Source organism: Podospora pseudocomata, chromosome 4 (genome assembly GCF_035222375.1).
Source record: "Podospora pseudocomata strain CBS 415.72m chromosome 4, whole genome shotgun sequence".
Lineage (NCBI taxonomy): Eukaryota > Fungi > Ascomycota > Sordariomycetes > Sordariales > Podosporaceae > Podospora > Podospora pseudocomata.
Genome location: NC_085888.1, coordinates 1,558,029 through 2,602,196, shown reverse-complemented (window position 1 = coordinate 2,602,196; position 1,044,168 = coordinate 1,558,029). Strand labels below are relative to the sequence as shown.

At 53.0% G+C, this 1,044,168-nt stretch overlaps 329 protein-coding genes and 13 non-coding genes across 342 annotated transcripts; 148 read left to right on the top strand and 194 right to left on the bottom strand.

The window, feature by feature from the left end:
• Window positions 1–3,051: 3,051 nt before the first annotated feature.
• On the bottom strand, window positions 3,052–3,711 carry QC762_0069380 (uncharacterized protein; the record flags this gene model as incomplete). Its single annotated transcript, XM_062883724.1, has 1 exon — window positions 3,052–3,711. The coding sequence occupies one exon, from the start codon at window positions 3,709–3,711 to the stop codon at window positions 3,052–3,054; it is 660 nt and encodes a 219-aa protein (XP_062743778.1).
• Window positions 3,712–7,212: 3,501 nt separating this feature from the next.
• On the top strand, window positions 7,213–7,664 carry QC762_602468 (uncharacterized protein). Its single transcript, XM_062891936.1, has 2 exons — window positions 7,213–7,367; window positions 7,416–7,664. Exons 1-2 carry the CDS (start codon window positions 7,348–7,350, stop codon window positions 7,600–7,602), a joined length of 207 nt encoding a protein of 68 aa, XP_062743777.1. The 5' UTR covers window positions 7,213–7,347; the 3' UTR covers window positions 7,603–7,664.
• An 8,416-nt stretch (window positions 7,665–16,080) lies between these two features.
• QC762_602475 (uncharacterized protein) lies at window positions 16,081–17,452 on the top strand (the record flags this gene model as incomplete). Its single annotated transcript, XM_062891937.1, has 3 exons — window positions 16,081–16,173; window positions 16,223–16,466; window positions 16,521–17,452. 3 exons carry the CDS (start codon window positions 16,081–16,083, stop codon window positions 17,450–17,452), a joined length of 1,269 nt encoding a protein of 422 aa, XP_062743776.1.
• Window positions 17,453–20,723: 3,271 nt separating this feature from the next.
• Window positions 20,724–21,999, bottom strand: QC762_0069350 (uncharacterized protein). Its single transcript, XM_062883723.1, has 2 exons — window positions 21,841–21,999; window positions 20,724–21,783 (listed from the first exon to the last, which is right to left on the bottom strand). The coding sequence occupies exons 1-2, from the start codon at window positions 21,868–21,870 to the stop codon at window positions 21,043–21,045; spliced, it is 771 nt and encodes a 256-aa protein (XP_062743775.1). The 5' UTR covers window positions 21,871–21,999; the 3' UTR covers window positions 20,724–21,042.
• Window positions 22,000–26,381: 4,382 nt separating this feature from the next.
• On the top strand, window positions 26,382–27,897 carry QC762_602485 (uncharacterized protein). Its single transcript, XM_062891938.1, has 4 exons — window positions 26,382–26,766; window positions 26,825–26,893; window positions 26,953–27,518; window positions 27,569–27,897. The coding sequence occupies exons 1-4, from the start codon at window positions 26,397–26,399 to the stop codon at window positions 27,797–27,799; spliced, it is 1,236 nt and encodes a 411-aa protein (XP_062743774.1). The 5' UTR covers window positions 26,382–26,396; the 3' UTR covers window positions 27,800–27,897.
• A 2,561-nt stretch (window positions 27,898–30,458) lies between these two features.
• QC762_602490 (uncharacterized protein) lies at window positions 30,459–30,811 on the top strand (the record flags this gene model as incomplete). Its single annotated transcript, XM_062891939.1, has 2 exons — window positions 30,459–30,531; window positions 30,597–30,811. 2 exons carry the CDS (start codon window positions 30,459–30,461, stop codon window positions 30,809–30,811), a joined length of 288 nt encoding a protein of 95 aa, XP_062743773.1.
• QC762_0069320 (uncharacterized protein) lies at window positions 30,784–32,261 on the bottom strand. Its single transcript, XM_062883722.1, has 2 exons — window positions 31,365–32,261; window positions 30,784–31,311 (listed from the first exon to the last, which is right to left on the bottom strand). The coding sequence occupies exons 1-2, from the start codon at window positions 31,720–31,722 to the stop codon at window positions 30,806–30,808; spliced, it is 864 nt and encodes a 287-aa protein (XP_062743772.1). The 5' UTR covers window positions 31,723–32,261; the 3' UTR covers window positions 30,784–30,805.
• A 21-nt stretch (window positions 32,262–32,282) lies between these two features.
• Window positions 32,283–33,024, top strand: QC762_0069310 (uncharacterized protein). The gene is made up of 2 exons (XM_062883721.1): window positions 32,283–32,653; window positions 32,717–33,024. The coding sequence occupies exons 1-2, from the start codon at window positions 32,622–32,624 to the stop codon at window positions 32,880–32,882; spliced, it is 198 nt and encodes a 65-aa protein (XP_062743771.1). The 5' UTR covers window positions 32,283–32,621; the 3' UTR covers window positions 32,883–33,024.
• A 4,838-nt stretch (window positions 33,025–37,862) lies between these two features.
• QC762_407253 (uncharacterized protein) lies at window positions 37,863–38,706 on the top strand. The gene is made up of 2 exons (XM_062890186.1): window positions 37,863–38,012; window positions 38,071–38,706. The coding sequence occupies exons 1-2, from the start codon at window positions 37,946–37,948 to the stop codon at window positions 38,700–38,702; spliced, it is 699 nt and encodes a 232-aa protein (XP_062743770.1). The 5' UTR covers window positions 37,863–37,945; the 3' UTR covers window positions 38,703–38,706.
• A 1,918-nt stretch (window positions 38,707–40,624) lies between these two features.
• QC762_407255 (uncharacterized protein) lies at window positions 40,625–41,116 on the bottom strand (the record flags this gene model as incomplete). Its single annotated transcript, XM_062890187.1, has 1 exon — window positions 40,625–41,116. The coding sequence occupies one exon, from the start codon at window positions 41,114–41,116 to the stop codon at window positions 40,625–40,627; it is 492 nt and encodes a 163-aa protein (XP_062743769.1).
• A 1,420-nt stretch (window positions 41,117–42,536) lies between these two features.
• On the bottom strand, window positions 42,537–48,800 carry MLP1 (the record flags this gene model as incomplete). The annotated part of the gene is made up of 4 exons (XM_062890188.1): window positions 42,537–43,111; window positions 43,172–43,243; window positions 43,268–48,454; window positions 48,518–48,800. 4 exons carry the CDS (start codon window positions 48,798–48,800, stop codon window positions 42,537–42,539), a joined length of 6,117 nt encoding a protein of 2,038 aa, XP_062743768.1.
• A 464-nt stretch (window positions 48,801–49,264) lies between these two features.
• On the bottom strand, window positions 49,265–51,087 carry QC762_407270 (uncharacterized protein; the record flags this gene model as incomplete). Its single annotated transcript, XM_062890189.1, has 3 exons — window positions 49,265–50,673; window positions 50,724–50,879; window positions 50,932–51,087. 3 exons carry the CDS (start codon window positions 51,085–51,087, stop codon window positions 49,405–49,407), a joined length of 1,581 nt encoding a protein of 526 aa, XP_062743767.1. The 3' UTR covers window positions 49,265–49,404.
• A 1,797-nt stretch (window positions 51,088–52,884) lies between these two features.
• QC762_407280 (uncharacterized protein) lies at window positions 52,885–53,520 on the bottom strand (the record flags this gene model as incomplete). The annotated part of the gene is made up of 2 exons (XM_062890190.1): window positions 52,885–53,284; window positions 53,342–53,520. The coding sequence occupies 2 exons, from the start codon at window positions 53,518–53,520 to the stop codon at window positions 52,885–52,887; spliced, it is 579 nt and encodes a 192-aa protein (XP_062743766.1).
• Window positions 53,521–53,988: 468 nt separating this feature from the next.
• On the bottom strand, window positions 53,989–54,433 carry QC762_0069250 (uncharacterized protein; the record flags this gene model as incomplete). Its single annotated transcript, XM_062883720.1, has 2 exons — window positions 53,989–54,294; window positions 54,356–54,433. The coding sequence occupies 2 exons, from the start codon at window positions 54,431–54,433 to the stop codon at window positions 53,989–53,991; spliced, it is 384 nt and encodes a 127-aa protein (XP_062743765.1).
• An 8-nt stretch (window positions 54,434–54,441) lies between these two features.
• On the bottom strand, window positions 54,442–55,374 carry QC762_407285 (uncharacterized protein; the record flags this gene model as incomplete). The annotated part of the gene is made up of 1 exon (XM_062890191.1): window positions 54,442–55,374. One exon carries the CDS (start codon window positions 55,372–55,374, stop codon window positions 54,442–54,444), a length of 933 nt encoding a protein of 310 aa, XP_062743764.1.
• An 814-nt stretch (window positions 55,375–56,188) lies between these two features.
• Window positions 56,189–58,153, bottom strand: QC762_407290 (uncharacterized protein; the record flags this gene model as incomplete). The annotated part of the gene is made up of 2 exons (XM_062890192.1): window positions 57,285–58,153; window positions 56,189–57,235 (listed from the first exon to the last, which is right to left on the bottom strand). Exons 1-2 carry the CDS (start codon window positions 57,402–57,404, stop codon window positions 56,189–56,191), a joined length of 1,167 nt encoding a protein of 388 aa, XP_062743763.1. The 5' UTR covers window positions 57,405–58,153.
• Window positions 58,006–59,421, top strand: SEC13 (GTPase-activating protein S13). The gene is made up of 4 exons (XM_062890193.1): window positions 58,006–58,192; window positions 58,302–58,349; window positions 58,421–58,536; window positions 58,599–59,421. The coding sequence occupies exons 1-4, from the start codon at window positions 58,190–58,192 to the stop codon at window positions 59,344–59,346; spliced, it is 915 nt and encodes a 304-aa protein (XP_062743762.1). The 5' UTR covers window positions 58,006–58,189; the 3' UTR covers window positions 59,347–59,421.
• An 87-nt stretch (window positions 59,422–59,508) lies between these two features.
• On the bottom strand, window positions 59,509–62,023 carry QC762_407310 (uncharacterized protein; the record flags this gene model as incomplete). Its single annotated transcript, XM_062890194.1, has 2 exons — window positions 60,788–62,023; window positions 59,509–60,732 (listed from the first exon to the last, which is right to left on the bottom strand). Exons 1-2 carry the CDS (start codon window positions 61,112–61,114, stop codon window positions 59,509–59,511), a joined length of 1,551 nt encoding a protein of 516 aa, XP_062743761.1. The 5' UTR covers window positions 61,115–62,023.
• A 377-nt stretch (window positions 62,024–62,400) lies between these two features.
• QC762_407320 (uncharacterized protein) lies at window positions 62,401–63,396 on the bottom strand (the record flags this gene model as incomplete). Its single annotated transcript, XM_062890195.1, has 1 exon — window positions 62,401–63,396. One exon carries the CDS (start codon window positions 63,394–63,396, stop codon window positions 62,401–62,403), a length of 996 nt encoding a protein of 331 aa, XP_062743760.1.
• Window positions 63,397–63,829: 433 nt separating this feature from the next.
• Window positions 63,830–69,549, bottom strand: QC762_0069190 (uncharacterized protein). The gene is made up of 6 exons (XM_062883719.1): window positions 68,876–69,549; window positions 66,894–68,815; window positions 65,548–66,207; window positions 65,452–65,488; window positions 64,609–65,394; window positions 63,830–64,550 (listed from the first exon to the last, which is right to left on the bottom strand). Exons 1-6 carry the CDS (start codon window positions 69,079–69,081, stop codon window positions 64,259–64,261), a joined length of 3,903 nt encoding a protein of 1,300 aa, XP_062743759.1. The 5' UTR covers window positions 69,082–69,549; the 3' UTR covers window positions 63,830–64,258.
• A 258-nt stretch (window positions 69,550–69,807) lies between these two features.
• On the top strand, window positions 69,808–74,324 carry KIN2 (Serine/threonine-protein kinase). Its single transcript, XM_062890196.1, has 4 exons — window positions 69,808–69,858; window positions 69,945–71,713; window positions 71,799–72,435; window positions 72,492–74,324. The coding sequence occupies exons 2-4, from the start codon at window positions 71,306–71,308 to the stop codon at window positions 73,952–73,954; spliced, it is 2,508 nt and encodes an 835-aa protein (XP_062743758.1). The 5' UTR covers window positions 69,808–69,858; window positions 69,945–71,305; the 3' UTR covers window positions 73,955–74,324.
• A 3,797-nt stretch (window positions 74,325–78,121) lies between these two features.
• On the bottom strand, window positions 78,122–81,088 carry srs2 (ATP-dependent DNA helicase srs2; the record flags this gene model as incomplete). The annotated part of the gene is made up of 1 exon (XM_062890197.1): window positions 78,122–81,088. One exon carries the CDS (start codon window positions 81,086–81,088, stop codon window positions 78,122–78,124), a length of 2,967 nt encoding a protein of 988 aa, XP_062743757.1.
• A 1,178-nt stretch (window positions 81,089–82,266) lies between these two features.
• Window positions 82,267–84,024, top strand: QC762_407370 (uncharacterized protein; the record flags this gene model as incomplete). The annotated part of the gene is made up of 1 exon (XM_062890198.1): window positions 82,267–84,024. One exon carries the CDS (start codon window positions 82,267–82,269, stop codon window positions 84,022–84,024), a length of 1,758 nt encoding a protein of 585 aa, XP_062743756.1.
• A 936-nt stretch (window positions 84,025–84,960) lies between these two features.
• Window positions 84,961–89,074, top strand: CPH2 (Clr6 histone deacetylase associated PHD protein-2 Cph2). Its single transcript, XM_062890199.1, has 2 exons — window positions 84,961–86,699; window positions 86,762–89,074. The coding sequence occupies exons 1-2, from the start codon at window positions 85,656–85,658 to the stop codon at window positions 88,892–88,894; spliced, it is 3,177 nt and encodes a 1,058-aa protein (XP_062743755.1). The 5' UTR covers window positions 84,961–85,655; the 3' UTR covers window positions 88,895–89,074.
• Window positions 89,075–90,219: 1,145 nt separating this feature from the next.
• On the top strand, window positions 90,220–90,893 carry QC762_407385 (uncharacterized protein; the record flags this gene model as incomplete). Its single annotated transcript, XM_062890200.1, has 3 exons — window positions 90,220–90,621; window positions 90,683–90,810; window positions 90,891–90,893. The coding sequence occupies exons 1-3, from the start codon at window positions 90,318–90,320 to the stop codon at window positions 90,891–90,893; spliced, it is 435 nt and encodes a 144-aa protein (XP_062743754.1). The 5' UTR covers window positions 90,220–90,317.
• Window positions 90,894–94,034: 3,141 nt separating this feature from the next.
• On the bottom strand, window positions 94,035–94,954 carry QC762_407388 (uncharacterized protein; the record flags this gene model as incomplete). Its single annotated transcript, XM_062890201.1, has 3 exons — window positions 94,035–94,385; window positions 94,462–94,622; window positions 94,706–94,954. 3 exons carry the CDS (start codon window positions 94,952–94,954, stop codon window positions 94,262–94,264), a joined length of 534 nt encoding a protein of 177 aa, XP_062743753.1. The 3' UTR covers window positions 94,035–94,261.
• An 875-nt stretch (window positions 94,955–95,829) lies between these two features.
• QC762_407390 (uncharacterized protein) lies at window positions 95,830–96,865 on the bottom strand (the record flags this gene model as incomplete). Its single annotated transcript, XM_062890202.1, has 3 exons — window positions 95,830–96,419; window positions 96,472–96,577; window positions 96,635–96,865. The coding sequence occupies 3 exons, from the start codon at window positions 96,863–96,865 to the stop codon at window positions 95,830–95,832; spliced, it is 927 nt and encodes a 308-aa protein (XP_062743752.1).
• A 1,254-nt stretch (window positions 96,866–98,119) lies between these two features.
• QC762_407400 (uncharacterized protein) lies at window positions 98,120–101,001 on the bottom strand (the record flags this gene model as incomplete). Its single annotated transcript, XM_062890203.1, has 4 exons — window positions 100,299–101,001; window positions 99,414–100,024; window positions 99,195–99,347; window positions 98,120–99,123 (listed from the first exon to the last, which is right to left on the bottom strand). Exons 3-4 carry the CDS (start codon window positions 99,277–99,279, stop codon window positions 98,120–98,122), a joined length of 1,089 nt encoding a protein of 362 aa, XP_062743751.1. The 5' UTR covers window positions 99,280–99,347; window positions 99,414–100,024; window positions 100,299–101,001.
• A 985-nt stretch (window positions 101,002–101,986) lies between these two features.
• QC762_0069100 lies at window positions 101,987–102,066 on the bottom strand. Its single transcript has one exon. It is a non-coding gene; the product is annotated as a tRNA-Asp (tRNA).
• Window positions 102,067–102,218: 152 nt separating this feature from the next.
• Window positions 102,219–105,343, top strand: QC762_0069080 (uncharacterized protein). Its single transcript, XM_062883717.1, has 4 exons — window positions 102,219–103,660; window positions 103,710–103,754; window positions 103,807–103,837; window positions 103,888–105,343. Exons 1-4 carry the CDS (start codon window positions 103,288–103,290, stop codon window positions 105,026–105,028), a joined length of 1,590 nt encoding a protein of 529 aa, XP_062743749.1. The 5' UTR covers window positions 102,219–103,287; the 3' UTR covers window positions 105,029–105,343.
• QC762_0069090 (uncharacterized protein) lies at window positions 104,609–105,114 on the bottom strand (the record flags this gene model as incomplete). The annotated part of the gene is made up of 2 exons (XM_062883718.1): window positions 104,609–104,785; window positions 105,079–105,114. 2 exons carry the CDS (start codon window positions 105,112–105,114, stop codon window positions 104,609–104,611), a joined length of 213 nt encoding a protein of 70 aa, XP_062743750.1.
• QC762_407420 (uncharacterized protein) lies at window positions 105,196–108,286 on the bottom strand (the record flags this gene model as incomplete). The annotated part of the gene is made up of 9 exons (XM_062890204.1): window positions 108,162–108,286; window positions 107,081–108,066; window positions 106,922–107,027; window positions 106,721–106,863; window positions 106,514–106,659; window positions 106,342–106,455; window positions 106,054–106,282; window positions 105,357–105,985; window positions 105,196–105,299 (listed from the first exon to the last, which is right to left on the bottom strand). Exons 2-9 carry the CDS (start codon window positions 107,413–107,415, stop codon window positions 105,196–105,198), a joined length of 1,806 nt encoding a protein of 601 aa, XP_062743748.1. The 5' UTR covers window positions 107,416–108,066; window positions 108,162–108,286.
• A 438-nt stretch (window positions 108,287–108,724) lies between these two features.
• On the top strand, window positions 108,725–110,138 carry saf4. Its single transcript, XM_062890205.1, has 2 exons — window positions 108,725–109,469; window positions 109,725–110,138. The coding sequence occupies exons 1-2, from the start codon at window positions 108,919–108,921 to the stop codon at window positions 110,041–110,043; spliced, it is 870 nt and encodes a 289-aa protein (XP_062743747.1). The 5' UTR covers window positions 108,725–108,918; the 3' UTR covers window positions 110,044–110,138.
• A 76-nt stretch (window positions 110,139–110,214) lies between these two features.
• On the bottom strand, window positions 110,215–111,397 carry ubc8 (ubiquitin-conjugating enzyme E2 H; the record flags this gene model as incomplete). Its single annotated transcript, XM_062890206.1, has 4 exons — window positions 110,215–110,820; window positions 110,923–111,104; window positions 111,173–111,275; window positions 111,325–111,397. 4 exons carry the CDS (start codon window positions 111,395–111,397, stop codon window positions 110,678–110,680), a joined length of 501 nt encoding a protein of 166 aa, XP_062743746.1. The 3' UTR covers window positions 110,215–110,677.
• Window positions 111,398–111,740: 343 nt separating this feature from the next.
• On the bottom strand, window positions 111,741–112,347 carry QC762_0069040 (uncharacterized protein; the record flags this gene model as incomplete). Its single annotated transcript, XM_062883716.1, has 3 exons — window positions 111,741–111,806; window positions 111,988–112,083; window positions 112,276–112,347. 3 exons carry the CDS (start codon window positions 112,345–112,347, stop codon window positions 111,741–111,743), a joined length of 234 nt encoding a protein of 77 aa, XP_062743745.1.
• A 468-nt stretch (window positions 112,348–112,815) lies between these two features.
• Window positions 112,816–113,319, bottom strand: QC762_0069030 (uncharacterized protein; the record flags this gene model as incomplete). The annotated part of the gene is made up of 2 exons (XM_062883715.1): window positions 112,975–113,319; window positions 112,816–112,868 (listed from the first exon to the last, which is right to left on the bottom strand). Exons 1-2 carry the CDS (start codon window positions 113,111–113,113, stop codon window positions 112,816–112,818), a joined length of 192 nt encoding a protein of 63 aa, XP_062743744.1. The 5' UTR covers window positions 113,114–113,319.
• A 221-nt stretch (window positions 113,320–113,540) lies between these two features.
• ECM31 (cell wall biogenesis and architecture protein) lies at window positions 113,541–115,179 on the top strand. Its single transcript, XM_062890207.1, has 2 exons — window positions 113,541–114,253; window positions 114,313–115,179. The coding sequence occupies exons 1-2, from the start codon at window positions 113,804–113,806 to the stop codon at window positions 114,922–114,924; spliced, it is 1,062 nt and encodes a 353-aa protein (XP_062743743.1). The 5' UTR covers window positions 113,541–113,803; the 3' UTR covers window positions 114,925–115,179.
• atg12 (Ubiquitin-like protein) lies at window positions 113,601–116,368 on the bottom strand. Its single transcript, XM_062890208.1, has 2 exons — window positions 115,329–116,368; window positions 113,601–115,272 (listed from the first exon to the last, which is right to left on the bottom strand). The coding sequence occupies exons 1-2, from the start codon at window positions 115,719–115,721 to the stop codon at window positions 115,210–115,212; spliced, it is 456 nt and encodes a 151-aa protein (XP_062743742.1). The 5' UTR covers window positions 115,722–116,368; the 3' UTR covers window positions 113,601–115,209.
• A 266-nt stretch (window positions 116,369–116,634) lies between these two features.
• On the top strand, window positions 116,635–120,231 carry QC762_407470 (uncharacterized protein). The gene is made up of 4 exons (XM_062890209.1): window positions 116,635–118,487; window positions 118,587–119,014; window positions 119,073–119,844; window positions 119,907–120,231. The coding sequence occupies exons 1-4, from the start codon at window positions 118,434–118,436 to the stop codon at window positions 120,096–120,098; spliced, it is 1,446 nt and encodes a 481-aa protein (XP_062743741.1). The 5' UTR covers window positions 116,635–118,433; the 3' UTR covers window positions 120,099–120,231.
• A 546-nt stretch (window positions 120,232–120,777) lies between these two features.
• On the bottom strand, window positions 120,778–122,735 carry ICP55 (aminopeptidase). Its single transcript, XM_062890210.1, has 2 exons — window positions 122,240–122,735; window positions 120,778–122,184 (listed from the first exon to the last, which is right to left on the bottom strand). Exons 1-2 carry the CDS (start codon window positions 122,454–122,456, stop codon window positions 120,890–120,892), a joined length of 1,512 nt encoding a protein of 503 aa, XP_062743740.1. The 5' UTR covers window positions 122,457–122,735; the 3' UTR covers window positions 120,778–120,889.
• A 17-nt stretch (window positions 122,736–122,752) lies between these two features.
• DBF4 (Cdc7p-Dbf4p kinase complex regulatory subunit) lies at window positions 122,753–126,198 on the top strand. The gene is made up of 3 exons (XM_062890211.1): window positions 122,753–123,758; window positions 123,824–125,158; window positions 125,214–126,198. Exons 1-3 carry the CDS (start codon window positions 123,294–123,296, stop codon window positions 125,340–125,342), a joined length of 1,929 nt encoding a protein of 642 aa, XP_062743739.1. The 5' UTR covers window positions 122,753–123,293; the 3' UTR covers window positions 125,343–126,198.
• A 619-nt stretch (window positions 126,199–126,817) lies between these two features.
• On the bottom strand, window positions 126,818–126,915 carry QC762_0068970. Its single transcript has one exon. It is a non-coding gene; the product is annotated as a tRNA-His (tRNA).
• A 7,043-nt stretch (window positions 126,916–133,958) lies between these two features.
• QC762_0068960 lies at window positions 133,959–134,029 on the bottom strand. The gene has a single exon. It is a non-coding gene; the product is annotated as a tRNA-OTHER (tRNA).
• A 9,784-nt stretch (window positions 134,030–143,813) lies between these two features.
• On the top strand, window positions 143,814–144,929 carry QC762_407500 (uncharacterized protein; the record flags this gene model as incomplete). Its single annotated transcript, XM_062890212.1, has 1 exon — window positions 143,814–144,929. The coding sequence occupies one exon, from the start codon at window positions 143,814–143,816 to the stop codon at window positions 144,927–144,929; it is 1,116 nt and encodes a 371-aa protein (XP_062743738.1).
• A 3,037-nt stretch (window positions 144,930–147,966) lies between these two features.
• On the top strand, window positions 147,967–150,756 carry QC762_407510 (uncharacterized protein; the record flags this gene model as incomplete). Its single annotated transcript, XM_062890213.1, has 7 exons — window positions 147,967–148,196; window positions 148,261–148,337; window positions 148,414–148,499; window positions 148,701–149,066; window positions 149,137–149,279; window positions 149,336–149,993; window positions 150,073–150,756. The coding sequence occupies 7 exons, from the start codon at window positions 147,967–147,969 to the stop codon at window positions 150,271–150,273; spliced, it is 1,761 nt and encodes a 586-aa protein (XP_062743737.1). The 3' UTR covers window positions 150,274–150,756.
• A 466-nt stretch (window positions 150,757–151,222) lies between these two features.
• QC762_407520 (uncharacterized protein) lies at window positions 151,223–153,596 on the bottom strand. The gene is made up of 3 exons (XM_062890214.1): window positions 152,949–153,596; window positions 151,680–152,878; window positions 151,223–151,623 (listed from the first exon to the last, which is right to left on the bottom strand). Exons 1-3 carry the CDS (start codon window positions 153,180–153,182, stop codon window positions 151,458–151,460), a joined length of 1,599 nt encoding a protein of 532 aa, XP_062743736.1. The 5' UTR covers window positions 153,183–153,596; the 3' UTR covers window positions 151,223–151,457.
• Window positions 152,953–156,092, top strand: QC762_407530 (uncharacterized protein; the record flags this gene model as incomplete). Its single annotated transcript, XM_062890215.1, has 7 exons — window positions 152,953–153,989; window positions 154,045–154,171; window positions 154,225–154,330; window positions 154,383–154,641; window positions 154,692–154,737; window positions 154,787–155,160; window positions 155,210–156,092. The coding sequence occupies exons 1-7, from the start codon at window positions 153,601–153,603 to the stop codon at window positions 156,090–156,092; spliced, it is 2,184 nt and encodes a 727-aa protein (XP_062743735.1). The 5' UTR covers window positions 152,953–153,600.
• A 702-nt stretch (window positions 156,093–156,794) lies between these two features.
• Window positions 156,795–158,191, top strand: QC762_407540 (uncharacterized protein; the record flags this gene model as incomplete). The annotated part of the gene is made up of 3 exons (XM_062890216.1): window positions 156,795–157,178; window positions 157,240–157,428; window positions 157,483–158,191. The coding sequence occupies 3 exons, from the start codon at window positions 156,795–156,797 to the stop codon at window positions 157,990–157,992; spliced, it is 1,083 nt and encodes a 360-aa protein (XP_062743734.1). The 3' UTR covers window positions 157,993–158,191.
• Window positions 158,192–158,458: 267 nt separating this feature from the next.
• On the bottom strand, window positions 158,459–160,906 carry QC762_407550 (uncharacterized protein; the record flags this gene model as incomplete). The annotated part of the gene is made up of 2 exons (XM_062890217.1): window positions 158,459–160,765; window positions 160,819–160,906. 2 exons carry the CDS (start codon window positions 160,904–160,906, stop codon window positions 159,627–159,629), a joined length of 1,227 nt encoding a protein of 408 aa, XP_062743733.1. The 3' UTR covers window positions 158,459–159,626.
• A 4,385-nt stretch (window positions 160,907–165,291) lies between these two features.
• Window positions 165,292–165,851, bottom strand: QC762_0068890 (uncharacterized protein; the record flags this gene model as incomplete). The annotated part of the gene is made up of 2 exons (XM_062883714.1): window positions 165,558–165,851; window positions 165,292–165,478 (listed from the first exon to the last, which is right to left on the bottom strand). The coding sequence occupies exons 1-2, from the start codon at window positions 165,590–165,592 to the stop codon at window positions 165,292–165,294; spliced, it is 222 nt and encodes a 73-aa protein (XP_062743732.1). The 5' UTR covers window positions 165,593–165,851.
• A 2,745-nt stretch (window positions 165,852–168,596) lies between these two features.
• Window positions 168,597–168,899, top strand: QC762_0068880 (uncharacterized protein; the record flags this gene model as incomplete). The annotated part of the gene is made up of 1 exon (XM_062883713.1): window positions 168,597–168,899. One exon carries the CDS (start codon window positions 168,597–168,599, stop codon window positions 168,897–168,899), a length of 303 nt encoding a protein of 100 aa, XP_062743731.1.
• Window positions 168,900–177,834: 8,935 nt separating this feature from the next.
• Window positions 177,835–180,493, bottom strand: QC762_407560 (uncharacterized protein). Its single transcript, XM_062890218.1, has 3 exons — window positions 178,718–180,493; window positions 178,550–178,611; window positions 177,835–178,490 (listed from the first exon to the last, which is right to left on the bottom strand). The coding sequence occupies exons 1-3, from the start codon at window positions 179,895–179,897 to the stop codon at window positions 178,029–178,031; spliced, it is 1,704 nt and encodes a 567-aa protein (XP_062743730.1). The 5' UTR covers window positions 179,898–180,493; the 3' UTR covers window positions 177,835–178,028.
• Window positions 180,494–182,593: 2,100 nt separating this feature from the next.
• QC762_407570 (uncharacterized protein) lies at window positions 182,594–183,631 on the top strand (the record flags this gene model as incomplete). The annotated part of the gene is made up of 1 exon (XM_062890219.1): window positions 182,594–183,631. One exon carries the CDS (start codon window positions 182,594–182,596, stop codon window positions 183,629–183,631), a length of 1,038 nt encoding a protein of 345 aa, XP_062743729.1.
• Window positions 183,632–184,359: 728 nt separating this feature from the next.
• QC762_407580 (uncharacterized protein) lies at window positions 184,360–186,207 on the top strand. The gene is made up of 2 exons (XM_062890220.1): window positions 184,360–185,405; window positions 185,455–186,207. Exons 1-2 carry the CDS (start codon window positions 184,688–184,690, stop codon window positions 185,823–185,825), a joined length of 1,089 nt encoding a protein of 362 aa, XP_062743728.1. The 5' UTR covers window positions 184,360–184,687; the 3' UTR covers window positions 185,826–186,207.
• A 1,442-nt stretch (window positions 186,208–187,649) lies between these two features.
• QC762_407585 (uncharacterized protein) lies at window positions 187,650–188,600 on the top strand (the record flags this gene model as incomplete). The annotated part of the gene is made up of 1 exon (XM_062890221.1): window positions 187,650–188,600. One exon carries the CDS (start codon window positions 187,650–187,652, stop codon window positions 188,598–188,600), a length of 951 nt encoding a protein of 316 aa, XP_062743727.1.
• On the bottom strand, window positions 187,983–191,483 carry GPI18 (ER membrane glycoprotein subunit of the GPI transamidase complex-like protein). The gene is made up of 3 exons (XM_062890222.1): window positions 190,140–191,483; window positions 189,397–190,006; window positions 187,983–189,324 (listed from the first exon to the last, which is right to left on the bottom strand). The coding sequence occupies exons 1-3, from the start codon at window positions 190,549–190,551 to the stop codon at window positions 188,934–188,936; spliced, it is 1,413 nt and encodes a 470-aa protein (XP_062743726.1). The 5' UTR covers window positions 190,552–191,483; the 3' UTR covers window positions 187,983–188,933.
• A 1,370-nt stretch (window positions 191,484–192,853) lies between these two features.
• QC762_407600 (uncharacterized protein) lies at window positions 192,854–194,902 on the top strand (the record flags this gene model as incomplete). The annotated part of the gene is made up of 1 exon (XM_062890223.1): window positions 192,854–194,902. One exon carries the CDS (start codon window positions 192,854–192,856, stop codon window positions 194,900–194,902), a length of 2,049 nt encoding a protein of 682 aa, XP_062743725.1.
• A 1,747-nt stretch (window positions 194,903–196,649) lies between these two features.
• On the bottom strand, window positions 196,650–199,035 carry GUT1 (Glycerol kinase; the record flags this gene model as incomplete). The annotated part of the gene is made up of 3 exons (XM_062890224.1): window positions 196,650–197,502; window positions 197,562–198,562; window positions 198,695–199,035. The coding sequence occupies 3 exons, from the start codon at window positions 199,033–199,035 to the stop codon at window positions 197,072–197,074; spliced, it is 1,773 nt and encodes a 590-aa protein (XP_062743724.1). The 3' UTR covers window positions 196,650–197,071.
• Window positions 199,036–199,732: 697 nt separating this feature from the next.
• Window positions 199,733–200,062, bottom strand: QC762_0068800 (uncharacterized protein; the record flags this gene model as incomplete). The annotated part of the gene is made up of 2 exons (XM_062883712.1): window positions 199,733–199,993; window positions 200,054–200,062. 2 exons carry the CDS (start codon window positions 200,060–200,062, stop codon window positions 199,733–199,735), a joined length of 270 nt encoding a protein of 89 aa, XP_062743723.1.
• Window positions 200,063–200,698: 636 nt separating this feature from the next.
• Window positions 200,699–200,785, bottom strand: QC762_0068790. Its single transcript has one exon. It is a non-coding gene; the product is annotated as a tRNA-Lys (tRNA).
• A 1,747-nt stretch (window positions 200,786–202,532) lies between these two features.
• On the top strand, window positions 202,533–204,053 carry QC762_407620 (uncharacterized protein; the record flags this gene model as incomplete). The annotated part of the gene is made up of 1 exon (XM_062890225.1): window positions 202,533–204,053. The coding sequence occupies one exon, from the start codon at window positions 202,533–202,535 to the stop codon at window positions 204,051–204,053; it is 1,521 nt and encodes a 506-aa protein (XP_062743722.1).
• A 988-nt stretch (window positions 204,054–205,041) lies between these two features.
• Window positions 205,042–207,510, bottom strand: TUB2 (beta-tubulin). The gene is made up of 7 exons (XM_062890226.1): window positions 207,317–207,510; window positions 207,088–207,111; window positions 206,995–207,020; window positions 206,882–206,923; window positions 206,771–206,825; window positions 205,909–206,699; window positions 205,042–205,844 (listed from the first exon to the last, which is right to left on the bottom strand). The coding sequence occupies exons 1-7, from the start codon at window positions 207,326–207,328 to the stop codon at window positions 205,454–205,456; spliced, it is 1,341 nt and encodes a 446-aa protein (XP_062743721.1). The 5' UTR covers window positions 207,329–207,510; the 3' UTR covers window positions 205,042–205,453.
• A 462-nt stretch (window positions 207,511–207,972) lies between these two features.
• GCN20 (ATP-binding cassette, regulator of translational elongation) lies at window positions 207,973–210,739 on the bottom strand. Its single transcript, XM_062890227.1, has 2 exons — window positions 209,464–210,739; window positions 207,973–209,412 (listed from the first exon to the last, which is right to left on the bottom strand). Exons 1-2 carry the CDS (start codon window positions 210,334–210,336, stop codon window positions 208,024–208,026), a joined length of 2,262 nt encoding a protein of 753 aa, XP_062743720.1. The 5' UTR covers window positions 210,337–210,739; the 3' UTR covers window positions 207,973–208,023.
• Window positions 210,740–215,304: 4,565 nt separating this feature from the next.
• QC762_407650 (uncharacterized protein) lies at window positions 215,305–220,982 on the top strand. Its single transcript, XM_062890228.1, has 2 exons — window positions 215,305–216,478; window positions 216,589–220,982. The coding sequence occupies exons 1-2, from the start codon at window positions 216,461–216,463 to the stop codon at window positions 220,000–220,002; spliced, it is 3,432 nt and encodes a 1,143-aa protein (XP_062743719.1). The 5' UTR covers window positions 215,305–216,460; the 3' UTR covers window positions 220,003–220,982.
• A 1,027-nt stretch (window positions 220,983–222,009) lies between these two features.
• On the bottom strand, window positions 222,010–224,659 carry GCN4 (General control protein). Its single transcript, XM_062890229.1, has 3 exons — window positions 224,553–224,659; window positions 223,585–224,496; window positions 222,010–223,527 (listed from the first exon to the last, which is right to left on the bottom strand). The coding sequence occupies exons 2-3, from the start codon at window positions 223,595–223,597 to the stop codon at window positions 222,827–222,829; spliced, it is 714 nt and encodes a 237-aa protein (XP_062743718.1). The 5' UTR covers window positions 223,598–224,496; window positions 224,553–224,659; the 3' UTR covers window positions 222,010–222,826.
• Window positions 224,660–226,751: 2,092 nt separating this feature from the next.
• On the bottom strand, window positions 226,752–228,430 carry QC762_407670 (uncharacterized protein; the record flags this gene model as incomplete). The annotated part of the gene is made up of 2 exons (XM_062890230.1): window positions 226,752–228,312; window positions 228,375–228,430. 2 exons carry the CDS (start codon window positions 228,428–228,430, stop codon window positions 226,752–226,754), a joined length of 1,617 nt encoding a protein of 538 aa, XP_062743717.1.
• A 1,739-nt stretch (window positions 228,431–230,169) lies between these two features.
• Window positions 230,170–232,895, bottom strand: QC762_407680 (uncharacterized protein; the record flags this gene model as incomplete). The annotated part of the gene is made up of 3 exons (XM_062890231.1): window positions 231,317–232,895; window positions 230,497–231,267; window positions 230,170–230,446 (listed from the first exon to the last, which is right to left on the bottom strand). Exons 1-3 carry the CDS (start codon window positions 232,441–232,443, stop codon window positions 230,170–230,172), a joined length of 2,175 nt encoding a protein of 724 aa, XP_062743716.1. The 5' UTR covers window positions 232,444–232,895.
• A 3,372-nt stretch (window positions 232,896–236,267) lies between these two features.
• Window positions 236,268–237,569, bottom strand: SRP40 (jun-like transcription factor; the record flags this gene model as incomplete). The annotated part of the gene is made up of 1 exon (XM_062890232.1): window positions 236,268–237,569. One exon carries the CDS (start codon window positions 237,567–237,569, stop codon window positions 236,268–236,270), a length of 1,302 nt encoding a protein of 433 aa, XP_062743715.1.
• Window positions 237,570–237,673: 104 nt separating this feature from the next.
• Window positions 237,674–239,767, top strand: QC762_407695 (uncharacterized protein; the record flags this gene model as incomplete). Its single annotated transcript, XM_062890233.1, has 3 exons — window positions 237,674–237,685; window positions 239,030–239,526; window positions 239,587–239,767. 3 exons carry the CDS (start codon window positions 237,674–237,676, stop codon window positions 239,765–239,767), a joined length of 690 nt encoding a protein of 229 aa, XP_062743714.1.
• A 318-nt stretch (window positions 239,768–240,085) lies between these two features.
• On the bottom strand, window positions 240,086–243,567 carry SCT1 (Glycerol-3-phosphate/dihydroxyacetone phosphate acyltransferase). Its single transcript, XM_062890234.1, has 2 exons — window positions 242,553–243,567; window positions 240,086–242,489 (listed from the first exon to the last, which is right to left on the bottom strand). Exons 1-2 carry the CDS (start codon window positions 242,781–242,783, stop codon window positions 240,342–240,344), a joined length of 2,379 nt encoding a protein of 792 aa, XP_062743713.1. The 5' UTR covers window positions 242,784–243,567; the 3' UTR covers window positions 240,086–240,341.
• Window positions 243,568–244,657: 1,090 nt separating this feature from the next.
• On the bottom strand, window positions 244,658–246,868 carry QC762_407710 (uncharacterized protein; the record flags this gene model as incomplete). Its single annotated transcript, XM_062890235.1, has 1 exon — window positions 244,658–246,868. One exon carries the CDS (start codon window positions 246,866–246,868, stop codon window positions 244,658–244,660), a length of 2,211 nt encoding a protein of 736 aa, XP_062743712.1.
• A 726-nt stretch (window positions 246,869–247,594) lies between these two features.
• Window positions 247,595–250,919, top strand: HIR1 (HIR complex subunit; the record flags this gene model as incomplete). Its single annotated transcript, XM_062890236.1, has 4 exons — window positions 247,595–247,631; window positions 247,712–248,142; window positions 248,362–250,732; window positions 250,792–250,919. 4 exons carry the CDS (start codon window positions 247,595–247,597, stop codon window positions 250,917–250,919), a joined length of 2,967 nt encoding a protein of 988 aa, XP_062743711.1.
• Window positions 250,920–251,146: 227 nt separating this feature from the next.
• Window positions 251,147–253,373, bottom strand: MPG1 (mannose-1-phosphate guanyltransferase). Its single transcript, XM_062890237.1, has 4 exons — window positions 252,928–253,373; window positions 252,817–252,860; window positions 252,476–252,622; window positions 251,147–252,398 (listed from the first exon to the last, which is right to left on the bottom strand). The coding sequence occupies exons 1-4, from the start codon at window positions 252,932–252,934 to the stop codon at window positions 251,502–251,504; spliced, it is 1,095 nt and encodes a 364-aa protein (XP_062743710.1). The 5' UTR covers window positions 252,935–253,373; the 3' UTR covers window positions 251,147–251,501.
• Window positions 253,374–253,677: 304 nt separating this feature from the next.
• On the bottom strand, window positions 253,678–256,421 carry QC762_407740 (uncharacterized protein; the record flags this gene model as incomplete). Its single annotated transcript, XM_062890238.1, has 3 exons — window positions 253,678–253,840; window positions 253,884–255,974; window positions 256,391–256,421. The coding sequence occupies 2 exons, from the start codon at window positions 256,419–256,421 to the stop codon at window positions 255,631–255,633; spliced, it is 375 nt and encodes a 124-aa protein (XP_062743709.1). The 3' UTR covers window positions 253,678–253,840; window positions 253,884–255,630.
• Window positions 256,422–256,890: 469 nt separating this feature from the next.
• QC762_407750 (uncharacterized protein) lies at window positions 256,891–257,136 on the bottom strand (the record flags this gene model as incomplete). Its single annotated transcript, XM_062890239.1, has 1 exon — window positions 256,891–257,136. One exon carries the CDS (start codon window positions 257,134–257,136, stop codon window positions 256,891–256,893), a length of 246 nt encoding a protein of 81 aa, XP_062743708.1.
• Window positions 257,137–260,890: 3,754 nt separating this feature from the next.
• RAM1 (CAAX farnesyltransferase (FTase) subunit beta) lies at window positions 260,891–263,204 on the bottom strand. The gene is made up of 4 exons (XM_062890240.1): window positions 262,255–263,204; window positions 262,067–262,179; window positions 261,876–262,009; window positions 260,891–261,806 (listed from the first exon to the last, which is right to left on the bottom strand). Exons 1-4 carry the CDS (start codon window positions 262,939–262,941, stop codon window positions 261,196–261,198), a joined length of 1,545 nt encoding a protein of 514 aa, XP_062743707.1. The 5' UTR covers window positions 262,942–263,204; the 3' UTR covers window positions 260,891–261,195.
• Window positions 263,205–265,396: 2,192 nt separating this feature from the next.
• On the top strand, window positions 265,397–270,697 carry QC762_0068620 (uncharacterized protein). The gene is made up of 2 exons (XM_062883711.1): window positions 265,397–269,594; window positions 269,652–270,697. The coding sequence occupies exons 1-2, from the start codon at window positions 267,173–267,175 to the stop codon at window positions 269,750–269,752; spliced, it is 2,523 nt and encodes an 840-aa protein (XP_062743706.1). The 5' UTR covers window positions 265,397–267,172; the 3' UTR covers window positions 269,753–270,697.
• A 688-nt stretch (window positions 270,698–271,385) lies between these two features.
• QC762_407780 (uncharacterized protein) lies at window positions 271,386–271,973 on the bottom strand (the record flags this gene model as incomplete). The annotated part of the gene is made up of 1 exon (XM_062890241.1): window positions 271,386–271,973. One exon carries the CDS (start codon window positions 271,971–271,973, stop codon window positions 271,386–271,388), a length of 588 nt encoding a protein of 195 aa, XP_062743705.1.
• A 1,815-nt stretch (window positions 271,974–273,788) lies between these two features.
• UBI4 (Ubiquitin) lies at window positions 273,789–275,402 on the top strand. The gene is made up of 2 exons (XM_062883710.1): window positions 273,789–274,342; window positions 274,404–275,402. Exons 1-2 carry the CDS (start codon window positions 274,321–274,323, stop codon window positions 275,297–275,299), a joined length of 918 nt encoding a protein of 305 aa, XP_062743704.1. The 5' UTR covers window positions 273,789–274,320; the 3' UTR covers window positions 275,300–275,402.
• Window positions 275,403–275,887: 485 nt separating this feature from the next.
• Window positions 275,888–279,676, bottom strand: QC762_407810 (uncharacterized protein). The gene is made up of 4 exons (XM_062890242.1): window positions 278,733–279,676; window positions 277,645–278,682; window positions 277,286–277,589; window positions 275,888–277,237 (listed from the first exon to the last, which is right to left on the bottom strand). Exons 1-4 carry the CDS (start codon window positions 279,411–279,413, stop codon window positions 276,120–276,122), a joined length of 3,141 nt encoding a protein of 1,046 aa, XP_062743703.1. The 5' UTR covers window positions 279,414–279,676; the 3' UTR covers window positions 275,888–276,119.
• Window positions 279,656–283,746, top strand: CEL74A (Xyloglucanase). Its single transcript, XM_062890243.1, is given in 5 exon segments — window positions 279,656–280,753; window positions 280,817–281,690; window positions 281,745–282,111; window positions 282,161–283,612; window positions 283,621–283,746. Coding segments are annotated over 4 exon segments (2,697 nt in total). The 5' UTR covers window positions 279,656–280,514; the 3' UTR covers window positions 283,378–283,612; window positions 283,621–283,746.
• A 424-nt stretch (window positions 283,747–284,170) lies between these two features.
• QC762_407830 (uncharacterized protein) lies at window positions 284,171–285,946 on the bottom strand (the record flags this gene model as incomplete). Its single annotated transcript, XM_062890244.1, has 1 exon — window positions 284,171–285,946. The coding sequence occupies one exon, from the start codon at window positions 285,944–285,946 to the stop codon at window positions 284,171–284,173; it is 1,776 nt and encodes a 591-aa protein (XP_062743701.1).
• Window positions 285,947–287,033: 1,087 nt separating this feature from the next.
• Window positions 287,034–288,410, top strand: QC762_407840 (uncharacterized protein; the record flags this gene model as incomplete). The annotated part of the gene is made up of 1 exon (XM_062890245.1): window positions 287,034–288,410. One exon carries the CDS (start codon window positions 287,034–287,036, stop codon window positions 288,408–288,410), a length of 1,377 nt encoding a protein of 458 aa, XP_062743700.1.
• Window positions 288,411–289,023: 613 nt separating this feature from the next.
• On the top strand, window positions 289,024–290,427 carry QC762_0068540 (uncharacterized protein; the record flags this gene model as incomplete). Its single annotated transcript, XM_062883708.1, has 2 exons — window positions 289,024–289,989; window positions 290,057–290,427. Exons 1-2 carry the CDS (start codon window positions 289,950–289,952, stop codon window positions 290,425–290,427), a joined length of 411 nt encoding a protein of 136 aa, XP_062743698.1. The 5' UTR covers window positions 289,024–289,949.
• Window positions 289,288–290,379, bottom strand: QC762_0068550 (uncharacterized protein; the record flags this gene model as incomplete). The annotated part of the gene is made up of 1 exon (XM_062883709.1): window positions 289,288–290,379. The coding sequence occupies one exon, from the start codon at window positions 290,377–290,379 to the stop codon at window positions 289,288–289,290; it is 1,092 nt and encodes a 363-aa protein (XP_062743699.1).
• A 2,883-nt stretch (window positions 290,428–293,310) lies between the features above and the next one.
• On the top strand, window positions 293,311–294,022 carry QC762_407860 (uncharacterized protein; the record flags this gene model as incomplete). Its single annotated transcript, XM_062890246.1, has 3 exons — window positions 293,311–293,499; window positions 293,571–293,708; window positions 293,772–294,022. The coding sequence occupies 3 exons, from the start codon at window positions 293,311–293,313 to the stop codon at window positions 293,814–293,816; spliced, it is 372 nt and encodes a 123-aa protein (XP_062743697.1). The 3' UTR covers window positions 293,817–294,022.
• A 1,201-nt stretch (window positions 294,023–295,223) lies between these two features.
• Window positions 295,224–295,442, top strand: QC762_407870 (uncharacterized protein; the record flags this gene model as incomplete). Its single annotated transcript, XM_062890247.1, has 1 exon — window positions 295,224–295,442. The coding sequence occupies one exon, from the start codon at window positions 295,224–295,226 to the stop codon at window positions 295,440–295,442; it is 219 nt and encodes a 72-aa protein (XP_062743696.1).
• A 581-nt stretch (window positions 295,443–296,023) lies between these two features.
• Window positions 296,024–297,919, top strand: QC762_407880 (uncharacterized protein; the record flags this gene model as incomplete). Its single annotated transcript, XM_062890248.1, has 4 exons — window positions 296,024–296,630; window positions 296,689–296,961; window positions 297,029–297,410; window positions 297,465–297,919. Exons 1-4 carry the CDS (start codon window positions 296,373–296,375, stop codon window positions 297,917–297,919), a joined length of 1,368 nt encoding a protein of 455 aa, XP_062743695.1. The 5' UTR covers window positions 296,024–296,372.
• QC762_407890 (uncharacterized protein) lies at window positions 297,779–299,099 on the bottom strand. The gene is made up of 2 exons (XM_062890249.1): window positions 298,652–299,099; window positions 297,779–298,523 (listed from the first exon to the last, which is right to left on the bottom strand). The coding sequence occupies exons 1-2, from the start codon at window positions 298,866–298,868 to the stop codon at window positions 298,210–298,212; spliced, it is 531 nt and encodes a 176-aa protein (XP_062743693.1). The 5' UTR covers window positions 298,869–299,099; the 3' UTR covers window positions 297,779–298,209.
• QC762_0068500 (uncharacterized protein) lies at window positions 298,083–298,187 on the top strand (the record flags this gene model as incomplete). Its single annotated transcript, XM_062883707.1, has 2 exons — window positions 298,083–298,122; window positions 298,180–298,187. The coding sequence occupies 2 exons, from the start codon at window positions 298,083–298,085 to the stop codon at window positions 298,185–298,187; spliced, it is 48 nt and encodes a 15-aa protein (XP_062743694.1).
• A 306-nt stretch (window positions 299,100–299,405) lies between the features above and the next one.
• MAK5 (ATP-dependent RNA helicase) lies at window positions 299,406–302,137 on the bottom strand (the record flags this gene model as incomplete). The annotated part of the gene is made up of 2 exons (XM_062890250.1): window positions 301,550–302,137; window positions 299,406–301,487 (listed from the first exon to the last, which is right to left on the bottom strand). Exons 1-2 carry the CDS (start codon window positions 301,787–301,789, stop codon window positions 299,406–299,408), a joined length of 2,322 nt encoding a protein of 773 aa, XP_062743692.1. The 5' UTR covers window positions 301,790–302,137.
• Window positions 301,695–303,766, top strand: TRM7 (tRNA (uridine-2'-O-)-methyltransferase trm7). Its single transcript, XM_062890251.1, has 2 exons — window positions 301,695–302,635; window positions 302,685–303,766. Exons 1-2 carry the CDS (start codon window positions 302,533–302,535, stop codon window positions 303,737–303,739), a joined length of 1,158 nt encoding a protein of 385 aa, XP_062743691.1. The 5' UTR covers window positions 301,695–302,532; the 3' UTR covers window positions 303,740–303,766.
• Window positions 303,767–303,812: 46 nt separating this feature from the next.
• On the bottom strand, window positions 303,813–305,606 carry QC762_407920 (uncharacterized protein; the record flags this gene model as incomplete). Its single annotated transcript, XM_062890252.1, has 1 exon — window positions 303,813–305,606. The coding sequence occupies one exon, from the start codon at window positions 305,604–305,606 to the stop codon at window positions 303,813–303,815; it is 1,794 nt and encodes a 597-aa protein (XP_062743690.1).
• Window positions 305,607–307,119: 1,513 nt separating this feature from the next.
• On the bottom strand, window positions 307,120–308,649 carry QC762_407930 (uncharacterized protein; the record flags this gene model as incomplete). Its single annotated transcript, XM_062890253.1, has 1 exon — window positions 307,120–308,649. One exon carries the CDS (start codon window positions 308,647–308,649, stop codon window positions 307,120–307,122), a length of 1,530 nt encoding a protein of 509 aa, XP_062743689.1.
• Window positions 308,650–308,882: 233 nt separating this feature from the next.
• QC762_407940 (uncharacterized protein) lies at window positions 308,883–313,176 on the bottom strand. The gene is made up of 2 exons (XM_062890254.1): window positions 310,406–313,176; window positions 308,883–310,352 (listed from the first exon to the last, which is right to left on the bottom strand). Exons 1-2 carry the CDS (start codon window positions 310,793–310,795, stop codon window positions 310,164–310,166), a joined length of 579 nt encoding a protein of 192 aa, XP_062743687.1. The 5' UTR covers window positions 310,796–313,176; the 3' UTR covers window positions 308,883–310,163.
• On the top strand, window positions 311,113–313,032 carry NDH51 (NADH dehydrogenase [ubiquinone] flavoprotein 1, mitochondrial; the record flags this gene model as incomplete). The annotated part of the gene is made up of 3 exons (XM_062890255.1): window positions 311,113–311,758; window positions 311,815–312,802; window positions 312,863–313,032. Exons 1-3 carry the CDS (start codon window positions 311,423–311,425, stop codon window positions 313,030–313,032), a joined length of 1,494 nt encoding a protein of 497 aa, XP_062743688.1. The 5' UTR covers window positions 311,113–311,422.
• A 530-nt stretch (window positions 313,177–313,706) lies between the features above and the next one.
• QC762_407960 (uncharacterized protein) lies at window positions 313,707–314,780 on the top strand (the record flags this gene model as incomplete). Its single annotated transcript, XM_062890256.1, has 1 exon — window positions 313,707–314,780. The coding sequence occupies one exon, from the start codon at window positions 313,707–313,709 to the stop codon at window positions 314,778–314,780; it is 1,074 nt and encodes a 357-aa protein (XP_062743686.1).
• Window positions 314,781–314,915: 135 nt separating this feature from the next.
• QC762_407970 (uncharacterized protein) lies at window positions 314,916–315,820 on the bottom strand (the record flags this gene model as incomplete). The annotated part of the gene is given in 2 exon segments (XM_062890257.1): window positions 314,916–314,974; window positions 314,986–315,820. 2 exon segments carry the CDS (start codon window positions 315,818–315,820, stop codon window positions 314,916–314,918), a joined length of 894 nt encoding a protein of 297 aa, XP_062743685.1.
• Window positions 315,821–316,156: 336 nt separating this feature from the next.
• QC762_407975 (uncharacterized protein) lies at window positions 316,157–317,415 on the bottom strand (the record flags this gene model as incomplete). The annotated part of the gene is made up of 2 exons (XM_062890258.1): window positions 316,157–317,265; window positions 317,319–317,415. The coding sequence occupies 2 exons, from the start codon at window positions 317,413–317,415 to the stop codon at window positions 316,157–316,159; spliced, it is 1,206 nt and encodes a 401-aa protein (XP_062743684.1).
• Window positions 317,416–317,745: 330 nt separating this feature from the next.
• On the bottom strand, window positions 317,746–318,249 carry QC762_407980 (uncharacterized protein; the record flags this gene model as incomplete). Its single annotated transcript, XM_062890259.1, has 1 exon — window positions 317,746–318,249. One exon carries the CDS (start codon window positions 318,247–318,249, stop codon window positions 317,746–317,748), a length of 504 nt encoding a protein of 167 aa, XP_062743683.1.
• Window positions 318,250–318,563: 314 nt separating this feature from the next.
• QC762_407990 (uncharacterized protein) lies at window positions 318,564–319,499 on the top strand (the record flags this gene model as incomplete). The annotated part of the gene is made up of 1 exon (XM_062890260.1): window positions 318,564–319,499. One exon carries the CDS (start codon window positions 318,564–318,566, stop codon window positions 319,497–319,499), a length of 936 nt encoding a protein of 311 aa, XP_062743682.1.
• A 419-nt stretch (window positions 319,500–319,918) lies between these two features.
• On the top strand, window positions 319,919–326,384 carry ACF2 (endo-1,3-beta glucanase; the record flags this gene model as incomplete). Its single annotated transcript, XM_062883706.1, has 4 exons — window positions 319,919–320,182; window positions 320,257–321,917; window positions 323,445–325,313; window positions 325,398–326,384. The coding sequence occupies exons 1-4, from the start codon at window positions 319,942–319,944 to the stop codon at window positions 326,382–326,384; spliced, it is 4,758 nt and encodes a 1,585-aa protein (XP_062743681.1). The 5' UTR covers window positions 319,919–319,941.
• A 167-nt stretch (window positions 326,385–326,551) lies between these two features.
• On the bottom strand, window positions 326,552–328,732 carry QC762_0068360 (uncharacterized protein; the record flags this gene model as incomplete). Its single annotated transcript, XM_062883705.1, has 2 exons — window positions 326,552–327,472; window positions 327,664–328,732. The coding sequence occupies 2 exons, from the start codon at window positions 328,730–328,732 to the stop codon at window positions 326,754–326,756; spliced, it is 1,788 nt and encodes a 595-aa protein (XP_062743680.1). The 3' UTR covers window positions 326,552–326,753.
• A 1,184-nt stretch (window positions 328,733–329,916) lies between these two features.
• On the bottom strand, window positions 329,917–331,767 carry QC762_408030 (uncharacterized protein; the record flags this gene model as incomplete). The annotated part of the gene is made up of 3 exons (XM_062890261.1): window positions 331,411–331,767; window positions 331,215–331,336; window positions 329,917–331,164 (listed from the first exon to the last, which is right to left on the bottom strand). Exons 1-3 carry the CDS (start codon window positions 331,484–331,486, stop codon window positions 329,917–329,919), a joined length of 1,446 nt encoding a protein of 481 aa, XP_062743679.1. The 5' UTR covers window positions 331,487–331,767.
• A 530-nt stretch (window positions 331,768–332,297) lies between these two features.
• QC762_408040 (uncharacterized protein) lies at window positions 332,298–333,745 on the top strand (the record flags this gene model as incomplete). The annotated part of the gene is made up of 2 exons (XM_062890262.1): window positions 332,298–333,005; window positions 333,059–333,745. The coding sequence occupies 2 exons, from the start codon at window positions 332,298–332,300 to the stop codon at window positions 333,743–333,745; spliced, it is 1,395 nt and encodes a 464-aa protein (XP_062743678.1).
• A 1,141-nt stretch (window positions 333,746–334,886) lies between these two features.
• QC762_408050 (uncharacterized protein) lies at window positions 334,887–335,861 on the bottom strand (the record flags this gene model as incomplete). Its single annotated transcript, XM_062890263.1, has 1 exon — window positions 334,887–335,861. One exon carries the CDS (start codon window positions 335,859–335,861, stop codon window positions 334,887–334,889), a length of 975 nt encoding a protein of 324 aa, XP_062743677.1.
• Window positions 335,862–336,348: 487 nt separating this feature from the next.
• On the bottom strand, window positions 336,349–337,896 carry QC762_408055 (uncharacterized protein). The gene is made up of 3 exons (XM_062890264.1): window positions 337,720–337,896; window positions 337,051–337,512; window positions 336,349–336,973 (listed from the first exon to the last, which is right to left on the bottom strand). Exons 2-3 carry the CDS (start codon window positions 337,173–337,175, stop codon window positions 336,688–336,690), a joined length of 411 nt encoding a protein of 136 aa, XP_062743676.1. The 5' UTR covers window positions 337,176–337,512; window positions 337,720–337,896; the 3' UTR covers window positions 336,349–336,687.
• Window positions 337,897–337,900: 4 nt separating this feature from the next.
• On the bottom strand, window positions 337,901–337,972 carry QC762_0068310. Its single transcript has one exon. It is a non-coding gene; the product is annotated as a tRNA-Arg (tRNA).
• Window positions 337,973–338,192: 220 nt separating this feature from the next.
• QC762_408060 (uncharacterized protein) lies at window positions 338,193–339,335 on the top strand (the record flags this gene model as incomplete). Its single annotated transcript, XM_062890265.1, has 1 exon — window positions 338,193–339,335. One exon carries the CDS (start codon window positions 338,193–338,195, stop codon window positions 339,333–339,335), a length of 1,143 nt encoding a protein of 380 aa, XP_062743675.1.
• A 750-nt stretch (window positions 339,336–340,085) lies between these two features.
• On the top strand, window positions 340,086–340,463 carry QC762_408064 (uncharacterized protein; the record flags this gene model as incomplete). The annotated part of the gene is made up of 1 exon (XM_062890266.1): window positions 340,086–340,463. The coding sequence occupies one exon, from the start codon at window positions 340,086–340,088 to the stop codon at window positions 340,461–340,463; it is 378 nt and encodes a 125-aa protein (XP_062743674.1).
• Window positions 340,464–342,300: 1,837 nt separating this feature from the next.
• On the top strand, window positions 342,301–344,666 carry QC762_408067 (uncharacterized protein). The gene is made up of 3 exons (XM_062890267.1): window positions 342,301–343,743; window positions 343,820–344,100; window positions 344,151–344,666. The coding sequence occupies exons 1-3, from the start codon at window positions 342,735–342,737 to the stop codon at window positions 344,556–344,558; spliced, it is 1,698 nt and encodes a 565-aa protein (XP_062743673.1). The 5' UTR covers window positions 342,301–342,734; the 3' UTR covers window positions 344,559–344,666.
• A 977-nt stretch (window positions 344,667–345,643) lies between these two features.
• On the bottom strand, window positions 345,644–348,266 carry DAL81_1 (Fungal specific transcription factor; the record flags this gene model as incomplete). Its single annotated transcript, XM_062883704.1, has 3 exons — window positions 345,644–346,648; window positions 346,818–347,623; window positions 347,903–348,266. 3 exons carry the CDS (start codon window positions 348,264–348,266, stop codon window positions 345,644–345,646), a joined length of 2,175 nt encoding a protein of 724 aa, XP_062743672.1.
• A 3,041-nt stretch (window positions 348,267–351,307) lies between these two features.
• ERG27 (3-keto-steroid reductase) lies at window positions 351,308–357,644 on the top strand. The gene is made up of 2 exons (XM_062890269.1): window positions 351,308–356,276; window positions 356,344–357,644. The coding sequence occupies exons 1-2, from the start codon at window positions 356,206–356,208 to the stop codon at window positions 357,626–357,628; spliced, it is 1,356 nt and encodes a 451-aa protein (XP_062743668.1). The 5' UTR covers window positions 351,308–356,205; the 3' UTR covers window positions 357,629–357,644.
• Window positions 351,368–352,511, bottom strand: QC762_0068260 (uncharacterized protein; the record flags this gene model as incomplete). Its single annotated transcript, XM_062883703.1, has 2 exons — window positions 351,368–351,779; window positions 352,007–352,511. 2 exons carry the CDS (start codon window positions 352,509–352,511, stop codon window positions 351,520–351,522), a joined length of 765 nt encoding a protein of 254 aa, XP_062743671.1. The 3' UTR covers window positions 351,368–351,519.
• QC762_0068250 (uncharacterized protein) lies at window positions 352,537–353,979 on the bottom strand (the record flags this gene model as incomplete). The annotated part of the gene is made up of 3 exons (XM_062883702.1): window positions 352,537–352,858; window positions 352,906–353,855; window positions 353,914–353,979. The coding sequence occupies 3 exons, from the start codon at window positions 353,977–353,979 to the stop codon at window positions 352,537–352,539; spliced, it is 1,338 nt and encodes a 445-aa protein (XP_062743670.1).
• Window positions 354,358–355,488, bottom strand: QC762_408100 (uncharacterized protein; the record flags this gene model as incomplete). The annotated part of the gene is made up of 1 exon (XM_062890268.1): window positions 354,358–355,488. The coding sequence occupies one exon, from the start codon at window positions 355,486–355,488 to the stop codon at window positions 354,358–354,360; it is 1,131 nt and encodes a 376-aa protein (XP_062743669.1).
• An 886-nt stretch (window positions 357,645–358,530) lies between the features above and the next one.
• On the bottom strand, window positions 358,531–360,198 carry mns1B_1 (Mannosyl-oligosaccharide alpha-1,2-mannosidase 1B; the record flags this gene model as incomplete). The annotated part of the gene is made up of 1 exon (XM_062890270.1): window positions 358,531–360,198. One exon carries the CDS (start codon window positions 360,196–360,198, stop codon window positions 358,531–358,533), a length of 1,668 nt encoding a protein of 555 aa, XP_062743667.1.
• A 1,297-nt stretch (window positions 360,199–361,495) lies between these two features.
• On the top strand, window positions 361,496–367,711 carry QC762_408150 (uncharacterized protein; the record flags this gene model as incomplete). The annotated part of the gene is made up of 2 exons (XM_062890273.1): window positions 361,496–366,915; window positions 366,983–367,711. Exons 1-2 carry the CDS (start codon window positions 366,589–366,591, stop codon window positions 367,709–367,711), a joined length of 1,056 nt encoding a protein of 351 aa, XP_062743664.1. The 5' UTR covers window positions 361,496–366,588.
• RAD10 (ssDNA endonuclease and repair protein rad10) lies at window positions 362,439–363,476 on the bottom strand (the record flags this gene model as incomplete). Its single annotated transcript, XM_062890271.1, has 1 exon — window positions 362,439–363,476. One exon carries the CDS (start codon window positions 363,474–363,476, stop codon window positions 362,439–362,441), a length of 1,038 nt encoding a protein of 345 aa, XP_062743666.1.
• QC762_408140 (uncharacterized protein) lies at window positions 363,837–365,063 on the bottom strand (the record flags this gene model as incomplete). Its single annotated transcript, XM_062890272.1, has 1 exon — window positions 363,837–365,063. The coding sequence occupies one exon, from the start codon at window positions 365,061–365,063 to the stop codon at window positions 363,837–363,839; it is 1,227 nt and encodes a 408-aa protein (XP_062743665.1).
• A 768-nt stretch (window positions 367,712–368,479) lies between the features above and the next one.
• Window positions 368,480–371,642, top strand: QC762_408160 (uncharacterized protein; the record flags this gene model as incomplete). The annotated part of the gene is made up of 2 exons (XM_062890274.1): window positions 368,480–370,500; window positions 370,565–371,642. The coding sequence occupies 2 exons, from the start codon at window positions 368,480–368,482 to the stop codon at window positions 371,640–371,642; spliced, it is 3,099 nt and encodes a 1,032-aa protein (XP_062743663.1).
• A 4,802-nt stretch (window positions 371,643–376,444) lies between these two features.
• QC762_408170 (uncharacterized protein) lies at window positions 376,445–378,078 on the top strand (the record flags this gene model as incomplete). The annotated part of the gene is given in 4 exon segments (XM_062890275.1): window positions 376,445–376,479; window positions 376,492–377,066; window positions 377,217–377,517; window positions 377,593–378,078. The coding sequence occupies 3 exon segments, from the start codon at window positions 377,056–377,058 to the stop codon at window positions 378,076–378,078; spliced, it is 798 nt and encodes a 265-aa protein (XP_062743662.1). The 5' UTR covers window positions 376,445–376,479; window positions 376,492–377,055.
• Window positions 378,079–379,191: 1,113 nt separating this feature from the next.
• QCR6_2 (Cytochrome b-c1 complex subunit 6, mitochondrial) lies at window positions 379,192–379,888 on the top strand (the record flags this gene model as incomplete). Its single annotated transcript, XM_062883701.1, has 2 exons — window positions 379,192–379,278; window positions 379,493–379,888. The coding sequence occupies 2 exons, from the start codon at window positions 379,192–379,194 to the stop codon at window positions 379,886–379,888; spliced, it is 483 nt and encodes a 160-aa protein (XP_062743661.1).
• A 22-nt stretch (window positions 379,889–379,910) lies between these two features.
• On the top strand, window positions 379,911–380,292 carry QCR6_1 (Cytochrome b-c1 complex subunit 6, mitochondrial; the record flags this gene model as incomplete). The annotated part of the gene is made up of 2 exons (XM_062883700.1): window positions 379,911–380,097; window positions 380,171–380,292. The coding sequence occupies 2 exons, from the start codon at window positions 379,911–379,913 to the stop codon at window positions 380,233–380,235; spliced, it is 252 nt and encodes an 83-aa protein (XP_062743660.1). The 3' UTR covers window positions 380,236–380,292.
• A 1,615-nt stretch (window positions 380,293–381,907) lies between these two features.
• Window positions 381,908–384,170, top strand: QC762_408180 (uncharacterized protein; the record flags this gene model as incomplete). The annotated part of the gene is given in 5 exon segments (XM_062890276.1): window positions 381,908–381,953; window positions 382,013–382,035; window positions 382,053–382,753; window positions 382,878–383,339; window positions 383,418–384,170. The coding sequence occupies 3 exon segments, from the start codon at window positions 382,415–382,417 to the stop codon at window positions 384,168–384,170; spliced, it is 1,554 nt and encodes a 517-aa protein (XP_062743659.1). The 5' UTR covers window positions 381,908–381,953; window positions 382,013–382,035; window positions 382,053–382,414.
• Window positions 384,171–385,447: 1,277 nt separating this feature from the next.
• DBP9 (ATP-dependent DNA/RNA helicase) lies at window positions 385,448–387,841 on the bottom strand. The gene is made up of 4 exons (XM_062890277.1): window positions 387,385–387,841; window positions 386,164–387,307; window positions 386,022–386,109; window positions 385,448–385,963 (listed from the first exon to the last, which is right to left on the bottom strand). Exons 1-4 carry the CDS (start codon window positions 387,712–387,714, stop codon window positions 385,672–385,674), a joined length of 1,854 nt encoding a protein of 617 aa, XP_062743658.1. The 5' UTR covers window positions 387,715–387,841; the 3' UTR covers window positions 385,448–385,671.
• Window positions 387,842–388,068: 227 nt separating this feature from the next.
• On the bottom strand, window positions 388,069–389,428 carry QC762_0068120 (uncharacterized protein; the record flags this gene model as incomplete). The annotated part of the gene is made up of 2 exons (XM_062883699.1): window positions 388,069–389,254; window positions 389,306–389,428. The coding sequence occupies 2 exons, from the start codon at window positions 389,426–389,428 to the stop codon at window positions 388,838–388,840; spliced, it is 540 nt and encodes a 179-aa protein (XP_062743657.1). The 3' UTR covers window positions 388,069–388,837.
• A 472-nt stretch (window positions 389,429–389,900) lies between these two features.
• Window positions 389,901–391,342, bottom strand: QC762_0068110 (uncharacterized protein; the record flags this gene model as incomplete). The annotated part of the gene is made up of 3 exons (XM_062883698.1): window positions 390,552–391,342; window positions 390,302–390,430; window positions 389,901–390,223 (listed from the first exon to the last, which is right to left on the bottom strand). The coding sequence occupies exons 1-3, from the start codon at window positions 390,601–390,603 to the stop codon at window positions 389,901–389,903; spliced, it is 504 nt and encodes a 167-aa protein (XP_062743656.1). The 5' UTR covers window positions 390,604–391,342.
• Window positions 391,343–391,846: 504 nt separating this feature from the next.
• On the bottom strand, window positions 391,847–395,912 carry TRM8_1 (tRNA (guanine-N(7)-)-methyltransferase (tRNA(m7G46)-methyltransferase); the record flags this gene model as incomplete). Its single annotated transcript, XM_062890278.1, has 2 exons — window positions 391,847–391,907; window positions 392,011–395,912. 2 exons carry the CDS (start codon window positions 395,910–395,912, stop codon window positions 391,847–391,849), a joined length of 3,963 nt encoding a protein of 1,320 aa, XP_062743655.1.
• A 380-nt stretch (window positions 395,913–396,292) lies between these two features.
• On the bottom strand, window positions 396,293–397,301 carry TRM8_2 (tRNA (guanine-N(7)-)-methyltransferase (tRNA(m7G46)-methyltransferase); the record flags this gene model as incomplete). The annotated part of the gene is made up of 2 exons (XM_062890279.1): window positions 396,293–397,088; window positions 397,159–397,301. The coding sequence occupies 2 exons, from the start codon at window positions 397,299–397,301 to the stop codon at window positions 396,377–396,379; spliced, it is 855 nt and encodes a 284-aa protein (XP_062743654.1). The 3' UTR covers window positions 396,293–396,376.
• Window positions 397,302–397,515: 214 nt separating this feature from the next.
• On the top strand, window positions 397,516–398,993 carry HOM6 (Homoserine dehydrogenase). The gene is made up of 2 exons (XM_062890280.1): window positions 397,516–397,716; window positions 397,778–398,993. Exons 1-2 carry the CDS (start codon window positions 397,680–397,682, stop codon window positions 398,836–398,838), a joined length of 1,098 nt encoding a protein of 365 aa, XP_062743653.1. The 5' UTR covers window positions 397,516–397,679; the 3' UTR covers window positions 398,839–398,993.
• QC762_0068070 (uncharacterized protein) lies at window positions 398,970–399,890 on the bottom strand (the record flags this gene model as incomplete). The annotated part of the gene is made up of 2 exons (XM_062883697.1): window positions 399,231–399,890; window positions 398,970–399,182 (listed from the first exon to the last, which is right to left on the bottom strand). Exons 1-2 carry the CDS (start codon window positions 399,336–399,338, stop codon window positions 398,970–398,972), a joined length of 321 nt encoding a protein of 106 aa, XP_062743652.1. The 5' UTR covers window positions 399,339–399,890.
• Window positions 399,891–400,168: 278 nt separating this feature from the next.
• QC762_408270 (uncharacterized protein) lies at window positions 400,169–401,245 on the top strand (the record flags this gene model as incomplete). Its single annotated transcript, XM_062890281.1, has 1 exon — window positions 400,169–401,245. One exon carries the CDS (start codon window positions 400,169–400,171, stop codon window positions 401,243–401,245), a length of 1,077 nt encoding a protein of 358 aa, XP_062743651.1.
• A 1,077-nt stretch (window positions 401,246–402,322) lies between these two features.
• On the bottom strand, window positions 402,323–402,396 carry QC762_0068050. The gene has a single exon. It is a non-coding gene; the product is annotated as a tRNA-Val (tRNA).
• A 208-nt stretch (window positions 402,397–402,604) lies between these two features.
• On the top strand, window positions 402,605–404,429 carry QC762_408280 (uncharacterized protein). The gene is made up of 2 exons (XM_062890282.1): window positions 402,605–403,317; window positions 403,371–404,429. The coding sequence occupies exons 1-2, from the start codon at window positions 402,987–402,989 to the stop codon at window positions 404,330–404,332; spliced, it is 1,293 nt and encodes a 430-aa protein (XP_062743650.1). The 5' UTR covers window positions 402,605–402,986; the 3' UTR covers window positions 404,333–404,429.
• Window positions 404,430–404,648: 219 nt separating this feature from the next.
• Window positions 404,649–408,641, bottom strand: ERG13 (3-hydroxy-3-methylglutaryl coenzyme A synthase). Its single transcript, XM_062890283.1, has 5 exons — window positions 407,140–408,641; window positions 406,616–406,838; window positions 406,386–406,488; window positions 405,023–406,110; window positions 404,649–404,970 (listed from the first exon to the last, which is right to left on the bottom strand). Exons 2-5 carry the CDS (start codon window positions 406,673–406,675, stop codon window positions 404,833–404,835), a joined length of 1,389 nt encoding a protein of 462 aa, XP_062743649.1. The 5' UTR covers window positions 406,676–406,838; window positions 407,140–408,641; the 3' UTR covers window positions 404,649–404,832.
• Window positions 408,642–409,130: 489 nt separating this feature from the next.
• On the bottom strand, window positions 409,131–411,350 carry QC762_408300 (uncharacterized protein; the record flags this gene model as incomplete). The annotated part of the gene is made up of 1 exon (XM_062890284.1): window positions 409,131–411,350. One exon carries the CDS (start codon window positions 411,348–411,350, stop codon window positions 409,131–409,133), a length of 2,220 nt encoding a protein of 739 aa, XP_062743648.1.
• Window positions 411,351–412,139: 789 nt separating this feature from the next.
• QC762_408310 (uncharacterized protein) lies at window positions 412,140–413,001 on the bottom strand (the record flags this gene model as incomplete). Its single annotated transcript, XM_062890285.1, is given in 4 exon segments — window positions 412,140–412,361; window positions 412,366–412,427; window positions 412,494–412,575; window positions 412,990–413,001. Coding segments are annotated over 4 exon segments (378 nt in total).
• Window positions 413,002–414,174: 1,173 nt separating this feature from the next.
• Window positions 414,175–414,936, bottom strand: QC762_408320 (uncharacterized protein; the record flags this gene model as incomplete). Its single annotated transcript, XM_062890286.1, has 1 exon — window positions 414,175–414,936. The coding sequence occupies one exon, from the start codon at window positions 414,934–414,936 to the stop codon at window positions 414,175–414,177; it is 762 nt and encodes a 253-aa protein (XP_062743646.1).
• Window positions 414,937–416,342: 1,406 nt separating this feature from the next.
• QC762_408330 (uncharacterized protein) lies at window positions 416,343–421,147 on the top strand. The gene is made up of 2 exons (XM_062890287.1): window positions 416,343–419,430; window positions 419,489–421,147. Exons 1-2 carry the CDS (start codon window positions 418,235–418,237, stop codon window positions 420,864–420,866), a joined length of 2,574 nt encoding a protein of 857 aa, XP_062743644.1. The 5' UTR covers window positions 416,343–418,234; the 3' UTR covers window positions 420,867–421,147.
• Window positions 416,921–417,633, bottom strand: QC762_0067990 (uncharacterized protein; the record flags this gene model as incomplete). Its single annotated transcript, XM_062883696.1, has 2 exons — window positions 417,120–417,633; window positions 416,921–417,043 (listed from the first exon to the last, which is right to left on the bottom strand). Exons 1-2 carry the CDS (start codon window positions 417,357–417,359, stop codon window positions 416,921–416,923), a joined length of 363 nt encoding a protein of 120 aa, XP_062743645.1. The 5' UTR covers window positions 417,360–417,633.
• Window positions 421,148–422,109: 962 nt separating the features above from the next.
• On the bottom strand, window positions 422,110–424,056 carry QC762_408340 (uncharacterized protein; the record flags this gene model as incomplete). Its single annotated transcript, XM_062890288.1, has 1 exon — window positions 422,110–424,056. One exon carries the CDS (start codon window positions 424,054–424,056, stop codon window positions 422,110–422,112), a length of 1,947 nt encoding a protein of 648 aa, XP_062743643.1.
• Window positions 424,057–426,037: 1,981 nt separating this feature from the next.
• On the bottom strand, window positions 426,038–430,909 carry QC762_408350 (uncharacterized protein). The gene is made up of 5 exons (XM_062890289.1): window positions 430,504–430,909; window positions 429,501–430,482; window positions 429,292–429,418; window positions 426,724–429,227; window positions 426,038–426,664 (listed from the first exon to the last, which is right to left on the bottom strand). Exons 2-5 carry the CDS (start codon window positions 430,098–430,100, stop codon window positions 426,116–426,118), a joined length of 3,780 nt encoding a protein of 1,259 aa, XP_062743642.1. The 5' UTR covers window positions 430,101–430,482; window positions 430,504–430,909; the 3' UTR covers window positions 426,038–426,115.
• Window positions 430,910–431,431: 522 nt separating this feature from the next.
• On the top strand, window positions 431,432–439,443 carry CDC39 (CCR4-NOT core subunit cdc39). The gene is made up of 4 exons (XM_062890290.1): window positions 431,432–432,294; window positions 432,438–432,768; window positions 432,831–438,793; window positions 438,848–439,443. Exons 1-4 carry the CDS (start codon window positions 432,028–432,030, stop codon window positions 438,890–438,892), a joined length of 6,606 nt encoding a protein of 2,201 aa, XP_062743641.1. The 5' UTR covers window positions 431,432–432,027; the 3' UTR covers window positions 438,893–439,443.
• A 433-nt stretch (window positions 439,444–439,876) lies between these two features.
• QC762_0067940 (uncharacterized protein) lies at window positions 439,877–440,098 on the top strand (the record flags this gene model as incomplete). The annotated part of the gene is made up of 1 exon (XM_062883695.1): window positions 439,877–440,098. One exon carries the CDS (start codon window positions 439,877–439,879, stop codon window positions 440,096–440,098), a length of 222 nt encoding a protein of 73 aa, XP_062743640.1.
• A 182-nt stretch (window positions 440,099–440,280) lies between these two features.
• Window positions 440,281–441,291, bottom strand: CCC1 (the record flags this gene model as incomplete). The annotated part of the gene is made up of 1 exon (XM_062890291.1): window positions 440,281–441,291. The coding sequence occupies one exon, from the start codon at window positions 441,289–441,291 to the stop codon at window positions 440,281–440,283; it is 1,011 nt and encodes a 336-aa protein (XP_062743639.1).
• Window positions 441,292–442,129: 838 nt separating this feature from the next.
• On the bottom strand, window positions 442,130–443,640 carry QC762_408380 (uncharacterized protein; the record flags this gene model as incomplete). Its single annotated transcript, XM_062890292.1, has 2 exons — window positions 442,827–443,640; window positions 442,130–442,775 (listed from the first exon to the last, which is right to left on the bottom strand). Exons 1-2 carry the CDS (start codon window positions 442,895–442,897, stop codon window positions 442,130–442,132), a joined length of 717 nt encoding a protein of 238 aa, XP_062743638.1. The 5' UTR covers window positions 442,898–443,640.
• Window positions 443,333–445,509, top strand: LGD1 (L-galactonate dehydratase). The gene is made up of 3 exons (XM_062890293.1): window positions 443,333–443,938; window positions 444,004–445,136; window positions 445,185–445,509. Exons 1-3 carry the CDS (start codon window positions 443,777–443,779, stop codon window positions 445,210–445,212), a joined length of 1,323 nt encoding a protein of 440 aa, XP_062743637.1. The 5' UTR covers window positions 443,333–443,776; the 3' UTR covers window positions 445,213–445,509.
• On the bottom strand, window positions 445,356–445,426 carry QC762_0067910. Its single transcript has one exon. It is a non-coding gene; the product is annotated as a tRNA-Gly (tRNA).
• A 259-nt stretch (window positions 445,510–445,768) lies between the features above and the next one.
• On the bottom strand, window positions 445,769–446,659 carry QC762_408400 (uncharacterized protein; the record flags this gene model as incomplete). The annotated part of the gene is made up of 1 exon (XM_062890294.1): window positions 445,769–446,659. One exon carries the CDS (start codon window positions 446,657–446,659, stop codon window positions 445,769–445,771), a length of 891 nt encoding a protein of 296 aa, XP_062743636.1.
• Window positions 446,660–450,115: 3,456 nt separating this feature from the next.
• Window positions 450,116–452,759, top strand: QC762_408410 (uncharacterized protein). The gene is made up of 3 exons (XM_062890295.1): window positions 450,116–450,688; window positions 450,776–451,019; window positions 451,111–452,759. Exons 1-3 carry the CDS (start codon window positions 450,508–450,510, stop codon window positions 451,928–451,930), a joined length of 1,245 nt encoding a protein of 414 aa, XP_062743635.1. The 5' UTR covers window positions 450,116–450,507; the 3' UTR covers window positions 451,931–452,759.
• Window positions 452,760–455,719: 2,960 nt separating this feature from the next.
• On the top strand, window positions 455,720–457,811 carry QC762_408430 (uncharacterized protein). The gene is made up of 2 exons (XM_062890296.1): window positions 455,720–456,120; window positions 456,226–457,811. The coding sequence occupies exons 1-2, from the start codon at window positions 456,005–456,007 to the stop codon at window positions 457,781–457,783; spliced, it is 1,674 nt and encodes a 557-aa protein (XP_062743634.1). The 5' UTR covers window positions 455,720–456,004; the 3' UTR covers window positions 457,784–457,811.
• A 446-nt stretch (window positions 457,812–458,257) lies between these two features.
• On the top strand, window positions 458,258–463,028 carry HOF1 (formin-binding protein). The gene is made up of 5 exons (XM_062890297.1): window positions 458,258–458,734; window positions 458,802–459,275; window positions 459,344–459,448; window positions 459,510–462,176; window positions 462,233–463,028. Exons 2-5 carry the CDS (start codon window positions 459,233–459,235, stop codon window positions 462,403–462,405), a joined length of 2,988 nt encoding a protein of 995 aa, XP_062743633.1. The 5' UTR covers window positions 458,258–458,734; window positions 458,802–459,232; the 3' UTR covers window positions 462,406–463,028.
• A 197-nt stretch (window positions 463,029–463,225) lies between these two features.
• On the top strand, window positions 463,226–465,292 carry QC762_408450 (uncharacterized protein). Its single transcript, XM_062890298.1, has 3 exons — window positions 463,226–463,508; window positions 463,577–463,860; window positions 463,933–465,292. The coding sequence occupies exons 1-3, from the start codon at window positions 463,506–463,508 to the stop codon at window positions 464,987–464,989; spliced, it is 1,344 nt and encodes a 447-aa protein (XP_062743632.1). The 5' UTR covers window positions 463,226–463,505; the 3' UTR covers window positions 464,990–465,292.
• A 370-nt stretch (window positions 465,293–465,662) lies between these two features.
• On the top strand, window positions 465,663–466,673 carry QC762_408455 (uncharacterized protein; the record flags this gene model as incomplete). Its single annotated transcript, XM_062890299.1, is given in 3 exon segments — window positions 465,663–465,873; window positions 465,960–466,191; window positions 466,199–466,673. Coding segments are annotated over 3 exon segments (918 nt in total).
• A 3,564-nt stretch (window positions 466,674–470,237) lies between these two features.
• On the top strand, window positions 470,238–470,828 carry QC762_408458 (uncharacterized protein; the record flags this gene model as incomplete). The annotated part of the gene is made up of 1 exon (XM_062890300.1): window positions 470,238–470,828. One exon carries the CDS (start codon window positions 470,238–470,240, stop codon window positions 470,826–470,828), a length of 591 nt encoding a protein of 196 aa, XP_062743630.1.
• A 2,686-nt stretch (window positions 470,829–473,514) lies between these two features.
• QC762_408460 (uncharacterized protein) lies at window positions 473,515–476,277 on the top strand (the record flags this gene model as incomplete). The annotated part of the gene is made up of 1 exon (XM_062890301.1): window positions 473,515–476,277. One exon carries the CDS (start codon window positions 473,515–473,517, stop codon window positions 476,275–476,277), a length of 2,763 nt encoding a protein of 920 aa, XP_062743629.1.
• An 815-nt stretch (window positions 476,278–477,092) lies between these two features.
• On the bottom strand, window positions 477,093–477,198 carry QC762_0067810. The gene has a single exon. It is a non-coding gene; the product is annotated as a tRNA-Glu (tRNA).
• A 717-nt stretch (window positions 477,199–477,915) lies between these two features.
• On the bottom strand, window positions 477,916–478,446 carry TVP18 (Golgi apparatus membrane protein tvp18; the record flags this gene model as incomplete). Its single annotated transcript, XM_062890302.1, has 2 exons — window positions 477,916–478,340; window positions 478,410–478,446. The coding sequence occupies 2 exons, from the start codon at window positions 478,444–478,446 to the stop codon at window positions 477,916–477,918; spliced, it is 462 nt and encodes a 153-aa protein (XP_062743628.1).
• Window positions 478,447–479,666: 1,220 nt separating this feature from the next.
• On the bottom strand, window positions 479,667–480,777 carry NTF2 (Nuclear transport factor 2; the record flags this gene model as incomplete). Its single annotated transcript, XM_062890303.1, has 6 exons — window positions 480,537–480,777; window positions 480,290–480,310; window positions 480,126–480,190; window positions 479,998–480,069; window positions 479,839–479,937; window positions 479,667–479,777 (listed from the first exon to the last, which is right to left on the bottom strand). Exons 1-6 carry the CDS (start codon window positions 480,541–480,543, stop codon window positions 479,667–479,669), a joined length of 375 nt encoding a protein of 124 aa, XP_062743627.1. The 5' UTR covers window positions 480,544–480,777.
• Window positions 480,778–482,437: 1,660 nt separating this feature from the next.
• Window positions 482,438–484,354, bottom strand: QC762_408490 (uncharacterized protein; the record flags this gene model as incomplete). The annotated part of the gene is made up of 3 exons (XM_062890304.1): window positions 482,438–482,842; window positions 482,916–483,280; window positions 483,334–484,354. The coding sequence occupies 3 exons, from the start codon at window positions 484,352–484,354 to the stop codon at window positions 482,438–482,440; spliced, it is 1,791 nt and encodes a 596-aa protein (XP_062743626.1).
• A 1,808-nt stretch (window positions 484,355–486,162) lies between these two features.
• On the bottom strand, window positions 486,163–490,245 carry QC762_408500 (uncharacterized protein; the record flags this gene model as incomplete). Its single annotated transcript, XM_062890305.1, has 3 exons — window positions 489,725–490,245; window positions 488,108–489,653; window positions 486,163–488,057 (listed from the first exon to the last, which is right to left on the bottom strand). The coding sequence occupies exons 1-3, from the start codon at window positions 489,989–489,991 to the stop codon at window positions 486,163–486,165; spliced, it is 3,708 nt and encodes a 1,235-aa protein (XP_062743625.1). The 5' UTR covers window positions 489,992–490,245.
• On the top strand, window positions 490,177–495,645 carry dna2 (DNA replication endonuclease-helicase Dna2; the record flags this gene model as incomplete). Its single annotated transcript, XM_062890306.1, has 4 exons — window positions 490,177–490,679; window positions 490,736–492,061; window positions 492,130–492,225; window positions 492,277–495,645. Exons 1-4 carry the CDS (start codon window positions 490,317–490,319, stop codon window positions 495,643–495,645), a joined length of 5,154 nt encoding a protein of 1,717 aa, XP_062743624.1. The 5' UTR covers window positions 490,177–490,316.
• Window positions 495,646–496,935: 1,290 nt separating this feature from the next.
• Window positions 496,936–499,587, bottom strand: QC762_408520 (uncharacterized protein; the record flags this gene model as incomplete). Its single annotated transcript, XM_062890307.1, has 2 exons — window positions 496,936–498,525; window positions 498,559–499,587. 2 exons carry the CDS (start codon window positions 499,585–499,587, stop codon window positions 496,936–496,938), a joined length of 2,619 nt encoding a protein of 872 aa, XP_062743623.1.
• Window positions 499,588–500,308: 721 nt separating this feature from the next.
• On the top strand, window positions 500,309–501,586 carry QC762_408523 (uncharacterized protein; the record flags this gene model as incomplete). Its single annotated transcript, XM_062890308.1, has 1 exon — window positions 500,309–501,586. The coding sequence occupies one exon, from the start codon at window positions 500,309–500,311 to the stop codon at window positions 501,584–501,586; it is 1,278 nt and encodes a 425-aa protein (XP_062743622.1).
• A 191-nt stretch (window positions 501,587–501,777) lies between these two features.
• Window positions 501,778–505,554, bottom strand: QC762_408525 (uncharacterized protein; the record flags this gene model as incomplete). The annotated part of the gene is made up of 2 exons (XM_062890309.1): window positions 502,324–505,554; window positions 501,778–502,275 (listed from the first exon to the last, which is right to left on the bottom strand). Exons 1-2 carry the CDS (start codon window positions 502,630–502,632, stop codon window positions 501,778–501,780), a joined length of 807 nt encoding a protein of 268 aa, XP_062743620.1. The 5' UTR covers window positions 502,633–505,554.
• QC762_408530 (uncharacterized protein) lies at window positions 503,054–505,508 on the top strand. The gene is made up of 2 exons (XM_062890310.1): window positions 503,054–504,391; window positions 504,451–505,508. The coding sequence occupies exons 1-2, from the start codon at window positions 503,574–503,576 to the stop codon at window positions 504,944–504,946; spliced, it is 1,314 nt and encodes a 437-aa protein (XP_062743621.1). The 5' UTR covers window positions 503,054–503,573; the 3' UTR covers window positions 504,947–505,508.
• A 1,053-nt stretch (window positions 505,555–506,607) lies between the features above and the next one.
• QC762_408550 (uncharacterized protein) lies at window positions 506,608–508,663 on the top strand (the record flags this gene model as incomplete). The annotated part of the gene is made up of 3 exons (XM_062890311.1): window positions 506,608–506,825; window positions 506,893–506,958; window positions 507,198–508,663. Exons 2-3 carry the CDS (start codon window positions 506,940–506,942, stop codon window positions 508,661–508,663), a joined length of 1,485 nt encoding a protein of 494 aa, XP_062743619.1. The 5' UTR covers window positions 506,608–506,825; window positions 506,893–506,939.
• Window positions 508,664–514,632: 5,969 nt separating this feature from the next.
• On the top strand, window positions 514,633–520,417 carry PMC1_1 (plasma membrane calcium). The gene is made up of 3 exons (XM_062890312.1): window positions 514,633–515,627; window positions 515,714–518,980; window positions 519,039–520,417. The coding sequence occupies exons 1-3, from the start codon at window positions 515,569–515,571 to the stop codon at window positions 519,901–519,903; spliced, it is 4,191 nt and encodes a 1,396-aa protein (XP_062743618.1). The 5' UTR covers window positions 514,633–515,568; the 3' UTR covers window positions 519,904–520,417.
• Window positions 520,418–520,916: 499 nt separating this feature from the next.
• Window positions 520,917–523,623, bottom strand: SIR2 (NAD-dependent histone deacetylase sir2; the record flags this gene model as incomplete). The annotated part of the gene is made up of 2 exons (XM_062890313.1): window positions 522,385–523,623; window positions 520,917–522,235 (listed from the first exon to the last, which is right to left on the bottom strand). Exons 1-2 carry the CDS (start codon window positions 522,809–522,811, stop codon window positions 520,917–520,919), a joined length of 1,746 nt encoding a protein of 581 aa, XP_062743617.1. The 5' UTR covers window positions 522,812–523,623.
• Window positions 523,624–523,871: 248 nt separating this feature from the next.
• ppk32 (Protein kinase domain-containing protein ppk32) lies at window positions 523,872–527,345 on the bottom strand (the record flags this gene model as incomplete). Its single annotated transcript, XM_062890314.1, has 2 exons — window positions 523,872–525,443; window positions 525,899–527,345. 2 exons carry the CDS (start codon window positions 527,343–527,345, stop codon window positions 523,987–523,989), a joined length of 2,904 nt encoding a protein of 967 aa, XP_062743616.1. The 3' UTR covers window positions 523,872–523,986.
• Window positions 527,346–527,719: 374 nt separating this feature from the next.
• On the top strand, window positions 527,720–529,736 carry BAT2 (branched-chain-amino-acid transaminase bat2). Its single transcript, XM_062890315.1, has 2 exons — window positions 527,720–528,491; window positions 528,557–529,736. Exons 1-2 carry the CDS (start codon window positions 527,726–527,728, stop codon window positions 529,564–529,566), a joined length of 1,776 nt encoding a protein of 591 aa, XP_062743615.1. The 5' UTR covers window positions 527,720–527,725; the 3' UTR covers window positions 529,567–529,736.
• Window positions 529,737–530,086: 350 nt separating this feature from the next.
• Window positions 530,087–530,924, bottom strand: QC762_408610 (uncharacterized protein; the record flags this gene model as incomplete). Its single annotated transcript, XM_062890316.1, has 2 exons — window positions 530,374–530,924; window positions 530,087–530,171 (listed from the first exon to the last, which is right to left on the bottom strand). The coding sequence occupies exons 1-2, from the start codon at window positions 530,634–530,636 to the stop codon at window positions 530,087–530,089; spliced, it is 348 nt and encodes a 115-aa protein (XP_062743614.1). The 5' UTR covers window positions 530,637–530,924.
• A 452-nt stretch (window positions 530,925–531,376) lies between these two features.
• On the bottom strand, window positions 531,377–534,655 carry QC762_408620 (uncharacterized protein; the record flags this gene model as incomplete). The annotated part of the gene is made up of 3 exons (XM_062890317.1): window positions 531,377–534,218; window positions 534,279–534,339; window positions 534,364–534,655. 3 exons carry the CDS (start codon window positions 534,653–534,655, stop codon window positions 531,377–531,379), a joined length of 3,195 nt encoding a protein of 1,064 aa, XP_062743613.1.
• Window positions 534,656–539,826: 5,171 nt separating this feature from the next.
• Window positions 539,827–540,741, bottom strand: QC762_0067640 (uncharacterized protein). The gene is made up of 3 exons (XM_062883694.1): window positions 540,186–540,741; window positions 540,053–540,122; window positions 539,827–539,967 (listed from the first exon to the last, which is right to left on the bottom strand). The coding sequence occupies exons 1-2, from the start codon at window positions 540,464–540,466 to the stop codon at window positions 540,095–540,097; spliced, it is 309 nt and encodes a 102-aa protein (XP_062743612.1). The 5' UTR covers window positions 540,467–540,741; the 3' UTR covers window positions 539,827–539,967; window positions 540,053–540,094.
• Window positions 540,742–545,773: 5,032 nt separating this feature from the next.
• Window positions 545,774–546,166, bottom strand: QC762_0067630 (uncharacterized protein; the record flags this gene model as incomplete). Its single annotated transcript, XM_062883693.1, is given in 3 exon segments — window positions 545,774–545,834; window positions 545,854–545,947; window positions 546,097–546,166. 3 exon segments carry the CDS (start codon window positions 546,164–546,166, stop codon window positions 545,774–545,776), a joined length of 225 nt encoding a protein of 74 aa, XP_062743611.1.
• Window positions 546,167–548,123: 1,957 nt separating this feature from the next.
• QC762_408630 (uncharacterized protein) lies at window positions 548,124–550,217 on the bottom strand (the record flags this gene model as incomplete). Its single annotated transcript, XM_062890318.1, has 3 exons — window positions 548,953–550,217; window positions 548,590–548,896; window positions 548,124–548,537 (listed from the first exon to the last, which is right to left on the bottom strand). Exons 1-3 carry the CDS (start codon window positions 550,050–550,052, stop codon window positions 548,124–548,126), a joined length of 1,821 nt encoding a protein of 606 aa, XP_062743610.1. The 5' UTR covers window positions 550,053–550,217.
• Window positions 550,218–550,398: 181 nt separating this feature from the next.
• Window positions 550,399–551,310, top strand: OPI3 (Phosphatidyl-N-methylethanolamine N-methyltransferase; the record flags this gene model as incomplete). Its single annotated transcript, XM_062890319.1, has 3 exons — window positions 550,399–550,607; window positions 550,670–550,709; window positions 550,776–551,310. Exons 1-3 carry the CDS (start codon window positions 550,541–550,543, stop codon window positions 551,308–551,310), a joined length of 642 nt encoding a protein of 213 aa, XP_062743609.1. The 5' UTR covers window positions 550,399–550,540.
• A 986-nt stretch (window positions 551,311–552,296) lies between these two features.
• Window positions 552,297–555,425, top strand: SMF3 (NRAMP-like transporter smf-3; the record flags this gene model as incomplete). The annotated part of the gene is made up of 2 exons (XM_062890320.1): window positions 552,297–552,612; window positions 552,668–555,425. 2 exons carry the CDS (start codon window positions 552,297–552,299, stop codon window positions 554,095–554,097), a joined length of 1,746 nt encoding a protein of 581 aa, XP_062743608.1. The 3' UTR covers window positions 554,098–555,425.
• On the bottom strand, window positions 554,143–555,832 carry QC762_408660 (uncharacterized protein). Its single transcript, XM_062890321.1, has 2 exons — window positions 555,113–555,832; window positions 554,143–555,053 (listed from the first exon to the last, which is right to left on the bottom strand). The coding sequence occupies exons 1-2, from the start codon at window positions 555,177–555,179 to the stop codon at window positions 554,314–554,316; spliced, it is 807 nt and encodes a 268-aa protein (XP_062743607.1). The 5' UTR covers window positions 555,180–555,832; the 3' UTR covers window positions 554,143–554,313.
• A 607-nt stretch (window positions 555,833–556,439) lies between these two features.
• Window positions 556,440–564,580, top strand: QC762_408670 (uncharacterized protein). The gene is made up of 3 exons (XM_062890322.1): window positions 556,440–557,618; window positions 557,745–558,376; window positions 558,424–564,580. The coding sequence occupies exons 1-3, from the start codon at window positions 557,569–557,571 to the stop codon at window positions 564,312–564,314; spliced, it is 6,573 nt and encodes a 2,190-aa protein (XP_062743606.1). The 5' UTR covers window positions 556,440–557,568; the 3' UTR covers window positions 564,315–564,580.
• Window positions 564,581–565,064: 484 nt separating this feature from the next.
• Window positions 565,065–566,132, bottom strand: QC762_408675 (uncharacterized protein; the record flags this gene model as incomplete). The annotated part of the gene is made up of 1 exon (XM_062890323.1): window positions 565,065–566,132. One exon carries the CDS (start codon window positions 566,130–566,132, stop codon window positions 565,065–565,067), a length of 1,068 nt encoding a protein of 355 aa, XP_062743605.1.
• Window positions 566,133–566,825: 693 nt separating this feature from the next.
• NAG1_2 (Glucosamine-6-phosphate isomerase (Glucosamine-6-phosphate deaminase) (GNPDA) (GlcN6P deaminase)) lies at window positions 566,826–568,051 on the bottom strand (the record flags this gene model as incomplete). The annotated part of the gene is made up of 2 exons (XM_062890324.1): window positions 566,826–567,782; window positions 567,839–568,051. The coding sequence occupies 2 exons, from the start codon at window positions 568,049–568,051 to the stop codon at window positions 566,826–566,828; spliced, it is 1,170 nt and encodes a 389-aa protein (XP_062743604.1).
• A 992-nt stretch (window positions 568,052–569,043) lies between these two features.
• NAG5 (N-acetylglucosamine kinase 1) lies at window positions 569,044–571,024 on the top strand. The gene is made up of 3 exons (XM_062890325.1): window positions 569,044–569,912; window positions 569,982–570,548; window positions 570,603–571,024. Exons 1-3 carry the CDS (start codon window positions 569,323–569,325, stop codon window positions 570,976–570,978), a joined length of 1,533 nt encoding a protein of 510 aa, XP_062743603.1. The 5' UTR covers window positions 569,044–569,322; the 3' UTR covers window positions 570,979–571,024.
• Window positions 571,025–571,281: 257 nt separating this feature from the next.
• Window positions 571,282–573,731, bottom strand: QC762_408710 (uncharacterized protein; the record flags this gene model as incomplete). Its single annotated transcript, XM_062890326.1, has 5 exons — window positions 573,671–573,731; window positions 573,137–573,623; window positions 572,011–573,079; window positions 571,460–571,956; window positions 571,282–571,399 (listed from the first exon to the last, which is right to left on the bottom strand). The coding sequence occupies exons 2-5, from the start codon at window positions 573,268–573,270 to the stop codon at window positions 571,282–571,284; spliced, it is 1,818 nt and encodes a 605-aa protein (XP_062743602.1). The 5' UTR covers window positions 573,271–573,623; window positions 573,671–573,731.
• Window positions 573,732–574,526: 795 nt separating this feature from the next.
• On the top strand, window positions 574,527–575,111 carry QC762_408715 (uncharacterized protein; the record flags this gene model as incomplete). Its single annotated transcript, XM_062890327.1, has 1 exon — window positions 574,527–575,111. The coding sequence occupies one exon, from the start codon at window positions 574,527–574,529 to the stop codon at window positions 575,109–575,111; it is 585 nt and encodes a 194-aa protein (XP_062743601.1).
• Window positions 575,112–576,212: 1,101 nt separating this feature from the next.
• On the bottom strand, window positions 576,213–579,608 carry QC762_408720 (uncharacterized protein). Its single transcript, XM_062890328.1, has 5 exons — window positions 579,430–579,608; window positions 579,211–579,331; window positions 577,879–579,142; window positions 576,470–577,823; window positions 576,213–576,443 (listed from the first exon to the last, which is right to left on the bottom strand). Exons 1-4 carry the CDS (start codon window positions 579,477–579,479, stop codon window positions 576,490–576,492), a joined length of 2,769 nt encoding a protein of 922 aa, XP_062743600.1. The 5' UTR covers window positions 579,480–579,608; the 3' UTR covers window positions 576,213–576,443; window positions 576,470–576,489.
• Window positions 579,609–579,993: 385 nt separating this feature from the next.
• NAG2 (N-acetyl-glucosamine-6-phosphate deacetylase) lies at window positions 579,994–581,818 on the top strand. Its single transcript, XM_062890329.1, has 2 exons — window positions 579,994–580,615; window positions 580,674–581,818. The coding sequence occupies exons 1-2, from the start codon at window positions 580,226–580,228 to the stop codon at window positions 581,670–581,672; spliced, it is 1,389 nt and encodes a 462-aa protein (XP_062743599.1). The 5' UTR covers window positions 579,994–580,225; the 3' UTR covers window positions 581,673–581,818.
• A 789-nt stretch (window positions 581,819–582,607) lies between these two features.
• Window positions 582,608–586,460, top strand: QC762_0067500 (uncharacterized protein). Its single transcript, XM_062883692.1, has 6 exons — window positions 582,608–583,610; window positions 583,668–584,167; window positions 584,286–584,811; window positions 585,207–585,243; window positions 585,598–585,667; window positions 586,003–586,460. Exons 1-6 carry the CDS (start codon window positions 583,138–583,140, stop codon window positions 586,164–586,166), a joined length of 1,770 nt encoding a protein of 589 aa, XP_062743598.1. The 5' UTR covers window positions 582,608–583,137; the 3' UTR covers window positions 586,167–586,460.
• A 3,455-nt stretch (window positions 586,461–589,915) lies between these two features.
• Window positions 589,916–594,039, top strand: ERT1 (Transcriptional regulator of nonfermentable carbon utilization). Its single transcript, XM_062890330.1, has 3 exons — window positions 589,916–591,972; window positions 592,075–593,810; window positions 593,861–594,039. The coding sequence occupies exons 1-3, from the start codon at window positions 591,711–591,713 to the stop codon at window positions 593,903–593,905; spliced, it is 2,043 nt and encodes a 680-aa protein (XP_062743597.1). The 5' UTR covers window positions 589,916–591,710; the 3' UTR covers window positions 593,906–594,039.
• A 327-nt stretch (window positions 594,040–594,366) lies between these two features.
• FMN1 (riboflavin kinase) lies at window positions 594,367–594,975 on the bottom strand (the record flags this gene model as incomplete). The annotated part of the gene is made up of 1 exon (XM_062890331.1): window positions 594,367–594,975. One exon carries the CDS (start codon window positions 594,973–594,975, stop codon window positions 594,367–594,369), a length of 609 nt encoding a protein of 202 aa, XP_062743596.1.
• A 709-nt stretch (window positions 594,976–595,684) lies between these two features.
• FMP52 (Protein fmp52, mitochondrial) lies at window positions 595,685–596,395 on the bottom strand (the record flags this gene model as incomplete). Its single annotated transcript, XM_062890332.1, has 1 exon — window positions 595,685–596,395. One exon carries the CDS (start codon window positions 596,393–596,395, stop codon window positions 595,685–595,687), a length of 711 nt encoding a protein of 236 aa, XP_062743595.1.
• A 658-nt stretch (window positions 596,396–597,053) lies between these two features.
• Window positions 597,054–597,702, top strand: TSR2 (rRNA accumulation-related protein; the record flags this gene model as incomplete). Its single annotated transcript, XM_062890333.1, has 2 exons — window positions 597,054–597,072; window positions 597,125–597,702. 2 exons carry the CDS (start codon window positions 597,054–597,056, stop codon window positions 597,700–597,702), a joined length of 597 nt encoding a protein of 198 aa, XP_062743594.1.
• Window positions 597,703–598,043: 341 nt separating this feature from the next.
• Window positions 598,044–600,321, bottom strand: QC762_408780 (uncharacterized protein; the record flags this gene model as incomplete). Its single annotated transcript, XM_062890334.1, has 4 exons — window positions 599,859–600,321; window positions 599,278–599,794; window positions 598,483–599,185; window positions 598,044–598,423 (listed from the first exon to the last, which is right to left on the bottom strand). Exons 2-4 carry the CDS (start codon window positions 599,464–599,466, stop codon window positions 598,044–598,046), a joined length of 1,272 nt encoding a protein of 423 aa, XP_062743593.1. The 5' UTR covers window positions 599,467–599,794; window positions 599,859–600,321.
• YAP1 (DNA-binding transcription factor yap1) lies at window positions 599,952–603,392 on the top strand. Its single transcript, XM_062890335.1, has 4 exons — window positions 599,952–601,611; window positions 601,668–602,352; window positions 602,411–602,705; window positions 602,761–603,392. The coding sequence occupies exons 1-4, from the start codon at window positions 601,159–601,161 to the stop codon at window positions 602,981–602,983; spliced, it is 1,656 nt and encodes a 551-aa protein (XP_062743592.1). The 5' UTR covers window positions 599,952–601,158; the 3' UTR covers window positions 602,984–603,392.
• A 388-nt stretch (window positions 603,393–603,780) lies between these two features.
• Window positions 603,781–604,593, bottom strand: QC762_408800 (uncharacterized protein; the record flags this gene model as incomplete). The annotated part of the gene is made up of 1 exon (XM_062890336.1): window positions 603,781–604,593. The coding sequence occupies one exon, from the start codon at window positions 604,591–604,593 to the stop codon at window positions 603,781–603,783; it is 813 nt and encodes a 270-aa protein (XP_062743591.1).
• A 1,378-nt stretch (window positions 604,594–605,971) lies between these two features.
• tfa2 (transcription factor TFIIE beta subunit, TFIIEB, Tfa2) lies at window positions 605,972–606,895 on the bottom strand (the record flags this gene model as incomplete). The annotated part of the gene is made up of 1 exon (XM_062890337.1): window positions 605,972–606,895. One exon carries the CDS (start codon window positions 606,893–606,895, stop codon window positions 605,972–605,974), a length of 924 nt encoding a protein of 307 aa, XP_062743590.1.
• Window positions 606,896–607,315: 420 nt separating this feature from the next.
• Window positions 607,316–608,594, bottom strand: QC762_408820 (uncharacterized protein; the record flags this gene model as incomplete). Its single annotated transcript, XM_062890338.1, has 3 exons — window positions 607,316–608,148; window positions 608,222–608,348; window positions 608,479–608,594. 3 exons carry the CDS (start codon window positions 608,592–608,594, stop codon window positions 607,981–607,983), a joined length of 411 nt encoding a protein of 136 aa, XP_062743589.1. The 3' UTR covers window positions 607,316–607,980.
• Window positions 608,595–609,586: 992 nt separating this feature from the next.
• CAP1 (F-actin-capping protein subunit alpha) lies at window positions 609,587–611,064 on the bottom strand (the record flags this gene model as incomplete). Its single annotated transcript, XM_062890339.1, has 5 exons — window positions 609,587–609,938; window positions 609,998–610,135; window positions 610,195–610,453; window positions 610,554–610,611; window positions 610,684–611,064. The coding sequence occupies 5 exons, from the start codon at window positions 611,062–611,064 to the stop codon at window positions 609,587–609,589; spliced, it is 1,188 nt and encodes a 395-aa protein (XP_062743588.1).
• QC762_408850 (uncharacterized protein) lies at window positions 610,735–616,306 on the top strand. The gene is made up of 2 exons (XM_062890341.1): window positions 610,735–615,830; window positions 615,898–616,306. The coding sequence occupies exons 1-2, from the start codon at window positions 613,426–613,428 to the stop codon at window positions 616,019–616,021; spliced, it is 2,529 nt and encodes an 842-aa protein (XP_062743586.1). The 5' UTR covers window positions 610,735–613,425; the 3' UTR covers window positions 616,022–616,306.
• Window positions 611,193–613,012, bottom strand: QC762_408840 (uncharacterized protein; the record flags this gene model as incomplete). Its single annotated transcript, XM_062890340.1, has 2 exons — window positions 611,282–613,012; window positions 611,193–611,230 (listed from the first exon to the last, which is right to left on the bottom strand). Exons 1-2 carry the CDS (start codon window positions 612,516–612,518, stop codon window positions 611,193–611,195), a joined length of 1,275 nt encoding a protein of 424 aa, XP_062743587.1. The 5' UTR covers window positions 612,519–613,012.
• A 643-nt stretch (window positions 616,307–616,949) lies between the features above and the next one.
• Window positions 616,950–620,467, bottom strand: QC762_408860 (uncharacterized protein; the record flags this gene model as incomplete). Its single annotated transcript, XM_062890342.1, has 6 exons — window positions 620,125–620,467; window positions 619,027–619,759; window positions 618,451–618,736; window positions 618,096–618,426; window positions 617,140–618,037; window positions 616,950–617,097 (listed from the first exon to the last, which is right to left on the bottom strand). The coding sequence occupies exons 3-6, from the start codon at window positions 618,700–618,702 to the stop codon at window positions 616,950–616,952; spliced, it is 1,629 nt and encodes a 542-aa protein (XP_062743585.1). The 5' UTR covers window positions 618,703–618,736; window positions 619,027–619,759; window positions 620,125–620,467.
• Window positions 620,468–624,443: 3,976 nt separating this feature from the next.
• QC762_408870 (uncharacterized protein) lies at window positions 624,444–627,245 on the bottom strand. Its single transcript, XM_062890343.1, has 2 exons — window positions 626,822–627,245; window positions 624,444–626,603 (listed from the first exon to the last, which is right to left on the bottom strand). The coding sequence occupies exons 1-2, from the start codon at window positions 626,979–626,981 to the stop codon at window positions 624,640–624,642; spliced, it is 2,124 nt and encodes a 707-aa protein (XP_062743584.1). The 5' UTR covers window positions 626,982–627,245; the 3' UTR covers window positions 624,444–624,639.
• Window positions 627,246–627,789: 544 nt separating this feature from the next.
• QC762_408880 (uncharacterized protein) lies at window positions 627,790–629,373 on the top strand (the record flags this gene model as incomplete). Its single annotated transcript, XM_062890344.1, has 1 exon — window positions 627,790–629,373. One exon carries the CDS (start codon window positions 627,790–627,792, stop codon window positions 629,371–629,373), a length of 1,584 nt encoding a protein of 527 aa, XP_062743583.1.
• A 924-nt stretch (window positions 629,374–630,297) lies between these two features.
• Window positions 630,298–635,103, top strand: VCX1 (Vacuolar calcium ion transporter). Its single transcript, XM_062890345.1, is given in 6 exon segments — window positions 630,298–630,510; window positions 630,525–631,945; window positions 632,169–632,445; window positions 632,794–633,045; window positions 633,110–633,321; window positions 633,380–635,103. The coding sequence occupies 4 exon segments, from the start codon at window positions 632,439–632,441 to the stop codon at window positions 634,256–634,258; spliced, it is 1,350 nt and encodes a 449-aa protein (XP_062743582.1). The 5' UTR covers window positions 630,298–630,510; window positions 630,525–631,945; window positions 632,169–632,438; the 3' UTR covers window positions 634,259–635,103.
• A 4-nt stretch (window positions 635,104–635,107) lies between these two features.
• QC762_0067330 (uncharacterized protein) lies at window positions 635,108–636,604 on the bottom strand (the record flags this gene model as incomplete). The annotated part of the gene is made up of 1 exon (XM_062883691.1): window positions 635,108–636,604. The coding sequence occupies one exon, from the start codon at window positions 636,602–636,604 to the stop codon at window positions 635,108–635,110; it is 1,497 nt and encodes a 498-aa protein (XP_062743581.1).
• On the top strand, window positions 635,646–636,886 carry QC762_0067320 (uncharacterized protein; the record flags this gene model as incomplete). The annotated part of the gene is made up of 2 exons (XM_062883690.1): window positions 635,646–635,841; window positions 636,006–636,886. 2 exons carry the CDS (start codon window positions 635,646–635,648, stop codon window positions 636,440–636,442), a joined length of 633 nt encoding a protein of 210 aa, XP_062743580.1. The 3' UTR covers window positions 636,443–636,886.
• QC762_408902 (uncharacterized protein) lies at window positions 636,861–639,106 on the bottom strand. Its single transcript, XM_062890346.1, has 2 exons — window positions 637,996–639,106; window positions 636,861–637,878 (listed from the first exon to the last, which is right to left on the bottom strand). Exons 1-2 carry the CDS (start codon window positions 638,820–638,822, stop codon window positions 637,164–637,166), a joined length of 1,542 nt encoding a protein of 513 aa, XP_062743579.1. The 5' UTR covers window positions 638,823–639,106; the 3' UTR covers window positions 636,861–637,163.
• A 354-nt stretch (window positions 639,107–639,460) lies between these two features.
• PEX14 (peroxisomal membrane protein pex14) lies at window positions 639,461–641,557 on the bottom strand. The gene is made up of 5 exons (XM_062890347.1): window positions 641,343–641,557; window positions 640,093–641,275; window positions 639,938–640,020; window positions 639,573–639,886; window positions 639,461–639,501 (listed from the first exon to the last, which is right to left on the bottom strand). Exons 1-2 carry the CDS (start codon window positions 641,380–641,382, stop codon window positions 640,146–640,148), a joined length of 1,170 nt encoding a protein of 389 aa, XP_062743578.1. The 5' UTR covers window positions 641,383–641,557; the 3' UTR covers window positions 639,461–639,501; window positions 639,573–639,886; window positions 639,938–640,020; window positions 640,093–640,145.
• Window positions 641,558–641,660: 103 nt separating this feature from the next.
• Window positions 641,661–644,479, top strand: NDC80 (kinetochore-associated Ndc80 complex subunit ndc80). The gene is made up of 2 exons (XM_062890348.1): window positions 641,661–644,038; window positions 644,100–644,479. Exons 1-2 carry the CDS (start codon window positions 642,009–642,011, stop codon window positions 644,299–644,301), a joined length of 2,232 nt encoding a protein of 743 aa, XP_062743577.1. The 5' UTR covers window positions 641,661–642,008; the 3' UTR covers window positions 644,302–644,479.
• A 254-nt stretch (window positions 644,480–644,733) lies between these two features.
• On the top strand, window positions 644,734–645,252 carry QC762_408930 (uncharacterized protein; the record flags this gene model as incomplete). Its single annotated transcript, XM_062890349.1, has 1 exon — window positions 644,734–645,252. One exon carries the CDS (start codon window positions 644,734–644,736, stop codon window positions 645,250–645,252), a length of 519 nt encoding a protein of 172 aa, XP_062743576.1.
• A 486-nt stretch (window positions 645,253–645,738) lies between these two features.
• Window positions 645,739–646,758, bottom strand: QC762_408940 (uncharacterized protein; the record flags this gene model as incomplete). Its single annotated transcript, XM_062890350.1, has 1 exon — window positions 645,739–646,758. The coding sequence occupies one exon, from the start codon at window positions 646,756–646,758 to the stop codon at window positions 645,739–645,741; it is 1,020 nt and encodes a 339-aa protein (XP_062743575.1).
• A 1,000-nt stretch (window positions 646,759–647,758) lies between these two features.
• QC762_408950 (uncharacterized protein) lies at window positions 647,759–650,944 on the bottom strand (the record flags this gene model as incomplete). Its single annotated transcript, XM_062890351.1, has 2 exons — window positions 649,579–650,944; window positions 647,759–649,517 (listed from the first exon to the last, which is right to left on the bottom strand). The coding sequence occupies exons 1-2, from the start codon at window positions 649,608–649,610 to the stop codon at window positions 647,759–647,761; spliced, it is 1,791 nt and encodes a 596-aa protein (XP_062743574.1). The 5' UTR covers window positions 649,611–650,944.
• A 957-nt stretch (window positions 650,945–651,901) lies between these two features.
• QC762_408960 (uncharacterized protein) lies at window positions 651,902–654,367 on the bottom strand (the record flags this gene model as incomplete). The annotated part of the gene is made up of 1 exon (XM_062890352.1): window positions 651,902–654,367. One exon carries the CDS (start codon window positions 654,365–654,367, stop codon window positions 651,902–651,904), a length of 2,466 nt encoding a protein of 821 aa, XP_062743573.1.
• Window positions 654,368–654,928: 561 nt separating this feature from the next.
• QC762_408970 (uncharacterized protein) lies at window positions 654,929–656,446 on the top strand (the record flags this gene model as incomplete). The annotated part of the gene is made up of 1 exon (XM_062890353.1): window positions 654,929–656,446. The coding sequence occupies one exon, from the start codon at window positions 654,929–654,931 to the stop codon at window positions 656,444–656,446; it is 1,518 nt and encodes a 505-aa protein (XP_062743572.1).
• Window positions 656,447–656,729: 283 nt separating this feature from the next.
• On the bottom strand, window positions 656,730–658,922 carry tbp1 (TATA-binding protein (TBP); the record flags this gene model as incomplete). The annotated part of the gene is made up of 4 exons (XM_062890354.1): window positions 656,730–657,952; window positions 658,017–658,443; window positions 658,546–658,621; window positions 658,675–658,922. 4 exons carry the CDS (start codon window positions 658,920–658,922, stop codon window positions 657,936–657,938), a joined length of 768 nt encoding a protein of 255 aa, XP_062743571.1. The 3' UTR covers window positions 656,730–657,935.
• Window positions 658,923–658,940: 18 nt separating this feature from the next.
• QC762_0067220 (uncharacterized protein) lies at window positions 658,941–660,200 on the bottom strand (the record flags this gene model as incomplete). The annotated part of the gene is made up of 4 exons (XM_062883689.1): window positions 658,941–658,983; window positions 659,397–659,632; window positions 659,754–659,992; window positions 660,149–660,200. The coding sequence occupies 4 exons, from the start codon at window positions 660,198–660,200 to the stop codon at window positions 658,941–658,943; spliced, it is 570 nt and encodes a 189-aa protein (XP_062743570.1).
• Window positions 660,201–662,420: 2,220 nt separating this feature from the next.
• On the top strand, window positions 662,421–665,474 carry ESC4 (regulator of Ty1 Transposition). Its single transcript, XM_062890355.1, has 4 exons — window positions 662,421–662,689; window positions 662,751–663,184; window positions 663,240–664,674; window positions 664,726–665,474. Exons 1-4 carry the CDS (start codon window positions 662,597–662,599, stop codon window positions 665,362–665,364), a joined length of 2,601 nt encoding a protein of 866 aa, XP_062743569.1. The 5' UTR covers window positions 662,421–662,596; the 3' UTR covers window positions 665,365–665,474.
• An 89-nt stretch (window positions 665,475–665,563) lies between these two features.
• QC762_409000 (uncharacterized protein) lies at window positions 665,564–667,275 on the bottom strand. Its single transcript, XM_062890356.1, has 3 exons — window positions 666,601–667,275; window positions 666,343–666,541; window positions 665,564–666,286 (listed from the first exon to the last, which is right to left on the bottom strand). The coding sequence occupies exons 1-3, from the start codon at window positions 666,985–666,987 to the stop codon at window positions 665,766–665,768; spliced, it is 1,107 nt and encodes a 368-aa protein (XP_062743568.1). The 5' UTR covers window positions 666,988–667,275; the 3' UTR covers window positions 665,564–665,765.
• QC762_409010 (uncharacterized protein) lies at window positions 666,963–668,998 on the top strand (the record flags this gene model as incomplete). Its single annotated transcript, XM_062890357.1, has 2 exons — window positions 666,963–667,957; window positions 668,024–668,998. Exons 1-2 carry the CDS (start codon window positions 667,799–667,801, stop codon window positions 668,996–668,998), a joined length of 1,134 nt encoding a protein of 377 aa, XP_062743567.1. The 5' UTR covers window positions 666,963–667,798.
• A 1,800-nt stretch (window positions 668,999–670,798) lies between these two features.
• GIT2 (glycerophosphoinositol permease) lies at window positions 670,799–672,912 on the top strand (the record flags this gene model as incomplete). Its single annotated transcript, XM_062890358.1, has 4 exons — window positions 670,799–671,014; window positions 671,077–671,472; window positions 671,532–672,515; window positions 672,622–672,912. 3 exons carry the CDS (start codon window positions 670,799–670,801, stop codon window positions 672,462–672,464), a joined length of 1,545 nt encoding a protein of 514 aa, XP_062743566.1. The 3' UTR covers window positions 672,465–672,515; window positions 672,622–672,912.
• A 418-nt stretch (window positions 672,913–673,330) lies between these two features.
• On the bottom strand, window positions 673,331–679,801 carry QC762_409030 (uncharacterized protein; the record flags this gene model as incomplete). Its single annotated transcript, XM_062890359.1, has 3 exons — window positions 679,008–679,801; window positions 675,129–678,868; window positions 673,331–674,956 (listed from the first exon to the last, which is right to left on the bottom strand). The coding sequence occupies exons 1-3, from the start codon at window positions 679,111–679,113 to the stop codon at window positions 673,331–673,333; spliced, it is 5,472 nt and encodes a 1,823-aa protein (XP_062743565.1). The 5' UTR covers window positions 679,114–679,801.
• Window positions 679,802–680,549: 748 nt separating this feature from the next.
• On the bottom strand, window positions 680,550–682,960 carry QC762_409040 (uncharacterized protein; the record flags this gene model as incomplete). The annotated part of the gene is made up of 4 exons (XM_062890360.1): window positions 680,550–682,332; window positions 682,406–682,626; window positions 682,721–682,790; window positions 682,888–682,960. 4 exons carry the CDS (start codon window positions 682,958–682,960, stop codon window positions 680,969–680,971), a joined length of 1,728 nt encoding a protein of 575 aa, XP_062743564.1. The 3' UTR covers window positions 680,550–680,968.
• Window positions 682,961–683,047: 87 nt separating this feature from the next.
• On the bottom strand, window positions 683,048–683,715 carry QC762_0067150 (uncharacterized protein; the record flags this gene model as incomplete). Its single annotated transcript, XM_062883688.1, has 3 exons — window positions 683,048–683,143; window positions 683,318–683,414; window positions 683,702–683,715. 3 exons carry the CDS (start codon window positions 683,713–683,715, stop codon window positions 683,048–683,050), a joined length of 207 nt encoding a protein of 68 aa, XP_062743563.1.
• Window positions 683,716–684,423: 708 nt separating this feature from the next.
• SAS3 (Histone acetyltransferase) lies at window positions 684,424–688,533 on the bottom strand (the record flags this gene model as incomplete). Its single annotated transcript, XM_062890361.1, has 2 exons — window positions 687,188–688,533; window positions 684,424–687,128 (listed from the first exon to the last, which is right to left on the bottom strand). Exons 1-2 carry the CDS (start codon window positions 687,861–687,863, stop codon window positions 684,424–684,426), a joined length of 3,381 nt encoding a protein of 1,126 aa, XP_062743562.1. The 5' UTR covers window positions 687,864–688,533.
• Window positions 688,479–689,652, top strand: QC762_0067130 (uncharacterized protein). Its single transcript, XM_062883687.1, has 5 exons — window positions 688,479–688,683; window positions 688,738–688,802; window positions 688,876–688,968; window positions 689,098–689,197; window positions 689,250–689,652. The coding sequence occupies exons 2-5, from the start codon at window positions 688,755–688,757 to the stop codon at window positions 689,537–689,539; spliced, it is 531 nt and encodes a 176-aa protein (XP_062743561.1). The 5' UTR covers window positions 688,479–688,683; window positions 688,738–688,754; the 3' UTR covers window positions 689,540–689,652.
• CTU1 (cytosolic thiouridylase subunit Ctu1) lies at window positions 689,394–690,605 on the bottom strand (the record flags this gene model as incomplete). The annotated part of the gene is made up of 1 exon (XM_062883686.1): window positions 689,394–690,605. The coding sequence occupies one exon, from the start codon at window positions 690,603–690,605 to the stop codon at window positions 689,394–689,396; it is 1,212 nt and encodes a 403-aa protein (XP_062743560.1).
• A 213-nt stretch (window positions 690,606–690,818) lies between these two features.
• rpl8 (60S ribosomal protein L8) lies at window positions 690,819–692,336 on the top strand. The gene is made up of 4 exons (XM_062890362.1): window positions 690,819–691,008; window positions 691,270–691,341; window positions 691,396–691,905; window positions 691,959–692,336. Exons 1-4 carry the CDS (start codon window positions 691,006–691,008, stop codon window positions 692,157–692,159), a joined length of 786 nt encoding a protein of 261 aa, XP_062743559.1. The 5' UTR covers window positions 690,819–691,005; the 3' UTR covers window positions 692,160–692,336.
• Window positions 692,337–693,576: 1,240 nt separating this feature from the next.
• Window positions 693,577–694,784, top strand: QC762_409090 (uncharacterized protein; the record flags this gene model as incomplete). Its single annotated transcript, XM_062890363.1, has 3 exons — window positions 693,577–693,965; window positions 694,039–694,149; window positions 694,204–694,784. The coding sequence occupies exons 1-3, from the start codon at window positions 693,959–693,961 to the stop codon at window positions 694,782–694,784; spliced, it is 699 nt and encodes a 232-aa protein (XP_062743558.1). The 5' UTR covers window positions 693,577–693,958.
• A 935-nt stretch (window positions 694,785–695,719) lies between these two features.
• On the top strand, window positions 695,720–698,602 carry QC762_409100 (uncharacterized protein; the record flags this gene model as incomplete). Its single annotated transcript, XM_062890364.1, has 3 exons — window positions 695,720–695,984; window positions 696,038–696,806; window positions 696,860–698,602. The coding sequence occupies 3 exons, from the start codon at window positions 695,720–695,722 to the stop codon at window positions 697,122–697,124; spliced, it is 1,299 nt and encodes a 432-aa protein (XP_062743557.1). The 3' UTR covers window positions 697,125–698,602.
• On the bottom strand, window positions 697,212–699,318 carry QC762_409110 (uncharacterized protein). Its single transcript, XM_062890365.1, has 2 exons — window positions 698,908–699,318; window positions 697,212–698,658 (listed from the first exon to the last, which is right to left on the bottom strand). Exons 1-2 carry the CDS (start codon window positions 699,150–699,152, stop codon window positions 697,326–697,328), a joined length of 1,578 nt encoding a protein of 525 aa, XP_062743556.1. The 5' UTR covers window positions 699,153–699,318; the 3' UTR covers window positions 697,212–697,325.
• Window positions 699,319–699,564: 246 nt separating this feature from the next.
• Window positions 699,565–703,989, bottom strand: PAN2 (poly(A)-specific ribonuclease; the record flags this gene model as incomplete). Its single annotated transcript, XM_062890366.1, has 3 exons — window positions 699,565–703,346; window positions 703,402–703,659; window positions 703,969–703,989. 3 exons carry the CDS (start codon window positions 703,987–703,989, stop codon window positions 699,882–699,884), a joined length of 3,744 nt encoding a protein of 1,247 aa, XP_062743555.1. The 3' UTR covers window positions 699,565–699,881.
• Window positions 703,990–704,782: 793 nt separating this feature from the next.
• Window positions 704,783–707,887, bottom strand: MIC33 (putative mitochondrial 2-oxoglutarate/malate carrier protein; the record flags this gene model as incomplete). Its single annotated transcript, XM_062890367.1, has 2 exons — window positions 704,899–707,887; window positions 704,783–704,831 (listed from the first exon to the last, which is right to left on the bottom strand). The coding sequence occupies exons 1-2, from the start codon at window positions 705,843–705,845 to the stop codon at window positions 704,783–704,785; spliced, it is 996 nt and encodes a 331-aa protein (XP_062743554.1). The 5' UTR covers window positions 705,846–707,887.
• Window positions 707,888–708,802: 915 nt separating this feature from the next.
• On the bottom strand, window positions 708,803–710,887 carry QC762_409140 (uncharacterized protein; the record flags this gene model as incomplete). The annotated part of the gene is made up of 5 exons (XM_062890368.1): window positions 708,803–708,938; window positions 708,999–709,898; window positions 710,019–710,549; window positions 710,611–710,776; window positions 710,882–710,887. 4 exons carry the CDS (start codon window positions 710,885–710,887, stop codon window positions 709,666–709,668), a joined length of 936 nt encoding a protein of 311 aa, XP_062743553.1. The 3' UTR covers window positions 708,803–708,938; window positions 708,999–709,665.
• A 653-nt stretch (window positions 710,888–711,540) lies between these two features.
• Window positions 711,541–714,291, bottom strand: SUP35 (translation termination factor GTPase eRF3; the record flags this gene model as incomplete). The annotated part of the gene is made up of 3 exons (XM_062890369.1): window positions 714,041–714,291; window positions 711,685–713,972; window positions 711,541–711,627 (listed from the first exon to the last, which is right to left on the bottom strand). The coding sequence occupies exons 2-3, from the start codon at window positions 713,821–713,823 to the stop codon at window positions 711,541–711,543; spliced, it is 2,226 nt and encodes a 741-aa protein (XP_062743552.1). The 5' UTR covers window positions 713,824–713,972; window positions 714,041–714,291.
• A 125-nt stretch (window positions 714,292–714,416) lies between these two features.
• Window positions 714,417–716,608, top strand: YRB30 (Ran-specific GTPase-activating protein 30). The gene is made up of 3 exons (XM_062890370.1): window positions 714,417–714,667; window positions 714,742–714,776; window positions 714,852–716,608. Exons 1-3 carry the CDS (start codon window positions 714,488–714,490, stop codon window positions 716,575–716,577), a joined length of 1,941 nt encoding a protein of 646 aa, XP_062743551.1. The 5' UTR covers window positions 714,417–714,487; the 3' UTR covers window positions 716,578–716,608.
• A 2,061-nt stretch (window positions 716,609–718,669) lies between these two features.
• Window positions 718,670–721,948, top strand: QC762_409180 (uncharacterized protein; the record flags this gene model as incomplete). Its single annotated transcript, XM_062890371.1, has 1 exon — window positions 718,670–721,948. One exon carries the CDS (start codon window positions 718,670–718,672, stop codon window positions 721,946–721,948), a length of 3,279 nt encoding a protein of 1,092 aa, XP_062743550.1.
• A 49-nt stretch (window positions 721,949–721,997) lies between these two features.
• EFM7 (Protein N-terminal and lysine N-methyltransferase efm7) lies at window positions 721,998–723,344 on the bottom strand. The gene is made up of 2 exons (XM_062890372.1): window positions 722,920–723,344; window positions 721,998–722,859 (listed from the first exon to the last, which is right to left on the bottom strand). The coding sequence occupies exons 1-2, from the start codon at window positions 723,099–723,101 to the stop codon at window positions 722,247–722,249; spliced, it is 795 nt and encodes a 264-aa protein (XP_062743549.1). The 5' UTR covers window positions 723,102–723,344; the 3' UTR covers window positions 721,998–722,246.
• Window positions 723,345–723,729: 385 nt separating this feature from the next.
• QC762_409200 (uncharacterized protein) lies at window positions 723,730–727,248 on the bottom strand (the record flags this gene model as incomplete). The annotated part of the gene is made up of 3 exons (XM_062890373.1): window positions 726,194–727,248; window positions 725,157–726,141; window positions 723,730–725,107 (listed from the first exon to the last, which is right to left on the bottom strand). The coding sequence occupies exons 1-3, from the start codon at window positions 726,510–726,512 to the stop codon at window positions 723,730–723,732; spliced, it is 2,682 nt and encodes an 893-aa protein (XP_062743548.1). The 5' UTR covers window positions 726,513–727,248.
• Window positions 727,217–727,288, bottom strand: QC762_0066990. The gene has a single exon. It is a non-coding gene; the product is annotated as a tRNA-Gly (tRNA).
• Window positions 727,289–727,435: 147 nt separating this feature from the next.
• On the top strand, window positions 727,436–729,719 carry QC762_409220 (uncharacterized protein). The gene is made up of 2 exons (XM_062890374.1): window positions 727,436–729,109; window positions 729,177–729,719. The coding sequence occupies exons 1-2, from the start codon at window positions 727,725–727,727 to the stop codon at window positions 729,448–729,450; spliced, it is 1,659 nt and encodes a 552-aa protein (XP_062743547.1). The 5' UTR covers window positions 727,436–727,724; the 3' UTR covers window positions 729,451–729,719.
• A 178-nt stretch (window positions 729,720–729,897) lies between these two features.
• Window positions 729,898–731,431, bottom strand: RRD1 (Serine/threonine-protein phosphatase 2A activator 1; the record flags this gene model as incomplete). The annotated part of the gene is made up of 2 exons (XM_062890375.1): window positions 729,898–730,732; window positions 730,785–731,431. The coding sequence occupies 2 exons, from the start codon at window positions 731,429–731,431 to the stop codon at window positions 729,898–729,900; spliced, it is 1,482 nt and encodes a 493-aa protein (XP_062743546.1).
• A 424-nt stretch (window positions 731,432–731,855) lies between these two features.
• Window positions 731,856–735,882, bottom strand: HUL5 (ubiquitin-protein ligase (E3); the record flags this gene model as incomplete). The annotated part of the gene is made up of 2 exons (XM_062890376.1): window positions 734,620–735,882; window positions 731,856–734,563 (listed from the first exon to the last, which is right to left on the bottom strand). The coding sequence occupies exons 1-2, from the start codon at window positions 735,296–735,298 to the stop codon at window positions 731,856–731,858; spliced, it is 3,387 nt and encodes a 1,128-aa protein (XP_062743545.1). The 5' UTR covers window positions 735,299–735,882.
• A 602-nt stretch (window positions 735,883–736,484) lies between these two features.
• Window positions 736,485–740,489, top strand: PAB1 (Protein phosphatase PP2A regulatory subunit B). The gene is made up of 2 exons (XM_062890377.1): window positions 736,485–739,414; window positions 739,476–740,489. The coding sequence occupies exons 1-2, from the start codon at window positions 737,139–737,141 to the stop codon at window positions 739,612–739,614; spliced, it is 2,415 nt and encodes an 804-aa protein (XP_062743544.1). The 5' UTR covers window positions 736,485–737,138; the 3' UTR covers window positions 739,615–740,489.
• A 401-nt stretch (window positions 740,490–740,890) lies between these two features.
• On the bottom strand, window positions 740,891–741,301 carry QC762_409245 (uncharacterized protein; the record flags this gene model as incomplete). The annotated part of the gene is made up of 1 exon (XM_062890378.1): window positions 740,891–741,301. The coding sequence occupies one exon, from the start codon at window positions 741,299–741,301 to the stop codon at window positions 740,891–740,893; it is 411 nt and encodes a 136-aa protein (XP_062743543.1).
• Window positions 741,302–741,644: 343 nt separating this feature from the next.
• QC762_409250 (uncharacterized protein) lies at window positions 741,645–743,033 on the bottom strand. The gene is made up of 2 exons (XM_062890379.1): window positions 742,811–743,033; window positions 741,645–742,741 (listed from the first exon to the last, which is right to left on the bottom strand). The coding sequence occupies exons 1-2, from the start codon at window positions 742,898–742,900 to the stop codon at window positions 741,869–741,871; spliced, it is 963 nt and encodes a 320-aa protein (XP_062743542.1). The 5' UTR covers window positions 742,901–743,033; the 3' UTR covers window positions 741,645–741,868.
• Window positions 743,034–743,170: 137 nt separating this feature from the next.
• BFR2 (rRNA-processing protein bfr2) lies at window positions 743,171–745,197 on the top strand. Its single transcript, XM_062890380.1, has 2 exons — window positions 743,171–743,461; window positions 743,522–745,197. The coding sequence occupies exons 1-2, from the start codon at window positions 743,199–743,201 to the stop codon at window positions 745,149–745,151; spliced, it is 1,893 nt and encodes a 630-aa protein (XP_062743541.1). The 5' UTR covers window positions 743,171–743,198; the 3' UTR covers window positions 745,152–745,197.
• A 252-nt stretch (window positions 745,198–745,449) lies between these two features.
• QC762_409270 (uncharacterized protein) lies at window positions 745,450–747,118 on the top strand. Its single transcript, XM_062890381.1, has 3 exons — window positions 745,450–745,642; window positions 745,706–746,471; window positions 746,529–747,118. The coding sequence occupies exons 1-3, from the start codon at window positions 745,496–745,498 to the stop codon at window positions 746,612–746,614; spliced, it is 999 nt and encodes a 332-aa protein (XP_062743540.1). The 5' UTR covers window positions 745,450–745,495; the 3' UTR covers window positions 746,615–747,118.
• A 692-nt stretch (window positions 747,119–747,810) lies between these two features.
• On the bottom strand, window positions 747,811–749,718 carry QC762_409280 (uncharacterized protein; the record flags this gene model as incomplete). The annotated part of the gene is made up of 2 exons (XM_062890382.1): window positions 747,811–748,955; window positions 749,022–749,718. The coding sequence occupies 2 exons, from the start codon at window positions 749,716–749,718 to the stop codon at window positions 747,811–747,813; spliced, it is 1,842 nt and encodes a 613-aa protein (XP_062743539.1).
• Window positions 749,719–751,381: 1,663 nt separating this feature from the next.
• QC762_409290 (uncharacterized protein) lies at window positions 751,382–753,914 on the bottom strand. The gene is made up of 3 exons (XM_062890383.1): window positions 753,851–753,914; window positions 752,867–753,777; window positions 751,382–752,805 (listed from the first exon to the last, which is right to left on the bottom strand). The coding sequence occupies exons 2-3, from the start codon at window positions 752,995–752,997 to the stop codon at window positions 751,773–751,775; spliced, it is 1,164 nt and encodes a 387-aa protein (XP_062743538.1). The 5' UTR covers window positions 752,998–753,777; window positions 753,851–753,914; the 3' UTR covers window positions 751,382–751,772.
• Window positions 753,915–754,193: 279 nt separating this feature from the next.
• Window positions 754,194–755,379, bottom strand: PEX11 (Peroxisomal membrane protein PMP27; the record flags this gene model as incomplete). The annotated part of the gene is made up of 2 exons (XM_062890384.1): window positions 754,194–754,762; window positions 754,838–755,379. The coding sequence occupies 2 exons, from the start codon at window positions 755,377–755,379 to the stop codon at window positions 754,600–754,602; spliced, it is 705 nt and encodes a 234-aa protein (XP_062743537.1). The 3' UTR covers window positions 754,194–754,599.
• A 710-nt stretch (window positions 755,380–756,089) lies between these two features.
• Window positions 756,090–757,584, bottom strand: QC762_409310 (uncharacterized protein; the record flags this gene model as incomplete). Its single annotated transcript, XM_062890385.1, has 4 exons — window positions 757,244–757,584; window positions 757,156–757,181; window positions 756,722–757,101; window positions 756,090–756,633 (listed from the first exon to the last, which is right to left on the bottom strand). The coding sequence occupies exons 1-4, from the start codon at window positions 757,284–757,286 to the stop codon at window positions 756,090–756,092; spliced, it is 993 nt and encodes a 330-aa protein (XP_062743536.1). The 5' UTR covers window positions 757,287–757,584.
• Window positions 757,585–758,174: 590 nt separating this feature from the next.
• On the top strand, window positions 758,175–763,851 carry QC762_409325 (uncharacterized protein). Its single transcript, XM_062890387.1, has 3 exons — window positions 758,175–761,840; window positions 761,895–761,954; window positions 762,030–763,851. Exons 1-3 carry the CDS (start codon window positions 761,789–761,791, stop codon window positions 762,209–762,211), a joined length of 294 nt encoding a protein of 97 aa, XP_062743535.1. The 5' UTR covers window positions 758,175–761,788; the 3' UTR covers window positions 762,212–763,851.
• A 676-nt stretch (window positions 763,852–764,527) lies between these two features.
• Window positions 764,528–766,137, top strand: QC762_409320 (uncharacterized protein). Its single transcript, XM_062890386.1, has 2 exons — window positions 764,528–765,333; window positions 765,403–766,137. The coding sequence occupies exons 1-2, from the start codon at window positions 764,863–764,865 to the stop codon at window positions 765,847–765,849; spliced, it is 918 nt and encodes a 305-aa protein (XP_062743534.1). The 5' UTR covers window positions 764,528–764,862; the 3' UTR covers window positions 765,850–766,137.
• A 1,182-nt stretch (window positions 766,138–767,319) lies between these two features.
• Window positions 767,320–769,687, top strand: QC762_409330 (uncharacterized protein; the record flags this gene model as incomplete). The annotated part of the gene is made up of 4 exons (XM_062890388.1): window positions 767,320–767,497; window positions 767,594–768,454; window positions 768,537–769,368; window positions 769,504–769,687. The coding sequence occupies 4 exons, from the start codon at window positions 767,320–767,322 to the stop codon at window positions 769,685–769,687; spliced, it is 2,055 nt and encodes a 684-aa protein (XP_062743533.1).
• A 1,352-nt stretch (window positions 769,688–771,039) lies between these two features.
• On the bottom strand, window positions 771,040–772,725 carry QC762_409340 (uncharacterized protein; the record flags this gene model as incomplete). Its single annotated transcript, XM_062890389.1, has 1 exon — window positions 771,040–772,725. One exon carries the CDS (start codon window positions 772,723–772,725, stop codon window positions 771,040–771,042), a length of 1,686 nt encoding a protein of 561 aa, XP_062743532.1.
• A 782-nt stretch (window positions 772,726–773,507) lies between these two features.
• POT1 (3-ketoacyl-CoA thiolase with broad chain length specificity) lies at window positions 773,508–775,534 on the bottom strand. The gene is made up of 3 exons (XM_062883685.1): window positions 775,178–775,534; window positions 775,030–775,121; window positions 773,508–774,969 (listed from the first exon to the last, which is right to left on the bottom strand). Exons 1-3 carry the CDS (start codon window positions 775,182–775,184, stop codon window positions 773,809–773,811), a joined length of 1,260 nt encoding a protein of 419 aa, XP_062743531.1. The 5' UTR covers window positions 775,185–775,534; the 3' UTR covers window positions 773,508–773,808.
• Window positions 775,535–775,864: 330 nt separating this feature from the next.
• FBP1 (Fructose-1,6-bisphosphatase) lies at window positions 775,865–777,610 on the bottom strand (the record flags this gene model as incomplete). The annotated part of the gene is made up of 4 exons (XM_062890390.1): window positions 775,865–775,922; window positions 776,007–776,573; window positions 776,632–777,416; window positions 777,483–777,610. 3 exons carry the CDS (start codon window positions 777,608–777,610, stop codon window positions 776,443–776,445), a joined length of 1,044 nt encoding a protein of 347 aa, XP_062743530.1. The 3' UTR covers window positions 775,865–775,922; window positions 776,007–776,442.
• Window positions 777,611–778,866: 1,256 nt separating this feature from the next.
• QC762_409370 (uncharacterized protein) lies at window positions 778,867–781,167 on the bottom strand (the record flags this gene model as incomplete). The annotated part of the gene is made up of 2 exons (XM_062890391.1): window positions 779,683–781,167; window positions 778,867–779,623 (listed from the first exon to the last, which is right to left on the bottom strand). Exons 1-2 carry the CDS (start codon window positions 780,810–780,812, stop codon window positions 778,867–778,869), a joined length of 1,887 nt encoding a protein of 628 aa, XP_062743529.1. The 5' UTR covers window positions 780,813–781,167.
• On the top strand, window positions 781,121–783,245 carry QC762_409380 (uncharacterized protein). Its single transcript, XM_062890392.1, has 3 exons — window positions 781,121–781,547; window positions 781,613–782,733; window positions 782,789–783,245. Exons 1-3 carry the CDS (start codon window positions 781,213–781,215, stop codon window positions 782,929–782,931), a joined length of 1,599 nt encoding a protein of 532 aa, XP_062743528.1. The 5' UTR covers window positions 781,121–781,212; the 3' UTR covers window positions 782,932–783,245.
• Window positions 783,246–783,552: 307 nt separating this feature from the next.
• Window positions 783,553–784,499, top strand: QC762_409390 (uncharacterized protein; the record flags this gene model as incomplete). The annotated part of the gene is made up of 2 exons (XM_062890393.1): window positions 783,553–783,946; window positions 784,021–784,499. Exons 1-2 carry the CDS (start codon window positions 783,607–783,609, stop codon window positions 784,497–784,499), a joined length of 819 nt encoding a protein of 272 aa, XP_062743527.1. The 5' UTR covers window positions 783,553–783,606.
• Window positions 784,500–784,532: 33 nt separating this feature from the next.
• QC762_409400 (uncharacterized protein) lies at window positions 784,533–787,117 on the bottom strand (the record flags this gene model as incomplete). The annotated part of the gene is given in 2 exon segments (XM_062890394.1): window positions 784,533–785,381; window positions 785,390–787,117. Coding segments are annotated over 2 exon segments (2,577 nt in total).
• Window positions 787,118–788,076: 959 nt separating this feature from the next.
• Window positions 788,077–788,553, bottom strand: QC762_0066760 (uncharacterized protein; the record flags this gene model as incomplete). The annotated part of the gene is made up of 1 exon (XM_062883684.1): window positions 788,077–788,553. One exon carries the CDS (start codon window positions 788,551–788,553, stop codon window positions 788,077–788,079), a length of 477 nt encoding a protein of 158 aa, XP_062743525.1.
• A 1,044-nt stretch (window positions 788,554–789,597) lies between these two features.
• On the bottom strand, window positions 789,598–792,756 carry RGT1 (Glucose-responsive transcription factor; the record flags this gene model as incomplete). Its single annotated transcript, XM_062890395.1, has 3 exons — window positions 789,598–790,592; window positions 790,647–791,725; window positions 791,777–792,756. The coding sequence occupies 3 exons, from the start codon at window positions 792,754–792,756 to the stop codon at window positions 789,598–789,600; spliced, it is 3,054 nt and encodes a 1,017-aa protein (XP_062743524.1).
• Window positions 792,757–793,553: 797 nt separating this feature from the next.
• On the bottom strand, window positions 793,554–798,915 carry QC762_409420 (uncharacterized protein). The gene is made up of 5 exons (XM_062890397.1): window positions 798,675–798,915; window positions 797,860–798,513; window positions 794,326–797,643; window positions 794,132–794,263; window positions 793,554–794,056 (listed from the first exon to the last, which is right to left on the bottom strand). The coding sequence occupies exons 3-5, from the start codon at window positions 797,539–797,541 to the stop codon at window positions 793,937–793,939; spliced, it is 3,468 nt and encodes a 1,155-aa protein (XP_062743523.1). The 5' UTR covers window positions 797,542–797,643; window positions 797,860–798,513; window positions 798,675–798,915; the 3' UTR covers window positions 793,554–793,936.
• A 146-nt stretch (window positions 798,916–799,061) lies between these two features.
• QC762_0066730 lies at window positions 799,062–799,172 on the bottom strand. The gene has a single exon. It is a non-coding gene; the product is annotated as a tRNA-Leu (tRNA).
• On the bottom strand, window positions 799,166–801,201 carry QC762_409430 (uncharacterized protein; the record flags this gene model as incomplete). Its single annotated transcript, XM_062890398.1, has 2 exons — window positions 799,166–800,079; window positions 800,141–801,201. 2 exons carry the CDS (start codon window positions 801,199–801,201, stop codon window positions 799,374–799,376), a joined length of 1,767 nt encoding a protein of 588 aa, XP_062743522.1. The 3' UTR covers window positions 799,166–799,373.
• Window positions 801,202–802,352: 1,151 nt separating this feature from the next.
• On the bottom strand, window positions 802,353–803,867 carry GLO1 (Lactoylglutathione lyase; the record flags this gene model as incomplete). The annotated part of the gene is made up of 2 exons (XM_062890399.1): window positions 803,526–803,867; window positions 802,353–803,242 (listed from the first exon to the last, which is right to left on the bottom strand). The coding sequence occupies exons 1-2, from the start codon at window positions 803,602–803,604 to the stop codon at window positions 802,353–802,355; spliced, it is 969 nt and encodes a 322-aa protein (XP_062743521.1). The 5' UTR covers window positions 803,605–803,867.
• Window positions 803,868–804,244: 377 nt separating this feature from the next.
• MAM3 (cell agglutination protein Mam3) lies at window positions 804,245–806,806 on the bottom strand (the record flags this gene model as incomplete). Its single annotated transcript, XM_062890400.1, has 3 exons — window positions 804,245–806,194; window positions 806,264–806,490; window positions 806,550–806,806. 3 exons carry the CDS (start codon window positions 806,804–806,806, stop codon window positions 804,357–804,359), a joined length of 2,322 nt encoding a protein of 773 aa, XP_062743520.1. The 3' UTR covers window positions 804,245–804,356.
• Window positions 806,807–806,929: 123 nt separating this feature from the next.
• QC762_0066690 (uncharacterized protein) lies at window positions 806,930–807,672 on the bottom strand (the record flags this gene model as incomplete). The annotated part of the gene is made up of 2 exons (XM_062883683.1): window positions 807,594–807,672; window positions 806,930–807,250 (listed from the first exon to the last, which is right to left on the bottom strand). The coding sequence occupies exons 1-2, from the start codon at window positions 807,606–807,608 to the stop codon at window positions 806,930–806,932; spliced, it is 336 nt and encodes a 111-aa protein (XP_062743519.1). The 5' UTR covers window positions 807,609–807,672.
• On the top strand, window positions 807,635–810,730 carry QC762_409460 (uncharacterized protein; the record flags this gene model as incomplete). Its single annotated transcript, XM_062890401.1, is given in 2 exon segments — window positions 807,635–810,472; window positions 810,488–810,730. The coding sequence occupies 2 exon segments, from the start codon at window positions 808,088–808,090 to the stop codon at window positions 810,728–810,730; spliced, it is 2,628 nt and encodes an 875-aa protein (XP_062743518.1). The 5' UTR covers window positions 807,635–808,087.
• A 455-nt stretch (window positions 810,731–811,185) lies between these two features.
• Window positions 811,186–812,799, top strand: QC762_409465 (uncharacterized protein; the record flags this gene model as incomplete). The annotated part of the gene is made up of 5 exons (XM_062890402.1): window positions 811,186–811,301; window positions 811,380–811,506; window positions 811,744–812,234; window positions 812,257–812,332; window positions 812,464–812,799. 5 exons carry the CDS (start codon window positions 811,186–811,188, stop codon window positions 812,797–812,799), a joined length of 1,146 nt encoding a protein of 381 aa, XP_062743517.1.
• A 726-nt stretch (window positions 812,800–813,525) lies between these two features.
• QC762_409470 (uncharacterized protein) lies at window positions 813,526–816,055 on the bottom strand (the record flags this gene model as incomplete). Its single annotated transcript, XM_062890403.1, has 2 exons — window positions 814,544–816,055; window positions 813,526–814,488 (listed from the first exon to the last, which is right to left on the bottom strand). Exons 1-2 carry the CDS (start codon window positions 815,714–815,716, stop codon window positions 813,526–813,528), a joined length of 2,136 nt encoding a protein of 711 aa, XP_062743516.1. The 5' UTR covers window positions 815,717–816,055.
• Window positions 816,056–816,439: 384 nt separating this feature from the next.
• QC762_409480 (uncharacterized protein) lies at window positions 816,440–817,522 on the bottom strand (the record flags this gene model as incomplete). The annotated part of the gene is made up of 1 exon (XM_062890404.1): window positions 816,440–817,522. One exon carries the CDS (start codon window positions 817,520–817,522, stop codon window positions 816,440–816,442), a length of 1,083 nt encoding a protein of 360 aa, XP_062743515.1.
• Window positions 817,523–818,266: 744 nt separating this feature from the next.
• QC762_409485 (uncharacterized protein) lies at window positions 818,267–820,119 on the bottom strand (the record flags this gene model as incomplete). The annotated part of the gene is made up of 2 exons (XM_062890405.1): window positions 818,267–819,075; window positions 819,157–820,119. 2 exons carry the CDS (start codon window positions 820,117–820,119, stop codon window positions 818,572–818,574), a joined length of 1,467 nt encoding a protein of 488 aa, XP_062743514.1. The 3' UTR covers window positions 818,267–818,571.
• Window positions 820,120–821,347: 1,228 nt separating this feature from the next.
• On the bottom strand, window positions 821,348–826,994 carry QC762_409490 (uncharacterized protein; the record flags this gene model as incomplete). The annotated part of the gene is made up of 6 exons (XM_062890406.1): window positions 826,008–826,994; window positions 822,829–825,955; window positions 822,630–822,772; window positions 821,617–822,578; window positions 821,436–821,563; window positions 821,348–821,382 (listed from the first exon to the last, which is right to left on the bottom strand). The coding sequence occupies exons 2-6, from the start codon at window positions 822,902–822,904 to the stop codon at window positions 821,348–821,350; spliced, it is 1,344 nt and encodes a 447-aa protein (XP_062743512.1). The 5' UTR covers window positions 822,905–825,955; window positions 826,008–826,994.
• Window positions 825,285–826,784, top strand: QC762_409500 (uncharacterized protein; the record flags this gene model as incomplete). The annotated part of the gene is made up of 3 exons (XM_062890407.1): window positions 825,285–825,833; window positions 825,887–825,961; window positions 826,149–826,784. 3 exons carry the CDS (start codon window positions 825,285–825,287, stop codon window positions 826,782–826,784), a joined length of 1,260 nt encoding a protein of 419 aa, XP_062743513.1.
• A 142-nt stretch (window positions 826,995–827,136) lies between the features above and the next one.
• On the top strand, window positions 827,137–829,949 carry COX15_2 (Cytochrome c oxidase assembly protein cox15). The gene is made up of 2 exons (XM_062890408.1): window positions 827,137–827,568; window positions 827,636–829,949. The coding sequence occupies exons 1-2, from the start codon at window positions 827,216–827,218 to the stop codon at window positions 828,771–828,773; spliced, it is 1,491 nt and encodes a 496-aa protein (XP_062743511.1). The 5' UTR covers window positions 827,137–827,215; the 3' UTR covers window positions 828,774–829,949.
• A 2,811-nt stretch (window positions 829,950–832,760) lies between these two features.
• Window positions 832,761–833,598, top strand: QC762_409415 (uncharacterized protein; the record flags this gene model as incomplete). Its single annotated transcript, XM_062890396.1, has 4 exons — window positions 832,761–832,876; window positions 832,964–833,125; window positions 833,180–833,404; window positions 833,433–833,598. The coding sequence occupies 2 exons, from the start codon at window positions 832,761–832,763 to the stop codon at window positions 833,037–833,039; spliced, it is 192 nt and encodes a 63-aa protein (XP_062743510.1). The 3' UTR covers window positions 833,040–833,125; window positions 833,180–833,404; window positions 833,433–833,598.
• A 2,934-nt stretch (window positions 833,599–836,532) lies between these two features.
• QC762_409520 (uncharacterized protein) lies at window positions 836,533–840,694 on the bottom strand. Its single transcript, XM_062890409.1, has 4 exons — window positions 839,738–840,694; window positions 838,953–839,534; window positions 838,505–838,663; window positions 836,533–838,437 (listed from the first exon to the last, which is right to left on the bottom strand). The coding sequence occupies exons 2-4, from the start codon at window positions 839,026–839,028 to the stop codon at window positions 837,353–837,355; spliced, it is 1,320 nt and encodes a 439-aa protein (XP_062743509.1). The 5' UTR covers window positions 839,029–839,534; window positions 839,738–840,694; the 3' UTR covers window positions 836,533–837,352.
• Window positions 840,695–848,866: 8,172 nt separating this feature from the next.
• On the top strand, window positions 848,867–850,159 carry QC762_409530 (uncharacterized protein; the record flags this gene model as incomplete). Its single annotated transcript, XM_062890410.1, has 3 exons — window positions 848,867–848,918; window positions 848,987–849,053; window positions 849,119–850,159. Exons 1-3 carry the CDS (start codon window positions 848,872–848,874, stop codon window positions 850,157–850,159), a joined length of 1,155 nt encoding a protein of 384 aa, XP_062743508.1. The 5' UTR covers window positions 848,867–848,871.
• Window positions 850,160–854,122: 3,963 nt separating this feature from the next.
• Window positions 854,123–860,633, top strand: QC762_409540 (uncharacterized protein). The gene is made up of 2 exons (XM_062890411.1): window positions 854,123–859,841; window positions 859,898–860,633. The coding sequence occupies exons 1-2, from the start codon at window positions 855,633–855,635 to the stop codon at window positions 860,240–860,242; spliced, it is 4,554 nt and encodes a 1,517-aa protein (XP_062743507.1). The 5' UTR covers window positions 854,123–855,632; the 3' UTR covers window positions 860,243–860,633.
• A 2,382-nt stretch (window positions 860,634–863,015) lies between these two features.
• QC762_409550 (uncharacterized protein) lies at window positions 863,016–863,675 on the top strand (the record flags this gene model as incomplete). Its single annotated transcript, XM_062890412.1, has 3 exons — window positions 863,016–863,028; window positions 863,238–863,486; window positions 863,662–863,675. 3 exons carry the CDS (start codon window positions 863,016–863,018, stop codon window positions 863,673–863,675), a joined length of 276 nt encoding a protein of 91 aa, XP_062743506.1.
• An 844-nt stretch (window positions 863,676–864,519) lies between these two features.
• On the bottom strand, window positions 864,520–865,443 carry QC762_409560 (uncharacterized protein; the record flags this gene model as incomplete). Its single annotated transcript, XM_062890413.1, has 1 exon — window positions 864,520–865,443. One exon carries the CDS (start codon window positions 865,441–865,443, stop codon window positions 864,520–864,522), a length of 924 nt encoding a protein of 307 aa, XP_062743505.1.
• A 689-nt stretch (window positions 865,444–866,132) lies between these two features.
• QC762_409570 (uncharacterized protein) lies at window positions 866,133–867,311 on the top strand (the record flags this gene model as incomplete). Its single annotated transcript, XM_062890414.1, has 1 exon — window positions 866,133–867,311. The coding sequence occupies one exon, from the start codon at window positions 866,133–866,135 to the stop codon at window positions 867,309–867,311; it is 1,179 nt and encodes a 392-aa protein (XP_062743504.1).
• Window positions 867,312–867,770: 459 nt separating this feature from the next.
• Window positions 867,771–874,140, bottom strand: QC762_409580 (uncharacterized protein). The gene is made up of 6 exons (XM_062890415.1): window positions 870,532–874,140; window positions 870,401–870,472; window positions 870,268–870,341; window positions 868,714–870,209; window positions 868,500–868,567; window positions 867,771–868,444 (listed from the first exon to the last, which is right to left on the bottom strand). The coding sequence occupies exons 1-6, from the start codon at window positions 870,608–870,610 to the stop codon at window positions 867,924–867,926; spliced, it is 2,310 nt and encodes a 769-aa protein (XP_062743503.1). The 5' UTR covers window positions 870,611–874,140; the 3' UTR covers window positions 867,771–867,923.
• A 382-nt stretch (window positions 874,141–874,522) lies between these two features.
• On the top strand, window positions 874,523–879,458 carry QC762_409590 (uncharacterized protein). The gene is made up of 5 exons (XM_062890416.1): window positions 874,523–875,603; window positions 875,670–875,765; window positions 876,096–877,286; window positions 877,339–878,282; window positions 878,339–879,458. Exons 1-5 carry the CDS (start codon window positions 875,488–875,490, stop codon window positions 878,785–878,787), a joined length of 2,796 nt encoding a protein of 931 aa, XP_062743502.1. The 5' UTR covers window positions 874,523–875,487; the 3' UTR covers window positions 878,788–879,458.
• A 221-nt stretch (window positions 879,459–879,679) lies between these two features.
• Window positions 879,680–879,751, bottom strand: QC762_0066510. The gene has a single exon. It is a non-coding gene; the product is annotated as a tRNA-Thr (tRNA).
• Window positions 879,752–879,895: 144 nt separating this feature from the next.
• On the bottom strand, window positions 879,896–887,672 carry QC762_409600 (uncharacterized protein). Its single transcript, XM_062890417.1, has 6 exons — window positions 881,390–887,672; window positions 881,276–881,298; window positions 881,203–881,213; window positions 881,108–881,137; window positions 880,957–881,043; window positions 879,896–880,882 (listed from the first exon to the last, which is right to left on the bottom strand). The coding sequence occupies exons 1-6, from the start codon at window positions 881,436–881,438 to the stop codon at window positions 880,168–880,170; spliced, it is 915 nt and encodes a 304-aa protein (XP_062743500.1). The 5' UTR covers window positions 881,439–887,672; the 3' UTR covers window positions 879,896–880,167.
• On the top strand, window positions 882,692–887,479 carry QC762_409610 (uncharacterized protein; the record flags this gene model as incomplete). Its single annotated transcript, XM_062890418.1, has 1 exon — window positions 882,692–887,479. The coding sequence occupies one exon, from the start codon at window positions 882,692–882,694 to the stop codon at window positions 887,477–887,479; it is 4,788 nt and encodes a 1,595-aa protein (XP_062743501.1).
• Window positions 887,673–889,736: 2,064 nt separating the features above from the next.
• On the top strand, window positions 889,737–893,487 carry ATG13 (autophagy protein 13). Its single transcript, XM_062883002.1, has 3 exons — window positions 889,737–890,441; window positions 890,492–890,593; window positions 890,652–893,487. The coding sequence occupies exons 1-3, from the start codon at window positions 890,247–890,249 to the stop codon at window positions 893,049–893,051; spliced, it is 2,697 nt and encodes an 898-aa protein (XP_062743499.1). The 5' UTR covers window positions 889,737–890,246; the 3' UTR covers window positions 893,052–893,487.
• Window positions 893,488–893,799: 312 nt separating this feature from the next.
• HSE1 (ESCRT-0 subunit protein hse1) lies at window positions 893,800–896,976 on the top strand. The gene is given in 7 exon segments (XM_062883000.1): window positions 893,800–894,329; window positions 894,390–894,550; window positions 894,634–895,440; window positions 895,497–895,569; window positions 895,623–895,844; window positions 895,926–896,432; window positions 896,442–896,976. Coding segments are annotated over 7 exon segments (2,181 nt in total). The 5' UTR covers window positions 893,800–894,286; the 3' UTR covers window positions 896,810–896,976.
• Window positions 896,977–897,095: 119 nt separating this feature from the next.
• On the bottom strand, window positions 897,096–897,167 carry QC762_0066460. Its single transcript has one exon. It is a non-coding gene; the product is annotated as a tRNA-Thr (tRNA).
• A 358-nt stretch (window positions 897,168–897,525) lies between these two features.
• On the bottom strand, window positions 897,526–899,898 carry QC762_001470 (uncharacterized protein; the record flags this gene model as incomplete). Its single annotated transcript, XM_062882999.1, has 1 exon — window positions 897,526–899,898. One exon carries the CDS (start codon window positions 899,896–899,898, stop codon window positions 897,526–897,528), a length of 2,373 nt encoding a protein of 790 aa, XP_062743497.1.
• Window positions 899,899–902,625: 2,727 nt separating this feature from the next.
• Window positions 902,626–904,515, bottom strand: QC762_403120 (uncharacterized protein). Its single transcript, XM_062889758.1, has 3 exons — window positions 904,405–904,515; window positions 904,059–904,346; window positions 902,626–904,001 (listed from the first exon to the last, which is right to left on the bottom strand). The coding sequence occupies exons 2-3, from the start codon at window positions 904,254–904,256 to the stop codon at window positions 902,709–902,711; spliced, it is 1,491 nt and encodes a 496-aa protein (XP_062743496.1). The 5' UTR covers window positions 904,257–904,346; window positions 904,405–904,515; the 3' UTR covers window positions 902,626–902,708.
• On the top strand, window positions 904,459–905,640 carry CDC31 (Calcium-binding component of the spindle pole body (SPB) half-bridge). The gene is made up of 2 exons (XM_062889759.1): window positions 904,459–904,936; window positions 904,987–905,640. The coding sequence occupies exons 1-2, from the start codon at window positions 904,829–904,831 to the stop codon at window positions 905,425–905,427; spliced, it is 549 nt and encodes a 182-aa protein (XP_062743495.1). The 5' UTR covers window positions 904,459–904,828; the 3' UTR covers window positions 905,428–905,640.
• Window positions 905,443–906,930, bottom strand: QC762_403140 (uncharacterized protein). Its single transcript, XM_062889760.1, has 2 exons — window positions 906,571–906,930; window positions 905,443–906,508 (listed from the first exon to the last, which is right to left on the bottom strand). The coding sequence occupies exons 1-2, from the start codon at window positions 906,621–906,623 to the stop codon at window positions 905,650–905,652; spliced, it is 912 nt and encodes a 303-aa protein (XP_062743494.1). The 5' UTR covers window positions 906,624–906,930; the 3' UTR covers window positions 905,443–905,649.
• Window positions 906,931–906,953: 23 nt separating this feature from the next.
• Window positions 906,954–909,335, top strand: QC762_0066400 (uncharacterized protein). The gene is made up of 2 exons (XM_062883681.1): window positions 906,954–907,926; window positions 907,981–909,335. Exons 1-2 carry the CDS (start codon window positions 907,342–907,344, stop codon window positions 908,953–908,955), a joined length of 1,560 nt encoding a protein of 519 aa, XP_062743492.1. The 5' UTR covers window positions 906,954–907,341; the 3' UTR covers window positions 908,956–909,335.
• QC762_0066410 (uncharacterized protein) lies at window positions 907,450–907,953 on the bottom strand (the record flags this gene model as incomplete). The annotated part of the gene is made up of 2 exons (XM_062883682.1): window positions 907,450–907,869; window positions 907,924–907,953. 2 exons carry the CDS (start codon window positions 907,951–907,953, stop codon window positions 907,450–907,452), a joined length of 450 nt encoding a protein of 149 aa, XP_062743493.1.
• Window positions 909,336–909,438: 103 nt separating the features above from the next.
• Window positions 909,439–913,476, bottom strand: PCK1 (kinase C-like protein; the record flags this gene model as incomplete). Its single annotated transcript, XM_062889761.1, has 5 exons — window positions 913,308–913,476; window positions 911,800–913,225; window positions 911,437–911,728; window positions 911,335–911,368; window positions 909,439–910,782 (listed from the first exon to the last, which is right to left on the bottom strand). Exons 2-5 carry the CDS (start codon window positions 912,188–912,190, stop codon window positions 909,439–909,441), a joined length of 2,061 nt encoding a protein of 686 aa, XP_062743491.1. The 5' UTR covers window positions 912,191–913,225; window positions 913,308–913,476.
• Window positions 913,477–917,921: 4,445 nt separating this feature from the next.
• QC762_403170 (uncharacterized protein) lies at window positions 917,922–921,131 on the bottom strand. The gene is made up of 2 exons (XM_062889762.1): window positions 920,424–921,131; window positions 917,922–920,351 (listed from the first exon to the last, which is right to left on the bottom strand). The coding sequence occupies exons 1-2, from the start codon at window positions 920,465–920,467 to the stop codon at window positions 918,545–918,547; spliced, it is 1,851 nt and encodes a 616-aa protein (XP_062743490.1). The 5' UTR covers window positions 920,468–921,131; the 3' UTR covers window positions 917,922–918,544.
• Window positions 921,132–923,116: 1,985 nt separating this feature from the next.
• Window positions 923,117–924,121, top strand: QC762_403175 (uncharacterized protein; the record flags this gene model as incomplete). Its single annotated transcript, XM_062889763.1, has 1 exon — window positions 923,117–924,121. The coding sequence occupies one exon, from the start codon at window positions 923,117–923,119 to the stop codon at window positions 924,119–924,121; it is 1,005 nt and encodes a 334-aa protein (XP_062743489.1).
• A 472-nt stretch (window positions 924,122–924,593) lies between these two features.
• Window positions 924,594–925,097, top strand: QC762_403177 (uncharacterized protein; the record flags this gene model as incomplete). Its single annotated transcript, XM_062889764.1, has 1 exon — window positions 924,594–925,097. One exon carries the CDS (start codon window positions 924,594–924,596, stop codon window positions 925,095–925,097), a length of 504 nt encoding a protein of 167 aa, XP_062743488.1.
• Window positions 925,098–926,411: 1,314 nt separating this feature from the next.
• Window positions 926,412–927,481, top strand: QC762_403179 (uncharacterized protein; the record flags this gene model as incomplete). Its single annotated transcript, XM_062889765.1, has 2 exons — window positions 926,412–926,416; window positions 926,503–927,481. 2 exons carry the CDS (start codon window positions 926,412–926,414, stop codon window positions 927,479–927,481), a joined length of 984 nt encoding a protein of 327 aa, XP_062743487.1.
• A 60-nt stretch (window positions 927,482–927,541) lies between these two features.
• On the bottom strand, window positions 927,542–929,502 carry QC762_403180 (uncharacterized protein; the record flags this gene model as incomplete). Its single annotated transcript, XM_062889766.1, has 4 exons — window positions 927,542–928,128; window positions 928,192–928,396; window positions 928,552–928,581; window positions 928,893–929,502. 4 exons carry the CDS (start codon window positions 929,500–929,502, stop codon window positions 927,642–927,644), a joined length of 1,332 nt encoding a protein of 443 aa, XP_062743486.1. The 3' UTR covers window positions 927,542–927,641.
• Window positions 929,503–930,474: 972 nt separating this feature from the next.
• Window positions 930,475–932,109, bottom strand: QC762_403190 (uncharacterized protein; the record flags this gene model as incomplete). Its single annotated transcript, XM_062889767.1, has 1 exon — window positions 930,475–932,109. Exon 1 carries the CDS (start codon window positions 931,918–931,920, stop codon window positions 930,475–930,477), a length of 1,446 nt encoding a protein of 481 aa, XP_062743485.1. The 5' UTR covers window positions 931,921–932,109.
• A 773-nt stretch (window positions 932,110–932,882) lies between these two features.
• QC762_0066320 (uncharacterized protein) lies at window positions 932,883–934,384 on the bottom strand. The gene is made up of 3 exons (XM_062883680.1): window positions 933,466–934,384; window positions 933,176–933,406; window positions 932,883–933,116 (listed from the first exon to the last, which is right to left on the bottom strand). The coding sequence occupies exons 1-3, from the start codon at window positions 933,784–933,786 to the stop codon at window positions 933,072–933,074; spliced, it is 597 nt and encodes a 198-aa protein (XP_062743484.1). The 5' UTR covers window positions 933,787–934,384; the 3' UTR covers window positions 932,883–933,071.
• Window positions 934,385–934,965: 581 nt separating this feature from the next.
• On the top strand, window positions 934,966–936,265 carry HPT1 (hypoxanthine-guanine phosphoribosyltransferase; the record flags this gene model as incomplete). The annotated part of the gene is made up of 3 exons (XM_062889768.1): window positions 934,966–935,518; window positions 935,613–936,038; window positions 936,095–936,265. The coding sequence occupies exons 1-3, from the start codon at window positions 935,486–935,488 to the stop codon at window positions 936,263–936,265; spliced, it is 630 nt and encodes a 209-aa protein (XP_062743483.1). The 5' UTR covers window positions 934,966–935,485.
• A 367-nt stretch (window positions 936,266–936,632) lies between these two features.
• Window positions 936,633–938,217, bottom strand: QC762_403210 (uncharacterized protein). Its single transcript, XM_062889769.1, has 2 exons — window positions 937,533–938,217; window positions 936,633–937,319 (listed from the first exon to the last, which is right to left on the bottom strand). The coding sequence occupies exons 1-2, from the start codon at window positions 938,015–938,017 to the stop codon at window positions 936,848–936,850; spliced, it is 957 nt and encodes a 318-aa protein (XP_062743482.1). The 5' UTR covers window positions 938,018–938,217; the 3' UTR covers window positions 936,633–936,847.
• A 464-nt stretch (window positions 938,218–938,681) lies between these two features.
• On the top strand, window positions 938,682–940,755 carry QC762_403220 (uncharacterized protein; the record flags this gene model as incomplete). Its single annotated transcript, XM_062889770.1, has 2 exons — window positions 938,682–940,455; window positions 940,516–940,755. 2 exons carry the CDS (start codon window positions 938,682–938,684, stop codon window positions 940,647–940,649), a joined length of 1,908 nt encoding a protein of 635 aa, XP_062743481.1. The 3' UTR covers window positions 940,650–940,755.
• Window positions 940,756–941,052: 297 nt separating this feature from the next.
• On the bottom strand, window positions 941,053–941,751 carry QC762_403230 (uncharacterized protein). Its single transcript, XM_062889771.1, has 3 exons — window positions 941,488–941,751; window positions 941,357–941,425; window positions 941,053–941,277 (listed from the first exon to the last, which is right to left on the bottom strand). The coding sequence occupies exons 1-3, from the start codon at window positions 941,533–941,535 to the stop codon at window positions 941,116–941,118; spliced, it is 279 nt and encodes a 92-aa protein (XP_062743480.1). The 5' UTR covers window positions 941,536–941,751; the 3' UTR covers window positions 941,053–941,115.
• Window positions 941,752–943,014: 1,263 nt separating this feature from the next.
• On the bottom strand, window positions 943,015–946,670 carry QC762_403240 (uncharacterized protein; the record flags this gene model as incomplete). Its single annotated transcript, XM_062889772.1, has 2 exons — window positions 943,015–944,787; window positions 944,847–946,670. The coding sequence occupies 2 exons, from the start codon at window positions 946,668–946,670 to the stop codon at window positions 943,015–943,017; spliced, it is 3,597 nt and encodes a 1,198-aa protein (XP_062743479.1).
• A 6,629-nt stretch (window positions 946,671–953,299) lies between these two features.
• On the top strand, window positions 953,300–954,427 carry QC762_403250 (uncharacterized protein; the record flags this gene model as incomplete). The annotated part of the gene is made up of 1 exon (XM_062889773.1): window positions 953,300–954,427. The coding sequence occupies one exon, from the start codon at window positions 953,300–953,302 to the stop codon at window positions 954,425–954,427; it is 1,128 nt and encodes a 375-aa protein (XP_062743478.1).
• Window positions 954,428–954,808: 381 nt separating this feature from the next.
• Window positions 954,809–956,415, top strand: QC762_403260 (uncharacterized protein; the record flags this gene model as incomplete). Its single annotated transcript, XM_062889774.1, has 3 exons — window positions 954,809–955,230; window positions 955,303–955,452; window positions 955,524–956,415. The coding sequence occupies exons 1-3, from the start codon at window positions 955,202–955,204 to the stop codon at window positions 956,413–956,415; spliced, it is 1,071 nt and encodes a 356-aa protein (XP_062743477.1). The 5' UTR covers window positions 954,809–955,201.
• A 135-nt stretch (window positions 956,416–956,550) lies between these two features.
• On the bottom strand, window positions 956,551–957,759 carry QC762_403270 (uncharacterized protein; the record flags this gene model as incomplete). Its single annotated transcript, XM_062889775.1, has 2 exons — window positions 956,551–957,049; window positions 957,119–957,759. The coding sequence occupies 2 exons, from the start codon at window positions 957,757–957,759 to the stop codon at window positions 956,725–956,727; spliced, it is 966 nt and encodes a 321-aa protein (XP_062743476.1). The 3' UTR covers window positions 956,551–956,724.
• On the top strand, window positions 957,554–960,990 carry BPL1 (biotin holocarboxylase synthetase; the record flags this gene model as incomplete). Its single annotated transcript, XM_062889777.1, has 3 exons — window positions 957,554–958,821; window positions 958,887–959,532; window positions 959,610–960,990. Exons 1-3 carry the CDS (start codon window positions 958,776–958,778, stop codon window positions 960,988–960,990), a joined length of 2,073 nt encoding a protein of 690 aa, XP_062743474.1. The 5' UTR covers window positions 957,554–958,775.
• Window positions 958,073–958,674, bottom strand: QC762_403280 (uncharacterized protein; the record flags this gene model as incomplete). Its single annotated transcript, XM_062889776.1, has 4 exons — window positions 958,466–958,674; window positions 958,373–958,404; window positions 958,193–958,257; window positions 958,073–958,141 (listed from the first exon to the last, which is right to left on the bottom strand). Exons 1-4 carry the CDS (start codon window positions 958,570–958,572, stop codon window positions 958,073–958,075), a joined length of 273 nt encoding a protein of 90 aa, XP_062743475.1. The 5' UTR covers window positions 958,573–958,674.
• Window positions 960,991–962,293: 1,303 nt separating the features above from the next.
• QC762_403300 (uncharacterized protein) lies at window positions 962,294–963,868 on the top strand (the record flags this gene model as incomplete). Its single annotated transcript, XM_062889778.1, has 1 exon — window positions 962,294–963,868. The coding sequence occupies one exon, from the start codon at window positions 962,294–962,296 to the stop codon at window positions 963,866–963,868; it is 1,575 nt and encodes a 524-aa protein (XP_062743473.1).
• A 2,344-nt stretch (window positions 963,869–966,212) lies between these two features.
• On the top strand, window positions 966,213–967,808 carry QC762_403310 (uncharacterized protein; the record flags this gene model as incomplete). The annotated part of the gene is made up of 1 exon (XM_062889779.1): window positions 966,213–967,808. The coding sequence occupies one exon, from the start codon at window positions 966,213–966,215 to the stop codon at window positions 967,806–967,808; it is 1,596 nt and encodes a 531-aa protein (XP_062743472.1).
• A 1,380-nt stretch (window positions 967,809–969,188) lies between these two features.
• Window positions 969,189–970,518, top strand: QC762_403320 (uncharacterized protein; the record flags this gene model as incomplete). Its single annotated transcript, XM_062889780.1, has 2 exons — window positions 969,189–970,262; window positions 970,324–970,518. The coding sequence occupies 2 exons, from the start codon at window positions 969,189–969,191 to the stop codon at window positions 970,516–970,518; spliced, it is 1,269 nt and encodes a 422-aa protein (XP_062743471.1).
• Window positions 970,519–971,338: 820 nt separating this feature from the next.
• QC762_403330 (uncharacterized protein) lies at window positions 971,339–972,493 on the top strand (the record flags this gene model as incomplete). Its single annotated transcript, XM_062889781.1, has 1 exon — window positions 971,339–972,493. The coding sequence occupies one exon, from the start codon at window positions 971,339–971,341 to the stop codon at window positions 972,491–972,493; it is 1,155 nt and encodes a 384-aa protein (XP_062743470.1).
• Window positions 972,494–973,222: 729 nt separating this feature from the next.
• Window positions 973,223–973,885, top strand: QC762_403340 (uncharacterized protein; the record flags this gene model as incomplete). Its single annotated transcript, XM_062889782.1, has 2 exons — window positions 973,223–973,484; window positions 973,549–973,885. 2 exons carry the CDS (start codon window positions 973,223–973,225, stop codon window positions 973,623–973,625), a joined length of 339 nt encoding a protein of 112 aa, XP_062743469.1. The 3' UTR covers window positions 973,626–973,885.
• A 446-nt stretch (window positions 973,886–974,331) lies between these two features.
• On the top strand, window positions 974,332–977,670 carry QC762_403350 (uncharacterized protein). The gene is given in 3 exon segments (XM_062889783.1): window positions 974,332–975,976; window positions 976,032–977,411; window positions 977,420–977,670. Coding segments are annotated over 2 exon segments (1,779 nt in total). The 5' UTR covers window positions 974,332–975,043; the 3' UTR covers window positions 976,878–977,411; window positions 977,420–977,670.
• Window positions 977,671–977,893: 223 nt separating this feature from the next.
• Window positions 977,894–979,609, bottom strand: QC762_403360 (uncharacterized protein). Its single transcript, XM_062889784.1, has 3 exons — window positions 978,834–979,609; window positions 978,683–978,772; window positions 977,894–978,627 (listed from the first exon to the last, which is right to left on the bottom strand). Exons 1-3 carry the CDS (start codon window positions 979,146–979,148, stop codon window positions 978,133–978,135), a joined length of 900 nt encoding a protein of 299 aa, XP_062743467.1. The 5' UTR covers window positions 979,149–979,609; the 3' UTR covers window positions 977,894–978,132.
• On the top strand, window positions 979,597–980,708 carry PAM16 (mitochondrial import inner membrane translocase subunit TIM16). Its single transcript, XM_062889785.1, has 2 exons — window positions 979,597–979,782; window positions 979,841–980,708. The coding sequence occupies exons 1-2, from the start codon at window positions 979,780–979,782 to the stop codon at window positions 980,261–980,263; spliced, it is 426 nt and encodes a 141-aa protein (XP_062743466.1). The 5' UTR covers window positions 979,597–979,779; the 3' UTR covers window positions 980,264–980,708.
• A 471-nt stretch (window positions 980,709–981,179) lies between these two features.
• On the top strand, window positions 981,180–984,684 carry QC762_403380 (uncharacterized protein; the record flags this gene model as incomplete). Its single annotated transcript, XM_062889786.1, is given in 3 exon segments — window positions 981,180–982,829; window positions 982,887–984,275; window positions 984,288–984,684. The coding sequence occupies 3 exon segments, from the start codon at window positions 982,369–982,371 to the stop codon at window positions 984,682–984,684; spliced, it is 2,247 nt and encodes a 748-aa protein (XP_062743465.1). The 5' UTR covers window positions 981,180–982,368.
• A 474-nt stretch (window positions 984,685–985,158) lies between these two features.
• On the bottom strand, window positions 985,159–985,240 carry QC762_0066120. The gene has a single exon. It is a non-coding gene; the product is annotated as a tRNA-Ser (tRNA).
• A 6,328-nt stretch (window positions 985,241–991,568) lies between these two features.
• Window positions 991,569–995,727, bottom strand: QC762_403390 (uncharacterized protein). Its single transcript, XM_062889787.1, has 2 exons — window positions 993,551–995,727; window positions 991,569–993,298 (listed from the first exon to the last, which is right to left on the bottom strand). The coding sequence occupies exons 1-2, from the start codon at window positions 993,848–993,850 to the stop codon at window positions 992,564–992,566; spliced, it is 1,035 nt and encodes a 344-aa protein (XP_062743464.1). The 5' UTR covers window positions 993,851–995,727; the 3' UTR covers window positions 991,569–992,563.
• Window positions 995,728–1,002,248: 6,521 nt separating this feature from the next.
• Window positions 1,002,249–1,002,923, bottom strand: QC762_403400 (uncharacterized protein; the record flags this gene model as incomplete). The annotated part of the gene is made up of 1 exon (XM_062889788.1): window positions 1,002,249–1,002,923. The coding sequence occupies one exon, from the start codon at window positions 1,002,921–1,002,923 to the stop codon at window positions 1,002,249–1,002,251; it is 675 nt and encodes a 224-aa protein (XP_062743463.1).
• Window positions 1,002,916–1,006,404, top strand: QC762_403410 (uncharacterized protein). The gene is made up of 2 exons (XM_062889790.1): window positions 1,002,916–1,004,895; window positions 1,004,955–1,006,404. Exons 1-2 carry the CDS (start codon window positions 1,004,357–1,004,359, stop codon window positions 1,006,201–1,006,203), a joined length of 1,788 nt encoding a protein of 595 aa, XP_062743461.1. The 5' UTR covers window positions 1,002,916–1,004,356; the 3' UTR covers window positions 1,006,204–1,006,404.
• QC762_403405 (uncharacterized protein) lies at window positions 1,003,324–1,004,377 on the bottom strand (the record flags this gene model as incomplete). The annotated part of the gene is made up of 3 exons (XM_062889789.1): window positions 1,003,604–1,004,377; window positions 1,003,491–1,003,550; window positions 1,003,324–1,003,437 (listed from the first exon to the last, which is right to left on the bottom strand). Exons 1-3 carry the CDS (start codon window positions 1,004,279–1,004,281, stop codon window positions 1,003,324–1,003,326), a joined length of 852 nt encoding a protein of 283 aa, XP_062743462.1. The 5' UTR covers window positions 1,004,282–1,004,377.
• A 7,167-nt stretch (window positions 1,006,405–1,013,571) lies between the features above and the next one.
• QC762_403418 (uncharacterized protein) lies at window positions 1,013,572–1,015,183 on the top strand (the record flags this gene model as incomplete). The annotated part of the gene is given in 5 exon segments (XM_062889791.1): window positions 1,013,572–1,013,921; window positions 1,014,040–1,014,300; window positions 1,014,309–1,014,525; window positions 1,014,582–1,014,592; window positions 1,014,661–1,015,183. Coding segments are annotated over 5 exon segments (1,266 nt in total). The 5' UTR covers window positions 1,013,572–1,013,667.
• A 403-nt stretch (window positions 1,015,184–1,015,586) lies between these two features.
• QC762_403420 (uncharacterized protein) lies at window positions 1,015,587–1,017,995 on the top strand. Its single transcript, XM_062889792.1, has 4 exons — window positions 1,015,587–1,016,024; window positions 1,016,190–1,016,250; window positions 1,016,331–1,017,778; window positions 1,017,838–1,017,995. The coding sequence occupies exons 1-4, from the start codon at window positions 1,015,741–1,015,743 to the stop codon at window positions 1,017,944–1,017,946; spliced, it is 1,902 nt and encodes a 633-aa protein (XP_062743459.1). The 5' UTR covers window positions 1,015,587–1,015,740; the 3' UTR covers window positions 1,017,947–1,017,995.
• A 341-nt stretch (window positions 1,017,996–1,018,336) lies between these two features.
• QC762_403430 (uncharacterized protein) lies at window positions 1,018,337–1,020,457 on the top strand. Its single transcript, XM_062889793.1, has 4 exons — window positions 1,018,337–1,019,377; window positions 1,019,434–1,019,485; window positions 1,019,563–1,019,746; window positions 1,019,816–1,020,457. The coding sequence occupies exons 1-4, from the start codon at window positions 1,019,251–1,019,253 to the stop codon at window positions 1,019,966–1,019,968; spliced, it is 516 nt and encodes a 171-aa protein (XP_062743458.1). The 5' UTR covers window positions 1,018,337–1,019,250; the 3' UTR covers window positions 1,019,969–1,020,457.
• Window positions 1,020,458–1,021,070: 613 nt separating this feature from the next.
• Window positions 1,021,071–1,022,868, top strand: QC762_403440 (uncharacterized protein). The gene is made up of 2 exons (XM_062889794.1): window positions 1,021,071–1,021,265; window positions 1,021,329–1,022,868. The coding sequence occupies exons 1-2, from the start codon at window positions 1,021,198–1,021,200 to the stop codon at window positions 1,022,641–1,022,643; spliced, it is 1,383 nt and encodes a 460-aa protein (XP_062743457.1). The 5' UTR covers window positions 1,021,071–1,021,197; the 3' UTR covers window positions 1,022,644–1,022,868.
• Window positions 1,022,869–1,022,958: 90 nt separating this feature from the next.
• On the top strand, window positions 1,022,959–1,024,871 carry QC762_0066030 (uncharacterized protein). Its single transcript, XM_062883679.1, has 3 exons — window positions 1,022,959–1,023,682; window positions 1,023,740–1,024,604; window positions 1,024,668–1,024,871. Exons 1-2 carry the CDS (start codon window positions 1,023,515–1,023,517, stop codon window positions 1,024,526–1,024,528), a joined length of 957 nt encoding a protein of 318 aa, XP_062743456.1. The 5' UTR covers window positions 1,022,959–1,023,514; the 3' UTR covers window positions 1,024,529–1,024,604; window positions 1,024,668–1,024,871.
• Window positions 1,024,872–1,027,316: 2,445 nt separating this feature from the next.
• Window positions 1,027,317–1,027,950, top strand: QC762_403450 (uncharacterized protein; the record flags this gene model as incomplete). The annotated part of the gene is made up of 2 exons (XM_062889795.1): window positions 1,027,317–1,027,339; window positions 1,027,383–1,027,950. The coding sequence occupies 2 exons, from the start codon at window positions 1,027,317–1,027,319 to the stop codon at window positions 1,027,948–1,027,950; spliced, it is 591 nt and encodes a 196-aa protein (XP_062743455.1).
• Window positions 1,027,951–1,028,709: 759 nt separating this feature from the next.
• On the top strand, window positions 1,028,710–1,030,059 carry QC762_403460 (uncharacterized protein). The gene is made up of 2 exons (XM_062889796.1): window positions 1,028,710–1,029,484; window positions 1,029,541–1,030,059. The coding sequence occupies exons 1-2, from the start codon at window positions 1,029,056–1,029,058 to the stop codon at window positions 1,029,910–1,029,912; spliced, it is 801 nt and encodes a 266-aa protein (XP_062743454.1). The 5' UTR covers window positions 1,028,710–1,029,055; the 3' UTR covers window positions 1,029,913–1,030,059.
• Window positions 1,030,060–1,030,077: 18 nt separating this feature from the next.
• On the bottom strand, window positions 1,030,078–1,031,217 carry QC762_403470 (uncharacterized protein; the record flags this gene model as incomplete). Its single annotated transcript, XM_062889797.1, has 1 exon — window positions 1,030,078–1,031,217. One exon carries the CDS (start codon window positions 1,031,215–1,031,217, stop codon window positions 1,030,078–1,030,080), a length of 1,140 nt encoding a protein of 379 aa, XP_062743453.1.
• Window positions 1,031,218–1,031,760: 543 nt separating this feature from the next.
• On the bottom strand, window positions 1,031,761–1,032,129 carry QC762_403480 (uncharacterized protein; the record flags this gene model as incomplete). The annotated part of the gene is made up of 1 exon (XM_062889798.1): window positions 1,031,761–1,032,129. The coding sequence occupies one exon, from the start codon at window positions 1,032,127–1,032,129 to the stop codon at window positions 1,031,761–1,031,763; it is 369 nt and encodes a 122-aa protein (XP_062743452.1).
• A 340-nt stretch (window positions 1,032,130–1,032,469) lies between these two features.
• On the bottom strand, window positions 1,032,470–1,034,105 carry QC762_0065980 (uncharacterized protein; the record flags this gene model as incomplete). Its single annotated transcript, XM_062883678.1, has 2 exons — window positions 1,032,470–1,033,749; window positions 1,034,073–1,034,105. 2 exons carry the CDS (start codon window positions 1,034,103–1,034,105, stop codon window positions 1,033,531–1,033,533), a joined length of 252 nt encoding a protein of 83 aa, XP_062743451.1. The 3' UTR covers window positions 1,032,470–1,033,530.
• Window positions 1,034,106–1,037,217: 3,112 nt separating this feature from the next.
• QC762_403485 (uncharacterized protein) lies at window positions 1,037,218–1,038,389 on the bottom strand (the record flags this gene model as incomplete). The annotated part of the gene is made up of 2 exons (XM_062889799.1): window positions 1,037,218–1,037,604; window positions 1,037,667–1,038,389. 2 exons carry the CDS (start codon window positions 1,038,387–1,038,389, stop codon window positions 1,037,218–1,037,220), a joined length of 1,110 nt encoding a protein of 369 aa, XP_062743450.1.
• Between the last annotated feature and the right edge of the window lie 5,779 nt (window positions 1,038,390–1,044,168).

Sequence of the window (1,044,168 nt, the reverse complement as noted above, 5' to 3'; positions counted from 1 at the left end):
ACCCAGCACATGATGTCATTGGTGTAGGATAGAAAAAACTGACCCCGTTTACTGCGCAACAAACTACCTAGGATTTTATCCTACAGACCAATGATATTTGCGTTGTTGCAGAAGTCTCGAGCATGAACGTCCCAGAACCGCCTCCAGTACATACCATGTCGTGGTGCATCGTCAACATCGCGGAGGTCTTTGACTTCCAAAATGTCTATGACACTCTGCGCTCGGATAAGATCGACTAGGTACCCAAAGTGATTAGTGTCACAAGCTTTCTACCAGCTGCGGTCTGGCCACCTACTGTGATTCGACAAGATGAGCTCTTGTTCACCAAAAACGGCATCTGTCTGCGCCTTCTCGGGAAGATCACGGGGGTAATAGAACCACTGAACCAGTGCATAGACGTTTGCAGGATCCTTAGCCCTGATAGATGTGATGCGTGCGGCCCATTTAGGCTGACAATCTGCATCTGCTTTGCCATCTCCCGTGTCCTGCTGCCACCTCACCGTATCACGGTTGGCAACGGAGATAGTATCACCGACACGGAATCTGGTTTCGTTAACTGTTGCGGATTAGATTAAGCTTCCCATGTGTACAGGATAGTGTTGACTTACGCAAGAAAGATTTGTAGTTTTGATAACGTTCCCAGACCTTCCTGGATGGGACATTCTTTGTTTTGTACGTTTTGCGCCGGGGACGACTTCGACCCTGTGTCTTGCTTCTTGCCATTTGTATCAAGTCTGGGTGTTTAATGGATGTGAGCTAGTTGGTGAGCGATGACACGGCTGCAAGAAGTCACCCATCACCTCACGACATACCTTAGATACTTATAGCCATCATGAGAACTGAACTATTTTTACCTGGAGGCAGCTCGTTGGCGGTACTGGCGGCGCGGATGTCTTGCTTGTGAAGGCATGAGTTTTAGAATGGGGCTGGGGTCTACAAAACACCGTTGGCCTGCGCTCGTTCAGACCAAATTGTGCAGTTCCAACGGGCTTCTCCGAATTTCCAGGTCTTTCCCATGGCGCACTCAGCGGCCGCAGTTTCATTCGTTGTCATCGTATGGACAATGGCCGCTCTCAGCCTCGGAGGGCTCCTCGTGAGACGGTATGCCCTCTCCAACGGCATTTTCGCTATCCGGAAGAGGTCGCATGGGCAACAGTACCAGCACAAAGGCCTTTTCACCTCGCAAGCTTTGGCATTCGACTGCCTTTGGATTGCCCAGTTGTCAGTTGTGGCTATTATACCGCCTTTGCTTCTCCAACGGCTTGAAACTTGCATCTATGCGCTTGGAATCTACCGCACACTTTCAGAAGTAGGTTGTCGCCCCCAAAACCGGTCCACTCAATAACATAAAACAGCGTATCATACACATGATCTGCGTATCTTGGTCTGAGCCCCGTGGTCGACGTAAACTTCTCTCAGCGGCCGCCGGCAGTGCCCTCTTGCTTGGGGGGATCATGGCAAGCGCCCGCCACATTGCCAATGTCGGCAGAGTTAGCATTCTTGTCATTGCGTGTTCAATACATGCCTGGACTGCAACGGAGTACCTTCTTCTTCTGACACGACTACTACTTGTATCACGATCTCAGAGACGAAAGCTTCTAGCCTACATTATCATATCACTCTGTTCGATGAGCTGCTGTGCAGGGTTGCTGTGTTCTAACGATGATGAGTTTCTGCTTGTGCGTTTATCCCAAATTCTCAACCTCGCGTGCTGACACGCACATAGGTCATCTACCTCACTGGCCTGCCTGGCGAACTTCTAGCATCCAGCTCGATGCTGCTATCAGAATGGAACAAGGCTAGAGGGGTAGATGTGGATCACGAAGCACTCTGTCAGGTTATGGTTACACACGATCAGGTTCAGCACGTGGAGGACGAGAGATCTGAGTTGCCACATTTTCCTCCGCCAGCGTATATCTCATCATACTATCAACATCTTGTCCTGCCTTGAGCATCAAGAACTTCTCGAGAAGATATTCTACACGTCACCCGCTTGCCACTTCATCGTGCCCCCCAACGAACTCACCAAACCAGTCAGGAGTTGCCTATTATATGGTTAGATGCTTGCTTTTGTTACAGAGAAAATGATGTGCTTACCTGCTCACTACTGAGACCTTCTTACTATTAACTGCGCTCATTGATGCTAAGAAGTCCTTCTGCTCTTGTGCAGACTGAAACTCATATGCCGTATAGTCCGGACCATAAGTCCGTGCAATCACCGCGCAACAAGGCTCTTCATCTAAGCAAAGATGGGTCAGCACGACGAGAAACGTATGTTAGTCGATGAATGATCCTACCGGTATAGTAAATTCCATCAATATCATGTCCAATAATATCCAAAAAGTATTTTGCCCCGGGTGACAGCGGAAACTGAGCTAGGCAGTGGATGTATAGAGAATCGGCGTAGAGTTGCTGCTCCAAGTAAAATGCACCTTCAAAACAAAAAACGAAATTAGATATTCTGGTTACCCTCCAGCGCCGTGACGATCCAGCAGTTAAAAGCAGAGGTTGTGATTGAGGACGTAGTTGCGCGTGATGACCTAAGCTCAATGCCGTATCGATGACCGATGACCGGTGCAAACTTGAATTGAGCCCTAGATTGTGTCTTCGAATTGACATTTGCCGATTAGCTATGCTGCTAAAATAATCCGCCTTACAGATGATGTAAGGAATTGAAGCGACGTCGAACTTATGATGGTTTATCCAGCGCGGCTCCCACGTGAAACAAGACTTACTCCCGGTAGAGTACGGCTGGATTCCTGCCTTCATCGTAGTATTGACCAGAGTGATTAGATTTGCGATTGATGTGCGCCGAAAGGATGCAAGGGTCTGAACTTCAACAACCTCAGATCCTACCAGGTCGAGAAAGATCTGCTCTTCTTGATTATGCGAAAGAGAAAGGAACTGTTGAATGGCCCTTATACTTTTCTTATAGCATCGGCATTGGGAAGCGTCATTCAACTCTCGAAACTTCTTCTGAACGATCATAGCTATGTTGCGATATAAGCCTTCCCGTACACTTTCAATAGCATCTAGTTCCATTGCTCAATGTTAGTTAGGGGTGAGAATGGGTTCTGATTCTGTCTTACCTATCAGGTCTAAGCCTGCATCAATTGGAATCCCTTGGAGATATCCTGTCGCAGGCGTCTGATACTGCTCTGCCGACCAAGGCTGCTGTATGGAATCAAGAATCATCCTGCCTTCTTCATCCCGACTGGCAAAATGGGCAAGAATGTAGATGGCGAGAAATAGACTTTCAATGTCCCCGATAAATCTGAGAATCAGGGCGCAACTCAGAAGCTCGCTGCTATCTAATAGCTGCAAGCTTCTTCGGATTCGTAGAACCAGACTGCCCATCCATGGGTTGAATACTGGGACCATTCCATACTTGCTTGCCAATGCGATGGTTTGTAGAATTGTCGCGAAGTTGAGAACAGTGAAAAGGGCAGTTACATTGGCGAACTGGCCGTGGATAGCGTAGAATAAGGCTCGAAATAGAGCAGGGTTATCTTCCGGAAGCGAGATATGTCGTGTACCCGATCCGTCAAATGTGATAGAATCCGTTTGGTCTGGAAGAAACATTTTCTTGAAGACCGGCGAGTGTTTCTCGAGAAGCTCTGCCTGTACTCTCAGAAGAACTGCTTTGGGGCCAACTTCTAACACAAGATCAGTCGCCTGGCCAGCAAAATCGAGTGTCTCGATACTCATCATGGCAGTAAAAGAGATAGCAGGCAATGGTTTGTGTCAAACCTATGGACAAAGTGTTTTTGACTGAGGTGAGGTTAGGAGGTGCCGCTTATATATGCTGCTGGCGGCCGCTGTGAGGCATACTTGTTGAGGCGTGAGTTCAAAGCTGAGCTTGCGAGAGACGCCAGACTGAATTGTATGGCACTACGCTGTAGAATCAGCCCTCACTAAGATGAGGGAAGGAACCTCCCACTCCAAAGTGGTACGTACCAACCCAGACCCCGCCCTTACCCAGCACGTATTAGCCTGGGTACGGTTACCGAGGTGCCACCGAACAGTCGCACTTCTTCCACTGTGTGTAAAGATCGCCCCAACACTGTGCCTCAACACTGTAGGGTATCATCCATCACAACACACTATTCATGCCCTGCCCTCGTCGCAAGCTTGGCTTGGTAGGTCACGGGTGTGATGGTGATCCTGCGCCGCAGCGGCGGTGGTGGAGGAGTTGGTCCGAAATCAACTCCGCATCTCGTTCCATCGTGTAGAAGTCAAGCACGCTCCGTGTTGACATCAGTAGCCATGGCCTGAATGCTAGCACGCCTACATTAAAAAGTGGCTACCCTCAATAACAGTTAAGGTAAGAGGTATCTAGTATTTGTCCGATTCCAAACTCACAAAATGCAAGGCACCTCTGAAATGATTGTGGCTGCTGCAATCTCTCTTCCCATCCATATCATCATTCTGATCATCGCACGGCAGCCTCTTGTGTCTTTTTTCATCGGCACCAAGCAGGAGAAACATTGGAAACAGTCCATGGTGCAGTTTTGCTCTTCCGCCATATCACTACTGCTTGTCGCCGTGTTCCTGGCCATCGATTTATTCATCACGAATATGACTGTTCCAGTCACAGTTGCATGTTACACTTCGCTGCATGTCGTTCATGTCAGTTATCCCCACGGACCTTGATCGCCGAAGACCCTTCAGCTGACTTCAATAGACTATATACGTGATATATCCGCTCTGTCTATCTCTAATATATGGCAAACATGATATCGTTCTACGGTGGTGTCTTCTCGCGAGCCCAATACTTCTCAACGTCGCCCTTATTATTATAGGATGTTGGAACGTTAAGACATTCCCGCGTATTCTTCCATCATCTCTCCTGTTGCTACACACGTACACCGGAGTACTGGCATTCTGGCTGTTCATAATCTGGAGGAAACAGCGACTTACCCAGAATCTCGGCATCAAGTCGGAATCGATCTCTTGGAGGCTTGCATGGCTCGCTATTTTTCTAGCTTTTTTAAGGTCGCGTTGAGCTCGGTAGGACGTGAACCTGACACGCTTAAAGGGACGGCGCAATAGCCGGGACCGTCGCTGGCCGATCGCCATCTTCAAAGTGTTAGATACCTTAACTATCACATACAATCAAAGCCACATCAATGATGAACGTACATTTTATCTTTTCGTTTGCTTAAGAAACTGATCCGACGTGATGTATTTTCGAGCCGTGAGAGGTTGCTAAGCTCGGTGATCCTTCATGCCCGGAGGGAGGTGCGGAGTATGGGAATACTGCTAGATCAAGAAGAATCAAGGTGATGGAGTTCAACACCTCGCGGGATGTAAGGGAGGCAGGCAAAGACAAATATCCAGCTTGAGATGGCCTGGGAAAGGTGGAACAGATAGAGGAAAACCAGCGGAACCATTACCAAAGTGAACAGTGTCGATATACTTGGCAGTGTTGAATCCCATGGTGTGATCAGTCACATGCTTCTGACATGTAAAATTCACTATCCGACGTAAAGCACACACCCCGCCCCCCATGTCTTTCTCTCTAGACCCAGCCACCTTTCCCCCCCTTTCCCGTACCGCGCAGATCACCATCTGGCAAACAGATTGGCGTATGGGGCTGTGTTGGCCAGGTAGGTACCTCTAAATAGCAAATGTCCAAGTGTAGGTAAGCACGAATTTATTGTCCCTGTTAATGTTAATAAGGGCAAAAGTCTCCTCTGTCTCTGAGGCCGGAAGTGTTCCCCCTTTGTATTCTCTGATTGTGCTTCGAATATGGACGGGTTCTTAGGTACCTTACTTACGCTGGACAATGCAAAGTCATTTCGTCGCTTATATTGGGACGCAAGCGTCTTGCATCAATCGTTCCAACCTTGGAGGGGTCCAAGTTATTCCTCCTCTGCATCCTTCTATTTCATTGGAAAGATAAGGTGGCATAATGCGCATACCCGTCTTGGTTCTTATTCCCCACGTTAATAAAGACACCCTCTTGTGCGACATCTATCAGGGAAATTGATGGTCAATGGAGGAATTAGCACCACCTCCATAGGTGCTTGCGTCACGACCATGGTAGAATTGCAAGACGGAAGGCGCCCAAAACTCAGTACCCAACATGGAAACCTTCCATACATAAATATATTGCCATCTGTCTTTACATAACAAACTTGCATTATTTACTTTCCCTTCATAATTTCACAGCCCTCAATATTACCCTCATACAAAGAAACAAACTCTGGAGAAGCGCCATGCTTTAACAAAGTTGATCGAAATAATTCCAGTTGCTCAGCTCTAGGTGCGTCTCTAGGAGAGCATACACATGCATCAGAGCACAAATCATCAAGCTGTATGCTATATCCGAGCTCCTTGACTGCTTTTGCAAAAGCCTCTTCATCATCGTTCTTAATGCAGAACACATTGTCGTCTGGTTTTGGATCGGTTGACGTGATGGGGTTGTGATTGCGGGCGTTGTATGAGCCCGTTCCGGGGCTATCAGTCCGACCGAGCTGTCCGTGTGTGATGGACATGTTGTGATTTCGAAGGGCCTCTTTTTATGTGATATGTTATCAGCATAAGTCGTACATCTGGAGGGTATATACTCAAGATACTTACATCTCTGAAGATAAGACAGTTTGGCAAGAGCTTTGTGTCTGAGCATGTGAGGGAAAGGGAATCCCGAATAGATAAAAAGAGCGGATGGAACAAGTTCAAATTAGCGGCGAAGACTACTGAGGTAGGTAGGGGGAGGGACACTCGATAGTGTAATTAGCGAAGACATGCAATAGAGCATATAATATGTAAGCTGTTTGTAAAGTCCTGATAATTATGCAGAATGCCAAACCTGGCACATCTGTTTTTGGGTGTGGCTGTCGCCTGCACTGCATTGCAGGGGTACCTACCTACACAAGGTGCCTTACCTATCGCGCACCCCTACTCCCCCCCCCACTCCCCGACCACACACCCCTTTGCTTTCAGTTGGAGGTCCCCGGACCGACGCTATGAATTCTGTTTGCCACGCCACCATGCAGTTCTTGAGCTGCTTTCGCAAAACATCTCCAAGATGGGTAATAAGGACCTGATCCAGCTGGCTGGGAAACAACAACAAAAGGACACTCTACATGCTGGGCACGCGGTCAGTCTAATGGTCAAAAGGGCCACACCGACTGTTGGTGCTGAAGTTAGCATCGCATCTTCATCATCCCATGAATACTACCTACCTACCTTGGTTATCATACCTACCTACTTGTGTTACTCAACACTCAGTTACCTACCTTGCCTGAACCTTACCCGTCATCATGAGTGGCGGTTTCAACAGGTACCGATGCAAATATTTTCTCGTCTACAACTGCCCCAATTGGGTGTTCATGAACGGGCATGCTTGTGGTAGCTATCTTGTAAGTCACACACACTATTGCCATGCAGTTTATCTGACTCTGTTATAGGCTAAGGGGCGGGAGTAACGTCGTTTACTCGGAGAAGATGCTTCTTTCTCCCATAGTGACGTGGATACGAGGTCACAGGTTCTCAGCTTTTTGTCTCTGGGAGGCATCCAAGACCAACATATGTCTCAATCTGCTTCATGTGAGCGGCATGGTGGGCAGCACAACTTTCGACGAATCAATATGTTAGATAGGTAGTATCCACATTGTTTCTGCTGGCCAGTTCACCGCGCATCAAATGCAAGGTGACGCTATCAAAGTCCTTTGTGCCGTCCTCATTCACCAACGGCAAAGTGCGTGCAGTCGTTTCCAACCCTTGCTCTAGCCAAGCCTCCATGGGCTGTTAGCCCCTACCGTTTCAAGTCTCTCCGTCCGCCCACCCCCCTCCATGTATTGTCTGCCCCTCCCTCCGTTCATAATCTCCCTCCCGACCTCCGTCCATCCGCGATCTGTTTGGCTGATTAGGTACGTAACACACTGGATAGTACAGGACAGGATGTATCTGTCATCAGCTGGACATAGACCTTGAATCTTGGCCTATGCGTAACTGACGATGTCGTTATCTCACCCCTCCTTTTGCCTTCCCTTGAGTTAGGATGCCCACATGTGTCCTCAAACATTCCAGATATAAGATATGATGTCTGGGCCCGAGCTCATGCATGCCTACCTATCTTCCTCTTCAACGGCCTGTTTGCTCTTATCTTTCACGAGTAACGCAGTCATCAACCCATCCGGCCTGCCTCGCCAGTGGCACTATGTGCAACTTTACGCAGGTAAGTTACTTCTTTTTAGGTCAGGTTTATCGCTCATTCTAACATGCTTAGCGTGAATACCTCGCCTGCGGACATTTCCGTTGGATTGCAACAGAGTGGTGTGAAGTCTTCAAGTTGCATCATATAAACAGGTGCATGCATTGTGTTATTAATGACTTTGACGAGAAACAGGATATCTGTGGTATGTGTCGAAACGCAGTCCTAAGCTCTTGACTAACCCGTGAGTGCAGGGGAATGCAAATCCAAGCAGCCCGGATATCTCAAAATCGGTTCACTGGATTTGTTGAAGATGTAGCATTCAAAAGAGTGTTGGTTGCTCGTTTCTTACCTACCTACTTAGCCAGAATACCTAGGTACTTTAGTGATCTAAATGTGATGGATCCTGGTGGCACATAGGTTTGCAGCGGAATGTAAAATAGTTACCTAGTTGATCCTCTCATCCCACCAAGGTCAGATATCCAGATATGCACTAGATATTCAATGAGGAGGATATATAGCCTTTGGAAATGTTTTATTTGTTTGTTTTCTTATCTTACTTGGCCAAAGTAGTAGCATACAAGCGGTGGGTATTAGTGGCACATATCTTAGCAGAATACGAAATAGTTAATCCCTAAAACAAATCAACCTATCTAGGTAACAAAGCTCCCTCTTAGACCCACCAGAGATGAACGCAATATTGAAATCCTTGCTCGGTGCCCGATAACCCTAAACAACTGGTCCCCTCCTGACGTGTACCGTGCTTTCGAACTAAATCGTATCCCCCCAGATACTAGCCCACTGTTCCTGTACTCTTCGTTCAGTGGCGGCCGGTCCGTAAACAGCCTCCAATCTACCAGTGGGGTGGTTCTTATATATGTTGCTTCCCAACCAGAGTATCCTGCGTTCCCGCCTCTTAGAGTTAGAGTTTGTCTCGGCGTACCTGAGGTGCCAATCTTCAGGATGACGTTCGAACTGATCTGTGAATTCTGGCTGAGAGTCAGGAACAACCGCCCACGGAAGGCCTCGCAAGGCATAGTCCTCGGGAAGTTGACAGGGCTCTGGCGGCAGGTCATCATCCAGAATCGCACAGTCTCCTGTAAGTTGGGCAGTGTCGAGAAGCGGGGTTAGTAAGCGGATGGTGTTGTCCCAAGGAAATAGGTCATTGACGCATCCAAAGGTGTCGTCGTCGTACTGGGACAACCAAAACAGAAATACCAGAGCGCAGTGAATGTAGGCGAGAACGTTGGGATCATTGGGCCGAAGTGAAACGACTCTATAAGTCTCACAGAAGAGCTTTATAGCCGTAAGAGATAACCCCGCAACAGCGTCCTCAGTCTCACTCACTACCCAGACCCAGGAGCGCGCATCGCATCCAACATGAAGCATAACACAGCAATGTATGATGGCAAGTTGGTAACTAGGTATCAAGTTAGCTTCAATGGAACGGAGGAGGGCGTTAAGAAGACTCACCCTGCTTCCATCCACTTGGAGCCCAGCATGGTAATGTATGAGTCCATGTCGAGATTGTGCAAACTCTGTTGAACATCGCCCACCTCATCTTCCCTTCCCAGGAAGATGTGGCTCACGGCCTTGCACTGATACAGTTCGACAGGGTGGAGTATGCGTGGTACGGTAGAGTGTGGATTCAAGATCGGGTTGATCACGTCCATGATACTCTCCCGTGCGGGTTCGAAAGGGGTTGGCACACATAAGGATTTCAGAAAATAAAACAACTGTTGGCGTACATTGGGCCGAGACAGAATGGCAAGATGATGGTATAGTCGACCAGAGGTTGGGATCTATTACCTTGTTAGTGTGTTGAAGGTTGATGGGGGCCCAGGTCGGTGCTTAGGGCTAAATAAAAAACTGCTCTCCACGTACCGTATCAGAACGCCTGGTATACCAGCAGATGCTGTGTGAGAGCCATTGCTTCCGGACGCGCTCATCACTGTCTTCGTCTTCCAAGCATAGAGCCCACCAATACCGTGCAAGATCGCCCAAGCACTCCACCCAAATATCCCGAAATGCCGGGACAGTTTCATAAAGAACACCCATTAGCGAATAAGCGAGGTTTAGAAAATACTGTGTGTGTTGGAGAGTTTGTGAAAGATGTTTTCTCAATACCTCGAGAAATCCATGGATACCATGCCTAAATAAACGGGCAGGGATGAAATATTTTGATGCCACTCCTCGTAGTTCAGTGCTTGCTGACGGATGCTGTGAAGCCAGGAGGAAATCATGATACTCGTGTAGTAGGTCGCGATGGAGGACTACCAAGTCCCCCCATTGCTCGTTATTCAGCTGAAGGTTCTGATTCTTTGATGCGTCCACCTCGAAGTTAATACACGTCGACTCAAATGTAAGAAGGCTAGTGTAAATCTCTCGAGTTTCGGCAAGCAGCTGGTTTAGTGTGATAGGTGTGACCAGAAAACATTTGATGAGCTCGATGCTGTCATCATCGCAGGTGATGGGGTAATCATTGGGCTTCTTGTTCTGTTGGGGGTTGGAAGGGAGGTGGAAGTTGGCGGGGATCGAAGCAGGAACGGTGTCTTTGGAGTTGATAGTACGTGACTCCCCTCTTTCTTGGCTGGGCTTTGGCTTGTGGCGGTCGCAACACTTGATTGGAGTTACGACAGGAATAGAGTGGTCCGGGGTATCGTCTGCCTTGGGGTGTTGCTCTTCAATAGCTGGCAGCTGATAGGTAGGGTAAGAGGTTCCAGTTGTGTTCACAACGCCATGATGGTCGGACGAAGAGGGAGGACTAGAAGTGGCGCTTAGCAGAGTGCTCTCACACTCCTTCAAGCCCTCATTCGACTTCCTTGAAAGGCCCATCGTCGATTCGGAGTGAAAGATGAATTGGAATTTTTCAACGACTTGGAAAAGTGCATTGGACAAAGGTCTTTATCTTTTCCATAACTTTCCTGCAAACGCAACAAGGCATCCGGGCGACAAGGCGACAAGGCGTCCAGGCGGCCTGGCGACCTCAGAAACAGTCCGCGCCGGGTTGTATAACAAGTCCAGGGGGAGGGGGGTGTGTTGGCCTTTCCATCTGGGATGTGGCGCGGGTCAAACGCTACATACCTATGGTACTAAGGTACCTGGCCGATCACCGAAAGCCTTCGAAGCCCTAGTATCAACGAAGAAAGGGTACTTAAGGGGGGAAATAAGCAATCAGGCCTCTAGGCTCCATAAATCTCGGCAGAGAGTAATTCACAGGACGCACAAGTGGAAGAAATGTACTGCTCATCATTTCTACATTGCTAACAGGGAAAGAAACTACGTCTACTACGCTCTCTGACTGCAGACTGGCGAATTATTGTTCATCGCTGCTTTTAATATCCCTGCTATGACCCCCCTGCCTCGCCTGTCCTCCACGTCTTCCGCGTCCTCCACGTCCTTTAAGCCCTTCTTCGCCATTGGCTTCCAATTTACTGCCTGTTCCCGTTCTGTTGCCTTGTCCCACTCTCCCCTCTTTTCTAAGAACAGAAAGCCTGTTTCTAACCGCTTTGGGCGTCCTGCCGTCTAGTATATTCCGTAGCTCAGCGTCCGAAAGTCTGTGTCCCGCTAACAGTCTGATTTGTGCATCTTCATCTGCTGTCCAAAATTTGTGGCTGATTCGCGTACGCGGTATGATCGGCTTAGTTCGTTTGACCGCTCTGTTATGGGAAGGAAGCAAACGGGTCGCTTTGTTGCTGACTGCTTGCCGGGTTTTGTGTACGAACTTGGATATTATATCCCCGGATTGATTATCCCAAGTTTCCAGTAGAAAATTCTCCTCCACTGGTGTCCACTGTCGACGTCTCGAAGTCTCAGTAACTTCTGGTAAGAGTTTGCTGATTGCTTCCAAATCAAGAGGCAACTTCAAGATCTTTTCGAGAATGTGATCACCAAGGGGTAGGCGGTATCCCAACGTAGCCATGATTCTGAAGATAACCGGGCTGTCGAACTGGCTGTAATAGTGTCGGTGAAAGGAAAGAGGTAGCACTCGGTCCTCTTTTATATGTTTGACAGATACACAAAAAGGAAAAGTGTGCCTACAACGTTTGGCGGCCGCTCACGGTGGGCGGAGGGAGCTGGGGCGGAGGGATGGAGCTGGGGCATACGAGCGGAAGGACGATTCTGCGGCAGTGCATTGAGGTGACATGGATGTTGCGTCCGCCCAACCCCGGCCACCGTTCAGTCGGGCTCTGGGCACCATAGGCACAGCGCAATAATTATCCCACCTGCAGGGGTCGGTAGGTTAGCTGAAAAGCCTGCTGCATCGTTAGTGTGTTTCCGGGGGGGTCGGTAGGTTAGCTGAAAAGCCTGCTGCATCGTTAGTGTGTTTCCGGGGGTCGGTAGGTTAGCTGGAAAGCCTGCTGCATCGTTAGTGTGTTTCCGGGGGCCAAGGTGGGGCGGCCGACGTGGGTGTGACACTCTGGAACAGCGCAATTCTTTGCCAAGGTGTACCTCCACTCCGGAAAACGCTCAAACTCTCCATCCGTCCGCTCGGCCGCCTCTATTAGGTGCACCTGACCAACAAAGGCTTGGTTACTTTAACGATCATTGGGTCAAGAGCATAAGGTAATAGGAATCGAATCCGAAGTTTTGCTCCAAGTCCAGTATTGCAAGTGCATTTGCCGCAATGTTATTCGTCGTCGAATCCTCCCTCTTAAACCGGAACACACCTCGCAACCGGGCTTACACCAAAGCAGCTCAATGATCCAACATCATCTGCAGTCAAATGGACCAAAAGCGCATAGCAAGATGGCAAGTGCGAGAGAACGTCAGGCAGCTAAAGGTGCAAGGATTGCAACCACAGCTGGACGAGGTGAAGAAGGAGCTGGAGGAGGTTAAGAAGGAGCTGGACGAGATGAAGAAGGAGCTGGACGAGATGAAGAAAGATGCTCAACGATTGAATGCTGAGCTTACCTTCTGCCACCACAACCACCTCCCACTACAACAAACTACGAACCAGACCGCTAGTATCCCTCCACCACTTGCATATCTGGCTGTCCGTCCCCAATCACCATGGAAACCTCAACCACCACCACACCTACCACCACCACACCTACCACCATCACACCTACCACCACCACACCTACCACCACCACACCTACCACCACCACACCTACCACCACCACACCTACCACCACCACACCTACCACCACCACACCTACCACCACCACACCTACCACCACCACACCTACCACCACCACACCTACCACCACCACACCTACCACCACCACACCTACCACCACCACACCTACCAGCTCTACAACAATTACCGATATTTCAATCCTACCCACAATCACAACCAACTATAGCCGCAAACCAGCCTTAAGCACTTGTTTATGTGGTGCTCAGGGGTGTATAGGCAGATATTGAGTTGTTGGAATACCTTCTCTGGGAAGGAACAGCAGGGAACAGGGTATAGGGTGGGTTCTTCTGCTCGTCTCTCACCGGGAAAGGGATAAGGCCTGCACGACCATAGATACGCGCGACAGGCAGATAGGGGAGCAGAGTGGCAAGCGCCTAGTATCTTCGAGTTACTCACTATATCCACACCATCTAATATCGCCTTTGAGGTTGCCCCTGGCAGAACCGCAATTGATCTGGCTACATATATCTTACCACCTGTTCAAAAAGCTATCTCTTCAACAACACCATCACTCGGTCCCATAGCCTATAACATTCCCGCGCGCTTCTTAACCACTCACACATTGTGATTTCTCCAGTGTTCTTTGCATCGGGAACTTAAGCAACAAATATAGATACACAATAGATTTCCCATCCAGCTACCTAGTGGATACCTGAAGTGCTGGCAGAGGCTACCTTATTCACACACACATACACTCACACACCCCTTATCTCTTATCACTGACACACCCCTTATCTCTTACCATATATCCCTTATCTCTTATCAGCCCTGGGCTCCACTTCGCTCCGTTCGAGCCACCCCTCACACACTTCATAAGTAGGGGGTCGGGCAATCACAGTCCATTGTCACAGGAGTACGGAACCCAAAGGGGGTTGCCACCCTGCTTGGTCGTTGGGAGTACCTTTTTGGAAGTACCTATACTTAATGGAAATTCAATAAAATGTCTGTGTTTTTATACCCTATCAGGTTAGAAAATCACTCGCTAACAACAATTTCGTCGGCAGAGGTGTATGTTGGGCACCAAAAATCACTTTGAGGATGGCTTCGGGCCAAGGACGGTGGGAGAAAGGAGCCACACAACTTTCTATTAATAGCGCCTAACATATACAAATGCAAGGCCGACTCAAAGCAAATATCTACAGTGTGACTTCCCATCTCTCCTTCGTACTCTTCGTTCTTATTATTCTGCGGTTAAAAAGATTAATAGCCTGTACTAGGTCGACGTTGGAAGATCTGTCTGTATACAGCTTAATGTAGGCTTAATGTATGCTCACCTTACAGATCTTTATCCTTTGCCGCTGCAAGACATGAAATCCCACTGACGACTTTATCGCCGCCGCAAGTCTCGCACTTACCCATCTTTCTATTTCAGATAAAGTAAAGCGTCGATAAAAAAAATCTCGATTTCATAAGGTATAACGTATATTATAAGCGAGTCGTACATATAAGCGAGTCGTACAGTCTCCACCACCCTACAACAACTATCCTCAATTGCAACATAACAACACTAGAAACCAACTATAATTACATCAGAAACAGCCGAATCAGACGATTCTACAGCCTCCTGGCAAGTACGTGCATTATGGCCAGGCTTGCCGCATACACCACAGCATTGAACCTTTGTACAAGCACCCCCTACACCACTACCATCCGGCTGCGTTTCTTCCACTGCCTCCCCACCCACGGCCTTCTGGTCAAGTAGATCGTGTGCATCCTGCACAGTAAGTGATCCTCCAAGCCGCACACGTGTTTTTTTGGCTCTCCTGCGCTTGCTTAGTGCCTCGTTGGCAAGGTGGTACTGCGCGGCCAAGATGATAAAAGGAGGGATGGCCCAACCGAGGGCATTAACTCCCTGGATTACCGTTGCCCATTCGCGGTTACCAGGCTGGGCTAGTTTCGCCTTACTAAGGCCGTCCGAGGTCGTAACTACCATGCCCGCGAAGATAATACCCATCATAAACCCAGTCTCGTCGAAGTTGTAGATATCGTCATCTACAATACCGTACTTAGCCTTAGTGTTCCGTACGAGCGCAAACCACTCGGCAATGACCTTTGGATCCTCGCACTTAGCCCTCTGGTAGTCGTATCTACGCTTAAAACGCGTACGGAGCTGTGGCTGACGTTTGACGAAGTTATGTGCCCAGAACTTGCCAACAGGGGCGCGTCGCGTACGCGTAGCAGTTGGTTGGCCATATCATCTACACTACGCAATCTTGGTGGAAAAGCTCGCGTACATAGCTCAATAATATATCGGACAATAGCTTCCTCTTCCGACTGAGTCATCTTTTTCGAATTGGGTGTTATATCGCGTCGTGCAGGGCCGGCCGGCGCGTCGGTTAGAGAGAGTCATAGCTGGTACGTTGTAGAGCTTAGCTGCAGCTCGGAGGCTTAATTTTTCATTGATTCGAAGAGCCTCAAGGGCTAAGAGTATCCTGGCTTCCTTTGAAGTAGGAGGCATATTGGGTTGTGGAAAAAATTGATGTTAGGTGTAAGGAGGACGCGTCGTGGTGGAGACTGTACGACTCGCTTATATGTACGACTCGCTTATAATATACGTTAAGGAAAAGCGCTGTTTGTCGAGGAAAGTTGTGATCTGCTTTGCCACGGTCTGTACGGAAAATGCAAGGTATTTAACAGCTCATGGCGCAAATTGTTTGTCCAATTATGTCCCAGAAGCTTTTAGCCGCCGATTAATAGCAGGATTTCCGACCTCCTCCCACTTATTGCGAGTTCACGGAGACCCGCTTCCTCTCACTCTTTATTCGTTCTACCTATAATGTCGCATGAGATTTCAAAGCTAGCAGCATGTGCTTGCTCGGCCCTTTTCCAAACAGATGATGGTTTGAATGAGCATATTCAAGAATATCGGGTTAGCACGCCTACCAGCCTATGTTGCTCCTTAACTGACATCTCCCAAGTCCCGGGAGCAGTATCTGTTAGCCGAAGCCAAAACATGCCGAACCCATTGGAGAACCAGCGACGATCGAATTAGCCAAAGCGATTGCGACGATAATCAAGATAGTAAAGACAACGAGGTCGGCAATCATACGAGCACAAGAAGGGAATATAAACGCGACGGGGGATTTTATTGCCCTAACCGAACATGTTCAACGCCGAAACGGGTATGGAAAAAGCAGCTCCTCCGGCGGCATTTTCAGCAACGCAAGTCTCCATCTCCGTTCTACACGCAAGATTGCTTCTAACAACCGCATCTAGATGTCCCCTGTAACGAAGTATGTGTGGAGTGTCACAAGACGATGAGGCTCACAAGCGAGTTCCTAAGGCATGCCGAGAAGCACGTCGACATAAAAGATGAAAGGAAGAAGGTATATATTAGGGCAACATGCGATGAATTACGCAAGCTTTCCGACGATCAGCTTAACCTCGCGTTGATGAAACCGAAGTTTGGAGTAACAGGTTTGGACTCAGAGGCGCCAGAAAGTCAGAAACGGAAGTTTGGAGTAGCAGGTTTGGACTCAGAGGCGTCAGGAACTCAACATACGGTAATCCACGACCATCCTCACTTGCAAAGCAGCAGTGCGCCCTTTTATAGCCGCTCGATCGATACCGAATCGGCTATAACACAATCACTTTCAGCAATGACGCCCAGTTCTCACATAGTTGGAATCGCCGACACTTACACGGACATGTCATATTCCACGGAAGCACAACTGCAGCCAGATCTCTTGGGAGCCTCTGATAGTGTTCCTACATTGATGAATACATGGACGACGGACAGCCACAGAACTACCAATCCAGTTAATGAAGTTTTGGAGACGTCAAGAACCCAAGGGTTGATAGTGGCCGACCAACCTCATTTGCAGGGCAGCAGCCAAGCACATCTGGACTTCTTAGGGACATTTGATGCTCCTATTCTGCAGACTTTGAACAATGTCCCAGTATCGGAAGCGCACAACTATGGGTCAAAGGCGCCAATCATGTATTCGAACACGGCCCGTGAATCTCTTATGCCCTCCATGTATCCTGGATCTGAGACACCAGCTATGTATTCAGGTACGGTTTTGGGGGCAAAGGCGCCGATTATGCATTCGGGTACGGTATTTGGTTCAAGGGCACCGGTCATGTATTCGGGGACGGCCTTGAGATCAGCGTCATTTCAAGATGGAAGCTCAGTTCATGCGCCATAGATGGCTGGGTAAGGTACTTTAGATTATTTCGAGACGCCGTTAACATGTGAACTTCACCCCTATGGTTGGGCTCTGCATCTGGGTAATCTTTTGCTCGAAATCACCGCCCCTGGGGTATTTCTTTGCTGGCCAGCGTGCGAGTTCTTCCTCCGTCGCGAAAACGAAAAATATAACATAACCCTTGAGTCTCTTCCAACTCAGTCGTGCATCACAAATGAGCCTAGAATATCTATTAGCATAGCGGACAAGAAACGTGGTCAGTGGTCATACAAGCCGCCCTTTTCCAGCACAATATCGATGGGCTTGCAACCCTTGAGAGCGCCGTGTGGCATTTCTAACAAACCGTTGGACGCCCACCAGCCCCCAACATGAAGCAAGTTCGAGCCGGCCTTAAGCACCATACTGAAATCTGGACTGCACAGCCCAACCGCAACACCTTTCAGCTCGGGGTCTAGTCCGGTCATGAAGGCGTAGAAGTGGTTCGGTTCGGTGCGATATACTTCGTAAATTCCAAGGCCAGACCTCGGGAAAAGAGCCTCTAGAACATGTCGAACACGCTAGAAGACGTATTAGATAGATCAAACAGAAGAGCTTTCTTACTTACCTTGTCGTCTAAGACGTTTTGTTTGCAGAAGTCGAGACCAACCATCGACTCGATCGGAAAGCCATTCCTCTTCATCTCTTGGACCCGCTCTCCAATCACTGGATCTTCAATGGAGTAAACCGCATCCCCCGCAAACAATTTGTGTACATCAGCCACTGGTAGCGAAGTTATTGAGTCCATGAGCGAGATCAGCACGCTGGAGGTCGTTGCGGGAATGTCGTGGTCGAGCGGAGTTACAGGTGGGGGCTCCTTTGATGGAGCCTGACTTGGCCAGGCACGTGCCAAGAGTCAGAAGGAAGCCAGGCCGAAAAAAGGGAGTGGGGCAGGGGCGGGACAGGCACGTCGGTCAAAGTCTCCATCGCCTGTAACATTTAAGAATCTGTTGCGGGTTGGCCTGTGCGTCATGACCAGTGTGGACATTGAACATTTGAATTGGCCGGCAAAAAGTCCTGATTTGAATCCTATTGAACATGTGAGGTTTTGGATGAAAAATTTGATTGAATTACACTACGATGTGGAAAACCCACGGCCTGGGCCACTTCGCCGGGCAATTGTGGCCGCGTGGGAAGCAGTGCCCAGTGAATGGCTTCTTCAATTAGCCCACGGAATGCCTGGTCGCTTGCAGAAGGTCATTGCAATTGAAGGCAAGCTTATTCGCTAGCAATGACAAACTACCCCAACCATCCATAAATTCAGCCTAACTCCGCATTGCGATGAATTGGCGCTTCTTTAAATATGGAACGAAACATCTCGATGCGTTGAAATAGGAGAATGAAGACAAAATAGATCCGTTGCAAGACTCGTATGAGCTGCCATCATCACCACAGCCATTCGGTCGTTCTGGGGCTCTTCCCCAGTGCCATCGCACCATGTGCACTTGAACCCAGAGGCTGATGTGCAAGAGCCCTTGCAGCGCGTGCAGTCTGGCATCTTTGTTCCAAATGAATTGGGAATTGATAGGCAATGCTAGGTGGTCTGAAAGAACAAGTTAGCATATGAATCTTATACTTAACAAAGCGAAAGGAAGACAGACGCTCAACTTGTGCAGAGAGAAGCCAGCGGGAGGTTGTCAATGCCTGACCAACCTTTTTGAGAACGGACTTTTTGATGCCCTTTTATGGAACTGATTCCACGCCACCGGCTGTTATCGGTTGATTAGAACGGTTACCCAAGGACGTCATTTGATTCTCAGCCCGTGTGCACGGATCAAGCGATTAGGTCATAAGAATTAGTGAAGGTAGCTGGGGTATGGATTGGACATCAAATTGCAAGCTAACCTGGATGCCGCTGAAAAGCTCCAGTTCGGTACGCTGAGCGGGAACTTCTTCCACGGGTGACCCCATTGACAGATTGTGCCACTTGCGGCAGAGCATCCCCAGCCCTCTCGCCGATGCTGCACTGAGTTGACAAGCACGGACATAGGAAGCCAAAGATTCATTCCAGCAGCTGCCTCAAAGGCTCCGTTACATTGTGAGTTGGTATTTGATTGGTTCCCTCAAGCCTGATGCCCAACCATACTCAAACAACTACTCCCTCGGCAGACCTGCCAGGACTCCGAGAGTCGTAGGCATCAAGGTGGCACATGGTGAAATTGCTGGATCTGCACATACCTCATCAGTATTCTACAAGGCCACGAGTGCAAAGTAGCTGATGCCCCGCTTGCTCAGCGGGCAAGACAGCTTGGTTGGGAGGAGGTCGTTGTTTCTGTTGTTGCCGAGTCCATGCTTGGAAACGCTCCGATCTCGTTGACCGCGGTAATTGTGTGGGGGGTGGGAGGGAGTGCGCCCTCAAGATGACGGGGGCGCCTAATATAGGCTGCCCCCCCGGGGTTGGTAGATCCAATCACTTGACAACCGTGGCCAGCCATTTTCTACACCCACTCCCATCTAAAGACGCCAATCCGCCGCCATCGCAAAATCAACACCTCGCCCTCCTCTCCGTTCGCATCGCCATGGCCCGCACTCGAGCCCAGACGGCGGCCCAACAGGGGCTCCCATCACCGGTGCTAAAATATCAAGGTATTTATTCTTCGCAGCGCGAAAAGGACATCTACCGCTAACAAATTAGGAAAGCGACCCCACGGTATCCAGTCGCACCAATGCGCACCTAAAAAGCGTAGTCGCCTCCAAGAGCAGCGCGCAGCCAAGCGCACTGAACGCAATCGCCCACTTCCGTCTACAGTCAACAAGAATTCGCCTCAATAAGTATGTCTTTTACCCTTGTATTGTAATGGATTACAAACTAAGCTATGTCAAGTACCAACCAGTCCAGAGTAGAGGTCGCGAGCGCAAGCAATTAGACGTGTCTGAGCCCAGCCCACGCCCAGCCTAAAAGCGACAACGGGCGTCCTCTACACCCCCTACCGAAGACGTATTTGGCGGGCCGCGTTCAAGGAAGCACGAGATCGACAACCCTACGGAGAGTAATCTGCCTCGAGCGGAACGAGTTCGAAGAGCGAGGGCGCGGGAGTACACGTTACAAGAGCAAGCGGGATCAGGTCACGCCGAATTCCACTCATACCCGAAGGGTAGGATACTACATCAAGAGGTGAGACGGTCCTTTCCTTCCTGAGATGTCTTGCTAATGTGTTACAGAATCTAGCAGTACCCGTCGAACACGAAGGCCAGAAGCAGTTACGTACAGTTGAAGATCCACGCGAGCACACTCCTCTTGTTGGCCTGTCGGAGCTCGGCCTTGCCTAACATATGATTTGACTAAGGGAGAAGAGCTAAATAGCAGATAAGCCCGGCCGCCCAGCTCCTATATAGAAACCCCTCCTACTCCCGTCAGTGCTCATCCATCCTTCCCGAGTGCACCCTCCACGTCTCACTTTCCGCTAACTTCCATTTCCTCCCCTTCTTTCTCACCACACCACCTCTCCACCTCATCCACTATATGTCGTTCCCGGCCGCGGCCCAACACGCCCGTGCCGAGAACACACCTTAGGTAGCTGAGCTCCCAGGGTAGACAGCCCTTCGTCACCCCTCTACTCGTTATAGGTCGTTATACCGGAACGCGGCAAATCCGTCCTCCTTCGTACCCGTAAACCATTTACAATAACAGGGCCCCGGACGAGACGTTCCAATTTTGCCTCCTGTGCCTGCTCTTCCCGTTCCTTAATCTCGCTCTTTAAGTCCTCCAATTCATGCTCATTCGTTATATCACTAGGAAGAGGGTGGGACAACTCAAAGTCGATAGCAACGATCTTCTTATCAACACGTAGAAAGTTGTGGAGCTTTGGATCCCCATGAACAACCCCTTTTTCCGTAAGTAGGTTATACATATCCTTGAGTTCCTCAAGAAGGCGAGGATTCCCTAGCTCTTCAGTTGGAAGATTGTATAGCGACACTCCTTCGACGTTTTCCAGGAGGATAGCAGGAGTAGGTCGCTTACTGATCTGGTATCTCTGCGCGTGGGGGTCGCTAACGGTTACTTCACCAAACAAACGCGGGATGTAGGTACCCTGGAGGGATCGAAGATGCAGGTATGTATCGATTTCGTTTTCGTAGCTATCAGCCTTGGTAGGGTTTCGCTCCTTTAGAATGACAGTTGTCGGCAGGAACCACTCTGGCAGCAATCGCTGTAGCCAGGAGCGGACGAGCTGCGGCATCCATAATGATAGCCAGCTAGCAATTGGATTCGGCGGGACATCCAAGAGAAAGACATTCCGATTCCCGTAGATTCGTTTTGCAGGTGCTCGAAAATGTCGGAAGCCAAACTGTATGTCCTATAGAACTACAATTAATAATAGTAAATATTAGCATTTAGAAGTTAGAGTATATACCTTAATCCCGCAGTCTTCATCGTCTTCCATCTTGAAGTAATTGACAGGGTAGAGTGATAGAGGAGAATGATCGCAGGAAAATTAAGCAAGGTGGAATTGGCTTAAGGTTTTTATAAAAAGAAGAAGGTAGCACAAGCAAACGAGTGGGATCCACTTTTCTAGGCACCAAAACTAAATTAGGCGGAAACTGCAGATGTTAAAACCCGAGGCCGATAGTATCCCAGACCCACTGCCCATCCTGGTATAATACAGGATTTCCATTTGCATCAGCCCAATACCATGCGCCGGATGGATCAAGTAGCCGTATGTAACCATTAGGATGCGCGTCGTATTCATGATTCCTATCAACCCAATAAGGCATTCCTGAATACCATCTGAATCTACGATGATAACCATCCAAGATCACTTCCAGGGGCTCGGCAGCTTGCATTCTCCGAATCTGATGGGTCATGGTCCGGAAGACGCCATAGCGTAATGTTTCCCAGTTGCTTGTGAAAAAAAGGCCAGTAACATCGCAGTTTCGGTCCGGGATATTCTGAGTTGCCCGAGCATGAAATATAAGGATCATGAGGTGCTGGCCGTCGAATACTATTCCAGCGAAGCAATTGTATCTTTCGCAGTATCTGTATACCTATCAGTAAGTAGCTATTATTATAGGGCTGTTATACTTACCCTCTTAGCTCCTTTCCTAGCCAGGTCCGATTGGCATTTTGTTCAGCCACTCCCGTCCACCTATCGACATCGATTATCCCATGCCTTTTGAGTTCCCCTATCACAAGGCAACGCTCTCCACATCCCCAAGTGAAGTCAACGGTCTGGTTAACGTTGGTTGGGCCAAGAGGTCCTGATTCTGACCGTAAGGCGATGACTGGTGGGAAGGCGAGCTGGATGGGTTCTGCGACTTTGGTGTAGAATGTCCTGACACTGTCGCCCTCCGTCTGTAACAATTCGGTAGTGACGTTTAGAGGGTGCACCTCCCTGTCTATGAGATAGGTGTCTAAAGCATCTTCGGGCCCAAACACTTGATTGATCTCGGCTTCGGAAGGGTTTACATAGAATTGAACGTTTCGGACCTCATGACACCTTGACACCCAGGGCTTCTGGGTCAGAGTGGGTCTGCCAGCTCCAGGTAATCTGTGAAATGAGGTAGTATCATCTGGCAACGGGGCCTGAAGGAGAACGTTTCTCAAATTGACCATATTGATATGCTGAGAGCAGAAGCAAAAGGTGCTAGTAAACCGATAATAAATAGAGGTAAACTGTGTCTGGCTTGTGGAGAATAAGAGACAGGTTTGAAAGCAAATAGGGGAGTATCGGTTAGACTTAAATACTTTAACTGTCTTCACAGACAATAGACCTCATTAAGTTCAAGTAATTTCCTAATTTACCAGCTCATAGTGATGACGAGTGTGGGTAGTTCGACTTCAGCGTCAACTGCCGATTGTGTAAATCAGAAGGTTGGCTCCGAACATCACCTCTTGTTCAACGATGTAATTCCAGCCCGCAATGCATGTCCGCAGTTGCGTCTAGCTAGTTTTGGTTTCCGGATATAGGGGAACCGGCCGCCTGGACGAGCATCTGGAGCGCTCATATTCTACTGGTTAATGTTGGCTCGCTCACATTGACTTCCGGAGCTCATGCGTGTACGTTTAATCTGCACTTTCAAGGATCACAGTTTTGTGTTCCATATCATCAGGTCAGCTTTTGGCCCATCTTACAGGCATCACAGTTTGTGATCCATGTCGCCAGGTCAGCCTTTGGCCCATCTGCACTTTCAGGGATCACAGTTTTGCGATCCCTGTCATTAGGCCAGCTTTTGGCCCATTAACACTTACAGGCATCACAGTTTTGTGATCCCTGTCATCAGGTCAGCCGGGGGTGGCTGTAAAAAGTTGCACTAATGTAGGAGCCCCAACCCGCTCTTCTCCCCGCCCAGCCGCGTACTCGGCTAGCCTTGTATACTTGGATTTAGCTGTTCTCACCACGAAGGTTGGAGCGGATCTTCGTGCGGTAAGACGAACTTGGGGACACTGGGGGCGGATTACAGCAATGGCCTGGATGGTGGAGCTGACGGGAAGACGTTGAAGCATCACTTTGGTGATGCTCAGCAGACAACGACGAATGGGACAGGCAATAAGGTTGAATATAGCGAGTGGCTGGAGGACTCTTTGCCTAGAGTGCTAGTTGGAGAGCGGCTGTGAGTGGCTTTCCAGACATGAAGGCAGAGGAGCAACGCGCACAAACACATTTTCGGTCGCTTGGATGATCGCTGTTTCGTCTGGCAATGCCTACCTGGGTTAGATCACAATATCAGTGAGCAGGGCATGTTCCAAGCTTCTGGTTGTTGGTTACCTTGGTAAAATTAGGTGACTTGTTGGAGTACATGCCGCGGAGAGCTCCTCCGCCCACCCTCTGTCCAGCATGAAGCTGAAGACAGCAAGATTGGCTCTAATCGCGACTGGGGCTAGGATACCGAGGATCAGATTGTCGCGCCGCGGATTTCTCCCTCCGCCCGCCCCTCTGGGTTACAATTACATGCAGTTATCGCAGTCAACTTATGATTTTGAAACAACAAGAGCAACACTTCTTCTCAATCCATAGATCCCCTACAATCTGCGCGCTTTTATTATCTTTTTGTTCGTTGTCCGAACTATGGCACATTCGATTTCTACTTTCCCAGAAGGGGCCGTCGACAACACGCCCCACGCCGAGCAAGTCCAAACCGCATATCGACTATGGACGGAGGATGAAGAGAAGTTTCTTCTTGACAATTGGACTTCTCTTACTATCACCCAGCTATCAGCGAAACTCCAAAGATCTCCCCTGGCAGTCAACAGAAAATTACACGCACTACATACCATCCAAACCGACAGAAAATTAAGGCAACGACGATGGACGGCGAATGAAGAGAAGTTTCTTGTTGAAAATTCGGCTTGTCTTCGTGTCAACCAATTATCAAAGGCACTCAACAGATCTTCCAATGGAATCAACACGAAAATGAGGCAACTGGGTTTGAAACCTCTCCCAAAACAAGGGATGTGGACGAAGCTTGAAGAAGAGTTTCTTCTTAACAACATAAATTTTACTGATCGACAAATAGGAGATTCACTGGGAAGATCCACTAAGAAAGTCAAGGAAAAGTTGAGGCGCATTCGTAGGGCACGCGCCAGTCAGGGCTTGAGCATTCCACGACGGAACATACACTTGTGGACGGCGACGGAGGTGGATTATCTTCGTCACAATTCCGGGCGCTCTATCCCAGAACTTTCGGAGGTACTCGGCATACCTGAGAACAAAGTCAGAAGTAAACTGTACAATCTGTCGAAAAACGGCCAGCCACCACTCGTTGAGAAGGTCAATGGCGCACAGAGAGGCGGTGATTCAAATGACAACATCAAGATGGGGAAAGCTGGCAACAGGGAAGAAAATATTGACGTGGGGCAAGACATCACAGAGATATGCCACACTACAGCAGAGAGTAGCATGGGACGGTGTATGGAGGATATTGGTATTTGCGATTTGGGAGACGGTATTGTGGCAAACGGTGTTCTGGCAGAGGGTGTTCTGGCCGACGGTGTTGTGGCCGACGGTGTTGTGGCCGACGGTGCTCCGGCAGACGGTACACAGATATGCCACATTGGAGCAGGGAGTAGCGTGGCACAGTGTGTGGAGGCTATTGGGATTCGCGATATGGAAAACGGTATTCTGGCAGACGGCATCGTAGGAGGTGATATCTGGACAACCGATCCGAGTTTTTGGATGTGTGATATGACGGTACACGATGTGAAGGGTATTGATAATGGCAATGGCAATAGCATTGGCAATGTTGGAGGGGGTTTTGTGGGGGACAGGCATCAATTCCGGGACAGTACTGTTGGAGGGGGTTTTGTGGGAGACTGGCATCAGTTCCGAGACGATACTGTTGGAGGGGGTTTTGTGGGAGACTGGCATCAGTTGCGGGACGATACTGTTGGAGGGGGTTTTGTGGGAGACTGGCATCAGTTGCGGGACAGTACGGATATGATCCCCCATTATCAAGGCGTGTTGGATCCGTCTTCTATGTTTCTCGCTGGTCTAGGACTCTAGGTATCTTCTAAAACCACCTGTATAATCTTGTCCCGAGCCCGCGAGTCTTTATTGGAGCAGTTTTCTCCTAATACCTCAATTGGTAGCTGAGTTGGCCGAAGGGATCCGGTAGAATGTGGGAGTATCGCCAAAATGAAAGTAAAGAAAGGTGGAACATGAAGGCCCGGGGACCCCCTGAGACTCTGAAATCCCATCCTCGTGCCAAATGCTGGGGAAAACGGAGGGCCAGGGGGGCCCGCAGTGCGGGGCCCGACTAATCGCACACCCGTTAGGTACAGCACGGGGTCCCCTCATTCGCACGAAACAAGCCGGGGTCTTCGCCGGTCTACCAGGCGGCTTAATTTTATTGACAATGGGGCGTTCTGATTGGCCTGCAGCAAGCGCCTATCCGCAGCCCCGCAATTTGGCTTCGACGTCGGCCGCTTGGTAGACTCTGGTCACAACACATACCAGGACGGCTGAGGTACAGAATGGAGCTTCGGGATATTATCTCGCAACCTGGAGAGCATGTTGCTTGGGAAATACTCCAGGCGGTACAGGAGCGAACGAACGTCCCCACCAAACACAATCCTGAGCCACTTGTCCGGTTGACCGCCTCAGGTCGGTACTCTGACGACGAAAGTCCTTTTGATGCACCTAAGATCACGATAGCGGGTATGGTCCGTCTAGCAAAGTACTGCCGGTTCTCCGAATGGGGCAGTATTTCGAGGTACGAGATGGTACAGAGAGCAGCATTTCAGTGGCTTAACTTGGCGGACCTCGATAAGGATGCATATTGGCACCATTATTACAATATTCTTCTTCGCAAAGACACGGCCCTTGCAAACAAGTTTCTACTTGGTGAGACACGAGTGTTTGATAGCTGAACTGGTCGCCGAGTGCTGACTTGGGCCTGTAGATGTTACGTTGCTGAAGTGGCGAGACGATGTAGACGGGTTGATTCTGCGAGCCACAGGCTTCCAGGAGAGTGAGTAAAGCGTTACCTAAGAAACGGAATATACATCTCTAACAAAAGTTGTGACATAGGCATCCACGAAGCTTCACCACAGGCACGCCACTCCACCCCTGCCTCCGAGAGCCCCATGTCAGTGTCACCTGCAGGAGAAGCGGAAAACCAAGGCACCGGGGTGGGCAGCCAACAGAAGTGCGACTGTGCGATTGGGGATGATGCAGCCACCCAAATACGGTCCAGACTTATCCGTGAAATTCCGGACGCAGAGACTGAGATTGGACAAATGAGTGATTTGACCCTTTCTCACTTCGCAAAATCTGACCATGTTGGGATTGATCGCCGGAGCTTGTTTGAGATTTACACCGAGCTGTGGCGTGCCTGGGAACACAGTTCGACATTCCAAGCGGAGTCGAAAGGGGGAAAGCGCATGTCTGTTTGCATTGGTGCAGATCTCGACTTGCACTGTCTGGGTGACATTGACTTCAAGATCAAGGTCGAGCGATCCCATGGATTGGACATAGCAAGCAAGTTCAGAATCCCGATCCACGCTTGTGCGCATATCTTGCCCGAAGAGTCGACCCTGAGTGCAAGCACTTCGGAGCCCTCTGAGGAGTCTTCCAGGTCACCAACCGTAACTGTGGTATGACTCTGCGCGCGGTGGCTTCTGACGCTCACTGACGGATACTCTAGGACAGCAGCAGGCTCGAAAATAACAAGGACCTTTACTTCTACATAAAAGTCATACGCGTTTCCCGACCGCTAAGGGTGACAGTTGTTGAGGGCCAAGCGGTTATCGTGAGAAATGATCGGCAACTATGCTGGGTGTGGGCACCCACTGGTCACTGTCCAACATCGGCCGAGCTACCCAAGGGGCTTCACATTGAGGTAATCAATGCGACTATCCGGAAGGAAGACATCTAAAGTGCTGGTCCTGCTCCTTCTGATATCACGTCTGTCATCTCACACCATATCAAGCGGTACCCCCGCGCCGCTGTTTTGTGGGTGGGATGGTAGGTAGGCATCAATTCCCCCCCAGGATGAGGTCATGATATGGGAAATAGCCAATCAGTGGGCATTGGCGAATAAATAGCTACATGCATCAACTCTTTTCACTGTCTGACCAAGACCGAGACTTTTGCATGGGTGGTGTGAATTCACAGCCATGTTGTTTGGAGTAATGGGGGGTGCAGGGCTGACCGAACAAGAATCGGCGGGCGGAGCGAACGGTTACGGGCGGAGCGAGGTCATCCACGCAATTAGGTATGAACAGGCAAAATCGTTAGCCGCTTCGGCCGCCCTCTGCTCTGGCTCCCTCCAGAAAGAAGGTGGTATATTTATGTGCCCCGTTCCCTAAGATGTACTAGCAAGGTAGCAGCCATTAGCTTCAGACATTCCCCATTTATGTCATGACATCGGTATCCTCGCAGCCGGAACGGCCAACCCAAGCAGCTCTTGTCTCCCTTGCAGAAGCGATTCCCAAAATGCCACAAATATCCAGACGCCAGACAGTTTACAGCAGCCCAAGAAACGAGGGGCAGGACAGGCAAAACTAGCATCACAGTCTCAGACGAAACGGGCAAAGACCGCAAGCCAGAGCCAAACTGAATCCCATTCACAGCCATCCACACCAAAACGAGGGATTTCAAGCAAGCCCGGCAACTCCCCCCACTGGTGATCTTTTTTCCGACACATACAACAGTCCCCATGGCGTCCAGGCTGCTCTGGAGGGATGGGCTCGGAGCCAGAAACTGAATCTAACCATGTCCATGCTCAACTGCGGTGACCGATTTTTGGTTGCAACAGTTGAGTTTTGAGCAAAAAGAAACGATAAGAACGAATGGCATCTTATCACGGAAGGCTCAGAGCCACGAAGTCAACCTGGCAGTTCTCGCCCTTCAACGAGCTATGTATCGCAGAGCAATAACAGTTCGCCAAAACCTTCCCGGATCGTCAACTACGTCAACCACTTGCAGCTTTTAGTCCACCACAAAGGAAGATATCCCACCGTCTCCCTAAGTGGCCCTACTCAGATTAGAATGCCTAGCAAAGTTCCCTCTGAGATCTTATCGTGAGAATTCTACCTTTCAGCTTTGGTTTCCTTCACTCCTTTATACTGCTTTCTCATCACCGGCTTAATGGCCTTCATGTATTTCTGCCCACTTGGCTTCCCACGTTCAGATAGATCTATTCATAACCCTACACATCTTCATACTTTCACACATTGGCTTCTTTCTGGCCTTGTCACTGATTATACTATAAAAATGATAAAAGAAACATTCTGTTACTTTCGATGTTCTTTCGAGCTTCGTCGGTGGCGAGATACTAAACTACTGAGTGGCAGCCACATCCTCGGACATACAAGACCCCATGTCAAGACCAGTTGTCTGATCATGGCAAACCCTCTCCCCTGTCCCTGTTCTTCCGCTACGCCCCCCCCTTTCCCCAGATGCACGCCTCGGAGGGTGCTGGTCGGATGCAAGAGGGGCGTCGACATATATAACGCATTGCTCCTTTCTCAGTTGCCCTTATGTCACCTGTGGAGATGAGCTTATCATGCAAGGATGGGGGACGATCACACAATTTGATTGTGGGAGTGCAATCCAGTCGATCCGTCCGCCCGCTTGCCTGGAAACGACGCTGAACATATAAGCCTGGGACGCGACCCATTCCCTCCCCCCGCCCCCCTAAAAGCTGCACTTTCAAGTCCTGCAAGCCACTTTAGTTGCCTTATTTTTGCCTTGTCTCGATTGTGTCTGCGAGATTCGAAAAGATGCAGCCCCCGGTAGCAGCCCCCGAATTCTATGCTGCCATTGCAGCATATATCGTCACCGTGGTGTTCCTCGTTGTCTCCAGCATTGATCTTTGGCTTCAGAAGAGCAAGTCCCGTTGGCTTCCTGTTGTTGCGTGGGCCTGCCTTGTTGCTACGTTTATACCTGGTATTCCATTGATTATTTGGAGAAGCTATCCATATCTTTTTGCCTGGAAGGCCGTCACATTTCTGGTCTACCCCGTCTTTCAGGTACTCTCTCGCATGTTCGCTCTGTATGCTTTACGCTGACTTGTGTGCAGCTTCTTACAGGACCGGGGACTTACAACGACGGCTTCCTAATCGGGATTATCGTTTGCGAGATGATCCTCTCTGCTTTTGGATTTTGGCAGATTTACAAGAGAAACGTCTACGAGTTCGAATGGCTTGCGCCTGCTATTTTTCACGCCTACTTTGTACTCTTGATCATTTGGATCAAGGCTCGTTCCACCAAGGATAGAAGCCGACCAAACCTCAATAAGGGTTTTCTGTTGGCGTTAGTTTCAGTTCTTGGGATAGTTATTGCAATCTGTGTTTGCATTTTCGTTTCGTCGCAGTATCAGCATTTGGTCCAGTGTTGTAACTGGTTACTCGTGTCGATTGGCTGGTTTGGACTGAAGAGGTGGCACACAGGACATGTGCAGGCAGCGGTCGCACTGCGATCAGTCAACATTTCACGTGATAGCCCAGCCACCCCCACAAATCCGCGCGACAAGGCCTCTGTCACAACCAACCCTTTCGACAACGACACTTCCCCTCAGTCCAGTGACCGGTATGACCAGCAAAAAAGTGTGTGGGAGGAGTGAGGACGAGGTTCTGGATGAGGTTCAGAAGCAGCTTGGGCTAGGTAAGTTTTACTCTGCTCCTCTACCTTACTGTTTTGCTGACTTGCTGACGTGCTTTGCGGTGTAGGGGAGCTACGCATAGATACGAACGAGCGTGATTGCGTTGCTGCGATTGTCGACTTCGATGGACCGGATGGTCTTGTGGCCGTGGATGGAAACTTCTATGTGACCGGTCGGAGGAAGACACAATCTGGAAAATATCTCTATGTTACTTGTGAGGTTTATGTAATGGGCGAGTTCCCGAGCGTGCGGTGGATTTATAGTGCAAAAGCTGGGTTATAAAGCGGTCATCGCCGGTCCTAGCCTCGTGCTATAGAAGCACCCCCACTGACGGAACAAAAGAAGACTTGATAGCTGCTGCCACCTTATCACTATCTCTCCGAGAGTTGTTGGCAGAACCACACCGTCATTCCCTGGAAGTACTGCGACACACGATACCATGACACCTTTTGGTGAGGAATCGGCGCCAATCAAACCACAGTTCCAAGTTCCTGAGACCTCTAGATGTCGCGTTATTGAAGTAAGGAGTTTCGGCCGTTCGATCCAGACCTTGGATGCGTCTGGGTATCGCTCGGAACGGATCTGAAGCTGCAGCCCGACATGGAGTACGGAGTTTGACGTCAAGTACCCTCCATTGTATGTAAATTCGAGCACTTCGGGGGCCGACACTTCGAGATAACTAGCAAGCTTCCTCCAGGGATACCAGAACCGATAGAACCTGGGGTCCCAGGGTTCGTGAACTAATGGGGGTACAGCGTCGAACGTAGGGAGGGTTTCGTCGGCTATAACATAAATTCAGAACAACACGATCCAAGAATGATGACACGTTTCTTACCGTTGAGCAAGTCGCGCAGTCCTACCAGCCTTCGTTTATGTGGGCGCGGCTCCAAATCCTCGCTGGGTGTAGGCGAATCCGCTGCTCGATCGTTGGACACTGAGGTAGCTCCTTCGTCGTCACCCGGGGTACCGCTTTGCGACTGAGCACTGCGCAGGGAAATTTCGGTCCTTGACGCGGCTTCAGGAGACTTGGTGTGGGGGGTTGAGCGGGCTTTGTATCTGCCGGAATACCGTTCATCACATGCCAACTTCAGGCGAGTGCATCTGGCGCATGGTAACTCCTTATTGCAAGTAATTTTCTTGCGATGGCAAGGCGTACAGGCGATCCGAATCCCATCCTGAGTTGGTGCCGACATTGTCCTGAGTTTCTGTAGAACTGGGCTGGGTCGAGAAGAGGGCTCCAATATCTAGGCCCCACAGTGGCGTGTTTTATCGGTGCGGCGCGAACATCCGAGCACTTGAGCCGCAAGTTGCCTGCCAGCCTTGTTGCTGCAACTGGGGTCGGCTCCAACGACATGAAAACAGAGGAAGTCCTTGTGGCCATCTGGTCAACTATTGCAAAAAGAACTGATACCTTATATACTTCTCGGGAAATATGGTAGAGGCGCGCCCAGCATTGCTGAAGTAAATATTGCCTCTAAGCAAAGCTATCTGAAGGGTGCAGGTGATAAGGATGTCGGCCATTATCCGACAAAGAATGATGGAATGGAAACATGGGGAGGAGCTTTTATTTTATAAAAGCCGTAGCTAAAGCGGCTAAGCATACTAAGTCGCAAAGTGGTGCTGAATATAAAGTGATTGGCGTGTCGGCGGGCGGAGCGGCGGGCGGAGCGGAGCGAAGGCGGAGCAGGGGTGGAGAGTGACCTGGGACTCGATGGGCGGTGAGTTGTTTTTTATTTATGTCAGCAGCCCTTGACAACACCTTTTCAAAACACATCACATTTCGATGAAGAAACGAAATCGACCCGTCTTCCTAAAAGATGAACCTCGTTCATTTGAAGAAGTGCTATATATAGCGCTGGAGAAGTTGGACGACCCAACACATGCACCACGCACTGAGGCGGGACAACCATACACAGGGCACAGTTACTGCGCACTGAGCACAAATATCACACATTCTAATGTTGACTGCAGGCACCTTAAACTATTTAACACGCACATCGCCTACGTGGATTTAGATACTTCTGCCAGGTAAACTGGAGATCACCTGTCCCCCCACCGCATCAAGCTTGTTCAACGACATCATCACTCAGCTATGGCTGGCCTCGGCATCATGCATAACGACCAGTATGTACCTATCTTTTCCAGAAGAGCACCTAGAAAGATTGACTTTAGCTTACCTATTGTTAGATCTCTGGTCTCTTTCCCCAGCGTTCAGTCTATCCCCTACTCTCCAGAATCTGGGGTTATCTCGGTGGCCAGCACAAAGCCCAAACTGTCGCATATCGTCTGCTTCCCATTCAGGCAAATTAGAGCCAGTATGGCTCGTAGGCTGCATATACTTTGCAGGCGGTGAGGGGGTTCAAAAGCATCGGAAAGGTCTTTTGGAGAATAGGTTGTTTATGGAAGGTTAACTGCTTGGTTCTGCTGCCGCTAGATTTTATAACAGACGCTAGAAATGTGTGGTGTAAACCGTTCAGATGATCTCAAAGAAACTGTGATTGCGATAGTTGGAAGAAGAAAGAGATAGGTATGTTTTGGCTATCTAGGTCGGCAAAAACTCAAGGTTGCCATTCGTGAGTCTCCAGTGCCTAGGCCAATTGTTTAGCCAATACAGAAGCCAGTGTTCCTCAAGATCCAGAGCCCAGATTCCCTCCAAGAATCGCAACACAATTGCAGGGCTTATAAGCTGTGTGTGTTCCTTGATACTCAGGATGGCCGTTGTGATTAGATCTCGGTCAGACTTCGTCTTGCATAATAAACCAAGAAGGAAACTTGGGAAAAGTAGAACAAAGAAGTTATCGTTGGGTTCGGAAGTCAGCTTTTTTAGCAACTCCAACGTAGATGGCAAATTGAGGCGGAACTCCTTTTTACATAACCCTGCAACATACAAGTCGAGTGTCGCACAGTATAGTTGAACTTGGGGGCTTGCGTTAAGTTTCGGCCGTAAGTAATAATTCTCCCTCCATATATAATATCGTCCTTCATCAGGGGGTCCCTGCTGAATTCCAGACACGACTGGGAGAAACTGCATGCATTCTCTGTCAAGAGCAGAGGCCGACTGGGGGCTGCGGAAGTTGGAATAATTGACGTCTATAGCTTCGCCTGAAAGGAAGCTACAGACGCGCACATAATGCAACGTAAAGTCAAAGATATACGGAGGTATGTGCTCTGCATGACGCATCCTGTGCCATAGAGTCTTGAGATGTTGTATCGGACTAGTTCCTCCCATGAGTGACCGAACAAGGTCGGAAAACGGAACCCATATGGTCCCTTCAGCATCACTGCCCAATTGAGCCCGGTCATAGAGAAGATCACTTCTCCGAGCCAGGTCCACATTATCGGAGTGTGGACATAATGATAATATGGCGCAGAGAATGGTGGGTGAACTCTGGCAACCACGGTAGATGGTAGCAAGCAATGTTTGTTGTTCAGGGCCGGGGGGCGTAAGTTTCAAGAAGAATATGTAGTGATAGATCCAGAGCGCTTCGTCGTTCTGTCTGTCCTCATCGGAAACGGAGAGCTCAGAGAGCGTGATTGGAGGCGGCGGAAAACACCGGCGGTTTTGGCTCTTGCACTCATTGCCTGCAGAAAGTGTTAGAACGGCCTATAGAGATGTGAAGCCAGTACATTACACTGAATGTCTTCTTGAGTGATACCGGTACAAAAAAGCTGCTGCGAAGTGCAGTTAGTGCAGCGGGTAGGTGCTGTGTCCATGAGGCAGGTCCAAGTAGGTAAGCAGGTTTCGATTTTCCAACATGTGTCTGCTGTTACATCAAGAATCAGGCAAGCAAGCAACTTAATATTCTGCTGGTAAAGATCACACCACAAACGAATACAAGACGATAGCTGCTCATGTAGGGTACCTTATGGTGCACAACTTCCACTAGCTTCCCAACAAAAGCAACTGGCACGAAGTGGTGGCTTTTTTAGGCTTCATCAAGATGTTCCGCCTTATCTAGAAAGTACCAGTGTTCTCTTCATCTGTTTGCGTTCCTAAGGCTTGGTTCATAACAGGGGACTTTTGTTCCCGTACTTTCTTCTTCCCTGTGATCATGAAGACCAACGCCATTCAGGTCACCATCGGATCACCGGTGTCGGATATGAGTTGCACCGGATTCATTCGGCGGGCTATGTTCTCCCGGTAACAGCCTTGTGGGTGTCGAGCTGCATGCCGAAAGGGTCACTGTTTATAGGTTGTTGCAAGAATCTCCCTCGGATTCCCGGACTTATCTTATGTGCCTATCTCCGCACTGTAAAAGCTTTGGTAATGAAAACTGCCAGGTACCTACACATTATTCATGAGAGCAAGCACAGTGAAACATCCTGTCATCATCACCCGCCCATTGAACTTGGAGAAAAGCTGTGATGGAACGTCAGTGGTACCTACGGTACCTCATCGGTTAGGTGCAGTGTATGGGATTGAAGGAATTATCTGCCGTCGGGGCTAGTATTTGATAGGACACAAGATGCCTGGTCTTTTTATCATGGGATAACCTGCAGCAGCCAGGCCTCTGGTCAATGTTCCAGGTCATGCATGCAGAGATATGGCGGGCCTGCATTCCTCGGCCATCCAAACTCAGGAATTTAGACACCCCAGCAACAAAAACCCCCCCCTGTACCCCCCTGGTCTCTCCCCGGTCTCCCCTGGCTTTTGCCGATCCACCCGCCCCCTCCCCCCCCCCCCCGGTCTGCCCCCCTCAATGCCGGCCCTCGTCTCCTCCGGAAGGCTCTCAGGAAATCATTTCGTAAGACCCATTTGAAGATTTCACTTGGCTGGGAAGCTTTTCTCTCGAGGCATTGGAAGAACATAAAGGATTTCCGATGGGAGGAGGTGATATAATGGGCGCAAATGAAAGTAGAAGGAAGGTAAAGGCCCAAACTTATTTTACAGCTAGATGTTGGCCTAGATATGCCATTTCCCCTGAGTGCGCAGTCGATAGCTTTGAGCCTCGAGCAAGGGCTGTAACAAAAGATCCTGGGCGACTGGGCCACGGTTGGACATTACGCCAGGTCAGTGACAGTGCCGCTCGGCGCAACCTGTGCCGTCCGCGTTAATCTGGGGGGTCAGAACCAGGTCATAGGTCTAATTTAGGGGCCACGTCGGCTGAATTTTACAGGACCTCCAGGGTACTGAGGTATGGAGAGGTGTGGAGAGTTCAGACATAGCCCCGTGTTTGAACCGTGCCGTCCTATAGCAGTGCCGCTGGATGAGTGTTGGGCCCTCAGGGTTTCGCGACTGCGTCTACCTCCAACGGCCGTCCCGGCTTGAAGCGGCGCATGGGCGCCTCCAGAAGTCATGCCAAAAGAGTCACCGTCCTTAGTCTATTAGTCATGGGAGATAAATTGTAACCGGGTAACTTGAATGTCAGGAGAACTGGGATACGGGCACCACGTATAGAACGCAACCGGGCGGGAACCAGCTTCTTAATCATAAGCTATATTATACTGAATCTATCTCTATCCTCAAACACGCTTTAATAATATAGATGCCGGTCTATTGTGACATAATGTCATCAAGTACCCATTTACTAACACAGATCGGCCCACATACAGGACAGCAACAACAACAAAGCGTGTACAAGCAGTGTTTCGTGCTTTCGTCTACTTCCACCTCGCTACAAGAAAACCATTTCTTGAGTTTGGGCCATTTAGAGGCGGCTGCTGCGATGCTTCGGGGAGGAGTGGTGTATGGTTCAGGAATAATACTCGGGGGAGGAGTGGTGTAAGGTAGGCGGGTGATATGTAAGGGAGTATACGGCGGAGGTGGGAATGCAGGAATATCATACTCCATCGGATCCTGGGGAGAGTATGATCTTGTTTGATGAGGAAGCTCCATGGCTAAGTTTGTAAGGACTGTGTAGAGCTGTAGGAATAGTTTTAACAAACTATCGACGATTTGCGTCAACTTACAGTCTGGAAAGTGTGGCGCCTATGATCTTTATAGAGGGAAGGGGGTAGAGGGAGATAGGGCGGAGGGAGATGGGCTGAGTGGGGCGGATGGGGATGGGCTGAGGGGGGCGGAGGGAGATGGGCTGAGGGATAGGGTGGGCGGAGAAGGTGGTGGAGAAAAATAAAGAGGGAGGCGGAGGGAGAGGGAGGCGATGCAAGGAAAGAGGAGGGAGAGGGAGGCGATGCAAGGAAAGAGGAGGGAGAGGGAGGCGATGCAAGGAAAGAGGAGGGAGAGGGAGGCGGAGGGAGGCGATGCAAGGAAAGAGGAGGGAGAGGGAGGTGGAGGGGGGAGGGAGGCGGAGGGAGAGGGAGGCGGAGGGAGAGGGAGGCGGAGGGAGAGGGAGGCGGAGGGAGAGGGAGGCGATGCAAGGAAAGAGGAGGGGAGAGGGAGGCGGTGCAAGGAAAGAGGAGGGGACCAGAAATCTTTTACATAAGAATAATCAAATGAAGTAAGGAGCGGCGGAGGAGGTACCGTTTTGAAACAACGGAGAATACGGCGAAGAATTTACTCTTGGCATAAAAAAGCACTAACAGTGAAACCACCGTTTCTAACACCCCCAAAGATAAAATAACGATCAGTAGCTTATCTAGGGGAGAGCGGACGGGATCCCGAGCTTTCTACTGTCTGTGGTCGTATGTGATAGAGTTTGTTAGAGTTCATGGCTATTACTTGATCAGAGAACAAACGGCTACGAGACACAGTCAGACCACCGATATTGAGCAGGAAGGAATCAACATCCACCTGCCTGAATAATACCACCTCGCTCTGAAAAGCTTCGGGTATCCCCAGCCTCTTTGTCTGGAAAAGGGACATGAGGTTGCTCTGTCTCGGTCACTAACCAAGGGTGTAGAGCTGTTTAAGGTATCTCGAAGCTGAACAGATGCATCTGAAGTAACGAGAATTTGGAAGAGAGAAAAGCTGCAGAATCCTCATAGACTCAGTGGTAGACTAATGTATCCAAACTTCCACATACATCGTCATTCCTTTCCTCGTCTGTAGAGTACTCCTGGCTTTTCTCACCCAGTTAACAGTCTTGCAACCAGCAAGTACAATGAAGCACCGGGCACTAAACCCCAGGGAGATTCTACAGCAGCCACAATTGTATAGTTCAGTCGGGTACTGACGTCAGCTGCCCTTCGCCCGGCTAAGCACTACCTACCTACTATATATCATTCGCGATGGTGAACTTGGCCCCCAACTCTTAGATTGCAACGCAACGTCGTGCTGTTATCATTGCTACTTACCTTATCATATCTTTCCCACATGTGGCATCTAGCCTTGTCGATATGTCTTCGGTGAATGCTTCGGGGCTGAGCTTCCTCTGAAGACCGATAGAGGTCGGCTGATTCATGTGAGCTCCATGGTCCATCTGTATCCGTATGTTCAGGATTGTCCACTCGGCTTCCTAACGCCCACTCCCCATCAAATCTTCTTCTTCACTCTATCTCCAAAAGCCTTTCGATATCATGAGTGATCCTAACGGTATAACATTGGAGTTCCGAGATTTGCCGCCCCCATGCTGGGAGGTCTGCAGTATGTTTTTATCCGGCAGTCGTGTTCCTCAACCCCAATTTGACCAGAAAACCTACAGACAAAGCCTACCAGCAAGTCCGACTCTTCGAGACATTTCCAGAATACTGCAAACCCGAATCTTCCTACCAGATCAATTACTCGAATTGTCTGGTCTGTTGCTCAACAACTCAGACGAACGATATCCATAAAACAGCCAACAGCATAAACGCAACGCTGGTTTCCATATTTGGAGAGTACACCAATCGTTGCAATGATTTCAATGGTGTCTCTGGGGCCAATGCCAGCAGACCTGAACCACAATCCAGCTCCGGTTTCACTCTCGCGCATATTATTGGCACAGTTCTCGGCGTAGTGGGAGGGATACTGCTTCTCGCTTGCATCGTAACTGCGTATCAAAACCGCTCTAGAGATAAGGTCGAGCGCACCCGCTTGTTGGAGCAAAAGGCTGAGGGCAAACGGCGGGAGTTGAGGAAGAAAGACCTCGAATCGCAATCTACCACTGCAGAGGTTGATAGGCCCTCAGAAATAAAGGCAGAAGTCTCACCTATGATACGGGAAATAGAGGGAAATCCTAGAACTGAGATGGAGGTTGAGGAGAGGGCTTGCGAGTTGGACTTGGGAAGTGGCTACAGCGAGATGGATGTTCAGCCTCCCAATGAGTATTCAAAACTGAACGCGGGAAACCGATGAATCTACCCTACTTTACACTGTTTTTCCTCTTTACTCCCAAAGTCTTTGCCTGTGCTTTCCTCCATTCCCGTGCCAGTCACCCCTGGTTCCACGCCGCCGGCCTCGTTCCACTCAAAGAGCCCTCCAGCTCTCCATACCCACTCTCTGTACTCAATTCTACCCGTAAACTCATCTCAGTGATCATCTCGCCATGACCATTATCCAAGTCCAACTCACAGGCCCCAGAGTCAATATCCATTTCTACTCTTGGCGGCGGACTGCCATTTTTCTCCATCTAAGAGCCACCGTCTAACACAGCCAAGGTGATTGTATCCCTGATGGAACTGTCATCGACCTCTACAATGATAGACTTACATTTGAGAGAGCTCTCTGGATCCTTTTCTTTTCGTTTTGCTTGGTGCTCCGAGTGTTGCCCTTGGCTTCTTCTCCGACGGCGCTGCCAGTATACCAGACAACCTACAAGAAGCGCTGCTGCTCCAGAACAGATACCTGTGACGATCATGTGATGTAAACCAAAGCCAGAACTGTTGGCTGGACTATCGCTGCTGTTGAAAAAGGTGCCGTTGGATGAAAGATCGGAGTTGGTTGTCTCGGGGAAAATGGAGCTGTCAGAAACTGAAACAGAGACCGAGGCCGTGGTAGAAAATTGACCGGGAAGAACTGGCTCAGTAGATTTGGATGTCGCAGTAGTAATTGTCCCGGAAATTATCTCGGTGACTGTAACGCCGCTCTGGTAGTCAAGGCAGTGTCTGTTGTAGCTACCGAAAATTTCCTCCAAATACACTTCCACATCCTTCGACTCGGCAATGTCATGGTACCGCTGGTTCATAGCGCAGCAGAGATCGCAGCTCTTGTAGTTGATTTGATATGCTGATTCTGGGTTGCATATGATGGGGAAGTTGTCGTCGATTTGGGCTTCTTTGTATGCGCTTTCTGGAAATCCTGTTATTCAGTATCTTGCTGAAAATCAATGCAATATGGCCATGAACATACGGCAAACTGCCCAGCAGCCATACGGTAATTGCTGGAGATAATACCATGGTATTGTATCTTTTTTCTCTTGCGACAGAGTCATAGTATTACTGAAGTGTCCTCTCAAAAAAATATCTAGTTGGGCTATTTGAGCTATCTTGTTCAGCAATTGAGTTCGGGCGCCGGTCTCTTAAAAGACCGAGCGGAGAGTCAAACACAATACGCCTGAAGTCCATAGTTTGGTAGTCCTCGGACTCTACAAAAACAGAACCAATCGACAGACATCCCCAAAACATAGCCTCACAGGCTATGTGAAGTTTAGGAGTAGAAAGAGTGCAGCCGTAGCGATAGACCACTAGGATTTAATCCATAGGGTGGGGTCCAGGTGCCCGCCGCAAATGAAATCCAAGTCTATGTAGTTAGTCTACCTCGTTTCAGTTGTAGGATTGGTTGGAAGGCCAGGCAGATTTATGCCTGCGGTGTTCGGACTCGATCATAGGTCCTGTAAAGTCCGATGTCAAAAGCCTTCTTTGCTTTCTAGATTATTCCCTTTCCTCGATATTCCTTTCTAAGTGCTGATTTCTCTCAGGATGTCTCCTCCAATATAAATGTAAATTTCATGGGGTATATCCGTCTAATGCTACCAGGTACACAACAGTCTCATTTCCACACTGAACCATCACATACGACCATACCTAGCTGAAAATATGGGATCCCGTCCGCTCTCCCCTCATCAAGCAGTTAAGGGTCAGATCAGTACTCAGGTCGGTGACGACTGGGGAATCCCTGTTGTTGTATGTCTTCATCTTTTGCCAAAATAGATGAAATCATATCTATTTCTTTTTAGGCAGCCTCCCTCCCAGATTATGCTGATTTTGTGTGTTTCTTGGAGGACAGCAAGCCTTATAAATCTCCTTGTCGCCTTTCATCTAATATTGACCTTCATGTTGTCATCTCTCGTGACTAGTCTGATATGTTATTTTTTCCACTTGTGCGATGTCAGCTGATGTTCTTTTGCTCTTCGTTGTTTGTCCTCCATTCTGATCCACCCGCTCTTCTTTCCCAACCATACCGCCCGCATCATCGGCGTTTTCCTCATCTTCCCTTTCATCTCTCTCTTTGTTACTGCTTTGTTTAATCTCTTCTCTATCCACGCCGTACCTCTCCTCTTTCTCTGACAATCTCTTCTCCATCACGTCCAACTCCCCATACCCAAACTCCACATCCAGCTCCTTATAACCCCCCTCAACATCCATCTCCGCCCTCTTCACCACCGGCGTCCCATCCAGCTCTGCAATCACCATCTCCTTGTTCTCCACTTCAACAACCCCAACATCATTCCCAATAGTAGTACTACTCCCCCCACTGCTACTCCCGCCCCTATCCTTCCCCAGAGCCTTCACCCGCCGTTTATACCTCCCCCTCAAAAACAGCACCCCCATCACCGCAACCACAATCACCGCTATCACCACCCCAACAACCACCCCAACAATAACCCCCGTATTAACCTTCTGCCCCCCATCATCCCCCCCTTCAACCACCACCCCCACCCCCGTAGCCCTAACCCCCACAGTCTGAGTAGTAACCGTAAAAGTAGCCGTCACGACCGCCAACTCAGTGGCCGCATACACCCTTCCCGTCGTAGCAGCACTCCCCACCGCCACCGGATCAGGGGTAAACACCGCAAAGGCGTCCAACGCCTCGCAATAGTCAAGATACGTCCCAAACTTTTCGTACAGCGCTTTATTCGCCCGTTCGAGCGAGTCAACGTTGGACACGTAGCGGGCGCAGCACGTTTTGCAGTTGGAGTGCAGGGCTCTAAAGTCTGAGCCGGGGCTTTGGCAGAGGAGAGGTTGTTTGCCTGTTTGTTGTGTTTTGGTGTAAGCTTGGACTGGGGACAGGGTTAGCGGGGAATGGGGAGGAAGGTCGGGGGGTTGACGTTACGGCATGTGTCTTGACAGAGGGAGGGGATGTCTGATGCTGAAAATACTGGTTCTTGTCTTGTGTTGATGTGAGGGGGTTGCTGCTTAGGGGGTTGATAGTCTAATAATCCCTTTGCCCAGCCCATGGTGTTGATATATTATAGCGAGCGACAAGAAGTGAGACGAAAGCGAGAGTGAGTGAGAAAAAAACAACAACAACAACAACAACAACAACAACGATAAACATGCCCACAATGGAATCCAACACTGGCAATATTCCCCTCTTAAGTCAGTCATTCCCCCAAGGTTGCCTCATTAAACTTCGTGTCCAAACCCCCCAAGCCAAGCCTCATGCTGACACCAAGCTAATGTGACCTTCTTGCTCAACCCCTGGCATTCATCACGACGTTACGCTGACATTCGCCCGCTCGTAAATTTCTTACTTGACCCAATCATCTCACAAAGCTAATCACTAGCATGAATGAGCGCATCATATCTAGGATTTACCTAATCTTCATCAAAACACTGTTGCACAGCCTACCTACGCTACGATCCCAATCAGGAAGGCGACTTACATGATGGACTGACTCAGTCGCGGGTAAGGGTTAACATGCTACCCCCGACTCCAACACAACAGAAAAACAAACAATCACTACAGTCATCTAAGTTAAACAATATGCAACTAAAAAAAAATTCCTCTTTTCCCTATCCTCATCAATATCACAACATTCCATTTCACAGCAAAACATGCATTAAACCATCGTCACACCCCTCCACTCCTCATTCTCCCAAAATTTTCCCTGACCCCATTCCCTTGTTAAAAAAAAGTGCAAAGAAAATAATACAGGTTTCCTCCCCCTCCCTCTCCCAATCCCCAACACAAGTTCCCCAAACCCCTTCGAAGGACTCAATAATACCCCAGCCGCCCACCGCAATAATACTATTGTTGCTGGCCACCAGCGCCAGCACCACCACCAACATTCCCCCCTCCCCTAGGCCTCTTCCCCCCCCGCTCCCCACTCCCAACCTCGCTATCATTCCTCGGCCTCTTGTTACCAGCCGATGGGTTCGGGTTGAATTCTCCCGCAGCAGGGTTCAAGTGGCCAGCATTGCCAGCAGCCGCTGCGCCTCCCCTACCCTGAAACCCACCCCTTCCGCGATGACCACCTGGTCCACCACGTCCCGGAGCCTGGTAAACACCTCCCCTTCCTCCGCGGCCAGCGGCAGCGCCACCTCTGGGCAATGGGATACCAGTTCTAACTGCTGGCTGTGGGATCTGTTGTTGTTGTTGCTGTTGAGGTTGAACAGGCTGGGCTTGCGCAGCTGGAGCTGGCTGACCGAAGGGGTTGACCACAGGCAAATTGCTCGGCGCTGGGGTGGTGGTAGTTGCTTTTTGGGCAAAGGCGGGACCTGTCGATGGAGCTGGGATTGCTGAGCCAGGTGCTGGGATGCCTGTGGATGCTGGCTTGGGAATCTGAGGAGCCGGAGGTTTAGGTTTCTCCTCCGTTGGGGTGGCTACTGTGGTGTTAGCATCTTGTCTTCGCAAAACGTTGACGGCATCGATAAGAAACATACCAGCAGGAGCAGCTTGCGCCGTCGCAGATGCAGCCGCAGCCGGAGCCGCAGGGGCCGGAGTAGGCGTAGGAGCTGGCGCCGGAGTAGGCGTAGGAGCTGGCGCCGGAGGCTTCGCGTCCTTCGCAATCTCCCAGACTTCCACAACAGGACGCTGAGGAGTCTCCTTCGCAGCCGTCTCAACAATCTGAATCTTGGCCTGCGCAGTCTTGTGTTGCCTGTCGAGCATGTTAAGACGCAGAGCTGATTTCTTCTCGGTCAGCGCAGACGCCTGTTCCTTGGCGGTGGCAATCTTTTGCTCATATTCAGCCTTGAGCGAGGCCTCAGTAGCCTCCTTTGCCTTCTCCACCAATTTCTTCACATTGGACTTGACAATGTTGGCCACAACAGTATTGTTAGCAATAAAGCTGCGGACTTGGCTCTCACTAATGTTCGCAATGTCGAAGCCAGGAGTACCAACGACTGGTGTTGCTGGTGGTAGCTCACCAGCCGGCTTGACTGGTGTAGACGGAACGCCGTTTTGGGATGGTGCCGAGGTAACCTGTTCAGCCTTGACAATAGCAATCTCCTGCTGCAACTTCAATTGGTACTCGGCCTCTAGTTTGGCTTTCTCCTCCTGAGCCTGCTTCTCCAGGTTCTCCTTGGACTCCTGCAGTTTCTTGTTAAGGGCTGTCTTCATCTTTTCGGACCGGGTGCGAACGATGGCGTCGGATTGCTCCTCCAACTCCTTGGCCTTCTGCTCGAATTCAGCAGCCTTGGCCTCGGCGGCAGCGATCTTCTCCTCCAAAGACTTGCGCTCCTCATCAGTGAGGCTGCCAACAGGGGCCGCAGAAAGGGCGTCTTCCATTGCGACATCACCACCAGAGGCAGCAGCCCTAGCCTGATCGCGCTCAGATACAGCAGTCGCGAGCTCCGTCTGCAGTTGTTGAATTTGAGCATCGGTGGCAGCCTTGTCGGCCTTGACAGCCTCCAGTTCTGACTTGAGGCTCTCGAGCTGCTGATTGAGTTGTGCAACCAGTTCGGAATTGTCGCCGTTTTCGGTTGGCTGCGAGAACACTGAAACCGGGCCAGCAGCCACTGGTGCTGGAGCCACAGCCTTTTGCTCAAGTTCCTTCTTCTTCTCTGTCACACTGGCCAACTCTTGTTTCGTCGTAGTAAGCTCCTGCTCGACGCCCGCCAAGCGTGCGTTGAGGCCGTCAATCGTCTCCTGCAGCACAGCCTTGTCGTTAATAGCCTCATCGCGCGCCGTCTTCATGGCCTTATAGCGTCCCTTGAAGTCCTCTGCAAACTTCTCTCTGAGGGCCTTCCACTCGTTCGACTTGGTTTCCAACGTTTGCTCGGCCTCCTTGAGCCTCTCCTGCAAAGCCTGCCCCGAAGCCTTGAGAGCGTCACGCTCCGTCTCAAGCTCCATGATCGTGGTCTTGAGCTGCTCGACCTCCTGGGGATCAGACTGGCCATACTTGCTGAGAATAGACTCAATTCTCTTCTGCAGGCTATCCCGGGCTTCCTGGAGCTGCTTGATCTCTTGCTCCTTGAAGTTGCGGTCAAAGTCAAGCTCCGAGATGCGAGCCTCAAGAGGCTGGATCTTGGCCTCCAGCTCCTCAATCTTTTGTGTCTTGCGTTCAAGCTGAGCCTGAGTACGTTGGTTCTCGTTGCGCAGGGTGACATTGCTTTCGCGGATCATGTTGAGCTCAGTGAGTTTATCCATAATCTCCTTGTGCGTAGCCGAGTTGCGTGCGCTATCCGAGTTGGATCTACGCTCCTGGTCAAGTTTGAGACGTGTCTCATCGAGTTGCGATTGCGAGTAATCCAGCTGTTGCTGTAAACGTTTGGCCTCCTGCAGCTTAATGTCGTACTGCACTTCCAGAATCTCCTTTTCGCGGCGCAGGTAGTTGTTGAGCTCTCTGAGGCCTTCGGTAGCGGTGTCGGCGATCGCGCCAGCGGAGACATCACCAGCACTGTCCGCGCGGTTCTGCTGAAGGGCGGCAATCTGGGCAGTGACACTGTCGAGTTGCTGGTGTAGAAGCTTGTTCTGCGCCGCGGCGTCTTCTTTTCTAGCCTTGATCTCAGTGATCTCCTGCTCAAGCTGTACCTTGCGTTCCTCCCAGGATTGTTCGCTCTGGCGCAGGGCCAGTTTAGCCGACTCAGCTTCAGCCTTCCACTTGCCAGACTCGATCTTGAGCTCGTTGAACTTTGTCCGAATATCTTGCAGGGCCTTGGCGGCCTCAGCGTGCTTGACCAACTCGTACTCATACTCTTGTTGAGCCTTGACGGTGATCTCCTGTTGAGTGCGCAGATCCTGTTGATGATACTTGGCAATTTCCCTGTATTTCTCCTCCTCGCTCTTGAGCCGGGCAATCTCACTGTTGAGAATGCGCTCCTTCTCCTCCGATTTCCGCGCGACATCGGCTTGCGAATCGCGAAGCTTGTTAAGCTCGTTATTCGAAGCACCGAGCTCCAACGTGAGAGCCTCCACGCGCTGCTCCAACTCGGTGATTGTGCTCACCTTAGCATTCGCGTCCTTCTCCCACTCCGCCGTGAATTCCTGTTGAGTCTCGAGCAGAGTGTTCAGCTCGTCCTCAAGGGATTGGCCATGTGTCTTGTATCGCTCGGCCTCCTCCTTGGCATTCTCCAACTGCATATTGACCAAATCCAACTGGTTCTTGAGATCCTGAACCTCGTTGTCCAGCTCATCAATGCGCTCCTGAGCCTCGGCACTGATACCGCCCTGGTCGTGTATCGTCCCTGGTCGGGGAGTTGGCAGAGGACGAAGCCTCTCGGCACGCTCTTGGGCGTTCCTGACCTCAATCTCCAGCTCGCTCACACGAGCCTGAAGATGGTCGCGACTTGTCTTGAGTTGGGCATTGTCCTGCTTGACTTGTGAAATGGCGCTTAGGAGTTCGTCGATGCGCTTCTGGGCTTGTTGGGCGTCGTATTCCTTCCGCTGTTGAAGCCTGCGTCCTTCATCTGTCTCTTCTGAAAGCTTTCGCTTGGTTGTGGTAAGTTCGGCATCCAAGGCATCGATTTGACCCTGAAGTCTGCGCTTGGTTTCCGACTCGCTAAGCTCCCGTTCATTAAGTAGCGATTGCTGGTTTGACAAAAGATTGTTAAGTCTGGTCTTCTCCTGCGCAAGGCTTTCGTTGTCGCCGCTAAGCCTTTCCTGAATTGTCTTCCACAATGTCTTTTCAGCCTTCAGATTGGCGTTCTCGCTCCGCAAGCTTTCGACAAGCCCGCGAGCCTCAACGAGATCCTCAGCCACCTGCTGCGTCCGCAAGTCTTGCTTGGCAGCAGACTCCGACAAAGACTGATTCCTCTTCTGGATCTCCTGCTTCTCGGTTTGAAGGGCCTTGAAGTTAGACTCAAGAATGCTATAGCGTTCGGCAGCAAGAGTAAGCTGGCTGGAGACGCGTGAAATCTCGCTCTGAAGAGAGGCCTTCTCGGAGGAGAGCTTCTGGATCTGATCTTTGAGGGCGTTTCTGTCAGCAGACTGGTCGGCCCGGTATGCGTCGTACTGAGCTTGCAGATCCCTAAAGGCCTGCACAAGATTGTCATCGGTTTGAGCAGGTTGCTCGATGCTAGCAAGCACCTCACGCCCACCGTCCCTGGCGATACCAAGGGCTTGTCTGATTTCAGCAGAGTCGGCCTTTTGCTGCAGCATCCGACGGAACATGTCACGTTCTTGAACGTAGCTCCTGGACTTGACCAAAAGAGTCTGGATCTCTTCTTGAAGTTGGCGAATGGTATTGTGCAGTTCCTGCGGGTTCTCCAGCTCCAAGGCCTCTTCCCGCGCCTTGGTGTTTGCTTCCTCATCCTCCATCTTGTTGGCGAGCTCGCGAGTAATTCTGAGAAGCTCCTCGTTCTTTTGCTGGAGCTCAGCAATGTTCTTGAAGACCACAAACCTTTCTGTGATAAAGCGGTGAGTGTCGGACATATCCTCAAGTGCGTTCTCGCTGATCTCTCCACGCTGCATCCGTTCAAACTGTTCTTGTTCGTCCGGAGTCAACATATCCATGCCCTTCTCCTGGGCATGGGCGTTGAAGACAAGGACGTGAACCTGGGTGCCGAGGTCACGGACCTGAGCACGGAAGATCTTGTTCTCTGCTTGGATGGATGCGACAGTAGCCTCAGCTTTACGCTGGGCCTTCTTGGCCACCTCGGCTGTTTCCCATGCTTGTTGCGACAGTTCGGTGTACTTGTCCAAATCGGCCTTGAGCTCCTCATTTTGAGCCAAGGTCTCCTCCAACTCTGGCGCCTTGGCCTCCAGCATACCAAGCACGTCGTCGAGATCCTGCTGAAGCTTTTGGTTCTTGCGCTGTTCAGTCGTGAGTTGAGCCTTGACCTTGAGAAGTTCCTCCAGAGTATCCGTAGCACGCTTGCCGCGAACCGAGAGTGGCGTTCCGAATGGAGATCCAGGACGAACCATAAAAGAACCATTGGCCCTTGGAGTTTGCGGCGCTTCGCCATGAGACTGTTCGGATTCGACGACGGACACGCGCAAACGATCGATCTCGGCCTGCAGGTTCTGTGTTTGCTGCTCTGCTTGGGTGAGATCTTGTTTCGCCTGCTCAAGTTCCCGGCGCACACGGCGCATCTCCTCGGCATGGTCGTCCTTGACCTGCTCCAGACGATCCGTTACCTCTTTTAGCCTTTCGCGGTGAGTCTCTGATTGTTGATCCTTGAGGTCGACGAGACGCTTCTGGGACTCAAGCTCCTGCCTGAAGCTCTCTTCGGCACGGGAATTGGACTCTTGAAGCTGCTGGACCTTGCTCAAAGCCTCCTCCGCCTTTGACTGAGCTTCATCCAACCTCTTCCGCAGCTGTTGTTCAGACCGAGTGAGCGATTCGATGGTCGAGTTCGCATCCTCGTTCATTCGTTGGAGCTCGGCAATACGAGCGCCCTTCTCCTTTCGGAACTTGAGGCTCTCGGCGGCCTTTGTCTTGAGTTCGGCATCATACCACTCGTTGTTCTTCTTAGCAAGTTCAAGCTCCTGTTTGAGTGCCTCTTCCCGGTATTTGGCGGAGTTCGCGGCTGTCTGAGCCGATTGGACAGACTGATTTAGCGAAGAGATTTCCGAGTTAAGCTTCAGAATCTTCTGATGCTGCTTCTGGAGCTCTTCAGCAAGGGTGGCATTGGCGGATGTCTTGGAGTCGACGATGGCCAGTGTCTCGCGGTTCGATGTCTCGAGGGAAGCAATACGAGCGCGCAATGTGTCAATTTCGGACTGCGATGCTGATCCGGATGATTTCAGGGCCTGGAGCTCATTTTCGATTGATCGTCTCGAAGATTCTGATGTTTCGAATTGTCAGCCAAGCTCAGCCTATCTGGCAGCTGAACAGCGCGCAAACAAACCTTCACTCTGCAGCTTCTGTCGAAGCTCTTCCACCTCCTTCAGCGCCTTCTCAGAGGTCGCCTTGAATTGCTCGCAGCGCGATTCCGAACCCCGGATAGCGCCTTCCAGTTCAATCTCGAGCTGGAATTTCTCTTGCTCCAAGTCGCGTAGCTTGGTGAGGACAGCTTGGAGGATGGAGGTGACAAGCTCTGGGGTCGGCGCGGTGACGACTGTGTTGAGGTCGAGCTCTGGGATGCCGGCGTTGGCCGACAAGTACCCCAAGTCCACCTCGGCCGCGGCCATGGTGTTTCCTGCTCGCGTGTTTGCCCTGGTTCTCAGCGCATAGAAGGAGCTTTGTTGGTTTAAATCCGCCCGTGGTTAAGACCGGTCGAGAAAGAGGGGCCAATCAAGGCGGCGAGTCGTAGTCGATGAAGGTCGCCGGCGGGAGATGAAGTACTCCGTAAACGAGATGGGTGTTGTTGATTCAGATTCCCCGGATATGCAAATGGAAAGGTCGCGGGTTGTGGTTGGTGACTTCTTTTTCGACTGTTTTCGGAGGAAGGCTGCTGCTGCCAGGAACCAGTCGCGCTTTAAAGTGGGGACCTAGTGGAGTGTGTGACAGCACAGCGCTTGGTATGAGTGGTCTGTGCATCGCCCCCTCGACCACAGCCAGCCTCGCCAATTCTTTGTTCAAAAACAGCGCCAAGAGCTCGATAAAAGTAGGCCGTCTTTGAATGGTTTCTCAGCAGCACTCACTTTAAAATCCAACAACCACAGTGAACCATCCCAATATTCATTATAGAATGGAATTCAACTTATCAACCCAGTTTGCTAAATATCACACATTGAAATAGTCAAAGTCTAACCTCGCCTTCCTCGCATAATAACTTATACCTGGTAGCCCAGATCACCTCCCCCGATGATAAGCCTCCCCATCCATCTCATACGTCCCCGGCACAGGGCCCGCCTGCCACGACGCCTGCCCAGTCGGCGCCGGCGGTTGCTGTGACTGTGGCGGCACGTACCCAGTCTGATACGGCTGGAACCCTCCTCCTTGCTGCCCTTGAGGCTGCCCATATTGTCCCCCCTGCCCATGCAGCTCCTGCGTCCCCGGCGCCGCAGGAGGAGCATACATCATCCCCTGACCCTGGAGCTCCGGCCTGTTCATATTCACATTATGCAAATGTGACCCCTGCCCCTGAAGCTCCGACATGTTCTGTGAGTGAGGTTGCCCCGGGTACATCGCCCCTTGGCCTGCAAGCTCAGGTCTATTGGCCATCGGTGCTCCTTGACCATACAGTTCCGGAGCATGTGGTGGAGGCGGCACCATGGCTCCTTGCCCTTGGAGTTCTGGTCTGTTGGCTTGGGGGGCTCCCTGGCCGTACAGTTCTGGGGCTCTTGGCTGTGCTGGGGAGTGATATGGGTTTGGCGGAGCGAGAACTGGTTGAGTGTTCTGCGATTGAAGCTCGGATGTGCCCGGCATGGGTGGGTAGAGAGAGGAAGCAGCTGCTTGGCCGTGGAGTTCGGGTGCGTTTGGTGGTGAAGTTGAATTGTACGGGCTCGGTGTTTGAGCGTGAAGTTCTGAGGTGCCTGGCGTTGGCGGGAAGAGCGCGCTGTGGACCGCAGATTGGTTCTGCGGGGGTGAGTATGGCCCTGTGGTCGAGATTGGTGATACGTTGTCTGTTCTTCCAGGTGAATTTACTCGCAGTATCGAGCTCGGAGCTGGTGAGTCCACTGGCGGAGGAGCAGCAACGACGTCAGACGCAAATGTTGGCTTGTTGACGGCGGCAATGGGACTCGCAAAAGGCCGGTATGTTGGGGGAGCAAGCTTGGGTTCGACCGACGGTTGGGGTGGTGGAGCAGCCAGCGCGGCCAAACGCTCTTGTTCTCGACGGTTCCGGGAGGACTTGCAGAGACGCCAGATCAGAGCACCCAGGAGAACTATGCCTCCGATGGCACCTGCCGCAATGCCGATGATCATGCCAAGATTAGTCCTGGAGGAGTTGTTATCTGTGTTTGAATCGCCACCACTACTCCCGCCTCCTGAGCTACCCGGGCCACCTGTTGCTCTGGGGACGCCGCCAGAAACCCCAGTTGCATATGTTTGGTCAACCGAATTCGTGACCCCGGCGGCCGTCACTTTGTTCTCGGCAGCACTGCAATAGTAGTTGTAAACCTACAAATATGTTAGCGGGCTTGTCGCCTATAAGGACTTTGAAAACCTACCGAGATAGCAGAGCTAACATCCTCCGTTGCTGTCGACCTGCAATATGCCTTCACGCTTGAAGTAATCTCCCTTGAGAGCTCCAGTGTCATCCCCTCCTTTAAGCAAGCGCACGAAGCCAATGCTTTGGGGCCAGCAGGACACAGCCCTCGCGTTTGCTACCAGCCATGGTCAGCACCTGTTCTGTCTCGTCCCATCCGATCTACCTACCCCTTGGAGAGCATAGCTTAGTCCTGAGGCGGCACAGGGGGCGAGCGTCTGGAATTGCGGCAAGTCGGTGACATAATATGTCATAGCACCAGGCGGGTCTGTCGGCTTGGGGAAGTTCGAGGTTCCGTTGTTCAGGCCGCAGTAGCCAGCAAACATGGCCTGGGCAGACGACACATCGGCCGCGTTGGAGGAGCACGCTCGCCTGACTGAGGTGTTGATTTCCTGGCTCACCAAGAGTGAGTTCTGGTTCTTGAAGCACGCGCAACTCGCATAGCCTGCGTTATCTGTTGGGCATTTCCCTCTCTATTCACCGGTTATCTTTAGTATCCAACTGCGTTAGAAAGACTGTGCATTTGGCCTACCAGGTCTCTGTTCACAACGATATCAGCAAAGCGTCCTCAAGCAGCACGAGGAAAGTTGAACGTGCGATGAGACTTACCGAACAGCATAGCTTAAGGCCGTCCTTGCGCATGGGGCCAAAAGATCCATCTCAGCGATATCAGTGATTGCCACAGACACGGCAGTTGGAGAAGGGAACGAAACAGGTGTTGCCTGGTTGCAGTAGGCACTCAGGACAGTCGCCGCAGAGGACTGGTCCTCGGTCGCTGTTGATCCGCATGTTAACCTGACACTAGAGGATATATCCGACGCTATAGAGGCGAAGTTGTTGTTCTTGCTGCAAACACACGATTGAAGCTCTGTCACGGCTTGGGGGCAGGCGTTTCGCGTTAGACCCTGGACGTTGTAGCTCACAGCCCATGATGCGCATGGTGCCTGTCGTGAGTCGCAGTTAATCAGATATGGTCCCTATTCATTGGGAGCTGAGATAAGATGCGCGTACAAGAGAGTTGAAGATGGTCAAGTCTGTCACGTAGACAACCGACTGAGACACCACGAGCGTGATTGTCTGAGAGAGCAAAAGGGCGAGCAGCATCGAGGCCGGGGGATATCGGCGGCCCATCTTGATAGTCGACAACAAGATAAGACAGTATACTCAAAAAGATGGAAGCTGGAGTCGCTAATGCTCTCCCAACAGAGTGCCACCAAATCCCCTCACATGCAGATGTGACTTCTGCTATGTGTGAACAGCCGAATGGGTACCACGGTTGGTCAGGTAGAAAGAAACAGAGAAAAGGAGACCGTCCAGATTAGAGAACTTTTGCCCCATCCATGTTCACGAGGGAAGCGAGCAAATGCTACAGGAAGGGGCCGCGTGGGGACCAGGCTGCTCCCCATCTTTTCTCAAAAGGACTGGACTGGCTTCGCACTGCAGACAACGCAGGTACCGTGAACCGCGGAGAGGGGGCGGTTTGGTGTTGAGACCCCTGCAAGCTGAAAAGCCCAAACCGAACTTCAAGCTCATGCTTTTGAACGAAGCCACCAATGGGAGACGAGGTCGAAAAGGCGGCAGCCCAATGGGGGATCGGGCGGGAAGCGATAAGACATGGGAAAATGTGTGGCTTGAGCTTTGGGCTTAACTTTTCGATTGCGGATGAAAATAGTCTGTGTTCCAAGAGAAGGCATCATGACATCTGGTCTTGGTGATTATTCTGTTCGAAATGAGGTTTCCACTGAGCTGTTGGGAAGGCTGCTGCTGTGTGAGTTGAGATGCCCAAAAGACCCCAGTTTCCCCGTGCATGAGCGTGTCGATCTTTGCCTGTCAGCTGCGGGGGAAATTGACGCCGACAGAAGGAATCTTTGAGAAGCCAAAGCTGGTGCAACATCGAGCAAATGGGAACTCTTCAGCAGCTGAAGAGATCGGATTTCTGCAAGAGCACAGTCGGCAATACCCGCGCTTAGAGAAATGGCAGGAGCACCGTATCTGCAAGCCCTCCACCTGCAAGCCATGGTTATTTTTGTCCCATTCGCTAAAACCTAACCCAAGATCATCATAACATAACCAACAGTCGTTCAGTTCGTCAAAATATCCAACCTCGCTCCTTACAACACCGCTTACTCCCCCTTATTACTTTCTGCTCTCTTGAATGCCGCTACCAAACTCTTGAACCTTCCCACGTCAAGCGGAATCCTCTCCCCCAGCCAAATCGCCCTCTCGGTATGATTCTTCAGCTCCCTCTCCAACTCATGTGGTACGTCATCCTCGTGAGTAGTGTTGGGGTGCACCAACACGGACAGAGGCCCTCTCCAAATCGCTAGCCACGGAATGAAGGCTCCAAACTGTGCAGGAGTGAACAAGTTCACCTCAAACATAGCGACCGGATGCGGTCCCACAGGGCGGTCCCAGAAGGTATAGATACGTAGTTCTGGGAATTCATGCCGGATTCTCTGCCAGAGCTCTCTCGCATATTGGGTTTGTTCAGGGTTGTTTTGGAAGTAATAGACATGAATGTCGCTGGGGGATAGTGAGCGATGAGGTGGGTCATGGTGAGGGAACAGAAAGAGAACTTACAAACCACCCCGTCGACCGTTATCCAACGGCTCAATGAACCTTTCGTATGCCACGCTCTTCACACCCGTCTGGTTGTTGACATAGCTCTTGCCGTCATCGGTGCGCTCATCGGGAAGAGGAGGGGCTTTCTCATACCCCGCCAAGGGTGATGTGTAGTTCCATTCGAGTGCGTCTGCCATTTTCTGTTCTGATGTCTGACATTTGCAATTGAGTGTAGAGAATACGATCGATATTCTAGAAGGTCGGCAGAAGGCGGTTTTATACTGGATTTGTAAGTCGACGATGAAGCTGAGTGAGGGTAATGCGTGAACAATTGTGGAGCCCTTCCCCGTGGGATCCTAGCGAATAATGAAAGTCTGCCATGACGCAATCCGTCCAGATGTTGTGCAACAGCGTGGAGAAGGACAGTTATTTGATGTCAAGGATGCAAATTCTGGCGAGATATGCGTTGGGACCTGATTTTGTTTCTGTTGCAAAAGCCTGATGGTTTGTTTTGCTCTGCGTAGCTGTTTTGATATCTCACAGAAAAGTCCCCGATGGTCGGACCGGTCCTCCGTTGCGGAGCGGGAGCAAGCGGAACCGATCCGCCCCGCCGGGTTGGGACCGCCAAGATGCCGGGCCGAGACACTTGTTCTACACTTCACTACCTATAGAGGTATCTCAAAATACCCATCTTCCCTCTGGTACTGTTTTATGCCGTACCTTGGGCTCTGGACCGAAAATTCCAGTATAGCCGTCACAACCGCCTCGTAGGCCTCGATGGTCTTCTCGACCATCTCCATAACCTCACCTCCATACTCTTCTTTCGCTCTTGCTCGGAAACGAGTAGCGAGATTCCGAAACTCACAGCCCCAATGCTCATAGTCTCCCAAAATCCCCCCCACAGCACCCGCAAGATCACGGTTCCGGTCGTGCATAGCTATCGATACCAAATTCATAGCCGCACCATCTTTCTGCTCAACATCTCATATCAGCAACCTTTTCTCGACCCATCCAAGCACCCTCTCCACTCACCAATTCCTTCTTCAACGAAAACAGCTCATTCACCCTAGCCCCAATCATTAGCCTTCCCACTCTTGATCCATCCCACATCTCAAAACTCACACAACAAAAGACTTGATAACCATCATCTCCATCCCCCTAACCTCCTCCCACCCCCAAACCTCCCCCGATAACCCCTCACCCCCATTCATCACCCGCCCCATCAAACAAAAAGCCCCCACCCCACTCGTCCCCGTCCTCCAAGCCCAAAACTCCTGCTCCCCTACTTCATCCCCCAACAACCTCAACTCGGCAACCGTTGTTCCCGACATCCTAACACGATACTCCACCAAACAACCATCCATATAACACTCCAACACCCCCCACAGCCTCCTCACATCCCCCTCCCCCCACCCATTCACCCCCCTCAACCTCCCCCCAGCACTCTTCATCAACTCACAAACCTTCGTCGGCGCTTCCGGTTCCTCCTCCCCCTCGCGAAGTAAACACCACCTCACATACCGCTTCGACACTTCCACATACTCCCTCGCGTTTATACCCCCAGAAGAGTCAGAATCAATAGCATCATCCCAAAGCACAATCCACACCACCCACACGGCCACAGTTTTCAGCTTTTCAAAATCTTCGGATCCGGCCGCAAGAGAAGGGTACAGCCCACAGACCAACAAAGCGGTGTCATACTCGATAGCCTTTTGCAGCGCTTTTGGCTGGGGGATGAGGGAGGAAAGGATGGGGTTTATGACTTCCTCTGTCAGGCGGTTGTGCAAGGGTTGAGGGGCGGGAGGAGGGAATTGGGGAGGTGATGATGATTTCCAGGTGCGGAGGAAGTGGGTTGTGGGAGGGAGGAGGAGTGTTTGACCTGATAGAGATTCCATTTTTGGTAGGTAGTGAGTGGTGGTGAGGTGAGACAAGAGCAAGTGTTGATGGAAAGGGGAGAGGGTCTCCACCACAGAGATGTTGGGCTGCAGGTGGGGCCTCAAACAAAAGAGCAGTGGTGAATCCCATTCTCTGTCATTGTTTTCACGGCACATGGGAGTTCGAAAAGGTTTCGAGAAGTGCGATATTCAGTCGGCCATGAAGCCTATCATCTATCCTTTTATCCTGTATGTAGTCCAGGTTCACAATCCACCCTCATTTCTTCCCCTCTTGAGAACAAAACGCCAAAATCCATGCACCCCCCATGCCATTTCGTCTACAACACAATGCGCGCGCGCGCGAGAGAGAGAAAGAAACCCAGGAGCCAAGAGAGTCGACAACAACAACAACAACATTTATCCTACCACCATCAGCAACAACCAAACCACCATGACCCCAAAACCACCACCACACCCACGACCATAACAATGCTCCCCATGCTAATGCATACACTTATCAAACCACACCACCACCGCCGCCGCCACCTCAAATGCAATATCTAGTACAATACGATGCTAATGCTCTTCTGTAATGATGCTTGCTTGGTTGCTCATCATCATCATCATGATTCCCCATCGTCATCAACAACACATGCTCATCCTCTCATCTCCCCATCGTAACGAATACAATAAACAGGAAGAAAAAAGTTCAAATGTTTGATTTGAAGAACGAAAAAAAAAATATCAGGAAACAAACTATGAAAAAAGAAAAAAAGAAAAAGAAGCCAAAAGCATGAACTCGCCTAGAGGTGAAAAAAACAACAACAAAAAAACCATAGGCAAAAACGTAAAATAACACTGCTGTAAGAACTATTGTCGTCAAAAGGTCGTGGGTTGTCGTGGTGGTGGTTGGTCATGGGGTCATGTCGACAGGACGTTGTTGTATGTTGTCAGTAGATCATCAAAGTTGTTGTCGAAAATAAAAAGGAAATCAGGCGCTCGCCGGAGCAGTCGGCGGCGGCGGCGCATCACCACCACCACCCACCGCACCACTCTCCCCCTTCACAGGATTGCCGTCACCGCTGCTGCCACCGCCATTCACCGGCCCCTCAGCAACCAAATCTCCCGTCTCAATCTTCTCCCCCGTATCCGCATCGATGAAATTCTCCTCATTCACCACAATCTCACTCGCCGCAATCCGTCTCATCAACTCCAAGAAATTCGAGTGCTTGAACTTGTCCGAGCTGTTGCCACTAACAGCCCTCAGGATGTCCTCGGCCGCCCGAGCCAGGTCCGCATTCTCTCTCCGACGGGCGTGTTCCTCCTGCTCGTCGGCAATCCGCTCCATCTCCGAGTTGATCGCCGCCATCTCGGCATCGGTAGGCGGAAGGGCTTTGGGTCCATGCTCGGCCATCCACTTGGCTTGCTCCTGCTCGAATTCCTGCTCCTGACGCTGGTAGTCGGTCAGCTGGTCGGCTTGCTGCTCGTACTGGTCGAATAGATCGGCAAAGGCGTCCTTGACCTCGGCGCTTTCGACTTGTACAGCGGCGGCGGCGGTGGCTTCTTGACCTGGGAGTTGGCTGTGGGTCATGGGGGCGGAGAGAGCAGGTAGGTAGCTCTGAAAGGCCATGCCAGTTTGGTAAGGGGCGAAACTGTTGACACCTGTGGTGGGGAGCATCATAGGCTGCTGAACAACAGGCACACCAGGGTGGCTCATCGCCATGCCTGGGGTTTGACCAGCTTGGACCGAACTGCCGTTCGAAATCTTCATGTTGGCAAACTCGTTGATCCAGGCTTGGTTCCCGACTCCACCGGTGGCGGGCGACTCGAGGCGCACAGCTGCATGATGCTCTGCGGCCAGACGAGCAGCCATCGGAGCAGGAGACATGGCCATAGGAGGGCGATGAAGGGCAGCCGGGTTCATATCAGGGAGCAGAGGGCCGTTCTCAAAGCCAGCGTTGACCGGACCACCCTGCTGGAAACCCTCAAAGGCTCTCTGGGCAGCGTTGCTCGGACCGGCATTCTGCGACCGGAATGACTGTCGAATGGTTAGTAAAATGTCGATAGCCGTTGATGGAGACACTCACAGCTCCGGGACCAGCCAGAGGAGCATTCACGAGCCGATCTTGGTGCAGGGTGCGATCGCGGTCGGTATGCGCGAGCAGGTTCTTAGCCCCGTTGGATGGGCCGCACATGGAGTCAGCCATCCTGACGACTAGAGGGAATAGTCGCTGAGTTGAACGGTCCGGAACTCGGATTTGTTCTGGAGAAGAGCGACTGGCTTGGAGAGAGAGAGCAGGAGAATTGGCGATGTGATATGGGAACCCGGGTGGCGAAAAGCAGTGGTGAGGATATTCGCAAGTTACAAAAAGAAGCCGAGGTCCCTGGATGTCTTAGGCAAAAAGGGAACCTCTCTGAGAGGCGGTTATTACTATTGATGCTGGGATGAATAGGAAAAAGAAAAATAAGGCATTATTCTATTGTTGTGGTTGACCAAACCGCCATTGAAAGGGACCCACTTGGTCACGAGACTCCCCTGAGGCTCTGGGAGGATGAGAAGAGTGTTTTGGTCCTTCCAAAGTCGGTGTTTCGTGGTGTTGCGAACTCTTCGAAGAGAAAGGTCGGCGGCTCAGTCAGCTTGTGAACGCATGCGGGGAGTGGAGGGCGAATTCCCGGGCCGGGATGTATGTGGGGTATTTCGGGTGGGGCAAGGCTGCGGTGAGACCAACGCTGAGTCAAGGTCAACAAGGCCATACCGAGCTCACCTTGATTTTCTTTGCCAGCTGGACAGTGGGACACAGGGGTAGGGGTAGGTTCGAGCATTACGCTATACGCAGGGCACCAGCTCCTGGGCCTCCAGCGACCGACCTGTCCTCTCGATCCCATCTGCGACCCCAAAACAACCACAACACCTTCCGCATTCCTCTCCTTTAAACAATATCTGATTGGGAGAACAATAAAATACCCCGACAAACAATAATAAACCTACAAAATGGTTCGCCCGCCCTCTCCTCCGCCCACCGCCCCTCTGCTGTTCGCATCGCCAGCCAAGGGAGAGACCCCAACCCAGTGGACACATGCTAACCATGGCCGGAGCTATTCAGACAGCGGGCGCCCAGGTTATCAGCAACGCCGGTCACGATGACATGATCGTACGTACCCCGCGATTCCTCGATTAGCTCTACCGATTACCCTAAATTCTGGAATTTGACACGCAAGGCAGCACGATGCAGTCCTGGATTACTACGGCCGGAGGTTAGCGACCTGCTCGTCGGATCGCACCATCAAGATCTTCGAGATTGAGGGCGAGTCACAACGGTTGATCGAGACACTCAAGGGGTATGTTTCCCGTCACGAGCACGGGCAGTTTCCAATTCCCGATGCTGACAGGTGGTTGTTAGGCACGAGGGCGCAGTGTGGTGCGTGTCCTGGGCGCATCCCAAGTACGGCAACATCCTCGCGAGCGCGGGCTACGACGGCAAGGTGCTCATCTGGCGCGAGCAAAACGGCTCGTGGCAGCGCATCTTCGACTTTGCCCTCCACAAGGCCAGCGTGAACATTGTGTCTTGGTCCCCCCACGAGGCCGGCTGCCTCCTCGCATGCGCTTCCTCCGATGGCAACGTCAGCGTTCTCGAATTCAAGGACAACAGCTGGGAGCACAGCAGCTTCCACGCGCACGGTCTGGGTGTCAACTCGGTTTCTTGGGCGCCTGCCACCACACCCGGCAGCATCGTCAGCAGCAACCCCGGCCCAGGGTCGGCCGGCAACAGACGCTTTGTAACTGGCGGTTCCGACAACCAGCTCAAGATCTGGGCGTACGACCCGGCTACGAACAGCTATAAGCAAGAGAGGGAGCCCTTGGTGGGTCATACCGATTGGGTCAGGGATGTGGCGTGGAGCCCAACGGTGCTTCAGAAGAGCTATATTGCCTCTGCGTCACAGGACAGGACAGTGCGGATCTGGACGAGTGACTCTGCCAGCCCCGGGCAGTGGAATTTCAAGGTCCTGAACTTTGATGCTGCTGTCTGGCGCGTGAGCTGGTCCCTGAGCGGGAACGTTCTTGCGGCCAGCGGGGCGGATAACAAGGTTACCTTGTGGAAGGAGAACCTTAAGGGCGAGTGGGAGTGCGTCAAGACCATTGAGGAGTAATTTTGGGTGAGATGTAATGATTATGGCGGGCGTTGTGGTGCGTGGTTTAGAAATATTATTATTTACTGGCAGTGCGTTTGAGATGACCAAAAGTCAGGCTTGGAACGTCGTGTCGTGTATGTCAACCATCAACAACAGAGAAGAAGGGGGGTTGTCACCCCTCTAAGCAACAATCACAAAGATCCCCCCCACAAATGACAACACAATTGTCATTCCCATCACCACCCACCCCTCTGTCCTTACTGTTCCAGCCCCCTTCACTGCAGGATTAGAAGTCTCAGCCGGTTCCTCATCATCTGTTCCTGTTCCACCATTCCCACCACCATTCCCCTCTCCATCATCATTGCCACCATCCCCCCCATAATTCACCTCCTCCCAACTTTCCTCCTCCACATCCCCCGTCTGCTCCAAAACCCAAACCTCCCCTCCATAATCATTGCTAACAAACACCCTCCCTCGACCATCCACCTGCAACCCAACAGGCCTCAGACAAATCCCATCCGGCCTGCACCGGTGCACATCCCCTGTATTCAACAAATCCCTCGCGGCATTCAAACTCTTTGCGCTATGAACTGGCTGGCCCGTCCCGGCATCCCACTCCACCTCTGCGACTTTATACCCCTCCGGCTCATCCCTATTCCAGCTCCCATGAAACGAGACGTAAGCCCTCGTCCCCTCACGGTTGAACTTGATATCCAGCGGTGCCATGTGCGCCTTGAATGTCAGCCGCGGGGGGACATACTCCCGTGCGCAAGTCTCATCGTTCAACTCGGCGGTTTGATTCAGGGAGAACTGATCCCCCGTGGTCAGGGTGTTGAGGTCGGGGAAGTCGGTTCTGTTGTACAACGGGAAACAGAACGGGTAGCCGTAGTGTCGGTTTTCTGGTAGGGACCCGTTGAGGAAGCCATGAAAGTTGAGCTCTTCGCCTGGGTTTTCGTTGTGGATGTCGGTGCCGAGACGGGTGGTTTGGTCGATGTTGTTTTCCACGCTGAATACACCCCCGGTGATGGGGTGCTCGGCTATTCCGACTGAGTTGCGCAGGCCGGAGCCGATTAGGAGGCCATGGGAGGGGTAGTTGTAGGGTGGGCTCGTGGAGGTGAGGTTGGAGATGTTGAAGGCGCGGATTTGGGAGATGCCGTTTTCCAAGGGGATGGATAAGGGGTCGATGTTGGAGGCGCTGCCGCGGGAGACTAAGAGGAGGTCGGGGTGGGAGGGGGAGAGGAAGAGGGTGCGGGAGACGTGGTCGGTGTTGGTCATGTTGGTGATTATCTCGCGGCGGTTGGACACCGAGGCGGTGGAGGGGTCGTAGTCCCATGCCCAGACGCTTTCGCGGGAGGAGGCGTAAAGGGTGCGGCCTGAGGGGGAGAGTTCAATGCCATGGTTGAGCTGGAGGGGCTGTTAGTGATGGTGAGGATGGAATGGGAAAGATAAGGGGGCTTACTCGTTCGTCTTCGATGACGGTGGTGTTGTTGATTACGTAGGGGCAGGTGCTTGCTCTGTCGGTGACGTTGAGGTGGACGATGCCGCTTTGGGCAGAAACAACGAGGAGACCGCCTCTGCCATCAAGCTTGATGCTACGGGCGAAGCCGAGGTTTCGAGCAAGCAGATGCGCCGTCCAGCCCTTTGCTATGGTAACATCATAACTCGGCGTCAAGCTGATGGCGCATGTCTCCGACGATGACGTTTCATTCGGCGGAGGTGGCAGCGTAGTTTGCGCTCGAACACCGCCCAGCAGCAGCAAGGCTGCGGTGGTGGATTGGAAACGCATTGCAAGTGAGTGAGGCTATCACTTGAGGCTCGATTGCAGAAAGCAAGAGCGTGGGGGAGCAACAAAGATACAAGATCCATAGTTCCAGCCTTGTTCAGCTAGTGCTTATTATACTTATTCCAGGTAGCAATACAAACACAAAGGCAGTGGAAGCCAAGCTCTGTTTGTCTTGGTGGGTGTATGCTGTCGTCGTCAGCCACCTTGCCCATAAAAGATATGGATTACCTGCCAAGGACAGCATTGTTGGTTGAAACCTCATGGCGCCTTACGCTCCCCTCTTTTCTCGTGCATGATGAAAGGATGTGACTGGAAAGGATCCCGTCTGCCACGACTGCCCAGAGTCTTGGGATCTTATAAACATTTGTTGTTGCCCAGGGTGTCTTTCCACGTCTTGCCTCTCATGTCATCGAGGGAAGCTGCCGCATAGCCGGGTTGCCCACAACTTGTCCTCACGGCCTCCGACAGCTATTTCTTCAGCTTCTCCTTGATGCCACAAGCCAGTATGTGATTCTTTACGAAAGCCCAGTTCTAGAATAGCTGATACGACCTCTAGTCGGCCCATGCTAGTAATGGAATTAGTGTGGGTTCCTGGGGTAGCTAGAGTATTCTACAGACGACAAGACAATGAACAAGAAGTCGGTTTATAGCTTTGATGTCATCGGGTGCTTGGTGGTTGCTCAGCTGCTGGAGTGGGATCTGTCCCGCCTGTACCTTTTTTTTATCTCCTGGCCTCAAGATCCATTCCTGCTAGGCTCATGATAACCTCATTTCCTAGGTGGCCCTGCAACCTCTGAGACTCGACGCATCATCTCGATTTGACTCTACCAGAGTTGCGGTCAGCACTACATGCCAACTGGAGCATGTGACGTTGAATAGTGAAACATGGTTAGAACATAGATGAGATGAATAAAATCAGGACTTGGAGTCGCAAGATATCAAAGACAGCAGAGGAAGGGACTGCCCGGGCTGTCAAACTCGGTGTTAAGCCAATGCCGCGGGGTAGCATGCGGGGGAGTTTGGGCTGGCCCACCAAAAATTGGATTTCATTGTCTTGGCATCAAACAGGGGTGTGCTTCCTTTTGACCTTTCGAGAACTTGTGCCAGTGTCTGCAGAATCCATCACACTATATCGACAGCTAGGCGACCCAATTCTTATCTTCCAATTGTAAAGCTAATTTGACCGTTTATCTATATTTCTTCTGGGCATTAAATTCCCACCACGTACCGGTCATTCCCCATCACAAACTCCACCCACCCTCAACACCACCCCAAAATCTCTCGATGTCTCACAACCCCTTCTCAATCTCATCCAACCCCTTCAACCCCTCCCAAATCCTCTCCCTCTCCCCCTTTCCCAAAGCCTCATACGGCGCCCTCATCTTAAACCTCTCCTCCACCCCCTCCATACCCTCCTGCACAATTCCAGCCCTCACCCCCGTAAACATCCCCGCCGCCAGCTTCGTCCCCGCAACCCCTAGACTCTTCAACACCTGCTCCCCCAGCGCCGCTCTCCTATGCAACACCAGCGCCTCCTCTCCCCTCCCCTCCTTCCACAACCTATAAACCCGTCCAATAACCTTGGGAAAAACATTCCCAAACGCAGCAACGCACCCCGCGCTTCCCACACTGAGCCCCCCAATCAAAAAATCACTCTGCCCCCCAAAAACACTAAACCTCTCCCTCCCAAACTCCGCCGCCAACCTCGTCACCTTAGCCACACTCCCACAAGTCAACTTAACCCCCACCACATTCCCACTCTCCCTCACAACCCGTGATATCATCCCAGAGTCCATATCAACCCCATTCGTCACCCCGGGAAAGTTATACACCACAACCCCCATCTCCCTCCCCCTTTCCCTTCCTAGTTTCCTCACATACTCCCCCACCTCTTTGAAAAACCCTTCCACAACAGTTGGCTTCGCCCCAAAATACGCACACGGCAAGACCAGCACGTAATCTGCCCCTGCGTCCTGAGCGTCGGAGATATACTCCTTTACCTGAGCTAGACTGTGGCCGGAAACGCCAGCCATGATGGGGAATCCCGGGGGGCAGACACTCTTTGCGAGGTGCAACAGCTGGGAGCGTTCCTCCCGGGTGAGGAGGAACGGCTCGGCGTTTGTGCCGAGGACTAAAAGGCCTGTGAGGCCGACGTGGGAAGAGGTGAGGTATTGGAAATAAAGGGATTGGGACTCTAGGTCGAGGGTGTCGTCGTTGGTGAAGATTGTTATCGAGGGGACCCAGAGGCCGGGTGGCGGTGGTGGTGGGACGGTTGCTTCCGCCATCGTGGTCTTGGACAACACACAGGAGATGAGTTGGAAAACGGGAACTTGCTGTTGGGGAGGTGCAGAATGACAGTGACATGAAAGAAGGGTCAAGGTTGCTGAGAAACAGTGTAGGTTGGAAAGAGGTGATGGGTAATATGTCAATATCAAGAAGTAAGTCAAACATGTAAGTGAGTGGAGCACAAGCAACTCCAAGTGTCACCCTATCCCATACAGGAAGGTGCCCAATCCTATCAACAAGTTCCCCTCTTCTTGACAGAGAAATTCTATAGCGAGAATACCGACGACACAGGAACAAGTTTGAGCCGTTGGGATATTAGGCAACCCGAACAAACAGCACCATCCCGATGCCGCATGCCGAGGGTTGTTGTATCACCGGAAACAACTCGGACATCCTCTGTCCTTCCATCCGGGTGCTTCATCCGCTTACCTTCCCTTCACCACTCACCATAATCCCCAAAAGCATTGCGCTATCATAGATAATATTACCAAAAAATACACTATCTTTTTCTCGCTTTATAGGACTCACCCCATCCTCCCCACAAACTACCTAGGTATACCTCCCATTTTCGCATTCGGGATATAAAAAGGAAAAGAAAAAAAACAATTGTGTGTGTGTGCTGTTTCGAATCTGGGGAAAAAGAACGAAGAAAAAGTAAAATAAAAAACCAACAGCAAACTTCATTACAAAAAAAAGAGAAAGAAAACAGAAAACACCACACAGCAACCCGCAACCTACACTCAAGAGACTAACCAAACCCAACCCATGTGTCAGCAAGTTTTTAACAGAATCATCTCCTCATCCCTCCCTGCCTCTCATCAGTTTACTGGGCGAAACACCCCCTCCTCATACACCCGGGCCTCAACGCAACCCAATCACACTCATCTCCAAAGTCCAAACCCTCCGAATCCAAACCTTCAACTTCTGCCCCTGCGGCACCCCCTCCACTCCCTCCAGCTCAACCCCCTCCCACCAACACCTCCTCGCCGGCTTCCGCCAGAAAAGCAGCAGCTTCTGCGCCATCCCCACAGCATTATTCCCCATCTCGTTCCCCCTGATATCCGACCTCAGCCTCGCAAGCGCCAAGCTGCAGATGACCGCCTTGTTGGGCTCGCCAGCCCGATGACCCCAGTGATCATCATGGTTAAAACCACTGTACCTCATCATTAGCATAATTTCTTGATCGCATATCAAGGGGGGGAGAAACACACCCGGCAGTCAACATCTCAATCAAATGCGCCTCCGTCGTCCCCGGCTCATCACTCTTCTTCAACCCGCTAAAGATCCCCCCCTGCTCCAGCAACTTCTTCGCCGCCGCCCTCTTGACATCCATCATCTCTTCCTGGCCGATGTCCTGCTTGTGCGGGATCGCATAAAAGTCAAGATCCTCCCTCAAGACAATAATGCCCGCGCGCCTGCTGCTGTCGTCCCTCTGCTCTCGCGCAGCAGGATCAACACCCACCACATCGCTGCCGTCTTCGCTGGTGGTGGCAGGAATCGAAGAAGCGACACCACGAAAAAAGTCAAGCATGTACTGCAGGGAAGCCGGGTCGTACTGTGTGTGAGTGTAATGGTCAGCTATGTATATTTCTAGATTGCGGAGGACACTGCGGATGTGAGAGGCATTCTGGCTGGTGGGGGTTGCAACGACTGTGACTGCGGCACAGGGAGCGGATGCGCCTATGTGATCGTCGTCCTCGTCGTATGCATTTCCTTGACCCGGCGGTGGTTGCTGTTGATATATCGGATTGGAGAGAGCGCCATCCCCATCACCGCCATCATCACCAACAACACCAGCACCGTTGCCATAATAGCCCTCGTCGTTCCCGTAGTAATAATTGGAATCGGTGGTACCCACATCAACTTGAACGGCGTCGCCGTCTTGGAAGCCGCCGCCCATGTGCCCTTCCGGGAAGAGGCCATTGGGGAAAAGCGAGAGCAGGACGAATTCAGGTAACGTCAAGAGCTCATCTCGGGACAGCGTGAAGCGGGTGCCCCTTCGCAAAAGTCAGTATTCGATGCCCATCACCCCCAATGACCGTGATCAATCTCACCGCAGGTCCATCGTTATCGTCTCATCGGCATTGATGTCTACAATCCCGTGTCAGCCTTCATGTTCCATCTCATTTTCTCACCCCCAAAACACCAACCTGACAGGGTATTAATCGGCGGCCCCCCTTGCTGGACCTGAGTAATAATACTCGACTCTCCTCCTGCGGCAGCCATGAGGTAGGTAAAAGAGTGGAGAGGACTGTATCCCTCCGAATACGCTGGTGGTGGTTCTGCTTCTTCCTCCTTGCTGCGCGAAGATTCGCCTTTGCTGTCCCGTGGGAGCGCGCGTTTGGTTTCGTCTTGGAAGCGAGAGGCGGCGGACGCGCTGCTGTGGGATGATTGAGCTACCTGGTTGTCGGGCGGCGCATACGCTGGGGCGGCGGCAGTGTTGGGATTGGCTTCCTCTTCGTCGCTGTCGGGGGCGGACTCCTTGTGGTTTCCCGCCTCGGGGTTGGGAAGCGCAAAGAGGGACTGGAACGAAGGTGGCGGTCGAAAGTTGGAGCCGCTGGCCGAAGCCTCTGAAGCTGGGTACTGGGGTGGCGGCGACCGTTGGCCTGATGCTAATGCTTCGTCGGGTGCCTGTCGGTGGTGGAGGAGTTCAACGTTGACTTCGTCGGTGAAGCAAACCAAGTCTGGGTCAGCCACGGCGTCGGATAGCTTGTCAATTGCTGGCGACGGTTGGGTGGGTGAGCGGCTGGACGGCCGTGAGTCGGACGAGGTGGTGCTAGTGTTGGTGTTGATGGGGCGGTCTCGTGTCACTGCCGTGGTGGTTGTTGGCCTCTTGGATATGACTGTGGGGTATTTGTGCTGCGCTCGCGCGGCTCTATGTCTTGACACGGTGCAAGGTGAGGTCCCTGGGGATGTGTGGGCGCGACCTTGATGGAGTTCTGTCGTCGGGAGGTAGCAGTGGTTCGGTTGGGGTACCTGGTCGCCTTGCTCAGGAGAGATGGGCGGATGAATGCTGGAAATTGAATGGATGGTATGCCCAGATTGGTGGCCCGCAACTGTGTAGCTTAACAAACCAGCCGAAAGTCTTATCTAACAAGCAGACGAGAAGGACGACTCATAGGAGAGATCAATACAATGGATCAGCAGAATAATTGTTTCTCTTCGAAGTATAGAACAAAGTAAAAAAGGTCGTTTGGTAGCTGAAGGTCCCCCGTTCCATGTCAGGGATTCCCAACATTAGGCCGCTGGGGCCCCTAAATTGCTGCTAACAAATTTCCTGGCGACTGCATTGAGCATTCACGCTGCAGGTGGGGCCCATAGCCGCCCACCAGCACTGACCAATCAATTTGCATATCTGATCACCTCAACACAGGCGACGTTCCATATTGGACCAGGATCACTGTGAATGCTGGATAGCTTCAGTCCATAGTGGAACATATAACGTACAAGATTAATAGTAATAGGTCTATCTAGTCATCGTCTTCATCACTGTCACCAAAGATGGCCTTGAACACATCCTCTCCTGCCCTTTTCCCTTCCAGCGCTTCATTTCTGCTGGGATCTATTACCATCGCTGGCTCAGGAGCAGGAGTTGGCTTGCCAGAGCCCTCACCATTGGAACTCTCTCGACTTATCCCCACACCACCACCTGTTGTCAAAATCTCAGGCCTAAAGACCGGTTGATCGGGATATACATCAAACCTTGACGAGCCGCCAGGAGCCTGTTTGGTGGAATGCTCCTCATCTGGCTGGACATGCTCCGGTGGTCTGACGTTGAATCTCTTACACAGAAGGCGTGTAGGATAAAAGTCGGTAACAGACCTCGTCATGGGTCCAAACATACCAAGCTTCGCTGCTTCCTCGGCAGGGTCCTGGGGCTTTGGCGGAGGCTTGGAGAGGATATCCTTCTGACCAGCCTCACCTCTGCTGCCTGGTTTCGTTGTTGAAGATGTGGTAAATCTGCTGGCCATGAAGCCAGTCATCGGCTTGAAGATTCGAGCGCAGTTGTAAAACTCGGTCAGCTCTCTCAGCCAGTCCTCGCTGTTCATTTTTGGAGGCTGGGTTCCTGGGGTGGGTTTGAATCCAGCCTGATACTCGAGGAAAGCAATGTATCTCGCTCGTTTCTTCTCGTCGTCCGCATATGGCGCTCCACTGCTGACTCCCCTGGAAATAGCAGCGACAGCTGTCTCCTTGTCGAGTTTCGGAACGCGATTCAGCAACTCGTTCATACGCTCCTCTTCACTCAGCGCATATTCCGCTGGGACTTCGCCCTTGGCTTGAGGGAGATCGGCTCGGCCAGTAGCAGCAACCAGCCGTTCTCGAGCGGCAGGAGACAAGAAGTCGAAAACTGACTTTCCAGGTAGTTGTTTCTCTCCGAGAATGGCTGCGCGGGACTTTGGATCAAGCGTCGAGGCCTTTGCGGCATCTGCTGCTGATACAAATTCCGCCGGACCGCCCGCTGGGGATTTGGGTTTCTTCGAAGAGACCCAGCCTGGCGGAACCTGAGGAGGCGGGTACTTGCCTTCGCTGCTGATAGCCGAGGTCAGCGCATCTGGTTCCTTGCCAAACACAAAGCCATCGAGGGGCAGTCGTCCATCGTGACATTTTCGCACACCTAGAGCGATTTTCTCTAGGGCTGTCTTTTTCGACGGCCTAAACAGGGGCGCTTTGACAGCAGGATTGATCGTGGTCGTCGCCTTTTTCTTCTTTTTATCACCCCCTATCACTCGGTTGTAGGATATCTTGGGCCCAATCTCGTAGGGATCCTCATCATCAGAGCCCGTGTCGTTCAGGATGCCTATGCCAATGCCACCTCGCGGCTTGTTGTCCTTCTTCTTCTTGCGGTCTGTCGGCAGTGTAAATCGAGGCTTTCCAAAGCCACCCATAGTTTCGTCGTCATCCTCGTCATCTGAATGACTGGCGCCGTTGTTTTTGTTGGAAGATCCAATAGGTGTCAGTCTAGCATGGCCTCCATAACCTAATCCCTTGTGGTCTGTTTTGCGCACAAAGGAGATCATCGGCACATTCTCAGGAGCAAACAAATATGTCTCTCCAGGGCCGCTCGAATCGCTACGAAGCTCGAGGCGAGCTTTCCTTCTGATCTTGGGACCTATGCCTTGCCCTTCTTTCCAGCCCATTTTCTTCAGTAGCTTTTCGCCCATTGTCTCCCCGGTAGCTCGGAACAGGCCCATAAGCCCTGTGGCTCGTGACGCGTCATTTTCGGTGGAGCCCAGGCCAGAAAAGGCTGCTTTGGTTTGTATTCTCCGATCCTCTTCGGCATCGGCAAGATCTTCTTCGTCCATGAAGTCCTCGGGACGTTGTTGAGCGGATTTCGGGTCATCTTTCCGGCGGTTCGTACGTGAAGATACAAATGTCGAGGGCATCCACCCTTCTTTGGAGCCAACTGTATTGAAATATCTGAGAAGATGGTCGGTGCCTGTTGGGCATAAGGGAACTGGGTAAGGGCTGGACGCTTACCCTGCACTGAAGCCTCCGGTGAAGGCGCCATGGAGCCTCTTGCGCCCGCGCTCGTCCCTCACCTCCTGCTTCCATATTGGCACGTAGGAGCCGTCGTCTCGCACATCGGGATCAAGTGGTGGGAGCGGAGTCCCAAAGAAGACGTATGGGGATTGCTGGGTGGTGAGGTCGGCTTCGTAAGCGGCGCGCGAACGCTTGTAGGACATGGGGATGGTGATCCTCGATTATCGTTAAATGGGGTTGACTGTCGCAATGCTGTGTGTTGTGATGGTCAATGGCTGCCGAATGTTGAATACTGAAGGATTCGATGGTGCTTGGGGACTGGCAATAATTCGACTGCGAATGAGCACATGCTGGCCGTTGCTCTAGGCTGACTCCAAAATGACAGAGGGCCAAATATGGAAGGCGGTGAGAGCTCTCGAATAGAGATTGTGGGGCATTTACCAACTCCAGAACGCGGGGGTTTAGCGCATCCGATCTCTTGGATTCGAGTGGAACACTGATCTCCTTTATTTTTTGGTTTTCTGGAAGCCAAATCACCAAGTTCTTTTGAGTCTTTCGGTGCGGGATAATGGTCTGGCCGTCTTACAGTACTTGTGAGAAGTCTTTGAGAATCTCTGACACCAGCCACAGCATGAGCCATCGAGCACTGCTGTACCATTATCGGCATAGCGTGAGATCGGCAGATCGCTCTAACTCATATCGAGGGTTCAATATGGGACTTTTCGAACAACGTCACCGTGACAGACTGAAACATCGAACATATTATCGTGACCCCCACAGACTTTGATTGATAACAGGTGGCTCGCTTGAAATGATCGGCTTCATGATATCATCTCAAGCGGGCGTCCTGCTGTGCTCAGGGCCTTCGAGGACTCCTTTGCAAGGCCCCGTGTCACCTTGTGTTATCCACACGAAAATTGAAGAATCCCCGACGGAGGACCTGCATCTTATTAGACCCGGGTGATTTCTAGGTTTCACCTGTAGGCCTTGCTGCTCAATAAAAGGCCCAACCGGCCGATTCGGGTCGCCGAACACGTGCAGAAGAAGCTGACGACGGACCCGATAGGACAGGAGAAGAATTGCGTCCCCCGCATATTGGTTTTGGTCTGCTGGCGCCACCGCAGCTGGTGTGCATACGTCCTTTGCCTCCACAACGCATAACCAGTTGGAAAGGCTGACCCGGCCTTGTGCTCCCGACCAGCGATGGCGCGCAAAGGCTTCGAGAACAACGACTCGAGTGGTACCACCGTTGGCATACGTTCCTCGAGCAGGCCGACGGGGTCTCGCTTTTGCTGGTGACCCGTTGGAGACAGACTACTGGACAAGAGCCGGTCGGCGGAAGGCTGCTTGCTATGAGAGTTCCCAAGCGAGCTGTTGGTGCAGCACACACACCATCCCATCTTTGACCTCGCCAATCAGGGCCGGTCGGGCAATCTGAAAGTCAGCCCTGCAAACCAAACTGCTGAGGTGAATTAGGTTGACGGTGAGCGAGCAACCGGTACCATCAGGCTGAGCCGTTTGTTAATACCACTCGCGAGGGTTGCTTTTCGAGGTGAGGGTGGGTTGATGAACATGGAAGTGCTGAGTGGGTCGCCGCTGTCTGCCCAGACATCGCCCAGCCCCCCTCCCCCCCGGAATTGACATTGGCCAGAGCGGGGACCAACAGCAAAAAGCTACCATCCATCTTGACTGTCACGGACGCTGATATCACGGGTGAGGCGAGGATAGTTACCTAGACAGTAATAGAGTAGTCGGGGGATGAGTAAAAGAAAGCAAGGAGCAAACAGAGTAACCCGGATTGTGCATAAACCGGGCTGGAGACGCAATGCAATGCCATCATGGAAATGCCAGTTCACACCTCAGCTAGGTACCCGCTAGAGAAGGGCAGCCAGCCAGTCCAGCCAGCCCAGTCGAGCCCCTGGCTCCAGCCCAAACACCGACTTGTTCCCCTCAACTCACTAAAAAAGCTGCGTCGACTGCCCAACCTTGGAACGACACGCTGCAGGCTGGACACCACGCAGCCCACGCTTCTCCAACCAAATCCCGACCCCCAATTCCCGTCTTTGTCCACCCTCACCCTCGCCCTCCCACCGCATCTCACGATCAATCCTGTCTGTTGTCTTTTTTTGTGTTGTTTATCTATTTTGCACCGCAACAGCAGACAAGAACCTCCACCGCCCCGCTGCCTGTCTGCCTCCTGACCGATTAATCGGCTGACCGAAACCGTTGCCAAATCAACCAACCAAGCAAGGCACCTGAAAGCCAACCACCCATCCTGGACGACTCGACTCGACTGCTTCTCTTTGTGAAATTGTCTTTGCATCATCATCACCGCCTCCACCAGCGCGCCTCCCTTCTACCGACGCCCTTCCTCTTGCAAGACTCTTACTCACCGTGTTCAATTGCCCGGGCTCCGGGAGTCCGATCATGACAACCACAATGCCAGCCGCTGGCACCGAAATGCCAATCCGGTCGCAGTCTGTCCGGACACGGCGCCCGCCTACAGGCACCCGCCCCGACCCTCTGCCACGGTCCGAATCATCTACGAGAGCCGAGGCGTCGCGCCCGTCACGCACGAGAAGCCAGCGCTCGACAAATGCCCCGTCTCCTCGTCACCCCCAGCAGCCTGACGCCTCGGCTGCTCCCCCAAGCCACCACGCCGAAGAGCACCGCGGCGATGGCACTTCAACCGACCCCCGGAGGCACCACACCTCCAAGCACAAATACCGTACCATGATTCCCGCCCCTTCGGGCAATTACACCTTTATCAAGACCATTGGCCAGGGCAGCATGGGCAAAGTCAAGCTGGCCAAAAAGGAGGTCACAGGCGAACTGGTCAGTTATCACGGTTTCCCCACCGCCATCCTCGGCTACATTGTGGGTCAGCCTATCTAACCTTGGATCTTTTACTTGTCAATAGGTTGCTTGCAAGATTATCGAAAGAGTGACGCCCGACGATGGTCGCCAGAGCAGGGAGGAGAGAGAGAAGGCGGATGCTGCCAGGGAAGACCGAAATGCGCGCGAGGCTGCCATCGTCAGCCTGCTCAACCACCAGTACATCTGCGGACTCCGGGACAACCTGCGAACGAGATGGCACTGGTACATGCTGTTTGAATACGTTAATGGCGGTCAAATGCTGGACTACATCATCTCTCATGGAAAGCTCAAAGAAAAGCAGGCTCGGAAATTCGCCCGCCAGATTGCAAGCGCCGTCGACTATTGCCACCGAAACAGCATTGTCCACCGGGACCTGAAGATTGAAAACATCCTCATCAGCAAGACGGGCGACATTAAGATTATTGACTTCGGCCTCAGCAACCTTTTCTCGCCGGACGAGGACAGGAAATTGAAGACCTACTGTGGCAGTCTGTACTTTGCCGCCCCCGAGCTGCTCCAGGCGAAACCCTACACTGGCCCAGAGGTTGATGTCTGGAGTTTCGGTGTCGTGCTTTTCGTGTTGGTGTGCGGAAAGGTGCCCTTTGATGACCAGTACATGCCCGCCCTCCACCAAAAGATCAAGAAGGGTGCTGTTGACTACCCAAGCTGGCTGTCTAGTGGTGAGTTGACCTCTGTGTCTACCATGTTTCACTTCTCATGCTGATATTGTTTCTAGAATGCAAGCATCTGATCTCGCGGATGCTGGTGACGGATCCAAGACAACGTGCTACCATGCATGAGGTCATGAACCACCCCTGGATGCTCAAGGGTTACAACGGGCCACCCGAGAATTATCTCCCGCAGCGCGAACCCCTGTCGCTCCCGCTCGACAACGAAGTTATTGCAAACATGACAGGCTTTAAATTTGGCCCTCCAGAATACATTAGGGAGGAGTTGACCAAGAGAATCAAGTCTCCAAAATACCAAGCGGCTGTCAGACGGCTCGAAAGGGAGAGGGAGCAACCGCAGCCCACGCCCAAGGACGTCGAGAAGAGACGTGGCTTTGGGTTTGACTTTTACAAGAGGAGGAACTCAGTCACCAGCCGGGACACACTAACCACCGCCAGCTCCGAGGGTCTTCCGATTGGTGATGACCCGCTGAACGCTTTTGACCCTCTAATTTCCATCTATTATCTCGTGCGGGAAAAGCTAGAACGCGAGCGTGAGGGCCAGGTCGCCCAGGCTGGTCCACCAGCGGCGCCACCCAAGGTTCAAGTCCCGCCATCACCACAGCAGGCCCAGCCCCCACCGGTGCCCCCATCTCCAATTGTACGACCCAAGGAGAAGCACTCTCTTGCCGAGATCGTACCCCCAGCACCAGCTCACACCGACGGCGGACGTGGAACCCGAACCAGGGCTAGGTCCCACAGCGAGGAGCAAACCAGAGAACCCGTCAAGAATGGGCTCTTGTCGCCTGACATGATCCCCCAAAAGAAGGAGAGCACTGCTGCCGGCATCTTCCGACGACTCAGCACCCGCGACAGAAAGAAGGACGTCGGCGATCCTACTGGCAAGTCTATTCAAAAGTCGGTCTCTATGCGCGCCAAATCGCTCGGCCACGCCCGCAGGGAAAGCATCCAAGCGCGGCGGGCGAAGCGGGAGGCCGAGGCAGCCCGAGGCGATGCGGCGCCTGCCACCGCGCTACCTGTGCGGGAGGAAACCGACGCTGAACTGGGCGAGCTCGACAATGACAACGGCGGCGAGACAAGCGGCGGTTCCCACGAGCGTCTTGAGCCAGAGGATCCCGACCTTGCCAAGCCTGTCTTCCTCAAGGGCATTTTTAGCGTGTCGACTACCTCGACAAAGCCACTGGTGGAGATTAGGGCGGATATCAAGAGGGTCCTGAGGGCGCTTGGGGTGGATTACAAGGAGATCAAGGGTGGGTTTAGATGCGCGCATAGTCCTAGCATTGCCGAGCGTCAGCCTCAGTATGACCGGTCAAGGTACAGCCATCAGAGCAGTGATGAGAGGAGAGGTGGTGGAAGCAGGGGCATGGACGATGGGGAGATCAAGTTTGAGATTTTAATTGTCAAGGTCCCTATCGTGAGCTTGCATGGTGTGCAGTTCAAGAGGGTGGGCGGTGATACTTGGCAGTATAAGGCGATGGCGGAGCATATTGTGAGAGAGCTGAGGTTGTAGATGGGGGAAACATAAAACGGGGTTAGGATAGAGTAGTTTTGGGGGTATACATGGACGCGGGTGGTTTGAATGGTGTAGGAGGAACGAAACAAAGAGGAAGGAGGGGGAAATTGTGTTTGGCTTTTGTTCTCTTCTTCTTCGGCATGGCATACGGTGGCTTGGGGGGAAAGCGGCGGGTAGGGACTTTTTTTCTTGGTGGCTTTTGAGAGAGAGAGAGAGAGAGAGGGAGAGAGAGAGAGAGATCCATTTGCAAGTTTTCATGATTTGAGAATTTTTATTATTCTAATTACTTTTTATTAATACGAGACTTTTTTTCTTGCGCCTGTATGGGATGTATAGGCATGCATGTAAGGTTTCTGCCCTCACTACACTCTCTTGCCCTGGCCGTCCTACCAGAACGTCACCGCCTGACCGACGTTTCTACTTCTTTCATCAGTGATTTACCATGTAAGGACAGCCATTCGCCTGATGGGATATGCTGATAGTTACTGATAACATTCCCAGCACGCTTCAGAAAAAAGCTGTTGTGCGAAGATTCAGAGCAAGGAATTATAGTGTGAACCTGGCATCTTCGCAGCGCATCAAAATCTTTACACCTTCTCCCGAAGCCTTGTTCTTATTTACCGCCATGCTAAGCCGCGCGTCCACTCTTGAATCACCTACACAAGAGAATCAGATCATACCACAAAAAGATGGACCTCTTCAGTCGCCCTAACAACCAACTTCCCATCAACAACCTCAACCACAACCACCCCTCTCCTCCACGCTTCACCCAATCCCCAATCCCACTCGCGTGCAACCTCCCTCAGGCATTCCCCCTTCGTTTCTGCCAGCTTGAACTCCTTCAGGTCTTTCCACCGCCTGTCCCCCATCCCGTTGATCCGGTCTGTTTGCTCCTTGAGGTTTTTGATCCCTTTTTGCAGTTTGAGCTGTTTGCAGGCGCGGGTGTATAAAAGGTCGCTGGATTGTTGTTGTTGGGTATATTCTATAGCGTAGAGGTAAAGGCCGAGGGGGGTGGGACCGATTGGGAAGGAGACGTCGTTGTTGGTGTTGTAGTTATGGAGGGCTTTGGTGAGGAAGGGGGTGTCTTTAGGGGAGGATGGGAGGGGGGTTTTGGTTTGGGTTTGGGCGGTGAAGCTTCGGCAAAGGATGGCTGGATGTTGTTGTTGTTGTTGTTATTGTTGTCTGGTAAGGGATGGTGGTGGTGATGGTTGGAGGGTGGTTGGGCGTGGGAGAAGGCGTCGTGAATACCTGGTGATGAGATACTTGCAGCGGGGGACGGGGGGTGGGAAGACGCGGAGGCATTATGCTGTGATTTTTCAAGGTGGTGGAAATAGATGTGCTGGGTAGGTAGGTAGGTAGGTAGGTGGTGAGGAAGAAGTGGAAGAAGTTGGAGGTAAAGTGGTAGATGAGTCTGAGACCTCAGGGCGGGTGAGTAAACGCAATCGATAAAGCTGCCGATGTGGGCTGGTGTCTGCACTGTTTAAAGTACCTTATGTTCCCAATCGTTTCATTAGCGGTGAATATCAAGTGTTAAATTGTCATAGAAATCTTTGTTCGTGTTCTAGTTCGTCTGGCAGATCGTTTTAGATTACTCAGCTACAGCAGGTTTTATATTATCCCACTTCTCTTCTACCTTCACACCAGTCCCACCCAGCGGCCGCCCCTCCAGCTCCTGCCGCCGTTCTAACTCACGATCCCCTTCAGTCTCAACCAGCAACTGCCTCTCCTTCATCTGCCTCTTCATCCGCTTCTCCCGCCTCTGTCTCCGGGGTAATTCACAAGCGCGGGCGTAAGTTGGGTCGTAAGAGCGGATGAACTGACGGTATAACGCGAGGACGAGCAAGAAGGCTAAGATGACGACCAAGTCGAAAATGCTGGGACGCCGTCGTTTGTAGGGCCGGAGGTGGTCATCATTATATTTGGGCGAATTTCCGTGGTTCCGGTCGTCTGCATTTCGGCGGTGATTCTATTGCCCAGCATTGCTTGGTCTTGAAGGCTCTTGGTAATGGGAATGCTGGCCGAAGGGAAGAGGTGGACAAGATGGGGATTTCGAAGCGGTGGGTGAGCCGGTGTAGCATGATTGTCCTTAGAGAAAGTCAAAAGGGAAAATATCCGGGATGATGATGGGGAATCCTAGGTCAGAGCCCTTATCATCAGTCCTTTTTCCTCTTCTCCTTTTCGTTCGACTTGTTATTGGACTTGTTGTTGCTGGAGGTAGATAAGTCGCCGCCGTTCTTCCGTTGCTCTTGTTGCCGCAGAGTTTGGTAGATAATGTGTGATTTTATTTGAGAACGCTGCTTCAAATACGCCCCTCTCTGTGACCCATGCTGTCTTTTCGACGAATATGCCCGTGACAATGAGAGCGATAGAGCGTTGGATGGTGGTGAGGATACCTGGTAGGAGGAAGTAGAGGGTAGAATGTGGCGAGGATGGAGACGGTGAGGCATGCTCAGTGTTGGTCTATTTTGGTAATGTATGAGTTGGTTGGTGTTGAAATGGTGTATGCCCTGAGAATCTTGGGTAGATGTTAAAAGTCGAAGTGAGGGGGAAATATGAGCAATCAACACTCATGTCTCAACTGCCTATCAGGCCCGAGGATAGTTGTTTGTGATAGGCTGATGAAACCTCGAGCGGTTGGCTGGTCTGCAGGATGCCATATCCGGATGCTCCTTCACACAGTGTCAACTATTAGCGATCACATGAAAAGAAGTTTTACAGATAATGAATGATAGATGGATGCTGGCGACGTGCTTTTACAGATCTCAGAATATCTACCGTACTGCCAATTCAGACCTGCCAGCAGAGCCCCCTCTTACCCAAACAACATCCAATACAGAAAGCTAAAGACTCCAGCCACCACTTCATAAACAAAGTTTTAAAGCATCTCGAACCTAAAGTTAATAACCTACCAAAGCACTAGGTCCAGAACGAGGAAAGAGATTCCTGGGAGCAAAACTCCAACTCCCAAAACGACCCATAAGCAGAGCTCCTTGAATCCCTCCCTGGGTCTCTTCTCTGGCTCTTGCGTTTTCGGATCATTCCTGCGGTAGAGACCCAATTTGATGGCATCCTTGAGTTCTTGGGACTCCTCTGTATCTTCAGTCCTCTTCTTTGGCTTTGGCTCTGGCGTTTTGATTTAGTAGAGTCTCATCTGCCCTGGTTTGAGAGAGTAGGAATCATATGCTTCTTTTTGCTTTCGAGATAGGGGATGCTGCGGTTTCTGCCAGCGGGAACCAGATGGCTTGGAGTGCTGACTTGAAAGGTATGATCGTAGTGGTGGTGGTGGTGATGATGGGAATGGGACGCAACAGCGGATATTGTATGCGAGCAACCGGTATGAGAGGGGGCGGGCAAGGATAAACCGTGGGATTGGTGGGTAAGGCATGGTGCGCTTTACTGTTTGCTGTATTCAGTTGCTCGGTAGGTCATAAGACTGGAATGACCATCCATGAAAAGTTTTGCCAGGTTGCCATTCCCTCTTTGGAATTTCTGCGTATCAGGGGTGGTTTTGGTCGGCACAGTGTTTGAAACAGCGTCGTATGCGAGTGCGATGGCGGGTAGCTCTGCTATTTTTCTCCCCCAAGTTGGCTTCAACCTCCATCCGCTTTTTGCTGCCACTTCTCGTTGTTTCAGCTGCCTAATCACCTCCTCGATTTGCTTCTGTAAACGAACGGTATGAACCACTTCGAAACCGCATAACAGGATTCCCAGCATGAGCGCGATTGTAGTGAGCTTTGGATCGAGGGTCAACCTCACGCCCCGGGTCCATTTCGAAGAAGAATAGGCCCGTATCGGCGAGGGACTACTTGTGAATAGCGGTGGAAAATCCATGAGGTGACTGGGAAGACATTTGGGTCATAAGCCTGGTTGGAAATAACCGAGTTGCGGAGGAAATGAGTTGAGAGTGGGAGACGAAACGGCGAGTCATTCTTGTTGGGTTTGATGGTAGAGTTGTCTTTCGAAATGGCCCCCGTTCACAGAAAAAAGATGAATTATTTTCAAGAGCGAAAATTCTCTTCTTAGGGCAGAGCATAAAGGGAGCATGTATGTTTCACCTGCCTGATGGAAGCGAACAAATCATGGCAACTTGCACAGTGTCCAGAAACTTCAAGCCGAATTGTGAGCTCAGATCATAAGTCATAATCCATCATTATGTACATGCCCTCAAGGCCGCTTAATCGTCAATGGCTTGAACGGTTTGCGCAGTCTGTCTATCGGTGCAATAGGCGTTCTTCCCACTTTACCCACCGGACTCGGTCTTGTCAGACCTCCTGATCCTCTCCCTGCCGTCAGTAGAGTTGGTCTCGTGAAGGTTGTGCTGTGAAGGCAAGCAGCCACTCTGGTGGGCTCTGGTAAGGGCTCATCATCTTCATCTGAATCCGGTTTGATGGCGTCGGGCTTGACAGGAGAGCTGGAGAAACAGGGATAGGCCGTTCCTTTGGGATTTTCATCAGGGGCTGGAGCAGGCCGGCCAGGACGAGAAAGCAGCGTCCCTTTGGCAGGTTTGTGTGTGGCCAGGCTGGGAGGAATCGCCTGCTGGCCTGGGTTGGCCGTCACTTGCGGAGGAGCAAGGCTGGCTTGAGTTGGAAGGCCATTATGAAACGTTGGCGCTGGACTGGGGTCGATACTCGGTTTAGTTGTAGACTTCACGAAACCCAGAATGCTCTTCTGGTCTGGAGGACGTCGGTTGGCAAGTCTCTTCTCCTGTTCAGCCTTTTGCCTAGTCTCGGCCGCGGCGTTTGCCGCTGTGATAGCGGCCTGGTGCATGCCAGCGCTGACGAACCCAGGTAACGATGAGACTGTAAAAGAAGAAGCCCGCTCCATAGTGGTTGTGTAGTCTCTGTGCCACTGCGCGTCTTCGCCTGAGTTCTTCTGGCCAGACATATTGGAGAGCCTGGGCCGCTTTGCTCGTGGCGCATCATCAGAAGTACGAGCCTCAGTACCGGCAGCTGGGACCTCTTGGGATTCTTCTGGGTCCACGGGAAATATGTTGTCTTCCGGGTTGAACATGGACGGCAAGGCTTTGAAGACAGCATCCTCTGGTGGTAATGTGCGACCAAGCACCTTGGCTATCTCTAGCATGACCGGTCGATCGAAACACGGCCCCTTGGATGCAAATACTCTGTGCAGAGGCTCCACAAAAGACGATAACTGGTTGCGCTCCCCATTGCCGTTGGTGCTAAACAGGGAGCAACTCAGATAGAGTAGACTTTGGGCTCTTGTCATGGCGACATACAAGAGTCTTCGCTCCTCATCGTTGTCGTCGGACCTCATATGCGGGATCGAGCCGTTATAGACGGCAGGGACAAACACGACGGGCCACTCGAGGCCCTTGGCTGCGTGGATGGTGGATATGGTGACAAGCGGCTTGTTTTCCCCGTCGTCCCCAGTCTGGACATCGGATGCCAAAGAAACATTGGCCAAGAAACGTGGCAGAACCTCGTCCTCTTTTGCCTGCTCGAGCCCCTCGAGTTCTGGAAGGAGCTCCTCATCACTGGACTCTTTTAGATCCCGCACGAAGTCGCCCGCAAGAGTTACGAACTCTTCTACATTGGCCCATCTCCCCTCGTGCTCGTTGGGGTGCGTATCCTTCAGATACTTTTGAAAATTGAGGGCTGCCAGAAGTTGCTCAATCATTTCCACTAGCCCAAAGACCACACCACCAGGCTTAGCAGCCTCCTCCATTTTTCGACGGATATTATCCAGAGGACGAATGAGACCGGCTGCTATTCTTTGCTCCATGGGTTTCGGAATCCTTGTCTTTGAGGTACGATCTCCTCGGCAGTGCTTAGTCAATACCGCCCAGACACTCAACGACGAGCTCTCTGCTTCCTCTAGCAAACTCTTTATGGTCACATCTCCGACTCCTCGTTTCGGTACGTTGATGATTCTGGCCAAGGCATCGTTGTTTTCCGGCTGGTAGATGACGCGCAAATAATCCAGGATGGCTTTGATCTCCAGACGCTCGTAAAACTTCTTGCCGCCCACCATCCTGTAAGAGATTCCCGATTTGCCAAGAGCAGTCTCAACATGTCTTGATAGTGAAGCTGAGCGGAGCAAGATGGCAACATCATTGAAGGCCAGCATAGATCCAGACATCATGATGACTCTCCTGATCTCGGAGACGATCCAATCTGCCTCGGCGGAAGCACTTTTCAGCCTCCGCAAAACCGGACGAGGACCTCGGCCATGGACAGGCTTCAGAGCCTTCTGATATCGCTTCTTGTCCTGCTGTATCACCAACAGGGACAATCTGAGGATGGCGTCAAACGATCGATAGTTCTGCTCCAGTGAGATCTCGTCTGTGCCGGGGAAATCCTTCAGCATTCGCCATAGATTCTGAATCTCGGCAGAACGCCATCTGTAAATGCTCTGATCCGGATCCCCCACAATGGTAATTCTCTTGTGTCGTTGAGCGAACAACTTCATGAGCTCGTACTGAACCCCGTTAGTGTCCTGATACTCATCGATGAGGACGGTCTGGATGTTGGAGACGCATGACGGAAACTCGCGGAGAAGTTCAACACAACGAACAAGCAAGTCGTCGAAATCCAGCAGGTTCGACTTCTTCAGGTGAGCCTGATACTCCTCATAGCATTCGTCGAGGTCCTTCTCTCCTGACGTTTTTGTGGCCTTCTGACCAAGTGGCTTTGTCACCACTTCATCTCCCTTGGCCTTCTTTTTGCTGATCCAGGAGCGAACGGCCACAGGATCGAGATTGACTTCTCTTCGCTTGCATATCCGAGCAATGATGGAGCGCGAGTCGCCGTCGTCGGCAATGCCAAATTTCTGATTGATTCCAATTTTCCGGCCGTAGGCAGCAAGATAGCGTCGAGCTATGCTGTGGAAGTTGCCCAGAACAATCTTCTTCTCCCTACCATCTCCGAGAGCCTTACCGATACGCTCCTTCATTTCCCGTGCAGCCTTGACGGTAAAGGTCATGACGACGACATCCTCGGGTCGGTATCCGACTTGATCAATGAGCCATACCACTCGAGAGGTCAGAGTGTGCGTCTTGCCGCTGCCGGGTCCAGCAAGGATGGCGACAGTAGCGGCATCTGAACTTACGGCTCGGCGTTGGGCATCATTGAGGCTGTTGAGGATGGGGTGGTTTGCTAATGGTGGAGGCATGTGCTGCGGTGGATTTTTGAATGACAAGGAAGGCGATGAAATGTCCTCCAATTGGTGCAATTGATGAGATTTTACAGTTTGGCCATTTGAGGAAAGAAAGTTGGTGCAATTATTAGGCTTCGAGATACAGAAGACGCGTTGATACAAAACAGAGAGCGTGTGTCGAGGTGGGGCAGTCGCGGAAGCACGTGAAGGCAGTCCACCAATCTCTTGCTTACCTAAGGGTGATGGCCCAAAGGGTTAGGGTTAACAGAGCAGGAGTAAAACCTGTCCTCGGAAAGCATTTGGCAGCTGCTAACACGGACATACTCGTGGCAAGCAATCAATCTGTCGGAAGCGTGGTCGATCCGTTCATGCGCCGAGAGGTGCCCACCGGCGGGCGGCACACTCAGTGACACCTGTTCTGTCACTTTATGCCCTGTGCGTGACGGGATGTGATGTTTATTCAGAGAACGGACCGAATCCACTGCTTTTCAGTGATCAGAGGCTGATCACCGATATCAGAGGTTGATATCACAGCGAGCTAGCACAGGCGCAACTTTGCTATCAAGGGGGAAATGTGAAAGTTGACGCTGCAAGTGGTGGCCCATCCTGCATTTTGGGAAACGCTACTGCAGCACCAGTTGAGGTGAACTCGCTCTCGCATGAGAATCACCAAAAAAAAGCCTCCTATTCTAGCACACACCAGCGCTCTCATGGCCTGTGAGGTCTCTCATCACAGCCCAATGGCAGTGGGAGGGTGATGGGAGATGCGGGGTGGATCCCTTGACAGCCAATCAGCAGGCCAGACTTAGCGCGAGCGTCGGCTCGCTCATGCAAGTGGTTGGGCAAGACATCAACGGGAGTTGAATACAGCAACCAATCGAGGGCCTCACCGTGAGATGGATCCAATGCAGGTCCAGAGTCGGCATGGGCTGCCCCCCCGCCTCCCCATGTCGGTTCCGTCGACTCTCGTCGCAACAGGCGCTGCTATATACCGTGATTGCTGCCATTTGCACCTCCTCTTTGTCCATCTCAATCACAAAGTGTTTCGACATGGCGGATACTACGAGGCAGCCGTAAGTAAGACAGACCCTTTGGACGACACCACCAACTGTCTATCGCCACCCGTGGCCTCGGATTGGACCTCCCCCGACCCTCCCCCGACCCTCCCCCGACCCTCTCCCACCCCCATCATCATGCTGTCAGCTGGTGTGTCTTCATATAACAAAGCTGCCTTCGCTCTTCTCTTTGCGACGACATCTTGGCCTTCTTTTTGCGCTGCCTTGCCTTCTATTCAACAATTGCTTCGTCGAGGTGACCTGTGGCTCGACTATTCCTCTCCAACTCCTTCCCCCGAAGACGGACCTCCGCTATCCGCCAACGCCGTCCGGGACCCGGCCTACCTCCCAATCCATATAGGTGCCATTGTGGGAGCGTATGGTTTTGCGTTGGTGATTGTAGCTATCCTGTTGCTGGCTCTCCTCAAGACCAGACGAACACATATCAGGAACGGTGAATTACCCGAGGAGGAGAGGGGACTACTGGCTTTCAACCCTTTCACACAACAATTCCTGTCCGAAGAGGAATACAAGAAACAACTCGAGCAATACCAACTTCAGGCCGAACAATACCAGGCCGGGCAACAACATCCTCAGCAGTTCCAGCAAGAACAATTCCAGCCAGAGCAGCAACAGCAGTACCTTGGTCACAACCTAGGGCAGAAGCTCTCTCTCCAGACAGACCTCCCGGCGCACACAAGAAACTATTCTCTTCCTTCGGCTTCGCCCTTGACAGCAAGAGACAGACTCGGCGGCCCACTCAGCCCAGCCAAGTCACAATTCTCCATCGCAACAGCGCACTCGCCGACTTCGACGATCCTTGCTTGCGGCATCGACCTCTCGGTTGATCAGACAGTCGTCGGTCGGGACAGAGCCATGGCGCAAAATCAGCTAGAAGAGATGTACAGGCATGTGATGGAGCAGGAAAGAGCCAAAGCGGAGGGTAGGGCATATGAGCCTCCTCCAATGCTCACCTCGCCATCCACCAAGTCCGTCAACACCATGCCGCCCACCCCCGGAAGCACCAAAAGAGAGAGGAACAAACCTTCCAACCTCAACCTCGCCCAGGACACCAAGAAGGAATCCCGAAGCTCATCACTTCTCAACTTTCTCAAGTCCCCAAGGAAGAACAAAGTCCAAGGCTCAGGAATGGTTATCTCCTCCCCCATCTTGACCCCAATGTCAGGCACCTTCCCTCGCCAAGAGGAGCAAGAACTGAACACCATCCCACCCCGTCACTACGCTCCCCTAGCCCCTCCCCCATTGCCACAAGGAAGCTCCTCCGACCTCCCCTTCCGCCGCAACAACCACGCCGGCTCTTCTAGCCAACATCTCCCCACCCCAGACATCTCCCCCGTCTCCACCCAATCAATCGATTCTCGCATCGACGCCGCCGTCGCCGCCCCCCGTCATCATCAACGCGACAACTCCAACGAAGAACCCCCCTCGGCCACCTCCTCCACCTCGGGCCTGGTTGGCCTCCCCACCTCCCCCAAACCAGGCGTCAACCGCTTCCCCTCAATGGACTCCCTCCCTGCCTCTCCCCGTCCAGGACAAACATCCTTTAACCGACCCAACCCGCCTTCTGCCGTTCGCGCGGGTGGTGCCCTGCCTTTTAGAGCTTACGAGCCAGCAGTGACTAGTCCTTCTGCTGCGTCGTTTGGCACGACGAAACAGACTGTTTTCACGAGGCCGGACAGGGATAATGGGTTGCCGACGGGGCAGAGGACGCCATGGACGGGGGCGCCGGTGCCTTATACGCCTTATCAGCCGTTTAGCCCGGTGATTCCGGTTACGCCGAGTTTGTTGAGTAAGAAGGAGAGGAAGATGATGAGGAAGTTGGAGCCGAAGACACCGACGCTGGAGATGGTTCGGGATACGGATGATGTTTGGTAAATAGTTGAGGTGAACGGTGTGATGTTGCGTGATGTGTTGGGTTGTTCAATCTTCTTCGTAGATATCCCGTGTTTTGTCTTTTTTTCTATATATATTTTTTTTTAGCTTTGATTGGTATGTGTACCTGGCTGTTTTTTTTTTGTTGCATTGATGGAGGGGATGGGGCGGTTGGCTAATAATGGGAGGACGGGTTAGTTAGCCTGGAAAACTCATTTTCTCTTTCTTTTACCGTTGGTTTTTGTGTAGGAAGTGGTCAGTATTGATATCCATGACGAGCGAGCGAGAATAAATTCAGTTCGTTGGCTTGGGCCCGTCTAGAAACGTTGGACGGCAATTTCTTGTATTGGGAACATCAAATAGCTTCATGCGAGTATCTGGGAAATATGTATGACAGATATGATGAAACCTATCGGCTCCTTGGTGAGTGATGCCTGCGGGCATTGTGTGGTGATGTTTCAGAATGCGGTGAAACTGAAAGTGTTGTGCTGGGCTGCTTCAGATGCTTCGCTGGCAGGCCCCTCGCTCGTTCACGTGCTTCTCCAGTGGATAACAGGGGTCCTTCTCATCATCAGAAATCCCGTCGTTCAAAGGCAAGCTGGAAGGAGGTAGGGATTCCATATCAAAAAGGCTCAAAGTGCCATCGATCAGACGCAACAGAATTCTGGCGGCAAACCCGACCTTCGGCCGATGTGTTCGGCAATGGTCCTGAGCCTACGGTCACCATTCGCCAGACCCCGCATCCGCCTGCATCTGCATCCGATGAAGACCTTGGGTTGGAAGCTTGGAACCAAGAAAATGGAGAGCTATTGCTATAAGGCCCTCTCCACTTGATCCAAACAAAACTTGGAAGAAAAACAGGATTTCCGACTCTTTTCTATCCACTCAGGCCAAGTCGACTGAGTGGGATAAATTACTAAGAGTTACGGTTAAGTCTGTGTGCCTCTCGTCAGTCCCACAGCTGGTGGTCGCACTGATTCAGATAGCGAGAGAGGCAGATGAGAGATGGCAATCGGGCTGCCTCTTTGTCTCGTGTTCGTGATGTCGGTTGAGTCGACTGTGGCTCTTTCTTTGGCCGCCCGAAGAAACGACGCCTTCCTCTGCATGCTCGTCGAAATAAACTTTTCTTCTAGACGGGTCTGTACAGATATCTGCAAACTACTGTGCCCGACGAAGAAGTGGTTGAAGATGGCAAATTCAGCTTTCTGAGGCTAGCGAGGTGGGGTGGTTAGTAACGTGGCCCGTGCTTCTGTGCTGAAAGGGGGCCGCTGAGTTCCGGGCGGGAATCATTCGATTCTCTCAATCGCATCGTATGTTTTTTAAACCCACATTCCCTTCCCATCGACAATCGAGAACAGCCTCCGCAGCCATCAGCAGGCCAGGAACGCGGTCAGCACTCCCCAGATACCGAATTACTCACTCTACGCTGCGCGACACCTTCGCGCGCAATTGGTTGTCGGCATCTGCCCCGGCCGCCCAGTCTCGCCAGTCGGCCCTCGACCCAGACTCGCTGTCACTGACCTGCGGCACACGCACACTGCCGGCCAGAGAGAGAGAGGGAGAGAGGTCCCGCATGCAACACCTGATCGCAAGCCCAGGGAGTTCAGGGCTCTGAACCTCGCCAAAAAGGAACAATGGCCGACCCCGACGCCGACTCGCCCGTGCTCTTTGCCGACCTGGACACCTTCGACCTTGATGGCAGCCTTACTGGCAATTTGGTGAATAGTGGCCTCGGCACTCCGGATCCCAACAACAACACCACCGCCGCAACCGTTGCCTCCTCCCAACCAGGTGACACGCTTGCTGCCACGCCTGGGTCCGGCCCCAGTGGGACTCCTGTATCAGTCTCGCCTTCCATTACCAACACCCACGCCCACCCACACGCCCACCCACACCACCTCCAAACCACCCAACCCGAACAGCAGCAATTTTTCAACCCAGTGCCCTCCTGGAACTTCCAGGATACACCCCCCTACGACCTCAACGCTGGTGACGATCAGTTTACTGTTCCTCCTGTACCCCATACCTGGGATCTCCCGGTCCACGTCAACCTGGGCCAACCAGTGCTGCATCAGCATCAGCAGCAACAGCCACAGCATCAGCCCTTGTATCTCCAGTCTCCCGCTGCCTCCAGCATCGATCCGGCCTTTGATCACACTACCGCCGCCGCCGATCCGGCCAACATCTCGCTATCACAGGCTCAGGCCCACTCCTTCTCGAACGACCAATTTCGACCTGACAATCGCAACATCCAGAATACGCTGACCCCTGCTCAGCAGGAGCGGCTCAAGAGCATCGCCATGCCGCCTCACCTTCAGTATCACTCCCCCAATAGTGCCGGGAGCCCCGACTCGAGCGTCAGCGCCGATAAGGGTGCTGGCTCGTCCCCAGATGTCCAAGGCAACTCCAAGTCCAACAGTAGAAAGAGGAAGTCGTCGGCCGAGGTCGACGACGATGACGATGATGATGAACTCGACGGACAACACCCCGTCAAGAAGACGGCACACAACATGATCGAAAAGCGGTACCGGACCAATCTCAATGACAAGATAGCAGCTCTGCGAGATAGTGTCCCATCACTGAGGATCATGTCGAAAAGTGCTCGTGGTGAAGACACCACTGAAGATAGGGAGGAGCTACACGGCTTGACTCCTGCCCATAAGCTCAACAAGGCCACTGTATGTCCGACCTATGTCGTCGTCCAGAACAAATCTAGACTTTATACTGACTATCAATCTAGGTCCTTGCCAAGGCTACCGAGTATATCAGACACTTGGAAAAGCGGAACAATCGCCTCATTGACGAGAACAGTAGTATGCAGGCGAGGATCGCTGCTTTCGAAAAGTTGTTCATGGCTGGCGCCATGACTGGTCAATTACCCAATCCTCTCCAACAACCACCCACACCGGTACAGTATCCTCAAGATGCTATGCCCTACATGAATACGCCAGTAGCAACCACAAGAGGACCGGACCCAGCGGGTATGATTCCGATCCCCGACGACATCAAACGCATCTTGGCTTCACAGCAGATGAATGCAGGACGCCCTTATCCAGTGCCAGGTCAACAGTTCCAGCAAAACCCTGCCATGATCCGCCAGCAACAGCTTCAGCAGCAGCAACAGCAGACTCAATCCAGCAGATGGAACCCATATCTTGGAAAGCTGATGGTGGGATCACTGGCTGGCTTGATGTTGGTCGAAGCCTATGTCGAAAAGGAACAAAACCCCGAGACCACCGAGGGTCGTGGCTTGATGGGCGTTCCAGTGCATCTCTTGGCATCCTTCATCCGATCGACTCACTTCAGCATTGGGGGCTACTACGTCTCTGCAAGCCAGATTCTATCCCAGCTCAGATTTTTCGGATTGCTGGCGGCTTTCCTCTGGGCTACCTGCGCTTCCTTATTCAATATTGATATCTTCAAGCCATCCGAGAAGCCCAAGCATGCTACCTCGGCTCCTCAAGCGGTGCCATCTCTTGCATCGCCTATTCACGTCAGGAGGCAAGCCTGGCTCACCGCTATCCAGACCGTCTGGGTACCCCAGCACAACTTTGTCCTGGAAGCCGCCGCGCTGGTCCTAAAGTCGTCCAAGTACGCCCTCAGGAATGTGATCGGACCTCGTGGTTATCTCATGCTTGTTGGCCTCAGCGAAGAGCAAGAAGCTGCGCGGGTCAAAGCATGGTCAATTGCGTTGGATGCCCAGCTCGCCGGTGGTGACGTCGAGATTAATAAGAGCCGTCTCACGCTCACCTTGATCGCTTCGGGCACTTTGCCGGATACCCCGCTTCGTCTCATGATGAAGGCGCTGCACATCCGGGTATTGCTTTGGAGACTCAATGGGGCTTCTTGGATCACCAACTTGGTGGCTGCCAAACTTGCCAGGGCGCGTTGGAACGACGCACGGGAACTCAACCGCATTCTCAACTCACTCGGCGAGAACAACAAGTCTGCTGACGAAATGCTCCCTGAGCATCTGGCAGTGCTTCTCGAACAGGACTGTGATGAGGTGCTCAATGACGATATTATCCAGAGAGCCCACAACCTGGCCTGGAACCAGCCCACCACACACAACGTTGATGAAATCATTGATGGTATGGACGCCGTGGTTGAGGATGCTGCCGTTAGGTCGCCCATGGATGCCGTTGCGGCCTGGTACTCCAGCCTGCAGCTTCACCATGTTCTGTGCAACAATCTGCCCAAGACCCGTGATGAGTCCGGAAGACTGGCTCTCGAGACTGAAGACAAGCTTAACCTGGCGACCAAGGTTGCCCCCATTGGTTCCAACGCTCACGTTCGCGTCTTGGTCGCTCGTGCGGTCCTCGGTGAGCAGAAGCGTGGTGCTGCCATCGTCACTGCTATGAATGCCCTCGGCCCGTCTCTGAACCCTGACAAGCACCCCAACTACAGCAGGGGTGTGCCGCCTCTTATCGACTCTCCTGTCACCCCTATCACTCCTGACCCCGACGCCCAGATGGCTCTTCGCTGCGCCATGGGTATTGCTCAGCTGCAAAGGTTCTCCGATCCTCCTCCAGCCGCTTTTACCGTCATCGACTCCATCCTTCCCGCTGGTGCCGACATTGAGGGCATGTCTCTGTTGGGTTACACCGCTGCTTACCACCTGATGGAGCGCCTCCACAGACACGCCGTCGGCCGGGAGACTTGCTCGCGTTCTCTTGAGAGGCTTGCTGGCAGTTTGAGAATATGGATTGGCAGCGAGGCGGGCAACGAGGTGGGCTTTGATGGGCCGATGAGACAAAAGATGATTGATAGGTGCTTGGCTATTACAAAGAGCGTGGTGGGTATGGAGGCTGACCCCGGGTACGCAAGCATGGAAGAAGAGTGCACTGAGGATACGGCGGGTGGTGGATGCTGAATTTTTTGCAAGTGATTGTTTTGGAGTTTTTAGTTTTTGTGAAAGGTTTTGAGCGATGGGTTGTTTTTTACATGGTCTGTTTTTGCTATGCTATATCATCTCTGACCAGAGGCTCTCAGTTGCCGTATATTCTTCTTTATCTCGATGCGATTGCGTTTGGCGCATGATACCTCTACTCCTTGCTTTTTTCTTGTTCCTTTTATAGGTTTATATAGTGTACGTTGGGAGGGGGTTGGGATGATGGAATGAGCGGAAGTGAAGCGATGATAGCATGGGAAGAGGAGGAATGAATGAATGGATGGGGTGTTTAATGGGGATGGCGTATCAGTGGGGAAGTTATTTTCTTTTGGTTTTTGTTATAGTTTACCGTGGGTGGAGGGAAAAGAATCGGTTATGATTTATATAGTGGCTTTTTTTCATGTCTGTTAGAGACGATTAGCCAAGGAGTAGGAGGTTAAGGGGGGGATTTCGAAGAGAAGAAAGAGAGAGAGGGGTAATATTGATTTGCTCTGATTTTGTCTTGAACTGATGGAAAACTAAGAATTGCTTGCATGTGATATCCTGATTTTCTTTGATGTGCAAGAGTGGTATGTTGCATAAAATATACACTGGTACACCAAAATCTCTCACTGCTGCATTTAGTTCATGCCTTGGACCCCTCGTGCTGTGATACAACGGATATTGCATGAGAAGAATGCCCTGGGTGATGTGCCACGGGGGGTAGAATCGATAAGATGGTTTCATCGTTGCAGTTTGTTCATATAAAAGTTCGGTGAAGGCGGTGATCAGCGGGATGGGCAGCCTTGTCTGAGGCCAAACACTAGCCCTGCGATTCGCCTGTTGTCTTCACTGTCGGCTGGCCGCATATTCCTGAGCCCTCTATGATGGCTTCAAAGGCAGTGGTTGGCTTCAGAACGACACTGCCAGGGGCGCAGTACCTGAGCCCTTTTTTTTCTTTATTTTTATTGACGGGCTTGAATACCTAGGTAGGTAGGTAATATATCAGGTATCAAACATGCGGGAGGGAGGATGAAGCTGGGGGTTAGGGGGCCATGAGGTTATCAACGAAAACTGATCAAACATGTGTTTTAACGCAGCCAGGTGAGCATACATGGCATCGATCAGAGTATGCGTTCAGATATATATATGTTCCTTGAGACAAGGTCCTAAGCATAAGCCGCCTTGATCCTGCTAGTCTTTAACCATCACTACCTTGAGCTTTGAAGACTTTTATTGTTCATCGGCCCTTAAACAGCGATCCGGCTGTCATGGCACATCAACAGAGGGCAGAGGTTGCGGTTCATGCGATTACAGGCACCCCTGGAACCTTCCCTGACGATACACCTGACCGCAGCTCCACCGACAGACCGAGAATTCCAGCCGATGACCTCTCACAATTACCAGATAGCCTCAGAACTCCTTCATGTCCCGGCAGTCTTCTTCAGCCTCGATTGAGCTCTCGACCCGAGAGGCCGATCCGAGTTTGAGTCCTAACTTGGCGCAAGCTGCTCACCCAACCGAACTGTTGGGTGAAGACGACTCCGGCGATCAGACTTCTGTCCCGGGTTCTGAAAGTAGCGAGACGCTGAGCCCCAGGTCAAGCAGCATTGAAATCGATATTTCCCTTGACGAACCGCCACCGACTGGTCACCATACAAATAGGACCCTTTGGAAAGTCTGGGCCGTTGAGATCGTGTGTATGATTGTCGGCTTTGCGTCATTCATTGGTATGTTAAAGTTCCATATTTATATGTACCGAGGCAAATGCTAACATGTTAATTCTCTTAGCAATCGTGATTGTCCTTGCCACTTTCAACCAACAACAGCTTCCAAACTGGCCCCTTAAAATCTCACTCAATACGTTCCTCGCATTCCTGACTATTGTCGCGAAAGCAGCCTTTATGTTCCCGGTCTCGGTAGCTATCAGCCAAACCTCATGGAGCTGGTTCTCACACAGTCGACCACTTTACGACTTTCACCTCATTGACCAAGCAAGTAAGGGACCCCTGGGGTCCGCTCAACTTGCCTTTCGAATGCTCCACAAGCATTTCATCACTCTAGGCGCTCTTCTCAGTATAGTCAGCGTCATTACCTCCCCCATTACACAACTTACCATTAGCTATCCCTTACGAACGGTTGTAGGTATAGAAGAGGCTTTGGTCTTAGTGTTACAAAGTCTGAACCACCTGACGGATGACCCGGGCCACGCAACAAGCAATGCAGTGGTGGAAGCTTCAAAGAGATGCCAATACCGTACGGAGGACTTTGCCCGACAGGAAATTGCACCTTTGATCTTTACTCTTCTCTTGTTGTCTGTATGAAAATGGCAGATGTCACTCCACATCTCATCATCCATGAATTCCAGGCACCAGGACCTGGCCAAGCTCCGATGGTGATAGCCAACAGGACGATCGGTTTGGGAATGGGGACTGAAGCGTTTGCGGGAGCTACACTTTGGAATGTATCAATTCCGGACAATCCTACCTCTTTGGTACATCAAAGCCGTTTCGCAGCCGCCGTGGGGTTATTGAACGGCCAATACAGCCTCGCTTTCCGAGATGATAAAAGCCTCATGCAAACCAGAATCGCCAGTTTCGTGCTCATACACACTGCCCCGGTTACTGAGGACGAAAGCCACCGATTAGAAATTCTCCAGGCAACAGATGGCGGGCCGGAGCTTGCAAATACCTTCCGGGACATCGAGCACGAAGCTTTCGAGGTCATATTCCACCTCTGTGTTCAAACATACAACACCGCTGTCCAACACGGTGTGGCAAGCACAGCATTGGTTAATGCACTGGCTAAGCCTGTCCCCAATCAAGATTTGGATTTCTCTGTGCAAATGAACTGCACTACACCCCTCGAATAAATGGTTTTCTGTCACCCTGGAGATAAAACAAAATGGAACAAAACGATAACACTTCAACGCCCGACAGAAAGACAACGGCTTTACAGCTCAGACCTTGGTTTAATGGAGCGTATTGCAGCAGAGATGAGCTTTAATCTTGCTGGCGTGGGAAGAGATGACTTTTACATGAAGGATCGGGGGGAAGAGGCTTTAGAACCGTCAGTATACGTCAACGGAGTTGCATTCCCAAACCTATTTTACTACGGTTTATATACGGTGGGAAAATTGACCAACGCGACGAGACGCCATAGTCAGATATTCAACATGTACTACAACATTGCCTCGACCATCTCGTACTGGTAAAGGCCAAAGACCTCCCTGTATGTTTCCCATCACTGGTTTTTCTCAAGCTAATGCCTTCCACATACGGCTCCGCGACGCAACTCCTGACCTTAAAGCCGCCTGAAGTGCCTTCAATATAACGGGCAAGGCCTTCAAGGATGAGTCCTACGTCGACATCACCTGGGGCTGGATCAGCTTTCTCGCTATTGAGCTCCTACTAGCCACAATATTGCTTCTTTTGACAATCTACACTCAATTCAGAGATCGCAGACGGCATGCAAAGGATGATACAGCCACGCCCATGTTCCACGACTACAAGGATGGCAGGCTAATTACCTAGCTTGGAACAAAATGATGGTATCTCGGTGCTTACATCATATTGTATGTACTGAAAATTGAGTAATGTTTATTTATGGCTGCCTTATTTACCTATCGACTTTTTTGTTTGCTGCGCCCCCTGAACGTCTGAACGGCCGGCCCACTCGATCAAACACCGGCAACAAACCCCGACGCCATCACCGACCCACCCTTCAAATAGTGGGAATTCTGAGAGTAAGACAACAAACGGCTTTTCTGCTGAATTCATCTGTTTCCGTAGCCGGGAGGCTACAGCATAAAAGCCTGGGATCACAAAGCCAAGTTCATCCTCTCTACCTTACCCAGTGCTCAACACCACCTCGCTCGCTGGCTGGGTAAGTAGTACCATAAGGGAAAAATAAAACTCACACACATACCTGTCGCATTAATACCTGCAATACCCAACGCTATCCGGCCACTTACCTCACCAAGCGCACCCAGCATCTCGCCTCACTTCTCCATCACCAAACCATGGATACCCTTTTCCCTCACCCATCTATCACATACGACCACAGACAGTAGAAAGCTCGGGATCCCGTCCGCTCTCCCCTAGATAAGCTGCTGATCGCCAGACTAGTACTCAGGTGGGTGACCACTGGGGAATCCCTGGTGTTGTATGTTTTTTTTGGTGCCTTTTTTTCCCCGGGGGATCCACTGTGAGACTCCAAGCTTGTGACTGGCACCGGCTTTTTTTTCCCGATTAAGGTTGCTTATATTCCCTGATAAGGTTAATAGATATTTGGAAGAGTCGGTTTGATCAATATCGGCAGCCTGTATGCGATCTTTGCTTGTCTTCACGGCTCGAGGGCTTTTCATTTTGGGAAAGTAAGATAACCAGCTGACAACCATCATGCAGCAGAACCTGTGCATTAAAGACCCTCGCGAGGCCCTCTGTGCTCCGCCTTAGATGGCTTTGAGATTTGTTTATTGCCAGGGGGGAGAAAAAAACCCAAGAGTTTCTCCAGCTTGGCATTTCGGCTTTCTGCAGCGGAGTTTTTGTGCTGCTTGGTTCACCTTAAGAAACTCTTAAATAACTACCTTGCTGGTTCTGCTGCAGGTCCCGGGACCCAGGGGTTATAAAAACATCAACGTCAGTATTTCTCTCCTACATACCTGCAAGTAACCCGCGAAATCGGGTGATATTGGCAAAAGATAGTTCTTTGTTTACATCAACCCCTGAACCCATAAACAAAGGCCCCGCATAGCAACAGTCACGGAGTCAACAGTGGAACCCCAAAAAAAAGCATAAAAACATACAACACCGAGGATTCCCCAGTGGTCACCCACCTGAGTACTAATTCGGCCCTCAGCTGCTTGACTCGGGCAGAGCGGACGGGATGCCGTATTTTCAGCTGGGTATGGTCGTATGTGATAGTTGAGCTTGAATTTCTGGCTTATGTTTGAAGCACAGTTGAAGTTCCAGAGCGTCTTGACCAGAGACAGATATTCAGAAGAGCACAGTAGCGCATTTGGGAAATACCCTTTCGTGGAGCTTTACGCCTGTGATGTTGATGGGCAGATACTGGGGTTAATTTCCATGGGTAGAGTATGATTGTTTCTTGTGACTGGCAGGTTTGATACCTGGGAGGCTTGATGGAAAGTATGGGTTTCTGAGAAACTTTGCAAGTTTTGTGGAGGAAAACACCGGTAATCTTTTACAATGTGAGAAGGCTTTGGGGGCACTGCAATCCGTTCCCTTTTCTTTTCTTGTGTGCGCGAAAGATTCCTTATTTTTCGAACAATGCTACTTACCTTATACCCTACACCTGGACAACTGTGAACCATCTCCCTCCCAGACTTTACGATATTCCCCTAGAGCCTCAGACTCCACTGATATTGATCTGCATCAACCTGTTGGTAATACAAATCTCGCTGCCCTTGACTGTGTTGTCCGCTCGGAAGCAGCTGTCAAAGATCAACCCGCCCGTGCGAGCGACATCCTGGCTAGATCACACACCATATCAGCCAGCGTCCCAGAAAACAAGGAAACGAAACATCGATAAAAACAGCATGGACATACCAATTGACACTTTGCGCCGCCAAACCGCCTCTGCTGGCAACAATCTGCGCACCACCAATTCGACACATCTCAATTTCGAAGACACGCGTCCCCATAGCACAGTGTTGACCATTAGCGCCCTTGCGAGCGAGATCATTAAGGCAGGCTGCTGCGTCGGGTGCCTATATATGCGGCCAGATCCGTTAGATATCTTGGTTCCTGTGCAAGCTAAGTCAAGGAATAGGAAAAGGTAGGGGTATCATACAGGCGCATCTGGAAATGTCGGCTGACAGTTGGCTCTCTTTTGGAGACCGCCTGCCGTGCTGACAACCTCAGTAGCATTCGCTGCCACGATTGCTTCGGCGGGTGAGAGGGCTGTGTCCGGGTTGGCGATAATATCTTCAACCCATCGAGCGAAGGAGAAGGTGGTTGAAGAAGCGTCAGCTGTGGCTGGGGCAGCTGCCACTGAGGCCACCAGAGCCAAGACGGCGACGTTAAGGGTGAAGTTGACCATTGTTACTGATAAGTCGATGCTGAGGTAAATGATGATGATGATGAGATGTGAAGTCGGCCTCCAAGCTGGTTGACGACCGAGTTTGTAGAGATGTATTGCGATAGCCCTGGACCTTGAACCTCCGAAAGACGGCAAAGGAAAGCAAGTAGGCAAAGTAAATAGATCTGCAACAGAGTCAAGCCGAATTCCAAAGGCGTTGCTCTGAATTGCAACAGCGATTCTGCCATGATGACGTTGTGGCCTTTCCAAGATACCTACCTGCCCTTCCCCAATCCTCTGACCCCGACCTGCCCCAGTATGGCAACCACGATTGATGACCTGTTACCGAGATAGATGACTTGTTACCGAGATAGATTTCCACTCTCATGTGATGTCGTACCATCTTGAATCTGGTTTGGGGGTGAAGAAAGAGCCTTTGGTAGATGCCACGCCTACCTTATTTGGTTGTCGTTTATGGAAGCAGCCGACTGCTGTAGAATGGATAATCGTCCATTCCATTGCAGTCAAGCGGAAAGGGTGCCTCGGTAGGTAGTTTATGCAGTGAAAAAGTTCGAATCAACCAAGACGAGGGTCGGAATGCACTCGAGACTCTCAAATTACGTACGTTTGGAGTTTGTCTGGCACCGGGGACTCTCAAAACCGTGATTGAGAGTGATTTCCCTGTATTATTTCTGTTAGTCTGGACTGTCTTTGAAATCCCACAAGTCGCCGATACTCCAAGATGCTAATAGGTCTAAACAGTCTCACCCTCTCTGAGAGTCTGCTTCATTAGGTCGGTGCCAACACTACTGAATATTGGTTCACGAAATAGATTTAAACATGGCAAGCAGACGTTAGTTAACATTCAACACAGCACCCATATATCCACCTCAAATTTACCCCTCCACCTCCTCCTCCTCCTCCTCCCCCTTTACCTCCCCAATCACCGGCCTCAACAGTTCCGGCAACAACAAACTCGCATCCCCCTCAAACCCAAAATCCCCCTTCCTCATCCTCCCCCAGTCCTCCTCCGTAATCTCCAAATTAACAGTCACCACACTCGTCCGCCCCTTTGTCCTCGCCCGCTCAGCATACCCCGCCGCAGGATACACCGCCGAGCTCGTCCCCACGACCAAAACCATATCCACCGGCTCTTTCTCAATCCACTCCTCAATATCATCCAACATATCCTCATCTAGCATCTCCCCAAACCACACCACCCCCGGCCTCTGCAGTTCAGTCTTACAATCCGGACAATGCGGTAATTCACTCTCCCTAATCTCGGCCAACGGCTGGGCCGGATCTAGCAAAGGAAGCGGCTTTGTCGGGTCAGGATTGGACTCTGCCGCCGGGGCAAGGGCAGGACATAATGGATCGGCGATATTGTAAGGGTCTTTCCAGGAGCAAGTGGTGCACTTGAGCGTGAAAAGCGAGCCGTGAAGCAGAGAGAGCTGATCGCTTGGGTGGTTGGCTCTGACGTGGAGGTCTTGATTGAGGTTAGGAACAGGGGACGGAAAGGGGGGAGATGGCTGACATACTATCTACATTCTGAGAAAGACATTTAAAACCAGGTCTCTTTCTCGCCAGCTCGGCCAGAGCGTAATGAGCCGGGTTGGGCTTGGCTGTCAAGGCCATGTGTCGGCGCTGTTGATAAATATCAGACCTGTACATCAAAGGAAAATGGGGATGGAACTGGAGTACGTAGGCGTAAAACAGCCAGACCAAACCGGGATCGGCGTCAAAGGCTTCGGGGGTGGCGAGGTCGACGGCGTTGTGGTTCCTCCATAGACCTCCGGCACCGCGGAAGGTGGGAAGGCCGGAGGCTGCGCTGAGGCCGGCGCCGCAGACGGCGAGGATGCGGTTGGATTTGAGAAGTTTTTCGTGAAAGAGGGGGATGGAGCTAAGGGCTGCTCGTGAGGCGGAGGAGGCCATGGTTCTTGGTTTGGGGTTTGTGTGCTTGAGACTAGTGAGATATGTTAGCTGGCTGGTCTTTTTCACGTAAGGAGAAAGTATGAGATGGGCAATGTTGGGTAAAGGCTTTGTGTTATAGACGTGAAAGTATGTGAAAAAGCGGCCCCTTTTCCATCAAAGGTTTAGACAAAATAGGAGATCTATTAAATAGTTTTCTACATACCTCTCACAAGCACAACTGGTTTCCGGTTTTCGTGTCTTTGTTTCCGGGAGATGACTTCGATCCAAGCCTCTCGGCTCTGGAGTCAGAGTAAAAGGTCGTACACTCCAGTTACTGATATAAACCAACGCCTGACAAGGCAGCCTGTTGCCTTGCTTCCTGGCTCCCAGCCTTCTTTGTCCTGTGTCTGAGTAGCTGAAGGGCTATAAGGGGTTCAGGTTCGGTGAGAGGTTCCCCGCATTTTGGAGCCTCACACCCTCCTTCAATCTGAATGGAGAATAGCTGCACGAGGCCCCCCAAATCGGAAGCGGGATGACCTCATGCATCTCACCGTTTTTTGCCCGGCATCTCGGATGCATGCAACGCTGATTGGAGATCTTGCATTGCCCCTTTGACCCCTGAAAATATTGTCCGATGAGGAACCCGGAATAGAGCCACCACTTTTACCCATGCCGTCTTGGGATCATCAACACAAACCACTTGAAAAAGAGCCTCGTCAACTTCAATCCAATATGTCGTCTTTCCAATCGAATACATACGTTGAAGTCTCGGTATCTATTTACAACAAAAACGCTTCCAAGCTATCAAATAACAAGCAGTCATGCCACAACTTCTAAACACGCCAAGAAAAACCATAACAACATGCTCGCTCAGTATACAGACGCGCCCCCAAAAATCTTCATCTAAAAAACATTGCCTTGCCTCATCTAACAGATGCCATGACTGTTTCCCATCCGTGTCGACATATATATCTCCCGGGGACCACCGGTATTAAACTCGTATAAACATTGGGCATCGGTATTTGCTCAGCCAGCAACAAGATCCGTCAGGGCGACCGTTCTCATCACAATGTCGTGCGCACATCTCGGGGGACCACTGCTCCGCAAGGACCCAAGAGAAAGCGCGCAATGGGGGGATTGCGGAAGCGTACCCCTGCTCTTATTGCCAGACGCAAATGTAAGGAGTGTGGCGAAGACGCAAAATAGCTCCGGTGACAGGAGACAAAACTTGAAACAACCTTCTATCGTCTTATCGTGTCCAAATGGCGTGTGCGTTTAGAGAACAAGGTAGCCGAGAACAGCGGCGGCACCCATGGCGGCCATGTTGCTGAGGGCAACCTTGCCGGCGGCACCGGTGGGGATGGCAGTCTCGGTCTCGGTGACCTCCTCGGTTGTGCTGGTGGGGGTGGTGGTGGCATCAGTAGTGAGGGTACCATTAGTAGCACCGAGAGCAGTGCTAGAGGTCACGGTCTGAAGAGTGGTGGCAGAAGTGGCAGTCTTGGTGGTGGCCTTGGAGGTGACGCTGCTGCTGCTGGAAACAACACCGCTGCTCCCAATGACCTTGATGCTCTGCCAGGTGCCAGACTTGTCGCCATACTGGTACTCGGTAGCCTCCTTGTGGCCACCCATGTAGTCGATGATCTTGAGGCTCTGGTAGTACCCGTCAGAGGGTCCGTTAGAGAAGTCGGCAAGACCACCAGCCCACTCGATGGTGCCCTGGGGAGCATCCTTACGACCAGCAACCCAGGTACCGAGCTTGATCTGCATGGGGGACTGAGGATAACCAGCGCAGCCCTCAATGCCGGTGTTCTTGAGCGTGCGGACGACCTGGCCGTCAATGATCCAGTCGAGCTGCTCCGAGGTCCACTTGATGGTGTAGGTGTGGAAAGCGCCAATGGGGTCGGCGACGGGAGAGAATCCACCGCGGTCGTACGTCTCGGTGCAGCCCTTGCTGAAGTAGTTATGTTGGACCTGGGCATTATCCCCGCCGAGCCACTCCCAATCGATCTCATCAAGGTCGTCAGACTGGAGCACGAAGCTGGTGACGACACCGGGACCTGGGGCAGCCCTCAGAACAACATCGACCTGGCCGAAGAAGATGTAGGCTTCGCTGCCGATCGTGGGGGCCTGGTTCTCATTGGCAATGGAGAAAACAGCGCCGAGATCCTTATCGTAGGTGAGCTTGGTACCCTCGGCCTCCTTAAAGAACTTGTTCTTGCCCTGACGGAAGTCAATGTTGACGGGCTTGGACCCAACGGCCTTGCGGGCAGGGCAGTCGGCTAGATCGGGGGTGTCAGCAACACGTTCATGGCGAGATGTGGAATGTTGTCTTGAGACAGGAACTACTCACATCTCTTGGTGGGGTCACAGTCAGTGTAAGTCTGGGCAGAGACCATGGAGGCGGCGAGCGCCAGAGTGAGAAACTTGGAAAGCATGGTGTGAGAGTGTTGTGAGTGTAGGTACAGCTGAATATTCCAAGAAAGATGAGTGTGTGTTGTTGTTGTTGTTGTTGTTGTTGTTGTTGTTGTTGTTGTTGTTGTTGTTGTTGTTGTTGTTGTTGTTGTTGTTGATTAGTAGTTGGTGGTGATTATGCGCTGAGGCGGGTCAAGTGATGGCTGATGATTGAAAAAGAGCACGAGGCAAGTGGTGATGATGAGCGAGTGTATAAAAGAGAAAAGCGCCAGTGAGGCTGTGAACGAGAGACTGAAGAAGCGTGGGCAACACGAGCCTTGGTGTTGGCAGTTCGTGTATGCGTGAGTTTGTCTGCTGACGATGGGGGATGGGGATGGGGAAAAACGAGAGAGATTGACAAACGGGGACCCATCATCGCTTTCAATGTTCCTTCCAGCGGCGCCGAGCCCCTTTCCCACCGGGGTCCCAACCTCCCACACCTTTGTTGGCCGCTGGGGGCATCTGAGCCGCCGACGGCCGAAATTCAGCAATGTCACCTGCCAACCCTGCCAAGGGAGCGCATGTTTGTCTCCGTTGACAGGCCAATCAGGCCAATCAGAGGCGCGTATGCAGGGAAGACCCCTAGATGCTGCCCAGCCAGTGGCACTGCTGAGGCACACGTCCCAGGAAGGAAAGCTAGCCTTGGCATTCAAGGGGTGTCGGGCGCTACTAACCCCATGTTTTGGGATTTTGAAGTGATGGCGAGTGGCCTGCCTGGGCTAGCCCAGTCTGGGCAAGATGATAATACGAGAGAGTTAGTCACCACCATGATCTAGAGGTATTGAGATGAAATAAGGTGAGGACTGAGGATGGCCCAGAAGAAGTGGACAAAATGTCGTGTCCCAGAGATATTGCTCTGCGTTGTGTAACCATTTTTGTGCTCACATCAGATCGTGTGCAACGTGGGCGTGCTTCCCGTGGAAAAAGTCTTGGAACCAAGCACTCCAAGATGAGGCGGCAGCGTTGCTTATGAAAATTGAAATGAGAAGGAGTTGTTGCCTACCGAATTTCCCAAAACACGAGACTCGGACCCCGACGGCGGGTGAAAAACTACCGGCCACGTACCGGCGCTATCGAATCGCCTTTTCCCAGCTGATGGGAAAGCTGAAAGCAAAAGAAGCACTTGGCCGTGTCATATCAAAACTCGATATTTTTCTTCTTGACATTATTTCAGAGGCCGTGGGCGGCACTGGCGCAAACAAACATCAACGCCGCATGGTCGATCCGGCCCCCGTGCAATGCCCGTGCCCAAAATGTTGTCTGTCGACCAATCCAGTGGCAGTTCGTGATCGATCTCCCAGCGCTTGGTGGAGGAGGGTTGGGTTGACGAGGTTGGTCGCTGCCGCCCCACGTTGCCCGCATCCAGGCCCGCTCTCCGGAGACCGACGCCCCCACCGGCGCCCTCCTGCACGCCATGCAAACAACCTCAAGTCAAAGGCCAGCGGTGAGACCAACAGGAAAAGCGTTGATCCCGCCCCATTGCCACTGTACCAGTCACCGAAACAACATCTCGCCCTTGTACGAAACGGTGAGCGAATCTGCGGTGGTTCTGTGGTGTTCGCATCCTGGCCGCTGAAACAGGAGAAAAGCAAGGGGCATCTTCCTTCTTGTAATTTTTCCTCGCACTTTTCCCCCCGCGGCCGAACGGTTCGTACGACGTTAGCGCGCCACCTATGGCAACGGAGCCGTTATTCTGGATGTTGGATCACATCCGCCCAGTCTCCGGTTTCATGGTTTCATGAACTTTCTCTTCTTCTTTGGTGCTCGCCGAGGAAACATGATTTATTTCAGAGGCCATTTCCGTCATAGCGAAGAGGGTCAGACGGCGAGGAAGGAGGCCGCTTACAACGTTGCATATCCCTTTTTTGGCATATGATAAGAAACATGTCTCACTCGCAGCATGTCACTTGGTGGCTCTAGAAGGGTTGACTGAGACACCGACTTTTGTGCTCACTCAGTCAGCAACAAATTGTCTACCGACCAGCTGTCATTCATCACGCGTTTAAAGTGTGGCAGTGCGCTTGGGTTCGCATTGAAAACCTTCTTGGACTTCTCGGCCCAACCAAAATACGATGTCGCATTCAACGCACAAGATCTCGGCAGTTCCCAAGTCTGTTTTCGACTGCGCCTGTTGCTAACATGATGCTAGCTCGGAGCATGCTTTCTGCTATGATTATCGACAAAGATTTTTTCGAGTTGTAGAGCTCAGCCCTACGAGACGGCAAGAAATGAAGTCTAGACGAGAATATGGAGACAAGAGCTCTCCCGGTTTTCTGGGCCACTACGGGACGGCCGTTGCAGCGGGTGGATAGCTGCCTCGGCGGGACGTTGTGAAAACCCGGACTACGAGTGAACACGGGAAGCCCAGCTCATCGCATCTCCATTTCCATGGTCTCTATTTTTGGGTTGCTTATAACAGGTTGAGTGTGGGCTGATATAGATGCCTCAGTATCATATGGTTCCAATATTTTCTATTTACCCGGTGCGGCCTCCACGCCTTCTTGTGACTGGTAAGAAGAAGATCCTGAGACACATGCCAAGATGGCAGGCGGTAGGAAGTTCTCCATGAGCCAGCCGCCGTTACTTTTGCAGCGAGCAGCACATTCGCAGATTTGGATGGATATGGGCTGTGATTTCTGCAATGGCAAAAAGACAGAGCAAGCTAGTAAAAAGGCAAAAGGTTGTGGTTGACTCTCCCGCCGGGAATTGAACCCGGGTCTCGAGCGTTGTTGGATGACAAGCTCACATACTGACCACTATACTACGGAAGATTTACAGATGTGATCATCTGTCGTAGCTGGTTTGCTGGGAATTGATCGAGGATTTGGCCTCTATATCAGGAGTCACCCCAACAACACTAGGTAGTTCACATGCATACACTTCGGTCCCTACCCAGACTGACATCATCGTCAACGACTTCAAACTCAGGTTGTTCTCACTCACACAATGAGCTCGGCAAGCATCAACCACCCGACTTCTCTCTCACGGGTGCAACAACACTATCCAAATATCTCTCGGTACAGCCCGAAAAACCGCCTGTCACATCACCACCACACCTTTTCCAGACCAACCACAGGTGCGCGTCAGGTTGCCGCGATGTCACAGATATTTAAACCAAACGACTCTGGGTGCTGCAGAACTTCAGAGATGTTACGCAACGCAAGACATGCATGGAACCTGCTGATCGATGTACTGCAGGATCACGACCGCCGCATGCAGTCTGTCGTGACCGTTTGTGTGTCACAACGCCTTGCCTGATTCTCTCTGAGGAAAAAGGCGGGGATTTGAGGGTTTGAGCATAAGACATGGCTGGTGATATCGCTATCTTTGCTCCCTTGGGTGGGATGAAATCATCGAAGGCCGTATCGCGTAAGTTCCCCCATTCTCACCTCACGGACCGATTCGGCCGGGTCGGGAACTTGGGATCAGGTACCACAGATTCAGTGACGGATTGACATTGGCATGATTGAGCCATCTATGACCGCAGCAGTTCAAACCGTCGAAACCTTATCTTCGCCTGTCCTTTCGCCCTTGGCGGCAAGATCTGGCAGCTTGGATGATACCACTGCATCAATCTCTGTTCTCCAAGCCAGCGCACAGCTGTCAGAAGAACCAGAGATGGCAGGTGAGGCCAATTGCCTGGACGATCACCACCATCACTATGTTTGTGTCGGTCGCACACATGCAGCGGAACGCTGGGTGAGCTTGTCTTTGGATGCCAATGTGTTTGCCCGCACACTCCGACTTTCCCCTCTCTAAGGTATCTCGCTGTTGTCTGGCTGGTGGTCGTTGGTAGTTCAACGTTGGAAGACAAGCTGCTCAACCACACTGTTGACAGCTAACCCCCCACCGGCTCTTCTCTTTCATGCCTCCCTTTTTCTGCTCGGCCGTCGAATTACCCCGGGTTTCACCGTCGGAGCAACTCCGTTGAGTTGAGGGAAACCAGCCACAACACTGCCATCTCCACCAGAAAGTACCAGGGCGATATCAACATGTCCGTCGACAGAATAAGAGCAATTGACAAGATTGAAAAGCTCCCACCGCCTGTAGACGACGATGAGGATAAGCATGAGCTCGGTGTTTCTCTCCAACCTTATACTTCTAGCCAACATGGACCCAGAAACCAGGATAGACGAGGCAGCACCCTACTGGGCGACGTCATTGTCGAGATCGACCCTGTTGTTGAGAAGCGGGTCAGGAGGAAATTTGACAAGACGCTGGTAGTGCTGGTGTTTCTGGCTTATATGCTTGCCTTTCTTGATCGGTCCAATATTGGGAATGCGCAGAATGCGGGAATGGGCGATGATCTTGGGTTTGACGATGAGCACTATCAGTGGCTGCTCACCATATTCTACATACCGTATAGTAAGTGCCTTATGCTCGTTTCTTGGACTTGGTGCTGACAGCTTCTCAGTCTTGTTTGAAGGCTTTGCCCTCATGTGGAAGATCATGCCTCCTCGTATGCCTGCCTCCTATTTTCTCCTAACACATGAGATCCTAACCCAACCCAGATATCTGGGCCACCATAACAGTAGCAACCTGGTACTCCCCCCTCACCTCCCCCCTTTTCCACCCGCTAACCGTCCCCCTAGGGGCCTCGCCTCAACCCTCCAATCCGCCGCCCCCAACTGGCAATCCCTCATGGTCTGCCGCTGGTTCCTCGCCATGGCCGAAGCCGGCTTCGCCCCCGGCGTCCCCTACCTCCTATCCTTCTTCTACCGCCGCCGCGAACTCGGCCTCCGCTGCGGCATCTTCCTCTCCGCCGCCCCCCTCGCAACAACCTTCGCCGGCGCCCTCGCCTACGCCATAACCAGCACCCCTTCCCCCCCTCTCCCGCCCTGGCGCCTCCTCTTCCTAATCGAAGGCCTCCCCACCCTCATCTTAGCCATCATCCTCTACTTCCACCTCCCCTCCTCCCCCACCACCGCCCCGGTCCTCACCCCAACCGAACTTTCCGTCGCCAAAGCCCGTTTATCCCTCCACACCCCCCAGCAAGGTCAAACCCCCACCGGCTGGCGAAGCATCTCCCCCCGCGAAATCCTCTCCACCTTTGAAAGTCTGCAAACCCTCCTCCCCTCCCTAATGTACTTCTCCCTCAACGTCTCCTTCTCCTCCTTACCTGTATTCCTCCCCTCCATCCTCTCCTCCATGTCCCTTTCCCCAAACACCTCCACCGCACAGGGTCTCACCGCCCCGCCTTACCTCCTCTCCTTTCTCATCTGCATCCTGTCCACTTACCTCGCCGACAAAACCCAGCAACGCGGCCTGACAATCATTTGTCTTTCCCTCGTCGGCGGGGCGGGGTACGTGCTACTAGCAACCCTGCCAGAACACCTCGTTTCGGTCCGGTATTTTTCTGTTTTTTTGGCTGCCGGGGGTGTCTTTCCTAGTATAGCCAATGTCCTTCCGTGGACGTTGAATAACCAGGGGAGCGACACCAAACGGGGGGTGGGCATCGCGGTGCTGAATATGGTCGGGCAGTGCGGGCCGCTGTTGGGGACGAGGCTGTTCCCCGAGGGGGACAGGCCTGGGTATACAAAGGGGATGGTGGTCTGTGCGGTGTTTATGTTTGTTAATGCCGGGCTGGCGGCGGGGTTGAGGTGGCATTTTGCGAGGAAAAATAAGAGGCTGGAGGAGAGGGAGAGGGCTCAGGTGGTGTCGAGGGCGGGGGATGGAGGGAGGAGGGAGGATGGGGAGAGCGAGGGGATGGTTGGCTTTAGGTATGTTTTGTGATGAGGGGCTTGTTGGAATGCCCTAAAAGGCAGCGATTGGGGTGTACTGACTTGCAAGGGAAATAATGAGATGTGATGAGTTTTCATGACGGTAGGGATGGTATTGTTTCTTTGTTTATCCAATGGTTATCTGTTTGATGACAGTGCCTATGCTTGGGAGCCAAATCCTTAGTCTCTGAACTGCCCCTGAGGCAGATACTGCCAGTTCGAGACATATGCCGGTGTCGTCCCATTTCTCCCGTTATTTGTGGCATACACGCCAAGGAGCACCCCTGTTTCAGCCAGTTAGCAACACAATGATATCCCCTAATCTTCCATGGAGAACCTACCAGTAAAACCCCAACTAACAGGCTCATTACTCGCATACAACAACGTCTGCATCAAGCTCTGTCTCCCCGCTGGCCCAACACTGAAGCTGTAATGAGTCCTATTCGCAGCCTTGATCTCCAGCCTCAGTTTTCCATATCTCCAAGCCTTGGGCACAGGGGCAATGATGGGCTTCGGAACAGGCACGTAGGATTCCCCCCTGAACCTGATCTGCGGAATCAGAGCCTCCTCTTCTTGTCCCGCGGGCTGTCCCGACAAGAGAGTCGCAGTGCTGGCACTTGGAGGCAGCAGCACGATTCCAATGTCGAGATGGTGGTTCTGTGTCAAGAAAGCAGATACACCGGCTTCTTCTTCGATGGCTGTGGGAGAAAAGTCAAGGTCGACGGAGAAAGTGAAAAGGGTGTCTTGCTGTCGGCGCGAGATGAAGCTCTGACCACCTGGGCCGGCGTAATTCCCATTCAGAGCGGTCAGGTTGATGTTCGAAGGGTTGATTCGCAGAGTGTTTGGCTTCTCAGGCGGCGAGATGGTAAAGGAGGATGGATTGGGGTAACGCCAGTGCGTGATGTGGGCTGGGAGAGCGGTATTGTTGGAGAAGGTGAGAATCTCGGGTGTCGGATGGTTGACAAATGGCCTAAAGCATGAGGAAAATCGAGATTAGCTAGGCACATGACGAGCAGAAGTTGCGAATTCACAACTTACCCCACCCCTTTGATATCCAATGCCGCAGGCGGCAGAGGCCAACCGCTCACTTCACCGCTGATGGGTGTCCAAACTGGGTACTCTCCCTCAGGCCAGGATACAGCCGTCATGATGGTTTCCCGTCCCATGGGATAGTGTATGTATTCAGGACCTGAGCGAGTGGACAAAGCAACACCCCACCAGTTTCCATTGCCATCATGAAAGAGATCCGCATGGCCTACGGTTTGGACTGTTGATGGGGGTGTAAGTCAATCGAACCACTGCTGTTATGGGTTATTCGGCGCTTACAAAGACTTGAGGTATTGGCATTGGACAAGACCGGGTTGTTCACATATGACTCGTAAGGTCCAGAAACATTCTTTGAGCGAGCCATCGTGACCATGTGGTTAACACCAGTTCCACCTAGAAGATGGTCAGCTTAGTCCACTTGGACAGAATATATGGGTTGCTGTATTCTTACCCTCTGCAGCCAGGAGATAATACCATCCATCCTTGTGGTAAATATGCGGTCCTTCAGGGGCAAGGCCGCCGGTTCCGTTCCATATGACGTTCCATTCGCCAACTTCTCCTGTGTCAAGGTTGACTTCCGCTTGTTCAATGTAAGGTCTTTAACAGCCATGGTCAGCCCACACCATTTCAAAGTTCAAATAGTTAAAGCAGTACGTACCCAACTTGCCATGCGTGGGCGGCGTTGATGTAAGCCTTTCCATCCACATCCCAAAAAGGCTCAGGATCGTAACCAGTAAGATTGAAGTGGATGGCATTCGACCACGAGGCTGGGTCGTACGGATCCTTGCCCTTGAAGATAATCTGCCAAGCAGAAAAAGATAAGCAGCTCTTCGAAGAACAGGTGGTGGGGAAGACATACGTTATCCCATCTGGTAAAATCTGCCTGAGGGCGGTCATCATCTACCAGTGTCGTGACAAGCCAAAAAGTGTCATCGTGAAATCTGATGGTCGGTGCCCAAATGCCACTTCAGGCTGTCAGCCATGATACTGTCCTCAGTTAGATCGATTCAATTCCTACCTGGTTGATCTATTCGTCTCCGCCAGCCTGGGGAGTTGCTCCTTGCGGTTCAGCACATGCCCAATCAGCTTCCAGTTCTGCAGGTCCTTGCTCGCGTGAATAGGAATTCCTGGAAAGGCATTGAAGCTCGACGAAGCACAAAAAAAGGTATCATCCCACTCAGGGACAAAGATACAACTTGGATCCGGATAGAAGCCCGGGAATATCGGGTTGTAGATGGTGGAGTTGGCCGCGTGCCCCAACGAAGCTGAGAGACGGGCTGACAAACCCAGTAATAAGAGTGACTTCATGGTAACCAACTTCAACGTTGTCCATCTCTCTGAGAAATGTCTCATGCCAAAGACGATACATGGTCAATATGTACCCGAGTCGTCACCAGCAACCTGGTAGTTGGGCCCCGCACGTGGAGGAGATCAACGTGGGATTGCCGGATAAAGGGGGTAAACAGCGGGATGGCCCATCGCCGGGTATAAAATAGGTACCGAACGTTTAGGCAGCTGGTTAAGCATAAGGACTGTTACCATGCCGATCTGTGGTGTTTTGGTACATCTCGTCGATGTAGAGAGATTGCTGGTTGTTGAATGAGGGTACGGTTTCCAAAATGCTGCCATGGTCGGTGAAAGCTGCCAGGCATCAATAGCTTTGCCATACAACAGAAAAAGAATTGAAGTTTCATAGATACTCCACAACTAATTCTAGTACATGTAATGGGGTTGCCCATGGGAAGGCAGGAACGTGAGAAGTCGCAGGGCCGCTGCGGGGAAGGAGCCATGCAAGGTACATCAATATGGAAAGGGAACGCCCGTCTTGGCTATGCGTCATGAACTACAGCAGATCCGGATGAAAGCTCAAATCATTGTTTTAAGAGTTTAACGTGATCCTACTGGCTGTGTCACCCGGTTAGCTTAAGTCGCGTGGTGTGTGTGAGTTGAGGTCTCACAGAAGATCAAGCATGGAAGCTCATGACAGTGCCCAGTGCAGACGAACTCAACTATCCCATGTCAGCAAGAGATACCTCATTCAAACCTTGATGGCACATGTCCAGGGCAGAAAATACAATGATAAGGGAGCCTTCACTTGCTAGAGAACCTGTTGGTTTTGGCTAAGCTTGCCTCACTTCTATTAAACCTCTTGCACAATACTAACCTCACCTTCGAGACCTACGATGGGTAAAATCCTGTCAAAGTTGTTCCGGTCGGTATCCGAAATGAGCTTTGGCAAGGAAAACAAAAACTCAAACAGCAACGCTAACCACCACCCCGACTCGGACAACACCTTCGCCATCCACCATTCCGTTCCTGGCAATCTCGAGGTCAAGTCCCAGAAAGTCAAATTCCGTGGTTCATGGCCTGATGGAGGATTCGGTTGGGGTGGAGGATATAGTGGGGGTGGAGGAGACGGAGAGGGCGGTGATTGAGAAACAAGCTGGACACCCGACGTTATATAGCAACTCAGGAAATTCAAATTTGGTCGAGACACCAATGTTGAAGATGTCGAATACACTAGAGACAAAGGGTTAGGGAAAGTTAACATAAGTATTCCTATGCCAAGACATATCTACGCTAGAAGCCCACTAAGAACGCCACCTATGCACCCCGGCCGGCAACTGGGTCTGTTAGCTGCGTCACTCGCTAAACTTCCGCGCTCCTCAACATGGACGAAACCTCAACCTTTGATCACGGCGCGATCGCCCACCGTCGAGCGCGCTGACCATCTTGAGTATTCAACCGTCAACTAACACAATCATCGAGCCTATCCATCCATCGCGCCTTCAAATAACTCACCAGAACCCCCTTACGCACCTACTCCCTCCCATCAACCCCCCGCCCACCTTCAAAATGCAAGGCTTCAACATGGGCCGCTACGTCCCCCCAGACCTCGAAGGCCTCCTCACCTCAGGCAACCCCCTCCACAAAAAACATCCCCTCGGCCCCCGCGCCTCCAAACCCGGCCTCCTCACCGTCCGCTTCGAGATGCCCTTCCCCATCTGGTGCGCCACCTGCCCCCAACCAACCCTCATCCCCCAAGGCGTCCGCTTCAACGCCTCCAAGTCTCGCTCCGGCTCCTACCACACCACCCCAATCTACACCTTCACCCTCCGCCACCCCCCTTGCTCCGGCACCATCACCATCCAGACCGACCCCAAAAATACAGACTATGTCGTCCTCTCGGGCGCCCGGAGACAAAACGTCGCTACCTCGACTGATGATTTAGTCACGACGAGCATCAAGACGCAGAGGGAAAAGGAAGAGGAGAGGGAGACGGCGTTTGGGAAGCTGGAAAAGACGATTGCGGATAGGGAGCAGGCGAGGGATGCGACGGTTAGGATAGATGAGTTGCGGGATAGTAATGAGAGGCTGTGGGAGGACCCTTTTACTGCCAACAGGAGGTTGAGGGCGGGATTCAGGGAGGGGAGGAAGAGGCGGGAACGGGAGGGGGAAAGGGATGAGGGGATAAGGGAGAGGATGGGGTTGAGGATCAAGTTGCTTCCTGAAAGGGAGGAGGATGGGTTGAGGGCGGGATTGGTTGATTTTGGGGGTGTGTCCGAGGGGAACGAGGGGATGGGGGTGGAGAGGGTTTTGGCGAGGCCGTTGTTTGAGGATGGGAAAAAGAAAGAGGGGCTTAAAAAGGAGGGAAAGGGGAGGTTGAAGAGGGAGATTAAGGCTGACAGGATGAGGGAGAGTTTGGTGGAGGAGATTAGGACAAATACCAGGGCGATGAAAGACCCGTTCTTGGTTGCTTTTGGGGACAACAAAAGCAGCAGGGACAAGGGGGGTGGTTTGCTTCCTGGGTTGAAGAAAAGGAAGCGGGGGGCTGAGGATGAGGGTGAGAAACCGATACCGGCACCGGCACCGACGCAGCCAGAAGATACCCTCGCTGGAGGTGGCAAAGGGGAGCTTAAGCCGACAGCACCTGCAGGGCAGCGTGCTCTACTCGTGAGTTACGACTCTGACTCGGCTTAACTCCCGGAGGGACGCGGAAAAGGTTTGCATTTTGTTTTATTTGCATAGCATAGCGATGATACCCCATACTCATGAAAAGATTGATTGTTGTTCGCTTTCCCCATTTGTCGGTACCTAGCGGCTTTGACTACAACTGCAACTACAACTACAACTTGGGATACTATTAGTCAAGTCATACTCTCTGTCTTATCGGCGCTGATTGGCTGGCTGCAGCTTGCTCCAGATCTGTAGCTGCTGCCTCACTCTACAACACTAGCAGTCGTTGTAAAAGTCGCTCTATAACCTTGCTCCTGAACATATATAGTGAAGTCGCCTAAACTGTGTGCAGTCAGGTTCACAGTCTGACTGTTTCTCACACAAGCCAACTTCAAACCCTTTGTTGCCGGAAGTCCGGAGCCAAGCAAACCAAACAACACATTCACAGCCTCCGAGTGTGCATCAACCTCCAAGAAAAGAAAAACAATGGATATCAAAACCAGGAACCAGAACCGTTAGAAAACCCTTAGTACCGTACCAAGCCATTGCAACTCCCTTATCCACCCATACCTGTAGTCCATCCATGATTTGGTCAAGACGAAAAAGCATTCAACACACCGTTGGAGTACCCCTCGGAAACAAACGACGAATCCCAACCCTATACATCATCCATCTTACCAGCTGGCTGCTGTTCCTCATCGTCGTCGTCGAAACTCGCCACCGAGGACAGATCGTCGTCGTCTTCGCTTTCGGCGCCGGCATCGTCGGCTGCTTCTTTGCTGGCGTATTTCTGGACGTACTCTGTCATTGGGATATCGTCAGCAATTTGTACTTGTCCATTTACGACGCGAGGACTCCGGTAAAAGCGAGTGACCGTAAAATGAGAGCAGAAAGGCTACTCACCCTTGACCTTGATATCATAACTTTTCGGCTCCCTCATCAACAGCGCCGCCGCCTCCCCATTCAGCGGATCCGTCGGGTTCGGGTAGCGCAGCAGCTGCGGGAGGAAGACTTCGAAAATATTGATCATGTCGAACATGGGCGACCAGGTTTGGTTGATGACGTCGAGGCAGACCGATCCAGACCTATAATCCCCCAGTCGTTAGCCTCTCATTCCAATCTTGCCTATATGCTTCCGTGTGGTCAAACTTACAGCTCATCAATATTAGGGTGAAAAATCCTGTTCACGAACCCAATACTCGGCGACTTATACGGGTACTGATCAGGGAGCTCGACATGAACCTTCCAGACACCACCTTCGAAGGGAGCTGCACTGGGTTAGCTAACCCACCTCTTTTATCGAGCAGATATCACATACTCTCAGTAGGCCCCTTGAACCGCACGTAAAACTCCTGCCTATCGTTCCCACCACTCGCATCAGTCATTAAGGTTCCCATCTTGCAAACCATCGCACCGTGTGGAGTATCGGGCCGCTGTAGCCATCGTCGTGGCGTCGAGCTTGACTTACACTGCAAATTAAGCATAGCCTGTTAACATCCCACCGCATCAAGCCCCTTGCCCCACGCTGTCGGGTATATGTATGTATACGTACTATTATCATTGACCAAGGTGACCTCATAATCGCTCATGAAACTATCAACCCATTTCCCATCAGTCCTGGTTTTTTATCACCCTCCCTCGCAGGTAGACGTACAGCTTCATGACATCTGTCTCGATGCGGCGACGCGGGGAAGCCATCTTTGCCGACTTGGATCGCTACGTTACCAGTCGTTTGGGATGGTGTGGCTTTCAAAGGGACACGCCCGCGTGGAGTTTTCGGCGTCGGTCTTGTCAAACTCGAGGAGTTTGAGTTAGCGGGTGGCAACTGGCAGGGCGTTCGAGGTTTGAGGGATCGGTGTTAGGAAAGGAAGAGAGGATATAGTAAGTAGCAAGCAGAGCCACAGCAGGATAGGTATAGCGTAAAAGGAGGAGATCAATCCCAAAGGTGTTTTTTTTTTGCTGACCTACCTTGATGGTTTTCTTTTTGGAGTTGGCAGGCGCGCACTTGCGAAAGAGGCGAGCGAGGGCTGCTGCTATTAGGTGTCGACGATCGGAATCGGTTGACTCAGCTGGGTGGTGGTGGTGGTGGTGGTGGTGGTGGTGGTCTTATGGTGTACTAGCAGCGGTGGGTGTGGCACGTAGTGTTAATGCAGGATGCGGGGAATGGGGGGTCTTTTATCTGTGGTTGTTTGATGTGTTGTACCTGAATGGCGGCTTCTTGTTTCTGCCTTATTAGGTGCCGTTTTATGCAGTTACAGAGAGAGGCGTTGAAGGGCTTGCGATTTTATTGGAAAGGGGGCAAAAGGGGAAGGGAAATGATTGCTTCATGAGGTGGTAGTCCCTTTCAAAGGCCACGACGTCAGACAGTGGAAGTCACCCGCCTGCAGCAGCCTCAAGGTGGATGCGTTGCCCGCCCGCTCTGGGCCTCTTTCCAGCCGCTCGGACAATTGCCAGTTGCTCCGAGAGAGAGAGTGATTCGATGAGGCCACCCAAGTACAGGAGAAGCCAAAACCAAGAGTATCCCGCAATTGTTGGCTTTTAGGCCATCACGCCAATTTTGTAATCTACAACCCAACTGCCCGATATTGCCGATCTCTCTTGTTCCTGGATTCCATTTGGATGTATGAATGGACATTCATGAGTGTTCGATGAGGTGTCAGTGATCGGTGGAGACAGATGACGCCATGCGATTGGAGGGCCCAAGCATTTGGGAAGAGTTGATGTTGGCCCGATGGCGGTCAGGTCTCAGGCACGCCTTTGTCTTCTTTCAACGGGCCCCTTAATCCGGACTGACAGTCAAGTCTCCAACATACAGAATATCCAGGCTTTGATCTCATGTATACCGATATCTTGTCAAAGAGACCACTTTAAAGCAACCCGGGCCTGCCGGGTAGTCCCCGCGGAGTTAAACAGACAAGTACGGCGAAGCGGGGTAGGGAACAGCCATCTCCTCACCTTTTGTAGATGGGCATCCGACACCATAACCCAATGGGCGGAGCGGTAGCTGAGGGCGAACGGCAATGGCAAAGGCGGAGGAGTCACGCGTGCCTGGCCGGTAACATTTGATCCTCAGAGCTGACCCGGAATCGGGCATGCAAATCGACGGCTTGGCTCCGGTTTTCTGGCTTTGCTGTTGCAAGTCCAAAATGTTGGAGGGGTAAGAAATCTTTGAACTCCGCTCACAACATAGTCTTATTAAAAGACTCAATATCAAAAGTACATCTGACACCAAAGCAACCACAATGGCCCCAAGGCTGAGAGTAGATAACACAATCAATAACAAGGCTGCCACTTCAGCTGATGGATGCATGGAAGTGTTGAAAGATGTCTGATGGAAAAGCACTCGGCGAAACCACTGCCTCGGCTCCAGCGGCCCCAGTTCCAGCTCACCGTTCATGACCAATCATGTTCCACCCCGATCGCCCGAACCGCTTGCAAAGAGCCGGCCTCAACCTTTTTTTCGGGGTAAGAAACCCGCCCTGTAGTTTTACTGGGCCTCTGGGTGGAGGGGCGCCGCAACAAACAAAACTCCAGCGGATTCAAGAGAGATACTCAATTGTACGCAGCAAAAACCATCATGACCCTGCTGATTAAAAACTGCGCGAATTCACCCCAACCATGCTCATTTTCAGATTCCCAAAAACTCTTCTCTTTCTGTTCTTTGCAGAAGAAAAAAGAGAGCTGAGAAACAACCACCACTTTTTTCCACTTTGAAACAAGACGTCACCGTGCAGCAAGACGCACACGCACACACACACCTCTTCAGTGACCACAAGTACACCCTATGTACCTATCATCACTGTCCTCAGTTGCTCGGAGGTCGTGCGCTACCCTTTCCAGGGGCACACGACCACCACCAACAACACTATCAACAACATCAACACTCAACACCACAGCACCCTTTGCCTCTGTATTCCGCCAAAAACATGCATCAAATCAGCAAACCAGAAGCAGCTCCCACTCCCCCATGGGCACGCCACCCACCAACCCCCGCAAAAAGGTCACCATCGGTACCCTCCGAGCCATGCACAAGAGGGGTGAGCCTATCACCATGATCACTGCCCATGACTTCCCCAGCGCCCATGTGGCAGATGCCGCCGGCATGGATATGGTCCTCGTCGGCGACAGCCTTGCCATGGTGGCCCTCGGCATGGAAGATACATCAGAGGTTCTTCTGGAAGAGATGTTGTTACACTGTCGATCCGTTGCACGTGCCACCCGAGCTGCCTTTACTGTATGTGTTCTATTCTGGTCCCCTCTACTCTGCAATAGACTGGCTGACATTCCTCCTAGATTGGTGACCTTCCCATGGGCTCATACGAGATCGCCCCGGAACAGGCTCTCGAGACAGCCATCCGGTTTGTCAAAGAGGGCCGCATGCAGGGCATCAAGCTTGAAGGCGGCAAAGAGATGGCTCCCACCATTGCCAAAATCACCAGAGCCGGCATTCCAGTACTTGGCCATGTAGGCCTGACTCCTCAACGGCAGAATGCCCTGGGTGGTTTCAGAGTCCAAGGCAAGACGTCTGACGGTGCTATGAAGGTGCTGGAAGATGCACTCGCCATTCAAGAAGCCGGGTGCTTTGCCATGGTCCTGGAGGCAGTCCCTGCCGAGGTGGCATCCATCATCACTGAAAAGCTCTCTGTTCCAACTATTGGCATTGGTGCTGGAAACGGCTGCTCTGGTCAGGTGCTTGTGCAGGTCGACATGACGGGCAACTTTCCCCCTGGAAGGTTCCTCCCCAAGTTTGTCAAGAAGTATGGCGATGTCTGGTCAGAGAGTCTCCGGGCCATTGAGACTTATCGAGACGAGGTCAAGAGTCGGCAATATCCTGCCCCTGAGCACACGTACCCGATTCCAAAGGACGAGCTCGAGGCGTTCGCGGAGACGGTCAAGGATGTGTAAAGAATATTGGGATTTGGGGGTGGTGGATGCTTCGCATGGCGTGGTTGTCCCTTTCGCACTTGGGTTCAGCGTTGTGGTTTATTGTATGCATTGGCGGTAACTGGTTTTCTGTTTGGCCATTTGATTGCATTTTGGCGGATACCATGTTGTGTTGATAGGTAGTTAGGATGCCTTTGCGTTTCATCAAAGGACTCTTCATATAATACTCAAGGATAATAGCTTCATGCTTTTGACTGGGACACATAACTTTGTCGCGGTTTCGGTCATGCCAACATGGTAGACTTACTATCCAAACGCAGGAGTAATCGAGTAGGACACATTCAGTCTGTTTTCCGAGTCTTTGAAGCACTGCAGCCCGTAGTGTTAGCAAAGTGTCATGTCAGTACAAGTCGAGTATTGCTTACCCTCCATAGGTTGCCCACTACCTCGTCTAGTGACGGGGCAAAGGTGCTGTTAATGTAGAGAAACACACTGTCTGTATCCCTGACCTTGAGAGATCTCCTCAGATGGGCTACAACACTCTCAAACTTGTAGCTGCTGGAAACCTTGACCTGCTCTCGAAGTACGGCCGGGGCTGCTCCGACAGGCCGGAAACGCACGATGACTTTCTCCTGAGGGAAGGCTCCGGCAGCGGCGAGGGCAGTTGTGGCATCACGGGGCAGGGTCATTAGAACTGTGGATGCTGTCATGGTGAGGGGCAGATCCGGGGAGTCACGACCTTCCAAAACAGGGGATGCCGGTGGTGATGTATTGGTGTCGTCCGCTGTCGGGCGGGAGGGTGAAGATGAGGATGCCATGTTGGCTAAGATATCGGTTGCTGTTCTCCGCCCTTTGGCTATTTGTTGTCAGAGATGATGGACAAAGCGGAGTGGCGGCTCAGTAACGAGCAAACGGATGAGTATCTGTGTTTTTTGTGAAAGGTTTCCCAAAGACGAGTCGTAAGCTTTGAGGTTGTCCAGTGCATCAGGGCAACCAGGCAGCCCCACGATCGATCATCAATCTTGGCATGTGCTTCTTGTGGGGGGACCCCACCCCACCATGTGCTATTCTCAGGGTTAGGGTATAGGGTGAAGCTGTCAAAAACCACACGCTTTGCCGTCCATTTTGACGACAATGGCTTTGGAAATGTCAGCGGGCCGGGCCGACCTTACCAGGTTGGCTGGTTTTGATGTATAAATATCAAATCCACGCTGCAATAGCTCCGCGACGCAAATGGAACGAAATGGCACGGCAATTGCGGCTCCCTGTTTCCATCAGGCTGCCGAATCGCCTGACTTTACTTACCTAGCTAAGAGGTCTTTGCTTTTCTTCTTCTCGCCGCTGAGTAACAAACATGCAACGCAACCTTGACCGCTTCAACACCTCAGACAAATATATATATATATATCAAGTGGCATCTGATGCTTCCATGACTTCGAGAATATCGTTATTCGTGATGTGGCAGCCCTTGCTTTTAGAGCAGGAAAATCCATAGCCCGGCGCAGGTCCAGGCGGGACCAGAACATCCAGCCATGTTCCTTGGAGTTGTCAATATCAGGGTCCAGACCCCGTCAGAACCTTTAGTCGTAGGTAAGGCTGACACCCAGCAGAGGGGTTGCAGCCAATCACAGCACGGCGCCGATCGAGCTACTGCCGGCTTGGCTGGTGGAGAAGCACGCACCCGCAGCCTTCTCCAAGACAAAAAGTGGCATGATTCTGCTCTCAAATCAGCCCAAATCAAAAGAGTCTGCGTCAGAGCTCCAATTCCCCGATTGGCCTCTGGCCGCCTTCCCAAAGCTCCCCAGAGAATCCGTAAAGTGTCTGAGTGAATTTCCCAAGCCCAAAAGTCAGGCCATCTCGACAGCAACAGAGATCCAGCAGCCCAATCGGCTTCTAGCAGCAACTCCTAGCGACCTCCTGGAATACCAGGGTGCCACACCCATCGAGATCTTCAACGATCCCAGGCCCCAAGAAGCCATTTGCAGTCTCACTCACTTCACGAGAAGTGTTTGTTGCTTGTGATCACTGATTTTACCCACCTCCCACACGTTATCCCGCCGCCACGCTACCAGCAAAAAAAGTTACAGCCTCCCTCTGGTGTCCATCTGTCTGTGTGTATCTTCGGCCCGGCTCAACAACACCACCATCCATTTTTACCCTCTCTGGCCGTTGCTGCCAGTTGCCGAGACCGAGATCGTCTTCCTGCAAAGTCGTCCGTTACTGTCAGCCCGCCCCTGTCTGGCTCTAATAGGAAAGGAGATTCTGCCACTGGACTGACATTCAGTCTTCCTGATGCTGCTCTTCGACACTACTCGACAAGGGCCCTAGGTACCTCCCATATTCTCCTCGAGCCCGCTTCCGACTTCCCGCGCTCTCTCTGTCTGTTTCTTGTACACTTCCTGTACATAGCTCTCTCACACATACAACCCGACAACATCACCTTCCGCTCGTCAGCTACCGGCCTCATAAACCGCATCTGGAGCGATACCTTCCGGGCCAGGTACACAGAGGCACTACGCTCGAATACGGATCTCGAAGGACTCGACGCCATAGGCGCAATAGCCCCCCTTTTCACTCGTTATCGCCGCTAAAGTAATACTAGACCTAGCGGTGTCGACTCGACCGTCACCTTCGCTGTGTACTTTTTTTTCCTGTCTTCTTCTTTATCACTCCTATTCCCCTGTTGGAAACCCTTTCCGGACTGCTCGCAACACGGCTACTTGCATTGCAGCATTTGTCCCACGATAATAGTTCGCTGTTCGCCACCCTGCATTTCCCTAGAATCTCCGACTGGGACCTCTTAATTCAACCTACCTGTATTTGCCATCTTGTGGTAGCTCCAACAACCCTTGGCTAGGTGCTGCCATATCCGTCAGTGTTCGTGGTCTTACTACATCTCGTGACTATCGGCACCCGACTCCGACCCTCACCGTCGTCCGCTGCTGTGTTCAACCGCCAGCTCATGAACATCTACCCACTGCTGCGTCTCTGTGGCTGCTGATCTTCTCCTCGGAAACTACCCGCCGCGCCTCAAGCATCCAAGCCAGCCCCCGCGCTCGATTACACAACACACTCATACTCACATTCACACTCAGTCACTCAGTCACTTACCTCACCGGTGATTTCAACCAACTCATTCTGTCGGCGCCTGCGCACCCTTCTTGAACTCGTCCAAAGCAAAGCAACCTTTTCAACCCAATCCAGCAACTTTGCCACTCACTTCGGTCTTGGCACAGATCGCCAAAGTCTGAACTGCGCACCTGCAAGCATCCCGTTGTTCGTCTGGAGGCCAGACAATACCAAGACCGAAACGAGGCTTGGAGTAAGACGCCTCTCGTCTCTCGATTTGGGTAGACCTTTCGGCCTTGCCATCACTTGACGGACAAGACCCCATTTCTGCCAAACAAATTCCCACCAAAAAAAAACCGTTGAACTTCTGGACGAAAAGTTTCAACACCAACTGGATCCCGTCCCGGCGACTTTACCCCTTTTCTCTCATCAGCCACGCCAAACGGCATGCACACGCAACCATGGACTCGGACCCGCTAAGACATCTCGAGTTCTTTTCGATGCCCAATAACCAGGTATGACTTAATGAGCACACACAAGACACTTTGCTCATCACTCCTTCTGGACCTGACCTGGTGGGCCCTTGGCTCTCTCTTGCTGACACATGGATTCAGACGGTCAACCCGGTCGACCAGCCATTCATGACCAGCACCTCGGCTCAGGCACCACCAATATGGGACACCACCGGTATGGGCCTGGAAGGTGGCATTTCTATGTCACCTTCCACAGCACCAACCCCTCTGTCACTGGATTCCATCGCCCAGCCCTCCTCGCTCGCCGGCTTCAACAGTATCTCGCCAGGCATTTCTTCCGCATCCCAAGCTTCAGCCCACAGCAGGCAGCCGCGGCCAGTATTACCAGCACGAGGCGTGCGGAGGGACGCCCACGAGCGGAAACGGTCAAGGCTCAGTATGGACGCAACGCCGCTAGATTCTGTGGATTACTGGCTGGATTTCGACAAGGATGAGGGGCTGGCCAGTATTCCCGAGGGCGTTGAGGCTTCTAGACGTGAGGGAGAACTAAGACCACCTGTAAAGCGGAGGTGAGTGTCGGTTGGATGGGCGCAATAGCAGGCAGGGTACAGTGACTGACACGAATAGTTCCAGAAACACTGCGCATGCGGGGGGTAGGCTAAAACACGAGGAGACGATGGACGACAGCGCGTTGGACAATGCTCTCTCGGATGACGACGACGACGATGACGGGTTTTCTTCGATTAATCTTGCCGACCACATGTCCAAGATCGAATCTGCGCCACCACCCGAGGTTCCGCCGCGGGAAGGGCTCTACTCGACGCCGCTTAGCTGGGAACGACCGCAGCCGGGCCTGCGCATGGACTCTTTGATTGGTCTTAACAATCAGGCTTTGAACGAGGCGGAGCAGAGGAGGCTAATAGCGATTGCCATGAATCCGGGGTCGAGTATGGGAGGGTTAGGGTCGAATTTGAACTTGAATTTTACGGGATTGAACCCGGGGATGAGCACACCTTTTACGGCAGGGGGTTCGGGCAGTGGAAGTTTGGGAATGGGAATGGGCATGGGGATGGGAATGGGGATGGGAATGGGGATGGGTGGCGGTATGGGTGGTCCAAAACCAGTGTCACCGCCCCATTCGACGACACCTCACCCGAAACCGGGATCTTTGCACCAGCCAAAACGACAGGGCAGTGTCAGTGACAGCAAGGCCAAGGAGAAGGTCAAGGCAGCAGGAGGGGACCGGACGGCGCATAATGATATCGAGAGGAAATACCGGACGAATTTGAAGGATAAGATCTCGGAGTTGAGAGATGCTGTTCCATCGCTGAGGACAATACCTGAAAATGAGGAAGGGGAGGACCCGAATCAGCCGTCGAGGGCGCCTAAAGTCAGCAAGGTGGGTTTAATATCGACCATGATCAAGCTCCTACCAATAAAACTAACCAATACTGCTTGTAGGGTGCGGTCCTGACTAAAGCAACCGAGTACATACACTGGCTCGAGCGTCGAAACAAGCAGATCGTGCAGGAACACCGCGAGCTCTCGAGACGGTTGCAGGCCTTTGAACAACTTTTGAACGCGACGGCAAGACCGCAGTACATGATGCCGACGTATAGTAGGACGCTTTTCGATCCGAGAGGGTTCTGTTGACATACAAAAACTATCACCGCCAACATCATCACCAATCAAGCTTTCTTTTATTTCTTCAAGAAACACATTTCTTGTATATACCACTTTTTTTTTTATTCTTTTGTTACTTAATTCCTACTCCCATCAAAAAATTGGCGGCAAAGCGGCTTTCTTTCGTCATCTGTGTGTTTGTTGATTGAAAGGGATGTGGCATTTTGGGGTGGGAGCATTTACATTTTTTTGGAGGAGGGTTCATTTTGGAAGCATGCTTAAAAATAGGGGTTAGGGGGTTGGATGGGTTGAGAAAATTACATGTTGATGTTGGGGTTTTTGGGTCGGTTTTCTTTTGGGTTGGTTTTCTTTTGGGTTGGACAGGCCAGGTCTTATGCTCGGGCTATCATTGTCTTGGGAACTTGGGTCCCATTTTCATGATACCGATGATAGTTTACTTGGGATGAATCGCCATGAAGAGAATGGAGAATCGTATCTCACATTGGTTTCTTGGTGTCGTTGAGTCGAGTGGTATGAAAATTGTGTACGTATGCCTTGTTACTGAGGCTCATGATCGGCAAGAGCAAGAGATTAATAGCAGTAATTGGCAAACCGTCAAACTAGGCAGAGCAAATAAAAGGGGGAAGTACTTTCTCTGGCTCTGGTGGAACAGCACCTTAACTTAGAATACCTACCCATGAATCAAATGTTAATATCAAACATGGCCTCTTTGTTTCTATAGCTTAATGTATGTGTCACCTTGGTTTTATTTACCCCCTTTTACATACCCTCATCACCTATCGTACAACAACTACACCACCCTACCTCAGCGCTTCAATATCCTCCACCTCCTTAACCGCCTCGGTCGTCAGCACATGCGGCCCCTCCTCATCCACCGCAACGCTATCCTCAATCCTGACCGCCAACCCCCTAAAATGCTTGGGAAACCTCTCATCATCCGGTACATACACCCCCGGCTCCACCGTCACGCAGTGTCCCTTCTTCAACGCCACCGACCGTCCATACCCGGGAACATCATGAACATCCAACCCGACATAATGCCCAACATGATGAGGAAACAGCACATCCATCAGATCCTCCCCTCCCTGCCCCGTCCACCTCTTCGTCCCCGCTGTCAACCCCTCAAACCCCAACAACGCCAGCTGCTCCCTCAACCCATTCTCCGCCGCGCGGTGAATCTCATCCAGACTAACCCCCGCGTTCTCCCTGCACAGCGCCACGCACTGCCTCTGAACGGTAAGCACAGCATTGTAGAGGTCTTTTTGAGCAGGGGAGAATTTTCCAGACACCGGCCAGGTCCGCGTGATGTCAGTGACGTAGTACCCGTACTCACCCCCCGCATCGACAAGCACGGTGGAGTTGGCGGGCAGGTCGGACGTGTTATGCACGTAGTGGATCATGCAACCTCTGCTTGCGCCAGCAACAACAGGGACATAGGCTGGCCCGCTGAGGCCGTGCTGCGTGAAGCCGTAGTCGAGGTAGGCGTGGATGTCTTTTTCTAGGGTCCAGGGGCGGCGCATGGCCGAGGTGATCACCCTGCCTGAGACCTGGCCGGCGTGGCGCATGGCGGCGACTTCGGCGGGGGATTTTATCGCGCGGAGGGTGTTGACTAGGGTTTGTAAGGGGGAGGTGGGCAGGGAGAGGGATTTGAGGAGGGACCCGATGTTGGAGGGGGTGGTGAGCGAGGGGGGGATGTCGGTGAAGATTTTGGAGGCGCCGCGGAGGAGGGAGGGGAGGGTGGTGGAGGCGCGGGAGATGTCGTAGCTGTTGTCTGCGTTGAAGACGTCTTCTGCTGCCTCGAGGCCGGACCAGGGGCCGGACCATTGTTCTGCGCGGGGGTCTTTGGGGCGGCAGAAGAGGGAAAACAGATAGTCGTCGGGGCCGGGGCCGGTTTTGCGGATTACGGCGAGGGATTCAGGCTCGAGGAAGCCGGTGAGGTAGAGGAAGTTGGAGTCTTGACGGTAGGGGTAGAAGACGGCGCCGGAGCGGTATTTGAGGTCGGCGGCGGCGAGGAGAGCCACGCCGTCGGGAGGGAGGGAGAGGGCTAGGCGGGAGCGGCGGGAGGCGTATTCGTGGGCGGTGATGCCTTGGGTTACTGAGAGAAAAAAGTTAGTGTATATGTTTGTGAGCGTGTGAGGTTGATTACATACTTTCGCCTGGTTTGAGAATGTGAGGGTGTGTCTCATAGACGGGCTGGCCGAATTCTAGATTGGCTGCTGAGACTGAGGTGGCATAGTTGCGAAAAGGTTTTAATCTTGCACCGGTAAGGGTGAGGGATTGTTGGAATGGTCGGTATATTTGCTGTCTATTTGGGGATGAGACCAGACTCAGTTGCCGTAAGGCAGCTCTGCCTCTTGATAATCTCATGATGTCTCTTTTCTTTTAGTGGTCTTGTGAGCTTTGGTGGATGAGATGAGGCTTTGATAGGCGAGAGAGAATTTAGTACATCTCAGCAAAATGAAATCCACACAAAGAACGTGGGCAAATCTTAAAATTCCACACCCAATGCCTTCTCACAACACGCTATTCCTCGCAACTCAAGAAATTCTGATGAGTATCTCACAGCCCAGATATGAAAGCTGGATCTTGAACAATGTCGTCAGATGGGCTGTGCCAAGCTTGAAGATGTTGAGGTTGGCAGTGCCGACAAGTGGCAGTGGATATGCAACTGGGGGGCGTTGCCGTGCGCGACAGAGAGGGGCAGCTGGCAGCCGCGTCGGTGGACCCAAGTTTGTTGTGCTGAACTCAAAGTGGGCTTAGTCGCGGGAAAAGCTTGGACACTGATGTTGACTTGCCGCTGCTTTTGATTGCGCGACCTTTTCCACACACACCGAGAAACGCCCCAGTTGCCGACACACCTTCACTTTGATAGACCTTGGTTTGAAGACTGCTGCCGGGCAATCTTTGAGCCATTGAAGGTCTGTGGTGTTTCCTCATCCATCCCTCCAGCTCCAGGGCTTCTCTCAAGTCCTCAACTCCCAACGCGTCGCCATTTTCCGGCTCCATCAGTCGACGCGTCCATTTTTGGTGTGCACGCACGTCCACACTCCAGCCCGCGTTGGACGGTCGTTGCTGCCAGCACCCAGCCCCTCCACATCCGACTCGCACTCTCGCACAAGACCGCGACCACGACCGCCCTTTTCCTTCCCATACCTCACTCAACATCAGACAGACTGCCCCTTAGCATGTTGAGTGGGCTTTCGTATGGCCGCAGTATCTCTATCGCCCGCCCCCTTCCACCAGCTCTCTGCCATGTCGACCGCCAGGAGAGTTCCTCTTTCGAATAATCCCAATGTCGCCAATTCGCCTATGCGTACCTCGGCCGCCCTCAATGGTGCCAAAAAGGTTCGCTCCCATGCTGAGCTCCTTAGGGAGGAGCCTTATGGCCAACCTCCACCAGCAAAGCGCCAGATGATCGAGCGCGGTGTCGCATCCCCTAGCCGAACGAAACCATCCCGAACTATCGTGCACAGAGGAACCACCACCCGCGCTGCTGTCACCACCTCGCAAAAGACTTCACAGGGAGCCGTTGAAAAGGCTTCTCAATTGGAGCTCGCCGAGTGGAGGGCCACCTACAGCGCTCGCTTCCCGACCTGGGTCTTTTACTTTGAGAGTGTTCCTGATGAGCAGCGGTCCAGATTGGCCAAGCGGGTCACTAACCTTGGTGCTGTAAGTGATGGTGTTTGAGACTCGGATCAATTGAGCCTGAGAGACTAACGTGCCACTTGGAACAGCGCGAGGAAAAGTTCTTCTCGATCGATGTGACTCACGTTATCACCACCCGGCCGATCCCCCGTGCCGAAAAAAACTCGGCCCACGATCAGGAAAATGCCGCCGAATCCCATGGCTCCGAGCAGCCAAAGACGATAGACCCATCGCTGTTAAATCGTGTTGCGGAGGCCCCTCCTGTGAGGAGGAAGCTTGTGTTTGATACGAGTCGGAGGATGCCAGTCCCGGGGCAGGATGCCAAACCACAAAAGTCACGCAGCACAGACATTTTACTCCGCGCTCAGGACATGAAAATGAAGTTATGGTCGGTCGACAAGCTCACGAGATTTCTTGAAGCATTGGAGGCGGAGCCGCACAAGAGCACCAACCATGGCCGCACAGGGACCGGCAAGACGACGGATCGATCTAACCTTCGTCAACTTCTTCAGCAGGAGCGGGTACATGGCCCGTCAGATCGTGATCCGACGGTTGCTACCAAGGAGATGCATCACTTCAAGGGCCCGTATATCTACATTTACGATATGGAAGAGAAGACGAAACCGGTCATGGCCCGCGAATATGCCAAGGTTGCCGATAAGAAGGATGGAGAGTGGCCGCAGTTCCGTGTAGCTTCTGCTGGCCGGTGCCCATTTGTGCAGGATTATGAGGTCCCAGAAAAGGAGAATCGCGAAAAGACGAAAGCAAAGGAGCGCGCCGCCAAGGCAGCTGCCGCCGAAAATGCTGCCAAACTTCAGCCTCCAGAAGTGCCAGCACCCAAGCCCGCTACAGGAAAGCGGACTCTCGCCGTGATGGAAGACGGGCAAAACAGAGGCACCCCGCCAGTCGCCGCGGCTGATGCGTTGGATCGATCTAGGGTTTCCAACCCTCCCCAGATGGAGTTCCGTACCCAGAACGCCTTTATGAGCCATGCAAAAGCAGGCCGTCTCCTTGCTGGCGAGCCCGTTGCGTCTGGTCTCCAGCAATCCGCCGTAACATCGGCCATCCGCTCCCAGATGATCTCCTCCACTAGTGGTGTGCTAGGTGCCAAGGCGGGCACTAGTAAGGAGATACACGGGTTGCAACGTAAGGTGCTGGCGAAGGCCGGTCCCCCTGCTGTGTCCCAGGACTTGAGCTCGCGCCGCATGGCTGAGATGAGCCACGATAGCACCACGTTTGTCCGGTCTGCGAGTGCTAGCAGAGCTACACACCGCAAGCTCGAAACTGTCGATGAAGAGGAGGCGGCGAAACAGAGAGAGAAGCTGCGTAGAACCGTCAGTTTGCCCGTTGCACAAAGACAGAAGCGTGATCCCAAGCCAGGGTATTGCGAGAACTGCATGGATAAGTTTGATGATTTTGACGAGGTAAGTATTTTATTATGATGTTGTTTTGCTGTGAAGCAATGCTGACGCAACCTAGCATATTCTTACCCGCAAGCATCGCAAGTTTGCAGAAAATGACGACAACTGGGTTCAGCTCGATGCCCTCCTCGCACTTCTCAAACGCCGTCCCCGTCACAGACACGAAGTTGACAACGACGAGTGGTAATTTGGTTCACACTCCCATTTCGTTCCGCGCTCCTCCGCGTGATACCCATTTCTGTCTCGATCCTCTTCTTCGCATATGGCACATCTTGGGCCTTTCTTTATGGGTTTTGGGTTGGGTTTCTCTTATCTCCTTTCTTTCGACGGGCTTGTGATCGACGACTCTAGCATTTGCATGGGGCGCGCTGTCTGTCTCATCCGCAAGAGACACCATTGGTAGGAGGCAACAATAACGTTACGAGCATATCTTTCAAGAGGGGATGGGGGGGGTATAGCAAGCCAGGGTGGGAAGGAGTGAGCGGGTGTTATGTGGAATTTTTTTGGCTTGTGATGTTTGACTTATCTGTAGTTGGTGTTTGGGTTGGTTGGCTGTCCCCCCTTTTTTTCGTTTTTTGTTATCCAACTGGTCAATTTGGTTTGATCGGTTCGCGCGGTTCGTGTCCAGCAGTTGACGGGACAGAAAAGGGGACAATCATTATCACGGGAAGGGGAGAGGGGCGCATTAGACCAGATGACGGGATTACTATGGCAGGCCTTTTGCTCTGCCCATTGGGCTTGGCTTGCCGGTTGTTGGATGTATTGGGAATGAGCTTGCCCATTGTTGTTGAGCGGACAAAACAAAAAGGCAGAGGGATAGGACGATGACGGAATAGTACGGAAGCCAGATGATGCTGTCGATTGATGATGGGTTGACAGCGAGGAGACGAGAAAAACTTTTGGGGGCTGCGGTGGTTGCGCGGCTTGGAAAAAGGAGGTCTCGTCGAAGATGGGTTCCGCAACTTACTATCTATATATTATGCTTTGGGCATGTGTATAACTGTATGCTAGGATTATGACAAGGAATTAAAGGGATTACTGTATGTTTGGATCGTCTGAGTGCTTTGTGTGATGTGTTGGAGGTTGCGCCGCGTTGTCTTGAATCTTTCCAACTGAGGTAGGCATCCCTTTAGATTCAAGCTATGCCATCATAGTCTAGAGACAGGCCCGAGGTCAACCAACGTTCAGTATTAACCGTCGTGTTTCGCCATCCCAAAATAGGTAGTTCACTGCATTTCGTGATACCCGTCTTCGGCGGTTGGGAAAATGGGTTGCCCCTTACAAGTGTCATCTAGTTGCGGTAGTTGGAAAAGTCTTTTCCACAATAAAGTGATTCACCATGAAGTCTGCCGTTTTGTCCATCCAGCATGCCTTGGTTCTAGCCATCGATAGAGGACAGCATAGGAAGGTAGGATTGATCATCTTGTTCTCCAAAGCCCTTGGGCTTCCCATTCGATGCTCTTTCAGCTTCCTCCTGCTTCTTGGCTATGGAGTAGGTAAGAGTGATGCATCACCTCCCTCTTCCCGGTCAGTCCAGGTTTATGGCATTGCTGAACGCAAAAGTGAAAGTTTTTCACTGATGTGAAAACAAAAATGGAGAGAGAGAGAGAGAAAAAAAAAAGAAAAAAAGGGCTGATGTGAGGCAGAATTGCCAAAAGATATTGGGCGACCCCGGAATCGAACCGGGGTTTCTTCGGATCGTATGTGATGTTCTTGCAAACAACCACAACGAAGCGTCCTGACCACTAGACTAGTCACCCGGTGAGGTATTACTGGTTGATGGTGGGGATAGTGGAAGATGGGAATATGTAAGGGTCCGGCTAGGGACAGGCGCATTTTTTTCCCTGAAGATAGGCAGCTAGCCACATCTGGGAATAAGGCTCCACAAATGACCTTTAAACTCTCACAAAAGTCTTTAAGCATTACTATAGCCGCAAAACGTAGATAAAAACAGGTGTGTATCATGCAATCTATCTTTTTCCACATCTCTTTATATTTTATTATTTACTTATGCGCTTTAAAGTAGGTAGCTTATGGTAAGAGTTGTGGTGAGGGTTGTGGTGAGGGTTGTGGTGAGGGTTGTGGTGAGGGTTGTGGTGAAGGTTGTAATGAGATGAAGATGGTAGTAAGGTTGGTAGTATAAGGGTTATATGTGGCGAACCCCTGTACAGAACCTCTGAAAGGGATACTGGTTGAAGGTAACTTCTGACAATTGGTTCGGTGCGGCTAAACAGCGCACAACAAGATGTCTCAATGTAAACACAAGATACCGTGAATACAATCTGAATTGCATACTGCGGAACTGTCTATCTACACCAGCTAGTTCCTCCGTATATATAGACCTCCCCTGAGCCGTGCTCAGTCTGATCAGTACCCTGATCACACTGATCATTCTTCCTGCACTGTGATTGGCTCTCCTGGGTGTTTCCCCGACTGGTCCCTGCTCCTGTAGTTCCACAACCAATCGTTAGTCCCGTCCATATACCAGGGTTGTGACATTATGGTACAAAAGTTATTAGTAGATGCCTTGTTTTTAAAATTATGGTTTGAGTAAGCTTGCATTTCTGAGGCTAGTTTTTACAGTATTTTTGGTTGATTTGATATTCAAGGGCTTTTGCAAGAAAGCTTGCTATATCTAGTTAGCGTGCCTGTCTTCAGGAAAAATAATGCCTGCTCCTAGCCGAGCCCTATATGTAAGGTGAAGTTGTGTGTGCGTAGGTTGAGTGGGGTTCGGGGTTGAAGGTTGAGTGTGGGGTAGGGTTAAGTGTAGTGATGCGCACCACAGACCAATCATTAGCACAGAAACACCTAGGAGAGCCAATCACAGTACAGGAAGACTGATCAGTGTGATCAGGACACTGATCAGACTGAGCAGAGCGATCAGTGTGATCAGGGTACTGATCAGACTGAGCACGACTCAGGGGAGGTCTATATATACGGAGGAACTGGCTGGTGTAGATAGACAGTTCTGCAGTATGCAATTCAGATTGTATTCACGGTATCTTGTGTTTACATTGAGACATCTTGTTGTGCGCTGTTTAGCCGCACCGAACCAATTGTCAGAAGTTACCTTCAACCAGTATCCCTTTCAGAGGTTCTGTACAGGGGTTCGTCACACGTTGCATATTCACTTCAACTCTGTCACGGATAAGTTGAAGGTGTCAAGATAACGCCATGGCCGGAAACGTCAGTACTCAGGGGATCTCGACCCAACCCACCATCGACCAGCTTCCCGCTCGTATCCAAGAGCTTGAGGATAAGTCACGCCTTTCCCACGATACCCTCACGCAGGAGAACGCCATGCTCCACCAGGAGATTGGTACCTTACGCAAGGAGGGAGAGCGTGCCAGGCTCGAGGCACCCGACCGGTATGGAGGTGCAAAAGGAGAGCTGGGGGGATTTCTGATCCAACTTAAGGCTTACTTTCGGTACTACCCTTCTCGTTTCCCGGATGAGGAATCCAAGGTTGTGTACGCAGCGTCCAGGCTCAAGGACACAGCACTCACATGGTTCGAGCCGATCTTGGGAGACTACTTCGATAATACTCATGATGAGAGGGAGGATATTACCCAAACGTGTTTCAAGTCGTACAAAGGCTTTGAGAAAAAGATCAAGGAGGTGTTTGGAGAGTACGACGAAGGCAGGCGTGCCCAGGAGCGACTGGCCAACCTTAAGCAGACTCGATCTGCTGCCGACTACGCTGCGGTGTTCAGGACGGACGCGCTCCGCAGCGCGATCAACGACGAAGGGTTGATGCAGTCGTTCTACAACGGGCTCAAGGAAGAAGTCAAGGACGAACTGTATCGAATGGAGCGACCGGAGACTATCGACGAGTATATCGCAATGGCAGTCCGTATCGACGATCGACAGTACCAGCGCCGTAGAGAGCGCAAGGGTACACGCATGCAAGGGCCGTACCGCCCGAACGACAAGAAGAAGAGACGGCCTTATGGGACTCACGTCTCAGGGACCACTCACGCAGGACCCATGGAGGTCGATGCTATCCAGCGACAAAAGCCGCAAGGACGGGGCCAGGGCAGAGACAACCTCAAGTGTTTCAACTGCGGCAAGGCAGGACACTTCAAGAAGGACTGCAGGGCACCCAAGCAACTCGGGTGGAAGAAGGAAATCGCGGCAGCCACCACATCGAAGGGACCGAGGGTTGTGGAGGTCGCAGCCATCGGGTACCAGCAAGAGGAAGCGGTAAGCTTCGAGGAAGACTCCTACTGGCACGCCAAACAAGAGGAAGCAGAGTTCCAGGAGCTGCGGGAAGCAGTGGAAAGGCTGAAGGCGGAGCACGAAGAAGGAGATCTTCAGGTACAGGCATTGCTGAAGCAAGCAGCACGAGTCACTGCGGAAATCGCCACGGAGGTCGCCAAGGACGACAACCCCACGCAATGGGAGGGACCTACCCGGTGGACGATGCCAGGGAAGCAATACGGCAAGCACAGGATCGCCGTCATGCAAGCATGGCCTAAGAAGCTCGAGTATAAGAGCTGGGAAGAATACTGGAAGGATAAGAAGGTCGCCAGCATCGGGATCGCGAAGTTGCCAGGGGATACACTCACACTCACACTGTATACGCCCTGTGAAGGAGACACGGCACAACTTCATCCCAGGCATCCGGAGCACAGGAGAGCACCTTGGTTCCAGTGTATTACACACGGATGTGTGGAGCACCACCAGAGCAAGTCGCTACACGGCCACTGGCCGGTACGCAAGGTGGGCAAGGAAGGCAAGCCACAGTCAGTCAGGAAGATGATGGCAAGATGGGAAAAAGCCAATGAAGAGTTGGACGACTACCTGTTGTGGAAGGCAGGGAACGCAGTTCAACTGGGGAATGGATTCTAGGTAATCCAGTTTACGCCGAGAGAAGCAGGATGCTGCTTCGGTTACACAGACGAGAGGTACACGCTGGATAGCGAAGTCTCGGGGCTAGGGATGGCACTGTGGTGGTGCTCAAGCCCAGACTGCGCGCCGCATTTGCGGCAGAAGGTTAGGCAATACCACCAGGCCACCGAGCCTAAGGCATCGGCCAAGCAGCGGAAGTACTACCAATGGCATGCTCGACAAAATGCTAGGAAAGTAAGAGACGGAAGATGGGAGGAAGCCAGGCGGAGATGGTTGAAAGACTTCGTGTTGCTGGACACCCCGGAGCAGGAGGACGCTCTTGAACGACACAACCGCTTGGGAAACGACTCGCGGCCCTTCGCGGGGGCCGGCAACCTCTAACGGACCACGAACGGCATTTTCGGAAGCATCGGCGCAAGGCGAAGGTGTGGGACAACGACCCGATACTCATCAGCGAGGTCGCTGCCGTACAGAGAGGAGGCAAGAAAGACAAACGCCTCTGGGTCACAGCGCACTGGAAGGATATCCAGGCGGTGGCACTGGTAGACGGAGGTGCGGAGACGAACTTAATTTCGCCACAGTTCGTGCACCAGGCCAAAATACCATGGAAGAAAAAGAAGGAATGGATCGTCATACAAGGACCATTTCCGACGCAAAAGGTCTACAGAGAAACACTACGTCTGGACATCACAGTCGAAGGAAAAACAACTTCAGTTATATTCGACATTGTGGATATGAGATCCTCGAAGGATATGATCCTAGGGCAACCATGGCATGAAGACTACAACCCAGACATCGATTGGAGGGATGGTGGCCACCTACGACCAAGAGAACCTTGGAAGTATCCAGCCAACGATGGGAGATCAGGAGCACGCATGGAGCAGAGTGCGGGACAAGCACCCTCCACGGCACCACCGCAAGGAGCCCAAGAAGTAATGGTGTACTCCATCGACACAGGCGGCAAGATCGAAGAAGTAGGGGTAACGACGTTGGTGGAGATATCGGAGGTCAACAAGTATGCCTATTACAATAACGTGGAGAAAGGCGAAAAAAAGGCAGTACCGGTGGAATATCGAGGACACCCAGCCTTCACGGCCAAGCATTTGGAGGGACTTCCAGAGCGAGGACCGTGGGATCACGAGATCAAGTTAAAAGAAGAAGCCAAGCTACGGCTATTTAAGGTCTATCACACCAACGACAAGCAGAGTGAGGAGCTACGGAAGTACTTGGACGAGAATTTGAAGAGAGGACATATCAGGGAGTACACATCGCCAGCAGGATACCCCGTATTCTTCGTGCCGAAGAAGGACGGTGGCTTGCGACTGTGTGTGGACTACCGCCAGCTGAATAACGAGACGGTGAAAAACAGCTACCCGCTACCATTGATATCCAGGTTACGGAGTCAACTAGCTGGGGCGCGATACTTCAAACGCTTGGATATGCCTGTCGGGTACGCCCATATACGGATCAACGAAGGGGATGAATGGAAGACAGCGTTTCGCACACCCTATGGTCATTTCGAGTATCTCGTGATGCCATTCGGGTTGACCAATGCGCCCGCGATGTTCCAATCTCTCGTCGACCATACGATCCGGAAGTACCTCGACAAGACAGCAGTGTGCTATCTCGACGACGTTCTCATCTACTCACGCACTCTGGAGGAGCACAAGCGACACGTACGAGAGATACTCGACGCGCTACACGGAGCCGGACTCTCAGTTAATAAGGAGAAGAGCGAGTTCCACGTGCAGAAGACAGTATATCTGGGATATCTGATATCGCCAGGTGAGGTTCGTATGGAACCTGGGAAAATTGCGGCAGTCAAGGACTGGCCTACGCCGCAGTCACAGACACACGTCAGGGAATTCTTGGGGTTTACAAATTTCTATCGGATGTTTATCCGGGGATACGCAGGCATCGCACGACCACTCAACCACTTGACCAAGAAGGACGTGGAGTTCCGGTGGGGGCAGGAAGAAGAGCAGACCTTCCAGGAGCTGAAGGAAGCTATTTTGAAGGACCCGGTGCTCAAATTGCCAGACCCCAATCGACCATTCGAGGTCGAGGCTGATGCATCAGACTATGCGATCGGTGGACAATTGGGACAGCGAGATGACGACGGAAGGCTACACCCGGTAGCCTTCTTTTCGAAGAAGCTAGAAGGGGCACGCCAGAACTACCCAATCCACGATAAGGAGCTACTCGCCATCATCGAAGCGTTCGAGGAGTGGAGGCCTACCTCAGCGGCACCAACTACGAAGTACAGGTCTATACGGATCACAAGAACCTGCGATACTTCACCACTACGAAGGTCCTCAACGCACGGCAGACGCGATGGTCAAGGTTTCTCTCGGAATTTAATCTCCAGATCAACTACAAAAAGGGTTCGGAAAACGCCAGGGCAGACGCACTTAGCCGGCGAGCCGACCACCACAAGGATGCACCCAGGGAGTCACCACCACTACTTAGGGAGACGACAGACGGCACTCTCAAGCATCCACTTCAGCCGTGGATGGAGTGTTGCGCAGTGTATCGTGAGCAAGCCACTTCCAGCAAATACCAAGGGAAGTTGGGCGACGATATCACGGAGCAATACTGGCAGGAAGAGTTGGAGCCGCAAGGCATCCAAAAAGACAGTCAGGGAAGACTGTGGTATAAGAATCGAGCGTACGTGAAGCCAGGTGGCAGGACGACACTAGTGATGGAAATTCACGGATCGAAGCTCGGAGGACACATGGGTATCGCGAAGACCATGGAGAAGATCAAGCAGCACTTTGACTGGCCAAGGATCAAGGACGACGTCAAGGAAACCATCCAGTCATGCCACACGTGCGAGAGAACAAGGGTTGCGAGGCACAAGCCTTACGGATTTCTGGAGCCACTACCAGTAGCGGAACGACCATGGAGTTCAGTCACGATGGACTTCATCACCAAATTACCAGAGTCAAAGGACACGGCAACCGGCGTCAAGTACGACAGTATATTGACGGTGGTCGACAGGCTTACGAAGTGGGCATACTTCTTGCCTTACAAGGAGACCTGGTCGGCAGAGCAGTTGGCGGATGTGGTACTACGGCATGTCACAGCAACACACACATGGCCAAAGGAGTTTATCACGGACCGCGACACCAAGTTCGTATCGAAGTTTTGGAGAGCGTTGATGACGAGGCTAGGGGTAGTGAAACAGTACCTACGGAATCACATCAATTTCGAGCAGGACAATTGGGTTGAACTGTTGCCTACGGCACAGTTGGCATACAACACATCGCCAACAGAGACCACCAAAGCCACGCCGTTCTTCGCAAACTTTGGATATGAGGCAGACCTACGGCAGGGACCAGACGTGGAGGTACCCAGGGCTGGGGTCAAAGCAGACGAGCTACACATGCTCCACGGCAAGCTTAAGAAAGAACTGGAGTTTGTGAGGGAAAGGATGCGGAAGTACTATAACACCAAAAGGCTCGAGGGACCTCGCCTTAAGGGAGGGGACATAGTATTCCTTTCCACACGCAATTTACGCACCAAGAGACCTAGCAAGAAGCTGGACCACAGGAGAGTGGGCCCGTTCAAGGTCGAGAGGAAGATCTCGGAGACAGCATTCGAATTGGAGCTACCCAGTACGATGCGTCTACGGTCACACACTTTTCACATCTCACTTCTGGAACCCGCACCACACGCAAGCAAAGCCAATACACAGGAAGTGGCGGAAGACAAAGAAGAAGAGTACGATGTGGAAGAGATACTGGATTCACGGTTCAACAGAGGTCAATTGGAATATTTGGTCAGTTGGTTAGGGTATCCGGCTACAGACAATTCGTGGGAACCAGAGGCAAATCTCAACTGCCTAGACAAGCAAAAAGAGTTCCACCGGCAGCACCCAGACCGGCCAAAACCCAAGCAAGCAAAAGATAAGCACCCAAGTCCACGGACTGTGTCCATGAACTTGGACACAGAACCTCGACGGGAATCGAACCCATACTTTCGACACACTGGCCGGCGTGCTACACGCTACACCACAAGGTTGGAAGGTGTGAGAGGACCCAGGTACAAGTAGTGCCACGCGTCTCAACCACCTTGGGAAGTGGAAGGCGCACCATCGACGGCACCCTGCGAAGTCAGGAAGGAGAAGTCGGAAGGAACGATGGCGGAAGACTCCGCCGCGGGATGGTCCTGGGGGTCTGAAGGAGCAGGGGCAGGAGACGGAGCGTCGCTAGACGACGAGGTAGCCTGTGCGGCCAGCGCAGCTTCCTCCTGTTCAACACGCTCCAGCTCTTCGACACTGTCGAGGCCGCGGGAGACGGCCGCAGCCATTCACTCAAACCACATTCGTTTTTGCAAGCGTAAGCGGTTGATTTTCTGATCCAGGGCCGCGCGCTGGGACTCGGCCTCTGCCATCTCCGTCTCTAGCTGGTCGTGTTGGGAGATGACCTTGCGGAGCTGTTGGACGGACAACCCACGAGCGTCGCAGAGGGATTGGTTGTGCTGTATACAGGAAGCGCAACGCTCAGAAACGGAAGGGGAAATCTCGCAGGAGAAACCACGTTTCTCGCAGAAGGAACAAGCACGCTTCATGATGAAGGCAAACCGTAAGACAGTGGCAAAGCAGCTCGTCACGATCCGCTGTTTTCGAATGCGAAGGTTTGACACCGGGTCGCGCCTTGCTTACGCGGTTAGACATAATGAAGCATGAGGAACGGGGGAAGAAGGGAAGAACTTACAAGTGTTGGTAGACGTAGGGGAGTAGACTAGGCCGACGGGACTTCGGCCTGGGGAAGGGGAGCGTCGTGTCACGGCTTGACACTTGGTGGGGCGCGGGGCGCACCACAGACCAATCATTAGCACAGAAACACCTAGGAGAGCCAATCACAGTACAGGAAGACTGATCAGTGTGATCAGGGTACTGATCAGACTGAGCACGGCTCAGGGGAGGTCTATATATACGGAGGAACTGGCTGGTGTAGATAGACAGTTCCGCAGTATGCAATCACCGCTTGTATTCACGGCATCTTGTGTTTACATTGAGACATCTTGTTGTGCGCTGTTTAGCCGCACCGAACCAATTGTCAGAAGTTACCTTCAACCCGTATCCCTTTCAGAGGTTCTGTACAGGGGTTCGTCACAATCGTGTTGTGGTGATAGGAGGTGTGCTCTTCCAGGTAGCTTCCGAAGTCGACTAGGTAGGTTCGCATATGAGAGCTCAAGATTGTTTGGCTGACTAAAAGAAAAATCAAGGATAAACTTTGGATGGGCCCGTCCATGATAAAATTAAAATATGAAACAATCTGCCTGTTGTTTGCTGCCGTCTTTCTTAAAACTTGTGGACATGATGACTGACTTAAAAGCCGGCAAGCCCACAGCGATGGCAGTGGCTACGGCAAGGAACACCAAGAACTTCCAAGTGGGAACTCATTACAAAAAATAAAAAGTAGTAAATATGATAGAGAATAATGGTAAACAGATCTGTTGTACATTCACCAGTAATTTAGGTACAACCGAAAAGTTAGTGTGCTTTGCTTTTAAAGCGATTCACCACTCACCACCTCCCACACTCCACAACTACTTTAACACCTTTTCACCCCTGATTCCCTTATTTATTTTGCTCTCTCCCCTCGGTTGCCACAGCAAGCCTCCCCAACCAATCCCAACCTCCCCCTTCCCACTAAGCCTGGTACCCACCTAAATAATTCCTTGCTCTGACCTGTCTACTTCTCTGACACTTCCTTATCCGGACCTGTCATGTCCTCACAATGTAAGACCGGACAGAAGCAACACCCATCAGCAGATCCCCCATCCCCAACAGCACAATGATGGCGTGTCACAATTTCTCCCTTTCAAGATCGGCACTTCCCACACTTGGCCTAAACCTGGTTCCGGCAGGCTGAGTACCAAGGAAGATGCCCTAGTCACTGGGGACACAGCCAGTCATGATGACGGGACTAGACAAGAAATTGGGGGTCACCGGACCTGCAGAAATGGTTACGAGCTTATTCTCTTCAGGGGCCGGTTTTCTGGGAGGTACTTGGAGAGACTTGTCGGCTACGGTAGGTACCTGGGCAGTACTAGATGTAAGTAGTGCGGTCGTCCCACGCAAGGCTGAGGGAAGTTGTCGTCCCAACAAATGAGCCCAACTACGCTCTCGATGTAAATAGGTAGTGTGTACATCCAACCTACTACAAAGTGATGATGAAAGCCATCATCGGCGATTGACTCCCAAACCACCTTGTCTGATGAGGTGATCATCATTTTCACCGGTGAAGAAAACTTGATTCCCCCTGCTGCACACTCCCATGTGTGATTGGATTGACAGGAGCCCGCACCGCAGCCTCATGATAATTCTGACAATGGGTATCTCATAGCTAAATGTCAATGTCAAATCCATACCCCTGTCCCATACCCGGCCCTTTCTGCATTCTTGCCCGACGAGAATATTTCGAAAGAAAAAAAAATAAGCACCAACCCGCGCCCCATGACGTCGGCTCCCGTCGGGCATTCCTGTCGTGACCGTGGGGGCGGTTGTCCTAGTAGCACTTCCTTGTCTGAAAACATCTGAGATTAAAAGAGCAGCAAAAAAAGACCAACTTCCTCATTAGGAATATCCCACAGACTGACTGCCTTGTCTTGCTTACCCCTGAGTAAGAAAAGCGGCCACGCGAGGGGGGGTTGAAGAAAGAAAAAGTCTAGATGCCGATGTTCACTTGCATGATGCACTCTTTCACTAAAGAAAAGAAAGAAAAAATGAAATTCACGTTTGCCGCCGCCGCCAGTCTCGACTTTGACGACGGCGTTGATGAATGAATGTGCTGTAAGAAAACCCCCACGCTCTGCCCAGAGAAAACTGCCGCCCCGATGCCGGTAGGCAACAAACCCGTCATCAACAGGGGTCCGGAAGACTCGGGTCCAGCCCGGGCCTGCCGTGTTCTGTCATCAAAATTTTTCTTCCTTCTCCCTCTACAGTGCAAGCAGCTTTTCCCTCTGACCCGTAAACATTGAAAATAGGATCGGGTATTACCTAACCATTCCCCGTCATCAAATATCCCCGGCCGTCATCGCGTTAATCTTAGTCATTACCCGTCAAACTTGCGGAGGGAAAAGGTGGGTACACTTTCGGCCCCGATTCAGCGGAGCCCCCGAGTTTATTGTCTATCCACATTCCGTGCGAAACCCGAAGCTTTTGTCAGCGTCAGCCGGCCTGTGGGACATTAGACGCCGAAGCGGGGCGCAGTGGGATATAGTGTACATAGACAAAGCGGGAGCAGTTGTTTGTGACAAATTGCCTGCCGGTGGAAAGAAATTACCGTATAGACTCGAGAAATACATCTTTTATCCTCAGCCAAACCTGCTTTTATATACGGGACCTATATCAACTGAGCTAATTGAACTGCCTTCCGGACTTTATTAGTTATTATATCTTTAAAAAAAAAGTGGAATATTAGTTTATAAAATAGTAGCCCGGAAGGTAGTTTGATTGGCTCGGTTGACACAGGTCCCAAATATAAAAGCGGATTTGGCCAGGGAAAAAAGACATATTCCTCGAGTTTATACAGTACTACAACTAGGTAGATTTGTTGGCAGCTGGTGATACAATGACCCCCAAGAGAGACAAAACCTACACATAGTAGTATAGTCCTCCGCGGAAATGCCTAGTGCTCTGATCGGTCAGGGGTAAGATTCAGCAAGTTTTCCTGCCCAGCTATACGAATAGCAACAAACTACTATTGCTGGGAAAACGCAGCCGCTCCCCCGCTGAGGGGGCCAACGACATTGTATTGGAGGGTGGGAAAAAAAGAGCCGGGACTCATCGAGCGAGACAGAAGCCCCTCCCCCGCTTCTTCCCCCTCTCCTCCCTCTCCTGCAGCCCATGACAAAGTGATTCCGGATTGTGTTTAGCTCCCGCTTTCCCGCCCTCGTGAAAATGTGCGTATTAGCAGACACTACTGCGATGTATCGAATAGTTGAGACGGGTTGTCCTGACAGCGTTTTGCTGCATCGCCCTGCAAACTGCACGCCGGTGGAGCCTCCCATGCGAATGGCAAAATTTCTGCGCGACCCGTGACAGCAAGCTGCAGATTCCTTTTGCAGGTGCATTTTGGGCTGGCTGGAAAAAAAGGTCCTTGCTCTTCCCCGACTCGATGACTTCCATGAGAGGGCGTTGTAAAGAGTGGCGGTGTATCCTCGATTGTTGGCACCACATACCTAGGCACCCGCTGCTCTGTGAATCCTGCCGATTCTATATGTCCGGACCGGTGTGTGCGTACAATAACCTTGGCCAAAGGGAGCTAGTGGTGTGATGCATTTGCATCAATGACCCTCGGGGAGCACCATGGGTGCGTGGCCATGGTGGACTTTCCTTGGAAAGCTGATCTGATCAAGGTCAACCGTACACATGCACTGTGCAGCTCTGTAGCAGTACCCCAGAATCGCGGCATGGCTGGCAATAGTGATCAACAGGACTTGCAGCTGTCAGACATGGGAAGACTTGTGAGGTCTGTCAAGAGGGAATGGTGAACTTGCAGTTTTGCTGGCTTGACGGTGAAACCTCACGTCGCCGAATGACGTGTCACTGGCCTCCCGCTCGGTGTGCAGCCGCGTCCCAGGTTAGGCAATCCTTACATAAATCCGGCCTGACGACCTGTCATCCATTAATGTATTCTCTGACCGGCGTGGGTAGCTGTTGGGTAATGTGCAGAAATCGAATTGACAAAGTGAATTGGGTTCAAGTGCAGTCAACCGAAGAGATCAGCCTGGATGTGACAGACCAGAGGTGTTTCTGAAAACCTTAGAGCAACAACCAGCACGCAACAGATGCCCAGCGTCAAATAACGACGTACCTGGAATAGATGCCAAGACGTAAAGAATTCAAGAAAAAGCTGAGCCATGATTCTTCAGGCGAGGCCCAACAGGGCAAAGGAAACCCAGCGTACTCCGTGCCTGATACATTACTCTCCTGAGAGGCAACTGGCCTAGGTCTCGACCATGACTGCTCCCATGACAGAATGTTCGCTCGGTCTAAAAGAACAATGTGTTTCCCGAGTCCGCTGGTAGCCCGAGATTACAATATATCAGCTGATACTTATGTTGGCGGTGGTACAAGGTCCAAATTCTTTCCGAGTGAAGTCTTGTACAACATCTGATGGTGGGTTGGGTTAGGGCTCATAACAAGAGGCGTCCTGTCTCGGTGGTCGTCGGATACTGGCGTTCCCGATGTTCGTCATTCTGTGATCCGGTTCGTGTAAAAACTGAGCCATCGGATGAGGGAGGCGGGCCGCCCTGGTCAAATACTTTTTGGCCACACCAGATGTCAGCCCAGACCCAGACTGCCACGTGGAATCGAGTCTTGGTTGCAGAGGAGAGGCGGCCAAGAAGTTGAGGAATCCTACCCTGCATCACATGGGCCTCAACCTCCTCTAGTTATTTTGGACATCTTTGGCTGGAGGACGTCCAAGCCCAGAGCATTCCCCGCGTCATCGTAGCCAATGAAGGTGAAGAAATGGCCCGTCAAGGTGTGGATGATGCCTCCTCTGACCCAGGGGCGTCCTCCATCCCAGCGGTGCTGAGGTACATGGCTCGTGCCTCTTTCTGACCTTGTGACCGAACGACTGATTCCCAGTCAGCCAATTCCATCCCTTCTAGCAACCCAAGATCGAAAAAGCTGCATACGGCTAAGCAGAGCGGGAGGACTGTCTCGGCAGGGAAGACCGATCATATTGTGTGCCCGAGGCAACAAGGTGGACAGACAAGCCATCACCAAAGTATGTATGACATTGCTCTTTTCTCCCATTGGCCTGCCAAAGACTAGTGATGCTTTGACTCCGCAAGTGAGGGTATACGCTGTGAGTTGACGGCCAACGAGGGATTGGAAGCCTTTGTCGATAGGCGAAGACCACTCTCTAGTCTCTTGGAATGGACCCAAGGTCGATCCATCTCGGCAGCTTGAACTTGGTGGTTCTGGGCCACCATCGAAACAACCAAAGAAATTGATTAGCTCGTCTAACTCTTGCAATCTGATTTCTAGTTGGTGAAGGGTCGCCACAGGCAGTGTATGACGAGCCTTGCATGGCAAGGTGAGATCGGTGAGATCGTGGGGAAACCCTGACACCCCCAGAGTTGGAAACGCCACGTCCAAAAAAAGGGCTGATGCATGTTCCATCGGAGGAATTTTCCCAATGTATTTGCGAACAAGAACGATTCATCTAGGAGTGCTCGAAGGGCTGCGTAACAAAAACGCAACAAAAAGAGAGCGAGGCCAACCCGCTCTTTTTCCTCGATTTCTCCTGTCGTCATGAACAACATAGAAACAGACATACAACACGACACGGCGTTTTGCTCCAGGTACTCGGTACTTGGTACATCACCGGGTACTGCTCCAGAATTCTGACTACCATCAGCGTAAAAGCCAGTCTGGTTAATCGGATGCTAACACATCAGAAGAATTCTGCAGCTCAAAATGGGCACAACCTGGGAGACAGATGACCATCCAGTCCCAGGCACACCGTTATCCCAGACCGCCGGATCAACCGTCAACAATGGTGGCTTGCATCTCGAGGTGTTGGTGATGATGGTTGCCTGTCTTGGAAGGCCGCTGGATGACAGGACTTCGCGGTTGCACGACCTTGAATTGGAAGGAAGTTGGAAGTTGGTGTGAGTGACGCACTGTATGGATCCATCCCACGGCACAGTGGGTCACTGCTTCGGTCTGAGGGAGTGTTTAGGCGAACGTGGGGGGTCAGAACCTCCGGTCCGGGAATTTCACCCTCACGGCAATTGAACGTCAACTCATCAAGAGCCAACGCCACCACAAGCTCAATATCAGATCTCAATCGTACCTCGATCTTCTGTGCCTATATCTCAATCTTCAGATATCAAATTGTACATTCAGCGGAACAAACACTCCCACCTGGCAACCCGTTCTGCAAAGCTTCAGCTTAGAAACCGATCCAACCCTAGTCACGCGATCTTCGTACCCTCGTACCCCGGCTGTGTGTGGGTCCTGTCTGGCTGCATGAAATACCTCCACAGTGCAAGCTGATATTGACTTCCACACTGGCCTGGTACGTTGTCTTGATGAAGGGAGAAAAAGAATAATTTGCTCCGCGAGTTTCGAATTGAAAAGGTATGTTTGTGCTAGCCAACATCTAGACAGCAATTGGACAGACAGACAACCGCCGGGACTCCCCACGCCGCGATTTCGGAGAGACCCCCACCAAACCGATGGCCCTTGCAAAGTGCCAAAGATCCAGAACCGAGCTGTTGGAACGTGGAGTTTCAGCCCAGAGCGCGGGAGGGCGAGTTGGGGGTCTTCTTTTCCGAAAAAAAAACCACCCGACCACTTCCCCCACATCTTCCCCATCGACAACATCCCATCAGAGTGGATATGCTGATACGTCCTCTTCCTGTCCCCCGCTTACGGCAGGTCGTTTATTCCTACTACGATCCATTGCGATTATTTGAGGATGACACCAACCAAGACCTTGCAAGACCAAAGGCAACGTCAGCCACCTGCCCTCACAGCTCTAATGCAGACCGAAGGCCCACCTCGCTGTCGAAAAAGTGTCAGGTGCCCCTCCAAGAACCCCTCACTGCCCCTCCATGGGCGCGTCGTTGCACCCCAATTGATCCAAAAACAGCCAGACGCAGCACCCGCCATTTGCTATGGACGTCGTCTGGCCGTGCCTCATTGGCGCCAGCAACGAGTCCAAGGGTTGGCCAGACCGAATGGGTCTCCCAGTGCAGACGGGCCGCTGAGTTGTCGATTGCTTTGCTCCTCAGCCAAAGGGCTACAGTTGCACCCCAGCGTGCCACCGGTGTTTATATCGCTGAGCACTCGAGAGACAGATCGCATGATTAGCCTCTTGTTGCATCCCTTGCTGCTGCTGCAAGGCTGTCCTGATGACCTCGAGTTGGACTGCCAGCCGTGGTGCTGCTAACCAGTCGACATTCGCCAGCATCGTCGTCTCGCCATTTCCCAATCTGGCTTTCCGAGCGGCTCAGATCCGGGAATGGCGCATCGCAAACTTGGACCTGGCAGTTGCTGTACACCAGTTCCGTGGTTGAGCCTCTTTGGGCCGCCGCCGCTGTTGTCGACAGACGCCGGTAGGTACAGTGCCGTGGGGAGGTCGAAAGGGCCGGCCCATGATGCAACACCAACTACAAGGCCAATTACTGGGTCAACGAACCAATAGGAACCGCACCACCAAGCTTTTGCCCAGTGCTCGACGATACTGTAGATGAAGGACCTCGAAGGGCAACGGGACCGCGGCAAAAGATATTGGGAAACACTTAGTCGATATCTATTCGGCGGAATTTCTGACCCATGCAGCAGACGCTGTGCTCCCAACATAACGTAGTAGATGCAATTAGCAACAGCTAGAACCTCTTCTCTATCTGGGACAGCGAGAAGTCCGCACTGCAACCTGTTGCCGCCAATGCCACACAGCGAGTGTGCACGAGGACACGGCTGTCCCCGCGTGAAATGCTACCGTGGTGCCCGTTGAAATATGGCCTCAATTGAAGGGATGATTTACATCTCGGAGCAGGTCTCGTTGTCAAGCAGCATACGTGGAACTTCACCACACGGCCACATAACTAATCAATTCGCGTTGGCAGGACAAGAATCGATCTTGCAGTGGACACCTGATCAGCCTAGAGACATCGTGTAAATGTCGTCGACAGGGCACTTTGGGATAGCATCTTACCTGGCTTTTGGCTCTTCATACTGACCTCGTTTGCTCACCCTCGGGACCCGAGGCAACAAAAGACACCGGACGAGGCTTAAAGGCGTCTGGCGCCACCCGATGTCATAGGTGCTGACAAAAGGTGTGGTTGCCCGGCAGATGCACCTCGTCCAAGTAGGAAAAGGGGTTTCTCTCTTTCTCTTCTTTTTCATCAAGTCCTGCGGTAGAGGCTCCTTTGCATAACTGCCTGTCATACACTGGCACACAGATGGATGTTCTGGAAACTAATTCTCCGCATCGATACCGGCCAGAGGTCTGTCTTATCCCAAGGCCCAAGGGAAGTATTTCCCGCCTGGGACTAGCGCCTTGACCATGCCCTGACCATTTCCCTGCCGAGACTCTAGTGGTACCCGGTCAGGTTTGGCAAGCTAACCCCCACACAACACCCGCAAATCATTCGCTTCTCCAGATCCTGGGACCGCCGGGCTCCAGAAACACCCCAGGTTTTGCTCCTGGGGGCAGTCCGTCAGTCCGCACTGTGCTCAGGTACATGGTCGGGCGAGCCAAGAAAAGTGACCATTGACGAGCCCATCATCCTTGTCGACGACGCCGAGTGGGCGTGCCATATGGTCTTGCGCAACAAATCATAGCCCGCCAATTCGAAGTCACTTCATGGCTCAGCTTGCTCACATCCAGCGCGGTTTGGTCAACGATCAGTACCTCGGGGTTGGTGCCCTCGCAAGTAGCTAGTATCCTGGGCGTTTTCTGCAGCAGGCGTCCGAGACGACAGTCAGAGGAAAAAAAAAGCCCATAATCATCACCGCCCTGGGACATCGACCCATCCATGAGCCATCCGTCACTGGGCCCCCATTCCCTGCCTCATCTCTCTTGGCCTTGACCAGCTCTCCACCAAGCGGATCCCATTACGATCAGCCTCTACATACATATATCAGCCTCCTCCCCAAGAACCACCATCTTCCCTTTTCCATCATCATCCCAGACTTCACCCAACCACTCCCAACCAACCCTTACACACAATCATATCAAGATCTTCCCCTCATCTCTTCTCTTCTACCCTCGCTCACCATCACAACCATATCACCCTGTCATACCATCATCATATCACAGCCCCCACAATGGCTCCTCACAATGACGCACCCTCGCCCAGTGGCAGCTTCACTGCCGGCTTCAACAGAATCCCTTTCCGCCCTGTCGGGTCCTCATCCCTCATGGCAGGCCACGAGTCGCCCCTCAGTAGCTCGTACAGCACAACTTCGGAAGCATCCGACCTCCATATGACCCGACCACTTGTGCCAGGCGTCTATGTCCCAACCATGTGCTTCTTTGAGGAAGGCTCGGAAGATGTAGACACGGACACCATCGCACGCCATGCAGTGCGACTCGCCCGCGCGGGCGTCACAGGACTGGCCACTCAAGGCTCCAACGGCGAAGCGGTCCATCTCACACACGCCGAGAGACAGCTGGTTACGTCGACCACACGGAAGGCCTTGAACGACTCGGGATTCTCCCACATGCCCATCATTGTTGGCTGCGGCTCACAAAGCACACGGGAGACCATCCAGTACTGCCGGGAGGCGTGGGAGGCTGGCGGCGATTATGCTCTTGTGCTCCCGCCCTCGTACTATGCCAGCCTCTTTGCTCCGGCATCCGAGACCATTATCGAGTATTTCACTGCCGTGGCAGATGCCTCGCCCATTCCTATCATCATCTACAACTTCCCCGGCGCCGTGGGTGGGCTTGATCTCTCCTCGGACATCATCGTACAGCTTGCCGAGCACCACAACATCGTGGGCGTGAAGCTCACGTGTGGCAACACTGGCAAGCTGAACCGCGTGGCTGCGGCCACCCGGAAGATGTCCAAGACCCATGACCCCAAGAACCCGGAGTTCCTAGTCCTCGCTGGTTCTGCCGACTTTTCCATCCAGGCCTTGGTGGCTGGTGGCCACGGCATCTTGGCCGGCCTTGCCAACATCGCTCCCAAGGCCTGCACCCGCACGATCGAGCTCTTCAACCAAGGCAAGCATGCCGAGGCTCAGGAAATGCAAGAGATCGTTGCCCAGGGAGACTGGACAGCCATTCAAGGCGGAGTCGTCGGAGTCAAATCCGGTCTTCAAAGCTGGCTAGGCTATGGTGGCTACGCCAGAAGCCCTCTCCCCAAGCCAACGGCTGCCCAGGAGAAGAAGTGGAAAGAGGGATACAGAGACCTGATCATGTTGGAGAAGTCGCTGTAAGGTACACGGCACTACCCACACAACACAGCGTCAGGGATGCGGGCATCCGCCGAGTTCAACCGGGCCAAGGCGCCCGCAGTTTCTCCCGTCTCTTTCTGTCAGACGGAGCACAGCATGTTTCTTTTTTATCGCTATTTTGAGGGGCTATGAACAGGGATATACCATTACTACTGCCTCTGCTGGATACTTTTGTTGTTGGGACAGATGTTGGCGCAGAGGAAGCCTCCTGGTATGGGATAAAGAGGCATACGCAGGCGCATCAAGGCAGCTGGCGTTTTCGGGGCGAGATATTCACTTGGGACAATTGGCTACCGGAAAGAGCTGGGGAAAAGGCAAGGTAGAGATCATCATCTCTCGGCGTCATAAATGCATAGGGCACTTTGCAGGGGTTACTTTATGGGAACTTTTCCTTGGATATCATATTTCTTTTCATTTCTCATCACCACGATTTGGGTATTTTCTGCTATGGAAGCCAGCAAAAAGTTAATTGATTGCTTTACCTGTTTCTTGATCCTTCATTCTTTGCTCTTGCTTACGCTCATTGGATTGTCCCTTTTACCCTTGTACCAACTATGAGGGCTGCAGCATGAAGAGGACGGACTCTGCCCACTCAACTTCAATCCTGTCAACTTACTCCTCTCATTCCGACTTTCGAAATCTTGTTGCCTCGTTGTTCCTGATGCCAACTTATTATTAACAGGATGCCCTTTGGTCACATCACACAGCATGTGGTGGGCAGGAAGACGCCAAGATCCGTGTCACGGGATTAGCAATCTATCTTGCACCGAGAGTGTCAGCTCATACCAAGGCGATACAATATAACAGCACGATAAAAAAGCTGCAGGTCCCGCTGCTTTCGACCTGGTTGGACAACGGCATCCATGCTCATCACTCGCCTTCACGACATGAAAAGTGGGCAGTCGGTTTTGGACTCGGATGGTCGGCACCGAACACGGCGAGGGAGGGCTGTGGACTCATGCTTAGCAGAGGAGTCTTTTTGACACCGGACACGCCCATGAGCCCCTCATTCAATATCAATCACATGGGAATTGTATGGCAGCCCGATCTCTTTCTCGACCCCGCATGGCAAGTCACTTCAGTTCAAAGGTGACAAACACCCTTCTTGCTCCCCCTCAAAAGTACCACGCCTTGGGACTACTCGGTGCTGCGCAAACTTGTAGGATCTGGGGAATTTGTCCCAGTCCCGGAAGTCAACAACAGATTAACTTGGTCGGTAGATAGATACAGGAGATATCCGGGTGTCACAGACCACGTATCTGTATACCTTGAGGCGAGCCCCCTCCCTCTCTGTCCACCCCCGGTAGGTATCAACACTCCGAATGTTGCATTCACCACAAGCAGCTAAACCCACGCGTTTACGGCCCAAGAATCACAGTACATTTGCAAGTGCATTGGACAATTAAAGGCACAGGGGTAGGTATATTTTTTCCCTTGACATTGAACCCCCGAGCTAGGCGCGGATGCCAAAGCGGGAGAGCTAGGACTTCCCCGCGTTGCGGGAAGGGAGGGGCAGATGGGGGGGAGGGGGGGAGCTGCTGTTCGACGACAACCAAATGGCGGGGCAACTTTGGGCCCCTTTTTTTGTTTCTTGGCCTTGGGTTTAAGGCGGCTAACTAGGATTTTGACTTCGGTTCTTCATGAGGAAGGAAAGTTCAGTGCCAAGGTGAGGTAAATACAGGTCCCACAGAGACACACAGCAAGTATTGTGTCACTATGTTCGCATAATGGGCGGTGTTGTTGCTGAGAGAAGACCGAGGTGTTGTGTAAAACATTTCAGACATAGGTAGCGAACTGGAGAGGATGGACTGTTCGGTCTCAGCGGGTTTCGCCGTTGGTGACTGACTCTCATGAGAGGCTGATGAGAGAGCTGATGTGCTCCTTCCATTCCCGACTCCGCTTCAGCCTAGACTGTTGAAGAACTTGGGAAGGAGCATGCCACACTCACGCTTTCCTGGCATTGTCGGGGAGTTGGGCTAGCACACGGCATCTGCAAAGGCCTTCGTTGGGCCCCGTGTCTTCTCTTATTTTTCTTGTTCTTAAATTTAGTCATTCCCTTACCCATCATGGCGTGGCTTTCCATCGATACAGGCGTACAATGACGACGGGCCGAGCCCGGACCTATGGCCTGGCACAGGAAGCAAACTTTGTCGCCGTCACCCCCACGCTGTCAGCATGGTCCATCCAGCCTAAGGAGCTATCACGGCAGATGACGCCCGACGACAAGATACCAAGACGCCGGAAACACGACGGGGGAGAGCAAGGAAAGTCATGGGATGTGATAACCCGTCTTCCATGTCGCCATGCCGCAGGTCCCGCCCGCCTTCTATCCAAACACCACCTCGACGGGAGAAACGGACGGCCTGCTTTCGTGTTGTGCCCTCGTGGGTCAGCCGTGGCCTTATCCTGTCGGCAACCAGCAGAAGGAGTGTGATGACAGCGCCGTGCTTGTTCTTTTTGAAGTGCACAAGACATAGAAAGCGATACGAGAGGCCTGCAGCCTCTGGATCAATTATCCTCTACGAAAACCCCATTGCCGCGGGACGCAGACGCCCGTCCTCCCGGGGCCTGGTTACACTACACACCCCATAAACAACAACAAACAGAGACGACAGCGGCGAAACATCGACACAGCCTTTCTATTCTCAGACATGCTTCCCTCTATCGGACATCTCCTACTACTGCTGCTCGTGGCTACCCACCTGAAGTTCGGACACCGGAAGAGTCACTCATCCGTATGGCATGTATGATTCAGCGAGAAGGTCCTGTGCCCAAGACCACAAAGTTGGTGATATTGTTACAGTTTTCCCTGCAGAAGCGGACCCGACAAGAACTGGCGTCGTCCAGGAGGGCGGGTTCTTCGCCACTATGATAAAGCGGAAGAGGCAGCCCGCTTTCTCTCCTGAAAGGGCTTGGCGGTCTAGTTGCCGACTCCCCGCCTTCTTCTCTTTTCACTCCCTTTTGCAGTATTTTCATGCCTGACTGAGTCATCGGTGTGGTTGTATCTCTCTTGGAAGCAATGCGGAGGACCGCTTCACTCTGCATGGTGGCCGTGGCCCTCCCATGGGCTGCGGCTCAGTCGACAACCCCCGCGTCCTTTCCCCCATCATCACCCTCATCATCACCTGCGCTAGCCTCCGCGACCCCTATTCCTGTGATCGGCGTCAGGACGGGCATTGACAAGGTTACAGGGAAACCTCCAGCCAGACTCAATATCAATGGGCTATGGGCAAAGGGAGGGGCACAATGGTATTACCATGACACAGAAATTTTGACAGCCGGGAGTCTGGGGATCTGATTTGTCAATGTGTAGGCATCTCTACATTCTGGCCCTATCAGAATTACAGGCGCTCAACGAGACGAACGAGTTATCATACTTCGCGGTAGCAGGTGGGTAATACATGACACCGTCTCGGCATCACAACCTCCCAAATTCGGCAATAGCTTGCTGACGGCTTTTGCCCAGGTATTCATGGTTATCCCCACAGTGCGTGGAACGGAGTAGGGCATGTAGATGGGGCGCCTTCTAATAGGGGGTTTTGTCCTCATGGTGTATGTATGCCCAACAAGGCTTTCGGTTTAGGATTGTGGGGGGTACTGAGAGTGGTTTGCTGATCTGTGACATACAAGGAACTTCTTTTTCAAACTTGGCATAGGCCATATGTAGCTCTGTTTGAGGTACGTTGGTGGCATTGCATTTGCCCTGCTTGATTCCTTGAACCCCCACGAAACTCACATGTTTTCTCTCGGCAGCAAATATTGGTGGCTCGCGCGGTTGACATCGCGTCTAGATACCCCCCAGATCTGCTTCCCGAGTACATGGCAGCGGCAGAGTCGTTGCGGCAGCCATACTGGGACTGGGCGATGAATCCAGCGTTGCCTGTAGCAGCTACCAGGCTCAACATGACGGTGCAGGCACCAGAGGGACGAAGAGTCATACCGAACCCGCTATACACTTACAAGTTTCAACGATTAAAGGTTGAAGAGGGATTTGGTGATAGCGCCCTGACGCACTATCCGCAGACAATACGATGTTCTCGATCTGGGGGTGTGCTAAATGATGCCAACGAGTCTAACGAGGGGTTACTTTTGGCGGCGAGGGATTTGACAGGGAGTGTGGTAAGGCACCTAGCTTCAGATGGCTTAATGAGCATGGTTGGGTCGGCGGCTAATGGGGAAGTTGTCGTAGTATGATGTCTTTACTCGGGTCAACACCTATGACGGGATGAGCAGCTCGAGCTTTGAGAATGCCCACAACTTGATTCATCTTCGTGCAGGGTGCAATAACGGGACCATGGCCGATATTAACTGGTCGGCCTTTGAGCCGCTGTTGTGTGTTACACCCTTTTCCCTTTTTCTTTTGTTGTCGTTGGTTAACAAGTCTCTAGTATGCTACACCACTGCAACGTCGACAGGCTGGTGGCCATGTGGCAAACAATTTACTACAACAACTCGATGTTTACAAGCAGCGCTTTGTCTGGCGGGCAGTTTGGAACTCCTGCCAATACGGTGATCACGGCTGACAGCCCGCTCAAGCCCTTTTTCCGGGCTCCATCTGCCGCCACCACCAATGGCAACAGCACGCTACTAGAGTTCCACACGAGCAACACTGTCGCTAATGTCAGCGTGTTTGGGTACACGTATCCGGAACTGCCCGATTGGAGTCTCCCGGCTGAGACGAGGGCAGAGCAGGTCAGGGCAAAGGTGAATGCGCTTTACGGGGACATGGCTGGGGATGACGGGGCAACGACGCTGGAGACGGGACCGTTGAACCGGATGGGCAAGGGGACGACGAGGGATTATTGGGTGGTGGAGATGAGCGTGGAGAGGGGGGAGCTGGCAGGGAGGTTGCCGGCGACGGTGAGTTTGTTTATCAGGGGGGAGAGCATTGGACGGATGACGCTGCTGGGGATGCCGTGTGAGGGGGTGGCGAGGGAGAGCGTGCCGGTGCAGGACATTAGGGTTGGGAATGGGACTTTGAAGGATTTGGACAGGGAGAGTGTGGTTGGGTATTTGAAGAGGGAGGTGGGAGTTGGGATTAAGGGGGTGAGTAACTACCCTATACTTTTTGAGACTTGTGAGGGAAGAAGAGAAAGATGCTAACTGATGATGATGGGGGGAATAGGCGGATGGGGAGGAGGTTTCGGTGGGGAATGTGCCTAGTTTGGGGGTTGTGGTGTTGGACATGGAGTATGCGCCGCGGACGAATTTGTCGAGTTTTCCGGTGTTTAATGGGAAGGTGACGAGGTGGCCTGTGGAGATGAGGCAGGATTTGGGGGTGAATGAGACTAGAAGTTTGAGGCGAGGTGTGGTGCGGTGGAAGTGACGATGGTGGTGGTGTTGGGCTTCAATGATGAGTGGGATGAGGCGAGAATGTTGTGTTACCGGGTCGGTCTGGAAGTTTTTTGTTCTTTTTTTTTTTTTTTTTTGCGGGGAGGGGAGGGCTTGGTATCACAGACTGAGAAAGGTGTGGTTACGCAGGCTGTCACCCTGGTGGTGGTGGTGGTGGGTGTGGAAGGGTAGTTGCTGTTACTCATTCTTTTTTTCTATTTGCCGTTGGTGGCGGGCAAGGAAATAGGAAGAGATGAGGGTGCGAGCAGATTACCTAGTTTGGAGGGTGATGGTTGTTATTGTTGTTGTGTTACAAGGTACCTAGAATTTGACAGAAGGTTTGGGGCTCTGGGTAGCATGATGCTACTGCCATTCATTTGAACTTTGATGAGAGAGTAAGAGAGAGAAACTGGGTCAACCAAGGGATATGATCTGTGATTTAGTAGGTTGGGTGTTCTGAATTGAAGTTGTGCTTCTTCTTTTTTTGAAATGCTGCAGTTTGGTGAGGTTTTAAGGCTGTTGTGGTCTTTCAACTTGCTGTAGACATTTGGAACTTGTTGCAGTCTTTTAGGCTTTCTGTAGCCTTTCAAGACTGATCAGCAAGTCAAAAATCATTTCACGTAATTCGGGCGGAAGATCCATCAAGTATCTCCTTTGACTCCCAAGATAATCCGGAGGCATGGGGGCCCTGTTTGGCTATTGACTTGCGGTGTTGTGAAAGATGTCCCGTCCTGAACTCTAAAGGGAATGAATAAGGGTGCATGGCCAAAAGACCAGACAGAAAGGACCCTCGATTTCGGCGATGCTCTAGACAAACAACGGGACATGGTATGTGGCCTTGAACCTTACAATATACTGTTCCGCCTCATTGCACTCCACTCTCCCCGTTCCCTTGTGCATCACCGCCATGGTGCCGAAACTCCCTAAACACCATCATACCAAGGGTGAAATTGTATATATATATTGATCTTGTTGCTGTAGTTCAAGTTGTTGGTTGTGATGCTGTAAAGCTTGTATCATGATAAATATCGGTCGTTGCGGAAAACCTCATCCCTGAATATCCTAAATCAATCTAGATATCCAACCCAACGCTGCGCTCATCTTGAAAAGTGAAAGCCGTGAAAGTCGTCCTGTATATACCCAAAGATAACCTCCAAGTACTCAATGTAGAAGCCGCAATCAAATCTTCCTCCTATTGACCTCTAACGTGGCTGCCATTGGCGGAATAACAGTGGCGCCCACCCAGTCATTCTGCGGCCTCTTCTCTATATGCTTGATGTCGTAATTATTTAGTAAATACGCCAGGATCATCTTCAACTCATGCGCGACAAAGAACCTCCCAGGGCTATTCTGAATGTTAGTGCATGCCGATACATAATTGCCACTGGATAGAAAGCATACCATGCGTGCCTCCCATGGCTAAAGGTCAAGTGTTCTGGGCTCGTAGTTACCATCCCCAGTCTCTTGATCTTCATTGCCTCCTCGGGATTCTTCGGATCGAGCTGCTCTCTCAACTTCACAAACCGGAAGGCATCATACTTCTCGGGCTCAGGAAACGCTTCTGGATCAAGATGTACTCCAGCAAGGTCCAGGGTGAGAAATGACCCCTCGGGCGCGTGCCATCCCTCTGTTGGATTCGTCACCCCTTCAGGTGCAATCACCTTCCTGTGGGTCAAGCACCTGGCGAAATAACTAACGCGCATGCTTTCCTTGATAGCGCTGTCTGTAAGATGGAGATTTGCTAGGCTGTCCTTCGTCCAGTGACCATTTCCTTCCCTCAAAGCCTGGGAGGTCTCTTTGCGAATGGCGTCGATGTAGCCCAGAGATGGGTCTGATGATGCGAGGTCGAGAAGAACATTCGAAGCTGTTAGCACCGTTGTATGGATAGCGGCAAACTCGACGGGTAGCAGGCGCTTGGAGAGCATGACGGGGCTGAGTTCTTCTGCTGCGCCTTCGGCTTTGGCCTGTCGGATGAGCCAGGTGAGCATATCTTCTGGCACTTGTACGTCGGCGCCAGAGTCTATGCGTCCCATGTCCCGGAGACGTTGCTCTATGACAGGCTTCCCGATTTCGTAGGTCTTGCGCCATGCTCGGCGGTTTGTAATGGTGACAAGAGGGCCGACAATGGGGTGGAACACCTTCGGGAAAAAGCTCATGATCAAGCCATTGCGAACGATAGCGTCAGCGAAGGCCACCTGGTTCTTGAGGAACTCTTCATTATGGCAAAGCGGATCGCCGACCAGCATTCGGTTTGTAACTCTGGAGACGATGCCAATCAAAGAGTTCCAGATATTCAGCGTCCTCCAGTTCTCTGTATCTGTCCCATAGACATCGTCGATGGAGGCATGAACCTCTTTCTGGATTCCAGGTAGCAAATTGACAATATTGCGGGCAAGGTGCTTGTGTATCGTGCGAATCGGAAACTGATCGTCAACTCCAAACTGGTAGTCGTTAAATAAAGAGTCGCGATGAGCTTCTTTGGTAGAGAGCACTCGGTCTGGCTGTTCGAGCATCCACGCTGTTTGGGACTTGGGAACCACAATCTCTAGAGGGCGGCTCGGGGAATTAGGAACAACAAAGGCACGACCCTTCTTGTTGTACTACCACACGTCTATGTCAGTAGGACGCCACGCAGACGCCTCGCGGTAGGGATAAGAGTAGGGTGCGCACCTTCTCATAACCATCGGCAATCCAATCATTATAGCGCGAAACATAATACACCCAGTTCTTGACAGACGCGACCAGGCCTCGACCAAATCCCACGCGAGGGAGAGAGTCTGGACAGCTGGGTAACCGGGAAATGTCGACGATGAATGAGATCACCACAAACAGGACGGAAAGAAGAACCAGGCGCCCCGGAGTTAGCAGCGACTCCAGGACCTGGGAGCTAAGAGCGACAGCCATGACTTGGGGGATCAAGCGACGCGGAAGCCCAGCGATGGAGGGACAAAAGATGCAGTGATTGGCACGGGAGTTTGGATGAAATGTAGCATGGCGATGATGGACGGGCGGGCGGGCTGTTGTTCCTCAACAGCGCCGGATATGAAACCGATCGGTGCCGCCAGAGAGCCGCCAGCGATAGCCCAGGGGTTGAGGATGACGCTGATGCACCGTTGGCTGCCATCCTGGGAATAGCGGGGGCGCTTGGGCCAATGTCTGCTGGCCGTTTCTCCAATATTTCATCGGACATGCGCCATGAGTGCAACGCAGTGCAATGCGAGGAGATAGGGAAATAACCCGATCTAGCAGTGTGTCTCTGGAGTAGGAAATCGTGGCAGTCCAACAGATCATCCTAAACACTCGGTGGCTTGACAGAGCACAGATGCCAAGTGAAGACGAGGAACTTTGGAAGGCCAAGACTGCATTGGCAGGCGACACCAACGCGGGGGCGGGGCACGAGCAGTTTTTAGCGTCGATAGCTTGTGTGGGGCTGGAGCTCCAACGACAAGCATCATCCTTTCCTGTCTCGCCTGGAACTGCCAGGGGACACTCAGACGGCCACTTTGGAGTAGGAAAACAATCATGGGGCAGTTCACTTCTTCAGCAAGACACAGCAGTCATGTCGACCTTCAATGGATTAGTAGCCGAATTTCCGGACATCAGGGTCGACTTCTTTCGCTCCCACCCAGATCTCCGCCCTCCACTCGCCTGCTTTCTTAGCCATATCCACAGCGACCACCTCGCTGGTCTGGAGACATTACGGTCACCATTGTATGTTTCCCTATGATTGCGCTCTCTTGGATAATTCTAACTTGGAGATGTCCAGTGTTTATTGTTCCGCGGCCACTAAAGAGATGCTCCTTCGACTTGAACGATTTCCATGTCGCATCAACTACGCCAAGGGTATCTTAGAGGCCCGAGTCCAAACATACCGTCACCTCAAGACCCTATTGGTATGAGTCTCGAGTTTGTTCACTGGGCGACACGATTACTGAGTGAACTGTAGAAGCCGCTACCTTTAGAAACACCCACTGTGTTGGAGCTCGAGCCAGGCAACCGCATGCAAGTTACCTTGTTCAATGCGAACCACTGCCCCGGCGCTGTTATGTTTCGTACGTCTGCCAGAATGCTCCGCCATCTTATTCATAATACTGACAGTCGTAGTGTTCGAAGGTGGAGGCAAGGCAGCGCTTTACACCGGTGATATCAGAAGCGAGCCGTGGTTCGTGAGTGCCATAGCAAGATCACCACCGCTAATTGAGTATTCTTGTGGGCTCAAGACATTGGATACAATTTATATTGATACGTCTTTTGTCGATGACGTCGACTTTCCTCCAAAGTCTGAGGGCATTCGCGAACTGCTGGAGAAGGTGTCAAAGTACCCTAAAGACACCATCTTCCACTTTCAAGCCTGGACATACGGGTACATCTTTTGACAGGAGCCAGTGTACTACCTTGCTAACTCAAGCACAGTTACGAAGACGTCTGGATCGTATTGTCCAAAGCCCTTAAAACCAAGGTACGAGCTTCTCATTGTCAACAAAAGGCTCTTGCTGATGCTGGGACAGATTCATGTGGATGACTACAAGATGTCAATTTATCAATCTCTCGTGGCCAAGGATACCGACAACAGATTCGGGACACAGTTTCACCTCTCCCATGAAGCCCCTGCCCTTGTCGGATTCATGTGTGGAAATACCTACCACTCAGGTTGTCTCACACTCGATCAGAACGTCCGACTGCATAGCTGCGAGAAGGGAAATTACTGCCCAACTGTGCAGAAAAACCTCTCTTCTGTGGTCTGGATCCAGCCCATCGTTACGCGTCTCCCCAATGGACAAGATATTGCAGAGCTCGGTGTCGGTGGCGGCGGAGAGGACCTGGAGAGGGAGGCAGAACTAGATTACCTATTTCTGGAAGATATAGGATCTCTTCTGGAAATGTGAGTCGTTCTCTTGTGTTGAGAGCCGAGTCTTTACTGACATTTGCAGACTTTGGGATACAGAGGAGGTGTCGAATTCGATGCAAGAGCAAATACGTCATTTTCTCCTGGGTGTTGTTGCGAGTGGGCGAAAAGTACCTCTTGATCTTGAACGGTCAGCTCTCGAGGACAAGGACGAAATCAAACTTGCCGATGGGCTTCATGCGATCACGAAGAAACTGAAGCCACAAAACAAACAGCATTCACTGAATGAATCGAATGCAGTGGCGCTTCCCAGAACCATAACATTCCCATACTCTCGCCACTCATCATTCCCTGAGCTCTGCGAACTGACAGATGCCTTCAAGCCCAGAGATATTTGGCCTTGTACTGTCGATTTACGGCGGTGGATCGAGGAAGACATTACCATCGAGGGTCTCTTTGGGGCACAGTGTTCTGACAGTGTGTTTCGACACGACAAGGTTATCCTCGGAAAACGTGCGAAGCTAGGATGTGCCGATCAAGATATGCTGGATACACAGGCCACGACCGCTTCCACGGAAAGTTCGCAACGACATATACTGGAAGTGCCTACTGGAGAAACAGAATTGTCAGCAGTTCATCAACAGCTTCCAGTTATGGATGCCAACGGACATTCAACTTCAGCGCTTGATACCCAACCCTCTCCTTCTGGATCAAACTCGGACGATGATGTTGCAATGGAAGACGATATCATAATCAGGGAACATGCGAGCTTCGAGGATTTCGATGGAATATACCCCCACAGCTCCCAACAGTCAATAACATCTGAAAATGCACTCGAAGCTCGTATCAATGCCTTCCAGGCGATGCTGAATAACGCCCGAAAACCCGGGGGCAAGAGGATCGAACTGATATCAACGACAGACCATCATACAGTCTTGGACGAGGAACTTGGATTTGATCAAACATGAGTTAACGGCTGTCTTTTATGAGGAGTTGGGGTCGGAAACTCAATCACATGGAAAATGTCGAAAAATACAAAAGCAAGAACAACTATTGGAGCGCTTGTAAGTGGTCTTGAGACTTCGTCAACGCGATGATCTCCAACTGCCGACCCCCGCATTGCCATAGTCAAAACCGACCCTCAAATACAACTCGACAAACCCATCGGAAAATTATTCCACGAATCCATGCGGTCCACAGTACCAAATCTGCCAGGGATTCTTTCGATACATGACGAACCGTCCATTCAACTGTGGTTCAGCGCGCAAAAAAAAGTAATTCCAGCAATCGCATGAGGGGAGATTCGTCAGATGGGCACGCAGTCACACCAAAGCGGGAAAAGCCGAAACAATATGGAGAGACTTTAGCCATAAGGATCGAGTCGTCCTCCTCCTCAGTAGATCATGGCTAAATGTTACCCCATCTTTTCCCCGGACCACAGATTGTGGGGAACATGCTCTATACCGCCGACAGGAGCGGTTCCAGAACCACATGATGGGAAGAGATGGATGGGAGCGCTTGCCTCGAGCCCCATATAAAGACCGTGGTCCAGTCGCGGCCGGGTTCCTGCAGGTCTACATCTGATCTCACCCGGGTATCTGGGACTCTTTATGTACGCCGGTCGTTGGGTACTTATTTCGTGGTAACACTGTACCCGCCCCACGATTACCATGGTGCAGGCAACGCCCAAGGCTCTTTGGGCACTCGCTGCTCTCCTCTTTACTTGGTCATCTCTTGCGGCAAGCATCAAGAGCCGCGGTTCTGCGGGGCTGTTTCTCGACCTTGCCGACCTTGGAGTGGATGTAACAAAGCGACAGACCAACAACCTGGCTGGATACCTGGGCGCCTTCTTCCTTGGAGCCGACCCCTATGTCTACTTTTACCTCAGCAACGGCAACGATGCTCTCTCCTTCAGAGCGTTGAATAGAGGACAGCCAGTTATCAGGCCGACCAAGGGGACTACTGGTGTTCGAGACCCTACAATTGTTCCTGGCGGCGGGAGCGAATCAGGGAGGAAGTGGTATATCATCGGCACTGACCTTCACATTGGGAGAGTATGTTCCAGCAAATAGGACACCAAGATGCAAGTGCCTCAACAGACTGACAACAAAACAGACAAACTGGGATGCGGCCCAACGAACCGGTTCCCGAGGCATTTTCGTCTGGGAAAGCACCGACCTGATCAACTGGACCAACGAGCGACTCGTCACCGTCGAAGACGCCACAGCGGGTATGGTCTGGGCCCCAGAAGCAATCTGGGATCCTGCCAAGGGGCAATACCTCGTTCATTGGGCTTCCAAATTTGTACCTTTCCCCCTTTCCCCCCAACAAAATAAACTTCATCCTCACCACTCATAGTACCCCACGTCGGACCCCCGCCACACCGGCAACCCAACCAACATCCGCATGCGCTACGCCTACACCTCCGACTTTAAAACTTTCTCGGCTCCCCAAACCCTCATCGACAAGAACCCCACCAACATCATCGACCTCAACTACCTCCCCTTATCCCCAACCTCCTTCCTCCGATTCATGAAAGACGAGACACGAAAGACGGTCTTTGTGGAGGTGTCCAACAATGGGTTATTCGGCACGTGGACCAGACCGGGGGGTGACGGGGCGATTATTCAGTCGGGGGTGGAAGGGCCGGCGAGTTATCTGGACAATGTCGACCCGAGGAAGGTGCACTTGCTGTTGGACTTTTACGGGAGCGATGGGTACAGGCCGTTTGAGAGTACGAACCCGGGGAGTAATTCGGGGTGGGTGGGGAGCAACAGGAATAACTTTCCGAAGAATTTGAGACACGGGAGTGTTTTGCCGATTAATGGGACGGTTTATGAGGCGTTGAGGCAGAGGTGGGGGGTTTGAGTTGGGCGATGGATCAAAGTAATGACTTGGGGAAAAAAAGGCAGAATACGAGCAGAGGATGACGGGGGCGTTGATATACGTGAAACTCTACCAATATTTGAGACTAAATGAGATATTTCCTGATGAAAATACATACAAGCCCAATGATAACGTATGTACTATCACTAGAGCAACTACTAATTCCTACTTCCAAATCCATCCCATCCTATTCACATGCCAACCTGGAAACCATCAGCCATCATCCCAACCCCGCCGCCGCCGCCGCCGCCGCCCCGCACCCCCACACCTAGGTTTGATAACCCGTCAGATTTCCACGCCCCGTCAAAAACTCTACTTCAGCCTCCAAAAGCCCGGGCGCCCCTTCGTGAAATGGCTTTCTACCATGTGGGGGAAAAGGACCGAGTCCATCCAAAGCAGAAAGTTCCAAGCCTCGTGACTCAGCAAAGATAGGAAAGGATTGTACAGTATCGGTCTCGGTCGATGAGTTGGATCCCCATCTACATATCTATCTAATCGCCGTTGATAGAAGAGAAAAGCCTCATCCTAGCCGTCCAATCAGAGCTAGCCAAATTACATCCAGCCAATCACATAACACGGTTTTTTTTGGGTGGTCATCCTGTGCCAAACACATCTGCATTAAGCACATATTCCGCCTTTATAAACGTCACATCACCAGGACACCAAGCTGCGATTTTATCATTTATAAGCCCCATGCAGGCGATACCATACTTCTTACGGTGATTCTACCAGGTACTATTCTCTAATACCTACCAACGCTGACTAGGTATAACCCAACATGCACAGGACAACTTCCTCAAGACAAGAAACCTCAGCCTCGGAAGCATCACCATCTTCCTTCCCCCTACCCACTAATTACCTCCCCCTGATAGCTCTCCCTCTCTGGTAAGCATAATCCTTTTTCCCTTTCCCTTTTCGCTTTCCCTTGCCACCAGAAATAACCATAACCAAATTCGCGGAGGGGTATCACTCAAAAGCCAACGACCAACCCAAACTCGCAGCTTACTCGTTTGCTTCGCTAACATGACCATGCTCCCTCCGTTCTCGGGAAACAAGTGATCTCTCATGACTTCGTAAAAGCGGTGGGCGGAGAAAGAGTGGGAGAAAGAGGCAGAAGCGATGGTTCCTTGACGGAAGAAGTTGAAGAATGCCATGAACAAAGTGAAGGTGTGCGATGTTGGTAGTGGTGTTGAGTAAAAGTGTAACAAGAGAAGATGAAATATGAACCCTGCAAGAAAATTACACCGTACCCCGGGGAATCGTGCTTTCTTTCCTTTGCTCTCTCCAATGCCCATTTGCTTGACCGAACCCAAGACCCAACAACCGACAAAAGAAACCGACAGAGAGGATATCGTTTGCCTTTATAACACCGAGAATTCCAGACAGCCATTCAGTAAAATAAAATAAAAAAAAGAAAGAGAAAGTCCCAGCTAAAAAGCTACCCTTGCACTTTTCCTACTTCCAATCTCATATGTGGTAGAACCGTGCACTCAATTTTCTTTTCCATCCAATGCAAAGAGTCAGGGAATACGGACGCAGCGAAAGGGGGATTAGTGGGCGATATACTCGCTGCTCAGCTCCGCAGGAGCAAAAGGAAAAGTCAGGCGGGTGAGCCCTTATTTCTCAATGTCGCCAAGGTCAATACCTGGGAGTTGAAGTGACAACCCCATGTCACCATGCTGAGCCATTGGCTGCTGTGCTGAAGTCGTCTGGTAATTCATATGAGTGGGCGAGCCATAGATGTTGTGATGTGTGTTCGGGTATTGGTATGCTGAGAGGGGAGACCTTCTCGTGCCTGGAGAGAAGCTCGTGCCTGGAGAGAAGGTTGACGATGCTGAATTCGGGCCGGCAGAGTGTGGCGAGATCTGCGTGTCAAGCGGATGCAGAGGCGGGAAAGCTGCCATACTAGGGCGCATAGAGATTCCAGAGATGGCAGGCTGTGTATGCACTGGGTAGCTGGTAGTCATGGGGATGCCGTTGGAAAAGGCAGCCGACACCATGGGCTCTGGTATCGTCCTAGGGTTTGGGTTATGATGGGTGTAATAGCCGCTGTCGTAGCCGGGGTGATTGCCGGCCGAGCTGTTGTGTCGCATGCGCTTGCCGCCTCGGGGGTCATATCCAAAGTCGTAGCTTCCATTGTCGAACTCCAGAGCGCTAGTCCTTCTGCCGTGGTGCTGCTGGCCATTGGGACTCAAGTCGTGGTTTCCGCCATGCATGTAACCAATCGACTGCGGCTTCATGTCAACCTGGGGCGCACCGCTGGCACCGCGCTTTCTGCTCTGAACAACCGTCCTCGAGTCCTTTCGTAACCGTAGCCGGACACCCTGGTCGCTGAAGGTCCTGGTCAGAAATGTCGATTCCTGCAATCCAGGGAAGGCCTTGTTGGCATAAACCTGGAAAGTGTCCGAAATGCAGCTGGAGAGCTGCCAGCAGTCTTTGGTCTGTGATCTGAGCTCGAAGAGGGTGAACTCGAGTCGAAAAGAGCCCTCTCTTTTCACTGACAAGTCCCCAAACACAAAAAATCCACCCTGGGTATTATCGGTATCCTTGAGGTTGTAGAGAGAGGAGACGACTGTCCCGGCCAAGTCGCCCCCTTTGGTTTCGGTTCGCCGTTGTTGCTCATCATTTTCGCCATCCTTGGGAACCAGTTTGGCGATGAGGATAAGGTAAGGATTCTGGAGAAACCTCTGGGTGGGATCCAACCTCGGCGAGACCTTGAGCTGGACGATTGGAGGAGGATCCAGTGGTCGGCGATCTGTCACAACGAGTGTAAGCTGCGTGTTCAGAGCAGCGCGCAATTTTCCATACCTTTTCCTTTCGTGAGAGCCACGCAGCCTGCCTTGGGTTGTTGTCTTATTTCCAGCTGATAATCCTGGGCTGCGAGTCCTGCCATCATCTTGTCGGTGGCCGGCCTGGCTACGCTCCAGTGCGGTGCAGAGACGGGGCGGGAAACTAATTGAGAGTGGTAACAACGTCGTCCCAAGGATGGGTTGTTTCTGGTCGAAACTTGGTGGTTGAGTTTGGACGGAACCACAGTCAACCCGTGTGTGCGCGAGAAAAGTGTAAGGAGCGCTACGGTTCGGTGGAGTAGGGCAAGCTATCGCAATTGTCTGAGCTTGTGATGAGGAGGGAGTGGTCACGAGGGGTTTTTTTTTTAGAGTTGGTAGTGGCTGATATTGTCGACGATGCGGTGTCTGAGAAACTGCTGCTACACTGTGTAAGTCGGGGCAGGAAAAAAAACAGAAGAACCACGGAAACGAAGCCACAGCTCTGTGATAACGGTTTTGAGCCTCCAACGCAGCCCAGACTGGATCAGAAAGCAGCGGTACTGTCTACAAACTGGAAGGCGGGGGTTGGCAGGAGAAAAGGAAGGAGGAGAAGGGGGGCGAGGGGAGGGGAGGAGGTATAGGTATAGGTATGGTATAAAAGACACATACGATACGTGAAGCCAACCTTAATGCTGGGATGCTTCAGGTGTATGCAGGTGAGCTGCAGAAGGTGCAGATGGGGGGTACTTGAACGGTTGAGAAGGTAAGGTAGGTGGTAGGTGTGAGTGGAGGAATGCGGATTGAGTGAGAATGGGTGAGTGGATGCAACCAGACGGAGTCCCGTTCAGTGTGTGTGTGTCGTTCAGTGTGTGTGTGTCGTTCAGTGTGTGTGTGTCGTTCAGTGTGTGTGTGTCGTTCAGTGTATCGCTCAGTGTCGTAGCTGGCCAGGCCCTTCCGGGTTCCTTCCCTCGTTTCTTCTCGCCTGCACCCCTTCCGTCCCGTCTTGGTGGTCTCAGGCTGGGAAGTCCCTCCTGGCCTAATTCCCCGATATCCGCCTCTCCAGAGTTGTCCTGTTTTCGGATTCTGGGGCCCGTAGTCTTTATCACCTCTAGGAAGTGTCCCACATGCAAGCCAGATCAAGACAGACAATCTCTTGACAATCTTTTGACTGGCGTATATGCCCCGAGACCTGGACCGGCCGAAGTTAGTATCGCTTGTGGCGGCGGCGAGGGATGTCGATGTCGTCAAGGCTGGTTTGGAGAAAACCCAAGATGGAAACACACACACCAGGTCGGGGTTCTTGGGGAGGGTGGGAGGGGGGGGGGGGTGAATAAACTTTGAGTGTTCAACCTAGCCGAGTCGTGGATGGTCCAGCGATGCAAGTGAACAGCGGACACTTTTGAACAGATGGCAGAGTGAAAATCCGGAGAACGGGACAGGCGAAGCCAAGGTGACAATGCCGTGTGTCTGATGTGGGCTGGCATATAAGGTGAGTCCAGTGGGCAGGGGACGGTCCGGTCGAGATGGGGAATGATTTTCTGGAACCGGTCACACGATGGAGAATGATGCGATGGGACAAGATGGGAAGATGGGACGGGGGAAGGGACCGGGAGGCAGATGAATTACATATAGCTACCTATCTCAGCATGCTAAGTCGTAGCGGAGGCACGACAAGAAAATACAGGGCCGAAGTGCCACCCACTTAGAGAAGAGCAAGACGAACAAGGCCCTTGAAGCAGGCAAAGTGAGGTGGTGGATGTATAGCCGGGCATCAGTGGTATTGCCCATCACTGACAGCGTGGATGACCTGGGATGCCCGTCTGGGAACATTGCTTCAGGGGGGGTACCCCAGCAATTCGTTCCCGGCTTGATCGCGGCCGTTCGAAGAACTCCCAGGCGTGCCCTGTCGCTGCCCTGTCCTGCTTGGCTGTCACCCTGGCCTGTTCGTTAGCAGGGTCTCATGGGTCTCACCACCCCAACGTAAATCGAACCTGCCATTTCTTCATCTGCCATCAACCGCTCGCCAGTCAGGCAAGCATCCAGGATCGAGTAGTTCGGCGCACGGGAACGGGAGCCCGAGCAGCGAGATAGAGCTGGACACTAAGGAAGCGACATGGCCCGATCCCAGACAGCCATTTTAACCTCCCGTCGCGAACGAACAAGACTGCCCTGCCGATTTGTCATAATTGACCTCTGCCTGTGAATCGAACACAGGGCCAGGGTCACAGCTTTAATCTTGGCTACCTTGCCAAAACCACCTCTAAATACCAACCTGCCCTCCCTAGGAGGATGGTGGGAGGTGGGAGTGGGAGGTGCAACAGTGTGTGTGTATCCACGATCCGTAGTGTAGACCGGGGTGTCTGATGGGCGGATGGGTCAAGATGCCAACGCCGCAGTGGTGGTTGATTGACGATGGATGGAGTGCCATCTTGGCGCCGTTTGCGGTCCTGAATCTCGTTCCCCTCTGAGATGAGCTTTTTTCCATATTTTTTATTTTTTCATGTCGGTTCCTGTTTACCCCCTCCCAACTCACCACAGTCCCGGGTTCAGGTGAGCTGGCTTGCCCTCCCGTGGATGCATTGAATGTGCAGCCGCTAGTGGCTGGCAAGGAAGTAAAATATATTTTTACTTTTCCTCTTTCTTGAAGTGATACTGTGAATGAGTCCAGGGCACGGAGCTCTGAATGCAACCTTGGCATATCTGCGGCCACCGTGGTGGCAGAGGTGCGAGGTACCGGGTACCGCCAAGAGTCCAACGACATCTGGATAAATGTGCCGAAAGTGGTCTGCGTCTGCTGGTCAGAACCCTTGGCTTGCGGTTGGAGCAAGCATTCGACATGGGGGAGGTACAGCTTCAAAAGTCTCTTCTACCTCGCCTGTCTCTTTCATCAAACCCCGTCAGAATCTTGCAACGGCACAGCTCCCAAGCATCATCCTGTGGATTACATTCGCTTTTCTCCCTACTCTCTTGCCGGTCTGCTGCCGGTCCTGGGAATAGAATGTGACCCAAACCCCTTTGATTATTACTTGCTTTCCTTTTCTTTCATCATCGATTCATCGTGGCATTGATATATAAGCCTCGACAAAATTCCGAGGAGGCGGTCAGCCGCAAGAGGAGAGGTCTGTGTGTGCTGTGCTTTGCTTTGCTTTGCTTTGCTGTGAGCTGCTTCTCGAACAACGGCCTGTCCCGGCATTGAAAACTGCAGGATGCCCGACAGTTCCGTTCTGAGCTCTGCTGCCGTCTGTGCGTTGCAGGTTGGCATAAACACGGAGTGGGTGCTAGACTTGTTCGGGCCCCCGCAACTGGCTTCCCGCCTCTTTTTAGACAGGAACAGGTTCACCAGAGTCTTGTCCTCGTCACCCTGATGATCGTTTTCGTCTGTATGTAACAATGCCGAACTCGAAGGCTGCAGTTTCGACACATGGGGTTACTGAGATGGCAGGTGAACACTGGCAATTACGGAAGGCTTCGTCGCCGGCATCACGGAATCGGGGCTCCGGACACGTTGGAGCTCTCAGCCTGTAACTCTTCGCATCAGCAGCATCTTCGCTCTCGCACAACGCCAAAGTAGGTAGCGTGATCGGCCGAGCTGTTAGTGCAGTTTATGGTGGTATTCCCCAGACGACGCGCCTCTTCATTCGCTGTAGCCAGACAGAGGCCAGGGCTGCCAGGCCCTTCGACATGCCTCCAGCCCAGGACCGGAACATACACTATGTATGTAGTGTAGCAATCCTACAGCACCCCCTCACCTTAACCGGGCATCATCATGTCATCTGAACTTGGTGAACAGCGCCAGTGAAGAGGCATCGAGTTCCACGTCAACCATGTGGGTGGCTCGATCGAAAAGTCGTTGGCAAGATCGTCGCTTCTTTGCTTGGGTTAGAAAGTTAGCACGAGTCAAAGTTTCATGCCCAGCCTTCGAGAATCATCACAGAATCCTTCCTTTTGCTCCCTCTCGCTCAGACTGTCTGTCAAAGCGTCTGCATCATGGCACCGGCCTCCATAAAACACATGGCAGATTTTCAGGAACAGGCAGAGGCAGTCCGCTAATGCAGGAGCGGCACTGTTGAGGAGCGGAGGTCCAGTGTTTCGTCTCGCCTTCTGCTCCTTTTGCGGTTGTGTTGTGGTTGTGCAGTCGTTCTGTTGGACATGGCAGCAGCCGTGTCTGTTCCTTGCACACCACCTCTCGGCGATGGCTTGGAGGGGGTTGATGCAACATCAACAGCAGCCTTCCAGCCTGTAAATGGAACCAATACAAGCTCTTCGCAGGAGCTGTTATATTAATTGGTGCCGGGGCGTATCAGCGTGCATGCGACAGCTGGAGGTGTTCTCGCGTCCAGCTATCAGGCTTTGAACAAGCCCAGAGGCACAGAGCATCTGCTGACTCTCGGTGAGCCAAGAGGGATCTTGGAGTTCCGCGGTGGCTTGATGATGGAATGATATGTCATCAATGCCGCCGCCGGTCCATGATTGGCGTTTTCGAATATCTCGAGGAAGCTTCGACAAGAGGGGGTCAAAGCGACGACCGTCCAGATGACATATTGCAGGGGTCGGGGACAGGTTGACAATGGCCCTGCTGGAGATGCATACGCACGCACTCGATCCTGCCGCGTCGACCGGTGTGTTCCTCGTTCTCGTTCTCCAAACGAAGCTGGTTTGCTGTTGCTATCGCAAACGGAGACGTTGTTGATGTATATCTTCTGATTGCTGCGGGTTCCGCTCAAATGGCAACCAAGGAACACCTCTGGCCGTTTTCTGGAGAAGGTTGCTGCTGCTCACAGGTTCGACCCTTCAATGCAAATCTTGGTACCCATGTGCCAGGTCCGTCCGACTAGGGGAGTTCAAGGTGGCATCCTCCACAGCACCAACAGACGCGCGCCGTTCAGCCCGCACTGCACCAAACCACGCTGACGGCGGCAGTCAGCTGTAGCACCTCAACCGCCGGCTGCAGTCACCCGTCCGAGTGCCGACGACAGTGCTTGATTTCCTGACAACTTTGGCAGCGCCGTTTTCCTCTCCTGGCATAAGCTAAAAGTCCCTTCGTTTTCGTGAAGACAGGCGCGAGGTGTGAAGTGATTTGATAGATAGGCACGATACGGATAGGAGACAGGTATCTGTCAACTTCATCAATCGCCCTAAGCTGTCGTCATAGACAGGGGAAGCTTTGACCAGTTGCGGGGAGACATCTCAGACACACGCTTGCCACTTTGGGAATCTTTGAGTGGATTCAGACCTACACCTCAAGCAAAGATGAGATGAGATGGCATGTCAGTGCATGTCAACTTGGAATTTCAATGGAGTACAAGGCGTCAACACCAATGCAGTCATCGGCAACTCTCCGGGACCTCTTCCTGCCGTTCGGCATCAAATGAAGTGAGCTTTTCGGTGGGATCTAACCGAGCACCCCTCTCCGAGGCTTGCAGCCCTTCCAATCGGCAGCCTCCCGCTCCCTCCATGCACGCACACCTCTATCGGACAACACACAAAAGCAACGAGGTGTAAATATTGTCTTCCAACAAGAGTCCTGCGATCTGCAGAGCTTCATGCTCATTACTCCTCCCTCCTTGAGAGCGAGGAGAGGTAGCTTGTCCTCTTGCTCGCCTCTACCCGTCCGTTACCACCAATGGAATCATACCGAGTCCATCATACATCTTGGGCGGCCCGGCTACCTGAGCCGTCCTTCTGGCCGACATCTATCGGGTTCTCATGGCAGAGACACACCACCGAAATGCACGTTGGATTCGTCAGCATACGTTCGCAGAGTACAGGAATGAAGGATGAAAATCGACAACACAGCTACCCCTCCTTCCATCGTCTCCGAAATCCACTATGTTGCATTCTCTGCTCAATACAGTTGTGTGCGACGTCTTACCATGCCAAATTCGGCCTTGGGTGTGGGCTGCAGGAGCCAATGGGAACGAGGGTCCTTATCCCTTGGGACCTATATCACAGCTATTAAGACCACATCAAACTTTCGAACCCGCCTCAGTCAACCCCTCCATTTGCTGGACTTAGCCGTGCCGCCCTTTCAAGCTTCCCCGGTTCATGCCTGCTCGCTCTCTGTGCCCATTCCCAAGGCATACAGGCCGACAATCGAGAGGGGGGGCGGATCCGCCGATTCCGTCGTCGAATGAAACCGCATTTGCGAGCTCCCTTCCGGTCGACAGATGTCAGTCTGCTTTTACGTCGAGAGTAGATCGCTGAGTTTGGTGGTCGTCGGCTTCCCAGGCCATTGCGGTTTCAGATGGCTGATCTGATCGCTGGAAGGCATCTAGAAGACCCGTACTGGCTACGCTGAGAGCCTCAACTCTTGGCTGGGTTGTCCCCTTCATGGCATCAGTTTTGAGCCCTAGACCACGCACACGATGGCCAGGAACTTGTCTGCTGGTGTAAAATTGTGAAGTGTGGAGTGTAAACACACACGCTCGAGTCCTTCATCAAGCTCGCCCCCCGGAACCACAACCTCCCGTGACATGTACCTTGTACATGCATTGCATATAGGGTCTTTCTTCCGAGGATGAGATGAAAATCACCGCCTCGAAATGACTTTATATCGCAAGAATTTATGGGCATTGACTAATAGTGCTGGAGAAACCGCGCTCTATATTCTATCCCTGAACGGGGCTTATGCCGGGCTTGCAACACATTACAACAGTCAGTTGATCTGACAATGGAGCTAACAAAAAACAGTTGGATCCATTCTGAAAGAGTCAGCAATCCTCATTCGAACCAGGGTATCCATTCCGTGGGACATACGATATACTACTGGGCACCATAGCCACGGAACGGCCTGGGATGGTGGCCATGGCAAAGACAATCTGAATGCCTCTCCTCGGGCTTGCCTACAGAGGTGGATCGCTCTGCACTCTAGGACTTGCTGCTGGCCGGCATTATACTGGCCACACTCAGAGCCAAGGCCCTTCCCGCCTATATCGGGGTCACTGAGCTGTGATTCAGCAGAGCCTGGGGAAAAGAACAAAGAGTCCATCAACCATTCCGGTACCGACTTTCCCCAAAGCCGAGGTCTCTTCTCTCGCCTACGGCACAACCTTCATGCTGGGCAATCTCGTCTATCCAAGAGGTCGTCGTCCTTCGGTTGCCCACTCGACTTGCCGCTCATCTTATTGCTGGGCATTTCAAAGTCATCGAGGGTGCGTCCCCGATCTGAATGAGCGAGTGTCTGCCTCGTTGGCTGTTCGTCTTGGCCTTGCTGATTCTGCTTGTGCGAGTTAATTTGCGTCCCGCGGTTCACTACCCGCCTCGCGTCCAAAATACCGCTCATCTAGGGAGCCAAAAATATCGCCATGTATAGGGGTGACGGGGCGGTCCTGCATTGCAACATCGATATATTCTTGAGGCTCTTGTGGGTATAGCTGTAAGACGACACCTTGCTTGCGTGGTGGACTTAGCAAGTGAGATACGGTGGTGGCGATTATCAGAGAGGCGAATGAGTTTTCTGGACATGGTGACCGCACCGCTGGATGTTGCGTGTGGCCCGCCATGCTTATTCTTGAGCGCAGGGTTCCGGGCTCCATCAAAGGTCCATCTCCATCACTATCTCGTTCTCCGGGTTGTGGATATAATGGCATATTCCAACCATGCCGCCGAAGGTGCGCCCTTCACCGCATTCCCAGCACCCTTGAACTTGGCAGAGAAGGCCGCGAAGCTGATGAGGCGAAGATGCTCACTGGATCTGGGCTGGCCTTCATGCCAGTCGGTCTCATTTGGCCCGATTGTGTCATCCCAACAGCACCACAAAAGCTTCGGCGGAGCAATCTTGCACCGAAATAGCTCATCATTGGTGCCAGTTCGACACCAATGGTCCTTCAGCAGCTCGGCCCGGCCCTCGATATCTCGGTCGACAATGGTGAACTCATCACCAGCAGCCTGACTATCATCATCTCGGACCTCTCCCCGAACCCAAGTTGGCGAAGAGCTTGGGTTCTCTCGTCCATGGTCCACCACTCCTCTCAGGCCCTCACCCACATGGCTCAATCTCATCTGACAGTCGGCTATCTCTGCCGATATGTCCACTATCTTGGGTTTCTTGTGATCAATCAGGGCGGCCTCCTCGTGCAAAGCCGGTCAGATCGTGCCGGTTATGTTGGTGGCGTTGTCTAGACCCGTGAAAGTCAGGCACAGCAGGCAAGTCGTCTATGCATTGCAGCAAAAGAGGAGATGAAAATACAGACCATGGGATACAGAGTTTATCTCAACGTCGGTGGCAGTGCCAGATGACGGATTTGTTTACTTTTACCATTGGCCATCATCGCCCTGGAGGGGGGGTCCTGCTCAGACGCCTTCCCTCACCCCCCCTTATTCCCACTTTTGGGTTTGATCTTTGTTTGAGTTACTTGCTGTTACACGGCACTTCTCCTTCGCTCCGTCTTCACGCTGCTCCTTTGACTCCTTTGTGCTGGTGGTAGTTTGGACCTGAGCATGGGCTCTTCAGGGGAGACCAACCACCCACTACTCTTCTCTCCCCCAAACAATCTTGCTCTCTCACCAAGCAACCCAGAATCTTTACACACATCAACGATTTTGTGTGAAAGAGGTGTCAAAATCTGATCAGCCAAGCCAAGTTTTTTTTTGGTGCTTCTTCCATCAGGGTAACATCGGAGCGATGAAGGCTTGGGGTGGAACGGTGGTGGGAAGGTGTGCGTGCGCACGTCCTTATCAGATGGATGTTATAGACTTGTCTGGACCAGTCGAATCCAGCACCCTCCAACAAAAGCAGGAAGGCGTTGCGTTTTTCCCACTCTCACACCACCCAAAACCAAGAAGAAGATTGGTCTGGTTGCGGTTCCCGCTTTTCCGGCCGGCCCTTTCGGCTGGCAGTGCCGCCTCCGCAACAGATGTCCCTTCCTTCCCCAGAGATTACCCCCAGCAGTTACAACCATGGGAGAAGAAAAGCAGGATGCGATGACTGGGGGGCGATGAATTGCAGCGCAGCAGTTGGAGAAGCAAATATCTGGGGAATGCCTGGCCATTTGCAATCTAAACAGGCAGGGCAGTCTGAATGATATGATGGAGGGTGTTTTGCAATGGTACGCATATATCAGAGTCGAATATGATGGATGTCTGCACGTCCATAGCGGATGATGACAACGTGAATGCTTGTCATTAGGTACCATGGCAGCAAATCCTCCAGCGAAGAAAAGAATTGTCAATAAACATCATAACTTAGTAGTTCTAAGATATACCTACACTACACTATAGCCTCGTATCAGTCCTTGTGCATATTCTGCCTGTTTTGCTTTGCCTTCCCATCAAGCCTGCATGTTTCAGGTATCGCTCGCTGCACGAGAAGACCCGATGCAGCCACACGCCAACGGCAACGTCAACGGCTCATCAGAGATACACACGTGGTTTTTTCCTTGCTAGGGCGGCATAGGCACTACACTACACCAAGTTGAGAGAGAGTATTGGAGAACAACCATCCGTGTATGTGTGTGTGTGTGTGTGTGCCTTCCGATCTTGCTGGTTTCTAGCTGCAGAATGCATGCAGATTAGACAGGTGTGTGTTGAAACGCATTAAGTGGTTGTAGTAAGTAACCCCATCGCCACTTTTCTCACAGGAGAGTGGCAGCGCTGACAAAGGCAGGTCGGTCGTTGAGAAAGGTTGCTTGCTTGCTTGCTTGCTCTGCTTCCCTACCTGTCCGGCAGCAGCAGGTTGGGCTTCGCTACCAAGCTTTTTGATATCCCCCCCCCACGATGCACGCGCACAGACACACACTCTCTTTTCTGTCTCTTCACAGCTAATGGTGGTGGTGTTGATGTAGGGCGTTTTGTTATTGTACTCAGTGCCAAAGAGACAAGTTGATGATGTCTGTAAGATAGGAGGTCCGATTTAGGAATAAGGGACAGGAGTAAACGTCCAGACAGACACGCCACATGTGCAGGCCTGCATACCTACCTACGCTTGGACCCCCCCTTACTACGTCTTTTGGCTGTTTACGCTTCGTTACGACACGCCTTCTTTGGGGATAGCAGGAAGGATTCTGGACACTGCTAAAAAGACGTTGAAGATAGTTGGCCAGAACGCACCTCCTCTACTCAGTTCACCCCTGGCCGTACAAAAACACCTCGATCAGGGCCCCCCCTGCCCTGGCAGCAGCAGGGCAGACAAAACTCAGATCCCAGCCCAGCCTCATACCTAGTGCAGGATAGAGAAACGTTATCACCGGTGAGAAGGAAATCCGGGGCTTCAGTGCCGGGCCAAAACTGGACCAGTTCCCAAGCTGTGATTGGCAAGCAATGACAACGGGGAGCTCACCGGTCTATGACTGCAAGTTCTCCAGGGGAGGGCATCCTTCTTGCTCGCTGCCTACACTAACAATTGTATACTACCTGTGGTGAACCTGCTGCTACAACTCGCTGACCCTTGAACAGACATTCAACCCCCCACCCTTGTCCATGAGGCTACTGCAGGACAATGGCAACGTCTGGCAGCGAACGAATGGTACAGCGGTAGTGCGTGCATTTCCCGTTAAAACAAAACATTTCCCAACAAGGGGTGATCTCTACACTCGGAGTTGAGAGGTACCGAAGGGGGGGGGGAATATACCGCCCTTATGGTCCCCTTTTTGGAATATTCTTGACATCCATGATTATCTCCCTCCCTCTGGACTCGGAGTTGACAGGTACCGAGCGGCATTTGCCTTTTTCTCATTTTTCGGTCTTCTTGCTGAGCATGAAACTTTTTTGCCAATTAATTTATCTAGCGCCGCTTGTCGCTTGTCCCTTCCCGTTGCCGCCCATATGAATCTTGCCAGGAATAGACGCGCACCCCCTTCCCCTCCCTTGCCCATTAGTAAAAAGTGGCGAAACGGTATTTTTGGGTTCAAGGGAGGCAGCCCAGCAGGGCTTTTTGGTGTTCAATTCATAAAAAGGATCTTGAACACATGCACACAACGAGAAAAAAAGTTATGCGGTTCAATGACAGGTGAGATAGATGTTTGAATCTGGAAATTGCGGAGGTGCGGTTGGCGCTATACCGGTGTTGATATACCTTCCCATTCTGGGGTGGCCTGCCTTGCTGGTTAGGAAATGTGTCTGTCAGTCAGAGCGGCTGTCAAAAGTGCCAACTGAGGTGTCAAGAGGTGTCAGATGTCGTGAGTGTTTACGAGTTCCTTGAAGAGAAAGTTCTTTGGGGACAACGGTGTCTTCTCAGACATCGATCGAAGAAAGATACTCAATACTCTTCGAACGTAAAAGCATTCTGAGTCTATTGATGACGTTGATTTAAGAATTGTCTCACCTTCCACTGATCTAGAGATGTGACACATGATAGAACTCGGACCAAGCGAGCCGTGCGTATCGTTACCGAGTCAGCCAGCACAGGCATGCCTACTGGCATACAAGCTCCTTTGAAAACACTGAAGAGAGGCCACTCCCCGAAGACTTTCATGACACAACAGAAACAATTACTTGTTTTCACCCTTAGGTGTGCCACCCAATCAAACCCCAAGAGCCCCGAGCCGCCCGCGGAGAGCAACGGAATGTGGGAGCCAAAAAGAGATCTTCAAAGATTCTCAAGACAACCAAACATTACACTTCACTGTAACTCTCCAAATGTCAATCCACGTCTATCCCTTTCTCCCGACCCTGAAGACGATCAGTCGCACAAAATCTACTTTCCAGGCTTTCCAAGGAGAAATCATACCTCAGAACCATTTTGATCCCCCAACTTCGCCACCTCCCATATTAAAAAAAATCCCCAAAACCACATCCATCAGGATTCAGATCCCTCCTCTTTTTTCCCCCTTCCTCCTCCCAAACCAGAAAATAGACGATCCCAGTGCCACGTCTCGCCTCCTATTTCTGGTTTTCGACTCCTCATTTTCAATCTAAAAACCACGTGGTAATCATCACACTCTCCCATTCAAAGTAACCTGAAATCCACTGATTTGCTGGTTAATTTGGAGAGACGCACCCTTTCCACGCAGCAGAAGGCAACCAAAAGCGAGCGGATAAGAAAGCCAAAGGGGAAGGGAAAGAAGAAAAACACCGTCCAGGCTGACATCATCACTGGATTGATGCTACACTGGAGGTGAACCTAAGCCCTTTTCTCCGCCCGTCGCGGTCCGCCGTGCTCCTGTATCTCCTTGGAGGTTGACTCTTCGTTTTCATGCCAACGGCGGAGAAAGCTAAGCCGGCATGGCTTGCATGGCCGTCACAGCGAGCCAGCAGAAATGAGGCCGAATGCCGTAAACACCGACCGCAAGCACAACAGGAAGGGAAAGGACACAGGTGAAAACCTTGATGCCAAGTAAACGTCAATCGATAAATCCGTCTAGGCATGCAAAATCGGACCCTAAACATGTTGAATCTTGGGCGAGAGGTTTCGTTCCAAGCCCAATTGTTGTTGATGTGTCTCGGACCATATCACACCTGATGACGGGTGAAGTGTGGGGAGTGATCACTTCTGGTACCGAACATGGGGCAGTTGATGGTTGATGGCTGGCTTGCTGACTAGTATCGACACCAACCTGGAAAAGGCTTAGTAGACAGACGAATCAAAAAAGCCGTTGCAACGCAACGGTCAAGACAAGGGGCCAGAAAAACTAGCATCTTACCCGACCGGACCAATTCTGGACAGGGGCCGGTACTTGGATGACGGATCGGGCTGCCTAGCTGTCAATAAACCTGTTGGTTTTCACCAGACCAGACCGGACCAACGAATGAACTCGTAGACTGTGAAAAATAGAAGCAACAACAACACCAACAAGAAGACACCAAGAAAGAAACAGCTAACCCCCCACATCATTGCTTGCCCGTGACCTCATCACCCACTCGTCATCAAGTGCAAACACGGAACTTCCCTTGTCCTCACCCTCTCGGTCGCAGTGAAATAGGTCAGATGAACAAGAGACAAGCCTGCCGGCTCTGCCTTACTGGTTCCTCTGGGCACGGTGGAAGGCGAGGGGTTGAGGGGGGCCTAGTTCGGCAGCCGTGATTGGGTTTTTTCTGCGGTCATGACGCGATGTAACAGCGGCACACGGAGCTCGTTGAAGGTGGAGAGCTCGACCCCTGGCCGCTTTGGCGGGAGAGGAGGTTGGACCCGATGTTAACGGCACACCACACACCCCTTGCCAATCTGCCAGGTGGTGAACATCGTCTCTCCACTCTTCACTATCGGCTGTGCAGGGACCGCATGTTGAATCAGGTAAATTTAGCATCACTGTGTCCGATTGTTAACATTCGAGATGAGTGCTTGGAGCTGTATATGAAGGGATTGGAGGACACTGAGTCATGTGGCTACCCGAAATGGGATGTCCATAGATAACGTTCCTGCACATCTTCAACGGTGGAGGGCGAGCGGTGGGTGAGGAGAAGACAAGAGGGCTTGTTGGATGATGAATGAGGGGAAATACTGATGTAGTCGTGCGGAGAAAGTTGACCGGACCTGTCGGGGGGCTTTACGCAGCGGCGTGGGTGAGCAGGAACATGGCGAGGACGCTGTGAGGCTCCTCGATGGCCCATCACCGACCATCTTCTTCACACCCTCTCGTGATGGGTCCTTCCTCTAGTGGCCGATGTCAGCAAGCACTCACTGACTTGATAACTGGAAGTGGGTGTAGTAGGTGTGCGGATGAGTGCCGGTCGGCAGCCGTATGTCAGCGAAAGGATCCGGGTTTGCGCGTATCATCCCGTATCGAACCCACCAGCATCGGACCTCAATATAAAAAACCCTGGTCATCTTTCACCAGCTGAGTTCAAGTAGCGAAACTCGTTCAATAAAGGTCCTAGAGAAATAACAAGCCTGGGTGTCGGAACCGAGCTGGCATCCGACATTGGCCCTGACTGAGGAACCGAATGTGAACATTCTTCAAAGGGCCGTGTACTCGATGGTTGACATCTGTCGTCTCTGGTCTTTTCCCCCTCGATGGGGTCGCATTCAATGTCGCATAGACACGAGGATGTGGTAGCCGTGAGACGGAGGGCCGTATGCGTGTCTTCCCCGTTCCCTGCCTTGGGTAGTCTAAGCTGTTGCGTGCCGCAGTGACATCGTGGGCGATGGCGAAGGCGAGCGTTACGGCGAAGGACTATCGTCTTGCCACCTCAACTATGATTTGGCGTGAGATGGGCCGAGCTCGTAGGCCTGGTGTCCCGATCTGGCTTTGGCACGCAGCCCTCGCCAGCATAAGTCCGAATTAGGACTGCTTCGAGGTCCTGAACGATGCCGAGAGTCCAAGTTGGCTACGCTCGCGTATGCAGGCACTTGAACAAGCTGCAGGCCAAACCCCGTTCACTCTTTTGCAGCCAGTAACCAAATGTCTTCATTTGTGGTTCCTTTGTGACGGGCCAGTATTGTTTGCATCTGTCAAATGTCAGAGTCGAGGGAGTCGAGGGAAGACAAGGGTCGTTAGGTCAGTGGCAGCCAAGACAGGGCTCGCAAGCAATCGCTATGTTTGGAGCCCGAGTGTAGGTAGGTTGGGTGAGGGCTTTGGTTCCCTTCTCCCGAGGAGGGCCTTGCAGAGACAGACTAGGAGCTGTTGACATGGTCTCTGATGTGGTAACTGGCAGTGTCGTAGTACTGTAGTAGTGTATAACCGGACGAGGGGAGGGTGTGAAGGGGTGGCACGGAAACAGTTGAGGTGTCAAGAAACAACAAATCGGCCAGGGCCCTGCCCCGCAGATCGGATTCGGGTGGTGTCTTCCCTTTCCAGACAGCTTCGTTCACCGTGCAACTCTTTTGGTCGATGACGAGACTCTGAAGAGTCGTTGCCAAGCGTCGCAATGGGAGCTTGTCTCTTGACACCTGCTGGCCAGTGTCATCTCGCACAGACCGGGTGTTCATTGGCCCTCATTTCACACCCTGTCTTGGGTTGCTTCCACGTCCCCTCGAGGACACAACCCGCGCGCTTTCAGCCCTGAACCCTGCCCTATGTTGCGCCAGTTTCAAGAAAGTGCCGTCTTGATGGGCAGTGAGAACTGGTGATTGGCAACAAGAACCGATCGATATCGTCTCGGAAATTTGTTTCAAGGAATTTGCCCGCCACTAGGGAGCTTTCAAGAGCCGTCTGCAACACTGACCACCAGTTCGCAATGGTCAACAATTGCAACCGTGACGTGGTGACTACTAATCCACATAGAGAGTGGATGACGGGAGCATGAACCGGGTAGCATCGGAAATCAAGCTTCAAAAAGACCACAAGCGAGTGCGAGCAGCTTTGGGGGCCAAGAGCGAGCGTTGTACTGCGGAGTGCGACATGTCAATATGTGGATGAAATCTCAAAGAGGATGTCATGATCGAAGCATCAGGATCATGGCTGTGTACCGAGGGGACCACCATCACATGGTCGACGCATTCCATCTGGATGCCATGTCGATGAAAAGAGAGAGGGTAGATGTAGGAAAGCAATCTGATATGTGAGCTACTCATCTCATGGCTTCCTATCTCCAAAGTAAGTTGAGAGTTCTTTGATGGGTTCTGAATACAGGTCGAGAAATATACATGTCTGCTAGTCCAGTTCTTTAAGCCAAATGGTCGACTTAGTTCATTCAAACCTGCTCGTCCATGGCAATGACCGCGACGAAGTATCTAAGTTAGCTATAGCCGGAATTAAGACAATGAAACATAAACTATACTTCCTTCATCAAATGAAAGTGTCTGTTCAAGACTATCTCTTTACGGCATTTCAAGTCCAAAATATCGACGACTTGGGAGCTTTACCACACATGATGTAAAGACAACAATCGTCCCTATTATATCTAGGGTTCCTATGGCCAGACACACCCGACTTTCCATTCTGCTTGAGCCAGATACAAGTTAAAATCAAAATCAAGCTCGTTGGAAGTGATAAACCAAAGACAGGAGTCAATACATGAAGCTCATCGACAACTCGACTTTGCAGAGTTCAAGTTATTTCATATGATAGGTGGGTAAAAGAAGTAATATCCGGAGCAAAGCAACTATCAGGACGATCCTTTCTAAAGTCTGCTGCAAGTATATACCAGACGCCTTCTGGTGAAGGGCGAAACCTCACCTGCCTTAGTCATTGATTGTTTTTAGACATACAAGACTAAATCAGTCAAAAGAGTATAGGCTGCATGATCTCTCGCATCAAAATATTTCTCGTACTTGAGTCGCAGTGTGGTGTGTTGTTGTTCTTCCTTTTCCCTGTAATCATTCAAAACAGCCCCTGAAAATATAGCTTTCAAACCCAACCTTTTCTACATCGGCTTCAAAGACAGCAAGGAGTGTATAGTGAGAGACAAGAGAAAACAAATTAGAAAATATAAACTAAGAAAAAAAGGCGAAAGCTCACCTGCCCCTCGAGGGCAGTTTGCCGAAAACCCAGTCGTATAGGATTTTGCGAGGAATCGAACAGTGAGCCCTAATACCCGTACCATTTAACCACAAGGATCTTTTGATGAAGGTGCTGGGGCTGATTGAAATCTATCATGGTTGACCTAATACATTAATCATCAAACAGCTTTGCAGGCCAACCCGGTGTGTTCCCGACTCGAGCGGTACCATGTCACCATGCAACCGTACTCGGTGTTGATAAACTCGCCCCCTCTTTCAGTTTTGTGGCATTTAGAAACTCACATTTTAGACTTGTCTCGACATAGTCTTGGTTATTAAAGTCTTTGGGTTGTAGGTCGTGTACGCGTGGGTCGGGTCAATGAATGGGCTTTTCATGCTTGGTACCTAATAGATTTCTGACATCTTTCCATCATTTTCCATGACATATCATTCTACAAGTTGAAAGACCATTAAAGAATATGCAGTCACGTACCTTAGGGCCCAAACGTCAAAAAAGAAGGACGAGAGAAAAGCTGAAGATTATTCTTGGCCAGTTTTAACCTGACAGTCTTACCGTGACCAGGTCACCACTGCAGTAATCAAAGTAAATCTAGTTCTCCCGTACGCCTGATGATCTTCTTGGAATCGTACGATTGATACACTCTCAAGATGTCATAATCCTTGAGGCAGACTCCGGGCCTCGCTTTTTCCTTGGCCACTGTAATCACACCATTTCCTCGTATTAGCTTGCTGATGAACTACACTAAATGGAACAGGAGATGATGGAACACGTCAGAGAAAAAAAGTCTCCAACTTGATCATTTTACAGGGAGGGCAGTTGTGGCACTTTAGAAGGGTCTTTTGATATCCCGATAACACAATGTTCTGCCTCACATAAACCAACACCTTGTATAAATCAGCGCTGTTATTTCCCCCCACACTATGTGTACAAGCTTTTCCACACCTCTACCGCATCCGTATTTGCCCCTCTTTCTTTAAGTGGACGACTCGCGCTTCACCATAGTCCCATGGTGATAATCCTCATCCCACTGGTAGTCCGATACCAACCTACCGCGGTGATCTTCGTCCCACCTCCGCTCCCGCTCCAAATCCATCTCATTCAACAGCTCGTGTCCAACGCTGGTCTCGATTTCCTGTCCGTCTTTGCCCACAAAAACCGGCAATCCCTCATTGAGCGGATTTGTAACTCGACGGACTCTTCGAAACTCGAGGGGTGTGGTGCTCAACCATTCCAGTTTGAACGGCTCGCTGGTGCCCCAGGGCAGGCTCTTCATCCAGCAGGGGCGTGGGATCTTCGACGACGGTGCGGTTGTCATCCGGGCGTAGCCTTGAAAGTGGCCAGACTGGTTGATCGAAAAGAACAGGATAACGTTCCTACACTGGTTGAAGGCCTCGGTAAATGTCGAGCTGTTTTTGGCCTGCGTGGTCCAAATATTCTGCATTTTGTATGGTCAGCACGGCCTTCTGAAGCCATTGGATTGGGATGGGGACCTACATCTTTCATACACTGTTCGACATTCTGCTCATTAAAAGACTTGACGATGAAGAATCGAGTATCTGGACAACACAACACCAGGTTAATCAGTCCCATGGATCAATGACCGCCAGACAAAGACCTTGCTACGATGGGGACCAGGGAATGGATGAGACATCTTCTACTAACCACCTCGACGTCCAAAGTCCAGACGTCGTGATCTTCCGTTCTCTCTGTCATGATGAGCCGAATCCCGACGTCCTTTGTTGCTATCGTACCTCGATTGAGGCCGGTCATCAATATATTGGCGACGGAATGAAGGACCTCTCGGCGGGCTCCGAGAACGCTGGAAGTTGGACGGCTCCTTGTAGTTATGCCAGCAGGGGGGCGGGCGCCCAAAATCATGCCGAGGGTGGCTAGGACGACTGTCCGCAAATTCTAGGCGTCTGCTCTCATCCACTGGGTTGTTGTCTTCTCTCTGGACATCTTGGTGGTTAGTTCGAGGAAGCTTATCTCTTCCTTGCGTATCAGCCTCTTCCTCAGGGCGCGCTCTCTTTGTCGCCGTGTGCATGATGCCTGAAGTCAGAAACATTGCGCTAGTGGTTTCTTTGCCCTCAGGCTCGGGTTTGTTGGGGGTGATGGGAGTAGGTAAGCTTTGTCTCGTCTCTGAGACACTCTGTACGCGAGTAACCAAAGGCGCGGGTGTGGCCTTGTTCTGAGGTTGCCGTGGCCAGGGATCATTCTCAGCTTCTTCCAAAAGCTTTCGTTCCTCCTCCTCGAGTCTCTTTTTCTTGGCCGCGAGGTCTCTTAAGCGCCGAAAACGGTCCAACTTTACTGTGCGAACCTCTGTGTTGTGGTACTCGGTCATTTCAAGCCAGTCTTTGATGTCGGGAGCAAGCTCGAGAAGCTCTTGTATCGCGTGGGAAGCTGACGATGAGACTTCTACATTGCCTGTGTGTGGCTGTGAGCCGGTGGAAGACGTTGTCCGTGTGACCAGTGTCTCTTCACAGTTTGGTAACCCATGATGGTTGCTCGTCATGGCATTCATGAATGAAAGGGGCTGTGAAGTGTTCGTATAGATCTCATCTTTTGAGGTGTACTTGGTTGAGTTAGCAGCATGGGCCTGATGGTTTCTTGACAAGGCATCGGACGACGACGATGAAGGCTGTGGGTTATCATCGTTGGCTCCAGATGTAACCCGTATCGAGGTGATCAAGTCCTGAATATCGTCATCAGTCGCACCTAACGACACCTTGCTCGACTCTTTAGAAATGGTCGTGCTGTTCTGCCAGCGACTTCGACTGAGTTTCTCTCTCAGCGCAGCGGAGCGAGCATCCAGGCTGCTCAGATCAGCCAGTTGGCCTGGCATTTCGACTGAATATCGATTTCCTTGATTCGATATGCTATATGTCGAAATAGGGGCAGCTACTACTGCGCAAGATCAGCACGTGAAGATGGGACCGTGATATTGAGATGACTGAGGATTACCGACGATATGGTGCCCAAGTCTGTGTTTTGCTGCTTTCGCCGACCAGCGCTGTCGAATACGGTTAGAACTGTAGACGATGTGCTGTAAAACTGCTGAGCTATCAAGAGACCGCGAGTTGGCATCGGATGCGAGTCAAGCGTGAGGCAGAGAGTGTTCAGGGAACCCAACTCGAGGTTCAAATTCTTCAACTTTCGCAGAGTGGGGCGCTACTTCCAGTCATTGGCAAAACCAAGCACTGGTTATGAGAGGTTGGGTTCAACTGGGAGGAGCAATCCAGGACGCAGACGGGAGCTCTGTCTGCTTTCCCTTTCCGCCACAATAAAAGTGAAGTTTGGATGGAAGCTGAGTGTAAGGCACAGAGAGATGCGGGGAAACTTCATCAGGTAGGTAAGGTGTTGTGATGGATACCTATGCTGCTGTACAAGTCCGATGAGCTGCAGCTCGGGGCAGCAACTGAGTCAGAGTCCAATAGATCATTCACATCTTTTCTGATTTCGAGTACAAAACAAATGAAAACCCAAAGCTTTCACAACATGGGCAGGTCGTCCCCGTTTTGTGGTCTTCAGCATCGATATATCAATTCGACGGATCTAACCCATCTCTGAACCCTAACCCCTCACTAGGGATCAGATAATGGAGCCGCCCCGCCCCGCACTTCAGCAAGGCAGTGGCACGATGTCCCCTTCTCATCTCCGTTGCTCCACACACGAAACCTCAGCAGTTCCTCCACTTCGGCCGGCGGCTTGCGGTGGTGATGCTTGAACATGGACGGATGACTTCGGACGACAGAGTCTTGGAGAACCTGTACAATATCACGCTAGGCTATGCTGCGTAACGCACCACTTCGCCCATAGGATCGCTCGCTGCGCCCAGCACGACCGCTCCGGTACTTTGCTGGCTGGCGATGCGCGTTGATGAAGTCAGCTACGGTGCCTTCACATGGACCACTACCGGTAAGGCGGCGCCGATCGACATGGCCGTGTCCTGGGAAGCTGGTACCGAATATCCGTCGAACCCCGCTTGACCGTTGAAACCAGGACGGCGGATATTGGGCATTGGCAGCCGCAGACAAGAGGCGCTTGAGTGTTTCATGTGGCAGGCCAATACAGAGAGATTGCAAGCGCTGGCTGATGAATGGCATCATCTCGCCCTGTTTGCTCTCTGTACAAACATCACGACCCTCAGCAGCAGTTCTTGACTCGAATCCCTCGCGGGCCGGCTTCCCGCAATCTGGGTCATGTCGCCGTGGCGTTCAGGACAACATCCCGGTCTGTCAACGGCGGCTACTTTTGCGCCTCCATCACAATCCCTGCCACCGTTGACCAAGAGCGTCTGGAAGGGCTGTCGAATCTCGCAAGCTACGGTGACGAAGTGGTCTTCGTGGGTTGTGGTGGGGTTTTCGGCTCGAGGAGACACAAGCGAGACACTGTGCCTGCATAAGCGTTCCCCTAATTCAACAAACCGTTGCCCGCCGCCGCCCACAACCCGTATCTAGCTTTCGACGACGTCGACGGCGGCATCACAACCGCCCCAACTCCCCGCTTTCGTCCCATAACCAACCTTCCCCCTTGTTTCATGCCTTGACTGCGGGATCCAGCCGAGCCCGCCAGTGGTCCCTTGAGGTCAGATCATGCGCTGCCAACCACCACTTCTTTGGATCTACACACATCCATGCCTCACATCACTTCCCAGCTGCATGGGCACACACATGGGCTGACCCCACCACTCCCTCGAACGCCCACACCAGAGACGACGTTGACGGTGAGCATCCGCTTGAACTTACCTGAAAGTGTGAATGCCTGGGTTGTCAATACTCCACCATGGGAGATCAGCTCCAGTCGGGATGTCTCGTTGTCAAGGGCGTCAATCCTGTTTGCTTGCCATGCCGCCCTTGGCCGTCGCTTCACATGCCGCGGGCTGGTACACAGCGCCTTCTGGACCTGGACAAGAGAAGATTCTCTGGATCTTGGGCGTCGATCTGACCTTGACGATAACTGAGGTCCTAAGAGTCAAGAGAACGGAAAGAGGGGAGATCCCGCCAGGGTGGGTTGGCTAGGTAGCTAATTTTGCTGAAACAGTATGAAGACTCCTTTCTCAAGTCCATGGGTGAAGCACTCTGTTTGCCTTCGTCATCACCGTTCGACACCGGACGCACGATGCGTCCACCATTGTGGGCTCATCCTGGTCCCGGCGCCCACCCCCTAAAGTAGGCAAGCCACCGTTCAGGGGTCTGACATCCATCTTCGAGCAGGGAAGCTCATACACAGTCATGGGATAATCTCAGGATTGATCAGGTATATAACATCTCGACTGCTTCCCTCCAGCACTCACCTTTCTCCTCACCAGGCGCAACGCGACCTTTCTAGCAAAGCCATTCATTTTTTGAGCCATTCCTTCGTTTTCTTTCGAACTACATTCATTGTATACCTACACTCACTTCATTGACTGAAGACATTTCTTCCGATCTCTTATCATCACCAACCAACACCAAGTTACAATCCACATATCCCCGCTAGACGGACCTGCTCAACGCTTTTAGCACCACCATCCTTGCGATTCGAAATCAACCCTTCAAGATGCCTTCCTTCACCTCCAAGACTCTCCTCGCCGCTTTGGCCGGTGCCGCTGCTGTCAACGCCCACGGCCACGTCAAGAACGTTGTCGTGAATGGTGCCTCCTTCCAGGGCTACGACATCAACAGCTTCCCTTACACTCAGAACCCCCCCAAGGTTGCCGCCTGGACCGCTTCCAACACCGACAATGGCTTCGTTGGCCCCGAGTCTTTCGCCTCTAGCGACATCATCTGCCACAAGAACTCGGCCAACGCTCAGGGCCGCATCGTTGTTGCCGCGGGTGACAGCGTCTTTGTTCAGTGGGACACCTGGCCCGAGTCTCACCACGGCCCCGTCATTGACTACCTTGCCTCGTGCGGTAACACTGGCTGCGACAAGATTGAGAAGACTGCTCTCGAGTTCTTCAAGATCGCCGAGGCTGGTCTTGTCAACGGTGCCCAGGCCCCTGGCCGGTGGGCTTCCGATGTCCTCATTGACAACAACAACAGCTGGATGATCAAGATTCCCACCAACATCCGTCCCGGCCAGTACGTCCTTCGCCACGAGATCATCGCCCTTCACTCCGGCGGCGACCTCAACGGCGCCCAGAACTACCCTCAGTGCTTCAACATTGAGGTCACTGGTTCCGGCACTGTCCTTCCCCAGGGTGTCAAGGGTACTTCCCTCTACACTCCCACCGACGCTGGTATCCGCTTCAACATCTACCGCTCCCTCGACAGCTACCCCATCCCCGGTCCCGCTCTCCCCGCCGGCTTCGCTCCCGTTGCTCAGGGCTCCTCCGCCATCGTTTCCTCTGCCACCGCTATCACCGGCGCTGCCACCAACGCCCCTGCTCCTATTGCCACCACCACCGCTGTCAACGTTGTCCCCAGCCCTACCACCATCGTCACCTCTGTTGTCCAGACCTCTGCTGCTCAGACCTCTGCTGTTCAGACTGCCGTGCCTGTCCAGACCAGCACTCGTCCTATCAGCACCCGCCCCCAGCCTACCCGCTGCCCCGGTCTCGGTCGCCGCCACCTCCGCAAGGTCGCCCGCGCTTAAGCGGTCAACCTCTTTTCGAGAGAAGGAACTTTTGATTTCGATTCTTTGATGTGCATACGAAGCAAACATTTTTAAGCCTGGTGCACCACAAATTTATGGGCCCCCGGCTAATGACTTGCTCCCATTCTTGAGGGATCACAGGCTGGGGATCCCAAAACAAAACTACAAGTTTTATTCTCATGTACATATGGCTTTGCTACTTTCTTCTTCTTTTCGTACACTATTTGGTTTCCTCCCGGGGACTTTTATCTGGGAGGAGACGGTATATGTAGTCAACGACTGGCTCACATGGATGACCCTGGGTTAGACAAACATGAATTTTTGTTCAAAGTCTTTTTCCTTGACGCATGGTGATTGTTTCTGTGACCTCGACGACGTTTGACTCCTTCAGTGATATCATCGAAATGTCTAAAACATGTTTACTAAATATATCCACGATGGCAGACCAATCCAAAATGCCGGGAGCCATCGCCAGATTCACCCGCAAATGAACCCGCATTGCTTCTGTCAAGATGTCAGGTACCGAAACCATACCAAGAGATCCCAAATGTCCGGATGGCTAGGTACTACATAGACGTAGATGCGCACCAGTCGTCTTCCGGCTAAACAGCCGCTTCTGACGCCATTACTTTGGCAGCAGGTGGCTTTGGATAGATGTTAGCAAAGAGGGGGCATTCCTTGGTTGACTTGACAAAAGTCACGCTCAGCAGACAGATCCTTCAAAATTAAGAGTGAAAGTAACTAAGAGAAAACAACAAAAGAGAGTAGAAGAGTACACGGAACAAAGTGGAACAGCCCTATGATGCGATTAGAAGGGGGATTGTAAATATCCACCAATCACCTCCCCCGAATCTTCCCAATTCGGCATTTCTCCGACTCGACGACCTCCCTTCACCCATCTTCCGCATGCAATTCTCCAGCAAGGTGTTCGGCGGCGGTAGCATTTGATGGCCCATCCGCCAAGATAGGTAAGATTCAAGATTTTCCGCGCCTTCACAAGATCTATCTCGCATGTGATCTACGGAGTACCGGCTTGTGTCTCTATAATACCACCCCATGAACCCTCCCGTGCAAATCCCCCTCCTCTTCACCACCTCCCCTTTCGCACCTTACCCAACCGCCAAAATGCACCTCCTCCCCCTCCTCCTCCCCCTTCTCGGGCTGATCCCCTCAACGGCAGCCCAATCTCGCACTACCCCCCCATCCTCCTCCTGCATCCGCGTATCTAAGACCCCCTCAGCCCACTCGGCCCAATTCTCAACCCTCTCCTCCGCCATCACCTCCCTCTCCACAACCTCCACCTCCCCCGTCTGCATCTTCCTCTACCCCGGCACCTACCAAGAACAAGTCCTCATCCCCGCCGCCGTCAAATCCCCCATCTCCATCTACGGCTCAACCACCAACTCAGCCTCCTACACCTCAAACTCCGTAACAATAACCCAGTCCAAATCCCAAGCCAACACCGGCGCCTCCAACGATGAGACGGGCACCGTCCGTGTAAAAGCCAACAACGTCAAGATCTACAACCTCAACATCGTAAACTCCTACGGCAAGGGGTCGCAAGCCGTAGCCCTGTCCGCGTACGCCGACAGCGGCTACTACGGCTGCTCCTTCCAGGGGTATCAAGACACCGTCCTCGCCAACCGGGGGAAGCAGTACTATTCCCGCTGCGAGATCGTCGGGGTGACGGACTTTATTTTTGGACAGGAAAGCCCGGCTTGGTTTGAGAGGTGCGATATTAGAGTGCTGTCGTCTTCGGTAGGATATATTACTGGTAAGTCCCCTCCCTCACCTCCCTTGAACAGGGCTGACATCGGGGGTAGCGTCTGGGAGATCAAATTCCGCCTCGCCAAACTTCTATGTCTTCAACAACTGCAACATCGCAGCCAAGTCAGGGCAGAGCGTGAACAACGGGGCGTTTTACCTGGGTAGGCCGTGGAGGGAGTACGCCAGGGTTGTGTTCCAGAATACGGCCATGAGTGGTGTTGTCAATGGGGCGGGATGGAGGATTTGGAATGCGGGGGATGAGAGGACGTCGAATGTTTACTTTGGGGAGTATGCCAACTCGGGCCCGGGGGCGGGCGGGACGAGGGCGAGCTTTGCGAGGAGGTTGGGGGGTCCGGTGGCAATCGAGACGGTGCTTGGGGGAGACTATAAAGGGCAGGGCTGGTTTGATGGGAATTATGGAATGTGAGAGAGTCGTAAAGACGTGTTGCTGGGACCTGGTAAAAAAAAATGTTTCCGAGTTGGGGGGTGCAGGTTTAAACGCTTCTGTATCGTTGAAAGGCAAAGCAAGCTCGATAAATATCATGTCATCATGTTGTGACAGAACGGCAAGGGACTTTGAAGACTCTATCACCTACAAATTTATTCAAAGAGAAGAGATAGGAGAGAATTTGTTCCCGAGGGGGGGGGTTATAGTCGTCGCCAGAAAGAGGAAGGAACACGATATGGCAAAGTAGCTGCTGTCACGCAAACATCATATGCCTCCGCAGCAAGCAGTGTTTCACCTGACCGACAGCCTACGGAAACGGCAGTGGAAAGGCATGGTGCGGTCGCACCTATTCTGTAAGAGGCTGCAACCTCTAATGACCAGAAAAGAACGGGCAAGCAGTTGAGGAAGGATGGGTGATGGCTGCGGGCTTACAGTAGAGGAAGTAACCTCACAGCAAGCTTCTCTCCTCAAGTCAGGGGCAAAAAGACGGCCGCCCCAAAAAGAAATCGAACCCTCAACCTGTGGCATTCCAGCCTCAGGAATCACTGGGATGGGGGGTGGGTTTCCGAGAGATCAGAGCGACCGGGCAGCAGGTGTAAAGGAATCCACGTTGCGTCGCGGTTGACCGATAGGCCATACTGCCTGTCCACCCACTCATTTGCTCTCAGATATCAGGGTGCGCGAAAACCTGGATTATGAAGGGAGGGAAGGAGCGAGGTCGCATATGGCATGATTGGCAGGCACGACCACTGGCTCTTTCCTACATTGATGTTGTTACTAGCCGATGCCTGTCTTTCCACAATTGCTTGTTTGAGTTACTTTTTCACCTTCATTGTTGCTGTTTACCCTATTGTTTTGCCGTCCACATCTACTACCTATATTAAAGTTTAATTCTCTTTGATAGTAATTTACTTGGGTAATTTATTACTTTTAAACTTAATAAAAATCAAACCCATCGTCAGTCCTCTGCTCACAAATGGGTATGCTACCTCAAACTCTCAAGGATATCTGCGTATTTCTGACACGCAAGACTTTTCGAGAAGGTGATATGATCTCTTATCATTGTTAGCTGCTACAGTCCATATTTATACCTCCCTTGGAGGATGCAGCGTGTGAGTTGGATGAGCTCCAAGATGTACTTTCTATATTCTCACATCATCTGGTTTTGCCTGTGTGGTCTAACATAAACTCTCTTCAGAACGATATTCATGACAACCCTCGAGATGGCCAAGAAACGGCACGTCCAAAACCCCTGGCGCTATCCCCAAAATAAACAGCAATGTGGATCGCTTGTCTTCATTCCAACCAATCGGCCACCGAGCGCATGAACTGGACCCTGATCAGCATCGCCCCACCGCCCAACCTTGGCGTAGCGTCGCCAACGAATGCGCAACGGCTCAACCATTCAAACTGCTCAAACAGCGCATTCATCTCAGACAGGTTTTATGTTGTAGGGTTGGGCATTGGGTGGCCTAGGCCCCTAGTGGCTGGGAGAAATTTCGATCGAGAAAGGGATGGTTTGGTTTCGTGGATGGGAGAGAAAGAAAGACGCGTTTGTCATTTGGCATCACTCAGTCGACCTGTTTACGGGTCTCACATCATCGCATGACGGAGATTTTGGGACACACACCGCTCTTCATTCCTCGCTTTTCAGTTGTCTGGTAGACAACCATCTTCAAGTATCTTTCACGATTTAAAATTTTAGTGATATGATCTAGATCTTGTTTTTATCTTTCAGTTTTCCCCCTCAACCTCACTCACCATCGCGACTTTGACGAACTCTTTTCATCACCAACAATCACAATGACACTTCCGAACCCCTTCTCCCGCAGCTCACCACCACCACCAACATCCAACATCACCACCCCCAAACCCGACATTGAAACTGCCATCCGCCCCATCTCCCCTCCCGACAACGCCAGCCTCCCACCAAGCACAACCATCACCCTCTCCCCTCCTGCCCTTCCCCTCCCCCCAACAAACAAGCTCACAACCCCCCAGTTCATCTACCTCTTCCTCCTCGACGGCCTCGGCGCCCTGATCCTATCAGGCGGCATCAACTTTGCAATCGCCTACGCAATGTACACCGCCCCTCAGTACACCACCAGCCCTGGCACCAACCCAGACGGAACCCCCCAGCCCCCAGACAAGATCACGTTATGGTCCTTCCCCTCGACGCTGGCGGGCGACGCGGCGGTAACCATCATCCTCCAATGTCTCGTCACCTGGCTCATTGAGCTGTTCCTTGTGAACCGTGACCTCAAGACCGGGGGTGTACCTCCGATAGGAATGTTCAGCTCTTCTTCTCTGCTCAGTAACAACAGATTGGTTAGGTGGCTTTGCTCGTTACCGGCGACGGTGCCGGTGGTGTCATCTGGGGGTGATGAGAAGGGGGGTAGGGGCCGTCCGGAAGAGGTTGTCGTCTCCGTGTCGCCTTACCCATCATCGGGGGCCGGAATTCTTGGATGGGGAGGGTTCCTCTTGGGCCAGGCGGCGAGGAGCATGCTTGTGGCGGTGGTCAGTTTTTTGATCTTTTGGGGGCCGACGGTGGGGTTGTTGATTGCTGCCGGGAAGGCAAACGGAAAGGGTGACTGGGAGTATGATGCTACTTGGACGCCGCAGGTGTTTAAGCTTGTTTTGGGAGGAGTGTTGGGATTGGTGACTACGCCGGTCATGGCCGGGGTTTGGCTTGTTAGGGCTGGGTTGGTTATGGGGGAGGGCGATAATGAGGAGGAGGAGGGCGGAGAGCAATGAACGGGTTGATAATTTGGATATTGGGATATGTGAATACATGGGACTATTGGGTACGATAAACAAGAGATGGAAGTAATGAGGGAAGAGAGGGAACGGCATCCAGCTTAAAGGACATGTGAACAGAAGAGATGGAAATAATGAAGGAAGAAACAAAAACCAGGCTTGGAACTGGCCGGGTACGACAACAACGGCAACAGGATATCGCTTTCGAACGAAACGCAAATATATAGACGTAGGATCAAACACGACGGGATACGAGACTGGATATGGACGATATATACCAACTAGATAGATACATAATATAATACTGATAACTCCCCACACACAGCACGCTCATGCAGGGGGCAAAAACGAAGTAAACAACACCCCCTGAATCAAGGCATACAAAACCATAAACTTGACAATATATCCACCCACCTTCTCGCCCCGAATCAAGCTCCCGGCCACCCACCAATACCACAGCGGATACCCAGACGATATCCTCGTGATAATCTGCACATGGTACATGGCAATAGCAAGCGCAGCAAGCACCACTTGAGCCGCCGCTGCAGACTGAACAAGCGACGTCAGTTGGGCCGACTCGACGGGTTTGGCGGCAATCACAGGCTGCCGAGCCGATGTGGGTTGCTCCACTCCCGATCGAACTAGGATCGCCAGCATCGGGGTGGCGAGCAAAAATAATGGGAGATTAGAAATCGTCCAGTAGCGGAGGAAGCCGACATTCCTGAACGTCAAAGGAAAAATTTGAGTAAGCAGGTGATGTTGGCGGAAAATACCGGGAGGCAAGAAAACTTACCAATAGTGCTCCTGGACAAAGGTGAAGATGCTCGGTAAGTAAGCCTCACACCATGGCCGAGGATCTACCCCGGAAGCACCGGAGCAAAACTGCCCATAAGCGATGGCCTGAGGGATTATGGACCCTAGAGCTACGCAGATACCCCCGATGCCCAACGCGACAAGGCGGCGGATGGTGTCGAAAGGCTTATGCGGCAGATTCGGGAGGTGCCGCAGAACTTCCCAGGCAAATGGGATACCATTCAGAATGCCGTTGCTTCGGAAGGCTGTGGCCAGACCAAAGAAAATCCCTGCGAGCACCAAATACACATCACGAGTAAGTGCACGACTCTCAGCTTGGCTACTCAGTGCAAAGAGAAGATATCCGGTAAAGGCCAGAAAGGCGTAGGAGCTTTCCATGTAAGGCGCCGTGAGGAACATGCCAGCAGGCGAGACGATGTGCAGCAGAGCCGCAACCAAAGATAGAGTGCGGTCCCGCCACACAACCTGTCCGAGGTGGAAGAGCACAATCACCGAGAGAAAATGTGCCGTATTGGCGACAGTGACGCCAATGACAGCTTCAGGGAGAACACCCCCATCTGCTGGGGGAGCGATGCCAACATGTCTTGCACCTACCAGATTGTGAACACCATGTGTCAGCATTCCATATTGATGGAGATATATATGAATGTAACCAACAAAGATCACCAAACGCTTCATGGCCTCTGCATCGCGGTCCCGTTGACAAGTGTCCCATCAACTTACCTTGAAGAATCCCTCTGACCACGATGGGCAGGCCAGCACCAAAGGCCCATTCCTGTTCATATATATATCCTCGTTTTGCAGAACTGAGAAAGTAAATGGCATCCCAGCTGGCAAACCGCGAGACCAGGCCACCAGAAAGACCCAATGGCTGCTGAGCCCGTTGTTGGCCCGTCGTTGCCGCTTCCACGCCACCGTGCACCAAGAGGTCGGCGGAGGTGTCATAGGCGTCGCCCACGAGGCTGCTTCCCAGGGCAATGGCAAACAAGACAGCTTTCCATATCAGAAATGCGGTCACCAGCGTTCTGTATGGTTGGGCACTACTGATGATGCGGGTGTTGGGCGTGGTGGTGGTGGTGGTGGTGGTGGGGGCATGAGCACGGGGGCTCTTGAAGCTGGTGGATGAGGCTGTCATGGTCGGGTGAACTAGAATGCCGAGTTCAACGTCCAAACCCACATGGCTCCGAAGATGCAAGTCTAAAAACGAAAATTAATTTCTCCAAAGACAACGCCACAGGAAAGCAGAATGCGAGATGCTGTGCCGGTTTCTGCTCGTTGTTGTAACGGCCGGCCTTTGGCTCATGAAGGACGTTTTGGCAACTCAGGTTTCGGTTGGCAGCACTGGATGTGGGGCATGCAATTGAAACAAGGTGAGGCTGATGGGTCCCACTCTGGCGTTCAAAGGGTGGCTTGGAGAGGTGGCTTTCCACGTTTTTCTCGAAACTTGCCAGTTGAAGATGAGCGACCCTGAGCGCCGATCATTCGTCAGCCGTTCGGATCATGACGGCGGCCGTATTCTTCGGGTTCAATAATCCACGTCAGGCCTTCCTTGGGATATCAGTCCTTCCAACAGAATCGCAAAAATGCGGTTGGTGTCTCCCACCTCAACGTCATAATTATATCATAGTCTTGGAATTCCAAAGAATCCATCTTGAATTAATCATGATTCGTGTGATCATGGGTGTTCGAGGCCTTTTCGTCGAATATCTCGGCAACATTACAAGACTGCGAACGGGTATCGGTGTCGTGAAAGCTCCGGGTCCCGGGCGGGGCGGGGTGGGGCTCCCGAGCCCGTGCCAAGCATTCTCGGCACAGGAACCCGATGAATGACTTTGCAGGTTCATCCGATGACAATGATGAGCTGGCCGGGAAAGTTTGATGTCAATAGAGTGCGAAATACTTTTGACAGGCTGTGGCAGGTTGAGTGACTTCTACTTCGTAGGAAGTCCTTAATGCTTCGGTTGTCATTTCCCAGGGGAGGGAAAGGTACTCCCGCTTCCAGATGTCACCACACCATGCCGACTTGCCAAGCCAATGCAGCAGAACAACCTCCTGTGTAACCTGGAGTAACCTTGCTTCCCACGCTGCCATCAACTTGTTCCTGGTCTCGAAACAAAGCTCAGCTTCTTGTGATCGCTTCTTCCAACGTCTTACCTGCCCAGAACCATCGACATATTTGATTGGAAGCAGAAAAAAGCGCATTGGTTCATCCGATGCTGCGAGAACAACACACCTCGCCGAAGGAACCCACTTTCATCCCTAGACCGAGACCCGGCCTCTCTGGGTACTGCCCGGTCTCCCTTGGTCGAGCAGGCTGACCGCCTCGCAACCTCTTCCCAAATATGCTTCTATTTTTCTCATTGTCGCGCAGTTGATCAAGTCTGTGTCAAGGGTATATGAAGTCTAAAGATCGGCACCTCCCGGGCTGTTCAACATCAATCAATATCGAAATCGACCCGGCCGCATGGTACCGTGGCCCTTCCACACTTCCCAAATCATCGGCACCTTTTGATTGCCCCAAATCCGTTCCAGCAACCAGAATCTCCCGCGCTGTGCCCCTCCACCCACTGATTTTCATGGTCCCCACGAGCTGCAAAGAGCCCACAACGGAGCCGGGAAGCACGAGGTTTTCCGCTCCTCCCACAGCTCTAGCTTCGGCTTTATTGGCCACGCGCCAAATACACTGGCAGCCGCGCCGACTGGGCGTTGGACGGCGTTCAGCTAATTAAAACCAACGCCAGCTCCTCTTGCAGCGGCTTCGTGGTTCATCAATTCGGCCTCCCTCCTCTGAGGTGAACCATTGACCGCTCAACTGCTTAACACCTTCTCCAGCTTTCTCTATTCTCAACATTCTTTAGCTACTTATTAGCAAGCAGCAACCACGCCATCCCGAACCCACAAACAGCATTACGCTCGCTCTCTTTCAACCACCAGGCTCCCACAGACCCATAGGCTCAAGATCAATTGCGAAGCCGGCATTGACTTGTGATACTGTCAGACAGACACGACAGTGGCACCAAAAGCGACGGGCAGCACGCTACATCTCGCACCGCTCGATCGATCGATGGCAGCTGCTGTAGCTTGCCGGCTACTGTTGTGACTTGCAGATTCGCTTGCCTCGGCAGCTTGGCTTGCCGCTCGTCACTCCTCCGTCACAACCGGTTGATCCTCCAAGAAGAGGAGGCAACTTCAACCAGTGGAGTTGCCCACTACTGACGTCGACGCCCGGTGGAGGTGCTATCGCGAGCACCGCCCCAGGGTAGCTGGAGCTGTTGGATCACAACAGCTGGAACAGCCTCCAAACCACCAACCCCACACCATCTAACGCAGGGCCGGTCCTTTGCAGCTTCCAATCCCAACTCCACGTTAATTTTCTGTTTTTGTACTTTGCGCCGTCTTTTATCCTTTTCCATGCGTGTAGGAAGTAACGTATAATAATGTTTCTTCACTCGGGCGCGAGCCTCCATGGCCATGAATATTCGAATCGCCCTTCACCATCTACACCTCCAGTCGCCACCCACAACCTACGAAGCCCATTATTACGCTCCGCCTTTGCGCCACCAAAACAACGGGTGAACGTGGATGGCGCCTCCGCCCCCATCCGCCAACGTCCGGCGTCTGATTACATCCCCCGCGCCCTTTCACCCGTTGTGCGCTTTCGCGAGGACCCCGAGGAGGACGCCCCTCCTCAAACGCCCGCCATGCCAGAACCACCATCGGATTCGGAGCTTAGTGATGTAACGAATCCGAATGCTGGTACACTAACAGCCCGGTCCACACCACGGCGACATCGCCATAGAGTCCAGCGCAAGAGCACCACTTACGGCCTTGGATATCCCGCCCCGAAGCTCCTCGACAAGACCAAATATGTGCGCAAGGTGTTGCCGAGGCTTCTTCTCCAGCTTCAGTTGGTATCGGCTGATGGACGGTCAAGACCAGTGCTTGAAGTGTTTCCTTCGAGCCGAATCGCCGGTCCGGTTATAGCTCCCCGGTTGGCAAAGAGGTTTCCAGGAATATTTGGGGTCAAGCACTCATTGGCTTACGATGACATTGTTTTGGTGAGGAGGGACGACGATCATGTGGAAAGCGACAGCACCGAAGGTGACAGCGACGACGCGCTCGAGAAAAGGAGACTCGTTGCCGTCTATAGCCCCTTGCGCCATTCGGACGAGGCTGAAATCGTGTTGGATGACGGGACGGTGTGGGTTGCCAGGCCACTGCCAAATGGCTCTTGGGACTTTGCGCACACCGATGATAATGGCAACACCACCACAGCCCGATGGGCTCGCAGGCACAAATCGGCGCCCACATCGCATCCGACAGAGCCGAGTACACCATCGTCTACAACAACGCCGCAAACCCGCTTCACATTCAGCATGATCAACCCCCTCACTCGCAGGCATCCAGTCATGGCATCTCTTACGCCTTCATCTCTAGACATCCGCGACTCCTATGCTTCTGTTTCGGACCCATCCAATCGATATCAACCCCCGCGGTACGGCCGCGGCCGCTCTCTCTCCAACGTAACCTGCAGCACTGTTCCAAATTCTCCATCTCAGCAATCATCATTGTGTTTCTCCACTGACGGTGAAAGCGACTCCGGTCTTGGGATGCCGGTTTCTCTCACCCAGGAAATGGCCGAGGGACCAGTTCACCTAATCGATGAAGCGACCAAGAATCTCATTTCCGTGACAGCTCTCTGGGTGGCTCTTTCGTCAGGCTGGTCACCAGCCCACACACCCACTAACAGCGGCCCAGAATCCGCAGCGGCCACGCCATGTACAGCGGCCACACGTGTTGGGCGCAGCCGCAGGAATACCTGGGGCAGCAGAGCCTCCAACGCATCTGACGCCGGGCAGCGATCCGAATGCGCAGACCTCATCATGGGGATTACCAAGCGGAACTCGCTTCCCGCGCAATGTCTGATTGAAGAATTGGACCACAACAAGCGATCGGCTACACCTACCAGTACCCCGGTTATCTCCCGCTCGTCAACGCCCGTATCGAACATGTCCACCAACAACCCCAAAGCAGCCCCCCGCAGAGCGACAAGCACAGGCGCGGCCTACATGCAGAGGCGGCTTCAAGCGAGCTCCACCTCTGAAGCTACGGTAGCTGAAGTAGCAGAGATGAACGCGGCCAAGAAGACTGCGGTTTTGTCCCAGGCCCAAGCCCACCCCGAAGCACCAGTTTCCGCGCCCCAGCCAATTGCTCCGATCCGTCCTTCACTCAAGGCTGAGGGGAGCAACATTCATAGGAATAGCAGTATCACCATCAAGGTTGTCTCCTCGCCAGATAGGGAGACGCATGGAGTGATGGTGAAGAGGAGCAGGAGTTTGTTTGGCTCTTCCAAGAGAGCGAGCAAGTGCGCTGTGACGGAAAGGAACCTGGGGGAGGGGTTGGATTCCCCTGGGAAGGAGAAGAAGAGGTTGAGGGAGAGGCTGTCGAGGTGGATGTGTAGACTCGGGGGGTCTTCTTCGCGCTAGAGGATTGCGAAGAGGAGGGCAAGGAGGGCGTTTAGGGGGGAGGGGGGGGTTGCTGCTGGGGTTCATGCTTGTGATGTGTTGTTCTGAGAGTGGATGTCAGGATGGCGGTTGTCAGTGTGAGTGACAGTGTGTATGTCTTGTGTGTGCATGTGTACTGCAAAATACCCACCTTATTTTGGCTCGTGCAGGAGGGATAGAAATGAAGGAAAGGAAATTAGTGAGATACCCCCATACAGTATAAGACTGTTGAGTAGAAAATCCAATTGACTCAGGATACCTATTCATTACTGTTCTGTGGATACCGGTGTTGCTGTGCGTGTGTGTTGTTGCCCTGTAAAGACAACCAAGAATGGAAAGAAAGTAAACAAATAAAGGGGTGGGATAAGGGGGGTTAATGCCAAGACTTGACCTGGTCAGCTTTGGCAACACCACTGTCAAAACAACAACTCTTGAGACTTGAATCAAGAAAAGGACCATGTCCGACTCTGTCAATCATACGAGCTTTCTATAGTCTCGATCGCCCTCTTCCCACTATAGTGCCAGGCAAACCTCACAATCGCCGGTAAAAGACACTTGTGATGCAGTGCCGCGCATGATAAACAGCACAGCACAAAGAGAACTTATCAAGACCGTCCTGCCCGGACATTGTGAGGATCTGACCAGGCAACACCGACTGTAGCTTCCTGTTTTGTTTCATTTAATATCACGGCATAAACCATACCTGAGAGGCATATGAGAAATCTACCCGAAAGCTTTTTAGACAGACTTTTTCAACTCACTTTTTGACTATTTGACCAAGCCCTCTGCATGTAAACGTTCTTCACAAAGCCAGTGGGCATCAAGTAGGCAAATATAACTGCTTGACCACCACCTTGCTGAAGTGGGTAGGTATCCCATCCAAAAGCCCCAGCTCCGCTCGGCAGTACGTACCTGAGGCCAAAACCTCGTATCTTGGACACCTCCCGTCAAGGCTTTCTCCTCCTCCAGAGACTCACCTATTCCTTCTACTCCGTTTCTTTCTGCTGCTCTTATTCTTTCTATTCTGTCTGCTGCTCCTTTTCGACCCTTGCTCGTTTCCTATCCAACACAGCAAATCGACGAAGCATCTTATCAATCTTATCCAGCTCTGCCTCGTCGAGGTGATCAGGTACCTCGGCTCCGTGCTCCACAAGCGCCTTCACCGGCCCCGGCCAAATGCCAGGACCAATGCCCCTCCACAGCCCTCGCCGATGCATCGCTCATCGCTTCCCTTCTTCCTGCCCGACCAGTTCTTCTCCGTCGCCTCCTCCAGCAACACCTTCGTAAAGAACCCTTCAGGATCCCATGATGCCTTTATGGAATCCACTGCAGACGCCAGCAGAAAGCCCGTATCCGACTCGCTGCTATCCGGGGGCGTAAGCGGCGCGTCCAGCTTGATCCCGTCCCCATAATCAAGCAGGACTTTCAAAATGTCGCCAAACATTCGGAATGCCATGTTATAATAGGTGATATCGGCAACGGCGCATTTGCCAACAAAAGTCCATCTCGTATGTCGTGTTTCCGTCGTGGTCGTTGTCCTCCTTGCGGGGGAGGGTCCTAAGTCTTAATCGCACAGGGTGCACGACACCATTCTCACCTGCGATTGGGTTAATCCGTGCTGGGACAAGCTTCCATATGTGGTTATTCAAGCTCAGTAATCTCACCAAGTACGCCTTCATCCCCGTCCCTGGTTGTGGAGCTGTGGCTTTTAAAATGTTGGCTCATGTGGCCTAGGAAGGCTTAAGGTTTTGACGGCTGGGAGGAGACAGCCCCTCTCACTGATAAGCATCAGGCATCGAACCCCAAAGTTGATTTATCGAAGCAGTACTCTTCGTTGGAACTATCTCTCAAACACCCAGTTCCCTTCAAACCCACCACTCCCGTAAGGTTATGTACGTACAAAACCACCTCCCCACCGCATAAAAATACACACCAAGCCAAAGGGTATCCACACAATCGTGATCAGTATATCCCTTTCTCTCCCTTTCCATTCCATTTCGAGTCGAAAACATCGACCCAAACCCAAACAAACCATGATGCCGTGCCGCTTAGATCCACCAACCCAGAATGCCGCCCAAATTGAAAGAAACAACGAGACCTCCGAACCCCAACTCCTGCAATAACACCTTTTGAAACATCATATCCTTCCACTCACTCCTCCTCACCATCGGCAACCTCATTAACCCACCCCCTGCTCATCTCAACAGCTTGCTCCCACTTCTTGAACAGCTTCTCTGCTTGTTTCCTCTCCATATTCGGCTTGAACACCTTCCTACCGGCCTGATTCACATCCTTCAGGTCATTCAACTCCTTCCAGACACCTGTTGCCAGCCCAGCAGCAATGGCTGCACCCAAGGCTGTCGTCTCTCTCATGCCTGGACGATCAACCGGGATGCCCGTGATATCGGCCTGCGTTTGCATGCAGAGGTCAGAGTTTGACAGGCCACCATCAACCGCAAGAGACTCGAGTTTGGCATTGGAGTCCTTTTCCATGGCGTCCAAGATGGCCTTCGTCTGGAAACACGTGGCTTCCAGTGTGGCCCGAGCAATGTGACCTTTTTGTGTGTGTTGCGTGATGCCAACTAGACGCATACGTTAGCAATTAAGGGGCAATGCAGATGGGGGAGAGAGGTGTGCTTACAAATTGTGCCCTTGGCATCATCAATCCAATAGGGGGCAAACAGACCACTGAAAGCGGTGACAAAAACAACACCGCCGTTATCCTCGACTGATTCGGCCAGCTCAGTGATGGCGCTTGACTTGTCAACAAATCCCAAGTTGTTCATGAGGAACTTGACACCGGATCCGGCGACGGCTATGCTTCCCTCCAAGGCGTAGACGGGCTTGCGGCCACCGCCAAAGTCGTAGGCGACTGTTGCCAAAAGACCATATTTTGAAATGACCGGCTTGGTACCAACGTTGTAGAGTAAGAAGCAACCGGTGCCGTAGGTGTTTTTGGCTTGACCCGGACTGAAACCACACTGGCCGACCAACGCACTAGACTGGTCTCCCAGGCACCCGGCAATCTGCACTCCCGACAATGCGCCCTTGGCAATTTTCCCAAAGCAACATGGATCTGATGATGGAACGATCTTGGGAAGGTGGATCTTGCTTCTGTCGATACCAAAGAACTTGAGCAGATTGTCGTCGTACTGGAGAGTGTGCAGATTCATAAACATGGTTCTGCTAGCATTTGTGCTATCGGTGACATGGATGGGCTTTGCCGCTTTGGCCCCGCCGTTGAGCTTATATATCAGCCATGAGTCGACTGTTCCAAAGGCGAGGCGACCCTCCTCATAGGCTTGTTTTACGGCCTCGACGTTTTCGATGAGCCACATGAGCTTGACACTGCTGGGATATGTTGATAGCGGCAGACCACAAAGGTCTGTCAATGTGTCGGCCTGGTCACGGGACTTGAGGTCCCTCACCAGATCTTTGGTTCTGGTATCGGGCCAGACAATGGCGTTGTAAAGGGGCTCGCCGGTGTTGTTGTCCCATACTACTGTCGTTTCTCTTTGATTGGTGATGCCAATGGACCGAATGTCTGATTTTCGGTACCCCAGATCGACAAACTTGCGCATCGCCTCATCGATGCATTCCTCCACGGAGGCGAGAAGCTCCAACGGTTCGTGCTCGTGCCATCTGTAGATCAATACTGTGTTAGCAGAGGGGTCTCCGCAATGAGCGACACATGCGGAGGTGGAGGCGGATGAGGCAGGGAAGCGGAGACCAAAGCAACGGGATGCGGGTCAGGTGGCGGGCTCTTCAACATACCCGGATTTAGGATACAGGTTCTCGAACTCGAGTTGGTGACTGGCAACTGGGTCGCCTTCTCCGTTGAATATTAGGAACCGAGATGACGTTGTTCCCTGGTCGATACTGCCCACAAACCAGTGGCGCCGCTGTTCCTCGGGTGTCTCCTCAATGCCCCGCGGCAGGTGTTTATCATGGTGCGGATGTAAGTTGGGCGTCTCGAGGGTGGGAATGTGGTCGGGGTACAGAGGGGTGATGGTTGCTTCGGGCTTCTTCAGGGAGTCGAGGTTCAGCGTGGGTATGTCTATCACCATGCCGCCTTCTTCGAAACGAATGGGATTGAAGTCGCCAAGGTCGCCCATGCTGTGTGCTGTTGTTGTTGTTGTTGTTGTTGTTGTTGTTGTTGTTGATGATGATGTCTTGTTCTTCCGGGGCGACCAGGCAGTAGAGTGAAAAGGTCGAAGGCGCTTCTGCTGCAGAGGATTGAGTCGGGGGGGGATGATAACAGGATATGGCGGATGAATAGGATATGAATGCGGTACCGAACGGGGCACTGTAGGGGGTGGTACTGCCGGGACTGATAAAGGAGAGACGGCGCGGGGTTGGAGGGACGGAATGCGGGCAGGCTGACAGACCAGGAGGGGTACGTCATCTAAGGCCTGGCCCTAGCTATTCTCACAACTCTGTTTAAGCCGAGCGCGGGAGTAGTAGACGGACAGCGCCCCAATGGGAACAGTACTTCGATTGGCTTTGTTGCTGTTGCTACTACAGCTACGGCTGGTATGGCTGATACAGCTGGGACGGCTGGTCCATGACCACGACCACGACCGCGAGATTTGCTGCTGCCACATTAGGGGCGTGTGTTGTGTAGACCTGGTCAGGTAGGTAGTAGTTTTAGTCCCCGTAACGGCGTTCCGGGGGCGGTCGCAATGCAATGCGCAATGTTCGTTTCGGCTCACCCTTTTTTTCCCCTCGTTGGACAACCTGGAACTGTCGTCGCACTTTTTTCCCATGTGTGTTCTGTGTGCTCTGTGCATTTTGCAAAAGCATGTGAGCACCTCACACAGGGGTCGGCAAAGGGCTAGACCATTGGTGGAACATCTTTGCGGGGTTGACCCCTCTGTCGCGGGGATCCTGGTCGGCCCTGGCAAGCGAGAGAGGCAGCGAAAGTTGGTGATAGCTCCCCCGCAAGTCACAAATATCTTTTTCACTGATGAAGGTATGCACAATGCAGAGCCAATACGAAAATGCCCGAGTTTCGAACCTGCCCAAGTGGCTCTCTCCTTTCCTCCGGCCCGCATATCGGACACAATCTCCGCCCTGGACGCACATCAGTGAAATGCAACTTTCGGAGCCGTGTCCAGCCTACATACAGCTCACCAGGAGCATGTCCGTCGCCAGGCGTTTCCTGCCACTGCACACTACCAGAAAGTTAAATCCGAGCAAGTAGAGCGAAATAATAGATAAAGATCCGAGAGGCCAGGGGATAACTCGGGGCTCCTTGTTTGGGCTCGCACATTCGGTCTGCTATTCTTGCTTCTCTCGGAATGCCCGGTTGCCTTCGTCGAAGCCAACTCCACGTGTTTGCGGGTTTGATCAACAACTATGATGAAAGAGATATTGTAGCCGCCAGTCTCCCTGCGATGTGACTGCTCTTGTTCGATGTCAACCTTGGAGCAGTGTGGCAGTGTGCCACGCGTGTTTTATGAATCTCGATCCTGAACTCTACAAGGAGACAGGAAAAGGTCACCTGATGCTCCTGGCTAGATGATCGTCGACGTTTTTGTGGAGTTTGTGTCATCGAACTAGAGAGCCGGTTTCCACGTTAAGAAGGTGTCTATGGTGTAAGAGAGCATACGGGAGTGGACAGCCTTCCTGTCAGACGCAAGGGATTGATCATATGTATGGTCCAACACAACCCTGGACGGATATCTCCGAGCGTTGTGTTGTGAAATAATACACACAAGCAAGAAAAAAGAAGCGAGAGACGAATCTAGCAAAAATAATCGTCTGAGACGGGAATTGAGCCCGACGTGGGGGTCGAACCCACAACCTTGAGATTTCGGAGTACTCCTTAAGAGTCTCACGCTCTACCGATTGAGCTAGCCGGGCGGCTAGTTCCAATTGATGCTACAGCTGCTGAGATTTTGCTTTTGTATAGGAATATTTGCAGGCCCAAACATCCAAACTATCCTTACATAAATCTGCTTCTTTTCCAGCGGCATAACCCTCCAAGGCCCTTATGACGGCATGAACCAGTTGTGTCTCAGGCAAACTTTACCTCAAGCAGAACCGAGCAGACGGCAAGCTCGTCAGAGCCGAATCTGACAGACTGGAACCCTGCACGCCACCACAACGAGAACACTGTGTGGTGTGCAAGAGCCCTTCACTGACTTCACAACATTCTCACATCTCATGAAAGTTTGAAGCTAATGAAATAATGTATAGTCGTATCTATTCTTGACAGGCTCACATTCCATCATATTTTCTCATTGCTCGTATTTACCAACAGTTCTGGGAACCACTTGCCCCGCTCACAGACAGCACCCATACTGTGATCGAAAGCCTCGGCCAACACGTATAGCGTAGGTACTTAGTTTGGATATCTGACTTCGGGTTAAAGTTTAAGAGCCTCGTCATTTCTCGTGATAAAGAACCCGCAAGAGTCATGATGCTCAAAATCTCGACATCTCAAGGCAATCGGGGTGGAACGCCTCCGGTCAGTGGAATGGGAAAGCCAAGATATACGTTCTTTCCAACATTGTACGAGCGTTCACAGCTGCAAAATTTCAAACCAACTATATACGTGGTCATCTGTCAAAGTTTTGGGTCACCTGCCTTTTCGGTGTGTATTTCGGCAGCGAGCAGAGCCCGTGTAAGTCGAACCACATTATCTCGCACCCTAACCCTCTACCCTTTCACCGCTCGTCATCCAGGCCGGAGGAAGGTGCACTCTACTCAGTACCCCTCCGATTCTGGGGCATGGCTCATTTTAAAGTTTAAGGTGTGATTCACAGAGCTTATTTACTTTCCACGTGTGACTGTTTACTACCCCGAACTTCCAAATCGATGGCGATTACCACATCAGGACATCGGTCAGGGTAGGTGTCAGATGGACCCCACCATCAGGCACCCATGAACAGCTTCAACTGCCGCTGCCACGCATGCATTGCGGGGCGTGCCACAGGGCGACAGACTTAGGCTGCGCCCGGCCCGTTCCTTTTGAGAAGACAGTCAGATTCCAACCCGGTACCGCGCTGGACTTCCTCACGCATCTTCCATCCGGCACCTCACTCCCTGTAGGATAACCCAGGTACGCTCCAACACTTTTCATTGGTCCCCCAGGACGGCCCTACGACCCAAGCCGCATTGCGCAGCATGCTGAATCACGGCGTCGATTGGATTGGTGACATTGGCTAAGGCTGTGTGTCCTCTCCAAAAACAGTGTCAAGCGCGTGTTTAGCTGACCACTGTTGTACACACATCGGTGAGAGCGAACAGACTACTACACAAAATCTGCCCAGCGAATTCTTGTCCGCCTCCTTCCAACCCGCCTTTTCAACTTCATTCGCCAGTCTTCCCTGTTTCTTTACCAATTCTAACCGTTCAGTTTTGCCAAACCGGCCACTCCTCCTCCTGTTCGTGCACCCTCACACAAATGCTGAGCGCGGCTGTCACTGCATCCCCATTTCAAATCTTTTCTCCTCCTCCTGCTGCTACTACTACTACTACTACTACTACTACTACTACTACTACTACTACTACTACTACTACTGCATTTTGTCGCTCAACAGACACCCACCGGACACAGGACCTGGTTGTGTCCTGCGTTGCGGAGCCTGTCACACAGGCACTTCCCATGTCGTTCGATTCGGCCAACAGTAGCCAGTCTATCACCCAGTCACAGCCTATTACGCTTGATGAGTTCCTAGACTGGCGAGACGACGAGCACTTCATCTGGGACGAGGACGGCCGTGAGACGGGCGAAGCTTGGATCCGGCCAGTGGAAAGAGCAGGGCTTGATGATAGCAAGCACAAGGTCTTCCACCATGCCAATAAGGAATATATCAGGGCCCCCCATCCGTTCATTCAGATCGGCGAGCAGCTTGGAGAATCTGGAACCACGGTCGTATACAAAGTCAATGTCCCTGAAGGATATCCATATCGGCGGCCGCTTGCCTTGAAGATTATCACTTGCAAGGATAATTTACGGCCACCCGGGCCTGACAGCCACGTCAGGATGCTGGCCTTGGAGGAAGTAAGGAACATGGCCTCGATCAAACACCCCCATATCGTTGTTTACGTGGCCAGCTTTGAAGATTACTGCATCTCAACTGGGGTGAGGAGGCAGCAGAGAGCGAAGGTCAAAGCTATCAGAGTTGATCAACAAATCAAGAAGCACATACTGGGCATCGCCATGTACCCTCCAGCACAATGCAACCTCCGCTTCTTCATGAACCACATCATCAACAATCGCGAGCCAGAAAACGAGGCCGCCCTGCACACGTATTTCGGATGCTTGTCACAAGCCGTGGCATTCCTCCACAGAAGTAACATTCGAATCCGGCACAAAGATATCAAGCCCGAAAATATTGTCATTGACGATTTTCTTCTTCCCGTACTAACCGATTTTGGCTTGTCAAAGCACTTTGAGACCGGTCAGCACTCGGAAGGACCCACGCCCAAGACACTCAAGTACGCCGACCCCGAGGCCATCAACGAAACCCAGCGAGACGAGCGGTCCGATGTCTTTTCCCTTGGTTGTGTGTTCCTAGAAATGGCCACCACATTGCTGGGGCGACCGCCTGATTTCGCCGAGCAGCAATTGAGGACGGACAACCTGGGGGAGTTCAAGTACTCGGAGTCCCTCGAACGTCTTGATGCCTACCTCTTCCACCTGTGCCAGATTGCGGACCGGCTCATCGACAGCAACCCCAAGAAGGCCGAATCGGCGGCTGCGATCAAGGAGATATTGCCTGTGATTCGAGCCATGATGGATGCGGATTTTACTAAAAGGCCCATGGCTCATGACTTGTATCCGTTGTTCAGACGGTTGGCGATTGCAGGGGGCGCGGGCGCTTGTGGGAATTGTGAGGCGGAGCGTGAGACTGGGAGGGCCGTACCGAGGCTGCGACGGACTCGCACGGGGAGCCCGGTTATGACGAGGACGGCGACGATGAACACGACTATTTCTCTGGTTAGGAGAGGAAGCACGATGAATGGGTTGACTGGGATGGTGGTGCATGATAGTCCTACTGATGTCCAGCACCAACATCACGGGTATGAGAATGTCCCACCGCAGAGTCAGGCGAATGGGAACGGTGTGAATGGCCAGGCCAACGGGAATGGGACGTATGTAAACGGAAGCCAGGCTCGTTGACGGGTCCAGCAAATGGTTTCATGGCGTTTGGTTTTTGTTTCTGGGTCGAGATAGTGGAAGGAAGGAAAACGGTGTGCGCATTTTGGCTTCTTATAAACAGTTGTGCATAGGGGCGAGGCAAATCACTTTGGAGTTTGAAGGGGGAAGGGGATTAGGGGGGCGAATTGCATGGTGGACAACCAAAAACATGAGGATATGTACCGGGATGGAAAGTAATAGCATAGGTAGCCTGGGATGGGCTATGAAGGGAAAGGGGGGTGGGGGCCAAGAAAATGTCCATGTAAATATCTTCTTAGACAGGGGGTGTATATGTATGTATTGAATAGTACCACAGAAGGATGTTAATGATTATGGGTCTCTCACGCAAGATGGTATCCAGAAACCTTGCCTTGATAGATAGTTGATAGACCTTGAAAAGTACCGAGTAAATAGGCTTTGAAAGATAGCTGAGAAGTGTTTTAAAGAGAATTAGTTTGACCATCTTTTAAGCCCCCAAGCTTTTCTCCCAGCATCTATCCCCCTCTCCAAAAAAGCGCGGCGATCAACCCAAGTGAACTGCCACCCCGTATCTTGTACACCTACCTGAACCTCACCGCAAAAACCAATGATCTTCAGTGACCCCCTTCCCCCGAACACCATAATAACCGCCCTTTTCCAAGCCACACACCCTACCGGTTTCAAGCTCCTCCCTCCTCTGGCCAGAAAACTCACAGCCGCTCATACTCTCTCCTACCTCCAAGTCTGTCCCATTCCCGAAATGATACCATAAACAAGTACCACACATCCTAAGGAGGCGGTCAGAACCCATCTCGTTGGCCACCAGATGAATAAGTCTAGATCTTGACTCAAAAATATACACACACCTAGCCCTCATGCTAAGGTATGTCCACGTTAAGAGACCACACCCAGCAGATCCCCAGTAATCACAAACAACATCACACAGCAAGATCACACACAAGTAACCTAACAGGCTAAGCAAGCAAAAAAACTCCAATGGTAATTACCACCATGCGTGCGCATATATTTTCTAATGTACTATGTTTGAAAAAAAGGAGGCCATCCCAGATGGACCCAGCCTCCATGTCTAGTATTTTGACCGGATCAACCCCCCACCGACGAAACTCCGGCTCCATCGCAACAAAGAACTGAAGGCACGGGGCAAAAAGAAAGATGTCACAGAAGCAGCTTTTTCAACGGCGGGCCCAACTGATATAATCAATAATCCATTATCCACCAACAAAAAAGGGCTACACGTCAAGAACGCTTCCAAACAGGGTTAGTCATCCTTAAGCCAACAAACGATCCGTCGACAAGCCGCCTATTGGATGATGCTCAATATCAACGCCGGCATGATCCTGTGGGCCAGCCGCCGGCAGTAGAGGGGACACGTCGTTGGTGTTCTACTCCTCCTCAGCGGGGGCCTCCTCCTCGTACTCCTCCTCCTCCTCATCAACACCAGCATCCTGGTATTGCTGGTACTCCGAAACGAGATCGTTCATGTTGGACTCAGCCTCAGTGAACTCCATCTCGTCCATACCCTCACCAGTGTACCAATGCAAGAAAGCCTTGCGACGGAACATGGCAGTGAACTGCTCGCCAATGCGCTTGAAGAGCTCCTGGATAGCAGTAGAGTTACCGACGAAGGTCGACGACATCTTGAGGCCACGGGGAGGGATGGAGCAGAGAGCGGTCTGGACGTTGTTGGGAATCCACTCAACGAAGTAAGACGAGTTCTTGTTCTGCACGTTGCGCATCTGATCCTCAACCTCCTTCATAGAGACCTTGCCACGGCTAGAAACAGAGTCAGTATACTTTGAAACTTGCTGGTTAATCAATGAAGCCTGGCAAAACTTACAAGATGGCAGAGCAAGTGAGGTAACGACCGTTGCGGAAGTCGGAAGCAGCCATCATGTTCTTGGGGTCGAACATCTGCTGGGTCAACTCGGGAACGGACACGGCGCGGAAAGAGTGGGCGCCACGGCTGGTCAGGGGAGCGAAGCCGACCATGAAGAAGTGGAGACGAGGGAAAGGAACCATGTTGACAGCCAACTTGCGGAGATCAGAGTTGAGCTGGCCGGGGAAACGGAGAGAAACGGTCACACCGGACATGACGGCGGAGACGAGGTGGTTGAGATCACCATACGAGGGGTTAGGGAGCTTGAGGGTGCGCATGCAGATGTCGTAGAGAGCCTCGTTGTCAATGCAGAAGGTCTCGTCGGAGTTCTCAACAAGCTGATGGACGGAGAGGGTGGCGTTGTAGGGCTCAACAACGGTGTCGGAAACCTTGGGCGATGGCACGACGGAGAAGGTGGCCATCATACGGTCGGGGAACTCCTCGCGGATCTTGGAGATCAAAAGGGTACCCATACCGGCACCGGTACCACCACCAAGGGAGTGGGTGATCTGGAAACCCTGGAGGCAGTCGCAGCCTTCGGCCTCACGACGGACAACGTCGAGGACCTGGTCAACGAGCTCAGCACCCTCAGTGTAATGACCCTTGGCCCAGTTGTTGCCAGCACCGGACTGGCCGAAGACGAAGTTGTCGGGGCGGAAGAGCTGGCCGAAGGGACCGGCACGGACAGCGTCCATGGTGCCGGGCTCGAGATCGACGAGGACAGCGCGGGGAACATACTTGTTGCCGGAAGCCTGAAGGAACAAAGTTGTTAGCCATGATATGGTGATGTGACAGCGGTGAAGGCATCGTGTTGGGTATGTACCTCGTTGAAGTAGACATTCATGCGCTCGAGCTGGAGCTCGGAAGTGCCGTTGTACCTATGGGAGCGGTGAGTGGTTATTCGAATGATGCAAGGCCCGACGATAACACATACACGCCATTGCTGTCCAAGCCGTGCTCGCCGGAGATAATCTGCCTGTAGAAGGTGTCAGTTTTAATCACTTGTGACATTATCAACTCCCAAGTCGCAAGCGTGGTTTGACATACCAGAAGGCGGCACCAATTTGGTTACCCTGGGAGGGCAGTGTCAGTACGGTCAAGCTGTGGTGGTAGATGGATTCGAGTCGACCGGTTACTTACGCACTGACCGGTCTGAAGATGGACCTGTTGAAGAGAAGACAACAGTTAGCTATCATCGTCATGATATTGTTTACTGCACCATCGCCATGGCAGCCCTCGGTCGACCTGAGATCGTCCCAGGAAGCTCTGCTGCGGCGTGATCCCGAGGGTGGGGTTTTGGGTCAGGGACCAAAAAAGCCACAGGGACGTGTCTTTTGGGTTCTTGGGCATGGAGCTGGCGATAACTTACAATCTCACGCATTTTGGCGGTTTTACTGGGATGGTGGTTTACGACTTTGACGATAAAGAAGTGAAGAAGGTCGAAGGTGGACAACAGGCGACGTCGGGTCTGAAAAGCAGCCGGTGGAGATTTTGGTAGGGGAAAGGAGAGATTTGTTGATTTTTGGGGGCAAGGAAATGAAAGGCGACGACTGTTCACCGCTGCTGCCACTGCTGCCAAGTGGGGATCAGGCACCACCAATGGAGCGAAGAATCGGGGGAAGTCCCAGCTGCCGGGTGGTCCCTGCGTTGTCCATTGTTTACTCTCATTCGCCAGATTCGGGAGGGGGAACCACGACGCGCTAGTCGCGTTTGGCCCAAACTAACCTCACACACCAAGCCTTGAGAACACCTTTGACAACACATCACCAGACTGGTTTTGAGGGATATGTTATTATTGATATCAGATGCTGGCTATGTGGATAGGAATTCACCGTCATGCATGGATATGGCCTTTATAATCCGTATCACAAGTTGAGCAGCGGAAGATGTCCCGGCCAGGAACGACTCAGTTCTTTCGCCCGAGAGCAACATGGCAAATGATCGGACCTCATGATTATTCACCCATCTCGATATCATTCATCATTATCCGTATCAAACAAACTGCCTGATATAAGGCACACAATGCTTCAAAAAAAAACTTCTGATGTTCATATCATTTATGCTATATAATCAAACTTAAAGGAGCTGCTTCGCAACACCAGCTGCATCGGCCTGTGCAGTAATCCTCTTCTTGTAAGCCTGGACATCACCAGGGAACTTCTCCACCGTGCCATTATCACAAACCCACAACGACGTGCACACTGTCTGCAACATCGTAACGTCGTGAGAAACCATCAGCACACCGCCCTGGAACTGCTGTAGAGCCTCGGACAAGGCATCCATGGCCTCAATATCCAAGTGATTGGAAGGTTCATCCAGAACCAAGATGTGAGGGTTGGTAAGCGCCAAACAAGCAAAAGCAACACGAGACTTTTGACCACCAGAAAGAAGTTCCATCTTTTGCAGACCAGTTGTGCCAGTGATGCCAAAGGCACCCAGCTGGCGACGGTACTCTTCATCCGTCCTGCCAGGGTAGGTCTTGGCCATGAAGGTGACGGCACTGGCATTGAGATCAAGAGCATCAACGTGATGCTGGGCAAAGAAGCCAATACGAAGACGAGGGTTCTGAGTGATGGTGCCGGATGTGGGCTGTAGCTTTCCGATGAGAAGCTTGAGAATTGTTGTCTTACCAGCACCGTTGGGTCCAACAATACCAATTCTGGAGTCGAGCTGAACATCCAAATCAACATTTCTGAGAAGAATCTTGTCTGGTGTGTAGCCAAAGGTGACCTCAGACATTTGGACGATTGGTGGGGTCATCTTTTCGACATCTGGGAACTTGAAGTGCACGCTGTACTCAGCCTCAGGAGGCTCGAGAACAGGCATCTTCTCCAACTTCTTGATACGGGATTGAGCTTCCGATGACTTGGCGGCATTGTAACGGAACTTGTCGATGAAGGCTTGGAGATGGGCACGCTGTGCCATCTGGTTCTCGTACTCTCTCTTGGCCACCTTTCTCCGCTCCTCCTTGGTGGCATAGAAGGACTCAAAGTTGGCACCACGGTAGTAGTCAAGACGCATGGAGTGTTGATGAATGATGTCGGTTGCCACCTCGTTGAGGAAGGCTCTGTCGTGAGATACGACAAGAACGGTGCTGGGGTAGCCTTGAAGGTAGTTGGAAAGGAAGGTGATAGACGGAACGTCCAACATGTTGGACGGTTCGTCGAGAAGCAAAAGATCAGGCTCGCAGAAAAGAGCTCTAGCAAGTGCCAGACGCATACGCCAACCACCAGAGAATGTCTTGGTGGCAAACTGCTGTCTTTCAGGTGAGAAACCAAGACCAGCCAGAATACTGGCAGCCCTGGATTCAGCTTTATCGGACTCCATTTCGGCAAGCTTGCCCTGGATATCACCAAGCCGGCTGTCAAGGGCTTCACGGTCCTTGTCTAGTCTCGCGGCATCCGTTGCAGTGTCTGCCATACCAGAACGCTGGGCTTCGATGTCTGCCAGTTTCGTTGTGATTTCCTGTTTGTCTTGTTAGCAACTGCCCTAATAGGTTGGGAAAATTAAACATACGGCCTGTTCCTTCAACAACACCTTGCGCCAAACATCGGCATCCAACACGGCCTGCAAGGCTGGGGTATCATCACCCATAATCTCTTGCTCGACGTGCAGAATAGAGATATGAGTCGGGATAGGAACCTCTCTTCGAGACAGAGCTCTCAGAAGAGTAGATTTACCCACACCGTTGTTACCAACGAGACCGTAGCGGTGACCATAGGCAAGAGTCAAAGTGGTATCGGTCAAGATTCTGCTGCCACCAATCGAGACATCGATGTTGTCGATCTTGATATCCTTGGACTTGCCGCTCTGGGCACCACCCAGCTGCAGCGGGTTGACAGCCATGTAGAAATCCTCATACGACTGAGTGTTATCTGGTTGGTTAAGGAGGCGCGAAGCCTCATACTCGACCGTCTTGTAGGTCTTCTTGCTCTGCTTGGCGGCAATCTTCCTCTCGGCCTTCTCGAGCTTCTTCTTATCGACCTTGGACTCGACCTTCCTGACATTGGCCGACTCCAGATCAACACCACCAGTGGCAACGGCAAGAGTCGAGGACATGTTCCTTTGCGAGCTCACTTGAATGGTCTGGTCCAGACGCCGGACGGCAGGGCCTCTCCTATCGAGCTTGTCGGTGGCGGCAGCATACTTGTCCACCCACTTCTGAACGAGACCTTGGATCTTCTCTCGCTGAGCAGGGCTGGGGTTGCCAGAGGCAGAGACGAGCAGGTCGGTGATAGCAATGGCAGCCTCGTCGAGCGGAGACGGGCCGGTGGCCTCCTCGTCCCCGGACCCGGACCAAGCTGTGGAGGCATGGGTCAGGTAGCCGGCCGAGTACTCGGAAATCACGGGGTCGATGTTCGGCACGACCGATCTGATTTCGGCGTCCATGGCGGGCGGTAATTCTGGGGTGATGCAAATGTGATTGTGGCGTTGCTTATCAGATAGGGTAAAATCACCACTTGGCGAGCTTCTGATTGATATCCTTCAGTGTCGCTTGAATCGTATGCCACTTGTGCAATCGGGTGCTGTTGCATGCTGAGAATTCTCTGGAGCGGAGATTGTCGTTGTGCTGCAGCCGCCGGTCAGCTGGCGGTCTTGGCCGCTGATTGGTCCATGTTCGACAACGAAGAGCTGTCAGCTCGAGTTCAATCTTCCAAACTTCCAGAATGAGAGGCATCTCCGACATGATCTCACTTTCTCAGTCTTCCGTGTGTTCTCTGCAAGCGAGGTTCTCTCGGTGTTCACCTCATCACAACCACCATCATCCCCCTAAGCGCCGCCTTTGTTAACGTCGCAGACAGGGAATCTTCATCACAGCTCCAACCCCAGCTCCAACTCTAGCACAGTACATCTTAGTCCCTTGTCGGCACTGTCTAACCTGCCCTGTGCCCAGCAAGGCGAGCCTTGGCTTTTCCAGAAGTGGAATGACGCGATCGGAAACGCGGCTCAGGCCGCTTCTCTTCTTTTGCGCGACTGAGCGTGTTGCACCAATCGCTGCGTGTCGTTCCAACCCAAGACCACTCTCTCTATCTACAACGACGGCCCCCCTCCATCAATTGATTCTGCCTCTCTCGCATCTCGCATTTTGACTGGCAGGATCTGAATTAGGATTTCTCCCCATGTTTTCATGTTGGTTTTGTTGGCCCGTGAACCCCCCAGAGCCTCCTTTTCGACAAAGCACCACAGCTCGGCTACTTATTCTTCCAAGCTCCTTGATGACTGCAGCAAAGACCCTCTCTCAAACAAGGAAACATCATACGAATACTACTACAGTCCTCGGTGAATACCCGGCACAGGCGGACAACCGAGCCCATATATCAGAGAACAATTAATGTTTCTTGTTCCAACCCGTAAGGCCGGGAAGCAAGCTGTGGTGGCCTGGTTTCACAACCGTTTTTCCTTCCTTTTAGCCATGATCTTTACGAGGGAGGTTTTTTTGACAACAGGAATAGGTATCTCCACTCCACCACAACGTTGAACTTCCTCTCCTCCAACAAAGCATTGCTCAAGTAGCATCAGATGTTTCGTCTCCCCTCGTCCTGCCTTGCCTGCTGGCATGCCCTGGCTTGTCAATTGTTGGATGTTGGCAAGCTCCGGGGAGGGGTTTTCTCCACAGGGCAATCTCTTGGAAGTGTCTGGGGTTGTGACTACAACAACGTCATCGGGGTTTTGGGGGTTGTATCCGTAACCTTACCTATACTCACGGATTGATGCCGACAATGTGCGGAAAACAGATGAACTCGATGCCCGCTCCCGCTCCGAGATAGCGGCGGAAGTAAAACAAATCGTACGTAAGGACAATGGACGGGGCTGATGATCCGAGAAGGACGGTAAGCACTGGCTGGCGGTGGAGCCCGACCAGGCATCACATCAAGTAAAAGATCCCACAAACATCGAAAAACGGTCAAAACACACTAAAATCAACTGTAATTTCGTGCGGGGCTATCCAACAACGAATAATTTAATCACCTTCTACCGCAATAGTGAATACTACCTATAACTATCTCTAACCACTACTGTTTCCACCCTGCCCGGCCTGTGTAGTAGGTAAAGGCTTTAAGGCTCGTATTACTAGGCTAGCTGTAAGTGCAAGACTAGTAGCTGTTGAATTGGCTGTTGAAATGGCTGTTGAATTGGGTGGTAGTTTTGAATTAGATAGTGTGGTGATGCCGTTTAAGTTGTAACCCTGCCTACGTATGCGTTTTAATATTTCTCGAAGCTGCGATGTATATTGAAGTATTTCTTGTATTGAATCTCCAGGCTTTTCCCCTTCATTTTGCACTTATTTTGGCTTATTTTGACCGACTTTTGGCCTTGCAAATGTGTGTGGTTGTGCATGTGAGCTGCCACTGGTGATTTTGATGTTTTTCGACGGAAATGCCAAAGTAGGTTAGGCCCGTGACCAACAGGAGGCTACGCCGTGATGCCTAGCCGGGCTCCTGGCGGCGGGTGCCCCGGCGGTAAGCCGTAGTGCTGATTAAACCCCACCTTTCACTGGACAAGGGGGATTTTACGAGAGAGAGAGAGAGAGAGAGAGCCGTTGCTTGTTTCAGATTTTGTCCACAACGGCCGCGTTTTTGCTTTTTCCCTTTCTTGTTAATCTTCAAGGGAGTCTGAGCGTTAACTGTAATAAGAAATTCTAGAATATGCTCGGCGGTGGTTTGGCATTGACAAATGTTGGATCAACCTGCTGTCTGAGGCAGGTGAACACTGAGATCGGTTGTCGAGGTGATGGGGTTGTGTTTTGTATCATGTATGTGTGTGTGTGTGCTACGCCTTACAGAAGGAGGGGAGTTCCTAACAATAGCCCGGGGGAAATAAAGCCTCAATGGTACTCTGAGCTGATGATGGGTGAGGGACCCTGACCCTTGCAGTTGGGTGCTTGCATTTACCTGCCTACCTCACCTGCCGAAAGCCTACACAAGATACCCCCTACATACATATTCGTCGGGCTGAAAAAAGCTGCCGCGTAGATGCAGTTCCAAGAGGCGAGGATGAGCCTTGCCCCAGTCGATTTGATGGAAGGCAACCACCACAGGCGCCGGAAGTCAGGAGATTTCTCCGGGGTGGGTGGATTGGGTACTTCCAATGGGCTTCGAGACAGAACGAGGGTTGCACCAAAGGAGATATCCGATGGAAATGGGGGGATGGGATGTATCTCTGGGGCACAGAGGAAAACCAAAACAAAGGTGGTCAAGTTAAATAACTGATGTATGTACGGAGCGAAACGGGGCAATAATAACTACATATTGAACCCCCCGAGACAAGGGAACAAATGCGTGGGAAGGAAATGATCTTGCCTGCCGCCCACACCTCTCTCCCGGGCCGAGACGGGGAGGTCAGGGAGGCGGGATCGTCGCTCACTTTGCTCGCATGGCTGGGATGTCATGTCAGCCATGAGGGTAAGATAAGAGTGAGACTGGTACTTGCTGCGTAGCACGACCACATATCACGACCGAAGGCAAGCACTGTGCACTGTCTGATGCAAGACATATCTCACTCGAGGGAACTTTTCTTGTCTGCCTTCTTTTTTTTTCTTATTCGATCGACAAAAAAGCACTGACAAGGTCTGAGGTTAAAAAAGTCCCTTAAGGCCCCAGCCCACGTTGATCTACGTCGGTGGCGGGGAAAGGGCAGCATAGGGCTCAGATCTCTTTTGTCTCAACGGGTGATCATCTGTCTGTCTCATACAGAGGAAAAAAAATTCGAGATGGCATCGACTTATTGTTGTGCGTGATACCAATACACAACCTCCAAACAGAAGGGTATCACGGAAGAAGAAGCGTACCGCCGTAACCTGCTAGCGTGGTGTTGTGCACTTCGATGCTGTGATGCCTTGTGTATTGGTCAAACCTGTGTAATAGTTTGGTGTTGTGTAAGGGCAACTTGACGGGTTCATCAACTGGCATCCACTGATTTTTCAGACACTAGACGAAGGTTGAAAAGTTCTGGGCGGACAAGAACGGAAAACGGATGGGATGACGCCCTTGTGTCATCTGTCGTTTTCAGACTTGAGATAGTACTGCATGGTTGGGACACTACTGTCCTGCACGGTATTTGGGATGGCGTCTAGTGGTGTGTGTCAATTAATCAAGTTGGTTATGCATTGGAAGATAGTCTCTTTCGGGTGTAGGTTTTTGCGGGGTATCACGAACACTTCCAGAACCTCCTTTGCCAATCCATTCTTGTTCCATGTGGATGGTCCTACGTGTCAGGAGCCCGCCAGTCTGGGAACTGGGAACTTGATAAACCTAGCAGAGAGCAAAAAACGGAGTAGTGTGGAGTGTGGGAAGGAGGGGAAAGAAAGCAGATCATCCGCATGCCTGTTTTCTCATGCAAGCAATGCAGGTTTGTCTGGCTGTCGTTGGCTGGTAGTCTGATCCTTCTTGTCAAGTGGGCTGGCTCATAGATGCAGCTATTCGCTGCAGGTCGCCTGGGCGGAAGCATCATGAAATCAGTATTTGAATACAAGTAGATAATTGTTGCAGAGGTATTAAATAAAAAAGAAAGGTGACGAGAGAGTGTTTGGTACGGCTCAATACTGGCGCACAGATAGTTGAAACCCTGCAGACGGGCGAATGGCTCTCCCGTGCATGTGTTTGGCTGGCCGAGGTCTGGTATTATATATTGGCTGGGTTTGATATACAGCAGGTCAGCACCAGCGGCAAGAAGGCGGCAGTCTCGGCTTCTGGCTCGTGTTAAGTTTCGAAGCAAAGTACCCGGGTTTTCTGCTCTGTGGTGGCGGGTAGATTGGCCAACCGGCTGTTCGATGTCGGGGTCGGGTGGGCAGTTGTCGTTAAGGACAAGAGATATGTCCAAACGTCATACAAAGTAAAAGTGGGAAAAGGAGCGCTAAACGGACGAGCCTCAGGCGAACCAAGCAGCAGCTGGGCTGGATTTGCATCGGATCTTGGATCGCCTTGCCTCGGGGCCAGTGCTGTTTTGGGAGCCGTTGCTCCTCAAGTAAGCTTAGCAACGTCGTTGCGTGTGGGGGGCGTTTTATTTGTACATGATAATATGGATTTGATGCGCGTGCCTGTGCCTGACAGTGCCTGTATGTACCTGTAAAATGAGTCTGCAACTGCATGATGTTCAGGCGGTCCCGTCCCAGGTGGTCCCAGCTCTCGAGTCCCAGCATCCTCCCTGCGGCCGGTTGTGAGGCCGGACGGCGTTTCTCTGTCTCCGGTGCTGTGTCTCTGCTTCAGAGGAGGTGTTCTCGTTCGTCCGTGGTGGTTGGATGGCGTACATATAAACCTGGGAGTCTCGGCCAGTTCCGCAGGTGGTCGGATGGCCAGAAGAGGGGAAGACAGACAGACGAGAGCCATGAACCAGGTTTCCCCAGTTTCAGACGTGAGGGGATCTCTTATCCATAAGCTCCCTTGACTGGCGGTATTTGTTGTTGCATGAGGTTGGCTGGCAGTCGGCCAGTGGCTGACTGAACTGCGCAATGGCGTGCGTCTGGGGGGAGTTGGAGGATGCGCGTACCCCAAGCAACCAGAGGCCAGTAAAAAGAGAGTGTGCACATCGCTAGGCCTCTCTGAGTCGCTCGCGCCGTACGGTACCCGAGAATGCTTGAGGTAGCGTGTTGCAGCAAGGACCTGGAGCAAGCCCCCCCAGGAAGCGACAGAAACGCCCGCACTGTCCGAGGGCCCCACAGTCGCAGCCCGCCCCAGTCCCAGTTCCTGGGCATCGCAGCAACGACCTACCGTCTATTTTCTCCCCTTCCAAGGTTCTCTGCTGGCTCGGCGTTCGTTGCTGCCGTCCCCAGTACCGTCGTCGGTTGCTTGTTTTGACACGACCTTTAATCTCTCCTTACTCTCTCTCTCTACCTCTACCCTATTCTTTCCTTTTCGTCTTTTGTTTTCCCTTTTCCCTGAAGGAGGAGGAATTGCGCCTGCAGCTGCGCGTGTTTGGGACGAGAGAGAAGCTAAAGGCGGTGTTGTTTTGGCAAACGGCCCTCCACTCACAGTCCTCCCTTGCCCTCACTCGGGTTGCGATAGTCTCCTCTCGACGACCACAGCAACGGCCACAATCACGACCCGGCCACGGCCCATTGCGACCCCATCCTGACGAATTCAAAGGCTGAAAGCCCTTGTCACGCTGTGCTGTGGATCTCCTCATTGTCAGCTGCAGCCCGCCCGCGTTGACTCCACGACAAACGGAGTTGTCCTCGCTCTCCCCGTGCCGGGCTCCGCAACAAGTGAAAGCGACTTCGCGTTAGTTAGGAGGAGCAGCTTTCTGCGCGCCGGCTGCCTTCCTACAGGCTCGGTATTGTTTCCCCAGGTGAACAACGGCGAAGCTGTTGACGGCAAGGACGCGACAGTGCCATACCGGGCCCGCATTCCACATTCCGCATTGCTTCAGCTCAATCTCTCCGACCCCGACAATCTACTCCCGCCCTCTAATGCCCTGACGATGCGAACCACGACCCGAACTAAAGCCGACACCCTCCCCGTCCTTTTCTTCTCTCGCCACGCTTCGCCGTCGAGATAACAGTCCGTCCGCAGCCAGGATGCAGGCTGTGCCGAGTGTAAGTAATCTGGACGACGAGGAGCTCTGGCGGAAGGAAACACAAGCACATGGATGGGACTACAAACAGCTCGTGAGATGGACTTGGCAACTGACAAAATTGTGTTATAGCTTGTGGGAACCGGCACTGCCATCGCGGCCGCCGCTGCTGGTCTGGTATTTGGTCAGCCGTCAGAGTCGGAAGTGCCGCCATGGTCCAGCCCGAACCCCGGAGTATTTTCTGCCGACTACGATGCCTTCGGCTCTCAAGCCTCGAGTGCGAGGCCTAACACGAGTGCCGCAGCTCTGCAGCAACGATGCTCTTCACCAGTCCAGGAGTTTGCCTACGGCTCGTTTCGCCAGCTTGTCGACCCAACTCCAAGTCCTCTGATGTCCCCTACCACGGAAGCGGCTCAACCTCAGCGACCCGGCAGCGCCGTACCGGTCACATCACCGAGAACTACCAGCGGGAGACAGTCCTTTCTTCGCCAAGATACCAAAGAATCAGTGCCGCGGCAGGATGTAGAAAGTGCTCGCGACTCCGTGTCTTCTAGGGAATCGTGGATTCGGCGCTTCTCATTGCGCCCGATATCACAACACGGGAGCCCAAGGTCAAGCATGGGACCCGACTCGTCATCCTTGACATTCTCACATGGCTCAGGTGTCCCGATGCTTGGGCAACAATCACTTGCCAGCTCGGCCCCCAACAAGTTGGTAAAGAGGAATGCCCCTGGTTTCGGTGAGCCACACGGATCTCACCAACGGCGGGGCTCCAAGTCGCAGGTGTTGACCCTCCGGAGACCGGCTACTAGCCACCAACGGACAGCAACCATGCAGCAACAATCACAACTGCAAGGTAACTCGGTTGACCCTCCGCCTTCCGCTGGAGCTGGGGCCGGGCCCAAGTTTTCATATGAGCCTTCGAGTGTCCCAGAGACAGAAACACCAACGTCTTCATCATTTGGCGGCTCTAAGCGTTCCTCCAGCAGATGGACGTCGTTTTTTCATGCTCGGCGGGCGGCGGGCCTTGGTCGTGACGCTTCAGGACTTACGAGTGGACAGAGCGCTAAGCTCGCTTCCCTGTTCCCCAAAAGACGAGTGTCTCTAACCCCAGGCCATGTTTCTCGAGCATATCTCACCAAGGCAGATTGCATAACAGACATTCCTGTGTTTGTGGATGAAGCTGAGCAGCAGGAAGAAGATTTCGGGCACATTGAGGACCTAGAGGTTCTGCAGAGTCCAGTCAACCCCACCGACTTGCCCGAAACATCTTCCGAGAAGCGACCGAAGAGGTCAATGTCGATGCATTTTAGTTCAGCCCAAAACTGGATCGCGAGAACCTCGAGCGTTCGGCGTCCTAGAAGGAGTACCGTTGACGCCAAGGGCGGAAATGATAGTCGATATGCGACCGCCGACCTGGCCGGCATGCTTCGCGACCCAATGCAGTCTCCGGGCAGCCCAACCACACAAGAAATTGTTGTGCCACCCAACTACCAGCCGCAAGCACCACAGCTTGAGCCTGCACCAACCCTCTCGGATGCTCCACGGAACCGCAAGAGAAATTCACCCTCTCCTCTTCCGCCATTAAACCGTCTATCCAGCTTCAACATCGACGTTTCACGACTTGGGCTGTCAAGCTCTTCCTCTTCCACACCGCCTCCAAGATCATTCCATACCCCGATAAACTACATGAACGGCTCCCAGAACCCTCCTGCTCCCACACATAGCCGAGGTCCTTCGGGGGAACGATCAATCACGCTGGCAGGCTCCGACTTTGAGGTCCACGATGCAGATGACGAAGACACAGATGTCCGGAGTGATGCCTACGATTCCTTCCGCACCATCGCCTCTTCCAGTCGGGTTCGGTCTGTTGAGACACCGCTAGACTCGATGTTTGATGAATCGCCACCGAGCACTGCCAGCAACGGCAAAACCAAGAGGTTATCGATTCAAGAGATGCTGGGACGTGGATGGGATGGCGAAACCAAGATTACTGAAGAGGAAGACAGTGCAGCCACGCCTGTTCGGAGCACTCACCTGGATGGCACAACAAAGCCCATCAAGTTGGACGGGTTTGGTTATGGTGGTCAGGGAGGTCTGATGCTGGTACACCGAGAGTTTGCGGCCAGGTTATCTTTTGATGATGACGACGACGATGACTGGGCACGAGACGACGATAACACTTTGAGCAATCATCTTTCGCCACCGAGCTCGACGAATTCGAGACGTGTCAGTCCGACACTTCGGCATGCGCTCAAAAATTTGGGTGGGAATGGGAGCCCCGATCTGTCTCGTGATAGTATGAGCGACCGGCCGAGGAGCAGCATATTTGACTGGTCAGAACCATCGATCCATGACAAGCTCGATTCCGATACAACCCGACCCAAAACGGTTCATGGGAAGCAGGAGATGGATTTGAGGATTGGTCGTTCGACAAGTCGGAAAGCCCCGAAAGCCGGGCATGTACGGAGCCAGAGCGTTCCTGTTGTTCCAGAACCTACTGATGAATCCAAACCGCCTCCAAAGTTTGGAACATGGGGGCTGAGTACAAAAAATGCCAGCGAGGACTGGGATGATGATTTCGATTTTGACGAAACCCCGCTTGATACGACCGGAGGAAAGGACTCTAGCACGAGTTTTATGGTCGTTCCCCCGTCGATTCAAGCCAGTCAGCCGAGTGTAAAAGCCCATTCGGGTCAAATACGGGAACTTTCCTTGCTCGTCAATGACTTGAAACGACTATGCCGCCATGGCAAAGACCTCAACATTATTCACGGGGCCATACAACCAAAATGGGTCGAGGCGGAAAATATTATTGCCCTGGCATCGCCCGATGAGGACGAAGCTGATGAGTTTGGTTCAGTCAAGTTGTCACTGGACTTTGATCGAGATGATCTTGATGAGATTGATGAACGTTTTATCGACGAGGGTTTTGATGGCTCCATGCTTGATAACATTAACGATCCTTTCGAGATTCCCGAGCCGCAGATGATGACCCGGACGACAGTGGTACGAGAACGAGCGACTGTCCGAAGACGGTCGGTGTTTTCACCTGACGACGATATTTTCGGCGGTCAGTGGCCACTGCCCGACGAGCCGCTTAAGCCTCCACGACCACGAACACCAGACGGTTCGGTAAGCCCCAATGGGAGCTCTGCCGTTCTGGCCACCGTGATCCAGGCAATGCAGCAACAGCGGTCTACTTCCGATCCCATCGCCGCCACCGCCACCAAGACCCAAGACACCAAGCTGTTCTTTGACACAAACAGTCTCCAAGAGCTGGTGAAGAGGGCTGGTCACCTGCGAGACTCGCTGTCGGATGCAGTACGCAAAGCTGAACTGCTTACCCAAAGCCCGGCCGCCACTCCTCGTCGTGAGCGACTTTCGCATCTCAATCTGGATGGCAGCCCAGCCTTTACGCGAGTGTTTTCGGATCCTGCTGCGTCTAGTCCACCCAGGAGGCTTCCAAAGAGCCACAGCAGCAACTCTATCTTGGGCAGGGGGTCTGCTGACTCGCCTCGGATGCAGATGATGATCGTAAGCTAGATGCATGGGAAGTTTAGCATGGTCGGGACCCGCAAACACAAACACCCACCCACTCACTCACCCACACACACACACACACACACACACAAACACACACACACACAACATTGTTCACTACGATACCAAAACACGATACCACAATTCTAAACCCGCGGAACTCTTTTTTCATCCCCATCAACATCAACATACCCACGAACCTTTTGTGTATATGTACGAGTATTATTGGAGACGCCATCCATTCATCCGTCGATCCATCCGTCTTGGTTGCTTAAGGGGAGATGATGGAGATGGTTTACATATTGAGTTGGGGGAAGAGGGGGGAACAGAGAGAAGGGGTAGGCACATTAGGGGGGGGTGCAACAAGAAGAGAAAGAAGAGCACAAGAGAGAGCGAGTGGCTTCCCTTTATTTTTTTCTTCTATTATACAAAACGGTTTTATTTTATTTTACTATTTTACTACTAAGTTTTTTTTCTTCTACCATTCTCTTCGTTAAAGGGGGTTCTTCTTTCTGGGGGTTGGGTGTTTCTCTCTCGTTGTGGTTCGGTGGCTTTTGGTCTTCGGGGGCATTTGATTCTGCCCATTTTTTTGGGCATTCAAGACAGAGCAATGATTGGGTGTGTAGGAGGGGAGGTATACAAAAGGGGGGGTTTTACGTTTTCGTGGTAGAGGGGAAGGAAAGAAAGAAAGTAGTTTCATGTAGTAGAGCATACTGTGAATCGGGAGCTTTATTGTTATGTGGCTATGTCCTTTTCTTGTGTTGGTTTTTTTTTTTCTTATGCGTGGTTGTTGGTTTGTTGTGCTTTTTGTGTATGAGTGATGGTGCACGGGGATGATGGGTTATGATTGGTGTGCTGGTTGGATGGAATGAGAAAAGTAAAGAAAAGATGATGAGGGGATGGATGGGGTGGTGAAGAAGGGGGAAGAGGGGGGTGATATTATTACTTTTTTCTTGAACTGGGATACGATACTGATAAAAACTATTTGTGATTAATGCTGGGCGGTTGATGATGGGGATGGGAGGGGGGAGGAGAGAAGGGGAAGGGGTTGTATGGTAGTTTGAAAATAGGGGGTTAAGATAGGAAAGGGGGGCCAGTTGGAGAATACAAAATGACATGAGGCTATGCGCTACTTTTGGGGACTGATGATATACGTGACTTTTCAATGTGACTGGTGATATACATACAGGAACTGACGGATGGACTGGCAACTACTGGCTGGGTATGGTTTGTTGCTCGTTGCTGTTGATATGTTGACGTTGGCTGACTGGATGTTGATGACTCAGTTGTGAGTCTGCCGCATGGATGCTGGCCGGCTATGTCTTTTGAAAAACTATGATGATTGTGGGCGAGTAGTAAGTCGAATCGAGTCAACTTGAAGGAGACGGCTTGGACAAAACAAGTGAACAGCGGCAACTGGAAGATGGACGACCAGGCACCCTCACCACAAAATAATTAGCACTCAAAAGTAGGTTAAATCTATATTATACTATAAACCATACCTCGAAAGATAGGCGTTAGTCCTTTAAAGATAGTTAATACGCTGTGAAAGATAGTTAATAGTCTTCACAGTTAACAAGCCTTTAAAGATAGTAAAAAAAAGAAAACCTATTACTTTAGGTATGGTTTACAGTATAATAAGGGATTAGCTTACTTGCTGTGCTAATCATTTCGTGGGGAGGGTGCCAGGTAACAAACAGCACCTTGGGAGGGGGAAATGGAGATGGAATAGCCAGAAATCGCGAATGGGGAGGCGGTTGGAGCAGGTAGCGAATAAGGGGGCTGTTTGAGAAGAGTGCACTCGGAAGATGACCATGTAGGAAAGAACAGCCACAGAAGCAACCAGAGTGTAGCAGATCAGAGCAAGGTATACATAAGTAGGCAACATACACATTGCCTTACCACCACCTCTCATAATGCTCACTCAACCCACCATTGCATTTCGGAGCAACTCAGCATACATCAAAGCAATCTACCTGCCATGAAGCCTACTTTTATCGTATCATCTTTGTTTACTTTAACTACTTGTGAGACTAACCTTCCCCAACCGTCTAGAATTTCCTCATACCTTCTACGCTACCAACATCTCAATAAACACACAAAGTCTACTCCTCAATTTTGTTCATGGTCCTTCTGCTATGAGCTATTTCAACTCACCGAACCAGTCCACATGGAGCTTACCAACCTGGGTCATTTTCTGAACAAACGAGATAGCCTAGGCAACCATCTGTTTCCAAATCGGAGACATCACACCACACCACAGTTGCCTTGCGCAAAATCCATCGGAGAAGCTACCTGGACTGGTGGAAGAATGAGGCTCATCAGACATCTGCTTTACAGTGGAAATAGTTGGAAGCAAATGCATCAGCAACATATTCTGGAAAGCTGGTCCCGTGTCACGGAGCAGTCAGGAGACAAAAGGTGTGAGTATCACTTACGAGAGCAGTCACCACAGTACCACATACCACCTCAGTCACAAAAACTTCTGTCAAAAATAGTCACGCCAGAGAAATCAGGAGCACAAGTTCATAGGGTTTAATTGAGTCTACAACACAATGAACCGGAAAGGTCAAGGGGAATGGTCAAAAAACAACTAGTTATTTCCTTCCAAGGAGACCAGATACTGAACGACAAATAACATTGCCTGGTCCGCTGACAAAGCTGACGACCGGCTTCCAAGTAAAATACCGTAGAAAAGACAGAAAAAGAAAAATGAGAATCCCATGAAATCCCCTCCCCAATGTCCATTACAATGGGGGATAATGTGCCGTACGACGAAGCCGATTGCCTATTATTTTTTTTGGTTGGTTTACTCCTGAGCACCAATTTACTCCTTTGCACCTAGTTGCAAAGCCAATTGCTTCCAATGATCACGCTCAGCAGAGAGCTTCTCAATCTTCTCCTCAAGCTCATCCAAGCGAGCCGCCTTGCGCTCCCGAGACTTGCGAGCCGCAAGGGTGTTGCGAGCACGCTTCATCGCGACAGTATCCGTGGGATCGTCGACAATGATGGGAGGAAGGGGCTTGTCGCGGCGGCGAGAGTTGACACCGGCGATGGACGAGTGGCGGGTTGGTGGAGAAGTGCTTGACTTGCGACGATGTCCCGATGCCGGCGACTTGACTTCGAGCTCCTCGGCGGTAATTACTGGGGACTGTTCAGGCTTAGGCCCAACAAGCGCCTCCTTGGGGGCTTCTGGTTCCGTGTTGGTTGTTGGGAAAAGGGGGAACCAGTTGTCCGGGTTGGAGTCAAAATCACCTCCTCCTCCAAAGTGAGGAGAGGTCTCATAGCTGTCGCAGAAATCGGGGGAACCGTTATACAGCGATGGCGAAGTCAAAGCGGTGAAAGCAGTGGAGTTGGGTGCTGACATGAAGGGCTCGTTCATCATGAGCTCTTGAGGAGAGACGGTGGCCAGGTTTTGCCCCGTGCTCGAGACGCTGGAGCTCAGATCGAAGACAGTCGGGAGAGCTGGCGACGAGTACGTGGTAGACGCACCGCCCTCAAAGGCGGTGAAGTCGTCCAAATCCAGGTCTGATCTCATGTGTGAGCCTCTGTGGCGAGCAAGGTGGTGTTGCGGAGTGAAATTACCTTGAATGTTCATCTTGCCTGGTGGCACGCCGCCGGGACCTTGTGGAAACAGGGGAACGGGTGGGCGGTGCTGGCGTTGCTTGGGAATGTTAAGAGCAACAGACGAAGATGGAGCGGACGAGGCGTAGAACTGTTGCGGCGATGGGCGCAAGTTCTGTGTAGTAAACCGATTGGTGAATGCCGATGAAGTCGTGGAGTGGCCGGTTGCCTGGATGATGTTCGCAACTCGCTGATTCTGCAGTGATGGCGATGGGATCTGCTGCGGGAAGAGCGGCTGATTACGATATTGCTGTGGTTGATTTACACCTCCGTGGGCGGAAGGTTGCGATGTAGTACGGCTACTATGTGGACGATGATTGATCGGCGAATCGAACAAGACGAAGTCCTGTTGGGGCAAGCTGAGATTCTGTGGGGGCTGTTGATGCGCGGAATGTGCCGGCAGGCTCGAGGTACTGGAGGGAGTCCATGATGACTGATGTGAATCCGTGGTGAAGACTGAAAAGTCTGGGCCGGGAATGGCGGTGGTGGGATGTGAACCGGAGCGCGAGCTGGAAAGCTGGGTGCTGTAGTTCAGTTCAACCTGTGAAGGTAGAGCTGAAGGGGGGGGTTGAGAGGGGAGATTGTTAAAATTCTTAAAAGAAGAAATGTTGACGAGGCTCAAAGAGCAGTTCCGACGAGGGGAGGGGGTGATTTAACGCATCTTGGTAGATGCCTTGGGTTGTTCTGAAAATTGGTTGTTGTGAGTGGTTTGGTGAGAGAAAGAGAAAGCAGGACGGAAAAGTGGGCGCAGAGGACGTTTTAATCAGGCAGCGAACTGCCTGGGCAAGCAGAGCGGATGCCCCACCCCGACGCCTGCCCCAGGCCGCAGAGGCTTCCAAGGCGGCAGCGCCGTGGGATCTGCCATCTGATTGGCTGTGCCGACAGTCAGCCGAAAAGGGCAAGTGTGAGTCACAAACTTGAGGACCGACCGGCTCCAAAAAAAACCGCAGCCTTGACAACGTTGCAGACTGCGGGGTTCCAAACCGCGTAGCGTCGCTGCTAGTTTTGAAGCCCTGCTTTGGCTTCAACACATTCGCGAAAGCTGATCTCCCATTGGGTTTGTGTCGGATTCGTTAGCTGACACAAATTTCATAAGAGCCAGTCTTCTTCGCACCTTCTTCAGCTTCTCCCAACACATAGACTCCAATCAAGCCCCAAGATGGTCCATTTGAATATTCTGTACCGTGGTACACTCTGGTGTAGCACTGCCCCACCGTGGATCTCATCACAAGGCTCCCATCCAATAACACGGGGCCAGTGAGATTTGGGCCCACTCTGCCTTTCCGGTTGAACTGCAGCAAAAGAGCGACGCTCGGACGGGCTTACGCCGGCGGCACGGTTCAGGGTGTCTGCCAGGCCTCCCAAGGGCGCGGTAGGCTTGACATGTCAAAAAGTTGACATGGAACCCGAAAGCAACAAGAAAATTCGTAGAGCACACCGACAACTAGACACATATGAGCTGTGAGAAAAGAGCCGCATGGAACTGCAATGAATTATTGCAAATCGTCCATGTGGACATGTGGGTAATTTCCATGGGGGCGCACAAGGCAGGGCTGCGTAACCGTCAAGGGACCGACTGCCCGGACGCGCAACGCCTTGCGAAGTGCTTGCATGTGTAACATCGTCCAATTGTTGAAGAGCCGCTAGGACCGCGCAGCTACGGTGGTAGTCCTATCGACTTGCGGTCCTTTCTCCCGGCTGAAGAAGAAAAGGAAACGTTTCCAGACAGATGTCCTCGAGGGCTGTGAAGATTGGGCAACAACAGCGAGACGGTCGGTCGCACAGCATCGAGGATGGAAAAACAGCAGCCCTACACCACATTCGAGGCACAAGACACGACTCCGCCTCAAAGCCCACCCACATCTGGATATATTGACGATAGCATACACAAGACCTCTGCAGTTCCCTTTCTCTTACAACAAGCTCACCTCTTCTTTTTGTGCCGTCGAATCAAAACCCCCAATTGCTTTGCTGACCACTTGCAACCGTTGTGTTGAACAGCAATTAAGTTTTGGTGAGTCACTCGCTTCGGCTAATTCCACCTAGCCCTGCCCTTGCAGGGTTTCGTATTCAAAATCCACCTTACCCACCTCCATCAACCAACCCCATCTTCAAAACTTTTTTGTTCAGAATCCAGATCCAGAAAAATGGAGATGCGGGACGATGGCGCCATCGGCTGAAACTTGAGAAACTTTGCAGAGATCCCACTGTGATATCCTCAATTGTGGAGGATGGGACTGTGATTTGAGTGGAATACTCCATAAATCCCGGTGGCATTGAGGAGGCCACAGGAAGGGAAAAAAAAAAAAAAAAAAAAAAAACCTCCTTTGGGGAAATATCCGGTTTCTCTAACCGCAACAAGCGGATGTGGGATGGAATGGATGGATTCAAAACTGCACGTCAGCACTTATCAGCCATCATCAAAAAGTGATCGACAACATGGAACCTTGCAGTGAAAAAAATGACGCTTCTGGGTTTCCAGGCATGTTCCCTAACAGCTGGAAAATCCCAAGGGAAACCTGCGGAGTTTCTTGGCCAGCGCCGAAGTGAAGATGAGGTTCTTAGCCGGCCGAGACCCGGCCGAGATCCGGTCCTACCTCCGATGTCTCCGGTTTTTGGGGGTACGGCACGGCATGCCGCGGCACGTTTTCTGCTTCCTTTGTATTCCGAGGCTGGGCTACTTTGTAAATGGTGACGAGACAATGCCGGGGAGATTCAGGGGAAGAAATGTGCTCTTGCAGGCTAGTAGGTACATCTGCCATGTGAAGAAACGGGAGCCTAGTCAGTCTTTGAAGTAGATGAGGTTCATGAAAGCTCGAGCCAATTTATAGAAAGCTTGTCGCGGGGTCCCAAGCTCTCGGGATTCAAAGGGCCAGGCCCGGGCTGTGCTATGGGGTTCGGATGGAACCAAACGTTAACTCCAGCGTCGACGAAAGATTGTTTCACGTTTTTTGAAGGCTAGTGCTCGTGTTCGCGATCCACGTTTGACGACATCTCATGAGAGTCCTAGTATTTTGACCCTACCCAACCTTTTTCTATGATGATGGTCACTATCCTAGATCCAAACCAATGCTACGCCCAAGGCATCATGATATTCATACAACCCAACACCCACCACACAACTTCCCTCACTCCCCCCTCACAGTCCCCCTCCTCTGCACCTCCTGCGCAGGCGCCATCTGTTCCGCATCATCTTCGGCCCCCTCCTCCCTCATAATCTCCCCCTTCCTCCTCACCGCCTTCCACCCTCTCTCCCCCTTCTCAGCCATCTTCTGCGCCTCCTCCAACCACCTCTTCCACTGCTTCGTCTTCGGCATCGCCCCGCTCCTCTTCACCCACGCCACCTGCCCCTTCGTCTCCCTGATCGCATACCACATCGTCCTCGTAAAACTAGGAATCTCATCATCCTCCAACCGATCCTTCTCCCACTTATCCTTCCCCTCCGGAAAAGCATGCGCCCCCTTTGAATCCTCCTTGGTCACATCCCGAACGGTATACCTCCTATCCACATCCCAAAACCTCTTCTCCTCCACCAACCCCATCATCCAATACAGCCCGTTCAAACAGATATAACCCCCCCCAATCAGCACCTGACTGTTCCACCCGCAGTTCCCCAGCAACACCACGCTCACCATCAGCAGCACCATCCCCAACCCCATGTACAGCCTGTACAGATCGCTCTCCACCACGTACTTGCACTCCTCCGTCCCGGAATACAGCTCCCGCGCCACCTCCTCGGTGCATTTGATCAGCAGAAACGCCCCCTCCCTTGTCCTGATCACGACATCCCCCTCGGGCACCTTGCCCGAAGTGGTCCTGTTCATGAGAACGGGCTTCCACAGCGAGGCGTAGCAAACCACCGACGAGGCCAGCGACATCAATACTATGGCCAGAATGGCCGTGCCGTCTTCCCAGAGGGCGGAGAGGATGATGATTGCCAGTGTGAGGGCAAATGAAAAAATCGAAAGTAGGTGCACGGGGGAGCATAACGTTGCCGGGACGGAGGGTCTGATGGTTGATGTTCGGTGATGGGGGAGGTGGTGGGGGTGGTTATTATCAGAGGTTGTGAGCGTGGTGCTGGAGGAGCCGCCTCGTTCGAGGTCGTCGTCTGCCGCTGCTGTGGCGAACCGAACAGTGGGTTTACGGGTGGGTGGTTTTTCGGTTGGGTTGGCGTTGGCTGGGCCGAAGAAGCTTGGTCGGGAGAGGGTGAGGACTGTGGTGGTATCAACGGTAGGCTTGATATGCGGTGCTGTTGGTTTTTGCTGCCCTCTCCAGCCTCTTCTCCACCAGTTGCTGCCCTTGGCGGAGGTGGTAAGTCTCCCCTTTTCCTCTCTTGTTTTGTCCGCTTTGATGGCTTCCAAAGCTTCCTTCGTGTGCTTGATCTCGAGGACTTTAAAGGAGAAGGGCTTCATCTCGTCGAGGGGTTGTAGGATGTTTGCGAAGAAACCTACCGTGTCGAGTACCACCCCGCTGTGTACGCCTGTCATTTTGGCGTTGGCTTCTGGAAGTCGTTGAGGCCGGACTGGTTTGAGGAGGGCTTGAGGGGCGGGAATGATACGTGGGAGGAGGCAGAGACGGGATGCTGTGAGGGTTTGGGCGTGTTCAGCGACGCTGGACTCGCCGATGATGGCGAGGAGGGTGATGACGTCGAAGCGCCAACCTGGAAGATCCTGACGGCCGTATGGGAACCTTGTTGAAAGTTAGTTACTCTGTTAAGGTAAGTTCTGAAGGGATTCGAGGGAAATACATACCAAGCAAGCGCTCCCGTGGGAGCATCCTCATCCAGAGGCAGCGGAAGGCTGGACATGGCGATGATGCTGTCCAGAATAACGTATAATACAGGCGCTCAACGTCTCCTAGATACGACTCTGAAGAGTAAGAGTAAAAGAGAACCTTGACGAGACCGACACTGTATTGTTTACAACTATTCAGAGAGAAGAAAAAAGTTCGTCGCGCGGCCACGTCGTCGACGCTCGAAACGCCCAGTCAGGAATGATTGAAGGCTCAGCTCTAGTTCAGCTTGGCGCAAACAATCTAGGTGCACCGTATGGTAGCTGTGCGTTACACCTGTCTCGCCAATCGGTGGGGTGAAAGCAGGCAATAGAAGCGACGATTGGAAAATGCGTGTGTGAGAGAAACGCCCGACGAGCAAGGCAAACTTTGAGGTTGTTCGCTGGCGGTTTCACCGACACCTAGACATAAGACAAAAAGAAAAACGCTGCTGACTTCAGTCTATGTGCTAAATGAAGAAGATGAAATGGAGGTGAACTGTAGTGTGTTTAATACCACATCTCCAACCAGGGTTTTCATATTCCTTCGTCTCTGGACATCTCAGCCTGGTCCAGCTCCACGGCAGCGGTACCCAGCGATAGTAAGATCTCAGAAGGCCAAAAACGGGAGCGGAGCGGGTGGAAAAGGCCCCTGCATAGAATGCATTCTCTAACCATCCACCCCGAGAACGATCTTTCATGTCCTGGAAACGAAGTCGATTGTTTACCGTAGAGCCTCTGCGGCGCGCTTACAAGCCTTGATTTGGACCCAGTCTATCGCCGACCTTGTCCAATTACGCTGACACACATACCTCAGGTGGAACAATAGTGTAGGCTTCTTGTTATAGGAAAGGGAAATTCCCCGCCGGTCGTTCCCCCTTCACTTTCCTGAGGGATGGTGGGATGGGAACTATGTAATGCGAGCGATGCTGCCTGAGTGGTTGAAGTCGTGACCGCGCGCACGTCTCAGCCCCCCCTCAGCCTGATGGGTGATGGATAGGTGGATGGCTTGGTCCGCAAATCCGAGCGAAGGTGCAAACATGATGCAGCCAACAGTTGTATGGCAATGTAAATGCGGGGCGGCCCAAAATGGAGACGTACCTGATTTGACGGACTGCTCATGAGGCTCTGGCAGCCTGATCGCTTTGTCGATAACAGGCGTGAGAGATCAGGTGGGAATTGAGTAAAGGTTGACAGTGACAAAGGGAAGAGGGCCGAAGAAAGGAGAAAAGTTTGATCTGTCATCTCAGTCATCCGGGAATCGCCTTGAAACTGGTTGCTGGCTGTGAGAGATGACCAAGGTGAAGTTGAGGTGAGTAAACGCCATGAACTCCAAATCCATTGCCATTGTCCCCGTCAACCGTTGTTTCGCCCGTCTAACAACCCAGTATGTAACTCGCCCAGTAAACCAGCCCAGTAAACCCATGAACCAACCCTGGCTCCTAAGAAGGACTCACGAATGTGACATGTATCGCTTCTTCCATCCCGACCCCCAAACATGGCCTCGCGGCCCGTGAGCAGAGCCTGTCATACTCAAACAAAGAAGGCCCAGAAAATCTTAATCCGTTCCCAAACATGGTATCATCATCGTCATATACCCCCTGTGCCCTGTCCTACCGTTTAAAATCCCGTTTATGACCGTGAACCATGACATAATTGCAAAACAAACCCCAGCCAGACACATTGCTGTCTTTGTCATATACCTGTCATATTCTACCGCCCGAAACCTTTCTTCCTGTTTCTCCATTTCTCTACTGGCCCTGGGAGAGGCCAAGAATCATGGGCCGGGCATAGCAGCTGTCTTTTTCTCGTTTCCAGCCACCCCCAAGGTAGCCTCGCCGTCTCTTCGCTGTTGCGGTTGGTCAAATTCACCCTTGACAATCCTCAGACAAAACTTCTCCCACATGTGGAGCCAAGCGGTATGCACCTTTTCCCTCTCCTTTGCATCCATGCACGAGTGCTCAAGACTCCACTCAATCAGCTGCCGAAGTCCATGGAGCGTCATGTCTGCCTTTCCTGCCAGTACTTGATAAAAGTCGTGTGATAATCGCGATCTAGAGCACGTCAGCATACCTGGCGAGAGACAATATCAAAGGAAACCTACCTAAATAGTGTCCCGTTGTCGGTGCTCACAGTGCAGTGGACATTATTAGCCAGCAGGTTGTACACAGAGTGCCCGCTTATTCTCGGCGTGAGTCCCAGTATCTCGTTCGATATTGGGCACACTTCCACACAGATGTTGTGCTGTTTCATCTGCTCCATAATAAAAGGATGCCGCGGCAGGGCAAACCCGTGGCCGATCCGCTTGGACCCGAGCAGGAGAGCATCGAGCAGGTTTCTGTCCGTCTCATCGCCATGATCCAGAGTCTCACCGCAGTGCAACAAAAGCGGTATGGAGGTTCCTGCTAGCCGACAGGCTTTCTGGAATCGAAGCAGCTGCTTTGTGAAATAATGTAAGGGGTGACCTTTGCCTTCTTCGCCAACCAAGTCAAAACCGGCAATGTAGTTTGAGTACTTCTCTTTGAGCTTGAACTCGAGACACTCGTGAAGCGACTCTTCCACCTGCTCGGTGTCGAATGACCGTGGCGTGCAATAGATGATCTTGAGCCCCTGAACCACTTTTCCTTGATGCTGGCGTTGGAATTTCTCGTATTGATCGATAATCAGATCTGTGATTCCTTCGTTGTCAAGTTTTTTGGACCCGTCATCTTCCCATACTTGGTTTGTCGACATAAAATTCACACGGATCTCGGCGTACTGGATGTTGTCATCGGCGAACTCCTCTAAGCAATGGCGTGTATATCTTGCGTATGCACTTTTATAGTTGAAGAGGCCCTTCATCATTTGGGTTCTTGCGTTGAACTTTTCCCATGCCCTGTACTGCTGGTTAGCAATGGTTTCACAAGGAAAGTGAGTCTACATACCCTTTTGCTGTTTGAAGCAAACCGTGGGCCTCCTCTTCTTCAAAGACCAGCTTGTTTTGTAGCCATTTATCAACTCTGTCAACGTCCTCCTGGGCATACCTCCGACGGAATTCTTCCCGAAACCTAGAGAACTGCATCACAGTCCTGTTTTGGTAAGCGGCATCAAAAATATTGCCCTCGCCTCGCTCCTTCACTGCCGCTTCGTTCATAATACTGAATTGTACCCGGCACCGATCCAAAGCGGTCCGGTCTACCTGCCCCTTGTCATTCACCAGTGGCATGTTGCACCAAATATACATGCGGGTCATCTCCTTCGCAATATCAAGTAAGAAGTTTGGTAATAGGTTAGCGTTGAAGTGAATATGAAGATGAGCGCCTTTGGGCATGGCGCGGAAGAGACTGAAAAGTTGGGTTTGTTGAATTAAGTCGATGTTGGAAAGGAAATGATCTCCGTAGAAACGAGGATGGTCCTGGCCCTGAAACCCCTGCCTGGGCGGAGCTGGCGTGTAATAGCGTTCGATGTCGTCCTTTTTGAGAGCCTGAAGCTTAGCGTTGGCCTTGATCTCGAGCACCGAAGCGTTGATCCTGCAGGTATTCTCAAACGAAAGTGCATCTTCGTGGTCCTTGAGTGCCTTCCGTAGCTCGTCATACGTCGTGATAGTTCCCTCAATGTCCTTATCTGCTGCGTCAAAGAACTCTCTCGGAGCTGAGAGCGTCACATTTCTTGAAGAACTCCGTAACGACCATGGTTTTGGTTTCTTTGTTTCTTCAGACGTCCGTCCAGTGAAAGCATGAAGCTGATCTGTGAGACAGGGGCTTGATGAATCGATTTCTGGATTCCGTCTTCTTGCAGCAGCCTCCAGTGGCCCAACGCAGTCATACTGAGCCATCCAGCCTTCACCTCGAGTTCCATTACCATTAGACACCCCGTTGAGCCGAGTATAGGACTCAGCGCCAGAGCCTTGAGCCTTTCTTACAGCCATGCTTCTTGCGCTAGCTTCACTCACAACGTCGGGCCTGTGGACGAACAGGTCAGCCATCGATCTTGTAAACCAGCGCCGTGTGGGTGATATTGACTGAGTGCGGGTGCGTTTCCTCGGGGACTTGCGTATTATTTTTTTCAGCATCGCTGTCAGACTCGACCGTGTCTATGCTGCAAGTTATACCCATGTGGACCTCGCTTGCCACTATGAATCGCCTTGATGAGCGTTGATGAAAGAAAAGACAGTTGATTGTGTGAATGAGGTGAGTGAGATGGCGGGGTGAGATTTGGAGAGCGAGCTGAATGAACTCACAGCCGCCAGGCGGGCACGAGGAGGATGGATGCCTTTTGGCTGATGGCGGGGGACCTGAGCGCGCAGGCGGTGATGTCACGCGGGGACGGCCAGACCAGGCCGGAGGGAACTGATGAAGGTATTCACAGTCACCGGGTCGGTCACCGGCATGGTGAGGGAGTTGGTCGGTTTTAGCAAAGAAGCGAAATGTTAACACCATCCGCCATCCGAGTAAATCGCCAACCGCCAACGGAATGACCAGGCTCCAACAGCCCAGAGGCGCGGGGAAGTTGGCGACAGTGAGCGCGCCCTGGGTGAGAGCCCTACGGCGGCACAACCGACAAGGGTAGTTTGGGTACTTGCAGTGCCACTTTCGACCCACTGTTTTCTGAAATGGACAGTCCCCATTGGATACCGACGATAAGGCTGACTGATTGGCTCTCTCTCATGACAGAGCCAAGAGTTGTGGCCCTGTCTCTGTCCCTTTTTGTCCTTCATCCAACACATCTCAAAGCTTACCACGTGGAGAGACGCTCGTGGTCTTACAACACATGGTTGCTTCGGCTTGATCATACACTATCATTTCAATGCCTCAATCTACCATAAAATGATGCTCTCACCCAAGATGAACCGCTCTGGGAGGACGCCGTCCCATACCAGCATCAACATGAGACCCGAATCTCCAGCCCAGTGCTAAAGTCCGAAGGGCGGTATCTAATTCCTCCGCATTGCCTCATCGCCCTCATAACTACGGATTAGGCATTTCCACCCCATCGAGTTTGAGGAAATGGATCTTGGCAGGCTTTTCGCTAAAGCCCCTCCGTGAACCGGTGCCCTCTCCTCGGGTGCATATCCCGTTTGTCATAGGACCAGGCCTCACATCTACCGCACTCCGGTCAAGGAGTCATGGCCATCCCATCAGCCACACTCGGGTCTTTTTTTCGTTCATTCGTGCTAGCATCAAACTAAACTGCCGGTTCTAGGACATTTCCCCTGGTTCCAGTTCCTTGGGATATCGCCCGTGCCCATGTTCCATCTGGAACCGTTAAACATCGGACCAGGCCAGGAACAGCCAAGCCACCACGACATCCATCTGAACCGGGATCTTAGTCTGATCTCTATTCCACAAAAGGTATGTCTAGTCAATGCTTAACTGAACTTTAATATTTTTTGGAAGTTCAGGGCCTCCGATATCAACTTGCCTACACCCTGGTGACCCTCATCTCCGGAATTACGCAAGCCGGCACCGAACCAGAGTTTCAATATCGAACTCCATAAAGTCTCCGCAGCGTTCGTACCGTCACCCTAAGATCTTTCTAGGCCCACATTTCGAACATGGACATCCAAATCTCATCAATCTGCCTCGCCAGCTCCAAGCATAGCAGTTCTCCGTTCGGCCTCCGCTACCTTGATTCAGGGCCCAAGTCCCTCGGTGGTTCTCAAATCTCGCCCAGATATGGCGAACCTGTGGAGTACACCATTCGCCGCATTTCTGTTATCGAGTCTAGTCTGATGGCTTGACTGAAGGTGGCAAGACGACCAGACAGCCATTTCACCCCTACCTCGACTAACGTCCTCAACACTCGGCAGACCTTGGTGGCTGTTCCAATCCGGTCACCTTATGGGGTGCCTCACCTTTTCCAACTATATTCTAGAAAATCATCGTCTTCTCACCGCCTCAAGAGCTGGTAGAGGTGTTGCTACACGGGAGATGTTCCAGGCTTCGCCTTTGATCAGACGAGCAGCCTTCACCTCCCCAGTTCCACAAAATCAAACACTTCCTCTCTAACACCGTGTCAACAGCTAACATCAATAGTTTCGATCAATAGACGTCTTCTAGTGCAACTTTCAGCCCTTCAGCTGAAAAAAATAGCACAGGGACCTCGGGTCTCACCGCCAGATATCTGATGGCCGAGGAGAGACCAGCATCACACCAGCATTCCCGGTTTTCCCTCGTAAAGAGCAGCCATGTCCCGTCAAGAAATTTCCGCCCAAGGCACAACTGCTCATGCCTAAACCCGAGATTGGTGACATTTTTCATTCCTAGCTTTTCGGACACTCCACCTACAACCCCAACCCTTAACCCGGCGAACCACTTACACACGTTCAAACTCCCTTGTTTGAAAGTTCGCGGACAGGTGCCCCGCAAAAATGGACCCCTCTTGATGTGTCCCATTGCACTGTTGTAAGTCTGTCTCTTGCTTACCGCTTTTTTGACGTGTCATTTGAGGTGGCCTCGGTCGGAAAAGGCACACACCTCAAGGTGAGATAAGGTCGAATGCTGTTGAAACGAGCCTCACCGAGGGAAAGTGTGGCTGGTTAGTTTTGCATGTGAAACTGTGGGGAATGAAACCGAGCTGCGGGAGCATGAAATTATGAATATGTAGCAGTCCCCAATATGGAGGTGACAGGCCGCTTTGTGTAACCGTGGGTGTGCGTTTAGGGGTTGGTGGGTGAGTTCGGCGGCAAACCACGAGGCTCTGAGTATGAACATAGATAGGATGGGAAGTTCGGTTAGCCGCCTCAGCCACAATTGCTCACCTTGGGGGGTCACCTTACATACCTCACCTGCCCCTTTTCCATTTCAAGGTAGATGGTAGGACGTCGGACTGTCTAGTGTACAATACAGGCTGTTTTGAGAGGCACTCCTGCCGCATTTTCTGTCTTACATTCTTGAGAGGTTGAGCACTGCTCGCCTCCCTTTAACTCATTCAACTTTTGATGTCTTATTTCGTCCACTATTAGAAGCAGCTTTCTGTCTGTCACGAAGCCCAGCATCCCGTTTGTCCGGATTGCTTGACACAGGTTCACTGGAGAACAGGGCCTTCAAGCATTGGAGAATGATCCTCCCCAAATTGGGCACCCTCCTTTCGATTTCAAGTCCCATCGAGAGAACTGTTTATGAAACAAACTATCATTGTACTCGTCACCACACAACGTCGATGATTCTTTCTCTTCATCCACTTGACCTAAGAAACTCTTCATATGTGGAATTGCCTATCACGTCAGTCGCCATCTATCTCTTTCTCACCCTCGGCTTTTTCCATCTCTGCCAGCAAAGCAGTGAGCTCCAGTCACCTGTGACCCCATGATCCAAGCTTCCGGAAGCATGGTCTGCTTGAACATCACGTATTCAACGTGTGTGTTGCCATATCTTACATCCCCTACCTCTTTTTCTGTCAATGGAAAAAGTTGGGCTACCCATTTGATTCCAAGCTACACAGTTCGATGTACATGCCTTGGCCTGGTGTGAAAAAGCAACACGAAACCGAAACATACAGTCGCCATTAAATGCAGACATCAACACCTCATCAAAGCTCAATATGTGTACACAAAATAAAAGCAAATGATTTCCCAACTCCTCAAAGTATGTGCCCCTAATGGATAATGAGAAAACAACACCTTTTTCTCTAGGTAACTGATAGAAAAAGACAACATAAAGTGATACACTAAAACCAACATCTACCGCAAAAACACCGCGCCTTATTTTGCTGGCTCGCTTGCCAAACACCCAAAGCTCTATAATATCATCTCTTTATCCATCCATTTCTCTTGATAGAATTATCTGGTTGGTTTCCCATACACCTTGCCTTATGACCACTCGACCTCTCCTCTGTGCCCAATTATCAACTCCTGAAATCTTTCTGCGTCTATCCATGTACCCCCCATTGCTGCCCTTAGTTTCCGTCATCGTCGAACTTGATGCCCAATTGCAGGCCAGTGTCGATCCTGCCACCCCTGTAGCTGCCCTTCTTCTTCTTGTTCTTCTCCTTTGTAAAGCCCTTGCCCCTCGTGACAATGAGGTCCTCGTGCGCCTTTCTTCCCCAGTCCTCACCCGCAAACGAGTTGTCGGCAAACTTAGGGTCAACCTTGATGTTCCGGTTGACACGGGAAAAGGGAACCTTCTCCTCTTTTACTGCAGCGCCCTTGCCGCGGTTGTTGGTCTTCACAAACGGGTCGGGAGGAAGAGGGGCGAAGGTGCTGACGGGAAAAACCTTAGGCGAGGTGCTCCCGTTGAGGGTTGCAGAGCTATTGGAGGAACCGCTCGCGGAGGTGTCACTGTTCGCCTTGGTCTTGGTGGACTTCTTTGTCTTAGTCTTGCTCTTGTCGTCGGAGTCGCTGTCCGAGTCACTATCGGAGGAGGAATCGGATGATGAATCGTCGCTGGAGTCGGGGAGGGGGACCTTAGCAGCCTCCTCGACTACGTCTTCGGAATCGGAAGAGTCGGAGTCAGATGAATCAGAATCGGACGAGTCGGAGTCTGAAGAAGAGTCGGAGGACGATGAGTCGGAATCGGAAGAAGAATCAGAAGAGCTGCTATCGGAGCTCGAAGAAGAATCAGAAGAAGAGTCGGATGAAGACTCAGAGGAGGATGACTCGGCCTTAGCGGCGGCAGTCTTCTGCTTCTTGGCAGCTGGCTTCTCCTTCTCGGAATCAGAGCCGGAGGAATCCTCAGACGACGAGTCGCTGCTCTCGGACGTGGCCTTGCGCTTCAAAGGATTGGAAGCGGCAGGCTTCTTCTCCTCATCACTTTCGCTCTCACTTTCACTGTCGGAGCTGTCACTGTCGGAGCTCTCAGAGCTACTGCTAGAGTCAGAGCTCTCAGAGTCGGCCGGGGCGTCGGCCATCTCGACATCATCACTGTCGCTCTCGGAGTCCGAGTCCGAGTCCGAATCACTGTCGCTGCTGGAAGAGGAATCGGATTCGTTGCTGCTGCTGGAATCGTCGTCACTAGAAGCCTTGGCCTTGGAAGTCTCCCAAGCCTGGAAGACGGACTCCAGAGTGCTGTCGGTTGCCTCTCCCTTGGCCTTCTTCAAACCCTTGGCCTTGCGAGCCTTGGTGAATTCGGTGTGGGCCTCGGTGAAATCATGCTCAGAGAGAAATTTCTCTACAAGGTCGAGGAGCTGGGAAGGCAGCTGGGTAGCGGCAGGGGTTGACTTGGTGACTTTGTCGGCCTTGACCTTCTTGTCTTTGGCCATTGTGGTTTTGTCGTTCGACTTGGGAGACTGAGTTGTTGTGGTTGCCGCGGAGTTGTTAGAGAAGAGCCAGAATGGAGCTGACATGGGCAGTATTTGGTGAAAAGATGGCCCAATTGGTGAGGATTGGTGAATTGGGTGTCAAAACCTTGAACAATCCGAAAGAAGGCGTCGCGGGGTCAGAGTGGCTGTCGCAAGAAAAAAATATGGCTACGTTCCAGGCGCGATTCACTTCACCGCCCTTTTTCTGCCGCTCTTGCTCCACAAAAGTTTTCAATCCCTGCAGTAGCTACCGCACTGACCACTCCTCCACAAGCACCTGTCAAGTGAATAGCACCAGGACATCCCCACCCTTCACGTAGATAAGATGAACCGCCTTCCATTGAGCTTCGATTTCAACCATTACTTTCCAATGTTCTTCGATATATCTACAACATGGCCAGCCTTTACTTTGATGAAGAGAATTTCTCACTGATTTACTGTGCAAGTGCATGCTGCCAGAGGGCTGTACCCCAAGATTCATGCAAGAGATGATGCCATGGTCATTGAACGATTGCTTTCCAAACAGACTGCACATTCAATCTCTCTATATTGAATCATCCTAGGTATCTCACTTTCAATCATTGATGCTCGTCCTTTGCTCCTGCCCTCATCTCATGGGCAATCATCACCAGCATCACTCTTCACTTCTCATTGTGTTGCCTAACACATGTTGCCCAGTTACACAACACATCCTCCATATCCATTATACGTGTAGTCTTCCCCCATCTTCCTCAAAGCCTTCGTTTTCCAACAAGTGTTGAAGCTCTGTGTTTCCTCTAGAGCCCATCCACAAATCCCTGGCAGATGTTGCATGCATGGGCTTGGCCCAAGCAAGACCAGCGACCAGCATTACCGCTGCAAACCTGTAGGTGACGCGTCCGCACCCCCCCTTTCTCACCTTTTGAGACGATATCTTTCCTCATGTTCGCCAACCGCCCACTTTTCGTCCAATCAATGAGTGTTTTGCGCGTCCAGGCATCAGAATAAACAGCATTGGCATGTCGTCAGGACCATAGGAAACGGTCGACCCCCTCATGCTTTGGTCTGGATTTGAATGCTGTGTGTAACGGTGGGGGCTCAGGGGCTGGGGTTCTTGTGTTGTTGGTTGTGAGCTCTCTCAGCGAACGTGACCGAGGGTGCCGAGTTGATAAAAAGAGGATATCCCCCTCGCTGCATGGGTAGAAGAATAGTTTGAGTAAACACGTTCCAATTCATCAATCTTCTCTGTCCGTCATGGCTACCAAACCTGGGACCGAGCCTCTAATGTCATCCCCCACCCTCTCCCCCGGATCCTCACGACCTGCCTCCCCCTTCATAACCTCCTCCTCTCCCACCATCACCACCGCAGGTCTCAACCCGGCAATGGCAAGCCCTCCCCCCCTTTATCCCTTCACCACTGCGTCCCAAGCTAACCCCCCCAGGTCTACCCACACCCCTCCTCCTCCCACGCCGCCTCCCTCACCAGTTCCTCCCCCGATGACACCACCTCCAAACATTACAAACTCTCCACCCCCCTCACCACCCCCCTCAGAATAATCCTCATCATCCTCACCATAGCCTCCATCGCCGTCTGGCTCGCCGCCGGGGATTTCTCCGACGGCCTCCTCGTCTTCAACCACATCTTGCTCTGGTTCCTCCTCCTCTCCAACCTCCTCCACCTTCTCTTCCCCTCCCATCCCCCACACAACCATCATCACAAAATCCCCTGTCTACCAACAATCCTCTTCCAAATAGGAGACTGCGGTTGCGTATTCAACGGCTCTGACAATGAAAAGAAGCCAAGATACAGCGTGGCCTGGGTAACGGATATCATCCTGGGCATCCCCACCATCGTCGTTACGAGCATTGATATGGCCTGCCTGTCTAATTGTTATAGCTGCCCGGCTGTAGAGGTGTTGGTTCTGAGTGAAATTGTTGGGTATGTCCCCGTCCCCGCAAACAACTGATGATGAATTTTGGCTAACATGGTCGGAAACAGAGCTCTGAGCATCTTTGTTGGTCTCTTCTCCCCCCTGACGGCCAGGAAGCCAGTCATTTTCGAGATGGGGTTTATGATCAAGGACGCTGATGTGGAAAGAGGGGGGAGGTACAGCAGGATTAGACTTCCTGTTGATGCTGATGATAGAAGGACTGCTGGGGCTGTCTCTATTTCGGCTTAATCGGGATGATCGCATAGAACGGAAGAACCTGTCGTGAACAGAGAGAGCTGAAACCTTTGGATAGTGGACTTAGCCCGACACGAGCCAGACGTGCCAGGGAATGAATGAGACTACACAGGGAAGAAACAATAGGCAGGAATACAAACTCTGGGGTATCATCAGCTGGGAGTTTTGAGTTAATTGTCATTATTCATCATTTCTACATTAGAAGAACAGCCTTGAAGCATGTCACCCAGTTCTTCATTACAAGCGTGACTCAGCATACTCATCACACAACCATCACCAGATAGAAAAACCACCAAAAAAAGTAAATACAAATACACATCAATATAAACAACTAGAACCATCTCAGATTCAAACCGCAACCACAAAAAAAAGACTAACCCATACCAGATATTTTCCTTTCTCTTCCCCCTTAACACCACCAAAGAGCGGCCACCGGCTTGCCAGCCATCCGCCTTCCTGGGGGTATCTTACTCCCAGTTACAAAGTCTCCTGAGTAACGAATAAAGAAAAAAAATAGACAAAAGAAAACTTAACCAACCCAACCTCTCGCCCCCCGCCCCCCTCTTTCTCACTGCCCCTTCCTCCGATCACCAAACTCAACCCCATCACTCCCATCCTCCTCACTAGTCCCCTCATCCCCCATCATAAACTGCCTCGCCTGGCTCTTTCGCCGTCTCATCTCCCCCCTCTCCTTCATCGCAGCCCTAATCTTTTTGCTGGCCTCGTCAAATCCCTCGGCGCTATCCAACGTCGTGAACCCAGCCACCGGGAAACCAGCCGATCCCGGCCTGCCCCCCGAACTGCTTGCCCGACTGTGATTAGAAGGCGTCGTCGGCCTGGTAGCAAAAATCTGCGCTTGCGCGATGTTGCTGAATGATTCGTTGTAGGGGATGTTGCGGCTGGAGGAGGTGGTGTTCCTTCTTGTGGGTGCCTGGAATGGCGGGCTGTCGCTTCCGTTGACTGAGACGCCATAGCTGGAACGGCGGTCGTAGGAAGGCCGGTTGGGTGAGATGGGCGGGCTGTTGACACCGGCTTCCCTGCGAGCTGCTGCCCGGGCGGCGGAATCAGCTGGAGCCAACAAGCGACTGTGCTCAAAGTCGGGGAACATCTCGGGGCCAATCGTGTTGATGATGTCCGTCACCTGCGCCTTCAGCTCGGCGCGTCTCTCCCGCAACTTGGCCACATTGTAGCTGGACGCAGGGTTGATGCAGAGGGCAAGTGGCCGCAGTGACTTCAGAATATCCATCCCAACTTCTCCAAAGCGCAATGCGGCAAAGGTGAGTAGGATGAAAAAGATGCAGCAGGCGATGTACACAGCCCAGAAGGGTACCCATTCAGGGACCCAGCCGTAATACCGGTGCTTGTGCACCATGTAAAGCGTGATGATGGCATAGGTGTTGTAGCAGAGAGGAGCCAAAGCCAAGGCGACCAGCAGTTTCCAAGTAGCAATGACGTCCTTGCCCTGGACTTTGACCACAGAGCCAGCGAGGGCTTCCTTGGCCTTTTTGTGACTGATGACCTTGCAGGCGATGAACACGGGCGCAAAAAGCAGCAGACCCGGAATCACTCCCGCAGACAAAAGAAACAATATCACGATGCGCTGGAGGAACGTTGCGACAACGGTAAACCACGAAAGCTTCGCCTTTTCAACCTGGTGGTCCCGGATGTCGAGGTACCGGAGCTGCTTATTGTACTCGGTGACCGCCTCCTTGAGCTCCTTGACGCGCGGATCTTCCTTATACTTCTCGTAGCCCAAGGCCAGCCGCCTGTTAAGTTCGACGACCACAGGAAGCGGCAGTGGCTTGCCGGTCGGGTTGTAAAGCCGTCTCGCAGCCTGAATAACCATCAAGGTGTCATAGTCGGGCACCGAAACGGTGACAGCGCTCAGGGCTTCGTGTACCATGTCCAAGACCTGACCCACCGCCTCACGTCTCCCCTCCGTCCCGCCGTTCGAATACGCGTCAACCAGGTTCCGCGGAATATCCAAAGGAGCCCCAAACTCCACAACGGCTCTCGAGCGGAACTTGTGAGCGTGGAAGTAATTCATGCCCACAGGCACAATCTTGAGGCCGCAATCAGGATGATCCGCCAGTGTTCCCAGCGCCATCAGCGCCACACCCGCCTTCAAAGGCAACAGCTCAGTCCGATCATGACTGCCTCCCTCAGGGAAGATACCAACGCAACCCCCAGACGCCAAACGATCAAACACGGCCTGGAACACTTTGGACTGGTCCACATGCGGCGCGATCTTGTACTTGATGCCCTGATACCCCTCCCTGGGCTTCTTGTCCTCCTTGTTGAGAAGCTTGCCATTCGCATCCACATCATCACGGCCAGTAAGCTGTGACATGGCCAGCTTCCCCTTGGGCGGCCGCTTGATGCGAACCTCCTCGGGTCCAATAACTTCGCTGATATCCAAACTTTCTCCGCTCTGACCCTTAGCCGAAGGGAGGAAGATGATACCGCCCACCTCTCCAAATTCAGTGAAATTGGTGCCGATCCCACGAACAAGCGTAGGGTCATCCACTGGGTTGGGAAGGTAAACAGTGCCCCGACCGGGCTTCGCCGAGTCCTGCGGTCGTCCTACTGGCACGCAGCCCACCTGGCGAGATGCCCATCCGATGAAGCCAGACACTGACTTTTGCGCGATAAGCAGCGAAACTCGTCTTTTGGCTTCCTTCTGTAGTGTTCTCAGCAAAACGAGAGCATCGACGAACTGCACCACATAACTTGTCAGCTATTGCGATTAGCCACTTGAAGAGAATAGGGAGAAGCTCACCTGGTTGGCATGCGGGGCAGCCACGAACAGAACAGGGCCATGTTTGGGCACTCTCCAAGCACTACGCGGATGCACCTCGCGAAAGAACGTGTCCTCCAGCAGCGACATTATCCAGAGGAAGCTGTCATACTTCCAGCCCACCATCGGATAGAGCTCCTTCGCGGGCTTTGGGTTGGCGGCACTCTGGGGTGCCGCCGCTTGCTGCGTCTGCAGCTGTGTTGTTTCGGACATGCTCACTCAAGCAATCCTGTTGTTATTGTTGTCCCCGCGCCAGGACAATGAGTTTTTATTTCGGGTCGCCCGGGGGAGAGCACGGAGGTGGGGTTGGATTGGACTCGAGATTGCGCGCCGGTCGGTGGGTGGGATGTCGGTGCAAGTTACTCGGACAAGAAACGTTTCACCTCCCCCCCGAGGTAGGTTGTGAAGTCGCCTCGTGGCTTTTGCTCGTCTGGCTTTGTGAAAAATGGCGTTTAGCCGTTGGGCCTGGTAGAGCTGCCCGCGGGGTACAAGATAAAATGGAGGTTACCCCAAGATCAATCACTTGTTGCTCGCCCTGTTCGAAAATAAAGTGCGCGCTTCTGTTTTCTTATCTAAATGCCAGCGCGGGGTACAGGCATTTATGACGGGAATTGTTGGGTGCCGTTGAGCAAATGTCGATGAAGCTCGGGATCGCAACTCGGGGTCCCGCAGATTAGGCCGGTCGGACGGATGGGTCCCTCTCGGTGTACGGGGTAGGGAAGGGGGAACAACAGGAAAGAGATGTAGTCGTGTCTTGGGGTATAGGGTATCAGAAGATCAAGATATGTTGTGTGAGATTTCAGAGAGTCAAAGCTACATAGGAAGAGAGGAAATGAATAAAAACAAGGGAACCGAGGGATGGCAAGATACAGGTTCGAGCGAGGGAGAGGTTCTCGAAGGTGCCCGTAGGTACACACAGGGCACACGACAGGGTGACAGCACCAGTCCCGGAAGCATGTGCGAAAAAAGAGAGAAAATCAGCGACCCCTTCAAAACGGTGGGGCAAAAAGCCGATGTCATCCTCTTTCTGGAACAGCGTCGACAGGGGTCAGGTTGATGCTCGCTGCTGCTTTTCGGTGACATTTCAACACTAAAAAGACCCCTCTTATTGGCTGATCGGCAGCTAGAAGCTGTCACGATTGATAAGAGCTACCTATCCGTGGCCACATACACTTCCAACCTGCAGCGCAGCACGCCCGCATGCAGCCACCGAAAGCAAGAAGCCGGCTTTTTTATCTTTGCAGTGACATATCCGTCGTCGCAGTGGCATGCAGAAGATACAGATACCTGATTCGTACAGAAGCAATCAAGAAATATGTAAACACGAGATGAGATTGACCAGGGGCATCAACACTGCCCTCGCTTCCGATCTTTTCTTATCAACTTTGAACCCCTCCATGACGATTGCGGGGGTGTGAAACCTCCAAAAACACGTGCTTGCTGATCTTGTCCTACCCCAAATCTGTGTTTGCTACCGCAGTGCGTAACATTCCTTTAATTCCAACCTTCCCACTCTGGAAGCCCCATCAAGCCACCGAGCCACCCAACTGCCCTAAACCATTTGTTTTAACAAAAATAGCCTTGACGACCGGAGATCGAGCGGCCATACGATCGAGCAACATGTCCGAGTCGGCATGCAACCTCGCCATCTCCCCTCGGCTCTCGGCGTTACCGCCAAGCTGAGAAGCACCAAGCCAGCGGGATCTGGACCCGGTTTGGGAGCTAGGCGCTGACCGTGTAAGCCGTCCAGAGGCCAATCAACCTCCCAAGCAGACGATAGTCTTTGAAGAGTCTTTCGGATGGTAATATCTTCAGAATGGGTTGCATGTGAAGACGCAGGATGTCTTGCATTACCTGTTGCTTGACAGCCAAGACATGCATCATGCTCTGCATCACCTCAGACCGGGGTTGAGACACGGCTGTCATATGGTAATTAATTGTAGAGTCAACGCTGTATTCATATTTTCTCTGATCATGCAAGATGCTGGCGCCGTCTCACACCTGGTCATGCCTCGTTGCTGCCACAGGGCTGAAAGTACGACAAATGTCCAACTATGTCTACCAATCGCTGTGAAGCCCCTGAGACACTACTTCTTATTCTTCCCCTTCTTCTTCTTCTTACTCCCCTCAGCAACTCCCACCGTCCCCTCTTCCAACTCGCCCTCCTGTAGCTGCCCCTCCTTCTCCATTTCCTTTAGCTTTTCCTGCCCACTGATAAACATGGTCAAATCGTGATTCATCTCTTTCAGCCCCTCGTTCTCCTGTCTCAACTCCTCCACCAACGCCGCGTTCTTCTCCCCCTCTTTCTTCAAATGTTCAATCCTCTCCATCAACCCCTTGGTGACCTGCTTCTCCTCCTGCAAAGCCTTGCCCAAACTCCTCGCCAACTCCGCACTCTTCTGCCCCCTAGCTTTCTCCCTCGCCAAATCCTTCTCCAAACCCGGCACCGTCTCCTCCCTCAAAACCCTACACACCTCCCTCAGCTCCCCCAACTCCCTCAACGCCTCCTTCGCCTGTCCCGCAGCCTTCTCCGCCGCCGCCGCCGCCTTGGTCGCCTTGTCCGCAGCCTTATTCACCATCTCCTCAAAATACACCCTCTGACTCTCTAACTGACTAGTCAGCAAATGCGTATACTCCAACCCGATATTCTCCAACTTCGCCCTTGGCACAACATCCATATCCTCCCCCCTCCCACTCCCAGCAGTATTAGTATTACCACTAGGCAGCTCAACCACCTTCCCATCCCCCTTATCCCTAATCAACCTGTGCACCCACATGTCACCCGCATAATCCCACACGTGCTGCGTCACCAACTCCAGACTAAAACTGTGCGCCGTCTCCTTCCAATGCTCCTTCGCATGCCCCCTCTGGTACCTCCCGCACCCAACATTGCCGCATATCAGGCAGATCCAGAGATTGTCGGGCGCGTCGCACACACTGCACAAATTACTAACCCCGTGCCCAAACGGCTTCGCGTAGGGGTTCCCTTCATCATCAAGCTCCTGCTGCTGCTTCGTGAGCGGGTTCGTCGCCCTGCAGATAGGGCAGCCCCTCGTCTTCCATGTCTGGAGACACGTGCAGTGAAACACGTGTTGGCACAAAATCGTCATCAACCCGGCCGTGTCGTCCATTCTCTCGAGACAAACCGCGCAGGTAGGCAGCTCGACTAGACTTGGTGTTGGTGGTGGGAAAGGGCGAAGGGAATTGATCATGCCAGTCTCTCCCTTTCCCACCCCGGCGCCTTCACTCCCTTTTCTTCCTGGTGTCTCGACAGTGATGCTCTTGATAAACGTGACATGACATATCTCGCTCTCTGCCAAGGTATCAAATGGCCGCCCGTCAAACTCTTTTCTCCATTCCGTGGCCGTCTTTTTGTCTTTGAACTTCATGAGGACCATGTACCGGTTCATCCTGCTTGTCGAGACCATTCGGTAATGGCTTACGCTTCCCCTCCAGGGCTCACCGATGAACCCCAAGAAATCCGATGGTGACATGTAGGATGGCACCGCTGGGATACACAAAACTGTTCCCTCCTCGCCAACCCCGCTGTCTTGTAGTCCTGGTGGGGGTGGTATTGGGGGTGGTGAGTTCAGCGCCGAGAACTCGTCGGCTTCCCGGTATAGATGTACGATTCCCCAACCAGCTTCCGTGTTCTTTGTGTTTACTGCTGGAATGTAACGGCCTTTGGTGTTTTGTCCCATGCCGCCTAGGTTAGGACCTAGGCTGGCCGCCGGCTGCCTGCCGTGTCCCTCCATGATGACTTCTTTCGCCTTTCCGTTGTTTGATGGGACAGACGCGGGATCGAAGCTCTCAATGTTGATGCGCCCGAATCGCCAGTCTTTGGTTGCCTTGTTGGGCCCTATCCCTTGAATTTCGGGCTTGAGAGGGATGTCGGCTGAGGTCTCTCTCTCGCGCCACTGACGCTCACTTACGTGAACAATGTTGCGTCGCTTGGTGGCGGGGTTCGGGGTGATATCTTCGTTGGGCTCTACGTTTGTTGTTCCTCGGTGGCGGCCGCAGTCGATTACCTTGCCTGACGCGTAGGAAAAGTCTGGTGGGGGAACGGAGCTTGGTCCGGCTTCGTAGAGATGGTGACTCTGATGATTCGGTCGAAATGGAAGACGTCGAGGAGAAGGCGGGCGAGCGCTGCGTGGAGTGTGAGAGGGGAGATCGTCAAAGATTGTCGGGCAGGTTGGGGTGGGGACCCAGATGTCGTTGATGGTATCGGCGACGGCAGAGGTGGTGGGATCGGGCGTCGCATAGAGCTCGAAGATTAAATGATAGGAATAGGACGGCATAGTAGCCACTCGCTAGGTGATGGCTGTGCTTCGTTTGAGCCCAGCCTGGAGTGGATGGTATGATGTGCCAGCCAGGTCCAGGAACCCAAGGGGTAAGGGCTTGGGAATGAGAGAGAATGTCGCAAGAGGTCTTTTGTCCGGATGGCAGGTGAAAGAATGACGATGTAGGATGGTGGGCCATCAAGGTGCTGTGACAAGGGAGGGTGAGGGGTGATGGCCGCTGCACCCCACGTTAAAAATAAATTTGGCAGCAGCTCAAAGGCGCTAGCCCGTTTTGGATCAAGGTTTAGGAATTCCAAGCTGTTGGAACTTGGAACGAAATCAACATCAGGGATTCATGTGAATTGAACAGCGGTTAATGAATACACCGTCAGACTGAAAATGTATACTTTGTCGAACCCCATCAGGAGTTAACCTGATCAAAGTCCTACGGATGCGGAAATCTGAGAAGCTTATGGCCTACACGAGACGGGTCTTGCAGCTCCAAATAGTGTACCCATCTTGACGGTGATGCAAATGTCCGATTAGCCGAGATCTCGATAAGAAAAACTGGCCCAGCACTCCCCTCCGCTGGGCGCGCGCCTTACGGCCTTCTAATTAGACCTGGCTGGCGGACGCGGTCCGGCGCGCGCACGCGTGCTTCTTTCAACCATCACTATCCATATCGCCAAAACTTCGTCATAAGTACATACGTCCATCCCTAGTTACTGGCACACCCAACACAACATGTACATCATCAAGCCTTCGTGGCTTCGCCATAGTGGTGAGTTTTCTCTCTTGAATTCCCTCTGCACTTGAAACACCTCGGAATTGCTGACCATCGCTGCTCGCGGCTGCCTACAGGCGAACAGAAGGACTTTGAGGTTTACAGCTGCCACGTCTCCCAGGATGGAAAGAGACTGGCCACCGCTGGCGGAGATGGCCATGTTCGCATCTGGTCGACCGATTCAATCTACAATGGCCATGTCGAAGGCTACTCGGCCCCGCGACAGCTCTGCCACATGAGCCACCACCTGGGTACCATCCATTCCGTCCGATTCTCCCCAAATAATCGCTACCTCGCTTCCGGCGCCGACGACCGTGTCATCTGCATCTACCAGCTCGACAGCAACCCTCCATCACACGCCACCACATTCGGCACCAACGAGCCACCGCCCATCGAGAATTGGAAAACCCACAAACGCCTCGTAGGCCACGACAGCGACGTCCAGGACCTCGCCTGGTCTTACGACAACTCGATTCTCGTCTCAGTTGGTCTCGATTCGAAAGTGGTGGTATGGTCAGGACACACATTCGAAAAGCTAAAGACACTTGCTGTTCACCAAAGCCATGTTAAGGGGATCACCTTTGACCCGGCCAATAAGTTCTTCGCTACCGCCGGTGATGACCGGACCATCAAGATTTTCCGGTTTACCCCTCCGGCTCCGAATGCCACCGCCCACGATATGGTCAACAACTTTGTTCTCGAGACTACCATCAGTGCGCCGTTCAAGAGCTCCCCGCTCACCACGTACTTTCGGAGGTGTAGTTGGTCGCCAGATGGCAATCACATCGCGGCGGCGAATGCAGTAAACGGCCCAGTCAGCAGTGTGGCCATCATTGAGCGTTCAAGATGGGACAGCCAGATCAACCTGATTGGTCACGAAGGCCCAACTGAGGCGTGTATGTTCTCGCCTCGTTTGTTCCATACCCAAAACCCGGCCGAGAAGGGCGCATCCGGATCGCTGGTGACAGTCATTGCCTCTGCTGGTCAGGACAAGACGTTGAGTATATGGAACACAAACACCTCTCGGCCAGTTGTGATTGTGCAGGATGTAGCATCCAAGTCCATTTCAGACTTGGCATGGGCCCCAGATGGCCAGACCTTGTTTGCCTGCAGCTTAGATGGAAACATCGTTGTGGTCCAGTTTGAAGTTGGCGAGCTGGGGTGGGTAGCAACGGCAGAGGAGAACGACAAGGCTCTCGAGAAGTACGGGGTTGCCAGAAAGGGAATGGGAACTGCAGAAGATGTTGATGGGCTACACCTCGAGAATCACAGCAAGGCTGGCGAGTTGCGAGGGGCCGAGTCCCGGATGGGGGCTCTGATGGGAGATCTACCTGCTGCTGCTGCTGCTGCTGCTGCTGCTTCGAAGAGTGACACGGCTGGCACAACAAATGGCACCAAGTCAACAAAGAACGGCGAGGCAAAGAACGGTGACGCGGTCAAGAATGGAGAGACAAATGGCACTTCTGAGCCCAAGTCAGGCAAGGAGACACCGGCCGCAGAGAGTGCCGACAAGGCTGCAGAGCGCATCAACGAACTGAAGTCCCGGGTGCAGGTAACGAAGGATGGAAGGAAGAGGGTTGCACCTCTGCTAGTCTCGTCATCCGGCACTGGCTTACTGTCATTACCACAATCGCAGCTAGTGGGCGCGAAGTCCAAGACTGCGATACAAAGCGAGACGCCTCAGACGGTGATTGATCTTTCAAAACCCTCCCATGGGCTACCAAAAGGCGGTATCGCCGCCTTGTTGCTAGGCACCAAGAGAAAAGCTGTTGTGCTTGACGGGGAGGAAGAGGATGAACCCAACAAGCGGCTGGCAACAGGTCCTGTACCAATCATGGCTGACACAGTCGACGGCCTTGAGCCAGCAACCCTCACATCACCCGCTCAAGGCCTCGTCCCAACGCCAGAGTTCCTCCGCTCAGCCGTCGTGAGCCCCTCGGTATCCTTCTCCCAAGTACGACTAGCAGTTCCCAAAATCCGCTCTCACATTGTCCGTGCCCTCGAAAAGGGAGTCCTTCAAGGGGAATCCACCCTCGAAGAAGCCTCCAAAATCCCAGAAAACACCATCCTCGAGGCCAAAAACCCCGCCCGCCCCCGCGAACCCTCCCATATTACCGCCACCAAGCGCGGTGCCCTCCTCTGGCAAGACTACCTCCCCCGCGCCATCATCCTCCTAACAGGCAACAAGCACTTCTGGGCAGCCGCCTGCGAAGACGGCACCCTCCACACCTGGACGCCCGCCGGCCGCCGCCTCTTGAACGGCATTATACTCGAGTCCCAACCCATAATCCTCGAGTCAAGAGACCACTGGCTCCTATGCGTAACATCAGTAGGCATGTGCCACGTCTTCAACATAAAAACCATGTCCGCTGCCCACCCACCCGTATCCCTCGCCCCCATCCTCGACATTGCCATCACTTCTTTATCTCCAGACGGACCAACAGCTGCCCCGGGAGTAACCTCCGCCCACCTCAACAGTCTCGGCACAATCGTGGTAACCCTCTCCAACGGCGACGGATTCTACTACTCGCCCACATTATACACCTGGCAACGCCTCTCCGAGTCCTGGTGGGCGCTAGGATCCCAATACTGGAACAGCAACGACTCGTCGCTTACCGCCCTCTCCTCGACAGCAGTCGGCCCCTCGGCGCCGGCGAAGAAACCAAAGTCAGGTGGTGATGATAAACCCGACATTTCGGCGGGTATAATCCCCCACTTGGAACGGCACACGACGACAGAATTCCTCGTCAAGGGACGGGCGTACACCTTGCAGCGACTGATCAAGCAACTCGTAGCCAAGGACGGGTTTGAAGGGTTCGAATCGGTTGTTTCTGTCGCCCACTTGGAGAATCGCATGGCGGGTGCTCTGGCCTTGGGGGCAAAGGAGGAGTTTAGGTTGTATCTATTCATGTACGCCAAACGGATCGGTGCCGAAGGATTGCGGTCAAAGGTGGAGGAATTACTCAACACGTTGGTAGGGGGCGTGTTGCAAGACAGTAAGGATGGGGGGGGAAAGGGAAGGGGCTGGTTTGATAAAGGGGAGGTGATTTGTGGTTGGGAGAGGAAGGAGTTGCTGAAGGGGGTGGTGTTGATTCTTGGTAAGTTTTTCATCGCCTTGCTGTTTTTTATGAGAACAGGGACTGATATGACAAAATAGGCAAATTCAGGGATTTGCAGAGGACGACGGTGCAATACGCTAGGATACTGGGGTTGACGGCTGGGAATGAGGAGGATGAGGAGGATGGGGAAGAGACGAATGGGGTGGTGGACCAGATGGAGGAGTAATCACTACCTACCATCACAAGCATCAACACGACGACGTGGCTTCGCAAAGGAGTTGGGGATAAATGCCTAGGAAACCTATAGCAAGGGCTTTCTTTTTGTAGAATTGTTCAGCAATTATTTATGGGCTTTTATCAGCACGGGAAAGGACGGGTGGATGGGTGGGTTTGGAGAATTGGCGCAACAAGGGCGGGGTTTTGCTATCATGGGCTTTTGACATAAAAAGGGGCTGGTTGCTGGTGGTGGTGATGGTGATATATTTCCATACTATTCTTTGCTAATCCTTGCCCTCCTATTGTCACCGTCTGTATACATTGGTTCTTGAACACCCAATCACCCATCACCAAATAGCTTGAATATATCTCAACATCAAATGTGTGTGGAGTGTTTCCATTTCTCTCTCTCTCTCTCTCTCTCTCTTTTTTTTAAAAAAAATAAAATCTTAACATCTCAAACAAAAAAACAATTCTTCTTTTCACAAGAAAAAAAAATAACCTGGGTCCCTTTCCCACCCAACTGCTCCCAGCCCTCCCAGAATATCATGAATTACAATCCCATATAAATCCCCCATTTCTGTCCTTGCCCTTACATAATAATAGCCGGCACATCCACATTCGCCTTGATCGTCTTGTGAGGCAGCACACTCCCCCCATTAACATAAACCTCATCACTAATCGTCACATCATCCCCCAACACCGTCACATTCTCCAACCTCGCCCACCTCCCCACCACACTGTTCCATCCCACAATCGTGCTCTTCACCCAAGCGTGATCCTTCACCTTGGCTCCCGAGAGCAGCACACACCTCTGCAGCCTCACCCCATCCCCCACCACCACATCCGGCCCAATCGTCACGTTGGGCCCTATTCTGCAGTTCTTCCCAATCTTGGCGCTCGGGTCAATCAACACGTTCCCCCCGTACACAAACGGCTCCGTCGTCGGGGTCAGCAGCTTGCTCTGCTTCTTCGCCAGGCTCGACAGGTACAGGCACGTCCCCGTCAAGAAATCCTTTGGCTGCCCGACGTCCATCCAGAAGCCCTCCAGGTCAAAAGAGTGCAGCTGCCCGTCCTTCACCATGGCGGGGAAGGTCTCCTGCTCGATCGAGGTGGGCCTCAGCTCGATGCGGTCAAGGACCGACGTGTTGAGGATGTACATGCCCGCGTTGATCCTGTTGCCCACAAACTCGACCGGCTTCTCGACGAAGCGGTCAATCTTGGTCGGGTGCCCCGGCTTGTGAACCACGACGCCGTACTTGGAGGGCTCCTCCACCTTGGTCACGACAATGGTCCCCTCGTCGCCGTGCGACTTGTGGAAGGCGGCGAGCTCCTTGAAGGGGTAATCGCACGTCACGTCCGAGTTAAGCACGAAAAAGGGGGTGTCGTCCTTACGGAGCACCTCCTCGGCGAGCTTGAGCGGGCCGGCCGTGCCGAGGGGCTCGGATTCGATCGAGATGGTGATGTTGATGCCGAATTCTTTTTCGTACTGTGTTTTGAGAAAGAAGATGCATCTTAGTGGGCTTGTCACTTTGGTATGTAGTGGTGGTGTGGGACTGGACAAACCTCGGCCAGGTACTTCTCCATGATCTCGGGGCGGTAGTTGACAGCCAATACAATGTCGGTAACACCAGCAGCTGCAAGGGCCTCGATCTGGTGCAGGATCATCCGCTTATTGCCGAACTCGACCAGAGGCTTGGGGAGGGTCAGAGTCTGATGAGCGATACAAAGGTTAGCTACTCGAGGTTTCCTGAACGGTGAAGTCGCAACGGTCTCTCGTAATCAATGATGAAGGCCCGCCGGTGTGGGAAGGGAGGGGGCCTAGATCGCTGGTGTTGGTTCGTGATGTGTTGGGCACCATCGAAAGGGAGCGTGGAATGGAGGGAGGGGAGGGCAACAGAACGTACGAGAGGGCGAAGGCGAGTGCCAAAGCCGCCGACGAGAATTAGGGCTGTGAAGAAGGACAAAGTCAGCTTTCCCGTCCATCTTGAATAAGTCCGTCTAGAAGAGGCACGTACCCTTCATGATTGCTTGTTGAGGGGGATAACTCGGTGTAGGTTTGCTAAACCGTGAACGATGGACTCGACGTCTGACGATTGCGCGCGCGCTCTCGAGTAGTGCGTAAAGCGGGTAGTTGCGGTGTATTAAAAAAAATGATTCGACTTTTACAACGAGCGTAAGAAAGGAAGTTGGTGAGCGAGAAAAGCAAGCTGGCCCCTTCGAAGTTCTTGTTGCTCCTCTCAAGAAAGCAGGTTATAATTGGGAATGACACGCTCCAAGTTGGGTAGGTAGGTCACGAAGCTAAGGTCCGAGAAGAGTGGGGGTGGTGAGTTAGGCCCAGACTGCAACTTGAGAATGAATATAATACGCGCGGATCACGAGAGACACGCACACGACCGCACAATAAAAAATTAAGGCCGAAGGAAGTTCGTGATGAAGATGTCGAAGATGATGAAGAGAGGGCAGGAAGCACAAAAAAACTAAAAAACTAAGGACACCTACTACTACTGACCGACCATGCCACAGCTGCTGCCACAACACAACACATGGCGCCCCTCCCCCTGGCGGGCAAGCAGCTAAGACAACACAAAATGGGGCCTTTGCTGAAGGTTGGTCCGTGCTTTTCTCCTCAGCTCTGCGACCAATTATCTGGGGTACTCCTTGGCCACATGCCAGCTGAGCAGCCAATGAAGCCGCATAATTTCCCCTGGCGAAATTGGGGGCAACATTCATCAGCTCAACCCTGTGGAAAGATGGGGAATTCAGGGGAAGGGGGTTGAGCTCTTTTCTTCAGAGCAAGCTGAAGCTATCAATGAGACTCTGTCTGCTCTCCGAGTGTTGCTCTCCTCTAGCTACTCCTTGCTCTCCCACATGTTATATACTCCGCTACTATGGGCGTCTTCAACACCTATCCCTCAAAAACCCATAAACCTCCCTCCCCAGTCCTGCCCCGATCTACATCAAACACCCAAACCTGGTTCATACCTTCCCAGATCCCTCAAATCATGCACATCCCAATTCTGCACAGCCACCTTTTGTTGGGGGACCTCGTCGCGTACCTATGAAACAAAACGAAAGCCCATGTTTGACATAAGCTTCACCACGAGGTCACCTGCTGCTCCCCAAGACCTTGTGACCTTGTGCAACCAACAACATAACGTGACTTTCCGTCCCAACAACATAAAAAGCCCCCTTAGCGTGCTCCGTATTCTCATTCGTCGGCCGGCTCCGGTCCCGGTCCGACACGGCGTATATACAGCTAGTAACACTGTTGCGCGGCGCCGGGCTCGGACCCCGTTCCGGACCGGTCGGATTGGAAAGGGGTTAAAATTTTGGCATTCGCCACATCACCATCACCATCATCACCATCATCACCATCATCACCATCATCACCATCACCATCATCACCATCACATACTGAAAACATGCAAAGAAAATCAGGAGAGTCAGCCATGTGCTCAAATCCGTGTATTCATTTCTCCCGTGATAAATCTTTCTTCTCAAGTCATCAAAATTGTCTCTCTGCTTTCTCTGATCAATCCATCTCTTTTTGTCGTCATAAGCGGTGTCGTTAAAAGGGTCATCATATTCATCATCATGTCGTAAATGTAAAAAGAAAAAAAAGGAAAAGACTAAACCACCACCACCACCATCATCATCATCATCACCACCACAATCATCCAAAAAGGGGGCATAGAAAAGGTGGTCCTTAATGGTGCCTCCCGCTGATGCCAGAACGTGAATTCCTCCACCTTTTTCTTTCCAGTCTTTGAAAAACTCCTCGCGACTCCGACAGCGTCCAATGCCCCCCTCCGCTACATAACAACGGCCCTCTCCAAAACATGCGGCCTAAAAAAGCGCCCAGTGAAATGGTTGTGAACAGGTTAGACGTTCAACAAAATCCTCTGTCCTCCTCCTTGTGTGAAATAGGAATCCGGCATTGACAGAGAGAGGCTGAGCCCAGGGTGTGAACAAGGAAACCGAGTGTGCAACAAAAAAAAAAAGTAGAAAACTCCAGGCCAAATCGTAAGCCAGGTCCCTGGTCCAAGAGTAATAGTCCATCCAGAGGCGAGAAAACTCGATATGTTTGCTGCCCAGTGAGGTGTTTGCGGCCACCCAGAGTTGCCCCCAAGTGTCCGGTTAGCTCAGACCTTCTCCCACAAACCCAACCGGCTGGTTCTGTCATACCCAGCTGGAAAAGTGTGTGAAGAAAAAACTGCCTCCGTGTCTTTTGTAAATGAAGCGAAAGTCATCAAAACAGAAATCCAAAATATGCACCGTGGATATGATCAGGGAAGCCAAGGCCGGAACCAGGCAGGCTCGGGATGGGGTAAAAAAAGGTCGCTAAAGCTCGAGCTTGTCTATGTCGTCGTAAATATCGTTTCGTCATTTCGTGAGAATGCAAGAATGGTTTTTTTTTGGGTGGAAAATTCCATCAAGTCCGCTGTGCCGCTGACCAATTCAACGATCCCGTATGAAAACTGGACAGTACCATCCAGGTATCATCTGCGGGGTCTCGCTCACTGTGTTTCGCTGTGAAGCCTTCTCCGATTTTAATTGGGGGAATAACAGTCCAATGTCCAGGTGGTAGTGGTCGCCCGGGATCTGTTCCACAAGCTGGGCAATGGTTCGGTCCAAAAGGGGGCAGGCAGACATGGCGATTCAGCGAATCCCAACGTCCACCCTGCTCCCGCCACGCGGAAACGCGGCTCCTCTGGCAATCACTCCAAAGAGGTAGTCGAACTGCTGCTAGAGTGGTGTCCAGACCTGCGGTGGCTTGTAGACGGATGGTGCCGGCTGCTCTTCCGAGACTTGCGAACGCTGCTGTCGTCGGCAGGCAGCCCCTGGACGATCCCGTTGCGGGCAAGCATGCCGCCATTGACTGAAAAGTTCCGGCAAACCATAAAAGCACGCATGGCTGCGTTTTCCTGGGCCAGGTTCCCGGATTCGTATGCAAGGTCCGTCTGGTACTCACGGCCATTCACCAGAACCAGGCAAGTGTAGCCGCTGCTGTCGCGATAGCACTCGTAGCTGGGGTCGTGCCATCCACGCCGGCGGCAAAGACCTGCAAGTCATCCTCGATTAGCACGGCCCTGGAACGATCCCATACTCAGCCGTTGGGCATTGTCGTTTCCTGCAGGGGGGAGAGTATTGGAGGAGGGGGAGGTGGTAGCAAGAACGGCCTGACATGAAGTGATCTGCATGACAGCCCAACCTGAACCCCCTCAGCCCTATGGGGTGCAGCAGGTATACATGGTGTGCCGGATCGAGGGATGAATGACCAGGGGGTGGATGGATGCTGTGCCAGGGGATCTGAAGTCTGAAGCAGGAACATAGGTAAGGTGTGTGTATGTTGTGGGAAGATGTCGTGCAGGGGGGGTGGTCAACAACGACATGCCACCACAACAGAAACAATGCGGGAACGGTGTTTAGACGGCAAGGCCAGAAAGAGAGCTTCCAGAAAGTCAATGAAGAACTTACTCTCCAGGTACTGCATGTAGAAGCCAACCATGGTGACAAATTTGCTCGTAATGAGACCCCAATGTGACAAGCACGGCAGGTTCAAGACGTGGAACAGACGTCTGGCAGGTCCCGGGAAGCCAAAAAAGAAAATATGGACGATGCAATAAAGCAAGAACGGACGGCAAGCTGGATCCGGGACTCGGTGCGATATGCGATGCAGTCGAGCCCAACCTGGCTGGGGGTGGAAGTGGTATAGAGAGAGGGAGGTAGAGAGTAAGAGGCCGGAGGTGGAAGCTTGTCCTACAGACGAGAGGGTGGTGTGAGTTTGGGTGGTGAAAGAAGTCAGGGCTGATAGATATGCTACGTATCAAGGCTCGGACGCAGGAAGGGAAGTCGTGGACCAGAAACGGCGAGACATGTGTGCTTTATTGCAGTGACGGGCGTGGTGGTGCGGGGCACGGGGGGGATGGCAAAAGTCCAGATACAGACACCAGACGCAGCAGGGAAAGGACGGAAAGCTAGACGGACAGAGTGGAAGGGTTGTCGAATGCATGTCGACAAAAGATGCGGCTCAAAGTGTGACCCTCTTGATGTGTTGGCGTGTGTCGTTGCCAGTTGATACAACCGCTGAGACCGGACCAACTCCACCCCATCAACATGGGGGGATGCATCGACTTGGAGGGGAAGATCTCCTCTGATAAGTCCGACCAGTATGGTATGGGGAAAGGATATGGGTCCTGTTGGCCCATGATGCACTTGCTCATGCTCGATGTTGCTATTCTTCTCTCAGGCTTGGCCCTGCTCCGGCCTCCACTCCCGCACCTGTCCAACCCCCCTCCGCTCTTCCCTTTTGTTTTGGTCCGATCTGGGCGGGCCCGCGGGCTTTTTCTGGGTAAAAGGCGCGTTTGTATGCAGACATGGCCTTCTCAGAAGGTGGCAAAAATGGAACCGCCGAAGGCCAATGTCTCTGCTTCTGCAGGTAGACCGGAAGGGGAAACGGACAGGACGACTCGTCCACCTCGGCGGCACTCTGGGGGATATCGCCGCTGGGCTGGTGCCGCCGGGGGCATCCAGACAGACAACGGTGCCCTGTAGCTTCTGGAGGGAAATGCCGGCTCATCAGAGCACCGCAGTGACGGACGGGGACACAAGGAGGGACGAAGGGAGACTTCTCCGAGATCCATATGCGCGGCCACTAATGCAGCTGCAGTCGAATCGACCAAGTAGCGGTTGGTAGTGTACACAGGAACAGCGTTGGCCGTGGACAAGCTCTCCGAAGAGCACCTACAGATAGATACATTGCAGGGGGTCAAGTATCTGTGACGATATCTCGATGTGATGATGCCAGGTATCCGTAGCCGTCGCTGGCCGTCACCCGGGCCATGGCGATTCGCCCACGGCAGGTTTCCGTCATCGTCAGCAGAGAAAACAAAAGTTTTTTTTAAAGTTTTTTTTTTATATTTGATGCGGCGCCGAAGAGTGGTGGTTCGAGAAACAGTTTCTGTGGGGCCGCGTGTTAGTGCACGGTAGGACGGACGAATCAGGGACGGGCAATTGGATCTTCGGGACGACAGTTCACAAACAAGGTCGGTAAGAAACGAACGGCGGCGCTTCGAAGAAGAGAAGAGGACATTGGAAGTCGGTGAGGGAGGGAATGAGGTGCATGAACAGTGGCTGGGGGGGCCGGCAAACCCTTGCATCGCCTGCGTCTGTCTGCGTCTGGCCCTAACGACAACTCGGCCTTTTGAGTGGTCAGCGACGTCGCAAGGCAACTAGGCACTGGCCGACCTTGACACTCATGCAATGATGAGTTGGCAATGCTTCTTGATATTAAACAAGAAGCCAAGTATGGGTCGGGGCGCCGAGGGGGCAACTGACGAACGAATCGATACCGGCGACAGCAACAGCGTGCAGCATGTACATGGCTCGTACAGAAGCGGGGGGGTTGTGAGAAGGAATGGAAGGTAGGTGTTTTTTTTATGATTTATTCTAGGGAAAAAATGTACCTGTCTGACAGGATAGGAAAGAGAGCATTAATAGGTAACCACAGCCTTATCCTTATCGTACCTTCCATTAGCCACGGGCAGCCAGACGAGGAAGGCAGGACAGGACTTGTTCGACTGCCCACCATATTCAAGGCAAGAACTCAAGAGCCTGGAGCAACCAATTGGGAAGGCTGGATGGGTACCTATTCAATGACATGAAATGAATCCAATGTCTTCACCACAAACCCAACCCCAATCCGGACAACCGAGTCCCATGTGCGGGATGAAACTGAATGGTGTGCATCTCCAAGCCGAACGAGACGGATGGCCAATTGGGATAATTCTGGAACTTCCAGCCTTCGGCACAGAAGGCAACGGCCACACATCCAACATCCAGCACCGTGGTCCTCGTATTGTGCCGGCGGAATCACCACGGCCGGGTCCGTGTTTGACAAATTGGGAGACAAGACCTGAGCAGGAGGAGGAGGGGTCCTTTCACACCCCGCAGTAATCAAGGGAAAAAAAAAAGATGTTGGTGAGGGGGAGGGGCAAAGCTGACCCCTCATCCTTCATGGAATGTCCAAGCAAACGTCATCTTGCAACAGTGCAGCCTTTGCCGGCTCTATGTACCAGACGGCGTATTGACAGCCCCTCCTTTGCTCAGTCTTTTTCTCATGGCGATATCTGGGCTAGGCCTTCATTCGGGCTGCATACTGGGTCTGGGTCCGGCTCGACGTGACAGCGAAGGTGAGTCCTTCTGTTTTTCTCTGCTCACATAATAACCAAAACAGATTACACAACAGAATCTGAACGTCCGAATGCATGAGAGAGGCCCTGCCATGCAACCTTTTTATTTTTCGTTGTTCTTTTTCCCCCTCGGGCGACTGGTAGCCATCAACGGATATCGTCCGGGACCCATCTGGGGGAGGGCCCATTATCGAGGCCCATGGACAGATCCAGCAAATCGACAGGTCTGGGACGCCGGGAGAAAGAAATGCCAGCAAGGACAATCCTCCTCTCTTTCTCCTGCTTCCCCCGGAAGAGCTGATGTTAGACACCGCTAAACGTTGGGCTCTCAGCTGGATTCCAAACGGGCATCCATCTGCCCACGCCCAGCATCCAACTTGGGCCTGCAGATGAGGGGAGTCACGATGAGCGACCACTCACTTCAACTCTCAACTAAATCATTGACCCACAACTTGAACATCCTTCTATTCGTTTCCAATGCCGAGCTTCCGCGTCAGGCGTCGTCAAAACATGGGCAATGGAACCAACCAACCATCTGATTCCAGAAACCGAATCACGATGAGATCTTAGACATCCAAGCCGGTGTGGATGCTTCAGTCCCGGCTTTTCTCACTTCCCCAGGCTTCGCTGACCATCCCTCTGAGCCGATCCCATGGGAACATCAAAAGAGGGGGATGTACTACCAGTACCAGTCGGGCGCGGAGAGGGTGGTAAGACACATTCCTTCTGTTCCCATTTGCTTGACACGGCTGGACGTGGAAAGAAGCAAGAAGCCCATCTGTCTGTCCGGGGCGTCGTGCATGAGATAGACATGCAATGGTAGTATTGGGTGCGCCTCAGGATTGCCACGTCTGTCCATCGCTCGCTCATCTTGACCGTTTCTTGCTCTTTCTAGGTTTCAGATTTGCCGGCATCGATGGGATAATGAGAAGGCTAGAGATAGATGGGCCTGCAGTGGCGATGTCTATCTATCTTACTATCTCATGATTTCTAACATCGTCCATCAGCCTCTGGATCTGAACACAAAGTAGGACAGATAGCATGAGCGCGTGTGACAGTTCTGTAGGCTTCACCGTCAGTTCCAGATCCAGAGTCGGGGGCAGATTGGTAGATGCAGGTCATCCAACAGGCAATACACGGCTACCATGGCTCGGGATCTTTACAAAGTAAAGCATTGGGGGAACACCAGTGACACCATCACCTCCTCCGCTGCCGGCAGAAGAAAGAAGCAGAAACATGAGTAAACCTCCGAGGCCTCCTTTTTGCCTCTGATAGCTAGCTGCAAAATGCACCACCTATGTCATACGTGCATTGTGCATGTCCCCCGGCCCCAGATGGGAAGGCACGAGAAGTCAGGAAATACCTGCATGTTATTTTCATTCTAGACTTGAAGTGAGATCGTGACTGCTCATTTCTCATCTGACCATCATGGCGACAGGTTGCTGTTGCCATCCGTATTCGTCCGGCGAGCTAACGATTCTCACATGTACAGAGAGGCCATGAAACAGCCAATCAAGTACCCTTGTTTCACCGGATTTGGACATCTCTCTCTTGCTTTGAGAGCGGTTAGTTTGGAGTAGTCACGGCGGAATAGATGTGATTAGACACGTGATATCTGCTCTGCTCTTCTCTTCTCTTCCTCGCCAGACTGAAGGTCAACTGCAAGCAACTTTAGATTTCACTGCACTTGACAAACTCTTTGACTTCCATCCACATTCTCTTGGAATTTTGACGTCCCCTACTTTGCAACATATCATCAACCTAGTTTGCAACAGGTTGCCGATAGACAATCCAAAGAACGTTTCCACTCCGAAGCCAACAACAAGCAATCCACAATTTTATCTGCCCTCGCCATGACAACATGCGCGTTGTTTCTCGACAGCATTTTATTCTCATTCCTCTGTTCAGTGACCACAAGCAAAAAGCAACTAAAATAACTTTTTGACACCGTGTTATCCCATTTGCCAACGTATATCCCAGTGGCCTAACGACCTACACCAAACATGCACATATCCTATTTTATTCCCGTACAAACCCTTCCAGACTCAACACACATATATCTTCCAACCACACCATCACCAACCACAAGACTCAGTTAAACCCCCCCTTCCCCCTAAAATACCCCCTCATCGCCCTCACCGCCCCTTGCGGGATCACATAAACAGGATGCACCGGCCTCACCCGATCCGCATTCTCAAAAACCTGCTCCCCTTCCAAGTAAGGCAGCACCATCCACTCCTCGTCTTCCAACACCCACTGATGCATCCCCGCGCTCAAACCACTCAGCACATAACAGCTATGATACGCGTCACTCATCTTGCCCGGCTTATCCCTCAGCCCCCCCCTCTTAGTCTCATCCTGACAGCAGTTCAGAATATAACGTATCAACCCCTCCCGACTAAACAAACTGTCATTCACCGGAGTTGGGGAATTGGCCAGAGCGGCCTCGATCAAGGGGAAGCACGCCCCGACCCAGTGGGAATAACACCCGTCAACGAGCTTGTTGGTCCGCCCCGAGAAGCCTCCTTCGGGGGCGTACTGCCGGCTAGAGAGCCATGACAGAAGGGAGGGGAGGTTGAGGGTTTGGGGGATGGTGATACTCGGGGGGCCGAGGAGGGAGAGGCACCCCAATGCGCAAAAGGCGTAGGCGCCGTGGGCTTCGGCGGAGGGGGAGGAGGATATCCCACCTTCGTAGGTTTGGCCTAGCAAAATGATGTTGGTAAAATTCGTGTGGGAGAGTGGGGGAGGCTAGAAGAAAAGAACACACTCACATCGTCGAACGTAGTCAGCTACTCCAGACAGGAGGTTAAAACTCGGGTCGTCGGGTTTATATGCGGGCGATTCGGGAGTTAGATCGAGCGGCAGATCGAGCAGCGTGATGATAACAGCTGCACAGTACGCCCCTCTGTATCCATCATCAGCCCTTTACCCCTAATCCATTCCCAGCATAGCAACAACGTACCTAATGTCCTCCTCCCCCCCCCTACAGACCTCAAACCCACCATCCCTCTGTTTCAACCCCCCCAGCCACCTCCACATCTGCCTCCTATCAATAACCTCAAAGCCTTCCTCTCCCTATTTTTCTTAAAAAAAAGTTTTTTCATCATCAGCAAACAAACCCTCTTTGATTTTCTATCCAGTAAAACTCACCCCAACAATCGCCAACGCCAGCACCACCGCATACGACGTAGCAAGATGACTCAGCTGCCCACCCCCACCACCAAACCCCCCACTCCCATTCTGCATCGACCTCGCCGTCTCTTTTACACTCTCCCTATACCGGCTCACGTCCTCCCCCAACATGGCCAACCCGCTAAGACACCAGTACAAAAACCAGGGCCTGCTCGCGTCCGCGGCGACAAACTTCCCTGGCAACCTACCAAGCGAGGCATGAAGAAAGGCAATGTGAGCCTCCCGGCGGAGGGAGGGGACGTTGTAGGCGTTGTAGGTGAAGAGATCGGGGGGGAGGGGGGAGGAGGAGAGGAAGGGGAGGATGTCAGATAGGGTCTCGTCTTGGAGGGTGGAAGTTGGGGTGATGAGGGGGTCGTGGAGGGGGGGTGGGGTTGTGAAGAGGCTGTCTATCATCATTGTGGTCATGGAAGGGGGGAGATTGGGGGTGGAAAAGGGGATTTCCGAGTCGATGGAGGAGTAGTCGCTGTCGTTGTCGTCGGTCACGACTTCGAGGTCGTCGGGTTGTGATGAGGTGGTGGCTTGGGGTGGTGGTTGTTGGGAAGGGCCCGGTGGTGGTAATTGTGAGGTTGGCATTGTGGTCGAGGTAGTCTTTTCTTTGTTCTTCCAGCTGAATAATACTCTTTTTTGTTGCGATGGGGGGCTCATTTGTAAGTGAGAGCCCGGTTGTTGTGAGTGGGAGTCTTTGTTGTGAAAGCGTGGTTTTCAGGGGTGTGCTCAAGTCGAATAGCGGGGTGAGCGAGGTGATGAACAATCGTCTGTGCCGGTAATATTGTTCACCAAAAAAACCTACACCGCTTTTGAATTCATCACCGGCCACATAACGAAAAGCCACTGATCGTTTGCGGCGTTCTCGCACAACGGTCGATTGGGTATGTAGGTTCAATGTGTGTGAGGTTTTGCCTTGTGGCTCCCAGATGCCAAGAACGTCAAAGTTGGGGATGGAGAAAAGCGGGTCATTCTTGTCACTTGATTCACTTGGAGAGCTTGGTATCTGAACGGCGGAGAATAAACGTCTTCGCCTTCGTCTGGTAGATCTTCTGATTGTTTAAGTGATGTTTGAACCAACTGACTGAAATGTATCCAATGCTGTTTGGACCTTATTTTCTCTCTTGGATCTTGGGGCTGTCCCACCGGCCGAGGCGTGCCAAGACCACCGAGCCGAACAAGCCGGTAGTCCCGGCCCAAGGCCGGCCGGAGCGGAGGGGAGCTCCGGTGCTTAGCAGTCAACTCCGCCAAACGCCGGCCGCAAGCTCCGGGTAGCTTCTCTCTCCATCTTCGATCTCTACACTTGATTCAACGTGGCCTGGTATTCCGCCCATCTCTTATAAGGTAAACATCCGATGTTCGTTACAGTACAAACCGTCCAAATATTACATCAAGTTAATCTTTTACAGCACCTGATCTTTTGGTGGAGACCGAAAACAATCTCTACCACCGTCTACTTAACCGAAGCCATCACGGTTGTTGCTAGGGAGACCCGGAATCAACCAGCAGCAGATCATCAACTGAGGAGCTGAACACATCGGAGCTATCTTGTGTGATCGCCAACCTCTCCAGAGTTTGTCCGGCTACAAAAGCCAACTAGCGGGTAGTTCCGTCACCATAGACCAACTGTCGGCGTTGTCAGTCAGTCAGTCAGTCTTCTTCCCATCACCCGTACCATCAACCGACGAACGACACGAATTCCCGCCAGCAAAGCATGCGAACAACACCACGAAAGTGGCGAGGAAAACCCCGGCATGCCCGGACGACTTCAGACGCAAAGAAAAAGTCTTCATCGAGTACGAACAAGCTAGGACGAAAACGACAACGTCTTGGCCTTCAGTGGAGTCACGTCGCGTTCTTGACTTCAACCGTCCTTGGAAGACATCCCGGCAGGGTTAGCAAAACAAGCATCGCGTCCGGCCGATGGCACAGATCCGGATAGATCGGTCAGGGGTGGCCCAGGTGTCCCTCCGGTAGACAGTTGCCGGCCGTCAAACACCCACACCTTTGCTGCAACCCCTCCTTTTGGAAGCACAAGAAACAATAGGGGGATTTCCTGATTTGGATCAAGATGCACCATTAGCATCGACATCGCCCCTTGAAAAGATCTTGGGTGCTTGTGGGACAGAACAAGCGCTTGCTCGGCGTCTTGCGGTCGGAGTCGTGTGGGAGTGTGGCTGATCCTCTTCCTATCGCTTGTCCAGAACCGGCGGGCCATGTGGCCAGGGTGCGGTTTCCCCTTTCTAGACGCATATGTATGTGTTGGACAGGAGTTGTGGCGGATATGGCATATGAATCCCATGAGCACTGATCCCAAGCCTCAGCGGTCAAAGGATGTCCATTGTCTCCTGTGTCAGAGTTGACTTGAGCGTAACTCTACAGGAGAGCACGGAGCAGGTCACTGGAGATCAGTGGAAAGAATTTCGAACCAGAACCCCCTTCCGGAGTTTTTCGGTTCGTGGGGGTTGGTGTGGAGTTCAGAAAGAGGAGGAGGTTCTCGACCGAGCATGGGTTTTATTTTCTTTTTGAAGACAAAGCATGGGCGATCGTCAGAAACGTGGCTTGAACTTATCGTTTCTGCTGCCTTTGTGTGGAGTGATGAGGTCGCGAGCCGGCCTCGTTCAACGCCTCTTCCGATAACCCTGGGCCGGATGCTGATCCCCGGCGTCGAGGTGAGGACGTTTGACGAGAGGGCCCATGTCGCTGACCGGGATAGCAAAGGGGTCGACGAGGGTTCTGGCGAGAAGGAACTGTTATCCCCTGTTTGGAATGTTTGTTGAATATTCCCAAAGTCCATGTTGGCACAGGATTGTTTGGGGTATCACGATCCAATCCCTTTTGAACTTTGATATCAAAGCCCCCAACGGCCTTGAAGTCAATTCAGGGTCCAAGGTGTTTGAGAGAAGAGCTGGGGGCCCCGTGCCCGTACTGGGCAAATCAGATAAGCGCGGGGAAACGACGTGGATCAACGATTGGCCCCTGCAAGGACTTCGCTGTGCCCTGACCAGCAACCCTCATGACCGTCCACCATCCATCATCAATTCAACACTCGCCATCAGAGCCGAATGCTACCATTGGGCCCGAATCGCGCCGCAGTGCTGCATACGACACGGGACCGACTTCTCACTGTGTCTGTACTTCCTGTGGGATATCTCTGGCAGCTGGCAATTGGCATGGCCGCGGACTTGTGCTTGTGCCTCGTGGTGTCCTCATGCCGCGAGATGTTGTACAGAACTATTAGGAGCCACGCACCACCTTGGACATGACGAGGCGCATGCCAACGATAAGTAATCGCCCACTGCCTGCTGCACTCCCCTCTTCCCTTGCGTCCAGGGGCTCACCGGACTCGCTTCGCCTGGAAATCCAGCAGTTTTATGCCAGTCCAGTGAACTGACATGGAAGCCTGAGAATGTCTCAATGGGCCGGCGGCGGGCGCGCGGTCTCACCGATGACATGAAACAACCATGCTGGGAAGACGAGCAAGAGAATTCAGCCAAAGCCGGGCGACGGGTATGACGAGGCGGATGGCAGCATGAAAGCCATCTGGAATGCTCTCATATCGCAGCACAACGCCGGGGAGAAAGAGAGCAGCCGCCAGTCCGGGCCATCAAGGAGAGAATTGATTCGGTAGAAGCCGAGATAGCACGTTTGCATCGTTACTTGCCGCCACTGCTTGTTGCAGTGCATAGGAGTCGTGATGCTGTGCTGGAGCCCTGCCTTGCTGATGAGCGTCCGAAGGCTGTCTGTCAGTGACAGGTTGTTCGACGTCCATGGCAGATGGCTCAACGGGCCAAGCCGCCGGGCCCACAAGACCATATGGGCGACACCTGATGCTGGAAAGCCGGTCTTGTCGATAGCGCAAGCACCAAAAGAAAACTCCGACCTGGATATCGACTAGTTCGGCTGAGCACCTGGGCAGCCAGCCTCTTGGGATCTGCGAGAGCAAACTGATCATCAACATCAATGGCTGTGCTGGCGTACGGGATATGTATGTCTTGCCCTCCTCTCGATATCGTGAGCGTCATCTCCTAGGCATAGGGTGGTCAGCATGGTCCATACGCTTAGCTATCCCGTCCCGTTCCCCGTCCCTTCGATCCCTTCAGGGTTCTGTGGACCTCGCACCATCTTGGACAAACTCTGAGATGTCTGGAGCTGGCAGCTGGGTGAGGGGTTTGGGATCCAGGCTCTCGGCAAGGCGAGGAGGTCCCTGTACAGTGCGGGAGGGGGTTGACAGGACGGAGTGGTGCTGGCAGCAGCCCACTGTCAACCAGGTTTAGCGCCTCAATGATTGGCCGGCACTTGAACTTGTGCCCACCTTATCCGTGCACGACCCACCCAATTAGCATCGCCGACGGGACCGGGGGTCGATGCATGCTCACCGCCTCTTCAACGGACTGCTGTGGAGCGGGTTGCGTGAGAAGAGAAGTGAGAAGAGGGAGAACGAGCCACTGGTCTTGTCTTGGTGGTGGTCCCTCCTCTTCCTGCAACTCCCCAAAGACAACCACCGACAAACACCCTCTGGCTCCCAAGGACAGGACAGGACTGGACCCAAAGGACGACAAGGCCGTGCAGCACTCATACTCGGCCTTCACAAGCTTTCTCGTCCTCTACCAGCCTCACCTCTCCTCTTTGTCACGACGTTACGACTGGGAGTCTTCGAGAGACCACGAGTACAGCAGAGGAACGACAAGCTGCGCTTGATGCTTGTTATGACATGAACCTTTCCTGACCGACAAATATCGATACGCCCAAAAAGAAAGAGCGGTGTCGGTCTGTCCACGCCCGCCCCTGGCACTCACGCTACAATTCCATCCGAACAACCTCCAATCCCCTCTTTGCCAACCTCTCTTTTACAATTTCTGGTTCCTGGTTCCGCTTCTGATTAGCCACCATGAACTTCGAGTTCAACAACACTGTTGGGGGGGACCCTTTGCTGGAGCAGCTCAGATATGATCATCGCGACCGCTACTCCTATACCACTGCCGTCTCCTCCGCTCCTCTCCAGAACATCACCTCCACCGCCTTGACAACCATGTCCCAGTCAAGTCGTCAAAGCCTGAGCCCAGTTACGAGCTGGCTTCCACTTGACCTCACCGGCACTATGAGCGCGCCTGTGTCGGTTCACTCTCCCAACTCTGCCAGTGGAGCAGCTTCATCGCCCGATGACCACAGTGCCCATTCACCGACTCACCAGAGCGCCATGTCGAGCCCTCTTCAACAGCAGCACTCCCCATACCACACAGCTGCCCACCAGAACCCAACAGGTCTCATCTCGGACTGGCCTCTTCCCACTCAGCAAGCGACTACTGATCTTTCTCAGTTTATCCAGGACTCGGCCTTGATGCACTTCAACCCTTTCATGACCGGCTTTCAGCAGGGCGCCATCGAGTATCTTCCAGCGACCACTCAGGGCTTGGAGAATCAAGGGTTACAGTTGGAGCCCGCGTTTTCCATTTCACCAGTCGACGACGGCTCCCAGGCATTGCAGTGGGGGACCTCTGGCATGGCAAACTGGCAGGATTTTGAGCCCATTGGTTTCCACCCCGACGGTCTTCCACGGGGCGTGACAAGCAGTCTGGGAAGCCATTCGCCCACGGGGACATACTTGGAGGTTTTGTCGCTTGGTGGCAGCAGCGACAACGGGTGGACAACAGTTGACCCGATGTTTCCGAACTACACCCAAAACGCTGCAATTTTCAACCCAAGTCAAACCCTGCACTTGCGCAGCGAGTCGGGGTCATCTACATCTGATAGAAACTCTCTCGAGTTTGGCAGCTACGAAGAGGTCTCCTTCCCACCATATTCCCCTTACTCGCCTGGTTCCGACAGCTATGTAGACCCATCATCGAACCACCGAAACTGTCCCCCTGGTGACCACCACCATCATCACCAGCACAACCACCAGCACAGCCACCAGCAACATCACCCTCATCAGTCCACATCAACCGAACTGATCAGTCCAGCCGCTGCTGTTGCCCCCGTGTCTATCAAGACCGTCGCCGCTACCAGCAGACCAGTTGCCAGCGGTAGCGGAGCTGGGTCCGTCTCACCTCCCGCCAGAAGAAACTCTGGGACGAGAAAGAGCCCCATTGCCAAGGCCACCAAGTCGGTAATTCGGAGGACGTCAACCGGCAAGAAGGATGGGACGGGCGAGAAGAAGGTTGGCAGGCGTCGTGGGCCTTTGCTTCCTGAGCAACGCAAGCAGGCCAGTGAAATTAGGAAGCTTCGCGCTTGCCTTCGCTGCAAGTTCCTCAAGAAGACCTGTGACAAGGGCGAACCTTGTGCTGGTTGCCAGCCATCTCACGCGCGTCTCTGGCAAGTTCCTTGCACTCGTATTGACATCAAGGATATCGGCTATTTCATGAAGGACTGGAAGGCTGACTACGAGCGTCATCTTGGCCGTGGAATGTCGGTTTTCAACGTCAAGGGTTTCGCTCAAAAGGAGACCCTCATGTGGATCACCCACGGCTATGGCTTTGCTCTTCCGGTTATGGTCCGCGAGGTGTATGTGGCTGATGACAGCTGCTTCCAGGTTGACTGGGTTGAGTCGACTTTGACCGATCAAGAACCTATTGAGTTTGACATCCGTACGGAGCACCTTGATGTTGGCCAGGAGGGTATCTCGTCCGAGGCTCTCTCTGAATACCTTGACAAGCACATTGACGAGGGCTTCGAAAGATTCATTGACGACCACTTTGAGGGCACTCCTTTCATCACCGACATCTTCAAGACCGCATACCGCTACTACGCCAAGGAAAGATCGCCCGTCATTCGCAAGGCTCTCAAGCTTGTTGTGGCTTACAACCTCACCCTTCACATCACCATGATCGAGCAACCACAAACCGAGGCTGCTATGGAGGGTCAGATTGATGACGAGGACTCAAAATACTATGGAAAGGTTGTGGCCCCTGTCATGATCAACTTCCAGATCAAGTGCGCCATGGCCGATTTGTGGCGTGAGCTTCAGAAAGATGTTCTGGAGGAACTCTCTGCGCTTTACTCTAGCGTGTACAGTGGTGAGCGCTTGAAGAACTGGCCAACCATCTTCATGCTCGCTTCCATCCTTCTTGCCGTCTGGGAGGAGATCCAGTTCGACTGCCACTACCGCGTGCCGGATCCAGTTGCCGTTGAGAAGTTCTGCGCCGACATGGAGACTGTCCCAGTGGGTGTCATTGTTGGTCTTTTCCACGCCATCTCCCAGAAGCTTCCATCATTCACTGAGTGGGACACCCGGAGACACGGTCAGCTCTTGAACAACAACCCTGCGGTCTGTGACGCCATGACCGAAGTCAGACAGCACGTCATCAAGCATGGTGAGAATACCCCTATCTTTTATATCCGTGACACAGAAGACTAACTTGATTCCACAGAGTCTTACCTCCGGACGCGTGCGGACTCCAAGTTTGACCGTTATGACTTTGATTCATTATCAAACAAGCTCCTCTCAAAGCTCGTCATCCGTGCCAACTAAGTGACGTTCTGTCTTTTGACACGCACAAAAAACGTTCCAGCATCGTCTCAGCATGGACAAAAGCGTCCCATCATGCCATCACGATACCAACATCTACGGTGGTTGATCCGGATCTTACATGTGGTTTTTTGCTTTTGGTGTTGTTTTTCCTACTTTTTCATCTGATGATTTTCTTTGGGGGTTCTTCTCAAGCTAAGCGACGGCGTTTATTGCTTTTTTTGTACTGGCTTTCTGTTATCTCATGTCAACAACACCGTTACGCTTCCAACTATTTTTTTCACGACGGCACGGGCAAAACGACGTTACTCTCACTCTCACGAACGAAACTTTCTTCAGAAAACTTCTTTACTGTCTTTTAGAGAAAGGCCCTGCGGATGCGGAAACGAACACAACGCAATGCGATCATGACTCTACATCTTTTTTTTTCTTCTTTTCAATTTTTTTATATAACGGAAATGACTCCTCCTCAATGCGATCGAATTAAGTTAATCACAACAACAACATTCAATACGACGGGGCGCACATCATGAACCAATTGCGATGAGTTTACCCCCCCCCCCTCCTCAACAATGACATGCTTGCAAGCGAGCACAAGAGCGAACTGCTATTACTGGGAGGAAGAGAAGAAGAAAATGGGCAGGTGGGGGAGGGAGTTTGGGAGTTTCAAGAGGGTTTCCAAAGGGGCGGTTGAATAGTTGATGGAAGTGTGGGAGGAAGAGGGTGAAGATATGTAGTTGATGTTTTTCAAAAGAGGAGATGATGAATGGAAAGATAAGAGGTTTAAATTTTTGGTACCAAGATTTGCTTCGCGCAAGTGAGGTAGATGGGGGGAGATGTGCTGCTGGGGATGATAAGCCACATAGAGATGAAGATGTGATGTGATGTAATGTGGTATGTGAAATGGGACAGTAGGAATTTTGGTATTGATCAAACTATTTCCATGCGCTCTTGGTGATGTTGGTGACTTGAAGGCGGTGTTCAGCATAAGAGGGCCTAAAGCCAACGCTGCCCCCGATTTTACTCATTGGGGGGGTGGTCGAGGGGGAGGAATAGGTAAGAGCGAGGCACACTCATTCACTGACTGAGCAGTGACAAGTTGTCGTATCTACCTCACCCCTCCGAACCTTTTTAGCCTCGCCGTCCATCCCGCCTTACTGTACAACATACACTAGTAGGATCCCACCGCCGCATCCACGCCTGCAAAATGACGGGTGAGGCTTGAAGTATTGGCAAAACGTTAGTAATCGCCCGATCATGCTGCAGAAACTGGGCTTGACCAGAATTTATCTCGGCCATTGTGTGTTTCCGATTCTGGAGACCGAGACTGAGGGTCTTGATGGGTGTGGTTGAGGTTGAACCAAAGGGGGGTCAGGGGGAAGAGTGTTTAATGGAGGGTTAGGGTTTGTGGGCAGGTAAGGTAGCTGATGTTAAGGGATAGTTGCGTGATATGCATAGACATGATCAGGTTCACACTAACTGTAAACAAACAATGTCGAGAGGGTAAAGGAGCGTGTTATTCAGCCTATCCAGCTATCCAGTACTGGGTACCAGCCCTAGTACGGTTCATACCAATCCCCCAATCCACCCTTTACTTCAACCCCCACCTCAACTATCAACCACATTAACTTAAAGCTTAAGCATTCGTCCCCCGTCCTCTCCCGGCCCCCTGCCCCTGCGCACCGCCTCTGCCCTGCCCTCCATCTCCCCTTCCAGCGCCACCTGAGGGAGCGACATAACTCGGATCCGGGCTCCCGATAGCGTCCGCCTCGGAATCAGTCTCGCCGATAGCGTCCGCCTCTGAATCTGTCTCGCCGATGGCATCTGCCTCGGAATCTGTCTCACCAATGGCATCCGCCTCAGAATCTGTCTCGCCAATGGCGTCGGCTTCGGAATCCGTCTCGCCCTCGGCGTCCATATCGGAATCATGTTGCGGCTGCTGAGGGGAGGGAGAGCGGTCGCTCCCCGAGTCAACCTGCATGGGTGAAGAACGGGGGGAAGACCCATCAGAAAGGGGCCCGGCCGGTTGTTGATATGTGGGATCGGCGGCTTCTGAGGAGCCGCGTTGGGCGCGCTTGGAGAGGGAAGGGGTGATGTGCCTGGGATGAGCAGGGGCGCCGGAGCGGCGGTTGATACTGGAGTGGGAAGACGGGACGGGGGTGGCGACTGAAAAGGAAGCGAGGGAGAGGGCGAGGGTGAGGAGGAGGGGGGTGTTGGTCTTCATTTTGTTGGGTTGGATAAGGGAGGTGTTGGTTATGGTGGGCTGGGTAACCTGTTACCGGAAGATGGATAGTGTGCTGGTATTGTTTTTGCTTGAAGGAGTGCGTGATGATGAAGTGGTTTGCCAGAAACCCAAAGAGAAATTAAAGATGAAGGAATGCTGAATTGAAAGACACTTGACCGGCAAGTGGGTGAGTTGAGAAGGAATGTTGTGATGATGAGAGAAAGTTCTTCCACTTGAAAGGGGGTGCTGGATGCCCTTTATAGAGATTTTGAGGCTGTTCGGGAGTCTTCATCTTGCCTTATTCTCAAGGGCTTCAGAATATGCTAACGGAACTCAAGATCCGAAACAGCATGACACGCCGAATACTGGCCGCTACGGAAGCTATCAACATGGTTGAATCGGAGATGATTGTCTCGAGAGCTGGTTAGTGGGAGCAGGGCGCTGATAGATGTGTAGCAATTTTGAAGCTGTCCTAGCCCGTTATCTACCGAACATCTGGTGGTCATCATGGTTGCGACTGGCTTCTGAAATCTGGGGTATCGGAGATAAAAGCGACCTAAACCTGACTTTGGTAGCTATCCCGAGAGGACTACGGCAACGGTCTTGTCAAGGCTGTAGGAGGTTTGGGCCACAGAGCCGCCCAAAGGCAGTAAGTGACCGGGATCACTAGGAACTGGCTTTGCTTTCTACAAAACATTACTACTTGAAATCGTCAACATCAGTTTGGTTGAGAGAAGGGTATATCACAGCAAACCATGTCGAAACACCGAAAGCTCTTGAAACAAGATCTGGTTTACTGGCATAAACAATTAGTCTCGAGTAATAAATTATTCGGAGGTCTGGTAAAAATAGTGTTTCATGTAGCCTTGTGGCCAGCTCCTTTGACGTTTTTGGTCATGTTGGCGAAGGAAGTGTTGTTAGCTGACCCCTGTCGATCTGGCGTTGTGGGTCGAGGCACTGGTGGAGCGGAAAGAGGGTCCCGGCCGATGACGTCGTTGGAGACAACTGATGATGGTGACATTTCGCTCTCTCATTGCAAGTTGATGCTTATTTTCGAAGGTTTTTGGGAAGGACTTTTCGGCATGAAATTCGGGTACTGGAAACTACACCTGTCACTTGGAGTATGCCTTAAAGTTTCACAAGGCGTCGGGCGTTCTGGTAGCCTCTCTGTGTCAGGAGTTGGAGCGGCTGTTGTGTTGGAGTTGGTGGAGCAGGGCGGGCGATCGCCAGTGGATATGCATAAGAAGGCTGAGGTTGTGTGTCGACTTACAAGAAGTCGAAAGCCTTCTCATCTGCTCATAGTCCGCACCATGCGAAACAAAAAGCTACAGGGAGCAGGCGATGTTCGATACGACGGGCACTGTATCTCTCCAGATCCGGCAGAGGGCCGAACCTCTTGTGATCTGGCCATCAAGCACGGCAAGGCCCGGGTTGCACGCTCACCGCCTGCCCCGCTTTTCGGGAAGGTCGGGGGTCGGCCTCAGCTGACCGACATTTCAGTGATGGGAAGTTTACAGATATTCCTCAAGAGGCTTTAGATGATTCTACTTATTCAAAATCTGGAGGAATAGCTGATTTCGACAGTTCGATAGCTATAACAGCAGCAATCCTCAAAGGCATCTGTTTGTCCTGTCTGTTGCAGGTCAGTCGTCATGATGCCATGCCAGTTGGGTGCACCAACTCGTCCACGTCACAAGGACCCTGGTCTTATCGGTAAATGCGGGGGAGGGCCAGCAGCAAGGTTGGAAGGGCTTGGCAAAACTGAGGACGAAGAGTGCCGGTCACGAAGGGCAAAGACCCAAAGGCTTCAGCCATGTGGAATTGAGACAAACAAAGGCGAAACATAAAACCGTGACCATCACGGACTCATTTGCTGCACAAGTCCGCAAAAGTCGAACTGGAACTTCCAGTGCTTATTCATCAACTCCGGTTGTGGCAAGAGCTGCGCGGCGAGGCTGGTGTTATCAGACGGACCTGATTGCCCTTGTTCGCCCCACAGCAACAAACCACCGAACTGGCTCTGACTGGCCCGTTCTGGCGCCTTCCCTGCACTTCCCTGCCTCTGCCTGGGCCAGAAGGTGGCTCCTGCCCCGGCCTGACACATGAGCTCAGCCACCCCGCGCCCGCCTGCCTTGAACCGGCAGCCCTACACTCTCTCTATCCTGTTTGCTCATTGACCGACCGACCGACCTATTTAACTTCCGCCCGCTCCCATCCTCCATATCTTTTCTCTTTTCCTAAAACCACCACACAATTCACCCTCTTGAGCCAGCCATCAAGAAAGGCCATCTCCCTCCATCAACGATATCAACTCTCATCACACAGAAGCGAACCATCAGTCGCCACGATGCAGATCTTCGTCAAGACTCGTAAGTTGCCTTCCCCGCCCTGTCTTTGACGACCCCGCGGTCGCTAACTCATCTCCCACAGTCACTGGCAAGACCATCACCCTCGAGGTCGAGTCGTCGGATACCATCGACAATGTAAAGGCCAAGATCCAGGATAAGGAGGGCATTCCCCCTGACCAGCAGCGCTTGATCTTTGCCGGCAAGCAGCTCGAGGATGGCCGCACCCTCTCTGATTACAATATCCAGAAGGAGTCTACGCTCCACCTCGTCCTCCGTCTCCGTGGCGGTATGCAAATCTTCGTCAAGACCTTGACCGGCAAGACCATCACCCTTGAGGTGGAATCTTCCGACACCATCGACAACGTCAAGGCGAAAATCCAGGACAAAGAGGGTATCCCACCCGACCAGCAACGTCTTATCTTTGCCGGCAAGCAACTTGAGGATGGTCGCACCCTCTCTGACTACAACATTCAGAAGGAGTCCACCCTTCACCTTGTCCTTCGCCTCCGCGGTGGTATGCAGATCTTTGTCAAGACTTTGACCGGAAAGACCATTACCTTGGAAGTGGAGTCGTCAGACACCATTGACAACGTGAAGGCAAAGATCCAAGACAAGGAGGGCATCCCGCCTGACCAGCAGCGCCTCATTTTCGCTGGCAAGCAGTTGGAGGACGGCCGGACTCTGTCCGACTACAACATTCAAAAGGAGAGCACCCTGCACTTGGTGTTGAGACTTCGTGGTGGCATGCAGATTTTCGTCAAGACCCTCACGGGAAAGACGATCACATTGGAGGTCGAGTCTTCGGATACGATTGATAATGTGAAGGCCAAGATTCAGGACAAGGAGGGTATTCCTCCTGACCAGCAGCGCCTGATTTTTGCTGGCAAGCAGTTGGAGGACGGCCGGACTTTGTCCGATTACAACATCCAGAAGGAGAGCACACTCCATCTGGTGCTCCGTCTCCGTGGTGGACAGTAAGCGGGTTATGGTTATGCATCTGGGATACGAATGAGGCGTTCAGCGTTATGGGTGGTTGACCGACATGGCAGCCAATGGTTTTTTTGGGTTCATCTAAGCACATAACCATCACAATCCATGCCTCAAAAGAAGGCTGTGTTGCAATAAATCATCATGTTTTGGTTTATTACCTTTTGGCCCGATTTTGCAAGTGAGAATGCCTATGCATAATTGACACTGTGTCCAGACTTGTCCTTATTCCCTTCGCGACGATTGCTGTTGGGCTGCACGTTTGTTCTTGGAGTCGCTACGTGTCTCTCAGCTGATCCATTTTGCCACCGATGACTGACGACAGCCTCCCTCTAATCTCCACACCACTGAACTCCATCATTGTTCCATGATGCTATGATGCTATGATGCTTCGATGCTTCAGTCGAGAAGTTGCTTCCAATGGGCCCCGGTCGTGAAGCGAGCTTGGAGAGAGTACCCATAATAACACCCATCACGGCGAAAGGCAAGTAAAAAGAATGGCGATAACAAGCGACGCAGGTGCGCGGTCGATGGGTGCTGGCCATGATGGTGAATAACATTGGGGCAAGGGCTCCATAGATTGGATCAAAGGCTGACCTAGATGATAACATCGAGCACATCAGCATCTCAGAGCCTCGTAAGAAGCATCAAACCAGACATTTTGACACACATGTACCTAAAAGGACTTTGATAAGACTAAACAAGAAATAAATCAACATCTCCCCGATCAAATACCTTCGCCCCCCCTTCATCTTGAACCATAAACACTAAAGATAACCACCCTTTACCAGCACATATCCCTCCAACCACCTCAGTACAGCAAAACCTCCATCTCATATTCCTTCCCAGCCTCAAGGGTATGCTCCCTCAACGTCTCGGGCCCACAACTCCCAGTCCCCAACCCGTGATGCCACCAATCCAAATGCACCACCGTCTCCCCTTCCTTCCCCTTATCCTCCAACTCAAAAGGATGCTTCGCCTCGTCCAGCTCCCTTGTCGAATACCTCAACGCGCTAAAATCCCCCATCTCCCTTCCTCCCTTCTGGGCCTGCCAATTCTGCCAATCCACACTCAACAAACTCTTGTTCTCCTTGTTCCTAAACCTGACCCATCTCACATCCGTCCTGTTCCCCGTCTCCTGCGGGAATTCATAATCCGTCATCAGCTCCCCCACCTTCGCACCCCACCACCCAACCAGCTGGCTCATCTTCTTGTCTCTGTACCCCTCCCCTGGGCCCCGTCCAAACCACTCCACACTCTCAACCCCCTTGAGCTTCGTCACCAGTCCCAGTCGCCCCCATGCTCTGGGGAGCAGGGCCCCTGTAGGCTTCGCCTCCACCTTGATAGCAACATCATGCCCGCCCAACATGTACGTAATCTTCAACTCCAAAGCCCAGTTCAACACCGGAGGCGCCATCCGTCCCTTGACCACAATCTCCGTCGCTGCTCCCTCATGCAACTCCTTCCACGTCGCCTCCACTAAATGAAACTTTGCCTGGTGCAACCGTCTGTTAAACCAGTTCCTGCCAAAGTCGCATCCCCGATCATTGTCCGTCATGGCGCGATAAATCTCAAACCCCAGCGGCTCGGCCAGGATATTCTCATCAGACTGCTTCGGATTTTTCCAGCTCACCAGTTGACCGATAGTAAGGTCAAAATCCCACGAGATCCCCCCCGACCCAACGACGGAGAGCAGTGACGGGTTGATCAAACTAGTCTTGACAGCCCCAATACGCTTCATTTTCAGGGGCAGCGTCTGCAACTGCTTTGGAGGGTGAACCGCAACTTGACCTGTGGCAACAAGATGACCGGTATCTCCCCACATGCCCGTTGGCGCGGCCAGTCGAAACTCCAGTGTCAAATGAGATAATGGCCGTGTAGAGGAGGGGAGTTCAATGCGAATGATGCCTTCAGAATGGGGTTTGATGCCTGATGACAGTCAGCTTAATTCGCCACCATACAACCAGAACTACTCACCTTTTGGAACTTCTACCATGCCGAGGTTATAGGAGCCCGAGTCGTCTACCCACGACAAATGGCATATCAAATGATCAAGGGTAAGGAAATCGTATCGGTTGACAATTCGGACGAGACCACCCTTCTCAATGCCCAATGTTTGGACAGGTTCGATGGCTTTCTTGTACTCAATGAGACCGGGGGTCGGAGTATGGTTAGAGAAACAGAGTCCGTCAAGAACAAAGTTGTAATCGTTGGGGTCGTCACCAAAGTCACCGCCGTATCCCATGTACTCCTTGCCGTCCTTGGTCTTGGTTCTCAGACCCTGTGTGGATGTTAGGTGTTTGTGAAGAAACATACCAAACCAGGACTGCACTCACATGGTTAGCCCACTCCCACACAAAACCACCCATGAGTCTCGGGTACTTGTAGAACAAGTCAATGTACTCCTTGATAGCACCTGGCCCATTTCCCATCGCATGAATGTACTCGCACAGAACAACAGGTTTGTCCCACGAGCGGTCCTTTGCATACTTCTCCGTGTCTTGTATGGAGTGATACATTCTGCTGATAACATCTGCGGACTCGGCTCTCCAATCACCCTCGTAGTGGATAAGCCTACTCTTGTCAAGGCTCTTGATGAACTTGTACATGGCCCTGTGGTTGCGGCCATAGCCAGACTCGTTGCCCAGAGACCAGAGGATGATGCTTGGGCGGTTGAAGTCCCGCATGACCATCTGGCGAGCACGATCAATGTAGGCTTCCTCCCAATCCGGATTGTCGGATGTGAGCTTGTTACCATCCACACCCACAACAAACAAGCCATGACACTCGAGGTCGCACTCGTCCAAGATCCACAAGCCAAGCTCATCTGCCAGTTCGTACAGCCGGGGGTCATTGATGTAATGAGAAGTCCGGATGGCGTTGATGTTGTGCCTCTTCATGAGCAGGAGGTCCTCCTTCAAAAAGTCAAAGGGAACTGCCCGTCCATGGTCAGGATGATGTTCATGTCTGTTGACACCGCGGAGCTTGATAGGTTGTCCGTTGACACAAAAGACTCCATCAATGAGTTCAACTTTGCGGAAGCCAACCCGTTCAGCAAGGGAACAACCAGGCATCGAAAGAGCGAGCTGGTACAAATAGGGGGTTTCGGCCGTCCATTTGTGGGGATTCTTGACATGGACATCAAAGTGTATCGTTCCCTCGCCGGCCTTTGTCTTTCTCGCAATCTCGACATTGTCCGCATCCAAGAGACTCAGGGTGACATTGGCGTCGGAGTTAAGTTTGACCTCCACATGGAGTGTTGCATCTTTGTACTTGTTGTGTAACTCAGTCTGGATCTGAACGTCCTCAAAGTGCGTCTTGGGAAATTTGTGCAGCCAAACATCTCGAAAGATGCCACTGAGCCACCATTGATCCTGTGGAGGGGTTAGATCACAGATTTGGGAGAGATATAGGGACGACTGACTTGGTCTTCGATGTAGCTCCCGTCACACCGTTGGTAAACCTCGACCGAGAGAACATTGATGTCTTCAAAACGGACAAATTGTGTGATATCAAATTCACTTGGATTCCTGGAGCCCTGGGAGTAGCCAACCTGTTGGTGGTTGACCCAGACGGTAAAGGCAGCATCGACACCTTCGAAACGTAGCCTAAGCTGATGGCCCTTATCCTGTTGGTCAAGCGAGAATTGGGTTACATAGCGGCCACATTCATTGTCATCAATTGGTACGTGAGGAACATTGACAGGCCAGGGAAAGTTCAGGTTGGTGTACTGTGGCCCTTTGCCGTGGCCTTGGAGCTGCCACATTCCGGGTACAGCGACGGGTACCCATTCGGGTGTGTCTGCCAGCTGCACGGGAGACTGCTTGTGGAAGTCAACAGGACCCTGCAGTGGTGACCTGGCAAGATTGAAGAGCCATTTTCCGGACAGGAGCTGTGCTTTGGAGAGAGAGACATCGCGAGATAAGGCATCCCAGGCGTTTTGGTACAGGAAGAAGTGGGCTCTGGGCGGCAGGGTGTTCCGGTGGATGATCCTGAGGTTATTCCAGTCCGGAGTAGACGGCGGGAGTTTGCGGTCTTGGTTTGGCCCCAGGCCGGAGGAGGGTGCCTCTCCCAGGGGCGCGGAGGGGACGTTTCCATGAGACATCGGAGCAATTGCCTCGTCAAGATGCACCGGGCATTCGATGTAGGGGATGGAAGCCAAGGAACAGTGGACGTTGAGTATCTTATGGAGTCATGCAAAAGGAGAGCAAAGAGACGATGGCAAAGGACTCAGTTGAATGACGACAGAGGGGAACGGAGGTCACATCTCGAGCTTGTCACTGGAAGAAGCTGTTGTCCTCCAACGGGTTTGTCCGAGGAAGGAAGCACGATTCAAGTCACCTGGCACCTGCAACCATTGCCCCACACCTTGATCAATCTGGGGAAGCAGCAAATGCGGGGGATGCTTCATGTGAACCACAGTCTTGGCGGCTATGGCCTGCGGGTTAGGGTTGTGCGTTTCTCCCTCATTCAACCATCATCACCACCAATCGCCAACTTCCTTCATCTTACATGTACTCTGTCATCTCAAAGTGTCCTTATTTCTGGGCCTATTTTACATGTGTACTGCGGCTTGATATTTCGATCTGTTTCATACAAACTGCTCGCCGATATTGCCTCCCATCCATCGCATGTGTTGTCGAAAACCGTACATTTTGCAACACCAGACCTCTCTTATTTCACGCTCCCCCGGATCTAGATCCAGCTGCTTGTCCGCTCACCGTCTCTCGGCCAGATGATCTCGATCAGGCACCGTCTGCCACCGTTGTACCGCAGATTCTCGCCGCTGCACCAGGGTGCCCTGGAAACACGGAGGGAGATGCTCCTGGTGCGCCTAAAGCAGCGTCGTATCGACGGCAACTCGGGAGTGGTAGACGACAACGTCCATTTCCAGGTTCGATCATGACTGGCGAGCGGGACTAGCTGGGGTTGGTTGGTATTTTTGGCCTCTCCACCACAAACCATGGTCCTGGACCACAGCTTCAATTTGCACCAAGTGGTACGTCCTGTCGGAATGTCGACGGGAAGACGGCCAGAGCCCTCGGATGGTCCTCGATGGACCGCCAAGTGGCCCCATATCCTTCGGATGGAGGGCAAGAAAGTGTTGATATATTAACTGCCATGCATCCCGCCTCTGTTGACGTGCTTGGGGCTCTGCTCGGTGCGCGCCTGCAACACTTCTTCAACCGACGTCCTCTCTGCGGCCATGAAGGTCTCGTCGCTCGTCCACCTGCTTGTGGCTGCTGTGGCTGCTCCTGCTGCCGCCGAGTTCTCGTGGAAGAATGTCAACATTGGTGGCGGTGGTGGCTTCGTCCCCGGCATCGTCTTTCACCCGACTACTCCTGGGGTGGCTTATGCCAGGACCGACATTGGTGGTCTTTACAGGCTGAACCCTGACGACTCCTGGACTCCCATCACCGATAGCCTTGGCACTGATGAAAGATGGTAGGTTGTCTTCCGGGACCGAGTGTTTTTAGAGTCGGAAATATCTGACATCTCGTGAGATAGGGGCCATTGGGGCATCGATGCTGTCGCCCTGGACCCTCAGGAGCCAAACAGAGTCTACGCGGCGGTGGGCATGTACACCACAAACTGGGATCCCAACCCGGGCGCCATCATCCGCAGTGACGACAAGGGAGCCACGTGGGTGTCTACCGACCTGCCTTTCAAGGTGGGCGGCAACATGCCTGGCCGTGGTATGGGCGAGAGGTTGGCTGTCGATCCCGCCAACTCCAACATCATCTACTTTGGTGCTCGCAGTGGAAATGGTCTGTGGAAGAGTACCGACGGTGGTGCCACCTTCTCCAAGGTGACCTCTTTCACCAACGCGGGATCCTACATCGTGGACCCCAGCGACCTCTATGGTTACAACGGAGACAAGATCGGTCTCACCTTTGTCACCTTCGATTCGACCTCGAGCGTCAGAAATGGCGCCACCTCGCGCATCTTCGTCGGTACTGCTGACAACATCACTGCTTCCGTCTATGTTTCCGACGATGCTGGTGCCACCTGGGCCCCGGTCGCCGGCCAGCCTACGAAATACTTCCCTCACAAGTGCAAGCTTCAGCCAACCGAGAAGGCTTTGTACTTCACTTACAGCGACGGAGCTGGTCCGTATGATGGTACTTCTGGCGGTGTGTACCGCTACGACCTCACCACTAGCACCTGGAAGGACATCACCCCCGTCTCTGGCGGTGATCTCTTCTACGGCTTTGGCGGCTTGGGTCTTGACATGAAGAAGCCCGGCACGCTTGTCGTGGCTAGCTTGAACTCCTGGTGGCCGGACGCCCAACTTTTCCGTTCTACCGACTCTGGTGAGACCTGGTCTCCTCTCTGGGAGTGGGCTGGGTATCCCGATATGAACCTGTACTATAGCATTCATGTGAGCTTATGCGTCCTTTTTTAACGCATTGGCCTCGGACTAATAATCCTCCAGACTGATAAAGCACCCTGGATCAACACTGGCTTTCTCTCTCAGGACAGCAAGCGCCTGGGATGGATGATTGAGGCCCTCGAGATCAACCCCCATGACAGCGACCACTGGCTGTACGGCACTGGTTTGACCCTTTTCGGTGGCCACGATTTGACCAAGTGGGATACCACCCGCAACATCACCATCCACTCTCTTGCTGCCGGTATCGAGGAGATGGCTGTCCTTGGCCTTGCATCTGCCCCTGGCGGTTCCGAGCTTCTCGCCGCTGTTGGTGACAACAACGGTTTTACCTTTAAGGAGGCCGCCGATCTCTTGACTTCTCCTCAGACCCCCTGGATGAACCCCATGTGGACCAGTGCCACTGACGTTGGTAAGTGGCAGAGACCATCCATACAGGAGCTTCACTAACAAGTAAACAGACTACGCCGGCAATAAGCCCAACCAAGTCGTCCGCGTGGGCAACTCCCCTGGCTCTCCCCAGATCGCCATCTCCACCGACGGCGGCCTCACCTGGTCCCCCCACTACGGCGCCAGCAACACCGACCACAGCGGCACCCTCGCCTACTCGGCCGATGCCTCCACCGTCCTCTGGTCCTCTGGCAACGCCGGCGTCCTCCGCTTCCACACCTCCACCGCAACCACCTACAACCCCGGCTCTGTCGTCCCCTCGGCTGACTCGGCCGAGGGCGTCTTCACGCCCGTCGACTCCCTCCCCTCGGGCGCCGTCATCGCAGCCGACAAGCGGAACAACTCCATCTTCTACGCCGGCTTCGAAGGGACCCTCTACCGCAGCTTGGACGGCGGCGCCACGTTCTTGACAGTAGCCGTCGACCCCAGAAGCAGTACCACATCAATGACTGTCGTGGCCATCAAAGATATGGTCGCCCACCCCGTCGTCGCTGGTGAAGTCTGGGTTTCCACCAACATCGGTCTCCTCCGCAGCACTGACTACGGCCTCAACTACGCCCAGGTTGGAGAGGGCAGCATCACCAACACGGAGCAGTTCGCCTTCGGTCTCGGTGAGGGAGGGTCGAAGTGGAATATTTATGCTTTCGGCTACGGCTTGAATGGACCGAGGTTGTATGCCAGCTCAGATAATGGAGAGTCGTGGGTCGATATCCAGGGGCTGCAAGGATTTGGGGCTATCAGTGCGAATAGGGTTGTGGGAAGTGCCAGTGTGGAGGGGCAGGTTTATGTGGGCACCAATGGGAGGGGTGTGATGTTTGCAAAGGGGGTTGTGGAGGGTGGTGACCCGGGTAACGGAGGTGGGGAGGATAGCGACGATGATGAGGAGGAGTGGTGTGATGCTACTACGACGACGAGTGCTGTGCCGACGACTTCGTCCGTGGTGATCCCTACGACTACAAGCACGACGTTGGTTACTAGTGTCAGGCCTACGACTGTCTCTACCTCTTCGAGGGTTACCACTGCCAGCACGTCTTCCACCTTGACCAGAATCAACACCACCAGCACTTCCACCAGATTCACCACCACCAGCTCGGCGCCCATCACTCAACCGACTGAGCGTGCGAAGAGGTGGGGACAGTGCGGCGGGATCAACTGGACTGGACCGAAGGAGTGCGAGGCCCCATGGACGTGCCAGAAGCTTAATGATTGGTACTTTCAGTGCTTGTAAATACTGAGTCGTTGTCATCATGAGGGAGGTTTTCCGCATTTAGCAGTAAAAAGAGTGAGTAGCAATGAAATATAACATCTCAGTTGCAGTGTTTTGGGAGTCTGATCTGATGAATGACGTGAGCGGGGATGAAAGATTAAGTCGAAGATGGAAGATGGGATGGCAGCTGCACGCCAAGGCCCGGCCCGATCTGCAACAGGGGTTCCCCAGATTGATGCCAAGAATGACGTTCGTGGGGGGGAGGGGGGAGAAGAGTAGATTGAAGGGATATCAAGTGCAGTAAACTAGACATGTAGGAGACAGTAGCGCGCAGATGGATGTCAGCTAAGTGGATATATATATACATGATCGAAGGGAGTAGAAGGCTCGATTAAAAATATAGAAGATGAATTGTAGGTAAGGAGCTGTGCTCCATGATAAGCTCTGTGTTGAGGTCACCAAGGGACTTTTGTTCCATATCACGCTTCACTAGATTCCCGCCGCAAGGTAACACATCTTCAACCTAGAAGTGGTTTCTCATTACTGTTATTTACCATCCAAAAACCAAGCCAACAGGATATCCAGCGACATAAAGTCGTAAATCCCCCACTATCCTCCGCTGTATGCTGTGATGTACCTAAGGCATATGAACTATAGTACTCTATAATATGCAAGTTATTCGTCCAATGTTACTTCCCTCTCCGTGTATATATATCCAAAAATGCTGCTGCTCTCGTGTGATCTTGCACACAATCAATCACATCACGGCGGGTGACCGGCCACGTGTATGTATGTACACGTGTGTGCCACCCTATCATTTATCCCAAGAATACAACTTGTAAAAAAACTCGTCTTTTTCCTCCTCAGGGGTATCCTCATAATCCTTTCTCCAGCTCTCGGGCAAGATCTCTCCCCACCACGTCGCAAACTCCATCCTCTGCCCCGGCGGCATTCTTGTATTCGCCCAGTTATTCCCACTCTTCCCCGCCCTCTTCCCCCCAACGCGCAGGACTTGCATCTCCCTCACACCGCAAAACAACCCCGGCCTCCCAACGCGAGTAACAACCTCCCAGTCCTTTCCGTTCCAAATCTCCTCCTCGAAGGTCTCCCCTGGCTGCACCGTCCTCCAAGGGTTCTGCGCCACCGGCTCAAACAGCCTGGTCTGAAGGTCATAAATGATCCTGATCAGCTTCTCCCACACCCTCACGACATGAATCATCTTAAACACCCCCTCCTCATACGCCACACGAATATAAGGATTGACATAAATCCCGCTCTCACTCCCCTTCATCGCCCCAGCCGGTAAATCCCCCTGCCTCTTCGCCGCCTCGGTCAAATCCGCCGAAAACAAACAACACTCACACGCATCATAATACGCCCCGGGCTCATGCCTGAACCTCACCGGTCCCGTCACAGCAGCATCAGCACGAGTATGATTCCCCGGATCAATCGCATGTCCCGCCACCACCCCCTCCTCCCACGCTTTTCCTCTTGGTTTTTCCTCCTCCACATTCTGAACATACCTCCCCTGCATAGCCATCATGCCCCCCCAGCAACTCTTCACTCGCACCGCATCCTTACTCTCAAGAACATCCTTCCGGGACAGCCCCCTCCCTCTCTCCCCAAAAAAGGGATAGATGGCCTGGTAGCTCGCGTACCCGTCCGCGTCGCGCATGGCGTAGATGTCGTACATTCTATGTCCGAACCAGAAATCCATCGCGCACGCGGCGACATAGGCCGCCCGTCCAGTTTGCTTGTCTACATTCGTCCCGAACAGCAAATTCGCCGCGTCAATGGGGTCAAAAACGATGTCGTTCAAAAACAGAACCTTGTCAAACTTTCTGACCCCGTTGATCCTATCCTCCTTTGTCCTCTGATCCAGCGGTCTCAGGGCCCGGTTTCGAAGTTCGGCTAGGTAGGCGACCCGCTTTACTCGGGGTGTGCCGTCGGGGAGGAGGACGGTGGGGAAGTTATCCAGGGAAACGTGGTCGTCGGATGTGATGGCGTGTTTGCAGGGCACACGGGATTTGAGCTCCTCGAGCGCGGCTTTGCCCTTTGGGCCGGAGTCGTTTTCGTAGATTGACAGGAACACGTTGTCGGGGCCGAGGATGCGGATGAGGCGGAGGAGGCGGTCGGAGAAGGGGCCTGAGGCGAGCTTGCCGTTTTTGTCGTAGAGGATTGTGGCGATGAAGACTTGCTCGTTGAAGAGGTTTGCGCAGCCTTCGCGGGGGGAAGTGCCGCGGCAGGCGTGGAGGGTTTGGGAGTAGTGTATTGGGGGGTTGTTGTAGGACGGCAGAAAGATGGGGGTGAGGATGAGGATCGAGGTGAGGAAGAGGAGGAGGGATTTGAGGAGGAGGATGAGGGGTCGGGGAGTCGCGCGCCAGGCTGTTCGGCGGAGGAGGCGGAGGCGGGAGAGGAAACGTTGGGCTTTGAGGAGGTAGGGTTTGGTGGGGGTGATGTATTTGGTGTGGAGGTGGGTTAGGTTGCGGTGGTGGTTGTCCCAGCTGGAGCGGCGGAGGAATTCGTGGGTTTCATGGTCGTCTGAGTCGGTGTCGTAGAGACAGTGGTCGTAGTTGATGGGGTCTTTCATTTTTTTTGGCTTTTGTGTCTACTGGGTGAGGGAGAGTAACGAGGGCATGTCGTTGGACATGGGAGGGCGGGGGGGGGCCAAAAATATTTACAGAACAAAAAAAGAGACTCTTATAAAATCGAGTCGAGGTAAGGGAGAAAGAGGAAATGCGGCGGTGGAAAAGGAAACGGGTCTTTTTTCAGCGGCTGTACAACGGGGATAGCCTTGTCCAATTGATCGCCAGCTGAGTCGGTTTTGAAGGTGAGGGAAGCACAAGGCGGACGAGATGGACTATATAGTAACTTGGGCGCATCACACCGCTTGGCCACCACCACCCAGCCAGGCCTGCCCAATGGAGGATCTCGTAAGAAGAATTGGCATCACTTTCCGACATCCGATCATCCCCCCAGTTGTGGTTACACGTTGGGCACGACGCGTAGCCGTTCTTTCTCCACAAAGAACCAACATCTGGAAAACCGGCACTCTCTTCTTTTCAACATTTGGCAATTGGGGCATTTCCCTTGCACTGCCGCCGGGTACGCCACTCTCTTCCTTGGCCGGTGTCTTGGCATCAGCCGAAACATCTGCAGCAGCGGATCCCCTTGTCGGGGAGAGACAGCGCTATTCCCTTCCTGAACTAGCCGAGAGAATGCTAAGCTCATGTGGAAGCACGGGCCACAGAAGCTTTGGATGGACCCTTGTGGCTGGTCTGGACTGGCCTATGCTAGATGGGTAAATTATGAAGTGGCTCCAGAGGGTAAACGACGGGGACCAGGTACAACATTTGTTTTCTTTTCCAGTTGAGCAATCACAAAGGCGCGCGGCCATGGAGCGCCAGATGAGCATCTCGCGATAGCTTTCCAGAGCTGGTCCTCAGTGTTCTTTTCTGTCTTGTCGTTCCCTCTCTCTGTCACTCTCCGCCAGTTCTCGGCAGATCGATATATACCCCTTCGCTACCGGGTGACCGCCAATTACGATTATATACCACTCCTCCCGACGACGACGACGACGACGACAACTACAACGACGACAGTTCCCTCACAACAAAACTAGAAAAAAAAAATCCCCCCAAAAAAATCCTCAAATCCCAACCTCCTGACCCATCAAAATGCTCTTCCCCCCATTAACACGCCCCCGCGGCCCCCTCCGCACCCTCCTAACCCGCCTCCACCCCTACCGCATCCCCCTCACCCTCCTCCTCCTCGCCCTCCTCACCGAAGTCTACCTCCACAACTCCTATTACACCATCCACCACCCCGCCCGCGACCTCGACGTCCCCTTTTACACCTCATGCCAAGAACCCGACCTCTCCCCCTCGGCGCCCCGCGAAGCCGCAGCAATAGTAATGCTCGCCCGCAACCACGAAGTTGAAAAAGCCCTTCGCACCGTTATCTCGATAGAAAAACACTTCAACCGCTGGTTCCACTACCCCATCGTCTTCCTCAACGACGAGGACTGGGACCCGGAATTTGTCTCAACCATGAACGAGACCGTCTCGGGCGGCGCAAAGTTCGAGGTCATACCCAAGGAAGAATGGGGCTTCCCCGCGAATATAAACCAAGACCGCGCTCGAGAGGCGATCAACAGGCAGGGCCAACAGGGGGTGTTGTATGGTGGGCTGGAATCATACCACCACATGTGCAGGTTTTATTCGGGCAAGTTTTACACGCTAAAGGCGCTGAGGGAGTACAAATGGTACTGGCGGATTGAACCGGACGTGGAATTCTACTGCGCGCTGACGTACGACCCGTTTGTGGAGATGGCCAAGCATGAAAAGGTGTACGGGTTTACCGTCGCGCTGCCTAAGGAGCCGGCGACGTGCCCGGGGTTGTTTCGGGCGGTGGCTGACTGGAAGGAGGAGCAGGATTATCGGACCACCGAGCTGTGGAAGGCGATGGTGAGCCCGAGCTGGCTGCCTTGGCCGATCAGGAAAATGATGAGCGGGTTGGGACATAGGGACGGGCGTGGGGACGGGTGGAATTTGTGCCATTACTGGAGCAATTTCGAGATTGCGAGTTTGGACTTTTTCAGGAGTAATGCTTATCAGGATTTGTTTGAGAGGTTGGACGAGAGAGGGGGGTTTTATGAGGAGAGGGTGAGTACCCTAACCCCCTTTTTCCGACTTGGAAAGAATTTGATGCTGATCATGAGAAAACAGTGGGGAGATGCACCGGTGCATTCGCTCGCGCTGGCGATGCTGCTTGATTCGCACAAGGTTCACCACTTTGAGGATATTGGGTATAGGCATGATTGGTACTTCCAATGTCCTGCCAACGCTCCGGGAGGACAGTTACCGCAGAGCGAAGTCCTGGGGGGGCCGGCGTTTGAAGTTCGAGAAGAGAGGGAGGATGGGATTGGGTGTCGGTGTGAGTGCGATGGCAGCCGGACGAGGAACCATGCGAGTTATTGCCTGAACCGGTTGACGCAGCCAAACAAGAGCAGGAGGTTGGGGACGTTGGGGTGGGTAAGGAGTTGGTGGGCTTAGAGGGTGGGGGGGGTTAAGAGGTAAATATTGTGTTAATGTTTGATGTACATGAGAGAGAGCATGGTGGTTTCTTTTTCTCGTTGAAAAGCGATGGCGAGGAGTTTCTGGTGTTGAAGCAAGGGATGGGGGGCATGGACGAGGAGATGTAATATAAAGGAGGCCAAGATCTCATATAAAAAAAAAGATCAAATCCTGTAATTAGATAATACCCAGAAAAGAAACCGCCAATCGCCCGTACCTTCGGCCGATTTGATCATACGGATATTTTCTCGGACTTGTACCCTACCTACTCATCAACCCACACAAGTACCATGCAGAACCAAACCTCAAGCCTACCCAAGTTTTGCCATCACTCCAATAGGGGTCAGGAACAAGAAACACTCCTATCTTGGCACAAGCCTCGACCTACTTGTTCCTTCTTTGTCAAAATATTATATCATTATCATTTGTGTATATGTGCTCTCTCTTCCAAAATGTACCAAAAAACAAAAAAAAACAAAAAAAACAAAAAAAACAAAAAAAAAAAAAAAAAAAAAAAAAAAACAAACAAAAAAAAAAAACAAACAAAAAAAAAAAAAAAAAAAGACCAAATAAACGAACGAAACAGTTCAATGCCATACTATATATAAAATCTTCAGAGGGTTTATAGGCGCGCGACATAAACCTGGGGTATCTTTATCAAGATTCAAAAAGAGAAAAGAAACGGAAGAAAAAACCAACCGCTACCATGCTCCTTTGTCCCAATGTCCAACACCGCCGCTTCCCATCGTCATCAGCCATTAACAATACTCTTCTTCCTCCTTTGCCAAATCGCTCACCGCTCAAAAAAGACCAAAAACGCCGTTTCATGATATACACAAACATCTCCTCAACCCCATCATAAATCATCCTCCAAAAACCTCCTCATCAACAAATTAAACCTCGTATCCCTGCCCCGCACCACCTCGGGCGTCAACTCCCTCAAATACCTCTCCCAGGCCATCTGACTCCAGGCATGATACGCCAGCTGGTTCGTAAACAAGCTGCCCCCATGCCTCTCAATCTCGCCCTCCCAGTACTTTGCCTTTTCCTTGTCCAACCTCTCATGCATCCAGTCAATATGCCTCCACGTCCATGTCGGCCAGAAAAACGCATCGGGCGCCAGGGCGCAAACCTCGCTTGGGTGCTCCTCGGCGAGCTCCTTTGGCAGAATCACAGAGTGGTAATTCCATTCCTTGGAGAGGTCGGTGTTGTTATAGGATTCTAGCCACCTGGTGAGGAAAGTCGAGTTGGGCCGGGCGGCGATGACGGCGTTGCAGAGACCCCAGCGGTTTCCGCCTTCTGCGCCGAGGATTACATCATGGGGCGAGGGGTTGGCGAGGATGTGGTCAAAGGGACGGAGGGCAAAGGCGTCGATGTCGAGGTAGATGCCTCCGTCTGTCAGGAGGGCTTTGAGGCGCAATGTGTCCGAGACGTGAGCGTAGTGGTCGGATGAGGAGGTGGGTGGGTGGTGGATTAACGTGATGTCTTTTGACAACCGACGAATCCAAGGATTGGTTAATGGGTCGGCGTGGGGGTCCGGCGAGGGTGGTTCGGAGAGGTAGGTATAGTGAAGATATACAGCGTCCGGTTTGAGAGATACGATGGCTGACCTGACTGCGAGGTAGCTGAGGAAATCAAAGTGACCTGCGCCCGGGTTGTACAGTGGGTTCTTCAGCCCGTAGTTGAAGTGAACAATGTTTGGTATTGGTTCGGAATCGTCGGTGGTATGGTGGTTGTGATGGTGTTCAAACGAGGAAGACTGGCCGTTGAGGCATGCCAGCTCGGCTTCGGTCGGGACGAAGGCTTGCTCGATCCATTTCTGACCCGAAAATGGGTTCGTCTGTCTCACATGGTCCCCGAATCGGTAGAGGTAGGGCGCGGATATGTAGATGACTATGCAGCCGTAGATGATAGCGACGAGACGGTAGGCATTGCGCGACACGATCATCTTCTCGGTTTTCGGATCGCGTCGTCGATGTTAAAGGTCGTCGAGTGAGGAATTGGGTCGGAGCCGCAAAAACGTTATGTTGGCGGCGGCGGCAGCTTTTTGCAACCCCGACGTTCGAATGGTTGGGAAGGTCAAAGCCGAGACCGAAGAAAATATTAGGTATGAGGAATACAGGGGGGGGAGCTGAGGTGTCAGGCAAGGCTAAAAGGGGCTAGGTCATGTCTCGTGGTGGGCTGTTGTTGCAACCGCATGTGCCGAAGTGAAGAGCAGGAGGAGTCGATGATGCTGTAGGTTGAAAGTTTGGATGTTGTCGGGACTTGGTTGGAGTGGGAATAGTGGAGGCCTGGAGGGGCAAGGTTTTATTGATTCTGGCCATTCGCCAATTCTTCGCGAAAGCACTTCTTCTTCAGACAGCCAGGAGGTGGTCGAGTTTCTGGGCAAGGCATGGCATCGCAAGGCACAAGGCAAAGGTCCCGTCATCTGTGACAGCAAGAGCTGGGGCCAAGTACCCTGGTACCCAGTCCGAGCTTGAGCCAGGAACCAATGCAAGCCCAAGCAAGCCCCCGGCAGGCTGGACCCACCAACCCCCTCCTCCGCCAATCCCGTCAAAAGAACAAGGCTTGGCGCTGTGCGGTGTAAGGCGCGGGCGGCGGCCCACTCCTCGAGCCTGCATCTCGATGCCCAAAACAGCAACACAAGAATGCGGTGCTGTCATCCAAACTGTTTCATCGCCCAGGATTTCTTCTAGATCTTTTTTTCTCAGAGTCATTGGTGTCTCAAAACAAAACACCACGGCAGCCAGCCTGGGCTGTCGACACTCCACCGTCACTCCAAGCCCCATGTGGCATCGAGTACAACCTGGAACTAAATATCGCACGAGTGCGAGTGTCGTTTGGTCCGTGGCTCGGAGATATTGGACCGGCTGTAACTATTATGCTGCAATACCTACCTTTGTCCTAGCGCTGACGAGGCTCAGAAACAGGAAATAGACCATAGCCAAGAGCGGCTGGAAATCGGCATACTACAGCACGTCGGAAAGTGACATTCTGCCTCGGTAGTACAACGACACCACCAGAACTGGGACTATGCAGTGTGTGCTGCGCAGTTGGGTCGCTGAGAGCGTGGCTATGCTCTTGTGCTGTTCTGATGCAGCAACTCGTACGGCTGAAGCCAGTATAGCCTCCTAGCGTAGCAATAGTGCTATGTAACTCGCGCATTACAAAAGGACCTTGAGAGTCGTGTGATGTCTGAAGATCTCTTGTCGGATTGGGATTGGGATTGGGATTGGGATGCGTGTGATGCGAGTGTGCAGAGTATCGATAGGTAGAGCCCAGAGATGTGACGTGCCGGGATGCCGAACCCCGCCTCCAACACCACCTTGGGAGAAATATTGAGTGTTGGGCGAAGAACAAAAAGAAAATTGGATAGAATGTTGGTGGGTTTTCCTGTTGCCTGCTGTCTTATAGCTCAAGGTTACGCGGCAGGCTACGTAACGCAGACTTGTGTCTGCTGACACACATTTTCACATCTCACGGCCGTTGAAACACTGACACGCTTGATGATAGAAATCTGCACCCTGGCCATCTGCACGGAAAGCTGCTGCCCTCGAATTCGCGTGGGGGATATGACTGAAACAGACATTCGGCAGTTTTGAATTTGATATCAATCAGAGTTGTGATCAAAACATGCATCTCCTCCGCATCATGCCAAGCTCGGACACTGGAGCTCTGATCGAGCTCTGAATAGCTTCAACCGCCAAGTCCCACCCTAAATGCGGGGTGACCAAACGGCGTTGTGGCTGGCCGCTCCCGAAGGTGGGTGGTGGGTCCGATCTCCACAGCGGTTGACCCACGCGTTATGGCGTGCATTCCCAACTCACAAGTTGACAGACGCAGGGAAAGTCAAAGTTGGAAAAAACAAACAACTCAATCTCCTTCTTCCTACGATTTTTGGAAATTTTGGGCCACCCGCCGTCGAGTTTCGTCTTGACAACCTCAAGATGCTCATGAACGTCACCACTTCAGTTTAGGCGGCCTCAACGTCCTGTACCACCAAGCCAGTCCACTATGGTCGATTGAACGCCCGCCCGGAATACTGCAACTGGCAGAGAGAGTCGGGCAGAGCCTGGACTCTTGATCCTGTCTCTCTCTCGGCGGGAGCGCTGTCTCGTCGATCGCCACGTGTTTCTGCTCCTTGGAACAATATCGTCAGCAGACCTCTCTCCATCTTCCTCTTCAGCAGGCGCGCGGCAATGCCGAGCAGCACTTGAGCAGCAGCACAGCATCCGGCAGGCGGGCGAGATCCACTGGTTTGGACAGCTTAACCCAGGGCGGCTCTCTTTGTTTATGCCCTAATCAGCAAAGCCAGCGCTCTAAACACACGATGGAAGCCCAGTGGTACTGTCTGACCCCTGGACGCTGGAGATTGGAGATTGGAGGTTGGAGAGATTGCTGGGTCGGTATGGAGTAGCGGTTGCGGCAGAAAACACAAAAAAAATGATAATGGAGGAGGTGTGAGTGGTGTGTGGTGTTCTACTTGCTCACCCACCGCACCCCAACCCCGTTGTTTTTGTGCCGCCCACCTTTTGTTTTCCTTGCGACATTTCGACTTTTGGCCCTTCCTATCGTTTGCCCTAGACAAGTCTCTATCTCCTCTTTTACGCCATTTTGCTTCATTCGCTGCGCTGCGCAAGTTCGTCGCGTTTTTGCTGTCCAATTTTCCACGTAAGTTGGGCTGCCCGAACAGTTTGCGCCGCGAGAAAAGCTGAGAGCTGCTGCCCGCGCATGTAGTCTGCCGAGCGCATCGTGCAATTTTTGCTGCTTTCGCGTCGCATACACACAGTTGAAGCTCTCGCGGGATCGCGCTTCACTTGTGTATCCATACTGACTTTTTTGGAGCAGATAATCACAGGTTAATTCCACATTATCAGCCATGGCTCGTGAAGGAACCCGTTCGTCCACCGGCAACTCCAAGCCGCGTGTCTTTCAGACTGTCGACACCGCTCCTGCCGTGAAGAGGACCACCAAGCCCAAGGCTGCGAAGGGGGAGACCAAGGGCGCCAAACCCACCGGTGTAACCAAGAAGAAGGCCGCCCCCAAGAAGGAGACCGTTGCGAAGAAGGTATGTCGGCTGCGCCTCAGGTTGTGTGGAGGATATATCAGGCACAATCGGGCTAACTCTCTGATTTTCAGGCCAAGGCTGCTGTCAAGAAGGCCGCGCCCAAGAAGATAGCCGAGAAGGCCGAGAAGACGGAGAAGGCCGACAAGCCCGAGAAGGCTGAGAAGGCTGAAAAGGCCGAGAAGGTTGAGAAGGTCGAGAAAGCTGAGAAGGTAAGACAACTCTCTCTCCTCCTGGCATAACCCAAGACACAACTAACCATATCTTCCTGATAGCCCAAGACAACAACCAAGAAGAAGGAGGCTGCTGCTGCCAAATAAACGGTAACCGGCGTGTCCCATCTCTCTTCCTCTTCCCTGTGCAAAGCTACATCAACACACGGGGAACTCTTCAGTGCACATTCTTGGATGTCAGGGTCTCTTATCTTTCCCGAGTATTTAATCCCCTTGGCTATATATATAGTAACTGGCTTTTTCTCTGTGTGTAAGGAGCGTCTTGGTTATATATTTCGGTTCTTTTTTATCTGGGTTCTTATTGTGTAGTGTAAAGGAGTGTGGTTTGAAGAATAGGCAACAGAGCTGTCTTTGCTTTATCTTAAACTTGGGATCCTGTGCTGATGTTATGGTTGACAACTGTTCCTAGAGCTTGCTCATGTCAGATATTGACGATTGTGAAGAAGACCTCCATCAAGAAGCAGCCAGGTGGGGATCGAATCCATCATGATAGCTGAACTTTTGCTTGGCCCAGGCTTCAGAGACGAGCTGTCCTGGGAGCTGTCTCGGCACGGACGAGATTATCACCCATCGAAAGACGTATTTCGTCAAGATACAGACCCCCCCGGATCTACAACCGATGACAGCATTAGTTACTTACCACCGCCCAATTTTCTCCTCAGTTAGTAGGCCTGGTCTATTTTCTATCGAGAAGTGTTTCTTTCCCTTGATAGGTAAATTGGTCAGTCAGGAACTCTGCACGAACGGCACGCTGTTGACCACATTCAAGCCATGTCTCGATAGGTAAGTTATACGAAGGAGATAAGCCTTGCGGCGTCCGGAACGTCATGGAATTTTCAAAAGGTTTGGTATGTGGCTTGAAGCATGTCTTATCATCACGTCAGTTGGAGTGTGGGGTGAGATGGGAGGCAAAAGCCATGGATCGAGACTCGGAGAGGAATGAATGTGAATAACCTACCCCCAGAAAACCAATAACCCGGTTGCTGGAAACCTAGTTTTGCGACATGTCACTGCGTCTGACCCAGTGTGCAGAGATAGGTGAAATCACGGCGTTGATGATAGCAAGAAGGATCATGGTATGCGGGGCACTTTCAGATGGGGTATAGAGTTCGGGAAGAGCAGAGAGGTGATATGAGAGGGCTGAACAGAATTATGCCTACTTGCGTTACGGAGCGAGCTGTTGAATGTTATGTGGTAAACCCTCGAACCTGCGGAAAGTTTGAAAAGATGGGCCATCGATTATCTGACCTTTGGGGTGGAGGGCAAGCTCAAAAAGCAGCTGGTCAGCCCCCACCGTTGATTTCTGTCCCTCCTCTTCATGTGAAAGTCAGATGGATGGATGTGGCATGGAGCACGACAGAAATAAGCGGGCAGCGGACCGTGACAACCACATAAAATTGCTACCCTCCCCTCTTTTCTTTGCTTCTTCTCTGCCCTACCGTCTGACACTCGATCTGATCTCTTCTGGACTGGGGTCTGGAACAGGGTCGTGACATGGCAGCTGCAAGCTTTCCCCGCCTTGGTGTGGCTCGCGTGGTTTGCTGGGTAGGGTTGCAGGGCAGAATTGTGAGGTTGCAGTTCTTGTTTACCCATGATTATGTGATTGAACCTGTGAGAGAGATGGATGTCCACGTCGAAAATAGACACACTGCGTGGGATGTTGAACAGCGTGGACAAAAGGGACAAGCCACCTTCTCAGGCCGGTCAAGATGAGCCAGTCATGGAGAAGGCTCTTGATCGGGTAGAGTTGGAATGTGCCATACATTATACATATGCAAGGGAAGCACGACCTGCGCACCTATAGCATATCTCTTTTTGAGGCAGCGGAGGAGGTGTGATCCCGTAGGCATCCCGTGTCCATCCCTTCCGAAGGATCAGATCAGCCGGCAACATACAGACCGAGTCTCGGATAGTGTGCAACCAAGTGTTTAAAGATGTAGAAAACAGAAAGAACTTGGACCAATCCAATAACACGATAGCCGAGAGCATGACTTTTTTATTATCCAGATGAAGAAAGTTACACACACGTCTAGGTGGTAGACGACTCGAGGGTTGCTATCAGGGACGGCGAGCAGGTGCATGATGGTTACACAGGAGGCTCCGTGTGTGTGTGCGTGTGTGTGTGCGTGCTGCCGTCGACGCTGCTGCCCATTGCCTTGCCGGTGGGCGAGTGGGTAAGTGCATCGTGTTTGCTGTCGAGGGAAGCCTATCATGTTGGAGATAGTGAGACGTCATGTGGTGGTGATGCCGTTCCACCATGTCGCCTCTCCCCCATCCGACTCACTCGCGCCTGCCTCTAAAAGATAAAACGGCGGCCTTCCATCCTTGGGGAACCGGAGGTGTTTGGGGGAAAAGCTGGACATGTCAAGCCTCACATCATCACATGCTTTCTCGTGCCTGCGGCCTGCCTGGCGCCATCTCGTGCCAACCTAAAAAGAGGACCCCGGGGCGTCTCGTGTATACCGGTCGTGGCTTCCTTATCTTGGTCGCCAGCGTCACACATCGCCATCATTAAGGTTTCTTGTGTGGGGAGGCCCACCACAAATAGCTATCATTGCTCTTTCCCCCCTCCTCCCACTCTCTGCTCTGCTCTGCTCTCGCTGCCCTCTGCCCTCTGTCATCTGGAAACATCGGACAGCAGCCATGGAGCGATCAGATTGCCTGATCCCCAGATGGGACGAGAATAGAACTGAATTTGACAAGTTCGAGCTCAACTTCAGAGGATGGTGCTACCTTAGGCCCGACAAGGTTTACTCCGCCACGACAATTCTCGCCGGCTACTTCATAGATGCAACCTGGACTCCGAGTGTCGACTGGGAGATCACCGTTCAGGAACCCACCCCCGAGACCCCAATTTCGCCCCTGCCTGGTCGAGAAGGCCTGGCCTATGTGGCCCTCAACGTAAGTCCCAAACCCCTCAAACTCTGTCGAGCAAAACGCAGACCTGATGTCCTGTCAGATTCTCTTTACAACCACCGACGGCGGCTCCGAAAAGCTCGCAAGCGAGAGCAATTGCCGCTCATACTTCAACGAGCTATCGAAACAGCTTTTATGGCCCTGTCTTGATGCATCTCGCAACAAGATTCAGATTGACTTTGTGACGTGGAAGTTGGAACCCAGTTGGGGCTATTCCACTGCCTTCTCACGGTACTGGCTCAAGGGTTGGTCGCATAAGCCCACCCAGCAGCAGATGGAGCTCCCAGCTTACAACATCAGTTACGTTCTGCGCGATGTAAGTCGATCTTCTTATGCTCTATGCTAGTTCTGTATGCTATGCTGATATTCGATCCTCACCCCAGCTCACCAACCTCGAGGGCCTTCGTAAAGGGGATACTTGTCACGATTCTTGTCCCAAGGGGGCCGTGGTGGAGTGCACCAAGCACCTCTTACGCCAGGCTCAGCAGGAGCTCGCCGATGTCCGCAAAATTGCCAGCGGCGCATTGAGGCAGCCGTTTGGTGCAGAGGAAGAGGAGAACGTGGAGGCTCTGATTGAGGAGAACATCCGTCATGCACTTGCCACCAACAACTCAATTAGAGCCATCCTCAACATTCTGAATCGGAATGTTGGCGTGGGCCGCAGCCGCTTTTTCTTCATGCGGATCCTCCGTCGAATCCTCAACCGGCCCAAGTACTTGAACATGGTCATAACCGACAAGACCTTCGGGAGCAAGAAAGAGTCCAGTAAGTCCGCCTCCAAAAGGAGCATGTGAAGCTGTACTGATTCGTATCACCCAGTGTCTGGTGATGTTAATTTCTTCGAATGCATAGCCAGGACTATGGCTGGCCACATTCGTTTGAGGAGTGCCGCTACTCGTCACAAGCTCCGATGTCATGTTCAAGAGGCCGTCTCGGGAACCCTCGAGGAAACACAACTTGTCGGCTACTTTGGCCTGGTGGCTGCGAAGGTCGGTCAGCAGGCTCATCATGATGCCGCTCTCGACAAAGTCGGCCAGCATTACTTCGACGCATTTTGGGATGTTGAAGCGGATATCGAGGCCCTTATTCAGATTCTGGACAATGAGTATGCCGCGAATGGCGAGAAAATGTTCAGAAAGAAGAGAAAGGCTGTCCCGAAGGGCACACCCAGGTGTCTGTTGGAAAAGGCTGCTCTGAATGAGAAGCTGGACAAGCTGGAGAACGACTCGGACTCGGAGCTGGAGATGGACGAGGAGTACGATGAGAAATGCTGATTTTGGGGTGGCGATCTCTGGTGACATGGAACGGAGTTTATTTACCGGGCTAGCTTTGCGTTGATATGCTGCCGAGCGGCCAAGGGGCAGCTTGAGGAAGCCTGGTGTTCGTGCTGAAGATATTGGGCGAGGTCATGTTGGTTGCTATTAATCTCAATTCAAGATGGGCGGCCACGCTGGCAATGTTGTTCGTTATTTGACAAGTAAGTTTGCAAATTCGAGACAGGTAACATTTTGTTTACTCATCAAGCTCACGCGAGATTACTGATTGTTTTTGGTGTACTATCATCTCAGTGATCTGGTGCCTGGAAGGTGTTTCCGCCACCGACTCTCTCCATGCAGATTAGCTTTCCTGTGCCGGTCTCCCTCACGTCTTGTGCCCCGAGGGTGTGTTTGTAGAGCTTGGCAGCTTCCTCGTCTCGGGTAAAGAGGAGTAAGCGTCTCAGGTGCTCGTCCCATTCGGAGACTATCTCGTCCAGACAGGACATCATGAATCTGGCCAGTCCTTTGCCTTGGTGGGAGGGGAGGACGTAGACGTCTGTGAGGTAGGCGAAGGTGAGTCGGTCGGTTATCAGGCGGCCGAAGCCTATTAGTTCTTTTTCTTCTAGATAAATACAAATGGTGTCAGTTTGTGTAAGTCCCTTTTTTCTTTCTTTTTTTATTATTTAATTTTTATTTTTTTTTATAAAAAAAAACAAAACTTGGGATTGTGAGGTGATTTTGGGGTACTACCATCATAGAGACCGAGGCAAAGTGAGTTTTGGACTAGAGTCTGGAGATGGGCGTGGGTGAGGGGTTTGGACCAGTAGATGAAGTCTGAGTTGAAGGCTGAGGAGAGGGCGTCGAGGGAGATGAGGGTGGGATCGGTGGAGACTGTGAATGTGAGGCTCTTGCTGCTTGTGGTGATGACAGTCTTTGTCCATGATTTGTGCTCAGTTGGTTGAGACATCTTGGAGGTCGGTGAAGCTGATGAGACGGGATGAACAATGAGATGGGATGAGTGGGGATGGAAAGTTCAGAGTGATGAGAGAGTCAACTGTTGAAATGAGATAAGACCAAAAGTCTTTGTTAGTTGAAATTCCAAAGCTTTTATAGTTGCAGATATCAAGCTGGAAGGAGTCATATATCCATCACGCCCTAACATTGACAAGGAAGGTGGGAGGGTAGCGAATCTACAAAGTATGGACCTGCATTCATGCATGACAAAGCCTTGGTTGTTCTAGAAGTATTCCACATTCCCGTTAACCCGCCGGGACGGGCCTTGGTGACTCACCCTGAACACCGGCATCGGGCCGGGGTCTTGGCAGGACTTGCCGGAGACAGTGAGGTTGATGAGGCTTTGACTTGAGGTAAGAGGCAAATCTTGGGAAAATATCCACAATTTTCAAAATTAATTCCAGAACCACTTTGCTATTTGATTAAAGGACACATTATCTTTCAACCTCCCCCAAAAAAAAAAAATAAAATAAAATAAAAATAAAAGATATCAAAGCCCCAACCCCTCCACCTGCCCCAAAAACTCACTCCTCACCCCCCTCAGCAACCCCTCCACATCAACCCCATTCAGATACTTCTCACTAACCCCCGTGTTCACCCGTCTCTTCAGCAACTCCTTCAACTCCCACCTCCACTTCTGCACCTCCTGCTTCCCCACCGCCCTCGCCTGCTTCTCCTGCTGCTTCTTCCCGCTCCCCTTCCCCTTCCAGCTGCCCACCTTCTCAAACTCATCCTCGTCCAGCTCGATCCCCAGCTCCTCCGCCGCGTTCTTCAGCCAGTCATCCTCCTTTGCGCCCTTCTCTTTGGCAATCGTCGTCTCGGTGATCTTCTTGGAGAGCGTCACGCGGGGTTTGAGGTGGGATACCAGCCGCCTGTCGATGTCAATGGTCTGGACGCCCAAGAGGTCCTTCTTGGGCTTGCCGCTGGAGGCAGCAGTGGAGGCGTGAACCTTGGTGATGAGGCGCTGGGTGGGGATGTCCTCCTTGGGGCCGCAGAGCATGATCGACACGCCGGATTGAGTCGCACGAGCGGTACGACCGGAGCGATGGACGTAGTCGTCTGCGCTGCGGGGGACGTGGTAATGGATTACGAGGTCGACGTTGGGGATGTCGAGACCGCGGGCGGCGACGTCGGTTGCTACCAGGATGGGAGCCTGAACGGAGGAGCCGGGGTTGGCGTTCTTGGGTGGGTCGGCCTTGAACTTTTCGAGGGAGCGGAGACGGGCTTTTTGCTCCATGTCGGAGTGGAGAGAGATGGCGGGGAGACCGAGATTTTGGAGGAAGGGGGTGAGGCGGCGGACGGTGTTGATCGCATTGGTAAAGACGAGGGCACGGCGGGTGGGTTGGAGGAGGAGGACGGCGTAGAGGTAGAGGTCCTTCTCGAGATCACCGCAGTGGATGAGACCTTCTTTCAGCTTGTCGGCCATCTGGGAGACGGGGTTCGCATCGATGAACTTGGGCTTGGCCTCCCGGAAGTTGAGCTTCTTGAGCAAGTGCTCGAGGGACTCAGCTTCTCCCATGAGGTTGTAGCGGGCCTTGCCGGCGAGCTTCTGCTGGAGGGCCTTGTTGAAGGTGGCAGAAAAGACCAGGGTCTGGCGGTTGTGTTTGGGCGTAGGCTCTTCGTCGGAATCCGAATCTTCCTCAGCCTCCTCACCGGGACGCGTCCGGTCCAAGGCCTTGATGATGTCCTCTGCTTCCTTAAACTGGCCATCCTTGAGCAGGCGGTCAGCCTCATCCACCACGAGGAAATCGATCTGCCTGATCGAGTTCATTACGGCAATTTCGGTGCTGATGACCTCCCACAGACGACCAGGTGTTCCGATGATGATATCTGCCTTCTCCAACTGCCTCAGCTGCTTCTGAATAGCCAAACCACCAGTGACTGAGCAGATGTAAGGCGACTCGGTAAGGCCATCGCAAAGCTTCTTCAAGTGATCCGAAATCTGATGAGCCAATTCTCTTGTTGGTGAAAGGATCATGGCGATTGGGTGTTTCTTCTCGTCCTCCTTTCCCTCTGCCTGCTTCGCAAGCCACTTTTCCACAATGGGAATCCCAAAAGCCAAGGTCTTGCCGGAACCCGTGGACGCTTTACCGATAACATCGTGACCGTTGATTATTTCTGGAATAGCGCGTGCCTGAATCGGTGTTGGCTTGCCGAATCTGAGGTTTCCAATCGCTGCTACCAGGTCAGGCGACAGCTCAAGTGGCGCCCATTCGGATGTATCAACGTCTTCCTCTGGTTCGATATCAGGTAAGGTGTCGAGGCTGGTGAACAGATTCGACTCCAATTCGGGATCTTCTGTAGGTTGTGGCGCTGGTTTCTTTTGCTTCTTGGCGTCTTTCTTTCCATCTTTCTTTGCCTCCTTTGGCTCCTTCTTTTGGTCCTTGGCGTCCTTCTTCTTGGTCTTGGGTTCCTTCTTTTGGTCACCGGCCTTGGTCTCTACTGGAGTTGACTCCTCCTCAGGTGTGTCGTCGAAGCCTTCGAATTCATCTTCATTGTCCTCCATTTTTTGGTCCTCAGCCTTCTTGTCATCCTTCTTCTTGCCAGCTTTGCCTTTAGGCACAGCAGCCACCTAAATGAGCGTGAGTAAGATTTCTTATGAGCTTCAAGATGAACCAGGCCATTGAAACTCACAAATTTGATAACATCGCCCTCTCTGACGACATCAACACCCTGGATTTCCTCCAGGCCGTAAAAACCTTCGGCGTCATCAAACATCTCAGGAACTTCGACAGTCTGCCATGGCAACTCATCGACGGGGACAAAGTGTTTCTCCGTATTTTGCGTCTTTTGGCGTTTTGGGCCGCCTTTTGATTGCGAGCGCTTGGCCTGCGCCTGCTCGCCGGAGTGCTTTCTCTTCTTGTCGAACGCCATTGTATGAGACTGGCAGAATCGGTAGCACGGGACTCGGGTAAAGTTGAGAGAGGGCCTCGATAAAGGTTGGAGCTGCTGTGTGATGTTTTTCTTACATCGACAAAATAAGAGCGCCTTGATGATATGTGAGCGACCGTAACGTACCTATCGATGTGTTTTGAGATGTGATGTCGAAGGTGAAGTAAATATCCCTGCGAGAAAAGTGAAAAATCGATGATGGGAAACTTACAATTGGCGGACCCACTTTTTAGGAAGTTCAGTTCAGCTGCCGAAGAGAAGGATGGCTCTCAGCCCGGCAGCGCAAAATGGTCATCAGTGGAGAGCATTGCATTCTCATCCCAACTCCTGAACGATTCACTTATGAGATCTTTCAGTCTCGACATGAGCATTTATATGCCGTGGCTGACAACTTGCAACTGTCATGCTAGAACCCTAACCCTTGCATTCCCTCACCGCCTGCCGGAAACAGCTAGCCAGAATTTCAGTTACACCACTACCTGCCCCGCGATGCACTGAATTTGGCATCAAAAAAGTTCAAGCTTCATGTAAGCCTGCATTAAACACTCACATCCCAACCGGCTACTTCGTGAGGTCCCAAATCGAATCTCACTCGACTCTCCAATTCTTCTCACAAGATATTTTTATTCTGGATCTATCTCCAATTTCCTGGATTCTATTACCTTACTTAAACTAACACTCACCTTCGGTGACACACACATTGCGGGGTTCATATTTCTGCCAGAATGGGAAAATCGTCAAAAGACAAGCGCGACGCCTACTACCGGCTCGCCAAAGAACAAGGCTGGCGCGCCAGAAGTGCTTTCAAGCTCCTCCAGTTGGATGAGGGTATGTTTAACGACTTGATACCCAAACTCATAACTAACTTGTGTCTCAGAATTCAACCTCTTCGAAAATGTCACCAGAGTTGTAGACCTGTGTGCTGCCCCGGGCAGTTGGTCTCAAGTTCTCTCCAGAGTCCTGATCAAAAATGAAAAATTCGGCCGCTGTGCCTGGGAAGACCGTGAAGCCCAGTTCCGTCAGAGGATGCTCAACTTAATCCCATCAGCGTCCTCCCAAGACGACAGCCAGCAAGAAACGAAGCAAGACGTTGAAATGGCCAACACACAAGATGAAACCACCGCCAGGCCAGACGTCAAGATCGTCTCCATCGATCTCCAGCCCATCAGCCCCCTCCCGGGCGTCATCACCCTCCGAGCCGACATCACCCACCCCGCCACCGTCCCCCTTCTCCTCAAAGCGCTGGACCCATCTTACGACCCCGAAACATCCACCAACCAACAAGCCCAACACCCAGTCGACCTCGTCATCAGCGACGGTGCTCCTGATGTCACCGGTCTACACGACCTCGACATCTACGTCCAATCCCAGCTCCTCTTCGCCGCCCTCAACCTCGCCCTCTGCGTGTTAAAACCAGGCGGAAAGTTTGTCGCCAAAATTTTCCGCGGCCGCAACGTGGACCTCCTCTACGCCCAGCTCAAGGTCTTCTTCGAGAAAGTCCACGTGGCCAAGCCAAGGTCTTCCCGTGCGAGCAGTGTGGAGGCGTTCATCGTCTGCATCAACTTTCAGCCGCCAGAGGGTTTCAAGGCCAGCCTGGAGGAGCCCTTGGGCGTGGGTAGCCGGCTGGCTGAGTTGCAAGAGCAACAGCAAGACCCCATCTCGCAGTCTGAGCCATCAAAAGCGGATGATGATGGTATCACTGAGGTTATCCTCGAGGACCTTTCCGGAAGCGATAACAAGAACAGATGGATAGCCCCTTTCATCGCCTGCGGTGACCTTTCGGCTTTCGATTCTGATGCCTCTTATAAGCTCGCAGCCGGTCACGTTTCTCTGCCTCCTGTGCAACCACCTACTGCGCCGCCTTACAAACGGGCTATTGAGTTGAGGAGGCAGAATGGAGGTGCCTATGGGAAGCCGGTAGTTGCCAAATAGACAGCCACAAAAGCATCACATGCCAAGACCAACTCATGAGCTTCAAATGACTTGTCCTGCCTATTCTTTTACTTCAAAGAGCCTTAATCTTCATCCACTCCGTAGTACCCAGGCCCAAGTTCAACCCGTTCTCCGCCCACCATCTCCTGACCTTTGTCTGGTCGCCAAGAGAATCTTCCAGCGCCTCTTCCACATCCATGGTCTTGTATTCCACCCTCCTGCCCTTCTTCCCATTCATCCCCGGCAGCTCCCCATGAGCATACTTCCTCCACCACTCCAGCACATGAATATGCGCATGATAGGTCGCCTCCATCAAGATCTGATTATCAAACTCCAGCTTGTCATCCCCCCTCAGCCGCCTCCAACACTCCAGCACCTCCACCTGCCCCCACCGACTCGCCATCTTGCAAACCGCTTCGTGATGTCCCGCCGGTATACCGCTCTCCTCCCACCACCTAATCACCTCCACCATCCCCCACTGCGCCGCCCCCAGCAACGCCTTCCCCGGCTTCAGCGCCACGGCCGAGTTCTGCAAGCTCGCCTCCCTCCACCACTCCAAAACATGAATGTGCCCCTTCGAACTCGCCCCCTCAAACGCAGCCTCGCTGTACTTGAGCGGTAGCCCGCTCCTCCTCCACCACTCCAGCACGTGCACGAACCCCCTCATCGACGCCTTATCCACCGCCTCACAATCATACTGCTTCTCCAAAAAGCTCGGGCTCTTCCTCCACCACTCCAAAATATCCGTCCTCCCATAGTAAGCCGACGCCTTTGTCGGTATCGTCTTTCCGTCAAAACACTTGAAGAAATGAGGTGAATTCCCCTCGATCCAAGTCAAGACCCCCGTCAAGGAAAACTTGAAGATGAGGTGCACAGCCAACGCGCTCAAATCACAAAACCCCGCCGGAGCCTTTGCCAGCTTCCTACAGATCTCCTCCGTATCCGCGCCCAGAAGCGTCCACTCCAACTCATGCATAAAAACGCCCACCAGATCCCCCTTATCCCTCGGCTCCCTCCTCCACCCCTCCCCCGTGGGCACCTCGAGGGTAGTATAAACCCCCAAACTCGTCGCCAACTCCCAATCCCCCAAAAACTCAAAAATCATACTCCACAGCTCCGGAGGAAGCTGGCTCCTTGCCTTCTTCTGTTTCCCCTTCTTCACCACCACCACCGGCAAACTACCACCCCCAACGTCAACATTAAACCCCACCTTCAACAAATCCGCCTGGTTCTTGATGATCCCAAGCAGCTCGTTAAACCCCTCCCACTCCACCACCCTCTTCCCACTTCCATCCCCGGCATACGACCACAACACCGGCGGCAGCACCCTCACCCACCCCCACTTCCGATGCAGCTTCCCCATCTGCCGCCTCGTAACCGGGCTCTCCCACATCTGCTTCGTCATCCCGGGCACCATCAGCACCCTCTTGCTCGCGTCCCACCCCCTCAGCACCTGCAGCAATAAATTGTCCGCAATCCCCACCATCATCTTCGCCAGTGTATCAGCATCTATCGGTGCCAACACCAGCAAATCCGCCCATTCGATCAGTTCCGAAGCTTGCTGCTCATTCGTGGCAAGGGAGGCGGGTTTGTTTTGGTGAACCATGATCTCCTGCGCCAACCGATGCGTCAAATCGTCGACGATGGCGCGAGTGGTGATTTGCGTTTCTTTGGAGAGCCGGACGGCGATGGTCTGGGCGTAGGCCACATCGCGGGGGCCGTTGGAGGCGACGAGCAGGTGGAGGGAGCGGGGGCGGGGGTTGAGGTCTGCGATGATGGGGGTGTCGTCGAGGTGGTGGTGATGTCCCAAGCGGCGGGAGGTGTAGTAAGGGGACGGGGAGGGGGTGGAGGGGTAGGCTTCGGACATTTTGACCGTCTGTCTCTGTTCGTCGACTGTGATCAACCCCCCTTGTAATGTCCCAATCCCAAATCGAGTAAATAAACCTCCTCCCTCCTCCTTCTCCTGTGGAAAGTTGAATTTGTTCTTGGCGAACTGATCCCCAGACCTGGGTTCTGTCGTTCTGCGCTTTCCGTTCGAATACAATTTGCCCTCTCTCTCTCTCTCTCTCTCTCTCTCTCTCTCTCTCTCTCTCTCTCTCTCTCTCTCTCTCTCTCTCTCTCTCTCTCTCTCTCTCTTTCTCTCTCTCTCTCTCTCTCTCTCTCTCTCTGGTCCCAAGTTGGAAATAACTTTGTCGGCTGCAGTTGATCAAACGTAATAATCGCTGGCCTGAACAAATATCCTCTTGTTCAACACAACAACCTCTTGTCAATAAACAAACAAATCTTTCAAAAAGTCGAAAAAGTGAAATCAGCGCTGGGATGGGATGGAATTCTTAAACCTGACGTCTATCTTACCCCATCACCACTCAACAGGGATCTCTCAAAAAACCAATCATATTCATCCAAGTGGGGTCTACCCCAGATAAATAAGTGGGGTCAATGAGGCGAAAACCCCCATCGGGACGGCTTGGCTCTTTCTTTCTAGGTGGTGACATAACCAACCCCCACCTAGCCTACAAAGTAATCGAAGACACCAGACAAATCAAAAAGCGGCACTAACACAGAAACCATGAATTTTAACCTACAATACATCATCTATATCACCACCAAAGCCCCTGAAGATTTTCAATAAAAGTACTACCAAAAGCATTTGATAATTGATCTTATTTTGGACTTCATAATGCTAGTATTTGGGGAGAAAGTTGTGTATTAAAGGTGCTCTGTAGTTATTTGCTAGTCTCGATTAATTTGTGCGCCGGTTGTCCCCCACCTGCCTACACTTCCCAGTCAGTGTCTTTGCTCCGGGACGCAGGGGCCCTACCAAACAATACATGTTAAACTTTAGGGCCTGCCTCAAGACTCTTCATAAGCTCAAACCTTCGTGAAATCTATGATCCCATGGAACCCTCGCAGCAAAGTATATTTCTACCTTCCCCGATCCAGCCATGGCCTTATCAATATGCTCAACCATTGCCCGATCCTGAAGCTTGACCATAGCTGCCTAGTCTATCACAAGAACCCCCCAATCTCGGACCTCCTCCCACTATCAATTGGCCCTCCGTCCGTCTAGCCGCCCACACAATTTTTTCCCTCTTTCCCGCTCATTCACGTGCTCCCACATTGATTACCTCCCCTACTCCATGTCAACACATCACCCATCACAACCCTCACAATCACTGGCCAAAAGCTGCAGCCTCAAACATAAAAAACAAATCAAAACTTTTTTTTTCATCAACCCACGCTGATGAATACTCTCTCAAACCGCTATTTTCCCTCCCCCACAAAGCCTCCAACCCACGCTTCCAACAACCTCCCCAAACAAACCATATTCACACCACACCTCACTTACAAAACTCCCTTGCCGTTAATCTCTCCAACCTTCAGATAGACTTCTTCCTACTCCTATCATCCTTCGGACCTTTAGACCCAGCAGGCCCTGCAACCCCCAACCCATAAGAAACCTTCTCCCCCATGCTAGCTATCTTCCCAATCCAGCTCTTGCTCCTAGTAAGCTTTGGCCGACAAGACCTGCTCCCCTCCTTCGCCTCGGCCGCCTTCCGCTTATTCTTATCCTCAGCGTTCTTGACAGCCTCTTCCTCCTCATCCCCCCCAACAGTTTCCTCAATCTTTCGGTTCGGCACCCCTACCCTCCCATGATAGGCAGCCTGATCCCATCTGGCCATCTCATCATCATCCCCCTCCAACAAACCCAACAACCCAGGCGGACAAGGCGTGTCCTTCGCCTCCATCTCGGGCGGCGCAATCCTTGGTGTATACGTTTCAGGAGCCTGCCAAAAACCCTCCTCTCCCTCCTGCTCTCCACCCCCCTCCCCTTCATCCCGCTCCCCGCTCCCCTCCTTATCCTTCCTCCTCGGGCTCAGCTTCAACGAATCCAACAACCCCTCCATCCCCTTCCTTCCCTCTCTCTCCTTCCTTCTCTCCTCCTTCTCCCTCTTCTTCTCCTCCCGCCTCGCCTTGCCCTCCACCACCAAATTCTTCCTCATCGCCTCAAAACCAGACGCCTCATTCGTGTACCCCCCCTTCCTCGAAATCGCCGCCAGCCTCTTCCACAACTTGTGACAAATCCTCTCCCCAATCACCGGCGCGCGCACCAACTTCTGACACTCCTCTGTCCCCTCCTTCTCGTCCAAATTCCCCAGCTTCAGCAGGTCCGTCCATGTCTTTTCGCACTTGATGGTGATGTGCGCCCTCTCTTCCTCGGACAGCTCTTCGTCTTCTTCAAACACGACAGAGTGGATGAATGCTCGTGCGCGCTCGACGGGGAGAAGTTTCTGGAAGGCGGGTGTCTGTTCAATGGGCATGGAACCCGAGGGGGTTGGGGGAAGGGACGAGGATCTGCTGCCAGACATGGTGGTGACGTAGAAGTGGTTGTTGGTGTGGAAATGCTCGGTGGAGTAGTAGTAGTGGTGGTGGTGAGGTGTGGAGAAGGAGCTTAGGTGGCTGTCGTTGGAGGGCGTGATGATATTCTGTTGTTGTTCTTGGTAAAGGTAAGGCGAGAGTGGAATGGTGCAAGAGTCGGATAGCCGGGTGGTTGTGTTGAAATGTGCTGCTAGCTGTAGGCTGGAACAAGAGAGGGTGTCGTCAGAGAGTCTCCAGATAAGTTGGCTGCTGGTGGTGGTGGTGGTGGAGGAAGATCGTCGGCTGGTGGGTCGAGAGTGAGGCGACGACCGAGGGTGAGGAGGAGGAGTCGGATCTCGGTGTTGATGGGAGGATGAAGATGCAAAAGATGTGCTCGGTGGTGGTGATGGTGGTGGTTGCTGCTGGGTAAACGCAGATAACAGAATTGACCTTATGAATATTTTCTTGAAAGGCTTCTTGATAAGCTGTCTGGTTCGTGCTCTTCTGTGGCCTGACAGAAAAGCCGAGCTTTGGTTTGGAGTAGAAGCCATCGTTTTCAAAGCGTGCGGTGGTCTGAGCCGGCGGCTGGACGAGGGGAGACAGCAGTGGTTTCCACTGGGCCTGTTCCGCTCTTGCTAGTGTCCCGACCGAGGGTGAGGGGACTGATGGATGAGAAAGGTGTGTGGTGTTGAGCTGGTACCTATGGAAGCAACGGCGGCCGAGAAGATGCCGGTATTATAGCAACAGTCCCGCAGTCTCATACGAGTACTGGGCTGCCCCGTCCCTGTTTGCTTCCAATGCCCTTTCATGCTGACTTCTTCTGTTTTCCGACGTTTCCATGCTCTCTATGTCGCGGTTTGCCTCCATGGTGAGTGTCTGGAGGTGAGGTCAAAAGAGATGATGTGCATGAGCAGGGCGGTAGGGCTGACGGTGCCTTTACACTTACTTGGGTTCTGGCCCCCCTGCTAGGGAATCGCACCCGAATGGTTGAGAATTGTGCATGATGGGCGAGATTGCATGCCCCGGTGCCTTTCGAGACGGCTCCCAGCAGCTGCGAGCTTCAATGTCTCTCGCGGAAGCTTGTTCCGACGGAAGTCGGCCGGGGAAGGCAGCTGTCCTTCCGGGACCGGCCACAGATGCCAAAGGCCGAGACTAACTGGTTTTTCCTTCTCCCACAGCGACTGAGAAGTGAAGAAACCCACCATGACAAAGACTGTCCAGATGGAAACTTGCACGATTTGTGAAAACTGACACAATTCCAGCTGTGGTCCCAGATTCTAATCAAACATGTGATGTAAGTGGGTGCAGGCATGATTTCTGTTATGGAGACAAGTACAACCTGGGGGAGAGAGCAATCGGGCTGTTTCCAAAGTCGATTTGCTTCCTGGTCCCACCTGCCAACCCAGATACCTACCTAGGTCGTGAACGGTAAGAGATATATACCTTCGTCAGTCTGTTCTAAGACACGTGGTCAATATGAAACGTTGCAAGCTACACCTAACCCTGATGAAGGCATGATGAAGCCCTGATCCTGTTGCCAGAACGAGGCCGGCAAGTAGACCGTACTAAAATAAAGCAATCAGTCAAGAATTTTCTGGGGCTCCAAAAGACCAGGGAATTGTGGGATGAGAAAGTTGATTTTCCCCTGACACCCCTCGCCATAGAGTTATAGCAGGCTCCAGCTGAAGTAGAGACCAAAGTTATTCGTTCATTTTTCATCACACCAAACAACATCAACAAGAGGCTACGATCTCCAAGTGACCAAGGTCGTGTCGTGCCCTATACACCTTATCTATTCCACTTCCGGACCTCCGTGAAAAGTAGCCGAGTCAAAACACTGCTCGTTTCGATAAAAGGGCAATTCCATCGCACTCAGGGCTGCCTTGTCTTCTCTTCTTTTGGGTGGCCTTCTTTTTGGTTTCTTTCAAGGTCATGAAAATAATGCGCCCAAAGACAGAAGCTGAATGTGAACGGGCATTCTCCATTTCCATGATCATCACAACGGGTATTGTACCCTAGCAAAAAAAAAAAACCTCATCATGTATAACAACAAGAAAAGAAGTAATCAGGCAAATTTGGCCGGATTAGTGGGTATCATCCTCCTCAGCACATCAATCTGCCTCGCCTGCCCCTTGTTCTTCAGGTCTGCCACCCCTCGCTTGTCTATCCTCCTCATTCCGTTGGAATAGATGACTGTGAAATCGGGGATGACCTCGCCGGCTGGGACTTCGGTATGGGGGGTTAGGGTGCAATGCTGGTTTGCCTGTCAGCATCTCCTCTGTCTACCTGTGGGAAGATGAAACAAACCTTTCCTATTACCGCGCCCGCCCCAACTTTTGAGCCAACTCCAACTGTGGTTCCCTCCCCGATGATGGTATTACCAGCTTCGATGGAGGCGGCCACTTCGACGGTCACGTAGTCTCCGAGGGTCACGGCTTGTTCGGTTACTTTGCCCGATGTTCCGATGGCACCGATCATGGTGCGCTCGTGAACCACACAGCGACGGCCAATGGTGATGCGCCCGGCGAGGGAGTCGAGTTTGGCGCGGGGGTGGATGACGGACTCGGAAGAGATGGTGATGAGGTTTGTACCGGTGAGGAGGGCCGATTCGGCGATGGTGATGGAGGAGGAGAATTGGACTGGTGGTTTAGGGCCTGCTGAGACGGCGGGGAGGATGGAGTGGCGTTTGGAAGACATCTTTGCTAAAAGTCGAGAGTTTTGTTTTGTGGTGATGTTTGGTGGTGTTGATCACTGGCCAAGGCTGACACTGCTAGATTGTCGAGAGCTTGGGCGCATGGCACAGTATACGTAGTTGCAAGGAAAGGAGTGGTAGCTGGACAAAAGCAATATAGCATTGACTGATAACTAGAGCCACACGCAGCTCCTCGTCCCGAGGGCGTTGTGGGCGGATGGTCGAGGCTGGAGCGCAAGGCTGACGATGGTTTGTCGAGACAAAGAGATGGTGTTGTTCAGGGAACTTTTTGTTGAAGCTCTCGGAGCTCTTCAGCGAACAGCTTCCCCCACACTGCGTCAGCGATCTTGGCAGCTCTCGCCACAGGCGGCCCAAGTGCCTGCCCGCCACATCCCGGTAAATTTCAGCCAATCATCGACGTTGCGAAACCAAATCTCAAAGAAGCCGCTCACAATCGCTCAATTGAGCCACAGGCCAACCTCAACCTCCCTCGTCGTGGTCGTCCCCAGGAACGAACGAACCCCTCGACGACCTCTTCTCCCTCTTCTCAACCCACCACCCCCCCGGCCCCGGCCCACTGGCATTCCGCCTCCCTCTGTCTCTGCCGAGCAGAGACACGAATCTATACCAACATGTTGTCCCGCACTGCTGCGCCCACCAAGGCGTCGGCCAAGACCCTCACAAACGCTGTCGCGGCCGCCACGACGCAACAACAATGCCGTTCGTTCGCTACCGTCCAGGACGGCGCTGCCCCTAGCCGTACCTATGGTGGCCTTCGCGACCAGGACCGCATCTTCCAGAACCTCTACGGCCGCTTCCCCCCCGACCTCAAGAGCGCCAAGAAGATGGGCGACTGGCACAAGACCAAGGAGATCCTCCTCAAGGGCCACGACTGGATCATTGGCGAGATCAAGGCCTCCGGTCTCCGCGGACGTGGTGGTGCTGGTTTCCCCTCGGGTCTGAAATGGGTGCGTTTGGAGCTTTGGACGACAGAAGGAGTAAGCTTACTAACGCTGTTACGCAGTCGTTCATGAACTTCAAGGACTGGGACAAGGACAACAAACCGAGATACCTGGTTGTCAACGCCGATGAGGGTGAGCCGGGAACCTGCAAGGATCGCGAGATTATGCGCAAGGACCCCCACAAGCTGGTGGAGGGCTGCTTGGTCGCTGGCCGTGCCATGAACGCTTCGGCTGCTTACATCTACATTCGTGGAGAGTTTATCCACGAGGCTGCCGTTCTCCAAAACGCCATCAACGAGGCTTATGCCGACGGTCTTATTGGCAAGAACGCCTGCGGTTCCGGTTATGACTTTGATGTCTACGTTCACCGTGGTGGCGGTGCCTACGTCTGCGGTGAGGAGACCAGCTTGATCGAGTCTCTTGAGGGCAAGCCTGGCAAGCCCCGCTTGAAGCCTCCTTTTCCTGCCGCTGTCGGTCTTTTCGGTTGCCCTTCCACTGTTGCCAACGTCGAGACTGTTGCTGTTGCCCCTACCATCTGCCGTCGCGGTGGCAGCTGGTTCGCCGGCTTCGGCCGTGAGCGCAACCAGGGCACCAAGCTCTTCTGCATCAGCGGTCACGTCAACAACCCCTGCACAGTCGAGGAGGAGATGAGCATTCCTCTCCGGGAACTTATCGACAAGCACTGCGGCGGTGTCCGTGGCGGCTGGGACAACCTCCTGGCTGTCATCCCCGGTGGTTCTTCCACCCCTATCCTGCCCAAGCACGTCTGCGACGACCAGCTCATGGATTTCGATGCCCTGAAGGACAGCCAGTCCGGTCTCGGCACCGCTGCTGTCATCGTCATGGACAAGAGCACCGATGTTGTCCGCGCCATCTCCCGTCTCAGCCACTTCTACCGCCACGAGTCTTGCGGCCAGTGCACTCCTTGCCGTGAAGGCAGCAAGTGGACCGAGCAGATCATGCAAAGATTCGAGAAAGGCCAGGGTCGCGAGCGTGAGATTGACATGTTGCAGGAGCTGACCAAGCAGGTGGAGGGTCACACCATTTGCGGTATGTTTCTTCCCTTCTCCTGATTGATAAATAACTACTTTTTGCTGACCCAATTCCTAGCTTTGGGTGAGGCTTTTGCCTGGCCTATCCAGGGTCTTATCCGCCACTTCAGGCCAGAGCTTGAGGCGCGCATGCAAAAGTTTGCTCAGGAGAACGGTGGCGAGGCGCTTGCTGGTGGGTGGAAGCGTGACTCTAGGGAGAAGGGTGTGCTTGTCTCTCCTGGTATGTAAGGGTATAGAGTGTACAGCTGGTGGGAGGCCTTAGATAAAAGGAGGCATGAAGTTTGGAATTGAGAGATAATTTGTTGCAGCCATTGTGTACATGTGCATCATTCTCTCGCTGGGCGGTGTTGTATTTACTTGAAGATTAGGGGGCATATGGAAGGCAACGAATACATGTGGTGTTTGAACATTTGCGTGTGTTTATCCCTTGCCACAGGAGTCAGGGGCTGATTCGAGGGAGCTGAACGGATGCGCGCTAGGAAATGCACCAACCATAAACAGCAAAAACCAGCCACCCAATGGAGCGACATTTGTGCCTGAAACCTGACAGCTCATCTCACGATTTGTCGATTTTGTTTTTCACCGACGCGATTCTTCTTGAGACCTGAGCATCTTTTCATCTCAACTTTACTTTTGATACCGAATTTAAGACGACCGTTTAGTTCTTGCCAAGGACACGCATACTTCTCATGAGTGAACAGCTTGCCCGACCCATCTCGCTCTCGTAAAAAGATACACCGCCAAGACATTGAATCACCCACACTTCACGTCTCACTCTCACCACCATCAGAACAACATCTCACAACAACCACGTCCAAAACAAGCCATCACAATATTCACACGACACAACACAACCGATTCTTACCGCCCACCCCCGTGACGATCCCCTCCGTCCCCTCAAAATGTCACAAAACACCTTCCACCAATTCATCAAATTCTCCACCGACGCCTACGGCCTCGAACGCACCCTCCGCTTCCTCCAATCCCTCACCCAGCTTTTACTTTCTTACCCCTCCCTCCCCCTGGCCTTCCTCCCCTTCCTCGGCTTCCCCGCCGAGAAAATCCCCCGCACCCTCTCCCCTCGAAAGAAACTCACCCTCACCGAACTCAAATCCCGGCTCTCCCTGGGGCGGCGCTACTTCCGCCTCTTCCGCTTCCTAGAGTCCTTCTCCCAAGCCTTTGATAAATACATCGAGGCCTCGGCAAAGTCGAAAGCGGAAGGGAAGCCACCATCCTCGGGCGCAAAAAAGGCCAAAGCCGGGCTGGCAGTCGGCCTCCTCCTAGGCGGCGTCGGCATCGAGAAATGGCTAGAGATACTGAGCAAATCCTTCAACGGGGTCTATTACTGTGCTGAGACGGCCACGTTTGTTGACGAGCTCAAGGTCGACGGGCTGGGGGTCTGGGGCAGGGAGCTTGCAAGGAAGGTGATGAAGGAAGGGAACAGGATGTGGTTTTTTGCGTTGATTCTGGCTGTTCTCGCCGGGGGTTGGAAGGTCGGCAGGTTGGGGGCCGAGATTGCGCAGACGAGGAGGGAGGTGAGGCATCTTGAGAAGGAGGTGAGGAGGGAAAGAAGTGCCGCAGGGCCGACGCTGGTGAAGCCCCCTCCTCCCCAGACGAGTAGCAGGTCGAAGGGGGGCCACGGGGGGTGGGAGGAGCAGCAGCAGCAGTGGAGGGAGCAGGAGACGAGGTTGGGGCGGGTGAGGGTTGGGGAGGAAAAGTTGGAGGAGTTACGGACAAAGTTGGACAAGTTGTTGGACACGAGGTATAAGGCGGGGAGGCGGGCGGTGGCGGATGTGTTGGATATGGCTGTGCCAGGGAAGGCGGTGGGGTGGGTGCCGTTTTCGACGGGGGCGGTGTCGGCGTTGATGTTGGCGAGTACGTGGTTGACGGGGTTGGAGGTTTGGGAGAAGTGCGGGGAGAGTGTTGCCAAGTCGGAGGCGAAGGGGGAGGCGAAGGCTAAGCCGAAGAGTGAGTGAGTGAGTGGAGGGGGTGGAAGGGATGGTGTATATATATATGTGGGCAGCGTAATCACAGGGAGGTCACAAGGGGGTGGTAGAATAAGGCAGCAGGATATAGACATCATGGTCGAACATGATCTATCACCAAAACTTTCAAACAACCATCATCACCCTCAACCCCAATATTTCTTTGCAAAGATACCACAACCCAACCACAACCCAACCACAACCGCCACCCCCACCCCCACATTCCTCAACGCCCCCAGTATATACCTCCTCGCCAACCTCCTCTCATGCCCAACCCACCCCTTGGCAGCATTAACATGAGGAAACTCCTCCTTCGGAACCTCCTTTTCCAAAAACTCGCAAAGCCGCCCCCACCCATCCTCCACGCTCCACTCCAGCAGCCTCTCCTTGGGTACCAACCCCCGAACCATGGCGTAATGTTCCCTAGCCACCCACCTCCCATTTCCTTTGACACCCCTTTCCACATTCCCGTCCAAACACCTAAACAAACCGGGCCACATGAAACGGAGATAGACGTGCCAGCTCCAAAAACAGGGTCCCGAAGTCCAGGACATGAGCCAGAGGTGCCAGAGGGACTCGCCGCGGGCGATGGTGGTGGAGATGCTGTTGTGCCAGGCGTCTTCGTCCGGGCGGTGGTTGAGGATTACTTTTGCGGAGGGGTAGGCTTGGATGAGCTCGGCGGCGAAGACGGAGGCGGCGGCGTCGGTGAGGGCGGTGGAGTGGCCGATGAGGGGGTCAAAGTCGAGGGGGGTGAAGGTTGTGCGGCCGGAAGGGGGGCCGAACCATTTCTTGCGGCAGAGCTTGACCCATTCTTGGGCGTAGTTCGGTTCTTCGTAGATGATGTCCCAGCCGTGGTAGGTGTGGTCGTAGCCGAGGGTGAGGAGGGCGTGCTGGAGGGATTCGGTGCCGCTTCTGGGGAGGCCGACGCAGATTACTTCTAGGGGTTTTGTGCGGATGCGAGGGGGGGGAGGAGGGAGGGCGTAGATGTAGTTTTCGAGGATGTACCAGATTGGGTTGCTTAGGGGTACCATGTTGGTGGTGGTAATGAACTGGGAGATGGTGGGATTTGAGAACAATGGGCAGGAGGAGCGGGGTGCTCAGGATATATGAGAGAGGAAATGTGGCTGTGAGGATCATGAGGTGTGAGAATGTGGTTGGACGAGTCGGTCTTGAGTTTCTGGCTGGCCAATCGTTTCTCGCGGATATGGTACTTTTGATGATGGTTGTATCATTGTATTGTGTTGGTGCTGACTGCCTGCCAAGTTGGTTGTGTAGATCAGTCACAATCAAATATGTAAGCAGGAACATGTTCCTTGCATAGGTACCTTATGGTATCTCGATGCTTTTGGGAATCTAGAACTCGAAACTCACTGCGCATCTTCTACAACATACATCAGACTTATCCCCATCACCGGCGCCAACCCTCCCCCGTGTACCATCGGCGCGTGCTTCGTAAAGTCATAGTTCGCCTTGACAGTCCACTCGTCTCCCTTCTCGATCCGGCCTGGGAGGGTGCAAGTGCTGATACTGGAGATGTGAAGACCCTGTCTCGGAGGAGTGGAAAGCTCCTCGTCACCATCATCATAATCAGGCACTGTCCCCTTGCCTTTTCCCTTTTTCTTCCCCCTGCTCTTCCCTTTCCCTAGAGCTCTCCACTGCCTTCTATCAACACGACCATCATCTCCATACCGGTAGCCTCCTGAATGACCTTCGTCAGAGATATACCCCTCCGTCTCCCCATACTTCGCCCTCCCATCACAAACAACCCCCCCATTCCTCCTCACCTCCACCCCCGTCCCCCCATCGTGGACACGCCCCACGACATACACAATATCCCCACTTATATCACTCCTCCAAGCCGGCTCCATCTCCAGACCAAACCTCTCCCCTACCCCCCTCGGCACCGTGACAGCTCCCGCATCAGGCGAGCAAGTCCCGTCTACATCCAGCCATACCGGCGTGACCTTCTTCATCCCAGCCTCAACAGACAGATCGGACAAAGGAACAAACTCATAATCAACCGCAATGACCGCTTCCTGTGTGATGTGGGCTGTGTTCATCAGTTCAGGCAAGAGGAACAACAGATCGTGGGGATTGATATAATACCCCGCGGATACCGTCCCATCAAGCGAGATCTTTGCCTCGGTCCTCTCATTCCCGCTCGCGAATACGATCTCTGCTCCGTCTGGGCAGGTGGTGGAGGACTGGACTAGGTTCATGATTGCTACGTGGTGCAGCCAGAGGGAGGTGTTTGTGTTGGCGGTTGTGCCGTTGGGGTACTGGAGGGTCGCTTTGACGGCGGTGAGGTAGCAGTCGTAGCATGGGGGGTTGGTGCGGAAGTAGGTTTTGAAATGGCCGTTGTTCTCGTGAGATGGGGGGGTGGTGAAGGGGCCGTAGGAGATTCGGAGGCGTTCAGACTCCAGCTCAGGGAAGAATCGTGGTTCGAGAGAAGAGACGTCGTAGCAGTAATCCCCAGCTGAGGTGTGGAGATTAGCGGTTGTTTGAAATTTGTGAAGTGAGGGCACTTACTGCATGGTTGATAATGATATAGCTCAGGATCACGGGCTACCAGGGCTGTGGTGGTTGCCGCCCATAGTAGTGTTTGCGTATGCCACGATGCCTTCATTCTGACGATAACCACATATCAGAAAACAACAGCATTGCAGGAATAGACAAAAAGGTGGTGAAACGCGGTTTATATATAGTATCGTTCCTCTCTGATCTCGACGTGGTGGGTGGGTATCATCAAAAGTGAGACTGGTATGCAGCCGTGGTGATATTGCTTCCCCCATGCCAACACCGAGGCGTGAGACTGAGACCTGTCTCGTCATTGTTTGTTTGAAATGCGGGACAGTTCCTGGTCCATTGTTTATGATTCCCATGCTAGGAAGAAGAAATAGCCCGCAAGTATGATTGGGGAGATAGCTGGTCTGAGTATAAGTCCTTGTTGGCCCGGTCAGCTTTTGATATGTCCGGCCGTGGCAACCTCGAGGATATCTTTCTCGAAGCCCTCAACGGCAACAACTTGAATGCCTGCATCTTGGAGACTCTTCTTGCCCGTGTTCTCGGCGACAAAGGTCTCGGGCTCCAAAATACCGACATGGACTGTCTTGATACAACCCGCCAGCCTCTTGACTCTTTCCACACAGGGGAGGTTCCCGCTCAGCCGCTTGGAGCATGGCTCGACTGTGGTGTACAAGGCCAGGTTTGTCGGCAAGACATCTCCCAGATTCTCTTCAGAGACACCATGTTTCTCGGCCAGCTTCAAGAGACAGCACTGTTCGGCATGGGTGTTACCCGGAAGCTCCAAGGTGTAACCAGTTGCGAGGATCTCGTTGGAGGCTGTATCCACGATGACAGCACCAACCCGGTAGTTTGTGGGTTTTGGTGGTGATTTCTTGGCTTGCTCCAGCGCGAGCTGCATGTAGCCTTTGTGGTCAGCGGGCTGGATGTCGGTCATGTTGAGGCTATTGAATTGATTTTTTTTTTTTCTGGCTGGCAAGAGAGGCTGGGAGGAGATGCTCTGTGATAGCTTCCAGCTTGTCAGTGTAAGAGTGGGGAAGATACCAGGTAGCTTGGAGGGGCACCTGAGATCTAGCTTGGCAGCGGCAGATGTTACAGTGCAGATAGCATGTGCGACACCGTGTACGTCCCACCACCGACAGCTGACGCGACGCGACGTGTGCTGGGAATCCATTAAACATTCCACCATCAGGAGCAGACAACCGAATTCAAGACATCACAATAGTTCTTTGTCTCCCATCACAATTCAAAATGCCCCGCCCAAAACGCCCAGTCCTCCCCTCCGACTTCGAGTCCGACGACGAGAGAGTCGACGACCTCACCACCGACGAGCCCCCAACCATTGACCCCTACGAGGTCCTCTCCCTCGAGCGCAATGCCACCCTCGATCAAATAAAGTCTGCCTATCGAAAATCAGCCCTAAAGCACCACCCAGACAAAGCCACTCCCGAGAATCAATCCTCTGCCAAGGAAAAGTTCCACGAAATCGCATTTGCCTACGCCATCCTCTCCGACCCTGTGCGTCGGCAGCGCTATGATGAAACCGGCTCGACCTCTGAAGCAGTCGTAGACTCGGAAGGCTTCAGCTGGACAGAGTTCTACGCCGCACAATACCAAGATGCCATCTCCGAAGAGGCCATTGAGGCGTTCCGCGAGAAATATAAGGGGAGCGAAGAGGAGAAGGAGGATTTACTAGCGGCATACGAGGAGTTTGAGGGTGATATGGACGGGGTGTATGAGAGTGTGATGCTGAGCGATGTTATCGAGGATGATGAGAGGTTCAGGAAGATAATTGACGAGGCGATCGAACAAGGGGAGGTGGAGGCTTATAAGAATTATACCAGGGAGACAAAAAAGTCACGACAGCAAAGGCAGAAGAATGCGAAGAAGGAAGAAAAGGAGGCGGATGAACTGGCGAAGGAATTGGGCGTGTATGATAAACTGAGAGGGGTTGGGAAGGGGAAGAAGGGCGGGAAGAAGGAGGATGATCAGGCAGGGCTGGCAGCACTGATTCAGAGGAATCAGAAGAATAGGATGAACATGTTTGATCAGTTGGCGGAGAAGTATGGGGCGAAGCCAGAGAAGAAAGGGAAGAAGAGGGTGGTGGAGGAGCCGGATGTCGATGAGGAGGCGTTTCAGAAGCTGCAGGCGGATATGATGAAGAAGGCCAAGAAGAGGAAGGCTTAGTTGCTTGATGCGGTTCGCCAGGAAGGATGGAACATGGGAACTGGATGTCTAATGATCAACGGGTATGGGTATGCTATTCAGGACATAAGCAAGGCGTTCACATGTAGGTTATTGTACGGGAACAATCAACATCAGCCGCAGAACACTGCGATGCCTTTTTCTTTCAACGCGGTCCTGCACACGAGACCACTTCCCCAGACTTCGGGCCGATCTCGCCAGTCCCATGACGTTGGATCTCTCATGCATGTATGTCTTGAGTTTCTTTAATCAAAGAGGGCATCGTCAGTCGGTCATCTGGTAGATATGCTGCGCCAGGGCAAGTGGTGGGCTGTGATTGGCCAGGTGGGCGTCACCTGGCCAACCAATCTGGGCTTGGCAAATGTTGGTTTCTGGCCTGCGGCGCGCTCTTGGAAAATGGCACGCGTCCTGCCGGCATTGAACAATGACGTTGGGCGTGCCGCATCGACCTCCTTTGGATCAGGCACCGGATCAAGGGATAGTGCCAGACTGGGTGAAGCCATCTACATCTTTTACCACATCGACCATGGCCGACTCGGGCAGCGCGTCATCAGAGTTGGAGTTCTACCCGCAGTTCTGCTTCCACCTGTCGCCAACAGCAGGTCGTTGGTGTCACTTGCAGGCAACAGACATTGCAGCCTTGACATTCAACCCGGGTTTCGAAGGTGTGTACCAATTGTCGCAAACAATTGCAGCCAGCAGCCTCCTCGTACCGTCGCTTACCCAACTTCCCCTCCAGGCCAAGATGTCTACTTCTACCTCAACCATCCCATAAAATGGGCGCGCATTGCCGGCGTCGTGGTCGCCATACAAGAATTTGCCCACAGGATAATCTACACCATTGACGACAGCAGCGGTGCGACCATTGAATGTGTTGTCGCAACCCCGCCCCAGTACCCAGCCGTTACCAACTACAAAAACCCTAGAGACCCCGATACCTCAGCCGATGGGAAGCCTCTTCCTAAAACCGATGGGCCAATTGATATCGGCCACGTAATCGACATCAAAGGTGGCATATCCGTCTTCCGCGATGTGAGGCAAATTCGCGCCGAGAAGATCACCCATCTACGCACGACAGAGCAGGAGGCAGTATTTTGGCAGAAGATTGCCTTGCTAAGGAAGGAGGTCTTGTGCCGACCATGGGTGGTTGATCCGAAGGAGGTCAGGAAGCTCAGGAGGGAAGAAGAAGGAAGAGTCAAGAAATCGAAGCTGACGGGGCTCGAGCGGGAAAGCAAGAGGAGGAAGCTCGAGGAAGACACAGTGGTGGAGGGAGAGGGTAGGCCATCACGGGTCTCTCGCAAGACCGGTTTGGAAAAGGGCACGCAGAGCGGTGGTGTGCTGGTGGCGGAGGTGGCGACGGATGGCCGCCACTCTCACCATCACCGGACAGGACTCGAGCGGCGAGCAACGACGAGGGCGGAAGTGCTGCATCACGAGTCCGGCAGCCCTGACCGTCGTCGGCGGAAGACGGGATTGGAACCGCGGCGTCCGTCGGTTGGTGATGGAGGACGACCGGCAGCCCGGCTTAGGCAACCGCTGGAGCGACCAGATCTTGATGAGACGATGTCTGGAAGTCACAGTCAGCTTAGAACTGGACTGGAACGACGAAGCACTCGGTCAAAAGCACAGGATCCGATACCTAGCAGTCTTCGATCCCGCCAGACTGGCCCGGAGAAGACAAGCATCTTGGAGGTTGCTGACCATGATACAGCTCTGAGCACAAGCCGGTTGACTGGTCTCGAAAGACGCAGCTTATTGAGGAAAGCAGAGCTCGGGCCAGCAGTCCGTGAAATCAAACACCGAAAGACTGGGCTGGAGAAATCAAGCATATTAGAGGCCACAGACGACACGACGCTGAGCACAACACGGCCAACTGGTCTTGAAAAGAGGAGCTCCCGAACGATCGAACAGGCGCCTGCATCTGCTTGTCGGTCCCAAAAGACCGGCCTGGAAAGGACGAGCAGGCCAAAGAGGCAAGACATGACAGAAGACGCCACTGTGATATCAACCGGCAGCCGCCCTTATAAAACTGGCCTCGAGAGAGCAGCAAGTCAACGCACAGGAGACCTTGGTCACAAGACTGGTCTTGAAAGGCAACGTAGCAGAGACCTGGAGAAGCAGCCAAATACCCATTATCGCGCCGCTGGGCTAGAACCACGGAAACAGGGCCAGCACAGCTCTGATCCCAGTCAGGCCCGGATCACAGGTTTGGAAAGGCAGGGTTCTAGGAGAGCTCTCGTGGAGAAAAGCTCCCAAAATTCCCAAAATTCCCAGTCTGATCAGCAGCTGCAAGAAGACAAGTGTGAGCCTGGGACTACCACACTGCGCTCGAGCAGCATTAAAAGGCCCGAGAGCCCGGTTTTGGTGAGGGGAAAGATGAGGTTAACTGGGTTGGAGAGGGTGACAAAGCCTATCACAAGGAGCTCTCCTGTGACAAGCAAATACAACTCTATGGGTCGGTAAAAGAGTGAGAGCTCACAATGTACAACAAGACACTGCAACAATAGCATTGCATCGTTACAGACAGCTCGGCTGCACTGTTGGTATCCCTTACCCCATAACTCGGGAGATATTACTGCTAGAGGAAGCTTACCACCACCAACCTGACCCCCTCGTTGATCCTATGAATGTCACCAGCAACACGCACATGTTTTTTGCACCCTTCTTCTTCTTCCATCTCATCAACATCAACACTCGAGATGGAGGTGACCATCCAGCATTCCGGCCCCAACCTTTTTCTTCTTTTCTTTTTTTCCTTGGGAGGTGATCACTTGAAATGTTCTCTCTCTCTCGGAATCCTGGGCATTGCAGGCTTGGCGTCTGGGCTGGGCCTTAGTCATTATGTTTTCCGAAGGAGTGATCTGGTGAAGAGTCTGATTTTTCTTATTCATTTCGCCGTCTGAAGTCGTGATACCAACCTCCCACATGGCAGCTATTGCAGCTTGAATCCCTGACGTATCCGCATCCCCACCGGCTCGGGAATCGCCTGACAGGGACGTCCTTCCTCGCGAATCTACAAATAGTAGCTCCACTCCAGGCCCGATGAGAGAGAAGGCACCAAGAGCACGCAAAGAAGAAGTTCCACTCCCGCTCGGGGGACGAGTGGAATACTACCTTTCATCTGCAAATCATCATTGACTGCCGCAACTCTATTTTGTTGACCGTGTTTACAATAATCTAGCTCTGGACGACCGTCATCCTTCAGCATCACTACACGCCGCCACCTCCCACAACGCCACCTAAAATCCTCGAAATACCTGGATCACTCGAATTTCATCATCTACAACCGCCCACGACGCCCTCATCTTTCTGAATCGAGTCATTCTCGCCCTTCTAGAGCTGTCTCGCTGGCCAGCTGAAACCCAGGACCTTGCCTCCAGCCATTCCGTTGACTCTCGGTTCCACCGCGAAGCATTCCAGCCTCACAGTTCAACGACAACACGCAAACAAAGAGACTCCATATATATATATATATAACGAATAGGTATGAGGTCCAATGTCTCATTTTTTTTTCTGGGTCCTCCTCCACAAAGACAGCACACTCACTATCCCGCACCATCATCACATCATCTCGCTTGTATCATATCTGTCTCTCTCTGTACATACCAGTGACGGAGAGACCGCCTGTTACTATTTCTTGTTTTGGGTCTTCCAGCCCAAGTGACGCACATGGAAGACATCTTTTCCAGACGGGAAAGCATCCTTGTTATTATTATTACTGCTACTTTTTGCTTTCTCCATCATTTATAGCCAGGTTGGGACTCTGCTGTCAACCACCACTGGCTTTTTCGAGGGCTATTTCCTTTTCTTTCCCTCTCTCTTTTTTCCAACATATCCGACATCTCCATTCTTTCACAATCGATGGTGGAGCGGATGGATACCACCAAGATGAGGCTTTTCTTGTTCGCGTGGCTGACCTTACTTCAGGTCGTCCTAGCTGTCCCACCACCAGACGGCCGGAAGTACCCACGACCTTGGTTCCCGATCTGGAGGACGGTTACCGTCACTGCTCAGGGTCAACCGGCAGCTGCTACTGGTACTTGCGTGGCGGTGACAGGAGATTCGAGCTCTTCTACCGCCAGCAAGAGGAGCCACTCTATCCCCTTTGGATCGCCTGGGTGGACAACGGAACGTCCTTCGGTCATCATCAGCACACGTTCTGATTCGGGGTCAGAGGCGGAGCAGACTATCCAGGCCGTTTCCGAGGAGAGTCCTGACGGGGACACGACTCTCTTTTCGGACGAGACGAGTCCCGCTTCTGGTCAACAACCTGCCAGCAGCACCGGCTCGGGCGAGGTCGCCTCTGAAGTGACACCAACCCCTGAGGTTGTCACACAGCCAGCTTCTCCTACCAGCAGCACGCAACCAACATCGACAACTGACCTCGGTGACACCAACACTGTCAGTGTCATCACCAGTGTCAACCCCTCGGGAACGCTTCAGATCCTGCCCACGGACGTTCCTATCGAGTCGACCAACACGGGCACCATTCCTACCGACGCTCCGTCGAGCGGGTATCCTACCTCTCAACCGCTTATTACTTCCCCTATCCCGTCTCCGACAGAGCTCATCTCTGCCACGGCGTCGGTTCCGACCGATCAGCCGTCCGCGCCCTCGGAAACGGTCAGCATGATTGTCCCCAACATTTTCGCGGCGCCGATTTCTACGGACCCGCCCCCGTCTCAGATCCCCCAGAGGAAGGACCACCCCGCCCCTAGAATCGGCATCAAGTCGGCTGGTCCCATTGGGACGAACAAGTTTTACAATAATTTCTTCTTGGGGAATCAGACCTCGCCTAGTTACCTGTTTCCCTACAGTGTCACCTGGGCGAGGGGAGGTGGTGCCTCGGGGACGTGGGGCATGGCCATTTCGCATGTCGATGCTAGCCAGAGGGTGTACGGGCAGAACGACCCTGGTTCGGGAGCGGCGAGGTATTACATCAATCCTATTGGGATCCACTCGGTGTGCTTGAGCGCGAAGGAGCTCGGGCCGGGGACGGTGTTGACTAGTGACAACCTGACGGACTTTTCGAGCCTGGTGAGCTTGAGGGCGCGAGAGGGGGGCCAGGCGGTGATCCAGTTCCCGCTGGTTCAGGGGGCGGGGTTCGTGACGGGGGTGTACAACGGGGGCCAGCCGGTGGTTCAGACGGGAATCTTCTTCAAGACCGTGACGAGGGCGTCCAAGGAGGCGAAGGAGGGGGTGGTCAAGTATAGACTGCATTTGGAGGACGGGACGACGTGGTTGGTGTATGCTTATCACACGAAAGGGGAGGCCTTGAACTTGCAGGTTGTGAACAATGGAAGGGCGGAGTCGACGGGGCCGTTTTATGGCATCGTTCAGGTTGCCAAGGCGAGCGATGGGGAGTCAGAAAAAGTTTACGACCAGGCTTGTGGGACGTATGCGGTGGGGGTTGACCTGAGCGGGGGGGTGAATGGGAAGACGGGGACGTATCGGTTTGGGTTTAGGAAGCAGGGGATGTATCAGAGTCCTGTCGCGCAGTTTGCGCTGCCGCATCATCTGAGTTCTTTTGATGATGGGACGAGGGGGAAGGTGACGGGGGTGAAGCTGCAGACGCCGACGAAGGGGGTGGCGTATCTGGTGCTGGCGGACAGCTGGACCATGGTGGAGACGGAGCTGCCGACGGGGATTGGGTTTTTGCCTTGGAGCCCCGAGGCGGGGGAGGTGAAGGGGTTGAGCGAGGGGGTGAGGAGTTTTGTGAAGGGGGTTGCGTTGCAGGAGGTGAGCCAGGATATGCTGCAGCAGAGCGATCAGAATTCGATGTATTTCAGTGGGAAGGTGAGTTTTTTTTTTTTTTTTTTCCTTTTTTCTTCTTTCCGATACTGGCTGGTGAAGAGGAAGGGGTGCTAACGGGTGAAATAGGCGTTGGCCAAGTTTGCTAGCATTATCTTGGTTATTCGGGACATGCTTGGTGACGAGGCGCTGGCGTTGACGGCGCTGAACCAGCTCAAGCAGGCGTTCGCGCGGTTCGCCGAGAACAGGCAACAGTTCCCGCTTGTGTACGAGGGCGGTTGGGGAGGCGTCGTCTCTTCGGCGAGCTACGTCACGGGCAACTCTGGCGCCGACTTTGGCAACTCCTACTACAACGACCACCACTTCCACTACGGGTACTTCATCCTCACCGCCGCGATCATCGGACATCTCGATCCTTCCTGGATCCCGGCCAACAAGGCCTACGTCAACACGCTGGTCCGGGACGTGGCCAACCCGAGCGCGGCGGACCAGTACTTCCCCGTGTGGAGGAACTTTGACTGGTACCACGGCCACAGCTGGGCCCACGGGCTGTTCGACACGCTCGACGGCAAGGACCAGGAGTCGAGCTCGGAGGACACGATGGCGTCGTACGCGCTCAAGATGTGGGGGACGGTGAGCGGCGACCAGAACCTGGCGGCGAGGGGGAATCTGATGCTGGCTGTGCAGGCGAGGTCGCTGAACTCGTATTACCTGTACACCGAGAGCAACACGGTGCAGCCGAAGAATTTTATTGGGAACAAGGTTGCGGGGATTTTGTTTGAGAACAAGGTGGACCACACGACGTATTTTGGGACGAATATTGAGTATGTGCAGGGGATTCACATGCTGCCTCTGTTGCCGCACACGCCCATGGTGAGGAGGAAGGAGTTTGTGAGGGAGGAGTGGGATGCGTACTTTTCGGGAGGGAGGGCGGAGCAGGTCACTGGGGGGTGGAAGGGGATTTTGATGGGGAATTATGGGACGATTGATCCGAGGGGAGGGTATGACTTTTTTAGCGGGGGAGGAAGGGGAGGGGTGTTTAAGGGGGAGTGGTTGGACGGGGGGGCGAGTTTGACTTGGTATCTGGCTTATTGTGCGGCGCTTGGGGGGTTGTGAGTGATGGGATGGAAGAGAATGTGAAATGTGAGGGATGAGGGATGAGAGATAAAAAGATGAGGCGAAGGGAGTTTAGTTTTCTTGCTACTTTTTTTTCGCTTGGTGGTTTGAAGGATACACACACATCATTGTTGGATTGGGATGGGAGTTTGGGTTTTGCTTTTGTGTCTTGGACAAAGTATATATTACTTATTCTCATGTATTTTATTTTGTTTGTGGGGGAAGGTATGGACAGAAGTATATACAATATGAATATGTCGAATATTATCATCGAGTTGGATTGGTGGCTGTGATGTGGGTATCATAGATACATGTTCATCATGGTAGACAAGCCATAATGCTTGTCTTTTGTCTATGTGGTGGGTGGTTCTAGTGAGCAGGAACAACCACGGCGCTCTTTTCTCCTCCTCCTCCCTCTGAATCATCTGCTGCCTTGGCTCTATGCCGTTGAATCTTTTTCCAACTCAGACCGCACGCCGCCACAAAGGCACCACAGGCGCAACCAACCGCGATGTAATACGTGTTTCTCAACCCCTGGAGGTAGGCGTTCAAGACGATATTCACATCATCTGGTCTCCCCAGCCCAGCGGGGGGAGGGGCGGAGACCACCTGGCTGACCTGAGAGGCGCCAATATTGAGAAACAGTTCCGCTGGCAGGCCAGGCGCGTCTTTAGCCAAGGTGTCAATGAGGCCGTTCTGGAAGACTGCCTGCGCAACGGCGATGAAGATGGCGCCGCCGATGGACTGGAAGAACTGGATGCAGGCAGTGGCGACGGGGACCCACTCGAGGGGCATGACGTTTTGGACTACCAGAACCCCGGTCTGGAAGCCGACGCCGATCCCGAGGCCGGCGAGGACCTGGTAGCCGAACCAGGCGCTGAAGGGGGTGGTGAGGGAGAAGGTGGTGATCATGCCCGCGCCGGTGGCGAAGAGGACCATGCAGGGGAGGATGAAGGGGTTGTAGTAGCCGACGACGGTGACGAGGCCGCCGGTTGCGACGGAGGTGATGACGACTGAGATGAGGAGGGGGAGGAGTTTGATGCCGGCTGTTACGGCGGTGTCGCCTTGGACGGCTTGGAAGTAGAGGGCTTGATTGACATGGAGAGTTAGCCCCTTGAGCCCCTGAATAGATGTAGGTACCGTCAAAACAACAACAACACAAGATAAAAAATATAATATAAAAAAAAAAATAAGAAAAAATATCCCCCAAAAAACCCCCAAAAAAACAAGACAAAGAAAACGAAAATAGAAAAAAATGGAAAAAAAAATGGAAACTTACCAAGATAATAAACCAAAGGAAAAAACCCCGCCCCAAAGAAAAACGCAAACAACATCGCGCAGACAACATCCCTATTCTTGAACAACCTCGGCGGCAACGTCCCCCTATCCCCCTTCCAAACCTGAATCACAGCAAAAGCCCCAATCATCAGCGCAAACCCGACAAACAGCCCAATAATCACCGAGCTGTTCCAGGCGTGCTCGGTCCCGCCCCACTGCAGGGCGAGCAACAAGCAGATAACAGCCGGGATGAGCATCGCCGTCCCCGCCAGATCAAGCCTCAAGATCCTTTCCAGAAACGTGAGCCCCTCAGGGTTATCAACCCGGTTGATCTTGAGGAAGAAGAATATCGCCGCCATGGCGAACGCTCCGATGGGGAGGTTGATGTAGAAACACCACCTCCACCCCGGGTTGGGCGCATCGCTGAACGCCCCCCCCAGCAACGGACCGGCGACGGAGCTGATCCCCCACATCCCTCCTATCAACCCGAACGCGGCCGGCCGTTTCCTCAGTGGCAAGGTGTAGCTCAAAATCACAATCGATCCCGAAAACAGACCCGCGGTGCCCATACCGGCAACGGCCCTCCCGGCGATGAAGGCGTTGGAGGTGGGGGCGACGGCGCAGATGAGCGAGCCGATTTCAAAGATGAAGACGGCGACGAGGTAGGTGTACTTGACGGAGAACATGCGGTAGAGGGAGCCGTAGCAGGGCTGGAGGGCGGTGGTGGTGAGGAGGTAGCTGGCGCCGTACCAGCCAATGTCCCTCACGGAGGAGAACTCGGTCGTGATGGCGCCGAGGGCGGGGGCGATGATTGTTTGGTCGAGGGCTACCAGGAAGACGGAGAGGCAGAGGGAGGAGATGATGAGGTAGAGTTTTGGGCCGGTGGGGTAGACCATGTTGGAGTCGTCTCGGGGTGGTGTTGGGGGCTTTTCGGCATCTGAGGGGAGGGCGGCGGCGGTGTCTTGGATAGGGGTTGGGGAGGGGGCTCGGTCAGGGGATTTCGAGGAGGTGGAGGGTGGCTGGGTGGAGGATGTGGTGATGGCGTCTTTTTCTTTGTCTTTGTCGGCCATTTTGAGGTTTGATGGAAGATATCGAGAGGGTGTGGTGATGTTGAAGGCAAAAGTGAAGACGAGCCTGGCAAGGCTGTCAGTTGGGTTGAGATGAGAGTTCAGCTGTTGCTGTGTCGGCACGCTTGCATACGCAATGCTCGAGTATCGTCAATCCGATTCCTTGTCGTAAAGCAAACCGAGTAACTCTAAATCGAAGTCTCAAGTCCAATCGTCTCAAGTCGTGCCAAGGATCGTGATGCTCACACCACCATCAACCAATGGTGTTTTGCTGGTCTCGCGTCTATAAACTCTCTAATCAGAGTTGACCAAAAAAACACTCGCAATTCAAAAACGTCACAATCTTTTCGTCAAAGACGGGAGTATATTCTATGACTTGTTCCTAAGCAGATAATAAAAAAAAAACCAAAAAAAAACCCGGGCGTGTCAAGCTCTTTATTCTTTATCCCTTCCCCCTGTCAACTGTGACCTGACGTGCACGTCAGATGTCCAGGCGGGCGGCAAACGCCAAGGCCAATTGCGGTAGGCACTTCGCCGGCCTAGCGCAGTAGCAGCGACAGCAGTGTTGTATTCGGGTGTCCTCCCTGTCGGGTTCTAGATCTGTGCCGAGAGGTCAGATGAGATTTCCGGGAAAGGGAAATCATAGCCGTCAAGGTAGAGGAGATACTGGAGTGCTGATGTCCCTTGATCTGAAGCCCAAAGCTCTGAGCTTTTCGTCCCTCCCCGAGTCCATGACGAACAGAGTCGAGAGAGAAAGAAATCGGCACAAAACGACCTCCGAGTGCCGAATGCTGCAGCCACTCAGCAGTCACTCAACTCATTCAGCCGTCCCAAGTCGGAGTGGTGCATCGTGCAGTACTAATTCGGATGCGGCTCGAGCGAGGGCGGGTGGACCAGGGTGGCCACGAGCCCCCGTCAGCCAATGACATGATTTCTCGATCGTGGTGACAGCTGCGTGGAGACGTGAATCAGTGTTCCTGTGTCTCCCTTCCAGAAGTTCCCAGCGTCGTGGTGATCCAAAAATAAAATAAAACGCTCCATTCGACCGCTCTGTTCAAAATATTTCCCTCCTGGTATCGTACCTAGTTAGCCATGATATAAAACCAACCATTCCCATCAATCCAGATGTTCTGTATGTACACCAACCAAACAACCTGACCAAAATATCAAACAAACAACAGACAAGTCTACTTCCTGTTCCTCGTCTTCTTTTGTGTCGTGCCCACATCCTCTTCCACTTCGTCCTCTCCCTTCTTCAAGTCTTCTGTCAGGCCCCACTCCTCCTTGTCGTACCAGTCTTCCCCGTCCGACATGTGGTTGTTTGGTCCGCAGTGCGCCTCTGCCTTGGCCCACATCAACACCTGTTTCCGCAGCCTGTCTGCACGAAGGAGCTGTTCATAAAGCTTCTTTGCACCCCGACACACTTCTTCCTGTTTTTGCACATATGCTTGTAGCCATCGCCGCAGCTCTTCTGCCTCGTGCTCGGCCAGTCCCATGTTGCGATCCTGGCGAACTTCTCGAGGAGCGATAAACATGGGATGTATAAAAGGGGCGTCTGGGCCGAACGGGTCGCTTGTGGGCGCCACGGCTGGTGTACCATTGCTGCGCGGCGGTTCTAGTCGAATATCTGGTCGGTTCAGAATATCTCGTCTTTTTGGCGCCTCGGCCATGACCACGTCTTCGTCGTCTTCTTCATCCTTGGTCGTGTCGCCCGAATGCGCCTCCTCCGCTGGCCTTTCATCTGGTTTGCTGTCGCCGTTCACTAGTGGAGGCTCTTTCGGGCACTCTGCTGGCTTCGGCGCCTCTGTATTTGTTTCGCCGTTTGTAACAACTGGGGCATCTGGTAATGTTTCTCCATCGACTGTGTCTTCCGAAGCTGGAGCACTTGGCCCCGAAAGAACGCCCTCGATCCTTTCACGTACAGCCGACTCGGCAAATGTGCCTTCATGAGCCGACATTACCCCATTCGTAAGGGCCGCAACAGGGGGCGCTGTTGGGCGAAGACGCTGCCGGTCGGGGCGATTGAAGAACCTTGTAGGATCTGTAAAGAGAGAAGCGTCGCTGGGACCGCTCATAAGTCCACATGGAACCCAAGTATTATCCCCAACCAGCTTGGTCAACAGAGGCTTGACCTTCCAAAGCGCCTTATTTTCGCTCTGCATGATGATGCGCGCCTGGTCAACCAATTCGGTAAGGGCTTTCGAAGTGAAGGGTTTCGACATGGCCGGATGTGTAGGCAGGTCGGTAACCGAGGTTAAGGGGGCAAAGATCTGTTCGAGGTGAACATCAGAGTACGGGTTTTCATCCATGGCGCTCGCGATGGCCTCCTGCACCTCCTGTTCATCGTCGTCGCTCGTGATATCGTAGCCATCCTCGTCAATCAGCGGCGGGTTGTGGTTAATAATGGCTCTTTGGTAGCCTGCGTGCTCGGCGATCTGTATCCAGTCAGCCTTGGGTTGCCAGGGCTTCGTCTCGTGGTGCGCACCTCTTTATATGCAGCGGGGCCCGCGGAGCCGGTAAGCCTCCCTCGCGCGACGAATCTCGACCTCTTTTTGAGTTTGTTTCCGCGGTTAGTGGGTTGGTCAATCGAGGAGTCGGAGTCGGAGTCTGTCGACATGATGGTGTTAGCACATTGTCACAGCAGCAGAGGGAGTGTCACTCGGAGGGGGGGGGGGCCATACCGTAGGATTTCCTCTTAAGCTTTTTCCGGATGCCTATTATGGTCTCCATGACCAAAGCTTGCTGCTGGTTTGACATTTTGGCGGTTTCTGGCCTGGGGCGCCCTCCTTTGCAGATTTCCGGTTTCTGTTGGCCGAAGCTCCCTGGGACCTGGGCGCAAGCAGTGTATGGGGAGAAGATGTTGGTAGTAAATGAGATATTGTCGCGCGGTTTCAATTTCTTTTTTTTTTTTCAAGAAAAGGGCTCTGGGTGTGGTGACGAGCGTGGCTGGTGAAGCTCAAATGCTGTCGCGAAAATGATGGCGACCAGGCGATGACGGGAACGGAGATGCCCAGAACCCCAGCTTTGGCGCTTGTTCCTGGAACTGACGGCGGGCAGCCACGGCAGAAAGTGGGGAAAGACCTGTGCCGAGCTCACCGCCTTTGGTTGGGAATCTAGGGTTAGGGTACTCAGCTTTTGTGATCATTTATCCACCAACCCTGAGCCTTCACCAACACTGACAACCCTGACGAGTATCAACCGCACCATCCAAGGGAGATCGAGAAACATCACAGGAACCGCGGGCGGGTTTGTTCGCTTCTTGTACATATATATCACCATCAATTTTATTTCCCGTTCATATTTTCTTTCCAAGAAATCCGTGTCGTTGACCAACCAGAAACTCCAAACACGCAACGTCACAGCCTCTCACGTCTTTGCCGTGCCTTCAATATCCAAGCCGGGTAATTGACCACCACCACCACCACCGCCACGTCTACAATTTTCGAAAAGGCCACTTGTTTTGTTTGACCATTCGGTCATCTCTACCATCACATATATTCATCTTTATCATCCCAATTGATGATATTTAGCCCTCATCCTCAGTCTCACCAATGCCAAACCCCCCAAAATGTCCTCCATCTACACCCTCAACCTAACCGCCCTCCTCGCCCTCAACGCCGCCCTCTTCTACACCCGCCAAAAAGTCCACCCCATCCCACCAACATCAAAACCCTCCCCCAACCCCAACCCCAAACCCCAAAATGCCTCGCCCCTCCAATCCCTCCTCACCTCCCCTCTAACCCCCTTCCTAACAGTCTACACCCTCACCATGACCTCCGACTGGCTCCAAGGACCCTACCTCTACCCCCTCTACACCTCAACCCACCTCCTCCCCCCATCCTCCCTCCCCCCCCTCTTCACAACCGGCTTCCTCTCGGGCGCCATCTCGGGCTCCTTCATCGGCTCCCTAGCCGACACCCACGGCCGCAAGAAAGCCTGCCTCGCCTTCTGCCTCATCTACGCCCTTTCCTGTCTCTTAACAACCATCTCCCCTTCTTTACCAGTCCTCTATCTCGGGAGGGTACTAGGAGGGCTAGGAACAAGTCTCTTGTTCACCGTCTTTGAAAGTTTCTTGGTTTCGGATTTTAAAAACAGGGGGTTGGAGGGGAGGTTAGGCGAGACGTTTGGGGTGATGAGCACGTTGAATAGTATGGTGGCGATAGCGAGCGGGATCGGGGGGGAGTGGCTTGTGGCGGGGACGGGGACGAATAAAGCGCCGTTTTGGTTGGCGGCGGGGGTGTTGATGGTTGCGGGAGGGGTGATGAAGATGACTTGGGTAAGCTGCCTGTTTGTGTGGTTGTGGCATGGATTGTGCTGACCTGATAGCAGAAGGAGAACTATGCCCTGAACGAGGGGCCAGATAAAAAGAGTGATGAAGAAGCCAAGGAAGAGAAGTCGTTGTTCAAGACGCTGTCTGACCCGAAGATACTGGCTCTGGGGCTGTCGACTACCGTGTTTGAAGGGTCGATGTATCTGTTTGTCTTCTTCTGGGCTCCCGCGTTGCAGTCCTCCTCCTCCTCCTCCTCCTCCTCCTCCTCCTCCCCATCAGGGGCGTCACTGCCTTATGGTGTCATTTTCGCGGCGTTTATGGCTTCGACGCTGGCGTCTTCATTGATCTTTGGCAAGATCACAGAGAGACTGCCGTTTGGCTCGCTGTTGCTCTCCCTTTTAGGGGTGTCATCGCTTTGCTTTTTAGCGGCGTCGAACACGTCCTCTTCGCAGTTCACCTTCTGGGTGTTTTGTCTGTTTGAGGCTTGTGTGGGGATTTATTTCCCTACCATGGGGTTTTTAAAGGGGAAGTTGATCGATGATGGGGTCAGGAGCCAGGTGTACGGGTTTCTGAGGATACCGCTCAACGTTTTTGTGGTGGTGGCTTTGCTGGTTACGGGGAGGATGGAGAGCGACAAGGCGTTTGTGGTGGTATTTAGGGTGTGCTCTGGCTTGCTTTTGCTGGCCGCGGGAGGGTTTTGGGGGTTGGTGGTGAGGAAAAGCGGAGTTGATGTGCAGGTAGAGTGACTGATAAGGGGGGTTGAACAAGCCGTTAACATGAAGACTTTCTGAACTCAAGTCTCCAGGGACGAGTGTCTCACTCCTCGATATCTGCCTCCAGCTTGACGACCTCTGACGATCTCAACGACTGAGCTTCCTCCGGGGTGATAGTCAAAAACTTGACAAAATCTCCCCGTCCCGCCCATCCCCAGAGGTATCAAGAACACTGCAAAGGGAATTAAGCGTCCAGCCCCCATTGAGCAGTTTCGTCCACGTCTCCAAGGCAGCCAAAGTTGCTTCGGGGCTGTCAAAACGGCTTCGTACCATCGAGAAAAATCTTGAAAAAGCGCAAGCAGTCACTCGGCGCTATGGAAAGCATTTGGCAAATTACGGTATGCCGGTACAGAGCCGAAAGACTGTCCGAGGTAAGCCATCCGGTTTCATCTCCCAGGCCTGCTGCCTTCCTAAGTGCTGAAAAGTGCTGCTGCGACCATTTCAAAACCTGGCAAACGCGCATTTCTACCTCGTCGATGGTAAGGTGTTTGCCCTCACGCTCCAGAGGGCTTATGCTCGCCGTTCTTTGGCTGGTGGAAAGCCGTGGAGAGTCGCTCAGGTGCGGCCGGAGGGAGGAGTTTGGTGTGCAGAAATGACCTTTCACCGAAGAAGTCCATGGGGTCCCCAGAGAGGTGGCAGCGCAGCGCGGGCAATATCATACTGAGTGCCTAGCTTGGCAATAGCAGACAGGCTCTTGATCACAAAAGGGGGTGGTTGCAGAGAGTTCAGGGGTTTGTAGTGGCGCTGAAGACTTCCCGGTGGCGGTTTGTTGAAGCTCAAGATTTCTCAAGCAATATACTGCAGCATCCAATTCCTTGATCGAACGCCCGAGCTTCGATTTGAGACGGATGGAAGCCTGCAATCTCCAGCACCAAATCATCGGTCAGTGGGTTTGGTCCGCTAGCCAGCAGACGCAAGTCTTCGATAGAGCTGGTAAGCTTCGCAGAACCATCTTTGCTGACAACGGCAAGGTCCTGGGAGAAAATCTGTGTCTTGACGAGGTCTCCATCGCGAAAAGTCTCGACAAGCTTGGGAGATAAAAGTCCGAAGCTGCGGAAGGTCTGCAGAGCTTCGTGGTGGGACTTGTTGAAAGGGAACACTGAGAAGGGTACAGCTACTGAGATATCACCTTGTCATACACAAACTCGTCGGTGTTGCCCGTGTCACGGTAGGTTGGAACTGCCTGTGCATCACCATGGCACACGATGTCTGTAGGGATTGAGGGCTGCCAGCTAGCGACCTGGAATTTGGTCGGAGAGTCCTTGTCGGCTTGGTAGCGGATATGTGATTCCAGAACCTCGTTGACGAGACTAATGTGAGATATCTTTGTCCGAGAATCGGCACATGTAAGTTCGAGAGATATCACATCTCGTCTTCTGTTGCATAGTATGTCGAACATAGTGGGCTCCTGCTTCAGATTGCCCATCATGTCTGCAAAGTAGGCTGACAGGCTATTTTGGTGGTGGCAAATCTCACACGCACCGCCCTCCATGAGGAAGAGATCTGTGAGATTCTGCCGAGCATGGAGGCCCCCTTCCATTGTCATTCTGGGTTCGAATATGTCGTTCCCAACACCCAACCCAAAGGCTGGACGGCGCGGAAACTGGGGCCGAGCCTCCATTGTGTCCATCCACAAGTGCTGGTTCTGGCTGCTTATTTGCTGTGCTGAATCATGTATTTTCCCGATCCAGCAATCATCGTCTCTGGAGGAACTGTTTCCTTGCCATTTTGACGGCTCAAGCAGAGCAGCTTTGAACACTTTGAGCGGTGTCATTGCTATGCTGGGCATTGTATAGAATTTCTTGTCGCACAGCAGGAGTATGTCTTCCGGCTCTTGAACAAGGAAAGAAAGGTCCCGGAGTTGATGAACAAGCTGTATAGCGCAGGTAAAATCGAGTCTGAGGTTCACCGAAGCCGGTGCTGTCTGTTTGTGTTCGGCAGCCACAGCTCTAGAGAACAGATCGGGATCCCCAAAGTGAATAGCCCAGCCTGGCGGGATGCAAAGCTCGCCGAGAAGCCAAGCGGCAAACTTAGCACAGGCAACGGTCACGCCAGATGCTGTAAGTTCTTCGTCGGCGTTCCATCTCATCAGCACTTGAAGAGAAAAGAAGGGTTCTGCTTCGAAATTCTTCTGAGAGAGCCTTGCCCTCCCGAAGAATCGAGTCTACCAGTCTGACGGCAGTATCGAGTGTGCCGTCTTTGTCAACCTGGCCGAGATGACGGTCATAAACGACATGAAGGTTGTTGGTTGCCATGAAGCCGGTTGGCGTGTGTCTCCAACAGACTTGGGAGGTTACAAAGATGGTAGAAAGAGGGTATGAAACGGAAATGTTTGTTGATGCTTGTTCAAAGAGCTTGGGTTTGAAGGAGTGTGGATATCAGGCAGGCAACAGTACACTCCCCCCACACATACATAGCACCCATCTCAGCTGAAAACATGTTGGTGAGGTCGAAGCATGCCACATCGAGCATTGGGAAATCGATAGTGCTCATGAGAATGTCAGGATGGGACTAGCACCCTCCCCCCTAGGTACACTGCCCAAAGTGCAAGAAGGTGAGGTGTACCAAAACACTGTATGGACATAAATAACCGCGCTGTATATTTTCTGGCTAGTGGTTGCTTGGCAATCAACCTCGTCAAGTTGAGAGCAATGAAAAGAGGACAGCGACAATGCCCGAGCATCAAAGAGTCGATTTTAACGAATGTGTGGGGTAGTCTGGGCTGCAGTTCCCGAGACCACACCTTGCCCTAAGTGAAAAAGGGTACATGAGGTACCTAAGTGGTTATTCCACCAATTTCCCCCCATCGGCGACTCGACAACAAGGTTCCCGATGACCCCCAAAGCCGTACAAAACCAAGCACCACAGCTACTTGATCGAAGCACCCCTTCCTCTCATTCCACTTCCGTCACCAACTAGCATGTGACTTTGAAACTCCAAAACTCCCATCCGGCCCAGCAAAGAAGGCCAGTGGTGGTGGTGGAAACAACAGTGCCAGGATTGCAGTTGGTCGACGAATAGAAGGTAACAGTGGCCGGGGAACCACTCCACAAAGCACGTCTGAAAAGTTGGGCGGCCCCAGAACCGTGAGTGTAGCACTGGCCGCTGTTAGGGTTGGTGATGACCTGACCGGCAGTTCCTGTGCATGTTGTAGAGGATGAGGTCCAGGTACTGAGGGAGCCGGAACAGGTGGCCCGCTTACTGTGCGTGCCGGATATCTGGTCAGTTACGTGTATTCTTCGGGGGGAAACCTGGGAGGAGGAAGGGCGGAATCCTACGCAAGCAACTCGTCAGCCACGGTGGTGTTGCTGATGGTAGGGTACTCGGGTTCAGGGGTCGGGGAGGCGATGCTGGGCCCGCTCAAGACTAAGAGGACCGGGGCGATAACGCTGAGGAACTTCATGATGGCAGAGCTTTGGGTGTCTGTGTTGTCGTTGTTGTATCTGGTGTGTGCTGATGATGGAAATGAGACATGTTGGGGAGGACCATTTCTTCTATTTATGCTTCTCCTGGCACAGCAAAATGCTCAAAGACAACCCCGAAGTAGCTATTTGGCCCAACTAGGTATTAGAACCAATTCTGCACTTCCCTTTTGACTGCAAGACGCTGAATCATTGAGATGTTTGTTTAGTCAACATATACACACGCACACGATGCCGACATAGGTACCTAGATGGTTCATGAGCCTCGCTGTCCTTGAAGGCAAGTAGGCTTGCAAGAGCAATGTCTTCCCTAAGTTGCTATCCATTGATCAGTATTCATGCTCTAGCTTGTATTAGTGACGCTGCAGTGCCATGTTCTTAGTATCGCCCAACTTATGCGGCCACCGTATATTAGAGCGATGCATGTCATCAACACATGCAATATAAACACCAAAGCGAAACGCTTGAAGTCATAACCAGGCTGAGGATGGTACTGCGATGAGTACTAGTGCAAGGTACACTTACTCAGCGTATGACTTCCGAGACAAGGGGTCCACACACAAGACACAGATCATTTTCATCCACCACATCTCCTGAAGAGACAAAAAGGAGATCTCTCTGGTGGTGTCAGTATCCAGACACAAATATATATATATATGTAAAGAAGATGCAAAAGTGATAGCTGATACCAGCTGGAATCAGTTTGCACCCGACGTGGGACTCGAACCCACAGCCTTAAGATTAGAAGTCTTACGCGCTACCATTGCGCTAGCCGGGCTGAACAATTGCTCCTTGTTGGAGGTTAGTACGCTGGAAATAGCGTACTTAGTGGAATCAAATAGGTGATGATCGGCTAGATCTGAGAAGCTTGGGCCACTTTACCGACGTCAGACCAGATCTCGGTGGGGGCTGGAGGCTTGGAGCTCTCAAGAGCTCTCCCTTGCATCATCAAATTGATTCAAGCAACTTCACTCAAATTTGCTCACCGAAACTACAAAATGCCTCTACCAGACGACTCTGTGGCCGAAATGGGCTCTTCAGACGATAATAACCAATTCGACATGGGCGATGGCACCCCAACCAAGCCGTTGCTCGACAAGAATGGCATGCCAAGGATAGTCATGACACCCGAGGAAAGGCATCGCATCCTCCGACAGCTTAGCTTCCCCGTCGAGAACCTCACGGCCCCGTTCTGGGTGAAGAGCGGCGGCGACAACTCTCTTTTGGCCAAGCAGATCTCCGTCTCACTCAACATTGCTCACATCATGGCAAAACGCCCTCTGAGAACCGATGAGGCCAACGCTGTTGCCAACTTCAGAACCACATATGTCAACACCATGGAGCTCGAGACACCTGTATGGATTGCCACCACCATTGCCCTTGAACGCCGGGGCCGTGACAAGCTCCGTTTCCCTCATTACACCCCAAGCCCGGAAAAATACAACATCAATGCCTTCCCATCTCTGGCCAATCCCAAGTGGACAGGTGAGGCTGCCGTTCGAGCTTGGCGCCTGGCCCGTCTGGCTGCGTATGGTTTTGTGGTCAACATCTGGACCACTGTTTTGTTCGCAAGCTTCGCCAATACCTCTTACAGCGTCAAGCTGTTGAGGATGTTCAAGGAGTCAGACGAGCAGCAAAAGCACCGCCCGGAGATGGGTGATTTTTACGGGCAGGACCGTGCGCCACAGCAAGACTATCAACGAGGGCAACAGCAAGAAGAGACACCACAACAGCCAGTCCAGTATCAACGACCAAAGTGGGCACAACAGGCGGCCCAGGCAGCGTCGAAGCCTGAGCCCCCAAAGAGCTGGGAGGACGACGATGGCTTCCTCTTTGACGACGCCTCACCTGTTGCACCTGTTCAAAGAGATGGCGCTCGTTCATCAACGGGTGGAAAGACTGGCCATTCCCCTCCGAAGCTGACCAACTCGTGGGACAAGATCAGAGAGGCGGCAAAGTCGGGTGAGAATCCTGCCTCGTGGGGCAAGGACAATCAAGCAGCGCCGGTGCGCAAGTCAGAGTCGTATACTTATACGGAGAATGAGAAGGACTATGCGAAGAATCAGGCGCAGAAGGAGTTTGATGCCATGTTGGAGCGTGAGAGGAGCGGTAAGGCAGATGCTGGGAATCGGAGGTACTGAGGGGCGCTGAGGGCGGTCAAGTAAGGGAGGCTGTACGATATCATGGTCAACAGTTATTTGGGCAGTTGTTTTTCTTGATGTCGGCTGGCATCCACATAGCACTCTGAACAAAACGTAGAAGCATTTCTTGGAGAAATCTCAAAGCGATCAAAACGTAGTTTCTGCTCAACCCTTATAACTGTCAAAAAAGCCATTTGATGTGATAGGTCAGACTGGTATGAAACAACGCATGGCACTTCACCTCTACACTTTGAGCACTGATTAGATCTGCTGATGTTTGCCGAGAGATTGAAGAGTAAGGGAGATGCGCCAGGTGCTCACCTTGATAAAGGTGACGACTGCAAGTCCCCCTTCCAGGAGCATTGGGCTCAAGCTTGAAGAACAAAGAATGCTGCGAATAATGTTGTTATTGAGCATAAATATGCGGTTGTGTTTGACTAGTTGTGGTTGAGAAACTCTAGGGGATGCTTTTGAATCAGCCGTAGACTGTATCCTCGCTGTATCAACATAAGGTGAAAACAAGAAGTAGACTCGGTGTATAGCACAGGCTGGTTGTGGAAGAGATGTATTGTCAGGTTAATCTGATTTAGATGAGTTCAAACCACTAGTACAATCAGTGAAGACCGGCATAGATAAGGTGCTGCGTCTACACTTGAGGTATTGTGATCCAACAGAGCCAGTGTATATCAACATAAACCAGTTGTGGTCAACACACACTCGCCTTGTTCCGCTCATGAGAATCTCATCATCATGGTCTGTTTAATCAGGCTTCATCCTCAACAACCTCAAGAAGACCTTTCCTTTCCTCATCGGACTACCATCATCCACACTCACACATCACCAAAACAACACTCACCACCACCACCACCACCACCACCACCATTCACCAAAATGACTTCCACAACCCCCAACAACACCCGCGTGATTCTCACCCTATTCTCCCGGCTCGTGGCTCACACCCACGACCCCAAGGTCACCATCAACCCCCCGATCGTCAACTGCCACCTCTGCCTCGAAGACTCCGAGATCCTCACCCCCCTCACCTCCGCTCACCCCCGAGCCACCACCCTCCCAGGCGTGGTTCTCCTTTGCGGCCACATGGTCTGCAAGCCCTGCTTCAAGGGCTGACACGACTCCATCCGCAACCGCCAAACAAACGCTACCCCCGCCAACTTCACCCCCTCCCCTGAGGCCGCCATCCACAGACCCCCGCACCCCCCGTGGTGCCCTGCCCCATCTGACGTCGTTCCCTCTCCTTCCTCAACACCTCCCACTGCAGGCACCTCCTCTCCCCAGTACCCCTCCTCCCAATCTCCGCCGTGCCGCGCACGCTGCCGAACGGGGGGCGGGCCCCGAAAATCTGCTCCGACTGCAGGTTGCTCCGGGGGAGGAAGCTAGGGGAGCTGGTCCGCACTTTCAAGGAGTTGAACGTTCAGGCCGACGAAATCGAGACGGAGGTCAGGTCTTGGAGGTTGGGGGGTGGACTCCGCTTTACCGAGGAGGAGATCAGGCTTTGTTTTCCACACGTGGTCAACAGCCGGGATCCGGCTGGTCATGCAATGGGGGTTATAAGAGGGAGGATGGTACAAGAGGAGCTAGCAAGAAAGACTTGGGCTGGGAGCAGTTGGCAGGCGATGGGGATGGATTTTGGGGAGGCGAGGGGGGAGTATATGAAGTAAGGAGGTGATCGTGTAAATAATGTACATCTTTCGCTTGTTATTGTGATGGCGGAGGAAACAACATGCATGATGATGACTCTCTCAGCATAGTCTCATTGGGATAGGGAGGAGGAAGTAGGTTGGATTGGAAAGAATGGTAATGTTCGGTAGATGATATTTGGAAATGGTTTTACGATCACCAGAAAAAGAAAAAAAAAAGAAAAAAGAAAAGGAAAAAAAACACAAAAATAAAAACATTCACAATCTCAAAGATGTTTTTTTGTACTCCTTCGGGAGGTTTTGTTTTGGTTTCGGGGTTCATGTTGTTCAGTGAACAACAGGACAACGGGACAGCAGAGAAATGGCTTTGTGTGAGACTGAAGCTGATTGGATCGCTGACTTGCCCCCTGAGCTCTCGACAGGACTTACCCAGTCTCTTCCTACTACCTCTCGCTACTCACCACCACCTTCCTTAGTTGCCTCAAAGCTTCAAAGTATGACCGACCACCAGGGTAGCACTGGGTACCTGTGACGAACCCCTGTACAGAACCTCTGAAAGGGATACGGGTTGAAGGTAACTTCTGACAATTGGTTCGGTGCAGCTAAACAGTGCACAACAAGATGTCTCAATGTAAACACAAGATACCGTGAATACAATCTGAATCGCATACTGCGGAACTGTCTATCTACGCCAGCCAGTTCCTCCGTATATATAGACCCGTGGATCACATGGATCACCTTTCCCTCCAGTGGCTCACTCTGCTCACCGTGATCCTGTCGCTCCCGCTCACTTGGATCACTGCGAGCCTTTCGCTCCACTTCCGATTGGTCCGTAATGATTGGACAGGAGCGTCCCGTGCTCCGTGCATTGGTTCCTCCAACGACTGTGACAATGTTGACTGACGTCTTGGCATTGCCCCCCTTTTTGCCCCTATTCTCACCACTCATGCTGTGACTAAGAAAAGGGAACTCAAAAGATGACCAACAGGCCCTCAAAAGAGTGCAGAGATATTCGGAAGAGCTAACTAATTACGAAAGCCATTCTTAGGAACCTCAACCCGCAGTCTCCGTTTCCGTAGTTTGACAGCTACCGTTGGGCGTTCGACGAGATGCCGTCATTACCACAGTTCCGTGGTTCATTCCTCTATGCGTGAGACATTTTCTCTAGTGCACCTTGCAGTAAGATGGCGATCCGAGACATAGGTTGGCTATCATCTGAATGGTGAAGCTCGGGTGAAGCTGGCTGGCTGGCTGGCTCGATACCTACCTGGTCGTTTCGTCTTTAATGTTGTTGAATTGTTGTTGCGGGAGTGAGGGTGATACAATGGAAGCAGTTTTGTATTGTATACTAGTTTCCCTGACGCGCCTGTTCCTGCATATTTCCATACTTCCTGACCAGCATAGTTCAGGAATGCTGGGCAGAAAGTCGGGCCGCAGCTCACCTGCTGAACAGTCGGCAAGATCTGCAGGGATGAAAAGTTGGAAGAGTGGAAAGTGAGGTTGGTCACCGAATTCCACGGCATATTATACGGTCCGTTGGTCCACCCCTGAACCGATTCTCCATCGTGAGCTCGATGGCCCGGTAAGCACGAGGGATATGGGATTCTGGATAGTGGCTGGTCGCTAGCTTGAGTGAGGTTGGTTGTATCGTGTACTCTACGGTCGTGATGGCAACCATTCCGTACCCGTGATAGAATAGTCAGAGAATAAAACCTATACCTTCTTTCCTTCCCCCTCGTTGATGCAATTTTCCTCTCCTGTGTTGTCATCGGTCATCCTTTTCTCTTCCAGACCGAGCCCCGGGCTCTCACTCTTCACAATGAAGTCCCTCACCCTCCTTTCCCTCCTCTTCTCCCTCACCGGCGCCCACGCCGCCGTAGCCTCGGAAGCCAACACGGCAGAGGTCGCCGCCGACGCCATCGCCCTCAACACCTTCAAAGACGCCATCTGGTCGGCCGAATCCCTCCCCACCCCCCTCCGAGGACCAGGCTACAGACCCCTCATCCCTCCCTCGTACGAACGCTGCGCCGTCGACCCAAACGGGCCTCGCGACTTCACCTACCTCACCCCCAACGGCCTCGCCGTCACCCGCGACCGGCGCACCAGCCGCGCCATCGAGGAGACCGATCCCGACGACCAATTCCAAGGCCTCGTCTTCGAACCCCCCAACAATGTCTTCTCCCCCAGAGGCGTCTTTGACGTCCGCCTCCCCGGCCGGGGCGACAGACCATCCCGCTACCTCGCCATCTTCAAAAACGGGGAAGTAGGCTGGGTCCTCCGCAGCACAAACGGGCAGACCGCCCTCCGCGATGAACGGGGCCAGCCCTACGTCACCACAGTCTTTTCCGTCCAGTGCGACGGTCTTTCCACTGCGGGTGTGATCAACGGGCTAGAGTTTGAGTTTGCCGTCAAGGACGGCAAGCTTTACGCTCGGGGTATCCCCCCTACCAAGAAGCACTCCCACGTCTTTTCCAAGAGGCAGGAGAACGGTGGTGTCCAGGTTTCCGAGAGCAGCGGGGGTCGGTCGAGCATCACGGTGGGATTGTACGTCCTCCCACGACTCCCAGACGTCATCGCCGACCCCCCCGTCACCAAGACTTGCCCCAAAGGCGCAGACTACACCACCCGCGACCCCGCCCCCCCGGTGACGTCCAACGGATGCGGCCCGACAGATTGGTGGAGGTGGTATTTCGCGCCAAAGCTGCACGAGACGTTTGAAGATGCCTGTAACTGGGTGGATGTCTGTTGGAGTGAGTTTTTTTCACCCCTTTCTCTCTCCCCCCCTCCTTCCTTTGTGTTCGAGATATTAACCCACCCACCCGACAGCCGACTGCACCCAAACCTTCACCACCTGCAACTCGGGCTTCGCCGCCCGCCTCCTCGACCGCTGCAACGAGCGCTTCCGCACCGAGTCCTCCCTCTCCTCCTGCCGCAACCTAGCCTCCGCCTACGTGGCCTACTACAGCATGGCCAACGCCGCCCTCACCTACGAGGGCGTCAAGGACAAGTACTGCGGCTGCCAGTGCGCCGATCCCGAGCAGCACCTCTGCGGTGACGTCTGCGTCTACAAGAACGACCCCAACAACTGCGGTCGCTGCAATAAAGTAGTACGTCTTACCCCCTTCCCCTTCCCAATCCCCTTACCAACCCTATATAGTGCCCCTCCGGCTGCATAAACGGCGTCTGCGCCTCCACCTGCCAAAACCCCTGGTCCTGCAACACCCCAGGCGACCTCTGCTCGGCCGACGGCGCAACCCCCAACCCGGAAACCATCGACGACTACACCGACCTCTGCCTCTGCGCTGAGGCCGCCGAGTCGGCAGGCAACGTCTGCGCCTGGGCCGGCGACGTCTGCGGCGCAAAGGGCTGCGCCGTCAACTCCGACTGCGAGTACGGCTCCGCCTGCATCCTGCTGTCCTGCTGCCGCGGCAAGCCCGGTGTCTGCATCAGCGTGAGGGACGACTACTGCAACAACCCTGCGCTGCCCAGGAACGGGCTGTTGAGGAGTCCGCCTGAGGGGAACAGGCTTTTTGAGGGTGCGTTCGCGAAAAAGGTTGTGGGTTGAGAGAAAAGAAGGGGAAGAAGCTATGGATGGGTAGGTAGGTAGGTAGGTAGGTAGGTAGGTAGGTAGGTAGGTAGGTAGTAAGTTAGTTAGTCTAGCACGTCAGCAAACATCTTTGTTTTCCTTGGGAGCAGGAAAATAAATCAACACTGTAACAATAACACGACTGACTCTCTATTCTAGTCCAATCTCTCTTTCATAAAAATCTAAACATCGTTGCCATAACATCATGCCAGTCAGTCTATCCTAATCTTTCCTACCTATCATATCAAGTTATATCAATCTTTACCATCCCCCTCCCTTGCCATGATACCCTTCGAAAAAAAAAAAACCAAAAAAAAAAAACCAAAGAAAATTCCTACCCGCAACCTTCTATAAAAACATATAGAACTCGGGTATCAAAAAGAGAATCATAACATGTGTTTCATCAAATCATCCAAGAAAAGAAAAATAAAAAGCCCTCCCTTACTCTCTCATGTGATGGTGACAGTTCCCCTCACACCTAATGCACCTAGGGTCCTCCCTCCCCTTACCCCCAAAAAAAAAAAAAAAAGAAAAAAAAAGAAAAATGACGCCATTACCCGCTGGCACATGACATTCCCCACAAACTGCCCTGTTGGTACAGAAAAAGTAGAACACGTAGAAAGCGGGTAGATCGCGTGCTCCCCATCGCGCAATCTTTGCATCTCCGCGGAAGTTTTGAGGGGATCAGATAAAGGCAGTTTCCAGCTCTCTGACTGCATCGTCAAGCTGAAAATCTGCCAATATTGTGTGTTCCCAAATGGGAAGTCGTGGCGACTGCCACCTCCGCACCACCACTCTCCACTTCCTTCTTCCCCGTATGGCAGGAAATTCCCGTCTTGAACCCGAGCTCCCCCATATAAAGCAGAGCGCAACTCAAAAATCCACACACGAAACCCCCGTCTGACCTCTCCCCCCCCCAGTTCAAAACCGTCAAGTAGGCTCAGTTCCCAACCGAAAAACTCACATACCCCCCCCCTTCCCCTTCCCCCTCCCCATCATCCTCACTGTCCATCTCCTCCCCCTCCTCCTCCCCAATATCACTCCTGGGACTCTGCATCCCCAAACTAAACCCCCCTCCCGTCCCCCCTCCCACCACCCCCAGCCATGCTGTTCAAACTCGCCGAACTCCCCCCCGCATGCCCCAAGGCAAACAAGCTGCTCCTCCTCACCTGATCCACCCCCCCTGGCCCTCCAAACCCAACCTCACTCCCGCTCCGACTCAACAACGGCTTCTCCGGCAGCTTCTTCAACAACCCCGTGCTGATATCCAGCATCCCCATCGCAAACTCGGTCAACCCCTTGCTCGTCCCCTCCCCCGGCTTGCTTGACACGCTCAGCGTCCACCTGTACTCGCCCAGCCGCCGTCTATACCACTCCGCCTCCTCCCTCCCCGGGCTCGTCCCCCACAGCAGGCTCCCAAACGTCCCGATCAGCGCAAAGTTTGTCTTGGAGGCAAAGTACCAAAACGCCCTCAGGTGGGACGGAGTGAGCCGGTTGACAAAATCCATTGCAGAGATGAGTCTGGCCTTGGCGGCCGAGCGGCAAATGTGCTGGATGTAAGGGTCGATGGACGGCGTGTTGGGGTTGTTGTCCTCCGGAAGGGCGGACATGGACCTGATGATGCGGCGGTGGAGCGTGATCTCGGTTGCAAAGTAGGCCAGGTGCAGATAGCCGATCGGGGAGAACCTGCTCCCCGAAGAGGACGAGGGTGTGGTCTGAAAGGTCGAGTCCATCCTGACGAGGGCCGGGAGGGCGGAATACCACTCCTTGAGCTTGAGCTGGATGGGCTTGGCGAGGGACAAGACGAGCTGAGTGCCCTGCGGGCCGGCGTTGGCGATCTGAGAGGTTGCCTGCAAAGTGTAAAACGTGTCCAGGATTTCGGCCAGGATTTGGGAAAGCTGGACCATTTGCCTGAAAAGGACCCGACCCCTCTCAAGCTCGAGCCGTTCCTCGGCGTCGGTCTCGTCGCATTCAATGTCGGGAAAGTCGTTGGGGTTGAGCGGCTGGACGGCCCAGTTGGACGCAAAGATGTGGGAAGGTCGGCCGTGGACGAGGGCGCCCCATTTATCCTGGACAACAAGTCAATATCATACAAGTCATACACTACGAGAATGAAAAAAAATGAAAAAGAAGAAAAAAAATGGAAAAAAAAAAGACAAAAAATGAATATAAAAGAAGAAAAAAAGAAAAAAACAAGAAAAAAAAACAAGAAAAAAAAAAGAACAAAAAAACACTAACCTGCAAATACAGAGCCCAAGCCAGCCTCTTCCTCAACCCCCTCTCCCAAGGCGGAATCTTCCAGTTCGTGCAATCCAAATGCAACCCCAGCTCCTGTCCCACCGCCACAAGCTGCGCAGTCGGCGCCCACTGATCCCCTTCCGGCCTCTGGCTCAACAGCAACCCCGCCTGTATCGTCGACAGCTTCGGCCTGTACATGGCATCCGCCAACGTGGTCCTCACCAACCTCTCCAGCTCCCTCACATTCGGCTTCGGCAACCCCGCTAGCTCCTCCTCGTGCTCCCACCAGTTGATGGCCAGGATGTACACGGCCGCCAGCAACGGCGGCGAAAACTCGCGGTGGCTCCTCTCGTACTTTTCATAAAACACACTCCGTTGAATGATGGGAAAGCCCGGGTGCACTACCCGAAAGTAGAGGTCGATCAGCCTCCTCCCGTGCGGCGCCACAATGTTCTCAATCTCGTCCGCGTCCTCGACGATGTGCTCATACCCCGGCGTGATGTTGTCCGGCAGCAACAAGAACGTGTCGTTGTCGCTCACCCTCCTCAACGTCCCCCTCGCGAGCAGACTCTCATCTTGCGGGTCGAATGATGACAGGTTGATGAGCGAGGGCTCAAAGTCGGTGGTGGGCCCAATGTACTGGCAGTACCGATCCGCCTGCAGCCCCAACGTGCGCTTGAGCAGCGTGGGCCCGCCAAAGTTGGCCATGTCTTCGATTAGGGAGCTACTGGTCGTGGTGCACGAGACGCTGGGTTGCTGGTGGTGCTGGTTCTGCCGCCGACGCTGCGATCTGTTATCAGACCGTCCTGGGGAACTATTGACCAATCAACATGTCAGGTAAGTCCTGGTAGAGACACAAGATCTCGATGGCCTATCTTGGCCTTTGGTGGGGGTGGGCATAGGTAGGTAAGAAGTAGAAAAGAAAACAGAAAGGAATGTGATGATGATGATGAAGAAGAAGAAGAAGAAGAGAGCCATTCACATAAAACGTGGGCCCCCACCCCTCCCATCCTGTCATCAGCAAAAAAAAAAAAAGAAAAAAAGAATTTTAAAAAAGAAAATTGTTCTGTCTCACCTCCTCTTACTCCTCCCCTCCTCCGCCCCATCCCCTCCATTCAACTTCCTCTTCCTCGCCCCCAAAGGGCTGCTACTCCCACTGCTCTCCACCAACGAGCACTCGGTCCCACTATACTGACAAGCCACGCAGTGCTCCTCGGTATCCTCACCCATAACGCACTCACTCCTCCTGTTCCGGCAAGCCTCGCACGGCGGCGTGTTCAAGCTCAGCACCGACCCCGAATCAGGCGAGTTGAACCCGCTCCCATAAGAGTCAAAGTTGTGGCCGTGGTGGTGCACACTGCCCTGTCGACTCGGTGGGAAGCGTGCCGCGGGGGGTTTTGGCGCGATAGCTATGGGGGCCGTCCTTGGGACGGCGATCGAGGTGGACATGGTTGCTTGTTAAAAAGGGACGTCTATGTTCGGGAACTCCCGAATGTTCAAAAAAAAAAATAATAAGTCCGGGCAGCCCCCAAAATCAAAACTGCGTGTTCCAACAGTTCCGAGGAAAAAAAACGGACGGGAGGGGGTGGTGGTATCGCAAGCCGTGTCTGGTTGGAATATGCACGAAAATGACCTCTCCTTCCGCTGTCAGCCTCTCAGAGAGATGGATGGACAAGAAGACAGTATTTTCCCCCGCGGAATATCCAGTCAATGACGGCGGCCCAGAGAAAAGACCACACAACTCACAACTCCACTTTCCTATCCTCAAATCCTTCAGCCCAGAAAAGGATGATCAAACGGTATGTCACCACCCCGCGTGGAGAACCAAACAGATCGATCGAGCTTTGACCGAATTCCTTAAGCCGAGAGAGAGAGAGAACAGGGTCCGCGCCTGTGGTCGTCACGAGATGGAATCACACACACCCCAACGAGGAAAACCGTTATGTCAGCAGTTTCTCAAAGAGGCAGGCTGGTAAAAGGTGTTGCTGGTTGGTGGTTGGGCCGAAGTCGATAACTGATAAGAGATGTGTAATGAACAACAGGGCCTTTGTAGATAAGGTTGCCTTGCCTTGCTTGCTGCTCGGTTTCGGCACAGTTATCGCAGGGGGCTATGTACCCGGAAAGTTTCCCTATCTCTCTATCAAGGAAGAAGCACTTGGCTGGGTTGGTTGAGCTGTTGCCGCTGCTGTTGATGACACAACACAGGGGCGTACCGTAAACACAGAGGGGGGGGCGTGTTGATGACCGAAAATAGTCGTCCCGATGTAAGAAAAAAGCCGTTGAATATGTGAGCTTATCTCTCGCCAGTCGATTCCAAGTTTTCCGTGTTCCCGTCCGTCCCCAGATGACGTTCACCTCGGTATGGGGGTGGTTGGTGGTGTAGTAGTACTTCCGTCTGTATGTATGCGGTGGTGAACGATGATGTCTCGGGAAAGATAAAGAAAACACGGCCACCTAGCCCTGTAGATGAGGCAGGAATATCAGAGATGTGGTGTTGTCTTCAAATTGATGTGGGGGATAAGGATAAGAAAGGGGGTAAGGGGAGGATCTAGGTGATGATCGAGACTAGGGCGAGATAAGCCAGGCTTATCTGCGTCATTTGTGTAGTCGTCGAAGAATGGTTCAAACGTACACACACGCGTGGAAATCCGTTTTGAAAGTGATGTGGGCAGGGGTCCCAGTTTGAACGTCGTAATTAATAAAACGTTGTGGTTTTCTCGTTGTTGTTGTTGTTGTTGTTGTTGTTGTTGTTGTTGATTGTTGCTGTCTGTTTTTTTGGGGCTGGTGGTGATGGTGGTGATGGTGGTGATGGTGGTGGTGGTGGCTGCTTGTGACGTTGGAGTCTTCCCCACTGATGGAGAATGTAAGGAACAACGAACGGGCGGTCTGTTCTGGAGCCAGGCCAATGGGTAATAAGGAATGGCTCAGACAGCAGCAAGATGGAAGCTCGAGATGTCCCAGAATGTGTGAGGTAACGAAACGCAGAAAGTGGACTGTCAGAACTGGTGCCCAGACATTCGGAGACGATCAAGGCGGAATTAGCGATGGACCTCTGTGGACCAGGATCCGCTGCGGCGGTTCTTGGTGATGGAAACGTCATTCACTAACACCTACACTACAGTGTACGACGGGAAGAGCACCCACCCCCTCCTTTGAAGACTGGGCTTCCCGTGAGATAGGTAGATGCCGCCTGTAATAGGTGGTAGATAGGTAGGTAGGTAGGGTGATAGTGTAGGTGTGTCCATCACCCATCTGTTCCCGTTTCTGTGGTCGCTTGTGCTTGTCTTCTCTGGCTGTTTGATGATATGCATGTCCAACCGATAGCGAAACGAAACAAACAGCCTTATCAGAGGCCCCCTCTCCGAGATTCAATTGCGAGAAACATAATTGTAAGCCGGCGATAACGGTCGCGTGTGTACGTACCCCTGGGGAAAAACACTCGCTGCAGCCCGCTGTGGGGCGGCCAACGGTAAGCCCAGATCGAAAAAGAGCCGGGCCTGATGACTGCCCGGCGCCGGAACCTGGAATGTCTTCCGCATGTAGCTGCGGGGCCCCTTGCTGCTGTCCGCCCGTTTGGGAATACTTGTAACGTAATGGTTCGAGTCAGTCACTCGCTCTCCTCCAGAAAAACAAAAACAAAATAAAAATGCCGACTTGTGCTGCTGTCGCAGCCAAATGCACGACACACACGACACCGACACCACACCAGTTTTGAATCGGAAAAGGCGGTCTTGAAACCAACTTGGCAAACGCTTGGGGATTTCTTGGATGGCATGGCCCTCTGCCGATTATTGCTGATTTGACGAGGCTGGTGTTACCATCCGACTCTTTTTCGTTGTGGTGTTCCATTTGTTGTCTGCGTAGTTCTGTTCGTCAAGCATTTGCTGTCAGTCCCGTCTCTATCATCATCATCATCAGTCTTCCCCCACAGAACATCATGTCACAACCCCCTCCAAAAACTTTGACACCGCCATGTTGCCTGCCGGAATCGCTAAAAAACAATTGGATGAACAACAATCCGATGTGGTGTGAAAGAAAATTGACGAGCATTCGATATGCCATGTGCCACCCTTCCCTTCCCACTCATTATCATCATTCCGCTGAACCCCTCCATCCATCCATCCATCCATCCTGCCCCGCCCCCCCACCCCGCAATGCGGAGAGGAGACATCCACAGGGTCCCCCCCCGGCTGCTTTGTGCGGTTGCACGCACACGGCAGGGCCGCGGGGGTTCTAATTCTGGGGTTGAACAGGAGGTCTTGTTCAACCCCAAGGCTGAAGCTCAGAAGAGGTCAAGTGATGCAGAACATATAACCCGTCCTGATCCTCTACTGTCGTGCGACACATGTGTCGGGTGGAACCTTGTTTCTCTTTTGTTGAAGGAACAGACCCTATATTGGAGAACTTGTTGTTGGAGTCCAAAAAGCACGTGTCGAGGGTGGAAATGTGGGGTTGTTTTCCCCAGTATGAAGCCCGTCATCAGGGTGTGTGTGTGGGGGGTTAGTTAGCAGCCAGCAGCCAGCAACCGTTGCCTTGATCCGGATCTAGTGTAAGTGTATCAGTTGGAATCTTCTTTTTGTTCAACGCTTTCTGAAATTGGCCAATCCGAGGCCGGATAATATCTTTGCTACTATCGACTGTAATGTATGACCGACATTGGGAAAGGACCGATTCGTTGTGTGTGTTAGTCGGCCGGGAATTGCTATCTTTGGCCAGAAGGGTACCATATCATGCACACCTCCTTGTAAACCACCCTCTCTGTCTCTTGTCGGCCCGGAATTTGCATTTCGAAACTGTCGATAGCACGGAATCCAAGTCTTTGATAAATTGAGACAGCCACATCGGTGCTCTCCAGGTAGACCGCCAGGTTGTCCTCCTCGGCCAGCTCCAACACCTTCCGAGTCAACTGCGTACCTATCCCTCTACCTTGATATTCAGGATCCGCACAGACGAAACTCAATTCTAACCCGTACAGTCGATTAGCTTTGCCTGAAAACATCGGAGGAGGCGGCCCGGCCCGGGTGACGATTATCATGAAAACGGACGTAAACAAGGCTCCCCTCGGACGTTCTCGGAGCCAGATATTGATGACGGCATTGAAACTTCCCCAGACTTTGCATATCTGTCTAGGATACACCCGCGCCGCCAAGCAACGCCAGCACGGGATAAGCTGGTGGGAGCACACTTACGGTAGCAAGGCGGCTCATCTCGCACCGATCTCTCCTTGGCTTGCTCGGCGAGCGAAGCGTATTCATCCAAAAACCGACGGCAGCATCCCTCCAGGTGGACAATATCGCCCCTTTCAAGCTTGACATCCTGGGGATGGGATGGGGAGGTCCATTTCACGAACCCAGTCACCGGTCCATCTGGGCCATCCCGCGAGACCAAAACACCAGACACTGCGTCGCGAATCTCGTCGAGCGTCTCGGTCTCGAGAAAGCGGCGAAGCGCCTGGAGACCTTCTGGCGTGGGAAACTGTGCATGCAGGAGTGGGTTCGAACCCATGGCGGAGATGTGGATTTCTGCGATGCGCCCGGCATCAGCCTCGGAGGGCCGGGAGATGACGATATCGTGACCCATTGCGGCGGTACACACACACACACACACACAACGCTGGTCGTTGATGTTGTGGTGGAGCGGTGGGTGACCGACTGGTCTCAGGCTGAGATGGTCCAGTTTGCCCAGAGAAATCATGTGACATAGGGCACTGTGTAGCCACTCATGGATCGTCGAGTCCTGAATGGCTCCAGGTTGGCAGGGGTGAAGCCGAGGCGATGCTGGTGGCAGAGGACCGGGTGTTGAGTTTGTCCTCCTCCAAAGACTCCCGCAGCATTTGACATGGCTTCTCCAACCAGGCCGACCACTCTGGGCCGAGCTGGTTGAGGTGAGTGGCGACCGATGTCAACAGAAACTGGCCCGAGTTTCCAATCAGCCAGATGTCACGACAGAAATGCAGGGCGACATAAAAGTAGGCGAGTATGGCCAGCGCTTCAGGCTTGCCTACCTCGACAGCGTCGACAAAGGGTCTAGGAATCATCACACTGCTAAAGTCAGTCGTCGTCTCACGATTCGTGCGAAGTCAACTTACGCAAAACTGCACAACATATGAGCTCGGCTGCGATAGTTGGGCGTGGCATCAAACACCCACTGGAGATACTTGAGGACCTTGAAAAACGCCTCCCGCTGCCCGTCATCCAGATCTGGGGATTCCCGAATTCGTTGTTTGATGTCGTCGCAATCCGAGCCCCCGTCATCATCACTGATCTCATACCAACGAGGGACGATGTGGTCAAAGAGGATGCTAAGCTCTGTCTTCTTGAGATCTTCCCAGTGGCCTTCCATAACGGAAAGAATGCCTCGATGGAGACGAAAGTATCCTGTAAGCCTGGCCAGGTTGGAGGAATAGGTGTCGTCTTGGTACGCCAGCATGTCGCACAAGGCATGGAAGCCTAGGATCGCAGAGAACAGGAAGACGGGCACTCGTCGCTCGATCGACTGGGCAAAATGCTCGACATTGAAGCTGTTGAATAGAGACAAGGCTTGCGTCTGAAGCTCAATGGCAAGGTCGTGGTAGTAGGCCGTGTTGCCGGTTCCGGTCATGCTCAGATGCCGGCTTGCCATTGCGAGGATCGAGTGCAAAAGAAACGGCTCTCGGAGGGCAACTTCGATAATGATGCGTTTCAGTCCACCATCGTAATCGACAAACGGATAGATGACCGAGTGATTGGTCACGTAGTGATAAAACAGCTGCATGTGCACGATGTCGACTTTGCCGTTCATGTCCCCAGTGTGAGGAAAAGTTCGCATGTCCAGCATAGGTGGTGCCGGTGCCTCCGGCGAGAGAGCCGGAGCGGGCATGCTGTGGTCCGAGGCCGCCACCGAGGCAGGGGTCGAGACGGAGCCTGGGAAGGGCGTCTGTTGAGATACCGGCGCGGGACTCCCGGAGGTCTCGGAAGGTGATTGATATCCAGGGGTCGAGTACTGGCACTCCCTCTCCACAGTCGTGCAGTTGATGCACCGTGGCCGGGTTTCATCGCACTGCAAACCGTTGTCGGCGGTTGAACATGTTACTGTATAGTGACCGAGCACAACTCACCTTGATATGCCGCTTCTTGCACTCCAGACATCCCCGGCGTGATTTCTTGTGGCGTCTGCGCATCATTTTTGAAAGCTTTCTGCCAAGGTAGACCTTGTAGGCGGGATTAAGGTGGTCAAGACTTGGCTGTGTTTGTTTGAGGCGATTGAGCTTCGTCACGAATGCTTCTATCGTTATATGTCAACGGCAGCCAATCCCTGTGGACCAAAGCCGCGTAGTCGTAATTTCCCTCTGACGCGGAGGCCACGCAAAGCATGTTCGAAGAGTCCATTCACAGCCACGGGAGGGTCTCAGCAGCTGGACCGTGCCGCCAAGACCGGCGTTGACAGGGGTATGCGCGCTCAGCAAATGGAACCACCTCCGGCAGCCGTCGATATCGTCAAGAGCTTTCGATGACAACACCGCACAGACAGGAAATGCCTTACTGTATTCCAGGGTAGAAGCCTAAGGCAGCTGGGTATCGTCGTCCGGTGGTCGTTCCCAACGACGCTTGGGGTTGGCCAGCTTGTTCTTGGACTTGCCCTGGTGCCGGGCACCACCACCGACAAAGTTCAGAACCCAATCTCGAACCTGGCGAGTCTTGTCCAGCTGGGGATGCCGATTGGTCGTGGACGCCAGATCCGATGCTGCGTAGTGGCCGCCGCTCTCTTGGGAGTCGAGTTTCACGCGGTAGAGAAGGTGGACCTTGGAGAGATCCTTGCGGAGACTGGACCCATAGACCTTTTTCAGAAACACATTCAGCCCAATGTTCTGCATTAGGACAATGTCTCCGGGCCGCAGTCCGGCAAGGCAGCTTTTCTCAACATCATCCGATGGTAGCCAGTAGGTAACGGTGAAACCAGCTCTGGTCTCGTCACCAACCAAAATCTCCACCAGATGCTTTGAGCCCCATCGGGTGTTGACAACTCGAGGCCGGGCAACCGAGATGATGCCTACAATCAAGTTGACGCTCGCGGTCTGCGGCATGATCTTGGTAAGACACGAGGCTGGTGGGATATCTTTCAGGTCGGTGAGGTGAGAATCTCCCCGAAAAGGCAACGGCCCCCTCGCGGGCTCGTGTTGGCTGGGGCCATCAGACAGGAAAGAGGTAGTCTCGTTGCTGATACAAGAGTCTAACTGGTCGCTTTGGCTGTGGTGATTGACAAGGTGGGAAGAGGGCATTTCCTGATGGATTGCTATTGAGTGCTCGTAGAGCTGTGACAACGCATGGTTCTGGGACTCGGCCCGAGACTGAAACTGAGATTGAGATTCTCCGTTTCTGGTCGATGCGAAAGAGGCAGTATAAACTGTTGTGAAGAAGTCGGGTCCCGTCCCTGGAAGAAAGTCTGCTGATTCATCGTAGCAGGGGTCAAGAGCGACCTGCTTCTGGCGGTCGTGTGGGATATCAGTCCTCTCCAGTGTCAACGATCTCCAGGCAGCGTGATCCTCGATTGCTGGACGAGGCTGTTGGCTGTCTGTTGTGATTCCTGCAAACCGGGCAATCGGATCGGAAAAGGCTGACAGCAGCCCGGATTCCCAATCAAGCGTGCTACTCTCGGGAGCGCCAGTAAAGATCAGGACTTTTGACGGCATCATGTCGATTGGATGTTGTTGTCAAGATGTCAGATGCCAGTCTTCAGTCTTGTTAGATTGGGGGCACAAAGTTAAAGTGGGGATGGCACGGGTGGTGCCGCTGAGGTAACAGGGTGTGATGGGAAAGCGGGGACAACAAAAGTCCAGCTACACCAGATGCCGATTATCGAGGAATTGTCAAGTAATTGTCGAGGAGTTGTCGATGCGGCCGGTCAGACAAAACCTGACTGTCTGCTCAGATGGTCTCGGGCGGTCTCAAAGCTCTTTGACTGTCTTGATTAGGGAACGCTCCATCGAGTGATCCGTGCTCTAAGCTGAAAAGTCCGAACTAAAGTGAACACTTTGGGTTAGACTGATGATGTCCGCCTTACCTTGCTCCAGCTGCTGATCGATCCACCGGGAAATTTGGCAGTTTGGATATCAACAGCTCCACCGACTCGCCCAGCAAACTGAACTTGTTGTGTACTGTACCACCACCACTGCTGACCTGACAACGTATCACCAAGGCAAAAAGAAGCCATAGCTTTGCTGTCACGGCGGCATAATATTAATAAATCATTCCGAACCAGTGGTTTTCAGCCACCAACCCACTCCAAATACCGGATTCTCTCCACCTTGTACCGGATCTATAAAGGCAACCCAACCAGCTCTTATAGCTCAGCGGGCCCCCCGATACTTCTTCGACCACGCTTCAAACACTGTTCATCTTTAATCGACACCATGGTACCACCACCTTGGGACCGAGCTCCTGAAAAGGACAACTTATTTGTCCTGGTGACAGGTGCCAACAGGTGAGTCCCAATCCATCCCATCTCGAACGTTTAAGCTCCCAGCGGCCCCTGACATCTGCCCCAACAGCGGCATCGGCTTCGGCATCTGTCAACGCCTCATCGACGACTACCTCTCCACCCGCTCCCTGACCTCCCACCTCATCCTCATTCCCACCACCCGCTCGGCCAAAAAGTCCCAAGAAACCGTCACCGCCCTCCGCGCCCACGCCCAACAGTTCGCCGAATCCTCCCCCGCCCTCCGCTCCCGCACCGGCCAAAACTACGACTCCCACCAAGCCACCCGCCGCATTCACATCCTCTCGGTCCAACTCGACCTCTGCAACCTCCCCACCATCACCGCCGCCGCCGACCAGCTCCTCCATGGCACCCTCTCCTCCTCCCCCTCCACGTCCCCCGACTTTGAATCCCTGGAAGACGTCAAGATCCCCCGGTTGGACTCCATAATCTTCAACGCCGGCATCGGCGGCTGGTACGGTCTCAACTGGGGAAAAGTCGCCCACAACATCCTCACCAAGGGCATCGTCTCAGCAACAACATGGCCGACCTTCAAGGGGGGCAACTCGGGCCAAACCATCGCCCCCGTCCCGGGGAGCAAGGAGACAATGGGAGAAGTCTTTTGCGCAAACGTCTTTGGCCACTACCTCTTTGCGCAGAAACTGGTCCCCTTGCTCTCCCGCCCCAAGCCATCCGCCCTGCCCCCCGGAAGAATCATCTGGGAGAGCAGCATCGACGCAGACTGGGACACGTTTTCCCTGGAAGATTTTCAAGCCCTCAAAACCGACGCCGCCTACGAGTCGACCAAACGACTGACTGACGTTTTGGCGCTGACGTCGTCCCTCCCGACGTCGAAACCGTACGTTGATCAATATTTTTCTGTGGCGGAAGACAAGACGCCACCCAAGATGTACCTAGCGCATCCGGGCATCGTCCAGACGACGCTTTTTCCGCTCAACGCGTTCATGTTTTTTTGGTATCAGGTTGTGCTTTATCTGGTGAGGTGGCTGGGTTCGCCGTGGCATCCGATCACGGGGTACAACGGGAGTATGGCGCCTGCTTGGCTGGCGCTGCAGGAGCAGGAGGCGTTGGATAGTGAGCGGGCCGAGAGGGTCAAGTGGGGGAGTGCGGCGGATCGGTGGGGGAATGTGTATGTCAGGAAGACGGAGGTGGATGGGTGGGGGTGGGAGGGGAGGGTGGAAGATGTTGAAGAGTTGAAGGAGAAGGGGTTGTTGAGTGGACGGAAGGGGGGGATGGAGATGGTCAAAGAGGAGAGGTTGGTGGAATTCAAGGAGTTGGGTGGAAGGGTGTGGAAGAGGTTGGAGGAGTTGAGGGGGGAGTGGGAGAGGAAGGTTTGATAATTGATGAGTGATGGGTGCAGGGGGGGAGGGAAGGTTATTTTTCTTGGATATTTACTTTGTAATGGTAATGATGAGCCGGTTCTTGGTGGTTGCCGAGCAAGTTTTTCCGGTCAAGACGCGCTCCAATATTGTGCTTTGACGAGGTATGATGTGCCTTTGATGAGGTGTGCTATCAGAGCGCGTCTTGACCGAAAAGACTTGCTCGGCAATCATTGGTAACCGGTGTTTTGGAGGTGATGGTGGTGTTTTCTCTTCTGATAATTATGAGAAGGAAGGGGTTGTTGGAATATATGAATGACTATCAAGATGGATGAAAGACAGCGGCATCCTCACTGCAAAACAGTTGATACACACAAGTAGGTTAACCCCATGTCATGTTGTAAAACTATGCCTTCAATGATGGTCATTGCGCCTTTTAAAGATAGTGGTAGTAGGGGGGGATGGGTATATGCCCGGTATGGGACATTGTACCGACTAGGTAAGGTATGCCAATGGCCGGTGTAACCTAATGAAAGAAATGCGGCCAAGATGGATGGAAAACTGGGTTGGGGAAATGTTGCTGAAGAGCAGAATGGGAGAGAAAAGTTTTTAAATGGGTGAGGGGGGGGGTTTGTTATCAAGTAGAGCAAACCCTGAAACGCGTTTCCTTTATTATTTAGAACGGCGCCGGAATTGTCTACCTAGAACGGGACCGGTGCCTCCTCTTGTAAACTTAATACTCCACCATCTCGGCCGCACTCACTCACACTCACCACCCCCCCACGATCCAGCATCACCCCTTCTTTCCTATCTATATATCCCTTGTTACCATAACAGCCTCGTTCAATCCAATCTATACCTCCCCCGAGACCCGTCCTCAGCCCAACCCTACCTATCACTCCCCCCTCTTCTCCCTCCCCTTACCCCCTCCACCCCCCATACTTCTCCCTCCCGCCCGCGACCCTGATCGGATGCGCCTCGGTATTAAACACAAACCGATTCTCAAGCCCGGCCTTCACCTGCCACGGCGCCTCCTCCGCAAAGACCAAATAAGCATATTTCATCACCTCCGCAAACCAAAAACTCTCCTGAAAATCCGTCCACCCACCCCCCTCCGGCAAGTTGACATCCATCAAACTACTATACCCGCTCCCAACCCTGCACGTGGCATTCACAGCCAAAAACGCCTCCCAAACCCACTCCTGATATTTCTGATGGCCAGTTGCCCGGTAGGCGTAGTAATAGCTCTCAATCACCTCAGGACGCAGCTGATACCCCCCGTTCGTAACCCAGAACCCAGCCCGGCTGTACATGAGTTTCTGATGGGTCGGGGGAGGGGAGTTGTTGCTTGCGTTCAGGGGGGCGGTGTTGTCCTGCCATTGGAAGATTTCCGGTCCTATTCCCGTGAGGGTGCCGGTGTAGGTTGCTCTGCACCCGGCGACGAGGTCGAGGCCGAGGCCGAGGTAGGCTGGGGAGTCGAGGGTCAGGCCGCCGAGGATGAAGTTTCCCCCGCTGAAGCAGGCGAGGTGCTCGGAGAAGTAGTGCAGGGTGCGGTTGCGCCACATGGCGAGGAAGGTTAGGTCGGGCCGGGTGGTGGGGTGGGATATCAGATACCGGATGGAGCTGTCGGCCGCCAACACCCAGCGGTCGCGATAGACGGAAAAGCGGGAGGGGTCGTAGAGGTACATCTTGATGAGGTATTCGTAGAAGCTATCTGTACCGCCGCCCCAGCCGCCGGCGCCGTCTTCAAAGAGGCCGGTGTCGAGGTTGAGGGAGGAGCCGAGGAGGCCAGGGAAGGGTTCCCCCATGGCTGGATTTTTGGGGTGGAGGAGGTACTTTTCTGCCTTTTGTGCCAGGCGGGCGTATTGAGGGTCGCCGGTGAGGTCCGAGAGGCGGGTCCATTCGAGGACCAGGGTTCCGGCTGTGGCGAGGCCGTTGGAGGTTGAGCCCTTTTTGCGAGGGGGGGAAAAGAAGAGGTCGTTGTCGGGGATTCCGGTCGGGGTGTCGAAGGCGACTTTGAGGTTGTCGGCCAGGCGGACAGCCTGGTGGAGGATGAGAGAGGTTTGGTGGGTGCTGTAGTCGAAACGGGGTTTCAGGGGGCCGGTGAGGAGGTCGTAGGCAGATAACAGCCCACCTAGATATCGAATCGTCGTCTCAAACAACGACACCTCACTGTCGGTGTGGTTGAAGTTGATGTCGGGGATGTAGCGCAAGATCTGGTCAATGATCTTGTGTTCCCCCATGATCAACGCCGTGCTGAAGGCGTCGACAGCACTGGCTCCCCATCCGTTCCTGTCATCCTCGAATGAATTTGACACGGGCCTCAGCGAATCATGAGGAAACGCATGCTTGTAGTAACCATCCCACGAAATCCTGAAAGCCTGCTTGACAGCATTCGCCCTCTTGCGGTCAGGGTGGTACTTTGGGTTCTGATAAGATGGGAGCTTCTGGTTTGCAGATGCTGGCTCCGCTGAAGGCCAGGCCATATGTTGTCGTTGTTGTGGTGCTTCTGCTGCAGCCACCACCACCACCACCACAACGGAGTGGCTTGCCGCCAGAAAGGCGGCCACTCCACAGGGGATACGCATGGCTGTTTATGCTTATTCCTCTCTGGGTTCTGTGAAAGGAAAGGTGACAGTCCAAAAGGAAGGGAGGGATGTCCGTCTGGCCAAGGGCGAGAAGGCGAAGGTAGGTATAAATCGCCAATATGGCCTCATGAAGCACTGTGATAACAAGAAACAAAACGACGAGGCTCAATCAGCAAAACCAAAACCTAAAGCGGGAGGAGTGCAGTATGATATAATAACCCACCACCGCAAGAAACACACCTATCCAAAATCCCCGGTTGGCAATGATGAGACAAGAGAACAAGACCCAAAATGTGGGAAGGGAAAGGAAAAGATGGTGGTCAGGAATGCCACCCCGGGGCAAGACATCATTAAAACCAGAATCAAACCACTCACTCCCCCCTCCTGCCCCTACCTTACTCAAGGCAGGCAGACACATGGCTACCTACCTCCCCTACTCATGGTAGCAAGCAACCTGACAAAAAAGTAGATTGCCCATCCCATCCCATCCCATCTCACCCACCCAACCTCCTCCTCCTCCTCCTCCTCCAAAGCACCCACGCACACACACACATGCTGGCGAGTCGGACGACATATGCGGACCAACCACCGTCCTGCAATGCAAGAATGGTTGACCCATTGCTCGCATGCAGCAGGTAGAAGGCCGTTACACACTCCACCACACCAAGAGCCAAGGTGAAGCGTCAAAGTTAAAAAAAAGAAAAAACTGCTGTCCGGAAAATGCCATGTGTGTGTTTCGGTCGAATCTTTTGGCGGCTCGTCGATGTTGTCGTTGACGATGATGGTCTGGCTCTGTGTAAGTCAAAATAAATGCCGAAGGGTGTAAGAGTATAGCTCAATGGAAATAGATCATGATTGGTCAATCCTTCTCAGACCTGCCTAATCCAGCAGGAGCTCAAAGAGTGAGTGAGACACAAGCAAGCATACACGATAGAATTCGAATGGTAGCACTGAGTGGTAAATGATGATGATGATGATGCGATAGTCTTTTGACCTAGCCCATATGACGAGATTGCGCCGTCCGATCTACCAGACGAACTCGATGAGATGACCAAAACTTGAATCCCCCGGTGCCTGACTAGACAGCTAGGTCCCATCCCCTTCGGATGGTGGTTTCCATTTTTTTTTTTTAAATTTTTTTTTTTATTTCGGATTGATTTGACATGACCTTGCTGAGATCCAGGTACCGCAGCAAAACAAGCATTTCAAGTATCAAACCTCGCCTTGGATAGAACATGTGAACAACCCCCATCCAGCCGTGTCACCCTGCGTGATATATTGCTGATCAGTACCCCCCAAAAGAACGTGCTTATATTCCAGAGTTGTATGACTGACAACATCACCCTGCACCTTTCCTCCTTCTTTAAACCCGCCTCCCCGCAGCAGGAATCCGACGTGAGCTTCATGCATGAACAGCGTCACAGGGCGTCAACCATGTGGACCACCCTTTCGATACTACTGCAGCCACCCGCAAGCCCTTCCCGTCCAAACTGCTACTGGGCAGATGATCAAAGTCTCTTTTCCAAGACTCATGAACTCTCCCGAGGCAAACCCAAATCCGTTCAAAAAAACAAAACCGATGTTTGCCGTCTGAACCTGATGCTGTCCATTCCTTGAGCAACACCAAAAACCCCATATGTATACCGACATAGTTCCCAATCTCACATATCCACGTAGCTGGTCTCAGCTGTGGGACATGATTACTCCAAGATGGGCAAACCGCCGATACGGGACCTCTCACGGCAGGTCCGACCTGAAGAATAACCCAACCTACTTTGGTTGTTCAACAGGCACCGCACCAAAGCAGAGAAACTGAAAAGCACTACCATGCCCTTGACTAGCAAAAATGCCGAACAACACATTTCGGTGCTAGCAGCATGCTGTGTCGAGGTGTACAAGCCCAGGGTTCCGCCTGGTGCTGTGACGTGCAGTGCTGTTGTGACCGAGGATGTTCCAACCCGAAGCCACCCGAAGCTCGCCCATCTAACCATTGTTCCTGAGCTTTGCCAACGCAGCAGCAATCCCCTCACTGAGCTCAGGCTCCTTCCTCTTCGCAGCGGGAGCCGGAGCCGGCGCCGGAGCAGAAATCGAACTCCCCGCAGCCTGACTCACCCCTTGCTGCCCCCGCTCCCCCCCCTCAACCACCCTCATAGCCTCCTCCCCCTCCTCATCCTCATCCTCATCCTCATCACTCCCAAACCTCACCTCCCCCACCACCTCCAAGCTCTTCCCCACCCTCCTCACCGCCCCCCACTCGTCTTCCTCACCCCTCCCCCCCTCCCCCCCCTCACCCCTTGCGTCCCCTTCCAGCACCACCACCACTCGGCACCCCCCGATAGAAACCGCCCCCTCAACACCCCCTTTCCCCCCTCCCTCTTCCTCCCCTGAACGGGCCTCCACCGCCCTCCTCCAAGCCTTAACCTTCCTCTCCCCCCCCCCCCCACAGTCCCCAACGTCTCCCCATCAGCATTAACCGCTCCCCTCAAACTCCCAAACGTCCCCACCAGCGCCACCGCATCCGCCTTGTTCACCACCCTCGGCACGGTCACAAACTCAACCAAACTCTCCGCATACCCCGTCGCCTGCTGCCCCTTTATCCCCGCCGCGCTTGCATGCTCATAGCTTTTATACAGCTCGAGATACCGCCCCGCCTCGGCCGCCGACCAACATAAAATAACAGTGACGTTATTCACAAGGGAAGTCTTGGAGAGCTCGCGGAGGGAGTCCTCGTGGTTGGGAATGTCGACAAGCACCAACAAGATCCGGAGGAGGAACCTTTGTTGGAGGAGGCGGATGCGGGTGTAGATGTATTCTGGGTGGAGGCGGTGGTATTTAAGGCTCAGGAAAAGGGCGCAGGTGGTCGCCCCGAGGGCATAGTCGGCTGGTATGTCTGAGTACTCCCACGGTATGGACTTTATGCAGGCTAGCACTGGGTTTCCTTTTTGCCGCGGGGATACGAGGATTGAAGACCCCGAGCCGCTGGCTCGGGAGGGGAGGGGTTGGGGGGTTGGTTGGACTATTTTTGGGGGACCTGACGCGGTGGAGGCGTGCCGCTGCGGTGGTGGTGGTTTTTCTACTCGCTGGGGGGTGGGTTGTTGGATTTTGGGTGGGAGAAAGGCGGGCGGGCCCGGGGGTCGCTGTTGTTGCGGTGGCGATGGTAGTGGTGGTGGTGGTAGTGGTTGTTTGTTGGTTTTGTTGTTATTCAAAGAAGTGATGGCATCGGCTGAGGAAGCCAGGGCATCCAAAAACTCGGCGTCGGCGCCAAAATCGTCGTCCATTTTTGTGGTGGTGGTGGTGGTTGGTGGTGTTCTCTCTGTCTGGCGATGGACGATGGCTTCGTTCGTTCAGTGACGCGCCAGGTGGGGCTTGGAAAGCCGCGCTGACACGTGCCAAGGATCGGGGCTTCGGCAGTTGGCCGAGCGAGAGTGGAGACGACGTCACAGCAGTCGCTAAAAGCGGGGGTTGAAGGTGCGGGGGCCATGAGAATCATCACCAGTGTCACTCTCGAGATATTGAAGGGCAGTTGATATCCTAGCAGAATATTTGTGCTTGTGATGTGATAAAAACATGCCCAAAACGCCTCGATATCCAACCATTCCCAGGGCATCACTTTCCAGTTCTAATCCAGGTCCTCCGTCTCAAAGCTCCTCCCCATAATCGCTCTCGCTATATCGATCACCCCCCGTCAAATTATCATGTATCGAATACAACGCCCTCAACCAAAAGTTCAACATGCCCTCCAACGCACCATACTCCTCGCACCCCAGCCCAGCACTCCCCAACTGATCCCTCAGCCGTTCATAAGCCTCAATCATAACCCAAACCTGCAGCGCCGACGTCTCCGAATGCGTCCTGCTAGGCCGACTTGCCAGCGCAGAAGCCAGATCCCTCGTAAGCAAATCCAGACATATCTGCAGACTCAGATTATCAGGCGCCGGCGAATTTGCGATGCTGCCTGGCGGTGGTCGGGGTGATGGTTCCGGGGAGAAGGACACAGGCTTAAAGTACACCGTCTCCTCCTCGAAGCTCACCAGCGTCCCATCGTCTGATATCGGTGAGCTAGAAGCCGTATCCACCGGGCGGGGGGCTCTCGATTCATCCCGCAAATGGTCTGAACTTTGTCGGCGTCGGATGGATAACCGCCTTTCTTGGCGGGATGGAGGCGGTTCTGAATGGGATTCGGAATGTGACGCCTCACGAGCTGCGTTGTCTGATTCCAAAAGAGCCCGGTATTGTTCTGCGATGAGTTCAATGGTCGATGCCCTGGCCAGCGCGTTGCTTGGTCTGGGAATGCCCTCCAGCTGTCCTATTGAGAATATGGGTGTCTTGGCTCGCCGTCTCATGGCCGTCCTGGGACTTGCTGGGGCTTCCGAGTTGGAGCACATTGACATTCGCTTCTGGGCGTCACTGTCGCTGATGACGAGGTGCGAAAGTTCGGGAACAATCTGGCCTTCATGTAGGGTATCTAGTGATTCTGCTGGCTGCAAGGCCTTCGAGGGCTCTGAGAGCGAGGGTTTTGAAGCCTTCGGGGACTGTGAGGGCTTCGAAGACTCCAAAGACACCGAAGTCTGCGATGTCTGCGCGGGTTTCACGGATTCATCCTGTGGATAAAAGCATCCCCCATTCTTGAAGAACTCTGACCATTTTGGATCGCTCAGGTCGGGAGATGGCAACGACAAGACAGGCGGCTTGTCTGCGGTTTCGGATTGATCATTCTTGGTGGATGCTGAGCTCGAGAAGCCGAGCCGCCAGGAAACGGTGCTTCGTTGTTTTGACACGGTCTTTCTGAGCTTCTTTCTGAGTTTCGGCCCGGTATGTCCTCTGGCGGGTGAGGCGACCAACAAACCGCCCTTGAGTTGCTCCATTGCTGATCAAAAGGAATTTCCAGTTTTAGGCAGTAGAAAACGTGAACAATGCGGGTTGATATCAAGGTAAGTGTGTGAGAGACACGGGTAGAACTTCCAGAATGACGGGTCAAGATGAAGGCTCATCTATGACTTATAAACTTGGACGGGAGTGTGGTAGGATTCGCATATGACGTCCGCACCAGCCCGGGGTCCAGCCCACCGACCCACCCATCAAGTGGTCTACTCGGGACTTGGGGCCCGATCTGGATTCTTGGAACACTGGACGAGCAGCCAACACCAAAACAGGATGCAGGCATAGTCCCTGCAAATCATCATGAGATTGAATCGTGGAATTATTCCTGTTGGACCCCCAGAGCGTCTGAGAAAAAGCCAAGACCCGCATCATGGGCAGGTGGCCCTGCCGCTGGGGGAGCGATCATGGTAGAAGAGTAGCCTGCACACAAAGTCCAGGGTTGGTGAGTCCAAGAACAGCCTGTCTCGAGTATGTTGATGGTGGCGGGACTCCATCATCCGTCAGCGGGAGGGGTGTGCTCTGCACAAGGGCGTCCACTTGACCGCTGCAGACTGTCGGCCGAGATCTTAATAAAGTTTCCTTTCTGAGCCTTATAGGGCGGGACGCGACCTTTCAACCCGCAGTGGAAGGGAGGGGGGGGGTGGATGCGTAGATGGATGGTGGCAGGAAACGTTAGAGCCATCCATATATGGTCTCGCGAGAAGCTAGGGATCTGAGTCGAGGAAAATGGCACCGCCGATGTTTTCTGCCGTCCACGAGACACTTTCTGAAAAAGGGGACGAGGGCTGGGGAACCCATCGGAATATATCGTTAGATCTTTGAAGAGGAATGTCTTCTGGAAGCCTTCAGTTCTTCTTCGGGTCTCAGGGTTCTATTCACTTTAACACTGCAGGGCTCAAAATGCGGGGAAAGAGAAACCTCTTGATGGAAAACAATGGTTGGAGCCACTGCCGGCCATTTGCTGAAACGCGGAGTGCATGCATGTATTTTACCAAACTTGGGATCTCAAGGGCTGGTGATGGATAGCTTGTTGTTGACCATAACCCTACGACTACACTTGTGCAATGTCGCTCAAGGGGCTGACGAAGGAAGAAAGAGACCGATTCGGTGCCGGGCATCCCGTAACCACAAGGAATATTCCGATGTCTCGCCCGGCGGTGACGTCTTGTACCGCTTGTGGATTTCTGTCAGCACCTTACTGACCGCAAGTCTCAAGACCGACCCCGGAGTTCCCGATAATCAGCTTTACGCTTCAACATCCGACTCGAATTCCTAGACATCAGACTGTTTTCAACACCAACCCAAGGAAAACACATAACCCCGCCCCTGCCAAAAGGCTGGCCACCGGGACCAGCTGAAGGCCAGCCGCATACCGGGCACCCTTACCTCCGAAAGTCCGACCCGCCGCCGCCGGGAGCTCACACCCTTTGGCGCCTGTCACCCTTAGCTCATGCTTGACAAACTTCTTTATTCGTTATTCCAACAGCTTCGCAACGGTCAACAGACACGATGGCGAGCGGCATCAAATCACTCATCAACAGCGCCAAGGCCCTCTACATAGGCAACTCGGGCAGCAAGGCCGAGCTCCCGGACCTTTTTCCCGTCGTAGACAAGGAGATCGACGGCGAGGATTGCGACCGCGACTGCAGCAATTGCGTTGTTCAGTACCCAAAATCATTCAAGATTGACGAAACCGATGCGCTCTACGGCTTTGTGAAAGGATGGAGCACGCATGTTCTGGTTGCGACGGGCAAATCAGACTGGGTGCGCGATGTTGCGGATGAAAAGGGGAGCATCATGCAGGCCATCTCGCATGCCAAAGCTCCCAGCAATGGTGTACGTTCCCGATGGCTTCCGTCAGTTGATGGACAAACTTACTGACACGCATGTGACCATCTTCCAGCGCCTCATGGTCTCTGCCTCCAACATTCCCACACCGCATCGGACCACCTCGTACTCTGAACCGACGACCGTCCTCGTACTGCCTGCCTTCGCCGTCGTCGAAAACGTCACACCTGCTACTGTGCCTACATTGGTGTCCATAATCAACGATTCACCTACCAACACCTCGCCACTCGAGCCAATTTCCATCCCCCCATCCATGACAGCCCATCTTCCAGAACCAACGCCTGCCATGCTGAAGGACATCACAACACGGCCGTCACCACATCGCGCTCTTATCCTGCTCTGCTCTCAAAAGACCCGCGATGCACGCTGCGGCCAGAGCGCGCCTCTTCTCCGAAAAGAATTCCAGAGGCACCTAGCACCACTAGGTCTCTACCGCGATTTAGACGATGAACGACCAGGGGGCGTGGGCATCTATTTTATCAGTCACGTCGGAGGACACAAGTACAGCGCCAATGTGATGATTTATCGGAGGCCAGACGCATTCGGTTTGGACGAGGTGGAGTTGGGCAAGCTGACCGAGGAGGAGAGGCAGCGTGTGGTGCCAATCAAGCCACAGGAGGGCGAGGACGACTTGGGCGCAGCGCAATGCATCTGGCTGGCGAGAGTGAAGCCAGAAGACTGCGAAGGCATCGTCAAATTTACGGTTTTGCAGGGCAAGGTGGTGAAACCACAAAGCCAGTTGCGAGGAGGGTTCGATAGAGGAAGAGGGTTGATGAGTTGGTAGTAGAGCTTGTAGATGGATGGTGTTTGTTTACTTTTGGTGCTTGTCTAGAGCGGTGGGCCCTGTCTGCTAAATCCAAGTTTTGTTGTTGATTTGCTTTGTGGCCAAAGGGTACAAGGGAACAAAATCATGGTGGGGTCAAATCGCGGGGCATGTACTCTGTATCTATCTTATCAAACGGCCTCGGCACGTCCAAGCGGTTCCGGTGTTTCGGGCCTTGATTTCGAGGCGCAATCACCCTGGCAACGGGGCGACCCCCGGTAAACAAGCACACAACCACCCTCATTGGGCCTACCAGAAGCCAGAACTGGGAAACTTCCAGCCAACCTGAGCGCAGGAAACATCCCTACTTTGTCCACATCCACTTCACCCACTCACTCTCCACGCGCGCGTTCGACGTCACCCGAAGCAACACGCAGCAGCAGCAGCAGCAGCAGCAGCAGAAGCGCAAAGCATGGCATAACTTTACGACTACGACCAGCACCGACACACCACACGACACGACGAGAGTGTTTTTTGTCTTTTCTTTTTGTGGGCATTTTTTCTAGTTGTCGTCGTCGCCGGAGAGAGAAATTGGCATTTTTACATCGCGAGCGACCTAAACCGGGTGTGTTTCCAAGTCAAGCCCAGTTCAAGTCGAGTCGGTATTTCACTACCTACCAAGCATTTCTTTTGCATCTCAACGAAACGCGGGCTTTCAGGGAGAAGGATACAGCATTCCGAGGAACGACCTTGAGTTGATTGAGAGAGACAATTGGGCATCTCCATACCATGGTGCCCCCGCCGCTGGACAACAACAACAACAACAGCAGCAGCAGGGGAGAGGCATATGATGCTGCTGCTTACCCTTCCTCCCAACACCACCACCATCACCAGCGCAACAAATCCTCCGTCTTCCGCTCCTTCATCAGCGGCAACAGCAACAGCCACAGCACTCCTACCCCCCCCGTCCACGGCCACCCCCATCACAAGCGCAACAACTCCGACGGCACAACCACCCTCCCCCCACCAAACATAGCCACCAACCCAGACTTTTACGCCTCGGAGCAAAACCTCGCCGCCATCAACCGCGCCGGAGTGTACCACGTAGGCTGGGAACCGCCCACCTCCCCGGTCATGCCCCCGACAAACCCAATCAGCACAAGCCGCTACCCCCCCATAACCCGGCACGGGTACGCCCTGGAGGAATTGGTTCAGAACCGTCAGGATAACACCCGCTCCCCCGCTGCTGAACGTCCACCCCCCGTTCCGAGAGGGCGGTTCGACCCGCAATACACCTCCAACAACCCCCCGCCATCCTCCCCGACAAAACTTTCTTCTTTTTCTACCCTCAAGGCGCTGGGGACTTCCAAACCGCCCAAATCATCATCCTCGCCGGTTAAGCCGAAAAAGGCGAAATCGGCCACCAATCTTGGGGGGTTGCTTCTCCGGCCGAAGAGTTATAAGAACCTCAAGAACGGGGAGGATGAGAGCGGGCAGGGGAAGGACAAGGAGAACCGCTCACCGGGGGGAGTGGAGAGTCCGCCCCCGATCTACGCCCAGTTTGCGAGCGGGGGGTTGAGCACCAGTCCGCCGGTGGAGTTGCCTATCAGGAACAGCAGCTCGGGGACTCATTCTGTGATTCCAGGTGGTGGGGATAAAGGAGGAGGGAAAGGGGAAAGGGGGGGGGATGGGGTCTCGAGACCGCCAATCACGACGAGGCCGGGGGGGATGGGGGTTAGGCCTCGGCCGAAGAGCTTCACGAGTTATGTTACGGGGAGTGGGCTGAGGGATAAGAGTAGGGAACGGGGGGAGGAAGAGCGGGGGAGGGAGAGGGAGAAAGGGGTGGGGATCAGTTTCAAGAGGTTGACTTGGGGACGGGGGGGGGATAAGAACAAGGATTCTGGGGGGGTGGTGGTGGGGGAGAGGCCGCCGGCTGGTTTGAATAACCATTTGGGTGGAGGGTCGGGGAGTTCAAACAGGAGCAAGAGCACCACGCGGGTTCCCAACGGCGGGAGCGGCGGGAGACCCAGGGGACGAGCGGGGAGCAATACTGCCGACTTACCGGCTATTGAGCCGCAGGATATTGACAGGCATCTGGAGGCTATGCTTGACAGGAGGAACATCCCTGAGAATCAGCGGTACAAGATGAGGAACTTGTCCGACACGGTGAAGATGGAGTTTATTCGTCAGGATTGGGCCGAGATGGTGGCCAAAAAGAATGAGGAGGTGGGGATGGAGGGGAGGCAGAGTGTGAATCTCGCGCGGGGGTCGATGGATGTTGGAGCGAGGGGACGGCCGACGGAGAGGGAACTGGATGAGGCAGCGGCCGGGGATAAGTCGACAAAGAAGAAGAAGCACGGGAGGGGGTTGTCTTTGACGCTTGGGAGGGGGAGGTGGGAAGGGGATGGGAGTGGTGGTGGTGGTGGTGGTGGTGGCGGGGAGAAGAGCCCGACGAAGAAGAAGGGGGATAGTAGTCTCGGGAGGCATTTTAGGGGGAAGAGCAGCAGTGAGAGTTTGGTTGGGGGGAGAGTGGGGGGAGGGACAGCAGGGGAGGGGGGATGGGCAGCAGCTGACGGGCGGGGGCTGTATACTGGCTTCATAGCCAAGGTGAAGGGCCAGCAGCTGCCGGGGGACTTTGTCAGTTATTTGCGCAAGGTTCAGAAGCCGGAGCTGGTGGAGGTGGGGAAGCTGCACAAGTTGAGGTTGTTGTTGAGGAATGAGACGGTGGCGTGGATCGAGGAGTTTATCAGGCAGTGCGGGATGGAGGAGATTGTGGATTTGCTGAAGAGGATCATGGCGTTGGAGTGGAGGTTTGTTTTCCCCTTATTTCCCGCCCCTCTCGGTCATGTTACTAACACTTTTTTGACTCGCAAGAGAGGAACACGAAGACGCGCTCCTCCACGAAGTCCTCCTCTGCCTCAAGGCGCTCTGCACCACCTCGCTGGCGCTGAAATACCTCCACACCATCCACGCGACCCTCTTCCCCTCTTTGTTGCATCTCATCTTTGACCCCGAAAAGAAGGGGCCGTCCGAGTTCACCACGAGGAACATTATCACTTCCATCCTGTTCACTTACATCCAGCACGCGCCCTCTCCCGGCGAGAAAATCACCCGCGCCAGCACCGTCTTGTCTTTTCTCCGCGACCCTGACCCGATAAAAACAAGCCAGACAATCGAGTTCATCGCCCAGATGCAGAAACCGCGACCCTACCGGGTCTGGAACAAGGAGGTGGTCAACGTCACCAAGGAAGTCTTTTGGATCTTTCTGCACAACCTCAACATTGTAGCCTTGCCCCCTCCACGGGATGAGACCTCGCCTGAGATTGTGTTTACTCACGAGGGGTACATGGAGCGGCATTTCCCACAGGAACGACCTCCCGTTCCGGCGGCGCCCTACGTCGGGGGTGTGGAGTGGGACGCGACGAATTATTTGGCTTCTCATTTGGACCTGCTGAACGCGATTATTGCGTGTACGGGGCCGACGAGGGAGGAGAGGAATCAACTGAGGGAAGAGCTGAGGGTTAGCGGTTGGGAGAAGGCGATGGGGGGCACGATGAGGATGTGCAAGGAAAAGTTTTATGGGGGCGTTCACGATGGGCTGAGGACGTGGGTCAAGGCGGCGGTGGAGGACGGGTGGGATGTGAGGGATGTCAGGTTTGGTCCGCCGGTGGAGGCCAAGTCGAGGGGGGCGAGCCCGGCCAAGAAGCAGCAGCCGCCTGTCCAGCCGCCGAGGTTGGAGATGCCCAAGTTTGACTTTGGGCCGTTGCCGCAGGTTGTTCCGGCTGTTGTTGGGGACGGTGGTAGTGGGAGTCAAGGGGTTGGGTTGGGGATTAATACTTCTGTTGCGCATGTTGGTAACGGTGGTGGTGGTGGAGGTGGAGGGATGACGCCAAAGATTGGGACGCCCAGGGTGGGGGGGGTGGTGAAGGCGGATGATTTTTGGTTGTCTTGAGGGGGCGTTTGTACAAAAAGTTGTATGAAACCGAGGGTTAGGGATGTGAGATCTAGAAAGGGTCAAGGTGGGATGACCTAGTGTTGGAACAGCAAGGAGGAGGGTTAGGGGTTGGACATGAAAGACCAGGAGATAGACAGAGACGAGGAGGAACAGCACCACACACACATCCGCATCTCACATCACGAAACGACATGTACATGAACTGGAGTAAGGCTAGGGAACTTTTTTTTTTTTTTGTTAGGATTAATTCAAACCGGTTTATTACCAACCTTATGCTGACTTGGTATGGACTTGTCTGTAAAACTGGGCTCCGTGTGTTGGCCAGCATGTGAATGGGCAGGTTTGCTCGTCCTCTTACTGTCACTGCTGTTGTTGTTATTGCTGCAGTCGTGGTTGTGGTTGTGGTTGTTGTTGTTGCAGCTGTGGCAGCGCTGCTGAGTTGTCTTGACCTCGCCTACAATTTCATGATTTCTTTTTTTTTACCTTCTCGCCCCTCTCTACCCCCTTCGGCAAACATTCGCCTCCCAAGACGTGCGTCTCAAGGCATCTCCCGTATGCTCACCACGGAAAAAGAGACACGGCTCCTGTCTGATCTAGACATCAAGGCCCATCATATCATACATGATCCCAAAACGGGAAGGGGTATCGAGCCGTTCGCGTACGGGATTTGTGTCGTCTGGGTGGTGGGTGGCTGACACAGACCGCTGCTTGTCTACACCACAATCGATGTCCTTGTGTATTTTTGAAAAAGTCCTAGAGGAGTGGCGAGATGGCAAGGACGGCAGACCTCCCCGCTGCTAGGCTCCCAAGTCAGCAGTATTGTCCGCTCTATGGGGTTGCTTCCGGGTATGGGGCACGAAGGCTGGAAGGTGTGGGCCACAATAGGCTCTGGGGCGAGAACATAAAAAGGAGATTGCACATTCATCAGGGATGACTTATGACTGGATTGACCTTGTTTCCTTCCCCACACACCCCCTCCCTGATCTCCAGATGCCGGGGATGTTTCTCTGTGTCATCGATATGATCATGGTTGGGAGTTCGGAGAGTCGTTTGGCTAATGAAGCTCTCGTCATGACTGTATGGTTGATGAAAATTTCATCATGTATTTACCACAAGAACCATTTTACCGAGACTCATCAGTACAACGTGCTCACCTGCCTCTTTCGATGCTCTTTGATCCGCTTTCCAGGAGGATGGGCCCAAGAAGCTGACCTGCCCGTCGAGGAATCCACACATTATGCTCTTGAGCTGGTGTCCGGGATAGCCGATATTCGAGTGTCCATAGGTCGCTAACGGCCTCGTCGGGGAGCAGGGACAACCGCCACATGCGTTGACAGGGAGGTCGGTGGGGAGGAGATTCTGTAGGTGCCCAAAGACCCAGCCGGATGTTTCGACCCCCTTCTGAGAGTCAGCTGAGCCGACAACAGACTGCTCTTGCTGGCCCGCAGGTGCTCCCTTCGCCATGATGCCCAATCACACCGACAGATTGTGTGGACGGGAGTAGAGAGGGTGTGCTTGCGATTCCAATCAGTGTCTGCCTGGGGTGAGTTCGGTATCACCAACTCGAACCACCATCCCCCTGTTGCCCATGTCTGCCCGATGCTATAGGCTGTCTTGACCCTTGGCAACCGAGAGAAGGGCCGGAGAAAAGGCAGGCCTTCTGGGGATAGAAGTGACTGATCACCCCCTCCTGTGGGAAACCGAGCTGGCTTGCAGCTGTCGGAGAAAGATGTCCTGACTGAGGCAAGTTCTTGACAACGGCAATGCCTCCCGAGAGTCCCCTATACTTTCAGGCAGCATCGATCCCAGGCACAAGCATGCCCCAGCTTCTCTTTGTGCTGTTCCCTCTGACAGCGGCAGGTACGGAAACCACTTGACGCCCGATGACTCGAGACAGACAGGATCTCCGCGGCTATCTTCTGTCGAATGCGTGCCAGCTCAGTAAATCTGTTCAGCCGCCGCTTATCAATCTCGGAGAGTGTTGTCCTTGAAAATCCTCTGGACGCAGTAGATTGTTCTCGGCCGTCTTGGGGGACCACGCACCCTCTTATAAGGAGAGGGATCCCGAAGCGAGGCGTCTCTTTTGATGACCAATACATCCCGATAGGGAAACACACCAGGCGAAACGGCTGTCGGGCTGCGCGGTCCTGTGTAGCGGATGTGTAGTGTGCAGGCACAGTTACGCAAGGATCCGCCTCCCGACAGCCCCAGAACTAAGAGGCGATGTGCTGAAGATCAGGTCTGTGTTACTGTCAGAAACGGTCAACATCACGCTCTACTACTGCCGCATAACACTTAACCACGAGTCTTACCGCCCGAACAACAAGATCGTTCCAGGGGGGTGTTGACAAGCAGTCCGGACGACCGCAGCCCGGCTTTCCACATTTGGGGGGGTGAGCTGGTGAGTCCGACGATGAACGAACGTGACCAAGCCGTCAAGATGCAGCCATGTACAGCACGGTCGTTTCTCGAAGCACCGAGGCAGGTTCTCGCAAAAGCGGTAGGAAGACGTTGGTGCATGAGCTTGGCAGCGGGTCTCCCCTGAATATGATGAGGATGTGGAAAACCTGACGAACAGCGTCTAGGGCACCCGGAGACGTCGCCCTGGCGGCCATCATTGGAGTACAGAGGATGCAGGTTGGGTGATCCTGCGCATATCTCAGGAACCATGTCAGACTGGAGAGGCCGAGCTTGCGAGGCGGATGAGCAGTGATGAGGTGTGTCGTCGAGCGATGCGACATGAGGCGCCGGCTGATTGCATCTTCTAGCCGTTCCCGGGGATAAAAGTGGCTCGAGTCTGGTACGAAAAAGAAAAGCAATGACAAAATCATGCCCGGAGAAGAAGCACTAGATAGTTTTGCATCTTGGACCCTGAGACGATCACTGACAGCAGGGCTGAGATCTCCAGACACCTCAACACACATTGTCGTCAAAAGCGTGGAAAGAAGAACATGATCGGCCGGAAGGCTGCTGTCGTCCTGCTGCAGGAGAAGAGGAGAGAAAACCTGTACGTGTGTGCAAGTGGCACGGTGTTAGAACCGCGGTAGTTCATTGACCCGGGCCAAGGGCCCCAGACTAGGTATCTATTGGTCCGAGCTATGCTCAGTTGTTGTAACGGCGGTGGGCAGGACGTGGGCGAGACCGGACGGGTCCCCGGTTGGAAGACAAAAAGACGTCATGCTTCAATGGGCAGGCAGGCAGTTGGCATGAATGATGAAGAAGAGGTGATCGGGAAACGCCCTGGAGAGCCCCACCAAAGGTACCGATGTCGTCGTCGGAGCTGGTCCCTTGCGGGCCTCATGGTAACCGTTTCACTGGCTGGTGATTCGGGCGGTGAGCCTTCCATTGGGTTGGAGAAGGCCGGGCCCTTCGGGAAAGCGCCCTGCGGCCCCTGATACTCGGTGAGAGATCCGCAGTCTTGATAGGTGGCAAGGCGAGGCAAGCAGGGACACCAGCGAGCCCAGCTAGTTGGTACTTACTTGGCAATGCTAGCCCTAACGCAAGGTCTGCCAGGTCTGCCCTTGGCGGTGGCATGGTATGTACTCCGTACTGCAGAATGTACTCCGTACCGGGACAACAGAACAGCCGGGGGCAGCGACGCTGGATATTCGACGAGAGGGTGCAGAGGTCACAGCAGAGCAGAGCATTGACAAGTGGCTCCCCTCCCGCGGACTTGCAGATTGGGGGTTCTGGTCCAGATATGGGACAAGACGAAAAGGGGGTGCCCACCATTCCCGTCACCCCCGCGGCGCACCGAGAGGCTGGCCCGTGTGGGCGTCCCGGCAGCCAGGGACAGGGGTACCTGTGCAGCTCTATCAGAGATCTGTTTCGGTACAGTATTTTTGGACGACCACCACCTCTCTTCTTGGGGCTTGGCCCTGGATTGTTTGTAGTAGCTGTCGAACTGACTACTTGACCACTGCCTGGAGAAAGAAACGACAAGAGGCTCAAACAGCAGTGGATTCCCAACGGTCGCCGGGGACAGGACGGGAAACGGGAGAGATGATGGAGGCTCCATTACGAAACTCAATTGACGATAAGCAGGGGGACGACTGGGAGTGAGGTTACATTCCAACAGCAGAGAGGCGGCGTGTACGAATAACGACGGGCGAAGTGTCGTCGAGCGCGGGGAGCATGAGCAGGGCACCTCCAGTCTGACTTGCTTCTCCTGTCCCTAGCAGCCGGTACTCTATTAGCTGGGAATTAGCTGGGACCCCCAAAGAGGGGAGTTGACCTGCACGTCGCGCGTCGCCGGCTGTCCGTACATACGTAGATGGGCAGGTAGTAGTGTAGTAGTAGTTCGCTGGCCGGCAGATGGCGTTCTTGCTTGGGTTCGTGGCCCTCGTGCGACGAGAAAAAAGCATGGAACTTGCAGGTCTGAGATTGGACTGACCAAAGAGAGCATTGCCTATTCTAAGGCAGATACCGTAGGTAGATATCAGACCAGCAGCCTGGATGGAAGAGGTGCCCGTGGTGATGGGAAGGTGGGTTGAGAGAATGACGTGGGCAATGCAAGGTTGTCTATATCCCGCCTTCCTTCCATTTTTATCACCGATTGTCAAATCAGAGAGGGACCTAATGGCTTGAGCCTGAAACGAAATCGTGAGATTCCAGCCGGGCCTCTGACAGGTTGATAAATGGCTGTAGTGCTGTGGTGTACTGTAGGTACTGTATCATCGGTTTTGTTGCGGTCAGGCTGAAGGTGAGAGGTCCCACTGGTTCCCGCCGCATTGGCCAGCGCGGGGTTCTAGTGTAGTGTACCCAGCGGGCGGACGGTTTTTGTCTTTTCCATGCCGCGCCTCACATGAGACCCTACTACTACCAGGTATTGTAGGTAGTTGTGTAGGAAAGCTCCGTTGTATCATCGCCATCCGCCTTCTCGGGAAGATTTATCAAACACCGCCCCCTACCTTTTTTAGCTCCCGCCTCCTGAAGCCGATCTGATCTGGCAGCATTTTTGCCATCACTGGGCCGACTGACTGCCTCTGACCTCTCCCGTCTTCCCGTCTGGCGACAGCTCACCTCACCTTGACCACCCACCTACATACACCCATCCATCTGCCAGGTTGGCTTGCCGAGGTGCATCGCAGCATCAAGTCGAGGAAAGAAAGCATAGGCTAGCAGCACCTACAACAGGCTGGGCCCGGTCCACTCAAAAATACCACGGCAGCCGTACAGTAATATTCTTTGACACCATCCATATAGGTAGCTTACCAGATCGAAGCCGCTAGTTACCATTAACTGTGTAAACCCTGCTGCCTGCTAGCGACCCAAAGCAACGAATCGAGACCGAGCCCCATCGAGCTCTCTGCCCCCCCTACCTTGGACCTGGTGTGGGACGCACCCAAGACCACCATCTCTGCGGGTAGCGGGCCATCTGCAGCCGACTAACCACACCCGCCTCCTCATCATGTCAATAAAGTAAGTGTGCTTTGCCCTTCTGACCCGAATCAAGCCCTCCTCATGTCTTCTACTCTTCACCTACCTTCCCCCCCTGCCGCGCCCCCTTACCACCTCCCCCTCACCCATCCATGACACCGCTGCCGTCTCCTTCCCACCTGTCGTGAACAGTTCTAAGCCTGTTCCTCGCCAACCCCACATCCAATACACATTCTTTTCTTCTCGCCTAATGGATCAGGCCTTGGCCGAGCAGCATCAATGGACCATCTTGCGATATTCTCGGTCTAACGATGAGGACAGCTGGGTCATGCTGACCCGTGACGGCGAGATTGTGCCTATCCCCGGGGAGAAAATCCTGCACACCTCACGGCCACGAGTCTCGCTGGAGATCACGACGCCGAAAGAGCTCAATATCGCCAACCCATACACTCTCAAAGTCGATAATGGCATTGCCTACATTACCAACGAGCGGGTAAGACCATCCATCCCACCGCCCCCTCTCCTTGTTAGGAAGTTGCTCAGAGCTCACCGGTCCCCCCTCTCACAGGTGATATATCTCCCTATTAGACCTAGCGAGAATTTCAAGTCGTTCTTTGCGCCCGCCTTGAACTTTACCGACACCCATGTACAGTCGTCATGGATTGGTCCCTGGAGCTGGGGTGGCACCGTCAGGCCTGTCCCCGGCGGCGGCATCCCCATGCACATCCCCCGGATCGAGGTCAAGTTTGTCTTCAGGGATGGGGGTCACAGCGACTTCCAGAACAAGTACGAGTGGCTCAAGGAACGTCTTCACCATGCCCGGGAAATGGGGCTGAACCCCGGTTCGAACTTGGAGCCTCCTCCGCCCTACGAGGACAACGCGCCCGGACCTTCCTCCGGCCCGGCCGGCAGTGCCCCGGCCGGCACTTCTGATCAGCCTCAGCCGCCTCCACCCGTTCCCGACGAGCCGCCCCCGGACTATGTCGAGGCGCAGACTCAGGCTATTTCGACGCAGTACGAGGAGAGAGTGAGGCAGGATGCAGAGCGGCAATGAATTTCGAGCTGGGGAGTAGCAAACGAACAGGTGGGAAACCGTGGTGAAAATGGGACAACTTCTTTGGACCGCATTCATGCTTTCTTTTTTCTTCTTGTATTTCTTCTTCTTGTTCTTCTTCTTGTTCTTCTTCTTGTTTTTCTTCTTGTTCTTCTTTTTGTTCTTCTTCTTGTTCTTCTTCTTGTTCTTCTTGTTCTTCTTGTTCTTCTTCACCTGCGTCTTTTTTTTTTGGTCAAGCCCTGCTGAATAACGCAATCCCTCTTCAACCTTTTCTCGATACCAACAGTTTACGGATACTCAGATTCTTTTGTGGTCTTGTAGGGTTTTTATTCTAATGTGTGATTGCTTTGTTTTGGTGCTTGATGATTGGGGGAATGAGTGGGTATAGGAGTGTGGAACAGAAACAACACGGAAGGTTTTTTTTATCTGCATTGCGTTGGGCGTGTTATCCTGTCTTTTTGTCTTTTTTAGTTTGATGATTTTTGCATCTACTTTTCTTTTCCCCTAAAACACAGAGGCCTCTGGTGGATGGAGGAGGGACGTGGAGGATTTGGTATGTAAGCTGGAGTCGGAAGAAGAAAACATTGCTTTTCCCAATCATCTCAAAGATCCGGGAAACCTGCGGCTTACTCGCTTGGAGATTGCGTCGTGTGACTTGAGAAACTGGGTTATTCCCGTTTGGTATTTGTACATAGTCTTCGGTACAGCAAAGGTATGAATGAGGTAAGAGAGGGCTGTGTAAGGTAGGCTGTGCCTTTTGCTGTCACAGAGTCACAGTTACAACTACGAGATCCTTCAGGCTTCCCATGGGTTGGTTGCCTTGCTGAAGATGGATCTGATCAGGAGGGCCTCTCTCTGCTGTGCTCTCGTCAGTAAAGGTCACAAATAATTACCTCAGCATTTCACGTGATCGGGCGGAAGTAGCCGGGTGCAGCTCGTCACTCCTCCTCGGGCGGGCGGCCAATCAAAATCCCGCAATTGCAAGCCCGGCCGGTTTTCGATGTGGCCGATTTTTGCGAGCTTCCAACGTCGCGCGATACCTTGGAGGAGGCACTTGACTGCTCACGCCCATTCTTGCCATTGACTATCCACCAAAGGCCCCGGCTTGCAACAATGGGTTTCTGGGATACCATCACTGACCTCGTCGAGGCTGCCACCCCTTGGTCGGTGGCCGAGGCCGAGGCTCCCGCTCACGAAACGGTATGCGCCCTTTCTCCTTGAGCCCTGAAGGTTAGCTGTTTGCCGGCTGCCCACCACCTCCGGGGGTTGCTGGCTAACCCCGGGTGATATGGACCGACAACAACACTTTCATGTCATGCTAGAGAGGATCGAAAGCTCTGGAAGCTATATATTTACTTTTTTGTTGCTTTGAAACAGCTGACTGACTAGCGGGATAATTCGACGACGTATACAGACCGAGGAGACCACCGCCGAGACCACCCAGGAGGACACCAAGACCAAGGCCGAGGCTGCTGCCGCTGAGGAGGAGCCCGCCGCTGAGGAGGCTGCTGAGGAGGAGGATGAAGAGGAGGAGGAGGAGGAGGAGGAGGAGGAGCTCCAAGATCCCAAGGATGTTTTCGAGGAAGGTGGGTACATCGCTGCTGCTACCCCCGTCGCCGTCGCCGCCTATGCCGTCACCAACAAATCACCACACACCACCACCACCACCCAAACATGCACACCACGGAGCCGCCAGCAGCAGCGAGCTATAGTTGTCGAGGAGGAGGAGCAAGAGATGTGGCGTGCTGCCATGTCGCTCTGCGAGCTGAGCGGGCAGGCGTGGGCCCGCAGTGGCCGACCGACTCGATGACACATCTGCCGCTTCTGCTGGCATGCTGTTGTGCCCTTGCTTTTTTGTGAGAACAACTGCTGACGCTGGGGGTTGTTTTTTGATGTATACAGAGTGTCGGAACTCCAAGGAGTGCGCCCCTGCCAAGCACCACTTTGACGAGTGCGTCGAGCGTGTCACCGCTGCCCAGTCCGAGGAGGGCGGCGCCAAGGAGGACTGCGTCGAGGAGTGTAAGTTATATGTCTTGATTGTCCATGAGTTCTACATGTCCACGGCACTGACTTGGCTGGTTACACAAAACAGTCTTCCACCTTGCCCACTGCGCTACCGCCTGCGCCGCGCCCAAGCTCTGGTCCGTCCTCAAATAAATTCACACAAATTTATCAACCCTTCTCGATGGTCCCCCTCTCTGTTTACCAACCACCAATCACGGACCCGGCTTTCTTCCTCTAGACTCTTAGGATACGGATGGGGCGCCCTTTTTTTCTCGGCACATTGCATGCATGGCTTTGATAGAATGGGTTACGGTGTTCCGATAGACAAATGCGAGAGAGAGGAAGGGAGAGGGGGGGGGGGAAGGGGGGAGGCACGAGAAGGGGGGGAATTTGGGCCTGGAAAAAATGGCTGGGTGGAGGGGAGGGAATTCGCTCTCTCTTCACTGTATAATCGAATGATGTGTGTGTACCTTGGGGGGATAGGTGGAAACTGCTCCAGCTGTTTGTTTGTATCATAACTCTCTCTCTCTCTCTCCCTCCCGACATTGTCACTTTACCATGACTCACACACCTTGTAAAGAAAAACGGAAAACGCATTAGATTTTTGGGGGTAAATGATTGTTTATGAGTGTTTTTGCAGGTATTGACAGTGTTGATGGTCTTTACTGGACCGTTTACATAGCGCATACGACAGCCAAAATTGGCCAAGCAGCCCAAGTTCAGGATACAGGCAGAGAGCACACCTGCCGTCATCGATTGGGAAGAGCAATGCCGACTACCTAAAAGAGAACTACCACTACCATGGCCCGAAGGACCGGACCAAAAAACCCATCAGGGAACATATGCAGTGTCACACACATATTTGTCCGGTTTGTGCTGTTGACCGGATCTGACGTGCTCTGTGAGATGAGATGAGGGGACCCCCACGGTTTTGGGATGTACCTACGCGCATGTGTTTGCTGGTATCACAAGGCTTTGAACAATTGAGTGATGGATGAGGCCACTGTTGACGCAGTCAGCACCTGGGCTGTCACTATCACTTGAAGTGAGACATAGATGGTCCCGGAAATGTACATTCGACCACATGACTTTACATCGGCTCTGGGGTTTACCCTGATGGGATTTTGCGAGGTTGGTATGATCTGCTTGTGGTTACACGGGTGTGGTTACACGGGGGCTAGACATGGTGATTGTTGCACGGTTACGGTGTTTGGGTGAGCATGACGGGATCGTGGAGGTTGTTTTGTGCAGCGGTGGCGGAGTGGGTGAGTTAACCAAGACCCTGGGAAAGCTGGGAGTTGGGATGAGAGCCATCGCTCTGTTCAGTTGGGGTTTTTCCATCTCATCTCAACTCGGATCGAACAGGGAGCAAGCTGCTTTAAAATCAGGGAGCTTTTCGTCTCATCATGGTAGTGAGCAGCACTGAATTTGTATGTAAGATCTCGTTGTGTGCTTTCCTCACTTGATTTGAGAACTTTTCTTCTTATTATCATTAATTAACAACTGAGCAGTGAAGCAAGAGAGGGACACAGCCACATGAACCGTACTTTGCCTCCTCTTTTGCCCCTTGCAGCATCTCAAAGTCTACGGCACCTGGTTTCACATTTCACATTTTGAAGGCTTTTGGGGTCCCATTGATGGATATCTTGGAGGTGGAATCTCAAGACCATACATATACACACTTGTACCACAAACCACATGAACTACCCGCAGTTCACTCATGCACAAAACATCCCAGCCAATCACCACCCCCTATAGAACCACCTACATACTTGATAAATAAACCGTGATTTCTGTTACTATTGAGGATATCACCCCGTCTCAGGTGGTGACCACCCCCCTCCTTTGACCTCCTACGTCGAACCAAGAAGGTTAGACACTCCCCTCCGTCTCCAATGTCACCCTTCCTTCTTTACAGACAATCCCTCAGCTCAACCTGGTTTAGTCGCCAAGACATTTACCCCAGAGAGAGGTTTCCCCCCCTCCCCTTTCATCACCTGCGCACCTTTCCCATGTGCAAGGAAGCGACGTCGAGGAGGGGAATAACAACCGTCATCTCTCGTCCGATCCGTATCTATTTCCCTTCTCCTTCTCCAACCTCTCTCGCGCCTTTTTTTGACCAGACTGAAACCCCACGCACCCCGCGGACAGCAACTGAGCCCAAACACATTCGCAAATTTACCGATCCCAGCCAGTCAGAGCGCAGGAACACGGTCGTGTGCCGCGGCCGCCGTTTCCATCCTGCTGTGCCTTGCATACCGTACACTACCAACTTATTGTTGGGCCATACATTTGGCGATATAAGGGTCGCGCGTGGCCCTTCTTTTTCGTAATGGCGAGGAAGGAGGATGGATTGACGTCGCCGACCACACAATCGACGGCGGATGAGAAAGAGGTTTTGACACCAAACAACGACGCGATGAACGCCACTGGGACTGGGTGGCGAAAGCTATCAGAGGGGGATGAACGACGAGGGGCTGCATCAGGGGAGGAGATGCAGATTGAACTAAACGAAACTGTCGCGACAACAAGGGACACAGCAAAAAAGGCGGATGCCGGGTCGGGGGGCGCGAGTGTGAGCGCGGCGGAGATGGTCGAGTACAAAGTCTACAGGAGGAGGTGGTTTGGGCTGGTGCAGTTGACGTTGTTGAATGTGATTGTTAGTTGGGATGTAAGCCTATCTACCTCGTCGGGGCCAGATCTGACCGGTGTCGTGGCCTTGAATTGAATCCCGCCGTTGGGTTGGACCAAGCATGTCCTGAGCTGGGTAGAGTGGGTTGCTAACATGTCACCAGTGGCTCACCTTCTCCCCCGTCGCCAGCCACGCAGCTCGGTATTTTTCCACAGACGAGAACACCATCAACTGGCTCAGCACGGCGTTTTTGTTTGCTTTTACGGCCATCACCCCGCTGGTGATTTATGTGTTGCATCTCGGGCCGAAGCCGTCGATTGTCACCTCGGCGACCTTGATTCTCGTGGGCAACTGGATCCGCTATGCGGGGTGTCGCTCTGGTGAAAAGGGGCTGTTTGGGGTGGTGATGTTTGGCCAGATCCTTACCGGTCTTGCTCAGCCTTTTGTCCTTGCGGCTCCGACGCGGTATTCGGACTTGTGGTTCACCAACCGGGGGCGGGTGGCGGCTACGGCCTTGACCTCGCTTGCGAACCCGTTTGGGGCTGCGCTGGGGCAGCTGATTATTCCGTTTTGGGTTGAGGGTCCGGGGGATGTTTCGAGGATGGTGTTGTATGTTTCTGTGATTGTGAGTTCCACCTTTGTATCCTCCCTTCCCCCCCGCCGCCGTTTGCCTGTTTATATCTCTAACCCTGAGGTGGCAAAGTCGACGGTCTGCGCGCTCCCCGCGTTTTTTATTCCTGCCCGTCCCCCTACACCGGTGGCACCTTCTTCACAAACACCGAAACTGTCGTTGATATCGTCGGCCAAATTCCTGCTTCGCCAAACGGAATTCTATCTCTTGTTCGTCCCCTTTGCGATTTATGTCGGTTTGTTCAATAGTATCTCGTCTCTCCTCAACCAAGTCTTGTTGCCACACGGTTACAACGATGAGGAAGCTGGTGTTGCTGGGGCACTGCTCATCGTCGTCGGCCTTGTTGCTTCGGCCATCACGTCGCCTTTGATCGACAAGTATAAATCATACCTCTTGGCCATCCGGTTCGCGGTCCCCATTGTTGGACTTTGTTACTTGGTTTTCATCTGGATGCCTGGCACTAGGGACAGCGGGGGGGTGGCAGGGCCGTATGTGGTCATGGCTGCGATGGGGGCGGCGAGCTTCAGTCTCGTGCCGGTGGTGGTGGAGTTTTTGGTTGAGCTGACGCATCCGATCAGTCCCGAGGTTACGAGCACGTTAGCCTGGAGCGGGGGACAGGTGTTGGGCGGGATATTCATTGTTGTGAGTGGTGCGCTGAAGGGAGAAGGAGGAAAGATGGAGAGGGCGTTGGTTTTTCATGCGGTTTTGGCCTTGGTTGCGGTGCCGTTGCCGCTTTGTCTGGGGTGCTTTGGACGGGGGGAGAAGTTGGTTTTGAGGAGGGTGAGGAGTGATGAGGTTGAGGGGAGAAGAGGGGCTGAGGCGTAGAGTGAGTGGGTGTGGGTGTGGGTGTGGGTGTTGTGGTTTGTGAAGTTGAGCGTGTACTTGTTGATGATGATACCCCCTATCTTATGATATCTCGTATTCTTTTATGCTTCAATTCATGTTTGGTTTCGCGGAGTATATAAGATGTGGGATGATGATGATGATGATGCAAAAGAGACGTAAACATTCATGATGAAACATAACCTCTTATCTATATCCCCTTTCACTGCCCGCTGCCCACTGTTCTCCTCCCTTTTTTGCTCCCCCCTTTTTCACTGAGCAACCTGCACCGAAATAGTTGACAACACACACACAAAATCGGTTGGCCCATATTTTATTGCGAACCATACCTTGAAGGATGACTACCAGACTTTCAACGATAGTTAATAGGCCTTTAAAGATAATTCAAAGGCTTATTGACTTTCTTTAAAGGTCTTTTACTGCATTATTATAGTAAAGGTATGCTCGGTATGGGCGGGATATTGTACCCGACTATGCGAATGACTGGTGTAAGCTGAAGGAAGTGTGGCCACGGCTGATGGAGACTGGATTGGCGAAATGTTGCCGGAGAGAAGAATGGGAGAGAAAATCTTCAAAAGGGTGAAGAGGGGCTTTCATCAAGAGAGAACCTTTACAAAGCCCCTTACATGTCTTACCAGCAGTCCCCCCACTACCTATTTACCTACCCATCCTCCTCTCAGTAGCACTCCAAAGAGCACAAGCATCGGTACCAATTCAATGCCCAGTACACCCGCCACTCAGCCTACCTCTCAGCCTGTTTCGACTTGCATCAATGGCCAAGCCATCTCCGCCCTTACCGCGACTCTCAACACGGATAACGGTTTGCAGAAAGTGCATGACGAGGTCGTGATGTAAGGCAATCAATGAGGACCCGTTAGCTCCTGTGGAATGAACTGAAGCCGTCTTTACGTGTTCCGAGGTTGGCCTTGTTGTTGGGACATCCCCTTTCTAGAGGTGTTGATCAATGGAAGGCTGGTGGTTGGTTTGGGTCGGGTGACCCTGGAAATGATGGTGGTGGTGGTGGTGGATTGAGGAGTGGGGGGTAGTGGGATTGGTAGGCTCGTTGAGGGGGATCATGGCATTCTTGGTTTGATGATGGTGGCATTGTGTTGAGTGGTGAGAGCGAACTTTCTGATCTGGTTTGATGTGTTTGTTCTGGCCCCGAGTCAACTCAGATGAGATTGTGATTGATGGTTTGATCCGATCCATCCATGAGATGAAAGAGTATCAAGTTCAAGTCCAAGCAAAAAGAAATGATTCAAAGAACAGACGTCTTATACGCCCCCTCGGACTTCTGTGCCAAACTTACTATACCCCTCAAAGCCGAATGAAATTTATCACAAAATCTGTCTTGATCCTGTCAGAAAACAAGAGAAATTCCCATTATACACAGAACCCAACAAAATGCCACATGGTATAAACTCATCTCTTTTTTAACCACATAGCCCTCAGCCTCACCCACTCGCTCGTGTCCTCGTGCTCATCACTTTTTCCTCCTGACCTTGAACGTCTTCAACGGATCCCCCTTCCTCCCCCCACCAACCTTGAACGACCTCCCCTTCCCCTTCGCCCCAAACTTGCCCTTGTGCTTCTTGTCCTTGTCCACCTTCTTAAACGGCACAAACCCGACCGACCCCTTCGTGATCTCCTTCTTTGCCTCCTTGGGCAAAAGATAATCAGGGACGTGCTTCAGATGGGCCTGCTGTCTCGCCTTGTGGCCCAGCTCGCCGTCGTGACGGAGGTGGGAGAGCTCGGCGGGGTTTTCCTCAAAGTATCTATCAACAGAAAATTAGCAATTGCTACTGACTGGGGGAGCAAAGGGGCAATATATACCTCTTCAAAGTCTCACTCCTCAACAGCTCCTGCCTCAGTTCCCTCGTCCTCGCTTCTCTGATCGCCACCTTTGTTACGGCGCGGAGGGCTAGATAATGTCAGTTTGATGGCTTTAGTTAGAGCAGAAAGAGGGCAAACACACCATCGTTCATCCGATACCTAAATGCCTCCATCTGCTCCTTGCTGAAATTATACGGCTCCAACTTCCGATTCATCTTCCCCTGCGCCCTCACAATCTTGGCCAGCACTTTCTCATCCTTCTCACAGCTCTTTATCGACGTCGGCTTGTGCTTCCCAAACAACTCCTTCGGCACCACGAACGACATCGCAATCCCCGTCCTCCCCGCTCTCGCCGTCCTCCCAATCCTGTGGGTATATGATGACGCAGACGTGGGCAGGTCAAAGTTGACAACTGCAGCCACATTCTTGAAGTCGATGCCTCTCGAAACACCATACTCCTCATCCCTCTTCCCCTTCCTCCCCCCCTTCTTCTTTCCCTTCTTCTCCTCCCCTTCCCCCTCTTCCTTTGTCTCCTCCTCCTTCTCATCCCCAAAAACCTCACTCCTCTCATCGCTAGCAATAATAATATCATAAATCCCCTTGTTAAACTCCTCAATCACCTTGATCCTCGTGTTGACCGGCAGCTCCGAGTTGAGGATACAGCTCCTGATAGAAAACTGCTCAAAAAACAGCTTCAGCCGATAACTCCTGTCAATATCCGCCACAAAAATCAAGCAAGGCCCCTTGATCAGCTGCAGCTTAAAGATCAAGTAGCTAATCAGCCACTTGTCATCCTCCCCGGTCCTGACATAATACTGCGTCAACTTCTCATCCTCCTCCCCAAACTCCTCCTTCAAATCCAGCAGCGTCGGGTTCCTGCAGAAAATCCCCTTCAGCGTGTCCAGCTCCGCCGACAAAAGCGTCGCAGACATCATGGTAGTCTGCACCCCCTTCGGCATCGACCTCGCCAGATTCTCCATGTCCTCATCATACCCATAAGACAAGACAAGATCCGCCTCGTCAAGCACAAGGTACTTAAGATTCGCGACCGAAAGCGCGCCCGAGTCGACACTCTTCCACGCCCGGGCAGGCGTGGAAACAACCACATCCGGCACGTTGGCCAACAAGCTCCTCTGAACAGCATCAGAAACATTCTCCGTCAGCTTCGCCGCCGTCACATCCTTTGCGCAAAAGGCCGAAAACTCCTCGATCGCCTTGTGGACTTGGTCGGCGAGTTCGCGCGTCGGTACGAGGATCAGGCCCGCCGTGGTGGGTGTGTTATCGGTCTATCATCCCCCCCCCACCCCCCCAAGATTAGCATTCCCTTCCAATCCCTCCTCCCCTTTCCCCCGAGAAAACGTACCTTCTTCCTCCCCAAAATCCCCTGCAACACAGGCAGCACATACGCCGCCGTCTTCCCACTCCCCGTCTTGGCCTTGCAGAGAACATCCTCCCCCTTGAGCGCAAGCGGGATCGCTCTCCTCTGCACCAAGGTCGGCTTCTCAAACCCGAGCTTCGCAACCGCCTGGACCAATCTGGGATCTAGTCCCAGCTCGGCGAAGCTCAGCTCTTTTTCTTCCTCGACCGCCTTCTTTTCTTTCTTTTCCTTTTTTTCCTTTTTCTTTTCTGGTTCGGCAACGGCGGCCGCATCGGCCGCTGGTGGCTCGTCGTCTTGGTTGAGTTTGCGCTTCATGGTTGCGTTGTGAGAGAGTTGGTGTTGATGGATGGGATTGGTTTGCGATGCACGGCAAAGAACGTTTTTTTTGGGGGGGGAGAGAGGGAAGTGTTCCAGCAGCAGCGCGCAGGCATTCGCCAACCAGAGGGGCCCCGAAAATTTTGGAGCTGTCAGTCCGCTGAATTTCTCTTATCGCGCCTGGCCGATAAGATAAGATTACACAGTTGACCCACTAAAGTGCATGCGGTCCAAGCCTGTTCCCCGCAAAGCTTAATTAACCCCCTGTCAGCTGGCCACCAGGGTCCTCACTTGATATGGACTGCACGGCTGATGATGGTCTCATCGACTACAGAACATATATAGATATACATGAGGATATCGAATCACTGACGATCACTAATGTCACGAATATCACAGCGCAAAAGTGAAAACTACAAAATCAATTGAAAACTACCGAAACCCATCGCCTAAGCGTACATGAATGACCAGGACGAATCCCATCAAAACTATCATTACCACACGTTGCCGCGTTGCGTTTCCGATAACTCCACCGTCGTCCAGCCGGTCCCGATCCAGGCCGAGGAAAGTCGAGGGTAACACAAACAGTGTGTGACCACGAGAGATGCCATCGCCGATAATACTTTTCAAAGACCGACCAAGAGAAAGACTCCCACAATAACAAACTGATCCAGAGCTCAACCGTGCAACGCCTTCCGAATAACAACAGAGCTTCTGAGCCGAAACTCGCCCAATTGTGCCGTCTCTGGCCCAAGCCAAAACCATCCAATCCAATCATGACTGCTGCCGAAAGGGCTGCACACCACTGACCAAAACAACATGCTCCATACAATTGCTCAACAAGACTTCAAGGAGAGATATCACCGGGAGGAGTTCCGACTTTTGGAAACTCAGATCTGATTGTCAAAGATTCAGATCCAGATGACCGAGGACTGCGTCGAGGGCTATGTCGAGACGAGACAGGCGACACAGGCTTCTTCAAAGGCGCCTTGGGCTTATCCCGAGGTGGGCTATATTGAGGGTTCAGGGGACCTATATCCATGCTGGGAAGAACCTACATCGAGCTGTTTAGACCTATCGCGAGGTGATGTAGGGTCCATGGAAGTTGGTGTGACGGCGTCGCCTAATAACGCCGATCATACTCCCGAGGGTAGGGCTCCCGGACATAGGGGTCCCGCGGAGCAAAGTCCCGAGGAGGAGGAGGACGATCATAGGGCCGTCCGCCGCCATTCATGTACGGGTCAGGAGGAGGGTAGTCCCGGGGCGGTCCACGATAGGGGTCATCGTAGCGGCGCGCCGGCGGGTAGTCATCCATTGGGGGTCCACGGCGGGGAGGGGAGCGGTAGGGCCTGGCACGGTCCTCGTAGTAATCGCGCCGAGGAACAGGGGACCGGTCGCGGTAATCAGGCCTGTAGTCACCGTTGCGGTGGGGACTGTATGCGCGAGGCGGACCCCGGCGATCGTAGTCATTCATGCGGCCCGGCCCGCGACGAGGTGACATGGATCGCCCGCGGTCTCCACGGGGAATGTCAGCCTGAGTCTGTGTTTGTTAGCAACCAGCGCAAACTCGGCCAGCGGCAAGGCTACATACGTTGGCAGTGCAAGTGACGCGAACACCTTTGAAGTCGCGCTCGTTCAGTTTCTCAACAGCTGTGCGGAGGTCGGCAGCCGTCTCGAACTCGACAAATCTGCACGTCGCGTTAGTCACTTGCATTTTGCATGATGTGTGCGACGCATCGGAATGACATACCCTTCGCTGCTGCCGTTGCGCCCCGTTTCACTGTAGACGACATCAAGGCCGGGTGTGCGAGCAAAGTCTTTGAGATCCTATAGAGCCAGTCCCATGTAAGTGGAAGTCCAGGTAGGTGCGTGCCGGGATTTGTCAGGTTCGACGCGGAAAGACGAAGTCCAGAAAGCCCGGTGCCGCCAGCCCCGGTTTGATCGTAGCTTTGGAGCTCTATGCCATCCCCAACCGCAAAACAGACATTGCAAACAAAAACAAGAGTGCTCGGGCAGTGAGTGCATATCCTTGTGATGCAAGGACGGGGGGCTGGCCGAATAGGAACATCACCATCCAGGAGACGGAACCATGCCAGGGGGAGGGACCAAGCGGGGGAGGAGGGGCAGAAAATGCACTTCGAGTCCAATGCTGACCAAACCGGTAAACTGAGGGGCAGAGGAGTCCTTCATGGCCAGAATTTTCGGCCCGGTCCAAATGTGTCCAAAGGGGGAGCAGGAGAGAGGTAACAGACCTGCCAGCTGGTGTCTGGGGGAAGTCCCGAAATCTGCAAGCGGTGCGGTGTGCGGCGCGGCCGGGGGGCACTGCTGCGGTCGTTGTTGAATCCGCCGCCGCCGCCGCCGCCGCCATTGTTTTCGCGGTGTCGGTTACCACGGGCGAACTGGACAGTCAAGCGCTCGCCAAGGAAGGTCGAGCCATCTTGCACATTATCGTCGTTAGCCACAGCAGTACGAGGGTCAGTGGGAGGGGTGATGGTGAACATACGGAATGCTAGAAGCACGCGCAAGACGTCAGCATGATGTTTACGACTATGTACAATAACCTTGGGCGAGGGTGTGGGTAGCTTACCTGGAACAACATCGCGTGCATCCATGGGATCCTTGTACTCAATGAAGCCGAAGCCGTTCATGAGCTTGATCTCAGCAATGTCACCGGTGCCATGGGTGGAGAAGTGAGCTTCGATATCGGCTTTGGTAGCTGTCATGGGCAAAAGTGTCAGCAAAGCACGCCCAGGTGGCCACCTCGCGAGCAGCTCGCGAGCAGCTCGCTGCGCCGCTCGAGTTTGTCGAGGAGGAGCGCGACGCGAAAGCAAACTTACCATTCCGAGGCAGATTGCCCAGGTAAAGACGAGTAGCCGATACCTCAGTCATTGTCGCTGATGAACGACCAGTCGCGTGCCAAGGTGAAAGCTATTCAGACAGAGAGAGAAAGAGAGAGTTGAGATGAACGAGCAAGAGGAGGGAGGAAGCTCTCGGAGCGTGGAGTGATACGGAGGTCTTGTGCCTGTGTGTCAAAGGGAAGGCTCCGTCCAGCGGGTGGGGTTGACCTGGCCTGGTGCCCGGTGGTGTCCTTCTGGCTGGCTGAAGTGTAAATAAATGCGCCCAGAACCAATTCCTCCCAGCACCTGGTAGCTTTCGGGGTGACTGGGTGGGCGGGCGATGCGGGCAGGCTACAAACAAAAAAACGAGGCGCGCGTGGGGAGAGACGCGATGAAAAAGTAGGTACGGGCACGATGGATGGGGGGGTGGTGAACGATGATGCGCAAATGTGGAGGGGAGAGAGTGGCGATGACAGGCCTGGGGAAAAAGAGATGGAGAAAAGCTCCAGCTGATGGAGAGGAGATGGGTGGATGGAGGGCGGAGATGGAGCGAAGTGGAAAAGAAGAAAAATTGGCTCGAGCACGAGCATGAATCGCTTGAGAATGACGGGGGGTCTCTGGGGGGGGCTACGCAAGACCTCACATGCCCCCCCCAACTTCCAAACGCACACCACTCGACACACTGTGTGGGAGCCAATCACATGGCCGAATCCCTCCAGAGCCTGCGCCAAGTCTTCGCTCACCCAACGGGAGGCTCGCCGCGAAAGATCCCTGACACAAAGCTCCCGTCTGGATGGATGGTCCAAGCGATACAGAAGACTCCTTTCACTTCTTTCTGCCTTTTTGCCCATAAGGTGCTGTTTTTGTTATTGAAGGGTGCCACGGCATAATCTGGTCCGTACAACAGTTTCTAGAGAAGCAGCCTTTGTGGCACGATCAACACTCGGCTGTATCACTTTTTACACGGTACAAAAAACACTGGCTGGTATGCTGGCCACTCAGGACACAGTTTCCCCAGCCTTGAGTCTCAGATCTGCGTCTCACCTGAATTTTGTCTGATTAAGTCTTTGTACAGTTCTGTCTGCCGCGTTGCCCGTGGCGTGTGTTATGGAGATAGATATCTACCCTCTATTATGAAGCAATCGACAACATCATAGCCGCCAAAATAGTAAAACGCCATTGGCTATGCAACTAAGCCGGAAATCCCCAAGGCCGCATGACCTCTCCTGACCTGACCAGTCCATTACTACTAGTGTAATAAATCATATGCAGGACATAAACCATATTCTCAAGTCCTAGGCTCCTTCGAAAAGGATGTCGATGATCTCGTCCAGAAAGGTAAATGCCAGATGCGCGCTACAGAAGCAGAATGCATGTTAGCATAGGGTACTCATTCCTCAGCCTCGTCCATGCATGGGCTGCAGCCTTCCACCCAAAAACACTAGAAAAAGAAACTTACTTCAACCTCCCGTTATTCAACGTAGCAAAAACCCTCCTGCTTGCCGCCTGCGCATTCAATCTGCCCACCACACTCCCCGCCAAATCCGGCACCAGTGTCGCCAGCATCAAGCTCGCCTCCGTCCTCGTCTTCAACTTCTCCTGCTTCGTCCTCGGAACCTTGTCCCTCACCATCTCCCCTCCAGGCCACATCACCCCCTTGACCATATCCACATACCGCAGTATCTGCTCCTCCCCCACCAGCATCTTGACATTGTCCCTCAGCTTCCTCTCAATCGTGCCGCCCAGCAACTGATGCAGCACCACCACCACCGCTCTCCCCCTCAGCCAGTTGTTCCCCTTGTTCAACTCAAACACCTCCAAAAAGATGTCGCAGATGGGCTTGACGAACGGTTCCAGTTCCTTCCCTGCCCCAGTGCCATTCTCAAAAGCGTTCAGTTCCGCCTCTGCTTCTGCAGCATTGAGCACCACCCCTGTGCCCGAAACCGTCTCGTCGTTCAGAGGCAGCTGTGACAGTTGACTCGTAGCAGCAGCAATAAGGTTCTGTCCCGCAAGACTGAGCTGGTCCAGAACCGGAATACTCCCCAAAATATCCTCCATCCCATCCGCCACACTGTCATACAACCTACTGATCATATCCTTCCTGCTCCCCTCCCCATTACTCCCCCCATCAATCACCCTCTGGCTCAGAAACGCCCTCAAGTCCCTGCTCCTGCAAACATCCGGCAGCAACAACAACTCGCTCAGATACCTCTCCAACCCCGCCCTCCTCTTCTGCAAAAACCCCTGCTCCAGTTTCATCACCATCCTCCGCCTCGGAAACTCCAACCCCCTCACGCTCGGGTAACCCCCCCTCAGCTTCTGATGCAGCTCCAAAAACTCGCTATACCTCCTCTTCACCACCCACCTCGCCGCCGGCATCTTCTCCCCCGCGTTCCTCGACACCTCCACCGCATAAACCGCAAACTCCTTCCCCTCCTCGTCCCTCCCCACCTCAATCTCCCTCAGGATCCTCACCGTCGACCTCCCATACAAGCTATTATCGCTTTCCTGAATCACATACTGCCTCCTCTGCAGCTCTTTTCGTCTCAGCTCCCTCTGCAGCGACGCCTTGCTCTTTCTCAAGATCCTCAGCTCCGCCGTATTATTCGTCAACTCCGCCTTCCTCAGCAACGAATCCACCACCGCCTCCTGCGTGACCAGCTTGTCAATCTCATTCGTCAGACTGGTGATCGCCTCCGCCAGGCCCAAATCGCCCGGAGCAGCCAGGTGGACAGCAGCAACGTCATCCTCCGAGTCTTTAGCTTCGTCAATGTCCGAGGGCTCGTCCGACAAGAACCTGTTCTCGTCACCAAACAAGTCGTCATCCACAAACACCCCTATCCTTGACGCTGCCGACACCAGACCCAACGATGCGAGTGACGGTTTCTCCATCTTGTTGTTGTTGTTGTTGTTGTTGTTTGTAGTAATAGTAGTAGTAGTAGTAGTAGTAGTAGTATTTGTCGTGTCCAAAGACCCACGTGATGAACGGGTAGCCAAGTCCATACTCCCACGCTTGTTAGCGGCAGACCTATCGTCTGACGGAGCTCGCTGTTTCCCTGCTGCGGTGGTAGAAGTTGTCCCGAATAAACCCCCGTCCATGTTGCCGTTGTCGGCGTCTTCGTCCCCAAATAAACCGCCGTGTAGGTCCTCCACCTTTAGTGGTGTCTGCTGGCTGTCCTCAAGAATATTATTCAGCGCCCTCTCCATCGCTTGCACGACTTTTGTGTCTGGCACATTGTTGTTACTGCCGCTGTCTTGGTCCAGGCTCGCGATCGAGTCCGCCATGGGGTCGTTATCCCCTGTTCCTCCTCCTACTTCGTCGTCAAATAAGGGGTTGGGTGAATAAGACCCCCGACCCTCGTCCAATGAACCTGACCGGCGGATGTCGCGGAGGTCAGGGACCGAGCTTATCAAAGGGCCGAGGTCGCTCCCTCCGTTAGAGTTGAAGGAAATGGCCCGGAGATCGGTTGCCGAGCCCGCTCGTCGGTTGTTGTTTTGGGGGTTATTGGTGGTTTGTAGCCTGGGGGCTAGGCGAGACACGGGGTGTGGTTTTGATGATGATGATGATGATGATGATGGGGCGGCATATGAGGCCGCTCGGGGAAGTGCTGTGGTGGGAACAGAGGCGGTAGTGCGTCTTGAGGCCTCCTCTGCAGCGAGGGCCTTGTAAAAGATCTCAGACTTGCGGAAGTTTTGAAAGTGTTTGACGCGCATCTCTTCCAGAACCGCGCTCTGAGCCCGTAGAATCTCACGACGAGCGCGGTAGTATTGCTCCGGCGTGGCCCGCTTCCCAGCCTTGAGGAAGTCGGAAATGATCCTCTTGCTAGAGTCCGGGACCTTGAGCTCAGGCCGGCTGAGGTAGGCAGCATCAATCTGTGCAAGATCAAGGCGATCCGACTCTGTCCATGGCGGTAGCTGCAGCGGCAGCTGTTCCCCCTCAAGCCCATCATCCTCGAGCGGATTCCGAAACCCATCCACCACGAGCCAGAACTGGACCAGCGGCATCAACCGCTGCCTATCCATATACTCCATGAAATAAGACAACCCCGACGGGTCCCTCAACAAATCCGTCAGAGAAGCCTTCTCCAGCTTGGAATCACTAGGCACGACATTGCTCCCCCCCTGCTGCGGCTGGAACCCCCTCCTATCCCCAGGAGTAGCCAAATGCTGCACCTTCTGATCCAACAACCTCTTCCCCATTTCCAGCCGTCTCATATAAACCTGATCCACCCCCTCCTGTTGTGAGTCCCTCTTCAACTGACTAGCAACCTCGCTCCTAAACCTCCTCGCATCCGAAAGGTTATTCACCTTCCTGATCGCCCTCACAAACTTCTCAAACCGTCTCTCGCTATCCCCCACCCCCAGCCTCGGAAACGCAACCACCTGCTTCCCCCCCGTCTTCGGCGCAGGAGAAGCATGCTGATCCAACGCCGCCCTCAGCTTCCTCACAGTCGACCTATCCTGCAGCATACTCCTCCCATACCCCTCCATCAACTGATTCCACGTATCCGGCTCCGCCAACAACCCCATCACCGGCCCCAACACCGCACAAGCCACAATCTCCCTAACCACAATCCCCACCGCCCTCGACCCCAACACCTCCCTCCCCAGCACCTTTGGCAAAACTCGTCCCATCAACCCCCTCAAATAATCCTGCTGCGCCGTCTTGACATCACTAAACCCCAACCCCACCGCCGGATGCAGCCTCCCCTCCCGGTACTTACTCGCAATCGCCAAATCCAACTCCTCCGTCTCCGTCACACTCCTGTTCAGCTTCCTCCCCCTCACCGACTTCTCCGCCTCCGCAAAGTCCCTCAAATGCGCCGTCAAAATCGGCACCAACCTCATCGTCACCACCCCCGCCAAATCAACCTCTGCCAAACGATCCCTAACCCTCAGCAGCGCCCCCCTGATCGCCCTGTCAACCTCATTCTCAAACACCGGGTTCGAACTGATAACCCCGTACCAAACCCGGATGAAATCCCTAATCACAAACCCCAGCACCTCATCCACCGCCGCCGCCACCTTGGGACTGTCAGGGCAAAGCGAGGCTTTCTCATAGCCCTGTCGTTGTCTCAGAGCCGCAACTTCCCTCCTCCAGTTCTCTCGTCCAGTGAATAAAGCGCCATTCGGTCGGCTGGTGATACTCCGCAGTTTTCGCAACTGGTACCCGCTCCGGGATGTCAGCACCGTCAGGGCGAGCAGTGCCGCGAGTGATAGTGTGATGCCAGCGATGAAGGCGTACCCGGCCCATCGCAAGGCAGGGAGGAGGTCGACTGCGTACCCCCAGGCGATGAAGCTCGCTGTGGCGGCGAGGGCTAGCTGTTTCTTCTTGCCGATGCCGTAGTAAAGGGCTGCCATGGCCGATGTGAAGACTCGAGAGGGACAGAACCAGGCATGTGTATTGCAGTGGTGTTATCGTCGTCGGCGCATCGTATGTTGTTTTCGTTGGATGCTTGTTCGAGGGGTGGTGGTGGGAGAGAGAGAGGGGAGGGAGCTATCGATAGCAGCGGGCAAGAAAGCGGGTATCGCGTCAGTGGTTGTCAGTAGCTCCATGCAGGGTAGCAGTGACAGGGGTCACCTTGCACCACGGGTCGTTGTGGCTTCTCTGACATCAGATGTTAACCCTAACCCTTGGATCATGCTAGACGATCGGGAAAAGGGACATACGACCAAGTTATAGATGGTCTATATGTCCCGGTCCAGGGCAGTATGATCCATGAAAATGATGAATTGCCTGTCCACAATGTACAGCCATCCAATCAACACCCACAAGTCACTCATCATTGGGTATCAAAACAAGCCTTCTTCTGTTCTATCCCTTCCTAAAACACAGGATCCTCCAACCTCCTAAACAACGCCACAAACTTCTCCCCCTTGTTCCTCTCCACCTTCTTCCCCTCCTCCGTCGCATTCCTCATAATCTCCACACACGGATCCCCCTCCTGCTCCTCCACCCCAACCCTCTCAAACATCGGATGCGCCTCAAAATGCTGCACCATCCACCCATGCAGATCCGGCACGTCCGTAATCGTGTACACAACCCCCCCCGGCCTCACCGCATAAGCATACTCCGAATTCAGCGTTGTGCTCACAATCCTCTGCTTGTGCTTCCTCGCCTTGAAGTGCGGGTCGGGAAAACAGATGAAAATCTTGGACAGCTGCCCCTGCCTGAAAAAGTTGGGCAAGAACTTCATCGTGTTGGCGCGGAGAACAGACACGTTTTGGTAGGCTTTGCTTTCTTCGTTTTGCCGACGGAGGACCTTGATTCTGTCCTCGACGAACTGGGTGACGCTCACGCGGATCTCGAGGCCGAGGACGAGGGTCTGGGGCATGACGGGGGCGAGGGCGATGAGGAGGCCGCCGAAGCCGCAGCCTATGTCGGCTACTTCGACGTCTTGGGTGAGCTTTTTTACTTTGACTGGTGCCGAGAGGTCTTCTGTTGTTGATGATGGGGTGGCTTCTGGCTGTGACTCTTCTTGGGCGACATAGGCTGGATAGAGGGTGGACCAGTCCATTTGGTCAGGGTGTGGTGGGCTGGTTGTGTGTTAGTATTGAAAATCTCAATTTTATTTTTTATTTTTTTTACAAGGTAGGAATGGCTCACTAGACTAATTGATGGTCGGAGAAGGGGTTGGCGTGGGCTCTTTGGCGGTAAAACTTCTTGCGAGGCATGGTGAGGACATCGTCCTGCTTCATGGCGGCGCGATAGTCCTCGCGCTTTTGCTTCTTGTTCTTTTTGGCGGCCATTTTGACTAATTTCGAGTCCGGTTGAGTTTGGGGATTCGTTCAATAACAGATCTCAAGGGTGCTGTGTCTTGTCGTCGGCGATATCTTGACTTGATAGTGTCGCTGTATGAGTTTGATGCAGAGCGCAAACTTGTGAAGCCAATGACCAGGAACCAGCACCTAAAAGTTCAACAGTGGGGCGCCATCCCACCTCCAGGGCTCCACCCGGCGCCATGCAAGGATCACGCCCCGCGAGTCCGCTATCGGGCCAGGGCTGCATGGCGACATTTTAAAGTACCCCGCGATGCAGTGTGAGCAATTGTTGTCGTATTTTGGGTCCCGGCCTGTAGAATTCCATCTTTAATCCCAAGAACCATCTCGTTCCTCGCTCAATTCACAATGGCTGCCGCGAAACAGGTCAACATTGCCATTATTGGTATGTGTACTCTCTGTCCAGTGTTACTCCTGACCTGATGCTTACAGCTGTCACCCTTCAGGCGCTGGCGGGGTAGGAAAGTGCTTCCTCGGCCAGCTCGAGACGCTCGCCCAGCGCAGACCCAGCCCCAAGCTCGTCCTCACCTACATCAGCACCAGCAAGAAGGCTATCTACAACTCGGACTATGCCGCTATTGCCATCAATGATGTCTCCTCCAAGCTCGCCTCCTCCTCCCAGGCTCCCCTCGCCCCTCCCAAGTTGATCGAGTACCTCAAGTCCTCCGGCTCCAAGACCGTCCTCGTCGACAACACCAGCTCCCAAGACGTCGCCGACGCCTACCCACTCTTCCTTGGCAATGGCATCAGCATCGTCACTCCCAACAAGAAGGCCTTCTCTGGCTCCTACAAGCTTTGGCAGGAGATCTTCAGCGCTGCCGAGCAGTCTGGCGCCAAGGTCTACCACGAGTCCTCCGTCGGTGCCGGTCTCCCCGTCATCTCGACCCTCAACGACCTTGTCAACACCGGTGACGAGGTCACCAAGATCGAGGGTGTCTTCAGCGGCACCATGTCCTTCCTCTTCAACTCTTTCGCCCCCACCTCCGGCAAGGGCGGCCAATGGTCCGCCGAGGTCAGGAAGGCCAAGGAGCTCGGTTACACTGAGCCCGACCCGCGTGACGATCTCAACGGCTTGGACGTTGCCCGGAAGCTCACCATCCTCGCCCGCCTTGCCGGTCTCGAGGTTGAGTCTCCCACCTCGTTCCCTGTCCAGAGCTTGATCCCCAAAGAGCTCGAGTCTGTTGCCACCGGTGATGAGTTCCTCGAGAAGCTCCCCGCCTTTGACTCTCAGATGGAGGAGACAAAGGCGGCGGCTGAGAAGGAGGGCAAGGTGGTTCGGTTTGTGGGCAGCATCGACGTCGCCTCAAAGCAGGTCAAGGTTGGACTCGAGAAGTTCGATCTCTCCCACCCCATTGCGGCACTGAAGGGCAGCGATAACATCATTAGCTTCTATACTAAGCGGTACGGAAGCAACCCCTTGATCATCCAGGGCGCGGGCGCCGGTGGTGAAGTCACGGCCATGGGCGTCACCAGCGACCTCATCAAGGTGCTCTCTCAGGTCGCTTGAGCATAATTCCAGCAAAATATTTCAAGCCACATGGCTGTCGAAAAAACAAGGTTGTTTTGTGCTTTCTCTGGCTATGCTGTGTCTCCTCCTCTGCCCCCTTATCCCGCCCTATCCAACTACTTGGGCCCTTGTTACTGTGTCTTTTCGGATGGTGCATGACCATTGGGAGTCGATCCATTCCCGTTTATAGGTAGTTTCGATTGTTGTGGTTGGGTAGCTTGGCGAGCTCGCAGCGCATTCGTAAATGTTTCGCAGGCAGAACCGGTGAGTCTGAATACGTAGAGGGTGATGTCGTAGATGACGAGGCAGATGATTGGTACAATGAAGAGAGAACCAAGGGTCATCTAGAACAGGTTAGTATGGTACGAAGGTCCAGCGGTCCCTGTACTTACAAAGAAACCAGAAATGCCATGCAAGAAAGGATGAAACTGCGACGGGATCCAGCTCGGCTCCGTCATGGCGTAGTAGATCCAAGCCAATACCTCCAAAAGGCCAGCCATCACGGATGTGTTCCTAAGACTGGTGATGGAGATGAGGTAGATAACACGGAGGTCCGAGTAGGTAAGAGTAAGCAATGGGGTATCGTAGTAGCAATGGACGCTCGAATGCCGGTCGCGTTGTCAAGAGGATGAGCTATGCAGCAGGGGTATATCTAGTGTATTATATCGTAAAAGGAGCGTAATCGTATCGAGATTTAGGAGGAGCAATGCGTAGGTAGGGAACTAGCTGTTGGGATATGTGCCGATGGTGTTCTTTCCTCGGTCGCGATACACTTCCATCAGGGCCACCTATGTCAAGCTTATAAAAGAGAAAGGGAAGAATGAAAAAAGGAGTGGGCAGCGCGTGGGGGTTAACGAAAGGAGGCCACGAGGCACCAAGGTTTATGCGGGTTAGATACCGTGCCGTTCTCTTGGGTCTAGTCTGCGCAGTTGCTAGGGATGAAAGATGGCGTGCCGGTGCCAAAGTCAAGTCCGCACGACGGTGGAAGAAGAGCTCCGAGCCGAAGCATGCTTGTGCGAGGTGGCCGAGATGCATGACGACGGAATGTCAGGCGCACGCTGGGTAAAAGGTGCCAAGATGCGCCAGCAGTGCTAGCACCCCTGTTTTAGTGCCAGATCCACTGTCTGAGGAAGCTGGCGGGAGCTGGGCGCGCACTGTGCGATCTCACTTCATCTGAAGATTCACTTTGACATAGCTCACCTCATCAACTCATCAACATCTTTCTGTTCCGACAACTGACGATTCAACTCATACAGTCACTCACCAAATAAATACCCACCTCTCACACCGTTCTCACCACTATTAGTCACGTTCTTACATCACCACAACCATGCCCCGTCCCCAAGACCCTCACTTATACGGCCAACCACCCCCCAAAAAACAAAAGAAATCCTCCCCCACCGACCTCTCCGGCTCCCTCGCCTTCACCTCCCAACTCACCTCCCTCCTCGCATCGTCCTCATCCACCCCGTCCACCGGCCGCCCCCGCCCCTCCAAATCCAAAACCGAAGACCTCTTCAAATCAGTCAAAATCAAACGCAAAGACCGCCCAAAAGACCAAGATGAAAAACTCACCCTCAAATCCCCCACCACCACCACCTCCTCCTCCTCCGCCGAACTCGAAGACTTAGCCCGCTCCCGTCAACGCCTAGAATCCAAATCCCGCCTCTACGCCGCCATGCAAAGAGGCGACTACATAGGCAAAGAATACGGCCTCGTAGATTTCGACCGTAAATGGGCAGAATCCAACCCCGGTCCCCCAGAAGACCTTTCCTCCTCCTCCTCTTCCGAACCAGAAGAAGAAGAAGAAGAAGCCACAATCGAATACACCGACACCTACGGCCGAACCCGCCTCCTAACCCCCTCCCAAAAAGCAGCCCTCGACCGCGCGGCCGCCTCGGAAATCGACCTGGAGAAAATGGCCGGCCGCCCTGTCGCTGTGCCCTCTGATCTTATCTTTGGGGATACCATCCAGGCTCGGGCGTTTGAGGAGACGAATCAGATGGAGGAGTTGGCGAGGAAGAGGGATAGGAGCGCTACGCCGCCGCCGGAGACGCATTATGATGCTAATTGGGAGATACGGACCAAGGGGGTGGGGTTCTACAAGTTTAGTCAGGATGGGGAGACGAGGCAGAAGGAGATGGAGGGGTTGGAGGAGGAAAGGAAACGGACGGAGAGGGAGAGGGAGGGGAGGGAAAGGGAGAAGCTGAGGAGGAGGGAGGAGATGGAAAGGAGGAGGAGGGAGATTGAGGGGAGGAGGAGGGAGATGGGGGTGAAGAAGGCGGAGAGGGAGGCCAGCAGGTTTTTGGAGGAGTTGGGGGATGTTCTTGGGGGAGGGGGTGGTGATGATGGGAGTAGTAGTGTGACGGAGAAGAAGAAGGAGGCGGAAAAGGAAGGGCAGGTTTAAGCAAGAGGCTTGATTCAAGGCTTGGGAAAAAAGAGCTGTTCAGTCTAGGCTATTTAAGCGAGTAAATGAACAAGCAAGCAATTATCATTTCGACGATGTGAGTGTTGATACTTATTTGAACAATTGGAGACTTTTGTATGTGGCTTTTCCTATCGACAAATGGATCAAACAAGAGATTGAAAGCACCACACATGGACATTGCAAGTCAGTAGAACAACAACACGAGAACTGTAAACTACTACAGCAAGAGAGGTGACTCTCTAATAACCAGGTCGGGATAGCGTGATATTTTGATATGAAAAGCAGGTGCATGCGACTCTTCTCCTCTCTCCCTGTGCCTCCAACATCTCGACATTCAACTTCACATACAACTTCACAAGCAATAACCACCTACAGACACCAACCTAATCTTCCTCATAGCCCAACAAAAGTCAAGTCCATAATGAAAAAAAATAAAAATAAAAAAAAATTAAAAAAAAAAATCCATCTCTCCTCAAAGGAGAAAAAAGCCAACAGAAATTATAGCCTTGAAATACACCTTCCCCAAAAGTCAGAGCAATTCAATAATGACCCCCCATCTAAAAGGGAAAAGGACAGAAAGAGCAGATGGGGGGTAAAAAAAAAAAAAAGAAACCAGTATCATCATGCAACGCCCAAGAACGTTCTTGATCTCCTTGGGTTACCGGCCAGTAAATCTGGTACAGGATACTCCTGGTATATAAGGACAAAAGGAGAAAAGAGAAGGGTGTGGGAGGAACTTATAGGGAGGGGGGTGGGTGGCCCTTGCACGGTTGCTAATTTGGAGGAGGTGTGTAAAGGGGCTGTGCGTGGGGAGGGGAGGGTGTTGAAGAGAAAGGAGCGAGAGGGTTGAAGAGGAAGGCGTGAGGGTGTCACAGAGGAAGGCGTGAGGACGATAAAGAGGAAGGAGTGGGGGAGGGGAGGAGCCAAGGTATAGGTGGAACAACTACAGTTTGGAAGGAATAGCAAAATCGAGAATCAGAATCATCTCACGCTGGCTGGCAGGCAAAAAGAAAAGACTGGTCTCATATGTAAAGAGGAGGCAAAAGACATGTGGTTTGATTCCGTCCAGGCTCGAACTGGAGACCTTCAGTGTGTTAGACTGACGTGATAACCAACTACACCACGGAACCTCATAATTCGTTGGAGACCAATGACGGGTTTTCAATTCAAGTCTGCGCTATCCTTGCTGTGCACTGCTCTCAAAACTTTGCGGAACAAAACACTCCCAACTGACAAAGCAAACCCATCGGCTTCACAAGTCAAGTCCCGTATGCCCGTTTTCCGGCCCCGGTCCCGTTGCCGAACGGAATTCAAATCCGGGGAAGCGGCCGTGGGTCTTGGTTTTCCCGCGGGGCGTTGCATGCCTCGGCACTTTCCCATCTGGGGTCTCCCCAAGCGAACCTCACTGTTGGCCGGCACCTATAACAGCCTGCCTTGCATTGATGCATCTCAACCTCACATGAGCTTCATATGAGAGAGAGATACGGAATTCGCGTGTCGATGGAATCTTATCTCAATTGAATCTCTCTTGTGATTTTACGACTGCCAACCAGTACATAAAACCACCCTCTCTCACTCGCGTAGACTGCCGTCCACCTTGACCAAGCCACATAACCGAACTAAACTGAACGGGTAAACTGATCCTTGACTTACATATGCAACCTCACATCTCACAAACTCACCCTTCACTTCTTCACTTCCAACCCAGCCAACCGCCAAAATGGCCTCTTCATTCCTGATCAAGAACCACACCATCGAATCCCAACACATCCGCGAATACCCCCACGCCACCGCCCACTCCCAAGAAGAACCCCTCCTCCTCGCCGTCAAACAATACATCCCCCTCAACAACCTCACCCCCTCCCCCGGCGACGTCTCCATCATCGCCGCCCACGCAAATGGCTTCCCCAAAGAACTCTACGAGCCCCTCTGGGAAGACCTCCTATCCCTCCTCAACAGCCGCGGCGTCCAAATCCGCGGCATCTGGATAGCAGACGTAACCCACCAAGGCCAATCCGGCATCCTCAACGAAGCCAACCTAGGCAACGACCGTATGCCCACACCTCCACCCAATCCATTGTTCATGGTGCTAACAATCGCATAGCCTCGTGGATAGACCACACTCGCGACCTCCTCCACCTGACCAATCACTTCCGCCACTCCCTCCCCCGCCCCCTCATCGGTGTCGGGCACTCCTTCGGCGCAAACATCATAGTCAACCTCTCCCTCCTCCACCCCCGCCTCCTCTCCTCCCTCATCCTTTTGGACCCGGTCCTCTCCAGGTTCCAATCCAAAGGCCCCAAATACGGCTTCGCCCCCATGAAAGCCTCCGCCTTCCGCCGCGACATCTGGCCCTCCCTCGCCGCCGCCAAATCAGCCTTCCAATCCAACCCCTTCTACCGCACTTGGGACCCCCGCGTGTTCAACTCCTGGCTCGAACACGGCCTCCGACCAACCCCCACAAGAATCTACCCCGACGCCCCTGCTGGCTCAGTCACACTGTTGACAACCAAACACATGGAGAGTTTCACCTACTACCGCCCCATCCGTCAGAAGTTGATGGGGGGGGGTAAACACGAACTTGACTGGGATCTCATCCCCGACGCAGACGAAGTCGTGCATAAAAACCCCGACTTCCCCTTCTACCGCCCCGAAGGCGGCCCAGCAACGGCGAACAAGCTCCCCCACCTCCGGCCGGGCTGCATCTGGATTTTCGGCTCAGAGTCAAACGTCAACCCGCCCGACGTCCGGCAGGAGAAGCTCGACCTGACCGGAGTCGGTCCGGGCGGTTCTGGAGGCGCGAAGAACGGAAGGGTGAAAGCTGTCACCATCGAAGGGTACGGCCACCTTGTCCCAATGGAGAGGACGACCGAGGTCGCCACCTACGCCGCTGACTTCCTCGTCGAGGACCTTGAGCACTGGAGGAGGGAGCAGGAAGAGTTTGAGCGGTGGGCCAAGAAGAGAGACGAGGAAAAGTGGGTGATTAGTGAGGAGTTTGAGGGGTGGATGGGGGGACGGCCGGTGAGGAAGCCCAAGAAGGAAGGGGGAGACAAGTCAAAGTTGTAGTAGATATCAGAGGACAAAGAGGTTTAATGTTCCCATTTCCATAGAACAACTCACAATAGATATCAGGACATTTCAAACATACAACCGTTCCATCCCATTGTCCATCGCCACGACATCCGATCCTGACCGTACATTCAACAATATCCAGCAACACCAAACGTCCAGCCGCCCCACCACCATCCCCTGAACGCCGGCTCAAACCTCAGGCAACAAAACACTCATGATACACCAACAACCGCAAGAATGAAATCATGGTATTAAACGCTCTATTACGTCCTCCCACCCCACCTTTCCTATCCCGTCCCGTCCCGTCCAACCCGTATCCCAGTACCATTCCCAATATAATACCCGACTGCCGGCATCCGGCCGGTCCTCCAGTCGTCGTCTATGGGTATGTAATGCCGCCTCCCGTCTTGTCTTTGAACACAAAATATTACTTCCTCCTCTCTTGGTATATATTCATCATCCATGCTTTTTGTTTCGTTTTACTCCTTCTTGGTTTACTCCTTGACGGCGTAGAACCTCTTGAACATGTCGTCGACCTTCTCGAGGTAGTAGGTGCCGGGGGCAATGGTGGACACCTCGCCGGTGGGGACGTAGTCCTTCTGGAGATGGGCCTTCTTGCGGAGGTCGCACATCTGAGACAAGTTAGCAATGGTTACCTGACAGTCAAAAGGTGAGAAGACATACCGAGTCGTAGGTCTCTGGGGGGACGGCGCGGCGAGCGACAAGTCTCTGGGGAATGTCAAGAGTCTTGGAAATGGTCTCGGTGCTGCCGTTGATGCGGAAAGAGAAGAAGGAGGCGGCAAGACCGGAGCCGTAGGAGAAGAGGGCGATGCGCTTGCCCTGGAGGTTGGCGCTGTCGACGTGGCCGATCAAGCTGGCAAGACCGCCCCAGACGCTGGCGCAGTACATGTTACCGCAAAGAGTAGCAACCTGGATGGCGGGGTTGACGCGCTCCTGGAAGCGCTTCTTGGTGAGGGTCATGAAGGTCTTCTCGACAACCTTGTCGGTCAGAGACTTCTTGTAGTCCATGTCGCGGATGTCGGCGGGAACCTCGGCGAAGGCCTTGTGCTCAGGGTCGGCAAGGTAGTCGTGGTAGAGGAGGCGGGCATACGACTTTTGCACGAGCTTGCAGGTAGGGGCGTGGAAAGCCATGTAGTCGAAGCGGTCAAGGGGAGTCTTGAGGATGTCGTCTGTTACGCCGTTGGCGTTGCCGTTGGCATGGCCGTTGACACCCTTGGTGAGCTGGGCCTCGCGCTTGCAGTAGGCGCGGTAAGCACCGTCGAGGGCCTCGGAGTAGCAGTTGATGGAGTAGTGGCCATCAACATAGGGGTACTCGGAGGTGAGGTCGGGCTTGTAGAAGTCATAGGCGTGCTGCATGTAGCTGCCACGCATGCCGGGCTCGAAAACGATGGGCGCATCAGGACCAATCAAGAGCGCAACGGCACCGGCACCACCAGTCGGGCGGGCATTGCCCTTGGCGTAGAGGGCAATATCACCGGCAACAACAATGGCATCGCGGCCATCCCAGGCAGAAGACTCGATCCAGTTGACAGAGTTGAAAACGGCGTTGGTGCCGCCGTAGCAGGCGTTTACTGTGTCGACACCCTCAATGTTGGTGTTGTCGCCAAACAGCTGCATCAACACTGACTTGACCGACTTGGACTTGTCGAGGATGGTCTCGGTACCGACCTCGAGACGGCCGATCGAGTTGGTGTCGATGTTGTACTTCTTGAGGAGGTTGGACACGACGGTCAAGCTGAACGAGTAGATATCTAGAAAGGCGGGGCCCGCATGTCAGCCCCTGAATACCACCACCACAACACAACGAGCCCCCACTGCCATGGATACCCCACTGTCCGACGCCTGCCGCCCAGGGGCTGGGGAACAGGAACCCGGTGGTGGCGCAACGCAATAAAGACAAGGCACCACACACCACAGCAGGGGGTAAAATTCTCTGTGTAACGATGGGGTGTTGTTGAATTTTGTTGGGGAGGCAAAAGTGAAGTGAAGTGTTGTGTTGCTAGAGATGGAGATAATAAACACATACCCTCACGGTCGTCGCAGAAGCTCATCTTAGTCTGGCCGAGACCAATTGTATACTTGCCCGTGCTAACGCCATCGAACTTTTCAAGCTCGGTTTGCTCCACATACTATGCCCGTGACAGCTGTCAGCGATATTGGGTCCAAAGCCAGAGCCAGAGCCAGAACCAGAACCAGAACCAGAACCAGAACCAGAATAGTTTGTTGACTCGTCGTCTCTCAGTAGCGTAAACTGACCTGGCTGGGGAAGTAGATTTCGATGGCCTTGATGCCAATGTTCTGGGGACGGGAGGCCATGGTGCTGAGAGGAGGTGCTGGGAGGTAACTGGAAGGTGCTGGAGGGTGCTGGAGGGTGCAACTGGGTTCGGCGAGCGTTTGTTTGTTGGGGGGGGGGAGTCGTGTCGTAAAAAAAAAGGGACGAGGAGATGGGACGTGAGGCGGGAGACGGAGGGTCTTTAGACTTTTGGAGGGGTAGTCAGCTAGCGCTCAAAGTGGGCTCATCTAATGTTTTGCTGGAGCTGTCCTGGTCACCGCCTTTTGTTGCCCATTGAGGAACGAGGAACCACCTAAGCAGACCCCACTATCTCTTGCCCCAGCAGTCTTCCCAATATCTGTCCAATATTGGCTATCGATTTTTTAGGAATGGAACAACAGATGGCGGTGATGTGGTAGATCTGCATATTCGACAAACCAGAGTGTCACGAATGTCTGTGGCTGTCTGAGGTGACAGGAAAAAAAAAAAAGAGTGGGGACAACTGTACCTGTCTCTCGTCTTATCTCTATTTTTCCTCTGTTGGGGTTGGGGATGTTGGAGAAGGGTATGTATACAACAACACAGCACCAGGAACTAGGATTTCAAGAAAGAATAAAAATGATAGGGAACACAAGAGACAAGGCACAACACCGACAGAAAGAGGATGCGGGAGGTTCAAATACTTTGACCACAGCGGGGACGGCGACGAGGACAACGGCGGGTGACAACAGGGGGTGGACAACGGGAGGTGGACAACGGACAGGGAACAATACCTCCTGCCGGGTTCCAACACAATACTAGCAAGGACGTACGTGGGCGTCTCCCCGCCAGACACGCCATACGATATTTCTTGGGGACGATGTCGGACGCGCAACCACCACACACATGTCGTCTCGAGTGCCTCACCAGTCACCACCAACCCTCGACTCTCTCGTGGTCCCTCTCTCGTGGTCCCTCTCTCGGCCTTCTCCCCCCGCTGTGGGTTTCCCTCGTCGGCCTTGCGCGGATCTAATCTCTGAAGTGGAGGTTTCATGCAAGATTGATAAAGAAAAATCCCCACCAGCCAGCCCAGTTTGACGGAGTTGAACCCACTGCCCAGTCCGACGACGTTGGAGCTTGCGGTCGTTTTTCGATGTTGGAGAGACTTGTGACTGACAAGCCTCTCCGGTGACTACTAAAAGAGTCTCTAATTACTAGATACCCGTCTTTGCTCTGGTGGTACACTGACCAGACAGGTCGAAGAGCACAGCAGCTGATCCGGTGTCGTACTCCAAAACCATCGACAGCCGTTGTGGTTCACGCCGTCGATATCCCTCTCTGGAAATCCCTCCTTCGGGAACTGCAACGGAGAAAATAACCGGAGACGACCCAGAACGGGCCCACCATCACCATGTCCCAGTCGTCCGGCCTTGAGTTTTCGTGCTGGAGCATCAAAGAGGGAAATAATAAAAAAATCTCATTGTACGTACGTATGTACAAGGTCCCTCGGGTCGTGGCAACGGTAACCGCGACAAGAGCCCCTTGTGCCCGCCCCTCGACCAACTTTTCCTTGTGATTCAGGGTCTTACAAAAAAATACTACAAAACCCTCCCATTCGCCAGATCGACACGACCAACCCCCATCGTGTCGTTCGCCTCTGCAGGAACAACCCAGCCCGCCTCCCCCGATGCATCCCACCATCCCCTCCCCTTCAGGTGGCTGAGTTGGAACCGAAACCGGTCGGTCAAGTTCCCATTTGGGAGAATACCCGCTGTCTCGATCACCATCATCAGAGAGATATTCACCGAGCATTTCGGGTTTCCATGATGATGATGCGTCCCTCCTACGTCCTCACTGTGGCTTGGCAAGGTCAACCTTCATCAACCCCACTATTTATCGTATCGATCTTGAGGCAGCTCAGGCGGGCACGAGCCGTTTCTTATTGCAACCACCCTCGTGAGGCGGTGGAGCTGATTGCGTGACATGATGGTGGTTCCCTGGCAGAGATAATCTTATCAATCTACAGGGGGGGCACCGATCACGGAGGGTCTTCCAGGTAGCCCTCATTTTCATTTTCGTCAGAGACTGTAACACACAGTGTCACTTGGTCATTCACACTCACTATACACTCTTGATATTTACAACCCTCTCTCACACACTCATCATCTCTCATTCCACTGATCCTCTTACACACTCACACACTTTTCATCCTCTCACTGCCCTCTCACAACTTCTTACACGCTCAGCACACTTTTCTACACTCATGCTCACAAAAACATATCACTCACTCACGATTGATCTCCACCATCCATTGAATCATTTTCATTTTTGTTCGTAATCTTCCAGCTCTTCTAGTAGAATGCTCAACACTCGACGCACTTAAACGTAGTATGTATGTAGTATGCTAAGAAACGCCCCCTAGATGCACATAAAAAGCCCAAGGCAAAATAAAGCCTTCCTTCCTTACCGATCCCATATCACAACCCATATTATATCATACATCATCCTCCCTCACCTTTCTCAAGCAACCACCTCAACGGGAGCAGCAGCATCCCTCTCAGCAGCAGTAGCACCATACCCCGAATCCCCCGACACCTGCGCCCTTTCCACCTCCTCCTCATTAGCCTTTTTTGTATCAATCGTCATCGCCTTCGCCGGAGGAGCAGCAACTACAACAGCAGCAGCGGGCTTCTCATCCAGCTTGAGTTCAGGCACGGCCCCCTTGTCGGCTTCAGAGCCGCTCGGAGGGGGTGTATCAACCCTAACCTCCACCGCCAACTTCTTCTCCTTTTCCTTCCCCTTCTTCTTCTTCTCAGTCCTCTTCCCCTCCTTATTCTTCTTTTTCGTCTTCTCCTCCTCACTCTCGCTCCCCTCACTATCACTCTCCTCCGCCTCACTCCCGCTCTCACTGTCCGTCCCGTCCTCACTCTCAGTGGTATCATCCCCCCTCCTCTTCTTCCCCCTCGCCTTCCTCTTCGCGGCCTTCTTCTTTGCCTTTTTCGCAGCCTTCTTCGCCGCCTTCTTCGCCTCCTCCTCCTTCTTCTTGGCCTGTTCCACCTCTCTTTCTTTCTGCTCCTTCCTCGCAACAACAAGCCACTCCTCCACCCCCTCGACGGCCTTTTCAGGGTTGCGTTTATTTTTCAGGAGAAAACCCTGGATCTCGGCAGGGGAGAACTCCATGGTGGGGATTTTGGAGGCGAATTCTTTTGCTAGGGCGTCGACTTTGTTCAAGACCTCTTGTTTTTTCTCGTCCTTTTCTTTCCGGGAGGCGTCGGAACGGGGGTTGAGTCTTTTCTCGAGCGCGGCAAGAGCAGGGGATTGAGATGAAGATAGCGGGGCGGGGGCGGTGTCTTCTTCAAGGGGGGCGTAGATGGCGCGGAAGATGGCGGCAATCATGGAGGTGTCCGCCTTGTCGAATTTGACTTGCATGTCTACCCTGCCGGGGCGGATGAGGGCCTTGTCGAGTTTCTCGAGGTGGTTGGTCGTCATTATCAACACGCGGCCTTCCTGGCTGGCGACGCCGTCGAGGATGTTGAGGAGGCCTGAGAGGGAGAGGCGACCGGGGAGGGAGGTGGGTTTACCTTTCGGGTCTGGGACTGGGGGGCCGGCGAGGAGGACGGGGGGTTCGCCGCCGGGGGAGGAGGAATCAGGTTGGGAAGCAGGGTCGCGGGTGTGGGTCAAACCGGCCGTGTCAATGTCCTCCAGCAGCACGACGCACCGCCGGGGGAGTTCAGCGAAGAGGGAGGCGAGGTTTTCTTCTGTGGCGGTCATGGACGACAAAGAGACGATGTAGATTCTCATTTTGAAGAAGCCTGCCAACGCGAGGGAGAGGGATGACTTCCCTGTGCCTGGGGGGCCCCAGAGGAGATACCCGCGGCGGTAGGGGATGCCTCGGTTGGCGTACCACCTCCTTGTGGCAGGGTTGAGGTAATCAGTCACATCGTCGATGAGCTTCTTCTTTACGTCCTCATTGAGGATGACAGTGGAGAAGGGGCGGGAGGTGCGCGCCATGCAACGTTGCCAGGTGGGCTCCAACCCGGTCCCCTTAAGTGCGCCGCGGTAAATGAGAGTTTTGGCCTCGTCGCGCTTGAGGTACATGCTTCTCGCTTCGTTGAGCAACTCCTTCAACACCCAGGGGTTTCTCCCAAAGCAAGAAATGGAGATCTCTTCCCTCTCGCTGGTGGTGTAAAAAGGGCTTTGTGTCGCGGGCTGCTGGCGCTTGAAGATGAGCAGGCGGCGCTTGTAGAAAAACCAGTGACTCCCAAACGTGGGCGTGTAAGCCAGAGCCTTTTTCTTCTTCTTGGTGACCACACAGCCGGATTCGTCAATCTCGGCTCCGTCATCTTCGTCGTCGTCGTCGCTGGACCCCCACATCCACCAGTACATCCTCGAGTTGAGGTTGGTGTTTGCCACGAACCGCCGGGCGCCTTGGGAGAAGGTCTGCTGGGCGACCCAACCCATGAGCATGTTGTAGATTTCGTCGTCGGTGCGGACGTCGACGACGGACATGAGGTAGGATTCCATCAGGTCGTTGAGGTATGACGACAAATAGCGCCATGCGGCGGCAACGAAGGCAAAGGACATAATAACGGGGATGTAGAGGTTGAGGTTGATGCCGAGGTGAGATTGCAGAAAGTTGGCGAGGAGGGTGAAGCCGGGGAAGAGGTAGTCCAACATGGCGATGGGGCTTAGGGCGGCGGACTCGCCGCCGATCCCCGGCGGGATGAGAGTTTCGTTCATGGTGGTTACAGTGTTGAGTGGGAAGATGCTATGGTGACAACAAAGATGAAGGTAGGAGAAAAAAAGGAGGGAAACAACGGTAAGATATGGACAATCAATTCGACACCAAAAGGGGGAACGTTTGATAAGGTGTGTGTGCGTGTGGTGTGTCAAAACAGAACAAAGTGAAGACTTGAATCTTGCAGACGAAAGAAAACAAGACTGGTCCTGTAGAACTCAAGAACTTGTGTGATGTGAAAAGAAGATGAAAAGCACCATCTTATATATAGCTAACCAACCCCCCCCCCCTCCCCCCCTTCTTGCCCCCCTGTCCTGTCCAGACCAGAGCCTCATCATTGTAGATCCCAGGTCAACTCACAAGGCAGCACAGCCAGGCCGGCAAGGCACGCCTACTTACGTTGAGCATGCATATGATACCTCTCCAAAGGTGCAACTTTAATCCCTGCCCCGTTCAATGCTTGTCAAAAGAGGCATCCGCCATGTGCATCGTCAACCCTCCCATTGGCTCACCACCTCCATGCAGCTTACTTTTCTCTCGGTACAGGTCCTAGGAAGGTGAATTAGGTAGGTAGCCAGGCTGGCGGCCTTGCGACGAGAGAGAGAGGGAGCGAGGGGCGCAGGCGGGGTAGTCCAAACCCGTAGGATTGGGAGGCCACAACCAACAACAAGTGAGGACGAAAAAGACTACCTAGCATCCATCATGGTCTGTCTGTCTGTCTGTCTGTCTCTGCCCTACGGCCCGCGCCCTGTAGGGAGATCCACTCATGGTTTCAACACTTCGAATTGGGACTAAGAACCAGTTGCCAAGATAGGTACCTTGAGTTCGACGCCACCAACAACAAACTTGTTGTTGATAACGCCGTTGACATGTTCCACTCCCTCGCACTTGAACACATTTTCCTGGAGCTTTCTCTTATCCTGTGTCTCCCTTCCCTGTCTTGTGGCAAAGCGTTCGTTGGCTGTCTTACCAAATTCTGGACTGGAGTTGTCCTCAGATCTAAACAAAGCCACCTACCCGGCCAGATGTGTAACACGCCGGGATATACATAGACTGGTAGTATCCACAAGGCATCAGTGCTATTCACGGCGTCAGTCACCGGCGAAGAAGAGTGTAGCACAAAGAGTTTGGGCTATAATACCTACAAACGGCGGTATCCCAACAAACACCATTCGAACAACCATTGGTCCATGTTTGCGAGGACAAATGCTTGGTATGCTTGGTATGCTTGGGTTAGCGAGAGGTAGCTGAGTGTTAGTGAGAATTATAACTCAGCCTCCTTCCCCACGTACCTAGTTACGCTGGTTGCAAATCAAACAAGACGTCACTTCCAACCAAGAGGACTGGAAAACAACGCCCTCGAAATCGCCTTGCCGCAATGTGCAAGAAGTCAAATCAATGTTTGGGAAAAAAGAAGAAAAAGTTCTATTTCAACCCATGTCGCGCTGGGAATCTTGTCAGATCCGGCCATTGCTGTAGTTAAAGTCTTTCTGGTAAGTCTGGCTTTTGCGCAGCTGTCAGGCATCAACTGTGCTGACGGTTGAATTGGGCAGGTTTTCTGGTTTTGGATAGCTTTGCAGAGAGAAGACGAGTTAATTAATAATCTCAGGGGAATACCTAACTACCTACCTGTTCACCTACAGAAGCTGCCATCAAGGTAGCCCACCCAGAGCGGGTGTAACAACATCACAATGTCTCGCACACGCCAGCCCAGAACGTGGAGCCGGCCGCCCCTGCTGCTGTGCAACAACTCACTCTTCCACATCCAGTTCGGTGCCTGCTTGTGAATGAAGAACAGTAAAAATCCTCGTGCAAGTGCGGGAAGGATGTGAAACCATAGCTTTACCCCGCCATAGAAGATCAATGCCTGTGAAAGATGGTAGTAGACCTATCTTGAAATGCAGGCACTTTCATCTGTCTGCCTAGAGAATCGAGACCGTGGTGTACCTCAACGGCGGTTGCGGGGTAGCTGCTAGTCTTGGTCCGCGAACTGCGGACGAATGCGGGGCACACCACTTCCTGTGAGGGCGGTGGTGAATGAATTGGTGTGTGCCTTGCTGCTGCAGCATCTCCAAATGGTTGGCTACCTACCCGGATGAACCGGTCGGTGGCCGTCGCAAAAGTTCAGATCATCTGCAGCTGCCGGCTACGCCGACAGTGCCCCTCCTGCACAGTCATTAACTCTCGGGATGCGCTCTGAAGCAGTGCCTCAATGGCTGCCTCATCACTTTGAGTGAAGTGAATGATTCCGTGACGCAAAGTCCCTCAATTGGAACCGTGGTGATGCTACAGCGTAAGCGCTGTGATGATTGGCCACATGTGTGTACCCCTTGAAGCCTTGGATGGCGCTTGCGAGATGCTTGAATGTGATATCGAAAAACTGCAGAACACTGGTGTCGTGTTGGTATCCTGAGAGATTAGGTGAGCTGCCAGGGTTAAGGTTCAGTGATGAGAGCATCAGGATGTCATACAAGACAATGAGCAACTGCAATGGAGCGCAAAAGAAGTAACTTCATAGTGCATCAGAGACCATAATCGTTAACCATAAATAGGTATGCTCCAAATGTCCAACCATCGTCGCGCCCCCCTCCCCCACCCCCCCCCCTCAACTCCAGAAACGCCATGAAAACAGCACTCGGTTTTTTTTTTTCTGAATGCAATTCCGAGATTTGGTCTTCGAAACCAAGTACGTCCGTGCTGTTGTCCAGACCAACCTGTGATGTGATGTTACCAGAAACCTAAACGCCGTATCATAACTCATATTCCATGTTTGTAAATGCCTTCCCTGTCACGTTGATCACCACCTCCCGAAAAGGTAAGAGATCCTTAATGACCGCCTGGGAAAGGTCCAGGATGACCAGCTCCTGGAGGTGGAGGGGGCATCCCCATTCCCATCGGGGGTCTGAATCCTTGCGGAGGCGGCATACCATGTCCTGGGGGAGGCATCTGCGGATGAGGGGAAGGTCGCGGCATTCCGGCAAAGCCTGGTGGAAATCCTCCAGGTGGAGGACCCGGAGGACCACCCATCGGAGGGGGGCCGCTCATCATGGGAGGGCGACCCGTTGGAGGAGGACCGCCATTGGACATTCCCATCCTCATTGGACCTGGAGGTTGGGCAAAGGGGCCGGGTTGCTGATGCCCATACTCAGACTCACTGCTGTCGCTGCTGCTCCCGTCGTCTGAATCGGAATCATCATCCCCGTTGGCATCCCGAACACTGGCGTTTCTGGCCCAGGCAGCTGTGGCACTCGGCTGGGAGACTCTGCCACTTGGCCTTGATTTGGTGTTTTTGCTTTGCTCTGGGTACTCAGCGTAGTAGAGCCCCTTGGACTCGACGAGATAGTATTCGACATTGCTGCGGTTGCTGGTCCACGAGGACCACATGGAACTGTATGAGCCGTTGCTTCGAGTCTCAAAATCATCGTCGTAATAGTAGGCCCGGACGCCCTTGACTTTCCTGGGATCCCGCCCAGTGAACCATATCAGAGTGTTGACAGCTGGGGTTTTCGGAAGCATCCGCTGCTTCATCCGCCGCGAGCTCGAGCTCGAGCCGGCGCTGGAGCCAGAGCTGGAGCTGGATCGAGGCATGGCGAGGGGGCGAACTAAAATATATGTGACCGAAACGTAGAGGGGGGAGGCAGCTAGGAGCCTTGCTGCCTAGATTTGATATGTGGAGAGTAGGACAACAACTGTCCTACACCGAATAGATGAGCCAAGCAGTAAGACAGGCAAACTTGGGCAGCCTAGAGTGAGGGCATCACCGCCAATGGGGAGCGTCAAGAGAGTTCGAGGTGGAAGAGAGTTTGAAGTTGGGAATTGGAATTTCCAAGAGAACGGGAGATCGACGGAAGAGACGGGCGTAGAAGTAAATAGGGGACGCTCGGGGAGCTTACTCCCCCGAGAGCATAGGCGCGTGTCTAGGGGTGAGAAAGAGACTATGGGTGACACTCACATACGAGGTGGTGCTGCACATTCCTCTCTCTTGGAGTCTCTCCTGCAGCTGAGTTGGGCAAAGCGTGTGCTCGAGGCTGCAGAAGTGCATGGTCTCACACATAGAAACCGGGCCCAGGTGGGAGGATGCTGAGCTACTCAGCGCTGGACCAACAGGTAACCAACCCTGTGGGAGGCCGGATCCGACTGGTCTGATCTGTCCCAAAGCCATGGAGCCTCAGAGTCGTCCAGCTGTGATAGGCTGTCGCAGATCGGAAAGCTACAGCTGGCGCACAAGCCGGGCAACGATGAAGTGGCGATCCATCTGTAGAGCAGCATGCCCGGTATGTCTCGTGCATGTTGGATTCCAGCAGGCGGGTGCCCCGGTTTGCAGGCGAAGTGTTGTGACAGGCTGGGTGCGGGCATAGAGTGCTGTGGTTGGTGTTCACACTGCATCACAGCTTGGCGGTCAGGCTGCGGCTATCCGTCGAACTTGCTTCTCTCACCTCAGTCAGCTTGGGCGAGGTCGTGAGGGGCAGGAGAGTGAGGAGCAGGAGAGTGAGGGACAGGTCATGTCGTGTTCGGTTTCGAAAGTAGAGGAGAGCACTTTGGGCATCAAGGAGCCTCTCGGAGCCTCTCGTCTTATTAGAAGCCAGCAAACATGTTGACCAATTTTGAGCCGCACCAGACACAGGCTAAGAGGTTAAGAGTGATGCTTTGGTTGAGGTTATGGTGATGGTGCAAAGCCGGGCGTATCCAACGACGGGAGCGGGGCAAGATGGGTTGCTGACAACCACCAACCATCCAATGCCAGTTCTGGACACAGAGTCGGAAGGGTGCAGATGATCCTCTCGGCCATAATTGCCCTCAATGGACCTGGCGGGCCTAGGGCCTCGCTTCCTTGATCAGAGATTCTGCCATCTGCCTTTCTAAACAACTGTACCACGACGATGTGTTTCGTAGAGAGCTCCTGCATTCGCCCGAGATGTGGACGAAGTACAGCAGATGCAGCAAGACAGAATGGTTCGATTTTGACACTCGTAGAGGAGATGTAGGTCGGGATTGTTGATAAGGCTGTCAGACCAAGGCCAGCACCGTCCCAGAGATCGAGGCCATTCCGTGTCACGATGACTCGGGGATGAGAACCCGGCGATAAAATTGTGCGGTTAACATCCAAGGCTGTTTTGAATCCGACTACCCCGCATTTCCGCTGGTCGTGGAATAACAAACTACTGTATAGTGTAGAATGATTCGCAATTGAGGGCGGTAGTTTGTCGAGATTGTCGTGATGACCGATCAATGCTAATGAGACTCTCCCCCCATGGCCGCCACTGCTCTCTCATGAGGGTAGTCTTCGAATATCAACAATATACTGGCTGTCAAGATGCAATATCTGATGCTGTTGGCGGGGACAAGACGCTAGAAGCAACCGGCAATCGTGGCACCCCTGGCAGCCGACAGGGGAGTGGTAACTGCCGCGGGCTCTGTGCCATAACCGTGCAACGGCCCGGCAAGCCCACACTACCACACGATCGAGCTTGGCCGCAAAGAGGCAAGCTTCCAACGTTGATAATTGACCTTCCCGTCTGGATGTCTCTCCGTTTATTTACAAGAGAACGCTCCAGACCTTTCCCCCCCCCATTTAATTATAGCAGCCACCTGCCACCTCCTGCCTTCTCTCCTGCGGCCTGCGCATATCAACCGAACGAACGCTCTGCATCAGATGCTCCGCTCCGGCAGCACGAACTACTGCGTACACAGGTACCTAGCTCCTAACACTAGCATCGTCTCGGATCCGGAGTGGCCTCCCTATGGGCATGGACAGCCAGGAACAAGCTCACGATGTCATCTCTCCTGATCTCTTCTCGTGGCTTTGCGCAATGCCAAACGTTTCTTTCACACTTCATTTCGCCATAGCACAAATCTGACCAGCCGCCTCGCTTGTCCCACACTGTCCGGTGTTGCGTCCAGCTTGGGAATACTACCCACAGGCTCAAATCATCCAGGCGAATCCCGATGCTGCGAGATATTGCCCTCTCTGCGGCCTGTAGATTGCAATGTCTACCCCAGATTTTTTCCATTTCTCTTGCGAAAACGGCGGTTATTCACTGACATGACCAGTCAGTCCCAGGAATGGATGGGATGATGCCCCAGGGATACCCACGACTGACATCAGGAATTGGATGACTGTCTTCGGGAAAGCGGCAAGCTTTGGCCTTTTGGATGCTCCAGACGAACTGAGAGTTCGCTCGAGTTCGTCCGACGACCGGTTTTTGCTTGGGCACTCGAGACGAAAACGGCTTTGCCAGGACGCTTGTTATAGCTGCAGCCAGACACTGCCGGACCGTGAGGTTCCTTGGTTTGTCCGATGAAGTGATGAGGAACGGGCGAGATCCAAAGTCCCAGCCAATGGCCATGGTCCACTCTGCACATCCCTGCCGCACACAGCAGCTTGCCAAGCGCCTTGATGCTCCCGCCAGCGCAAATCCGCCCCGGAAGGCCCTGGGGGGGTGCCAGGGCATGTCCCCCGTGAACAGCCGACCAATGACAACATGCGCCTACGTGCCCCCCATATTGAGTCCGAAACGGTGCCAGTCTGTCTTGTTCCTGGCCAGTCCGACAACCTTTGGATTCTTGCGCGCTGTGATTCCGGCTGTTGACCAAGAAGTGGCTGGACCTCTTGCTGCAGAAGCGCACCTCTGATCCAGCTTGTCCCTTTTCAGCCGGAGGACTGGAACCTCACCTGCCAATCACCCTTGCAACTATCAAACAACCAACATCACCTCTGTCTACAAACCTTGAACGCCACATCCTAGGACGATCCGAGAACCAAAGGAGTCGATGACTCCGCTGGTCACCCTCGCCAGTCAATGAATAGTTGACGGTGCTGGCAAGCGGTTTATCTAACTCTTAGACCCGGAACAGCGCCAGTCATCGAGATACAGAACCCGAAACCATGGATTTTCCACCAAACAAGACTGACGAGCTGGAGAGGAGGTTATCGACGAGAAACTCGCTGAGGATATCAGTCATTAGTGCGGATGAGGACCCAGAGTTGGCCGCCATGGGAATGGTGGCAGATGGGTTCAGACCAGTCAACTCCGGCCCCGAGATCCAACCACCATCGACGCCATCACTCGCCTCCGGATCCAGCACACTTCTTGGCGATGGAAGTCCAGAATCAGCACGAATAGGTCGCTCTCCCAGCATCTCGAAGCCACCCAGGCCACGAGATGCATCGTCGACACGGCAACATGGAGGGCCAGAACAGGCTGACGAATCCTCGAGTTTGAGCAGGCAATTGAGCGGATCTACCGAATCCACAGCCTATCTAGCACCCGAGAGCCCGTACAGGGGACCGTCTGGACCATCGCATCCCTACCAGATGTATCCGCAGAACGTAAGGATGGCAAGGACAATGAGCACAACGACGACCTCGTCGACGCTACCGGCGTCGGAATTGTCGTACACTGGGCCTCGTGGACCAAGTCATCCGTATGGCCTCTATCCTCAGAGCGACGGGGTCGAAACGGGCGCTATGCCAGACACCGTTCCACTAGGTTTTCACGGTCTTCCCGATCAGTACCGGCGACGAGTTGGCGCAGACGGGGAGGAAGCTGGCGACATCATCGGCCCAGACGGCCATACCGAACAGCTTCCGCCATACACGCGATATCCGGATGAGGCATATGCTCGCAAGGTAGCGGCTGCCGATGCCTCGACCCCAACTGGAGTAGCACAAGCAACGACGAATACGCCAAATACAGCGGCAGCCGCGGTAACCGCACCACCATCCATCACAACGTCCGGTTCCACCATTGTCGGTGCGGGAGGGCTTGGGCTAGCCACACGAAATCCCGAATTTGATTCAACAGACGATCTCGGGTCTCCCCAGTCCCGCCACTCGTCGCGAAGTTTCACCTCGGACAGCACCAATCGGGTCATTAAGCCGTATGAAGAGGTTGTCAACGAAAAGGGGCAATCGCCAAAGGGGTGGAAACTGTGGATGAGGCGGAAGCTATGTGGTATCGTCCCATATTGGGTTATATGCCTGACGTTTCTGATATTATTGGTGGTGGGAGCAATTTTGGGCTCAGTTATCGGCACATTTTTGTCCAAACAAAAGCGGCCAATGCGCAAGGATGGCACATGGTGAGCATCTCAACAAGATGTGAGTAATCGTGGTTTGGTTTGTTAACTCGGTCTATAGGTCACCATTCAACTCGCCAGCCCCTGTACCAACGTTTGGTGCCGTTCCAATACCAAAACCAGCCGATCTTCAGCCACTACCGGTGGGCACCTTCAGCATGCCACTTACAACGAACCGCGTGTCCAATACTTGCTTTCAAGACCCGACTCTCTCGCAAGCATGGAACTGTTTTCTCGTCATCGCCGGCTTGCATCTAACAATAGCTGAGAATCACGGCGAACACAGCATGATGCTCAACTTTAACCATTCGTTCACGTTGATGAATAACGTATACTCGTATGGTGAACAGCCACCACTGGTAGAAAAACCGGTTACTCTGACACTGGTCAACGACACCTTTGAGCCAACACGGGGCCCGGCATTCTACAACATGCTGACCTACGACAAGACGGTCATTCTCCCCGAAGCTGCCCTCTCACCGACGACTCCTTCTGTGACAAGAAGAAACATTCGCAACCTGGCCGGCATGACCGACTTTAAGCGCAAAAATATCGCCAAGGTCGGGGACAAGCCGTGGGTGTGCAGATGGCCAGACACGTACCTCGAGATGTTCATCTATCCCCACCAAAACTCAAGCTGGTCTGGGATCCCCCCACTGTCAGCAGGGGGCCCGGGCGGTGGCCCGGGAAGTCCAGGGCGAGGGCCATATCAGTCCTTTCTCACCTCGACAACAACAACATTTTTCGAATCATCTTCCGCCACACTACTGACACAGACATCACCGCCAGGTGAAACCCCACCACCACAGACATCAACACTACCAGCCCCCATCGGCGGTGAGAATTCCAACAACCAACCTCCTGCCCCTGAGGGAAACCAATCACCACCACCACCACCACCACCACCAAGCGAAGGCCCCTCCCCAACAAACACCAACAAACCAAAGGGTTACTGGCCTGAACCACGAGACTCGAAGACGCTTGAGTTTCCCCCCTTTCCCACATCAACAGGGGGGTTCGGGTCAGGGTCAGGATGGGGACCGATAGATGAGAATTTTACGCCGCCACCACCGGGGTATCCAAGAGTTATCAAACTAGCAGAGAGGAGAGTTCCAACCATAACCACAGGGACGGCGGCGGCGAGAGTGCCGGAGTGCACCCAGATGGAGATTACGGGTTATGCGCAAGAGGCGAAGGTGGTGGTGGACGGGAAGGGGAAGGCGGTGACGATTAGGATTGTGGAGAATGAGCAGACTGTTGTTGGGCCTTTCGGCGGCGCCGGCCGGCCGGGGGGGCAGAAGAGGAGGAGGAAGAGGGAGGGAGAGGAGCGAGCGGGGCGTGAGGGCGGCGGGACGGAGGAGGGGGTTTTTACTCAGCAGGGAGGAGGACCGCCGGCTGCGGATATGAGTCCTTGTGGGTGTATGTGGTTTGTCACCTAAACAAGTCGGCTTTGGATATTTTTGGCGGACGGAGCACCCCCTATCGTTTTCATGAGGCATTGTGGCCCAATGGCGGTTTATTATTTCAGCTGTCGTTTTTTTGTACTTTTGTATCGGCATCAAAAAACGGCATTTTCTTTCCCACCAAGGCGGTTGGGTTGGTTTGGGTTGGGTTGATGGCGTTTTATATCGGGGAAATTCCGTGGTGGATATCTGGGACAAGTATATAAAGGATATCATGGACATTTATGGGGAGGATATGGGACAAGTCGGCGGGAAGGAAAGGGAGGGGTGGGAGTCAAAGACAACTCTCAACTGTCGCTTTTGGATATGTTGATTATACAAGATTTTTGGCATATGCTCTATTTCTCTCTCTCTCTCTCTTAGTTGGAGAAGCTCATATGGCAATGTTTTCTTTTTGCTATTTGAAAGTAGTTTTTTCTTTTCAACTTGTGGATACCAAATTACTTTTTCATCTTTTCTCTTGATACGAAAGACATTTTAGCAGAGAGCAAGATTATTTACACATACACGCACGCACTATCTCATTCCGCAACCTGTGACTTGAGCGTGGTGATTGAAACGGAACATTTCACTTCAGCCGTCTTCTGGTTGACGAGTTTATTTACAAGAGAACCTTTACGGAGCCCCCTGTTTATCTTGCAAACACCCCCCCTTAATATAGAATTGACTATATTTCAAAGGGTGATTACTAAAGGTTAAAAGATATTTAATAGGCTTTAAAGGATAGTTAAAGGACGTTAAAGGATAGTAAAAGGCTTTAGAAAGCGATTCACAAGGCTTAAAAAATAGTTCAAGGGTCTTAAAAGACAGGTAAAAGGTCTCTTATTATAGTATAGGAAGGGTAAATAAATCGGTGGATACGGAGGGGGGCGGGCGCTGGTAAGGCAAATAGGGAGCCTCGTAAAGGTTCTCTCTTTTTACCTACCTACCCACGTTCACAGTTGTTACATGTTGAAATGTATTCAGTTTCTTCTATCCTTCACTTGATCAACACCTATCAGCATACACCAACCCCCAAAAACACTAATGACCCACAAAAAAAAAAAAAAAAAAGCTTTTGTAAAGGCCATGCTCGCCAGAGGAAAAAAAACATATAATACATCATTCCAATCCTTCAGTCTAGATATAACCTTTTTATATTCAAGTAACAGACCTCCTCCCTCCCCCCCCCCCTCGCACCCCTCCCCTCAACCCCTCCTCTGAACCCCAAGAGCAACACCTAAGTCATATAATACTTCGGCCCCTCCCCCCCCTGCGGCACCTGCCAATTAATATCCTGCCTCGGCGCCTTAATATCACAGGTCTTGCAGTGAATGCAATTCTGCGCATTGATCTGAAATCTCACCCCCTCCTCCTTCCCCTCGTCCTCAACATACTCGTACACCCCCGCCGGGCAGAACCTATTCTCCAACCCCTTCCACCTCGGCCACGTCTCCCTCGTGTGCTTCTCCCAGTCCTTGACCTGCAGATGCACTGGCTGGTCCTCCTCATGGTTCGTCCCCGTCCTGCTCACACTGGTCAAGATGTCAAACGTAATCTCCCCGTCGGGCTTGGGGTACTCAATCTTGCTGCAGTCCTTCGCGTCCTTGGTCGCGGCGTGGTCCTGCGTCTTGTGCTTCAGCGTCCAGGGGACACGTCCCTTCAGAACAAACGCCTCGAGGCCGGAATACAGAATCCCGCCGTAGATTCCCAGAGGAGAATGAAAACTAGGGCGCATGTTCCTCACTTCTTTTAGCTCCTTCCAGATGCTCGACTTCCTCAAGGCATCCTCGTAGTCATAGAGGAAAATGGAGTTGTTATCCGGAACCTGCAGCGCGTTCCACGCCGCTTCGGCAGCCAACATACCGCTCTTCATGGCATTATGCGTCCCCTTCACTTTGGGCACGTTAACAAACCCAGCCGTATCCCCAATCAGCGCCCCTCCCGGAAAAGCCACCTTGGGAATCGACTGAAACCCCCCCTCCACCAACGCCCTAGCACCATAAGAGATACACTTCCCCCCCTCCAGCACACTCCTGTAAAGCGGGTGCTGCTTCAGCTTCTGAAACTCCCCATACGGCGACAGCCACGGGTTGTTATAATCCAACGCAACCACCTGCCCAACCGAAACAAGATTATCCCCAAAATGATACATCCACGCACCCCCATACGTATCCATCGGCAGCGGATACCCCATACTATGCACAATTTTCCCCTTATCAAACTTCTCCGGCTTCACCTCCCACACCTCCTTAATCCCCAGCCCATAAGTCTGCGGCTGCGACTCGGACCTCAAATCAAACTTCTTAATCACCTGCTTGGTCAACGACCCATGACACCCCTCCCCAAAAAGCGTAACCCTAGCATGAAACTCCATCCCTCTCTCAAAACTATCCTTTGGCTTCCCATTCCTCCCAATCCCCAGATCATTCGTCGCGACACCCTTGACTGACCCATCAGCCTTGTAAAGAACCTCGCTAGCCGCAAAACCGGGATAAACCTCCACCCCGACCTCCTCCGCCCGCTCCCCTAGCCACTTGGTGAATTCGTTAAGGGAAACGATGTAATTCCCGTCGTTATGCATCTGAGGCGGAGTAGGGCAGGGGATGGCCCATTTTTTGGTCAGGAAGCTCATCGAGTCCTTCCCCGCGGGTGTGGCGCCGGTGAAGCGGTTTTCATTGTCTTCGGAAAGCCAATCGGGGATGAGCTCGTCAATGGCGGTGGGTTGGATGACGGCTCCGGAGAGGATGTGGGCGCCGATCTCGCCGGCTTTTTCGAGGAGGAGGACGCGGAAGTCGTCGTTGCCGGCGGCGTTGGCTAGTTGCTTGAGGCGGATTGCGGCGGAGAGGCCTGCGGGGCCGCCGCCGATGATACAGACGTCTACTTCGTCGGATTCGCGGTCGATGGAGGCTGGGTCGAAGGAGTCTTCTTCTGCGGAGGTGGAAGAGTATAGACGGGTTGAGGGGAGCGTAGGGAGGGTGGCGGCTGTCCTTTGGAGGAGATTGGTTGTGCGGGAGAGGGTGGTAGGTCGTAACCTGCTGGGGGTTGTGGATGATATGCCCCTAATCCCGCGTGCGAGCTGTGGTGTCTGTACCCTTGTCGTCGAGGTAGCTGTGAGAGAGGGGGGGGTTGCAGTTGCGGCTGCCCGCCGGCAGAGGGTTGAGGTGAGTCTTGAAGAGGCCGACATGATGACTGTGTCTTTTCGTCTATCCTATTCAGATACAGTGTCTGTCTCGGTCGTCGAAGCGGGGGGGCAAGGGAACAATTTCGGCCGAGAGAGTATAGGTCTATGACCACATACGGCGTTCTTTCAGTCGGTCTCCCCAAGAAAAATTCCACAGCCGCGGGCAAACAAGAAACAAACAAGACAGCAGCAGAAAAGACGAGGGAAAGGATTGCACAGTCAGAGGAGGAGAAAAGAATCGGACTTGGTCACTCCGGCTTCCTCTCACACACAATTCAACCCGCTTGTCTTGTTCCAGCACTCACTCCACTCTCCACTTCGTCTCGAGGGCCGGCTCCGATTTCATTTTTCGGCCAAGAAAGCAGCCGTTCAAATGACGTCCCGCCCGAGGTGCAGCCACTCAAGCCTCTGACATTTGAAAACAGGGTGGGGCATCATTTTCGTGGGGTAAGGGACCCGCCCTAACCCCGCTCAGCCGAGGAAAGCCGCACATGGGAATTGAGGGCATTTGACGGCGAGGTCAAAAAGCTGAAAAGCAAAAACATACAACAGCAGGGGTTCCCCAGTGGTCACCTACCTGAGCACTAATCTGCCGATCATGTAATATGGCTGCGAGGATGGGCGACTCTAAAAAGGATATATTATTTACTTTAACACGTGGAAAAAAGCGTGCCGCTAAACGGTTCGTTAACTATGACGAACCATGATCCGAAACCTCTGAAAGTGATGCTTAGTTAAAGGTATTTTTAGACAATAGTTCAATAGTAGCTAATCAGTGCACAATAATAGCTTATCCTATTTATAATAGTCTTTAAAACTAACGAATAGAATTTATATTATATATTACGAAATTTTTTCTGTATGTATAAACTATTACTCTTTTAAGTTATTATTTCTCCCTAATAATTCCTAAAGCTAAATCATTAGATTATTATGATAATCTAATAATTCTTTTCCTAAATTATACTTCTAACTTTACAATTTTCTTATAAAATTTATTTCCTATTTCTCTAATTAATTATTCCGGTTTTTTTTCTGATTAGCTGATCTTACCAGAAGTTTGTATTTAAAATGTCACGGTTCTGGAAGACAGTGGGGCCACGAGGGACCAATCAGGACTGGACCGCGCGATCGAGCGGGGCTCACGGTCCAGGGAGGCAAACGGACCAATAAGATGAGGACCGGGGACCGCGGTGGAGCTCACGGTCCACGGTCCAGTATCGGCCAATCAGGAGCGGACCGAGGACCGTCTGTAAGTCAACGGTCCACGGTCCACTGGTCTATATATACGGAGGAACTGGCTGGTGTAGATAGACAGTTCCGCAGTATGCAATACAAGTCACAATCGTTGGTATTCAGACTATTGTGATTGAGATAAGCCACTGTTGTACACTGTTTAGCTGTACCGAACCAGGATTGTTCAGAAGTGCCTTCAACCAGTATCCCTTTCAGAGGTTCTGGATAGGGGTTCGTCACAAATGGTGAGAAAACATACAAATACAACCAAGACACTACAAATATACCCTCAACAGGTCCCTGAATCAATACACCTGCGTGACAGTGGCTCGCTCGCAGGCCGCACTTCACGTAGGACAAAGAAAAGACACTATGGGCTCGCAGGCTACATAATAAGCACCGGATTGGCCTGATCAGAGGGCCAGAATTGCCTGCACGCGTGCTAGGCAAAAAATACGAAGAAACAAAAGTCGATGTCCTGTCTAAAATAGCTTGTCAGAAGCAGACCGCTTATATACATGACCCCTGAACTCCCGAATCCTTCGAGAGCCCCACTTTCTCACCCCTCTGATCAGAAAGACCTTAGGCCTGTGGCCGCACCCCAAACCACTAGGGGAGAGCGGACGGGATCCCGTATTTTCGATTGTCTATGGTCGTATGTGATAGTGCGGTGCTGAAAATGGCCCTATATGAGGCGTTGGTAATACCTTCTGTCAAGACCCTAGTCGCACAGGCCTTGAAGATTTGTTGAAGGCATTTCTGTGAATGTATTATTTTGGATTACCATTACCTATCTCTATCCATCTCTTCATAATCATGATATATATCACCCCCTCAACGTTCTCCTATTCTGCTCCGGAATCTGATACCTAATCTTCCTCTGATTCTCCTTCACCTTGTCCCAAAAATCATACATCCCATCCTTATCCCACGCGGTCTGCTTCTCCACATACTTCCTCTTCTTCTCCTGTCTCCTCCTCCGTTTCTTCTCCTTCCTCCACATCGGCTCCAGCTTCTGGGTATACCCCTTTTTAACCTCCTTATAGCCCCCCCTTATAATCTTGTATATCCCCTTGAACCCTCTCTGGACTCTCCAGCTGAATGCTGCAACCAGCGAAAAAATGATTAGGAGGATCGAGGTAGGCAGGGAGATCCAGCCGACTTGCTCGAGGTCGGGCATGTGTTCTTCTTGCCAGTTGGTAACGTTCATACCGAATAGTCCGGTAAAAAAGGTGAGCGGGAGGAAGATGACGGTGAAGGTGGTGAAGATCATGACCGAGAGGTTTTGGGACGAGGCGAGCTCGGCTTGGAGGCGTGACCAGCGGACCTCGTCGACTTGGGCTTGGCGTTGGACCATTTCGAGCATTTTTTCATACTTCACATTATCCGTCAGCTTACTGCTTGGTCACGGTGTTTGAGTAGGGGAGAACTCACATCATTCCTCGTCGTATTAACCCTTTCAATCATCTCATTCACCGTCCCCTTAAAATCATCCAAATACTCCAACGCATCATCCAGCGGCTCCTGCCAATTCTTCCTTGTCTCCTTGCAATGGATCTCGTAGAAATCCTTCATTTGCTTGACGGTTGACTCCTGGTTCTTAAACAGGGTCTGCAGTACCGTTAATTCATCCTTGAGATCTGCCAGTTCGAGTAGAGCAGACGTGTTCTCTCTGTTTTCCCTCTCGGACCTTTCAAGCTCTTTTCTGTGCCGTTTTTTGATCGAGGCTGGGCTCTCCCCTTCCCAGTCAGAGTAGTCGGTGTCCTCGTCGTCTTCGTCATCGTCCATGCTGAGAGATTGGAGCCGGAATTGTTTCATATTAAGCGTCATCCTTTCGGCCAACATGCCAATGGCTTCGTCAAAGAGACGGAAGATCTCCAGGTCTGGGTGGGTGGAACGGTCGAGGAAGACGATGACAGCGTGGTAGACTATCAAAGCAGCCAGGTCGAGAGCGTTTTCGGTACGGCCGGTGAGGTCACCGTTGAGCTCGTTGTATACGCTGTTCCGTAGGTCGGCCTGGTGAAACAGGGTGCCTTCTGTTGGGGTCGAGTACCGGCGAGGGAAGAAGGTGGTGAGGGTGGTCTTGTCAATGGACCAGAGCCAGAGCTGGTCAACCATCAGTACGTAACCATCTCGAAGCTCGGCCTCGGTTTCTTCCTCGTATTCATCGTCGTCATTGTGGGAGCCGGCGTTGCTCCCATTGGAACCTTTGTTTGAATACATCGAGCTTCCAACCGGCCCAGCCTGGGACTTGGTGGCAACACCATTGAGCTGTTTCGTCAGGGAGAAGGCATCCTTTTTGGTGAGCTTGTACAGCATTTGGTCATCATCGCGGGAGTTGGTGTCTCTGAGGGAATGGTGGCCGAACTGGTCCAAGGTCCTACGACAATTGAGAGGAGGATCGAAGCCAATGTACTCCCAGATCATCTTGAGCTCAAGGGAGTCCTCATCAGCCACATGCTTCGGAACAGGTTTCGCCCTGCCACGCTCCCGGCGCTCTCTGATGATCTTCCGGCGCCTGATCATGCTTCGGTAGGTGTCAAAATGAAGGTATGGCATGTAGACAAACAGGCAGTTCGGTGTCAAAAACGATGAAGATGGTCCAACAAGAGGGGTAGGGCGTGGCGAGGTTATGCCTGTATTGGTCAGGTACTTGCAGGTTGGTTTGAGGAATGCTGGCTGAGATTCGGAATGGCGGTTCTGAATGTGCTTCGATTGCCAGTTGTCATAGTCAAAAAGCTTGGAAAAATCGTGCCCTTGGATGTCGGAAAGAACATTAAAGATCTCCTTAACCCAGACCGGGTTGTTGAAAGGCATATGAATCCACGTGAACTTTTTGAGTTGGGGATTCGGCCGGGAAAAGCCAGCAGACGCCCCGAGTTCATGCTCCTTGAGCATAATTTCTGCTTGTTGCCTGGCCAGCAAATCCACGGTCAAGGGCCCATCTCCTGCAAAGTCCTTCCTTTGAATGAACAACGGGTCCGACGCCGTGGTTGATACACTGGCCAAGCTCTCGGGGCTTGGAGGCCGTAGCTCAGGCATAGTTTGAGCTGGAACCCTCAACAGAGCCGGTCTTTCGAGAGCGACAGGTGAACCTCCACTGATGATGATTTCTGGGCCGATCCCAGCACCACCCTGATGTCCAACATCGAGCTGGCCCTGCGTGATACCGAGGACGTTGGCATCAGCGGTAGTTTCCTGAGGCAACTGAGGTGGCCGCAAGTCTGTCCGCCCGCCAGCCCGATTCGGGCTCCGTACTCTTCTCCTCTTCCTTTGCGATCGATCATGTAACCGTTCAGACAGGCACTTCTCTGGGCCTTTCTTCAAGAAGTCCTTGTAGGGGTATTTGGTGGCATACAAGCGTATGATAGAGCCCGATTCGGCACTCGCGTCCGACCCTTGACCAGCATACTGCTGTGTGGCAGCCATCCAGCCATCTGGATCCTCATAGAACCCAATGACTTCGACTTGGACATGGCTCTTGAGATATAGTGGGTGGTGAACATGATCCCGGCTAAGCTCTGCCGCTTTCAGGACGGCGCCTGCCAAGTCCCCAAGATATGAATGCAAAATCTCCTCATTATCAGGACCAAAAGCGGCGAGATGCGCGTGGTCACTTTCGACGCCAAAGATATCTTCTTGCCAGATTTCGAGTATAGCAGATTTCACCGAAACCAAAGGGGCAGTAAACTGTACTTCGTTTGTGAACTGGGCACCAGATCCGGAAAGCAAACACTCCCGAGTCTCGTAGAAGGACCAAAGACGGAGCTCGCTGGCAATGTCCACGAATTGCTCGTGCAGCTGTTTTAGCTTCGGATTATTGACGAGGATTTCATCTGTAAGGGACCTGGGGAGTGGCGATTCAAGCTGGAGAAGGTCTTGAATAGAATCCTTGAGGTTGGGCATCGACATGTAGCTTGAGCCGCGATGTGGTGTTCCTGTTGCTTTGTCAGCCTGGTTTTACCAAACGCCACAATATCAACATCATCACAAGAAGCCTACCAAAGAATGTGACACCATGACAGTCGTCCATTATATCCTGGTACTTTGTTTTCTGGCTAGCTCTCACCAAGGCACTCTTGACGACCAGCCCGCCAATGCTATGCGCAATGAAAAACAGGGGCCGAGACTATGAGATATTCATAATCAGCATCTGATTTTTGGGAAATACACACACGACAGAAACGAGACAGAAAGATGCATGCACTTACAGATCCCTTGCGAATGTCCTGCACTTGCTCAAGGAGATCATTCGCCAACGACTTCAAATTCATTCCCTCCTCAAGATGCCGGTGCCTATACAAGAATACCCGAGCAATGTTGACGCGCTCCCGCAGCCTCAAAGTGACCCATGGGCTTGACCTGCGAAGAGAACTCTGGGAGCTGCGGGTGCTCTGGGAGCTGCGGGTGATGTGCGATCCAACCTCGACATGATAGTTGGATTCGGCACTGCTGGAATCGCTGTCGTAGATCCATGTCTGGATCGGATCCGCCCCAGGACAGGGAACGGCAATGATATCTACCTCGGTCTCATCGTAGCCATGGCCGCCCACATCACCCCTATACTCTGCAAATCCAGCGCCAAGGTTGATACAGGGCGGGCTGGGGCTGCGTCCTTTGCTGATGCTTCGGCCGCGTTCCGTAAACTCTCTGGAAGACCGACTGGGAAGGGAATCTTTGAACTGAATCCGTGTTGGTAGCACTTCGAGGGCTATGACCTCTTCGGCCTCATCTTTCTCCTGACGTTTCTCCGCCCCCCTGTCGATGTCAGCCTTGTCTGTGGGGTTGTTTGCACCAGTGTTTCCGTCCATCGCTCTGTGGACCCTGAAAGATGCCGAGATGGGCTCAAGACGCGAGAGGGAGCTGGTCCAGCGTCCAGTCGGGGTGGTGAAAGTCACTAAACCATGGATCACCAGAAAGATGAAAAGAACAAGAGCATGGGAGAAGCGAGAAGTGATTAAAAGCCTGCCAAGGGCTCCGCCAAGCACGGGCAGGCTGATGAGGGGACAACGGCCAACGACGCTACATATTTGAAATGAACCTTGCCATCCATGAACATCGAGACCGAGCCTGGAAGTCTGTGCCGGACGAAACAGACGAGGGATCTCCCGCTTCTAACTATTGGGCCTGGCTGGCCATTGTTGCTATGCAGCGAGGGCAATGCCATTGGTTGCTGTACCACACCATGCAGCCGGGGGGTGACAGAATTCTGGGGGCGCTAGGAACAAAAGAAGCAGCTCGTGAGCCGCCTGTAAGTGGGTTATTCTGCATCACTGGACCAACAGCCATGTCGCAATTATGGTAGACTGGGTCGGATATAGCGGCGTGTGGCAGTGCGAAATGGATAGGATCATGCGTGTAACTGTGCTGTGCTGTGTATTGTGAACCAAAGACAAGCATCCTGATCAATCAACTGGCGCAAAAACAAAAGAAAGCTTGACTGGACAACTGGATGTCCTGTGGAAACCAAGAAACGAGGAAGAAAGCTTGACCTGTCAGGGGGCATAGTCGGAGGACCCACTAAAGTTGGGTATCAGCACAGTATGATGCGGTGAGCACAGGAACTTTGCAGGTGGCAGATATCGAGTGAAGCCGTCTGCTATAAAACCCGAATAGACCATACATTTTGAGATGGAGATTGAGGAGGGATGAGGTAGATGGGAATTGGTCAGCAACTTTTATGCAATGCCTTTCTCAACCGGGCACACACCCTCACCACAAAATAGTTGGCTCACAAAAGTAAGTTAACTATGCCTCGAAAGTAAATTAATAGGACTTTAAACGATCTTTCAAGGCCTATTAACTATCTTTAAAGGCCTACAGATTATCCTTCAAGGCATGTAAAAAAAAATAAAAAAAAAATAAAAAAAAAAACCTACTTTAGTGTCTCAATTATTGATTCAAGTGGCCCTACCTTTGCAAATGAACTCTTACTATACGATTTACACCTCATGCAAATGCGTCTCTTCCAAGAGATGTGTCATGTCGAATTAGCATCTGCCACAACTGTATATCAGGCTTGCCCAAGTGTAAACAAAGCTATTGGACATTAGTCTAGGCCTATCTACCTTTGCATTAGAACATACTTTTGACTGTATTGCAAATGCCCTTTTAACACAATCTTATTCCTCACACTATGGACAGGCTTCTTGAACGGACTGACATACTATTGTAGGCCTCGGGTGAATCCGATGCGTGCAGCCGCCTAATTCCTCAGGCACCTAACGGTCGGAGCCTTGTCACCCCACATTTGGCTCAGTGTCTCCAGGTACACTCTCACGTGATCACGCCGGTTCCGTCGCTACGATTGGCCGTGGGTGCCAAGCATCTCAGCGCCCCAAACTCAAAGGGATACCTAGCTCGGCAAGCAACACTTGCCATTCAACAACGTCGTAAAAAAGCGACTTTCGATCTTCCATCACCATCCCTATCTCACCCACCACCGTCCCTGGCCCCCTGCCGAGAGCCTGCTGCCAATACCATCCACGATATTACCAGACCGCGACCACCGTCACAGGCCTTACAAGCAACAGCCCTCGTTACTTCGTTACCCCAGCAGAGATCCGCAAAGAGACGGGAGAGAGAGAGAGACCCCTCTGCCGTACCACACACGTCTACAGAATACCTAGTAGCGCCTCGCGCTCCCCCCCTTCACCACCAAAAAAAGAGTCGCTCTGTCCCGCCTTGCCCTGGATAGCAGCACCGGCGATTCCACACATAATTCCTACCTGGTAATCCATGGTCCCCCACTCCAAGAAGGGAACCTTCACACCCAATCCCAATTCTGCCTCCCAGCCCCTCCACACTGGCCTCGCCCACTCGCAGAGTCCCTCCCATCATCACGGTGCGCTGAGTTCGGGTGCCAACCCCAGTACCAGCAGCCCCACTGGCTCCAGCTCCCTGGCCAAGATTGCAGTTGCCCAGGTTCTCCTGCTCCTGAGCACCATCAAAGAGGACAAGGGCGATCCGAGAAGGTGGAAGTCACAGACTGACGCTTTGCAAAAGGTGCGGTGCCAATCGCCCTTTATGCCGCTGTCAGCCTTCTGTCCTCCGCTGCCCCCTCTGCCCCACTGTCAACTGCCATATCCCATACCTATTCCTGCACCCTATTGACCGACTGCTAACCTACTGTTATGGCTTCTCCCCAGCTTATCCATGAGCACGGCATGGATGTCTATTCGAGATACTTCACGCGCCTGGTGGCCTCCAATGCCTCTCAGATCTTCCCCGGCGCGGGGCGGCCAGTAGCGAATTCCAACAATAACAACATGCAACTCCTCGTTGCCGAAATGGAGCTGCTTGCCAGAGACTTCAGCCAAGCGAGGAAGATCGCCGAGTCGATCGAGACCGGCACCGAAGATATATTCCACAATTTTGACTTGTCGACTTTTATGGAACACTTCCAACTCGATGCCCTCGAAAAGACACTGTTGGCCCTGGCCTTCAAACTAGGTAGCAGGGCTGACCTGAAGACCAAAGGTAAGACGCCCTTGCGCAGCGTGCCTACTCCCTCTGTTACTGACATGGTTTCACTGTCGCAGCGGATGCCGTTTTGTCTACCAACTACCCAACCTTTGTGAATATCTTGAGTCGACCGACTGGGGAACACATGGACATGCCCGCCGAATTCGTTGCCGAACTGCTCGACCGATTCATACAACTTCACCCGCCAAACTTCAATGCTGCCGCCAAGAAGGAGTTGGAGTACAAGGTGTCGATGCGGTATTCACAAGGAGGAGACGGAAAGCCGCCCCCCTCTCAGGTTCTGGCGGCCCTGGACCTGATTCGCCTCCTCGCCGACAGGCCACCGAATGCACTGGCCCTCTATATTTACCGTGTCGGGTCAGCCTTCACCAAGGACGAGGAGACATGCGTGAGCTACCTCCAGAACCGACCTTCCAACATCCAACTGTCCGAAGAACAAGTATCTGCCGCGCTTCTGTACACCACCATCAGCCAGACCCCGCCACACAAACCCTCGATTCTCGTTGCGGCCCTGAGGCGGATACTGCCCGACAGCTTCCAGTGGCAGGATGTCGTTTCGTATTTCGACCATGCGAATGCACGCGTAACTTCGGCGCAGTTTCTGCGGTTATACAATGCATTATTACCCATCGCGCTCGAGCATCTCGACAGGTTCAACATTCAACGGCTGTGGGGCGGAGAATGGGAGAATCCCGAAACCCAGCTGTCCTTCATTTGCGCCTATGCCTCACTCACCCCGGAGCAACTGGATGCCACCACCATCCCAGGCCTCAAGCCGACGTTTACGGTGGACGAATACGTACAATCCGACCGGGCAATTCAGGAAATAGCTGCCCTCGCTGTTAGACATCCACTGGTCTCCGAGGCTGCTTTGTCTGCTGTCTTCAATGTGGCTCTGCACTCGATGCATGCCTCACAGAGCACAGAGGCGAAGCGCCTGTTTCAAGACGTCGTTGTGCCTAATCTACATGTCTTTGTCACCTCAGCCTTTGGGGTTCCTAAGCCGTGGCCCACAATGGCCGAAGAGACGCTGGCGTCGCTATTCGAGGGGTTTCTGATCAACAAGACACCGACCTCCGACTTTGTGATGGAAAGCCTCTGGAGACGGGACAAGGTGTGGGTCATGCAGCGGCTGGAAGAACAGCATGCTCTCAAGCCTATTGTCTTGCCAACCATCTTCGAGTTTGCGGTGAGGCACAAGTGGCTCCAGGAGCTGGTTTTCCTTCCCACTGGCTTCGGGCTTGATCTCGTTGCCTATGCGCATGCGCAAGGTTTTCTGAACTTGGAGCAGTGGGCAAGCCAGAACGCTGAGCGACCCGGCGAGATGGCCAGGGCCATAAATCAGTTTCTGTTGATAAAAACGAACCTGGAGCAGACGTATCAGCGGAGCGGAGACAATGGACAAGCCCACACACCCTTGCAGGTCAAAACAGTCTATATGATGCTCGACATTTTGGACAGGTTCAACCTGAAAGCCCCTGTTGTGGATCTGATTCATGTTCAGAGACACTGCATAACAGCTTACCCCCGCCTGATTAACTATGGAGAAGGTTACGACGACATCATCGATGATAATGGGCGGGGCGGGAATATGCTTGCACCAGCAGCCACGACCAGGATGGAAGAGCACTACAAGAAAATGTACGGCGATGAATTGCAGGTTCGCAGTGTGGTCGAGGTTCTCGAACACTACAAACATTCGCGTGTGCCGCTGGAGCAGGACATTTTCGCGTGCATGATTCACGGTCTGTTTGACGAATACGCCCATTATGTCGACTATCCTCTCGAGGCCCTCGCCACTACAGCAGTGCTCTTCGGTGGGATAATCTCTCACAAGTTGATATCGAGACTCCCACTCAAAATTGGTTTGGGTATGATCTTGCAGGCCGTCAAAGAGAATCGTCCCGAGGAGCCCATGTACAAGTTCGGTCTTCAGGCGCTCATGCAGCTCTTTGGCCGGCTGCGGGAATGGCCTGCGTTCTGCAAGGACTTGATCCTGATACCTGGACTACAGGGAACGGAGGCGTACAGGAAGGCGGAAGAGGTGGTTCGCGAGCATGACGAGGAGTTGGCCCGAACCCTTCGCAACGGTCTTCCAGCCATCGCCGGCAGTGACAAGCAACTGACCAATGGCGGTCTGGAGGACAGTCTCAGCTCGGAACAGCACCCTCCCCCGTTCCTGTCCATCAATGTTGGCCCACCTCCCGCCGGGATCAACTACGAAGACCCCACGCCCGATGCCCAGGGCAAAATCCAGTTTGCTCTCAATAACGCCACCGACACGACCCTGCAGTCGATATTCAAGGAGCTCCAGAAGATGTTGGATGTCAAGCACCAGCAGTGGTTCGCCAGTCACCTGGTGGAGGAGCGCGCCAAGATGCAGCCGAACTATCACCATGTCTACCTCGAGCTGGTGAAGCAGTTTGAGGATAGGCTGCTGTGGACCGAAGTTCTGAGGGAGACCTATGTCAGCGTCCAGCGCATGCTCAACTCGGAGCAGACGCAATCGAATTCGACCGAGAGGACTCACCTCAAGAATCTGGGTGGCTGGCTTGGCCTGTTGACCCTTGCTCGTGACAAGCCTATCAAGCACAGCAACATCGCCTTCAGGCAACTCCTGATCGAAGCCCTCGATACCAAGCGTCTCATTGTCGTCATCCCCTTTGTCTGCAAGGTCTTGACCCAGGCAGCCAGCTCGAACGTGTTCAAACCGCCGAACCCCTGGCTCATGGACATTATCCACCTCCTCATTGAACTCTATCACAACGCCGAGCTCAAGCTCAATCTGAAGTTTGAGATCGAGGTGCTCTGCAAGTGCCTCGATCTCGATCATGAGGCGATCGAGCCATCTGGTGAGATCTTGAACCGGCCTCCTCTCGAGGACGTGGGTGACTTGGTTGGGCCAGATAATCTCGACAGTTTTGAGAGCCTATCCCTCAACGGCATGACGGGAGTGAACAGCTCACTTGTCTCGCACCCGGCTCTTGCCATCCCCGACTTGGGGCCCAACCTGAGCGTCCCGTCCACCGAGGTTGTCAGCGCCGCGAAGCTGCACGACATTGTCCGTCAAGCTCTCACGCGCGCGCTGCAAGAGATCATCCAGCCTGTTGTGGATAGGTCTGTGACCATCGCCGCCATCTCTACGCAGCAAATGATCCGCAAGGACTTCGCAACCGAGGGCGACCCGGACAGGGTTCGGATGGCTGCCGTCAACATGGTCAAGTCTACTGCTGGGAGCTTGGCACTTGTGACCTCCAAGGAGCCATTGCGCGCCAACTTCACCAACTATCTCCGCCAGCTCGCCTCGGAGCTTCCTCAGGGTCTCCCAGAAGGTATCATCATGCTGTGTGTCAACTCCAACATGGAGCTGGCTTCCAGCATCATCGAAAAGTCGGCCGAGGAGCGCGGTGTCCCCGAGATTGAGGACTTGCTCGCAGAAGATCTCGAGGCGCGCCGCCATCACCGCATCAACCGACCCAACGACCCATTCATGGATCCCCGCCTGAACCGCTGGGCCTGGACTATCCCCGCTCCTTTCAAGCTGCAGCCCAGCTTGAGCGGCCTCAATGATGAGCAAATGGCCATCTACGATGATTTTGCTCGGCAATCAAGGGTGACTGCTGCTGCGGCTGCTGCCGCCGCTGCCGCCGCCGCCGCCTCTGTTACGCCTTCGCACGTTCCTTCATCGTCGGATGCGAGATCAATTGCAAACGAAGTCCTCGGTGACCAGTACAACTCTGTGTCCACCATTCCTACCCCTGCTGAAACCCCATCGCTTCCCCACATGGGCGTCCAACCTCAGCATTACCCTCCTGTTCATGCTGGCATGGTCAATGGCCGACAACCTGGCATCAGCCCTGTCGACGCTCGGAACGTGGCGGAACGGGTGAACAGCTTGTTGGAAAAGCTGGCGACTGCCGTCAGCAACACGGCCGAGGAGCACTTTGAGGACCTCCCTCGGACCCATGAAGTTATCAACATTCATGACGCCGTCGTCCAGCTTACAATCAAGACTCAACAGACATCTGATGAATTTGCAGTCTATGTGGCGACCCAAATCTCCGGGCTTCTCTTCCGCCCGCAGCCCGAACCCACTTCCCTCCTCTTGGAGACTCTGGTCCACGTGCTGGAGACACTGCGAAAGGTTGCGGGCCCGGCGACGAGTCAACAGATCCGCTGGCTGTTTTACCAGCAGTCAGGTAGTACTTTTTTGAATCTGCCCCTGATCTTGGCGCTGCTCAGAACGGACCTCATTGATTGGCACAGCATCGATGCAGCCATGGCCAAGGCGTTGAATGAACGGAGCAGCGGTTCTATTGAGTTTCTGGAGTCCTTGATGGATCTTACGCTGTTCAGCGAGGCCCCTGTCAATCTCTATACCGATTTCGTTCAGAGCTTGGAGGAAGCCTGGGCGTGGATAACTGAAGAGCCCGAAGTGCCAGGTGGCCAGCGGTTCAAGGCCAAGGTGCTGGGGCCTTCGCCCGAGATTCATCCTGACCGAACCCCCGAGGCTCAGTTCGAGCAGTTTGACTACATCTTTGAGGAATGGGTGCAGCTATGCAACAACGACTGCGCCTCGGAAAAGGCTGCCACAAAGTTTGTGCAACAGTTGAACTGGCGGCGGCACATTGTCACCAAGGAGGACTTTTTCGTCTTTGCGAGGCAAGCAATTGACAAATCCGTCGACCGTGCTGAGCAAAGTGGCCACCTTGGTGAAGGCTTCAGCAACGAGAGCTTCCAGGCAGTTGACGCTCTCGTCAAGATGATCCTCATCTTCACTCAGTCCCACGACGCTCCTGGCACCAGCGAATCATCGCGTGTCGCCTTCCTGGACTCTGTCCTTGCTCTTGGTGTGCTTGTGTTGAACAACCACCACGTTAGACGTGGGGACGCTTTCAACCCACGCGTGTTCTTCCGCTTCTTCTCCAATCTCTTCCACCAGATCATGAACTTGACGGAGAGATTCTCAGACAGTGAGAGCGAAAAGATAGTGCTCAACTTTGCGGCACGTCTATGGGACCTTCGGCCGGTTGTGTACCCTGGCTTCTTGTTTCAATGGATGGGTCTCTTGGCTCACCGCGCCTTTCTCCCAGCGGTCATGCGCATGCCCAACCAGGCAGGCTGGGAGCCCTTCACCAAGCTTCTCACCCATCTCTTCTCTTATCTCGGCAACATGCTGAAAGCTTTCGAAGTGTCCCTTGCCGCTAAGGACCTGTACTCGGGCACGGTGAAGCTTGTGGCTGTGCTTTTCCACGACTTCCCGGAGTATCTTTCTGCCAACCATGTGCAGCTATGCCAGTGCCTGCCCTCGCATGCCACACAGCTCATCAACATGATCTTGTCGGCCTCCACGACGCCGTTCGACAAGGTGCCCGATCCCTTTCGGCCGGGACTCAAGATTGATCGGATCCCCGAGATGAAGGACCCGGTGGTGAGCCTTTATGACTGCGCCGGCCAGCTCAAGGAACTAGGGCTCTATGACATCCTGGAGCAGTCATTGCAAAACGGACCCTCGGAGGACGCCATCGCCCAAATTACGCACGCGATGCACCACGCCGATACCGACTTGACCACGTTTGGCTTTGTGCCTGTCAATGTCGACCGCCGAGTTGTCGACGCCGTGGTTTCCCACATCGCCAACGCGGCCTCCCAACGCGCTGTTAACAACAGTGACGCGCCCGTGTTCGTGTCCGGGGCTCCCGACGTCAAGACTCTGCACATGCTGGTCACCGAGGTGCCGGCCGAGACACGGTACTATCTTCTCAGCAGCATGGTCAACGAACTCCGGTTCGCCAACGCGTCGACAAACTATTTCAGCCATGCCATTGTCGAAATTTTTGGTCACGATCTTGACGACCCGGAGGAGACAGAGATTCGGCAGCAGATTGTGCGAGTTCTCTTGGAGCGCATGGTTGGGTACTGGCCCCAGCCATGGGGTCTCGTGGTCACGATCCTCGAGTTGCTCAAGAATGAAAAGTTTCATTTCTTTGAGCTGCCGTTTATCAAGGCGGCTCCTGAGGTACGTCATCCTTTTTCCTCCACTCTTGAATCTCTTCTAACATGGGTGTTCTAGGTTGCCGCCCGCTTCGAGGCTATCCTCCGCCCCGTTGTGGCGTAGAACGTTGTAATGTAGTACACAACTCTGGCTTCTCAAACCTTGACGAAGGAGGAACCTCGTACTTCTGCACGGCCAAGGCGGAGTTGCATTGCACGGCTGGGAGGGAGATTTTCCAAGAAACACCCAGGCGGGTACCGGAGGGAGTTGTTACTTGCATAATGACATGGCGTAATATTTTTTTTCATCACGGATGCGCGCGTTTATGGTCATTTTGGGGCGTGTCTTAGACAAGGTATACGTGAATCATGGATTGGGGCGTTTGGGTTGGGAAGAAATGTTTAAGGGCGGGGAGTTTGTTGTGGCTGTGTAGTATTAGGCTTTAGGGTTGAGCGCTCATATAAGCGGGGTTTTTTGCGTTGAGGTTTTGAGGGGTTGTGCTTGTAGAATTATGTCAGGAGAGGGAAAAGCGAGTGAGAATAAATAGTCTTGTGCTGTGCTGGAGTGCCGGGTGGTGTGACTGATGATGTGAGGACATGATGGCTGTGATGAGATGCTCTATATTCAAGTAAGTGGTGTAGGTAGTCTTTTGAATCTTCCTTGAAGGGGGTTGAAGGTGAGGTTGAGACTCGACGAACAAAACCAAGCCCACCACCCACCATCTTAATTCCCATCTCCGCGAAAAAAGAAACGACACTCGAGTGTTCTTGGATATAGCCTCTACCCAAGTGAGGAACTTGACATGACAAACAGTTCTACCCAACAACCTGCTGTGGAATTCTGGTTTTGGTCCCTGAAAATGCGGGATCACCCGCTATAACCCACCCCCCTCGGAGTCATCTTCAGCGCTCCGTCCCAATGCTCAGTTGGGCAATTACGCACGCTGTACGCCACCTTTTGCCACCAGCTCTACCTCACAAAGAGCTATAAGAAGACTTCACAACTCACCACGGCTTTCACAACACATCATCCATCCATCACACAATACACAAACTATCTGCTACCTCTTTTCTCAAAACATTACAAACAACCAAATAAAGAAACATCATGTCCGACAAAATCACCTCCTCCACCTCCTCGGCCCCCTCCAACAACCCCTCCTCCTCCTCCAACATCAACCCCCAGCAAACCTCCAACGTCCCCACCGGCGCTGGCGTCAACACTGGCGCCGGTGTCACCCGCCCCAAGACCGAAGCCGAAAAGGAGGCAGACAGGAAATACGAAGAGGCCATGGAGGAGGAGTACGCCAAGCGGGAGGGTGGTGCCTAAGCTTTCCCTCGTCACCATATCACAACCCTGGAGAGAGGTCACACATGTGTAGGATATGCAGGTGTAAATGAAATTCACACAAACGCCTTGATAACAAGAATACCCCCTTTTTAAAACCCACTTTATATCTCTGTACTGACTGTCTATATGAGCTCTTCCGATTTTTTTTTTTCTCTCGTACATCATGACCCAAACGTCCCAACCCCTTCAAACACTTTAACTAAACCCATAGCAGCCCCGGCCGCCATCCCCCCTACAATCACCATCTGCACACCCCCTAGCACACTCTTCTTTGCATGCTGCCTTCCAAACCCAACCACGACAGCCGTCTTGACATAGCCAAACGTGAACAACGCTACCCCCATGACTCCGATCGAGATGTACAGCCCCGCCATCAACTTTCCGATATGTCCGGCCACGAAAAAGTACGGTATAAGCGGTAGGAGCCCACCGAGGAAATACCCGGCCGCTATTGTGACGGCCGATTGCATTGCTCTCGTCCTGCTGTCATCTCTCTGTCTCCTTCTCCTCCGTTTCTCCTCGGCCTTTTGGTCATGGCTTTTTGTACAGTCGTTGTCGGTACATGATGAAGGAAGGGAAATGCCTTGTAACCTCAACAGTAACCCCACCCATTCTTCACTCTCGCCCTCGATAAGCTGGTGTTTCAGGTCCAGTCTGTGTACCTGCAGAGGAAACAAGGCTTGCTGTAACGCCTCAATGACAGCGTCTTGGCCGGCGGTGATGGCGGACTTGGTAGGCGGCCCAGGTTCTTGCAGGAGCGTCATCAGCCTAGAGTGTGACTCTTCGTATGCTGCCAATTCTCCCCTTGCTCCAAGATAACCTCCTAGTCCCATTGAGATGGCGCCTGCTATCAGTTCTGCCAGACCACCATAGATGACTGTGCGGGTGTCTCCTAGCGCGGTAAGTCCTGCTGTGAGAGCAAAGGGGACAGTGAGGCCGTCTGAGAGACCGATTGTAGCGTCGGATATAAGACGGGGGTTGATCAATGGCTTGTGAGCGTCGGGCCCCTGGGCATCATCTATAATCGCAGAAGCGGGAAGCTGAAGCTCTATATCCGTCGAGACATTGTCGAGACTCGGTGGTGGTGGTGGTGTTGATGACTTGGTCGATGTTGCCAGCTTACGCCTATTTTCCCTTATCTTTCTGAATTCCTCTATCGGCACGGCGAACATTTTGGTCTGAGGTCTCGAAAAATATCAAACCGAGAACGGGAGGACAATCTTTCACTTTGGAGACTTTGGAGGCATACTTGAATACCGACCTGACATGGCCAGCGTCGACGGCTAACCCATGGAGTCTTGGGTTATGGGGAGTGTGCAACTTGCGTACTTTCGAACAGGACAACGGGATTGCCAGAGCTGAACAAACGACGTGAAGATATTGAGGCTTCCCGAACTGTGGGGGTTACTGTTGAGCAGCGTAAAACAGAGCACGGTATATGGCAATCTCTGTGGCTCGGTAGATGGGTTGGACGTGTGTACGGCAAGACGAAGTACGTGTCCTGGTGGTTCAGGTGGAACCTGTCAGTTCTGAGTAGATGAGGAGTGGCCAATCCTGCTCGAGATCGGTGTCTGGAATCGATCAACCGCTTGCGGGTGAGAGCGTAAAAAGGGACATGCCAGGTTTGAAGTGTGATGAAATTTTTCGTTCGGACGACGTACCGTTGTACGTGGACGACTGTCATGGCTTCCACGATATGACGCGAAGATGGGATAGCCGAGTGCACCGTTCAACGAACATGGTGATAAATGTTGGATTCGTTCAACGAACATGGTGATAAATGTTGGATTGTGGTGAAGGGGCATGCGGCAGCCTTGGATGTGGGAAGGGAGAAAGGTTTTGAGAGAGTGTGATCCGGTCAGTCGTGACTATTTGAGCGAGTGGAACGTGACATCAGCCCTCAGCTGCTCCTTCTCCCATTGCCTAACTATCGTCATGTGATACCTCCACAGCAAAGCACGGAAGCTAACACGAAGTTCTGAAGCAAACAAGCCCAAAACGTCCAGAAGATCACAGCTTCCAATCCACATCCTTGTAATCAACGTCTCTCACGGGAACGCCTCCCACCCTGGCCATGAACTCAACCAAGGAATCCTCCTCTGTAAGCAACTTCCCACCCCAAACCTCCCTCTGAAAGGCCGCCACCATATCCGTCCCGTTCAGCAGAGCTCCACTCGTCCACAACTTGCCATCGCTCGCCCAGCGTTTCTCAATCCAGTTCGTTCCTGGTGCCAGCTGTCTCAGAATATCCAACATAAATCTCGGTCCCGTGGCAGTCTTGCCCTCCAAGATGCCAGCTCTCAAGGGGACCTCAATGCCGCCGCAGATGGTCATAAAGGCAGAGCAATTGTCGTACGCCTTGCGGACATAAGCCAACTCTGCCTCAGTCGGGTTATACCCAGCGTGGTAGGCTCCGATGAGGACAATGTCCAAGACAGGACAGGTTGCAAAGGAGTCGGTCGGCACGATGGTTGTGCGCGCGGTAAGGTTGCTGACTGAAGGGGTTTTGCCTGTCTCAGTCACCCAGTGAAATTCCATGTCTATGGCTTGTTGCAAGAGATGGACCGGAAGGAAAGCGCTTGACAAGGTTTGAAGAAACCTGGGCGTGAGGCTGTTGAAGAGGTCGACAGGTGCCACGTCGAGGAATTCGGTGAGACTGATACGATCTTGTCAGTGTCAAATTCTAGAACTGTTACAAGGGACGTACCCGCCGAGAAGGATCACACCGACTTGCACAGTTCGGTCTGGCTTGGAGAGGTTGAAGGTCTTGGAAGACATCTTGAAATAGGTTTGTGCAGTGAGTAGTGTGATCTTGATGCGGTAATGAGGTGAGTGAGGGGCATCTTAGAAAGGAGATGATGGGACTATTTAATTTTATTCTCGTCGAAATATCATCTGGCCAAAGATCATCGGAACTCGACCAGCATTGTCTCTGACCAGGACGCTCCGATCTGAACACGGCTTATACACAAAGTCCGAGGGTCCACGCGTCCACCCTCGCAATATTTTTCTACCACCAGCAAAAGAAGCTGTGGTTCATCTCAGAGAAGTTTGCTTTCCTTGCCCTTGTAGGAGCTCAAGTTTCCGCTCTGTTTGTCCCGAGTCGCCTTCGGAACTTAGCCTACTGGTGTTGCATCAGCAGCAGCAGCCCCTTTTGACCAAAATAAACTCCGTAAATATGTCGGACTCTACTTTTTCTCACTTGGGGTAGAAGCAGCCGTCCATCCACGTGCTATTCGGTAGGATACCGAGATCACGCTTGGGACTTACTACCCCTGAATTGAAAAGGGGCAATCCACAATCACAACCTCGTAGTCAATTGACCCGACCCCCAGTCAACGGTTATGTCATGGAACAGAGTACCACCCCCCCACGATTTATCCGTCAATCAAACGGCGCTCCTTCAACTGGTGTTTCCCCAGTTCACCCCACTGTTCCCCTCACAAACCCGAGCTATCCCCAAGCTGCCCCGCGTTCCTGGATCGGAGCTGTATTATGATGAGTTTCTGGATATGTTTACTTGGCTTTCTTCTTTAACTCTTCAAGAATACGCTCTTTTAGACCTTACATCCTAGCCACCATCTCATAGCCTCGTACACAGCTCAAAACCGCACACTCAAAGAGCCGGATATAGGATACAATCTACACACCCCCAAGATGGCCCCCAAAGAAATAACCATAACCTCCTTCTCAACCCGCGATGTCCGCTTCCCCACCTCCCTAGACAAAACCGGCTCCGATGCCATGAACACGGCAGGAGACTACTCAGCCGCCTACTGCATCCTCGAGACCGACTCCGACCTCACCGGCCATGGCATGGTCCGCTCCCCCACCAACCCCCCCTTCCCTTTATAAGCCACCCTTATTGCTAACCCCCATCACAGACCTTCACCATCGGCCGCGGAAACGACCTCGTCTGCGCCGCCATCTCCCACCTCGCCCCCCGCATCCTCCACACCCCCCTCTCCTCCCTCGTCGGCACAAACTTTGGCGCCACCTGGCGGCACCTAGTCAACGACTCCCAGCTCCGCTGGATAGGCCCAGAAAAAGGAGTCATCCACCTCGCCCTAGGCGCGGTAGTCAACGCGTTGTGGGATCTATGGGCCAAAACCCTCAACAAACCCGTCTGGAGGGTAGTAGCAGACATGACCCCAGAAGAATTCGTCGCCTGCATCGACTTCCGCTACATCATCGACGCCATCACCCCCGAGGAAGCCCTCTCCCTCCTGCAGTCAATGCAAGAGGGTAAGCCCGAACGAATCGCCCAGGCGGAAAGAAACGAAGCCGTACCCGCGTACACCACCTCCGCGGGCTGGCTTGGTTACGACGAATCCAAAATGAGGAGATTGCTCCGGGAAACAGTCGCACAGGGGTACAGGCACTTCAAGCTCAAAGTAGGCGGGTCACTACAGGAAGACATCAAACGGTTGACCATCGCCCGTCAAGTCCTCGACTCATCACCCACCCCGGGAGAGAAAATCCTCATGGTGGACGCCAACCAGATTTGGAGCGTGCCCGAGGCGATCGAGTACATGAAATCCCTTGCGGGTTTCAAACCTTGGTTTATTGAAGAGCCGACTTCTCCTGATGATGTCCTGGGGCATCTGGCTATAAGAACTGCGCTGAAACCCTACGGCATCAAGGTCGCCACGGGGGAGATGTGCCAGAACAGGGTCATGTTCAAGCAGTTCCTCATGTCGGGCGCCATAGACGTTTGCCAGATTGACGCCTGTCGGCTGGGTGGTGTCAATGAGGTTCTTGCGGTGATGCTGATGGCGAAGAAGTTTGGGGTTCCGATCGTGCCGCATAGTGGTGGGGTCGGGTTGCCGGAGTATACGCAGCACTTGTCGACGATTGACTATGTGGTGGTGAGCGGGCAGAAGTCGGTGTTGGAGTATGTGGATCATTTGCATGAGCATTTTGTCTGGCCGAGTGTCATTGAAAAGGGGTATTATGTCACGCCTACGCAGCCGGGGTATTCGGTTCAGATGAGGGGGGAGAGTATGGAGCGGTTTGGGTATCCGGGGGAGGAGGGGAAGAGTTGGTGGAGGGGGGGGGAGGCGAGGGGGATTTTGGAGGGGGAGAAGATTTGACGGGGAGGTTTTGTGGTCAAGAGGGATCAAAGGTAGGGTTTGTGGTGTGGTTGAATAAAAGAAAAAGAAGGTGAGGAAATAAATGCCCCTGAAGGAGCGTAGATGAGAGAGAGGTAGGAAAAAATGCAAAAGAGAAGTTGAGTTGCATCAGCCGTGAATCGAACACGGGGCCCATCGATGGCAACGATGGATTTTACCACTAAACCACTGATGCTGTTACTTGATTTGTTGGAGAAATTGCTCGGAAGGTGGGTTCATGTGTGGAGGTATGCGGAACACACCCTACTTGCACCAAGAAAAGGGGCAAGGTACGGGGGATGATTGAAGTTCACCTGGGGGAAGATTTGACATAAGGTATAAAGGCCTTGAAAGATGCTGCAGGAAGCCCAACTAGTAGTAATAGTCCTGTTGAATTATACATGCCGAGCTCTCTTGGAGGGCCTCTCGTCCGGATCATGAACTTCCAACCACTTGCGCACCTTTTCGCCTTGTCCCTTATAGGCTCTCTCTCCCAGAACCACTAGTCTTTGATCGGCTCATACTTTTCTAGCTTCTTCTACGAGCCGAACGTATCAATCAACCACTCGTTTGCCAACTCCTCGTTCTTTTCCCAGGCCTCTGGGAGCCAACGACCGAAAGGTTCGAGGAAGCATTTAGACCAGTATCTCTCAATCGGAGACTTCATCGGCCTCATCTCCGCCGCTGGCACGCCTAAGTCCCACCGCCCATCATAGATCTGGTTTGGGTGATCCTCCGTCTCGTCAAGATAGCGGTACACCTTTGCCTCTCTAAAAGTGATTAACTTGACGGATCCGTCGTTGCAGACAAAGATATTCTCCGTCTGGAGCCTCGCATTGCAAGGTGTAATGCTAATTTCGACGTTCCACATCATCCTGATTTCGGTTTCGATGATTTGTTTCATAATAGAGAGACGGTCTGCTTCGGGGGGAAGTTTGCCGTAGTCGAGGGTGTATTTATTGTTTGGTTCCCTGTAGTCGTCGTCGTCGTCGTCGTCCTTGGGTATGACTTGTTTGCCCATGATTTTATCCATCACTTCCCCTTCACAATGCTCCATCAGCACCATCCTCACCCACCGAGGCTTGCCAGCCTGATGCGTCGGCAGGGCAAACGTCCAACTGCCATGGTACGTCGGGACGATGTGCTTGAATTTCTCGTTCCCAGGCGCAGAAAAACCCTCATAAACAGCTGCTTCCATCGCGTAGTCCAGATCTGCGCGCGCTGTGCAATCCATACACTCGACGCAGGTTTCCCGGGGGCGGAGGTCACAGTTTGGATCACCCATCAAGGGGTTATCCAAAGCGTCGAATATTTGGGCCATGCGCTTGATTGTTAGGTCGTCATCCGAGTAGCAGGTGACTACACAGGGGCCTCCTTTACGCTCGATATCCTTGAAGTCGCGGGTGCTCAGGTCGCCGGTGATGGTCATGACGGCCTCACCAGGAGTCTCGGAGAGGTTCGGTTACCAACGGGGGGTTGTGAAGGACAAAGTTGACACGGCCCTTGAGAGTAAATTCGTCATCGTCTGGACGGCCAGAGCCTCGACATATTTCGCGCCTGGGGCGTGGTCCCCTGTAATTCGAGCAAAACGGCTCAGGGGCGCGATGTTTGTGGAGCTTGAGTCTGGTTCCCGCAGCGTAACGCTCATGCGAACCAAGGTTCGCAGTTGGGGTCGAACTCATGGCGATGGATTGATGTCGGAGGATGCTGTGTTAGTCGCGCCCTATTTATTGTGTGTGCGTGTAGGGTCGAAAAGCTTGCTCAGATATCGGTTCCCTTGTTGGATGTGGAGCAGGAGACGATTCGATAGAGAGAGAATGGCAAGGTCGAGGTTTATATAAAGGAAGTGACTGTTTAGAAAGTTGTTGTTTCAAAATTTACAGACTGCAAGCCCAAATTTCCACATTCGAATCGTGAACCAAACTTAATGTAGAAGCCATCCAGAAAAAACTGAATCTTTCCCGGCACGTGCAGGCAGATGGGATTTGTTCAGTCAGCCCAGTTCAGAAAAGAAGACGTATAAACCTGGAACCCACAGTTCATGACAACCTCAACATGACAGTTCAATGGCTGTAAGTCAGAACGACGCTGGCGTCACCTAATTCTCATGGGTACTTGGTTGTCACATCTCCCAAATGTTTTCCTGTCATCATGGGTTTCCCTTTGGGGGACTTTTGCCTGGCATTTTGTGCTTCAAGCGTGCTAATAACTTCCAAAGCGAGGCTTCAGACTCAGACATGAGAACTGCTGTTCCGAGGTTGTGGCCCTACGCGGGATGTCTGGTGTTATCTCGACCACAAGTCTGACACACAGGCGCTTCTGAAGTGTAAGTTGTGAAGACTTGCATAGACAACCTTACTTGAATGTATAAGTCAAGTGCCGTGTGAGCCGTTGGCTGGAGACAAGATGCAGCAAAGCCAAGACCACACCATGAGCCTCAGGCTTTCCCTCTCCAAACACTTGCCAAAATGAACCATCGCTTGCAAACTATCATGATATTATCTCTGCCGCCACAAGCGACTCAAATATCTTGTCCTGTTTTGTTTACTTCCTCGCTGTCCTCTCCCCGATCACATGAATTCAGACCGTTGGAGTTCATACTGCCACGACTACCCACATGCGCATACTACTTTAACCGACCCTTATTTAGCTAAAGATACTTAACCCTAGCATTAGCGCTTAAACAAGGAAAAAAAGACCGGATTGTTGTCATGCACCAACTAGCCCAATCGTCTTGTAAGGCGGTGAGCGAAGGTGGTGTGAAACTTGATCGATGTGTGGAAGCGGGATGGATGGTGAGGGGAAACCCAAAAAAAAAAAAGATGGATGAGGGGGAGGGGAACAAGGTCCAGTTCCCAAAGGCGGTGAGTTTCCGAGAAAACCCCAAATTTGTTTCGAGCTCGGTGTAATGTAAATTCCTACCCAATATTTGGTCGGGTTGATTGGTTCCCCGAAGCCGGGACGGGCTGAGAAGAAGAATTTGGGGTGCAGTGTCGCGTGTGGTTTGCTGCTGTCACTGGCTGGGTAAAAAAAAAAAAAAAGTTGGGGTTGCCATGCTCTCCGTTTGTAGGTGTAAGTGAGTGAGCGGCACACTACTGCCAGCCATCTCTTTTCTCTCTCAGCTAAAGTGATCAGTTTATGAGATCATTCGTGTAGGTGATTGGAATGGGCTAATTGGGCTCGAGAGATGAGCGAGAAACAAACTTGATTCTCGGGTCTCGAGAGACAGTGTTTGATGTGGGTATCCTTGAAGGTGGGTTACAGCTGGGACGCTCTGGGTCAGACTTGCATCTGTTGCCTCTGATTGCTCAATCTTGTCTATCGGCAACAGACATACATATTCACATTGATTAATTGATCAACTGGTCGAGACTCTGACTTGGAGTTTAGGGATCTCGGGGTCTCTCCTCTTTCTGAATCAGGGTCGAACATCTGGAACGGCAGTGGGAAATGTCTCATGATGGACGTAAGGGTGGTGGTCGGGTCTCACGTAACGACATCGGCGGTGGTCGGTGCGTTGAAAATCTGAGCGGGGTATGATTGGTGCCCCGCGGCCAAAAGAGGAAATCCAGTCCAATATACGTGCCGTGATTGGCCAGATCTAATTTTCTCGCCGTTCTCTAGCCGGGCCCACTTACCGCAAGAAGCGCCATGGCGGAGGTGGGGGTCTGTGTGTGTAAAAGTGGGGGGGAAGCTGTTAATAAACTGTGGTCCGTGGCAACCAGGCAAACGAACGGTTGTCTGGGGAAGAGGGTTGGTTACAAAAAACTTTGGCGCGGCTGGCGCAGTATATGCCACCAAGTTTATCAAAAATATATATATATATATATATAAAAAAAATTAAAAAAAGAGTCATCCGGGGAAGGCTGGTGGTGCTTGTTGCCTGCTGGTGTGACCGAGTACGGCGTTGGAACCGGTGCTGTGCTGCGGACAAGTCGTCGTGGCAGAATAATGGAGCGCCGTTGAAGAGGCTCGATGATGGGATGGAATTGTTTGCGCTTCGCGTGGTCACGACAACCAGAGTGAGCGAGCCCGGTCTAGTCGGCTTCTGGGACGTTCGTTTTGTGGAGAAAGTCTGGGATATTGCATCAGGGGCGAAGGGAACACTGACAAGGACAAAATCCACCTGCCATCCACTCCGATGCGGCCTTTTCGTCAGTTTTTGGACCCCGAAAAAGTCTTATCATTATCAATCATTCATCTGTCCACCCGGGTCCCGGACGCGAAACACACGACAGCACGTGAGACTCGCGAGATTTTGGTCGAGGCTGCTTGTTGTTTGGTCTGTCGAGATGGTTCTGCCGGTGCTCTTTGTTGATGGCGGGGTCTTGATGTCACAGATCAACGCCAACAACAGGCTATGTATGTAATATGTCCACTGATGCTCTGATGACGGAGCAATTCTGCCTGCCATTGTTCGCCGTGCCTCGGATGAGCGAGAACAGGGTCCTTTTTTGTTTCGACGGGGGGCGATCAGAACTGCCTTTCCTGGTTAACTGCTTCATCTTATTGGCGGATGTCCATTTTCGGCGTGACTGCCCCTCGGAGGCCATGCGATTTCCCCGCGATAACCAACAAACCCAGTCGACCTGAGTTGGTGGTGGTGAGCTCTGACATCGTGAGGGAACACAGGATTCGTGACAGTCAGAAAAATTATGTGGGCCCGCGCAGCTGGATGATGAGGAAGAGCGCAGTCGAGCGCAGCATTGCAGGCAAGAAAGTGCATGCGACTGCAGGTTTTTGCGCACGTCGGGGAGCTTCTTCTTTTTTTTACCCCACCTCTAGCGCCGATTCCCTAGCCCATACCGCCTTTTTAGACGGATTGTGATACCATCCCTGCCGTATCCTGCTGTGGCCCCCCTGTCGCAGCGGTCGTCTAGGGACTTGGCTGCCACTCGCTGGGGTCGCATCGACTGCCGTTGCCCCTTCCATCATCCAAACAGAGCCGGGGAGTCCCACCAACTTTTTTTTTTTCTGCCGTTTTCAATGAAGGGTTCATCCACCACATCCACCACCTCCACCACCTTCCGAACCCTCCGCCTCTCTCCGCCCGCCCATTTTGTTGTCTATTGTCTTCCCTTGCTCTTGTCTTGTTCCAACAAGTGACGGAACGGGTATTTCGTGCTTCCTGCAGGTAACGAAGTGTGAAGCGCGGTTGCAACAAAAAAAGAAAAGAAAAAGAAAAAGAAGGTTTGGTCTGGAGATAGCTTAGTATCTACTACCTACCCACTTCAAACCCTCTCGTTATCTTTTTTTAAAGTCTCGCTGTTGCCCCCGATGGCCCCAACCACAATCATGCGCCCCGAGCGTTCGGAGCGTCCATACAACACTCGTCGCAAGTCGTTGTCGTTGCACTCGTTGGGAATCCACGTTCCTGTAACTCACGCTGCCCGCGCCGCCGCTGCTGCCAGCCGAGCTTCTTCTTCCTCCAACAACCACAACTCTTCTACTCAGTCAAGTATGGCTTCATCAAACACAAAGGAAGCCCCCTCCAGGAGGCTAAAACGCGCGCACACTCAGGATGACGATGATGCGCACACCTCAGAGCCGCTGCCCAAGAGGCGCGATAGCCAGACAGTCAAGTTCGAAGACACTCCCCCGCCATCCCCTCCTGCTGCCCAACAGTCCATCGAGATGGACGAGGAGGACTCGAAACCAATCGACATGGACGCCGTCAACGATGAGATCGTCGAGGCTGTCATCGTTCAGCTCCAAAACACGGGCAACAGACCACACTTGGTGAAGGAGCTCGCTGCTGTCCTCATGCAGCAGCTCAAGATCGTTCAACAGTATGTTTTCCCCCTCTCTCTTTCTCTGAACCGTTTAGAGTTTCGGTCTCCCCCACCTCAGAGTCACTCTTGCTCACCATTTTCCTCTCAGGTCCGCCAACCCGTGCGCCATCATTTCATCAAGGTTAGCCACCTACTTGAAGCGCAGCGGCTGGTCAGCTCAGTCGCCTTGCCCGCTGGCCAAGGAGCTTGAGTCTGTCCACCCAAGGCGCACATACTTTTACCTCACCACCTGCCCGCACCAGCCGCTCCCGGACCCGGCGCAAGCGGCCACCTTGAGCCACCTTGCGCACAGTCGCACCATCATCTCTCCCTCTCTGTCCAGTGGAGCTTCCAACTCTGAGGACGCCGACTCCGACGCCATTCGGCGCCGCGAGCTGTCGCCCAGCCCGGAGGTGGATCTCTCAAGCCCAGAGTTTGATGATATGGATGACGAAATGCCGAGCACGCCTATCGGCTCTTATTCGCTTCCCGGCTTCTGCCTGCCCCCAACCTCTCGCTTCATTGCCCACCACAGCAATGGCCGCAGCAGCAGCCGTCGTGCGGCCTCGCCTCCTCTCGAAAAGGACGAGAAGGAGTTCACTCAGACGGCTACTGGCCTGCAAAAGAGGAAACTCAATGGCGATCTGCTCAGGGCCAACCCGCCTACCATTGTCGAGCCATTGCCCGTCTTGGATCTTGAAAAAGAAGAGGGATCGCTCTTTGGCGGGAACAACACAACCAGCAATAACAATGCGACCAATCTGTCGTTTGTTTCAAGTCCCGCGATCCGGTCTACAATGTACTTCCCCGTCAGCAGGAAAGACCTCGAGACCGAAAGCTGGAATAAATGGGACAGCATGCTGGAGTGGGACCGCAGCCCTGAAAATATCGAGCTTGACGAGCTTGATGGGCTATTGAGCGATTACTGAGCGCGAAGACGCGCAAGGCTCCGGTTTGGTGTACGTATGACAGGATGGGAGCATGCATGACGTTGTGTACGATCTGGGGGTTGGCAGTATTGGCTGTATCCGGGTGATTGCCGGCAGCATTTCCTTTGGGTCACATGTGGCCTGTTACGACTTGTCCGCGATGCTTTACGTTTTTTAACCTTTTCATTATTTCTTTCTTGTTATGTCTCTCTTGGGCGGTTGGTCGGGAACGGACGGCAAAAATGGGCCAGGTCTCCCCATAGACGAAGCTATGTCGTTTGGAACGGTACCATCATGGCGATATTGCATGGCATGGCGTTTTATGACTACTTAGCTGATGTGGGTTGCATATGGCGTTACAGGGGATTTTTACTATCTTGGCTTTTAGTTGGGGGTGGCTTTGCGATCGGTTTCTTTATATCCGGCGTTTATTGTTGGCTTTTTGACGTGTGCTTATGCAGTTTCGACTCTACTCTTTCTGCTCAATCTGGTACCACAAAAGGGGGCGATGGGATCAAAAAAGGAGGGTTTTGTTACGGAGCAGGAAAGGGAGATGGAAGAAGCTCTTGATCTCGAACTCAGCTCTCTCCGTTATTTTGTATTATTATTCAGCCCTCCGAGCAGGACGATGAGGATGGAGTCGTTTTTGGGAGGCAGTTGCTAGATACCACCTACTGGCTATAGACGACAGAGGACGGGAGTGCACGGATCCTTTCTACTCATTGGAGTGATGATGATAGAAAGGAGAAGAAGTGAGACCTAGATGTCCGGCTTGGCTGGAGGCCGTTGGTGCCAAGGGAATGAGGGCGTTAGAAATACAATATAGTCTCCTATCACTTTATCGTTCTCTCAATGACGTCCTTTGGTCGGAAGCAGTACTGCTACCTATCGTAGGAGAGTCTCCTTCCAATCTCCGACGGGCCTTATTCTTGCTGTCCATTTTGTTATAGGTCTCTTTAACATGAGGCCCATCAACTGTACTCTCTGCTTTCTTTTCCAACTTTATAACAGGGTATGGAGCACCCAAGCAAGGCTTGAACAAACAAGTTCGGTTGCATTCTGAAATGAGACGGGCATCTTTAGAGTCGGAGTTGATGATTGGGCACGTCAATGATATTGCCTACAAGCATGTTGACCAGAATTGTTTGGATCATTAGCAACTAAAGCATAACCAACCCACCGCCTTTGCAGATTACAAACGGCTTGTTTGATGACTCGAAAACTATGTCCCGTCTGAGAAACCCATAATTGACAGCGCCAGCGGGGACGAAACTCCCGCGCGCCTGCGAACGCTGATCGAACAGGAGCTGTTTGTGAGCTTTCTGTGGCCTCCGGATCCAGATGGACGCAAGTAGTTACAACGGGACCAACTCACCCAGCTCAATTGGACTCTATTATCCGAGGATCCTACCGTGATGCATCGAAAGATAACTAGCGCGTTCGCTCTCCAACCAGCACTGCCCTAGACTACGAGTTGACGGCTTTTACAACTATGGCAGATTCACTGTCCGGGACGTAGTAACAGGAATAACCATGCACATCCTGAGAGGATTCTTGATGATGTGTGCTTCGTCCATGGCATGGAGGCCAAACTTGAAAGGGTGGTGCGGCACAGTAAACAAGATGAGGCGGAGGCGTGGACCTAGAGAGTGTGTCATGGAGGGGTCAGAGATGCCTGATCCCCTTTCACAACGACAGTTGCTTGGTAGCTCGGATGGTGGAAAAGCGTCGCTGAGATGGGGGATCTTGGGCTGCTGTTTGGTGAATGGTGCGTGTTTGCGGGTGGTTTTGGTGGATGACTTTGGTTGGAATGAGATGGTGATATATAGGGGATTTTATCCGGTTTTTTTATTTTGTCTAGCTCAAAAAACTTTGGATCGTTTGTCTATTTGCCAGTGATACAAATACACGAGAGTACTCCATCACACATATCTGCCTTTTGTTATTCAGATCGTACACATTTCCTCATCACTCCCAATCCTACACATCACTTCCCTTCCCCCTCCTCCTTCACCCTCAACTCCAACACCACCGTCGTACCCGCATGATACCACGGCCTATCCATCCTCACCACCTCCAACCTCCCCCCCAGCTCCTCACTCGCCCCCTTCACCAACCCCTCAATATCCCTATTCCACCAACACCCAAACTTCTGAAAATGCCCCGGCGCGTACTTGTCTAGCAGTCCATTAATCCACCCAAACCAACCCCTCCCATGCTCCAGCAACAAAATCCTCCCCGTCCCGGGCACCACCCTCCCCGCCATCTTCACCAGCAACCCCTGTGGATCCTTCACCGAACAAAGCCCGAAACTCTGAATAACCGTATCATACCTCTCCCTCCCCCTTGGCAGTCCCGCCTCTGCATCCCCAAGCAGTAACTGAACCCTCCCATCCAGCGCAGCAACCACCGGCACGACCTCCTCAGGGTTCGTCAGTTTTGGGTAGGGCTCAGCCCTCTTCTTAGCCATCACCTGCCTCAACCCCGGCACTGACTCCCTTAGTCGATTGCGTGCAACAGACAACATCTCAGGCGAGACATCCACCGCCGTATATGACAAAACCTCACCCTCCATCCCCCCCACCCTCCTCTCACCAGCCGTAACCTTGGACTTTGTCCCATACCCCCACGAACTCCCCCTTTTAATATCCAATATCTTCGCCATCCTACTCCTCGCCTTGGCGAGCTGCTCCTCGGGGGAGTATTCCTCGAACGGGTGAACTACATACTCCCAGCTGTAATACGGCAGATTTCTCCCCGTGCCACAAGCTACTTCCAAGACGTGGCCTTTGGCGCGGCTGGCGAGGTAGGTTCTGTTGGCGGTGATACGGGAGAGACTTTCGGAGGTGTTGAGTGAGGTGTCGAATTCGAGGGCGGAGACGGGGGTTAATGAGGGGGGTAGGCCAGTTGGGGGGCAGCAGGAGGGGTGGGGTTGGGGGAGGGATGGGCCGAGGGGGTCGAGGTCGGAGACGGGGGTTTTTGAAGGTGTTTGTTACTACTGCCGAGATGTACAAGGAGGCGAGGAAGGCGACTGCGAGGGCGCCGTAGAGGGGTATTTTGCGGTGGCGTTGGATGTTTTCTTCTAGGGTGAGGGGGGGTTTTGAGGTGGGGTTGTCGTCGCGGTAGAGGGAGAGTTTTGGTTTTGGGGGGACGAAGTTGTTCGGTGGGGGGAGGGGGGACTTTTTGGAGCGGAGGGGGCTTTGGGGTGGCGAGGGTGGTGAGGATGGTGATGGTTTTCGTTTGGCGTATTGGAGGGCTGAAGAGAGGCTTAATTGGCGGGAGTAGCTGGACATGTTGGAAGGTGAATAGAGGTGAGGGTGTAATGAGAAGGGTGTCCTTGAGGACAGCCTTAGTCGGGAGGCCATGGTTGTGGTGTGAGAGAGGGGTGATGGGTGTTGCCCAGTTCTCATATAAGTCCGGGTACGGGATCCGGTGGTGGCCTGGGCGGGTGTGGTGTGAGCTCTCACTCACCCTTGATGGTCATTTGTGAAGCTTGAGTGAGCCAGAGCTTTCCGGCCAATCAAACTCTTGTTGAGTGTCGAATGTGGATATTACATAATCAACGCTCACCACGGTGAAGGCCCACCTTGTCAGGTCATGGACAAAATAATTAATGCCTTGGAAGATAATCGACAGACCTGAGAAAATGGTTAGCATGCCTCTTGACTGTCTTTCAAGGCCTCTCAACTCTATTGAAATGCCTGTTAATATCTTCGAAGGCCTATTAATATGTTTTGAAAGCCTTTTTAATATATTTTCAAGGCCTTTTGATACGTGTTCAAGGCCTATCAACTATCCCTAAAGGCCTGTTAATTATGTTTGAAGGCCTGTTGGTTGTCTTTCAAGGCCTTGCTATCTTGTTGCAGGTCTTTCTCTGTCAACGATGCCACCCCCCCACCTTCCCGCACACGGCTCCACAGGTGCCTAGATTCCCCACACAAAGATAGCCAGGGGTATCCTGATTCGCCCCTTCTCCTGACACTCACACGCGACCATCACTTCGTCTTCACGACATTTCTCACGAAGACGTCTACCGGCCTCATCGTTTTCCAGGCAGTCAGTCACATTGCAAAGATGGCTACCCAACAGGATCTCCAAGAACTCATACGGCTCATGACCGTCACAAGAAAAATGCCCATGCTCCAAGCTATGACATCAATCAAAGCCCTCCAGGCAGTTGATCTCAGGAGGTGAGCTATCGGCTTGATTTTGAGCCTCGACCTCATATTCGTTTGGGAATATACGACTTTATCGACATCTATACCGATTCAATATCAACTAACAAGTCAAAACAGCATCAAACAAATATCCGAAGCGTCCCTCCCCACCGTTCAGGAAGCTCTCAAAGACGACAAGGTCGCACGCGCTCTCCAAAACGCCTGCAAGGCCGTCATCAAGAGAAATGCCACACAGTCATCATCACCACCCTCTGGCGGCGGTGTTCTCAAGCGTGGATCATCAATATCATCCACATCACCGGTATCCAAACGCGCCAAAAGCGACGTTTTCATGACTGGCCCTGTTGAAATGACCCCCCAGGAATTGGAGGCTTCCCTGGAGCTGCCAATATGCACAGACGAGGATACTATAAAGGAGACGGTCATCGAAACTAACCGGGCGCCACTCGTACTTGCCTTTGCGGTGGAGATGCTTAGATATACCATGCCTGAGCAGCCGTTATCGAGTAGACTCAGCCTCGGTCAGGCGGTGGTGAGCGCCAACTCTCGGTCCAAGGCTGTGAGTTTGGGACTGGACAAAGGCCCCAGTGCGGATCAGGAGGGGTATGGGGAAGGTCAGCCGAGGGTGAAGGTAATGGGTAGGGAGGTTGCGGTTCTCAAAAGGAGTGGGTATGAGTGGAAAGGTGAGGAAAGGTCCGGCGACGAAAAAAAGGATGGAGCGGGAGGGTCACAGGAGACGAGTGCAACGACGGCCTCGACGCTGGACCCGACGCCTACACCTACGGCTACTTGGTCTACGAGCCCGCCGATTATTATGAAGGACTCCAAGTTTGTGGCGAGGGCCATTCATTTAACGTCACCGTCGCAGAGGAAGTACTTGATGGAGAGCTTGATGCATAATCACCCTGAGTTGAAGAGTGCAACGCATAATGCCTGGGCTTTCCGGCTGAAGCCGCCTGAGAATGCGAATTGGCTCACTCAGAGGACCATGAGGGAGGAGTCGTTTGATGATGGGGAGACTGGGTGTGGGGATCTCATGCTGAAGGTTATGCGGGAGGCTGGGGCGGTCGATACACTCGTCGTTCTCACCCGTTGGTTCGGAGGGACGATGTTAGGGCCGGACAGGTGGAGGTTGATGAGAAATGCGGTTACGTCTGCGCTCGGTGAACGAATGCGAAAGACGGGAGGAAGTATTTCACTCGGAGGCGAGGCTCTTTGGGGCCTGGATCTCGAGGCCATGAGAAAAGCCCAGCCTGGGACCACAGTTGGAGGTTACGGGTCAGGCAAGCAGCTGCAGCCGCTAACCCATGTGGTGGGGATGCATATTCACCGGCCCGAGGCGGCCAGATCGTATCTGCTGAGGAGTTTTGGGAAGCCATCACCACCGCCAGCCGACGAAACAGCGACGAGCCCTTCCAAGAAAAAAGCGGTGCATAAAACGGCCAAAGTACTGGAGGCGGAGAGGGAGGAGAACTTGGGGTTGTTGCTTGGGGCGTTGAGATTGCTTTTTGATAGCTGGGCGGATCATCTTGATGTGGCAGAACTCGATAGGAGGACGTGGGCTTGGTACTGCGCCATTCGTCCAGAGGTGGATAGTGGCCCAAATGGCTGGGGTGGGAAGGGGTCGGTGAAGTTGGTGGATCTTCTAAAGCTGAGACGAGGGGATCAGTCATGAATTTTGAGATCAGGAAAAAGAATCCCAACTTGAGGTTTGACCATACTGTGTAATTGTATTGAGTTTTGGCAGAGCTTCCCACCTCATATCCTGAAGATTTCATGATCTGGTCGACCATACACATACCAAATCAATGTCCAAAGCGCCTCTCTCTATAGTCCAAACATCTCTTAAACTAAACTAGACAAGTCCTCCCGAGCCCTTCAAAGCCATACTATACTAAGTCTTAAGCTTTCTTCATATAAGTAGTAAACAAGGCTGAATGGGAGAGTACGGTGGTTTTACGGCCTTGACCAGGATGATTTGGGGGAAAGAACGAACGAAGGGTCACTTTGGGGAAGGAACGAACAAGGTCGTATTAAAGGAAGGAGCGCACTGTGAAAGCCAAAAGCAAACAAAGAAATGCAGTCGTTCTCTTCCCTCTTTTCGTATTCTGCAGCTATCACGATTAACAATCGCCCGCAAGCCCAAGATGATGCCGTTGGGGGTTGCGTTGACCCGATTGTTAAAGGCCTGGGCGACTGCGGTTAGAGACGACATAGTGGGCTTGCGGGCGAGAGATCTTTTGCCACCTGCCCAAGCACCCATAAGCCGAGCGACTTTGGTTGCTGCGACTCAACTACCAGTGATGTTGATTGAGCTGGAACCCGAGCGATAGACGCTTAGGACCCGTCAATACCTAAAGAAGCACAATTTTGACCTTGGATAATGTGCCCCTTTCCGAAGAAGGCGGATCTGAGCACCACGTTGTTAGCGCAGGACAGCCAACGAATAGGGAGCAATCGAGCAAGGCTTTCCCAGCCCCTCCTTAACACATCATCAGCTCGTGAGGGTCTTCCCACTTTTCTGTCTGACCCACGACGACAATTCCCTCTCCAGAAACCATCCTCAATCTTGACAAAAGGCCTTGAGTTTGGTTTACCGTCGCCAAAACACCACAAAAGCAAGAAAGTGAGTAAAAGTCCCCCGCTAACCATCATTTCTTCAATGGTGGGGGAGGGCTGATCATGCAAGTCAGAGCGGCTCGGCGCTTGTGCAGTGTGGTTGCCCCTCGCGACCAACCCATCCAACCCGGCGTCAGCGGCAAAGGAAGTCAACACTTGTGCAGCAGGAAACCAAGAACTGTTGCTCTCTTTCCCTTTCTTCAACACCCATTATACATTCCAGATCCAACCCCCCCTTCTTAACTCACCCGGCATATTGAAACTGTCTTTACCAGCCCTTTTACCGCAGCGGCAATCTTCCTTTTGTGTGTCTTGTCTCGCTGGCCGACTTTGCGCGCGGGTTTTCCATATCGATTTTTGCAACACTATATCAGATTGAAGAGCACATTGCCCGCGACGCTGCGGCGCCATAGCAAAATTTCCTAGTGTTTTCCGGGGATTTACACTTGAAGCAGAAAGGAGAAATACCTAGGTCAATTTCAGTTTCGCTTCTCCGTCAGGCGCCATGACGGCCGATTACAACGATGGGCCGGCCGTCGCCCTTTCTTGTAAGTTTGATGGAGCTGGACAGCTTCGGAAGGGGGATTCAACGACTGACTTTTTCCGATAATAATAGTCGCCAACAACTTCTGGGGTAAAGACGATGCTGGTGTCGGACCCCTGCTCGAGCGCATGGCAAACGCCAAGCTCACATGCGATGAACTCAAGAACTTCTACAGCGGTGAGTTTCTCTCCTTTTCAGGCCAGGTGAGAATCGACTGACAGTCAGGGAAAAAAAACAGCCCGCGCATCTATCGAAGACGATTACGCCCGAAAACTACTCTCGCTATGCCGCAAGAACCTGGGTTCGCAGGAGACGGGGACTTTGAGACAGTCGCTGGATATTGTCCGGGCTGAAGTCGAGTCGATGGGCAAACAGCATCAGCATATCGCGCAGCAAATGAAGAGCGAACTCGAGGAACCCCTGGCTGCGTTTGCTGGTGGGATGAAGGAGCGACGAAAGATTGTGCAGAACACGGTGGAGAAGCTGCTCAAGACCAAGGTGCAGCAGACGCAGATGGTCAACAAGACGAGAGACAAGTACGAGCAGGAGTGTCTCAAGATCAAGGGCTACCTCGCGCAAGGGCACATGGTCATGGGCCAAGAGGAGAGAAAGAATAAGGCGAAGTTGGAGAAGACACAGATCAGCTTGGCTGCCTCCAACGCCGAGTACGAGGCTGCGGTCAGGGCGCTGGAGGAGACAACGGCGAGGTGGAACAGGGAGTGGAAGGCGGCGGCTGACAAGTTCCAGGATTTAGAGGAGGAGCGCTTGGATTTCACCAAGAGCAGCCTCTGGCAGTTTGCGAATATTGCATCGACTGTCTGCGTTAGTGACGACTCTTCCTGCGAAAAGATCAGGCTGTCCCTGGAACATATGGAGGTGGAGAAGGACATAATAACGTTCATCACCGAGAAGGGGACTGGTCAGGAGATCCCAGATGCGCCAAAGTACATCAACTTTTGCCGGGGGGATATGGATTCCCAGTCGGAGGTGTCGGACGATGATAATTATTCGGTCGCGCAGTTTTCGAGGAGTATAAACCCGGCTTTCCGCTCTTCGTCGCCACAACCCTCGACTTTTGAGTCTCATCACGATCCGAACTCGGCATTGGCACGGAAGCTTCATGGTGATCCTGAGCCGGCACGAGGCCAAGCGGCGGCGTTGCCTCAGAAGGCGATTGCTGCTGCGGTCCCGGTTATTCCCCAGCAAGACTTGAAACAAGATCAACGGAGGGCAGCGCCTAGAGGCTATCAGTCTCCTCAAGCCAGCAACATGGACTACGACCCCAACGAGTTCGCGCCTGTTCCTCACGATCCCTACCCAATGGATGGCATGACCATGCTCTGCCGGCCCACAGCTTCAGACCTCAGCACGGCGCCATCTGCCACATCAGCCCGACCCTCTAGCAGAGGCTCCCACAGCGAGACGTCCTTCTCTAGTCAAGAACCGCCCCAGCAAGCCATGGCGCCCGTCAAACAGCAGCAGCAGCAGCCACCAGCCCAACAGCGCCAACCCCCTGTCCAACAACAGCAACAGCAACCACCTCAACAACTCCAACAACAGCAACAGCCCCAACAAGGCAGTGAGTCCCCCGACAAAAAGGTCATCAAGAAGAAGAGCGGGTTCTTTGGAAACAACAGTCCCTTCCGCAGAAAGAGCACCAAGGAAGTCGCCCCCAACAGCAGAAACACCTGGCACCCCACCAACAACCAGCGTCCCCAGCTCACGGGGGCTTTTAACAAGAGCAACGACCAGGTCATCACCCCCGACCGAAGCGTCAGTCCCGATCCCATTGCTGCCAATGCTAGCCTCGCACTCAACGTGGGAGGAAACGTCTTCCAGGTTGACGACACTGCTCGTCAAAAACAGCAAGCTTCGCCGGCTACACCAGAAGACGACCCAATTGCTATGGCGCTTGCGGAGCTGAAGGGGGTGACGTCGGGGAGTAACAAGATGAATGGTAGCGGTGGTGGGGGAAGGGTGTCGGCAGATCACTATCATGGTATTGCCACGCCCGCTCCTGGAGGGAGGTCGGGAGCGATGAGTGTAAGCGGGAACAGCGCTGTTGTTGCTGCCATGAGGGGGACGCCGCCGCCAAGTTATGATCAGCAGGTTCAGGTTCAGCGGTTGGGGGTGCCGCCGCCGGCGGTCACGTCCAAGGCGATGAAGGCGGCTTCGGAGAAGTTTCAGACGCAGACGAGGAGCTTGTTTGATGGGGGACGGCCGGGGTCTGGGGGGGGTGGTGGGGGGGATTATGCTAGGAGTATGTCGAGGCCGGGGACGAGGGGGAATGATACGGTCAGGGCGGCGAGTCCGGCGCCGACGAGGAGTGCTAGTCCTAGACCGGGGTCGAGGGCTAGTCCCAGTGTCGGGTATGGGAATGGGAGTGCGAGTCCGAATATGTTTTCGAGTTCGACGGGGAGTCAGCATCAGAGTCAGCAGCATCGGGGGTCTGTGTCGTCACAGCAGCAGCATAGGGGGAGTTATTCTGGTCGGTATGAGCAGCCCGGGAGGGGGTCGCCGAGCGTGATGGGTGACGGGAGGAGTGCGAGCCCGGCGCCGTATAGTCAGAGGCCGGCGAGTAGTATGTCGGGACACCAGAATCATTCGATGGCGCTTTCGGTGGCGGGGTCGATCCCGACGGGTGGTGGTGGGGATGAGGGGAGTTTGTATGGGGGGAGTCAGAGGGGGAGGCATGGGAGGAGCAATACGGCCGGGAACGTCAGGGCGGGGAGCAGTGGGAATGTGGTGGCGAGCAATATGAGTTTGTATGAGGGGAGTGGTGGGAATGGAGGGGCGAGCAGGGCGAGGAGCAAGAGTGTTGCTGCTGGGGGGGCTGGGGGGAGGGATAGGCAGGTGGGAGATCCGGGGACGTATACTAGGGATGGGAGGGCTATTATGCATTTTGGTGAGTTTAACGGTGACAAGTTCATTTGGGGGGATGTTGGCTAACGTTGGTTGTAGCTCGAGCACTGTATATGTACCAAGCGGCGATTCCGGAGGAGCTGGGGTTTGCAAAGGGGGATGTTTTGGCTGTGTTGAGGCATCAGGATGATGGGTGGTGGGAGGCGACGGTGCAGGGTGGGAATGGGCAGGTTGGGTTGGTGCCCAGTAACTATTTGCAGCCTCTGAGTTAGGGGAGTTGAACAGGGCAAAGGAGATATGATGGGGAAAGGAGAAGATGGCGAGAGGAGGATAGTAGGAGGTTATGGGATGGAGGTGGAAAAGAAGATGTGGGAAAGGGGTGAATCCCTCCGACTTCTTCACGGCGGTATGGTTGGGGTTGGGTTGGGTTGGTGGATCTGTCATGGTTTGCTTATAATGATGGGGGATACCAAGGGCTTGGGTTGGACTTAAGAAGGGGATGGTGACGATTTGGGATGTCTGAAATGTGTACATGGAACGATGGGGTTTTGTATTGGGGATTTTTGCTCGAGCGAGCTTGTTCTGATTTTGATTGATGGATTCTTTTTCACTTTTTTTCTTTTTCAGCTTGTTTTCTTATGCTTGGGATCATTTTCCGGTTACTGCTACTACGACTACCCCATTGCTATGTTGTTGTTTAGTTTTAAGACAGAGATGGAAATAAACGTGGTCTATCCAGTTGCATGTGCGTCGGGAGAGATGTTTATCTTTCCTGCTACCAGGCCGGTAGTAGTTCGTACCATCGGAGTCATCAGTTGTTGACAGATGGGCGTTTACGCCATCTTCTCGTGTTCTTTGAACACACTCAGACGACCATGTTCCAGTTACGCTTTCATTCAGCCACACCAAAGGTTACCGCAACGACGTGAAGTTCTTCGCAAGACCCAAGTAGTGGATATCGGATATTGGATGCCAAGACCCATGTGAAGCGCTAAGTTGGGATGACATCAGGCGCTGCAGGGATGCCACAAAGTGGGTGGGGGGGGGGAGGATGAAAGCTCCTGGTCCCTAGCTCTTCCCCCAAACAGCCAGCTGCAATTTCGCACTTCACATGCCAATGAGAATGCGCCTGACATTTTTCGTGTGTGAGTGAAGTTACCTCAGTTGGGCAGGAACCACGGAACGGACACGGTATGTGGTAATAAAGAGAGGGCAGCGAATTCCTCCAGACGATTTCAGCATCACATCTTAATATTACATCCGGAGAATGAACCACGTTTGGTAGAGAGAGCGACAACCACCACAAGCTGGAGATACACTAGGTTTTTTTTTGATCCACGCGAGGCCATTGGATCCAGGTAATTGTGACAAGATGGTACGCGTCGCCCTCCCTTGAGTTTCATAAGTTCTCTATCTGGATCGCTAACCTTTTGATGTGGCCAGGCCCAACGCAACACTGTTGCCGCCGGCGAAGACGACGAATTTGCCCTCCTATCCCACCAATGGAGCCAGATCACATCCGGGCTCCGCGCGTTGTTGAGGGAGACGAAGAAGGGGGTTGTTTACCTGTTGACGTCTAGGACTGTTCAGAGGAGTTTGATATGGTCGATTTTGCTACTCACCGCGGCTGTCATACTATATCTTGTTGCTGCGGTGGTCTACGTGGCCTCTTACTATGTTTACCTGCCCAAACAGGTGCATGAGCAGGAGGTTTATCTGCATTATGGGTGTGCTCTCTTGCCTCTCTCTCCCTTCTCCCCTGTTTTTCTTAGAAGTCTGTGGCTGACTGTTGATGGCAGATACGGCCAAAACCCGGTCGCGTTAACAAGCCTGAAGCTCCTCCCTGACCAACCGTACGATATATCGGTTTCGTTGACGCTGCCTCTGACGCCGGAGAATACAAAGAGGGGGAATTTCATGGTGCTGATCCACTTGCTGGATACGGACCTGACGGAGCACACACCTGCTGGGGGGGCGGGGATGTATAATCCTGTTGTGTTGATGGATAAGACGACCGGGCAGACGGATTTGGTGACGAGTCTCAGTTTGGGGCCGTTGATGAAGTCCTCGACGGTGTTATTGACAAGTGCGAGGCCGGCAATTATTCCTTATACTGATCCGTTGGTTTCGTTGGCGAAGAGGATATTGTTTTTGCCGTATCACGTGTTGTTTACGCAACGGGCGGATGCTACGATGTTGGAGGTGAAGATGGTGGAGGGGGTGGCTTTTGGGAGTGGGAGGGGTGACTCTTGGTTGAGAAAGGGGCAGGGACAGGGGGAGAAGATGCCAAGGAGTATGGTGGTGGAGGTGCAGGCTGGGCAGGGATTGGGGGTATATGAATGCCGGGTCGAAATTGTGGCCAGGTTGAGGGGATTGAGGTGGGTGATGTATGAATGGCGTATCCTGTCGTTTTTTGGAATCACGGGGCTGTTTTGGGCGGTGGAGATGGGGTGTTTGGCGTTGGGGATTCTGCTTCTCGGGGGTATTCGTGGTAGCGATCAACAAAAGCAGATTGAAGACTGGGAACCGAGACAGGAACCGACGCTGGAACGGAGTCTGATTAAGGAGGAAGATGAGATGTCGGATACGGAAAGAACATTTCCTACTGGGACGGGAGAACCGCCGTTGAGGTATGAGAGTTCGTCGGCGCTGGAGGGGAAGATTAAGAAGGAGGAAGGCGACGAGGGATTGGACCTCTTAATGACCAAATTGCCAGATTTTGGTGAACAGGGGGATGATGAGGAGGATGGGGAGGGGAGCGATTGGAAGGACTCGGGCATTGGGACGAGTACGAATTATAGTGATGCTGCAAAAGGGGAGGCAGGGCCGAGGAGGAGAAGGGTGAGTAAGTCATAATGGGGGCTTATCATTTTCATTTATGGAAGATTAGGGGAGGTTGGAGCTTTGCGGTCAGACCTATACACAGCCATACGAAGTATAGCGATACTCTTCACATAGCGATATGATCGGCCAAACGGTGGTTCAATATGTGGCCAGAGCGATATTTTGGGCATTCAGAGAGTCGTTAGTTTTTAGTGCCAAGCCCCCATAATGATTTATCTTGGTTTAATTGAAGAGGTTAGGAACCAGGTGGCCTGCCGGAGTGTCTGCCGCTTATTTATACACTGGGATACTAAATGGCAAACGAAACGATACCCATAAAGTTACAGGTGTTTGCAAAATCATGTAGGTTTATCAGTCTAATTCTAACACATTCTAGCATCTAAGCTTAAGACAACAGTACGGCAAACCAAGCCATCTTTTCCACCACTGAAGGTTTTCTCTCTTCCTTAGACTTTGATTCTGTGTTAAACTTTCTCTCATGTGCTGAACTTTCCATAGTGGCTTGAAGTCTTTTGCTCTCTGTAGAGTTTAGCAAATCTATAAAGCCACCCTTCCTCACACCCAGCCCACACTTTTCCTCCTTACCCGACACATCACACTTAGCTGCCTCTCTCAACTGCCAATCTTTTCCATACCTGACATCTTCCCACACTATCTATCAACAAGGCAAAACCCGTTCGTCACCATGAGCACAGACAACACCATCACCATCACCTCGCCCGACCGCCTTGGTCCACATGGACGCTACCGCCCCGGCCGCGTCCTCACCCTCTTCAAACATCGAGCACCCGGGCCATGGGGTACACACTACAATGGTGAACCTCCCCGTCGTTACTCCCACGTCGGCCACAACCACCAGCAGCACCCCGGCCCCAAAAGCAGCTCCCTCACCGACCGTATCAACATTGCGCTTGACAACCCCCCCCCACGGAGACAAAACCTATCGACTTTGGGGATATCTACGAGATCACCATCCCTCAAGACATCGCCACCCGCAACTTTAACGATTTGGAAAACGAAGGGGGACCGCACGTGGTGATTTGCTACATGGACAACAAACCCAACAACACGTTCGTCGCGAAGATATACGACGGGGTGGATCGCCCACCCCACGGCAACCCAGGGTGTGATCTTCGGATGAAGGGGAAGGCGTGCTACGAGTATTTGGACTGCATGGCGAGGGTGGAGCTTGATTACGCTACCGAGACGCACGCGTACAAGTGTTTTCGTCCTTTTTTTTTTTGGGGAGGGGAAGGGTCTGAAGGTTATCGTCCCCCAGTTTAATGGGAGTTTTACTTTTGAGGTGGAGACGCACGTCCCGGAGTGGACGGCGAGGTGGGTGAGGATGGTGTTGATGGATCATTACAAGGGGGCGGAGACGATGGAGGAGAAGATTGGGAGGGCTCGTACCATTGATGGGACGGTGGGTCATGGTATGCTTCCTGATGAGAAGACTCGGTTGGATATTCTACGGAAGGTGTCGGAGGCGAGTCATAAAATGTGGTGGAATGTTGAGATTGGGATCAATGCTCTTGGCCCGGGCAAGGTGTTGATTCTGAGTGATGGGAGTGTCAAGCTGTTTGGCTTTACTCGTGCGTTTGTGTACAGATGGATGGACCAGGATGTTTTTGCTCATCCTAATCACCGTGGGGATAGGGCGATGATGGGCCTACCCGCGGAGAGGTTGAAGCCCTGAGTCGCCGATTATTCGGTGCTGGCCTGATAGGGGGACAGGTGCCCTCGGTCCGGAAGGTGCACTTCGGCGGTGGGTTCCCGCGAGGTGGCTTGGGAATGTGAATTTGGCTGCCGGATGGTTGTTGAATACGTTTTCTGACTTGAAGGCAGAGGTTTTTATGCCGCTGCCTCCTTGGCTTTTCTCTGCGGAAGTCTCACAACGTGGGATTGGCGAGGTGGTGAGGAAGCGGGTGGAGGGGATAAAAAGGAAGCAAGTGCCACGGGTTAATTTCCCTTCGCCTAGCACCAGGGACGTTGACGAGTCTGCTGAACGGCTGGCACGGCTGGCACGGCTGGAACGGCTGGCGGAGGAGGATGGGCAGTACGAGGAGCGTATGGCTCGTGAGTGTGGATATGGGGGTAACTAGGAGGGCGGCTCTGAGTAGGGATTATAAAGAGGACTGGTATCTGGGGAAGGGGCACGCCCCGGATAATATCAGCAGTGCTGCAAGTTAGCAAATGTACTTAGATGGGCGATCGACTTACGCCTCCTTACGATAAAGATAGGCCTGTTCACTATCATTTAATGGTTATTATTTATTATTGAATGCATCCTCAAGACACGGATAGGCATGTCCACTATCTTTGAATGGCCATCACTTATTATTCAAGGTCTATGAACTATCTTGAAAAAGCTATACACTATCTCTGGAGGAGTTTTGGCCAACCTTTGTCACGCAATCTAGAGGACGATGACATGTCAACTTACTTTGCCACCCCAGTCTTTACATCCAGAGTATTGCAGGCCAAGTTTGACATGTTGATGATCCCCCTTCTTTTTCTCATGCTGCCCAGAACGTATAAACAATCGGCATTCCCGTGAACTCACAAGGCAGACTTGGTCCATAACACACATTCAAGTGCACATCCTCTCCACCCCCAGAATACGAGCTACCCTTTCTGACTCCATCACCACAAAATCATCAGTCGGTATTCCCCGACAACAACCGGAGTTTACCAAAACAGCGTATTCCCTCCATACACCTTCTTCTCTTCGCTTCTTAAAAGCATCGAGATCAACCCATTCATTGCTCCCCTTCTCCGCAACGTTGCGGCCTCAGCTCGAAAGATATACCCCAAATCGGGCTGTAGAAAGCCAAGGCCAGGCTACAATACAACCTTGGTGTGATGCCAGTCAGCCAATTCAAAGCCAACCGCCGTAGAGATGAGTAAGCTCGCGGGCAGATAAATGTAAGGATGAATCATATCTGCATTTCAAACACCCATGTCCTGTAGAGAGTTTCTAAATCGCGTTGAAAAAGTTCGTGTATATTGTTGTTGATGTCTTGGTTGTTGGCTTCCTGTTTGCTCGCCGCCTTGTTCCTTGTTTCCAGTCTTGCCCCACCCCCCAAGTGATATCAAGTCCTGACCGTATACCTCGCCGCCTTCGGACTTCGCCCCCCTAACTAACCCAATACCCCAAGAAACACCACCCATGAATAAGAAACACGCCTCTTGATCCTCCCGTCGACCCAATCAAACGGGCCATGCATGTCTGCTACCACCGCACTTTCCAGGAGGAACCGGACCACCGGTGACGGTGATTAAACCCGTCTCCGCCGCAGAAGCGTCCTAGAGTCTCCCTCCCATCTTTTGCTTCTAGAAGTAGTTAGAGTTTACCAACCCCCCCCCCAACACACACACACACACATTCCGCCCTTCCCTTTGCCGCCGCTCAACCCCACCGGAATTGGTCCTTCCCGTGATGATTCTTGCTCCATCCGGCCTCGATATTCGAAGAGTTTCGGCGAGAAATGTGTGTGATGGTGGTGAGTTTCGTGATGGTGATATCCAAACCATTGGACCCTCTTCAGTCATCCTCCCCCCAACTCGGATTAGGCCCTGTCCCAAAATAAAAGAAATAATTCCAACTGGAGAGTAACTCCCACCCTGAAACCTATAACCAAGTGCCAAAAAACCGCCCCATAAACACCCAAAAAAGAACTTTGCTTAAGCGAATGAATTAGTCCCAGTACATCACTACTGCTGACTTCTACCCCATTCAAACGCAGCAGAGACACAAAGCGTAGGGCTCAATTGATGACATGCAGCAAAAGATAGACTTTCTCTGCAGTGTAGGCCGCATCGAGTGGTCACGTCTCTGGCAGTCATGATTGGGTTCTGCCACGCACCGGAAAGAAAATGAGATTCGATTAGGTACTGCCAAGTATGCCGTCATCTGTCCACACCCGCTGGTGCTATAGCCCTACGGACGGGAAGAGGATGTCACTTGTGAGGAGGAACCCGGTGGGCTGGATGACCCCGGTGGCGTCGAATAGAAGCTTCGGGCGTAGTTACTCAGATGGTTCTGCAGATAGGTCTCTTGAGATGTAGGGGCTTCATTGCAGGCGGAGAGAAACACGATGCCGAGTGGTGAAGCTGGTGAGGATACCCATTGCTGCTGTGAGAGTGATGGCCGAGATGTACTAGAGGAGTTTGTGGTTTGGTCAGTACTGCCGCTCATTGTGGTGTCGCGACGAGTGGGTGGCTCCCGGGTCGTAGCGGGCGTGGTGGTATGATGATGCTGATGATGCTGGCTGCGTTCGATGTGATGCCTCTCGATGTTCTATTATCAGAAACTTGCAATTCGATTTCCAAACAAGGGAACAAGTCAGCAAAGTATCTCGTTACTCATCCCATCAGATCCCAGGAGCAACGCCCTTTTAGTACTACTGCCCTTGTCACCCATTCTCAAAATGGAGCATTTTGAGACTAACATCTCGGACTTTGGTAGTGTCCACAGCTCGGATTATAAGCCGGCTGCAGGCTAGTGAAGGGTGCTGCGGTAATGCGAGGTTGCTTAGGTGCGAACGAGACCAACCAATGTGACCCTTTTCCGCTGGCGGCCAAGCGTCCAATCAGATGTCATTTCCGCGGTACTTGAAGCTCAAGGCGTAGTCCTAGAAGCTTTCTCCGTCTTCGATATCAGGGGTTCAAGGTCAAGAGTGGAGAAGTAGATATATATGCAGAATGCTTCCAAAGCTGCCCAAGACGCATAGCCTGTCAGGGAATCAGCTTCTCTTTTCCTATTTGAATCGAGCGTCCCTCGCCCTATCAGCAAACTCGTCAGCGTATTAGTCACTTACACCGAACCCGAAATCATGACAGGTCCGAGTCAAAGAATGCATTGTTTGGTACTTGACCGGAAAAAAGAACTATCCGAAGTGCGTTGATGCTGATGTTTCCGACTCCAAATTGCTGCCTGGGCTAACACTGAATTGATGACAGGCTCTCGAGATCACAGATGACTGGACTGGAGTAACTGATCCGACAGAGCGTAGGCGTCGTCAGAATCGGCTTCATCAGCGGGCATGGCGTAAGTCTTCAGAGTGGTGGTCCTGGCTCGAGGACAACCCATATGCTTTGAGTGACTGACACAAGGCTTTTGATATGTTGTGCAGGCAAGCGTAAGGCAGCCGCAAAACAAAAAGACCAGGACCAGACAGGGGTACCACGCGAGGAGACGGCTGCAGAATATCCATTGCCGGCAGATGCGTCCGATTTCTTCGTTGCACTAAAGGCCCCGATGACTAGTCCAACCGCATTCTCCGACTTCAACCCATCCTCTATCGCCGAATTCATGCCATTTCCGGCCACCTGCATCCCGTCAAGCAGCAGAGCCCCAGTTCAGGCGGCACCAACAGACATCTATAATGCGTCGTTCCCTTGGTCTTCGTCGGTCTCTCCTGATTCCTTCCCGCTTGCAGACTCTGGTTTGGCGGACCGTTCCTGGATACCGCTGGACCAATATAACTCGTCGAGGGCGTATATGACCGACGTGGTCGTGAGCGTCTTTCTCATACCCCTAAATATGGACCGAAGCTCCCTGCGGCCGACATCATTGCAGAAAAGCGTTCCACACGAGAGTTGGATCGACTCGGTGCCTTTTCCCAAGCTTCGAGATAACCTGATCATGTACCAAGACGTGTATAACACGACTGAATTTTACAATAACATCGCGAACGGCGGGTCTCAGGGGTATCAGGATGACGAGGTGGACATGGTGCTGTGTGATCCGTGGGGCGAGGAGGGATGGGAGATGAGTGAAGGTTTTGTAAGAAAATGGGGCCCCCTACTGGAAGGCTGTGAAATGTTGGTGAGGGTAACACAAGTATAGACTGTCAGATGAGGTGGGATGCAATGGATGGTATCTGATTTTAAAACGCAGAAAAGATGGAGATGCACTTGCATCGTCTGAGGTGACCCTGCAATATCTGATAACTAATCAAGCCTTGATGTCAGTTGCTGTAAGTGGTGATGCTCTTTGAGCGTCTAAGTGAGATGGTCCGTGCGTTCCTTCTAGAAGGATAGAAATAAATCCTGGGCAGGTGCAAGGATGGTGGTTGGTGGTTGAATGAATCCGCTCCCTGTGTGACATCAGGAGGACATCCCACTCGGGCTGCTGCTGTTGTGTTCTCAAGGTCCTGCAGGATATCAACAATGTGTCGTTTCTGTTGCTAATTGTGTTGCCACAGAGTACAGTATATGGCGTGGGCAACGGCTGCCACGAACACAACGAAGATTGCGTCATGAATCTGCTGAGCTGCTTGGATTGATGGGTGCGGTATTTCTTGGCACGTTAGACTGCAGTTCTCCGCAGGGACTCGAAGGAGCTTGAAGGAACAGGGGAGAGAAGACCCGGTCGGCCCTACGAATATCGTCGTCAGTTCGATGAGATCTGGGTGGAGTTTCGATTTTTTCGACCTGCTGAAAACGCCCAGGCTGGATAGGAACGCCAAGCGGACTGGCTTGGATGCCGGCCGGTTTGTGAAGGCCTAAAAAAGATGCTGGAAAAAAATGGTGTTGTATCGTGGAAAAGGCGGTCACCGGGAAACGAGGCCGGTGGGGTTACCGTGATTGGCAGGAGTTGGAAGAATTCTCTGATTTTGCATTAGCAGACTGCAATATTATCAAAATAGTAGGCAACAATGCAATATGCCACAAAGATGATGGATGGATGGCCCGGAGTCTTCGTGTCTTCGTCTCGAGGGAGGCATCATCACACGTGGATCTCAGAGCGGGCCAATCACATCACGTGAATATCCAAGCTCGATCGCCCAGCGGGCCCCGCACGTCAGTGAAAGATTCAGATACCCCGCCATTCTGGAGAAGCGGTCCTCTACAGGCTTTTTTCCAACGGTGTATCTGCTACGCTAGAGGGAACAGCTCATCGATCAATCGAGCAGGTCTCGTCGGTGAGAGGAAATCTCTTCTGGTCATTTGCATATTTGGGCAATTCCAGAACTTCTGTCAGCCATCTTGGCCAGCACGCCAGGTGGATGCCCATCGCGAGGTGGGGAAATGGTGGGGAAGAAATGACAGACCTCAGCCCAGATGCCAGGGGAAAAGGGCACCTGGGTCCGTGCTGCTAGACTGTGTACCTTGATGACTTTTGGCAATCTGGATTATTATTCGATGTTCATTGTGTTCAAGGCGTGATTGTAGTCTATTATGCTGTGTCTCGAAAGCAAGCAAAGGAAACAAGCCAGCTCACCATCCAGATTTAAACTTGCGGGATCCAAGACGTTGGCGGGACGAGAGACTATGATCGGGCGAGGAGAGCTGAACTCTAACATCGCCTCAAAACGACGTGGCTGCTTCAAGGTACGAAGTGGTACGTACAGGTACATACATGTTTCTGCTGTTGACTCCTGAGGAGAAACAGGAGTAGTCACTGGGTCGAATCAATTGCGGACGTGCTAGCCGGTTGAAGCGGACAAAACAGACCACGAGATCCCGGTGGTGCGAGCGTCTGCCGCTTTGGAATTTGGAGAGCTTCTCTCGTAACACAGTACGAACTCGAGTCCCGCACCCCACAGCTGGAGACCGGATTTGTACCAAATGACGAAGAAGGCATCCAAGTAGCGATATAAGTGGCCCGCCAGCGCCGCCCAGTTTGTGAACACAACAAGTTTCACGTTCTCATCCAACACCGCTGTGATTCTCATAAATCATTCAATTGCATTTTCTGTTCTCTTTTTAATCAACGGCAACCTCACCGCCGACCTCCTCCAAAGTAAGTTTTGACTCGCGGCCTTTCCCCACCACCTATGAGGCAGCTCCTTGCCCCTCCATCAGCCCCTTTTCTCCCAGTCAGATAGATGCAAGCGGTCTGCCAAACCACCATGCGCCCAGTTGGGGATGGACGAGTCGTTGATCTCCCATTGTGCGACATCGTGGGCCATTCCGGCTGTTTCCTTGGTTGCAGCAGGTCTGAGGCACACTTATATCCGCGATAGCAGCATGCCGCTTCTCCAGCTCGCTCTGTAACGCGGAGCCACATCTTCCTGCCATGTAACCGCATTAGCTAGAAGCTGTTTTTTTCTCTCCTCACTATCTCTACCTGTCTCGCTTCTTATCGACCCGCCATTCGCCTCGGTCTGGCGGTGACTCGTTATCTGCAGGCACAAGGCTGCGCGGCTCATGTACCGTGTTATCACGGCTGTCTGGGGCGGTCGAACATCTTGGGTCAGATTGTCGAGAGCTTCAACCGTTGGGCGCGCTTATCTCGCATCAGCTCCAAGCCTTCTCTCTACACTCACCGATCCTCCTGCTGCATGTGCTAACCTAGTCTCTGCCGTTGTTCCAGACGAGCTACCCTAGTGTACTTCCCCAGACACCACACACAGGCCTGTCTTCGTGGTACCGCACTCCGCACGAACCCGATCCTACCCATCCTCTCCGTCTTACCTGCTCGTTCTCCCTCTTTCCGCTATCGCAACCGAGCCACCAACGACACCTCCCTTGACACCACCACCGCACAACATATCTACCAGCCCGACCCTCCGCCGAGCTTGCCCACCATGTCCGCTACAACGGCTCAGCAACCTCCTGTCATACCCCCGAGACCCTCGAGGAGTCAAGAGAGAGCACCCCTTCCAATGGTCCCTCCACGCCCTGCCAACCGGCGCTTCCAGCGCTCAATAAGTCCCAACCCGGACCGATTTGCTCCCTCGCCGCTCAACGAGAGCCCTCTCGTCAAGTCCAAGTCCCTCCATCCTGGCGGCCGTACCCATGGGGATCCCATTCCCCGTTCCACCTCCGTCGACCTCCCCTCTCTCGGCGAAGAGGGTGCCGAGTATGCCAACCTGGCCCAAGAATCGAGCCCTTCCAATGAGGAGAGCACCAGTCCCGAGCACACCCGCACCGTCGGCGAGGATGTCAAGCTTCATGCGCCCAAGCCATCTCTGCCTGCCGCCAGCGCCAAGCAGCGCGTGATGGCGGTTACCCGTACCGACAGCGACCGTGCTGCCGCCTTTGGCATTGGCAGACCCAGCAGCAACGACGATTCCGCCGGCGCCTTGCCCTCGAACCGCAGCCTCAAGAAGAAGGCCAGCACAACCAGTCAGCTGTCCGCCAAGAGTGATATCGATGACGAGCATGGCATTCCCGAGATTGGTATCCAGGTTCCCATGCTCAAGCATGCCGGTGATGTCCAGGCTCCTTCACCTGCTCCTTCCACCGTCGAGAAGAAGCACCACAGTCGTCGGTCGTCCAGTCGTGGCAACCTGCCCCCTGGTAGCTACGGCTTGCACGGCCATGGTGTTGGTCCCCAGGACAAGCTCGACAAGGCCTACTTCGAGAAGCACCCCGAGCTTCTCAAGAAGGAGCATGTACTACACCACTATGATCGTGTCAAGGACTTTTCCATGAGCAGTGAGGAGCTGAACAAGATCGTCCGTGAGACCATCACCCGTGGTTCTGGTCTTGGCGTCAAGAACTACTCTGGCACCCCCACCGATCAGGTCGCCTGGCAAGCCCTGGAAGAGTCGACCTCCCGTGTCGCCTCGCCTGGTCCTGCTTCTCCCAAGAAGCCCTCTTCAGTGATCTCTGACTCAGACAAGGACAAGGAAGCCCGTCGCCCTTCTTCCATCAGTGACGTCATTCACGTCGAGGAGCCCAACCGCCGGAGGTCTGTGATGTTCAGCGACAACGAGTCGCCCGCCGTTGAGGAGGAGGCTTACGAGGCGCCCATCCTGGCCGAGGACGAGGTTGCCAAGGACCCGTCACCCTATGTTCACCAGCCTGCTGTTGAGCTTCCCAACGAAGATCAGCCTACTAGCCGCCCCACCAGTAGGCCTGCCAGCATCTACAAGGAGCATTCCTTTGAGCACCGCTCCACTCCCCTTGAGGATGTTGAGGAGTACGAGCCCCTTTTTGAGGACGATGACAAGGTTGTCAAGAAGGAGCCCGTCAAGGAGGAGAAGCCCAAGAGCGTCAAGAAGCAGCGTTTCCCTAGCGCGGATATCTGGGAGGACGCACCCAGCTCCGTCTACTACACGGCTGAGGTGTCTACCCCGGATCTCTTTGAAGGCGAAGACAAGTCAGAAAATGCCGCCAGCATTGTTCCTCCCACCAGAGATGGAGAAACTCCCGCTCAGGCATTTGCCCGCCACCAGGAGGAACTGGCCGAGAAGGAGGTCAGGGAACGCGGAGCCGATGGCTTCATCCCCGGCCGGAGCGCGAAGCCGCTCTGGGTCAAGCACCAACCCCATCTTGCCAGCGAAACCAAGGCTGCGGGCCGTCCCGGTATGCACAACCGCTTCCCTAGTCGGGACGTTTGGGAGGATACCCCAGAGTCCCTCCAGCTCGAGACCACCGTCTCCACTCCCCAGCAAGACGACTCTGTTCCTTCGCCAGTTGAAACCTCTTCTCCTACCACTGCCGCCAAGAAGCCCGAGATCCCCGCTCGTCCCAAGCCCAAGGTCTCCGGTGACGACAACAAGCCCGCCATCCCCGAGCGTCCCAAACCCGCGATTCCTGTCCGTCCCGTCAAGGCCGGCCCTACCTCTGGCGGGCTAGAACCTGCTGAGGCGGCTGCGCCCCCAAAGCAAAAGCCTGCTGTCCCGGCTAGACCAGTTGGTGGCAAGATCGCGGCGTTGCAGGCCGGGTTTATGAATGATCTTAATAGACGTCTGCAGCTCGGCCCTCAGGCGCCGGTGAAGAAGGAGGAGCCGGCGGAGGAGAAGGAGGAGGAAGAGAAGAAGGAGAAGGCGCCGCTTGTTGATGCGAGAAAGGGGAGGGCTAGAGGTCCGCAGAGACGGGCACCCAGTGCCAAGCAGGAGCCTCCCAAGGAAGCGCCTAAACCTACTGTCATCTTTGGTGTGTCATCGGCGTTTACTTTCTTTGAGATTGATCCTGAAGAGGGTGAGCTCAGTGTTGGTGCTGGGCATCCCAGTCTTGGAGAGCCTGAATCGCCGGTTGAGAAGACGGTGGAGGAGCAGGTTCTTGTTGAGGAGAAGAGGGAGGAGACTCCTGTTGTAGAGGAGAAGAAGGAGCCAGAACCGGTGCCAGAAGCCAAGGTTGAGGAGACCAAGGCCGAGGAACCTAAGGCTGAGGAGCCCAAGGAGGAGCCCAAGGTTGAAGAATCCAAGGAAGAACTGGAGGAGAAACCAAAACCCGAGGCGGAGCCTGAAAAGGAAGAAGAACCCGCCTCGAAACCGGGCATCATCGAGACGGTCAAGTCTCTGGTCACCAACATGGCTGGGGAGACGATTGTCCAGGAGAAGGTGGAGCAGGATGAGGAGAAGAAGACGGTTGAGTCTGCTACTGCTGAGGAGAAGTAATTTCTTCTGGCAGATGATTTGTGATGACTTTGTGATTTTTGAAAGCTGTTGAAATACACTCCTTTGATTGCTTTTGTTTTGTTTTACTCTGAGCTTTAGCGTCGAGTGGTATTTGGTTGTTTTGGGGAGGGGATTTTGAGAGAAAAGAAAGGCTTCGGTCGCTGATTTGTGTGGGGGGGTGGTATAAAAAGTTGATATAATGAAGATTATTCGTTCTTTTGTGAGACATCAACTCTTGTTTGTTCTGCGTATTATATGTGTGATGTGTGAGTTGCTTATGATGGGGCTGGGGGTGTGGGATGGGACTGGATAAGCTGTTAGGCTAGCCATGAAACGTCGAAGGAGTATTTGGATCGATGAGATTTGGTCTTGAATCTTGGAACAAGCCTTGCTTGCTGCGCCCGGTATTAAAACGTTGGTATTGCTGAAAAGTATATGTATTGCCCACACAGTAAGGTAGATACGTCTGAATCTCTTTCACCCCTGGCCTTCAATATTGCCACTGATGAACCCACCCTCCATCTCAAAGCAATATCGAGCTACCCACCGTACCGTCTTCCCTCACACCTGTGATCGTTTTGCCATTTCGCAGATTTCTTTAGCAGTCTTTTTCCCTCCCAAATAACCCAAACTCGCCGGTAATGGCTCCCAACACCCCTTACCCAGGGAAGAACCCCCCCTTCCTTCCTTCCCTTCCTTTTCCCCACCACCCAGGCAGCCAGCCTTCTCTTCCTTCCCTCCCTCCCTCAACAACCCCATATAATCCAATCCTCCTCACCTCCTTCCATCCCAAAACCAAGAAGAAGGCAGCAGAGTCCCATATGGTGTAGTGGTCAGCATATCAGGTTTTCAGTCCTCCTTGAGATTATCTCAGGATTCTGATACTCCCTGAAGTCCCGGGTTCAATTCCCGGTGTGGGAAATTCAATTTTATTTTTTTATTTTTTATTGCTTTTCTTTTCTTCCCCCATCGTTTATGCTTTGCGGGTTCGAGGGATAGGTTATGAAATCTGCCAAGATAGATAGATATACTCACTATGTAAGCCGTGACCAGATGATTCCCAGATACAGATAGATCAATATATACGCCTGAAAACTGGCTGGATTGGCAAGTCCCTTGCTAGATATTATTGGGTGGGCATTGAACTCTGATAGACTCGTTGAACAGATCCAGCTGAAATATCACATCTTCAAACACAGTACCTGGCAGAAGGTAATAGGAAAAAATGCTTCCCCATTACCCTAAACAAAAAAGCGAAGGTATTACCCTAACCGTACAAAAAACAACTCAACTCAAAAGAACAAACAAAAACACGAAAACAAAAAGCCGGCGCCAAAAACACCAATATTCGTTGGTTCCCTCTTTCTTTTTTTCCTTGCCTAGCGAAAAAAGTAATCCATATTTGAGGTACTGTCTCTGCTTCTTCTTCGTCTTCTTCTTCATCTTCTTCTTCTTCTTCCCTCACAACTAAGCATCTCGATAGTAGTATCAATAACAATAAAAGACAAGGAGCGGCTCCTTCATCAACATCACTTTACCCTCCCCGCCCCCTCTTCTCATCCAACTCCCCTTTAGTAATCATATTGAACTTTCCGGCCCAGCCAGCTTCTTCCCCTCCCCCATCATCCTTCAACAACCTCACACAATCATCTGCGCCACCCCCTGCCCGCCAAGCGTCTTACTCCCAACAAAAGCCTGCCCCTTCGCCCCCGCCAACCCATAACACGCCCCCGTCAAGGTCAAGAACACCGCCGCAGCGATCAAGCTCGTCCGAGTGCTGATGCAACTCAACCAGATCACCAGCGCCATAACTCCGTACGCCCCCGCACGCATGTAGTTTGTCGAGATCTTGCGGATTGCCGCGTCAAAGGAGGAGGAAGTAGGACAGATGCGGAGGAGGAGGGGGACTTCGACGAAGAGGATAACAAAGGAGAAAACCATGGCGAGGATGGAGAAGGCGATGATGACAATGTTGAGGGAGAAGATGGAGGAGATCATGTTGGAGAGGCCAAGGGCGAAGCAGAGGATCATGGAGAGGATTCCTAGCCATTGGCCGTAGATGCCTACACGGGGGGGGGGAGGGTCAGTAAATTGGGGAAAGGGGGGATAAGGGGGAGGGGAAAGGGACGGACTGAAGTTGCGGGTTTGGAATTCTTCTTTCAGGGTCATTTTGACGGCTGTTGGATCACCGGGTGGTGATGTTGAGGATTGTGGTGGTGGATAGTGGTGCTTCTTCGCGGTTCGAAGCTCGGTAGCTTTGCTTGCTTTGGCGGGTAGTTGCAGTGGCTATTCACGAGCTATTCTTGTCCTGTCTTTTTTAATGCGCCTATCCCTTTTCCTTTCGATACAAATCGTGCAGTTGATTATCCCTCCTGAGAACGTATCTATGCCTTTCGTCGCTGCTGGCGGTGGTAGTGGATTCGTGTTGCGACGGGCGACGGCAACAATTGACGACTCGTTCGATTGCGCCTCAATCCAGAAGATCGATGGGATAATTAAAACGTGGCTTCGTTGATCGCGTTTGTTCGGTCGTTGAGGGGGGGGGAAACTGCTCTCCTTTGTCTGTCTAGCAGAGGGAGTGAGCCAGTGTTCTAATGGTAGGTAGGTAGTAGAGCTAGAAGGAGAGAGAGAGAGAGCTATTGTCGTACGTAACAAACACCTTCACACTTTCTGAAGCGAAAGCACTGACACACACACACCGTTGGTCCTTTCGGATTCCCGGTACGCAAGAAGAGGTCCAAAGTGGGGCTAATGGTGAGGTTCCGCAAGCGCTGATTGGATAATCTGTGGCTGTAACACTGGTGACAGCAGGCCTGACAGGGATCGGTGCTGCCGCTTCTTCTTCTTTTTCTGTTGAGAACGGAGACGGAGGGAGCTTCTATTCTTCAGAGGTATTGATGAAATAGTGGTGTGCTGTTTGGTTTGGGTGTTGGTATTTATTCCACAGTGTTCTCTGTGAGGAATGCTGGCCCTGACAGCGAGCCAACTGACAATATCCTTTTCGCAGACCAGACCAAATGGCCAGCTTTTAATAAGTGGCCGCCAAACAGGCACCCGATTTCCGAGGTCCCCTGCTGACGTACCTACCTGGCCATGAGGCTCAAGAGGTTGCGCGGCATAGCTCCATCAATGCGAATTCACCTCTTGACGTTTAAAAGGTTTAATTAACCCCAAGGTGTAGCTACTGCTGCTTAATGCTGCCGAAAAAAATCAAAGTCCCCTCCCTCTTTCCCGTCAGTCCATCTCCAGACGCCGCCCACAGCAAACGTTCAGATGCCGCCGCTTCCTTTTCTGGTATCTTCACGTGTTTTTGGTGTATTTGGCTATGATATGCTCACGGCTCCGTCTAAGTGGTGTAAATATCGCTCCATCATACTCGTCGCAACCGCTTAACCGAAAACGAGCTTGAAGATATCGTTGAAAACGAACCACTGGCCCTGAGGATCCTGAACGAGCTGGAAAGCCTGGGAGAACTTGAGAGGGTTGGCCTCCTCGTCAACCTGTGTGAGAAATTCGTATCAGTATTCAGCCTCGCTTCTACATATCATGTTTGAAGCATACCAAGAGCTGGCCAGTGACCAAGATCACAATACCACCAGTGGCGGTGGGCTGGGCATCAGCAGTGTCGAAGTGGTGCTTAACCTTCTGGAATGGGAGGTTCTGTAACAAATCGAGTCAACGACCGTCCTCATCGTGTCGCGTAATCAGAGCATCTCTTACGGTGAGCTTCTCAGCAATGTTGGCGGTACCGAGGGCTTGCGCAGACTCAAAGGTCAACATGGAGTTCTCTCTCTGTTTACTCCATTAGTCACCAATTCCTCCAACAGCTCGCTCGATCGAGAACATACGTAGAGACCAGCCAGGGCCTTGCGGTCGGTATCAAAGGTGGTGTAGTAGTGGGTGACGAACTGCGCTGTTGCGGGGGGAACACAAAAACAGCGCGCGTTAGCTTCTCTTCTCGCGATCGTATGTAACTGGCTTCATTGGAGCTCTGGTGGTGGTGGAAACTCACTAGCAATTCCCTGGAAATCGACTGTTTACCATTTTGTTAGCTTTTGCTTCAGTTAAACCCGTAAACAAGTTTGCGCGCGCAAAGAGGAGGGCATCGCAAACACATTCGCCCTCTCCTCCTCGATAGCGCGATGGCGGGGTAACCCGAACATCTTCGATTTCCCAACCCCTCCTCCAGCTCTCCTTTTGCGCGCGCGCACAACACAGCCTTGTCATACTTCCAGAGGGGAAGTCGGTATAAAACTTACAAGCCATCTTGACGGTATTAGATTGCTTCGCAGCAGACTTCTACCCTGGGATTTTTTTGTGATAATGTAGTTGGCGAGTAAAAGAAAAAAAAGGGCGGCAAGTTCCTCACGGAGGGGGGAGATATCAGAAGATCACTTTCGAACCAGGCACCCGGCCAGCAGCAGGAGCCCAGTCCCACCGCCCGCCGCAGCCCAAGTTCAAAAGTGGGGTTTCCTGTGTCACTCACAAAGTGAATCTGACAGCCTTATCGATCAGGCACCGACCGAGAAAAAAAAAGAGGATTAAGCTTGGTCACCCCTCCTCCTCGGTCTGCACTTTTCCATTGGATATAAATTTCAACTCCAATTTTTTTGGAGACACTTTTTTCCTCTCTCTTTCCTTTCTTTTTCACGCACCCGCATCTTGAATGGTAAGACAGCACCCTGTTTCCTTTGCTTTTGCAACAAACAAACACCATTTACCATGATGACAAAAACTGCTCTTAAGAACGGCCAACAGAATAAATCATGTTGATTAAAAAAAATCATCAAACTCAACAGTCTGACATTATACCCAACACACACTACACACTTCACTGTTTTCACATTCAAAACAGGAGCGCTAACAATTGGATCATTAGATCGCATATACTTCGGCATCTTGACACCGCCGGTTTGGATTGGGACTTTGAGCAAGGCAGGAGTTGGGTTTTGGAGGAAAGAGGCAATCGAACCAGCCCAACAACCAACCACCGCGTTGGGCCGGCCCATTCATCAGCTTGTGAAACCCTTCACTCGCGTGTGGTGGACATCCAAGTCAGCCTTGGTTTTTCAAGGCGGAAGGGGGTGTCCATTTGCTTGTTTTCTTGGGCTTCATCGCTGCGGGTTGGAATTTTTCACTGGCTGGTGGTGGGCTGGATTGGCGTGTGGGTGTTGGGCAAGTTCGATGCTCTCCCGCTCGTGTGCTACACCATGGATAATAATAAACCAAATCTTTCCACACTTCCATGTCTTGTTCGCTTTGCCTGGCCGTGACATTGTTCTCTTGTGCAGCCCAACGGCCAAAGCCATACCTGTATTGCTGATTTTGGAATCGTCCTGGATGAGGTGTTCAGGCCCATGGTACATCGGCCTGGTCAAGCTCAAGCACCCATCAAGGCCCTCGTAAAACTGATTACGGCACTCTTGATCATGCTTCAGGAATCTCACTCGTTTCCTTCCCTTCCTAGGCTCCGGTCCTCAACCTTTCTCGATACAAGAGGTTGAAACACCTCTCCCGGATAGCAAGCTTCTGTGCTTACAAGATGGTGTCGAGTTCCAAATTAACCAAAGTTTCTAGTCATGAGAGCCAGCATATCTTCCACACATCACGAGTAGCTACATCACCAATGCATTCAACCCCCCCTTGATATTCTCTTTTACACACACAACAAACTACTCTACATAAACCCAATCCCCTCCCCATTTATCAGCCCAACCCCTTCCCAAATCCCCAAACTGCAAGAAAAGAAAAAACCGCTATGCCTTCCCCCCCAAAACATACACACCTCGACCAAGCAACCACCACCACCATCAAAGCAATTTCCCAGCATAGCATAGCAACCCTCCCAACTCCTCCCAAACTCCTGTCCTTGCAATATCAGCTTATTCTTATCTCAAGATAATATCTCCTAATCAGTTTGTGATATAACCTCAACCCCCACCCCCCCTCCTCTCCCCCTTCCCCCACCCCCCCTCATGTATTTTCAATTTCCTTCCACTTCATCCCACACACCCAACCGTTGTAATATATGCTCTCAAGAACAAACTGAGATTCGCTGGGTCGTCTTCTTTTATATCTTGTTTTTCCTTTCCTAGTTTGTCCCCCCACCGCAGACAGAACGTACACACACCCGCTTACAACCACAAACGCTCATATCCACTCAAAGCTCCTCCTCCTCCTCCATCAACATAGGCGGCGGCTGCGCTACCTGCCCCGCCGCAATCCCCGTTTGACCCTTGCTTGCCTGAGCAGCCTCAGCCTTGGCGAGTATATCACCGAGCGCAGACGTGAACCCTGCTCCGCTTGTCGTCCCTGGGCTTCCACTCCCCCCCAGCCCCCCTTTTAACTCCCCGATATCCCCCAGACTAGGCCTCGCCTTCTTCATCGGGCTCCCAATAATATTCGTGTCATCCGGCAGACTCTTCCCAAACATGGCCGCCAACCCCGTAGGCATGCTACCAGCGGCAGCAGAACCAACGCCAGTTCCGTCCGGAGGGGTTGCGGCTCCCGTGTTGGGTGACTTGCTGGGGCTTGAGGCGGCGTCTGGTTCGGCCGAGTGGGCTCTCTTGAGCTATTTTGCGGAGAATAAGTCAGTATAGTTCAAGAAAGGAAAATGCAACAGACTGGGAAAAACATACCCTGATCCTGTTTACACCATCCGCCAGCTCGCCCGTAAACTTGGCGTCCTCCGGGCCCAACTTTGACTTGTCATACTTGGTGTCAACATCCTCCATCTTGCCCAGGATCTGCTCGCTCAAGTCCTCGTCGTCGTCATCGTCATCGCTGTCGGCATCTATGCTCATACCCCCGTTGCTCTTCGTCCTCGACTTCTTCCGTCTTGCTGGTTGAGAGTCCCTGTCCCGGAACGCGGAAAAGCCCACAGTGCCGCTTGTCTTCAAGGGCCCAAGGCCAGAGAAATCGAGCTGGCCAGAGCGTCTCTTGAGGTTGGGCGAAGTGACTTGGGGCTTTGGAGGGGCGAGGACTCCCATCTTTTGTAGTTGACCTGTTTCAGCGTCAGCACCACGACCATACAAGTCAAAACAGCCAAATACTCACGTTCGCCTCTGTAAAAGAAAGTGAAGACCGCAAAAGGCTTATCCGGCCCGTCGATACCGGTCACGGTCTGAGTACTAATAGTCTTCGGATCAAGTGTCTTGGGCTTCGCGAAACTAGTCGTGTGCTCAACATCGGCATCGACCCCATTGTTGTTCCCCTTGCCCTCCTCTTCCGAGTCGTCGTGAGCATCAAACTGAGGAGAATACTCCCCCTTCTTGATCTCGCCAGACGCAATCACCCTAAACATGGCCACCTTGATCTGGCCAGTAGCCTCGGGCGGCTCATCATCCGAATCACTAGACGAAAGAGAGTCGTCGACAGCCTCCAGCGGGGCCTTGTCATCAGCGCCATACCTAAGGGCAGCACCACGAGACCCATGGTGGGAAGAACCCGCCTCCTCCTCGAGCTTCTTTTGGCGTCTTCTGCGCTTCTCAAACTTCTGCCTTCTGCGCTCCAGCTTTTCGGCAGCATCATGTCCCTGAAGATCAAGACCATTCAGCCAGCGCTCAAGGCCAACCTCGCGGAACAAAAACTCCCGTTCAGCCAGCCCGCCGCCTTCCGACTCAGGAATTTGGACCCATCTGCTGTTCACCCACGTTTCCTCACCGGGGCGAAGAAGCGTAGCGACCTCCTCCTTGGCACGACCATCAAAGTATATATAGGCGGCAATTGTCTCATTCTCGCTCTGAGTCATAGGAATGTAGGGAGCCACGATGCCGTGGAACTTGCCCCGCTCCCCAGTGCTCGAGGGGAGAGCGCCGACATATTGCGGCTTCGGGTACGGGTTACTTTCGGTGGCTTTGGGGGCAGAGTAGGGTATCGCGAGTCCGGGGGTCAGGAGGGTAATGGAAATGGCGAACTTGGCCGGCTCAGGCTTGTTATTCTCTGGGTTGACCTGGGGCTGCGGGACCGGGATGTAAGTGTTGATACGTGACAGCCGAGACTGTTTTTGAATGCCGTATTCGGGCACCGGGGCACCATTTGCATGGATGCTCACCGCGATGCCCTTGTAGCAGGGCATGTTTGCGGTGGTAAAGGTGGCGACTCTTGTAGAAGAAGACGAATGAGGCCCCGAAATCCGGAGCTGGTTACTTTGGTAGTAGGTAGGTAGGTATTGGCTATGAACCCCGCACACGATCTGGTGGTCGGAATGGTCGGGAGAGAGTCGCCCTGGTATTCTATGGTCCGACTCTTGCTAAATTGGTTTTGTCCTGTCTATGATTTCCTCTAATTTGCGTGCTTGCCCGTGTGAAAGCGGTGACGCTATCGTACAGTCTGGGCGTAGCGAGGGGTAAGGGGAAGCAGTCGGTCGGTCGTCGATCGAGGGGTAGGCTGGATCTGTTTTGTTGTCTGTAGTAGTCGGTCGCCGAGAAAGAGTGGCTCTGTCGACGACTAATCGAAGCGGGTCGCCGAGAGAGAGAGAGAGACGGTGTAGGAAGTAGAAGAGGGGGGGATATGCTCAAGCTGAACCAAAAGTCGGCCAAACGAGATCAAATTTCGGAAGAATGGTCGCCAGCAGAAGAAAATAGGACCTGCCAGGTGCACGGTGCCGAAACTGGATCTGGCGGGGGTCTGCGTTGGCAGTAATGGAGGGCGGTTGGGCTGGCTGTTGCAGGCAAGGCGAGCTGGATATGCTGACCTGGAGGGGATGGCGGATGGTACCTGAGCAAGCCGAGGAATTGATACGACGGTGTTTCTGATATCTTGTCGATCCAGAAACCAACCACACCTCCGATGTCGCGATTCAGTTGGCAATTTCTCTCTTCCTGTCGTTGCCAGGTTGAGGGGTGTCCAGATGAGGCTGACTATTCAAGCAGCGGAAAATAAGAGCCCGGAGTGGTGACGCCTACGGCTTGGGTTGCGCTGTGTTTCTCGCTGGCCGTGCGTTGGCTCTCACACAGGTAGCAATAGCGGCTGTTAGCGGCAACGCACGGCCCACCAGTGAATGTCTGGCCCTGTTTTTGTTGGCATTCAGGCACTGTCAATCACCTACCTGTTAAGGTGTTATTGTCATTCATATTTGGGCAATATCTCAAGTCCACAAATTGTTATTGTGGAAGAGTGAATGGAAATTGCCATCGGATGACTCCCTTTGAGGTGGTGGTATTGGAATGTGGTTTGAGGACTCCATGTTTAATTACGGTTGAAAGAACGATGAGCATGTGGCAGTGTGGATAGCATCTTGTTGTCTCTCACCTGTAAACAGCAACAATTTGTGAGAACTGATTCCTGAAAAGAAAAAAAAAAGATACTGGTCTGGTGTGCCAGCTGCACATCCAAAGTACTAAGGGGTTATTCAGGGGTATAATTTTGGCTGGTGTGGATAGATATGCATGGAAGTTTCTAAACTCACAGGGCATGATGAATTACGTCTACAATTACATATCGCGTAGGGACTAAATAAAAGAGACCTTGACCTAATCTGAAGACCCCAAGATCTCATAAACATGCCTCCTAATTGTCCTAAAACACCTGTCAGTTATGTTGTAAGGCCTATTGATTATTTTGAATGGCCTGTTAACTATCTTTTGAAGCCTATCAATCATGTCTAGAGCCTCTTGATGATTTTTAAAGGTCTATCACTTATTTATATTGAAAGGCGTGTTGATCATGTTCAAAGGCATATCAATCACGTTAAAAGGCCATATTAAACATATTGAAAGGCCTCTTAACTACACTTCAGGCATCCATTCCACATAGCAGTTTCACTTCCGTGCCCACAGCCTGCTACGCAATATCTACGTCTACAAATCTCACTAACATGTCATTCATAGGTATCTCAAAATAACACAACACCAAACATCTACACCATCACTCTCTCTAACCCCCTTACCCCCCCTTCCCTTCCCCCCCCTCCACCTCCCCCCGTCCCGGAATCCAAACCTCCACACCCCCCTCCTTTGTCCCCCTAACCCCCTCACCCCCGGGCACAACCCTCAGCACCTTCTGATAATACTTATCCCTAACCACCAACCCAACACCCACCCACCTCCCCACCTCCCCCAAATCATCAAACGGCACCAACCTATACTCCACCCCCCTCCTCTGCACAGGCAATAAGCTCAGACTAGTCTGCTTCGGCCCCGAAAACGCAAACTCGTCACTCGGCTCCATCGTCAGCCCAAACGTCAACAGATGATTCGACGCATTCTCAATATACACCGTCAAGACCACTAACGGGTGCGGTGTAAACATATGCGAGACCGTCGCCAAAACCCGCGGTTCTGTACCAAACAGATTGAACCGTGGCACTGGTAAAGTAGTGCTGTTGATTCGATCCGAGACCTCCGGACGAGACCATTTGATGACGAGGGAGACGTCCAATGGTGATGGACCTCGCTCGTCGAGGGAGGCCTTTTGGGCTTTGAGCTCAAAGGCTGCTTCCTCGATGGTTTTGGGGGCGACTAGTCGGCCTTCGCCCGAGGAGGGGAGATTATTGTGCTTGATTGCGTGGCATCTGACTGATGGGAGGGAAGACAGCACCACGTCGATGTCTACCACCCGTAGTGGCTCTGATGCAAAGGAGGCATAACGAGTCAACAGACACCAGGACTGAGATAGACCCTTGAAGGCTAAAGGAACGTCATCGTCTGGAGCGGCACTCCGGACACCATCCGCATCAAACAAGCTTGGCCATGGATCAGGGTGAACCCGCGGCAGGAGATCATAGTTTGCTTCAAACGGGTTGACAATGTTGAGTTGAAACGTCGTAGTTTGGGTGATCGGCGTACCAGGGTTGGTAGGGAGAAAGTAAGTGACCTTCAAGGTGAGGTCGTACTGGCTGGAGCGATCAACTGGTGGAAGTCGAAGTTGAACTGATGAGGTCTTGGAGCTTTCAATGGTGCCCAGGGGTGCCCCTATCAGTTTGCTCTCTTCGCTGCGGGAACTGGATGATGTCTGAGACTCATGGCCTGCAATATCAACAGTGAACGCTGGGGGATTCTCGCCAAAGAGTGTAGCATCAAGTTTGGCCAGCGCCTCGATATCTTCGCCATTGGTGAGCTCGAATTCGAGGACGATGGCCTCATCCGTGTAGTACTGATCCTTCCAGACCGGGCACTTGATCTCCAGCTTCGGTGGCCTAGGCTGCACCTTGATCGCGAGTGGATTCGGACGCGCAATGCGTTTCGTGGCAGAGCCAGAAAGATACCAAAAGTTGGTTTTTGGCGTCTGATGAAACTTCAACTCATGGTGCAAGTCGAACTCCTCAGTGTCCAGGTTCACCACCAATGACTGAGCTTCCGTCTCGCCTGGTTCTCGTAATGGAATTTCAAGGTTGAATACCAAAGTCTGGCCAGGGGTAAGCGTCAGGTCAGCAGCGCCTTGAAGTATGACGCTTTTGTTGGTAGCGCCCAGGTCTGTGACTTCGGCCTCGGCATCATCGCGCGTTAGCGGGACCGCAGATATTGATGTGTTGCCCCTCTTTTCCTGTACCGCAGCAGCATCATCATGCTCTATAACTACCCGGTCCAAGCTGCCGCTGAAGTTGAGGTAGAGACTGGTCAGAGAGACAGGAGTGGACCCCTGATGCGCATTGGACTTGATCGTGAGCTGACTTCGCACGTTCTGGCCCGCTTTGCCTTCCTCTTCTCGGAAAAGAAAAGACGTCCAGATGAAGGGGAGTACTTGACCGTCGGCTAGAGACACTATTGGCTTGGACTCGGTATCGATTTGGTCAAGAGCTTTGGTAATGTCATACTCCCAGTTGGGACGTTTTTGGAAAGCTGCAACAAAGTTAGCACGACGTAAACGTGAACCTGCCATAAGGACGTACTCTGGTTCAACAGCTCCCAATCAATAGTCACCACCAACTCAGCATCGTCAAGTTCCACTGCGGCAGCCCGGAGATTCCAACTCAACAATTCCGCAATTGTGGTCCAGCCCTCACTTCTGAATGGCAAGTCTTTCCACAACGGACGCAGAAGCTTGACAATGCCGGACCACTCCTCGGCCAGGCCGAGTTCTCGGGCACATTCCAGGGACACTTCTGCGGCCAGACGTACTTGTTCCCGCTTGAGAAACTCCGAACGTGCCTTCATCAACCTCTCCACCACAAACCGGCCGTGATCAAAGCCACCACGATGTAGAGGATACTCTTCAAAAGGATCCGGACACATGTAAGTGTCATAAGCAAACGCTGATTTGGCCACAAAAGACGCCGGCGACATGCTTGGAGACCTCCTATCGTCTTCGGGTATCGCATGTGCAAAGTCCCTCCTAGCTTGCATGTGCTTTGCCGACAGACGATACCAATATCCCATGTGATGCAGAAATTCCCATGGCTGCAACCGCTCTCCCATCACATTCTTCTCCGGCTGGAGGTACAGCTTGTGGGTCACCGGAGCAAACTCGGGGATGCTGGCCTTTTCCATCAGATTGGCCATGAGAAGCGCCCATCGAGATTCCCAAGCTTCCCATCCATAGTTTCCGGTGCCCCGACCTCGACGGTCGAGAAAGTCGGCTATCCTCTCCCGGTGGGACTGCCATCGTCGAGCAGCCGCGCTGTGCTGACCGTTCCACAACAGACATCGAAGACAGCGCACAGCCAAGACATCAGCGAGAAACCTAGCCTCGTTCCACCGTGGACTCCAACTTGGAATCACTTCCATCAGCTCCGAGCTGAGCAGGTTCTCGTAGGCCTGCTCATATGATCTTAGGGCAACATCCATCTCCTGCCGAAATTCCGCGAATACGGCGCTTTTGAAGTCATAGCGCACATTCCATCCCGCCAGCGAGAGTGTTTGTGATGTGCCCGAGGTCGGTGGTACCGTCGGCTGCGGTGCCACTCCCCTGCCCCTTTTCTTCCGTGAATGCCTCCCAAGGTCCCGGTAGTAGTCCAGTGAGGCTGTGTAGAGCGTTGTCAGCATGTTCTCAGCCATGCGCTCAAGCTCCTCCTTCGAATCACCGGGCGGTACAAGAAACAAAGATTTTGCATCTATGCCACATCCTCTTCGGAGACTCTCCAATCGGTCCTGCACATGATCACCTGAGGCAGATGTCTTGTCACTCAAGAGCACAACAGCCAAGCGCGTTTTATAGCCGGACTGGCTGAGAAGGGCCCTGATGTTGTTCACATCCGTCTTGATTTTGTTGTCATTAAGCGTCGCAAGTGTTGGGTCGGAAGTAAGGGTATAGAAGCACAGTAACACACTGGGGACGAGGTCCTGGTGTTTGCGAATCCACTGCGTATCGATCAGACCGTCGGGGTATAATGGTGAAATGGGACTCAGGGGAGAGTAGGGAGAGTGTAGCACAGCAGTCGGTGAGGGCATGTCGATGCCATCTGGGAGGCGCGCGCGGCGAGGCGGTAGGAGTATTGACTAGTTATGCACATAAACATCAGGTCCCTATCTTGGACAAGATAGACATTTGCGCGGAATCGTCCACCTACCCTCTCGGCCGTCTTGACGTGGAATCGGTGCTTATTTGGCGCATCTCGGCCATTACAGGGCAGGTTTGACGCATCGCGGTTCTGGATATATCGCAAGAGGGCATGCGCCTGGTCTGAATCGAGAGGTGGGAGCTCGGAACGGATCAGGATGGCCTGTTCCTTGAGCACTGCACTCAGGCCTGACTGGTAAGTTGAATCGCCAGATGTGCCGAGTGTGAGCAGGAACGGAACACTATGGTCCAGACTGCCAGCTGGGTATTCGTCCATGGTGCAGTGCTGTCGTTTGGTGCGCGAAACGAGGTTGACTAGAGTGGAGGTTTGGTATTTCCCCTCAACATGGAACCCCTCAAATTCGCCCACGAGAAATGACCCTAGAAGCTCGGCGATGCAAGTCTGGTGGGTTTCATTGGTAGCGTTTGACGTTTGCAATGTGTCCCAGATTTTCTGGTAACCTTCAGCAGCCACTGTCTTCAGCCATCTTCAAAATAGAGGAACCTTGAGGGGTTGGTGGTGCACACGGGGCAGCTGTCCCTGCCAGCTTCTGTGGAGTTTCCAGGGACCCCTGGTATTTGCTTATCTTATCAGTGGCATTATGCCTGGCCAAATGTTAGAGGGGCAGCATGGCAGCATGGCGGCACGTCAACACACGCGACCCCGACGCGTACCGTCTAAGTGCGTCGTCGAAAAAGGCACTTTCTTCCCCCGGTCTCCAGGCCACCAGGACAAGCCACAGACAGGTCCTGTCGACTCAATTGCTAGATACTTTGAACCTGGCTTTGCTCCATACACTTTTGCATCTCCATTTTGGTCCTCCATTCGTTTTGTCTTGCCCACTTCCGCACTGTGTTTTTTTCTGGTCTTTATTTATATCATCCATGTGGTGACGCCCCTACCACACGATACCATGCCTCCACTACAGAAGTCCTATTCGGACAGCAACAAGTTACCCTCCAAGGTTGGTCTTCCATCCCAACCGAACATGATTGCAGATGGTAACTAACAGGTGAATAGCGATCGCAATGGCAAAGATCGAAGACGCACCCCAACCCTGCTCCACCCAGACCTGCCCTCCGGGTCTCCTCCAAAACAAAGACCAAGCTCAAGGCATTTCAGTTTGATGCCAAAGACTGCGAGTCAGCCCCCGAGTCCGATTCTACCGTCGACTTCCTCAAGAAAGAAGAGATCGTCGACTCGATTCCACAAGTAGCTCCTCAGTCCTCGCCTTCCCTGGATGACGTCCCAAAAGCCGCCCCAAAAGCCGACCAAGAGGACTCCCCTAGCGAACGGCTGATGTGGGCAAACGACATTAACCCCCACGAATCTGGAATATCGACTATACTACTCTATCAAAATCGGAAAAGGCGTGCTAGAAGCTCGTCACCAGTCTCTTCGCCCATCACCAAGGGTACCACACCCGCCGCTGGTGTCAGGAAGACCTACCAAGGCCTCGGACCTCTTCGTGACGACCCAACATCAGCGCTCTGGGGTTCCTACAACATTATTGGGACAGACGCTAGTCCATCTCGCCTTGCGAATCCATCACCTGCCGATCTGATGGTGTCTTCGTCTCCTCGCCCCGCCCGGGATGGGATGGCACCTGGCAGCCAACGGTCTTTGAGGAAAACACTCAGTCTGGGTCGGAACTGGCCCAAGAGACGGAAGCTTGGGGGACTGGACGAAACAGAGCTTGGCACCCGAACGAACGCCTCACAGTCCAAATCGGTCATGGTTGAAGAAATGTTGAAAACCGTTGGTGGTGAGCTTAGTAGATCATTCGAGGTCCAAGCCCGAAAGTCGTCCTCACAAGGATCGCAAACTGTCGACACCAGCAGAAGCCGATCTCCTTCACGAGAACCTCCTGCAAGTTCTCCACTCGCCCAGAAGCTCTCCAGAGTCGCCCCGGACGGCGCCCCCGCAAGAAGTAAGACTTCCTCGGACTACGGCGATGATGATTTCGACGATGATACTCTCATGGAGCTTGACGCTACAATACTTCCTACGAAAGAGGTCGACCCTCCAAGGGAGGAAGTCCCAAGCGCCAAACCACAGCCAAAATCCGCAGCTGACGAATTCGACGACGACGAGTTTGATGATTTTGATGTGGATTTTTTGGAGGGCGCAGAAAATCTCATTACACAAATAGAAGCACAACATGCTTCCCAAAGTCAAACCCCAGCGCAGCAGCAAGCCCAGCCCGTTCTTGATGACGGTGGGGGGGATGATGATGATGATGCATATGGGGGTGGCTTTGATGACGATGATTTTGATGATGCCGACTTTGATGCAATGGAGCTAGCCGCCACACAAGGGGCATCTGCCCACGCCCTGCCAACACATGTACGTATCATACGGTAGCCAATATCAAAACACCGCGACGAGGTATGCTAAGACTTTCTTTGGTGTAGCCAAGCCAAAAGCCAAAAGCTATCCAGAGGTATTTGATTACAAATGTGCTGGAGAGCTCCTATGTCGATGACCGTGGACGTGAATCCGAGGAAAAGGTATGCCATGTGCTCAGAAAAGGTGATTATATGCCGCTAAGACAACAATAGGTCCTTTGGGTAGAGCATGAGGGCACCAAGACGACATACATGGTCCATCTCAGGGGTGACTGGGTTGATACGCAGGCTAACCCCAAAGCCTATGTTCATATCATTGGTGATTTTGAGCCTTCTCGCCGATGCATCATCGACAACAACCACAACATCATCATTTTGCACCCAGACCAGCTCATTTCCTCGACAGTGATTGCGGATTCTTTCACGTGCATGCGACGTGCTGTCCTCCAGGATCGCGTCAAGGCAACCAGCGAAGCGACGCCTGCTCTGGTCTATGGTACCATTCTCCACGAGGTGTTTCAGGCGGCTCTGATGGCCAACGAATGGACTATGGACTATCTACGGGATGTCATCGACAAGACGCTCCAGAAGCACCTGGAGGATATCTACGTCATCAAGGTCAGCATGGACGATGCCCGCAATCATCTTGTTTCGAAGATGCCGGAGCTCAGGTCCTGGGCCCAGGCATTTGTTTCTGCGGCACCCCAGGCGAATGCCAACGTTCAAGGACGAAACGGCGAAAAGGTTAACATGTGTGTCAGCAAGCTTTTGGATGTTGAGGAGCATGTCTGGTCTCCCATGTATGGCCTCAAAGGCAACATTGATGCGACAGTGCAGGTCACAATGCGCGAAGGCAATGTCTCACAGACGTTGACTGTACCTTTTGAGGTCAAGACCGGAAAGAACGCCACCGCCAACCATCAGGCTCAAACCGTCTTGTACAATCTGTTGTTGTCGGATCGATACGATATTGAAATCGCCTACGGTATTCTGTACTATATGGAGACGTCGCAGACTCTCCGAATTCCCGCCATCAGACATGAGCTTCGGCATATGATTATGCAGCGCAACGCGCTGGCCTGTTATATCCGCGAAAGAAGTGTTCAGCTACCGCCCATGAAGAGAAGCAAGAATGCTTGCGAAAGATGTTATGCTCAGACGTCCTGTTTCATCTACCATAAGCTTGCCGATGGTGGAAATGGCGACACGAGTGGGCTGAACGAGAAATTCGAGGCTGCCGTTCAACATCTTTCTCCGAGGCATCAAGAGTTCTTTTTGAAGTGGGAGGATCTCTTGACCAAGGAAGAAAAGGAAAGTCAGAAACTCCGCCGCGAGCTTTGGACTATGGTCAGCACCGAACGCGAGAAGGTCGGTCGATGTTTTGCTAATGTCATCATCGAGGAGGGCTCGGCGTTTGAGGATGAGAACCAGGCCAAGATTAACCGGTTCACGTACACGTTTATCAAGGAGAGTCCGGCGGCTGGGTTTTCTTTCATGGACTCGCAGCTTCAGGTTGGAGAGCCGATTGTTGTGTCTGACGAGCAGGGGCATTTCGCGCTTGCGTTGGGGTACGTGACGGCTGTGAGGAAGCAAAGGATTAGCGTGGCGGTTGACAGGAGATTACATAATGCCCGCATTCGACAGCCTGGGTTCGACGAGGTGGATAATCAGGTGTTTGCGAGTATCATGGAGGTGGCGCCCGAGGGGGCAGCTCCGGCACAAAGTCAGGGGAAGATCAAAGAGCCCCCTATTCGGTACAGACTCGACAAGGACGAGTTCAGCAACGGAATGGCGACGGTGCGGAATAATCTTGTTCAGATCATGACGAATGGTTCTCAGGGCTTTCAGCGGATACGTCAGCTTGTGGTAGATTTGATACCCCCCAGCTTCAAGTCTGCTCCCACTCAGTATTCCGTTCCGGGCAAGAACAGCTTGAACGTCGACCAAAAGGCAGCCGTGGAGAAGGTGATGAGTGCCAAGGACTACGCTTTGGTTCTGGGCATGCCCGGTACGGGCAAAACCACTACCATCGCGCACATCATCCGGGCTCTCATCGGTCAAGGCAAGACGCTTCTTCTGACGTCGTACACCCACACCGCTGTGGACAATATTCTCCTCAAGCTGAAAGACGATAAAATCCCCATCCTGCGTCTGGGAGCGCCAGCCAAGGTTCACCCCGAGGTTCGTGACTTTGTTACTCTCGCCAGTCAACCCATGTCCTCGTTTGACGAGATCCGCAGAACCTGGCATGGCACCCCTGTGGTGGCCACCACCTGTCTAGGCGTCAACCATCCCGTCTTCAACGAGCGGGTATTCGACTATTGTATTGTGGACGAAGCATCTCAGATCACCCTGCCCATCTGCCTTGGCCCGATCAGAATGGCCCGCACTTTTGTTCTCGTCGGTGATCACAACCAACTCCCGCCTCTGGTCCAAAACAACGAGGCCCGGATTGGTGGTCTTGATGTCTCCCTCTTCAAACTCCTCTCCGACGCCCACCCATCCTCAGTGGTCAATCTCGAGCATCAATACCGCATGTCAGAAGACATCATGACCCTTTCCAACACGCTCATCTACAAAGGCAGACTCAAATGCGGGACTGAATCCCTCCGCAACGCGGAACTTCACGTTCCTCATATCGAAACCTTGAAGCAGCGGCATCATGACGCGGAGACCTTCTCTCAGAAACCCCCCGCCGGTACCCACTGCTGCCCTGCGCCAAAACCAAACAGCTGCTGGCTACACGATCTCATCACACCCTCCACCCGCGTCAAGTTTATCAACACTGATCTCCTCCCCGATAGCCAGGAGCAAGCAAAAGGCAACCGCATCGTCAACCCCACCGAAGCCAAAATCATCACCCAGCTGGTCGATTCCCTTGTTTTGTGCGGTGTCCCCGCGGAAGAAATCGGAGTAATGACTCACTACCGCTCTCAGCTCGCGCTGCTGAAGTACCACCTGAGGGGAAGCACCGGGGGGAGAGATGTCGAGATGCACACCGCCGATCGTTTTCAAGGTCGGGACAAGTCTGTTATTTTACTTTCTCTCGTCCGCAGCAATGACTCTGGCTCCATTGGCGAGTTGTTGAAGGATTGGAGGAGGATCAATGTTGCGTTTACCAGGGCGAAGGTCAAGTTATTGGTGGTAGGGAGTAAGAAGACGCTTTTGGGGGAGGGGTCAGAGCAACAACAGGGACAAGAAGGGGAGAAGGACATGATCAAGCGGTTTGTGGAGTTGATGGTGCAGAGGCAGTGGGTGTATGATTTGGGGAGGGAGCAGTTTGAGGGGCATTATTTTTCGTTTGTGGAGGATTATTTGAGTCCGGCGAAGGGGAGGACGCCGGTGAGGAGGTCGGCGGTGGTGAAGAAGATGGTGGAGGAGAGTCCGTTGAAGGGGAGGAAGTTGATGGAGAGGTTTGTTGCTGGGGGGTTGGGGGTGAATAGGGTCGGGGATAGGAATAAGGAGAATGTCAGGGGGGGGGTGTCGAAGCAGCCGACGATGGGGAGGAAGAGGATTGGGGAGAGGATGTTGACTAAGGGGGGGCCGGTGGTGAGGGATATTTTGAATGAGTTGATGGGTTAGGATTATGGGTATGGTTTGGGGAGGGGGTTTGTTAGGGTATACTGTTGTTCAGGTTTGGTAATCATTATTGGGGATACAGTTTAGGATGGAGGTTATCAGGTTAGAGTTTTGTATTATATAGGGGTGTTTGGGTGTCATTGGCAACAAGGCAAGGGAAACAGGTATAGCAAGCGGTCTCATGGGATATACTAGAGCATGACAGCATGACAGCATGGCATGATCGTGGAGGAAGCATACACTGGCATGAGAATACCCTCATATATCGGAAGCATTGTGGTGTATAGTGAGCATACCTTAGGAAATGCATCATCAGCTTTCGACAGCCCATGTATGTCTTTGTTCGATGTCTATACCTACTAGGTATTTTCCTTTACAAATACTTTTCAACAAATGAATACAGCCTTGGTTTTACAGGTACCCCGCAGAAAGTCAACATCGTCATCACCATGCAGAGAGCTTGGAAGAACCCGGAGTCTTACTTACCCCAACTTCTCCAAGTAGGTTCATCATGGCACAGTGCGATGAAGTAACCAATCATTACGCTGAATTGAGGAGCGGGAAAAATCCAACTGACCTTGTGACCACTCTCACATGATGTTGAGAGGGGAGTTCAATGCTGTGGGAGAGGACTGGGAGCTGGATAGAAATGCAGATTAGACCCCCACGGATGACGTTGGTGCCCGAACGTGTACCTGGCGAAGTATAGAGAAGTCAACAGGTTGTCATTTCTCCTGAGTAAGTCACCATGCTGCGGATATAAAAGAAATAGACCTTTGCTGATAGCCAGTATGCCTGAAAAAGATCGTCAACAGGACTTGAAGACAACATGATAGGTATTCAGTAACAGTTAATAGACCTTTACAGATTGTCGAAAGGCATTGAAAAGAGAGCCCAAAGGCCTTGAAAAGATAGTCGAATATGTTTTCTATCATCTTTTAAGCCTTTCATTATGCGTTGCAGTCTGTATTATTTTGTCCACGACGTGGGGTCACCAAGCAAACCTCAAATCACAGAAGTCATAGTTGAGCACTCAAGTAAACAGTCCACAGAAAACATCATCAACGCTTCCACACTCTGCTTTATACTTCAAAGCTCTACCAAACAATGCTTGGACCATGCAAATCCCCAACATCAAAAAGCTCAAACGCCATGCCAACCACATGCAAAGTCGTAGTATACAAACAAATGTACCCAACCCCCAAACCCAGAATAACGGCCCACGGATGCGCTGTGTATCTACTGTGTGTGTGCTGTATCATAAACATCATTTTCTACCCCCCTTCCTCTCTTTCACTTGACAATAATCAAATCATCGTCATCATCATCATCCAACATCACCCGCCTCCTGCTCCTGCTCAACACACTCGCCGCTGGCAAAGCCGTCCCACTGCCAACCGAAACCCCCAACCCTTCTCCTAAACTATCCCTCCCCGCCTCTCGTATCCCCTTCTCCGTTACAAATCTCGTCTTTTTTCTGACTGGAGATTTGTCGTCTCTCGCTGCCCTGGAAGCAGCAATCAACGTTTCCACTTCCATTTTTCTCCCATCTAGGCGTTCCCCCTCCCTCATCCTCCCCAATTTCGTCGTCAACCCCGATCCCCATCCCAACGCCACCTTTGGCTGTGCCTTCTCCGCCACCCCCTGGACACTCGCACTCATAGTACTAACCGTCGAGCTACTGGCCGAAGACACCGGTCTCTTCCTCTTGACAGGACCCAGCTCCACCTTCGGCGCGTCCTGCCCTCTCCTCCCCGTCAACCCCAACGCGGCAGCATCATACCTCCTCTCCCTCTGCTGACTCCCCATCACAGCCCCCCCATCCAAACTCCCAAAACTCGTCCCCACCGTCGACCCAAAGCTCCCACTCACATTCACCGAGCTCCCCGTCTGCGGTTGTGTTTGTGAAGACCCAACAGTCGAACTAGTAAAACTCCCCCCTCCTTGCCCCCCCTTTCCAGCGGCCCTACTCATGTAATCCTTCCCCGCCCCACCCCCCCAACTCCCCAACTGCCTCGCAATATCCCTCTCCTTCTCCCTCTTCAACAACCTCCTCTTCAGCGCCTCCTGCCTCTCCACTCGATCTGCCATCCCCATCTCATCCCCATCATCCCCATCCGCCGTCCCCCTACTGACAAAATACTTCGTCCCCGTAAACCTATCATACCCCTGGTTCACATCCTTTTCCTTCTTCCCATACCACTCCCTCGAATTAGCCTTCTTCGCCCCATCCATCCCGCTCCCAACAGTATTGTTCAACTCCATCCTCCCCCCCCTAGCCTTCCTAACCGCCTCGTTCGTATGAAACTCACAATACTCCGTCCTCCTCCCATTCACCCACCCATTACAAAGCTGCCCATCCTTCTTCACCGACTTGCAGTACCCCAAATCCCTCGCCTTCCCCACCTCCAAGATCGTATCCTCATCACTATTAATCACCAGCCCAAACCTCCCCGTATCCTCCCTCCCCTTCGGCGGCGGCAAAACACTCGGGTTCAGAATCGCCACCACCGTCCCGGGCGTCAGTTTGTAGAACCGGTCAAACCCGCTGTTGAAGAGAAACAGCTCGACCTCAAACTGCAAATCAACCAACGTGAGCACCATGTACTTCCCCCTATCAGACTGCGTCCCGCTCGGTCCGGGCCGGTGAGACCTCGGGTCGGATTTCGATGCCAAAATCGCAAACACGACAATATCCGACTCTACATCCGGCAGACTCCAATCAGGGGCCTTGACGTGCTTGAGTAGGTCTTTAAGCTGGTATATCTTCTTTGACGAAACCGCCCTCGCCAAAACAGGGTGGGGTAATATCCGTTTAGAGAGGTGAAAGCTAGAAAAGATCTCGAAAGACGAGTCACTCGCGTTGTTGTTGTTGTTGTTGTTGTTGTTGTTGTTGTTGTCGTTGTTGTTGTTCGCCGGGGCAGAAAACGACGAGCTGACTGATGACGGGCCAAGAAACAAGTCTGACGAGTCTGCATTTGGGTTCTTCGTGGTGATGGTGTTGCGCAAGTCAGAAGCAGTCCGACTTCTCCTCAGGTATCCCGTCGGTGCACCGGTAGGCGCAGTGGCAGTGCTGTTTGTTCTCCCAAGCGCAGACAACAGCTGATCTCGCGAGAGCTCATCCGGCTTATACGGCACCTCTGGCAAGTCCTCCGCTTTGGCTTTATACTCCTCCATTTCCTGCCTGCCAATGCTGAACGCTGTGCTCCTCGCTTTTTGGACTCTCTTCGCTTGTTCCTGACGGGCGGCTTCCTCTGTCCTGGCTGAAGCAAGACGCTCGTTGAAACTGAGAGGGCGGGCGGCTTCTGGTGATTTCGCGCGCCGGGGAAAGTTGGACATGCCGCTCCCGCTCTGGGTCTGCTGGTGGTTGTTGGTTCCCAACTGCCTCTGACTTGCCGGTCGCTTCAGTGACATCTCGGTTGCTTTTCGTCCCTTGTCAATGCCTAGCAGAACTCGTTTCGGAGAGGCGTCCAGATTCGACATTGTCGCCGACTTCCGGACCGGCGAAGCTGGAACTTCAACAGGGGCTTGTGTTGGTGGTCTTTCAATCCTTTCCCGGGCCAATGCCAGTCTTGACTGAAAGGGAATCTCTCTCGTAACGCCTGCTCCAACTGCTCCTCCATTTTGTGGCCCAGGTTCTGACAGGGAAGACGCTTTTTTGTGTGCCCTTGCCGCCTGGAGCTTCTTCAGCTTCAGCTTTGCCTGAATCGCCTGAAGCTTGAGCTGCAACATCTCCTCATCCTCCTCGTCGTCGTCCAGGTCCATTGCGCCGTCGTACATTGGTTGTTCGCCCATTCCCAGGGATGGTTGCGATCGCGAGTTTCGGAGTTTGGAGGGTGATGGTGAGGGAGAGGAGCGGTCAGCCAAGCGACGCAGTTTTTCTCGTCCGCCGGGAGTGCTGAGGAGGGCTTCGCGGGGCGATCTCGGGGGCCACTGGGCGGCCATAACTTTGGGGGGGTGGTAGTCGCACGCCGGACTGCGTCAAGGGCTGCCTTGGTGTGGATTTCGATGTGCGCAAATAACCAATTATTCCCTGGGACTTGGTCGGGAGAGGGTGGGTGAGGTGAACTTGGGCTTGTTTATTTGGGACAGATGTATGTATGTAGTAGGTATTATGCAGGAGCAAGCGCATATGCAGGAAGAGTTGTTCTCTGCCAGCTCCTGCTGTGCCAGGGTTACTGCCCGCTATATCGACCAATTACTGTGGGACATGAACGACATGGCCGGCGGGCTGCAGAAGATCATGTACCCAGGCGATAATCTGTTTTCAGGATTGAGTTATGTTGTTTACTTTCCAATAGAGGTATCGAAAAAGCCGCTGTAGAAACCCGATAAGCCCAATGGCTGGGTCGATAAGGTGTGTGTTCTGGGTACGTTGTGTGGTGTGGGATGTCCGGCGGGTGTGATGCCCGTGGGAGGAATTCGTGAAAAGCTGGCTTAGCTTTAGTGCGCCCGCTTGACAGGGGTTGGAAGCACTATAGCGCGACGCGTCTTAAAACGGCCGAGACGCGTCTTCTCTTTTAATTGCAGGGGTTGCGCTTAAGCAGCTACTCTTCTCTGTACACTATATTACAAGAAATCTACCTGCGGTATCTCTCTTGGACCAATGCGATAGGCATAGAAGGGCGATTTTGGATTTTGGACTTCACATTCATTCAACCGTACTATGGCGCGAACACGATCAAAAGGCGGCCCTGCCTCGACGAGCGCCGATAAGACCGCTTCGACAACAGCCAAAGCCGCCTCAACATCTACATATACTCTGCCTGCCGAGTCAACCAACCCACCGAAGCTCTTCGTCCTCCCCAAGAACACCTCCTCCTCAGCACGCATCATCACCCTCGAGAACCCTCGATATGGCAATCCAACCCGATATCTCGTCTGCCCAGAAACCGGCTCCTTCTACGAGTTCACCAAAGCCGCACCCCCAAACAAATCCACCCCCCGAAGCTGGCTGCTCTCAAGCGAGAAATCCGAAAAGGAGCCCTCTCTAGAATCTCAAACCATTCAATCCCCCGACCTCTACCTCGCAACCCCCTACGACCCCTTATTCCTCCTCCTCCCAGCCCTCTTCAAGTCCTCCTCCAACTCCAAATCCGACAACCAACAACGTCAATACCTCTCCCTAGACGACTACCTAGACCTAATCCCTAACACAGACCGGCACTTCTCTGAGATCCTCACCCTCCCCAACAGCCGCATCGAAAAAGTCCTCGAAGCCCGTCTAGCCAGCGTATGCGACCTTGTCGAAATGGGCGACGACAAAATGTACCGCCCCAACGAATCCAAACTCTCCACCATCATCCTCTCCAAAGCCAGCAAAATGGCCGAGAACCTCCCCCCAAGCATGGAAGAGAAGTTTATCAAAAAGGCGTTGGAGGCGCCAGTCATGGGGGTAGTCAAAGACCAACCACCACCAACCACCTCCACCTCTTCCCCAGAAGAAACCGCCTCCCCATCCGCCTCAGAGTCCCAATCTACCTTCACCACCAGCAGTGGTACAACCCCCTCAACAGCCGTCACAACCCCAGCCACCGAAGAAGCCCCCGAACCAACTTTTGCCCCAGCAATAACCGCCTCCCCAGCCACCATCTCCCTCCAACGACTGCGCACATCCCTCAACTTTATTCTTTCATCCTACCTCCCCCCTTTTCTCTCCAAAACCGTGCTATCATCCCTTCCATCTGAAACGTTCACAGAATTGGAGGAGTATCTGACAAAACTGTCCAAACTCCGGACCGAAGCGGCTGCTTCGAGAAATATTGACATTAATGGAGGGAAACGCGCCAGAGACGAGGACGATGATGAGAGGCTGGAGAAGAAGCGCAAGATGGAGCAGGAGGAAAAGGTGAAGAAGGCGAATACGAGCAGGGGGGTGAAGCAGCTGGCCAAGGTTAATACCGCGGGGATGATGAAGTTGTCTGCGTTTTTTAAGAAGGCTTAGGTTGTATGATGTGTGTAGAGGATCAGGTGTATATGTTCGGTAACTGTACTGCATAAGGCGTTTGGGCAGGATTTATTTTTTTATTTTTTTGGAGGGGGGGGGGGGGCGAAGGGGTAAAATCCGGCGTTGAAATTTATCAGCCTGATCAATTTTATTTTCTTCCTCAATATTTAGGTGTGATATGACCTCGATCAAGTCTCCTTCTTAGCCCCCCTCGTCCCGGGCGCCCCAACCCGCCCATACCCAAAACCCCCCCTCCCAATCCCGCTCGTTCCTCTCGAGGAGGTACTACTCCCCCCCCTGGCAATCCCAGTTCCGGTTGTAGTCCTCCCAGCAGAAGAGGTGCTCCTAACCAACCCGGCCCCCCTCCCTCTTCCCGTCGTGGTCCCCCTAGCCAACCCCCTCCCCCTTGTCGTCCCACTACCTGCTGACACCGTCCCAGCAGCGCGCTTTCTTTCTTCCTCCTCAGCCTTCCTCCTCGCCTCCTCCCTCCTCCTCTCTGCCTCTCTTGCTCTGCGCTCCTCTTCTTGCTGTTTGAGGAGGGCTTCGTGCTCCATGTCGGCTATGTCGCCTGATGCACCTTTCCAGTTTGGGTTGAGGATCAAGCGTTGGTTGTGTTCGGTTTGGGAGAGGATGCGGGTCCAGGTGTTGAGGAGGGTGGAGGCGTTGGTGACGGTTTGGGAGACGGTCTGTAGGAAGTTAGCCTTGTGGGTTTGACCTAGGTAAGGGGTACATACACTCATGTTGCCTTTTGCTCGCTCGAGGGTTGAGATTATGGATTCGATGGCTGTGTTGATTGCGCGGACGCCTTGGAGTTCGCGTTGGAGGTTTACTTCTTTTGTTTCCGGGTCGTCCGGGGATGAGGGGGCGGCATTGTGGGTGATGGGGGTTTTTGGTTTGGAGGGGGGGTATTGGGATTGGGATTGCTGGCGGGAAGAAGGGGGTGGACGGGAGGGGGTGGTGGATTGGACTTCGGAGAAGGAGAATTCATCGTCTGAGGAGGGGGGTAGTTTGGGGGAGGAGGGATAGCGGTGGTGGGAGGGCATGGTGATGTTTGGTTTGTGTGTGGGGTTGTATGTTCTTGTGGTGGCGATGGTGGCGGCGGTGGTGGTGGTAGTGGTGGACAAGGCTGAGGCTGTCAGTTGTATGTCTCTATTTCAGCGTGTGGCATCCGTAAGGCTGGACTATGTCTCGGTTTTGATAGTGATTGACGGCGGGCAGGTCTGATTCTGGTAAGGCTCATGGGATGACGTTGATGTTTTTGCTGCAGGTCCAGTTCGACCACCCCCCCACAAATGCGCTGTTACAGCGGTATTGGCTAGCCAAAGTGGTGGGGGCTGGCCGCTGGGGTTCCATTGGGCAGGCAGGGCTGCAAAAAACGCGAGACTGACACGTCGAAAGCGCGTCTTAAGAGAGAGGACAGGGATAGGATGGAGATTATTGTCCAATCAATCCTCATCAAGGGCTCCCAGTCCCACTTGTCCCAGCCCCTTCTTTGCATCCGCCCGTTTTCCTGCTCCAACCTCTCCATCCAGCATCACAATTTTCCAATCGTGTCAAACCCTGAGACTTGCCAAACGCTTCAGTCCTCCTCCATAACCCTCCCATATTTTATTTTACTAGGGAATCCTAGGAGTTGCTGTGTTTGTTGCCCCGGTGCGAGTCGCTTGTTTGACCTGTCAACATCAACACGATCACCTGCTACCTTGCGCGATTTGTTGATTTGAACATCGTTGTCGCTGTCACGCAACCTCACCTCGCCGTCCAACCTCTCACCTTGCGACTCTTGGGCTCTTGCGACTCTCTTTGATCCGTACCACCACCCGCCGCCGACCACGCATTTTCATCCCGCCTGGGAGCACCCTCACTTCGCGCCCACTCCATTCTGCGCCCTCACAATAACAACAACAACAACAACGACAATAGTCACCTGCTCCCCACTGCCAATTCAATTGACGTCTGTCTCTCTATTCAAAGCAATCGAACAATGGCGGAAATCATGGAGCCACCCTACCCGGCGACTCCTTCTCCCAGCTCCAGAGTCAGAACTCCTCCTGCCCCTCACCTGGGCTACTCCGACTCCTACGAGCCTTACACTCCTCGCAAGTCATCCCGTATTGCCAACCGCGCTGCCAACCGAACTCCCTCTCCCAGAGTTCCATCATTGCGTCGCCAACATCAGCAACATTCCGACCGGCCCGAGGAAACTTCAGAGGGTTCTCCCAAGTCAATCAACCAAAAGAAGAAGTCGACCATGGGCACACCAAGCCTTTCCCCTCAAAAGAAGCGCATCGCCGCCATGGATTCTCCTCGTCGCACCCTCACCGCCGCCAGTGTTTCCGATGCCGCCTCTGCACTTGGCTTCACCAAGAAGTCAGCCGGCCTTCTTGCGCCTCGCACCACTGTCGCCAGCAGCAGCACCGGGATGCTAATCACCCCCGCCAAGACCCCCCAGAAGCCTCCTACCGAGGAGTCCAAGGCCAAGGTGGAAGCGTTTGCCCGCACCCTGTTCCGCGCCGAGGATGAGGTCATGCCCTCCCCTAGAAGGGCCCGCACCCAGGCCCACACCTTGGACAGCTTCACTGAGCAAGGCTCGGATGAGTCGTTCCATATCCACGTCGACTCGCATGAGCGCATTCCCGAGGTCGACCGCAGCATTGACAACCCCTTCTATGTCGAGCCCTCAAGGGCCGCTGCCCCCTCGGCTCCTCGCCGCAGCCAGCGCCAGATGGTCAGTGTTCCCGGCGAAGGCCAGATCACAATTGAAGAGGCCATTCAGCGCGAGGATGGTTTGGTCACCGTATTGTAAGTCGTCGCTCCCTGTTTGTGTTCTCATCAGTGCACTCGGCTAACACAAGAAACAGCCGTGGCAAGAAGCAATTCCACCTCTTCAAGAAGCGCGCCTCAGAGAATATCGAGGGTGGTTTGGAAAGTGCTGTCGAGGCGCCCGTGAGAAGACTCACCCGCGCCAGTGTCAAGCCCAGACTCCTCTTCCCTGTTGCCAAGCCCGATGTGCCCGCCATCTCGATTGAAGATGAAGAGGCGGAGACCGACATCGAGGACCACGTGGTTGAGGAAGCCGCTCAAACTCTCCCAATCACCCCAGCCGAAGCAGTCGAGAAGGTTCCCGGTACGCCCGAGGCCCCGCGTTTTGCTCCAGCCTCGCCGCCCACCACAGTGCGTGCCACTCGCAAGAAGGCCACGCCAACAGCGGCGTCGAGGGGCAAGCAAGCCAGCAAGCAAGCCACCATTAAGGGCTGGCGCCAAACCAAGGCCGGCGTTTCCCCCACGACCACCAGCCAGAAACGGTCTGCAGAGCCTCTGCCTGTGGCCGGCCCATCAAAGCGTGCTAGGATTTGATTTGGCTTAGGTGTTGTTGGCGCAGGTTTTCGGCAGAATAAACTCCCATCTGAATATTCGACGACAAAGTTTGGCGACATTGGTTCGGAGTTTGGCAAATGCAATTACGGGTTATCTTGTTTTGGGTTCTTTCTTTTCGGTACAGGTTAACAGCATGCATTCTACATTCTCGTTATTATTCTTCAGCTGGGTTGTGAAGCCATATTAAGCTCACGACATAAGAGTTTTATTGCCCTTTTTTCGTTTCTTTTTTTTTCCTGTCCTTTCTTCACAACGACGACGGGGATAACCTTGATGACACTAGTACGCAGGGGTATCTAAAGGGGATGGGGGGAGTCCTTGAACACACTTAGTTGCTATCACACTTGAGGTTTTGGGCTTGTCTAATCGTAGGACATGGGGAGTCTATGAAGGGATGGATGGGATTGATTGATTGTTGGGTCATGTCAGAATTAGGAAGAATCGGGTAGCTGGGAATGCGCTACGTCAATATTTGTAGATTAGTTGAAGCACAGCAACAGAAGCACAGGCAAGCCAATCAAGAACATTTTTGTTGTTGTCACTTGAACTCATTCGACTTGACTTTAATCCCCACTCGGGCGTAATCGATTATGAGTGACCCCACCCCCGCACTTCTCCTTGGGCTTGTCAACGAACAACGCTGCCCAGTCGACCCGACATGACCAGGCTAAAAAAAAAACGTCAATGGAGGGGCAGCTTTCGTGTTGCTGTTAAGTAAACCTGACAAACCATTAGATAAAAGGCCGAGTTCCTTTTCTTCTCTTTGTTCACTTTTTTTTTTTTTTTTTTTTTTTACTGGGCTTTTCTTATCAAAAGAACTATATACTGCTTGTTATCTCTCTGCCCCTCTTGCTCGTTTCCCGTTTGTAACCCCTCAGCACCAATCTCGAGTTTCGACGATAGCAAACAAGCAAGCAAAGAAAAATGCACATCCTAGTCACCAACGACGACGGGCCTCCCTCCCCTCACTCGTCCCCCTACGTCCACTCCCTTGTCCGGACCCTCCAGGACTACGGACACACTGTCAGCGTCTGCCTCCCGCACACGCAACGCTCATGGATAGGCAAAGCGCACATGATCGGCCAGACGGTCAAGCCGCTCTACTACCGGCCCCCCCCCCTCTCCGAGCCGGCCGCGGGGTTGGTCCACGAGGACGAACGGAACGACAGCCACGGCACCACGCACACGAGACCGTCGTCCGTCCCTGGGACGGAGGAGTGGATCCTCGTCGACGGGACGCCTGCGTCGTGCGTCCAGATTGGGCTGTACCACTTTTTTCAAGACCGCGGTCCGGTGGATTTGGTGGTTTCGGGACCGAACTACGGGAGGAACTCCACGGCTGTTTTTGCGTTGAGCAGTGGGACGTTGGGGGGAGCGTTGGAGGCGGCGGTTTGTAAGCGCAGGGCGGTGGCGTTGAGTTATGCCTTTTTCACGAGGAATCATGATACTGAGATTATTTTGAAGGCGTCGAGGCAGAGTGTGAGGGTGATTGAGGCGCTTTGGAAGCAGTGGCCGGAGGATGGGAGTGTGGATTTGTATAGTGTTAATGTGCCGTTGGTGGAGGGGTTGGAGGGGGGGAGGGTGCTCTGGACGGGGATGTTGCAGAATTATTGGGGGGAGGGGAGTTGTTTTACCGAGGTGGATGGGAGTGTGGATGGGGAGGTGGAGGATGAGGAGAGGATTAGGGAGGGGGGAGAAGAGTCCTGAGAAGGAGGGGGGAGGAAGGGGGATGTTGGTGAAGGGGGGTGCATACGCATAAGCATTTCAAGTGGAGTCCGAGGTTTACGGATGTTTACAAGAGTGTGGATGAGGCGGGGCCGGGGAATGATGGGTGGGCTGTTAAGGAGGGGCATACGAGGTATTGTTTTGGGGGGGATGATGGGTTGTGATGGGTGTGGATGGAAAGCTAACTTTGATGATGATAGTATTACGCCTTTGAAAGCCAACTTCTTCCAGGCTGCTACCCACCTTCATGGCGGAGAGTTGCAACTGTAAGTGAACATACCCTGGCTTGTTGAAGCACGCAAAAGAAAGAGACAGAGCAAAGAGAAAGAGACAGGACAGATGAAGGGTCGGATATGAACAGTACGGCAGCAAATGAAGGATGATTACACGCCAAACACAACGCCATAATGATAATCAGATAGAGCATAGAGGCATTCTATCCAAAATAGAAAAGACCCAAACCAACCGCTCTGTCTTTTGCTTTGCTTTGGAGTTTTCGTAAAAGACTATATTCTTACCATTCTTTTGTTCAGGGGTCCATCTAGAAGCTCAACTTTTGGTGTCACCGCCGCCAATGAGCAGGAGCCAACCAACAACACCAAGACTGAGGCAGAGTCGACCAAAACCGAGGGTGCCCCCCCCACGACGACGACGACGACAACTCTCCCGATCCACCCCCCCGAGGACGCCAAACCGCCAGTCTACGCCCTCGTCAACTACGGCGACACCTACGTCCAACCACTCATCACCTCGGCCCTCTCCTCCCTCCTCCCGGAGGGATCACTGACATACCTCCCCACCCCGTCCACCTGGGACGCCAACACCAACCCGGACATCTCCCTCCCTTCGCTGCTTCCTTTTCCCGAGGCCAAAGTCCTGCAGATTATGCCATATGAATCTCTTGATTTTGACTACATCTCCTCCCACCCTGCCACTTCTCTTGTTAATAGTTACATGATCCGCAAGGCGCTCATCAGGAAGCATTACCTGGCCAAGACAGTGGAGAACTATCTCGTCAAGAACCCGGACTCGGTGCTAAAGGATCATGTCAGGAGATCTGAGGCGTTTGAGGTTGATTTTGCCGAGTTTTTGGACGATGCCTTGGTTGAAGCGTGGGATTTGAACGAGAGTATGGAGAGGAATGCGGAGAAGGAGGAAGAAGAGGAGAGGGAGTGGTGGATTTTGAAGCCGGGGATGAGTGATAGGGGGCAGGGGATCAGGCTGTTTAGCACGATGGAGGAGCTGCAGGGGATTTTTGATGGGTGGGAGCCCGAGTCTGATGACGAGGGGGAGGAAGGGGGTGGTGAGGGGGGGGAAGAGGAGGGGGATGGGATCATGACGAGCCATCTGAGGCACTTCATCGCCCAGCCGTACATCCACCCCCCTTTGCTCCTCCCTAGCATGGGAAACAGGAAGTTTCATCTCCGCGTGTATGCTCTGACCGTCGGGGCGATGAGGGTTTATGTTTACAGGGATGTGCTGGCGCTTTTTGCGAGCAAGAGGTATTCTTTTCCTCCTGAGATGGGGGTGGAGGGTCTGGAGGGGCATTTGACGAATACGTGTTTGCAGGGCGAGCCGGAGTATAATGATTCTGTGCGTCGGTTTTGGGATTTGAGTGTTGATGATTTGCCGGATGGGCAGAAGGAGAGGATTTGGGAGCAGGTTAGGAGTGTGACGGGGGAGGTGTTTGAGGCGGCGGCGAGGGAGATGATGGTTCACTTTCAGCCGCTGGAGCAGGGGTTTGAGGTTTGGGGGGTTGATTTTTTGGTGGATGGCAAGGAAAATGTATGGTTGTTGGAGGTGAATAGTTTTCCGGATTTTAAGCAGACGGGGAGGTTGACGGGGGTGGTGGAGGGGTTTTGGATGGGGGTGGTTGATAGGGCTGTTAGGCCGTTTGTGACGGGGGAGGAGGGGGAGGAGGTGAAGGGGATGGAGTTGGTTAGGGAGGTGGATTTGGGGAGGAGGTTTTAGAGTTGGGGGGCAAGGTGAGGGTGAAAACGAGGTCATAAGGGGTTTTAACGGTCAGGTAAAAGTTTGCTTTTTTTGGGTGGGAAGCTACGGCTCTTCGGTCTTGGGGAAAATATAAGTAGTGAAGGTTATCCGAGTTGGAAGGCATGTTGAAAGTAGAAGGTATCAACAGAGAGGCCTGAGAAGGCACTGTTCTCATGCACTCACATGCCCGCGAGATTGTGGTTATCGTGTTGTTGCGACGAAGATGCAGAGAGATGTGACGTTCCAAGAGAAAGACGATCAGAGAAGAGGAGAAAGTCAGGTGAGATGATCATTTCGACGCGATTTATATACAGAATGAGAAAAAGTATATTCATGATATTTCAGCCACCAGCACTCTCTGCGTCCCAGGTTCTATCTGCGGTATAACAGATTTCAAGACAATCTGTTGTTGCAGAGTGGTAGATGGAAATGATTTCAACTCACAATCCAGTGGTACCTGCAGCCCAGTCAAAATAGCAAAAGGCTAAAACCGACGCCTCAAAAGATGGAAATATATGTACATCTTTGAAGATATCAAGTAGGCCCGAAAAGATAATAAGTAGGCCTTAAAAAAATAATAAGTAGGCCTTGAAAAAAAATAACAACTAGGTCTTAAATGATGAAGGCCTTAAACTACAATCTTTAGACCCCAAAAGATAATACGGTTGCCTCTCGGGCATGATATTTTTCTTTGATGCTTCCACGCCTTTCCTTCAGCACCGGCTGATCATCACTGGATAGCCCAAAGCATTACTTGCAGAGTGTCACGACGATGTCCACAACAGTTCCAATCCTCCGGGCACCAACCAAGGTCTTAGTGGCCGGTATACCTCAGACTTCCTCGTCTGCTGCCAGGAGGCCGAGTTGCCGATACTCAGCCATCACGCCATCTCTTCCAAACGCCATTAGATATTTGGTTAACCCAAACGCCTCATGAATATGGATGTTCTCCTAACACGAGGGTCGCGATTGCACAGACATTGAGTCCAATTAGATGCACCCCTTTTGGCCTATTTTGTATAATCCAAACGCCACAAAGAAACTTCACATGTACTTCTTCATTTCTTCAAAATTATGTTTTCTTCCAAAAAGAGCAAACTTTTCCCTGACCGTTAAAAACCTTAGATATATGCCTACCGAAAAAGCACATCCCTCAAAATAACCGACAGGACATGAAAAGGATAGGTATCTAGGTATCCAGCTCAAAGCTCATCATCATGACCCGGCGGCAAACTCACAAGTAGAGACAATTCATGTACCAGGTTTGTGGGACGCATGCCAGGCAAACCAGGTATTGTGTTGCAAGAATGGGTTGCTTGAGATACTGGCTGGGATATCTCTTCCCAGTCTGCCCGTCAACCGATGCACTCAGAGGCTGTGCCATTAACCGCGCCGGTCTCCAAGGAGTTTCGACAGGCAGACTGAGAATTTCCATACAGTCAAGACCTGTCACGCTATGGACAGGAAAATAGAGACTGCGATGAAATATCAAGGGTGTAGGAGATAGTCCATACGCCTTACGAGTATTTTTCATGGCCTGTCGACTATGTTCGAGGGCCTTAGCTTCACGTTACTATCTCCACTACCCCGTCCACAACATGCGTGTGTATTCAATATTCCTCAAGCCTACACCGCGACAGTGATCTCCAGAAAAGACGGCTCGGTCAACACCTCAAACCACTGCTACCTACCCGCCCCTACCAACTATCTTCAAGCCAGACCACGCAAACCCAGGTTGTGCGAAACCCATCTTCTCATCCTCCTCATCATATGCCAGTCACACCTTCCCATCTTCTCTTGGCCCAGTGGAGAGATCCCCGGATGTTAACACCACCCCGAAGCGCCCATCACAACCCAGCAGCCAGGGACCCCCCTTCTTCCCCGACAGCAAACGATGGACATTCCATTCAGGTACCTATTGAACGAGGCAATTTCCATCACCAAAACGGCAATGCCAACTACATCCCCCCCTCATCCCAGCCACATTGCCCCATTCCATCAACCCTTCGCCAAGGTAGAGTTGAGCTCGTCACCGGGCATCGAGGCGGGTACGCAAGAACACCTACCCTACCCAAGGCCAAGGTAGACTACCACCAAAAGGAAGAGGCAGTGCAAGAGATGATCTCCGAGCTCTTGCATAAAAAAAAAATACCAAGCCAGTAAGGCAGTTGGATATTGCAAAGTTTGAGCTTTCTCTTGGCTACGGTGACAGTGACCGGCGGGCGGCGTGGTGGTTTGTGTTATCACCCCACCCTGGTGGTCAGGAAAAATGTGAAGTCTGCTATCAGCTGCCTTTTGAGTAGAGTAGGTAACGCATTGTCTTTGAGGTGGCAGCACTCTCTAATACAATATAGATATCAAGGTTTGACCGTTCAAGGGTTTGGGTGAGTTGTGCTTGAGGTAACTGCGTTCTGATATCGACATGGTGTGTGTTTGACAGGGTGCCCTTCAACAAGTGTCTCGACCTCCGCTTCCTATAACCTACCATCAAGCGGTCGGAACCGAGAGAGAGAGAGAGAGAGAGGCAAGAGAGGCAGTGCAAGTTAGACATAGTTCATCATGAACCAAAGGAGTTGTCGCACACAGGTCAGGTTGTCAAGTCCACCCGGCAAAGAACGAACGCGTGGCGTCTTACTTTCTCCTCCTTCTCCTCCTCCCCAACCAGCCCAAACTTGCGCCGACCTCGACACGTGGAAGATGGCAAAAGTGAACAAGAGAAACAGCATTGGCATCGTGGCTTAGACTTTTTCTCTCCCCCCTCATCTCATTCCCAACCGGTTGTCCGGGACTTCCGGTTTTGGCAGTCCAGTCCAGAGCACTTACAAGGAGCCGGAGGATTAAGTTGGGTGATCCGAGACGGTGGAGGTTGATAGCCGGGATCGGGTCCGAGATACTGATTGTTGGACATTGACAGTTGTAACATGCAATGCTGGTTTTGGTCTAGACTTCCCTTCCCAAGAACTTGAGCGCAGTTGTCCTGGTCAGGAACCACGTTACACAAAACCCACTCTGTGGGACAGTTCTGCATGAGGACTAGATTGCCTGCCGCCGCTGGTTGATGTTATGTGATCTTGAGTTGATATTCTCATCTTCTTGTTGGTGCTCTACTCTCCCCAATCCCCACGTATCTCTCCCTAGCTAGCTCCCGAGTACGAACACCACCATCTTCGCTGTCAGCCAACATCACGACGAACAACACCCCATCCATCTTTTCCACATCTCATCATCATCAGACATGCCGCCATCAATCTCTCCAGATTTCCACCCATCATGCCATGCTTTCACAGTTCCATTCCAGCGGCTGTTGGCATTCGTGTGCCAAGGAATTCCCTTTCAAGTTGTTTGGTGGTGAGCGGAGCTCGAAACTCTTGTCTGCATTTGCACAGCCCCCTTCGGTTGCGAGCACGGCGTTTGTCTTTTGCCTCTTCTGGCCAAAAGCTCAGAGAGAGAAAATTCACCGTTCCCGCTGAGGGAATTTTGAAGTTGCAAAGTCCGAGAGGGCTGGTGAAATGGAGACCCCCGTTTTCTCCATCGCGCCGGGCGGTGAGTGAGTGTATGTGATAGCTTTAGGAGACGATGGTGAGAAAGTTAAAGTCCGATATTTGATATGTATACATGCGTGAGGGTCTCCTTGCACCTTCAGTGGTGATCGCCTGACTGACTGCCGATGTCTATCCCATCGGATGGCTGTGCCAATCAGGAAGCTCGTGTGGATTTGTATGCCTCGCCTTGGGAGAGACTGACGTCCACTAGTAAAGTGATAAACCTTGCATCGCAAACGCTGCGCTCTCCGTTTGACCGGGAGATTCCCCGAGAATACACATGTAATAAAAATGGTCGGTACGTTCCGGACATTGAGCTTATCGCTGTTGTTGGAACATCTCGATCGTCTAAGCCTCAGGCGGCGACTTGGCCTGTTGAGGCAGCTCGTCTTCGATGTTGTTGTCGGAATCAAAGAATAAATGCGTGCCTGCAACCTTCTAGAAGGAGCATGGGTCAAGCTTGTTCTAGACCACACGTGCCTGGATGGCCAAAAACCATTGTTCAACAGAGTTGCATCATATGCTTTGGAGACCGTCCCGGCAGATATGCCTCAGTCATTCAAGCTTTTCCCGGTTTCCTAGCCCCGCCTGCCTGAGGAAGTGCCTTGATGATGATGCCTTGAATGGTTCAAAACTTCTTTGTCAGTGCCAACAGGCGGGATGCTCCTTTATAGTCAATTGGGGATGCCCGGTGCCTTCACCAGCAAGGCGGACCTGGGATGAGGCTTGGATTTCGAGCACGCGCATTATTGTAAGATATCTTGAAGATGCTCCGCAGTGCCGTCCCATAGCTGCCTTGCCTATGGAGTATCTGGACGGTTTGGAATTTGAGACGGCTCAGCCATCAAAGCCGCTTGGATTACCGTTTCGCCCACCTCGGAACGGTCGAGAGCCGGTAAACTTGATGGTCTGGATGGGACCGAGCCTGGCGCTAGAGTTCCAATCGAATATCCAACCCGTCTCGGTCTGGGAGGGAGGTGTTGGATGTTGACGGTATGAGGCTGTCAATGGTGATCGAGAAGCCGTGCCGTCATCTTGCTTTGAAGCCTTGCGTTGTGCCCCGCGTTTCATTCTCAGGCTTTGGAAAAGTGATGCTATTGGGTGATGGTTGATAGCCAGATATCGACATCTAAAGTTTGGAAATGCCGACGACACACATATTGATAGGCCTGGCAATATCGGGCCACCGACATTTGCTGGCAGCGCAGACAAATTGGGAGGGGTGGGCTGTCGGGTTGGGCCCACGAGGCAAAGCGGCCGTCATTGTGCATGATGGAGGGCGCACATATGATGGTTGGCTTTGTTGTTTGCTGTCAAAGCCAAAGGTGTAGTCTGTCATGGGATAGCTCCTGTCTATGATCAGCTGTCAGTTGATGGGGAGTAGGATGTTTTGTCGAGGCGTCAGGTGCTGGCCAATCGGTAGTGAGAAAGGGGAAGTCTTGTTTCATGCTCTCCTCGAGAGCAAGTCGAGCCGATTTCTGCCATGTTCAAGTTCAGACGAACCCCTCACTCAGCCAAGAAGATCGGATGCCCCGTCTGTGCAAGATGTAACAATTCGGAACATGGTGAGACGGGCATCGATGGTTTTGCAGAAAAAGCCGGCGGTTGTGCTGGTCGAGGGTTGCTTGGACCGAGCGCATGCATGTGTGCATGTTTCTGTGACGATCACCCCCGGACTGTGGGGTTGGTACCAGACTTGGGAGCTTGTTTCTGCTGGCTGTGTCTCTGGAAGGTAGAACCCACAGTATGGCTGAGGGCGTGACAGGAGTGCTTGGTTGTTAGGAAATAGTAGTAGTTATTATTCAAATTATGTTTCAACTCTTGTTGCTATGATCGAGCTATGATCAAGCTGTGATGTTGCACCACCGATGCAAAGGGGAAATGTTCAAGGACGATGCAGCGGGCACGCTAGCATCAGGTCCACCAGCCAAATTACACGTCAGGGAACGTAACTGACAACACACCGTTTTGTTGGAGATGTTGAGATTCGCGAGACGGGACTTCTCTCATGATGCAACCTGATGAGCCTGGTCGTGGCTAGTGTAGAAGGTGACAACTCGTCCAAATTCCAAGTCGATTTCGATGCTGGTACCCCATGCATGGGTGGTGGCAGGTGCAACGGAGCTTCTTTTTGTATAATTGATGGAAAGCACTGTGCGAAACGGCGGTCTCGGCAGATTTGCGCACGGGGCAACCGTCCAAAGGGTGGCATCTCAGAGCGGCTGATGCATAACAGCGGCACAGTTTTACTTTTTAACTTAGTGACTGGGGTTTTGGATATCACCCTCCCTGGGCTCAGGAGCACAGGAGTTGGGAAGTGCTCGCCCTGCTGTCGTGGTAGGTACATACTGTGGTACTCCCCGAGGGTCAAGCACTGCCCGGTAGTGGTGGTGACACAGACAGAGGCAGGTAACCTCCCACCAACATGATCCCTCCGAACAAGGTGATCTCCCAGGGAGAGTAGCAGCATGCCCTTCTGCCGCAACGCATTGGAATGAGTCGCCGTGGTGAAATGGCCCATTGAGCTTGTCGTGCTTGGCATTCTGCTTTCACCCCACACTGTAGGGAATGGGGAAAATTGTACGCAGGTGCTAAAGTGACATGGCAAATCCACGCTGTCTCTGATTCGTCTGGCGCTGCACAGCCTCTCTTGGCACCTTTTGGGTCCCAACAACAGGGGAAAACACAGCTCCCATCTCATCCCAGGCCATCCCGTCTCCAGGTCAGGTCAGGTCCAATTTCGTAGCCGCTGTGTCGTCAGTGGTTCTGCGCGGCTTCACTTTCCCTGCTGCTTCCTGCTTTGTTTCGTCCCATTTTCCATTCATCACGCTCCTTTGCTCTTTTGTTGGAGTGCGACCTTGGTAACTGCACGCGCCAGACATCTTGGACCTCGAAACAAGTGTTATAGCGTTGCTTGCACCGCCTCACCCTCAAAAAACTCCATAACAACCGTCCAACTACCGTTCTGGACCCCAGGGGACCTCCCCGATTGCCTCTCCGACTCTGCCTCATCAACCCAATTCCAATTCTTAATTCTTTTACCTTTTCCCCAAGGGAGGCCTGCAGATAGCACCCCGCAGATCGAGACCCGGCGACCTCAACTCACCTCACACTCCATGAGTCTCTGTTCCTGAGACCCGTTTGTGTTTGCCGACCCAAGTGTGGCAGTACACACAAGGCAGAGAGCTCAGAGCTGACGACCTCAACCGTACATCTGCGCAACACCACCCCTTCGCGTCTCCCATCGCCACTAGGAGAGGCTTTCTAGACCTCGTGTCACCGTAGGCGCAGCTCACATCCGTCGCCTTCGCTGACGACTGTGACCCGCACCATCAGCTGGACATGGCGGAACCACAGGATGGTCCCAAGGAGGGAGACTTCGCCTCTGGACGCCGAAGAGCGTATGTATTCCCCTTCCTGTCTGCTCACAACGTCGTGGGAGCCGCAACTGCTCTCTCACAACCACCCACCTAACAATGTCATACAGACCAACAATTAATATCGACACGACGGCCGTGAGCCCGAGTCCTGTCACGAACGAGCCAGAGGTGGACGCCAACTCACCAATATCACCCGGCACCACACCAGAACCATCAACAAATTCTCACAAGAGGAGTCTCTCTGGAGAGAGCAGGCCAACAAGTCCTCACAATGTGTCAAACCCCTTTGCTTCCTTCCGCGGTCCAAATCCGGGACTGCTTACCGTCCCTGGCGCCCCAAGACCTCGCCAGGACTCTGTCAACTCTGACGATGACCGCTCCATCACCTCGTCCATTGGTGACACCACGGTAGCAGGGGCTTCTACGTTGGGGGAGAAGGCCAGCCGAGGTGCTGCCGACAACGACAGCATCAAGAACGATCCGGATGCTTTGAAGCCCGACCAGGGCAAGGAGGCCGATTTCCAGGTCAACGACAACCCCTTCGCCTTTGCGCCTGGCCAACTGAACAAGATGTTCGACCCCAAGAGCTTGTCTGCCTTCTACAAGCTGGGTGGCCTCGCCGGTATCGAGAAGGGATTGCGATCCAACCGGTCGACTGGTCTTGGCGCCGACGAGGCTACTCTTCCTGGGCGCGTCACGTTTGAGGAGGCTACCGCTCACGTCGGCTCGGCCGACACCAAGCTTGCCCAGACTGATAGCCATGCGACGGCTTCCGGCAGGCAGGACTCGGGGGCCTTCTCCTCGAGAAAGCGCGTCTTCAGCGACAACCGCCTTCCTGCCAAGAAGGGCAAGAATCTTCTCCAGCTCATGTGGATCACGTATAACGACAAGGTCCTGATCCTGCTGTCCGTTGCCGCCGTCATTTCTCTGGCCATTGGCTTGTATCAAACATTCGGTCAGGAGCACGACGCCACAAACCCCGGTGTAGAATGGATCGAGGGTGTAGCCATTATTGCCGCCATCACCATCGTGGTTATTGTTGGATCTTTGAACGACTTCCAGAAGGAACGCCAATTCGCCAAGCTGAACAAGAAGAAGCAGGATCGTGTGGTTCGCGTTGTTCGATCCGGAAAGACTGTGGAAATCTCGGTTTTTGACGTTCTGGTTGGCGATGTCATGCACTTGGAGCCCGGCGATTTGATCCCCGTTGATGGTGTTCTCATTGAGGGTTTCAACGTCAAGTGCGACGAGTCTCAGGCTACTGGTGAATCCGACATTATCAAGAAGCGTGCCTCCGACGAGGTCTTTGCGGCAATCGAGAATGGCGAGAACCTGAAGAAGATGGACCCCTTTATCCAGTCGGGCGCCCGCGTCATGGAGGGTGTCGGTACATTCATGGTTACCTCGACCGGTGTCTACTCCAGCTATGGCAAGACGCTCATGTCGCTCAACGAAGACCCTGAGATCACCCCCTTGCAGTCGAAGCTCAATGTCATTGCCGAGTCCATCGCCAAGCTGGGCGGTGCCATCGCCCTCCTCCTCTTCCTGATTCTGTTCATCATCTTCCTGGTCAAGCTTCCCCGTCAATTCGCTCCGCTCACCCCCGCGCAAAAAGGCCAGCAGTTTATCGATATCTTCATCATGGTCGTCACAATCGTGGTCGTCGCTATTCCTGAAGGCCTTCCGTTGGCTGTCACTTTGGCCCTCGCTTTTGCCACGACTCGCATGCTCAAGGACAACAACCTGGTCCGCCACCTCAAGGCTTGCGAAGTCATGGGCAATGCCACCACCATCTGCTCTGACAAGACGGGTACTTTGACTCAGAACAAGATGCAAGTTGTTGCTGGCACCATCGGCACAAGCCACCGCTTTGGTACTTCCACCATCCCGGGCGAGAGCCCTCGGAGCGAGAAGGATGTGGAGGCCCAGGAAGTGATGAGGATGCTCAGCCCCGAGGCTAAGGATCTGCTGCTCAAGTCTATCGCGCTCAACTCGACTGCCTTCGAGGGGGATGTCGATGGCGAGCACACCTTCATCGGCTCCAAGACGGAGACCGCCATGCTTATTCTGGCTCGCGAGCACCTTGCCATGGGCCCCGTTGCTGAACTGCGCTCCGGCAGCAAGACCCTTCACCTCATTCCCTTCGACTCTGGACGCAAGTGCATGGGTGTCGTGGTTCAGCTGGAAAATGGCAAGGCTCGTCTTTATGTCAAGGGTGCGTCCGAAATCATGTTGGAGAAGTGCACCCAGATCCTCCGTGATCCTTCTCAGGGCTTGGTTTCGGCTACTCTCCACGAGGAAAACCGCGAGACCATCAAGCATTTGATTGAGACTTACGCCCGCAACTCGCTCCGTACCATCGGCCTGATCTACCGTGACTTTGACAAGTGGCCCCCCAAGCCAGCCCGCCGCGTCGATGCCGAGAAGGATGAGATTGTCTTTGAGGATATCTGCCGCAACATGGTCTTTGTCGGTATGGTTGGCATCAAGGATCCTCTTCGCCCTGGTGTGCCCGAGGCTGTGAGAGACTGCCAGCGGGCCGGTGTCGTTGTCCGCATGGTTACTGGTGATAACAGGTTGACTGCCGAGGCTATTGCCCGCGATTGCGGCATTCTCCAGCCCAACAGCGTGGTTCTCGAAGGCCCCGAGTTCCGCAACATGACCAAGGCTCAGCAAGATGAGATCATTCCCCGCCTCCACGTTCTCGCACGGTCCAGCCCCGAAGACAAGCGCATCTTGGTTAAGCGGTTGAAGGACAAGGGCGAAACCGTTGCCGTGACCGGTGACGGCACCAACGACGCCCCGGCGCTCAAGACGGCTGATATTGGCTTTTCGATGGGCATCGCCGGCACCGAGGTGGCCAAGGAGGCTTCCGCCATTATCCTCATGGACGACAACTTCAACTCGATCGTCAAGGCTTTGAAATGGGGTCGTGCCGTCAACGATGCGGTCAAGCGTTTCCTCCAGTTCCAGCTCACCGTCAACGTCACGGCTGTCGTTTTGACCTTTGTCTCCGCCATCTACTCTGCCGTTACCCAGTCGCATCCCGAGGAAAAGGCTACCGCTGTGCTCACCGCCGTCCAGCTTCTCTGGGTCAACCTCATCATGGACACTCTTGCTGCCTTGGCTCTGGCTACCGACCCCCCTCAGGACAGTGTGCTGAACCGCAAGCCCGAGCGCAAGGGTTCCTCGATCATCTCACCTACTATGTGGAAGATGATCCTCGGACAGGCCGTGTTCCAGCTTCTCATCTGCTTCCTGCTCTATTTCGGAAAGTCTTCCGTGTACCCTGGACCCGAGATCATTCCCGACAGCCAGATCAACACCTTGGTCTTCAACACTTTTGTGTGGATGCAGATCTTCAACCAGTGGAAGTAAGTCGTGCCCTTCCACAAATTGCCCGTTGGCGGATCGTTTACTAACAGCAACTAGCAACCGGCGTCTTGACAACCAGTTCAACATCTTCGAGGGTCTCACCAAGAACTGGCTGTTCATTGGCATCAGCGCCGTCATGTGCGGCGGTCAAGTCCTCATTATCATGGTTGGCGGTAAAGCTTTCCGCATTGCCGATGAGGGCCAGTCACCGACCATGTGGGCGACTGCCATCGTTCTTGGTCTCCTTTCCATCCCCGTTGGCGTCATCATCCGCCTCATCCCCGACGAGATCATCGTCGCCTTGGTCCCCGGCGTTCTCAAGCGCAAGCACACCTCCAAGGTTCCCGGCATCAACGTCTCCGACGACGAAGAGCGCTTCACCGCCTACCCCGCGCCCCTCGCCGACATTCACGAGGAGCTCGCCTGGCTCAAGCGCGTCAAGGGCGGCCGTCTCAACAACCTCAAATTCGCCATGAAGCACCCCCGCGAAACCTTCCTCAACCGCAGCCCCGTCCCGAGCAGGGAGCACTCCCGATCCAACTCGATCCACCGCCTCCCCCAGACCCCTGTCCGCGAGGACAGCTATGGGTCTACCGCTCCTACTCCTGAGTCCCGCCGCCGCAGCAGAAGCAACCGCTCCCGCTCCAACAGCGTGTTGGGCGCGGCGACGGTCATGACTGGTATTGTTGCTGGTTCTATTGCGGCGGGGTGGTCACCGATTGAGAAGAGGGGCGAGCCGGATTTTGGCCAGTTCCCGCCCAAGCCGTCGCCTCTTGGTCAGGAGATTGGCGAGGATGACCAGGCGGGGAGGGTGTCGACGGATGAGAGGAGGGAGGTTGAGGGGTCGTCTTCATCCAGTGCCCAGGATGTTCCGATCATTAATGTGCCCAAGCCGAAGTCGCCTTCTACCCCTACTCCTTGAGTAGGTGGAGAGGAAAACAGATAAAATGTATTATTAATGCCTGTGGAAGTGTGTATAACAATATCACAGTGTCAGCCCTGCTGCTGTAGGGCGTTTTCATTTCTATTTTCTATCGTTAATATTTCCTCTTTTGAGTCAACATGTCTGTTTTTCTTTTTAAGGCGTTTTTGGTTTGGTGGTGGTGGTGGTATTGCTGTCATGTATCTCTCTTTTTTCTTAATCATGGGGGCGTTTGAGCGAAGAAAGTGATAGATGAAATTTGGGCGTTTTTTTTATCTTTTCCGCTGTCGTTCGTTACAAATCTTAGATTACAGTATCATCATCATAGCGCGCGCGTACGAGTGTTATATATATATATATATATATGTATATCTGCGCCAAAAAAGTTGGGAGTGTGGTTGATGGATGGGGGGATAAGAAGAATACAAAAGATGTTATGTGTGTGGACTTGTGCTATTTACTGTGCGCCTTAGTGTTTGAGTATTTTGACTGAAATCGGTCGCTATGTTCCCGCTAGTTTGTTCACCACGAACCATCACGCAAAGTTAAAAGGATTTACAGAAAATGGGTAGTCCAACATTATCTAAAATACCTCTTCTTCCCGGAATGAAAGCAGGAGAAGAGAGAGAGGTAAACCGAAAAAAAAAAACCCCCAAAAAAAACAAAAAACCTAAAAACAAATCTGTACAATACTTAAAAAAACACAAAAAAAAAAAAAACAGCAAAAAGCTAAGACTAAAAGATGTAGTAGATGAAAAAAAAAAAACCCGGGTATCATGTCTGTCCCCTCTCTGCTTTTTGTCTGGAAAAGAAGAAAAAAGACACCTTCGCCCAAAATGTTGTCAAGCTTCCTTCCTCCCAGTCAATTCGTAGCATGTTTGCCTTACCAACCCAACCCAACCATCCAGACAGACAGTCCCAACCGTCCATTCACCAACTTCCACCCTATGCATTTCTTCTACCGGACCATAATAAACCTGCCATACCCTATCTCAACTCCCACCCACCCCAATTTACTTCTTTCCCCCGCCGCCATTCTTCCCCCTCTTCCCCTTCCCACTCTCCCCATTCTTCTCCTTCATCTCATCCTTCACCCCATCCTCCTTATCCCCGTCCTTCACCTCCTTAAAAACCCACCTGCTCCCCCACCCCTCCACAGCCTTAACCTCAACCACCTGCCCCTCCGGCACCATCTCATGCCCCAACTCCCACCCCGCCCTCCTGCACAGCTCCGCCACAACAACATCACAATCCCCCAACAAGTCGATGTCAAAATTATTGTGCCCAATCGCCTCCCGACTGATGTAAATCTGCGGTATGTGGCTCGGCAGGTACGGCACCACCTCGCTCACCGGCGCAACCTTCAAGCTCGTCCCGATGACAATCACCAAGTCCACCCTGTCGACATCGTGCTGCGTCAGCCTCTGACTAAACTCATCCGGGAGCGGCTCCCCGAAAAAAATAATATCCGGCTTCATCACCCCCGCTGATGAAGAGACAAGATCAAATTCCGAGTCGGAATTGCTGTCCCGGTCGAAATCCCGGCGACGTTTCGAGTTGGAAGAGTTGGCCGTCTTTCTCTTTCGTGACTGAGATCGAGACTGCCCAGAAGGACACTTCCTGCACCGAGGAATCTTCCCCGCCTTGATCTCCGCAAAAATACTGTCGCCCACAACCTTCTCCCCACACTTGACACAACTCGCCGTGGCAAAACTCCCATGACACTGAACCAGCTTCTCGGGCAAAATCCCCGCCTTGGACTCCAAGTTGTCAATGTTCTGCGTGTAATTCGTCAACAGCTTCCCCCGCTCCTGAAGCAACCTGATAAACTGATGCGTCGGCGTGTACCGGTCCTCGCTCGGCAAGATATCCTTCGCCACCGAGTAAAAAATCGTCGGGTCTTGCCTAAAGACCGACAGGTCAAACACCTCCTGCGGATCGTTCAGTCCCAAATGGGCGAGTTTGCTGTAGAGGCCCGTGCCGGCCGAGCGGAAGTCGGGGATGCCGAGCGAGGTGGAGATGCCCGCGCCCGTGAGGACGATGATGTTCTTCTTTTCTTTGAGGAGGGCGACGGCGTCGTCGACCGTGTTGTACCGCGTCAGTTTGGCGCGCTTTTTGAGCTCCCTCGTGAACGCATAGCTCAGGAGAGAAAAGTAGGCGTCGTCGTCTTGGCCTTCCAAAAAGTCCGGTGGGCGGACGCCAAAAGCTGTGAGAAGCTTCTTGGCTGTGATGCGGCCGGCGTCGACGGTGCGCTGGACAAAGATCTCAGGACCCAAAGCGCGGAGCATTTGGCGGTATTGGATTGCCTCTTCTGGGGTGCAGGCATCGGCGTCTGGAGGGGAGTTAGCATCTTGATCGTCATCATCGGTAGAGTTTTCCTCATCATCTTCATCCTCCCCGGCCCTGGGAGAGGAGGGCCTCGGGAGAGCATAGAATTTCCTGGTGTGAAGCAGCCGGGGTAGTAGGCAGGGGTTGACAAACCATCGGTGAAGAACCTATCCTCGTGAACATCGCCAAGAATGTCGTTCAGCAGAGACTCTGTCTCCCACGAGTCGCCCAAATCCTGGACGCGCTCCTCGAGCTCAGTGAGGCCACTGCCGTTGCCAGAGTTGTGAGCAGTCTTCTTGACAGCAGCGCTGCCGTTGCTGCCATTCTGGTGAGCAGAGGGGGGGGACTGCCGGCGGGGAGGAGGGGGGACAACAGGATCGCTGTCCAAGCCGACAAAAGCCCTCTTTTCGTCGTAGTCGACAACATTCCTGACACGAGTGCTCGACTTTCTGGCGATTTCAGATGATGCGCCGTTGGAAGTGGTGGTGGTGGTGGGCGACTTGGGCGACTTGCTGCGACCCTTGACCTTCTTTTTCTGACCGCCGCCATCAGGGAGGGCGGTGCGACTTGTGGCCTCCATTCTGGGCGCGATAAAAGTTGCTGACGGATGGGTTGTTCTGATGGCAAAGAACAGAAAAAAAGGTCGGAAAGTGAGCGGAAGCTAAGTGAGAAAAGGCAAAAGCGGAAAATGCGAGTTAAAAGACAAATAATGACAACAACATATGCAGCCAGTCAACAGTGGCGACGATAAGTCGCAAAAAGTTGTAAGGTGTTCAAAGAAAAAGACGGGGGTCGGCAAAAAAGACAGGTGATGTGTTGTTGTTGAAGTGCGTCCCAAACGCGGCTGATGTTGTTGTTACAGAGTGAGATTTGCCAGAGTTGACGAGAGTGAGAGAGAGAAAGAGAGAGAGAGAGAAAGAGAAAGAGAGAGAGAGAGAGAGAGAGAGAGCAAGAGGAAGTGAGAGACAAGAAAGTCGAGGAGGAAGCTAGGGAGTTCCAAGGTGGGTCTTGGCAAAAAAGACCCCAAGATGGATGGTTGTTCAAAGTGAAGTGAAGTGAGTTGCGTGGCAATCGATTTGACAAGTATGCGAGGGTCCCAATTTGCAAAGTCGCGCACACGCACAAGGTTATCGGTCGGGCAGCCGGTTCCGGGTTGTGTCAGAAGAAAAAGCTCGAGTTTCGGGAAGAGAGTGGGTTGTTGACGGCAATGCCGGATTTCGAGGGTGGCCTGACCAGGCGTGCGCGAGAGAGAGCGAACAAAAGAGAGTCGATCTACCTTATTCTTATGCGCAAGCAAACTCGAACAAAACGTTGCAGCAGCGCCGCTGCCCCGGATGTACGTGGGTTGCGGAGGCGACAAGAAACGGCAGACACCGGAAGTGAGTGTTTCGGACTCTTAAAAGGTCCACCAGAACCGGTAGCTATAGCTGGGTTGCAGCTCTTCGAAATCACTCAAAAATTTAAAAGGCAGTGTGAGACAAGAAAGGGGAAAAAGGATCACCGGCAAGGAGAGCTTCACAAAGTAACGCACGAGCCAAGCGACACAGGGGGCCCATACTTTGTTGATGTCACTCACACCACGAAAATCTCCAACAAGACGCCAGCTGATGACGTTTAGCCAGGCCAACATGTCTGTTAGTTACTAGAAGATCAACACCTTTCGAAGTTGATAAATGCTTTCAGGGAACCCCGACAGACAAGGTTCAATGATTCGCTATGGGTATATATACAATGACTACACCCCTGGAAAAACAACTACAATAGGCTTTCATACTTATCCAAACCCCCCTTTGGCTGCTGTTGAGGCGGTTTCTGCTGCTGGCTCATGCCTCCCATCATGCTGTTCATGCTCATTCCCATGCCTGTGCCGGTCCTGTTGGCAGCCCCAAGTGATGCCAGACTATTCATATTGCTCGTTCCGCCCAGTCCTGAAGTCGTGAAGGATGTTCCTGGTGGCCGGGGCAGACTGAAGCCCGAATTTCCCGAGCTAGCGCTAGGCGCGCCAGGTGGCGGAGGCAGGGCGAAAGAAGAGGATGTTGTCGGCTGCGGACGCTGTTGCTGCTGCTGATTCAAGCTTAGAGAACTAAAGGCCGATGTGGATGGCTGAGAGGCCCAGGCATTCGGACTGGGCTGGGTTGTAGATGATGCCCATACATTGGAAGTGGGTTGGGCACTGGCGGACGGGGTCGCCCAGATAGTACTGGGCGTAGTGGCGCTGCTGGCACTGGACCAGTTGAATGACGCCGGCTGCGGCTGCGGCTGCGTCGATGTTGTGTTCGATTGTGGTTGCAAGGGCTGTGAGAACTGGGTGATTGTTGGGGCCATGGGCTGGATGGCCGCTAGGTCTGGGGTTACCGTTCTGAAGCCTCCGGTCTGGGCTTTGAGGTGTGAAGTGGCTACCGGTGAGGATACCGGTGGTGTAGACCAAGAAAACGTGGGCGTGGGTGTGGAATTTCTCACACTGGAGGAGGAAGACGTCGCTGATGGCTTCGTGTCCCAGCTGTCCAGTGGGTTGGTGTTGGTCGTACTTGCCCTGCCTTTGACCAGCGCCTCAAAATCCGTCTCCGATGTCCCGTTCGCCTCGAGAGAAGACCCCGCGATCGCCCCAAACGACAGAAAATCGTCCTTGAGGCCGGGCGATGTGACAGCGCCGCCGGTGAGCTCTTGTAGTTTCTTTGTCTGTTCGTCCTCCACTCTGCTTGATAGTGATTTGATAAGCTCCATGAAGGCCTGGAATTCCCGCAGGTTCAACTGAGGGTTCAACGACATGCTCCAAAGCAGTGGAAGCATCTCCAGTGCCACAAAATCCCCATCAGCCACCCTGCCAACGACCTTCAGAACGTTCAGGGCAGCCATCATGACGGCTGGTTCCCTGGTTTTAATGGCCTTGATTAGAGGAATGATTTTTTCTTGCATGGTGAACTTGTCGAGGGCCGTGGAGGATGTGGCCTTCTTCTGTTCTGTAGCGAGCCCGTCCAAGCCATCGTCACCGCTGCCAGCACCTCCACAAAGTGTGACAAAGGCTTCCAAACCACGGACCTTGATGGCCAGACTGTTGGTTTTACTGAAAATTGTAGCAATGACTGGAAAAAGCTCTCCCTTGATGGTGCTGAAGTCCAACACAGGCAGGACCACTGGTAAACTGGTCAGGGCGGCGTTGATCAGGGACGGGGTGGGTGATTCGAGGGCCGTGTAAAATATGGGTAGGATATCTAAAAAAGACATAAGTTAGCACATATAGGGGGTCAGAAGATAGTTACAAGGCATCTGAAGACAGTGAGAAGGTGTAAAAGATAGTGATAAGGCGACTAAGTGAAAACAAAAGGCCTATCACTATCCGAATCAGGGGTAAAAAGATGGTAACAAAAGGTAGAAAGATAGTCATAAGGAGTTTGAGAGAAAGAAAAAGGCCTTTAACTATCCAATCAAGGGGTATAGGATGGTAACGAAGCGTCCAAAGCAATTGGTCGTATATCTCAAATATCTCAAAAGAGGTATAACAATCACCAAGGCCTTTAAAATAGGGACAAGGCATCGAATGATGATAGTTATGCGTCTCAGCCATGTTGGAAGGCCTTCACAGATAATGGCAAGGCACATAAAGATAGTGATGAGGCGTTTGGGGTGCCAAATAGGGCCTTATAATGATAAAATAAGAGGTACTTACCATCCTTGAACTCCTTCCCATTGCAGTTGCTAGCTATAACAGACAGCTGCTCGATGATAATCATCAAACCGGCATCACGATTGGCATCCTTTTCCTGAGGTTGTTTGGCGTTGGTAACAAAGATTTCCTTCAATTTGGGTCTGACTTTTTCGTTGAAAGCCCTCCTCCCCGCTGGAAGAAGACCGATAATCTTGAAGGCGTTGTGGAGAATCAACGATATCAGCTCCTTATCCTTCAGCTCCTCCAGGAGGGCCGGTAGAAGCTTCTTTTCCATGACAGACTTTGGAAAGTTCGGAAGGACTTTGATCAGCCCTCTCAGGAACTGCTGCTTCTCATTGGGCGTCTTGGCGGGGAAGCCCTCGAGGAAGCGGATAGTAGAGATGAGGACGTTGTTGAAGTATTCGCTCTCTTGGAACTCCTTCGCTGTCATACGTTGGGCCGGCCGGCGTGTAAGCAGTCTGGGTAGCACATGTTGACCGAGTTCCTTGGGTAATGGCCGGGAGGACAGGTAGTTGTTGGTAGCGGTTGGGACGCTTTGTGACGATTGGAACACCCGCTTATAAGCTGAGATACTGGTATTGCACTCGATTGGCGACCGGTGTGGGGAGTTGTACAAGGCGATACAGAGCAGGCCCAGAGAAAACATATCGGCAAAGGTCGTCAGGTTGTTATCCAGGACGAAATCTGGCGATGCGTAATCCAGATTCAGCTGTACAGTCCTTGGTATTCTAGGATCTGGATTCAAGACCTCGCCCAGGATGATCGGTTGAATAGTCGTGGGGATCGTTGATGGCTCTGGGGGGCTGCAGAACGCCAGGCCGCTCAACTTCCAATCCGATTTTGCATTGACTAAAATGGCATCCGGCGTCAGATTTCCATGTACTAGCCCGGCGTTGTCGTGCAAGAACTCCAGTGCCTTACTGACTTGCAGCAGACCCTTTTGGATTTCTAGTTCGTCAATCTCGAGCTCTCGCCGTCGCCGTGTGCCGTTCGCGTCCTCGGTAACATATCGGCTCGACCTGCCTCCAAACCCTCCGCCCCGTTCCTGGTCATCCTTTTCTTGCAAAAGACCCGAGAGCGAGGCCGTCACAGGCTCGGCGACAAATTGCAGTCCTCCTCCCCTCGTTTCTTCGACCGGTTCGACCAATTCTAGCACTCCCGGATGTCGTAGCCTCGCCAGAGATGATGCCTCCTTCTTCAGCCTTTCCACCACCTCCTCCACCACTCTCTTTTGCGACGAAGCCGACTGTCTCCCTCCCAAACCGTTGTTTCCTGCATCGAGGGTCTTTTTATCGAATACAAAGACGGAATATTCTTTGCCCGTGGCCTTTCGTTTCGCCGAATAGATCTTCCATGGCCCAGCGGTGGCTGTCAAGGTGGAGGAAATCGAATAGTTGGTGTTGATATTGCTGGAGGCGCCTATCGATTTCAAGGCGTTGGCGAACATGGTTGCACGGCTCTAGCTGTCATCGCGGGGCTATTCGGTGGACGTGGGAGGTGTAATATGCTCAATTTAAGGCGTACTATTGTCAAACAGACACCTATTTTTTGCAATTCAAGGGCTGAGGAGATGCGCGCAAGGCGTAACTGTCGATCATGGATGCGTTGGGTGGGCGCAACAAAGGTGTCAGCTTCGGTATGTCTGGGCGCTGGCCAAGCACTGACGCAGCTTGAATAAGGCTGGCTGATTAGATAAGATTTTGATATCTAATTATGCCAAGCCTTACAACCGCAACGGACGTGGCTCAAAGGTTGTTTGCCATTGGACTTGAGAAGATCATAAGATGGCATCTTCAACTCGAACCATAACTGAATGATGCTGTCAAAATGTCAGTATCTCTGCAGCATTGGTCCAGTCTCTCGGGCTGGTCTAACTTCCCACGTCGATGCCAGACATGCAGCTGCAAATTGTTAAGAGATACCTGCCCCCACAGCATACCCGCACAGATCTCGACGAACTCGTTATCTGCCGGGTCCACCCGCGATGCCGTTGCAAGCCGCTCCTTGATCAACAGCCAGGGTCCAGAGCTGGCTCAACAGGGGCGCCCTGATTGGTCAACTGCTATCCAGCGACCATGCAACCTCCGATCCAACTCCGAGAAGAGAGAGCATCCAGGGCTCCAGCTGCAATTACTCGCCAGCGTGGTGTGCCCGTTGTATGAGTCTTTGCGCCTTGCTCTCTGTTTAAAACCTGGGGTTTGCCATTCGCCATTGCGCGCCTTCGCGTCCAGGAGTCCGTCTGTGCCGTTGCCGTGGCTTACAAAAACCAATTGCTGCTTTTCGTTGTTTCCTCAGTCATTATCAGATTTCAACTTTTTAGTACACCGGCACACACACACAACCTCCAAAATGATGCGCCGTCTTCTCCCAAGATGCGCTCCCAGGGCAGCCTTCAACGCCCAGCGCTCCGCAGGCCTGGGTGCTGCTATCCAAGCCCAGTCTGCTGTCCAGCGTCGTCAATATAGCATCACCCCCCAGTCCTCCACCTCCCAGCTCCTCGACATCGACCCCTCCAAGCTCGTCGTTGAGAAGACCTCCAAGCCCAAGGACCTCCTCCCCTCCAAAGACCTCGTCTTTGGCCGCAACTTCACCGGTCCGTCTCCCTCCCCTTTCCTCCTCATCTTATCCCCAGTCCCCCCCAGCTAACCTGCCCCCTAGACCACATGCTAACCATAGAATGGACCCAAGAATCCGGCTGGTCCGCCCCCAAAATCCTCCCCTACCAAAACCTCTCCCTCGACCCCGCCACCTGCGTCTTCCACTACGCCTTCGAATGCTTCGAAGGCATGAAAGCCTACAAAGACACCAAAGGCCAAATCCGCCTCTTCCGCCCAGACAAAAACATGGCCCGCTTCAACAAATCCGCCGCCCGCATCGCCCTCCCAACCTTCTCCCCCGAAGCCCTCACCTCCCTCATCGCCCAGTTTGCCAAGCTCGAATCAAGGTTCATCCCTTCGGAACGCGGCTACTCCCTCTACCTCAGACCAACCATGATCGGCACCCAAAAAACCCTCGGCGTCGGCCCCCCTGGCTCCGCCTTGCTCTACGTCATCGCCTCCCCCGTTGGCCCTTATTACCCAACCGGCTTCAAGGCCGTCAGTCTCGAAGCAACCGATTACGCCGTCCGCGCCTGGCCAGGAGGTGTAGGCGACAAGAAGCTCGGCGCCAACTACGCGCCTTGCATCGTGCCACAGAAGGAGGCCATGTCCCGGGGCTTTCAGCAGAATCTCTGGTTGTTTGGGGAGGAGGAGTACGTCACCGAGGTCGGCACGATGAACTTTTTCGTCGCGATCAAGAACAAGCAGACCGGTCAGAAGGAGCTCATCACCGCTCCGCTGGACGGTACTATTCTCGAGGGCGTGACAAGAGATAGTGTTCTTGCGCTGGCGAGGGAGAGACTGGCGCCGGAAGGGTGGAAGATTGAGGAGAGAAAGTACACCATGGGCGAGCTTGCTGAGGCGTCTGCTGAAGGGAGATTGATTGAGGCTTTTGGCGCGGGAACTGCGGCGATTGTGTCTCCTGTCAGGGCGATCAGCTGGAAGGGACAGCTGGTCAACTGTGGGTTGAAGGATAATGAGGAGAGCGGGGAGATTGCCATGAAGATGAAGGAGTGGATGGAGGCGAGGCAGTATGGTGATGAGGAGAGTGATTGGAGCTATATCTGCTAGTTTTTTGTTTCTAATGGGTTTATGGGACAGACAGACAGACAGACAAAGAGAGAGAGAGAGAGATGTGTGTGTCTTTTGGGTTGGGTATATAGGATATAGGTGGGGAGCAAGGCGAATGGTAAAAGCAAAAAGTTTATACCCACTGAATTTCTATGTCAGCGTTCATCCTGTGAATATAGATCTTGCGAACAAAACACATCATTACACCTTGGGCTCTCTCTCTGTCCAAGTTACGTCATATCTCCAAAACACCGAAAAAAGAATAGAATTTCCCACCCCCGTCTAGTTCTTGTTTGGTTGGTTGGTTGGTTGGTTGGTTGGTCTGTGAATTGATCCTCCTCTATCGATCGCCCTGTTCTCTCCCGTCTGCCCGTCTGTATTTACATATATCCCACGCGCATCTCCCAGCTTTTTTTTTTTCGGTTCAAGTTGCTGTCCCTTGTTGCTATGCCCTCTTGTTACTGCCAAGTCGTAGTCGTCGTTTGCTTGGAGTTTCGAGTTGACCGATCAGAAAAACATCCTAGTTCTTCTTGTTGTCGGGATCCTCAAGGATGCCCTCGGCTTCTAATCTCCTCCTCGCCTCTTCGAGAGCCCAGGTTTGTATGCTGTGTGAGCGTTAGCGAATCTTTCGTGTCTTTGTTTATCCCCCACTAGTTCTCTCCCACCACTACCCCCTCTCTCGTGCTCATTCCGTCCCCTCACCACCCCTTCCGCTCTGATCTTCCCTTGCCTATTCCCCCCCTCCCTCCCCCGTCCAGCAGAGTGTGCCAAAAATAGCAGGATTCAAAGAGATAGATGATGACCTACGAGGTATCGGGCTTCCAAGCATAAGCAACCCCGAAAACAACAAAACTCCCCAAAAACCCATAAAAGTACAGATTCTCCCACCCCTCGTTGACATACTTCTCCCCAGGCTTCACACCGAAAAGCCACCCCGTCGGCGGGTCGTACTGGGGGCTGTGGCCCCCCTTCTTTGCCGCCGTTGCGGAGAACGCCCTCTTGCTTGTAGTCGTTGCCAATCCCGCCGCCCTGCGGGTCAGGGGGAGGAGGGTGGTGCGAAGAGCTGACATTGTAAATCGCTCGAGGTTGTCGGGTTAATTGGTGGTGGTGGTGGTGGAAAAGAGTCAGAGTTGACCACCGCAAGCAAGGTAGGTAGGTAGGTAGGTGAGGTTCGTCGTCGGCCGTTCGTCACACGTAGTAGTGGAGTCCGAGAGAAGGCCAAAAACGCCCGCAAAGCGGCGACAGGGCAAAATGCCAAGAGAGAGTGACTGCTCCTTGGCGGGGTGTGGTGGTCAAAGCTCGGCTTTTGGGGAAGGTCACGTGATGCCCTTTTGGCACACTCGGACAACACAGGGGGGATGGGATTGATGTCAAGAGAGTGGGTTTACGTTTGATCGGAGGTCAAGTTGTCTGGTTATATGACCCCTGATTTCAGACCAGAGGGGAAACGATAATGTGTATCGAGTTGGGCAATTGGAGACATCAACATCACACCACCACCAAACATCACCATCAAGCGACGAGTATACCATCATGAGGTCAATTCATGATAAAATAAGACTACATCCCATCCTTATCCGCTACCACGCTGCCCACCCGCAAAGCCACCAAAAGCACCACCCTCGTACCTTGCCAAGAAATGCTAGCAAGCCAGAGGACAGCGATTTCAAAGACTATGTGAATAACCAGCTTAGTCTACATCCAACCCACAAACCCCAATGAAGGGAAAAGATGGAAAAAAAAGAAGTGACATGTCGCACGCAAATGTCCCAGATATCCCCTGCCTCATCCCCCTCTTCAACATACACGCTCAAATGTAATACATGGAATTCTCCAAGCTCGGGTGCACCTTCCTGCTTCCAACCGTGTCTTGTGCCCCAGAGGCAATGGTGCTGGAGCCATCGAAAAGCTCGTGCTTATGGATCCGAGCCCGATCACAGACCAAGTCTGCGTAGAACGCCGGGGGGCAGATACTAACTGCCTTCGTGGCCCGACCATACAGGTAACACATATCATGCGTTACTTGCTCGAGGTTGTTCGCCGCCTGAGCACCATATGAAGGCCGGAAAATCTCATCGATCAACACCGTGTAATGGGCCGGACGAGCGGTGCCCTGCAGCGAGGCGTGGGCTTGGAGGAAGAAGTCCCAGTATCGCACATTGGTCACTCCGCGGTCAACAACGGTGCCCTCCTTGGGGCTCTTCGACCTGGAGTGCGTTTGCTGGGGATCAGTCGGGTAGAATCGAGTCTGGTGGCGCTTGACTGACACGATAAGGGTGATGCGTGGTTGCTGCTTGCCATACATCTGGCTACAAGCCGTCCGGATGTGCGGCAGCTCTGACGTCAGAACCATGTTGAACTGCCCTTCACTTACACCATCGCGGTAAATGAGGATATTTTCAGGTAGTTTGGCACCGTTGTGCTTCTGCCACAGACGCAGCCGAGACTTGAAGTTCTCAACCAGCTTGACGTCAAGCTGCTCCACACGAGCCGGGTTCTGCCAAGCGATAGCAGGCCACTGTCCGAGATCCGAGTCGATGCTGGCTACAAGACCGACCAGACTGGGCGCGTTCTCTCCAGCACCTGTTGGAAGATTGGTAGGATGTGTCACATCGTAACCCACCACCATGGTCTTGCCACCCTTCAGCAGAGGATGAGCGTTCTGCAGTTTGTGGTTGACGCCGCCAAACTTGAGGTTGACCTTGAGCGCGACGTTGGTAAAGTATCCCTTATTGTTCGTTATCTTGTTCCTCACCACGCACACCGTCTGAATGCCGAACTCGACATCGCCTAGCTTCTTCACCGTGTTGTATACGTTGGCGTCCTGGTCGCCAAGCACAACGATCACCAGATCGGGCTTGGGCTTCATCCTCTGAAAAGCGGCTCTCAAGTCTTGCTCACCCATAGAAGCGACCTCATAGCCACTTGCCGGTGTGGCATTCTTATTGATAGCCATGCCCATGCTCTGCGCCATGAATACCGCAAACTCGCCCATGGTGGCCTTGACATACTGATCAGCCTGGCCTTGTACTTCCAAGAGCGTCCAGTTCTTGATCATCCTACCAGGCTTTGAAACCCTGACACCCTTGAGCAACCAGCCGCCATCTTGGGGCTTGATCAGCTCCACCAAATTGCTCTTGGGGTACGCCATGGTCGGGGGTGGAAGCATACGACCCTTGACTGTGATGAGCTGCTTATCGACACTCACTCCGAACTTATCCAGGAGTTTGTTGTTGTCCAGTGCAAGAACAGCTCTGGCATTGGTGGTAACGGACACAGCGTTCAAGGATGGCTTTCGGCATGCAAACTGTATCATGCTCTGAGCCTCGCTGGCACTGAGCTTAGCCTTGATAGGCTGTCCCGGTAAAAGGGAGCACCACTCAGCCAGCAGGTAAATGGGCCTAGCTGTACTGCCCGCGTTGATCAATGGGAAAGTCTCGACCTTGCGCACCCCGTGGGAGTCGCTGTATTTGGCAATGTGATAGTCAGACACCAGTACCATGGTGTCATACTTGAGCCCCTTGGGTGCCGGTCTCGGCTCTTTGGGCGATCGAAGAAAAAACTTGACGTTGGTAGGCTTGCCGAAGTACTCGTTGGGTTCCAAAAACTCGGGCCTCCGTTCCTCGCCGCTGCCATCTCTAACCCCGCTGAATCCTGCTATAGAGCGCTCAACCTTCACCCACTCACCAGGTTTCTCGGTGGGAACCCGGCACTGGATTCTCGATTTGGCCAAGAGCCCATGCAAGCGCTTGAGTGTATTCGTGTTGAGGTTACCAACCCTCTGAAACAGGTCAGGCAAGGGCATGGGCGGCCGGAAGACACCGTGGGTAACGTTGACGTTCAAAAGCAGACGACCGGTGGCCAACCGCACACTCTGAACGTAACCGCGAAGGATATCGATCATACTGCCTGGCGATACGGGGCCGACTTCGGAACGATTGGCGTCGAAAGCAAAAAAGCGACTCTTGCCAACGGCAGCGGTGTTGGGGTTGCTTCGTGCGGTGTGGCCGAGCACAACGCCCAGCGCATCAGCTTCGGCCGCGAACTTGGGAAAAACAGACTCGTTACCCTTGTCTTCAAAGTTCTGAATGTACTGCTTGAGGCGTCCAATATCTAGCGAGACAGGGTCGTTGAACTTAACATCCCAGCGCTCCTCACCACCATTGGACCTGGGGATGCCCACAGCAATAACTGAGTTGGGGGGCAGAGGAAGCTTCGCCTTGGAGACGACGCTCATCTTCAGCTCGGTTGCAACAACGACGGTAGGCGGGAGTGTGTCGAGCGCAGCCTTGATGATCTTGGCGAGTTTGGTACCCTTGGCTTCTTTGGTCTTGGACTCCTTGGGCTTTCCCTTGCCCTTGCCCTTAGCAGAGCTCGGTTCGGCCTCTTTCTTCTCGCTAGATTCCTCCGGGGCCACCAGCACATTGTAACTGAATAGCGAGGCTGTGTTGACGTTCAGTTCAAAGTAGTTGGCCCACAGTACAACCGGAGCACCACCAGTGCCAAAGCCAGGCCGGTGTGGGAAAAAGCTGGACTCATCACTGACGGAAAGCTTGCTCAACTGTCCCAATGCAGAGTTTTGTTGCTGGACGACGCGGTCTTCCAGAGCTGTGATGTCGGGATTTGGCGGGGGGGTGACGTTGTTCGGTCCTCTTGATTTGATGTTAGCGCCTGTCATTCATCATGACAATGTACGGTGCCGTGATACTTACGTGTAAACATCTGGACCACCAGCAAAACCACCACCACCACCTCCTCCTCCTCCTCCTCCTCCTCCTCCTCCTCCTCCTCCTCCTCCTCGACCTCCACCATAGCCACCTCCACCTCTGCGCCCACGATCATTGAAGCCGCCACGACCACCTCGGAAGCCGCCGCGGGGGTCACCACGACCGCCTTGATCACCGTAGCCACCGCGGCCTCCACCACCGCCTCCTCCACCGCCACGGCCGCCTCTATCCCCAAAACCACCTCCGCCTCGGCCGCCTCGGCCGCCTCTATCTTCAAACCCACCGCGGCCATGTCCCCCGCGGCCACGTCCCCCGCGGCCACGTCCCCCGCGGCCTATGCCACGACCCTGAACGTCGGACATTGTAAATGTTGGGCATCAATACACCGGTAGGTGTTGGAAGGTGAGTCCTCAGCAATACTGCTGCGGACTACTTCTCAATCCCTTCCAAACACCACTTGATGGGTTGGCAGAGAAACAGAAGCCCACACGAGAGTTCCGGGATAGAAGGAGGAAGGAGTGAGGTGGCTGTGGATTCGGTGGACACTGGGCTGAAGGGTACCCTGCATTAGTTTAAATGGCGGGGTGGGCTGCTGGGCTGGTTGCTTTGTTGTCTTGAGGGGTGAGAACAGCAGTCGCAATAAACGATAAACAGTGTGTGGTCTGTGCGTCAACGTAGGAACGTACCTTGTGTACCAGCTTATTATTGAATTGAGCTTAACGGTTGAAAATGCCCCCAATCTTGGCACACTCGAGTGGTGGATTCGGGAGTTACCACAAGGTCGGTAACACAGCTGCTTCACCACGACATCGCTGCCGGAGGCGATTGTCTTCATAGATGTTTGTGGTTTTCTGGTGATGGGCTCAAAATTTGGACAAAACGGAAGGAAGCATTAAGTCACCAATCAGGAGAAGGAAATGGCGTGGCCGAGGCAACTGGCTGGTGTGTGGCACACAGTCGTCCCGTCTTACACACCGCTATTGCAGGTATTGAAGTTGACCTTTCTTTTGCAGCCCTGCGTTATTGGATGGATGGGTGTCTCGGATACGTCTCCCGGGAACACCAGAATATTCCGGGCTTCTCTTTATAGGTAACATCATCTGATGTCATTCACAAGCTGTTATCAGAGAAGAGTCATCCCGCCGAGATGATCTTTGACGGGCAGCCACATAACCGGCGTCCTGCCCCAGCTCCGAGAGTTGCTGTGGACCACTCACAGTTTAGGTCAGCCTCGTCTGTTTGTGAGCAAACGCTATCAGTCAATACTGCACATAAAACACTATCCACAGCCCAAACCCGAGTCCCGCGTCTGTGGCGTTCGTATCTTTACCATGATGTAGCCACCCTCTTTGCTTTTCCGCCGAGGAATCATAACTACAAACTTGTCAGATGCTCTCGCCCACATGACTCTAGGCCCTGACGTTTGCACCATCATCTCTTGCCGGCCCAGCTCCAACTGGCCTTATTGCACATGCTCCAACATTATTTCGTGCTCACAGCATGCATCTGCTTTGTCACTTTCACAGGCAAAGTTGCTTTCAAGCAAATATGTACACACTGAAGTGTGACAAGAGCACTGCGTTACAGTGTCATTTCATCTTCACCGTGCTTCCTCACAAATCGCAAACACCCATCTCAGAGCAACTTCACGACCCAAATTGTGTGGATAAAGTTCCATTAAGCCTCCACCTTTTTGACACAATCTTGTCCCCTCCGCTTCAGATCAGCTTCGAATCATGACTGGAGGTTTATCTCCTTCCGCTTTGCAAATACTAATTCTCAGCAGGGTCCAGTAGAGCTCTTCTTCATGATGTCGTCGGCTCAAAGACAGGTTGAAATTGAGGTCGATATACTCAATCAAGAAGCTGCTTTGTACACTGTCAGTCTTTGGTCATGCCCCAGCTGTAAAGAACGATCGAGATCCAACTGACCTGATCCAAGCCCATTTTGTAAGTATCCCATTCAAGATACTTAGCAATATCCCTCTTCCGGCTCACCAAACTCATTTGTCGTATAGCCTGTAATGGGACAAACATTTGCCGAGATCGAAGCAGTGATAACCTTTCGTCTTGTTACTTGAGCAGAACCCGCTGCGCATTGCCCGGAGAGCTTTCCCTGATCTCTGGCCCCAGATTGTACGAGACAAGAGAGTAAACGACGGGGCTTGGGCGAGCAGGAACCTGAATCTCGCGATCAGGAGTCGGACATCTGGGTTGTTGTGAAGCTTGAGTCGCATCCGGGGTGTCACTGTGAGCGGGTGTAGATGACACAGGCAAGGACGCCTTGGAACGAGCTGAGAGGACACATTCCGTCATGCGTTGTTGCTTGACCAGAGGCTTGGCTGTATGAAAGTTCCCTTGGTCGTTGTCCGAGTCCTCGGTGTTGCGACGCTTGTATCTGGTGGGTGAAAGCAGTGATGAGTTGTTACTCCTTTGGTGCCCTTGGGAGCAGGACGGGCTTCCGTTTCCTCGCGGGTACGGCCGGACGGGAGAAGTTCGGAGGACGACGGTAAGGATGCGGTGGTACGACGCTTGAAATCCTGGTTAAGGGATTCTGAGGACACTTTTACGTGTCTCTTTATGCCCTGGCGAGGAGTTCGAGGTGTGGCCTCAAGGCCGAAGCTGGACGGAAGTATGTGAGAAGACGGCATCAACGCTGGGGCGGCGATGTTGGGCAACTTCATGATGACGCAAACCTTACCACGCGAGATTTTTGTAATGAGGTGGTCGTTTTCAACTGTGTCTGGTTGGGGTTTTCTGGAGCAAAAGGCCGAGGAAAGCGAAGGCAGGTGCTGATTTAGAGACGGAAGGCTAGAACAAGCCATCCTTCGACAGAGGACTGAAGCCGCTATTCTTGGTACCCACTCGTTGGTATTATAGATCTTTGGATGAATGCCAAGTAAATCAAGCTGAGATAACCTTATAGGCTCCTGCATAAGCACTTAATGAGAGCCTGAAGTTCTAAAAGCGCAATGTGAACATGAGATTTGATCAATGACCCCGTCCTTGGGTATCCTGTAGGAAACATCCTCCAAGTTCAGCCCTTTGCCCTTTTCCTTCGTATGGTCTTTCCATGCAAGGACTCTCGCCCGGTGACGGACAAAACGCCGTACCTCTGTCATTCCAATGTGAGCCTGAGCTTCTGGGAGTCCAGTCCTGCTTCCACATCAAAGGCCGCCTCGACAACTTGCGAATCCTCTTATCGAGCTTAGGGGGCGCGATGCTATAGTTCCATTGGGTTTATGGCGCGCTTGATGTGCCATGACAGTGACAGCAAGGGACCGAAGTCGTGCCTCGCAGATTGGACCACAACCACAGTCACCCTCTCCTGCCGCAAACTTCCAACGCTGTAAGGTTCTTCTCCTCGATAGGGTTTTGGAAAGTCCAAGTCACCTATTTCCAACATGTCAAGACTTTCGTCTGTCATAAGAGAAATTGAGAAGGAACGACTGGTCATGTATCGTACCCTGAGATATCAAATTGAAATCGCCATGGAATCTCGCGGCCTGGCTTCATTTCTCATATATGTCGTCCATTTTGTTGCGGGAACTGATCTTCCCCGACTTTCAGTCTCTCTTCCAAATCAGTAGCCGCCGAGGGAAATCATGAGTCATCACTGTGATCGCTAATGCTCGTAGTCTTCCCTCATAGATCTCGCCACAAACACAGCCGATCACATGCTCAAACTCAGGAAAGCTCTCCGCCAAATTTGAGGCTTTCTCCTCATCATCGGTCTTCTGGTGACCGGGGTTCTGCGCATTTGAGGTCTGCCCCTGGCTGGTATTTATGTCAGAAGGATGACAGGAGATTCAAGTTCTGGGAATCCGATACATACATCTTGCCATTTCTTTTGAATTTTCGAAATGTTTGTTTTCTTTTTGCGAGGCTGGGATGGATTCGCGGACCGCGCGGCAACGCTTCGGATCGTTGGGGGGGGGGACGCAATTCTGGTAGCGTGAGCCAACTCCGTGTTGTACCAGCGCGCGTCAGTATCAGACAAAAGAGAGGGGAACAAACTAGAGGTCTGGGGTTCAAGATCGGCACCAGAGATGGGATCGTCAACCATGCCAAGGATGTGCACTATTGATTCTGCTCGTCAGACTTTCAATTGTGGTCCAATTACCAACCACGCGGGGGACTGATTCATAATGTCTTGATGAGTTTTGAATGTGTCAAAAGGGATCGTTGTTCCAGGGCTGGTAATATTCATAAATACTTTATACCACCACCTTAAACCATTAGCAAAGTCGCTCGTTGCGTCAAGAAATCCCTATTTTCTACCGTGGAAGGACAAGTCCCAGCAGGGTCTTGCATTCTGTAGAGATGGCTGTCTCCTGATGCTGGTATGGGTATGGAATGAATAAATATATCATAAAACTTACTAATTGCATACAAATCAATACAAGCTGAATGTTGACCTCCATATGATTCCAGGGCGGTCTTGAGCGAGTGTAATGCCAGTCCCCTGTGAAGCATCCTACAGCTACCTAGGTGACTGTTGGCTGAAGAAATAGACGCAAGAAAAAGGGGTAGATGTCTGAAGAGATGAAGAGCTGAAGGGGTGATGTTGAAATGGGACCTTACTCATCCAGACCGTATAGGCAGACAAAAAAGTCCTTATCGTGAATCCCTAAACTTAATTCCTTCCACAACCTTTTTTCTACTCTAGCCGGGTGTATTCGAGTTTCTGTGATCGCAATATGCGTCATCATCAGCCCTCCTTCTTTTGAATGCTATCCAATTGGCATCAAGCTTCTCACAGGGTGGGCAGTAAGTCAAGTCAAGTCAAACCAAGTAAGACTCCAAACTTGGCTTGGCTTGACTTACTGCCCACCCTGGCTCCACATGACCTTCGATGGGTGTCGGCAGCGGCGGCTCAGTTGGTTTTCATCATTCTGCCACTTCGTCATGTTCAGGGGAGGTCGGACAACGAGGGTGAAATATCTTGGCGGTGATCATCTTCCGGACCCACTTCGGGCCCGACGACCGGTCATCCGTCGGTTCTCTTTGGTGTTCAACATTAGAGTGTCGTTTGTTGCGGTGGATCCTAGGGGTCGCCATGGTGAGAGCTTTGTGGCTGTGACATTCTAGGTATGGGTTGAGAGATATGATATGGTTCCCCGAAGATCTTGAGTCATATCAAGACAAGCTGGGATTGTCGTCTTGTAGTACTGTGCTGTGAAAGCAGAGGAAAGAAAGAAGGGGAAAGAAGGGGAAAGAAGGGGAAAGAAGGGGAAAGAAGGGGAAAGAAGGGGAAAGAAGGGGAAAGAAGGGGAAAGAAGGGGAAAGAAGGGGAAAGAAGGGGAAAGAAGGGGAAAGAAGGGGAAAGAAGGCAAGAATCTCAAAATCTTAGGTCTAAGTGTTTTTCTCGAGTGGCTTGGCGAGTATTGTAGGATATAAACGTGTAGTGGGGAAGGGGGTTAAAGATTCCCACTTGTCTAAGTTTGACAGGTTTAACTTGTTAAGGGTATAGACCCGAGTTTCTGAGTGTCTAGATTCAAAAGTAAGGGAACTCGAGAGAGAATTGAAAGATAGGCATATCGTACACTCTCCCATTTCCTATCCTACCTACACTGTTCCACTCAAACCGTACATTCACTCAACCTTTCCACCTAGTGCCCTATCGTACTGGCTCTTCCGGTGATTACGATCGACTTGTAGTTGGTTGCCATAATCTGAGGATATATCCCAAGAACCGTTAATGAAATCTGTGCTGTGATTTTACTCAAAAGCCAGAACCGAGTCTCTTCTGCCACTCACCAGGCTCTGACCACAGACTGGACCTTCGTGACCAACAGCAACTCAACGATCTTCATGATTTGGTGGTTTTCTATGACAGAGTCAGATGTAATTCCTTCTACGCGAAGAATCAAGACATTAATTCTGCACCTACCTATCCTTTTCGCGGAAGTCGTCCATGAGACAGCGTGGTCGAACAACGCCCGTATCCCAATCCTTCTTCCAAACCAGCGGACGTCCGGTGTGTTGCCAGTTACGCTGGTAAAAGGTCGGGGGATTGACGGTGCTGCCGTTCGGAAGCGAAGCTGACGCGATGGCCATCGTGACCGTGGCCATGCGTTTATTAATTGCTTCGCATCCATCCCTGCCACACTGGCAGCGTGGCTGATGATCTCCTGAGACGGACATGGATATTTGATCATGGAGATCATCCATCAAGTTGCGGGGTCGGACAACACCGGTTTCCCAGTCCTTCTTCTAGCGGACCGGGCGACCGGTGTGTTTCCAGTCGTGGGCGTAGAAGCCGGGAGGGACCAGCGTCGCGCCGTTGGGTAGGAAGGCCGAGGCAACGGCCATCGCGATCTTGGCCATTCTCCGGTTTCGTTCTTCACACTCGCTTCTGCCGCATTGGCAGCGGAGCTTGTGGTCCTCGGTGGTGTTTGCGGTCATTTTTGTGGCTACCTTATGTGGGTGAAGCAACCGAAGTTGCGTCAGGAAGTGTGGTTGCAAGTACCAGTGTGATTGTCGATGGGAATAGTTCTTTTGTACTAACAAGTGGAGGGATTAATAAAAAAAGGAAGAGAGCTCAGATGAAATATTGACCGAAAGCATAAACCGAGCAATCCAGACGCAACGATGCACGTGCTGACAGACCAACAGCAATTCCTACGCGGATGTTAGCAGTCCGGTACAGGTCTTTGGAGACCTGGCCCCCGGCGTAACAGTAGAATGATAAACAAATGCTCAGTCACAGTTATGAATGATGACTCGACAAACCACATGAAACGTCTAGTCAAGCTCTCAAATCTGAAGAATCCCGATGTCTCTATCTTTCAGTCACAGCTAGTTTCACGCTGTTGATGTGTGAATAAACAAATTGAAGTCATTGTTTACTTTGGACTCTCGAGGTCCTCGTCATTGAAGTTATCTAAAGTGAAAGTCTTCTACCTGTCTTCTCCAAGTGATTTAGCAAACAGGACGTTCAATGCCTATGCTGCCAATCATGTCTCCAAAAACCAAGGTGAGGCGGGCAGGCCCCCCTCGGAACTTGTGAAAGTGAGTATGGCGTCCGACGATAAGCGCTGCCTAAAGACACATTTTCAGTCTCTTCTTCTATGTCCCAGGTTTTCGTAGTCCTGGACTCCTTCGGCATCTCCTTGATTTTGTCGATAGTGACGACTTTGCTCGTAAGAGAAACCGAAGGTACCTTAGGCGGGCTGAAGCTGGGTTGCATCCATCTCTTATAGCTGCGCGGTAATGGTGGCCGTGGTGAACAGGGCTCGAGATGATGCATGCGATTGTCTGTTCTGGACATGTCGAGCAGACCGCACTTTTAGGATTGTGCGTGACTTACGTAGAGGGTAAAATAGAAGAAACAGGGGGCTGTTTTGCGGGTTGATGTATTTATGAAATGCAAGGCCGGTGTAAGGTAGGTAGGCAATGTCGAACACTCATTCTACAATACAAATTTCGCAAAATGGAAAATACAACATGCTGGGTGCTGTTATCAAATGCTCTCTTTCTCTCAACTCCCAGACTCCTCCTCGAGCTCCTTTTTGAAAACAGCCTGAAGCTCATGCCTCTATGCAGTCGATTCAGCGTGGTAGTTCAATTCTACATATTATGGTTAGGAAATATGCTCAATGAAAGTTTAATTGCTTATCAAATTGAGGCGATACGTACGTAGAGAATGATTTGGTGACACTTTTGGTGGCTTCATATCCGTAACTTCGCGTTGCTGCCGCTCCGAATAACCCAAATGGAAAATGATCTGATCATTCGTCACTAGCCTCTGATACTTGGCCCTAAACCGATAGTTTCTGATGATGTTGACTTACCTGAGGTCCGAATTCACTCCTGCTTATCCCAGAGGTCGTCCATCAGACATCGTCTGCGAATCACCCCAGTGTCCCAGTCCTTGATCCAACGGACGGGTCATCCGATGTGTAGCCAGTCGCGCGTGGAAAAACTGAGGGGAGTGACGGTAGCGCCATTAGGCTTATGAAGTGATGAAATCGTCATCATTAGTATCGCAAGGCGTCGCAGATTTCTTTCACACTCATCACGGTCACACTGGGAGCGGCGCAGGTGCGTGGAGTTGTCGGTAGTTGAGGCCATTTTGTGATGAAATCTGTATTTGTGTGTAGTCGAATTGGAGTTTTCTTTGCGTGGTTGGAGGTATTGGTGACAGTCGCGAGGAAACGGACAGAAGAAAGGGATAAGAGCTGCTCAAGAGCGCTGCTGGACGGAGGGAATTGTGGGGACAGGAGCAAGCCCGCAGGACAAAATTCACTTGACGCCGGACCCAAAATAGGATCCATTCCCTTGATACCTATTTATATGCCTGTTGGGATAACAAGCAGTTCAGACTAGATACATTGGAAGCAAGTTGAAACCAAAGCCAAGAACGCCGCCAAAACTAATATCAGATGGCAGTGGTTCGTGGGTATCTTCAAACGAGAGGTGATGTACTTGCTGTTCTGATGTTAAGTCGCTCTTCCTTTGATATTACTGTCAGTTTACTTCACAATCCGCTGCATCAATAGCTTGCTTACCTTGTGGTTATTATACTTTGGTGGTAGTTTTGAAGGAATAGAGATATAAACTCTCGCTGGCAGTAAGTTTGCTTTGTACTAACAAGACTTCGTCCGGGAGTCTCACGACTGAGATACAGGTACCTTCTCAAGTAAGAAGGATCTAGTATTTTTGGGAAAGGAGCTCATAGACATATACCTATACCTCCCCATCCTATTTAAACCTGGAGTATGTTTCTCTGTGTCAACCAATTGATAGGGGGTGCTCAAGATCTAATTCCATAGACCAGAGTTAAGACGCCACACGAATGCAGCAGACAGCCCCCCACCAAGGCTCAGACTTATTCTAGAAGTTAGCTTTAAGCCGCAAATACACTATGCATAATTGAAGGTCGGAGAACTTGTGCAACACATGCCTATCTGGATACTCAAGGCTACTATCAAGCAGCTTACCTCCGTTGCAGTCATCCTTTTGTATATGTCCTTCTTCATTGTCAAAGTGACATCCTCGACGACTCTTGGTTTCTCAATGACCTTGTCTAGCAGGATCGCTCTATCAACTACGTCGATTCTCATGTCCAAGCAATCGGCCAGCTAAAAACAAAAGCATCCAAGCTTACCGGTACCTTCACACCCTGTGAGAATCGTCTAACGACCTCCTGGGCCTGTCTCCCGGTTCTTGATCCACGCTATGGGGCGCGAGTGTCGGTTGAACCTCGTCCTGTACCAGGGAGGAGAGAGGGTACAATGATTTTCGTCTTGCCTTGGCCCCTTGGCGAATCCAAACGTCGTCATTGTTGCCGTGACGCTCGCTGCCGGGGGTCTTTTGTTCTTGATTACCAAGGCGGTTCTAAAAGCTCCCCTTGGGTTTCCCATCTGGAGTCGAATACGACAATCTTCCTTCGACACGGTTCAGTGTGAGAAGAGGATGAGATATGCGGTTTGGATCATGACCATAGAGTGGCGTGGGGAGGTGCCGTGGGGTAAGGGAACGGCAATCGAACTTGGGACTGAGGCCAGAAACAGTTGTCAGGTTACATAGAGGTAAGCCAGGTAGGTATGGAGCACAATCGCCTCTATAACGAGCTGCTTCACTGTGTTACTATACCCCATTTTTATGCGCGTAGATAGTATATAAGGTCAATAAGAACTGTAAGGGCTAGACCTTTAGAGGTGCAGCGAAAAAAAGGCGACGAAATGCAAATTTTCAAATTGCTTGCTGGGATGAAAAGAAAAGCCGTCGGGCTGCCCGTCCTGTAAAACCTGGTTGCGTGGCCTTTAGATTTCGCGCCCTGCACCCATTTCTTTTGAAATCTAGTCTTTCGACCAGGCCGGAATCCCTGAGGCCACTTCGGCTAGCATTTGGCCCAACGGAGTTCCCATTACATACCTTCCCAAAGCATTCAAGAGACTACTGAGACTGTTTATTCAGGATCGCAATGTCCATCGGGATAACCGGATTATATACATGCACACCCTGAAATTCAACATCCCCAAGTCACCCGACTCAAACTCGTCTCGTCTCGCTGCTCCGTTGGCCTCCAGCGTGGGTAGGCGCAGAAGATTTGTTGCTCCTTCCTTCCCGCACCTATTGAGCCCCGAAGTAGGTTCAGACGAAATAGTGATTCTTCTGGCGACGAGCTGTGAACGATATGTGCCATTGGACATCCTGTCCACAATGCTGGGATCTTTATGAAAAGGAAGAGAATGATAGTTGATGGCAACAATCCCATTGATAACGGCCGGATCTTAATGCTGACGAGGGCGATGACGAAGAGAGTTTGGATGGTCACCTTGAAGTTCTTAAACTTCCTTCCAAAGAAACAAAAATTATCTAAATCCTTCTCTTGGTTTAAGGAGTAATCTGACTCGAAATATTTTACTTCCCTTCTCTTAACCTTTTGCTCAATAGACAAAACCCTGATCCCAATGATTTCAAAACACTCCTTCCATCACCCTCGCTGTCTCGTACAGTAACCCTAACCTAACCACTAACGCCTTGGCACTCAGGGGAAATAAGGGGCAATGTCAACATTGATTTAGCACAGCTAACAGAAAACTTACAAGTGTTAAAAACAAACCCAAAATGCGACATTCAGCGGGAATTGTGGCATCGCAGGTAGCACACCAAGCAGTAAAATGTGTCCAAATATCTGTATCAATCCCTGTTGCCCCTGCGACATGGGGTTGTAATGAGCTTGCCAGCGCCAATGACCTGATGACTGCCGACAACTTGCGGCAGGAGCTGCGTCCACAAGCTGCTGACTTCACTGTCCTCATCGAGACTTGCAACCAACTGCTATCCAGAATAAGATGTAAATGGGTGGATGGACTACCTCAAAGTAGTAGTGCACTACCTCGGCTTTCTGACCTTTGCCCAAGACTCCAGAGCAAGAACTAGGTTGTTGGGCAACGGCCTAGGAAAGTCGTTGCCGGCGAAAGTGAGGGCAGGAAAGCAAGAAATTGATCAACAAAATTGGTATTACAGAGTTGTTCGTAGTAAGAGTTCTGAGTGTAAAAGGTAAACAGGAAAACAGCCTTAAAGCAAACACCAGGTGTGGGGTCTGGTGAAAGGTGGGCCTTGCAGGTGCCTCACATAGGTAGGTACGTATGTCGTTCTTGTCACTGTCAACCAGCACTCTTGGTTAGGATTCCAGTCGGCGGTGCGCATCAAGGATCTTGCCCTATTTCAAGTCAGTACGAAAGTGAACTCGCGCAACCAAAAAAGCTTCACGTACTAGGAGCTGCCAAGATATAACAGCAACTCGGACGTCGGAAAGGTTTCTCAGACTTTCCATGTAGACACTTTGCTTCATGCCCAGGGTAGGTATGGAAAGGCCAGGTAGGTATCCCTGCGGCCCGCGCCTTGAATCTTGAACTGAACAAGAATCTCATTATCCATCAGTTCCCAGGTCCGTTTCAGAGGAAGTCTTTTGGCCATCAGCTCCTCTGTCGAAAATGTGTCTCGATAAAACACGTAGTTGGTAAATTAGTTGCCGCGACTCTGGAAAAGTTCCGCCAAAGGGTCCTGTTGAGCCTGGGAGCATATCCTGACAGAGTGCATCGTACTGCCATGACACGCCTGTCCCGAGGTTGACGTCGCGAAGGTAGTGCTTGCTCCAGTTGTTCAGCTTGTGTATCGGGCTCTTGTTACCGGTTCTCTCTTTGAAGGAAAGCGGCACTGGCAACTAAGGTAAAGTAGGTAGGAATAAATGAATGGGAAAGAAAAGTCTCCCCCGCATGTAATTGGCCCCAGACTCAACAAGAAATCCAACTTCCTCCTGGTTCTTGGTAAGACGATGTCTTGCCAACCGGAGGTTGACCCATTCAACCAGGGGAACAACATCTCCCGATGGTTCTGTTTCAAGTAGTTATTTGGCATCCTGAAGCAGATCTTGGTGCTGGGAAAAGCTGAACACTCGGTGCTTGGTGGAGGATATCCGCAGAGGTGGCATCGGTGGAAGCGGTTGGCTTGTATGGTAGAAAAAATAAGGTAAGACGGTATGGATGTTGGTGGTTACTGGAGACCGTCAGAGTGCGGCTACCATTTGACATAGGAAAAAGGGGGTTCTATATAGGCACTGATGTGTGTTGATGGTGAAATAAGGTAAGTTGTGAAATCCCCGAGAAGTAAAAGTGGTGCCGTTGGGCTTGCCCAGTGACGAGATAGTCGTCATGAGAATTGCAAGTTGTCGGAGGTTTCTTTCGTAGTCATCACGACCGCGCTTGAAACGATACAGGTGTATGGTGTATGATTCAAGAGACTGGAGGGAGGCTGGTCCTGGTAAAGGCTAAGTCTGCCAGATTCAGAGTCGCCGGAGCAGACACTCGTGCGGCATTATTCTGCAGTGGAGACGATCCTGTATAGCAAGACCTCTTCCGTTGGCGAGTAAGTAGGTGGAAACAAAAATGAAGAAGATCAATATATACAGGTAGCCATACTTCGTTTGGTGCTAACTGTGGCGTCAAATACGCTGGTTGGTAGGTTGAACGCAGACAAAGGCGGCCTGAATTTTGCGGACGAAGCTGCAATTCTGAGGATGTCGAATGCGGTGTGCTTGTTTAGTTGGCAAGATGTCTGATAGCTCAAGCCAAGGACCAACTACGATGTGCACAGCGTTGCTCCGAAGGCGCATTCCATTAGCCAGTAGGTATTCGTCCAGGCATCCCGCCCTAACCCATTATTAGCCCCCCAACCACCACAACCAACGCGCTCATCACAATTCTGCTAGACTCACATACTGGTACTCAAATGTAGAGCTGACGGGCTAGATATATGGCCTTGGATTTGGAGCGGTATTGTGGCTGCTAGGTGACGCCTCATCCTGAGCCTGCTGCACTGGATAAAGTCCAGCCGAGGTGAAGGATGATATGATAGCCTCCTGTCTCTCAGACCAACTCCATACCAGAGCTCTGACACATTCCAGGGTCAAGTTAGCAAAGTTTGTAGGTTAGTAACGCACCATTGGGGTTTACACACCCTAATTGAACTCCTGTCCCTAACTCCTCCTTGGCCCATTCTCCTTTGCTGATTCACGGATGCTCGGGGTCCAGTCGTGTAAGGTGAATTGTTGTTGGGTGGAAGGTGAGGTGAGGTGGTTAGGCAAGATGAGGTGGGATCTGGTGGATGAGGTAGATGTCTGTGTTGTTGAGATGTGATTTTTCTAAAACTTCGAGCCAGCATGATCAATTGGTCGATAAATCGAGGGGATGAGAGGGGTATCTGATTTGGTCAACCCTGTTCAGGATGCAGTGGATGGATGGATTGAGCGGGGGCAGCTGGGGAATTATATGCTCTTTACCGGGGGCCCAGGCGGTGTCTGCTTTACGTCACCACTTCCTAACAAGCGTTGATTGCTTGCTGGCAACAGGGTGAAAGCGTACGGTGTACCATGAGAGTTTGGCATTGGAACTTGTTTGGTGGCAGCGTTTGTGGTGAGCTGCAATTGGCAGAATGATGGCGCTTTGATAGAAACCTCTTTGTCAGGTGGAAACTGAGCTGCTGGCTGGGAGAAACAGTAGTGGGTTTGGCGACACGGGACCACATAGCTCCTGACCAGGAGGGAAGCAGCTGCAAAGCGAGCTAGCTGATCTTTCAGTCCGCTGGCAAGACGTTGGGAATCATAGACAAGCATGAAAGGATTGCTCAACCCGACGATATCCAACAATGTTCCGATAGCGACATACCCAACAAACGAAGAACGCCCCAACGCCCCTCAGTTCAGCTTCGCCAAACTAACCAAACGCACAACATCCAAAGCCAGCACGGTGACATAACAGAAATTACCTCCCCAAGTCCCTTTTACACAGAATTTACAACAAATATCCTCGACCAACACTCACCACTCCTCCCAAACCGCATCCGGCAACACAGTTCTCATGATGCCCCAGTGCCCCATTGCACTGCTTTCATGCCACTTGACCAATCTCTCGGTATCATTCGCCCTCAACACTCCCTCAGCCTCTCCCTCAGCCTTGACAAAGTCCTCCTCTTTGACTTCATGCTGAGGATACAAGAACGCTTGTCTCGACGGGCTGTTTAGCAGGTCTCTGTTGTTAGGATGCCTGAACTTGACTTCTCCAGAAGGATCCTTGGTGCAGAACATGACCATGTTGGTGAAGTCCCTCTGGTTCTTGGTGAAATCCTCCATGTCGCGCGGGTGCTCACGGAAGGCACGGCAAGCGGGGAAGACAGAGCGGATAGTGTTGGTGACGATGCGGGGTGGGGGGAGGGCGAAGTCTCCGGCGTAGTTCTGCCATGGTGTTAGCAAGTTAGCAAGAGTAAAATAAGAATGTGTTACGTACGATGGCAATGACTCCGTTTGGCTTGAGCAGCGCGTTCAGGTTCTGGAGGAACTCGAGAGTAAAGAGGGGAATGGGTTCAGCGCCACCGGTGAAGACGTCATGGACGATGTAATCGAAGCGCTGCCCTTTTTCGTCAGCTGCCAGACGGGAGGTGTAAGTGACCGCATCCTCAATGACAGCGGTATGGTTCTTGGGGAGCTGGAAATATTCGAGGGCAAATTCGTGCACCACAGGATCGATTTCGACGACAGTGGTGTCGATGCCATGTGCCACAAGAGCAGCGGGGGTGGTGCCGATGCCGAGACCGCTGATGAATGTTAGCTTTCCACCGTCCATGGAGCCACAGACAGCAACATCACTTACATGACGAGAGCTTTCGCCTCATGATCCTTGATCTTCTCAGTGGTCTTGACCAATCTCACTGCCTCGAGCATGGCAAAAACACCATAAATAGGCTCAGCAACCTGGTTGCCCTTGAACTGTCCCTGGTTCAAGAACTTGACCCACTCACCACCCAACAAAGAGTGATCACATCTCATGACCCTGTATCCCTCCTTCGGGCTGTCCACAACCGAGACGTATCCCGTCAAACTCTCCTTCCTGTCCAAAACCACATAACCAACGCTCTCCAAACCCTTGTTTAACTTCGCAAGCGCATTTCCAGTAGGAAGATGTGTGTTCAGCAGCGCAGTATGCAAAAGGGCTGGCAAAGCAAAAACCAGCAACTTTGATGGCGCCAAAGCCGCATAACTTCCGGCCAATGCCAGCTCCATGCCCACTCTTGTGTTTAACACTGACTGTCCAATATGCTCCTCAGCCAACCCGCCCAGAATCTTTTCTGAAAGCTTGTAAAACCCATAACCGCCCAGTCCTGGCAAGGCGTCCCGAATCCAGCTTGGCAAGAAGCCAGGCAAATCTGCACCCTCGAGGTAGGTAGCCACACAAGCCGCACTGATTGTCACCAGTGGTAATAGCGTCAGTCCCTCCGTGATCAAAGGTCCCCATTGTGCCGTCAGTGTTGAGCTGACCTTCCCCAAGAAGAACTGGACGACGGGGACATAAACAGCCAGCAGGGGCAATAGCTTCTCGGGCTTGAACGGCAAGACCCGGTTGAGAGTGAGGTTAGTTGACCATCCAGCGAAACACCCGGCCATGATAAGCTTGGAGTGCCATTTTGATGATGGAATGGAGCCGTAAGTTGGGGAGAGATTGAGCTGAGAGACGGTGGAGTACAGCGCAATGAGGGAGAGCAAGGCGGCTGATTTGAGATAGATGATGGATTGCTCTGTCAAGTAATGCAAGGTTGTCTCAGACTGTGCTTTTTGAGCGAGAGACTTGAGTTCCTTCTCGAAAGATTCGGGGGTGAAGGAACTGTTGGGGTCGATATGGGGGATGGCTTTTGCGGGGGAGGACCCCGAAGCTGAGGAGGACCCTGGGGTGGGTTTACGTTGTTTAGGCGCCATGGCTTGTGGTCATCAAGGTCTCATCGAAGCACGACAGTAAACAAATACAAGACGAGAAAAAAGAACGAGTGAGGTTATTCCATGATGTTCAATCGATGAGTGAAGCGCAATCTGGTCTCATTTATGTCCAAGACTTGGAATGATTGGCTGGTGGTTGGTTTTGAGATGCGACATCAAGGAGCTCTTGGTCCCGCCGCGCCAGGTTGGGAACAGCGGGGTCGGACCGCTGTAGCTACCCCTGTCATTTGAGCGTTTGCCTGCCGCAGGGAAGAGTGTGGGGGGGACGATGACGCTTTGAGAAGCTTTTGTGGAGCAAACAGCATCACACAATTTTTTAACGGGGACAGCCCGGGTAGCTTCTTTCTGCCCGCGTCCATCCACATCCACCTGTGATCTGTGCCACTCGTGATCACAAGCTTCTTTTTACTTGTTCTTTTCCCTCTGCAAATTCCATCTTGTTGAGAATACCACTGCCAGATCTGCCCATCATGTCTATCCCTCAGCTTCTCACCGAGTTCGTCGACTACGTTGACTTCAACCAGCGCAGCTTCTTCAGTATGTTCATGCGCTTGTGCCCAATAGCTATGCCGGACGATCATCTCTGACCGCTGCGATAGTCTCTGCTGCTGCCATTGCCTTCAACCCTACCTTCTGGAAGTGAGCTCTCTCCTCCCTTTGGATCCAACGCCATCCGACTGCTGCTAACAGCTCAACTCCGAACAGCATCGTTGCCCGCAAGGAGTACCGTGACCACTTCATCACTCGTGCCTTTGGCAGCGCCCAAAAAGGATGCTACGCTCTCGCCGCCACCATCTTCTCTCTCGGCCTCGTCCGCGACTTCCTCTACGAGCGTGCCCTCCGTGACCAGCCATCGCACCCCGCCCTCGAGGGCGAGAATGTCACCTACGCTGCCTACGCTCTCTTGGCTCTTGGAAACATCTTGGTTATCTCTTCGACATGGCAGCTTGGCATCACTGGCACCTTCCTGGGTGACTACTTTGGCATCCTGATGGACAAGATGGTCACCGGCTTCCCCTTCAACATCACCAGCGCCCCCATGTACTACGGTTCCACCATGAGCTTCCTCGGCAGCGCTCTGCTCTACGGAAAGCCCGCCGGTATCCTTCTGACTCTCCACGTCCTCATTGTCTACATTATCGCCATCCAGTTCGAGAACCCCTTCACCTCCGGCATCTATGCCAAGCGCGAGCGTGAGAGGGCCAAGGCCGGTGGCTACGAGGAGAAGAAGGAGCTCTAAGCTTGCTGCTGCCACGGCGGAAGCAGCCCAGGTGTACTAGACGCGGGAGAAGCGCTGGGCTTCGGAACAGATCCGGCAGCCGGCAGGGCACGCCGTCTGCATTCTCGACGCTTTTGATGACGCATTTTGCAGACGGCCCTTGCGGCCCAGCGAGCAGGAATTATTTAATGCCAGGTTATTTGGCAGAAATGATATGGATAAGGGATCTCTCCCCTCAACGATGGTGGTTGTGGTGCAGGAGCACCCGACAGAGGACCGGCCATTCCGAGGGTTACCTACCTACGAGGAGGGCCGGCCCGATGTCGCTGGTCATCAACTGGCCCAACGAAACCAAACCAGACAAGTTAGATATTCAGATAGATTGAACATGATCTATTTGCCCATATCTTTTTGGTCTCTCAACCATTCTATGCCGGAAAATGTCCGACATATGCAGGGCCTCGGACACAGCAGCATCACAGACACAAGGTTTGCGCTACACGGACCCTGTTGACGACACTGCAGTTGGACATGTCTGCTAAATCGTTAGCTTTGGGGCATGACGGCATCATTTTGGAGGCTTCCCCAGGTGACAATTTGTTTCTTGATCCCCATCTGGTGGCTGTGGCTGACTGTTGCAGGCTTGACTTTCGTCTTCTAGCTCCGAATCCGGAAGTCTGATGAGCGAGAGCCGCATGTTACACACCTACCCGAGTGTACTCAGTCGTCCCTTCTCTGTTTAGGGAAAATAGCGAGGGGTTTGAGTGGCTCGGGGAAAACTCCGCGGTTGGGTGAGCGGGTGTCCGCCTTGCTCTTGATTTTCGTCCCTTCTCGTGATCTTTTTGACTGGAACATCAAGAAGGTGCGCTTTTTGTCTGCTGCCTTGACGCTGTACAATCGTCGAGTGCGACATCGCGAACGCCGACGACGAACTTGGACGATAGTAGCTGCCATCACGAACCATCATCCCACGACAGCAATCTCGCACAGAACAGAGATAGGCCACAATGGCCACCACCGCCGTTCCCGATGACCCCGGAGGCGGAAGCCCGGCTGTCTCTACCCCAGTCATCAGCACCGCAGACGACCCTACCCCTAATAACACCAGCAAAACGACCCTCCCCAACCCCGAAGGCGACGCCCTACCCCTAATCCGCTCCCTCCACCAGCGCCTTTGCACCGCGCCCCCGCCATCCCCCTTACCACCAACAACAATAACAACAACCTCCTCCTCTTTTAAGTCCAAAATGTCCAACCTCAAAAAAACGGTTGTTACCTTTGCAAAGTTTGTCGGCCCAGGGTTCATGGTTGCTGTTGCTTATAGTAAGCCCCGTCCCCCTTTCCGTTTCATCAGCATGTTAACAACCCCGGAATGCAGTCGACCCAGGCAACTACGCAACCGACATCGCAGCCGGCTCCTCCTACCAGTTCAAGCTCCTCTTCATCGTCTTGCTCAGCAACATCTTTGCCATATTCCTCCAAGCCCTCTCCATCAAACTCGGCACCGTCTCCGGCCTCAACCTAGCCGAGGCCTGCCGGGCCTTTTTGCCGTGGTGGTTAAACATACCCCTCTACCTCCTCGCCGAAGGCGCAATCATTGCCACCGACATCGCCGAGGTTATCGGGACAGCTATAGCGATCAATTTATTGATTCCGCAAATCCCCCTCGTGGCGGGGTGTGCGCTTAGCATAACAGAGGTGTTGCTTATACTGATTTGGTACGCACCGGAAAAGGGGATGAGGGGGCTGAGAATGTTTGAGTATTTCGTCGTGGGGTTGGTGGTGGCGGTGGTGGTGTGTTTTTGTTTGCAGTTGGGAATGGTCAAGGGGGTGGAGGTGGGGGAGGTGTTCAGGGGGTATGTACCGTCAAGGGAGCTGGTGGAGAGGAGGGCGATGTATCAGGCTTGCGGGATCTTGGGGGCGACGGTGATGCCGCATAGTTTGTATTTGGGGAGTGGGGTTGTGCAGGCTAGGTTGTGGGAGTTTGACAAGAGGATGGGGTTGGTGCCGGCAACGGGGGAGGGGGAAAGGGAAGAGGAGGATGGGTTGAAGGGGTATATACCCAGCCTTGAGGCGATTCGACACTCGATGAAGTACTCTGTTGCGGAGCTGGCGCTGGCACTGTTTAGTTTTGCGCTTTTTGTGAATAGCGCTATTTTGATTGTGGCTGGGGCGGCGTTGTATGGGCAGGCGGTGGATGCGGATTTGTTTGGGATACATGATTTGTTGTCTAGGAGCATCGCGCCGGTGGCGGGGACGGTTTTTGCGTTGGCGTTGTTGTTTTCGGGGGTGAGTGCCGGGATTGTTTGTACTATAGCTGGGCAGATGGTTAGCGAGGGGGCGTTGAGGTGGAGGATGAGGCCTTGGTTGAGGAGGTTGGTGACGAGGGGGATCAGTGTTGTGCCTAGTATTGTCATCGCGGCGGCGGTGGGGAGGGAGGGGTTGGATGCTGCTTTGAATGGGAGCCAGGTGGCGCTGAGTGTGGTTTTGCCTTTTATTACGGCACCGTTGATTTATTTTACAGGGAGGGATAGGTATATGATGGTCAGGCCGGGGATGGCGAGGTTTGGGGGCCATTTTGGGGGGGAGGGGGGGGAGGTTGCTGGGGAGGGGGAGGAGGAGGAGGAGGAGGGGGTTAAGGGCCGGCTGAGGAGGTTCTTGAGGAGAGGAAGTGGGCAGGGGGAAGGGGGGGTGGTGAGGATGGGGAATAGTTGGTGGATCACGGGGTTTGGGGTGTTGGTTTGGTTGATTATTACGGTGATGAATGTGGCGAATTTGGTGTTGCTTGGGAAGGATGATGGGGAATAGATCGGGGGTTAGAGGGGTTTAGACGTGGTCACTTTTGATGGAGGGGTGCATTTGAGAGGTATATCATTGGGTGGGTTGTTTGAATGTTGTTTATTCACGCTTCATCGTGTTGGCATACAAGGATACCGGAAGCTCAGGAGATCCTTCCCTTTTTCATCATCAAATACTTCCTTGACTCATAAACAAGCATAAAACTTTTCCATTTTTCACCACAGCTCAGTTGTCATCCTGCTTCTTCTTCTCTGGAGCCAAGTTTTTCACCGCTGCGAGCTCAGCATACACCTTTGCGTCTTGGTTCACCTCTTTCCTCCACTCCACCAACGTCTTTGGCACCTCCTTTGCCAGATTATACTCTGCCACCTTTGGCTCCCCAAGCACAGTGTACACCGGCACCGTCCCAACCCACACCTTCTCCCTCACCTCCTCATTCTCCAAATCACCCTTGTCATCTTTCGGCGGCCCAGTCCTCACCTTGGCGCTGCCGGTATCAATCTTGACTTTCATCACCGCCGTGGCAGCCATCTCGCCGGCCGTCGGCGGTGTCCGGGCCTCGTTCCACCGGTTTGGAACCACCTTATTCGTGATGAGCTCCATTGCGTAAAGCTTCTCTGCCGGGTCTGTCACGACGGTGGCGTGTCCGAACAAGACGGCGGAGCGGAAGTTGTACCCGTGGGAGAAGGGGGTGAGGGAGAGGAGGAGGCCGTCGACTGTGGAGGCGGAGACGGTGATGGGGAGGCCCGAGGGTGTGCGGGTGAGGTTGGTGAGGCGGGCCGAGATGTAGCCGTGGATGTAGAGGTCTAGGACGTCGCCTAGGTCGGCTGAGGGGCGGTCGAAGGAGCCCATTTGGCCGATCATGGGGATTGTGGCTGGGTAGGGGGTGTTGGGGGTGTTGAAGGAGATGTGGAGGAGGGGGGTGGAGTTGATTATGGAGTGGATTGTTCGGAGGGAGTATTCAGCTGGGGGGATGGTTAGTTTGTTGGTGTTGGTTGGAGGGGAAAAAAAAAAGGGGACTGACCTAGGTGGTTGTAGCGCTTCACGGTGTTGTGAGCTTCTTTTGGGTATTCGAGGTCTTGACGAGGCATGTTGGCGGTGGTGTGAGGGACCTTAAGGGAGGCGAGGGGTTGTGAAATGATTAGGATAGGTATAAACAGGCTCGTGAGTAGGAGAGAATGACGAGAGTCTTATACGTGATCCTAATGCTTATGAGCCAGAAGTGTGGTTACAATGAGTCACGGAATACAGTCATTTATCCCCGTCGGTGTTGGTGATGTGTAGATGTGATACGAGATTTGTTGGTCTGATGCTAACTCGGTTACCTCGAGACTAACACGGACGGTTAGCATCACCGAGACAGGTAAATACTAAGCAAATGACACAGTGGCTCAAGATGTATTTGTTGTGGGTATCTATTTTATCTTCAAGCATGAGATAACATCATTCATGGAGATGTAGGAACTGGAAATGGCGATAAAATGATTGGTCCCGGATGGGAACCCCTCCTCGGGAGCCATCGGCTGCTCCGTGGACCGCTGCTTTCCGAGAACACGGCGTTGAGATGCCGATGGGGCTGGCCTACATATCGGTACGCCTTTCTGATGACTACGGGGCGGTGGTGGGATATGCGGCCAGAATTGCGCCTTTGTCATGACTTTGCCGTCGGCATACAGGTCATCGGATTGGCCTACTGGTCCGGGCCGTTGGATCGTCGACATAATGAGACTCGGGATGAAATAGGCCTTGTAGTTTACTCGGGTCACCTCCTGTTACGAAGTAGGTATTCCAGATAGCTACGACTTGGAGCCTCAACCCCTCATTGTTACCCCTCACTCATGACAGGACTACGAGGAACACTGTGTGAGGGTTGCTGTTTCGTTTCGTTAAAAGACGTAGTCAAGGCTGATAATTGTACGCGGCTGTTGTGAACTTGATGTGTTCATGTTTTAGATCTCGTCGGCGAATGAATCTCGTGCCAGGCAAGAGCGGTTAAATCATGACACACTCCATCTTGAGGCTATTGGAACACCTGGGCTTTGAACGGCAGGCGGCCGGTGACTAAATGATAAGTTGTGGGTTAAAAGCTTGGTGACTGAGAATAATCCTTGGAAGCTGTATACTGAGATCAATGAATAACACTGTTCGAATTGCAAGGCGAAAAGTTCAAGTTCTAAAGCCTTAGGATGTTGTTGACTTGGATGTCAAGAGATAGTCACTGAAGCTTATCAGTTATCCACAGCTTCCTTATCAGTGCAAGCAGCAGAAGGTCCGTGCACTGCTTCGATGAGCTCTCTGTTAACGACCAGGAGGGGTGGTCCCGCTGCTTAGACGCGTCCAACATCGTGCACCAGAAGGCTCACCTCAGTCTTATACATGAGCCTTTGAGTAGGCCCTCGGATGGATTCTGGAGATACACAGCATATCACTCCAAACAAAGACCAACCCCACGGCGCGTTGCAAATGTGTTCCATTCCCACCAACTCGGTCGCGGGCGATGACGAAGCAATTATCCTATCAACGCTCATAGACAGACACACACGTCGTCACATCATCCAGCGCCTGATGACTGTTTCGCCGCCCTTTTACAGTTAGCTATCCTCGTCACGAGTCACAGCGTCTGCCCATCCAACTGGCATCCTCCTCCCAGCTGCTTGGGCACACGGACAGCCCGTTCGGGACGACAGACTGGGCATCCCAAGCTCTGGAGAAAAGAAGCGACGACGACAGGGTCTCCCCTCTTTTTACTCTTTTTTTATCGCTGCTGCCAGATGCTGAAGTTTCTGCAATGAGTCTGTGCGAGATGCGACATCTCAGGTTTCAAGTGAAACACCAAGGACGGGGTCACGATGCAACCGCCGAGCATTGGCCTTGTCAGCCTCGCCTCTCGTCCAATGCCTGCCCATGCCTCGCGCCAGCATGAACAACAGATGGCGAGACTGGGCTTAGCTCCCGTTTACCAGAGGAAACGATTTTGCAAGCGAAGTCCAGACGGAACTTTTCGCCGCGGGCCTTGACTGGATGGCGATTAGGGGGGCTCTGTAACAAGCGCGACAAGCTCTGCCTTGGCAGCCTCTCTGCTACCTCCTCTCATCAACCCCTTCTCCACTGTCCCATGTCCGCCATCCCACCCCGCGAGGAACCCAGCTGATCCGGGGGCGTTGACCGTCAAGCGTTGCACCAGCAGCCCCGGCCGGGACTCTCTTCGAGAACCGCCTCTCTTTTCTCTTTTCCTTTGCCTTTTGCTCTCCTTCTGTTTGTTTGGCACGACACAGCATGGGCCCTGACATGTCTGCCTGTCATTGACACTATTCACAACATCAACGCCGTGACGTGCGGGAAACGATCACTATGAGACGCTCATTCAACTAACATTCTATTCTATTCTTACCTTAATACTTTTGCCCCCCATTGATTGGGCCTTTTGAGTTTCTCTCTGTACTCGTTCTGTCTCGTTTATACTTCTAATCATCGTCCATCATGGCGAACAACGGTACCACCACGCAGGCCCTCATTGGGGCCTTTACCTTGTCAGTTCTCTCGCCACTCTATGTGTCCTATCCGGAGTCGAGGTGTTGTCTGTTGTGGGCGGTGGTGAAGAAGACGGAGGATGAGGATGGACATCGTGAAGGAGGTTAGCTAACATACTGGTATAGTGGAAGCGTGGTCTATGCTGCCTCGGCGGCTCTCGTTCTTTACATCAACGGCCATGGTGCTGCGGTATTCCGCGACAGCCAGAGGCTGGTCCTCGTATTATTTCTTATTTCTTCGGCCCTATGGGCTGCCATCGATTTTGCTACGACGCTCATCGATACCACAGGCTCATCGATGCCATGTCAAATCGGTGTTATTTTCGCTTCTATTTTCGACCAATTGGCGAGGTTCTCGATCGAACAGTTCTTGCTGTGGGCTTTGAATTCTAACAAGGGGGGCAAGCTTTCGGTGGTGCAGTTGCTACCCCAGATTCTCATTTTGGCCCGGTTTCTCGCCGGTGCCGTGTTTGTCGGCTTCACTCGACCTCAGACCGACGACTATTGCCTCGCGACGACCTCGGCTCTCCCTGTCGGCGTTGCTGTGCTGGCTCTGGATGCTATCATCATTGTTCTTCTGATCCAGAAGGCCTACTCGAGTGGCGGTGCTGCGAAGACAAACTCCAGGTCTCTCACCTCAGTTTTGCTAGGTCTGATTTGCTGGACAGCTGCCAGCATTGTGATGCTGCTCGGCATCACCACCATCCCATCTGCCGCTAGGACAGCTCTCCCTGCCGGCGGACTGTTGGTGCTGATCGGTAAGTTGTACACTGCCCTGCTGGTTCCTTCAACTGACAACCTCTAGTTTTCATTACGGCTGGCGCCATGACTTTGATCTCGTCTAGGAAATCCGACTCTGGGCTTCCCGAGGCCCCTTCACCGAGACGCATCAACATCAGTCGTGATATTTCGACCGCTGACTCGGAATATCCCCCAAGCCGGTTTGAGGATTTGAAGGAGGCCAACATTCGCTCATCGAGGAGCTTCGTCAACCCTAGAGAGGTACCAAATACCAAGGATGAGACCAGTGCTGGGTTCCCCTTCGCCATGAGCGTCGCTACCCAAGGAGTACCAGCGATGCCGCCACCCGTGAGCTCCGAATATGTCCGCCAGTTGGAGAGATCGGCTTCTCAGAAGAAGGGCATGTGGGGCGATTTTGGAAAGAGGACATCTTCCACAGGGGGAAGGCCAGTGATTGGCAAGCCAGTCCTCCAGTCTAACGAGGATGGTAACCCATTAAACAAGATCACGGTTATTGATCTTCAGTCGGCGATCATGGCGGATAAGGAGAGGAGACAGACCAGGATTGAGGAGGAGGGAAGCCTATCGGTGTCGCACCGGTCCGTCATGCAGTCGATGCATTTGACTCCCGAGGAGGGCGTCAAGCGGGCTGCCAGCATGAAGAGAAAGGAGGTGGCTTCAGTTTCATCCCGTCAGAGTGCCTTCCCTGGAGGTCTGCAAGCCGACAGCTCTGCCTCCACAACCTCGGCCCAGCTTTCTCCTGCCAGTGATGAGACTCGTCGTAGATCACCACGCCAGCCAGAGCCAGAGGAGCAACGGCCCTGGACCCCTGAGAAGCTGACTCCTGCCCCTCAACCTGCGAGGGCATCCCAAAATGACGTTCGTCCAGTAACAGTGTTGCTGCAAGCCAACGTCCCTCAGCCGATCCAAAGACCTGGCATCCGCCCGTCGCGACAGCTGCCTCCCTCGCCCGACACCCCTCCTCAGGAAGCAGCCAAGACGCCGCTCCAGAGAAGACCCACGATTGGTCTCCCAACCAACCCAAGAGCTCGCGGCATCCAGGTTGGCAAGGAGATGGGTGCTTCGTCGCAGCACAAGACCATCATGTTCATCAACAACATCGAGTATCACGACCCGGTTGCTGTTGGAAATATCATGAGCAGGGCGAACACTCTGCCCTTGAAGCCAGCCCCAACTTCCAAGGCTCCGGCCAGGGTTGCTTCAGTCGTCAACCGTCCGCGACCTATCCCACGCAAGCCGGATAACATTGCTTCTCCCAGCCATCGCAGAAGCAAGTCTGCCAGCTCTCTTTTGGGAAGGAAGTCCATTTTGGATGCGACTTCTGGCAGCCCTACTCAGCTCCCCCCGCTCCCACCTGCTCCCAGAAGCGTGGGATTGCCTGCGAGGCCACAACCCAACAACACCAAGAGCATGACCTTTGACGAGAAGATGACTCTCCTCTTCCCCGCTCCACCCAGGTCAAAGTCCGTTAGACGCAGATCCTCCTCAGTGCCCGAGCTCCCCAGAATTCCCATGTCCTACCTGGATACTACTTCCTCTACAAGTGAAGCCGACAATCAGACGGTGTCCAACCGCACCACCAAGACATCTGTACGGACTGATAGCATCCTCGAAGTGGACGAGATTCCGCGGAAAGAGTCAAATGTCCAAGCCACGGACGAAACAAGCAAGGCATGGATTAGTGCCTTTGAGGCTGGCAAGCAAGAAGACAAGCGCAAGTCTTCGCCAGTCATTCCTGCAATCCGAGCCTCAGCTTGGACCGAGACTACTGTGGACGATTTGGGAACAGCCACAAACTGGAGCTCCATGAATTCTCCCGAGTACGCCATGCCCATGGCCATCATGCCGGCTCAGGGTCTCCCTGCCGCTGTTCGGATGCCTGCTAAGCAGGTTGCTGAAGAGCCCAAGGAGGAGACCAGGGTTGTCGAGTCTCGCAACAGCGATGACGTGCCTTTCATGCTCGACACGTCTACCTTTTCCAAGTTCGGTATGCGGAAATCCTGGCTCGTGGACGATGAAGTAACCATTCCGGCCCCCGAGGAGCCTGAGCCTGAACCAGTCCCCGAGCCTGTCTCTGCGCCCAAGCCTGCACCTCAGAGCCAGTGGCACAGGCGTGTTGGTGACGAGTGCCCTGCGTTTTCCAAGGACTGCTTGAGCAAGAAGGGATGCAGAAAGACACCCCCTACTCCTCTTTCGCTTCGCACCCCCAACAAGAAGGCCGTCATCGTTCACGCTGAGCCTTCCCCTCTGGAGTCGCCAGAACACGCTCTGCAACAGATTCAGGCCCAGCTCAAGAAGCTGGAGGAGCCTGAAGTCAATGCTGACACGCCTTCTCAGCGTTTGGCCCTGCTCGAAATGATGGAAAAGGAAATGGGCATGCAGGTTGATCACTGGAAGGAGATGAAGCACGACATCGGTCGTGACTCTCTCTCGAGCGTCCAGACCAGCTCACCCGCCGTCAAGCGTGACTCTGTCGCCAGCGTTGCCAACATTGTCCCCGAGACCGCCAACACCAGAGTGAGCATCGGATCTGACCGCAGGGCTTCCCGCGTTGCTCGCCTGTCCAAGCACAGCAGCATGTCCAAGATTGAGGAGCAACCTTCGGTCCGCAACTCTGGCAGCGCTCAGATGAGCAAGTGGCAGAAGCGCTTGACTGAGGCGCAGATGGAGTACATGGACGCCCGTCTCCTCCGCGAGAGCAGCGTCAACTTCTTGCAGCTCACCAGAGCTCAGCTTGCGAGCCCAACTCCCCCGGAGTCTGACGCATCCTCCATCAATCTTCCGGAAGAGGAAGAGGTTCCCCCTGTCCCAGAGCTCCCGGCGAAGTGCCTCGAGCAGACTCCCGAGCCCTCTCCGGAGCAGCCCAAGGCCGAGTGGCTCTGGACCCCGCCAAGCAGGTTTTCCGCCCCTGCTGGTCTTTTGTGGACTGCTCCCATCAAGGTTGCCGAGACCGAGGTTGTCCTCCCCAGCCTTTCTGTCCGCCCCATGGCCAGAAAGGAGCCGGAGCCCCTCCAGATTCACAGCACCCACCTCTGGCGCAAGCCTTACACCAACACCAGCCGGTCCACCACCGGACTCTGGAAGCCCGTCTGGGCCTCAGCTGCTCCCCCAGCTGAGCCAGTCAAGCGTGTCTCACAGGTTGCGGCGCCTCAGCCCCAGAAGGCTCCTCGTCCGGTGACACAGCGCCCGCCTCGTCGCAACAAGCGCGTCACTCTTCTCCCTGATATCATCGAGAACCCCGAGCCCTTGCCTAACAAGAGGGGCACTCTCGGCATCTTCCAGTTCCCCTGGGGAGAAAAGTCCGACACGGCCTCCGTCCAGGCTCGCCCTCCTGTCTTGATGGCCATGCCTGGTACCATGGCCTCTGGTGCACCTGTCCGTTCCCAGCAGACTGAGCTCAACGAATACTCTTCTTCGTTCTTTGATGATTACGATGACGACAATGACATCGTTGACAGCATGAACTCTGATGAAGATGGTAGCGACGATGGCTTCGATGAGACCACCCTCTGGGAGATTGCCAGCCTACTCAAGGTTGACAACGTCCCCTCTAGAAGCAGCTTGGTTCCCTCTGAGGACTCTGTTTTGGGTGACTATGTTGAAGAGCTCGAGTCCGATGATGAGGACCAGTCTTCCCGCGAGCAATCCATTGTCATTGGCCTTGCTGAGCCCAGCGAGCTGGTTGTTAGCCGCAAGCGTGATTCTGCCACCCTCGAGAGCGATGCCCTTACGATCCTCAACGATGCCGTCTATCAGCCCGAAGCCCAAGTCCAGAAGAAGCCCGTGTCCAAGCCTGTTGCCAGGATTGGCCTGCCTTCCAACCCCCGCCCAGCTCCGCCCGCCCCCGTCGCCGAGTCGCAAGTGCCGGCTGCCCCGGCCTCGGCACCCAAGCAACCCCAGTTTCCTCGCCACCCCATCAAATCCACCCAGGCCGAGACCGCTGTCAAGCAGGTCTCTGCAGGTCTGTGGAGCCCACCCGTCACATTGGATAAAGATTCTTCGCGGGGTGGGTTGTTCGCCGTTGACTCGAACCGCACCGTATACCGCACTACCACCGAGGAGCCTGCTGCTCAGTACATGAGCCGCAGCCCCCGTCCGGCTGAGCGCAAGCCTCTCGACAGTTTGGTATCGACTTCCCTCTGGACTGCTCAGACCGAGGCTCGCAAGACCGAGCGCAACTGGATTCAGAACAAGACAGTCTCTGCTGGCTTGTGGACCCCACCTGTCACTGATAGATCTTCCTCGCGGGGAGGTCTGTTTGTGGTTGACCCCAGCCGCACTGTCTTCCGGACCACCACTGAGGAACCTGCTGCTCAGTACATGAGCAGAAGCCCTCGCCCGGCTGACCACAAGCCCCTCGACAAGCTTGCCTCGACCTCTCTTTGGACTGTTGAGGCTGTCGTCAAGACTGAGCGCAACTGGATTCAATCCAAGCCAGTGTCGGTTGTTACTGGTGTGTGGAGCCCGCCTGTCGTTTGCAGATCTTCTTCGCCTCAAGGTCTCTTTACCGTCGACCCCAGCCGTACCGTATACCGCACCACCACTGAGGAGCCCGCTGCTCGTTTCATGAGCCGTAGTCCCCGTCCTGTTGAGCGCAAGCCACTTGAGCAGCTCAAGTCGACTTCTCTTTGGACCCTCGAGGCAGTCACCAAGACTGAACGCAACTGGATTCAGGGGCAGGCCAAGCCCAAGAAGACCACCCGTCCTGAGTTCAGCCTTGCCGATTGGCGCGCCGCTTTGAACGAGGCTGTTGCCGCTAGCTACCCCAAGGTTACTCGCATCGCTGCCACCGCCGCCGAATGGGACGCCGCTCTTGAAGAGGCCCTCGCCCTTTCTTATCCTGCCAAGTTTGACTCCTCGGTCCGCCACCCCGTCTTCGCGGCCAAGAGTTTGATCACTCGCTCCGAGTGGTTCCACCCCGCTGCCACTGGTTATACCTACGACGTAGCCAACGTTCACCCCGTCTTCTTTGGCTCTCTGGCCATCACCTGCCCTCTTGAGTCTGTCCACCCAGCTATCTCTTCCTACGCCGCCAAGAAGCTCCGTCGTCAGGCTTCCAAGGCCAAGCGTGAGCGTTCGGCCTCCTCATCTACCCGCAGCAGAAGGGACACGATCCAAGCCCAGATTGAAGCTTTGGAGCAAGAGAGGTTATTCGCCCAGCAGTTTGCCCAGGCTGAATACCGCCGCCGCAACACCTCCATCTCCGCCCTCTTCCCACCACCTCCCCCCATCCCAACAGAGGAGCCCACCATGGCGACGACAACGTTTGAGACGGTGCAGGACATTCAGCGCCGGTTGAGCCATCGCATCCGCGAGTCCCTCGTTATTTCTCGCCAGACCACGCCTGAGCAAACCCCCGTGTCCACCCCTGCTAGGACTCACTCCCGCTCCAAGCCTTCTGTTTCCAGATCTCACAAGTCGAGCAGGTCGAAGGTCCCTGCTGTTGTCCCTACCAAGCCGGCTGCCACTCTCTGGGCGCCCCCTGCTGCTGTGACTGTAATCCCGTCGCAGCAGATGTGGGGGTTGGCTAAGGGTGTTAACACCCCTACTGTTGACGGTGCTGTTGAAGACGCTGAGAGCGCTGCTAGGAGGCAAAAGGGAAGGAAGACGATTCAGAAGAAGGCGAGGAAGGTGGAGATTTTGGGGCAGATTAGGGCTGTGAAGAGGGGGGAGGATCCTTTTGAGAGGTTTGAGGGGCAGGGGTTGTGGGCGGCTGTGCCAGTAGTTGAGAAGAAGAGTGAGGTTGACTGGTTGCACAAGGTTTGTGTTGCGAAGCCGGTTGTGGAGATGAAGGTTGGGAGGGAGAGGAGGAGGACGAGTGTTAGTTTGGTGCCGATTCCGGAGAGGAGGGAGGTTGTGAGCGAGGAGGAGAGTTGGAGGGCGGGGCATGGGAGGGGGGAGAGTAAGGGGAGCAAGGTTGTGTTGAGATATTAGCTGGGTGGATGATGAAGGGGTAATTTTCTTTTTTTTTTGTTCGGACAGGAGGGGGGATAACAACACCCGCCGCTGAGACTTTTTTGTACTTGATTTTGGAGATATTTTTGTATTTTTTTCGGATACGTATATTTTTGTTGTTTATGTAGCCTTTTTGCGCGAGGGACAATACCTATCCTGTGGAATGATGGATGGGGGGTGCTCGCTGTGTTTAGCTATGGAAAAGGATCGATGGATTGGAATGAAAACTCATGATCTTCGGAGAGAGCTTTTTGTGTGCACTGATGGTGATGTGATTTGTGATGATTTTGTGAGTGCTCTGTCTAGGTGAAGAGTGAATAGGCCGAGGGGAATGGGCGTTGGAGAGATGGGGCTGAGAGATGGGAATGAGAGCCGGTCCTCAGAGACGGGATGGAGAGATGGGATACGGAGATGGGATGGACGAAGATAACACATGGGATGACCCCTGAAACCAGCCCACATTTCCCCCAGACAAACCATCCGAACGTTGAGGTGTTGTTCCTGCATCAAGCATTGGCGTCAATGGCATTTCGGCCTGTTTTTGGTGGGGATTGCCACTGTCATCCGTTCAAGTCGATGCGCTTTATCACGCATTCAAGCAATGATACATGGAATAGTTTGGCTCACCATCCTCTCACCAAGAAATGCTTCCAAGATAGTAATACAAACCTAAAGAGCCCTTCCCATCCACTCTTCACTACCTAACCATGACATAAGGCACCTGAAGAATTAAAAGTTCTGCGAAACCGAAAACCTCCTACTACTCCTCGCCAACAACCTCTCCCTTTCCTTCCCCTTCTCCCCGTCAAAACTCTGCCTTGGTATCCCCAACCCCAGCCCCAGCCCCAGCCCAGGCCTCTCCCACTTGGACGCTGCTGCCCTCTGTTCATCTGGGTGGTTGTATTCCAACCTCGTCATTAACACCGTATTCTTCTCCCTTTCCCTCTGGCGCATCTCCGGCTGGGAAGTTGACTGCGTCAAGCACCGCTCTTTCGACAGACTTGCTTGAACGCTATGGTGCGGTTGCTGCCTCATCTCTGGCTGCGAGGCTGATTGTGTCAAGCTTCGTAGCTGGGCGTAACCATGCTGAGGGGGTGGTTGGAGCGCTTGGTTGGGGTAGGTGTTCCGATTGGGAGCTCTGTACGGTCGCGGAGGGGGGATTAGAGACCTGGTGTTGTTTGGTCTCTGGGAAGTTGGGCTAGGTAGTGGTGGTGGTGGTGATAATACCATTTCCGACGGCACTCGTGGTACTGGTGGGCTGGGAGGAGGTGGTGGTCCAAAGTTCGCCCAGACCAGCGCGTTCGTCAATTCCCCTCCCACTCCAAAACCAGAAGATATACCCTCCGGCATCGCCATTCCCATCCCCATCCCCATCTCCTCCTGCAGTGGTGTAGTCTCTCGTTCTCTGCGTACCAACTTCAGTGGCGGCGGCGGCAACTCCTTATCCTCAGTCCTCCCCCCCTGCTTCACCACCTCTCTTCTCCCTTGTTCCTCTTGTTGTTGTGTCTTCATCGTCACACTACCACCCCTCTCACTCCCACTCTCACTATCCATCCACCACTTCCCCCCCTTCTTATCCCCCCCTTCCTCCGCCAGCGCGTACTTCCTCCTCCAAAAAAACAACACCATCCCCATCAACGTCCCCAAAACAATCAACCCAAGCACCGTAACCGCAGGAACGACAATATGAAGCTGGAGCATCGACTCTGGCAAAACACCACCACCACCAGCCTCCGCCGCCGCCGTACCATTCAAACACGCAGCTGTGACGAGCGTCTCATTACAGAGGAGCTCCATTGTTAAAAAAAAAATAAACCCCAAAAAAAACCATTTGGTTTTTCATCACAATGAGAGATCGAGAAAACCTGCTGAGAAAGGTGTTATTGAGCCGGGTGGGTAGTTAGAGTACAAAAAGTCCATGACCACCACACCACACCCACCCACCACCTAGACCACGCCCCATCACAATACCCTTTTGTATGCATAATCACCACAAACGGCCACAAAAGTTGCCTGCGTGTGACCATGGCTTATACTTACCGACTATGGGCAAGACTGAGGCCAGCTGTGGTGGTGCCTGGTGAGGCAGTGGGCAAGCCACAGTGCAAATCAGCTGGCAATGCTTGATGTTTGATATGGCTCTCCGACGACGGCCATCTTTCCAATCATTAAGGTGGGCTGCCAATTGTGCCCTCAGACCACAGCAAGGCGGCCGAGTGCAAAGTTGGGGGTCGTGGGGGCCGAATCTTCACTTTCAGGGGCACACCAAAGAAAGCGATGATATGCGGCGCGGCCCGCCGACTACCAGGCCTTCATTCACACTCATGCATTTGAGCCTCAATGCTCGGAAAAAGAGCTATGTGAAGTGCATTTTTAGGGCAGTAGACAAAACTTAAAAGTCACCTCAGAAACCAGAACCCACGGCAGTGGCGGTTGCAACTTCGACCCCAGATGCCTAACTCCCCGTGACTAACCCAGTTACCATTCGTTTTAGTCTGTTGTGCCGCTGTGGCCATCTTTGTGGTCTTGCAGTTGTAGCGGCAAAATAAAACGCCATAGGCTGTCGGAATCAGGCGCCCGATCATGGTCGGAGTGATCGGCCTTGTCACTCTTGAGCCGACTGGACATGGCATCAAAGCGCGGTGAAGGGCATCGTTCGTCTTTCTTGATTCGAGCCGACATGGAGTCTAATCTGGGAGAAGGGCAACCGGACTCGACCGTGTACGCCGACTCGCCAAATAATTCCGCTTTCGTGGGGATTCGCATCCTGAACCGAACAGGCGTCTGCGCCGGGGACGGTGGTGTATCATGAAGCGTGGGCACATGACTGGTGCTGATTTTGAGAGGCAGGCATTGCTCAAGGCCATTGGATCGAGCAACCTGCTCAATACTCTTGAAGTACTTGACCGTCTTTACCTGCAGCTCCAGTGTGGCGTCCTCGTCGCACACAATCAGAGGATATGGATGCAACTGCAAGGCAGACAAGGTCCACATGTGATTCACCCCTTGCTCGATGCAGTGTTGGAGAGCAATGGCCTTGCGGGCACCGATGATGAGGGCAACCACTTCGCGGGAGTCGAGAATAGTCTGAACTCCAACAGTCAAGGCCATCTTGGGTACCTTTCCCACGTCATTACCAAAGAAGCGGCTGTTGGCGAGGATGGTGTCGTAGGTAAGTGTCTTGACGCGAGTGCGAGAGGCCAAGCTCGAGCCGGGCTCGTTGAAGGCGATGTGGCCATCTTCACCAATGCCCGCCAGGAAGAGGTTGATTCCTCCCAGAGCCTTGATCTTGGCTTCGTAGTCGGAACAATGGGCCTCTAGGTCGGAGGCGTTGCCATCAAGCATGTTGATGTTGTCCGGATTGATATCGATTTGCGAGAAGAAGTGTTTGTGCATAAACGAGCGGTAGCTCTCGGGATGGTCTCGTGGGAGTCCAATATACTCGTCCTGGAGGTGGTGGTAATCAGCCACGCGGTCCGGTATAGAGAGAAAGGTCGGCTTACCATGTTGAAGGTCACAACATTTTGAAACGAGACCTTGCCGGCACGATGCTTCTCGACAAGAATTCGGTATACGATCTCAGGACTGGATCCGGTAGGAAGACCTAGTACAAAGGGATTTGTTGGGCCAGGGCGGAAGATGTTGATTCTCTCGACAATGTAGTTGGCGGCGTATCGGCTGGCAGCCTCTCCGTTGTCTCTGATGATGAGTCTCATTTTGGCCTCTATTGGAGCTTCAGAGCACAGCAAGGCGTTGCGGGTAGGTTGGAGGGCAGAGAGTTCTTAGGATTGCGGAGGCTGATGACTGATGGCCCAGAACAACACTTGTGATATTCCACGCCGAGTATGTCCGGGATTCGGAGGGCTCAGTCACTCAAGCAATGTGATACCTGTGATGAACTGTCAACGGTAGTGGTAATTGGTAATGATGGCAGTGGATGAAACGTTTATCATAGGACCGGGGACTTGAGGAGCAGTGGTGGCACAAGTTGCAGGTTGCGATGGACCTGTGCCCCGATCGCCTGTCATCCACTACTCCCTCCATGGCAAGTATGACACCCCAACGCCTTCCCTCTTCAACCTGTCCCCGGGTTGTGCTTGCTGTTTGTGGACGGGAGGGAGGTTAGAGTTCATGTGGCCCGTGCTATCACGAGATTCCCACGGTGCCCAGCCATACCGCCCACACTGTGTGTTCCTCTGTCCAGGTTACAACGGCCACGAACGGCCTGCTGGTGATGTGATGGCCCCCGTTGGACAGGGCTTTGGCGAATGATTGAAGTCAAATCTACGAAACCCAATCGTCTCGACAGACTTCAGGTGCGGCTCCCTCCAGGGTTACTCTCCGCTGACAGCCTCCCCCAGCCAAGGAAGGCATGGAACGTTACTTTCCCACCCACCTCCCTAAACCGACAACGAGACGAGGAAATGTTCTGCAATATTCAGCTCCAAGCAGCCGTGCCAGTCAATCTCCAAGATCCCTCCGTCATTGGTCCCCCACGACTTTGCCATTCCTCACCCACTACCGGCCATGCTTTTCGTCTTGAATAGATTGGTCGTTGGAGGCTCAAAGGTCTTTCCCGCCAGTTTTGCTGGCGACAATCTACCGACGCAACCGCTGGAGTTGGATGCCTGTTAGGTCGAGACAACAGGTGGCTAACAGGAACCTCATCTTTCGCCCAAGTACATTATTCGTTTCTATTAAACAATCTCCAGACTTTGCGTAGTGGTGATTTCTTGGAGAGCGATACACCAAGAACAACTCCCACAAGCCCGTTGCTGCGCGGTATCGAGTAATGTCGTGCACGAGTCAAAAGTAGCGAGCTAACAGCCATGCCAGTCCAGGAAGGTAGCTCTGATCGCCAGCCTTATTCCACCTCATATGGGACCTCGTATTGGAATCTGGATGTCTGCTCCTTCATCAGCGTCCCATAAGTAATAGAGACAGGTCCCCAACAAGGACCTCCTTCTTGTAATCGTTCATTTTCGCCATGGCATTTCTGCGTGACTTACTCCTGGCCGTCATCAAATCGCTTTTCCGAGGCCGATCATTTCTCCAAGCTTTGTTAGCTTTCTGGACAACCTCGACTGAGTCCTCACCAACCCTACGTGAACCACCCAGCAAGGATGGCTCAACCTCTATCAGCGATTTCCTCGCAAAAGCCGAGAGTTTGCTTTTGGATCCTACTCAACCAGACAAGCGTAGAGCTCTGTCTCAAAAGCTGAAGCTTGAGTTTCGTGAGGGCCTCCTCTCAAATCCGGCTTGCATGCTTCCATCGTACCATACCGAGCTTCCCACGGGAGATGAGTCGGGTCAATATCTGGCTGTTGACGTTGGGGGCTCAACCTTGCGAGTTGCTCTGGTGGACCTCAAGGGCAGAGGTTCTTCAGGAGGTCCAGAGAGCGTCATCGTCAGCATTGACACCTTCAATATCGACAATGATATCAGAGCATTGAAGGGCAGAGCCTTTTTTGACTGGATGGCTGAGAAAATCTACCAAACTGTGGCAAAAGACAGCAGGCAGGGTCACTGTGCTGATGACCCGTTATTGCTTGGGCTGTCGTGGAGCTTTCCAATTGAGTATGCCATTCCTCCTCGTATAATGTCTATCCATCCTCTCAAACACACCCAATGCTAACATCCACGCAGACAACCCGCCCCCCAAACCTACCTCCTCCGCCCCATGGGAAAATCCTTCCACGCCGCCGACGGCCTCTTGAACCAAAACCTCTCCTCCATACTCAAAACCTCTTGCCTCCACCACAACCTACACGTCTCCCTTTCAGCCATAGTAAACGACTCCTCCGCCACGCTCCTCTCTGCAGCTTACTCTCACCCCTCAACCACAACCTTCGGTCTAATCCTTGGCACAGGCGTCAACATCGCCGCCTACCTCCCCGTCACCACCATCAGCCCCTCCAAACTCCCCCCCCGTCCCCATACCCTGGCCACTCACGTAGTAGTAAACACAGAACTCGGCATGTTCGGCGGCCCCTCCCTCCCCTCAACAAAATGGGACAAGACCCTCAAAGCCTCCCACCCAAGACCAGACTTTCAGCCCCTGGAGCATCTCGTCAGCGGGTTCTACCTCGGCGAGGTGGCCAGGTTGATTTTGGTCGATGCAATCCACGAAACGGGGGCATTCGGCGGGGTTGTCCCGGATTCTTTAGCGAGGGAATACACCCTCGATGCAAAGACTCTATCTCTTCTCGAAAGGTGCTCCCCGTCCCCTGTCCCTCTCTGATGCATCATGTTCACTAACACCCCCAGTGACCCCCTCCACTTCCAAACCCTCCACCCTTTCCCCTACCCCCCCTCCCAAACCGACCTCTCCCTCCTCACCTCAATCGCCTCCCTCATAACCCAACGCTCAGCCTCCATCCTCGCCGCCTCCCTCCACGCACTTCACGAAATAAACCTCGAAGCTTCTTCCCCTCAAAAACAACCCCAGAAGACAACAACAATAGCCTACACCGGCTCTGTGATAGAGCACTACCCCCACTACCTCTCCCACTTGCAATCCTACCTCGACCAACTAACCCTCAACACACCCACCACCTTTAAGCTCGTCCCCGCAAAACAAAGCTCAGTTTTGGGTGCAGCAGTGGCGTTGGCTTGTCTGGACAAGCAAAGCACGAGATCCTGAAAAGCCAAAAAGGCCACAATACAAAAAGCTGATGATTAACGCCCCCCGTCCCCTGAGTGTGATGGTGTCGTACAATAATACATCATTCCCCCCCTGAAACGCCCAGCCAAAATCCCGCACCACAAACACCAAAAAACTTGCACAGACATCCATCCCAGGCCGTGCCATCATTCACCATTCTCCCATATACTTCACATCGCCCCATCTCCTTCGCAGTAACTGTCCCTGGTATATATAACTCCACATCCTCCACCCTCTTCAACATGCAACCTAAATCCCATCATGGCCCCCCTCTTCTTGACCTCAGTCAGCAGCAAAATACCTCTTCCCCTTACTCCTCAGCTGCTGCGCTTTCACCTCAGGCGGCACAATAGTATGATGAACCACATGCGGTCGATAAATCGCATCCACCGGCGGCATCCTATGATTCCGTCAGCACTTTCTTTCCCCTCTACTCCCATCTCTCCAGGCACAGACTTACCAGTCATCCACACTCAATGGAAAATACTCATACAACATATCCACCTCCGTCTGATCCTGCGGACTGTTAAGCTGCTGCGCACCCCCACTCTCAGTCCTCTGGCTCTTGTGTCCCAACCCCGGCCTGCTATTCCCCGCTTTTGACGATGACGACATGGAAAAGTGCTGCTGTGGGCTTTGAGACGATTCGCCACCCGAGGAATTAGATCGATTCAAGTTTGGTGGGCTGCGCTCGTCTTCTGAGAGGGAGAGGTTGATAGGGAGGTTGTTGGATTGGGAAGTAGAATGTAGTCCGCGGGTTGGCTTCAAAAGGTTGCTAGTGTGTTGTAATTGTTTGCCGGTTGGCAATGGAGTTGCTAATGTGGTATCTATTGGCACCCAGGGCGGTACTGGCGGCCGGTTGAGACTTGGAGAGGACAAAGCTAGCTTCTTACTGGCGTGCTGTTGCTGGGGGTTTGGTGAGAGGAACGGTCGAGGAGTTGACCAATCTGTCGTGGACTGCGTGATTGTCAGCATGTGAAACAAAGAACTTGATCGGACTTGAAGGCATACCGGTAAACTTCCCATCCCCTGATATCTATGAAGAAAACCTTGCCCAAAATCTTGACTCAGGGGCTGGCTCTGTGGAGTTCCCATATGTTGCTGCTGTTGCTTCGTAGCCGTAGAGCCCGAACTCAACCCCTCGATGCTTTTCCTCTCCAGTAGCCTCTTGTCTCCTGACAGAGGCACATCTTTCCTACTGTCAAAATTCCTGGGACTTCTGCCTCGCACAATGACCGGTCCCGACTGAACTTCGGCAACCTTGACATACTCTCCACCCTTCCCCTTAACCAGCAGATTTATCTGCACCACGTAATGCTGCTGGAGTCCCTTCCTCCGCCCATTGTTCGCGGTGGCATGCTTGAACTGCAGTCTCTTCCACGACACCCCCACCGTCACTCTGTTCGTCCCATCAATCTCCTGGCCCGACCCCAAGTCCAACACAGTTATCGCTGGCGCCCCTGCGGACTTTGTCGATTCCTCAGTCACTCCTCCTAGAGCAGGATTGTTACTCTTCCACGGGATGGAAATGATCTCCGTTTGTTTCCCTTCAATACTCTCGAGCGCCGTGATAGACGCCGCTAATTCCACCACTGGCATCCGTTGCTGCCCATCGGCCACAGCATATTGCGCCACTTGTCTCGGGAGAGTAATCTGCCCCGAACACTGCCATAGATTCCTCCTGTAGCAAGTCAACTCCATCGGACGTCGGTTATCGCCGCCGTTATCTGTCCCAAAGACGTCCTCGGCGACAAAGAACATGCCGTATAACTCTGCGCTCATCATAGGTTCGATAAACTGTCCCAAGGGGTCGATCAGGGTGGCTTTGCCTGGGACGACTGCGCCGAAGCCGAGGAGTTTGTTGTCGAGTTCTTGTGGGGAGGATGACCCCTCGGCGCCACCGTGGTTGCCATTGTAGCAGCTTTCTGGGTCGACGCCTAGCCCTCCCAAATTTCCCATGAGAGCGGTGTTGGCGACATCGTTACCGAACGGTCTGGCTGGGTAGGAGAACGGGTCTTCAAATGTTGTGCTAAGGGTGTCAAAATCGTATGCGGCTGTCGGGGTAAATGGGAGGTTGTGGCTGTAAGAAGATGAGATGATTAGTTCTCAGTTGAGCTCCCGCGATTGTGATACTCACAGCAACGGGTCGTCAAATGTCATACTGTGCGGATCAAAGCCGTCGATGCCGAGCGATTGCTGGCCTTGATGTCCCAGGGCGTCAGGACCCGTGGCGCCGGAGGACATGGCCGGCATGCCATTGTAGCTGGCCATATCTCATGGCCGATCACTCACGGTTCATGCAGGGACTCGGCGGTACTGCACTCGGGACTCGGGACGGGTCGCAGGTTGTACTTGTAAAGGGGCCACAGGATTGAAGAATGTCGAGATGGAATCCGATCCGACAGACTGGATGACATGTGAGACGTGGAGAAGAAGAGGAGTAAGATTAAAGTGAGGTGGCCCCGTCAGTTGCCCGCTCGGTGTGACCCTGTGGTTGCTCCTTCCCAATCGACTCTGGCGAGATCTTGTGCCCGCGGCCGAATGCAGATCGCAGGTGACCCTGCAAAACACGCCTGCCGATATTAAGTGCATTTCTTCTTCTTCTTCTTCTTCTTCTTCTTCTTCTTCTTCTTCTTCTTCTTCTTCTTCTTCTTCTTCTTCTTCTTCTTTTCTGGACACATCAGATAGCAATACATTTCCGTTTCTCTCTCAAAGTCATGGACTCATCAAGCTTAGACTCACCTTGCCCGGAAGCCAAGCCGCCCAGCCGCTACGGAGGTTTACCCCAGACGGCATCTCTTCTTCAACGGCCCTTTCCGGGGTATCTAGTGGCGCCGCTGCAGGGGACTTTCAAAGCTTGGCTTTTGTCCAGGCACCACAGTCCACCATCAGTAATGGCGTTGAGAAGCGTGGAAGCTTCAGTCATGTGTGGATGAGAATGTGCACACTTAGTACACGGTGCCAAACTTTGAGTTTATCGCAGACCCTATAAATCACACCTTTCCTCCGCCAATCAAAGTCAGGTAACGCCGATAATTCATTCATCTACACATACTCACCATGGATGCTTAAAAGGTCATGTCTCCCAACGACGCCCTAGGGCGATACCCCCTCGGCACGACACTGAAGATTCATCCACACACACCGCCCATGCCATTCGGCCGTGAGTATGAAGTAAAGATAGGACAGTTACGGGGACAACCACCTTCATGGTACCTGTGCGGTTCAGACTCCATCGAGCTCGCCCTCAATTTTCATCCCATGGATATCGAACCTTTCGACCCAAGCGAGGACACGGCAAGGGTACTCACCACCACCGGCGACAAAAGTAGCCACACATTCAAAGATGTGAACGACCGTGAGTGAGGTGACGGAGGACCCCACGTGGTGACTTGCCACCTCGAAGACGACCCCTCGATGGAGTATATTGCCAAGATCTACAATGGCGTCGACTACAACTTCTTGAGCACTGCGGAATGTGAATTTAGATGCGTAGATCCCTGTGTAAATTGCGTTGACTGCATGGCATGTGCAGACCGCGACTATGCACTCGACGCCCGCGCCTACATGGCCCTGCAAGACACACCCGAGGGGGTTTTGCGCCCAAGTTTTACGGATCCTGGACTTTCCCGCTCGAGACAGATCACCCAGAGAAGCCCGTCCGCTGGGTCCGCATGATCCTCTTAGAGCGTGGGGAAGGAGAAACCATGCAAGAACTGCTATCGCGAGGGGAGCTAGCAGACGAACCAGTTCGTCTCGCCGTTCTCAAGCAGCTTCTGGAAGCTGTCACCAAGCTCGATTGGTATTCAAAGATTCGTAGCATGGGCAACGGCGCTATGTTTCCTCCGGAGAATATTTTTGTCAACAGCAAGAACGGGAGTATGAAGTTAATCAGCTTTAGGGATGTCGAGTTATTGGGCTACTTCGAGGGATTTGAAGAGTCAGATGACGACGATGACCCTGGCCCATACTGGATTCCGAAGGCTTGGGCTGAGAAGCCGCAATTGGCAGCCAGGTTGTCGATTCCCCCGACTATAGGCGGCCAACCAACCATTACCGTTTTTAGGAATACTGGTACAACCGTGCAGATGGCACTGAGCGCTTCTGGCTGAACTACTGATGTCGTTGCTGAGGATGAAGATAGTGGCGTCGCAGACTCCGAGAAGGATACTACCAGCGAAGACAAGGACACGAAGACTGTCTCCGGAAAGAAGCGCAGTATCGAGGCACAAGAGGAAGATGGCAGCCCCTCTCGCAAGAAGCAATGCGTTTCGAGTCCTAAAGAATGAGGACTGCCTACCAGGTAGAAAAGAGGGCATCAACGGTCGGAGGGCAATCTCATAGCGGGATTTGTCAACTGTAGTCTGGGATTAGCTAGGCAGTTGTAAGTGTTAATTTTAATGTCTACCTCATACATCCTGATGATTCTAGCCCACTTTAGCCCACAAGTCACGATCATGCCGCGAAACCATAAGTATACATGACTGATCATTGACCCTCTTAGTCGCACGGAACCCTCTGTATTTCCTCTTGGAAAAATCTTGCTCCCACCCCCCACACCTCTCAAAAAGAAGTACCTGCTCACATACTCTCATGTACCTATCTAGCCACCATTCACCACACACTCCACACCAAGAGAGAAACACCCCGCTCCATCAGCTTACCAAGGGAGTTTAGGGACCGGACTTTGAGCACGAAATGATCCGGAAGGTTCGAAAAGTCCCAGGGATGGCTCAGCCTCATTGCAAGCGGCCGAGTCTGGTTGCAGAGAGAAAAGAGAAAACACAGAAAACGTAAAGAATCAACGAGACCTCTCCCATCCTCGGGATCTGTGTAACTACTCTCTTTCACAGCTTCACAGGTGGTGTCCTTCTCATGTGGAAGAGACTACCATCCCTGAAGCGTTGAGTTGTGTAAAAACTCTGAAAAAGAATTAAAAGCCTCTCTGCCTCTTTGCCTTTCTGCCTCTTTGCCTCTTCTTGTTTTTGTATGTCCGCAAGAATTCCAAACTCTACACTGTTTCCCCAGCCTCCCGAGCATCGGCCTGTTCTTGAATCATCCGCGCCATACACCACACTCCAGCCGTCATTGCCGCACAGCTTCGTCGGTGGTTTAGTGTCAGATTTAATCTCGTAGGCAAAAGGGGCCAATGTGTCTATACATCAGCGCACGGCGGCGGGAAAAGAAGGCATCTCTGGTCCCGATTGTAATCGTTCTGGTCAAAGTTACTGTCTGAATAACACCATTTCACAAAGTAGAACGACAAAATCACAGTCCAACAATCTTGGAATACACACAATAGGATACAAACGAAGCAAACCCCAGACCCTCTCCGCCCCAAACTGACCCTCCCAAGCTGACCTCTCGAAACTGACCTCTTAAACTGACCCCTTAAACTGACCCCTTAAACTGACCCCCTTCCAGCACCTCGACGCTCAAATCCCCTAAGCAAGATCCTGCCACTATTCAACATTAGCAACACATCTCAACTCACCCCTCAAGAAAACTCACATTCTCAACCGAATTAGTAAACTCCTCCCACCCCTCCAGCACCTCCCACCCCATCGCCCCCAACCCCTCCATCCCTTCCTCCCCCACCCAGCTCAACACGCTCCTCCCAGACTTGTGCGCCTTGTTCTGCCTCAACCCCATCAACGCGAGCCCCTGAATCACCAACAAATCCCCATTCCCAGGCGCCACAACCGGCGCAATGATCCCCCCAACCAACACCTCCTCCCCCCCCTGCAAAGCCGGCACATAACCCGCAACCGGACTCCCAGGACTACAAATAACCACCGTCCCCACCAGCCCTCCCCTCTGGCACTTGGCCCTAACAACCCCACACGATTTTGTCTCCTGCAACGCCAAACGGTACAGCTCAAACACCTCCGGGTTCGCATTCCCGGCTACATGCGCAAGCACCGTCTCGGCGTTCTCCAACCCATGAATAAGATCGAAGCTCATGTTCGCCCGTTGGATGCTCTGCAGCAGACCCTCTGGTGCGCTCCAGCTGCTCAAGTCAGCAATCACCATGTTGGCCAACCGTCGCGGAAACTGCAAGTCCCAACCGCTGTTGGAAAACCACGTCTTGAGCCCGCCGTCGTCTGTCGGGATGCCCAGGAACACACCTGGGAAACATATTCCCAGCTGTATCTTCTTTGTGCCCCTCTTCTGAATCAACGCTCGAAGGGCCCGGCGATGGAGAGAACGCCCAATGGCAACGTTGCGCTTGGTAGGGTCCACGAAGATCGCTCCGATTATGCCGGTCCCTTGGGTGTGATACGTCGCGCAGAATCCGTACAGCGCTTGCGTGCTGCTGTTTCGAACCACAAAGTGCGACTCCTCAATGTTTGGGTTGAAAATCTCAAACGAGTGTGCCGTTGTCGTGGTCAGAAACCGATGGTTCGGGGCAGCAGCACGAGCAAGAGCGCTCAAAAGATCGTTGAGACCGTTGGAGTCGCGGTCCCTGTCATAGGGCTCGACAAGCCAGTGCTGCCTCGACTTCACGGCCTTTCTGCTTTTTCTCAGAGTCCCCGGCAGCGTCCCGCGTGCTCTCGAGCTTCCGCAGAGAGCGCGCACAAGAGCTGCCATGGCCATTTCCGTAAAGTCAAAGGTGCAGATATAGGTCCCAATCGACTTGTCCATGGCGAAATCATAGGGCGAGCTGACGGCCACCACGACCAGGGATTTCTTCTGGCCACTTGCCCTCAACATTGAGCACATCATTGAGACATGCTTGGTGAACCCGGCCTGGTACAGGTTTCGATTGGCATCGGCCGTCACAATAACGATACAGGACGCCCGATGTATCAAGTTTTCATGTACTACCCCATGTTAGTCATTGTATTCTCTCCCATCGCAGCTGCCCAACGCACTCACCCGGCCTAACACCATTTGCAGTGTAAGAGGTATGCAGCAGCTTGCCACGTCGAGCGCGGGCAAGTGACCTCCCAAGCTCCCGAAATACCCCCTCGCCACTCATTATGACGCCCCGATCCCGGTGTATCCATTTGTCGTGTTCCGTCGGCGCGCTATCGGACTTGTTCTTCGCCTCGAGGATATTTTTGGTCAAAGACGAGGCTGGCAAAGGCTTGACCAACGGGGTAAGGAGTAGCAACTCTTCCTCCTGGTGCATCGACTCATTCAAGGGCAGAAGCTTTTCGTTATCCCTAATAACTGTGATGGAGTCATCATATGCCTTGATTGAGAGGTTGAGATGACTCGGGTGAATCTTGGACAACAGAGAAATTCCTGGCGGGTTCAGCGCTTTAGCCCAGGACGTGCACGCGTTCTTCATCTTGAGAACACGGCGGAGAGAAGTGTAAATACGCTCCTTGGTGAGCAGCTCGTTTTCCACACCAAGCTTGAGGCCAGCTATGGCTTCGAGCTGCACGTCGTAGGCCCGACAAAGCAGAACCAAGTCACAGCCGGCTTCTACCGCCATGACCGTGCCAGTCTCGACTCCGATTTCACTTCGAAGAGCTTCCATCTCCAAGCATTCCGATATGGCAACACCCGTGAAACCAAGTTCGTTTCTGAGAAGGTCATCAACCACCTGATCGGAGAGGCAGGCGTGGTTTACATTCATGGACGGGTTTGTGATGCCACAGCCGCCAACGAACATGGCATCCAACTTTCCAGTAGCAATAGCATTCCGAAAAGGCACGAGGGCGCTCAGGGACAACTCCTCCAAGGTTTGGGTGATGATGGGAACATCCAAGCTGGACCCGAGAAAGTCGAGATTCCCATAAGAAGGAAAGTGTTTTCCACAAGTGGCCACCCCAGCATCCTTGTAGCCGTTCATAGCCGCGATGCCATATTGTGAGACCTCTTGTGGATCGTCCCCGACAGCGCGGACACCGAGCGGCTGGTAACGAGCGTTTGTCAGAACGTCGAGCACGGGTCCGAGAATCAGATTGACCCCCACGGCCGAGACCTCGGTGGCTGTAGCTTTGGCGACTTTGTATGCGAGATCAGCATTACCAGCGGCAGCTTGGCCCATGGCGCTGGGAAACTGGCAAATGTAGTCCTCATCGTACAGGCTGTTGACGCCGCCATTTTCCTGGTCCAAGGCAATCAAGAGCGGTTGAAGATGGCCGGCTTGGTGAGCAATCGTCTGAAGCTCCTGCACGAGCTTGGCCGTCTGGTGGGCAGCTGCATTGACGAGTTAGCATCCATTGCACCCGCGCACATCTCTCGGACCGAAAAAACACATTTGAGATTCTTTGCCGTGAGAAGGATGGAGCCGAGATGGTGTTCCTCGATGAGATGACGAATCTGCGGAGTGACTTCGGTGCCATCCCATCCCATAATCACCATCTGCCCTATGGCCCTGAGAGAGAGAGAGAGAGAGACAAGACAGTCAGCGAATGAGGAACTCAGAACGACGACAACAAACAGCATGGCAAAAAGCAAAGGAGAAACGGTTACCAGTCGAGATCTTGCCATAGTGGGTCTAAGTCACCGTCCAACTTGACCATGTTGCCGGTGCCGGATGCCAGTGGGCTCTTGGGGAACGGGATACGGGATACGGCGGGGAGAATTGTCACGTTATGGAAAGCGACATGTTGAGGGATGGTTGGCTGGCCTGGGGAGCGAGCAGCCGGACGGGACGTGTAACCTACAAACCTCAGCACCACCATACAGGCTCCTTCCGGCCGGCAGAAGAAGCACTGCTGTTGTTGCTGTCACTGTTGCTCAGGCCAATCACATGGAGGAAAACGTCTGGAAAGGGGCCATTTAACGGTCCGCTAACCGAAACAGGCAGGCAACCGTTCAAGCTTTGGTTAGCCCCAAGCAGGAACGTTACATCTGCTCCCTCCCAGGAACTTTTGAACATTTGAAAGTCCACCTATGTTTACTCGATCGTGAATGATAGTAGCCATCTTTGACGGTGCAACATGACCTGAGACATCATGAAACCACACACTCGCTGTTCACTATCATCATGACAGCGACGGCACCGATAACCGGGGCTCCAATGACATCGCCGTGGATAGCCACGGGTTTGGCTTGCTTGCTTACCTCCGCCCGAAGCCGCCAGATGTGCCTTCTTAGAATGACTGATGAAGTCTATTTGGCAAGCACGATGTTCATGATGGAGGTTTATGGCTCGTGGATAGCCGCCGCAAACCGCATTTCAACCTTTCCAAGTCCTCTTCCCGAGCAGTATCTTCTAAGGTAGCCAACCTATGTCCTAGAATCAGCCGCCAGCACGAATATCAACATGTCAGCCCTGCGCCCGTCATCCTCGAGTACTCCATCCTCGAGAGCGCAGGATCATGGAGAGCCTGAGGTCATCCAGTTCGTCAACTGCCGCCTACTCCGAGACGGCAAGCTCGTCAAGGGAGATCTCTGGATAAACACCGAGAATGGCACCATTGGCTCTTCCAAACGAACCCCAGATGCTGTCCGTGACCTCCAAGGATGCATCATAGCCCCAGGCTTCATCGACTGCCAAATAAACGGCGCTATTGGATTCAACTTCTCAACCATCCCCGACGACATCTCCGACTATCCTAAGCAACTTACCAAAGTCAACAAATGGCTTGTCCAGACAGGAGTGACATCTTACCTGCCCACCCTCACGAGCCAGCACAGCGAGGCCTATCATAAGGTGCGAAACCATTTACGATCCCCCTCGTTACCAATCTCACTCCATCTGACAAGCCTAGGTTATCCCATTCCTCACCCCCACACCCCGACCATCCCCAGACCGCGGCGCCTCAGTCCTAGGAGCCCACCTCGAAGGCCCTTTTCTAAGCCCACGCAAATGCGGCGTCCACGACCGCTCCGTCCTCCGCACCGCCCAATCCTACCAAGACCTCGACACGGTCTATAACCTCTCCCGAGCCCCTCCCCACTCTGTCAAGATGGTTACCCTAGCCCCTGAAGTCCTCCTCCAGGAAGGACCGGAAATCATCTCGAAACTCACCGGCGACGGCATCGTCGTCTCGTTGGGACACACGGCAGCCTCGTACGAGAAAGCCCGCGAGGCACTCGCTGCTGGCGCGAGAATGGTGACACACTTCTTCAATGCCATGCCCCCTTTTGGTCACCGCGAGTCGGAGCTTAGTATCGCCAACATCATTATCCCGGGGAGGAATGAAGAAGCTCCCAGTTATGGCATTATTGTTGATGGGGTTCACAACCACAAGTCAGCGGTTATGCTGGCGCACTCGGTGCATCCGGAGGGGCTGATCTTGGTGACGGATGCGATGCATGTGCTGGGGTTGGGGGACGGGACGTATCCGTGGCGGAATGGGACCGAGAAGTCGAGTGTTGTCAAGTCTAGGGGGAGGGTGATGACTCCGAAGATGGATGAGGAAAAGAGAGAGAGGATGGTGTTGGCGGGGAGTGCGGTGACGTTGTTGGAGTGTGTGAATAATTTTTTGGGGTATATTGATACGACGAGTGTTGGTTTGGAAGGGGATGAGGGGGAGAATGAGCATATCGTTTCGGCGTTGATGGCGGTGACGGAGCGCCCGGCGAGGTTGTTGGGTTTGGAGGGGAGCATTGGGACTTTGGAGGATGGGACGGATGGGGATATTGTTGTTTTGGAGAGGGTTACGGGGGAGGGGGGTGGGGGGATGGTGTTGAAGTTGAGGGAGGTGTGGAAGCAGGGGAGGATGGTTTTTGAGGGGGAGAATTGGGGTGGTGTCTGGCGGCTTTAGGGATGGGGGTTTTGGTTGATGGGCATTGTAGGATAGATTGTTGGTTTTGAAGAGTAAATTACTGGGCTTTGGAGGACACTCGATAGGCCATGAGAACATTTTAAAGAGGCCTGGAATCCCATACAGACTGTTTCTAAGGCTATGCGGGATATTGCGAACCCCTTTTCTTGTTCTCTTTCGCGACATGGTCAGTTTACTCAAAAGGAGCGCCGAAAAGGCCGGTAAGCACCGTGTTTCACCGGAGCCGACATATCCTGCCCTGCCCCTCCGGCCGGCCGGGAGCTGACGGCGGCCGATGCACGAACGGAGGGACGGACGGACTCATGTCAGGTTTTAAATGCCGGGGGTTAAGATCTGCAAAGGTGAGATCTGAAACATTATATTTTTCTCTTGTCCTGTCGCGTGGCTAGGGGGATTTTCGGCATTTGACCGATGACACTCCTCCGGGAAGGTGTGGTTTCACCGGCTTTGGGTGAAAATGGTTCTTTGACGGAAATAAGCACCTAAACTACCTGGGCTTATGCTATCATTTCCTAACCCCGGGGGCGACGAGCCGAAAGCGCGAAGGGGTGTGTGTGCCATGCCCATTGTCATTGGGCTTGTGACAAAGGGTAGCGGCCATGACATGGCAGGGCCAAAGGAAGGAAAGGAAGAGCTCTGCCGGGTGGTGGTCGGGGTGACCCTCCGCTTTTGCTCCGCTTTTAGGGGCCGGGGGCAGGCCCGGTTTGGTTGGTTGTTGGGCTGGGGTGGTGTCGATGACGGCAGTTTTTTACTGTGGGGAAGAGTGTTTTTCCATGATGTCCATGATCATTTATTCCCATGAGAGAGGGTTTTCTTTGTTTGGGTTTGTGGTACTGGGGATGGAGGTTTCGGGGGATGATGGGGGGGGGAGGGTGGGTGCTGACAGATGTGGTGGGGATGGGGATTATGACTATTGGGAACCTGAGCAAAATGGAAGGAAAAACGATACTTCATACACAGATTTTTGCAAGACAGGTTGATGACTGACGGGAGGGATGGGATGCCCCCAATGCCGGTATTCGGCATCCGCTTGTGTGTGTTGCTGGGGAAGTGGAGGGGGCAAGGCGATTTAATCATATCCATCGTGACTGCTCGAAGGGTCCTAGTTCGTCCCAAGAAGGGTTAAGATGAAGCTGGGTCCCTCCCCGCGCAGGCCAAAACAACTCTCTGTTGCATCAAATTTTTTATTTTTTTTGGTTTTTTTTATAAAAAAACTTTTATTACTGAGTGGTCTTGGCTGTTTGCTGTTGTTGTTTTGTTTGTCATCATCAGACGAAAGGGTTCCATCGTCGAGCAGCGGTGACGACTGCCGAGGTCGACTAGTAAAGGGTAGTGATCCCTGACGAGTGACTGACTGTAACGACGGTGATTCAACATCACACCTTTACACCTTTTCAATATCTCACAGTCGCGGAATTATTGCCGGGAGGAAAGGAATTCAACAATGGCGACAGCAACAACAACAACGACAACGACAACGACAACAACAACAACAACAGACGAAAAGACTGCCGGACATGAGAGGACAGACGATGAAGACAGGTCATCATCGCGGGACTCGTCGTCCTCTTCAATCAAAGGCCCAACGCTAGAACCCATCCGTCCGGCATCCCGAATCAGTCGGAAAAGTCACGCCAGCCAGAACAGATTGTCGCTTCACCGGGAGAGGTCGAATAACGGGTATGGGGTTGATGATTTGGTAGACCGCTCATCGGAGGAAGATGGTGTTGCTGGTGGTGGTGGTGGTGGTGGTGACATTGAGGCTGTTTCTTCTCAGGTTGATGCCCCGGACGCGTTGACTGATCCGTACGAGGTTACGTGGGATGGGGGGGATAACGACCCGATGTGTCCGAGGAGTATGCCGCAGTGGAGGAAGTGGTTGGTGATTTTTATCACCTCGGTGGGATCGTTTTGTGTGTGCGTTTTGCTCTCCTGGGGCAAGTTTTGGGTGGATGGCTGACGATTGGGATTTAGAACGAATGGTTCGGCGGTTTACACCGCTTCTTATGCGGACATGATGTCCGAGTTCAACAGCAGCCGGATTGTTGTCACGCTTGGGTTGTCGTTTTATGTCCTGGGGATTGCTCTCGGTCCGTTTTGGTCGCCGCTGGCCGAGTTTTATGGCCGACGACCCATCTACCTCGCGTCGTTTTTGTTCTTCATGATCTTTCTGATTCCTTCGGCGCTGGCGAAGAATATCCAGACCATGATCGTCTCGAGATTCTTCCAGGGTTTGGCTGGGAGTGCGTTCTTGTCTGTGTCTGGGGGTACGGTTAGCGACATGTTCACCCACGACAAGATGCTCATGCCCATGGCGATTTTCTCACTCTCACCATTTGTTGGACCGTCGACTGGGCCGCTGATTGGGGGTGTGATGGTGATGTTTGTTCAGTGGAGGTGGATGCATTATTATCTGCTTATTTTGAGCGGGGCCTTGTTTTTGAGCATTGCGTTGCTTGTGCCGGAGACGTACCGTATGTTTTTTTTTTAACTCCGGTCTCCCCCCTTTTGGCCTCAATCCCCCCTCCCCCCTTTTTTTTTTTTTTTTTTTTTTTTTTTTTTTTGGTTGACAAAAGATTGCATATGACTTAGATCCCGTTCTGTTGAAGAGAAAGGCAGCGAGAATCAGAAAGGAGACGGGTGACGAGAGGTATTATGCGCCGATTGAGCGGTCGACAAAGTCGATTCCAAAGACTGTTGGTCTTTCGCTGTTGCGACCGTTCCAGATCCTGATGTTTGAGCCCATGGCTTTGATCTTGAATATTTACACTGCCATGCTCTTGGGCCTGCTGTATCTCTTCTTTGGAGCGTTTCCACTGATCTTTACGACGAATCATGACTTCAACCTGTGGCAGGTTGGGTTGACGTTTACGGGGTTGTTGGTGGCCATGATTATTGCCTGCTGCGTCACGCCGCTGTGGAACAACTTTCGGCATACGTTGAAGGAGAGGAGGAGGAGGAGGACGGGGGTGCTGAAGGATGAGCCCGAGGATCAACTGCCGCAGGTTATTGTGGGCGCGCCGCTCATTACCGGGGGGTTGTTTTGGTTTGGGTTTACGAGCACGCCCGAAATTCATTGGATTGTGCCGTTGATTGGGTCGGGGGTTTTTGGACTTGGGTGAGTGTTTTCATCCCATCATCATTTTGCTTTCATGGAGAGGGAGAGGTTGGGATCTGCTTGAGGCGGCTTGGAAGGCGGTCTCTTTGCATTCTGTTCTTCTTTTTTCAACCCCACGGGCGGAGAAAAAAGAAGGCAGAGACATGGAGGAGGCGAGAGACGCGTCTTTGCAGGAAGCAAGGCCCCCAGGAAGGGGAAAGAAAGGGCCGCAGGTCTCTCGGTTCTGTACGCCCTTACGCAAGCCTGGCTTTGGGCTTGAGGTTTAGTCATGGCTTTGTCAAGATGGGTTTCCTGATGGCAGTTGGATTTGGAAGAAAGGGGGGGTTGTTATGTGTTGGTTGTGTTTTTTGGCATGCAAGGAGTTCATGCGGCTAACCGGGCTTTTTGCGTCGTAGGATGTCGTTCGCTTTTACGGGGGTATTTACCTTTCTGGTGAGTCTTGATCTTCTTTCCATTTCATGGCACCCACCCCTTGTTCTTCCCCAAACTTTTAGGCAAGTTCAACCAAGAGAGGGGGAGAGTTGTAAGTGTTATTGACGTTTGCCTGCCTGCCTGCCCTGACGACGGAGCTCAGCCCGGAGTATAGGCAGCTAGGTGGTGGTGATATTTTGAGGCTGCACCAAAAAGCAGGGCCCTGCCAGCTGCACCCCCCCTCTTTCAACCCCCCAACCCCCCCTCCCCTCTTACCCTGGTTTGGAGAAAATGTATTGGACAAAATGCGAAAAGAAGAGAGTGAAGAAATAGGTATGCTGATACGAGACGGTGGCGTTTGGTTTTGTTACATAGGTCGCAGCCTACCCGCGGTACGCAGCCAGCGCTTTGGCGTCTAATGCTTTGGTGCGGTGTACATTTGCTGGTAAGCAAATTCTTTCTTTTTTTTTTTCTTTCTCTTCTTTCATATCGTTCATTCCCCTTGGATGGGGGTTTTTTTATTTATTTGGTTGGTGCCACGACATTTGAGGACCGGCCGGGATGATATCTCTATCTATCGATGGCAGGGGAGAGAGCTGTTGTCCTCTGCTATCTGGTCAGGCGATTGTCTTGGTTTTTTTTTTTTTTTTTTTTTACTTGCTGGGGTTGGGTTACGAGGGAGGATCAGATAAACTACCATGTTTTAAGGCGTTGTTCCATGTACCTTGATGGCCTGAAAATGACTGGACGATTGCTAACGACACTGGTGGGGGGAAATAGCCGCCTTTCCGTTGTTTGGGTACCAGATGTATGAGGCGCTGGGGTTCCAGTGGGCGACCGGGTTGTTGGCCTTTATTACTTTGGGATTGATGCCTTTTCCGTATATATTTTTTAGGTATGGGAGAAGGATTAGGGAGAGGAGTCGGTTTGCTAGTGCTACGTAGGGGTTTGGGGGGTTAAAAGGGGGGATGGGATATAGACTATTGCCTGTGTTTAATGGATGATGTAGACATTGTGGTTTAATGGCAGATATTAGATGAGCGACCTTTTATTGAGAGATGGATTGGACGAGTGATGTTTTGGTCGCTGTGGGGGTTGGAAAAGTCCTGGCTGGCTGGCTGGCTGGCTTGTTGCCCAGACGAAAAAAGAAGGTGGTTGATGGGAGCTCCCGCCCGTTTCTGAGACATTTCACTGGCACTAGTTGAGAGCTAAGAGATTTATTTTCCCCGCGAAGAGAAAAGCTTGTTGTTGGAGGTTTGTAATTGATTTTGTCTTGGCCAAGTTTTTGAGTGGGGTGTTGCTTTGGGGCCGAATGGGTTGTTGATATGTGAGAGACTTGAACCGGGCCGGGCAAGGGGAGGGATAGGGACGGGAAGAGGTTGGATCGGCAGAGGCGACTAGTGAGATGCGGGATTGTCGATGGGGGACTTGATCAAGTCGGAATCAGGCAGTGGATATTCACGAAAGACAGGTTTGTTTGAGGACATGGGTCTGGCCTGGGTTGCTTGTGGACGACGTGAGAAGCTGGAGTGGTCTGACTATGACGATCGTGCGGGCTGGGCTCTGGGCCTTGATGGATGCTGTGTCCGGGGACCTTACCTACTTGGACTGCGAAGAAGGGGAGGGAGGTATGTGGCCCGCATGTTGATCTGGGGGAGTGACAAGTTGGGTAGGTAGGTGGTGAGTGACATCAACCAAGGGGCAAAAGAGTGAGAGGGAGAGAGAAAACCTCAAACATGGCTTATTGTTCTTGTCACACCTAGGGTATGTATGTTGCCAACTAATCTTCAACTCGTGATCGAGAGCACCAATGACGGTGTGAGATAGATTATGGGGAGATGGGAAGGGAGGGTGGGGAAGTGGGAGGGACGGGTGATCAGAGGCTGGTGGTGGCAAGGAGGTAAGTATATGGCCGATGGGGCGGCGGTGGTCAAGTGCAAGAAAAGAGCAAGGTATTGACCGTGGTGTTTGTTGGTGAGAATATACATGTGTGCTGGGAGAAATGGTGGGTAAGCAATAAGAGTACACGCAGGCTCTCTCTATTGGTACCTGGATCGATACGGATGGGTGCGTGAGCTGCCGGTCAAGATGACGAGTTTGAAGGCGGTGAAAGTTGGGGAAACACACGCTTGAACCGTACATGTAAACCGGAGGCAGGTGTGTATTTCGTGGTGTGGGTGGGTGCCCGTCATGGAGGGAAGCAGGTGCCGCCGCCTCCCCGTGATACCGGGTTTTTGGGACGGTATTGGTCGAGGGTCTTTACCCGCTGCACATGGTTTGCTGGATGTTGGCGTGGGTGGGTGATCAAGATCTGGTTAGGGGATTTTTGTGATCGTTTGAGCCCATCACCAGGGATGGCTGTGGGGAGAGGGCGGGCAGCCCACAACATGTCGTGGGAGTTAAAGTGCTGACAGCGTTATAGTGTTGGCGGTCACGTTGGCTGTTTGGACTACGTGGGATGGTGTGGAGGTGGGCCAATGATGAGGTTTCAGCATGTCAAGCACATGAAGTGTATACACCTTGCTGACATGGGCCTTTGTCCTGTGCAAGGTAATCTATCCGAGGCGTCATGGACCAGCGATGATGTAAAGGTTGTGTGGGCTTGGATGAACGTGCAGTAGACACGTAGGGTCCACTCGCGAGCAGCTCCCGGAACAGCAGCTGAAGAAGAAAAAAAAGTAAACCAAACACACTGTCTACATCTGCTGTGCAGTTTCGTTCCAAGCTGATGTGTGTAGATCTGATCTGATCTAGCGTAGCATTTGATGCCCAACACACTGTTCTTCACGATGTGCTCTGCATGTTTGTGCATACGGTACCCCTGAGGGGCTGGCTGGCTGGCTGGCTGGCTATTGCTGGCTGTGGTCGCCTGTCTTGCCCCTTTGCCGACGATGTGATAATGTGAGGTGACGATACCCGGAAGCCGGACAGATATGGGGAGGACCAGGGGCGTGGGCAGATCGATCTAAAGGTGCGTCTAACCACATCTATCGTTTCGGTCCGCGAATGGTAGGTGGGTAGCAGTGATGGATGAAGCCGGGGAGAAAGTGGACAGTATGTGATAGAATAACGGACACTTTCATCCGATTCGGACGCTTTGCCTGTTTACGTGCAGGTTGTAATATGCTGCAAAGGTGACCATGTCAATCTACGTAGGGCAATGGAGGCGGGCACCAGTACCGGCTTTTTCTTTGCTTCTTCTGCTCGTTGGTGCCAAGTCACAAACTTCAGGTCCTATCCTCAGCCAGCCATCCCATGTGGGATTTGTTGGATAACGCTCAATAGATCCACGGAGAATTGTCCCAACATGGCCGGCCATGAGGCAGATATGGGCTGATCAACGGCCATCACACGCGCCTGGCTGGGCAGCAAAGGCCTGGCCAGAGACGGAATAGGGACGGCACGTTCAGCCTTGAAGATATAAGGCGTTAGATCGAAATATCCTATCGTCGTGATGGAGGAGGGCGGATGTGAAAGACGTGCGTCCCCGGACGGGCCGATCGATAGTGATCAAGATTTGATGTTCATCGTTCACGTTTTCAGCACCAGCCCATGCCGCCTCTTGATGACAACAACAACAACAACAACTAGTTAGGGGTTGTGTGAAGGGATCTGCAGATGGCCGAGATGTAGGCCGGCTTGCGTGCTCTCAGCACTTTTCTTTTCTGGCGGTCTTTTCTGCATGGGGAGAGTGGATGGATTTTGACAGATTGCCATCTCGTTGTTGATTGCTGGCCAACCCGGTGTGGCGTGGCATCGTGGCAGGCGGGATGAGGGGGCCATGAGGTGGGCGGCGGCGGGCTGGCGTTGAAAGGTGTTGAAGTTTCCTGTGATCAAGCTGGTGTGCTGTTCCTCTCCGTAACAAGAAGGAGGTTGAGGCTGCTGTGTGCGCAGTTAGGTTGCTTGTCAATATCCGCGTGCAGTGCCCTGCCTGCCTGGCTTGGCGGTGTGAAGAGTTGAAGATTGGTGTCTGAGAGTGGGATTGGGTGGATGAAGAGGAGATAGACAACAGGAGAGAGCTGAGACATTGATCTTCGGTGAAGAGAGTGAGACAGACATGTGTCGAAGAAGAAATGAAGAAGTCCCTCAGGAAAAGAGAAAAGAAGAAAAAACAATGAAGCCATCTCCGGTGACGCGATGCGCGCCAGCCGCTGTCAAGATTGGGCTAGAGACAATATCTTGTTGACCGGTCTCCCAACTGTGCTTTGCAATGGCTTTCTAATGATCTGGATTGGGGATAGCTCAAGGCAGCTGCCGGTCTGGGTAGGAGGTTGCCCCTGCGTGGTGCTTGATGTCGATGATGGTACCAATTCAGTTCAGATGTCGTTGCTCGTTAATTATTACTCCTAGATGCTTGGTGTAACTGTTACTTTCTCTCTGGAGATGATCCACGGTTCCCGGGCTGCGGTCCGCGCGGGCCAGTGGAGAGGTTTTTGGTGTATGTAGGTAGGTAAGAGGGGCGGAGAATTGAGAATTGGCAGGGACCACATGCTAAAGCTGTGCGGTCGATTAGCTAAACCTCGTCGGGTATCGTCTTAGGTCCCTGATACCTGGTCGAGGCCGGGGCTGCAGTGTCCAATGGGAGTCTGGCGTAGTGTCTGCCAGGTACCGAGTACCCGCAGCCAAGGCCTGATGGGACGAAGGTCGGCAAAGTTGAGAGAGCAAAGGATCTCCCTTCCATTCGAGCTTGTGAGCCATCCGTGACTCCTACTTTACACATAGCAACAAGCAACAGTTCCTATTTCGAGTATTCATCATCAGATATACCATCCATTAGGTAAACAGGGCCGGTTTCCATTCAGTGATACGTGATCGATACGACATCGCAACAAGCCAGCCACTGAGAGCCAAGAGCAAACTCGAGTTTTACACGGTCAACTCCAACATCTGCCATGCCAGCAAATACCGGCCTCGACTGGGTACACCTGTCTGGGAACGGCTGCAAGGACGGGCGATTGGAAAGTGACTGATTTGCACCCCACTTGCCCGCATCGCGCCTTCGATTCCAAGCCCCGAGGCTCCTCACCGTCCACTGTCCAGCCTTTTGCGCAATTGATACTTGACCAGACTCCCTTTTTTTTCAAGTTTGGCCGCCATAACCACACACCTTACACCCATCCCGCGCCGACAGTTCCAGAAGAAACACCAAACCCGGCCCTTGCGAATTGCGAATTGCGACTCGACAACGGCGCTTTCCGTCTTGCGACAAATACCCAAAGGATCTGCCCTAGCCACGGCGGGCCACGGGCTGGACCGTTTTGTTTTCTTTTTCTTGAGGAGGCACCAGGAATCGAAAGGTTGGCAGTAGAAGGAAAAAAGGTCCTGGGCCGAGCCCCCCCCAAAAAAAAAAAAAAAAAAAAAAAAAAAAAAAACGACGAGTAGGAAACGAGAGGGGGGTTAATCTCAAGTCTCAGTCAGTGAAAGAGAAACAGCTGGAGATCGATTCGCTTCGAACGAGGACCGAGTCACTGGAGAGTCCCGCATCCGCCGCACCGAGTTGCCCTGCTTTGAATCCATACTGTACGGTACGGTACCTCGAACCTAGAACCTATCATAACCAGGTCCAGGCTGCTGCGAGGCGGCGCCAAGGGCTCATACAAGCATAAGTGACGGATAGCTGCACCTGAATGCCTTCCTATCACTGCGGTGCAACGTGCACGACCCAGCGCTCGAGAGCTTCCCCAGACGACATCAGAGTGCTTTATCCGCCCCTCCGCCTGTAGCTGCCGCTGCCGCTGCCGCGTGACCAGGACCAAGAGCCTTCCCCTTTGTCGCCATCAACACCAAGCTTTCCTCTGCCCTGCTCCACCGCCGGCGCCTCGATCCGGCCAGTCTTGCCTTCGTGGTACAAGGACGCCATCTGCCAGCCGGCCCCGAGCTCATTGGCAGGAAGCCCTCCAGAAACTGCTGCTCGTAGAATACGAGACAGCCCGCGGTTGTTGTGTATCAGGCCTCGTCAGCTGGCGCAGGTGCCCCCTTTTCTATCTGGGAAGGACGATCAGCATCCCATATTACGGGAGGCCACAGGGCCAAAAAGTAGAGAGCCTGAGGGGAGAGAGTGTGAAATCAGGAACGAGACGAGAGAGAGAGAGAGAGAGAGAGCGTCTGTTGATGCCACATCCGGTCTCGCAAGTAGCCAACTAGCCTGCTCTGCTGCCGCCTCATTGCCGCTCACCGCGCTTTAATTAGACGGCTTGCTGGGGTTCGCCACGCACATACCACACTCACGCAGTACCTGCTGCCCTTCCTCTCCCGTCAACTTGCCGGACATTTCTTTTGTCAACAGGAGCGCCGTGCAGCGCCAATCACTTTTGGGGTGGGTGATACTGCCGTGGGGACTCCTGCAGGAGGGCTTTCAGACCCCCTGACCCCCATCTCGGAGTACGTCCTTTCCCTGGCTGTGAGCTGCGGTCTGGCAGAGATTGGGGTCCTGCATTGCCGTCCCGTCCAGATAGAGACCTGGTCAAGTATAAGAAGCTCGAGGCACGATGCCGGAAGACGGTGGGCCTTTCGGATCAGAGGCAGCAGAAGCCTCGGGTGCCATGTCTGAGACCGAGAACGAGTACGACGACCACGAACCGCATCATAAAGACGAAGACGACAGGATGTCTGAACAAAACACGACTCCAGATGGCGTCGACGCCGGCGGTGAGGTCAAGAAGAAGTATGATCCAAAAGACCCATTACGTCCTCGGCGGAAAAAGGCCAGGAGAGCCTGCTATGCCTGCCAGAGAGCCCATCTCACATGTGGTAAGTCTTTTGTCGTCTTTCACAGCCTTTGCAGTTGTTTTTCTCTTGAATACCCGAGGGGGCAGAGGGTGGCGTTGTTCGTCGGCTGACGCTGTCGTTTAGGTGATGAAAGACCATGTCAACGCTGTATAAAGCGCGGATTGCAAGATAGCTGTCAAGATGGGGTCAGGAAAAAGGCCAAATATCTCCACGACGCACCACCAGAAGCCTTGAGGCCAGTTTTGGGCCCCAACTACAACCCCAACGCGCCAAGTTCACGACACGGCGGCCAAAGGCACCACAGCGTCTCGACGGACGCATCTACCGTCAGGACATTTTTCTCACATTCAAACGCTTCGCAGTATCCTGTCTACTCATCGACACAGAGCATCCCGCATGGTCTGGCGGAGAGTTTACCGTTCAACAGTCAACAGTCACCTGTCTCCCCAACATTCCAGCAGACCTCGAGCAACCCTCCTATCAGTGGAATGGTGGCACCTCCAGTTTCGAGTCCAATGACACCCTTCGGGCTACCTTTCGACCCAAGCGACCCCAACATCTTCAACTTCAACATCGATGGTCTGAACTTTGGGAGTCACTACGGAGCGATGGAGTTTGGAATGCTGGGCCACATGTCATCAAGCGCTGCCGATACCCCACCGCAAGAGTCTGGCATGGGTCAACAGCCAGGCGATGTGCATTTTGGGGCCGGGTTGTTTGGGAACCATTTCGACAACCGCATGCTGCCGGAGTTTCTGGGTCTGGATGCAGGCGCCAACGGCATCTACTCGCAAGGGAACTTGCAACATGGTCTCCCTCACGCCTACGCGATACCAGCTGGCCCAACTAGTCTTCAGAGTCCCAGCACCGAGAACAGCAGCCCACAACCTACCACCTTTGGCTTTGACGACCGACCATCACCGACCATGTCACAATACCCCAACGCTCCCGGAGCCAAGAGCTCATCAAACAGCCGTCCGTCAAAGCTGAGAAAGCTCGACAAGGTGGCCATTCTGCAAAAACGCCAGCGCGACCCGTCGTACATTTATGACACGGTCAAGAAGTCGTTTGACTATGTTGGCAGCTTCCACAAACTCTTTGAAGTTTTGTCCAGTCGGTTTTCACAACCTCATGCTGCTCGCATAGCGAAGTCGTTAGCTGCCATCCGACCAGCCCTCCTCGCGTCCACACGAAACTTGACGACGCAAGACCTCATCTTTATGGAGCAGTGCTTCCAACGAACGCTATTCGAGTACGAAGACTTCATGACGCAGTCTTCAAGTCCCACCCTTGCCTGTCGGCGCACGGGCGAGATTGCGGGCGTGAACAAGGAGTTCACTGCCCTGACAGGGTGGACCAAGGACGTCCTGCTGGGGAAGGAACCAAACCGCAACACCAACCTCGGCGGGACAGGGGTGCGGACCACCCCGCGGCTCAAGAGCCTCAACGAGAGCAGCGCAGAGAACGGCGGCGCCGCGAGCGGTCCGAGACCGGTGTTTCTTGCTGAGCTGATGGACCACGAGAGCGCGGTGGAGTTTTACGAGGATTACTCGCAACTTGCGTTTGGGGACAGCAGAGGGAGGATGACGAGGAAGTGCAGGTTACTCAAGTACCGGACTGATAAGCCGGCTGCGGGTGGCGGTGGTGGTGCGGGGGAGGAGGAGAGGAAGCCGGATGCGAGCGCCGCGCCGCCGCAGCAGGAAAAGGACTCGAGGCATAGTATTTTGAGCAACAGGGTGGCGAAAATTGATGGGGAGCATGGGATTTCGAAGCTGGAGAGGGATGGGAAGCTGGAGTGCAGTTATACTTGGACGATTAAGAGGGATATGTTTGATATGCCGATGTTGTTTGTTATTAACGTGAGTTTTTACGATTACTATGGAAGAAGGCATTGCTAACGGGATTCTAGTTTTTACCATGTTACTACCGGAATCATAACCAATTGGCGGTTTAAAGAAGAGGCGAAAGCGCAAGCGTGAAAAAAAAAAAAAGGGGGGGAAGGGGTAATATGAAGACTAGTCTATATATTTCTTGGGTAAGGAAAGGGATACGTATCGGATGGGTATATTCAAAAAGCGTGACTGGGTGGAAGAAGCGTTAGGGAAGGCGGGGGGGGGGAAGGTTGGCATTTGAATGGTGTTGCTTTTTCGTTTCTGCGTTTCGTTTCTTTTCGCTAAAGCGAAGTTTGGATTCAACAAGTTTTGGATATGTTGATGGTTGGGTATATAAAAGAGAAGAAGTGATTTGTATACATTTGTTTTTCTGTCTCGTGATCTATACCTATTACACAACTCGCGAAGAACTGTTCATTATTTTTTGGGAGAGAGAGGAAAGGGAAGGAGGTGGGGGGGGGGGGATGTTGAATGCTCAATTATTGAATCGCTTGCTTTTTTATGTCTATAAAACGCTTATTCCTTATAAACTCGCCTTCTCTTCTTGCTCAACCAGCCAACCGCCCTCAAACTGGCCCCCATCCCCTAATTCTTTGACCCTCCACCCTGGTCTCGAGAGGGACTGTCGAGCGACTCGACAGTCAAAGGTGATGTCCTCGACCAGGTCGTCGAGCCCCTTGTAGTCCTTTTCGTCGCGGATGTAGCCCATGATGAGGAGGCGCATGTCTGTGCCGTAGAAGTCTGCCTGGAACTCATGCAACACGTGGACTTCCGCGGAGCGGGTGTCGTTTTTGTAGAACGGGTTGTAGCCTATGGACATGACCATTGGAAACATGCTCCAGCTGGTGTTGGAGGCTGGGCTGTAGTTCGGGTGGCTGGGGGGTAAGAGAAGAGACGCCCAACCAAAGTAAACGCCCGATGGGATGGAGGAGATCCAGGGGGTGAGGGAGTTATCGACGGGGAGGTTGGCGGTGGGAATCCCGAGTTCTTTGGAGCCGCGGCCGAAGCCGGAGATCACGGGGCCGGACATGCGGTACGGGTATGGAGGTTCGGGACCGGAGCTGGGGCCGATGAGGAGGGGGCGGAGGCCCGAGGCGGCGGTGGTGCCGGTTGGTATCTCTTCTTTGGACATCTTTCTGGTGGTGTGGTGGTGATGGTGGTTGGTCAAAGTGAGTGAGTGAGTGAGTGAGTTGTTTGTGTGGTGATGAGTCAAAGTCAACTCCCCCCTCTGGCAAAAAATGAGAGAAAGTATAAAGGTGTATATATGAGACAAATCAGTCTGCGTGAGTGAGTGAGTGATTGAGTGAGTGAGTGAGTGAGTGAATGGCTGTGGAATCACACTAAAATGTCTCGATAGACCAGATAGATAGATAACCGGAGCGGGTGCCGCGGCGTGGGTGGTGGCGGGGTAGTGGGGCAGCTTGGTACGTTTCCCGCTCTCACACCATCCGTTCAGGGGGAATGGTTGACAACGGCCAATGTGGGATGAGATGAATAATAATATAATGGTCCAACGATAACCCGATAGGAGGGGGACCACGGACGTGGATTTAAGCTTGTTTTCTAGCCTTGCTTGGCTTGGTGTGATTATCGGGGTGACACAGCGTGGTGGTGTAATTACGAATTACGCTGTACTGTACAATGTGAGATAGCATGGGAGATGTGATTGACCTCGAATTATAGTAGAAAAGAATTATTCCTATAGGATACCCAGCACGATACAATCTTCACCGGTTCCAGTTAAAACACAGCAGCCCGGACCCGAACGCCACATCCATCCAGTACAACAGTTAGCCCGCCCACACCTATACCATCTCCCCATCCACATCGCTTCCCTCTCCTTACTTCGTCTCCCCCTTCCACTCCTCCCTCCCCAACCTCACAATATCATTCTGCTCCAAAATCCAGTATTTACTCGGCGCCCTCCCCCCCTCAATCATCTCCACCGCCTTCACCGCCGCCCGCGCAATAACCTCCCCCTCCTGCGCAAACCTGTCCACCACCCCCCTCCCAAACCACCGCCCAATCGCCTTGACCACCCCCTGCGCCTGCCCCTCCCCAAGCCTAGCCTGCTCCCTCTCCCCCAATATCAACCCCGGCCTGAGTATCACCGCGTGCTCAAACCCCAACTCCTTGATCGTATCCTCCACCCCAATCTTCATCTTGCTGTACGGCACATAATTGCTGAACAAACCCCTCGTCCCACCGCTAGACACAAAAACAAAAGTTTTGGTTCCAGAATCTTTCGCTGCTCTGGCCAGGGCGACGTTGAGGTCGTGGTCGATTTTCCACTGGTTTGCTATGCCGCCTGCGGCGGTGCGGGTGGTGCCGAGGGCGGAGATGACTGTTTTGGGCGGGGGGGCGAGTGAGGAAAGGGAGGAGGTCCAGAGGTCGGTGTTGGATTCGATGATGGGGGTGAGGGTTGGGCCGGGGGTTTTGGGGGGGCGGCGGGAGATTGTGGTGACGGGGACGGAGGAGGAGAGGAGGGTGGAGAGGATGTGGGAGCCTACTAGGCCTGTTGAGCCGATTAGGAGTGTTGGTTGTTGGGACATTTTGTGGTGTTGAGGTGGTGAGGTGATATCAGGTCTCCCGGATTATTGTGGTGAGGAAGAGACGTTCAAATAGGCGTCGGACAGATACGCAACGAGGGACGAGGGAGTCACGGCAGTCCACGGTGCACCGCGGAGCTCTTGATTGATGGACGCTGGAAACGGCCAGAACAAAATGCGAGCCCCTGTCGTCGCACTGTTAACCAATGCCGTCATTGCGTCTTGGCATCTTTGACACTCAGCCGAGCTGTCATGGCAGCAAATTGAAGGAATTCGGATAATGATAGTGAACAGAAATTCGGGATAATATATTACATGGCCGGCGCAATCAAGATCTTTAAACCCGTCTCAACCACGGGCTAAACCTGAATCCAAGTAAAAGTCTGGTGGCACAAGATCAGCCACACCCAACCCTAACCCAGAACAGTTCCATCAAGGTGCTGTCGCAAACTGAGAAAAATGGCGGGGCAACCCGCAGCAGTGTGCAAGTAAACTTGGGCGCTCCAAAGAAAAAAAATCCTAGAGTGAACCCCTCTATGAACCAGCATACAACTATCACCACCACCATCACCACCACCGCCGCCGCCAATTCCCGTCGTATCATCTTCTCCCGCTTCTTCCCAGAGTCGCATATTCTTTCTTCACATCGAAATTACCCAAAATGGAGGCCCCATCACCAGGTACTTACCCTCCCCCCTCCTTTGCGTACCAGATGCTAACTCCCCCCCCCAGCGCAAACCCAAACCACCTTCGAGCGCGGCATCTCCCTCCTTCTCAACCTCTGGCCAGCCCTTACCCTCGCCGTGCAAAATAACTGGGGCGGCCCCGACTCCTCCGACAAACGCGACTGGTTCGCCGGCGCCGTCTCCGAGCTATTCCCCCCCCTTACTACCTCCACCTCCACCTCCACCTCCTCCTCCCCCGCTGCCCCCTCAGAAGAACCAGACGCCGAATACATTGAAGAATTCCTCCTCAACGTCATGCTCGACGAGTTCGAAGTCAACGTCGACGACGACTCCGCCTTCGAGGTAGCCGAGAGCATCATCAGGATCAGGAAGGACTGTCTAAAGGGCAAGTTTGACGAGGTGGAGCAGCTGGGGAGGCGGTACACCGAAAAGAAGGGGAGTAAAGTGGTTTTTGCAAAGGGGGAGGACCAAGAGGAAGAAGGGGAGTGGGATACGGATGATGATGAGGAGGAGGATGAGGATATGGAGGATGCGCCTGCGTTGGTGCAGGCTCCAAGAAGGGAAAAGCAGGAGCCCGAGGTGGATGAGGATGGGTTTCAGACTGTCACGAGGAAGAAGAGGTAATGATAATGAGGTAGAAGGGAAAAAAAAAAAAAAGGGGGGGGGGCCAAAGAGGGAGGGGTGAAATAAAGAGCGAGATACCCAGTTAAGAACCTCTGTTGAAGGTCTGCTCCAAGGGGGTTGCTATGGAAAAGAGAGCTTCCAAACGTTGAAGAAACTATAACAGAATTTCCGGACAAGCAACAAAATATCCTGGCCCCTTGATGTTGCAGAGTGAAAATACCCATTATAAACTCCGCCAACTAGCAAAGCAATAAACCCAAAAGTTATTCAACAAATCAAACGCCGTCCATCCATGTTTCCTGCTGTGACATCTCTCAAATGCTGACTCCCAATCTGGCTTCCTACTCCCAATCCTCCTCATCACTGCCATCACTGTCATCGAGCTTCTTCGCGTCCTTGGGACTGTTGGGCGCCTGGCTGGGTACACCAGACGCGGCGCCGACAACATCGTAGCTGGTGTCACTATCCGCCATCGATTTCCTGTCGTCAGACTTGCGAGGCTCTGCCGGCTTGGCAGCAGTGGTAGTAGGGTTGATCGTGGAGGCAGAGTTTGAAGAACCAGGGCGCTTGGCCTCAGCAGTAGGCACAGGTTTGGCAATGGCGGGTTTGGCGGGGGCCGACTCCTCCTCATCACTGGACTCCTCCTCGCTGGAATCCTCCTCCTCCTCTTCTTCTTCGGAAGAGTCCTCGTCCCAGCCAACTTCCTCTTCAGCCGAGGCAGCTGGTTCATGTTAGCATAAGTACAAGTTTCCAAGTGGACAGGTGGGCTCATAATCTTACCCTTGAGCAAGTCCCTACGCCTGGCCTCAGCAGTCTCAATACCATGTCTGAGGAAGTAGTACCTCTTCCAGAAATCCGCATAGGGAACCGTGTCGGGAACCAGTTTCTCCATTGTCGTTCTCAACTCGGGGTACTTGGCGAGATCAGCAGCGATGTCCTCCGTCTTCTTATCGACACCAAACTCCTTGGCCCAGGTCTCATATTCGGCGCCAGTGCCATCCTTGATGAAGTTGTCCGTGGTGGTGTGGATGACGTGAAGCTGCGCATCGAACCGCGAGGTGTGGATCACCCTCTTCCCAGCGGCATCCTTGCTCTCGAACAAAACGGTGTTGCCCTGGTTGTCTCCCTGATCGTTGGTGGGTGGTGCGATTTGGATGGCGTCGCGGAAGAAGTCGCGGAGGTTGGAACCGAACCTGAGGAGAGCTTCGTCGGCGGCGTCTTCGGCTTTCTGGAGATCCTTTAGGCGTTTGGCTGCTTCTTCTTTGAGACGTGTGAGTACGGATTCGGATTCGGCGAGGGCTTCTTCTGATGAGAGGGCTTTGGCGCGGGTGGGGGTGGTCTGGTCGCCCGTGTCCTGAGAGGAGGAACCGGCGTCGGCTGGTGGTGAGGTGTTCAAGGAGAGCGATCGGGTGCGGTTGATGATAGTCTGGCGCAGGTCGGTGAAGCCGCGGGTCGCATCTTGGCTTACGGCGGAGAGCTCTTGCTGGGCTTCATGATAGATAGTCTCACCCTGGGAACAAACACCATCAGTCGAGCTGTGCCGAGGTTGACCACCCGAGAGAGAGAAACACACACCTGCTTCACCACGCTACCAAAGAAACCTCCAATCCTAGCTCCCCAAGGACTGTTGGAAAAGGCGCGGTAAGCATCCTGGAGATCCTCGTTCAAGCTCGCCTGTGGAGCGGCGGGCTGGTTCTGTCTGTTCTGGGACTCGCTCTTGTCCTCGAAGTTGGACTCGAGGATGTGGTCGTAGGCGATGTCCATGAGGGACTGTACGTGGGGGTTATCGTTGAGATTACTGGATCTGATATGCTACCAAGTGGTCACTTTTGCTAGAGGTGGTTTGTCTTGGATATGGCTGGCCGGCAAGTGATTGCTCTGTCGTCACCTGGCGTTACACAAGGCTGATGGCATGATGTCGCCAATCCCACTGCCGTGAGCGGACGGAGCGGGCACAAACTGCGCGCGGGGCCCCGCTGCTTGCGCCTAAAACGGGGGACAAGCTGCACGGGCCCTCCACTGCACTGTCATCGCCACACATGCGTCCAGGCCATCCAGACCTTTACACTAGAGAGCGGAGATGTATACATTCCTGCAGTGAAGTGGGACTATTAGGTCGATGGATGTACAACTGACACTTGATATCGGAAACATACCCCAGATGAGATGCTTCATGGTAGCTCGCGGCATATCGATATATTGCACAAGGACTTATGCCTCGGTCATGAATATTATCTCCGAGGGTTTCTACTGTAGGAACCAGGGCATGCGGTGAGAACAGCTGCCTGGAGATAATGATTCAGAAACAATCAGTTCCACTTCCCCTTTTATCGAATAGTCACCCGTGTCGCTTGAAAGGCGCAGGCAGTCCTCTATGCCCACATACCCCTCGGTCCTATGAGACAGCGCTGTTGGCTTGACTCAGCACCTTGTAACATGCCGTCGCTACCAACAGAACCGGATATTAAACGGCCAGAGGTAAATCTATGGCATCTAGAATCCCATCACCCAAAATGCAAAAATGGCGTGTGCTTGCTGATCTCTTGTCTATTGTCCGTTGACTGCACGGGACTACCGCAGTAGGGTCCCCAAGATAGAGGGGCTGGGCTGACCACCCACAACCCGATCGGGGTCAACAAGGTGGGGCAATCATGGCCGACCTGGGCCGCTGTTGAAGAAGACCCCACGCCGAAGGACCCCTGTTGGTTCGCGCTCGCTCGGACCAGCTTCCGTCCAACATCTTCCATTGACGGCTGACAAATTGATGGAGCTCACCAGACCAAGGGCCCCCTCGTACCTGTAGTCTTGCTCCCAGTTTCGCCCATCGGTCTGACTCTTCGTCCTCTTTCTCGTTTCTCCCATCCGTAGAAAGTCCTTACGTACTCGTACATACCATACCATACATACCGAGATACTGCTGCCAGCTGTCCATCCAATTCCAGTCCAGGCATCCAGAAGAACACGGCGAGGCAAGCATTCGAGTTCCGCCGACTCCGAATTCCCGACCCGTTTTCCACTGCCCTGCTGCTGCGAGCCCTGCGTCGCACTCGAGTGGCCTGCGCCTAAACCTCTTCCCCCAGTCCCGGGAGGCGAACTCTATGGTCTCTCCTCGTTGTGGCCCCGACCTGTCCCAGACACCCCATCTCCATCTTTTACGCCGTCTGTCACCAAGGGTTCAGTGATTCATCAATCTGAACCAGCCTTTAGACTAGTGGAGAGACACTCTGCGCTGTCCCTGCGCTCGTCTTTGTCTTCAACGTCAGATACCCCGCTGTCCGCTGTTGGGTGTGGGCGGAGATAAGCAGCCCAATCATCACTGCTCCCGCCACCTACGTCTCCGAGAGCAATCGCATTTGGCATTGGGGCCTGTCTAATCTGAACTTCTCGAGGGAAAAGCCCAAGCCTTAATTTTCTTCAATTAGTTGTCCAAAACGTCACGCGAGTCAAGCAGACACAATGACGTCGACACGCAATCCCGTTCAGGACTTCATCCTCACGCCGCAACAGCAGAACCTGTTGTATGCCGCCCTCAATTCCAACCGCAAAGGAAACACTCCGGTGAATTCTGCCATGACCGTGTCTCCTCTCCAGTTCAATGGATCTCCGCTTCAGGAAAACTTCGGTAGCTTCCAAGGCAGCCCCGACTTCGATTACGACTACGATTTCGCCGGGGCCGATTCAACTCTCGACTTCTCCATCAACGACGGCAATCAGCCCAAGATGATTCCCGACCTGCCCGGTACTTCAGATGGCGGCAAGTCTGAATCACCCGACGACACAGAGTCTCCTGACAAGCGCAGCCATCCAGACGATGAAGAGGATGAAGCCCGTGGAGCCAAGAGGCGAGAGAGTGAGGATAGGGTTGCCAAGAAGCCGGGAAGAAAGCCATTGACGACAGAACCAAGCTCAGTAAGTAAATACAACCCCTGAGCGAACCACGTTGGATTCTAACCGTTTCGCAACAGAAGCGCAAGGCCCAGAACCGCGCTGCCCAACGGGCTTTCAGAGAGCGCAAGGAAAAGCATCTGAAAGAGTTGGAAACCAAGGTCGAGGAGTTGGAGAAGGCCTCTGAAACCCACAACAAGGAGAAGCAGGCTCTCCGCGCGCAGGTCGACAAGATGACGGTTGAGTTGAACGAATATAAAAAGCGTCTGTCAGCTCTCTCAAACGGTCGCCCAAGTTACCAAGGACCCACGAAGCTATTCGGCGCTCCTTTCCTTCAAAACATGAACGATGTCAACTTTCAATTCGAGTTTCCCAAATTCGGCACCCTGCCTGGGCCCAACGTTACCAATGACACCAAGAAGTCCTCCACATCGACCGCAGCATCAATACCGCCGAAGCGGAACAATTCAGATACACGAAGTCCGTTGGACAAGTCGAATAGCGGCTTCAGCCCTGATCACTCGAGCACATACAGCCCCCTCGGCCTGAACTCGCACAACCTGGACTCGCAGTTCAACTTGAACGGCCCGACAACGACAAGCTCGCCGTCAGCCTCATCAAATTCCAACATGGGTGGGCCGAACTCGTCGTGCGGGACATCACCTGAACCGTTTACGCAGTCGCCCATGGGCTTCAAACCCGTGGACACGCTGGCCACCATCGGGGAGGAGCAGTCTGGTTTCAACGTGAACGGCTCATCACAGGGTGAGAATTGCAGTGCAATATCGCGGTTTTCGGTTCGATAATGCTGACAAGCTTGCAGACTTTGGTCATTTCGGTGATGCAAATGACTTCAACTGGCTGCCCCAGACAGACTTTCAGTTTGAGCCTCAGTTGTTTGGGGACTATCGCGAGCCACAGGAGAACATCTTGTCTAATGGCTTCGATGACAGTTTCTTCAACGACGCCCTTGATGCTGACTTCATCACCCCATACAACCTGCCACTAACCACCGAAGTACCAGCGCCAAAGCCCGACATCCTCGCCCAAATCGATGCCGCCAAAGAAGCCGATCAAGTTACGCCCAATGGACAGCTACTGACCTGCACCAGTATATGGTGAGTTACATGCAACTCCTGCTTCGGTGACGGGGGTAACTGACAGGCAAAACAGGGAGAAACTGCAAACGTGTCCCAAGGTGCAAAACGGCGACTTTGATCTGGATGGCTTGTGCTCGGACCTTCAGAAGAAGGCCAAGTGCTCTGGCGGCGGCGCTGTCGTGGCTAAGGAGGATTTTGAGCAGGTCATGAACAAGTATTTACCTTGCAAGGACAGGGCCGGGCAGGCCGATCTCGAGGCGGCTGTGAAGGAGGCGACGGGCAGCACCAAGATTTGATTCGGCATTGTTAGACGTCGATGTATACCACAGCTGTACAACACCAATCACCACCCGGCAGATAAAAAGCAGGCGGGTGTTGGCCCAGAGAGGCCGGGGCGGTTCGGAACCACAGGTTTAGCGAATGCACCTAATCAAGAGGAGGAAAGACGGGAAATTGGGAGGAAGGTTTATAGGGGAAGGAAAGGGAATATCTTTGAGGGTTTTAAGGCAAGGAGTTTTTACAAGATATACCACACCAGACGGGGCCATCTGATTGTGGAAAAAAGGGGCACGTCGTTTATTTGATGTTTTATTTCTTTGGCCAGATATGGGTGGAATAGGGAATGGCGCTTAGTTAGTTTTTTACTATCTGGGGTTCTTGACTGGGAGAATCTCATCTATTTATCGTTGATTTGTTTGGGGGTTTTGATGTTGCTAATTTGTCTCGCATCGTGCGTTGGTTTTGAGGTTTAATGATGTATGATCAGGTCGATAGTTTGAAGATGATGTATTGGGAAAGTTGATATACCTGCTGTGATGGAACTGAGTGCGTGAGTGTTTGGGAGAGTTGAATAAACCCCCCACCCCTTTTTAAACAGCCCCTGACTCTTGTCCAAGAGGCTGCGTACATAAGTCCATCCTCTTTGAGCATTAGCCACAGCATGTCGGGGTCTACCTCAACCCCATTATCTGTGCTGTTCTGTTGATGCAAGACCATCATAACCAACACTGTAACAGTCTCTCTCTCTCGCTCTCTCTCTCTCTCTTTTTTTTCTTTCTCCCAGGTGTCACCTCCCCCCCTGTTTGCTCACCCCCTATGTGTCATTTTCGACAGCAACAACCCTACAATTTCCCCCGTGCTCCTCCCTCCTCCCAAGCTGCTCCCCCTTTTGTTCACCACCACCCTGCAGCTGTGATGTGGGCTGTCGCATGATCTTGTCAAACAAAGACAGCCACACGACCGGGTCTTGCATCCCCCCCACTACGTACTTTTCGTTGACGACATAGCTTGGTACCGCCCTGACGCCTATTTCTTGCTTGGCTTTTTCGCATTCTTTGTCGACCTCCTCCCCTAGAGCCCCCGAGTCCAACCATTCCAACCCTTTGTCTACCGTCCCGAACAATCCTGCCTCCACCCCTAGTTCGGCCAGGGTTTGTCTGGAGGAGATGTCGCGGCCGCGTTGGAAGCTGGCTTGGTAGAGGCGCGACATGAAGCGTCGGAGGTTTTGCTGGGAGGGGGATGCTTGAAAGCGGGATTGTGCCAATAGGATCAGCCGGTGCGAGTCCCTGCTGTTGCCGGTCATCCCCTCCCAGTTGAACTTGATGTTGTAGGTGCTGGCCAGATTGTCGAGGTGGGTGAGGATGGAGGTTGTGCGGGTGTGGGAGGAGTAGATGTATGTGAGTGCGGCGCCGAGTTTGCGGGAGGAGGGGCGGGAGTTGGGGTAGAGGATGTAGGGGTGGTAGGTTAGGGAGAAGGTCACCGGGGTCGGGGGGGAGAAGGAGGAGACGGCGGTGGTGAGGGAGAGGAAGCCGAGGTGGGAGAAGGGGCAGACTGTGTCGGTGTAGATGTCGATTTTGAAGTGGAAGGGTTGGGGGGTCGTCGTGATTGTGGTTGGGGAGGGGGGCATGGTGGTTGGGGCTCAAAATTGGAGACGGTGTTAGTAGAATAGAGTGAGTGAGTGGGTTGTCTATTTCGGGTTGTCTCTTGAGGCTGGGCCTCTGGTAGATACGTTGGGCTCGCTCTGATGGAGTGAGCTACTTCGTCGTTGCGTTGACCGGCAAGGCAACAACCAGCCACTTTCTTTCCGTCTTTCTTGTCTGTTTGTTACTAGTGACCCCGTATCCCGTGCTGTAGCTGGTCATGTCGAGACGAGAACAGCGGGCAAGTAGCCCTACTGTCTGGTTGGTGTTGAAGACGAAAGACGATGAAAACTCAAATCAATCAAATCAAGAAAGAATGAAAAGAAAACAAGAACAAACACCCCCGAGACCTCCCACGTGCCCACCACCTCCCATCCACCACCTTAATCAAATACCAGGAGACGCACACCACTTGCATCAAGGGGGTCCGGGTCCATAGCCCCCTTCCACTTCCAGCCCTACGCTACCTACCTTCACCCACTGCCCGACCTCGGCAACCACGCGTTACCTCACTCTCGCCCCATACTTTCTCTCTGTCCAAAGCCGTAAGGGTTTTCTCGTAACTGCTATACGCAGCAGAAACAAAGACAGAAAAAACCTGCCACTACCCATTCAATCCGTCTCCACTTTCTAGGTCGGCAAGGCGGGCTCCCAACACCATGATTACTGATCACGACAAATACACAATTCGAGTCGAGAGGTGTTACATAAACACCTCCCACAATGACGGCGAGTGATTAACCCTTGTTCTTAAAACTTGTCTTGAATACAAGACATAACTTGTGTTACCCGCTCTCCCCAAGCAAGACAGCTAGCTTTGATTCGTCATGGGAGTCCCACCATTGAAAGCTGGACTTACGAGCACTAATACCACCAAAGAAACCATGATTTTGGCATAAAGTCTCATTTGGTTGTTATCGCTATCCTGCCCTCTGCCAAATCCGCCCTTGATAATAGCAACGGCTCCCGCAACCTCCAAAACAGCATCTCTCCTGATAAAAAAAACAAAAACACTGTAGACTTTTTTTTTGTCTGTCGTAACATATATATCAAGAGCCCCCCAAACGCCAAACGCTTGATGCAATGTTCCATCCCCCATCCTCCTCCCTTCTCATATCAATTTTTCGTCCCCATTGTCGTTCATCTCCCCGTCTTATCGTCCTGACCCCCATCTAGTATGTGCCCCATTCTGAAAGTCATAACCCCCTCCTGAAAAAAATCTAATCATGCCTCCCAAAAACCAAGCCCCAAATCCACAAAACGCCATCCCAATGCTTGATATACCTCCTTTCCCCAGTCCACCTCTTCCCCCAACCCCCCCAACCCCCCAAGCACACATCTTCCCAGCCTACCCAGAACCCCCATCTACCTCTTCATGTGACTATAATCCTTCAACAAATGCTCCATATGCGTATTCGTGCTCTTGGTCCCCTTCCTCGCCGCCCTCTTCTTCTTCTTCTCCACCTTCGGCATCTTCTCCGCCTTCAACCTCGGATCCTCACTCGCCGGCTTCTGCCCCGCCTGTATCAGCTTCTGCGCAATGACATCCAGCGCCGGCAGCTCAACCCTGCTCCACGCCCTCACCAGATCCGGCTCCACCTCGTGAAACAAACTCGGATCGTCCAGCCAAACCATCCTCGCCGCCCCGTCCTTCTTGGCTCTAATCACCAGCACCTTATGCTCCCTCTCGAGCTCCGTAATCGCCGGCTCGCAATCCGGCCAGCCGTCCTTCAAGTCCTTGACGCTGACCCCAGACGCATCTGTTTTCTTTTGCAGGTACGCAATCAACTGCGTCTTGTTCCTCACGTTGGGGATGGTGGGCCGGTGGATATACGTCCCCGTCTTCCACGTCTGCTCGCTCAGATTCGGGTCCGGGATCCATTGAATCTGCGGATGGCGACGCATCTGTTCCACAAAAAACTCCTGCTCTGAATCTGACCGGCCCGTGGCGCTGAGGTACGAGAGGACATCGTGGTAGGTCTGCGGCTCGTCCTTGCCCCTAAGCCAGGTGACGGCGTAGGCCATTTGGGAGATGACGCTGTCGCCTGTTCCCGTGACGGCGGGTTGCGAGTACACAATGTTCGTGCCGGGGAGCTCGCGGTCGCGGCGGGAGGGGGTGCCCACCGCCGCCGAGGTGGTTGATCCGACAGAGGGCGATGGCGAGGGGGGTGCGAGGTTGCGCTTGACGGCCGAGGACATGGCCGAGGTGCCAGTGGTGCCCGTGAGCTTGGAGGCTGCCGCGGCCATGGAGGCGCGGAAGGCGTCGGCTTCGCGGTCGAGGCGCGACATGGTGATTGATCTGCTGTTGTGCAATTATCTCGGGGAGGGGGTTCGGTTTGGTGGGTTGATTTGTGAGAGTGGCGATGGGGTTTGTTGTCGAGGTTTTGCAAAGGTTAAGTTTGTCGCAGGAAGAAGAGGTTGAAAAAGAATGACGGAGGTTGCGGCGCTGCAAAGAGGCGACCGGGGTTGTAAAGCGGAAACTTTTGGTGCGGCCGCGCTGAAAGTGAATTGAGGCTGAGAGCCAGGCAGGCGGGCGCTTTGTGGTTGCCAGCTGGAGGGAGACAGCCGACCACCAGAACGAAGCAGGCCACAATTTATTTTCCTGGTTATCTATTATATTCACTCCAAGTACAACGATGCTCTTGTTGCTTCAAGCAGCTCTCCTAGATTGCAAGATGTATCCAAAAACAAAAAACAAAAAAACAAAAGGCCAAGATGTGTCAAACTTCAGAGTGGAATTCCACCGTCGCTTATCGAACCCAGCTTCGATATACGGGTTTCAACCAACAACGCCTCAACACATCAGACGAAACAAAACATTCAAAATTATAAGTCTATTAAACTATGTGCCCAATTCCAGCCAGCATTGCAATGCCTCCAGACCACCAAAGAGATAGCTTGCTTGCCTGCCTGTTGCCCCCCTCTCGCTTGCAATATAGAAAAGATAATAACACATCACACACCCCGGTATATCATTCATCGTCCACGAAACCCGCCAACGCATTCACATTTCGTTTTGTGTCCTGTGTACGTGTTGAATCGAATCCCGGTCTGGGAAAAAAGCAGAGTGTTATTGCAAAGATATGCAATGCCACGCTCCTCCCCCCCCTCACCACCACCACCATCACCCTTTCAGGATGTGGATCGCATCTCGACCTCTTGTGTGTTGGGCAGCGGCTGGAAAGCGGTGTGGACCCTCATCCCACCCGCTCCCAAATGGCACAAAGGAAGGATCCCAGACCCTGACCCTGAAACTCCTTGCCTGTACCTCCCCATTCTTTTCCCGTCTCATGTCTTGTCATGTCAAACCCAGCAAAAAAAAAAAAAAAGAACGCCCCCAGTGTTGAACCATTTTTTTCCGTGGCCGTAGTTGCTTAAGCCTGCTGGTTCTGTTGTTGCTGGAGGTACTGGTAGGCACCGAAAGCAACGAGACCGCCGAGAAGGACGACGGCGTAGAGACCGACGCCGAGACCGGCGCTGGAGTTGTTGGCGGCAGGAGAGACGGCACCGGGGAGGGGAGTCTTGGGCTTGGGGTCGCCGGGCTGTAGAAAAATCGCGTCAGCAATCCAGTTCGGGTTATCACGCCGATACAAGAGCACAGGGGTCTAAACTCACGTTGCGCTTCAGGGTGCCGACAAGAAGGGGCTCAAGAGCCTCGCGGGCCTCGTCACTGTGACCAACATCCTCGAAAGCCTCGGTGGAATCCTGACCGGCAACATCGAGAAGGACCTCCTCGCCACCACTATATATCATCCATTGTCAGCCATTCTGTGCTTGTTTGCGGAACCTGCATCTGTCCATGCGGGGAGAAGAGGGGGAGGGCGGAGTCCGATCTCGATAAGACGCGATCTACTCTTTGGGTCAAAACTTACGGGTGCTCATCAACGAACTTGGTGATGTCGTAGATCTTGTCGTGGATCACAACATAGAGGTCCTTCTTGGTGTTGTGCTCAGCAACATCCTGGTAAGTGAGCTCCTGGAGGGCCATTTTGACTGATCGTGCGTGGGTTGGGTTGATTTGTCGGTGGTGGATGTGTTCTATCAAAAAGTACCAAAAAAAAGAACAGCTTTCGGTCAGCAAAAGATACACCGATAAGCGCCACACTTTGGGGTAATCGGTCGCGCAACACAGGGAAAGTGCAATTGACCCCGGGGCAGTTGCAAACTTACAAAAGAGAGGCTCAAGTACGTAAAGCAACAGAGGCTGGCAGTAGTCCGGAGACGGTGTTTGTGTGGTAGAAAAGGGGGGGGTTGAAGAAGAAGAAGAAGAAGGGAAAGAAAAAGTCCCAAAGTCTCGGCTCCGGCTATGGAGAAATCTCCCACGTTTCTCAACAAGACCGGACACGACAGACGGCACTGTGCCACTGGGCCTTGCTTCAACAACAGGCAGCTCCCCAGAAACCCTGGACGGGGGACCATCAACAGATTTGCGCTTGACAGCCCCCCAGATACCTCAGCAGCCAATCGGAAGAGGTCAAAATTATGCAACGCCTCCTCTGATTCGCCGGACCCCGGGCTCGTTCGATTCGGAACAACGATATCCACGAAACCCCGAGTAAGGAAAATTGGGGCCGAAAACTGGGCTCTTCGCTGCAAACTTGGCCAGTCTCCCAGGTTGTTGAAAACCGCAACTGATCAATCGGTCATATAATAAATATGCACGAGCTGCTGCGGCATCTGGATGCGAGCATGCCTGGCGGTCACCGTTATCCGAAAATCTGCGAGTGAAACGGCCTTGAGTCGGGGCTTATCGGGCATCATGTCGGGGCAGAGTGGGCGGGAGCTCCCATCAACAACCCCACCCCCCTCTCACCTACCGGCCTTCTCATTCGGGAGGGGACATGCACCTTGATAACCGTCTGATCTTGACCCCTCTTTCCCTCATTCATGTGAATATCGACATGTGTTCTCTTTCAAAGAGACATACATTATTGCTCTAGACACTTGTAGGCACCACGCTCGCTCATATCAACAACACCCCTATCTCCTCACAGAACCCCCCCCAATATCCTGCCCCAACCTATAACTGGCCACCTTGTCCCACTCAATCTTCTGCCTCGTCACCGGCAACTGCCTCCTCAGCGCCTTAAACGCCCCCTCACTCAGCTGCGTAAAACTCCTGTTCAGATCCTCCTGGTACTTCTTTTCCGCCGTGGAAATCTCCCTCGCGATCCCATCCGCAGCCCGGCCGGCAGACACAGAAGCATTCACCTTCTTGTCCGTCAGCAGCCTCACGTTTCCATCCTCATAATAGTGCACATCAACCTTGATGGATCCCTCCAAGGAGTTTGACGAGGGATCATAAATGTAAAACGAGCGCCAGCGGCCGTTCCTATTCCTTCTGTTAGCATGCCGTGCCGTAAGGGAATTGGGGGGCTGAGAGGGCCATACCAAAAGTTATGAGGACTGTACTTATTAGCCACAATCACCACCGCGACCTTGGTGTCGTTCTCGATCGGGTAAGCCCCGTACGCAGCGTTGGGGTAGTGCTCCTTGACGTAGGTGCCCACAGTGTTGAGGGTTGATTTCCTAATCATCACCACACATCAGCACCCATCCCCTCCCCTCTCCAACCCAGGAGTACTCACACTAAGGAGGCTTGCTCCCCCTCCAGAACATGACTCTGCACATTCGCCGCCTTGCCCGTCGAGTGATCAAACTCAAACGAGCTCTGGCTCTCCGAATCAAAGTACCTCCCCTCCCCCAGCGCGCTAAACTCGCTGATGATCACCTGGCTGCTTCCACCCGGGAGCTTCGCGGTGATGAACTGCTCTTCGTTGTACTTTTGGAACGCAGGAGAGAGGGTCTTGATGAGGTTGGGGTCTGGACCGGTGATAGCTTTGATGTCTACTCGCACAGTTAGTCGAGTCGTTCTGGATCAATATGGGTGTAAATCAAGGGCAGAAGAAGGTGTCGCTCGTTTCGGTAGAATCGGGAGTTCGGGGACCGGTTGTAGCAAGAGAGGAGTGCAGAAGAAAAGACATGCCTTCGATAACATTTGCGAGCTACATGTATCCAACACAATCGTTAGCAACGGAATACAGCTGACGTGACGGGTTGGGCATCGAGGTACTCACCTCTCCTGGCGGAGCTCCCTCCACAAAGGAGGAGATGATGGCCGTGTTGGAGGACATGGCTGTGTCTGTGAATCGCCAATCGAAGCTTGGCCAAAGACGAAGCTCTTGCAGGCGAGAATCGTCGTCAAATGCTTTATTGCAGGCGAAATGATGGAAAGCAAGCAAGTCGTCGTCAGTCGGCGGGCCCCTGGGCAAGCAAGCTGGCACTGCTGGCTGGCAGTTTGATGAAACCCCAAAGATGCGGGGCACGCTGTGGAAAATGCGCCGGCCGCCAAGACCAGGGATGTTGCCTGCCGCCAGACAAGTGGCAGGCTCCATTTGAGATGACCCTCCATGCTTTTGATATCGAGACTTTATTTCATGGTTTTCCTTCGTCGTCATATGTCACTAACCAAAGGCCTCTAGATCTACCTACCACAGATATATATACACATCACGGCCTTTCAATGGCTACACGCCCAACGCCACGCTTGCTCCCTATGCTTCACCCTCTAGGCTCAATATCCACCTCAGAATCCCAGCACCTTCTTGATATTGTCATATATCCCTAGGTAACAATGTCAGCTTCCCTCTTTCAACTTCGTCAGAGTCAACTTACTAGCAACATCCGGAGCATTAAACTGCTCGTACGACAACGGCGTATGAATACTCCACCCAGCCACCCTCGCAACCGGCGCCTCCAACCTCACAAACGTCTCGGCATCCTCCTGAATCACCGCCGCCACCTCGGCTCCCACACCCGCATTCACCATCGCCTCGTGCACCACCACGCACCGTCCCGTCTTCCTCACGCTCTTGAGCACCGTCTCCTTATCCCAAGGGTAGATCGTCCTCAAATCAATCAACTCCACCCCCACCCCAAGATCCCTCTCCGCCTGCTCCAACGCAGCCATGCACTTGTACAACGGCTGCCCATAACTCACAACCGTCACATCATCCCCCTTCTTCAACACCTCCGCCTTCGACAGCGGCAGCTCATAACTCCCCACAGGCACCTGCTCCACCGCCGCCCGGTACAAAATCTTTGGCTCCATAAAAACAACTGGATCATTGCTCCGTATCGCCGCAAGCAACAACCCCTTTGCCTGCAACGGCGACCGCGGCATAACCACCCTCAACCCAGGAATATGCGTAAACAAACTTTCCGGACTCTGGGAATGATACAACGCCCCATGTCCCACACCTCCGCAAGGCATTCGTACCGTCAACCCCCCCGCGCTCCTCCCGCACGCCCCGTCGCGATACCGGTACTTGGCCGCCTCGTTGACAAGCTGGTCAAAAGCAGGGTAGACGTAATCGGCAAACTGAATCTCGGCCACGGGCCTCATCCCCTCGGCCGCGGCCCCGATGGCGAAACCCATGATTCCTTGTTCTGTCAAGGGGGTGTTGAACACGCGGTCTGCGCCGTACGTCTCGGCGAGCTTGCCGGTGCAGCGGAAGACACCCCCAAAGGCGACATCCTCGCCAAAGATGATGACTGATTCGTCTTCTGCGAGGGCGGTGGCGAGGGCGTCGTTGACGGCTTGGAAGAGGTTCATGCGCTTGGTGGTGCCATTGCGGGTTTCGGGGGGGAGCTCGGGGTTGGTGAGGGCTGTGGTGGTGGTGTGGCAGAGGAGGGGGGTGGTGGAGTAATCGGTGGGAAGGTTGAGTTTGGCGTTTGGGGGGTGGGTTGAGTAGGTTCTTTTTGGTGTGTTCAGAGGAGAAGAGGTCAAGAGAGCGGCCAGTTGTTGTTGTTGTCCGCGGGTGGTGAATAGCGCGCGATGATGATGATAAAGAAGATGATGAGGGCGGCGTGTAAGTGCCCGCGATAGCGATAAGGCGGATGGGCCCCTCATGGTTGGTTAGGTGAGTTTATCAACAAAAAAGACACACAAGCAGATGGAGAGAACTATGTTGGGAATAAGCTCAGTCGCATTGTGAGAGAACAGATGCAAATCAACAGAGCCATCTGTGTAAAACAGGAGGTCATCAGGAGGAGGAGGTGGAAGGGATGACGGGCGTGTCGGCTTGCGGCGGCTTTGGCTGCCACCGCCCAGCCCACCAGTCCTGTCCTTTTCGCGGGGTCCCCGCCTTTTGGGGGGAGCTGCCGCACGGACGTCACACGCTGCAGGGCACTTTAGGTACCGGCCGGTAGGCACTGGAGGGTGTTCGACAGCATGCTAGCCCGTTTTCCCGAGGGACCACGCTCAGGTGCTGGAGCATCATCATTTGGACCGATTATCAAAAAAGCTCCGGTTGGAGGCAATTGACGCGCTGAAGCTGGATTCCCATCGGGGTGGAAGACCCCCCAATTCGATCGAAGCTCACACGCGATCCAATCTCTCAGAAGTAAACCAATGACGTAGCATTGGCGCCCAGGCGGAGCCTCACTCAACCAATCCCTTTTGTGTAGACAAGCAAGGATAAGGTTACCCAGCCAACTATCAAGCCATCTTTACAACAATTAGCGTTTAGGAAGCTGGGCTGGGCCGGGCTGGGCTGCGCCTTGGATGTGGGCTGGTGAGGAGCGCACACAAGCGTCGCATCCAGTCGCAGTGGGATCCTAATGCCAGGTTTTTTGGATGCTGGGCTCCTGGGCATGAAACTGATTTCACATTTGAGCGCGCGAAAAAAAAGAAAAAGAAAAAATAATGTGTTTACTTTTTGTCTCGTTTGTATTCCAACATCGCCAATTGAATCTGTACACACACCGCCGGAATGCCATTTTCTTGACCGCCTAACCACCAGCACCACCACAGCAAAATGCCCCGCGATCCCTCCACCGACCGCGAAGCCCGCGGGGAACGTCGCAGGAGCACCCACCACGGACACCAGCGCAACCGCTCCTCCGCCAAACACGACCGAGATGGAGATCGAGATCGCGAAACTGACGCCGAAAGGGAGGAACGTCGTCGCAAGCGCAGGAGTCAAAGTAGACGACCCACCAGCACGCCACGTGGGGCAGGAGGAGGGAATGAATCCGATGCGCCATCTTCCTCCCAGGGACTATCAGCAGCGGCATTGGCGCAGTTGAATAAAGCCAATGCGAAAGACAAGGCAAAGTCGCGATCGCGACCTACTTCGCGGCAGCCGGAACAGAGGAGGAGGTCATCACGCGCCCCGGCACCAGAACCGGAAATTAGAGACGCGAGAGATTTGGCGTTGGAGTGGGAGAGGTCGAGAGGGAAAGGAAGATTTGCGCCGCCGGAAGACAGCGAGGATGCTGAGCGAGAGGCAAGGAGGGCTGCCAGGCGAGCAGCGAGGACGAGGGAAAGGAGCAGAGCTGCTGGTTATGAGAGTGTTGGGCAGGGAGGCTATGAGAGCGGTGAGCCGCCTGAACGGGAAAGGAGGAGGGGGCGGAAGGGGTACGAAAAGGTCGATGGGGGAGGAGGGGGGCTGGCTCCCAAGGTGATCACCGTAGCGGGACCCTCCGGCGAACGATACGAGCGGGACCGCACCACCAAAGGCGGAAGGCGAGTCGTCAGCGGGGCTCAGCTGGAAGAGGGTATCGAAAATGTCCAGAGCCGCAGACCGCACCGCTCTGGCCTCCGCGGCGGCGGGTTTATGGGGATGAACTTTGGTGTCAGCAGTGAAGACAGCATGCTCCGCGCGAAACCCCAGGAAACAGAATCTGAGCTTTGGAGAGGGAAGCCCCGGCCGTGGTACAAGCAGAAGAAGAAGCTCTGGTGGCTGATTGGAGTTTGCACCGTCCTTTTGATCATCATCATCATCGTTGCCGCGGTGGTGGTCCCCAACTCGGGCAAAGACGAAAACAAACGTGACGACGGCAGCGGAGGAGGAGGAGGCGGTGGGAAGAGTAACCTGGGGTCTATATCCCCCGACAGCATCCCCAAAGACGCCCCCTCCTACCTCAACCCCTTCGTCTGGGCCTCCACCGACGACTTCAACCTAACCTACACAGCCGAAACCGTCGGCGACCTCCCCCTCATGGGGCTGTTCACCTCTTGGGACGACTCCGCCCGCGCAAATGACAAGGTCCCCCCGCTAAACAAACCCTGGGGCGACTACACCAAACGCCCCGCCCGAGGCGTCAACGTAGGCGGCTGGCTGTCACTCGAACCGTTCATCACCCCCAGCCTTTTTGACTATGACTCCCGCTTCGGCATCGTAGACGAGTACACCCTCTGCTCCTACCTCGCCTCCCGCTGCGCTTCCGTGCTGGAAGCCCACTACGCCAGTTTCGTGACAGAGTCCACCTTCCGCGACATCGCCGCCGCAGGGCTCGACCACGTCCGCATCCCGTTTTCCTACTGGGCAGTCCAGACTTACGAAGGCGACCCCTACCTCTTCCGGACCAGCTGGCGGTATCTCCTCCGCGCAATCGAATACTGCCGCAAGTACGGCCTGCGCGTGAACCTCGACCCGCACGGGCTACCAGGGTCGCAGAACGGGTGGAATCACTCCGGTCGGTTGGGGGCAATCAACTGGCTAAACGGAACAGAAGGCGACCTCAACGCGAGGCGATCCCTCGAATTCCACGACCGGCTCAGTCGATTTTTCTCCCAGCCTCGCTACCGTAATGTAATCTCCCACTACGGCCTCGCCAACGAGCCAAAAATGACAGAGCTCAGCGTTCCCGCCGTGCTAGAGTGGACAGCCCAAGCCAGTTCCACGATCCGAAAAAACGGCATCCCCGAGGACGTCATTCTCGTCTTTGGGGACGGGTTCAGAGGGCTGGGGAACTGGCAGGGCGAACTTCAGTCCCTCCCCAACGCGGCACTGGATGTGCATCAATATGTCATTTTTAACGAAGAACAGATCGCGTACAACCACTCCCAGAAGATACGGTTTGCGTGCGAGGGGTGGGCACGGCAGACGAGGGAGAGCATGGATAGATCGACGGGGTTTGGACCTACGCTCGTGGCCGAGTGGAGCCAGGCGGATACTGACTGCGCGAAGCATTTGACAAACGTCGGTTGGGGGAACCGCTGGACTGGCACACTCGGGCCGGGGGGGACGAGGCCGAAGGACGTGAGGCCGAGGTGTCCTGCGCTGGACAGGACGTGTAGCTGTGAGGAGGCGAATGCGGGTCCGGAGAGGTGGAGTGATGGGTACAAAAGGTTTTTGAGAATGTTTGCGGAGGCGCAGATGGATTCGTTCGAAAAGGGGTGGGGGTGGTTTTATTGGGTTTGGGATACGGAGGACGCGTAAGTTTTTTTTTTTCTCCCTCTCGGACGAAAAGGGGGTGGTGATGCTGACTGACAGTAAAAACAGAGCGCAATGGAGCTACAAAAAGGGCATGGCGGCCGGTGTCTTGCCCCAAAAGGCCTACGAGAGGGAGTTCAACTGCGATTTGAGCAAGATTCCTAGCTTTTCCGACTTGCCAGAGACGTATTAGATCATGTATGCCGAGCATAAAAGGGGGGGAAGATTGTAGATTTGACGAGATGTATACATACACATGTATATGGGACACGGGAGTTTTGGTGTTTCGGGTTTGGCTGATTAGTACCTAAAGGGGAGAGACAGAGGCTTGGATATCATTGCCGGTCGAGCACGAGGCAGTATGTTTTGGACACATAAAAGAGCCCGATAATACGGCACAGGAAATCACATATAAATACACATCACAGCACATCATCAAACACCTCTATTCAGCTCCAAAACAAAACCCCACAATTTTATTCGCATGCTACCGCGTTCGTTGCACACTATAAATAAACCCACACACACACACACACACACACACACACACACACACAGACCCCGTTTCTTTCTCACCCCATTTTGACTTTTCCCCCTTTCCGTTGGAGAAAACTACATGACTGAGCGCCATAAACTGACAGAAATATAAAAGACAAACCAACCCATTTCGTGATACCAGTCTAATAGCGAGAGAGAAAAAAGAAAGAAGAAAAACCGACGGAGAAAGAGAGAAACTTTGTGTTGCATTCGTGATCGACCTTGTGTTTGTTGCTGGCCTGCCTAATGGGTCCCCGAGAGAGAGAAAAGAAAAAGTGCCAACCACCCCAAAGCAAGCCGAAAAGAAGAGCAGTTGAATAAAGCCCGCCCGCTATGATTAAAGTAGTTCACGCCGGTCCTGACCGTCTTTATTATAAAAACACACAGAGATATAATAAGCCTCCCAGCCCTCCCGTGACGCATGCACACCCGTATAAGAAGATTCTGCCAATCCAGTCCAGATATACGTCGGCAAGTTATTAGGTACGGCTCGTGAGCCAGTAGAGTTGAGATAGGGTGGGCCGAGCGGTCTGGTAGTCATCCACAAGGCCCTAAGTCCTGAGCTGTCGCTTCAGAACAGGCTGTTACTGATAGTCCCAGTGAGCCGGGTCAAGTCCCGCACCGGTGTCCCCATCAGTTTCCACCTTGACAGGATGCCCATAATAAGCATCGAGCTCCGAGAGCGAGGCGGAGGGGGTAAAAGCAGTCTCGGGGGAGGCGGTCTCGGACGAGCTGGTATCCGGTCGAGTGGGATTGTGGTGGGCGTCGACCTACTGACCCGTCCACATCTCACTTGGCCGCTGACCTGGCTCCGTGCTCCCGGGCCGACGACCCTGTGTCGCAGCGCTGGCATAGTATATCTGACCCATCTGAGCCGTGTTCTGATACGATGGTTCGGGGTCCGGATAGACCGACGCACCCTGGCCGTGGCTCTCGGTAGGGGACCCAACAGGACCGGGGGAAGCCCAGCCGACACTGCCAATGTGAGGGCTGCCACTCGCGCTACCGGGGCCTTGCTGAAACTGATCGAGACTGGGCTCCAAAGGCGGGGGGGGAGCATACCCGCCGCTTGGGTGCGAGGTGGGACGCATCCCGTTATTGTAACCAGAGGAGGCAGTAGAAACGGGACTTCCTCCGTGGACATCACCACGAATGTGCGGTGGGAGCGAGGTGTTGGTCAGATACTGCTGCATGTTGTTAATGTTGGCGAGATCTTCGTTGGGAGACATGGACATGGGACGCTGAGCGGGAGAGGGTGTCGTGATGGGCGACTCCTGGTTGGACGCCTGTTCGCTATCCCCGCGCTTGTTCCTAATAGCAGCGGCGGCCAAGGCGGTGTTGGAGCCTTGAGCCAGAGCCTCGTTGCGAGCCCGCTGCGAGTCTTCCACTGTTCCGGTGTGGTGGTTCTGATGCCTGGTCAAGGTTGTACGGCGCGTAAAGGTCTTTTGGCAGTCAACATAAGGGCACTTGTATGGCCGCTTCCCCGAGTGAATTCGACGATGACGCGCGAGAGAGCTGCTGTCACTGAAGGGCTTTCCGCAACGCTCGCACTGGTGGGGTTTCTCGCCGGTATGCACACGTTGGTGGACGGTCAGGGCAGATCGCTGGATGAACTGTTTCCCACATCCCGGGTAATCGCAAACGTGGGGACGGATTCCGCTGTGAATGCGCTCTGTTCAAACATCGTCAGTAAGCAAGCCTCGTCTCAACTCACATGGGTTGTTACTCACCATGGCGCGCAAGATCGCTCCGCCTGGCAAAGCCCTTCCCACACGTCTGGCAGGGGTACGCCTTTGGGGGCGGTTGCTGAGGAGCGGGAGTAGGTTCGGTCTTGAACCCGGGGTGCATGACAGGAATCATGGACTGTGGCATGGGCTGCTGCATGGTTTGTTGCATGGGAATGCCCATGGGCGCAGGGGCCATGTTCGCGGGCGGCAATGGCGCGCCCCCCATCGCGGTTGGGGAGGGATATGTGTATCCCGAATTCTCGGAACCATGCGGCGAGTTTGGTCTGTTCATGGGAACCTGCTGTGGAATGGTCTGACCTTGTTGGTGTTGCTGCTGCTGCTGAACTTGTTGTTGAACCTGCTGCTGAACCTGTTGAAGCGGTTGCTGGGCCTGTTGAAGCTGTTGAGCCTGCTGGACCTGTTGGGCTTGCTGCTGGACTTGCTGTTGGACTTGTTGGACCTGTTGAACTTGCTGCTGAAGCTGCTGCTGGACTTGCTGGTCGACAGGCATGGCTCCGGCTTGTTGGAGAGCTTGGGCGGCGGCGGCACCTTTATTGTTCAGCACACTGCCAATTCCCATCGCACCAGAGGCTGATGGAGATTGTGACATGTTTGCCCTGTGGGTTCAAGGGTCAAGAGTCTAGCTTTAACGGTCAGCAAAACTCGCGACGAACTAGAGGCGGTGAGGCGACTCGAAACAGGTGACCAGGCTGCCTATCAAAGAAGACGAGGTCGCGACAAACGCGCGATTTCCGATAGGCAAGCCACGACATGGGTAGGTTCTTATTTACTCTGCGACCACAGAGGTTACGTTGAATCAAACGATGGGCACAAAGGTTCGGGTGTAGGCGGCAGGCCATGAGATGGAACGGCGAGGACAAGGATTTTTGGAGGAAAACCCGTGCGGGGTCGGTTCGTGCAGAGTTTTTCTTACCTCAGTTGAATCCCTCAGGATGAGCCTGACAGAGGCTGACACGTCAAAAAAGACGAATCTTGATGCCTTTATTCGCAATATATGGCGGCACCGACAGCTGGTGATGGCCGCTTGATGTCGCTTGCGAGGGTGGTGAAGGCACGGTTCAGGTGCACGGTTCAAGTGTGGGCTTTTGTTGCTGAGCAGAGGAACTGCAAACGCGCCTTGGCCACAACGCGGTAGTGACTTAAACTTTGGGGTCGGTTGGGATTACGTCGCTCGACTGCTGCTCGACTGCTCGACTTGCGCCACTGTCTGGTAACTGCACCACGACGATGGGATGGGATGTGGCGCGGGCAGGAGGATTCGGATTCCGGTCTGCTCTTGTTTTTTGTTGTGTGAAGGGTAAAAAAAAAAAAAAAAAAAAACAAGGTCTACAGCCGGCCGCGACGGAAATTTCTGTTGTGGAAAGAGCTGCGGTGCGGACTGCGGTCTGGCTGGAAAGAAATTCCACGTCTATCGCTCCTTGCTCCAGTGGGTCCCGATCTGAATCACCCAGCTAAGGTACGGAGCAAGGTATTGGCACCTTGATGTCAAAATCTCGCCTGAATTTGCGATGACCAGTCACAATTCACCCCCTCGCTATGCCAAAGAGCTGCCGGATGCCTGTCCGCAGCCTTCAAAGAAATCGTCAATGGCGCGGTAGGGACAAAAAAGTAAGTCGTCGGAGGGAGGGAGTCGTCGTCAAATGGACCTGCAGTATGCCAACCGACTGTCAGCTTCTTCAAATCACAACGCAACAAGAAGTGTAACGCAAAGCCAAATGATCCAACAGATGAGGTGTTTTGTACAACGGGGGGAGCTCGAGGTGGGATCGCCATCTTGAACATGTCGAGTTCAAGAGAAGAAAAAGTGGGAGAAAAGCCGGGCGCGACCAGAGACCAATGCTCCCATCTCTCCAGCACCAGCACCAGCACCAGCAGAAGCACAAGCGCCGGCGAGAGGAGGAAACAATGGCGGTGGGTTGAGGCGTCGTGTGGTTTGGTGGCAGCACGTCCCCTCCACCTCAGCACCGGTGTTTATGAGATCCGTGTGTTGGGCGGTTGCTTGGTTACGTACCGTGAGGTGGCTTGACAGGTGTGGGATCGCAGAGAATCTTGTTTGAAGACGTATCTGATGTGACGAGATGAGATGTGGGAGATGTTCCTTTTGTGAAGGGAGAGAAAATAGAACAGAAGGAGGAAAGATAGATCAGATCAACAAGATCCCGTGACAGAGGTTCTGACGGCGGGAGAGAGAGAGAGGGTGAGGGTTCAGGATCAAAAAATAATGGCAAAAAGAAAATAACGTGGCTCGGCACGCAGGTGAGGATCCTTGCGTGGATTGGGGACTTCCAGGCTGGAGAAGTGTGCAGGGGCGAGTTGAAACGAACGGTGAACAGCACAAGGGTGGGCTCCTGGTGGGTTCGCTGTGGGCTGCTGCCAGGCCCGCGTAGCAATCGCCTTATTTTGTCCCGGTCGTACAGGGTACTTCGGCTGTCCCAGCCTGTGCCACCAGAACATCATGTACCACGCTAGCCCTCGAAGCTTCAACGCAAAATGATCACCTGCACTGGCCCCTTTCAGTCATGATTCCCGTCATTCTATTCGATGCCTTTGAGATTGACGATTAAACCTGTCTCGATGGAAAACAGATACCCCAATACAGCCCACAGTTGGAAATGAGATGGATGTCCCTCATTTAGACTGACAAAAACACCCTACCCAACAGCCAACCCAGAGGCAAAACGGCGGCGCCGTGACGATTCAGGGACGGGAAAAGCTGCTCGCTCTCCAAAGGGTACCATCTGCCCACCGCTTCCACCCCCTCACAACTCCCTCAGCTGGCCGCCTTCGAGCCAAACCCGTCGGCTCCCCGCAACCTGGCCGTGTCAGCTAGAATGCTATGGTGTTGTAATTTGTGCCATGGTGGGCGCTCAGACTCGTCAATGATGATGCTCTCCTACCCCCGCATCCCACCTCGCTCAGCCTTGAGAGCCCTGGCCTCTGACGTTGGCCCTGGTACCAGATATACTAAGGCGATCAGTGCGAAACCACAGCAAAAGCGGCAAAGAAGAAGAAGCTTCCTCAGAACCTTCGATCGCCCCACGTTGGTGGGCAACACAAGAAAAGGCTTCGTGCAACCTCGATATTCTGGTTCCTTTGTCCCCTGAAATCAGCCGGCGCCGACTTGCCATTTATTATCTTGTCACTTTTATCTACCGGTACCGTAGAGCGGGCCATTCAGTAAAGGGCTTTGATCATTACACCGCACACACACGGAGAGGGCCCACGAGCAACGATACGGCAGGATCCGAGCAGGGGCTTCCTCCGAAGTGTTGGGAGCTGCAGTCAAGCACGCTTTTTGTTGATCGAGCACCCAACCGGAAGGATCAGAGGGCATGACGAGCCGAGCAACGGTCCCCCAGGACAACGATCTGCATCCAGAAATTCGGGACGGCCACCTCATCGCGATCACCAACAGGAGGAGGGGGAAAAGCTCGATGGGGACTTCCTTAGATGACTTGCAACTCGGACCATCCACCTCACCACTGGCCGCACAGGCCACCCTGCCTGCACCCAGCGATCAATTCAATCAATTAAATAGCCAATCAGACTACACAAATTACTCGGGCGCGCACACACTAACAATCAATCAATCAATCAATTGGGACTTACCCGCACCACAAGCTATTGAAACGCATGCAAGTGCAATTGGCTTTCCCAGCAGTAAAAAATGTTTAGATTCATACCACTTTTTACATACTTATGTGGTGAAGTCGTGCCTTTATTTTTGAAACTATGGCTGTGTGGTGAACTTCATGCTCGAACTCCAAAAATCTGGGCTGCGGTGCCTGTCAAACGCCCTGTTGGGCCTAGTGCTCAAAATCAAACTTGGCCTGATTGGGTGTGTGGTCAGGTGACTTGCCTTATATCATATGTGGGGAGGGTGGTCATAGTTGCAAGTCACTTAGGAAAGTCCCTCGATAGGGGGGCTCGCTCACAAACATCGAAGCGGTGCCGGAAGCAACGGCGAGATTGGTTATGGTCTTTTGAAATTGGAGATTTCCAAGAATAACGCCGCCAGGGACACACTGTGCTCGTGGAGTTGCCGATGGTCAATGCATGGGCAGCCAGCCCATTTCGGAGCCCCTGCTTTGGGGTGGGACGCTGTGGGACCCCCCCCCCCCCTTCGCGGTTGTGAGCAGGGGAGTGGCACCTGAAGCTGACGCTATCCTGCTTGGGGAAAGATTCTGGAATCCTTCTAGAATGCTTTTGGCCTTCCAAGCCGCCAGCTCAGCGCTTGGCGGGCCGGGGGTGGAGGTCTGGGAAATGCAACCACCTCCAAACCTCCTGCACCACACCGCACCACCCCCTCGCCAAGCCAATGCATTCGCTGCTCAGAGGGCAAGGATTTGCACAGCTGAACGGCCCTCTTTGGCTTCTATTGGCTGTTGGTCAGTCCCTTTAACGAGCAGAGCCGAAGGGGCTCTCTTTGCGTGTGTGTGGCATGCAAAGATGGCAGACGGCTTGCTTCACAGTCTGGAATCTGAATCGCTCATGGCGGATGCTACTCCGGAAGAAGGTCCTATGACTCCACCTTTGACGTATATCTGCTGACTGCTCACTGACAAATGGTAGGAAAGTGGTGTGAAGCTGGTCCAAGAAGAAGACGAGAAGAAAACTGAGCATCCCAAGGGCGGTGGTGGAAATTCATGTGGCACGTTCACGACGGGCGCTTGGACACTTCATCAAAAGCTTCCACCATCGTTCTCTGAAGCTTCTCCCGCAAGCCCTGTGGATCCTGGACCCTGACGGCGACCGGGGGCGTGATGAAGTGTGCCAGGGCCATGACAGGCTGACGCCCAGTCCACATCGCTTCGCTTCGCAGACGTCGGTCCAGGGGGCTTTTGTTGCTCAACAACACGAAGCATTTGCTACAGAAAACGTTGACCAACCTTTTCTCTCATCAAGGCAGGCAGAAAGGCGTCGTGCAGCTTCTTCGAGTTTCATATCCACCGACAATGGGCGGTCGAATGCTGGCATTGGTCAATGAATTTCGGTCGCCTGCATGCAATTGCTTGATGGCTGCCGCCGCCCGGTTCCTTTGGGGCTGCTCCGCCGCTTACCCTATGTCAGGGGGTGATGTTGCGAAGCCTGGTTTCCTCCCGGTGTTGATTCCCAGGCAAAAGGAGAGGTTGGGCAACGGGGAGTTTCTTTCTGCAGCAGGATACATTGTTGCTCTGAAACGCCAGGCACAAATGTTTGCCCGAGTCGTTGGACCTCTCTTCCCAACGTCTTTCTCTCACGGGCACGAATCTCCCCCGTAAATCCCACGGAAATATCCGCCATATCCATTCAGCAGCGAAGCCACTCCGAAGCTGTATTGATGACGTCCGTTTTCATACCGAACAAGATGTCCGGTGGATGCCTAGCAGCTGTCAATATGGAGAATGGTTTGATTTCCTTCTCGGTTCCATCAGCCGAACCAAGATGGAGTTGAGATCTGGGAATAAACTGGAGCTACCTCCCTTGGCCAAGATAAGCGGCCTCATCCTCGCTCTGTCGGTATGGCCGGAGAGGAAGAGGTTGATGACGAAGTGCATTCTAAAAGATGGCGAGAAGCTAACTTTGTACTGTAAGTTGCATATTCTCCAGGTGACTCACCAACAAGATGCTCACATATGTTTGGTGTTCTTCGAGGTATGTCGATCTGAGGTCACTCGCACACAAGTCTCATTAACGGTTTCCTCGGGATGATTACATCGCCTCCTGGTCATTCCACCCCTTGTTCGGTCAATCAATCCCGTGGACCCCCCCCCCCCCCCCCACTCCCCCTTTCCTTCATCGGCCGGAGCTTCTCCCCGGGTTTTGACAGCCGGCCCCTGGCTGGCGGGTGGGGCCGGTAGTTTGATAAGGGAAACATGCAACGTTTGTTTGAGATGATGGTTCGTGATGGATAGATGAGACCTGGTGTTGGGAAAGGGTTGTTATGCTTGGGAGTGGTGAAACGCGTGAAAGCTTAGCACCCACTCGCTGACTTGGAGCATGGAGCAGGAGTTTGGAAAAGGTTGGGAGCATCCGAGATTGGTGAGGGCTTGCGTGGGTAGTAGCTTCTCTAGAGGTCTGAGGAACTGGTTCTAATAGAATACACTGACGGCGCAACTTAGGAGTTTCGATGACAACTTGGTAGCACACTTGCTGTTCGCTAGCGTCCAGCACCAAAATACTTTTGGGTTCAACCCAGATTGAGAGTTATGCATCTCTGAACTCACATCTCAGCATGCCCTCGGTTGGTCTTGAGGGTTTCATGTAGACTTGTGTGAACTTAAGAATGAAGTGCTTATATCGGTAGGTGTTGAGTATGTTTCTGATCTACCTGATGGAGGAGGTTATTTATTATCCTTGTGGAGGATTTCTTTACTTGGGTAAAAACATATATACCCTTGGCCTATGGCCTACCTTCAAAGGCCCCTTTCGCATATGTTTAAAGCCTGTCAATCATACCTAGGCCCCTTTCTATCATCTTCAAACGCATAAGTTACGCAGCAAAAGGCGTCAAATCATCAACATATCATCTCCCAAACTCCCTTCCTCAAAGCCTAATCCCCCTCAACTCCTCCACCACCCCCTCGGTAAACGCCTCCTGCAGCACCAAACCCCCATCAACACCCAACAGCCCATCCGCCACACCAAACCCCCTCTCCCCATGAGCCCACAAGCACCTCTCCACCACCCTCGCGTACCTCTCCCCTACCAAACCCCCCAACTCCGCCAGAGGGTTAATCTCAAACGGCGCCCCCTCTTTCCTGACACCCAAAAGCCAATCCCTCACGTTTTTGCTCTCCTCCAAACTAACATTGGGATACCCCTTTTCTTCCTCGCCCTCGACCACCTTGGCTTTCCTCCCCTTCCCAAACCCCATAAGAACATGGAGTTTCTCCCAGTGAGCCACCTCCAACAACACCAACCCCAGAGAATAAAGATCATATGTCTTTTTCGAATTCCTCTCCGTAGGCCGCTGCCGCTGTATCCCCGGCCACCGATACAAATCCCACACAATATCCGTATCCCTCGCCGTCGTAGCCGTCCCATCGGGACGAGAAAACTCAAATCCCGAGAGGATGGGCGAGGTAGGGTCGTACGCCACCCGCCCGTCATCAAGGCAGAAAAGCACATTTTCCGAGAATATTCCCTTGTGCAACCAGTTGACCGCATGAATGTTGAGGACGGTAGAACAAAGTTTTTCTGCCAGGACCACCCGCTGTGACAGAGACGGGCGGTAGGTCCTGTTGCCGAGGAGGGAATAAAGTGATACAATCCGGGTGTCGTAGTCAGAGCCCTCGGGGAATTTGAATATCCAGGCGTACCGCTCCGTGTCGTTGTAAGCCCTGTCGTCAAAGTACCCGACGCAGGTGGGTAGCGAGCCGGGCTTGGGGAGGTGAAGCATCTCGGCCAGGGCGACGGTGCGAAGGGCGGATTGCTTGTCTTGGAGGGAATTGGGTTTGAAGGCCCCGATTGATTTCCACTCTATCCACACTGGAATGTCGCCGTGGGGGGTGGTGAGGATGCCGCGGGGCCGGGGGAGGTATTCGGGGTGGGCGGTTTCGTCTTCGTTCCAGCCGAAGGAGGTGTCCAGGGTGGCGGGGGTGTACTCGGGAACCGTGATTGTGATGAGGTCGGAGAGGGAGGAGAGCTTGAGGGGTTGGTTGTCGTCGTGGAGCTGGGAGAGAATGGCGTCTGAAGTGCGGGAGAGCTTTTTAAGTTGGACAAGGTCTTGCAGGGTTTTGTCGTTGTTTTGGGCGGCAGCGGTGGCATGGTTGCGGGAGGAGGTGGCAACAATGCCGGAGACGGCGTCAAGCATGTCGCGGAGGTCTTGGATGTCGTTGCGGGTAAGGATCATCTCCCGGTAAGTCTTTGCGGTGATGTCGTCGATGCGCTTGTCACGGTGGTCTCTTATGAGCTCGTGGAGACGCTCGGTCAGGAAGTGGAGGTCTTCGAGGAGCTTTTTGAACTCCTCGCCGTCCATGACGAGCCATCGCACTCGGCCGGGGTGGGTGAGCATGTCTTTGGTGTGGTAACCCGCCTTGGAGAGGAAGCCCCTGATATGGTTGGTTCCCTTGAGGTGCCTGCGCTCCTTCTTCTCTTTTTCGTAGGACACCGCCAAAGCCGAGACATCCTTCACAATGTCGGCATCTGCGGCCGAGGTTGTATCCGTTTCGCCGATAGACGCTCGCTTCTCCTCGTCTCGCTCCAAGCCCCTGATTTCTTTTGCTATTTGCTTGCCATCCTCGTCATAGACGTATGGGTTGAGCTCATTGCCGTACCGGGCATTGTAGTCGCGGAACTCAGAGAGCAGCCACTGTATACGGGCGAGTATAGCTGCAAGCTCGATACCTTCGGCTCCCAGTACGGTACCCAGAGTCGAGCCTTCGGGCACATCGATGAGGCCGGCCGCCTTACCCCAGGCCAGGACGCGGTTGTATTCGATGACCAACTGCAGCCTATATTTCTCGCAGTCTCTTGGCATCTCAACCATGGCCGTGAGGAACCGGAATACTAGGCCTTTGTTAGTTTTGCTGATGCGTGTGGTTTGGAGAAAACAAGGCCTGGTCGTCATGCCAATAGGTCTATACGCTATCCAACCACGTGTTTCAATGATCCAAAGCCACTTGAGCTTCATAGTTTTAGGCCTATTTGCATGACGAACAGGCCCCTATAATATTCCAAAGAGGTGTGTTTGTTAGTCAACTAAAGAGTCATGAACGTGTACACACCTCTGATGGTGCTGTCGAAGACGTCCCAGGTGAGGGAGATGATCCCCCCTGCGGCTTCCATGGTTGCAGTTGACGATGCCTTCCAAGCAAGGTAGGCCTTTGGAAAGTAAAAAAGCCTCCAGCAAAAGTAAAAAGGCTTTGAAAGATCAAAGGAAGGCATGCGTCTTGAAGGGCTGAAGTGACAGGCCTACTCCACTGGCTCAGGCAGCAGCGCTGATTTGCTGGTGCTAACAACTGCTGTTGTGGTCGTTCACTCGGTCGTCGAAATGCGCCCAATCAGTTTCCTGCATCTTGATCCCCAAGAACTTCAAACTGTCAATCTGCCTGAACGAGGCACTGCTCAGAGTCAGTCTGTATACAGCAGCGTTACACTGCATACTCGCATTTTGGAGCACAGCTTTATCGACATTACAAGAGCACATCTAGGCTCTTCTCGTTCCTGCAGGTCTCCCCAGTCAACACTTCACCTGACTTTACCTACTTCGTGAGTCACCTACACGCCTTTTTAGCAAGCCGCCAGTTTCCGATATCATCGCCAGTATCACTACTGCACAACACACCCACGTGAGGCTCTCTTCTCGCGGCGAATGACATCTCTGCACATCTGAGCCTTGCCAAGCCTCGCCACGGCTTGCACCGGGACACCCGGAGCACACCTCGTCCGGTGAGTCCAGAAGTGACCACACACGACCACACACACAACCAACAGCCGAGGGCCTCCAGAACAAGAGCGTGGGAAGCGTGGGAGCCACCGCGGCGTGGCTGGTTTGAGGCTGGCCCCGGAGTGTCAGCAGGCCGGGCCATGCCTTGGTAATCACACCAGAATCATCTTGGGCGTTCCCCAGCCCGCCTAACGTCATTGAAATACCACTGTTTTTCTCACCGGAGCAATCTTCCACTTCTTCACCAACCTCTTGCCACAGCGCGAGCTACCAAAGAACAGAGTGTGTGACTCTTTCGCTCTCGAGATGACAGACGTCGTCAGCGCTCCTCAAGAGGAAGACGAGCCACGTCCTCCGTTACCAAAAAAGGTGTCGTCGCTCCGAACCAGGCCGGCCGCACGTCGAGTCCCAACCGCGAACCGCGTCACGATAGCCATCCCGAAACCTTCCCCCACCAGCGATGTCACCAGCGCCCACTCCGCTTCCGGGGCCGGTATCCAGTCGCCCGAACTTAATGTCACATCCACGCCATGGTCCAAAAAGCTTATTCTGACCCTCGACGGCGGCGGCATCAAGGGGTACTCGTCTCTGATAGTTCTGCAGGCGCTGATGCAGGAGATTGCGCGGGTTGAGCAAGACCTTGACCCGCGCGCCTCATCGAGCGCCCAGACTGAGCGGATACCCCGCGATCAAATCCCCGAAGACGTCTTCAGGGAAGATCAATATCTACCGTGCCACTATTTTGACTACATCGCGGGTACCAGTGTCGGAGGTTTGATCGCCATCATGCTGGGAATGCTTGGGAAGAGTGTCGATGAATGCATCAGTGAATTCCACCGCCAGAACAAGAACATACCTCTCACCACGGACCTTGCCGGCGGCGCCACGATCGACTTTCCACTGCTCTATCGCCGGAGCACCTGGCCGACCAAGCGCACCCGCGCCTTTTTCGATACGTTTGCCAAGTTCAGCGTCAGCTCTACAACCAGGAACAAGGCCGCCGTCGCTGCCACTTTCCCAACACCGGTCTCTTCGAGATCATCCACCCACTCGAATGAGTCGACCGGCTTCCGGAAGGATGTCTTTCAATGTCAGACCCTGGCGTGGTGTACCGAAGTCGAGCGTCACCAACCGCGCCGCCCATACGCTTTCTGCACGTACAAAGAAGAGGAGGAAGATGACGCCGGCAGTCTGGTCTCGATTCCCGAAGTCGCAAAGGCCATCACGGCGCCGTCGTCGTATTCCTTCAAGCCGTTCAAGCTAGGCTCAGGGTCGTTTGTGGACGGCAGCAAGCAGATTCGCGACCCTACTCTTGAAGTGCTGAAGGAAATCTCATCGCTGCTCGACGACGGCGGGCCCTCTATTGATTTGCTGCTGAGCCTGGGGACGGACGAGCACCAAGCCTGGTTTTATGAGAAGCTTCGGGCTTTTACCTCGTCTGCGTCTACTCCTCTTTCTGCGAACTCCACCGCCTCGAGGGAGAGTCTCTTGGATCAGGAAAGGGGGAAAAAGTACAAAACTTATTACCGGTTTGAGGCGCCTGATGTCAAGCTGGGGATGAGGAAGAAGTACTATTTGAGCGAGATTGAGGAGGCCACGCGGGAGTGGTTGAGTTCCAAGGAGCAAAAGGAGCAGATTGCGAGGTATGCCCGGTGGCTGGTTCAAAGAAGGAGGGAGAGGGCGAGAACGACGAGGTGGGAGGGTTTTGCGCTGGGGGTGAGATATGTCTGTCATCATGGGGACTGCAAGATGCCGGAGAGGGTGTGGGAGTCGAGGGGGGATTATTATGATCATTTGGAACGGAGGCATGGGGTTGGGAGGTTGAGGGCGGAGGAGAGGGAGGGGGAGTTGGATAAGGGGAGGAGGTTTGGTGTTGGGGATGGGCTTTGAGCTTTGCGATACCCATTTGATTTTGGGGTTTTTGTTTTTTTTTGTTTTTTCTTGCTCTTGGATTGGGAGCATCAAAAGGAGGTTTGAAGCAAGCATGGAGTTTTGGAGTTGAATACCTAGGGGGGGATATCCGGTACTGGATAGGTATCAGGGATTATTACGTTATGAGTTAGGATGGTATGATTATGGAGTATGAATATGATGGTATTGTTTATTTGATGAAGATATGGGATTTGGAGTGTGGGATTATGATGTGAAAGGGGGGCAAGTGAGTGTTGCAGCATGCTGACAGTTTGCAGACTGAAAGAGAGACAACTTGGATAGGGTGAGGGGAGTAGAGGAGGTCTGGATTTACGCGTGCGTGGTTGGTCATGACACAGGCACCGTATATTCTTTCTTTGTAGACTGATTGTTGCATGTGTAGGTCTTGCAGTTGATCGTATACAGTCTCGGGCATCCATGCCGATTTTTTACACAACGTTGTCTTTGACATTGTAGAGATTACCACACCGGATACCCGGTTTTGCTTTAACAATTACCGAAATGGGTCTTGATCTGTCATACAGGAATAAAATGGAGGGGCAGACGTGTTCTTCCTCCCCTTTGTCCCTGGATTTGATCCGAAGGCTAGACTCTAGGTGCTGATGATAGCCGTTACTTGCCCGTATTTAGTGGCTTGCTTCCCGAGTTTTGCGAATGCAAATGCCTGTTATAGCGATGAACTTAACTGAGAGCGTTGGTTCTTTCACAGCGGGTGTCGATGATTTCTTCCTCCACCACGAGCTGATAGTCTCAAACGGCGAGCCATCTTACACTATTGCCAAGCGCATTGACTTACCTATCCTACCTACCATGGACAGTAGTTCCACAAAAGATATAATCACCATACTCCATGCCGTACCGCCCACCCCCCGAAACCCCGTTCCACAACAACAACACAACAACAACAATGGGGCAAAATTCTAGACTCTCGAGTACCCTGTGTCATCGGAACCGGACGATCGGGTAGAAGTAAGGAGGCAGCCTACGCCCTTCTGGGAACGGAGAGATCGGAGACCTACACCAACCCAACCCAACTCAAGTCCCCCCTTTCTCTCTCTCTCTCTCTCTCTCTCTCTCTCTCACACACACACACACACACACACACGCACAAGACAAAACTGCGCCTCAAAGCTTGCGTGCAATGAGAGTCTTGTCTTTCAAAAAGGTGAGAGAGGTTGAATTTTGATAAAGGTCACACAGACCAATTGATGAGAATGTTCTCAATAAGTGGGGGTCAGTTTCAGTGCTTACCCCATGTGCTCACGTCACATTATCATTTCTTGGCAAGCAAGAGAAATCACGGAGGCCTCCTTTGCGCACGGGTCAGTTGTGGGCTGTGCGTTTTGGTGTAACTTGGTACAAAGTTGGTGAATAGGATGAACGGGGAAATGGGAAAGTCGATTGGAATTTGTTGAACAGCGTGTGGCCGTTTTGAAGAGCGTTTTGCCGAGGGATTTTGCCTGCCGGTGATTCGCTTCTCGGACTGTGAAGAGGAAAGGAAAGCGAGGCGCGAAGGGAAAACACGATAGGATGGATGTCTTGTCGAGATTGGGCCTCATCAAACGGTTGATGGGGTGACGTTGGATGATACCTGCATTATGTAAAAAGTGAAATGGAAATGGGAAGTTTGGGGATCCTTCCTTGGGGGGTGGTCCTTCTTGCTGTTGACGGTATTGTAAGATCTTGGAAGGAGGGTTGTAAGAGTTTCAAAGACAATTGTCGATCTCTTTTGAAGATGGCAATTGCGTCGAGACATAATCGTCGAGCCAGGATCATGACGCAACCAGAAACGTCCAAAAAGCCAGGGTGTTCGCTTATCGATAGCCCGGGCAAGGCAGACCCCTGAAGGCATTTCCCACGTTTCTCCACAGGCTAGACAGGGGCAGCTCAAGCTTTTGGAGCTAGGAGCTTGTTCTCAGCTGCCCTGGTTACGTCGTTGATGCTGTGCCCAGTTTGTGTTGTCTTGGAGGAGGCCGTTGAGGTTGCCAATTTGTTGGCAAGAGTTTTCGGTATAACTTGCCAGGCGGTGAATCACTCAGTTGAGCAAGGTAGGTCCGACTAACTGTAGTGGAAACAACATCCCATCTATACTCAGCATCAAAAGTTTCAAAATCGGGCGGCTACACTCGAGGCCCGCATCGGCACGGCAGGCGTTGAACGGCACGGACCAAGATCAAGAAGTTGGTACCAAAATAACTCTCAGGGGCACAACATACCGTACCTGTCTGTCGACGTCAACAGCAGAGCAGATTCCTCGTCTCTTCTCCAACATCGCGGGGTTATGTTACCAGCTTTCTTCCCGTCGTTCGTTCTCCAGCACAGCAAAGCAAAATCCACATCGGAGCTTCCCACTACGCAATAAACTTCTTCACAGCCACGCTTGGCAGAGGACTCGATTCGTTCGTCAAACCGCAGACCGCTCCGACTCCGAAAAGACGTTGCCATCCGAGAGTCTAGGGACAGTCCCGACACCTGCGGGAAACAGAGACAAGTGTGGTAGTGTGGTAGTGTGGTAGAAACGTGTGACGTGGTACGTTCCTCTTCCCTTTTGCTGTCTGTCCAAGAAGGGACAATCGTAATGTTGATGCGGGATATTGGAATTCCTCGATGTCGGGCGGTGGGCGGTGGTTGACAAAGGGGACCACCTGCTTGGGGCAAGCTGCAGGTTGCAAACTAACGCAGGGCAAAACGGAGTGGTGTTTTGACAAGTGGTGGAAAGTTGGGATGGCATTGGACTGACGGTTGGTTTCCAGGAACGCAACACACAGAGAGAGATTCTCATACCTCGAGATCGCTGTTCTTGGGTGCGTTTGGCGGTTCAGCAGACAGCGTTTGGCCGGGCGGAGACTTTGTCTTTGTATCCCGGACCGGCTTAGGGGCAACCCCACCTTTGTTCCAGCGGTCCCAGCCAGTCCCAGTCTGCCGTTCGCCCCATTTTCGCTGCCGAGTCCAGGGCCCCCCAACTGTTCCCGATTCCCCCCTGGTGACTGCGACGTGAAAACGCTCTCGCGCCGCCATCCATCATGTCCTGTAAGTACATACATCTTGCCAAGTCACCCCTACCTTTTATCATCCTTCACACCACTCCCGTCTGTCTTCTTGGGCAGCTATGAACCGCTCCCTTTCTCGACTGTGACACCCGACCACTCACTCTCCTACATACCTACCTTACCTTACCTTACCTTACCTTACCTTACCTATCTTCATCCTCCTGGAGAGGTAATTTGTCTTCTTGTCAGCTCTCTCTCCTACCGCTACTGTCCGCGCATCGCCATGAGAGTCAGTGACCGCGGCGACACCAGACAGCAGCATCTCACTCTCCAATCTCACCCATCATCATGGGCAAGGGCTTGATCAATTACTTATCAAGCTTGACAGTTCACGTTCAAACCCGCCAGATCTTGCGCCGAGTAACCACCGGCAAAGCACCTCACGAAACAGGCTCGCCCAGCATGGATGACGAGGAGAGCCCCCTCTTGGGCCATAGGATCGCTAATGGCGGCTCCGAAGCCAACTTTTGGAAACACCTTCTTCTTGATCGCACCAGCAGCCCTGGAACCAAGAGTCCCAACGCTCTGGTCCGGCTGCCGGCGCATTTCTTCAATGTCTTCAAGATCACATTGCTCAGCTGTAAGCACCTACCTAGCTTGACGTTGAGCCATATCATGGAGATTATCTAACAGCGGCACACCAGCTTGGATAAACGTTCTCCTTGTTTTTGTTCCCTTTGGGCTCATCGCCGGCACGTACGAGTGGAACCCAACATTGGTTTTCACCCTCAACTTCTTCGCCATCATCCCCCTCGCCGCCATCCTCTCCTTTGCGACGGAGGAGATTGCTGCTCGGCTTGGCGAGACTCTCGGTGGCTTGGTCAACGCCACGTTGGGCAATGCCGTCGAACTTATTGTATGTCCTCTCAGCACTATTCTGTTTATCCAGCCGGCTCGTGCTGACGTCTGAACAGGTCAGTATCGTGGCCTTGAGGGCCAACCAGGTGGAAATCGTCCAGGCCTCCATGCTGGGCTCAATCCTCTCGAACCTCTTGCTTGTCCTGGGCATGTGCTTCTTCCTCGGTGGCCTCACCAACATGCGCGACGCCGACGGAAACGCGATTGAGCAGAGCTTCTCTGCGGGCACGGCCCAGACGACATGCTCTCTCATGACGCTTGCATCGGCAACCATGATTCTGCCGGCCGCTCTGTACGGCGTCCTGGACAGCGGCTCGGACAAGGAGGAGGTGGCCCTGCTTCTTTCTCGTTGCTCGTCGGTCGTTTTGCTCTTTCTCTACGTCATGTACCTGATCTTCTCTCTCCGCTCACATAAGCGCCTGTTCGAGTCCGAGGCTGGACCCAACGCTGGAGAGGAGGAGGAGCACGACCCGCTCCTTGGCCCCTGGTCAGCTGGTATCGTGCTGTTGCTCACCACCCTGGTCATCAGCTTTTGCGCCGACCACATGGTCAACAGCATCGACGCCGTGGCCGAAAGCGGTGCCCTCAACAAGACGTTTATCGGCTTGATTCTCATCCCGATTGTCGGCAACGCGGCGGAGCATGTTACTGCCTGCGTGGTGGCTGTGAAGAACAAGATGGATCTGGCCATGGGTGTTGCGATTGGGTCTAGCATCCAGATTTCGCTGCTGGTGACTCCGTCGTTGGTTCTGCTGGGCTGGGCGATAGGTGTGCCCATGACACTCAGATTCGAGACATTCCAGACGGTGGCTTTTGCTGTGTCGGTGCTCGTGGTGACATACACGGTGCAGGACGGCAAGTCAAACTACCTGGAGGGAGCCATGTTGCTGGGGCTTTACATGATTATTGCCTTGGCTTTCTGGGCGAGTGGGTAAACTCGACTGGACGCGCACTGAGATCTGGACACGGAGTGTCACAACCGACCCTTGGCAGAGTTTTTGGGGAACGAAGCACAAACATACCACGAGGAACTCCCACGAAAAAGAACACCACACCATATCCACGTGGATACACAACATATGATGGACATCACGTTGGTGATGGAACCATATCGAAGGACCAATACCAACACTGTTGGGAACGATTATCAACAATTACATTTGACATACCTCAAGTCCTGACGGACATGTCTCCTTTTTTTTTTTTTTTTTTTTTTTTTTTTTTCCCTTGGTATCTTCTCTGGAGGCGGTGGCCTTTGACTGTTTGGTCGAAAAGATTATTCTGTTTTTACGTTCTTGTGTATATCATTTGAGCGCTCTGGCGACTGTTCGGCCTACCTATTCATACGTTTTAGCTACGAAGGGGAGGGGTAAGTACGGACAACCAAGAACAATTTGTACGATAGGCGGCAGAGGTGGATGAGAGGAGTGGGTGGTTATCTATTATGCCTGTCTTTTTTTTTTTGGCTTTTTTTTGGTGCCTAGGGGCGTGTTTTGAGTATTTTCGTTTGTGTTTTTGTTTTCGTTAGGCTAGTCTGGGGTCCGAAAAGGGGGTGAACGAGAGGAGTGAGAGAAATACAAGGAGTAAACTCATATGTGTGTCTTGACTGAGGTTGCTGTTCGTGACAGGGAGTTGTATGAAGAATCAAAAGTGCTGCTTGGCTGGTTTATGTTGTCTGAATGATACAAAGTAGGATTGTCTTACATTATCCATACCCATTCTAGTCACGTATACTTATTATCTATCTATACAATATCAACACACACACTCCCACCCATCACCGCTCACTCCTCCCCCTTCCACTTCCAGGCCGCATTCCGATGCAGGAAATAATCCTTGCTCTGAATACTCTTCCAAATACCATAAAAACCCCCCAGCGGCACCTGCCTCTTGAGCCAGTGCCTCTTCTTGTTCCCGGCCGCCTCGGGGTCAACGTGGACCTTGTCCCAGACGCTCGGCAGGTGGCCGGCATTGTACTTTTCCCTCAGCTCGTCATACCACCCCCTGCCGTTGTACATGTCCCAAAACTCGTCCTGGGCGTAATACGTGTGCGCATACAGCCACTTCATGCCCCCCAGTTCCCTGACTTTTGCCTCCAACTCCCTGTTCTTTTCCACAAACCTTGCCGGTTCGTCCGGCCCCCATCCCCAAACGCCCACATTGAGCATCATGTCTTCTTCTTCCCTGACGACCCCCTCCGGAACAGTGGTAAAAGGGTGAAACGTCGGCGGAGCCCTCCGCCTGAGCGGACACAGCCAAAGAGGCCAGATGTTCAGCGACTCGGCAGTGTAATCCACAAACGCCTCGGTGGTCTCGAACGGCATGGCGACATCCTGCACAACAAACCTCGCGCTCTCGCCCGACCCGTGCAACGCGCGGTACATCATCCTGGTGTGCAAAAAGTCATCCAGAAACCAGCGGGAGAATCTGGTAAAGGGGACGAATTTGAAGTACTCAAAGGCCGCGGCGCCGACCCAGAAGCCGCCGCGGTCGTACCGGAAGAGGTATTCCGCCAGGGGTATGTACTCCTCGGACTGTTGTTGGTTCTGAGCGTGGAGGTAAAACCACTGGTCCCACGCGCGGGAAAACGTCCGTGGTTCTGCCGCCCGGGGCTTGACATCGGTGAGCTCGCCCGTGACGACCACGCCGTGGTCCCTGCTGAAGAGGATGCCGTCCACGTAGTCGTTGTTGTCGTTCCTGACCTCCCGCCTGATCACCTCGACCGCCTCGGCCACACTCCCGGCACGGTGGTATCTCGTCTTGACAAACTTTTTCGCGTCCATCAGCCGAATCTCCAGACACGTCGTGACCCCCAGCGTGCCCACCGCACCGGCCGCTCCGCGGAACAAGTCCCCTTTTTCTTCGTCGTCAGGTCCGAACCGTACGATCTTCCCGTCTCCGAGAACCATCTCCACTTGTCTGACCGTGTCGTCGAAGAAGCCGTGCTTGAAGCTGGAGGATTCCCCTGCCGTGCCCGCGAATCCGCCGCCGGCGGTGATGCCTGGGAACTCCATCACTACCGGGGGGATCAGGCCGTGGGGGAGGGTAGCTTCGACCAGCTTGTCCATTGGGACGTTTGGTTCCACGAGGGCGGTTTTGGTTGCTTTGTTGACGGATAAGACGTTGTTCAGGCTGGAGATGTCGACTGTTGCTGTGCCGGAGGAAGGGCGTGGCCGGGTGGAGTTTGTTGAGCCGTGGTTGATGCGGTAGGGGGTGCGGGTTTGGTGGAGGGTGGTGAGGGTCTTGGAGAGGGAGTGGAGGGTTTTGAGGTGCTTGTCCATTTTGGGCCGAGTGGGGGGCCACCAGGGAGGTGGGAAGGGGGGATGGGGAGTGGTGGGTGAAGGTGAAGGTGAAGGGTGAGAGATGGGAAAGGTGAGAGTGAGATGCAAAAGAGTGTTGCCAAGAAATGATACCATGTGGGTCCCGGCTCATGGTGGGATTTTGGGATTCTTTCTGGGGAAGGGCCCCTGTCGAACGGTTGAGGAGAATGTAACTGAGGAAAGAGAGAGAGAGAGATATATATATATATATAGAGAGAGAGAGAGAGCGGGTGAATGTAGAGATGGTTAGCCTGGTTGACTGGTTGCTGGCACTTTCCAGCTAGCCAACAGAGTAAACCTGAACTGGCTTGGATGTGTCAGTACAGATTCAAGCCACCAGCCAGGATGAAAAGACACCAAGATATCTGCCAACTAGGAGCTATCGGATTATACATTATTATAATTCAGGTATGTAATTTTTTTCTCCTTCCATGTACGTCAAAAAATCCCCAATCCCCAACCCCCAAACCAAAACGCCCGCTTTCCCTTTTCCAAAACTCCCAGATCATCAAACCCCCTCTCACAACTTCGCAACCGCCTCCGGCCCTCCCCTCAACATCCCCTCCATCCTCCTCCTGACCACATCCCCCCTCATCCGACTAATCTCCTCCCCCTTTCTCTCCACCTCCTCCAGCGTCCCCGCCCTAACAGTCAAGAACCTACTCCCCCTCTCCCCACTTCCCTCAACAACCTCCTTGATAAACCCCCCCCACCCCGAAAAACACCTCCTCGCCTCCTTCAAGCCCGGGAAAATCAACCCAAAACAGTGCGGCATGCCCTCGTACTCCTCCAACCTAACCCTCACCCCGTCCTCTTCCCACATCTTTTTCGCGAGATACTTATCCTCATCCGCGAGCAGCTCCCAGCCTGTACAGATGTAAACCGGCGGCGCTCCCTCCCAGCTCTTTGCCAGAACCACCGACACCAGCGGGTGGGTCATCAATTCGTCAGAGACATAAATGTGGCGACGTTTGGGGGTAGAAGGCCAGATGGAGCAAGCAGGGCGTTTGGATTCTGCAGAGTGGAGAACAGATGGTTCGGGTAGGTAATCAAACGGTGCGTTTGACACACAAGACGGGGAGGAGTGGGTGACGTCTGTCCAGGGGGAGTTCAACGCCAGGCCTGCCGGGATTGGGATGTCGACTGTTCTGCCGTTGTACATCACTTCCTTCCGGCCTGATCTGTGAAGGTGGAGGATGAGCTGCAATAGCGACAAGCAGAGGTTGCCACCAGCACTAGAATAGGGGGGAAAAAGAAGAAAAAAAACGTTAGTGATATGTGGGAGAAGCGGGAAAAAAAAGAAAAAAAAAGGGGGGTTGGAAGGGGGGGTTTGGAAGGGAAGAGGTACCTACCTATCACCCGCAAAAACAATCTCCTCCGCCGGAACAGCAGCGTGAAAAGCCCCCTCTTCCGGGTATAGAAGCCCCAGGTAAGCCACCAACCCGTCCATCACCGCCGCCGGAAACGGGTCCTCTGGCGCGAGACGGTACCGCACGCTGAAGCACCTCCCCCCGGTGACTTTGGCCAGTGTTTTTGTTGTGGGGCGGTGAGTGGCTGGGTCCATGAGCCAGTAGGCGCCGCCGTGGAAGTAGAGGATTGTTGACTTGCCGGTTGCTTCCTTCATCATTTCGCTGTACAGCTCCCCCTGCGACAAACCCTCCGGGAGACGGCTGGAGGAAGTGGCGTTGGCGCGGTAGCCCGTCCATTCACCTTCCACACTCCTCACCTCGGGCATTGACGGCAGACGAGTTTTTCCATCGTGGGAGAGGGCGGTGATGGCGCTGGAAAAGAGGGATTGGATGGCGGTTTGGGTTTCTGGGGTGGGGGTTGGGATGGAGTAGGTGGCGACCCAGATCTTGCCTTTGATGCTGGGGAAGCGGTTGAGGAAGTGTTTGGTTTCGGAGATGGTCTTTGGGTTGGGGGGGTTGATGTAGGCGCGGAGGACGCTGACGATGAGGGCGGTTTTGAGGTTTAGGTAGGGGGACTGGGGGGAGAGGCGGAGGAGGTGGAGGACGGCGGTGCGGAGGAGCAAGGGGAGGTGGGGGAGCATGGCCTTGAGGAATTTGTAGGTTGATGGGTCCGAGGTTGGTGGTTGGGTTGGGGAGACGGTGGGGGGGACATCGCCGCCTGCCAGGGAGGCGGCGGTGAGGGTTTCTTCTTGGAGTGTGGTGGTGGTCATTGTGGTGGTGAGGTAAGATGAAGGGAACTGAAGGAAAAGGGGGTGGGGGGGGGGGGAGGCTGTATCAAAATGATATTGACCAAAAAGAAAAAGAGGCAGAGTGGCCAGACAGACTGAAGAAGATAGAATAATGGTTGAGAAACCGAGGGATGAAAAAAGCAGCGAGGTCGAAATATATCAATACATCCTCCGTCAACGGCGTTGTAGTGATAGTAGAGTTAGTAGCTCTGACAGGGGTTCTTTTCTTTCAGATCTGGCCCACCACCCACCAGCCCATTCATCCCACTCGCAAGCAAATCCCACTTTGTACAAGTTCCCTTCCACCCCCCTCCATCATCCAATGATTTCCCCCCCATCCCAAAACACTCCCACTACCCCAGGCAGACATGGCGAGATCCGCACGTCATGGTGAAACCCAGCAGCCATGTCAACATTGCTATGCCCGCCAAGAACCTTCTTCCTGCCTGTCTATCAACGAAAAAAGTTGGGATGAAAGAGAGACATACCACCACTACCACCGTCACCACCAACAACCACCAACACCACCACCAAAAACCTGTACCTCGGCTTCCACCCCCCTCTCCCCGCCCCGGCATTGGCAACCTTTGTTTTCGCTAGTACAGCTTTGTCAGCCTACTGCACCTCCCGCTTCCCGCAATGCCAATGTGGTGCCATTTGTCTCCCCCCGAAACCTAATCAGCACATGCCAAACTTATGTAGCCCTCAACATGGGAAAGTTCATACACTTACCGTTCGCTCCCCACACCTGTCCAAACTGTCGGGTCAAATGCTTCCCTCCTCCGTTTGTTTGTTTGTTGATGTCGAGTCGATCGAGGGGGGACACCCGCACTCTTATAACAGCCCGCGAGTCCGGAGAAGAAGCCAGAGAACCATACCAACCTGCATAAGTCAAAACAGCACTATCCATCACAATTGCCCCGACATGAATCACATCTCATGAGATGACCAGATGCTTAAAAAACCTAATAATGCCCGCTGCGAAATATTTGCGACAAAATGTTTGAGCGAAAAAAACACTCCAATGCTGTAGTATAATGTTACTGGTACAAAAGCCACAACCCCCCCATAACACTACCCCGCTGACCGGTACACATTAATCATATATCCAACTGTTGATCCTCCTCATCACATGCTGCCAGCGACATGTCGCCGGCTCTTCCTCCTCCTTCTTCTCCTCCTCCTCCTCCTTCTTCTCCTCCTCCTCCTCCTTCTTCTCCTCCTTCTTCTCCTCCTCCTCCTTCTTCTTCTCCTCCTCCTCCACTTCCTCTTATGGCATCCACCCCAGCACCCCTATCGCCCCCTCTACGAGCTCGCAGCAGGGGTATCAGTGCTGTTCCCACTGCTCCCCCCCGCCGCTGCCGCCGCCTCACCACCCTCCGTCGACGACGACGACGACGGCCCCGCCGCCGCAGCAGCAGCACCCTTCTTCGAAGCCATCATTTGCCAAGCCGGAATCGACGCCTTGGCCGTCATCCCGCTGTTAAAAGGCGACGAGGCAGAAGCGGAACCGGTCCGGTTGTGGTTACCAGTCAAATAATCCGAATACGTCGTAGTCTTGGGAGCCTCATCCCCATTCTCAACCGTAGCCGGGGCCGCGGGCGTCACAGCAGCCGGGCTAGCAGCAGGAGTGGTTCCGCCGGTGGACGGGCGAAGATAATTATTCACACTGGTCGAAGTGGCAGTCGGGTTCATCCGCTGCGTGATCAACGTCTTCAAGCTCTTGAGCTCAGCATTGACCTCCCTCAGCCTGGTGTCAGTGAGGTCCTTTTGGTTGTTCAACGCGCGGGGGATCGAGTCCTTGAGGCTCTGGACGTCATCCCTAACCCGCTGCGCCTCGTCGTCGCGGCGGCGGTTGGCCGACTTGAGGTCTCCGATCACCGTCTCGAGTTCGTTGAGGGCCGTGTCGAGCTTTTCGGTGCGTTCCGTCTCGGCGGCCTTGAGGGCTTCCGTGTCTTTGGCCAGCTGCTCCACCAAGGCAAACGTCTTTTCGAATTGCTCGTCGATGGATTTCTTGTCTCGCTCCAGCCGTTCGGGGGTTGGGGGGGCGATGAGGGGGTAGACGTAGCGCTTCCCTAGGGAGAAGAGGCCGTAGGAGACGCCGCTGACGACGGTAGCCATTATGAACCAGTCACGCCAATCACGCCGAGGTGGGACGGTTTGCTGCTGTGGTTGTGGTTGCCATCCGTATGGGGGGTATTGCTGCTGTGGGGGGTATTGCTGCCCGTAGTACTGTTGGGGTGGTTGGTGTTGTTGTTGTTGTTGTTGCTGTTGTGCTGGGACTACGGCCTGGGATGTGTATGCTTGTGGCGGCGCTACGCCAGCACCGACGCGAGCGAGGGCAGCGTTTACCTCTTCCTGGGTCAGGTTCTTTGCTTGCAGGAAGGCGACCTTCTTCTCGATCGGGGACGCGGCGACGCTGGGGTCTTGCAGGACTAGATGACAGTGGAAATCAGCATGCATCTGGATGTCTCGATCCTGGGTCGGTCTAGGTCAACCTACACGTCGCTGCCGAAGCGACAAGCTCCTCACGAATAGCCATATTCGTATATGTTGTATCTCCCTCCTCTTGAGATCAAGCCCCTTTTCTGTGGAAGAGCAGAAATTGATGAAACTGGAGGACGCGTTTGGGGCTGAAGAAGACCAAAAAGTAGTAGCTGATGACGACCGTTTGGGAAATGCAATGGCGCGCGGAAAGCCGAGGTTCATGCCGGCCCATGCCCCTTGTTTCCTCTTTCAGCGGAGCTCTTGCCACTGGTGCTTTCCCCCCGGATTTGAATGGCCGGCGTCACGTGCCACCTGCCAAGCCCTTTCAGAGCAGCGGAGGGCGGGGCCGGCCAATGAACTGCCCCGCCCGCATGTTTTGTTTACCACAGCAACCGAGCGCTGTACAGCAAAGTGTCGCTCTCGCCAATTGTCGCAACGCTCCTGTCGCCGCTGTTGCTCGGCGACTTGCCAAAACGACCTTGCTGCGAACCTCGACGACAAATCTCTCGATACCTCGACGAAAGTACCGACTGTTTGCGCATATCCCTCGGGCCAAGCAACCATCCCGCGATACGCCGGCGTACTGGGCAAACTCACCGTGCAAAACAACAGGAGGGGCGTGTGTGAACGACAGAGGGGGGACCAGCCCTCTAGTCCATTTTTTTTTTGACATCACCAACCATGTCGAGCCGTCGACCGCGCGAGACCCTCGGGGGTCTCAACCTCAACTCTGCCATCCCCCAGCCCCCCTCCGCCATGAAGCGACAATCCCACATTGGCAGCATCGGCGGCCCAGCCAGCCATGCACGCTCCATGTCCGGCTCGCGCCACTCCCTGGCCCTGCAACGTCCAAACCAGCCCATGTTCCAGCGCTCCTCCTCCGGCACCAACCTCGCCGACGTAGGTCTCTCCTCGGTCAAGCGCGCCTCGGTATCGGCCTACACCGGCGGCGGCGGCAACACCACCTCCCTAAAACCGTCCTACCACACCGCCGGCGGAGGACCCTCGAGCAGTCAAGACAACGACCGTCGCAGCAGCGTCTACCGGGCCCGTCCCTCGGGCGTCGGCGGCCCGAGCAGCAGCGGGATGGGTATCCCAACGGGCGGCCACCAAAGCTTCTTCCAACAAGCCCCCCAAGCAGCCGGCGTCCCCCGCGACCCCCGTCCCCTCCGAGACCGGTCCTACCAGAACCGACTGGGCCAAGAACTCGTCGAATACCTCGCCCAAAACAACTTTGAGATGGAAATGAGCCACAAGCTCTCGGACAACTTCATCAAGTCGCCCACCCAAAAAGACTTCAATTTCATGTTCCAGTGGCTCTACAGGCGCATCGACCCCAGCTATCGCTTCCAGAAGAACATTGACCAAGAAGTGCCCCCGCTCCTGAAGCAAATGCGCTACCCATACGAGAAGAGCATCACGAAATCCCAAATCGCGGCCGTGGGAGGACAGAACTGGAGCACGTTTCTGGGTTTGCTGCACTGGATGATGCAGCTGGCGCAGATGCTCGATCGGTATGCTCACAACCAGTATGATGAGGCTTGTCTGGAGGCTGGGGTCGACGTCACGGGGGACACCATCATTTTCAACTTCTTGACGCGAGCATACCAGAACTGGCTCAACATGGATGATGACGCGGGGGATGAGGATGTCGAGGCCGCGCTGGCGCCGCATGTGGAGAGGATGGCGGCCGAGTTTCACGACGGGAATGCAAAGTACTATGAGGAGCTCAAGATGCTGGAGGCGGAGAACGAGAGGTTGCAGAAAGAGATTGAGGAGCTGGAGAAGAGCACGCCTGACCCGGCGGTGCTGGACAATCACTTCAAGATCATGCAGGAGGACAGGGCCAAGTTTGAGGAGTACAACACGTTAGTTTCGGAAAAGTCCGACAGGTACGAGGCGAAGAATCGGATTCTGCAGCAGGAGTTGGAGAAGCTGGTCGACGAGGTGAGGGAGGCGGAGGAGGAGAGGAGGAGGCTGCAGAGGGCGGTGGATGAGCAGGGGATCAGCATGCAGGATATCGACCGGATGACCGGGAACCGGGAGCGTCTGCAGAGGGAGATAGAGTCTGCCAATCTGCGGCTGGAGGACGTGAAGCGGAAGGTGCTGGATCGGGAGCTGGAGGCGAGCAGGAGGTTGGAGGAGCTGGAGAGGGCGGTGGACAAGTTCAACACGGTGGCCTATCAGATCGGGCTGATACCGGCCACTGCGGTCAACGCCAAGGGGAAGGAGTACGAGCTGCAGGTTACGGTGAATGATGGGCCGTCGGACTTTTCGTCGTCGCTGGGGCCGTCGTCGTCGGCCGCGGCGGGACAGGGGGATAGGCTTCTGCAGGACTCGACGACGGGGTATCAGCCGGCACATATCCTGAACTTGGACCTGCGCGGGGAGGTTAAGAACAGCTTCTTGGTGCTGAGGAAGGAGGTGTCGGAACGGAGAAAACAGGCGCTGGACGTGATGATGGAGGATCATGACCTGCTGGACCGGGCCAAGGAGGCGATTGAGGACAAGAGGAACGAGGTGGAGGCGCTGCAGCACCGGGTGAGGGCGGCGGAGGAGGAGTATGAGAAGACCAAGGAGTCGACGAGCGCGCAAAAGATGGCGAGCGACGCGCAGATTGAGAAGATGGAGAAGGAGCTGGCAAAGATGAGGGCGCAGCTGAGCGAGAGCGTGCAGCTGATGGAGCAGAGGGAGATGAATACGAACATTGAGTGAGTTTTAACCCCGACACCAAACCAACCCTACAGAGATCGTTTTGCTGACTATCAACAGGTACGAACAGTTGACGCTGCGGGCGAACGCGCTCAGGGAGGAGCTGCATACCGAGACGATGCGCATGCTGAACGACGTGATCAAGTTCAAGATGCACGTGCAGAAGAACTTGGAGGAGTACGAGAGCTTCGTGGCGGACGAGCTGGAGAAGGAGTTGGGGAGTGACGAGATGAGAGATGATACCCAGGCTATTGACATGTAGTTTTTTTGTGTTTTTTTTTTTGGTCGAGTTTTATTTTACGGATGTTGTTGGTCTATGGGTTAGGAGTAGGATATGGTTAGGGATCAGGATATACCGTGGGATTTTTATTTTTTATTATTTTTCTCGCTTTTGTTATCCTGATGATGAGTATCAAAAGTCTACCTGCTGCTGCTTACGACAAGCTTTTCCCATCTTCATCATGTGAACCTTGACGGTCCAGTCAGAAGAACCACAACCCCCCGCCATGCAAGGCACAAGGTCTTGGCACTCTTTATTCCATCCATCCAACCCCACCACCACTTTCACACCAACCCATCCCATATACATTTCCCATCTCATCAACAACCAACCTCACCCATTCCCTTTTTCCTTTACACTCATCTAACCAATCCAAACCAGGACTTATTTACAGCAGCCAAACACCTTCCCATCATGACCACCAACCCCCCCCCAGCAGCAGCAGCAACAGCAGCATTCCCCTTCCCAAAAGAGCACTCCTTCCCCCCCTTCTTCACCCCCCAAATCAACCTCTCGACCCGGCACGCCCAGCTCTCCAAGTGGTCTTCCCTCATCTTGGCCTATTGTCGACACCACAAGCTCTACCGCATCTCCCTCTCCGATGCGACCACTTCCCCTGCATCGGTTATCTACCCCCTCTTCAACAACGAAACAATCAACCGGCGGCTGGAAGTCTCTTACATGAGGGAGATAATCGATTTTATGAAACGACAAGGGAGGGCGGAGTGGTATGGAGGTAAAGAAGGGGATCTGGTCTGGGTGTACTGGAGAACGCCGGAGGAGTGGGCGGGGTTGTTGGAGCGGTGGGCTGACGAGACGGGGAATAAGGGGGGGGTGGTGACTGTTTATGAGTTGGCTGAGGGGGAGGGGACGAGGGGGTCCGGTGAGTTTCTGATGATGGGTAGCAGAAAGGGGTCGTGGCTGACAGCGTGACAGAGTTCTGGGGTTTGGATCAGGAGTTGCTGGTCAAGGCGGTGGGCGTGCTGGTCAAAAAGGGGAAGGCGCAGACGTTGGGGGGGGAGGAGAATTTGGGTGTCAAGTTTTTGTAAGGCCTCAGTTGGGATTTGGAAGGCATAGGGGGGGAGGGCGTTTGGAAAGGGAATTTTGACGTGTTGGCTGCATTTTGGGAGGCGTCAATTCATTTTGATAGGCATGGTGGAGCTTGGGAGGGAAGGGGGGTGTGAATGTTAATTTTATGTGTGTGATTTGGAGTTTTGGGAGGCATATGATTGATATTGAACCTGGGAAGTGTGGCGGAAACATTGGGGACATGATGAACCCTTGGTAGGTCGAATAATACTGCTATGCATGTAATGGGATTTCCAGTGCTGCCCTGTGCAGAAAGGGATGCACGGTACCGGTATCGAACTGCCCAACAGAGAGCGACAAAAGACATCACAAAAGACAGCCTCCCCACTTTCAACTCCCCCCAAACCTCTCCCTAACCAACCCCCTCAGCCCCTCCATCACCCTCTCCTCCCTTTCCTTATACCCCCTCACCCGTTCCTCCCTCTCCTGCCGTCTCAGCATCTCCTCCTCCTCCCTCCGACTCTGCCTCTGATTCTGCCTCTCCTCTCTCAACTTCTTCATCCTCTTGAGCTCCTCGATCGCATCATCACCACCCATCAGATCCCCTTCGTTCACCTCCTCCACCCCCTGCTCCTTGTCCTGTCCGAACCCCTTCAGCTTCTCAGTCACTTCCCTCTTCCTCTCCAGCTTCCGTTCCCTCGACCCCGGGTCCGCCTTTGGAACAAGCTCGTCAAGTTGCTCCCTGTGGAGTTTCCTAAAAGTTTTCCTCTCGTACCGGTGGTCATCAAGAGAGCGCCCCCTTTCCGTCTCCAACAGCTCGTCGCGGTGGGTAAGGTCATCTCTTGTTGGGATTGCTGGGCCATGGCGACCATGCTGCTGCGCTTGATTTTGGGTTGGTAAAGGAGGGATGTACTCATCGTCATCGTCGTCGTCGCCGTCGTCATCGTCGGATTTGTTGGTGCCGGGGTTCAGTTCTGGGATTGAGGGGGCAGGAGAGAAGGAAGGGGTGTGTATCTTTGATGATGGTGGTGGTAAAGAAGGGTGGTTATACCACTCCTCGCTCAACTCCCCCCTGTTCCACTTTCCGGTAAAACTCTTCCAGCGGCCTTTTGCCTCCGTTTCCGAGAGGGAGCCCAAAGACAAATTCTTGACGGTGGAGAGGTAGGATTGAAAGAGCTGGGTGTGGGAGTGCAGTGAGGTTTTGGTTAATGGGGCGCGGTGGAAGGGCAATGTTGGTGGTGACGAGTGATGGTGACGGGAGGGGTGGTGGTGAGAGCGGTGTCCATCTCCCCGATCGCGGCTCCTCTCTCTGCAACGCTCCCTCTCACGCCTCCTTTCCCTGTCTCTGTCACCATCTCGTCGTGATGGTGAGCGAGCAGGTGATCTTGATCGTGTTCTCGAGTTGAGCATCTTGTCCTCTTTTTGTAGTTGTCTTCCCAATCTGGTTCCGAAATAACACAAGTGAAATAGCTGAAATACCGAGTACAAAAGCCCAGCTTCTTTAAAAACTCTATTCCTCTTCTATAATTTTTTGCGATGGCCAAGTTGTTGGTATATACTGCCCGGAGACTCTCACTCACCGCGCGCCAAATTGTCAGTGCGCCCTTCCACATCCTCCCCCAAAAGAAATGTTAACGCTCTCCCCCAACCCACTGTTGACGCCGTCTCTCCCCCGTTTCCAATTATGCACCGCCAAGACCTTGTGCAACAAAACCTCCGTTTCGACCCACCATTCTCATCTCCGACACCTCAGACAGCTGCCTGACGGAGATGCTGCCATCCCCCTTAACCAGAGCCGCACCTTTCCCATCCACGGTCCAACAAGCATAACTACCCAAGCCCCCTACCCGAACTGTTCGTAATCGAGGTAAGTTCAGTTAGCATCTTGTGTCCCCATCAAACTCAAATACTCTCACGGCACATCATCAAGCCACACTGATAAAATCTATTGACAATCAACAGTGTCAACCCATCTCCATTTGCCTATCGTGCCTATCTCTCAAGCCGTGTGACACCCCTTCAACACAATCCATAGCTCTATTCACAACGCTACCCACCTTGCCCAACCCCTTCAATGTAGGTCATCAACTCCTTGATACAGCTGCCAATGCCCGCCCACCTCTCGCTGTCATCAAATCCTGTGATGAAGCTGGCAAATGTCCATTGTAGGGTATCACCTCCTCAACACAGCCACAAATGCCCACCCCCCCTTTTCCTGTCACCAATCTCGAAATCAAACCCCCCCCTTTCTTGCCTGTGTTACCTTTCCCCTCTGAAAATGAGCACCGACAACCAGCCCATGGGTATCTCGAAATAGAGTGATAGCCAAGGAAAGAAAAAAAAAGGAAAAGAAAAACAAAATGCCAACCCAAACTCAACACACGATAAACCACCTATCACTGAAAGAAACCTAAGAGAATCCCCCATCCCCCTGAGGGAATCCCGCAGTGTTATGCACCAAACACCCCACACACTCGCAAGACTCGTCGCAAGGGCACATGTCCAACGCCCCCACGCACAAAGCCGAAATGGGCAAGTGGACAAAATAGTAATCCAGCGCCGTCAGCTCCTCCTCATTCGACAGAGCCGGCGATCCCTCGTTCGGTGGAGTGGGCGCGTTCGACGAGCCATCAGACTCGTTCGCGTTCGGCCTTGGTGGTGGCTGCGGTTGTGTCTGGTGTGATGGCGGCAGCTCCGGCCCGCTGGGAATCTCCACAGAACTCGCTAGGTTCAAAGGGTTCGCGCTGGGACTGGCATTGGCGCTGGAATCCGCGCTCCCGCTGTTGCCGTGGCTGCTGTTGGGGCTGTAGGCGTTCTGCACATACTGAAGCATTTGCGAGTTGAACGGATGAGCCAGGCAGCCAACACACTGGCAGCCCTCACCACAGCCGCACTCGTGAGAGTTCCCGCCCACGGTTCCGTTGTTGCCGTTGGGAGCAGTGGCAGAAATAGGCGTCTCGTGTTGCTGTTGCGTGGGCGGCCGCGAGACAACTTGCTGCCAGATGGCTGGGTTGATAGGCATCTGCCATGAGCCATACTCGGCGGGATATGTGAACACAGTCTGACCGGGAAACTGGAATGGCTGATGGTGGTGCATGTTTTCCATCTTGATATCGATCGGAGTCTGATACTGGGGCATGAATCCCTGACCAAAACCCGGCTGAGGGGGTGCCTGCATAGCGTTGGGGCTCATCTGGGGCATGGGGGGTGGCTGCGAAGATTTGCTGCTGCAACAGCTGCCGCCTCCGCCTGACGGGGCGTTCTGTGGTTGGGGTGGTGGCATTGTGTTCGGCATTTGCTGCTGAGGAGGGGTAGGAAGAGGAGCCGGCACTGGAGGAGGCGCCTGAATAGGGGGTGCCTTCTTGCCACCACAGCAGCCCCCGCCTCCCGAACCTCCCTTCGGCTTGGACATGGCCGATGGCTCGAGAACAGGATTGGGAGGTGGTGGCGGCGGCGGCCCGTTGAATGCCTGCATTCCCTGTGGGTGAGGGCCATCGGCAAAGGCGGGAATGGGCACTGGCGAGACAAAAGTCCCGTTCAGCATCGGGACGAATCCGCCATTTTCCGTCTTGATATGCTGCGGGATCTGAATATGCGGGGGATAGTGAGGCGGTGGCATGTGTGGCGGCATGCTTGGGGGCATGTTGTATCCCATTGGGCCACCAAAATCCGGTGGTGGTGCAGGCACAAAAGACTCCCGAGGTCCCATAGGTACCATCCCCATCGGATGTCCAAACGTCGCGTCCCTTGGGCTCACCATGGCCGTGATTCCAATCATTCCATTTCCATTGGGCGACGGGATCAGGTTGATGGAGTTGGGATCCATCCTCTCCAAGTTCGCAAGCGCAAGCGATTGCCTTCGGCTGGCTGACTTGGACCCCGAACCCGACTTGGTGACTCGATTCGAAGAGGTGCGTGATGCTGGTGAGATGGGTGTGTCAACTGGCGAAGGGTCGAACTCGGAGCTGGTAGCACTGTCGACAGTCCCAGCTGGACAATGGCACTTTTGCTTCTTCGGAATGGCAACTCTAACGCCGCCGCATACACATGGTTTCCCAGGTGGGCAGGGGCAGGTGCTCAGGGGGCGACCAGGCTTCCTCACCGGCACCATCACCCGCTCGTTATAGTGGTTGCATTTCGTAGAGCGATGGCCGCGAATGCATGGCCCGCTATGTCAAGGCATGAGCGTCAGCAAGGAAACCTCGGGACAAACAGAAAAGCAAGACATACCAGGCCATTTTTTGCCCGTTTATGATGGGCATCTTGTATGTTTGTTTGAGAGGGAGATGAGGGGGAAAAGCCTGTTCTGTTTCTTGCTCAGCAAGGTTTTGCGAGGTGTTCAAGGTTTCGGACAGAACCTGTGTCCCAGCCGCTGCTGGAGACAATGTTGTGAGTAGGATAAGCAAGACCAAGCTCGCAGCTCATACCGCCGCAGGCAGTGACAAGACTGGCGAGCAATGCGTCGAATGGAGAGAGGTTATCGCCAGTGCTTTGGCTGAAGTAACCGAGAGCTTCTGTGTGGTCGGATGGTACAAGACTTGTCGGATGCTGCCGAGGTCTGGTTCAGGAGAGCGGAATTTCCTGTTTATAACGCGCGCTGTATCGCCACAGGTGAAGAGACCGAAAAGATCGACACCGTGTGCTTGAGGCTCTCTCAACGTTCTAGACACCCCAAGAGCTGAAACCGACAGACCCTCGAGGCCAGCAAGCGGTGGGACGAAGATGAAGGAGACCGTCCGTGAGAATGTCGAGCCGGAAAATAAGACGAACTGTCAAGCCGTCGACGGTTGAGGTTGACAAGAGTCAGTCAGGACTCTGGACGAATCTTGTACAGGCGACTCGGCGGACCTGGAGAGAGAGAGAGAAAGGACGTCCACAGGTTTGTGGAAAGTCCGAGCGGGTTTAGTCTGTCCCGTCAGCAGCTCCAACATTCAGAGGTCCCCCTCCAACCGGCACGCGATGTCAGCGGCGCTGGCCCGCAGCTTAGGCACAGGCACGGGGCCTTTTGCTTGTTGGGTTTTGGCGGTGGAAGGTGGACGAGGTACCAGAGCTGGCTCGGCAGTTAGAGTTGAGCCGAAGGGACGGAACGGTGGTCGATGGTAGCAGAGCCGACAAAGAGAAGAAGCATAAAATAAAATAAAAAGAAGAACAAATCCAGGTCCCAGGGTCACGCCATTCTAGGGCCAGCGTCGGTGGTTCTGCTGGAGCTTGTGTCTCTGCAAAGGTGAGTGAGAGCTGGAATATGCCGGTGAGCTATCGAGGTAGTAGGTAGCACACACAGCTTTGCTCGGAGCTGCTGCTGGACCTGGGACGAGGGGAGGGCCGGGCCGGAACTGAGCGAGGCAGGGCGGAGATGGAGGCTGCTACTACTGGGCTGCCGGGGGGCTTGGATTGTGACTGTGCTGTGTAGAGGTGGTGTAGGTTGCAACAAGCTGGAGTCGGTTGAGTTTCCTGAGGAAGAGGCACGGGTGGAGAATGCCGGAAACAACTGGGCTTGGAAGGTTTTCGTCTCGACATTCATCACAACTGTCACCTGTCACAGCTCAGAATTCTCCAAGGTAGCATTTGCAGCCATCGCTACTCCAGGCCACAGCACATCCTTTCTTGGGGGTCAGGGGCCTTTCCCCGGGTCTTGATGAAAAACAACCTTCGCTCTTGCAGATATGGGTGGGTAGGTGGGTGGCCATGGCTTGAGATGGGAAGGTGCCAAAAGTGGGGTGCGCAAGTTTTTAGTCAGCAATATAACCACCACCCACGTTGGTCCAGCCTCGTAGCCAAGGAACACTTCTATGTACCGTGTAATAAAGCTGGTGACTACGCTCGAGTCTTTTGAAATAGGTACGTACACACACAAAACATGTCAGCCATCTCCGCCGCGTTCATCATCAAAGAGAATAACAAACTCGAGATAACCACGCCCGACACTCTATCCACACCACAAGATGGGATGGCAACGCCGCATGACAGGTGCACAACATACCTTAAACCCTAAGCTAGACAAACTTTTTACTATCTTCTCTCCAACATGGCGTGCATGGCTTGATGGAACGCAACCCAACAGCCAAGGAGCGGGCAGGTTGGGGGACTGCGCGGGATCTGCTCTACGCATTTAGTAATTGGCCCTTTTGGGAGACGCCCTCTGGCTGTCGAGTACTACCTTGCCATGCTTGCTGTGATTGCCTCCCTCCAAACTCGTTCACCTATTCGTAGACTTGCGTGACTTGGTGCTTGGTGTGAGCCGAACGCATGAACCCAACCCCAATAGTGCCGTTCCTCTGCCGCCCATTCCTGTCCCAACCCCGTGGATAGCGAATGCCTCGCATAATGTTACGCGAGACGTGGGTGGGTAGCACCGCCCAGCACCGCCGAGCATTGCCTATTTTCCCTTTGCCCTTTGCCCTTTGCATTCACGCTTGAGACCTGACGATGTGATGTGGGTGGCGTGGCGGCGGCGGCTGTTATGGATATAGGGGCCAAGTCAAAAGGGCACTTTGATCTCTTGGCGATCTAATCTTATCTTCCCCAGATACGCCTCATTTTCTCAGGTGGCCGTCTAATCAGAGTCAGACCCCGCAAACATGTCCACTGCACGCATCCGCTTCTTCACTGGCGCAGCCTTCGCCGCCGACATGGAAAAGCCTCCTATGATCTTGGTTTCCACCTTATCTGCTGGTGACTCTGTCGTTGTCGGTTGCGGCATGCTCACATCTCCGCTGACCCCATTCTCGTCGTCGTCGTCGTCGTCATATGGGACACCGTCGAGGTCCAGGTCAGAGAACTCATCCAGCACCGAGGTGTAGTACATGTAGGGTGACTGGAGCTCGACATCACCATCACGAGATTCCAAAACATCCTCCAAGTAGTGGTCATTTTCGTCGTCCTGGTCAGTCGATAGCTTTGTCGAGATCGGCAAAAAGCCATTGTCCTTCTCTTTTGCGCCAGCTTCTGTCTCCACTGGCTTCCATTTGCCCGCCTTTTGCTCTGTTCCGCCAACGTCCACCGGCTTCTTCAGAGCTGGTGGGTTGTTGAAACTGTTGACGAAATACTCATGGGTTTCAACCGGGAACACGCACCAACTCTCCCAGAGGCTTAGCACCAGTTCTACGGCGCGCTTCCACCTGTCGGCCCGGATCCGTCCCCAGCCTAGCTTATCCACCACCATTCCCAGCTTCTCAAACGTCTTGTGGGCTCGAAGCGCGTTCTCGAATAATTGACGATACCGCCATGCATGGCGGATGCCGCTGGTAGATGAAGAGGACAAAATGTCACTGACCACATAAAGGCCGAGAAGTGACGCTGCGCTAGTGTCAAGTCCACCGGATCCAAGTTTGTCGTCTGGAGCAGGAGAGGCATCGCGCGAGCCCTCGTCCTTCTCTTTCCCATCACGTTTGTAGTCTGGATTGGCCGAGGTATATGCGAATGGTTGCTCGATGTTGGACACAATCATTTCGACAACTTCATCGGCTCCTCGGCTGGCGTGCGTGATGGCAAATGTTGCTATGCGCGCAATGTCTCCTTTCCTGATCTTGGTTGTTGTTGTTGGTAGTCGAGACAACAAGTGGGACAGCTTTGACTTTTCAATGGGGTTTAAGAATGTATCCTCCTGCTCGTTGTGCTCGCCCTGTCGACCCTGCTCGTCATCGAAATCCTCATCTTCAGAAGAATCATACTCGGGCTCTGAAACAAACTCATCGACACCTGTGACATATTCGTAGGCAAGCCGTTGTGCTGGTGCTTTCCAGGCATGGCTTCCTTCAAACAATGGCCAATACTTGACCTTGTCTGTGGACTGCAAACCCGTCACGATTTCCCACAACCTCCAGCGGTACCAGATACCACCCTCACTGCGCGCATCCCATAGCCATGCCCACTTTTCCTCTTGTTGCACATCCGGGCGAGACATAAGGAGGGCCTCCAGCTGTGGCCCATGCTCCAGGACCGACTCGATGACTTTGTGTATCATGCGAAGTTGTTTGATATCCCGTGGCGGGCTGACAGGAACGTGGAGGATACCACTTCGGTTGATGGAACCACCCATGGGAGGGCCATAGTGGGTAGGAGGCGCATAGCCGCGGTGGGAGCTCACCGAATGTGAGCCATGCGGCCTCGAAATTTCCTCGACCTTCTTCGCCCCAAATGGGTGTGATACCACTGAGGTCGAAGGGTGCAGAGCTGTAAGCCCTGACGCAATGGCGGCCGAGGAGAGATGTCTGTGCAAAGAAAGGAAAAAACCGAAGCCTAGATAGCGATTCTGCAGCGCGCTGACTGCGGCATCAATTTCAGCAGCAGGGGTTTCCTTTGACAGCGTAACTATCGCTGATACCGACTTTCTCTCCGTGCCACGGTCAGCACCGGTCGGTCCCGCTGGTGGCACGATCTTGACATCCTCCACAGTCAAGTTTGCCGGTATCAGAGACTTGATGAATGCCGGTGATCTGCCTGGTGGCAAGTTGGACAAACGTAGGGTAGGTCTCGAAGCCGCCTTCTCCTCGGCACGGCCAGAAACAGCCGTTGTCTCCCCTTCATCATCACTGGCCTCGAAAGCTTTGGACACGGTCAAGGATCCCGCCTCTCGATCTTCGAAGCCCGACCTATCCCAGTTCCGTCCCCTCTCTCGATCTCGGTCCTGCTGAAACCCATCAAACGTTCGCTTCTTGCCGTATGATGGCGGAGGAGGTCCCAAACTCCCAGGACCGCTCTTCAACGAGGGCCCCGAAGGAAGGCCGAAATGTCGCTTGCCTGCACCACCTCCAAAAGGTGACGGGCTGTTGAAAGCTGGTCGAGTGGGCGGGCCATTCCCAAATCTCGATGTCTGGTGAGAGCCTCGAGGAAGCTTATCCTCTTCGTCGTCGCCTCCAAATTCCTTTTGGAATTCGGCAAGGGCAGCTGCCGTCTCGGCCTCTTCGCGCAGGCGCTTCGCCTCGATCTCTGCTTTTTGTCTCTCGAATGCTGACTTTTCCTTTGGCTGCTGGAGTTTGGCCTGAACATCGGGAAATTCGGCAATGTTGTTGTTCGACATGTTTCGCGTTTTGCTCAAGCATTGCTGTTTGACGAAAGACGGTTGTTTGCGAAGACAAAGACGGCGGCACCTTGACGGCAACGGTCATAGCGTTCCTGGCTTGGCGTTGCTTGGCCCGTGCACAAACTCCAAGCACCTTGAAGGCTGGTTTATAACACATCTTGCCCTCGCTGGAGCAGACCGGTTATTGGGCATCAAGATAAGACCAAAACATCATGAGGGCGGAATCATGGAAGTGGACCAGTATAAAGGGCGTAGTCTAACCGCATGTGGCAACTTACGGAGAACTATGTCAAGATATCAAATCCCGAGATAAACCGCAGCGGGGTCAAGAGAGTTCAACAGAAGATACATCTATGCCCAAAGAGCATGGCTTTTCCCTTTCTATCTGAATACTTAAATCCTCAGTGAATCGATTTAGATCGGCATCCCTTTCCCTACCTCTGTGGACAGCCCAGCCCTTGCTCTCGAAAAGAGTCTCGTGCACGTGTTGCCAGCTGTCTCGGCTGCGTAATTAAAGTTTGGCTCGCTTCAACTTGTCACGGTTATTATTCTCCCGCCATGACTTCTTCCCTTCCTCAACATTCTTCCTCTTCCACCACCACCACCACCACCACCACCAACAACAACAACAACAACAACAACAACAACACGAACCCCCCGTCCTCCATTCTCATTGTTGGCTCGGGTCTCTTTGGCCTCTCCACAGCCTATGCTCTCACTCGTCGCCATGAGTTCATCAACACCTCCATAACTGTCATTGACAGGTCGGACCCCTCCTCTCAGTCTACATTCCCATCCCCCGATGCCGCGTCCATTGACACGAGCCGCATTGTCAGGGCAGACTACGCCGACCACGCGTATGCCGCTCTGTGCGATGAAGCTCAGCTGATATGGCGCCAACAAGACAAGCCCATAGATCTCGGCGCCCAGGGCCGTTACCACGAAACAGGTCTCCTCGTCGTCGGCGATGCCACCTCTGCCGCGCCAGTCGCGGACCCTCCCGTAGAGGGTGGCGCGAGTGAATCTTCCCACAAGAAGCTAACCGGCATGGATTATGCCCGCAAGAGCTGGGAGAACGTTTCATCTCTGGCCTCTCGTGACCCAATGCTCGCCGAGCGCATCCGAGAGCTCCCGAACGCCGACGCGATCTGCGAGGTTCTCGGGACCGGTGGCAGCTCTGGAGCTTGGGGATACATCAACTACAACAGCGGCTGGACAGACGCCGGCGCGTCGATGGCATGGCTCTACGAGCAAGTCAGACAAACCGGACGCGTCAACTTCATTGCTGGCACAGTGGAGTCTCTGGAGCACGATGACACCGGTGTGACAGGAGTGAGGCTACAAGACCAACGCGTCTTGACCGCGGACCTGGTCATGGTGGCAGCAGGAGCATGGACAGGAAGCTTTGTCGACCTTGACGGCCAGGCTGTCGCCACGGGCCAAGTCTTGGGGTACCTCAACATCACCGAAGAGGAGCAAGAGATCCTCGGCAAGATGCCCGTCATCCTCAACCTCTCCAGCGGTCTCTTCATCATTCCACCAACCAACGGGGTCCTCAAGGTAGCTCGCCATGCCTACGGTTATACCAACCCACGAACTGTACATTTCCCTCCCCTTCCCGTCTCGCCAACTGCCACAAGCAACTGCCTCGTCTCGATCCCCCGGACATCGTTGCATGACCCCGACCTCGTCATCCCAGCAGAGGGGGAAGCCGACCTTCGCGCTGCTCTCCGAGAGATGACGCCGCTGCCTGGGTTGGTAGACCGTCCCTTCACCAAGACGAGACTATGCTGGTATTCTGATACCCGAACGGCCGACTTCCTCATAGACTACCATCCTCACTGGAAGAATCTCTTTGTCGCGACAGGAGACAGTGGCCACGCCTTCAAGTTCCTCCCCGTCATTGGCGATAAGATTGTGGACTGCATCCAGCGAAACTGTCCACCCGAGTTCAAGGAAAAGTGGGCTTGGAAGGAAGGGGAGGGAGCCAAAGCATTGTTTACAGAGGACGGCAGCAGAGGGGGAAAGCCTGGGCTGATTCTGGAAGAGGAGCTCCTCAAGGCTCGGTCTGTGTGAGGGGTATTGATGCGATGGAGGGGTAAAATTAGAGACACCACAGGGGCGTGAGGCCTTGAAAGGGGCACAGCTAGCACAACATGGAACAAGATAAGGAAGGAGGTAAGTCGATCAAACCGTGCATGTCGCAACAGGTAGGGCAAGGCAAAGCAGGGCACACAGCAACACAGTGCGGCGTAGTAAAACTCATGTCTGTCAAATAAGACGATGGTATTGATAGACTTGTTGCAAAAAAAAACAACGAAACCACAACTAAAAAAACGCCGAAGCGAGCTTTCCATCTTTCACCTAGATGAAATTATTGCTCTCCAGTTGTCCATTCTCACCCAATTTGCGAAGGTTGCCCAAAGGATCTCACCATCCTTGATGTTCTCCCCTCGCTCAGGGCTTGAAATACCGGAAAGCTTTGTTTCCTTGCGGATAAGAAAGCTCAAGGCAGTCCTGTAATGTGTGCGGCTGTCGTTTTTCTTGTTTCTTGCAAAAGAGCCCACCACCAATCGTCTTTCTTTTCTTGTTTGTGTGTTGTGTGGTGCAAACCGCAGTGGCCGTCGCTTTGCTCGCGCCAACAACACACCTTGAGTAGTTTGAGGGGGTCATGTGTTCTTCATCTTGCAGGTTGTGCCTCTTTTTTCGTCGTCGTGTCCGAGAACCAGACAACAACAAACAGACAAAATCAGCAAACCAGCTTTTGTTCCGCGTGATGAAAGAAAACAAAAAAAAAGAACCATGATGTCAGGTTTGCCGGATCATGTCCCAGATCCCACCCGTAAAATCCCCCAAATCTCACTCTCTTCTCTTTTTTTTTTCTCATTCCCACCACTGGAAAAAAAAAATCTTGAGATAATCGACAAACACCCAGAGATTGAGGTGAGCCGCGCGGCGTGGGAATTCCTTTCTCGCTCCTCTTTTTTTGTGATTGTTTCGCGCATTCATGTCGTTCCCACTGCCTCCTTGGTAGCCCGCTCAAATCCCAGTTGCCGTCATCCCGAGCCATTAAAACAAGGACGGTGGCAGGAGAAAAAAAGAGCCAGATCCCCCTTGTGCGCTGCGCAAAAATAAACCAGGCCCCCAGTTCCTCTTCGCCGATCCGTCGAGTTGTTGCGCGCGCCATCTCCAGAAAAAATCTATGTACTATAAACCCGAATTCAGGTAGAGGTCAAATCCGCGCGTGGATCCTTTATCGTCTGTCCCCCGATTGTTGATTCCCCCGGAACGCCATTGCAATGCTGACAAGAAAAGAGAAAACAAAAACAGCAAAAATACAAGTTTGGGTGACCGAAAAAGGCGAAACCGATGGGCGGTTTTGTGCTAGTCGCCGACGGTCGGTGATAAAGTGCTTTTTGGGAGGGGGTATGATATTCGTAATACTCATTCGCGGCCAGAGGGTTTTCGGTAAGGGTGAAGTTGGGGGGTAATGTACAAGTCCTTCACATGGGTGCCCAAAGTGGGATGGAAGGTCCACGTGCCAGGCGCAGCGATGAGACGAAATCTACATCTTGCGGAAATCTGGCGGGCAAAGTTAGTACAATGACGTCATCATGGAAACTGGCAATCACATGGCAAAACATACCCTGCAGCACGGGATAGATCATCTCGAAAGCTTGATAGATCTCCTCGCGAACTTTCGCGCCTGTGAGAACAATCTTGCCGCTGACGAAGATGAGGAGCACAATCTTGGGCTTGATCATGCGGTAGATGAGACCGGGGAACAACTCGGGCTCGTAGGAGCTGAAGTTGTGATGCTTGGAAGCAAGACCCTCCAGACGGATGGGGAACTTGATGTCGCAAGAACCCACAATGTTCTGGATCTTGAAGTCGGTGAACTTGGCGTTGAAGCCGAGCTTCTGAATGATACGGGCATACTTGCGGGAGGCAAGCTTGGAGTCATCTTCCGACTTGGCGCCAGTGACGACCATCTTGCCCGACGCAAAGATCAAAGCGGTGGTCTTGGGCTCACGGATACGCATGATAACAGCGGCGAAACGCTTGGGGTTGTACTACAGCATGTTAGACCTGGCTTGGCAAAATTGTTGACGACAAGGTCATGGAGCAAAGTCGCTCAAAAGAGCTGTCTGCCCAGACCAGATCGCAACACGTACCTCAGCATTGCGAGCGTGCAGCGCAATTGTCTTCAGGTCCAGACGGCAGTCAAGATTGACAGTCGCGACAATGTTCCTTTGGAGGTCAGTCTACAGTTTATTTGCAAAGCAATGCAAAGGTGTTCCTACTGAAGAGTGGGTGTGATACCACTGGGTCCAGCTGAAGCGGCGCCCGGCGTCGCAGCGGGGGTCGCGGGAGTCACCCCAGCACCGTTGGTGGTTTGGACGCCCGACTGCTGTGCGCCATTGGCGACAGTGCCATTGCCCGCGACCGACTGGTTCAGATCGGCATGTCCGGTGGGGAAAGAGAGAGAACCGGGGGCAGTGAAGGCCTTGGCCTGGGCAGCGCTCGTGGGGTGGGTTTGAATCGCATCCATGATTGCGGTTGTGAGATCTCAAAGCGACTTTTTAGATGACTTTGTCTGCGCGCGAACTAATCTGCGGGGGAGAGCTGTTAGATGACTTCCTGAAGCGTGCAGATTGTGATAATGCGCAAATAAAGAGTGCTTTGTCGTCGCAGAGTGAAAAGGCAATTTACGATCTCGCGGTGTTGTTTGGCGTAAAAGACGGAGGGGCGTCAGAAGCGGCCAATTTATAGTTGCGCCGTCGAGGGAAAGTGGGTCCGAGCGTCGTGATGGTGAATTGGCAGTTTGCTCTGTTGTCGGCGGCGGGGTTGTCGAGGCAGCAGCGAGAGCAACTCGCAAGAGTGTGGGAGTGAATGGAAGCAGAGAGGTGAGTTTCTTACCAGAAGATGGGAGATAAACAACCTAATGTCTCCCCCTCAACTACTGTTCGCCGACACAAGCACCGGTAACCCGTCAAGACCTCTCGACCGTCGACCAAATATTTACTCGATGAGATGACGAAGTCGTGGCTGTTCTGGCGACGACGAGAACGAGCACGAGTTGATGCGATGATGTATCGAGGTGGTCCACACTTTCAAGCACACGGCAGAGAGAGAGGGGTCTTGTCTTGTCTTGGGTTTTGCACTGTGACCTGTGCAAATGATCTTGATCTTTTCTTTTTGATTAAGGTGGTCTTGGTCGACGACGACGGAATCGATCGGGTTCCTGTATCGACCGGGAGTCTAAATGAGAGTATTTGGCTGTGCGTTGTGGCTACACAAGGCAGAGGCAGCGAGGAGTGAAAAGAAAAACGGGAAGTTATCACGACAGCGAAGTTCGTCGGGGTTGGCGACGGTTGCTTACGCTATGGTGCGGGAAGTGTGGCTGGAGGAGAATATGTGGGGCGGCAGAACCGAGCAACTTCTTCCAAAGGGCGAGCAAGGTGGGCGATGGTGCCTTCTTAAATATTTTTTGTCTGCCAGCCGTGTCTGCTTGCCTCAGGCCAACAAGAAAACTCAACCAGCGAATCAGCGGGCGGGGACGGCACACACGGGCCTCCTTGACGCCCCCTAAGTAGCGGTACTTTGCCCATCCCCACAACTCTAAAACACGCCCCCCCTTGTCACTGCGCCGTCACGAAGGGCCCTTTTGCTCTTGCATTTATCAACCAACAATATTCATGATGGCAGCATTCTTTTCCTCTTTCCTCTAACAACAGCGATGTAACAATATTCAACAAGCACCGCGACAACTCTCACCACCATGTCCAGCGTCGCCCAGCGCCATCATGTCCACACTGCTCTCAGCCATGGCGAGCCTGACTGAACCAACTTGGCACGCAGCAAAGACTTTTCAACAAGACCCTTAGAATGACGATGAGGACATGATCGCCACTGCCAAATCCAAGCCATGAAACCTCTGTCGTCTCTGTCCATCACAGCCCAACCACCAGAGGCTGACACCCTTTCGCCCACGCCGGAACACATGGCTATCGTACACGGACAATGGCCTTTCAATACGAGCAAGCTTTTCATCGCAGGAGCCACAAACCCATCACGCGAGCCAAATCAAAGAGCCACAGCGGCCTTTTGGCTCAACTTTACTCCTCTCTTGTTGAGTCCAGGCTGTTACACCTTGGTTGACGATGACGCGTATCGACCTCTTTGCGGCGACAGACTCTGTTGTGGTTTTCAAGGCCACCCCGAGAGCGCTCTCAAGCTTACACCCACCAACCCAGGCATGCGCATCACGGCTCGATCAACGCCAACAACATCATGGCATACCGAAACCCCAACAATTGCACGGACTCGAGGTTCGACATTTGATGTTGCACATCTTGACAGCTTTGCCCAAACCGAGTCCCAGTCCAAACAAACGGCTGTAGCTCACATCCCGGCACAGGGCTCGGGCGCAATCGCTGTCCGGCATCTTTGCCTGAAGTACTGGTACATGTCCCACCCTCACCCGAGCCACTGGTGGGCCGCCCTGTTCAAGCGATGACTCACACAACAACATCTTGCGCAAACAGAGGAACTTTTGACCCCGATGCGAACGAACACCATGCCGATAACACCGATTTGTTGCTGGTGATCATTTTTTGTCCTTTTGTTGTGCATCTTTTTGAAGCTTTTTTCATTTTCGTGCAGCGGCATCACTCATTCATCTCATTTCATTTTTAGGATCGACACATGCACCGAGGTGGCCAAGGGGGGCCTAAAATTCAGCTGCGGGTCAATTGCGCCACCCACTCACGTTCAACCAAAGAGAGCCCGACCACAACCCAACTCCTTCTGGCCTCTTCCTCCTGGTTCTCTCATACATGGCAGCGTCGTGTCGACACTGACTTGAGGACGAAAGCCATGGATGCACACGATCCGAAAAGGCGGGATCCATCAGGCTACAGGCTGCCCGCATGAGGTCCTTGAGAAAAGCTGAGATGGTTGGCACGACTCATTGGTTCTTGATTGTTGCTTTTTTACACTATCATGCGTCTGTCCGGCATCCAGCATCAACGATTCGTCGCGATAAGGGGATGGCGTTCCTGTCGGGCTGTTTGTTAAAGCTACCCCGCCGTGGCTGAGAGAGTCCGAGGCACGGGGGGTGATAGGGCGCTGATTGGCTGCATCGTGATTTCGCAATTTTGGCGTTTTCACGTTTGCGGCGCGCGTATGGGCAGCGCGTCACGATTGCAACACCATAATTTCCCCCATCACCAAGCTCGGAGGACACAGAATATCGACGATGTGGGTGTGCTCATTATGATGATGGCTTTGTGTGCAGATGTCATTCTAACTTTAAGCCGGACCCGGTGTCACGGCACGGGGTTAGGTGAGTCGTACAATGGTCGGTCTGGTTTGACTGTTATCACTGGCGTTAGGCTTATTGAGTCTGTTCAAGAGGAGTCATTCTTCGATCCGGAGGCTTTGGCTTTGGCAAACTAATAATCCACAGAAACTCGACTCTGGTAGGTGGCATTTGACTTGTGCAATACTCCGGCCATGAACCATGAGCCATAGCCATGGTTGGAATGGGCGTTGGCTAAAATCTACCAAGTCCGGCATTTATGCCAGATATGTTGATTTATCGGCATGTAGTTTGCTTTAGCAACTAGATACCTTGAATAAACATATGTATCGTTTGACATTTAAATGTATTGGAATTGTTTGTTTCGGCGGAGAAGGTGCTTCGAGACCATCTCTTCGTTTTGACTGCAGACAGAGTCTGTGATAGATTTCCTCTTGTCCAGTCTGACCTTCTGGCGGCGACCATAATTTGCAAATGCTATTGAAAGACTTCCAACACAGCTCACACATCTCTCCTTAGCTCTCTCTATGCCTGTGCCAAAGCAGTGCCTCTCCAAGACAGGAAGTAGAAGGCCATGCCGCATCTTGTGTCAGCACCTGGCGGAAATATCTTGATCTTCGATGTCATCAAACATCTCAGCTCAGTGACGGCCCCACTTTACGGCCAGGGTTTAAATAGGAAGCAAGCTGCTTGGTGGGTCATGTGAGTCGCGGTTGTCTCGCGTCTCTCCTTGTCCTGGTGGATTTTCGAGACGCGTCTCGGCCACCCACACACCCACACAAGCCACAAAGCACCACCATAACCTACCACTATCCGTACCAGCTTGGGCAAACAGACTTCGACGGTCCACCACTTGATGCATACCATCACTGACACACGCATTGCGACAGCTTGCTTTCAACATGGCGGAACAGCATGAGAAGGCCCCATTGCTCGCCGACTGCGCTATCGCTTTCGTGCAAAGCAAGCAGCTCTCGAGCCAACTAATCTCCATTGTTCGTCCCATTTGTTGTCCAGCTTCGTCTGAAGAACCCAAGCAACTAACTCAGCTCGTAGCTATCCGATGTCGCAAGAGAACACGGCGCCGAAGTGCTAGAGCCAGATCGCCAGGGAAAGATCCGGTGGAAGAAAGCCACCCACATTATTTCGAACACGATTGACTTTGAAGAATACACCGAGTCGCTGGCCGCCATGGTGCCCGTGGTCAAGTCGGACTGGATCAGAGTCAGCATTCATCGCAGAAAGCTGGCGCAGTTACGGCCCTACTCGCCAGATCCCCGCATGATCTTCTCAAGCGTGACCGTCACTTGCGCCGACATCCCAACCCTAGACAAGGAGGCAATCTGTGGTGGCGTTTTGGCCCTCGGGGGCATGGAGTCCAAGGATCTAAACAAGTTAACCACCCACATTTGCGCTCTCACACTGGAACACCCAAAGTGTCAGGAGGCGCTCGAGAAGAAGTTGAAGGCCAAGATTGTCCTTCCTCATTGGTGGGTTTTAGTGTGCAATTGTTGGCACGGGCACCTTCTAATCATACATCTCTAGGTTCGACGACTGCTTCCGTCTGGGCAAACGAATCGACGAAGGTCCATATCTCCTCCCCGACCCGGAAGTCTTGCGCACTGCCTCCGAAGAACCGGTGAAAATCCCAAGTAGCCAGCAACTTGAGGGTGCTAGCTCTGCTGTCCCCAGTGGCCCATACGAACCGCAGGGGGGGGAGAAGCTCGTGGTGTTTTCGCAGAAGAAGGTTCTGTTGGGCGACGACCTCCCCATCAACGACTCGACCCGTAAGACCATTGGCGAGAAGATTGCAAGAGGTGGAGGCGAGGTTGTGGGGTCGGTTGAAGAGTGCAATACCTTTGTCGGTCACTACCGTGATGGCGAGCAATACGTCAGGGCGTCACAAATGGGCAAAGACGTCGGCAACTTGGCGTGGCTCTACTATTTGATTGTGTACAACGAGTGGACTTCGCCGCTTCGGCGCTTGCTTCATTACCCAGTTCCAAGAGAACCTCTGCCAGGATTTAAGGACCTAAAGATCACACTCTCCAACTACGGTGGTGAGGCCCGTATCTACCTGGAGAACCTCGTCACGGCTGCCGGTGCTACATATACCCGAACGATGAAGGCAGAGAATACACATCTCATCACGGCTCGCCTGCATAGCGAGAAGTGTGAAGCTGCCAAGGACTGGAACATCGAGATCGTCAACCACCTCTGGATCGAGGAGAGCTATGTTGCCTGCCAGGCTCTGGCTCTCAACGACGACAAGTACAAAGCATGGCCTCGGCGAACGAATCTTGGCGAAGTTATTGGCAAAACCTTCCTCGATGAGACTGTGCTCCGCAATCTGTACTACCCAGGAGAGGAACACATGGATGCGGCAGCAAAGAAGAAGAAGAGAGTGGCCGCAGCGGCGCAAACGAACGCGCTCACCATGAACCTGGACAAGGACTTTGGCACCATGCAAGACTCGTTCATGGCGGATTCGAGCCCAGCGCCTGCTGCACCGGCAACGGCGAAGAAGGGGCGAAAGCCAAAGGCGGCGGCTGCTGCCGCCCCAACCGCGGCCAACCTTGTCACGCCAGCCAAGGGTCGTCATCTTCGCACAGGGAAGGAGAATGATACCCCCTCCGTCCTATCAAGCGGCAGCCGGAGTGCCAAAGCAGCTGCGCTCTCCAAGCTTCAGGACATTGCTCCGGATCTGGCGTTGTATGAGAAGGAAAAGAGGAGGCCACTGAAGGATGGGGTTTGGGGTGGTAAGAGGGCGATGGATCAGATTGACAAGGAGAGAAGCACGAGAAGCTCTAGTCCGGCCGGCCATGCTGATGCGGATGATGATGAAGAGGAAGAGGAGACCGGTGAGAAGAGCAGGCCGTCCAAGAGGCCGAGGTTATCGCTGCCGAATGTCACGATGAGGATTTGTGCGACGGGGTACAAGAGATGGGTAGGGAATAAGAACTTGGAGGATTCGGACCGGGTAAGCTTGCTTCCCACATCTCTTTATCGAGCATTGCTAACACCTCCGCAGAAGAAACTGCGCAACCTCGGCGTCACCCTGGTGCAAGACACCCAACCGTGCGACTACCTCGCCGCCCCCAAAGTCGTCCGCACGATGAAATTCCTCAAGTGCCTAGCCAAGGGCGCGGAAATAATCAACACTTCGTTCCTCGACGCCTGCCTTGAGACGAACAAGCGTCCGCCAGTGGAGGACCACTTTTTGGTTGACGAGGAAAACGAAAAGAAGTTCAACATCAACCTCGGGACGTCTGTCGGGCGCGCGCGCGCGAATAAAGGGAAGCTCCTGTGGAATGTGCCGATTTATTGCACGGCGGACATCAAGAACGGGGTGGAGAACTTTAAAGCCATTGCGGAGGCGAACGGGGCGATATTCAAGATTTATAGGGCGAGGAGCGGGACGACGATCAAGCCGACGACGGCGGAGGAGGATGGGGGGGCGGACCCGGACCCGGTGTATTTGCTGAGCGGGACCACGCCGGGGGAGAAGGCGCTGTGGCCCAAGTTCGAGGAGATGGCCGTTAATGGGCACTGCGAGCCGAGGGTGGTGAATGGGGATTGGTTGTTGGATGTGGCGATGAGGCAGGAGTTGACGTTTGATAAGAAGTATCTTTGGAAGGGGCAGGAGGAGGCCGGGGGGGGAGGGGCGTGATGGATTGATTTATCATTGAGCGAGTTATGGTGAGGCGTTTTTGGTGTTGTTAGCCGTTAGGTTAGGTTCAAGGTTATTGTTTTTGGGTGGGTTGATTGGAATTTTGTAAAAGAGAAGAAGAAGAGGGTAGTAAGTGTATGTACATTTAGGGATTCGAAAAGGAATCAAAGCGTAACATACAGATGTTGATATTATTATGTGCATGTCTCAGTGTGCTTGATTAAACCCAGTATATATATATATACTTGGGTAGTGTGTGTTTGATGATACACAAGAAGAGCTGTGATGTGGGCTCTCTACAACGCCAAAACGGTGTTTTTGTTCAAAATACCAACCCATAACGCCTGAACCATCGCACCATGCCGCTAATTAAGAAAAGAAAACCACTAGAACAAAAGAAACTAAACCTGTCCATCCCGCAAACTTGGCGGTCTGCTGGAATATACTGGTGGGTGCTCCGGCGCCCTCCACCCATCAGATACAAGATAGGAATCAGGATCAACAGACGACACGGTCTCCATTGACGCTCGGGCTCTGACTGACGGCGCTGACCTGTAGCTTGGGGGACGGCCGGCTTCTGTTGCTCCAGAGCTGGATCGGGAACGGTACGACGGCGGTGGTGATGGACCCCTGGATAATGAGGAGACAGGAGACTGGGAACGGGATGGCTCGGCAGCTGGCGGGATGATCATCGTGCCCTGCTCGATGTCGACCGCACCCTCCTCCTTGGGGTAGACCTCGACCTGTTGCTGGTTGGTGGCGCGGCGGATGTTGCAAGTGGTGGCGATGATGGAGGCGATGTGAGACAAGGCGGGGATGGCGCCGAGGGTGAAGATTGAGTCGAGGAGGGCGCAGGTTAGGTACCGTTCTTTGTTAAATTGGCCTTTGCCAAGGTAGGTGAGGATGCCTTGGTTTTCGTAGTCTATGTAGGTGTTGGTGGGTTGTGATATGTTGGCGTGGCGGGGGGGGAGGACTTACCAAACTTGCGGGGGACATCGTAGCAGTAGTTGGTGTAAGAAGGATGCAAGACTCGGAGGATGTGAAGGAGAGACCATGCCATGAGTAGATCACCGAAGAAGGTGTGGATGCCGAAGAGGCGCCACTTTTTGGGGTCGAGGTTGCGGAACATGAGGGAGAAGATAAAGGTTATGAGGATGTAGATTAGGTTTAGGAGAGACTTGGAGAGAGGTGTTAGTTCATGGTGCACACCAAGGATGTATAATGGCATGAACCTACCAATGCCCGCGCCCAGCGCATGCCGGCTTTTGATCGCTCATCGTCACCTGGGGAGGAGTACCATGCCCACATGCCATTGTAATAGCCAGTCTGGTCGAACAAGAAGACTACGGCGTGGAGATGGGCAAAGTAGGCCAGTTGACAGGTACGGATGGCGGTCAGCCAGAGAAATGGCCAGTTGCGACGACGGCGGCCTGACTTGTTGCAGCATGAGGTGGTGCTACGTTTCTCATTCTCGTTGTTGCTTTGGAGAGTGTCAGTAGCCATTTCGTTGGTTGTGGCGGCGGCCTGAAGAATGGTTTCTTCTTCTTCTTCTTCTTCTTCTTCTTCTTCTTCTTCTTCTTCTTTCTTCTTGCAATAGAGACGAAAGTAGAGGATGGCGACCATTGTCAACACGCCTGGAGGCCGCCGCGTGGACAGTTACAGAGAGGTAAAGTTGTTTGTTGGGATCTAGGCAGCAATAAGATGGAATGCGGCTCTCTGTGAGAATCTCACAGTTGCTGGCAGTTGTTTTTCCAGTGAATAAGTGAATGAAGGGAAAGGGGGGTGGCCAATCACCGAGGGGCTTGGCAGCAATTGGGAGGCTGTGTGGCTGTGTTGGGATGACGCGTCTCCTCAAGTGGGGAGACTCTCTCTCTTTTCCTCTTATTCACTTGTTCGAAGAAGATAAGATGGTGCCCAGAGATGCATCTCTCATCAGAAAGCCTCGCGACGGAAATAATCACTACGAAGCTACTACCATGACCTGAAACACACCTTCTCTCCCGAACCGGAGCTCGTCCAGTCACGACAACATCATGGAGATGCTCGTGTTCCACCGCACATCAATCTCATTGGGTAGCAATTGGTGAAGATTCCCTGCTTGCATGGAAAGAGCTCGCAACAAGCTGGTGCCGTAGTGCCGCAGATGTGGTTCTTTTCGATGGCCGCTGAATGGCTGCAACCCTGCTGCCAACCCATCGCCAACCTCTCCTCACAGCGTCCCCCGAATAGGGCAGATGTGCCCAGGGTACACAGCCCCTCTCTCGTTTCTCAGCTCTGGACTGGACATCCACATGGGATGACGGTCTTTTTTGTTTTCTATTTCTCTTTTTGTCTGAATGCTCCGGCATTGCAGTTGTTCTTTTGCAGAAAGAACCTCGCTTGTTAGGTTTATTCTGCCTTGTCCACCACCATAGTTTGGTTGGTGAAGCAATCAATGATGGGTTGGGGGTCATCTTCAAGATGGCTTGCCATCGCCCGAACACTGCAGCTTGCTGCGGCTTTAGTATCGACCGCTCTACATGGCTTCAACACCATATGGATTCATGTCAAGAAGCTTGGTATGACACAGCACATGGTCATCCTTGAGCTGTTGGTATGTTTCCTTCTGTCTCCAATTGTCCCACCGACCTAGCTCGAGTTAAGGCTGACACCTTGTCAGATCGTCCTCATCACCGTGTACACCACCATCGCCATTTTGGTTCAACACTACAACTGGCGTTCCATAACGGAGCCATGGCTGGTTGCTTTTGTGGTTCTCGACTTGATCTTTTGCGCCATGACGATGGTCATCATATCCTTGCTTGCCTGGAATGGCCTTCCTGTCAGTTGTGTCGGCCTCACGCGGCCAAAGGAGTATCTGGCCGGCGATGCCCTGAACGGGTTCTCGACTAATGGCTTCACTGACGGGAACCAAAACATGCCCGGGGAACTAGACAAGTTCTGCCCTCTGGAGCGCGCATATTTTGGGTTCGCCCACGCTTTGGTCTTCTTTTACATTGCGACCATTGTCCTCAACATCGTCCGCATCTTGGAGCTCAAGTATATCAAGATTGGCAGTTCGGGGGAGGAAGAGGAGGTGAATCTTAAGGCGGTCAAGGACCTCGAGGAGCCATCACCCATCTCCAGCGCCGCAAGAGTCAATCTGGCGCCACCAGCACCACCAAGCGAAGGCATCGTTTCACGCACTGCTTCTCTTCGAAGCACCACGACGGCCTCAACATCGCGCCCCGCTTACTCGGCGGTTCCTGCTCGGGCTCACACAGCCGCCATCCCACGGCGACCCGTGGGAGCAGGCGGTGCGGTGCCATCGCCACACCGACGGCCGCAGTCGGATGCTTTCAACCGAGTCTCTTTGGACGAAGATAGCGATAATGCCGAAGCAGCGTTGGTGTCAGACGGCATGAGGCATCAGCACCGACAACCACCTTCGAGAGACTACGTCCCTCACCCACCACATCAACAGCAGTACCCGCACCCACATAATCACCACCGGATGCCCAGTTTGCTCGAGGAGGACCAGATGACGACCACGTCTGATATGGAACACGCGTTGGTGTCGGATGGGATGAGGCCATCAGCACCCATGCTTCCACCGTATGAACCGGGCAATAGACGGACCAGTATAGGTGGTTAGGGTGGTATTCTGAAAGAACGGTCAAAAATGGATGAATTGATGATACCAATTTGCTTTTTGGGTTTCGGTGTTTTGGCGTTGGGGAAGGGATGGGATTGACTGGTCGGGATGTGATGAGCACAGCATGTAGTGCGCGGGATCACACGAGGAGGAGTGCGACCTGTGGAGAAAACATGGGACACATGTCTAATTTCAGCTTGATTTAATGCTTCACTTACACAGAGGGGGTCACACTGTGTGTAATGGGGGATCTGTGGCCTCTGAAGATAGTCGAGGGACGCTTTCGAGACAGTCGAGAGGTCTAAAAAGATAGTCAAGGGGCATGCCCATCATTTTTAAGACATTGACACTCTTGTACCTGCTCCGACCTCTCCCGCGCTCTCCGTCCCTATGCCAACTGTCGCTTTGGCCTCCTCAGGTATTTCCGCAATACTTTCCCAAGGTTCTCACGTGCCGGGTTATGAAGAAAGAACCGGTCCAGCTTTTTATATCCCGCAGGGTAGCCACATGTCTCGACCAGCCATCCGACAGCCTCTTCCTGATCCTGGATAAACCACTGCGGGATGTAATCGGTGTATTGGACCTGGGCCCAAATATATATACCCTTCCAGAGGGGCTCCCAAATGAAAATCTTGAACAGAAACGTAGGAACCACCCAACAAGACCAAATCCGAGAAGCAGAGTCTAAAACATGACGCCTCACTAGTCAGCCTGTTCCCCCACCTCCTGCCCAGAGTCTCTCAGCTGTTTAGGTACATGTGCAGTACATTGTCACCATCATGAAGACCCTATTGGTTTGTGTTTGAGGCCTGTCTGTTGGTTTGTCTTAAAGACCATTTTTGATAGAGCAATCAAATGCCGGGATGCATGCCGAGGCGGACGGTGCTGCGGGCCGTTTGACTCGCAAAGCTTGCTTTACCCCCGAGCTTTCTATTAGCGCATGTGACCCCGACGTCACCTGCTTTCCTTCAACATCTCGAAGGCAGGCATCATGTAGAGCAACACCAGAAGCACACCGCCGATTAGCGGAGAGAGCGAGACATGGGACACAAGCAAGGGTGTTGGTATCGGATATAATGTTGGAAAGACAAGGTATAAAAAAAACCTGTGCTTATTGAGGGCAGTACGGTCAGCGAGAGGTATACTCTGGAGGGGGGGAGCGCCTCGACCTTGAACAGAATCAAATAACACGCCTACCAAATATGAGAGACCCATTGGTTTTATCTTTTCGACACTTTCTTTCCAAGTAACGTGTTCCTATCTGAACTGAAGGAGAATACGTGCTCCCTTCCACCGCTCCTGCCTCATGCATTCTCTGCCACTTGCAGCCCACTGGCACGACAGCCCCCCAGCTTAACCAAGCAACTCCCGTGGCTTCTCCTAACCTTAGCAACCGTTATTCTCACCGAGTCTTACATCACAGCCTATTCTCAATTCTGTTGACTCGACTTTCCCAAGTTGACCTTTCGATTTAGCACACGTTTATTACGTAGGTGAGTCCGCACTCATATACACCGAATCAATCTTTTTATATATTTGATTATTCTAACAACACACCCTCGTCTGACTGACAACCATCTAACCTACCCTAGCGTAAGTCAAGGGCCTTTCAGCCTCCGCGACCCATCACACCGGAAGCTCACAAGCCACGCCGACCGTTCGGCCGGCCGGCGTGCAGCAACGTCGCAGCGCTCTCCCACTTCCCCCCTTTTTCATTCAATTTTTTTCTTCTCTTTTTCATCCTTCACTTCTTCTTCTCCGTCCCCAAAGCCAATCCCCGATCGAGAACGCAGAGAAAGAATGAAGGAAGAAAGCGCCGATTCGGGCGCCAGCTCGGACCAAAACCCTCCTCCGAAAGTCCCCCTCTCCTCGTCAAGCCCACCGACTCATACCCAAAACGAGAACCCCCTCGCCGTCAGCAGCAGTGAAGCTCCAAATGACAAAACGCTCTGGCAAAAGCTCCTCCCCGTCGTCGCCTGCGGAGCAGGGTTGTTTTCTGACGGGTATATCAACAACGTAACCTCTCCCCCTTTCCCTACCTTTCCCCACCAGACAGTTACTAACCCGCAAGGGAAAAGGTGATCGGCTCCGTCATAACCGTCCTCGCAATCCAGTACGGCCCCCTCTGGTCCACCTCCACAGCCAAATCCTACCTCAGCGCCATCGCCTTCGCCGGAACGGTGGTGGGGCAGTTGCTGTTTGGGTATCTGAGTGATAAGTGGTCGAGGACAAACTCACTGTTGCTGTCGACGCTGATCCTGATCTTGTTCACGGCGTTGAGCACGGGGAGTTACTACAAAGGGGACGCGGTGGGCATGTTCAACGTGCTGACGGCGTGGAGGTTTTTTGTCGGGATCGGGATCGGGGGGGAGTACCCTGCGGGAAGCGTCGCGGCGGCCGAGTCGTCAGGGGAGCTGAGGAAGGGAACGAGGAATATGTGGTTCATTTTTTTTACGAACAGCATGATTGACTGGGTGAGTTTTACCTCTGCTACAACAAAAGAGAGGGTGGGGGTGTGCTGACAAAGGGATAGGGCTTCGTGATGGGGGCTTTTGTCCCCTGGCTTGTGGCGGCCGCGTGCCACAACACCAACCTGGAAGTTATTTGGAGGACGAGTCTCGGGATCGGGGTGGTGTTTCCGCTCAGCCTGTTTGTCCTGAGGTTTTTCCTCAAGGAGCCAGAGGAGTTCCAGAAGCACTCGATGAAGCACGCGCGCACGCCGTACAGGCTTGTGTTTAGGTTTTATGGTTGGAGGCTGTTTGTCGTCAGTTCTATCTGGTTTCTGTACGACTTTTCGGCGTACTCGTTTTCGATCTACTCGAGCACGATCCTGGCGAACATTTTTGACGGGGACTCTGCGCCGCTGACGACGGTTTTTGGGTGGAACACGGTGATCAACCTGTTTTACATCCCGGGCACGATGCTGGGCGCTCCGGTGTCTGACTTGTTGGGTCCTAAGAGGGCGCTTGCGGTTGGGGTTTTGCTCCAGGGGGTTGTTGGGTTTGTGATGGCGGGTTGTTACCCCTATCTGGCGAGGCCGGGGGTGGTGGGAGGGTTTGCGGTGGTGTTTGGGATCTTTCAGAGCCTGGGGGAGCTGGGGCCGGGGAACAATATTGGGGTGTTGGCTGCGAAGACTTGTGCTACGGGGGTGAGGGGGCAGTATTATGGGGTTGCGGCTGCGGTTGGAAAGCTGGGGGCTTTTGTGGGGACCTATGTATTTCCGTATATTGTCAAGGCTGGGGGGGGGAGCGAGGTGCTGTCGGCCCAGTATCCGTTTTATGTGTCGAGCGCGGGGTGTGTGTTGAGTGCGGTGCTGTGCTGGGTTTGGGTGCCGAGGGTGGAGCAAGACATGATCAGGGATGAGGATGAGAGGTTCAGGGGGTTTTTGGAGGAGAATGGGTATGATACTGGGCAGCTGGGGTTGAGGAAGGATAGGGCGGCGGTTTTGGTTGAGGAGGGGAAGTGATTGTTCGAGTTGAGAGCTCGGGGGTATGGGGGGAATGATTCAGGAATCGGGGTATGTGTATATATATCAGTAACGGATTTGATCTATCAAGTCGGCTTGGTCGAGAGCGTGAGTTGCTGTGTCATGTGTTTGAGTGGCTGTATGGTATCTATGGTAGGTAGGTATCCTTCATGGACATGCCAGAGAGGATGTTTCTGCTTCAAAAATCGGCATGTTGTGCATATCACTTCTGGAGCTTGCTCCCTCGCAAGCCCCTCTAATGTCGTACACACCATTTGTGTATCAACCGGTGGGGAAAGCCTTAGGAGAGACACTGGACCAGGTGCCTACCTACCTATCGATAAACATCAGAGGACTTGTCGACAAGAGGAAACACATGGGACCTTTATGTCTGCAATTGTATTCGACAAGCCTGTCTGTCCACCCTCGACATCCTCTATAACCATCTTTCGAGGCCTATCCCCTTTGCAAAGAGACCCAAGTTGACAGCCATGATATATTGTGTCCCTCTATTTCACCGAGCTTGTCAAACTGTGGGAAGGGTGATTCCTCACAGGATCACAACACAAGAAGACACACCAAAAGTTAGAATCATCCACCCCCTTGATTGATTCAGCTAGCTATACTAATCTAACTAACCCCCCTTCCCCCCTCCCTCAAAAGTAAACCCGCTACTCATCACCAAATGCTCACAAACAAAACCAATATCGCTCCCCCCCACCCCCCCTGTTTTTTTCCCAAGTAACAAAAATCCCATTAGTTCCTACACACTACTGATAATACAAAAACAAAAAAATAAAAAATAAAAAAAAGACCAAATTAAACCCCCCTTTCCCTTCATTCCTATTTTCCCTGACAAAATCAACTCACATCTCCCCCAACACCTCCGCCCTCCTATACCGCCCCGCAACATCCCTCGGCAGCAACCCATAGAGCCTCGCCTCCCCCCCCCTAACCCGAATCAACTCCTCCGCCATGTCCGCAATCGCAGCCTCCTGCCTCAAATCCCCCCTCGCCATCCCCCTCAGCGAAACCAACCCATCAAACAGCCTCTCCTCCGTCTCATCCAGTTTGCTCTTCTTCTTCCCCTTCTCCAGCCTAACCAAGGGGTAAAGCAAATACACCACCGCCGCCCTGTCCCAGTCCGAAATATTCCTCTTCACCTTGAACAGCAGCTGCGCATACGTCGCCAGCTTCTTGTACTCCCTCCCAATAACCAGATCCGGCCCAACCTTTGTAACAAAAGCCCTGTTCGCCTCGGCATAGTTTTTCGCCCAGACCAGCGCGAGAAACTCCTGGTGGGTTTCTCCCCTGGCCCTATAATCCAGCGCCTTCGCCTCCCAGATCCATGATTCTGGGACTCCAAACTTTTTGAGCGCACTGAACGCACTGCCCGGGTTCCTCGGCGCACCAATAAAACTGGCGTGCCTCCCAAGGTGATCCCTAACCGCCCTCTCCCTCGCCTCCCTCTCGCTCAGCTGCAGCAGCACAAACGCCGCAGGCACCCAATCCCCCATCCCCGTCAACGCCCCCGCAAACCCAACACTCGCCCTGTCCAGCCTCCCGACATCATCCTCCCCGAACCCAACCTTGCCGCTCGCATGAATAGCCCTCGTCATCAACCACCCCAACCGCCCATCACTCCAGTCAAACTCCTGGTTCGCAAACGCCTTCAACAAACTCCACATCTGACTCCCCGGCTCCGGCTCCCTGTCCTGCTCGACATCCATCTGAAAACTCTTGATCGCCCCCTTCACGTTCGGCGCCCCGTCCTCGGCGGCAGAATAAAACAGCCTCAGCCCAAAAGCCTGCTCCCAAGTCAACCCGAACCGCTGAGAAATGGTAAAGGAACTAACCCTACTTTCAATCGGCGCGTCCTTGACCCCGTCACAAACACAGGCATTGCCGGCCAGAAGTTCATAAACCGCGCGGACGGGCTCGGAAATCTCAGAGAGAACATTCGACTCCCTCCAGTCCCTCAATTGAGCCTTGATATCCGCCTGCTGACTCCCGACCCCAGCAACCAGCACAGCAAGTCTCATATCTCTCCCCTTGACAAGCTGCGCACACGCCTCCGGGACCAAATTCCCAGCCAAACAAATGATGGCCTTCTCCTCCGGCGACTCAGCCCTCGCAAGCGCAGTCTTGGTCGATTCCAGCACCAGTTGCCGCCAGAAACCAGTCAGTCCAACGCCGTTCTCGTCAAAAAGCAGCGACGCCAGCTCCCAAACGGCATCACCCTGCGCCACCTTCTTAAACTCCGGGCCCGAATCTCCCTGATAGCCAGAAACGCTATCGATATACTGCTGAAGCTGAGCCAGAATCTTGGGGTTGACCTGCGCCTCCCCACCAGGAGTGATCGTGCCGTCAACAGCCTGCAGGCTGGCCTCGCCGTCGTGAGCCGTCACGAGAACCCCGTCAGGGCCCCAAGTAGGACGAGGGACCGACTGAGTCTCGTCGTCTTCAACCTTGGAACGCGTCTGGTATGGCCACTGTAACACAAGAAAAAAAAATGTCAGAAAATGTTTCAATTCATTATACGTAGAATTACTAAACCGGGTGTTGATGCAATTTTTGGGTAGTGAGACAAAGAGTGTGTGTGTGTGTGTGTGTGTGTGTTTTGTGTGCAAAAAAGAAAAACTAGGAGACAAGCGGGAGACCGACCTTCACGAACCCCTTCGCGGGCGATGCCTGCGAGGACTGAGTCGGCCCGCCTTTCGTTTGCTGAAACAGCGACTTCATCAAGTCCAGACTGGTCGCAAACCCGTCGTCGTTATTATTCACCGCCACGTCCTTGGGCGCGGGGCTCCCGCGATCCTTCATATCCCAAACCGCCCCCGTCTCGTTGAGTTCCCGAAGCGTGGCCCGATCCACCGTCCTGGGCGCCCGCACGCTCGCCTGCAAAATCTGAGTCCAATCATCACCACCGGCCACCTCAATCTTGGTCGGGGCTGTCGACTTCTTGAGCGCCCGCATCCGTGCTCTCACAATGCCAGCAGGGAGTCGCTCAGCGTTGTCGTCGTAACGGGAGAGCTGGAACTCATCCTGGGCGCCGTCGACCGACCCTTGTTCGTACGAGTCGTCATAGGCTTCGAGCTGGAAGTCATCGGGTCCGTCAGCCATGCTTTCATCTTCAGGCCACTCCCGTGATGGTATGGGGGTGTCAGCGTCCAGGGGCTCATGAGGTGGCGTACCCTGGTGAGAGACATCAGAGTCCTCTTCTTCATCGAACATGGCGGCTTCATCGTCGTCGAAGGCGCCAGGCAGAGTGCGGCGGCTGCGCTTGAACTCAAAGGTGTCATCGGGGTCAACAGGCGACGTGGACGAGGCCTCGACAACCGGGCTCGGGATCTGTTCAACGTGCTGAGCACGCTTGGCAGCTTGCATAGGCTGGATGGCTTCCTCCTCAAACTCTTCATCGTCGGAGTCATCATCATCCAGACCATAGGTAGTGAAGTGCTCTACAGAAAACTGCCAGACGCCAGTCTCCGGGTCGTAGTCTTCAAAAGTCGTGTCGGGGATAGCCTTGAGCTTCTGAATGTGCTTTTCAAGACGGCGGCCACTGACGTCCCTGCCACCACGGGGCCATGAATGCTCGAGCGAGATCAGCGCAGGAACGTTCAGGCCCTTGCCTACGGGCGGCTTCTTGGCCGCAACCGGGTACACGGTGGCTGAGCGGGGAACCAGGATGACAATGTTGTCAATGATCTCATCCACGTTGATGTTGCTGAGATCGACAGGAACCTTGAACTGGACATTACCCACGTGGACGCGACCAACAGTAAAGTCGACAACCTTTTGGCGCTGCGTCCTGTTCATGGCGCGGATGTCCTCGAGCGACGGGCTCATCCAATACTCACCAGCCTCATCAGAACCAGCAGATGGGGAGGCGGGAGCTTTGGCAGCAAGCGTAACCCGAGCGGCGGCAGGAGATTCTTCCTCATGGACGATGGCAAGCTCATTGCCCTTGACTTTTGTCATCTCGGGAGCGGCAGAGGCAGGAGAAGCCTTGCTGCCGTTGGCGCCGTTGTTGGTGGAACGAATGGAAGGCCTGAGATAGCCAAGATCATTCTCGCTGCCATCCGTAATCGCAGCGACCTCGTCGTTGCTGGGACTATCAGCTGTGCTGGTATCGAAGCTCACTCTCTTGGCCAACTTGCGAGCACCGCTCGCATCTTCCTGAGCTTGCTTCTTATCACTGCTACTGAACAGATCGCTCCGCATGTCCTTATTGATGATCAGCTTCTTGTTGCTGCTAGCGCTGCCAAGAAGACGCATGCTCGAGTTGGCCGAGAAAGCACCTGGCTGCAGGATACTATCTTCAACGTTGAAGCTGCGGCGCAGGTTGCTGGCAGAAATGCTCTTGCTCAAACCACGGTTGACACTGCTGGCCAAAAGACTTTGTCCAAAGCCGCCGGGGGTGCTCGAGATGCTGGAAGGCGTAGCAGGCGACCCATAGGCGCTGTACGAAAAACCGTAGCCTCTCTTCTGCGGGGTGACGAAGCGGGAAGCGTTCGCGGGGCTGAGCTTGTACATGGGCAAAATCGACCGGCTCTTAACCTTGGGCTTGCCACCTAGAGGAGTGGCCAGGGGCCCAGGATTGACGATCTTGTCATCACTGAGACCCGAGAACAAGGTAGCGGCACCATAAGCGGAAAGGTCATTGATGCTAGTCGACAAACCCTGCTGCTGCTGTTGTTGTTGGGAAGCACCAAGCAGAGAGTTGCCCAAGCCGAGCTGGGGCTGCGTCTGAGAAGCGCCGAATAGCGAACCGCCCTGCTGTTGTGCCGGCTGGCTAAAGAGACCGCCACCAGTGGTGGTGTTGCCAAAAAGAGGCTTTTGCTGGTTATTCTGGCCCAGGCCGGCGCCGAATCCTGTGGCAGCAGGCTGTTGCTGAGCATTCCCGAAGAGACCACCGCCGGTCGCGGCAGGTGTCGTGGTTGTACCGAAGAGCCCACCAGTTGCCGGCTTCGCCCCGAAGAGACTCCCGCCCGCTGCGGGCTGGGCGGCAGCTCCGCCAAATCCTGTGTTTGTTGTCGTTCCAGTCGCACCGAACAAAGAGCCGCCCGTCGCCGGTTGAGCGGTTGTGGTGGCAGTTCCAAACAGACCAGTGGCAGGCTTGGCTGGTGCGGTTCCAAAGATACCTCCTGTGGCAGCGGGTTGGGCCGCGGTTTGGCCAAAGCCGCCAAAGCCCGACGTGGCAGGTTGTTGTTGTTGCTGAGTGCCGAAAAGCCCGCCGCCGGTTGCGGCAGGTTGTTGTGTAGCGGCTCCAAAGAGTCCAGTGCCGGTGCCAGCAGTGCCGGTGCCTCCAAAGCCGGTATTAGTAGTCGCGGTGCCACCGGTTCCAAAGCTGAAGCCGGAGGCGGGTTTCGCGGCAGTTGCGGTGTTGGTGCCGAAGAGACTAGTACCGGTCGTGGCAGCTCCACCGCCGAAGCCACCAGTAGTTGTTCCCGTGGTGCCAAAACCACCTCCACCACCTCCAAAGAGACTGCCACCCGTAGCGGCAGGTTGCGCGGGGGTGCCTCCAAACATGCCAGTGGTTGCTGTTGCAGGCTTAGCACCGAAGAGACTGCTGCCGCCGAAGCCACCGGTATTGGCAGCTGGAGTAGTTGTTGCTGCTCCGAATCCTCCGCTTGTTCCACCGCCACCAAACAAGCTTGATCCCGTGGTGGCACCGCCGCCGAAGCCAGTATTAGTTGTTGTTGTCCCGGTAGCGCCAAAGCCTCCAAAGTTGGTGCTTCCAAACGTCGACCCGGTAGCCCCTCCAGATTTCCGACCCTGGTTGTAGTCGACCAATCTAAGCTCCTCAGGAGACCAGCGCTTGTAGGCGTCCATGAAGCATACGTTCTGGAATGAGTTGCTCTGAGACACATTGTTGGGCTCCTTTTCTACCAGGGGGTTGAAAGCAACAACAGCCGTCCCTGGAGCTTCGCCAGTCGCGGTGCCGATCCCGGGGTTGGTCGTCGCACCGAAGCCGGTCCCCGTGGTGCTTGTGCCTCCACCGCCGAAAAGGCTGCCGCCAGTCGCCCCGGCGCCGAAGCCCGTGCTTGTCCCGCCAAAGCCGGTTGTGGCAGGCTTGGCTGCGCCGAACAGTGATGATCCACCGCCGCCGCCAAAGGGTGTTGACGTGGCAGCGGTGTTGGCAGTGTTGCCAAAGCCGAACCCGGTGCCGCCGGCGGTGGCAGTTGTGCTCCCAAAAAGGCCTCCACCGCTTGTGCTGGCTGGCGTGCCGAATGCTGGCTTCGCGGCGCCGAAACCACCACCTCCAAAAGCACCTCCTGTGGTGTTAGTACCAAAGCCTCCAGTAGTACCGCCGCCGCCGCCGCCGCCGCCGAAGAGACTGCCGCCAGTGGTGCCGGGGGCAGCATTGTTGGTTGCTCCAAAGCCTGTGCCTGTGCCAAACCCTAGGTCATCAGTCAGTAATCAGTCGCGGTCTCGAAAAAGTTCATCGTCGGCAGCAGTGGTGATCGCTCGATGAGACCGTCGATCGATGTCGCAATGGAAAGTCGTCCTCGAACAAACCGAAAAGTCGTTGACACGTACCTGAAGATGTGTTGTTTGTAGCACCAAAGCCGCCGAATGTCGAGCCGGTGGTGTTATTATTCTGGCCGAAACCGCCGCCGCCGCCGCCAAAACCGCCGAACGCCATCGTCTCGGTGATGATCGATGTCGCGCAGTGGCAGGCAGACGAAAATGCTGGTGATGTAGTTGCTTGTTTGTCGTCAGTCGTGCTCGGTGACGAGGCAAGCGGGTGTTGTTGATGATTGGCCGCCTCGTTGTTGTCGGCTCAGATGGTTATCTTGGACAACGAAGTCGGGGGAAAAAAATCGCGAGGCAGGGACTGATGTCTTCTCGATCTGCGCGCGTAACGTGATGGATGTTATTTTTCCCCCGAAAAGAAAAATAAAATTCAATGAGATAAAGGAAAGTTCAAATAAAGGCAGGTTTCAGATGTTGGCCTGCGCTGTTTGGGGATAGAGAGAGGGAAGGTAAGGTAAAGAAAATGGGCGACCTTGCTTTCCTTGACCCTTGTTCGTTGTGGTCGTGACAGGCGCGATGGAGAATCGAGTTGGGCAAGCTCGCGAAAGTTCCGCTATTATTTCCTCTCTGTCTCTTCTCTCTCCAGCCCTGGCCCGTTTCTCTTTCCTAGCCCAATGCTTGGGTGGGGCGAAAAAAGAGCTCAAGTGACCAATCAGATAAAGAAGAGTCCTGGGTGAGCCGTGCGTCACCTGCGAAAAGAGTGGCCAGGGTCACAGCTTTTTTGACAGAACACACGGACCAATTATCAAGCACCCAAGCAGCATCAAGCTCCTGTTTGGTCTTTCAAGGTCAACTTTTTGCTCTGAAGAAACAGGAACACCAGCCCAGTCTCTCCCCCTACATATTTATGGCTCCTCTCCTCCGACCGCTCGCTTTTAAGTTCATCAACCATCATCCTCAAATCCCTCACGTGCCCAGCCCAACCTGCCAGCCAACGCCCAATTCCCCCCTCTGATTGGCCCACAGGCTACAGCTTAGTAATTCTACAAGTCTGCCTTGCAAGCTTGACGTACTTGACGCACTTGACAACTGCAAATCATAGACCGTTCCCAGCAAAATTATTGGACGCCTTGCTATTTCTCAGTTTTAGACCTTTACCCCTGATGAATCACACAGCTGCCTGCTTCCAGGAAAGACTATAAATCCCCCAGACACACCAGGCCTTTGTTCCGTTTGTCTACTGTCTTTTCGTAAAGCATGCCACAATTCCACACCTCTCAGTTGACAACTCGGTGTGAAATAGGTAGGTTCGTTGTGAAATCGGGCAGTGACCAAAATCATATGAGACTTGTCCATGTACAATAAAACAGCCCACCTCAAGACGTGTTACAACCTCTTTCAAGTCTGGGGTCTCTGCTATAAATATATATGGTTGTCACCCTTCACTTTTCAACATATCCATATTCCACCTCTCTCACATATCACATTGCTCTCCCTCTTACTGCCCTTTCAAAGCCAACCAGCCTTGACACAACAGAGCCGTCCAACCAAACTTTCTAACCTGGACTTTTGACCTACCTGCCTATACCTTTACATCACGATAAACTTCACACAAGACACAAAACACCACCATTTGTATCACACAAACACTCAAAATCTGAAGCTCAATGTTCCGAATGATAGAAGAAGAAGAAAAAGAAAAGGACAAAAAAAAAATAGGTTGCCTAAGTAAATCAATCCATCCATCACCACCACCACCACCACCACCACTTCACCACGTCAACATCCACATCAAACATCCACAACTCTCAAACTTCTTTCTTCCAACCCCTACCCTACCCCTTTCCCACTCCTCTTTTCTGTTCCCTCAAACCCACCAAAACCAACCTAACAAATACCGTCCCCATCGAAACTATACTCAACCGCCCCCCACCCCAATTACTCCACCCTCCCCTTGCTTCTCTCTCATCATCCTCACTCTTCAGACTCTTCATTCTTTCCCTTCTACCCCCTCTTCACCCCTCTTAAAACTGAATCAAATCCCCCTGCTGCTGTTGCTGTCCTACACTCCTCTGTGCAAAAGGGTTGTTCGCCCCTCCCCCCACCCCACCAAACGCCCCAGGCCCCGTCTGCTGCTGCTGTCCCCCACCACCATAACTAACCGTCGGCATCCCCGTAAACTGCTGCCTCAAGAACGGATTACTCCCCGTTTGATCAGCCGTCATCCTTCCCAACCCAGCCCCCGCACTGTTAACAAACACCCCCGGAGCCGTATGCTGCGCCGGAATCCTCAGGTTACCCGTGTTACCGAACGTATCCAAACCCTCGCCCGTACTCAATAGCGCGTTCAGTCTCGCCTCGTGCTCCGTCATCTCCCTCTGGGGCTGCTGCTGCTGAGGTGGCTGCAGTTGGAACGAGGGCTGAGACTGGAACTGAGGCTGGGACTGCGATGCTGGCTGCGATGTGAAGGAGCTAAAGGTTGAGAGCGTCTTTTGCTCTGGGAGGCTACCCAGCGAGGAGGTGGCCTTGAATGCGGAGGATGGTCGCTGGGCAAAGGGGTTGTTTGAACCTGTGGGCGTGGGCTTCATGGCCTGAAGACCGGTGCTGTGGTTGCTGGCCCAGGGGTTATTGCTACCTGGCTGGAGAGTGTTCTCTTGAACCTGTGGTGTCAGGAACTGCTGGGATGTTTGCTGCTGCTGGAACGGCTGCTGCTGTTGCTGCTGAAGGTAAGGGTTGTAACCCGTCGGCTGGGGCTGGAAAGCCTGCTGTTGCTGCTGCTGTTGACCGTACGGGTCAAAAGCATTTGGCTGCTGGCCAAACCCGTTCTGGAAGCCATTCTGATAGCCAGTTGGCTGCGGCTGCTGAACCCCGTACCCGGTAAACGCGTTCTGTACATAGCCCGTTGGCTGCATCTGCATCTGGCTCTGATCAATCGGGTTGGCAAAAAAGTCAACCGCGCTCCCCTGCTGATAGCCCTGGTTGAACCCGGTGAACTGAGGCTGAGCCGTTGGCGTCGGTGCGTCATCAAACAGAGCGGCAGCATTGGTCGACTCCAGTTCCCGTCGCCGTCTTTCCTCTTCCTCCTTGCTGAGCTTGATCGCCTTGGCCAGATCGTCATCATCCTCATCCACGTTCCGGCTCTCGCGCTTTCTCCTATCCTCCTCCTCTTGGGCCTTGCTGGCCTCGATCGCCAGCCTGTACTCGGTGTCCTCCTCATCGGTCGGCTGTCGTCGCTCGCGGCGGGGTTGCCGCTCTTCCCTGCTCTGCTGGGGGGCGTATTCCTCGAGACCATTGACACGAGACTTCCAGATCCTCCTATCGGCTCGCTCGGCTCTCAGTCTCTCCTCGTCAGCGATCAGCGCAGACAGCTCCTTTGCGGCAATGCGAACTATCCAAAATCAAAGTCAGTCAGCCAACCCATCCCCGGCAAAAACGACAGAAGCATTTCCAAAGCCACCCACCATTCGCTCCCACATCCTTGCCCTCCTCATCAATGTAGATAAACTCGCGCAGCGTCTTGATGATAAAGATATTCTGCTTGGCCCACGTCACAACCAGCTCGGAGCCCTCGTGCAGGCAATAGTCCATAACCTTGAGCGCCTTGAGCACGTGTCGCCAGTTCTTGCCCTTATCATTGAGCCGCTTGTCGAGCATGTCCATAATCTCGTAAAACTCGGTCGACCTGTCGGGGGTTGTGTCAGCAAAATTGGTGGTTGGAGACACCTTGTGCTAGCACAGCCAGCGGCCGGCACCGGTGAGGTTGCGTATGCACTCACGAATTGTACGTCAACTGAGCGATCTCGCTCATCTGTGTTCCTGTCGGTCCCCATGGGTCATTGCTGGTCGCTGCATTGCCGGAAGATTAGTTAACGGGCCGGGTTCGATTTGCGCGCATGATACGGCGCAGTTTGGGACGACGTTGACGAGGGAAGAGGGAACCCACCTTCGCGCACCTTGACCTGGACGCTGGAATAACCCTTGGTGACATTCTTGACGCTGCGAATGACTTTCGACATGTTGGGCGTCGGTGTGTGAAGAAGAAGACCCGGCGGTAGCGGATGTCGAGAGAGTGGGAGGCCGGTAATGTCGCAGAGGGAAGAAAGCTAGGAAACTGAGAAGTGGTGGTGGTAAGTAGCAGCAAGCAGTGGGTGGTGCGTGTCGCCGGCCGGGGGAGGGATGCTGGGTGGTGCCGACGGGAGCTTGGCAGCCGATTGTGTGAGCAGTAACCTCTAAAAGGACGCGCCACCAACCTTCCAAGTTCAGGGGATAGTAGGTCTTGGTAAGGCGAAGAGCGTCAGTTGGTACGCTGCGATGATAGGAGACAGTAGGGACCTGCGATCGTGTCGGTAGCAACAAGTAATCGTGCAACCCACGTTAAGCTTTTTCGCCTTCTCCTTCAGCCCCTGATTCGCACTGTTTAGGTAGGTTAGGTACCGTATGTTGGGAGTGGCGCGCGCTCGGTGGTTGGAGCTGCGTGTGGTGTGTGAGACTTGATTGATGTATGTGAAGAGGGGGAGAGCTTGTTCAAACTGCTCCAAAAAAAAAAAAAAAAAGAAGAAAAGAAAAAAGAAAAAAAAGACACTGACTATCTGGAAACTCAATTGCAAATTGGCACTGTATCCTCTGCCAACTTCAAACAATCATCAGCGGCACAAGGAAAAGATGAGAAAGGATGAAATTGTATCTCGCGCTTTCCAATTTCAAGATTGGAGAGATGACAACAGAGTGGATATACAGGAGATCTGTCGGCCATTTACCGAGATTCCAGCATAACAAGTTCAACGCCAACCTTTGCGCCTCGGAAAATCTAGACAAGCCCTCAGCGGATCTTCATTAGACTTTAACTTGGATCTTTCTGCCTCCAACAAAACTCTATATGAAGCTGACAGGCAGTTGACAACAACAAAAAAGGCTTCAAGTGCAAGTGGCGGCTGCTGCAGTGTTGAAGCATGCCAAGACATTCCAGAAAGCCTCCAGCCTGCGCTAGACTACTCTGGGCAGCACATCATAGAGGAACCACCTGAAGGTGGACGGCCATGACGTAAATGTTGCTATCTCGAATGCCACACGATCTGTGATCCTGGCATGGCCACGTCGTGGAGGGCAGGTACCCGAGAGACATCTATGTAGTGGGCAGCCATTATTCTTGTTCAAACGCTCTTGTCTAACCTGCTGTTCACAACCTTTCAACTTCCTCAAATATCTTTTAAGAAAAGAACCTCTACCACACAACCCTCGAACAAAAGTGGTTAAAAGTACAATTGTGTAAATAGTTCAAAGCAATACTCACGCACACAGGCCTTCCTTCCACCCCCCCCTCCACCCCCCCCTCCTGAAAAGAAAACGAACCCAAACACCAAATGTATAATAATAATATTCCCTCGCTTCAAACAAAAAAACGCCGTGGTATCAATAACTCCCATCCCTCCCCTGCCCTTACCCTTCCCAGATAATACCAATGCTTAAACACCCCCCCCCATCACTCCTCCCCTTCCCCCGCCCCCCCATCAACAACCACATCACTCATCACCAAATCGATCCCCTCTTTCCCCTTCCCCCCAGGACTCTGCACCTGCACCGTATCCATCACCCCCTCCCCACCCTCCTTCTGCCGCTCCGCAATCCACCCCGGTGGCAACCCCGGCCCACTATCCGCATTCCCATAATCACTCTTCTTCGTCCCCTTGGGCCACCTTCCCGGCCCCCTGCCCGTACCACCCGGCTTCCTCTTAATGTTCGCACTCGAGCTAGCCCTCGGCCTAGCAGCAGCAGGACGTCTCGCACTTCCCCCTGACCGTTTTGGCCTTGGCCTCGCAGCGCTGCTTGCCGTCCTGACAACCGGGGGCCGGGAGACCACAGCTCTAGAACGGTCTGTTCGTCTGGGGTTAAGCGGTGGGACGACTTCGAATCGAGAGGGAGGAATGCCAATGTATTGGGACATCCAATCGCTAGGATCTTGTTTGGGTTCGGGGTCTTGCTCTTGTTGCGGGCCTTCTTCCACATCGGCTTCGGCCTGTTGGGGGTTCTCGTCGTAGTAGCCAGGGAAGTTCTTGTTATCTTCGCTTTGCGGTTCATCCTCCAACTCCCCGTTTGCATCTTCCGCAGGCTTGACCTCGGCAGAACCATTCGACTCCCTCGTCGACGATTCCGTAGACTCAAGAACATGACCTTCAACCGGCGGCGGCTTGACATCTTGTCCCGCCCCACCTTCCGACTGCGTAGTAAACGACCCATTCCCATTGACTAAACCGTCCCCAGCAACAATCGGTTTCTGCCCCTGGTGGTCCTCCTCCTCCTCCCTCGGCGCAATAGCCGTCAACGCCGGCCCCAGCTCAAAATTCGTCGCATTGCTCCTCCCCATCACATACGGCGTCCAAGTCAGCGCCTTCTCGTTCAACTGCACATACCCCTTCCCCTCCCACTTCTCCACATACTCCCTACAAAAGCCCAAATCAACTCTAAACGCATAAAGCCCCGTCACCGGATCCTTAACCAAACACCTCAACCCCTCCAACGCCGAAACAACATCATCCGCCGTCAGCCCTGTATCATCCGATATCTTCTTGATGCTCAACCCCTTCTCCTCCCGCTGCTGCACAAAATACTTGCACATGGTCAACCTCCAATAATTCCTATACGACACCAACCCCATGTCCGAAAGCGGCTTCTCCGGCGACCCCGTCTTTTGCTCAACCCTCGTCAAAAGATACGAAAAGTCAATCAGCAAATTTCCATACCCCTTCCGCTGGTGAATCGGCAGCGTCAGAATGCAAGAAACATTGTTCTGACTGCTCGCCCGCTTCTCCTTTGAAAAGTACCCCACAAAATGATACCCCAAATCATCATACTCGCAGAGGACATAAAACAAAAACGGCTCCACGTCGTAGTAAAGCGTCTTGGATCCCAAAAACAGCTTGGCGAGCAGGCAGAGGTTTTGGCAGTAAACCGGATTCTTGCGTCCATCAACCTCAAAGACTGAAATTGACCCGTGCCGGTAAATCTCATCCCCAGGAGGATGCTTCGCCGGACACTTGAGCTTGTGCCTCGAGGTGACATAGTCCGAGTTCATGTACTTGAGGCAAAACTGACAAATGTAAAGAATCCGGTTCCTGCTGTACTCCTCGGGATACGGCGCCGCGTACCACGTGTCGATCTCCCAGCCTCCAAACTGGATGCACTCGATCTGGCTGGCCGGGCCCGACGCCTTCTTAGACTTTTTGCTCGGCACTTCAGTCTCGGCTTGCACCTGCAGCAGCCTCTGTCTCCATTCTTCTTCGGCCTTTTGCTTTGCCTCGTCGAAACGACGTCGGTCTTCGGGTGCCGGCATCGTTTTGGACGTGTCGGCTTCGGGTTCGGTCAAGATGCCACCATATGGTTTGCCCTTTAGCTCGTCCGTCTCCCTATCGTAGAAAGAGTAAAATGGCTGAGAGTAGCTCGTGCTAGTAAACGGAGTGGCTATTGGGACTTGGACCGCCCCAGCACCGCGAGGCCCGTCATTTCTAGATGGTCGCCTTGCCGATCTTCCCGATCTCCCCGACCTATTAGATCTATTAGGTCGTTTCTTAAGGCCCTTGGGCTTTTCAGATGAGATCCGAGCGAGTTCCACCGCATTCACGCGCATCTTGACGATGATGCTGTTCCGTGTCTTCTTCGTGACAGAAGCAAGACCGGAGCTCTGTAAAATCTTGAGCCGTAAAGATCGGGACACTGGTCTAGATGATCCTTCCCTGCCGGCTGAGGCTTCCTCGTTGCTCGCCTCCTCTGTTGTTGTCCGACGCCTCTTTCGCAGGGCCATAACGTGCTCGTCAGGCTCGATCGATGATGTTTTCCGCTTTCTAAGCACGCGCGATCCGTCCATAGGATCCTCGTCGAGGACGAGTTGGTTGAAGACAGAGTGTGATTCCGGCTTGACAGCGCCCTTTTGTGACGGAAGCAGGTCCCTCGCTAGTTTTGGCGCATGTGCACGCCGGGCAGATGGAGGAGCACTGGTGTCAGTGATGCCATCCATCTCGACATCTTCTTCGTTATGGGCGTCGGATTCTGATTCAGTGTCTGCGCACTTGGGGCACTTCCAGCTCTCAGGACCTGCAGCTGTTGTCAGCACGGTTCTACACAATGTATTCGTAGACCACCTACTCGTTTCGCCATCCAATGCCTTGCTGTCACGGGCACATTGTTGGTGAGCTGTACAACTGGTTGTCAGTAGATGGCAATCAACGACTCATAGCCAGGAGTTCACTAACCGTTGTCCTGACACCTGGTGCAAGCCAAATACACCTCAAACTCTTCTGCCGGATCGTTTTCTTCACTCTGCTTACAGAAGACGCAGTGTCCGTCATCAGTCTCATCCTCATCCTCCTCCGCTTCATCATTATTCGCGGGCTCCCACTCCTCCTCGGCACCAGCATCAGAGTCATTGTCACTGACACTGGCAGAATCCGCAGAGTGGGCACTATCCGACTCATCATCTGTCTCGCCAGGCTTGATCTTGACCGCCCCGACACCCTCATCATCTTCCTCGTCCTCGTCCTCTTCAGCATCCTCATCCCTTGTTGTCCTCCCCTTGCTCCCTCGTCGCGACTGGCGAACTTTGGCAGGAACAACCTCATTATCCTCTTCCTCCTCGGCATCCTCCTCGAAAATCCCATCCTCTTCCTGCTCCGAGTCGCTGTGTTGGGCACTGCTGTGATCGTCGTGTTCCTCCCCGCCGTCGTCAGGCTCCCCATCGGCATCCATATCCATCTCCGCATCCTCGTAATGCTCACCCGCCAGGCTCCCAACGTCAATCTGACTCTGAGAAGCGGCCGCACTGATATCCTCCCCCATGGCCACATCCCCATCTGCGGCGAGTTCAGCCTCACGCTCTGACTGCATGACGCTCAGTTGTAGCTGCTCCTGCATTAGCTGAGCCTCGGCCATTATGATCCCGTCTCTTATTTTTCCCCCTCGGTTGATCTCAAGCTCCTGCTTCCCCTAAACAAGGGATCTCGGTGAAGCCCACACCCGCCAAGTTGTATTCACCACCCGCGGCGCATGCCAGCCAGCCAGGTCACCTCGGTCTTTTGCGTGATGATTCCGATCTTCGGCGGCTATAACACCCGGCGCATCGTTCGGGGGGAACAATCACTACCGACTAGATATCTCGCAGGGAATATATCTCGGTTTTATATGCGCCGCGCCGCGAGGCATGCAAAAACAAAAAACAAAAAAGTTGAGTTCGATTCGTGGGTCAAGGCTTTGGGGTGTTGAACGCGCGGAGGAAGGTGGAATTCGGCAGGGATATGATTATTTTTGGCTTCTATGGAGACGCTCTGGGGTAGAGACGCGTGAAAATGGCAGTTGCTGGCTGTCAATGGTTGTGGATGTGGTTCTGGAGCGAGTCGAAGTTTTGCCTGGGTTGATCGCGAAAGTGTTCAGGTTGCTGGCTACTGGAGTTGGACACCCCCGGTTTGCAGCAATGCAAGGTTGCGTTTGGACTGATTAGTCAGTGAATTTGAGGGTGGGTCTAATGCTTGGCAGCCTTGAAGAGGTGGTCCGAGCTTTCGAGGGAATTGGTTGGGTGCCTGAGGCAAGAAAGTGAAATCATCCACTCAGAGCTTCGCCAATTGGAATTGGGGAGAGCCCCAGTCCAAGTACCGCTATCGCCGTGACGAGAGACCTGGACCTTGGGCTTTGCGCTTCGAGGTTGCGCAGTTACAGACACCACACCATCACCACATAGATTGGACAGAGGCTTCGGGTATGCTCCCTTGTTTTGTATTTCCTGTGACATTATCACTAACTCAATTGACAGGCCGCACAACCGTCACGATGCCCGTTCCCTTCGAGACTCTCATTCCCTATGTCATCATCACTGCCGTAAGAGCTCCTCGAATTCATGCGTCCACCAAACATGAGGAAGGATCATAGATGCTGATGGGCGGGGGGACAGATGTTTGGCGTGACTGGTGCTGGGCTGAGCGGAATCAGACACTACGCCGGTGGCGGAAAGAAGCACAGATGGTCCCTTGATACCTGGGACAGGGTATGTTCGCCTTGTTTAGCTGGATTTTGGTTCTCGAGCTAACATGTTTCTCTTAACAACAGCAAAGTATGAAGCAATATTTCTCTACAAAGAGGTCCCGCTCTTGAACCTATACTAACGATATACGAACGCAGTGATGGACCGCGACAGACGACTTACAGGAGTCTTGCGAGGGCAAACAGACAATGCCATAGCCCCGCCAGGCTTCGAAGTCAATCAGCCTTGGAGAGTACGTGCTTCCTCAACAATCATCTTTCTCGCAAAAAGCTTACAGTTTCTAGGGCGAGAAACGCTTCTCCTAATCAACACGGATGGAGGCGGCGTAAAGAAGGCACTGGTGTCGAAAGAAGAGGGCGCACATATGATAGACCGCGAACGACCTCATTCTCATGATCCTCTTCGACACCATGGTGGTGTACAAAATGTTAAATCTGTATCTGGGGCCGGTTCTTGTTCAGCCCCTCCAGGAGCGTGCATGCTTGACATATCTCCTGGCTTGACATGTACCCGCAGCGCTTGCACTGTCCTAGAACCTGTCGTCCTCCCTTTGATGGAGCACTGGCAGTTCTGATGGGTAGTTCCCTTTGTGTCTCCTTCTCTCCTTGCTTTGGCTTAGGTATTTTCTTTGTGACGTCGACCTCTAGCTCTGCGTACTCTTCGTTCTCCCTGATCTGCTTATCCAAGGCGGCCATTTCACCTCCTGGAGTGCGGCCGTTCGTTGACCCGCAACCACCTATGCCCTCTTCCACAGCAGCGGCCACAGGTGCTTGCGCTTTCTGTCCTTTGCACCCGCAAGATGATGGTGACTCTCCGGGCACCAATCTTGCCATGTCCTCTCCACTTCGTACAATATCCAGGATAGCGCTTGGTCGTACTTTTTCCAGCTGCTTGATGAGACCCCGGGCGCTTCCACGGAAGGCCTCGGGACTGTAGATACACTCGGTACTGAAGTACTCGAGCTTCTTGTGGAAGGCATACAGCACAATCTCCTTCTCGTATGCGTACTTGAGTGGCTTGCTTCTCTTCACCTCAGACCTGTTGTCTCCTGTCACAATACTGGTGCTTCGCGAGAGACGCGACAGGTCCGCGCGCAGCAGGTTCATCATGACCGTCTCGGCCACATCGTCTGCATTGTGCCCGGTGACAACATGCTTGATCCCTAACATCTTTGCGCCCCTGTCGAGAGCCTGCCGTCGAAAGACACCGCAGTAGGTGCAGTTCCCCTTTTTGCCGATGGTCTGGACGACCTCGTCCATGGTCCAGTCGTATAGCTCTTTGTATCCGACTATTGTCAGGGGCATGCCGTATTGGACGGCATTGTTCTTGACTGTTTGGAGGGAGTCATCTCGGTAGCCGGTGATGCCCTCGTCTATGCTCAGTAAGACAAGATCTAGTCCGTATCCATGTCGTTCGTTGAGTGTCTTGAGAACGGAGGCCAAAACTGTCGAATCCTTGCCACCGGAGGCTCCAATGGCAACTTTCTCTCCGGGGTAGAATAATTTGGATGATGTGATGGTGTGGTGGATTTCGTCCTCGAAGACTCTGATGAAGCACTCTCGGCAGAGCTTTGCATGGTTCTTGGGTCGCTTGATGTATGCCCTTTCGATCTTGCAGATGGCACATAGTGATGGCGCCATGCTGGGCTTTGTCTGGTTTCTGTTGAACTGGAAGGGTTCCTAAAGTGTTGTGCTCTAGTATTGAGTGACTAGTCCTTCAAGAACTGAATATGTGAATGGTCGAACTTGGGGTATCAAACTCATACTACCAGTTCTCACTCCAACCTTGAGTCAAAGGCCCGAACTTGATGCCAAGGTCAGTCTACGGGTGGGGTGAGCCTAGATCTTCCACCGGCTGCCCCACACTTGGTTGGCGCACTGGCTCTCAGCAATCTGCCCCACTGAACCCTACTGGTGGCCCGAGCTTTTTTTCATCAATCCACAATCCTCTTTTTCTATTGCAAGCTCCGCCAAAATTTCTTTTCTCCAGACTTCTTCTCATCGACAAGCTCCCGGTACTGAGCCAACGCCCAACGACAAAATGGTAAGCATATTTGCTGGTTGAGATATAGGCATGGCGGTGCCATCTTCGGATGCTCACCTGCTACTGCTATCAATTCTGCGCTCGATTTATCGAGTCGCATGGATATTTCCGCCTGTTGGTCGCAAGACCGCAGGTGATGATATGGCTTGAGCTGGATCGTGGTGTTTGGCTGGGAACGCCTCTCGCCCGTCCGCTCTTTAGAGTTCTAGAAGACCACCAGTCAATGTCGAACATTAGCTGATGTCTTCTTCTCAATGATAGCCTCCCAAGTCTGGAAAGAGAACCGCCCCCGCCCCCTTCCCCCAGGGAAAGGCTGGCAAGAAGGCCCCCAAGGTTAGTCCCGTCTTAATCGATCACAACCTGTTGAACGCGCTGACACGCAGTTAGAACCCTCTCCTTGAGAAGCGTTCTCGCAACTTCGGTATCGGCCAGGACATCCAGCCCAAGCGCAACCTCTCGCGCATGGTCAAGTGGCCCGAGTACATCCGTCTCCAGCGCCAGAAGAAGATCCTCAACCTCCGCCTGAAGGTCCCCCCTGCGATCGCCCAGTTCCAGCAGGTTCTCGACAAGAACACCGCTGCCCAGGCTTTCAAGCTCCTCAACAAGTACCGCCCTGAGACCAAGGTCGAGAAGAAGGAGCGTCTCCTCAAGGAGGCCACCGCCATCAAGGAGGGCAAGAAGAAGGAGGACGTCTCCAAGAAGCCCTACGCCGTCAAGTACGGTCTCAACCACGTCGTCGGCCTCATTGAGAACAAGAAGGCTTCTCTTGTCCTCATCCCCAACGATGTCGACCCTATTGAGCTCGTCATCTTCCTCCCCGCCCTCTGCCGCAAGATGGGTGTCCCCTATGCCATCATCAAGGGCAAGGCCAGACTCGGCACTGTCGTCCACAAGAAGGTATGTTTTTTTTGTTTTTTTTTTCACCAAACTCTTTTCTGACTGCTATTTAGACCGCTGCCGTCCTCGCCCTTACCGAGGTCCGCTCCGAGGACAAGAACGAGTTCTCCAAGCTCGTCTCCGCCATCAAGGAGGGTTACCTCGAGAAGAACGAGGATGCCCGCAAGAAGTGGGGTGGTGGCATCATGGGTTACAAGGCCCAGCAACGTATCGCCAAGCGCGAGAAGGCTCTTGCCAACGCCATCAAGGTTTAAGGAAGCATAAAAGGTCGATTGGGCGTTGTTGCACTTACGAATGGCGTACGGGACTACCAAAAACCAGATCAGGGTGAAATAAACAGCCTTGCTTCCGCCAAGATGCGGATAATGAATTGTTTCTTCGGATGGGACACGAATGGATTGCTTGATACCCCCCTTAATGCGAAAGTCTTCTAAACACTGTTCACTGTGCTGGGTCCTTGGTGGTGAAGGGGGGTGAATGAGCTCCTGGTGCCGCAGATGTGGGGGATCACAGAGTTGGGTACTAGTAACGTCCCGGCTGCGACTGCTCTCGGCGGCAGGATTGGCTCAGTGTTTGGTGTTTCGAAGACTTGGCCGTGATAGCTGTGTATGTTATGCAACACCAGTGAAGGATCGACAGACCCGGGAAGAAGTATTCCATGGAACTGACCCCCGCGGGATGAACTCCGTGTCTCACCGCGTCCGTCATTCTGTTTTTTGCCGTGACATGTCCGGCTGCACGGCAGGTTCAGCCAGCCTTTCTTATTGTGCTTCGGCCAACAGTTAATAGGGATAGAGTTTCAGCGCGTTGTGTCCAATCAGTTGCTGTAGATATCTCTAGACCTCGACTAAAACTGTCAAAGTTTACCCCGTCCTGTTCCCGGAAGCTTGGAAATGCTTGGAGTGATGACGGAGCTGGTGGCTGGGGAATGGATAGCTTAAGACTCTTTGACTGCAGCTTCATGTTTCAACTTTGCGGGGGAGGGGGAATTGGCGATAAAGAAGGAGATGCTGTTGTTGTGCTTTGCCCATGATGGAGGACATGGCAGAGTTTCATGTTCGATTTCAGATTTGGAGGGGAGGAGGTTAAGCTTGACAGTGCCAAGAGGGGGTCTGTTCGAACTGCTCGGGACTTGTTTGCAACCCCCGCGGGATGGCGGAGTGAGGCTTGTCTGGCCATGGGATGGTTGCACTCAACCATTTTTTGGTCTGTGCGGCGTATCCTCTATCCCCGGATCGGTCGGTTACCTACAAGGCTGGTTTATTGGTGAACGTGGGATGGAGCTACGCTGGCGGAGAGAAGGAGGGGGAGCTGAAAGGGAGCGATGACACACTGGGAAGGATGGTTTTACTGGGGGGAACAAGGTCAGCAGGAGGGAGCTGGCGCCAGATGCGGTTGAAAGCTGGGGGTATTACTTTGCTTGGAAAATCCTCCCCTCCCCCTTTCCTTTTGCAAGGTTAGGATGAACCGAGCCAGGGGGAAAAAGGCAGGCGAGCTGTGACCTCGAGTTGCGGGTGCGGCTGCTAAAGCTGGCGACACGATCACACGGACTTTTGGGGAGGGGGAGAGGGGGAAGGGGGATCTGAGTTCGGTCCATCCCGACGAAGAGAGGGAGGCTAATCCGAGTTAGGGGGCAGGGGGACTGATTCGACGGAGAGGGGGGAAGTGGTAAGGTTATACTTGACGGTTGGCTACATATAAAAATACCGGGTGGGAAGGCCTTTGCTTTCCCTCCCCTCCCCCCCTCATTCCATCGTCTGACTTGAACCTGACTTCCCTGACTTGGACCTTTCACTCTCAGCCCACCCCCCCAACATACACTTTGTGTACCTGACCACAATCCCCGGACGACCCGACTTACACGACAAAAATCGCGCGCTGCCAACTGGACTCTTGTTTTATATTCTGGGAACCATCCTTCCTGATTTTTAGGTTTCGACTTGTTTTCTCCGGTCTCTTTCTCTGAGCAGTAGCACAGCAGGAGCTACCTACCTTACTTCGTACACCACCGACTTACTTACATCACTTACATATATCTTCAACGAATAAAACGATGGAGGGTAAGTGAAACCTCGTCGATATTCCCTTTTCATATCCTTGAAAAGCAACCAACTAACATGCCCCTCCACCCAGACGACCACTTCCTCTACGCCCTCAGCTCCAACAACGCCTGGGCCGGGTACAAATCCCACCAAAACCCCCACTTCTTCCCCAAGCTCGCAGACGGGCAAACACCCCAGATCCGTAAGCCATTTCCCCCTCTCTCAAACAGTCCCCAAGCTAACAGACTCCCACCAGTCTGGCTAGGCTGCTCCGACTCCCGCTGCCCGGAAACCACAATCCTAGGCCTCCAACCCGGCGACGTCTTCGTCCACCGCAACATAGCCAACATCATCGCCCCAACCGACATCAACACCTCGGCCGTGATCGAATACGCGGTTGCCCACCTCAAGGTCAAGCATGTCGTTTTATGCGGGCACACTTCCTGCGGCGGTGCCGCTGCTGCCCTGAGCGACTCCAGGGTTGGGGGGGTGCTGGATACGTGGCTTGCGCCGTTGAGGGCGGTGAGGTATGCTAATAAGGAGGTGCTGGATGCGATGAAGGATGAGAGGGCTAGGGGGACCAAGATTGCGGAGTTGAATGTTGAGGCGGGGGTCAATGTCTTGATGGCGAATGTGACGGTGAGGGAGGCGATCGAGGAGCGGGGGTTGCAGGTGCATGGGTGTTTGTTTGAGATTGGGTGTGGGAGGATTAGGGATTTGGGGTTGGGGACGAAGGGGAGGGGGGGAATGGGGTTGGATGGGCAGGAGGATGTGGTCAGGGGTAGGCATGCGCAGATTGTTTTTAGGGGGGGGAGGGGGGAGATGAGTGTTAAATGAGGAGGTGTTTGGTGGTGTTTAGTTTGCTTTTAGGTCTCTGGGGGCGTCGTTCATGGCGATGTTTGGTTTTTTTTGTTTATTTGGTTCATTGGTATTGGGAGTTGAAAAGGAGCTGGCACTAGGATGGGATGGACTGCATTGCTAGGACGGTAGCTTCATTTGATATTGTTATATGCATTGCTTTTTGTCAGTTTAGCTGCTTTTATGGTTTTTGGTATCCGTTGATGGGATAGGTATCATGCGTCTTGCGTCGAGCTCTTGAATTTGCTGTTGATTTGACTGCTTGGGACCAACTTCAAGTCGATCTGGCTGCTAATAACTGATGCCCCTTGCAGAATAACGCCCTGACATGCCCGAGCCCGAGCCCGAGCCTGAGCTTGTAGCACCCGCTTCTGCCGTCTGATTATTGCTAGTTTCCCAACTGAAGATGACGAGCAGCTTCTTTCAAGGAGGTGACGTCGGAAACAACTTGTGGGGAAAGCGGGAACGGGAAGAAGTGGAGATTGTGTGTGGTTGACATCAGGACGAAGGCACGGGAGGATGGTGGTATTGCATTTATGCAGTTGGGGTTTTTCTTTTTGCTTTGATATCATCGTCATCATCATCATCATCACTTGCCCAATCGGCTCTGATACTGCGCCAAAACACTCAAATTCAACCACAATTCATCGAGAAATTCCACTCCTCTACGAGAACTTCATTGAACGAAGCCAGAGCCAAGCTTTCTGTCAAAGGGCGCCAAGACCTCCACTTGTACCTGGTCGAGCCGGCTCTATCCCTCCACCGACCAAGTTCACTTGCAGCCTTTTCTCCCGAGCAAGACTTTTGTTCCGGACACACCGACGCCGGGTGCTTCGGGGTTTCAGAATAGTTGGGTTTGAGTTTCCAAGAATAGCAGTTGATCGACAGACACCGAGAGAGAGAGAGAGAGAGAAATGACTCTCACCGTGTTAACCGACGACCAGATCTCGGGGCTGGTCTCCAACTTGACCAAGGAAGAGCTCCAGAGGTTTATGGGGGTTTTGAGAGGGGCGTTGCACGAGTATTCAACCGCCACGACTGTCCCCTCTAAAGAAAATGCTGCCGTCACCGCCGCCCCGGAGATCCACCAGCCGGAGAGGACGTCGATAAACAGCAAGGCCACCGGGGCCACGACGTTGTTCATGCCGAGTTCTAGCTCTGTCGGGACGGGGATGAAAGGTATTCCAGCCCCTGGTTCTAATTGTCAGGGGGTTTATGCTAATGCGATGCAGTCGTCACGCTGACCTCCCCTTCTGCCGAAGGGGATGAAGACGCACGCCCAAAGGAAAACATCAAACCCACCGGCGCGATAACGTTGTTCTCACCTCACGGCACGCCCCTTGGATTCCTCCACGCCTCTACTCTGACGGCCTTTCGCACCGCGTTGGCTTCCCTGCTGCTCATCTCGAAGCGAGACCCCTCGTCCCATTTGAAAACCATTACCGTTTTTGGGACTGGTGCTCAGGCGTACTGGCATATCCGGCTCTCTTTGCTTTTGCTGGGGCAGCATATCCACCAGGTCAACATTTTGTCCCGGTCGTTCTCGCCACCGGTGTCCTCCCTCCTCAAGTCGTTTTTGACATGTCCAAACAGGGAGAAGGAAGGCTGGGAAAACACCCAGTTTTCGGTTTTGACGCCGGCGCATAATGAGTATGAGAGGTTGCTGAAGGAGCAATTGCTGGAGTCAGATGTGATTATCTGTTGTACTCCGAGCACGAAACCGCTGTGGGATGGGGGGATTCTGACCAGTCATGAGGGGAGGCAGAAGGGGAGGTTGATTGTGGCTATTGGGAGTTATAAGCCGGATATGCAGGAGATTCCGCAGGAGGTGATACAGCAGGCGTTGAAGAGGCATCATCACGGGGTGGGGGGGAAGCATCACTGGCATTGGCATAAGCATGCCGAGGAGGGGGGGGTTGTGGTTGTTGATACGTTGGATGGGGCGTTGAAGGAGGCGGGGGAGTTGATTCGGGCGGGGTGTAGGCCCGAGATGTTGGTTGAGTATGTTTGTTTTTTTGTTTGTGATCGTTGGAGCACTGCTAATGTGGAAATAGGTTGGGCGAGCTGGTGATGCTTAATGATTATCACGAGCACCGTCACCATCGGCATCACAGGGATGAGAAGGAGAATAACAAACAAGAGGTTGGGGAGAAGGGCGAGGAGCAGGATAAGGATCACTGGAAACTGTCTAAGTGGCTTGCGGAAGGGAATGTCATTTACAAGAGTGTGGGCTTGGGGCTGATGGATTTGAGTGTGGGGATGGAGATTGTGAGGTTTGCTGGGGAGAAGGGCGTGGGGAGTCGGATCGAGGGGTTCTAGGGGGGCTTTTTGAGGCCTGGTTCGCTGCGGTTTTAGACATCTCATCGCTTTCAGGAAGGAATAGATTGGTTGGGGGAAACAGAACATGGGTTTGCTGTGGGGGGTGGAGTGAATTTGTATGTTACTTGAGAGGTACATGCATGACACATTGTCTGGTTAGCAAGGGCTCTCTTTTCTGTCCACAGCGTGGCGGTATACCCATCACCTACTCGTCTTGTCTGTTGCTCCAAAATCCCCAAACTCTCTCTTATCCCTCACGCTTACCTTGACTATCACCCTCTCCTTGGGCTCCAGGATATGCACCGGCAGCACCCCGTCCTCCTTCTCCGGGATCTTCCCGCCTACAACCTCGATATCAAACTTGGTCACCACCATGGCAATCAACAACCTGACAACAGCAAGGGCAAAATTCCTCCCCGGACAGAGCGTCTGCCCCCCACCAAAAGCCCTAAAGTTCTTGAAGCTGACCCCCTTCAAGAACCTCTCCGGTTTGAATTCCCTCGCGTCCTCCCCCCAGTTTTCCTTGGAGGCATGTATCGTCCCCCCCGAAATCTGCACCACCGCGCCCCCCTGAAACCAGTACTCTTTTCCTTTGACTTCAACCTCGACCCCCTCCTTTGGGACCACCACCCTCGTGGAGTAAGTGTCGCTCCCAAGCCTCAAACACTCGTTCACCACCGCCTCCAAGAGCAGCTTGGCATCCTTCAACCTTGCCTCGATCGTCTCGCTGTTGGGATCAACAGCCAACTCTGCCCTTAACCCCCCCAGGAGTTTTGGGTCGTTGAACGTCTGCAGTACACCCCAGAAGCTCGTCGTGGCGGTGTTGACGATCCCGGCGAATAGGAAGCTCACTTCGGACCTGGCTATCTCTTGTAGCTCCCACCCGTGTTTCGCGGCCATGGCTACCCGGTTGGCGATGATGGGTGCCACGTCTGCCTCTTTGTGCTTTCCGTTTCGGAGCCAGGCCGCAAAAGACTGCACCAGTTTCTCCCTTCCGCGGTAGGCCTTCCTCGCCGTCACCTGGGGACAGATGCCGACCAGTAGCCCGCCGAGGCCGTGGTCGAATTCCCAGAATGACCCCTCTAATCCCTCCAGCGGGTTTGACGCGCCGTAGAGGCTGCGGGCTGTGGCCAGGGCGACGAGGTTCCTTGTCCAAGCGAGGAGATCGATTTCCCGTTGGGAGGGAGGGGGGGGGACGTAAGCATTCAGTAGCGATTTGAGTTCGTGCTCCATTCTGGAGAGGAGAGCGCTCATTTCTTCTCCGGGGGCGAGGGTTGATTTTACCAGGTCGGCCATGTCGGCTAGGAAGCCTATGTGCTGTCCTGGGAGGGGGTCCATAGCCTGGCTGATGACGTCGACGGTGTGGGGGTTTAGACCGAGGACTCGCTTGGTTATGTTCGGGATGAGGGGGGTGAAGGAGAGGGTGGAGGGGGGGAGGCGTTGGAGGGGGAGGGCGAGGGTGGGCGAGGTGATGATGTAGATGCGGGAGAGGGGGATGGGGAGGGTGAAGATTGGGTGGTGGGAGTTTTGGAGGCTGGAAGGGAGCGGCAAGGGTTAGTATGTATCAGACGGTTGTAAGGACAGAGATGTTGAAAGTACAAAAAGGGGAGAACGGTAGGTGGACCTGGGGGTTGGAAGATGGCTGCTGAGAGGCGATCCGTCCTCAGAACAGACCACCGGGTGTCTGGACTATTATTCAGTGCTTTAGGCAATCTTGCGAGGCATATGCCAAAATAGCACAGTCTCGTCGTTTTCCTCAGAACCTAGAAAACACCACACTCACCCCAAATTCTTCACATATCTGCCCCCCTGAAACAGCATCCCAAGCACATGGCCCAGAAATGGGATCCTTGAAGGGATGATGGGCGGTTCATTTTTTGACAGTGGAATCGTCTGAGCAAAGTATAGAATCGCATAGGTCGTAAAAAGAATGACAAGAGCAGTAACGGACAGAGTCTCGACGAGATTCCCTAAAAAGGGGACCTGTAGAGACGAGGCCGTCACGGTGGAGGTGTGGTTCCATGCCATTTTGACGTTGAGTTGGTGAATGGTTATGTGACTTCTTTTGCTGCGCCGTATCAACAATGGCAATGCTGGCACGACGTGAAAATGTGCGTTGATGTCAACCGAAAACCCCCATCACGAGCTCGAGAGCCCATTTTGAAAAGGAAAGATGACCTTTAATAAATTTCCAAAACGTCTTACCGCAGAAGCCACCCCAGCCTTCACCTCCAAATTAAACCGTCTTGAATTCCCAGCGAATCACATCTCATACTTCTCCCCTTGCCCATCACCTGCAGCAGATGCCGTTGACCTATCAGATGTCACAGGCCATCTTATTGAAAATGCAACCATAGGTTCGTGTGAATGATACCTCAAGGAAGAGATGCAATTCATAGCCATATCGGATTTCAACCACTACACAGTCACGCAGACTACCCTCCGAGTTTAATGCACAAACGCTTACATCAATTCAACTCGCTCGTCTACCTAACCTGTGACTGTCGCCCAATCTACTCCAACCTCTGAACCATCAGAAGACAACCCGCTTTGAAGAGCATTCGTCCTCCGTCTCAGTATCCTCACTCGCCTGTAATCATCGTCAGAGAACCCACTCCCAAGAGTGCTCTCCCTCCGTCTCCGTATCCTCACCCCCCTATACAGATTTCCAACACCGCTCTCCTCCACCGCCGGACCGCTCTTCTCCTCCTCCGGACCACCCGCCTTTCCCTCCTTCCCTTCATCGCCCAGTGTCGCCTATCTCCTAGGCGACCCAGTACTGCCCCCCTTCGTAGGCGTAAAAGCACCACCACCACCACCACCACTCCCGAACCCTCCCGATCCCACCATCCCAACACTCCCCGCCGTCCCCAACACCGCCGCCTTACGGACAGGCGTCGTCGGCCCAGCCACCCCATCCGCCGCCCCAACAGCCCCCCCAACAGGAGGCGTATCCGTCCTCTTCACCATCCCTCCCCCTCCCATGATACCATCCCCCGACCCTTCAAACTTGGCATTGAACCCGATAGCCTTACACCTCAAGTAAATCTGCTCAATCTCCCTCTCCCACAACCCGGCATCCACGTACTCCTGATACTTTTTATACAACCTCAACGCAGCCTGCGCATCCTCCACAGAATCATGCTGCCCCTGCTGAATCTTCTGCTTCAGCACCACCCTCGACAGCACACTCAAGCTCAGCACCCTCCTCCAGGCCGACAAGTGATAGATGACGGCCGTGTCAATCACCTGCGCCCTCGGCACATGGATATTCATCACCCTGAAATCCTGCCTCAACCCATGCCCCAGGAACGTCACCCCCAGGTTCAGCAACGTCCAAATCTTCCTGTACGCCGTCTTGAGCGTCACAAGCGTGTGCTTGCTCGTCCTGCTGTCCAGATCCCCGGCCGTGATGCCAGAGTACTGTGTCAGATAATCGTGCACCGGCTCCCTGATGGTGATCCAGTCGTCAATAAACGCCTCCCCCTCCCTCTCCCCCCGCGCCCTGATCACGCTCACCCGACCCAGCGCCAGCCACATCGGCCGAAGCATCTCCTTCTCCCCGTTGGAGTTGATCTGGATCTCCTGGTCCTTCAGCGAGACATACTCCGTGTCCAACCCCACAATCGTCCCCGGCCCCGGCCTCTCCGTCGCCTCGTCCAGCAGCCGGTACGTCTTTTTCTCGTCCGAATGCTGCTGCTGCTGCGGCGGCGGCCCGAGGTCCTTGTACAGAATCGACGTGTCCAGCCTCGTCCTCCACTCCATGTTGCTCTTGTTGTTCGCCTGCTTGATCTGGTACATCAACACGCTCGGCAGCTTCCACGCCGCGTTGAACGTCAGCGCCTCGGCGCTCGACACCCTCCTGACGGAAAAGTCATTGAACAAGTGCCACTTGCTCTCCGCCGGCGCTGTCGGCTCCGAGTGCGCCACGTTGACCATGGCTACCAGGTGCGGCTTCTGCGGTGGCGGGTGCTCAATGTTCACCACCATGCCCATCAGCGAGTACACCGTGATCTCGTGCGCGCCCCGTTGCAAGTGAACTCTCAGGTCCTCGCCTTCGTAGCAGAAAAACTGCCCGCCGCTCACTATGACGCCGATTTCCTCCGGCAGCCACCCCGGCGTGGCCCAGAGCTTGCGGTTCTCCTGCACAATCATAGTGTTGATGGTCAGAACCGCCGGAACGCTCTCGACAGTCTTGCGCAGCTGCAAACTCTGGTACCGCTTGCAGTTGCCGCACCAGCCCTTGGTGCCCAGCTCCTTTTCCACTCCCATCTTGAGCACCTGGGAGAACGTCGTCCGAGGCGCCCTGGCATTCCTAATCGCCGTTCTTGGAGGGGGATAAATGAGATCAATGACTTGAGCATCTCCCGACCTTGCCGTTTCCGTCCGGCAGTTTGTGCAGTTGATTCTGACAACCGCAGAGGTGGTTAGTAGTTTTGACGTCAATTCCTTCGGGCTTGGAGGGTCGGGCAGCTTCAACAGCGTCCGCTCCAACGCGGTGGAGATGGGCTGAATGCTCTGGTACTCAACGGTCGTCTTGTCCATGAGAAACCTGCACAAGTTCTGTACCCTCGTATGGGGGGCAGGACCTGGCTGAGCTCCGCCCGTGGTCGAAGATACCCGGTGGCTGTGAAGATCTTCTTCGAGAAGGTCCAGAGGCTGTGATTCGCTTCTACCAGTAATAGTTTTGAAAAGATTCGTGGCATGACACGTCAGGCCGTCTGCCTTTTGGAGCATGTCAAAGACAAACCCAAGCTCGCACAGGAGGCAGAGGTCTGTGACGCACGAGGTGGCGACGTGCTGAAGGGCCATGTTGCGGATAAGAGGGGTGTAGTTCATGACCTGCAGCAAAGAATTGGCGTACGAGTTCGGGATTTGATTCTCGAGACCGGCATATTTTGTCTTGTTGAAGAAGCCAAAGTCGAAATCGTCAACGCCAAACCGGCTGTACTTGATCTCCAGTGTGCCGTAGATGGGTGGCGGTTCCGGCTTCAGGCTCTCTGCGGCATCTTGGGCCAATGTTTCCTGATCAACATGACTGTCTGTCACCGGGCCATCTCTTGCTCTTTCGCTCAAGAACTTTGGTGCTTGCAACTTGTTGGATGCTTTGGAAGCCCGCGTGTCTTCGATCTGATTGCGTCGAAGACCTGTTTTGTTGGGACCAAAGTATCCAAACTCTGTCTTGTTCAGGGTGGCGAGCAAGGCCGGGTCGACCTGTGGTGGTGGAGCGCCAGCATCTGAGATGATGTCGGCCGGCCAGGCAGAGAACAGCATTGTCCCGTAGTAATATGGCATTCCCACGGTGCTCAAAGGAGCATCAACACTCCAGTCAACATGCGGCGCCGGCTCCTCGGGTTCAGGAAACGTGATCGGCGCCCCGATGTTAGTAAACTGTATCCCGTCCGACGGCGACCCCCAAAGCGCAATATTCCTGTCATTGTCCGCAATGACCAGCGCTCTCCCTGACGACGCGATCTCGAACAGGTTGATCGACGCCTGCAGATGCGCATACCTGATATTCGTGGTGTTTGGATTCATAATATCCACCACATGCATCTGCCCCTGTTGCGACGAAACAATAGTCGTTGTCAGCATCCTCGGATGCAGCCGCACATATGCGGCCAAGGGAGGGAATGGCATCGGTTGTATCGACGTCATGTTCCTCAAGTCATACACATTGACATAAGGATCCGGCACCCTGCTTGACGAACCCGGCCCTTGCTGCTTGTATGATCCCCCACAAGTGACGATATAATCCCCCGACGCATCCATATCGTTGATGTAGCTTTGATGCGCCTGCCACTCCTTCTCCACCTTGAACGTCGTCGGGTTCACAATGTCGATCCGCCCCGTCTCGGTCGCAGCACAGATATACCTTCCCCTCTTCATGATTTTGTAGTGGTGTGGCGCCGGCACTTGTTTTGTGACCTCTCCCTTGACCACGTCGATAACAAACATGGTGTCCTGCCACCCGGCCACCAGAATCTCGCTCGCCCCTTTGCTCGTAAAGCTCATGCAGCGCAAGTCCTTCATCCCCTCATGCCGTATATTCCACAGGACCGGGCCTCTCCTCATAGCCATATGCACCACCCTCCTCCCAAGCACAATCACCCCCTTTTCGTGAAACAGAAACTGCTGTACTGGGCCCTCGGTCGGGTCGATCTGAATCTTGAAGGCCGTGTATCGTCGGAGCTCTCGGTTCGCAAAAGAAGTCACCCGTCCCTATCCCAGCCGTCAGCCTCTTCCCCCCTCTATTTCCCTTCCGGCATAAACCTACCTTCCAATCCCCAGCCCACAACAACTCAGCCTGGGGATCAAACGCCAGCGCGGTAGCAGGCTGCAAACCAACCACCCCAACACCCCCTACAATCCCCCCTCCACCTATCCCCGGCGGCGGAGGAGGCCCCCCTCCATAAACCTGACCGACAACCCCCTGATGTAAACCTCCATGATGCGAATGCGGATGCGCCGACGGATGGGTGGTGGGATGCCTGAAATCATTCGGCATCGGCACCGGGTAGGTGATGCGGTTGACCTGTGGCGTCCAGTCGGAAAAGTAATTAGCCATCTGGTCCCTTTCTCTCTCAATCCCCAGACATATTCTCTTCCCCCGTCGCGTCCAAAAGTGCAGGTCGCGAGAGTCGAGTCGTGATTCCCTCCCCCCCCAGCCAGCAACAACTTCATGGCGGGGCAACATCCACACTCAACTCCACTCTTCCCTTTCCTTCTTTCAACCCATATCCCAGCTCAATATCAAAAGACAACAACAACAACAAGAACAAACACACACACTCTCTCTCTCTCACGCAATAACAAGAGAGGAAAAAAAAGAAAAAAAACTCACCTCGTTCCAATCTGGATCCATAACTTAGGTTTTTTGCTTTGCTGCTTGCTTGCTTGCTGGCTTGCTTGCTTTCCCTCAAGCTCACATTTTCTGCTTCAAAACTGTCACTCAACAAAAGAATAAAAGAACTGCCTGCCAAATCAATGCTTAAGCCCGCCAAAATCATAAAAGAAAGAAAGAAGCAAATCCGAGCGTGGGAATGTGCAGGCAAAAAAAGAAACAAAAACCACCCAAACTTATTCATGGAGGGAGCAGCAGCTTCGCTCGGTTGGAGATTCCCCACAGTTGCACCTCCTGCCCCGATCATCAAAGAAGCCCGTGCACGTCCCGTTCCTGCATTTCCTTATCCAATCAACTCCGATGTTTTACCGGCAAAGAATTTGGCTCGAATAAGGGAACGTGGCCCGTGCACTATCTATCAATCTCCAATCTCACCATCACCAATATTAAACATCACCATACCCCATCACCAACAACATCTCTCGTAATTTACATACACCAGCTCAATATTGGATTGTGAATAATAACCAACTATATACAGCCTTGTCTCTCTCACACTCACACCCAAGGCCCATGGTATACCTAAGTATAAAAACAGGAAAAAAAAAAAAGAAAAAAAAAAGAACCAAAAAAAAAACTGATACCCTCCAATACAAGAAAACCAACATGAAAATTCCAAGCAACGCCAGAGACAAAAAAAGAAAACTCTTGATGCACCCTGACAATGATTTTATAGGAAACCAACGCAATCAACACCCACAACCGCATCCCCCATTATCCATCTCCCATCACCCATCACCCATCACCCTCCCTCTTATTTGGTCAGCCACCCAAGGTAATCAGCCACAATCAAAGTGACCATCCTATACAACACACCAGTCAGCATCGTCTCAAAAGACCGTCATCTTCACCCAGGGACGAATCACTTACGCATGCGGCGCAATCCTCACATAATACGTCCCAAACCCTCTATAAAACCTCATCACCCCTTCCTGCTTCGCCACCTTGGCAAAGCAATCCACCATGCTCTTGTAAGGCAGCTTCCCGTCCGGCCCCCTCGACTGCTTCTGCAACCTCGTCTTGACAAAGTCAAACGGCAAGGAGAAAAACGAAGCAAAGAACCCAGCCACTGCGCTGGCCGTCAGAGTCTGAGCATTGGCCGACCACTGCGTCCGCTGCTTCAGCTGCGCCTTGGCCTCGCTGAAGAAAGCCAGCTGCCCAAAGTTGAGCGCCATGGCACGCACCACCGTCGGAGCCGCACCGGCCCAAAGAGCACCAACGCCCTCGCTCTTCGCAATCGAAGTGAGGGCATCAATCACAGACTTGTAATTCTTCCTTTCGGCCACCGGCTTCAACCCATCACTCTGCATGCGGATCAACGCCAGATCGGCCGGGTTGCCCAGCATGGCAGCCAGACCACCGGCCGACAAACCAGCAGTGGCACGCTCCGAAAAGCCAACCTGCTTTCCGTTCGCCTTGGCCCGGGCCGACAGGCTGCCCATAAAGGTGTCGAAAAACCCAATGCGGGCGGTCGTGTACACGGCCTGTCTGAGCAGACCGGCCGAGAGCCCGGTATACAAATCGAGCGCCTTTCCGCTGGCCAAGATGTCGCGAGTCACCGAGATGGGCGTCGGCTTCGGTCCACCAGCCACACCCTCGCCCGCAAGCTGGATGCGCACCTTGATCATGTCGACGGGCTGAATCACCGTCGTGGCAACCATCCCGCTGAGGCCGCCATTGATAAAAGGAAGCGCCGCCCGGACGAGGGGCGTGTGGAGGAAATCGCTGGCGGCGGGGAGGTTGTCGTTCTTCATTGATCCCATTGCTTCGGGTCCCCTAGTCCGACCAACTTCAGCTTCTTGCTTGAATGAGGACATGACGGGCGGCCGGCGTTGTATTCAAAAACGACGAAAGACCAACAACAGGCAAATATAAACCAAAACAATGGGGAGGGAGAGTGGCTGAGGAAAGGGGAGGAGAAAAAAAGGGTTGCTGACCAGCTCTTGTTTTTGCTTTCCAAGTTGAAACCTTTTACCCCAACTTATTATATCACAAAGCAAGTGGTAGAGCAAGCAGCTCGCGATTCGGTAAACGTACACGGTCGAATAGGCAGTCCTTTCAAAGCGCGAAGCACAACAACACACTCTTCACACACATCAAGTTAGCCGACCTGGTTTGTTCTTCTTTTTGGTAAGATGTGCAGAAAATCCACCCGGGCAAGAATCCGGCAATCAACTCGTCCTCCGGACGCATGGGGGGAAGGGGGGGTGACCAGCCGACGTCAGTGCCGTCATGGTGGTTTTGGTTCAAGTGAGTTGTTGACGGCGCCAAGAAGGGGAGCGGGGCCCCCCCTGCCCCCGGTTTTGGTCGGCAACAAGCGCTCGGCGTGGTGGGCTTGCGGTCGCGGGCTTTTCGTCACTTTGTTTGGATCGAGTTGGCCAAAGTCTCGGAAAACGAAGGGGGGACTGTCCGGCATCAAGCCCCGGGAAACTTTAGAGCCGTCTCGGGGCCGCGGGTTTGGTGGAGCTCGATCCCATGTGTAAGTGCGGGAGTAGGGGTCGGCAATATATCCCAGGGTCCCAACCAGTCTTGTACAAGATGCCATGTGAAGAAAGCAATAACCTACCTGGAGATGAAAGGTACAGTAAGTATCGGTATAATTCCCCTAGAAAAACAGAACGTTGTGATCTTCGGTCGCTAGAAAGTCCCGTGACGACAAGAAAGCAGAAGCTTTCGGTCTGAGGGTAGCTCGGTTCGTCCTGTGACAGCTGCGAAGCTAGGGTAGCAGAGGTACAACAAGCTCGTAGTGGTAGGTACTAAAATGGGAGCTAAGGTAGAAGCGGCGGGGTCGTCGCGTGTGTGCACTCCAGAAACGGGACGCCGGCCGTACGGACTTGGTGGTTAGGATGATGGGGTTTTTCTTTTGTTGGGATAACCGGGAATGCCGTGGCCAAGGAGACCGCACACGTCGCGGTGAAATGGAAATGGGGGATCAAGAGTTTCTAATGTGTATAGCAATTGATAGGATAAAAGGAGGCCAAGTTTCTTAGGATAGTCAAAAATTGAAGTTTGATCTGGGAGTTGTGTGTGTATGTGTGTTCCTTGTTTGTCGTGTTCGGGCAAAAAGGAGTCAAGAACAAAGGATGGGGGGAGGCTGCGGGCTGAGGGGGGGATTCAGTCGAGCTTTTTTAAAGAGAAAAAGATATGGCTGGTAGGTCGGTCGGTCGGTCGCAATTTGTATTTATGGAATGAAATGGCAGCAGCAGCGACGACGGAAAGTAAACGGTGTGTGGTGTGGTGTGGCCTGTCTGGGCTGCAACCAAGGCGTCCCTCCCGTCGGCGGCGGTCCAGATGTGCTTGTGTCAGTGAAAGGGAGGAGGAGCTTCTTGCCAGTCAGTGTAAGTGAGGGGGTCCTTGGGTTTTGTGTTTGACGGTGGCTTCCTGGTCGACCTATTTCTCAGATTTAAACTTTGGCACCAGGTACCTTTCCATTATTCATTGCCTCAGGTACACACGTTCTGTATGTAAAGAAGAAAAGACTGTGATATCTGTGACTTCTCTTCTGGCGCGGTGCTTGGGCCCGTTTCGAGGTGACCATATCCTGATGCCGTGCCTTTCTCACAGGCTGGCTGGCTGGCTTGTGAGAGAGTGTGCATTCGCGTCCACCATTATATTCAAGAGCGGGGTTTCTCGGTATTTATCTGGTACATATGGCAGCACCCGTCTCTTGATATCTCTTCTGTTCGTATCAAATATTTTGTGGTGGTTGATATCAATCTGATACGCCCCCGTCATCGGACTCCCCAACGTCATTCCATTTATCGGAGCTTACACAAACTCCCATCCGGATGAGAAAGTTTGTGGAATCAAAAAAGAGTATACATACACTGAATGCCCGATTTGGGGAACCGGGAGCTGGTAGGACAACAGCTCTCCCTCGAGATGGAGGGCAGAAGAGGGGAAGAATGGGAAGGTCGGCAGGCAGGAGGACACCACCATTTGAAGATGAATGGTTCCTGTTCCTGCCGACTGCCATGGCGTTTACCCCTCCTTTCTCATCTTCAGATGTTTGACGACAACCCATTGAGCAGTGAGCTCCCCCTCTGCTGATCAGCACTTTCGATGTTGACGTCTTCCTCCTCTGGCACATGCAACCCCACCAACACAAGACTCAACTACCCACGACCACCACGCTACAACTATCAAAACCAGCCAGTGGATATCTCCCACACAGCCACTAGAACACCCTCAATTATAAACCTTCCTCAAATCTCTTATTCAGAACCTCAACAGTGGACCCTTTTGATAATAGTCACCCGCATCTCCGGACCCTCCCACACTGCCGGGGTCGTCTCCATCACACACACCCACACACACAAAAACGCGGGGCCCCGAATCGCCGGGAGTGAGGTGGGTCCCCCGCTCGGTTGGTTTCCCTTGCGGGCAGATTGCGGAGTCCTTCCTGTCTAGCGCTTCGCCATTTCGCGCCTCGTGCTTGATCGATAAAGATGTCCATCCTGCCAAACGCAACGGGATCACTTATCCGTTCCCCCGTCGCGCGAAATCTCCTAACTCCTATCGTATTTCCTTCCAGGAGCTCCTTTGATACCAAAAGCCCATTGTTTGTTGGCCCAGTTCCTATCGGGTCGGTTTGGCTCTCAACCTTTCACACCAGAAACGGCGTTTCATCCATCGGCTTACCTAAGAGGGTGTGACGTCACCCGCAAAAGCTGACCCGCATTCTCTGTACTTCTAGCGCACAGGGCAGGAGGCGGTCTGTGGGTTTCGGTTGAAGACTGGTAGGGTCGCCAAGAATCTTCAACAAAAAAATAACACCAGGAATTGTATTGTGATGGCTAAGATGAGAGGTTCAACAACAGAACAAACCACCGCGACCGGACCTCTAGACCGAACTTCCCGGACAACCCACCCTGAGTGATGTTGAACATTGGGGAGTATATACATCAAGACTATGAATGTCTCTCGTCAGCTCCGGGCTCCGGCCCAAGAAAAAAAAAGAAAAACCCTACCAAAATAGGCATAAAAGAAGGGACTCTGAAAAGCTTGTGCTACCGGACTACATTCCCCCCCCCTGAGAGGTGAGGCTTCTTCGGCAGGTACAATTCTCAACAGTTATATGAGTAGGTATTTAGTACATCTACACCACACAGCAGTACCCAAAAAGAGGCACAAGATTCGTCACCGGGTGTCCGATTATGCCGGTGATGGGTAGGTGTCCGGCCAGCCGGGCAGGGCGGGGATAGAACGGGAGCGGAGATCTAACGGGAGGGAAGAAGATCAAGGGTTCAGGGGTCCACGACATCACCCAAGTTACATGCGAACCCCTATCTTGATTGGGCTGTGTAGCTATAGGGCTGACGTTGGTGTCTTCGAGGGGAGGGCGGGGCGTGAAAGCTGTGTGGAAAACTGTGCATATGTAAAGACGTTGAGACATATTCTCACTATCTTGCTTTGCTCATCACCTGAGTTGTGTAACAGCGAGCTTTAACCACATACGTCAACTACAGATTTGGGGGCAAGGCTTTGAAAGACAGTTTTTGAGACCAATTCAAGCAGAGTCCCACCATCCTGTCTTCTCATGACAATATACGCTCCCACCACCATCACCTACCTACCCACATATATACCCCAGAGTTCTATCAACATGCACCCACGACACCCCCCGAGGTATCCCCCCTAATACCCAGCACTGGGAAAAGTCCCCAACCTCCCCCCATCAACCAAAACCACATTCCCATTACAATACGCCCCCGCCCTCGAAGCCAAATACAAAATCTGCCCCGCCATATCCTTCTCATCCCCCATCCTCCCCAAAGGAACAACGCTCTTATCCAGGGGAATCACCCCACCCCCCGTCATCGAACCCCCAGCTGCTTCCACAATCGGCGCCGCCATCTCACTCGGGAACACTATTTCCTGTCAGCGGCCCAATCTCCCCAACACCAGGTGGCCAAGGTAAAACTCACACCCCGGACAAACAACATTGGCCCTCATCCCCCACTCAGTAACCAACCCACTCAACATCTTACCCACATGCGTAGCCGCCGCCTTGCTCGCCCCATACGCCCAACCCCCGGGTGCCTTTTTATTAAACCCAGCAATTGAACTCATAACAATAACCTGAGAGCTCACACCCCCCTTTCCCCATTCCGTATGATTCCCTTTTTCCAACAGCGACAAGAACCCCATGGCCGTGAACCACACCCCTGTCACGTTTGCCCTCATTGTTTCCTCCCAGCCAGCCACGGTGTCCATCTGCTGTTGTTGGAACTCTTCCAGGGAGTTCGGGGTGGTGGAAGAAAGGAGGACTTGCGGGCCGCCGATGCCAGCGTTGCAGATCAGGAGGTTGATGTAGCCTAGGTCGGAGGAGATGACAGAAACGGTGGACGAGATGGAGATGCGAGAGGTGATGTCGCAGTATAGAGGGATTACTACGTTCTTGCCGACGAGGGCGTTGACAGACGTCGCGGCGGATTGAAGAACGGGAAGCCGGCGGCCGAGGATGTAGATCCTTGATGCGCCCCCGAGGGCGAGGGTGCGGGTGAGGATGAGGCCGATTCCTATGAGGGTTGGTTAATACATGGTCACATGAGTAAGGGAGGGTGGAGATAGGTAGGATACCGGTGCCGCCTCCTGTGATGAGGGCTACGATGCCTTTGACGGAGAAGAGTTGGGATACCGGGTCTGGGTTGGCGGCGGCAGCGGCATTCGGTGCCGTTGTTGCTGCTGGAGCCGCCGGAGCTGGGGGTGGTGTGGTGGTTGACATTGTGAAATGACAATCTATGAGCTTTTGAATGTAAGTTAAGTCCACAAACAAAAATGTCGTGAAAACAAACGTCAAGTTGAGATATTGATGGACGATGAGGTTCGCCAAGCGGGGTTCAAGTCCTACCGTCATGCCTGCCTCCAGTCCAAACCAGGCAGGCAGATATCTATCTATCCTAGTGACTCACTCACCTTTCGGTTCCCCTTTTCCGTTCTCCTTTTCAAAACCTCAGCGATCAATTTCTGATTTCCAATCCTCTTGCCACTTTTTCCCTTAAGTGTAGTCGTCAATATGCAATGCACAAGCACCCCGAGTCCACACCCGAGATGGGACGAGCCCCGCCTTCAAACATACCTCACATACACACCATTGCCCCGCGCTCTTCACGATTGCCACTCAACAAAGTGCATTAGAAGAAAAGAATCCGTACTGCCTGCCTTATATATATCTCTGTAACCCTAACATGTAACAACCCTCCAGCTGTATCGACATCCTTAGCATTAATCATCAATACCATCATACCAACGGAACAACCCCTGCTTCGTCCTCCACGCTAGATCCCTATCCCTATCCCGTATGCCCGTCTATATCCCTTCATAAAAAACATGCGGCAGTCTCGCACACAGTTGAGCATATATGATCGAACAAAAGCACTTTTCGCATTCCCAAAAAAAAAAAAAAAGGCCAAATCTATCATAGAAGCTAGCCTTGACATAATTCATAGAGTTATACCACTTGAACCCAAAACCAGCATCCACTACGCCCTGCTCACAACAAGACAGGATTCATCCGTATTTTTCTTTTCGTTCCCAGTTTAAGCAGTATCCTCGGTAATGAGCTTGGTGATCTTGCCAATTGCAATGGTTTGACCCTATAGACATATCAGCGACAGTTAAACACCGTATAATCAGAAGGGCTCAAAAACATACCTGATCACGCAGAGTGAAACGACCCATCTGGGGGTAATCCTCAAACCTCTCCACGCACACCGACCCAGCACCGCCAGTCACCTGCAGACGGGCAATGATGCTGTCACCCTTCTTGGCATGGGATGGCGGCACCTTGCTCTTCCTGTTGGTACCCTTCTGCAGCTTGTGCAGCAGAGCCGCAAAAGTGACCTCCTCAATGGCAGCGTGGACGTGCAGCACACAGTTGAAGCCGGCAGTGAGAATGCTCTTGAGGTCAAGAATGCGGATCTGGGCCTCGAACTGGGCAACGTTGTGCACCAAGCGCTTGGGCGAGCAGAGGACGAAACCGGGCATGATCTCTTCCTCTTCAATGCCGCGGAGACGGAGACGAACCTGGTCACCGCACTGGGCGAGGTTCACTTCGTCTTCCGTCTCGCCGTAGACGGCCGCAATGTCGACCGACTGCCTGTTGGGCATCATGATGACGCTCATGCCCTTCTTGACCACACCGGCCTCGATCTTACCCTCGATCATGGTGCCCATGTCACGGTACTTGCCGGCAACGGCCATCATGAAAGGCGCGTTGATCTTGCGCTCCAGAGCCTTCATGTTATCAAGGTACTCGAGAAGCGAGGGCCCGTCATACCAGGGGCAGACGTCCTTCGGCACGCGGTCCTTGATACCCATGGTCTGCTGAGCAGCAATGGGCATGAAGAAGACATCCGTCTTAAGGTTGTAGCCAGTGCCCTTCAAGAATTGCTGGAGCTTGGTGGTGCACTCGAGGTAACGCTCGTGGGACCAGTTGACAGTAGGGTCGTCCATCTTGTTGATGGCAACAATGAGCTTGTTCACACCCTGAGTCTTGGCCAACATGGCGTGCTCTCTGGTCTGACCGCCCTTCTCGAAACCGGTCTCGTACTCACCCTTGCGGGCAGAAATGACGAGAATACCAACATCGGCCTGCGAAGCACCACCGATCATGTTGGGGACATAGGTCTTGTGGCCGGGAGCATCCAAGATACTGTATCTGCGCTTGTCTGTCTCGAAGAAACCACGGCCAACCTCGACGGTCTTGCCCTTGGAACGTTCTTCGTTGGTCAAATCAAGAGCCCAGGAGAGATACCAGGTCTCACGGCCCATCTCCTTGGCGTCTCTCTTATACTTGTCGAGTGTTCTCTGGTCAACCATGCCGGTGACGTAGAGAATGGCACCACCAAGAGTACTCTTGCCAGCATCGACGTGACCGATGAAGATGATGTTGACGTGCTCCTTTCCGTAGACTTCCTTGAGAGTCTCGTCATCGACATCGGCGCTCTGCTCCTTCTCGACAGCATCGGCGTCGCGAGCAGCAGCCTTGGCGGCCGCGGCGCGGGACGGGCTGGAACGGCCAGAAGAGGGAGCTGGCGAAGTCTTTCCGCTAGCCGCCTGAGAATCTGTCTTCTCTACCGCCTTGGCCGCAGCAACCTTCTGAGCCGCCTGGGCGGTGCCCTCATTCTTCGCCTCCTGCTTCTTCGTCTCCTCCGTCTTGGGCTCCTCCTTCGCGGGCGCAGGGTTGCCAATCGAAAGCACCTTGGCCTTGGGCGCCTCGTCTTTAGCGGGCGCAGGATTGCCGATCGAGAGTACCTTGGCCTTGGGCTTCGCGTCGCCTCCAATGCTCAATACCTTTGCACCGATGTCCTTGGCGGGCGCTGGCTTGGAAGCTTCGCCCAGGGCTGGCTGAGCTGGCCTCTTTACGATGGTGGGTGTAGGCTTGGGGGCCTGTTGCTGGTTCTGCTGTTGCTGAGGCTGGTACTGGTATTGTTGTTGCTGCTGTTGCTGCTGGTAGCCTTGCCATTGACCGTAACCTTGTCCCTGGTTGTAGCCGCCCTGGTTTTGACCGTAAACACCACCGTACCCCTGCCCGTAGCCTTGCCCTTGCTGGCCATATTGACCATAGTAGCCCTGGCCTTGGCCGCCATAGTATTGCTGCTGCTGGTTATACTGGTTGTAACCACCGTAGCCCTGGCCAGGCTGAAAGGTCTGGGCTGTTGGCTGGAAAGAGGCAGCACCGGGGCGGAAACCACCCTGCTGGTTGAGGTTCATTTGCTGAGTCTGGCGCGCCAGGTTCTCGTCGTGGGCGGAGGCATCATCCTCCCACGATTCTTGAACGTTGTTGGACATTTTGACCGTGGTTCAGCGGTGTTCTACGAAAGGGCTTCTGGGTCTCGTGGTGTCTAGGGAGATTGGCGGGGTCGCGGGCGCCAACTTTTTTTAAACTGCGACAAAATGCGAATTCGGACTGCGCTGGGCTCTGCGACAACGCCTCGTGACTAGAACCGAGTTAGCTTCTGGATTCTCTGATGAGTCTTCTCGAGAACAAAATGGGCTTGCGCCGTACCTGATGGGACACCTGTGAGTCAAGAAGGCTTCTTCAGGTGATCGAAGGAGAAGAAGTCGGGAAGATTTGCTGGTCGCTGCCCCACCATTGCCTGGTTGATTGTGGCGGCCACGGCGGGGAAGAGGGTTCGAGTTAGGTGGACAGTGAGATGGCTGATCGCTCGCACTGTTAGCCCCACTCTTATCGGCATTGTCCTTGCGGTTCCTGGGCCTTATCCACAAAGATTGGAACTGGTTACAGGGGGCTGTTCCAACAACTTCCGCACAGTGCGACTAAACAACAATTCTAAGCGGCAGACGGTTCACCGCAGCCAGAAGAGTAAAACAAGCTGCCTGACGGGGGCCTTCTGGAGTTCTGCCTGACCAGAGCATGGATCGAGTCTAGTAGCAGCCATAGAATTAATTAATGTTTACTTCTTTCAAATGAAGCAATGGACAGTGAGAGACGATGGACGCACTTTTAGCCAACCTCGGATACCAGACGGTCAACTTCGCCATCAAATCCGGGATTGCCCTCACGTCCAAGTATGCCGTCCAGCAATGCGCCCGCCTACTCACGACGGTCGATGATAAGCCGGTCTATGCAGAGCTCAAATCTCTGCAAAAGCTCCTCAGCACAAAAATCAAGGTTGGATCTCCCAGGCACCTCTCTCTCTATCTCTCTGTTACACAAGACTAGTTTGACTCATATTCGACTCACAGATTGTGTCCCCTGCCATCGACCTGATCCTTCTCAAGTATGTCAGCCAAGAGATCCTCCCTTACTCGAGGAGTCACTTTCACACGTGCCCTCACTAATACCCTGTCGCCAGGTCTGGCCGTGGAAACTCATTTCTCGATGCAGCCCAACCATTAGCATCTTCGTTACACCGAGAAATTGTCCGTCTTGGGAAGCGTCTTCAGAATGCCGCCGCCGAGGAGGAAGCCTCTGGGGACGGCCGCCGTCCTCGGATGACAGAGGCTCACCATGCCGAACTGACCATGATACTCAGCGATATCAAACGCCTACTGGACAGGATCGACCGAGATATTCCCTTCATCCAGCTGGCCATCACTGCCTCTGGTGAGAATATGTCGACGCCCATGAACCCTCGCGAGGCTACCTTTTCTCCATCGAGACTCATGCAAGCTAGCACCTTGGTTTCTTTTGGGGATTTGCACTTTAACGGGACGCAGCCGATTCAGGTTGGCCCGTCGTTCACACTGACCTTGTATATGCTCTTTGTCGGCCACTCCCAAGTTGAAACACAGAACGATAAGCACCAGGAGCGAAATGGAAACGTGGCCAAGAATGGCTCGCCTTCGGCCCTACAACTTGTCGAATCCTCAGGAAGTAGATCAGCCGATGGGGGAAATGGCACAGAAAACTCAAATGAGGTTCCCTACGGGATAGGAGAGTCCGACAGGAAGCCAATCTGGCAAGAAGTCATGCACAAGGCCAGGGTACGTCTCTTGCGGACACCCATGGGCTGTACATTTGATTCCCTGCATGGGTACTGCACCCTGCATGGCCATAACCACAAGGCAGGGTTTAATGGACCGGCCAATGGATACAGTTACCACTTGGAGATCATTGAAGATCTGGACGATGGACGTATGCACGACGACAAGGAACATGGCTTCAAGCCTAAGGAGTTTGAGGGTGTAAGGATGGCAGGCATTCGCGAGGCCATACCGATCCATCAGTTCTCCAAGATCTTCTACACAGACACCGGGGTCATACTCAACATCGGCGACGCAGAGAATGGATACAACAATCCAGTCTTGTTGCTGAAACGAGACCTCAGAATGGTCTCCCCACACGAAATGCCGCAGCAAGCGTCTGCTCAGTCAGGCATCGTCAACCATGGGTATTCGGATGACGAGTCTGACGACCAAGACGAGATTGATCGTCAGTTGTGGGAAGAGAGCCATCTGTCACCAGATCGGTCTGACGGTCAAAATCACTCAAACTCGACGAATTTACCGCCTCACCTTGACCCCGAGTGGTTGGCTCTGGAGGTCTACATGGATGACGACGGCGATGATTCGGGCTCAGAGACAGCAGACGAAGAAGACAGCAGTATTGGCTCGCCCCAAAGAGGTTTCTCAGCCGACAACCACCACCTTGCCAACAATAGCCTCTCGGCCGACACCAACCTGATGCGGCAGTTTAGACAAATCTCGCTCCACTCTGACTCCCCTGCCGGATCTCCCATCCGCCAAACAAGTCGCGACATTGAGAGAAGAAACCCATCATCACAACAACAAGATATGCCAAGGTCTCCGTTTGACGCCGTCACGTCTTCCCTGTCGCTGCTGGAGATGCTGATACGGCTCACGAGCCTCCAAGAGTCCCAGCAGGTCTCCCACTTGGCGATCCCGGATGACTTTACGATGCATTTCTTGCAAAACACCACCACCACTGGCTATGCGGGTGAGATGGCGCGGAGGATAAAGGATCAGGCAAAGAGGAGGATGGGGTTTGATCCGTATGATGATGGGGATGTCGAGTCGGAGCCTGGGAAGGAGTTGGGGGTTAACAGGACGGGTAGGTAGATGAAATACAAAGCACGATTACTACATAAGACATAACAGCGGTGAATTGCTGAATGAGAAGTGGAGGTGATCCATTTTCTGCAAATAGGTTGCACCGCAAAGTATAGAAAACAGACTATTGCCCTTTCCATCTACCTTTACAAGATTTGCTTTTCGTTCCTCTTTGACAACTCTCCCCATTCTCTCTTGCGTCGATTCGACAAAACCGGCAAAATAGACACATAGGTAGACGGCTGAGAAAAAGTAAAGGATCAAGACGTAAGGTAGTCAATCTTTGGAAGATCAACGAAACAACCAAGCTCACCAGGCAACCCCGACAATATTCTGAGGAAGATGACCTGGCTACGAAAACCTTCGCGTTTTACTTCGAATCGAACTCGGGGCTTTGAGGGGTGGGTAGGTGGCAGCGCCAATACCCTTACTACTTGACAATGAGGGTGTTGTGCGAGGGTACTGGGGCTGTTGAGAAGTATATGGCAGATCTAATACATACACCTAGTTAAGCAGGAGGCAGATGTTCTGCTGGCCTCATTGGTATGGCCAGCGTGAGTCCTACCTATGATGTTTCGCAATCAATTTTAACCGTGATGGACGACTTCTTCTCTTGCTGCTAGGGCAGGCAATCTCTCATAAATACTTGACGCCGGCTGGGCACGGTACCCCCAAACTTACGGCTCTTCTTCTGCTACAACCACATCTCGTTGCTCAAGAGACCCTGTTGACCACCAATCCTTTTACACATGTTTACAATTATGACAGGCTCAGGAAGATACATGAAATGCAAGGAGCACCAAACTTTTCAGAGACATTTCGCAGTTCACAGAAGCACAACTCACGCGGTGAGGGGGGAGGATAGAGTTTGTAGGTAGAAGCCTTCACTTTTCTCTTGGCATTATACTCTAGTATTCTTTCTTTCCTATTTTTTATTCTGATAGCTGCTTGTTCTAGATTCCATCTTATGGCATTTTCCTCTTCTTGTCACCTTAACCGCCCAGCTCAACGCTCCAATATCCTTTCGAACAAGCGAAACCATTTCTTCCAACCCCCGCGGGCCCTGAACCCATCTCCCATAGTTTTCTCCTATGTAGAAATATGGCTTCCTCAGTTGCTCATAAGAGAACTGAACTTGGTAGGCACGAAGGTTACCTAGCCGTTATGAACAGTAAAAGTAGAGACTCCGACATGGAGCCAGGGCTTTTGAAAATATAGAACGTGCCCTTTTAACTATTCTTCGAACCAAAATGGCCATTTTCCAAGGCCAACTGAACATCATCAGATGCCTTGGTATTGACAAAGTTACAAAGACGTAATCCGTTGGAGGGGGAAACATGGCTGCCGAGCGTGCGCCTTATCTTTCTAAACCATGAGGTTTCGCCTACCAAACACCGCTTTGCGGATTTCATGTTCTCAAGCTGCAAGATCAGTCGATTATTGACACTGAGGTTACCTGCCACTGCCTGCCAGGAACAAACACCGCCTCAAAAGCTGTCACTCGTACAAGTGACTGATAGAGGGTTAGGGTTGAAATTTCCAACCCCTGAATGGCGGGGTTGTTTGACAGAAAATGCGGGGTGCCGTGGTTGCCTTGGTGCCCAGTTCTAAATTCGTCCTCGCAGTAAACAGGCAACAAAGCTCCCAATTACCCCATATCGCCGCGACTCGGAGCGCGTCACAATCTAGGCTCTGACACTTCCCTTCCCCACAACCTTTGGGTCTCGACATATTTTGGACATTGTTCCTACTGGCCCCCCTCCCCCGAGTCCTGGCGGGCTTTCGATGAGGTACCTTACCACTTCTCCCTACTCCAAACCCACTGGTGGCAAACAAAATTGAGCAGCCAATAACCAGAGACCACTTTGCGACAGAAACCTGAGCTCCAACTCAGCGGTCCGCCAACAAAACAAACCCGCGCCCGAGACTGACAGCAGCCGGGGCGAGACTACAACTGCGGCTGCCGACCCAAAAAAACAAAACACGAGCAGAGCTCAGGCAAAGCTTTTACGACCTGATCCAGCCAGCAACGATCAGCTATTCCCCTTCACCAACCACCACAACAACAACTACAACCCTCACCACCAACTTGACCGCAAAAATGGTCCGCCCCGCAAGAAAAGCGTCCTTCAGCGACGACGACCTCGAGTTCCTCAGTTCCCAAGCAGCAAACATGTCCATCGGCCCAACCGAAACCCCCGCCCGCCGGCCCCAACCAACCTTTGGCACCAACACCTTCAACACTCCCGCCCGACGACCCGCCGGCGGTCAGTCCGCCTTCGCAAACAGCAACAACAACAACTTCAACACCCCCGGCACAGTAATCGACCTAACCGACAGCCCCGCCGCGCCCGCAGCCCCAACCCCAGTCCCAACCTTTGGCCACCCAACCCAGCTCCCCTCCCGCTTCGGTCCCAAAAACAAGAACTCAGACCACCTCTTCATCCAACGCAAAACCCGGCCCGAATTCCACGCGGATCTGTATAGGAACTCTGGTCCGCTCAAACCAAAAAATGTGCCCCCCAAGAAGCCGGAACTGCCAATGTTTAGCTCGCTGAGTGAAGAGGCTCAGCCGGTGTATCAATACACCAAGCCCGGCGGCGGTGGTGGTTATGGGGACACGACGTTTTATACCGATCCCGCCAAGGCGAATGCCGATCTCAAGGCTTTGCTAGAGGGGGGGATGGAGGATGAGGATGAGGAAGATGATGCCCCTCCTAAAAACAAGGAGGAAAAGAAGACAGCAGGACCAGAAGAAAAAGAACCCGAAGAGGGAGTCCAGGAAGATGGTACCCTGGCCGGTATTAAAGTCAAGCTCTTACCTCATCAGGTTGTTGGTGTCAAATGGATGAAGAACCGGGAACTGGGACCGCTGAAGAAGGGACGGGTGCCAAAGGGGGGGATTCTGGCGGATGATATGGGGTTGGGGAAGACGCTGCAGAGCATATCGCTCATTGTGTCGAACCCCATGCCGGAAGAAGGAGGGAAGGGGTGGAAGAAGCATTTTTCCGAGGTGAAGAGGGGGACGCTGGTGGTGGCGCCGCTGGCGTTGATTAGGCAGTGGGAGGCCGAGATCAAGGAAAAGGTTGACGGGGAGGTGTTGGGGTTGAAGGTTTGTGTGCACCATGGGCCGAACAGGACCAAGGATGCGAAACAACTGGCAAAGTTTGACGTGGTGATTACGACGTATCAGATTTTGGTGTCGGAGCACGGGAACAGCCACCCGGACCCGGCCAAGAGCCCGCAGGTGGGGTGTTTTGGGGTGTATTGGTATCGCGTTATTCTGGATGAGGCGCACAGCATCAAGAATAGGAATGCAAAGGCGACCAAGGCGTGCTGTGGGTTGAGGGCGGAGTACAGGTGGTGCTTGACGGGGACGCCGATGCAGAATAATCTGGATGAGCTGCAAAGCTTGGTGCACTTTTTGAGGGTGCCGCCTTATGATGAGCTGGGGGAGTGGAGGAAGGATATTGATGGGCCGATGAAGCAGGGGAAGGGGCATGTGGCGATCAAGAGGTTGCATAATCTGCTGAGGTGTTTTATGAAGAGGAGGACGAAGGAGATTTTGAAGGAGGAGGGGGCGTTGGTTGCTGGGGGGAAGAAGGCGTTGGATGCTATGAAGGCGAAGATAGAGGAGGAGAGGGGGGGGGATGGGGAGGAGAGGGAGATGCCGAAGCCGGCGTTCAAGATCACAGAAAGGAAAGTTGTGACGGTGGAGACCAAGTTTTCCGAGGCGGAGAGGGAGTTTTATGATGCGTTGGAGGCGAGGGCGGATAAGAGTTTGGAGAAGATGATGAAGGGGAGGATTGACTATGCGAATGCGTTGGTGTTGCTTTTGAGGCTGAGGCAGGCTTGCAATCATCCTAGGTTGACGGACACGAAGCTGGAGAAGGATCAGGAGGCGCTGGCGGTGGATTCGACTGCTCAGCCGAAGGGGAAGGCTGGGGATGACTTGGATGATTTGGCGGATGCGTTTGGGGGGATGGGGATTCGGACGAGGAAGTGCGAGATGTGTCTGAGTGAGTTGAGCAAGAAGGAGATGGGGAGCGGGCAGGTGAAGTGCTCAGATTGCATTGATAGTATGCAAAAGGTTATCAGTAAGAGTCCGAGCAAGATGAAAAAGAGGAAGGATGGGAGGAGGGTCAGTGTGGTGAAGGAGGAGATCAAGATCGAGAAGGTGGCGGCGAGCAAGAAGAGATCAAAAGCGAGGAGGATTGTTGAGGACAGCGACGAGGAGGAGGAGGGGAGCTGGTTGGTGGGTGAGGATCAACAGGGTGCTTTGAGACTTGGGAAGTGCGGGGGTTCAGAGGATGAGGATGCCGAGGGCGGTGGCGACGATATCGCTACCGAGGACTCTGAGCATTCGTCTGAAGAAGATGACGATGACGAGAGCCAGCTCGACAGCTTCATTGTCAAGGATGACTCTCAGGCTGACGTCCAGGGATCCGGGTCAGAGTCTGATTCCGGCTCGGAAGAGGATGAATCGTTCGTGTCGGTGTCTAGGGTATCGCAGTCACAAGTCGCATCCCAGGATACCGAAGGTTCTGGCGAAGACGAGGAAGAGATCTCCGCTTCTGAGTTGATCTCTTCGGACCCGGACGACGACTCAGACGATGACCTTCCCATCCGAAGACGATCCCGCCGTCCTGGCCAACAAGAACCAGAGCGGAAGAAATCCAAGTCGGCCAAAAGTTCCGGAGGCATTACTCAATCCGCCAAGATTCGGGAACTGCTCTCCATCCTGCGCAAGGAAGCCCACGAGCACAAGTTCATTGTCTTTTCGCAGTTCACCTCCATGCTCGACCTCATCGAGCCGTTTTTGCGCTCTCAGCCAGGCATGAAAGCCGTCCGCTACGACGGCAAGATGCCCAACGACGCTCGCGAAGCTGCCCTCAAGGCCCTCCGCACCGACCCTCACACCCGCATCCTGCTCTGCTCTCTCAAGTGCGGCTCCCTCGGTCTCAATTTGACGGCCGCCACCCGCGTCATCATTGTTGAGCCGTTCTGGAACCCGTTTGTGGAGGAGCAGGCTATCGATCGAGTCCACAGACTGACGCAGACGGTGGACGTGATTGTGTATAAACTTACTGTTCAGGATACAGTCGAGGCTAGGATACTGGAGCTGCAGAACAAGAAGAGGATGCTGGCGGAGGCGACGATTGAGGGTGGGATGAGGAAGAAGGGGAAGAACCAGCTGAAGCTGGGCTTGCAGGAGATTTTGGATCTGTTCAAGCATGATGCTCGGGCGAGCTTGGGGGTGGATGGGCTGGAGGGGAATGATGGGAGGAATGTGGCGAGGGATGTGGGCGAGTTTGTTGGTGGGAAGCACGGTGTGAGGAGGCCGAGGAAGGAGCATGATGTTTATGGGAGGAGGTGGTAGGTGGAGGGGGTGGGAAATGGGCAAATGTGTATGGGTTGGATTGGGGGGCATGGAATGGGAAGGGTTATGATGAATGAATTTGTGCGCATAGCTTTGAGTGTTGATATATACATTGTATGTGTCTTGTTCACCCCGTTGGGGTTGAGTCACATATTGTTGACCCAAGAATTGTCTTAATGTATGTGGTATTCATGATCCTCACACGTCCTACCCCTCTCTCACTCGGCCTGTCATTCAATTATTTATTTATTTATTTTTCCAACTATACCACTTGCACCCTCTTCATTTTCTCATCCCCTCACGCAACCCACTCCTTCTCAGGCCAACTAACTACCCACCCCGTAACCGTCTTGAGGATCTCCTCGTCCCCCGGATCCTCCTCAAAAAGCTTCTTGTCCATCTTCTTTTCCAAGATTTGTTCCACCTCGAACCCATCCTCCCTGCACAGGTCAAAAAACTTGAGATCCTTCTCCCTCAGCCAGGGGCGGTAGCTGCAAAAGACGACATAGGCTTTTGCTTCTCTTGTGCGCTTGAGAGTCTCCCTGATGGTCTTGATCATATTGCCGTGCTCAGAGTGTCTGAAGAGCAAATCGGCGAGGATGAGGACGTCGAACCCGTTAGGGGAGTGACGGAGGAGCGTGGAAGGGGAGGCGCCCCAGACAAAACCGTCAGCGACGATGTTGAGCTCGTCGTTGTCGTGGGGGAGGAGGTGGCACCCGTCAATGTTTTTTTGTATGGTGGCGATGAGGTCCGGGTCGGGGAAGTCAGTGCAGACGACGAGGGAAGCACCCAGCATGGAGGCCACGAGGGAGGGGAGGCCGGCGCCGGCGCCGAGTTCGCAGACTGTGCGGTTTTTCACCGTGGTGGTGGGGGTTGATTCGAAAAGTTGGGATATGACTCTTGAGCCATTCCTAGGTGAACCAAGTGTCAGAAATGGTTTGTGTGAATGAGAACAAGGGAGGGGGGATTACCATAGGTGGTGGGCTTCGAGGGGGGAGTGCCCGACGAGGTGGAGGGTTATGATCTCCCCCGTCGCGGTGGTGTAAGTCTCTGTTGTTGGTGGGGGGGAGGGAGGGTAGTAATCTGTTGGTTCGGAAAACAACCCAAGCTCTCCGCCGCCGCCTGACTCGTTGTCTGAGTCGTGGGTTGACATTTTTGTTTTGGTCTGTGGTTGGTGAATGTGAAAAAAAAAAGAAAAAAAAAAGAGTGGTGATGATATTTCTTGGTGTTGAGGGGTAGTAAGTTTTTTGATGAAGGAGGGGTAGAAAAATGTCCCGTCTCACACAAAAAACTTTGCTAATGTTGCGCAGGGTGAGATATTGTGAGCTATCACTCAAAAAACGAGGAATTGCAGAATTGTGAAACTTATTCTCATAGTAAAAAGTTTGAGCGTGAAATCATGGATTTTGTGATACATAAAATTAGGCAAAAAAACTGCTGGCTTGGAGAGATGGAGCACATCATGTGACCACCCCGATTGTCACCACTTTCCTGGAGCCTATTGATTATCTCGAAAGGCCTGTTGATATGTATTCAAAGCCTCAAATATGTGTTTAAGGCCTATTAAAGCTGTTTTCGGCTTTGTTGATATGTGTTTAATGCCTGGTGATATGCGTTTAATGCCTGGTGATATGCGTTTAAGGCCTGGTGATATGTGTATAAGGCCTATCGAAGCGTTTTTAGTCACCGACACCTTGAAGATGCACTTCACTTATACCTCCAGCATTTATTTCTTCTGCTGCCCTATATACATCCCCAACATCAAAACCACAAGAAAAAAATTATCTCCCCCTCCTTCCCGCCTGCCTCTCCTCCTCCTCCGCATCCACCCCCTCCACCCCCTTATTCCCATCCCAATCCCCAAAATCCTCATCACTGTACCAACTAGGCGGCCTACCCTCCTCCCCCCTCCCCCACTCCTTCCCTTCCTCCTCGCCCACCACAAACTCGAGGATGCCACCCTTGATAAAAAACTCATGCGTGATCCAGTTCCTGGTGTATCTCCTCCCGTTTAGGGTGGCAGATTGGATGTATATCCTCCTCCCCTCCGGATCAAAGTTCTTGACCCTGATCACCGCCCACTTGTTTCCCCCCGACTTCGCCTTGATCTTCACCTCCCTAAAAAACGGGGGCGTGAGCAGGTAGACGTCTTGTCCTGCAACGGGGAAAAACCCCATCATTGCAAACGCCGAGAATGCACCCATGGCACAGTCGTCGTTACCCGGGATGCCGTTTACTGAACTGTTGAACAGCGAAGGGATGTAAGAGCGCGCCCAGTAAGAAGATATCGCCGGTCGCCCGGCATAATGGAATTGAAAAACAGGTAAAAAACCCTGTTCATTCCCCATGTACGAAATCCCGCTCGTGTGGAAGTAATTCAACCTCTCCACAAACGCGTCCGGCCCCCCCATAAGCGTGATCAAGCTGTCCATGTCTTGCGGGACAAAGAATGAGTACAGCCACGGTGAGCCCTCGTAGGAGCTGAGATGAGTGTCGTAGTAGCAGATGTGCATGTTGTGCACCGGGGAGCAAGCTCGGGTGTTTTCATAGCGGAACGAGCCGTCTAGTTTGCGCGGTTGCATGAACCCCTTGAATTTTGTCTTGAGCACCGGACCGTCTGGGTCTTCCCGGTAGAGGTCAGCCTGTTCCGGGTTCCAGTAGTTTCTCCAGTTGGAGCCGCGCTGGTGGTATTTTTTGGCGTCTGCGTCGTGGCCAAGGCCGGAGGCGAGGAGGGAGATGGCAAAGTCATCGTAGGCGTATTCCACACCGCGGGAAATGGAACGGGACATTGGGCCTGTGCCGTTGGTGTCGATGTCATCCCAGGGGATGTACCCCAGTTTATGCCAGCTTTCCAAGTTGCCTCTGCCCTCGACACCCCACATTTGGGGCTCTTCTTCCGCGTCGGAGAGGACGGCTTTGTAGGCGGTGTCCCAGTCGATGTTGTCGGTGAGGTTCTTGACAAAGGCGTCGGCGAGGACGATGTCGGCGTTGCTGCCGCCTTGGGTGTAGCCTTTGCTGAAGGACATACGGCAGTCGGGGAGTTTTCCTTCGTGGCGGTAGATGTCGATAAGGGCGCGGATCATGTCTGTCTGGGCTGGGGGGTCGATGATGGTCAGAAGAGGGTGCTGGGCTCGGAAGGAGTCCCAGATGCAGTAGAATCTGCGGCATGTTAGTCGTCCTGCATCTGCTGTCTTGGGCAAAGACTTACGAGTCAAAGTATGGCTCGGTGGAATTATTCCACAGCTGATTCTCCCCCGTATAATTCTGTGGCGACAGCAATGTCCTGTACAACCCCGACCAGAAAGTGGTCAGCATATCCTCACTCACTCCAGTCCCATCCACCTCAACCACCTCCAGCTTCTTCCTCCACTCCTTTCTCGCCTGGCTCTCCACCCTCTCAAAGTTATAGTCCGCAATCTCTCTCTCAGCATTGTCACAAGCTTGATCCACGCTGATAAAAGACACGCCCACCCTAGCCATAATCTCATGGTTGTTCTCAACCGGTTTTTCAAACTGAATCCAGGCACCGGCCGAGCCAGAGGGGATGTAAAAGCCATTACCGACCCCGTCCAGAAAGTTGACTCCTTCAGTGGCATTATTACTGATAAACGTCCCCGTCTTTCTAATGGCAGCACCTTTGAAGTCGGCACAGAAAAAGGCGTTGTATCTTCCCGCTCCGAAAGAAGGCTGATACTGTCCTTCACCGACGATACGTCCAGACTGATTGTACACCTGGATCCCGCCCGTTGACCTGCTGTTCATCAGATCAACCAAATCAACAAGGATAATAGGCGAGTAAGTGATATCGACATCCTTCTTCCTGAGCGGGTCGTCGCTCTTCAACGTGAGGGTGTCGTTTCCTGGGAAGGAAAAGCGGTACAGAGCTGTGTGTTCAGTGACTGTCATCTCTGCGCGCACATGGTTGGTGAGGTTGAGGCTGAAATATCCTGGGGCGGCAAAGACGGAGCCGTTGACTCTGGCGATGGGGCGGTCCATGAGGGAGTAGACGCATTGCTTGTGATCATCCTCTGGGCAGCCTGCATGGACGAAAAGGGGAAAGTTACCCATGGATGGCTGGCCGCCTGTCCCAGAGTCGTGCATATGTGAGAAACCGAGGATCTCGCTGTTGTCGGACACGAAGCCGGCGGCGTTTTCAGCGTGGCTGTTTGTGTCGGCGACTGCTTTGGCCATGCCTAGAGCTGGTGTTAATGATGGGGCCTAGGAAAGATGAGAAGAAGGGCTAACCATAGGGCAGTGATGCTCCAGGAAAAACATGACCACCATTCGTCGTCCCGATCAAGGGATCAACATATCGCAAGATATCAACCTTGTGTCCACCCCCATAAGGTCCAGCAGCCTCGGGAGATATCAAGAAAAACAACAATGTCCCACCCATACCCAAGTGCATCCTCGGTATCAGATACAAGAAACTGATAAACACCAACGCATACACCAAAAAGCGACTCCTCCGGGGCATCCCCCTAAAACGTAACGGAGCAGCCGCCATGCTGAACGGCTTGCGAAATGGTGAGCTCTCTTCAGGTCTCCTCATCTTTGATTCCATAAAGATACCGCAACCTGTTAACTCCCCCTTGATATCCTGAAATCGAGTTGGTAAGCAATCAATGCCGCGAGCACATCGTGTTGTTTGTCGTTGACATCAAGGCAGCGTCATAGTCAGATGAGAAAAGGCCGAAACAAAACAAACAGAGACGGTCCTCATGATACACTCATGATGGCAAGCTCAAGAAAAAGACCCTTCAAAAGGCCACTTGACAAGACGTCCAAGAGTCTGCTTTGCAGGAGCTTGTCCTCCCGCCTCTCAAAACCCCCCCCAAGACCCCAGGCAGTGGCAGCCAAGCCAATACAGGGGACGCCCTGCAGATTATCCGATGCCAAGTTCTGCAAGGATGCCGATAATCCGCCGTCCAGAACGAGCCGCCCCCGGAAAATGCACAGAAGATTTCCCGGGTGGATGATGCGGGGTTGATCATGGCATTTGTTCTTGGAAGAGGGGAGAGGAGAGCTGTCAATTGTGGCGTGTATCGAGTGCTCTTGTGAAACAAAAATAGAAGGAAAATGGGTCGAAAATGTGTGTTGATGCAAGAAAATGGAGGGGTTCTCTGTCCCAAAGCAACATGTCATCTCAACCTTGAACCTCACCGCCAAGCCATCCCAAAAATCATCCAAAAATGGTAGGGGCCCAAGGAAACAAAAGTTATTGGTAACTCCTCACACTGTGCTTGACAGCAGAGAAGTGTCTTCGAATGCGGCCATCGGGAATCGAACCCGACTCTAATGCTTGGAAGGCATTAATGCTAACCACTACACCATGGCCGCTTGTTGTTGGATGTAAGCGAGAGTGGAATCTGACTTGACGTGTCTACCCACTATGCCTCAACGGCCACGATGTCGGCCTGCAGGAACACATGTCAGTGACAGTGTGTTTTTGTGCGGTTAAACACAGTGCAACATATTCCCCTCCACCATCTTTTCTTCAGCTTCCCCAAACCAGGTGCTCTCCCGCAAAGCCAAGAGGTTCTCCATTCAGCCAGATCTTTTTCCGCTGTCATGTCGTCCACGGAACGCAACTGCCGCCCGCTGCAGAGCTGAATTGGGGTCTATGTCTCTGAAAATATCCCAATACTCTAGATGATGTTCCCTTGCATAACCTGGGCATTCTTATCATTGACATTTATGCTAGTCCACCCCCAAGTGTGGTTCACGCGAATGTTCAAGTGAACATGTCTTTCTTTTATCGTCTGTTTGGCCCAAGATGAGGGCATCTATTCTCTTGGTTCATACTCTTGCTGTGCTTGCCCAAGCTCAACCACCCAGAGCTCAGCTCACCCTTGAACCAGAACCTCCAAGTTGCCCCGATTACTCTGGCTATTCCTCCACCCATCATGAACCAAAGTCAACAGGTCGTTACAAGCTCTCTTATCAAAGACCACGCCCATCATGTCGAACCTTTACCCTCCCAGAGGTGGAAGATACCATCATCTCCATGAAACAAGTCATCAAAGACCCAGACTTGTTCCGTCTGTTTGAGAATTGCTTCCCCAACACCCTCGACACAGCCATAACCTGGAAGGGACTCAGCTGGAGGAATGCCTCCAGCTATCTCCCCACAGACATCAACAGCCCAGACCCACCCCCCAAGCCGACAGGAAACAACGACCCAGAAGAAGAACTCACCTTCATAACCACCGGCGACATCCCCGCCATGTGGCTCCGCGACTCAGCCCACCAACTAACCTCCTATTCCCCCCTCCTCACCCCCTCCAACTCCACCTCCTCCCTCGCCTCCCTCTACCGCGGCCTCATCAACCTCCAAGCCCGCTACATCCTCACAGCCCCCCACTGCAACGCCTTCCTCGCCCCCCCAGAATCCCTCATCCCCCCTCCCCAGTCAGACGACTCCCCAACCGATCATATCTACCCACCCCTCCCCTCCTCCCCAGGCTCCCCCAAAACCGTCCACGAATGTAAATACGAACTCGACTCCCTAGCCTCCTTCCTCTCCCTCATCCACACCTACCTCACCCAAACCTCTGACACCCCCTTCCTCACCACCTCCCTCAACCTCCTCCCCGCCATCAAGAGAATTCTCTCCATCACCACCGACCTCCAAACCGGAACTTACTCCCGCACCGGCACGGTGTCCTACGCCCCCTACCAATTCCAACGCCTAACCACAACCTCAACCGAAACCCTCCCCAACGCCGGCTCCGGTCCGCCTTTTCACCCTGGTACAAACCTAGTCAGGAGTGCCTTCCGCCCTAGCGATGACGCGTGTACCTACCAGGGTTTCATCCCCGGAAACATGATGTTCTCCTCCTACCTCTCCCTCCTATCCCCATACATCTCCCCCATCTCCCCCTCAACATCCAAAAAAATATCCAAGTTGGCAGCGGAGATCAGAGCCGGGATAGAGGATCACGGGAGGATAGATCACAGACTGTATGGCAGGATCTACGCCTACGAAGTCGACGGCTACGGCTCCCACAGCCTGATGGACGACGCCAACATCCCCAGTTTACTCTCCGCCCCTTTGCTAGGCGGCTACCTCGACCGAAGAGACGAGACGTACCAGCGGACGAGGAGGTTTGCGTTGAGCCAGATGAACCCTTACTACATGTTTGGGCCGGTTTTGAATGCGTGAGTGTGCATATGAATCTCTGCTCCGGCGGTGTGATAGTTTTGTGGCTGACGAAACGAAAAACAGAACGGGAGGGCCACATATCGGTCCGGGGATGGCATGGCCCATGGGTCTCATCGTCCAGGCTCTCACCAGTGATGACGACGACGAGATTTACAGCTGTATCAAACAGCTCCTGTCGTCGACAGACGGGTTGGGTCTCATGCACGAGAGCGTCAACACTCACAGCGTCAGCGTCTGGACTCGTCACTGGTTCTCCTGGGCGAATGGGCTGTTTGGTCAGTTGATTCTTGATGTCAACAAACGGAAGCCGCATTTGCTAGCGAGGAGCTATCAATAACTTGTACATATTTAGAGAGAACCTACACGGAGCCCCCTATTTATCTTACCAACACCGCCCCCGCCCCAACCCTCCACTTAATATAGGATTTAACCATATTGCAAAGCATAAATATTTAGAGTTGAAAGGTATATAATAGGCTCCAAAAGATAGTTAAAAGACGATAAAATATGGTTATGAGGCCTTAAAGGATAGTTAAAAGGGCTTAAAAGATAGTTGAAGGGCTCTAAAAGATAGTTTGAAGGCTATTAAAAATAATTTAAAGGCCCTTGAAGACGAATTAAACGCTTATTATTTTTCTTTTAAGGCTTTTAACTATATTATAGGAAAGGTAAGTTAATAGGTAGGGTGGGGGTACTGATAAGATAAATAAGGGGCTCCGTAAGGTTCTCTCCATATTTAATCGGGTATCTCGTATACAGCATAACAAAACAACCTCTTTCATGCTCAGTCCTTCGCCCAAGGAGCCTTGGTAACACTAAACTGATTCCCCCCAACCCTATCTTGCATCCCCCCTCCCCGCGGAAAACTCGTCTGCTCCATCGGTCCTGTATTCGGTATCCCGCCCCTCGGCGTCGGCACCTGTCCTCTCCCTGGAAGTCCAGTCGGCGTCCCCATCCCAGGTTGCCGCCCCGGAAACCCCGTCGGCGCCATCACCCCCCCATCCATCGGCCTAGGCATACTCACCTGCCCGCCAGACATGCCCCCCATAGCCCCCCTCGCCCACGGAGCCTTCGTCCCCCCCTCCCCTCCGCCCTGCCCCAAACTCTGTGCTTGATTTTGCACCGGCTGACTCTGCAAATGCACACTCCTCTCCCCGACCATCTCCGGGTCCACCTCCCACGCCCACAACCCCCCAAACCCAAAATGCTGCACCACCGGAAACTTCCCCAGCACCTCGGCCCGATACATCTTCACCATCCCCTTATTAATCTTCCCCCACCCATCCTTAATCCCACTAATATCAAACAGCATCGGGCTATGCTCCCAGAAAGGCCCACTCTTCACATCGTAGATGAACCCAATCGCCCCAAAGTACATATTACTCCCCCTGTAATCCTCCACCGTCTGTTTATCAACCGCACTCGCCGGCTTCGGCGCCCCCGGACATGACCCCTCCACCGGCGTAGCCTCCGTCCTACTCCCCAAAATCGGTTTCGTAAACTGCGCCGACCCAAAAATATAAGGCACAAAACTGTGGTCATCCAATCCCCACACCCCATGCGATCCCGCCGGTTCAAGCGTGTAAGTCGTTATCAACTTCCTCACCACCTCCAAATACCTATTTCACGTTAGCCTCTCCTGCCGTTCCCATTCTCAAGACAAAAACATACATCTCGACAACCCCAATCACAACCTCCCTCTCCCTCTCCCCTTCTTTTTCCTCTCCCCCCCCGAAAAACCCCACCTTCCACAACCCGCCCAGAAACGCCAAAAAGCTCAGCTCATGACCCGTTCCATAGTCAAGTCGTCCTTTATCCCCCCAAGCACCCATGAAATACCCCCTCAACTCCTCCTTCACCCCCCCATCTATATCCAAACCCAACCCATCAATCCACCCCTGAATCCTCTCCCCCAATTTCCCATGCCAGACCCTACAAGCCCCATTCCCAAACCTCCTGTTCTTGTTCTCCTCGGGCGGCGCCTCCAAAATCAACTCCTCGCACCCCCTCAACATTTCCCTTAACCTTCTCACCGGCTCGCTCCACCCTCTTCTCCCCGGTTCCAGCGGAAAACACACCGGTCTCGCAGTATCGGGCGACAGTCTCGGAATAAGCGAGTGATTTAACTGCATAATCCACACCATCAACTCTTTATACGCCCTCGACGTCAGGAAAAACGACACGTCAGCCCCAGAGTTAATCCTCTTTTGTAGGGGGCCAAATGCTTTCTTGGAGAGCTCGTCGGAGGTGAGGATGGGTAGCCTGGGGAGGGAGACTGCTCCTGTAGCTGAGGGAAGAGGGGGTGGTGGTGGTTCCATTTTTTGTCGTCGTTTGTTGAAAAGTTTTGTCAAAATATTAAATAAAACAGAGTGTCAAGTCGCCCGACAAAAGTCTTGTTATGTTCCAGTTTGAAATGTCAAGCTATGAAAGGAATAAAAGTCGGGCTGAGACATGCAAGCAGCAAGCGGCGAGCGGAAGCTAAAGGTGGGGTCAATAGGGGACTACCCCGCTGTCGTCATTGGTGGAGCCTGTCAACCGCTGCGCAAGGTGGGGCACATCCCATAGCTAGTATCAAGTCCCGTCACTTAGGGGCTCACGCAACCTCTATGATATCCTCATGTACAACCTCATGCCATTCCCACAATATTCTAACAATCCCCTAAATATATCCGCTTCCAGTCCCCCCTCTCCCAACCGCCCCATCCCCCCCCCCCGCCCGTCCTTCCCCATCGCTCAACTCAATCAACTCAAATCAAACCCCGCCCCACTCTTCACCGCATACAACAACTTCTCCCTCAACACCCCCTTCCGACTATACCTCGGCAGCTTCAACAAATTGATACACGTACTCGCGCTCGGCAGCCTGTCCTCATCCTGCCCCCCATACCCAATCGTGAACCTTGGAAAAAGCTGGCTGAACCCCAGCAACGGCGCCCTCGGCGTGCTCGTCACATACTGCAGCACCTCCCTCCTCTCCTCGTCCCCAAACTCCTCCATTACCTCCCAGAACAGCTTCACCGTCTCGTGCTCCTGCCCGTCGTCCCCAATCTGGTAAGGCCCGCTGTACACCGTGTTCCTCCTCAAATCATCCACATCGATCGCTCCGCTGTCCCCGCCCACCAGCCGCTGAAGCTCGTTCTGGTTGAACATGCTCAGCCACCCCGGCTCAATCACCATCTTGAGACCCTTGAGGAAAGCCTGCGTCTGCGCAAAAGGTTGCAGGGCGAGTTTGTACTTGGCCAGCTGGACAATGTACTTTAACCTGTTCCCCTTCGTGACGGGAATGTTATTGCCGTTGGGGCAGAGCGGTCGAGAGACAATATTGGGCTGCTTATCCTCTGGCGTTGAAATGTCGACATCCAGGGCAAAGTTCAAGCCCATGTCGTCCACCTGGTCTTCGTTGTTCTTCAAGAACAGCAATCCCCGGTAGAGCTCTTCGTCCAGCTCTCTCAGATCATTCAGGCTGGCTTGTTTGGTATCCGCTGTCGTCCACTTGAGCAGGAAGAAACCGGCAAAAACGACATTGATGAGGATCCCCTCATACATACATTTTCCAATGAGCCGTCCGGCGAATTCATACTGTCTGAGCAACTTGGTCCTGGTCTCGGACTCGCTGAGACCACGCTTCCTCGCCAAAGCCAACCACTGCTCGACTATCAGAGGGTTTGGGTAGTATGCGTTCTTGCTGTTGGCGACGAACAAGCTGGTGTCGGACAGCATCTCGGCAATCACACTTGTCAAGAACTCCTTCGTCACTCCGCCCCCGTCAATCCCCGCCTCCTGCATCCCCCATTGATCCAGAAATGTAATCTGCACCGGCTCCTTGATTGCCTCTTCCAGCGGGTACAGACTTCCCTGCGCATCCCGGAACAAGCTCCCTCGCCTGATCAGGGCTTGGTGCCTCGCCAACGAGTTCCTGGTGGGATCAGCCTCCAGCATCATCATGCGCCAGCTGTCCGGGTCCGCATGGCCACTTCTCCTCCGCAGCTTGTCAAGAGTGATAAACTGCCGAAAGATCATCACCCGCTGGTCAAACGGAACCACAAACGGAAGATTCTTCAGAACCTCCAGTTTCGGTGCCACCTTGGCCCGGGCCTGTTCCCTCGCGGCTAGCTTCTGTCGCGCCTCAAGCAGCGCTTGTCGACCCACAGTCCGATGTGGTCCATGCCGCCAATCCCGTTCCTCTGGCTCATGCTCCTCCTCCTCACCCATCCCCTCATCTTCCTCCCCCTCAGCATGCCCAAGCGCCCTCTGCCGCTCCGCCTCCACCACGACCGCCTCCTTGAACCCAGCCATATCAAACTTCTCCGTCATCAACCAGTGGTCCTTGGGCAGAAAGGGTCTCCGAGAATCCCGCTCGTACAACCCCCTCATAGCCGCCAGGACCAACCCCCTCACCTTATCCAAACCCACCCCCGCCGTCACCACAAACATCGACGGCCTACTCAGGCCCCTCAAATTCCTCGACGAAGCCCACGAAGCCAACAACTCAGCCATGTTGTAATAAAGCACAAACCCCAAGTGCTTCAGAAACAACGTCAGCTTCTTGACACTCTCCATGTCCAAGCCACTCGACCTCGTCCTCGGCAAATCCTCCCCAGCCGTTCCATTCCCCGGCTTGTCACCCTCCAGTATCGCAAAGAAGTCGGCATCATCCGTCACCTTGAGCACAAACACATAAAGCTCCAAAAACAGCAAAATCGTCCTCCACTGCTGATGCCACGAGTCATTTTCCTCATGCAGATTCGATGTCTGCGGCGCCGACTTGAGAATCCCCAACGCGGCTTCCGACTCGGACGCGATGCTTCTAAACACCGCCGTCCGCCTCATCACCTGCCACAAATATTCCAACGCAGGCATCCTACCCGTCCTTGTCGGAACATTCGAGTAAAACAGACGCATGCGAATTTCTTCGCCCGCGTTGGGGAAGCAGGATAGCAATGTCAGGACATAGCCAGCATAGGGACTAGCATCGCCGAGTGAGCTTGACTCGTGGCCCAGGGAAAATGGAGCAGAAGTCTCGAGCAGCCCAGTAATGGCCCTCGACGTTGTCAGCAAGGCCAGCTTACCCGAGATATACGCCGGCAGGGTCCCCTGAGCCACGTCATCCTCACCATCGAGCCCAGCATCGGCAACCGATTCCGCTGCAAGCTGAATCTGGTCTGAAAGGACGGATAAAAGGGAGCAGAGGACGTCGAGGTAGCTGGCATGTACGTTTTGCTGTTGCTTTGCCTCTTGAAGTGCAATCAAGTGCGCCAAAAGCCATAGCAATCTAGCTCTGGGTACGTCTAACTGTGTAGCCTCAAACTTCTCAGAGGCGAGCGTATCCGAGAGGCGGTCTAGGTCGATATCGGCACAAAATAGGTAGAGGTTGTTCTCAAACATGTTCAAGTCTGGTGTTGCCAAGAAGTCAAAAGCAAAGGCATGATAGGCTTTGCTCAGGAATGTTTCTAGACGATTGTCAGTCAATCAGAATCGTGTTCTAAGAGAATGTGTAGCTTCTTACCTGGGAAGGTCCCCACTGATAGGGGTTTTGTGACCGCCTGGCTGAGCAGCGTAAACGGCTGCTGCAAGCTCGGGGCAAGGTTGCAGTAGTTAGCCATCACCCTGTAATATTGATCGAGAACATGCCCAATAGCTTGTGGTCGAAGGTCCATAACTTCCAGAAGTACGGAGAGCACAACGTGGATATCAGGGCCCAGATTTAATTCTTTCTGCAGTGCGCCTGTGAGCTTCCGAACAAGCCTGTCAAGTTGAAATCCTTCCGCTCCCTGGGACCGGAACAAATGGAAGCTCGAGTTGCAAAGATCGCGACAGAGCCACACCATTCGTCGACGGTCATGGTGGTTCTTACTTTGGAAGGACCTCAGCAGTAGGGGAAGTGCTTTGGCGGATCTCCTTTCGAGGTCGTTTTGGTCATGGTGGTACAGGTCGTCGATGGCGGCGCGATCTTGGGTCCTGAGATGTTGCCTAATCTGACTGCCCCGCCATACTCTCTGGATTCGCTCAGCAGCCCTGAGCTTCTCCTTTTCTCTCTGCCTCTTTTCGCGTTCGGCTGCCGCTCTTGATACGGTGGTGGAGGCACCTAGTGTTGCCGGAGCGGCCCATGGATTATGTGCTGTGTTTCCACTGAGGTTGACGTTACGACGTCTCCCGGTCGACTGACCGGTGAAGGTAGAAAACATGGTTGTTGATGTTGCCCGAGACGGGGAAGTCGAAGGAATGATGGGTGTATCGATCGGTTATTCAGCATAAAGGAGGGATGATGGGGTAGATGTCGGGCAACAGTCGTGGTGGGTTTGGTTTGTTGGAGAAAATTAGTAGATTAGATAACTGCTATGCCGCTTCTCACGTCTTGGGAGCTCGAAATAAGGGCAGGTGCAGCGAGAAGTATGTAGCGTTGGTGAATAGGGATGCCGCCCCAGAGCTTCGAGAACGTTCCCACTCCGACCTGGAAATGCCGTTAAGGCACCACTAGGAGGCGGTCCTTGAGCGCCGAGCTACACCGACCGGAGATAACTAAATAGGTAGGCTGTGGCTGCAGGATCGACCAGTGGGAACTGGAGGGGAGTCTCAGCCTCGGGCAGCCCAGAGGTCTTTGAAAATGATCAAGATTCAGGTACCTACTCAAGTGCAGCGGGGTTGAGTGAAGCCGGAGCGAGAGGTCCAAGCCGGAGCTGATGTCACTGCTTCCTAGCTGCTGCCCCCGGCAGGCCCTGGATTACTCATGCTGCATTCTCAGAGGGCAGGAGCGCTGCTGCAGTGTGCATCTGCAACAGCGACGGGACCCTGAAAACCCTGATCGGATTTTAACACCTTACCTAGATATGCACGGGCAAGGGAATGGAATATACTTCTACGGCGCACAGTATCTTGTAGCTTCTATTTTGCAGACACAGCATAACCTAGTTGCGCAAGACTGCCCTGCACAAGCCCCGAGCTGTCAAGCCATCAAAATGGAAGGTGGGGGATGAGGCGTCTACCTACGAAATGCTGATTGAAGAGCCCCACTGATAACGATAAGGCGACAAGCCCCGCCACTTCTGCGGGAAAGAAAGTTTGAAGTGAAGTTTGAAGTTTGAAGTTTTGCGCTAGCGGCGGTGTGCGGCGACCCGATATAGGGATACCTTAGATATACATATCCTATCCTCTTCAGAGACCGCATCCAGCGTTTCTGAGCCATAGGATGCTTAGTGGCTACCTTAAGTCAGTCATTGAGTTGCCTGCTGTCTATTGGCACCTTAGCATTGTTGACAGGCTGGCTGTCAGTTGCTGTCTTTGTTGGCAGGTGAATAGCTGGCAGGTGAAAGTGGCCTCTAAAAGCGGGGTGGCATTCGGTTAGGGCGATATTTGCGGTTTGTGGGCAGAAACCATGACCCCGAATTGGCAGAAAAAATCTGTCTCCGCAGGAGCCATCGAAGCCCTCTTTTCCCTTTCTTCATCAATCGATCAAAAACCTTTATCTCTGGATTCTTTCCACAACACCACCAGAAAAAGGAGCGAGACCAGTACGACACCACGTATGTTCTTGTCTACTTCTTTTCTGAGCCTCCCATAAAACAGCCAAAAAAAATTTGAAAAAACCAATAAAAGTAGCCCCTACGACACCACCACGACCCAAAACCAGACAGAAAAAAAATAGAAAAAAAAGAAAGCCCATCCTCTTCCGCCGCCCCGCCGACCATCCGACGACCGCGTCCGACTTCTCTCGCGACCTACTCGTCCACCTCCGCAGGAAAGGAACCATCTTCTTTGTCTACCGTCGCTACACTTTGCGTACGGTAACTTATTTGCAGGAACACCTCATTCCAAGCATCAGGTACGTTTTAGACTCGTGGACAAACGACTAACTTTCCCACACACTTTTGCCTCGAACTTTGAGACAGCAGAGGGCTGGAGTTAGAGTTTACTGCAGGCAGCAGTGTTGCCTACAAAAGCCCTCTGTTTCTTTCAAAGTGCGAGAGCCACCACATTGCCCTTCTTCTATCCATCTATCATCACGTTTGAACATTTTGGAACCTCGAGATGATCGTCCACCCACCACCACCATCGCCAGCGACCCCTCCGCTGGCACCCCCACCACCCAACACGCGAACAACAAATTCTCCACAAAGACACAGCTCCCACAGATCACTGACCGTGTCCACTCATCTTCTAGACCCAGCTATCATAATGGCCGCTCCCGTTGCCCCTGGCGCTGTCGACCAGCTTGCCGCTGATCTCGGCAACACTAGCCTCAACGGCGGTGAGAACCGCAATGCCCCCGCCATCGATACCAACGTGGCTGCTGGCCAGTTCCAGAACGAGGACCAGGAAGGCGCCGGCCCTACCCCCAACTCGGCCGCTCCTCACCCCCAGTCCTCGGCCTCCCTCTACGTCGGCGAGCTGGACCCGTCTGTGACTGAGGCCATGCTCTTCGAGCTCTTCTCCCAGATCGGCTCCGTTGCCTCGATTCGTGTTTGCCGCGACGCCGTCACTCGTCGCTCTCTCGGCTATGCCTATGTGAACTACAATGCCACTGCCGACGGCGAGAAGGCCCTCGAGGACCTCAACTACACTCTCATCAAGGGCCGCCCCTGCCGCATCATGTGGTCTCAGCGTGACCCTGCTCTGCGCAAGACTGGCCAGGGCAACGTCTTTATTAAGAACCTTGATGTCGCCATCGACAACAAGGCGCTTCACGACACCTTCGCTGCTTTCGGTAACATCCTGAGCTGCAAGGTCGCTCAGGACGAGAACGGCAACTCCAAGGGTTACGGTTTCGTTCACTACGAGACCGACGAGGCTGCCGCCAACGCCATCAAGCACGTCAACGGCATGCTTCTCAACGAGAAGAAGGTCTATGTCGGCTACCACATCCCCAAGAAGGATCGCCAGAGCAAGTTTGAGGAGATGAAGGCCAACTTCACCAACGTCTACGTCAAGAACATCCCCGCCGAGGTTACCGACGAGGAGTTCCGTGAGCTCTTCGCCAAGTACGGCGATGTCACCTCTTCCTCCCTTGCCCGCTCTGACGAAGGCAAGAGCCGTGGCTTTGGCTTTGTCAACTTCACTACTCACGAAGCTGCTTCCAAGGCTGTTGAGGAGCTCAACGGCAAGGATTTCCGTGGTCAGGAGCTGTATGTCGGCCGTGCCCAGAAGAAGCACGAGCGCGAGGAGGAGCTCCGCAGGTCTTATGAGGCTGCTCGCCAGGAGAAGGCTAACAAATACCAAGGCGTCAACCTCTACATCAAGAACCTCGGAGATGATGTTGATGATGACAAGCTCCGCCAGATGTTCTCCGAGTACGGCCCCATCACCTCGGCCAAGGTCATGCGCGACAGCGTAGTTGAGTCCGCCGCTGAGGATGAGAAGGACAAGGAGAACAAGAAGGAGGGCGAGGAGGAGAAGGAGGGCGAAACCGCCGAGAAGAAGGCCGAGACCAAGGAGAAGCGCAAGCTCGGCAAGAGCAAGGGCTTCGGTTTCGTCTGCTTCAGCAACCCCGACGATGCCACCAAGGCCGTCACCGAGATGAACCAGCGCATGATTGACAACAAGCCCCTCTACGTCGCTCTCGCTCAGCGCAAGGATGTTCGCAAGAGCCAGCTCGAGGCCAGCATCCAGGCCCGCAACCAGCTCCGCATGCAGCAGGCTGCCGCCCAGGCTGGTATTCCTCAGCAGTTTATGCAACAGCCAGTTTACTATGCTCCCGGTCAGCAGCCTGGCTTTATGCCCCCCGCCGGCGGCCGTGGCATGCCCTTCGCTCAGGGAGCTATGGGCATCCCTCCCCAGGGTGGTCGTCCCGGCCAGTACCCTCCCTATGCTGGTCAGCAGGGCGGCCGTGGCGGCATGCCTCCCCAGCAGATGCCCATCTACCCCATGGGTGCTTTCCCTCCCAACTTTGCCCAGCCCAATAACCCTCAGTTCCTTGCTGCCATGCAGCAGATCCAGGCTGCTGCTATCCAAGGTGGCCGTGGCGGTCCTGGCCCTCGTGGCGTGCAGGGCATGCCTCCTCAGATCCCCGGTGGCCCCGTCGCCGGCTTCCCTCCCAACGGCAGATCCCAGAACGGCATGGGCCGTGGTGCCGGTGGCAACCGCGGTGGCTTTGCCGGCGGGCGTGGCGGTGCTCCCTCCGCTGGTCCCGCCGATGTGAACATCGCCGCTGTTCTCCACACCCAACTCGCCGCTGCCGCTTCTCCTGCCCAGCAGAAGCAGATCCTCGGCGAGAGCCTCTTCCCCAAGATCCAGGCCATCCAGCCCGAGCTTGCTGGCAAGATCACCGGCATGCTCTTGGAGATGGAGAACCAGGAGCTCATCAACCTGTAAGCTCTTCCGCTTGTTTCTGTGTCATTGAAGAACACTGTGCTAACCTTTTGACTCTAGCATCGAGGATGAGGCTGCTCTCAACGCCAAGGTCGGCGAGGCCATGAACGTCTATGACGAGTACGTCAAGACTCAAGCCACTGGCGAGGCCAAGAGTGAGGAGCCCAAGGCCGAGGAGAAGGCCGAGGAGAAGGCTTAGATGCGGCGACACGAATACGAATGATTCGCACAGCAAGCCCGACTTTTTTCCTTTGGGAATGCGCTTTCTTATCTGTTTCCTTTCGGTTCTTCTCGGTCGATCTTGCGCAAGGGGGTCGGGAAAAGTTTTTGATACCAGCTTTAGCAGCGCAACATGATGTTCTTCTCGTCCAACGTGCCCGGTCGAGGAGGTTCGGCATCGGAAGGGATTTTTCTTTCGGGAGGTTATGAAACGAGGGCGCACAGCTAACGAGATGATTATCGTGGCATTTGCTATGGCATTGATACGTTATGGTCATGTAACTTGCGGTAGACTTGCTTATGATTTGGCTGGTGGGAGTTTTTTTAGTATGGGAGGGAGGGGAAGGAAGGAACATTTTTTTGTCCTTTTTCTCTTTTTTATGTTTGCAAAATGGCGCGGCCATCTTTGCAGACTATCACCACTACTACTCACTCACCAGCAACATCAACAACAACAACAACAACAACAACAACAAGGATGTGGGGCAGGGGGGACGGGATAATTGTGTTTTTATTTGTTTTTATATCATCAACCGACTCTCGGGACTGGCGTTCTACGGTTGTTTTTCCTGGGGTGGTTGGGAATTTTTCGGGAGCTGTTATGGGCTCGGATGACAAAGACAAAAATGGCATCACACAATCACCAAATACCCCCCTCTCGGTCGTTTCTTCTCTCTGTGTGTATCAGTGCGGTTCTCTGGTGATGGTGTGGAGGACTGGCTCTTGGTGGATGAGAAGGAAAAGTCAGTGTTCTGGAACTTATGTCAAGTATGAAGATAGGACAAGATTGTATTTTATGATGTTTGTGTTCTCGGGTGCTTGATGTGTTGTTGTTATTGGGTAGGGGATTGGTAGGGCATAGAGAGGTTTGTATCTGATGTTTATGGTGATGTATTGTGACACCACTCGGCGCCAGTGTCTGTCATGATTTTATCTTCCTAGATGTCTGTGATGGTGAGGCATTGATATCGGAAGCTAAAGTTGCACAACATGTGTGTCTCTGCCGTGCCACAACTTTGCATTTTCCACGACGAGACAGTCTTTCTACCTGGGGTAGAATAAGAAGGAAAGCTTTGACTCGGTAAACGGTGTGTGACGTGCCGTCTTCTTGCAATTTTTATTTTTTTTGAATAAACAGCGTGTCTACCAACCATCTTTGAAGACCTGTTTGCCTACCCTTTCAACCCATCACCTATCCTTCATCCATAACCAAGAACCCCGTCCTGTCAAATCACTTTGACCGTATCATGGATGTCTCACCCCAGCCCAAAAACCCCACTCCCGACCAGCGAAACTAGACAAAAGACATGAACCCAAAAGTGCACCACCGGTCCCCCCAGGACTTTCTCTTCGTTTTCCCTCTTCCCTTGTGCGAGGTTGAGCCGGGCAGAAGCCCGGTAGATAGGCCAGATGTGGTAACTCCCCAGTGACAGCGCCACAAGCGCAGACAAAGAGTCGAAGTTTGGTCGGAGGAGGAAGATGAGGGTGATTAGGTTGGTCGAGAGGAGGAGGCCGCCGTAGTTTCGGAGGATGAGGAGAGCTTGGGGGGATGCGGAGGGAAGTTGGGAATGGGGGAAGAACAAAAAGGAGAGGGAGGCGGGGGTTTCGGTCAGGAGGTGGAGGAGGAGGGGGAGTTTAAGGAGGGGAGTAGGGACAGGGGTTGTCATTGAGGAGGGGGGGGACTGACAAAGGTTAGTGAGGGGGGTGGAGTGGTGAAATGGAAAACATACAGTATCTCCTGGATTAGTGCTGCGGAAAAGTAGGCTTGTGGTGTTGGTGAGAAATGTGGAAGAAAAGCCGGTGGAAAGGTTGGTGTTTACTTTGGTGAGATTTAAGTGTGTTTTGCCAAGATATATATATATATATATATATGGGGAAATGGTTTGACAGGGGATGGGATAAAACTGGGGTTTTATGTAACGCATCCCCGAATATTGGATTGCTCGTTAAAAAAAAAATTAATGTGAGATGAGAGTAAGGAAAAGGATAAGGTGATCAGTGTCACCATCTTGTGGTACCTAGATTACCTTTTACAGAGTTGCTCGCAAGTCTCAAAAGGTGTCTCTGTACGTATCTTTGAGGTTTGAGGAGCCTGTTTCTTAGTTGTCTGGTAGAATAGATGAGGTTTTCGGTCTGGACATGACCCTCTCACATACACCAACCAATCTCACAGCGTCTGTCTCCTTTATCGGTCACTTATACAATATTATACACCCCTCATCCAGTCACATATCCTATACCCCCGCCCTCACGCTTTTCCTCCCATCACCTCGTCCCCCACCCAACCCAATCTTCTCCCCCAACCTTCTCGCAACATCCATAAACACCCCCGCCCTCTCCGACTCCGGCTCCGCCACCACCGTCGGCTTCCCTCTGCTCGCATCCTCCCCGATATTAGGATGGAGCGGTACATCCCCCAAAAACTCCATACCATAATCCTCACACATCTTCTTCACCCCCTCCGTCCCCCCAAACACAGGTGTCTTTGTGCTGCAACAGGGACAAGTAAACAAACTCATATTCTGCACCAACCCCAAAACAGGTACATCCACCTTTTCAAACATCTCCACCCCCTTCACAGCGTCCTTGACAGCCAGCGTGTGCGGCGTCGTGACGATAACCGCCCCCGATAGTGGTATCTGCTGCGTGATCGACAATTGAACATCACCCGTCCCAGGCGGCAGGTCAAGAACTAAAACATCCAACCCAGGCGACCAGTCCACGTCGTGTAGGAGTTGTTGTATAGCCTTTAGAAGCATGGGTCCTCGCCAGACGATGGGGGCGGATTCGGAGCCAATGAGGTACCCTATTGACATTGTCTTGACGCCGTAGTTGGTCAGGGGGATGAGCTGGTTTTTGGGGGTGAGGTTCGGGGGGGAGTTGAGGGAGAAGAGGGTTGGTACGGAGGGGCCGAAGAGGTCGGTGTCGAGGAGGCCGGTGCGGTGGCCTAGGCGGGTGAAGGCGAGGGAGAGGTTGGCTGCGATGGTGGATTTGCCTACGCCGCCTTTGGCGGAGGAGACGGCGATGATGTGGGCGACGGAGGGGATGGGGCGTTTGGCTGGGAGGCCGCGTTGGAAGCGGGGGATGGTGCCTTTTTGGGGGAGGCCCTGGGAGTTTGTTAGTGGGATGGTGAAGAGAGAGGGGAGAGATGTGATTTGGCTTGTGGGTTGACTTACAAGAGGGTTCTCATGGCTATGTTTTGGCGTGGTTGATGAGAAGAACCTCCTGGGGACCAACAGGGTCGAAGGCGGGAGTTTTGTTGGCATTGTCAAAGGGTTTTGGAAGTTATGTCGTTATCATGGCGGGTTCGACTGATGATTTTTGAAGAATTTTAAATAATAAGCCGCCAAAATTATGTCGTGATACCCATCATGTTGTTCTCATACGAATTTACCTACATCAACCAAATGCTCAAACCAAGAGCTCTCACCCCTGCACCTCTTCCCAGTGCGCGCACAGTAACCTCCACACAGTGACCCCACTCCCCTACATGCAGCAAATTCTGCCTTTTTCCACCGCCAAAATATCCTCGATCCGCTCTACCAAAAATTTACTTGCAAGTGGATGGTTTGCTTGCGCATTGCAGATTCAAGATCCCCAAAAGCTGCAACTTTTTCCCAGGTAGCAAGTAGTGTGCCTACCAATCAGCAAACAATGGCGCCAGTAGCAAAGAAAGTAAAGCCCTCGAAGCGGTTCGCGCAGTTCGACGAGAAGGTTATCGCAAGGGATTTCGACATTGAGAACGAGCCTCAATCCGAAGATGAGCGCAGTGGGAGCGACGAGTCGGAGGATGAGCTGGCGGGGACGGAGCACTATGTTGCTGTCGGGTATGTTAATTGGAAAGCGAGTGTTTGGCTGCGCAAATGCTGACGGTGGTTATGGAATAGCAAGAGCAAACTCCGCGAGAAAGAAGGCATCAAGCTTGGCCCTGAATACCGCGGCGCGCGGGTGAGTCGAGCGGCGCTGGAACAGAGTAGTGATGAGTATGATGATGAAGAGGATGAAGAGGATGAAGAGGAAGAAGAGTTTGACGATCCCTCCATGGCCGACCTCGAGCGCGATCAGAACTTTGACGACGACTTCGAGATTGATAGCGACAATGCGCTTGGCAAAAGTGATGAGGAAAGATTCAGGGACTATGTCTTCCGTGCTAGCTCTAAGCCTAAGTTAGAGAAGGCGAAGGCGAATGGGAAGGCGAAAGAGGAGTTGAAGACCAAGGGGAGGATTTCCAAAAGGCCGACGGCTGCTGATTTCATGACTTCTTCGGGTGAGGAGGATGAAGGCGAGGAAGAAGATGAGGACTCTGAGGAGGAAGATGAAGAGGAGGACTCTGAGGAATACGACTCGGTGGCGGATGGAAACGAGATGTTTGACTTGGAGGCGGGAGAGGGGTCTGACGACTCAGAGGAGGATAGCGAAGAGGGTGAGGAGGGCAGTGACGACGACGACGACGACCAAGACGACATCCGCAGGGCCCTCAAGAACGACAAAAAGTTCAACGAAGACCCCGACAGTTCCAAGCTTCGCGAAGCCCTCAAGGAAGACAAAAAGTCCATTGTCTCTGCCATGTCCCAGGCTGCCAAAGCAGACGCTGACAAGGGGATGGCCGTCCGCATCCAGCGCCGCGCCTTTGACTCCATCCTCAACCTCCGCATTCGCCTCCAAAAAGCTCTGGTTGCCTCCAACACCTTCAACGAGGTGGAAAACAACCAAGAAATCTCCAACAAGCCGTACCAAGCAGCCGAGGAGGCCGCTGTCAAGCTCTGGAATACAATCGATAGTGTCCGCACCAGCTTCCTGCCCGAACAGGCCCGTGCCAAGGTTGGCGAGAAGAGAAAGAGGGATACCATCGATGTCGACACTTCCAGCCAAGAGATATGGGAGAATATGCTTGCCACCGAGGAAGTCGCCCTTGCTCACAGGCGCAAGGTCCTAGAGAAGTGGTCCGAAAGAGTCAAGAAGAACACGACCACCGGCGCCGCAACCCGCAACCTCGTCAAGAACGAATCTCAAACTCTTCTTTCCGCCCTCGACAGTCAGCTTGTCTCCTCGGATCGTCTTGTCAAGCGCGCCCGTATCCCCCGCTCCTGCGCTCCTGCCCAAGCCGCCAAGAAGGTGGAAGAAGACGTCGAGATCTACGACGATGCCGACTTTTACCAATTGCTGCTCAAGGAGTTGGTTGACCAGCGCTCTGCGGACACTGGTGCTCCAGGAGAGTCGGTCACTACTGTGAGATGGGCTGCCTTGAAGGAGGCCAAGGTACGGAAGCAGGTGGATAGAAAGGCTAGCAAGGGGAGAAAGCTGCGGTATACAGTGCATGAGAAGCTCCAAAACTTCATGGCGCCCGAGGACAGGAGACAATGGGAAGAGCATGCTATTGATCGGTTGTTTGGGGCACTGTTTGGGCAAAAGCTTGCACTCAAGGAGGAGGATGACAAGGAAGAAGAGGAGGACGACGACGAGGAGATGGGTGGTGTTAGCCTTGAGGAGGCGGGGTTGAAGTTGTTTAGGAGCTGAGCAAACTTTAGAGTTATATAATGCGCGCTGGACAGAATGGAAGATATAATGGAGATGCCTTCTTGTGGATAAACTACATTGGTTCGTAAACTGTCTTTTTTCAAGCTGTGTTTGCTTTGGCTCACCTGTACTTTGCCTCAATCTGGAAATCTTTCTTTCTGCTGGAGCTGTCTCAGTCCGCCTCTTTAAACAGCCACAGTTTTATGCCGTACTTTTCAGGATAATTCTTGAGACAGGAGACTTTTGCCTGTCCATGATAGTGCGAGCACCGTGCGAAAACCCAGTTCAAGTGAATCTAGAAATGGTCCGTGCGTTTACTATTCTGGTCTCCCATCCTGGGTTGAATGAGCATCACGCGCCCCGCCAACTTTTCAACTGTCATCCTTCGACACGACTGCAAAGTATCCATCGACTTTGGATCTCCGCACGTGCAAAACACAGTCAACATGAGCGCTGAACTAGAAGCCGAGAGACAAGAGTACGAGAATCAGGTATGTGCAACCCCTACCCATCCCCTGCTGCTTGAACCGTGTCACTAAGCTGACTGAATCCAGCTCGAACTCGTCGTCACATCGCTCAAAGATGATCCCGATAACGCCGAACTCCAGACCCTCAAGGGTGACCTTGAGGGCATGATCCAGATGATCAATGATTCCATCGCTGAGTTGAAGCCTAAATCCGCGCCCGCGCCGCCGAAGCGACAGCCCTCCCCACCGCCAGCGCCAAAGGAGAAGTGGTCGCGAGAGAACCACCCAGCCTTCAAGAAAGCCGGCCCCGAAGCGGCCGAGGAGAAGGAGTCGGACGTCGTTGTAAACTACCAAGTCAACGACACAGTGATGGCCAAATGGGCGACTGGCGACAAGGGCTTCTACCCGGCGAGAATCACGTCAGTTACCGGCTCCAAGACCGCGCCGATTTACACTGTCAAGTTCAAGAGCTATGATACGGTTGAGACGTTGAGAGCGAAGGATATAAAGCCCATGCCTGCCCAGAAGCGCAAGGCTGACGGGATCAGCACAGCGCCTACAGCCGGCCCGTCTTCCTCATCATCTACCCCAGCCTACGGTTCGGGTTCTGCGACGCCAACAGTGAACAATGGGATCGTCAAGTCTGCTCCTGCTGACATGTACCCCCAGGCGCAGGCCGCGGCGGAGAACAACCCAGACGAGAAGCCGAAACCGAAGTTCAAGAAGATAAAGGCGACGAAGGAGCTGGAGGCGGGGAAGAATAAGTGGCAGGAGTTTACTCAAAAGGGAAAGTTTGGGAAGGCTGCGAAGAAGGAGAGCATGTTCCGCACGCCGGAGGGTGTCAAGGGGAGAGGTATGTCTTGTCTGATGTCCACTTGCATGGGAAACCAATTGCTAACTTGCTGCATAGTCGGGTTTACTGGCTCTGGCCAGACCATGCGCAAAGACCCTACCCGCAGTCGGCACATCTACCAACCCAACGAAGATTTGGATTGAGCAATTCTTCAAAAGAGTCTTGGACTAACTCGGGTTGTTTTCTACTTTCAGAACCTTTTTCCGGCCCCCCATGGGAGACTATTCATTCTCGTCCCGGCGTTCATAGCGGCATCATCATTCGACATATCATCAGCAAGGAGGACATGACGGCTAGCGTTGGGATCAACTGGCTGAGATCAATGGGAGGGAATTTGGCGTTTATGGTCTTGCTATCATTCGCTCGGGTTGCTCCCTGGTTTGCCCTGCTCTTGATTCCGTTTCTACTTTTGAGAAGAAGATGGATGGCTAACAGTGGTGCTCCGCAATATGTGACCAAACCAGCTACTTCACCAATAGAGGGCTCAGTTGGCCGACCTTTGTTGAGTATCTTGCGCATAATCACGGGGCAAGGGGCTAATGGAAGGCTGTACATAGATTCGATTGGCCTGGGAGATGGCGGGTCATTGGGGCTGCCATCTCACTTGCTGCTGTTCCATGTAGTAATAAGATACCCTACGCTATCCATCTTGTTGAGTTCTGCTGTTTTGGGGCTACGGGAGCGTTGGGGGTTGGAACTCCACACATGTCAACGCCGCCACCCTCATCGTCTGGCACTACTCCACGCCACAACCAAACTTTACAGTCTGCCTGGGCATTTGATTTTGAATTTCTGGCAGTGTTTTCGTGGGGCGGTAGTATAGCGGTCATTACAACCCCGAGTTTGAGCGAAGACCCAGGTTCGACTCCTGGCCCACCGCGCAGCGTTTGTCTTTCCAACATTTGCTTTTTTTTTCTTTTTTTTTCTTTTTTTTCTTCATAACATTGCTCAGCAATCGGGTTGCTGTTTTGGATGATATCGGATATCTTTGTGCTGTTCTACCTTGTATATGCTAGACTGAAACCTGCACTGTCCCTGTTTGTCCCTGAAAGAAAGAAATGAACAAGACGCCATCCATCACCACCACACGCGCCGCCTCCAGCCCAGGGGTATGTTTGTTTGTAATGTAGAAGATGAAAGAGAGCTCCCGAATAGCCGAAAAATCAGAAATGATAGCAAGGAAGATGTCTCCCAGATCCAAAAAAAAAAAAAAAAAACAATGTTAGTTACCCTGACCAAAAAGTCCCATTGCCAAATATCACCACTGGTATCAAGCATGCCCGAATTTCCCAAACAAAAAGAAAGAATAGAAAGCCCCCCCTCCCCCCCCCCAACCCCTTTACACATCCCCAATCTCAACAATCGTCTTATGGCCCCCAGCCCCTGACCCACCCCCATACAGCATCTCCATCACCCTCCCCTTCTGCCGGCTCCTCACCCCCTCAAGATACCCCCCCGCCTCCTCCAACCCCCTCACTTGCTCCTCCAGCGTCAGGGTGCTAGAGTTGATACTCCTCACCAGCGGGCTGACAAGCTTCCTCCTCAGCGCCTCCAGACTAGCCTTGAGAGCCAACAACTTCTGGTTATGCTCCACCAGCACACCCTTATTCCTCACCGTCTTCTCCCTCACATCCTTCAGCAGTTCCCGATTCTTCTCAAACTTTGCTAGTTCCCCCTTTTTAGCGCCTAGGAGACGGACCCAGAGGGAAGAGAGGAGGTCGTTGTGGAGGGACTCCTGATTTGATGACTCGCGCGTTACGGTTCGGGTCAGGGTTAGGAACTGGGAGTCTATTGAAGAGAAGAGTCGAAACAGGGATAAGGAGTGGGAGAGTTCGGATTCTACCGCCTCTTCGAGCACGTTGAGCAGTTCGTTGAATGTGCGTTGGAGGGTTCGCTGTGTCCGCTGGGGGTGGGTCGGGCCGAAGATGGAGGGGATGAAAGGGAGGGATAAGATGTTGTTGATGAGGGGAGACGGGGGAGGGGAGGAGGAGAGGGTGGAGAGTTCGCGACGGGCCCAGGACATGGTGATCAGAATCCCGTCAATGTCCCCGTCGACGTTGGCGAAGAATTTGGTCAGCTCCAACGACAAAATCTGGAGGGAGTCGGCCAGGTCGTCGAGGGTGGAGACGATTAGGGGGGCCGAGGTGAGGTTGCTTGTTCTGATGGATTCGGACAGGTCCCAGACTGCGACCGAGGTGGCTTGGAGGGATGTCACTTGGGCTGCGCCGTTTTCGGAGTAGTAAATCAATGGCTCGAGCGAGCGGGCGACGGAGGCGACTTTGACGAGGTCGGGGACTGGAGGAGGGGTGAGGGGGTGGGTGAGGTGACGCGTCACGATGAAAGAGAGGAGGGCAATGAGGAGGGAGGTGAAGAGGGAGGTTTTGGACCGTGTGACGGATTGGGAGACGCACCGGAAAAAGTTGATGGTGGCATCGATGGGTTCGGTGCGGTGTTGGACTTCGGCGTGGACGGCGAAGCGAATGTCTGAAGACACGGCATGAGATTTGCGTTGTGCGGTGATGGGAGAGAGGAAACAAGAGCAAAACTCACAGTTATCAGCAATTTCTTCTTCTGGTTTTGGCGTCGTCACGGGTCCATCCCGAACTGGCGAAAATTCTGGAATCGCACTCAAAGCCACCCCTCTTCCTTGCTGCTGCTCCTCCTCCTCCCAGTCCTCCTGTTTAATCTTGATGGTGGTCTCGTCGATGCTCCCCAGCTTCTTTTGCTCCTGCTGCTGGTTGTTTCCGTATATTTGGTGATTCTTCCAGTAGTTGTCCTCCAACTCTGGACTCCTCCCCTTTTCCGGGGACACACTCTCCGGCAACCTCGTCCTGATCGCCTCCTGCAAGATCTCATCATTCAACCAGTGTGCATCCTCCCCCATTTGCCCACGACCCCCTCCATACCCCGCCAGCCCATCCATCACACTATCGGGACTATCCTCCCTCATCGACCTCCCCAGCAAATCATACTGCCTGTTAAACCCATCCCGCTGGCGGTCACTCCTGATCACCGTCTGGGGCTGCCAGAAGCCGCTGCTGCGACCTCCGTCTCCCAGCCGTCTCCACGCCGGAGGAGAATATCCGCCCCCAGAAACCTCCAGATCCTCTAGATCGCTGTCCCCATCCCCCATCTCTGTCTCGCTCAGCGGATCGGTTGCGGCCGAGTGGTACCCGTACGACGGTTGCAACGACTTGGGTTGTTTGTTGCTGCCGTAGTAATCTGCCATCCTTGCCGTGTCCACCATCACCGTCGCTGCCGTCTCTTTCCCTACTATCCCGTTCCTTATCCCTCGACGACCGCTTCTCACTCTTACTCCCGCTCCTGATCTTCAACAGCGACGACGTCCTCTTCTCCTTTTCCCTCCTCCGTTCGCTCCCCCAGCCAAGTTCCCCGATAAGCTCCCTCCCGGGTAACAACCCCGGCCTCAGATCCTCAATCTCCTGCTTCCTCTTCTTGATCCTGCGCCTCCGTTCGTACTCCCTCTGCTCCTCCCTCTCCTCCGCGTCGGGCTCCTCGATGATGGGCTGGAGCACCGTCTTTTGAAACTCACCGTCTTCCTCCTCGGAGTAGAACGGGCCCTGCAGAGAAAAAAACTGCTTGATCCGGTAGAAGAAATTGGCCCTTGACGCGGGCGTGGATGATTTGATTAGAGGCGGGAGGTAGAGGAAGGCGAAGAAGAGTGAGACGACTAGGGACGCGATCCAAGCTGAGGGCGCGATGGTGATGCTGATTAGGGAGACGTTGTTGTTGATTGTGAAGAGTGAGGGCATTAGAGATGAATGAAGTGAATGAAATGGTTCGGTCAGGAAAAAAAAAAGGGGGAGGATATGGATGACCGAAGCGGAGCTAGGGAGATAAGTAGGTAGACTGGTGGTGTGGTAGGGATGAGAGGAGGAGGGGTGAGGAGGGGTGTGCGGGCGTTTGGTTTGGCTATCAGTTCCAGGCAGCGGTGTGGTAGTGTTCTTGGTAGTGTGTTCGTTTGGGCTATCAGACAAGCTGAAATAAAACGAGCGATGCGAAAAGGCCTGCTTTACTTTTGCATTCTAGTATATGTTCTGTGTTGTTGTTTGTATTTCCCAAGAAGAAGATGAAAATGAAAATGAAAATGAAAATAAAAATGAAAATAGAAATAAAAATAAAAATAAAAATAAAAATAAAAATAAAAATAAAAAATCTAGAAAACCCAAATCTGGCATGAGAGACCCCATTCAATAATTCCCTTTCGGTCTCCCCTCTCAGCTGTGACTCTCACCCATCCCTCAGTCCACACAACGCACACTGCGAACGTGCCTCATCCCTCAGGCCCCGCGCGCACGGCCAGCTCATAAAACCCCACCAATATCATCGCGTGGTAATAAACCTATTCCCCCAGCACCCCGCTCTGCCCTAAAAAAAAATAAGAGGCTGGGATCCATCCATTGCCTCCTTCTTCGGCACTCAAACCAACGCCCTGTACACGTGTTGTCAGACACCTCTCACAGACCAATCATCTTCAACGCGCAACGCGCGTGGAACAAGGTCGGTGCCGTTTCAGGTTGTGTAACCGTTGGTCCAAACAAAGTTTTATGGGCGTACTTCTCTGGTTGGTTAAACGTCTTGACTTGTTGTTTGAAGAGCACGCGCGCTGCTGTACAAAAAGCCGGTGAAGGTAAAGAGGGCGGGGGGGGGGGGACCGTGCGCCTAAAGGGATGGTGGAACTATAGTGGGGCAAATAGTTCTTATCACCCCGCGTTTGGTCGTTATCAGTTTAATTGATTTTGGCTCCACACCGTTCGATCACCTGGTCAGCATCATGGGTTCAGGAAAACAAAAAGGCCAGGGTTTGGCAATGAGGGTGAGGTGAGTGAGTGAGAGCGGTTAGTTAGAAGAGAGGAGCTCCATTTCAATGTGCCTGTGCCATATATCACCGGGAATCAGGAGAAGAAAGATTGATATATGGTATCTGTTGGGAAAATATACACGTCTAGCCCAAGGCCCGTAGGTACTCCCCCCCCATAGTCGGCCGCTTGTCCCCAAGTGAGGTCGCCATACGACTCGTGTCATGCCGCCCGGGGTTCAACACACCACATATATACACCCCCTTTTCTCACCACCCTCCTCAGTCCAGCTCTACACTCTCCAACGCCTTAGCTATAAACGCCTCCTCCTCGCTCCCCTTCTCCTCCTCACTCACCTCACTCCCCTTCTTCTCCTCCTCGCTCACCTCACGCCCCCCCTCCCCATCCTCACTACTCTCCTCCGTCTCCGGCGGCGTCTCCATCCCCTTCCTCCCCCCTTCCGTCCTGCTCAGATTCCTCCTCAACAGACACATCTCCACCGTGATCCCCGGCCCAAAAGCACAACCCACAACCAACTCCCTCGCCCCCCCCCCCCCGGAGCCACCCCATCCATCTCCTTCCCCCTCAACCGATTCAGCACGCTAAAAATCGTCGCCGAGCTCGAGTTTCCATGATTGACATACGTATCATAGCTCGCCCTCATGTGCTCCGGCTGTATCCCCAGCACCTTCTCGGCCCCCGTGAGAATCGTCGCTCCCCCCGGGTGCATCGCCCAGTCAAAGTCCTTTGGCGAGCCATACCCCTCCGGGAGCTTCTTTCCCGACATTAACGAGTTATACGTCGGTTCCAAGACCGACGCTGTGAGGTTCGGGACGCGAGGGGAAAGAACTACTTTCCAGCCTTGGGGGTGCGTGTCAAAGCCGAGGTCTTGTTCCGTGTCGGGGACGGTTTGGTGCCTCCAGTCGAGAAGGCTATAGACTGGTGGCGGTAGCGGTTCGGTTGGTGAAAAGGGGATGTCGTTTGAGACGACTACCGCCGAGGCGCAGTCGCTGAACAAACAAACCCCAATTCTCGTCTCCTGATTACTATGTATGGATTCCAGTTCCGAGCGGACTAACGTCGTGGAGATCTCCAACGCAACAACCAATATCCTCGCGGGCAATCCCCTCGTGCTATGGCCTAGGCAGAGATTGGCTGCTGTTCTCAGCGCTGCCAAGCCACCTGAGCAACCAACGCCATGAAGCAGAGTTTTCTCAACGAATGGAGAGAGACCGAGGGCTTTGGCGACGTAGTGGTCGTATCCTGGGTTGGCAGAATCAGTGCAGGTTGCTGAGACCATGTGGGTGATTTGTGATACGTCGGTGATGTGCGCTTCGGCAAGTGCTTCTTTCGAGGCCGAGATGGCGAGGGGGACACCGTCGGACATGAAGACATCGTGGAGTTGGGCGATCGTTGGTGGTTCGGGTTGGTTTACGAGCCAGTGGTCCGGTCGGCCTATGGAGGAGCGCTTGTCGATGCCGGTGAAGCGGTTGATGGCGAGGACTTTTTGCATGCTGTGAGGGAGCAGTCAGCCAATGGTCTCGAGAGTAGGAAAGTGTGAGGGGCGACACATACGCTGGTGTTTCCGGATGGTAGCGCTTGCTCAGTTCCTCGACCGCGCGGGAGTCAAGAGTGTAAGGAGGGTATCGGGTTCCCAGGCCCAGGATGGAGAGACCCAGCTCTCTGGCTTCCGTCGAGACAGACATCTTCGAGGTTGGAGGAAAAAGCAGGAGAGTTGACGGATTGTCGGGGCGTCAGTTGGTGGTGAGTGAGGCCGAATGGGGTATTAAATGATGCTGTTCGCGCTCCGGGTCAAATATGTGCCGCGGGGAGGCCTGGAGGGGCAAACACGGTATTGTTGGGAGGCAGATATGCAGGTTCCCAACCTCGGTTTTGTTATTGCCCGTAGGTACTCGTCCAGAGGGCAAGCGAATGATTACTGAGCACGTGTCAAGTCACAAGTGAAGCTATCACGATGCTCAGATCCTCAACAGTGCCAATCCTCAGCAAAGGTTTTTGTTGAAGGGCCCAGGCTCAGTGGCAGCAGTTCCGGTTGCGGTTGGGGAGGGTCGTCAATATGAGAAGGTCGTCAATATGAGAGGGGCTGGTGGCGGCGGGACGAAAACTGGACGAATGCGGGACGAGACACAAGAGAAGGAGGGAGGAACTCTTTCGAAAGACCAAAGTTTCCCCAAGATATGGATCAGGAAGCATTCAGCGCCAGGCACACCAACCAGCAACCTGGGAACTGTAAGCGGGGTGCTAGCCAACTTGAAATACGGATACAAAAACGTCACGACTGGATCTAGCCGCCGCCAGAATGGAACCTCAGCCCGGCCGCCATTGAAACCGAGAGGATCTGAAGAAGGTGCCGAGGGGTTAGCTCCCCTGATGAAACAGGCATTTTGAATACCCCCCGTCATCCCGCTGCTGCTGGGAATCTGCCTGGAAGCGTCTTGGCTCGATCACTGACCGATTGCTTGGGCCTGTCGCATCGCAGATGTGAGTTGTAGGATCCCAGCATCGTCATCCAACTCTGGCGGGGTTGAAGTCACCGACATGGCTGGAAATGTGGCACGTGATGACACCTATGCAAAGCTGTCTACGCTCTTCATGATATCTCGCATCCATCTCATTTGGTGAGGGCATGAAGAGTGACACTGGACGTTGCTGTCGCATTTGATAAGAGGTTTAGCAGGGGGGTTGGGGGAGGGAGGGGGGCGTTCACTGTCTCGTCCAAGCTTCCGCAACGAACCCCACCAAACTCCGGCAGCTTGGGGTTCGGTGTCCACACGCCCGGGACCGAAATGGAGTCATCGGCTTTCGGACAAGGATCAACACTTCCAGCCAAGGGTTCTCACGAGGGGTTCAATTCTCTCAAATCATGGAGGGATTCAATAAATGCTACCGTGAAGGGAAATTGCATTGCAAGAAAGCTACCTGCGCAAAATAAATCAAGCCTGAAACAGCTTCACCAAAGCATTCTAAACATTACCCATCGACCTCATCCAAAACCATGCAAACACAACAAGCTGAATTTCCAAAGCTGACATGTGAAAGAGCTACCACGAGTTACACGTACAACTACAGCAACGAGAAACCACCAAACACAACTCTGAATCTCAAAAAAGAGAAAAGGTATCAAAACACCGCTCGTCCTACCAACTCATCCACCTCCTGCCAAAACACATCTGCAATCATCGTCTGTCCGTTGCTATTTCGCCAGCCAGCAACCCCCGTTCTGTAAATTTTGTCGGTTTCCCCGTCCCCTCTCCCAATCCCCCTCAATCATCCCGAAACCTGACTTCCTAGGCGGTCTTGTTCCACTGCGAGTACACACCCAGCAAGCTGCTGACGGTACCAGCCAAACCAACAATGCCATCATCAAAGTTGACCCAGGCCAGAGCAGAAAGAGGAACAGTAATGTCGCAGATATCCGAAGTAAGCTGCAACCTGCTAGCCGCACGTTCCCTATTCCCAACGTTAGCATCATCATCATCATCATCATCATCCTCGTCGTCCATCCACCCCTTTTCGAAAACATACTTGGCAATCCTCTTCCCCTCCACCACCCCCTCCCCCTCCTTCCGATCAACCTTCTCCTCCCTCTTCTTCAACTGCCAAAGCGTATACAGCTGCCCAACAATACTAAACGTAATCCCCGCAGCCCAAAACCTATACGCCTCCTGCTGCAGCCTCTTCGCGTTAGGGCTCTTCTTGATCCCCGTCGCATCCAGCAACGTCAGCAGATCCATCGAGAGATACCCCGCGTAACCGAGCTGCCTCCCCACGGCAGTGTATCTCAGCACGGGGTCCATCGTCTTGTTGTCCGCCGCCAGCGCGGCAGCCTTGAAGTGCTCGACGTTTTTGCCCGCGCGGAGGACCTTGCGGACGAGGCCGAACTGCTTCTTCATGGTCTCCCATGGTTGGATGGCCGTCTTGGTCGCGTTGGTGCGGAGGAGGTACCAGGCGTAGAAGCGGGCAAAATACTGGAGCGTGCGGAGGAGCTTGTCGCGGCCGACGGTGGTGCCGACGAACTTGAGGTAGTGGGTGATGGTGGGGTGGTAGATTACTGCGTCGGCGACCATTTTGTCTGACTGTCTTCTGGAGCTTGTCGCGGCTTGCGATTTCTGGATGGTTCGGTTGTTGTTGCTGCGAGTGCGGTTGTGAGCGAGCGCAATTTACGTCGGTAGGTACCTAGCTGGCTTGCAGTCGCAATGACAGAGAAACAGTAAAAAGAAGAGAGAAAAGAGAAGAAAGATTTTGGTCACGAGAGCTCGGAAAAGGAAGGGAGAGAAGAAGAAGGTTAGTGTCGCCTCTTGATGAAAGAAAGACACAGGTGAGAGGGATGACCCCTGGCCTTGGAATCCCACGGGCTTGCGGGATGGGTTCCAAGTTGCGCTGCGCGCCGAATGGCGTTTGCCGGGGGAAGAAAGCACAGCCGAGGTCGGGTTCGGGGGGGCACATGAAGAGGTGGGGTTGGGTCGGTAGTTGGAGCTAACGACTCGCTAAGACGACGCTTCCAACGGTCGGGGGTTAGGGTATTCTAGGAACCTTCTTCTAGCAACCCCCTCTGACCACCGAGATAACTATGAATGAACATGGCATATTGAACATGATGTGTCGTGATCTTCATGCTGACCATGAAGATCATTCTCGTCCTATTATCCAGAAGTCATAGTTCTGTCATACAAGATGCCATCAAGACAAGACAAACAAGTAACCTGCTAACGATTCATGACAACCTCCCAGAAAATGCCCCGCCTTCTACTCTAAAAGTACAGTCGCAAAACATGCTCTATAGCTTAGGCGCCGGCTTAACCAACGCAAGTCGCTCCTTGAGAGTATCCTCGGCCTCCCTCTCGATTCTCGCAACCAGGTCCTTGCAGGTCGGGATGTCGTTGATGAGACCGATAACCTGACCAGCAGTCCAGACACCGTACTCTGGGTCTCCGTTGATGAACACCTCTCTGCCGCGCTTTCCGCTGACATAGGGAGCAATCTCGGAGAACTCGCCCGTCTTGCTCTCCTGCTCAACCTTGAGCGCCTGTTCCGTCACCTTGTTCTTGTACAGACGGGTGGTGTTGCGCCACCGGCGGAGGACGAGCGTGGTGTCGGTCTCCTGCGCCTTGACAATCTGCTCCTTGATGTTGTGGTGGATAGGGGACTCGACCGTGCACAGGAACCGGGTGCCCATGTTGACGCCGCAGGCACCGAGGCACAGGGCGGCGGCCAGACCTTGGCCATCAGCAAAGCCACCAGAGGCGATGAAGGGCACCTTGAGGGTCTGGCGCGCCTTGCTGAGGAGGATAAAGTTGGTGATGTCTGATTCACCAACGTGGCTGTGACGTCTGTTAGCGCCTGCTCGGCAGGGGAAGGATAGTCCATGGTGGGAAAATCCGGGGAAGTGGAGTTTGTCTGAACACGTACCCAGCGCACTCGAAACCATCAATGCTCAAAAAGTCGACGCCGAGCTTAACGGCGGACTGAGCATGCCTGATCGTCGTGCACTTGTGGAGGACAATGCAGCCGGCCTTCTTGAGCTTGGAAATCACAGGCCCGGGAGAGTTGCCGGCAGTCTCGACGATCTTGACGCCCTCGTCAATGATGACCTGGGCGTAGGCCTCGTAATTTGGGGGGACGAGAGCAGGCAGGAGAGTGATGTTGACACCGAATGGCTTGCTGGTCAGCTTCCGGCACTTCCGGATCTCCTGGCGAAGGCCCTCGGGCTCTGGGAAGATGAGGGCAGTAATAATGCCCAAGCCGCCGGCGTTGGACACAGCGCTCGCCATCTCAGCGTATCCAACATGCTGGCCACTGTGTTAGCAACCATATTTACATGGCAAACTGGAGGTGTGATTTACCTGCATGCCACCCTGAACAACAGGGACTGTAGAAGGTGAAATGTCAGTTTGACTTTGTCCATCACCATGTCGAGTGAGGGATACGTACCAGCGATGCCGAGCCGGCGGGTCAGCTCCGTGTCGAAAGGCATCTTCAAATACGGCGTGACAAAAGTTTCAGAGTAAATTACGGGAGCGGATCCGGGCTGCGATGGTACAAGAGAGAAGGTCAGGTCGGACAGGAGGTCGGGGAGATGCTGAGGGACGGGTGATGATATTCATATCACCGGCAGTGGCCAGTCAGATGAGACACAGCCATGTCCTGGCGACGTCGTGCTAGGCCGTTGCTGGGCAGGGTCCAGCCGAGGCACAAAGTCAGGAGCGTGGACAAAGCCGAGCGGTTCTGGGAGTTGGAGAAGCATGTGTAATAATTACGCGCTAAACAGAGGGATTACGGGTTGGGGTAGGCGTTTTCGGCGAGAAAAGGCAGGATTGGTGCTGGTAATTACAGCCCCAGGATTTCAGCTGCGCGTGGGGTGGGACGGCTGTGGGTCAGATGACGACAGCTGACATGCCTCGCATTTTTGGGGATTCTGGGACCAGGAATCAACTCCAACTTCAGCTCCATCCAACGGCAACGTTCGATTTCGCAACGGTTGAGCTTCTTCTTACTTGGATGTACCTTGTTCAATCCCTAAGTTTTCAATGATTCTCGCTCGATATTTGATAAAATCAATTCTTGGGCCTCTCTGCCTTCCACCTCATCGCTTTCCTTGCTTTCCATACCGATCCATCGCGCCCATGGGATTTTTCGTACATCTGTTGGTGAGAAACAGCCCCCACCAACGATGATCCCCAACTTTTAGTAACAGCCAATAGCATAACACCAAACTTCAAGGCTCCTTAGGGCGGCTCTCTGCGATGACACTGACACGGCGCTGCAGTGACACGCTCTGCTGTGTCACGAACTCTGGATGTTTGAATGCTCGTCCTCACTCACCAGCCCGACATGATGGCTACCGCGATATGGGTGTAGGCCTGGAGAAACATCGCACAAGCAATGAGCCACAGGGCCGGCCAATCACTTGTTCTCTTATTCATATTGGTGTGCCTCAGTCAAGGCTTCAGATGTCGATTCGCTCGCCTGCCATTTCACGGCAGCGGCCCGTGGTGGCTGCAACGAAATGACTTCATCTCGTCAACATCTATCGATTCCTAATGGCAAAAGAGGACAGTATGCCGTCAATGCATAGACACCCAACCACGGCAGTTGCAGGCCCGCCTCTCCAGTTCCTGGTGCCAACAGTCGAGAATGCGATGCCCAAGCGGCGATGTTTGCAGCCGCAACGCATGGTAGTGTGCCACATCTCTGTCTTGAGTCGCCGCCATTTTCCCGAAGAGCCTCATGGCGATATATGGCAGCTGCTCCTCGACTGGCTGCCTCTGTCCACATTTAAACCCTCGTCATCCTTTGAAGTTCAAAACTCGTTCTTCAACCATACTGTGTTGCTTGTCACATCTCCCGGGGCCCTTTGCAGGCTCTGTCGGTCCCCCGGGTGACAGAGCACTCTCACGAGATGCCAATTCTTTTCCCCGACCAATCCAGGGCTGTACAGGAACGGGTCACAACAGGTGTCGCCCTCCTTTTGAAACATCTTTGACCTTACCGCATATATGTGGCACTATGCTTCTCCGGCTTTCTCTCTCGCCGGTCTTCAATTATTCATCATTTGTACCCTGCAGTGCCTCCACGCCGTTTATACCCAAACGAGGAGCTGTTTGTACACCGCATCTACTGCCGTGGCACAAATACGGTCCACTCAGCGCTTCTCATTGGTCGATATCGACTCACTGGCCAAGCGCCGGCCGCATATGGTTCGCTGTTCCACTCCCCTATTTGGCCTGACAAGTCTGGCTGACTTCGTAGCATCTCTCGATCTGATCTGGACGCTTCACCTTTACTTTGCACATCTGAGCACATCTCGCCCTTTTGCCCAGCTTGCAACCGATGCGGGAGTAAACCGCATGCCACACGAACCCAACGCTGCGGGCTGGCCAGACACTCTGTCTTCACTAGACTGTAAGGCTTGACCGAGACACTCGACGGGGGACAAGGCGTACGCGGGACGACGCCACGATTCCCGGTTTAGGCTTCGGCACATTTGATGGACATCCCGAATGGTGCCATGTACCCGTCGTCCTGGTTCGCTTCTGTGTAACAATGGTTCGTGAGCCAGGGGGCCGCTGTCACCATCTGCCGCGCCCATCTCGACCGTCTGAGATCTGATCAAGAGCCATGGCTCTTGTCTCTTTTTCGGGACCACCGATGATATACCAAAAGCCTGAAGCACGATGAGTCTCCAGCAGCAGTATGCCATCTGGCGAGCAAAGAGCGAGATCTCTGCCCGAACGGCTCGTGGAATTTACACACCAACGGCCTTGTTCCACGATACCAGAAGATGCTGCAAGATGCCGTTCTATGACATCGGCGAGGAGGGCGAAAACGGGGACGTTTTGGTTGCCCAAAGCATGGACTTGGGCTTTCTCCATTTCCCCAAGTTCCCCAGCCTGCGAGAATGAGGCTCAACAAAGCGGGTAACATCCTTGGATTCAGAGTTCGAGGACATCAGGGGTTTCAGGGCAGCCGGCTTTCGTGATTCGGCGGTATTGGCTGTACCTCCACAGGTGCACTAGCCGTCGCAAGTTCATTCCTTCCAGAACCCGAAGGATACTCCGGCTGCGTAACATACCTAGTTTCCGACGGGCCGGTAGCGACGTCCCAAGTCCCTTGATGTACTTGCCGCTCGACAAGGCACCTGTTTGCAAAGTCAGGGCGTCTCGGAGTGTCCCGGCTGTTTGGTACCCGTCATTTATGAAGACCCCGGCTGCAGACCAGCATCAACAAATGTCTGTAGCCGGAAACAAACACACAGGTATCCGATCGTAGCGATTGATTGCTCAAGACGGGCGAGATTCAACGGCAACATTTGGCGAACAGAGATCTGAAGTTCCTCTGGAGAGAGATTAGCACCACTCCGCCTGTCCAATCACAGACCGACAAGCCAGAGGGCAGCTAAAACCCGTTCCCGCAAAGCACCTGATGCTTTGGTACCTAGTGGCTCAAGGTGAAGCACAATTGCCCCCACTTACTGAGGGGCTCTACCAGCATCAACGATGCTCGGATGTGCTTGATTTAGATATGGGGATCCATTTCCACATTGACAACTCAGAAACCAAGCTCAAAAGCTCTACGCTTGGCACCCGAAGATGATGGTATTTCAGCCCAGCCCGAACTGCTGTTTCTGCACATTTCGATGCACCATCGTTTGGGTCTGGTGTTGATGAGGATGTTGCCATCGACCACCAGCTCACCTTTGGAATCCCCTGCCATTCCCCAGCGTTAGTACGTTTTGGGTAGCTTTTGGCAATCTTTGGCGTTTGGGTGGGCTTGACAACGCAACAAGCAGCCACTTTTCGAGCCGTCTGGTTCCCCATGCTCCAGCCATGGAGCATGGAAACATTGCTTTCCCCCCCTTGACCTGTTTCTCAGCATTCTCATCACGATCTGGAAAGGGAACGCCAGTGGTGACTGAGATTTTCGAACACTGCGCTCGACAAATTTGTCTCTACACCCAGTGTACAATGTGTAGCCCACTGGCGTTTGTGTTTTGTTATACTCGGTTGGGGTGCCCTCTAGCTTCTGCAGCCTGTGTTGCTTCCTTCACACCGCAGTCCCAACTTGGGGCCATGCTCTTTTCTACCTTGGTCTGCTGGATTGCCCACAGTCCCAAATTTTTTGTGGAAGTGTGGATTCGGTCCCGAGTGGCATCGGGTTCTGATCATCAAGGATTGATGACCTGGCAGCACAGAACCGCAGAGGCACGCAACACAAAAAGAAAAGACATACCGAGGAGAGAAAGTGAAGAAGGGTTTACTTGCTATCCACCACCTTGAACAGGCCCAAAAAGGAACAGAAGGACTACGTAGTTCGTAAATCCGGCCAGTCCTCAAGGTGGACATGTCAAATACCCTTCGGGTATTGTGGTGTCACTGGTCTTTTCTTTCTCATCTCCCGGCTTGACCACTTGTTTCTGCCAGCAAAGAAGCTTTGCAAAAGTATCCTTCCTCTGTTGATTCTGCCTATCTGGCTGTGTTATTCGAATGATGCAGCTGTCCGCTTCTTTCCTCTAACGTCACTCGCCGAGTTTCTCTCACAGTCAAACAGGCCCATATCCACGCCCCTTCAACCGGGGAAGACAGCACAGACCTAACGGGCCAGGGCAGCCTGCATTTTTTTTTTCTTAATTAAGCATCAAATCTTCTCGAATCTGGTTCGGACACGACATTCTTTTGCTTCTCGCCTCTGTCACAGTCTCTGGGAGCGTATCCAGCTTCTCCTCGCCGGACCGTTCCGGACTATAAAACCAGACCGCCTGAGCCTATTTCTTCCCCCACATTCATCTCAACACCTCACCCTTCACCGTTCGAAACAAAACAATTTTCATCCAAACAGCACATTTGACGACACGATACGAATACACATATACTCGATCCACACCTGATACAACACAGCCCATCCGAAAATCACCACTTCCTCCTCTTCGAAAACTATCACATTACCGACCGTTTCACTTCGAGTCTGGTCCTCCGCAAAATGGCGCCCAAGGCCAACACTAGCAAGACTCCCTGGCAAGATTCCCTGGAGAGTGAGTTCCCCCAAATACAGAATGTCTGCTTCATGTAGCTAATGACGCCGTCAGGTACTTGCCACGACCTTCAAATTGCCGCGCCGGTTTTCCAAATTGTGTCTGACCGACGAGGTATGTGAATTTCTCTTTTTTTTTTTTTTGTCCGGGAGTATGTCTTGCGAAATTTGAATGCTGACCGGAATACAGGTGGACGTACAGCATGGTCCAGCAGGGTTACCGTTTACGGAGTGACTCACGATGCCCGATTTTGGTACGATGGCAAGAACGTCAACAACGCCAAAGAAGATGCTGCTGAGGTTGCTTACAAATGGTTGAACGGCGCCTCTTCGAACCCCAGCTCACCCTCCACCACCCGAAGCGCATGGTAATGCGTTGGCTTGACAGCAAGAAGTTGATGACGGGACGAAGATTGATGGTTCGGCTGCGGAACAGTCAGACGGCCGTCCGGGACCACTTTCGGATCCCGTGATGAGTGCTGCTTGGAGATTCCGAGTCAAATTGTCTCGAAACTCCGTTTTGGTCTTGCGTTTCAACACATACCTACCATTCACCGCCACCGCTTACACGATCACGACTACTTTTCACGACACACGGATTCTCGGGCTACACTTTCGGATTACTTATATTTAACGACACTAACCATTCCTCTTCGTTGTACAATAACGACCCACACAACACACGCCGTGCTTAATACTTTCGACCGACGTACACAAGAGGAGTTTTTGGAGGGAAATCGACATTGCCACACGACACACAACGGAAACTCTTATCATGACCTGGCGCAGACTTGTTTTGTTTTGATGTTCTTTTTGGCTTATGAAACAGATTGACTTTGGTTTTGGCTTTTGTTTTTGTTTTTGTTTTCGGTTTCTTTATTCACTTGGGAGGAAACTTATCAAAGGCACATCTGACGATGATTTAGGTCTACTTGGGAGTTCGCTGATGGCCAGATACCCCTGGGAGGCATTGCTGAGTGGGTGGTTCTTTGGGCTGGAAGGCTTGTCTTTTTCAGCACATGAACGGACACATGGCTTTAACTCGAGAGGATCTGGAGTCTTGGTGGAACTCACTGGCGGCTCGAAATTGTTGGACTTTTATGGAAAATGGGAATTGCAAAATATTGGGGTTTTTGGGTGGTTGTTCTGGCTGCTTGGTTTCTTTGTCTTTTCCTTGGCTGGCTTCGAGTTTCTCTCTTGTTTGGATTTGATGGTGGGGGGCGGAATGAGGACGCTTGGGAGGCGGTATGGAGGGCGGTTTGGTTGGTCTTTTACTGCGGCGTCTACTTCTGTTGTGGTCTTGGTCGGTTACAACTCTGTGACCTTGAGCTTGGCCCGGGCGGGATGGATGTAGCAGTGTTGGATCGCACTACCGAAGCACCATACTGTTGAACAAAGTATTCGACATGTCACCTATCTTCAAGTCGAAAAGCAAGGGAAAGATTACCGGGCCGATATCGACGACAACGGATCGAGCTTCAGCACACCGCTTCGGAACAACCCAACGGCGAACGGTTTTAAAAACATGTTAAAAAAAGGTGGAACTGGGCTGGGATATAATGCAAGGAGGCTGGGAACAAGATTGATCCTTTTTTTTTATTGGTAAATGGCGGAGGATATGTTGGAATTTGCTTTCATCTATCTCTATTTTTTTCACGTTGATATCCGAGTTGTTTTCTGTTTTTTTTTTTGGTTTTCTTGATGACATGAGATTGGAAAAGAATTTTGTTGTTTTAGACTGTTAATATTTACTGGGTTTTTTTTTTCTTTCTTTTTTGGTTTGTTTGAACTCTTGTCTGTCTGTATGTATGTATGTATGTTTGTGTGCTTGTATGCTTGCTGGTATTTGTAGATATTGAAACTTACTAACATCTTCACAGGAAAGCAAAGAGTGGAGGAGGAGGAAGGGTGGTTTGTGGGAGGTCGTTCGTGGCCAGGATAGGAAATGCCAAGCTTCTGACTTACACCGCTTCAAACCAAGGCTTTTTCCCGTGTTGTCGGGTCTCGACTAGGGGAAGTGAGGGATCTTCGGGCCAATCAAGGTTGTTGAGGTGGGGGGTGTGCTGGGCTGGAGAGGGTTGGATTTTGGGGAGATTTTCGGTGACGTGGTGGAGGAATGGGGGAGGTGGTCCCGTGATGGTGGTGAGGGTGGTGGGAGTGGGAGAGGAGGGGTTTTTTTTATGTTTTGGGCTAACTTGATGGGGGAAGTGTGTACATGAATGCATGCAGATATATATAAACATCGATGTTGTGATTTGAGTGTCGTTCTTGTGTGTCTGATAGAGAGGATTCGGCTTCCTGTGAGATGTATCTACCTACAATTAGGAAAGGTGTCGCTGAGGCAGCATCTCTGGAGGTTCAACAACTAGGATGTCATGAGGAGAAGAGGTCAGCTAAGGAGGGTAGACCTGGGCTCACCAGTTCATGGGAATGACGGTGATTGGTCTCTGCAACTCCCACTGCAATCACAACAACCACACAACATATGCGGTGTCACTAGACTCGAAGAGAAGAAAAAGAAAAAGCTCGGATGGGGGACAGTATGGGGAAACTTGGAGGAACTGTTGCTCCCGTGACCCGATGCCCCTCCCGCTGTTGCACGTCCAACCCACCTGCGAACCACTCATTTTCACCAGTGCCGTTGGCCGGTTCGTGGGGGTCACACACACACACACACAACTTTGCTGTGTGGCTGGATGGCAAATAACGCTGGTCTTCGGAGGTTGTTGATGTTTGGCGGGGGGGTTGTGAAGTTGAAGGGTTTTGGGGTTGTTACACAAGTCAAAAAGCACAGACCAGCTTTCGAGAATCTGTAACTTGCCCCACTACTCCAAACCCAAGACCGGGAAAACACCGGGATAGTTTTCATTTTTTCGAGAACGGCGCGAGAGGGACAAGGCGAATTGGGTGGGTGAAAGCTTCCGGGTTTGCGATTTGACGAGACGACGACGACAACAACCCTCCCGCTCCGTCGTCGACGACCATCCCACCCCACCACACACAAAACCGCGCATACAGCAACGATGCCCCCAAGGCTGAACCTCGCCTCGGCCTTCCGAGCCCTTTCTCTCCGGACCACCACCCCCGTCAGCCAGCAGCCGTTATTATCACAAAAGATTGCCGCCGCGGTACCAAAGCTTGTCACGGTCCCAGTAGCGAGACGGTTTTATTCCGACAACCTCACCCCCGAGAACAACAACAATAACAACGATGATCAAGCACCCTCTTCCGAGCTAGCCCCCCCCAGATCAGAGGAGGAAGTGGTCAGTCTCAGCCAACAACAACATAAAGAAGACAACCTCTATGCTCTGAACAGGCTGGAGCTGGTGGCGTACGGACTCAAACCATTTGACGCCGAGGAGGAGGGGCACAAGTACGGGTTGCCCAGCCTGCCGCTGCCGAGCGAGCTGCACAAGGATCATCGGTATGATGATGTGATGGGGCAGATCACGAGGTTGTTGATGAAGGATGGGAAGTTGTCCAAGGCTCAAAGAGTTCGTTTCTCCATCCCACGTCGGTTTGCTATATATATATATATATATATGCTGATATTTCTGTTCTAGGACATGGCAATGATCCTCAACCACCTCCGCACCTCCCCCCCACCAAAACTGAACCCTGCCCGTCCGTTGATTCCTGGTGCACCGGCCCCGAATTTTCTTCCCCTCGATCCGGTGACTTACCTTCGTGTTGCGATTGATTCTGTCGCACCGCTGGTGAAGATTAGGGGGTTTAGGGGTCTGGCGGGTGGTGGTAGGAATCTGGAAGTTCCTGCACCGTTGGCGGCGAGGCAGAGGAGAAGGACGGCGTTTGTGTGGATTTTGGACGCGGTGCAGAAGAGGAAGAGTAAGGGGTCGGGGAGGAAGATGTTTCCGACGAGAGTGGCCGAGGAGATTATTGCGGTTGTGGAGGGGAGGAGTGGGGTTTGGGACAAGAGGGCGCAGGTGCACAAGCTGGGGACGGCGACGAGAGCTAATTTGATGAATAATCAGATTAAGAACTTTTTGTAGGTTCTTGGGTGAGGCAAAGGGAGGGAGGAGATGGGGGAGACTTCTGCATGCATAAAAGGGGTCACATATGGATGGGTTTGTAGGTTGGGTGGTGGAAGGAGAGTGTACATTATTTTGTATCATGCAAATTACAAGACCGGTCCCGAGCATATGGGATACGCATTTTGAAAGGATGGGTCAGAAACTGTTCCAGAAAGATCGATCGATTAGGCTAGACACTAAGGGTGGTAGATATGCAAGTGAAAGTCAAAGTCAAAGTCAGATGGGGATCGTATGTATAAGGCTGAGATGACAGGTTGAGTTTCGATAGACTTTGGCCAGTAGCCTTGCGCCGTTTTCTAAACGCTTGACGACTCGACTCAGATGCTCGGCGGTATGGCGCAGCAGCCGCGTAGTCTCTCGGCTCCTATCCGTGGGGTTGTTGCGGGGGGAGGGGAGGGAGGCAGTGTTATCATGCGGGTGGATTTGTCTAAGGAAAATTGTAGTGTCTGACGTCTTTGTTACACTGGGATGGGAGGTCTTTACTACCGTGAACGATCAGACTGGGCGTAGGATGTTAAGAAAGGCTGTGTCAACTCAACGCGGGGTCGTCCTCTCGTGCCAATACCAGCCGAAGAAGAAGAAAAACAAGATTCCAGTTACACAGCCCAGAGTCTTGGGTTTCATTGGCTTTGGGAAGCTCTCGTGAGGTGATCCAAGACGGCGCCTCCGGACCCCACGCTCGGCGAACAGCAAGTTTGGACTTTGGTCGGCGGCGGCAAAACCACAAGGTTCCGCTGCCACTTCGTCAGAGCTTCCCAGAGCTCTCTCTCCCTTCCCACCCCGCACATCGTCATTCAATCAGGCCACAGGGCACGAGATGCTATAGCCCGCTGACTCTGCGCTCTCACCGCCCAGACACGAGGCATGTATTCACTTGATAGTAGATCTGGCAGTGGGGTGATAAGGAACAGCTGCAAAAGAGAGAAAGAAAAAACGACGGTTATCACTTGAACAAGCAAGGATTTCATAAACTGCACCTCTTTGGGACAATGGCCGCAAGCTATATCCGCAGACATTCTGCAGCTGGTGAGGTAGCTTGGGTCTTGGCGCTCTGGGCCGAGTCGTAACTCCTCTTCGGGGGCGTCTTGGCAGCGTCTTCAGCGGGACGACGCCCCGCCATCTGATCTTGGTTTTACCGTTTGACAAAGACCAAATATCGTGTCGGATTTCTTGCCCTTCTCCCGTTGACACCGACCGACTCGACCAACTTTTTTTTCTTTTTCACTATTTTGTTGCCTGCCTGTTTGACAACGCTACACACTACGAATACACACACAACTCTGCATTCTTTTCAATCTGATCTCGAAGAAAGCCGTGACCCCTTGATTTGAAACTGCTGCCACCCACTCGTTGTATATATACCTTACAGACCACACTTCGAACAAACAGTACACCAGAACAAGAAACCACCAGCAACTGTCACTCACTATGGCTAGGCACCAACCAATGTCGATGGAGGCGATGCTCGACGAAGAGCGGAGGGAAGTGCTTGCGCTGCTCGAGGGGCCCCAAGCATCACGATCAAGCAGAGCCCCAAGCAGCATAGGAGGCCGGTCGCCATCTCCCTTCACGCCGCGATCCCCAGTGCGGTCCATGTTAGACATTGGTGACGACGCTCCTTCTCCTGGCCTCCTCTATCCTCCTTCCCCTCCCTCTACCCGCTCCACGTCGAGTTATCATACTAAGACATCCTCTCCTATAGCGCCTGTTAGAAGCATGCTCGATGTCGACACCCCTCCTCCCGCGCCAGTACGAAGCATGTTGGATGTGGACTCCCCACCAAGCCAGAAGCATGTCCTTAGCACACCCTCTTCGCCAATCGAACACACCGGCTCTCGAAGCCTTCTTGCCCCAGCCCCGTCTGGGCACCCACGGAGCATGTCCGATGCCGCCATGAGACCCGCCGACTTTGGCCCCCGGGCCAACCCTCGGCACGACCCAACACTCGACTACCAATTTGGAGGAATCATCACAAACCATGCAGGCGCCGCCATGCCGAAAAGAGTGACGATGGGCGGGAAGCGCTCCAGCGCCATGGCAGAAGTTATGAGAGGCAACGATGTGTCGGGGCTTGTTCTCCCTGGCGATCGTGGCCGTCACTCGATTGCTGGACCGGCGTATAGCAGCCGAAAAGCCGGGAACAAATCCAAGTCTCCCACCAACAGACTAGGGGTGCGCTCTCACTCGCCTGCCTTGCTCGGGCGAAATCTCAGCCCGGCCGGGCGCGCCATGCTTGGGGATAACCAGACTGTCGACTACAACAATGCGTACCGCCGCTTATCAGATGCCGCCTTGGCTAGGTCCGGGGGCTCGCTGGGTGAGCTCGGGAGAAGGAAGAAGTCGGATGATGGGTCCAGTAACGGCAGACTCGCCAAGGACTATCTGGGACCTGATGGGGAGTTTGTCGAGGAAAGCAGTGACGATAGCGGAGGAAACTCTTCGGAGGAAGACGAGCGGGGTAGGAAGGCCGCTCGAAGCTTTGATAAGAAGCCGCAGGGCAGCTCGGAATCACCGGAGGCTAAGAGGCAGGTGCGGAGCTTGCTTGCGGCTGCGGAGGAGGAACGTAGGTCGTTTGCTGATACCCACCTGTCAGTTTGACTGGATACTGGGATTCCGTTGACTAACTTGAATTCGGTATACCATAGGGATCCATGTTGCCTCTTCCCAGCCGGCTCACAAATACAGGTCTTTGCTGGACGAACCTTCAATTACTGTTACGAATCCATCCGGCGAGAAGGAACGGGTCAAACACAGCAGCAAGAACGTCATTCACCCAGCGACCAGCTTCGACACGCCGCCTAGCGGGACGCACACACCAATGTATACCGACACGGAAGAGGACATCTCGGACATCAAGAGGGCGCAAAAGATGTCCTTTGCCATGACGCAGGTGATGGAAACGCCCGAGTCCCACAGGACGATCCAGATTATTACCAGAGGCGACTATGCTAAGCTTGTCAAGGACGCCGAGGAGGAACACCGACCTGCGAGGAAGTATTTGGTTGCTACGGATATGAGTGACGAGTCTACCCATGCGCTCGAGTGGGCTATTGGGACTGTGCTCAGGGATGGCGACACGCTGCTTGCCATTTACTGCGTGGACGAGGATGCTGGGATTGAGGCGAATCCGAACTCGGTGGTGCCGGATGAGTCCAAGGCGATGAAGGAGCAAGCGGCTGCCATCACGGCCGTGACGAACAATACCAGGCAGCCTGCTACACCGGGGGGGACTGCACTGCCTCTTAGGATCTCTTCGCTGGGTCACCAGGCGAGCGAGGCTAGTTTGAGCCCTGCGCCGTCGAGCATGGAGAGGAGCAAAGCGGAGGAGGAGAGGTATAGGGCGGTGAAGGATATCGGGGACAGAGCGATGAAGCTGCTGAGGAAGACGCGGTTGCAGGTCAGGGTGATTGTGGAGGTTCTGCACTGCAAGAACCCAAAGCATTTGATCACGGAGGTGATTGATTTAGTGAACCCGACGTTGGTGATTTTGGGGAGCAGGGGGAGGAGTGCTCTCAAGGGGCAAGTTTTTTCCCTTTTTTTGTTTTTTTTTGTTTTTTTTGTTGTTGTTCTCGCCTGATGAAAAGAAGAATGTTGCTAATATGGGAAAAACAGAGTGATACTTGGCTCCTTTTCGAACTATTTGGTAACTAAGAGTTCGGTTCCGGTCATGGTGGCGAGGAAGAAGCTTAGGAAGCAGAGCAAGTACAAGAAGATTGCCGCCGGGGCGAGCCAGCACCAGGTGAACAATATTAACAACCCCACGGCGAGGAGTTTGGCGCAGGCCAAGATTGATTAGAAATCATGGCCTTGGAGGGATGATCAGTATTGAGAGAGGGGTTAGGAGTTGGGGTTCGGGGTATGGAGGGGGGGACGTACAGGAATTAGCGGACTTACTGTTGTTTTATTAACCTGTGACTGTTGTGGGCATTTTGGTAATGACGTTGATGATCAAAGCAAGCGGTTTTTTTTCTTGTCACAAGGAAACAAAGTATATATTATCAGTCTTCTCTGTTTGGGCTTTCATTTCATTTTTGCTGGGAGGGGGAGGGAGGGGGCTTTTGAGGAGACAGTGGAAGTTGGGTGTTGTGAGTTTGAGAGGCAAAGCGAGTGATGTTTTTTTTTGGGGGGAAGAGGCGGAGGGGAAGTTAAGGAGGGTAATGGGCTGGAGGAGAGTAAATACGAATATACTATGGTTTTCTCTCTCTTGTGGTGTGCTGTGATGAAGTGTGATGAATGGTATGTATAATGACTTTGCGAGGTGGGCAGAAAAACATGAAGCCCGTCACACATCAAGGTCCCCATCAACTCGAGTGATCACTTGAAGCTTGGGACATACCAAAAAGAACATCACGAAAAGAAAAAAGAGACACTGCTCAAAGTGGTGGTCATAATCAAGTTTCGCTCCTTTCCCCCTTTAGCCATCTATCTATATATACAGCCTGACCTGCCCATCACCCAGTGTCGTTAATCCCACACCAAGAATTCTTAAGGCAAAAAAATAAAAAAATAAAAATAATAAAAATCATATTTCATTCCCCAATTCCATGTTCGCTGTCAACAAAACACCAAAACAACACCCCCCAAATAAACTCAAAAGAATCACTCGCTATCCTCCCCATCAACCTAAAAACTATCCCACCACCCCACACCCATCCCCCATAACATCCCTCAAGGGGCTTGTGGGAGATATCTCTAAACACCCGACAAAGGCCTCTCAACCAGCAAATCCTTCGGGGGCTCCGCATTAGAGACCCCCCCTCCTCCTCGACAGTCTCCAAGTTGCAAACCGACAACCCCGACCCCCTTGGCTGTTGAGATGATGACCCCCGTGGTGCAACCAATGTCTCCTCCCGCTCAGCCACGGCTCTCTATTCCTGGCTCGCGCTCAAATCCATGCTCTGATTCCACATCATCTCCAGCTGCGCTCTCGTCGCGGCATCGTTCCCGCCATCCACCAGACTGGCACCGCTCAGTCTCCCCTTTCCACCACCACCTCCGTCACCACCACCCAACCCATCATCAGTCCCCAAACTGCTCGCCGCGCTCTCCCCAACCCTCAACCCGCTGGCCGCTCTACTCGGTGGCCTAGTGCCCCCTCCTTCAACAGCCAACCTCCCCAAATCTCCTCTTCTAGTGCTCGCAGCCCGACTAGGCGGCGGGATCCTCTGCGCCTTGATCTCCATCCCAGGCAGCTGCCAAATCCTCGCCACCGACCTCGCGATCGGGTTCTGATGCCGTCTGACACTCAAATACTGCATCCCCGTCTTCTCCAAAATCTTCCCATGCTTCGGGTTCGCCGTCCCATAATTCGAAACAGCCCCCACCACCCCCGACAGCTCCCATGAGAAGGCTTGGTGCACCTCCACCACCAACAGGCACCATCGCCTGCCCCGAAGCAGTCGGCTCCAATCCCGAACTGGCCCGTTGCAGATTCAGCTTCTGCTGCGTCCGGTTCATATCCCGCGGCACTACATAGCCGTTTCCGTTGCGCCTTGTCCTCGCCCCGTTAGACTGGTGTTGAACCCCTTCCTCGTCGTCAGTATGTTGCTGTTGATCATATCTCCCCCCATTAAGCTGCTCATGCGCATGCGACAGACTCCCCATCGACCGCGGCCGACGCGGGAGACCAGCGTCCGCCTTGCCGCCCAGCACAGCTCGAGAAACACCCCCCTTGTTCGCAGCAGCAGCAACGATAAAAGAGTCGGCTGCTATGCCCGAGCCGGGCTCCTGGCTGCTCCCACCCACAAACCTCGACGTGAGCAGCTCCGCCCTCCCGCTGCTCCCAGGTCTGGGTCCCACCCCTCCCGCCAACTGCATCAGACTCGCCTCCCCGGGCGACATCGTCTGTGACGAACCCGGCCGTGTAGGCGGAGCAGACGGCAGTCTCGGCGCCGGCGGCCTAGGCGCAACAGCAATCTCGGTCGACATCTTTGGCGCAGCACCCTGAGAAGGAGCCCTGGACAAAATCCGTGAAGTAATCGTATTAGCCAGCGTAGCGTTCCGGGTAAAACTACTGTCCGCACTATGCAGTCCACTCCCACTCTCGGGCGGCGCCTGTTGTTTACTCGGAATATCTCTATGCGACGTGGGAGACGGAGGCGACGCTACAACCGTAGGTAGTTGCTTATTCTGTATTTCGTTCGTCGGGGGAGGAGGAGGGTGGTTCTGATTCGTCGGCTGTCCGTTCCCACCAATAGTAGAACCTCGTCTCGAAAGCAACGGTGAAGCAGAAGTGCTAGCATCAACCCATTCCCCGTCGTCCTGACTATCGTCTTCCTGCTCGTCGTCTCCCAGATTAAAATGAACCTTGGAACCCCCCCGCGAAGATTTGAGTTTGTTCACGTTTGGATTCGAGACGGTATGTCGATGCAGACTCGTCGTAGACTTGCTCTTCTTCCCCACATCCGCCTGGGACCGATTGCGCTTCAGGTTCGTCTGCGACACGTTCTTTTGTATGTGATTGGATGACGTGGTAGCATCCCCGGTGAGCTTCAGCTCCGAGGTTGCTCGACGATGGTGGTGACGTTTCGACACCAAAGTCAGTCCCTCCCCGTCTTTATCTGGTGAAATCGAGCCGCTGCCGTGTTGTCGGTGGTGGTTGTTCAGTTTGGTCGTCGAGGCTGTTGCACCACCGTGGTGCTTGTGAAGACCCTTGGAAGACGGCACTCGCGCATGCAGCCGTGAGCCACCACCCACAATGTGCTTTTGGCTCTTGACACGGTGATGCGGTTGCACCGCGGTGTGTTGCTGTGTTTGATCGCTGCTGTCGAAATGAATCATGGATGGCCGTTTTGATTGGCCGGCACCCGGCGCCTCATTATTCTCTCTTGCCATGACAGGCCCTTTTGCTGTGCCCTATTTCGACCTAACGTCCCCCTTTTTTTTTTGTCCTTCCGAGACAGTTTCCTGCACCACCTGCCGCGGGGCACTTCAAAGAAACCTGTCCGGCTCTGAAAAGACGCACTGTGAACAACACCTTCTTCCCTAGGCCGTTCACAGCCTTGCTGGCTCTAAAGCCTGTCTGTGGTCAACAAAGCCGGTAACGGCGTAGTGCCAATGTATATTTCCCCCCCTCCAACCTTCAATTCGTCATAGAGCACCGGAGTACGAGTAACGGGGGAGTATGCGGGGTTTCGAAACTTGCAGGGCTCGCAAAAACCGCAATCGGATTTGTCTCGAATATCGAATCGTGAATATCGGGGCGTGTAACCAATCGAACGCCGAGAATCCTAGACCTTGCACCGTGAACCGCAGGACCGGGAAGCTTTGAGAACCAGAGGGTACCGGGATAGAAATCGATGCCGAGGATTTTGATGGGTTCTTCGTGAACGCTGCAGAAATGTCGAGGTTGAAAAATACTAGATAAATGGAGATGTTGAACTCCATGAAAAGGTCCGGAAGCGACTGGGCTGGCCTTCTAGTAATTCCAATTGAGAAAGAGGACTCACATCCCCCAGAGCGGTGACGGCACCCCAGAACAATACAAGGTTTCTGATTGGCCAGCTTTCAAGCCATCCCCACTACGTCTCCTACCCCACACAGTAATTATCCACCATTCTGTCAGTTACTTCTCGACTTCTCGAGGCCAATGAACTTGCTCCTGATAAATTCACATGCAGATAAAACAACGCTCCAAAAGATAATGCCTTGTAACTGTGTGTATTTGTCCAAGCACACAGTTGAACTCTTGCCCCTCCCATACTGTAGCTACCTAAGGTATAACCAACTCTGCTCCCTGTTCCTTTGAAATTGTCCTCTAGAGTTACACAGCCAGACGAACGTGACGACACGACGGCCTCCTCTCATTAATCGAGTAATACAAAAAGGAAAAAAATATCATGAAAAATGCCCAAAATGATTTCGCTTGCCAAACCAAAAATGAATGATGATTTTTGTTCAATCCTTTCCTTCTTCCACTTACTCGGCAACCCAGACAGCAGCCATACCCATACCAGTACCAATGCACATGGAAGTGACACCAATCTTCTGGTTTGTCCTCTTGAGCTCGTAGAGGAGGGTGGACACCTGTCTGGCACCGGTGCAGCCGAGAGGGTGGCCGAAAGCAATGGCACCACCCTTGGGGTTGATCTTCTCAGCAGGGATGCCAAGCTCGTTGGCGCAGAAGAGGCACTGAGAGGCGAAAGCTTCGTTGATCTCAAAGATGTCAACGTCCTCCTTGGTGATGCCAGTGAGCTCGAACACCTTGGGGATGGCCTTCCAGGGGCCGAGACCCATGAGAAGAGGGGGCACACCAACGATGGAAGCGTTGACGTACTTGCCGAGGATGGTCTGGCCGAGCTTCTCTGCGGTGGAGCGCTTCATGAGGAGAACGGCGGCGGCACCGTCGGAAACCTGGGAGGCGTTGCCGGCGTGGATGCTGCCGTCCTTGGCGAAGGCAGCACGGATCTTGCCGAGGGACTCGACGGTGACACCCTCACGGATGCCATCGTCCTTGTCGACGACAATCTCCTTGGTCTCGCCGGACTTGGGGTCCTCGTACTTGACCTTGAGGGGAGCGATCTCTTCCTTGAAGAGACCAGCCTTCTGGGCCTTGACGGCCTTCTGGAAGGAGGCGGCAGCGAACTGATCCTGGACGGCACGGGTGACGCCCTTGGCCTTGGCCATCTGCTCAGAGAGGACACCCATGGGGACCTTGCAGTTGGCAGCCTCGGGGTGACTCTCGAGGAGCTCGGAGAACTCGGTCACGGCGCCGGGGCCATACTGAGTGGACATGGACTCGACACCGGCGCCGATGCCGACCTCGATCTGGCCGGAGCGGATGGCGTTGGCAATGTCAACGCAGGCCTGGAGACCGGAAGAGCACTGGCGGTTGAGGGTGTGGACGGCGGTGGAGTCGGGGAAGCCGGCAACGAGAGCGGCAGCGCGCATCTCGGTGGCGCCACCACCGGGGGCGAGGACGGTGCCGACAACAATATCCTCGACCAGGGCGGGGTTGATCTTGGAGCGCTCGATGATGGACTTGAGGGCACCAGCCATCAGGTCGGCGGCGGCTGTGTCCTTGAAGCTACCCTTTCCACCTCTTGTGATGGCCGTCCGGAGGGCAGCGGTAACGACGATCTGTTGAACAAGGCATGTCAGTTATGCGCCGCGGTTGTCATGTGTCCAGGTCAAACTCACATCATCGGGGTTCTTCTCCAGGAGCTTGGCCTTGCCGCCTGCGGAGGCGCCGCCGGAGATCTGGTTGCCCAGCTGAGAAAGTCTGTCGAGAGCTTCACCACGGAATGTCAGCCGTCACGCGCCGGTCATCGGTAGGAAGTCTACTCACCACCCATTGTTGCGGTTTGTGGATCTTGTAACGAGCCAAGGGACTTGAAAAAGTAGTGGAACAAGGAGTTATACAGGGTCAGAAGTTGTAGGACACAACAAAGAGAAGGGAAGGATAGGTTTTAAAAGGTAGTGGCACGACAAACAGAGAAACGGATGGAGGGGGGCGGGGGTTGGAGATGGTTATAATTCAAAAAGATACCTCGGAGTAGCGGTTGTTTCCCTCGCTGAACACAACAGCCAAGGTCGAAAAGCGCATTCCACAGCGAAACTGTCCACCCACGGCGCCCGCGTGAGGCGAGGTTTCGCTGCCGTGTGCTCCGTGGCCAGCCGCGGGTCCAGGTGATGTCAGAAAAAGGCCGAGGCATAGCCAAATGCGGCCTAGTGCGACCCGGGGTGCGTTTTCCTCTGATGCATCCAGCTCCTTTCACATGCAAGATGTTTTCCGCCGCCTGGGCAATCCCCGGTTCCCCGACTTTTTTTGGTTTGTCTCTTCAAAAAAAGAATCTCCATGGATTCCATAATCATGGGGTAGTTAGAAACTCTGGGGAAGAAACAAAAATAGCCCAATTGGCATGTGAGATATCCCTCAAACCCTCTCTCTGCTAAGGTCTTGTCGATCGCCCATGCCCGCTGCAACTCCAAAACCGGACTTACTCAGGCACCATAAACAGCCACCCTTGCCACAAGATAATTGAGGATACTTAAAGTAGGTTAACATGCCCATACAGGATAGTTCCATAGGCCTTGTAAGATAGTTTATAGGCCTTTAAAGATAGTTAATAGGCCTTTTGAATATTCCCAAAGGCCTATTAACTATCTTTGAAGGCCTATAAACTATTATTTAAGGCATGTGAACATACTTTTTGTGTGTCAACTATTTCGTGGTGAAGGAGACAGCCTCAACATCGACAAATAACGGTCAGGAAGTTGTTTTGCTTTAGGTTCAAGCGATTGACTCTGATGGTCAAATAGTACCTGCATACACACACACCACTTGTGAACGGTTTCACCGCGGGGGCCGGTGTCCAGTCCGATTCCATGTTCTCAGAAGAGCACGAGACATTACACATCAAACACCAAGGAACATTCTCATGATATCGAATTCATTCATTGAAAGATTACCAAAAAAAAGAAAAAAAAAAGAGAAAAAAAAAACACCTCGTGGTGAATGCATGTGTAGTAAAATGAGAAAGAAAAAAAAAAGAAATACCCAAACTTGACTTCCATCGCTTCAATCATGTCATGATGTTCTTGTCATACCCCTCACTTGTGGAAGGACTTGACCTTCTCAATCTCATCCCAGCTGCCCATGAAAATTCCACTCTTGTCGTGAATATGCTCCGGCACCACCTCCATCAATCTCCTCATCTGGCTGTCAACCGCCTGGCCACCAGCTATAATCACTGTCAGCATCATATCTCCCTTGCCCATAGACCCATGTGTCAAACTCACCGTTCTCAAAAACCATCGCCATCGGCGCACACTCATACAAAATCCTCAACTTCCCCTTCGGACTCTTCTTGTCCGCCGGGTAGGCAAACACCCCCCCATAAAGCAACGTCCTGTACGCATCCGCCACCATGCTCCCGATATACCTGGCACTATACGGCTTCCCCCCCTCCTCCTTCGCCTCCTTCAGACTATTAAAATACTCCTTCACATTATCCTCCCAATACAAACTATTCCCCTCATTCACACTGTAAATACTCCTCTTCTTCGGCAGCCTCATGTCCGGATGCGTCAGGATGAACTCCCCCACCCCGTTATCCAGCGTAAACCCGTTCACGCTCCCCCCCTTCATCGTAATCACCAGCTGGGCGGACGCACCGTACATGGTGAACCCCGCCGCGACAAGCTCCGTCCCGGGCTTGAGGATGTCTTCTTTTGTTCCCGTCGACCCCTCAGCCAGCTTGTGAATCGCAAAGATTGTCCCGACGGAAACACCAGCGTCGAGGTTGGAGGAGCCGTCGATTGGATCGCAGGCTACGGCGTAGCGCGCGTCTTTGGCGTCTTTAAAGTAGATTACTTCCTCCTCTTCTTCCGACACCAGCAAGGCGCATTTACCCGACGAGCGCATAGCCTCGATGAAGAGGTCGTTGGAGATGACGTCGAGCTTTTTTTGGTCGTCGCCTGTCGTGTTGGAGCTGCCGGCGAGGCCGGTGAGGTTGACGAGGGTGGCGCGGCGGATGTAGTAGGCAATGGACTTGAAGGAGAATTGGAGGGCGTGGCAGAGGAGCCTGAAGACATGAGATTGTTAGAGGTGAATGAATATGGGGGGAGGGAATTGGTAAGAAGAAACGTACGTAAAGTCACCGGTGGCCTCCTTGTGCTTGACTTGCTCTTCAGTCAAGAACCGGGTGAGCGTCACAATGTTGGTGTTGATCTTCTCCGTCTCGCCCTCGGAGCCGTTGCTGGTGTATGCTGAAACCATCTTGACGGTAGTTGTTATGTTTTGCTGTTTGTGAGAAGAAAACAGCTATGTGAAGTTTGTGATGATGATGTTGGTGGTGGTAGACCTTGAAGTAGTGTATAAGTCAAAGCGGGATCTACTTTATGACGCCGTCAAACCAATCGGGTGAATGGAAACCGAAGCTTGACTTATACACACACAAGCAAGCAAGGTGGGCAACAAGGGCTCTTGTTGGTGATGATGTCGTCAAACAAGATATGACGAAGTGGATTCGAGTATGAGTGGAACAACCAGGTATAATGGGGAGAAGAAAAAGAACAGGAACAACAATGAAAGTTTGAAACGGCCAGAACAGCCAACTTATCTATTTTCCTCGACCGCGCCCCCAGGCCAGCAAAAGACACACTCCCCCCCGCCCCCCTTGGAGCCAAAAACACCCGACCCGACGGCACAAGGCACCGGTATCTGTGATTGTGTGTCTAACGAAACGTATTATCCCACGTTAATTCCGCCCGTCCTTATCCATCCGTCCACCCAGGGATCACCACCCGCCCCGCCCCCCGGGGTGTGTGTGTGTGTGTATGTGTGTGAGCTTGTACCTTGTTGAACTCATCTGCAGGAGGTTTGTCACTTTTGTACGGGGCCGTGCCCCTCGACCGGCCGCCGTCGGCAGAAGCACGGCTATGGAGGGGTAATGTCTGACATCACATTTGATCATTTCAAGCCTGGGCTTCTTCGCTCTTTATAAATCCCCCAAACCACGCCTTTTTCCCCAATTCTCCCCTTGCAGACCTGTCTCAGGTTGTGGTTCGATGCTGTTGGTCCCAACTCTGTATGTACATACTGTCTACATCTCCAAAAAGATAACATCCCAAATAAACGATACTCCAAATGTCTGATGTATTCCCGACAAGATGATTTCCCGGGTCGCAAGTGCATGCACGTCCGTCCCTCGTCCCGAGCGCGACCCACCCCATCCGTTCAGATCCGGCAATCCCAGAAAGTCTCGGCATTTGTCTTGGCCTTTTTCAGCCCAGCTTTGACGTAGCCAACCAATCGGGTCACCCCATTTCCCCAGTTGTTAGCTAAGCCGCACCATCCCGGCCGTTTTCTCCAGGTTCAACCACTGTTCATCTGACCTGGTCAGCTGGGGAACAGAGGCTTCTCAGCATGCTGTTCCTGGCATGGAAACACGAAATGTTGGGATGTTGGCTGCTTTGGAATGCTTCAGAGGAATGGTCCCGTGATATGTCCAGTTTTCTATCCCTGATGTATGGTCAACCCCACACAAAGTCCCCCCTTGTCTGATAGTTCATATCGAGTCGGTGATACTTGGAGAGCTTTAGTATCGGGCCAGACCAGCTCGGAGGACCACCACAGTCCTGCAGCCTGGGAAGCAGTATCGGTCTGTCGTTCTGCTTGTATGCATAACCGTCCCCAATCTCCATAAGAGCCGGCGAGACCTGTCTGCTCATGTACCCGCTGCCATCTGCCGCACGTCCTCTCCAGTCTGGGAATCCAAAATTAGGGTCGGTAGTGGGCCGGTCCGGTGGGTAGTTGTTTGGACACGGCTCCAGATTGGCTTCGATAACTCCGCCCGAAATGCCAATGTAAAAGTTGGGCGAGATGTCTGACCCTCGGGCAAGCGACCAGATGCTGGCGCTGCTGTTGATCAGCGACCTGGAAAGGTAAAACTTGGCGTTCGGTCTATAGTAGATGTGTTTTGAGAGCTCGTGGTACTGGCACGCTCGTCCTTGCTTGCACCTTTCATTGCCGAGATTTGACTTTGTAGGATTTTTCAAGAACGCTTGCGAGGGTCCTGGGAATGGCGATGAGTTCAGACACGGAAGACCTGAGGTGTGATGGTAGGGTCGTTCCCAGCGAAAGTCGAATATCTTGACGGTGAGGCCATCCCCGCCTCCGGCAACGAAGCGCTCTGTGCCGTATGTCATGAGGGCCTCAGCATCAACCCATGGATCAACATTGTCTTGATAGACAGCGTCAAACGGTGATGGTGTGCGTAAGTCTTGTAACCTACAGACGGTGTTAGTACCATGGCCAGACGCGGTTCGGAAGCTGTCAGGTTGACGCACCTGATAGTCCCATCTCGCCACGCGCTGAGAAGTAGACTGGTTCTGCAGCCTCCAGTCCGACAAACAGGTTCTAGAGAATTGGGACAGATATTTCCATTGTCCTTGAGCTCAAACTGAGCCGCAATTGATGCATTCTTGGCAGCTGTGTGATGAGTGATGCCCGTTGGTGTCAGGGAGAGGTAACGGAGAGGATCGGGAGAGCCACTCAAAGCCAATGCAACGGTTTCGCCCTGTTCCATCCATTTGGCACGACTGAGTCTCGAGGTGTTCAGAGAGAATATCTCTGTTTTGAGATCAAATGTAGCAGATAGCTCTAGTTCGGTTGTGGCGTCCGCAGGAAGGTCGAATACGGCCAGGCCATTCCTCGTGGCAGCCGCTATTCTTGTGTTGGAGCCGTGTTGGAGAACATCCAACGAACTGAGATTTTCCGGTTCTGAGCCGTTGTTTGTTTCAGATGTTTCTGGAGGACCGAACTTGAACTCCGAGATGAGCTGGCCAAAGCGATCCGGTTCCGCTGATATGAGCGACAGTGTTCCATTGTGCCTTCCAGTGACAACAGCTCGTCCGGTGTGGTGGTTGACGATCTTTACCGAGTTGACATCATCGTAAGCCGCTCTGAAGCCCAGTTCCTTGCCATTAACGCTGTGCCACGAACACTTGGATGGCTTGTCCGGTCCCTGGCGCTCCCTATACCGGCCAACGATGTCTTCTCCGGCACCCCATACAACGAGCTCTTCATGGGTGGCTGGGTCGAAATGAGCATCAACAACAGAGTGGAATAGACCTCTCCCCCTCGCATTCCCTCGGTGCCGTCTCACCTCATCGCCGTGTGGTGAGTGTAGTAGAACTTGGAATTGCAGAGCTCGCCGGTCCCAGCATCGACTTTGCCAGGTGAGTGATTCGGCAAGTTGTTCCCAGGTGTGGCGATTTCCGTTTGGAATGGGAATAGACAGAGAGGGAAAACTGCGTTCCACGAAACGTCGCCATCCATCGTTGTTGACAGCGCTATGCAGCTTCTTGCAAGTCAAGGCAAGCGCTCGAAGGTCGCGTGCACAGTCAAAGTTGGCGAAAACCAGGAACTGGATTTCCAGCGGAAGGTCGATGAAGCTTCTGGGCACCGAGGACCCCATTGCTTCTGAAACTAAGAGCGGCCAATGAAATATACACAGTTTGCTGTTTGTAAAGCAAAGGTTGTATGAAGATGAAGAGACGTTGATGTTGAATATCAACCGTCTGCTGCTTGCTTTTGACTTGGTCGACAGGAACCAATGACACAACACTGGATGGAACTTCTGAAGTGGATTCCGAGGGTCATCTATCAATGCCGTGACTCAACTGCCGCACTAGCCACAAACGGGCTAGCGTAAAGATTTTGACCAATAATACATCAGCGCGAGTCTCAATCGGGCAGCCAGATTACCCGGCCAAGGCCAATTGACTCCCAACCTGTCTGCAGTCATCAATCTTTCATGCACGTTGAAAGCGAGCCCGCATCAAAAGGGAAAAGAGTCAGAGACGTTTTGGAAGCCTATGAAGATGGCTGATGGCTTCACAGGGCTGAGTTGCGCCGCAGCCGCCTTGTTTGCTTTTCTGACATATCGTTTCATCTTTTGGCCTGCATGGTTCTCCCCTCTTGCGCGCATTCCCAACGCTCACTGGTCTGTCCCGTTTTCCCGCCTCTGGATCCTGCGGATTCGATTCACCCATCGAGAAAATAAAACACTCTTTGCCGCCCACCGCCGTCACGGTCCCATAGTCCGAGTTGGACCCAGTGAACTGAGCATCGATGACGTGGACTGTGTCCGCACTGTTTACCAGGGTGGATTTGAGAAGACTTCGTGGTATTCTGTTTTTGACAACTATGGGTATGGCACGCACAGACAGCAATCAATCGTCTTGCTTTCTACTTGTGCTTACACACTTTCTAAAGCGCTGTCTGCATGTTTTCGGCAAGACCTTCTGCCGAGCACTCGGCACGGAAGCGGTTGATATCCCATGTCTACTCCAAGTCATACATGCAGTCGAGTCCGGCGGCTTCAGCCCAAGGGCACGCCATTCTTTCCGAGAGGATTCTGCCGATTCTTGAACGGTCCGCCAAAGATACCCAGCTTCCCCATGGCATCGATATCTATTCGGTGTTTATGGCGGCAACGATGGATTTTATCGCCGGCTACCTCTTTGGGCTGAGGAATGGAACCGACTTTCTAGGCGACAAGGCCTACAGAGAGCACTTTCTCGAGCTGTACAGGGCCCGCCAGGGTTATGGATATTACGATCAAGAGATGCCACAGTTCACCAGATTCTGCCGCAAGATTGGCATTCCCTTTTGCCCCAAGTGGGTGGATGCAGCCAATAAGGAGCTTGGCGACTGGTGTCTACGGCTCTGTGATCAGATATCCGCCTTTCCCGACACAACTAACATTGACCCAAGGGATGAGCCTGTAGTATGGAAAAGTCTAGTTGGTGGGCTTCGGAAAGATGAAACTACGAAGGGCAAGGACTCGCTCCTGTATCCGGCTGTGTCCAACTTCCGGCTGTCAGTTGCATCAGAGCTTTTCGACCACGTGCTGGCAGGCCAGGAAACGGCTGGCTTGGCCCTTACATATCTAACCTGGAGGCTATCACAGTCATTGGAACTGCAAGAGAAGCTGAGAACTGAACTTCTGGGCATGACACCAAACCTGCGACAGCGCCCAGATGGAACGATTGATATGCCGGATCCCAAAAAGCTGGACAGTCTCCCTCTACTTCACGCCGTATTGACAGAAACACTACGCCTTCACGCGCCAATCCCTGGGCCACAGCCACGTCAAACTCCTGAGGCGGGCTGTCGTCTAGGCTTGTACCATGTGCCGGGTGGCGTGAGGGTGGCAGCTTTGGCCTATACTCTCCATCGTGACGAGGCAGTCTTTCCAGATGCTGAGAAATGGGACTACACTCGGTGGCTGCCGGGGACGGGAACAGAAGACGTAAGGAAACTGCGGAACAGGCAATTCTGGGCTTTCGGTTCAGGCGGTAGGATGTGTATTGGGTCCAACTTTGCAATGAATGGTGAGTTGTGCTCATGCTTTTGATGGCATTTCTGCCTGTCTGACGTCTTCAACAGAGATGAAACTCATGATGGCGGCCATCTACTCCAACTACACTAGCCACATTGTGGATGATGAGGGTGTAGCGAATCAGTCAGATGGGTACACCTCACGTCCTGCAAACGAGCAGCTGTATCTCCGGTTCGAGAAGGTTGTATGACGCCGAGCGCGCGAGCATTGTCTTCCGTTACACCATCCCCGGAACAACAAAGCCAAATATACAACAATCTGGATAGCCTCTTCGCCCAAGACTAATTTCCAGTTTTGGGCCAGACCCGACTGTACGATAGCGATAGCATTTCCAAGACATTGTCGTCTGCGAAGTCGACTTGTACATACAACTACGTCGTGGACATAATAACTGGCACTGCAAAATACTGAACCAATCTTCGAAAAATATTTGGTAGCTCTTAAAAGATAACTAATGGCCTTCCTAGCTATCTTTTTAAGCCTGTTCACTATCCTTTTAGGCCTCTTAACTATCTTTTTAAGGCCTAACAATACATAGTTAGGACTTATCAATATACAAGGCATTTAAGGCCTATTTACCATGCCTCGAAGCTTTGGTTTTACCTCATGATCTCTGTTATTTGGTCTATGTGTGCTCACTTATAGCCATCACAGATCGAATCATTGCTTTTTTTTTTTTTTGTTCAGGAACCTGGAAATGTCAGCTTGTCCCAGAGTCTGAAGATTGTTGCAATGTTGCAAGCCCGGCAAAACTTCGCACTGACCACTTCAACTTAGACTTCTCATTTCCATCTCACAACCTGCTTCACACCCACAAAAGCAACTCTCATCCACCAACCACTTCCAAAGACATTATATCACCAACATGTCAGAAACCCGAAAAAGAAAACACCCCGCCAACGAGTCCAGTATAGAAAGGATCAAATCGAGTAAAATGCCGAAAGAAACACCACCCTCAAAACCGCCATCACAACCCACGCCATCACAACCCACGCTATCCACTACTCCCAGCAACGACGATCCCTTTCCCGTAAACTGGCCCAAATCCCTCCCTTATCTCACTACCCCCGCCTACTCCCCTCAAATAACACCCTCCCAACTCTCCCTCCTCCGCACCCTGGATCCCGACCTCCCCACCATCCCGGGATCTTTCCCCCTCGGCCCAGCACCTCACGTCAAAATAACCCCCATCACTGATCTAAAACGTATGTCGCACCCCCCCCTCCCCCCCCCTATTCACCCTCCCCCATTTCTATTCCCCCTTCTAAACCTCATTTAGATCCCGCCCACGGCCAATCCGGCCTCTTCGCAACCCAACACCTCCCCCCAGACACCCTCATCCTCCCCTACCTAGGCCACTATCACCCTGGTTCCGGCCCCGGCCTCCAAGACGAAGATTACGACTACACCAAATCAGACTACGACCTCTGGCTAGACCGCGACGCAGATGTCGCCGTCGACGCAGCCAGAGCTGGCAACGAGGCTAGGTTCGTGAACGATTACCGCGGTATACCCTTCACCCCCCGGGAGCCAGTTCCCGGGCAGAAGAAACCACCAAAGCAACAAAAGGGGAAGCCAAACGCCGAGTTCAAAGTCGCGTGGGATGAGAGGACGGGACAAAAGGTGATGAGCGTGTGGGTTTTGCCTAGGGGGAAAAAAGGGTTGAATACCGGGATCGAGAGGGGGGAAGAGGTGATGGTGAGTTATGGGAGGGGGTTTTGGGAGGGACGGAAGCAGGAGGGGGAGGGCGAGAATTGAAATCTGGGATTGGAAATAAAATTAAAAAAAGGGCTATTCTATCACGAAGCCACCGCCTTCTTCTTCTTCTTCTTCTACCATGAACCCACCCCCTCCCCCTTCGTCATCGCTGTCGAGGTTGGTGGATGGGAAGAAACCACCCCTTCCGGCTGAGTCTTCATCTTCGTCATCGTGAAAGGGGGTGGCGGTGTCGTCGAAATCAGGCATGTCTACCTCTTTGGCTTTACCCTTGTCTTCTTGCTTTCTGGCCTCGGCTTCCGCCTCAGCCTCCTCATCCACCCCATCCATGATCCTCTCCCTAATCCTCAAACCCTTCAACATTCTTCTCCAGACGGCGAGCAACATCCTCGTTTTTCTCTCCTGCTCCTCCTCCACCTCCATATCTTCTAGTCCTTGAATAACCGCCTCCATCGCCCCCTTATACTCAGCCGCAACCACAACGCCCCTCAACACCGCCGTCCCCTGCCTCCCCCTAAACTCAAACCCCGTCAACGCCGGCGCAGCATCGATCCCCAGTACGAACGCCGCCCTCCTCGCCCTCTCATGAGGTAGATGCACCCCCCCCCGTGGAACCATACTCGGCACATAAACATCCACATTCCCAAACCTATTCCTCGGCACCCTCCCCCCCACCACCGGAGGCGGCACATACACCTCCGTCTGACTCTCAATAAAAACCGGATTCCCTGCCCCTTGCTCCCCCTCCTCATCATCATCACCATCACCCAACCGCCCCTTTTTCTTCCTTTTCATCTTTGGCAGCACCTTCACCGGCACCTCCCCACCCTTCACCACCCTCCCCAACCTAAACCACCTCTCCCTCGTCCTCGCCACCTTGACATCCCTCCGTCTGTAAATCCTCTCCAACCCCCCCCCCCCGCACTACCAACCGTCCCGCTAACCTGCGCCCCTGGCACCAAAACCTCATTCCTCCTGAGATGTCTCTCCAAAGCATAAACAGGATGATCCCTAAAATCCATCACATTCCTCGGCATCGGCTCCTTCAGCTCGGCCGCTTTCAGCTCGTTGAGTTCAATCTGCAGCAAGTCCGTCACGGACGGGGGCTGATACCTCCTCAGCGCGGCCCTCAGCCAGCGTTCACCTTTCAGGCCGTTGCGTGACGAAACTAAGCCGTCGATTCTCCACCGTCTGGTTTTTGAGTTGTACGCTTTTGCGTAACGGCGGGTTACGTCGAGACAGGAAGAGTCGGGGTTGAAGGCCACGGCGTAGGTGAGGGAGTTGAGGAGGTCAGAAGAGGGGGGTTCGTAGACCTTGGGATTGAACTGGGAAAAGGTGACTAGAGGATCGACGGGGTGGTATTTCTGGTGGGCGTGGTCGAGGATTTCGACCCAGCAGATCGGAAAGGGGGATTCGCCTTTGATTTTTTTGACTTGGGTTTTAGGGGTGGGTAAAGGAGGGGGGGTAGAAGGAGAAGGGGCGAGGAGGGAGGGGATTTGGTAGGATGTTGCGTCTGGGTGGCCTAGACGGGAGCGGGGGATTGTGCCAGGGGTGGTGGGGGTGAATTTTGTTTCGTGTTTGGCCACGGCTGCTAAGTATTGCTCTGCTTTGGAGGGTTGTTTAGCTTTCGGCGTGGTTTTGGATGATGGCTTAGGCATGGCCGGCGCCCCTGCGACGCAGGCGAGGGGTTGGAGAGAGCAGACCAGACGGGCTTCTACTCCTACCGAGCGGAGGAGGGCGCAAAAGAGCTGGGCGCCGACGTCGCGGGAGCCGCGGAGGGTTTGGGCTGCTTTGAGAAAGTCGGCTTTGTTGCGGGTGGTTTCCGCGTCTGGGGGTGGTTTGTAATCTTTCAGTTGGTCCAGATTTTCCGCCCAGAGGGCTCTCTGTAGCCCTCGCTCAGTGATCTCAAACCTGGTTCTGAACACCTCCTTGGCCTCGGAGATACCCCTTCTCAGTGATTCAGTCCGGCTGAACTGGTTCAGACTTGCCCTCGGACGCAAAAATCCTACTGTTTTCCGAGACAGCAGCGGACGAAGAGCATCTTGAACCTCGGGGTCGTTGCACCACCGGTTCCTCAACTCTACGTGAGCCAGCAGACAGAGAAGATGAACCTTGTGTGTCTCTATACGACGGTCCTTTTCCTCCCTCCCCAATGCCTTGCGACGGTCTCCTTTTTTCGGAGCCAACGAGGCCATATAAGCAGTGAGATCAAGATCCAACGTCTTCGGCCCTTCATATCTTGTGTTTGCTTGAGCACCGTTGATATTGACGTCCTCAAACTGGATATCATCGTCATCGTCATCGTCATCCTCCTCGTCATCCGTGTCTCTAACCATGGTCTGGATGGTCGGAGCAGGTATTGGAACATCTTCAAACTCAATCTCCTCATCATTGCCGTCATTCCCAGCGTCATTCTCCTTGGATGGCTTGGCGGGTTTCTCCCCTGGTCGTTTCCGCTTTCGTGGCGGTTCTGTTGGAGTGTCTTCATTTTCTGCGGCAGCTTGTTTCGCTTTCCTCACTTCCACCACCATTTCTTTGACCACATCGGGAATAACATCATTGTCATTTTTGGCAGCTGTCCTGCGAGCGCTGGAGCGGGTGGCGCGGATGGTCCGTGGGCTGGGGTTGTCGATCGGGGCGCTTCGTTTCCTTCCAGGCATGATGTGAACAGCAGCGCTCACATGGGATCTGTGATGAGATCAAAGTCAGAAGGCTGAGATGCACGCTGATGAGTCTGCCTGTCGCGAATGGCCGTTTGGTTGCGTGGCACGGAATGTCGCGAAATCACGTGTGTCTTCTCAGTAAGGAACTGAGTTGTATGACGTAGCTGACAAATGTCTTGACGGATGCTCGCAGACCGGCGGCCAACTGCCAAGCTGAAAGGGGGACTCACACACCAGCTCCTTCCTTCTTCGACGACATGTCTTGTTGTATGTGTGGTATCAGTTGATGGCTCTTGCTAGTCTACGGCACGAAAGTGATTAACTTAAACTTGAATCGGAGTTCAAAAACCCCAAACCGTTCTTCTACAACACTCCTTACAACCGATACCTCCCGCTCCCCATTTCTCAACCACTGAGTTTGATCTACATCCAGTTTGGTTTTAGGGCGGTTGTCTTCTTGTGTTATTTATAAGAGGCCCTGGACATCTCCTAGCGAGTGTTAATCATTTCGGAACCAACATTTGGTCCGTGTACGGATTTAATCTTTGGATTTCATCCCAATCCTTGGAACTGTTTCCTAGGCTGGACCTGTCAGCAAATATCAGGTCTCCAGAAAGCGGTCCGACTCACCATTTGCGACATTCCTTCTCCTGGCTACTCATGTCCCTCGGCTAGCCATATCTCAGCGGCTTGGGAGAACTGGCTGCCTTTCATCCGTCGACCCGCCACCGTTGTCTTCCTTTGACTAGCCATGACAAGCATGAGGCTTCTCTGCACCCACCCCCAGTCGAACCAGTCTGCAATGTGCCCGGAGCCATCTAATCGCCAAGTTGCTAGCTATAGAGACAACAACGCTGATATGAGGCTTGTAAATGCCAGGCATCTTCCCCATCGACGCTTCGACAACCCTCAAGCTTTGATCGGCCTGTCAACCGCATTCAACTCATCCTGCGGTTTCATCCACCGCCACCCCTCCCTCTCTGTCGCTTAGCCTTCGGTTCATCCTCCTCCCCCCCTTCATGTTTCCGTTTATGACTCTCCAGAGCTTTCGCAGCCCTATCATCAACCTGCTTCTCCAACTGCCGCCTTTCCCTCTCCCTTCTCCTCGCCGACTTGAGCGCTTCCTCCTCCTGCTTTCTCTTCGCATCCTCTGCCCTCCTCCTAGCCTCAATCTGAAGCCTTTTGATCTGCGCAACACGCTCTTCCTCCGCCCTCCTAGCGCGCAGCTCCATCTCCCTCCTCACCCTCTCGGCCTCGCGGGCGGCAGGGTTGGGGTCTTTTCTCTTGCAGTCTGCGCAGATATCTTGCACGTGCACCTCGTCGTGGTCGCCGCCGGCACCGAAGCAGCCGTGGCCGAGCCTGGCGCAGGGCTCGAAGCGAAAAAAGGCGCGGTGATTGCACTCTAACCAGACTTTGTCTTTCTGCATGCACATAATTTTTCCCTTGGGTTGGTTTGGTTGGTGGATTTTCGTTTGCCTGACACGGGCAAGCAAGAGGGAGGCAGGGTGGGGTGTGTGATAATAGGGTGTGTGGAGATGGTACAATGTACGCTCCGTCGCCTCGGATTTCTTGTGCTAGCTTGGGGAGGTGATGGTGCCATCAAAAAAATGCCATGCAAGGTGAATTTTTTGTTTTGCATCGGGGAATATATATATATTTTTTCTTTTGGTTGGTAAATATATGTGTTGTTGTTTGAACTTGTCTTTTTTGGTGATGGATGCAGATCAGGAAATTTGGGGAGGCCCAGGCAACTGAAACGACTAGGGAAGAATTGGGTTTAATTGGAGCTTTTGGAACAGAGAGAACAGAAGAGCTATTTTCTCTCGCCGTCGTCTCAATGTCTGGTGTCTTGGAATGGAACTAAATGGGATTTGTTGGCCCCCCTGGTCTCTAACATTACTCGGGGGGGATTGGTGACAAGTTGTCATTGGCTTTTTTTGTCGCGTTGGGAAAAGCTTATTTGGACGACGTCGGCTTCTTGAGGTAGGATGGGGAATCCGGGTGGGATGGGGGAGTTTAGGGGTGGTGTTGCCGCTGGGGGGGTTATCTCGCCTGGTTTGCTACAGCTTTTGGTTGCACCGATAATACTGTCATGATCGTTTTCTGGTAGGTAGGTAGGGTCGCTCAATGATAAAGACTGCGACTGAAAGCAGCTTCCAACTTACCTCCTTACAGTCGCTTGCGAATCAGACCAACAGATACATGACGGGGTTCAAGTGGGGACATCATCAATGATGATCCTCATCTCCATACGACCCAACATCTTCCCATCATTCAACAACACCAACAGTAAAAACACAAACAAAAGGGTGTGATGTATTCTCCTAACCTACACTCACCACCGCGCCCCGGCGCTATCCCTCGCTCTTGGTATATATACTTTTCACCAACCGCCGCCCCCTCCGCAATGACTAAACATTCATATTATACCAGAAACTCCAATCCACTACCTCTGCCCCACCAGCATCATTACCATCCTAAACAGCCGCCGGCGGTGGAGCCACCCCTAACGCCATCTGCAGTCCCAACCCAATATCCCCTCCTTGATGCCCTCCTTCTACCTGCGGGTGAGATTGTAACTGCTGCTCTTCCGTCTTAGACACACCACCTTCCCCAACCGGAGCAGGAATTGTCTCCGCCTCGCCAGCAGCAGACAAGCCAGCACTGTTGATAGCAGCAACAGCCGCAACAGCAGCAGCATGAGCAGCTCTCTCCTCATCCTCCTGTGCTCGTTGTGCCTGCCCAGGATCCAGCTCATCATGCATGACCACGTCCTCCTGTTGTCCTTGCTGGGCCTCCTGTAGTGGGGCCTCGGGCTGCTGTACCTCCCCATGATGCTGCTGCTCCTCCTGCTGACCATGCCCCTCTGCCTCTTCTACACGACCCTCCTCATCACTCCTCTCCCAAAAAGATAAATACCCTTCCCCCAACACCCTCCCCATCTCCCCTCTCCCCTGCCCATCCCCCGTAGCCAACTCCGCCAACCGCCTCAACCCCTTCCCCCTCTTCACCCCTTCCAACCCCCTCCTAACCTCTTCATTACAACTCGAAGCCGCAATCCTATACTCCAACAGATACCCCACCAACTCCCATGCCTCCCCTTCCGTTTCCTTTACCCTTCCCAGCTCCACAAGCGCCACTCCTACCAGGCCCAAAAAGTGATGCGTCAAAGGACAAACAACCTCGTGACTATTCGCCAGCAGCGATACCTGGCTCTTACACGCCTCCAAAATCCGCAACGGTACGCGAGAGGCACCCACCAGCTGCCGTAAGATTTGAACATGCCAATAGGCCATTTGCACCACAGGGCCAGTGCTAACCGCCCCCGTTGGAAACGCCAGCCTCACCATCTCCGCTGCCATAAGGGCATAGTTCTCCGCCATGACGAGTGATGCCGAAGCCGCAAAGGGATCGAGAGAGTTTCTCATTGTGGAGATCGTAGGGATTAAGAAGCCCAGCACGTGTGAGAGTCCTGTCCACATGTTAGTCCATAACCCACTTCAAGAAACGGCACAGTGCAACTCACTTATAAGCTCCCACACCCCCTCCCCAACCACCGCCTTCAACCCAGGCAACACAACAACCGTGTCATTCGGCATAAACGTCGGCCTCCCCCTCCCCGCCGCATCCCACCTGTCCAACGTAACCAGCACCCACCACGCCCTCAACCCAACATTATCATCACTGTTCGGATCAAACCCCTCTTCCTCCACCTCCGGCACCCGCCTCGTATGCAACCCCATCGCCCACCCCAGACCAACCGCTTGTCCGAAGACCCCATTCTTCCATTTTGCAGTTCCAGCTGACACACCCTGGCAGTCAGAAGCAATAATCAACATTACTAACCCCTGCAACGTGAGTAAATCCTCTGGCGGTGACCTCCCCCCTTGAGCGAGTTCGGCGGAAAGAAGCCGACTGGCTACCATCAAATCCCCTCCTGGAACTTCTGGTGAGAAAGGCCGTATCATTGCAAAGAAAGCCTGGTGGAAGGCATTTTGTAATGGAAAACTCGCTTGCCAGAGTAATGACTGTACACGAGCCTTTGTAGAAGCCAAAACAGGAAATGTAGGGTGAATAGCCTCGAGATATTTATCAAAGGTCGCATCATCGATTTCGGGAAGTTGCTGCTGCTGCTGCTGCTGCTGCTGGTGGTGGTGGTGGTGGTGGTGGTGGTGGTCAGGTTGATGACTTTGACCAGTGGTTCCATTGGGTGATATTGAATCCATCAACCCATCTGCTGTCTGAGACTGTAGACCTAGCTCGTTGCCCGAAGGAAAGGTAGGCAAAGGGGGCATAGTCTTCAGCGCCAAATCATTCGCGCTGGCTGGATTTGGCGGCCTAAAGTCTGGGTGAACATAGGGTAATATTGGCCTGTGTTCGGTACCATATGTGGTTGGGATACGATTTGGAGAAGCAGCCGTAGCGTAAGGATCGGCTGAGATGCTCGAAAACGGACGCTTCCGACCGTCGTCACCCAGGACTGGGGAGGCAAAGGCCTCAGAGGATGACCTGCGGGTGGTATCTTCCAACCCGTCAGCAGCCACGTTGCTGTTGAGCTTCCCTTCGATGGAGTTGATCCTGTCGGCCAATTCTTTGATGTACCTACTACATGTCAGCCTTGTCCATGTATCCTGATTAGCATGACGGATTACTTACCCTTTACTCGGACCACGCTTCTGAGGCACCCGACTGAACAGACACTGAGCACTAGACCTTCGACAATTCGAACACGCCTGTTCACTCGCTTCCGACTGCGCATCACACTTGATCTTCTTCCTCCTACACTCATCACAGGCCCGAGATACTTTGGATCGCTTCCTTGGCGGAGTATTATCCGGCATCTGATATGTCGGGTGCACACTGGGCATGTGCTCCATAGACAAATGCGTCGGGAGATGTGGCGGCGGCGGCGGATTCTGAGGAAAATGGTGCTGTGTCTGAGTCTGCTCATGATGCGGCATCACATTCTCAACCTGAAGGCCATGGTTCTGCAGCTCATGGTTATGAGCCTGGAGTTCATGTTCATGACCCTGGAGCTCATGGTTGTGATCCTGGAGCTCATGCTCATGGTTCTGGTTCTGAAGATTATGATTCTGGTTTTGCAGTTCCCGCTCGTGATTCTGAAGCGAGGCCTCGAGCTGCTCCTGAAGGTTCGGCACCGATGGAGCTTGCACCTCCGCTTGCTGCTGCTGATGCTGCTGATGTTCCTCCCCCAGCTGCTGCGGCAACGGTTGCTGTTCCTGCACCTCGCTCTCCACAGTCGCCATATCAGCCGGCGCCATCATCTGGTTCATCCCCTGCGTCAAGCCCTGCGTCAACTGAGCCGCAAGCTGAAGCTCATCCGCGCTGACCTGTGGCCTCGAATCATGCTGCTGCGGTGCAGGTGGCTCCTGCAGCTCTTGAAGCTCATGCAAATCGTGATGTTCCTCGTGCTCATGATGCTCCTGATGCGCCGTCAAGTTCGGCAATCCATCCGGCACCTCTTGCCCCCCTTGATGAGCAGCCATCTGCCCATCGTGTTCGCGGTGATTGGCAATCTGGTAGTACTGGGCATCGGCGCTGTCGACCATAGGCGAGGGATAACTCTGTTGCATGACGACACCCTCGGCATCCGGGTCTGGTTTTGTGACGTCCATCGCGGTGGGCTGGTCGTCGTGCCCCAAAAGCGCTGTCCTACACCAAAGCTGAAGAAACCTATCCGAGCCTCCTTCCACAATCCATACAGTAGAAAACTCTGCTCGGTGTGCTCTAATGGTCGTCGTGGTCTAATCGGAGGATGCGACGCTTGGTATAAAAAAGAACAGGCTAGTCACCAGGGGTCATCAGTACTCGAAAGAAATCAGTGCATAACAGTAGAACAATGGCTCAATTGAGGCTTGCTATCGCGTCTCGGTATACGACTACATGATGCTGGCTCGCGGAGACAAGAAGACGACAACATGAACAAGACAGAAAAAAGTATGCTATGCCGTGACGGCGACAGCAATGCCTTAAAAAGATGGGTTTGCGGCATTGCGTGGCAGGTATTGAGGCTGGTGCTATGGCGATGTGGTAGCGGGAAAAGGATATGGCTTGAAACATACCTTGATTCGTCAAAGGAAACTATTCCAAGTCGGATGCGATTTCGTCGCTGCGGAAGAACTGACAGCTCCGAGAGGAACGGAAGGAGTTTTCACCGCGTTGGCAGACCCGAATTATTTTTTTGGGGCACGCCGAAAATTTTGCACCACCCCACCACCACCCACCAGCCTCGACTCAACCGAGCTTCTGCTGGGCTGTGGCTGGAGCTGGAGCTGACTAACAAATCAGGGGGGCTGTTCCATCGATGATGACTTCACCTCACTGTCCTGCAGCATTGCATTAAAGCCAAAAGATGTTGTGTGTGTGTGTGTGTGTGTCTGTGCATGATCAGTGTAGCCAGTCTACAAAATAATAGATACACAAGAGACAAACTCCCGTATTAGGTAGGCCCCCCTTTGACTTCCTGCCTTGAACAATACCTCACCTTCTTGCCCCATTTCCTTCCCGCATCCAAACATCATCTCCTCTTGGCAACAACAACAACAGCCGGATGTCCCCATCACCAAAAAGAAACCCGCCCACAAGCATAAAAAGCCGAAGGGTATAAAATAGCAACTAGCTGAATGCGAATGTACACAACGATCGGGCAGCCCTCCTGACCTCGGCCGCCCCCCCGCCGTCCGCTGGAGAACCCTCCTCATTACAAACTTTCCCAGCTGCCGCCCATCGCTGGAGCAGCCGGCTATAGCAACAACAGATAAAATCACAAAGAACCACAAGCCGAGCACCGTCCGACTAGGCTGATGACGCCTGTGGCACGCCGTCCGTGATGGACTGGAGGATTCGCTGGTTCGACTTGGCAATGTCGTCGTCCAGCTCGGCAAGCTGGCTGATTCCCGCCTGGGCTTTAGCGATCTGCATCACCCGTCCTGCGTTAGCCAGTCTCAGCCCAAGAAAGAGAGGGTTAGAGAAAATATTGGTAGCTCGCACCGAAGCTAGCGCCGCCGAAGAGTTGTCCAGCTCAGGCTCACCTTCCGCTGCGGGTACTCCATTGCTCCCATTCTCCTCCGCCGGTTGCGCAAACCGGCTCGCCGCGAGGCCCTTGGCGGGTTCGCCCTTGGTCTGCAAATCGCCATCCACGTTAGTGACTAGAACCATGGACCCCGTGGTAAGACAGCTTGTACCTTGACCTCTGCAAGCTCGGCCTCCCGGATCTTGAGCTGCGCCGTGAGCTCTGCAACCTCCTTGTCGGCCTCGGATACCCGCTGCTCCGCCTCAGAGAGCCGCTGTTCCACCTCGGACAGACGATTCTCCAGCTCGGCCTTGTCGTTCTCCAGAGCCGTCTTGCTGTTGCCATGTTCCACAAAGATATCGTGGAGATCCTTGTAGTCGGCCTTGCCAACCTCGATCTTCTTCTCTGCTTCCTCGAGATCCTTTTGAACAGCAGCAAGCTCCTGCTCGAGAGCGGCAACCTCAGCACTGGCCTTGCTGGCAGCTTCCTGTGCCTTGGCCACATCCGCGTCGTAGCGTGCCTGGAAAAAGCTGACCTGCTCGCGGAGGCCATTAATCTCACTTGTATCTTGTTTGGCATTCTTGACAGCGTCCAATTCCGCCTGGGCAGTGAACTTTTCCATCTTTTCCATGGCGAGCTGGCCACCCATCTCATCCACCTCTTGCTGCAGCTTGACGTTCTCCGCCCTCAGAGCCTCAGCGGCCGCCTCAGCATCCGCCTTGGCCTGTTGCTCCTTCTCCAAGCCCCTGAGCTGGGCCTCGGAATCAGCGGCATACTTGGCTTTGATCTCGGCAAGGAGGCTGTCGTGACGAGCATTGACGGCTTCCAACTCGAGATTGTGCTTGGCCACAGACTCGGCGTTCTTTGCCTCAAGTTCGGCATTTTTCGCTTGAATTTCCTTGACCGATGCCTCCAGTTCAGCAAACTTGGCTTGAAACTTGGCCATTTCTTCCTCGCGGTAGTCAATCAAGGCCTTGGCCTCAGCCCGTTGACCCTCGCTGTCCTTCAGCACCGCTTTCAGCTCCTCAGCCATGGCTTGGGCAGCCTGCAAGTCGCCTGTCAGCTTGGCAACCTCCTCCGCATGCTTGGCCCGGACCTCTTGCAGCGCCTGCTCCAACTCCTCAGCGTGCTTGGCCTCGACTTCCCTCTCGAATTGCTCTATTCGAGTTTGGAGGCTGACATCTCCAGCGGACCGAGCGGCATCAAGTTCGGCGGCGTGGCCTGCTTCAAGATCCTCGAGCGCCTTGGCCAAACTGGCTTTGCTCTCCTCCTTCAATATCTCAATATGCTTGCTGTGGCTCTCCTTGAGAGAATGAATCTCCTCCTCGCCCGCCTCCTGGGCCTGCCTTGTGGCGCTCTTGGCGCCTTCCAGCTCTTCGGCATGGCTCGCACGCAGAGCATCCAAAGCTTGTTGATGTTCTTCCTCCTTGGCTTTCAGCGCGTTGATGGCATTGTCGCGTTCGGCTTTGGCAGCCTCAAGAGCTTGTGCGTGACTTGCTACGGCCTGCTCGTGAGCCTGAACAAGCTCGGCATGCTTGGCCTCCAATTCTTCAAACTTTCTCTTGAAAAAGGCATCCCCACGGAGATCCTCAATCTCCTTTTCGTAATCCTGGCTGATCTGTTTGAGTTGTTCATTGTGGTGGTCGGTTTGACTGGCGTGAGCAGCTGTCAGCTTGGCATGATCCTCTGTCAACTGGGCATGCTCTTCCTTGAGCTTGGAAAAAGCAGCCTCGTTGACAGCAGCCTCCTCCTTCAAGCCGGCCATAATCTTCTCGAGCTCAGCGTGAGCATTCTGGGCCTTGCTGAGCCCGTCCCGAACGGCGGAGAGTTCAGACTCGAGCTCAGAGTTACGCGTCTGCAAGGCAACGACTATTTCGTTCTTGCCCGCGATCTCAGCCTTGATAACATTTCCCGCCTCCTCGGCAGCTACGAGCGCTTCCCTAAGTCGCGCAACCTCATCCTGCACCTCCTTGTCCAAAAGCTTATTCTTCTCACGCAACTCCTCGAGCATTTCGTTTCCTCTCTCTACCAGTTCCTTCTGAGTACCGGCAGATTCAAGCTTGACCTGCTGGATCTCCTCCTGATGCTTCTCCTTCAATGCGTGAACATTTGCCTCGTACTGTTCACTCAAGGATTTTCGTAGTGCCTCCAGCTTAGCAGTATTCTCCTCTTCCGACCCCGAGAGGCTTTCCTTGGCGTTCTTGAGCTCAGCCTCGTGGTCCGCCTGCCGTCTCTCGAGTTTCTGCTTGAGGCTAGCAATCTCGGCCTCGGCCGTTTCCTTGGCGCTTGCGGCAGCAGCAAGCTCACTTTGCTTGGCGGTAAGCTCGGCCTGGACGGAGGCCAGCTGTTCTTCGGTTTCTGTGACCTTCTTGTTCAATTCCTCGATCACGGCGGCATGCTCTGTCCTGAGAGCTTCCAAGACATCCTGATCGATGGCGGACTCGGGAGCTTCCTGCCTCGCTTGCTGGGCGGCACTCAATTGCTCTGTGAGCTCGTCAATCTTGGCCTGGCGAGAAGCAATCTGAGCCTCGAGCTCCGCGATTTCGGCCTCACTAGACGACAGCTTGACCTTGAGCTCCTCGGTCTCCTTGGCAGACTCGGCAGCCGCAGCGGCGGCTGTGGCAGATGTGCCCGAGGCCAACGAGGGACGAGCAGCGTGTCGAGGAGCGGCGCCAGCAGTGGAGACTCCGACCGTCGACAATCTCTTCTTAGCATCGGCAACGGCGCCGGTGGTCGGTGGTCTGGTGGCAGTGCGTGTGGTAGTCGGGGGAGCCGAGCCGGTCGTGGCTGTTGTTCGAACCGTGCCAGAAGCTGACCGGGATGCCGTGGTGGTGCCGGCGGCCGCAGGCTTTCTTGCGGCGGCAGTGCTACCGGCAATGGTACTTGTTCTGCTGGCCTTACCCGGAGAGTCAGCGGCACCGCCGGGCAGGATCGAGGTGCGGCGTGTCGCCGAAGCTGTGGGCCTTTTCTTCTCATCTTCGGACTGGGAAGGCTGGGAGCGATGGGACACAGAGGAAGCGGCGGTGCCTGGGCGCTTGGGAACCGTAGAACCAGCGGCCGTCCGTGTCGTCGAGGGTCTAGTCAAGCCACCTGCGGTGCCTATTCGTGATGCGGTTCCAGCAGCTGGCTTGCCAGTGGCACTGCTAGTCCCGGTTGGACGGCGGACACCAGCGGTAGAGGTCGAAGCGGTACGTTTCTTTGCAGCGGCGGCTTCTGCTCCGGCTCCAGCCTTCGCCTTGGGAGAGGTGTCGGAGCCAGACGGCGGTGCTGGGGGAGGTGTCGGGGTGGCCTCTTCTCTTGGAGCCGCTTGCTGCTCCTGCTGCTCCTCCTGCTCCTCCTGCTGCTGCTCAGGGGCAAGAGTCTGATCTTTGGTCTCGACGTCTGACATGATGGATGGATGGATGGATGGTGTAGACAGGACGGCAATGGATGCTGTTCTGAAAGAACAGGAAGGGGTAGGTACTAGTAGTTAAGACAATGGCCGTGTCAACTGTCGGTCGAGCTTGGTGTCAGTACGTAAAAGTGGTGGTGGGGACCAAAAGAGATTATGTGCAATTAAAAGACTCTGGCTTAAAGAACAGGAGAGAACGATAAAGGGATGCCAAAAGTAAACAAGACGATGGAAGAGGTCAGAGTCGACCTGGCAGCTTGAAGTTGACCTTCTTTTGAAAAAAAGCATGTGGAAACAACAACAAGAGAGACTTACCTGTAATTGCTCTCTTCTCAAGTCGCAATCGACGTTGAATTGGCTGTTGCCGCGCAGGCCGCAGGAACAGGAAGCTTTGGCCCCAACTGCCGCCGCGATGGAATAGGACGATGGCGGATAACACAACAGATGAGGTACAAGGTAAGGCAGGAACACAGCACGCACCGTATCTGAAAGAGGCCAGGCGCGAGAATGAAAGTATCCGTACCTGCTGGGCGATTCGTCTTGGAAGGTTCAACAAATGCTGTGAGAAGGAGGACGAGGGAAAAAAAAGAGGAGCTCAGTGACTGGTCACTCGCTTCCAGAATGCCTCAAACGCTGTTGCCCGCGCCCCCAGAAAGGGAAAGGCGCGGGTCCAAAGTGGGCGACCCCGGGGGAGCGGTGGAGCGGTGGGCAACAGCCAGTGGACCCGTGGAGAATCAGCAAGGAGGGGCCGAACAGGGGTAGCTCCCTTTTCTCACCTCCTCTTGAACCTGTTCCAACCATTCAGAGTTTCCATGTGAGCATTCCACCTGCTGGATGCATGACAAGTGACTGGCGCGGTTATTCTGATCCATTCAACAGCGGCAGTTCACATGGTAGTACTAGAGTACTTCAGATTTCAACGTTTCGATGATGACTCGGAACCTGTCCTGCAATGCGCGGCTGAGGCACCTGCGGATGTGTCAGAATGGTGCTACCCAGCCGGGATTTTCGTGGTGATGCTTTTTGTCAGTTTTTGCCATCAGACCGGGAAACCTGTTGCCCCCTTTGCACGACACTCAAACACACTTCGCCATTCCACAACGGAAAAAGGAGAATAGGGGATCACGAACTATCGCGCACGCCAATCACCCATCCTGGCCACACCAGTCCGAATCGGTGCCATTCTGCGCGCAAGCTTCCCAGCTCCCCGGGTCGGCACGGACATGTCCAAGTGGGTTCATCAGGGACGAAGCGAAGTCGTCAACAGAGAGCCCTGTGAAGATCAAAGTCGAAGTTGAGATGAAGACGAGCATCGTTCTGGCCTCGCTGAACCCAAACGTGAGATCAGAATATTTGCAACATTTGCTAGGTTCTGAGTCTTGATGAAACAGTCATGTGAAGATGAGGGGTGGAACTCATCCCCATCAGTATCATTTTCCTGGCTGATGCGCCGCCATCTTTCTCGATCTCGACGATCATGAGTGCAACGACCAGCCTGGATCTTCAGCAAATCATACGGTGAGATGGCCGAGCGGTCTAAGGCGCCACGTTAAGGTCTTCCTTAATCAACATCTTGTACAAAGATTCCGTGGTCCGAAAGGGCGTGGGTTCGAATCCCACTCTCATCATTATCTTTTGCAAAATTTCTCAGGTATGCATATGAATCTTTTTTGCCTCCACTCTGAGCCTTATCAAGAACATCTTATTATTTGTGGAGGATCTCCAATCTTGACCTCAAGGTGAGACCTGTTTCAGCCTGCCACTGCTTGTTGAAAACAAATTGGTACCTTCAGAGAACTATATGGATACAGAAGATAGCAGCAAAAACCCTACAATCCCACCACACTTACATCCAGGATACCTTCAGCCTTGCCCAGCTCTTCAAGCAGCTCACCAGTCACGTCTCCTCCTACTCCCAAAATCATGAGTGCCTCCTTCAGCCCATTCTCCGTATCAACCGGTCCATCAACAACAGCCCGCCTTGCCTCTTGATTCAGTCCCGCAACCTGCATGAAAGTGATGTTGATCCCATGCCTACCCAAAACCATACCGACATTCCCAATCTTGCCTGGCTCGTCATAGTTGTGCAAGATCAGCAGCGTCCCTTCTGGTTGGAAGTTGGCCGCAAACTTGTCCAGCTTGGAGATGAAGACAGCGTTCCCACTGACATAGCCCTCAATGATCTGTTCTCCCCCGCTGGCCCCGTCTGTGCTGATGCTTCTGAGAGTGACAGCACTGGCGTAGGTGCTTGGAGCCGAGGACCCCTCGTCACGAACATGCCTCTCATCAATGGCGATGCCCCTTTCTTTGGCAATGATTGTAGCGTTGACAATATTCACATCTCGTCCACCGGCGTCACTGATGGAACTGACAAGACCCTTGACCAGGGCGGCAAAGAGCGGACGGGTGTTGCTCACGCTGGCAAGATCGCCATGGTAGACGAGTTCGAAGCGCCGGCCGCCTATCATGCCCCCTTTCTTGTCGCCTGCGTTGGTGGCGTAATGTTGGGTGTAGAGACTGCCAATCTTCTCGACCCTATCATACCGTCAGTTTCCGACGGGATGTTGGTAAGGGGATAAAGGGGGTCAAAACTCACAGCTTCACAAACGGCTGCAACCTCCTGTACTCCTCGGGCAAGATCAGCGGGGCGTTTACTGCTGCTGTTGGGAGGCCACCACCTAGGATGACAACCACCTGCTTACACACATCGATCGAGACGTTCTCCTGTGCTTCAACCGTGCTGGCCCCCAAATGCGGCGTGCTCACAACCTTTGGATGCTGCGCCAACCTCGACGGCACACTCCCCTCCTTTGGCGGCTCCTGAGTGAAAACATCTATCCCCGCCCCCGCAATCCAACCCTCATCCAGCGCCTTCAACAACGCCTCCTCATTATACACCCCACCCCTCGCCACATTCAACACCCGTGCAGTCTTCTTCATCTTCCCAAACTGCTCCTCCCCCAGCAGATTCAACGTGCTAGCCAACAGCGGCGTGTGAACAGTCAGGAAATCCACTTGAGGCAACAGCTCCTCCAAACTCCCCACCAACGTCACCCCCGCAGCCTTGGCCACATCAGCCGAAGCATACGGATCAAGACCCAAGACCTTCATCCCCAACCCCCCGCTCGCAACACGGGCTACTTTGAGCCCTACCTTCCCCAACCCAACCACACCGAGCGTCTTCCCCCCTACTTCCACACCCACGAGCTTTCCCCTCTCCCACTTCCCTTGCTTGAGCGTCCCGTCTCCGCGGGGGACGTTTCTCGCCGTGGCCATGAGAAGAGCGATGGTGTGCTCGGCCGCGGCGAGGATGTTGCCGCTGGGGGAGTTGACAACGATGATGCCCTGCTCAGTCGCGGCCTTGACATCGATATTGTCAACCCCCACCCCAGCCCTGGCGACAACTTTCAGCTTGGAGCCAGCTGCTAGCAGGGCAGCTGTGACTTTCGTCTCGGACCTCACGATAAGCGCTTGGTACAACCCGATCCTGGCCGCGATGTCCTCTGCGGAGAGGGACCCGGGGGCAGGGTTGTCGATTATGAAGCCCGAAGAGGACAGGAGGGAGAGGCCTTCGGGGGAGAGCTTTTCCGGGACGAGGATACGGGGGGTGTTGTTGTTGGGGGAGGAGGAGACGGGTTCTATGGCGGAGGGGGCCATGATGGTGGTTAGGTGTGGCAAATGCCCAAGAGATGTTATGCTTTTGGTATAGACGAACGGAGCTGGTGGATGATTATTAGCAATAGTTCAACGCACAAGACAAGAAAAGGGGAACAAGAAAGGGACAAGGTCGACATTATATACACCACACCTAGCTACCTTACCTACCACAGCCAGCCAGCCAGGGCAAAGTTGCGGGGTTCTAGACAACCCTCGCCTCGTCCCCCCCCTTTCCCCCCCTCTCTCATACGCACAACAGCAACGCGAGGTAGGTAAGCTCCGTTTCACGGTCCGGCCCTTTCTGATCTCAAAGTCACGACATATGCGGGATACCCAAAACAGGACCTCTTCGCGTAGGTGCCCTGCAGGACCAAGTCGTGAAAGCCAATGGATGGATTGTACCGATGACCGACATACATCTCATCTCCAAAGGACAATGTGACAGGACGGGATGAGACGGGGGGGAGGAAGATGGGGGTCGGTGTCGGATGTGTGTCTCCCTCTGCCTGCCGAGAAAATGAGAGCATAAAAGAACCAAACCGGGAGTGAAGTGAGGGGCCCTTACACGACACTATACTGCCCAGTCTGTAACGTGACAAAGACACTTCCTCGCCCGGTTCTTGAGAAGCTTCTGATCAAGAGCTGTTATTGGTGTGTGACCTATCAGTTATCCCACCTGTCCAGAAATAAGTCTTGGAATAATCCATGTTATTCGCCAGTCTCAATCAGCAAGTTCAAAATGCTTCTCATAGCTCTTCCTTTACACATGGAGGAGTGGAACCCCTCACTTTGCCCTTTCCCACCCATTTCCCCCACGTTTGGCTAATGCAAGCACTACTGCACATGTTCCCCGTCGAATAAGCTGTCAGTATCATGATCCTAGATGTCTGGGGAAGTCCCCACTGCTACCTTGCCGGCTCACAGCCACACATGTCACGTATACACTGTGCTGTTCTCGGTCTTCTCGGTACATCTGCATCTCACATCTCTGATGAGGGGGGACCAAAACACAGAGAGTGGGAGAAGACATCTTACTGGCTACCATTTCAACCCCGAATCGCCCCCTTCCACCAAAACGTATAGATCTACCCATCACGCGCTCAAACCACCTGCATATCCGCCCTTCCCCTCATACCACCAACTTCCTCCCCTCAAAAGTTAGCCTTATCCGCAAACCTCTCATTCTGCACAATCTCGACCCAATACCCATCCGGATCTAACACAAAAGCCACATTCTTCATCCTCCCATCCGTCAACCTCTTCTTCCAGCTCACCCCCAACCCCTCAAACCTCTCGCACGCCTTCTCCAAGCTATCAACCGAAACACAAATATGCCCAAACCCCTGCGGCCCCTTGTTCCCATCATGGTAACTAAACCCCTCCTCCTTCTCCGTCCCGTAATTCCAAGTCAGCTCCAACAACCCCTCCCTCTTCGCCGTATCACCACCCTCAACAACAGCCCCCTGTTCCCCTTCATACCCCAAAAAATAAAGGTTGAACCCGGCCTCCTTCGCCTCATGAGTCCTAAAAAGCTTCATCCCCATAACCTCCCGGTAAAACTCAAGCGACCTCTCCGCATCCTTGACCCGAATCATGGTGTGATTCATCCTATACGTCCCCAAATCCGTCTCCCTCACCCCCTCCGTCTCCTCCACCGGCCTCTGCCCAATAATCTCAACCCAGTACCCATCCGGATCAAGCGCAAAAGCAATATGCCTCATCTTTCCATCCGTGAGCTTCTTCTGGAACTTGTAGCCCGCGTCCTCGATCCTCTGGCAGGCAGCCTGGATATTGTCAACGCTGATGCAAGTATGTCCGAAACCACGGTAGGGCTCAACATTGCCATTGTTAATCTTGTACTCGGGGTCGTTTTCGGTGCCGTAATTGTGCGTCAGCTCGATGAGGCCTTCCCTGTCCCAGAGGTTCTTCCCGTGGGAGACGGCGCCGGGGGCGTCGTAGCCGAGGAAGTAGAGGTCGAATTTTGCGTCGGGGAAGGAGAGCTTCTTGAGGAGGGAGAGGCCGAGGTGGTTGTAGAACTTGACTAGGGGGATGTTAGTGGGTGTTGAGGATAGAGAGGTGAGTAGATAGTGACGAGCCAGACTCCTTGGGGTCCTTTACACGAATCCTATTTTCTTGTGTCAGTTCCCAGCGCTTATTGCCATCCTGGGATGGGAGAAGGTAGGTACTCACATCGTGTGATTCAACTTGAAGTTCTTGACATCAGTAGTCGACGCCATGGTTGCGAATCCTCGAAAGACTATATTCTCATTCATTAGCAAATGTTATTCTTCAATCTCGCATTGTATTCTCGAGCTACCACCTACCTGGTGGGACAAACGACGGCTTCTTTTGCAGTGACGGAACAAGAAATCTCAACCGCTGCGACGCCCGCAACGAGTTCATATGTTGAGCGAAAAAGGGGTTTTTATCAGGAAATCAACTTGTAAACGTGAGACAAAAGTCCAAGCGGGGGAAATTGGGGAAGAGGAGGAGGGGCTGTTGAAGCTATCGGCAAATGGGGTGGGGAGTTATGTAATAGCTGATAGTGACAAGTTGTAATTACGTGAAATCGGCGTAAGCTATAGTTCCCGAATAATAGGTCCAGAGAGGGCAGGTCGGTGAATTTGGCAGCTCCAAGTAATTCTGTCATGTGTATGATAATGATTATGAGATCCAAACGTTTGGAGATAGCTTCACAGCCCCTCCCCGACCGAATATATCCTGTCAACCAATCTCACCTAACTCGTATCATTGTGAAAATACATAGCGGGGATAAGCATCAGAAGAGCTCGACGACCCCACCAACCATCGTCACGAATGCTGACGTCAACGCTTTACAGCTCCCCAAACCAGCACTATACACCCAAAGCACGAGAGCAATGCCAATACGGTTCAACCTTGATAAACAAACTCCAGCTAAACTATCGCTACATTACAGCCAACCCCAACCGACGCCTGTAAACAATGCAACACACCCCCTTTAATTCCCAACCCCTCCAAAAAAAAATATTAACATGCCTTACCCCCCGCTTTTGGTTCCCAGATATGCTAATTTCATTCCCACCTATTCCATTAACACATACCTCAAGAATCCTCCTCCGCTTCCCCATTGAACACTACTAGTACACAGAAAAGTACTCGACCAGCCCGTCAACCTACGACTTGCCGCCCTTGCGCTTCTTGCGTCTGTTCTTCTTCTTCGCCCCTCCCCCACCACTACTTGGCCCACCCGCCGCCGTCCCTAGAGCACCGTTCCCCTTAGCAACATCGGCCCCCTTGCTCGTCCCTTCCTCTCCAGTCTCTGGTGACAAAAGCTCCTCCTCCTCCTCCTCTTCCTCCTCCCCAGCACCCTCATTCTTAATGGCGGCATCCGTCCTCCCAAATAACCCAAACGTACTCCTGCTCTTGGGCTGCTCCGGAGAAGTACCAATCACGGCAAACTCATCCTCGTCATTGGAACTAGTAGTTTCAAGAACCACCTTCCTAACTCCTCTAGACTCAACGATGTTCTCCGTGATGCTTCCGCTGCGGACGTAGGGCTTGGCGGGAATCAGGTTGCCAACATCGTTCCGTGCGCTGTGGGTACTATCCCCGCTAGAGACGGACCGATGGCCAGCAGAGGTGGATTCTGTTGGACTCTGCTTTGTGTTTTGCATACTGGACTTGTCGGCTTGATCTGGTGTTTCGAGCGTAAGAGTAGGTACACCGTTGATGGGCGAAGCGAGCTGCACGGTTACGGGGCTGGTGGCACCGTAGGTTTGCTGCAGAGCCTGAATGCCGTCCTTGCCAGTAACTTGGGGGTTCAGCAGACTCGTCGTCTCGTCTCCTTCCTCCTCCTCGGCATGCTCACGCACATGTTCCAGCGGCGACTCTTCAATCGCACCCTCGGCGACAGAAGAAGAACGGCCGGCCGTGTGTAACAGACCGGTGCCAGGCTTGATCTTGACCGTGGTGGACTTTGTGTCTCTGGGGTTTGTAGCAGGATTGGAGGGGCCAAGATGCTTCAGATGTTGTCTGATGTCTTCAAAGTTGGCCCGAACAGGAACTGTCATGTGGTGCCCTTCTCTGCCAGCTGAACTTCTGCGCATCATGAGAGTGGCGAGCTTTGGGCTGCTAGACAGCGCGGGTGAGTCGAAAGATGTTGTGCCAGTAGTGTCAAACTGAATCAAGTCGCCGCCGTGATCTACGAGTCCATTATGTTCCGCAAAGCGGCCTGCTTGGTCTTCAGACTGGCGACGTTGGACGCGCGCCTTGGGAGCAGGCTGAAGACGACGAATGGCCTTGTGCACGTCAATGTACACATCGGACTCGTCGATGATTTCCTCTCCAATGAGTTCCTCAATAACGTCTTCAAGGGTAACGACACCCAATGCGCCGTGGTCCTCACCAGGGTATTCCGAAACGAGAACCATGTGGGACTTGCCTTCCTGGAAGAAGTTGACAATATCCAAACAGCTGGTCTCGGGCCGGGTCTCGGGCAGGGTAGCGAGTGGGAAATCCTTGACAAGCTTGGCATCCTCGGGGTCGTAGGTGATCAGAATCTTGACCAAAAGCATACCGACGAAATTGGTAGGGTTCCCAGTTTCGTGGATGGGAATGCGCGAGTAGCCTGCCGAAAGAATCATGTCCATGGTCTTCTCATCCAAAACAGTGTCCTCTGCCATGACAAAAACGTCCGCCATGGGGGTCATGACATTGGCCACTGGCTTCTCCTTCAGATCCAACACGGCGCTGATGATGGTGACCTCGTCCTGGTTCAAACGCTGAGACATATCGCCCAGATTCTTGTGCAGGGTCACCAGGGTCTTCAACCCACTCTTCTTGTATACGGTGCCATGATCCTTTCCGAGGATCTTGTCGAGAAGGATGGCGATCGGCCAGGAGATGGGGGCGGTAAGGTACATCATCGCAAGGACGGGTTTGGACATGTAACCTCCAATCTGGAGGCCATAGCGAACACAGACAGACTGAGGAACAACCTCACCAAAGATCACTGTCACGTGTGCGCGTTAGCGGTGAGTATTTCGAGAGCCATGCTGTCTGGCTCGAGATGAGCACGTACCAATGAGAACGGTCGAGCCGATGACGGCAGCAATGCCGCCTCCGAGACATCGGTCGAGTACGACGGGAAGGGTCTCGTTCACGATAACGTTGGCCAAGAGCAGTGTGACCAAGACCCAGTGCTTTCCCTTTTCGAGAAGGTGGTAGACCCGTTTGGCATTCTTTTGCTGAGGTTCGGTGGCATCGCCGGCCATCACTTGGAGGTAGATGCTATCCTGCCCCATCAAACTGGTCCTTGTCAGCAAAACCACAGGCTGGGGTTTGCTTGTGATCCAGAAAGGGCTTACGCAATAGTCAAACCAGCAAATGCGCCGCCGGACAAGACGAGGATCGCAGAAGCCAAATAGAGCATACCCAGGCTTGCGCCTCCAGCGTCTGGCTCGTCATTGCCACCGCCGCCATGTCCCAGGCTGGCTATCGGCGCAGCATAGGCTGTTGAGAGTGTCAAGGAGAGAATTCGCGCGAGGCCGACGAAGCCTGATCGAAGCGCAAAGAGCGAGTTGGGGCGTGCTGCTGTCACGCCATGTTGTCGCATTGTCGTCATTTACAGATGATGACGATGATGACGATGACGTTCCCGGGCGCTACGCGGGCGCGGGTTCCGAGTTTTTTTTTTGTGAATTTCTGTAGAAAAGGATAGGCCGTAGTGTGTGTCGGTAGAAAAGTGTCAGTTCATTGTCGTCGGGTACGGTTTGGGAGCGAAGAAGGGCTGCTGGCGTCGCAATGGGGCAGCAAAGAGACGAGAGATTCGGTGGGTTGAAAGGCCGAGTGTGTGGGACCTGCATTTAGATTTTAAAGAGTGGATGAAGCTCCCCAAGCTTTGATGGGACTTTTCGAGGTTGGGGCTCCCCCAGTAGCGTCTTGGACGGTAGGCTCCGATATGCCCGATGACGGCCGGTTGCCACTGCAGACGGACAAATGATTGGAGGGTTACAGCAGGTGCAGCAGCCAGCGTCTCAGTGAGAACCTCGATGTCCTTGGGACTGACCTGGTGGTTACACGTATCAGCAACTATTGATGTCCTGCTGAAGACCGCGGAATGAAGTGTGACCCTCTTCCGATATTATATAGTCTTCAAACCGACCTCTGGAAGCACTTCAATTATCTCTCATCCGACATGATTTTTCAGTGGAAGTTGTGCTGTCTGTCCAGTGCCCGACTCAAGAAGGAAGGCGAAGCTGAAGTCCAACCGCGAGCCCTGCTAGCGGCGTCATCCCCGCCCACAATAACCCTGCCGAGGTCCTTATCATCCTTGGGAGGCTGGAAAACTTTTTCTAGTTGGTAATATCCATTTTGATGCCACCAGATATTCTTTAGAGAGAGCCACTTACTGTGTAGATAGGCATGTTTTACAGATGACCTACCCGTTGCAGGAGCACTTTTGTTTCCTATTTTTCCCGTTGCGACGGTTGACCAGAGAAGGAACGAAGAAACGCCTCAACCCAGTCAACAACGTCATGTTTCACTCCCCCATCACCCACCAGCACCAGCGGCCCCCCGCGTTGGCCCTACTGGGCGTGGCACGGATCTGGAACCTTGGCGATCAGAAGCTCTAGTGTGGCAACAGGGAGGGAGCTTGGGCCACATAAAACCCCACTGGCCAATTCTGTATCTCCAAAAGTGCTGGAGGGGCTTCCTCACGTGTCTTCGCGTTTCTGCGCGTGGCTGAACCATCGACCGGACTTGGGAGTGCAAACAAAGCAAAGCCCGCGTTGCCGTCACCAATTTTCTCCAATCTTGATTCTGTTCCTTTTGCTTTCTTTGACTTGGCGTTCAAATAATTCTCGCTCTATGACCACGACTACGGTATCCAGGGTGCTCAATCATGGTCCAAACGCGAAGCAGGGTCGCTGCTTCGCGCAAGGCCGTTGCCGCTGAACCTGAAGAAAGCAGCTCGGATTCTGACAGCGATGCATCCATCCCGGCTAACCCTCGCCCTTCTAACATCAAAAGCCCAGTCACCTTGCGCCCCAACAAGGCGTCTTTGCCTGAACTGAACAATGGGGTCAACAAAAAGAAGCGGAATGCCAGTCCAAGCCTGGAGACGCCAGCCAGGAAGAGAGCCAGGGCCCATGAGCCCACCGATCCGGAGGACGATGAGGGGGTAGACGAGACGGCCATGCATGTCATCAACGCGTTTAGCAACCGCCAGATGCCGAACCCGAAGCAAAAGGGTATTGAAGTCCTGCTTCGAAGCGGCGGCAAGCCTGCTCGACGAAAACGGGACGGGACCAGTATTGAAGATACGATTGACGAGACGCCCGAGTCCGTCAGGAATAACCGAAGGCCGGCGCCCGTTGTCGAAGAACCTGAGCCTGCGGAGGAAGGATTGGTCGAGGGGGAAGATTCTGACCATGATGAGGTTCATCGAAGAGTCGCCAGGGAGGATGGTAGCCCAGAGCTTGACTCTTCGCCCCCAAAACCCAAACAACCACAGCAAAGCCGACGTGTGGCATCTCGAACCCTACAACCAGTCGCGACTGCTTTAGCCGCACCTCTTCGACCTGCTACTATCAACAATTTGAAACCCCCGGCCCCGCCCAGACAATTGGGCGAAGAAAAAAGCTCCAGCTCGAGTCACAACATTCTGCCCACCGTCGAAGCAGAAGATGAATTGTTTGTGGATCAAGCCAATAATAGGCAGTCAGACTTGGAAGAGGAAGCGGAATCGGACGATTGTGGTGAGCAGGATCGGCGCGAGGAAGAATGGGAAGAGCTCGAAGAAGTTGGGGCACCAGATAATGGGGTTCAGCTTGCCGTTATGGAGGACCCAGATGATGTGTTCGAAGACGAGGATGAGGACGACACCGCACTTCACCCAGCCATCCATATTCTAGTGCCGGAAGTAGTGGACAAACGATCAATCGTAACTCTGGACAGCGAGCACCTGGACACGCTACGCGGGATGATGGGCAAGGAACAGTGGTCCGACTTGGGCAAGTTTTGGGAACTCCAAATCTATAGTGCAGATGGCTTCCGCTTCGACTCTGAGTCACCAGCCACCACGCCTGGAAATCGTTGTCTAAGAGCACTCTACGCCTTTAGAGAATGCCTCGTTGGCTTAAAGTGTCCCCGTGATCTCAGCAGACAGAATAAGCATCTGGTTCGCGTGCATCGCCAACTGAATGAAGAGCTTACCAACGTGGCAAGGAAAATCGTCAGGGTCCGCAACTCGCTGAAGCAACAGACAGGAAACTACAAGCAGCAGGTCTCAGCTGATATCCAGCAGTTTATCATTCCGACATTGATCCTCACTCTACGGGACCTGTTTTTGCTCGGCACTCTGGGTTATAAAGCGCCACGGCACCAAACGCTTCCCCCCCTCCCCAAATCAGGCCAGTTTACATGCGTCACCGTGCAATACGTTAGCTCGATCACGAAGCGACTTTCATTCTTGATCCGGGATCTCATGGAACACTGCGAGAACGAGGTTGCAAAAAAACAGTTGGGATGGAATGATTTCTCTCAGGTCTTTGATGAATGGAAGTTTGAACTACAAGAAAAGATTAGTGCCGTCAACGAGGAGATAAGCCGCCAAGAGAAGATTGATCGGGATAAAGCAATCAAGCAGAGGAGGAGACAGCTGCTGGAGATTGAAGCTGCCAAGGCTACTGAACAGTGGAACAGAATGGCGGTGTCGACGCAGCGCTTGAGGCACCAACCTAGTCCGATGGCGGAAAAGCAGCGTTTGGCGGACAAGTATATCTCGCCTCCTCAGGATCCGATTTCTCCGCCTCGGCCGCGCCCCGATAGCAGCAGCCGACCGTACAGCAGCTACATCGAGACTGTCCGCACAGTTCCCTCCACATTGCAACGACCGCGGGTGAATGCTCTCCAAAGACGAACTCCAGTAATACGAGCACCATGGCCTCCATCACGGCGCCGTCTAGGGTTGGCTCAGTCTGATCAAGCTTCATCGGCGTCATCGATGGTGCAGTCTTCTGCGGTAAAGCGCCCCACGAATCAGCCTCTGATAAGGCAACCTTGGCCTTTGATGAGACAGGCTCCACCGCAGTCAAGTCCAGTCCGGCATCAGAAGAAGGATGTTATGGTCATTGATTCTTCGCCGGAGCCGGAAGTCTTTGCTGTCCCGGATCACATTGATACCCCTAGCAGGCAAGCGAAGCCACGGGTCGAATTAGAGGTTGAAGAAGTTGAGGGGGAAGAGTTAGAGGAAGAGGAGGAGGAGGAAGAAGAAGAAGAAGAGGAGGAGGAGGAGGAGAAGGAAGTTGAAGAAGTGCGTGAAGATGTTGAAGAAGATGAGGACGATGAAGAGGAAGCATTTGGCAAAGTCTGGGATAATGGGGAGAGGGCGTTTCTTGTTGACCAACTTGAGGAAGCGGCGGTAGAGGGAATTACAAGGGAGAACTTGGAGGAGTGGGCTGAGTGCTTTGAGTGTTCTGTTCCAGAGGTTCGGCAGCAGATATCGAGCTTGCAAAAGGAAGGATTGTGGCGGGGGTCGCTGTGACAAGAGATTTCGTTGATCTGGGTTCCCATTGCTAGCTATTGGGGGTTGGAGGAAAACGCAGCGGGGTTGCGAGCTTGCTTGTTCAATTATTGATACCCTTGGGAGAACGAACGTTGATACCCACCCGTTGCGGATTTGCAGTTGACAGCTCGGGAAACATATATTTTGGCTGGGTAGGTAGCGTAGTTAGTTTGTCGGTTGAACAAGAATCTTGAAGTTCTTTTGATGACTGGGTTCGCACCTGGTTATCACTTTGAACATGGCATTGACAGTGCACGCAGTGACATGAATGAGTATAAGTAAGAGCAGATTCACAGGGCTCCTGACTGTTCCGTCAACAAGTCAACATACCTATATCACTCCTATCCTATTCCAACCCGCTTTCTCAACAAACAATTTGGCTTGGACTACGTTTGCAAATCTCTCAAGCCTACGACCTTCTGGCCGCAAACACAATGACACGTCCCGAAACAGCTACGGATCCCAAGACAGCTACCAATGATCATCCCAAAACAACCCCCGATACCGAGACGGCATGGGATGAGCTCAACGAGCCGTACACCGGCCCTCTGTACACCTGACCCTGCGGGCATCAGAACACTATCGAGTGGGACGACTATCAGGATGAGAAGGGGAAAGATGATGATAGTAGGGAGGATCAAAAGGCTGCCGCTGGTGAGGCTGGTAGTGGTGGTAGGGGAGAGAATGGAAATAACAGCAAGAAGAGAAACAGCAAAGATAATAAGGGGATGAAGTGTAGGACTAGGTGTAATATAGTTTGAGTAGACAAGACAGCCGTATCTATCTCTTTTCGTTGTAGTAAGTCGTCGTCAGGGTTGGGGGTCCAAAAGCACCCCTGTCACTTACCCCAAAAGGCCCGTGCATCATCACCCCAGACCCACCGATTATCGATAAGTTCCCGAGAGCCCGGGAAGCTTGACACAACCTCTCTCCTGGCTACCCTCTCTCATCAGCTCCGACGTCCGCCGCATAATCCACTTCCCCCAAACCAGCCTGCCTTCCCCGCCACCAACCACACCTTGAGGGATTCCACGGATATACACCAACCGAAAACAAAGTTTATTCCCACTTGCCATCTACGATTCCAACCACCCACCATCGCGACATCGCCGCCACCTTCGATATCAACCCCCATTGCAATACCTCACCCCCCTCTCTCGAGCCAACAATGTCCAAACCCTCCCCCCCCCCTCCCCCCCACCGCCCCCCTCCTCCTAACAAAACGCGTCAGCGCCTTCCTCCGCGCCAATTTATCCCCCTCCATAACAGCAGCAATCCTCACAACACCAACCGGCTCCCTCCTCTCCCACGCCTCCTCCCTCCCCGCCTCCGCCCTAAGAAGGCAATGCGCCGTCGCCGCCTCGATCTGGGCCGTCCAGTCCTCTTCCTCCGCCTCCTCCCAATCCTCCCCGCAACACACCCATAAAACCCGAAAACACAAATCCACCCCCTCCCTCACCGTCCAGCTCGACTCTGGCCTGGTGTTTGTAATCCGAAAGCTAAAGTGCGGTATGCTGTTTATTTGCATGGGTGGTCAAGGTCAAGGTCAAGGTCAAGGTCAAGGTCAAGGTCAAGGTCAAGGTCAAGGTCAAGGTCAAGGTCAAGGTCAAGGTCAAGGTCAAGATCAAGGTCAAAGTCAAGGTCAGGGTCAAGGTCAGGGTCAAGGTCAGGGTCAGGGTCAGGGTCAGGGCCAGGGTCAGGGTCAAGGTCAGGGTCAGGGTCAGGGTCAAAATCAGGGTCAGGAGCAGCAGCAACAACAACCGGAGGAGGGGAATGGGGAAGGGATGGGGGGAAAAACACCAGTCGGGTCACCATCCGCAAATTCAGAAGTGGGAAGGGCGTCCGTCATGAGCGGCGGGACGACATCGGGGCAGACGGTCACGTCCCAAACAAGCGCGAGCTCGGCGGGGGTGGTGATGATGAGGAGGCAGGTGGAGGAACTAGCGAGATGGTTGGACGAGAAGCTGGCGGGGTTGTGCATACCGGAGGAGGGGATCGGGTTGGAGAATTTGGGGAGAGCGGGAGGGGAGCAGCTGGAGATGAGGTAGGCGGTTAGGACAGCTGGGAGAGGGGAAGGGGGTGGTGAAATAATGATGAGGATGGATACATCTGCACGGAAAAAAAGGGAGGAAAGCAGCAGTACTTTTCCAGCACGGAGAGGAAATGTTGGTGAGACAGAGGGAAGGGGAATTATACCACCAACGGTGGAAAGCGAGTAATTATTTAATAGGGCCGTTTTCTTTTACCTTTGTTCATTAAAAGATATATCCCAATTGCGAAACGAATCTTTCAGACAAAGCTCAAATCTGCTGCTGGATATGTTCAACCTGTTGTTGTTGTTGTTGTTGTTGTTTTGTATATTTTATATACCCAAAATTATTTATATACGACCCAATCTTTTGTTGGTCCAGCACCACCACCATCCCCGTCCCACTGCATTTATATGCTTATGCTCTGACGCCCTAAACACCTTTTGAAAAAAAAAAAAAAAAAAACCTCCGAGGACCAAGAAAATGAGCATGTAGCGCTTATAGCTTTGTGTGTGTGTTCCAACCCCTGTTCATCCGCTTTGATATGACCGCACCCCCCCCCTCCTTCCCATATATGGTATGATTGTTCATTTGTCGTCACGGTTGGTTCCCCAACACCCCCAAATGCAAATGCTTAAAAACTCCCCCTGCGCAAAACCAAAAAGAGAGCATATGTGTTCATGATGATGACGGTCGTTGCTGTGAATCGTCCGCTTGCTTGCTTGCTCCCCATCTTCCCTCCCCTCACTCAATACTCAACCTAGTAATCCCATCGTTAGTATCCACCATCCCCTGCAACCCAACCCTCCCCCTCTTATTATTGCTCCCCGCCATCCCATTATTCCCACCCTCGCCACCACCACCAACGCTACTCCCCGGCCTCGACCCTCCTCCCCCTTGCCCTTGCCCTTGCCCCTGCCCCTGTTGTCCCACCGTAGTAGTAATCGCAGGCCCCAAACTCAACGCCCCCCACCCTTGCTCCCCGCCCCTCTGCAGCGGACTCTGCAAGACCGGGCTCCCGTGCGCGCTCATCCCCGGGCTCACCGCCCTCCGCTTGATACTGATCGGATCATTAAAATCATCATCTCCCCTCCTCCTCTTACTATTAATCCGTCTCGTAATCTCGGCCGCGCTCGGCATGCTCCCCCCAGGAGGCTGGTGCGGCGTCCCGTTCCCCGAGCTGCTCGTCCCCGTCGTCAGAGGCAGCACGAACGGGTTCTGACTCTGCGAATTAGAGCTCGGCGAGTCCATATTCACATCATCCAACGACACCCCCGAGCTCGAAGCCCTCGTTACAAACGATGGTGGCGGTGGGGTGGTTGTCCTTGGTCCCGCGCCGCCGTTGGAGCTGCTTTCCGAGAAGGTATCCCAAAACACCTTCCCCTTGGAGTTTTTCAGCACTTGTTGCTTGAATGTTGCCGGGGAGAGACCGAGAGCGTTGTTGGTCGGGTTGTGAGACGCAACCGGTCCCTCGATCATCATGGCGTCGTCGGGCATCATCTCGTCAGGGTGGACTTGGGAGTCGAGGTTGGGGCTGGACAAGGCTGTGGTCGCAGCCGAAGGGGCCGGTGGCAGTCGAGGTTCGAGGTCCATGTCGCTCTCACGGACTTGCCGTACCACCTCGGCTTCGCGGCGGAACTCGGTTTCTATGGGAGCGCCCTCTTCAGCGAGGGCGGCGCGGATACGGGCGAAACCCTTTGTTTTCGGCTATGCATGATCGTCAGCAAAGGTCGCAGATGTCAACAAGGCAACAAAAACGCACAAGAAGATTCCCCCTCCTCGTCACGGCCCGTCGTACGATGCTCGGCCGTGACGGGCTGTCAAGTCCCTCCAGCTGTCCATCGCTCTCGTTGCCTGAAATGTGCAGCTGATTCGCAGCCCAGCTGATGCTCTCCCTCCTAGTGTGAGGCAGGTCGCGGGAGTTGATCAGGTTGTTTGGGGGCGACTTGGAGATGGCGCCGGAGGCTGCGGGCGAGTGGAACCCCAGTCCCAGAGGTCCCCGCATTTTCTTTTTTGTTGATTGTTTGCGTTGTCGCTGGCGTTGTTGGAAGCTGAGAAAGTTGCTGACCGCTGGCGACCCGGGCATCCATCCGGGCGCCGATGGCCCCCCGGCCATGTGACCCATGCCCGTCCTAGAAGCTTGGGGTGTCATGATGTAGGCCTCCTCCATGTCCTCGTCCATGTAGTCGTCCTCGTCAGAGTCGGACGAGCTTTCGGACAGCACATGGTTAGTGCTGCCGAGGGAGCTCGAGATCTGCATGCGCTCCTGGTGGTGGTGTCCCATGGTGCCCCAGTGAGACGAGGCAGCATGGTCGACGCCGGCGTGGTCGCCACTGCGCCGGTTGGGAATGTTCATGGCGCGGGACCCGATGGTGGGCGAAGAGTCGGGATCGGCCTGGTTGGCGAGGGTGGAGTGATGCAGGCTCGTGGCGGCGCGGGAAAAGTCAAGGCCGCGAGATCGACGCGGCAGAATGTTGGTGGGTGAGGCATAGATGTGTGAATGGTCCAATTTTGGCGAGAGCGGGGCCTGCTTGACGTAGCCAGCAGCTTGCGGCTGAGGGGCCGGTGAGGATGGTTCAGTCGGGGCCATCTGGAGAGAAAGGCCTCTCGTGGGGAACCCAGTTCGGATGGGAGTTGACGGCGGCAGTCGGAGGGCTGCAATGTCGGTGTCTTTGTCGCGTATGGCAATGTCGTCTTGGCTCTGCCGGCGGCTGGCCTCGACTATGCAAGGCGAAGGTGAGAGTTTGGGCGCGCCTCCACCGTCCGATAAGGACCTGGACTTGGATAAGGGGGACCGAAAGGCACTTGGACCTTCTCTGCTTTCTGTTGTTGCTGCTGCCCCTACCATCCCTGGCCGTCTCCTGTTGGTTGAGGGAGTAGCGTCCATGATGGCAAAATCGCTTTCCACGTCCGACATCCTCGACAGGTCGTCCATGCTTGCTGCGCTGCTTGCTGCTGTCACCTGGGCGTCTGTAGCCGCGCGCAGCGGGGGACTCTGTATTTTGAACGCGGCGCGTACTCATTCGATCGCGACTAAAATATTGGCTTGTTTTTGGCAGATCCGTGCATACGTCAAGCTGTTGTGGGTGCGCAAGGTCAACAGAGACAGGGCCAGGACGTCTAGATCTTTTGACGAAAGAGCCGTATAGGCACGCGCTGGGCGCAAACAAGCTGAAGATGAACAGTTGAAGAGATCAAATTCACCTGTCGTCAAAGCTGATTGCAACCCTTTGGTGCGGGCTACACCCTGGTTAGACGCCCGGGCCATCTCCACGCATCCCGCCCGCGTGGACCCGGCACAGAATCCCTGTCGCTATTCCCGGTTCTTGACCAGACCCCGCTTTTGTTTTTCTGGAAGCGCCATCGCACCGGCCGAGCAGCCGCTTGCATAGATCTGCATTCCAGCGCATACATACATCATCAATAATTAATATAGTGTTTCTACTATGCGATCGTCCATGGTATATGGCCAACAGCTTTCTTTCATTGTACTCGCCAACACTCACATATACTTTGGAGGGTAAAGAGGGGGCAAAGACATGGCGGGCCAACAATTGACCAATCATAGTAATTCATCTTTCACGGTTGCAAGTCGTTCGTTCAACTATCTACTGCTACACTATAGATACGATTGCTCTTCACTCTCTCTGTCCACCACCTATTTTCCCGCAAACGCCTTGTCGAAGCCCGTCAGAGTAAACCGGTACTTGACATTACCCTCCTTGACCTTTTCCACAACCTCCTTGCATCCCTCCTCCGAAATCTGAACCGTCTGGACAACCGGCCTGACACCCTTCTCCGCCGCCAGCTTGAGCATGGCATCCATCTCCTGATGGTTGCCCAAATGGCTTCCCGTAAGCTTCACACCGTTCTGCACAAACGCCATCGCAGTCATCTCAGGAAGCGGCTCGTTGGGAATGCCCACCATGTGAAACTCCCCACCAACCTTGAGCGTGCCAAAGTAATCCGCCATGTTGAACTTGTGCGTCGCATCAGCGCAGTTCAACAGCATGTCGAACTTGAACTTGTTCTTATCCGCCCAGCCCTCCTCCGTGGTGACAATGACGTCCTTGGCTCCGAGCTTCTTCGCATCATCAACCTTGTGAGCCGAGTGAGTGAGAGCATAAGTCTCAGCACCAAGAGCCTTTGCCCACTGCAGTGCCAAATGACCCAAGCCACCGATACCAATAACACCCACCACCTTCCCAGGGCCAATATCCGCCCTCACAAGCGGTGAGTAAGTCGTGATACCGGCGCAGAGCAGTGGTGCAGCCTCGGCAGAGGGGATCTCATCTGGGATCTTGAAAGTGAAATACTCATGCGCCCGGATGTAATTCGCCCAGCCTCCATGAGCGTCACTGCCATCCTCGTACTTGGCGTTGTAGGTGTCGACCATGTGAGGGCAGTAGTTTTCGTTTTTGGACTTGCAGACGTCACACTTGAGGCAGGACCAGACCTGAGCGCCGACACCGACGCGGTCGCCCTTCTTGATGCCCTTTACGGCCTTGCCGACGTTGACGGCCTTCCCGACGACCTCGTGGCCGACGCAGAGGGGGCCTTCGAATTCACCCCAGCCGCCGGTTACCGTGTGGACGTCAGAGCCGCAGACGCCGCAGCATTCGATCTCAACGTCGACGTCGTTGTCGCCGAAGGGCTTGGGCTTGAGGTTGGCGAGGTGGTATTGGTTCCACGTCTTGGGGGAGTCGACGCAGAAGCCGGTGAAGGTTTCGGGGTAGCCCATTTTGAAATGTATGCAGTTGAGTGAGTTGTAATTCCAGGGGTGGGTTTGTAGGTCGATCAGACGAGACAAGAATCAGATGAGTCGAGATGATGGGATTGGGTGTAAATTTGCTTCAGATTAAAACTGCTCTAGAGAAAAACTATGGGAATGGTTCTTATACTTGTTCAAACTCGTTCCTGACAAACGCTGCTAAACCGAGGCATTGGGACAGACTGCCGTCAGCGTGGAAGGGGCGAGTCGGCTCATCGCCATGGTCATGACGTCTTTGACTCCACTCAACCTCAACCAGCAGAGTTGTCATTGATCGAAACAAGATGTTGGTTGGCCTTCTTTGTGATCGGAGCTGCGCAAACAAAATCGGGCAGCTGGGAGGGAAAACCGTTTTTTATGACGGCATTGGAAGGTTCATTTAGAGTTTTGGAGGTGCTGTTGGCAAGCTTCGTGGCAACGGGTGCTGGTGATGTTTTGGGAAGAGGTTGCGTTACCCTAACCCTGGCCACCTACACCTGGTGATCACCAGGGGAGATCACACTGTCACAGTGCTGCTTCACTCTTGACTGGTCACAAGCTTGATGGCTCACAGTGGCATGAGCCTCGATGGATGATAACGATGGATTTCGGACCTCCAACTCATCCAAGTATAACAGGTTTGGCACAAGCAAGGCACGAGCAACGGGTCCTTCAGTACTCATACCAGCTGTCAGGACCACGTTTCAACAACCCCAGTACCCTATCCATATGGCCCTCTGGTCCAGTGGTAAGTGTACTGGAGTTGCTCCCAATTGAAGGATTAGGTCCAACAGCCTTCTCGATCGAATCCTATCCGGAGCAAAACCCACGGGTTTTTCGTAGCCGAGTCACCCTTCTCAACATAGAAACGCGAAAGGTTGGCCGGTGAGCTTTTTGCTTGTTTTTTTTATCACTGTGTATTTTCAACAAAGACAGAATTCTGATTCTAAGCAAGCAAATGATCGACTGACTCCCTACTCCCCTCTCCCTCTCCCATTCCATTGAACCCTACCAAAACAGAAAGACAAACCCAAGAAAACCTAGATAGCCACATTCGGGTTGAGGCTTCTCCTGACCTGATAAGCCATATTATTCGTCCACTCAGGCACCTCGCCATTGATCCTCTCCTGGTTCTGCCTCCTGAACAGAATATCCTCATAAATATCCCGATACGCCTGTCCATCCTCGGTCGTGCGAGTCCACGTTTCATACCCCTTCCACGCCGCCTCCATAGCCTCGCTCGCCGACCAAGTCACCTCCCGGTTGCACCTCAACAACGCGCCCACGACCTGCTTGAGCTCAGTCGTGTAGCCGGTGTTGTTGAAGCATCGTCTGATGTCGGTATCCGGCCGAGGACACCCATCGGTACAGCCCGGAAGCTTCTCAGCTTCCTCATCCTTCTCAGGACCATCGAACAAATGGATGCACCCGCAACCTTTGACAGGACACTCTTCAGGGTTGACCATCTGTGTGCCCATCATCATGTGGTAGAGGATCGCTCCTACAGAAAAGAGGTCGTTGCCGGCGGTGTATGGTCTTTCAGTCTGTCATCTTGTTAACCCCCGTCCCCCCCCTCCCCACCTTCTCCATTCCGAACATCAAGTCAAAAGAAAAAAAAAACATACCTTATCAACCGTTGCCGCATCCTTCCACCACCCCACCATCCTCTTCCTCAGCTCCCCAATCCCATTGATATACGCCCCCCCATCCTTCTCAACATACCTCCCCAACTCCTGCACCCTCTCCGGCGCCACAACAGGAACCTTATCCAACCCAAACCCCCCCTCACTGACCACCGTCCCGCTAACAGCACAATACCTCAAATCCCCCAGCTTGACCATCCCGTACGTCTCCGTGCCGAGAGGGTGCTGAAGAAAAATCTTACTAGCCCTGATATCCCTATGCAAAACAGGAAACCAATCATCATCCCTCCTCGCCCTCTTCCACCCCCCTTTCTCCCTCTTTTCCGGGGTCGGAAGCGTCATCCGATTGACAACCCTCAGCCTCCCCGCCCTCCCCCTCTGCCCCGGATGTTCCACATATCCCATCCCATACCCCTCCCTGTCCAGCTCCACAACCCCATACGTCTCCCTAATCCCCTGATGCAACCACTGCAACGCCCTGAGAACACTGGTGAGAACATGCCAGCAGAAACTCTCAGGCATGAACTCTCCCCCGTTCTGCACCTCGGAGATATCAATCTCCTTCTCGCTCTGTTCCAAGAATTGTTCTAGACTTCCACCATCGCACCAGTCCCATAAAAGGAGGACCTGCTTGGCTTGGACGGGCTTACCGTTCACTTTCAGGGGAACCCAGTTCGCGGCCTCGCCGCGCAAGGAAACCAAGTTTTCGTGGTTGAGCACTGCGGCGGCGGCGGCGCCGGCGCCGCGCTGGACGAGGGTGTGGACGGGGGAGGTGCTGGGTTGGTAGTATTCTGTCCAGTAGTGGCCCAGCAGGGGGAGGCCGTCGTTGTTGCGGCGGAGGAGGAAGCGGTCGTTGCCGAGGGATTTGATGAGGGTGTAGTCCGGGGAGGGGAGGGACAGGAGGGATTCCCGAGTGGGGGCGCTGATGATTTTGTGGGGGGGCATCTTGAGGGTTTGGGGGTGGTTGGTGATGTCGTGATTTGATGGTATACCGCCTGGGGGTAAACACTGAAGCCAAGATTCAAGCTGAAATCAACAGGAGGAGCCCTGGTGAGAAAAAATAGCTTGTGGTGTTGTGTTGAAAACAACTGAAATATGTGATAGTAGTCAGAGAGGTGAGAAGAGAAAATACTTTGTTCTTTGTCTTTGAGTAAGGATTCCTAATCCGGTATGTCAACATTGCCCGACCCTCCACCACCCATCCTTTGTTTCTCGCTCCTACCGCCCAACCTAGTCTTTGTTGTTCCCACAGTTGACCGGATTGGATAAAACAGACTCACCACATTGTTTCCTCGATGTAAGCAGCTCCTTTTCCATCTCAGGGGTTGTTCCCAACCACCTCACCCAGTTTTGACCCCCTTTGTCTGCTAAGTCCATGTATACAAGCAGTCAATTGTTCAATCATACACTACATCCCTCCAGTCAAGTCCTCACTTCCCGTTTAAATTTCAAACGCCCAATGTCCGCTTAGATGATATAAACGCCCAACTTCCACAGGATCAGAACCTCCCCCTATCCATCTATCCACCCCCACGCAAAAATGGCAACCATAATAGTGATACAAGACACAGTAGTCATAGGCTCAAAACACCAAAAATAATTTCCACTGAACCAAGAAATTGACTTTGATTTCCCCCCTCCCCTTTTTCCCTTCTTCAGCGCTAAAAAAAAAAGAAGGAAGGGGGCTCGGCCCAAAAGAAAAAAAAAAGAAAAAAAGGAATGATTACAAGACAAATGGTATATAATGCGCCCCTCCGTCACAGTGACTATTGCTGTAGTAAAAGATTAATGAGAGTATATATAATATTAGTCACACTTTGGTATCATTCTTTTGCCCTGTGAATCCTCATCCCTTGTTGTTTTTTTTTCTGGTAGTGGTAGGGTAGCGTGGGTGGTGGGTGTGTTTGGTAGGTAGGTGATTTGGTGTGGTCTGACCTTCTCATGAATGATGATGCGATCGGTAAAAGTCGGCGGAAACCTCGTCTTTTCTGGTCGTGTGTGTGTGTGCCCGGCACAAAAGCTGATATTCGAGGAAATTGGTAAAGAATGTCTTTCGTGTCAGGCGCCATTTCTATTTCATGCCCTCTTCCTTACTCTGATTTCGTTGTGGTCGTGACATCGTGGGTCGGTCGTGGTCTTATCATACACTGTCTCGCTGGTTCTGCGTGTTCGTTTAGGCAAATGCACCGACAACGGACATGCCGGCAGCTACAAGACAGTCAGCATCAAACAAGAAATGAGAATATGCTCTGATTTCTTACCTCCCAGTAAAACCCACAAGAAGGCATCCCTCTTCTGCTTCTTGGTCAAGGTCCTGTCCGCCTCCTCGGACAAGAAATCTTCAGCCAACAGATCGACAAGAGAAGCGTACAAAAGAAGACCAGACGAGCTACGGTATGCGGGTTAGTGTTCGAAATGCTACTTGGAAACAACGGCACTCACATGGCATTGAAAACACCAACAATAATCAACCCGAATGCACTGTTGGGATCATATGAATCCTTCACCATCAAGCCAATAGCCTGCCCAATTGGGCAAGTGCAACCAAAAGCAAGCACCAGCATCCAAGGCCTAAGACTGCCCTGCTTGTATGGGACAGCAGCAATTCTGGAACCAAGACCGAGACCCTCAAACATTTGGTGGAACAGGATAGCGACCAGGAGAATAACAAAGCCGTCGATGGTGATGCTGATGGTCATACCGACAAAGACCGAATGAAACAAGATACCGCCCTCCAACAAGGTAATATTCATCGACATCTTCTTGAACACGGCCGGATCGACAGGCTTGCCAGTCTCGACATCGATATACGGGGAATCGGCAAGGGACGGGGGAGGCGCAAGCATGCTCATGCGTTTCTCAGCTTCGGCGTATTGATGTTGTTGTTCCTTTCTCAGGGCCGCATGGCTCGACTTGATCATGTTGACCATCTCCAACCGCTGGCGGACATACTGCTCGTAAAAGACCACAAACCAAGGCGGCATCTCGGAGCGAACCTCCAATTCGTTGATGTCGTCAAAGGGGTTGTCGCTGCGCGGGTAGGTGTTCATCTTCTCGCCATACAGCTTCTGCGCCATTCTCTTCTCGTAGTCCATATCCTCAATCTCGAACTCGCTGTAAGCGGTGTATCTCGGCGGGCGAGACGGAGCTCTCTTGTGGTCGGGAGCGTGTGTGTGTTGGTAGGCCGGCTTGGACTCTGGCTGTGGAAGGGCCGGCCCAGAAGCCTCGAATCCCATCGCACCTCCGTGGGAATGGCCACCCATCTTGGCATTGAGATACATCTCCAGAACAAAAAGACAGAACATCGATCCCATCATGATGACACCAGGCATGGCGGGATACTGAGTGGTGAACAAATCCGGAAGACATGGGTCTGTCAGGTTACCGAACGCAACAGGGAGAAGCTATGGTCTGTCAGAAAACGCTATTTTCATTGAGGCCACAGAACCACTTACATGAACGAACGCTGTGGCGATCAGAACACCAGTACCAAAATGCTTGCAAGCGAAGAACACCGAGGTAGGCACCTTCACCCACTTTACCTTCTTGGCCACCACTGGGAAACCGGCACCAAAGATCGAGGCAGCCAGCACCATGACTGGAAGACAAGTCAGCCTATGCATCCGTTAAATCTCACTTGGACACAGAACTTACAAAGACCCGCGACGTGAAGCGGGAGGTCATACTCTCCGACCTCCTCGCCGCTCCCACACTGCGGCTTTTCATCCATTTTTCTTATTTTTTTTCCGCGTCAAGCGGTTTCGGTATACCAGTACCTCGTGTGTTAAAGACAGAACGACTCCAGGTCTATCCCAAAGAGAAGATGAAATCAAGAGTGTACTGAGAAGAAACCGCCCGGCAGTTGAGAAGAAGAGAAAGGAGACTAGGAAAGGAAAAGGGGCGGGTTGGGCGCGAAATGCACCATCACCGGGTTGAGGCGACGACGATGCAAAAAGAAGAGAAAGAAGGAGAAGAGAGAAAAAGTAAACAAAAAGCGGTAGCGATAGAAAGAAAGACTTATGTCCTCCTGAGGACCAAAAGACGTGACAAGGGTGGGAAAAGAGCCAAGAGTCCAGAATCCGAGTTCGAGATACTGCCGCTGCTCTTTAGTAAGTACGATTTCCAAAACCGCACCGTGGATCAATGGGGTAACACCACGGCAAGATCTGCCGCGACTCATGCCCCGAGAGAGCAGCAGCCGAAGAACCGAAAGGCGACATGGGAATCCACGCCCAAGTCTGTCACAGACAAGAAGGCCAAGACACGAACCAATGGACTGGCTCTGTGTTCAAAGATTGCTGGGATGAACGAGTCCATGCAACTGTCGCTCCCAGGTTTCTGACGACCGTGAGACTCTGGCTCAAGCTGATCGTTGCACCAAGCAATCCAGCCTAGACTTCAGCTGGAAACCAAGTCGTAGTCCTCTCGACGAGCATCTGGAGCCAAACAAGGGAGACAGGGAGGCCATGTCTGTCTAGCAATGGTCAAGCTCAAATTGGAGCCTCGGTTTGAGCTTGGCAAAACCTAAAACGGATTCGCAGAGAGGAGTCGTCGAAGAGCCTAGATTTGATTACTGGTAGCCAGTGATAGCCAGAGGAAGGGTGCATTGTTTTGTTCGAAGAAGGGAACAGAAGACGGTGTGAAACAGGTTCCACCTTCTCCTGGCGACTGTTGAAGCGTTCAAGATTAAGAGTGACACTCGGGCATTTTTTTTCAAGATATCAAGAGTCCATGATGTCTCGGTATGCTGCCGAATCTGTGGCGTGGCAGTGCAATCGCAAACACTCGAGAGCCGCAGATCTCCAAGGAGATGGTGCAACTCTTGGGTGCAACTCTGGCAACTCTGTGCCGGTCATCATCTTTCTCAAAACGCCCAATGGACGCTGGTTTGGTCGTTCACTGGAACCATCGTTGAGCTGCTTTAGGCAAGTCGCCAAAACCTGCCCTCTCACCCCAGAGTTGGGGCAACAAGAGCCGAAAGAGAGGGGTTCAGGCACTGACCGCTTGGCAGAGAACCCCTGGAGACAGGGGTTCTCTGCAGGGTGCTGCGACAAGACGGGGAGATCCGTGCAATCGTGGGGTTTGCTCCTTGGCCCAAAGTCTAACACTGGCCCTGCGCGAGAGATCATGAAGGATTTGCTATCTAAAAATACAGTTGTTCGTGTTCAGTCCAGGTTGAAGTTTTGGCCGGGAAGCTCGAGTATTTAGCAGTTGTTCAATTGCTCTCTGTAGTATACGTCCTGGCAACATCTGGAGAAGGTGGCAACTGTAACTGGTGAAGCGGAGATCTTGCTAGATGGTGGTGCATTAACCGTTAGGGGTTTCCGGCTTCCGCCCGGTTGAAACATTCCACCAGCCAACGGCGACGGGGGACTCTGGTGTAGTGGCGCTTTGGTCCCGATGTCACCTTGTCAAGTGACTTCGTGGGCCGTCCATGGAATATTCTGAGGGCCTAGGCTAGAGCTCGGAGCTTGTACCGTGGAACCCAAAAACTGGATGCTCGGCACAGAGCTTGGTCTTGGAGGAGGTGGTGGTCTCAAGAGACGAGCTCCCGCTTGATCTTTCCCCCACTAGACCAACAAGTCGCTTTCTCGGCTACGCATGCTGTAAACAGTACAAGCTTGAGCACCAGCCGCTTCAGAACTCATAAGGGGTACATAATCTCGGGTGGCTGTGCCGTTTTCGATACAGTAGTGTCGGTGGTGATGTGATGGTGATGTGAATGGGATTGTAAACTTGACCCTTTCTTGCCCAAATCAGGAATGGGTTGGATGTAGGTTGCAAATGTGACATGGCGAAATCCCGCTTGGTGGATTGAGGCCGCTCTCCTGAGTTGTGAAATGGCTGGTTGCTCAGTCCTATAATACTGTCGCCGTCTCTGGCGCGTCTCTTGATAGTTCCTGCCATAGGATTTCGATTGTAATTCAAGCTTGTCGAACCCAACCGTCCCACTTCAGACCCAAGATCGACAGTCCAATGGCAGCCCAGGGCACTTCAGACGATGGCCGGCCGGCAGGTACGTACCCATCTGAACCTCGAAATCATGCTGCAGACAGGCTTGTCTTGTCAAGTCGTAGGCTTGAACATCATGAAGCTTGGCAGTCTAATACATGGTAACAGGAGCCAGCCCCCCTGAAAATGCACCAGCTTCCACCTCCCCCGAGATCCAGTCGGATGCCCAGCCTGGTGCAGAGCCAGCCAGTACAGCAGCTGAGAAAGAAGTCGCCATTCCAGCCGGTCCAACCAGACAAGCCACGACAACCTCGCTCGCGGATCCTCTCGATATTGCCAGGCACCGTCGTGAGAACATCAGTCAGAAGCAGATGAAGATTGAGCATCCTAAAGGCAACAAGCGGAGACTCAAGAAGTACTATGCCCAGCAGAATGCTCTTATTGACGACTTCCTGGGTGCCGATGATGAAGAGCAGGTTGCCATTGAGAAAGATGCGAAATATGCCCCCAAGATCAAGTTTGCCATCAGGGGCTCCTTCATCATCAACTTTTGCCTGTTCGTCATTCAGCTGTATGCCGCCATCTCGACCGGATCTTTGGCTCTCTTCGCCACCACGGCCGATGCATTCATGGATCTTGTTTCGTCATTCGTGATGTTGATAGCCTCGTGGCTTGCTGCGAGGCCCAGCGTGTACAAGTATCCTGTGGTAAGTTGACGTGGTGGTCCCTGATGCAGAGAATTGTAGCTGACAATAGGCAGGGCCGTACAAGAATAGAAGCCATGGCCATCATTCTGTTTTGTGCATTGATGACTACTGTTGCTATCCAGCTGTTGGTGAGTTAGCATCTTGAAACAAACTGTCAGGCCACAATATGCTTACAATGTCGTAGATTGAGTCTGGCCGAACACTAGGTGCCGGAGCGCCAACAGAATCCGAGGAGCTTCACATCGTCCCACTGGTCTTCATCGGTGTTGCCAGTATGTACATCGCATTCGGTCAGGTCATGAGTGGTACTGACAGCTCATAGTCTTTGCCAAGGGTAGCATGATGGTGTACTGCTTGATGTATCGCAGGTTCCCAACCGTGTTCATCTTCTACATCGACCACCGCAACGACATTGCCATCAACAGCTTCGGTTTGATCATGGCGGTCGTTGGCGAAAAGATTGCGTGGTACCTGGACCCCATCGGCGCCATCCTCGTTGCGTTAATCATCCTGTTTTCGTGGGTGTCCAACGCCTTTGAGCACATCTGGCTGCTGGTGGGCAAGTCGGCGCCCAAGGAGTTCATCTCCAAGCTCATCTACATGGGCGTGACACACGACGACAGGATCCTCAAGGTCGACACATGCCGAGCGTACCATGCCGGCCACAAGTACTTTGTCGAGATGGACATTGTCATGGACGAGGGGCTGCCGCTAAAGGTGACGCACGACGTGGGCCAGGACCTGCAGCGTAAGCTCGAGGGTCTGGCTGATGTTGAGAGGGCGTTTGTGCACGTCGACTATGACCACCAACACGACGTCAACGAGGAGCACAAGCCCTTGTTTGCACCCAAGAGCAACGTCAAGCGAAGCCTGAAAGATATCATCCTGTTCAGGAAACCGAAGATGGCCGCTTCCGGAGACTCGTCAAGCGAGACGACCGCCACTCAATGAGGCTCGTAGGTGATTGTAGGATACACACGATGGGATTGCATTTAGGCTGGCGTTCAGGGCAGGTGTATAATAAACGATATATAGATGTGTGCTTCAGTCTCTCAGTCTCTCAAGATGTAGCGAGAGAGTTTGATGTTTCAAAATTCAAAATCGAAATGAACTGATCAAATATTTCGGTGTGTGCTCAGCTCAACTGAGGTTCATCCGCTCTTTCCTTTGATGTTTCTCAGGGAAGGGTCCACCCCTGATGGCCAAGCTGTGGAGCTGTGGTGGACAAGGCACAGGCCTTTATCTGGCCAGTGCTTTTCAACGGTGGGCTGATTATCAAGCCAATGGAGAGAATCGTGATTCCAACGTTTCTCAGGTGAGCTTCAGCAAAGCAAAGAACAGCTCCAGATCAGCTCCGCCATTGCCGGCGCAAAGGCATAGCCATGTCCCTCTTTCAGCTCGGGCTGCGTAGAGCAGCTACCCAGCTATCCAAATCTTCATTCGCTTGCGGTCAATGTCTACGTCAACAGGCATCACCTGCCCCGCCATCCCACATTCTCAAGCTCGTGGCGGCCAGAGCTCCGGCGATCCGTAGCTATGCCACCAAGACCAAGTCCCCCATAGCCTCCCTCAGCAAGAATATCCAAAACGAAAAGACTTCGAACAAAACCTCTGAAAAGAAATCCTCATTCCCCGAAACCAATGCCAAATCCGTTGGGTACTGGCTTCTTGGTAGCGCCGCTAGTGTCTTTGGTATTGTCGTCTTTGGTGGACTTACACGGTTGACCGAGTCTGGGTATGTCGTCTGGCTGCGTACTTGGCTGTCCCTGTAGACACCAGGCTGACATATAGTTCCGCTGTAGTCTGAGTATCACAGAATGGAGACCCGTCACCGGCTCACTGCCGCCCATGTCCGCCGAGGAGTGGGACTCTGAATTCGAAAAGTATCGCGCCTCCCCGGAATACAAGCTCATCAACCCCCACATGGACCTCGACGAGTTCAAGAAGATCTACTTTATGGAATGGACACATCGCCTCTGGGGTCGCTTCATCGGCCTCTCCTTCGTGATCCCGACTATCTACTTCATCGCTCGCCGCAAAGTCACCCCACGGATGGCTGCCAACCTGGTCGGAATTTCTGCTCTTATCGGATTTCAAGGCTTTATCGGTTGGTGGATGGTCAAGTCTGGCTTGAAGGATGATCTCTTTGCTCCCGGCTCGCACCCCCGTGTCAGCCAGTACCGCCTCGCCACTCACCTTGCCGCCGCCTTCGCCTGCTACTCCTGGATGCTTCTCGCCGGTCTCAGCGTCTTCCGCACCCACCGTGCTCTCGGCAACCCCGCGTATTATACCGGGCACTTCTCCGCTCTGAAGAACCCGGCCCTCAACATCCTCAGGCGCTCCGTTCTTGGCCTCACTGCTCTTATCTTTACCACGGTCCTCTCGGGCGCTCTTGTCGCTGGCCTCGATGCCGGTCTTATCTACAACGAGTTTCCCAAGATGGGCACGGGCTATATGCCGCCCAAGGCCGAACTTCTCGACAAGTTCTACTCCCGCAAGGAAGACGGCTCCGATATCTGGTGGCGCAACATGCTCGAGAACCCTTCATTTGTTCAGCTCGACCACCGCATTCTCGCCATGACCACTTTTACTGCTGTTCTCGCCCTGTTCGCCTACTCCCGCACCGGCCGTGTCCAGGCCGCCATGCCTCCCAACGTCCGAAAGGGTGTTTTGGGACTCGTTCACTTGGTTTCTCTCCAGGTCGCTCTCGGAATTACCACGCTTATCTACATTGTGCCTATCCATTTGGCAGCCACCCACCAGGCAGGTGCTCTTGCACTCCTTTCGGGCGCCCTCGTTTTGGGTCAACGGCTCAGAATCCCCAAGAATACTGTGGCGCTGGTTCAGAGGCAATTGAAGCAGGGCGCTCAGCCCTTGAAGACACAGGCGTTGAGCCAGAAGATGCAGGAGGTCGCAAAGAATGCTGCCACCAAGGCATAAAAAGGATTTTGGAAAAAAAAAGTCGTGTATAAAGATGTAAGACTGTATATGACACGAGATACCCCCCCCTCCCCCAACTACATGATGACAGACAGGAGATAGGAGTCCATAGTTGTATCATATTTGTGCAAAATAGGAAGATAGAAAAGGGAAAGGAAATTCAACTCTGGTTTAAATCACGGGTATCTTCACGTGTACCTTTTGGGCAGTCGGGGTGTTTTACCGTTTCATAGTTGTTTAGGGGATGTTTGTCCGGTCAGCGTATCTTGTGGATGTCTCTGGTTCCTTGTTGTCTGGGCCGATATGCTGTGCCACGTTGTTGGTACCGGCGGATATGGAAAGGCAAAAGGACATTTAAAAAAGAGAGATGATAGGGTTGCATCCCCCCTCCGGATCGCGGTGCAGTTCCCCCCCCCACCCCTAGTGGGGTTAGGGCTATATGCTATATATGGCCCCTGAATCTGACATGACATTCTCCAACGCCTTTTCCCCATCACTACCATCATTAACGATCATAATTGCCACGATATTGAACTATTATGTCTCTGTAAAAGCTAGTAGGTGTGTATTGCCCTTTCATTCCCCTTGCTGATGGTCTTCCGACACCTGGCTGGTCACGCTCGTAGGTGTGAAAGCGAAGAGGTGGGCATGTTGATAAACCATAAATGCTAAATAAGGCTCTGTTTTCACGCCGAATTCGCTAGATTGAGGTGAGACTTCTGATCCCATGGTATTTGCTCGAGGGTGGGGAGCGTTGAGAGGCCTGTCATCTAGGTGTTCGTTAGAGGGAGTGTGGGTTGGTGGAGTTCTTCTTGTGATCTTCAAATCTGGTGTTCAGCATGGCTGAGAGACAGATCTCCGAATCTTTCTACACAGAAGATGATATGCGGGGTAATAAGGGGGTTCGGGACAAAACAAAGGGAGCTTACTGAGTATTGTACTGTGTGGCGGAAGCTGATCTGGGATTGGGGTCACTAGAGAAAAGAGGAAGTCTGTTTGCTGGGCATTGCCTTCCGTTTACAAAAGTTATCTACTCAGGTTTGGAAGAGAGCTATTATTTAGGTACTGTGATGCTCAAATAATACTTCCACATGAAACTCTGCTGAATTGAGTTGTTTCTACAGATTCTCAGGCGCATTCGACGACAACTCAGGAAATTTATCGGCGGGGATTGCTGCTGAATGTTCTACGTAGCTAGGAATATCAGAACCTAGAATGCAAGTGAACATAGATCAGGTGGTTTATGCTTAATTCCCGGTGCCACAACGGTTCCTACGTACAACACCTCCGCTCCTGGAGCCTGCGGCCGTTGACATGAGCATGGAGTAGCCTTCCGTGTTGACCGCGGGACGGGAGCGACCTTGTTTCCCTGGCATTTGACAGTATGTATTCTCGGCGTTGAGACTGTTTCTATTTTGAAATGAGGCATATGGGATCTGGCGTGAGTTTCAAGGGTCTTGTATGCACAGTCCAAGACATTCGAGGGTCTATACGAGGCATGTGGCATGAAGAGCAATGGTTTGTGCATGATGACCCTGATTGTTAGAGGGTCCTCAGATAGTCCAAGCACATCCTAGTCACGGTTGACTGCTTGAAGGCGGCGACAGACATGAAGAGGCGACGGATAGACACGCGAACTAATGTGTTTTGGCATGTCAGTTCACGCGGAGCTGAAGACGTTGAGGCTACCTGCAGCATCAGTGCGCTGTTGTGCGACAGGCAGTGGTAGCAGGTCAGTATCCTCCGTTATACACAACGTGACCTTCCCTTGAGCCCAGTACCATGGACAGGCAACGGGATGAAGTCGGGTCTATCGGCAAGTCAGTGGAACGAGTCACAGAGACTACTTTATTTGCCGGTCAATCAGTGTGACTAGAGGGGAGGGAAAACGGTATTTGGCTAAAACCCACATGTTGCCTCCGTCTCCCCGAAAGCAGAATGCTGATTTGGGGGAGATGGGCGAATTGTTGAGGTGTGACAGGGTCCAAGACAGCAGATTCCCTCCCTCTTGCCCTTCAGTTTCAGCGCCACTGTAGTCGGTGTCTGCTTTGGTGGCGGATAGCTGAGGCTTGAGCCAAGTCACAAAGTGTTTGACAGTTGACACATGACCCTGAAGCAGGAGGCTGACGGCAACAGGCAAGTTGTGGAGGCGAGAGGCGACTTTAGTCGTTTCCGCCTGAAAATGGTCAGCTCTGGTGACACCGAGGAGATGGGCTTGCGGTTCACATGACTGGTCTTGAGGTTTTGTGGCCTGGTGCAGCGTGTTGTCTACGTGAGCATCTGAGTATGTGAGAGAATCGAATCCAGAGGTCTGATGAAAGGGAGTGAAAGTGGGAAGTCAGACCACCGAAACCATGGTGAGCCCCAGCCGTGGTCTCGAATTTGTAGGAGTTTCTTTGTTCGAGTACCTGCTCTTGACCACACTGCCAGGGTCCTTCTTACGTAAACCGAGGGTCTGGTCCCATGGAAATGGGAAACGGGAGGCGAGGAATTTTGATGAATCTGCGAAACTGGCAAACGTACCCGAGGCGCTGGGCTGGGATGATGTGAGACGGGATGAAAAAGTGAGACGGGACGGGAGGGAGGGAAGGAAGCGGGAAGGCTTGCTGAGATAAGTCAACATACGACCTTCTTTTTTGTGATTCATATCTTGTCGACGTTCTTGGTGGAGAATAGGTAGAGCTGATGGCTCCTTATTTCGCTCTTTTCCATCTTGGTTGGTCCATGCATCATAGATTGTAGGCAGCGGTGAGCCAAGAGGAAGGAACATGGGAGCAGGCAGGCTCGAGGCAGGTTGGCTGCATTCTGCATCTTCAATCGAGCTTAGCTTCTGCATAGCATTCTTTCAAACAATTTCATGATCCAACGTGGACCTCTCAGAGCGAGTCTCGCACAACATCACAGCCTCAAGCGGATGACTGCATTTTCGTCATAGACGCCAATTGTCACCGCAAGGTTGTTTGCTCCAAGAACTCGAGGTTCCCCGCAGCAGGCCTCGGTCAGCTGCACCGACAAAGACATCCATGATCACGGCCGGGTTACGTCAAACCGGAGGCCACCTCAGAACTTGAGGCAAAAGGTCTGGACCATCCGGTCTTCTTGCTGCTCTACATACGTTAGCGCGGCACAAACAGATTGGCATGCAGGTCCGGCCCTCAAGTTGTGATGTTTTGTTGCTCTATACCCTCCCCAGATTTCCTGGTAAAACACCACGTTTGCTCTGTTACATATGCGCGCCTCTTTTCTCTTCGGCCGACGGAAACACCAAGGGATATCCAAGCCTTGTCGAGATATCATCCAAATGTGAGGCATCACTTCCCTATCTCAGTGATACGAGAGAGACTCTGCATATTGTCAAATCACTAGTGGGCAAGCAGCCTTGTAACTTGTCTTACATGTCTCTACATGCACCAGTGCGCATCGTCTACACTCGACTTCCCGCTGGAGACACTTCGGAGGGATGCGTGTGTTACGCAGGAGCCCTGGCTTACACATTTCTGTGACCTTGTCCCTGTTATCAATGTCTTGGTGTCCCCCTCTCCTTCTGTCTCGTTCTTCTCTTCAACAACATCAGAGTTGTCTCTGTACCCTGCTTCCTCGCAGTATCCTCACGAAAACATTGCTACTGACTGCCTCTCGCAATTGGGTTCTAGATTCCCCTGTCGACAAGAGACGATGTTAGTCGTCTTGGCTCCGTGAGCTACGGTTTCCCGGCCGCTGAAGAGCACTGCTGTTATTAGACAGCCCTTCTTGCGTTGCCCTGAAGAGTACCATCACCGCCTACGTTTATAAATACCTGTCACCAACTTTGAAGCTGGTCGCCATCATCACTCCATAGTCCGCAGCACACTTTGCTCATCCAAAGACAACTAGCCGACGACTCTCGGTCACACCTCCTACTCCGCTCTTGCTCCGAGCACCACCACTGAGGCAACAGTTACATATCCATTCGCCTTCAACACAGCCAAACCCAGAAAATAGCCATAAATGTGTGTGCAATCTGACTGGGTGTTTACCTGCGGCCACCGGGCTTTTGCCAAGTTCGACAACTGTCCCAAGTTTGGTCGTGGTTGTTTTGGTCAAAACGGAACACATCAAGATGTGTATGTGCAAGATATATGTAGTGACTGGTAGGCTATTCCAAGCAAGCGAGCACTTGTGGTGGCGGTTGACAAATAATTTCTTGTTAGCAAACTTCGACCACTTGATCCCAACCCGCAGGCCGTGTCGAACGACCCGTACAGGAAGAAGAGAAAGATCAGGTGAACATGCCGCTGTTGGCATGTTTGTAGCGAGTCATTGTTACCTGGCGTTGGGGTATATGAGGGTACATAGTGGGATGCATACATATCGTAAGTGATCCTCATTCTTCACAAGACCGAAGGCTTGCTAACGTGATGGGTTAGGTAAATAAGTGAGCACATGGTGTTATGATGATGATCATGATATAAGGGGTGGTTCAATTTGTCTTTGGAGACAGGCGAGAATTATAATGAGAAGCTCTTGCCAACTAGGTACTGTCCACCTTGTCGACTTATCCGCCGTGACTTTGGCTGTGTCCATCATCTGCTAGCTCTTCCCAAGAGAGACCATACCTGGCATTCCTCGGCGTTACACTCCCCTTTTTTTTTTTTTTTTTTTTTTTTTTTTTTTCTTTTTGGTGCGCTCTGCTGACTTTTTTGCTCACAGGGTGACTTGTGGCTTGCATTCGAGGTTCCCAACCACCAACACTACTTGCCTCGAGTTGCTTTCAGTGACGGTCGTTTGTTGTTGGACGAGATCATACAAACCATCCCCCTGTTTCTTCAACTAAATCAACTAAGCCAGAATGATGGTGATGCCGAGTCCGAAATATGATCATACGGAGGTGGTTAGCAAGACTTGACACAGTTGATGAAAGATCTTTACGTTGAAAGACTTTACTATCACGACACCAGCTGGTGGTGGAGATGAAGAATAAATATATAACGGGTATCATTTCCTCTCCAAGGTGAGATGTCTTGATATCACTACCGCCGCAGACACACACACACACACACGCGCGCAACTGCAAAAAAGCAACAAAACATTTCAAGTGAATACACTAACTACCCAGGAGCTACACTGTGCATCCAATACAACTCGCTATTTACCCTGCGGCCACCGCGCCTTCCGCCAGTTGGACAACTGCGCAAACTTTGGCAGAGGCTGCTTTGGTCAAAACGGAGGCCATCAGGATGTGCATGTTCAAGATATCTGCGATGACTGCAAGATAAAGCCTTTGGATCCGAACCCGGAGCTGAACCCTGATCCGTATGAGGAGAGTAAGGAGAGGGCTAGGAGGAGGAATAAGAAGGCTTAAGCGGGGGAGATGTAGCCTTTTGGAAGATGGGTGATCATCAGGGGGCTGTTGAGCTTCGCAGTTACGCAGCTCTTTGTTGTTGTTGATGATAGTTAGGGTATTTAGGAGGCAGAAAGCTGGGGAGGTTATCTAGGTACTTGGATGATAGCTCTGTTCTCTTGACAAATCAACCATCTTTCGCCGCGCGTGTGTGTTCGTTGCCGATATCTTTACTATTGATCCAGGGCAGGACAACCTCGTCACTTCGACTCGGAGATATTGTGATGATGATGAAAAGAGAATGAACACAATGTAGGTGCCTTGGGTGATCACTGGACGGTCTCAGCTTCAATTCACATGTGAGGGGTAAAAGTCTTTAAACTGTCTTCTACTTTCAACCGCTTGTTTCTTATCTGCTTTATAAAGCCAGCCCAACTCCGACTCAGGGGCAACCTACCTAGGGGGTGGCTTTGTTGTTGTTGTTGTTGTTGTTGTTTGTTGTTGTTGTTGTGGCTGACTGTGGCTAGGGGTTAGGGACTCTCTCTCCCCCTCCCTTTATATAAGCACCAGCAGTCATGCTGATACCCAGATCTGCCGCATTGTATAACTTATCATGACACTATCCATCAACACCCCCCCTAATTATCCCTTTTCTCTGTGAAAAAGAAAGTAGATATAAGGGTTAGGGTTGGAACTACATTCACCCGGTTGGTTCTGTGATCTTGGTCTTGACCCGGAGTTCTTCCTCCTCCCACTGGAATATTGTGGATCTCGGCGCCAAGGCTGAACAAAACGTCAGATCACGATCCAGTAGTTTATCAAAAAAGTGGCGAAGTCATGAATTCAGGGTCCTGCCCCTTTTTCTCTGTCTTTGTTCTTTTTCTTTTTTGGCAAAGGCCGGAGGCCCGGCCAGGGCGGGGCTGGTCGTCGGATCCGGGCAACTCGGGGGAACAGTCGCCTGTCACCTTTTCTCTCCAACCGGGACTGTTTGTTGTATTGGACCATGACACGATGTTGCCTTCCTGGTGTCTAACCAAGGCGCGACTAGCGAACGGGATATTAAACTGGTCGGCGATCATCCAGAGGCTACACTTGTAGGCAAATGGAATGGCTTTATTTTGTTTGTCTGTGAGGGTGCCCTTTCGGAGAGGGCTCGGGCAATGCAATGCGCCGCCCGCCGCCGCCGCCGGCTTTGACTGCAACGGAGGGGCAGGGGCGGCTACGGAAAGAGTGGATTCGGCACACCATCGAAATCTTGGCTTCTCTTCCCCTCCCCCCCAGTCGATGACGAGAGCGGGCACGTGGAAGGAGGCGGGTGCGCTACGAAAATGTTCAAGATGGCAACGACATTTGTCGATTCGAAGGGGGTGGTGTTGACCATGTTGACTCCGCTTTGTGGGAGGGATTGGCTTGGGTTGTGTTGTTTGATAGCCAGACAGGCGAGTTGAGGTAAGTGGGGATTTTTTGTCCAAGAGGATTATATTTCTGCTTTTTGGAATTTTTTTTTTTATGTTGGCGATGTTGTGTTCGGCAACGGCGGCTCATCATGTATGTATCTTCTCTTGCTGTATGTATGTCACGGTGCCAATATCAGCCATCGGTTGTTTGGATCCTTCATGCGTGCATCGTCGCGCGCCGAACAAGAGGGAAAAAAAATGGCACTTATGCAAATGCAAGATGCAAGTGTACCTGAGCTATCGTATCGGTTGTTGTGGATCGGTTTCTTTTTTTCTTTTTTTTTTCCACCGTCCGGAAAGTGGGAGGCAGGGCGGAGGGGGGGATGGATTTTGTCAAGGGAAAGGGTAGAAGGATGTTCGGGCCGAGGAGAGGGTTTCCCTCCCTCGCTTTCGTCCCTTCGGGCTTTGGGGTTCCGCAGAACCGCCTTCAGGTCTCTTATCTGATCGCGATCGACAGGGAATGTCGACCGAGGGTTTAAGGGTTTTCTCCATTCTTCAGCCCCTGGAGCAACAACAAGATCGAAGACGGGCCGGTGAAACAATAACGGCGACGGGGAAAGCGCGGCAATGGGGAGGTAGGTATAGGAATGCTGGATCTTTGGACAGATGTGTCATGTAATACGACCAAGACGGCCAGATACTTACTTGCCTGTGAACTCCGGGAAAAGGAGCTGTGTGTCGTAAAACGTAACTACCACTTGGCATTACACAGTTGACGCGAGGCCGTTGACCACGTCAAAGCAACTCTTTCCTTCTCCCGTATTCTCTCCCAGGACAGGGCATGTTGGCTATCTCTGCCCAGGTTAGTTGGGCAAACCATGACCTAAATCTCATGCCATGTTCCAGACTATCAGACCTGCCGGGCTTGGCTTGATAGAGTATCGGAGGAGGCTGGCACTTGGGAACCCTGGAAACTATTTGTGAGAAACGCAAAAGACGCCGGCCGATTCGCTTGCTCGTTTGTGACAAAATAGGACGGGCATTGATGGGTATCCAAAGTAATATGCACAAGAAAAGACAAGGCAAAATATGAACAGAGAGTCGAATAGCCAAAAAGGTCTTGTTTCAAATATATACTCGAGAAGTGAAGTAAAAACAACGTGATGATGCGCGTAATGAAGTCCTCACAGACAGGTATTTCCAACGTTGAAAAAAAAAAAAAACCACAAAATTGACCGCCCTCCAAGTCTTCAATGTAAAATATAAAAAGCAAATTGTGCCTGCCACCAAGAACTTTTTTATCGTCTCTTTTAAATGCCATGTCAAAAATACCCAACCAAAAAACCAGTTTGAAAATGCAACTTGTGCTGTCAAAAAACCACCAACCACCACCAGGGAGAAAAACAGCCCGAATAAAAACCAAAAGCCAAAGAGCGGGTAGAAGAGAAAAAGAAGAAAAAAGTATTTGCACCTTGTAGATCATGATCCTGCCAGAGAAATGCATTCATGTCATCTTTTGTGTTTCTTTCATGCCCAAACAAGAAAACAAAAAAATCCCACCAGCGCCTGCCGTGAAAGAACAAGACTTCCAGAGCCGCCCCCATTCAACGAGAGTATAGAGTATGTGTGAAAACCGATATAAAAGAGCCTGGCATGCAAAAGAAAATTCTCGAAACACAAAATTCGCCGCCGCGTTGAAACCATCGCTCCCTGCCAAATCTATAAGCGTTTGGGGTATCCGAGCAAGGCAAGAAATCCGTCGCAACGTTTCGTCGTCATCTAACCGAAAAGTCGTCGTCGTGTACTGAAAGTCCGAGTGCGTGTGCTTATTCGTGTGCGTATGCGTACGCGTCACTCGTTTGTCATTGGGCCTCCGCCCAGAAAGGCCCGAGGTTGTTCTCTGTGGGGGAGTCCGTCATGTTGGGAAGTCCGTGGTAGTCGTTCATCCAAAAGGCGTCGTCCTCGAGCGCGAAGCCACCGAAGCCCGAAGCGGCGCCGGCCAGAAGGGTCGGGTCATCTCCGGCCATGGACGAGGTGGCGTTCATAAACTTGGCGCTAGTCTTCTTCATGAAGCCTAGTTCGTCAAACTCGACACTGCCGAGATCCGCACTGCCCATCATGCTGTGAGTGTGCCCGAGAAATCCACCCGTGGGGAAAGGGCTTCGGAATGTCTCAAAGTCATCCAACGGGTTGGTGAAGAAGTCCTCGACCTCGGAAACCTCGCCCGAGTTGGACGTGGTCGTCGTCATGGTGAGCTGCTCCGACCCACCGAAGTCAAATCCACCGTAGCTTTGTGGTTGGCTGTAGCTAGAGGGGGCGAAATCTTGGTTGTTTTCGCGGGCAAACTCCAAGCCCTCATAGTTGTTCCAGTCGACCGAGGCCGCACTCAAGCCGGCGCTGAAAATAGGCTGCTCGTGGTCCGACATGTTGCCAAAGAACTCGGCGTGGTTGGCGACGTATGGCTGATACTTGCTTATCTGCGAAAGGTCAAGCGGCGGAAGCTGGGCAAAAGACTGCGAGCCTGTCATCAGGGGGGAGGCAGCTTCCGACCGGCTATGCTGCGATGGCGGCATGCTGTCGCCGCTGATGCTTCCGGTCGCGGACGCGGTGCCACAGCCTTCGACATCTCCAAGGAAGCCGTCCAACGAATGGTCGCCCAAGCTTCCCGTGCTGTGCATCGAGTTGACCCTGCTGAGCTGGTAGGGGCCGCATTTCTGCGAGACCTTGTTGTGCTTGTACGTCGGTTTGGGGTGGCCGTTGACTTCAAAGGCAAGCATGCCGTCCGAGCTGGTGGTGTTGGCGCGGCGACGAACTCGCGAGCTTAGCTTGGAGATCTTGTTCTGCGCGGCAGCAGCGCTGTCCGAATCCGACTCGGGGACGGTCTCGAGCCCAGGCTCCTTCTTGTGGCAGCAGGTGCAGCGGCCGCCATGGTTACAGCAGCAGCTCTCTGTAGGAAAGATGATACGAGTCAGAGGGAGCAAAGGCCTGGATCAGTCAGACGTGACAATGCTCACCCTTGTGACCCTCCACCACCGGTCTCAAGTGAATACACTTGTGTGTCTTCTCGCCGCAGTCGCACTTGACATGAGATGAGCGGGACTTGCGCATGGCCCGGCAGTGCTGGCATTGCGACACCGGCCGGCCCTTCTTGTTGATGTGCTGGAGTGGGCGCTCTGTTGTCGCACAACTAGCCGTTAGCAACTGGGCTGTTGGAGATGAGATGAGGGACGAGTGTTTGGAAAGTTGGAGTAGGTGAGGGGCAACCGCCCCCCAACCACCGCTCAGGGGCTACCATCCAAGCTTCCGTTGCTGCGAGATGTTCCGGTGACCCTCGGCAGCAACCGGGCTCAGCCAAGCAGTACAATACGTAGTTGTGCATGTGCATGCAGAGAAGCAGCAGATAGCATCTGCACCGACGTCGAAAGAAGAACAAGAAAAAGAAACAAGGCAAAATTGACTCACCGTGATGCTGGCAGTTGCTGACCCGATGGCCCCGCACGCAGGCTTCGCAAGCCCACTTCTCGCCGTCGATGATCATGGTGGTGATCTGATCTATCTGATGTTTGATGTGATCCTTGGGAGTTTGAAGTCCAGTCCAGTCCAGGTGCAGCCGGAAGTTCGGTGCTGTACTAGGAGACAGGTATGAAGCAGGTCAGTTGGGGGAGGAGGAGCTGACGGTCCGTGATCCGGAGCGATATGGCCAATCCAGGAGCTGCACGGAAGCTGTTGCTGCGGTGCGCTTGGGAAGGCGGGCTGGAGCAAGCGAGTAGCGAGGTCGACTGTTGGTGGTTGGTGGTTGGTGGTTGGTGGATGGTGATTGTTGCTGTGTACTCGAGTTAGAGACTCATCGCTCGGGGCATGCTGGGTTCATATGTAAACATCTGAGGAAGATGCCGAAGACTCCGAGTCGATTTTGGGCAAGGCGACTCGGTCGGGGGGTCGAGGGAGGGTTGAGAGGATCCCAGAGACCAGGGAATGAAATAAATTTATGTGGGCTGGGTGGAGCCGGTTCGTTGAGAGAACAGCTGGAGGCGCCACTGGAAGCTGAGGCCGTGTAAGTGTGTGTGAATATCCAGGTGTACCTAGCTTGCAAAGCCTCGGTGGTGGCTCAAAATTGGGCTGCAGAGCAGAGGGCAGAGGGCACAGGGTAGAGGGCAGAGGGCAGAGGGCAAGGGGTGGGGTTCCTTTCAGGGCAGAGACCGGGACGGGATGACTTTGTCGGAACGAGACAGGACAAGGTTGGGTACCTTTTGGACTTGGAACCTCACTCCGTAACGGTAACCCAGAATCCAACAACGAATCTGCGAATCCAACAAACTCTTTTTTCCTCTGACAGCTTCAGCTTCGGACACGGTCGGCGTCAGGGCGTCCCAAGGTGAGGTAAAGTGACGGGTCTCAGCTAGCTTAGCTTTGCTATGGGCTGGCTAGCTGCGGGCTCCAGCATGACGTGCAGCAACAGCAGCACAGAGAAAAAAAAAAAAAAGAACAGCTCGGTATCCGGTATATCCAGGTCCCAAGGTCCAGGGCAAACGTAATGCCGGCGGTCTGAGTAAGGTGATGGACGGAAACGCAGCGGGCGTCGGCGGCTGACGGGGCGCAACAATGGACGATGGACAGGTCTCTTGTCTACCGAGGGCAGAAACAGGAAGTCGGACTGGACAGCTTGTGAAGCGGTGCAGAGGCAATACAAAACCAAAGCCGTCTGAGAGCAAGATCCGGAGCAGCACCTCGAAGGGGGTGGGCTCCTTTAATGTGCTCTGGTTGTTCGGCCGCGGCTGGCGTGGGTTGTTGGAATACCCAAGGCCCAAGGCAAAGCCCGTCAACTAGTACACACAGTCCACACTTCCCATGGCCCATGTGGGACTCACCATTCCATTTTCCCCCCTCGCCGGATGTGTGGATGGATGGAGGGGGGATGAACGCCAGACTTGTTTCCTGCCCTGAACCCAGCGTGCCCAGAGGTGACGATTGACAGGCCGCAGTGGCTGCTACAAAGTACTTTTTCGTACATGCAGAGAGGTACTTGGAGGGACAAGTGCAAAGTCTCATATGCGTCTCTTGGTAGGCGAAAGACGGGTCGCGGGATGGCCTGAATGGGAATTAGCTGGGTCTGCTGCACATGCCTGTCGAAGAAGCATCAGCAAAGTTGGGGAGCAGGGGCCCCAGCAACGTGAGGGTTGCAAGGTGCGGGTGGTTGCGGAGAGGGGGGCAGAGCCTGGGGGCGTGGGCGTGGGCGGCGTGATAGGATTGTCCTCTGGCGTCCTAGTCAATAATGGAATTTAGCATCAGGTAATCGTCGTTGATTCCACTGGCCAGCAGCTTGCCCGGTTATGCTGACCTCAGTCTATCAGTTACGTTAGTCGACTTGATCCTCGAATTTCCTTCTTGCCCTCGATCTGATCTATTCTCAGGCAAGACGACCTTCCTCACTGGGCCAGCGAGAAGTGTTATTCATCAAGTAAGGAAGTTCTTGTAACCTTCCACCTTGATGTGCCTGAGGTGCCCTGGTTTGGCGCTGTTCTACTCTGGGAAGCTCGTTCAGCCTGGAGAGGGGCCGTACTCGATTTCTCGATCAGGTACTTTGCATCCACTCCACGGTTCATCCTCCATCGCACGTCACAGGTCGGAGCAGAGCACAAGAGTCTTGGGGTCTTGGTTGGTTGGACCCCAACGAGAGTCCCCCAGCCTCTTTTCCTTTGTCCATCCACCACCGGTATGTACGTACAGACCCCAGTGACCTCCCTCTTCGATTCTCGCAGAGTCATGGAGAGAGTCTGCAAGTTCCTGACATCGGCCCCATCGGCCTCCCCCGGCGGTACTCTGGTTTTCTGGGAATTGCACACGACCTCTTTGCGCCGAGCAGCGCCCGAAGGTGCAGTTGCCGGAGGGTTCACGGCCAGACTGCCGTCTCTGCCTACTTCTGCGACAACAAGGGGTGAGCATCTCCATCTCCATTTGGCTGTTAGATCCGCGGCCTGGGGGGCGGATCGGCTGTGAACGACCGAGTTCCTCCCGCGATCACGGCTTCTTCTCTCCAAAGCCCTCCAACATAAAAAGCTCGGCGCGCATCTTTGGACGGGCTCACGGGCGCAAGTGGCATCGCAGTGGCATCCACGGGAAGCTCTGCGACGTCAGCTCCAGCAGCAGAGTGGGGTGTCGCATTCCCCATGCCGGCGCTTCTCGAGGATATGGGTAAAAGCCCCAATCAAAGGGAAAACAAAAAAGGCAGGCCCCGGTCAATTTCGACCTAGCCTGCCGCAAAAAAATGGAATATGTAATTACCTACTACCTTATGAGAAACCAACTGGACTCCTTTCGGCTGCTACACTCTCGGTCTCTTGCTCTCGCTCACACTCTCCATCCTTCCTCGCTGATATCTCTATCCCCAACCACTGCCCTGTTCCCACCCGAGCCGCCCCCCCAGGACGGCCGTGGAGGGGTTCGCTTCTTCCATCACTAGCGTCCGATGCGGCGTTGACCATGACGCGCTTCTCTCCGAAAACCCTTGCGAGGGTTCGACCGATGTTGCAGGGCTAGCACAGCAACAGCCAGACTACCGCAGTACACACTCCACCACACCGAGCAAGAAACGGGCATCCACTCACACCTCATCTCACCTCACTTTACTTGACTTCAAATGACAAAGACTCTGTGGCTTACTACCTAGAAGACGCTCTTTGAGCTGTCATTTCCGTATCGTCCATGCCCTCCGCATGCAGTTCCTAGGCAGCTTCTTGTTGGGGACGACATACACGTGCTGCTTTACTTATACATGGCATAGCCGGTGCTTCCACTTACACCGCCGACAGCCGAAACTCAACAACGGCAGATAATCTGCAATATCTGTACGGCGAATGCGCAAGAGGCCACGACAGGCCGGCCGGCCGCTTTACGGACATTTCTCTTCTGCCATGCTCTGAGAGAGTGTACGGCTCGAGAGAGCTGCTGAGACTACCGAAATCGCTTGTGTTGGGCCATGTCTGCTGCGATGTTCGCTGTCCCACGGCCGCACCCAATTTGGGCCTTCGACATCCCGCGCCAGCCAGCCGACATAAGCCTATTCTTCCAGTCTGCGGTGCGTACAGCCTCACGAGAACCGGGGGACACCATTCGTGCGAGATGATGCCCCGCGGAACGTCTGCCCTGGCGAGCCTCCTCAGACCATCTTGGCAAGCAGCAGACCCGGCTAGCGAGGGCGCTTGAGCTCTCCGTTTCCGCCGGCACGCTGAATGATGGACGATTACGGAGTATTAGAGGCAGAATGCAGACTTGATATCCATAGGTAATTGCCAGCCTCTCTCCGCCGAGCCGCGATGATCGCCCTTGTCTCAGAGGCAGGTAAGAAACGAGTCTCTGACCACATACAACGTGTCATGATGATTTGAATGTTGTCCACCAGCTCTCGGCCGCAATAGCCCACGGCTATCGGGATCGTCGCTGGAATATGAGACCGCCAAGTGCATGGGACTTCGGACAGGAGAGAGCACAAAAGTGGCTTCTTGTGGTGTCGTTACCTAACCACCTACTAATCAGCAAGTGTGAACCTCTTCTGCTGCCAGGTTGTTTTGGTTGGCGATGCGGGCCAGGGCATGCGGCCCACTGTTGAAGAGAGTGGAGACCCCACTGCTGGAAAAACCCCCGGTCCTCGAATCGGCCCTAGCGGTCGTTGACGTCCAGTAGCGCACAGGGCAGCTGCAGCAGAATTTTTTTTTAGGCCACCCACACCAATTACTGCCAATTCACACAGTCCCAAGCATCCATTCATTCCTCCAGCAGAAAACACTTCTCAAATTTGATGCCATCACATCCATCCATCCTATTTCATCCTATTGCATTTGCAGTCACAGCCATCCATCATTACCACCACCTCGACCACTCACTTCTCTCTCTTTGCCCCAACCGGCTTAGCCATCTGCTGGCGACTCACTGCCTTGCTTCATTAGCCCATCCAAAGATGGCCTTCTGCAGCCGGTCATCACGCACTCGACATATACACTACAGACAGATCATGACGGCCTCTATTTACTGTCCGTGGAAAGGATAAACGGCCCCAAGATCGGCAACCAAGTCTTTTCATCCATCCCTCCGCCCTCTTCTGTCTCTACACAGACACCCCCACGTTTCTCTTCAGAGACACCGGCAGGGCAAGGCAGGGCATGGCATGGATGATGGATGGCTGCGAGACAACAGAAGCCTTCAGGTCCTGTTCCTGTTCTCTGTCTTCACCTTTCCACCAACCAACGGCTTCGGCGGGAGTTGCGGTGTCAGACCGCCAGCTCTAAGCAGCCGAAATAGGAGCCAATATGGCTTTCGGCTGCTGCACCTGACCCCGACTGTGTCGTACTGTCAGCGCTCTCTTTTCTCAACAAGGCCCGGCAGCAAAATGGCGGCCATATCAAGATCCGGGCAGCGGAAATATTCGGTTTCCTTTGCGACCCAACGCCACGGGCCCAAGACCCGGCAGGTAGTTTTGACTTTGTCCTACCATCCATCACTCAGCGCCGCCATCTGGCTGCCCTCATTTGCCGGGTTCGTCAGTCACTCGCGGTACATCGCCCGGCCGCACGGTTAAAATCACGAGGACGCATTGTCCCTCGAGTTCCTGATATGTCACTTCTGGCATTCGGCAACACTCTTCAAACCGACGACATTTGATCGATATCGATCGTGTGCACCGCCGAGACTTGACTACTGTTGCCCTCGGGTGTTCTCTCTCTCCATGCGGTATTCCTATCGGACAGGCGGAACGCCTGCGCTGCAACCACCACCCTCACGAACACCTTCGCAGGTGGTGGCGCTCAGTTCGAGGTTCTCGACGACGACGAGCTGGGGTGGGCTGATACTCCCCTTCCCCCCAGCATGTCTCATTCGGCCCTTGCTGAAGAGCTCAGAGTCGATCTGTTTGTGCAACCAAACAGCCGGCTTCGGTCAACGTTCTAGAAGCATATCCCCGCAGCTTCCATTGGGGTTGCGAGTTTCCGGGAATTTATCGGACCTCACCCCTTGCCCAAGAGCAATTCTTGCGCGGCCAAGTCCTCTGACCAATTTCACTCGCGACCCTCGCGACAAGTTTCATCACGAAGATGCATCTCCGCCGAGGGATTACCAGCACCCCAACCCTCCAAAGGACCCTTGCACGTTTACGACTCGGGGGATTTTTGCGTTAGTGGAAACCATCGAACCACTTCATGCTGCGCTTGATTAGTCTTGTTTGGACGATTACAGCTGCCCGGTTCTCGGCTATCGTAACGCCTGGGCGCGTTCTTGGTACGCGGGGTTTGCCTTTCCCCAGTGGTGATGGCTTCTGAACATGGCCAGCGTCACTCGTCGAGTGTTGCCCAGCAGGTGGTGTTGGTGCCAAGCATTAGAGCATGGAGCTCTCCGAGCTTGCCTGGTGGTGGGAGACGGTCGGACTAAGCCGATTGCCAGTGTTGGTGATTGGTAGGTATGTCGGTGAGAGAAAGATTATTGGTCGACAGCCCTGCAGCTCAAGCGAGTATCGGGCGCTGAACTTCTATCAATGACCCCTCATCCTGATTTTACACACGCTTTCATTCTTTCTTTATCACCCCCACGCCCCGAGCCTCCCACGTTCGTTTTGAATGTGGGCAGACCCCCATGGGCAGCACCGCCATGTCATGGACGAGCCTCGATGGCTCTTCTTTCTCGGTATTAGATGGGTATGCTTGGCTTGGGCTGGTCGCATGTCGCAATGGAGGTCACACGTGAGGCCCGGCCTCGCCGTCTGCTGTGTGAGAAGATGATAGGGGCAGCGTCGTTTGGCGGTCGGTGATGGACTGGCTTCCGTGGTGCGGTCGAGGTCAGCCAGCTCCTTCAAGCATGTGTCCTACATCGGCAGGAGCTGAGTTCAGGAGATGCTGCAAGATGCCGACTTGGCTAGAACCCTGGTGACATGGGGAAGCAGCCTCTTGTCGTGTGTACATGGAGGTACTTGGCCGCTGAGCCTTTGAAGATTACCCATGTTTCATGATGGCGTCGACTTGTGTGCATGCAAGATGCAGGTCAAGACGTAAGTGGAAATCTCTATCTGTTTTGTCCGAGTAGCTTCTGCTCTCAATGTTCTCGCCTTCGTACACTTTTGCCCTGGCAGGATCTCGCTTTTTTGCGTTTTCCTACACCGCAGTCACTACCCCATTGACTCGGCTGGATGCCACAGGGCATAGATGAAACATTTTGACCCATTGCTGGGCGCCCGCGTTGAGAAGACGTTTTGCTCTTTAAGGATATTCGGGAATCAGTAGAGGTTACATTTATTTTGCTTTCTTTTTCATGGCATTGTGTGCATCACCGGGCATGAATGAGGATGGGTACGAGAAAGGAAGTTGGAGAGAGTTTGCATCCCCCACACTTCGTTAGTTTTGTCTGCAGGAGGCTGCAGGGTATGACGAGGAGGTTATCCAGTTGCCCTGGGAGCTGTCCCACACCCTCGGCCGATCCAGTGTGGGATAGTTTTCCGAGTGCCTTTGCGACAGGGGTGTCATGGAAGACTCCTGTGACGCTGTTGAAGCTCTGACCACATCGGAGAGGAGCGGCTGTGATAGCTACTCGTCAAGGAAGGGCTCTGGATGTCGGATATGACCGTCAGCGATGTTGTGGCAGACGGGGAAACTTGAACAAAAGGGGAAAGTCGTTGCTATCACAGAAAGCTTAACCAAAAAGCAGGCGGAACCGGCACGCATGTATCACTCTGCAGACGGCCGACGTCAACGATCGGAAACGCAACGGTTTCTGGTTGGCAGGTTGGGATGGTAGAGCTTGTTGTTTAACCCCCTTATGCTTGGGGATATGCGAAGGCGGAATTCGTAACGTTCAGGTAGGTTGGGTAGCAGTAGCGGTAGGCCATATGTAGCACACATCACAATCGCAAGATAAGCAGCAAGACAATCCTGTCGGTTTTGTATATGTTGCACAGGATGGATACCCCGCGCAGTTGTGACAGCCATCTGGGACCGATACGCGACGCTTGTTGACGTCGCACAGCTGCATGTGTGTGTGTGTGTGAAGTGCGGTTGTGTTGGATGCGAAGCTTGTGTATACATGAACAACGTCGTTCGAGGGGCAAGCTGACGGAGGGGAGCTGGCGTCATGTGTGCGAGGGCGATGGCACATGGTTCAAGTCCGACGTTCGATTTGCCAGCAAGAGAAAAGCTGGTATGTAATAATCCAAGAGGAACTGATGACCTCTGTGTCTGTGGACTGGACCCGATGCAGTGGGAGAGACAGAGAGGGTGGTGGGGGGGAAGCTTTGAGGGTTGCGTTGCTGTGTTGGACAACAGCTGTGGGTGGTTCGTTCTCTTTCGGTTTTGTACGTCTTTTCGACTTGGAGTTTGGTACCAAGTGGATGATGGCTTGAGTTTGCTCCAGACAAGTACCCAGTACCTTACAATGAGTACCCTTTTTTTTTTTTTTTTTCGTTTTGGGTCATTGTGCGTGTGTGTCTCTGTGTGTGTATGTGTGTGGGCATGCCACTTTTTGCTTTTTCTTATGGAGAGGGCTGACTGGCTTCTGGGTTTGAAAGAAATTCGGGGTCCTTCAGGCCGAGGCGGCGAGGATGGGGAGTACACGTTGTTTTACTATATGGGATGGTGATGAAGGTGTTATTTCCGGTGATGATGGGCGGGGGGGATATAACTTTTTGTTTGCATGGGAGGGAGGTTGACCTGATGGGTGAGAAGACAATGTTTGGGTGGTTGTTGTTGTTGTTGTTTCTGATGTTGTTGTTTTTGCCGATGTTATAGATGATACACATATATATATATATATATACGATTGTAAAAGTAGAGGTCGTCTTCGCCCTGCCCAGACATCGCCAAGCCGGGCATCTAAGGGGACTGCCGGTCGCACAGTTGAGGAAAAAAGAATGGAAACTTTTTTTACGGACTGGTTCTTTCTCCACGATGCTGGCCGCGTTCGGCACCGGTTCCGTTGGGTTGGTTCGCATCATCCATACCATCCTATCCATTGTTTGTTCGTGTGTGTGTGTGTGTTGCTGACCTCCCTCCTCCCCCCCCCCACTTTTTCCTTTCAAACTTCCCCGCAGTTCTCCCTCGGAGGGAAAGCGGTTTTCTTGGCGATGAACCGAACCGCGGTTTCTCCACACCACCACTTTAGTGACGCCATTCACGCCAACCACACCACACCTTTCTCTCTCCTTTCCCAACGACCGACTAGACTGCTGCCCTCCATCCCATCCTGTATGCGGAGTTTTGCGTGACGTGATCAATCAGCATCTGTTTTGTTTTCGCCGCTGGTGGTCAAGGGTTGATTGATGCTCATTGCTTTTTTTCTTCTTCCTGTTTTGCTTCTGACCACTAAATTTCCGAAGAGAGGGAAAGCGGGTCTAAACTCCAATCGGCGACCGATCAACTACTACACCGAGACTTGTGGGAGAGACGTGGGGGATTGGATTGGATTGGATTGGATTGGATTGGGACGCTTATACAAGGCTAAGGGTAGCCACAAACCACCGAGGGTTTGAAAGACGTCGGTTTACGAAGGAGAAGGGCTTTAATTCCGCGAGCGAGCGAGAGGGTTGAGGTTGTCAGAAATCAGATTACGGAGAGGAAATCATTGAGGGAATCTCGGTCAAGAAAGTTTGGGGGATTAAGAGAGCCGGGGTTGAGAGAGTTTTTGGTTTGCGGACGGGCGAGAGATACATGGGCCGGCTTCTTTGAGGCAAAGGGTTTCTACAAACGGGACCATCATACTACAGAACGAGGCGGGCTATCACGGCAAGTGTTCCCGGTTGACTACACTTACTTGACACAGCTTGGGTTGGTAAAAACAACACCAAGGCCAGTCAGCAGTAAGGACAAGAAGGACGGTGTCATCAACAAAACACAGAGAATTAGTCTCACAGAGAATTGAGCACAACACGCACTTCGGGTCTAACGGCAGCGCATATTACGAGGTGAGGGATAAACAACCCTCATCATCAACAACAACAACAGCAGCAGCAAAATCCTGCTCGGAAAATCAGGTTTTCGACAGTAGGGCAAAAACCAACGACAGCAACAGCTCGGGAAGCTTTTCCTTTTACGGATTTCTCTGCTGAAAGGGAAGTAAGGGGCTGTTGACCTGAAGAGAACCGACAGACGGGAAAGGGTATACACGGCTGAACGGCAAAGGGAACACCAGAGGCAATACGCCGGGATTCCCGTTGGTTATACAGCAGACAGGGAAAGAAGAGGTAGGGTCAGGAGAGAGGGGGTTACATACATACTGTTCGGGAGTGAAGAGAGATAAGGCGGGCTTTGGGTTGTTGCACGGCAGTATTTTGCATTTCCGAGGTCATTATTGGGTTTTTTTTTTTTTTTTTTTTGGGTTTTTTTGGTTTTTTTTTTTTTGTGTGAGGAGGATAATGAGTGGGTTATATCGTGCTCCGAAGGCGGGGGAGAATCCGGATAGGTGAGTTTCCTGGGGGAAGATCCGGGTTGAAAGGTGAGGGAGGTAAGCTGACCGTGTGCTGGGAATAGGCCAGTGAATGTTGTTTTTGTTGGGGCTGGTGCGGTTGGTTGTTTTTATGCTTCGAGGTTGCATCATGTGAGTTTTTTTTGTGTCTTCATATGAGAGAGAGGGGTGTTGTTTACTGATGATTGCGGGGAAAGCCTGATTATAATATTCACGTGTCTCTTATCGCACGCTCAAACTACCGCGCCTTGGAGGAGTCGGGGGTCAAGCTCCAGACTCACACGTTTGGGGATTACACCTTTCGTCCTGCAGCTGTTTACCCTTCACCGGATGCTGCGTCCAAGGGAGCAGTGAAGCAGTGGGACTACATCATCGTCACGACGAAGGCCCTCCCAGATGTGTCAGACGACTCGGCGCTTATTGCCCCGTTGGTGTCGGAGGGGTCGTGTATAGTCCTCATCCAAAACGGGGTCGGGGTGGAGGAGCCGTATCGACTGCGCTTTCCTGCCAACCCGATTGTGTCTGGGGTGACTGTCATCTCGGCGGAGCAGATCTCCCCTGGGGTGATCCGGCAGAACCGCTGGACACGCCTTCACCTTGGGCCGTACTCTGATAGTGCGAACTCGACTAGCGACAGCGTCGAAACGGGAGACGGCACAACGGGGGCTTTGGTGCCCCCTTCACCGACCCCAACCCCGGATTCTGACTCTGAGTCTTTGAACGAGACTCTCCTCTCTGTCGGCCTGGATCACTGCGACAGGCTGGGCCACTATTGGACTGCCTTTGGCTCGATTCATGACATTACCGTGTCGAGTGAGATCGACCTGCAACTCATCCGCTGGCACAAGCTGACCATCAACGCGGCGTTCAACCCGTCGTCAGTCTTGTCGGGCGGGTTGGGGAACGCGGATATGGTGCGGGATCCGGAGCTGAGGCGGCATTTGTACGGGGTGATGAAGGAGATTTGGGACGCGGCGCCGAAGATACTTGGGAGGGGGTTTCCGGGGGAGCTGGCGGGGCCGGAGAAGATATTGAAGAGCACGGAGAGGAATGTGGGGAGCAAGCCGAGCATGTTGCTTGACTGGGAGGCGGGGAGGCGGATGGAGCTGGAGGTTATATTGGGAAATCCGGTCAGGTTGGGGAGGCGGAGGGGGGTGGAGTTGAGAAGGATGGGGACGCTTTATGCTTTGTTGAGGAGTATGCAGGCGGTGAGAGAGGGGAGGAAGGCTAGGTTGTGAGGGAAAACATGTATATATATATATATATGTATATATATATAACGTGATCCACCATCGAGCGGGACACCCCATCGACCGGGACACTTTTCCAGACCACAACCACAACAAACTCTAAAATCCCATAAAACACTAATCAAATCAATTGCAGCTACTCAGCATCACTTGAAGCATCTGTTTCCCCAGCCTCTGGGCATGTCCTTGCATTGTGGCCAGTCTTGCGGCAGATGCCACAGTGCCGCGAACCCATCCGACGCCTCTTTGACGACCCTTCATTTCCGCTTTCGACGCGTCCTTCCGCTTCAACTACGCCCTTCTCTGCCATTATATCCCTAGCCTGGCTTCCATTAATGGCCCCTCCATCTTGGAGACGCGTCCGTTTGGCCCTCCGGCGCTTGGAAAGTGCTTCGTTGGCCTCCTGAAGTGTCCGTACCTCGGCTTGTAAAAGGGTCACCTGATGGGAAAATACCTGCATTCCTTTCGAAAGCTGATCAACAGCAGCTAAAATCGGAGTCGGAGAGCTCGACTGATGTCTTGCAATCCGAGCTTCAATAAGGGTAGACTGCGAGAGGGCTTCGTTGGTAGTCTTGGGCGTCTTAAAGGCCCAAGGTGTTGGTGGCCCATCAGGGGTCCCAGGGGGGATTGGTGTCCGCAACTTGACATCTAGCTTCGAAAGGACGGCCTGCGGGTCGTAGGGGATAAGTCCAGACCCCCGAAAACCCCCGAGAACGTTTTCTTGGGTGAAAGTCCGGCTGAAGGCGGCTTTGAACGCAAGGAAGAACTCGGGCTTCGTGATATGCGTGATCCGGGCTTTGATGAAGTGCTCGATTTCAGCACCGTACATCTTCTTTAGGACGCTATAACAACCCACATCGAGAGGCTGGGTAAGATGCGAGGAATGGGAAGGCAGACAAATGGTGACAATGTTATTCTCCTTGCAATAGTCCTCGAATTCGGCGTTAACATGGCTCTCATGGCCGTCGAGCACCAGCATCCGATATACACCCCTCCGACGGTGTTTAGTGTGCTCATCAAAATGCTGCAGCCATTCCAGAGCAGTCTTATTATCTGTCCATCCGTTGGTTGTTGTTGCGACGGCCCAGTCGTCAGGTATCTGATGTTCGGAGTACCAGCTGGCGAGGTGGAAACGGCCCTTCACCACCAAGAAAGGCGGCACCACATACCCGTCGCCAGCAATAGTGCAAATCGCTGTCGCCCATTCTCGATTGCCCGGCTGAATAGCCTTTGGTTTGCCGACCCGATCGGAGCGCGTGACCACCATCCCTGGCCGTATCATGCCCATCATAAAGCCCGTCTCGTCGAAGTTGTAGAAGTCGCAGTCGAGGATGCCGTATTTCGCACGCATGTTGGCAACCAGTCGGAACCATGGCTCGATAATTGCAGGATCTTCACAGAGGCCTCTTTGATAGTCATAGACGCGATTAAAACGCGTCTTTAACTCTGGACGTCGGGTAACGAAGCGGTCTGGCCAGTTCTTTCCGACCTGTCGCGCACCGCGTTTCCGAAGCAGGAGATTGGCCATATCACCCACGTCGACAATCCGGGGCGAAAACCCTCGCGAATCTCGGTCGAGTACATATTGAACAATCACCTCCTCTTCTATCGTAGTCAAATTCGAACGTGCGTTGTAACTGTCGAACTTCGCAACTCGGCCCTTCATTCTCGCAGCAATTGTGGACTTGGGCACGTTGTATATTTCTGCGGCGCGTCGGATGCTCAAGCGCGGTGTTGATCGAATCGCATTGATCGCTAAAAGGACTCGATTTTCTGGCAAGCTGTCGGACATTGTTGTGATAGAGAAAACGCGAATTGAAGTTGGGTGGTTATAGTGGGAGAAAAAGTGTCCCGGTCGATGGGGTGTCCCGCTCGATGGTGGATCACGTTATTGCTGGTGATGTTGACGTTGAAGAATGAATCTTTTCATTATTTTGCTGAAATAAGTTACGTGATGGGTTTGTTGACTTGACAAGTGGTTCATTGTAGGTATCTAGTTAGCAATCACATCTGTATGTGCGCGAAGAGCTTCACTTGCAGAGCCCTTGTCATCGCGATTCTCTTCATAACTCTTGCTCATACCTCGACATCTCTTGCGTGAAGTGTATTACTCCCAGACATGACTCAACCAATGGCTTTTGGAAGCGCAAATATCTTGCCAAGCGGTATTTGTCTGAATAGATACATCTCTTTTCAACTCTCTTTTTACATCCCTCCGCTTTGTGTATGATGTAGGGCGGGGGGGCCTACATTGTGAATTGAAGATAGTACTCGGTAGAGACTTGTATCGCAAGGTCCTGGGTGCCCTTGGGAGGTTTGTGAAAGATAGCTTCTGACCAAGGTAGGTAGGTAGGTAGGTAGGTAGGTAGGTAGGTAGGTATCTTGAGAGCCCTCTCGACGAACTTCCGAGGTCTGTTGATATAAATATAGATGTATATATTGTGAATGTATTACGTGTTCTTAACGCCCTTTTTCGACTCTTTCTTTTCGGCACCCTCGTTTCGAGTACTTTTGGCAGACTCCAAGTTATTGTGCACAACATTCTGGAAGACTTTTGGCATGGGACAGTAGGTGGTTTGGCTTACGCTGATACAAATCGCGTGTAAAAAAGATGTTGCTGGACTCTCATCGTGGGTATCGGGAAGGTAGGTTGTTGAGGAAAGAGTTTATCATCGGGTAGTTTTATAGGTTATTGCTTTAACAACTTTGGAGACGTGTTTCAAACATGGAAACATTATTCTTGGATTTCACGGCCGCGAGGGAAAGATAGTTTTGAAAGAAAAAAAGCGAAAAAAACTTTCATTTTGAACCCTGATGGGTTGAAGGTGTTTCCTGTATTTTTGTTAGTAGTAAAGTGGGGGAGGGGGGACTTACCTGAAGACTAAGTGCTCTACTCAAGAGGATGCTGCTGCTTGTTTTTCCTGCTATTTTGTTAGGGGTTTGAAGGCGGGGGGGAATGACTTACCTGGATGTTCTGTAAGTTAGATACCTATGGGTTATTTGTCCTTGAGTTGGGTAGATCTGAATGTTAGTATTGTATCGACCTCTCGATAAAGAGGCTGGAAACGGGGTTCCCTCGAAATCGCGGATCCGCGGAGGCGGGAGAGATCTGTTGTGTTAGCAAGAGTCATATAAACTTGTTATCATCCTGGGATGTATGTCGTGTCAAGCATCACGGTTAGATATTCGGAGAAGTTCTTTCGGGGTTCGGTATCGACACGGACGATGGTGATCGGTTTGATATCGGTGTGGTGTTCCTGGAAGATGCCTGACCTTGGTCAGTAAATGGTTAGCAGTGCTCGGCTTGACATTGACATGACAGGCTCTTCATGTAAGACCTTGAAGTTAATGCATAGGTTTGAAGAGGGTACACGTAAGGCTTCGAAGCCAAGACGTGAGCTCAGATATTGGAAATTAGGGGATTACATGATGGAATGAGAGAATGCCTATCAATCCAGTGATGTGTAGTAAGGATCGAGTCACAGAGAGAGTGCCGCGGCGCGGCGTATATACTCCGTTGGAGATCAAAGAAGAGATCGGGTGGCAGAGGCCCCGGGGCTGTGTTGTTCACATGTCACAAAGGGCATTGTCTCGATATATGGCCACGTTTGAGATGAATGCTACTGTTAGAGTCCTTGTTCCCATCGAAGACATTATCTGCCGAGAATAGAGGCTGCATCTGACAAAGAAATTGGTGTCCGATCAAGCCCCTGTCTTGACAGATCTTGGGCTGTTAATGCCAGATCTAACCATCGCCGCTTGGCCGTGCTCAGCTTAGCTCCGGGGTCGAGATTACGTTTTGAGCTGCAAGTGAGGCCCATCGAGAGGCCTCGTTGCAGAAAGAAAAATGCTTGTCAGGTTCAGACGAACGGGATAATCCGTTATGCCCGAGACACCACTGAAGAATTGCTCCTCTCTGCCCCTCCATGTGCCCCTCATCACCTCCCAATAGCCCCAGCCAGCCATCCCTGTGTAGCCCGGAGCATCTTGTCCACATCCCCTGTGATTGGCTGAAGGGCGAGCAGCCATGCTACGTCATGCGTCTCGGTTCTGTGTGCTAGGAAATGACGTCAATGTCAGGTAATAAACCCCTAGAGGGATGAGGATAGGGAGAGGGAGGAAGGTATTGAGGTTTCGGGGCAACTTTCTCAGGGTCTCGGGGCTGGGTTTACTACTTGATATTTATGGAATCAGACACCACCGAGCAAACGGTTTCCTGCAGGAGTTCTGGATCGAACTGTGGAGCCGATCTTCAGCGGGGCCGATGAAACAGACCCCGCTTGTTTCTTCTGGAAACCTGAATTGGGCGATTGGGAGCACACCGGGAGCTCCAAGGTGTTGTTGAAGCCAACAGCTTCACAACTGTATGTAAGAAATTGGGGGGTAGATCTGGGTTGGATGGGATGTCTCGGCAGGTACCTTACCTACTCCAAAAACCTTAGCTAGCTGCGCTATGATACGATGCAGGAAGCAACGCCGTTTTAACCGCACGAGGTGCGATGCTCACCCATGGGCCATGGACCACCATCCATCATCAGCTAGGCACTTCTGCGGGCTCTTGGAACGTCTTGGCGGAGACTATTCCATTTGATGGGACAGAGAGAGGGAAAAGTCCTCGGAAAAACATCCGCCACTGGGGGGTCCTCATTCATCTGTTCTTTTTGCGCTTACTTGCCACCCAGCGTGTCGACCGAGCCCCCAGTCCCCTCTCTCCCGTCGTCAAACACTCCTCTCTCTCCCACATCCAGCTCCCTGGGACGCACACTTGAGCGGGAGGCGCTTTCCCGGCGGGTGCCCCCTCTACACTTGTCACTAGAGCTCTAGGTTCTAGCTTCAGACCAGGCCGACACCTCGACCGTCTCCATCGGTCTTTTGCACTTGCGGCACCACATCGACACGTGAATCGCACCGCCCACGGCACCGCAACGAACCTGGCGATTGACAACAAACGACCATTTTGTCCCCTCTGTTCCCCCTAGTCCTCCTGTTACCATCCCACCGTCCTATATTCCCTCCTCCCACAGCCGACCTGATCAACATCCGACAGTGGCTCAACTGGCTGCAAACCGACCTTGGAACGATCAGAAAACCTACACTTACGTACTGTGCTCTCTTTTGCCCCGCCGCTCGCCCAAAGATCTGCAAAGCCAGGGGCCAAGATCAACCACACCACCCTGACCTGGTGTGCGACCCGCCTCTGCTCACCTGCCCGCCCTGTGATCAGGTTTTGACATCCATTTCTCAGAATCCCATCCCCCGTTGCTGGACCCTCTTAATTACGTCTCGTGAATTGGAGGGCCAAGGTGCTTCGCTTCGTAGGTCCCTCGGTCAAAGCTGCCATCCCGCACAACACAACTACACGACAAAACACACTCCGGTCTCGCTCAACAGGCCACACAGCTAGAAGGAATCTGACAAATTTTTTTGGCGACGGTATAATTGATCGAGCCGTGGTGTCTTGATGCCCGAGGGGAATGATTGTATAACTCGGTCTGCCGCGGAAGCTGGTCCTAACGACGAGGCTACTAGGTCTCGCGACGACGTCTTTCCCGGCATGGATCCAAAAGGAGGTGCCCCAGAGGATGGGAAACCGACACTTGACAGAATCGCCACCGACGTGGGCGACAAAGAGGAGGTATGCACCGAGTCATCGACAACTGGAACCACCCATGTTGACACAGGCACTTCCATCCCAAGTGAGGTTACGCAGTCGCCAACGGCCATGTCGACCGCCGTGTCATCATGGAGTGCGTCTGAAGATCGCCAGCTCGGCCAGGGGACCGCTCAGGATCCCACAGATCGCGTCTTTCCCATCCGATCCGTCATCAGTGTTGGGGAGCCTGGGCCGATGGGGAGAAAGTCGAGCGAGCAGGAACCGCGACGGAAGATGTCGCTTTCAGAGCCAGGACACACGCCAATCCCTCCGACCCCAGGTTTCAGCAATGGGAAACAACTGGAGCTACATTCGGAGCGTACTCCATTTGCACGGGGCCGGTCTGCAGTTGCGGCTTCGCTGCCTGTGACTCCGGCAGCCGCTCCGTGGTCGCCGCCCGCTCCCACTGCGCGAGAGCGTCGACAACAGACTGTGTCAGGGTCGCTCTCCAGCATTCAAGCGGACGCAGAAAGATACGGCAATCCCATGCCGCTCTCTCTGGCCGATTCATCCGACGAGGAGCAGGCCGTAACCGAAACACCGAGTCGCGCCGAGGAAACCCTATCAGAACGCAAATCCTCCATCGCCCCGTCGATTCCCGACTCACTCTACACAACTCGCTTCACGCATGTCATGACGGACGAGGGACACGCCGTCATCACGGGGCGGGACGGGAAGCTGCAGCGGTGCGAGGATGAGCCCATTCATACCCCCGGCGCGGTCCAAGGGTTTGGCATGCTTCTGACCCTGCGTGAAGACGCCGAGGGCCGGTTGCAAGTACGGCACGTCAGTGAAAACTCACAAAAAATCATTGGGTACCGACCCCAGGAGCTGTTCGCACTCGGCGATTTTCTGGATATCCTCAGCGACGAGCAGGCCGATAATCTGCTGGACCATGTCGACTTCATTAGAGACGAGGATGCAGATCCAGCAACCAACGGTCCCGAGGTCTTCAGTCTGTCTCTCCGCCCGCCAAATCATGACAAGTCTGTCAAGCTGTGGTGTGCCATTCACACTAACCCGGCACATCCCAATCTCATCGTGTGCGAATTTGAGTTGGACAATGACCTTCAAAATCCATTACGCCCTGTCGATGAAGACACGCTTAATCTGCCAGAGGATACACTGCAGTCGAACCCGACCTTGGAAGAGCTCACCGAGTCCACCGAGATTCTGAGCAAACCGTTGCGGGTGTTGAGGAGCGCGCGAAAGCGTAGGGGAGAGGCCGGTGCCATGCAGGTGTTCGACATTATGAGCCAAGTACAGGAACAGCTCGCCAACGCGCCAAACCTAGAGATCTTTCTGAAAATTCTGGTGGGCATCGTCAAAGAGTTGACAGGTTTTCATCGCGTCATGATTTACCAGTTCGATTCCATGTTTAACGGCAAGGTGGTCACGGAGCTTGTCGACCCAGCACTCACCAGGGATCTGTACAAGGGACTGCATTTTCCTGCCTCTGACATTCCGAAACAGGCGCGTGAACTGTACAAGCTCAACAAAGTTCGCCTTCTCTATGATCGAGACCTCGAAACGGCCAGAATTGTGTGCCGGTCAACAGAGGACCTCGAAGTGCCCCTGGACATGACCCATTCCTATCTCCGGGCCATGTCACCAATTCATCTCAAATACCTCGCCAACATGGCTGTTCGCTCCTCCATGTCGATATCGATTAATGCCTTTGGCGACCTGTGGGGGCTGATTGCCTGCCACTCGTATGGCCCCAAGGGCATGCGAGTCTCGTTTCCCATCAGGAAGATGTGCCGGCTGGTCGGTGACACAGTTTCGCGCAACATTGAACGCCTCTCCTACGCATCGCGTCTGCAAGCTCGCAAACTGATCAATACGGTGCCCACCGAACACAACCCGTCGGGCTACATCATTGCCTCCTCCGACGACTTGCTCAAGCTCTTCGATGCCGATTTTGGAATGCTTTCTATTCGAGAAGAGACCAAGATTCTAGGAAAGGTTGAGCATTCTCAGGAGGCCCTGGCAATGCTCGAGTATCTCCGGCTTCGGAAATTCACCTCCGTCCTCACCACGCAAGACGTCAAGGTTGACTTTCCCGATTTGCATTACCCACCCGGGTTTCAGGTCATCGCTGGCCTGCTATACGTCCCCTTGAGTGTCGGCGGCAATGATTTCATCGTTTTCTTCCGGAAGGGCCAGGTCAAGGAAGTCAAGTGGGCGGGAAATCCGTACGAGAAAACCTTTAAAGAAGGGACAGAGGCCTACCTCCAGCCGCGGACGAGTTTCAAGGTGTGGAACGAGACCGTGGTGGGCAAGAGCCGAGACTGGTCTGAGGAACAGGTCGAGACGGCCGCAGTGCTGTGCTTGGTCTACGGCAAGTTCATCGAGGTCTGGCGGCAGAAGGAGGCGGCGCTGCAGAGCAGCCGGCTCACAAGACTCTTGCTGGCAAACTCGGCCCACGAAGTGCGCACGCCGCTCAACGCCATCATTAACTACCTCGAGATCGCGCTGGAAGGCTCCCTGGATCAGGAAACCAGAGACAATCTGTCACGTTCCCACTCGGCGTCAAAGTCGTTGATTTATGTCATCAATGACCTGCTGGATCTCACCAAAACCGAGGAGGGCCAGGAGCTCGTCAAGGACGAGATTTTTGACCTGCCAGCCTGCGTCCGGGAAGGGACGGAGCCCTTCAAAAACGACGCCAGGCGGAAGGGCATCGAATACGAGTTCATCGAGCATCCTGGGCTTCCAAAGTTCGTGTATGGGGACCAACGTCGCGTCCGACAGGCAGTTGCCAACGTGACAGCGAATGCCGTGCAGCACACATCGGCCGGTCATGTCAGGGTCGAGCTGTACCTGGCCGAACTCCTTGAGCGTCGAGTTCGGGTCGAGATCGTGGTGCAGGACACGGGCTCGGGTATGAGCAATACCCAGCTCGATGCCTTGTTTAGAGATCTCGAACAAGTCTCTACGGATGAGGGTGACGATATGTTCAGTCCGCTCGAGGGCGCCCGCGACAAGGAAAAGCCGGAAAAGGACAGAACTCTTGGGTTGGGGCTGGCAGTAGTGGCGCGTATCTTGCGAAACATGGACGGCCAACTTCGGCTCAAATCTGAGCCGGGCAAAGGATCTCGCTTTGTTATGCAGTTGCCGTTTGAGCTTCCCGAGGATGCCGCCTCGGCAGACGGGACAGCGACAGCCTCGGGTGCCCTGTCAGAGACTTCCAGAACTGGATCCGTCGCGGCAGCGTCGACACCTCGACCCACCGACGGAGAGGTCATCGTCGTCAACAGGGGAAGCGGCGGATCCATCCATACCAACCAGTCGATATCAGCAAAGAAAAGCTTTGATGACTCCAAAAGCACGCACAGCCACCGTAGCATAGCCAGCAAGAGCAGTGCCAAGAGTGGGATGAGCGACGCCGAACGGTTAATCGATGCTATCCAAACACCCATCACCTGGGGCGAGTTGGACCCTGAATTAGCCAAACGACGACGGAGCTCCCGAGGCGCATATTACAATCCACCAGCACCAGGTACCAAAGACGGCCATGCAACACGCTCTCTGAGCCCTACAAGGCGGGTCAGGCCATCTGAACCTACTCGGTCAGGCTCTTCTCCCACCAACATCAAACAGCAGTCACAACCTCTCACCGAACCCCCTGCCTCTCACGAAAGCCCACCGGGAGTGCGGTTCATCAACGACTCCAGGACCCCGCTGAAACCTGTACGCATACCAGACGAGTACCACGACAAGCCATCGCTGCCTCAGCAGAGCGAGACGTCGGGTATCCTCTTTGAAATACCGCCCACCCCTGACGTTCGAGAGAACACTCGGGAGGTTGCCGCCTCGACGAGTGCGGGCGAGGTTGTTGCCACGCCAGGCTTGGAAGTCCTCGTTGCCGAGGACGATCCGATCAACCTCAAGGTTTTGAGGAAGCGGTTGGAAAAGGCTGGGCACAAGGTTTCCCATGCGCTGAACGGCGAAGATTGCGCGACAATGTATGGGGAGAAACCTAGGGGCTATGATGTGGTGCTCATGGATATGCAGGTATGTTTCTCTCTCTCATCTTGCCTTGGTCGCAACCCTTTGCTAATAACGAGCAGATGCCCATCGTGGACGGCCTTACTAGCACCAAGATGATCAGGACATTCGAGACATCGAGCAGCCGACCCCAGCCCCCCGAACTGTCCGCCATTGCACAGAACCATGGGAGAATACCAATCATTGCGGTCTCGGCGAGCTTGGTGGAGAGGGAAAAGGACACGTATGTTGATGCGGGATTTGACGGGTGGATTCTGAAGCCCATCGACTTCAAGAGGTTGGAGGAGCTGTTGAAGGGGATTGTGGATGATGGGGTGAGGGAGAGGGCGTTGTATGTGCCGGGAGAGTGGGAAAGGGGGGGCTGGTTTGCTGCGAGGAGTGGGCAGCAGGAGGCGATGGTGAATTAGGGGGTCACTACTGCCAAGAGTAGAAGGGGGAGTGGGTACTTTGTCTGGGATTGAGAAAGGTTACGACTGGTGGGATAAGGGGTGTGCTCGGAAGAACGATGTTGTTTGTTGTGTGACCTGAATCATGAGACCTGCTGCCACACTTGGAGGGTAGAAGAACAACGTTTGGAACAGTCCTGGCTTTAGAGGAGGGGAGCGGGAAGCGAGGCGTTTTTTCTTTTGTGTGTGTGTGTGTCTGTTTCGAGGATGGGTCACAATAAAGAAGGGGGGAAGGAGTTGGGAAGGATGAAATTGGATTGGGGCTGTTGATTTTGCCCGATTCAAAAGGCTGATGATACCATTCATATATATTAGCTGATTAAAACCATAAACCTATTACCTACCTATGTGGCCGTGTCTTGTCCAAGAATCTGGGGTTAGTGAAGATTGTCGGAAGATAAAACTGCGGATGCAGTGTAGACACTTGGGCTCTTAGATGACAACTTTACGGTGTGGAAAGTAAGACTGTTGGTTACGGCTGTTGATGCTCGTTCAATCCCCATCTCCTAAATGTTTCCTTCTCCACTAGGACCTTAACTATATCACGTCTCTGAAGTCGTATGCTCTCCCTACCCATTGTTTTGTCCCCTCTGAAACTTTCACATCCCAACATACCGTCTTCGGTACCTCTCAGCTCCTTCCCTCCTCATCATCAGGGCACCGCAAGACAGCGGGCAAAACCCCGATTATTTTTCGGCCGGCAGCGGCCTGGACATTCGATATTTTCCGCCTTCTCCCATCTCCATCTCCACGGCCTTGGCTCTGGATTCATCCATCTTTGTCAACTCTATCGGCTCCTCCCCGAACCGGGCGGCGTCAAGTTTTTTTTTTTTTTTTTTTTTTTTTTTGTTCGGGGATGAGTTTTCTTTCTGTGGTGGTTGGTTTATTCGTTGAAACGTGAATGGGAAGAGAGGTAGACTCTTTGCAGAGTCATTTCCAAGCTGCTGGGAGGTGGTGAGTGCCTGTTTGTTTGCCCCTGAGAGGGGGGTGTGATTCATTGTATTGTTGTAGGCTTGGAAGGATGCAACGAGTTGTGTCATGTTGCTAGCATAATCCATAATCAGGTATTCTTGGGGGGGGGGAGTAAGACGGTGAAGAGGCAATTCATCAAGGGAAGGGAATCTATGATACCCAGCAGACACGTATTTGACCTGACAGTCAGAAGGATGACTGAGAGCTGAAGAGAATACCAGTACTCTCTCTCCTCGTGTTTGGGATCTGTCACAGCCTCCCTCCTTTCTGTACCTGTAGCAGCAAACTTCATTGAGTCCTAAAAAGTGAACTGACTGACGTATGCAGGATGCATGACAGCTGCAGTTCTGAACACGACAGAGAGCTATGACTTGATGTCAAGGCGGTGCGGTGCCTCCTCCTCCTCAAACAAAATATTGTCAAAGAAAAACGCGTCCCAACACGAACACGGGCGGCAATCAATTAAACTCGAAACACCACCAACCCAACCAATCCCATCGCCCCAAACCACCCCAAGGTGGGGGCGGACAAGGGGGATTATGCTTATCCCTCACACTGGAACTTGGCTTTGGCAGCTTTGCCCCCCGTTTCAGAATATCAGCGGTCTGGACCACCGGCAGAAGCTGGACCCCTTCTGCAGCATCAGGACCCCGAAGGGTGCTGCTATTCATGCTTGATATAGATAGATAGAGAGAGAGAGAGAGAGAGAGAGAGAGAAAGGGAATATCATGTTAACCGCCTGTCATCCTAATATTTGGCAATCTAATATCACCTGCGCCCGCCGTTGAAGTTGCAGTTGCATCGAGATCGTCGCTAGCCCGTCGCATCCAAAAGGCAAGGCTTCGTATTTTCGTGGGATGCATTTTGACATTTCGCTTAGGCCTTTTATGGTACCTTTTTGTGATTCCGTCACCAGGGATTTTGTGGTTGTAATCTGCATGCTAATGAACATTGAAGCCTTCCCTATGACAAACCACATTTTGCATCATTGTCCACCTGGGTGTCGTGACCCTCCTGTTCAACAAAAAATATCAATGTGTGTGTGTGTGTGTGTGTGTGAGAGAGAGAGAGAGAGAAAGAGAGAGACAGGCCATCCATGGGAACCCATGTCTGCCCGATTGCGGGGAAAGTGGATTTTCCTCTTCACAGATGTGGTGGAAGCTTTTGGCCTGTCTCAGATTGTGGCATGTGTACAACTGAACAGAGAGAACCCGGAGCTGTGAATTGGCTGTCAAACTTGTCCCCGCGCCCTGCCTTCATCAGATAGGTGCATTGGGGGGTTGGTGCCACAGACCCGGGTGATTCTTCAAGGTCCTAGTAGGCAGACATACCAAAGCAGGTCCGGAACTTGATAGAACCTGACGGCCTGGTTGACGGGGGGTATCCTATTGTTGTTATATGTGTGGTGGTGGTTGTGGTTGTCTGATGAGGCGCGGCGGCGCGGGCCACGATGATCCGCTTTTTTAAGGGTCACACCCGCCTCACATAATAAACCTTGACATTACTCTCCAGCCGCCTTTTCCCCCTTTTCTTCCTTCTTTCCTTCTCTTCCTCTCCTCCCAGCTTGCTGCGACCACGGAAGTTTCTCTGTTCCACTGCTTCTTCTTCTTCTTCTTCTTCTTCTTCTTCTTCTTCTTCTCTCCTCTCTTCCACACACGAGCACGACAACGCCCCAGCCAGCTTTGCGACAACGCAGCAGCTTTCCTTCATCTTCAACAACTGGACCAACATTGTTAGCTGATACCCATCAACCACCGCCATCATGCCTGGAATCCGTAAGTTTCCCTATCACATTGGCTTTATCTCCTCGATCATCCATCGCGACGGCCCTGCATGTCCCCCTCGGCCATTTTGATGGCGTTGCCTCGTGTGCGACTATGCTCGGAAGCAATGTGTCGCGTCGGACAAGGCAAGAGAAGCGAGAAGCGAGAAGCGGCTGGAAAAGAGGAATATCGTGAGCTAACCGCTTTTGGCGCATAAACAGCATTCGGCGCTCTCGACAACCTGAAGGGCAAGCTCAAGGCTGCCTTCAAGAGCCGGGCCGAGAAGAAGGCGAAGAAGGACGCGGAGAAGGCCAAGAAGGACGAGGCGGCCCCGGCGGCCCCGGCTGCTGCTACTGGTGAGAGCAGCACTGCTGCTCCCGCCGCGGCCGCTGGTACCGCTGCCACTGCTGGTACCGAGGCCACCAAGACCGAGACGGCCCCTGCGGCTGCCCCTGTTGAGACTCCGGCTGGTGAGTTGTGTCTGGTTTCGGAAGTCAGGGGAACCTTGGAAAAATACTAACAAATGATAGCTGCTACTGAAGCTGCTACTGAAGCTGCTCCCGCTGCTGCTGCCGAGGAGAAGAAGGAGGAGGCTCCCGCCCCAGCTGGTTCGTATCTTTGTGACGGCAGAAAGAAAAACAAAAGTTGAGATGTGCTAACATTAAGGTTTAGCTGCCCCCGCTGCTGAGACCACCGCCGCGGCTGCTGCTCCGACAGCTGCCACCGAGCCGACCCCCGCTCCTGCTCCGGCCCCAGTCGCTGCCGAGCCGGCTCCTGCTCCCGCCGTGGAGACCCCTGCTCCCGCTCCCGCTCCCGCTCCGGCTGTCGAGGAGAAGAAGAAGGAGGAGGCGGCTGCTGCTCCGGCTGTCGAGGCCACTCCTGCCTCGGCTGCTGCTCCTGCTGCGGCTACCACCACCACTACTGCCTAAGCGCCCCTCACCCCCGCTTCCATAACGAAACGAACGAAGTCGACGGCATAACGAAATACGAAAATGACCATGGCTTTGGTTGCGCGGGAAGCTTGGCGATATTGAGTCGAGTTGGGTTGAATCTGTTGTTCCTTTTTTTTTCTCTTTTTTCTTTCTTTTTTTTGTGTTGCGGGGCGCTTTTGTTGCTTGGGAAAGGGAAACCAACGGTAATGAATTGCCGAACGAGATACCAATTGCTTTTTTTGTTGTTTTTATACTTTTGCTGTTGAAGCAAGGAGGGAGGGGAACTGGGTAGCTGAGACGGTTATGTGTGTGTGCTGCTTCGATACCCCCCACCTGCCGGCCGTTAATAATGAATGAGATGGAGTTGGCGTGAGAGCCGCCGCGGTTTTCTCGAAGTGATTCTAGAGGAGCCAAAAGAGCAGCTGTGCGTATTCCATGGTTGGCACATCTTGCTGAATCACAGACTGAAGTCCAAAAAAACAGCCGTCCGAGCAGCTCATTCTCATAGTTCGAGAAACTAGGGGCGATATCCATACGCTGCACTTAAAAAAACTAGATATATCCCTCCTTTTCAGCCGACAAGCGAGTAGCCAACCTCTCCAGCAGCCCTCCCCATCTCAACCAACCTCCTCCTCATCCCCTCCGCCGTCTTCCTTTCTTCCCCCTCCCCCAAACAAGAAAAATCGGCCCGCTCAACCCAGCTCCCGACCCCGTGCTGCAGCACATTCCTCGCCCGCTTCTTCATCCCCTCCCCCCCCCCATCCGCCCTCCCAACCGATCCGTGAAGCGTCATCCGTTGCTTACCCCCCGAATACACCCCCCGATGGAGGATGTTGTTATCGTAAAACACCAAATCCCCCGCCTTCAGCTCCACCACCACTTGCCCCTCCAAATCACCCCCATGAGGATCAGCCTCTCGCTCCGCTGCCGTCCGCGGCCGTGAATGCGACCCCGGCACCAAAACCAAACTGCTGTCGTCATACAACGGCAAATTCCACTGCGTGTGAGAGTACACCTCCCCCGGTTTACACACCCTTTCCCGTTCCTCCTCCTCCGTCGCCGAGGCGGGAATGTCGTCCCTATGCCAGGAGAGCTCGAACCCTTTCCCGTCGCTGGGCCCACACAGCAGGTTGAACAGTTCCATTACCAGGCCGTCAGGCGGAGGGAGGGAGAGGATTTCCCGGGAGAGGGAGAGCAGCGCGGGGGAGAAGTAGAGCTTGACAAAAGCCTCGCGTTGGGAGGGGGGGAGGGGGAGGGAAGGGTGGAGGAGGTGTTGGACGCCCCAGATGCCGGCCGAGTGCGGGACTAGGGAGGGGTCCCAGGGGGGGAATTGTTTGCCTGTGGTGCGGACGTGGGGCCATTGGCCGGCAGAGGAGAGGGAGATGAGAGTGGATGAGGCGGTGCGGAGGGCGGAGAGGGTGGAGGGGGGTAGGAAGGAGGGGATTATCACGTAGCCGTGGGTTGTTAGCCGGGCTAGGGGGGAGGGGTTGGTCATGGTGAGGATGGGAGAGGCGAACAGTGATTGGAAAAGGGGTGGGATAGCAGGGATGGGGTTGTCAAGTGGGATGGATGGGTGAGGATGCGGGTTAGGTGAGGTTAGAAAGCAGGGTTGGAGATGCGCGGGGGAGGCTGGGGGTTGGGGAAGTTCTTAAGAAGAGAAAGTGTGGGGTAGGTAACGCGCGATGATGCAGGACGAGAATTGCTTGTCAGGAAATGTTCAAAGAAAGAAGGAAAGAGAGAAAAGCTTATTGTGCGGGACTATCCGGGGGCTGTTTGGGGTAGTTTCTGGGGAAGATCCACGCACAAAAGATCCTCGACGGGGCGTACGTATGTATGCTTCAAGGGTGGCTTTCCCATGGCTGCGGTGCTACCCTGAAGCATCCAGTGTCTTCACTTTGATGAAGCACATAGATTTGTAGCTCGACATCTCTGGTCGGTGATGGTAAAGGAGGGGCAAGTGTTATAGACGACATAATCCAATTAAAGAAGAGGCACGTGCTTTCGCGACACAGAACACAGAACACGGGCACTGCCATGACATCCCCGCTCGTCTGGAATATTCCTCGGATCGCGAACGTCATTGAGCAACCGTCACAAAGATCAGCTCTTGTTTGGAGAGGAATTGACTCCTAGATCGATTGGCCCTCACAACCCTCATTTGGTTCTTTCTCAAATCATTTCAGAATGGTCGGCCGAAAACGCAAATCTGCCCCTGCTGCCGCAGTGGAAGAGCCAGTATCAACGTCAAGGCCCCAGCGCGCAGCTTCATCATCCACAGGCAAAACCAGCAAATACTTTGACCCCTCCCCTTCAGACTCCGAATCACCAGACCCCCTCGCCAAAGCCAAGCCAACCGTCCCGAAAAGACGCGGCAGAGGCCGTCCAGCAAAGAAAGCCAAGAAGCAGCTCGAACCTGAATCTGATCCAGACGACGACAACGAGTTCAAAGACAACCCCCAAGAGGAAGCCAAACCAGACTCAGACTCCGACTCCGACGCCCCCCCAAAAGTGACATACACCCCCCTCCCCACCCTCCGCCCCGAAGGCACCACCCCCTACCGTCCCCACGCCCTCCACCCCAACACCCTCCTCTTCCTCTCGGACCTCAAAGCCAACAACAAGCGCTCCTGGCTCAAGCTCCACGACAAGGAGTACCGCCGCGCTCTCGCCGACTGGGAGTCTTACGTCACCTGCTTGACCGAAAAAATTACCTCGCTCGACCCTACCGTGCCTGAGCTCCCTTTTAAGGACGTCAACTTTAGAATTTACCGGGATGTTCGTTTCAGTAACGACCCCACACCTTACAAGCCTCACTTCTCGGCTGCGTTCAGCAGGACAGGTCGTAAGGGCCCCTATGCGTGTTATTATGTTCACGTGGAACCTGATGGGAACAGTTTTGTGGGTGGGGGGCTGTGGCATCCTGATGGGGCCGCTTTGGGGAGGCTGAGGGCTAGTGTTGATGAGCGGCCTGATCGATGGAGGAGGGCGCTCACCGAACCGGCATTTAGGCGGATTTTCCTCCTGCAAGGGGAAAAGAAGGGCAGGGGAAAGGGGAAGAAAAATCGGGAAGAGGAGGAACAAGACGCAATGGCGGCGTACGCCGAGATGAACAGAGGAAACGCGCTCAAGACCAGGCCGAAGGGGTTTCATCCCGAGCATAGGGATATGCGGCTGCTCAAGTTGAGAAATCATACTGTTTGGAAGAAGGTGGATGATGGGGTTTGGACGAGGGAGGGGGGCTTGGAGGGGGAGGTGATGGATATAGTGGGGGGGATGGTTGGGTTTGTGACGCATTTGAACCGGATTGTGATGCCTGATCCGGGGGATGAGGATGATAGTGAGGTCGAAGAGGAGGAGGAGTGAGTTTTGCTGGAGGGTCGGTTGGGAAAGCAACTGGCTCTGGGTTTGTTGTCTGTATACTATTGTCACGGCACCAAAGCGAAGCTCAGAGGAGAACAGGGTGTGGGGCTTGGGAGGAGAGCGCCGCTTCGGCTGTATTTAGACACCGCTTCGTAGGAGCTTTGCTCCCCTTTTCCTTTCCCTCGCGCAATAACAAGACACTTACCCTAGTCCTTGGTCGGCACTGTGACAACTATTTCATTTTATTTATTTATTTATTTATTATTCTTATTTATTTATTTATTGATTTATTTTTTATTTTTATTTGACGTTATTTTTTTTTTTAATATTTATTTTTTCGCTGCTTGAGTTGCTGTTCCGGATATTTTTCGGCTGGTTACTTAGCAGAATACCCAGCTTGATACACGCGCAGCTTACTGTTTTTGGTTTCTGTCACTTTTGTTCTACAAGCAGAATCAGGGTTGGGAAAAGTCAGCATGATGTATTCCAATTTATGTCATCCAACTCCAGCATCAACATCAAACTTACCTCCCACCCCCAGCTCCAGTGTTGAAAATCTACCTCACTTGACCAACCCCTCGACCCCTAAACCCCCCTACATGATCTCTATGCAAACTAAGCCCTATAAACCCCAACATTACTCGCAAAAGTGTTCCTGTTCTCCGCCCACCCACTGCCCCCCACCATCCCCCCATCCCTCGTCACCATCTCCCTCGTCCCGATCGTGTTGAGGTTATAAACCGCCACATTCTCCGCCCTCCCCTCCACGCTCGTGATCCTCTGCTGGCACGTCTGCCCCGCATCAAACGTGCTGCAAGCCGTGGAGTAATTATCAAAGAAAGAATACAACCCCGCCCCGTAAACCAACACATTCCTGCTGCTCATCACCCTCAATCCCCACGCCGCCGGGCAGTTCCCCGCGATCCCCACACACTGAGCGCGGTAGTCGGGGTCGGAGTACTTCGCCACGGGCGGGAACGGAACAAGGGAGTTGGGAACGGGAGCGAAATAGGGCGACTCGGTCTGGATCTGGCCGAGGAAGATGTCCGAGGTGGAGGTGAGCTGGTATTGGTAGAGGACGTGGTGTTCTGAGCCTGTCCCCCAGAGCCAGAGGGGGCCGGTGGTGGATTCGATTACTTTTTTGTTGTCAGCAACACACAATCCAACAGCGTATAGATGAGGAGACCTTACGCAGTCCACGACCAGTATAAATCGTAATCTGGGTGTTCAACTGCTCATCGATATCGTGATCCGCCGTCCTATCATCATCGCCATCTCAGTCAGCATTTCATCGCCCCTTGACGGTAGGAAGGTGGGTAGGTAGGTAGGTAGGTAGGTAGGTAGGTAGGTAGGTAGGTAGGTAGGTAGGTAGGTAGGTAGGTAGGTGGGTGGGGTGTGTGCTCACCACAGCCAAACATTCTCCATGTACAACCCCCTCGCCCCCTTGGTGACATGCATCGCCATGAACGCCACAACACAGTTCCGATCGACACTCCCATTCCCCGGCTTCTTCAAACACTGCCCAATCTGCTGCTGTGTGCCCGTAAACCCCCCAATCCGCACGTGCACATCCCACATGCCACTCGGCTGGCCCCCATTGGTGGCAAGGTTATACTCTATACAAATCGCCCCAGCCTGCGCATTCTGCGTGGCGACGATGAAATCACTCAGCTCGACATACCCCTGTTGACCAGACGTCGTCCCCACCTGAACAACAGGCCGGGGGTTGCTCATGTCGTTAAAGTAACCACCAGAAGATAAAATAACAGGGTAGGCCTCCCCGACGATCTTGGCAGAGGGGGGGATGACGATGGTGGAAGTGACGCGGTAGAGGCCGTGGTCGAGAAGCAAAATCTTGTTTTGGGCAACGGCCGTGTTGATTGCGTTTTGGAGAGCGGATGTGTCGTCGGCTGCCGCGTCGCCTCTGGCGCCAAAGGCGCGGACCGAGAGGAACGACGAGGCGGGGACGGATTCGTATTGGGGTTTGGACCGGACGTAGTACCGCCCGTCGGAGGTCAGGAGGGAGGCAGGGCGTGGGTTGGGGTTGATCGGTCCCGAGAAACGGGGGGCGTTGGTGCCGCGGTCGAGGAGGTGGCCTAGGGCCCAGGCTGGGATCGTGGTTGAGCCTGATGTGCCGCCGAGCATGGTCCCGCTTGGGCCTTGGACTGCGACGGCGACGTTGTTGAGTTGGATGTTCTCGATGACGAGACTTCCCCCAGTTGGGGGGTTGGCGGAGGGTGTCCAGGCCGTCTTGATGGCGACCGGGGTGTTGCTGAAGGTGCTGTCAAAGAGGGTGACGGAGCCAACGTTGATGTTGCTTGGACCGCCGGCAGAAAGGTCAAGACCGACACCGCAGTTGTTTATGAACAGCCCATGGTATGTCCAGCCCCAGTTCCAGATCTGGATGATGGCCGTCTTGCAATTGTTGAATTTCATGTTCCGCATCGTGTATTGCTGGTTGCCCATGCTGGCACCGGTAGCGCCGCCGTTGAAAGTGAGATCGGCCATCATGCCTCCGCTACCCTCCTCGATAAACAGACCAACGTGGACGACGTCGGGCGTGGATGGCATGTTGAACACGATGTTCTGCAGACTGGTCGCCTGAGAGGTAGGCCAGTGCATGCCTGTTGCTGCCCTCCCCGGGGCGATGGCAGTGGTGTCGATGACAAAGTTGCGGACCTGGCGGAAGAAGACATTGACCGCCTTCCAGTTGAGAACCTCGGTGTAGTACGGGTTGCCGTCGATCAGCCCGAACCCCTGGAAGTTGGCCGTGGCCTTGAGGGTAGGTGGAGCGGAAGCATCGCCGACAAGATGGGTGAAGTATGCTGGCAGGATCGAGGAAGAGATGAGGTAGGTGCCTGCCGGGAAGTAAACGATTGCAGGAGTTGTGGTAGTGGATGCCTTTCTTGTGTGTTAGCATTGCTTCCTCGGAGCGTAGGCCCGCAACAGTTCGACATACACATCCCCTGTTGCAAGGATTCCCAGCATTGATGGCAGCATTGATAGCAGCAGTATCGTCAGTTATTCCATCACCTGTTGTTAACAACACGAATTAGCTTTCCGTCTCTTCTAGCAACTTCAAGATGTCTTACCCCTGGCGCCATAGTCCCTCACATTGCGGAAGACTGGATAGTTTGGCTGAGCAAACGGCGCAATGCCTCGATCTGCCTCGCACGTTAGCAGCCGTCCTCAACCTGATCAGAACAGATAAAGAGAAGCTCACGAGGAATATCTCCAAGCCAAAAAGCCTGCACCGCTGAAGCAACAGTGGCAACAGCCACCAACAACGAGCTGGAACGCATGACAAGCAACAACACCTATCGTCCGCCGGTGCGTGGAGGAGAAGCGGAAAAGAAAAGTATGTCCTGCCCTTACTTCCGACTGACTTTTGTATGTGTCCGCAGAGGCTGAGTGCCGTGGTTGACAAAAGTGAAACCTTGTTTCTCGTCATTCCCCGGTTGGCCAGTCTCAGGGGTAATCATACCTTCAGCATTCCGGGGAGCCGGGACAAGACACAACAACCTGGCCTTGCTGAGCCCGTGAAACAAAACACCAACGCACACGTGCATGGTTCTGAGATGGTGGGGAGGAGGAGAAAGTGACGATGTTGTGTTCCAATACCAAAGCCCTCGGGGCCAGCCACCTCAGCCATGGATGGATGGTGACGACGCTAGTCAATGCCACACGGTTCCGGGCAAAAGCAACATGTGTCTGTGATTTTCCGTGTAGTTTGTTCCCGAGTGCCCCTCGATGACCGTCTCATGTAACCATCACCTCCGGCAAGCCAAGCTTCAGTCCTGCCATCAACTGAGATGTGAGGTTACCGCCAGGCCACCGCCCGACCCCGAATGAACACGTACGCGGGCGCCATACCGGTGTATATCCCAAAAACAACCATCAACCCCGATTATGTCTTGCGATTGATGTCTGAGGAACTTTGATACTGGCACTTGTTCCATCGAAGGGAGCATGAACGAAGTCAAATCATTGGACGAAATTCCTGGCCATGATCCGGCCCGTCGTCGGTTGCTCCGCCCGCATTACCCGAGTACATAATCGATACTCCCGCGTGAACAAGCCATTTTCGATTGCTGAGCATGTTTCCATGTTTCTTCATGAAAGAAACAGAGGTAAAAAGCGATAGCTCACTCGAGTACGGCATGCCTCACGGCTGAGGGTGTTGGGAATAACGGCAGGTGAGCGAGCTCAAAGGCATCCTGTGATGTTGGTCCGTCTCGATCCAGATGCAGTCTCCTCGGGACTTCCCAAGACAAGGCGCGGCAAAATGCGGAAAGAAGCGAATGGTCTGGGGTTAAGAAATGGATATGATGGGAGACGTTCAACTAGATGAAGGGGTCAACTACAACCCCTGGGCCGGGCCGCAGCATTTGATTCGCTCGGCCGGCCGAACTTCCCAGCTAGAGACGAAGGTGAATGCAAGAAATAAGGCCGGATACTACCAGCCAGAAGGCCCCGGGTGACCTGAACAGACATGTGGGGAGTCGATCAAAAACCCCTTCTCGAGAGCTAAGGAGTTCTGTTCTGGTTACGTCTGACCTGTCCAGGTAGCTTACCAAGTTAGTAAGGTAGCACGATGTGTAGGTAAAGTTACTTGGGAGTGTTACACCAAATGATCACTACCTGTCAGCTTTTGCTGCAAAAAGATTCCTGCAGAGTAGGAGGTGTAGATGCCCAAATGACCTCGATGATCTCCTGAGACAGGAAATCTCAGGTTCGCGGCGGGAATAGGTCCAGTGGCTTTGTCATCCCCCACTGTTACGGACCGTCGTCGGCGTATTTTTTTTTATTTTTATTTTTCAGCCTGAGGCTCACATTTCGATCCGAGGCTCTGCGACATTTTCACATGGCTCTTTCTTGCTTAGCAAAATGCTCATGGACGATGAGGTTATCGGCCGAAGCCTTCTCCCCTCCTCGTCCGGAGATCATCCAGCTGTCTTAACCAGAGATACTTGCAAACCCGTGGTCATTGCAGGACTAATGTCTCCTGATAATCCAAACGAACCGAGCAACAGGCCGTGGGTGCTGAATAGCCATGTTGGGCTTGTTGAAATCCTGGGTAGTCAACGACATATGACGAGTCCAGCTTCGGATAACCCTAATCGCATCCCCAGATCAGGCTTGCCGCGTGACGGAAGTAAACACCGAGATGTATGCATCATCTCATCTATGGGAAGAGGGGGAATGTGGTCAGGCCGTCCCGAGATGGTGTTGTGCGTGATGTTGACTCCATTGCATAGGTCGGTAGTTAGCGTGCTTCCCCGCCCCCCTCTCTCTCTCTCTCTCTCTCTCTCTCTCTCTCTCTCTCTCTCTCTCTCTCTCTCTCCATGAGCTTGGGCATCAACCTATGATCAACGAGCACCCCTTCAGGCCCTGGATGCCGAGCAAGCCGTGAGGGAAAGAGGAGGTCTGTGTTCTCACAGGTGTCACACGCTCTGAGAAGGGGCTGTTTTATCATGGATACACCACCAGTGAGGCCGGGAAGCTATCATCCACCTGGCGATATTCGGCTCACGACCGGCGGCGGCAGGCAGACAGTCTTAGACCTCCAGACGCAGTGCATTTTGCCTATTTTCAAAGACGCAGGCGACATATTGGATGCGATAGTAGGCTCAATACCTGGGGAAGACGTCGGGTGTAGGCGAGGTGTTACTATCGGTGCAGATTCCCCATGCTTCTCCAACCCACACACGCCGCGTACACTTTTTGTTGCCGCCGTCAAGATAGTCCAGTACGTAGTCTGTCCAGGTATCTATACTCACATGCGTCTTGCTGATCTGAACCTCTTGAACCTGCCGCCCCTGGCTGCTCCAGCTGTTCGGCGCGGTCAAGGTCCGGGACGGGCAACCGGCCATATCATAATGTCCAGGAGTTTTCAGGGTCGGAAGAAAGGATGTTTTTCGTTGTTAACAAAGAGAGGCCAATGACGAGATGAGCGACGGTATTTCATGTTCCGCACCACAATCAGACGTGAAGGGCGAAGGGCGGTGAAGTTGATGAGGGCTTCATCCCGCCAGGCCAGGCACGTCCAAGTTTCTCTCCCGTTTCTCCGCATTTTGCGAGCGGATTTCGCGGGGCCCCGCACTAATAATCCGGAGCGAACAGGGGGGTTGAATTCTCCAAGCGTTTTCCCCAAAGTGGCGCCCGCCTCCACACCTCCAACACCTGCTGACGTCGAGACTAAGGTACTCCGCGTTTGTGAACGTTGGGATCCTCCGAGAGAGATTTGTTTGGGGATCTTGGGATATCATGTGAAAGTTGACTTGATGATTCTCGTGTTCGAGATAGTTCGCCATACCTTGGTATGTCTCTGTCGTTTAGCAGCTCCGCTGGATCTACAATCCTGACTTAGACATCCTCACGACCCCGGACAAGACTGGTAAAGTTTGAGCTCCGAAAACTGACCAGCAGGAGGTTGGAAAACGGTTCCTCGGTTCCGTGGCTTTCAGATGTTTGGTGCTTTGGTTGAGATGCACCCCGCTTTCTAGTGTAACACCCACAGAGCTCGGCTCTTTCCCCCGTCGATGGTACCGTCAATGGGACTGTCATGATGCGCTTTGTTGCGGGTGGTTCGCTGCAAGATGACCAGGCAAAGCCTGCTTTCATCGACAAGACTGGGAACAGGGCAGCGGTTCGTTGGGAAAGATTGACGTAGGCATAATGCAGAGTTCGAGTCCGGAGAGAAGGAGGTCTGAGCCCTGGGAGACGCGACAGAAAAGAGACTGAAAAGCAATGATACAAAGAGTATCGACAAATAAGAACGATGGGAATACCGGTGTGTTATCCTCAATAGATCCCCTCAGCTGTGTTCGAGAACAGTTTTTTTGGGGGTGGATTGGGTGAGAAGATGAGATGAGATGGCGTCGCGGGGCTACCACGGGTCAGAAATCTTGGCAGCTGTTGAATGCGGAGATGGGAGAGAGCACAGACCACTCGGTGCACCAAACACCCACATTTCCCCAGATTTCTCTTTGAGTCCCGCAAAACAACTTCCAGCTGGGCTGAAAGGTGCCGTCATCCTGAGCAATCAGCTACCTAGGTACTCATGCTATCTGTAGCTGTTAGGTGGCTGTATCTATCTGTAGATAAGCATTGAGGTGGCTAGCTATAGCTGAAATCATGCCATGTCATGTACTGTCAATTCCCATCAGATGCTGCTTTGACATGTCCACCTAGTGTAGGTCATCTCTGTCACAGACGGTTGGAGCCCAGAAAAGGGAAGCTGGTCGCGCCGCCGCCGTTCTCCTCTTTGCGGCTTCTCTTTGCAGCTCCTCTTTGCAGCTCCTCCCCACACTCCGTTTCTTCCGACTGCCGAAGTCCCTCTTTTTCCCCGCCTCCGCGTTTTGTTGGCGCTGGAAACGCACCTCTCCCGCCCCCCTGCCTCGCTTGTTGCTTGTGTGCCTGGACCTGATCTTCCATCGTTGTTTGTGTCTTTTTTCTCCGCTTCTGTGTCTCTCTCCACGTCTCTCCATCTCACTCAGGAGACCTTACCCATCCATCCATCCATCCATCCATCCATCCATCCAAACCCTCCAAGCAGCTACAGCAATCTTGACATTCACCTTTATCCAATCCAGGATTGCGCCACAGGAGGAGGAGAAACGGTACACCCACGAGCGAGTCAGGCCCACCGCTCCCGCACACCGTCTCAGTTCCCAGTTCGACTTCTCGCCCACCCCCGCAATCTCTGCGGAACTGTTTCCTTGTCGTCATCTGACGTCGGGCTGCTCCAAGGCCTGCTTTATCTTTGAAGATTGAAGCGTGGTGATTTCTCAGGGATCAGAGAGGGGTGACGTCCAGCCAGCAAGCAAGCAACCGGTCAGGATTCAGGGGAGAGCATCTGGCTGATATCCTACCGACACCACACAACACACAAGCAACAGGACCAAGCATGTCTTGTGCTGCTTGATCCAGATCCAGATCCAGATCCAGATCCAGATCCGGCCAACACATTCCTGTCCCTCCCCTCACGCCGACACAGACACGGCACCGGCACCCCGCAAACCTCGCCGTCTAATTATTTGGCCCCAGCTCCCCCTTCCCACCGCCCCCCTCTTCTTCCCCCTTTCCCCCTCCCCCACACTCTCCAGCCTTTGTGGCTTTCTCCTCCCTCTCCACCGGGCCTGCTGTATACAGTACAAGCTGTCTGTACCTTCACGCCATGCGCCCCCTACAATCCATCGAGACTCCCGCCCCAGCCACTGCCGACGAGAATGGGGAAACCCGGCAGCAGAAGCCCAAGACGCTGCCGTGCAAGTACTGTAGCAAATGCTTCAGGTCGGTACCGCTCTACCTGGGACCTAACAAGTGTCGCATATTGACTTACGTTACCTTCTGTATTAGGCGCGTGGAACATGTTCAGAGGCACGAAAGGACTCACACCAAGGAAAAGCCCTTTTCCTGCGAGTGGCCTAGGTGTGGAAAGCACTTTGGACGACGGTAAGCTGCTCACTATCTTTTATCCCACTATTCAGGACCCCTCAGTGTGGCTGCTTGGTAGCTTCTGCTGGGCCGCTGTCCTGGTGACCTCGCTCGTATGCTTCTGTTGCCGCAACTGCATGCATTTGGCGCGCGTGGGACGTGGGTTCACACTACCCCCCTCAGCACCCCCATGCCCCATGCCCCATGCCCCATGCCCCATGCTCCATGCCCTATGCCCTTCAGGTCACCTCCCAGTCTCAACATCACCGCATCGTGTCTGCCCCGTCGGCGTCGCACCGACCTGCCTCCCGTCTTCGAGAAAGCATAGCATACTGACATGGACATCAGAGATTTGCTCTCCCGTCACCATAAGCTTGTCCATTCCAACGAGGCGGCTAGCAACAGAGATGGCGGTGGCCACAGACCGCGGAAGCCCTCGACGGCGGGCGCTGGCATGGGACCTGTTGATGACCATGGTGATGTCAAGATGCTCGGTATGCAACCGCAACCGCAGCAGCAGCAGCAGCAGCAACCGCAACCACCACCGCATCAAATGTATCGACAGGAAGTCTTGCAGCCTACCGTTGTCTCGCCGATCGCCCCTGACCCGCGCATGTCAGCACGGGCGCCAGCCTGCAATCTCGACCTCTTATCTGACGCAGCTACGCATCTTGCTTCGGCCGGCGAAGTCAGCAACATGCAGCCATCCATGATGTCCGGCATCTCGGACCACCAGCCGCCTCCGCCGCCGCTTGCTCCGGTGAAAACGTATCACGACAGTAACCCTTACGGGGATCGTGTTCGGGAGCAGGACCCGGGTGTCATGTCGGGTGTATACCAGACCCAGCCGGCCCCTTTTGAGGATTACAATTTGTTTTTGGATGATTATGGGACGCAGCATTTCCTCCCACCAGGGCTCGAAATGGACCAAGGTTTCGGATCGTGGTCTCGTCTAGGGGGCGACATGCGTGGGCCGTCGAAGCCTGCTTCTGCCTTCCCGTCTCGATTCCCGTCACTGCAGCCTGATGCCCGAGATCCAAATGACGGTTCAAGGATGCATGAAGATGGGATGCAGGCTCCCAACTGGAGAATTGCCGGAGCGAATCATATCGCCGTCAAAAACAGGCTGGATGAGTTTTCGTCGGTGCTTCCCAACGACTTTGTGTTTCCATCTCGACATACTCTCAACAGGTTTCTCGACGGATACATCAGTGGGTTCCACGAACACCTACCTTTTCTCCATTTACCAAGCCTGGCACCCATAGATTTGGCACCCGAGCTCTTGCTGGCCGTCCTTGCGGTGGGAGCTCAGTATCGTTTTGAAACAAACCGCGGCCATGCCCTGTGGTATGCTGCAAAGGCTGTGGCCCTGGAACAGATTCGCCGAAGACATAGCCATGAGGTACATGGATTGCTTCCGACGCCAGCCGCCTACAGCCCGCACTCAACTCGACCCTCCCCAAGCTCCGGTTTCAGGCACTCGTTTCCGTCAGTACATCAAGACCGCCCCATGACTCAGGAGACGCACAGAGAGCCTTAGTAATGATCCCTTCCCTGCATCTGGTCTGAAGTTTGCTAACAAACACTCCAGTTCTCCAAACACTCCACACGCCCGTCTTGAGACCATCCAAGCTATCCTTTTGCTGTTTTCGGTTGGGCTCTGGGGCCCCAAAGCCATCCTCCAGGAAGCCCTTGGCTTGCAGAGCCAACTCGCTGTGCTAGTCCGGGAGGAGGGACTGGTCGCGGAGTCTAACCAACAGACAGTTGACCACGAGACCTGGGTCCGACATGAATCGGCCACTCGCACGAAGCTTGTCGCATTTTGCTTCTTCAATCTCTGCAGCATCGCTTACAACACCCCGCCAATGTTACTAACATCCGATGTTCACCTCTTCCTGCCCAGCCCGTCTCGACTATGGAGGGCAGAGACAAGCTGGCAGTGGCAAGAAGCACGCCAGACCTGCCAATTTGTCGACATCACCCTGCAAGACGCGTTTATGAGGCTTCTCAACCGCTCGTCTCAAGTTCCACCTCCACCGCTTACCTCGCTCGGAAACTATGTTCTCATCCACGCTCTCATTCAGCATATCTTCCTTCTCAAGCAGACATCGTTTACCAGCCTCTCGCCATACGACTTTCGACGGGGGATGAAGCCGGAAGACGTCGAAGACGTTACTCACGCTTTGCGGGTGTGGCAGACCGGAGTAGAGCAGCATCGGCAGATCAGAACGAACGAATCAGGAGGACCGGCATCGGCAGACAACTTTTCTGGCGGACCAGTGGCTTTCAACTCGGCAGCGCTGTTGAGGCTAGCGTACATCAGGCTTTACACCGACCTGAGCCCCAGCCGGAGTCTGGAGACGAGGGATCATGTTTTGATTGCGTCAGCGTTCAGTGACGCACCGCTGTTGGTGAGAAACAAGAGGCTGAACGGAGCGGTGGTACCGGCTGTGCATGCGCTGGCCCATTTGGTGAAGGTAGGGGTGAACTATGTGGCGAGGACGAAGAGTTTGGAGTGGAGTATGCAGCATTCTTGTAGGTGTTTCTTCGGTTTGACTCTGATATGAAGTGGTACTAACCGAGTGGAATAGTGTGCAACCTCGAATGCGCCATCCTTCTTTCCAAGTGGCTCTTGACGCTCTCCGCCATAGGCCCGGCCGACCAACCTCTGTCAGTGGAGGAGAAACATGTTTTGGACATGGTTTGCCGGATGCTCGACGAGACAGAATTCGCCGTGCCGATTGATCCTTCGTTGGGTGGCGGGAATGGAGGAGCTTCGTCGTCGGCTAATCACCACGGCGGGGGCCATCACCAGTCCCGTTCGATCGACATGAATGCTTCTGCTTCGACGGATAGCACAAAGCTTCGACAGCTAGCTTGTGCGGTAGTGAGGCTGTGGGCGGAAACGTTCAAGGGGGCGCATATCTTTGAGATTTTGAGGATTATGGCGGCAGGGCTGGACGGGTATGGGGATCTGATTGAGAAACCGAGGGATCGGACACCGTTGGGAAAGTTTGTGGGTGGTCAGGGCTTGGGGTGAGAGGATAGGAGGGGTGGATGAGTGTTGAAGGGACGCCACGTTGGTGGTTAACTAGGAGGAAGCCGCCCGTTGGAGGAGGCGAAGCCGAGCCGGGTCTGTCAGATTTCCAACAACGACGCATTTACCGGTAATGTGGAAGTCGAGAAATGGTTGAATGTGGCCAAGCTGGATGGCGACGAGATATCGGGCCCTATCGCCCTCCATGGCACGACCTTTTTGGCATTGCTGCTACACCGTCTTTGCCTAGTGGAAGGGGGCATGCTAGAGCCGGTTGTGGAGGGCTTTTGGCAGGGAGTAAACGGACTTGGTTGATGCCGATTCGGGAGAAGGCGAGAATTGTGAAGACGTGGGAGAGATGACAGGGAACAATGGCTTGGTGTAGTGCGGGAGCTTGCTGAGTTGTTGATACCACTGCTGTTGTTTCGAGGAGACTGACATTCGAATCGCGATGGCTAATGGGCATATGCCTGTTTGTCGTTCAAGCATTTTGCACACATATCCATCCTATTATCTATATACCATGAATTCAAATCTTGGGAAGACGCATTTTGTTACATTCCGACTGAGAAGGCCGAGGCTCAACCAAGCTGGGAAATCCACTGGGCTGGTTGTCAATCCTATCCTGATCGATGACATTACGGAGATGCCCTTCTTCAGTCAGTTGCAATTTTTGCTCACCACCCTTGTGCTTTGTCCTTCCAGGGTGAGTTCCCCACCACAGACACCAAAACCATCAAACTGACAAACAGCAAAAACAACAACAACAATAACAACAAGGTGATTCCTTTACCTGTTCTCTTACGATTGTCTGTTCGAACAACGAAAAATTTTTTTGGCACCAGCAGATAGGGGTAACTGCCGGAGAGGGTCTTCATTAAATCACCAAACAAAAGCCCGCATGGCTCAGTGGTAGAGCGCATCACTAGTAATGATGAGGTCGTCAGTTCGATTCTGGCTGTGGGCATCATAACTCCGTCCTGTTACTGGGAAGTCACACATTTCTTTTGCCCAGAATAACAATTGTTCTGATCAATTTTACCACCCCTTCTTTTTTGTTCCTTTATATAGCATAACACTCTCACGGAAAACACTATTGCAATGATCACAGCATTCCAAAACATACGATTTTGTCTACGCAAAATATCCAAATTCAAACCCCCTTTTTGGGTGTGCTTTCTAGCCTCTTTGTGCGAATCTTTATCTCTAGATGTATTGTGTATGTACAGGAAAATTGTATGGAAAATATGGGCAGTTGGTAAAAACTATTGCGCCCGCCACCACCGTTTGCCGCTTGCCACCCTGGGGGTATCTATCATCCCTTTTTCATTCTCCGTTTTTTGAACTCATAGCGCTGCGTGCGTGCTTCACAAAAAGACCAATTTAAAGACCCTTGGCCTCCCTCATGTTGCGGAAAAAGTCCATCACCCCAGTGTACACGACCAGGAGGATGCCGCCGCCAGGGCCGAGACGGAGAACCTTGGGAACAAAGCCCTTGTACAGAGCGCCGAACCCTTCCTCCTTGGCGATGGTGGCGACGCCAGGCCAGGCCCAGTTGTACTTTGGCGTCTGGCCGGCGACCTTGACGGTGTTTTGGATCCTGGACTTGACGACGTCCATGGGGGTGTTGAGGATGGTGCCGACGGTGCCGCCGACGGAGCCGGCGATGATGTCGTTTGTCATCTGGCCCTGCTTCGTCTCGGCCTTTGGGATGAGCTGGCGGACCTGGAAGATGCAGCCAAAGTAGCCGGCGTTCCAGAGGATGTGGCGCCAGAGGGTGGACTCGAGGCCGTTGTACATGGCGAGGATGCCCTCGTTGCGGACCGTCTTCATGACGACGTCGATCATGCCGTTGTACCGGCCGGCCGAGGCCTTGTCTTGGAGGCGGATCTTGACGAGCTCGAAGGGGACGACGACGAAGGACTCGGTGGCGCCGGCGGAGGCGCCGGTGAGGACGGAGAGGGATTGGGTCATTTGGGTTTGGCCGAAGAGCTCACGGTAGAACTTGCCCCACTTGTCGTTGGCGGCGAACTTGGTGGCGCGCTTGGGGGCCTCCATGAGGATGGGGGCGGTGATGCCGCGGTAGAGGCGGGAAAAGCTGGGGAGAAGGGGGAGTGTTAACGGGGTCCGGTCATGGTGTCTTCTCATTATGAAAAAGAACTTGGCGCATACCCCTCGTTGCGGATGATCTTGGAGAAGCAGTCGAACATGCCATTGTAGGTGTCGGCGCCGGCGGCGGCCTTGCCGGTTTGGAGTTGTCTGATCCTCTCTTGTCAGCTTGCCGGGCAGGATTGGTGTCGTATATGTGTATGCTTGGTCTTACACTCTGGTCTTGACAACGTCAAGGGGGTACCTGGGGAAGTAGGGCTGCGGTTAGCATCGTGGGGCACGCGACCAGCAGGCGTCAGAGCAACTTACATGACCAAAATCTATGTGTGCTTGCATGTTAGCAGGCCAATTGACTAGAGTATGGTTTGTTACAACAACTTGCCTCCGACACGCCGGCGATGGCGCCTGTGGTGGGCAGTCATGGTCAGCATCTCTCGGTCTTGGGTCTTGGCTGAGTTGTTTTTGGCGGATGGGCCGGACGGCAGCAGCAACTCACCAGCCATGAAGGTGTAGACAAACGGGAGGGGGGCCTTTTCGGACGCCATTGTGGAGATGTGTTGGGGGTGGACGGTGGTGCGGGAACGGCTGCAGGCTGGCTACGAGTGAAATGGAAAAAATTAAAAAAAGGGTATCACGAAGAAAATGTGAAGCGAAAAAAAAAGGTGTCGTTGACTGCTACTACAACCCGAACTCAGTAACCGACCGGAGAGCGCTACACGCAACGCCGAAGTGTGGTTCTGGATGCGGCGGGCTGCCACCCCACATTTTCACAGCCAAACCCACGCGGGGGGAACGACATCGGAGGCTCATCCCAGCCTCACATCGCGACAGGGGGGTTTGGATGTTTGGTGGGATTACCTAATGTTGAACTGTTTTCGAGTGACCTATATAACCTCATCTATGTTTTGACTACCGGCATAGAATAATGTCATATATCTCTAAGCTATCGTCAAGGGAAGAGGCTGAATGCATCGGATCGTCTGCATTTCTCTGCTGCATCCAGTGACACCGCAGAGCTGGGACATCCATCAGCCATTGGATTGGATCAGTCATCAGCACAGACCTCATCACCCAAAGCTCCCCCAGCTCCCACAAGCGCCATCAAGAATGCCCCGCCAGACTAGATCTTGACATGCATGGACAAGAACCGACAAGTTGTGTGGACCAGCCGCACGTTTCCAATGCTACAGACCGACAGGCATAGGTTAGTACCAGCAGTGATTACCTATTGTAGCGGTTGCAGGCTCTTGATGGCGAGAGCTTGGAACATGACCCTGAAGCATGGCACCCGATTGGCTGGATAGTGGCACATTCCCGACCAGGGGGCTGCCCGGCACTGGCGCGGGGTTATCAAGATGATGGTTGCGCACACGATTCACGGAGGCATTATTCCCCAGCAATTTGCCATTTGTCATCTCCTTTTCCTAGACACCTCGTAGCCACCGCGTCGCCGACTCCTATTTTCGACCAGACACTCACCAAATTCGAGAGACACTGCAACAAACATCGACATACTCGACCCTTACCGCACCCGCGCGTCCCATATCTGACCGAGCTCCCAAAGTATCCGCGTCATTGCGCCGAAGTTGCCACTTGCAGCGAAATTCTCACTCAGCATTGTGTTTCTGACGAGGGCCATTGACCGAGACATCAACGCACGTTTCCGGGGGACGTCTTTCTTGCGCTTCTACACAGCACCTTTAAAAAAGCCGTGATCCACAGAGACCACAGCGAGGTGCGCAAACATCGAAGCGCCTGGAGGACTCTCGCGGCCGGCCTCAGCCATCATCGACTGCTAATGACTCATCTCTTGTGGAAATCCTACTGGGAAGACGATGTCGACAAGTTTCGACGCCTCCTCTCGCCCGCCGGCCAGAGCGCTCAGAATACCGCGCGGAGTTCGAACATAGGGGCTGCGGGGAGTCCTGGCCATGGCCATGGCACGCCACCGAGACCGACTCCAAAGTCGCGCAAGACTCAGGGGCATGGGAATGGATCGCTTGGTCGGAACGAAGTCAACAGCCGTGACCATGCCGGTCTGACGATATTGCTGCGCGCAGCCTCCTCGACCGCCGAAAACGCCGTTTCTTTTGTCGAAGCTCTGCTCGGGCACCCCGCCATTGACATCTACGCCCAGGACCCGGAGAGTGGCTGGAATGCGCTCCACAGGGCTCTGTATGCGGGCAACATTTCCATTGCGAGGATGCTTCTTGAAAAGGAACGCGCCGACTTGACAGGGCACATGGTTTCGGTGAACCGAGTGGGACAGCTTATCAAGACGAAGGACCACGAAGGCAACAGTCCGTTTGACTTGTACAACTCGACGATTGGAGAACGTAATTTGAAGGATTGGGATAGTGCCCAAGTGGCTGACGATGGGTCGGATAGTGATGACCCGGAGGAAACTGTTGAGAGCATCACAGCCGCGAGTCACCGGAACGGCATCGGAGAAGACCTGTATGCCTTTGGAAGCAACAGAAACCTATCCTTGGGCTTTGGGGACGAGGACGATCGTCAGTTTCCCGAGCGAGTGTTTCTGAACCGCCCAGACCACCTTCTGCAACGATTTTACAATGAGTATCTCGAAGAAATCGGCGCCCAACGACCGGCGTCACAGGATCTGTCCAAGATTCCTGCTTTGGTCCTGAACCGGCCATTGGTGATTCAGGATGTCGTGCTCTCCAAGCTCCACAGTGCAGTTCTAACAACAGATCCGGTTTCTAACCTTTACATCTGCGGTGTTGGACGTGGTGGCCGGCTGGGTCTCGGTGATGAGAACACGCGCTTCACCTACGTTCCTGTGCAGGGCCCCTTTGTCGATCGCAGGGTTGGCCAGGTGGCTCTAGGACAAAATCACACCATGGCTGTTGATGACACGGGTGCTTTGTGGACCTGGGGCAGCAATGCCCAGTCACAGCTAGGGTATGCGCTTCCTGCTCCGGCCAGGAAGGACGAGGAGCCCATCAGCACCATACCTCGTCAAGTTTTTGGTGCCTTGAAAAAGGAGGTTGTTCTTGGCGTCGCTGCCTCATCGGTACACTCGGTTGCTCACACCGGTGCATCGCTTTACTGCTGGGGCAAGAATCTTGGCCAGCTGGCCTTGATGGATGCTGACTCGAGATCGCTTGAACACCAGCAAACCCCTAGAAAGGTGGCCGCTTCCCTTTTCTCGTCGCCGATTGTCATGGTCAGCGCCATTGACAAGGCGACAACCATCCTGCTGCAGAACCATACAGTATGCATCTTCACGGGCTATGGTTATCATATTGTCAAATTCCCATTCGCGAGCTTTGACTACATCGGCAATCTCAGATTGTCAAATCGGCATGAAGTAGGTTGGAATCAGGTCAGCTACATCACCTCGGGCGGAGAAACCATTGCGGCGTTGACGAAACGGGGTGATTTGTTCACCATGAATCTGGATCACAAGATGGAAACGAACCCACCGGCCACATCGACGACGAACCCGTCCAAGCTCAAGGGCGCCGTGACGGCACCTCAACGGATCTGGAATGCCAGTAAGGACGGGGTCTGTTCGGTTGGTGTCGGGGAAAATGGTTCGGTGATTCTCAGCACCAAGTCTGGAGCTGTGTGGCGAAGGATCAAGCGTGTAAAAGGCAAGGGCGCTTCTTCCGCCAACAACATTTCGGAATCGAAGAGGAATTTCAAGTTCCAGCGCGTCCCTTATATCACCAAGGTTGCTACTGTTCGGGCCTCTGCGTATGGGGCTTTTGCTGCTATCCGGGAGGACTCGGAGGTGATGAAGCAGCAGCTGGCGGTGGATGAGCAGGCTCTGTGGGATGATGTGGCGCCGTTGAACTGTCTGGAAGGGTTTGAAGCTTCTGAGGATGGGGAATCCACGCAAGAAAGCCGGAAGTTTTGGGAGAACCCTGATCTTGAGGCACGACTTGGGGATATCGCTTATGAAATCTTGAGGTCCCCGGATCTGGAGAGAGACTTGGCTCAGCACCTGGCCACGTGGGGATGCCGAAACGAACCATTGGACACGGTCGTTTGCGTGTCGTCCGCCCCTGAGCTCAAGATTCCTGTGCACAGCTGGTTGCTCTCTGCGCGCAGCTCGGTACTCCGACGAGCGTTGTCAGAGTTTCGGGGGACGGGCAGCTATGCACATGAGTTGTTCACCGTTCACAAGGACGACGACGACGGCAGCAAAACGGTCGTTTGCCTCCAGGGCTTGGACCTGCTCACGCTGTTGAACCTGGTGCTTTTTGCCTACCGGGACCGGGTGGTTCCGGTGTGGAACTATACGCGGCATGCTCCTGCGCTGGCGTACCGGTACCGCCAGGTGCGGTTGGAGGTCATGAGACTGGCCGTGCGACTCGAAATGCACAACCTTGAGGCTGCGGCGAGGCTGCAGGTGGAACCGGAGAGGTGCATGGATGAGGACTTCCGGGCTGCGCTCAAGGGGGACAGGAGGCGGTTTTTTGAGGATGGGGATGCGCTGCTCGAGCTTGATGGGACGGAGGTGGCTGTTCACAGCAGGTTTTTGTGCAGGCGGTGTCCGTGGTTTGAGGGCTTGTTCTTTGGGCGGTCCGGGGGGGCGTGGCTTGCTGGTCGTAGGCAGCAGGAGGAGAGGATCATCAGGCTTGATATGAAGCACATCGACTCTACGGCGTTTGGGTATGTGTTGCAATATCTTTACGCAGATGCGGGGAGTGAGCTGTTTGACTCGGCGGTTTGCGACACGCTTGATGACTTTTTGGATCTGGTCATGGAGGTCATGTCGACTGCGAACTATTTGATGCTGGACCGACTGGCGCAGATATGTCAGAAAGTCATGGGACGGTTTGCGAATATTCGGAATATTGCGCATTTTCTCAATGCGATTGGGCCGTGTTCAGTTACCGAGTTCAAGGACGCGGGGTTGGAGTATATTTGTCTTCAGCTGGAGACGATGCTGGAGAATCACTTGCTTGACGAGCTGGATGAGGACTTGTTGCTGGAGCTAGATGCTGTGGTGAGGGATAACCAGCTGGCGCATTATCCTTATCTGGCGAGTTATCGGGCGCAGCTGAGCAGTCAGTTGGATGATGCGGGGTTGGCGGAGGATGTACTTGAGGAGAGGCAGGTTAGGGTTAGGGAGATGGGGTTCAAGGTGCAGAAGGAGGAGGAGAGGAAGATGGGTGTTGTGAGTGGGAGGACCAAGTTTGGGAGTCTGGAGGAGGGGGGTTTGTTCACGCCTACGCCTGATAGGGTCAGGAAGGGGAGGAATGAGCCTTTTAGTCCCGATTTGAAGGCGAAGGGGGAGCAGGGGGATATGATGTTTGACATGGAGGGGGAGGAGGAGGATGATTCCTCGCCTATCAACAGTCCCTCCCTGCGATCCCGAAAGACTGGTGAAGTACCCGCGGAGGACAAGATCGCACCGCTGGGGAGCTCGGTGAAGGGGAAGGGGAAGAAAGTCTGGATGAGCCTTGAGCAGTCATCGCCTCCGGTCAACCCGTATTCCGCGCCTAGTCCTGCAAAACCTACACTTGCTGCTACCCGTCCCGTGGATGTAGGTGGTACTACTCCAGTCAAGACGGGGACTCCATGGGGTGGTGCGGCTGCTGTGTTGACGGAGAAGCTTGACCTTAGGGGCATCATCCAGTCGGAGAGCCCCAAGTCGGCGCTGTCGGCGGGGTTGGCGGCGCAGAAGGTGAAGGAGGGGGGTGCCCCACGGCCTGCTCAAGGAAAGATGAGCCAGAAGGAGAAGAAGAGGCAGCAGCAGGCGGAGAAGGACGCTCAGTTGGCGATGGCGGCATCGAAGGCGGAGCAGCAGTCGAAGAATGCGTGGGAACGAGCCAAAGATGAGTCCGCGTCCGCGGCACCGTGGAAGCTGGCTACTATCAAAGGCCGGGGTGGACCTAAACCTCCTGCTCAGCCATCACCACAACTCCTCCCTCCCGCCGTCAAACCGGTACAGACAATAAGGAACGCCTCCCCCGACACGAGGTTTGCGGGTCAGCGTTCTACTCCTTCATCCAGCGCTCCCAAACCTCCTGCTGTTCCTGCAAAGAAGGAAGAGCCCCTGGTGCCGCACTCGAAAAATTACATTGTACCTGCGCACAAGCTGGAGAGGGACTTGATGGCGGGCTTCACGATGGAGGATATCATGCAGCAAGAGATTAGAGTCAAAGAGAGCGTGAAGGAGGCGGCGGCGAAGAGGAGCTTGGAGGAGATTCAGCAGGAGCAGGCGTTTCAGGAGTGGTGGGATGCGGAGGAGAAGAGGATGAGGGAGGAGGAGGGGAGGAGGTTGGGTGGTGTTGGGGCGGGGGGGAGTAAAAAGGAGGGTGGTAACAAGAGGGGACGGGGGGGGAGGAGAGGTGGGGGTGGTGGTGGTGAGGGTGAGAGGGGGGAAAAAGCTAGGGGGGTTGGTGAGGGGAATGCTAGGGGGGGAGGAGGAGGGAGAGGGAAGAGAGGTGGTGGTGGTGGTGGGGGTGAAGGTGGAAAGGGGGAGAAAGGGGGTGGTGGTGCTGGCCCGTCGAGGGAGAATAGAGGGAGGGGAAGGGGGAGAGGCGGGAGGAGGGAGCAGTCGGGTACGTCAGGGCCGGCGGCTGCTGTAGCTGTTGGTGAGGGGTGCTGAGGGGTGTCACGAGTTGAGTGTTTGGTTCTGAATGCATAACAGCAACGCATAAGTGGAGTTTTGGGAGCGTGGCAACAAGGACTTGAATATTTGTACATGGTTTGATTACTCTGCTCTGGCTGCATTTTTCGCTTGTATATATATATATATCTTGGTTTGGGGAAGAGAGGTATGTGGCAGATTGATGGGTGGCCACGTTGGTATGTACATACTATGGAGAGATACCTATGCAGCACATACACACATATGAGTTATACATTTCCACATGGTGAGCAAATCAGCAAGTAATTGGTCGCGAGATCTGACCTGGTTGAGAGATCTGTTTGATACCTACCTATCGTGCTTTCAATGGCCTTTCAGTTGGTGGGCCGTTGATGTATGGCTAGGTACCTAGGTGGTCGCGGTGTTCATTGGCGATGGAGAATTGCGCCGTCTTTGAGGACATCTTATTTACACCTGCACTCTGTGGATGGTGGGTGACTTGTCCTCTCTGAGATAGGCACCGTGGGTATGCAATTGTTGGTCAATTGCGCGGTAGTGTAACATGGTTTGCTTTGAGACTTGACTTCAGTGGAAAGTCTGGCATTATACCATGCACATCCGAACACATACCTACCTATGCATATACTCTTGCTGTCCGAGACCATCTTCCTTACCTTACCTACATATGAGGCTTAGCTACCAAATGCTAGGTCTGCGAGGTTGTTTTGTCCAATGTCTACCTAGGCTGGTTCTCCCGAATGCCAATTGTTGGTCAATTGCCACTCAGGGTTTGGACAATCCCACGTTGTGGTGCATTGCATATCTTTGTTTTTTTGCATGAGAGAAGGCTGGCATGTGATGGGTTGCTGTGTGTGTGTGTTTGTATGTGTGTATGTACGGACAACTAAGCACGAGGTATGCAGGACGGACAGCCTCGGATCGGATTGAGGTCCTATTTGCTGGGTGTGGGCTATCTTTGCCGAAGGTAAAAAGCGCAAGTTGCTTGGGAAGTGTGAGTGGCTAAGTAAGGCCTGGTTCATCTCCCTTATCGCCGATGGGTGGTTCTCTATGTTCTGTATGACAAGAGAAGAGTGACGTGTGACATGGGAAGTAATTAACATTATGGTGTGGAAAGGCTTGGTTGAGTCCATTAACCAGTGGTTCGGGGAGGCAGGTGTGTCTTGTGTCCAATGCAGTGCGAGGTTGATCCAGAGACTGACACAGGCACACCATACGGAGGCTGAAAGGGGTAATCCGGTGGGGATGCTTTTTGGGGTTTCGAGGTCTGAGAGTTTTTGTTGTATGCCTGGAGAAAAGAGAGCACAGAGAAGAGATATCGTGATAAGACTGGTAGAGGCTCAACTTGTTGTGTGGTCATTGGTGAATTCGGAATGAGAGGAGGCAACAGGTTACTGGTGACCAGGCAACTTCTTATACCGTAAGACTGCAAGCCGTTGAAGGCTGATACCTAGACTTAAATGCCACACATTGGACTGTGGAGAGAACCAGTGGTGACCGAAGTTTCTTGTGAATGAGTTCCCAGCCATCGATATTTATCTGTCAGCGGAGAACCGCTCAGGACCGAGACTGCAGAAAATATATGCAAAGGATCTAGGCATCTCAATGTTTTTAAAGTCAAAACAAGAGAATTAGCTCTAGGCAGGAGGTGAGCGGGAGGCTGGCAGCGAGGTGCATTTGCCTGCCGATGAGCGATGATACGAGATAAGGAAATCAACCTAGTTACATTGCATCATCGCTCGTCTTGGTCGTGCTTGGCGGTTTTGCGTGATGTGATGACGAAAGAGAGGCTTGCACTATGTACATACCAGCACACCAGTTTCAACGGTCACGGGGAAGGGGGGGCGGCACTTGTCTCTTTTTGTTGGGTTCTCTCCGAAAAGAAAGTCGATGATGGATTGATGACTGAAAGATGGTGGTGGTGGTAGACCAAAACTGCCAGCTGTAAGCTCCCCGTTATGCCGGCACTTGACAGACGACTGCCAGTCTGTTGTAGCGCCCGTTTTGGGCTAAGCTTCCTGCCAAAGAACCCTTGTTCCTTGACCACGAGGTGCCTGCTTACGTTAGTCGATGCAGCCAGGAACAAGTGAGGGAGTCAATCCTTATCTCGATCGCCTGGCGCATCGACCGTGTTAACCGTGGGTTCTCTTCCGACATCGCCGTCTGTTATGACTTTGAGGTGACTGAGGTGACTGTCGTTATCGGGAGAAGAGCGCACGACATTCTCTGTAAAAAAAGACAGACAGTTTCGTGCCTCTCTAGGTGCAGCTGCACGCTCCCGTTGCCTACTACGTGGAACCACACTGGGGGAGCCCTAGAGCCTCAGCCGGCCGTCTGCCTTGGGACTGGGACTTGACCACTTATCACTTTGTCGCCGTCGCCGTCACCGTCACCGTCACCGCCAACCAGCATCCTCCCTCCCCCCTCCCCCTGAGATCCGCCTTGGGCCATCATCCCCTCTTTCTCAAACTTCCCATCCTGACCTATCTCGCCGCCTCAAACGATGGATGCAAATACCCGCTGGAACCCTCCCACCTAAACATCCACCCATCCACCATCCATTATCCACCTCCACATCTGTCTCGATCCGAACTTCTTGACAAACAACACTCGGCACCACTTGCTTGACCTTGACTTTTTCTCGATAGCCATCCTGCAACATTACAACACATCAACAACCCACCTACCTACCTACCTACTACACAATATCCCCGTACCGATGTAAAGGCCATTGTCCCGACCCCAACCTCCATCCTTAGCCGCAGCAATGCATCAACAATCCCGTCACCCGCCCCGGGTGTCCTCCCCCGCATCTTCTCCCCAGACAAACCCCACACGTACCAACAACCCGAGGGACCGCATCCGCACCGGCTCGGACGCCGCAGCCCCGGGCAGTCCTCCGGCATCTTCTGGCGCCGATACCCCCCGGGAGACCATCAAGAAGCTGGACCAGATCATCCAGGTACGTGGGTGTGGAAAGGGGAGGACAGGACAAGGCTGACATCATGACAGAACTTCTACCTCAAAGCCGCTGTGCTCATTCTAGGGTCTCGCGTGAACCTTGGGCCGACTTCCCGCCGGAACGCCGATGGGACCAAGGTGGTGAACAAATGGGTAAGTTACGGCCGGACAGGTTGTTTGCATGTGATATACTCCCGCTGACAGCAACCAGTTTTCTATAGACACCGACGATACCGACGATTTTCGGCATGAACTTCGAGTATACAAGACGTCCGGCTCGTTCGAGAGCCCTCCGCCGCCCCTAGTCATCGAGACGTACATCGATGCTTCCAGCTTAAATAGCAGCCAGAGCCTGGTGCTCATCGACGACAACGGAAAGAGGTGGGATGTTTTGGAAGCCCTGAATCCTTCAGAAACAAGTGACGATGGATTTGGAAGCCGACGACCGCGAGCGCAGAATACCGAGGTCGTCCTGGAGCGGTGGGCGATCGAGCTCAAAGATTTATCAACAAACGGCCTTGGCGATTTTGCCCCAACATTACCGACATTATACAAGAGGGCCATCATGTTCTTTCGCACACTTTTTATGGCAACACGCGTCACGCCCTGCTGGAAGTACTCGCAACAAGCGCTCGCCAAGGGAGTCCATCCGGCACTGCAAGTCAAGTGTCGGGTGTCGACTGCAGAGCCCGAGTATCTCACCACATATGACCCATTACGACAGCCACTCCACGAGGGAGATGGGAGGGAGGCGGTGACCACATATGATTTTGGAGATCTTGACATCCCCGTGGGCCGATTTTCCGCCTCGGTTACTTATCGAAACGATTGCAACTTTCGGGTAGACGCTTCAGAATCGTTGCTGAGCTCGCGCTTCATGGTGGAGGAGAACTTCTTTAGGCCAACCATCCAGCACCGGTCACGCAGGCATGGAAGATCTGACTCGTATGCCGAGCCGGGCTCGCTCCCAGCTCACAGGCTCGGTCGTGAGACGCCGGGTCCCCAGCAGACGTATGGCAGTCTGTCCACCTTCCATGGCGAAGGGGCGCTGGGAACAAGCCCCATCACTGCACTGAGACAGGTCCGCCCTATTGGATCCGACACGAGCTCCCCATCAGAGTCTACTTCAGCCAGCGTGGAGCGGCCAAGTGCGCCACATTCATTACCTATCCGTGGCGCTCTGACCCGACCTCCGTTGAGAACTGGGGAGGAAGGCTCTCGGAGGCCATCCGTTTCTTTCCAGCCGTTCAAAGCTGGCTCAGTTTCAGGCTCTCCCAGACTTGCGGATGCAGACGTGCCACCGTCCCCGCAATCACTATCGCGCCCGTCAGGACTCAGCCAGTTTAGTCGGTCTGGCAATCGATCATCGCTGACAGCCGGAATGGCTGCATCATTGCGGGGTCCCTCTGTACCTCCACAGGATGTACCTGTGGTGTCGGGATCGCCCAAGCCTGGGAACCGGTACAGCAGCAGCTTTACTCACCGACGAGGGCGCCTTTCATTTGGCGGGCAGAGCAGGGGCGATGACGATCAGGCCAGCAGCGGGAAGCAGAGCTTGTCATCATCCGCTCAACCTGGATCGGGCCTTCTGACCGAAGCCGGAGGTATCGCCAGCTCGGGTTCTTTTGTGACTGATGACGATAACATCTCGGAATTTCTCAAGGCCCTGGACAGCCACAAGACGCTCAAAAGCTTCGAGGTCAACAGCAAGGGCGAGTCCTCGGCCTCCAAGAGGACGGCCAACCAGCTGTCCAAGTATCAGATGATGCGGGAAACGAACAATGCCCTGACAGACTCGATGGCGTCGTCGATGCATCTGCAGCGTTCTTCCAGCACGTCAAGCCGCCAACTCGGCAACGTGCCCAGCATGGCAAACCCGGCTTCCATGTCGACGTCTACCTCTCCTGGCAAGCCACTCTCGCCACACACCCCTCACACGCCAGCGATTCCGTCTCGGCTGAGTGAGAATTCTATTATTGATTATCAAGCTCCGGGGCAGGTGACCCGCCGTGCTGGTAGGAGTTCTGGTGTCACTGTTGCCGAGGAAGACGAAGCCGAAGATATGGAGACTCCTGTCGCGCAGGAGGGCGGGCAAGGCACGGGTGCTATTGACATTCCGCTATCGCCCAGGTTGTACCATGTGGGCAACCCGAACCGGCGATCTAGCTCGGTGGTGCAGCAGCACCGTTCACTGGCGGCTGATGTGGATTCATATCCTGGCCAGCGCAGCGCCAGTGTTGAGGCGGGTGCAGACAAGGATGTACCGACATTGAGCACGCTGCTTGCCTATCAGGGAGGTGCAGGCGGGCAGAGTTCTACTGCGGCAGAAGGCAGTAGCGCGGGAAACAAGGATGGGAGTGAGAGTCTAGGAGATGTGCCGCCGGCGGCTATCGCCAGTCCTTTCGGTGGTCGGGGCGTGCGATATCCCGTCAGGACGAATAGGCCAAACTCATTTTCATCGGCGAGGCTGGGCACCAGTGTGGATGGTCCGACGGAAGAGCCGTTGCTCTTTGAACTGAGTGAATTGGGACCTGGGAGGAGGAGCCTAGAGGACGGAAGTAATGAACGGGAACCGGGGTTGCGAGGAGTTTTGAGGAAAGGATGGTCGTGATCTTTTCTTGGGTTGTTTGATTGGTCATGTGAACTGTGGGCTACCTTTTTGTTTCTCTGGCGTTGCAAAGTGGATTGTATGTTATGGGGGACTGTGGGGGGGGGGGATCAGGACAGGAACAACAGCGAGCGATTGCTTTTTAACATGGGGGTTTGGTTTGTTTTGAGTTATGTTTCCAGAAAGAATGAGATGCTAGGGATATAGGGGATTGGTGAGGTTGGGATGGGTGGGTGGCAAAGAGATTGTGAAAACCAAACAGACAGCAAGAAGAGGAACGGCATAGCATCGGAGCGAGCACATGGATGTTTGGAAGCGATAGAGATGGAGGATGCATGGAGCATCAGCATGAGGTGTATTTACAAATGGCATTTGTATACACCATATATTTCTATTATTGTATTGTATATGATCTAGTGGGGGAGGGTGTGTGTGTGTGGACATAGCCCCCAATTTTACGTTGTTCCTCATGGTTCATCTGATCTGATATTGTTGCTTCCTTGATTGTGTATGAGTGATAGAGAATGGTAGGAGTCTGGCTTTTGGCCAAGACACCTCGAGAGGAAATCTGCCATGTGCTAGCTTGACATGTCCAAGAGCTGTCGGCCAAGATGGAGTTTTCTTTTCGTGGCTGCGCAAGCTGCATACGCAATGGGGGGGCGGCAAGTTGAAGCGGCGGCTGTTGTTACGGCTTTTACTGTATCTTACATGTGATGCTGCTGGTTAGCGTGCAGTGCGCGGCAGTATTTACGTAACCATACCATGCTCTTGGTGGGAGGCCTGACCAACCACGCGGCACATGTGCACTGCCCACTTGACCTTGAACCTTGACCTTTGATCATCATCGATACCAACCTTGTGCAATCACCACACCGCACCTAGAGAGGATATCCTCCGTTTGAGATATCAGTCTTTCCAGCAAAAAGCAATACTATCCAGTTCCTGGCGAGACGAGCCAAAAGACCAGACAGAAATAACAGCGACGAACTGACGGGCGGGAAGCGGGGGAGCTTATCCGTCCCCGTACCTTGAGCAAGCAATCGAACGCCGACGTCAGAGCTTCCTTTCCGGAACCTTTCACCACCACCTACCAGCAACGCCGAAACCGCCAACCCTAGACAAAAAACTGCGCATCTTCTCTGCCGAAGGGTCGGGATAGCACAAGAGTTTTCTTTTTGATCGAGTCGCATCGGTCTTTTCTGCCAGGGATAGTAAGCTTAGCAACACATTCGCCCAGCATGTTCCGAGCGGCGGCGGCCGGGCCGTATGATGAGGCCATTAGTATGTCTTTCTTTTCTGTCCATGATTGATGAAATGGGATGCTGACCAAGTGAACAATAGACAAGGCCACGGATGAGAATCTTACTTCCGAGGACTGGGGAGCCATCATGGAGGTTTGCGACCGGGTAGCAAGCGATGCCAATGGGAGCAAGGATGCGGTGCAGAGCATGATTAAGAGGCTGGCTCATCGGAATGCGAATGTGCAGTTGTATACTCTTGAGGTGGGTTATCATTTTGCTTCTGTTACTCGCACATACACACACATTTGGCCCCTTTGCTAACAAGTAATGATTTACCTGTGCAGGTCGCAAACGCCCTCTCCCAAAACTGTGGAAAGAACATGCACCGCGAGCTCTCCTCCCGCGCGTTTACCGATGCCCTTCTCAAACTGGCCAACGACCGGAACACGCACAATCAAGTCAAGGCGAAGATTCTGGAGAGGATGAAGGACTGGAGCGACATGTTCAAGTCTGATCCGGATCTGGGGATCATGTACGATGCTTACTATCGCCTGAAGCAGAGCAACCCCACGCTGCACCCTCCTAGCGCGCCGCAGAAGAATAGCTTGACCGAGGTGGATAGGCAGAAGGAAGAGGAGGAGTTGCAGATGGCGCTCAAGCTGAGCTTGCAGGAGGAGGAGAGGAAGAAGGGGAAGGGAGTTGGTGGGAGTAGTTCGGCTGCTGCTGGCCCCAGTGGGAGTGCCGGTGCGGGTCAGCAACAACAACAGCAGCAACAGCAGCAGCAGGAGGAGGTGGCAGCGCCGATCCAGCCGGTTGCTTCTGGGACTACGGCGGCGACGGTGTCGAGGGTGAGGGCTTTGTACGATTTCTTGCCGTCGGAGCCGGGGGAGTTGGAGTTCAAGAAGGGGGATGTGATTGCCGTGTTGGAGAGTGTGTATAAGGATTGGTGGAGGGGTTCGTTGAAGGGGAAAACGGGCATTTTTCCCTTGAATTATGTGGAGAAGTTGACCGATCCCACGCCGGATGAGCTGCAGAGGGAGGCACAGATGGAGGCGGAGGTGTTTGCTGAGATCAAGAATGTGGAGAAGTTGTTGACGTTGTTGAGTGCGAGCAATACTGGGCCGAGGGAGGAGGATAACGAGGAGATATCGGTATGTTGGGCTGGATTTTGGAGGGTGGAGAGTGGAAGGCTGACTTTGCGACACAGAAGCTCTATCACCAGACGTTGGCCATTCGGCCTAAGCTTATCAAGCTGATTGAGAAGTACTCTCAGAAGAAAGGTATGGCATTCCAGGAGGGTGTTCGAATGGGGATTGGCTAACTGGGTGTGCAGATGACTTTACGCAGCTGAATGAAAAGTTCATCAAGGCTAGGAGGGACTATGAGGCTCTGCTTGAGTCGTCCATGTCTCACCCTCCTGGTCCCACGTATCACCAATACGCGATGCGCCCCCAGATTCCTGGAGGGTATCCTCCTGCCGGCCAGGGCTACGCTTCTGGTCCATCTGGTCCTCAAGACCCGCAGAGATTCTACACTCCTGCCCCTGCTCAACAAGGTACGGCATTGGCCGAGTTTGGCGCTTAGGAGGGATCGCGAAACTAGAACTGAGCAACAGCTGATTTGTATATACGAGTAGAATCATCTCAATACCCACCATCCTCACCTTCTCCCAACTTCCAGCGTCCTCCTCAGACGGGAACTCCTGCGCCGGTGTATTTTGCGGGTGCGGAGATTCCATCCCAGCCAAATCAAGCACCACCACAGGCGCCTCAGCAACAGGCACCACCACAACCTCCTCAGCAGCAGCAAGCGCCACAGCAGCAGCAGGGATACCCTCAACGTCCGAACGAACAGAGGGTGCCGTCTAGCGGGCAGCAGCCGGCCCCGATCCAGACTTCTGTGTCGCCTCCTCCTCAGGGGCAGTACACGGCTTATCAGTCCCCGTCAACAGGGGGCCCGGGTGGTAACCCTCGTCCGCAAAGTTATGGGGGGCCGCAGGAGTTGTCCACCTCGGTTTATGACTCGCCTGTTGCGGCGCATCACAATCCGAGCGGGTCGTACGCTTCGTTTTATAGCGCCAACAACAACGACGATCCTTATGCGGCTGCCAGCCCAAGTGCGCCGAGTGCTCCGAGTGCTCCGGGTGCTCCGGGTGCTCCCCCGCCGGCTGTTCCCGGGGGAGTGCAGACCAATCCTTATTATGCTGCTGCTGCGAATGCGGGTGGGCAGTATGGAGGTGAGGGATATGGTGGTGCGCCGGATAGTCCGTACACGTCAAGGCCGGCGGTGCCGGTGACCACGATGTCGCCTCCGCCGTTGAAGCCGAGCGGGCCGGCGTTTGATGCTCGGCAGGGGTTACCTAGTCGGATTGGGGAGGGTGCTGCTGGTGCTGGTGGTGGTGCCGCTGCTGGGGGAGGGGGAGGGGAGGGGAGGTATAAGGCTTATGTTCCGCCTAGTGCGCAGGTTGCTGGAGGTGGGGATGATGCGGCGGGGAATTATTATAGGGGGGCTGGGTATTAGGAGGGATGTGTATTCAATTTTTGTGTGATATGGGTTGAGGGTTTGGTACGTAACTGATGGTGAATGTATGCGTTGCGTTGTGATTTTTGTGTGAGCTGGTAGTATGTGGTGTTGCTGTGAGGGAAGGTGGTGGTGCGAAGCTATGGTGGGTCGGAGGAATGAACGCGGAGGGCAAAAGGGGGAAGGTAAAGGGGGGAGGTATAGGGGTGGTGGAGCAAAGGACGGAGGAATGGTTACAATGATAAGGCGTGGATGGGGTGGGTAATACAACAGCAACAACCAATAGGCCCGCATGGCTCAGTGGTAGAGCGCATCACTAGTAATGATGAGGTCGTCAGTTCGATTCTGGCTGTGGGCACATGTGATATTGCATATCTTTTTCCATTCACGTTTAACTTGAATTTTTTGGCTCGTCTTTACTTTTTTATACTCGAAACAAAATGATTTTGTTACTCACGATCATAGCAGAATATTTGTAAATCAACGCACTTTTGTTATTGGCAAAACCCCCTTAGGTAATATAAACTAATTACATGAACTCCCCCCCAAATAAATGACCTATAAATCCCATGAAATTTCAACGTTAACTCCCATCCCACGCAGCATACATGATATCCCGTTAAATGCAACGTCTCCTATATGAAGCAACAAACTAACGCATATCAAGATGAAAATCAGTCCCATTCCCACCCATTTACCCCCTTTTCAACTCCCATTTATTCATTCCTCGCCCTCTTACTGGGGCTACCCTCGTCCTCACCCCCTGCATCATCGAGCCCCCGCTTCTTGCGTGAGCTAGGAGGTGGTGTTCTGAGCTGGTTCGCATCGGGCGTGTCCTCCTCGTTGTCGGAATCATCGTCACTATCGCTGGAGATGACACTGTCCTTGTCATCGTCGGTGTCCTCGTCGTTTTGCTCGGTCAAATCCACGATTTCGGACGCGTCGTCGTCCTGGGTGAGATCGATCTGCTCCCCTGACCTAGAGGGGTGGATTATGGGGACGGGGGTGGATGACTCCCGTTTTATGGAGGGTGTTGATGGTGCCAGGCGGGGAGGAGTGGGAGCGGAGGGGCGAGGGGTGACGAAGAGCCCGCCGCTGGGGGGTTGGGCGATGCCAGGGGGCAAGGCTGACATTGAGGGGGTTCTTGGGGGAGCTTGAGGAGTTGGTGTGCTGGAGTTTTTGATAAGAGGGGTGTTGTAGCCGCTGACGAAGAGGGAAGAAGTGGTGGTGGAGCGTCTTGGGGCTGTTGAATGGGGGGTTTGCATGCTACCTTGAGCAGAGGGGTTGGCGGGGGGAAGGTCGTCTAGCATGGCTCGTAAGCGCTCTCCGTCGGCGGCTTCGGTGGTTCTGTTGAAGGACATGGGCCTCGAGTCTAGGATGACCAGCTCGCTGTCGTCATCTGAGCTGCCTACAAAGAGCGGCAAGATGGCCCTGGAGTGGGCAATCGAGGGAGGGCGAGCAATGTTTGAAGAGTTGGAGTGGAGTTGTGAGAGCCTGGATGACAGGTTTGAGATCCTGGTGGATAGGTTCGATATGTAGCCTGTAGTGGTTGTGTGCGTTGCAACGCTCCCTGAACGCCTCCCTCTAGCCATTCCACCTCCTCTTCTTCTTCCTCCACCCCTGTTGCTTCCCAGCGCGAAGCTGGCCACATCGGCATCATACCCCCTACTTTCTCCCTCTCTGAGCTCATCGTACGAGCACCGGCCGTTCCCCAGACTGTAAGTATCCCTCACGAGCTCCCAGTCTTTCTCGGGTGGCTTCCACTGGCCCTGGCTCGCACCAGCTCCGCCACCACCGCTATCACTCCCACCACCATTCCCTACTCCTCCTCCTCCTCCTCCTCCTCCTCCTCCTCCTCCACCATCACCCCTATCGCCATCCTCCTCATCATCCTCAAACGAACCCCTTCCAACCAGCCTCCTCAGCTTCTCTAACCGACTCCCCTCGGCCCTAATTGGCACCTTGGGCATGGCGACCACAGTCTCAATATCCCTCTCAAAACTCCAATCCTCCACCTTGTGCCTCACCCCACCACCCGAACGGACCGCTTTGTTCAAATCATACCACTTCACCCGCTCCATCCCCCTGAGCTGGTAAATATAATTCACCCCCTGAACCGTCCTCAAAGCCCTGTTCATCCTGTAATTAGGCTGCCCCTTGGTCTTGTTCCCCAGCAGCCTCTTCATAGCCGGGTGCTCCGTCCCCCTCCGCATACAACTCTTCTGCGACTCATTGATATGCACCACCAGCGTCTTCAACCTCTTCATATCAACCAGCCAGCTCAACGCGTGAGTCCTCCGCGAGAACGGCACCATGGGCGCGCCAACCTCCTCGCCATTCGCCGCCACCCGCCTGTATGTCGGTGCCGTGAGGTGCTGGTTGCCCGTCCAGACAATCTCAACATGCTGGATCCTCTCCACCCTCGCAACCCCGCTCCCCTGACAGAAGCGATGAAACTCGCCCAGGGATGAAAAGGCAAAGGTGTTGAGCCCGTAGAAGACGTGCGTGCCCAGAAAGAGGAACCGTTTGGAGACTTGGAGTAAAGCGAGCACCTCGGCGGGTTCGTGGCCGTCGGTGTTGACGCAGCAGTCTTTTTCCGGGCCCCAGAAGAAGAAGTGCCGCAGTCCAGACCGTCGCTCCAGCTCTTCCTCGGGGGGGAAGGTGGAAGGGGGGTGGAAGGCGTCCAGTCGGGAGACGCAGTGGATCAGCTGACCGTCTTTGAAGAGGACTTTCATGAAGATGTCAAGCTGGATGAACCCGGGGAGCTTCTCAAAGGGGAAGGGCTTGGCGTACTTGACGACAGCCTTCTGAGGGGTGCGTGTCAATATGCCCATCAGGGTGTCCAGCATTGCTCCTGGCAGCTCGTTGTCATCATCACCTCCTTCCCCCTCCTCCTCCTCCTCCTCCTCCTCCTCCTCCTCCTCCTCACCCTCTCCCTCCTCACTCCCACTCTCACTTCCCTCCTCACCACTCTCCTCTTCACTTTCCTCCACCACCACCCGCACCCCCGGCACAAACCTCAAATCAGGATGCCTCCAAGTAACCAGCGTACTCATGTTCTCCTCCTTGGCACTCTGCTTAAAAACCATCCGATACGTCAACCCCGGCACACCAGTGAGAAAGTCCCTGAGCAAACCCTGCCACGTCTGTATTCATTGTTGGTTAGCCCCTGGATTTCCCCCTGAATCAAAGCAAACTTACCCGCTCAGTATGCAACCCCCCCGGCCCCAACCTCGCCTCCAACACCCTCACCCTCTCCCTCAACTTCTCCTTCTCGGCCCTCTCCCCCGCAAGCTCCTCCCTCGCCTCCCTCAGCTCCCCGTGCAACCGCTCGTTTTCCCCCTGCAGGAGTAGCCTTCTCTGAGCCTGCCGTAGGTTACAGCCTGGCATGACGCAGTATCTACCCCCAGGTGCCTCTCCTCCCCCTGCATCACCACCACCACCACCACCACCACCGTCGTTATTATCCATTGTTAGGCCTCTTTCAAAGATGAAAAAGACGTACACCATAAACAAATCAGGCCTGAATTGCAAGTTGATACGCCTCGGTTAATAACCCTGATGTCTTGTTGGATCCGTCGATACGCGTGAGGTTGATGGTTTGGATGGGTAGGTAGACCCAGACAGAGAGATCTAGTTGAAGAGATGGCAAAAGGAGCTGAGAAGGCCTCGCTCAGTTGAAAGCAATAGAAGGAAATAAGAAGACTTTTGAGAGAAGAGATGTGGGTTAATAGATGGTCGTGAGATCAGTCCAGAGGCTGAGGAACGATAACAAAGCTGGAGGGAAGAAAACGGGAGATTCTGCTGATAGGAGAAGCCCTCCTGCCTGTTGTTGCGATGGTGATAGGCAGGATTTTTGTCGTTGGGAACTGCTTTGGAGGATGATGTTTCAGGGGGCAGGAGCAAGGTGAGAGATTGAATGGCGATGAGAGAGGTTGCCGAGATGAAGACTTATGGAGTAGGTCAGAAACTGGACCTCGCTGTGGAGGTAGGTCGACAAAAGTCATGGAAGTAGGTTACCTACGAAAGTCGGTTGTGGGAGCCGATAGGGAGTGTGAGTAGAGATAAAATTGAGTAGCGAGGATGGAAAGGTGGAGTGTAAAGATAGGCTACAGAAGCCCGCGGTGGTTCAGACTGTCTGGCGACCTAGGACCCAAGGCTGTTTGGGTGAGAAACTTGAGATGGGAGGGAGAGAGGAAGTATTTGTAAGGCGGTGGGAGAAGAAAGAGTTTGGCAAGCCTGAAAAGAGATTGGGAATTCGACTGGCATGAGGAAAGTGCGATTCTGCCTAACTGGATGATAAGAGGAAGGAGGTTAGTAGTTGGTGATTCAGACTGTTTGAACGAGAGCACAAGATGAGAGGTGGGAAGAGGAAGTATTTGTAGATATGTGGAAGAGGAGAGATTCTGGCATCTAGCTTGAGAAGAGACTGCTAATCTTCACGACGAGAGAAACTCTTTGTAGGTGGATGGAAGAGGAATGAACTTCAGCATCTATTGAGAGAGACTGCAAATTTGACTGATCTGAAGAAGGTGCAATTTGAATATGGCCAGTGACGAGAGGAAGTCCTATTTACATTAACCTGTGACCCAGAAGTGCTTCGGACTGGCAGGAACGGCTGCTTCAGTGGAAGGTTTGAATCTGAGAGACAATTCAGATAGTCAAGCAGAAGGTTCTACTTGAAATGGGCATTTAGCTCAATTTCAGTATCGTGTATTTGGATCCTCAGCTGCCATGGAGCCCCTTTTCAAAAGAGACCTTGTTCAGACTCTGGCAAAGCTTAGGGAACTGAGTGAGTCTTACACCTCAAGACAAGGACCCAAGAACCTGCTGACCTTATGTATACCAAGTCTTTAGAAGTCGTGACTGGAAAAACTTCTCATCTGATATATGCAAATTCAAAATCTGGGAGAGAACGACTGTGGCGCAACATGAACATCCTACAGTACCTTGAATCTAGAAAATAACATAAAGCGATGCATGGGTCATGTACCAGCTAAATTACACATTAGCGTTACCTATTAACTATTGGAGAATAGGTAATTTGTGCAAAAGTCATGAGGAGAATCTTCCTGCTACTCCACCCCTTATGTACCCCTATTTTCATCGTTAAAGTAATAAATCCTTTTCCTCTAAATCCTATGGCCCTCTTAACTATATTAATAATATAATAAATGTTTACCATACCTTACTTATATTTTAATATTATTTTATTTCTGACTTACTTTAATTCTAAATAGTTTCAATAAGTATTTTAGCCACGACTTTTTTTTAGTTGGCTATAATTAATTAGCTTTCGAGGATAATTAATAGGCCTTTTGCTTTAAATATATTTAATCATACTTAAACATAGATTAGTACGCCTCTACAGATATCCAACAGGCCTTCGTACCTCATTACCAAACACCCTCTGCCTGGCATTTTCAAATATCCCTTCTCATAGCACACAGTGTGCTTAGACACCTACCTACCTAAGATCTCCCCATCCTCGATACTTAAGCTACCGAGAAAAAAAGGGGGGTCAAGGGGAGCCAGCGTTTGTTAGCTCATTTTAAATGTACTATATACGTCAGGCTTATTGATAAAAGAGACTCAAATAATGAAGCGTCTGTAACTCCGCGCCCTTTATCGAGCGAAAGCCTATTGATATCACACTCAGCAGCTCTCAAATATTTCCCAAGGTCTGTTGACTGCCTAACTAAGCCCACATGCACGCGAGGGCAAACCTGACACTTGATGGGGGGCGTTTGGGACAGCAAGATTTACACTTGCTTCTTAGTTCAGTGGTACACCCATAACTAACATCAAGACCGACTTGATCCATGATTACTTCCGTCCCTTTCTGATCGTGAGCGACAGCACCTGCAGGCTACCTCTCACCAGAACAATCCAACAAAACTTAGTCAAAAGTGATCTTCTTCCCCTCAAACGGAGCAGTAAGCTTCTCCTTCTCCTTGGCCAACCTCCTCGCCTCCCAACTGGGATGCAACGTGCCAAGATCATCTCTTTTCCTATCCTTCTTCGGCGGCTCCTCCTCCTTCTTGACAGCCACATCGTTCGCACCCGTAGCTTTGAAGGGGTTCTTGATACCCTTCTTCCACGGCTTGTTGTCTCCATCCACAGCACCCCTCTTCAGATCCCAGCCCGAATCCCGCTTTTCCTGCTGCTTCTTAAGGTGTTTGGCCTGTTCCTTAAACTTCTTTTCCCAGATGGCCTGTCTCGCCCGCTGACCACGGCGGTTCTTGCGGGTGGGAGCGAGGTCGACGTCCGAGGCTGATTCCGAGCCCGAAATGTAGCCTCCCATTAGGGACGGCAGAAAGGTTGAGCCGTTTACTTCGACCTTGGCGGCTCTTTTGCTCTTCTTTGGCGGCGGAGACTGTGCCGATGACGAGGCGTCGCTTTGTTGGTCTTCCTCTTCCTTTTCTTCTTCGCTGTCGCTGTCACTGGCTGAGCTTTGGTTGGAATCACTGAAGCCGCCAAATTCGTCCTCGCTTTCTTCATTGTCGTTTTCTTCGTCGGCCTCATCGTCGGTTATTTGCATCGGGTCGAGGTCGTCATCGGAATCGTCGTCAGAATCTGCCTCGTCGCCACCTTCTTCGTCGGACGTGATTTCCATTGGATCCAGCTCTTTTGGTAGTGCTTTCTTTGTTTTGGTTTGGCGTTTTGCGAGCTTCATTTTCTCTTCTTCGTCGTCTTCGTCTTCTGAGCTTGAGCCGAGGAGGTCGGCCATGCGGGAGACGACAGTTTCGTCTACATCTTCTCCGTAGTTGATGTCCTCGTCCTCTCCCTCGCTGTCATCTGCTACTGGGAGGTCCTTGACCTTGTCCTGTTTGGTATCCTTCTCTTTCTTTTCCTTCTTGTCGCTCTTCGCCTTCTTCGGCTCTGACGTTTCTTTTACTCCCTCCTTCTCTTCAAGCCTCTCCTTCTTTCCCCTGCCCTTCTTCTCCGGAACGGAAACACCCAGCGCCTTGCAGACATCTTCCAGCGCCTTAGCAACCGCATCTTTCACACCCGCATGACTGTACAGCGCGCTGGTGACATTGTGCAACGCCGCTCTTTCCTCCTCGGTGAGCTCAGGTTTCGGCACACCGCTTTTGATCTCGTTTGGCAACTTCTCATGTTCGGCGATACTCTTGACTCGGAGGAGGGACGAGCAAAGGTGGGCATGGGCGGTTTGGTGAAGGTCCAGGGACTGTACTTGCATCAGTATCATGTATCGCCTCTCACAAGAATATCTATCAAAACCCACGTTAAGAACAACAATCTCCTTCTCTATCCTCGCCTTCTTATCCGGGGTCGACTTCGCATCCTTCAACCGTTTGCTCTGTCGCTGGCGCTCGCGGCCTTTGGCGTTCTTGATGGCGCGGAAGACCTCGTCGCGATGCTTGAAAAATACAGCAGAGACATTGAGGGAGGAGTCGTCATCGCCGCGCTTTCGTTTAACCATTTTTTTTATTGATTCTATCGTTGGTAGTTTTTATGTTCTGGCGCAATTCATGTTGTTTTTGCTTCAAGATGCGAAGCTTCTCGATGGATCCTTAAAGTAAATTTCAGCGGGGCTCCCACAGCATGGCGGCTTGGCATAAATCACTGACCGGGGGTTGTGCGAACGCGTAAAGTGGGCAACGCGCGCGCGTGCGTGTGTGCCCAAGCAACAACCGTTCCGTTTCTTTGTTCTCCATCTCCAATTCTCCATCACATTTTTGACGAACCCAACGAACCGTTGTGAGAATTCTAGACCAAAAGGAAAGCTCGAAAGCTTACAGTACCAAAAAGGGGAACAACGGGATAACCCGCTTTCAGCCACACCAAGAGAGAGAGAGAGAGACGACAGCATTCTTCCCTCCCTTTCGCCTCGCTAGCTACACCAGAGAGCTCTCTCTTGTGTTTAGCGAACCCAAACAACCTTCTTTTGTAACAATTGTTTAGTTTTGTTCAAACACCCCGGCGCACAACCCAACCTGTCCTCCGCTTTTCCCATCCAAACCCCCAAAAAAAAAAAAAAAAAAAACGGCAGCAATGGCCTCCTCCTCCAACCCCGGCCGCGGCGCAATCCAATACGCCACCCCCTCAAGAGAAGACTACAACAAGCTCTCCGACGAGCAAAAAACACGCGTCAGCGAAGCCGTACTTTCCCCTTCCCCCCATCCATCCCCTCCTATACTAACCCCCCACAGTTCGACCTCTTCGACTCGAACAAAGACTCCTACCTCTCCTACGAAGAGTTCCGCTTCGTCCTCCGCGCCCTCGGCTTCGAGCTCCCCAAAGCCCAGACCTTCGACCTCCTCATCCGCCACGGCCAGAAACCCCCCTCCTGGACCCACGACCAGGACTGCCCCCCCATCTACCGCCTCTTCAGCCTCCCCGTCGTCCAGGCCATCGCCGGCACGCTAATACGGCAGCGAGATCCCCGGGAAGAGCTGAGAAGAGCGTTCAGACTGTTTGACGTGGACGGAAAGGGCATGATCACACAAGACGACCTGAGACGGGTGAGCAAACAAGTCGGGAACAACATACCGGACGCGGACATCATCGCCATGGTGGAGGAGTTTGACGCGAGTGGCAAGGGGGGTGTGGACGAGGATGAGTTTTTGAGGTTGATGATGTCCAAGAAATGATTTTCTTTTTTTCTGTGCTTTTTGTCATATTCATGCTTTTGGATTGCATGGGCTGTAAGATGCATGTATGTATGTATGTTGTTGATACCCAAAAACTGAATTACGCCCGGGTTGGCCAGCCATCAAAGCGTTGTAAACTCGGGCCATCTACGATCAACCCTCCCAATGTATGATGTGTACCGCCCAATATTCACACCATCCCTATCCTACAACCCTTCCTCCCTACTCCTGACTCCCCTTCCTCGTCACAATAATCCAATTGACATACCCCACCCCAGGAATAAACCTCTCCGTCCCACTCCTAACCTCCCACTTCCTTATTTCCCCCTCCCCCAACCCGCAACTCCCCATTAAATCCTTCACCTCCCCCACCGTCCTCGTCCTGAGACTAGACATCCACCCATCAAAAACCAACACCGCCGGCAGCGCCGGCACCAGATACGTCCACACCAGCGCCAACGGAGCCCCCCACAAAAAAGCATAGTAAGGCGCCATGACCATCGCCCCAAGACCGAACAAACAGCACGCCAAAAACCCCGACAGAGACCGGTCCTGCAGTTCAAAGATGCCAAACCCGTCGCTGGTCTCGAGCGTGTTTCGGAGGATTTTCCTCGCGAGGGTGTCGTCAAAGTGGTGAAAGGCAAGGTTGAACAATCTGAAAACCTTTTTCCCTTTTTGCTTCTGGTCATTGATCAAGTGCTGGGGGACGCTGCTCGCGTCGACAGAAGACGAGACATAAGACAGGTTAGGGGAGGCAGAGGCGGCGGCGGACCAGAGGGCCGGGTGGGGGTGGAGGTCGGTGAGGATGAATTGGACCGGTGGGGGGGCGGTGGCTGCTTTGGCGTAGGAGGGGGGGGAGGTGGAAATGGAGGCGTTGAGGTGTTTCTCTATCGAGGGGGTTGGGCCGCCGGCACCGGCGCAAAAGTCGATGAAGGTGTAATTGTGAATAGAGGGGCCGAGGTGATGGGAGAGGAGACGGGCGACGATGCGGGCGGGGGAGGAGGATTGGAGGAGGGGGATGTGGGTTGTCCAGGCTGCTGTTAGGGCGGCTTGCATGTGGGTGCGGAGGAATTGGGGGAACCTGGATGGTTGTTAGATCGATGTTGTGTGTGAGAGAGCGAGGGAGGAAGGGGGTGATGATACCATTCTTGGTCTGCTATCTCAAAGACCTGCATTCGGGGTAGGAGAGGTGCCATGGTGGGCTGGTTGGTGGGCTGACTGGTTGGTTGGTGTAGGTTAGTTGGAGATGGTTGGACGTTGAAGGGATTCAAATGTTTGGGACCAGATCGGGAATGGTAGGTATCACAACGGGAATGGGGGAATTCCTTCCGAGGACCAATCGACGTTTTTTTTCGTGGTTGGACAAGAATAGGTAGCTCAAGCTGTGGTGGAAGAGTCAATCATGGCCCTAGCTCCCTTGTATGACGTTATGGGTGAGAGTGGTGGAAAAGGAGCAACACCTCCGAGCTTTCTGCAGTGAACGCATCCCGCTTTTAGCCCTGGGCCACCCCCTGTCTGCCCCCAATCCGTGCAAATCTTCCTGCAAGCGATGGCAGTTCATGCGACCTTGCCAAGCCTGATGTCAACCGCCCGTCAAGATCCCACACCCTTCACATGGACAACCATCCAAAGTCGACCTTCAACTTCAGACGATACCCGGGATCAATTGGACAGTTCGGATCGGATTTGCTGTGCAAGCCACGTTTGCTATCGAGATTCATTACCGCCGCCGCAATTGGCTTGCCTAAACACCTTGCATAACCTCTGTCTTACAAGTCCAAGGGCGGGTTTGGTGAGAGCAACGTCAGCACTGTTGGTTTACCGAGACACCGTCATCACCTAAGAACTCCTCCTTAGGTTCCCTCAACATACACACTCGCACCCCTATGCGTCCCAGGTAGCCATATCCTCACAATGGGCCTCTTTCTAGGCTCGGCGCATTACCTCCTCGCGGGGGTAGTCTTCGCGCTGCTAGTCCGCGCACTCCTAGGAAAGAAGGCCATACGACGCAACGGGGAGCCTCTACGGAACCCACCCGACACCCTCCCCCTCGTGGGCAACGGCATACAATTCCTCCAGCCCCGCTGGAACCTCCTCAGCTGGTTCGACAAATGCCAGCGCCAATTCGGCTACGAGACCCTCGCCCTCACAGTCCCAACCCTCCCCCCAGGCGTGCTCATCCACGATCCCAAAAACCTCGACTACGTCTTCAAGCACGAAGGTCTCTTCACCAAAGGCAACTTTGTCAAAACCCGCTCCTGGGACCTTTTCGGGAATGGCATCATCAATGCGGACGGTGACTTTTGGAAACTCCAGCGCAAAGCCGGCCTGAGCTTTCTCAACACGGCCAACCTGCGGGTCTTGACCGGTGTGGCTCTCCCGCAGTATTTGTCTGAGAGCGTCAAGGAGCTCGAGGCGGCCAAGCCAGACCAGGTGGTGGATCTGCAGGATGTTTTTCATGAGATTACCACCAAGCTTATGGGGAAGATGGCTTACAATGTACCTCCTCATTCCTCCCCTTTCCATGTTCTTGGTGACTGACCTCCCGTCCAGATGGAAATGCACTTCTCCTCCCCCTTCTCCTCCTCCTTCGACCACGCCTCGGGCTGCACAGCCCAGCGCTTCCAAAACCCCCTCTACCCCCTAACGGAATTTTTTTTTGGCCACAAGTTCCGCCAATCCATCTCCACCGTCAAAAAATTCGGCCTCGAAATTGTGTCCCGCGCCATGCGAGACGCCAAATCCATTTCCTCTTCCCCGCCGCCTTCCACCTCGCCTGATGACGAGAAACTAGACTCCATCTCAGGATCACTAATCCACTCCCTCTTGTCCGCAATCCCCGACTCCCCCTCCACCGTCGCCGACGCGGCCTTGACGTACCTCTCCGCAGGCCGTGACACCACAGGCCAGGCACTAACCTGGACGTTTTACTTGCTGCTCTCTCACCCAGAGGTTTTGGTCAAAATCCGAGACGAGGTCAGGGGTGTTCTTGCTAGAGAACAAGCCCCGCTTGACACCTCCTCCTCCCTTCCCTTTTCCCCCGCAGTCCTGACCCCCCTTTCAGCACCTTACTCTCTCGCAGTCTTTTATGAATCCCTCCGCCTTTACCCCCCCATCCCGTTTGAGATTCGCCAAGCCCAGGCAGCTACCACACTCCCAGACGGGACGTTTCTCCCAAAGGACAGCGTGCTGGTGTGGTGTCTCTGGGCCATGCAGAGGAGCAGGCTCACCTGGGGGGAGGACGCGGATCAATTTAGACCGGAGAGGTGGCTGGATGAAAATGGGACAATCAAACACAAGGGCGCGGCCGAGTTTCCGGTTTTTTACGGGGGGGCGAGGAGTTGTTTGGGAAGAAAAATGGCCGAGGGGATTGCGGTGCAGGTTATTCCTGTTGTGGCTTGGGGGTGGGAGTTTGAGGGGGCTTGGGAAGGAGGACAAGAGAGGAGGAGTGGGGATAGTTTGACGCTGCCTATGGAGGGGGGGTTGCCTGTTTTTGTTAGGAGGAGGGGGGAGACGACGGGGAGATAGATAGATAGATGGATAGGGGTGAAATTTTGTTTGGTTTTTTGGATAAAGTTGTCTGTTGTGGGTATATGATGTGAAACGGAATCACCAGGAATAAAAGCCTACAATCACATCACACAAAAAGGTCAAAAAGTGTTCCGAACTGACTTGATTACTTCAACACACTATATATATATATATATAAAGAAAAAAAAGGCCTCACAAGAGCGCCCCTGGTCCAGTAATGACTGACCCCTTCTCTCATCTAATCCCCTTTTTTTCCAAACCAAAAAGAGAAAAAAGTGTTCTCATATCAAACATGTAATTCCCATCATCTCGCCGCGTACTGCGCGACAAAAAAAAATCAGGCTGGCGTCGAAAGAGAAAAGGAGGAAAAAAAAAAAAAAAAAAAAAGCCATATGAAAGAAAGGGGGAAACCCATGCTTATATCCAAGCAGTCTCAAAAAAAACGCCATCTCATGCTGGTAATGCTTTCCCGCCCCAAACTTAAACAACCGGCGCAGCAGCCCTCACATCATCCGTAGCCTCGCTCTCATACTTTTTGAAATTCTCCAAGAAAAGCCCACCAAGCTTGGTAACCTCAGCCTTGAAGCTGTCGGCCCCCGCAGTCCAGGCATTCTGAGGATTCAACAGCTCGTCCGGCACGCCGGGGCAAGTCTTGGGAACCTGCAGGTTGAAAACACCATAGTTCTCATACTCCACCTTGGCCAGCTCGCCAGAGTGGATCGCGTCGAGGATGGCGCGCGTGTACTTGAGCGGGCAGCGCTTGCCGCCCTGGGAGAAACCGGCGCCCACCCAGCCGGTGTTGAGCAGCCAGGCGTTGGCGCCGTGGGCCTCGATCTTTTGCGCGAGCATCTTTGCGTAGCGCATGGGATGCAGAGCGAGGAAGGGCTGGGCGAAGCAAGACGAGAAAGTCGCCTGGGGCTCGAGGATGCCGTCTTCGGTGCCAGCCATCTTGGAGGTGTAACCGGAAATGAAGTGGAACATTGTCTGGGCCGAGTTGAGCTTGGAGATGGGAGGGAGGACGCCGCGGGCGTCGCAGGTCAGGAGGATGATGTTCTTGGGGTGGTTGTTGGACAGGCAGGGGATCTTGGCGTTGTTGATGTACTCGATCGGGTAGGCGCAGCGCGTGTTCTCGGTCAGGGTGACGTCGTCGTAGTCGACGATCCTGGTCTCGGGGTCAAAGATGACGTTCTCGAGGACGGAGCCGTACTTGATGGCGTTGTAGATATCCGGCTCCTTCTCGGCCGACAGACCGACCGTCTTGGCGTAGCAGCCGCCCTCGATGTTGAAGACACCGGTGTCGGACCAGACGTGCTCATCGTCACCGATGAGGGCGCGGTTGGGGTCGGCAGAGAGGGTGGTCTTGCCGGTGCCGGAGAGACCGAAGAAGAGGGTGACGTCGCCGTCCTTGCCCTCGTTGGCCGAGGAGTGGAGGGTCAGGATGTTGTGCTTGACGGGGCCCTCGTAGAACATGACGGTGAAGACACCCTTCTTCATCTCGCCCGCGTACTCGGTACCGAGGATGACCATCTCCTTCTCGGCAAAGTTGATGGCGACCGAGGTGCCCGAGGTCATACCCTCAGTGTAGCGGTTGGCGGGGAAGGAACCGGCATTGTAGATGGTGTAGTCGGGGTGGAAGTGCTCGAGCTCCTCGCGCGAGGGGCGGATGAGCATGTTGCGCATGAAGAGGGCATGGTAGGCGCGGGCGCAGACAACGCGGACCTTGATGCGGTACTTCTCGTCCCAGCCGGCATAGCCGTCAACGACGTAGATGCGATTTCTGGTGTTGAGGTAGTCGATGGCACGCTCACGGTTAATCTTCCAGACCTATTTGGGGCAAAGGGTGGTTAGCATTGGGGTGTTCACGTGATGGCCATCTGGAGCTGGTGGAGAATGAGGAAAAGGAAAGAAAAGGTGGGGTCTGGATCGGCCCTCGGGAGCGGGGTGCATTTGGGGATTGCCAGGGTATGACGAAAACGACATGGGGCTGTCAAGGCTGCAAAGGCTGCACGACTCGACAATGACGCTGGCCCCCGCCAAAATTGCCGAGAAACTGAGCATCGTCGTCTTCCGGGCGCCCGAAAAAGAGAGAAAGAAAAAAAAAGCCATTGTTGATGCGCTCATCGCCAAGGACAATGACGTCCATGGTGAATTGACATCAGACTTTTGGTCTCATAGGACGCCGAGGCGCCCAGCAGACATCACGCTGGGGCGTGCTCGTGATGTCGGCCACATGTCGAATGTCAAATGTTGCATGTCGCATGTCGCATGTCGCATGGCCGCATGTTTGGCGCCGCCCCTTTGGGGTCCGGGTGCCATCGACTGAAGAACATAAAAAGAGAAAGAAAAAATAATAAAGGAAAGGAGCAAAAGTCTCACCTCAGGAGTCATGGGCTTGTTGACAGGGCCCCACCTATCGGATGCGTTAGCGGACTGTGTTCAGATGTTGTCTCAACAAGACAGTCGAAGAGTAAAACATACCAGATTTCGTTCTCGGAAGATGGCTCCTTGACGACACGCTTGTCTGATGGAGAGCGGCCAGTCTTCTTGCCGGAGTAGGCGGTAAGAGCACCGCTGGAGGTGATGGCAGTGCCGGTCTCGTAGACCAAAGCATCCTCGTAGAGGGCGGCCACTGATGGGTTGGCGATGATGGCAACACGGTTGTAGTCGATGTGAGCCTTCTCGTGGAGCTCCTCCTCGAGCTCGGTGTGCTCGTGGTGAGGAACGACACCGCCGGGATGGAGGCCGGTCTTGTTTACTGTGTTGACGAGCACTGTGTGGGTGAAAAGAACGCCAGGGTTAGCCACAGAGAGCCTGAAAGGGGGAGCAGAGGAGAATACTGACTGTCGGATGGTTTGGTCGAGGGACGTTGGGAAGAGAGAAGATGGCTGCGAGGGCCTTTGACGGATGGATCAGTGTAGGGAGATGCGGTTCTGGCAACGGGGTCGTTCATGGTTCTTAAGTGCTTTTCGCGGCCGTCGTGTTGGCTTAGGTTTGGGCTGAGCGTCGACAGGGAACACGGGAGTTGGGACGAGCTTGACGATGGGGGCTTGTGGGCAATCCACTTTCTGCAGGGTTGACAACCGGAGTGTATGGAGCGTACGGAGCGTATGGGGTATGCGGCAGGTGTTGACCGGGAAGTGCTGATAAGACAGACCCGAGGCAGAGGAGTGAGAATATATAAAGACGTGGGGCCCGTAAACAGGGCAGATCCAATGAGGCGTGACGACAGCATTCCAACTTGTAGAACTTGGCGATTTACGGCTCCAAGCCCGGGACTGAACCGGGTGCGAGTGGGTGCTGCTTCGGGCTCACAATGATTGGGCCGCTGGGCCACGAATTGTTTCCGGAGAGTCTGAAGGAAGCCCCTGTCGCTGCGTGTCGCCTTTCGGGACGGAGAGGCGGCGATGCATCGATTCCTCTCTCTGGGGCCGTTCCGCCGGGTGGATTTGTGATTTGTTTGGTGCGACAAAGATACATCCCAATCCGGAAGCAGGCGGCCCTGTTTCACACAAATCTGAACCTACCTACCTCTCCTGCTTGTCTGCTGTGCAGCCGTCTTGCCTGGACCACTTGGGCCACCTCCTATCTGCTTTCCGTTTTACCTTCCTCTCCGAGACTCGGACTTGTACCGAGTATTCTCTACTAATCGCACCGTAAGGCAAGATATCCTCGGGTAAAGTAGGAAGGGATTCGTTTCAAGGTCTTGCTGGTTACCTGCTTGTCACTCCGTACTGTCAACAACTCTTCCCCGGAGGGGTGGGGCTTGCCTCACTTCAGAGGCTGAGACCCCGTTCAGCCTGGCACATGACGCTCCTCCGCAGATGACGGCCCCAGCCAACACGGCGCGGCGTCATGGATATGGCTGTTTTGTTTTGCTAAAAACGGTGTCGTGGATGTGAGCGGGCAGGGCTGAAAGGGGCTCTACCTGGGCGCGCAGCCATTGGACGGCAGCAGCAGACGGCTGTGGGACGACGAAAAGTCTGGGGCATGAGCGTGCCGAGCCCTTGGCAACCTGTTTCTCCCGGGCTGAACCTGTTCTCGAACAGTCAACGCCGTCAACCCTTACCCCGCGGTTCCTCCTCTCTCTCCCACAACGAGCCCGCCGAGTGACATGCATGGTGCCGGGGAACACCACGAGGTCAACAGAGACTTTACAGGGCCCTCCTCTCATGACGCGCGCCGTTGAGGATTGAGGGTGGTCCCAAAGGGCGAGGGGCGGTATGCAGCGGTCGACCGTCCTGTTGGTCTCCGTTGGCCCGGCGCATCTCTGTTGATCAATTCAGTCACATTCTTTCGACAAGCAAGTATCTGTTTTGGATGAACTGCTGCTGCACTTGCAGTGAACCTACAGCATCTGATGCTGCCGAGAGCCACGAGCCCACAACGGATGCCCCGCTATGACACAAAATGCCATTCTGCTTTGCCGACCACATTCCGTCATCGTGCCGGGCGGGCATTAGTATCGGCGGGGCCCTTCCGCAAATCAAAGGTCACAAACCGCAGTTCCGACTCTTCCCGACCGCATCTTTGACTTTTCTATTTTCTTGCCGTTTTCGCACATCTTCCAACAGGTTGTGATCGTGATGGTATGGTTGGTGCCTTGGTGCTACTACGAAAACAGAAACTTTTCTCAATTCCGTTGTCCAGGGGTTGGCCGTTGAAAGCCCGGGCTTGACTTGGTGTCTTGCTTGGTCTTGAATTTTCTGGGGTAAGAGAGCTTGTGTCTTACGTAACTTTCCGCCAACGTGACCTGGGGCCTGGCTCCGAAGCCTCGCCCATGTGATTCCGGCAAATCCGTATTGTGCTATTGGCCACACCCCTCTGCTGAAAAGCGAAAGAGAACTAACAGCATTTTTTTCCAACTGAAGAGAACTTCAACAAGTCACGAGGACGGAAAGGAGCGGTAAAGACCCCTGGGAAACATTTCGGTGTACCGAATAGAATTTTTCAAGTTTTGCAGTCTTCGGGCGAATTACCTAAGCCACGGCAAACCCAACAGCTTCGATGCTGCAGCAAAATGGCAATAATACGTCAGCCATGACAGCAATTGACACTTATCGTGACTGGCCGATGGGGGGACCCCAGAAGCTCGCCAAGCTGCCACGGGCGGCGCAGGCCAAGCCCATCGCCAAAATGTTGCGAAACGGCTGAACCAGAATTTCAAGAAGCCAAGAAGGCCATCATCGCGGGAACCAAGGGTGTGTGTGTGTGTGTGTGTGTGTGACCCTGGCCCAGCGGGTAGGAACAACCCCTGCATCACCAATCTGCACGTTCTAGAACCTGTCCCGGTTTTACCCATCGCTCTTTTCCTTTTCCGCCGGCAATCAGCTTCGGCCCCCCGGGGGCGCCGGCCATTTCGAAGAACTTCACTCACACACAACACCTGCCGATCCCCCGACATCCGCCGACTCGGGGGACTTTTCTTGGCAGCCCGCCCGTTGTACGCCAAAACATTCATCAACGGGGGGAAAAACCTCACCCGATGCTGGCCGAATGCTACACTTTCAAAAGTTGATATCACAATTTTTCTTCTTCTGCTTCCCTTTGTTTCGAGGCCTCCAATATCAACCCCTTGCTGCTTGCTTGCCTATATCATGCTGATGATGTGCTTGGCGATTTAGCATAATCAGTTCCGCCTTCTCACCCGGCTATGTCGGATCGGGCTGGGAAACAAGAGATACAACCAACATTTCGGCTACTTTCCGCAACAGTTGTCCAACGGACTGAAATAGGTAGGGGGCTGTAGCCGACCCTGCGAACTCTTGTCAGTTGAATTGCTCGAGGATGGCGTGGATGGTGAGCAATAAATATACAGAGATTAAAAAAAAAATCCGGATATCAAACATTTCTCGGTAGAAGTGCCCAGACGGGTGAGCCCGCTAGATCTAATCCACCACAAGCCACTTGTAACAGAAGTGGCATCTCTGTTTACCTTCCCCCGTGGCCGTGGGCGGTGGTGTCCACACAGATCAGATTTATCGCCCATAGGTGCCAAGAGATGGATGGCTTGCTGAACACGGGAGTGTATCATCATCACTTCGGGAGTCCCCCCCAGTCAGCGGAGACAGGATCTGAGTGATTCGTTCCAACAAGAACCCCCTGGCCAGTGGCCACCAGCACCAAAGATCTCACGCGCCGAGATCTCGGTCCCCTGTTCTGTCGTTTTCGTCAGGCGTGACCAGAATTACACTATTTTCTCCCTGTTTTGTTGCCGAGGAAGGCTCCTCTTCTCTCAGATCGAACAAGTGCCGGGCCGGACCGACTACCTATCGGACCTGTTTTCTCCGGGACGCTGTATACTAGAAACTTGCTGGTCTCACAAGGGAAGGGCAGGTACTTGACCTCTTTGAGAAACGATCGTCCTTTTTCTATTTTATCACCAGCAAAAGCGGGATCGCACCGGCCCGGTTGGTTGGTGGTGGGGGCGTGTGTATAAATGTCTGGTGTGATGCCGCTTACTGCTGGCGGCCCGTATCCCATCCGACATTCGCCGATCGTTGTTGCACGGGAAGGGTGGTATGGGAAGGGAAAAGCTTCGCTATGAATTTTTTTTTTTTTTTGGTTCTGTGTGACGGTGGTATTCTCCGAGGGTGATCATTTTTTGGAGGTATACGAGATGGAGAATTTCAAGTCTACCTCGCACTTGGAGATCGACGTTCGGCAGTTTGGGTGAGCAAGATACACTGTTTCGAGGCTCTGGGGACATGAGAGGGAACTTGGAGCTATTTACAGAGTTGTTTGCTTCTCCAGGGTTGTTCTTGCGAGGACAATAGGAAACGGGTAGGTAGCCCCGTTTGGGAGAGGTCACTGGTGAGGTATATGCCAATGTCTCGAGTCGGCAGTCACTCGCGTGCCGTTGTCTAACCGATCGACGATGCTTCTGTAACGTGCTCAGCGGACACGGGATATGGACGGCTTGATATCACTCAAGCTTGACCAGAAAGCTTGACTTTGCTTGTTTTGTTGCCTGCATGCTTCTATTTTGTTTGATCGGCAGTTTCCAGGCTCGGCAATGGATGCTGAGGATGGGAGACGGTAGGCAAGTGGTGCGGAACAGGATACTCCAAGAGGAGAATGCGAGACGAGATGTCGAGCCGCCGTCGGTGAACGGCAATGCAGGTGATGAGGTCGATGAGACCAAAACATGGACTCTGGACTGGAGGTACGACAGCTAACCCGAGGCTGTCTCTCCGGTGATCAACGCCAAGGTAGAGAGACTTGAGCAAGTCGTGGGGTAGAAAACTTGAGGCCGCAAATGTAAGAATCAGGACCTGAAAGTATTACAAGAAACGCGCTTAACAATATTACAAACCTTCTCGCCTATCTTGGAAGCCCATCAATCATTTCAACAGCCCTCATTCCTAGAAGCAGTCTCTATTTTTTGCCCATAAGGTGATGAGCAGAGCCGTTACCATAGCAACTGTTCAGGGGTGAAAAAGGGGGGTTCTTGGCGACCGAGAGTTCTCTGGATGCTCATTGGTCTATTCTTATGTCGGGAGCATTTCCTCCTTTTTCCGAGATACATGGTGGACCTGGGGCCCGTGGAGGAGGAGCTTCGCTCCTGCCTTTTGTGGGTGCCGTAGGCAACCACAGTCAAGGTATCTTGTATTTGGCAATATCTCAATAGGTATGTTTACACATGGGCAAATAACAGGAAGTGATTAAAACATGCTGACACAACTCTTCCATCATCTCTTCAAACTCTTCTCTTCCAGTCGTCTCTGTGACGCTTTTGATGCCGTTAAGATTGACCAAGTTTATGATTAGTGCAATCCCTTGTTTAGTTCTGCCGACGAAGAATGGACTTAACTAGCTGTAGTAATACACTATTATAGGTATCTCAGGTAACCTGATTGGGGTACTGGAAGTCTGATTAAGTAGGACTAATTGACCACCGCGCCGTGCTGTACGAGCCGTTCTAAGAGGGGAACCTAGCACCGTTCGATGAGGGCTCATTCATCGGTACAAACCAGAGGGATCTGTGACATGGCGTTAGCTGCTCGGACTTGCCGACTTGGAATTCAGTGCCAGTTTCCATCGGCCGTCAGTTAACACTCCGAGCTGGAACAAAAGTAGGCCTCGAAGGCAGCGAGCTCACTGTTCACTGTTCAGAGCGTTTGACCGGCCGGCGGGCAATCAGATTCATAAAAATGTAGCTGTGAAATTCGTTCATTTCTCGTGGTGTAAATTGACCGTATCTGAGAAAAGGCTATCGATCTAACGTCTACTGATTTCTGGTTCGTCTACCAACACTACATTACTGGTTCATACTCTAGACATACTCCTTCCGCTATATCACCGCCTTAACTCACACCACTCATGCCAGATCCTTCGCACAAACAAAAACAAAGTAGCTCAGCGACTGATTCGTTTCCTTAACCCTTTCCACTAAAATAGGTAGCCATAATCAAACAGCCTTCTCAGTCCTGCTCTATGTTTCTCTCTTATCACCCAGAACCTGGTAAACGTTATAGTAAACTTGGGTACTTTATCTGTATAGGTAATACCCGTAACACAAAAACCATGTGTCTAGTCCGCCATGATTGAAAATTCCCCTTTTTTCCCCCCCCGCAAAAGACTCCGTTTTCTTACCTCAATTTATAACAGTCTACCCAGGGTATGGTCGCTTGTCCTGGATTACGCTTTATACTGGGATAGCTCAACATCGGGGCATTTATATGATTAATTGCCTGTATGTGATATTTTGGGCAGGCGGGTAAGCAGACAGTGCATGATTAAGTCCAGACTTAAATAACCAACAGTCAACTTCTATGGGTGAGGGACATTCAGTCGAAAAGCCTTTGGCTGTACTGAGCTTTCTCTGGGAGGATGTCTTGTTGGGGTTTGGGTTAGGTTGGAAAGAATAGACGACTGTGTGTATTCTGCTCACAAAACTGGAGAGACTGCTATCCGGATGGGGGTTCGAACAGGTGGTTGATAGGTGTTCAAGGAAAAATTTGGATAATTATAATATTCTTAACATGCCTTGACCATGTCTCGGAAGGCTTTTGAACATTGTATCAAGTTCCCATGACATTAAATTAGTTCAATTTGTCTGCGCAACAAAATGCCCAAACGTGGCTGGTCCGGTAGAGGAAGGGGGTATCCGTGAAAATCTCAAGCAATACACATCTGTGAAAAAGAGAAAGAGAAAAACATAAACAACCGCTGGCTAGGCCAAACCCTCGTTCTCATCCTCTCATATTCCCCAGCCGACCTCCTATCCACAAGCCTGATGATCCAATCTCCGTGACTACCGCCGCAGTGTCAAATCCCCGCCCCAAACCCCTCCCGATGAAGAATGTGAAAAAGATCCAGCTCAGATGTCTTCCTATATTACAACCATTATATCTCAAAGATTGAAAGGCATGCGTCATCACCACCTCCCGCTTTGACCTGTCCTCCAAACCCTCTCTTCCGCCTCGACCTGTTTGACCAGCTCATTCAAGGCATCGAGACCCTCGCTTTCCCTTTCCTTGTCCCGCAGATTTTCCTTCCGCTCGACCTCCTTCTTCTTTTTCTTCTTTCCATTAGTTCTCTGGTCACCCTCATCCAAGATGTCTTGCAGGGAAAGCAGAGACATCTCCTAGACAGGCCTCATGCTAATCCCCTTTCCGCCCTCCCTCACCTCAAAAACCCCCGTGCCGCCCTCGCTGTCCCCAATGAACAAGAAGCCGCCATCGGCAGAAAAGCACATCTCCGTCACCTTGCTCAAATTCGCCAACTGGCTGAACCCAGCCATCATATCAACGTCCGCAGCAGTGGCATCCGGGTCCGGCCAGCACCACAGCTGCTTCCCCGTCATGGCATCCAGCACCGCCAAGCATCCTCTCGCTCCCGAGTCAACCCCCCTAGAGTCACAGTAGGCGATAAATCTGCAATCCGGGCTGACGCACGACATGGCATTGGGGATGCGGAAGGTCTTCGTGGATGACGCAGAAAAGTCCCATACAAGAACATACCGGAAGGGGACCGAGGCGGGGGCGAGGTTGTACCCGTTACCGCCTCTCGCGGCCGGGACGGGGATGGCACGGTAGGAGGCGGGGATCCAGATTGATACGGCGACTGAACCGTAGGTGGCGAGACCAGATGGGAGGGCGGTGTCCAGCTCGGCATGCTGCCATGGTGCCACGACCTTGTACGGTGTTGTCATTTCGGCGCCGTTATGGATCTCCCAGGCTATGAGGAGCGTCTCTCTCTCGGGAGGAGGGTGCCCTAGTCTGGGTGGCCGAGGCCCGGAGGCGGTGATCAGGAGTGGTCCAGTGGCGGAGAAGGCGAGTTCGGGATACTTTGGCAACACCGGGAGACCCGCCCTGGCGAGCTCAATCACGCGCGTCTTCTTGAATGGCTTCTTGGAGTATGTCGCTTCCCACAGCTCGATGGTGTCGTTGTCTCCTCTGTAGGTGACAAGGGGGCACCATCCGGCTTCCATAACGTTGGAGCGAACGGCGGCCCAACGGTCTGCCTTGTCCATGGACTGCAGCTTCTTCTTCTTGCCCCAGTCCCAAATCTCGAGCGAGTCACCGAAGCCGGTGGCAATGGCTATCATGTTGGAGGGCTCGGAAAGAATGGCATGGCTACGGACGAAATACTCGCGCGACCGAGGCTGGGCGGTGGTGTAGCAAGAGATTTTGATCTGGCTCTGGACCTCGCCTGAGCCGACAGACCACACCTTGATGATGTTGTTGCCATGTTTGCTGGCCAGGGTGGCAGACGTTGTTGAAATGTCAAAGAAGTAGACGGATGGATCCTTGGGGGCCTTTTCCTGGTGTGTGAAAGATTTCCAGGGTACAACAGTCACAGCCGTGGATTGTGATTCCTGCCGTGTCCGATATTCCTCGGGCACGGGAGGGACAGCCACGAAATGCGCATTGGTGTGTGGAGACGTTGGTGTTCCGTTCGTGGGCACTCGCTCGAGCCCACAACCCCTGGTGGAATCCGAGTATCTCGAAGTCTCGCCCGATGCGACTGAGCTGCTGTCAAAGGATCCCTGGGATGAGATGCGGCGTGCAGATTTGTTGGAGGGAAGCGCGGGCAGCGGCTGCTTCGGCGGTGGTGGACGGGCTGCGGGGTACAGGCTGAAACCGGCGGACGAGCCTCTCGAGGGCCTTCGGTCCGATGTATGCGAGTCTTTTCGGAAAAGTGACGACTTGCTCCTCGACACCGGACGGTGCAGCGGCAATGCGGCAGCGTGCCGCTGGCCAAGCTCATAATTCGGGACTCGGAAAAGGTCATCGGTGGGACTCCATTGCGACTCGGGAGTCGGTGGCAGCGGGTAGCCGCTCGAGGGGGGTCGTAGTCGGGGATCGTAGGCGTCATAGGACCGCCCGTCGAGCAATGGGGCCGAGTCACCATGCCGCGAGTCCGCTGTGCTTAATCGGTTCAACTTTTCTCTGTTCCCAGCCGTTAGCAACAATTTGGTGAACTGAGCGGTTCAACGGCGGTGTGGCGGGTGTCTAGCTTACGCCATCTCATCCAACCCTTCGGCAGGGTATGCATAGGGTTCCATCTTTGATCGATTGTAACGAGGTCGCGATCGTAAAGGAGATGATGTTCGTATCTGAAGGAGGAAAGCTGTGTGGGAAACGCAGGGCAGATCAAAGCCTCGGATGATCGCAAATCCGGCTACCAGGTCGGCGGGCCCTGGGTCTCAGAGAGCAATGGGAGCAATGGGAGCAATGAGGGTGGGAGTGAAGACGGAGGTGAAGCGAAAAAGAGGACGACAGGGTCGTATCGCAGGAGGTCAGAGAGGGGACAGTCGCTGGGGAAGGGTCATCTTGTATCATGGGGAAATGGGGATCCCTTCATGACCTGCAGGATGGATACCCCTGGGGGGGACAGCTCCCGGCTGCTCCCCCGAGGTCCCCCTCCCCTCATTCCCCACGAGCCAATGGTCGCGATAATGGAGCACTCCTCCACAAGCTGACAGGCCATCCCAGTGGGGGAGTGGGCCCAAACCGACAATAGCGTGATTCCCCACCGACCACGCCCACCTCTCTCCCGTCAAAGCTTTTTTTTGCTTTCTGTTTTATCAACCTTTCCTTTGTGAGCCTCTCAAGTCTCCCCGTCCACCGTGACACGCAGGGCTGCCACGTTTGTTTGATCCCCTACCGTCTCGTCCGTGCCTGGTTCCCATCTGGCTGCTCAAAGGACGCCCTCTTGGCACGAACATGGCCCCTTGTTTCCAACCTGCAGCCAACAGTGCCGCCGCTCGACTGCATCTATCCCGTCCGTCATCCGCGCGAAATGGGCAATCAATCCATACCCCGCTCAAGACTGAAAGCTGGTCCTTGCCTCGTCATATCTTAAAATGGATAAAATGACCCGGGGTTGTGGTTGATCTACCTAGTGGATGGATGGTATGCTACTACACCATGTAGCAGTCATGAGAGAGACGGCCCGATGGCCTTCCTCTTATGCATCGACACACCCTTTCGGAGCCAGCTCCGGTATCACGTCGGCGCACTCGGATACGGCTACAGATCTGGGAGATCGTCGTCTCTTGGATCAAACTGAGCAAACTAAAATGCCATAACGAAATACGAAGCGAAGAATCTGACACTGTCAACCGGCTAATAGCGCTTGTGGACTCGGCCGTGTGAAGCTAAACAAGCCTTCTCCACCACAAAATTCTTGGGAACTTTTAGTTACATTGCACTGTTCCAGCTCCAGACTGCTACACCTCTTGGCTGTACTTTCGGGCCATGCTTCGGGCCCAGCTTCGGTTGCTCGGCTGTGAAATCTGACCACTTGTGACTGGCACCGCACAGATGATTCGCCCGATGTTGCCCTTTATGGATGTTCTCCTCAGCTGGTCAAGATACCTATACCGCTCATTCATGATCAGGAGAAGGGAGAAGGCAGAAAACTATCTACAGAGTATATCTCGCGAAGTCGACATTGTTACACGCCTTGATCTAAATTGGGAAGGAGAAACAGTGGCGTTGAGAAAAGAAGAAAAGAAAGCTGCAGCACATCCAATCAACCTGGTCAACGGCCCGTGCCCAAGCTGTGTCTCAAACTCCCTGCAAGAGCAGAGAATTCAAGATCAGAATGTCTTGGTCCTAGAACCCCTATTTTTTGCATCCTAACAATGATATACATACTGTACATACGCCGCACCTCTGCAGCAAAATGATGCAATAATGCCATGCAGTACACCCCTCTGACAGGTGCTGATTTGTCTCGCCAAGCTGCCCTCGCGAATGCACGAAGATCCGGATGGACGCGAGCGGACCGTGCTTGTCACTTTGCCTTTCCCGTTGTAGCCGAGCAGATCATTTTGCTTCTTTTCTATCCACTAGGGATGGGCGTACCTCATGCTCACGTAGCATTCATATGTTGATAGAATAGTCTTGCAGGCTTGTGAGGGATGGTCGCAATACTCAGAGTTATTAATCAGTGCTCTTTCATACGTGAGACAAGTTGAACCCTGTGTCTCACCTAGTAGGCCTGCTGCCGTGAGGGGGCAGAAAAGGAAAGACTACAACAAATTTAAGGCCTGAAGAGATAGCCAATACCCCTTTTAACATGCTTGAGATGCCTTTCCGCATAAGCAAAATATCTTGAAGATTGTCAAGAGATATTCAAAGCTGCGTAACTTCATGACGTGTGGATTAAGGTGTCATAAACTCAGTTGTAGCAGCTTCTGAAACGATTACGGCTTCTCTCACCAGTATTACGACTCAATGACTTTCAAACATGACAGTTCTTTCTACACACATATATTGACTGGATGGAACGTCACTGACCCATAACATTACAGTAACTTGATTGGCAACGATTCATCGACTGGTTAAGCACGCCATTATTCAAAGATGTGGATGCCACAATAGCGTTTGTCTCCAGACAAACAGAGTTAACGAGTTGCAAAGTGACTTATTGTGATTCATTCAACTCATGTCATATAATCTTGGACTGTTATTATCTACCTCGGAGCTCTACAAAAAGGCCTGCCTGGGGCAGTATGTTCGACCTTTCAGTATCTACCTGGCTCTCACGGGATTCCCTACTTCGCAATTGAATAACCATCATGCACAGATTTTCCAAAACATACCCAGTGTCGAATGAAACATCATAGCCTGCAGTCCCTTATGCCCTATGCGGGGGAAAGAGCAAATTGTTTTGTGCGTATCTGTGCTTGCTCTGGCAGATTCAAATGTTTGACTCACTGCTCCAAGTAGGTAAGGTAGTCGATGGAGCACCAGCTATCGGCCATTTGCACTGCGACTTTTTCACCTTACTGTCACCGTCCCGCTGGCAAGAGATCCGCTTCTTTTTCCCCGTACAGCACATACTATTACCACCCCCGTACCCTCAAATCCCCGCAAAAGTCGCAGACATGCCCTCCTCGGCAGAACAACCCCCCTCCAAGAAGAGGAAGTTGAGCCCCGAGCTTGAGAACCACGACCCAACAACCACAACAAAAGCGACTACAGCCGCACCTTCAACGACCGACAAACTCCAAGACACAACACCGCCCGACGATACAAATCTCGTTCACGGCCCAAACAATGAACAAAGCGACACTCAAAGCCGACGAGAAGCGTTTGAGTGTCTAATCGACTTCTACAACGAAGGCGACCTCCACGACGACGACAAAGACAACACCCGCAGAACTTACTCCCTCCCCCCACCACCAGGTTCCGCCCCGACAGAGGAACTGCTGTGGGAAGCCTTCCTGGCAAAAGTGGAGGAGGCCGACGACCAGCTTATCGAGCACATCCGCTGCCACCGTGAGCAGCGTATTCAGATGACTGTCTTGGAGGAGCAGAGACAGAGGGACCAGAGACGAATGGGGGAGTTGGCGGTGAGAAATGGAGAGTTGATCACGCAGTTAAGGGAGCAGGGTGATCGGGATGGGAAAAGGATTGAGGAGCTGGAGGAAGGGATTAGGGAGGAGAAGAAGGAAAGGGAGGGGGATTGGAAGTGGATTAAGGAGTTGGAGGGGCAGTATATGAGGGATCGGAGACGGATAGGGGAGTTGGAGGCCGAGGTTAGGGAGTTGAGGGCGAGGGGGAGAAAGAGGGGGAAGTTGAGGGTTTTTTTGCCGAGGGTTGGATCTGGGGGGACGGTGGAGATTGAACCGGAGGAGGGGGGGGTGGTGGTTGTTGATAAGGGGGTGGTGGAGGTTTTGAGGAGGGCTTTTGGGATGGATAAGTAGGATGGGGAGGGGGGTTCGAGGGGGCAGCTACCTAGTGAGGTGTACCTTAGTTTCTACGTCAAGAAGGCGGAGGGAAGGGAACTGCGTTGGCTATATATTTAGTGGATTTATCTGTGTAATCTGAGGAAAACCTTTGCTTTGGCTTTGTGTTGCTTCCTGCTATTTCTGTCATCTAAAGACTTTCTCTTATCGCGAGATTCACTCTGTCGTGGGCGACTAGCACCACCCACTGATTTCTCACTACAACTATTCTTCCCCTTGGCTCGGCTTTCAATTCTTCAGTTCACCACCATCACGCTTCCCGCTGGTACAAGCTAAAAATTATCAGTCTTTCTCTTATAACTCGAGATCATATCGGTAAGTGGCCAACTCATTCCCGTCAAAAAAGAGAACCGAGTTGTGTGACCAACCAACATGCCAACCTTTGTTACCAGCAGAAGTCAAGCCATCCTACCTCAACTTATTTTCCCACATGTCTCGAAAGCAAGACGGCAGCATGCCCCGCTACGACAGAATGCCCAATCGCAACCCCAACCCATTCGGAAAATTCGAGCTTAAAGCTCGAATTTACAGCTCTTTCAACTGCAATACCGGCCACACCTCCTACTACCTACAGCCGATCCTCTCTGATCCTATTGGCACCGAGACCGAGGTTATGATCCTCAAAGATATCGAAGAGCACCTGATTGGGGGGCGGCTGAAAGTGCCCGGATCCTCCACGATCATTCCAGACCGCACCATAGTTACGTTTTCTGGAGCCGACATCGTGGCGATTGGAAAGGCCCTAGATGTGGACTTCGCTCCGGACACAAGAAAAGGCTTTGTGCGCTCAAAATCTCCTGACAAGTATTCAACCAGGGATAGCGCCCGTGGTGGAATTGACAGCCCCTCTGTCACACCAAGAGAGGTCCCGTCGAGCAGCTCTGTCATGGCGGACTGGAGACGGTTTGTTGGGACAGTTCGAGCCGTGGCCTGAACAGAGGGAGTTTCGGGATTTTGACAAACGGAGAAGGCCGCCCAGTGGATGGGAGTTAGGGTGTTGATTGGTAGAGCGCGGAGATAATCTTCCACAGGCGGATATACGGTGGTTCTTTATGGTTGTGTTCCTTCAGAAAGGCGTCTGACATTTGTTGATAATTTCACAAGAGCTAATGGGAACTCTTTGACACCTACCCAACTACATGCTTTGATTTCCATACCTCATGGATGCCCGCAACTGCAGTTTCTCGACGCTATTTTGCTATTTACATTCCTTCGTTGCCTCAATCTCTTCTTTGACTATCTTCACACCTTGTGTAAGTAACTGGTATTTCTCCACCACATGTCTAAGCTCTCCCCTAATTGCCTTCTTCCCGACTTAGATTCCACATCCACCGTTCACTTCAACCTCACAACCGACTCTTCAGGCACATCTTCCAAAGGCCGAATATTCCATCGGGAATCTACTACTAGTGTCATCTCGTTTTGCCATTCCCTCGCTTTCATCAAGTTTCTGCTCCAACGACATCTTCTTCTCTCGATTTGCCCTGCATATACAAAACCTTACCCTCAATCTTCCTCAGTGCATTGGAGCGTCTGCACAGTCTCCCCGACAACCTACATTCCAGTCCAAACTCCAAACCTCGACAGAATTCTTCAAACCTCGCCTTTCATCCAACCGACCCAGCATGAATGCCATCCGCCTTATCTCCAGCCTCTTTTTGGGACCTTCTGCGCCCTCTCGGAAATCGGTGGACCACGAAGATATAAAAACTCCGCACCCGGGTTGCGATCGGCTACGACTGGGAGGAGCAAGAGGAGGGAGTACTTCCATCTCATGCCCATCAACTCCGGCCCTGAAATCACTAATACTGAGCCCTCCTGGATCTTCCGAAAAGGCGACATCAGGGCTTGGGAGATGATGTGGATGGGTGGTTCCGGGTCAGGTACATCGTCTTTGAGATGCAATGGGATAATGAGGTTGATGCTGGCCTATAATGATCGTTTGGTTGCCGTGTTGTGAGCTCAGGTGCGATGTTATGCTGTGACCTCCGGCTGGATGACTATTATTCGCTGCTGAATGGTGGATGTTGTGTGCCATTTTTGCATTTTTAAATACCATTGAGTGTTTGATGTCACCGTGAAACGATGTTAAAGAAACAATCCCAAGAGCCAGCCAGTAGTTGGTGATCATGGACTTGAAACATGCATGTGGAAAGAGTAAGGTACCTACCTATCTATGCACGTTCCCTTAATCAAGCAACAAACGCTGTATGCAAAGTTTCAAGTATACCGATCTAGATCAATCACAATGACGTAGCTCTCTCTGACCATATGCTATACCTATCCAAGACAAAAACGCAGGCACTGATTTTTCACTCAAAGCTCAACACTCCATTCAGGAAAACTTTCCCATTCCCACTCATCAACCTACCATTGGCACCAGGCGTCATGGTAACTTCCAACCGCAAATCTACACCAGCGGTACGATCACCACCGCCATACCCACCAGTCCCCCAAACATTCCCCTCCTCAAGCCCCTTCTCTTGCGCCCCCCTCACAACGGCGTTGAACCGCATCCGCATTCTTGAAGCACAAGTCAATTCCAACAACACAATCATCGACGCTCTCAAAGCCCAGAATCGCCAAAACCAGCAGTACATCAACTGCCTAGAAAAGCGGCTTGCAGATTTGCCAGATGACCTGGGGAAAAGCAGTTCGTCATCATCACCACACGAGTCTTTCTTCACCATTGCCTTGCCATCCTCAGAGTTATCCATCTGCATTCCGCCCGACGATGGCGACATTGTGGTTGTGTCGAAATCCGCGGTGGAAGTCATGGCCAAAACCTTTGGTCTTCGAAGCGGGACAAGCAACGGCATGAATGCCCCCATGTGTGGTGGTGATAGCACCTCCGAAGCCAACGATAGCTCCCAACTTAGTAATGCCACCTCCCAAACCAATACCATGCCCCGAACCGATGCTGCCTCCTCGCCCCCATCTTCCGCAGGGTTGCCAACACCTGCCTCATCGTATTCAAACGGGGTGCGAACCCCTGCATCATCATCAGACTGGGAAGCAGCTTTCTTCCCCACACCCACGCCCGCATTATCAAACACAGCAGAATCTGGAGAAGCAACAACACCACCGGCCCTGAGTGAACACTGTTGTGAATGTGGCCAGTACATTCAGCATGTCTTTGTACGGCAACCATCAGCATACCGCCTTTGCGCAGAGTGCGAGATGGGAAGGTCGACGGTGGACGAGTTCCCGCTGGTAGGAGTCCCAGCCCAAGCGGATGAGGCAGGACCGTGCTCTAGTTCTTATAAGAGTGAACACCTTCCTGTTTCCTGGGGCGAGTCGGCGATTCGTAGATACTGAGGCTTCAGTTCACTGTCTCCGTGTCCGGTTGGGCGGAGAGTGTTGGTGTGTATAATGTAATCAGCATGATGAATAATATACTTTGATTTCATCACCTATTTACACAGTTCCGGTGGCGCTTGCCGTATTTCATTTCCAGATGGATAGGCCCCTCACGTCGTCATGGTTCATCAGACCCAGGACACCCTCCTGCCTGCAGCGGTTTCCTAGCATAGATGACATGAAAAGTAAAATACGCATGCACCTTTGGATCCATCAACGCCTTCCTCACATTGACCAACACCATCTCGATCTGCAGCGGCGTCCACCCCAACGCCGCCATCGGCCTCTGGCTTACACCCCTCAGCCCGTCCATCATCGCCGTCCTCAAAAACAGCCCGCAAAGTCGTAACCTCTTGTCCTTGGGCCACATCCCTATGGGCGCTTTGTGTTTGGATTTCTTGATGTCTTCGAAGCCAGCCGCTTCGAGCTCATCGGGTAGTTTGTGGACGGCGTGCATGTGCGAGCCCAGGGCTGCGAGCCCGGCGGCCATGTATTTTAGAAAATCCCGTAGGGCGTAGGGGGTCGTGGGGGTGAGGGTGTCGTCGTCGGAGAGGGGGGTGATGTCTAGGTCTTGGATTTCGATGTAGCCTCCTGGTTTGAGGTGGCTAGCAGGGGTGGGTTAGATGCAGATAGATGGTGGAAGGTGGGAGGGGGGGATCCAAGCTTACCGCATCACCCGCGAAAGCAGCGCTTTTGTATCCGTCACGGAGTGCATCACATTTCGGATATGGATAAAGTCGTACTTGTCGTCCGGGTCGACCCATTCTTCGTCAAAGTCGTCGACGAAGAAGTGGACGTTCTCGGGGACGTAGTTTGGCTGGATGGGGGAGAGGTCGATGCCGGTGACTGTGGTGTTTGGGTATTTGTCGCCGACTAGAGAAAGTCAGTTGTCAGCAGTGTTTTCGGAAGTGATTGATGCGGTTGCCCTTGTCATGTGAGTATGCTTCTGCAGTGTGCACTCATCGACGACTACCGTTCCTGCAAGTTTCCGCACCGATGAATCAAAGGAAACTTTTTGAGCCACTTACCTTCTATTGCCCATATGCCCGTTCCGGTACCTGCCGTAACACACAGCTTGGTCAGCTTCGAGATTTTCTTTTTTTTTTCTTTTTCGTGAAACATGACTGGTCGCAACGACGGACAGGAAAGATTGGTTGCTTGACTGCCCACAGCGGGCATCATGAATGGACGACATGAATCTGGAGCCGGCTGGCCACGAATTGTCTGATTTTGCTTCCTTGTTGAAGCAACCGCTGACTTCCTAGAGCATAACTCTCCCCTTTGCATCCCTCTAGCCTGCCTGCCTTTGCCATTTCGACCGAGGTCATGCCGTACATGAATTGATTCCCGAAACGTAAAAAAAACTCACCCAGATCCAACACCTCGGCCCCCTCCTCCAACCTCTCCTTAACCGGCGCATAGAAAAACTCGCCCTGCATCAACAACAAACTCATCGAGTGCTTCATATCATCCCGGTTCTGCTCAATCTCATCATTCGGAAAAGCGTACTTCCCGCTCTTGTACGCGTGATATCTCAACCCCCCCTCATACACATGAGCCTTGATCGAGCTCGTCATCGAAGCCGGGTAGCTATCCGAATTGACGCTGTCGATATCCTCTATCGCCAGGTTGGCGGCCGAGTCAGTCGGGCTTTCATTGAGGCTGCCTCGTGGGCTGATTTGGGATGATGGGGCTGAGTCGTTTGATGTTGTCGTCGTCGTCGTCGCCGCCCTCGCTTTTCCTTTTTCCAATGTCGCTGCTGCTAGTAGCGAGAATCCTGTTGTTGAGTCGGTGCAAACCGCCGCCAGCAGCTCGTCTTCATCTTGCGAGAGGAGTGTTTCGATTGTCATTTTTGATGATGTGGAGGGCCTGAAGGGAGGGGGGCTTCGGTTTGGCTGTACTGGTGATAATGGTTTTGTTTTTGTCTTTGGCGTTGTTGGTGACATGGCGACGTCGGGTTTGGGTATGGCACCCGTCATGCTGGTGGTGACAGATGATGCGTGTGTGGTGGGGGAAGCCAACTCGCGAGTGTGAGAGAGGGGGATGAAGTCAGGGGATAGGCTAGATCGAAATACTCGGTAAGGGACGGACCCGAGAGAGTGGTAAGCTGGAAAAAAAAACCTAGAAAATCAGATGGCCGGGGTAGGGGTAGGGGGGGGCGGTTCCTCTTTCTTTTACCAGACCTCTGGTGCAATGTTGCAGCCGCGATGGGGTCAGGGTGTGAGCTGGTCCCAAAGCGGGAGTGGAGCGGTACATATTGGCCACCAGGGGGTCCTTGGCATGGCATTTAATAGCAGCCCAGGCTATGCACTTTTTCGGAAATGAATGGTGAGGTCAGTCGGAGGTGATGTCCCGGTGAAGATGGACCATTGCCTGCCCTGTGCCCTTGACAAAGCAGGCAGCAGGTCAAAAGGTCAGATGGCAACGGATGGCGGTGAGTTTCCCCCTCTGTCCCAGCAGTTTGGTTAAGTGTTTCTTGTCTTGGCAAGGGTAGTGCCGCTTGAAAAGAGTGGGGCAGCCCAGCCCGAGATGGACCCAGGTCCACATGCTCGGCTCCCGGCTGCGGGAGTCCCGGCGCACCATCCCTGTGTGTGCTGGACCCGGGCGCCTGGAGCGATGCATATCATCATCGAGGACAGTCGAGGACAGAACGGCGGGAAACGGGGAAAGCTAGCGATTTATTTCTATCCCACAGCAGTCAACAGCAAACTCGATGTGAGGGAAAATGCTCAATGGGGCAGCCAATGTCGAGTGGGGTTGGCCCAATGGGGGCAGGCAATGATCATCGCCAATCTCATATTTCCGCGTTATCTCCATGGACAAAGCATAGATCTCGTGCAACCCAAGCGCTCCAATCTCGGACGATACATAATTAGACCCTCTTCACAGATGCCGATTCCAATTCACACCATGATGTATCTGCCTGAAGTGAAGTGGCCATCTATGATCACTCAACTCAGCCTCCCCTTGAACCTCTTCTTCAGCCTTTCCTCCGTAATCCTAAAGATGTCCGGAAACCACTTTTTCAGCTCCTCCTCCTCCGTCCCTCTCATCATCTTCACCAAAGCATCCGCACACATCCAGCACAGCACCATCCCATGTCCCTGAAAGCTGGTGCTCACCCATAGCCCTTTCTGGTTCGGAACCTCCCCTACAAACGGAAACCCATCCGGGCTGAACCCCATAATCCCAGTCCACTCCTGTCTTATCCGACCCTCAGCATCATCATCCCCCCAATCCCTCCCAAAATACCTCGCTGTCGTCTCTCTCAAATACTCACTTATCCCCTGATTCAACCCCGAATCATCACTCACCCCAAACTCCCTCAACCCCTCCTCCGCCTCCCCCCTCACCAACCCCCCTCCCATGATGACATCCCCTTCCAGCTCACTCCCCTCCGGCCTCGTAATCATGTACTCATACCCCCCCTCATAAATAAAACTATAAGTCGTGTCCAAACACACCTTCTTCGCCATCTTACTCCCAGGTCTGTGCGCCGTGATCTGCCCCCTCAACGGCACAACCACCCCCTGAAACACCTCCGGCATCACCCCCGCAGTATACCCATTCGTAGCCATCACCACCCTCCCCGCCCTCACCTCCCCCCTCCCCGTCTTCACCACCCATCCGCCCCCTTCCCCATCCCTCTTTACCTCGCTAACCCCCGTCTCGGCCTGAACATTCAACCCCTTCCCCTCCATTGACCTCAACAACCCCATAACAAACTTATATGCCGACAACCCCCCGGCCGCATACCTCACTCCCCCTCTCACCTCCTCTCTTTTCCCCTCATAATCATAATCATGAACAAAGTAGTCCCTTTCCAGCTCCTCCTTCCCTAGCAAAATATACCGTCCCACTGGATCATCCCCAGGGAAAACCTCCTTCATTTTGTGCACCGCTTCTTTTGCCTCGTCCCATTGCGCCGCGTCGTAGATGACGTCTGTTGTATCCCCTTCAAACAGATCACATTGGATATTGTTGGTCTTGGCGAATGAATGCACTGCCTTGATGTTGTTGTGCTCTAACCTCGCGATTTTGATCGCTTGGTCTAGACCGAGGGAGGAGATGTGGGAGAGGAAGGTGCGGTAGGAGGCTGCTTTGGTGTGTCCTCCGTTTCGGCCTGTGGCGCCGGAGCAGAGGGTGCGGGCTTCGAGGAGGAGGATATTTGGTGGGGAGGTTGTTGTTGTTGTATTATGGGATTGGAGAAGGTTGTAAGCTATTGCTGCGCCTGAGATGCCTGAGCCGATGATTACTGTGTCGCATCGAGACGGGAGATCTGGGGTTGAGCGGTGGGTGGGTGATAGGGTGAGGGGAGGTGGGGTTAGGGTGTGCCAGTAGGAGGTGGTTGGGTTGGGGACTGGGAGGGAGACGGGGAGGGAGGCTCTTTCGTCCATGGTGAAATGAGAAAAGACTGTGATGCGGAAGGAATACGAAGGGGGTGTTGAGGATAATGTTGAAGAGAGATTGTTTGTGAGATGTGTAAAGTTGGAGAGTGGAGGGGAGCTTGGTCATGGTAGGTGGGGTAACGTAGGGTGAGGTAACAGAGGTGGGGGTACGACGGTACATCTACATGGTGAGATACGTTCGCATTTAAAGGTTTCATGCGTTTACCATATGCATTACTTTCTAAGGATGCATGTTGGAGCAGCCTCAGTTGCGGAGCTATGAATTCTTCCTGATAACTTACCAAAAATCATAAGAGAGGTGCCGACTAATACTGATAACGCAACCAACATAGTACATGAAACATGAGCAGAAGCATACCACAATGTGACATGTCACTAGGTAAAAAGGCCTCTTACCATAGCAGAATGCCTGTCTGTCCAGTCAGTCAGGGGCGTTTTCATTTTCTCCGACAGCATGTGAAGATTGCAGAGGCATTTTCAACATTGTCGAGAGGAGTGTTCGTTATTCTTCGATGCCTGCAAAACTGCGGGGGATATTGTTTTAAAGGATCAAGAGATATGCTTATTATTTTAAGGACTCGGCGGAAAATAAGGATACCTCTGGAAACGGTAGAGAGTTGTGCTCATGATGTTTAACCCTTTATGGATAGCAGGATACCTACTAGGAAGACCGAGAGGCATATTTGATATTCTCGATGCTTTGGAAGATAGTAGCAATGCGCTATAAGGTGATAGTCAAGAGGTATTGTTTACTATCATTAGGGCCTAAAAAGATAGCTGGTAGATATGTTATATAACGTTGATGCTGGGGTTAAAATTGCTAAATACTTGGATTATAACATTCAATGCTAGGATTGTGACATTCAGTGCTTGAACTTTGACATTCAAGGCTGGGATTGCGACATTTAATGCTGGTATCATATCCATTTAGTATCCATACAATGCTTGGATGGTGTTTGAGAAATGCTAGGATTATAGGTACCTTAACTACTTAGTGTTACCTTCTTCGCTACAGTGAAGTTTCTGCTGGGCATCTGGGGGTTCTCATAATTCCATCCAAACGCGCTCCTAATTCCATATAAATGCACCGCCGCAGCGGAGAGGACAATCAAAATATGGAATATCTGATGCGATGCCACCTAGAAATCAAATACTCCGGGCTTCCATCTTTCCGGGAAACGGGTCTAGAAACACGTGATGGTGAGTAACTCGTCGGCTCGCCTGTTACACAGGGGCAACCTACGATGTAGAACACAACGCCGATCAGGACGATATCTTCCTCGACGTAGTAGTGTCTCAACCCAGCCTGCTTATCAAGTTGGTGATATGGGAAGATGACAGCAGCGTGAGTTATCGGAGTAAGGGCTGAGAAACCAGTCACTACGAAGCTCATGGTTCTCAAAATCCGATATCTCGGTGACTGAAGATACGGATTCACCACGATGAATCCTGTGGCAACCGATAAACCGGCAATCTGTTGTGGGCCAGGGTAATCAGCCTCAGCCCTCCGATGCGTGAAGAAGGAACTCATACCATTGACCCATAGACCGTCTGCAGCCTTGCCTCACAATAATACCCCAGATAAATACCCGACACAAACGACCCCAGAATCTGGACAAGAATGGCGAGGTAGTCTATACGTACCATAGATCGTGGTAAGAACGCGAGTGGCAGAGCAAAGTGGGGTACAGAGAAGAGATTGTGAAGCAAATGATTGAACTTGACGGAATGAGTGACGGGGCGGTGGGCGCTGAAAATGAAGGAGTCGGTGTACCAGTCTGGTACCTCTACGTTGGTGAGAAATTGCCTTGATGTTGCGTCGGTTGTGGCTGCCGGTGTTGGTGGAGCCGCCATTGTTAATGGGGGTTACGACTGAGTCTGTCGTGAGTTGTTTGATGGTGTTGCCGTGTTGGGGCCAAGGAGAGTGGCACTCAGGATGATATTCAGAAGTTGTGAGGCGTAGGAAGGCAACTCGAGGGATAGATTTAGCTGTAGAGAAACGGCGTGCAATAATGCACTGTTATCTACTAACCCCTCTGGACTTTAAACATGACTTCAGATCAAAATGTGCTTTGAAATCTACACATCGTCATGGCCCTCTCATCCGCTTATGATCTTCTGCCACTGACCCATGTTGGCGACATCAAGCTTTCTCGACTGACATGGAAGGAGAGCTCGTACTCATGTATTGTAACGCTGCTGTATGCATCAGTACACTTTACGGGATGGGACTATTCCTTCCTACTCGTCTCGAACAACGTCTTTGGCATATCTCAAGTTCTTCCCTCATTGACATAACCGTGCTTTTCTGGTTCGTTGAGACTCTGGTCAAAGGATACTGGACTGGTGCTATCGAGCTGAGTTTTATGCTGCTTTTCCTTGTGGAAAAGAAGTCGTCGGGAAACGAGTTGGCTGTTCTGTCCGACGCGGAAAACGGTAGAGTGAAAAGATGTTACCATCACCATCATATGTTAAGACTGAAACAGAGGTCATCGGCGAACTCCGCTTACCCACTCAGCTGCCGCTGAAACGCCGGAGCTCTATATCGACGGTCTACGGATTATATTTTTGTGGTCTCTAACCTGTTGGGGAAATGCAGCACGATGTCAAACGCACCCAATTTTTGCTGCAATTTGCATCGATGAACATAGCGATTTGATTTCCAGAACTTTGCCTTTCATTTTCAGCCGACACGCGCATGCTCCAGGACCAGAAATTATATAGAAAAAAGGCAGGAAAATGGGCCCTTTTCCATTAATGGGAGCCGCTGGGTTAAACAAAGGGTTAGGGTTTGTAACCACCACCACTGTCATCATCAAACACCACCACCACCCCCTCACCACTACACCTTCACCGCCGTAATATCAAGACTCTCACTCAAACCTTCAAAAATCTAACTCAGCATCGGTTTCTAGGAACGACTGGCACTGTCTTACAGTCATACAAGCTGCACGCAAATTTACCTGCGGTTTGTATTGTGGGGAGAAACGGGTAAAATCTGCAACGTTGAACCTAATGAGGTTAGAAGGCCGTGAAAGTATAATCTGGAGGCCGTAAATATAGAGGTCCCGCTGAAACCCACCTGCCGCTTCCCGTTAGCGCATTCGGTAACATCGTCATCTGGGGACCCCTGGCCTGGGCTCAAGCAACCGCGAAAAAAAAGCGCGCGGGATGGCGGACGGGGGAAAGCCGTTTTGGACGACTGCGGGGTTCCAGAATTTTTTTTGGAACAATCCCATTCCCTGGTGGGGTGGGGTTCAACTGATTTTCAGATCCAAACTTTTTTTCTTGCATGCTTTCTGAATGATAATTTCTTACTTTCTCCCTCTCCCTTCTTTTGAACACTTTGAATATTACCCCCCTCGTGTGAATTCCCACGTCCCGAAAGAGAGAAGAGCATTCGCTTATCGGGTATCATCGCAGCGTCGTAAATAACCCCGCCTGAAACCGCGACTTATAAAATCCCCCCCCCACCATTGCCTTCCAAGTATCCGACGAGGACCCTCATCAACGGTCAAACACCGACACAAAAAACCCAAGAAAACCAGTCAAGATGGTCGAGAAGCTCTACGTCACGTACAACGATGTTAGTCTACCCGTTCTTTTACCCGCCCACCTACCTTGTGTTCCCAGTCCACCACACTACCCCACACCATCACTAACATGCCCTCCCCCAAAAGGTACACAAACTCTGCCAAGAGTCCGCCATCCCCATCCTCTCCGAGTTCAAGCCCGACCTCATGATCGCCATCGGCGGAGGCGGCTACGTCCCCGCCCGCATCCTCCGCTCCTTCCTCAAGCAGCCCGGCAGCCCAAACATCCCGATCCAGGCCATCGGTCTGTCCCTGTACGAGCAGCTCCCCAACGCGGCCGACCAGGTTGTCGAGCAGGTCGGCCACAAGGTCACGCGCACCCAGTGGCTCGACCTCACGGCGCTGGGCTCCATGAAGAACCTGGTCGGGAAGCGCATCTTGATCGTGGACGAGGTGGACGACACGAGGACCACGCTCGAGTACGCCGTCAAGGAGCTCCAGAAGGATGTCGAGGAGGTGAGGGCCAAGCTTGGTGTGGATGAGAAGACTGAGTTTGGAATTTTTGTGCTTCATGTAAGGTTTCCCTTTGACTGAGAAGGTGAAGTGAATGGTGACTGACAGAAAAATAGAACAAGGACAAGCAAAAGCGCGGCACCCTCCCCGAGGATATCACCAACGGCCGCTACTGGGCCGCGAGGACGGTCGGCGACGAGTGGATCTGCTACCCCTGGGAGGCCATTGACATTGACGAGCACGATGCCAATGCTGCTGCTGCCTTGGCCAAGAAGTCTCAGGCCTAAATACGGGGATGATAGCAACCTAACAACAAAAAAAAAAAAGAGAGAAAAATACCCAAAAAACAGAAGTAGCATTGTGTTCCCGTGATGATACCTACGGAGTAACGGAAGAATGGGGAAAGCCAGCGGGAGTTTTCTGAGCATTACTTGGAGATTTTGACAGAAGGGGACATGGCGTCTGGGGATGATTACACGGGGACGGAGAGGTCATAGATGGGGTGTTGATCCTATGACATGGGTTCGAGGAGTTGGAGGACAGCAGCCAGTTCAGGGAAAGCCTTGGATATATATAAACATACTTGCGACATCAGCCTCCCATGGATATACATAGCAACCCGCCTCAAGAATCACGATGAACTGAGGCCACAAAACTGAAAGACGCGCAACCCGCGTCAATATAAAAATTACCCATACCTCCCACCGTAACTTGGCCATGAGATCTACAACAGTTCGCAACTTCCATGGGTATTCAACAAACAAAAACCACCGCCACCACCAACAAAGGGACTCTCTAGAAGGGTTGACAAAAGGAGGAAAAAACAGTTCCTGATATCGTACAGCATCATCACACGTCTACCCACAATCTTAACCCCCCAAAGTCCCTTCCCTAGCATGCTTCTCCTTCAACTTCTTCTCCTGCTTCATAAACTCCCTAATCCCCACTGGCACGTTCTTGTACAGCTCCTCATCCCAAAGATCTCTAGTTGTTTTCCCATCCGCATCCCAATTCGCGACCGAGCCACCGCCATCATCCTCCATAGTAGTACTAGTAGTATTTGTGCTCTCTATACTGTCCTGCGTAACCCCCACCTGTTCTCCCACTTCTGTCGCAGCCTCCATCCTCGCTTCCGCAAGTTTGGACTTTGCAGCCCAATCCTCCATCTCGTCACGAAACCGATCCCAGACGCAGTTTACACACCCGCTCATGCAGCAATTGTCTGGTTCTTCTGGTTTTGGGGGCACGAGGACACCGTTGATGAGGCGGGATTCGGATTGTATGCGGGCGAGGCGTTCGGCGCGCTCGGCGGGGCCGGCGAGGGAGGAGCCAAAGATTACTCTTGCGCGTTGGGAGTTCTGTTCGGAGGCCGTGTTAGAAGGGAGTTCTTCTTTCGAGGAGGAGGTTGGCGGTTGGTCGGAGGGGAGGAGGATAGCGGGGTTGGGGCCGGATTTGGGGGTTGGAGGAATTGTGGTGGATGATGAAGAGGAAGAAAGTGGTGATTCTTGGGCAGAAGAAACAGCAGAAGAAGAATGGGGGGAGGAATCAACGGACTTGGTTCCGGTGCTTCGTGGCTTGCGGGTGCGCTTCAACGGCTTCTTTTCCTCGGCGATGGGGGCCTCGACTGGCTTTTCTTCCTCGACGGCGGCGGCCTTGGGGGAGGGCTTTGGCTTCTCCTCCTTGGGGGGAGCGGGGGCGGGTTTGGTGGAGGGTTTCTCCTCGGCGGCGGGGGCTTGCTTCTCGGTCGGCTGCTCCTTTTCGGCGGGGGGCTTTTCGGCCGGGGCGGGGGCGGGATCGGGCATGGACTTGGGGTTGGATTGGGAGGTGACGGGGGGCTCTTCGGGCTTGACCTTGGGGAAGGGACCGGAGGGGGTGCGGAGGACGGATTCGTAAAAGGGGCCGATCGGGTGAGCTTGCTCCTTGGAGGGCTCAATGGGGGTCACGGGGGTGGAAGCGAATGCGCGGCGGGTGGGCTGGTTGCTCAGGGCCCGGCTCATAGCGCGCGCGGCGGGCTGCGCAGTGAAGATGGATCTCCGCATTTTTTGGGGGGAGTTTGAAGTGTGGGTGCGAGTTTAGAGTTTGGGGAAGGCTGCAGGAAGCAGAGGAAAAGAAGCGTTGGCGGTTGGGAGAGGCACCCGGGGACTTTGGGGGGGAAAACGGTTACTTATCGGACGAGATTTCAATTGTGGTCGAGGCAGGGGTCCATTGCGCTGCGGGACACCGGATTTCAAGAATTTGTGCCGAGGACATGCCGCTAACGTCATGGAAAGCACGGATCACCTGTCAAGAGCAAATCATCCACCTTGACGATTCCACGTGTCGGATCACGTGTAGTCTGAGAGGTTCAACATCAGTGTTTACATTGCCATGGCGGCCATTGCGATATGGTAACTGAAGAGAGCGTCAATTGACCTGAGGCATACAGCACTTCATATTCTCTCAGTAGCCTCTATATTGTTAGAACCACTAGGCCTTTTCAGCACATCTTCAACCCGTGATACAGTAGCTGTACATTTAGTCCATCAGACAGCCTTTTGGCCTGGTCTTGGCAATTTTCCAGCACAACAGCGCAAAGCAACATCCCGACCACATCAACCCAGCGCGTAAGCTCAACACAGCAGATTTGACGCGTCCGCAACTGTCTTCTCGCGCCAAACCTGTATGCGACCATGATTAGATAGACAACATCTGAATTACGCCACCATGGAAACTTCAGCGCCCAAGAGAAGGAGAACCTCACCTCGAACCGCTGTTCAGATACAGCCCGAGTCGCAAGTATCACCAAATGCGCCTCTGTCCGCCAAGACCCCCGATAGCACCGGGGGCTTAACACGAGCGCTTAGAAAGCAGCTCGACCTACGGTCCGCGAAACGGGATGCAGCATCAGCAGAGGAGAGGGGTCAGAACACCGGAGCCAACGTAGGCGAGGAGGATAAAGGCCTCCGTTCACCAGCAAGACGACCGAAAGCGAAAAGCGCACTTCCAAGACCCGTACCACGACCACTCCCACCCCCGGCACCCGAGGAGGCTGCCGAAGCAATCAACCCCTTTGCTCGCCGAGGTCTCCGGCGATCACCACCCCTCGGCGTGCTCCCCGAGGTTGTAGTTCCCGAACCAGAGCTCCCGCCAACCCCCGAACGACCCGATCCCGTAGTCAGCACGCCTCCATCAGGGATACACAACACCCCATCTAGAAGACCAAAACGAAGCAAGGCCCTAGCGGAGAGAATCAAGAGCTCATCCCCCCTCAAACAGCCCCCCCTTCGACCAGCAGAACCAGGTCAGCTCGACGATCCCACCCACCAACCGCCCCCATCCCCCGGCAAAAAGGGCCAGCAAAGCCCCCCTCCAGCACCCCCCGAACCCACAACCGCAGAACTACGAGGCCTAAGACCCATCGACCCCGACGCAGACAAGAAGAACCTCCTCAACTCCCTCCACGCAGAACTCGCCTCTCTAGAAAAAGACCTCTCCCTCGCCGCAGCAGAAAACGAGCGCCTAAGGCAAAGTCGTCTTGCCAAAAAGGATGCCTCCCCACCACCAAACCCAGAAGAGATCCTCTCCCTCCTCCGGCGGCACGCCCTCCCCCCAGAGAAAGAACCCCTCCCCACACCAGCAGATGACTGGCTCGCCTCGGCGCTCAACCCTATCTCCTTCCTCCCGTTCAGCAAGCCTCTTTCTTCTTCTCCTCCCGAACCGGCACCGGATAACCTGGACAAACCGATCATATCCCACCACCCTCTCCCCATGTCAGCAGCTGAATCCCTCCCTTTTCTCCGGGCGTTCACACCATTAAGTTTTACGTCTCAAATATTCCCTTTGCCGCGGGAAGAAGAAGGGGAGCCGCTGGTGCAGCAGCATTTTATCACTGTTGCTTCGGCTAAGCCTTGTAGGGGGTTGTTCACGGCGAGGATTGAGATGAGTGTTAATACCAGGACTTTGGGGGTGACGGCGATTGCGGTGCCGAGGATGGATCCGGCTGGGGCCGAGGGGGAGTTGGGGCCGTTTGTGAGGAGGATTGTTAACGGGCCGGGGGATGGCGGGGTGGCGAGTAGTGGGTTGGAGAACAATATTAGTGTGTTGACTTGGGCTATGGGGGAGTGGGTGAGGGTGGGGGTGGAGAGGGCCAAGGTTTGGAGGGTTTTGGAACGGGAGGTGGGGGATAAGAGGCGGTTGGGGGGGATGGTGAGGAAGTTGAGGGAGAGGAAGAAGAGAAATAGGGTGAGGAAGAGGGGGGGCGAGGAGGATGAGGATGAGGAGGAGGGGGAGGGGGAGGAGGAAGAGGAGAGGTATGATACTGGGGAGCTGCTTCCGTATATGGGGAAGACGTGCTTGGATCTCGAGGTTCCGGTGTTGAATGGAAAGGGGGAGGGGGAGGGGGAGGTGTCGGGGTTGAGGGTGATGTGGAAGATTGAGTTCGACTGGACGGGGGAGGCGAGGAGTGATATTGGGGTTTTGGTGGGGATGCCGGGAAAGTGTGAGTTCTCTTTTTTTCTTCTCCTGCGAATGTCGACTAGTGACTGACAAAAAATCACAGGGCGTAAACACGACGAAAGGGGGCAATTGTCTGGGATACCGAGGCTGTTTGACGAGCTTGTACAGGGAGGTGAAGATCCTCTTATCGCTGTACGGACGGTGGTGTCTCTGCTTGCTGGGGAGCAGACATCATGAGAGCAGGAGACAGCACCAGAGCTGTGTTGGTCCCAGAAACACACATGTATTTATCAGCATCTTGTAGCATGAAATGATAGCTCGTGACATGCCTTATCTGCGACGCACCTTCCGCTCTAACAGCTGCTCCCACGGTATAAGTACTAGCGCCCCGCACCTTCCCCCACCGAACAAGACTCCCAACCCGGCTCTCGCCATATGGCGTAGCAGTATTGGGAGTCGCGGCGCCGACCTAGGTAAGGCCCTACAATGTAGGTATCAAGGGGCGTTCGTTCGAGTCTTTGTCAAAGTAAAACCTTTCGGGGTTTTTCGTAACCAAGCCCGGGAGGGAGGCTTGGTGAGCTTTTTGCCTTCTTGGATCTCACAATACTTTTGGTATTATCATCTTTTTCATTTTCCTATCTCTTCCCATCCCCCCCTCCCCCCCCCCAAACACCCGTATCCTTTTATCTGTAGTCGCCACGTTTTAATCAACATCCACCCCCCTAACCCTCAAATCCGCCTTGGCCAGCTTAATCTCCTCCATCAACTCGGCGTACGCCTCGGGCGTGTCCTTAAAGGTGAGCATGCCCCATCCCAGCCGGAAGAGCAGCCAGGCGCCAAACGTGACGAGGGACCAGAAGGGGAGCTTGTTATTTACTTTGTTAACCCACCACCACCACCACCCACCGCACATTATAACCCAAAAAAGGGATGGGGGGACTCACCACAGGGATAATCTCGTCCTGAACAACAGCTGGTAAGGGGATCAAGCCCAAGTAGAGGGAGAGGTAGAGCTATTCCACCACACAATTTATCAGCAATCGTTTATGGGACTGGCAAGGTCGTGGGAGCGTACCGAAGTCACCAACAAGGCGAGGGAGATGGTCTGCTGGGCGCGCGTCATTGTTTTCGTTTTGAAAGGAAAGTTGTTGCTTGATGGTTGGTGGAAACTCGTAAGATAAATGAGGGTAGAAAATGAAAATCTGGAATTAGAGAGGAACTGTTAGTTGATTGGAATTGGGAGGATTGATTGGAACGGGGAGACATGCCAAAATGAGCGCGCGGGTTGGGGTGGTGGTGATTGTCTGTCGTCGTTGAATTGCAAAGGGACACTTTGGAGGCTGGTGGTCCGTCCGGCGCGCAAGCAGTTGCACACCGTGGCGCGTCAGGGATGATACAAGGGTGCACCGACCAGGGGGTAATTATTGTGGGGCCGGGTTTAGAACTCGGGGAAGGGGGAAAGTGTGGGGGTTAGGGTTATGTGTCATGCTCTTCTTCTCTACGGCCGTTGAATAAACGGTACTCCAGAGAAGAGCAATAGAATAGAGGGAGCATGATGTGAATATTAAATGCTTGAAGACGGGGAAGGACATCTAGCTTGTACTCCATCCTGTATTTTTGCTACCAAAACTACCTCGTATCTTCAGCACCCTAAGCGGTATCACTTCAAGCATCTTCTCGGGTGTTGGCAGTCCCATCGTCCCGTTGATCTCGTCACTGCCGTCATTGCCTCCAAATCCCTCAAATTGTCCCCCCTCCCCCCCGCCCTTGACCCTCTCTTCGCCTCTCGCCTCTCACTAAAATGTTGAGAAATCTTTCCGGTTCAAGAACCAAACCAGTAGGCCGCCAACAGCAGCCCCTATCGCAACCCCGACCATGTCTTTGGGTTCCATCATGTTTTCAGCTAGGGATGATTGTCGTCCTGGTGATAGGTCTCGTGTTCTGGCGGTAAGCCTCGTCTCGTGTGGGGTCTCAATGGCCGTTGTCAAATTTGCAAAACTACTGAAAAGAAAAAAAAGGAAGAAAAAAAAGAAAAAGGCAAAAAATCTCAAATCATCGCAACCCGCCTCTGCCCAAACCCAAACCCAACCCCCCCCCATCGGCACCGCCATCCCATGTCACGAGCAAAGCCACGAGCTGATTTCAAGAAACAAGATTTCACAAAGCTTTTCGACAATGTTGAAAATGCCTCGTTGCCCTCCTGTCCTACCCTACCCTACCCTACGTACACGTCACATCAGATAAGGCACGCCTCAGCCGCAAAGCTTACCCTCCCCATCCCCCTTCAAGCCGGTAGACAAGCCAGACAAACCAGCCCAGACAGAAGGTAATGATACACAATTAAATACACTCCCTACACACCGCCACCACCCAGTAGAAACAACCCCCAAGAAATGGTATCAAACATACTCGGCCCCAGAAAAAAAAGAGAGCCTTAGCAAATAATAACCTACAAGAAACAGCAAACCGCGAGTGAGAAGCGAAGAAACAAGACAAACCTCACAGCCCACAGTTAAAAATAATATCCCACCAAACCCCCCACCGGAAAAAACACCCCCATCAGAAACCACACAACAGAAAACCACCTGAACCCTCCAAACAGTCAATCAACCTCCTCCCCCGCCACCTCCCCCCTAGCCGCCTCCCCCCTCTCCGCAACCGGCACCCGCCCCCTCAACCACCGCAGCGTAGCCTCCGTCCCCCTCTCCAGCACACTCCACTTCGGCACTCTAAACCGATTCCCGCTCACCTCCAACCTCTCCAGCACACCCCCCAGCAACCCAATCCTCGGATTCAAATGCGCAATATCATTATTACTAGCATCCACAACCCTCATCCCCCTAATCGACTCCGGCTCCAGCTCCACCAGGTGATTATTCGAAATGTGCAGTACCACCAACTCGGGAAACGCATTCCTCAGCGTCGTCCCCGGCGGCAGACACGAGATCCGGTTGAAGCTCACATCGATCTTTTCCAGATTCGGCGCCATCAGATGGGCGACCAGTGGGCCCAAACCGGTAATGTGGTTGTGCGAGAGGTTGAGTTCCTTCAGAGCTGGGAGCTCAATCTTTTCGTTGCCGCTGGCGCCGCCCAGGTAGGATTCCCGGACCAGCTGGTTGTGAGCCAGCGACAGCGCAGTCATCGTCTCGGCGAAAAAGGTCAGGGATTCCGGGAGGCAGGTAAACAGGTTGTGGTGGAGCTGGATTTCCTTGACTTGGTTGCTGGCCGCAACCTTGGAGCTGATGAGGGGATGCAGAGAGGATGACTCGGTGTTGGACCGGTCCAAAACGCCGCCGGGCTTAACGGGCCACATTTGTCCGGTGATGGTTTGAGATCGTGATCGAGCAGGGGACGCCGGCGCGGACGTTGGCGGGGTCGCAAAATCGTCCATATCGGAGCGACTGTCGTCAGCGTCGTCGTGGGAGGCAACAGGGCCCGTCACCTGCGGGACTGGCGTCTCTTCCGCACCATCAGTTTGAGCTGGCTGGGCTTGGGGTTCAACCCGAGGTGCGGCTTGGAGTTCAGGTTGAGGTTCGATTTGAGGTTCAGGCTGAAGTTCAGGTTGAGCCTCGGCTGGGGGTTCAGGTTGAGCTTCGACGTGGGGTTCTGGCTGTGGTTCAAGCTGAGGTTCGGGCTGCGTCTCAAAATCTGTGGGCGGCTCGAGTCTCTGAGCAAGTATCTCCTTCATCTCCTCGGTGCTCATGGTACTGAACTTCTTCTCTCGCAAAGGGTTACCACTCAGCCGAAGCATGGCAAGACTCTCCATCTGGCCAATCTCGGCAGGGATGACCCGAATGTCATTGCTAGAAAAGTCAACAGAGCGAAGCTGAGACAGCTTGGTGAATCCTTCAGGGATAGCATTGATGCTGTTCTCATCAGCCGCAATGGTATGCAAAGCGGCCCAGTTCCCAATGTCGGGAAGCGACTGTAGGCGATTCATCGAAACACACAGCTGGTGTAAAGCAGGCATGGCAATCGAGCGACCCGTCGAGCAAATATGCGCCAGTTGGTTGGAAGAAACATCCAATATCTGAAGGGTTGGAAGCGATTGCACCGGCTCTTCCACGAGTGTGCCGCGCAGCTGGTTCTTGCGTGCAATTAGCTCTGTCAGGGGCAAGGCCGCAAGCGTCTCGAAAGGCAGAGTCTCGAACCCGTTCTCGCCAATGTTGAGAATCCTAAGACGAGAAAGGTTGCCAAAGTTGGTAGGCAATGATGCAATGTTGTTGCCATGAAGATCCAAAATTTCAAGGTTCTTCAAGTCGGAAAAGCAAGGTTCAAGTGGCCCGTACAAAAGGTTGCCACCGAGTTTCAGGTCGCGCAGAGAGGTGATCTGAGATATAACCTCGAGCGAGTTGTTCGCCAGTCGGTTGACAGACTTTGAATGGTCGTCAGCAAAGGACCAAGTGATATCTCGACTGCAATGTGCAAACTTACCAGATTGAGCGAAGTGAGCAACGATAGGCGTCTCAACCCCATCGGCAAGGAAATGAGCATATTTCCATGCAAGTCCAATGTCTCCAGTCCCAAAAAGATATTTCCTTGGCTATCCTCATCATCCGCAAATTCCTGGGGGTCGATATCTGGGAACACAGATTCGGCAATCATCTCCAGCTCGTTGTCAGCAGCAACAAACCTGGTGAGATCAACACTCTCGGCCCAGGCACCGCCAGATTGTCCAACCAACTCAAGATTGTACATGTTGAGAACGTCAGCTGGGATTTCTCGAAGACCCATGGCGGCAATGTTGAGCCGACCACTGGTCCTCGCTGTCTCCAGCCGGCTTCGCAGCACCTTTTCCTGCGATTTATCATCACGGTGCTGATTGAAGGGGTCATGGTGTAAGCCAAAGTCAAAGCTGTTGTCAGTCGGCACCAGAGGAGGCTCCTCAGGTAGACTACTTCCAAGCTCAGAAAATGCTTGCTGTGAAGCAGCAGCTCGCTTCGCCGCCTTTGCCTTGGCGATTTGCTCACGCAGAGCGGACGAAGCTTTGCGGTATGCTTGTCCGGGGGTGGAATCTCCGGAATCTGCTGTGAGTGCAGTGCTTCCTGATACAACCGAGCCGCCAGACAGGTGCGTCCCCTCGTTTGAAGTGGCCGAAGACATTTGCGATGCTGAAGAGGCTTTTCTAGTTGTCTCAGTTGGCGGCTGTTTGCGGAGTGCAGGTGTGGACGGTTTCTTCATCAGCCCATTCACTGATTGCCGTTTCCTCAAACCGGTAGCCACGGTCTTTGCGCCAAACCGTGATACGGCAACATCCGGGGCCTGCTTCTCAGGGCTGGGCGTGCGAGTGCGAGGGAAGGAAATGGTGGATGGGGACTTGATCTCATAAACCGAAGTCCGGACACCCTTTGATGGTGTCTTGACAGAGTGTAGCTGGAATGATTGAATGCTTCTCCTGCCACGTAGGGGTATGTTCTCAACAGTGGAGACGGTCGTCTGATAGGTGGCAATTCGTGATCCGAAGGTTGATGTTACCGGAGAATCCAGGCCCACGCGAGAGCCTGGTCTGCTGCCGCGTGAATGACCACTTGAGCCCTCAGACTGGTGACTCGATCCGGGCCGAGAGGACCGACTCCCAGGTCGTGACGGCGACTGTCTGCCGTTACCAGTGACATCGAAGAAGGATGCCGCAGCTTTTCCTTTGACCGAGGGCGAGGAGGGTAGACGAGACAAGGTTTCCATGGTTCTCTCGGAAAGCGAAGGTCGTAGCTTTGCTGAATCGGGGGGAGACTCCAACTCAACATCATCTCCAACATATTCCACAGTTACAGTATGTTCGGGTTCCTCGATCAGCGGCTTGTCGACCGTAGCGGCAGAAATCCACTGCTGAGAAGGCTGACGTTTTGGGGCACGGGAAGTTGAGGTCGAGCGTGTGGACTGGTTCGCGGGCTGTCCTCCTGGTTTCAGCAGCCTCATGGGCTGGGGGGTGAAGCCTGGGTTGGCCTTGTTCGCGGCATTCCTAGCATTTCCAGACGTGTGTGAAAGCGATGCCCTGGTATGGGGTGATGATACGGAGCGAACGGGAACAGGTGAGCTGGCTGCCGTCGCCAACTGATCGCGAGAGGCGGCGGTCCTGAGCTTTGGATTGCGTAGTTGTCCGGTGGTGGTACTGGGTTTCAGGGATTCCCGCGAGGGCGATGTTCGTATAGAATTAGATCGCGGTACAGGAAGCTTGGATGTGGATGTTGTTTGGCCAGGAACAGGTATTTTGGAGAGCCTAGGAATGCCGGTCGGCTTGGTCTGTCGTGGCTCCTCCATGGCGAGGTGTTTGTGGTTCTGCTGGAACTTGGAGCTTGCTTGGCCGCTGGGGTGGGTATCGGAAAAGTCAATGGCAGGAATGACGGGACAAGCATCGAACCGTCAACGCACAGGTTCCCGCTGGTGGTATCTTGTGCGTCAATGCAAGTTGGGAGCCGGCGTGTTGACGGCGCAAAGTCAGATACCACGACCCATGCAAGAGTTGGCGAGATAGGGGCAATTGGTAAGCAGAAGCGATGGGCAGCAAATGAAGGTGGAAGAAGAAGTCGGGAGATTAGAAAAATGTGTGCGTAGTAGGTACCAACTCTCGTCTTTTGCAGAACAGAAAAGAAAGAAGAGAAAAAAATAAAAACGAACGGCGCTGGCAAGATGCGGATCAGCAACAAGATTGCTCTGGAATCGCCTGAAGAAGAATCCCAGAAAATGCATGAGCGGGAAGTCGGGAGCCAGTTCACGCGGCCCCCCTTCCGGAGGCTCGTGCACCGCGTCTCGCCTCATTTAGCGCGAACCCGATGCTGCGGTTGCCAAGTGCTGTCAGGGGCAGGGTGGGGAAAACAAATTCGTAAATCAAATCTCCCCTGAATTAAATCCGAATATCGTGATTATGTAATGCAACGTCATTACCTACTGCACCGGACACCTAAGATTGACATCCTGACGAGCCTGAGGAAGATATTTTCGAGGCTAGACATGCTCAATGTGATGAGTATGTACCTAGTTAATGAAGCTTGCCCGGATATCATGATCACATGGCTGTCATCGAGGACTGCCACTGTCACAACACCGCCAACACCACCTCGCTCTGCTGCCGGCTTTGTCGACATCAACACAGCACAACATCACATGACATGCTGCCCTCCCACGCTGGCCCAGCAACCACAACAGACACCAACTGCCAACAGACCCTTTATGTATAAAGTCCCGCATGTAGCAGGTATCAAATAGCAGAGACAGCTGCCAGTCTAGTAGTGTAGTGGTTACACTTTCTTTTCCTGTGGAAAAGGTGCTCACCACTCGGTACCGGTGGCTAAATTGGTACCACCCTCTGGGTTTGACTCCCACTGGTACCATTCAAAGTAAAACTTGAATGAGTTCAATAAGGAAAGCAACAAATAAGCCTTGAAGCCTCACTAGTAAGAGCTGATCCGGTCAGGTGGAAAGGAGGGAGTAAAAAGGCTAAGAAGCAAAACCTCAACCGCAGGTAGGAGTTGTCAGTTCGAATCCGACCTGACTGGTTGTTCTCTCATATCTTTTTTGAGCTTTGTGGTGGTGGTGAGGCTGGGTGGTGATGGTTGGCTTTTGGTGTTTTGGTATTGTTGCTCCTGCTGCTGCTGCTACTGTCTGTCTCGGTCTGCCAGACCGGCCCGTCATCCGCCGTCACTGGAGATGTGTCGACAGTGAGGCTGAAGGCTGAGTCACGATGAGTGATGATGCTCTGGTGTTGCTCCTGTTGCGTTCTATTTGTTGATGATCATCACTCCCAGGACAACTCCATCATCACCACCAACACCACTACACTATCACAATCACCACCACAACATCCACCACCATCATCACTATCATCCACTACTATCGTCATCACCAACCCCACAATCCACATTACTCTTTCTAGATTTTCAAAAGTAAATCAAATTAGTGTTGTGTAAGTATATATCCTCTGTAGATATAGACGCAATGCAGTGATGCACCCCTTGACCTGCATCTGAGTTGCTATATTTGTTGCATTCTACGAAAATGTCAGCATCATTATTGATGAGGTTGGGAATGCCTTCAAAACCAAGAGGGCAGCAACATCACATGACCTGACTGAAAACATGCACTGTAGTTGTTTACACTATGTGATATGTCATCTCCGTTCTCAAATCGGGCTGCGATCCGCTACCATGTGAAGCAAGCTAACAGGACAATGAAGATCCGCCGGCAGAGAACTCCCCGTAAAGAGCGGCCAGGTGGGACACCCAAGAAAATGAAAAGGCATATTCTGGGGGCACATGTTGGTGAGAAATAAATTCACAAACATATAACACAACAGTAGTACCGTCCTAAGGTGGGAAGTTGTCGCTAATCACATCTATCATGTCACCAGATATCTCCAAAGAGGGCGCCAAAACTAGAATTCCCCTCAAGCGTGGAGAACAAAGCCGAAACTCTCCTTAAAAGACGATGGCATATCGTGAAGTAGGTAAGAATTCCAACAGATACTGGTTGATGAGGTACCGTACGCCAGTGTGTGGAGGCCATTACAGGAGCTTGTTGTGAGCCACATGCCCTTAGCTCTTTGCGACTGTCGTTCCCCGCATGGAGATGATCTGGTCCCGTCCGACATCGTCTATCCTCATCTGGAGCTTGAGGCGTCCGAATCATGGTACAATGCCGATCAGCTTTGGTACTACTTAAAGGACCAGATGATCAACGAAGTATTTGTGATGATGAACGTGGATTCTGGTCGTCGACACGTATGCCTAACAGGGGAACAGCCAGCGCAAAAGTCGTTGCTAACGGGAGCCCTGCTCAAACAGGATGTCCTCATACGCCGTTTGAAGATCCGACAACAGCAGTTGATGCGCCCAGGAGAAGAAGCATTGAGCTGAGGTGTATGGTTTTCTTGTAGACGACTGTGCCCAAACCTCTAAATTAAATTCCATACTGCACCGCCATCTCCTCTGAGATCGCTGAAGCAAGGCTTCGCGTTTCCTGATCCGATCTGTCAGAAAAACACCGATTGTTATAATTCGTACGTGAACTCCATCCTGACGTAGAGGACTTACCACTTCAAGCGGCGCGCTATCAGGTGGGATTGATAGCTTCCTCAATCAGTAACTCTAGCTACTTTCAAGAAAGTCTTGAACTTGTCACATTCGGCATGTGAAAACCGGAACATATCACGGTGATCAGCTGAGACGGCAAGCCTTCCAATCTCCTGTTGCGTGTCCATCGTGGCTGAGTACTCTCTAACAATCTAGATTTGATTTGTCAGATTGCTTGCTCAATTGGATAGGTATGATAGCTGTCAGGCATGGGTGGAAGCCACAGTCCAGTGCCGATTTTGAACGCCTGACAAGTAATTACAGTGAAAAAGGAAAGATCATGACGCACCAGGCCCATATTGCCAGTCTCAACCTTCTCAAAGAAGCTAATGATGAGAAAACTCTGCGGTAGTCTAATAGAACCTTTGTGGTAGTCGTCCAGCATATCAGAAAACTCCTTTAACTCCTCGAAAATAGTTGATAGTTCTTGAATTTCCAAAGTAAATAGGCCTTCGAGAATAGTTGATAGACCATTCAACACAACCCCAAAGCGTTCAAGATACCTAGACGAGAGGCGTTTCTACCACCGTTCCAGGCCTTAGTTTCCTAACACAGTCCCTCTTAGAATTATCACCTTCAACGTGCCACTTAGGTACAATCAACGCCCATACGTGCCACTAGCAGTTCGCTGTCAAGAATGTCTCACGTCCAGGACTGGAGACTCCCCAGCTTCCCCACTCATAAACTGCGAAGCCCACGTTCTCGGTGTCGTTATCAGCCGCAACCATACCTCCCTGTCAAACTCCCCTTCTTCAGGGGTATCCACAACCCCCAAGCAAATCCAATCACCACATCCGGCTCTCGCCCACCTCACTCCGTTGTAGTCCCTCCCGGCCACCCATCCCATTGGCCGGAACCATTTCCGGATGGAACCCAGCCATGCCCAAGAAGCAATATATTCATCCTTTAGTGCCCCTTCTCAAACCGTCAGCACGATGCGGAAATCCCAGTCCTTATTCGTTCTGGTAGCCCAACACCCCAGCAGTTTGGGAACGACGTGCGACAAACCTGCAGAACGAGAGGAGGGAACTCTTGCGAGCGGGCAGGCGAACCGAGGGGCGAATGGGTTGAGGCTGGACAGCTCCTGCATAGTGTTATCGTCTTCCTATCGTCAGAAAAGGAGAGGGTTATCAAGGTTCTCTTACAAACTCAACTGTCCCCAGCCAGGCACAAGCACATCTCCCATAGATCAACAATCCCTTTACCCCCGTTACATAGCCACCCGAGGAAAAGAAGAAACCCAGATGGAGAAAAGCACAAGGGTGTAGAAACTATTCCTCTCGTTGCCCTGGTATTGACGATTTACTAGATTCCGATCACATAGCCAACATCGCACTTTGCTTTCTTCTCCCAAACCATTCTATCTCTCCTACGCCCGGCCTCCTAGAAGGAGAAGAAACAAGGGAAGATTTACCTAGCTATCGCGATGTATTATCAAACTTTTGCCTGCAAATTGCCTTGCGATAAGACCACCTCGCAAGAAGAAGCATGGCATCCTTTTCTTTCAGTGAAGTAGATGCCCATTTATCTCCAACCCGTCCGTGTCCCTTCAGCCATAGTGCCGCTTTTTTATATTCTTTAATTTTCCTTCCATGAATCAAAACTTTCATCAATAGCCAGAACTCCAAAGATGGCTAGCAACTAACCCTCCTCAAGCTTACCACCTACCAGCTACCTTACCCGAACCCCTTCGTCTCCACTTCAAATCAAAATCTCCATCTTCACACTCGGAATCAAAATCGGCTTCTTCATCATCGCCATCCTGGCAAAAATAGACCTCCAAATCTCCTGCCGCCTCGCCATCACCATCAAGGCAGTCTCGGTCTTGATACTTATTTGATGTTGGCGGGTGTTGCCATGAATGTTCTTGACCTATCCATCGCCAACATGGTCTACGCTTATTACGTACTGTGTCGGTGTACACCAGTTTCTCCAAGCCAACGGCATCATCGACATTGTACGGGATATTTACATCTACGGTCTGCCCATTCCAATGCTTCTCTGGCGGTTGCAGGGTGACTTTGTTGTTGTGGGGAGTCTACAAAGGCCCGCCTTTCACCAAACCCACACCTGGTTTGCTTTTAAGGCTGGTTTTTCTTTCTGTTTACTTTTACTCTCAACAACCAACAACAACACTGTAATATCAACTTGTGAATCAATTTCCTTGCTTTTCTTGGCCCTCACTTTTCGCGGGCAGTGACTTTACTAGGCCACCGCCCTACAGTTGTTCCTGTTCAGTATGGGCTTTGTTGCGTCTACCAATAGGTACATGTCACGGTTCAGAAGAGCGGGGGTCGCCCGGACCAATAGAACTGGAGCAACGGATAAGTGGGGCCTGGGGGGCAGGAGATAACACGGGCAAGGGGATCCAATATTTGAAAGATAGATCCAGGAGGATCTAGGGATTAGAAGATAGATCCAGGTACGGAGGTACCTGAGGGTTAAGGCCTATATATACGGAGGAACTGGCTGGTGGGGATAGACAGTTCCGCAGTATGTTGTTCAAGTTACATTCGTTGGTATCTTGACTATTGTGATTGAGACAAGCTATTGCTATACTGTGACGAACCCCTGTACAGAAACTCTGAAAGGGATACGGGTTGAAGGTAACTTCTGACAATTGGTTCGGTGCGGCTAAACAGCGCACAACAAAATGTCTCAATGTAAACACAAGATACCGAGAATACAATCTGAATTGCATACTGCGGAACTATCTACGAGCTATCTAGTTCCTCCGTATATATAGACTTGTGATTCTCCCCGATCATGGTGATCATTCCGCTCTTTCCCAATGATCACAATGATCGCTATGATCCTTCTCTGGTTCTTTATTGGTCGTACTTCCGTGATCACTGCAGTTCCCAGTCTTATTGCCCATGATCGCCCAGATCGCTGCGACCTTGTTCTGATTGGTTGGTGACCTTGCACTGCTCTACCGTTCCCGATGTTAAGGTTGTGACATATACATTGTTTAGCTGTACCAAACCAGGAGGTATAACTTGCTTTTAAACTAAAATATAGATATAAAAGTATTAAAGTGAATATTGTAGTAAAAAATACTAAATAAAATACATAATTATAGCTTTATAATAACATGCTAATTTAATAAAAGTAATTAAAACAAGATATTATAGTATTTTAATTTCCATATAAAAGTAATGAAAAGTTAAATAATTACAGATCTCTGGCAAAATCGCACGGTTACAAACGGCGTTTCGTATACAACGCACAGCTGATAATGTATATGATCAACAAGCCGCGGAACTGACCGCAAAGTGTGGGCGGAAGTGGACGGGAAAAGACCCGGTGGTGAGGAACCACTCACACCTTCCCAACTGCAGAAGCTGGTTGTAGCCTGCAGCAATGCAATGAAACCCAGTTGGTTCCCGCCATTGGACAGGTGCCCTTGGCGAACTCCCAAAACCCCTTGTTGACCCTCGCAAACCTGGAGCGGATTCCCAAAACCGAGTAAGCGGTGCCTGCATTCACGTTTCCAGAGTCCGCTAGTGGGGTGTTATCGGTTCCAGTGCAGCAGGAAGAAGCACCTTGATGGTCCAGAGTCTGCAACAGATCATATTACCCACTCCACTGCTTCCTATTTCCGTAACCACTTCGGTGCTGTTGCGCAGTAGCGTGGGGTTGCGTTTACGACCCAAGGGGCTGGGAGAAGGGGGCCTGCAATGAGGCAACGGACCCTCGGTCTTCCACCGGCGATGGGGCGAATAAGGAAGATGGGCGACTATGAATAGAGGTTGTCCTCTCAGGTTGCTTGCTGTCCCAGTCCCATTTTCCATACATCCAAACAATTCCCACACGATCAAAATGGCCACCGAAAGGATCCTCCTGACCGGCGCGACAGGTTATGTCGGCGGCACGTTCATCGACCGGTTCGTCAAGAGTGAAGAACCCATCCTCAAGGCCATCACCATCGACGCCCTCACCCGCACCGATGACGTCGAACAGAAACTGAAGGAAACCTATGGCGACCGCATCAATATCATTCGCTGGCCTGGCCTGAGCGACCTCGAGTTTATCGAACAGATAGCAGCCAACTACGACATTGTTGTCAATGTTGGTTCAGGCTTCTTTGCTGACGGCGCAAAGGCTTTTGTCAAAGGCCTTGCTCGTCGAGTGAAGCCCAAGGCACCTGCTCCATGGATCCTCCATATCTCGGGCTGCACCAACCTCGGCGACAGGCCTCTCACCGGAGTGGCGCATCCCGGACGTGTATTCGACGACGCCAACAGCAGAGCCACCTATGACTGGTGTAAGGAGGAGGACGAGAGAAGACCATGGCCGCAGCGGACAACCGAGATTGGCGTTCTCACGCTGGCTGACGAGCTGGGTGTGAACGCTGTAAGTCTCAACGCACCGGCCATCTTTGGTGAAGGGACAGGTCTCTTCAACAAGCAGGGTATCATTGTACCCGTTCTGATGCGTTATACCATGATGAACGGGTACGGCTTCAAGCTGAATGACACGGCCAATTTCGACTGGGTTCACGTTGAGGACCTGGCCGATGCCTACATTCTCCTGGTCAAGATCATTCTGGAACGGTATGACCGTGGGATTGGGTACATTCCGTCGGGCAAGGACGGTATCATCCACCCTTCGGTCGGGCGGGTGCTTCACACTGAGATTTTCGAAAGGTGTCTGGATGTTTGCTTTGCTGAGGGGGTACTGCCTCGGGAGGACACACCCAAGGAAAAGACAATTGTTCTCAAGAGCCTTCAGGAGATCACTGACGATGTTGGGTCGGGTATGGTGGACCTGGTCGAGTTAGGATGGGCTGGAAACAAGGCGATGACAGGAACTGTGCTGCCGAGGCTGGGGTGGAAGCCCAGGCATCGTGAGGAGGCGTGGGCCAAGGATTTCTATGACGAGTTGAAGGCGTCCAGGGAAGGCAGGAGAGGGTATGTATTTGACAGCTGTATGGGCCGCAAGGTGTAGAGCGGTGTACACTAGAGTGCCCCTTGCATCTGGCGACGCGTTGATGACGATGGAGATGGATATGTGGTTGGGCCTGTCAGTGCCGCGTCACTCATAGCATGACCATACCAGGCAGCAATAGAACATGTAATGATCCAAATATGATATTTTCGGTCGAGACAGATAGATGCGTGAGATGTTGAAGATGATAGCTCGAGCATTCCAGCCACAATAAGACATGGATCAGTTGAACGGGAGGCTGGAGTCTGTGTCTTCCCAGTGCCGGACAGACGCGGCTTTAGCGTGGTCGACCCCGCATTACGTCGTTGCTTATCGGCCTTATCGGGCATTTGGGATGCACCGAATAGTGGGGTTCTCCGCATTTACCTCTCCCGTCAGCACCTCGAAAAGTCGAAAGGACACCAACTGTAAGGTAGCAGCTGGTCTGCTGAGCTGTTCCAGCTAGGTACCTTATGTATGCTCCATGTCTGAGGTGGCCTCGTGCTGCCCGACAGGCTGCCCGTGCCGCTAGCTGATCACCGCCTTGTCCGGGCCTCATGTTATCAGGTCGGGTCCCGTCATCTCTTTATTAACTTCAACTCTACCCAGTTTTCGGCGCTGTCGCCTTCTCTATTGTTCCCACGTCCAAACCCCCCCCGCGACACCAACTTCCCCCAAGACAGCCGCCGGATCAGAGGGTGATCGCCGACATACCGGATCAGTCCGTCTTTCGGAATCAAGATCAAACGCAGCGACTGTGATTTGCGCCGAGATCTGTTGTAATACTCACCCAGGATGTTTGACATATTTGCCAAGCTCCTCTCGTACGTCATTGCTCTCTCTGCCAGACAAATCTGAACATGGCACTCTAACCAGTGCTTCTCGATCCGAAACAGCTCTATAGCATCCTTCCTCTTCCCGTTATTCGCCAGCTACAAAGCCCTCAAGACATCCGACCCAGCCCAACTTACACCATGGCTCATGTACTGGGTTGTCCTCGCCTGCGCGCTCCTCGTTGAGTCCTGGACCGAGTGGTTTCTCTGCTGGTACGCCCACCCCCTTGACCCCCAACTCAACCATCCCCTAACAACCATCCCCTAACAACCATCCCAAACAGGATCCCCTTCTACGCCTACCTCCGCTTCTTCTTCCTCCTCTACCTCGTCCTCCCCCAAACCCAAGGCGCCCGGTACATCTACGAGGAATACGTCCACCCGAGACTCGAAGAAAACGAAACCGCCATCGAGGAACTGATCGCCTCGGCCCACGAACGTCTCAAAGCAGCAGGTGTCGCCTACCTCAAGCAAGCGATTGAATACCTCAAAACCAACATCCTCGGCTTCCCCCCTTCCCCCGACGCTGCCTCCTCCGCTTCCGCCTCTCAACCTACTCAACCTCAAACTCCGCAGTCATACACCCAATCCCTCCTCGCAAAATTCACCCTCCCCTCCGCCCGCTGGGGCAGCACAGCAGGCGCAACACCCCCTTCTCACACCGCCAGCCTCGGCTCGGATTTTTACTCTTTCCTCGCCTCGGCCGTGTCCGCTGCTGCCTCGGCCTCTGCTGCTCCCTCAACCCCGACACCGCAGCAACAGCGACCAGACTCATGGTCAAGCATCATCCCCCCTTCTGTCCGTGGAGCGGGCGCCTCAGCCCGTATTTCGTTTATTCAAGCTCAGCGAGAGAGACTCAACATTGTCATGTCGGCGCTTGACCGGGAGGAACAGGCAGCTTTGCATGATAACCGGCCGGGGTCGGTGTCGCAGGATGGGTCCCCCAGGTCGGCCAGCGGTTTGTCCAAGAGCCGATCAGAGCAGGATTTTGAAAAGCTAGAGGCCGAGAGTGGGGAGGAGGATGAGCCGAGGGTCCACAGGAGGCAGGTGCCGGAGAGGGGTACGTCGACGGGGGGTTGGATGCCGTGGGCTTGGGGACAGGGGGGGAATACTGCCGGTACTGGTGGGAAGAAGGAGGAGCATGGGAGGAGCTCGGGGTTTGATGGGGGACAATAGATGTGAGATGGTCTTTTTAACAGCAGGATCAACAAGATTTCCATATCATTGGTTATGGTTAGGTTGGAGTGCTGCGTTTTGTTGGATTTTTTGGTTATGTTCAAGACAAATACACTACAGAGGTAGATCTGAGGAGCTTCGCTGCGAGGAAAAGACGGGACTTGGTCTCTCTGTTCTCCATGAATACATGGTGTATAGCGTGATTGGTATAATATGAACATCTACTTCAAAACAAAACATCGATGTGCCATGCAGCTGTCTATCGTTCACAAACCCATCCATATCTTACAATTCTTCTCTCGGTCTGTTTTATACCACCGGCCCAAGATCATCCCTTCTTGCTGATGAACTCGATGTCGTGGCACCCCCCTTGGAGACCTTGTAAGGATACATGGGCTCGCCGTCCTTTCTCGTCCAGACTTTTCTTTTTTTTCCGTTAACGACGTGCTCGACCCAGATCTCGTGGCAGTGCTTCTTTTTGAACTCGCGGATGAACCTCGGGTCCCAGAGCTCCGAGGCGATGCCGAGGTCTTTGCAGCAGCGCATGAGGGCGTTGGACTTGCAGCCCTCGCCGGCGGTGGGGATGTTGTCTTCGCCAAAGTATTGGCATTCTCCGCGGGCTTGGGCGACGAATCTTTTTTTTTTTTTCCATTTCATATCAGCAGAGTATTTCTTTTGTTTGGGGAGGGGAAGGGGGGCTTACCGGCCGTGCACGACGAGGGCGTATTCCCGCGTTACTACCTTTTCGCCTACCACGAGTTCGCCGCGGGGCGCGAGGCCCCAGGCGCCGGGACCGAAGGCTCGGTTGAGGATGCGGCGGTATTTGATTTCAGGGAGGTAGATTATCCCGTCCGGCTTCATTTCGACGTCTATCGGGTCGAGGGGGGCCATGAGGATGGAGGAGGTTTCGGGGGAGAAGGCGATGGTGCTGAGGCCGTGGAAGGAGGAGGACCAGTCGATTCCTGAGTCGGAGGGGGGGAAGGGGCGGGAGGGGGAGGAGATGGCGGTGGTGAAGGTTTGGGAGGGGGGGGAGGCGGAGGGGTTGTGGATAGGGGGGTTGAAGGAAGGGTCGAGGTCGTGGGTTTGGGGGGCTTCGGGAATGAGGGGTTCTTCTTCGGCGGTGGGAGCGGGGGAGGGTGTTGGGGGGAGGGTTTTGGAGGTTAGGGGTTTGGAGATGGGTTTGCGGATGTAGGGGTTTGATCTTGGGGGGGTGGTGGTTGAGGAGGCTTGTCGGGTGGTGGTTGATGGGGGGAGGAGGCGGGAGGTGGTTGATGGGCGGGTGAGGGATTGGACGCCTTTTCGGTAGGCTTGGAGGGCGGTGGTGCGCATTGTGGGTGGTCGCATAGGCGATGCGCGGGGAGGGAGGAGGAGGAGAGGTGGTTGTTTTGGTGGTGATGGTGGTGGTGTTGATACGATGATGGAAGAGTGGAAATTTTGGCTGGTAGGTTTGCGCAGAAGCTTGGGCCTTTGAGCGAGCGCTGAGCAAACGGTTGCAGGGGGTGTTGGACAGGGCAATTCAGCCTTCCAGTCTTTTCTCAGTGGCCACAGCAGTTATTCTTCATCGAATCGGGCCAAAATAAATCATGAGAGAGAGGTTAATGTCATGATACATAATGTCAAGGTTGCGTCCAGGTGAAATGGCCATGTCTTGTCGTTATCAGACATCTTTGCTATCAGTCCGCTTATCGTTGCCCTGCATCTTCCAACACTGCTTGAACATCTCCATCTGTGTCTTGTAAGTCTCGAGATCACTCAATATTACTGACTGATAACATACCTCTTCCTTGCATTGCCTCCAGTCCTTCTTTTCGTAGTAACAGTCGGTCAACCTTGCATTTTCCTCTGTGTTCAAGCACATCAGCGGCGGGTCATCCTCAACCCAGGTCCGTCCAGCAATCACCGGGATAACGACACCAAACCCCAAATCACTCTCTCTCCAAAAAAGACCAAAACGTACCTGCGCAGCCGGTGCTGAAAATACGCTTGTCCCTGCATGGTTGCCGCAGTCAGTCATCAGTATCAACCGCTTCTCAACGTTGAGAGGACTCACCACTCGTCAGGCTCATCATCCTCCTGCTCCGCCGCCGCCGCCGCCGGCGGTGTCGGCTGCTCAACCGTCGGTCTCTTGTCGTTGTCCTTGGAAGGTGCTGAGCCCATTGTATCTTTTCGAATCGGCCGAGCCTGTGTTGCACCAACAAAAATATTTTGTTTTTTTGTTTATTTTTCAGACTATTTGACGGAGTAAAAAGGCTTGGACACATATCCGCCATTACCTTTACCGTTATTTTTTGCTCCAGTCCCGAGCTGCCGCCGAGTCACACCCCTGCAGCAGCAGCAACAACACACTCACAACAGCTGAAATGACTTCACGAAAGCTCAACAAGCTCAATGTCTTGGTCTACACAGGTGCGGATTTTTAATCGTCCCTTTAGAATAACAACCTCCAACTAACAATGTCTACATCTCCAAAGGCACGGGCTCAACCCTCGAGTCAGTCCGCCACTGCATCTACTCCCTCCGCCGGCTGCTCTCCCCCAACTACGCCGTGATCCCCATCACAGAAACTGCCATTCTCAAGGAGCCATGGGCACCTACCTGCGTTCTGCTTGTTTTCCCTGGCGGTGCTGATCTAGGGTACTGCCGTGTTCTCAACGGCCCCGGAAACCGCAATATCGCTCAGTATGTCCGTCGCGGGGGGGGGTATTTGGGCTTTTGTGCAGGTGGTTACTATGGAAGTCAGAGGTGTGAGTTTGAGGTTGGGAATGCGTCAATGGAGGTTGTGGGGAGCAGGGAGTTGGGTTTTTATCCTGGGATTTGTAGGGGTGGTGCGTTCAAGGGGTTTGAGTATCACAGTGAGCGTGGGGCAAGAGCTGCTGATGTGAGGGTGAGGAAGGAGGGATTTGATGGGGATGAGGAGCTTCCGGAGGTGTTTAAATGCTACTATAATGGTGGTGGTGTTTTTGTTGATGCTGAGAAGCTTGCGGGTGAGGGGGCCGAGGTTGATATTTTGGCTGAGTATGAGGGGGATTTGGATGTGGAATCGGGGGAGGTAAAGGCTGCGATGGTGTACTGCAAGGTTGGGGAGGGAGCTGCGATTTTGACTGGGCCTCATCCTGAGTGAGTGCTTTTTTCCTTTTTTTTTCTTCTTTTTTTTTTTTTTTTTGTCTCTAGGATGATGGACTGATATGTGCCAGGTTCGACGCCGTCAATCTCGGCAGACACTCCGACCTGCCTGAGTATGAGAAGCTCATTGAGGAGCTCGCTGCAGACGAACCATCTAGGACAACGTTCCTCAAGGCCTGTCTAACCAAACTAGGACTGGAAGTAAGCAGAGGGACAGCCGTTCCCAGTCTTTCCAAACTTCACGTGTCCTCCATCCATCACAACGAAGTAGGGGAGCTCCTCCATTCGCTCGACGACATCATCACAAAAGAAGACGGCGGCGAGTACATCAAAGGCGAGAACGACCTCTTCCACCTCGAAAAGCCAGAATCCCGCTGGGACCTGACATCCCTCAGCCGAGCCCTCCAGAGTGAGCTGGAAAGACCAAGAATAAGCCCCAGCCGGGGCTCCCCAGACCCAACAACAAACTACAGCCACATCCCCAAGCGCATCGTATCCCATGAAACAGCCTGGCCGGAACCCAAGGAGACGCCTTACTTCAACCACGCGGTTTACTACTCCAGTCTTCGCCAATCCCGCGAGCAAAACCCGGGGGCGGAGGAATGGGGCGATGTGCTCATGTACGGCGAGGTAGTGACAAGCACAAACACCCTCCTGGAGAAAAACCACAAGCTCCTCTCCCACCTCTCCACGGGTTTCACCCTCGCAGCAACAACCCAAGTCGCTGGCCGAGGGCGCGGGTCAAATGTTTGGGTTGCCCCTCCGGGGTCGTTGATCATGTCGACAGTCATCAATCACCCTGCTCACCTCGCCAGTACCAGACCAATAGTCTTTATCCAATACCTCGCCGCCATCGCCATCGTGGAAGCGATCAAAACGTACGACGTGGGCTACGAGGATTTCCCTGTCAAAGTGAAATGGCCCAATGACGTCTACGTACGCGATCCTAACAACCCTGACTCTGTCACGTATGTCAAAGTTGCTGGGATTTTGGCAAATTGCAGTTACACGGCAGGGAACTACCAGGTTGTTCTGGGGATAGGAATTAACACGAATAATGCGAGACCAACTACCTCGCTTGATGCGGTTATCCCGCTCATGTCGAACAAAGACAGCCTTCAACCGTTCAAAATAGAGAGGTTGCTCGCCAGGCTGTTGGCAAGGCTGGAGGTGTTGTATGGGGAGTTTGTGAAAGGGGGTTTTAGCAAGGAGTTGGAGGAGAAGTATTACCGGTATTGGCTGCATAGCAACCAGGTTGTGACTCTGGAGGCGGAAGGGGGGGTGAGGGCGAGGGTGGTGGGCATCACGAGGGATTGGGGGATGTTGAAGGCGGAGGAGGTGACGGAGGGGGGGATCAACGGGGCGTTGAGGGGGACGGGGAGGGTTTGGGCGCTGCAGAGTGATGAGAACAGTTTTGACTTTTGGAAGGGGTTGGTGAAGAGGAAGATTTGAGACTGGGGCGGGTGGCGGGTGAGGGTTGATGGGGAGATGGGCGGAGGGTATGACGATATCCCAAGGTCGTCGTGCCTTGAGGAACGGTCGGAGACGTCAAAGACGGGTTGACAGATCGGTAGTTGTCTTCCTCCACAAACGCACTGCTGCGTGAGGGTTGCATTTAGCGGGGAGAGGCCCGCGCGTGGGTTCTCGAGGGAGCCAGGCCGGGCAGTTGACCTATGCCGTTTGGTCTGCCGAAGGACAACAGATTGTCGAGTTCTGGTGGGGTGGTGTTAAGATGGCCAAGTTCCATGAAGAACTGGGCTGAGGTGTGTGTTGGACAGGTAATAGATCCATGCATCTCTTCTTTTTCCTTAACTTTTGGCTTCTCTCATAAAATAGACATTTTTGTTTCTGGCATTGGATAGACAACGGATTGGAGACAAAAAGTTGGTGTTTCCTAGTACAACCAAGCCACGGCCGGCCATGTCAAAGCAACCGTCTGCGAACATCCGGCAATTGACCATCTGGCCTTGCTTGGTTCAGCACACACCATGGCGAAATCGGGCCGTGGCCGCCTTTCCCGCCTGCTAATATCGACAGCTCGACGGCAGTAACGGGACATGGCTTTATTCTCTTGATTGATGACCAGAACAGGGAGAGAGTGAACGGACGAGGTGGGATCTGCCTCCACCCCCGCAGTTTTGTCTGCGCTCTTGCATATGCAGGTCAATTCTGCCGTTCATGATTGCCGAGTTACACTGTTTGCAGTCAGCCAATGGGGAGGGGAATTTGGAGTTGGGGGAGAACGGAGAGGGTGCATGCTGCCGTCGGGTTAGGGTGCATGGCAGATTCCTGATATAGGTTTTGTTCTTCTTCCGTGATCCAGTGCAACGAAGACGGGAGAGGCTTGGTTTGGGGGTGGGCCGGACTGTCTGGGTGGTGAGTCCGTGTGGGTGGTGTACCGGATCTCTCTGTCGCTTGGTGGTCGGTCATGTATGTCTCGTATGTACAATGCGAGGGAGCGAGGAGTGTGGTGGTGGTTGAGGGGATCGGACGGTGCAGATCTAGGGATGCGGACGGGTGTTGTTATATGACACCGTTGCCCTCGATTTGGTTATTGCTTGGTTGCTGTTTGTTTCTTTTTGTGTTTTTTGTGCGACGGAAGGGATGGATGCGAATTGTGAGCAATGAGAGAGGATTTAAAAAGGAACGCACATCGAGAGATCACAGATCACAGCAAGGCCGAACCGATGATGATGTCCGCCAGCCACTCATGACACCAACTGGAGAACACTAAACACTCACCACCGCCGCCATCATGGCCGCACAAATAGGCCTAACCGAACCAGGCCACACCAAATTCAACCTCACCTTCCCCTTACTCCAGCCCTCTAGCAACATCACACCCCCATCCACAACCGACGATGCATCTTCACCTTCTCCCCCCCAAAACATCATCCCCGGCATCCTCTTCGGCATCCTAACCCCCCACATAATCGGCACCCTCTTCCTCCTCTCCCGGCTCTTCTCCCGGTTGTTCCTCCTTAAAAAATGGTTCTGGTGGGAAGACACGCTCATCCTGTCGTCCTTCCTCTTCTCAACAGCAGTCTGCGCAACCTACACCATCACCACAACAACCACCTCCTTCCCCACCACCCATCACGACCGCCATTATACGCTACGAACCTACCTCGCCCTCATCTTTTATCAACTCTCCCTCTGCCTGACCAAACTCTCGATTCTGTCCTTTTACCTCAGGATCTTCTCCTCCTGCGCCTCCACCCGCCGGTTGCGACTCCTCACCGTTCTGACCATCACCGCTGTGATGTGCTATGGCATCCCACTATTATTCATCACAATCTTCCAATGCCACCCCCTTCCCGGCCTGTTTTTCAACTCCCCCACCGCCGTCCCGCATTGTTTCGACTTCAAACCCCTGCTCATCGCCAGCACGAGTTTACACACCGCCACCGACGTCTGGCTCATCATGCTTATCATTCCCGTTATCGTCCGTCTTCAAATCCCCCCCCGAGAGCGGGCCATTCTCGGCGTGGTCCTCAGCCTAGGCGTCTTCGTCGCTGTGGCTAGCCTGACAAGACTGCAACTCAGTCTCAAAGCCGGCGGCTACATCCACACCCATCACTCCGGCGGCGACGACGACGACGAGGATGAAGGTGTCGAGGTGGCGAACACGCTCGCGTTTTTTGTCATGACGGTGCTGGAGTTGGATGTGGCGGTTATTTGTGCCTGTGCGCCTGGGGTGGGGGTGTTGATGAGGAGGGTCTGGCCTGGGTTTTTGGGAGGCGGGGGGAGGGGGGGTACAGACACCAGCGACACCGAGGGGGGTAGCTTGGATTTGGGAACGGTGAGGGTCGTCGATGGGGAAGGGGGGAAGAGCGTCACCGAGTTGTATTTTGCGGGCGAGAATGGGGAGGTGAGGGAGCCGCCGGCGTTATTGATTTCGAATCATAGGACGCCGCATACGACCACTTTGAGCTTGAGGAGCTTCATCAGTGGGCTGGGGCCGCCAAGGTCGAGAGGTAAGGGGGTGGAAGGTCGGGGGGAGGGGAGGGGGTTGTTGTTGAGGGAGGATTTTACGACGTGCGATGACATGGGGACGCCGACGACGACGAGGACGAGTGAGGTTGGGTTGGAGGGGTGCTGTGATCAGTATCGTGTTGGGTTTGATCGAGGTCAGCCGCCCGCAGCTGGGGAGCAGACGACGCCTGAGAAGAAGAGGAGGGGTGGTGTGAGGCGTTATAGTGGGAGGTGGGGGGATAGTCAGGAGAGTTTTGTGCTGGGACTGAATGATCCCAACAGCCCAAGCCGGCTAACACCGGTCGACCGGGCTAGGAAAAGGGAGGGCAACCGACAAGGAGAAAAGAAGGCATAGAGACAAGATTTGTTCAATCTTGCCTGTTCCATTTTTCAGAGATGTCCGGCTCAGTTTCACCTTCACCAACCTTCACAATTTGTGGGTCGCCCCCTGCCCTTCGACACCAGCTTCCTTTCCCCAAATAATTCTATGCGGGGGTGATCGTACGACCCCAAACTGTCAAGCTGGTAGGGCAACCAATAAGTGATGATTGGGACCTTTCCAAGAGGTTTTAGGTGCCTTTTCAAGGGTCGTGATGCTGGGAGGGCTGCATATGTCAAACGGTTGGAGCTACGACGCCACGCAGTACATATAGCCCATCCTGTCACCATCAACAACGAGCTGCCTGTTTTGCATATGCTCAACATCACAGGCCAGGCAGTCACGCAGTCACGCAGTACTACCAGGGTCTAGACAAGAGAGCCGAGGCATCTCCGAGAGATAAATCAAGTTAGCGGAATTCAAGCCATTCCTACGAGTCAGGTGTTGAAAATGAATGTTTGTGACTCAAAGAATTTGTTTTCTCTGCCATGTCTCCGGATATCTGGAAGGTGAAAATTGTTTGCTCGGTCAGAGGGGAACTCCAGGCTGAATTCTGGCAATGTGTTGAGAGCTGTCTTTTTGCCTCGGGCCGATTCCCGAGCCCACCTCCTGGCAGAGCTATTCAGACGAGTTTGCATATGTCAAACTAGTGTTAGGGACGGTGGAGACATGTTTGCGGTAAAGGCTGACCAGCAGATCCTAAGCAAATAAAAGGGAAAAAAAGGAAAGAAAAGGGAAACAAAGGAAAAAAATAGGAAAAAAGGGAAAAAAAGGGGAAAAAAAAGGGGAAAAAACCAAAAAAACAAAAAAAAAAACAAAAAGAAAACAAAAGGAAAAAAAAAGATGGTAATGTTGCGTTGCCTCTGAGATGATCAAGGCCTTCCACGTGTTCATAGATGGACAGGCCTTTGAACTATGTAACAAGCTTTCTGAGATTTCAATAAGTGATTTCTAGATGTTTGAGATCTACCACCCTACCTAGGTGTTCAGCATGATTCAGGCGTTGATATTGCGTTGCAAGTCTCTATCATGAGCGGTGTACTGGTTCTTGCACCTGCTCTTCGTTTCACAAGGAAGGCGGTGGGTTTGGGTGACGTTGTCCAAGAGTCATAGAACATCGTGAGAGACTTGCCAATACTAAAAAATCCAGGCGCAAATAGGGGAGAGGCGGCACCGGGCGGCAAAAGTCCCCACCAACCCAGGCCGGCGTCGGACTGGTCCAACTTGGCGATAATTACCCAACAGCCAGAAATTTGACCAGTGAAAATTTGGAAATTGGAGATGCCCAGAGGAGGCTAACGGGGGACAAAGACTTATCCATTTGGGATGCGGGGGTTTGATGCTGGCTTTGGCGCTGACGCAGCTTTGACTACAATGAGAAGAGTCTCCATAAGTTTATCGGCAGTGAGTTGGATGCCACTCTTTATGGATATCAGAATGGAGCAGCTGTCACAAAGACACCAATGGTGTCAATGGTGAAAAAGTAAAGTGGACCATCAAAAGTCGGGGTAGTTGGAGTCTGGTGGAGATGGCGTGGATGGTTCTTCAACCCCGCGGGGTGACTCTCCACCTCCTCCGCATTTCGAAGTTCCATGATCCATGTCGTCTCTGGGGAAGTTGGTAGTGAGGCAAGGACAGCCCGGCCACGGTTGGGCGCGTTGGCAGTGGTGGGCAACTTCAGCTTCAAGCAAATGCAGAAACATGCTAATCGCAAAACAGCAACATGACCGGCCAGCGTGCATCCTTCGGACTGCACTAGTTCCCCAGATCCAGAAGCACACCGGCGGTGGAACCAGTTGGCCATCCGCGGTAATGGCCCCCCCCCCCACCCAACCAAACCCCGGCCTGGCCTCCCACAGTCCGGATCTGGTCCCCCGCATCGATAGGCAGTTGCTGGCCACTCACCGCACCAGAACACTCAGTTGGAGGAGTTGGGGATTGCCGACTTTCATTGCCGTTCACTTAAAGTTTGCGTGCGGCTCCCACCGGATCGTCTTGGAAGCCGTCGAGGCTACCTTGGCTTGTCGTGTAGGGCCCCAAGTTCCCCAGAAATGTCTTGGATCTGTGACATCTCCACCCGTCGGATAGTGTACGGGGCCAACGGGGTCACCGTATCGTGAAGACATCCATCCCCACGGGTGGAAAATCCCACATGGCAAAACGTCATCCACTCCTACCTTGACATGGGCCAAAGACTTTTGGATAAAGAGCAGCTCTTCTTCCCCCCTTCCTGCTGTTCTGTTAGAGGACTTCCTCCCCATCCCCTCTTGCCCACTTCCAACGGACTTGACTCGATCGCCTCCCCCCTCAAACAGCAACCATGGGTGAAAAGAGAGCTATTACCCCCGAGGCCAGCTCGTCTTCGGACGAGAAGGCCGTCGCCCACCACACCGAGGGTCACGGAGAGAACCACGCCGCTGCCACAGACGAGTATGTTTTTTCCACATTGCATTGCACCATGGATAGAGCCAGCACCGTGCTAACCCAGCGTGACAGATATGGCAACGCCCTCATTCACATCGATCCTGAGGCTGAGCGCAGGCTTCGGTGGAAGTTGGATCTCATGATCGTTCCCACTGTTGCCTTGCTCTACCTGTTCTGCTTCATTGACAGAGCAAACATCGGCAACGCCAGGATTGCTGGTCTCGAGAAGGATCTCAACCTTACCGGCTACGACTACAACGGTCTCCTCTCCGTCTTCTACATCTCCTACATTGTTTTCGAGATCCCATCCAACATCGGCTGCAAGTACTTTGGCCCTGGCTGGTTCATCCCCACCATCTCCCTCGGCTTCGGTGGTCTTTCCATCGCCATGGCTTTCGTCAACAACTTCGCCCAGGCCGCCGCTGTTCGCTTCCTCCTCGGTGCTTTCGAGGCTGGTATGCTTCCCGGCATCGCCTACTATCTCTCGAGATGGTACCGCCGTTCCGAGCTCACCTTCCGTCTCGGTCTCTACATCGTCATGGCTCCCATGGCCGGTGCCTTCGGTGGTCTCCTCGCCTCCGGCATTCTCCAGCTCGAGAGCTTTGGCAGCCTGACCACTTGGCGCATGATTTTCGCCATTGAGGGCGTCATCACCTGCGTTCTTGCTCTCATTTCCTACATCACCCTCACTGACCGTCCCGAGACGGCTCGCTGGCTCACCCAGGCGGAGAAGGACCTTGCCATTCTTCGCATCAAGTCTGAGCGCGTCGGCACCACCGAGGTCCTCGACAAGATGGACGTCAAGAAGCTCATGCGCGGCATCCTCAACCCTGTGACGCTCAGCACCTCGTTCATTTTCCTGCTCAACAACATCACAGTCCAGGGCGTCAGCTTCTTCGCCCCCACCATCGTCCGCTCCATCTACCCCGGCAAGTCCACCGTCATGACCCAGCTCCTGACTGTGCCCCCGTATGTCGTCGGTGGATTCTTCACTCTCCTTCTGCCCGCCATCAGCTGGAAGATGGACCGTCGCCAGATCATCATCATGTCTTGCGCACCCCTCGTCATTGTCGGCTTCATCATCTTCCTTGCCACCACCAACACCGAGGCCCGCTATGCCGCCATCTTTTTGCTCTCCTCGTCCATCTTTGCGCTTGGCCCCATGACCAACTCGCAGGTCAGCGCCAACGTTGTTTCGGACACGGCTCGCAGCAGCGCCATCGGCATGAACGTCATGTGCGGAAACATTGGTGGGTTGGTGAGCACTTGGTCTTTTCTGCCTACTGATGGGCCGAACTATCCTATCGGTAACGGCCTGAACCTGGCGGCCATTTCGACCATCTTCATTGTTGCTACTGCGATGCTGTTCTGGATGAAGAAGGATAATAAGAGGAGGGAGGCGTTGAGCGTGGAGGAGGAGCTGGCGGGGATGAGCAGGGAGGAGGTGCAGGATTTGGATTGGAAGCACCCTGCTTTCCGGTGGAAGCCTTAGATGGTTTCTTTCAATCTGGACGGGGAATGGGATTGTGTAGTTCGTCATAAGTTACTTGCAAGTTTTTTTCTTTTTTGGAATCTGGAATTTGGATTTTAATGATGTGGTTTTTTTTTTTTTTTTTAATCATGGAATGGACATGGATCATGATGATGTATAGATGATACCCCCTGCTGCTTGCTATTGAGGAGCGCTGTTTGGGATGTAGCGGGTGAAATATTTATTTGAATGTTTAAAGAAATACTCTTCTCTCGTTTCTTTGTGACCTGTTGCTCCATTATCAGATTGGTTGTCATTATCACCCGGTCAAGTTCCCCTGCCAAGACCTCCTCTCCTACACCTTTGTGAGCACGACGTAAATTAAGTGCCCTCGGGGCGAGCACTTGGGGCCTTTTGGTCAGATATCTTTAAGCGCGTCATGTGTGTAACGGCTTGGTTTGCTGATGTCCTCCATCAGCAGTGCCCGAGAACCCAGATGGTTTTGGTCGAGGAAGTTCGTCTGATGCTTGGGCTAGGGTGTTGTGTCCCTATCATGCGATACAACGCTGGGATGCACCCTCCCCAAGACTTTCTTTTATGCCGCTATACCCGCCAATGCCTGCTGTTGGTGGAGTGGTACTCGTCTTACCAAATGTTCTCGGGACGGGAGGACGGGGAGGGACAGGCAAACACGGACGGTTTTCAACTCCCATTTTACTTTGTTGATGTTTTTTCTTCAACCATGCCTCGTCGGTTGTCAATTGTGTCGATCGTGATGTTCGCTCTGCGCGATTGAGTTCACATGGTAGGTAGGGTGTTGACGCTGCTGTTGTTTTGTCGATATCTTTTGGCAGCGGACAGACAAACAGACAGTGGGCAATTCCCCGCACCTCACCGGACGCCGGTCCGCAGACAGCCCCCCCATCTGCGAAGATGGTTCTTGATCGGCGAATGCGCCGGCTCCTGCTTGTCACTGTCACGTTTTTCTTTTTTTTCTTCTTGTTGAAGCCGCTGTCTGCGCGACGATCGTTTTACAGGCCTGTTCCCGATGACTTACCACCACCACCACCACCACCACCACCATCACCACCATCACCAACACATTCCCTAACCTCACCACATCCTCCCCACCAAGACCCCCCTTCCCGATCACCCGCCAAACCCGTCAAAGAACCATTACGCCCCCTCCATCCAGTCCAGTTCTTTTTTCCACCAGGCTACCGCCCAAATAACATCTCTCTCTCCCGCCGCGCCGCCGTCAAGTCCGCCTTCCTAAAGTCATGGACGGCTTACAAACTCCATGCTTATCCCTCAGACGAACTCGCTCCTGTGTCAGGGAGAGGAAAAACGACGTTGGGCTGGGCGGGGACGTTGGTTGATAGTTTGGATGTGTTGTGGGTCATGGATTTGAGGGAGGAGTTTTATGATGCTGTGGAGGAGGTTTGCAAGATTGATTTCGCGGGGGGGAAGGGGGGGGTGGATATGGGGAGGTATCTGGGGGGGTTGGTTGCTGGGTATGATTTGTCGGGGGAGTGGGGGTTGTTGGAGAGGGCGGGGGAGTTGGGGGGGTTGTTGATGGAAAAGGGGAAGGGGCGAGAGGGAATGAGGACGGGGGCTTGGTTGGAGTTTACACGGTTGGGACAGCTGATCGGTGATAAAAAGTATTGTGATACTGTGAGGGGGGAGGTGGATGTTTTGGAGGAGGGTCAGGAGAGGACGAAGTTGAGGGGGTTGTGGCCTGTGAAAGGGGCTGAAGGTGATGAGGTTTTTGGCCTGGGGAAAGGGGCGGAGGGCGTTTATGGCAATCTACTCAAGACGGCGGCTTTGCTCGGAAGGGGGAGAGAGGGGAGGTTGGAGAGGATGTGGAAAGAAGCCATGGGGGTGGCGGAGGATTGGTTGCTCTTCCGGCCGATGCTCGCGGAGGAGGATAGGGATGAGATGGGGGATAGGAGGGATGTACTGTTGGTTGGTGAGGCGAGGATGAACGGGGATGAAGTAGAAACGGCGCCAAAGGTTCAGCATTTGGGTTGCTATGCGGGGGGGATGTTTGGGCTGGGAGGGAAGCTGTTTGGGAACGAGGAATATGTCAAGATTGGGGAGCAGCTCACCCGGGGTTGTGCGTGGGCTTACGGGGCGTTTCCCACGGGTTTGATGCCAGAGGTGCTCGAGGCGGTTCCTTGCGAGGGCGACTGGAGGGACGGGCCGTGCAAGTTTGATGAGGACAAGTGGCGGAAAGAGGGCAGCAGGAAGCTGAGGAAGCCGTTCAAGTCGGTGAAGGACCCAAAGTACCTACTCAGACCGGAGGCTATCGAGAGCTTGTTCGTCATGTTCAGAATCACGGGAAACAAGGAGTACCAGGAGCTGGCATGGGAGATGTTTCAGAGCGTGGTCGGAGCTACCGAGACGGAGCTGGCGTTTTCTGCCATCAGCGATGTCACTGTTCATGGCCTACTGAAGAAGCTGGATTCGATGGAGGTAAGCGCCACTCAATCTCAAGGCTTGCCACTGATTACTGACATATCCTGATCATGTTCAGAGCTTCTGGCTAGCCGAAACACTCAAGTACTACTACCTCATCTTCTCACCACCAGACCTCATCAGCCTGGACGAATGGGTCCTCAGCCCAGGAGCACATCCCTTCCGCCGAGACAGCAGTGGGTTCATCACCCGAGGCTTCGACGAACCCCCACGCCCAAAAATGAAAAAGAAAAAGAAACCAGGAGTACCATGAATGCCAACGTGGCCTACAAGGAACTATTACAACAATAAATCTTCAGGACCCACGGGCAGGCCCGTCGACATGGATGGTTTGAAATGTTTGCCGGGAGTGGACCTGAGTTCTTTTTTCACGAGAAGCCCAGCAGGAAGGGTGTCCCTGGATACACGAAGGACGTCCATTACGGAGGGTTCGGGTCCGGCTTACCTTGGCTGTGCCATATAGCCGAACGTGAGGAAGTTGCTGGACGGCCTCTCTCACTGCGTCCAATACTAGGTACATAATTCGAGCGTTGGACAACCCGAAAGACTGGCAACGGAGATGATGACAGACGCGTGGAACAAATTTCCAATGACAAAAACACAATGAGAAGGTGCATTTACGGAGTTTCGTTGGGAGTTCAAATGGCTTGCGGGTCTGAGAATGAATCTTGGAAGAGGAGAGGATTGGGCTTGGTTCAAAGCTCCGGATACCCTTGGGTTTGTGGTTTCTTTCTGGCACTGGATGACCTAGGCGCTTGGGCAGGATAGGCAATGTACGGTAGTTGTACGGGTAGATCAAGATGGCAGATGTTGGTCAAGAACACTGCCAATCAGAGATAAAGAGTTTCATATTCCTGCTTCACCGGCAGTCTCCAAGGCTGGTTGGTTGAAGAAGTCCCGTCGAGAACATGCGAACGAGACATACCATTGTCTACCCTAACCCTGGGCCAATCAAGTCTCTGCGATGACTGAAAATTCCACTTTGAGCTCGACGCTGCTAACCACTGCAGTTCACTTCACGACTCACACCTCACCCCGTCTCACACACGAACTCACACAGAAACTTTCTCACTATGCATTACATAAAACTACTGCGACCACCAGTGGTCGAGTTCGTCAGATCAGAACGATGCCTCCGATTAGTACTCGCCGTCACTACCGACCTCGGGGACTCGTTCTTCTCACCCAAAGACCCAGTTGAGCTCCTTGTGGTCGGCGCTTACACGACGACAAAAGATGGAAAAGAGCAACTGGTACCAGTTATCCTCACAGAACGAAATACGCCAAAATGGAAGGCTGGGATGAGAGTTCTCAAACTGGATCTTCCACTGCCTCCACACCCCATCAAAACGATCCAGATCCGGCCGGCAGACCGCCAACTTACAGCTCTTGGAACGACAGACATCTACCCACCAACGGGCCAGGGACTCATTCTAGCGGCATTCTCTGATGTCTCGCTGGACAGGAACACAGCAGTACCTCCTGTGTGCTTTCGGAGTTTGAGGCTGCCAACAGCCGATAACCAGGCGCTCCAAGTGGAGGAGGATATGGGGGATAGCATAGCCCGGCACATCTGGGACTCTGGGATTGCCACTGTGTCTCTCCTGGCCGACATGTTTCTAAGCACCAGCCCGAAGGGAAACCCAATGCCCGCCTTGAAGCAGCTCCTTCAACAAGATCGGGACAGGCCACTGAACATCCTCGAAGTTGGCTGCGGCATCGGGACACTAGGCATAGGGGTGGCCCGGCTGCTTGCTTTGAAGAAGGCTCCCAGACAGACGACAACTCGTATCCTCATGACTGATCTCCCCGAGGCTGAAGAACGAGCCAGAGCGAATATCGCCCGGCAAGCGGAAGCTCTCAGCCAAGCACCAGCACCCTCGCTAGACTTTGAGAGCCTCGACTGGATAGACGGGCAGAATGGCGTGTTTGGAGCGCAGGTCCAGGATAATACCTGGGATCTGATTGTCGTGAGTGACTGCACCTACAACACGGATACTTTGTCACCGTTGGTGAAGACGCTTTCGGCTCTTCATGGCCATTCCGGCGAGCAGTCGGTCAGGCCAAAGGTCTTTTTGTCGACAAAGTCAAGACACTCGTCCGAGAGAGAGTTCTGGGATCTGATGGCTGCTGATGGGTGGAGTATTGAGGAGGAGGCTACACTGCCGCTTCCTCATATCGATGGGGGTGGGAATCCTGTTGAGTTGTATCTCTTTGAGAAGAAATGAAGAGATGTTGAGTCTTCTGTCCTCGCGGTTGTATCCTGCCAGTCCAAGCCCATCATGTCACAAAGGGCAGCACCCCGACGGCTTCAATAAGACAGATGTAGGTCCGACCACAGCTTGCGGTACCTGCATCAACCGTCCTGGTGGATGACCCCATGTGTGACCACACTGACCAAGAACATCGTGACATCCCAACTCAACAAACAATGGACCTCCCAGTCACCAACATACTTGTCGCCTGACAAATCTCCAGATCTTCCCCCAGAGTCATCCCATCTTGTAGTACACCTTTCCACCAATGGCATCATCTCCAAAATAGAATATCGAAGCGGATCTTCAAGATGGACAGTTCTCGACCCATCTCGACCGTTGGAAAGCCGTTGCAGATTGCCCAGTGATGTGAAATACCTCTTCTCTGATTGGTCGACAAGAGGAGTAAGCAGCCAATCAGCCTCCGGTCAATGACCCGATCAGGCGGTTCCTGACCAAGCCTCGCCCCGCAGGTCTCAGCTTGCGGAACAGCCTTACGGACCAACTGCCAGTTGATGTCAGGTCGGCAGTTGGATACTGAACTTGTATAAGAGAGGCGGTTTCCTTTGATCGTCTTCCATTCAATATCACACATCACACAATTAACAGTCGGCAACTTATTTGAACTATAGTTCTCACCAACCAAGTACTCTTCTCTCAACAACAACGACCATCACCACACTACTTACACCACCACAAAAAATGACCGCCCCAACAACCTGCTGCCGCTCCTCCAACAACAACGCCTCCTCGGCCGAGTGCGTCTGCGCCAAGCAAGCGACCTGCTCTTGCGGGAAGCAATCCGCCCTCCACTGCTCCTGCTCCGCCGCCGCGACGGAGAACACGGTCGCCGGACCGAGATGCAGCTGCCGTGCTAGACCCGCGGGCCAGTGCACCTGCGAGCGTGCCGCTTCGGAGAATGTGACGCCTGAGAAGGCTTGTGCTTGTGGTTCAAGACCTGCTGGTAAGTTTTGGATGAGAGAGAGAGAGAGATGGGAAAAATGGATTGTGGCTAATGAGAGGAATAGATGCTTGCACTTGTGAGAAGGCTGCTGATGGGGGGTTCAACCCGGAGAATGAGATTGATTTTACTACCAAGAAATAAGTTTACTGGACTTGTCTCTATGGGAAAGTCTTTCTGGGTTGGGGTCTGAGGAACAGCATTGCATGGCGTTTGGGGGTTTGTTATGGGAATTTGACATGACCGGGACAACATCTCAACAGAGGCCGGGACGGACAGGACGGAAGGGGCATGGAAGGGTTATGAAGACCTGGTTGTCTGAACTGGGCCATCAAACTGGGTTGGGGTAAAAAGAGAAATAGGGATATGATAATACAAAATGTTTATCGACGATTCGACTTTGACAGGAATCGTGGACCTTTGCTCGGATGCGCTGAGTGTGGGGAAACTGGTGGCTGTCTTTGAAGACAGGTCCTGTTGCTGACCAGTTAGGCGTTATCAAGAGCCTTCGCAACTGTCCTTGACAGTATCAGGTTTCAGTCTTTGTCGAACTCCCCAATTCTTGATTTGTTGCTCACAGCTGCCAACTTGGTCCCTACTGCAAAGCAAAACACGTGGGGTTACAGATAGGGGTAGTAGGGGTGTTTGTTGGGCCATTGATAAGAAAATCATGATGCTATCGAGAGAAAGAAATCGAGTGGCGGGTGAGTTCTGCAATGCAGGCCATCAGATCGGGAACAGTGTTTGCAACGTGTCAGCTCCAGCGGCGCACCGGGCAGCGTGATGCCAGCCTTCAAGGTGCTGATGCATAGCGCCGTATTGCTATCAGATCTGGTGATATCTTGGAGTTGATGAGGGGGCTCCTCTCCTCACCCTGGCAACTGATGTCGTCGCGAACTGGCGCACAAAGGAAATCACCGAAGCAAGGGAAGCTCGCCTCTGACCGCCCGGCAGAATCTCCCCAAAGCTCTTCAGGGGGCCGGCGCCACTGTTGCATTGGCTGACAGGGGTTCAATAAGAATTCTCACGGAGCACGTCCCTTATGAGCTCATCGAATTGGAAAGGTCGAGCTGCTGGCAGAGTCAACAAAAGCGACGACAGCAGCAAGGGAAATAAAAGTGCCAATTGTATAATGGTATTGTCGGCAAGGTTACAACTGATCTTGATGGGGCAGTAGAGTAGGCAAACACGATCAATAAGGGCACAATTGAAGAATAATAGGGCGCACCATATTGCGGGCCCCATTGTGGAAGACCAACCCCCCTGCAAAAACAAGAAAAATAGCGGGAACCCATCCAACCCGAGCCCAAAAAAGTCGTGCGCGCGCCGGCCCAAAATTCCTCCCTCGAACCCTTAACCCTCTCGCACCTCGACACCCCGATCCATCGACTGTCAACAAAGACACCAAAAAAAAGGTCGCGACTCTACCACCATCTTGTCCCTGTTGAGCCTCACAAGCACCATCTTTGCCCCCTCCACGTCTTTCTCACAGCCCTCTTTACCTCTCCCTCACAAAGCGCCTACTCAGGACATCACAGACCATCGCGTCAATAACACGAGCCATGCCTCCCAAAAGAGCTGCCGCGACAGCCGCGAGCGCTGCGACCAAAAAGACGGCTGTCGCTACCACCACCACCAAGAAGACCACTGCCACGACGGCTACCAAGAAGACTACTACTGCTGCGGCGACCAAGAAGACTGTCGCTACCACCAAGAAGGCTGCTGCCGCGCCCAAGAAGGCCGCCGCTGCTCCCAAGAAGGCCGCGCCCAAGAAGGCCGCGCCCAAGAAGAAGACTGTCGCTGAGGTTGCCCCCGAGTCTGATAAGGAAAACACCGAGGAGCCTGAGAAGAAGGTCGTTACCACCAAGAGAAAACGCACCCGGGATGACGAGGAGCAAGCCCCAGTCGCGTCAAGTTCCGAGGACGAGATTGCCCAGGAGCCTGTCGACGCGCAGGCGCAACCGGCCAAGAAGAGGAAGGTCGCCGCTCCTAAAGCCCCCGCTGCGAAGCGCCCTGCCCGCGTCCTGAAAGCCATCAACGAGAAGCCCGAGCGTGTTCTCGACATGTTTGTGTTTGGCGAGGGCACCGCTGGCGAGCTCGGTCTTGGCAGCGTCAAGGTGGACGGCAAGAAGCCCATCGATGTCAAGCGTCCCCGCCTGAACCCCAATGTCTCCAATGTTGTTCAGATTGCTTGCGGTGGCATGCACGTTGCTGCTCTTACCAAGGACAACAAGATCTTCACCTGGGGTGTCAACGACCAGGGCGCTCTCGGACGCGACACCACGTGGGATGGTGGGCTCAGAGATGTTGAGGATGAGGGCGATGACAGTGATGACGAGGACGACACTGGCATGAACCCCAAGGAGAGCACTCCTGCCGAGATTGACACGAGCGGCCTCCCTGAGGGTATTGAGTGGGTTCAGGTTGTTGCCAGCGACAGCGCGACTTTTGCTCTCACCACCACTGGCCAGGTCTATGGATGGGGTACATTCAGGGTAAGACACAACAACTCTCTGTACGACGCGATCTTGTTCTAACATTTGCCTCCAGAGCAACGAGGGTGTACTGGGCTTCAGTCGTAGTGTTGGCATTCAGAGGACCCCAGCCCACGTCCCCGAGCTGTCCAAGATCAAGCAGCTTGCTGCCGGTCTCAACCACATCCTCGCCCTCGACGAGAAGAATAAGATCTATGCCTGGGGTGCCGGCCAACAAGCCCAGCTTGCTCGCCGTCTCCTCGAGCGCGACGACACCGCTGCCCTCTACCCTGCCGGCGTTGGTTCTCTCCCCGGCCGCGCCAAGGCCGTCAAGCTTGCCTGCGGTTCTTACCACTGCTTCGTCATTGACACCAAGGGCCGTGTCATCAGCTGGGGTCTCAACAACTACGCCGAGTGCGGCCACGAGGACTCTGTCGGCGTCGACGGCGGCTACGTCATGCGTCCCCAGATTGTCGAGTCGCTCAGCGGTTACGAGATTGCCGACATTGCCGGCGGTGAGCACCACTCTTTGGCATGCACCACCGATGGCAAGCTCCTCACCTGGGGCCGGATTGATGGCCACCAGGTCGGTCAGCCAACCGGTTCGTTCACCGAGGACAATACTATTTATGACGACCGCCAGAAGCCAAGAATCCTCGTCGTCCCTACCGAGATCCCCGAGGTCAAGGATGTTGTCCAGGTCGCCGCTGGCACCGACCACAGCTTTGCTGTCACCAAGGATGGCAAGGTTTACAGCTGGGGTTTCTCGGCCAACTACCAGACTGGCCAGGGGACTATGGATGATATCGAGTCGCCAACACTTATTGACAACACCGCCATCAGGGACAGGAAGATCGTCTTTGCTGGTGCGGGCGGGCAGTACGGTATTGTTGCTGCCGAGAAGGAGGAGGCTCAGAATTAGGAGGCTTCTGATGAGGATGAGGAGACTGCCCCTGAGGATGAGGGTGTTACTGCTTCTGATGAAGAAGCTGAAGGGGGTTGCTCCTGATGGGAGTCCTTCTGATGATGACGATGAGGGGCAGTGTTTCTTCTGGAGGGTCAGGATCAAGAAAGAGGAAGAGAGACAGCGACTCGGAGGATGAGGAGGATAGTGCCCGTCCACGACCACGAAAGAAAAGAGCGAGGGATGTGCTGCGCTCATAGGACGATTCGGAGGATGAGGTTGCGAGGGATGAATTGACGAATTGAGGAGACTACAGTGAGCTAGGAAGAGGTTGAGAAGTCTCGAGATTTGTGGACGAGATTTGAAGGGGCATGTCGTCTTTGTTGTCTGCAACGGTCCAATGGATCATGACGGCCTGTTGTGTGGTCAGCGAGGAAAAGAAGGGGGGAGGGGGTTGTTTGTTCAATATATTAGGAGTGTTTTTTTCTTTCCTCGGGCTGGGTTTCCATCACCGCACGGGGGATTCTTCATACATGGTGTTTTCGGTTGGCGGTGGGGAGGGGGGGAGGGGGCAAATGGGTTTTTTCACATGGGTCGGGCTCGTTGTATTTGACGTTTTCACTTTTTGCCGCTCTCGGGTCTCGTGCTACAAAGCATAGAATATAATGGTGGAACAAGAAAAGGGGGGGGGGGGGTTCGTGGCAGGATAACTACCACGCAGACTTGCGGACTGGACATGAAAGCATTTGCATTAGCGGAATCAAATCAAAAGAGAGAGCCTGAATAAAAATTTCTAAAGCGGGAACGTGTTTTTATAATATATATATTCTGTTTTTCACACTGTGGCGTTTGGTTTGGGAGGTCCTCCGATTGAGGGCATTCAGATAACAGGTGATGGGGCGCGTTGTGTTGCTTCTGTAGATGGAGAAAGGACTTGGGATGACGAATGAAGATCTAACCAATATGCAAACCCATGACCTCTTGACCATAGTTCAACGTGATCGAAAGCAGCAAAACTAGCAGCTGGACGTGTCAACTTGGCCATTATTCTACCATCAACACAGCGCTCTCATCCCATCTGATATTCAATATCATCTGTCATTATACTAATACACCGAAATAAACCCCTCCCCCCAACTCCATCACACCGCCCCCATTTTTGGCAATAATCATAATAATATCAACATAATCACCACGCTATATTCCTTCCCACTCCCCAGCCTCTTCCCCATCTCACCAAATTTAACCCTGTATCCTACTCCGTCTCCCCTTCCTACGCCTTCCCTGCCTTCCCCCCCCTGCTACTAAAAACGCCCATGATCCCAAACCCGACATAAAACAACGCCAACGGATACGCCACCAAAAACCTCTGCCTGTTCATCCCCCCCACCGAGCAAAAGATTCCACTGGCGGCATAACTGCTCCATAACACCGCCAAGGTAGTCAAGAAAATCCCGAGGGGTGTCGCCATGGGCATGACGATTCCGACTAGGGAGGTGGCTACCAGTGGGAGGAGACAGTACCCCAATACCGAGGCGGATCGGGCAAACGTCAATGTGGTCGTGGCACCGGATTGGGACTGGGAGTGGTGGTGGACGGGCGCGCCGGGGTAGGATGATTGACCGGGGGCGGAGGGAACGGCGGTGGAGGGGTCGACGGGGGGTGCCATGAGGGAGAGGATTGTGTGGAGGGATACTGAGCCGAGGACGGCGAGGCCGTAGATGAAGCCGAAGTGGACGGAGCCGGAGAGCATGAGGAAGGTTCCAAACTGGGAGAAACAGGTTAGAAAAGGATGGGGGGGGTGAAAGGGAGGGGGGACGTACAAGGAAGAAGAAGAGGACGGGACCGGCGAGGTCGGAGTCGTCCATTAGGTGTTGGTCTACGCGGGAGAAGGGGTTTAGGACGGCGAAGGTCTGGGGAGTAAATATGTTAGTTTGATCATGCCTGAGAGATGGTGAGTTGTGGGCTGCTGACCTTGCGCTGGATCTTTGTGAATGATACCCCCAACTCCTCCAATAAGGGCGGCTCCCCGTCGTACCCCTCTGCTGAAAAGGCGGCGAGCCAGCCTGTTCTTAGCCCACCTTGCTCGTCCATGCGGCCTGATACTCCTGGGGCGCCGGCGAAGCCAGAGGTGAAGCTGCTGCCGAAGCCGCCGGAGGAGGGACCGCCATAGCCGTAGGATGCTTGTGATGGGGTCGCGTGGCCAGATACTGGTTGTGCGTAGTTGGACTGGTAGAACTGGAGGCCGGGGTTTGGCTGGGCGGGGCCGCCGCCGTAGTAATTTGACATTTTTGGGGCTTCGAGTGTTCGCGATGTGGTGATCTGGTGTCCCTGTTCGTATGTCGTGTTCAGGGGATCGTTGACGGGGGAGCTGTATGCATGCAAGTTACTCGGTCGTGGAGGTCACTCGAGGTTGTCGAGTTGGATGCTGATTGTCGACTCGTTAGTCTTTGAAGCTCTCGGTATCGCTCGTGATGTGTCAGTAAAGAGCGTGGTGGTGGACAATTGCGTGGACAATGACCAGGATTGTTAACTGACAAAGTTGCGATGTTGCATCTTTCAGATGTCAAGCTCCCTGCGCCAGCACTGGCCAGGCGGCGTCACCAAGCCGCTTGGCGGGACGGGCCAAGCGTGAAGGGTGCCAAGACGGGCTGTTGCCAACTGTTGGCTACGATTTAAACAGCTGTCACAACAGCTTGCCGGCAATCGGCGGCGCGGCATCTCGAAGGCGGACAATTTTTCGAAGCATGGGTTCGGTCATGTTGCTGTCGCTTCTGTGAATTTCCACACCACTACCACCACCACCACCACCCATTGCCGCCGACGACCACACAATCTCACCGCTACCTTCTCTCCTCCCTCACTCTCACTCAACACAAGGAAGGCTTACAAGGTCGCCGACGCCTGCTTGTAGTTCAAAATGGTAAGCATCGGCATACCTTGTTCTCACCACCCTTGCAACTAACCAACACCCCGCCCAGGCCTACCGCCTCATAACCCAAGTCGTCCTCATCGGCACCCGCGTTCTCGGCCGCTCCTTCGCCGAAGCCTACAAGCAAGCCGCCGCCTCGTCGGCCTACCAACGCGCCCAGGCCCAGTCCGGCAATGGCACCACCGGCCGCGCCAGCCTCAGCAGCGGCATGACCCTCGACGAAGCCTGCAAGATCCTCAACGTCAAGCCACCACAAAAGGGGGAAGCCAATATGGAGGAGGTCATGGAGCGATTCAAGCGCTTGTTTGACAACAACGACCCCAAAAAGGGCGGTTCATTCTACCTGCAGAGCAAGATCCTGCGCGCGAGGGAAAGGATCGAGGCCGAGGTGCGCCCACATATGGAGAAGGCGGAGCAAGAGGCCGAGGTAAAAGAGGGGTGGAATCCAAAGCTGTACAAGGATAAGAAATAAGACGTTTTCTTTCTCCAGGGGGAACGACATATCGAGCGAATGGGTAACAGGTTGGGCCAAGACGACTGACAACGACTGCTCGAAAGACGGTATCGAAAGACGACACTTGCACCACAGCCTGGCCATCTACCGCATTGTACACAACATCTTCACTCGACTTTTGTTTTTTTTAAAAAATGGGGCAGGCAGGCGGGCGTGCATGCGGCGGGCAGGCCAGGCGTTATGAGGGATATTTTTGGGTAGAATTTGGGCGGCGAGGAGCATTTCATCAGCTATGCATTGGTTTAGAACTGCCACGGCCCCACCTTGTGTTTTTAATACTGTACATTATGTAGGTAGCGGGCATGGTGATGAGCTACGAACTGGAGGGGCGCATCTCTGGACGAGGTCTAGGGGACGGCTTTTTGTGGTGAGGAGGGAAAAGCAAATCCAAATCAGGTTCACAAACTCGGTTCGATTTATAATGTGGTTTTATGGCAGAGAATGAGTTTGGGAGTTCTAGAAGCTTGCTGACATCATGCAATAGTCTGGTCGTGTTGGCGTTGGTACCCTTCCGGGGACTCGGGACCTTGTCTGATCTTCGTCGATCACGCAGCCGCTCAGCATCACGGCTTGAGAACTATCAGCACAAGGACTTGCAGTTCCCGGCCATAGCAACGGTACTAAACTGTGCCTGACAACAAAGTTAACTTGGAGTAGACCTTTTGCTCGGCTAGGTCCGTTGTCTCGACATCGTCATTGTCGGCAAGGTGACTGGCGGCATATTGGCTCAGGAAAAGCTCAACAATTGAAAGTGCTCAAAATCGAGCACGAGAAAGGCGCTCTTAGTGCTATCTCACCCGTGTGACTCGGACGGCGTGTGTCATGCCAGTTATGCCCTCATTGAGCGTGAACCGAGATAAACGTATCCTCGCTCGCCAAGGAACTCAGGGCAGTAGCTTTCTCGACAACTTGGAGATCCCGTGGACAAACTTTGCTCTTTTTATTTACTGTCCAACAAGAAGGCAAAACACATCGACAAGCCGCTTTCTGACCTCGACAGGGATCAGGAAGTATACGATCGGATCCGATGCACCCGGCCCCCCGCATGAACCGCAACACCTGCAGCTGCGAGATCTGACCGCATGTCATCTCATCACCATCGCTATATGCCGGCACCCGCCGGTCAAGAGCGCTCAGACGACAGCTCCACTCCAAGATGATATCCACACAAGTGGTTCACTTGCGAACCTGCGAGAGAATGCACAAACATTGAAGATGCATATGCGGCCAGCAGATGGCCTGGGATCATGACAGCTCCTATCAACGTCGCGATGTCATCAGTCGCAGCTTCTCGATATTCAGTCGGCCAGGGCGAAGATATCGACACCAGTGACAGGCCTGGGCTGTCACCTGTGCATAGCAATAGATCGGATGTCTAGGTCAACCACCCCTGGCCATCGCATCTATCGACCACCACCCCTTGATCTCATTCATACAGCAGCGGCTCGTACCCCAGCATTAATAGGCTTTCCCGTTCATCAAGCTTCCAGAAGCTTGATGAGGCTTCGGATGCCGGTCAGAGCCTGACCACAAGAAGGCTGGTTCAGTGCCAACCAAGGCTCCCACTGGCTGCTCCGACCACGAATCTGTGGTACCAGATCACTGTGGCTCCGCGATCGCCCTCACACATCATGCCTTGGCTACCCAGCTTCAGTTGCACGTCGTTCTTGAGCTTCGGTCGACAGCTTGGCGTCATTTCGGATCAAGGAAGCAGTCTCTTCCCATCTTTTTCTATCGTTCTGAGATCGACACCTGATGCGGAGTGCAGAGTGCAAGGCACCATCACGACGGTTCCGCTACCGTGGGAAACACCTATCCTCCACGCCATATCCCCCACATTCCCCGGAATGTTCCTATTTTCTCTTTCGCCCTATCTCATCAAGCCGATCTATCTCGTTCTCCCCACACGAGGCTTGATGTCCGTTCATTGCGTTTCTTTCTGACCACAGTCGATATTTATCTACGCCGGCACTGACCAGCAAGGCTTCCACTCTTTTTCATTTCCTTCTAGCTTCTAGGAGCTTCACCTCTTCAGCACAAGGTACTCGGGCCCATAATGCCATATGTTGATGTTGAAAACCTTGGGCAGCCTCGTCCTGGGACTCACAACTGCGGCGCTTGGGAATACTGAACGGCTCTCAGGTCCCTCATCTGAGCTAGTTCTTGGTGATATACGAATAAAAGCACACAATTTGGTAAATGGCGAGACAAAGCATCAAAGAGCTATGGGGAGAATTGGGCAATTGGGAGACAGTTACACGAGGCCAACGGATAGTTCTAGGTCCCTCAGCGAGAAAACTACAGAATCTTCATCAAGACGACCAAGGAGAAGGAGAGAAAACACAAAAGATACAACAGGTGATGCCGATTCGACACGGGCTGTGTGTCAAGGCAAAAATGGCACAACAATCGACTGCCTGGAAGAGATTGGATGCTGCATGTTGCCGACTGGAGAAGCAGCATGCTGTTCAGCGGCCGGTGTCACATGTGACGAGAGTGACTGTGTTCAGACAGCTGCTTCGATGTAAGTTACTTCCCGCAACTAATATCCAGACAGGCAGTTGAAAACTAACAACGACAGCAGACCGCTGCCGGCAGCATCCAGTTTGGCCATTATCACCGTCACACAAACCATCACCAGCACGGTCACCTCCTTTGCAGAGACCAGACTTGCTATTATTACCAGCACCCAGCTTCTCACTTTTATTAATCCAACACAGCGTACAGCTACTTCGACGGTTACTGTAACGTCTTTCGTAAGGAGGGCAAAACGAACCTTTGGAAGCCCTGTTGAGATTACGCCGGTTCAAACGCGTCTTGTCCTGGCGCCCACTAGCAGTCCGGAACCCCGTACAACCCCAATACCGAGCAGAGAGTATATGGGAGTCAGAGTTGCGGTCGGGAAACGGCAAGAGGCAACGCTCACTTCCACGGTCGTGATCAGAACGACGGTCTTTGTTCCTGGTGTCACGACAAGAACACTTACTAATATCGTTTTCTCAACCACGCTGGCGGCTCCCAACGCAGCTACCACAGTCTTCATCACCACAACCGTCTTTAGACCTTTGTCCTCGAGCACAACGACCGTACCGGAGGCTACAGTACCGATGGACCAGTCCCCAATAGAACCCACACCCTCCTCAACGACCGGTTCAGAGTCAGCTACTTCTCTCGCACCAACAGACTCAACAGAGACCACAAACCTAACAGAGCCCACGGAACCACTCCCCACCGATTCTCCGGCTCTAAGTTCAGCCACCCCCTCTTCCCCGGCGCCAACCACTTTGGCATCTTTTACTGATGTCACCACCACCACCACCATCACAACCTTTCCGTCATCAGAAACCACCACCACTTCCGTGATGGAACCAACAGGAATGGAAACAATGTCCCTCTCCCCAACTCCCACAGCGGGCCCCAATACCCCCCTCACACCCCAACAACCAACCCTCACCCCCGCCCAAATAGCCGCTCTAGTCCTAGGCATCATCCTCGCCCTCTTGCTATTCATAGCCCTCGCGTTCATCCTCCGCCGTCTGGTCATCAAAAGAAGACAAGCCCAAGCAAAGATCCGGCAGCATCTCTCCCCTTCCCCTCCGCCCCTCATGTCTGGCGGGGGGCCATCAGCACCAGCACCCACAGTCCCAACCGGCCCCTCCTCCAACAGCTCCTACAGCGGGTTGACAGGCGAAGGGGAAGTCAGAATCGTCATCCGGCCCGCACCCAAAAGAAGAACGCAATCGAGTGGGATTGGGTATGGGCAGGGGATGGTGTGGCCTTTGCCGCCTGGGAGATTGTCCGCTCAGTCGGGGGAAAGGGGGGGGGAGTATTCTATTTTTGTGGACTCCCCTTCGGAAAGGGGAAGGGAGAAGGAGAGGGAGTGGAGTATTGCTTCTGAGAGGGGGAGTTTGGGGGATGATAATGGGCAGCAAAGGGGGGAGAGTATGTTGAGTGGGGCTGCTAGTTCGGGGTATGGGCATGGGTATGGGTATGGGTATGGGTATGGGGGGTATGGGAGTGTGAGGGGGGAGTCGTACCCTGGGTTGGGGACGTTGTTGACGCCGCCGCCGCCGCCGTTGAGGTTGGCGGAGAGGAGGGAGATGGAATTGGAGAGGGAGCGGGAGGTTAGGGGTTTTAGGACGGGTTTGTTGGGGGGGCGGGATACGGATGAGAGCGCGGGGGAGGGGGGTAGTGGGAAGGGGAAGAGGCCTGTGACGAGGGGGACGGAGGATAGTGGGTTTAGGGGGGATGAGAGTGGGAATGGGGGGAGTAGCAATGGTAGTCCTGAGTCGAAGAAGAGTGGGCAGAGTGGAAATGGAGGAGGCCGAGGGGGCACGCTGGGGAAAAAGGGAAGCTTTGGGGTGGGAAAGGCTTGGTGACGGTTGTACGGTCCTGCTGGGCGGTAGTAGGGCCAGTGTTGGAAGAGAATTGGGCGGGTTTAGGGGGTCCAGCTGGCTGTTGACTGAACCTGCTGGCACGGGGGGGCTGATGGTTGTCATGGAGCTACATACATACCCAGGGAAAAGTGGCTTCTGGGGAAAGGAAGCAGGTACGAAATGGAAGCATTGTTGGATAATTCTGGGCTTCAGAAATAATGGAACATCAACTTGGAGAGAACAGCTCCAAGGTCAGGGGTCTGGAGTGTGTATAGAAAGTGGTGCAGCTGTGTGCTCAGGTGCGCAAATAGATACCCCTCATACCCTGGTGGAATAGATGAAGAACACGAGCGTTTAGATGCCGTTGGCTATGGAAAGCAGTGCAGATTTTCCGCTTCGAGCAAAAGAAGTGTATCATCCGGGTGCATAGTCCCAACATAACTCCCATCTCCGGCACCCATTTCAACCAAGTTCAAAGGCGTGGTGGCGGAGTGGTCTAACGCGCAAGACTAGAAATCTTGTTCCTTCGGGAGCGTCTGTTCGAATCAGGCCCACGTCGAGTGACATTCCATTTTTGTCTCGTTTGGTTGTGTGGTGGAGTGAGGTTTTTTTTTTAATCGCTCATGATAGTGTCAGAATAGTCAATGAGGCCCACTATTAAGGAATTAATATCTTGGCAGTAGGATCTGAGCTGCCTGGGTCGGTTTTATAGAGGCACCTGGGCAACTCTCCCACGTATAATACCATAATTGACACTTCTGACGACCCCATTACCTGATTTGATAGATGGCAGGGGCTGAGATAACGTTGATAACACCATCACTATCCGTACCTAGCTCGCTTCACTCATATCTTGAACAGCGGTTTTGTAACAGTAGAGTTTGTTGGTATTTCTGGAGTCGACACCGTATCTCTCGTTGCACCGAAGCATCTAGCTCTTTGTCTGTTGTCACGATGTAGTAGTAGATAACTCCTCCTGTACCACTCAGGGGCGAGGACATGGAACGGACAAAAGCAAGGGTTAGGGTCCTGGGCTACTCCGGTTAGCTGCGGGGTTTGGCGATCTCCGTTGCATGCTGCACGTCTGCCCCTCCCCCGCGATCAAGACCTAACCCCGCCCTCCATGATCTTGAAGTTTTATTACTCGCCAAACGCGTCTATTCCTTGCCGAACTTGATCAGAATCAGGACTTTTTCGATCAGAAATTAAAGCGAAGGGTTCGTTTTATTTGACGTAATAAATCTCCTGACTGGGCAGCGAAATCAATCCAGGGGTGGGGAGATGGAGTGTTGGACAGGGTAACCTCACGACGTCATGCAGCAAGCGCCGGACGAACTGTTGCATGCCCAGAAGAGCCGTTAAGAGATGCCCAGTGTTTGCCATCAGCTGAGCAGTTATGGTGGCTTCGAGGTTGGGCTCTGAGCGAGGTGCTGGGCAGCAGTAGAAGAAGTACGATTTTGTGAGCTTGGGGTGAGGCGCCTGAACTTTCCTACCTACTTTGCCTGCGGGACACTGCATGCAGTTCGTGGTTCATGAATCTAAATTTCTGGCAAGTTCCCGCTGAGCACGGCATATCACATCGGCCCTCGATCCGGTCAGTCTGCAATATCATCGGCCATCAGCTGCAACGTGAGAATGAGACAAGTGCTGCCGGCACCCGTTGAGAACTCTCTCGGTGCTCGGTCTGTTGGTGAATCCGGCAACAAAAGGAGTGAAGGCCGAGTAATTATTAGGAGGCAGGTCAGCATCGTAACCGAGACATCCGCCAGAAGCGGTAAAGAGGCAACATATTATCATCTCTCTGTGGAGGTCAACCCCTAAGAGGACAGCACCGTGTGTGAAAAACAGTACGCTGCCATACATTCACGATGGGGGAATACTTTCCTTTCTCCAACCAGAGTACGGAGTTGGACGTCCGCGCACGCCTTCACCTTGGAGAGAGGAGGGGGAATGTTGGAAGGGGGGGTGTACATACTGACCCCTCCTTCAACGATCGCGCTTCCATTGCAACGCTGCTACTGCACTGCGCCTAGCCCAACAGCAGCACCCGGTAAGCCTGTGGTTGAGGAGACACCGTCATACTGACTAAACCCAGATCTTGTGTCTCTCCCACACCTAAAAATACATAAGCAGGCTAGTTTCTCTGCACAATTCCTGACATGCAGTCTTGAAGGCATGCTCGTGGATAGGTTACCTAGAGTTGTGTGTGGCTGTTTTTCCCTTCTAGAAGGATTATGTAAGTGCGAGCACGAGATGGCGGTGCTGGGACTGCGATGTTCCAAGTTTCGGGTTTCATCGTGTGGGTGTGAAGAGGGAAGGAAGCCTGGAGATGGGATGATTCAGCAAACTTGAACTTCACTTTTCCCCAGGTTACCTTGAAGATATTGTCAATCATCCGTGAGGTGAATAACACCGTAGACATGGCAAGGAAGCGCAGCATGACAACCCCTAAATCTGGATCTCACAAGAGTCACCATCACCAACACCCCTTCACCTCACTGGCAACATAGACGCGCACGCATCATCACCACCCCAATCTATCACCCACCCTAAATACCCAGGAATGGAAAAAGAAGTTTTTTGCGCAACAGCAAAAAAAGAATGGTGTGAACACCCATCACGGCGAATCACAGGCAGATCACAGTCACACGGCCTCGCTGATTGGCTCTGTTCCACGAGGGTGCAGCAAAGTTGGATATGCACGACATTTTTGGCGGCACTAATTTGGGGCGATGCTGAGGGTTTTGGTTCAACGTTAGCCGCCCGCTGAGCACACACTGTCAGCAAGCACTATATGTGTGGATGTGGTGCGTGGGTAGTTCTTGCACCAAACATGGGCGGTTGAGGTGATGATCATAGGGATGAGATTATCACAAGGCTGGGATTGTGCGATAGTGCTTGTGGCGAACTTTGGGTATGTTCGGTGAGTCAACTTGGGCGCTTTACACTTTGGCGACGGATTCCAGAAGGCTGTGTGAGATGGTGCAAAGTTGGTATGAGAGGATGTTTTGGGGTCGAAGGGTGACGCCGTGAAAGAGGACACCAGAGCTTGAGTATGGTAAAATGTGTGCACATCGGATACGATCGCGGTGCAGTATTGATTGTCAGATGCTTCTGATGAAGCTTGGAGTCCGTCCAGATAGGTAGGTCAGGCAAGGTAGGATGAAGAGGCTCTGCAGAGGCTACTTCTGCCCCATGAGCAAACCCGCACATCTCACGGACCAGGACTGCCGTCAATATTTACCTGCTTCCAGCAGATGAGGGGTCGTAGCTAGCCTTCAGCTCATCTTTTGTTTCTCTAGTCTAGGTACCTCGGTTCTCGAACCTTACTTGACCGGAGTACAGACAAGCACCTCAACGTTATACTTCAGCTGGACCCCAAGCAGCACCTTCCATGGGGAAGACAGAATCCCATCTACAGCTCTACACTCAGGTATCTCAGCCACAATCTGATATCTGATCCTCACATCCATCAAGAAACATGAAACAATCCCCCAAAGACTCACCTAACGCCACCACCGATCCCATAAGGCTGAAGCTGAACCTTTCCCTTCTGCTCAGCCTCGATCCCACAAACCTCCCCCAAACGCCCCATATTCATCAGTGGAAACCACCTGCGGGCCATCCCATGGATTCCCCAGGCCAGATAATGCACCTTCCCAATTGTTTCCTTTCCCCCTCCCACGGGACAGTCGGCAGCCACATCCTCAGACCAGGTGGTGTGTGCATGCGAGAGGCCACGGATGCAGGTCGACACACGGCTGAAGAGCGTAACCGGACAGAGAAAGGAAGGCTTCCAATGCAACCCCTTTCAACGTGCAATCCCACCCAGCAACGCCAGGCCACAGTGATGGAAGGGCTGCCAACTCGTCTTTACCCGAATAACCCCAACCGAAGCCGGAGCGAGCATCAATGGCACTCTACTCGGAAGGCTTGGGGTCTTCCCGTCTCTAGTTTCCAGCCAAAACTCCAGAAGATGGAGGACAGGACAGGCATCATACCCAAACAGAAGATGAAAGCCAAACAAAATAACACTTACCACCCCCAACACCATCAAGAATACAAGGCTCTGGCCCAAACATACCTACCACGAGGGCAAACCTGCACCCCCGAAACCCACCGAGAATTGGATGATCATAGTAGGTAGGGTAGTATGGTACCACCAATAAAACCACTGGCATATATAGTCCCCCCAGCGTTACCTTTTCTGAGCTGCCGTCCGCGTCCCCCCCAAGACCGAGCAAAGCATGAGGCGTGCGTGTGCGCCTAATTTTTCCATCTTCTCACGCGACACAACATGCTGTGCCTGAGGGCAACAACCACTGGCTGGTAGCACACTGTCGCAGCCTTGTTTTCGTTCACCATTCATCCAATCCATCCAAGGCAGCTGCGTTAAACCCAAAATCCCTTGGTCCCAAGTCTGCACCAGAAAGTATATAGTACCAAGCACCGTCATCTTCGGCCTGTCCTTACCAGCGAGAGTGGTACAAACAACCACCCCCGCGCCCCAAAATAGGGGTCTGGGAAAATCTGACCTGCTGTAGTAGCACACACAACTTCCGCCGCCGCTGGGAAAGAACGTGGTAAAGATGCTGTGCCGCAGGGGCAGAGAGCGTGAGTGTGGTGAGCAAGATTGAGGCGCAGTCTTGTCGTTCACACCCGGAAAAGAGAAAGAAAGAAAGAAAGAAAGCCACACCACGAGGATTTGCTGCAAGAGATGGATGCACGATTGGGATGGGACGGGACGGGGTTACCGACCACCGGCGTCATCCTTCTGGGGGTTGGAGCTGACGGGAGGGTTCGGTGATGTACATGTCCCGGCACCGAGCAGAAAATCCGGTGGAAATGTTTGACGCCGTCAAGGTGTGATAGTGATTGTTTGTTCAGGAAAGGGCAGACAACTTTGCCCAACCCCCATTTCGCACTTTCACTCGGCCGGCGGCTGGAAGAGGCTGTGAAAGGTGAAGTTCGTTGGGTTGGTTGGGTTGGGCAGAGGGCAAACCCACTTGTAGGGCTGGATAAGTCCACCCACCACTCATTGATGCGGTGATGGAGTTGTGCAGTCTGAAGCCAGAGCCAAACCTTTTCTCAACGTCCAACGCCCGGATCACCATCTGCCCTCCTTTAACCTTACTTGCTGTGGCCCAAGCGCACACTGCTGCAGGGAGAGAGCCGGTCGGTCGCGATAGTTTCACCCCGGCAGATCTCTCATGAGATGTTTCAGTCCCATCACCGTCATCCGTAGCCCGAAAGAAAAGAACAAACATACGCCCCCCCAAACCGCGCCTCATCCTTAGGTAGGTAGCTACCATCTACCGGTTTTTATTCTTCCCAGATGTTTCAACTCTGCACAGTGCACCTCGACGCATTGGGGGCTAGATCTTGACTTGTCCCTTTTACACGCCCAATACCTAGCTAGGTGTTCAGGTTAGAGGATCAGATAACAGGTTAATCCTTCTCCCATCCTTCACACGGGAAAGACTCATCGGCGTGGACAGACAATCCCAAACCCACCGACCTCTTTTTTTTTTTCTTTTTTTTTCCTTTTCCCTCCAGCAAAATCGCAACCGCGTCCCGTCGCACGGGTTGGAATATTCCCCGAGAATCTGTCCGACTGCGCCTCCCGAAGAAGGTCAGATCAGGAGTCACCAATGAGAGACCAATGTCGTAAACTTCGTAAAAGAAACATGGGCAGGCAGGAAGGTGGGATGTTGTCGGCCGTGGTTTATACACGGATACCGGCTGTATAATGACACCCAACCTCCCAATGACCCGTCAATAACTGTGCGCTCGACTTTGTGCGACGAGTTGTGTCGTGTTGAGTTCGCAGCTTCTGTCGCTACCCGTGTCCAGGAACAGGAGGTGATCACATCATCGGGAGGTGACTTGCATATCGTGTTTGAGAGTTTTCAGCTTGTGATAGATCGGCCTCTGGAGCTGATCAGAAGCAAAAATATTTCTGCAGTGTGCAAGGGAGAAAAGAGTTTCATAAAAAAAAAAAAAAAAAAAAAAAAAAGGATTCTCGGCTGGGAAAAAAAAACGGAAGGAGGCGAACCGGCAAGATGGAAAAAAGGGCGGCCGATGCGGTCCGAATTCTTCTGTTCATCAGACCGGATGGAGAGAACGGAGGGTCGTTCCTGCCATCGGATTGGTGATGCCCGCCTGGTGACATCCAAGAAGCTGTCGCACTGTGTTTTTGCATTATGTCTCCAAGCATACCCCGTCACTGCCATTAAAGTTGGGAGTGGATTCCTTGTTATGTTAACAAGTTCAGACGAACCGTCCAGGAAATAAAAGTTGGAACTGCCATCCTGACAGTGGAGGTCCCAAACTCCGCAGTTGACATTTGACAGGTAGCCCTACTGATGGAGTCTTTTGTGAAGATTTTTGAAAAGCGGCATGTTCATCATGGATCCCTTGGATTAGTCCAGTTCCAATTCCAGCATCAAACTTTCATCTCATCTTCCAAAGCCAGGGGGAAAGGAAATTCATGTCATGAATCCAGATGATTGACATCCATCATCCCCTGCCACTTGATAGTTACCAGGCAGACGTGTGTCCGACACAAGCCATCTCATTATTTTCCCTCAACCTCCCCTTTTCCATGACATTTTGTGCGAGTGTGATGAACAAAAATCTGAGCGGCGCAAGTGAAATGTCAAAATATTGAGAGGCACAGACACAGGAGATCCCGATGCCCTGGTGAGACTGGAACTTGCCGATAACACACTCGCATATGCGCACATACCACAAAGTGTTAGGGCTCGGATTTAGGGTTCCTTTTTATCCCCATTTTATTGGCACAATGTTTTCCAGCTGTGAGACATTACAAAATATTTTGTGATTTTTACCATGGTTTACATTTATGGGCGAAAATGAGGAATGTGGTGAGATTCCCAAGTAAAAAAAATGTTGAGGCACACAAATCACAAGAGGCATAAAAAATCATTGTTCAATAAGTGAGAGGGGAAAACAAAATAGTTGAGCTGTGAACTAAAATCCATATTATATCTCAAAACGTCGAACCCGAAACATTTCCTTCTAATAATTGCTAAACCGCTATTCTATTTGACCCTCGCTGCTGTCGCCCTGCCAGATATCTTGTCACAACAAAAACAAAAAAAATACTAAATAGAAAATGGGTATATCCATCTCGTGGGAAAGAATAAAAAAGATAAAGAAATGAAAGGAAATAGGGCGCGCGTAAAAAATTTGAGGCGCCCTTGATGACAGTGTAAATGATCGAGGCTTCTTGGACGCCCAGCGATGCCGACCACCCCAAACCAAAGAGACAAAAAACAAGACAACCATTACATGGCGACATACCGCCCCGCCCCACGCCAACAGACTTGATAGTAAAAAAAAACAAATATCCTCCGAGATCCAAAGACCTGCCCCGTGATCCATCCAAGTAGAAAAAACCAAAAACCACCGGTACTTTTTGTTATCCGTGTCCCTCTCTCTCTTGTAAAAAAAACAAGTCGGCAGCTCTTCTGTTGCTGCTTTTCAATAGTAGTAATAATAAATAATCATGTCCGATCCTGCCTCGTCTGCACATTGGGTATTGGGTATCGCTGTGGAAAGACCGGAAAAAGACGACAACACGACGCTAGGGGGAGTGATCCCCGCCCGTGTTTTATAAAGACCCCGGATGACCAAAAGAGTTGGAAAGAGACCTAATCGTACAACCTGGCTCCTGTAAATCCTTTTCGGGTTTTGTTTGTTTTGGTGTTGTGTTGTTGTCATGGCGTGATAACCACGTGTGATGTGATGTGATGTGATGTGATGTGGTGTGTGTGTGTGTGTGTGTGTGAAATAGTGTGTATGATGTGGGAGGGGAGCTGACGCGGGAGGAAGATGAGAAACCATGATGGCAATAATTTTACACGGTCGGGCTCCGGAGGATCTCCTCACAGTTGGTGTCGAAGCGCAGGTTCCAGAGGCGGACGGAATGCATAAAGCGCTCAGTCTTCTCTAGCTCACGCTCACGGCCGAAGAGGGTCTCGACAAACTCTACACCGGCATTCTTTCCGAGCTGGGGATCCTTCTTCTGGGTGGTCTTGACGCGAAGCATGGGGGCCTCGCATGCCTTGAGGAGCTTGCGGAGCTTGTCGGTGAGGCGGTCGCCGGCCTCGATGAAGTCCTCAACCATCTGCTTGTTCTCCAGGGCACGGATCTTGGGAACGGACTCCTCGGCACGCTTAATCTTTCCGGCTAGCTGGATCAGAAGGAGCCAAAGCTCTCCGGCCATGTCCGAGATCGGGGTGGAGGGTCCGTGGTGGTAGACGGTCCAGTCATAGATCCACTTTCCAAGGGAGTTGGCATCGAAAACACTACCCAGCAGCATGATGGGCTCCTCAGTGGGATCCCAGTTCTTGAGAGAGTATCCGGGCGGGATCTTGTGCCGCTTGGCATCCGCCTCCGTGGCAGCACGGGCGGCAGGTGGTGGTGGTGGCTTCTTGTGGGGGTTGGCGGTGGGTCGGGCAGTCTGAGGTCTCTGGGGAACCGATGTTGAGCTGCGGCGAGCATGGCCGCTGATGGGAGCTGTACGGCGCTGTTCCTCAAAGCGCGGCGACGCGAACCCCGCCTCTCTCTCTCTGTCGAAAAAGGGACCGCCCTGCTTGTAGTAGTGGTAATCAGTTGCATGCCCTCTCCCAGCGTTGACAGTGAAGAAGTCCTTGCTGCGCTTCGACTTGGATGACCTCCCCGGCAGCAGGTAGGTGACACCATCGATCTCAATGAGCTCGTCCTCGTCCGACTCTCCATGCGCGTCCACGACCGGATAATAGGAAAAAGAGGTGCTGCGACGCTCCCTCCTGGGAGGCGATGCCGAGAAACTTGGCTTGCGTGAAGACCGCGATTGACTCACATTCACATTGGCAGTGGCGTACTGGCCTTCGCTATTGTACCGAGGCGAGAATGAGGGCGTCCGAGGACTGGGGAACTCGTGCCTGAATGAGGCGCCAGTGGTGCTCGGAGTGCGGAAGTGGGCGCGGGTGGCCGGTCTCTGGACCGGAGGAGGCCCATAGTAGCCGGGTCCCCGGGGTGATGGTGTCGGAGAAGGGCTGGGAAACTTGTTGTCGTCGTAGAAAAACTCCGCGGTGCGTGCGGACGCATAGGGTGAATAGCTAGCCATCGTCTCCGGCTCTTGTGATGTCCTTCGAGACATCAAATCCTAAATAAGAAAAACCTCTTTCTCTCTCTCTCAAATACCCCCTCGCCCGATGCCAAGGCTGTTGTTTTGAGTCGTTTCTGCTGGGTTTTGTCGTCGAATCCGTTTGCTGTGTTGGGCGCTGAAGGGGACCAATTCACCTTGGTCTGTGGTCGGTAGGAAGAAGGGGGATGCACTGTCTTCTGATTTCTGACATATCAAGGGATCTGGCGGATGGTTTTATGCGCTGTCCTGATGGGAGCCACGGTCACCAAAGTTGCGAAGAACTCTGGTGGTTGCGAGAAGTAACTGGACGCTTCGTGGAGGTCCAGTGTTTGGCTGCTTTGTAATCGAGTGTCGGATCTCGAAGACTGTGACTGGTGAATTATTTCATGAGAGGGTTTTTTGGCGAAGCCAAAGGTGCTAAAGCAGGACGAAGAGTTTTCGGGTGTGGGTGGCCTTTATAAAAATGGTGGGCAGTTCCACTCGCGCACCAAAAAACAGGGGCAAGGTCTGTTCTCAGTGACCTTGAGAACTTTTTTGCTCGAGGGCTGGGGGCTGATGTGATGGTGGGGGCGTGTGCGTAACTGGGATGTGGCAGGGGGAAATGTCTCAGGGGGCCGTCTATAATCACTCCTCCCCTGCCTGACCAGGATCGCAATGTATCCTGCCCAGTCCCAATTGAATTTTCCAAACACTGTGTCTTTCTCCAGCGCAAGCACGGCCCGTCTTGCGGCCAATGGATTTCCGGATAGAGGAGAGAGAGAGGAATTTCTCTGCTTCTCTTGCGTAACGCTCTCTGCGATGTTGAGATGAATCACGGGTGAATCACTCAACAAGAGTCTTCCATTTCTCTGACAGGTCCCAGGTCCTGGATTTGTGAAATTTGTGAATGGATTGCAAAACGGGAAGGCGTGCGATGTTCCCCTTCTAAGCGAAATTGGTCCACACAATGACTGGAAATATTTCAAGGTCTCTGTCCAACGTCGCGTCGAGCCCAGGCTTCATTTCAAATTCCCAACGGCCCGTGAAAATTTTCAAGAGGCGTCGACGCGGCTGTTCTGCCTGAGTGGTGTAAACGAGGCCGGGGGCGCAGGGGACAGGAAGGCTGGGAATCCGGAACAGCGGCTTGGGCCACCCTGGCCTATCTGACCACGAGAAATGTCGTGGCCTTGTGGACGAGGCTGCAAACAGAGTCGCTTAGCGCTTCGTATCAATTGTGTTTCGGGGTATATGTTGCCGCCGGATAATACTCCGTGCCTGCTGAGCTGTGAGCAATCTTGGGAGAGATGATTGTGAACCGTCGTCAGCAGATAGGTGCCTTCAACCATGTGTGATGGTGATGATCAGCGGCGGCGTTTGGCTTCATCATCGAGGAGGTGCAAGATGGGATGGGCGCGTAGAGACAAGAGTCATAGTTGACGGAGTGCTCGGAAGCAGGCGAGAGACTTGATTATGAAGGCGCCAGTTCGGTGACGTTTGCTTGCCTTCTTTCGCCCCTCTAGTGTATGAATGATCCGCCAGATTGGGATGGTGAAATGCGGGGTTGCATGTGTGAAGCTGTGACATGTTGATGATGCACACAGCGGCACAAGCATCACCACCCAGATAACGTATGTAGGTCCAAGGTCCAGATGACCGTCATGTGGTTGCTGGCCACCACGTCCCTATCCCAACCTGGATCCCGCAGATAGCCTGGCCGGAGATCATCGGAGTCCGCCAAGCGGGAACGGTTGTCAGCGTCGTCCGGCGAGGGGGACCGATTGTTCGGCGCAGGAGTGCGGGCGTTTGTAGCTCACGTGTCCCAGATGCACCGACCTGCAGGCCCGTTTGAGGTGGGGGAGATCTGGCGGGACTTGCATGCGGCCGCCTCGAGGGCCAATCACGAATTTCCATGGAATATTCCACCCCTCCACTTGCCTTCTTTTTAAATCATGGAATTCCTAATCTTTCGACATCTCCTTCGATATCCCATCCACACGTTTCTCTTTTCGGCCACCATCCACCGCTTCATATCGACCGTTGTGCGATGTTCAGCAAAATTCCAGCATCTTAAACGGAAAATTAACGTGCGACCTCGTGTACGAAGACGATCTGGAGCACGAGCTTTTCTGTCCTCACAAACAACACCAACCGCCAATCATTCTTGATTCTGCCGGTATCGAGACCATATCGCCTGAATAGAAACACTGTCACAAATCCAAGCAGCTGCCGTGTGTGCGTCGGAGGACGAGCGGACGGACGGCCTGGAAGATACCCATGCCATACGACCAGACCGCCCAAAAGGCTAGCAAACATTTACAATATCGCTGCCGCACCTCGCCTATCACGGTTTTTCTTAACAAGACAGCAGCTTACCCAAGCCTTCGGCACGGCATCCCTTTGATCCCACTTGATGACACATCTCCGCTCACCGTGTCCTTCGCCAAAAGCACCCCGGAGCATCCACGGTGAGGACACAGTATCACGGCACGGTCAAGAACAGCCGCGGGTCAATCCGTCAAATCAAGAAGCCCTGCCCATCATGCACGAAGCAACACACCATCACACGGCCTTGGTATCCTAGCGCCGTCAATGGAGCGCACCTCCCTTCACCTTCATTTTTCGTCTCGTCTTGGCAGGCTTGGCAGTCGTACTGCCCAGTGGTGAATCCGGGCACGCTTTGTTTTTTTTCTAGAAGAAGCACACCCCTACCTTGCTCGCGTCTTAACCCCCGGTCAAGGTGCACGGCACCGACCCCCGTCAATCATTTTCTTTTCTGATTGATTTGCTTCCTTTTGGCTCACCGTAAAAAATTTTCTTCCCCGAACCAATGCGATTTTCATTTGACCCCTGGACCAGCGCCGTCGGCGAAAGGGGTGAAGCGAAAGCGACAAGTGTCGAGGGAGGACAGGGAGACGGCGAGAGACATGAGATGAGCGGCATCCAACAAAAAGCACACTTTCCCTCTCCCTTCGGTGGGTGCCATCTGCCCTATGGCAATTGGTGAGTCACGATATCTAGTATACGGGGGAGTGTGGGAGTGGCATGTACGGTTTATGCTTCGCTGCCCTAATGGTTGCTGGGCCCATTGTCTGATGCGTTGATGTCCAACATCAGCAGGCTGTTTGGGTGCAGACCGCTGAATGGCCAATGGGCCTGCGTCGGCACCTTCAGGATGCAGATGCACCCGGCCCCCGATTGGATTCTCGGGATCCGCTGAGCACTGACTGGTCCATCCAAAAGCACACCCCATCACCAAACAGGTTACCTGGTGAAGAATGTATCGATCCTCGCAGCCGGCCTCTCGATCACTTCGTCAAGAATAGGCAACTTTGAAGCGGGTATGGGACATCACCAACCGATGTTGCAGAGTTTTGTCCCTCACCGACACTTCTCGACGATGGCGAGCATCCAGAAAGCGGCCGGGGTGGCATGGAAAGATTCCTCGCCGTACATATTTCATGCCGGGAGGGGGGTGTAGAATGTACGAAAGCGTCTTATACGCCGAGGAGCCGGTGTGATCCTGGACGCCGGCCTTTGACGTAGCGCCATGCCCACAAAAGTTTTGAGAATTTTGCCAAAAAAAAAAAAAAGTCGATATCTCTGTCCAATGCCGCTCTCTGCCAACCGCGATTGCAGTAGGAAAAAGATACGAACGAAGGGTCGAACACTCACTCAAGAGCAGTCAAGCGGACGGAAGCAGGAACGTTGCAAAGCAGGGACTGCCGTCCCTTATCCGGTCCCTGTTGCGATCGCCGTGGGCTACCGAAGGCGGACTCTAGATAGGCAGAACACCAACAATGGTAACGGCCTTGAGGTGGATCAGGCATCACTAGCATCGACCGACCTCGACCGCAGCCCTCGCGTGCCCTCACCCACAATGTACGAATCGTCTGGCACCACACCCCTTTTCTTTGACAGAAACCCTCCCAACAACCCAACATCCAGTGAGATAACCAAGGCGCTGTTGACCCGCCTCACTTCTCACTCGTCCCGCAGAAGTTCGTGTCACCAAACCACAGTCTGTCTTGTCCCTATAATCGAATAGGGGCTACGGAACACTTATCAGGTGCCCCACCTCTTTGAATGCCACTCCTGCCAGTGATGTAAAACAACGACGTTGCGATGAATATCGACAATCAGGCGGCCGCGCATTTTCAATCAGCTGCCTTTGAACACAGCACTCCATGGCCAGTCCCGCCGTGCTCGCTCTCCGAAGACACCGGCACCCCGGGTGGGAGGCCTTCCATGTTTGGAAGCCGGAGCCAATGACAAGCCGAGCGCAAACGGGCCTCGTCAGCGGTGAGCATCGAATGCTGTTTTGCTGGTCTTGCTTGCCCAGTCCGCCAATCCCAAAGCTTTGATAGCAACGGGGACGTCACGCAGGCGCTGTGGTTTGTTTTTACCCTTGATGAATGTCTTGCAGACGGAGAGAATGGCTCTTCTGCACCTTGCCTTTTTCCTTCACAGTGTTGCGACGCTTCAGGGGCGAGAGGAGGTTAGCGCAAACGCAGCAACTTTGACACTTTCTGTTTCGCATGACATCGCAGCGCAGGCTGTTCCAGCAAATGCACAGGCCACAGGGCAATCACCGCCAAGAGCTGAGCTTGCCTGAGGTTGCTTTGAGGCAAACGACACACCAGGGAAAACAGGGTTAGAGCTGGTGGAGCACTCAGCTCTGAAGAGTTGTTTCTTTTTTTCCTCCATCTCGACTATCACATGCATCACAGCAGCCAGGTACGGTTGGACAGAGTGTGACAAAGTGCAAAAACCCGAGTGTCTGGGACCAGCTTCTCTCGAGCCACATGGTGGCTTAGCTGGCTGGAAAGATCTTCGTGATCCTGGTCTGGTTCGTCTGATTGGCTGTTTTACCTTTTCGGAACATCCCGGCTCCTCGTGCTGTGGCGAGTGCATCCAGCATTAGCCATCCCGGGACTGTGGCACGCCCGGTGGAAACTGTGGATGGTGCCTGGGTGCTGACAAACGCACGGTCCAGCACTCTCTTCCGACTTCTTGTGCCGGCATCAGGCCGAGATGGAACTTCAAGACCCAATTCTTGCCCAACTTCCTTCCAACTTCTCTTCCTTTCTGTTAACGAATGCGACGATTTCGAGGCCTCGATTATTCCATTTCGCCTCAGAGGTAACCTGCCTACGTCAGAATTCCTTTTTCATTTGTCATCCGTCGGATATCGACACACCCCAGCCAGCACTCTTCATCTGTCGACCTCAGGCCTCAATATCCCACACTTTTCTCTGCTGCCCTGCCCTGTGGCTGAGGCAATCTACATATCCCTATTGCACGGCAGTTGGCATAGCCGGCAAGGTTCAGCAGATAGCAAAGTGAAGCGGTAGCTACAATGGAACTGAGTCACTGGTGAATCAGCTACAGGTCGAGTGTGCAGCTATCGCCGATGCTACGGTCATGGGGCCAACCACATGAGCCTTCGATATCCGCCCCCATATGTGAGGTATCGTCCACTTCAACGGCCATCCCACGCTCTAAACGCGCGGTCCCTCTCACGGCGATACACGACTGGGGCTCTTGCAACTGTTTTGTCACTTTTTATTCAACATCCCACGCTTTGGTTGTCCGTGGTTTACCCACTCCCGACTGCCTCGGGCCTCTCACATATCCTGCTCACTCACACGCCTCCCGTACGTCTTGGGTGAAGGGCCGATACTCCGCCCACACTTCCGACAGCCTCGGCGGTAAGCTGTATATCAGCTACCTTCACACTTGGAGCACGCCGGGCGAAGGCTATTCACTTAGCTCATCTGTTGTCAAGGTGAACGGGCATGGCAAGCTACGCAAGCGCGTACACCAAAACCTGCGATCTGCAATCTGGCACTTTTTATATCTTTTCTGTCGTGTTTCTGCGATCCGCGTTCGCCACTTTGGGCACTGTGTTGGACCGAAAGGGGCAGTGCCATATCGTTTTTGCGTTGTCTCTTCGCGATGCCACGCCCACTGGCTACGTCAAACCTTTCTCCTCTTTTTTCTGGTCAAGCGGAGACGGAAGACTGGCAGTGGTGAGATCGGTCTTATTATCTGGGTAATATTACACACATGCTATGGGTCGTGGACAGGCGTGGTCACAGATGATCAGCACGGGGCATCATATTGAGCGTTTTGTGGGAAGCACCGGGACCCCAGTGGGGAAGAAGGCTTTTGCAACCCAACGATGGGTGCCCGGATCTTGTTCCTGCAGCAGGGACGCCGTGGTTGAGAGCCTGTTTGTGGCTTTGCTCTTGTTTTTTATTCATGAATCTGGACTGCTCGATGAACGCGAGTGCATCCCATCACATTACATCGTCTCGATTGATGGTTTTCTCAGGTCGCAGTGGATCGGGTTCCGGCATATTTTTCTGACAGACTGAGACCAGTTGATCATGGGCTGATTCCCTCTGGTGCTGCCACTTTGCCCGGCAGGCAATGCTGCTGAGCCTTGGGCATAGTGCTTAGTGTCGGGTCAGTTGGGTTGAGAGATCAGACCTGGGGTGAGTCCAGGTCCTGGGCGACACACCAGCTCTTTGCTTTGTCGTCTTCACTGGCGTCACTTCTGATCTCGAAGAGTTTCGAGATCGACATCATGTGTCCCCAGAGTGTTTTGTGTAACAAGGTTGACTGTGTTCTGGAAGGGCCCGACGGAAAAGCAGGGTCGGTTCCCTCCTGATATGTTGGACACGAGTTGGGAATCAGAATGATCGTCAAGTGACGTTATTTCCCGGCAGCGGTTATCTGCTGTGTATCGTGCGTCGGCCATGTCAGTGGGCGTTTCTCGGTGGGAGGGGGGAGGGCGTGTGGGATATGGGCAGAGCCTCGTTGACTCGACTTTCTTGAGTCGAGTCGAGTCGAGTCGAGTCACGGCTAGCCACACCCCTCTGCATCCTTTCTCTCTTCCCCAAATGCAACGCTCTCGAGGTCGGGTTCGGAAAAGGCTTGATATGAGAGGCCAACTTGCGCAGACAGTGTTGTTCACTGTGGCATTTTTGGGTTGTGTACATTTGCTATCGTCACTGCATGTGTAACAGGTCTGATAGGTTTGCTTGATATGACAAGTCCAAGTTCTGAGGGGGGGGGGGGAATATGGTGGTAGTCATAGGACCTATGCTTCCTTACTCTTCATTTGTCTCACGACGACGAAGGCAAAGGACGAGGCTTCCTGTCACACAGACGTCCGCGGCACGAAGGAGGTAAGCAAACGTTGAATTAAGGTTCTTCATAGGCTGATCTGATGCCTGTTTCTTCCTCACACATGCGATAATTGATGAGTCTTGTGGGCATGGGGTCGCCAAGCGCCGAGGGGTGTAGGTACCCCTGTTTCACGGCGTCAAGGACGGGCATAGTGTACAGAGCTTGCGTCATGTCTTTTTTTCGGAGGGGAAATTCTCGCTTGTTTGAGGCTCATCCTTCTTGTTATCTTATATTTTTCACTCATATCGGACGCCTTTTCGGCGGAAGGGTGTTTGGGCCAATTATATGTGGCTTGGGGGAGATGTGAGTCACCGTACCACACCTTGGTTGATGGTTGGTGTTTATTGAATGATGAGGGGTGATAGGTCTGTGAGGCGGCCCTTGCTAGGCAGCAGGCGGTTGAGGGACATAAAAGTCAGAAGCTGATTCCTGTGGTTGTTGTTGGAGAAGAAGCTGGAGGTAGGTCTTGTAAGTGGCGGTTGGTAATCACGGTGCATTGCATAGAACTGCCGGCCAAGCACGCACGTCTTCCGGAGCCTCATGGGATCTTGGATGTAGAGGTGTTAACGTGTGAACAAGGTCAAGGGGTTGATGCAGTCTCGGGATTTTTTTCTTGTTGGATGTCTCGGACATGGGTGGGGAGTGATGAGGCTTATTTCTTGTGATACTATCGCAGTGCTATGTTTTTTCGGTGTCTTTGGTTTGGGGTAGTTATTGCCTAGAAGCTAATTATCTGGTCGAGCAACTCGCCCGCGACCCTTCATCTTGCCGTTATGTTCTCGAGAAGGATTGGTGAGAGCTGATGAGGAAGGTGATAGGGGTTACACCAGGTAATCGGCCCATGTGTTGTTCATCGGGACGATGTTTAGGAGTGAGACAGGCGATAAGATGATGCACGTTGTTGTGGTTAAGAGGTAGCTTCTTCACCAGGATAATTTGTATTTGAGACATCATGGAGTAGATGTACTAATCTTCTGTCTAAGGTAGACTGAGGATCGTTTGAGCATCTCATGCTTGCCCAATGGTCAAATCTGCGAGCGGACAGCGAGGGTAATTCCATATAACGGCATGGAAAAAAAGAGTGAAGTCAATTTTGACAGGGTATCGTTGAAACCTGGAAAAAGCAGCCGAAAACAAAAGGAAAAATGAAAAGCCCCTCCAAAAGAAAAACCGTCCATCATGATGACAACCAACTTGTCCCGTCTCCTCACCTCCTTTGCCAGCAGCCATCTCCCCTTTACTTCCAAACACTCTCACTCCCCACACCCTCCGCCTTGCCCTTCTGGTACGTCTCACTGAGCGCGTCATATAACCCCTTTAGCCTCTTGACCTCCCCCCTGAAGTACTCCCTCTCCTTCTCATCCTCCACCTCCTCGATCAGCTCCCCTAGACTCTTGCTCTTGAAGAACTTGTTATTCTTGTTATACAACCCCCTCCTCTTAAACTCACCCTCCCCCTCATTTTCTCCCCTTACTTTGAACACCTCCTCCAGAATGTCAATGTCATACGGGATATTGAACGCGTCTCTTGAGTCCTCGTAGGTGAACAAATAGTAGAACTCGTTGAACCCAGCCCAGGTGATTCCAGACAGACAGAGGGAACAGGGCTCGTGTGTGGCGAAAAAGATGCAGGAAGAAGGGGAGGGGCGGGAGGAGGGGGGGATGGTGGTGAAGAATTGCTGGATGCAGTTTATTTCGCCGTGGAGGAGGGGGGAGAGGGCTTCGTTGTTTGTGGCTGTTGTTATGGGGGACAGGGTGTCGCGGGAGAGGATGGAGGCGCCGAAGAGTTTTGAGCCGGAGGAGACGCCGGTGGTGGTGAGGGGGATTATGGTGGACTCGGTGAGGGTGAGGAGGGTGGTGAGGAGAGTTGAGGGAGGGTGCGGGTTGGGAGGGGTGTTGGTGTTGGTGGGCATGGTGGTGGTGATGATGTTGTTGTGGTTGGATGTTGTGGTGTTGGGTGATGATGTGATCTGTTGTTGAGCACCGGTGTCCTTTTATCGATCGCCGTGTTGGGCTCTCCGGGGCCGGTGACGGCGACGGCCGAGGGCGCGCCAAGGATTCTCGGCGGCTCCCGGAGGGGTCCGGGGCGGGGATCGGAGGTGCCTATCGGCGGTGGCAGGACTATTGATAATTTGCATGTTTGATGGAAATTGAGCTAATGCAGAATTATTTCGGTGGAGAAATGCTTTCAGCAAGGATGATGCTATTGAAACAAAATGTTGTGCAGTGGATGACCAGTTCGGGGACCCCTAACCCAGCGCCCTTCTGTTCAACCCCACATGCTCTGTCCCTCTCTTCTTACAGCCACAGACCTCAAATCTGGCAAGCTTCAACATCCCATGCGTAATTGTCCTCTTCAATCATGACTTTCCCGTCGTCACTACCGCGATAACCACTCCACTTCTTTTGGTCCTTTTCTCGCAATGGCTGACACGGTGTTAGCGCCTGGTTCAAGTTCGGCGTTCGTCCATGGCACTCACCCAGAGTCTACTGTACTTGATGTAGACGCCACCAAAGAACAACACTTTCTTCTCGCCTTCCTGGAAATACTTCGTCAATGAGCGGCTCTGGAGCTTCAATGAGGGTGTCCTACCTCAACCTGTGGCTCATGCCACTCCGTAGCAGTCTCACCAACATAAAACTTAGTCGAAGCATCAATCTTCGCAACATTATCAATCTCAGCTGAGGCCCCAATGACAACCGATGTGCCCTTAGTAGTCCAAGTAGTAATCCGGATATCCCTCGCCGCTATAGTCGATGTGATAACATAAAAACCGCCGCTCTTCTTGATGTCAGGGAACCTCCTCAGGAGATCCTTGGCATTCTTGTTCGCCCATGTGCTGAAGGGGTCTTTGAGCCCAAACGATCTCTTCTCGACCGGATCATTGCACAGGAGGATCGCCCCAAACTCCCCCTTAAGCTCATATCTGTAGGCAGAGGAGAAGGTGGCAGGAATGTTGGCTTGAGTTGCGGCAGATGTTGAGATCGCAACCCTGCTGACGGTTTCCGTTGTCTTGGGACCCCATTTGGAGCTTTCTCGCCGCTTTTCCCACGTTCGTCCTACGAAGGGGCTTAGGCCAAAGGCTTTGAGTTCTTGCGGCTTGGTCACGTCAACGATTCTCTGCCAGTCGCCCCTGTCGTCGATGAAGCCGCAGACACCGGGGTAGGCGTCGAGATCGGAGGCTGGGTTGAGCAAGGCATGGCCGAAGCCAGACTTTCGCATCCCATAGGCGTAGTCCTCGAACTGGAAGGATTCTGCTTTTATGGTCATGGTTGAGGTGATGTCCGCCGCTTGACTGTGGTGAGGTAAAGGTGCATGAGGTGAAAGTATCTGTCGTTGGGCTGCATGGAGACCTTGGAAGTGACGTTGAGGATACTTGAGGGGCTTTTGGAACCAATGGATAACAGGCGCAGATGTTTGAACCACACAGGGAACAGACCCCTCGATTGGGCCCCGTGCCCATCAACGGAGCAGCCCAACCTTGGAACACCATGTCGCCCAATTTGCGGCCGGCATTCTGCTTCTCTACACTCCACAACACAGTGTATGATGGGTCAACAACAGTATCAGAATGTCTTGGGGCTGTTCCTCGCCTGGGAAGAAGATGGAGGAGAGCATGCATCTTCGGGGGAGAACCCGTTTCACACGCAACTGGAGGAGTTTGTCCACACTCTTCAGCTGGGATACAACTATGACATTGAGCAGTGGCTCATTCCGTCAGAAAAATATCCTCGTGCCTTGGACAAGAAACTCAACGAGACTGTCGAGCGGATCAATGAATGCAGTAAGAAGGAGGAGGGCGCATTGGACCTGCTCATCATCTACTACGGTGGTCATGCGGTGGCCAACCCCTACGAACCCGATAATGACCTGTTATTAGTTCCGTAAGTCTCCCGAAATTCTTTCTCGACGAGCTAGCTGCCTTCGCTAACTTGACGACAAGATGCCCAAAAAGCAAGGACGTATCCGTTTCTTGGGCGACGGATGTTTTATCAAGAATCCAATATGTAGAGGGTGCTGATATCCTGATTCTCTTGGACTGCTGCTACGCGCAGAGAGGCCAGCATGCGATAGATCACATGCATCGGCCACCGCCGAGACCAATGGTCACTCTCGCGGCTGTTGACATTGATGGCAAGGCTATCCAAGATGGGGACTATACGTTCACCCAAAACCTATGCGCACAACTTGAGGAGTTTGGAAACAATACGGAGACTTTTAGTATCAGCCAGTTTCATCGAGCCCTTCGACGAAGGACCGCTAGTTGGAGACGACGTCAACCCGACGGCAAGATTCCAGATCCTCTGATGTCCTCCAACACAACTCATGAGTTTGGGTTGCTGGGACCGCTTGAGCCGCAAGTAGACCCGGCTGAGACGTCGACCGTGGGAAGAGCTATATCCGCCAAACCAGCTGGGCATGCCAAAGAGGAACGGTGCCCCGTAACCGCAGAGAGGTCTTCATCTGCCCTTGCCGCCTCTCAGCTCAAACCTCCAAGTCCTCGAGCCATCAGCGCGGGAACCCATTCACCAGCTTCTCTCAAGAATGCATCATGGGAGGACAATGTCAGTTGCTGCATGGAATTCCATGATGTGGATGAGGCACGCCCTCCTAGTGCGCCCTCTTCAGTTCTCAGTTCTCGTTCCCTTTCGCCAGCCTATTCAACAACCTCTCAAAACGGGCGTCTACGAACCGAAAGTCCTGATACTCACCCTTGGGTTCCTAGCATCGTCGACATGCCCGCCACCTCACCCCACGACAAACTCAACATCTACGTCAGTCCACCTGACGTGGAAGCAGTTATGCCCACCGCTCCGATGAGTTGTTCCCCTGCTGCTTCATCGAGCTCCTTACAAGAGTCAATTCTGCCGCCAAGAAACAAGAGAGATCACCAAAAGTGTTATGATGTGCGACTGTCACCTTCTGCTCCGTACGAGAGTCCCAGGATAACCCCACGGGGAAGCAAAGAAAGGACAGACAACGTGCCATACCCGCGACATTCGCAGACAGTCATGCCAATATTGCGAAATCGAAGGTCACAAACATTTGACAATGCTGATTTTGGCCGGGCAAAGGATGGCTATGGAGGTCCGCGTTGGCAAGCGCAGGCTGACTCTGACTCCGAGGATGAATTTTGGCCCCCGGAACACTCGGGACCTCGTCATCAGTTGTATGGTGGTTATCGGCGGTGAAAGGGGAGGTTGACGGTTCAGAGGTAGCGTGATTGTTGGTTTGTTATGACTCCGGAGGATCGGTGTTGCGGACAGCGACTGAGCACAACGGAGGAATGTTTCTGACAGATGTCTTGATGTATGTAAACTGGACCAATATCTGGTTTCTTCATACTTTTAGATGAACAAGACAATATAGATACACGTATTGAACACCATTCTTCCAAGCTACCTCCATCGACACGCTCTCTATCTGTAAACCACCATCCAAACCCACCTTGATCCCCACAGCAACCCCCAGACTCTTCCCAGATCCCCACAAACACCCCTTCGTAACACCAATGACCTCAGAACTTGTATAACACTCGACCTATCGGGACCAATATCCCCAGGTCTTTCCTTCCCTACCACCCACGAAAGGTGGGGGGTGGGTGTTTGATTGTCATCACAGGTCTTGTTGCATGAAAAGAAAAAAGAATACTACACAAATTTATCCCCCAGAGTGAAATGCCTCAGACCTCAGACTTTGATGCTTGGCCTGTGAGAAAAGAAACAACAGGTCACCCTTCCGTGAGAGAAAGAAAACAACGGGAGGGATATGTGTAGGTGTCATCATTGGTCTGTGATAGTTTCGTGTTGACGGGGAAAATGACTGCAGCTACAGGTGTCTGTCCAGCGACAAAACAAGAGAAGCGTGCCCCCAAAAGCCCTCAAAAAACACAACTTGAGAAAGAAAAAAAATGGATAAAGACCTCAGACTTGGAATACTCGATCTGTGGAAGAAAACAAGACAGGTCTCACTCCCGCGTGAGAAAAAACAAAACAATGCGGGGGTGATTATCATCATTGGTCTCTGATAGTTTCGGTGTCAAAAGAGAAAAACGTTGTGAAAGCCTAGAGAAGGACAAGAGGGAAGGGTAGTGTAGAGAAGAAAATGTGAAAAGAAGGGTAAGGACAGCAGAAATGAAGGGATAAAAAGACAAATAAAGGTAAAAGCAAAAGTGTGGTTGTTTGACGAAGCCCTCTCCAAACGTGAGCAACGACCAGGCGAAAATGATGACCTCAAACTGTGTGTGGCACTAGACCTTTGAGAAAACAAACAGGTCTCTCTCCCGCGAGAAACGGAACGACGGGAGGGATGTGTGTGCATATGTCATCATCGGTCTGTGAAACTCTTCGTGTTTGGATGAAAATGCCTGCGCTAAGACGCATGAAAGAGGTGTGATGTTGTAAGATAAAACGGGGAACGGGTAAGAGAAAAGTAAAGACGACAGAGAAGGGTAAAAAGAACAGAGAAATGCGAACAGGGGAGGAAAAGAATAAAAGTAAAGGGAAAAGAGGTGAAGAACGATTGAAACAAGGCAACGAAGGGTAGGGAAGAAAAAGTAGAAAAGGAAACAAAAAGCGGACATGAGAAAGAAAAATGGTCCTGATGTCCACCACCAACCCCACGTGTAATCTTCAAATCCGTACGCCCTGTATGTCGGGCAACTGCGCAAGACCTCAGACTAGGAAACCAAGCCCTGTATAGGTCTGCCATTGTCATCGGTGCCATATCTCACAGTCGAATGTCACTGACAAAAGCCAGTCTGAGAAAAAGACGAAGAATTGGACTTGCCTAGAGAAAAAAACAAGCAGGCAGGCCAACGTGATCCCCCAGGGCCCACAGAGAAAAGTGAAAAACCTCAGAGTCTCGGCGAGACACTTTCATCATTGGTCTTGTTGAGCGTCGGTGTTGAGCTTCGGTAGTTCATGGAAAAATATAACGTAAGAAAAGTAGCCTGGAACAGGCATTAAAAACACTAAGAGGGGAGAGTAGGTGAGAAAAGAAAGAGCCTCAGATGTCTAGCCGTGGCTGACAAACTTATCATGGGCTACATGATGATGAAAATGCAGGAACTGAAGAGAAAAATGAGGGAAAAACTGGAAAGAAAACAAAAGAAAACAGAATAAAAGCGGGAATAAAAAGTGAAAAAAAAGAGATAAAAATGAAGGAGAAAAAAGGTAAGAAAAAAAAAAAAAGGGCAAAACAGAAGGAAAAGCGAAAAGGAAAACAGAAAAAAAAGAAACGGAGCCTCAGATGTCCCAACCGTTTGGCCGACATATTCATCACAGGCAGCAGTGAAGGAAATGCAAAACTGCAGGGGCAGAAAAGGGAAATAGAAAAGAAAATAAGAAGCAAGATAGAAAAGAAAGGCAAAAAAGAAGCGGAAAAAAACAGAATGAAAAGAAAAAAAAAAGGAAGTAAGCCTCAGAAGTTTGTCAGCCTCTTGACTAACATATCCGTCACAGGCCAAACAAGGGGAAAGGCAAAAACCGGAGGTGTGTGAAAGGAAAAGACAAGACAAGAAAAACGGTTGGAAAAGACAGGAAAAAGGCTGAAAAGGAGAGGAAAGAAAACAAAAGAAGTAGAAATAAAAGAGGGTCTCAGAAGTCTAGTCAGTGGCAGACATTCTCATCAGCGACCAGAGAAAAGAAAAACTGAAAAACAGCAGGGGAAAAAAGGAACCACCCCAGCAACATCCATCGCCAAATCCAGATGCAGAAGACTGAGAAGAAAGACTCCTCTGCTCCAGGAGAAGCCCTCAGGATAGACAGATTGTTGCGTTTGCAGAGCAAAATGTCGTGTCATCATTGGGCCAGAGGGCAGGTAAAGAAACACCCCCAACAACACCCCGACTGACAACACCAACTGAATAGGGGCAGATAGAGTGAAACCCTAACCGACAACACCAACTGCAAACAGGGGCCCGAATGAAAAGAAACACCCCAACAACAACCGACAAAAAAGAAAAAGAAACACCAAGCCCAACTGGCAACAACAACGGGGAAATAGAGAAAGAAAAGCAACACCCCAACAACTCTCGGGGAAAGGGAGAATGGGAAGAAAAAGAAAAACCCCCCAACAAACCTTGACAGGCGCGAGACAGACCTCGGAAAGCCAGCCGACATCGTCAAGCAAGCGATTTCGTCCTCAGTCTTAACCTCCGCGCTAGTGATAGGCCCGAGACGCAAAAAACCCATGCATGTGGCGATCTTGATGGTGTTGTCCACCCATTGACCATCAGCCAACAGACGAGAGTCCATCCGGGGTGAAGATCTTCCAACCTGTCTGATACACACTGTACTGCGCTCGCAAGGTCAAGGGATAACCGAGTTTCGAAATGATCTCCGAGTTCAACGCTCCCTCAAGCGAACCAGAGAGTGCTCCGGCGAACGAACCTGATGATTCCCCCGAGCGCGTGCCTGATTGCCACCCAGTTAGGCTCCTTGATCGCGTCTCAGTATGAGAACACAACAAGCCTTTCCACGCACACAGCCGTTTCCTCGCGCCGGCAAAGCGCTACAGAACGATGGGTGAAAATCTGCCCTCAGCACGTGCAACAGTACTCCCCCGCGTCTGCAAAGGAGCTTGCCCACCTCATCATCATGAGGGCAGAAAGAAATGGAAATGTGGGCTCCAGGGACCCAGGAGGATGACCTACGCGGGGCGAAGCGAGCCCGACAACGAACCCACGTCCTCAGCCACCCCTACTCAAAGAAAACAACTCCGAAAACCTGGTACAGTAACCCGAGTTGCGGCCAGGAAGGAAAAGCCCACGCGTCGGGTGTACCGTCCTGGCTTCCCCTTGGCCCTCAGAAACAGGGCTGTCAATGCCGTGCCAAGAGCAAAGACAGGGGTCCTGTTGTGCCATCATTGGGCCGGTGGGTGGTGATGGTGATGGTGATGGTTGGGAAGGGGATGGGGGAAGAGAGGCAACGCTGGCTACCGGTGGTGAGAAAAGGGGTGGGAACATGAAGGGGATGAAGAAAAGACAGGCAAAGTGTGATCGAGGAAGGATGGACGGGAAAGGAAGGGTCGGTGGCAGCGATCTCAAAGAGCAGACTGTGTGGTTGGAAGCACAATGCTCAGGGGCTTGGCAGCAAAGACAGCTCGTTGAGCAAGAGCTGCGTCAACTGCCGAAAAGCCATGGCCGCACAAGCAGCTGGTCTTGAACCTTGGGGAAGATGAATGAAGGAGGATAAACGAAGCTGGGTAAACGAATGAGGACGAACAGAGGAGGAGTGTCGAGAGGACAACGGGAGAGTGTTGCAAAGCTGAAGAGGAGATGTTGTGAAATTGTGACCCTGATAGTGCAAAACCAGACAAGTCAGCAAATGAAAAGCAACGTGGTGAAGTGAAAGAGATGACATACCAATTGCAAAAGAGTAGGAAGTCGATGACCTAGTCGTTTCTGCAGCTAACCGGAAACAATGTCAGTAATGTGGACAGAATACTCCAGAAGGAAAGGTTGATGTGGATGGTGAAGGCCAAATCAGATCTGTGCTCTGTGGTCCCATTTTTAACAATATTTGAGTCGAATCAATTCGTTGTGTCATCATACCCATTGGGCTGGGGAAGAAGTGGAATAGAGGGAATGAATATACCAATAGCAGCCGAACGGGCTTGATTGAAAGAAGGTTGATGGCAAGTGAAGGAGCCGAGGGGCATGTCGTGGTGAGGTATCAAACCAGTGTCTAGGTTGCGGCGGCAGTTCGAAGATGAGGTGGGCTCTTGGCTGTGAATAGACTGACGACCTTGAAGAGACAAATGGTTAGCACATTGTACCATAAAAATGCAGAGATGTGAAAGGCAAGGAATGAGGAAAGGCAAATTAGATTAATGCCAAGAGGTGGCTTTCATTGCAATTCAACCACAGCATTGTCATCATGTGCCATTGGAGGGGGATGAGGTGTCAAATGAAGAGTGTACATACCGCTTGTGAACATGACCAGTGGCCTAGAATCAGCAAAAAGAAGAAGTTGAACTGTGAAGCCCTGGAAACACCGTTGACGACAGGAGGTTGGGGCCGAGAACATGTCGGATTGATCAAGCTGGCATATGCCTTGATGGACCTGATATGCACATGAAGTCAGCGACCGCAAGGAATCCCGGAAAATATAAGTGTCAATGGAAAAATACCTGTCAGATCGACGAGTCGAGTATCTTCTTTCTTTTTTTCATAAGTGGAATCAAAAATGGGAAGAAGGATCATCATGTGGGTTGTGTGCTTGGGAGATGTCAAGACGTACCAAGAAGAGGCTCCAGTCCGCTGGAAGGAAGATGGTAGACCGGCTTGATCTAGTCATCGAATGTCAATAGTTAGCGATGTCCGCGAATCTGAAGTGGATCAAGAGAAACAAGAGAAGGATATGAGGGCAGTGTCAGAACAACAACACGTTGATTCTCATTGGAAATCAAGTAATCGAGCTTGGGTATAATCATGGAAGCCTGGATGAGAATGGGGGGAAAATGACGAGGGGAATACGTACCAGTCAAATAGGTGACCCAGAGCGCAACGGCTGATGTGGGCAAAATGCGCTGTCGGACTCGAGTAGATGTCTAGAGGTAGGTAATGGTGATTGGTGAAGAAGACGAAGAAGAAGACGAAAAAGAAGACAAAGAAGAGGACAAAGAAGAAGACGAAGAAGAAGAAGGGGAAAATGAAGAATAGGTAGATGTAAAAGAGGAACAAGAGGAAGAAGCCCGATCATAAGTAAATCGGCTTGGTGGAATAAGCTTGAGGAGGAAGATGGAAAAAGACGAAAGTGGAAGAGATGAAGAAGACGAAGGTAAAGAAGACGAGTGTTGTGAGGTTGAGGAATCAAAAGGTAAAAGCAGGAAAAGATGAGAAGGCTGAGGGCAACGGTCAGAAGAGGTAGAAGAAGAGAATAGTGCGGGGTAATGTGTGAAATAATATTGACAGTGTGTGGTTTGTGCGCGACTCGAAGGGGAAGAGTGGAAGGAACGATACCATAGAACAGCATCGAAGTCAGTCGCCTGAGGCTTCAAAGTGCGTCATCAGGGTAAGAACGCGCCAGAACGCGTCAAACTGGTGCCTGATGCACATCCGACTCGAAGGTTCGACCTGTGAGGAAAATATTGGAGGGCGTGCGTCGACTGCTTGGTAACCTAAGATGAAGAAGAGGGTTGATTTGCGGCTACTGAGTCGACCTGAAGGACTTTGAAGTCGAGTAGATGTGAGGATTTGATAGAGCAGAGTATATTGGTGGTCGATAGAGTGACAGTAGTAGTAATAGATGATGGGAAATATGAGAAGATAGGCAATGATGTGGAAAAAGAAAGGGCAGGGAGGAGAAGAAATGGCAGAGAGGGCAGAGAGAGAGAAGTGCGAGGGCAGAGATGATATGGAAGTAGTGATTGTGGGAGAAAGACTGACAGGCTGGTCGGTGACGAGCGCAGCACACCTTGATGGCTACTCTGGGCGGTGAAAATTGGCGAGATGCCACAGGACATCCTGAGAGACTTCTAGGTTGATGGGGAGATTGAAGGTTCCCTTCGGATGATAGGAGTCGAGTAAGCAGCTCATCGGCTCCCTGATGATGAGTGAAGCCTGGTAACGAAGCTGGAGCTGAAGAAACTCGGAATATCAAGAGATAACGAGGATGATGATGAGAAGAAGTCAACGAGGGCAAGGTGGTGGAGGACATGAGAGTCGCTCTGAACAAGCAGTCGTTGATACAGTGCGGATAAACAAAAGGGGGCGCTCGGGCCATGTCAACAATCATCACCTTTAGCAAGGAAGGGGCAATTGATATTGATGGTGAAGTCTCTGCAACTGGCGTTGTTGAGGCCCTATGTCGTCATCAAGTTGAAAATTGATTATCCACACTCTAAGATATTCCTGTGGTGGTCTTGCCTGTTGCGTTATTATCAAGAACCGGGGACCTACATATGGTGAATGCTTCAATGTGCAAGTTTTGATACTTGCAGTGTGTTCGTCTGGTGAATATCGATACCCGGCATCTTAAAGCTGGCCGGGACTGAACTGCATGCTGAACTACAGACCACAGCACGTCGTAGACGGTAGACAACGCCACAGAACTACCATATTTACCGGAAACCACGTCACATATCATTACTTCAGAGATTACCCTGCAGGCATGCATTGACACTCTGGATTAGAAGCCCACACAGACAACCATTCAGTTGTAAGACAACGCCTGCGGATCACCACGGGGAGTAGCAGGTGCTTTGAAAGGAAAAGTTGATAAAGGAACCACTGCGTACCCCTTACCCCTGAAGTCAGAGTTCCCGGCGACGGACAGCTCGGCGTTTGCCCTGAATCGGCCGGGGAACCAGCCGGCCGAAAGTAAACAAAGACCGGAGCCTCTGAACACTGACGGGACCGGAGACCAGACGTTGACATTGAACCCAGAAGTGATCCAACCCCGGCTCCATCAGAACATGGTGGATGCCGGTTATTTTACACAAAAATAACCGCATGCTACCTGTGATCCACCGGGGCAGCCCGCCAATGCCAAGATCTACAAGCGAAGAGGGGGCCGGGAATGGATTTCGTCACCCAAGAAATGCATTCTCATTCACCTTCAATCCCGATATTGAAAGCTGCTCACGCGCATCTCAAAATCATCCATCTTGCAGGAGAAGTTCCTGCAGGTTCTCTTGCGCCATGATGCAGAATGCAGACATACTGGGGGCAGGCAGTGGGGGGCCAAGGTGAGCAGCCACACTCCGACGGGGAGCCAGTCCTGCCCACCATCCCACCTGGGCTTGAACTCCTCAACTCAGCTGCCAAACAAATCCCAGTGCGGGGGTGTGGTGAATATTTCATCTATTCCATCCTCGGGAGCCGCTTACCTTGCCTTCCTTTTTCTAGGGGTGTGGTGGTGTGGGCGCACAGCAGCCATCCCACATCAACCAGGACCCTGGGCGGGTAAGCCAATATTTCAACGTGTCTTTTTCCCCCTTCACGATCTCTCCCATCTCGTCAGGACAACACCTCTTGATTTTCCAGCAAAACAATAATAACAGAACAAACTTACAAATCACAGGCCAAAAAGCGGTGACAGGCGCAAAAGAAATCCCCACTCAGGCTTCACCGCATACCCACTTGGTAGGCCACAACTGGGTCCAACTGGAACCACTCCAGAGACCACACTTCAGCACTGCATCTGGCGCTTGTCCAGGATTAGCTGGCCTGGGTGGGCCAACCCCTCCAATTTTCTTGCCAGTCACCTCACTTTTGACCATCGTGAGCGCTACTTTCACGAGGGGTTTGTCTCTCTCATTATCATTTTCCTTTTGGGCTGGATGTGAGAAGACGCGAACCCGCTGGTCGGACAGTTGCACATTTTCTTTTGGAGCGGGAGAAGGGCAGAAGGACACACACGACGGTATCCATCTGGTCCCATCTACGGCAGTTGAAAGGATTTTCAAAAGACGACACCAACCACACCGCCCCGGACGCTGTTGCTGCATACAATACATCATTCAAGACCACAGCCATACCATGCCCCCGCAACAAAGGTGACATTCAGGTATCTAAGCGCTAGGACAAGAGGAATTCCCCGAGAACCCAACTTCTTTTATATAGACAAAAACCAGGTATGTCTCACCCCCCTCCCCCTGTATTTACTTGACCATTTTCAAACAAATCTCTAACATCCTTTTAGAGACATCGTTTTTTTTCCTGAAAGCAAGGACGAAAGCAGACACGCGATGCCCAACCTCTCACCCCCCAACACCCTCCCCCTCGCTCAGCTCCTCACCACCTTCCTCTCCTCTTTCACCGACCTCTACCACACGCTCCTCGCATCCCTCCAAAAGCGCTTCAATCCCCACGCCGCCCTCGCCGGAGATGAGGATCACCTCCTAAACGGCATCTGGTTCTTTCTTTTGTTATTGGAGGCCCTGATCGTGCTCGGGGTGCTGTTGCAGGCTGTCGTAAGAGGATTGAAGTGGAGGATCAAAAGGAGGAAGGCGATGGTGATGAGCCGGCCGGGGAGTTCATATCAGTGGGAGGGGCGGGGTGGTAGTGGGCAGGGGTGGATGGTGCCGTCTACACCGTCGAGGGAGAAGGGTTTTGTGAGGAGGGATAGTAATGCTAGGTGGGAGCAGGATGGGTGGTGGCAAGAGGGGGAAGGGCACGGGCTTGAGAGGGATTATGGTGTTGGCGGGCACGACAAGGGGTATTGAGGGATGGGAAGTGGATGACGAAGTTATGAGTGATGGACATTTGATACCACTATGATGGAATGTGACTTTGGGGGGCAAGCATTGTGGCGTTTTGGGCGGGCAAAGATTTGATGCATTTTAGCGGCGCTTCTGGGATTGTTTTTAGAAAAAGCTTTGCATAGCTAGCACTTTGATTTTGGAATCAATATCGGTTCAAATTCAGGCATACATGTCCCACAGATTGGTGTTGCTTGACAGTGCGCAAGTCTGGGTCAGGGTTGGTCTGCTTGATACCCAAGGTGCGAGGTGGCGTTTATACAGGCCATTTTTGAGTTGTAACCTCTACATGTGTGGTTGCTAAGCCGCCTATCACATGCACCTGAGTGAAACCTACGACAGAAAGGGGTTTCAAAGGACGGGTCATGCACATGTAGTGCGACGACGGACCTCCGGGCAGCTTCGCGACTCAGGTACGTGCTATTCCGGCGTCAAGCTTGCATGTGGCCTTTTTCCACGTCCACCAGGATGCTCTTCTCGCTTCCCTATTGTGAACACCATAAACACAGGTATTGAGCATCATGACCCTTACAGCCCCCAAGCCAGACAACCACTCCGGCACCGAAGCCAAGTCCACTTCGGCCACCCAACACCGCGATTACAGCTCCCTCCCCGACGTCACAACCCACGACCGCACCTCCTTCCCCTACATCCTTTCCAAGAATGTATCCGTCCCCGTGTCCGGCCTGGCCACTGGCCCCGGACTGATCCGGTGCAACATCTACCGCCCTCACGACTCCGACACGAACCCCGTCCCGGTATTGGTAACCTACGGCCCATACGGGAAGGATATTTCCTATAGCGAGTGAGTTGCCCCGCACCAGCGATGGTCATATTGATCGTGATTCTCTATCGGGAAAAAACCACCTGGTATTGTTTCGCTTCGTCAGAGGTGGGATACAACCCGGTCCGGGTCATGACCAAGTTCATCCAGGCATGATTCTCGGCCAACCACCCGTACTATCTACAGGTTCAACCCCAAATCCTTCTCCGAAGTCAACCCAGCCCACAAATCCGTTCACTCTTGTTGGGTAAGCCTTCTCCCATTCCCCCTCCCCCCTGCCGCCCTTCCTTGATCCCAGCCCCTGATTCACAAACCTCCTTTCCCCAGGAAACCCCCGACCCCTCATTCTGGACCGCCCACTCCTACGCCCTCCTCCGCGCGGACGAGCTCGGAACAGGGCAATCCCCCGGCTTTCTGGATACAATGTCCCGCTCCACCTCGGAAGCCTTCGCCACCCTGATAACCTGGGCCTCGTCCCAGCCCTGGTCCACGGGAAAGGTAGGCTTGCTAGGCGTGTCTTACTACGCCGGCTCCCAATGGCGAGTAGCTGCCCGCCAACCGACAGGTCTAGCAGCCATTATCCCGTGGGAGGGAATGAGCGATTACTACCGTGACCGGTGCCGGCACGGGGGGATATACAGTGATGGGTTTGTCAGGTGGTGGTGGGAGAGGCAGGTTGTTGGTAACCAGTACGGACTCGCGAACAGAAGGGGGGGGAAGACGGTGGATGAAAATGGGGAGAAGGAAAAGGGGGAGTTGGAGAGGGAGAGGAGGGATCAGACAGTTGATAACCGAGAGAATAGGTACCGGGATGAGGGGTACTATCGGGAAAAGGAGTACGATATGGGGGATATTACCGTCCCAGTTTTGAGCGTGGGAAACTGGGGTGGGATTTTGCTGCATTTGAGGGGGAACATACAGGGGTATCTACATGCGGGGAGCGAAAAGAAGTTTTTGAGGATGATCACCGGGAGGCATGACCTGCCGTTTTATTATGATGAGGAGGTGGAGGTGCAGAGGAGCTTTTTGGATGCGTTTCTCAAGGGGGAGGATGGAGGGGGTTGGACTGATGGGAGGAGGGCGAGGGTTGATTTGGTGATACGGAGAGGGGATGCGGGCGTTAATGATGCCCAGCGGGAGAGGGACACGTTTGAGAGGAGAGAGGAGGAGGAGTGGCCGATTGAGAGGACGGAGTATGCGAGGTTTTATCTTTCAGGGGACATGGCCATGGCCAGAATGGACAACTGGGTTCACGAAGGGGGGCAAAAAAAGCTGGGATATCGGGCCTTGGGGACGGTTGATGAATCTCAGGGGCTGACGTTCAAGACTGTCCCTTCTGACATGGGTCCAGGGCAAGAGATGGAGATTACAGGGCACATTGTCGCCCATCTCAACGTTTCTGTCTCCCCTGATGTGGGCGGACCAACGCCGTCGGATATCGACTTGTTCCTGACGCTTCGCCATATTGGCAAGGATGGCAAGGAGATCTTTTACACGGGCACGGCGGGCGATCCTGTGCCTTTGACCAAGGGGTGGCTCAGGGTATCACTGAGAAAGGTCAACGAGAAACACCCAAAGCATCAGCCGTGGCTGCCGCATCGGGATTACACCAGCAGGGATGTACTCCCCGTGATTCAAGGCGAGGTCTACGCTGTTGACGTGGAGATGTGGCCGACTTGCGTTGTTCTTCAAGAAGGGGAGAGCTTGGCTTTGGAGGTGGCGTCGGGGGATACCCAGGGGTCTGGGATATTCTTACACAATGATGCTGTGGACAGGTATGGATGTTTTGTTTTCTTGCAGGGCTTGATGACAGCTGGTTGCTAATAAGCGGCAGATCTCCGGATATCTTCCAAGGCACAAATTACGTCCATATTTCGAAGCAGTATGCGAACTATCTGCTGTTGCCGGTAATACCCAGAAAAGAGGATGTAGGGCATGTTTGAGTAGGTACCCAGGCTCGTAGATAGTCAGTGAATCGATAATTGTGAAGCAAAAGCGGACCACCTTGCACCCGGAGGTCAATCAATGGCCGGCGTTTGATCTGTTTTATGCACTAACAGGGGGCCATATGCACTTGGGAACTTTATCCCAGCTCACGACGTCAACAGTGGAGCCAGCTTGACTGCCCGACCTCCTGACACATTTAGACTGCAACGAACTGAAGCATATCGAAGAGGGGGAGAGAGCTTCCCCGCTCTTCGACGGCATTCCTGTTGCACAACCACCGGTGCTGTGCCTGAGTTGAGGGGTTGATGCATTGGCACAAGGGCTGATCAATCGGGTAAAACAGGACCTTTGATGTCTCCCCTCCCGAGCTTCAGCTTCCCCCTCTTCCCAGCTCTGAGCTTGATGCTGCTGATGAGGCGATGAGCGAGGCTTCATCAATGCTGTGGCCCCTCGGAGGATCTGGATGTCTTTTTCGTGACATGCCCTGACAGCTGGGATGAACCATGACCAGAGGTGAAGGCCATCCCCGCGGAGGCCAGCCCCACATTGCTGCGCCCCACCTGAACCACGGCTGGCTTTGTGTCGGGTGGGACGGGACCGGGCAGCTTTCGAAGAGCTTCTCATCAGAAAGGCTCGAAGAGGGGGAGCTGTTAACGGCCATGTCACTCGAGCCCCACAGCCAATGTTTGGGAGGGGATATCATCACAACAGACACTTGCAAAAACCGTGCAACTTCTCCCAATGTCTTTCGAGGCGCCTTCTCAATGCTGGATTGTGTTTCTTGTGTTTTGATCTCCAAGTGTGAGGTCGAAACTGGGCATGTCAGCAGTGGGTCTCTGGCCCTGCTACCCCGGATTTTCCCCAGATTCCTTTGAACCTCCACCCCTGCTGACGGCTGTTAGCGTGCTGCAAGACGCTTGGGCCAGGTACCTTTCCTTGTTCGGACAGCGCTGGGGTGAGCCTGCTGTGTCGTTCCATGATGATGTACTCGTCACGCGATGCTGTGATTTGGCCAACGTGATCACTCGACTGACAATTACCCCGCCCGGTCTGACGAAACAGTCGAGCCAGGCACCATACGAGCAGCAGCAGATCACAGAACAGCTATATACCCCTTGATTTCCCCGCCTGAGCCTGCTCCCGTTCCTCCTCCTCCTCCTCTCTCCCTCTTCTTTCTTTGTCCTCATCGACATCATCCTGCAAAACAACCATCATCAGCAACCTACAAGGACAACATCAATCTTGTCCCTACCATCTCCAACAAGCCAGTTAGCTTATCAGCAACACCAAAACCACCAACATGTCCGGCGAACCACTCACCAAGGTCGACTCTGCCGTCCAGGGCCTCGGCACCTCCCCACCCAAGGAGACCAAGCACAGGAGAGCATCCTCCAGCGCTGCTGGTGTGATGAACATCAATGACCTGGGTAGGTTTCCCAATTTTTTTTTGTTTCTGCTAGCCCCTAGCTGACACCAATGGCAGAGGCCCAGGGCATTGAGCTTCAAATTGCAAAGGAGACGCAAAAGACGGGGTGGTAAGTGTTGGATCCTTGATGATCTTTGTTGATCAACCCCTCCTTTCCCCGCTTCCTCGGAGCTAACAGCCTCGTAGGAAGATCAACACCTCTCCAAGCACAATAGAGGAGAAGGACATGCTGAAGAAGCTGCTCACCACCCCCCCAGTCAAGAAGATTGACCTGCACTTCCCATTGGGACTCGAAGTAACGGCGAGGAACCTCAAGGGTGTCACCATCAAGGATGCTCTGGACGCTATCCACAAGCAATTCAAGAAGAGGGTATGTTGTTGACCTTTGTCCATCAGTTAGCCGTTTATCCTCGTAACTAACACGTCTCCCCTGCACCAGGCTGACGACGAGCTCGATGAACCATACCTCAAGGGCTTCGAGTGGGACAAGGAGGAGTCATGGACCAAGCTCATTGTCCACCTGTCCAAGGACGCCGGTGTAGCGCCCGGCGGCGGCTCCAAGAAGAAGAAGAAGCACGCTGCTGACGAGTAATGAAGAGACACGCCCCCATAGCGCAGTTACTCTCCAACGACGCCGAGAGCATCCTGAAGGTTGCATCTCGAGACTGGGCTATTGCCGCAGACTGCACGCCGCGCACCCTGGGAAAGGGTGGCAGGCGACGGGCGATCTGAAACATTTGCCTTCTTGGTGTAGTCGGTGGCTATTAGCAGGCCATTGCTATTGTTTTGACTTGATGGTGGCCTTTTGCGGAAGGTGTACCCTTTTTTTTTGACAGGATGGCGAGGGAGGATCACCATGGGACCAGTCCATAGCCTGCTCGTCAATGAAACATGTCACCCAGTTTGTTTTGTTCCTATTTGTAGTTGACATCTGTGTCTGATGCCTGTGGTTGTGATATCTGTGACTAGAATACTGTGATCTCGATTCAAGTCCGAGTCCTTCGACTGTGATGTCCTGCAACCTCAGCACTGGTGAGTGGTGGCTTTCCAAGACTCACCAAGCCAATGCCATTACTCCAATTGAGCGGTACCTGGATTATCCCCGATCAATGTTATCATATGGGCCGGAGATCTCGGGGTTTGGTGACGTGTGGTGGTGCAGTGGTGCGGTGGTGCGGGACATGTGCGGGGCTGGAGCTCTGGCCTGACCTGGCCTGAGCTGCTGAAGGTTTGGTGGTGTGGTGTCGGTGTTCATGCCACCAAAAATAACAAAACCCCTGCCAAGAGATGAACCGTTTGCATATAGCTCCTGGATGTCGCAACCTTTTCTTCTCTTCATCACTATCACCCCCACACCTGTCTCGATGATGTCTTCTTGGAAGCACAATTGATGGTCGTCAATAGTGGGGACTTTGCTCATGCCGTTGGCAGCGGGTCCGATCCACTCCGCTGAGCAGGGGAGCACGGTCCACTTGTCACACAGAAGCCGAAAGGTCCACTGCGAACGGTGGTTCGCTGTGCCGGTGACGGTTCGAGCGCATATTCTCGGCTAGGGACGGCTCCGAAAAGGCTCTGACGACCGCGGAATTGAACTTGAAGCGTTCGTACCTGCCTTTTTGCTGTGTTCCGATCTGATCTACAGGCCGAACTTTGACGGGAGATGACGCGGTGGGTTTTACGGCGGGGGAGGTATTAATGGGGGTGGTTCGCCCGGCTTTTGGGGGGGGGGAAGGGTGAGGTTGTTTGGTTGTGTTTACTTGACCTAGAGTAAGGAATACCGTTTGTTGCTTGTTACGCGATTGATCAAGAGATATCGACACAATGCCAGTCACAAACTTCTCCATCCCGGAGAAGTACGAGTACCTGGTTGGGTTTGACTCTTATCATCAGTTTGTCTCTCCTTTGCTTCCCGTCATCTTTTGAGATTGGTTGACTGACTTGTGCGTCAACAGAAGCGAAGCTCACCCCTGCGCCCTCCCCCTCGCCCAAAACTCCCCCCAGAAACCACCTCTCGGCTTGTACGCCGAAAAGCTCTCGGGCACAGCCTTCACCGCACCCCGGCATGAAAACAAGCAGACGTGGCTGTACCGCATCCTGCCTTCGTGCGCTCACCCGCCGTTCGAGCCGGTGACTGCCCACAACGAGGCGGTGGAGACGCAGCATGAGAAGAAGCATTACATCCCTAACCAACTCCGTTGGGACCCTTTTGACCATGACGAGCACGCCGAGCATGATTTTGTCGATGGGTTGAAACTGGTTGCCGGGGCGGGGGATCCAACGCTCAAGCAAGGGATTGGCATTTATGTCTATGCTTGCGGACGGGATATGAAGGAGAAGGAGGCGTATTATTCTGCTGATGGGGACTTGTTGTTGGTTCCGCAGGAGGGGGGGTTAGATGTTAGGACTGAGTTTGGGAGGATGCTGGTTAGGCCGATGGAGATTGCGGTTTTGCCTAGGGGGGTGAAGTACAGGGTCGAGATTGTGGGGGATGGCAAAAAGGCGAGGGGGTACGCGTTGGAGTTGTATCAGGGACATTTCCAACTTCCTGAGCTGGGACCGATTGGATCAAACGGTCTTGCGAATGCAAGGGACTTTCAGGCGCCCAAGGCGGACTTTGAGGAGGATTATGGTGCTACGGCGCAAGAGGGAAAGAATGAGTGGAAGATCAAGGTCAAGTTTAATAATGGGCTCTATGAGACGGTGCAGAGGCATAGTCCGTTTGATGTGGTGGCTTGGCATGGGAACTACTACCCTTTCAAGTATGATCTTGGGAGGTTTAATACCATTGGGACGATTAGCTATGATCATCCCGATCCGAGTATTTTCACCGTATTGACGGCGCCGAGTGAGAAGGTGGGGACGGCGGTGGCGGACTTTGTGATTTTCCCGCCGAGGTGGTTGGTGGGGGAGGATACGTTTAGGCCGCCGTGGTATCATAGGAATACGATGAGCGAGTTTATGGGGTTGATTCAGGGGGGTTATGATGCGAAGAAGGGCGGGAAAGGGGGGTTTGTACCCGGGGGAGCGAGTTTGCATAATGTTATGAGTGGGCATGGGCCGGATAGGGATAGCTATGAGGGGGCTAGGGAGGCTGAGCTGAAGCCGCAGAAGGTTGGGGAGGGGAGCTGCGCGTTTATGTTTGAGAGCTGTTTGATGGTGGGCGTGACGGATTGGGGGCTGAGGAGGTGTAGGAAGGTGCAGGGGGGGTATAATAAGCATAGCTGGGAGGGGGTGGAGGTTCATTGGAAGGGGAGGAATAGCCAGTGAGTTGGGGAAGAGTAGAAGAGTGTAGAAGAGTGAACAGCAGAAAGTGCTTCTTGATGTGTTTCATCCGTCTTTGCATCCTCTGCTAACCATGGTCCATGATCAGACTGCCTGGCTTCGCTGCCGTCTTGCCCCTGTGCCAGCTGACTTGTCAGCTCTGGCCGCCTGGCTCCTCAAGTCTAGTCCGCTGACTCCTCAATTCTGCTTCTTCCAACAATTCCACACTGGGCATTTAACATTCATGAATCCTTGAGCGTACCAGATATTTGGCTCGGCTTTCCTGGTATTTCACTGATGAACAATTTGTCTCTTGCAGGAATACCGTCGACGCCGTCACACTCCAGAATTGCACGAGGATCATGGTTTGAAGACATAGAGGCGGGATCTTGGTTCCTGCTGATAATGTCGCTCATAAGCAGACTGATAACACAATACCCACGCGATCTGCCTTGGCTTCTGGATCTGACGATCGACGAGGCTGCCGACGGCATCCGGCCACGGCCGATTCACGACTCTGGGCCTCACCAGAGCGTGCCTGGCGAGAATCGACGAAGCTGCCAAGTTCAAGGCTGTGTTGCAGATCAATCCGGATGCTCTATCGGTGGCCCAGGAACTAGACAATGAGCGGAGGCAATCAAGAAGCAGGGGCTAAGCTGAATCAGCGAATCGCCGGTTAGATTCCTCATCGCTGACAATGTCTATCAGGTCCTCTCCACGGTATTCCGATTCTCGTCAAGGATAACATAGTTACGAGCGACAGATTGGACGTATCTGCTGGTTCGTTCGCTCTTTTGGGGGCGAAGCCCCTCGGCCAAGTCCTCAGTCATCGGAAAACTGCGAGAGGCCGGAGTTTTGGATCCTAGGCAAGACGAACATGTCTGAGTGGGCCAACCTGAGAGGGTTAAATATCAGTTCTGGATGGAGCCCCCGGGGTGGCCAAACGTCGGCTGCATATTATTCCAATTCTACACCTGAGGGTAGCAGTTATGGCTCAGCAGTTGCAGCTGCCCTAGGGTTGTCGATGGCTGCCATTGGTAGGGAGGTCAGTGGCTCCTGTCCGTGTTAGTTATTGCATCAGAACCACTGACATTCCCTACAGACGTTTGGCAGCATTCTGGAACCGGCCGAGCTCAACAACGTCATCGGACTGAAACCCAGCCGTGGCCTGATTGCGAACGATGGATCTCTACCTACATCGGCGCGTCAGGACGTCATTGGAACGCTCACTAGAACAGTGAGCGACGCGGCGCACCTGCTTACAACGATGGCAGGTCGAAGCGAGAACGATGAGCGTACCTGGAATATCCCTTTTGCAGTCCCCGACTTCACCTATTGCAAAGACACGGATCTGAGTGGGATCACCATAGGTGTCCCGCGCAGCACCTTCACTGCCGACTCTACATCACCCATAATGATATCTTTCGAGTCCGCGCTCGAGACCCTACACCGGGCTGGAGCAAAGGTGGTTGACAATGCCGACTTCCCGGATGTCGAGGAGTTCATGAAGCTCAACCAGCAGGTTTGTGGCATTGTACGGACTTCAGAGTTCAAGAGAGATATAGTTCGATATCTTCAGACCCTCGAGGCCAACCCAAATCACATCCACTCTGCTGAGGACATCATCGGGTTCACGAAGTCTTTTGCGGGCGAGGAGCATCCAGACCGCGATATTGGAAAGTTTTTGTGGACCCAAGCTGAGGGAATCGACGTCAACACCGACAAGTACAGAGAGATGGTTAGCCAAGGGCAGTTCTACGGGGGCGAAGTGGGGATCCTTGGCGCGATGGAGAAACACGGTCTTGTTCTCCTCACTATCCCTTCTTCAATGGGCATTGCAAACGACTTGGCTGCGAAGAGATGGGATTCCCCGTACTTGAAGTGCCGTTAGGGTTCTATTCTGAGGGCACGCCGGTTGAACTGGACGAGAATTGGCCGAACCTGGTCAGGGTTGCGCCTGTGGTTCCGTATGGCATCTACGCTGTCGCTGTTTGAAGTCATCAAGAGGTTGCCGACTTGTGTCTTTGCAGTTACTCATCGGCTCCGATCTCCAAGGCTTTCTCGGATAAGATCCTGATTCGAGTAGCCTATGCATTTAAGCAACCCAGTGGGGTGCGTCGGAACGGGCCATTACCGTGGAAGGTGCCATCTACCGAGCCTGGGGATGTTTGAGTGATCAAGGGTCAAATGTTTGTTACCTAAGGTACTTTATCTTCAAAAGTCACGGTATTCTCTGGATGGATTGATACGGTAGTATTCTTCTCGTGAACCGCTCAAACCAAAGCAATGCTTTCAGCAGCCCCGGCGCCAGGGCCTCTGGTAGCTGCTTCCAAAACAGAAACGAACCCTCCTATGCTTTGCCAAACAGCCAGCTGTTCCGTTCAACCCCCTCCAAAACTGACACCCGGGAAATTTGACGTTTGTCTTCCTTTCTCCATCTATACCGACCATAAGCACTGCCGCCTGACTGGCATGCCGTCTTCCTACCTAATATCCATATTTCTTTCTCGAATGGCTCTCTGAATAGCCACAACCACGGCTTCCATTCTCACGGCTGCGACTCTCATCCCCCGAGTCTCCTAATAGTCTCGGCTCCCACTCGCACTCTCCGTGCTCCCGCCACTTTTAGGCCAGTCAGTGCGAGTCCCAAACTTACATCGAAGGATGAGGAGGGCATCTTCCACATTTTCTTGATTCAGCCCCTGAAACTCCCATGGCCTTTGCACAAGCTTTTCCCAAAAAAAAACCTGATATTCGAAAGCCAACTGTCGACAGGGGTCATCCATGTTGAAGTGCACTTTGATCACCGTGATTGAGCAACACCTCAAAGGTACTGCGTGTGCTACCGATAGTCTGGACGACATCAAACATGGGAAAATAGGTCATACCATCTATCTATTATCATGAGCTGAACTGGTTGTCGATACCGCCCCGTCTCTGGTTAGTAAACAGACCCTTGAGAATACACCCCCTTTATATGCCGATCCATCACCACCACGGTCACATCACTAGTTACAACGACAACCAGACCAAGCGGCTAAGGTAAGGTATTCAGGTCGCATATATTTATTAAGGATCTCGCATTGGTCACCCGTCGATCGAAGCGATTTTCATGACGACTGCCACGTACCTAGGTGGATGTTGACAGTGATGTCACCATGGGGTGTCCCACCGGGTACGTACTCAAATTACTGGGTGCTCAGCCAACTGGGTGAGTGGGAGCATCATCCATTGCCTTGTGCGCGTCTCCAGGCACTGGGACACAATGTACAATATCGGCCTTATACTCCAGTACCATATTGCCCTGCTGTGGTAGGTATAGGTGGGTAGGTAGCAGGTTTGGTACGAGGAAAACCTTGATCTATGTGACAAGGGGAGTATCTCGGCTTGGAACAGGTAGTTCAACTCAGTATAATAATCTGTTATGGCCTCAAGGTCCTTGCCCCTTGCCATTTGGGTAGGAAAGGCAAGGCCTACTTATAGTCCTCCGGATCCCCAGGACCGTTCTGAGCTCCCTGGTCCTCGAACCTGTCTTATCTGTCTGCCTTGGCCGGGCACCTCCTTCGGCGTCCTGGCCACTGATTCCACCAGTAATAGGTACATATGATTCCTGTCCTGCAGTCTTCTTGCAGCTCGTATGGGTCCTCAGTCCCTCCTGCCCAACCAACCCGTATCGGCACCCTGGTTCTGCCTTCGTGGTGGTCGCCGTGATGCCTCCGCTGAGCCCCGGTGGGCTCAGTTGGTTGCCGGCCCCAGATATTCTGATCCTGGGCATATCGTTGGGCTATTGTTGGTTGGAGTGTGTACTGTCTAGGGGCACTGAGTCGTGGGCCCGTGTGACAATCTAGGAGCTCGAAAATGATACCATGTGGAACCTATCTTTCTTTGCTGGACCCCTACACCTGCCTTCGTTAGATATGAAACCCGAGCATTAAATCCATCCCTGACTCATACAATGGGCTCAATTAGCGCCTTTGGATGCCTCTCCTTCCCTCACAACACCGAACCTTGGAAGGGACAAAACTGGCTTATCATCAAACCGGCAGTTGGCGCATGTGCTCCGAATTTGAACGAAACTTCGTGTCCATGACGATACCTTCTGTGAAAGGCCCGAAGCCTTCGCTGCAACACGTGCATGGTGTCGGGGGCAACTTGCCCGCGGGTTTGCAACACCAGGGCCGTAACGTTGCTTGGTCTCTCCCAGTTGTAAACGACTTACCCGTGAGAGTCTCTGACAACCATGGACAATAAAAGCTGAGATGAATGGCATACAAGGGATCGATAGTGAACAGCTCGTAAATACAGAAACATGACAGCGGGATAGACCGTCCCCAAAGCTGAGATCATATTAGATGTGACTTTTACTTTTCTGAGTTACCCAGCAGCATTCAAGGAGGGAGGAAACCACTTCCAAACTCTATACCAATTGCAAAATTTCGCCGTGGCTGATGTTACCAGACTTTGATGGTTTCACCAGACCTCCCGTAAAAAGTGAACAAAACCTTCACCGATGAAATCTCTTGATCCTGTATACGTATTAAGTAAGTTCCAACAACGACAGTAACTTTCTCTTCTCATTCAGAAATCTCTTTTCCTTATCATCACAGTCAGATCTTGACTCGATTGCACCCGCCACCAACACCAACACATCATTCCTCATCCCCCGGCCCTCAACCAAAATGGACACCCCGGTCAAGACCAAGTTCCTCATCCTCTCTGACACCCACTGCTGCAAACCCACAAAGCACACCATCCCAGACGTACCCATCGACGTCGCCATCCACTGCGGCGACCTCACCGAGAATTCTCGACTCGCCGAACTCATCCACACCCTCTCCCTCCTCCGCACCATCAACGCCTCCCCTCAAGCTTTTCATCGCCGGCAACCACGACTTCGCCCTCGATCCCCTAGCCTTCCTCCCCAAGACCACCTCCAGCCAAGGCGTTTTCCAAGCCCCCGCCGGAGCAGCCACCTCCCTCCTTGAATCCGCCTCCTCAGAAAACATTATTTTTCTTGACGAAGGCACTCGTACTCTTGCCCTCGCAAACGGCGCCCTGCTGACGGTGTATGCAAGCCCTTACTCCCCCTCAAGGGACAACTCCAAGGCGTTCACTCACCACCGGAAGAAAGGTCATACATTCAAGATCCCGAAGGAGGTGGATGTGGTGATCACCCACTCCCCACCGCGTGGCATCCTCGGTAAAGACTACAACAGCAAGCAAGCCGGGTGCGACTATATCTACGATGCCATCGCGACAGCTAGACCAAAGCTGCACTGTTTTGGGCATATACATGAGGGTTGGGGGGGCTGAGGTCATTTCCTGGACTGGGGACAAGTCACCGGTCAAGATTGAAAGTTTATCTACTTTACTTCCAACCAACAACGACCTGCTAGCCGTTACCAAAAAAAAAAAGGAGGGACGGCTGAGGGGGTTGAGGGATAAGGGGTCGAGACGAGGCACTGTCATGGTGATGAGCATGAGATTGTGCGGGGGAGGAACACCCTTTTTGTGAACGCGACGGTCATGCCTTATGGGGGAGGGAGGGAGAGGCAGTTGCCTTGGGTGGTGGAGATGGAGTTGCCTGCTGCTGCGGAGGGGGGCGACGGAGGGGGGCGACGGAGGTGAGGAGATCTAGGAGAGCAGTGAGGAACATGCGGAGGACGAGATAGGGTTTGTTGAGGTGGGCTTGGAAGGGCTGGAGGCGAACACCTCTCAGACGATGGCCGATTTAAGCGACATGACGGCTCAGCTGTCCATCACATCGGCAGCTTGATTCTCAGTTTTCTGGTTATTTCAAGAGCGGTATATCGATAGGTTTCCCTTGTGGTTTATTGGGTGGGTAGGCGGTGTCCTATTCCAGATATATCAAATAATCCCATTGGTTCTCCCAGGCACACATGCATCGGCCGCCGCTCGTGCGTCGGGACCGAGATGCACAAGTGAAACACTGGTCCGCGTAAGCTCCCTTCCCAAACTTTCATCATCCCTACCACACCTAACCCATCTGTTAGTTAAACTTCGGGACCGTCCCCCCCACCAACGGCCGTTCTCAACCGTCCACCCGTTCCTGTCCGTAGTTCCTGAACTCAGACCCACCCAAACGCCAGCGGACTATTCAAGAATGGATTGATCAGCTTGAAAAAATGCCGGCATCGGTCACTTCTCCCAACCGCCGCCCGAACCCGTTGCCCCAGTAGCTATTGCATCTCACAACATGATACCATGCCGAGTTATTCGTCAGCACCACTCCGCGTAATATATGCTTGTCTCGGCGATTGATATAACGCAACCTTGCATATCTTGATCTTGTTATTTCTGGAGACCTCTACCTTGCTCCCTTCCAGCCCCTTAAACCCCTCGTGAACTTTTGTGGACTACTTCTTTTTCTGTCCCACCCCTCCATCCATCCTCCACAATGTCAAGGATACCAGCCGTGAATGCAAAACCAAACCCTCTCGTCCTCAGCAGTCTCCTGCTAGGGATAGCCTCCACCGCCTCCGCCCAAAATTACTATGGCTCTCCCGGCAACCCTTATAGCAGCGGCGGCAGCTCCAACAGTGATGGCTCATCTTCCTCCGGGTTCAACAACTTCAACGCCGGGGCTGGCTTCGACATAAACGCTGCCATGCGCACCCGCGCTATTCACGGTATCCTCGCTGCTTTGGCCATGGCGGTCTTGTTTCCTTCCGGCTCGATCCTCATGCGTGTTATACCAGGCCGGTTCGCAATCTGGGCGCACGGAATCTCGCAGGCTGTTGCGCTGGTGGTGTATATCGCTGCTGTCGGACTGGGTCTTCATCTTGTGAGGGAGGTCAGTAGGGCGAGAGGGAACAATGGTGACATGGTTTGTCCTCCCGTCACTTTGGTCTGACTGTTTGAACGCGGCTAACAAAAGAACAGTTCTCCGATCCGAACAGAAGCTACCACCCCATCATTGGCATCGTCGTGTTGATCTGCCTGCTCTTGCAGCCAATCTTCGGGTTCATCCACCACGCCAAGTTCAAGAGACTCCAAACGAGGCAGATGTGGTCGTACCTCCACTTGTTCAACGGTCGTGTCTTCATCACGCTCGGTATGGCGAACGGTGGGCTCGGGCTGTGGATGGCGGGCGCGAGCAAGGAGCTCAAGACGGCGTATGTCGCTGTGGCGGCCGTGATGTGGGTTCTCTGGATGTTGGCGGCTGCGTATGGAGAGTGGAAGAGGTGGAAGGCGAACCGTCTGGGATATCCGCCGAGGAATAAGAAATTCCATGACGGCGAAGTTCCGTTCTAAGATTGCGCTTGGTAGGAACATGTCTGTTGGATTGGAGGTATGCTGAGACGGATGTAAACGGCGCTTGTAGAGGTTTTGGATCTGTTGAGAATTGAGATACCATGCTTTTTTTGTCGATTGAGATAAAGTCTGGAGGTAACAATGAATAATCCAAAAGACGTTGATTCAATTGGGCACTTGTACGTTGACGTCCAAGCCGTTCAACCGCATGTACTCCAGCTTGGCCGCTAGTTCGGCCTCGATACCCCGCCATGTCCTCCCTTTGAGGTGCCGGAGACACAGATGCTTCCCTTCGTCCGGGTAATACAGCCAACAAGCCCACTTGTTCCATTTTCCTTGCTTCATCTCGTCCCTTGCCAGATGACCGACGGTGTCCTCGATGAAGGCGCCCCTCTGGATGGCGATTCGGCTGTAAAAGACTTGGTTGAGGTAGTGGCTGGTGGAGGCTAGGTGTGGCTTGTCGTGCCAGAGAAACAGAGGCGTGAGAGGAACCCTCGAGATGACGGCTGTCCCGTCCTCCGACTCCGACTGAACGGTAAAGTTTTGTTTGTGAAGCTGGGTCAACGCGCGAAGAGCAGGGTAGAGCATGACGTGGTCTGAGGTGGCGTACTCCATCATCCGTATCGACGGGAAGCAGACATATTCAACCGGAGGTCGAACAGCTTCCGGCAATATTTCGTTATTCTCTTTGTCCTCCTGCTCTGCTGAAGGCGGGGCCTTGTGCTGCTGCATGATCTGCAACAGCGGCCCAAGAGGAATGTCCGTCACCAGCGCCCAGTCATGCTGCTGAATCCAGACATACGGCGTAACCGTCATCCTCAACGCCGACCGAACCGCCAGCCCAAATCCCAACCGCTGCACCGGCTCAACAAACGTGACGCGCCCGTCTTTGGTTGTCGTGATGTTCATCACCACCGCATTGTCCTGCGACGCATAAGCTGCCGCCCCGGACCCAAACTCGGCCTTCTCCTGCGCCTTGACCAAATCCCCAGTGCCGTAGGGCCGTTCGGTAGAGGAGTACTCCTTGAGAATGAGCCTCTTGGCGTTGGCCTTGTAGTCGGCATACTTTGCCGCGCTGTCAGGTGTGACATGGCCCTTTTTCAGTCGCGGCTTCTTACTGACGTGATCGTAGGTGTCGAGGACGACAATGACACGGCAGTGAATGAGAGAGGCGCAGTGCTTTCTGAAAGAGGCGGCAATCTGCTCCAAGAGCTCGGTGGATGGCGCAGAAGGCGTGGGAGAGGTTGTGATGATGACTGTGACCAGCTCTTCCGGGGCTGGTCTTGCGGGAGATGCCATCGTCATCGAGTGACGAGAATGGCAGGTGTTACCTCAGGGAGAAGGCCATGGGTCATCAATGACAGCGCTGCTGTGATTTGGTGCCGTGGAGTTGATTTCTTTTGAAAATTGAAACCGAGCATGAGTGGCCAGTCGTCGTTGGACCAGACCCACACAGTGCGTTGCTGGCTCCAACTGTTTCCTGTCACTGTGCCACTCCTGTCAGTCACGGTTATTAGCCCTTGATTACCGTTGGTTGTCTCATGCATACTGGATAACCTGATGCTACCGCTCATCATCCAATATCAATGTCCCCCACACAAGCCAAGTTCTCCATATCCCAGTTTCCCGGTCCATTCACTCCATATCTGTCTGCCTGCGCCCCAGTCATTCCCACTAGCCTGTCCTGTTTCTGAAGCACTGCGTCAATATCATTCAGCAGTTCAAGACAGGCGGAAATCTTACCAATCCAGTCACAGTTTCTCAAAAACTGGATATGTCGCGTCCGATCTCAGGCCGTGTCTCGAAAGCATGTGGTATATCCACGCCGGCTCGTTGGGGAACCATTGTTCAACCTGGCGTGCCTGGGTACAGGCAAGGGAACTGGTGTACATTGGCCAGACAGTGAGTCTCGCTTTTCAGAGGGAGACTGCAAACATGGCAGAAACACCAGAGGCCAACTCTACGCATAATTACCCTCCAGTTGTTTGCTTGATTAATTGGTCGTATGTTGTGGGCCTGTTGCAAGTGCCTGATGAGAGTCCCGAACAAACGTGCCTTTGCATTGCAGGCGGGGAAAAGGCATCTGCCACGACGGCTGGGTCGAAGATTGAGAGAAGGGAACGCCCTTTCCATTACTGTAGGCCGGGGGTCAGTTGCATATTTGCTTGTTGTGATTTCTTCTTCTCGGAGCACGGGACCGGGATGGGGGTTGGCCATGTTGATTGAATGATGGCTGGGCTGCCGTGTTGGTGTGTAATTCTGCTGGTGCTGTGGTACATACCTCTGTCGATAATGTGGTCATGTTGTAGTACTGTTGGTGGTTTGATCAGTGTAAAATGTTGGAGGGAGAGGACAAAAGAATTGGAAAAGCACCGACACAGCACGGCGCCGCGTACTTGCCTGGGAAGCTGACAATCATTCTTTTAGCTTTCGGTAAAGAGGCAGATTCAGGCGTGAATTGTAGCAGCAGACCTGTGCACCATACGTGCTACCAGCCATAAAATATGATATTTACAGGTAGTAGAATGAAAGGCCAAACATCCCGATCCCTTAAATGAACATGTCCCCTTTGACCATTCTCAACACCGCAGTAAAAGACGCAACCTACAAGCAAACAAAGTAAAATACATTAATATACAATATACCCATAATCAATCACTACTCCCACAAGGACCGATAGATTTACAGAAGTTCATTACAATAGTACAGTACACACTCTCCCTCTACCACTGGATACTCCCACACCTAAAATATCCCATTTACCCCCAACCAAAGTCAATAAAATCTCCCCGGTAACATCTGCATAGACAAATGTCAATAAACACCAAAACTATAACTCATCGCGCAATTAACCAAGATTCTTCTCAAAGATTCGTCCTCAAAATTTTCCCTCAAGTCACCCATGTCGGTCGAGTATCTTTTTCCAAAGAAAAGACCTTGGAGGAGCTCAACCACGCTTTTCATGAATCTTGCGACGCTCAATGTCGACGACCAACTTTGCCGTGCTGTGATAGGTTGGCAGGTTCGGATCAATCAACGAGGGTTCCATATCCGGGCCTCTAATGATTGTAGGTGTCTTTGCCGGGATATCATGCGGGCTGGCCGGGACGGTATCGACATCTGTTGTCTCGGCATTGTCATTGGCCACGCGATCTTGGACCAGATCCAGCAGGTGAGCTGGATAGGGATCGAAGGACAGATTGGGCTATCTGGATGTGCTGGGCAGAGGGAGGAGGCGAGATGTGATGATGGTGGTGGCTGTGCACCGAAAGAGGCCATGGAGCTGGGGAAATCTAATGAACCCAGTCAGTTTGAGTCCGAGCTGATGTGGGTAGGGAGAATGCTTACAGTCTGGTGTGTGACAGATTGGTGGTTTGAATACTGATGTGTGTTAGGCCCCTTTTTCAATTTCTTGTCATGCCAAGCCTGATGAACAGATCCTGGGGGACGTTCATGTATGCCAATTTGGTGTTGTGGTCCGTTGGCATGGGTTCGATCACCAGGCATTGTATCATGAAAATTGAGGAGGAAAAAGCGTTGTATTTTTTTGTTAAGAAAAGGAATCACCCTCCAAAGCTCAGCAAAGCCTATAAAGATACCGTCCTCCACCATCCCCACTTATCGCCCCACAGTGTCTTCGTTTCGCCCATCTTGTCGCGAGGTCTCGGAGACAAAATGTTCCATCTGGATATGGAAATCGGCAAAAATATATCGAGCCCGGGGTTCATCTGAGCTTGACGACCATTTAGGGCCGCCAGCCGGGCCTGGTCCGCCTCCGGGCGGACCGCCGAAGCCGGGCATAGCGCTGTGAGCCGTGGCTGCCATGGTGCTCGTAGTCTGTGAAATTGATGTTAGTGACAAAAAGTCGAAAATGATTGAATGTCAAGTACCTCAAGTTGTCGACTGAACTTGGCGAGAGATTCCTACTCTTCTTGTTGACTCGGATGATAATGGTGAGGCTTGTCAGTTAAAGTGACGGTGAAAAAGGACAGGCATAATAGAGGAGAGCAAAATAAACAAAAGGACTTACACGGTAGGTCACTGCGGTCAGGGTAAACTGCTGTTGAGCACTGGGCAGTACTCTGGGTGTTGAGCAAGGCGTTGCAGTGTAAGATAATGGTACTAAGTTGCGTGCCTGGGCTGTTTGGATCCTAACCTACTGGGTGCTTGGACATGTAGAAACTGCACTCCATGTTGTCATTGCACACCGAGGCAAGTGTGTGTAAGTTAACAGGTTATGCCAACAATGATATTATATACGAAGCAAAAGTGTAACGAGAAACCCTCCAGGCAACAGCCTAGCAGTGATTCGTTAAGACAAACCAGTAAAGGGCAAAAATGTCAGATTGAAAACGCGAAATCCAAAGAAGAGCTTTGTTATAGTGCAAATACCTATGTTTATAAACACAACATCAAAGGTGAAGTTGCTTCAAAATCCATCTATTAAGTCTCAAGACACAAAGACAGCATTATCCGAGAATCGAAGATCAAAATACTAAAAAGAACACTCGAAATGACTCCCAAAGTAGGTAGAGTCCCTAGGACCCCCAGCTGTCATTGGAATGAGGCCAGTCATCCAAGAGGCCTTGCTGCTAAATTATCTGGCAAAGCTGAGTTCAGTAAAATCCTTGAGGTTGGGGATACCTTGCCATGTTCTTCTACAGCCTAGAAGTTGCTTTCTTGCGGCCAGTGACATTCTGCCACTGATGATGAATAAAGACCGCGATCTTTTCGAAAAGTCATTGAATCGATTCGGATGGATTTTCCTGATGACCTCACATTCTCCTTAGACTTAATTTCATAAGGCTGTTCTCTCTTAGTCATCTGTCTGTGGTGCATCACCTTTAGCCCGAAGGCCTCGGAAAGATACCTGATATAGTTGCCTTACACCCAGTGTTCTAATATGAACAATGACACAAGGAACAGCTGTCTCCTGAGTTTCTTGCGGGATCAGAAGTCAAATAACGATTTTCCCAGTTCTATCCATAGGCCATATTAGCTTAAACCAATTTTGAGCTGCAAACAACCTCGGCATACTTTGGTGATCTGTCCTGGGCTGTTTTTAACGAGCAATAGTTTTGTAACCCCTCGCGCACTACATTATGGCAAGCTGGACAGAGCCATGGCCTTTCATATGGGGATTTTCCATAATACTGTCTATTCCGACATACCTACCAGTATATCCCTGCCCTTTTAAAGGCTTAAGGTGTCGGCTTTGGTGACATATTACCATCATAGGTATCTCAGCTGTTACAAACATCACTAATTCCACTATGATCCACAGTTAAAGAAACTTAAAAGTAAGGTTATTCACAGATATTTAGCGTAAAAGTCTCATACCTTTTTCTTTTTGAAAAAAGAAAGGCGTAGTGTGGGCAAAAGACATTTTATCAGGGTTAGGGATATGTGGCTAAGGGGGTCCCAAAATCGATTTGGAGGGTCCCAAAACTATTGCTTTTTTCACCACCTTCGACCCTCGGGTGAGCTTGTTGGCCCAGGGGAGGCTGTTCGTCCCCAGATTTGTGTTCCATTGTTTGACATCTAGTCAACCCGCTTGCCCAACGGGCCAACGCTAACCGAGGTCGACAATTGTCAAATCAACGCCTCTTAACACAAAGCTACATTGAACTTTTTGCGAAAGACAGTCGTCATCTCTGCTCAAAGCCTCAAACTAACATTCCGGGGCAGAGTCTGATCATCTCATCCCCGGCAGCGATGGCGATGGTGATAACTTTAGCACCAGGCCATCCTCAGAGCCGTCTCAAAGAATGCTGAAGCCCCCCCTCGTCACACTACCGCTGTGGAACAAGCGCCATAGAAAACACGAGGAGGATCAGTATGCCCATTCTATCTCTCTCTTGTTGTTTTCGAAGCTGTGGCTGACTGTTTCTGCAAAACCAACAAGATCGGAGCGGCTCATATATAAGCCTTCGGTCGATGCTCAGGGAAACAAGGTTTGAAAGAGAGAATGAGGATTGATGTCTTCTGGCCTGTTGTTCATGTTAATAATAGCTGACACGTCGTCCGGTGTTTGATTCATGACCCTCTATGTGGTAGTTGTCAAGAGATATGACCAGAAGGCTGCCACACCTGGATTGCGAAGAGATGAATCACCTTGAAAGAAGTAAAAGAATATATAACAGGCCGACAATTTTCCCAGAAATGAGTATTAACGTTACACCGTTCTGAAAATTAAACTCTCCACCAATCTATGCCAGTTCATACACAATAATTTCACAGATCCGTCAATCCTAACGAATTTCTTGATTCAAGCTGTGACAAGGGCTGTAATATCAGGGCTTGGAACTTCATGGTTCAATTCAGGCTAATGATCTTCAATGGCCTCGAAGAGCGTGATGAGGAAGAAGAAGGTCTAGGAATACAGACAGATCTCAGAGACGCGTATTTATCCATCGTCAGGTGGTCCGTGCCCAGTGGCCTCAAGCCGCTGCCAAGTTCCTCAATATCTCAGGTTGGCCAATATCATCTTCTTAATAACCGCGAAGCCTGTGATCGTCTTCCTCACTTTGACTACTGGTTCACAGCGTGCAGTTACCCCTTCTTTCAGTGGCATCGACGGTGTTGTTGGCCGTGTTCACGGTGGTTGGTTCGTTGACGTGTGACACAAGCGCTCGTGGGCAGACAATTGTCTGTCTTCGGGCGACGGTGGGATGGCATCAGATTCCAGATGGCCATCGACCTCAGCACCAGCCCTGAAGTACTTCCACAGGGTTCTCGGTTCCCCAAGGAACCACCTTCATCGCGGCAGTGGCGAAGGGGTGGGCAGGATCCTCCGGCAAGAGACGCATGGCGGCAGCCTCGCGCCACTCCGCCATGTACTCTTCCGAATCGGAACGTTCATCGGGTAAGTCCCAGGGAGCGGGAGGGGTTCCGGCCGTCTTAGTGGCAACCCAAGTTGGCGGCGGGTGGGGGGGGAACTGGGCGCAGGCAATACGGGCGATCTGGTGGGGGTCAGCTATATTTCCCTAGTCTCCATTCCTCCTTGATACAACTTACTTGTTACTTGTACAATTTTCTCGCACCAGTTCTTGAACCCCGGCTTCATCTCAGAGGCGAAGGCATTCAACAACTAAGCCCAGGCTTTCATGGGGCAATCTCATGCTGAGGCAAATCCGGATCGATATGACTGTCCGGGATTCTCCCCATAACAATGTCGCCATTCTGAGTGACTGGCCGACCCCTTTCATTCCCTTCACCTTAAACCCCAATATTTCGATACACCTCATTCAATATCGTACAGTGATAAAACATCGTTCTGGCGTCTTGATAACACACCAGGCAAACTTAACAACTGGGCCCTGGACGTGGGGGAGCACTCTCGTGCACTGGAAGGGTCGGGTCGACCAAGTAATCCGGGATCGAGGCCCGGCTCATGTCGTTGTTGTAATCGGTTGACGGGGGACCCTCTTCCAAGGAAGCCTCATTCAGGCGTTCCTCCTCTTCATATCCTTGTCCATATCCACGGGCTTGTGACACCCAATATGGTACCTCAACAACTGCGCCATGCCTCTCGAGAGGCCACAAGGGGTACTGGCTCTTGAAATGGTCGGTGGCATACATCACATGCTGTTGCTGAGCTGGGATGAATGGCGGCGCGGCTGGAAGCGCTGTCTCGGCGGCTTGCGAACGGTTGGGCGGCTTAGAGGTCGGTTGCTGCTCGGCTAGTGAACGCTGTTGATACCAGTTAGTTTAGATGACTTTGCAAAGTTGAATGAAAAAAGATCGAAGCTTACACTTGAGACGTGCCGAGGAGCTCTGGCCTTGCGAGGCTTCCGGACCTTCCTAGGACGACCTTGGCCATTTCCAACGTCGATGGCCCATTGATGGCGGTTCCGATGGTCACGGCCATGACAGGTGATGTGATGTCTTTTTGTGTTTGTCCGGCGACCTTTGATGGGCTGTTGACAAAAACGGCAGCGGTAGTAGATGTTCCCATTTTCGTATTCGGTCTCCTCCTCTTCTTCAGGGTCGTCCCAGTTGTAGTATGGCCCAGGATCGTAGCGATTCCCGCGGCGGCCGCCTCCAGATGAAGGGGCATCACCGCCTGGGGCACCAGCTTGCATAAACATGGTCGCCATTTTGTTGGGTTTGGCGGGGCTGGCTGGTGTTTTTCCTTGAAAAAATGGGACGTTGTGGAAAAGGTGAGAAAAGAGAAGAGTCACAAAGAGAAGGAAGCAAAGTTGGAGGGAGGAGAGAAGAGAGGCACAAGGAGAAGAGAAAAAGGTTGTAAGGTGCTCGGAAAGCAAAAGGCCAAGTTGAAGGTAAACAAGCAGTGGAGGGGCAGCGCAAAATATTTGCGCGCTGCTTGACCTTTCCGTGGCAGCCCACACAGTCGGCGAGCACTGGACCCGCTTGTTATTGTTGATTTCACCCCTGGTGTCGCATACCATTGTGTTATTCACTTGACCAAGCTCTGCTTCTTCCCCCACTACTAGCGGGTCCAGTTGGGTTACCATTTTGAAGAAGATGATGAAGGGCGGTGGTCACTTTGGGAACGAGGTACAATGCGTAAAAGCGGCAAGGAGTTGTGGGCTTCAAGAGGAGGCTTGTGTAGGTAAAAAGTAAACAATCAATGGAAGAAGTGATGAGGATATCTGTATGTCGGTCGACCGTATTTCTATTGCTCAGACCTTGGGCTCTCTTGTTTTTATGATCCTTTCCCCCTATCACCAACTGCTTTATTTACCGAAAGACCACAGATAACATAAACGGTCGGTCCTCTCGACGATTTTGGCAACCAGAGGCCAGACATTTTGACCATGCCTGGAGGAGTGAAACGGTAGGACACAAAGCCGATTTGAGATGGACTGACATGGCAGGCGAGAAGCTACATCGTGAGGGGTTCACGGTGGCGGAAGAACTACCCACAAAGTGAAAGTTCATGGGTCCAGGATTTGCTGTGAGATTTAAGGTCGAATGTCTCCTGGGCCGTTGTCATAATTGTAGTCACCTCTGCAGTCATCAAGAAATAAGCCTCAAGCATTGTGCTCCTCTGATCACTTTGACTCAGAGATCTGTAACTATTCCCAGAATACACATAGAGTATTCGCTGTCACCGCCTGTCACTGTCCGTCATCGCCTGGCTGAAGTGGGGGACACCAAGACTTCAGTGACTCCAGTCAGAATAAGCACCATCTGGGAAATGCAAAGATCACCTCTGTTACGGGGGTGGGATGATGGATCTTCGAAATCACTCATGTCTTGCGACAATCAACTTGACGCAGTTGACAACCTCATATAGCCCTGATGAAGATATAACAACGCAATCCTATTATACATACTCTACAAGACAAATCCTTTTTTCTTTTGTCCGGTATCCTTCCTCCTTCCCAACCCCAAACTCAGAAGGTGCTCCTCCAATCCGGCGCTTCTTCTCTCCAATATCCCAAAGCCACATATTTCCTCCTGTCAAGCTCAGGCGACGTTGTTGAAAGGTCGGATCGTACCTTCCCGGATGATATCGATGCGGAAGAGTCCCTACTCGTACTTGGCCGTCGGCCGTTCCTCAGCGGACCACATTCCCGCACCCATCTAGTAATTAAGAGCGATCGGTTTCCCAAAAGCCCACCGTCACAACCCTGGCACCCTCTAATTTAAAATGCAGCTATACCCCCAGCTCCTAGGGACCCGGCCGATGATGTTGTCGAGCTATGAGGTGTTTATGTCCCAAGTGTACCTATCAGCATCGACACAGAAGAGTCGTTTCGTACTCGGAAAATTACCATTCCAAAGCCGACCACATTCCCGCATCCATCTGGTCTCAAGCAGTTAGTTGGTCACCCAAAAAACCGAACGCCAAAACTCCCCGATTCTCTCCAATTCCATCTGCTAGACATCTGAGCCTTCAACCTTCCCCGTTGAATTTCCTTCGGTCTTGAAGTTGCCGGCTCTGGGTAATGACCAAAGATCTTTGTTCGATATCCCACAAGTCTTTGTGAAGACGTATCCTTGTGAATATGTATTGCTGTTGATAGACCCCTCAATGTTCCCTGCCTGCTTAGCGATGGAATGGTTGAACTCTTGGTGCTCGGTATGATATTCGCAGTGTGAGCAAAGCTTATTCGTGTTGATAACTGTGCTCAGTGCTGGCTGGGGCGATTAATCTTGATGTTGTATGCTGACATAACGAGCCTGTGAGGTGCCTGATTTGATGTTGGTGCGATGTTGATAAATGTGACGCGGATAATATCAGTAACGTGTGTGATAAGCGAACGGGACAGACAAGCGAGCGGGACACTTTTTTCGCGACGCGTCTCCTGTTCACAAAACATCAAATTTCTCCACAAACTATTATGGCAACTCCTTCCTACGAAGCCAGGATAAACTTAGCCCTCGAATCTATGCAAAAGGATAAGAAATTAAGTATCCGAGCTGCAGCAAATATCTACAATGTCGAGAAAACAACCCTCCATAACCGACGCAACGGTAAACTTTCACGAAGCGATATTCCAGCCAATTCGCGTAAGCTCACGGACCTAGAAGAGCAAACGCTTGTTCAATATATAATTGAGCTATGTGCACGCGCATTTCATCCTCGGCTTTGTTACGTGGAAGATATGGCCAACCGATTGTTGTGCGAACGCGACGCGCCCCCTGTTGGTATACGATGGGCTCACAACTTCGTCAAACGCCAGCCAGAACTTCGGACGCGATTTACGCGTAAATACGACTACCAGAGGGCTAAATGCGAAGATCCAAAGATTATCCGCGAGTGGTTTGCCCTTGTATATAATGTCAAGGTCAAATACGGCATCCTCGACGACGATTCGTACAATTTTGACGAGACTGGGTTTATGATGGGCATTATCGTCGCCATTATGGTCGTTACAACTTCTGATGGCCGTGGTAAGGCCAAACAGGTCCAGCCTGGCAATCGTGAGTGGGCTACAGTTATTCAGGGAGTGAATGCTCTGGGTTGGGCTATCCCACCATTCATCATCTTGGCCGGGCAATATCACCTCGCCAATTGGTATCAAGAATGCAACCTCCCAGCCGACTGGCGCATCGCAACCACTGAGAACGGCTGGACTACCAATGCAGTAGGCCTAGATTGGATCAATCACTTCGATTTCCACACGGTATCTCGTACGAAGGGCAAATATCGGCTGTTAATCCTTGACGGCCACGAGAGCCACCACTCCGAAGAATTCGAAACCTACTGCCAGGAGCACAACATTATTACACTATGTATGCCTCCGCACTCCTCCCACCTACTTCAGCCATTGGATGTTGGCTGTTTTGCGCTATTGAAGAAGGCGTACAGTCGCCAGATTGAGCAGTTGATGCGGATGAACATCACACACATCAGCAAGTTGGAGTTTCTTTGTGCATTTAGAGAAGCGTTTTTGCTTCGATCACAGAAAAAGAATATCCAGGAGGTTTTGCTGGAGCTGGCCTTGTGCCGTACGACCCAGAGGGTTGCTTTCTAAGCTGGATGTACGGCTCCGGACTCCAACACCCCCATCCTCAAGGCCGGGCACGGCACTACCTTGGCTCTCCCAAACGCCACACAACCCTCGAGAAGCAAACTCACAGTCAAAGCTTATTGAAACTCGCATTTCCAACCATCAAGGCAGCTCTCCCACCTCCATGCTAGCCGCTGTGGACCAGTTTACTAAGGGAGCAATGGCAATAATGCACGAGGTGGCCCTTCTCCGTACAGAAAACTCTACGCTATGTAAGGCCAATGAGGGGCTTAGTAAGAGACGGAGAGCCAAAAAAACACGTGTGAGGCTTGGAGGGTCACTTACTGTACAAGAGGCACAGGATCTACTGGATCAGAAGGCTGTGGGCGAGCAAGTAATCCAGGAAAACCGACAGAATGGTGGTGGTGCAGGGGGGTCTCGTACGAAGATTCGGTGCTGTGGTGTGTGCGGCAAGCCTGGCCATAATGCACGCACGTGCAAGGAGGCTGCAGAATCGTCTGATTCATCAATTTCTGATAGAGTTATTGTGGTTTCCTAGTGTTGTGGTTGTGTAATTGAGGGTAGTTGTGGTAGGGTAGTAGAAAGTGTCCCGCTCGCTTGTCTGTCCCGTTCGCTTATCACACACGTTAGTAATTGATGAAGGGGTTCGAAAGATCCTCTTCATCGCCCTCCCTCGCTCTTGCGCGGACCCTGGTTAGCTCCCGCGGAGGGGTGCGCTTGCCGCTGTGGCTCGCTTTGGCCTGGCTGATTTGAGCTTGGATGACCACCCACGGTGCTGAGAGCTGGATCCATGGGAATTGGAGTCTGAGCTTGGGGAGATGGTCCAATGTTGAACTCGCCCCTTGAGACATAAGGGTTCCAGTTGTTCACGTCTTGCATCGGGCCATGAACTTCTTGATCCAATCGATCATATGCAGACAATTGGCGGGTTTCCGCGGACGACGGCATAGCGTTGGGAATGCAGATTTTCAGCGCCATGGAACATCTGAGGATATGATAGGTGCCTGCATGTGGAGGTTAGTAACACTCCAAGCTTGAATGTTTGGAGAATGTAAAATACGTTGTTGAACTGGGCAAGAGTCTGCAGGGCATGCACCTGCTGGGCCTGCATCGGGGGAGGCTGTATCTGGGGAGGCCCCAAACCGTACGCGGTACAGCAGGGGATGGTTACAAAACTTGGACGCTGTGGAAAGCAGGTATGATCGGGGTCTGTGTACAAAGTTAGAAAGGTCTCGATTTCTTCTGCTTTGGAAACATAACAAACATTGCTGGGCTGGGATCTCATACCGCAAGCCATAGCTTGTGTCTGAGAAGGCCTCTGTTCAAATCCGGCCGTAGACTGTGTCCGAGAAGGCCTATGTGAAGTCTTGATAGCTCTGCTGTCAGAGGGTCGCTTGATGGCACGTTTCGCGCTGGATTGCTGCTTTAATTCTGCGCGCCATTGCTGCGGCGTTATCTTCGCAAGGTTATGCTTCCGCCGCATATGGCGACACGGATTCGGCCCCTTACAGTACGTCGCCGGCATGACGCCATCACGACTGACACAGCCATGCGGACAATAGAGCGTCTTCTTGGCCTTCTCCGATTGGGTCCTGGTTTTCTTGACATCCGGGGCTTGGCTGTTGCTCTGGCTTCGGTCGTGTTGCTCTTGATCGGCCTGTTGGTTGACATCTTCCTCACCATTGTCCTGCTCGTCCAACTCCTCTTTCAAAGTCCTCCTCATCAACGTCTTCCTCATCACTCGGTGGGAGAATGATTTTCTCATAGGCGTGAGAATTGGACAGTAAGTGAAGGGGAGGGGGAGGCCACCAGAATCGCCGAAAGGCTGAGCGACCATCGCCATTGTTGTGGTTGTAGATGGATCTAAGAGGATGTAAGTCTCTTCTCATACTCGATATTAGGTATGCGAGGAGAGTAACAAAACAGGGATAATGCTTACGGTGCTGTTGGAGGATATGGCTTGGTTAGCAAACTGCTGTTCTGTTCCGAAGAAAGTCGCAAGGTCGTCCATCGCAAAAGTAAAAAGGAGGGGTGAGCAGTAGAAGCAGCGCGAGGGACAGGAAAAATCAACAATAAGAAGAGACCTGCAGCTTGAAAAGCGGGACCCGTCGTCGAGCGCAGGGAGCTTGGACGGCGACGTCAAGGGCGCTAGGGCCTCGACATCGTCAAGCTTGGACCAATTGGTGTTGACGACGGAAGGTGGGGGAAAGCGCCTGCGCCGCGAGGTGGGTCAGCTGGTGCTTGGAGGTTTTCGATTTCTGTTGTCTTTTCGATGCCTGTACCTGTCTCATTTCTCAGAGGAGATGGCGTTCGCCGAGAAGTATCAGTGAAGTCGACAACTCATGAGAGGGTCAGTCCAACGCAAAAGTGTTGACGTCGATGAACGTGTAATCGTCAACAACATTAACAGCTCGTCATAGAACAGAAGTGTGTGATTGTTTATATATTACAAGACAAACTTATTACAAGAGAAAGGCGTAAATCCTGCCGATCAAGAGTGCCTAACTGCTCGCGAGCATGCCGAGGCTGGGGATGGTAAAGGGCAGGGGATCCAGGAGGCACTCTGTTACCAATCATGTTCCCTTGACTGCCAGGGGACTGAGACTGGTGAACCTGGTCGCGAACTCTCGTGTCTACAGTGGTCTGCCCCCAAACCTAATCGCGATTTGCTGACTAGCCTGGCGGGACTGGCCAGGAGCAGTACAGCCGAGTATTCCCTCGCCATTCGAATATCCTCCATTACCAGACTGGCGATGATGGCGAACCTGGCTAAGAGCTGTAGCAGCCACATTGGCATCCTACTCAGCCT

Bases quoted from the DNA above. Each gene is read 5' to 3' on its own strand.
- ERT1 (XM_062890330.1), top strand. From the start codon at position 591,711: ATGCCGGAAGACGGTGGGCCTTTCGGATCAGAGGCAGCAGAAGCCTCG. The intron at 591,973-592,074 runs GTAAGTCTTTTG...GCTGTCGTTTAG, and splicing joins GAGAGCCCATCTCACATGTG to GTGATGAAAGACCATGTCAA. The intron at 593,811-593,860 runs GTGAGTTTTTAC...ACGGGATTCTAG, and splicing joins CGATGTTGTTTGTTATTAAC to TTTTTACCATGTTACTACCG.
- QC762_408530 (XM_062890310.1), top strand. From the start codon at position 503,574: ATGGCGGAAATCATGGAGCCACCCTACCCGGCGACTCCTTCTCCCAGC. The intron at 504,392-504,450 runs GTAAGTCGTCGC...CACAAGAAACAG, and splicing joins GATGGTTTGGTCACCGTATT to CCGTGGCAAGAAGCAATTCC.
- UBI4 (XM_062883710.1), top strand. From the start codon at position 274,321: ATGCAGATCTTCGTCAAGACTC. The intron at 274,343-274,403 runs GTAAGTTGCCTT...CATCTCCCACAG, and splicing joins GCAGATCTTCGTCAAGACTC to TCACTGGCAAGACCATCACC.
- saf4 (XM_062890205.1), top strand. From the start codon at position 108,919: ATGCAAGGCTTCAACATGGGCCGCTACGTCCCCCCAGACCTCGAAGGC. The intron at 109,470-109,724 runs GTTGAGGGCGGG...GGGAAAGGGGAG, and splicing joins CCTTTTACTGCCAACAGGAG to GTTGAAGAGGGAGATTAAGG.
- QC762_407470 (XM_062890209.1), top strand. From the start codon at position 118,434: ATGGACTCGGACCCGCTAAGACATCTCGAGTTCTTTTCGATGCCCAAT. The intron at 118,488-118,586 runs GTATGACTTAAT...ACATGGATTCAG, and splicing joins TTTCGATGCCCAATAACCAG to ACGGTCAACCCGGTCGACCA. The intron at 119,845-119,906 runs GTGGGTTTAATA...TACTGCTTGTAG, and splicing joins GGGCGCCTAAAGTCAGCAAG to GGTGCGGTCCTGACTAAAGC.
- NAG5 (XM_062890325.1), top strand. From the start codon at position 569,323: ATGGCATTTCTGCGTGACTTACTCCTGGCCGTCATCAAATCGCTTTTC. The intron at 569,913-569,981 runs GTATGCCATTCC...ACATCCACGCAG, and splicing joins TCGTGGAGCTTTCCAATTGA to ACAACCCGCCCCCCAAACCT. The intron at 570,549-570,602 runs GTGCTCCCCGTC...TAACACCCCCAG, and splicing joins ACTCTATCTCTTCTCGAAAG to TGACCCCCTCCACTTCCAAA.
- QC762_403140 (XM_062889760.1), bottom strand. From the start codon at position 906,623: ATGGCACCTCTCCTACCCCGAATGCAGGTCTTTGAGATAGCAGACCAA. The intron at 906,509-906,570 runs GTATCATCACCC...ACAACCATCCAG, and splicing joins GAGATAGCAGACCAAGAATG to GTTCCCCCAATTCCTCCGCA.
- QC762_409250 (XM_062890379.1), bottom strand. From the start codon at position 742,900: ATGCCAACAAAACTCCCGCCTTCGACCCTGTTGGTCCCCAGGAGGTTC. The intron at 742,742-742,810 runs GTAAGTCAACCC...ACAAACTCCCAG, and splicing joins ATAGCCATGAGAACCCTCTT to GGCCTCCCCCAAAAAGGCAC.
- QC762_0066030 (XM_062883679.1), top strand. From the start codon at position 1,023,515: ATGTCTGAGTGGGCCAACCTGAGAGGGTTAAATATCAGTTCTGGATGG. The intron at 1,023,683-1,023,739 runs GTCAGTGGCTCC...CATTCCCTACAG, and splicing joins TGGCTGCCATTGGTAGGGAG to ACGTTTGGCAGCATTCTGGA.
- ATG13 (XM_062883002.1), top strand. From the start codon at position 890,247: ATGCATCAACAATCCCGTCACCCGCCCCGGGTGTCCTCCCCCGCATCT. The intron at 890,442-890,491 runs GTACGTGGGTGT...ACATCATGACAG, and splicing joins AGCTGGACCAGATCATCCAG to AACTTCTACCTCAAAGCCGC. The intron at 890,594-890,651 runs GTAAGTTACGGC...GACAGCAACCAG, and splicing joins CCAAGGTGGTGAACAAATGG to TTTTCTATAGACACCGACGA.
- QC762_403410 (XM_062889790.1), top strand. From the start codon at position 1,004,357: ATGGAGACCTTGGAAGTGACGTTGAGGATACTTGAGGGGCTTTTGGAA. The intron at 1,004,896-1,004,954 runs GTAAGTCTCCCG...CTTGACGACAAG, and splicing joins AATGACCTGTTATTAGTTCC to ATGCCCAAAAAGCAAGGACG.
- SEC13 (XM_062890193.1), top strand. The intron at 58,350-58,420 runs GTACGTACCCCG...CACGCAAGGCAG, and splicing joins CCGGTCACGATGACATGATC to CACGATGCAGTCCTGGATTA. The intron at 58,537-58,598 runs GTATGTTTCCCG...GGTGGTTGTTAG, and splicing joins TTGATCGAGACACTCAAGGG to GCACGAGGGCGCAGTGTGGT.
- QC762_0068620 (XM_062883711.1), top strand. From the start codon at position 267,173: ATGAACTTCGAGTTCAACAACACTGTTGGGGGGGACCCTTTGCTGGAG. The intron at 269,595-269,651 runs GTGAGAATACCC...TTGATTCCACAG, and splicing joins ACAGCACGTCATCAAGCATG to AGTCTTACCTCCGGACGCGT.
- RAM1 (XM_062890240.1), bottom strand. From the start codon at position 262,941: ATGAGCCCCCCATCGCAACAAAAAAGAGTATTATTCAGCTGGAAGAAC. The intron at 262,180-262,254 runs GTGAGTTTTACT...TAAGAAAAATAG, and splicing joins TGGCGTTGGCGATTGTTGGG to GGAGAGGAAGGCTTTGAGGT. The intron at 262,010-262,066 runs GTACGTTGTTGC...TGATGGATACAG, and splicing joins GGGGGGGAGGAGGACATTAG to AGGGGCGTACTGTGCAGCTG.
- PAB1 (XM_062890377.1), top strand. From the start codon at position 737,139: ATGATCGTCCACCCACCACCACCATCGCCAGCGACCCCTCCGCTGGCA. The intron at 739,415-739,475 runs GTAAGCTCTTCC...TTTTGACTCTAG, and splicing joins AACCAGGAGCTCATCAACCT to CATCGAGGATGAGGCTGCTC.
- QC762_407580 (XM_062890220.1), top strand. From the start codon at position 184,688: ATGAACCCTCCCGTGCAAATCCCCCTCCTCTTCACCACCTCCCCTTTC. The intron at 185,406-185,454 runs GTAAGTCCCCTC...CATCGGGGGTAG, and splicing joins TTCGGTAGGATATATTACTG to CGTCTGGGAGATCAAATTCC.
- QC762_408067 (XM_062890267.1), top strand. From the start codon at position 342,735: ATGCAATTTTCCTCTCCTGTGTTGTCATCGGTCATCCTTTTCTCTTCC. The intron at 343,744-343,819 runs GTGAGTTTTTTT...CCCACCCGACAG, and splicing joins CTGGGTGGATGTCTGTTGGA to CCGACTGCACCCAAACCTTC. The intron at 344,101-344,150 runs GTACGTCTTACC...AACCCTATATAG, and splicing joins GCGGTCGCTGCAATAAAGTA to TGCCCCTCCGGCTGCATAAA.
- QC762_409290 (XM_062890383.1), bottom strand. From the start codon at position 752,997: ATGTCTGTCTCGACGGAAGCCAGAGAGCTGGGTCTCTCCATCCTGGGC. The intron at 752,806-752,866 runs GTATGTGTCGCC...GCTCCCTCACAG, and splicing joins TACCATCCGGAAACACCAGC to CATGCAAAAAGTCCTCGCCA.
- QC762_408720 (XM_062890328.1), bottom strand. From the start codon at position 579,479: ATGGTCAAGTTGGACGGTGACTTAGACCCACTATGGCAAGATCTCGAC. The intron at 579,332-579,429 runs GTAACCGTTTCT...TCTCTCTCTCAG, and splicing joins CTATGGCAAGATCTCGACTG to GGCCATAGGGCAGATGGTGA. The intron at 577,824-577,878 runs GTGAGTGCGTTG...AACATGGGGTAG, and splicing joins TGCAAATGGTGTTAGGCCGG to TACATGAAAACTTGATACAT.
- QC762_409380 (XM_062890392.1), top strand. From the start codon at position 781,213: ATGAAGATGGCTGATGGCTTCACAGGGCTGAGTTGCGCCGCAGCCGCC. The intron at 781,548-781,612 runs GTATGGCACGCA...CACTTTCTAAAG, and splicing joins TCTGTTTTTGACAACTATGG to CGCTGTCTGCATGTTTTCGG. The intron at 782,734-782,788 runs GTGAGTTGTGCT...CGTCTTCAACAG, and splicing joins GTCCAACTTTGCAATGAATG to AGATGAAACTCATGATGGCG.
- LGD1 (XM_062890293.1), top strand. From the start codon at position 443,777: ATGGCCCCCAAAGAAATAACCATAACCTCCTTCTCAACCCGCGATGTC. The intron at 443,939-444,003 runs GTCCGCTCCCCC...CCCCCATCACAG, and splicing joins ACCTCACCGGCCATGGCATG to ACCTTCACCATCGGCCGCGG. The intron at 445,137-445,184 runs GTATCCGGGGGA...GGGGGAGGCGAG, and splicing joins GAGAGTATGGAGCGGTTTGG to GGGGATTTTGGAGGGGGAGA.
- NDC80 (XM_062890348.1), top strand. From the start codon at position 642,009: ATGTCGAGCCGTCGACCGCGCGAGACCCTCGGGGGTCTCAACCTCAAC. The intron at 644,039-644,099 runs GTGAGTTTTAAC...GACTATCAACAG, and splicing joins GAGATGAATACGAACATTGA to GTACGAACAGTTGACGCTGC.
- ERG27 (XM_062890269.1), top strand. From the start codon at position 356,206: ATGGTACCACCACCTTGGGACCGAGCTCCTGAAAAGGACAACTTATTT. The intron at 356,277-356,343 runs GTGAGTCCCAAT...CTGCCCCAACAG, and splicing joins CTGGTGACAGGTGCCAACAG to CGGCATCGGCTTCGGCATCT.
- CPH2 (XM_062890199.1), top strand. From the start codon at position 85,656: ATGGCCGACCCCGACGCCGACTCGCCCGTGCTCTTTGCCGACCTGGAC. The intron at 86,700-86,761 runs GTATGTCCGACC...CTATCAATCTAG, and splicing joins ATAAGCTCAACAAGGCCACT to GTCCTTGCCAAGGCTACCGA.
- QC762_409420 (XM_062890397.1), bottom strand. From the start codon at position 797,541: ATGTCAGACGTCGAGACCAAAGATCAGACTCTTGCCCCTGAGCAGCAG. The intron at 794,264-794,325 runs GTACAAGCTGTC...GGCGATTTGCAG, and splicing joins CCGAGCTTGCAGAGGTCAAG to ACCAAGGGCGAACCCGCCAA. The intron at 794,057-794,131 runs GTGCGAGCTACC...CGGGTGATGCAG, and splicing joins CTTCGGCGGCGCTAGCTTCG to ATCGCTAAAGCCCAGGCGGG.
- QC762_408870 (XM_062890343.1), bottom strand. From the start codon at position 626,981: ATGCCTTCCTTTGATCTTTCAAAGCCTTTTTACTTTTGCTGGAGGCTT. The intron at 626,604-626,821 runs GTGTGTACACGT...ACAAAGGCCTAG, and splicing joins CTTCGACAGCACCATCAGAG to TATTCCGGTTCCTCACGGCC.
- QC762_403440 (XM_062889794.1), top strand. From the start codon at position 1,021,198: ATGCCAGTCACAAACTTCTCCATCCCGGAGAAGTACGAGTACCTGGTT. The intron at 1,021,266-1,021,328 runs GTTTGTCTCTCC...GTGCGTCAACAG, and splicing joins GGGTTTGACTCTTATCATCA to AAGCGAAGCTCACCCCTGCG.
- QC762_602468 (XM_062891936.1), top strand. From the start codon at position 7,348: ATGCTTGTGGTAGCTATCTT. The intron at 7,368-7,415 runs GTAAGTCACACA...ACTCTGTTATAG, and splicing joins ATGCTTGTGGTAGCTATCTT to GCTAAGGGGCGGGAGTAACG.
- QC762_0069310 (XM_062883721.1), top strand. From the start codon at position 32,622: ATGGCTGGCCTCGGCATCATGCATAACGACCA. The intron at 32,654-32,716 runs GTATGTACCTAT...ACCTATTGTTAG, and splicing joins GGCATCATGCATAACGACCA to ATCTCTGGTCTCTTTCCCCA.
- COX15_2 (XM_062890408.1), top strand. From the start codon at position 827,216: ATGTCCCTCTTTCAGCTCGGGCTGCGTAGAGCAGCTACCCAGCTATCC. The intron at 827,569-827,635 runs GTATGTCGTCTG...GTTCCGCTGTAG, and splicing joins ACACGGTTGACCGAGTCTGG to TCTGAGTATCACAGAATGGA.
- QC762_403420 (XM_062889792.1), top strand. From the start codon at position 1,015,741: ATGACCCTTACAGCCCCCAAGCCAGACAACCACTCCGGCACCGAAGCC. The intron at 1,016,251-1,016,330 runs GTAAGCCTTCTC...TCCTTTCCCCAG, and splicing joins AATCCGTTCACTCTTGTTGG to GAAACCCCCGACCCCTCATT. The intron at 1,017,779-1,017,837 runs GTATGGATGTTT...AATAAGCGGCAG, and splicing joins CACAATGATGCTGTGGACAG to ATCTCCGGATATCTTCCAAG.
- PEX14 (XM_062890347.1), bottom strand. From the start codon at position 641,382: ATGGCTATTCGTGAGGAGCTTGTCGCTTCGGCAGCGACGT. The intron at 641,276-641,342 runs GTAGGTTGACCT...ACTGTCATCTAG, and splicing joins TGTCGCTTCGGCAGCGACGT to TCCTGCAAGACCCCAGCGTC.
- HOF1 (XM_062890297.1), top strand. From the start codon at position 459,233: ATGACGGCCGATTACAACGATGGGCCGGCCGTCGCCCTTTCTT. The intron at 459,276-459,343 runs GTAAGTTTGATG...CGATAATAATAG, and splicing joins GCCGGCCGTCGCCCTTTCTT to TCGCCAACAACTTCTGGGGT. The intron at 459,449-459,509 runs GTGAGTTTCTCT...GAAAAAAAACAG, and splicing joins ACTCAAGAACTTCTACAGCG to CCCGCGCATCTATCGAAGAC.
- QC762_409000 (XM_062890356.1), bottom strand. From the start codon at position 666,987: ATGGTCGCCATCCTCTACTTTCGTCTCTATTGCAAGAAGAAAGAAGAA. The intron at 666,542-666,600 runs GTAGGTTCATGC...CCTCTCTCCAAG, and splicing joins TGCGCTGGGCGCGGGCATTG to TCTCTCCTAAACCTAATCTA. The intron at 666,287-666,342 runs GTAAGTCCTCCC...ACACCTACATAG, and splicing joins CGATGTCCCCCGCAAGTTTG to ACTACGAAAACCAAGGCATC.
- QC762_408430 (XM_062890296.1), top strand. From the start codon at position 456,005: ATGGCTACCCAACAGGATCTCCAAGAACTCATACGGCTCATGACCGTC. The intron at 456,121-456,225 runs GTGAGCTATCGG...AAGTCAAAACAG, and splicing joins CAGGCAGTTGATCTCAGGAG to CATCAAACAAATATCCGAAG.
- QC762_0066400 (XM_062883681.1), top strand. From the start codon at position 907,342: ATGGGCCTCTTTCTAGGCTCGGCGCATTACCTCCTCGCGGGGGTAGTC. The intron at 907,927-907,980 runs GTACCTCCTCAT...CCTCCCGTCCAG, and splicing joins TGGGGAAGATGGCTTACAAT to ATGGAAATGCACTTCTCCTC.
- QC762_408850 (XM_062890341.1), top strand. From the start codon at position 613,426: ATGCCCCGCGATCCCTCCACCGACCGCGAAGCCCGCGGGGAACGTCGC. The intron at 615,831-615,897 runs GTAAGTTTTTTT...CAGTAAAAACAG, and splicing joins GTTTGGGATACGGAGGACGC to AGCGCAATGGAGCTACAAAA.
- QC762_403170 (XM_062889762.1), bottom strand. From the start codon at position 920,467: ATGGAACCCTATGCATACCCTGCCGAAGGGTTGGATGAGATGGC. The intron at 920,352-920,423 runs GTAAGCTAGACA...GGCTGGGAACAG, and splicing joins GAAGGGTTGGATGAGATGGC to AGAAAAGTTGAACCGATTAA.
- POT1 (XM_062883685.1), bottom strand. The intron at 774,970-775,029 runs GTGAGTTTGACC...CTTGTTCAACAG, and splicing joins TGGAGAAGAACCCCGATGAT to ATCGTCGTTACCGCTGCCCT.
- QC762_403120 (XM_062889758.1), bottom strand. From the start codon at position 904,256: ATGGTTAAACGAAAGCGCGGCGATGACGACTCCTCCCTCAATGTCTCT. The intron at 904,002-904,058 runs GTGGGTTTTGAT...ATGCAAGTACAG, and splicing joins AGGAGATTGTTGTTCTTAAC to TCCCTGGACCTTCACCAAAC.
- EFM7 (XM_062890372.1), bottom strand. From the start codon at position 723,101: ATGTCAACCCACGACTCAGACAACGAGTCAGGCGGCGGCGGAGAGCTT. The intron at 722,860-722,919 runs GTAATCCCCCCT...TGGTTCACCTAG, and splicing joins CTCGAAGCCCACCACCTATG to GAATGGCTCAAGAGTCATAT.
- QC762_407890 (XM_062890249.1), bottom strand. From the start codon at position 298,868: ATGTCTCAACCAACTGAGCACAAATCATGGACAAAGACTGTCATCACC. The intron at 298,524-298,651 runs GTAGTACCCCAA...GTATTTATCTAG, and splicing joins TTGCCTCGGTCTCTATGATG to AAGAAAAAGAACTAATAGGC.
- QC762_408330 (XM_062890287.1), top strand. From the start codon at position 418,235: ATGGATTTTCCACCAAACAAGACTGACGAGCTGGAGAGGAGGTTATCG. The intron at 419,431-419,488 runs GTGAGCATCTCA...CTCGGTCTATAG, and splicing joins ATGCGCAAGGATGGCACATG to GTCACCATTCAACTCGCCAG.
- QC762_403390 (XM_062889787.1), bottom strand. From the start codon at position 993,850: ATGTCTCGAAGGACATCACAAGAGCCGGAGACGATGGCTAGCTATTCA. The intron at 993,299-993,550 runs GTGAGTCAATCG...TACTACAAGCAG, and splicing joins ACGCCACTGCCAATGTGAAT to GGCGGTCCCTTTTTCGACAG.
- QC762_403230 (XM_062889771.1), bottom strand. From the start codon at position 941,535: ATGACGCGCGCCCAGCAGACCATCTCCCTCGCCTTGTTGGTGACTTCG. The intron at 941,426-941,487 runs GTACGCTCCCAC...GTGGTGGAATAG, and splicing joins TCGCCTTGTTGGTGACTTCG to CTCTACCTCTCCCTCTACTT. The intron at 941,278-941,356 runs GTGAGTCCCCCC...GTAAATAACAAG, and splicing joins AGGACGAGATTATCCCTGTG to CTCCCCTTCTGGTCCCTCGT.
- NAG2 (XM_062890329.1), top strand. From the start codon at position 580,226: ATGTCAGCCCTGCGCCCGTCATCCTCGAGTACTCCATCCTCGAGAGCG. The intron at 580,616-580,673 runs GTGCGAAACCAT...TGACAAGCCTAG, and splicing joins ACAGCGAGGCCTATCATAAG to GTTATCCCATTCCTCACCCC.
- CDC31 (XM_062889759.1), top strand. From the start codon at position 904,829: ATGGCCTCCTCCTCCAACCCCGGCCGCGGCGCAATCCAATACGCCACC. The intron at 904,937-904,986 runs GTACTTTCCCCT...AACCCCCCACAG, and splicing joins AAACACGCGTCAGCGAAGCC to TTCGACCTCTTCGACTCGAA.
- ESC4 (XM_062890355.1), top strand. From the start codon at position 662,597: ATGGCGGAACAGCATGAGAAGGCCCCATTGCTCGCCGACTGCGCTATC. The intron at 662,690-662,750 runs GTTCGTCCCATT...CTCAGCTCGTAG, and splicing joins CGAGCCAACTAATCTCCATT to CTATCCGATGTCGCAAGAGA. The intron at 663,185-663,239 runs GTGGGTTTTAGT...ATACATCTCTAG, and splicing joins AAGATTGTCCTTCCTCATTG to GTTCGACGACTGCTTCCGTC.
- DBP9 (XM_062890277.1), bottom strand. From the start codon at position 387,714: ATGAAGCGCAAACTCAACCAAGACGACGAGCCACCAGCGGCCGATGCG. The intron at 387,308-387,384 runs GTACGTTTTCTC...GGGGGATGATAG, and splicing joins GGATTTTGGGGAGGAAGAAG to ACCGATAACACACCCACCAC. The intron at 386,110-386,163 runs GTGTGTTTGCCC...GACATTATCTAG, and splicing joins TAGGTATCGGATGAACGATG to CCCTCCGCGCCGTAACAAAG.
- ECM31 (XM_062890207.1), top strand. From the start codon at position 113,804: ATGTACCTATCATCACTGTCCTCAGTTGCTCGGAGGTCGTGCGCTACC. The intron at 114,254-114,312 runs GTATGTGTTCTA...CATTCCTCCTAG, and splicing joins CCACCCGAGCTGCCTTTACT to ATTGGTGACCTTCCCATGGG.
- QC762_408280 (XM_062890282.1), top strand. From the start codon at position 402,987: ATGGCCTCTTCATTCCTGATCAAGAACCACACCATCGAATCCCAACAC. The intron at 403,318-403,370 runs GTATGCCCACAC...ACAATCGCATAG, and splicing joins AGCCAACCTAGGCAACGACC to CCTCGTGGATAGACCACACT.
- QC762_408902 (XM_062890346.1), bottom strand. From the start codon at position 638,822: ATGACCACCACCACACTCCAAGAAGAAACCCTCACCGCCGCCTCCCTG. The intron at 637,879-637,995 runs GTAGGTACCTCT...CCCCTATTCTAG, and splicing joins ATTGTTTTTGCGGGTGATAG to TGCTGGTGGCAACCTCTGCT.
- QC762_407520 (XM_062890214.1), bottom strand. From the start codon at position 153,182: ATGGCTGTCGCTCTTAGCTCCCAGGTCCTGGAGTCGCTGCTAACTCCG. The intron at 152,879-152,948 runs GTGCGCACCCTA...GACGTGTGGTAG, and splicing joins TTGCCGATGGTTATGAGAAG to TACAACAAGAAGGGTCGTGC. The intron at 151,624-151,679 runs GTATGCTTTCTA...CATTCAGAATAG, and splicing joins AGCCATGGGAGGCACGCATG to CCCTGGGAGGTTCTTTGTCG.
- GPI18 (XM_062890222.1), bottom strand. From the start codon at position 190,551: ATGACAGCCTCATCCACCAGCTTCAAGAGCCCCCGTGCTCATGCCCCC. The intron at 190,007-190,139 runs GTAAGTTGATGG...ACAATCTGGTAG, and splicing joins GGTCAGAGGGATTCTTCAAG to GTGCAAGACATGTTGGCATC. The intron at 189,325-189,396 runs GTAAGTTTTCTT...TTTGACGTTCAG, and splicing joins TTTGTCCAGGAGCACTATTG to GAATGTCGGCTTCCTCCGCT.
- QC762_403210 (XM_062889769.1), bottom strand. From the start codon at position 938,017: ATGCGGAGATCCATCTTCACTGCGCAGCCCGCCGCGCGCGCTATGAGC. The intron at 937,320-937,532 runs GTCCGTTGATTC...CCAACGCGCAAG, and splicing joins CCACGAAGCACCGGAACCAA to AGTAATCTTTGGCTCCTCCC.
- QC762_0067130 (XM_062883687.1), top strand. From the start codon at position 688,755: ATGCCCGTTCCCTTCGAGACTCTCATTCCCTATGTCATCATCACTGCC. The intron at 688,803-688,875 runs GTAAGAGCTCCT...GCGGGGGGACAG, and splicing joins CCTATGTCATCATCACTGCC to ATGTTTGGCGTGACTGGTGC. The intron at 688,969-689,097 runs GTATGTTCGCCT...ACGATATACGAA, and splicing joins CCCTTGATACCTGGGACAGG to CGCAGTGATGGACCGCGACA.
- QC762_408350 (XM_062890289.1), bottom strand. From the start codon at position 430,100: ATGGACGGAAACACTGGTGCAAACAACCCCACAGACAAGGCTGACATC. The intron at 429,228-429,291 runs GTAGGCTTCTTG...ACAAAGCAACAG, and splicing joins TCATGGTGTCACATTCTTTG to GAACACCACATCGCGGCTCA. The intron at 426,665-426,723 runs GTGAGTTCTCCC...GATAATGTGAAG, and splicing joins TTAATACGACGAGGAATGAT to TATGAAAAAATGCTCGAAAT.
- QC762_409325 (XM_062890387.1), top strand. From the start codon at position 761,789: ATGGCGCCCAAGGCCAACACTAGCAAGACTCCCTGGCAAGATTCCCTG. The intron at 761,841-761,894 runs GTGAGTTCCCCC...TGACGCCGTCAG, and splicing joins CTGGCAAGATTCCCTGGAGA to GTACTTGCCACGACCTTCAA. The intron at 761,955-762,029 runs GTATGTGAATTT...ACCGGAATACAG, and splicing joins AATTGTGTCTGACCGACGAG to GTGGACGTACAGCATGGTCC.
- QC762_0069350 (XM_062883723.1), bottom strand. From the start codon at position 21,870: ATGGAAGACGATGAAGACTGCGGGATTAAG. The intron at 21,784-21,840 runs GTATATACTCTA...GTAGTTCTATAG, and splicing joins ATGAAGACTGCGGGATTAAG to GACATACAGTTTGGCTTCCG.
- QC762_408670 (XM_062890322.1), top strand. From the start codon at position 557,569: ATGGCGAACAACGGTACCACCACGCAGGCCCTCATTGGGGCCTTTACC. The intron at 557,619-557,744 runs GTCAGTTCTCTC...ATACTGGTATAG, and splicing joins CTCATTGGGGCCTTTACCTT to TGGAAGCGTGGTCTATGCTG. The intron at 558,377-558,423 runs GTAAGTTGTACA...GACAACCTCTAG, and splicing joins CGGACTGTTGGTGCTGATCG to TTTTCATTACGGCTGGCGCC.
- QC762_409220 (XM_062890374.1), top strand. From the start codon at position 727,725: ATGAGGGCATCTATTCTCTTGGTTCATACTCTTGCTGTGCTTGCCCAA. The intron at 729,110-729,176 runs GTGAGTGTGCAT...AACGAAAAACAG, and splicing joins TTTGGGCCGGTTTTGAATGC to AACGGGAGGGCCACATATCG.
- ICP55 (XM_062890210.1), bottom strand. From the start codon at position 122,456: ATGAGATTATCAAGAGGCAGAGCTGCCTTACGGCAACTGAGTCTGGTC. The intron at 122,185-122,239 runs GTATGTAATCAA...TTTTTCTCTCAG, and splicing joins CATTCTCAAACCAGGCGAAA to TAACCCAAGGCATCACCGCC.
- VCX1 (XM_062890345.1), top strand. The intron at 633,046-633,109 runs GTAAGCACCTAC...GCGGCACACCAG, and splicing joins CAAGATCACATTGCTCAGCT to CTTGGATAAACGTTCTCCTT. The intron at 633,322-633,379 runs GTATGTCCTCTC...ACGTCTGAACAG, and splicing joins GCAATGCCGTCGAACTTATT to GTCAGTATCGTGGCCTTGAG.
- QC762_0069080 (XM_062883717.1), top strand. From the start codon at position 103,288: ATGTCCGTCGACAGAATAAGAGCAATTGACAAGATTGAAAAGCTCCCA. The intron at 103,661-103,709 runs GTAAGTGCCTTA...ACAGCTTCTCAG, and splicing joins CATATTCTACATACCGTATA to TCTTGTTTGAAGGCTTTGCC. The intron at 103,838-103,887 runs GTACTCCCCCCT...CCGTCCCCCTAG, and splicing joins ACCATAACAGTAGCAACCTG to GGGCCTCGCCTCAACCCTCC.
- TRM7 (XM_062890251.1), top strand. From the start codon at position 302,533: ATGGGAAAATCGTCAAAAGACAAGCGCGACGCCTACTACCGGCTCGCC. The intron at 302,636-302,684 runs GTATGTTTAACG...CTTGTGTCTCAG, and splicing joins GCTCCTCCAGTTGGATGAGG to AATTCAACCTCTTCGAAAAT.
- QC762_403460 (XM_062889796.1), top strand. From the start codon at position 1,029,056: ATGTCAAGGATACCAGCCGTGAATGCAAAACCAAACCCTCTCGTCCTC. The intron at 1,029,485-1,029,540 runs GTTTGTCCTCCC...ACAAAAGAACAG, and splicing joins GAGGGAACAATGGTGACATG to TTCTCCGATCCGAACAGAAG.
- SCT1 (XM_062890234.1), bottom strand. From the start codon at position 242,783: ATGTCCGAAACAACACAGCTGCAGACGCAGCAAGCGGCGGCACCCCAG. The intron at 242,490-242,552 runs GTGAGCTTCTCC...TATGTGGTGCAG, and splicing joins CTGCCCCGCATGCCAACCAG to TTCGTCGATGCTCTCGTTTT.
- QC762_403430 (XM_062889793.1), top strand. From the start codon at position 1,019,251: ATGTCCGGCGAACCACTCACCAAGGTCGACTCTGCCGTCCAGGGCCTC. The intron at 1,019,378-1,019,433 runs GTAGGTTTCCCA...CACCAATGGCAG, and splicing joins GATGAACATCAATGACCTGG to AGGCCCAGGGCATTGAGCTT. The intron at 1,019,486-1,019,562 runs GTAAGTGTTGGA...ACAGCCTCGTAG, and splicing joins GAGACGCAAAAGACGGGGTG to GAAGATCAACACCTCTCCAA.
- QC762_409580 (XM_062890415.1), bottom strand. From the start codon at position 870,610: ATGCGTTCCAGCTCGTTGTTGGTGGCTGTTGCCACTGTTGCTTCAGCG. The intron at 870,473-870,531 runs GTGAGCTTCTCT...CGTGCGAGGCAG, and splicing joins TTGGCTTGGAGATATTCCTC to ATCGAGGCATTGCGCCGTTT. The intron at 868,445-868,499 runs GTAAGGTCTCCT...ACAACAAAAAAG, and splicing joins TTATACTGGTCGTGGACTGC to TAATCGAATCCACCACCGGC.
- atg12 (XM_062890208.1), bottom strand. From the start codon at position 115,721: ATGGCATCCTCATCTTCACCCTCCCGCCCGACAGCGGACGACACCAAT. The intron at 115,273-115,328 runs GTAAGCAATACT...TACGGGCTGCAG, and splicing joins TAGTGGGCAACCTATGGAGG to TGCTTCAAAGACTCGGAAAA.
- KIN2 (XM_062890196.1), top strand. From the start codon at position 71,306: ATGACAACCACAATGCCAGCCGCTGGCACCGAAATGCCAATCCGGTCG. The intron at 71,714-71,798 runs GTCAGTTATCAC...ACTTGTCAATAG, and splicing joins AGGAGGTCACAGGCGAACTG to GTTGCTTGCAAGATTATCGA. The intron at 72,436-72,491 runs GTGAGTTGACCT...TATTGTTTCTAG, and splicing joins CCCAAGCTGGCTGTCTAGTG to AATGCAAGCATCTGATCTCG.
- QC762_409110 (XM_062890365.1), bottom strand. From the start codon at position 699,152: ATGGCATGGAACCACACCTCCACCGTGACGGCCTCGTCTCTACAGGTC. The intron at 698,659-698,907 runs GTGAGTGTGGTG...GCTCCCTTCCAG, and splicing joins AGATATGTGAAGAATTTGGG to CCTCCAAAACTCCCACCACC.
- QC762_409590 (XM_062890416.1), top strand. From the start codon at position 875,488: ATGCGCCCCCTACAATCCATCGAGACTCCCGCCCCAGCCACTGCCGAC. The intron at 875,766-876,095 runs GTAAGCTGCTCA...CATGGACATCAG, and splicing joins GGAAAGCACTTTGGACGACG to AGATTTGCTCTCCCGTCACC. The intron at 877,287-877,338 runs GTAATGATCCCT...CAAACACTCCAG, and splicing joins GAGACGCACAGAGAGCCTTA to TTCTCCAAACACTCCACACG.
- QC762_407810 (XM_062890242.1), bottom strand. From the start codon at position 279,413: ATGTCTCATGGAAACGTCCCCTCCGCGCCCCTGGGAGAGGCACCCTCC. The intron at 278,683-278,732 runs GTCAGTCGTCCC...ACCCCTCCACAG, and splicing joins GGAGCTACATCGAAGACCAA to GATCAATGGTGGCTCAGTGG. The intron at 277,590-277,644 runs GTGAGTGCAGTC...ACATCCACACAG, and splicing joins TGTGGGAGTGGGCTAACCAT to GGTCTGAGAACCAAGACCAA.
- BAT2 (XM_062890315.1), top strand. From the start codon at position 527,726: ATGTCAGTATCTCTGCAGCATTGGTCCAGTCTCTCGGGCTGGTCTAAC. The intron at 528,492-528,556 runs GTCCGTCTCCCT...CCTGCCCCCTAG, and splicing joins CTTTGGCCGCAACTTCACCG to ACCACATGCTAACCATAGAA.
- QC762_407560 (XM_062890218.1), bottom strand. From the start codon at position 179,897: ATGCCAGGCCAACTGGCTGATCTGAGCAGCCTGGATGCTCGCTCCGCT. The intron at 178,612-178,717 runs GTTAGTAGAAGA...TGTGTTGTCCAG, and splicing joins GGACTTTGGACGTCGAGGTG to ATACTCGATTCTTCATCGTC. The intron at 178,491-178,549 runs GTAGGTCCCCAT...TACAAAATGCAG, and splicing joins TCGAACAGTGTATGAAAGAT to AATATTTGGACCACGCAGGC.
- QC762_409540 (XM_062890411.1), top strand. From the start codon at position 855,633: ATGCCCGAGGGGAATGATTGTATAACTCGGTCTGCCGCGGAAGCTGGT. The intron at 859,842-859,897 runs GTATGTTTCTCT...AATAACGAGCAG, and splicing joins TGGTGCTCATGGATATGCAG to ATGCCCATCGTGGACGGCCT.
- QC762_0069190 (XM_062883719.1), bottom strand. From the start codon at position 69,081: ATGTCCTACAAGCGTTCGCGCGCCGCTTACGAAGCCGACCTCACCACC. The intron at 66,208-66,893 runs GTGACAGTGATG...CCACCACGGCAG, and splicing joins TGTGTTCAAGGCCATCTTTG to TGACACGAGACCGCCCCATC. The intron at 65,489-65,547 runs GTTGGTGTTTTG...ACGGGATTGTAG, and splicing joins GCCGATTAATACCCTGTCAG to ACATCAATGCCGATGAGACG.
- QC762_408660 (XM_062890321.1), bottom strand. From the start codon at position 555,179: ATGCCTCGTCAAGACCTCGAATACCCAAAAGAAGCTCACAACACCGTG. The intron at 555,054-555,112 runs GTCAGTCCCCTT...CCATCCCCCCAG, and splicing joins GAAGCGCTACAACCACCTAG to CTGAATACTCCCTCCGAACA.
- ERG13 (XM_062890283.1), bottom strand. From the start codon at position 406,675: ATGGCCTCCCGTCCCCAGAACATTGGCATCAAGGCCATCGAAATCTAC. The intron at 406,489-406,615 runs GTCAGTTTACGC...TCACGGGCATAG, and splicing joins AAATCTACTTCCCCAGCCAG to TATGTGGAGCAAACCGAGCT. The intron at 404,971-405,022 runs GTATGTCTTCTC...AACTTGTCTCAG, and splicing joins CCCCAGAGACCTACGACTCG to ATGTGCGACCTCCGCAAGAA.
- QC762_409270 (XM_062890381.1), top strand. From the start codon at position 745,496: ATGAGCATCACGCGCCCCGCCAACTTTTCAACTGTCATCCTTCGACAC. The intron at 745,643-745,705 runs GTATGTGCAACC...GACTGAATCCAG, and splicing joins GACAAGAGTACGAGAATCAG to CTCGAACTCGTCGTCACATC. The intron at 746,472-746,528 runs GTATGTCTTGTC...CTTGCTGCATAG, and splicing joins GGAGGGTGTCAAGGGGAGAG to TCGGGTTTACTGGCTCTGGC.
- MPG1 (XM_062890237.1), bottom strand. The intron at 252,623-252,816 runs GTACGTTCTGTT...ATCGCTCATCAG, and splicing joins GCACTCGCCTTCGCCCTCTC to ACTCTGACCCTCCCCAAGCC. The intron at 252,399-252,475 runs GTTTGTCCAGTC...CTCAAAACACAG, and splicing joins TGGAGAAGTACCTGGCCGAG to TACGAAAAAGAATTCGGCAT.
- QC762_409520 (XM_062890409.1), bottom strand. From the start codon at position 839,028: ATGATCATCGACGGCGAGAAGTGGGCTTGCGAAGCCTGCGTGCGGGGC. The intron at 838,664-838,952 runs GTGAGTCAATTT...GTGCGACAACAG, and splicing joins CAGCAACTGCCAGCATCACG to AGCGCCCACTCCAGCACATC. The intron at 838,438-838,504 runs GTGAGCATTGTC...TCTTTCCTACAG, and splicing joins GGTGGTGGAGGGTCACAAGG to AGAGCTGCTGCTGTAACCAT.
- YAP1 (XM_062890335.1), top strand. From the start codon at position 601,159: ATGACGTCGACACGCAATCCCGTTCAGGACTTCATCCTCACGCCGCAA. The intron at 601,612-601,667 runs GTAAGTAAATAC...GTTTCGCAACAG, and splicing joins TGACGACAGAACCAAGCTCA to AAGCGCAAGGCCCAGAACCG. The intron at 602,353-602,410 runs GTGAGAATTGCA...ACAAGCTTGCAG, and splicing joins CGTGAACGGCTCATCACAGG to ACTTTGGTCATTTCGGTGAT.
- QC762_408410 (XM_062890295.1), top strand. From the start codon at position 450,508: ATGGCCCCAACCACAATCATGCGCCCCGAGCGTTCGGAGCGTCCATAC. The intron at 450,689-450,775 runs GTATGGCTTCAT...CGCACACCTCAG, and splicing joins CAACTCTTCTACTCAGTCAA to AGCCGCTGCCCAAGAGGCGC. The intron at 451,020-451,110 runs GTATGTTTTCCC...TTTTCCTCTCAG, and splicing joins CAGCTCAAGATCGTTCAACA to GTCCGCCAACCCGTGCGCCA.
- QC762_0069320 (XM_062883722.1), bottom strand. From the start codon at position 31,722: ATGTCGGCACCAACTCAGGATGGGATTCGGATCGCCTGTACGCCTTGC. The intron at 31,312-31,364 runs GTAAGAAACGTG...TTTATGTTATAG, and splicing joins ACTGCGCGACTTGCTCAACG to CCGACGAAACCCTCCCTACG.
- QC762_407940 (XM_062890254.1), bottom strand. From the start codon at position 310,795: ATGTCTTCCAAACGCCACTCCATCCTCCCCGCCGTCTCAGCAGGCCCT. The intron at 310,353-310,405 runs GTTTGTTTCATC...CAGGCAAACCAG, and splicing joins CGGGCGCGGTAATAGGAAAG to CATTGCACCCTAACCCCCCA.
- TUB2 (XM_062890226.1), bottom strand. The intron at 207,021-207,087 runs GTAAGTAACCGG...CTGCCCTCCCAG, and splicing joins ATCTTCAGACCGGTCAGTGC to GGTAACCAAATTGGTGCCGC. The intron at 205,845-205,908 runs GTAAGTTTTGCC...CTCTGTTTCTAG, and splicing joins CTCACTTGCTCTGCCATCTT to CCGTGGCAAGGTCTCTATGA.
- DBF4 (XM_062890211.1), top strand. From the start codon at position 123,294: ATGGCCGCAGTATCTCTATCGCCCGCCCCCTTCCACCAGCTCTCTGCC. The intron at 123,759-123,823 runs GTAAGTGATGGT...CACTTGGAACAG, and splicing joins GGGTCACTAACCTTGGTGCT to CGCGAGGAAAAGTTCTTCTC. The intron at 125,159-125,213 runs GTAAGTATTTTA...GACGCAACCTAG, and splicing joins AGTTTGATGATTTTGACGAG to CATATTCTTACCCGCAAGCA.
- QC762_409320 (XM_062890386.1), top strand. From the start codon at position 764,863: ATGCCCCCAAGGCTGAACCTCGCCTCGGCCTTCCGAGCCCTTTCTCTC. The intron at 765,334-765,402 runs GTTCGTTTCTCC...TTTCTGTTCTAG, and splicing joins AGTTGTCCAAGGCTCAAAGA to GACATGGCAATGATCCTCAA.
- QC762_0066320 (XM_062883680.1), bottom strand. From the start codon at position 933,786: ATGGCGGCTCCACCAACACCGGCAGCCACAACCGACGCAACATCAAGG. The intron at 933,407-933,465 runs GTATGAGTTCCT...GGCCCACAACAG, and splicing joins AGACGGTCTATGGGTCAATG to ATTGCCGGTTTATCGGTTGC. The intron at 933,117-933,175 runs GTAGGTTGCCCC...ACGTGTTTCTAG, and splicing joins TCGGCGTTGTGTTCTACATC to ACCCGTTTCCCGGAAAGATG.
- BFR2 (XM_062890380.1), top strand. From the start codon at position 743,199: ATGGTTTGCTTGCGCATTGCAGATTCAAGATCCCCAAAAGCTGCAACT. The intron at 743,462-743,521 runs GTATGTTAATTG...GTTATGGAATAG, and splicing joins GAGCACTATGTTGCTGTCGG to CAAGAGCAAACTCCGCGAGA.
- QC762_408450 (XM_062890298.1), top strand. The intron at 463,861-463,932 runs GTGTGCTCTCTT...TGTTGATGGCAG, and splicing joins GAGGTTTATCTGCATTATGG to ATACGGCCAAAACCCGGTCG.
- GCN20 (XM_062890227.1), bottom strand. From the start codon at position 210,336: ATGGACGCCGAAATCAGATCGGTCGTGCCGAACATCGACCCCGTGATT. The intron at 209,413-209,463 runs GTATGTTTAATT...CAAGACAAACAG, and splicing joins TGTTGTTGAAGGAACAGGCC to GAAATCACAACGAAACTGGC.
- rpl8 (XM_062890362.1), top strand. The intron at 691,342-691,395 runs GTTAGTCCCGTC...ACACGCAGTTAG, and splicing joins CTGGCAAGAAGGCCCCCAAG to AACCCTCTCCTTGAGAAGCG. The intron at 691,906-691,958 runs GTATGTTTTTTT...ACTGCTATTTAG, and splicing joins GCACTGTCGTCCACAAGAAG to ACCGCTGCCGTCCTCGCCCT.
- QC762_403360 (XM_062889784.1), bottom strand. From the start codon at position 979,148: ATGTCAAATTACTACGGCGGCGGCCCCGCCCAGCCAAACCCCGGCCTC. The intron at 978,773-978,833 runs GTCAGCAGCCCA...TTTACTCCCCAG, and splicing joins TCACAAAGATCCAGCGCAAG to ACCTTCGCCGTCCTAAACCC. The intron at 978,628-978,682 runs GTACGTCCCCCC...TGTTTCTCCCAG, and splicing joins CCGTCCTCTTCTTCTTCCTT to TTTGGAACCTTCCTCATGCT.
- HOM6 (XM_062890280.1), top strand. From the start codon at position 397,680: ATGGCTGCCGCGAAACAGGTCAACATTGCCATTATTG. The intron at 397,717-397,777 runs GTATGTGTACTC...GTCACCCTTCAG, and splicing joins GGTCAACATTGCCATTATTG to GCGCTGGCGGGGTAGGAAAG.
- CDC39 (XM_062890290.1), top strand. From the start codon at position 432,028: ATGGTCCCCCACTCCAAGAAGGGAACCTTCACACCCAATCCCAATTCT. The intron at 432,295-432,437 runs GTGCGGTGCCAA...GCTTCTCCCCAG, and splicing joins AGACTGACGCTTTGCAAAAG to CTTATCCATGAGCACGGCAT. The intron at 432,769-432,830 runs GTAAGACGCCCT...TCACTGTCGCAG, and splicing joins GGCTGACCTGAAGACCAAAG to CGGATGCCGTTTTGTCTACC.
- QC762_408055 (XM_062890264.1), bottom strand. From the start codon at position 337,175: ATGAAGTTCCTCAGCGTTATCGCCCCGGTCCTCTTAGTCTTGAGCGGG. The intron at 336,974-337,050 runs GTAGGATTCCGC...CGGCACGCACAG, and splicing joins GTGGCTGACGAGTTGCTTGC to TAAGCGGGCCACCTGTTCCG.
- QC762_409600 (XM_062890417.1), bottom strand. From the start codon at position 881,438: ATGGCGTCCGAAAAGGCCCCCCTCCCGTTTGTCTACACCTTCATGGCT. The intron at 881,299-881,389 runs GTGAGTTGCTGC...TGCCCACCACAG, and splicing joins TGTCTACACCTTCATGGCTG to GCGCCATCGCCGGCGTGTCG. The intron at 881,044-881,107 runs GTAAGACCAAGC...AGAGAGGATCAG, and splicing joins GACGTTGTCAAGACCAGAGT to ACAACTCCAAACCGGCAAGG.
- QC762_0067500 (XM_062883692.1), top strand. From the start codon at position 583,138: ATGGCGACAGCAACAACAACAACGACAACGACAACGACAACAACAACA. The intron at 583,611-583,667 runs GTGCGTTTTGCT...ATTGGGATTTAG, and splicing joins TCGGTGGGATCGTTTTGTGT to AACGAATGGTTCGGCGGTTT. The intron at 585,244-585,597 runs GTGAGTCTTGAT...TTTGTTACATAG, and splicing joins CGGGGGTATTTACCTTTCTG to GTCGCAGCCTACCCGCGGTA.
- QC762_602485 (XM_062891938.1), top strand. From the start codon at position 26,397: ATGGAGCTTCGGGATATTATCTCGCAACCTGGAGAGCATGTTGCTTGG. The intron at 26,767-26,824 runs GTGAGACACGAG...TTGGGCCTGTAG, and splicing joins TGCAAACAAGTTTCTACTTG to ATGTTACGTTGCTGAAGTGG. The intron at 27,519-27,568 runs GTATGACTCTGC...CGGATACTCTAG, and splicing joins GGTCACCAACCGTAACTGTG to GACAGCAGCAGGCTCGAAAA.
- YRB30 (XM_062890370.1), top strand. From the start codon at position 714,488: ATGGACGCACTTTTAGCCAACCTCGGATACCAGACGGTCAACTTCGCC. The intron at 714,668-714,741 runs GTTGGATCTCCC...TTCGACTCACAG, and splicing joins TCCTCAGCACAAAAATCAAG to ATTGTGTCCCCTGCCATCGA. The intron at 714,777-714,851 runs GTATGTCAGCCA...CCCTGTCGCCAG, and splicing joins ATCGACCTGATCCTTCTCAA to GTCTGGCCGTGGAAACTCAT.
- QC762_407253 (XM_062890186.1), top strand. From the start codon at position 37,946: ATGAGTGATCCTAACGGTATAACATTGGAGTTCCGAGATTTGCCGCCC. The intron at 38,013-38,070 runs GTATGTTTTTAT...GAAAACCTACAG, and splicing joins CCCATGCTGGGAGGTCTGCA to ACAAAGCCTACCAGCAAGTC.
- QC762_0067640 (XM_062883694.1), bottom strand. From the start codon at position 540,466: ATGGATGATCTCCATGATCAAATATCCATGTCCGTCTCAGGAGATCAT. The intron at 540,123-540,185 runs GTAGGTGCAGAA...ACTCTGTCATAG, and splicing joins GACTTCCGCGAAAAGGATAG to AAAACCACCAAATCATGAAG.
- PMC1_1 (XM_062890312.1), top strand. From the start codon at position 515,569: ATGGCGGAACCACAGGATGGTCCCAAGGAGGGAGACTTCGCCTCTGGA. The intron at 515,628-515,713 runs GTATGTATTCCC...AATGTCATACAG, and splicing joins GCCTCTGGACGCCGAAGAGC to ACCAACAATTAATATCGACA. The intron at 518,981-519,038 runs GTAAGTCGTGCC...AACAGCAACTAG, and splicing joins CAGATCTTCAACCAGTGGAA to CAACCGGCGTCTTGACAACC.